Source organism: Chrysemys picta, chromosome 1 (genome assembly GCF_011386835.1).
Source record: "Chrysemys picta bellii isolate R12L10 chromosome 1, ASM1138683v2, whole genome shotgun sequence".
In the NCBI taxonomy this organism is placed as follows: Eukaryota; Metazoa; Chordata; order Testudines; family Emydidae; genus Chrysemys; species Chrysemys picta.
The window spans coordinates 221,261,023-222,414,455 of NC_088791.1; the positions used below are offsets into that span (position 1 = coordinate 221,261,023).

The 1,153,433-nt window shown below is 42.3% G+C and overlaps 10 protein-coding genes, 2 long non-coding RNA genes and 1 other non-coding gene across 37 annotated transcripts in view; 2 read left to right on the forward strand and 11 right to left on the reverse strand.

The window, feature by feature from the left end:
* Nucleotides 1–90,001: 90,001 nt before the first annotated feature.
* LOC101946081 (uncharacterized) lies at nt 90,002–95,422 on the reverse strand. The gene is made up of 3 exons (XR_255307.4): nt 95,300–95,422; nt 94,584–94,744; nt 90,002–92,617 (listed from the first exon to the last, which is right to left on the reverse strand). It is a non-coding gene; the product is annotated as an uncharacterized LOC101946081 (long non-coding RNA).
* Nucleotides 95,423–170,386: 74,964 nt separating this feature from the next.
* TMSB4X (thymosin beta 4 X-linked) lies at nt 170,387–172,632 on the reverse strand. The gene is made up of 3 exons (XM_005287768.5): nt 172,535–172,632; nt 171,146–171,259; nt 170,387–170,845 (listed from the first exon to the last, which is right to left on the reverse strand). The coding sequence occupies exons 2-3, from the start codon at nt 171,243–171,245 to the stop codon at nt 170,811–170,813; spliced, it is 135 nt and encodes a 44-aa protein (XP_005287825.1). The 5' UTR covers nt 171,246–171,259; nt 172,535–172,632; the 3' UTR covers nt 170,387–170,810.
* A 37,089-nt stretch (nt 172,633–209,721) lies between these two features.
* On the reverse strand, nt 209,722–218,512 carry TLR8 (toll like receptor 8). Of its 2 annotated transcripts, XM_065580654.1 has the most exons (3): nt 217,772–218,512; nt 213,553–213,736; nt 209,722–213,237 (listed from the first exon to the last, which is right to left on the reverse strand). In XM_065580654.1, exons 2-3 carry the CDS (start codon nt 213,728–213,730, stop codon nt 210,581–210,583), a joined length of 2,835 nt encoding a protein of 944 aa, XP_065436726.1. In that variant the 5' UTR covers nt 213,731–213,736; nt 217,772–218,512; the 3' UTR covers nt 209,722–210,580. The 2 variants fall into 2 exon arrangements, with proteins under 2 accessions (XP_065436726.1, XP_065436725.1); XM_065580653.1 differs by having other exon boundaries at nt 209,722–213,736.
* Nucleotides 218,513–228,876: 10,364 nt separating this feature from the next.
* On the reverse strand, nt 228,877–239,709 carry LOC135980749 (toll-like receptor 8). The gene is made up of 3 exons (XM_065580655.1): nt 239,326–239,709; nt 232,587–233,706; nt 228,877–231,006 (listed from the first exon to the last, which is right to left on the reverse strand). Exons 2-3 carry the CDS (start codon nt 233,698–233,700, stop codon nt 229,034–229,036), a joined length of 3,087 nt encoding a protein of 1,028 aa, XP_065436727.1. The 5' UTR covers nt 233,701–233,706; nt 239,326–239,709; the 3' UTR covers nt 228,877–229,033.
* A 5,649-nt stretch (nt 239,710–245,358) lies between these two features.
* LOC101942802 (toll-like receptor 8) lies at nt 245,359–265,553 on the reverse strand. The gene is made up of 3 exons (XM_008172075.3): nt 265,404–265,553; nt 252,050–252,242; nt 245,359–249,022 (listed from the first exon to the last, which is right to left on the reverse strand). The coding sequence occupies exon 3, from the start codon at nt 249,014–249,016 to the stop codon at nt 245,894–245,896; it is 3,123 nt and encodes a 1,040-aa protein (XP_008170297.2). The 5' UTR covers nt 249,017–249,022; nt 252,050–252,242; nt 265,404–265,553; the 3' UTR covers nt 245,359–245,893.
* A 2,943-nt stretch (nt 265,554–268,496) lies between these two features.
* LOC101946991 (toll-like receptor 7) lies at nt 268,497–278,124 on the reverse strand. Its single transcript, XM_024108741.3, has 2 exons — nt 277,985–278,124; nt 268,497–272,758 (listed from the first exon to the last, which is right to left on the reverse strand). The coding sequence occupies exons 1-2, from the start codon at nt 277,985–277,987 to the stop codon at nt 269,609–269,611; spliced, it is 3,153 nt and encodes a 1,050-aa protein (XP_023964509.2). The 5' UTR covers nt 277,988–278,124; the 3' UTR covers nt 268,497–269,608.
* Nucleotides 278,125–294,205: 16,081 nt separating this feature from the next.
* On the reverse strand, nt 294,206–335,878 carry PRPS2 (phosphoribosyl pyrophosphate synthetase 2). Of its 2 annotated transcripts, none has more exons than XM_065580658.1 (7): nt 335,636–335,878; nt 316,988–317,166; nt 312,291–312,389; nt 310,072–310,196; nt 304,731–304,904; nt 297,575–297,734; nt 294,206–296,603 (listed from the first exon to the last, which is right to left on the reverse strand). In XM_065580658.1, the coding sequence occupies exons 2-7, from the start codon at nt 317,090–317,092 to the stop codon at nt 296,511–296,513; spliced, it is 756 nt and encodes a 251-aa protein (XP_065436730.1). In that variant the 5' UTR covers nt 317,093–317,166; nt 335,636–335,878; the 3' UTR covers nt 294,206–296,510. The 2 variants fall into 2 exon arrangements, with proteins under 2 accessions (XP_065436730.1, XP_065436729.1); XM_065580657.1 differs by having other exon boundaries at nt 316,988–317,171; nt 335,636–335,877.
* Nucleotides 326,888–327,490, forward strand: LOC135980750 (uncharacterized). Its single transcript, XR_010597642.1, has 2 exons — nt 326,888–327,021; nt 327,369–327,490. It is a non-coding gene; the product is annotated as an uncharacterized LOC135980750 (long non-coding RNA).
* Nucleotides 335,879–386,977: 51,099 nt separating the features above from the next.
* On the reverse strand, nt 386,978–891,091 carry FRMPD4 (FERM and PDZ domain containing 4). 8 transcript variants are annotated; one of them, XM_005309175.5, is made up of 18 exons: nt 832,776–832,950; nt 808,812–808,931; nt 555,891–556,007; nt 486,896–487,056; nt 479,598–479,700; nt 429,064–429,109; nt 412,249–412,353; nt 410,029–410,136; nt 407,028–407,159; nt 404,914–405,033; nt 404,123–404,259; nt 403,034–403,160; nt 398,797–398,886; nt 398,010–398,192; nt 393,206–393,344; nt 391,519–392,580; nt 389,939–391,201; nt 386,978–388,561 (listed from the first exon to the last, which is right to left on the reverse strand). In XM_005309175.5, exons 1-18 carry the CDS (start codon nt 832,814–832,816, stop codon nt 387,225–387,227), a joined length of 5,391 nt encoding a protein of 1,796 aa, XP_005309232.2. In that variant the 5' UTR covers nt 832,817–832,950; the 3' UTR covers nt 386,978–387,224. The 8 variants fall into 8 exon arrangements, with proteins under 8 accessions (XP_005309232.2, XP_005309235.2, XP_065436731.1 ...); XM_005309178.5 differs by having other exon boundaries at nt 386,978–388,566; XM_065580659.1 differs by lacking the exons at nt 808,812–808,931; nt 832,776–832,950 and adding an exon at nt 890,961–891,091.
* On the reverse strand, nt 621,762–621,952 carry LOC112060459 (U2 spliceosomal RNA). Its single transcript, XR_002889760.1, has one exon. It is a non-coding gene; the product is annotated as a U2 spliceosomal RNA (small nuclear RNA).
* A 163,901-nt stretch (nt 891,092–1,054,992) lies between the features above and the next one.
* On the reverse strand, nt 1,054,993–1,093,131 carry MSL3 (MSL complex subunit 3). 12 transcript variants are annotated; one of them, XR_010597643.1, is made up of 15 exons: nt 1,092,644–1,092,804; nt 1,089,517–1,089,599; nt 1,086,815–1,086,910; nt 1,086,262–1,086,362; nt 1,084,687–1,084,775; nt 1,083,679–1,083,801; nt 1,083,058–1,083,218; nt 1,081,789–1,081,926; nt 1,080,154–1,080,312; nt 1,079,358–1,079,620; nt 1,076,047–1,076,156; nt 1,075,183–1,075,282; nt 1,074,485–1,074,569; nt 1,057,680–1,057,999; nt 1,057,071–1,057,522 (listed from the first exon to the last, which is right to left on the reverse strand). XR_010597643.1 is itself a non-coding variant. In XM_024110896.3 (14 exons), exons 1-14 carry the CDS (start codon nt 1,092,740–1,092,742, stop codon nt 1,057,900–1,057,902), a joined length of 1,524 nt encoding a protein of 507 aa, XP_023966664.1. In that variant the 5' UTR covers nt 1,092,743–1,092,804; the 3' UTR covers nt 1,054,993–1,057,899. The 12 variants fall into 12 exon arrangements, 8 of the variants coding, with proteins under 8 accessions (XP_023966664.1, XP_042696099.1, XP_065436737.1 ...); XR_010597645.1 differs by lacking the exon at nt 1,092,644–1,092,804 and adding an exon at nt 1,091,775–1,092,213; XM_024110896.3 differs by having other exon boundaries at nt 1,054,993–1,057,999; nt 1,079,541–1,079,620.
* A 43,425-nt stretch (nt 1,093,132–1,136,556) lies between these two features.
* Nucleotides 1,136,557–1,142,098, reverse strand: LOC101934569 (collagen alpha-1(II) chain-like). Of its 5 annotated transcripts, none has more exons than XR_010597647.1 (5): nt 1,141,958–1,142,098; nt 1,140,625–1,140,995; nt 1,139,100–1,139,156; nt 1,137,674–1,137,709; nt 1,136,557–1,137,597 (listed from the first exon to the last, which is right to left on the reverse strand). XR_010597647.1 is itself a non-coding variant. In XM_024110893.3 (3 exons), the coding sequence occupies exons 1-2, from the start codon at nt 1,141,666–1,141,668 to the stop codon at nt 1,139,142–1,139,144; spliced, it is 1,059 nt and encodes a 352-aa protein (XP_023966661.1). In that variant the 5' UTR covers nt 1,141,669–1,141,805; the 3' UTR covers nt 1,136,557–1,137,597; nt 1,139,100–1,139,141. The 5 variants fall into 5 exon arrangements, 1 of the variants encoding a protein (XP_023966661.1); XR_010597648.1 differs by lacking the exon at nt 1,141,958–1,142,098 and adding an exon at nt 1,141,870–1,141,928; XR_006172184.2 differs by lacking the exon at nt 1,141,958–1,142,098 and having other exon boundaries at nt 1,140,625–1,141,805.
* Nucleotides 1,142,099–1,150,928: 8,830 nt separating this feature from the next.
* The window catches only part of ARHGAP6 (Rho GTPase activating protein 6), a 461,625-nt gene continuing 459,120 nt past the window's right edge, over nt 1,150,929–1,153,433 (forward strand). Inside the window, exon 1 of the mRNA XM_042840151.2 lies at nt 1,150,929–1,153,265. Within this exon, the coding sequence (XP_042696085.1) occupies nt 1,152,741–1,153,265 (525 nt within the window). The 5' untranslated portion in view covers nt 1,150,929–1,152,740. The remainder of the gene's footprint in view (nt 1,153,266–1,153,433) is intronic.

Genomic DNA, 1,153,433 nt, shown 5'->3' on the forward strand with positions numbered 1-1,153,433 from the left:
ATTTCAGCTCATAAAAAAAATATCAATTTAGTTTGACAGGATCTATTTTTCCATAAACGCATATTGATTGGCATTAAATATATTACCGTTTCAATCTTTATTAATCGTCCCATATCAGCCGCTGCATTATCTTCAATTGGGTCAATGTCAGACTGACAGACCTATGATTACCAGGATTATCCTGTTTACTCTTTTCAAATATTGGCACAACATTCGTTTTCTTCTAGACTTTGGAACTTCCCTGGTGTTCCAAGACTTATTGAAAATCAACATTAATGGTCCAGTGTGCTCCTCAGCCAGCTCTTTTAAAACTCTTAGGTGCAACTTATCTGGACTTCCTGATTTAAAAATCTCTAATTTTGGGACATGCTGTTATCATTCTGATATACTAGTGAAATGGAAAGTGTGTTATGATATGACTGCATAATCTGTTTTTTTTTCACAAATGCTGAATAGAAATACTTGTTGAATACTTCTGCCTTTTCTGCATTATTATTGATAATTATAGCATTTCTATCTAGTAATGTACCAATACAATGATTAGGATTCTTTTTGTCCCTAATATATTTTTTAAAAACCTCCTACTTATTGTCTTTAATGCTGCTGGCCATAGATTTCTCCTTGTGTCCCTTTGCTTCCCTTATCAATTTTCTACAATTCCTAGTTTCTGATTATATTAATTACTATCAATTTCCTTTTCTTCCATTTTATATTTCAAAACTCTTCCTGCTCAATAGGCAAAATTGTGACCTGAATTATATACTACCGATACTGTGGATCACAGTGTGAGTGGAGCAGGAGAGCAGTCTCTGTAGGTTACTTCTCCTTTTTCATTAACAAATTGGCAGGAGTGGGTGGAGCCTTAATTCTGCCTCCACAACTTGCTAGCCAGAGCAGTTGAGCTGGTGAGAAGGCGAGTCCTATAGCTGGCTTAGATTACTTCCTCCACATCCGTTACTGTAGTAGCCCAACTACACAGTGCCGCTTACTTGAACTTATTTGGGTAAAATCACAATCTAGACCCAGGTTTAATGGGAGATTCAGAATTGGGATTTGTGATTTGCTCATTATAGAGTTAAGCACCAGGTGCAACATTTGGATACTGACAAGAGTTTCAGTGTTTAATCCAAATAACCTCCAAATTTGGAGGTTGCTCGGATCAGGATTTTGGTTCAGGCCCTCCAGTACAACCTTAGCCCAAAGCAATTTATTTCCCTAAACTGTGAAAAATTGATTTGGACATTTTTCACTTGCAAAACAAAGTTTTAATTGTTTAGAATGTTTTGCATTTGTACAACTGAAAATGGCTTTGTTTTTAAAACTGAAATTCTGTAGACCACAGATCCATAATAGGAATTTATTCCCTTTAGGTATTTGAGGGGAAATCACAATATTGTATTTAGAAATGCAATTTATTGAGTATGTTCCTCATTTTTTCTAAATACAACCTCTTAGATTTTTAGCATGTGCATTTTAGTGTTTGTGGCTGGCAGCTAGATTGACAGCATATCATTATGGAGTATCTGATCAGTAATCCACATGCTAAGAAGGATTTATGTGAGAGACCATAACAGCTTAAGCATCAGTAAACAACACATAACATGGGACATATATAACAGATATTCTCTAAATAATAACATAGTCAAAATATGATAAACCATAACAGTAGCCTTCCATTACAGCACTCTATTGGGAAAAAATTCATGTAATGTCCAAAGCAAAGTACCTATTTAACCAGGTAAATAAAAATCCTTTTAAATGCAGCTAAATACATATTACATTGATCCTAAGTACATATTTGCATGAATTACATTCAGCTGACTGAAATATCAGAACAAAAGGTGCCATTCCAGTCTATGCCTATTTTATCAACTTCCATGATAAAAAGGTTTTCTTTTTCCTCTTCCCTTTTTGAAGTTTAAATCACAAACCCCAGAGGAATTCACAGGGGAAGAAACCCCTCTATATTTAAATATTGCAAAAGCCAAGAAATTCAAAAGGTACATTTAAGCCAATACTCTTTTCTGATTCTTGTCATTATGCCCCTGTCGTGTATCGTTTCTCTGTTTCCGCAGATGTAGCATCAATCTAAGCTTTGAATATCCTGGCTTTCATGGTTTGTATCAAGATGTAAATGTGATCCAAACTCCTTTCTTTACCTCTGAGATGCAGGCACCAGGAGCTTTGATTTCCTTAATTTCATTCATCATTCTGGAAAGGTAATTTTCTGTTCTTGTTGAGTACATTGGGAAAGGTGGACTAGTTCTGAGCTCATCAAATATAATCACAATGCAGTGATGCATGGTTGTGGTTTTGTTGTTGTTGCTGGTAACAGTTCTATTCTCAAGAGCTTTCACCTAGCCAGGTAACAGAACATTATTTACAGTTTGATTTTTAATTACTCGCTACATACTTGGTTCCATTTCTGCATTATGCAGCCAAAGAGCTCAACCCTGAAGTTGCTAAACTCCCTGGCCATCACCCAGCAAAGTATTTAACCATGTGCTTAACACTGAACAGCTGAGTAGTCCTGTGCATGTCAGCGCAAAAGTGTTTTGATGGATCGGAGCCAGAGCGCTCAGCAACTTACAGGATTGAGCCCAAAGTAAGGCTCGGTTAGTTTTACAGGGGAAAATATGGAAGAAGAACATCCTAGTCTGTAAGCACTCAGAAGGCAGGCGCAGCACTTCTGTTAAGTGTTGGCCTGATTCAGGGCCGACTCCAGGCACCAGCCCAGCAAGCAGGTGCTTGGGGCGGCCAAGGGGAAAGGGCGGCACGCTGGGCTCTTTGGCGGCAATTCGGCAGCGGGTCCGTCGGTCCCTCTCGGAGGGAAGGACCTGCCGCCGAATTGCCGCCTAAGAAGAAAGCGGCGCAGTGGAGCTGCCACCAATCGCGATTGCGGCTTCTTTTGTATTTATTTATTTTTTTTCCGCCGCTTGGGGCGGCAAAAATCCTGGAGCCGGCCCTGGCCTGATTCAATGCCCACTGAAGTCAAACTTAGCGGGGTTTGAATCAGGCCCTGTATAATTAACTAGGCAATCCCGTGACTTGTCAGGCTTCTGGAAATAAGTAGGGTGATATCCTCAGCTGATGTAAATCAGTGTCGCTCCATTGACTTTTTTGACTGACCTGTCCCAATTTACACCAGCTGCGGATCTGGCTCCTAGCACACAGTGAATATACCCAGAGGCAGTGTAACAAAGACAGTATCATAGAAACACCCTGATATCTTACATCTCGCATATTAGCATCTTTAATTCCTCAGCCAATACCTCCAGCTTTGAAATAACATTACACTGGGAATACATTTTTAAAAGTTATTCTATTAGTCATCTGTGGTTTATTTCAGCCCTGTGTGTATCTGGCTGCGCCTCTCAGGATATGGCCGCTAATGTGACTCACTCCAAGATGATTATGTTGCGATTTCAACCAGCTCCTACTTGGACTTGGAAGCCTTGGTGAGGCTTGTCTCTGTAATAATTCTGCATTTGGTAACCTTGGTGATGCGAGTATATGCAGTGATTCTTCTGGCATGGATACACATTCTTTTCCCCTTATCTATTCCTTGAGGATTTTAGTTTTCACCTTTTTCTCCTGTACCAGCAGGTGGCCTGTCACATCTCTGATATTTCAAGTAAATCTCGATGATTTCTCCATTTTCCCTAACTGTTCATTTCTATAATATAGGATTGTGGTCCTGCCCTGGAGATAAAATGACATTTACTGGTGTCTAGTTGTTGTTGTCACTTGCCCTATGGACTGCCTGCTGAGCTGTCAGCCTGAACGGTGGTTTTTCGTCTGCTTTCAAAGTAACATTTTTTTTTCCTTTGCCTTTCATAAAGTATTTGTAAGCCTGGTGTTTGTTCAGGTCAAGCAGTTCTTATGGAAAGTAAAGTCTTTGTTTATGTGCCCATTAATAGCCATGCTGGAGAAGATACTTCTACTGGCAATATCTGAAATCCAACAGAACTAGAAATGAATCTTCATCATGATTTTGCCTCCTTTAAGATATTTTTCACTTTCAGCCATCCTGCTCCTCTGGAGATGTTTCAGTGAGGCAGGTTACGCTCAAACTTCCTTCACAAATTCCTAAAATTCTCCACTTGAGAACTGGGGTCTACTGTCAGTAACTGGAACCTCTGATATTCCATTCCTTACTTGTTATAATTCGATAATCACCATTCTACTGCTTAAATATGGTATAGGCTAGGCAGAGTCCCTTCTGCCTTCTCTGTCTCCACCCAGTCCTGCTTACATGTGGTGATGGTCTGCCCCCTGCTCAGAGAAGCACACCTCACCCTTAAATACAATCTCTTTCCTCTTGCCACGTGCCCAGACTGAAAAGATACAGGCATGTTGGCCATGTTGAAGCCCCTGTGTAGAGAAAATGCATTGTTCCATGGGGGTGTCTGTTGAGAGACAATCCAAGTTGATGGCTCCAGATTATTCTGTGGTGGCTTCTCAGTGAAGATCCTCCTTCCACAAAATATCAACAGGAGTACTTGTGGCACCTTAGAGACTAACAAATTTATTTGCGCATAAGCTTTCGTAGGCTACAGCTCACTTCATCGGATGCATAGAATGGAAAATATAGTGAGGAGATATATATACATACAGTGAGGGATACGGGGAGGGATAGCTCACTGGTTTGAGCAGTGGCCTGCTAAACCCAGCATTGTGAGTTCAATCCTTGAGGGGGCTACTTAGGGATCTGGGGCAATACTTGGTCCTGCTAGTGAAGGCAGGGGGCTGGACTCAATGACATTTCAAGGTCCCTTCCAGTTCTAGGAGATAGGATATCTCCATTAATTTAAAAAATATATATTTAACATGAAAAGGTGGGAGTTGCCCAACCAACTCTAAGAGGCTAATTAATTAAGATGAACTGTTGTCAGCAGCAGAAAAAAAACTTTTGTAGTGATAATCAAGGTAGCCCATTTAAGACAGTTTGACAAGAACTTAACATGTGAGGATACTTAACATGGGGGAAATAGATTCAATGTGTGTAATGGCTCAGCCATTCCCGGTCTCTATTTAAGCCTAAATTGATAGTATCTAGTTTTTACTCCTGTTCTTTTTGCGGATACAGACTAACACGGCTGCTACTCTGAAACAAAATATCAAGTCCCTTTCCCAGGCAGGGCACCTGCCTGGAATGCATTACAATATCCTGCCTTGGGGAAAGTTAGGCTTTTTTACATAATACAAAATGGAGTTCATGGAGCAACATGGAGTTCATAATTTGACACAGATCTATCCCACTGGGTCACACAAGGTCACTTGTGGGGTGTTCCATAGCCCTCTGAAGTCAATGGAAAGATTCACATTAATTTCAGTGAGTTTTGGATAGGGTCTTAGAGTCTGAATTTGCATTTTACTAATTTCACTGGGTCTTCAAGGCAGTGTTTACACACTGAATTTTTTTTCATAAAATTTCCCACTCTTGCTATCACAGAGGCAGCTCCAAAGATGATGACAACATTGGGAGTGCTAATGTAGTAAAGTGACCAGCATTTTATCCACCAAAAAGGGGGAAAAAACAACAACCCTCATTCCATTTTCCCAGGAGATTCTGGAAAAAGCGCAGCGCACAGAATTGGCTCATATTATCAAAAAACTGCTCAGTATAGACGCTACAGGGGATTTCTGATGAAATGATTTAACCAGACCAGTTAGGAAGCTTATGTAAAGACAAGTTAACAAGCGTGTGGGTCCAGTTGTCCCAGCCTGATCTATGCTCTGACCTCTGCACATGGACACCCCTCCTGCCCACCCATGGGGGTGACAGTCACTCACTTCCATGGTACCAGCCATAAGAAGGGGGTTCTATGCCAATCTTTGGGGAGGGACAGATCCGACTGTATTTTGTGCATCATCCCCAATCACTGCAGAGAAGAAGATTCTGAAAAGTTAATACAGGCTCCGATAGTGTGGCGAGGAGATGGGGGGGGGCATGGTTTCCCATGGGCAATACAGAAGCACAGGGCTTACCTATGAATTCCCAGGATCAACAGTTTCTGCAGGACAAACCTCCTGTGTCTTCTGCAGGGGAGCTAATCCCTGCTCCTCAGTTGAATGATCTGTGAGAGAAACCTTATGGGGCTATCCTTCCTTGGTCCTCCCACAGGTTTCCTTTAGATAGGGAATCCATGTCTGACTGTAGAGGAAGGATTCAGGTTTCTCAGTGGGAGGGTGTAATGTGGCCCCATGTGCCTCAAAGTTGCAAAGGATTCACCTGTTTGAATGGGATGATATAAGAATGCCTGTGAGTGAGCCGGGAATACTCCCTAGGCATGTTTAATGCCTACTGCAGCGTTCGCTGGGGCCCGCATTTCAGACGGCCCAGGTTGGGGACCATGTACAGTATTAAAAGAAAAGGAAAGAGTCGGATATGTAATTTCAAATAATTTGCCACATGTGAGTGTAGCCAAGCGGAGCTGCTGCTAATAAACATTCTGAGTCTGATTTCAGAGTAGCAGCCATGTTAATCTGTATCCACACAAAGAACAGGAGTACTTGTGGCACCTTAGAGACTAACAAATTTATTTGAGCATAAGCTTTGTTAGTCTCTAAGGTGCCACAAGTACTCCTGTTCATTCTGAGCCTGGTGACCCTGAAAAATGAACAGCACAATTTTATTTATTTGTGCATTCATTCATTCATTTATTTATTTATTTATTCTTTTTGTTTTGAACTTGATGGTAAGAAAAGGACAAGGGGACCCAGGTACCAAGCCTGGACCTGGTGGAAGTTGAGTGAGGGTGAGATCAGGCTTGATTCTCTACTCACCCACACCAGCGCAACTCCACTGACTTTAGTCACATGAAACCTCCGTTACCCTGGCGTAAGGGAAAGGAGAATCAGCCCGTTTGTGTGTAGTGGGGCTGCAGCCAGCTATTGAATGAATCTGAGCATCTGGCCAAAGAACCACACTGACATTTACTACAGCGGAAAAACTGGCTGGCTCACATTCTCCTTCCCTAGCTAAAGGAAAGAGGATGCCTAGGCCGAGAGCTTGTGTGGGGGAGACATTTAAGAGGGGAAACAATCACATTTTTCTCCTTGAGTTTCTATTTTCCTTGTCTGAATAATGATCCTTCAGTATTTCCCCAGAAGGGGTATCACTTTCATAGGGATGTTATTGCCAAATATCTATCTTCAATGTCGAACGCTCCCTGAGCAGAACACATAAACAGAGCGCTGGATATGAAATGGTGCTGATAGCCAGAAGCTGATAATGAAAGTATTCTTTCAGGATCTTATGTAAGCTGTGGTGTTCGGCTGAACCATTTTCCACTGTGATAGTTGAGTGTGCATCATTGTTATGGTCCTAAACAAACCAATAATATTAGCTGATAGAATTAATTCTTATATTTGTATTCTCTGATGTGTGTATTGTTAATCACCTCCACCCAATGAATATTTCAGCTGATTACTGAAATAGAACACTTTTATAATAACTAATCCCCCGCCCTCCCTACTCCTTCTCTGGCCCTTTCACTTGCTTTAGTTAAACACAATGAATTAACCCCTGGCTTACAAGTGACCCTTCCCAAAATACTGCTGAAATCGAATTCATTTTCACCGCTTGATCATCACATGTTATGCTGCATGAAACTGCAATACGCTATGAAGATGCTGGATGGTCCTCCTGTGGACATGCTGCCAGCAGGTTCCACTTTTCTAGATATGTTAATTTCTGCTGCTGCTTCTATAAGAATAATGAATGGTTGTGATCAAAGAACTGAGATCTCATCCCGCTAGGTGCCGTACAAAGAGAAGTAGACACAGGGCCAGAATGTCAAAGGTGTTTAGGCATCTGAAATGGAGACAGGCACTTAAATACCTTTAAAAATCTGGCCCATAGTCCCTCCCCTAAAGAGTTGACAAGCTAAGGGCCCCATTCTGGATTGAGAACCTGCCGACAGCCCACTGACTCCATCTAGGAAATAAGTTTTGCAGATAGAAAACACATTATAGCCAGAAAGCAGAAGTCAGTGGGTTCTGCTGAGGGTGCCAGGTCTGCCTGCACAATGCTCAGTGAAAGTGTGGGGCTAGGCCCTGAGAAGACAAGTAACATACTGATGGGGAGGAAGGGGGAAGGGAAACAAATACATGCAACAAATTTTTATATACATTTGCTAGTAAAAAATTGTTAATGCATAATCACCTTTGCCCAGTTGCCCTTTAGTTGCCTGCTCCAACTGCTTAGCATCTTGACCATTAAACGTTGGCTGACAGAGAGGAAAGATGGAGTTAATTGTCTCCATGTGTCCTGGTAAGAAAAGTGGGATTGTGTTCCATCTGATCACAATAAGCCTGGCTTTTGTGTGTCCAATATTTTAAGTAATTAATACAGCATAAGTTCTTAACAGTCAGAGCAACAAGAGAGGAAAATATCTGGAATCTTTATCATTCCAATGTAAACATTTTTTTCCCAATTTCATTTTTAAGGGGATTCCTAAATAATGTTAGTTTTCAACTTTGGATTATTTCCTGTCAAAACATTCATAAGAGAAACTAAAAATTGGATGGAAACACCGGGTTTTGCAATTTATACTAAAATGTCACTAAAAGAGTTCCAATGCCTAATTTCTCAGCTCTCTTATGTAATTGTAGAAACTGCATTATGTACCACTTAAAGCAAGAAATAAATACAGTCAATGTAAGCCATGGAAATAAAATAGGTAACACTTCTTCAGATAGACATGAATTCTCTCTACTGATATTTTTACTCTAGGTACATTATATCTGCATAGTGGGCTTAGAGCCTGCAAAGCCTCCAATAAATAATAATAATAATGTATTTATTCTTGTGGTAGTGCTTAGAGGCCCCATTCAAGGATCAAGAGCCCCGTTATACTAGACACTGACACAGAAATGAAAAGTGGTCTCTGCCTGTCACAAAACGTTTTGCAGTTTCATTTTTAATTAATCACCACAGAAAGAGAGGCAGGTTTTTCACAGATTTTTGCATCAAAAGTGTCTCTGTTTGTCTTTTCTAATTTTGGTCGCCTCTAGGCAGGACACACAATCCAGCTAGTTTGGTGCTTAGTTTAAGCCTGATTTAAACATGATTGTTATAATACTGCTGAAATCAAATGTATTTACACTACTTGATCACCACATGTTATGCTGAGTGAAACTGCAATACGCTATGAAGATGCTGGATGGTCCTCCTGTGGATGTGCTGCCAGGTTCCACTTTCCTAGATCAGATCCATTCTTCTTTGAGCAGTCACAGTGGTTGATAGGTTAGATTGCAACCTAACTGTGGGTTGGCTGGCCATTGTGCATGAGATCAGACCTCATTACAACCATTCTCTGGACTCTTTCAGGCCAGTTTTGCCACAGCTAAAGCTGACTGAATAAGGAAGAAAAAATCCTTCAAATGTTCGCTTGAATTTTAGATGAATTCACTTCAGTCATGCTCATAAGTTTTATGGCACACAGATGTTCATCGAAAGCAAATTTCAAATTTGCATTCATGAATATTCATGGTTGCTGAACTTTAAATTCACACATGTGACTATTTGCGCCATAAAAGTTTACATTCTCTTCCAATCAGGGGGCAGAAATGATATTATGTGGCTTACATGACCAATCACTGCGAAATAACAGCTTAAATTTCAAATGTACACGGCGAATCTATAGAGTAAAAACATTTAATTGATATTGACTGAATACATTTGAATCTATTTGAGGATACTGCATTCTGCTTGCAGATAGTCTGTGAGCAAAAAAACAAAGCTTATTTGCTGAATAATGTTTTTGTCAACTAATCACGCAACTCCAGCTGCAACAGCATTTAAACAGTCCTTAAAGATAGCTCTTAAACATGCTTACTTATCCTGGGTAGACTTTTTATACCTTTTGAGGCTGAGGTAGATACAAAACTAGAGAGCTCTGTAATCATTTATACCGTTCACCTTTATGCATTTGCAAAACTGTCTATAAATAATTTTCTTATCAACTTCCAGATGTCTTTGCTCTACACCAGCTAGGCCAATTCTACATGATGCAATTAATAAACAGCCCCAAAATTTTCAGTACTTGACATTTCCTTGTTTAAATAATTCAATCTCTAAATATGCTTGAGCAAAGATTAGCAAAATACTATCATCGATATTCAATGCTTATCTGATGCTCAAAACCTTATGAAATTCATTTCTAACAGTAGTGTGAGTGCTTCTCAAATGCTTGTGAAAAGCATTTGTGTGTGTGACATGGGTAATCTTTCATGTCTCTGTGAACTACAGAATTCCCACATAATATCATACTAAAAACATTTGTATCTCAGCACAAAAAGGGCTATGATTCTTTGAGCCTCCAAATCTAGAATGTCTTTCTTTTAAAACATAGATTTAAACTCTTTCATGTTTCCTAAAATAAGAGCTAATATACATTCAGTAAAACTTTTGTTTCCCTGTGCTGTGTTTCTAATCTCAGCCCTGGTCTGTCTATCTCTTTGTATTTGTGTGTGAAAAGAGAGCAAATATGAATCTGAAAAGCTACAAAGGGTCTCAGCTGTTGTGGTTTGTTGGTTTAGATCTCCATTCACTAATGAAAAACATAATCCTCTTCTACATGCCCCACTTTTAAACCATCTTTTATTTACAGGCTTTTAAAGATTTTCATGTTCCTGTTTCTATCAGCTGAAATTCCTTCAGTTGTAAACAGAATTATTTGGTGGAATGAATTTGGTGCAGGGAAAAAAAATCAACTAAGAACCTCTGTCATGATTGTTGTGATGTTAGGAAAAATATCTTCAAGAATAGAAACTATTTTCATTTCCATCAAATCAGATAATGTGTAATAATTCCAGGACAATGAGCCAGACTGAGCTAGTTATTAGTTTTGATTGATTAGTATCCAAACTGACCAACAGCTGGCTCCTACTCTAGCAGAAACAGCCTCTGAGCATTGCAAAAACATTTTAGCTGGAAACCACCCTCTCACTTAATTGAGATGTAGAGTATTCCTTACTAGTTGTTCTAGTCAGCTCTGGCAAGAACCCTAATCTCCGCTACCTCAGGGCATGCAGATGGTACAACACAGAATCTGCATATCTACTAGCACTACAGCCATTAATGCTTTTTACTGAAGTACATGCTGTCTTTGATATCCTTCATCCAGGAACAATATCTCACCCAGTCAATCAGGCTAACCATTTCAAAAATCTTCCTTTGTTTTGGGTGCTTTGATTTATGGGTCATCCAACTTGAGACATATTATATTTGACTCTGGTATTAGGGTTATAGTACAATAAACATTGTACCTCATGTTCACTACCATGTATGGCCTTTTTATTTTGCCATTCAGTTCTCCTCCTGTCATTATTATAAAATCATATCCAGCCAGATCAACCTTGGAAGATCTATGGAGTCAGCACAAAGCTGATTTGTGAGCTCTTTCTGATTGGTTTTGTTAGTCTTGTGGCATGCGTGAATCTTCGCTCCCCGCAGTCTGCATTTTGAGATTGTCTCTGAAGTCTTGGATTATTCTCCCTAATTAGAGAATGAGCAAGCTGTTATGAAAACATTTGTGACAACATGAGCTGTGTGATAAAAGACACGAGGTCTGTCTCCCAAGAACCAGGATATAATGCAATGAAATTTGATGGAGCTGACTGGAGTTCAAGCATAACAAGTTTCTAATATTGGGGTCAGCTGGGATGCATGTCTGTTTTTTGCTGCCAGTGTGTTGTAGGCTTACTTCTCTCCTGGGTTTGGAGTATTGGAAATACCTGCTACTTCAGACTATTCCATCCTTCGTGGGTGGTTCTTCTGCAATTTTCCCAGCCACAGGCTGTGCTGATTTCACAGTCTGCTCTGGAGATGAAGTTTGGGAGTACAGTTTGAAGTACTGTCTATGATGTATCTGCAATATATTGTTTTAGGAGTAACTATCCATTTTTCTTTGCATGGCATGACTATACTGCCATGGATCTGCATTTGGAGCTCCTGGCATGGGAAATAAAAATCTGTGGCAGGATATAACCCGAAAGTGATACTGGAAGGGTATAGGCCAAGGCCCTCAAAGGTATTTAGATTCCTAACTTTCATTGATTTTAGTGGAAGTTAGGAGTCTAAATATCTTTGAGGATCTGGGCTATAGCTGCTACTACATGAGTTCTACTAAAAGTACCTATTAGTGGGTATGTTGGGCCAAATTTTGAAAACAGCTTCCAAAACTCACCTTCAAAATGTGTGAGTGCACCTCTCTGCTGGTGCCAAATAAATGTGTCCACACCTGTTGACAGTGCAGCTTTGGGGAACTGCTTTGAAAATGTAGCCCTTGAAGAGCTTCCAAGTGTTGACCCGGATCTATAATGCCTTATATGGCCGTGGCCCTCATTGTGAGCTAAACCTAAAGGGTACGTCTACACAGCAAGCAGAAACCTGTGGCGGCAAGTCTCAGAACCCTGGTCTGCAGACTCTGGTTCACACAACGGCACTAAAAATAACCGTGTAGCTCCTCCCAGGGCTTCAGAGTCCAAGCTCCTGCCTGAGTCCTATACAGCTACTTTTAGCATCGTAGCATGAGCCCAAGTCTGTAGGCCCAGGCTCTGCAGGCCCAAACTGCCGTGGGTTCCTGCTTACCATGTAGACATATCCTAACTGGCTATGCATGGGAGTAGGAGGGAGTAAGGATCTATCCCTTTGCCTGGGCTGTAAGATCCAGTCACAGGTGCAGCTGCAGAGCTTTCCCTAGGAGAAACTGGGTGCAGACTGAGTGAGGTGGGCAGAGACTAGGCAAATCCAGCAAAGATGGCTGGCTGCATGGGGGATGAGAAGGAGTATCAAATACACCCTGTAAAGGGCTGTAGTCAGTTACTCCCTTCTTTCCCCTCTATCACAGCCAGGGAGACTGGGAGGATGGGTGGTCTCTGAACAATGCCTCCTGGTGCTCCCTCTGAGGTAGTGTGCCTATGCAATATATTCCTGACTATGGACTGCATGCAGATAGCATGACCTACCTTCTTTCTCTCCATGCGGTTGTGGCATTTGAGGTCAGCTAAGGGGCCTGAGCTGACATTCTTATAGTTAAAAACCCAGGGATGGTAGCAGGGTGCTCGGTGGTGCTTCATGAGTCAAACTTCACTTCCTCCACTGGTCTGACAGAGCTGGAGTTTGATGGCCTTTAGGGCACAATGCAGTGCTCACCATTTCTTAGGTATTAAGGGGCTAAATCTGTGCATATGAAGCCATCACTGTGTCCTGAAACAGGTTGTCAGGGTGCATTGTTATAAACCTAAATACAAATAATGACTGGAAACCAAAAAAGAGAAACAGTTTGCTGTTACTTTTTGTATGGTAGAATAACAACAACTTCCAGTGCTGGCATGCCAAATACCACTATTGGCATGGTCAGGGAGAAGCTGCTTTTTGGTTCACCTGCTGCCTGGAGTGGCCCTAGTTGTTTTGCCATCCAGGTAGAAAATATTTTCAGCTCTTTTCCCACAATCCCTTCCTGCTGCAGCAGAGGGGGAAAATGGCCAAATGGCACAGCTGTATGGTGCCCTCTCGGAGTTGGTGCCCAGGGAAACCACCCTGTTTGCTCCTAGAACTAGGACTGCCTGTGGACAAAGATGGGATCCTAGTTCGAGGCTTGGCTGAAGTAATGTGCAGGATGCATGTCAAGTAGGCTAAATTCTGCTCTCAGCCTACACCAGAGCATAATTTGGTCCATCAAGTGTAGATGCCAGATCTGGTGCTCAACTAATTGGTTAATCTAGAACTGGCCATCAGTTGGCAGATGCATAAATAAAGTGAATTCAAAGTTCTAAATAATGTTAAATTCTAAATAACATCCTTGCCATCCTCACCACTTGTGCCAAAAGACCTGGTGGTGAGAGGTTTTCTACAGCTCTTTCTGGAGTTGATCTACAAGAACCAAGACACCCTGGAAACTTTGCTCATTAGCAGACTGATCCAGAGCTTACTAAAATTAGTGGGCAGCTTTTCATTGATTTCAATTACCTTTGAAGGACCAGAGCCTGTCTATGTGAAGAACAAACTATTTTCTAAAGCTTGAGTTAAACAATGAGAACTTAGCTGCCAAAGCAAACTGTGAATGCTTTTCTTTTGTTCACTCCCTTCTCCCACTGCCCTCTCTCTTTTACCTGAAAGTTTGGTGTGGAACTGCAATGGTGTTCCTCACAAACAGATTAAGAAGGGAAGCACCAGGCCTACTGACAGATAGGTCTGTACTTGAGAGTGGCACCATTGCACCTTGTGCTAGTGTGTATAGTGGGTCCACATTACACCTCTTGTTCAAATGCCACACTCCCTGCAAGTGCTGATGGGCCTGTGGAGTGTTATACACACCCCTAGCTCCTCTCCCTTGAGCAGGAACATAGTGTCTATGCTAGGTAGTGTACGTTTGCACTTGTTCACTCTTCTGGTTTCATCTAATGAACCGCATGAAGAGCAAGGTATGCTTTGTGCTCACACTTGCAGAGGCCACACCAGAGAGTCACCAGACTCTCTCCAAACCACGGCTGAGATAACTCAGGGCCCAATTCTGCTCTACCTGCAGTCAGTGACAGCTTTGCATTTGAACTCAATGAGTGCAGGATTAGACTGTCTGTCTCTAGCTGTGTGCGCGCACACGCATACACACACACACACACACACACACACACACACACACACACACATTGCCAGATATTCTGATTTACACTTGGTATGTTTATATGGCCTGAGCCAAAGCTTACTGAAGTCAATGGATCAGGCCCATCTTGAACAGTGAATGTGTCTAAGCGCAATAGTAACACAATGTTGCCCAAACAAGGAAAAATAGTTTAGTAAAATTCCTATGGAATTATGAATTAGCTCAATGTAACTATAAACATGGTTAAACCAAGGATGTAACAGTATGCACTTTAAAGTGAGGATGTTTTTTTCCCAGCATTTATTCGTTTGAATTCCAACAGGAAGGAAATGGTTTTATGGATTTGGATCTGGGCCCAGTCTGCCTTTCCTTAGCCCTCAGCGCTCGGATATGGGAAATAATGTCCGAGGACCATTCCACATGCCTTCTTTCCCTTTTTAATTAATATTTAATCTTAAGCTTCATTGTTTTAAAATGTTGCTATTGCTTCCCCCCATCCCCTCAGAAAATGAAAACAAATGCAACAATTTCTTTAGTCATCATTCATTCTCTTACTGCTCAATTTCCAGATACACATCTATGCTGCTCTTCTCACTAGAAAACACATGCTCATAAACAAAAGCATTTTAACCAGTCTGTGGAGTACACTGAAAACAGCCGCCTCTTAATTCCCAGAGTAACCTTAGACTTTACTACAAGCGCTAACAACATGTTTTCAAACAGATGTTTAAAAAGTTGAACGCTGGACAAGTGCCCTTCCAAGGTCATTTAATGTGCAGCAGAATCGTGGCTGGTTTGTTTTTGAATACCCAGTGCATGAATGGTTATTGTCTCTAGCATTTAGAGTCCTTGAAATAAGACTTAAATAAGGCCCAGTCTTTGTGCTGGTCCTTTGCATAGGGGGAAATTTCAACCACTGCAAATATTTTTAGAGTCTTTTAAAACTCAGTTAGTTTCAAACCATTATGTTCAAGGATTTAGGAACTGTTTTTCAGCTCCCAGGTGGATGTGTGCATATCTGGAGGTACTTGTGCAGTTCCCCTAGGAAGATGCTTTGGGCAAAGGGTTTGGGACATGAACTGAGTGCTAGCTTCCTGTTTGGGACCCACAGATGGGGAGAGGCAGGTGAAAAATCCCCCTTCATTCCCCTCAAACAATGGGGGAGGGAGATTGCCCAGTCCACCCGAGGGAGGGTGAAGAATGGTTTGTTGGAGCTATTGCTTGTTCGGACTTGTGGAGTTTTCCTAATTCCACCAGACAGCTGATTTAAGCTACTTTATCAGACATCAGCCGCATCGCTACAGGACAAGGTAAAAGAGATCCATGACAGGCTCATTGACTCTAAGCTAATGTAACTCACACACTGAGGGGTCAGAAAAGCAATTAACAGGATGAGATGAGAAGGTGTAGGCTATGCCTTATTTTTACATACCCTTTAGTTGATATACCTTCTTTGGGTTCCTCAGATTAGACAACGTTGTGTTAAAAATGCTGGCATATAATCTATTCTAGTACTCCCAGCTTTGCTACCACTCGTGGATCTGCTTCAGTGACAGAAATTGTAGGAAATTCAGGTCCAGAGATGGTTTTAGATCCTGAGCCTCCCCCCCACCCCCACTAAACTCAGGGGAGCGGGGGTGTCTGGATCTCCGGTTTGGATATGGACCCATCTCTACACAAAGGCTCTGGAAAGCAACAGATAGTTTAGTTGTGTACCCAGACCTCTTTGGCCTAGAAGTCAGACTCTCTCTCTTGCTTTCCTCGTATGGCTCAGGCTTGTTAGAGTAATTGAATCCTAAGTTTTAAAAGTTGTAAGGCAGTGATGGGACTAGTCAAAATGTCAGAAACGCTACAAAAACAATATGATTTTATTTACCAAAAATGCTAACAAACTGTGTAAATGTATGTGACCCAAAAGACTCGATGGCTTTTCTTTTAAGAGTGTGCACAAGAGTAGGAGGATACATCCTGGGGATCTTGGCTACATTCCAGTTTCTCCCAACCTTAATTTCCCCGATCGTTTCAATTGGATATTACTGGTGGACACAGGTCAAAAGTTGCTAGTGTCACCCTTGAGATGGCTGTGTAACCCACACACCAAGGGCCGGCTCCAGGCACCAGCTTGCCAAGCAGGTGCTTGGGGCGGCCACTCCAGAGAGGGGCGGCAGGTCCAGCTATTCGGCGACAATTCGGCAGATGGTCCCTCACTCCTGCTCGGATCGAAGGACCTCCCGCCGAATTGCCGCTGCAGATCGCGATCACGGCTTTTTTTTTTTTTTTTTGCGCCGCTTGGGGCAGCAAAAACCCTGGAGCCGGCCCTGCACACACCTCCTGGTTGTGGTGCTCTGTTCCATCTAGTGGCATTGAGACCACTTAGAGAGAGTCAAATGAGTCTGCTCTACAGCCCTAGCTAAGAGCCAGTTGGTGTTTCACTCATGTGGTAGAGGCTCATGCACTAAGCTACAGAGACCCCAGGTTTGATTCCACCTCCTGACAACTGGGGTCTGTCAGCATTACAGCTGCTCAGTGTTTTAGCTCAGAATTTTCTCACAAATCTGCTGGTATTTGGTGTTCTTAAGGCTTCCAGCTTAGGGCTTCTCTACACTTGCAGCAGCACAGCACCACTGCAGTACTGAGTGAAGATTTAACCTAGTGCTGCCTGCACCAGGGGTGAAGTGATTAGATGTCTATGTATCGATCTGTGTTCTCCTTACTTTTTGTTGGTTTTCTGATGCATCTGTCTCCACCAAAGCTAATTTCTGATCACATTTCAACTGTCACCAGAGGAAATTGACAAACTCTCAACTCCCTGAAACTCTGCCACACCCATGCTGTGTCCCTAGGTTAAAAAAAAAAAAACTCTTTATAAGGGCCTCACATAATAGCAGCTCATAGAGTAACTCATGAACTGTTTCAGTTAGCCCTGCTTGAGTTCTTTTCAGCTTAGTCAGTTTGGGAATGAATTATATCTGGTCCTCACCAAAATTATTCTATGTTCATGTTGTTGTAAAACGTCTTTGAAATGGTAACCCTCAATTGGTGTCTCTGCATGGCTTCAAAGGCTTGATTGCCCAAGCTGAATTCCTTTTACAAACTTCATTTGAATAATAAACTAGCAAAGCCCAGCATAGTCAGGTTATCTGTTAGCTCTGACCAGTAGACTCTTTGAAGTGTTAATTGTTTAATTGGTCAAACCTCTCAGACCTTGTAGCTTTTACAGCAGGTAAAAAGCCCTTACCACAGTGTTGCGCAGTCAACATTTTAATAAGGGGCTGCTGAAACACTTTTCTCCCTTAGCTACTGATAAACCCTGTGCCCCAGGGGTGGATGTGCTCACAGAGGAGAGAGGAAAGGAAAGAATGGGGAATCTATCATTTCAATAACAATGCTGTCTCAGGGCTTGTCTACACTGGCAAGTTTCTGTGCAGTAAAGCAGCTTTTTACGCGCAAACTGCAGATGTGTACACACTGCCAAGCCACTTTGTGCACAGAAACTCCTCAGTTGCAGTGTTGCAAAAAAACCACCTCCACAAGAGTCATAAGGCTATTTGCTCAGAGGGTCCAGCGCTCTATTGCCAGTGTGGACACTGGATTGCTGTCTGTGCTGTAATTGGCTTCCAGAGCTGTCCCATAATGCCTCAAGTGACCAACTGGCCACTCTGCTCATTGTTTTGAACTCGGCTGCCCTGGAGACATGCGCCCCTCCCCTTTCAAAGCACCGTTTCTGACAGCTGTTGTGCGCTATGCTTCGGGTGACCAGATGTCCTGATTTTATAGGGACAGTCCTGATATTTGGGGCTTTTTCTTATGTAGAGGCCTATTACCCCCCACCCCCGTCCTGATTTTTCATACTTGCTGTCTGGTCACCCTGATCTGCTCCAGGACACAAAGTAGGGTTACCATACGTCCGGATTTTCCCGGACATGTCCGGCTTTTGGGGGCTCAAATCCCCGTCCAGGGGGAAATCCCCAAAAGCCGGGCATGTCCGGGAAAATCGGCCGGCAGTGCTGGGCGGGCCGGGGGTGGTCGGCCGGGGCCGGCACCCCAGGGCCCGAGCTGACCCAGGCTGGAAATGCCGGGGGGGCCAGCCTGGGCCACGCCTCCTCCCCCCACACACCCCTTACCTACTTCAGGCTTCCCGCGAATCAAATATTCGCGGGAAGCAGGGAAGGGGGCGGAGACTTTGGGGAGGGGGCGGGGTTGGGCGGGGGTGGGCGGGGCTGGGGGCGGGGCCGTGGGCCGTGGAGTGTCCTCCATTTGGAGGCACAAAATATGGTAACCCTAACACAAAGCAAACCATTAATGTGGAATGCTTGTGCTGCTGAACACAGAGGCAGGTGTCTGTGTGCGTGTGTGTGTGTGTGTGAGAGACAGAGAGAGAGAATACTGTGCAGAGAGTCCAGGGAGGGAGGCGGGGGCTGATGTCGGGGTTTCCCCCTCTCCCAGGACTGGTTGCTTCCTGCCGCTGTCTGAATTTACAAGATAGCATGCTGATACACTCTCTGGCCCACAAAACACACTGTCTCTCTCCCCCCCTCCCCCTCTCCCTGTCACACACTCCCTCCTGCCACACACACTTCAGTTAGAAAGCAGCTGGCAATGTAGGAGGATGCCCATGGAACAATGGGATTGGGAAACCTGCATCATGTGACGCTGTGCCTGCCCCATGAGGCATTGCAAACCCTTCCCAAAGCACCCTGCAGCCAGTGCACAGTGGGATAGCTACCCACAATGCACTGCTATCTTTGCCGTAGCAAGAGCTGCTGACATGGATGCGCTCCAGGGTCACAAGGAGCACAGTGTGGACACGCAACAGTGGTTTAATTCCAGCGTTTTAATAAAAGTGTAATTTGTGGCGCAGAAACTTGCCAGTGTAGACATACCCTCAGAATCATAACTAAGATGCAGTCAGTAAATTTATATTTTTACTTTGCTTATTTCGTGAAACATGTACTGAGTGTATTGTTCAACCTGAGTAAATAGAGAGGCAATGTGACCTATTAGATAGAACATTTGACTGGAACATGGGAGACCTCAGTTTTATTCCTGGCTTTGCCACTTGGGTGCCCTTGGGCAAGTGACGTTACCACTCTGTGCCTCGGTTTCCCCAGCTGTAAAATGGAGATAACGATGCTGAGCTCCCTTGTCAAGTGCTTTGAGATCTATGGATGACAAGAGCTATATAAGAGGTAGGTATTATTACTATTACATTGAAGATGGGAGTGTAGTGCCTCTTTTCTTGTTTTTTTTTTAAATACCTGCCATTAGTCCATTCCAACCCCCCTACCCGTGCCCCAAACCATAATGTTACAGAAGTACTTTTATGTAAAGTTGTGTGAATTGTAGATTTTTCTGTTCATTGGCAATTCCAACACTCCCCTCCCCTCCAATCGTGTAGATTTGGAATACTAGTGTACTTTAATTTTTAAAAAAATAAAAAGGACATTTCAAAAATGAAGTTATTTCAAATCAAAATGTCAAAGCAAAATGTTTCCGTTTTCAGATTTTTTTTCACTTTTTTTTTCTTTTTACCAAAACAATTTGGCAAAATAACCACAAATTTGCTAAATACTTTAGGGTCACCCAATCTTCCTTTTTCACTGAAAGGTTTGGGCAAAATTTTTTGCCCAGCTCTAGTTTTACAAGTCGTCAGATAAGTCACCTCAACACAGAGTTGATCAAAGCAACTGGAACTGGGGGAGTATTCAGAGAGAAGATAATTACCTCAGGCAGGGAAACCATTACAACTCCCCTGTTGTCAATTTGGTTGCAGAATTTTAACTAATTCTCCCCTCACCCATTTCCCAGTACCTCATTGTTGTACCCACAATACAACTATATTTAAAATAATGTCTCATGCCTCTATTTTAACATATTGTCTCATATATATATTTCATATATTGGGCCTGATCTGTTTCCCACTGAAGTTATTTATGGGAGTTTTCACATTAAGATAAATGGGAGCAAAACTGGGCTATTACATATGCATGATAGCTTTTATGAAATACAGTAAAAAACTGAATGACACAAAGTTTCAAGCAAGGCCTTTTTATTGGAGTAACTAAAAATATAGTCCAGATCCTCAGTGGATGTAAGGCAGCATAATTACATGTAAGTCGTGCACCACTGAATTGGAGATAGTCTGATTTACACCCGCTAAGCATATGGCCTTTAAGAGCCATTCTATGCATCCGATGAAGTGGGCTGTAGCCCACGAAAGCTTATGCTCAAATAAATTTGTTAGTCTCTAAGGTGCCACAAGTACTCCTGTTCTTCTTTTGGCCTTTAAGAGTATAAAGTGCAGGCTTTAGAGAGTTTGTTTCTTCATCAAGCCACAGGGAAGCAGAACAAAGAGAAAGTAGAAAGTTTTCTGGCATGATGGTGCATCACATTTCATTCAGAGATCAAAGGAGAAACACAGGAGACTAGGAGGTGCAGTTAGGAGTATATCCACTTAATAACACCGTCTGAATTAAATGACATGTGGCTTTATCAATCAGAGTGAAAACTAAAGGAGAGGATAAAATGAAAGGATATAGTAGCAGGAAAATCTCCTGAAGTTAATTGACCCCTTTGGAACTACGATTGACAGACACCTGAAAAGCAGAGTGATGTGTGAATCCGGACAAACTAGTCATAACAAATAATTTATTAGATGAACTTAGCTCTTTTTCTGTCCATGTATTGTTCATGAAGCAGACCTGTGCCGATTTATACTTGCTGAGGATCTCACCCTAAAAGTATAAAAGGAAGGTTTTTGAGATCACTGGCTTGTCTACTCAAGAAAGTTGCACTGGGATAACATAAAGTGTGAATTTAAACCAATATAGTTAAATCAATGCAAAAGGCTGCATGGAAGCTTATTTTGGTAGAAGCATCTTAAGTTAAACGTAAGTAGGTTAGGAACAGCTAAACCAAAATAAGCCACTTCTCTACTGAAATAAATGTCCACACAGCTGTTTGCACTGATTTAACAATATTGGTTTAATATTCAATTCGAATTATACCAATACAACTTTCTCATGTGGACAAGCTCTTAGGCCTCATCTACACATAGGTTTTGTACTAGTATAATTATGTTCTTTAGGGGTGCAATTTATTTTTACCAGTAGAGCTATATATAGGTACAATCCCTAGTGTAGACACAATTATACTGGTTTGAAGGTGCGTTACCAGGAGTTAAACCAAAGTAAGACTTAGGGCATGGCTACACTTGCGAGTTAGAGCGCATTAACTCACGACACGTCCACACTGGCAAGGCACGTAGAGCGCCCGGACTCCACGGCTAGAGCGCTCCTGGTAATCCACCTCGGCGAGTGGAATAACGTTTGATGCGCCCCTGCTGGAGTGCCGAGGTGCCAGTGTGGATGCCCTGGTCTGTTAATGCGCTCTGATCGGCCTCCAGAAGTGTCCCACAATGCCTGTTCTAGCCACTCTGGTCATCACTTTGAACTCTACTGCCCTGCCCTTAGGTGACCAACCATCAGATCCGCCCTTTGAATTTTGAAAATCCCCTTCCTGTTTGCTCAGCCAGGCGTGGAGTGCTCTCAGCAAGTCTTTCCAGGTGACCATGCCTCCACGCGCCAGGCGATCCCCAGTATGGAGCAATGGCGAGGTGCTGGACCTCATCAATGTTTTGGGGGAGGAAGCTTTCCAGTCCCAGCTGCACTCCAGCCGTAGGAATTATGATACCTTCGGGCAGATATCAAGGGACATGATGGAAAGGGGCCATGACGGGGACGCTCTGCATGCCTAGATGCGGAATAGGGCGTTGATGTGCTCTCTCACATCACGGTAATCAGCTTCAGTGATCTCTTCAAAGGTCTCATCCAGGAGTTGGGCAATGCGCTTGTGCAGGTTTCTTGGGAGAGCCACTGTGGTCCTTGTCCCAGTCAAGCTAAAATGTCCACGCCGCTGTGCTGTGAGGGGTGGCGGGACCATTGCTGCACACAGGCAAGCTGCATATGGGCCAGGGTGGAAGCTGCATTGCAGTAGAAGACCCTCCCTTGCTTCCCAGGTCACCCTCAGCAGCGAAATATCTTCCAGGACAAACTCCTATGGAAAATGTGGGGACAGTGTTCAGAATAGGGGCCCCCTGCCGCTGTTGGCTCTCCCCAAGGCACAGAAACCCAGAGGACAGTAGGGCCATGAAACAATCAGTCCCCCTTGACCCTGTGCTTACTCACCATTTTGGGGCTCCCATGGGTTATGTGCGCTCGCTTTGGGATGGGCAAATTATGCTATTGTGTAGAGCAGGGATCTCAAACTCAAATGACCACAAGGGCCACATGAGGACTAGTGCATTGGCCCGACGGCAGCATCACTAACACCCACCCCGTGCTGCCCCCAACCCTGCCCCCGGGGCGTGGGGTGCAGGCTCCGGCCTGGCGCCGCTTACCTAGACCGTCTCCAGGGTGGCAGCGCCGCGCCCCATGGCCAGGGCAGGCTCCCTGCCCTGGCTCCTGGCTCCACTCTGCTCCGCTCCAGGAAGCAGCCAGAGTTGGGGGGTGGGGGGAGAATTGGAATATGCATCCCATCTATCGCCCCTCCGCAGTTAGGGAAACCCATTTGTGCAAAGCCAGCCACAATGTCATGCATGTTACCCAGAGTCACGGTTCTTCTGAGCAGGATGCGATTAATGGCCCTGCAAACTTGCATCAACACAATTCCAACGGTCGACTTTCCCACTCCAAACTGGTTAGTGACCGATCGGTAGCTGTCTGGAGTTGCCAGCTTCCAGATTGCAATAGCCACCTGCTTCTCCACTGGCAGGGCAGCTCTCAATCTCGTGTCCTTGCGCCACAGGGTGGGGGCGAGCTCGGCACACAGTCCCATGAAAGTGTCTTTTCTCATCCGAAAGTTCTGCAGCCACTGCTCGACATCCCAGATTTGCAGGACGATGTGATCCCACCACTCAGTGCTTGTTTCCCGAGCCCAAAAGCGGTGTTCCACTGTGGTGAGCATGTCCATGAATGCCACAAGCAATCTCGTGTCGTATGCGTTACTTGAGTTGATATCATCGTCGGAGTCCTCACTATCACTTTGGATCTTAAGGAGTAATTCGACTGCCAAACGTGACATGCTGGCGAGACTTGTCAGCATAGTCCTCAGCAGTTCGGGCTCCATTCCCGCAGAACGAAAGGGAAGACAGAGCGCGCAGCACAAAAAACGTTGAAAGATGGCGCCAAATGTGGACGGAAGCACAGGAATTGCTGGGATACGAACCGGTACATCACAGGGCGTTGGGACAGGACCCAGAATGCCCCGCAGCCACTGCCCCCTTCAGCCACAGTGCCAGAATGGGAAGAGGTGCTCTGTGGGATGGCTGCCCATAATGCACCTCTCCCAATGCCACTGTCATTGTGAACAGATTGCAGCGCTTTCCCTACTGCGCTCTAGGAAGGCTGGTTTAACTCAAAGCACTCTACATTTGCAAGTGTAGCCATGCCCTTAGTCTACACTACAGAGCTTTGGCAGCATAGCTATGTTGGCTAGCAGTGTGAAGAAAATCACCCCACAGCCAGCACAACTATGCCAGCAGAAGCGCTAGTATAGACACAGTTATACCAGCAAAAGAGTCCAAGCTTTTGAATCCCATGGGGCTTCTCTCTCACCAACAGAAGCTCGTCCAATAAAAGATGTTACCTTCCCCCACCTTGTTTCTCTGATATCCTGGTACTGACCCAGCTGCAACTACACTAGCACTTGCTGTGTGTTGTTCATGCTGTGGGAATGGTAGTCACACAGGGTATCTGACTCTCCATCCATTATATTGTTGTTGTTTTCTTCATCATTGCAACTGTTTAGCAGTTCCACGCTTCATTGTGGAGTGAAAAGCAGTGTGAGAGAGTTAAGAAGTAGACTCAGGATGTGGTTTCTGTTCTCAGACCGCATGATTGAACTTTCATAAATAGGAAGGACTGAACAAGTCATTTCCAGGTTGATCCTTCACAAAGAAATATGTTCACACTAATATTTGTTAGACGGTTTCTTTTTATGAACATGCTTGTGAACAAAATTCCCTTGTATGCATTTCTATAGGAAAACAAAGGAAAAGGGATGTGAAAAGTATCAGAACAACTGTGCCTTTATTTGAGCAAATGTTGATGAATAATTTCTTGCAGTATCTGCCTACCTGAATCTTCTCTGAAGAAGTCTCAGTCTAGGTCCAGACTTCATGGGTTGGGCAAAGCTCACAAATTAAACAACAAAATGCACAACATTAAACAACATTAACATTGTGCATTTGTTTAATGCACAACATTAAACAAAAAATGCACAACTAACTGTAATTGTCCCTCTCAGTGTGAAATGTTTTTACAGAGCTCTGCTTTTCATTTCAGTATTTATTGCAGGCTCATATTCTCAGTTGACTTGCAAGAAGCTTGTTAATTAATAAGCAAGAGAAACTGAATATAACTGGTTGAAAAAAGAGTAGGAAGTGCAAAGATTTTTTGATGACACATATATGGCCCCATTACTGTAGTATCCGAGTACTTCACAATCTTTAATGTATTATCCTCACAACACCACTGTGAGGTAGAGAAGTGCTATTATCTCCATTTTACAAATGGGGAACCGAGGCACAGGGAGGCTGTGGGCCACTTTTGTAAAGGTACTTAGGTGCCCTCTTTTAAAAATTTGGCCCTAGGTGACTTGCTCAAAGTCACATGGGAACTCTGTTGCAAAGCAGGAACTTGATTAGCTTCAAAACTAAGTACCAGTTGCATAGTGGCAATAGAACCATTGCTTGCACAGATTCTCTGTCATGGAATTTGGGACCTGATCCTAAGCTTATTGAAGTAAATGGGAATCCTTTCATTTACTTCTGTGGGTTTAGATTAAGCCCCCAAAAGAGCAGTTTTGCTTATTGCCTTGTCCTGCTTGTGAGTTATACCATGCTTAATATAAAGCTATGCCCATTTTCAAGATGCTCAAACAAAACAGCAGATAATTAGCTGTAAAATGTGAATGTCTTTGAGGTGAATATAACTGGTTTTCTGGTAGTCTGCATTATGTTTATCATTATAGGTAGATCTGTACTTATTAGAGGATGAAATTTGTCTCAAAAGGAACAGACATTCAGGAAACCCCTTTTTATTTTCTCAGTCTAACGTTTGTTTTTATAACAAGGGAATAAAATGAGATTGAGTTTAGAAAACTGAGTACAAACAGATGTTACAATTAGGAGAATTAATTAGTATTTGTCCAGTGGTTTGAACTTGTACATCTCTGAAGTTATTTCTTTTTTTATCTCAACAGAAAATTGCTCCAGCTCCGAACACACACTCTAGTATTTGTCATGATCTTCAGTAGTACTTGCTGATTCTAAGATGTGTAGGGAGCAATGTATGTCTGAGACCAGCTTTGCACAAAGCCTACTAGGGTGCTCAACGAGAAGCTACTTTTCTATTCTATTCTATTCTGGTTCTTATACTTCATCCATAACTGTGAATTCTGGCAGAGTTGTTCCCTTAAGGTACCATGAAGGTTCTCATTTCAAGGGTATGTGAAATGCTATACAGGGCACACAAAAAGTGGATCAAATTCATCTTTGGTGTAACTCCATTGAATTCTCCACCAGATGGGCAATTCTGCTGTAATACTGGCAGATGCAACATCTCTTTCAAAAAGAGGGTTTCTTTTGTTAAAAGAAAGATGTATTTTAGGACATACTGGAATTGGAGAAACAACAAGGAGTCCGGTGGCACCTTAAAGACTAACAGATTTATTTGGGCATAAGCTTTCGTGGGTAACAAACCCCACTGCTTCAGATGCATGGAGTGCTACCCCCTGATACTTGACACCGTGCATGGAATTGGAGAGTTTCTTATTAGGTTTTCCTCATGCCTGCTGTTAAAGTAAAAAACTCTAGAGGTCTATGAACCTTAAGGCTAATGGTCACGAGGTGTTTCAGCATCTGACAAATCCTTTCCATGCTGGTCTTCTTTTAAGCCACCACATTCCATGTGACTCTAGCAAATATTTTTCAGGGTAATGGTCCAAAAATAAATGGGAGCCTAGTTGAGGCTTCAGAAATTTAGACTCTTTTAATGGGGCAGTTCCCCCATTCAGAAGTGAAGCTAATACAGAGCTATTAAAATTAAACTGAAAATATAATCATTACAAATTGTTTAGTGGATATGAAAAACAGTAATTATATATGACTGATTACTCTGGGCCAAAGAGGTACTGAAAACTGGCTATTCCCATTCAAGTCAATGGGAATGGTGGGTGCTCTGATTACTTTTAGAATATTTTTGCATCTTTCAGCACACTAAGCATGTTCAAATTAGGAATTGTGTTGTTACTTATAATTAGGGCTGGTGCTGGTATCCCAGCAGAGAACCTTAGAAATGCCTCCAATCTGGGCCTAAAAGCATAGAATCATAGAATATCAGGGTTGGAAGGGACCTCAGGAGGTCATCTAGTCCAACCCACTGCTCAGAGCAGGACCAACCCCAACTAAATCATCCCAGGCAGGGCTTTGTCAAGCCAGGCCTTAAAAACCTCTAAGGATGGAGATTCCACCACCTCCCCAGGTAACCCATTCCAGTGCTTCACCATCCTCCTAGTGAAATAGTGTTTCCTAATATGCAACCTAGATCTCCCCCACTGCAATTTGAGACCATTGCTCCTTGTTCTGTCATCTGCCACCACTGAGAACAGCCGAGCTACATCCTCTTTGGAACCCCCCTTCAGGTAGTTGAAGGCTGCTATCAAATCCCCCCTCACTCTTCTCTTCTGCAGACTAAATAAGCCCAGTTCCCTCAGCCTCTCCTCATAAGTCTTGTGCCCCAGACCCCAAATCATTTCTGTTGCCCTCTGCTGGACCCTCTCCAATTAGTCCACATCCTTTCTGTAGTGGCGGGGAGGGGGAAACTGGATGCAATACTCCAGATGTGACCTCACCAGTGCCGAATAGAGGGGAATAATCACTTCCCTTGATCTGCTGGCAATGCTCCTACTAATGCAGCCCAATATGCTGTTAGCCTTCTTGGCAACAAGGGCACACTGTTGACTCATATCCAGCTTCTCATCCGCTGTAATCCCCAGGTCCTTTTCTGCAGAACTGTCGCTTAGCCAGCAGCTCAAGCACTCTTCTGTTTGGGGAAAATAGGTAGTCAATTTCCTCATTTAGCATTAGGGCAAAAGAAATACAATACAAAATTAAATTGAATTGTATCTTCAGATTATATCCCCAAGAGCTTTACTGAGTTAAGTACACTTACAGTTAATTAATGCATGATAGGAGAGGGTAGAAAACTTTAAAGGCAACTGTATAGGCATAGAAAAAAAGATGTTTTCAGATCAAATTTGAAAAGAGATTAAGGGCATGTCTACACTGCAATTAGACACCTGCGGCTGACCCATGCCAGCTGCTTTGGGTTTATGGGACTGGGGTTAAGGGGCTGTGTGACGCTCTGTACCTCAGGGGAACATCCTGCACCCCCATGTTCATCTTTATAATATGATTGTGTGGTATCCAGTGCAAAGTTTGTCATGTCGGGTGTCTTCGGATGCACTGAGCATTGTTGTTATAGTAATGTTATAGGCTGTAATTTCAGTGAGGCTGAAAATGTGTCCTCATGGCTTAAAACAAGCCGAGGCAAAAACTCTCCAGGAGCAGAGAGGCAGCTCTCCCCTCATCAGGGCATGTATGGGACAAACCCAGCCCAGCCTCACAGAAACAAAAGACACTGGCCTAGGCAGCAACAAAGGATCTGTTAGACTCTCAAGTGAGTCACCCCACTTCCTTTGGTCAGTTTGGGACTACGATGAGGTAATGCTCACCTGACTCTGAAGGGAGGGGGGGAAAAGCCAAGAGGGAAGAAAGGACATGTTAAAAGGGAGAGACATTTGCCATGCTCTTCCTCTCTCTTCCACCTCCATCCACAGACACCACACCAAGCGACTGAAGCACTGATCAAAGAGGAGAGCCTGGCTGAAGGGCAACCAGCCAGCCTGTGGTGAGAAGCATCTAAGTTTGTAAGGGCACTGAATGTGTTAAGATCAGCTTAGAATGCATTTTGCTTTTATTTCATTTGACCAAATCTGACTTGTGGTTTGACTTATAATCACTTAAAATCTACCTTTATAGCTAATAAATCTGTTTGTTTATTCTACCTGAAGCAGTGCGTTTGATTTGAAGTGTGTCAGAGACTCCCCTTGGGATAATAAGCCTGGTACATATCAATTTCTTTGTTAAATTGACGAACTTATATAAGCTTGCAGCTTCCAGTGGGCATAACTGGACACTGCAAGATGGAGGTTCGTAGGGTTGTGTCTGGGACTGGAGATATTGGCTAGTATAATTCAATTACACAATCCAAGCAGCAGCTGCCCAAAAGTGCTCACTCACGTAGCTGGGAGCAGCTTACATGCTAGAGGCTGTGCGGAAACAACCCGGGAGTGGGAGTTCTCACAGCAGAGCAGGGTAAGGCTGGCTCCCAGAGTTGAGGATTGGAGTGACCTAGCAGATCACCAGTCCAGATAATACCAAAGGGGAACTTCACAGGCTGTTTGCATTGTTTACAATATAGACATTCAGGCTCAGGCTGAAACCCAGGGCTCTTGGACCCTGCAAGGTGGGAGGGTCCCAGAGCGCCAACATCTACACCACAATTAAACAGCCCCTTAACCCAAGCCCCACGAGCCTGAGTCAGCTGGCATAGGTCAGCCGCAGGCATCTATTTGCAGTGTAGACATACCCAGAGAGTCAGTGAGAAGGAGAGATTTAGGAAGGGCTTTGAAGGAGAGAGCTCTTGCACCAATAAGGATGAGACTATATCATAAGAACACTAATTCCCACTGTTCACAGAAATCCATTCTAGAATCCCATTCACTGTTACAGACTAGGGACTGAATGGCTAGGCAGCAGTTCTGCAGAAAAGGACCTAGGGGTTACAGTGGACGAGAAGCTGGATATGAGTCGACAGTGTGCTCTTGTTACCAAGAAGTCTAACGGCATTTTGGGCTGTATATGTAGGGGCATTGCCAGCAGATCGAAGGACGTGATCATTCCCCTCTATTCGACATTGGTGAGGCCTCATCTGGAGTACTGTGTCCAGTTTTGGGCCCCACACTACAAGAAGGATGTGGAAAAATTGGAAAGAGTCCAGCGGAGGGCAACAAAAATGATTAGGGGGCTGGAGCACATGACTTATGAGGAGAGGCTGAGGGAACTGGGATTGTTTAGTCTGCGGAAGAGAAGAATGAGGGGGGATTTGATAGCTGCTTTCAACTACCTGAAAGCAGGTTCCAAAGCGGATGGATCTAGACTGTTCTCAGTGATACCTGATGACAGAACAAGGAGTAATGGTCTCAAGTTGCAGTGGGGGAGGTTTAGGTTGGATATTAGGAAAAACTTTTTCACTAGGAGGGTTGTGAAGCACTGGAATGGGTTACCTAGGGAGGTGGTGGAGTCTCCTTCCTTAGAGGTTTTTAAGGTCAGGCTTGACAAAGCCCTGGCTGGGATGATTTAGTTGGGAATTGGTCCTGCTTTGAGCAGGGGGTTGGACTAGATGACCTCCTGAGGTCCCTTCCAACCCTGATATTCTACGATTCTATGATTCTCTTCCTGTTGCAATCTCATGGGCTTTTGGTACTTGACAGGGGTGACAACCAAATGTTATTTATTTATTAAATAAATTAAAATAATAATCCACACCTTGAACTTCTGAGTAAAGAGATATTCTGAGAGTATGTTAATCAGACATAAAAGAAATCTATATTGAATCTATATAGTTGTCAGTTTATTAAATAATTACTATAGCTATTTACAATTCAATAATAGGAGAACTCAAGGAGAGGAGGAACCTATTCTACAGATGCAATATTTCTTGATTCAGTCACTGAGTGCTGAGTGCTTGTATACTATAAGTGATACTTATACTATACTGAGCACTTATACACTATAGTAATGGGTTTAAACTCAGTTGTAAAGGCAAGGGTAGTGTGGATATTGTCTTTATTGGAACTGACTCTAGTAACTCATTTTTCATGGTGATTCGTTCTGACCCTATTCTCTGGGCTGCCAGGAGTTGTACCTTTAGCAATCGCTCTTCTGCATGGCTTTTACAGTTCCCCTGACCTAGTGAGACTATGATTTCACTTTGGCTTATTGCTCTGCCTTTGGTCAAAGAAAGTTACTGTGACAAATTGTAGTAGGGCATGTTTTTCAAACTGCAGTCCATTATATTAAACATCACTTAGCACATCTAATCTCAGTCTATCTCTCAGGAAGCTACTCTAACCTGAACCATGTCTTCAGATGACCAGCTCACTGATTCTTCCCAGAATGGAACTTGCTGAGATTTTTTGCTGCTGTGCTTTTGTCAAAGCTTTAGCAACAGTTAGGAGGACATTTTCTGCCCCTCAGATACCCATCAAACTTACTGAGAATCTTCAGGGAAGTCCTTGTTCAGCTTTACTTCCGTTCATATGCCTGTTGTGTTATCCCGCATCCTTCCCTCTCAGATGCACCAGAGCAGTAATTTCCTTCTTCCCTTTGGCAGAATTCTCTGGGTACAGTGTGAATAGTAACTAAGGCTCCATCATTACTAAAAATATGATTTTGTAATTGGTTCGTTATAAGATAAGCCGTTTGGTTTGTGTCCACAACACAACAGTTCTGCTCTCACAACTGTGATTTTGGGCCCACACCCAGCGCTCTGCCTAACCATATTGCTATGGATCCATTCTAGAATAATCTAGGCAATTATCGCATAGCGCCTCAGCAGCAGCTACTTGTCCCTGGGCATTTTCTCAGAACCCCCATCCCCTCTCTTCATAGGATTATTGGACTGCTATGCTAGTTGCCAGAGTCCTTGTTTGAGTCCTTCACCGGAGTATATTGCAGCTACACTTCATCTTTCCTGGTGCTATACAGCAGCTTACTGACTCCATTCTGATGCATTTTCTGATTATGTCTTGCTGATTTCAAGTTGGCTTGGATGCTCTTCTCGCTGCAAATAAACGGCAAGAGCTCACAGTAAGTCTTTACTGACTCTTTACTGGATTACTAAACGTGTTGTGTGGACAGGAAACATTGGCCAGATCCACAGCTGGTGTAAATTGGCCTGGCTCCACTGGAGTCACGAGAAGATGGGGACTAAGAGAAAAGTAGGAAGGAGAGAAGGGAGGAGGGAATAGTGACTGAAAGATCTAATTCCACAGGGTCACTTACAAAGCACCTTTTATGCTCATTCGGGCTAGTCATTGAGTAACCACAACACATTGCTTAGTATTTCCAGTAGCTAGATGGTAGCCTTGGGTAGCCCCCAGCCCCTCCCCTTCCACACAAGCTCCCCCCCCCATTGCGGCTGGAACCCCGAGCCCCATGGCCCCCCTCCCGCAGCCGGAGAAGCCCTGGGCTGGCCGGAACCCCGAGTCCCGCCCCCGCACGAGGAGCCCCAGCCGCGCTGGCCAGCCGCCCCAAGCAGCCCCAACTGCCCCAGCCCCGGGCTGGCCCGAGCAGCCCCAGCGGAGAATGAGAAATGCAGTGCACCTCCCCTCCTGAGACGCTGAGCTGCTCAGTGGAAGAATGCTGAGCTTTTTATATGTGCCATGCAGCTTCCTGGGTGGCTGAAGAGGCAGTATCTATTACTCAGCTTCCTGGGTTCATCAGTGATCTCTCTGGAGTCCAGGGAGAATACTGATGAACCCAGGAAGCTGAATAGCAGATACCACCTCCTCAGCTGCTCTGGAACCTGCATAGCGCATAATACTAAGGGCTTGGCTACACTTGCTAGTTATAGAACAATAAAGGAGCCCCGGGTGCACTAGCTCACTACCTGTCCACACTGGCAAGGCACGTGGAGCGCTCTGACTCCACGGCTACAGCGCTGCTGGTACTCCACCTTGGCGAGTGGAATATCGTTTGCTGCGTCCCTGCTGGAGCGCTGCGGTGCCAGTGTGAATGAGGTGTTGCATTACTGCGCTCTGATTCACCTCCGGAAACATCCCATAATCCCCTTAAGTCAAGTGGCCACTCTTGTCATTGTTTGAACTCGCTGTAGGAATCTGGATATGACCTTTCAAAGCTCTGTTTCTGACAGCTGGCTGCTTATCTGCTCTGGGACAAAGGAACCATTACTGAGGAATGCTGCTTGCTTTGAGTGAGTGAGCGAGAGAGAGGCGGGCAGGGGGAGGTCTGCTGCTGTCTGAACTTACAAGACAGCATGCTGACACGCTCTCAGCCCCCCCAAAAACCCACTCTCTCTCCCTCCACATACACACAACACACTCCCTGTCACACTCCACCCCACTCCCGCATTTGAAAAGCACGTTGCAGCCACCTGCATGCTGGGATAGCTACCACAATGCACTGCTCTTTGTGGCATTGCAAGAGCTGCTAATGTGGCCACACCAGTGCACTTCCAGCTGAGAGTGTAAACACTCGGCAGCGTTTTCCCTGCTGTGGTCTCCAAAGGCTGGTTTAACTTCCAGCGCTCTACAACTGCAAGTGTAGCCATGCCCTCAGTAAAAACAATCAACCTGTCATCCCACGGCAGCAGCTGCACTGGGGAAGGCTGAGCCTTCCCTGGCCTATTATACCTGCTGCCTATGATGGTAGCTACTCACTAGAAAGGCTATTAACTGTTAGCAGAGGCATGATGGCATTGCAGCAAAGGATTATGAGTCAACCTGAAAAGTATGGAAAAAACAAAAGCACACCAGGCCTGCTTCAGAAGAGTGGAGAATTTTGATCTGAACTCAGTGTTGCCTCTTGAACTAGGAAGAGGTGATCAGAAGGCAGGTCTGGGAGTTAGGAGATTTGTTCCCAGTTCTGCCATAGACATATTTGGTGACCTCTGGAAAGTCCCTTCACTTTTCTGCTCCTCAGGCTCTCCAACTGTAAAATTGGTATAATAGCGATCTGTCCCACAGGGGCATATTATGAGGCTTAATTCCTTCTTTAGATTCTGGTTAATGACAAATGCACACGTGTGGAAAGGAATATTGACCAAGATTTTGAAGGGTACTTGCTGGGAGTGGAGAGGGTCATGCTATAGTTCAGAAAATCAGGACTGCTGCCCCTGCTTGTGATAAAGAATGTTTTCTGGAAACTAGTCAGACAGCAACTGCCACAGTGGTCATAGCATAAAGTATTATTGTGCCGATGCCACTTCTGGATGTAACTGAGCATATCGCTACAAGGGATTTTTTCTCATCCTTTGAGGAAAGGCGGGGGGCTACTCAGGCAAACTCATTCTGTGAAAGAAACCTGTGATGAAAGGTTGACAGAGGTCAGGGAAGACATTTTAGTGTATTGGGAAATAAGTTGGATGTGGCTAACTCTGGTAAAAATTACATTAAATATTCTGTCTCAGCCCCATCATCTACATATGGGTAAAGAAAGCTGCTTAAGGTAGCTCATGCTAAGTACTTCACTTTAAACAAAAGAGAAAACTTTCTGGAAACATGATTATAAACCTACCTCTTTATTTTGGTCCGAGAGGATAAAGCTGATCAAGGAAATGATGCAAATTTATTTATTTATTTGCAAACATTTATTTCAAGTGGCTGGACTACTCACAGTCTTCTTCTATGAAAATATCCGTGTCTGACTTGTTTGCACATTCAAGTAGAAGCTCAACAAAATCCGAATAATGGGTACTGAAGTCAGAAGAGAGGTCTTCCCAGAAAGATGTGCTTCAAAACTAAAATAAGAGTAAAAATAAAATTTGCTTTTCTGGTGGAAAGGAAACAAATAATCAAAGCCAAAAGTGTAGAGCAGCAGCTCCATATTAGAGGTAGGCTAAACCCATTTTGAGGTAGGGCTGCACATTGTGTTTGGGGCTGGATTCCCTGTGTCCATTGGTCAGCAGTGTCAGCAATTTGTTTCTTGTAAGCAATCACTACAGCTCTGGAAGTTAGGGCCAATGCAATAATGACATTTCACAGTATCGCCACCTCCTGTTGCATCATATGGCTGAAATGTGCTGTGCCAACATTCTACTTATTACATCATTTTAGACCTTGTAGAGTTCTAGAATTCTTTGAAAATGCCTTTTGAAAGTCTATGGTGTCCAAATTGTTGATTGAAGTGAAGGCAACTGTTTCAATGTGTTTCTTGATTCAAAATCTCTTCATGATAAGTGGCTTGGGCTTTGAACTCACTGCCAAAAAAAAAGGAGTGTTTTTAGTGTGGAATAACTAGCCCACATTACCTATCCAGCTGTAAAATCCTAGTGGAGACAAGAGCACTGTAGTTTTACTGTGAGGTAGCTAGGCGAAGTGAACCATGGGAGTAGTGCGTGGAGTGGAGCATTGACCTCACCAAGGGATGTTTACACTGCAATAAAAGACCCATGGCACGGCTGTGGCTGGCCTGGGTGAGCTGACTTGGGTTTGTGGGGCTTGGGCTGCGGGGCTCTAAAATTATAGTGTAGACAAAGCCTCGGGCTGGAGCCCAGGCTCTGAGACCCACCCCCTGCAAAGAGCCACTTAGTTTTACCACAGTAAAACCCCATCTTTTTTAGACATATCCTTGGATTGCATATTGGCCTGTAGTATTGTGATGTTAAAGGATTTAAATGCATTAGGAGTCTTAATTTGAATTCCCTATTCTGTAACACTGTGAGGTGTGTATCCAAAGAAGAGCTGGTGAGGAAATGTTTATTTTTCCACTGGAAAATTTTGATTTGAAATTTTCAGAGAAAATTTTCTCTTTCCATTGCAAAACTGAAAAAGTTTTCCAAACTTTGCCAAAACCCAAAAACTTTCAGCTGAAAATGTTTAGATTCAGTTTGAGGAATGCAGACGTTTTCTGTGGAAGTTTTTATTTAGTTGGAAAACCCAATTTTCAATGCAAAATTTTCAACCAGCCGTAGTTGTCAGGCCTTAGGGCCCTACCAATTTCAAGACTCTATAGCTGGGAATTTCAAAGGCACTTAAGAGAATTAGTATGAATATCTTTGGTAGTTGGATGCCTGATTTCCTTGGGCTCCTTTGAAAACTCAACCTATATCTTTTAAAACCAAGTTTGAGGACAGGTTTATTTTGTACCCTTTCCTAGTCATCTTCTATCTCCACACATCCAATTTCTGAAGCCATGTCTATATGTACAGTGCTGTAGTGGCACAGTTGTACCGGTACAGCCAACCACTGCAGCACGTGTGGTGAACACACTCTAAGCTGATGGGAGAGAGCTCTCCTGTCAGCATAAAAATACACCCCCACGAATGGCAGAAGCTATGTCTGTGGGGGAAGCTCTCCCACCAACATAGCACTCTCCACACAAGCATAATTTATGTCGCTCAGGGGGATGGTTTATTCATGCCGCTGAGCAACATAAATTATGTCGGCATAAACCGTAGTGTAGATATAGCCTGATTGTAAGATATGTTTATTCCCCTAGTTAAAAAATAATTTTAAAATCTGTAATAATTGGATCTTAACAAGCAGATATCTTTATACAGGCAGAATACCCTGGCTGAATATGCTCTTCTTATGAACTTGTTTCTTTTTACTACTATGTTACATTGATTTTTTAAAAAAATAGCTATCAGTGGTCTTGTGGTTATTCTGAAACCAACACACCCTTTAAAGATCAGCGTACTAGATAGTGCTCTTCCTGGAGCACCAGGACATAGCTGGGGGTGCAGCGTGATTTTGTGAAAACTACACTTCAGTTTGCCTCATTCTTCAGCAAATTTCCACGGTAGGCTTCAGACTTATTTTTCAATAAGTGCAGTTTTAGTTAAGAGCCAATCCCATCCACCTCAGATGAGTACATATTGACAGTGGGTGGGGCTTGACACCTGCTATCAGATCACCACTCCTCAATCTGCCAGATAAACAGGATCTCTCTCTATCTTTCTGTACCAAAAACAATAGCAGAGAACATAGCCATGGGACACTGTCAAGCACTCAACTCAGCACCACGAGTAATTTGTATTTGACTTGTAATATATACCCACTCCGCATTTTCTGTTACCTCCCAAAGGGAGTTGAAAGAATAATTTCCAAGCCTGAGAGTGCAAGGAGTGATGCAGTGAATTAGACCACAGTGGCTTGCAACCTTTCCAGACTACTGTACCCCTTTCAGAGGTCTGATTTGTCTTGCATACCCCAAGTTTCAACTCACTTAAAAATTACGTGCTTACAAAATCAGACATAAAAATACAAAAGGATCACAGCACACTGTTACTGAAAAATTGCTTAGTGTCTTATTTTACCATATAATTATAAACCAATTGGAATATAAATATTGTACTTATATTTCAATGTATAATATAGAGAGCAGTATAAACAAGTCGCTGTATGAAATTTTAGTTTGTACTGACTTCACTAGTGCTTTTCAATGTAGCCTGATGTAAAACTAGGCAAATATTTAGAGGAGTTGGTCCCTGAAAGACTTCTGTGTACCCCCAGGGATATGTGTACCGTGGTTGAGAACCACTGTATTAGAAGTGCAGTGTGTATCAGATCCATACAGACCAATATGCAATTTAAGTCAGTCTACCTTGAAAGCTTTGTAAATTGAAACTGGAAGGTGTAGAGAAACCTGACCTCTCAACACTTGTCAGGGCTGTAAGCAGTCACACACCCCTAGTTTCCTTTACCTTTAGATGGGTAGATACGTACATTGTACCCTTATGTTTGTGATTTGGATGAATGGGGAAGGAAGAAAAGTCCATATACGGGCTGACACTGAAGATAACCTGCATGATACTTTGTATCATCTGAAGCTTAGATTTTGAGCGGGAGTTTTTGCATGTAGAGTGCGCTAAGGCAGGGTTAGGGGGTGGTATTTCTGCCAGAAGAGGAGGGTACGGAACAATCTATATATAAAGTAGAAAGTTGTTTCCACAAGAGGCCAATGGAGGTAGACCAGCTTTCACCACATGTGAATTTGTTCGTATGTGTTTGACTAAAGTCTGGGTGGCCAGCTTGTTGCTCCTTTCCAGAAAGAGAAACTCATGCTTCTGAAAGCTGTGCATGCTGCATGGTTTAGTGAGTCCATTGCCAAAATAGCTTTAATCATATAATTTATAAGTTTATAGTGAGGGGGAAAAACAGGTTTGTCAGCACTGGCGCAAATATTGTGCCTATATCATACACACACCGCCTTATCTCTAAGTGAACCTCACCAGTTCTGCCTAGTCCAATGGAAGTGAGGTAATCTGGGGCAAAGTACATGGCTACCGCAGGATGAAGAAATCCTGTTTTCAGTTGAAGCAGGGAAGTGAGTGACTCATGCAGTACAAATAGCAGAGCTGTGGGGGTAGCATTAGCAGACAATTGCTTATAATGACTATAGCATGCAACATAATGAATGAAACACTGAAGAAAATGAGTTCTCAGCAAGACCTTTCTATGTGAATGGCAAGCCTCTGGTTTAAAGCTAAAGCTCAGGATCTCAAACCCTGGGTTTGCCATGTTCATTTTGAAGGTGTTAAAGTACATCCCCTTAGCTGGGGTGAGGAATAAAGCAAGTAGACAGGGTGTCCAATTTACCAGCGGAAGACAGAGATGACCACATTTCTCCTTTACTGGCTTCAAGGGATGTGCAACATGATAAAAGAGAATTAAAATTATAACAGGGTTCAAAAAAGAACTAGATACATTCATGGAGGATAGGTCCATCAATGGCTATTAGCCAGGATGGACAGGGATGGTGTCCCTTGCCTTTGTTTGCCAGAAGCTGGGAATGGACGATAGGGGATGGATCACTTGATGATTACCTGTTCTGTTCATTCCCTCTCGGGCACCTGGCATTGGCCACTGTCAGAAGACAGGATACTGGGCTAGATAGACCTTTGGTCTGATCCAGTATGGCCGCTCTTAAGTTCTTATGTTAAAAGAGAAAATGCACTTTTGAAAGCTGTGTTTTCCTTTGGCTTTTGAGACCTGGCATAGAAAGGATGGGGGTCTGATTATTTTTATTCTAGTTACAGTTAGGTCTGTAGTGACATACCACATCCACTTTACCATCTGCAAATACCTTCCTGCTACTTGACCTGTGGAAGTTGATAATACAAGTTGATTTCTGGCCAAAGAGGGAAGGTTTCTCTGAGACAAGTCAAAGTCTCTTGTGAACCAGCACCATGGGCAGCAGGTATAATAGACCAGGGGAGGCTAAGCCTCTTCTGGTGCAGCTGCCACTGACCCACCACCGGACACCGTGGTGCCCCACCTGTGCTGTGGCTCTTTCCCTCCCTGCTTTGCCCCTTCCCTAAGGCCCCCACTGCTGCCTCTCCTCCAGTCCACACACACCCGGAGATCTGCTCGCCATGACCCTCCTCTCCTCCACCCTTCCCTCCAGAGGTCCCCGCCGCTTGCCACATCCCACTTTTCCTCCAACCCCTTCGTGGAACTCCTCTGCCTGCTGCTCTCCGCATCCCTCCTCACCCCTCATCCCCGCAAGACCCTCCCCCCCGCCCACCATCTCCTTCCTCTCCTCCACACCCCCACCCTCATGAGGCTGCCTGTCACTCAACACGTCCCCCCTCACTCCTCACCCCCACAGGGGAGGGAGGTGGAGGACAGGAGGGAAGTGGTGGGTGGTGAGGGCCTTACGGGGGAGGAGAGGAGGGATGCGGCGAGCAGCAGGGGGGCAGGCAGGGATGGGGCCGAGCAGGGTAGGGGACGGGGGCTGGGGCAGAGCAGGGGTGGAGTGTGGGCGGGGACATGGGCAGAAGAGGAGGGACAGGGAACTAGCCTCCCCCAGGGGTAGCTTCACCCGCTACCCATGACCAGCACTCAGGTCACTTAGAAATCATGTCACTACTGTACCGTCAGGAACATCAAAGGACCCCAGTATGTGACATGTATTAATGTCAGTCCTAGACGCACTGCTACTCAAAGGCTGAACTTTCAACTGTCCCAAGCAATACCAATTTGGGGACATTATATAACTTCTACTAAATTGCCTGATACTCACCATCAGTTTCATTTAATGTAAAGAACCCACCCAAATTGCAAGACTTGTTCACTAGTTTCTAAACGATTTTGGCTCATTTCTAGTTTTAGCTTACTAGTTTGAGTTGTTTCTATTCAAACATCAATATTGTCCACTGACTCTGTCCTGATGTTATCTAACAATGGGATGTGTTAGCTATCTATGTTGTAGGCTACATTTCAGCTACTATAGATAATCGCGTTGTGCTGTGTTTCTTGATCCCAAGAAATCCAGCAACAGTCTTCTAATAAAAACAATGAAGAGTACTTGTGGCACCTTAGAGACTAACAAATTCATTTGGGCATAAGCTTTTGTTAGTCTCTAAGGTACCACAAGTATTCCTTGTTGTTTTTGCTGATACAGACTAACATGGCTACCCCTCTGAAACCAGTCTTCTAATAGTGGCTGCTGTTGCTCTAGCAATATAGTCATAGTGGGGAGAACTTAGGTTTCCTAAGACCCAGTTCTTCTTTTGCCTAGTCTTAATAAAAAGAAAATCTAGGTGTTTGGGTGAAACTTTAATAAAGTCATATGGGCCTTGCAGACATAGAGTGATGCAGTGCCTCCTGCTGTTGCTATGGTTTCTGTGTCTCTGCTGGTGCCCTCTGACCATAAGTCTCTTCCACCTAAGTTGCTTCATGAAGCTCTTTTGACAGAGGAGTTTCAGAGTAGCAGCCGTGTTAGTCTGTATCTGCAAAAAGAAGAACAGGAGTACTTGTGGCACCTTAGAGACTAACAAATTTATTAGAGCATAAGCTTTCGTGGACTACAGCCCACTTCTTCGGATGCATCCGAAGAAGTGGGCTGTAGTCCACGAAAGCTTATGCTCTAATAAATTTGTTAGTCTCTAAGGTGCCACAAGTACTCCTGTTCTTCTTTTGACAGAGGAGAAGGCTGTAACTCATGTGGCTTGCCTGATAGTTGTTTCTTCTTTCAGAGGCACTTTTGACTGGATCTTTAGTAATCCACTGTGGCTCATATCCATTTTTTTGTTGGTTTGGTGAATTCCTCATTAGAAAATATTCATCAAGCAAACAATTAAAATCAGCGTCTTCCCCGGCACAGTTGTCCACAATGAAACAAAACTAGGAGAACTTGAAGAAACCTAGGCAAAATTCTCAGCAGAAAGCTAACGTGGAACAAAAAGTAACCAATGTACATACGCTTCACATTGCTGTTAAAGGGCAAGGAGAAAACAGTCAATGCAACAATTTATCCCATTCATAAAAAGAAAGATGATCCAGTGTATTACAGAAGTGAGGAATGGAAAAAATCTATTTGGTTATTCTTTCTCTCTTCCTCTCAGTGCAGGATTGTTCTCCACCATATATTTTCTAATTCTTTTCCGGTTTTGTTTTAAATATCTCAGTCAGTTTACTTTCTCTCACATTCTTTGTTTAGTCCAGTCTAATAGTTCTCAAATTAAAGAGTTTTAGTTCATGGTGAATATTACATTTCCCTTTTCTGAATTTCAGTCCATTTCTCCTCGTTACACCCATTTGGCCCAACATAACCGGTGTCTCTCCCTACATGGTATTTCTTCTTTTGAATCTTTCTTTCCTCAACTATTAACTTCCATTTGATTATCCTTTTGAAATTGAATAAGGCCTCTGCTTAATTTTTAAATTCTGTAACCTCAAACTGAAAACTTCAAACTTTTCACAAATATTTGGAAAATTGACAAGTGTCCAAATAAGAGCTGCTTGGCTACTAGTACTACTCATATCTGAGGTAGATATCATCTATATTTTAGCTTTGATACCTGTGATAAATGAAGGGGGGAGGGGTAGCTCCCTTTTATGGACACCCAGCCAGCCAGTTGGCTATAAAATTCCTCTTAGTAGCTGTTCTCTACTTGCTTTACCTGTAAAGGATTAAAAAGTCCCCCAGGTTAAAAAAAATAAAAATAAAAAAAGGAGTGGGCACCTGACTAAAGGAGCCAATGGGAAGGCTAGAACTTTTTAAAATTGGAAAAAAGCTTTCCCTTTGTCTCTCTGTTGTTCTCTCTGGGCTGAAGAGACGGGGGACAGCTGAAATGCTGTGTAAAGTTTGGACCAGGTATAAAAATTCATCGTCCACACCTAGAAGGATTCATTGGGACAGGGAATGTTTAGAAAGACGCAATTAGGTTTATTTCTGTTTATTGCTTGGCTTGTGGACTCCTCTGTGCTAACCCCAGATGCTTTTGTTTTGCTTGTAGCCTTTAAGCTGAGCCTCAAGAGAGCTATCTTGATGCTTAATTTTTGTAACTGTTTCTTTAAAGATCTAGCAAAAAGCCTAAGTTTCAAATGTATTTCCTTTCTTTTTGTTTTTAATAAATTTTGCCTTTTTTAAGAATAGGATTGGATTTTTGTGTCTCTAAGAGGTTTGTGCACATGTTGTTTAATTAGCTCGGGGCGACAGCTGATTTCCTTTGTTTTTTTCCTCAGCTCTTCCGCAGAGGGGAGGTGAAAAGGCTTGAGGGTACCCCACAGGAAGGAATTCCCAAGTGTTCCTTCCTGGGTTCTCAAAAGGGGGGAGGGTTGCACTTGGGTGGTGGCAGCATCTACCCATCCAAGGTCAGAAGCTGTGACCTTGGGAGTTTAATACCAGACTGGAGTGGCCAGTATTAATTTTTATAATCCTTGCGTCCCCCCACCTTTTGCACTCCAATTGCAAGAGTGGGGAATCAGCCTTGACAATACCCAATACTGTTGTCACAAAATAGAAATATCTGGGCATAGTGCTGAATTAAAAATCTGGGAGTCAAATTCTGAGTGTTGCAGCCTGTTCGGTTATCAGCCATCTGAAATAGAGAACTCAAAAGTTTAACTAACTGTGCAACACTATGATTTATCACTAACTGTTCTCACATACTGGTTAAATGGAATACCCTTGATGTGCTTGAATGGGGAAAGTCTTTTGTAAAATAGGTGGTAAACTAGGAATTTTAGAAGAGTCTGTTAAAGATTAAGAGTCAAAAGGGGCCATGATCTCATATATTTTGGTGCCAATATGAAACACCTTTAAGGGCTCTGATTTTCAGAGAGTAGATGCTCAACATTCTCTTAAAAGCAGGCCTCTTTAATGTTTCTCAAGTTGGGCATCCAAATACTGAAGCATCCAAACTCACTAGTCGCTTTTGAAAATGTAGGTTTTGTTGCATCCTTATTTTTTCTTTTCCTCTGTTTGTACTTGTGGGGCAATTTTCCGAACATAGCTCTGATCCAACCACATAAAATGGTGATGGGCACAGTAGAAACACATGGATCTCAATATCACTGATGGAAGTAGGGTGACCAGATGTCCCGGTTTTATAGGGACAGTCCTGATTTTTGGGTCTTTTTCTTATATAGGCTCCTATTACCCCACACACACACACACACACACACCCGTCCTGATTTTTCACACTTGCTGTCTGGTCACCCTAGATGGAAGAATAAGATTACTTTTTTGCTGAATTTTTGTGTGTGAAATATTCATCCTTTTTTTTTCCCAACAAAAGTCAAAATTCAGAAAATTTCTAACAGCTCAGGGTCTTAATGGTTCATTCATGACCCCCCACAGATGTTTCCTTCCTCAACTGAGTATATTAGTGCGCTTTTGTAAGTTACACACATCCAACACTGTCATCCCATTACCAACAACTGTGAACCTACAGTATTATTTCCTTGTGGACATTCAGTTTCTTGTAACATACATTGATTTCTGTGATTGTACATACAATAGTAAGGTATGTCTTAAAGTACACAATTATACTGCAGAATGATGCTGTCAGTGATAAATAAATGCTCTGCTTTGACAGATGCAAATATATATTCAGTAAGTACAAGATCATTTCTTGTTTGATTTTTGCTTTAACCCAGTCTATACCTAACACTCAAGACAGTGAGGACAAGTGGGTTGAAGGGAATAAAACAACACTAACATTTAGTCATCATTTTAAATTATTTCATTAATAGTTTATGCAAACATATTTCAGACTCTGAATTGCTTATGCAATATTTGCCACTAGTAACATAACTATTTGTAATTCAGTATTTGAGTAACGTGCTTGATTACATGATCTTTCACTGGCTGACTCCCAAGGCTACAAAAGCTTTCAGGTTGGCCAGGGAAATCCTTCCACTGTGGACATATATATTTCTGATGTGACTATATATTTCCAAGAGTATTCGGGACATTTTTTTTCTTCTCAGGAACATACATCCAAACAAAAATGTGCACCCACAACTGTGCAGTTTTAATTTGAATGTAATTTGCGAATACTTATTTGGAGTTTTGACTCAGACCTAAAAAGCAGGCAAAGATACATTTCCCCCCCAAAAAATTCCTATCTCACTGCTGATTCTAATATCACCTCTTTGAATTAGAAAAACCTATTTCAGGACCTGAAATAGTAGCATCCATCAAAGCCCCTGATGGACATTGGACACACAAAGGATTTTGGGTTCAAACCTGCCACTTCATGTGCCTAAGTACAAAATTTAGATCCTCAAAATCCAGACTCAGCTGCTGCCTCACCCTGTAGGTGCCTAAATTCCCTATGCACCTAAGTTTCTGTGGGCAAAGTGCCATAGGTGCCTAATTTCCTGCCTGTAGGAATGTACAAAGCCATGTAAGTCCTGATGCTGTCTAAGCTTTGGCGTGATCCTTAAACTAGGCATTCTCTGCCTGTGGGGCCCAATCCAGTAGGCATTCTTAGAAGCTGCCTTAGAGCACACATACTGGATCAGGCCCTGCACAACAAAAAGGGTATCAGTCCCTTTCTACCAGATCAATAGCCTAGTGGGGTTAGAGCATTCACCTTGGCTGTGGGAGACCCTGGCTTAACTCCCCCCCTCTGCCTCACTAAGATGAGGGATTTGAACGCAGGTCTTCCCCCTTCTAAAGGAGTGCCCTAACCACTGGGGGGGTGGGTCTCTCTCTTCTTGACTGTTTCACTTTTTAAAAAATACTTAAATATTAATGGGGCCAGAGAGATAGTGAGAATGACTCTAAAGCCCGGTGGCTCATGCATGCACCTGGGAGACCCAGATTCCAGTCTATGCTCCAATGAATAAAGTATTTCAAAGTGGAACAGCTTCTACAGTCAGCTCTTGTGTGAGACATACCCTTTAGTCTAGTAACTGGGGCCATCATCCGGCGGGTGGGAGACACAGATTCCAGTTCCTGCTCTGACTCAGGAAGAGAGGGAGGGGAGGAATTGAATCTGTGTCTCCCACATCTGGGGTGAATGCGCTAACCACTTGGCTACAGGTTATAAAAATGGGTTCGGGGAAGGGGCATCACCACCACCTCTCTCATTTGTTTGTTTACAAGAAAGGGCTGACATGATGTAAGTATCTGAGTTCAGTCGAGGCTTCATGGCTGTGAATCCTGCGTGGAGATAGGCATTTCCGTCTGGTTCAGATTTAGGTGCTTAATGCCCTCTGAAGGGCGGGGCTAAGGCCTCATCCTTCTCAATATTTCCTCTGGGCTAGCTCAGCTTGCTGGCTTCTGTGGATCCCATTCCTAGGTGCCTAAATCTCCCCATGCACTGTACAGGGAGCCTGGGCACTTAACTCATGGCGGAGGATCCACTGGGTGGTAAGGCAGCTAAAGTCAGGCATAGCAACTCTGTGTCTAAGGGCTGCTCTACTCTACAAAGTTAGGTCAGCATACCTACATTGCTCAGGGCTATGAAAAATGTCATGCCTATGAGATGTAATTAAGCCAATCTAAGCCCTGATGTAGACACTGCTAGTCAGAAGAAGTCTCCCATCAACCTAGCTACCACCTCTTGAAGGTGGATGGAAGAATCTCTTCCGTCTCTGTAATAAGTGTCTACATGGCACTGCTACAAGCGCTGTAGCATTTCTAGCGTAGACATGCCCTCAGTCCCCTTTGTGGATCTAGCTCCATGGCTACTCCGCTGCTTTTCGGAAATGCTGGATAACTCCCAGGCTCTTAATCTAAAACCCATTTTTCCAAAATGGATAAAATAAATTAGGTTTAAGAAGCCTCTTTATAAGGCATGAGTGCAATTCCCAAACTTCATAAAGAGTGGTGAAGAGCCTGAGCCCCATGTTCGGGGGTATTTGGATGCAGTTTCCCAAATACTGGGCGGGGGGAGTGGAAGAAGTGGGATCTAGTTTTAATTTGACCCATTATGGAGATAGGGCCTTATCCTGAAGTTTGAATCGGGGCTGGCTGTAGATGTTTTGCCACTCAGGGCAGAAACTGTTGACAGAGCAACCCGCTCCTGAGCAGCTGAGCAAAGAAAGAAGGAAAATAAAAAGAAAAGACAAATTTAAAAAAAACAGCCCAGGGATATGTCCTCTTGGAATATGGTGTTCAGGGCAACTGCTCTTATCACTCACCCCTAAGGCTGGCCCTGATTTGAATCCAAATCCAGACTACCTCAAAACTCTGAGGTGTTTAGATATGAGTCTTTTGGTGCACCCCATTACAACCAGGGGCGGCTCTATGTAATTTGCCACCCCAAGCACGGCAGTCAGGCAGCCTTTGGCGGCATGCTTGCTGGAGGTCCGCTGGTAACGCGGATTCGGCAGCATGCCTGCGGGAGGTCCGCCGGTCCCATGCCTTTGGCGTACCCGCTGCCGAATTGCTGCCGAAACCGTGGGACAGAACCCTTTCACAAAGGCTGCTTGAACACTGAACCATTGGACTGCCTGTATGATCTTGGGAAATCCTTGAGTTCCTCTCAGGCCCCAGTTCCTCATTTGTCAAATGGGATAATACTTTCTCCTTCCTTTGTCTGTCTTATCAGTTTGGACTGTAAACTCTTTGGGGCAGCCTGAGCCTTACTCTGTACATACAACTCAGAGCACAATGATGGTCTGTTCTCTGGTTGGCCTTCTAGTGTTACTGCAATATATATAATAACCATTCTCTTAGTGTATTATGGGACAGATTCTGCCCTCCTTACTAAGGCTTTAGCTACACTAGACAGCTTTTGGCAACATGCTAAAAGTCGGGCAGTGTAGCTGCTGTTTGTCAGCACTTTTGCTGACAAAATACTTTCACCCCTAACGAGCGGCATTCACGTTGTCAACAGGAGAGCGCTCCTGCTGACAACGCACTATTCACACTAATACTTGCTGTGGCAAAACTTTTGTCTTTTGGGGGTGGGGTGGGGGGTTAGCACCTCTGAATGACAAAAGTTTTGTCGCTCAATTACCAGTATAGACATAGCCTAATATTGAGTAGTCCCGTACTCTCTAAGTGGCCCCATTGTAGGCAAGAGGGCAGAATCTAACCATTGATAAGTATCTCAATGTCCCTCTGTTTATATTCCCTATCATACCACGGGCTAGATTCTGACAGTCTCATTCTTGCTGAATAAGATCTTATTCCATTAGTAGCCTCACTGAGTTCGGGGGGACTATTCATAGAGTAAGGCGCTACTCAGTGTGAGAAGGGGATCAGAATGTGGCTCTTTGGTGATCTGTGCCATAACCAACACCGCAGCATTTTCATTGCATGCACTCCTCTCTGCCTCCAGTACATCATGTATTTTATGAACTGCAAAATTCAGCCAAATAGCAAGACAAGTATGCTTGCTCTTCCTCGCTTTCCTCTGCTGTGACACTCTGTGAGTGAAGTCAATCAAACAATGATTTTTCGCCAAAAAAATTATTTTTGCCTGTGTGAAACCACCAAAAGAAGAAGAAATGTACTGGGGTTTGCTTGATGTGCAAAACCATTTTGCACCTCTTTAGTTCTTCCTGTTTTTGTTAGTTTCCCTCCACTGCAGTTATGTTAGCATCTGGCTCTTCTCACAGCCAACAAGGCAGCATTTCAGTAAGAGCTGTCCTGCTGTGCTTAAACGTATTTAAAATGGAAGAAAAATGTAAAAGCTGATGACTAAAGTGACTGTGAGCATTGTCCACTCCAGGCTACCATCGCTCCTGAACTTAGCCTGGGCAGGCGGAGCCACAGGAGAGGAGGCACCAGCTTCTTAGTTTGAATGCAGCAACCCACCCTTTTAATGCTCGAGTGATTCTATGCAGGAGCCTCTGATGTATGCAAGGCTAGTCTCTGGTATCAAGCAAATAGCAGCACAGGAATGCATTACAGATTGGGGGAGGGGAGACAAGAGGAAGTTCATCTGTGGAAAACAGAGGCTTCTTTTTCTGTTTTTACACAGAGTTATTTTAGAGCTCAGGCCAGGCAATTTCATGATTCAGCAGAATCTGTGTTTTCTCTTCAACTACCTGTATCCATGCGACATTATTTGCAGTTACCTCAAGAAACCAGAAGCTTAATGGGAGTGTCCTTTGTGAATCAGTGTTATTTCCATGCAGTGGGTGCTGAAAAGCTATTACAGCTTTGCTATCTCTTGGTGGATGGCTGGGTGCCAGGATGAAGGATTCCTTTATTAACTGTATCCCCCCCCTTCCCTTTTTAGCAGTCTTTCAGAGTGTGGTTTATAATCTAGCATGTAAGTAACTACATGCCATTTTACATGCACCATAAAAGAGCATTGTAAGCAGAAAGGCTATGTGTCTCTTTTCAAGTAGCTGTCAATGTGCGGAAAGGATGAGGGAGAAAATGAGTTCAATGCTTTTAGCCAAATGTTTGCTCCTAGTGCTGCTGAAAGGAGGGCTCCTTTGACAGGAGCATGTTTCTGGTAATGCATAGAAGCTGCTGGCTCTATATTTTTCAGTGCTTTAGTAAGTAAAGGCTCCTGTTGGATAGGAGCATTGCTGAAGAGAACTTTATCCTCTAATGGGTTGGGAACAGCTGATACGGATGGTTGAATAGTTTGAACTGATGACAGAAGCTATAAGGTATTCACCAGGAATTCTTTGAAATACTTCTTGGGTAGTTTATCTCATTTGCACTGATGCTTTGTAAAATGCTCAGTATTTTACTACAAGTCCTGGTTTGTCTTATGACTATATTCAAAAACTGCATACATATTTTCACTGAGGGAAGTAGATAGCTAAGGGGAATGGTAGGACCATGTAGTCCCAAGACTAGCAGTCTGGGGGGTGGAACAGTGTCCTTCGCCCTTCCTCTCCTCCGTTACCCAAAGGGTTGCTTGGCCACAGCTGAGAGGTCTAGTCCCAAGTGTCTAAAGAGCTAAAGGGACTCAGCAATGGAGGCACATAATGGTTGCGGCTACTTCTAAAAATTCAGGCCTTCCCCTATCTGGACCTCAATTTCTCCATCAGTAAGATGTAGATCGGGGTCAGCAACCTTTCAGAGTCTTCATTTATTCACTCTAATTTAAGGTTTTGTGTGCCAGTAATACATGTTAACGTTTTTAGAAGGTCTCTTTCTATAAATCTATAATATATAACTAAACTATTGTTGTATGTAAAGTAAATAAGGTTTTTAAAATGTTTAAGAAGCTTCATTTAAAATTAAATTAAAATGCAGAGCCCCTTCGACTGGTGGCCAGGACCCAGGCAGTGTGAGTGCCACTGAAAATCAGCTCATGTGCCGCCTTTGGCACGCGTGCCATAGTTTGCATACCCCTGATGTAGATAATAAAGCTGCCCATGTCCTTATGTTGTGTCTAGATCTTCAGTGAAAGGCACTACATAACGGCTGGAAAAGTATTACTACTGTTTATTACGGTTATCATATTTAAGGTTTTAAAAAAGAGGACACGCCACGGGGCCCTGCCCCCGCCCCTTTCCCGCCCCAACTCCGCCCCTTCCCCAAAGTCCCCCCCCAACTCCACTCCTTCCCCGCCCCAGCCCCACCCCAACTCCGCCCCCTCCCCTGAGCGCCCCGCATTCCCCCTTCTCCCTCCCAGCCACGCGAAACAGCTGCCCGAGCGCTTCCGGCTTTACGGTTTGCCGGGCAGCCCCCAGACCTTCAGACCCGCTGCGCCCCCAGCTGGGCGCTTCCCCACAGGGGAAGGGTCTGGAGGTCTGGGGGCTGCCCAGCAAACCGTGAAGCCAGTAGCGCTCGGGCAGCTCGGCTCTTCAGCTGCACAGAGCTGAGGTGTCTGGGGGGAGCAGCAGCAGCCGCCGCCGCCGCAGTGGGGAATCCGCCTGCAGCTCACAGCCTGCCAGAGCCGCTCAGGTAAGCAGGGGACTGGGGCAGGGATGACATCATTTTCCCGGACATGTTCGACTTTTTGGCAATTCCCCCAAAACGGGAATTTGAGGACCAAAAAGCTGGAGATGTCCGGGAAAATCCGTACGTATGGTAACCCTATGTTTATTTTATGAACTCTGATGAAGGGTTTCTAAAACACAGAGGAAATGAACTGGTGGGAAAATACAAAAGTTGTGCTGTTGAAGTAATTGAAGGCTGTTCATGGCAAATTTTCAAGTTCCCAGACAACCTGGAAGCCTCTACATGTGATAGACATTTACTCTGCTCATGGCAATTTATTTGCATGGGAACCTTTATCTGTTTTCACTCATTCAGTGCTGTTAGCACCTCTTATCAAATATTAGTGCAACAATTTGGAGAGCTTTTATTTGGTTGTTATTGCTAAGAAAATATTTCTCAGGTATCCACCACATTTGTCTTTCCTTATCTATGTTTTTCAGTCAGCACAATGTCAGGGGTATACCAGAGGGCAATGTTAATGTTCCCAGCATCCAATTAAGCCACTAGTCACATCAGTATGTAAATCTACCAAAACAGCATGACATATTTTATGCTAACCTTAGAAAGAAAGAAACAACCCATCGGTTGAGGAGAAAATGGAGAAACTAGGGGTGAGATTATCACCTCAGCGCTGGCCCCTTTATGCCACATAAAAGGGCCCTAAAAACCTAGTTTTAACTGGGGAAGGGGAAGGACCAGTAGTATAGTTGAGGGTACAGGAAGGTAAATGGAGTTTAACCACTTCTCATTTGGGGAATATAGAGTTTAGTTTAGATTAGTACCCACTTCTTTTTTTACTACTGCCTCACTGGGGAGGACCTAATCCGCACAGGAACTGTATAAGACAGCTGTGAGACTGCCTTCTGAGGACCACCAGGCAAACAGAATAGGATAATGCAAAGGTGACTTAAGCCACCATAGCTCTCACTCCTCCTGGGCTGCAGGTTTGTGCTTGGCTAGCGTTCCTTAGATCTATTATAATATAATATATGGAGATATACCTATCTCATAGAACTGGAAGGGACTGTGAAAGGTCATTGAGTCCAGCCCCCTGCCTTCACTAGCAGGACCAAGTACTGATTTTGCCCCAGATCCCTAAAGTGGCCCCCTCAAAGATTGAACTCATAACCCTAGCTTTAGCAGGGTAATGCTCAAACCACTGAGCTAGCCCTCCCCCCTAATTAGATCCTCTTCCAATATGTAAAGGAGTGTAATGTACATGCCAAGGAGCTGAAGAAACGGTATATGTTAAAGCAGCAGACAGAGGTGATGGGGGGGGGCATGTGGGGTCACGTGCCTCCTAGATTTTCTGCTTGGTTTGTACTGAGCATGCTCACACGGACTGAGCATGTTCAGTAACATTGCTGAAGCTGGCTACCCTCACTCTGACCTCTTCTCTCCCTCCTCCTCCCTGCTCCCCTCCCCCGCAGGTCATCTCTGGCAGAAGGCAATCTATTTTAATTTACAACCGTTCACTTTCCTGTTAGTTGCATTTCTTTCTCTAATTCTGTCTTCCAGCCCCTTAGCATGAGGGTTACCTAGGACTCCATTAGATTTATGACAGTGTAAAAAGAAGGATTGAAGTTTTTATTATGAAAAGAGGGTTACTGTGATGATCGGAAATCTGAGGACAATTGTAAAAATTGATGTGCAGCTTACGTGTGTGTATGAGACTGGATTGTGATCTGAAAGGGAGACTGCAAGTGTTGGCCGGATAAGAAGGTTGTGAAAAGTGATCTCTCTGAATGTGCATGTCTGGACTGAAAGGTAATCTGCAGAAAAAGAGCTCTCTCAATGTGTGTGCCTGTGAGAGCAAGGCTCTGCTGATGCGGTTTGAGAGACACTGGTGTTTAAGAGGATGCATTTGTTCTTGAGTCCAGGTGAGGTAATAGTCTGAAAGGTGCATGGCTTTCAAGATTGGCATTGAGTTTTGGATATGAGATAAGGTTTTTAACCCATTCAGTGATATTTTAGGAGCTTGAACATGACATTTTCAACAACCACCAGAAATCCCCACATATTCTGTCCACGGTGAGCCCTCCCTTCCCTATTAATCTTTTTTTAAATAAGTTTAATATAATAAATAAGATCTGATATTGGATACTTAGAGAAGCTCAAGGATGTGAACTTGCTCTGTGTTTGTACAGTTCCCTAGCACAACGGAGTTTGGGTTCATGACTGGGGCTACTGGGTGCTATGGTAATACAAATAACTAGTAACAACAACTGGGGCTCAGATTGCTACTGAGGTATAGAGGTTTTCCATGAGGAATGGAAAACCTAATAGTAAGCAAATTAGCCCTGAAAAAAAGGTGAATATAAGATGATAAAGTTTTGCTCCCTTAAAAAGTATCTGGTGTCACTTAATCTATCTGTAGAGGAGTTGCCAGCCACACATAGCAAATAATGTAAATACCTAATGTATGCCCCCAAACTCTACAAAAACAATCTGCTGACAGCAGCAGTCTGCATTAGCAAAATGTCACCTGGGTGGATAAAGGATAAAGAGGTCTCTGGAGTTTCACATGTCAGACATAAGGGGGAAAAAACCCTGAATGTACATGAAATTATCATGCGCTGGTGTTTGTTTTCTTTCTTTCTTTCTTTCTTTCTTTCTTTCTTTCTTAAAAAAAAAAACCAACAACCTACAAAGAAGTTGAAAATCAGCATTTTAATGAATTATTTGACACACAAAAGCCTGGATTCTTTATTCATGAAAATATTTTAGATACCCAGGCAAAACAGTCACAAATCATTATTCTCATTGCAATTGTGCTGAAATTTTTTGTCAACATCTTTCATTTTCAATTTGCATCAGTCCAGGGCTTACAGACGTTGCAGTATACATAGTGACATATTGAAAAACCAGGCTGTGCTGAGGCACGGAGGCCCTACTCTCCTTCGGTGGCAAGTACAGTGGGTGCTTCTTTTTGGAGTAGGTATTTTGCAAGTACTCCCATTATTTATTGAACAGAAAGTTCTGTCTCCCATAGATGAAGTTGTGTAAGTGGTGGGGTTAGACACATACAAGAGTCATAAATAATGGAGCTGGAAGACCCTTGTGTGCTGCAGTCTTAAAGCCAGATGATACAGGGTGAGCCGTGGGGAGCAGTTGTATCGTGCAAGTGATTTATTAGTGTCTACTTTTAATTTAAGGAATATTTATTTCTAAAGATGGAGGGGGGGCTTTTAAATAGGAGGCTTTTATCAAGTGGAGGCTACAGGGGCCCTTTAAGAATCTTTGATTTATGAGTAATAAGGAAGCAGGAGGCTTTCCAAAAGCTGTATAAGCTTGAAAAGGCAACTCTTCTGTCTCTCACCCAAGCCTCAGGAACCAGGGTCAGGCTCCACGGGGAAAGAAAAGGAATTTATGTAAATGCATGAACTCTAGCTGGAGGCTTAGCTAACGTATTTTACTCCCCAACTCCTTAAAATCTGAAACAAAATCTTTCTGCAAAGTTGGCTGACCAGGCCTGCTTCTGTTTTTTGGTAAACGGATGAGTTACGTTGTGTTTTTATTCTCATCACCTTAATGGAAACTGACCAGCTTTTGGAAAAACAAAATAGTTTATCAACCTGGTGACAGGCAGTGAAATGAATATGTTACTGTTTACTTGTAGGACATTTTATATTAAATAGAACTCCCTTAATATACTCTAGATAATTTTTACATGAGGAATGGAAAACCTAATAGAAAGCAAATTAGTCCTGAAAAAAAGGTGGATATAAGAAAAACCCCTTTGAACAGCTTACATTTTCTTTCTTACAAATGGAGTGAGAACAAATCTTAAGGTTCAATTATCCTTCTGCAGGGTAGACCATCACTGAAGGGAGAGAGGTCAACCAGCCAAAAGCCAGTGCCTTGAACATTAAACCTATGTACAGCATCATGTCTCCATGGATGGGAGGGAAAGCCACTATACCCAGACATAGTCAGCACTTTTCCTAGTGCGCTCTGGATACGTAGTGGGGCAGGACCATGGACTTGCCTTGCCATGTTCCCTCTGGGGCCACTAGCACTGCAGACAATGCTGGCGGGCCTTCTCCACCTTGCACTTCACCACCTAACTGTTCAAGTGACAGCTTCCTCTTGTATGGACAAAAGGACATCCCTGTACAGTACCTTCTCAACATTATGTGTTTATTTACTTAGTTATTTGTAGTACCATGGTCCCTAGGAACCCTAGTCATGGATCAGGACCCCATTGTGCTAGGCATTACACAAACACGGATCAAATCCCCAGCCTACCCATCATCTCTCATTCACTCTCGAGCTGTCAATGCTGAGCTCTGATTGGCCCATGACATCCACTGCCCACTCGTTAAATTTTCAAATAAGCACTTTTCTCCCATGCTGCCCCAAACACTTAGCTTTGCTTGCAGTAATAAAACTGTAACAGTCCCATAACAGGAGACAATGAACTAATAAACTCAGCCACTGCTGGGTCTGGGGAATAACTGGCAAAATGGTAATAATGCCTCTGTTAGACTGTCAGGTTAGCTTTAGCAGATGGTTTTTCCTTCATCAATAAATTCTGGTACTGATTCAGCTGATCTCAGCAATCATTTCTGCCAGGTACTGTTAAATCACATATAACAAAGCACCATGTGACTAGCAGCTGATGATGACTGACAATATTTGCCTTAGGTACACAGGTAGATTCTACTCCCATGGTTCTGCTAAAGCAACAGGGAACCATGCAGCGTTTAGATAAACAGTATGTTGTCTCTTGTTATTGTTTGTACTGCTTGAGCCAGTCTCACAGTCACTGTGGTATCTCAACAGCATACACAACATCTTATCAAGACAGTCTGACTACAGGAAAAAAAACATTTAGGGCAGACATGTCTCCCTTACACACCACCTCCACAAATCAAATACACAGAGAACTGTCAAGAACAGTATGTCTGTTCAGAGCGCATAGCAGCAGGCAAGGCCAATCTCTCCCTGGAAAAAAGATGTGCTGAATGTATATTTCATGCCTAAACTATTGTAGCTCCCTCTGCTATGGCGTCCCCAACTCCCAGCTCTCCAGACGCAGGCAGGTGCAGCATGCCACTGCCTGTTTTTATCACAAGTGCAAGGAAGCATTAACCATGTCACCCGTGCTATCAGACAACTTCCCTGGCTCCTCATTCTTTCCTGGGTCCCACTCAAAATAGCCTTCTAAACAACAAAATGTAACCTCTCAGAGTGAAATTCCTACCCGCCCTCCCAGTGTTTACAAATGGGTTTTGAGTGGGGGAGGAATATGTGGAGTTATTGGGGAATGAAATCCATCCACCCTTCCCCCTCCCCCCTCCTCTTAGGGCTTGGTTATTTTTCTGCAAAGGCGGAGTCTCACTGAGACAGGAGTGGGGTAAACCACCCAAGGAGTGTGTATGGAAACATAATGCCTGTGTAAGGCTACGTCTACCCTGGCACTTTCATCGCTAAAACTTTTGTCACTCAGGGGTGTGAAAAAACTGCCTCCCGCCCTTCATTGGAGGTGGTTTCATTTTGTCGCCAGGAGAGCTCTCTCCTGGTGATAAAGAGCGGCCACACAGCGCACTTTACAACGGCGTGACTGCAGCCGCACAGCTGCGCCATTGTAAGGTGTGCAGTGTAGACATACACGAAGAGATCAGGGATTCTCAGGCACCGCCATTTGGCTGCCTGGAAGGGTTAAACATGAAAAACATTACTGGGAACCTTTATGGGTAATAGCAGGCCCTCAAGGTATCTGACCAAGGAATAGGTAAGTGCTGTTTATATGTAGCTAGACTTTGTATTAAAAGAGGGATCATTAAATCCAAACAGGCTCTCTTTGCAGTTGAATATGGCTTCCTTTCTGTAGGGCTAAAGAGCACCTAGTTGAGGCTGACCCCTTGCTCGCACTGGACGTTTACCAGGCTCAGTTACAGTCACTGGTGTAACTTTGATGGTGCAAATCTCTACTTTATACAGACAAAGTATTGTAAGCCACCATTTGCACCAATGTGGTGTATGCCAGATTAGAGCAGGGATGAAATGCACTGCCGTGAACTGCAGTTTATAGGAGCTTTGCCTGTCTATACTTGGGGTTTGCCTCATTGCATCTAGAGGAGTGGCTGATGTCCCCAGTGTAGACAAGGCCTGAATGAAGTGATGGCTGAGTGACAAACCAAGGATTGAAGGGCTCAGTGTGGTTGGGGCAGGATTAACACACACACACACACACACACACACCAGAATTTGGGAAAGGGGATGAAATCCTGGTGCCACTGAAGTGGGAGTTTTGTCATGGCCTTCACTGGAGCCAGGATTCCACCCAGAGCCTTCTGAGGCAATTAAAATAACAGTTTTGATGCTTGAGTTTGGTGCTTGTTAGCTGAAGCACCAAGGCAGAGCTGCGCCTGTGAATTATAAATATGGCTCCTGCATTAGCTCACCAAATGCCTTATTCAAGAGTATAAACACACTAGGAAATGTGCTCTTGGATCTTCGTCCACTCACTTCTCTGCCACTGAAAAACTGACTCACTCAACAACTGCAAGCTCTTCTTCAACTCCTCAGCAGCTGGGCTAGTAAATAAACAATGTGGTGGGGCCTACATGACTCTCAGACTCCTATAATTAGTTTGTACCCAGGATTATTATCTAGCAAAAGTAGAATAATGAAAAGGGGAAAAGGGAAGGCCTTAAAATAAAGCCCCAACCCTTCACTGAGCTCCACCCATGCAGACCCCTGTTTAGGGCATGCGTCTGATGAAGTGGGTATTCACCCATGAAAGCTTATGCTCCAATACATCTGTTAGTCTATAAGGTGCCGCGGGACTCTTTGTTGCTTTATACAGATCCAGACTAACATGACTACCCCTCTGATACTTGACTACCTGCCAGATGTAACTTCTCATTGCCAAGGTATATGCAAATCCTAACCTGGTGGTGTCTGGGGCTCCCAAACCCACAAACTCTGAAGCTGCTGCTTCTAGAGAGGAAAGACTTAAACAGTCCTTCCCCTTCCTCTCTTGGCAGAGGAGAGGAATGGGGGGAAGTTCTGAATTATCACTATTGCTGTAGAAAGCTGCAGCTGGAGGAAGCAGGTGCCATGCAGCTCCTTTGAAGCAGCTTATCCATCTGTCTGCAAACCGACTCCTGCCTTCCTCCCCCCTTAATGCCAGTGTTGCTCTTTGGAGCAGTATGTGTAGGAAGGCAGTAAAGTGTGAGTAGTACTCAGTGGCCTCTTGCTGACCACTCTGGGGTGGGTGAGGGTAGTGAGGACCGGTCGGGGGCTAGCCACTATGGATTGAGTGAGGGAGTGAGAAGAGGCTGGTATGGGAAGGGGCACTCCACAAACATGTAGAGAGGTCCCGTGCTTTGGATATGCCTGCCCACCTAGTATCATTGTGCTCTGTGTTTGAGCAGTAACAAACAAGAGCAACGTATCCAATCATATGCTTCACAAAGCAAATAATCACTATTAAGGTTTGACCTATATTCAAGCCATTTGTTAGTTTTCATCTTCTGTCCTTAAATCTGTTTCCATTTCATTCTGTTCAGTGCGTTGCAATACTTAATTCAGGAGCTTATCTGCTTATTCTGCTTCCTAAAGCAATATGGATTTTTGGTGAGACATACTGAAAATTGGTCAGGATACAGCAGATAGATGCTTCACCATCTCTCTGTACACAAAGTGGGAGAAGATTGTTCCTTCATTCCTGGAAGCCAGATTTTACCAACTTTACTTATGTTGTTTTGTATCTTATTCCACAAGAAGGCTCACTTATTACAATGGAACTACTTGTGGACAAAGGTATGACTCAATGGGAATAAGTGAGGCAGAATCTAATCCTTCAGTAGCTAGAGAGATAGAGGAGATGAAAAGAAATTTACGCCTTGATAACAAAGCGAGACAAGGTGGGTGAGGTAATATCTTTGACTGCAGGGGTGCCCAACCGACGGCCCACGGCCTACCAGAGCATTTCATAAGGCCCGCAGCCTGCTTCAACACAATATACTAACGGTCGATTCATTAGCATTTTGTTGTCATGTATATATCATTTTAGTTTACACAAATGCGTAAATAGACAATATTGTCCATAGTAAGAACCTATCTAAATTCATATGAAACAAGCTGAACTTAAAAAAATATAAATCCGTACAGGTGACTTTAAATCTTATCAAAATATGTAGAATCTGTTTGGCCCACACAAGGTTGTGCTTAGGTTTATGTGTCCCTCCTGAGTAATAAGGTTGGGCACCACTGTTTTATTGGACCAACTTCTGTTGGTGTGAGAGACAAGCTTTTGAGCTACACAGAGCTCATCTTCAGATAATTAAGATCAGATTCTTCTCTTGCTGGATTAATTACCATTCCAACCTCACAAGGGTGTCATAAAGCCTAATTAATTAGGGCCAAATTCTGCTGTCAGTTACACCAGTGTAATCTAGGGTAACTCCACTGGATTTACAGTCACAGTCTCCATCTCAAGGAAAATTTAGTGCTTGCCTCTAGTCTTGTGGTAGCCAACTGTCTAGGAATCCGATAGATATCTTTTCCTGCTGCTCCTTCCAGGAATCCAACCAGACTAATATTTAAATAAATAGTGTTTTCCATGCATTCTAGTTTAAATGTGAGTGACTTATTTGCTTTGGTCTTTAGGGCTTTTGCTTTTTTTTAAATCTATATAAGACTAATTTGTAGTATGGTGTCTATTACCATAATTTGTTTTTCCAGCATATCATTTTGTCTGCCAGGCTCATCACTCTGGAGCCCATCTGGTCTCGTTTGTTGTTTAACAAAGCTATCCCAGGCTGTGCAAGGTCCATTTAATTTTCAGATTGCCTCAGAAGAGCCTGTAAAGAACTCCAGAGCCTCTTCTGTGAGGCCTGTGTACAAAATGGTGCAAGCAGGTTATTTCTGCAACACTTTTGCTACATTTTACTGATAAAATATCACACTGTGAAGAAACACCAGCCAGCAGTGATTTGTTTGTTTGTTTTTCTTTTCTTCCAGATTTTTGAAAGGGCAACACTTTCCAAAATCCCTTATCCACTGCTAAATGAAGGGAAAAGAAACTCCTGAGTAGGTAAAATTGAGGTAAACCTACAGTAACCTCACTGAAAACAGTAGCAGCCAGTAGCAAATGAGAATGTTTTCTTCAGTATGAGAGAATAATTTTCATAATTTACGTAGGACTTCAGTTTATGAGAAGTGATTGGCATAGATCAATTCTTATATATATGAGTAAAATATTACAGGCCCTAAGATATAAGCTAAAGATCTTCCAACATTTCCATTACTAAATAATAAGAAGTTGTAGATAATCTTTTATTGGGCTAGTTAAATGATAAAATGTTACAGGAAAGCTTCTAAAAGTCCTTGAAAATTCTTGAAAGCTTGAGTCTTGGAAATCAGTTGAATTGGAACCATCCTTCACAGATAGGTGTCAGCTCTAGCTTTGATTATCTCCAAGTTGAAGGTGATTCCACAACCTCTTACATCCAGACCTAGCAAAGCACTCAGGTACGGGCTTCACTTTGAGCAGTTTTGTTGATTTCTATAGGACTACTCCCATGTTTAATGTTAAGCACACGCTTAAGTGCTTTGCTGGATTGGAGTTTTAGCAAGTTCACTGGAGTAACTCTAAATCAATAGGAAAGAGGGGCATAGATTGTCTTTTTGTTTTGTGTTTGTACAGCACCTAGCACAAAGGTGTTCTGGTCCATGACTAGGGCTCCTGGGCACTATGGTAATACAAATAATTAATAATAACAATGATTATAATACTTACTATGATGTCTTACATTGTATACAGTGCCTTTCATCACAAAAGGTACCCCTATGAGGTAGGTAAGTATTGTCTTCTCCATTTTCCTTGTGCAGACACTGAGGCACAGCAGCCTTCCTTTATCATTGCCCTGTTGTAACTTACACCAGTCCAAAGTGAGTCCAAGGTGAGCGTAAGACACTCCATTTCTGGTCTGGTATGTTACAACTAAAGCGGGTGAAATTCAGGATTTCCTTCCCTTTGATATTTGTTTTCAGCCCTGTGATAGGCTCTCTGGCACCCCTTTGGGGGTATCCCTTTCTTGTCTTGGATGTCATTTTCTGGAAACTGGCATCGCTGTTGTCTGGGTTCCAAGCTTGGGGTACAGCCCTTCAGCTGTACCTCTTAGGCCATCTGCCCTCTTCCAAGGTGTTTCAAGTAATCCAAGAGAAAAAGGCAAAATTCCTCAATAGCTCACAAAAAGGGCCAGTCCTTGGGAGGAAAGTCTGGGCACCTTATCCCTTGTCTAGGAAGGCTGTTCATCCAATCTTGAACCAGACAGTCCTCTTTTGGGGTGGCTTATCCCCCATCTGGTGCTGGGACAAACCAGATGTGATTTTGTCCGGTATCAGACATGGGATTCCATTTTTAAGAGCGCACCACTCCACCCCCTGTGGTTATCCAGTTATGGATGGATCATGCATGCAAGGTCATGCTGGCCAGGTATCATGGCCCCCATCTGGCATGACATCACATGCATCGCTCTTCCAACAAATACCAGAATGTCCAGTATTCCAGAAGCATGTGAGCGGCCTCGCTACCCTTGTGTGTCCACCAAACAAGGCTGTGCCAGGGCTCCAAAAAGAAAAGCTGTGGTCTCTATTTCCTCAGCGGTCTAGGGTTCCTGGTTCTCTCAAGCAGTTTCCCAGTAGACAGCTCCTGGGAGCTCTGGGCCCTAGCTCTCTTTGCTCTTGAATGTCACAGACTGAGCTGGGATTCTCCCTTTGAGGCCTTGCCCTTCTCCACGATTGAAAGACCTCACAGGTGCAGTGAGTTGGGACTGACTGGGCCCAAAGGAGCACTTTAACCCCTTCTTGACTGGTGCCGAAAGTTGCCCCAGCACAAGCCCAGATTGGGACAAAAAAGTTGGAAATACTGCAAAACACTGTGATTTGGAAATGTCAAAATGTTTCTTTTGGGTTTGTTAAAGTGACCTGAAACACTTTGTTTTGAGTCAGTTCAACACTAAACTTCATTTCCCTATTGTGGCACATTGCTTCCTGGGAGTTTAGTTTCAGAGCCTGATGCCCCCATTTTCCCCTATGGGCCAGGCTCCCTGGGTGGACACATCTCCTATGATGAACTGAGAATCATGTGTCTACTATGATGCACCACAGAACTTGGCCAAAGAGGGTCCGCATTGCATTATGGGAGATGTAGTCCTCCAGTGAGTGTAGCCCACTGGAAAGAATGAGAGCCCAAACTGCCACTCCCATGAGGCAATGTGTCATGATAGAGAAGTACAGTTTAGTGTTGAACTGATTCAAAACTAAATATTTCAGTCAATTCAACAAAACAAAATATTTCAATTTGACTCCAACTGACTCGCAATGAAATACTTTGTTTAGATTTTCCCAACAGAAAATCAAATGTTTTATGGCCAGCTCTAGTTACAGCTCCCTCTGTGGCAGTGTAAATGACAAGACAAGGGGCAGCACAACAGTGAGTTCGACTTAGGTGATTTAAGTCACTTTTCCAAGGTCGCACAGGAAGTTTGTGGCAGTACATGCAACAGAAGCTTTATATCCTGATTTCCAGTCTTTTAAATATTGCCTTCAGGTACATTACTGAATAGCTTCAAGTGCCATTTTAATCAAAATATAAAAAATGCGTTTGACATCAGTGTCCAAATATATCTCCTCTGATATTTTCTCAAACAAAAATACTTGTAAATTTTAGGCCAACAGTAAAAAAATTAGTCCGGCAAGTTTGGGATCACTTTTTATCTCATTTTTTTACTTATTTTACTTTGACATTGTTTTTATTGATTGCCTGACCAAGTGAGGCAGTTCAAAAATCTAATATGTCTAAGGCAGCTTAAATTCCAGATAATGCAAACTTTAGACTAGCATATGAGTCCAAGGAAATGTTAAATATCAGGGGGTAGCCATGTTAGTCTGTATCTACAAAAACAAGAAGGAGTCTGGTGGCACCTTAAAGACTAACAGATTTATTTGGGCATAAGCTTTCGTGGGTAAAAACCTCACTTCTTCAGATGCATAGAGTGAAAGTGAGGTTTTTACCCATGAAAGCTTATGCCCAAATAAATCTGTTAGTCTTTAAGGTGCCACCAGACTCCTTCTTGTTTTTCAAGGAAATGTTGTCTATTGCCCAGACTTGGTGAAATCTACCTTGCCTCCACAGTTTGCTTTTTGAGCAACTACCCTCCCCCAATCCTAAGCAGACACATCCCTAGTTATTGTCACGCTCATCTTTACATTGTTGATTGTCAGTCATAGCTATTTCCTAAAAGCATGGCATAATTGGGTAATCATATTGCAGATAATCTTGTTTATTGGATCTCCTCGCCAGAGCAAAGATTTATTAATAGCTCCTCTTGAGGATTTGTCTCCTTGGATACACCTTATACACGAACCCCTGAAACATGTCCCATAAATATCAGAGCTTCTGGTTTTCCAGCTCCAGATATTAATGGGGCTTCTGTTTTCTCCATTGTCTCTCTTGAAGACTGTATTTGGTGGGGAGGATGTTTATGAAGGAAGGCAGGCTTCCTGGAAGACTTTTTGAGCTTAGTTGTTATTTAAAAAAGATCAGCATATAACAAACAATTAGGTATTTTACACTAGATTCAGGCAGTTATAATACACCAAGGAAAACACTGTAAATTACAAATATTAGTTCAAAAATCAATATGGCAACACTGAAGAAGTGAATGAATATAACCAAACATAGTGTTAGGCTTTGTCTTCCCCAGATTGTTCAGCTTTAACTATACCGGTATAGTTACAATGCCCAATGTGGACAGAGTTATACCAGTAAAAAGGTGTTTATATTGGTATAGCTTTTTCACATATGGGAAAGAAAATAAGCTAAACTATTATCAGGTACCTTTATACTATTATAGCTGCATAGATCTTAGGGGGTGTACCGGCATAACTACATCAGAAAAAACCCCACACCACAACTGACACAGTTATAAAAACCACATAGACCAGGCCTTATTAAACACACATTATAAACTCTATAAGACAAGGTAGGTCCTAAATAAACATTAAAACTCCACATTAGAGCACAGCTAAGATGACTCAAGACAGGGCAAACTAGTGCTCATCCATAACTGGATAACAACCACTAACTGTTCTTCCTCAATAGTAGCAAATGAGCCGCTGTTAAGTGAGACTTGTCAAAGGTAATTGATGTAATAACAACTAGGAATCCTTGTGGCACCTTAGAGACTAACAAATGTATTTGGGCATAAGCTTTCGTGGGCTAGAACCCACTTCATCAGATGCATGGAGTGGAAAATACAGGAGCAGGTATAAATACATGAAAGGATGGGAGTTGCCTTCTAGAAGTAGTTTATTTTTAGCATTGGAAACCCTGATTATTCATACAGATGGGTTAAAATTGAGACAAACCCTACAAAATTACAGTATTTAGGAACCATTGTTCCATCCTTTCATACACAAAGAGCGACCAGCTGGATTGACTTTTCTCATTTCTCTGTGACCTAATCCATCATTTGAACACTAGTTTGCCTGCCACCCTATATGTCATCATAATATATTGCCGTCTTCTGATTATATTCATAGCATGATGCTATGCAGTTCTTCTCAATGAGCAAGAGAACTGCATGTGGAAGGAATTCTCCAGGCTCAGATCTGCTCCGCCTCTATGGTGGAAGGCAGAGGTGCGCTTCCATGGCACTGTTTCTCTTTCTCTCCCCAAATGTTACGGAAGGAGCTCCATGGCTCTAGTGTGGTGAACGTGCATCATTTCCTCCCCAGCCCAGCCACCAGCTTCATTGACTTTATAGCCAAACTCCATACTGGTGGCTGTCTCTGGCAACATGGCTCCTATAGAACCATACTGCTAGGAAGACAAAGAGGGGGCAGTGCAGAGGCATAGCGTTTCTGTGCACCTGGCCTTTTGCCTCTGGTAGATCTCCATGGGCCTTGAGGGATTCATTATATTTGGGGCAGAACTCCCCCTTTGTTCCAGAAGGGGCAAACTATTCCCCTTCTAAAGGCATGACGGGGGGAAAACTTCATAAGGAGTACTTCATACACGTTCCTCTTTCCCCAGGTGCTCCACTGAAGTTTTTTAAGCAATAGTAATCCTGTCTGCTCCAATGAATGATAGATATTGGGGGTTCTCTTGTTAAATTATATCTGTTGAATATGAGGTGTTGTCTAACAGGGCATTCTTTGCATCCGGAGGGATTCAGGCTTACCACGAGATGCAGTGAGTTTTGAGGTACCCTATAGCAGCACCGTGTATTATGAAACTACGCAGAAAAACAATACATGGTTTATACAAGTACCAAAACATCCTGCCCTACCAGAACCTGAAAATCCTGCTGAAGATGAACAAATAGTAACTGCAGCTAATGGTAGGCTAGATCATCCCTTTCCACAGAAAAACCATAGCAGGAGGGAAAAGCCACGAGGAGTCCCTGACAGAGTTTTCCCCAAGTAATTTTATTGGATGGGAGAAGTGCACCTCTTCCCTCATAGAGCAGACAGTGGTTATTGTTACAACATGGCCCAGTCCCACATCTGAACAGTCAACAGTCTGGTGCAAGTAGACCTAGCTGCTGGATGCCATGTACTTCTATAACCTAGCTGGGTCTGGGCTGAGTCTAGTCACGCTGGGCCATATCCACAAAGGAACCACATCAGGCAGAGGGGGAAATTGAACTGGGATCTTCCACATTATGGATGAGTGTCCTAACCACTGGGCTGAAGCTTATAAGAGAGGGGGGCATTCTGAGTGGAGTTAGGCATGCTCTGAGCATGGCCACTGGATTGGGCCCCACAAGCGAGGTAGGCTTTGCCACATCTATCTTCACCTGGTTTGAGGTTCATGCTGGGGCTTAGGCAGGAGATAAGTGTCTGGGTGCCTGCCTGAAGGCAGAAGTGTGCATGTTCAGAGATAGAAATGCAAGTGCCTAGGGGACTGTTACAGTGAAAATTTAGGCTCCAATGCATTGAGGCATCTATAGTAGGGTTACCATATTCAAATATTTAAAAAAGAGGACACTTCACGGGGCCCCTTCCCTGCCCCTTCCCCTTCCCCACCCCCATTCCAACCCCTTCCCCAAAGTCCCTGCCCCAACTCTGCCCCCTCCTCTGAGCACCCCGCCCTGCAGCCCCTGCACCCCCCATCCCTGCAGCCTCTGTGCCCTCTGCTCCCCACTCGCCCTGCAGACTCTGCGCCCCCCGCCTGCCCTGCTCCTCCTCGCCCTGCAGCCTCTGCACCCCCCTCCCCACTTGCCCTGCTCCCCCACTCACCCAGCAGAGGGAGAGCTGCAGGCTCCACGTGGACCCAAACACTGTGCCGCGCTGCTCTGTGGGGGAGGGGGAGGGACTCTGGCTACTAGAGGCCCCAGTGGCTGTGAGCAGCTTTCAATCAGGCCCAGCCGTCCAATCAGCCACGCCACACTCTGCATGAGGGGAAGGGGGAAATCCCGGACATTTCTACTTTATTAGAAATCCCCCCTGGACGGCCATTTAAAGGTGAAAAAGCTGGACATGTCCGGGGAAACCCGGACAGATGTTAACCCTAATCTATAGGTTTAGGTGGCAACTGAATGGGGGTTTTGTGAATCGCACTGCCATCTAAACCTGGGCTTTAGGCATCTAACCCCCTTTGTATTCAGTAGGCATAGTATAGTTCACAATTTAGCCCACACATATCCCACCCTGTCACAGTTGTGTCTTCAGCCCCAGCAGATTCCCTGGGATCCACAGATCTAGGGACACCGACAAGAAGACATCTACAACCTCTCTAGGCAATCCCCAGCTCTCTGAGAACACAGCTGCATTGGAATGGTTTTCTATAGCCATGGTTGTCAGGTGCAGGGAGAGGTCCCACAAGTTAATGAAGCCTCAAGGTGAATTAATTTTTTGCTATCTTTTCCATGGCATTTCAGAGGGCTGATACACATCTCCCAGTCTGATCATACATCACTGTAAGTCAATGATTTGGGACAGAGCTGGGGGATGTGTATTAACCCTCCTAAACCTCCTGGAAAAACCAACATGAGCAACAAAACAACACCTTCCTGGTACCTACTAGTCCTCCATAATGGAGGGTTATAAACACTCTGCCGCCCCCCTCCCCCCTTTCTGGGGCTAGCCCTTTAAATTTGGCAGACTCAAACAGCAGCAACCCTAAAGTGGCCATTTTGCAACTGATTGCTTCTGGCTACATCTCTTCAAGTTGCTAAATTCCTCTCCTGTTTTGCCCCATTTTCCCCTTTCTTATTGCTGAGGAGATGGTATGTTCTCCCTAATCCTTTAAATATTAATTCAGTATTGAGTGTATGGCTGCATCTCTAATTTCTCCTTTCTTTTTGACCCTGTAAGAGTAGCATAAAATATATAACAACCAGTGCTTTGCAATCCAGATTTTTAGGGGTTGGAATATATCAAAAATATATGCTCCTAATTATGCCACAAATATTCTCCTTAGTGGGGGGGAGGCATGTTTTTACACCTCTTCTAGAAATACCATTTTTGAAAACCATTCTTTTTTATTCTGCAGTATCTATCACAAAACATTGCCTGCCTCTGTGGTGTCCTTTGAAATACTGATTTTTGGAGAGGAGCAGGGCAATATTTGTGTCCAAGTATCTACTTCTTCATCAGTGATCAGATATAGACTGGCCTCAGGAAAGAATATAGCAAAGCAAATTATGCTTCATAAAATTATAGGTTCATAGATTCCAAAGCCAGAAGGGACCGTTATGATTATCTAGTCCAGTGGTTCCCAAACTTTAACAACCTGTGAACCCCTTTCACTAAAATGTTAAGTCTCACGAACCCCCTCCTAAAAATGAATATATCCAGGGATTTTCTCCTTTACCTGAGTATAAATTATAAAAGTAGTGATCTTGGAAATATAAAATTTGTTGTTATGACATGCTTATTACACACTATTTATTATTAATTATTATTCATCATTACAGTATTTTATTACATTATGAAAACAGCAACACTCTTCCAAGATCTCACTTTCCTTCTGTAGCTTGTATCATTTTGAATAAGCCTGTTATAAGACAAGGCTCCTATGTTTCATCAAGGAGTATCAGATGTGAAACAGCAGGAAGGTATTTAAGAAGACAACTCAAAGAGTTCCTCCTACACAAGCATTCAGGTCTTGAGCAGTCCAGGCAAACAACGCACATTACAACAAAGCTTAAACTTGTTCTTCATAATAATTTTAAAAACAATACTAGCTGCCTATTTAATTTTAAAAACAGCAAAAAAAATCCACTTCCCTTTCCATTTCTTATAAGGAGTCTTGAAGTTTAAATCTCAGTGTGATAGATAGGCTTGCTATGATCTACTTAACTCTTGGAAGTCCAGGGGCTCTGGGCTGCTGGCCCTATGGGGTCCCTATGGACAGCTCTGTCCACCATTAGGGAATATTTTCCCGAGAACCCCCTGTAACATTTCGTGAACCCCCAGGGGTTCACGAACTCCAGTTTGGGAACCACTGATCTAGTCTGACCTCCTGCATAGAAAAGGCCATAGCACTTTCCCAAAATAATTTCTAGAGCATATCTTTTAGAAAAACATCCAATCTTGGTTTAAAAATTGCCAGTGATGGAAAATCCACCGTGACCCTCGGTAAGCTGTTTCAATAGTTAATTACACACTGTTAAAAATTTACACTTTATTTCTAGCCTGAATTTGTTTAACTTCAACTTCCAGCCATTTCACTTTGGCAGAGCAGAAAGCTGTGTCTGAAAATAATTTCCCTGCTCTTAGGTTCTAAAGATCAGGTTTGTCTGCCAGTATGATTAGTTTCCTAGGAATCCTCTATTAGTTTTTCATGAGGAGGGCATTCTTGACATTCCAGTTATTTCACCAGTGGCTTGCTACAGCTTTCTATGGAAGTTACAATGCTTTTTGTTGTTGTTTTAAAGTCTGTGTTTGTGGAAAATTATAGCGGCAGGGCTGCACTGATTTGAGTGTATTTAATATAGGTACCCACGTGTTAACCAAATATTGAAGGCCTTGTTTTACAGCATTAAGGCTTCATCTACACATGGAGCTGGGGGGGGGTGTGATTCCCAGAGCAAGCAGACATACTTGCTAGCAATCTAAAGATAGAAGTGTAGCTGCAGTAGCCCAGGCAGCAGTCAGTGGCAGCACAGGCTAGCCATTCTAAGTACAAAACTGCCCAGCTCCTATGGGTATGTACCACGGCTACACTATGGTTTTCAGAGTGCTAGCTCAATGAAAGCTGGTGTGAGTATGTCTACTCAAGCTGGAAATCATCCCTGCCCCAGTTCCAAGTGTAGGCGTAGCCTCAGGTGCTCTAAAAATAGAATGCAGTGAGAGAGAGAGCTGTGTGTGCTAAAGTGTAGCTGGCTAAGGCTTCCACACTGCAAGCTGCTTAGTGACTTCAGTGGAACTCTGTGGGGCACTGGGCATCCACCTGCATTCAGTAGCTTAAAGGGTCAAGGTCTAACTGACAAAATCTGATCACTACAGTGGCTAAACTGTAAAAGAAACCCCAGATGGGAATGTGTATCGGTTTTCTTTTTTTGGAAGAAGTAGGGCTTTGAGGTGGGGGGGTCATTCTCAGAACTAGTGCCAGTGATGGGACATTTGTGTGACTATCTGCTCTCCTGTGGTGGTAACTGGGTCACTATCCAGTCCTCAGTGAGGTAGAAATGCATTTGAAGCTTCTCATGTTCAACTGAAATTCAAAGAGCTATGGGCAGGTTTCAACAACATTGGTATTTGCTAACTGGGTATTATGAAAAACTTTCTAACTATAAAGGTAGTTAAGCTTGGCTTTGAAGGGAGGCTGTGGAATCCCCATCACTGGAGGTTTTAAAGAACAGGTTGGACAAACACCGGTCAGGGCTAGACTTGATGACTTCTCAAGGGCCCTTCCACTCCTACATTTCCATGAAAGTATATATCTTCCAGAGAGGCATCCAGACTTGAACTGAACACCAGAGATGGAGAGTCCATCACTTCCCTTGGTAGTTTGCTCCAGTGGTTGAACATGCTATAACTGTAGTTCATCCCAGCCCAGTATAATTTTACCTTTTTTTTAAAAAGCAATCTACAACCACTACCTTACGTTTGACCTGAGCTAGATTTAGAAGTAAGTGAACTGTCTCCACACTAATATCATTTTATTGCCTGGGACACATCAAACATTATTGCTACAGACAGTATCTGTGCTTGGAATGAATGGTTCAAAGAACTTCAATTTTAAGAACCATTTATTTGCTCATATAAACAATAATGAGATATTACAACCTGTACAAGAATAGAAAGTTCATGCTGTCCAATAAAAATAAAGTACCGTATATCCACATGTTACTACGTTAGCTCCCAGTTGTGAAAGATGCTGTTCTGCTGAGTAGATTGTCTATCACCTTTCTCTAGCTACAAGGGAGCCAACCAGTTCTGCTGATCTTTTGGCTCTGTCGCAGTGGTTGCTGGATACAATAGGTCGTGATCTAAGTTACAGCTAACAAAACGTATAAAGGACCTGGGAACACTTCACTGCACTATTGACTTCATGGCAGAACACAAAAGATCCATAAGTCAAAATTAATTATATTGTCTTAAAGAGAAGCAGCATGATCTAATGGGTAGGGTGCTAGGCTCTGATTCCAGAGACCTAGATGCTATTCCTGGCTCAACTTGGGACAAGTCACTTTTGCCTGTGCCTCTGTTTCCCTTTCCATCTTTTGTCTCCCTTGCATATTTAGATTGTAAACTCTTTGGGGCAGGGTCTATCTCTTAGAGTGAGCTCCACGCCCCCATTTTGGCTGGGGCCTCTGGGTGCTATTGTAATGCAAATAATTATTCATTGGAGTATACCATCTCCAGATTGTTACAGAATTTCACAGTGAGAAGCAGTGGCTTCTTCTTTCTTTTTTGAAACTGTGATACTAGGAAAAAATGCCATGAAATGGTTAAATTCCTGTAGAATCTGTACTTGCCATTCAAATACTTCCCCTTCCTTTTGTTTTTAACCTTGTTTTCCTGTCATATGCTAATGCTATCCTGTCCCCCACCCCATCCCTTGCTGCCAGCTGCATTTTTATGGGAACACATAGCTCCATAGAGCTAGTGACAATGTGGCTCTGTAAATGGGGCTGGAAGGGGCGCTGGTGCTGGGTAATGCAGCCAGTATTCTCCGGAGCTGCTCATAGGCTCAATATCCCTGGCCTGAAATCTGAAAACATTCACTCCCACCTCCCTGACCTTGATAGCCACTTTCCTGCCTTTGATGGTTACAGGAAGAATCCAACTAAAATCCTACTCTGTACTGCAAGTGTGTGTGTGTTTATTATCCATGTGCCTATCTGTATAAAATGCTGGAAGAAACATCAGGATTATTTTGAGCCATTTGAACACCAATGTTTATTGAACTCTGCTGCCTGCTAGCAAGAGGAAAGGCACATAAATAATAACATGCTGGCTCAGTAACCATGGGTTGTGAAGTAAGAAATAATAATGGGTCTACAAAAGGAAAGTTTAGGGGGGGAAATACCATAAGAAATGTTAGAGGAGGCAGTAATGAAACCAGAGACTGGGTTGGCAGTAAATACCTTTCAGAAGCAAAGAAAGGGAGAAAGAAGTAGTGCAAAATCATTCTAGTGAAAGGAAGCATGAAAGACTTGTAATTACTATTAATATAGCATTGAAAGTGCAGACCTTCTACAGATGCATCCAGGAGGGGAAAAGGAAGTGAAGACAAACCAAAAAAAAAAAAAAAAAGTTTGCTGATAGGGGAAGCTGAGTAATGAATGATTGAGGTGGCTGAAATAATAAATGACTGCTACTGTTTAGCATCCTGCTCCTTACTTTAGTAGCAACCTCCACCCCCCAAAAAATCCCAAATCTAAATTATGGAGAACGGAATGCATACAATTCTCATAAAAGCTCTGTGGATTAAGAGAACATACTGCGAGGGGGGTGGCTCAGGATTTCAGCAGCTCCTCCTTTTAAAACTTGAGAAATTAGTGACCTAACTCTTCACTGAGTTACACCAGTTTTATGCTGGTGTGATGCCATGGCCTTCAGTGAAGTGTTACTGGTATAGTGGAGAATCAGGCCCTACACACTTGGGTGCTTTTCTAGAGCAGAGAGCAGGCATTGGCTGAGGGAACAGCTACTTTATTTCTATAGGTTCCTGTTCAATTTTATTAACTCCTTCTGGAGGGTGGAAGGGGCCAGATGAACGACAACCTAATGCTTTCACAAATAGCTTTTTAAATAAATATTGGCTGGGAGAGTTCAGAGCCATTAGATACCCTAGAGCATGATAATAAGCAGCAATGTATTATGAGCAATACCTGACTCACTGTACTCCTGTGACTAGACCACTGCCACTTGAATTTCAAGATCTCCTTGAAGCACCAAGTATTTGTTTAAAATGCAGCCAATTAAAATGCAGATTTTTTTGCAAGAGTTTCTACCCATATTTGACATCAGAGTTACTTCATTCCGCAAACCTTATCACACACACTGACTAGTTTTGAAACTCTTTATTCAAGAAAGAAACAAACCAAAGAAGGAGGAAATTTACTTTGTTTAATAAGAAATGTAGAAAAACTCACATTTTTCTTTAGGCGGCGCCTTGCTTCCAGATAATTTGCATTAAAATGAAAGGGATCTACATAAATATGCAGAGGTAGCTTGCAAGGGATTGGTTAAATGTGAGATTGCTAAAGGCAGCTGATGCAACTAGGGCAAAGGCCTTGGTCCTGTGACAGTTGTATCCTTTCTCTTTAACAATCTTGCATTTCTTGCAAACTACTTCTGCCTGTCTATGCAGATCCCTCTCATTTTAATGCAAATTAGTTTATTCTAAAGAAAGAAGCAAGATATCATCGAAAAAATGCAATGTTATCCACATTTACATTAAACTTATTGGAGGATGGGGAAAACACAAAGCAAATGAAAAAAGACAAAACTCTTTCCTTGCCTGGCTTTTCTCTTGCTGAACATGAGACTTTAAAAGCATCAGCAAATCTGCAAAGATTATGAAGCTTCCTTACAAAAAAAGGCAAAAAAGAGGTAATATTCAGATCAAAAGTATGCCCTGTGATTAGTCAATATGATATTAGGTTTATGGAATGAAGCAAGTCTGATGCCAAATATGGAAAGGGTTTCTTCCCTAACCTGCATTTTAATTGGCTGGAAGGGTTATATTAAACTAATACTTGGTGCTTTAACGTTTGTTGCAGGAAATGTTGACGTTAGCAAGATTTAGATCCATCGTGTTTGGGCAACGGGGCTGGGTCTCTCTGCTCATCTCTGCTGTAGTCTTGTAGGACAACAAAAAAGACGTGGGACTGTGTATGATTTTAGTGTCTTTCGGACGCAGACGCTCCTGCTGTTTTATGGTATGCCAAGCAGCGTGGGTGACACATGAGACACATGCTCTCACTACTGATGCTTCACCACATCAGAGTTTTCCTTTTTTTTTTTTCACTTTGGATGCTAGCTTCCTGGTAAACTTACAAATGGAAAATATGCCATCTGAGAAAATGAATGCACAAGCTCAGCAATAATAATTAAAAAGAACGACTTCCATTGACTGCAGAGAATGTGGATAGGGCATGAATGTGCTGGCCCAGCATAAATGAATGTGCTAAGACAAAAATGTCAGCTGCTTTCAGGAGCTTGCATACACCTTAACACTTTCTTGTGACATGTTCTCAGATGAGTTTGCTCCTCTGCTTGTGCAATCACTTTTTTGTTATCTGAGATACACTCCATGGGATTAAATCAAAGCCTGTTGCATAACTGGGAAATGAGTTCCAAAGAGAAAGAAGATAATAAATCTAAGCCTTATTTAGTGGAACATGCCAAGACAGACATAACTACCCCTGCACTCAGTTAAATAATAGCAAGTTTTTCCTACCAAACATGGGATTTCTTTAAACCCATTTAAAACTCGCTTTATCTGGGAAGATGAGCTCTGAAATATTTCACAGGGCATGGGAGGAGGGGGGCAGACTGGTGAGAAACTACTCGCACTCTTTTCTTGTCCTTTTGTTCCTCTCTTCCTGTAGTTTTCCTTAGACTCTAGATAACCTTGTGGCACTGGGGTCTTTTTATTAGTTTTATTTCTATAGCATTGTAAGCATACATGGTACTGTGCCAAACAAACAACAGGCCTCTGGTCCTAGAGAGTTTACGGTGTAAAGGCAGGAGCTGGTACAATGTAAGTACAAAGGGGTACTCGGAATTTTCCTTTAAATAGAGAAGCAGTGCCTGGGGTCACTTGGCAATTTTGCAGATCAGCAATTCAAGTTCCATCTGGACCTGATCCTGGAGCCTTTATGCTTGTGTAACTTCCATTGACGTGAATGGGAGTTTTATGGCCATGATTGAAAGCCCACTGAAGTGAGTAGGAATTATTTCAATTGACTTCAATGGGCTTTAAACCAGGCCCTACGGGTATGTCTCTACAGCAGCTGGGAAGTGTGATTCCCAGTGTGGGTAGACTTGTACTAGCTCAGGTTGCCCTTGAGTGCTAAAAAAATTTTTAGCCTAAAAATAGTAGTGTGGACACTGTAGACTAGGTGGTGTTTCATGCTAGCTCAGGCCCAGGGAGTTGGGTGGGCAGGGGCAGCTCCAGGCACCAGCGCAGCAAGCGTGTGCCTGGAGCGGCAAGCCGCGGCGGGCGGCCTGCCGGTCGCCGTGAGGGCGGCAGTCAGGCTGCCTTCAGCAGCATGCCTGCAGGAGGTCTGCCAGTCCCGTGGCTTCGGCAGTAATTCAGCGGCAGGGACTCTGAAGGCGCGGCACTGGTGGACCTCCCGTAGGCCTGCCGCCGAATCTGCGTGACCAGCGGACCTCCCGCAGGCCTGCTGCCCAATCTGCATGACCAACAGACCGCCTGCAGTTGAGCCGCCGAAAGCCGCCTGACTGCCATGCTTGGGGCAGCAAAAACCATAGAGCCGCCCCTGTGGGTGGGCTTGGATTTAGGTGGCTAGCCTGACCCAGTACCAGTGCCGCAACATCCACACTGCTATTTTTGGCATGTTAGCTTGAGCTGAGCTAGTGCAAGTCTGTCTGCCTGTGCTGGGACTCACACTACTCTGCTGCTGTATAGACATACTCTAGACTAGAAGGCCAAGATTTGCAAAAGAGATTAGTGATTTGGGGTTACAATTAAAAAAAGACTTCCAAGTGGTGTTAGAGCTCATTTCAGCCACAGCTGAGTTTAAAATATATATATACCTAAAACCACACATGCACAAAGTACTTCATTAGTATAAAGAAGCCAACTTAAATCCACAAAAGCCAGAAAATTCATCATTAAAGTCATCCTTGACAAGAAAAACTCCAGCATTCTACAGAATGGGTTCTACTCACGATATGGGGAATTTTCAAAAGAACCTAAGTGACTTAGGCACATAAGTCCCCAGGAAGATCAGTAGTTACTTCGGCCTTTTGTTTCACTCTACATCTAGATACAAAGAAGACTCATTTTGTTGTTTATCTGTATTCTAGAATGGCCCAGTCAAGTGAGGGCCCTATTATGCATGATGCATTACAACTGCATAGTCTCTGTCTTAGTCCGTGATAGGCCAAGTTAAAACAGGATGCAAAAAGGTGGGCGTAACAAACTCCAGGGCTGTGAGAGTGAGGGCCAGGGTGATAGGAACATTAGGAACATTGGCTGTGTAGTGACTGCAGAGACTAGCTGTGTACACATTTTACAAAGGATTTTTTGTTTGAGGTGTTTTAAAGGTATGTACAAAGAGGCATTAATCATTAGCCCTTGCTGCCACCTGTTAATGCCAAAGTGCTTAAAGCATCCAGCAGAACTATTCTGGATAGCGAATAGCCTAGGGAAATTTAGGCTGCCTCTGCTTAAGCAGACTTGAACGTTTCTTACAGTGAACTTTACTATTATGGTTTGATTTGACTCAAATTGATTCTTTCATGGTGATAGATCCATGCCCAAATGGGACAAATGTAGCATCTTCTCTCGTTACGTTTCTTGGGCTCTCCCTCAGGGCCAGTAAAATCAAATCAGGAAGTAAGACTCTAATGTTTGAGCTTATTTAATACCTCACTAAGGAAGGGCAAGATCTGGCTTCCCTCAGACAAGCAGTGAAGTTCATGTTCAAGTAGCTCTCTTGAAACTGGTAATTTTGCCAGTCATCATCCTGCCTTCCCTTTGCTTTGGGGGTAAGTTATCGAGAAGGTTGTGATGAGGCAAGTTTGCTGTAAACCAGAGCCCCCTGACTTCCCTGATTCATTTTAGCCTGGGAATAGTATAGAGTATGCAGTAGTCTCACGGAGTGAAGATCATCTTTTAAGGTCATCTGAATAGAATTTCTTCCGGAAGCATCAGCAACCTGACAGCTCCCAGTGGTGGCGCCTGCCTCGTTCACTGAATGGAGATACTGAAATAGCAACCAATATTTCTACAGAAGCTCTCTGTTGCCACATATAGGCTTGGTGTACGCTGCGTGCGAGGGCTATGATTTCCCCTGCCTGTGTAACCATACTCGTGCTAGCTCTCGTACCCACTGGTTTCAGGCAGGTTCGTACGCAGCATGGCTCAGCTGGGCCTCTGCTGCTGCTACCCATCGTACCATGGCTACGCTTCTATTTATACTTGTGCTAGCTCAATGAGAGCCAGCCCAAGTTTGTGTACACAAGCAGGGAAATCACCCCCCCTAGTTTGTAGTGTAGACGTAACCATAGAGGAGTAGTGCTGAATTTGTAATGAAAGAGGTGCCCAGGCTCAAGCGATTTTTTTTTTACTTGCATAACTGACATGCCAAACCCAGAGGTGCTGGGGCTATGAACTGCCAAGCGCTAGAGGTGCCAGGGCTCAGCTGAGCACTGAGTAGTCGCAAGTAGGAGCTGCACACCCATTGTGGTAACACCTCCCCATGGGTAATGTAACTAAGAGGTGCTGAGATTGATGCTTATCTTACGCATTATAATGATGTAACACCACTGACTTTACTGGAGTTATTGCTGATTTACACTAGTGTAAATGAGAATAGAATCAGGCTTATTGTTTCCAGAGGGGAACAATCACCACACACAAAAAGCATCATGCTTTGGCCACATCATACTGGGGGATTTGAAACTGCAAAGTGCTTAGAGACCCCAGTCATAGCTACCTGTAAGTAACAGTGATGACCACACAACAGTAGATAGAATACCAGATCTCAATGTGTTTTCCCCTGACCTGTGTCTGTGGATTTAATTGACATTTTTTTATTTGAACGTAGTTTTATTATGGTTTAATTTGCAGGGGGGAGGGGGAAATTTCACTTTTACTATCTCTGGTAAGGATTATCCATGTTTTGTGCATTTTTCTTAGTGTGCCAAGAGCATGCAATGTACCATATCTTTCTACAAATCTGCGCATTTAATATCATGGTGCTGGGGCCATTTGTGCCAAATGATTTTCTTTATTGAGCCAAGTTATCTTCTCCTTGAAATAGGGGGTTTCTAGTAGAAATACTGATGGATCTTTAACTCTAGCAGTGACAGAAAACAACTGCTACAATGAACTTACTGAATGCATGCTGTGTCGTGTAACCTTTATCTTGAGCCATAAGAAACAGGAAACCTATGTGGGTTTTCTTGCAACGATTTGACATTTATAGTTGCTTTCAGAGCAACAGCTAGTGAGATTATGCAGCAATGAACATATCAGAGGGAGAGAATTTATCAGAGAGGCTCCTGTCTGGCTATGGAATGCAGTAGAAAGAGCGCCACTTGAGCTTTCAAACCTTCCTTTGATTTTCCTCCCACTAGTTTGTCTGTTTTCATCATCCAATGGGGTGCTAAGCAAACTGCTGTAAACTAGGTGATCCTTACATTTGGAGTGGATTTAAGGAAACAGCAGGATAGCTCTTAAGGTGTGCTACAGTCCATGCGGTTCTCTCAGCTGCTCAATAGGACTCACAAGGGAAAAAAACAAAATAGCATTTCTTTCTCCAGTATTATCCAATAGGACCACAAATATTCTTTAACACAAAAAGACAAAATCCATCTTCCATCTTAGTGAATGTCTTCCCCAACAAAGAGCTAAAAAAAGCTGTCTAATACTCCCCTCTTGCTGTCTGCTCTCCTGGCCAACCAATGTTCTGTATCGTCATTGAAGTAATCTCTTTAATATAATAAAACACTGTTGGGTGTGGGTGGGTCAATCCAATGAGAATTGTCTGTGATAGCAGGGTACTGGCCTTGATGACCTATGTTGCAGTGCAGGATTTTTCTTATGTATTCGAGATTTATGTTACTCTTAGGACACATTTTAATAAATATAATCTTGGTCTTGGGGACTGTTCAATGTGCATCAATAACTACAGCTGTAATAAGAGGTAATTCTTTGGGTGTTTAAGGATTTCTTTAGCTGTGGAAAGCATTACTCTTTCCAGAGGGGTGGAGGAAGAAAGAAATGTGGTATGATTTGAAGTAGAATGAGTCAGGAATATGGGTTTTGTTCCCATGAAAAATTTTTGATGGAGATTAAAAACACTTCATTTTTATCTAACTTTTTCTTCAAAAGTTTTTGGGTTTCGGGGGGGGGGAAAAACCAAATTGCTTTGGTGGGGTTTCCACAAGAACCTGATCTGTTTTGTTGAAATCTGATATTTCTCACGGAAATTTCTGTTATGATATAAAACACTTTTTGTTTGTTTGTTTTTGTTGAAGAAAGGTTTAGAATTAAAAATGTTTGCCAGCTCAGATTCAAAGAGTATCTGTATGCTGAGGGCCAGGTTCTCAAAAGTGCTCAGCTCCCACAGCTGGGACTAGATTGCTAGCTGGGTTTAGCTTCCATTTACACACCAAAATAAGCAGCCATATTTTCAGAAGAACACAGCACACTGGACACTGAGCTAAAATCTGGCTGCAGCTATGAGCATTGAGCACTTGAAAAATCTGGCCTTGAGTTCTTTTGAAAATCTGACCCCGCATGTCAAAGGTTCTTTGCATTCAGTAATATTATGGGAGTATATTCCAGCCTCTCTGATTTTCAAAACTATAAAGCTAAGAGCTAAAGTAACCAATAAACTAACTGTGCATAGCCCTCACTGTCTGTCACTTGGATGTGTTTTCCTTGGAATCACCGTCAAATTCTTCCCAGCTAAACTGAGTGACTTGTGGGTTTTAAGTATTACAAAAATATCCTTCCATCCACCATGACAGAGACTGAAACTGAAGTTAAGAAAAGCATCCAAAACAGATGATACCAAGAGAGAAGTTTATTTACTTAATAGTGTTAGAATACAGATATTTAGGCCTGTTTGCAAAGGCCTATACTTTAAGAATTTAGGTGTATTTTTATTACTAAGCTAGTTACAGAGGTATAAAAGAGACAATTAAAATCACTCTCTGTATGTGTAAGGGCCTTTTTTTACTGTGACAGTCTGAGGCCTTGTTTTTAGGCTAAGGCCTTTGGCTAAGTAGCAGAGGCAGCCATAAACTGGGAAGTGTATGGTTACATTTTTACATTCCAAACTAGTACATTAAAATAAGGTACTATTGGGCTGTTAAAAATACAATTATGTTCTGGTATTTTTATCACCTTTAGAGAAAGGGATGAGCCTAGAAGATGTAAAAGAAAACTTAGTTTAATACCATCCTGTCTGGCAAGAACTTACGTATTAATATCTGGAATGTAAAATCCTTATTTTTGTATTGTTTTATTACTGTAGTTTTTACTTTTCTATTGTTTGTTTGTATAATCTGTGTCTGGTTCTGTAATTGTTTTTGTTTGCTGTATAATTCATTTTGTTGGGTGTAAAACAATTAAGGTGATGGGATATAATTGGTTAAATAATTATGTTACAATGTGTTAGGATTGGTTAGTTAAATTTTAGTAAAATAATTGGTTAAGGTATAGCTAAGCAGAATTTTAAGTTTTACTATATAGTTTGCAGTTAATCAGGAAGTAAGGGGGGGAATGGAAACAGGGAATGGGGGTGGGAGAATTGAAATCATGTTTTGCTAAGGGAGGGGGGGATGGGAACAGGGACACAGGCAAGGTAAAGAAATAAGCCCTCTAACAAATACTATTACTTTGTGTTTTGTTCCAGAAGTGCTGAAAACAAGCTTAGTAAAATAAGACCTTAAACTGCATGAACTTAAGCTAACAGCCAACACAATAGGCACAGATTTCAGAAGGGACTGCCTAATAGCGCCTGTATGCCCCAATTTTGCACCTTCGGAGGATGTGGGTGCACAAAATGGTTAATTACGCACTGAAGAGACAGTGTGAGTAAAAGTGGGATTTGTGCCCCTAGAACTCAATGCTGCTAGAGGCAGGATACCTCCAACTAGATGCTGTGTGCCCTACACTCCCCTGAAGTGAAAGAGAATTGAGGGTGTTCAGTGTCTCTCAGGAGGTATTCAGTAAGGTTGCAGGATCAGAATCTAGGCAGGCACTTCTGAAAATTAGGTTCCCTCTCTGATGATGATCCTTATGTCTCTCAGTTACCCTGAAGGGATTATAACAGCTTGCAATATTTGCAGAGAGGAAATGTATATTAGAAACAGTATTGCAGCCTTTGATAACACAGGGACAGCCCTCAGGGACTTTCAGATGGACCTTTAGTATAAGACAATATTCCTTTTTTTTCTAAGGAGCTCTGCAGTGAGGTAAAATGGATGCAGAATTTTGTACTGTTGGGATATTTTTTTATCTCCAATAAGCACCAGATGATAATTTGTAATCACTAAACTACTTATGCAAGCTCTCTTTGCAACATTCTGTGGCATGGCTCCTGAGAGGAACTTCCTGTCCACTTGCAAAGAGGAGTCAGACAGTGAATTTATTCTATGTTCTTGTCTTTTCTTCCCTTGCTTCTCTAGTTTTCGCCCTTGTGAAATAATAAATTCAACTTACAAAGCACTGGAGCACTCCCCAGAGAAGCACTAAGGCTGCTGTTTGTCAATATAAAACCATTTTAAAATGCTTTTAAAAAATTAAAGACTGGCCTCTGAAAGCTTAACAAATGACAGCAGCTGAGGGCAAAATGGACTGAGAAAAGTAGGAAAAAGAGCTGAAAAGGAATAAATATGGGGTTGCCAGAGTGGTCAAACTGCAAAAAAGCTTAGGAAGAAACAGGTTACTTGTACTTTAAAGATGTACTTTGAAGATGTACTTTAAAACTGGGAAGAGGTGGCCATACGAGTACCTCAATTCACTCTGAGCCCCCTCATCTTCCCCCAGTGCTCCTGTCCATCCAGTCCCCAGCAAGCTCCTAACCTGTCACATTTTATGTAAGCAAGACTACAAATCTGGTGGTTGCTTAAAAGTGTTTGCCTGTTTTTGTGTCATATCCAAAATGAGACTTTAAGCACAGTATAAACAACAGGGTTATCAAGTTTTAGGCGTTCTACTGTTAGAGGAAGTTTGCTCCTAATTCAGCTAAGTATGTGCTTAAAGTTGAGCACATGCTTAAGTGCTTTATCTAATGCATAGCAATTTAGTTAAGTACAGAGCCAAATACTTTCAATATTTAAAATTTGCTAATTTTGGGGTGTGTGTGTGTGTGTGTGTGTTCTTCACCCCCTTCCCCCTCAGGAATGATAAAAAGTAGTAAAGGCTTTAGCAACTCTGAAAACAGAAATGAGAACCAGTCTTGTGGTTGATCTCAGTTCCCTGTATGCTTTTGTGCATGTTCTACCAATCTCAAAACAGAACATACAAATGTGGGCTAGACGGGGGGAGGGGGGGAGAGGGGGAATTCTACTGATTACAATAGACGCGTAGGAGTTCAGAGTTCTGGATTCTGTTCCCAGCTCTTCCCCTAAATCATTGTGTGACCTAGGACAAGTCATTTAATCATGCTGTTAAAAGCTTTCAAATGCACCCAAGTGATTTAAGAGTTTAAGATTTTATTTTACGTCATTTAGGCATTATGTCTGTCTTGTTGAAAGTCAATGGACTTGGGCTCCTAAGTGCCCAACTTGCTTTTGAAAACAGGACTTAGGCTCCTAATTCACTTAGGATACTTTTGAAGATTTTTGCTCTTTATGCCTCAATTTTCCCATAGGAACAAGGGGCCGATACTACCTACGTCACAGGAGTTTTATGAGGATTAATTCATTTCTAATGTAAACTTATTTGAGATCATTCTATAAGAAATACAGTGTATCGTACTTTCCATTACACAGTAGGGTATAGACTATAGAATCTGTTATAGACTCTTATTCCAGTTTTCAGGCTGAATAGTAAATAACATGCAACCAGTTTAATAGTAAATAATAAAATGGTCCAATGCTGCTCCCATTAAAGTAGATGGTGGAACTCCAATTGATTTTCAGTGGAAGCAGAATAAGGGTGAGTTCTCTAGTTATCAATGTGAAGCATTAGAACTAACTACTTACATGATCTTATCTGCCTTTTTCAAAAATAAAGCAATTAAATGTAATTGCCATATTAATTACCAAAGTCATAGAAGTAACACAAATACATTTTATTATTGTCTCATCACTATAATAGCTGCATAATTTCTTCCTTCCCATTGTATTTTATATATTTAAATAGAGAGGAAAAATTGCCATGAGAGCTGTTTACTGGGCATTTAGTTAGCCATTCATTCTTCAATAGACTTTTAAGACCACGTTTTAAATACTATATTGTAAAGGTAGCGAGGCTAAACTGAAACTAGCATGAAGAATATTGATGAAATATGCTCAGTTTCAAATGATGGCAATATCTCACTTAACTACAGCTCTTCTGAAGGCTCGGTTTCCCATTGGGATTGAACTGAACCAATCCACTGTGTAGTTTCAGGTTAGTTTTCCTTCTTTCCACATAGGATTATTTACTCCTTCACTGCTCCTGCATGAGCAGAGAGTCACGAGTGTCATTTGGTAGCACTGAAACTGCTTTCTCCAAAAACTAAGATGGGATTCTTGTACGCTTTGTTTCACAGCCTGGTTGGACAAATGGACCAACTTTTGTGGTGTTTCCTTTCTAAGCAAGGAATGCTGTGCTTTTTAGTTTAACATTTTGCTATAGCAGGATAACAGCATCATTCTTTCTTTGAAGCAAAACTCATTCACTCAACCACAAGGGTTGGGAACATAGAAAAAGGGGTTTGTGGCCAAACTTGCATAGGAACTGCCAGACAGGATCAGACCAATTTTTCCATCTAGCCAAGTATCCCTTTTCCTACAGTGGCCAGTACCAGATGCTTCAGAGGAAGGTGTAAAATATTCATAATCTGCAATGTTATGCAGGAATAAACCTGGGGCACATCCTGCCTTTTCTCCCCTCTAGTTTCTCATCATTGTTCCTTTCTTTATCAGGTTCAATTTCCACTGTCAACAAAGCTTCCCTTGCATCTAAATCAGACAGCGGAATAGTAATTTCTAACCAGCTAAATATAGGCAGATATTACAGCAATAAAAAATGAAGGCTGGGTCACACATTTTAGGACCATTGTTGTACACTTCTTTTTTAAAAATGTGGTTTGATTTCTTGACTGAGTCTTTCGTTCCTGGAGGTGGGAGCAAGCAGAAATCAAGAGAGCCCAGGAAATGGCAATTTTCTATAGTTTTACCAGGTAAAACCAGCTATCGTTTACTTGTATTTTTGCAAAGACGCTAACAATTTCCAAGGGAAGGGATATGTACAAGATGGAGAGTAGCCTGTTATGGAAATGTTTACTATGTTACCTGTGCTAAATGTGTTGCTGTGTGTACCCTACGTTGGGGTTTAGAGGCACCCAGAATTCTAGGACGAGATTTTCAAAAGTGTTTGGGTACCTCAGTTTTTATATAACTTGAGAAACCTTACAGGAGCCTGACTTTCACAGCTGCTGAATGCTCACTTTGTGCAAATCAATCCCCTTTATTGCATGTCAAGCTGGCTATCCAAAAATTGATGCACCCCAAGTGATCATTTTATAAAATCTAGGCCTGTCTACATTATTGTGATAACAAGAGAGTTCTCTTGTAGCTAGATACAAAATAGAGCAGGTCAAGATAAAATCATTCCATGGGGGGCAAAAGTGAGACGAGAAATTGATAGATTTATGATTCAAAAAAAGGTTCCATAAAATCAAAAAAGAGGAAAATACAAACATATGGAACATCAACCAAATATAGTACAAGGACATGCAGTGATTATTCAGTGCTGAATGGAAACAATTGTATCACTTGGAAAATTGATGGCTATCCAATTTTGTTTTTCATATAGTCTGATATATTGGGTGTTCAGTGTCTAATGTTAGAGTGTGAAGACTTTTTGTGCACCTCTGCTAGCAGGAAGGGGCTCAAATATCATGCCCCTGATTTGGAGAGGTCAACTATGGCTCATGAGGGAATTCCCTCTGGAGGAGAGCAGACAGCCCTTTCGCTGAAGGACTAAGACAACTCACAGTCCATACCCGATACCTCTAACAAAGACCTCCCAGTTAAACAAGTAAGACAGGAATTAGTGTTCTAAATATTTTGAAGGTGAAACACCAACCAGGGAAATAAAACCAAACATTTTAAAATAAAAATGCTCACACTTCCATACACCATAATGGGGAGTGGAAAGGGTATATACTTAGCTTTTTTTCTTAAAAAAAAAAAAAAATTAATACCACAGGCTAGATCCCATTGAAGTCATGGTAAAATTGCCATGGATATCAATGGGGCAGGATCAGGTGGAACTAACATTACATGACTCATCATTCAGATCACAGTCTGCAAACCTAACTTATCTCAGTCTATTTACACTGTAAGCTCTTCAGAGCAGGGACTATTTCTTATTATATGTTTGTACGGTGCCTAGCGCCTTGGGACCCCAAGGTGCTAGTGGCATACAAATTTGTAGAGCTCTATTAAAGTATTATAAACTGCTTCTCTCCCTGTCGCAGGGAGGGTATGACCTCAAATACACTGTCTTGTTTATAATCACTATTTCTGTTTGCTGTAGTGTGGAAGTCTCTCTGAAGGCAAAGGCACACCATGTAATGTACCAGCCACCTAGAAGCAGGCACCCACCATTCACCATTTTCCATGGCCCTCAAAACTTGGCAAAAGTATTGAAATCCTCTTCCATTTTGAATGGGTGGGCATTTCAAATCCCCCATAGATCAATATGGTGTTTAAAATGGAAAGGAGGAAGGATCCCCACTCAGTCAGATGACTCAATATCATTGCCGCAGTTTTTCTCCAGAAAACATCAGGGCTGTTTGAACACAAACTGCTTTAAAATTACCCACCAATGGCAGGCAGCTGCATCAAAAGATGCGCAATGGATTTGTTACTAAAAGTGCCATAAATCATGTTTTGCTTTGCTTGCTGCTTAGAGGGTAATTAAAAAGCCATTTAAATGGAAAATAAATTATGTGGAAAACAGAAATTGAATTTTCATGCAACAAAACAATTCAGTTTTAACTGCACCTAGGGCCCATAGTGGAAAGTTCCATTTTGTTTCTTTATGGGGCTTCCAGTGTAAAATGCCCCCAAACTCTAGTGAACCGTGTTGTATATGCAGCTTGACCCAAAAAACTTGTCATAGCTCAATCAAACTCTTGTGACTAGATGCTCTATTTATGTGAATACCTTTCTGGAGCTGTTCCTGGCAAATGAGCGCATGGTATGAAGCGGTATAAACTCAAGATGAACGGTGATGGTATTTGAGTAAATCACACCAGAGATTGTGCCCTCCTCTTTGGGTAGGAGGCTTATTTCTCACTGACATTAGTGCTTTATCCAAAAACAATGGTAGTTAGTCACAGCAGGGCCTGCAGGGACCCTTCCATTCGGAACAGTCTGAGGGCATGTCTACAGTACGGGCACTGCAGCACTGAAGCTGTGCCGCCATAGTATAGATGCTGCCTAGATTGGCAGATGGGGGGAGGGGGGGTTTCTGTTGCTGTAGGTAATCCACCTCCCTGAGCAGTAGTAGCTAGGCGGATGGAAGAATTCTTCAGTCAAACTAGCTGTGTCTACACTGGAGGTTACTTTGTTTTAACTATGGGCCTCAAGGGTGTGATTTTTTTTTTTTTTTTGCACCCTTGGGTGACATACTTAGGTCGATCTAAAGTGTAGACCAGATCTGAGGCAGGTAATACTACCTTGTGCAAAAAATGAAGATAGCATTATCACTAATAAGTCTGTTTTTCGGTTAGTCAGACTAAATCAAAAAATAATCTGCTGTGGAACAAGCAAACCAATCTTAAGAGCATAATTTTCTTTCTAGCTTTAGGTTAACCTACAGTCAGGCCGGAAGAAAACCCCAGACCTGAGCAAATCTGACCTCTGGGAAAGTGTGGGCATGAAGCAGATTTTTGTAGCTGAAGCCCATCTATCCTAGAAATGGCTGCAGGCATTTTATAGTGAAAGTCATTTAAATCCCAGAAAGCACATTGCAACTGAGAGTCTCCAGAAAGGCTTTTCTTTGGGGATTGTTTCCATTGCAGGCCATCAATGGTGATTTTAAGCACCATATCAATTAGACCTATTTTGAACGGAATTATATGACAAAAGGAAGCATGGTCCAGTCTTTCTGGACTTCAGTTCCCAATCTGTAAAATAGGGATAATAATGCTGACCTACCTCACATGGGTATTATGAGGGCAAAAATGCATTGAAGGCCATGAGTTCAAGGCCATATAAAGGTATGTCTACATAACTAAGAAAAATCTGCGGCTCACCTGTGCCAGCCAACTCTGGCTCACAGTACTCTGGCTGTGAGGCTGTTTCATTGTTGTGTAGACTTCTAGGCTCGGGCTGGAGTCCGGGCTCTAGGACCCTGTGGGGTGGGAGTGTCCCAGAGCTCAGGTTCCAGCCCTAACCCAGAAGTCTACACAGCAATGAAACAGCCCCCCAGCCCGCTCTCCGTGAGCCCGAGCCAGCTGGCACAGGCCAGCTGCAGGTTTTTGGTTGCTCTGTAGACATACCCAAAGATACTTAAGATAGGTAATGCTTAAAAAGATGATGACAACTAGTGGTCTTCCTTTATGATGTCGCCAACATTGCTAATACCACTGGAGTTAAATCAGTGTTAGCAATAGTGCCCTAGTGTAGACTCCCAGAATTAGAACTCAGCAATCTTTCTGCTGGATAATCCAAATTAGGTTAGATTAGGCCTAGTCCTGCATGGAGCTAAGAGGGACCATCACAAACTCAATCCTTGTATTTCCAGCCTGCAAAGTGCTGTCAGTGGTGCTAGAATCCCTATGGGAAGGTGGGGCCATGGCCTCCTCTTCTCTTCTACTCTGGCTGGCAGACATGAGCCAGTTTTGTGGAAATGCATGCTGAACCCTGTGACAGAATGCTTCTTGGACAAAGAAAGCCACAGTGCAACTTAAGTGTTACTGCTTCCCCAGAGCTTTTGGATGCACTGTGGCTTTCTCAGTCCATAAAATATTATGAGCTAAGTAGTTTAAACACTAGATCGAGCTAGATTGGATCTAGTGGAAGGCTGGATTAGACTCAATATGAACACTTCATAAAGCCTGGATAAGATTCGGGAAAACTGAACTGATCACGGTGGTGGGGTGGGGAATGTAGAAAGCTGCAATGACAGCTTTATCTGACTCTGGCGGTGTCTAGGTGGGGGAGGTGACGCCTGGTACACTCATGGACTGTCATCTGTGGCTGATTCTTGGAATGGCCTCGATAGGTTCTAGAGAGAATTGTGTCCAAGCCTTCCATGGCTATGGGGTGGGAGACATTTACTGCAGTGAGACTCCTTTGAGGACAGAAGGGAAGTAATGGAGGGAGAAACTGTATGTGGGGAGGGTGGTTGAATACCTTGGAAGGCCCCCAAAATAATTTCATTAATAAATGTTATCACATCTACATATTTACCCTTGTTTTGTCTGTGGGCCTCTAGCAATTTTAACCTATGAAGCAATTATTTGTTTCCATCATAGCTGTTATACTTTGGGTTGTTTGATTTAATTTTTCCATGGGGATGAAATCATGTTGCATGCATTTTATTCATGATGGACATGGAGAAGGCAAATAGCCAATGAATAAAAATAGGCTGACTTGCAGAATGTACTTTTTAGGACAGATTGGGCCAGACCAGTCATGTTTATACTACTGGTTATTTTTATCCAATTACCAACAGATGCTTGGTACCAAATGGGGTAGGAAGTATTTCTGAGCATAAGAAACGGCCATCGCAGAACACATGGGAATTTCCAGTGTTCTAGAACTCAGGAACAGGGTAAAGGAGTGGATGAGTTGATGTGGTATAGGTTCTAGATATTGTTTACAGTACTCGCTTGTGCCTATTTTCTACTATATGTCTTCATCAGAGAGATCTGAGTATTTTAGGAAATTTAAACCCACAAAACTGAAAATAGACTTGATTCAAACAACCTAGAAATGTTGTGACCTTTCCAATTGTATCTTACAATAAAAAGACCAAAAATGGGGCTTTCAAATATTAACAGGAGGCTTGCAGCAACCCAGGAATTGGGGAAGGACTGATATATTACTTCACCACTCTTCCACTTTCTTTGATCAGCAGCCAGTTTTCTCTGCATAACAGATACAAGATGAAGAAGGCGGGGGGAGGGGGAAAAGAATAGGCTAAATGCATAGGACAAGCATATTTGAAAAAGATGTACATTCCAATGTTAGGAATACATTTACAATACCTTAAATTCATGTCCATTCTCTAGAGATGTAATGTTTCAGAGTAGCAGCCGTGTTAGTTTGTATCCGCAAAAAGAACAGGAGTACTTGTGGCACCTTAGAGACTAACAAATTTATTAGAGCATAAGCTTTCGTGGACTACAGCCCACTTCTTCGGATGCAAGTGGGCTGTAGTCCACGAAAGCTTATGCTCTAATCAATTTGTTAAGTCTCTAAGGTGCCACAAGTACTCCTGTTCTTTTTTAGAGATGTAATGTCACCCATAGTAAAGTAATACAACATATCCTGATTCTATAAAATATTACTTTAAACATGTGTGATGGAGTGACTACCATAGTCAAAACTAAATGGGGCTACAGTAGAGAATTTCTGGTAAACATTGGCCTGCATCAGAGGTCAGTGTTGAGCCCCTTTTTGTTTGCAGCTGTGGATGGATGTGTGATGAGTGAGACTATACGAAGGGATTTGCCTTGGAAGATGCTGTTTGCAGATGATTTAGAGAGTGTGGAAGATTGTGAGATACAACAAGGCAACTTTGAATAGCGGCAATATAGTTTTGAGCTGGCTAGCCTGACGGTACATGTTAGTAAGACTGAGGTTATGATATCTAAGGGAGGAGCACTCACCATAAAGGATATTACAGGCAGAGAGCTTAGAAGAGTGAAACAACTTAAATACCAAGGATCAATGGCGGCTGATGATGGTGAAGCCCAGCATCGTACTAAAGCTGCATGGTGCAAATGGCGACAGCTGACCCCAGTTCTCTGTAAACAAAAGATGCCAATAAAATTAAAAGGTAGAGTATAAAACTGCAGTTTGACCCATCTTAATGTACGGAACAGAAACTTGGCTTGCCACAAAAAAGGAAATCCGTACGCTCTCCACCATGGAAATGAAGATGTTGAAATGTGCCAAGTATTTGAACTTCATGATAGAAAATGAAACAAGGTTGAAAGGGGATTCATGCAGTTTGCTCCAATTGAAGACAGTTTCAGGGGTGGCAGGTTTGTATAATTTCTAGTGATGCCCAGACGGGTCCAAGTCTTGCCCCTCCCTCCCCCCACACCTGCCTGGGAGGGAGTTTGGGTGTGAGAGGGGGTTTGGGGTGCAGGCTCTGGGAGGAAGTTTGGGTGCAAGAGGGGTGTGGGCTCTGGGACGGAGTTTGGGTGCTGGGTGCAGGCTCTGGGCTGGGGTAGGGGGTTGAGGTGCAGGAGGGGGTGCGGGGCATGGGGCTGGACCAGGGATGAGGCATTTTGGGTGCAGCAGGCAGGCTGCCCCAGGGCAGGGGCCAGAGAGGAGGACTCCCCCCACCCCCCAGCCCTCTCCCTGCCAGCAGCAGTGAGCTCCGGGGGAGCGGGGACCCCCTCCCCGGCACGACACTCACACAAGCCCCCCCAGGTTGCTGTTCAGGAGGTCCCGCCAGGATAAGCTCCCTCCCCCCTGGAGTTGACTCGGAGTCGCCTGCTGGGGAGAGGGGTATGCCATACACCTCCTCCGGCGCAGCAGCAGCCGTCTCAGCCTGCCCCTGGCACCGCTCCCTTGTAGCGGGTGGTGGCAACGGCCGGCGAGGGAGCGCAGCGCGGAGCTGCAGGGGGCAGCTGTCCACTGCCCAGGGCAGGCAGGGGCAGCAGGCAGGGCTGGTGGAGAGACCCGGCCCTGAACAATGGTGGAGCCCGGGCCCCTGGGCCCTGAATTTGCTGGAGCCCGGGCACCACAGGCCCATATAACTCACCGCCCCTGGACAGGTTGAGGGAGGCTAGGCTCCCTCAACCTGGTATGGGCATATCCAGTGGAGACTGGAGAACTGTGTCAGTACAATGACTCTTGCGATGACCATGGATGGAAGATGACCAAAGACTCGGCACGTGGACTGGATACCAGCGGACCTCAGAAAGACCAATCTGCATGACAGCCTGGCGTACGATCATGAGTTTTGGAAGAAGGCTGAATAGGAAAGTTGCAAGAAAGAAAAAGATTAAATACCTTCCTAGTTAAGTAATTAAAAAAAAATAATAATAAAATTCAGTCCTCTGTGTCATTCATTCAGACCCTCCACAACAAAGTAAATCAGAAATCTGTTCTTGGTTTTTTGTACATCTATGATCCAGTCATAGAGGTTTGACTCTGGTACTAGAGGTAAAAGATTGGGCTTGGCTCCTAAATCATTCAGCTTGTGTTTGCTTTTGCCACAGTTGCCCCAGCAAAGCAGAATACTAGGCATATTCTCAGTAAGTGATCTTGCAGACACATACAAAATTGTACTTATTGCTCTTCCTTGCATAAGGGTTGCATTTTAAATGTTCTAACATAATGAGGCTTGTTTTAGTTTAAGGTTGTGAAAGAATTAGGAGTAATTTAAGTGACTGTATTCTATTTTATGTCTCATTATGTAGACTATTTTATCATCTTTCTTAACAGTTAACCCTGTTATCACTTCCTCTTTCGTCTTCCTTCCATGCTTTATGGCACCACAATGCAGTGTTTCATCATAAGTTAGTTAAAGACTTAATATTTTCTTCTATTTTTCCAATTCTTTAACCATCCCCACAAACTAAAGTATTTGGCATATTCAGATCACATCACATTCATGGGAAATATTTTACTGCTAGGTCCCCTGTCAAATAGGCAGTGAGACTGCTGCTTATTACACCACCCACGCACAGTCATGTCACTATTACCTTGTCTTCTCCCATTTGTTTTTCTCCAACTGTTGTCTCATCATAGACTGTAAACTCTTTGTCGCAATGCCTGTCTTTTTTCAAAGTGTGTACAGCCCCTAGTACATGGGGACTTTGAGTAACGTGACCTCAGAGTAAATGTTTTAGATCATTATGCAATAAATTGAGTGTTTAATAGCATGACCTCTTTTAATTACTCTGTCACAATACAAATACTAAATAATTACAATAATAATTTTTGCAACTATTGCATTCAGCTTTGAGCAGGGCCATGCAGAAGTTCTTGGAGGGCCAGGGCAAAGTTTGTCATGACGAAGGGACAGCTGGGCCAAACTTGAGTGACTCTGCAACCCCATGTGCCAGGTTGCAACACCACTCAGTTCAGGAGCCCTCTCAAATGGGGGGCCTGTGGCCTTTTGCCCTCTCTCCCTCCCCCCGCCCCCCCCCCCCCCCCCCCCGCCGCCAGATGGCCCTGGCTTTGAGCATCTCATAATGGAGAGAATTCTGCAAAGAGTAACAAACGGGACTAAGGGACTGGTGTCACTGACATAGGAGGAAAGATTAAAAAGCACAAAATTATGTACAGTTGACTAAACAGTGACTGAGGGGAGCGCTAGTAATTGTCTACAAGTATCTGAAGAGTGTAAACTCAGCGGAGAGAAAGAAACTATTCAGAGTGTCAGTCACTAAGGCAGTGCCACAATACAGGAAAGCTGCCAAAGCTACTGCTCCAGTGGTGTGTACCCACTCAGTCACCCAGAAACCACCTCTCTGGGTCCACTACTCTAAAGTGTGATCTTCTGTTGTGCAGCTAACGCTGCTGTGCCAACACAAGGAGATACGGGATTAATATTTATTTACCTACCTACCACTGCTCGCTTTTCCTCCAATCAAGAGTCTGAAAGTACCATGTATTGTTCTCCTCCTGTCTTTAGCCATTTCCCTACTGTGTCACCTCATTTACATAACATTCTCCTGAGCATCTCAAATTGTTTTGATGAGTGCTTTTCTATTTGGTTTTGGATTCATTATTTCTCCTATTTCCAAACTAGGTAATCTCAGCCCAGGTGCAAAGGCAGCCGACAGCCCTGTTAAATTAAAAGCAATGGGCACAATATAAAAGGAGTTTCTTCCATCTCATCTGTACAAGCCTGAGATTGCTGCCTGGTGCATGGACTATTTCATTTGAAAAAGAACAAGGAAGAAATCATCATGATTTGCAGCTCTGGGATAGGCAATGGGATAACTTACCACTTGGAGGGATCTTCTGTGCCTTTGTAAACTTGGTAATGCCAAAAAACACAACATTTTGAGCACAGGGGCAGAGGGAGGGGACTGGGGGAAATGAGCTCTTTCTGCTAAAACCTACCAATCATGTTGACATTCCTCTGCATTACAATTTCAGCTGAAATGATTGAAGCTGAAAGATTGTTATGCTTTTCTTTGGCAGCTCCTTGGTGCATTTGCTGGGAGGTGACCTAAATGTTTTTCAGAGGTTTAGCTCAGCCTGCACTCCCCATGCTCTTGACAGTCGCGGAAACTGTAAAGAAAAGAGAGGACTCACAAAGGAATTTATGGTCTCTGCTAAGAATCTGTGCATTGCGTTGGAGCTGAGCAACTTGATAGGTCTATCTGGGAGAACCCTGATTCTTAAAATCATAATAATTTGTGTTTGAAAAGACCCATTAGGCAACTGGTGGATTCTCGGTCACTTGAAGTCTTTTAATCAAGATTTGAGGACTTCAGTAACTCAGCCAGAGGTTATGGGGCTATGGCAGGAGTGGATGGGTGACATGCTGTGGCCTGCGATGTGCAGGAGGTCAGACTAGATGATCATAACGGTTCCTTCTGGCCTTATCTAGGAGTATGATCTAGACCCTCTCCCCCAGCACAACAATTCCTTACAATATATTTCCTATTGTTTCTGCCTAGTTTAAATGCTCCAACGATGGGGAGACTTCCACCACAGCTATGGGGAAACTGTTCCCAGTATTATAGAATGCCCTCTTGGGAAGATCTTCTTGATATTAAACCTTAAATTTTCTTTTGTTAATTTTCGTCCCAGTGTCTCCCCTGACTTGTACCACACTAAGTAATTTCTCTTTTAGGGCCAGATGCTGAGCCTTTATTCACACTTAGAATCATCTTACTTCAGGACTAGTCCCATTGGCTTCAAGGGGGCCATTTGTGGAGCAAGACCGTACCCATGTTGAATAATATATCAGAATCTGGCCCTGAATGTTTCCATCCTTCAAATAGTTGCAGATGCCCTTTTTTAGTCATTGCTTAGCCAAGAAGAACCTATTTAGTTTCTCCAATCTCTAATAAGTCACTCCCTCTTGTTCATTAGTCACTGTTAATTACCTTCCTCAATACATGCCGTGAATGCAGCAAAAAAGCATTTTGTGAATATTCCTGTGAATAAAACACACTGATTCACTCCACCAGTATCCTAGACCACCTTCACTTGATTATGTGTTAACAGTTGAGTAAGCAAGGTTTTGTTCACAAGACGGTTCATAGAAAGAAAAATCTTGGTGAATTCTGGTGTACATAAATATCCTTGAGAACAATCACACTGAAAATGCTATAATGGCGATTATGGAAAAGTGGTCTTATTATTTGCACAGTAGATTTGTCCAGCTGATAAGAATATTTGTGGCTAATTAGGTCACCTAATCAGTGAACGGAAATGATGTCATATAATTTAGCTGATCAGTCATGCAGCATGAACAGTGACTATTCGTAGTCCCTGGGTTATCAGAATCAATTTGTTCCGAGATCACCTGCATACAGAAAAAGAATATATCAATCAGATGTTGAATTATCAATTATAATTAAGTCAGATATAGTTTTCAATCCTTTTCTGCAAATCTGTAATCAGTTCTGGGCACCTTAACACTGGGCCGATGTAGAAAAGTCAGAAAAAATTCTGCCACTTCCCGGCTCAATCTTGTGATGCTTCAATAGATGCAACCCAAAACTGCACTATGCTTTTGTTTTCCCCTGCCATTTTGAACAGCAAACTCGTATCCAATTTTCAGGCCACTGACACCCTAGGCCTCTGCATTACTGTTTCCATGGTTTTGTCTTCCTTTATATTACACATACACACACACCAGCCCGGGGATGGGGGAAGAGGTAGAGCAGTGGTAAATGCTACTGTGCGATGCCTGCCTGTAATATTTTCACCATTTTTACTGTTGAAATTGTAGAAACTGACCATGGTACTTAGAATGGTTACTGAGAAGAGAAAAAAGTAATATGACAGAGATATTGCCCTAAACGCTGGTGGTGCGCACATTTCTAGGGTCGCTACAACACTAGAACCTAACGTGGGTGTCTTGGGCCATAAAAGTATGTTGCCTACTGGCATTAAAAGTCGTGGGGTAGAGGGGAATATTCCAAAAGCCGTGCATCCTTTTAGGATACGTCTACACTGCATCTGGGAGAATATTTCCCAGGGCAGGTAGACAGGCACAAGCTAGCTCTGCTTGAGCTAGCACGCTAATAGTAGCAATGTAGCTGGGGCAGCAAGATGGGCAGCAGCTCCGTTTAGCCACCTGTGTACACACCAGGTGTCCCAGTGGGTTTGTACTCAGGCAATTAGTCTGCGCGGCTGCCTGTGCTATCCCTGGCTACGCTGCTCTTTTTAGCATCCTAGTTCAAGCAGGATCCCAGCTACAGTGCAGATGTACCCTTAAAGTGCAGCTAGAAGGTTACATTTCTCCTATCTAAAAAAAAAGAACAGGAGTACTGTACTTGTGGCACCACAGAGACTAACACATTTATTTAAGCATAAGCTTTCGTGGGTTACAACCCACTTCATCAGATGCACAGAGTGGCTGGGAATGGAATGTGAAAATGGGCAGAGGCTAATGATCTATGTAGTTAAGAAAGGGTTTTTCACACACCCACCCAGAGGGAAGCATGGTGGCTCATCCCCTCCTAGTGCCTGCTGGGCCACCTCTCTCCCTCTCGGAGCACTGCAAAAGACAGTCAAGGTGGTGAGGTAATTAAGCTTTTATTGGACCAAACTGGTTCAATAAAAGCTATTACCTCATTCACCATGTCTCCCTAATATCCTGGGACCAACATGGCTACAACTACACTGCAAGAGGCAGCTCCTGGCCAGGCATTTTGCCAGTTAGCTGTGGGGCTGCACTGTGTGACCCTGCCAATGGAGGAAATAAATCCTGGAGGAGTAGCTGATGCTGCTCTGAGCAGCATTAACTAATCCCAGGTTTTTATGTGAGCTTCAATATGCAAAGGAAGGGGAACAGACCATGTAGATTTGCTGTTATCTGGCTCCTTGCCAGCTCCTCCCCTCCTGTGTAGCCTGTCAGCTGCCCAGATATTCTGCAGAGGCAGGGAAATATCTCACGTAATCATCCTTCACTGCCACATGGTCCCTCCATGACATTGTGTGTCCAGTTTAGCTTCCCTCCATATGCTCACGACTGGGCAGCCCAGGAGCCCTTTCAGTAATATTCATATACATTTGGAATCATGGCACTTTCTTTGTTGAAAAAGAACAAAGAACATCTTTCACACAATGGAACAGACATTCCAAGGGACGGAATAGTTTCTGTATTTGTGCAAAACTCCCCCCCCCCCAATATTTATGTTAAAATGTTAATTTAAAAAACACATGCAAAACCTTTCCATTGGCTTCAAAATATCTGCAATTCATTGATATATGCCATAGAAGCTGTTGGAAAGTTTATAAGTGCCATTTGTTATCACAGTTACCTTAGATCTCCCTATGGAAAGTCTTGTTTCAGCCTGCTGTATTAGCAAATGTTGACTGTTCAGCGGCTGTCACTAGGCTCTGCAAATATTCCTCCAGCAAGAGTCTGGATTGGAGACGGTAGATGGTAGAATAGCACTTTTTCATGAGTTCACAAAATAAACTGCAGTAATTAATTTAGAAAGAAAATGAGTCAACACAACAGTGCTGAGAAATATTTTTATGGAATTGTAATCTACTTCACATATGTAGTTGTGTGTGCAATAAAGGTTCTGATTTTTAACAGGTTGCCACTACATATATGTTAACGGAAATAAGATGATAGCAAAAAACAAACGCCCCCCTCCCCCCAAAAAAAACCCCAAAAACAAACAGACAAAGCCTGCATAGCTAATTCTGCTGTTTCCATAGAATTGCAAATGTGACCCATTGAGAGCCATTAGGACTAGCATGTACTACGGAGGGGAGGAGATTAGAATGTTGTCATAAAACTGACAGCTCTTTTTAAAAGGCCATGCCCACATTAACACTTCATGGCTGAAAGGTGGAATTTTTGATGCAACTCAATTCCATTTAACCTTCACAAGCAGCTAAGAAGGAACCCCTGCTCCCTCAGCACCCCCTCTCATGCACACAACTGCTGTAGGAAACAAACCACATTTGTACATACCCAGATTGATATAAATGAGCACACATTTGCTAAGGAAACTTGAGTTACCTCGGTAAGTATGTAGCAATAATCCTCAGACCGAGCTCCCCTCCGCCATCATGCACATTGTTTGAATGCTCAGTTTTGCTCATAAGAGTGCTCTTGGGCAAGAATGTCGATTTACAGCAAACGTATTGCAAATGGAATGGGCTGATTACTTAACTCTGCAGTCCAAATTAAATAAGTGGGTTGCTTTTTTTAGCTACGCAAACTGAGTGCAAGTGTGAGGCCTCTTGGTTTTCTTTTTACTCTCCCCAATTTCTTCTCTAATTCCGGTCTGTTATTGCATCTCCACCAAGCTGGAAATCATTCGTGAAGCTCGTTCACTCCATTCCCTCTTGGGATAACAGCAAGGATCAGACAGAATTGCCTTTTGCTTTATGAAACAGGCACTAGCTCTGCTATGGGACGGCTGGGAAGTGCTTGTCAGGTCCTTTTCATTATCAAATGGCACCCAGCTGGAAGTCTGGAATTCAGAGACGCAGGGGGAGAACCACGTGTGCATGAATTGTTAAAACTGTCTACTTGCTGGGGGGACATTATCCTGCAACAATTGAATAGCTTTGCCTCTCACTGGAAGAAAAGGTAATCCCAACGGTTGCTAAAAGCAGAAGAGAAACCAAACTCCTCCTTGCACTGTCTGTTCAGAATCTGATTGTGGCGGCGGCTGCTGCTGCTGCTGCCTTCTTGAGCTTTTTGCGTTTGCTGCAAAATAATTTGCATGTGCAATATTTAAAAAAAGATAAATATACATAATAAAATGAGAGATGAGCAGAGATCTGAAATTCTCATTTGGCTAGAAACTGACCTTAAATTGCCACTAATTCCTTGTGGAGTAAGTAATCACACAGCTCTAGCAGCCTTGGGATTTAGTTTAAACACACACGGAATGAAAGCATACTGCTGATCAGTTTTAAAGTAACAGTTTTAAATGATGTGCAGCTGGCCACAAGTCAATATTAAATCTAAAATATTGAGTCTGTTAACTCTAAGGCAAAGGCCAATGCATAGGATCTAGGGTAACCAGATAGCAAGTGTAAAAAAATCGTTATGGGGTGGAGGGCAATAGGCGCCTATATAAGAAAATGCCCCCAAAATCAGGACTGTCCCTATAAAATTGGGACATCTGGTCACCCTAGAAGGATCCATTCAGGAAGATTTTCAGAGGGGATGCCTCTTCATGAAAGAATATATCTGTGTTACTGGATTCTGACTGGTGGGGGTTCACAGCCAGAGCCCATGACAACAGTTCAGACTATTACCCTCTCAAATCCAAACTAGTGAATGAATTGGAGGAATCTTCCGCTTACCTGACTCCCAGAAAAACATGCTTAGTTATCCTTGTCATCTGTGACAGCCACAGACAAATCCCATATTGGATATCAGTCTTCCCCTGATATGGAGCCCCAGTGCTCACCTGTCTAGAAACATGTTAATTGCTGTGAAATTGGTCTAGTTCTGTTCCATGGTTCCGTCTTGCAAACAAACAAAGGGCGTGCAGCAACAATAGCTGTGGAGTCCTCCTTTTAGGCCCGGTCTATACTTAACATTCAGATCGACCTAGCTATGTTACTCAGCAGTTTGAAAAGTTCACACTCTGGGGCGCAGTAGTTCAGCCAGCCTAACCCCTGGTGTAGACACGATTACGTCAATGGAAGAATTTTTCCATCAACCCAGGGCTACCACTGCTTCTGGAAGCTGATTACCCACATCAGTGGAAAAACCCCTTCTGTCAAAGTAGGAAACAGCTACAGGATGGCATTACAGCAGCAGAGTTGCAGCACTGCAGCTGTGCCATTGTAGTGCCCGTAGTCTAGACATACCCTTATGCTCTTTCTCTTCCTTTATTTCTCACCCTGACCTATCACAAAAAGCAAGTATTTTTGTTTTGCCTAGATTAACAAAAATAGCTAAGGCTTAGAAGCCTGGTGTTCATTTGACTCCCATTTCTTAGAGGTTTGCACACAATGCACTGTGGTTTGAACTATTGTCCCTGACAGTGTCTAGCTCAAATTACAAGTATTTTAAGAAACAATGCCAGGCTTTGCTTTTTTTTTCATTGTGAGCAATCAGTTTTGTTTTGTTTTCCTGCAAGGAAAACTGGTATGTTAAATAGGGACTATATCTTGTACATAGTACATTGCTTCTAATGGCTGTGCTTCCATCTAAATCGCCTCTACTCCAGCCATAATACATTTCACTGAAGTAACATGCTGGCAATCAGCCAAGATATTAACTGAATTAAGTCAGCCTAAATGGCGAGATTTGATGGCTAAAGTAGTCAAACCAGGTTATTTTATAAAAGATAAATGTTGGGAGGGTTTTACAATTAAGTAAAGCTAAGAAAAAAGTTTCAAAACTTCATACACACACACACACACACATATATACATATGAAGGATTTCATGCTAAAATAGCCAGTAACAGGGCTATATAGCTCAGGCAGTTAGTAATGGGAGTAATTAAGTTTTCTCATACTTCAGACCTTTTTTGCACTGGGATTTTAGCCACCTATGAGCGCAGCCATGCAAACCCCTAGTCCAGAATTGATTTACACCTGTTCAGTTCAATTTGCCTCAGTGCAGCTGCTCTAGGTGGTTAAAATCGCAGTGTAGGCAGGGCCTCAGCCACCGGTTTGTATTCAGCATAGGCCAGTAGTGCCACAGTTATTACCAGTTGGTGGCTGGTTTATAATATGAATGAATTTGATCCAGTCCAGTTTATGGTGAAAAGTGCCATTTTTAAAATAGACACTGAACTGGCATCTTTGTTGGCAGTTTCAGCAGATAAACTGCCTGGAAATGGAACTAACCTCTTTCTTTGTGCTGCAGCACGTCAGGATGGCCCAGAGACGCTTGTACTGCTTTGTGCTGAACCCACATGCTGTGGGCTGACAGAGGACATCAGACTCCAGAGATGTCATCTTTCATGAACCTGTATTCACTTTGAGAAACCAAAAATACTAAATAAGGAACTGCAGTTAATGATGGTATAGCTCCTTGAATTGCTAAATAAGCAATTCCATCAAGTATACTGTGTCATGTATTTACATGGTGTCATTTCTGAAAACACTCTTTAAAAATATAAAATTGATATTGTACAAAATCCTCTGTGTGTGTGTGTGTATATATATATAATATAAATTTTTCTTGCCTTCCAATATCTTCTACAGGTGCATGTCACCTTTCCACATCCATTCCCTGAAGTCATTACCTAAATTAATCCAAAGAGAGAAGCAGTACTAATCTTTCATATTTTATTGCAGGTCATAAACTGAAGACACAATCACACCACCACCCTACCTAGCTAGAGTCTCCAAACCTCCAAGCTCATATGCTTGTCTGCTTCATACATCTTACAAGCTCACAATATTCTTCACATCCTTATATGATCAGGATTTGCAGTTGAATCAATGTAGGGTAGGACAAAATAAAAACCTAGTGTTAAAACAGCACATACAACTCCCAGTCATCCTGACTAACCTAGCATTTGGGTTTGGTTTTTGTGGGATGATTTTTGTTTGGTTGGTTGGTATTTTTTTTAATAAAAAGCCAAAAGCTTCTCCCTAAAGCAGACCGTATTAAAAATGTGATCACAATCCATCTTCCTCCTTACAGCTCCTCCAGGCTTCTTCATGAAAGAAAAATGCTTGGCTCCCCAGCAAAACTCTCAGGCTCCAGGGACATATTCAGAGATGTGATTAGTTTCAAGCAGGATTTTTTTAGTCAGGGTCTCTGTCTATAAAAAGCTCAGACACACTCGTACTTGTGCATTATTAATCGGATCCTCATTGGTGCTGCTTCTGTGTTCCCCATTAAGACTCAACTTCAAGGTCTCTTTACTGACTGCACAGTTTCATGGACATGAATCAGAAGAATTTTTGTCCTAAAATTTTATACACCTCTATTCTGAGGGCATTAGGACCCAGGTGGTGCCTTCCCTCCCAATGTGCCTTGGGGCAAAACTGAAGAGAGACTCCAGCTAGTAGGAACAGAAGCTGCCAAAGCAGGGACTTCTGGACATTCAGGGCATGTCTACATTGCAGCCAGGGGTATAATTTCCAGGACCCACATTAGCTTTGATCAAGCTCGATGCTAAAAGTAGCAATGTAACAGCAGCCGCTTGGACTAACTACCTGTGTATAATCCCACCCGATCCCCTGGGCACATTCAGGCAGCTAACCCAAGCTGCTGCAGCCATACTGCTAGCTTCAGCACACCAGCTCAAGCAGAGCTAGAGTGTGTAAGTCTACCTGCCCTGGGAGTTGCACCTTCCAGCTGCAGTGTAGACATATTCTCAGAGACCTTTCAAGAGTTTTGATTAGACTTTCTCTGTCCTGGACTGATTGGCTGTTTGTGCCAAACCTCCCCCTTGCAGTCTCTTCACCTCAGCGTCACTCCATACCTGCCACCTTTTACCTTCTTCTCCCCTGCCCTGTCCCTCTCATGCTCCTTCCCTTTAATGGCCCTTTGCCCTTTCCTTTTCTTACCATTCGTCTGCCCCCCTTCTAACTAAGGCCATTTGTTCCAAATATTGTCTTGAGACTAATAAAGCAAGAGAATCATATAAGACAGTTTAAACATTCTAGGCTGGATTCTCTGGGCCAGCTGGCCTGGGCGTGGCACAGGAGCAGACAAAGGTAGCTTTATGCTACTTTTATGGTGTCTGTCCTACTCTTCCCCACCACTCCCAATTCTTGGGATGTCTAGTCACAAGTCTGATCCCCAGCATGAAGTTGCCTATGGCCCCAAGGGACTGTTCCAGCAATTGGAGATGACTACGTTTTAGATATGTTCTTGCCACTTCCTCTTTCCCCAAACATGCCCGCAGTGCTAGATGTTGAGGGGGACCTACACAATCAGCATATTCCCCTATTTAGGGGAGATCCTCCACTGGACAGTTCTGCTCCTTTTTATGTGGCACAAATTAGCATTAATAGTCAAGAACTTAAGGCCTGATCCTGATTCATTAATCCAGTTGAGTTACTCCTGATTTATATTAAAGTCAATGGAGTTGCACTGGTATAAAGCCGGCAGACATGAGAACAAAATCAGGTCCTACAACTGGTTTTACAAAATGTTATCACAGTGTTATGCACTTGCCAGACAAAGGTTTTCATTGTATGTGTGTAGCCAAGGTGACCCACACAGATTAGGACTCATTACTTATTACAAATAGGTTATCCAAAATATTTGATAAAAACGATAACACTTTAAGAAGGGCAATTACATGGAAGACCTGAACTAGTCAGGTGGTTGAAGATTCTTGATCTTCAGTCACGTGTCTCATAAAGTAACAGTGGTATGTGGTGTATCTAGTAGCAACAGGCTATCTTCCAAAGCTTCGGAATGGTTAAGCATCTAAAAATCTGGACACTATCAAAAGCTTATCTGAACTGCAGAGGCCTCTGGACCTTTTTTAAACAATCAAACAAATTGGAAGCAAGGTTCTTATTTTAACTAAACTGGCTTGCACATCCCTACTATCTAATGTACTTGCACACCTTGTCATCTGTTGGACCTAAACTGAAACCCTGGACCTGAACCATAACAGTGAGGGGCTTGAAATCAGAACCCGTATCTTGGTCTTAATTTCACAGCTAATCTCTCTCTTTATTATCCAAACACTTCCAAACTTGAGAGGTTTGAAATCTGAATCAGGGTTTGAATTTCATGGCTTAGGCTTATTTCTAGTCATCACTTTCAAATTAGAATCCATATGCCTAGCATTGAAAAATGAAAAATCTACACAAATTAATCCCCTTAAGTTTTAGCATGTATGGCACATACTCTGAAAAATGGCATTCAAGGATTCTATAGATTTAGCCCCCACCCCATAGTGGACAGGCATGGGCAGAGCCCAGTGAAATTGTGTGTACTATATCTCAGCAACTAGAACTGATCAGGAATTTTTCAACAAAACATTTTTCATTAAAAAACATTGATTAATCAAAAATGAAATGGTTCATGGGATAGGGTCAGATTTGACAAATTTCCTGAAAAAAGTTGAAGAAAAAGAGTTTTCTTTCAATATTTTCTAAATTCAAAGTTTTTGTTTTTTTGGTTTGGCTTGAAATGACTTCTTGTTTTGAAATTTAACTTCATTTATACTAACAATCAAAGAATCATGGAATCTTAGGGTACATCTTCACTACCCGCCAGATCGGCGGGTAGCAATCGAGCTATTGGGGATCGATTTATCGTGTCTAGATGAGACGCGATAAATCGATCCCCGAATGCGCTCCCCGTCGACTCCGGAACTCCACCAGGGCGAGAGGCGGAAGCAGAGTCGATGGGGGAGCCGCGGCCATCGATCCCACGCTGTGAGGACGGGAGGTAAGTCGATCTAAGATACGTCGACTTCAGCTAGGCTATTCTTGTAGCTGAAGTTGCGTATCTTAGATTGATTCCCTCCCACCCCCTAGTGAGGACCAGCCCTTAGAAATGTGGGGCTGGAAGAGACGTTCAGAGCTCAAGTCCACCCCCACCCCAGTGCTGAGGCAGGACCAAGTAAAGCTAGACCATCTCTGACAGGTGTTTGTCCAATCTATTCTTAAAAACCTCCAGTGCTGGGGATTCCACAATCTCTTTTGGAAGCCTATTTCAGACCTTAACTAACCTTATAATTGGGAAGTATTCCATAATAACCTAAAACTCCATTGCTGCAGATTAAGCCCATTATTTCTTGTCCTACCTTCAGTGGACACTGAGAACAATTGATCATTGTCCTCTTTATGACAGTCCCTAACATACCTAAAGCCTGTAATCGGGTCCCCCATCAATTTTCTTTTCTCAAGATTAAACATGTCCACTTTTTTCCCCTTTCTTCATACATCAGGTTTTCTGACATCTTTCTTTTGTTGCTCTCTTTTGGACTCCTTTGGCACCCAGAATTGGACATTGCTGAGACATTATCAGTGCCAAGTAGAGCAGAACAATTACATCCCAGCTTTTACGTAGGATGTTCTTGTTAATACACACCCGAATAATATTAGCCTTTTTAGCAACTGCATCATATCGTTGACTCACATTCACTATGTGATCCACTACAACCCCCATATCCTTTTCAGCAGTACAACACCTAGTCATCTCGTCTCCATTTCATAGTTGTGCATTTGATTTTTTCCTTCCTAAGTAAAGTACTTGGCACTTGTCTTTACTGAATTTTCATAATGTTAATTAAAGACCAATTCTCTAATTTGTCAAGGTCACTTTGAGTTCTAAACCTATCTTCCAAAGTGCTTGCAACCCCTCCCAGCTTGGAGTCATCTGCAAATTTTATAACATATTCTCCACTCAATTATCCAAGTCATTATTGAAAATATTGACTAGTACTGACCCCTGTGAAATGCATTAGATGCATCCTCTCAGTTTGACAGTGAACCATTGATAACTACTCTTTGAGTATGGTCTGTCAACAAATTGTGCACCCACCTCATAGTAATTTCATTTAGACCACATTTCCCTAGTTTGCTCTCAAGAATGTCATGTGGGACTGTATGAAAAGCCTTAGAAAAATCAAGATTAAATCATGTCTATTGCTTCTTCCTATCTACTAGGATAGTAGCCCTATCAAAGAAGAAATTAGGTTGGTTTGGCATGATTTGTTCTTGACAAATCCATCCTGGCTATTCCTTATAACTCTATTGTCCTCTATCATGCTTACAAATTGATGATTTAATAACAAAATTATTTAAAATGTTTTTTAAAAAAGGTTAGAAATGAAAACTTCTGATCTGACTTGGAATTTTTTTCATGTCAAAATTTTGTGAACATTTCTGAGATTTTGACTTTTTGTCATGGGAATATTTTTGGAAATCTTTCACCGTCCTTTGAAAGAGGGGTTGGCTACACTTGCAATTGTAGAGCGCTGGGAGTTAAACCAGCCTTCGGAGAACGCAGCAAGGAAAATGCTGCTGACTGTTTACACTCTCAGCTGGAAGTGCACTGGCGTGGCCACATTAGCAGCTCTTGCGATGCCAGAAAGAGCAGTGCATTGTGATAGCTATCCCAGCATGCACGTGACTGCAACATGCTTTTCAAATGCGGGAGTGGGGTGGAGTGTGACAGGGAATGTGTTGTGTATATGTGGAGGGAGAGAGAGTGGGTTTTTGGGAGGCTGAGAGCGTGTCAGCATGCCATCTTGTAAGTTCAGACAGCAGCAGACCTCCCTCCCCCCACCCAGCCCCCCGCCTCTCTCTCACTCACTCAAAGCAAGCAGCATTCCTCAGTAATAGTTCCTTTGTCCTGGAGCAGATAAGCAGCCAGCTGTCAGAAACAGAGCTTTGAAAGGGCATATCCGGATTCCTACAGTGAGTTCAAAACAATGACAAGAGTGGCCACTTGACTTAAGGGGATTATGGGATGTTTCCGGAGGTCAGTCAGAGCGCAGTAATGCAACACCTCATTCACACTGGCACCGCAGCGCTCCAGCAGGGGCGCAGCAAACGTTATTCCACTCGCCGAGGTGGAGGTGACTCCGCTGTAGCTGCGGAGTCAGAGCGCTCTATGTGCCTTGCCAGCGTGGATGGGGAGTGAGCTAGTGCGCCCGAGGCTCCTTTATTGCTCTGTAACTCGCAAGTGTAGCCAAGCCCTCAGATTCTTGTGGGACAGGAAAGCCAGTTGTTGCCTAGCTCTACTCACAACCCTATTGTTGCAATGAAATCCAGGAGGGTCACCCTCAGAGATCATAGCCTTGGACGTACATGGAGACATGAGCATCTGAAACCCTAGCCCTGAATTCAGTGGAAGTTTCAGAATTTCACCCATAGTATAGATAAGCCTGAGAGAGAATTCTACCATGCAGACTGGCAGGATGACTTTCATTTGTGTATTACATCTATGCTAATCCATTCATATCCAAAGCAATGGACGAAAGAGAAAGCAAAGCTAGTATTTATCAGAAATGCATGTCAGGCAGCTGTCCGTTGCCAAAGGAGAACATGCCTAGTTTGCCCACATTGCCAGAAAGGCCTGTCACCTATAAAGGTATGGTATTTGAGCAGATTACAAGAGGTTGTTAGGCATTTCTGTATGCTGTCACAGTAACTTGCATGAACAAGTAAATGCCATATGGTTCAGGATCAGCATATTGTATGCACTATGGATCAGATTCTGCTAGGTGCCAAATGCCTCCTGCAAGCTGCTTAGCCTGCTCCACTTAATGGGAGCTGATGGTGCTCAATGTGTCCTCTGATCAGGCCCTTTGTGATACAGAATGCATACAGGGGCTTGTCTATGTGTGGAAATTAATCAGAAGAGCTATTGCAGAATAAATTATTCCATACTAGCTTTCTGTGTGGCCACTATTACAGAATAAAAGTGATTTGATCCGGGAATAATTACTTCTTATTGGAAGTGAATTAAGCTAAATTGAATTAAGGCCACTTTTGTTCACAATGAGAGTGGTTTTACTAATCCATTATACTTTTGGCTTTCATACCATCCAAAGAATTAGATAAATTCATGGAGGATAGGTCCATCAATGGCTATTAGCCATTCACAACATCCCCTGGCAACAAGTTCCATAGGTTGACTGTGCATTGTGTGAAGAAGTATTTCCTTTGTTTTAAACCTACTGCCTATGAAATTCATCAGGTGGCCCCTGGTTCTTGTGTTATGTAAAGGGCTAAATAACACTTCCTTATTCACTTTTACCACCCCATTCATGATTTTATAGACCCTTAGTCTATCATATTCCCTCTTAGTCTCTTCTCCAAACAGAATAGTCCCAATCTTTTTAATCTCCCCTCATATGGAAGCTGTTCCATACCTTTTATCATTTTTTTTTTGCCCTTCTCTTTTCCTTTTCTAATATATCCATGGGTGATGGATATCATAGGCTGGCGAGGCTGTGCCTCCCCAAACAGACTGGCATGGCCCCGCCCCCAGACCCTTCCTGCAGTTCCCTGTGCTCTGCCCTGGCCCTGGCTGGCTGGGGCTGGGGCTGGCCAGTCTTCCTGCCACGAGGACTCGGGGCAGCTGGCGCTGGGGCCATGCTGCCTGCGGCCACACCACCTGGCCACCCAGCATTCGGGCCGAGGTGGGGGTGCTCTGGGTTCCTGCAGGGGAGAGGGGACCGGAAAGGGAGGGGAAAGGCTGGGGCCTCAGGCACAAGAGGAGGGGCCAGGGGTTAGCCTCCTCCAATGGCTGGGTCACCAGCCGCCCATGAATATATATATTTTTTGAGATGGGGCAACCAGAGCTGCATGCACTATTCAAGGGGTGAACCTACCAAGGATCTAGTAATGGCATTGTGATAGTTACTGTCTTATTGTCTATCCCTTTCCTAATGCTTCCTAATATCCTGTTAGCTTTTTTGACTGCCACTACATGTTAATGAACTATCTGCAATGACTCCAAGATCTCTTCCTTGAGTGGTAACAGCTAATTTAGACCCCATCATTTTGTAGTTTGGTTGGGGTTATTTTTCATTGTGCATTACTTTGTACTTATCCACATTGAAGTTCATCTGCCATTTTGTTGTCCAGTTACCCAGTTTTGTGAGATCCCTTTATAACTCTTTGCAGTTTGCTGTGGACATAACCAGTGATGAGCAGCCAGAATGTTAACAACCGGTTCCCTACCGGGTCTTCGGCGGCACTTCGGTGGCGGGTCCTCACTCGCTCCGGGGTTTCGGTGGAGCTTCGGCGGCGAAGACCCAGAGCGAATGAATGACCCGCCGCTGAAGTGCCGCCGACGACCCGGTAGGGAACCGGTTATTAAGCACCGCCCGGTGAGTACAAGCCTGAGATCCCCCCACCCTAACTGCCCCCCAGGGCCCCACCCCCTACACAACTCGCCCCGTTCCCTGTCCCCTGACTGCCCCGACCCCAGGGGTGAAAGTAGAAATAGGGACTTACCGGTAGGGGGCTGGGTTAGGGCCAGCTCTGGCCCCCGGAAGTGGCAGGGCCTCAGGCGGAAGGAGCGGGGATGAGGGGGATCAGAGCCAGCCCTGGCCCGCCCTGTACTGGTAAGTGACCTTCCCCTCCCCCACCGGGGTAGCAGCGGCAGCTGGGGGCTCCAGCAACAGTTTAATGGGCCCAGGGCTCGGCCGCTGCTACCGCCCTGGGCCCTTTAAACCGCTGCCAGAGCCCCCAGCTGCCGCTGCTACTCCAGGGCTCCGGGGGCTATTTAAAGGGCCCAGGACTCCCCAGCTTCTACCGCCCCAGCCTTTTAAATAGCCCCTGGAGTAGCGGCAGCGGGGCTCCAGCGGCTATTTAAAGGGCTCAGGGCAGTAGAGGCAACGGGAGCCCTGGCCCCTTTAAATAGCCCCCGGAGCCCCACTGCCGCTACCCCTCCCAGCCCCGGCCCGGCCCCCTTACCATGCTTCTCAGGGCAGCGTGTATGGATGCCGCGCGGCCCACTGGAACTCGCAGTCCCACCCTCTTACCATGCCGCTCAAAGCGGCAGGAGCTGCAGAGCTGCCCAGGAGCAGTCCAGAGTGCTGGCGCCAGGCTCTGCGAGAGGGGGGAAGGCAGGGGAGGGGCCAGGGGAGCCTCCCCAGCCGGGAGTTCAGGCGGACCGGACAGGACGGTCCCACGGGCCAGATGTGGCTCACGGCCTGGAGTTTGCCCAGCTCTTTAACAGCCGGTTCTAAACCGGCTTCTAAATTTAACAACCGGTTCGCGTGAACTGGTGTGAACCAGCTCCAGCTCACCACTGGGCATAACTATCTTTAGTAGTTTTGTATCATCTGCAAACTTTGCCACCTCACTGTTTCCCGATCTATGAATGTGTTGAACAGCAGTGGTCCCACTACAGATCCCTGCGAGATACCACTATTTACTACTCTCCATTCTGAAAACTGACCATTTATTCCTACCCTTTGTTTCTGTCTTTTAACCATGTTCTGATCCATGACAGGACCTTCCCTCTTATCCCACAACTGCTTACTTTGCTTAAGCGCTTTCGGTCAGGGACCTTGTCAAAGGCTTTCTGAAAATCCAAGTACTCTATATCCACTGGATCACTCCTGTCCATGTTTGTTGACACCCCTGAAAGAATGCCAGTAGGTTGGTGAGGCATGATTTCCCTTTAAAAAAGCCGTGTGGACTCTTTCCCAACAAATTATGTTCATCTATATATCTGACAATTTGCCTGGTACCGAAGTCAGGCTTACTTGTCTGTAATTGCCAGTATTGCCTCTGGAGCCTTTTTAAAACATTGGTGTCACATTAGCTCTCCTCCAGTCATCTGGTACAGAAGCTGATTTAAATGATAGGTTACATGCCACAGTTAGTAGTTCTGCGATTTCATATTTGAGTTACTTCAGAACTGTTGGGTAAATACCATCTGGTCTTGGTGTTTTCTGATTGTTTTATTTATCAATTTGTTCCCAAACCTCTCTAACTGACACCTCAGTCTGGGACAGTTCTGAAAAGAATGGGAATCTTCCTTACATCCTCTGCAGTCAAGACTGACGCAAAGAATTTATTTCACTTCTCTGCAGTGGCTTTGTCTTCCTTGAGTGCTCCTTTAACACCTCAACCATACAGTGGCTGCACTGATTGTTTGGCAGGCTTGCTGCTTCTGATGTAATTTGAGCCTCTATTATGGTGTTTTTAAAAAGCTTCCATGCAGCATGCAGGTATTTCACTTTTGGGACTGTACCTTTTCGTGTCCATTTAATTGGCTTCCTAATTTTTGTGTAGTTCCTTTTCTGAAGTTAAATGCTTCTTTGGTAGTCCCCCTACAAGGATGTAGCATTTAATTACATTATGGTTGTTATTACTGAGCAGTTCAGCTATATCCACCTCTTGGACCAGATCCTGTGCTCCACTTAGGACTAAATCAAGTATTGCCTCTCCTCTAGTGAGTTCCAGGACTAGCTGCTCCAAGAAGCAGTCATTAATGATGTCTAGAACTTTTATTTCTGCATCCCATCCTGAAGTGACATGTACCCGGTCAATATGGGGATAGTTGAAATTCCCCACTATTATTGAGTTTTTTATTTTTATAGCCTCTCTAATCTCCCTGAGCATTTCACAATCATCGTCACTATCCTGGTCAGGTGGTTGATAGTATATTCCTACTGCCATACTCTTATTATTCAAGCATGGAATTTCTATCCATAGAGATTCTGTGGTACAGTTTGATGCATTTAAGATTTTTGCTATATTTGACTGTATGCTTTCTTTCATATATACTGCCACTCCCCCACCAGCACGACCTACTCAGTCATTTCTATATATTTTGTATCCTGGTATTACCGTGGCCCATTGATTGTCATCATTCCACCAAGTTTCTGTGGTGCCTATTATATCAATAGCCTCGTTTAAATATCAGGCACTCAAGTTCACCCATTTTAGTATTTAGACTTCTAGCATTTGTAAATAAGCACTTATAAAATTTGTCACTTTTTAGTTGTCTGCCTTCATGTGATATAACTGAACAGGACTCTTTTCATTTTACTCTTTCTCTTCAGTTCATATCTGTAATTTATAAACTTCTACCCTCTCCTCTTTACTAGAAGAGAGAGAATCCCCATTAACAGATCCTCCGTGTGGGATGTCTCTGTCTGAACCACATGCTCCTCTGTACCTGTCGGCTTTTCTCCAGCCCTTGGTTTAAAAACTCCTTTACGACCTTTTTAATTTTACGTGCCAGCTATCTGGTTCCATTTTGGTTTAGGTGCAGCTCATCCTTCCCGTATAGGCTCATCCTTTCCCAAAAGGTTCCCCAGTTCCTAATAAAACTAAACTCACCTTCCTACACTATTGTCTCATTCACCATTGAGACCCTGCAGTTCTGCCTATATAATTGGCCCTGTGCATGGAACCGGAAGCATTTCAGATAATGCTACTTTAATCTCTTACCAAGAAGCCTAAATTTGGCCTCCAGGACCTGTCTCCTACCTTTCCCTATGTCACTGGTACCTATGTGTACCATAATCACCTGGTTCTCCCCTGGACTGCACCTTTCTATCGGCAATTTTTGCACCCTGCAGGCAATTCACCATGAGATTCTCCTGGTCATCACAAATCCAGCTATCTATATTTCTAATGATTGAATCTCCCATTACTATTTCATGTCTCTTCCTAATAACTGGGATTGTCTCCCCCAGAGAGGTGTCCTCAGTTTGCAAGGATACCAAGACATCATCTGGAAGGAGGGTCCCAATTATGGGATTGTTTCCATCTGCTCCAGTTTGATGTTCTCCTTCCCCAAGACTTTCATCCTTCTCAACAGCACAGAGGCTGTCAGATGTGGGGGGGAGGGGAGGGGGAAGAGGGCGACCGCTGTACTGTGTCCCAGAAAGACTCATCTATGTACCTCTGTGTCTCCCTTAGCTCCTCCAGTTCAGCCAATCTGGTCTTGCAATCCATATAAATATCCAATCCTTTTTTACTTTGTCTGGATACTACTCAACGTGAATAATATTGAGAAAATCTGTCCCTTAGCTTGCAAGTAAAGCCAAATAAGTGCTATTTTAGGTCTAATCCCCAATGTCTTCTCATTCTCCCATCGCTGCCCCAGGATCACCTCACAAATACTAATAAGAAAATGCTTGAAACAAAGTGATGACACTGTGATCCCATCCCGGACCTTCTCTTGTGTCTCACCCTCTATGGAAAACTCCTCTGTTGGCACTGGAGAGATGTTATCTCTCAATGCAATGACACACTTGGAGAAGGAATGTCTTCACATTTCTGGGTGGGCCTGCCAAACAGCTTTTTCAGGATTCTCCTTGCCCCGCCCCCCCAAATGTCACCCCCACACACACACCCGCTGCCTCCTATCTGCCATGGTTCACATGTGTATAGGGCTGACTTCAGGATTCTGAGGATGGTAGGTGTGATGACTGTGTGGAGCATGCCATTACTTACCTGACTCATATTATAAAAAAGTAGCAGGCAACAACACTGAGCAGTCACAATTTCAGTTCATTTTACTGGTAAGACTTCTTTAGATAAGGGATTAAATGTTTTTTAAAACCAATTATACATCCTGTAACTCCTCCAGCAGCAAGTCTGTTGCATTCTTGTACAGAGAGGCCTTTCTTCTAAGTACTAATGTACTAGGAGTCTACTTATTGCTTACACAGTTACACATGCTGTCTCTGGTGTCATTCCTGTAAATCCATTCTCAGCAGTTTTCTGGTATTTTCAGCTAGGATAATATTTGCATAGTGCAAAAGATCTCCCCTCCCCCTCATAAAAACAAAACACAAACAAACTCAAGTTAGAAATACTGAAGTCTCTCGAGTGTCATATTTCCAAGGCTCTAATATGCTCTGCTCCCGCTCAGGGATGAGTTAATCATTCTGAGAAAAGTTGTTTCTGTATATGTTTGAAGGAAAATAGGAAATACCTGAGTTTGATAACAGTTGGGTTTGAATCAAAGCAAATATCGTGTAGTCAGAGCCTGGTTCACATAAAAGGGCGAGGTTGCTAGAAAATCATAATTATACAGCTTCCTGTTTTTAAAGATGTATTTCAACAAGGATCGCAGCTGCTTCAAAGCAAATAGGTGCCTGCTATCGTTAGGAAAGCACCGAGTGAGCTCGCCCCAGAATATTGCTCAGTGCCAGCAAGTTGCACGGCTCTCTTCTTTCTTAAAAGTGGTTCATGCTGGAAATGAAATTAGGCTTCCTTTTTTGGGTTTCAGCTACAGCGGGGTCAGTAAACGTTTGCAAAGTTGGACTCTCTTTCTGCTTTTGCTGTTGCACAAACTTTAGGCCTTCTCCTTGGCAATGCTGAGTGCGCTCAAAAGTTTAAGGTGCTCAGTGCCCTGCTCGATTTGGCCCTTTATATACAAAATGATTAAAACACAAAGCACACCAGTTATTTTTAGGGAAAAACATCCTGCAACAGATCCATTGCAATCTTTTATATAACACCAAAATACCTCTCCTTTTCCCCCCAACCCCTCCAAAGAGAACAACTTATACTCTAAATTGTCTGTTCTTTGTACTACTTACTCTAAAAATACCATTTTATTTCTGAAATGAGAAAACAGGTTGTATGTTGCAGCTTGGATACTTATATTAAAGGTACAAACTTGCTAATCTTGTACATTTTCTTTTCTTAAAATATACTTTTTAGAGGCAGCAAAATGCTTTCGCTCTTTTACACAGCATATGTTGACCAGTTTAAAACAATGTCATGTTGGGCCTGTGATATAGTTGACTGGTTTCACGTCCACTGGGGTGTGGCATTGAATTGTCTTGAGTTAGTCAGCCACAAGTTTCTTGATCACCTCTTGTTGTTGGCATGGGTCACCTTTTCCAATGCTGGGAAGGGAGAGATGGAGGAGGTGAAACACTGCATGATTTTCTGTTTAATCAGTGTACAAACATTTGTACTTTAATCCAGAACAGTTTTATTAACTTCGATCACAGGGGACTGTAGAGAAGCCTGAAGTTTGTCAACTCCCCGTCCACCTTTGCTGTCAGATGTTACTATGAACCACCTAGATTACCTCAGAATGATACAAATTGGGGAAATAGAACCCTTTTAAAAACAGGATTGGAATATAAACCTGGGGCAAGATGGTCAGGGATGCAACCCCATGCTCTGGGTGTCCCTAAGCCTGTGATGGCCAGATGTTAGGACTGAATGACAGGGAAAGGATCACTTGATAACTGCCCTGATCTGTTCATTCCCTTTGAAGCATCTGGCATTGGCTGCTGTCAGAAGACAGGATGCTGGGATAAATGGGCCAATATGGCAATTCTTACGTTCTTAAGAATATTCAGGCTTTATTGCTAACAACATTTTTGGAAGAGATATTAAACTACACATTTCAGGAGTTAAGCCTATCTTTAACTATTCGAGATCAAGATGAGATAAAATGTGGAGACAGATTACCCCCCATCAACCCCATAGTGTAGATGTGCTGTCCTGGTGTGACTACCCCAGGAAGCTATCAGAGTAAATCACACCAGGGTGAGCCTGATGGGAAGTTACTGCATTGAGTAGTTCGGCTGGTGCATATGTACCCAGTATAAATAATCTCTAAGGTGTTACTCAGACAGAATCTGGCTGTCAAAAGGAAATTTGAAGCCGTCAGCCCCTCTTTCAATTGCTTTGTCTCCTAAGTGTCTGGGAAGCTGTTAGAGGAAGTGAGGAGGCCTGAATATGTAGGGCACATGTGCTGGCTGTGAACTGTGCAGTCAGGAACTGTAAAAGACTTGTGAGCTAAAGCAACATTTTCAGTGCTTTTTACCCTCAGATTTATTTTGCTTTGGATATATCCAAGTCCAGCGATATAGCTGGGAAAACAGAAGAAAGGGAGTTCTGATTTAAAATCTGTTGCAAACACAGCTTTCTGACTTCAGACTGAAGAGTGTTATGTAAACTGTTTAATCAGGAAAACAGAAGCTGGCTATGCCAAATGTGATATGCTTTACTCCCAAAGTCTCTCCAGATTTTACAGTATAAGCCTGAACTGAGTTAGAGGAAAGACCATACTCAGTCAGCTGTATTTCTGCTAGTGTCATTGGTGAAGGGCCTGAGCATGGGAAGTTCTCAGCATCCACGAGTCTCTGAACAGCAGGGAGGGTAGGATTGTGGGGCATGTGGAAGATGGGTGGAGGGATGGGAACCTGAGGGTGTGGGTGAGGACGGAAAGGACCTCTTGGAATGGGAGACCAACTGCAATGGGCAGAACAAGAAAGCAAGCAGCCTCTAAGAACCATAAGAGGAAACTGGGCTGGAGGTGTGACAAGTGGCCTCTGACATTGCACATACACCTTTTGTTCACTACAATACTTTTTCATGATTGAAAACAGTTGTGAAGAATAGAGTTAGAGGTCCCTAGCCTCTGATTGCCAGAAGCTGGGAGTGGACGACAGAGATGAATCACTTGGTGATTCCCTGTTCTGTTCTGAAGCACCTGGCACTAGCCACAGTCAGAAGACAGGCTACTGGACTATATGGCCCATTAGTCTGACCCAGTATGGCCGTTCTTATGTTCTTATTGCTGCAGTTTGTTCTGGGGTATTGGGAATGTAGTAGTACTATTCAAGTCACTGAGCACTGAATTTCCTGTTGTGTAATTCTCAAAACTGCCATAGTCAAAGTTATTTTATCCTTCCAGTCCCCCAAGCCCTGAAGCAAATTAGCTGTAACAGTCAATGATTTATTGTGAAATAACTATTACAGTGATTCCATTTCTATATGGGGCATGAGTCTGACTTTATGGCTAAGGTTTTCAGTGGTTTAGAGATCCTGGCTTTGCACATTGGGTGTTGTGCACATGCAGTTCAGGCACTGCAATACAGGGCTGCCCAGAGGATTCAGGGGACCTGAGGCAAAGCAATTTCAGGGGCCCCTTCCATAAAAAAAAGTTGCAATACTACAGTAACATCTATTTGGAAATGTAAAAAATAACCAGTGAAATACATTCAAAAATTAATTTTTAATAATTTGAAAATACATGAAATGCATTATTTAAAAACATGAAATGCTTTAATGGTAGGTATACATTTGCAATTACATAATGGGCTGTCGCTGGGTGATGGTGATGGTTGGTGTCAATGGGCTGTCGCTGCCTGGGGGTGGCGCTACTGTTGCCCAGGGCTGGGTGGGGAGCTGGGCTCTGGGTTGGGGGGTGCCCAGCTCAAAGGGGCTGGGCTCAGAGCTGGAGGTCAGGACTGTGGGGGGAATGGGGTTGGGGGGTGTTCGGCTCAGAGGGGCTGGGTTCGGGGCTAGGGGTCAGGGCTGTGGGGGAGATGGGATGAGAGGGGTGCTGGGGGTCAGGGCTGCGAGGGCGGATGGGGTCGGGGGTGCCTGGCTTAGAGGGGCTGAGCTCAGAGCTGGGGGTCAGGGCTGTGGGGGGGGATGGGGTCGGGGGGGTGCCCAGCTCAGAGGGGCTGGGCTCGGAGCTGAGGGTCAGGGCTGGGGGGGTGCCCAGCTCAGAGGGGCTTACCATGCTGCCTCCCCCTTCTCCCAGAGCCTCAGCGAACTGCGTCCAGGAGCTCCTGCCGCTCCGCCCACCGGAGCTCGCAGCCCCACCCCCTTAGCACGCGGCTCCGAGCAGGAGGACCTCAGGCTCCGCCTGAGCCACGCCGCTGCAGCGCTGTCCAGGGCCGCTCCTGGACGCGGTGCGCTGAGGCACCGGGGCATGGGCGAGGTGGGGGGGTCTCCGACATTCTCGTGGGGGCCCCTGCGGGGCCTGGGGCAAATTGCCCCACTGCGCCCCGCCCCCCCCCCCCCAGGCAGTCCTGCTGCAATAATGTCTCAAAATCTGGGCCCAACAGTACAGTACTAAAGACATGCATTCCTCTGCTTTCAGAGTAGCAGCCGTGTTAGTCTGTATCCGCAAAAAGAACAGGAGTACTTGTGGCACCTTAGAGACTAACAAATTTATTAGAGCATAAGCTTTCGTGGACTACAGCCCACTTCTTCAGATGCATATAGAGTGAAACATATATTGAGGAGATATATATATACACACATACAGAGAGCATGAACAGGTGGGAGTTGTCTTACCAACTCTGAGAGGCCAATTAAGTAAGAGAAAAAAACTTTTGAAGTGATAATCAAGCTAGCCCAGTATAGACAGTTTGATAAGAAGTGTGAGAATACTTACAAGGGGAGATAGATTCAATGTTTGTAATGGCTCAGCCATTCCCAGTCCTTATTCAATCCTTGAAGCTTGATTATCACTTCAAAAGTTTTTTTCTCTTACTTAATTGGCCTCTCAGAGTTGGTAAGACTACTCCCATCTGTTCATGCTCTCTGTATGTGTGTATATATATCTCCTCAATATATGTTTCACTCTATATGCATCCGAAGAAGTGGGCTGTAGTCCACGAAAGCTTATGCTCTAATAAATTTGTTAGTCTCTAAGGTGCCACAAGTACTCCTATTCCTCTGCTTATGGTTCCTACCCCATCCTTCCTCATACTTACCCTTTGCCTTTGATTCTCGCCTCTTGGAATTATCCTGCTACTCACACATTACATTATTAATGTCTTGAGAATAGTTAGTACTTACATACCACTTTTCATTTTCCCAAGTGCTGGACTAACACTAAGGCCTGGCCTACACACAGATTTTTATACCAGTATAACTATTTCTGTTGCGGGCGGCGGGGGGAGGGGAAGATTTTTTTTTACTAATATATTTATATCAGTACAACCCCTAGTGAGGATGCAGTTATTCCAGTATAAAAGTGTTTTATGGCAGTGTAGCTATTCTCATATGGGAAGGGGAATTATTTATAAAGGGGTTGTAGCACTTTAACTCTACCAATACTTATGTATGTAGACAAGGCCTAAGAGCCAGAGTTTGCCACCCTTATCCACACTGAGTATTTCATGAGTAGTCCTGGAACCAAGATATAGATGGCAAAAACTGGCCCTAAGTAATGAGGCATCACAGCCCCCATGAATACAAGGAGTATTACTATCACCATCATGCAGATGGGAAAACTGAGGTCTTGTCTATGCACTAAATTCAAATGTACAGAGTTGCACCAGTTTTAATTAATCCAGTTTAGTGCAGATTCCTATGTGAACACTTTTATTTGGTCAAGAGGATCTTATTTTGGTTTAGCTCTTAGCTGCTTCTGAGGGCACGTCTTCACTACCCGCCGGATTGGCGGCAATCGATCTATTGGGGATCGACTTATCGCGTCTAGTGAAGATGCGATAAAATCGATCCCTGATCGCTCTGCCGTCGACTCCGGAAATCCACCGCGGCAAGAGGCGGCAGCGGAGTTGACGGCGGCGCGGCAGCGGTCGACTTGCCGCCATCCTCACAGCCAGATAAGTCGACCTAAAATACGCAACTTCAGCCACGCTATTCACGTTGCTGAAGTTGCATATCATAGGTCGACCCCCCGCTGTAGTGTAGACCTAGCCTGATCAACCTAAACTAAACTGAAACAACCTTAGTATAAACTGCCATAGAGTGTCCACACAGCCTTTTGTACTGGTTTAACTAAGTGGGTTTAAAATCCCACCTACAGTTAAACCGGTGCAACTCTGCGTGTAAACAATCTGTGAGACAAAGGATGAGTGGCCTAGCCAAGTCCCTCCAGTGGGTCAATGGCAGAAGCGTGATTAGAATTTCCTTGCTCAGTGCTCAATCCAGTAGACATTGCTTTCTCTCCTCACTTAGCATTCTGATCTGTGGTTCTGAGGGGATGTGATATCCCTTTGGAATAAAGATGATGGTAATAGTAATAGATTTGATGGCTGCTGGATTTTATTTTGGTATCTTGAGTGCAAAATTGTTAGAAGGTACAATTAACATCTGGAATTGCCAGGGAGGCGTTCGGTTTTTAAGATGCACCGTGGGCAATATTATTTTAGGTGTTAGTAATTTTAACAGATTGTCATAATTTTAGTATTTATTTGATTCAACGAACATGAAGAAGGGTTGGTTCCTCAGAACCCTCCCTGTTGGAACCTCCTTCAGCAGCCTGGCTGGCTCACAAGCTCCTTAGAGCATCCCCCTGGGGATTACTGCTGTGTTACACTGGGAAAATATCCTGGTTTCTTAGCAGCTTATCTGATAGAAGAAAAAGAAGGTTAATGCAGCAGTGTCTGTGATGTTTACGCTAACACATGCTCGGTCAGTTTATACAAATAAGTGAGAAATGTACTTCCAGTTCCCTTGCTTCAGAAGATGAGGCATTTCCTGTCTTGAATAATGGTAAAGAACATGTGCAGTCCATTATGCCTTATAGTAACACTCCTCATTCCCACGTTACCAGGAGGAGCAATGGAGCTCAGTGAAATCCATTTAAAATCTAAGAACTTGAGGAAATAGTCAAAGTTTCAGGATATTGGCATTTTATTTTCTCACTAAACATGAACCATTTATTCCCCACTTGCCTTCTCTTATGGTCAACAATTGGTGTAGGTGTTGTTCCAATGCAGTTATGCAGAGAGCAGCTCTGCGCTGTTCATTTGTCTTTATCTCGCTTCAAATTGTGTTTTGTGGCTGAGTGTTGTTCATCAGTTTGGCATTCTTTTCCCCGAAAAAAGAGAGAGCATTGAAGTATTTGCTGGATAATGCATTTCTACATGTGTGTTTGTTTTTACAGATTAAAAATCTGGCTTGGCACAGTATTTGCTATTGAAGTCTTTGCCTGCAGATATCCAGTTTTGACAGGGATGGAAAATCTTGGATGCTTATACTTAAAATGGCCTCTTCTGATAGCATGGTAACCACCAAGTTTATCGGAAAGTAGGGTCAAGGATAGAGGTTACTGTTGTAGCCCAGAAGATGCTCATCCTTCAGGAAAACTGAGACTCCAAAGGTGAAGACAGAAAACACAAGTGTATGTGTAAGGGGAAAAACAACAGGAGGGAGTGGAGAAGGGATGAATTGAACAGAGAGGAAAGGATAGGACCAGGTGATGATGGATCCAGGGTGGGGAAAAGAAAGAGTGGTCCATGGAAGAAAAGAAAGATGGTAAAAATGATGGAGCTGGTGTTTAAGAATGGCACTTAGCAGCCAAGTGGCACTGTGATTAATTCTGTTCTGCCTTTTCCCACGGAGACCCTGGGCTTGCGTTTTAGGTACAGTCTCATACTCCCTGGACATGAAGGAGAGAACACTTCATGCCACTCTGCAGTGACCCCTTTGTGCATTGATGAGCTCCCGAAGCAACTCCGTCCCGTCCTTGTCAGACACACAAAGAAATAGTCATGAATGAGCCTTGCAGGAAAGGAGGCTGGTGTAAAATAAGGTGAGAAATACTCTCTCCCGGGGGTTGGGGGGAGGAAGAAATGACTGGCACAAAAGGCTGTGCAAAATGTTAAGAGCAAACACTTCCCCATCACTGAAATTGCTCAAATAATTCCTTAGCAGTTTTTATGCTGAAATAGTTTCCGATACATCTGCCACAATGGGATGAGGTAAAAAGAAAGCTAACATTGCTCTGCAATCATTAGACTGCAGTAAATTGCTTACCATAGAAGAGGATCATTATAAGGTCATGTTCATTTATTTTTTTGTTCTGTCACTTCAGCAGTTGTAAAACTTTAACTTGCATTAAAGACAAAGTCAGTGGCCTGAAGCAAGCTGTGATTGATCTAAAGACTTATCTAGCCCCACCAAAACCCTAAAGACTAGTTAGTGCAGCCTCCTTACTCATTTACGATTCAGGCAAACCTTTCTTAGGCATGTCTAATTTACAGAATCTTCTTTTTGAACTGTCAGATTTTTTTTTTTTTTTTTTTTTTTTTTTGCTGCTGCTGGTTTGACTCACTGATAAGCAGAAGTGCAGCTTCCTTAGCCTAGGACTTTCCCTTTTGTTTTGTTCCTTTTTTTATCCTCGTTATTTAGGGTGGGTTGGGCAGGGAGTCTTTCCCATGTATCATCCACACTTTGCAATATGCAGGGATAGTTTAATTTAAGCTTTTATTCCACCTTCGAGAGCTTAAACACCATGTTTTGCCCCTATTCCCATTTCTCAAGCACACTACATCCTCATTACTAATGAAATTGGCTCTGCCTCCTTTGAGATATGGGGTCAGATTGTGCTGTCAGCTACACCAGCGTAAATCCAAAGTAATTCAATGGAGTTGAGGTGAGTGAGTTACTCTAGATGCACACAGGGGTAACAGAGAAGAATTTGGCCTGCTGCTTTAACCACTCTGCTTGGACAGCCTTGTTTAACTTCAGAAAGCGTTGATGACTCAGATCAGCTTACCCTAGTTACATGCAGCATTCCAACAGGCTTCTTCTCTTGCAGAAAAATAGTGAACAGAAACAGGAAGTTCACATCAGGGTTGTTAATGCTGGAAAGATCAATTAATCCGGCTCTGCACCCCCATCTTTAGTTGCTTCTGTCTCAGTTTCACAGTAACGGAAAATGGGCCAAACCATCTGATTGGGTCTTTAGAAACTAAATTTTCAAGTCTTTCATACAGTTTCAAGAGTGGGTAATTTGCCCTGATCCACTTTCTACCTTGAGATTAAAGTTGCAATGGCGAACATTAAATTTTGAATAAAATCATTCACATACTGTCAAGAGTTTGCCAGATTCTAAAACAGCTCTGTCATGGCTGAATAATAGTCTGGCTTCTTACAAGCACAGGCTTTTCAATCTCTTTATCACTTTCTTACATATACTGTCATGTTAATTGTGCTATGCATATCAGCAAACTCTGTCAGATCAGTACTTAAATGAACTATAGTAAACAGTTTCCACCCCTTCTTTCTGAAGTGATCTTCCCTTCCAAACTCTCCACATCCAACCTGCTACCCAGTGGGGACAAGCCAGGAAATGAAATTTCTCAGAATCTCAAACTCCGGCTTGGAAGGCAGCCAGGGTGCACTCTAGAGTATGAGCTCTGACAGCGGGCATCAATGCTTCTGCCTTAAATGTAGGTCATCATTCAGTTATGGAAATTCACTGCCTCGAATACTGCATGGGAAATGCCATGAAGCACAGCTTTGGAGAGACAAAGCAAATGTGTAACATGGTCTGTGTCATAACTGCAAATGTGTGAATGGAAATCATTCCGTTTGCTTTAGCTCTATGTATTAAACACTCAGTTTGGGTGGCAAAGCAAATGGCATCGCTAAGCCAGCATATAGATACTTGGGAGCACATATAGGGCTGCTGTTAAAATAGAAAAAACTGTGACATAAATGAGGCATCTGTCCTTTGTATTTCTGAATGGTCTATGCTCAAGAAATAGTTCCATTCCGAGGGCTGGATTCTAGTCTCAGGGAGATGCACTGTCTGTGAGCTAATCTCCTCATTGTCTGCAGATCTCTATCCTCCGATCTGGCCAGCAGCAATTAATGTGAATCTTTCCTTGCCTGTAAGACACACACACACACACACACACACACACACACACACACACACACACACTTGCTGTGTGGATCTGACTGGTGCTAGGTTTTCAGTTCCATATTGTTCAAACATAGCGTGCTTAGTTTTTTAAACTGTTCACGTGAGATTGACTCCTGCCTCTGATTGGCCCATGATGCCAGACTCCATCACCCACTAGTTAAATTTTCAAAAAAAGCACCTTTGTGCTTTCTCACATGCTGCCCCTCATGCTTGGGAGGAGCTTCCTATACACATCATGGTCCTCCTGCAAATCCCTCCTTTGTCATGGTGCCTACAAAAAATTTGGCATTGTTAGACCACAGTCTACCATGCTGACCAATACTGTTGCCTTGCGCTCCTCCATCTGTCTTTCTGTATCCACCTTTTGTCTCTTGTCTTATACTTAGTCTCTACCCCAAAGAGCTTACAATCTATCTTTGTGTTTGAACAGTGCCTAGCACATTGTGACATCTAGCAAAATACAAGTAATAAATAATACAACATAGCAATTATACTATTGCACTTCTGAGAGGTTTTGTGGCCAATGGTTAAAAAGAGGCACAAGGAGTCAGTATTCTTGGTTTCTACATCCAGCTCTGCTCTGACTTGCTATGTGTGACCTTCGATAAGTCACTTAGTCTCTCCGTGCTTCAGTTTGGTGGCCTGTGAAATGGGTATGCTAAGAACTCATGGGATGTTGTGTGACCAGTTAATTGTTTACGTAACGGTTGTCAGCAGGGAATGAATCTGGGACCTTCCACTCCAAAGCATAGACCTCTACTACTTTAACAATAGTTGGTAGCAGTAATAGGTTATTCTACTTTATTTGGATCAGAGAGGCATGATACATTTGGCAAATGTCTTATATTTATAAAATTCTCTAAGATCCCTAGATGGAAAAGGCTGGTACAACTTCAGTACACAGAGTTAATAATTTAAAAAATATATCATAAATACTCTATTATTTTAGTATAAAACTCACATCCTATCACCAGGTCAACATTATTTATACTTTTCCTTCTTTTGCGTGATTTTTATTGGCTTGCATCATGTGATTTGCCTAGTGTTTGCGTTTTCTGAAGTAAAATGGAGAGACAATGGAGCAAATCAAGAATTGTATAATCACCATGTTGTATGAAAAAATAGTATTTGTTAATATATATCTAGCCCACCTTTGGAGCTGGAATCAGTGGAAAGTCCACGTTTCTCGGAACCACAAACATTTGGCCAGGACTGCATAGATGCTGAATGACAGGAGCAGAAAGAGTGGAGAGGTTTCTTCATCCTTTCTTTGAGAAAAGCTGATGGAGAGAGAGGAGGAGGAGAAGAAGAGAAAATGAGAGAAGGGGAAAGCCAGTGTGGGAAGAAGACAGTGATAAAGGAAGAGAGAAAAGTGCAGTGCAGAAAAAAGTCTGCATGTCATTTTCAGACAGCATCCTAGATTGGTGTTTGAGGTTCCAAACAGGAAGATTGATGACTCTGTAAGCAGAGAGTATGAGCCCTCAAAACTGGACAGGTTTTATATTTTCCTTTGCCTAGCTCTGGTAGGCTCTCCAGTCACTCTTCTCTCCTTCTAGACACACACTTAATGAATCACATTGACAGTCAGGCACAGTAAATCACATCCCATCACAGAGCACTCACACTTCCATTCTCATACGTGCTCATTCATTACTATGGCTAGGTATATCACAAATAAGGACAGTGTCTTTCGCTTTTAGCAGCAGTTATTAAGTAACGCTGTCAAAGAAGGAGCGAGGCCCCCCCTTTCCCCAGCAGTCTCCTGTTGAATACTCACTCCTTGCCATTGAGACAACTGTCTGGATAAGGGAACAACTGATGGAAGAGAGGAGGTAGCCAGTACTCAAGTCCACTGGATTTGCATGATTATATGTGGGGACTGATGCATTTTAATTACTTTTAAAGCAAACTCATTCATCAAGGTACTCAAGCATTTGGTTAAGTGAGACATGGGTTACTGGAATCATGATTCCACATTGAAGGTCAGGGTTAGTGCCACAAATACTCCTGTTCTTTTTGCGGATACAGACTAACACGGCTGCTACTCTGAAACAAAGGCATTTGCAGTCTCTTCTTTTGGCATCTACATCCAGTTGTTGTTCTGGTCTCAAAATGACACATCTTCTACTTTCTTCTGTTAACAATAGAAGATAGCTGGGAGGACAGTTTTCTTTGCTTTAAAAGAGGCCTGATCTTTCATACATTTTGGTTTACTTTTAAAAAATATCTAAAGAGATAGTCCCCACATTTTCTAAACATTAAAAACAGTTTACATGCCCCACATACTCATTTTTAGAAATAATCAGGTAATTGGGGGTGGGGGGAGAGGAATGGAAGCTTTTCCAAAGTTCTGATGCCACTTTAAAAATGAGATTTAGGCTGCTAAGTCAGTTAGATGCTTTTGAGGTAAATTTTTTCATATCTCCTACATTTTTTATTAAAGGGGGTAAGCCTGATGAGATGTTGCAGGTATTAAACTTAATCACTTCAAAGAAATCCACCTAAGCTAGCAAAAAATCCAAAGCTACTACCATTAAACATTACAAAACTGTAGAGCCTTGTTCATGTCATCTAGTAACATTATCTTATGTTGTAACATCAAAGTGAGAAAGATATGGAGACAGAGTTCAGAGGTGAATTGTGAGACGATGTAAGTTACGCTCTGGTCTACACTGGGGGGGGGGGATCGATCGATCTAAGGGTACGTCTATACTACCCACCGGATCGGCGGGTAGTATTTGATGTATTGGGGATTGATTTATTGTGTCTCGTCTAGACGCGATAAATCGGTCCCCGAATCGACACCTGTACTCCACCTCGGCAGGAGGAGTAAGCAGAGTCAACGGGGGAGTTGCGGCGGTTGACTCGCCGCCGTGAGGACAGCCAGGTAAGTCGAACTAAGATACTTTGACTTCAGCTACGTGAATAGCGTAGCTGAAGTTGCATATCTTAGTTCGATCCCCCCCACCCCCGCCACAGTGTAGCCCAGGCCTAAGTTACGCAACTTCAGCTACGTGAATAACATAGCTGAAGTCAATGTACTTAGATCAACTTACTGTGGTGTCTTCACCGCAGTGAGTCGACTGCTGTCACTCCCCCGTCGACTCCGCCTGCGCCTCTTGCAGCGGTGGAGTACAGGAGTCAACGGGAGAGTGCTCGGGGATCGATTTATTGCATCTAGACTAGACGCGATAAATTGACCCCCGCTGGATCGATCACTGCCCACCGATCCAGCGGGTAGTGTAGACATATCCTGAGATACACTCAGCCTCCATCAGGACTAATTACACCCACTTTCCAATGTGTGAGTGAATGTAAGGAGATGCTTAAGTGGGTATAATTTACACACTGAGGAAATGTAAGTTAAAGTAAGGGGTGGCTTATTTATACCTTTGAGATACCCTCCTGTTAGCACAATTCTGGCACAATAGCCAAAATTAGTCAGGCCATAGGAATGTCCTGGCCATGCCCCTGGCATGCTTCCTGCTTTGACTGCCTTAGATTTATTTAGACTAGCCACAAAATTTGAGTCATAGAAAAAAACCCAGTTGTCAGACCAGTATCTGTTATGCCATGTCTCTCTCTGTAACAACAAGTGAAAAGGAAATGGATCACAGGAAGTTTTCGGGGGCCAACAGCTCCGGTAGCCCCTTGTTCTCCAAATTTAAATCACAGGGCTGCTTCTTATTCTGCTGTGGATCATCACTTAAAAAAAAAAGGGAACTGGGCAAACTTTTACTTTCTGAAACAATGGCAAGAATATGCTACTCAACACAAAATCATATTGATCTATATCTGACCCATAAAAAGAGAGAGTGAAGCATGGTGCTCGGCTGATTTATATATATATATTCCTTCATAAAACAATAGAACTTAGAGATAGAAAAACACCTCCTAGGCCATCTAGTTCACTTCCCCTGCCTGTGCAGGATTTTTTCTTGTTGCTTTAGTGCTAACATGCACAGTATCCTTTGGTTCTCATTGCATCAACAAATAGTGAGAGTGGATGGTGGGGGGTGGGGTGGGGGGGGGAGGGGTGACTCTTAGAAGACAAGAACAATATATGTGGTGTGCAGAAAAGACGCCAGGCCACACTCACTCCTGCCAGTGATGTGGGAATATAACCCTGCCCATAGCCCCACACCAGCCTGGGAGGTAGCATTCGCTCTGGGGAAAGGCACTGTCTCTCCCGCACCCACACACACCCAGGACTTCATCTGGTAGAGGACAGCTTTAAATTACAGCCAGGGATCCTTCCAGCAGAAACTGCCTAGAGATGTGCTGAATCAGTGCATCACCAAGCAGGCTGGCCACATTCCTTCTGTACAGAGCACCATCCTGTTTTGGGCTTGCACTGACTGACTGTGCCCCCCCACCCATGCAGAGTGAGGTTCAAAGATGCAGCCCCTTCTTGCCAGACTTTCCACTACCGCAAACCCTTCTGCTGATGTAACCAAGAGTTGAAACAAGCCCAGGTGCTGATCCCGTACTGCAGTAGCGGGGGCGGGCTGGGCTGCACCGTTACAGGCACTATCCTTCTAACTAGGCTTTGATGTTAAGTCCCTTCTGCCTGTGTCTGATAGTTGTTCAAGTAGATGTAAAAATATCCCATAGTGAGTTTCAAAAAGAGGTTAAGAAAAACTGGGAGCTCGGCCAATGATTTCCTCCCCCAGTGAAAGAGGTTTTAATATCCAAGGCCAGGCGTGTATGTAGGGATTGGTTTCAGTTTCAGTCGTAACTGCCTTCCCCATATTTCCTTTCTACTTCAACCTCAGTGTTTCTCATCACAAACAGACCCTCCAACAACCTTCTCTCCTCTCTGTACAGCTCCCTACGCCCGATCTCATTTACACGCAGCGCTATTTACACTGCTCTTTGCACATCCAGAGTTGTGAAAAGGGGCCAGCGGGTAAATGAGAATCGGATCTCACTGTCCATTAGGTGTTTGCCCGGCTGGACTCCTTTGGAGTCTTGCACTCTTCTAAGGTTTCATCTTCAGATATACGCTGGATACACTCATTGCCTCCAGAATTTTGTTTGAAAGAACATCTTTCAAGCCACTTCTGTCTTTGTAGGGTAAAAGTCTGCTCTTGAGACATGGATCAAGCCGTGATGTCAATATATATTCTCTTTCAAATCTTTGGCTAAAACAAAGGTCTGAAGACTGAGTTTCAATCTCATTTTCTCATCAGCATTTAAATTGTTTCCTTTAGTTTCTAATTCACATTATATTTTTCCATGGTAGATATGGCTAAAATCAAGTGTACAGCAGTGCCCGTTTAATGTTGATGTGGCCTTTTTCAAGTTATTGTAACCTGCACATGCAGGGCAATGGACTTTATGGGCTAACTGGTCTTCTCCATTTCTAATTAGATAGGATAAGTACTATATGTGACACTCTGTGCCTTGGGGGAACACCCTGCACCCTCATGGTTCATCATTATAATATGATTGTGTGGTATCCAATGCAAAGTTTGTCATGTCGGGTGTCTTCGTGGTGCACTGAGCATTGTTGTTATAGTAAAGTTATAGGTTGTAATTTCATGTATATAGTTATGAGGCTGAAAATGTGTCCTCATGGCTTAAAACAAGCCCAGGCAAAACTCTCCAGGAGCAGAAGGGCAGTTCACACCTCATCAGGGCATGTATGGGACAAACCCAGCCCAGTCTCACAGGAACAAAGGACACTGGCGTAGGTAGCAACAAAGAATCTGTTGGACTCCCGAATGAGTCACCCCCCCCTTCCTTTGGTCAATTTGGGATTAGGATGTGGTAATGTTCACCGGGCCCTGCAGAAGGGTGGGGGCAAAGCCAAGAGGGAAGAAAGAACATGATATAAAGAAGAGATGTTTGCCATGCTCTTCCTTTGTCTTCCACCTCCATCCACAGACACTACACCAAGGGACTGAAGAACTGATCAAAGGGGAGAGCCTGGCTGAAGGGCAACCAGCCAGCCTGTGGTGAGAAGCATCTAAGTTTGTAAGGGCACTGAAAGTGTTAAGATCAGCTTAGAATGCGTTTTGCTTTTATTTCATTTGACCAAATCTGACTTCTTGTACTTTGACTTATAATCACTTAAAATCTATCTTTTGTACTTAATAAATTTGTTTGTTTATTCTACCTGAAGCAGTGCGTTTGGTTTGAAGCGTGTCAGAGACTCCCCTTGGGATAACAAGCCTGGTACATATCAGTTTCTTTGTTAAATTGATAAACTCATATAAGCTTGCAGAGTCCAGCGGGTGTAACTGGACACTGCAAGACAGAGGTTCCTAGGATTGTATCTGGGACCGGAGATATTGGCTAGTATCATTTGGTTGCACAATCCAAGGAGCAGCTTACATGTGGGAACAACCTGGGAGTGGGGGTTCTCACAACAGAGCAGGGTAAGGCTTGCTCCCAGAGTGGAGGATTGAAGTGACCTAGCAGATCACCAGTCCAGATAACACCAGGGGAACATCACAGTGGCGCAGCGAGCAGGGTGTATGTGCGGCTTGTTACTCCAAGTGAAATTCACACTTTAAGCACTGATATTTGTGATTTTTAAGTGAGTCTTAAGTGCAGTGGCTAAGAAAAGTCAAGGATTGGAGTGACCTAGCAGATCACAGGTCCAGGTAAAACCAGAGGAACATCACACTATAAACACCATGTTTATTTATATCTATATTATGACCACTCCCATCCCAGAATAATTAAGGGGACATCCCAGAATGTCTCGGGAACATTAAGCTGGCAATAATTTTTCAGCAGATGAAGTTAAGGGCTCCATCTTCTTTTCTAGTCCTGTGCTTGCCAGTATAGGCATGTATGGCTTTTTGCTGTGTACTGTTACTATGTGCTTCTGAGTAGTTGTGACTCATCCAGAATATGTTCAGAAGAGACAAAATACCAGCTAAGGAAAAGAACTGCAAGAAATGTATTTTCTGCCAAATTCTGTGCTCTCCAATGCACAGAGTTTTGTTTTTCTTCAGGCCTACAAGGCCCATTACGTGGATGATGGTATGATAGAGGTACAAGAGCAGAACGCATAGGCAGGCACAGTGGCATCTTCATACACTAGCACCATTTATTAGGCTTCAGAATTGTGCATTTAAGGTAACTATTAGTCATCATGAACTGCAGAGATCAGGAAGGGAGTTTTCCCACCAACATTACTAATGACTGTATTGTGCCTTAAGATACAGCCCTGAGCACAGAATAGTATATAAGGCACTCAGTGCCAGGAGTAACCCTGAGAGACATTATGCCTCAGAGAGATCTCTCCTATGTACAGCTTCTTCAGAGCTTCTCCTCTTGTGTAGAGAGAGGGGTAATCTGCTACATGTTTTTTACAGGCCACAGCATACTTCCCCACACTTATGTCCAGCCAGATCCACACAGGAGAATGGAGATTGGAGGAGTTCCAGTCTGACTCTAAGTGAAGAAAATAGCATATACTGGGTGCTGGAAGGAACCTGACAGGAATATAATTGCCCTTCCCCTTCTCTACAATATTACCGTCCTATCCAGGGCCGGCTCCAGGCACCAGCTTTCCAAGCAGGTGCTTGGGGTGGCCACTTCGGAGAGGGGCGGCACGTCCAGCTGTTTGGCAGCAATTCAGCGCATGGTCCCTCACTCCTGCTCGGAGCGAAGGACCTCCCGCCAAATTGCTGCCGCAGATCGCAATTGTGATCGCGGCTTTTTTTGTTTTGTTTTTTGTTTTGTTTTTGTTTTTTTGTTTGGCTGCTTGGGGTGGCCAAAACCCTGGAGCCGGCCCTGGTCCTATCTGGATGTAAAACCGAAAATGGTGGTGTATTAAAGTTACATAGGGTTACCATATTTTGTGCCTCCCAAAGGAGGACACTCCACGGGGGCCCGGCCCCGCCCCCAGCCCTGCCCCAACTCCGCCCCCTCCCCAAAGTCTCCGCCCCCTCCCCTGCTTCCCGCGAACATTTGAGTTGCGGGAAGCCTGAAGCAGGTAAGGGGGAGTGTGGGGGGAGGAGGCGCGGTCCAGGCTGTCCCCGGCCCTGGGGTGCCGGCCCCGGCCCACCACCCCCGGCCCGGCCTGGCACCGCTGGCCCGGCCCCCGAGTCCCCGGCCCGGCTGGCGCCCCCGATCCCCCCGCCGGAGCCCCCGGCCCTGCCGACCCGACCCGACCGGACCCGGCCCCGCCGGAGCCCCCGGCCCTGCCGACCCGACCCGACCGGACCCGGCCCCGCCGGAGGCTCCGGCCCGGCCGACCCGACCCGACCAGCCCCGCCGGAGGCCCCGGCCCGGCCGACCCGACCCGACCCAGCCCCGCCGGAGGCCCCGGCCCGGCCAACCCGACCCGACCCGGCCCCGCCGGAGGCTCCGGCCCGGCCGACCCGACCCGACCAGCCCCGCCGGAGGCCCCGGCCCGGCCGACCCGACCCAACCCGACCCGGCCCCGCCGGAGGCCCCGGCCCGGCCAACCCGACCCGACCCGGCCCCGCCGGAGGCCCCGGCCCGGCCGACCCGACCCGACCCGGCCCCGCCGGAGGCCCCGACCCGGCCCCGCCGGAGGCCCCAGCCCGGCCGACCCGACCCAACCCGACCCGGCCCCGCCGGAGGCCCCGGCCCGGCCAACCCGACCCGACCCGGCCCCGCCGGAGGCCCCGGCCCGGCCGACCCGACCCGACCCGGCCCCGCCGGAGGCCCCGACCCGGCCCCGCCGGAGGCCCCAGCCCGGCCGACCCGACCCGACCCGGCCCCGCCGGAGGCCCCGACCCGGCCGACCCGACCCGACCCAGCCCCGCCGGAGGCCCCGGCCCGGCCGACCCGACCCGGCCCCGGCCCGGCCGACCCGACCCGACCCGGCCCCGCCGGAGGCCCCGGCCCGGCCGACCTGACCCGGCCCCGCCGGAGCTCCCGAGCGCCCGGCCCCGGAGCCCCCGGCCAGGCACCGCACCGCGGGCCCGGCCCGAGCCCCCGGCCCGATCCCCGAGCACCCGCACCGCCGGCCGGCATGTCCCGATTTTCCCGGACATGTCCGGCTTTTTGGGCTTTCCCCCCGGACGGGGATTTGGAGCCCAAAAAGCCGGACATGTCCGGGAAAATCCGGACGTATGGTAACCCTAAAGTTACAGAGAGAGCTGCAAACTTCACTCATTATGTTTGTTACCTCAAGACTGCACCTCTATTCAGACTTGTTTTGTACTTTTAATACTCTGTTATACTTAGCTGGAATTTGTACTTTTCAGTGCTGTGTTTTTAATGCTAAGCTGAAATTTGTGTACATTCTGCAGGTGAGAAGTAAGTCCCTGAGCCTATGTATCTAGCATGTGACTGAGACAAGGAGGCAGAGCACAGCTGTTCCACTTCTCCCAAAATGTGTACCACAGAAGCAGTAAAAATAAGAACAAAATGGGTCACATTCTTGTTCTCTTCTGAGTTCCTGCTTTGCTATAGGTCTCACAATGGAAAGCCATCTGATGGGCTGGTCATTGGCCTTTGTGAAATGAATTGGTGGTCTCAATCCAATTCCAACTTCCTGGTAGACTCTGATCCTTCACTGTAGCTGGCATGAATTGGCATATTTGTTAGTAGTGTCAGGAGAGGGAGGAAGTGAGAGATTGTAGAAGTTGTCCCTCTAGGTCGGGTGAGAGGCAAGTTGATGAGACAATATTGGTGAGCCTGTCCTACTGTTGCTCATGATGTTCCCAATAAACAGATGGCTTCCATCTTCAAGGCTGTCAGTCAAGCCACATTCCCAAACATGATAGTCACTATAAACTATTTTACAAACAAAATGAAAAGTAATTGCCCTACTCTTTGTGCTTAAAGGATACAAATGGCACAGCTAAAGTATCCACCAAAGACTATATATAACTCATTCTAAAGAATTAGCGGGACTAGCGGAGTCTCCATTTCCAACTGGTTTGCTCTCTCTACCAGTAGAACATGTGTGATTGGTTTGGTTTGGTTATTGTTCTTGTTCCATTGGGAGAAACAAAATCCCTTTGAAACTTTTAAAGTGACTTTATTTAGACTATCAATGAACTCCCTGAGTTCATGCCATAGGAAAAAAATTTACACATATGGGGCCAGATTCAGCCCAGGGATGCAAGGATGCCATCAGCATGAGTCAGGGCCTTCCCAGGTGTCAGAATGTCTGTTCTGAGTGAAGGTACAATGATTCAAAGCACCCACATCCTATACTCCACGTAGGGGCCAGCTTAGCTCCAAAATTACTCAATGCTAGTCAGGAATGGGGTGATATCATTTTACCCTGAAGAGGTACTATACAAGTTCCCAGGTAACTTCTACCTGCAATTATCTTATCGAGTTTGATCCACAGTTAAAGATGTCCTCCTCTAGTGAAACCTCTTTAGCTGACTTCTCCCAGGACTGAATTTCCCTGGGATGCAGCAGTCTCTCTTGGTACAGGGGTATGGGAGAACAATTTGACCGTCTAATACAAACAGAAAAAAGCCCAGGATATATTCATTCTTCCCCTCCCCAGCTGTAGCCCTTGTTGTGTGATCTTTTGCGGTGGCCTGTCATACTTGACAAATCACGTGTAAATGTCAGAAACAATACACTATTATAAATTACATGATTTTGCTGTGAAAATAGAGCAAATAATTTCTAGAAAATAGAAAATTTGCTGTTCTATTCTGCTTAGGAATTTTGGTTCTTAAGACAAACTTAAATCTTGCTCCTTTCAAACACAACTTTTCCATTGGACTAAGTGTTTTAATAAACATTACAAGCTATGTTTTAATACCTCCAAATCCCCCCCCTTCCCTTGTTCATCTCCAATTATCTCTGTAAAGCGCATTAGCTTACAAATGTGCAATATATGCCTTTTGTACCACATGTATTATAAGATGAACTGCAGCCATCCAGGATTGCTTCCCACCAGTATGGTGATTCAGAATGATTTGTATGACTAATGTGCTGCCTGTCCCTCTCAGGTACTTTATTTCAGCTTCTTGGCTGCATATCCAGACTCCATTTTTATTGCCAGTTATCACAGTATTTGAAGTGTGGGTGTATTTCTAGCAAATAATCCACTTGGATTTACTTAGTAAATACCGTGAGCCATGGTTTCGTGAGCCATGGTTTCAGCTCATCTGCAGTTGTTATTACTTAACAATGTGCAAATATCGTGAAGTGTATTTACTTGTTCTTTCACACCTCTTACTGAGCTGCATGTAGAAAGGTATAGGCCACAATTGTGTTTCATACTGTGGCCCATTTATTCTGCTCTATTAGCACAAAATGTCTATAAACGGAGCTTAAATAGTCCCCGCAGAATAGATCATGGAGGAGGGTTTTCTCTTGATGGCATAGAGCCAATATGCCTTCCACACCAGCACTCTCCTAGCCCCCGCATAGGGGGAATGTAGGGATTGGCAGGCAAATGATGAGGAAGGAGGAGACTGGCATTGTTTTCAGATTGTTTTGTAGCAGGATAATGGCCCCATAAAGAGCTGTTACAGGTTGGTGCAATAGAGTAACCATGACACAGGCACAAAGGTAGCTCCAGGCTACCTTCCCTATGTCACTCCCCTGCCCCTGCTTTCCTGTTCTAAGGATGGACAAAGAGGCATGCAGCACACAGAGCCACTTGGTAAGGCTAATTGTTGATGTGATGGGCTGTTTCATTTTTCAAGTGCTTTATAAACAATATGGCCACTTACACCGTGAGGTAACACACAGTTACCAGGATTTATACCAGGGTAATTGAGCTTAGAGTCTGGCACTTTGAATACTGAGATTATTATTTTCTACACGCTTGTGGGGGGGAAAAAATTGCTTGTTGCTGTCTTTTTCTTTTCTGGACCTGCTGAAGTTTCTAGCAGCACTAGATAAAACAGGCATTAAGTCTTCTAGATACCATGGCGGAACTAAGAATCTTTGTTCCTCATTATTGCACAAAATTTTGCAGTCCCCAAGCTGTTATGAAACATTGTACAGGGGTCACAACAGGAAGTACCATCAACAGTAAGTAAATAAAGCCACCCCTTCCTATTTTACAGATTTCAGAACTTCCTTATCCTCCAGTTCCAAATCCTCTTACAGCTGTTGCTCTCATTTATTTATGGATTTTAGTTTTTTCTGTTTTTTGCATGGGCTGCTTTAATGGGACCACCACCTGCTCCCTCTTACTGGCATTCTCTTTTTGCATGCAGGAAAATAAGTTACAGCTTAATCGGTCTCCAAGGAAGACCGTGAAGCCATTGGTCAAAGATCTGCAGACTGCATCCTGCTGCAGCTCTGCAGGAACTGATGTTGAGTCCTCGTCCCCACTAAATATTAGTGGAATGATTTCTTCTATTAAAATCTTTCACTAGCAAATCAGACCTGATGCTGTGGCTTGTAACAAGCAATAATCCTATAGTCTGTACCTGTTGACTCTAGCATAGCAATTTAATCAGAATTTGATAGGATTTTGAGGCAATCTGTTTGTTTATAAGCAGAACGAATAAATCCTGCTAAAGTATTTTCAAAACTCAGAAGATAGATTACTTGTGCCCATGCCACATCAACAGCAGAAGCCAAGGCAAGAGTCATTATTTACAGATTTACATTATTTGCAGATACTGACTAGCAAAAATTGGGTCAGACCCTGTTCACCTTACTTACATGCATAGTCCCATTAAAATGAATGTGATTACTCATCTGAGTAAGGCAATCAGGGTTTGGCACATTATTTCCAACTCATTTAATATTCCAGCCCCTGATTCAACAAATGTTCTTATGCACCTTTAAGCATGTTTAAACTTAAGCAGCAAATGAAGCATGCTTCAGTGGCACTACTCAGGTGCTTAAAATTAGGCCTGGACTTAAATAATTTACTGAATAGAATTCTGTTAAAGAATTCACATCTTCTGAGGCTTTGTCTTCTCTAGGAAGAAAGGTGTGCTCTTAACATGAGTTGGCTAACATGAGGTAAGATCCTAATGAAGACAAGGCAATTTGTGGTTTTCACAGGCGTTAGCAAGTCAAGATCAGCCCTACGTTTTCCCATAGTCTTTAATTCAACCTCCTAATGCGTGTGAAAACTTCAGACTCTATACAAACACAAAACAAAAAGACTGTCCCTGCTACTTGATTTTTAAAAATTTTAATAGTGGCTGTTTGAAACTCTAGAGATGTGCAGTGTGTTAGCGTTAGTAGGGAGAGAGCAGGTATGGTGGTTAAAGTACCTGATACATTTGTTCATCCTGTGGGATATCTACCTCCATATACATGGTATGTATAATATATACATCCATATCTCTATAGTGTGTGCACAATACATATAACATGTATGTGTATGATTATAAAAAAGAAGAACTATAGCTGAGCAGGCCTGCAGCAAATGCTGTTTTTGTCTTATTCTTTCTTGGAAAGGCTGCTCAGAAGAAATTAATAATTAATCTCACTCCAACAGCTGGTGATTGCAGACTGTCTCCCCATGCACAGTGCTTAGTCTCCCGCTTTTGTTTTAGAATTCTGTAGTCACTTCAGCTGGAGTAGCCCTCAGGCCTTACACTGCAAAGCAACCTCTGTATCTCCTGGATTATCTGCTTGTCACTGCCCAAGGCCCGTTGATTATCACTTCATCAAGCAAAATGAGGTAAGGGGATGGGAGAGGGATATAATGTAAGTGTGCGCCACAATCTTCCAAGGTTACTGAGGGGCTGGTCTAAGGTCTGAGCTGTTGATCTAATGATCATTTCTTTGTTTCTGTTAGATGGGACTGTCAAGGCTGCAGAAAAGCTTCCAGATAAATGACAAAGGAACAACACATACCCCAGCCCCCACCATTCAATCACTTTCCCTAAAGGGACAACTGAAAAATAGGGATGTGTAGCAGTTAGGAAGGATCAACCTTCATCAGATGCTTTATATAAGGGATTGGTGGGAAATAGCCTCAGCCCCCACAAAAGGACCCCGCTAAATGAAGTTAGTGACATTTTTAGATTAAACTCTCTAAACAGAATTACAATAGAGTTATAATAATGTGAGGGGACTGAGGCTTAACCTGGAAAAGACAAAAAAATTCAGAGCATTGTAGACACTCCCTTCTTAATTCATCACACGGCCTCTGAGTAGGCATGTCTTCACTAGCAACGTTAAAGCGCTGCTGCGGCAGCGCTTTAACGTGGCTGTGTAGTCGTGGCACCAGCAGGACCAGAGGATTCAGGGGGCCTGGGGCAAAGCGGGGGAGCAGACATAAAAAAAGGCACCACCCGCGCAGCGCTTGTACTTACCGGGCGGCGCTCCGAGTCTGTGGTGGCGGCGGGTCCTTCACTCACTCCGCGTCTTTGGCAGCACTGAAGGACCCGCCGACGAAGACCCGGAGCAACTGAAGGGCCCGCCGCTGAAGACCCGGACCGCCGCCAGGTGATTAGCCAGGTAAGGGATTCTCGGCCAGGGCTTGCGGGGCCCCTGTGGGGCCCGGGGCCTGGACAAATTGCCTCACTTTCCCCCCCTGCCCCCCCGGGCGGCCCTGCCTCCACGAGGGGTGTAGCTACCAGCACTGGGAGCCATGGCTGGTGCATTGTCTGCACTGCCACTTTACAGCGCTGAAACTTGCTGCACTCATGGAGGTGTTTTTTCACATCCCTAAGCAAGAAAGTTGCAACACTGTAAAGTGGCAGTGTAGACAAGGCCCTGCTTGGCTACATTAATAAGAAAACACTTTAGAAAACTAGATTAGCAGATCCCTTCTATTTTATTTACTGTTTTTAAAGGGTAGACAATGCACGTAAGAGATATCTTACTACAACAGGTCATAAAGTCTAAACTGGGAGGTAAAATGGTGTAGTGGATAGGGCATGGCATTAAAGAGTCCTGGGCTCTATTCCCATCTCTGGCAAACCATATAACATTTTTGTCCCTAGTGTATGTCTGTTCTACAGCTGCTACAGTGGCACACCTACAGCTCTGCATTTGTGCCACTTGTAGCAGTCTTAGTGTAGAAACCTCCTACGTAGACTGAAGGGGTTTTTCGGTCAATGTAGTTAATCCACCGCTCCAAGAGGTGGTAGCTACATTGATGGCAGAATTCTTCCATTGATCTAGCCACGTCTACCTAGGGGGCTAGGTTGACCCAACTATGTTGCACAGGCACAAAACTTTTAATAGCTGTGAGCAACATAGCTAAGTTAATCCAATTTTTAAGTGTAGACCAGGCCTTAGTTTTACCATTGGTAAAATGAGTATAATAATGCTTTCATACCTTGTTAAAGCACTTTGGCTAAGTTTTTTTCAAAAAATGTCTAGTGATTTTAGGGGCCTTGGCTCAACCAGTTTGAGATACCTTATATACATAAAGCAACCATCACTCTGGAAATCAGGCTGCTTTAAGGCATCTCAAGTTAGGCATACAAAATCCCATCACTTTTGAAAACCTTGGCCTTTGGGATGTATGCATGAGAAGTTCTCTAAGTACTAGTATTAAGTAAGAATGTCTTAAAAAATAAAATTCATAAAACAAAAGGCTATGCATGGACAAGTGTGTTTCAAAGGAACCTCAAACTGAATTCCAATCTTTCAGGCAATCTGTATTTGCATGTGCAGACCCGATGACCTGCAGGTATAATATCTGTCTGAACAATAATATCTGAACAATTTTAAAGCCCATAAAAAAATTGGCTCCAAACATTCAAACACTTATTTTTTGTATCATATTGAAAAACATCAATTCAATGAGATGCCCACTTTTTTTTTTTAACATTCAGCCTCTACTTATGCAGCAACATGAAAAAAGAGATAGCAAATCACACACAAAATGGTTGAACTCTATAATGCAATCGTGTTTAAAGAAATAACAGCTCTTTCCCAAGATAAACACTTGCCTGCAAAGTTTCAGCTGAAAAATAATCTCTATGGCTGAGTTAATATTTTTTGAATGGAAAGATGCCTCGAAAGGAAATACCAACAGAACCTTTAGCAATAGCAGCCATGTCGTGTGCACTTCCCTGATGTGTGAACTTATTCGTTGAAATTCAGATACTGCTTTCAACAAATAACTGCAAAATATTCTTTTGTTCCTGGCTATTATTTTTTCCCTCTGCACTGACTAGTATCCCTCAGCAGTTTCAACATTAAGTCTGCTTCTAAGGCTAAACCAAAACCAAAAACATTTAAACTAAATCTACCCAGATAAATCGAATTAGCATGTAAATAATTGGCTCTCAAAGTCAGTGTGTTGCTATTTTAAATACTATATGCAAACTCATGTGATGTTTTGGAGCTTCCGTAAAGACTGAATTTCTGTTGCAAAAATTTCTGTCTCCTTATTCTTTTTACATGGGCATGTACTGTGCAATGCCAAGGGCTTTCACTAATAATATTTATGGTGCAATAAATCTTCTTCCATATCATTTTTGTGGTTGATGTTACCTTTGGTACCTGGACATGTTCCAAAGTAGAATCTACAATTACTCATCCCCAACAATTGGTTTTAATAGGATCATTTGGCTGAATAACTATTTGATTTCCAGACATGTTTAAAGGTAGCACAGGAGGCTGATGCAGTGTTTAAGATCACTTTTCTCCATGGGATCACTATTCTGTCTAACGACATGCTGAACTGATTTTGAACTCTTGCAAGATGGAGAGAGAGAAAAGGGGGTACAGGAGACCAACAGGTCTTTACTACCCACTACCAAATCAGGTGAATGCATTAGTTTACGAAGCAAACAAACAACAACAAAAACAGTCCCCAACAGTGGCTTCATAATCTACACAGGTTCGAAGTTCATATCTATAACTCTTGGAATGCTCAGTCTTTCTATTGTGTTTACTAGGCCTCACCATTCTTACTCTGTCTCCTCAGAAAAATGCCCTTGTTTCCTCTTACACTTTTATGATCTTTTAAATACAGATGCTCACTTGATTAATCATCTACACATCTTCCCATTACTCGCTTTTTGAGTCCAAATGTGGAACTCCCTACCAGGGCAGGAGTGGTAATTTTCTTACTGACATCCCAATAAGTGCTTCATTTTACCATGGGCAATACAACATATGCATCTGCAACTTTCACCTGTGATTTCATCTAACTTCACAAGCTATGCAGGAGTGGGCCAGGTCAGTTCTTGAAGAATGGTATAGCCTTGAGAAAATGCCAGGTGCTGCAAGAAGTACAATTGGCTATTTATTAGGCAATTCCACTGGACCCAGCCTGTTCTTAATTAACCCACCCGGAAGTTAGAGAACACCAAGAAGAAGGAGATGTGCTGACTATTATTGGTCATTATAATTGTATATTATTTTGCAGCAGCCAAGTTTATGCTAGCCAGGAGTTCTCCAAATTCATTGCACCATGACCCCCTTCTGACAACAAAAATTACTACACGACACCGGGAGGGGGGACCGAAGCCTGAGCCCGGTGGCCCAGGGAGAGGGTGGGACAAAGCCAAAACCCAAGTCCCAGCCCCTGGGTGGGTGGGGGCAAAGCTCAAGGGCTTCAGCCCCATGCACAGGGCCTGTAACCTGAGCCCCGCCATCCAGAGCTAAAGCTCTCAGGCTTCAGCTTTGGCTGTAGGTGGCAGGGCTTTGGCCCCAGGCCCCAGCAAGTCTAATGCCAGCCCTGGAGACCCCATTAAAAAGGAGTCACAACCCACTTTGGGGTCCCGACCCACAGTTTGAGAACCACCGTGCTAGGCAATCTATAGCACAGGTAAACTGCGCAAGATCCTTGCCTTGTGGAATAGCTAACGACATGTTCCTGTGTGAATTTTGGCACAGCAGAGGATTTGGCTGTATGCTTTGTTGTGTGTATTTTGGCAAAGCAGAGGGCTTGTGAGCTGCTTGCTCCTAGAGAGTATATAAAATAATAGTATTTAGCAAGGGATTTTGAAAGAGTTTTTTTTACTATCCCATTAGCAGTTCTAAAATTAGGGCAAGAATTATCTGAAGAGGATTATTATTTTAGATGTTTAATGTGAGAAGTGAGAAAAGGCAACATGGAATCTATGGGCTGTAAATGCAAAATAGAGGTGGTTTTTTTTTCTTTTTCCCCCAGTGGAAAATGCAATGATGGAAGCTATGCCAACACTACATTATTAATTACACTAATGAGCAACAATGGGGACGGGAAGGAGAACTAAGCAAACCCAGCTATAAATAATAAAATTCCATGAAAACTCTAGTGTTAAAAGAAATTGTTCTGTAAATGTTTATGCAGTTATGCAAACATTTGGTATATATTGCTGATTGGTAGATATTCTGGATATGACAAGAAAAATGTGAAAAGTCACATTTTTAGTCTGTCTTCTTGCAAAATGTACAGTAAAACATATCTTTAAACTAGTTGCCTTCTCACTCCATTTAGAAGACTTAGTAATACATCAGTATTGTAACTGTTAGGAACTTTTGTGGATCCTGAAATAGCTAATCTTTGCAAGACATTGCAGCTGTAAATTACCTTTTGAAAACTTGGCCAGGAATCCACTAACCAAATGAACAGATTATTCAGTTATGAGGTGCTACCCTGCCCCACCCCCCAGAAGCCGTAATGGGAACAGTTTGGTAGAACATCAGTCAGTTTTTCTAACTGCAATATTTAATACTAGAGCCACCACTTTTCTATTCTGTACCTTCAGAAGAAAAAAAATTCAGTAGTGTAGTAGAATTGTGCTGGCTACTACAGAAAGGAATGTATGTAGCAAGATTGGCATCCTACCTGCCAGTGCAATTCTCAGCACATTCCTTATTAAAATAATACAGAATATTTCATTTTTTGTCTTGGTTAAGGTTTATATTTGTACGTTTAGAACTCTGGTTACATGGGATAAAACATGGACTTCATTTGAGTGGTTTTTCCTTCAGTGTCTTCAAATGGTATCAATACAGGATGGCATATCTTACAGAAACACTGCCTAATGTTCTTTCCTGACATTCAGGAAGGCTCAAAATGGAATCTAGATGAAATAAACTGAATTTTAAGCAGGCTACATCTGTAGTCCTCAGCCTTCCTCTTGTCATCTGCCCATACATTTTTTCTGTCATTCCTTCTCTTACCCTATAAATGGATTATTACTTGTAAATGATAGTAACTCAAGTGGTACTTTGTCAAGTAAAAAAGCTTATTGCCTTTGTGCATTTACTATCCTCTTTTACTGATGTATCCTCTAATATGTAGTAGTATTATTCCTAAAATATTATTCCATCAGTGAGCTAGAGGATTTAAATAAATTCTCTGGTCAATGAGCAATTCCACAGCCAAAGAAATATTATAAACCAGCATTCTAGTGCAGGATTAATGCATTGGCTTTTCACCGGCAGACCAGACTGGCTAACGTCTATTTAGTGGTGTCAACTTAAACAATTACAATGATATTTGTCCACATCTCTCTCTCTCTCTCACTCACACACACACACACACACACACACACACAGCACAGTTGACTGGACCCAGTTCAACATGAGTGTCTCTTCAGGCTCTCCCCAAGGCTGTAAGTCCCTCAGTTAGCACAATGGACATACTATGAGCACAATGCCTGTCTCTCACCAGTATTGTCACACCCCAAAGGGGAATTAACATTCACCAGCTTCAATGGAAAATTGAAAAAATAAAGAAGCAAAGCAATGAAAACTTAAAGCCAGTGCTGTTGGAAGAGCATCGTGACAGTGGATCCTGTGGGCGGGGGTACCCAGGTCCTCAAAGGTATATAGACTCTTAACTTCTATTGTAATCAATGGAAGTTAGGAGCCTAAATACCTTAGAGCAGAGTTCTCAAACTTCATTGCACCGCAACCACCTTCTGAAAACAAAAATTACTACAGGACCCCAGGAGGGGGGACCAAAAGCCTGAGCCCACCCGAGCCCCACCACCCGGGACTCACTTTGGGGTCCCAACTCACATTTTGAGAACCACTGCCTTAGAGGAGCTGGGCTAGAATTGCTTAGTATGGTTTGGTATGGCTGGTGGGCATAGATAGCTAGTGTATATAGTACCAATGATGTAGTGTAACAATGACTGGTATCTGCCTCAGAATGCCTTTACGTACAAAACACTTGCATTGCAGCAACCCTGCTTATCCTTTAATATGTACTGGACAGCTATGTAATTATTAAAATAAGAACAAAAAAAGGCTTTGGCTTTTGCCAGTTCATTAGGACCTTGTTCATTCATGCTCCCTATGACTGGGGGCCCATTGTGAATGACTGAATTCTGTAAATTAGTGAGTAAAGATCTGATCCTGCTCCCAATGCAGTCAGTCAGAATTTTGCCATAGAATTCAATGGAAGCAGGACTGGTCCTGAATGACTTGATCCTGCATCACTGAAGTCATAAGAGGCTTTACCGTTGACTTCTATTGGTGCAATGATCAGGCCCTAAAGCAAGTATGTGAAATAACAAACAAAACAAGGATCCCATGTCACAAAATATATTTTGTTAATTTATTTTGCCAGCGGTCATTTGTGTAATTATTTCTTATATTTCATAATTAAAATTGCCATTAATTATTGTACATATTATTTTACAGCACCCAAATATGTGATGAGCTCATACAGTACAAGTAAGAAGTGATGGGGATAGATGCTCCGTTGGCGTGAAGTGCTGTAGTTCCATTGACTTCAACTGGGGATCTGCCCCATCTTAATCCTGACGGAGGATGCTTTACATTCTAATTTCAGTCATGATGCAACAAAGGGATGGGGTCGGATAAGAAATCAATATGAAGGGGTGCGTTGGGGGCATTGGGAGAGAAAAGCAGCAATACTTAGCCAAGGCTTGTACAGAATATGTGGTGTAGTCAACCCCCACAAACTTTGTATAAATATCTTAGCATCAATATACATAAGTATCTTTGACTCATTTCTTGTGGTAAAGGTCTGGCAGTAGGGTTTGTTAAAATAATGTAGTTTTAATATAATTCCTCACTCCAGCATCTGCTGCTAAGGCTTAGATGAGGCATTGAGAGGGACTGCTATTCTTCTGTGCAAATTATAAGTGCCCTGGTTTTACAGTCCTCTCCTGAGCAAGGACTGTAGGAACAGACTCAAGGAGTGAAGTCCTAGCCCCACTGAGTACGGCTGCAATATTAACCCAGTGTTTGAACTCAGGCTCAAGACTAACCCCTCTTCCATCTACACACAACTATCACTTACCCAGGGCTTGGACCCAGGGTCCCAGGACCCCATGCAGGTGGGGAGTGGTCCAGTCTGAATCAAACCAGGACCTAGACACAGTCCCACTGGACTAGTGCTCTGGGAGTCTGCCAAGAGTATTCCACAATAGCAAAGGGTGACTTTCTTTGTCCTCTGGACAGTCAAGTTTGGTGGACAGTCAAGTTTTCCCACGTTGCACCATGAAGAAATGGCTAGAGCAGCCACATTTTGGGAGGGTGCCAGGAAGTCTGGGATATGGGTGGTTGGATTCGGGCCCAGATAATGCAGTGTAGGTGTTGGAACTCCAGGTTATAATCTGGGGTTACAAATAAGTGTAGACACTTAAGACTAGATTAGCAAACACAGGGTCTGCTAACTCGAGGTCAAATGACCCTCGGCTTACTTTTCACTGTACACATACCCATTGAAGTCAATGGAGCTTTGCTATTGACTTCAGCAAGGTCAGGATTTCACCCAGGTATGCAGGTTAGTGAAGTGTGGATTAGCAAAACTCTGTTCTGTTTAAGGAAATCCAGCGCTCATGTTTCACAGTATTTTATTTACCATGAATGTTTTAGCGATTTGGTGATATATTTTTCACAGACTATTTTTAAGCACTTTCTTTTTTAACCCGTACAAACAATGTGTATCTGCAGCTTTTTGCCCTTGTCTTAAATAAAACTAACAGTAATAAAGAAGAGCTGAGGGTTTTTTGTTTTGTTTTGTTTTGCTTTGCTTCCTTTTTGCCCTTCTTGTTGAAAATTGCTATTTGAAAGTGCAGTCTCTGGGGAACAGAGTCACTTCCTGACCGTATTTGGCAAGAGAAGGAGTCTGTAATGCATGATACTTTTTCATACTGAGGCAGGAAGTTCTGGTCTTTGTGCTCTTCATGAATATATTTTACACATCTTTTTGCTGTTTTCTATCCTAAATGAAGATATATTTTAAATATCACAAAAAAAATTAACTTGTTTCATGGGTAACAACTTTATTTGACAAGTTGAGTTCAAACTGAAACACAGGGGAAGCTTAAAGAAAACTTATTCAGTGAAGACTTACTGTAAAGATGGCTAAGAACCAAAAATGTCTAATGAATATTTGAGTAAGTGAATTTACATTATAGAGCATATAAAAACAATTAGGACCCGCCCCCGCCCTTTCAGACACTAACTAAAGGGTGACTTAAAAAATAAAAGTAGTTTTGCCACCATGTAAATCTCTATACAAATGAATGTGTTACCAAGAACCCAACGCTTTTTGCAAGATAGCCCAGATGGAATCTGACAATTAGCACATTATTAGCTGAGCTTCATTTTTGGAATGCTAGGTACTTTACCTGGTTCTTATAAAATGTCTTTTCTCTTGTTCCTTGAGGAGCATCTGGATGAACTGAAGTTAAAAACAGATCATGGGGCCAGATGACCCACTACCAGGCATCTTGAATAATTATTCATACCTGTGTGAAGTGGGTATGAAACATGAGGGAGCAGATCCTGGCCTGGCACTGGCTACTTTGCACTATGATAGTAGCATGAAGTAGCTGTAAAACTGGTGGATCCTGCCTCTTGAGATTTCTTCTCTATGCCAGGAAATTATCAGGTAGCATACGCCATCCAGCTTCTCAGCCTCTCATGCATAGGATATAACTGAGAGGAAGGGGGTGTAACCAGGGCTTACTTCCTGGTGATCCCAGTGATGTTGGGACCAGAGGTAGGCCTGAGACTCAGTCTCCAGCCAGCCCTAGTATTGTTTGAATGAAAAGGTAACTTAGAGCCATACAGCCTCCTAAACTGTATCAAGTGCAACTTGAATGCAGCTTAGAATCTGGGCCTTGATAATGTTTAAAACTCACTTTGCAGCAGTGTTCATAAGTTTGCAAGGTGCAAGGCAGTGCCTAACGACCTAATGTTGAAAGTGCTAGGGAGGTTTTACACCCTCTCAGTTTTAGATCCTGGGCCCTCCAATGCCCATTGTCCTGCACTTGTTCCCCATGTATTACTGTCTGGCATACTACTACCTGACAAAGCATGGTGCTGGTATTGTTACATTTTGCAGAGGTTCCATTTTGTTCTGAATAAGCCTGGACAGTGCACCTGTTCCCTCTGCTAAAATAATCTGGAGGAAAAAATTAGAATATGCACATGTAGGTAAGTACGTAAACTGCTTTATTGTTTTAGTTTTGCTCTATTGTGTTGGGCCATGAGGTAACTCTGTGCATTCCCTGAGTACTGTATCAGGAAGTCTGCAACAAGAGGAAATTTATCTTTTTCCCAAGGACAATGGAATATGTGTTAGAGTTTGGGGTTTGTTTGTTTCTCATAGGAGAGAGGTTTGTCAGGTTCTCGCTGCTGTATTACTCACTTCTCAGTCCTGAACTAAATAAATCCCATTCTATAGGACAGGGTACATCCTGTCATCTGCCAAAACTGACGTTTGTGTTTTCCCCTGCTGACTTGAAAAGCTGTGCTCTATTGGTGAGAGAATCTCTGAAGCCCAGGATGTCTGGACATTTTTTCCCCCACAGACTGTTGGTCTGGAGTGAGGAGATTCCATATATTTTATTGACATGATGTTCTGCGACACAGGAGATTAAAATCCCCCTCTTCAGAAAAGCTGGTGATCCAACTCCTAATGGGAAATATGTCAATGGTAATTTGATCAAGAGGGGAAAAACTTGTTCCAAGAGAATAAATCATTTAGTTTGAGATTCACTACATTAAAAAAATCTATAGTGATAATTCCCCTCTCATAGTAGTTTGACATCAGTGTATAAGCATTGACTTGCATCTGAAGAAGTGAGGTTCTTACCCACGAAAGCTTATGCTCCCAGTACTTCTGTTAGTCTCAAAGGTGCCACAGGACCCTCTATTGCTTTTTACTTCAGTAGAGTTCATCCTGATTTACACTGGTCCAAGAAAGAGAAGAATCAGGCCCTTTTTGGTACCAGCTGATTGTTAAGGCTAGGTTGTGACTGGCCCTTGGGTGGGTGCTCACAGAAAGGGAGGACACAAGCAACGTCCTCACCATGCACATCATGCACAAGGTCTAGTCTTAGATGCACACTTTGTGCTGGGGAAAATGCAGGAGCACGAGGAATACTCTTTTCATGCCCCCACTGTGGCTGGAGAAGAAGTGGGGCCACAGCCAGACCCCTCTTCCACAGCAGCTCATGACCCTGTGGGGCAGACCCACCATAGGGAAGATGCTGCACAATTCTAAAGGACAGTGCAGCCTGCACACCTGCTGTATGTGCTCCCTGAGTTACCTTGGATGACGTGGCCACAGGCCACAACCAATTCAGACTCTGTACTAACTACACGATTAGGTCCTTTATCACTGATCAAGCAGCTCCTTCCTCTTATGCACAGTCTGAATTTCCCTTCCCTTTTCCTGTTTTTGCATGAGATGTTCCTCCTAGTCTCTTGTGAGACTCCAGTGTGTGTGCTTGTGGCTGATATCTTTATCATTCACTGCTCATTGCTTTAAGGGATATAAAAGACTATTGAGTTTAACGGTCAATCCTTTATACATCCCATAAGCACCGAAAACACATGCAAAATGTTAATGGACAAAACAAAACTTTTCAATGACAAATTTAGCACATTCCATCCTACCTATAGTGCCATAGATTAATAAGCCAGTCTTTAGAGCATCCTACAAAGGTGTTAGCTACAAACCTGATTCTGACCACTACTATCAATGGGAGTTTTCCTGTGGACTTCAATGGGAACAGTATTAGGATCCTAGTGATATTATTACAACTAGGTTTCATTTTTATTAAATTATGTCTTTAGTTTATGATATATAAAATGCATTACCCAATTTATTACATAATGATCCAAAACAGATTTACTTTGAGATATTGGTTATTATTTACTTAAATTATTTCTAGTGTAGTAGAGGCTCCAGTAAGGGATTGTGCTAGAACTTGTACCCAGCAAAAATCTTTACAATCTAAGCATACAGTGAGAGACAACAGGTGGGCAGAACAAATACATGGGGGGAAGGAAGGAGGAAAAAAGTAACTGAGGGACAATGATGTTTGGCATAACAACCAGCAGTCACAGCACACCCCTACACTTGCCATTGTCGAGACCTGGGAATCATTTCAAGAGTGGCCCTAATTGCTTTAGTTTATGTCACTAAATAGTGCCGATAGGGGTTATCATTTACTGTGTATTTGTAGGCTGCCTAGCATAATGGGGCTTTGAACCTAATTGCTAGAAGAGGTTGTTGAATTTAGGAAGTTGTGGAAATACCTTTCCTGGTAGATTTAGAAGGAACAAATACAGCGCTCCTTCAACCATACTGCATTCCTGTTAAACAAGGTAACTTAGGAGCTCATAATTGAGTAACAATCCATGTTTCATTCCATCTATGAAAACACACCCCATTCCATGTTTACCGATTGTTGTAGTGTATTGTTTGTTCATTACTATATCACTTCATGTATTTAGATTGTTTGCCCGCCATGTTAATGGCTTTGTACTTGCTTGGCATTGTCTCCCTACTGCACAATATAAATACATATACCAACTTGATACTACACTAATGAGTGCATAGGAATGAAGACCGTGTTTAACTTTGGTAAATAGGGGCCTGATCCAAAGCCCATTGACGTCAATGGGACTTGAGCTCTAAATGAAGACTTCAACTCATGCTACCTTACAGATGAATCCCAGGGATTTGTATGCATATTCAGACACTACAAGGATAAAAACACTGATTTTCTGTCTTTGTGAGAAGCACATTTTATTATTTTTAATTATTATTCCATGCATAGCTAAAGTTCCCCCTGTGGGTCTCGGGACTGAATAGGCCCACTGTTCCTCCTGCATGTTGTAAGAGGCGACTAAAAGGGGGCTGTCTAGAGAGGGATGGGCTCCACCAGGTTAGAAATTCGCCCAAGACGTACCATATAATGAGCAAGTCAACCCTGTCCATACCAGATTGGTCGCAGCCTGGGTTAATAATGACTGCACCATCCGTCTCCCACCAGGGCGGATGCGACAAGTATACTACTGGTGTAACCTCAACAAAGAGGATCCGTGGAAGAGATAACATCACCATAGCCACATGGAATGTAAGGACATTGAGACAAATAGGGAGGTTGAAAGAACTCACGTACGAAATGGAACAACACCTGGCACCTCCCAGGAATCTCTGAGGTCAGATGGAAGAACTTTGGAGAGGCACTAACAGAAGAAGGCCATGTACTCTATTACAGTGGAGAGGACAAACGTGTCAAAAAGATATCAGGAATTCAGTATTAGGATGCTGCTCAATATCTAGCAGTCTTATTTCCATCCGTCTAAAGGCAGCATCATTTAATATCACAGTGGTACAAATCTATGTGCCCCTACAACAGACTATGACAATGAGCAAATTGAAGATTTTTACAATCAGCTCAATAAGGTACACAAGGAAGATATCCTGATTGTACAGGGAGATTGGAATGCTAATGTGAGTACTGATGCACAGGCAGATTGACGAGATTATTGTGGCCCTTTCTGTAATGCGGTAACCAATGAGAGGATTGAGACTTTTGGAGTTTGCCAGCTATAACAATCTGGTTCTTGCAAACACATTAGGAGCACATAAAGTATCCAGACAATCAACTTGGCATGCACCTGATGGTCTACATCATAGCCAGATTGACTACATCATGGTGCAAAACCGATTCATTCTGGGATTAACAGAGCTAAAACAAGGAGCTTCCCTGGTGCTAATATTGGAAGTGATCACGACCTTGTGATGCTAAACTTTTGGCTGCAGCTAAGGAAAATCTTCATGCCAAAATTCAGCAGAACCAAGTTTGACTTAGAAAGACTCAGAGATCGAAACTTTGGAGAGTCATTCCAAGCAACAACAACAAAAACGGAAAATTTGCCCTGCTGCTTGCTCTAGAGGAAGACATAGAAACCATGATGAACAATTTCAACACTCTAATGAATGAGGCACCAATGGACATCCTTGGGAAATACCATAAGAAGATAAAAACATGGGTCACAAATGCAATACTACAAATGTGTGACATTAGAAGAGAACTTAAGAGAGACAAGAACAGCACCGAGGGAAGCTGATAAATACAAAGCAATTGGCAGAAAGATCAAGAAAGGAATGAAGGTGGCCAAAGAGATATGGATTGAAAAACAGTGCTCTAAAATTGAAGAGTGTATCAATAATAAAAATAGCAAATGAGCCTTCCAGGTTGTAAAAGATATGACGAAGGAAAGATGGATCAAAGCTAATGCAATTCAAGACAAAGAAGGGAACAGTCTTACAGAATAAAGAGACATTATCAATAGGTGGACAAACTACTGCTCTGATCTATACAACCACCAGACGAATGGAGATCCTAGTGTCCTAGACAGCCCAGATTCAACAGAGGAGGACGACTTTCCAATACTGCATGAAGAAGTGGAGACAACTGTGAAATCACTCAAGAATGGAAAGGCTACAGGTATTGACTGATGAAATTCGGAGGAGAAATAGTAATAGCCATACTCACCAAGATCTACAACAAGATCTGGCAGACCAGTGTGTGGCCGTCAACGTGGACACAGTCACTAATCGTCCCTCTGCCAAAGAAAGGCAACCTGCAATTGTGTCAAAATTACCAGACCATAAGCTTAATTAGCTATCCCAGCAAAGTGATATTGAAAGTCATATTGAACAGATTGAAGCCGCAAGTGGAGAATATCATCACTGAAGAACAAGCTGGCTTTCGTGCAGGAAGAAGTACCACAGAACACATTTTCAACCTTCGTGTTCTTTGTGAAAAGGACTTACAACACCAGCAGGACATCTACCAAGTCTTTATTGACTTCAGAGTATGCACGAAGCTCTCTGGACAACCATTAAGAAGTACGATTTTGGTCGTAAGCTTATTCTTACCGTTAAACAACTGTAGGCCAAGGCCAGCAGTGCAGTTCTCATCGGTGACACAATAGGAGAGTGGTTTCACACCACTGCTGGAGTCCGGCAAGGCTGCCTTCTTTCGTCCAAACTGTTCAACATCTACTTGGCGCGCATAATGACTGATGCCCTAGAAGATCACATATGCACAGTCAGCATTGGGGGGCGAACAATCTCAAATCTTCGGTTTGCTGATGACATTGATAACCTGGCAGGCAGCAAAGATGAATTTGCCAATCTTGTGGATGATTGGATGAAACCTCTGCAAAATACGGCATGGAAATCAGTGCAGAGAAAACCAAGCTGATGACAAACAACTGTGACAGGATCAGCTCACATATCACTGTCAGTGGACAAGAGCTGGAGACAGTGAAACAGTTCAAGTATTTGGGGCAATCATCACTGTTGGAGGATCCAAGGCAGAAATTCTGGCAAGAACTGCGCAAACAACCGTAGCAGTTGGCTAAAGCCAATTTGGAGGAATAAAACATCTCCCTGGAATCCAAACTGAAACTGCTGCATACTCCATTTTTCTGTATGCATGCAAGACATGGACCCTTACGGCAGAACTTGAATGGAAAATACAGATAGTAGAGATGAGATACTTCTGTAAAATTCTGGGCATCTCCTACTTCAACCACGTCACTAATGAAGAGGTCCGCAACATTATCACCCAATGCACTGGGTCATATGAAGACCTCCTGATGACCGTGAAGAAGCACAAGTTGAAGTGGTATGGCCATGTAACAAGATCTGGTCTATCCAAGATCATTCTCCAAGGGACAGTACAGGGGAAGAGAAGAAGAGGTAAAGCGAAGAAGAGATGGATTAACAACATAAAAGAGTGGACAGGAATGGACTTCACAGAGACTTAAGCACTGACACACAATCATCAGGGTTGGAGACAATTGGTTGATTGCTCATCAGTGATGGTGCCCCAATGACCAATGCGGTTATGGGAGTGATGATGATGATGATAGCTAAAGTTCCCATCACCATAGTATCTGACTGCTCCGATCATACCACAATACCAATGGATGGTATGGTGATAATGTCCTTTAAGCACCAGTCCTGGTGGGCTTAAGAATTTTGTTGTATGCCAGGATAGCACCCTTGTAACATAATTTTTGTTAATTTAAGAGGTTCTGCACTCTTACAGTATTCTAAGGCAAGTAACCTTTTAGAAGAAATACAATTTGATGACAGTAACCACTAAAGACAAATAAGTTTTCAGTCTTGCAAGCTTCAGGCAGCAGAAGGTACTATTGACTCCAATGGGAGTTCCATGTCTAAGCTCTTTGGGTCAGAGATCATCTTTTTGTTCTGTGGTTGTACAGTGCCTAGCACAATGGGGTCCTGGTCCATGACTGGGGCTTCTAGGTGCTACCACAGTACAAATAATAAATGATGAATGGCGGGCTTTCAGGACCAGGCGGTATGTTTGTACTACTTGAACCATTTACCATGTTCTAAATAGGGAAATGGAAGAACTGTCCCCTTGTCTTTCAGGATGGTTTCCTCCTCCTGAGATTGGAACTGCAGTAGTGGCAGATTGTATGTTGGCTGCAGTGTAAATAATCTGGAAGGGTAACCACATTTCTGTATCAGGGGGTAGCCGTGTTAGTCTGTATCCACAAAAACAACAAGGAGTCCGGTAGCACCTTAAAGACTAACCGATTTATTTGGGCATAAGCTTTTGTGGGTAAAAAACCCACTTCTTCAGATGCACGGAGTGAAAATTACAGATGCAGGCAGTGTTATACTGACACATGAAGAGAAGGGAGTTACCTCACAAGTGGAGAACCAGTGTTGACAAGGCCAATACAATCAGGGTGGATGTAGTTCACTCCCAATAATTGATGAGGAGGTGTCAATTCCAGGAGAGGAAAAGTTGCTTCTGTAATGACCCAATCACTCCCAGTCCCTATTCAAGACCAAATTAATGGTGTTAAATTTGCAAATGAATTTTAGTTCTGCAGTTTCTCTTTGAAATCTGTTTCTGAAGTTTTTTTGTTCAAGTATGACTACTTTAAAATCTATTATAGAATGTCCAGGAAGATTGACGTGTTCTCCTACTGGCTTTTGTATGTTACCATTTCTGATGTCCAATTTGTGTCCATTTATTCTTTTATGTAGGGACTGTCCGTTTTGGCCAATGTACATAGCAGAGGGGCATTGGTGGCACATGATGGCATATATCACATTAGTAGATGTGCAGGTGAATGAGTCCCTGATGGTGTGGCTGATGTGGTTGGGTCCTCTGACGATGTCGCTAGAGTAGATATGGGGACAGAGTAGGCAACGAAGTTTGTTACAGGGTTTGGTTCCTGGGTTAGTGTTTCTGTGGAGTGGTGTGGAGTTGCTGGTGAGTATTTGCTTCAGGTTGGGGGGCTGTCTGGAAGTGAGGACTGGCCTGCCTCCCAAGGTCTGTGAAAGTGAGGGATCGTTTTCCAGGATAGGTTGTAGATCGTTGATGATGTGCTGGAGAGATTTTAGTTGGGGGCTATATGTGATGGCCAGTGGTGTTCTGTTATTTTCCTTGTTGGGCCTGTCCTGTAGTAGGTGACTTCTGGGTACCCATCTCACTCTGTCAATCTGTTTCCTCATTTCCCCAGGTGGGTACTGTAGTTTTAAGAATGCTTTATAAAGATCTTGTAGGTGTTTGTCTCTGTCTGAGGAATTGGAGCAAATTCAGTTGTATCTTAGGGCTTGGCTGTAGATGTGTCCTGGATGGAAGCTGGAGGCATGTAAGTAAGTGGAGAAGTCAGTAGGTTTCCGGTATAGGGTGGTGTTTATGTGACCATCACTTATTTGCACTGTAGTGTCCAGGAAGTGGATCTCTTGTGTGAACTGGTCCAGTCTGAAGTTTATGGTAGGACGGAAACTGTTGAAATCCAGGTGGAATTCTTCAAGGGCCTCCTTCCTGTGGATCCATATGATGAAGATGTCATCTATGTAGCGCAAGAAGAGGAGGGGCGCTAGGGGAAGAGAGCTGAGAAAGCGTTGTTCTAAGTCAGCCATAAAAGTGTCGGCATACCGTGGGGCCATGCGAGTACCCATAGCAGTGCGGCTGACTTGAAGGTATAAGTTGTCCCCAAATCTGAAATGGTTGTGGGTGAGGACAAAGTCACAAAACCCAGCCACCAGGTGTGCTGTGGCCTCATCAGGAATACTATTCTTGACAGCTTGTAGTCCATCCTCATGTGGAATATTGGTGTAAAGAGCTTCTACATCCATGGTGGCCAGGATGGTAGTTTCCTCAGGAAGTCGGTAGTGTCTCGAAGATAGCTAGGAGTTTTGGTAGCCTAGGGTCTGAGGAGAGTCCAAATAGCCAGATAATCCTGCTGTAAGAGTGCCAATGCCTGAGATGATGGGGCGTCCAGGATTTCCAGGTTTATGGATCTTGGGTAGCAGATAGAATACCCCTGGTCGGGGTTCTGGGGGTGTGTCCGAGTAGATTTATGCTATAGCAGGGAGTTTCTTCAGCAGATGGTGTAGTTTCTTTTGGTACTCCTCAGTGGGATTGGAAGATAGTGGCCTGTAGTAAGTGGTGTTGGAGAGTTGCCTGGCAGCCTCCTGTTCATAATCCAACCTGTTCATTATGATTACAGCACCTCCTTTGTCAGCCCCTTTGATTATAATGTCAGAGTTGTTTCTCAGGGTTTATCTGTCTCCTTTTTAAGTATAGGAAAAGTAACATCTACAAATTCTATCAAAGCAATACATTAAAGAATGGTAGCAGCATTATCTCCCTGAATGGTTACTTTCTGTATCTCGGTAATAGGTAGGGGGAGGAGGTGTGTGGGGGGAGGGGTAGTTATACATCATACCATGATGATCCTGTGATAGCTTTATCTGATAATAGCTTCTGCTGTTTGATTTTTATGCTAACATTGATTTCATGAAGCTCCTGATTTCATGCCTTAATTCTAGATGCTAAATTATTAAACAAAGTGAGGTTTTTTTCTTGTTGAATATTTGTCAAAACATTTCTTAGCATGGTCTGCAGACTGCTGTTTCTAGCCTTTGTATTGCTTTCAGTCTTTATAAGAAGGGAGAGACTAATTCAGCTATTAAAAAAGAAAAAGTCACCTACACTCTCTCGGTAGATCTCTGAAGGCACATTTCTAATTGTCCCTTTCTAATATTGCTACTGTAGGTATGTCATAGTCATACTGTTAAACTTTATACTGTTCGACTTTATCTGTGAATGTTGCAATATGTACTATTGAGCAACAATGGGCAGCAATTTACAAGATATGTATCTAGGTAAGTGGACAAATATTAAGTTTTCTGATTTTGGGGTGCCCAGCTTGACATGTTACAGGGGCCTGATTTCCAGAGGGAGGGTGCTTAGCATTTATTAACATTCATGCCCATTTAAGGCATCCTAAGTTGGGCACCCAAAAAATGAGACACTCAAAATCACCAGTTCCTTAAAAAAATTAATCCTTTAGGTTAAACTGTGAAAATATCTAAAACAATAATGATGCTAAATATGCTGTTACATTTTGCAGTTAAGAACAGTTTTCAGTATCAATGCAGGAGTTACATCATAGACTATTTGGTGGTTGTTCAAAAATAATTTTACCACTGATATGACTCAACAGAAAAAATAAATGTATAGATGGAGAGAATCAAATGTGCATCTAGTCCATCTGCTTGCCTTATAGCGGGCGCTGCTTGCTATTTAACAGTCATGACCACTATAGTTTTGAATTCCACCTTCTTTAACTCCTACCTCTTCTTGCCCTTCAGCATGTAAGTTACAACAATTCTGAGGGCTTGTCTAGGGGACACTAAGGAAAATTAAGCCAAATTAACTAAAGGTGTGAAATTGATGTACATACATTAAAGCACTTTTTAGTCCTATGTGGACGCTCTCTTTCAGAAGTGCAGTGCCCTTAGTTCACACTAGTTCAGTGGTTCCCAAACAGGGGGTTCTTGGGAAAAAATTCCCTAATGGTGGACAGAGCTGTCCCTAGGGACCCCGGGCAGGATGGGGCCAGCAGCCCGGAGCCCCTGGACTTCCAAGAGTGAAGCAGATCAAAGCAAACATAGCTATCACACTGAGGAGATTTAAACTTCAAGACTCCTTATAAGAAATGGAAAGGGAGGTGGATATTTTTTGCTGTTTTTAAAATTAAATAGGTAGCTAGTATTGTTTTTTAAATTATTATAAAGAACAAGTTTAAGCTTTGTTGTAATGTGCATTGTTTGCCTGGACTACTCATGACCTGAATGCTTGTGTAAGAGGAACTCTTTGAGTTGGCTTCTTAAATACCTTCATGCTGTTTCACATCTGATACTCCTTGATGAAACATCGGAGCCTTGTCTTATGACAGGCGTATTCAAAGTGATACAAGCTACGGAAGTGAGATCTTGGAAGAGTGTTGCCATTTTCATAATGTAATAAATAAGAATTAATAATAAATAGTGTGTAATAAGCATGTCATGAAAACAAATTTTATATTTCCAAGATCACTGCTTTTATAATTTATACTCAGGTAAAGGAGAAAATCCCTGGAAATATTCATTTTTAGGAGGGGGTTCGCGAGACTTGAGATTTTAGTGAAAGGGGTTCACAGGTTGTTAAAGTTTGGGAACCACTGCACTAGTTTAATTCTCCTCCAAAGAGGAGGGATGTGGGAGATATGAGACATCAGCCATGCACCGTGTCCTTTTAACATAATGTCGGAAAATAAAGACAATGAGTCAGTGACTATAACAACTCTTTGATGTTTGACTCAGTTCACTGGGAATTTGTTTCTCACTCTAGGCAAAATAATTAGGGTAAATACATTATAAAATGGACTAAACTATAATACTCCAGCCCTGTAGACAAAATTAGAATCAACCAAATAAAGTCGACATATTTCAGTTTGCACAGGGGAAGATAGTAGAGATGTTTCCTGTCCCAAATTTTATTTGCCTTGAGGATGGAACCTCTAGCTAATATGATATCCATAGACTACTTACACCAAGATATCCAAGTCATACCACTATAATAAATGGGGAGATCTATTTATTGTCTATTACTGACCCTAATGCTGCTCCCAGATGCTACTGACCATACAGCATTATGGTAAATGATCTAAATTATCTTTTAATATTAATTGATCAACAGCTGGAGTGTTCCCTTTAATACATATGTGCCCTGACAACATATACAACTAACTTGCCATTCATTTGGTGAGCACAGGTGATGAAATGTTTAGGCATTTAAAAACATCATTTAGCACCTACTTTATTCACAGGGAAATATGCTTGCAGGTCTGAAGCAGATTGAGCAGAAAACATGAGGTGGGGTTTAAAAGGCAGGTGCAATTGGAAGCCTTTAAGCTACCACACAAAGAGGAAGAATTAGCAGTTATTTATTTCCAACCCTATTATTCGGGGCACAGAAGCCATTTGTAAGTATGTAGCAAAACGAATGGAAACAACTGAAATAACTGTTGAAACAATGAGAATAACAAAACCATTGGCTATTCTGAGCTTAGTTTACTTCCCATGTATATCAATATAAAAAGTGTTCAGAGGTGGACAAACATTCACTATCTATACATAGCTCCAATGCAGTCGTGTTTTGAAAGTGTTTTGGTTTAAACTGGGAAGCGGGAAGGAGACTTAGCCACCAAGTCCATAGAGAGTGCAACCCTGGCATTTCAGACTGCATAACAGCATCCATGGCCATCACAATCTTCCCCTGGCAGGACTTCTCCTACAACCTACTGCCCATGCAAGTCCCATGTACAGGGGAATAACTCATCACAGAGGGAGTTTTGAACAAATGTTAGTGCAGCCGCAGGCTACACCAATAGTTTGGTGAATTCAGTGCTAGCTGCTGTGGGGTGGGAAAGGTAATAATTCATGTGCACCTTGGACTTGCATCTTCCCGAGGATGTGGTTACTATGAGGCCTGACGATGATGGGATGATTATCACAGAGGTGCTCACCCTCCCCTTTCACTTGTAGAAAGGAGATCCGTGTGTGGATGTGGAGCTGACATGTCATAAGGTTATGAATACTGAGCTCTAACCATTTTGTGAACACTGCATGTGACCTGGTAAGTGAGAGGAAGTTATGGTATATTGTGATTATTGGAATTTCCTGCATGACAATATTGATCTAACTAATAGGGGACTGTGGGAAGAGCGAAAACAGGAAAGTCACAAAATAAATCTAGATAAGGACATCCCAAGACACACTGTGGCAAGCCGTTAGTTTCACTAATCCTGCCTCTGGCCTCTGAGAAGTAGCAAGTCTAATTTTGCCAAAGCTGTGAGGCTAGAGATCAAAAGAACACTGAAGAATTAAAAGCTTTTTGTCAGTGGCAGAAGGGAGTCACTTGTCTAAGGAGACAGGCTGACACTGAAAGAGACTCTGGGGAGTCTAAACAGTAGGGCCTGCCCCTATCCAGAGAAGAGCTAGATATGTGTACAGTCCATTTTATTGTTTTAAAGATGTTTTCTCTTAAATGCTTTTGTTCTAATAAATCATACTTTGCTTCAAGGAGGCTATTTGGTTACTGATTACCACTGCCATTGCCCTGGTGGGAAGAGAACTCCAAGGTCTGAGCCAAAGTCAGACCTTCTGGGGTAATCATGGTTGATACACAGAGGACTGCTACTCAGAGGCCAATGAGTCTGAGTAGGTGAATCACTCCACCCCAAGAGAAAGGTGACAGCTTGAGGCCTGAGACCCAGAAGGGTGTGTGCTCAGAGAGACCAGGAGGAGTTAGAGGGGCAGCTCACCCAGGAACTGTGTCACTGCGTTATTCTTTGGTTATCTCAGGCTAAGCATACTCGCCAGGAAAGATACAAAGGCAGATTCACAGCTGATATAAATTGCCATCGTTCCACTGAGCTCCATCAGTGGTGCTACCCCAGTTCATACTAGCTGAGAATCTGACCCATAATCTCCAAATTACAGATCGTAATGTAGAAAACAGACACTTGCAACCTATTAAGGTAAAACTGGAGCAGGATTTACAACCTAACATTGATTTGTCAGAATGCTCATATACGTGAATTAAAAATATATTGCTGTTAAGTAGATGCAAATTAACACATTACCAGTTTTCACCCTGCATTTATATAACTGTTATAAATCTGTACCATATGTACCCTAATAATTCTAAATACTTTAAAATTACACTGGAGACCATTAGCCATCCATCAACTATTGGAATGTCTGCTTGATCAAAGAGTATTGGGTGTCTGGCCTCGCCATCAGAAATACTGTTTGCATATGTAGAGTGAACTGGGCTTGTGTTATGCCTCTTGTCTATAACTGATTAAATGTGTATTAAGCACCCTAAATTTGTGAAGATGGGCTTGTTACTTGCAAAACAGAAAGAACTGTGTGAAGAGCACATTGTTGACAGTCTATTATTGGATTAAAGATATTATATATTCTGCCTGTGTAAAAGAAACAAGTTATAAGGAATATACTAACATGGAGAAATTTCACAAGTATGGGATAATTTTCTGGACTTTATTAAATTTGATGGAGGAAGTCAATGCTTATAACTGAAATGCTGCAATGGATTATAAATAATTTAGCTTTCTGAAGAATGAAGAATGGGACTTGGTCATGTAATCAAATGATATAGTCACACAAAGAAGAACAGAACCTGCACCTGCAAACATTTATCCATCTAAACAGGTACTCACAGAAGTAGCCCCATTGCCTTCTGCCCCTGAAATTCAGATTGAATATCACCTTTCACACACATAATTCTGATGGGATGGCTCATTTGAATAAGGGTTTACAGACTTGACCATTAGTGACTGACAGATGAGTACTAGTTTATATTAATTTGTTCTTTCTATTGTCTGTTTTCTTTCTTTCCTCTTTTAATGCTGTTTGCTCATGAAACAGCACCGTGGCAGAGGACAGGCGTTGTAAAGACGACACTGCTGAAAACTGTATCACTTCTGTAAGAAAATCAATAAAAATGAATTTTTAAAAAGATGTCAAGTACTGGAGTATTCAGCAAGCCATCGATTTCTTTTTCCACCTGTCCTTCTTTTTAATGTAGATTGTGTCTTAAGGCACGGCCCTGGGGTGATGCATAAAATGCCTCACCACAGGAGGAATGGTGACACAGGCACACCTTACAAGGCACAATTCCCTTCTTGCTTTCCCTACACCAGCAGCAAATTACAACAGCACCCTACCCATCCACCAGCTTGGTTGTAATGGCTGGTGTTTCATTGGGGTCCCATTTATCCCTGCCCACATGCTCTGAGGGGAGGAGGTGAAGGGGGAGAGGGAAGGATAAGCAGCAGGGGAGTAAGTATCTGAACCCAAGGTCCTAACCAGAGCCTACCCTTCCCCTTGTGTATGTAGTCCAAGTCACAACCTAGCCCTTAATCCCTTGGGGCTCAGTTTTTCACCTTCACTGATGTTTGTCTCGCATGAAAAGCTGCACTGAAAATAAAGGGGATACTAGTGTGGGCAAGGCAGTATTCAGGGTGAATAGAATCTGAGCCTGTGATCACACTGGGAAAATTTCAACCTACACTTCATTGGAAATTACAGGGTTTTTTAAAATGGGGTCAAATTCTGCAGTTTTTACTTAGGCCAGTTTTGCACTGACTCATCCTGAAAAGGGCTGAATATCTGCTACTCCCTCTGACTCTAATGAGAATTGCAAGCACCTGGCTTTTCTCTGGATTTGGCCTATTGATTTCAACGTGCATTTGCCTTAGTATACGTACACGTGTGCCATTTCTATTTTGTTAGCTCCTAGCCTATACTTAAGCCAAATATTTTTATTGTCTCCACATATGATCTAGCTGTACTGATAAAAATCTAATTGATTTCTGTGTCAGAACCTGGTCTGCAACTCCAAGGCACAACACTAAAATAATTTACAAGGAATCAATCTTCTATTAGCAAGTAGAGCAATATTACATATCAATAGGTTTTGGGTCTGCAGATCCATAATTTGTAATAAATTCCTTTTTTCCTACGTAACTTTAACCTCCTTATAGATCTACACCTGTATAAGCACCCCTGGGGAATGCAGTGTGAGAAAAGAAGCTACGCAGAGACTCAAATTTACTGATATGTCTAACAGAAAAGGCCTAAAAGTTTCAAATCTCAGTAGATGTGTGGGCAGGATGTTGCCTGCGATTACTGTCTGCATTATTGATCCTCTTCTCACTAGCTAGTTACCACTAGGAATAAGTCAACTCCTTCAAGAAAAAAAAACAAAACAAAACACTGTCCTGAAGCTGAGGTAAACAGTAAACCAAGATTATATGAATATTTAGATTAAATATCCTCTTCTTCCTGATGAACAGTCTATACTGTCCCTAATTCTGCCCCATTTGCTGATATTCCACTGGCCTACTCTGCTGGGTCAGCTTTTGTCTTTCTGTTTTGCTTATCTGAGGAAGAGTGGGAGGGGACGAATGGAGTGTTACACAGGTCTAGCACAGTTCTCGCCACCTGAGGCAGAAGATTTTTGAAAGGAGCCTCCAGTTAAAAGTTTGGCAGGATATCACTGCTGAGTGTGAGGGATTTGGAGACACCAGACAGCCCAGCAGACCTGCTGTGACACGGTATGAGGGATTCAAGATATTACCAAAGGCAGTGAGAGTGCTTGGTGGGAGAGGTGGCACTGTGATATTCCCCAGGGGTACGCAGAGCTGTGAGGTACCTCACCACTACTTGCCCTTAATATGAAGGAGTCTAGTCTGGGTTGTGCCTGCTGTGGACCTGCTACCTGAAACCAATGGCCACTGACAGCATAAGCACCACCTTTCAGGCCTTACCCTTTCTGTACAGGTAGTGACAGCCACACATCAATCCCTAAGTTCTCAGAGCATTCCCTGTAGCATCCTGCCCCTTATCCCTGGGACACTCAGAGACTTACCAAAGGAACAGTACACACCAGCTTTATTTGTGCATACCAGAATCAGGATCTTCCTGTAACACCCTTGGCAGCTGGCATTAAGAGGTTCTTGGGTCACGGGCATACAAAGAGATTTTGGATCAGGGCAGTGTGAGTGCTGAGGAAAAGACAAGGTTCATGGGAATGCAGAACTGGAATTATTGGGGGATCAGCCAAAGATAAAATTGTATTCAAAGAGTGGGGGAATAGGAACAGAGAGGAAAACAAGAAGTTGGGAGGGGAGGGGAAAGGACTAGGTTTGGAAAAAAGGGAGAAAAATGCCAAATAAAGAAGGCAGTGGGAAAGGAAGGAGAAAGAAGAACTTAGAAGATGTAATTAAATTTTACATAAGCATCCAAAGATGGGAGATCTATCCAAACCTCCAGGCCTTCTGATGAGCACTCATCACAGTTGACACCTGCCTGACAGGTACAATAGAAGCTAATTTAGGTTTTGTCTACACTACATAGCTTTTAGCGACACGGCAGTGTTGCTAAAAGTCTGGCAGTGTAAATGCTGTTTATCGGCACTTTTGCCGACAAAATACTTCCACTTGCCGTGGCAAAACTTTTGTCTTTTGTAGTTCAATTGGCAGTGTAGACGAAGCCTTAGAGTCTTGGGCCAAACTTTACAAAAGGGGATGCCTACAGTTAAATTCATATTTAGGCACTTACATAGGAGTGGCCTGATATATCAGATGCACTGAACAGCCACAAATCTCCCCAAGGGGCTAGGGGAAGCTGTGAATGCTCAGCACCTTTGAAAATCAGGGCACTTATTTGGGGCACAGGATTTGCAAAGGGAGAAATGTGAGTTAAGCATCTTTGGGTGCCTCACTGACCTTTGTCTTCCCCTCTTTCTCCCCCACTCATCCTAAATATGGATTTAGGAGCCTAACTTTAGGCACCCAGGTTTTAAAAAGTGAGCTTAAGTTATTCCAAATCTAAATACAGTGTCTGTATTTTCCTATGTTAGATACCACAGGCAAAATATACATTGATATCCACAGAATGCCCTATATTCTGTATTGAAAACAAAGTTGTGTAGGTTTCATTGGCTCACCAAATCCCACCCAAAATATGTGAAGCAACATTTATTAACATTAGGATATTACTGTACGTGTGATTATACAGCTTTCCTCAATGATAAACATGCCATCATTTACAGACCTTTCAGAGAATGCCAGGCAGAAGTTTACTGTTCCTAGCTCTAACCTTTAAAAAGGCAGCAAGGACACTGAGAGCTACACTGACATTTCTCAATGGAACTAACACCTCCCACACGCTGCAGAGATGATTTTTAACAAGCGAAGCACCCGGGAAGCAGCCTGCTGTACATATACATGTTTAGAACTGTGCAACATGCAGCCTTTCCCCTTAAAGGTTTATTCACCTGCAATCTTTTGTGCATTACACTAATACCTCTCAGCGAGAATCCCTGCTACACTCATTTTGCAGTATTCTCCCATTTAATGCTGGCAAGCAAACCGCCATGCCCAAGGCAAGCTGCTGATTTTTGTATATTTCACAGAGTTGTCATTAAAGTTGTTCCAAAAAAAAAAAAGTGAACCTCTTCATGGGAGTTTAATTCTCTGCATGGTCCAAACAAGCATCAGCTGCTTTTACAGTCATGAATTGTGTGGATAAGGCTGTCTAAGATCCACCTTGCTCTCTTTCGTGTGTCAGACCAGAGGGTGAACAATTCAGCCTTCCACATGAGACACTTCTTATCCCTAATGCTGTTGGAATGATAAGGAATGAATAATATCACTGAAGTCTATAACACTCACTCACTTTTTACATTTCCCTAGCTATCTCTGGGAAATGATTGCCCTTATAAAAATCATCACAAATTTGAATTCCTTTTAAAGCAGTGTTTCTCAAACTGGGGTCGCCGCCTGTGTAGGGAAAGTCCCTGGCAGGCTGGGCCGGTTTGTTTACCTGCCCCGTCCGCTCCCATTGGCCTGCAGCCAGTGGGAGCCACGATCGGCCGGACCTGCGGACGGGGCAGGTAAACAAACCGGCCCGGCCCGCCAGGGGCTTTCCCTACATAAGCGGCGACCCCAGTTTGAGAAACACTGTTTTAGAATCATATTAATACCCACCTAGACACATCTTCATGAGAACCTCAGACCTCCTCATGGCTTCAGATGTATTCTTAGTCTGAGATTTGTTGGTAGGCCTGGTTATGCCACTATGAAGCAAAGTCTTTGGCTGAACAGTGATATTTCCCTAAAATAGCAACGTCTCTATAATTACATAAAATGAAGGTTCACCTGCACATTCAGGCTACTTTGCACCACTCCTATGATGGAAAGCAGCAATAAATCCAATTTAAATGGCTGGTTAAACCAGCTTTATGGCTGTTCTCCATTAGTGGAATGGTGCAAAGCAACCAGAATGTATTGGTACGAACCAATCATTTTACAAATGTATCTTAAATTCCCCACCTCAACGATTTGTTACCTAGCATTATCCTTGAAACAGCTGCATTGGCAATGAATGTAACAAAATGTAATGGATAGTTTTCAAGAAAGAGAAAGTGGGTATTTTCCAAGACATTTTCCAAAGTAGTTATAGGAAAAGACTGAAAATGACAAATATAAAAAACAAGGAAAAAGCTATCTTGCTTGCTTCCCTCCCTTTAGCTTCAACTAGTTAGCCCCCTTCCCTCTTGAGTGCTTCCCTCCCTCCCCACAAAAAAGCTTGTTTCCATTATTGTTGTGGTTTTAAAGAAACCATGTAAACAACTTGCCCTCTTAGTCTCTTCTTGCCATCAGGAAGCAAGGAGATACCAATACTATCTGTTGTTCTATAGGCAGATGAGCAAAAGATAAGGATGACTCAAGGTCTAGGCACCCCTGAATGGTCCACAGGCTAGAGTAAAACAAACTGCAGCTTGACAAGCACACAGGAACTTGGCAGCCTGCAACATATACAACATGGAGCAACAAATTGTCTGCACCAGGAGCAATCTGGAAGACAGGCCTAACTTTGTCTATTCTGGAGAGGCAGATTGCAGTGCACCGGGATGAGACATGAAAAAGAAAGCAGAAGAAAAAGGTAAAAGCAGAACAAACATAAGTTGGCATCAGCAATGTTTCAAGCCTTGCTGGTTTCTCCTGTGCCCCTGAACGCAGAGGAGATCAAGGACACTGTGGAGATGATGCCTTTTTCAGGGAACGTATCCCTAAGGTAAGACTTTGCCACATTTCCATTTGGGAAGGGTGCTCTATAGCTGGTTCACTCTTCTTAATCTCTCCCTTGACTGACCATGTTAGGCTTCAGAAAATGGGTCTGATATCATTAGGATACTGGGCCAGATGGACCTGTGGTCTCACTCAGTCTGGCTGTTCTTATGTTTTTAGTTTACCTTTCTGCGTTAATCCTCTCAGTACCTCCACCTGGGACCTTCTCTTTCTCAGTGGCACATTGCTCTGTCCCAACCAGCCATAGAGTTAAATGCTACAATTTTAGTAATAACCTTCTTGGCCACCTGTGGTGCTCAGTCAGTGAAGAGTATAGTGCATGCTTATTCATAACCACATAAGTGGAAATAATCAAGGTGATAATGCATTTACCACTTGTTAATTATATGGTCATCCAAAACTCTTGTCAGAACAATCTTACTATTCTGGGCAATTGATGCAAGTTAGAACAGCCCTCAGCCTCTTCTAATTTATCCCAGGGAATGATCAGGTGTGGACAAGCCCCAGGATTGTGGGGTAGCTTACAATTTAAATTATAAACTTTTAGAGTCAGAGCCCATCTTTTTGCTTTGTGTTTACAGAATGCCTAATACACTGGGATCCTGATTCATGACAGGTGGTACCATAATACAAAACAGTAAGTAACAATAATAAAGCTATGCCAGTTCTCAAGGCACTCAGGGTTGTAAGTCATCTTGTTACCCCCTGCCTCCTGCATGAGGGTGACCTGCTTGTGCTTAACTGGGTGTCAGCTCCCTGACACAATCAGCCTGTTAGTCACCCAAACACTCTTCTCTGGGCTCTGCCAGCCCTTCCTTTGCCATGCAAGTTAAAATAAGTGTACCCAGTTCCCAAAGTGTTCCCATGTAGTGTGCAACCACTTCTTCACTGAGCACTCAGAGAAATAGTAGGTCTGCTCTCCCCAAAGGAATTGTGTACACACTAGCTTGTATGATTCAACTAAGATCAGCTTCTTCTTTAATACCACAGCACTGAGATATAGTTATAGTGAAAACAACAAAAAGTTTGTTATCAGAGATTCAAGAGATCATGAATGAGGATAATGGAAACAAAGGGTTATATATAAAACAAAATCATAACATGCTTTCTAGGGAATAAACTTAACAGGCTAACAGGCTAACTTCCTGTCCAAAACCTTTTTCAGTGCCTTCAACCAAGGCTGGTTGAGATCACATTTTTATGAATGTAAATACACTGTCCACTTACTCCCATGGTGCGGGATAAGGTTTGTCTTTTCTGCCTTCTGCTTATATCCCCAAAATTTATTGTTTGTAATTAGCGACAATATGCCCCCCAGCGGTTTATTTTTCCAGTGTGTTCTTTCCTGTTGACATTCACACCCCTTCAATAATTTCATGTGCAAATAGGAGTCCACTGTGTTAGCTTGCAAAGTTTAATTTATATCCAACAGAGAGGTGGGTGAATAAATATCTCTTGTCTGACAGGAAACCTGTTTCTCCACCTCTGTTGTGATGCAGAATCTAAGAACATATTTTCAGTATACATACATAACTCCGTACATAGTATCTGTATATACACCTCACAGCCATAACAATGACCAGTATATCCCTGGCTTTTATTTATGTCCTCACATGACATTCTTTGGTGAACCAGAATGTACACACCAGAATCAGGATATTTTTGTAACCCCCTTGCCAGTTGGCATTGAGAGATAGATGGATCACAAAAACCACATAAGCATATGCTCCCTGCTAATCTACACAGACCCCAGAAGCTGGCCTAATATTGTGGTGTGGGGTAAAGTTTGTATTGTATGAGTTTAGGAAGGCCACATTACTCTTACATGGTAAAGCCAGAGACTAGCTAATTTAGAAATATTTTAGAGAGTTTTCAAAAAGGTTATTGAGATTGTTTTTTCTATCCCTCCACCTGGCCTACTAATTTAGGTTCCATGTGCTACGTGTATAGGGATCAGAGGGAGCCATATAAACTCTAAAAATGACCTCTCTAGCCATAAATTTAAGGTCCAATATTTGAGTCTGGCCCCTCCAGAGCTAGAAACAAGTTTTGGATGTCTCATTGGAAAAGGGGATGCTTCCCTTTCCATTAGTGCAAGGTTCCCATTTCTATGTCTGCAGGGTCAAGAGCTATCAGACCTTAACCCTGTCATTAATGTAGTGCTGATTGTTTTCCACACTGGGCTTTGAGTGGGTGTAATTTCAAGAGGAAATTCCATATTTGGAGGAAAGGAAGAAAAACATTTCCTTGGGAGATTTTTTTTTGTTTGTTTTTTTGTTTTTGTTGTTTTTCAAATGGCAGCTGCAGGAAGCTGTTCAGAAATTTGGAAAGTAAGAACTATTGCTCCATCAGATGTGTTAGTTGTCCGAGGGCTGGTGAGGGTCCTAGTTGTATGATTAATTAATTTATCACATGACTTCTCATTTGGTTCCACAATTATCACATGATTATTACCTCCAGATATATTTGTACTTAACGAGAGTGACTTGAAAATGAATTCCAGTGCTAATAATTGTGTTTTGCAGCAATATTTCACCATTTCAAAATGTTTTAAAAAGCCGAAACATATGGTAAATAAGCACCAGTATTCAAAATCAAGTGAAAACTAATATAAAGAACATTTGATTTTTAAAGTATTATTTATGTTCTAGGTTCTAGTTATGGACTTTTTCTTAATTTCCCAATTTACGGCCATTTCTACCATCTCCTCTACAATCTCTCACTTTCTGGCTAAGGGGACTTAGAGAAAGACACACATCCATGCACTTCCTACTGGTTGGTGGCCAATAAGTGCACAAACTGCCCTTTGAATCAGATTGTAGAGGGAAGACAACTGTTGAGCTGTCCTAAGTGGAAATGCCACCCACAGCAGTAAGGTGCTGACAGGCAATTACGAGCTGGCAAGATTTACAGCTCTGGCACTCTGCCCTAGCTGCAAAATGTCCAGTAACAGTGTAAGCTCAGTGGGGGTAAAGACATATCCACCATAGAAATTTGTGTTCAGATTTATTAAAAACAGCTTGTAAACTATTATGGGTGAAATCCTGGCCTCATTGAAGGTAATGGGAATGTTGGTATTGATTTCAATTGGGATATCACCCTATAAATCTAGCTATCACATCTACATCTGTCTCATCTTTCTAATTTTGGCACTACTGCAGGTTCAGACCATCGCAGGAAATTTGGGTTGACTGAATTATTTATTGAAAATAATAGTACATGCTAATTTACCACCACCCCATTGTCAAATGCCTCCTAAGCAGATTCTAATTTCTGCAAGGGTATTCAGTATTCACAAGGATTATGCAAAAAAATGTCAAACTATGGGTTGTTCTTGAACTGTTCACGTTAATTATTTGCTATTCATGGTGTGTGATTGGTCAATAAGGTCACATGATACTGTTTCTGCTCCCTGATTTCAGGAATTAAACATTCTGAACAGCAGAATGATGAATAACACACAATTTTTTTGGATGAGCTGTCATGAGTGGGTGACCATCCAGATAATACGATCCCAGATGAATAACAGCAAATACGTTGCAGTACTTGTATTTGCTAATCATTTTTTCATTATTCAACACAAGAAACAGTCTATATTAGGTAAATAAATTAAAAAGCATCAGAAAATAAATCCAAAGGCATCAGAAAACCCAGAACAACAGGTTCCATATATTTTAAGAGATTTTTGCTTATAGCTGATAGCCTCCTTTGATGACTCTTCTCATACTGTGTAGTAAGTAGTGAGTAGTCCTATTGATTTGGGCAATAAAATACTATCTTAATGTGCATAAGGGTGGCAGAACCAATTCAGTGTTGCCAAATCTCACAATTGTATTGTGAGTCTCACACTATATAACATTTTTCTTAAAGCCCCAGCACTGGAGACCAGAGGTTTTGTGAGAATCTCAGGTTTTGCGTTTTCTTTTTTCCCCATTGTTTTAGTCCTTGTGGCTAAGAAGGAAAGCTGGAAAATGTGACCTCAGTGCACAGCAAAACAGAAAGCAAATTAAAAAAAAACCCAAATGTATTATTTCTAAAAAAAAACCCTCATGATTTTTGGGGGTCTGCCTCCGGATTTTTGAAAGCTCAAGGCAGCAGTATTGAAATCAGGCCTTTAATTTGGAAATCCTTCACTCAGAGCAGGAGGGAAAATGGATTCTTCCTTGTCACAAGTTATACAGCTTTAAAATAGGTACATGGTTAACAACAATGCTTTCTAAAAATAATTATATCACAGGGACGGTGGCAAATTAATCTGTCAAACAGTGTACAAATAACACAGAGATGATATATAAAATTGCTTTTATACAAATTAATAAAATAGCCAGTTTTATTTACAATTCCATTTCCCATTCTGTTGCATTGCAAAGTGTATAAAACAAGCACATCAAATGCTGTCAGAGGAAACTGCCTTCCCCAGCCTTCTCTTACAGATTTCTAAGGTTGATTTGCATATTTGTACTAATGTATATGAATAAGTAAACTTCAACTATATTTTTAATTGCATTAAAGAAAATTCTACCATATGTGGAATTAAAATGCCCACTTTCTCTTTCCTATGTTATTTTTTGCATCATCCCCATAGCTTGGCTTATCATTTTCCACAGTCAAACACATGAATTACTTTAATATACCATTTGGACTTGTACTTATTCATTCCTTCTTTTTAAAAATAATTGTCTTCAATGGCTACGTGTGTTAGCCACATATGATTAAACTAAAAGCTAGAAATGTGTCTTCGGTGTTCATTTCTACCCGGTTACTAGGGAAGTAAAGGTTACTAAGGGAAGTGGTGTTTTATCACACATTCAGCATTGCACAAAAATAGCCTAAATGTTTGCATTAAGGAAAGGCTCAACAATTTTTTTCTATAAATTTAGTACCAAAGGAGCTATTTTGGATATTGGGAATGTATGTTTTCTGTTCAATACATATATCTTGCAGCTTGTATGACAGTGAAAAATCTTATTTAAAACCCTAAAATGAACAATTTGCTTCAGAGCTTGAAGGCACAGCTAAACATTTCATAACCTAGGCAGTTCTCTAAAGCTGAGCCGCATTTCTGGTGGGGGTGGGAGAGACAGCACATCAGACATCATAAAGACTTTGTCTCTGAGGGGGCTGGGCTGATGTGGCTGCACAGCATGTGAGATCAAAAACCATATGTGCTGCTCTGTTTCAAATGACCTTTTCTCATAACCAGGTTTCTTGCCTGTAATTTTTGTAGTGAATTTAATACTGGTGAAAGTTGCTAGATTGACAGCGCTACAGCCTAAACCTAAACCCGTCTGTTTATTATCCACAGTATAGCTATAGAAGAGTCAGGAGCATCATAGTAGGTCTGATTCTCCCCTGCCTTGCACCTTATGTGCTCACTTACACTTGTGCTACGTGAAAGTAAGATGCTACCATATTTAGAACTCTCTTTTCACACTGTGGGGAATGTTTTGCAGCCACTGTGCACTCACTTTGCACTGATATAAATGGCTACACATGGTGTAAAGCAATGGAGAATGAGCCCCAGTATTCTTCAAATCTGACCTGGAGGGATCACCATCAAAAACTGGTGACTGTAGGGTGACCAGACAGCAAGTGTGAAAAATCGGGACGGGGGTGGGGGGTAATAGGAGCCTATATAAGAAAAATACCTATAAAATCCGGACATCTGGTCACCCTAGGTGACTGCATATATTCATTCAGTGGTTTGCCTCTCTATTGAGGATCCTGACAATAGGACTAATTCACATCAGTTGTGAAGTAATCACGTCTCTACTGGAAACTGGGCTGGAAACTCATCATATACTAACAGCCGATGAAGTGGGCTGTAGCCCACGAAAGCTTATGCTCAAATAAATTTGTTAGTCTCTAAGGTGCCACAAGTACTCCTGTTCTTTGTGCGGATACAGACTAACACGGCTGCTACTCTGAAACCTGTCATTATGCAAGGCACTGCATTTAGCCGTCTGGAGTGGAAATCCATCATCATATACTATAGGCCACCAAACAGCCAGCAGATGGTAACACTCTTTGGACATTATTGACTTCTGGTGCATTTGGACCAGTGACCTAGAAGGGAAAGGCTCTATATCCAATTACCATTTGCCTGAGCCATCCTATGTTCACTTACACACACACTGCCTGAGCCATCCTATATTCACTTACACACACACATACACATTGAATTATAATTTATCAAAGCTGCAATCAAATAGCTACAGGTCAAGTTCATGAGTCATCAATCTAAATGCATGCCAAAAAAGGTAATGTGAAGCTACTGGCCACAGTACCACAAATACATAATATTGGGCCAGCTCCTCAACTGGTTTAAATCAGCATAGCTCATCGATTTAAATGGAGCTATACCAATTTACACTGAGGAGCTGGTCCTCTGTGTCTAGTGCTCTAATTCTTTTAAAATATATTGCTCCGATATTGCTATGGTTTTCTTTGCAGAGACCCAGTGCAAGCAGATGCTCACCGCCACTCTAATTGACCACGACTCGCATACATACAACGTAGACTGTAACACTCTTGAGTTTAGTCATATGCTACTTCCTGTGCTGGCTGATTAAGATCAGAAGCTAGGATGTGATTGTCTAAACGATTTTTCAGAGACTCAATTAACTGGTTTCCTGTACCTTTTCTACAATGCATGAGGAAGAAAATGAAAGCCTAAAAATCTAACACCACAAGCAAAGATAACATGACTTTATTTTCTAATGGACCACCCTAAACATAATGGAATTATCCTGAAGCATTTTTGCCAACAGATTTTCAATGGATTAAATCAGCATTTCACTGAGTCCCAGTTCTTAGAATATGTAGACTTCCTTATTAAACACTTGATCATATAAGATGCTGAATGCCTTCAATTTTCATTGACTTCAGTGGGAGTTAAGGCCACACAGCATTTTACAAGATTGGGCCTTTATTCTATTCATAAGTATTAAGCTAGAGGAATCAAGTTGTGCACTCATGCTGGTGAGAAGTCAGTCAAGAACAGAATTCATCCTGCGAAGTGGTGAGTGCTCCCAGTACCTTTTGAGTACGGACTAGGTGCACTGAGCATCTTGCAGGATTAGACCCCTGATCTATGTCTTACTCAGGGAAAAGGCTCAATGAAATCAATGGGGTTACCCCCAGGGATGAATTTGTCTCCATTGCAGTTCATTCACATGGCACCCCTGGGTACAGCTGATCCTGCATCAAGAAGAAAGTGCAGGACCAAGTCTTACATACACCGAATAAGCTAAAATATTAGTGATCTTCACAGACCATCCCCACATCCATATGAAAAAAGAGTCATTTCAGGCTGCAATATGCTTAGCCATGAAATCCTGGAGAAAATGGATGAAATCCTGATGCCTATTGCCTTTAAAATGGGTCCAGAATTTCACCCAATGCCATGTGACAGGGAAGGGAGATGAATGTGTACATATGAATTTTGCGAAGCAGGTTATCTGAAATGGCATGCTACTGTCTCCTGGTTTACAAGATTGTTTTATTCCATAATTGATTTTTATTTTTTAAATTAACATGGATTTTATCCCCAAATTATTAATTTAAAATTTTACAAACAAGATTCTAGGTCAGATCATCATACAGTGACTAATAAGACAGACATTACCCAATGGAGTTCTGAACAGATCCAAACAATATTTAATTCTGCTGAATTTCATTTGCACAGAATACCCTTTATTAAACGATCCTTAATAGTTTTACTTTTAGCACAACACAAAGAATGAGTGGTCAACAATAAGCAAAAGAGTCTGGCTACCCTTGTTGCTGTCTTCATGTATTTATTCTAAAAATTTAAGGTTCAGTTTATTATTGTATGGCCTACTAAACTGAATGCAGATTAATTACATATTTGCGGGAAGAAAGTGCAGTTCAAGGGTGAAGATACAGTATGGTTTCTATAAAAGGAAATGTTTTAAAAAAATACAAAAATGCTGATTTATCTCAAGTTTGAAAAATAAATATTAGAACGAAGCATATTTACAGGAAAGCAAACAAAGTTAGCTGTGATGCATATAAATAGGAATGAAAGAAATCTATTTTAAGTGTTGTAGGACTGAAATTGGCAAGAACATATATCAAGAGCCAAAAACATGGTCCTTTTTTTTTTTTTTTTTAAATAATCTCCAAAGGTCTTCTAGCATCCCACACGTTAACACAGGCACTTACGCTTCATCCTGTGATATCACTGTCCAAAAGATAGCACATCAATACCATCCAGGTTTTAAAACATTTTATTTGCATATTAAAAAAATTGTGCATTCCAATAATTAAAATCATTTGAACAAAAAAAAAAAAATGGCACTCGATTAACTGCATTTTACAGCTCGCAGGACCTTGGTACAGCTTTGCATTTATTCGTGTGTTACTAGTTTACTGTAGTCCCACCCAAGTTCTTCTTTCATCAACATGCAAGCTCTTTCATGCCACCAGGACCAAACCCAGACAGGCAGATGGAAAGGCAGCGCGCCTTCATTCAGTGTCAGTAGTTCTCTCTATTTTTTGATGTGAAAGGGGCAGTACAGTCATTTAAACTTTATCCAACCTCTTTGCATCTTACAAAGTTAAACAGCTAAAAGAAGTAAAATAAGAAGGCAATGCTTGTGGAATGTACAGTGCATAATTTGGAAGGGCAGATTTCATTACGATTCACCCGCTTGCTTCTCCTGTTCAATTGCTGGAAGAGAGGAAAAAAAATAAGAATTTTAAAAATAAAGATGAAGTACTTTACTTTTTTTAAATATAAACTTTATATTTTTATGGAATATAGAAATCAATTGTAGATTTATAAAATTGGTAGAAAATTATCTTAATTGCAAAATGTACTACATGTAACTTTACAGTGGTTCAGAAATTTTATATCTATTCAGTAATCATACACATTTCACATAATGTACATGTATAAAAACTGTCTCTCTACCCTGTCTTTATCTTTTCCTTGCCTTTTCCCTCTCCCTGTTAAATTATACATACTTACTTTCTTTTGAAGGCAGTGGATTTTTCTCTTGCGTTTCTGTTTTCTTCAATTTAGTCTTGTCAAATTTCTCAATTTCAGCCATATCTGGTTTGTCGGACATTTTTGCAGATTAATCTGTACGTGGAAAGGAAAGACAGTTAGACTCCTCCACCTTTTATTCAGAAATGCGTTACTCACTCCTTGATCTCCAGCCAGCAACCCCGCCTCCAACTCCCTCTTTAAGAGGTACGTAATAGCCTCTCTCTTTTTTTTTTGGTAATAAGATATATATTCAGCGAAATAAAATTCATCGTGTAACATGTGGGGTGAAATGGTATGTACAAATCTAGCCAAGGCTGATTAAGGAGTTTAAAACAAAATCAATGCAGGAAATATGTTGTTTTATCATCAGATCATTTTTTTAAAAGTGGAAATGTAATCCATTATCAAAACAATTGCCTATTGTTGAGACTGTTTTCTTCTCATTAAAATCTCTTCAATGTTTCCACGTTGTTCTGAAGAGAACAATAGGAGGATAGTGCCTGGAAGAAGCTATTTATCTTCAAAAAAAGATTTAATGCACACACACAAATTTAAAAATGTAAAATAATGCCAATGCCAAGCAAGTGGACTATGCTAATCACATTCTCCACCTTGGGGTCTGTCTGCTCTTTCTTCCCTTAGCACATTTGGATGAAGTCCTGCATTCTTTTCTCCTCACAAAGAACTGCATGCAGCTGCAGTCTGAGGAAGCTCAAACCACCGCCCTTGCTCTGTTTGCTGCCTTTCTCCTTCTCAGCAATGCAGCCACACATTCAACGCTGCCTGGATTTAAACAAAGATTTTCTTGTACAGATGCACACACAAACACTCACCCCCTCTTTCAGCAGCGGAAGGTTTAAACAATACCACCTCCCTTTGCTCCCCTCCCTGTATTAGGAGTTTGAGATTTTAGCACACATCTGCTTGTAGTAAATTCCCTTCTAAATAGCAGGGAAGGAAGAAGTAATGCGTAGATCAACAAAATCTCCTGTTGGTGGGTCACAGATACTAAAATAGTCAATTAGTGTCGACAAAGATGCCAGCCTTTTTTGTCAAGCCAGAACAAAGGAAATCGAGAGGGCTTCCCCCATTCTTTCCTTAGACTCGCATTTAACATTTTCACTCAATCTGTCCAACTTTAACGACGCCACTAGTCTTAAGCACTGGCTTACAATTAACATCTCTTGGGTGCATTTGAAAGCATCAGGAATATTCCATCCTGAAATTTAGTAACAAAGCAAAGGGCGTTGAAGAAGGACTTGGGTTAAAAATCCACACTCCTCAGCACAGACACGGGGAAATGCATGCTAATAAAAGGGGAGAGCGAGGGAAAGAAAACCATAGTTGAAATATAAATTGTAGCCTCACCACTGATGCTCTGCACAGAAGTAACTCAAGTCTTTGCAGCTGCTGCTCTGGACTGTAGTATAAGCGCTGTCTCTGCATGAGCGGTTATATCCTCACTTCTATGCAAATGAGAGTGATGTCATTTTAGTCGGCTTAACCCTTTCTCTACACTCCCACTTCCTGGCTTCCTTTTGTATGTTGTTATTATTAACTATTATTATTTATTACACCGTGCTAAAAAAGCAAAAGCCAGCAACCAGCTCCCCCATGGAAAGCATTCGTTTTGTAGACAGCTGTCCCTGAAAAGAATGTTAGGGAATTTGTGGGTGTGAGATTCGTACTAATGCCAAACTATCACAAGGCAAGGCCTGTTGTAGCAGCTAGGACATGACACGCACCCCCGTACTAGAAAACGGGCATCGTAAATACAACACAGGGGGATGCTATCTCTGTGGTCCTAATGCAATGATGGAAGGCGGGAGGGGGGTGAAATGACAATGTCACTCCATGGTTCCCCTTCATGTCGATGTGAAAGGATTTTCCCCTTATATTTTTGTTGACAGCGATTATTGTCTTCTGGCCCTTGAACACTGTCTGACATCAGGTGGGTTATTGCATTTGGTGCTAAAATCCCAGCTGGGGGGGGGGGGGAGGAATCCCATTTTAAAATCACTCTAGTTAGAACAATACCTTTTTAACAGATGATAACTCTGGGCCATATCATGCCACCCATTATTAAGCAGAAATCTCAGTTGAAATTAATGGGAAGTTTTGCTTAAAAAATCAATGGCAACAATATGCTGGCTCCAGAAAATAGCATAACAAAGTGCTTACTGTTTGTAATTGCTGCTTTTCTTTCTTCATTTTTACTTCCTCTTAGTGTGTCTGAAGGCGGGAGGGTCCAGTGATAGCTGTTTTTTTACATTTTGCAGAGAAACTGCAGCCATGTTGTGACCATATTGTGCTGCATTTCCAAAACCCTGGTATATTTTTGCTCAAACTTTTTGTAGATTTCTTTTTGTTGAGCAATAGTTTCTTACTGCTCATGTTACTCAAATTTCCTCACTTACAAAACCTCATCTCTATCAGATAGCAGACTCCAGGAACTGCCCCCCTGCTGTCCTTGCGATTGTGCTGCGAGTGAAAGAAAGAAATCATATAGGCAGGCTTTCTCCCAGCTTCAGCAGACAATAGCTCTAAGGAGACCCTGACTTGCCCCTCTCCACCCCTAGCTCCATTCACTACAGCTGGGTTATCACAAACCATGCATCTCCTTGTGTGCTTCAAGTTCTGATTCTTTGTGGTTGGAGGGCAGACAGAGGCATGGTATATGGATTTCCACAATACTAGGCCTCAGCTAAGCAAAGCCTGGGACCTCTCCATGCTGTATATTTCAAGCCTCCTTGCACCAAGCATTGCAAACATAAGCAGCACATCTAAAGAAGTAAAATGATCCATTTGTGAGAACACGAGGGTCTAGATGTTTGGGTCATTTTTGGATATGGGGGAGGGGAGGATGGCTGGAATATTGTTTCTGTGTATACAGGATTGGACAGTGCGCCAAACTATCCATGCAAAAATAGACGCGAAAAAGTTAAATCTCTGAATTTTAACTATCCTGATTCATTGTCTCCGGGAGAATGGGGGAAAGGGAGTTTCACAGTTCACACCAAAAGGGCAAGGTTTGTGGGGTCCTGAATTGTGTATGTGGAAATTCATTTAATCTTGGCTGATCCTGGGACATCTATTTGGAGACCCATGCTGCCCGCTGTGTTGCTCCTTGGCCCCACGCCCTGGCAACCTCTGTGTGTGTATGTGTGTTGGCGGGCATTTGAAGCCACAATTCCTAAGCAGCATTAATTTACACTAATTAATTAATTAGCCTCTTAGAGTTGGTTGGGTAACTCCCACCTTTTCATGCTCTCTGTATGTATATATATATCTCCTCACTATATGTTCCATTCTATGCATCTGAAGAAGTGGGCTGTAGCCCATGAAAGCTTATGCTCAAATAAATTAGTCTCTAAGGTGCCACAAGTACTCCTGTTCTTAATTTACACTGGTCATTATGAATAAATCTATGCCAGTTCCTGAGGGGAGCATGCCACACAGAGTGGCTGCTAAATGGCTTTGCCTTCACCTATTACCAGGCAGGCTCCATAAAATCCACAGAGTCTTAATTTCATAGGGAGAAATCCTGGCCCCATTGGAGTCCCCGCAAAAGTCTCGTTGACTTCACTAGGGCCAGGATTTAACATATTGTTCACACAGGAGGCAATCCCATGTATGGGGGCAAAAGGGGTCAAGAAATTGTTTCCATGATCTGGGAAACACACAAGACTGAAGGCCAAAGGAACTGTTTAGAAAAGAAAATGGGAAAGAACATACAGTACTAAAGTCTCTTGAGAAATGGTTGGGACATAGATGTTTATTCTAGATTTTCATAATAAAAGGATCCTGGAATATTTTCTTTATTAAACACAAAGCAACTTTGCTAATATGTGAGCAAGATTTATAGGATAGCATTATGATTATTTCACTACTTGCAAATTTTGTGAATGTTGAATCTTGTAAATCTGAATAGTTAAAATATTCCAATTATTAGCCTTTTTCTACAGGGTATGAAGTCAATTATGGCTCTACAATCTCAGATCTTTGGGCTTTCAAAAGGATCTTTGTAACCACTGAAATGAATGTTGCTAAAGAGTTGAGTGCAAATTTTTCTTGAAAATTCCCTGAGCAGACTGCCTATTTCTTCACTTCTATGGCTCCAGCAAACACTTATGCATGTGCTTATCTGTAAGTATGTGAGTGATCTCATTGTACTCTCATTGACTTCCAAGGGAATACTCATGTGCTTAGAGCTAGGCATGCGTGTGAGCGTTTACAGGATTTGGGCCTGTATTTCTGAAAGCAGTTGGCCCAGTGGCAGGTACCTCATCTTTTGTTTCTTAGTTTGGGACAGATGCCCAGCTGGCATAAATCAGAGGAGCTCCATTGATTTCCGTGGTGATTTATACCCACTGAGTATCTAGCCCAAATTTAGATTCAGTTATGGTTCCGAATGCCAGAGCCGTGCTAGGGCGCTAGTCTTTCAGCTTCAACTTGCCACCCTCCCTAGTCCCGCCTGCTCCCATGCACTCAGGCTGGGATATTTAGCCGAAAGCCTGTTTATTGTAATACACTTATGACCTGATGCTGACATTTTTCTCCCATTGAAATGAATGTGCTTATTGAGTAATGGCAGGAAATAAACTGGAAGTAATTTCTGACTGTAAATGTATCTCTATAGGGCATATTTTATTAGTGATGGGAGTTACAGAATTTGCGTACCTTAGTGCCATACTTTTTAGGTATATTGTGATTGTGAGAAAGGTGCTTGATCATCCAGTACTAATCCATTGCAAAATACTCTAGGGGACAGGAAACTTCAAAGTGCACTTGAAGGTACCAATGCAAAGCTCATAAATAGACCAACCAGGACATAGTCTGTATTGGATAGCTGGCTTAGAAATTCTCATTCTGGATATTGATGATCTGTTAAATTTTTCATTACTTCATTAGGTTTTGTCATCAATTTCGTCTCCTGATTTTAAAAAAAATTTAAATCAATACATCTTCAGTGATGTAATGCCTCAGTGGACATGCATTCTGGTAGCTGTTTGCATGTTAAAGGCATGCACTTTTCTGCATGTTAGACAGGAGTTGGCCTCATGCTAATTTAGTGTGCTGTAACTCAATGAAGGAACAAAAACACAGAGGCTGCAAATCCTGTCTCATGTTTTTGCTAGTTGTAACAGGACAAATAGTGAATGGTGATAATAATTCAAAGCCCTCATGCATCATTTCATATGTCCAAAGCATTGTACAAATATAACATCACCCAAATATTAACACCCTCTTTAAGGTAAATATTGCCCTTATTTTGCAGACTGGGAAGCAAAGATGCTAAATGACTTGCCCAGGGCAAAGCAGCCAGGGCCCAGTCTGAAATCCACTGAAATCAATGAAAGTATCTCCACTTGGGAGTATGTCATTGACTTCAATGGGTGCTGGATCAGGCCCCAGTCAGTGGCAGTCAGAGATGTGATTAAAATTCAAGACTTGCAACCTGGTACTAATTCCTCCAGACTGTGTCTGAGTTAATTAAAACACATATACAGGGAAGTAATTATAGTAAAAATGAGGAACGAGAAATATCTATGTGACACAGTGGCAGAGATTAATTCCCATGTCATTTAGTCCGTGATAATGGAAAGAGTGCTCACTGGCACAATAAATAAATGAATGAATAAAAAAGAAATCTGCATATAAATTTCTCCATCATCTGGCAAGTAAACTTAGAGAAGAGCAACCAAGTGATTGGTTGTCCAGGATTTGAACTTCACATGAGAAATCTTATTCTCAGATGACTTTAATTGTCTGCCAGAACTTGCTTTCTCTGCAGTTTGCAAAAAAGGTTACATAGAACCAGGAGTTGGCAATGAGAATTGAGAATGTAAATAAGAAGGTGCTCACGTGTTGCAATTTTTTAAGTCTCTGCTAGACTAACAATGCTCCTTGTTGTAGGCTATTTGCTGACACCATGATTTTGCTATTATGATATAATTGAATAAAGCACTTAAATACAACACTCAATACATCCCTTTTTATATTCCACTCTACTTGGTACTAATTCCAGCAGGTTATTGAGACACTCAAAACGTGTCCAAATCTTTTTTTTTAGGTAGATATAAAAGTATTCATTTAACAGGCTATTTAAAGGGGCATACTATTTTTTCACAGGTTTAACTCCAAAAGAGCAGTTACAAAATGCCTCCTCCCAGTGCTAATTGGCTTTACAAATAATGTAGTCTCCTTTTTGTTGGGCCAGATAATGGAAAGTTCGCAACAGGCCATGACATTAATAAGGTAAAACTCATGGGGTAGCAACAGAGGGTTTAGGAAACTGAGGTTTATCTCTTGGAGTTCAAGGGCTTCCACAGGCTCTCATGAAGGGAGGAGGCTGCTGAGGCTCCCTTCTGCGTCTGTGTCTGGGTTTGCTTCCTTCCCTTTTGTCTGCATAGGTGAGCCCGTATTTCAATATGCACAAATAACAATACAAAGAAGTTGTTTAGAAAATAAGCCATTGTGACACGCTGATTAGAACGTTCTCCACATACAGTCTAAAACCAAGGGCAGATAGTAAGAAGGCACTGAACTCTAGTTTTCAACTTCTGATGAAAGCAAGTTGTTTTCTTCTCACATTCTTCTGTCTGTTATGTACACAGCAGAGGGAAGGAAAGGTGGGTGCTACATTTCGGTGGGAGTATTTTATTGGCTGAAGTGTTTGTAAATACTATACTGAGTTTAAAATTTATCTAAAAACTGTGTATTTTTGTTATGCAAAGTATCTGAAAGAAAAGTAAACAAAACACTGCCAGGAAATCTCCTGTCAAGTCATTCTTCTCTTTCAATTTATGTGTGTGAATATAATGCTTTTGAAAGCATTGGTATAGTGCATGAAGGGATTGTGCAGACTTTACCATACAGCTCTGCTAATGCACCTCAGTCCTAACTAACAATACCCTTGCGATTCCAGTGCCAGGCCTCTCCTATGTAGTGGCTGCTAATCATATCCTGTGTATGTGTCAACACAGAATACAATTAGAAATCTGAGGCAAATGAAATGTGACTACATAAAACATATAGAGTAAGGGTGGGGAAGAGAGGGAGATTGGACCTTTATGTGACCACTGAATGTGGTTCCCTATCTATGTAAAGATAAAGCTGGCTTTGCCTCCAATATACCACGGCCTCTTTGTTGAACATATAAACAAACCAATATACCTGTATGTAAGTGACAGGAAAAGAATTCTTATTACAACTTCCTTGGAAAGGGGACGGCCAAAATTAACACCAGGGAAGAAACAATAGCCAGTGGCACTAGACAGATTTCATTGGGAGTTAGGTGTCTAAATACCTTTGAGGATATGGGCCTACATACATAAGTGGTCCTAACTAGTACTATGAGAATTTTATGTTTTTAAAGTAGCACCATCTCTTATATTATAGGCACTCCAAGCCTTATACATTTGCTGTCTGGCTTTACTCACCCTGTGGTATAGTCCTGATTCTTCAGCTATTACTAAGATTCTTCCTTTTGTAGCAAGTTGCAAACATCATCATCAATTGTGCAGGGTAAGTTAGAGGGGAAGGTTCTATAGAAAGAGTCCAAGGGACTCTGGGTTTCCTCAGGCAAACACCACAAGCAGCATAGTTTTTTTTTTAAAGGGGATTTCTTGAGGAGAGGTGGAGGCAGGGAGGGGAGTCTGAATGCTTTGTCACTGCAGTCAGGAGTCAGAAAAGTGTATCGCTCAGGATATGATCAGTACAGTTCTTTCTTGGAACTGGCAAGTGTTGGGTCCCCAAGTTTATCTTTCAAGGGAGAGGGCTTTTTCATGATGTTACACAAGAGTGGAGTCATAGATGCCTGCTGGGAAGGGAACTGTTGAGCAAAGTCACGGGGTTTGTTTCTTTGGGGGGGATGGGGATGGAGGGGGGTTGTTTTCTTTGAGATACAAGATTGGCATGTGCCTGGGGCTGGCCCTGAAATTGTACATGTCTTGTGTTTTCAAGCAGGGCTAAAGATTGTTTGTCACTGGGGGGGGGGGGAAGGGGGGAATAACATTGTTCTGCAGAAAGCACTATTTTTTTTTATAGAGCTATCGTTTCAACTTATTCATGCAGCACAATAAGGGCCAATGCCAGAGGTTAGTGATTGTGAATGCTTGTGACTTTTATTTTTAAAACTTCCCGTTTAGAGAAGTAAACCTACACACGAAAATACCAGGAAGGGAACTTGTTGTTCAGGACAAAAAGTTGGTGGGAGCTACGGGGTGGGAAGGAGGGAGAGGGCTTTTGTTTTATTTCTCCCTCAGCACTTTTGTGGGGGCATCCTTCCCTGGGCACATATTCTCAGGATTAAATGCACCGAAGGGAGAATATCTCTGTTTTCAGGCATTAACTCAATCTGGTATGTCTGCTTTTTTGTGGTATCACCTCCTACCTTCTCTGTTATTCATATTGTCAGTAGATACAGATTCATTTATATCTGAATGAAGCAAAAAGAGACATCAGATAGCTCATTTCCTTGTGATTATCTCGTGTCTCTGGTCACCTTGGTGTTCTGAAGCACAGGGTGATGAGGGCTAAAGGCTGAGTGACTTCAAACACCTCAGGAATGCAATAAGCTCTCAGAATGTTTTCTGGGGTATGTTGCAGTTCTCAGGAAATTATCATATACACACTCAAAAAATCATTAACATACAGAGGGCAATTGCCAGCAATGTGTCATCACAGCCAGCCACTTAGAAAGCTCCATTTGTGTTTATGGGTCAAATACCCTTTGTAACTGAACTTACTATAAAACGTAGTAGCAGAGAGAAAAATATGCAGGCTCCAATCTTAAAGTCAAGGGGAATTTTGCTAGTGATATCAATAAGAACAGGGTGGAATCCATACTTTTTATTTAGGTAATGTGCCTTAACATACAGAATTTATGTGAAACACACTTTCTGAATGGAACATTTCTTGACTTGGATTTACACCATCTAAATCTTCGGCTGATTAATCTCACACAATAATTCTGGTAAAATCAGAATTCTGGGTTTAGAAACAGGAATAAAAAGCTAGATTGAATTATAAGTAAAAGTTCAATGTTTCTTTGCCCTTGAATCTGGATACTTAAAGCCCATGCTATTGTCCAAAGTTCTGTACACTAGCAGCGAACTGCTGCCACCAATAGGCTGGGATTTGTATTGGCACAAACGTTAATACTGTTAAAACATCCAAAACATTTGTAATAGTGTTCATAACTTTAAAAATGTGTCTAAAATTAGACACTTCGATCCATATTTAGGCAGCTAAGAAAATCTTATTAAGGTGCCTAAATATGGATCTGGAAAACTAACTTTCGTCATCAATGTTTGAAAATGTTGGCCAGTGATTACTAATTTTAATAGTTATCTGTTGTGATCATGTGATTTACTGACACATACTTCAGTAGTTAAATGGATAGTTTCAACGGGCACCACGAGTCCTTTTGGAGCCGTTCTCTTCTGAGCATAACAGGCTCTATTCACCTCTTGTTTACACTGGTGTTAGTCCACTGGGCTTGATTCTCAATTGTTCTGCCACCTGTAGTTATTTTCACCAGTGCAAAATCAGTATAAAATGTTGCCATCTTGATTTGTTAGTGTATAACACACACTTCACTGTCTCTGTGCACAGTTATTCTTGATTCAAACAGGACTGAGTGAAAGGAGAATTAGCCCTGATGTTTCTGACTAGTGTTGATGAAAACAAATCCATGTGCTTGGCCAGCCTACTACAGTGTTTCACACACTTGGCTAATATTGAATGTTTATTTAAGGGCTACTGTCATCCTACTTTTGTCAATTTCACCAAAATCCAGTCATCAAGATACTTTTGGAAAATAAATCTGCCTTTGAATCTGACCGGCTATCTCTTGCTTTTCAGAATTGTTGGACTAGGGCAGGGTTGGTTTCTCTCATCCTGGAGCTCATTAGTTTTGGACAGCTACTCTAAACGCAATTAATCGCTGTCTGTTTTGTTTAATTTTTATGCAGAAGCTATTAAGTGGTTTATCTCCATAAGGAGAAAAATATTTTTTTGATCAAATGTATGCAGCTTCCTAGTCCTTTTTAAGTATGATAAGATTTATTAGAGCTATTTCTCCTGTCAAAAAAGTACCAGTATGAACGGAGTCATATGCTGCTAAAATGGGCCCAAACATCAATTCAATATTCAAACTGGCTTCACCTATGTAAATATTATTGCTGAAAAGTGGAGAAACCAGGAGCTTGTCTATGTGATGTGGCAATGCACACCAGAGGGGTGTAAACTGTAGAGCACTCTTAATATGCTGCACTGTAACTGCCCTATGTAGATCCTGCTGATGCACTTGACAAGGTACCTAGTGTGCATTGATGTAGTCCCGTTTGAAAGAGTCCTACATTAACACACATCAAGAACCATTTAGAGTGTGTCAGAAGGGTTTGCAAGGGCAGCTAGAGTGCAACACTTCAAAGCGCTCTATAATTTACCCCCCTCTGATAGGTATTGCTGCACTGTGTAAAGAAGCCCTGAATTTTGTCCCAATTTTATCCAGGCTACAAGGGACTAGGACACTGTGGAAGCAGCATGTTCTTCCCCTTGGGGGGGGAAATGCCTCATGCTGCTCTTGACAGCCTCCCTCTGGCTGATGTGTGGTGTAGCGTTAATGAGCATTAATACAGCACTCCTGTGGCAGGAAGATTGCCAACTTTTGGGGACTGTGTAAGCGGTAGAGGTAAATAAGGGAATCTAAAATGCTCTTCCCTTCATTCCCAAAATTGGGACAACTAAAAATATCGTATAGCTCTTTCCAGAATCCAGGTGATCAAGTGAGGTTTTAATCAGTCCAGGAACTTAATTGCATTACCAGCAAGATTAGAATGTTCTGTCCATTTCTATGAATATTAATACTCCCATGGAAAACTGCATATGAGGAAGAAGATTGCCTTAGTGTTCTGATCAAAAGCCTTCCTTCAGTCCACTGAAATTGGCTATCCACATGACTGCTGCCCTTCACTCCAGAGGCACATAATTTTGGTGTGCTGAATGTATATAGTTTGAGAACTTTTGGATACTAGAGATTCTTTGGTCTGTGTATCCAGCCAAGAAGTAGAAAGTAGATCTGAACTCAATACTGCACATGAAAAAGCTCCAACATTACACAGGTTGATACTTTAGAATTTATGCCTTCACTGCTCATGAACTTCATATGAATCATATGGATAAATTATTCTACAACAGCTCTTCTGGAATATCTCCCCATAAAGATACTCTTATTCTGGAATAAAGAGTGACTACTTCTGAGTTATCTTATGAAATGAGCTAAATCAGGGAAAGGCACTCTTATTCCAGAATAAGAACATCCTCCTAGGAAGGTATCTAGATAGTTATTGCAGTATAGTTTATTCCACAATAGTAGTCTGGTCAATTTCTAAGAATAGATAAATTCTTAGCACTTGGGAACAGTTAGGTTGCTGATGTGCTGAGACCACAGCCTATCATGCTGACCAGTAGTGTCTCATTGTTTCCTTGTACTCCCCCATCTGTCCATCTGTGTCCATCTGTCAGAAATTAATTTGTCAAATGAGGAGGCATTGGAACAAACCGATAATTTAAATTACAATAAGTCACTCTGTCTTACTCACTCACAAAAGCTTAGAAGGAGCTGAGCTGCTAACAAAAGCATACAGGCTCCTAGGAAGTCATCCACTATACCAGAGGACTGGAAGGTAAATAGTGTTGCATTTATTTTCAAAATTAAGATTTTGGGGGTAATTCTGAGAACCACAGACCAGTGAGTCTCTTACTTCAAGACCAGATACATTAGTTGAAACAATAATCAAAGATAGTTATAATACCTGTTCATGACGTAGATGATAAACCATCGTAACTTCTTAAAAATAAAATTATGCCTTCCTCCCAACCCATTAGAATGAGAGAGTCAGAGGAATAGAGGGTAAAAGAGAATGGGTAACTACATTTATTTGGATGTTCAAAAATCTATTGGCAAGACTCTATTATGGAAACTAAGCCACAAGATGAGATGAAAGTAGTGTCATGGATTAGAACCTGGTTAAGAAATAGAAATCAGAGTAGAAATAAATGGTCAGCTTTCACCAGGTTAACAGTGAGGGGCCAGAAAGCCCTGTCTCATCACATAAATAATGTATTAATGATTTGGGAGCCCCATCTGTTTGCTGTTGACTTACGGTATGAAGCATGAGACTTTATATTCCTTCAAATAAAAAATTACCCTAATGGTACTGTGCATGGTCTTATTAGTCATATAAATATTTAATCCTTTTGTGAATACTACTAAGCTCTTGATCTCAGCTGTATCTTCTGGCAACGAGCTCCACAATTTAATTATGTGTTTTATAAAAATATATTTTTATCACTTGTAAATTTGTTACCTTTCAATTTCATTGAATGTCCCCTTGTTGTATGATGAGACAGAGTAAATAAAAGTCCCTGATTAGCTTTTCTCTGTCATTCATTGTTTTTGTATAACTCTGTCACATCCCCTTTCACTCACCTTCACTCTAAACTTGTCCCAGTCTTTTCAGGCTCTCTTGACATAAAGATCTTTCCATGAATCTTGGAACCACTTCAATTTCTGATATATTATCTGGTTCCATCTATCTTCATATATATATAAAATAAGATGTGATGACTAGAACGCTCAGTTACACTAGGACTGTCATGACCCACATGTCTCAAACCTGGGTCCACATAGTCCCTGGGGGTCATCACTCACTAACCCTCCACCCTATGGTTTGCTGGCATCAGCTAGAACTGGGACTCCTTGAAGCTCAGCTGAGATGGATGACTGCACCTCTGATGCCCAACCGCTGGAACACTGGAGCTCTTGATTGGCCCACTCCCTCTAGTGAAGCCAGAAAGAGAAACAGGAAGTTGTCTGTACCAGTGGGCTCCACCCTGCTTTGGACTGCTCAGTGGTCACCCAGCACTATGCGCTCCTGTCCTTGATCTTCTGACTCTGCCTGATTCCTGGTCTCTGACTCTTGGTTCCTGAGCTCTGGCTCATCTCGTGACCCTGACCTCATTGTTCCCTGACTTGGCCTGATTCCTGGTATCTGACCTTCAGTTCCTGACTTCAGATCATGACCTCCTGGTTCTGAACCCCAGCTGGTGTGGGGACCTGGCCTCTCACCCTACGATAAGTACATCCTGGGCTTGATAGTATGTATGGACCATGCAGTAATCCTCCAGGGGTGGGTCCTGTGTGAGAAATATGGAACCAGCAGCCCAACCATTACCTCCAGAGACCCCGGGCTTGGATAATAAAGTGCTGCAGGCCCAAGTCATGAAGCTGACCTCAATCAATCAGCTATCGTGGGATCAAGTAAGCCAGCTTTGCTCAGGGAGCACTGCACTTTGGACACAGCCCACAGTGCCCTTTCCTAAACCATTACCAGAACGATTCAAGGGGAGTTGCCAGCACTTCTGGAGCTTTGTGAACCAACGCTGACATCTGTTCCTCTTGTAATCAGCCTGCTGATGGGGGAGACTTTGTATTAGGCCTCCTCCTTGCTGGAGAGTAACAGACCTGTGCTGTCAAACTGAAACGTCTTCCTGGATGACCCACATTGTGCCCGTTGGCCAAGGCTGCTCTAAGGAAAGGTGCTTCCTATGTGGCACTTCCGCCGTCTCTCTGCAGGCATGGAGTAGAGCTAGGCAGCACAGCGGTACCATTTCCAGTGGGGTCTGCAGGAGAAGATCAAAGATGAACTGGCCCACGTCTAGATGCCTTCACTGACCTCTCTATTCCATGTTGTAGATAATCAGTTACAGGAACAGAGGGAGGAAAAGAAAGGCTCCCTACAGCCCCCTGCTGTGGGTTCTGAAAACCCCGGATAACACCTTATCTGTACCGTTACCTCAGCACCTGTTCCACCCACTGAACCAATACAGATGGATCTGGCTTGTCAACAGCTCACCTCTGAAGAAAAGGAACAACACCATCACTACCACATATGTCTCTATTGCAGCAAACCTGGCCACACCATTTCTGCCTTTCTCCTGCAAACCTCCAGGAGACAAATCAGCTCAGGTTACAGGCTTGTCTCCTTACTGGCTTTGTGAGAAAAATATTCCCTGCACTTCAGTCCTGACTGGGACATGCACCAAACTTCACCCGGGGACTTCGCATTTGCAGCTTCCTATCCAGCTGTGTATCCCTGGAGAGCCCCAATGAATTCCCATCCAGTGGGTCCTCATTGATTTGGGGAGCAGCTGACAATTTCATAGATGTAGCAGCACCCTGGGCCCTGCAGATTCCTTTGTGATACAAGGCCACTCCAGTCTAATAGAAACTATTGATGGCTCCCCTCTGTCTTCGAGTCCAGTGATTTCCCTTGGAAACCATTACCCAAGTGCACTAAGAGATATTGTGATTTGGTGGTATAGTTCAATACCTGCACTTCCCTCTTTCTCAGCATCTCCTAGCTGACCCTTCATAATCCTCTCATTCACTGACAAGAACAGGAGGTCAGTTTCCCTTAAGAATTCTGTCAGCAGTATTGTCGGGATCAAACTGATGTTGCTCCAGCACCCAGGCTACAGAGGGCTCATGCAGAGATGATCACCTAGGCAGGGATGCCTGCCGAACATATGCCGGAACGCCCCCTTAAATATCATGATTACACTGACGTGTTTGAAAAGAAGCACACAAAAAACCTCCCTCCTCACAAGGACTATGACTGCCCACAGAATTGCAGCCAGGAGCAAAAAATACCATTTGGATGGATTTACACCATGTCAGGATCCAAGCTGGTTAAGCTACCTGACTACCTTTAGGAGAACCTGGCCTGAGGGTTCATCTGCAAGTCAACCTCGCTGGCGGGTGTGCCAGTCCTCTTTGTCAAGAAAAAAGACAGCAGTCCATGACTCTGTCTCACTACTGAACCTTAAACCAGATGATGATCAGGAACCAGTATCTTCTACCAGTATCTTCTATCACTGATTCCAGAATTATTGGACCATGTAGGGGCCACATGTACATTCAGCAGATTGGACCTCTGAGGAGCCTACAAACTTGTGTACACCAGAGCCAGGGAGTCTGAATCTGCTACGGCTCCTTTGAATAGTTAGTGATGCTATTCAAGTTGACAAGCGCCCTGGCAATCCTCCAACATTTTATTAATTGTGTGTTATGAGATGTATTGGATCAGAACATGGGGGTCTTTCTGGAGGATATATTGGCCCTTTTGGATAACCCTGTACAGCACACCATCCATGACTGAACTGTCTTGGAGACACTATTGCAGCATGGTCTCTATGCCAAGCCTGAGAAGTGAGCATTCGACAAGACCTCCACAAAGTTCTTGAGCTTTAACCTGTCCCCTGAGGGAATCAAGATGGACCGCACAAAGTCCAGGCTGTCTGAGATTGGGCAGCTACCCCCTGTGTATGTGATCTACAGCAGTTTTGGGGTTTTGTAAATTTCTATTGACTTTTCATTCCAAATTTTTCTAAACAAATCACACCCCTTACCGCTCTACTCCAGAAAAACATCCAGTTCCATTAGGCCCAGCATGCATTTGAACAATTCAAGCTTACCTTCACCATCACCACCACCACTTCCATATTGGCTCACCCAGCTGTCATGCAAGCTTGTGTCATGGAAGCCAACATCTCCAGCGTTACAATTGGAGTTGTTTTCTTCTGAAAACACAGGCACAAGCCAGTATTGAACCCATGGACCTATTACGCTGGGACAATGGTTTACAAACTTTTTTTCTGATGACCCAGTTGAAGAAAATTGTTGATGCCCGTGACCCAACAGAGCTGGGAATGATGGGTTTGGGGTGTGGGAGGGGCTCAGGGCTGCTGCCAAGGGTTGGGGTGCGGGGGTGAGGGCTGCAGGGTGGGGTCAGGAATGAGAGGTTCAGGGTGTGAGAAGGGGCTCTGGGTTGGGGCAGGGGGCTGGGATGTGGGAGAGGGACAGGGCTCTGGGCTGGGCGTGCAGGCTCTGGGCTGGGGCCGGGGATGCGGGGCTTGGGGTGCAGGAAGAGGCTCCAGGTTTGGGGGAGCTCAGGGCTGGGACAGGGGATTGGAGCATGGGGTTGAGGCATGGGCTTATCCCAGGCGACTCCCGGTCAGCAGTGCAGTGGGGGTGCTAAGGCAGACTTCCTGCCTGTCCTGCCACCGCGCTGCGCCCCGGAAGCGGCCAGCAGCAGGTCCGGCTCTTAGGCGGAGGTGTGCAAGCGGCCCCGTGTGGCTTTCACCCACAGGCACTGCCACTCCCCCCCCCCCCAGTGCCCATTGGCCGGGAACCAGCCAATAGGCGTGCGGAGCCGGTGCCCGGGGCGGGGACAGCACGTGGAGCCCCATGGCCTGCCCTCCTAGGAGACGGAACTGCTGCTGGCCACTTCCGAGGTGCAGCGCGGTGTCAGAACAGGTAGGGACTAGCCTGCCTTAGCCAGGCAGCACCGCTGATGGGACTTTTAACGACCTGGTCAGCGGTGCTGACCAGAGCCACCATGACCAGTGCCTTTCATTCCGCGACCCAATACTGGGTCGCGACCCGCAGTTTGAAAACCACTGCTCTAGAAAAGTAATACCCATAGAGCAAAACAATGAGATCCTGGATAAAGAACTTCTGGCAATCAAGACTACCTGTTAGGAGTGACAACATTACATAGAAGGGGCTTATCACCCGGTCCAAGTGTTTACTGACCATAAAAACCTGAAGTACTTGTGCAGGGCCAAGACTCTGAGCCAATGGCAGGTCTGGGGGACTTTGTTCTTCTCACAATTCAATTTTACCATTACATACTGCCCTGGGACCAAAAATGGCAATGTCAACACCCTGTCCTGAAAGGGATAATATGGTACTGACCAACGAGGCCTCAGCCAGGAACCAGCCCACATTCTCAAGCTTCAAAACTTCCTTAATGCAACTGTCTACCAGGCTCTATTCATACTGATTCATTCTGCACCTGCTTTGGGGATTCCACCTGCTGAACTGGCCACAGTAAACAAAGAAGCACATGATACCCAGGAGGGAATCACATTCATGAATGAATGTATTTACATTCCCCTGGGTCCTGCAAGTGTGACGGACCTACAGTTATGTCATGACTCTGCTCTGGCAGGACACTTTGGACACTCTAAGACCCAATGGCTAGTGACCCATTTCTTCGGGTGGCTCCAAGTGCGACCCACAGTGCAGGCATCTGTTTCTTCCTGCAGTGTGTGTGCTTGCCTCAAGACACCACTCTACAAACCTTGTGGTCTTCTCCAACTTCTGGAAACCCCATCCGGACCTTGGTCAGCAGTTGCCTTGGATTTGTCATCGAACTACTGGAATCCAACAGATTTATGACAATTTTGACTGTGGTAGACCACTTCACCAAGATGACCCACTTTATTCCCAGCACCAGTCTACCCTCTGCTGAGAAAGTCACCCAGCTATGAATAAACCACATAGACCAACTCAATGGCCACCCAGATCATGTTACCTCTGATAGAGGGCCACAATTCAGTTCCAGGTTCTGGCATGACCACCCAATCTCATCCAAAACTACCCACAACCTCCTGTAACCCAGACTGATACAATGGATCCATCAAATCCAGGAGGAAGTGGGAGAAAAGGAGAAAACAAACTACAAACAATAAGGAGCAGGGCCCCACCTATTCAGTGGGACAAATACATGGCTCTCAACAGAGCACCTTCACGTGGACTCTCATAAACTAGACTACCAATTCTTTAACTCCCATTGAATCTGGCAACAAATTAATCCTGTTACATTTGAGCTCCACCTATCCTATTACCTTCAAATCTACCCAATGTTCCCCGTGTCACTCCTAAAATGATACTCAGAGAACTAATTTTCCCACAGGATACAACCAGCTACCCCACCCCCACCAGTGCACATGCAAGGCCAAAAGGAATATATCATTCACTAAGTCCTAGCCTTCAAACTTAAACAAGAGAGACTCTAGGATCTAATTGACTGGGAGGGCTACAGCCCTGAGGAGCACACCTGGGAGTCAGCATAAAATGTTCATTTCCCTGCCCTCATGCAAGCCTTCCATGAGAGTCATCCTGGACTGATGTCACTCAGAGGGCACCTCTAAGGGACAGGTGGTATCATGTGCCACTGATATAAACCCAAGTCCCTGGAGTCCCTGGGAGTCATCATGCTCCAATCTTCCACCTGATGGCTTTCTAGCATCAGCTTGGATCAGGACTCCTTGAAACCCAACTCAGATAGACAGCTCCACTCCTGAATTCCAATTGCTGGAAAACTGGAGTTCCTGATTGGCCTGCTCCCCCTACTTAAGCCCAAAGGTGGAACAGAAAGTTGTCCATGCAGCTGGGCTCCACCCTGCTTTGGACTGCTCACTCCATGCTACCCATGCCTGATCCTGGTCTCCTTTTTTCTTGACTTAGTCTGATTCCTGGTATTTGATTCATGGTTCCCGATCTCTGGCTTGTCTCCTGATCCTGGTCTCCTGGTTTCCTGACTTGGCCCGATTCCTTGTATTTGACTTGCGGTTAATATCCCTGTTACAAACTAAGAGTCGGTATCCACTAACTCCAGTGGCCATTGGATGCCCAGGTCTTTTTCCTGGGTGGTTACAAGTAATTGAGAACCCAGTAATGTATATGATTAGTTCAAATTATTCCTCCCATCTTGACTTTATCAATACTGAATTTCATCTGCCATAGTGATGCTTTTAACATTAATCACTGGGGTGGGGGGGGAGGGAATAGAGAGGGAAGAAATAACATCATAAAATATATATTGGGCAGGTGGATAGTTGTGGAGTGGAGTGTTTTGTTGAGGTAATGCTATATGTAGCTGTGTATAAACTGTACTAATGAATTATACTGGGCAGATCTCTCATTTTCTGAAGTCGTTAAGACGTCAGTGAAAGCTGACAGGAAAAGTCACTATGCACAGAAAGCCACTTGTGATTATTAATATAATCCAGGTAGTTGTCCTTTAACATATTAATAAAAATGTGTTAGATCTGTGCCTCGCTTCTGTAGTAATTGTCCTTGAATTAAAAAACTTAATAGCATCCATTACTTTTTATGTGGGCAAGCAAAGAGTATGACAATTGATAGTATCTAAAATAGTGTTCCATTAGCCTTAGCCTTTGTCCTGTAGTACTGTGCCAAACTGGGCCTGGGGCACTGACCAACTCACTCCTACCTCATATTAGTCAGCGAGGTGAAGGAGACTGAAATGAGATGGTTATATAGATTGGTGCCTCAAAGATAGCTCTTGGCTCTTGCAGTCAAAATTGTATTTGAGAAAGAAAGATACTGTGTGTTTTCAATTAATGTATAACAGAAAGGAATGAAAGGTGAAGTGGTAATGGAGAAGGAATGAGGTCTCAAGTGAGACTGATCAGCCTGCTCTAGAGAATGGATCACTTCTTTTGGCCAAAGCATTTTTTTGGTGTAGACCCCAGAGGTGCTGTAAAATGACTTTTGTGTAAATGTGAATTTAGGGTAACTTTTCCACAAGCATATTAATGAGTTTAAATAAATCTGTCTCCTGTCACTTGGTACATTGCACCATTGTTGTTTGCAATGGTGTTGTAGTCATGTCGGTTCCAGGCTATGAGAGACAAAGTGGGTGAGGTAACATCTTTGATAACAAGATGGTCCAATAAAAGACACTACCTCACCCACCTTGTCTCTCACATTGCACCACTGTCATTCCTGCCTAATCTCAGCATTCCTGTGAGAGTTTACAAATAAATAAGCAGTCTGACATGCTTAGTCCTCTGTGGCTGGGAATCAGGAGGGACTAGTTTTCTTAGAAATATGAAAGACTCTCCTTTTCTCTCAGGCCCAAGCACTAACACATCAAGCATAAAGCATGATGGAAAACCATACAGTTAGGAAGTTAGAACAAGGCTGTTTTCATCCTGCAACTCGCTGTTTCACCCCCTAAGGGAGAAACAATTTCTGTTTATGTTTTTAAAAACCACTTATCAAGTACTCATATCTTCAGCTAAAGACATGGGATATAATTTTCAAAGGCACATAGGTGATTTGGAGCTGAGTCCCACTTTTAGCATTTAGGAACCAAGTTCCATTGAGTTTCATTGAAACTCCTGATTGCCTAAATCACTTTTGAAATGGCATTTAAGCTGCTAAAGCGCTTAGATGCTTTTGAAAATCTTGCCTGTGATCATTTGTCTGACTGATGAGGATTCCAGTGAGGAACAGGCAATCTTAAGGGCAGTGTCTACTCCTGCATTCTGTATGCAGAGAAAACAACCACTGGATTAACTAGGAGTTCTGTGCAGGAGCAGGCCCTTTAAGCATCAGTGATGATTAGCACAAATATGAAAGCTACAGTGAGAGCCTGTTGTTAAAACCAGTGCAGTTCCACTGGATAAAGTGAAGGCAAGTTTCCATGAGCTTGAGCTGTGTTATGTGAGGGCTTGCTGTGAACTAGGCCTTGATCCAAAATGCATTGAAATCAATAGGAAGACTTCCATCAACTTCAGTGGGCTAGATCAGGACGTATGTGCACAGAGGATGTTCAGGATGGGATGGTGACTACACAGATGCATTGAGTTATTCCCCCACTAGTGGGAGGGAAAGTAGAAGCTGCAGGGAGGTGTGAATTAGCTGATGTGGAAGAGCAATTCTGTTTCTTCATAGACTCATGGGGAGGGTTACCAATGGAGCTCCTCAGTGCACAGCCCGACTATATTTAAAGGTTTTAAAACATTTCTTCAGCATATTATCCAGACTTCCTGGCTAACCCTAAACTCTTTCAACCATAATACATGGGGACATATTTCACATACATTTTCTCAGGCTCTTATCAGTGAGCTACCTTCTTAGTAGTGCTTGGTACAATAGAATTTGGCATATAGGGATAATGAATAAATTTAAAGCATCAAATAAAACTCAACAATGGAGACCAACCCTTCCACCCCAAACAAATCTAAGAAGCTTTCACTTTCATGCACCCTCCTTACTGGAATGGGCAACAACTAAAGGACATGTATTCTTCTGAGACATTACTCCAACTCAGCACAGCACAAACACTACAGAGACAAAGGCAGATTCTTGAGTTTGATGTAACTGGATTGGGGTCTTAGATACAAGCAGCTCTCTGATCAAATCAGGAATTAGGGGATTGACTTTTCCACTGGTGAGTGAGAGCCATTTTGTCTTGTCACCAGGAAGGCCCCCTGGTTTAGATGGGAGGCTTCCCTCTGTTTAAATCCTGAAACAGTTTTTCCAAAGGTGCTTGTATCCACTTCAGACTTCCCTTCCTGCTGAAAGACTCCTGCTTCTATCTATTGCTCTACTCACCTATTCGGGCTAACATAAAGAATGAATGCGAAACAATAAATACACTGCTCCATTTTGAAAGTGTTAAGCCATCTGGTTTTATAGAATAAGAAAGCAAAGGCTTTTGTGTAGATTGTGTATTTGTCAAGCCATCTATAAGCATAAATAAATGCAAAAGAATCAGCACAAACAGAGTCATAGATCCTGACTGTTAGAACTTTAAAAGGATCTAAATTCTAATGGACATTGGTGCCTATTTAAAAGTAAGTACGTCCATGCTGCAGTGCTCTCGAGGAATTTCCTGCTGTAAAAATCCATTTCATTCAGTACCAATGCAATGTATTTCCTATTGGACAAATTGATTTGTTAGAGTAGAAAACAGAGGAGTGCATATTTTTGCCCCCTCCTGTACATGAACACACAATTTTAGTCAAACCATGCTGGACTTATGGAACTTATGCAAAGTTTCAGATGCCTTGTAAAAATGTTGCATCTTTAGACCTTTTAAAAACATATTTTTGTGGGGTTTTAAAATGTACTGTGGAATCTATAGAAAGGTATCTTTTCTGAAATTGGTTACTTTACCTCTTATGGCTCCATGGGGAAAATGAAAGTCCTGAATTTATTTTGAATGTCACGGCATACATCAGATCATTAAGAGACAAAAGTTGCAACATCATGCTGAATCACAGTGCTGGGATGTGATTATTATTAATAATGTTATTTATTGTTTTATTTATGTAGGACAAAAACAAATAGCTGGCAACCTTATATTTTCCTATAGGTACTGCTGCTGGTCCCGTTCCTCTTTCTTCTCCAGGCCTTCTCACACACTTCCATCTGTCCCATTCTCTTTTGATTGCATCGCTTAGCTGCAAGTTTCTTTTTCTGCACTGCCTATGCTTCTGGCATGTCTACTGCTCTGTGTTTGTAATGGGACCCCATTTTCAGTTGGTCCCTAGGCACTGCCATAGTTAACATGATTAACAGTAATACCACACTAGAGTTGATGATACAAAGGTGCTTAAACACCACGTTGAAGCGCACCTTGGAAATATTTTTCTTTGTTCTTGTTTTTTAGTGTGACCTTTGTTCACTTCCCTTGCCTATGCTACCTCTTCATAACACCGTCCCCAAGTTTGACCTGCATTTATCTACCACTTCCATCTGCCCTTCTTATCATAAGACCTAACACCTTTTGTCTTGCTAGGGCTCAACCCTATATCCTGACTGAGGGGTGATTCAGCCAGTTTTGAGAGAGGGAAACCAGCTTCTATGTAGAGCACAGAAAGGTTCCAATCAGAAATGCCAAACCTACTGAGCCAAATCATCCCCGGTCACTTATATCAATGGTGATACACCCGGGATAAATGGAGCCCAAAAGTACATTTTGGTTGGAAGGTTTCCAGAAGTAAAATTGTCCACATTGTGCCTATACAATACAGATCTAGTACAGGCAGGGTTTTTCCCAATTTACATAATGACAAGTTAATTGGACACTGAATTAATGTTATTAATTTATACCATTTGGTGTTTGAACTTACTCACTGAAGTCCATTTTTGTAACGTACAAAAGATATTGGCACAAAAGATATTGGCAATAATTACCTGAAGGGACACTGTAAGGTTAGTAAAGCAAAAATTTGACCTACATTTTTTGTATTTCTCTGTTTGCAAAGTACATACCATTATTTATATGTGACATTTTTCCAAAACAAATGTTTCAATGCTTTTTTCTATTAAAAAAAAATCAATGCTATCAACACAGCACTCGTGAGAAACCCTACAGCCTACAGTGATAAACTACTAGCATTCCAAATACAATAGAGAAAAGAAAATCCTGCCAGGAAACATATTTCTATTTTAAAATTTTAAGGGATTATTAAAAATCTAGAGATTACAAAAAAATGGAATTTAAAAATTAGGAAAATTGTCTTGATAGTATTTGAAACACTAATTCTGGCTATCGTCCAGGAAAGCACGTAAGCACGTGCTCAGTTTTAAGCGTGTGGGTAGTTCTAGCTATGTGTGAGGCAATTTGTGTGATTAAAGTTGAGCATGTGCTTAAAGTATGCTGCTGGATCAGGGCCTAGGATAGACTGCCAGAAAGAATAATGCTACATGCAGATATTGTTAATGCTACATGCATGTGCTTTAGACATGAATTCCACTGATTAGCAAGCACAGTTTAAAGGGCACCAAATTTCAGAGAAATGTAATAGTTTTATAAATGGTATTTTAAATAGTGGAGGGCTATGGAACAGAATGGGCCTATTTACATTACTATTTACATTATTACTGGTGTTCATTTATGTTATTACATTTTAAGGGAAACACTGCACTCTAGAGGCGATCTCTGTTCCCGCACCAGGTAACAGCTTAAAAAAGATCATAGGAATGGAAGGGCAGATTCTCTCCATGTAGAGAAGACTGGTGAGTACTACATAAATAGCGAAGTACACTCCCCAAAGTGCACTTTGCTTTTATAAGCTAGTGTGACTGTTCTTTCCTTCTCCCCTTCCCACCTTGTGCCAAGTATTAAACAGCACTAAAGGAAGTTGATGACTGTTAAGATATAATTGTATATAGCTAACCTGTCTGATCTACTGCAGTAGTACAGTAGTCTTTGTGCATTTGCATAATTTGTGTAATGAAGCAAAAAATTCAGAGAAAAATCTGAATGTGTCCATTAGGATTTTCCAAATGGTGCTCCAATAAAATGAACTTCCAGATTAGGACTGGGAGTATTCAACAAACCTACAGTCTGATCCTGCACCTTTGAATCAGCCCCAACTCTTCTTTTCTGTTCCATCTGTCCTTCTTCCTCCTCCATCACTGTCTCCCAACTCAAAGGACTATCCTACTATCTGCTTGTATCTTCTGGATGAGCCACTAGATGGCCCACTATACCATATTCTTTCACCTGTTCTCAATCCCCCTCCTTATCTCCTTGCCAGCAGATTACAAGCATGTTTTGTATCCACTGTCCTAAGAAAACCTTCCCTCTACCTGCCTTTCCAACTCACTCACAGTCTGGTTTACAGTTAATCTCTAGATCTATTGGTGGACCTCCTCAGAGAAAGATTTTAAAGAAAATATTAGTTTGTACCTAGAAGCTTGAAAAATTCTTGGTACAATTTTGTATTGGTACCCATGTTTTTAACCGCATAGTTACATAAAATTACATGTATTTAATATGTAAGAAATATGTACTTGCATTGTAGGTGGCACATGTAGCAATGCATATAGTTAAGGTTGCCCAACACTTTCCATTATAAGACTTGTTTTCAGCTGCTTATAATTTTGCCAATCTCTAACCACTCGGCCTGAAATTTCCCATGTCAGGTGCCTGCCTCAGGAAGAATTTTTGGTTAAGATTTAGCTAAAACAATTCAGCCATTTCCAAGTGTAAGCAGGGTCTGAATGAGCTTTCCCCTGATATCTAGACATGCCAGGTCGCTTAACTCCTCTCCCCTCCCCTCAGCCAGGGCTGGTGTAACCACTAGGTGAACTAGGCGGCTGCCTAGGGCACCAAGGTTTGGGGGTGTCAAAAAGCGGTGCCCAAAAATTTTTTTTTATACTATTGCTCCCGGCGGGGGGGACGGGCCACTCGCAGCCGCGTTAGCACCTACTTCTGCGGGCGTCCTCTGCAACTGCAGGCCCCGCCACCTCCCTCCGCCGCGCCCCACATCACTGCCCGCCTGCGCCCCCCTTGCCAGCCTGGAGCCACCTCCTCCCCGAGCCTCCGGGCTGCCGCATCGCTCCCTAGACCCTCTCCCTCTGGCTCTGGCAGTCCCGGACCCCCTGCCGTAGCAGTGGCTGCTGCCCAAGGGCTGCCGGCTGCAGATCGGAACGGGTGACATCAGCCCGCCTGCAACTGGCCCTATTGACAGCAATGCAGTGGTCGGGGGGAGGAGGGAAAGGAAGAGGTGAGCGTGGCCACCGGTCCACCTGCGGGGGTGGATCATGGGGAAGACAGGCCTTCAGACACCCCCTATTGCCTGCATTGCACGTTCCAGCCCAGGAGCAAGGAACCATTTCACACCTTAGCGCTGGGGGGAGCTGAAGCCCAGAACAGGGAAGTAACTTGCCTGAAGTCATCCAGTGAGTTGGTGCCAGGGTGGAGAATAGAAGCCAGATCCCAACTCCCAGCTCTGTGCTCTGATCCCCAAAACAGTCCTTTCCAGATCTGGGGTGGAGGGGGACAGGAGGGACTCTAGTCACGTGCAGGAGACCCAAGGCCATTTATTTTCATTAAATATGTAGACTAAATAATGAAATTAATAATTTTTCAAGCTGGATGTGTATTAATTCTAATAAACAATGCCACGTTATGCAGCATTCGTTTTTGAAAGTTTATAATAAGCGATGCTCCGGGGTGGGGGGGTGCAAGGTGGAAGTTTCGCCTAGGGCGCAAAATATCCTTGCACCGGGCTTGCCCTCAGCAGCCAGGAGCAACTGTTGCTTGCTCCTCTCCCCTCTTCCCGCCCCCCCGGCCTATTCTTTGCTCAGCCAATAGGAATGCAGAGGTGTATCTGGCAGAGCCAATAGCAGGGCTGGAAGCTTCTGCAGCACTTTTTAAAAATTCATTCCTGAAACAAATATGCGCAGGGAGTGGTGGGGGGAAGGACGCACTCAAACTCTGTGCTTAGGTCAGAAGATGCTTGCTGCAAATTTCATCATGATCTGCCATTCACCTTCACATGTTGACGTGTTACAAAGGCAGGAGCAAGCCCCCTTGTGACACCAGTAGACACAGGGCTGCTCAAGTGTGTGTGTGTGGGGGGAGGGGAGGCTGCTGCACCAGGCACATTCAGGGGATAATTATTATCCCCACAGACAGCCCAGCTTTGGAAGTTTCAGGCTGCAAGAGCAGCTGAAGAATAGGGTGACCAGACAGCAAGTGTAAAAAATCAGGACAGGTGGTGGGGGGTAATAGGAGCCTATATAAGAAAAAGACCCAAAAATCGGGACTGTCCCTATAAAATCGGGACATCTGGTCACCCTACTGAAGAATGACCACCTGGAATCTTTCCCTGCTGTCAAGAAACAAACATGCTGTCACACCACAAATATTGTTTTAATTATACTTAAAACTTTTCCATTATTTCCAACTCTCTAATGTTTTGGGGAATGGCAGTACCCCAGAGTGGCCATTTATTCTGCCATTTAGTCCCATTTGTCTGTGAGGGTCTTTCCTTTGCCAGCAATGGGCTTTGGGTCAGGTTACTAGGTAAGTTCATAGGCTGTTACACACAAATGCAGATTTCTCTGTGAATGCCCTGATCTTACCAAATCTCCCCAGGGTTCGGCTTTTCTATGACCTTTTTCCCAGAACACCCTTTGAGGAGCTGCTGGTCCTTTATATGTCCAGATATAAGCAACTGCTGCCTTTTCGCAGCCATTTTATAGCTGTGTGTCTGCTGTGCTGTATGTCCTGCTCTTCTAACTGGTAAGAAATCTTAGCTTCTGTTTACTTACTCTTTAATATTTCTCAGGCTAGGTCTACACTGGGGGGGGAGGATCGATTTAAGATACGCAAATTCAGCTACGCGAATAGCGTAGCTGAATTCGACGTATCTGATCTGACTTACTCCGCTGTGAGGACGGCGGCAAATCGACCGCCGCTGCTCCCCCGTCGACGGCGCTTACTCCTACCTGCCCTGGTGGAGTACAAGCATCAATTCGGGGATCGATTGTCGCGTCCCGATGAGACGCGATAATTCGATCCCCGAGAGATCGATTTCTACCCGCCGATCCAGGTGGGTAGTGAAGACAAGCCCTGAGGGTGGCAGAGTCTCACTAACTTGAGTACCATCCGTGAATTTCATTGAAGTGATGTTTACTCTCTCAAATCCTTCCAACTTAATCCTTTGTATTTATCATAACTGTTTGTATAAATCCTTCAGTGCACATAAACCCAAGCCAATCTGAACAACTTGTAAGATTTATCTGCCAAAATTTGTTCATTATAGATCCATGTTGCTAACATCCATCATTTAATTACACTCTAGATAGTGATTTTTAAGAGATTTTTTTTTTAAATCTCTCTTTTAGGTACCTCAGCTACTTTTGAGCAATCATTAATTTCATCCCTCCCTTCATTTGTTAATTAATGCACATACTTTCTCTCTAATACTACTTTCCCCCTTGGCAAACTTTTAAATGTTCATCTTAACCCCTGTAGCTTAGCATCAGCTCATTTATGTTAGTGGTGAAAGATCAAGTTACAACACATAATCTGAAAATTTCTTTCATGATGAATTAAAAAGATCTCCAAAAATATCATGCCTAAGAGTAATTTAGAGATCATTCAGTCACTGTGCTGGCCCTGTATACACCTCTACCCCGACATAACGCTGTCCTCGGGAGCCAAAAAATCTTACCACATTATAGGTGAAACCGCGTTATATCGAACTTGCTTTGATCCGCCGGCGCGCGCAGCCCCGCCCCCCCGGAACACTGCTTTACCGCGTTATATCCAAATTCGTGTTATATCGGGTCGCGTTATATCATGGTAGAGGTTTATTGTTAAGATATAGATATTCAGGCCTGTCTGTAAAGGCCTATACTTTAAAAATTTAGGTATATGTTTATCATTTAGCTAGTTATAGAGGTCTAAAAGAAAGAATCAAAATCATTGTCTGCCTGTGTAAGGGCCTTCTCTCACTGTGACTGTCTGAGGCCCTGTTCTTAAGCTAAGACCTTAGGCTAAGCAGTGGGAGCAGCCATAAACACGTCCTCACACATTTCAAACCAGTCATATTGAAATAAGGCAATCTGGGGCTGTTAGAAAGGTGATCCGTTCTATCACCTCCAGATAAAGGGAAGAGAGCCTAGGAGATGTAAAAGGAAATTTAGTTTGATAGTTTTCTGTTTGGTAAGAACTCACTTATCAATAGACATAGTTGGGAAACCCTTATGTCTTTATGGATGTAGTTGTGAAATCCTCACTTCTGTATTGTTTTGACATTATAGTTCCCACTTTGCTATTGTTTATTTGCATGGTCTCTGTCTGGTTCTGTGATTGTTTCTGTCTGCTGTGTAATTAATTTTTCTGGGTGTAAACTAATTAAGGTGGTGGGATATAATTGGTTAGCTAATGATGTTACAATATGTTAGGATTGGTTAGGTAAATTTCAGTAAAATGATTGGTTAAGGTATAGCCGAGAATATTACTATATAAATTAGGGGCAAACAGGAAGTAAGTTGGGATTCGAAAATAAGGTAAAAGGAACTTGATTTAAGCTTGCTGGAAGTTCACTCCAATAAACATCGACTTGTTTGCACCTTTGGACTTCGGGTATCGTTGCTTTCTGTTCACGTGAGAAGGACCAGGGAAGCGGGAGGGTGAAGGAATAAGCCCCCTAACATATATGATGGTAACCACTTCAAGCCAAGGGGTGCTGCACTCCCAGCAACTCTAGTTCCAACACCTATATCTTTAAAAAACCCACTAAATTACAATACCAATGGTTCTAAAACCAGTTTTAAAAAGCTACCTATCTGACTGAAAATAGTTCATAGAGCAAGATTCCTGTGCAGTGTTTGAAACCCAAACAAGGAGCATGAGGACATTGAAAGGGAAATGAATTAAAAGTAATAGAACTGATTTTTTTCATTGTCTACACTTAGATAAATGCAGAAAGTAAAGCACACAAGTAGCTACCAACTACATTACATTTTTAAAATTCTTTCATTTGTAGTCGCCTAACTCAGTGTTGTCATTATTATCTACCTAGCCAGTTGTGCATTGTAGCAAAGCGGGTGAAGTATGGAAATAAAGAAATAGATTGGGCCAGTTTGGGGCTACTTTTTAAGTGACTTTAAGCTGTCAATGCAGGAGAAACCTAGACAACCTGGAATCTTTCCCTGCTGTGAAGAAACAAGCATGAGCTGCCACCACCACAAATAGTGTTTAAATTACACTTAAAACTTTCCAGTGTTTTCCAATCTCTAATTTTGAAGTGAATGGCAGTACCCCGGTGTGGCCATTCGTTCTGCCATTTAGTCCCACTTGTCTGTGGGAGTCTTTCCTTTGCCAGCAATGGGCTTTGGGTCAGGTCCATAAGCTGTGACACAGAAACGCTGATTCCCCTGTGAATGCCTGGATTTTACCAAATCTCCCCACACTGGGGTTGCACTTTTCTAGGACCTTTTCCCCAGATATCCTTTGAGGAGCTGCTACTCCTCGACTTCTGCCTTCCAGTTCCAGCAGCCATTTTGCAGCTTTCTGCTGTATCTCCTCTTGCAGCTGGTAAATAGTCTTCTCTCCTGTTGTACTTACTGTTTAACATTTCTGAGGGTGGCAGAATCTCACCAGCTTGAGTAGCATATGTGAATTTCACTGAAGTGATGTTTACTCTCACCAGTCCTTACAGCAACACACTAGAAACCTCCTTCCAACTTAATAATTTGCATTTATCATAACTATTTGTATAAACCCTTCAGTGAACATAAACCCAAGCCAATCTGAACAATTTGTAAAATTTGACTGCCAACATTTGTTATAGATCGATGCTGCTAACATCTATCATTTAATTATACTGTAGATAGGGATTCTTTTTAAAGGTATAGACCAATGTGTTAATAAAAAAATTGTTTAAATAAATAGATTGGGCTACTTTTGGACTAGTTTTTAAGTGACTTCGGACTATTGATGCAGTATAAAGTACCCCCCCCCCCCCATCTGAAATGGTGCTCCTGGATGAACTGGGGGAAAAAGATATCAAGAGCAGGCTGTATTTGCATACACACCTACTTTGTCTATGTGATCAGCTGACAGATTTGCTTTGCCTCAGTGATCAATTTTGGTTGTTTTGGGTTAAAATTCATTTGTGAGTGGGGAAGTATTGCTTCTTAGAGGCACCCAGGGGTGGTGTTTAGTGTTCCAATATTTTTGGGTGGGGGCTCGAGCTGGTTCTGTTTTCCAAGGTTAAGAAGATCTCTATGTTATTGAACTTGGTTACCCGGCCCTTGTGGCTGCTGACACCCTCTGGCAGAAGGATCACAGAAGAATGAGTCTAAGGGAAAATACATGTTAAAAAATTTTCCCAGCAGTTTTGATGAAAAGATCTATGCTTCCATGCTTTGTAGCAGGGACTTGAAATTTGCAGGGGAGCCGGGGGAAGGGGTCACCCTTGGTGTCCATTACTACCCCTGTGAAAATCTGGCCAAGTTACCTTTGAAAAATCCCCATGTGCACATGCTCAGAAGAGACTTGTTGAGGGGAAGCTAAATTCTCTGAAGATTTCACCTGCACTGGGCATGCTCCATTCCCTCACCACTCCTATGCCCAGACTGTACATGCATCATCCCTAAGGTTAAGATTTTGTCACAGTTATTTTTAGTAAAAGTCACAGACAGGTCACAGGCTCCCTTGATGTTTTGTTTATTGCCCATGACCTGTCAGTGACTTTTACTAAAAACAACTAGGGAGGAGGACTGAGGGATGTGGAGGAGGAATGACAGCTGGAAATGCCATGCCATGCTGCGGGAGGCAGGGGGACTGACAGCCTGAGCCCCACCATGGGGTGGGGATACAGCCCTCTGGCTGCAGGCTTGTGGAGGGCACAGTCCCGGCCCCGACTGCAAGAGTGGGGGAGTGCGCAGACCCCGCTCCAGCTGCAGCCATGGTGGTCACACAGCCCTGGCTCCGGCCCCGGCCCTGCTGTGGGGCGGGGAGGGGGCAGAAAGAGGCAGGGCATGGGCAGAGCAGGGGCAAGAGGGACCAGAGTGGGGGCAGGAAGAGGCAGGGCAGGGTTGGGGGCTTGGGGAAAGGTGGAGTGGGTCTGGGGGCAGAGCAGGGGCGGGAAGAGGCGGGGCAGGGGTGGGGACTTGGAGGAAGGGGTGGACTGGGGGTGGGTCAAAGGCGGAGGGGGGGGCTCGAGCACCCCCCAGGTAGAGAGGAAGTTGGTGCCTATGCATGGGAAGCACTGCTTGGCTGAGTAGAGAGCCATGAAGGGTACGTACCCACAGGTTTCAGAAGTGTCTTTCCTCACCTAAGCAGTGCCTCACCATCAACAGTACTATTTATACCCATGCTGGGAAATGCGGGGAGAGCTGTGTACGTACCCAGCACCGTAAGGAGTGTGCAGTGTAGATGTACCTTTAAAGTACTGATGAGAAAGTCTTTATGTAACCAAAGCAACACAGGAAACATCAGCTAATTCTGAAGGATTTATTATAGTATACTTCTGTCTTTTGATAGATTTTAATATCATATCTATTTTTCCCTTGAGCTGCCGAGAAACTTACATGAAATTACCAAAGCTAATTATTAATCTTCATTTTCAAACAGAGAAGTTGTGGTTATGCGGCAAATAAAATAAAAGAAAGGAGGATCAGATGGGGCAATACTTCCCTTTTAATTCCTTATTATTTTTTTTCTGTGAGATAGATACTAGTTTTAAAAAATGTCTGGTCTCAGAATCATTTCCTTGGACATTTCACTTTTTTAAATGCATGATGAAGTGTTGGATTCTACACATGGTAGCATGAATATTTGTCTGTGAGCGCACATTGTTGTTTTTTGTACATGAAACCACTTGTCACATGCTAAAAATCTGGAATTTACCCAGGATATTATTTTAAGTAGGGCTGGTTTTTGCTGCTGCTGGAATTTCCATATAAAAGGTATGAGATAGCTCTGTCTCTGTGTATGTAAATAGTAGTTTAGGTGACAGTAGATTGTGCTGAAAAATATGTAGCATAGTTCTTATTTATTTATTTATTTTATGTATTTATTTAGGGATTATTAGGACTAATAAAAATGTGTTGCTGTGCACTGTAAATGGCTTCCTCTGTGCATCTCCTTACATCAGCACTTAACAGTAAGCAGGGCTTTTAAAGATAGGCATCTACTTTTTAAGGTCCCGGTCCAGCAAAGAACAGGGACTGCTCATGTGCTTTACTGGGTTACAGCGGCAATGGGTATAACTAGGAATACTGAGATGAAACTGAGAAAAGCAAATATAGTTTGAATGTCAGGAAGAACTTCCTGCTAATCACAATGTGATAAATGAAAAGGGTCGGGGGTAGCTCCCTTTTATGGACCCAGCCAGCCAGTTAGCTATAAAATCCCTCTTAGTAGCTGTTCTCTACTTGCTTTATCTGTAAAGGATTAAAAGAAGTGAGTGGGCACCTGGCCAGGAGAGCCCATGGGAAGGCTAGAACTTTTTTAAAATTGAAACAAGACTCCCCTTTTGTCTGTCTGTGGTTGTTCTCTCGGAGCAAGGGGACAGGAAGAACTATGCTGTAAGAAGCTTGGGGCCAGGTATGAAAAATCATCAGGATCATACCTAAAAGCTACTCATTTAAAACCCCAGATATGTAAGTAGATCAAGAAATGTCTAGGAAGACGTGATTAGGTTTATCCCTTTTATTTCTTTACGGCTTGTGGACTCCTCTATGCTAACCCCAAATGCTTTTGTCTTGCTTGTAACCTTTAAGCTGGACCTCAAGAAACTATCCTTGATGCTTAATTCTGTAGTTGCTCTTTTTAAATCTAGCAATAGTCTAAGTTCCCAGATATATTTTCTTCCTTTTGTTTTTTAATAAAATTTACCTTTTTTAAGAACAGAATTAAATTTTTATGTCCCTAAAAGGTTTGTGCACATGTTGTTTAATAAGCTGGTGGCAACAGCTGATTTCCTTTGTTTTTCTTTCTCAGCTCTTCCCCGGAGGGGAAGGGGGGTGAAAGGGCTTGAGAGTACCCCACAGGAAGGAATTCCCAAGTGCGCCTTCCTGGGTTCTCAAAGGGGTTTTACACTTGGATCGTGGCAGCCTTTACCCATCCAAGGTCAGAAAAAAGATGTAACCTTGGGAGTTTAATACAAGCAGGGCCGTCCCTAGCTATTCTGGGGCCCTAAGCGGGGGTGGGGGCAGGTCTGGGCTGACTTGGGGGCAGGGGTGACCCACCCCCAGCACTCACCAGCAGCGTGGCTGGGTCTGGGTCGCTGCACTCCCGCCACTGGTGAGTGCAGCCCCGGCCCTGCTGCAGAGCTCAGGGGAGTGGGGGCGGGGCTGGGCAGGGGTGGGAAGAGGCAGGCCTGGTGTGGGGAAGGGGCGGGGCGGAGCAGGGACGGGGGCCCTGGGGAAGAGCTGGAGCAGGGGCTGGAGCAGCACAGAGCTGCGCAGGGCACCAGGAAATTTGGTACCCCCAAATTTCCTGGTGCCCTACACAGCTGCGTACTTTGCATATGGGTAAGGACGGCCCTGAAGACAAGCCTGGAGTGGCCAGTATTAATTTTTAGAGTCCTTGCAGGCCCCCACCTTCTGCACTCGAAGTGCCAGAGTGGGGAAATCAGCCTTGACAACATATAATGGATCCTAGAACAGTGTCCTAAGGAATATAGTGGAAACATCATTGCTTGTGACAGTTAAAAGATTGGCTAAAGCTAGGAAATCTACTGTAGGGAAGCATCCTGTATCGGCAGGGGTATGGATTAAATGATGTAACAAGTCATTTCCGAGCCTAATTTCTAGGATTCTGTGATTAAGGGCTTGTCTACAGGGCAAGTTACTATGTGGCAAGCCACAGTGACATCTCATGTGGGCCCAGCTACAGTGCACTGAAAGTCCCAGAGTGGAGCTTGACATACTAAGCTTTCAAGTCATAGTGTAGCAAGCCACACTCCAGGACTTTCACAGCACTCTAGCGGTGACCACATGGGATGTTACTGCACAGCAAGATGGTGTGTGTAGATTCATACCCTGGCTTGCCACGCAGCAACTTGCCATGTAGAAAAGCCCTGAATGAATATAATTGGACAAATCCTGCTGACTTACAAAAATATACCCACTGAAATCAACTTGTATGAATAAGTAAGCAGGATCTGGTCCAATATCTAGGCTTGCTAAACTCAGCAGATATGTCCTCACATAGGGTTACCATATTTCAATAGTGCAAAAAGAGGACACTCCACGGGACCCCGCCCCTACCCCAACTCCGCCCCGTCCCGCCCCAACTCCGCCCCTTCCCCACCCAACTCCGCCCCCTCCCCTGAGCACCCCACATTCCCCCTCCTCCCTCCCGCCCCCCGCCTGCTGCTGTGCTGGGGAAGTTGCTTCGGCCCCCGCTGCGGTGGAGAGCAGCGGGAGCCGGGAAAGTTGGAGCCCGGGGAGGAGGCGGTCCCCTTACCATGCCTCCCTATTTTCCCAGACATGTTCGGCTTTTTGGAAATTCCTACCGGACGGGGATTTTGAGGACCAAAAAGCCGGACATGTCTGGAAAAATCCGGACGTATGGTAACCCTACCTCTGACACTCACCTCTCCCTCCACTGGAGGGACTCCCTCGTCCATACCTGTCCCGGGGCCTTCCTTTAAAGGGGCATCCCCATATCAGCGTGGTCTATTTGGGAAAGATAATATTTACTCCCTTGTGTGGCTGAGCTGGGCTGTGACAATCCAACCCATCATGAGTACTGTGAGAAATGGGGCACAACACTAACCAAGGCAGTGTCATTTCAGGGACTGTATGGGCCTCAAAGTTCAAACAAACAAGCTATATAAAGTCCTTTTCTTTACTGGGAAGCCAAATGGAAGTTTTTCTAGAAGGGTATTTTTAGAAATCTCAGTATAATGACAAATTTCAAGCTCAGTTAAATAACTTTTTTGTGAAATGATGCAGAGCACAATTAGTACAGAGACATGAATAGTGAGAGATCCAAGCTGGTTTTCCTGATATTGTGTAAAAATGTGTGTAAGTTTGATATAGAAGGCCTTGCCAAACTAATTATCGATGCATATGCAACCATCATCATAGACAGTGACTTGTTTATACTGCTCTATATACTATACCAGTGTTTCTCAATCTGGGAGTTGTGATTTATTTGACAATTTATATGGTAAAAATGAGAAAATAAGCAATTTTTCAGTAACACTGTGCTGTGATACTTGTATTTTTATGTCTGATTTTGTAAGCAAGCGGTTTTTAAGTGAGGGGTACTCAAGACAAATCAGCCTCCTGAAGGAGGTACAGTAGTCTGGAAACATTGAGAATCACTGCTCTAATTGACCTGGATCAAGAATGTCTTTGTTTTACTTTCTATTTCTATAGTAAGGCTATTGGGATATCAGCATTAAAATACAGTCTCAGAAGGATTTTTTGAATCATGTTTTTAAGAAATTTCATAAATGGACCACTGCACTTCCCCCAAATTAATGAGTCTGATGTTTCATTTTTTAAGACCAAAGGTCCCTGCATCTTTCAAGTATTAGAGTGAGTTGTTCTCCAGAAACCCAAAGGTGGAAGTTCATTAGCAATCTATTGTGTGTAATACATTTTATAGTAACAAATAAAAAGGAAGTCACAACTGGTCTAGTCAAATTTGCTTCCTGCCCTCTAGTCAGGGACATATTTCCCTGCTGTCAACAGTTCTCTCCGGAAACAGCAAAAGAAAGATCACAGATCAATCTATGAAACTGAAAAGGGTATTCCCAGAAACACTGAGAAAATGAATGCCAAGGGCTTTTGTTATACTTTACCAGGGAGATCAGGAGTGAATGCACCAAACCGAAAACTCACTGCTGCAGAAATAAACACTCAGGGCTAGACTCTGCTTGGAGACAGCAGAATCTGCTACCATTTGCTGCTCTGAGGTGTACAGTGCCTCACAGAGCTGGGGAAAGGAGGCAAGACCGTGGCTGGCAGTGCAGGAGAGAGTAAGGTGCATCACTGGCCTCCCCTCTGCGCTGCTATGGTGCCGAGCACCCCCCTCGCCGGGCCCCCCAGATGGGGGGTGAGGTGACACCCCCACATGCCCCAGGCCGGGCCAAGCCGCGGTGGGGTCCCTGTCACTTTAAGAGCAGGGCTGGGCTGAGCAGAGCCGGCTGGGGGTTGCTCCGCTCCCGGCTGCAGGCTGATGCCGGAGCCCGGGCTGAGAGCCAGGCTCGTCTCCTGCACCAGCTCCGGGCGAGGCTTTGCTGCAGCTCCCCCAGGCCTCCCGGGCCGGCCGCCGCACAGTAGGGGCGGGTTGCATGAGGCAGAGCAGGACCCGATAGGGCCGAGGGCTGAACAGGCCCGGCAGGGGGCTGCTGGAGGGGGGAAGCTGGGGAAGGGGTGGCACGGCCTCAACCCCCTGGGGCTGCCTGCCCCGCGGAGGAGGCAGAGGGGCGCAAGTCACAGCAGGACCACAGCCCCCCGGGGGAGAGGATCTGGGGCCAGCCCAGGGAGGCAGGAGCAGCCCCGGGGGTGCTGGGCGCGTGCAGGGCAGAGCCCCGGGAGAGCCCCAGCCCCGCGGCGGGCAGTGCTGCAGAGGAGGAGCCTGCGCCCCCCCGGCGGGCGAGGGGAGCCCCAGGCAGGGGGAGCTGGGCCGCCTGCACACACCTCTCGCGGCCACTCCATGCTGCTCCCAGTACCGCTTTCCGCCGGCACGGTTGCCCTGTCAGCCACTTTTGGATCTTTAAATAGCCGTCCAGGGGAAATCCCGGACATTTTAAACTTTTTACAAATTCCCCCCGGACGGCTATTTAAAGACCCAAAAGCCGGACATGTCCGGGGAAACCCGGACGTATGGTAACCCTATCCTTGCAGTAAACTTGTGAATAATAAAGGCCCCAGCCTGCTATTACTGAGGTCAATTGATATTTTGCTATTGATTTCTATAGCAGCAAGGAGAGGTCTTTAACAGTCATTTAAAAAAACTGTTACAGAATATTTTTATGGTAGCTTTTTAACAGATGACCTTAATTTTTTTCAAAGATTTGTTTTGAATTCTAGGAAATAGCTAAACAAATGTAGGGGATAGTGTTCTCTTTTCAGAACCTATTCAGAAGTAGAATTGAGTTCTGAAAGAAAAAATAAGGACTTTGAATCCAATCCCAATACACTATGCAAACACCCACAGAGATAGACTTTACAAAGAGCTCTAGCTCTACTAGTTATTGCTAGCAGCAATTATTAGCAGACTAGGCTTCTGATTTCTCATACTGTCATGAGATTTAATTGAGATAAAAGACAAGGGGCATGACTAGGAAACGAGACTTTGGGTATTTTTTCCAGCTTTGCAATAGCAGAGAAATGAAAGTGAAAATGTGAAACTACCTATAGAAACATTCCGAGCTCAGAACAGTCAGTTCATGTGTTGTTTCAAAGTTGCTTTTTGTTAAACTTAGAAGGATAGTGAAAACTAGACTTCCCATGACCTGGCATCACCTGATGTGACCACAGATATGTGTGCTCCCAGTTTGCATCAGCACAGTATGAACCGAGCAGTGACAAAGTCACTCTGTAAATGTCAAGAGAGAGAAAATTAAAAGTGGAGCTGGTCAGGAATTTTTCAATGAACCATCTTTTCCCCCCAAAATGCTGATTTGTCACAATAAAAACTGCTTGCAAAACAGGGCCAGTTTTGACAAATCTCCTGATTCAGAAAATGACTGGGGACAAATGTTTCAATAGTGTCCCATTTTGACATTTACCAAATGAAAAGTTTTGGGAGTTTAAGTCTCAAAAACTGTTTCAAATTTTTAGTAAATTTAGACCCAAAAAAAAAGGATTTTGAAAAGGTCAGAACTGAAATTAAAGATGATTGAACTGAACCACATTTTTTTCAGATTTTCAGTTTGTGAAAATATTTGAGATTTTGTCTTATTCCAACTCAGGATGGGAAAATGTATTGCTATCTGTAATTTTTGCAGGATGGAAAAATCATTTCCTGCCCAGCTCTAGTTATAAGGAAGAAGATAATAGAAAAGCTCCTATAAGCTTTATTGGGCAATGTATTCATTTCTGTTAAAGGGTCAAAGTACCACATCCAAAATCATTGACGTGAGTGGAGCTGCTCAGGTATAACTGAGAAAAGTATTGCTCCATTGTGTTCTGTTTTACATTCAGTCAGTTGGATTCTCCCATTTAAGTGTTACTAGCTGATGACTTGTACAAACGTTGTTGATTTTGTTGTCATCTAACCTTCATGTCATTGCTCCTGATAAGTGAGTTTGGTTTAGATCTTCAGTGGGGCCTATGGGAGTTAGGCACCCCAGTCTTATTGACTTCTAATGCAGTAGCTCTCAAACTTTTTTACTGGTGACCTCTTTCACATATCAAGCCTCTGAGTGCGACCCCCCCCTTATAAATTAAAAGCACTTTTTAATATATTTAACACCATTATAAATGCTGGAGGCAAAGCAGGGTTTGGAGTGAAGGTTGACAGCTCACGACCTGCCCATGTAATACCCTCACAACACCCTGAGGGGTCCCGACCCCCAGTTTGAGAACCCCTGTTCTAATAGGATTTGGGCACCAAATTCCTTTATGTATACTTGAAACTATCAGCCTTTATTAATAGGTTTATCAGTGAATCAGTTTATTAGGATGATTTCCACTAATAGAGAAGAATTATTTTATTCCCTATGGTAGATAGCCATTTGCACCCATTAAGAGGATGCTGATGTAAGAGAAGACACAATTTTAAGAGTAATAATGCACTCCACGAAGTTACAGAGCCCACCCAATTATATAGTGTAATATAATGCCCCATGCCAGTAGCAAGGGCAGTTACAAGACATCTGACACTGGATCCAAGCATGGGTAATTGATGGCTAACAACCAGAGTCAGGCAGTGAGGTCACAGTGCATACACTTTCCACATGTATAACAGGTATACCAGAAAGCAAAGTCTGATTTTAAAGAAGCAAACATTCTAAATCAACACAAGACTAAAACACACAAAGAAGCACCACTAGCCCACTTGAACGTGTCCCTGCTATTGTTAGTAAGTATCATTGGACTGAAGTATAAAAACTGTTTCATTAAAAGGTAGCTAAAGGTAAGACTGTTCTTAATTCTCATTAGCAAGTTAGACAGTTTTGGAAGTTCCATGATGTTAAAAATACAATTAATAATGGCTAATTACATGTATAATTAGTGGTGATAACTGACAAATATTGAGAAACAGTTTACACAAATCATCAGTACAGCACAGTATGTGTGTATATGATCTTCCACTTGCCTGTAGTATCATAACTGGCAGGAATTCAGGCCAAATGTTTGTTTCCTTCAAACTTCCTCAAACACATTAGTAGAGAATCAACACGTCCAATGATGCTGTTTTAACTAGATTCTAATTAGGTACTCAAAACTGATAATGTCTCAATACAAAGATATCTGCTACAAGAAAGAAAGACATTCTTCTGTCTTTACTGTCATTTAATGGAATCTGTGTACAATGCATTATATCTTTTATAATTTTCTGTTAGCACTACACTTTTTAGTCTTTGCCAGAAAAGGCCTTCAGCGTGTGGATTCTTAGGCCAGTCAAGAACAGAGCTCTTGCAGATCCTCCTTCTCAGCCTCAGGTACTGGGAATGCTGTAGCACCGGCTCCAGTAGAATAAACACAATCACGTCTGTATTCTCATCCATTAGTCTCTGCAGAGCGATATAAAAAGCAGTTTTAAAGTTCCCGTTTTTCACATATCTTTCAGTTAGAACAAATATTGTCTTTCTGCTGTGATGGATGCTCTGTGCAAGGTTGTCAATGACAGCCTTTCCCGGCTCCCAGTCCCTTTCCTCCAAACAAAGCAGAACGTGCTTGTCTTCGTTTTCTTCTAGTCGAAATCGTAGCTCATTTATTACCCAATCAGTTACTGCCATATCCTTAGTATCATAGGCTATGTAAGCATCATAGAGAGCTTTGGTCAGGCCAAGAGATTTATATCCTTTTAGTTTTGCTGTACAAAAATAGTAAATATACCAGGCATCCCAATAAAATAAATGTTTTGTGATAGCTGTCGTCATAATGGTCAAAATAATGAAGAATGATAAACTAAAGCATATTGCTGCAATGTTATCCAAAGTACAGGCATATATGTCTAAACTTATGATGCTCTTCCCTCTTTGGTCTCCAGGTGTTGCACAAATGACATCTGTTGCCAGTCGTGGGATACTAACATTAACATAATGGTTTATCCAGTTTTTGAAATCAACAGTTGCACAGGTGCATTCGAAAGGGTTTCCTTTTAAGTCCAAAAGCTCTAAATAAATGAAGTTATCATACTGACGTATTGACTGGTTTATGGAAGGCAGCTCATTGTAACTTAAATCAAGGTGCAGGAGGCTGCTGGCTTTGTTAAAAAATCCATCAGCAAGCTGAGAAATCTTGTTTTGTCGAAGCACTAGTCTCTGAAGGGAAGCTGTGCAGTTGGCAAGGTTATCGGTTACAAAAGACAGTTCGTTTGAGCTCAGATCCAATAATGTAAGGTTCTGAAATTGTTGCAGGACTGACCAATCAAAGTACTTTAATTCATTGTTGGTTATGTGTAGCTCAATTAGACTTTGTGGCAGGCCACAAAATGCCTTGGTAGGAATTTCATGAAGTCTGTTGTGGGATATGTCGAGATGAGTCAGATTGCAGAGGTTTTTAAAAATATTTATGTATCTATTATCTCCTTTTTTCCATAAAATATCAAGGCGGTTTCCTTTGAACACTAATTCTTTCAGGGAGCTGCTTGTTAGATTAGGCTCTGTGAGTGTAAAAATTGCATTGTAACTTAAATTTAAAACTTTTAGATATGGAAGATTTTCAGTAAATCCCAATCTGTGTGTTATCCCTGACACAATAAAATAGTGTACGTTGTAGCTGAGGTCCAGTACCTCTAGCTTAGGCAGTTCATAAAATGCATAGTGATAAGCCAAATCAAGTTTATTAAAAGACAGATCTAAATATTTGAGATTAGGTAGAAAGATAAATTCAGTGCCATTCAAAGCTTGTCCAATGCCATTTGAAGACAAATTCAAACAGGCTATATCATGGAAACCTTTAAATTGCTCTTGGTCAATGAAGAAAATACTATTTAAGCTTAGATCTAATGATTTACCATACATGCTGCATTGGGGTTTGATTAAAGGAAAAATGGAATTATACACACTGCTACTGGATTTGCCTTCTGCCGGTAGCATACTATTTACTGATGGCTCAAGATCAGTATCTGTTGAACGACTTCGAATTACATGATTTTGGACTGATTCTCCTCTAATAACACTGTTATTGCTGCCCTCTAATATGGGTGATATCCTGTTGTCAGACAAAGAAATTGTAGTCAGATTAGCAAAGAGCTGAAACACACTGAAATCAATTTGCTTGATAAAGTTGACTCCTAAATTGAGGGTGTGTAGTTTAGTAAGATTTATGAGAGGCCGAAGGTGTTTGCTCTTAAGTTCCTTGAACACGTAACCTCTTAAGTGCAGTTGCTGGAGAGAGACCAGGTTGGAGAACTTATCTGAAATATTTATATACCTTGGGTATGATTTCCTTGCATAGTTAAAAGATAAATCAAGCACCTCCAAATAAGGCAGCTGGAGTAAAAACTCTCCAGAGGCTATTTCCTTTATTAAGTAGTTAAATTCAAGATGCAGCACCTTTAACTGAGTTGTGTTATAAAACCAGCTGGCAGGTAAGCGAATGAGAGAGGTGCTGGAGAGGTTTAAATTCTGTAAATTTTTCAGATGCTGGAAAGCAAGAGGATGTATTTGAATGGCGGAGTCCCCACTGCAAGGTTCACATGGGTAGGGGGCATTGTAGCACCTTGGACAGTTTCCACTTAAGTCAAGGACTTCTACATTAGACAGTTCATTAAAATCATCTTGGTTGATGGTTTTGATCTTGTTGCTGTTGAGGTAAAGTTTCCTTAGAGATGAAGGCAGTTTGCTTGGAACTCGGGTCAGGTTGTTGAAGGCGAGTGACAGGACTGTCAAAATCGTGAGGTCTGAGAAAGCCCCATTGTCTGCGAGGAAAGGTTTTTCACAGGGATTCCCATAATAACAATTCCCATCCATATAGAGTTCTTTCAGTTGTGTGAGTTCTGAAAAATGTTGCCGACAGACAGAAAGCATGTTGTTATATCTCAAACTCAGTGAGGTTAAGGACAATGGCATCCCAACTGGTATTTTACATAGGTGATTTTCATCAGCTAGTAGTTCCCTTAGCTTTGTTAAATTAGCAAAAGCTCCATTTTCAATTACCATTCCTTTTTTACACAAATCATGAGCCTCTTCCTCTCCCTTAGAGTAGTGATTCCTGTTTAGATCTATTTTCATAAGATTATTCAGGCCCTGAAAAGATTTTTTAAACACCTCCTTTATAAGGTTGTCTGAGAGCTTTAATTCTGTTACATTACCATGCATTGCAGCAGGCACACTTCTCAGTTGACGGGCACTGCAGTCAAAAATGACGGAGGAGTTATTCACGCTGACATCACATGGCAGGGTTCTAGGATACTTGGTCTCAGCAAGAATTTCTGAAGTACCATAGGCCAGAAGTAGCCGCCATATCAGATTTGGGATTGTGGGATTCATGTTTCCCTTAAAAAAGAGAGTGTGCTTTTAATAATAATAAATAGGTGGCATTGGTATAGCAGTTTTGAAAATAGCATCATCAGTTCATCAATTCATGGGCCAAGATTTGCAAAACTGTATGCCTGAATTTCTGGTGCTTAATGTAAAACAAATTTAAAGGGCCTGATTTTTAGTGGATGGGGCTGAGCAGTTTCTGAAAAGCAGATCTTGTCAAGGGTATCTCAGCTTGAATACCCAAAAATACAGGCACCCAAAATCACTAGTCTTTTTTGTACATTGTAGCTATGGTTTTTAAGACATTTTAGTTTGTCTTCTTTATCCCTCCCATTACAAGTGCAACCAAAAAGTTTAGTTACAAGGTTGATAGGAAATTATATATAGTATAGAAATTAATTATAATGGCATCTTAGTATCATCCAACCTGTGCACAGCATGAGGCAGGTGCCTTGTAGATAAAATAGCATGTGTTCATGTGATTAAAGATTGTATCATAATGCATATGCACAAGGGAACTGAATTAAGGTTGCACAGGCAAACTTAATTCTGGCATTTCCTAATTTTCAGTGATTGCCTTTGGAACCTTCATGTTCTTTTTAATATAAGTTTTTTTCTGTTACTTTCTAAAAAGCAAACTGACCCCCCGCCCAATCTGGCATCTCATAGAATCATATTGACACCCACAATGGTCGTCAGAAGGGTGAGACCTTTAGATCCACCACACAGTCCTCTACTGCTTGAGCTAGTGGAGTAACTAGCAGCGTTAGTCGGCTGTTCTCCTCTATGCTGCACCAACCACTACAGGCAGATGAGACATATTTTGTCAGTGCATTTCTCAGCTATTTGCTAGACAGCAGAAGAATATTGGCATGCAGGAATCTAGACTCCAGTTGCTGGTTCTGGAGGGGAGTATTCTCCATTGGTTACAGACTGTTTTTGCTTCTTTCCCCACCATCATGCCCCCCACACACTTTTGCGTCTGTACTTTAGCATGTATCCCCAGCCTGTCCTCTCCCCTTCTGTCCTATCCAGGTTGCTCCTCTTTCACTCTGTCCCTCTACTCCCCACACAACCTGCTCCTAACTCTGTCCCTCCGACTCTGCTCTCACTCCTCTGCATTCATGTCAGGATGCTTCTCCGTTCTTTTCCATGCTGCCTGGGTATCACGGGGGGTGGGGATGGGGGAGCACTGAGAGCACAGGAGAGGCAATCTCCTGCTCTCATTTCCTGTGCCCGGTACCACAATTACAGGGAAAGCCTTGCTCCAGCCCTGGAGCTGGACCACATTCAGAAATGAACAGCCCCAGTCTTTTCGGTCTCTCCTCAGGTGGAAGTCTTTCCCTGCCATCTGTTTGCCAGCTAGATTTCTTCAGTGATTTTAAAAAAATGGACAGCTAAACATCCTGATGCCGTTTTTAAAAAGCTCTACCTAAAAACTGCATAACAGAATAAATAGGGCACGTAGTTGTCAAAACAAAAGTAATATGGGAGAGGAAGTGGCGGGAAGAGCCTGGGAGGAGTACGAATAGGAAGGCACTGGCAACCAGTTCGAAAATGCTCATCCTGCCTCAGCCAGGCTACCAGTTAGGCATATGGAGCGGATTCAAACCTGTGCTCACAGGCACAGGGTTCCTTATCATTCATTATACCAGTTCCCTTGAACTCTCCAATTCCTTCTCCCATTTTCTAGTTTTAAAATATCATAAAGTATTTGGGGCCACGCTCAGACATGCTGGAGATGAACACAACTTCCTTGATTTCACCAACTTATGCCAAAGCTGCGGTAGACCCCATGAGTGTCCACGTTTTGCCAAGAACCCAGCGTTGATTGGTGCTAATTTCCTGTATAAAAAGCTAGGTGGGAGGCATGTGATTTCTGTACAGCTTTGTGATTCCCCTATGTAACAAGCTAGCTGGCTGAGTTCACATGCAGTTTATGTTAATGGGACCCTGAAATGAAGACAGTAATCCTGCACAATCTACACATCCATGTTTAGAAGCAATAATTCAGTGCCACCTTTCCAACAGCATGTTACATGTATTTATTATTTGTTGCCTGATTCTTTTCTAGGGCTAATTACAGATGCTGAAATAAATGTATTAAAACAATTACTACTATGGCATCATTTGTTAGGAAAAACTTGAGGACACACAAGTCATGCAATTCAGTTTGAATTCAGTGGAGGTTTTGCCTGAGCAATGAGTGCAGGACTTAACGTGGCTTTTACTGCTACTCTACAGAAATCACGTGCTTCCCTGAACATGTACAAACAGCACCAGCAATTCCGGTTGTGAAATAGGAAATATGATTTATTGCTAGCAGAACACAAACAATTTGGAATAGCTTCTTGGACTTAGAAAAGGCTGATTAGAATTGCTTACCAGGCAGCATGTTCCTGGGAATTCACTCTACTACTTTTCCACTGCTTTACTTCCCTTTATTAGGATTATTGGATAAAAATTATTAGGGAATTATCCAAAGCCCATTGAAGTCAATCTAAAGACACCTATTGACTTCACTGGGCTTTGGATCAGGCCATGAAGGTTTTTACGTGACTATTATTGTCACAAAGAGACTCATGCTTTATTTACTCTGCATTAACTGTCCCAATAGCAACGTTGGTTTGAAATCACTCCATGATAGCTGCTTGTGTCATGTTTAGAAATACCTGAAATTCTGAGGATCATTTTGACCCCCTGCTCCCAATGAAGTCAGTGGTAACATTTCTATTGACTGAATTGGAAGCAGGAGCAGGCTCCTTGTCAGCATCTGTGGTTTACAAATGAGATGCCAGCAAAAACCCCAAAAGCCAAAATATTTGAACCCTGTTTTGGAAACAGAGAATTAAACGTTAGGTAACAAGTCAATTTAGCATCTCATTACAATCTTCAGGGAGTGTCTACACTGCAATCTAAGGTGTGATTGCAGCTCGGATAGACAGAGCTGCACTAGTCTGGCTAAAAATAGCAATTTAGATGCAACAGTGTGAGCTGTACACATCTGCCTGGAACCCTGGGTACCAACATGTGTTGCTACAGCCCCCGCATCTACGCTGTTATCTTTAGCCATATTAGCGCAGGCATGTAAAACTGCTGTGCGCACATCAGTTTGAGCCATTTGTAATGTTGTAGCCAGGCTGGTCCCAGGATATTAGAGAGACAAAGTAGGTGAGGTCATATCTTTAACTGGGCCAACTTTTGAAGTCAGACCTCAGATTGGAGTGTACATCTGGTTCTGATCCTGCAAACACATAGGTGAATGAGTAACAGTTGTACACAGGAATAGTCTTATTGAGCTCAGTGGAAATACTCACAACCATGAATCTGTTCACTTGTGTGTCTGTGGGATCAGAGACAGTTTTATCCTTCAGATGTCTTTAATTTTTTAGATTCACGCTAAAGAGAGGAAAATTGATAGGAAGGAAACTCCTAACATGCTGAAGGCAAGATTCATAATGTAACAGACATATAAACAGGAAGAATGAAGGGGTGAAAGAAGTGGAAAGAAGAAAGGCAAAGAAGCCAAGGAGACCATAGTCATACTTTTTTTTATTATTATTTTGTAAAAATTGTGTTCAAGTTATATATCAGATAAAACTAGGTACTGTATGATCAAAACACTTTACATTTTAACAAAATTGCATTTAACTTAGAAAATGATGAATAAAAGCATCCAAGTTTTAGAATGATCTGTAAGAGATGGTAAATCTATACAACTTGATTGGTAAGCCACAGAAAAAGTAAAACAACATTTAAACAAAATATAACATTGTCTAATTAAACATTTTTTTAAAAAGATGGAAATGTTTTTATTCCTTTCGACATGATAGAGTTACCAGTGCCACTTCCCAACATACAGCTGCAGCTTGCACAATACTTAAAAGCACATATTTCTTCCAAACTTCCTACTAGTTAGAGATTTGCTAATTAGATGCTGTGGTGCTGATTCTGATCTCGTTTACTCTGACATAAATCGGGTGGGAAAATCAAAGTTTCTTTAAAAATGGCTGAATGTATGCACTTTTGTAAAATAAAAATACTTACTTAATTTTTCCTCTATAAAAGATGTCAGTCCAGTGAAGAGTTTTTTTAAAAACAGAGCAGAAGGGATAGGCACCAGAAGCTGATCGCACAGATAGTAACTGAAGTACACTGATCAACTTCCCCAAATTGTCACTACAGTGACAACAGAAGCTGGCTTGTGGTTTGCTATAGTCCAAGTGGGAAGAACAGAAGCCACACCTATTTTGATAGTGTAATTTATTGATTCATTTGGCACAAGAATATGCTGATAAACTGAAATGACAAAACATGGCCAATTGAAGCATGGTTGAACAATAACTTTGTAAGCCAGGGAAAGTCCATAACAGAGAACAGAAAGCAGGCAAACTATTCAGAAGATAAAACAAATCAGAGGGGAAAAAAAAATCACAAAAGCTGAGATTTTCTCAGGCAGCATAACATTAGGATTATTCTTTGTTGTGTCTTTTGCCCTTTACACAATGAAAATTGTGGGAAGAAAGAAACCACATGAGCACAGTGGGATCCAGTTTACCATGTTTACTAATGATAAGCAACATGCAAGGCCTAATTAACCTATACAGATTGCTGCTTTGGCTGGTTTGTAAAGTGTAGAATACAGTGAGGCCATTAGATGGCTCCCAAACTGCTTAAAGAAAGGGTGGGCAAACTTTTTGGCCTGAGGGCCACATCGGGGTTGTGCAAGTGTATGGAGGGCAGGATAGGGAAGGCTGTGCCTCCCCAAACAGCCTGGACCCCGCCCCCTCCCACTTCCTGCCCCTTGACTGCCCCCCTCAGAACCTCCGACCCATCCAACCCCCCCTGCTCCTCATCCCCTAACCACCCCCTCCCAGGACCCCCCACCCTTAACTGCCCCCCAGGATCCCACCCCCTTATCCACCACCCCCCTCCCCCACTCCCTGTCCCCTGACTGCCCTCCCGACCCCATCCACATCCCTGCCCCCTGACCAGGGCCGGCTCCAGGCACCAGCATTCCAAGCAGGTGTTTGGGGTGGCAATCTGCAAGGGGCAGTAGTCCGTGTGTTTTTGATGCTCCAAGCAGCGTGCCGAATTGCCGCCGCAGATGGTGGGGGCAGTCCGTGGGCCGTTAGGGTGGCACGCGTGTTTCCGTGGCGGCGGCAATTTGGTGGCAGCTTCTATGTTCAGCTGCCCGCGGCGGCAATTCGGCGGCTTCTGTCTTCTGGCTGAAGACAAAACCTGCTGCCAAATTGCCGCCGCCACGGAAATGCACGTGCTGCCCTAACGGCGCACGGACTGCCCCTGCTGTCCGCGGAGGCAATTCGGCGCGCTGCTTGGAGTGGCAAAAACAGTAGAGACGGCCCTGCCCCTGACAGGCCCCCCAGGATTCCCACTCCCAACCCTCCCTGTTCCCCACCTCCTGACCACCCCTCCCCCCAGAACCTCCACCCCATCCAACCGCTCCCTCCTCCCTGACTGCCCCCCAGGACCCCCTGCTCCCTTACCCAACCCCCCCGCTCCCCGCCCTCTTACCAGCAGCAGGAGCTCACAGCCACAATACCCGGCCAGAGTCAGCTGCGCTCCCCATGCTGCCCAGGAGGAGCAGCGGGCCAGAATGCGGCCCGTGCGGCGGCATGGCTGCGGGAACAGTGGGGGAGGGGCCAGGGACTAGGCTCCCCAGCCAGGAGCTCAGGGGCCAGACAGGACGGTCCTGCAGGCCAGATGTGGCCCGCGGGCCATAGTTTGCCCACATCTGACCTAAAGGGATATTATCCTCTTGCATCTGAAGAAGTGAGGTTCTTACCCACGAAAGCTTATGCTCCCAGTACTTCTGTTAGTCTCAAAGGTGCCACAGGACCCTCTGTTGCTTTTTACAGATTCAGACTAACACGGCTACCCCTCTGATACTATCCTGTTCAGGGGCAGCTTTGAAAATTTTACAGTGAAATACATGCTCAGCTGAAAAGTGTAGCTTTCAAATAGTAAGGTGGCATGTGAGTGCTAAGTAAGATAGTTTTGCAAGGTAGTTGTAACATGCATACAACAATGTCCACATATTCATATGTTACTGTCTTCATGGCTGGAAGAGGTTTGATTTGTGTTCCCACCAACTTCACATGATTGAGGACCCCAGCAGGTCCTTCTCTTCCCTCTCCCTTGCTCCTCGTCCCCTGACCACCCCCTCCTGGGACACCCCCCCCCGCCCCTAACTGCCCCCCAGGATCCCACCCCCTTATCCAACCCTTCCTGCCCCCTCCCCCCGCAATCTATCAAGGGAAGGAAGAGAGCCCAGAGACTTCAAAAAGTGTGTAGGTTTTTTGGCTGAGCACCTGTGAGATCAGGTTCATGCAATAAGCAAGGGACTGCCTGGTTTCAGTCTCAGCTCCTAGTCGGAGGCACATGCTGCATGTTATCTTGAGGGTTGGACTGGATTTTGGAGAGGTGAAGATACGTTTTTCATTATCATGTCATCTCCTTCCCCATGCTGAAGTCAGGACCTATCAAGGTGAAAGACCAGTTTTAATTATTAGTTGGGCTGCCGATTCTGAGACATTATACTGCTCAGATGCACTGTTACAGGCATGGTGGAATTATAAGGCTATTTGCTATAAACAAACATTGACAGACTGACACATGGATCCGCACGCCCTCCTCCCTCTCTGTCACATCATCTTGCTAGGTCTCCAGATGACTTGTCACTTGTGAAGGGTTGTGGAAACAGGCTTGAGACCTAATGCTCCAAACCAGACCAACTGCAGCCCACAGAACTTTAACCATGCTATGATTGTGAAAGAAGCAATACCTCTGTGACGGTACCTCCCATAAGGCTTTATGGGAATATGAGATAACTGGAATATGTTTTGTGCTGCCTGTGCCATGTAACATATCTCCGTAAAGGTTATGGTCTACTATATCTATTCATCCTATTTGTACACGTATATCATTTTGTACTTGAGGTTAAGAATATTGGTTGTATATTTGCTTAATTTCTAAGTAAGCTTTGTGAGGCATTTGGTCAGCTTCTGTAGGAAGGAATTCACAAGGTTAAGTACCCAGTCAGGAAGCACTTGGGGAACAATGCATCTTGGAGAACAATGCATCTTGGAATGCTCCAATCCACATAAGAATTCTTCCTGGAGACATACAAGATACCAGGTGGACAATGGCTTCCACCTGTAAAGACTGAGTCATGCATGGACATGTGACTTGCCCAGGTGACTCCAGAATTCCATCTTGGAGCTGGACTTTGCATAGGAGTGAGGAGGGGGGGTCTCCACCCACAAGAGAAAGTCTATTTAAACCCGTGGGAGACCCCTCCATTTTGTCTTCAGCTGGCTAAGGGGAGACCTTCCCCCCGCCCCCAGGATACTTGGAAGAAACTGGCACAAAGGAGTGTGAGTGTTTGCTGGACCCAGGCTAAAAGGAGATTAGTCTGTAAAAGGGAGCATTCTGGAACTGGTGAAGATCTTATCTGTATTTAGTTTGATTACACATAGATTTGCGCATTTTATTTTATTTTGCTTGGTGACTTACTTTGTTCTGTCTGTTACTACTTGGAACCACTTAAATCCTACTTTCTGTATTTAATAAAATCACTTTTTATGTATTAATTAACTCAGATTATGTATTAATATCTGGGGAGGGTGGCGACAAACAACTGTGCATATCTCTCTATCAGTGTTATAGAGGGCAAACAATTTATGAATTTACCCTGCATAAGCTTTATACAGGGTAAAACGGATTTATTTGGGTTTAGACCCCATGGGGAGTTGGGCATCTGAGTGCTAAAGACAAGCACACTTCTGTGAGCTGTTTTCAGGTAAACCTGCAGCTTTGGGGCAAGTAATTCAGACCCTGGGTCTTTGTTGGAGCAGACGGGAGTATCTGGCTCAGCAAGACAGGGTGCTGGAGTCCTGAGCTGGCAGGGAAAACAGGAGCAGAGGTAGTCTTGGCACATCAGGTGGCAGCTCCCACAGGGTTTCTGTGATCCAACCTATCACAGTGGCGTAGTGGAACAACTGATTTGCTTTGAGTTACTGGCAGTGATTTTAAGTGAGGTTTTAAGTGTGGTGGCTGGAGAACAGACAAAGTGGTTACTGGTTTGTTATTTTCTGTTTGCTTATTTCGGGTAAGGGAAGTAGGGACAGAAAAGGAAGCAAAGTAAGTAAGAAGGAAGATCAGAAGAAGCTAAAACTGCACTGGATGCAAATTTCCCAGAAAGACTGAACACTGTGAAAGTCTTTGTTAACTAAGAATCCCCTGAGCTGAGTGCATCCCAGTTTCAGTGAACTGCAGGGGTGTGTGGCCCAGCAGAAGAAAGCAGGAAAATGACTACCAGTGAAGCAGCTAACAAACTCGAGCTGGCTAGACTGGAAGCAAAAGAGAAAGAAAATGAACATAAAAGACTGATGGAGAGGGAGGAGGCTGCCCAGAAGAGAGCTATGGAGGCAGAGACAGCAAGGGTAGAGGCAGAGGCAACTGCCCACAAGAGCTATGGAGGCAGAGGAAACTGCCCACAAGAGAGCTATGGAGGCCCAGAAACATGAACTGGCTGTTATGGAGTTGAAGAGACAACACCCCCCACCTGCTGGCTCACTTCCCCAAAAATCCACAAATGGGAGCGACTATGTCCACAGTATGACGAGTCCAGCGATATTGCCGAATATTTCATCACCTTTGAGAGACTGTGCACCCTCCATGCCATCCCTGAAGATCAGAAGATGACCACATTGATAGCAAAATTGACGGGCAGAGCTCTGGACATATTTAATAAGATGCCTATTGATGATGCTTCAAACTATGGTAAATTTAAGGAACTGGTTTTGAAACAGTTTCAGGTTACACCTGAAACCTACAGGGTTAAATTCAGGAGTCTTAAGAGGGGATCTGGATTGAGTAATGTGGCTTATGTCAATGAAATGAGAGATTTGGTAAATAAGTGGGTGAGGGGGAAAGACATTGCAAGCTTTGAAGGGATGTGTGATCTGGTTACTCAGGAACACTTCCTGAATATGTGCAGTGATGATGTAAAAAACAGTATTTATGGGACAAAAAGGTAAATGCGGTGGGTGAATTAGCTGGGTATGCAGACTCTTATGAGCAAGCACAAGCTGCAATCAAACATAAACCACTGGCAGAGGGGTATAAGGTTGGGGGGAAAGCAGAATCACCGTTTTATCCCTGGGAAAAAGGAGGCTGGGCGGTCACCTCCCCATTCCCTTGGTACTCGTCCCAAATTTCCTGTGCAAGCCCAAGAGGTGCCATCATTGTAAGTCTACTGAGCACCTGAGGAATAAGTGTCCCTAGCTGAGTGGAAACAGGCAACAAGTAACACATGAAGCTGCGGCTTCTCAGAGCCAGGCTGTGGCCTCTTTTCACACAGGATTTGTAAAGCTTGCTTCCACACAACCAAACAATTAGTATATGCATGCTGTTAAAATTAATGGTAAAGTGCTTCTGGGATTGAGGGACACGGGGTGCTGAGATTTCTGTGGTCAGGAGGGACCTGATCCAGGAGAAGGATTTGTTGCTGGGTAAAATGGCAGAATTAGAGCTGGTAGGGGGTTACAAAGTCCTTGCACCTTTAGCTAAAGTACACCTGCAAACTCAGGATTTGCAGGCTGAACTGACTGTTGCAATGGTGGCACACAATTTTGCACTGTTTCTACTGGGGAATGATTTATTTAGTGTGGCAGAATCTGTCCCAGGGTTAGTTAGCAGTGAAAAGGTATCTTGTGCTAAAAGGAGTGGGGAGGGGTGAAGTCACACGGACTGCTGGGGGAATAGGAGGGTGTCTCTTAGATTCCTTTGCAGCAGTGAAAAAAAATGCAGCTTCGGGGGCAGGGATGGTTGTAGCCAGTTCCTGTAGCCCCGGGGCTCAAGGCAAGTTCCAGAGGGAGAGGCTGGACAAAGCCAGCTCCTGTCCCGTGATCATCTCCCTGGGGGAGGGGAATGTACTACCTTCTAAGAGGGGGGCCACCACAGCTGCTGACTGCCAGGAAGTTGCAGGTTAGCAGGGGGCAGGGCCTGCCCTGGGGTGAACAGAGGAGTGTGTCCCAAAGGTGGAAGTTGGGGTCCTGGTGACCACGGCAGTGGAAACAGACCCCACGATCTCTGTAGCTGAAAGCAAACCCAACCTGACTGAAAAGGGGGGAATTTTGCTGGCCAGTGAAGAGTCTACCATAACTGGTAGCTGTGAGCCCACAGCTGGACCAGGGTCACCTTCCCTTTCGGGGGACACAGGAGTGTCTGACCTGGAGGGGAGCCCACAGAGGGAAGCCCAGATGGAAGGTGAGGGGGGACTAGAGAGTCCGCCCACCTTTTGTAGAAAGGGACTTTCCCAGGAGGAGGGTGAAAAGTCTCCATTTAAAATGCCAGCCCCCTCTCCTGTGGATCAGGTTTTAAGGGAAACCTGGGGGTCAAGTCTTCTGGAGGGGGAGTCCATTCAGCTGAGCTGTTGGGAACAAAGTGGTGTGCCCAAAGGGGTCCAGAGCACCCCACTGAAAGATGTTGTTCTTGCTGCACTTGTAAGAGATAAAACTCTCTCTCCAAGGGGGAGCGGGGGGAGGGAGACTCTGCATGGGTGGAACTTCACAAGGGAAAGGGGTCCAGCCCAGAGAAATTCCAGAGGGCGGGGCAGAGGGCAGGCACGGTTGCAGTACACCCCTTCCTGGCCAAAGACCCAAACACATTCCTGAATTAGAAGCTTTCCCCAAAGAGGCAGGAGAATCTACATCAGAGTGTCTACCAGAGGGCACAGAAAACTGGGAAAATGCAATAGACGCTAAACAAGTCAAATTGAGTGAACGAAGCCTGTCCACCGTAGATTTGCTGTTAACTTTGTGTCTTTTGCTAATTCACCGATGGGATAAAACAAAAGAATTCATACTAGTGGTAAACCCTTTAAAGATGTGGGACATACCTGATTTGTGGAAGAAACTGTTGTACGTGCTAGGGATGGTGACAAGACAGCCCCACAAGCATGTTACTTTTCAGCCTATACCTGTAAACAGACTGGAAGCTTGGCACAGCAGCAAAAGCATAACAAACCCATGCTGCTATGTAGAAGGGGAAACGGAGGCACACCGCCTCATGGCATTGGTGGTTAAATGTCAAGACACCTCCACTTTAACAGATATTGCGGTCTGCATTCTGTTAGCAATACTACACCCCAACCTGTTTTCAGGCATCTGGGGACCAGGAACTCCAAAACTGGCTAGAACCCCTAGGAATGACATCATATGGTTTCAAGGTACTGAAAAGGAGTGTGACCAAAGACAAACAGGAATTTTACAGGTACTGCCTCCGCCATGGACAATGTCCAAGTCTCTGGCAGTAAGGTCAGGGGGAGGGTGGGATGTTACCTCCCATAAGGCTTTATGGGAATCTGACATAACTGGAATATGTTTTGTGCTGCCTGTGCCATGTAACATAACCTTTACAGAGATATGGTCTACTATATCTATTCATCCCATTTGTACACATATATAATTTTGTACTTGAGGTTAAGAATATTGGTTGTATACTTGCTTAATTTCTAAGTAAGCTTTGTGAGGCATTTGGTCAGTTTCTGTAGGAAGGAATTCGCAAGGTTAAGTACGCAGTCACGAAGCACTTGGGGAACAATGCATCTTGGAGAACAATGCATCTTGGAATGCTCCAATCCACATAAGAAGTCTTCCTGGAGACATACAAGATACTAGGTGGACAATGGCTTCTGCCTGTAAAGACTGAGTCATGCATGGACATGTGACTTGCCCAGGTGACTCCAGAACTCCATCTTGGAGCTGGACTTTGCATAGCAGTGAGGAGGGGGGTCTCCACCCACAAGAGAAAGTCTATCTAAACCGTGGGAGACCCCTCCATTTTGTCTTCAGCTGGCTAAGGAGAGCCCCTTCGCCCCCCAGGATACTTGGAAGAAACTGGCACAAAGGAGTGTGAGTGTTTGCTGGACCCAGGCTAAAAGGAGATTAGTCTGTAAAAGGGAGCATTCTGGAACTGGTGAGGATCTTATCTGTATTTAGTTTGATTAGACATAGATTTGCACATTTTATTTTATTTTGCTTGGTGACTTACTTTGTTCTGTCTGTTACTACTTGGAACCACTTAAATCCTACTTTCTGTATTTAATAAAATCACTTTTTACGTATTAATTAACTCAGAGTATTTATTAATATCTGGGGGGGCGCAAACAACTGTGCATATCTCTCTATCAGTGTTATAGAGGGCAAACAATTTATGAATTTACCCTGCATAAGCTTTATACAGGGTAAAACGGATTTATCTGGGTTTAGACCCCATGGGGAGTTGGGCATCTGAGTGCTAAAGACAAGCACACTTCTGTGAGCTGTTTTCAGGTAAACCTGCAGCTTTGGGGCAAATAAAACCCTGGGTCTGTGTTGGAGGAGATGTGAGTGTCTGGCTCAGCAGGACAGGGTGCTGGAGTCCTGAGCTGGCAGGGAAAACAGGAGCAGAGATAGTCTTGGCACATCAGGTGGCAGCTCCCGGGGGTTTCTGTGATCCAACCCGTCACAGCCTCCATTTATGGCCACTGACAGCTTCAGCAAAAGCTTGACCAGATGAGTTCTTCAGAATAGTGAGCAGTTTCTTAAGCTTCCTTCCTGCACCTGTTGAGGCAGCTTAAGCATCTTCTCTGCAGCTCAGTGCTCCAACTTGCCTCCTTAAATACAGCTTCACATTGTGCTGGATCCACTTTATTGTATGAAACATACCACTGAAACTCAATCACACTCTCATTGAACTTAATGGGAGTTTTGCTAGTCAACTGAAGCATGACTGGGACCTGTGTTAACTAGAGAAGGAGATAATATGATAAATATCAAGTAGGGATCAGATCTTTTCCAACATTTTGTGCATTGATACTCATTGCCCTAGCCCTCAGGTGCATCCAAGCTGCACTTTGGGTAGGACCAGAAGGAGTGAGAGAGCAAACGCTCTGGGTGAGAGGACAGAAATGGCTCTTCCAGCACTATGCCACTTGGGGATTCCCATAGGCCAAGGTGGGCCAAATACCCAGCTTTACTGGGGCTGGGGCTTTGGCCCACTGATTAGTATGGGAGTCTCACATGTGGAGTAGCTGCAGGGTAAGGCTAGAGGTGAACTTCAGTAACTAGTTATGAAATGAATACAATATAACGGCCTATCAGAGGAACAAACCTGGTCAAATCCTCACAATAATCACATGCATCCATGTGATGGGATGCGACTCACTATTGTGGCACCTTCTGCTGGCTGTCCTGAGGATTAGCTCTTTTCACCAGTGTGCCTTCTTCTGGTGATGTCTTGCCACCATCACTTCTGCTCCTGGACCCAAGTCACTTCCAGGACCATAGCATCCTTTTCATGACACAGCCCTCTGGCTGTGCAACACTCTGTGCTTCCCCCCCTTCTGGGGGAACAGCAGTCCTCTGTCCAGCCACTTCCTCAGTGGCAAGTGGGGGCAGGGGGTACCCAGGCCTGCCTGCTACTCTGGGTCCCGGCCCAGAGACCCTGTAGAGGGCAGCCACATGCTGCATCCCCTCCAACCTCTCAGTCTATTTCCCTGGGCCACTTCCCCACAGTCCCAGGACCTTCTCCACCCTTGTCTCAGGGCCTCAGCATGCCAGTCTTACCAGTCAGCCAGGAGCTTGCTCTCACTCCCCTGACCAGCACTGCTCTGTCCAAGGTGCTAGTTTTCTTCCTCCTGTAGGGCAGCCAGTCCTCCCTCCTTGAGCTCCACGGAGAACTGAAGCTGCTCTGCTCTGCAGCCCTTCTTATATGGGCAAGCCCAGCCCTGATTGGCTACTCCTTGCAGCCCCTCTCTAATTGACTGTCTCCTGCGCAGCCTCCCTAGGGCTCTATTAACCCCTAATGGGCCAGTGTGGGGCAGACACCCCATCACAATCTAGTACAGAAAGAGAGGAATCATTTGAACAGATTATCAACATTACCTTATTAATAATAGGAATACCATGAATAGACACAGGGCCCAATCTTGAGCCTAATAAAATCTATGGCAAAACTCCGATTAGCAAGATCAGACTTCTAGTGCCTTTGATAAGGGAACCTGTAATGGGGTGACGACTCACTGCTGCGGCGCCTCCTGATGGTCATCCAGGAGGCTCTTTCCACTCAGGAGTGTCTTCTGCAGGCCTGTGTCCCACTTGCCACTGGCCCCAGTGTCCCTCCTGGACCCCGATGCCCCTGCAGCCTCACTGTGTCTCCCCTCCCCAGGGAACCCCCAACTCCCTATCCCCACCTCACCCTTTGACTACTGCCAGTCACCATCTAGCCCCCACTCACTGGGTTGGACTGCAGTATAATTGCCACTCATCATTGGCAAGGAGGGTCTGGACCTGCTGCCTTTGCCTACCCTTGGGCTGCCCTCTGCAACCCCAGTACCTTTCTTGGCCTTTAACAAGGCCTGCAGCCTGGGAGATTTCCAGGCCAGAACTCCCCAGCTCCTCTGGTCTTTCCCCAGCCCTGCTCCACTTTAGGTACCCTGCTCAGCTCCCAGCAGCCAGGCCCATCCCTCTCAGCATGTAGAGAGAGACTCTCTCACCTCCAGCCTAGCAGCCCCTTTATAGGGCCAGCTGTGGCCTGATTGGGGTGCGGCCTAGCTGCGGCTGCTTCCCCAATCAGCCCAAGCTTAGTGGTTCCCCGCCACAGCCCTCTTGCAGGGCTGTTTTAAGCCCTTCAGGGCAGGAGCGGGGTTACTCCCCCACTACAGGACCGCATAGCACTTTACAAACATGAATTTAGAAGTGAGTCTTACAGAAGTGTAAAGGGAGGTATGCAGAGGTAAAGTTAATTGCCCAGGATCACACAGTATTAAAGAATAAACTTCCTATAGATGAACAGTAAATATTATTAAAAGCTGAAAATTCTGTGAGCACTGAGGTTATGCATTTCACAGAATAGTTTCATATTACGCATTTTTAGCTACAGGGCTTTAAATATGCAAGGCAGAATCTTTGGAACATAAAGCTTTGTCACAGTTACATTAGATGAAAGAACAGGAGTACTTGTGGCACCTTAGAGACTAACAAATTTATTAGAGCATAAGCTTTCGTGGACTACAGACCACTTCTTCGGATGCTGTAGTCCACGAAATGATGAGTGGCTGTAGTCCACGAAAGCTTATGCTCTAATAAATTTTTTAGTCTCTAAGGTGCCACAAGTACTCCTGTTCTTTTTGCGGATACAGACTAACATGGCTGCTACTCTGAAACCTGTCATTAGATGAAAGGTACTTTCCATAAAACATCCCCATTCAATCAGCAAGGAAAATGATGGGCTAACCCCTTTCTATATACTGTACACCCCATCATCTCGAATGCTGTTATCAGTTAGCACTGCACTTTTTAGTCTTTGCCAGAAAAGGCCTTCAGCGTGTGGATTCTTAGGCCAGTCAAGAACAGAGCTCTTGCAGATCCTCCTTCTCAGCCTCAGGTACTGGGAATGCTGTAGCACCGGCTCCAGTAGAATAAACACAATCACATCTGTATTCTCATCCATTAGTCTCTGCAGAGCGATATAAAAAGCAATTTTAAAGTTCCCGTTTTTCACATATCTTTCAGTTAGAACAAATATTGTCTTTCTGCTGTGATGGATGCTCTGTGCAAGGTTGTCAATGACAGCCTTTCCCGGCTCCCAGTCCCTTTCCTCCAAACAAAGCAGAACGTGCTTGTCTCCGTTTTCCTCTAGACGAAATCGTAGCTCATTTATTACCCAGTCAGTTACTGTTGCATCCTGAGTATCATAGGCTATGTAAGCATCATAGAGAGCTTTGTCTGTGGCTGTAGATTTGTATCCTTTTAATTTTGCTGCACAAATATAGTAAGTATACCAGACATCCCAGTAAAAAAAATGTTTTGTAACAGCTATCAACATAATGTTAATAACAACAAAGAATGAAACATAAAATAATGTTGCCGCAACTTCCTCCAGAGCACAAGCATGCAGATCAATAGAGACAATGCTCTTTTTTCTGTGCTTATCAGGGATTGCACAGTTGACTTTTGTTGCTAGCTGTGGTATATAAATATTAGTTGTTTGTATCCATTTTATGAAGTCACTATTTTGGCAAGTGCAATCAAAAGGGTTGCCCTTTAACTTTAAATATTTTACACCTTGTATATGAACCAGTGTTGACTGGTTCATATATTTTAGCTTGTTGTTACTCAAATCAAGGAACAGAAGGCTGCCATTTGTATTTGAAAAGTCCAGAGCAATCTCTGAAATCCTGTTACCCCTCAACAGCAGAGACTGCAGGGACTGTTTGAATGAAATATGAACAGTTTTGAAATTATTTTGACTCAGGTCAAGCAGCTTCAAATATTTCAGTCTGGTGAGGTTTGCAAAGATAAACACTTGCAATCTGTTGTTGTTTAGGAATAGCTGTGTTAGGTTTGGTGGCAGGCTCAGGAATGCTCTAGTAGGGATTTTTAAAAGTCTATTGTGGGATATATCAAGGTATGTTAGGCTACCAAGATTCTTAAAAAAATTTATATATCTTTCATGTTTGTCGCCCCATAAAATATCAAGGCAATTTCCTTTAAACACTAATTCTTCAAGGGATTTGCTGCTTAACTGTCTGTCTGTCAGTCTGGAAATAGCATTCCAACTTAAGTTTAAAACCTTTAGCTGAGGAAGCTTTTCAATAAATGTCAGTCTAAGTGTGACTCCTGCCAGGCGAAAATAATGCTTGTTATGGGTCAGGTCTAACACTTCGAGAAGTTTCATTTCATTAAATTCAAAACCATAAGCAAAATCCAATTTATTATTTGATAGATCTAAATATTTGAGTTTGGTTAGGTTGAATTCAGTGCCATTGAAAGCTTGGTTAATACCATTTGAAGACAAATTCAAGCAGGCTATATCCTTAAAACTTTTAAACTGATTTGGGTTAATGAAGATGAGGCTGTTTGAGCTCATATCCAATGCTTTGCCATATGAAGAACACTGGGGTCTAAGAATGTAATACAAGAAACGGTCTATTTTTTTGTACTTTTGCATAACTGAAGGGCTCGGCTGGCCTTCTCGTTCCAGAGTTAGATGGCAATATTTTCGGAATGCCTTTTTTCCAACCTGTTCTAAAAGACAATTATTGTCCCCTACAAAAGGTGATATTCTGTTATCTGTTAAGTAGATTTCTGTCAGGTTACTAAAATTCTGGAATACAGCGAGATCAATTTGTTTAATAAAGTTTATCCCAAGATCAAGGATATTTAGCTTTTTTAGAGCAACTAAAGGTTTTAAGTGCTTTTCACACTCATAGACTCATAGACTCATAGACTTTAAGGTCAGAAGGGACCATTATGATCATCTGGTCTGACCCCCTGCACGCTGCAGGCCATAAAACCATCCCCGCCCCTTCCCTGGACTCTGCTGCTGAAGTCCCCAATCCTGTTATTAGTGACCTCAATCGGCAGAGACCCTCCTGCTAGAGATCCCTGCCCCATGCTGCGGAGGAAGGCGAAAAACCTCCAGAGGCTCAGCCAATCTGCCCTGGAGGAAAATTCCTTCCCGACCCCAAATATGGCGATCAGTAAGACCCCGAGCATATAGGCAAGAGTCTCCATCCTGACCCCTTTTAGCCATTATGCTATTTACCTACCATTGCTTGGTTTTCCTTGACAACTATGTTTTACCATTAGACCATTCCCTCCATAAACTTATCTAACTTAATCTTAAAGCCAGACAAGTCCCTCGCCCCCACCGTTTCCCTCGGAAGGCCGTTCCAATATTTCACCCCTCTAACGGTCAGAAACCTTCGTCTAATTTCAAGCCTAAACTTCCCCACGGCCAGTTTATATCCATTCGTTCTCGTATCCACGTTAGTACTAAGCTGGAATAATTCATCTCCCTCCCTTGTATTAATCCCTCTAATATATTTAAAGATAGCAATCATATCCCCCCTCAGCCTTCGCTTGGTCAGACTAAACAACCCAAGCTCCTCTAGTCTCCTTTCATACGACAGGTTTTCCATTCCTCTGATCATCCTAGTGGCCCTTCTCTGCACCCGTTCCAGTTTGAGTTCATCTTTTTTAAACATGGGAGACCAGAACTGCACACAGTACTCCAAATGAGGTCTCACCAGCGCCTTGTACAACGGAAGCAGGACCTCCTTATCCCTACTAGATATACCTCGCCTAATGCATCCCAAGACAGCATTGGCTTTTTTCACCGCCACGTCACACTGTCGACTCATAGTCATCCTGCGGTCTACAAGGACCCCTAGGTCCTTCTCCTCTTCCGTTACTTCTAACCAATGCGTCCCCATCTTGTAACTAAAATTGTTATTGGTCATCCCCAAATGCATCACCTTACACTTTTCACTATTAAATTTCATCCTATTTCTGACACTCCAATTCACAAGCTCATTCAAGTCTCCCTGCAGGATATCCCTATCCTCTTCCGAATTTACAACGCCTCCCACCTTCGTATCATCCGCAAACTTTACCAGCCTACTCCTGCAATCGGTTCCGAGGTCAGTTATAAATAGATTAAATAAAATGGGTCCCAAAACCGAACCTTGGGGAACTCCACTGGTAACCTCCCTCCAACCCGACAGTTCACCCTTCAATACGACCCGCTGCATTCTCCCCATTAACCAATTCCTTATCCATCTCTGGATTTTCAAATCGATCCCCATGTTTTTCAGTTTAACCAATAATTCCTCATGGGGTACAGTATCAAACGCTTTACTGAAATCCAGGTATATTAGGTCCACCGCATTTCCCTTATCTAATAAATCCGTTACCTTCTCAAAGAAGGAGATCAGATTCGTTTGGCACGATCTGCCCTTCGTAAAACCATGTTGTAAATTATCGCAATTGCCACTACCCTCCAGGTCCACACAGGTCTTGGAAAACATAACCTTTAATATATAATCGTTTTAAAGAGATTAGAGAAGAAAAATGTTGTGAGAGGTTTAGATACGATAAGTATACTTGTTCCTCAAAGTTGAAAGATAAGTCAAGTTCCTGTAAAGAAGTCAACTCCCGTAAGAATTCGCCAGAAGCTATTTCATTTTGTAAATAGTTAAATGCCAGGTGCAGCACCTTTAGCTGTGTCATGTTCTGAAACCAGATGGCTGGTACACTAGTAAGTGAGATGCTGGTGAGAACCAAAGTCTTTAATTTGTTAAGATTTTGGAAAGCAAATTGGTGTATTTGAATGGAAGAGTTTATAGTGCAGGGTTCACATGGAAAAGGGGCATTATAACATCTTGGACAGTTCCTGCTTAGGTCAAGAAGGTGCAAATTAACCAGTTCATTAAAATCACCTTGGCTGATTCTTGTTATCCTATTAAAGCCAAGATAAAGTTCCTTTAGAGATGAAGGCAAATTGAGGGGCACTCGGGTCAGGTTGTTATAGGAAAGTGACAGCACAGTCAAATTGGTGAGGGCCACAAAAGCCTCATCCTCTATTTCAAAAGTTTTTCCACAGGGATTGCTATAGTAACAGTTCCGATCCATGTAGAGTTCCTTCAGATTTTTGAGTTCTGAGAAGGTGTTGTTCTTAATAGAAACTATTTTGTTGGCATTCAGCTCTAATGAGGTTATACTAGGTGAGAGACCTTTGGGTACTTCCTGCAGGTGATTGTGACTGAGAGCTAATTTCTCTAATTTTGTTAAGTTTCTAAACAAGCCAAGAGGCTGTGCCATTGACTGATTTATTGCATTATAGTTAAGGTATAACTGCGTAAGATTTTGGAACTTCTGAAAGATCACATTAGAAACATTTTTAATACGGTTATATGAAAGTATCAAACAGGTAGCATTGTCATTTATTTCCAGTGGCACTGCCTTTAAATGTTGATGCCTGCAGTCAAAGATTATGGAAGAACTACTGTTTTCTACATGCACTTTACAAGGCACTTTCTTAGAAACCCAGGGATAATAGAAGATTCCAGACTCCACATGGCTCATGAAGAGTAAGCAAAGCAGTTTGTATGAGATGGCAGCCATTTTATCCTAAAAAACAAACAAACAAACGAAAAAAAACAGTAAGAGGCAAAAAGGCATCCTTCAAAAAGTGGAAGTTAAATCCTATAGAGGAAAATAGAAAGGAGCATAAACTTTAGTAAATGAAATGTAAAAATATAATTAGGAAGGCCAAAAAGAATTTGAAGAACAGCTAGCCAAAGATTCAAAAAATAATAACAATATTTTTAAGTACATCAGAAGCAGGAAGCCTCCTAAACAAGCAGAGGAGCCACTCTATGATTGAGATGATAAAGGAGTACTCAAGGACAATACGTCCATTTCAGAGAAACTAAATGAATTCTTTCCATCGGTCTTCACATCTGAGGATGTGAGGGAGATTCCCAAACCTGAACCATTCTTTTTAGGTAACAAATCTGAGGAACTGTCCCAGATTGAGGTGTCATTATAGGAGATTTTGGAACAAATTGATAAAGTAAACAATAATAAATCACCAGGACAAGATGGTATTCACCCAAGAGTTCTGAAGGAATTCAAATGTGAAATTGCAGAACTGCTAACTGTGGTATGTAATCTATCATTTAAAGCAGCTTCTGTACTAGATGACTGGAGGATAGCTAATGTGATGCCAATTTTTAAAAAAGGTTCCAGAGGCGATCCCGGCAATTATAGGCCGGTAAGCTTAACTTCAGTACTGGGCAAACTGGTTGAAACTATAGTAAAGAACAAAATTGTCAGACATATAGATGAACATGATTTGTTGTGGAAGAGTCAACATGGTTTTTGTAAAGGGAAATCATGCCTCACCCATCTACTAGAATTCTTTGAGGGGGTCAACAAGCATGTGGACAAGGGGGATCCAGTGGATATAGTGTACCTAGATTTTCAGAAATCCTTTGACAAGGCTCTCTCACCAAAGGCTCTTAATCAAAGTAAGCTGTCATGGGATAAGAGGGAAGGTCCTCTCATGGATCGAAGATAGGAAACAAAGGGTAGAAATAAATGGTCAGTTTTCAGAATGGAGAGAAGTAAAAAGTGGTGTCCCCCAGGCAGGGCCGTTCCTAGACATTGTGGTGCCCTACACAGCCCCACTCTCCACGGGGGGAAGGGGAGGCTGGCCCTAAGCCTCTGTGGGGGGGAGGCAGGAGCAGGCTTGGGGGCCAGGGTGGAAACCGCCCCCCAGCACGAACTGGCAGAGTGGAGCAGGTGGGGGACGGGTTGCTCCACTTCCTGCCACCCGCTGATTGCAGGACAGACCCGCACTCATGGGGCAGCAGGAAGTGGAGTGACCTGGTCCCAGCCCGCTCTGCTCTGCTCCCCTGGCTCCCAGCAGTTCCTTGTGGGGGGGGGAACCGTCCCCCAACAGTCACCGGCGGCGCAGCTAGGATCCGGCGGAGCGGAGCGGGCTGGGGCCAGGTTGCTCCACTTCCCGCCACCCAGTGAGTGCAGTGTGCGCCCAACCCCTGCTGCAGTCCCCCAGGACGTAGCTCAGGAGAAGGAGTGTAGTGGGGGGTGGGGCTGGGTCGGAGCAGGAGTGGGGGCTTTGGGGAAGGGGTGGAGTTATACATATTACAATTACTTGAAATTAAATGACCAAGTCCTCAGCTACACCCAGTATCCTCTGGCTACAGCTGAGGGAGGTGGGTGTATTTGCAGCTCCCCGATCCTGGAAGTGGCTAGGGATCAGTTTGCTTTCAATATAGTTTACAGCAGCCCCGCTCTAAACCAGGGTTTCCCAACCCATGTGTCTCTACCCAACATTGGGACACCAGAATGTGTCAAAGGGTTGTGTGGGAGTCCTGGCGCGGTGTTGAAAGGCAGCTCTTTGTGGCTTTGGTCCTGTGGGGCTGGCTGGGTTCAGCTCCCCACTCCAGCTGGGTTGTGACCTGGTGCTCTGGGCTGCAGTGCTGCTCAGGTTTGACCTGGACACCCTTCCATCATGATCACAGGGGGCCCAAGCCAAACCTGAGCAGCACGGAAACCCTGCAGGTCACAATGCCTAGAGTGGGGAGCTGAACCCAGACAGCCCCACAAGTCTGAAGCCACCACTCTGGTACGTTTGGTGTCTTTATTTAGTACTTGTTACATGGGAGTTCGGGCCTAACTTGGAGGATCTGGGGCCTAGTTATTTCAGTGAACTTAGGGCCTGGTCCAATGAGCATGTGGAGCACATGATCCTGTATATGTACAACTATCTTAGCCTTTGCAAACATTGTCAGTTCTAGCTGGGTATTTATTAAAGTTGTGAGTGAATTTAGGCCCTGGGGATCAATGCATTAATAGCTCTGGCATGGGCCATGTATAGTGCAGATACTGGGGAAATTTCTCCATTCAGCTCAGCCACTGTTCACCAAACTTCTGCTATACTGCCCCTATCTCTCTTGAGCAAAGACTGTTAGTCGTAGCAAGTAGACTGAATTATATGGTGGCTATACCTTGTTCAGAAATAGGAGCTAGATTAAGATCAGTAAACGTAGGGCCTGATCTCACATCCAATAAAGTTAGCCGGGTCTTTCTATTGAATCAATGAGCATGGGATCAGGCTAGGGTTACCATATTTCAACAATCAAAAAAGAGGACGGGAGGAGCCCCGCCCTAGCCCCGCCCCCTTCCTGCCCTAGCCCCGCCCCTGCCCCTTCCACTCCCTCCCACTTCCTGCCCCCTCAGAACCCCCAACCCTCCCCCCCACACCTTGTCCCCTGACTGCCCCCTCCTGGGACCCCTGCCCCTAACTGCCCCCCAGGACTCTACCCCCTACCTAAGCCTCCCTGCTCCTTGTCCCCTGACTGCCCCCTCCTGAGACCTTCCCCACATCCTAACTGGCCCCCTAGGACTCTACCCCCTACCTGTCCCCTGACTGCCCCAACCCTTATCCACACCCCCACCCCCAGACAGACCCCTGGGACTCCCACGCCCCATCCAACCACTCCCCACCCCCTGACAGCCCCCCTCCAAAACTCCCGACCCATCTAAACCCCTCTGCTCCCTGTCCCCTGACTTCTCCGATCCCTCTCCCCACCCCTGCCCCCTGACAGCCCCCCCCAGAACTCCCAACCTCCCCCCTCCCCCCACTCCTTGTCCCCTGACTGCCCCCTCTTGGGACCCCTGCTCTTAACTGTCCTCCAGAACCCCACCCCCTACCTAAGCCTCCCTGTTCCTTGTCCCCTAGCTGCCCCCTCCTGAGACCCCCCCCACCTGTACTCTGACTGCCCAAAACCTTACACCCCCAACCCCCAGACAGCCCCCCCCGAACTCCTGACCCATCCAACCCTCCCCCTGCTCCCTGTCTCTTGACTACCCCCCCCCAGAACATCCCTGCTGCTTCTCTAGCCCCCAGCCCCCTTACTGTGCTGCAGAGCGGCGCGCTCGGCAGCGGGGGAGGGGAGCAGGGTCGGAGCTCCAGACTGCCGGAGGCCCGAGGCGAACGGCCCCAGTGATCTGCGAATACAGGGCCAGCGGGGGGGGGGGGGAGGGAGGGAGGGAGAGGAGGGGAGTGGTGTCAAGTTGCAGGGGAGAGGAGGGGGGAAGTGAAGGAAGGGCTCTGGCTGCCGGAGCCCCGTGCGAGTGTCTCGATCCGGCCGGCTGCCCTGTCAGCGCGCGCTCTGCATGGGGGGGAAGTCCGGACATTGACAAATTCCCCCCGGACGCTATTTTTAACTGAAAAAAGCCGGACATGTCCGGGGGAATCCGGACGAATGGTAACCCTAGATCAGGCCCACAAACTAAAGTTGCTATATTAGCCGACTTTACCATTGAGCTCTTTTATTTGAGTATCGCTGACTAACACTCCCAAATTACACCTTTGGTTTTAAACATTCAAAACCTTCACATTCACCTCCAATAGATACCAAAAAGCAATGCGCAGCGCAACGTCATCAAATTAGCACTCTAGTACAAAGTCTTCATACTGCTTGGGTGCCCCCTGTGTCAACAGATCAACTCATCTCAGTCACACATTCAGAAAATGATTCTGCTTTAACAATACTGAGGTCACTTTTAATGTTTTGAATGTGAGTTTGATAAGTTGGTGTATGCACTGCTTTTCGGTATCTGTCCGCTGGAGGAGGAGATGAAAGCCTTATGGAGAGTGGTAGTGTCTTACCAATAGCGCTTTGGGCAATACAAAAGTGCCCAGGAACGTAGGAGACTTTTCCCCTGGCTTCTTTCCATACTTTTCACATTTTCAGGTGGTTGGGCGTGTCCTGATGCAACTTTAGCTACCATTATGTGACATTTTTGTGTTTTCTTTCCTACCTTTTATATATTTGTAAAATGAGAAGGCAAGTCATATCAGATTGCCTGGTAGCCTTGATGAATAATAAGGCTGGTGAGATGCATGGGAATATAAACTACAGTCAGTAGAGATGAAATTTGAACTCGTCTCTTTCCTAATTCAGGAAGCATTCAACTAGACTACAGGAATATTGGGGGGGAGCAGGCTTGCATATGTACGTGTGTGTCAGTCCCTGGCATCACTGAATTAATCACACAGCAAGCACAGATTAGCACATTTTTTTCAGTTATGTAGGAAATTACAAATCATGACACAGATGAAACTCTCTTATGTATAACTGCTTTTATATTAGTCACTAAATCAGGATCAACAGAAGAATGAAACACAGCTCCCAGAGTGGTTTTTGTTTTCTTTCAAAGAGTATCCAGAAAAAAGATGAAACAATAAGGTGAAAAACTTCAAAAAAGAGGGGTCATTTTGGAGCTCTGATTGTTCTTTCTGTATCAAACCAGTTTCCATCAAATCCCCAGGAAAAATACAAAGAGTTCAGAAAGTTTACTTTCTATGTTTTGTGTGTTGCTATTTTATTGAGAATTTAACCAAATCATTTTAATGCTCCTGTTACACTGAACACTCAATCTTAACTAGGGATTTGCAATCAACAACTCCATCATAAAATGTTTGCCCAGTAACTTTTTCCTAATCTGCCTACAAAAGTTAAAATTTAAACAATGTTGCATCTCTAACTCCATGACCAGGCGATTCACCAATGACCAACTCAGGACTCGGATAAGAAAGAGTGAGGGCCTGATTTTTAAATGTATTTAGGCATCTAAAGATACAGATAGTTGCCTATTGTGATTTTCAAAAGCACCAAGGTGCCTAACTTCCAATTTGGTGCCTGAGTGCTTTTGAAGATCCCATTAGATGTCTATCTACTTTATAAAGCTAGCTCTTAGAGTCTGATTCAAAATCCATTGAAGTCAATGGAGAGGTTCCCACTGACCTCAGTGAGCTTTGGATCAGATCAATATAGCACTGTTCCTTTGCTTTCCTTGTGAGCTCCATTCCTGTAACCTGAAATCAGCAGCGTATCTGCCCTCTCTTTGTGTGGCAGATTAAAGAAAAAAGGATAGAAATTGTAGCAGAATGGAGTAGAAAATCAAATGTTGGAGCTGACAGCCTTGACAATGTCTGTTCATTAAAGAATGAAAGATAAGCAGCAAAAATGATTAGCAGTGATAAAGTTAGAACAAAATGTTAATTTTAATACAATGGATATAGTAGTTTTTTCTAAAATCCCGAAGAATTACTAGATATTAACTAACTTTACAATATATATATGTGAGAAAATGGAAAGTTCTCAACTTATTCAAATAGAAATAGACAGTCTTATAACTGTACCACTTACTTACAGAAATGAAGAATTCTCACTAGTAGGAAGAGATACATCGATAATAATGTGTTCTTGCGGTAAAGAGCGTGTCCATGGAAATCAGTTGCAGAAGCCTGACTTGTACATCATTGGAGAGTAGCATAAAGTCTGCCTTAAAGAAATCCTTTTCTCCAGCATATCAAAAATCACTGCTGGCAAGAAATTAAATGTGAAATCCTCCATCTCCATTTATGTCCGGGTTTGGAAATAAACAGTTAATTTGAGCAGATAGTGCATGCTGCGTTTTTTCTATAAATAACAGGACTGTTTCAGAGTTAATAGAGACATACTTCTTACAAGTTTGCATTAAGAGCAGGAGTAGGAAGCCTTCAGAATTGGGAAGTGAAGAAGAGCTAAAAGGGAAGTCTCATGTTTTTAATGGAATCAAGAACTAAGAAACAGGAACAAGATGTTTTAAAGCAGGGGTCAGCAACCTTTCAGAAGTGGTCTGCCAAGTTAACTGTAATTTAAGGTTTCCATGCCAGTAATACATTTTAACATTTGTAGAAGGTCTCTCTCTATGTCTATATTATATAAATAAACTATTGTTGTATTTAAAGTAAATAAGGTTATTAAAATATTTAAGGAGCTTAATTTAAAATAAAATTAAAATGCAGATCTTATCAATTTAGTGTGATCCTTGCCTGGGATCCTTGTCTGGAGTTCCAGCCACCAGCCCCGCTCAGCCCGCTGCCGGTCTGGGGTTCCATTCACTCAGCCGGCAGCGGGCTGAGCGGGCCAGTGGCGGGCTGAGCAGGGCTGGTGGGGGGCTGAGTGGCTCAGTCCGCTGCCAGTCTGGGGTGCCAGCAGCACTCAGCCTGCTGCTGGTCTGGGGTTCCAGCTGCCGGCCCCTTGCCAGTCGGGGTCCCAGCCACCGGCCCCACTCAGCCTCCTGCTGGCCTGGGTGAGCAGAACCCCAGGCTGGTAGTGGGCTGACGGGGGCTGGCGGCTGGGATCCTGGCTGGCAGGACCTTGCCGGCCAGCCCCTCTCCCCCGACCTCTGGAGGGAGAGGCCAGGACACCACCACCACCGTTGCTACCACCTGTGCGGGGTCCTTCCTGCCCGGCTGCTGGGTGGGGTTGCTGGAGCTGCTGCTGCTGCCGCTGTTGCATTTGTCCTGGGGAGCTGCTGGAGCCTGGAGGAGGAAGAGGACTGCGCGGACCATCGGCTGCTGGGGGAGTGCACAGGACTCTGGAGACCACTGTGGAGGGGTCCATTCAGGACTGAGTAATTTTTGAACTATGCTCTAGTGGTGGGGGTCTAGACTGTGTCTGTGGGGACACAGGGGGTGTGGCGTGGAGCCTGCCCCCTGTCCATCTGTGTCCCCCCCACAAACCCCACCACCACTGTTGCCCCCTCCACCACCCCCACAGGCCATTTACCATCTGCCTCCGCTCCTGCCTCTGGGACTCTGCTGCTCTCCTGGCCTGCCACGCCCTATTGCCATCGTTTGGGCCTGCAGCAGCAGGCAGCTCGCACTTTGCCTTTTGGTGCAAGCGCTCGTGGGCGCACCTACCCCCCACCCTGGACTGACCCCTTCCCCTTTGCACCAGGTCCCCCAGCTTTGCCCCTTGCTGCCTACCCCATTTGCCCCTTGTAGCCTTTTGCCCCTCCCCAGCTTCAGTTTGTTTGTAAAAAAAAAAAAAAGGACCTGGTGGACGGAACCCCAGGCCAGCAGTGGGCTGGGCGGCTCAGCCCGCTGCCTGTCTGGGGTCCCAGCCACCAGCCCTGCTCAGCCTGCCGCTGGCCCCACTCAGCCCGCTCCAAGCTGCGTGAATGGAACCCCAGACCGGCAGCGGACTGAGCGGGGCTGGTGGCTGGAACCCCAGACAAGGATCCCAGGCCCTGCTCAGCCCGCTGCCCGTCTGGGCTGAGCAGGGCCAGTGGCCGGGACCTCAGACTGGCAGCGGGCTGAGCGGCTCAGTCTGCTGCCGGTCTGAGGTCCCAGCCGCCGGCCCCGCTCAGCCTGCTGCCAGCTGAGCGAATGGAACCCCAGACCAGCAGTGGGCTGAGCCACTCAGCCCGTTGCCGGTCTGGGGTTCCATCTGCCAGCTCCTGCCAGCCGGGATCCTGGCCGCCGGCCCCCCTCAGCCCGCTACCAGCCTGGGGTTCTGCTCAACCAGGCCGGCAGGAGGCAGAACGGGGCCAGCGGCTGGGACCCCGACTGGCAAGGGGCTGGCAGCCAGAACCCCAGACCGGCAGCAGGCTGAGTGCTGCCGGCACCCCAGACTGGCAGCGGACTGAGCCAGTCAGCCCCCCGCCGGCCCCGCTCAGCCCGCTGCCGGCTGAGTGAATGGAACCCCAGGCCGCCAGCAGGCTGAGCAGCTCAGCCCACTGCCACTCTGGGGTTCTGGCCGCCGGCTCCTGCTAGCCGGGGGCTCAGCCACCGGCCTGCTCAGCCCGCTGCCAGCCTGGGGTTCCTTGGGGGTCCCCAGGCCAGCAGCGGGTGCTGAGTGGGGCCGGCGGCCGGGACCCTGCCTGGCAACGGGGCAGCAGCCGGAACCCCGGAGCAGCAGTGGGCTGAGCCGCTCAGCCTGCCGCCACGTGCCATCACAAATGGGCTCGCGTACCACCTTTGGCACGCGTGCCGTACGTTGCCAACCCCTGTTTTACAGTTTTATAATAAAGGCGAAGCATAAGTGTAATGGTATTCTGTACATCGAAAGTGTGAATAATGTCACATTAATAAGTCAGCTAATAATTTTATTTAAATAGAAATCAGTGGCAGTATTCATGTGAGGAACTGTGAACCCCTCCCTCACAATGGTGAGCAAAGTGACTTTTAGATATTTCTGTATCTAGGTGGCTCACTTGATCACAATAAACACTCCTACAATGCTGTTCATTCAAGGACCTTTCAGTTATAACACCTCTTAGAGTAACGTTGTATGGGCACTGAAAAAAATCAGCCTATTTTCTATATCAAACATAAATAACACCCCACAAAGCTAGTAGATAGCCTTAATATCTTTGAGAAAAGCCTATTTTGGGCTAAACTAGCCAACTTTTCTTCCTCCTTCTGTAAACAAAAGGAAAAGAACAAAATATAAGTTTCACATTTTGTTTTTCTTGAATGAACTAATTTGTTGGTGGATCTGGAGTTAACCCAGAGTATCCACCAGTAAAAGTTGCTTTGTTTAAATAAAAGCAAGTTTATTTCATTTTATTTTTTCTTTATAAGTTACTGAAAATGTTGAGCCTTATTCTCTTATTTACACCATTTTTACACCATTGTAACACCCTTGTCTTTAGTGGAATGATACCTGCATTATCCCATCCAAATACACGTTAACGATACTAGCTTGGGTGCAACTGCTCAAATTAAGCCCCTTCCTTCCAACCCTGTGTCAGGGCTTTCATTTCAATAAACTCATAGCTTCTGTTATTTACAATTACACTATCATTATCATGGAAACTTGCTAGATCCATGGAATTAATGGCCCCAGGTATCAGTATGTAGCAGGAATGGATTCCAACAGGGGAAAATCCAAGCTATTCCTGAAAACCGATAAGATCTGAAAAGGCAACAAAAAGGCTGAAGGAAATCTAAGTTTAAACCTAAAGCTTAAAAAGACGTATTGTTACTCTCTATGCGGCTCTCAACAGGTAAGTCACAGCATACACAAGTAGCACAGAAATCAGAATTTCAGGATAATGATAAAATGGCAGGTGATCAGACATTTTCAAAATGCCCAAAGCACCACTCTTCTCACCCTCCTGGAGAAAATTGTAATAGCAACTAGTGACAGGCCACTTTTAGCTCCCAGTGTTGACCAGCAAAATGAATTTGAATAGCTCCAACCTCTGCTGGACAGGACAGGGGCAACTCAGTCCCCACACAAATTTCTGGGCCTGGTCACCCATTCACGAACATTTACAGAAAACCTTTGACATAAACCGTGATAAAAACTAGACCTGTTTTTATGTCCTGGTGGGCCTTTTCATGAACTTTCAGAACAGTTCATAACAGACTATACTCGTTCAAAATATTGACAACTACGAGAAAATGCTTAAATGCAAGAAAATATTCTGGCTCATGAAGGAAAGCGCTACAAATGAGATGTGGCTAAGAAACTAAAAGAAATATGAGAGATGGAACAGATCACAGCTGGAATTGGGAGTTGTTTCACTGCTGTGTTAGTCCAAGATATAACTCAAATGTTGCCCCTAACCCAACTCTTGTCCACGCACAAAAGTCTCTAGCTCGAGTTAGGTGGTGCTTCAAACTCAAGCTAGCTGGCCACACGGGGCGTATGGGTTGAAGCCCAAGTGCTGCTGATGCTTGAGGTAGTGATGTAGTAGAAAGTAACTGTGTCACTGATGCTAAATCAATCATTCTGTGTGGCTCGAGCATTGTTTTGTAGTATAGCTGCTTTCACTCAAGCTAGGCTAACTCAAGAGGCGTAACTTAGTGTAAATAACTTGAGCTAAAAGGGTGCAGAACCCTTAGACAGTCCCAAAAGCAGTATATACACCGCTGGGCTTTACCTCACACTCTGTGGAAACCATACATGAAACAAAAAGAAATGATGGCCCCAACTTAAAACCAGCCAATAATATGTCAGCTTATCATCCATATAATGATCCCCAAACTGAACAAACCCAGTTACCCACTGTGACAGACCCAGACCAGTGGGGTACAGGAGTCTGGTAGAGGGCAAATATACTGGTCACTGGATGAGTAGTTTTCTGTTCCCTGAGTGACCAGAGCAGGGGCTGCACTAGAGTAATCAGGAACCTGCTAGAACCAGTTAAGGCAGGCAGGCTAATTAGGACATCTGGAGCCAATTAAGAAGAAGCTGCTAGAAGAATCAATTAAGGCAGGCTAATCAGGGCACCTGGGTTTTAAAGAGGAGCTCACTTCAGTTTGTGGTGGGAGTGTGAGGAGCTGGGAGCAAGAGGCGCAAGGAGCTGAGAGGGAGAGGGAGAGGGTGTGCTGTGCTGCTGGAGGACTGAGGAGCACAAGCGTTATCAGACACCAGGAGGAAGGTCCTGTGGTGAGAATAAGGAAGGTGTTTGGAGGAGGCCATGGGGAAGTAGCCCAGGGAGTTGTAGCTGTCATGCAGCTGTTACAGGAGGCACTATAGACAACTGCAGTCCACAGGGCCCTGGGCTGGAACTTGGAGTAGAGGGTGGGCCCGGGTTCCCCCCAAACCTCCTAATTGACCTGGACTGTGGGCCCTTCCAGAGGGGAAGGTCTCTGGGCTGTTCCCCAACCCACATAGTGAATCTCTAAGGAAAGAAAATCCACCAATAAGCGCAGGACCCACCAAGATAGAGGAGGAACTTCGTCACACCACACATCTTCCTACCACAAGCAATTTGTAAAATAGCCGCTTGCGTATGTCTCCATGTATAACATTGCCACAACAAACACCTGTATAAATCTATGCCTTGTCAAATCCTACTTTCCTCCCTTGGTATAGCAATACTGCACCAGTTGTTTGTGAACCAAATGATAGTTATAACTCTGTATCAATAACATGTGCACATTCCTATTTATACATTTACCTAGATATTTATTCTCACCTCTGTATATGCATATTAACCTTTATGCCCAATTTTGAATTTACTCTTAAAATCACTAGTGAACAGTTTCTAAAGAAAATACAGTTGACAATGTAGAAAAAGGAAGATTGGTTATTAGGAAGCATAGGCCAGTAGCCAGAATCAGTCTATCTGTTCCTTTATATGAGGTGGTGTAACGTATAAAAATTAATACTCATACATATATAAAAAGACATCTTATTAACAGTGTAACAGAAAAAATATGAAGCAATGGCAGATGTCTGAATGACATTATGACACAAAGAAGCCATCAACGCCACAAAAAATTTCTAGTGTCATTATTAATATAGCATCATAAATGTGTATCGTGCTTGACAAAGGATTAAACCTGACATACATGCAGCAGAGCCCGGGCCCCAAGTAGTTGACATTCTGAAGGCAGTTATTATGTAAACATAAATTTTATAATAGAATGTTGTATATAATTATAAATACAAATTTATATATATTTCAAGAAATAAAGTTGTAATAAATACATTGCCTATAAATATAAAGATACAGAAAAAAGTGACTATCTTAGCAAACATTGCCTTGTTAGAGAATACACTTTAGTCTACTACAGAAAAATGTAGCACAGGAACAGAAAGAAAAAAATACTGTTTATATGCAGCAAGTTTGTGTATGTTATTAATTCTGTCTCTATGATTTTATATTAGCTATTTTACTTTAACCTTGTAAAGCAGACTCTCTTCAGTACAATATAGCAGTGTAACAGGTACATTAAACTGTAAGTACTTACCATAGAGTACACCCCATAAAACTTTAAGAAAACCACCCAAAGTTTTCAAAGGTGACCAGTGATGTTGGTTGTCCAGCAAGAGATAACGTAGAGCAGCCTGATTTTCAGAAAGTGCTGAACAACCCTCCTCCCCAAATTAGGACTCTTTTTAATGCATTTAAAATTTGGCACCCAAATACTGAGACACTGAAAATCACAAGTTATTTTTTGAGAATTAAAGCTAGCTGTTGTAATCCCTTCCTATATACTGTACACTCCATCATCTCGAATGCTATTATCAGTTAGCACTGCACTTTTTAGTCTTTGCCAGAAAAGACCTTCAGCATGTGGATTCTTAGGCCAGTCAAGAACAGAGCTCTTGCAGATCCTCCTTCTCAGCCTCAGGTACTGGGAATGCTGTAGCACCGGCTCCAGTAGAATAAACACAATCACGTCTGTATTCTCATCCATTAGTCTCTGCAGAGCGATATAAAAAGCAGTTTTAAAGTTCCCATTTTTCACATATCTTTCAGTTAGAACAAATATTGTCTTTCTGCTGTGATGGATGCTCTGTGCAAGGTTATCTATGACAGCCTTTCCCGGCTCCCAGTCCCTTTCCTCCAAACAAAGCAGAACGTGCTTGTCTTCGTTTTCTTCTAGTCGAAATCGTAGCTCATTTATTACCCAGTCAGTTACTGTCGCATCCTGAGTATCATAGGCTATGTAAGCATCATAGAGAGCTTTGTCTCTGGCTATATTCTTGTATCCTTTTATTTTTGCCATACAAGAACGATAAGTATACCAGACATCCCAGTAAAATAAATGTTTAGTAACTGCTATTATCATAATGCTAATAATAGTGAAGAAAGAAATATAAAATAATATTGCTGCAACAGTATCCAGAATGCAAGCATGCAGGTCAATCAAGAGAATGCTATGCTGTCTTTGGTCCTCAGGGTTCATGCAAATGACGTTTCTTGCTACTTGTGAGATCGGAGTTTTGGTTTTCTGAATCCACCTTATGAAGTTGCTGTTTTTGCAGGTGCAGTCAAACGGGTTCCCTTTTAATTTTAAAATCTTCAAATGTTGTATAAGTCCTGATAAGAAAGTTGACTGATTTAAGACTTGCAGTTGGTTGTAACTCAAATCCAGGTAGAGGAGGCTGCTGACTCTCTCAGGCAACCCAACGACAATCCTGGAAATCTTGTTCTCCCTCAGCAGGAGAGTCTGGAGGGACTGTGTGTAGTTGTACTGGATATCAACGGCCTTCAGTTTGTTCTGACTTAAGTCAAGCAACTCCAGAGATTTAAAATATCTAAGATTTTCCCAGCTGAGGGTATGTAGTTTGTTGTTATTTATATACAATTTAGTTAAGTTCTGAGGCAGATTTTGGAAAGCCTTAGTGGGGATATTTCGAAGTCTGTTGTATGAGATGTCAAGATGTGTCAGCTTTTTTAGATGCTTAAACAATTGTATGTGATTCGTTTCTCCATTTTTCCATAAGATATCAAGATGGTTTCCTTTGAAGTCTAGTTTTTGAAGGGAGTCACTCCTTAGTTCAAATTTTGTTAGTGCAGAAATGTCATTCCAGCTTAAGTTTAAAATTTTTAATTTAGGAAGGTTTTCAGTAAATAGTAGCTGATGTGAAAAACCTGTCACTAGAAAATAGTGCTTGTTATAGCTAAGGTCTAATACCTCTAGGTTAGGTAGTTCTTTAAATGCAGAGTGACTGGTCAAATCCAGTTTATTAAATGAGAGATCTAAATATCTGAGTTTAGGTAAATAGATTAATTCAGTGCCATTGAAAGCCTGGCCAAGAGCATTTGAAGACAAATTCAAACAAGCTATATCCCCCATGCCTTTAAACTGATTTGGGTTAATGAAGAAGATATTGTTTAAACTCAAATCCAAGGCTGTACCATATGAGGTACAAAGCTGTTCAAGGAAGTAATGTGATTGCTTTTTTTTATCAGAATATATGACAGAAGGGTTCAACTTGTGTTTCCACACCAAGGTCCGATGATGATTGATCAAATAGTCCTCTTTGTTAAATGATTTTAAAAAACCACGCTTTTCCGTTGTTTGTGGGAATATTTTATTTTCTTTCAAGTATATTTCTGTGAGGTTCCTAAAAGCCTGGAAGACAGACATATCAACTCTTTTAATAAAATTTATCCCAAGATCAAGGACATTTAGCTTTCTCAGAGCAAACAAAGGTTCCAAGTGCAGTTTATCTAATTCTTTGAAGACATAACCTTTAATATATAATCGTTTTAGAGATACTAGAGAAGAAAAGTATGGTGAGAGGGTTAGATATCGTGAGTATATTTGTTTCTGGTAGTTGAAAGATAGGTCAAGTTCCTCTAAAGAAGATAAATTCTGTAAGAATTCTCCAGTAGCTATTTCGCTCATTAAGAAGTTAGATGCAAGGTGCAGCACCTCTAGCTCTGGCATGTTTTGAAACCAAATAGCGGGTACACTAGTGAGTGATGTGCTGGATAGAACCAAAATCTTTAATTTTTTAAGATTCTGGAATGCCAGAAGATGTATTTGAATGGCAGAGTTTCCAGTGCAGGGTTCACAAGGAAAAGGCGTATTGAAGCATTTTGGACAGTTCCCACTTAAATCAAGAACTTCTAGATGAACTAGTTTCTTAAAATCCTCTTGACTGATGTTCTTTATCTTGTTATGACTCAAATAAAGTTCTTGTAGTGACACTGGCAGTTTGGGTGGCACCCGGGTCAAGTTGTTGTAGGAAAGTGACAGCACAGTCAAACTGGTGAGGACTGAAAAAGCCCCTTCTTCCATGTTGAAAAGTTTTTCACAGGCATTACCATAGTAACAGTTCTGATCCATATAGAGTTCCTTCAATTTTGTGAGTTCTTTGAAGGTGTTCTTGCTAATAGTAATAATCTTATTGGACTTTAGACTTAGTGAAGTAATGCTAGGTGAAATCCCTGCAGGCACTTTGGTTAGCTGATTGCCATTAAGATGTAATTCCTTTAAGTGTCTTAAGTTTGAAAAAGTTGCATCTAGTATTTTTAAAGGCTTTGGAGACAAATCAAAATTAGATTCTTTTGGCTTAACGTGCCAATTCCAGTTTAATTTAAAAAATGTAAGGTCCTTAAAGTTCTGAAAATCCTCTTTAGAAATCTCTTCAATCCAGTTGAAAGACAATATCAAGCCAGTAACATTTGTATATATTTCCTGAGGGACTGATGTCAGCTTTTGTTTACTACAATCAAGGAGAATCGAGGAGCTATTCTGTTTTGCTTTTATTTTACAAGGTAGGTCCTTAGAAACCCATTGATGATGAGTGGAGAGACCAAACTCAGGTTGAATCAAGAGGAGTAGGAAGAGCAGGTTGTGGGGCATGGTAGCCATATTTACCTAATTAAAAAGAAACAGGCAGATTAATGGTTTTGGTATATTGTTGTTGACAAGTGCTGTTCATGCACATATAATATTTCACATTATAATCTTAATAATTTTTAAATGTGTGTCCAAACCACAAAAATACAAACAAAACATACTACTAGCATAGTGTACAGGCAATTTGTGATTGTTATCAAAATTGACCAGCAACATAATTTCAGTTATTTTATTACTGTTGTTACATACACTGTATCCTGTCCAAAATGGAATAAATTAATTTTTAACAGAAAGCACTATTTCTGAGGGAAATTTCTGTTAAGTTCTTTGAGCGAGAAGGACATTGTAAGATTTTGATGAGTTGTACTCATTACCCTGGTTTTGTTTAATCACTACTATATTTTTAGTACTTCAATGAAAAGGGTTAGGGTGTGGAATATTTAACAAATGCTTCCTTTATCCAAAAGGCTAATTAATCATTGTTAAATAGGAGTTTACAAAAACAAACAGAGTTTTAAACAGTCTGACTAAAAATTCCTTCAGCTTTCACTCTCTTGGCTCTTTACACTACTTTTCCTGTCCTCCTAAGACTTGCTTTTGAGGGTCTTAGCTAGCACATATTAGCTAGCATGTGTTAACAGCCTAGTATAGACATGGCAGTGTGCCTTTAACATATGTTAAGTGGTCAAATTAAAGTTAAACTGTACTCTAGAGATCAACTTGTGCAGTGTCTTTGAATTAATTAGGTGAGAAATGCCAAGGTGATCCTGGCAGGCAACCCACACTCCATGCTGCAGAGGAAGGCAAAACAAAAAAACCAAACCCAGGTCCCTGGCAATATGACCTGGTGGGAGATTCCAGATCCCAAATCTGGTGATCAGCTGGACCCTGAGCACATGAGCAAGATACACTAGCCAGGCATCTATGACAGAGGATTCTCTGTACCACTTCAAAGCATCAGTCCACTCCAACCAGTATTCCATCTCTCACCACGGCTAATCTTTAATGCTTCAAAGGAAAGTGATAAATTACAATTATAATTGTGCATCAGGGAAAACAAATTCTTCCTGATCCCTGCAGGCAACCAGCTGAAGCCCTGAAGCATGAGATTTGATTAGACCCATTATCTTAATGCAGAGCTACAAGTGTGATGAGCATATTGAAGGAAATGTAGGCAATCCCAGTCTCCTCAAGGTCCATGAAGGAAGAGATGAACAAGGGGACTCATATTCACAGACTCCAAGGCCAGATGAAACCACCACGACCAACCAGGCTGACCCTCCCCAACTAACCTCAACACACACAGGCTGTAGAATTTCTCCCAGAAGCTAGAGTAAAGCACGTCTTTTAGAAAGATACCTAATAGGTCTTAAAGACTCCAAGTGATGGCTAGTACACCACCTCCCTGGTAAACTCTTCCAGTGTTTAATCACCCTCACAGCTAGGAAATTGCATCTTATTTCAAGGTTGAATTTGTCTAAATTCACCTTCCAGCCATTGGATATAGTCTGCAAGGTTGAAAAGCCGCCCACTATCCGATATCTTTTCCCTGTGTGATGCCTCGATTCAGTGATCAAGCCACCTCTCAACTTTCCCTTCAATAAGCTGAAAGAGTTTCTCTCTTTAAGCCTCACATCATAAGTCTTGTTTTCTAGCCCCTATATCATTTCTGTGGCCTCTATTGAACTCTCTCTAGTGTTTCTTCATCACTCTTGAGGGGCAGACACCATAAGCATACATGTAATCTAGTAGCAATCTTACCAACGCTGCGTACAGAGGCAAGATCACTTCCCTACTTCTACCTGAATTTCCCCTATTTATACATCCCTGGATCACAGTACCCCTTGTTGCCGCAGCATAGTCCTGCGAGCGCCTGTTGAGGCAATTCTCTGTGATGATCCCTGAGTCCTTTCTTAGTAACTACTTTCCTCTGTCTTGGAAATGCTTGGGGGAAAGTAGGTCCATTAATTAATGAGAAGGGGAATAAAATGGTGCCTCAGCAATGGCTGAGGTGCTGAACTTTTTCTTTAACAAGAAAAATATACTAAAAAAATCATATCACACAGTACACTCTCACACACAAATATATTCATACATGAGATTTTAACTAATTTTTTATTGAGTTTTTATTTAGTTCTTAGTAACTCCCATGGGAGCCACACAAACAGAGAGCTGGGACCTGAAGTGAGTGCAGAGGCTCAAGGCAATGCTCTCCAAAATAGGTGCTTAAAGTTAAGCTCCTAAATCCATATTTACACTCATAAAAAAGGGGCTTGATTTTCAAAAGCACTAATCATTTAGCAGCTGCCTTCAATGAGAGGTGCTGGAGGCTCAGCACTTTCGAAAATCAAGCCATTTATTGAGAAGCCTAGCTTTAGGCACACATTACTGAAAACGTTGTCCACATCCTTCAAGTGGATGGTTCAGCATCTCCAGCAGATCCCTTCTGCCAGTCACAGGTCTGGAGGATGAACCACTCTCTATTCTCCAGAATCCAAACTCTGTCACCTTCCTTTGATGGCAGAATTTGGAGGCAATTCCTTGAGCAGAGTCTCACAGAGTTTAATTCCCGTGTGTAGAAGAATCTTGCTTTGTGTAAGGCCTTCAGTACTGTCCCACCTCGTGTGTGTGTGTGTGTGTGTGTGTGTATATACACACACACATACATACAACACTCAATTGATAGTAAAATATCTCCTGATTTCAGGTTCAGTATGGGTGTATGTAAGTGAGTGTACACACACACACACACACACAACAGGAGATTAGGAGATATTTTGAATATCAACTGACTATTGTTAAGATAGGATAGATACTATGCTACAAATCATATGCGTTAAAAATTTAATGAGAGCATATCCTAAGAAATAGCAAGAAGTTTGGCACAATATGTAATACTCCTGTCTAAACATGTCTAGCTATCACTCTGTCACACACACCGCACACTGGCACAAGCTCACAAAGATAGAGAGAGTAATAGTCAAATACATTTATGTTAAAGAATTGTTGACCTGTGAGTTTCAGCAGAGAGATTTAATCACTTACTTGCAGAAATGAAGAATCAACACTAGCAACTACGTAGATGATTCTAGTGTAGTGATGCAGTTAAGAGAATGTGCACTTTCCTAAGTGGTCTTCTACATTGTAGGCTGGCACAAAATCTGCCTTCAGGACATTCTTTTAAGCCATATAGATAAAACTTCTCCTACTGAGTGGTTGGCATGAAATACTTCTCCATCTGAAAGTAAATCCAAAACTAGTATTATGATGATTAGAGAGACTATTCCAATGTTAAGGTTGAGGCATATGATTTTATTTACACAAGCCCCCACAAAACAGGAAGTGAAGGGGAGTAAAGAGGAAGATTAAAAGCAAGTAGAATCAAAAATTAGGAAATATGAACTACATGTCTTCATGATGAGGGGGGGGAAATAAAGGCTCAGACCATTTATGGTCAGTTAAACTTCAGATGGAATTATTCCACAAGACTAGGGGTATGGTCCTGTGGCCTGGCTGAATTCTATTTTTGATAATGACATTCTGCATACATAAATTCCCCCATTTAGTTTTACTAGAAGTTATTCTTCATTCCTCTCCGGTGACACTGTTGTGTAATCTTGCTAAGATAGAATAGCTACCGTACTTGTGAAATTCTTTAAAGCACTTTGGGCTCCTTCAGGGTAGCAGTTAACCATATTTAGAAAATGCTATTTGTTATCAGGAACTTATGAAAGCGAAAGAGTATGACTAAAGAGCAATAGTAGAAAAGTCAAAACAACATTAGACGTAAACATGAGAATAACACATCAAAACTAACAACAAAGGAGAGAGAATGACCTGGAAGTAAAAGAGAGAGGTATTAATTTTAATTATTTAGTAAGGAAATGAAGATTTAAGTGCTTGTTTCATTTGAAGTCAAACCTAAATGTTTGTCATAGTGTGATCCTGTGGGGTTTGTTCTGTTTTTTGCTGGGAGGGATTCTTTGGGGGTGCCAATATTCTATGCATTATTTAATTTGCCTTCTCTACTTATCCATCAGCCTATATGCCCTATATTATGGCAATCCTTCCTCTAGCCAAGGGAGACAGACAAGGCTATGTTCAAGGCCCATCAGCATTATCTGGCCAAGAGTCATTCGACCGTGATGTAATGTATTCCCTTTTAAACAAGAGGCTGCGCACTCTGCCTCCAGAGCAGCTCAATTTCTCCACAGGTGTACAATCTGATTGTAAACTCTGATCACCAGGTGTTTTTGCAAAGCTGCCCATTAGACCAGCTCACAACCTTTGTTATTATTTGTATCACGGTGGTTCCCGAAGGCCCCACTCAGGCTGAGGACCCATTGTGCTAGACACCCTACAGGCAGATCGGAAGACATTCTTAATGGAAATTGTGTACAATGCTGGGCACTGTAATGAAAATTCTACCAGGCCTGTTAACCAAACTTCGGTGCGCTCTTCAGTAGAGCTAGACAACAATTCAGAATAAATAATATAGTTGGCAAATGTAGTTCCCTTTTCCATTGTCTTCTATAAATGTAGACATTATTCATAATTGTTTGCCAAATAGTTTAAGCAAACTGATTTCAACCTATGGATTCTTTATGATTACGATTATTTGGTATTTGAGTTAACTTTACTAGTCTCCTAATATGGCATTGTTTCTATGCCCTTATTGGCAACCAAAGCTTAATAAATAAGAGCAGTGCCTAATTCACATCCCTGAGCAACATAACATACCGATTTAAGCTGTAGTATGGCCATCGCTGAAGTCAGGAGTAGTAAGGACTGTGGAATTTGGCACATAGACTCAGTTGCTGCACTAATGCACTTATTTGAGGTCTGGAAATTCTGCATTATGGTGAGAGAGCCTTACGAAGCTCAAGCTATGTATTTTATTAAAGTGAAGGTTAGGACATTCTCTCTCATGCAAAAGATTTTAAATATTGGAACAACCTACGAAAGGGTGTGGTGAATTCTCCATCACTTGACGTCTTTAAATCGAGTGTGGATGTCTTCCTAAAAGATATACTCTGGCACCAGAAGCTATGGACTTTCTGCAGGAATTACTGGGTGAAATTCAATGGCCTGTGTTATGGAGGAAGTCAGATTAGGTTGGATGATCACACTGATCCCTTCTGGCACTAAAATCTATTAATGGTTTCTGTTGCTCCTCTGCCTGGCTGGTATTGCCCTGATCATAGGGTTTTATGCTAGAGGAGGAAAGTATGAACTGCCAAAAGATTAACAGGCCTAAAACATTGTATATAGGATATTTAAAATCTTTTGCACGAGAGAGAGAGTGTGCTTGGATTGAATCCACAGCTCTTTATATTATGTCACATTAACATGTAGCAACCACACACCCCTTATATACAATATATTCATGTACCTTTGTTAGTCTCAATGTATTAGCTCGCTTTATGGTAGATACCTGGTCTACGAGTGGCAGGAAACACTGCCTAACTGCTTCTGTGAAGTTGCCACCACAAACACAACCCTATTTCAGTCAAGTGTATGAATTAAAATTAACCAGTCTCCATTTTGTGTCATACAATTATTCACTAGTTCTGTTTTCACAGAGTGCATCCACTTATATTCACAGCTCTCATTTGATTGCCAGAGCTCTGGCCAGGTGAGTTTGGAGAACTAGCATGTAATATCAACTGTCAATTGTCCATTCCAGACTAGATTTTATACAACATTATTTCATATATTTGCAAAGTGCACGATACAATTTACTGTGCTCCATTTTTTAGCTGTTCTTTTCACAACAATCACTGTAAATCACAGTAACAATGTAGTACTTGAATGTGTTCCCAGTGTGCATAATTAATGACTGTAGAATGCTGTGACTATGTAAAGTGCCAAATAAATGTTATCATCAGCAAAGGATACAGTCATCAATTTTGTGCATCAAAGATAACAGCCATTTATGTGAAGTTTCACGCATTTGTTTGCGTTTTGCACATATTGCTAATTTTGTAGTCCATATTTTTTCATGGCATTTTCAAATTCAATCAGTACATACTTTAATTATAGATACTTTTGTGTAATGTTTGGTTTTGCTGTCTCTAATCTGGGAAGAGATAAAGCCAATTAATATCCATTTGGATTGTTGAATATCTGTTGATGAGTATTGGGAATACTCTGTTGAATTTTGCAATATTTCTCTTCACATAAAATTCATCATATAATGATAATTTAAACACAGAATCCCAAAATATGTTCAACTATTTAAAATACATGCATATGAAATGTATAACAAAAGCTACAGATTTTATTTTCAATATACATTAATAAAGTTATTCATTTGTCAAACTACTAATATCAGAAATAACTTAGGGAACTTAAAGGAACAAAAACTAGTTTGTGCAACCATTGTAGTTCAAGAAATGACTATATTTCTTCGCGCTCACATTTTTGTTTTGTAATCTTACATTTCTTGTTTCTTTTGAACCATTTAAATACCTTTATTTGTCTTTAAAGGTCTTCTTTTTAAAAAAGATATCTAGCATGTCACTCTTCCTAATATTCTTATTATAAAAATAACATTTATTGGATAGTTCTCTCTCTTCTGTTTTAAAAGTTCTTGTGAGGAGTTCAGGCATCTTGTGTGCAAGAAATAATTATTTTGTTTATTGTATAAGTAGTAAAATATTTGGGGCAACATTGTAAATGTAACACATTCAAAGTGCCTCAGTGACTTAGGTGTCTAAGTCCCATTGACTTTCAATTAGATTTAGTTTCCTAAGTCACTTTTGAAAATAGGACTTTGCTTATTAAGTCCCTTCGGTGCTTTTGAAAATGTTACCCTTGTTGAATCACACTTTTCTTGCAGCTCAGTGTCTGCATTAAGGAATTTGTGTCATTCTAGTAGGATTGTTTACTAAAATCATGAAATTTCCACACAGAAGAAAATGAATATATTTCTTTGTAAAGGTTAAAACAAGAATGGTGGGATATGTATGGGTTATCTGCTGCCATCTGTGATCCCTGCAACACATAAGAAATATTTCCACAGTACCTGGGTTTTGGGGGTACTGAAAGCAACAGCAAAAGTGTCTGTATATGTTGATCTGAAATGAACAACGAGACTGATTGTCCGTCCATATTTCCTATGCGGAGGGTAACCTCTACAGGCAGGGCCGGTTTTAGGAAATGCGGGGCCCAATTCGAACATTTTCAGTGGGGCCCTGGCAGGGATGATTAACAAAAAACAAAAAAGTAAAAAAAAAAGCCTTTCATTTCTTCCATGTATTATTTACTTTCCACAACTATATAAACAATAAAATTATATATTATGTACATTGCATCATATATGCTGTTGATCGGTTATTAATGAGCTCCGTTTCACATGTGTGGGTCCCCGGCACTCCCTGGGGGTGGTGTGTACATGTGCAGGGCTGGCGCAACCCATTAGGCGACCTAGGCAGTCGCCTAGGGTGCTGCGATTTGGGGGGCGGCGACCGCGGCGGTATTTCCGCGGCGGGAACCTTCCATCGCCTCTGGGGGGGGGCAGCATTTCGGGGCGGGACCATCCGCCGCCTAGGGTGGCAGAAAAGCTGGCGGCGCACCTGCACATGTGTGGGTCCCAGCTGCTCCCTGCCCCCCCTCATTGAAGCAGGTGTGCAGGGTTACTGCCCTGGGAACTGCAGGGCACCAGTGGACATGGAGCTGGCTGGAGGCAGGGCAGGGGCTGACTGGAGGTAGGGTCTGGCTGTAGGCAGGGCAAGGGGTGCAGGGCTGGCTGGAGACAGGGGGGTGTGGGGCGGGCTGGCTGGCTGCAGGCAGGGTCGCAGGGGTGTGTGGCAGGGGTTGGCAGGGCTGGAGACAGAGGAGTGCGGGACTGGCTGGCTTCAGGCAGGAGGGTGCGGCAGAGGTTGGCTGGAGACAAGGCAGGAGGTGCGGGGCTGGCTGCAGGCAGGGCGGGGGGACAGGGCGGGGGGTGCAGGACTGGTGCGGGTAGAGGGGTGTGTGGGGCTGGCTGGCTTTGGGCAGGACCGCCGGGGGGTGCGGCAGGGGTTGGCTGGAAACAGGGCAGAGGGTGCAGCAAGGGTTGGCTGTGGGCAGGAGGTGCAGAGCTGGCTGCAGGGCGGGTGGGGCTGGTGCAGGCAGGGGGTGCAGCAGGGGCTGGCTGCAGGCAGAGCAGGGGGTGCAGGCAGGGGGTGCAGCAGAGGCAGCTGGAACCCCAGCCCTTTAAATAGCCCCCGAACCCCCGCTACCCCAGGGCTCTGGGGGCTATTTAAAGGGCCCGGGGCTCCCCTGCTTCTACCGCTCCAGCCCTTTAAATAGCCGAGGGAACCCTGGGGAGGCGGTAGGGCTCCAGCGGCTATTTAAAGGGCCGGGGCAGTAGAGGCAGTGGGAGCCCCGGACTTTTTAAATGGCCCCCAGAGCCCTGCAGCCCTACCCCAGGGCTCCAGCAGTGGGGCTCTGGTGGCAATTTAAAGGGCCTGGGCCTCCAGCCCCTGCTGGGAGCCCCAGGCCCTTTAAATTGCCCCCTGGGGAAGCCAGGCCACGCTGGTACACCATACTGGGGCCTGGGCGCGGGGCCCTCTGAGGCACGGGGCCCGATTCAGGGGAATTGGTTGAATTGGTCTAAAGCTGGCCCTCTCTACAGGGGCGGATGGTCAGCTACTTCTGTGGCCCTGGCCATCCCTGCCCCCATTAGCCTTCTGCAGTGTTCCATGGCTGGAGATGGGACTAGAGCAGGGGTGGGCAAACTTTTTGGCCCGAAGGCCACATCTGAGAATGGAAATTGTAGGGCGGGGCCATAAATGCCATGAAATTGGGGGTTAGGGTGCAGGAGGGGGTGAGGGCTCTGGCTGGGGAGTGGGCTCTGGGGTGGGACCAGAAATGAGGAGTTCAGGGTGCAGGAGGGGGCTCTGGGCTGGGGTTGGGTGTGAGGGGAGAGGGTGAGGGCTCCGGCTGGAGGTGCAGGCTCTGGGGTGGGGCTGGGGATGAGTGGTTGGGGGTGCAGGAGGTTGCTCCGGGCTGGAGGGGTTCAGTGGGCAGAGGGGGATCAGGGCTGGGGTAGGGGGTTGGGGCATGGGAGAGGTTCAGGGGTGCAGGCTCCATGCGGCGCTTACGTCAAGCAGCTCCCAGAAGAAACGGCATGTCCCCACTCCAGCTCCTGTGCGGCGACATGGCCAGGCAGCTCCGTACGCTGCCCCGTCCACAGGCGCTGCCCCTGCAGCTCCCATTGGCCGCATGCAGAGCCCCCAGGCTGCCTCACATATAGAGTCGGTGGGGGGACATGCCGCAGCTTCCAGGAGCCGAGCAGGGCAAGCCCCAGATCCCGCTCCCTGGCGGGAGCTCGAGGGCCGGGTTAAAACATCTGGAGGGCTGGACGAGGCCCCCAGGCCACAGTTTGCCCACCCCTGGACTAGAGAGAAGTGCAGTGTCTTACCACCACCATGACATACCCACCAGTCCCAAGGCAAAGCAATGGAAAAAATTAATTCAGCCCATGTCATTAACTTTTGTGCAGGCGTTCTTCCATGCTCAAACATCTCCTTTAAAGCAGAAGTTGAGGCATTGCCTGTGCCTCTAATGAAGCAGCAGTGTGCAGAAGTCTTTACTCAATGTCTTTCACATATTTATTTATTTATTTATTTGTAGCAACTATAGTGTGCTAGTTGCCTTACAGACCATATAGCCTGACACATTCTCCACCCATCCCTCTCCACTCCACCCCACCCCACCTCACCCCAGGTTCCCCTAAAGAGCATGCAATCTAACAGTAAACATAACCCAGGCCTCTACTCTTACTCCTTTGCATGGATGATATTACCCAACAAGACATTTTACAAGCAACAGCTGGCGAAATAGGGGGATGGGCTGATGAGGATTACAAAAATAAGGTCACAAGGTTACTTACTTGTTTGCACATCTTGTTCCACAATATGTACAAAAATTGAGGGTGTGTGGTCCTAACCCACTAAAATTCCCTTCCAGGGTCCAATGTGCCTTCCTCAGCCACCCTCCTTCTCCCTCCTACCACCTTCTATTCTTACTCCACATGGCAACTGTACACATGCCATTTTGTGAACATTTCTCCTCTCCCACAACCAGAAAGCTGGCACCGTCATTCATTAGAGGCCAGGAGAGGAGCTTTGCCTGTTTCCTTTTCTGTCTGAGGGAGAAGGGCCTCTGTCAAGAGGTTTGCTGCAGGTGTCCAGGGTCAACAGCAGGGTCCAGGATTGTCATGGGCCAGTGACTGACAGGCCCCACACAGATGTCTTGGTTCCTATGGGATAGGGATAGTTTGGGCCAAACTACCTCTGCCTGCTCTTGCAGGAGCTCTAACTGCTGATTCAATACCAAAGATGGTTAGCTCTGCCTCTGGGAGTTCTTCAGTCAGCCCCCATGACTAGCATATGAGACTATTGGAAACCTCATGTCACTGGGTGGGGTGGGGGCTTTCTCCTGCTGGTGTCTGGCTGGAGGGGGCCCCACCTGAGCCACTGTTTTCTCCTCTCCTTCTCCCCACCCTACCTGGAGGAATAGCTTTGGTTGCTGCTGGTATAGTTTCTCACTCCCAGTGGTGGCAGGCCCCAGCCCTGAGAAGCTATTCCTCCCCAGCATATCTGGTTTGAGGAGGTAGGTGTGTGGAATGACTGCACGTAGACTGTTGCCAGCACAAAGCTTAGGAAAGAGCTGTAGAATTTGGCTCATTGTTATATATACAGGCCTTTCTGCCTGGATGGCATTGCCATACTTATGGGTTTCCATGCCAATTACAGGAGGGCATAGAGAACAATCAAAAGCCTACATAACACTGCATATATCACTTCTGCACAGTGCCCCTTGTCCATGTTAGTGCAAATACTGGTGCCATCTACTTCTTTATGCCTGTTCGCATCTCCTGTACATGAATAGAATAACTAATCAGGAAGGTGTGGAGAAAGACATGGGGATTTGGGACATTAGACTTTCTATGGTAGTGGGAGCCTGGAAAAATGTACTAAGACTATATGAGATGAGAGAACATATGACACCTGTATGTGCTGTGTGAGGGATTTTTATTATATGTTGGCCAAAAGGAAAACAGCAACAACAAAACACCAGTTTTGTGGTTGTTGCTGCTTCATCACATCTCTACCTTTACATAGCATGACCTGCTTCTCTAAGGCAGACAAAAGCACAAAAAAAGCAGTCAAAGGTTAGATTTGGTTTGGTGATGCTGCATGACACCTAGAATAATCACTGGGATTCACAAAGCCTGAGTTAGGTGCCTAGGCTCCCTAGACGATGAATGGGGAGAGATTAGGCACCTGAGCATAGGATTGACAAAAGCCAGCAGGCTCGGCAGCTCCGTAGCTAAGCTTGCCAGTGGGAGATGCAAAGGAGATGGGGGTGTCCTAAGCCCTGCCCCTCTCATGGAGATAGGCGCCAGAGTCCAGGCTGAAGGAAGGCACCTAGCCTTGCTTGAGATTCTCAGCTTTGACTCCTCTCTTGACAGTAGGCACCTATACTGTTAGCAAAAAAGGGGGGAGAAGAGGACTGTCCTTGCAACTTTTAGCCCCATGGTTGGAGTACTCACCTGGGATGTAGGAGACTCCCCCCCCCCCCAGTTCAAATACCTCCTGTGCTCAAGGGGAGAAAGGGCTTGAAGAAGGCTCTGCCACATCTCAGGTGAGTGCCCAAACCACTGGGCTATGCCAGTCTCTCCTGCTGAAGATGTTCCGCAGTGGGTGACTAATGAAAGTGCTATCGGAGCAAGGGGACTGAAGCCTGGCTCAATCACCTCCCAGATGAATGCTCTAACCACAGGCTACAGCGTCATTCTCCGACTCATGCTCTCTTTCTTGCTTTCGCCGGCCCAATGACTCTTTCATTATTTCATAGTGGAACAGCTTCAATAGGCAAGAATGAGACTCACTTGCACCAAAATAGTCTGTACCCCAGGGGATAGGGCATGCCCCGAGAGGTAACAGAACTGTGTTTAAATCCCATTTCACCAGAGGCAGCTTTGACGGCAAAAACTTAGATGCCAATTGAGTTTAGGCACCTACAGGATTAGGCAGCAGCAGCAGAGCAGGAGTTTTATGAATCCCATGGGGCCTGATTCTCAGATTTAGGTGCCTAAAGTGACAGGCACCTACTTCCTTCTGTGAAGCTACCCCCAAGCTTCTCTTAGTCAACAATGACAGTATGGGGAGATAATTATAGTCACACATTTTATTGTGAACTTTTGCTTCCTCATATTCAGAGCATTATTGCTAAAGGAATGATGGTCTTTCACATACACATTCAGGCCTGAAACACTGGAGAGGTGTGATTTTGTGGCAGTCTCATGTGACAACCAGAAAACAAAGACTTACAATTCATACACACTCTGCTTCAGGAACTCTTATGTTTAAATAACTGTTTCCATTGAGTCATTTCAATGAAAAAGCAGCTTTTCAATTAGGAAAGCAAAAATGAAAAAGCCTTTTAAGGGGAAAAAGACCTATGCTTGATAGCGTGCTTACAAAAGACAATCACTCTCTTTAAAGTGGAGTACAACATATGTAAGAAAAGAGAAGACCATGGATTATATTTTTGCTATGTAAACAGCAGGTCCTTTCAGATGCATTCTCACCACTGAGCTAGCTCACTGATATAATGCGTCTGGTGTGCAGCTATTACTGAGAATAGAACGGTGGTGATAAAGGGGCTGGAAGAGTCAGGAAAAAAGTGCTTGAGACTGAAGTTCGACCCAGGGTCTTCAGTTTGCAAATTCACAACTTTGCAGTCATTGTATGAATTGGTTGCAATTGTTTTTAAAATGTCCCAGCCATCTGTAATATAGAGATTAAAAAAAACAAAAACAAACCATTTTCTCAATTTTTTCTGAAACTGCACTAGCAAAAACGTATTTTTGTTTGTTTCTGTCATCTCTTCAAAAGGTCAAATCTACCAGGTTTGCTTCCACTGAGAAGTTTTGCTGCCTGCAACATACCTTAGTAAGAGAAAGAAAGAAAAATAACTGGTGGAAAAAGAAAATCACTAATTTAGGGTTAGCCGCTGCTCTGCCACCCCGCCTTCATATCAGAAATTGTTATCTTGTGGGGTTAGGGAAACCCTACATAAAAACAAAAAAAATCATTTTAAATGCCAGGGGTTTTTGTATTGATGAGCCCAGAAAAGAAGTCACAGAGGACTCAGATGTGCCTTCTTTAAGCCTCTCATATGGATTCAATACTGTCCTGTCCCAAATTCAGAACCTTACCCCTCCCCCCCTCCAGCTCCCAAATTTGACACAAAAAAATCAAATAGCTTCATAAATACATAACCATGTTTAGACATTGGTCAGTATGTACTAATGACGTGATAGCACAGGTTAGTGGCTAGGTTACTAGACTAACAACCAGAAGACCTGCCTTCTGCTCTTAGTTTTGCCACTGGTTTGCTGCGTGATCTTGTGGGAATCACTTGATTGAGCTGGGTGTCAATTTCCCCATCTGTAAAAGTGGGGACAGTACAACTAGTAAAAGTGATTTGAGATCCCTGGATGAAAAGTGCTGTATAAGTGCTATTATCATTAATCAGTGGGAAAATTAGACTTGGTTCTCCGGTTTTTCAGATGCGCGCTCTACTACAGCTCTTGTTTTGAGAGGCCTTTGCAAAGCAGGGCTCAGCAAGCATGGAGGCAGGAAACGCAGATGACAAGGCAAGAAGTACATTTTCTATTTTTGGTGTGCAATGTTGCTTAACAGTTGGTTCCACTGGCAGCCCACACACAGCCAGCCTCCCACCCTCCTTTTGGTTTTAGCTCTCAACTACTATTGTGATGGTCCCTCATACAACACCCTGTCTGCAACATAGTATGCCTGCTTTATATTTACAGTGTATCTATCACCAGAGGGATTCCCACATGTTAGTGCTGAAGAACAAAAAGCAACATGATCTGGGGTTTCAAAGCATAGTACCAGCTGCACAACAGGACGTCTTATTTAGTCCACACCTGCCCCTTAGTCCTGCTCATGTTAGCACGGCACCAGCTAAGGAAGGATGGGTCCTGCAATTAATCAGCTGTAACCAAAGATGTATTTACAATCAAGATGATCATAGTATTATGATGGTCACACTATAATTAAGGTATAGAGGGGCACATCCCTACAGCACTTGTGACTGCCAATAAAATATTGCTAATTCTGTCAAAGCCATCCCATTAGATGCTATGATCTTGCCATAGGCTAAGAAGTGTTGAGTGTAGTCAGTAGTTGGTTACGCTATTTCAACAGAAATAACATATTTATGAAACATGTGGGGGCTTTGTTCACCAAAATGTTGCTAACAGGCTTCCAGATTTGCACCATTCTCTATGTGTTAATATAGGACCAAGTTGTCATTCCTCCCACATTGAGGCCCACTGACTTCAAAGGCTTGAAATCTGTACCATAATTAACTATATATAGACAAAGACAAGCTTTGCAGTGTGACCTGAAAGTAAATAAAGTCAGACACTGGGAGCCAGATTCAGAAAGGGTTTGAGGCATTGTGTTGCAACACCTAATTTTTAGGCGCATAGAAAATCACTGGGATCCACAATGCCTGAGTTAGGCCCTATACAATGAACGGGGAGAGATGGATAGCTCAGAGTGGCCTCCACAAAAGTCAGCATGCGAGGCGGCTCCTGGCCTAAACTAGCCAAATGAAGATGTTGACAAGAGAGTGGGTCCTAACTCACACCCTCTCAGGGAATTCAATGCTTCAGCTTACAACCGTGAACCCTCTCCAAGAGACAGGTGCCTAAACTGTTTTGTGCAAGAAATGCCAGAAGAGATGCCTAGTAATTAGAGCACTCATCCACCCTGCAGGAGACTGAGGTTCAATCCCCCTGGCCCCCATGTCTGACAGGGAGAAAGGACTCAGATAGGGTTCACCCACATTCCACAAGTGTGCCCATTCGACTGAGCGCTGGGATAGTTTGGTATGCAGCTCCTTCCAAGCTATTCCAATCGGGCTAAGTACTGGAATAGTAATTGGAGCAGAGACAAAGAAAATGACTCGATCGCTTGGTGATGAAGGTAATGACATGCGGAGGTGGGATACATTGTCCTTGCTCCAGTGAGTTAGTTATCTATAGTGCAACAGCTTCCACACGAGAGACTGAGGGAATCTCAGAATACCCCATAGGTCAGTGGTTAGAGCACTCTCCTGAGATGGGGGAGACCTCTGTTCACCCCCTTGGGCAGAAGGAAGAAGTGAACCTGAGTCTCCTACAGTCTGGTTAAGTGCTCTAACCCTTGGCTGAAAGTTATAAGGTGGGTGTCACAGTTTCAGTGTAACTGCACATGTATTCCCCCTCCACTTAAAGTTTCCTGTTCCCAGCCATTACCACTCTGCTTGGCTTCTACTGAGCATGTTCACACACACTGAGCATGCTCAGGAACACCTGCTGAAGCTGTTGCCCTCATTCTGCCCCCCCCCCCCCCATCGGCAGGTATGGGTCATCGCTGGGTGGAGCCACTTCTCTCTGCCTTCTAACCAGGCATTTTTAAGGCTGCACTGCCCCCTGCCTTAGGGCATGTCTATACTACAGACTTAAGTCGATCTATGTTAGGTGGCTGATGGCTGGATGATGGTCGCTGACAGGACCGCGGTGGGTGACATCCACACTACCCTCCTTCTGTTGGTGGTGGGCGTCCTCACTAGGAGTGCTTCCACCGACTGAAGAGGTGCAGTGTGGGGGACTGAGAGCCAGGGCTCTCACCCCTTACAGCTTCTCACAGGGAGCCCAGCTGCCCCCTGGGCTCTCAGGTCTCACTGCCGGGAGCGGGGGCCAGCCACCTGGGCTTCACACCTCCCTATTCCCTGCTGGGAGTGGGTGTCAGCTGCCCGGGCTTCTTGGTTCACTGAGTGGGGAGCCTCCGGGCAGCAGACTGGCTGGGAGTGGGGGGCCCCCTGGCTCTGGCTGCTCAACTTTCTTGTCAATTTCACGGCTTCAGCATGGAGCTCTGAAGTTGACAAGCCAGCCAACAGCCGATGTAAGTAAGGCAGTGTCTACACAGAGACTGCGTCGCCTGGTCCTAACCACACTGACACAAATGCTACGCCTCTCCTGGAGGTGGAGTTATTATGTCAGTGTAGTAGTGCGCTTACATCAGCGGGAGAAGGCTGTAGTGTACACACTGACATAATTAGGTCAACGTAAGCTGCCTCACATGGACCTAACTGTGTAGTGTAGACCAGGCCTTACACTGTAATATCCCCAGCAAGCAAGTCTGCCTAATGGCCAGCGCCTATGCTTTGCTTTCTTGCCAAGGGCTATGACCAGTGTCTTGCCAGCAGTTACCAGTAACCACACAGCTCTTTCTATGCAAGCACATTTATTCTTATGGTTAACAGTATTGCAAAGAAAACATACATTAAAAACAATAAAAGTTCATGTACACATGCTGAAACTTACCAGTAGTGACCCATCCATCTTATGGAGTCCTAGTAGGCCAACGTCTTTCCAACCCTTCTGCAAGGTTTGCCCCTCACATAGACCCTCCCCCGTCATCCCAACTTGGACAAAAGATCCTGTCCATTTGCTGGGTCACAAAAAAGGCTCCAAATTAATCTAAACCCAGACTGTTTATTCTTTGTCTGTGGGTCTCTGGAAAACCCAGCTTGAACTGGTATAGGCCAACCTCCCCTGGGAGTGGTACCTCTCTGGAAGTGATTCATTTTAATTACCCCACACTGTTTCTAGTTCCTGGTGGAACTGTAGCAACCCTTCCCCTGAAGTGACATAGAATCCCCAGCCCACAGTGTTACGTAAACCATTCATATATTTACCACCAAATGGTTCCCACAGCTATTGCATACAATTGCAATGTGTGTGTCACAGCAGTGGAGGGGGATTGAATCCGGATCTCCCACAGCTTGGGTAAGTTCTCTAGCCACTGGGATAAAAGTTATAAAATGGGCACTTCCTTCTCATAGATTCTGAATGGGCCCCAATCCGGTAGCAATGCCCTGACCACACCTACCAGCTCAGGCGCTGCAGGTGGGGTAGGCGGAGGAATGCCTAGCTTCCCCTGGATTGTTGCACTGCGCCTTTGGCATGTGGACAACCAATGTGAGGCAGCAGTGTGCATGCCCAGAGGCAGACACATAGGTGCCTAAGGAACTTTTACAGTGAAAATTTAGTCATGGAGTTAGTTTACACAAGGTGAGGCAGCAGCCAAGCAGGTGTTCTGTGAATGCCAGTTGCATCTAAATGTTGATTTAGGGGCCTAAAGTGGCAGTTAGGTGCCTAAGTCCATTTGTAAATCTGGCTCTGGTAGACCAACAGGGTAAGCAAGTTCCATTCTGAGACCCTCTCACAATTAAGGCAGAGGGCTCAAGCCCCTCAACTGATCTTCACTGTCATTCTCTTCTCTGAGGTATCCAAGCTCTAAATAATTTAGGGCATTTACTAACAATCTGTTGCATATAATTCTGTTTATTTCCTTTTTTCTTCTTCTTACAAGCAGTGGTTAGATTGGGCTGAGATCCACCAGGACAGTGACCAGAGCCCAGATCCTCAAAGTTACTTAGGTGCTTGACTCCCATTGAAATCAATGGGTGTTTGACTCCTAAATACCTTGGAGGATCTGGGCCCAGGTATTTTTCTGGTAGTTGCTATTTTGTACTTTAACTATACATTTTTTTAAAGTCTTTAGATCGTATGCTTGCAATGATCATCTTCAGAATGTGACCCAAATGTAAACCAAGGCAGAGTCTGTGTTTTAGTCCATGAGCGCTCTGAAGCAATAGTTCGGAGAGAAGCATGAACTGTTGCTTCATCTAAATGGGTTGGTAGCTCATTATGAACTAACTGTAACTTTCCAGCTGAAAGAACGGAAATGGAGAGAAGGAGGATGTGGGTTAGTTTCCTTATTTCCTAAGTTATTCACAGCTGGTGCTGTTCCTAACTCCCTCCCCCCCAGCCCCTCAGGTCAGGTTGGATAGGAGCTATTCCCTTTCCTCACACCCCACTTTAAAAAAAAAAAATCTTCTATGGTGAATGGAAAAATCACAACTTGTAGTAAAATGCTTGTTATCACAAGGGTGAAATGCTGTACTATTGAGAATGCAGAACATTGCACATGTGCAGATTGAAGGGAGGATTGAATAACAGTTGAATACAGTAAATTACACAGGTTCAGTTACATACACAAATATTACAGGGCATCCAATAAGGAGCAGAAAGGGAATGTAAAGGTCTTGGCATTTCAGTCTTCTCAACCCACATGTCTGCGTATTTGGTGTGGGGGACTGAGGGCGAACATGAGAGGATGGTGACATGTGAAGGCTATTTGCTACTCCTGCAATGATTCATGCATAGACAATGAGCACTGGCTCAGTCTGTGGTTAATGTGTTGCCTGGGAGAGGAGCACTGATCACTTTTCAGGGCACACCACGGCAGATCCTGCAATTTTTATAGGCTGTGCATGAGCATCCCCACACCCAGTCACTCCTGAGTTTTGCTTATACCTGCTCATGAGTTGTGTCTAGGAATCATCTACACAATCCGTACCAACATTAATGGAACACCACCCTTCTTTACACTCGACAAATACTCCACACCCTTCATGTGGCCTCCATCTCAATGAAATAGGGGGAGAAGCACAGGGATGTCTTCTCATTCTCTCCATGAGAGACAGGTCTGAAGATAGGGGCCTAGGCGCCACTAGTCCAAAGCAGGTGGAAACAAAGCATTTTCTCTCATCCTCACCATTGGCGAGTGAAAATAGGAGGCAGGAGCAATGAGACTCTTCTGTTCCTGCCCCCTTCCCCTGTGCCCAGCAATAGGAGGCCATTCCACGTATATGGAGATGGTTGCGGGAGAAGCCAGTGAACACAGCTTCCTTTGGCAGAACAACCTCCTGCACTTCATGTTACATATCACACTTCATGTATGCATGTATGCAGTGTTGTAGCCGTGTCGGTCCCAGGATATTAGAGACAAGGTGGGTGAGATAATTATTGTTTATGTGCCCAACTTCTGTTGGCAAGAGAGACAAGCTTGCGGGCATCCACTCAATGTGCAGTGGCAGTCAAAAAAGTGAACAGAATGTTGGGAATCATTAAGAAAGGGATAGATAACAAGACAGAAAAGATCATATTGCCGCTGAGAGCATGAACAAGTGGGAGTTGTCTTACCAACTCATGCTCTCTGTATGTGTGTATATATATCTCCTCAATATATGTTCCATTCTATATGCATCCGAAGAAGTGGGCTGTAGCCCACGAAAGCTTATGCTCTAATAAATTTGTTAGTCTCTAAGGTGCCACAAGTACTCCTGTTCTTTTTGCGGATACAGACTAACACGGCTGCTACTCTGACACTTGATCATTATCTGTTCTGTTCATTCCCTCTGAGGCACCTGGCATTGGCCACTGTCAGAAGACAGGATACTGGGCTAGATGGACCTTTGGTCTGACCCAGTATGGCCGTTTTTATGTTCTTATAAGCTTACACAGCTCTTCTTCAGGTCTGGGAAACATACTCAGTGTCACAGTTAAATACAAGGTGGAACAGGTTGTTTAACATAAGTAGTTAACACATATTTCAAGAGACTATTCAAGGTGAAATGTCCCATTAACACTCCTTCAGTCATTGGGGAGGAGGGAGGTGAGAAGGAAGGGAGGGGGGAAAAAGCATCGGAGGCAAGAGAAGGGGGTTGTTAGTGGCTTTTGGACTGTTGTAATAAGCCATAAATACAGTGTTTTATTCAGTCTATGATTTTTTAGTGTCTAGTGAAGTTATGAATTTAAGCTCCCAGGCTTGTCTTTTGAAGATGTTGGGCAGGTTTTCTTCGAGAACGAGGACCAAGAGGTGAGATGTAGAGTGATTGTTCTGTGAAAAGTGTTCACCCACAGGTGATATGGTGTTTTTGTCATTTTTCGGTGAGAGTTCATCTGAGAGCATAGTGATTGTCTGGTTTCACCCACATAGTTGTTATTGAAGCATCTAGTGCACTGGATGAGGTATACCACATCTTGTGATAGGCATGTGTAGAATTCATGGGCCTTGAAAGGTGTGTTGCGGGGGGTATTGATCATCGTAGCAGTGGAAGTATGTCTAACAGGTTTTGCATCTGTTGTTCTGGCAGCATCTGGTGCTGCTTTGAGTTGGTGACCTACAGTTTTATATGTGAATACTGTTTAATCTAACAATGATCCAAAGAGCAGCAGTTTCAGGCACAGCTAAACTCCTCCTAGTAGTCCATGTAATACAGTAACGCAAGTAAATGGTCTCAAAGATATTTGAGCCAACCTACATGAGATGCTCTTAGCCTCCACTGAACTGAAAACTGGAAGCTATGATTCTGTTCCAAACCTGAGTCTTCCAGCTGGTAGTGCATTTTATCTCTATGTGTAGCACTAAGTGCCAGGTAAGGTGCATGTCATTGAAACAGCCTGGTTGGCAACTGGTGATGGTTAAATGTAAGGCCGTCATGTTGCAGGAAGACAAGTAAAATACTGTCTTTACAATATTAGTTGTCGCATATAACTTTTGATATAATGTCAGGCTTAAGTTATCTCCCATGCTTTGAAACCTTCTTCAAGTAAAATTTGAGTTTCACTGTCACCCAGTCTACTCAGTATCATACTAAGATTTTACAGGCATGGGAGAGCTACACAGTTTCTCGGAACAGTTTGTTGTAGGTCATGTCATTGTTTGTCGCTAATGCATTTTTCAGACACTGCCAGAAATAACACTGGGACCGAGGATTGGTTGGCCACTCTAGGACAGAGCTACTGCACAGCCTCTTCCTCAGCCGGAGGTACTTGGACTTCTTCAGAGCTCTCTCAAGAAATATCAAGATAATCACATCCACTTTTTCATCCATAAGTCTCTGGTGTGCCATGTAAAATGCTGTCTTAAAGTTGCCACTTGTTGTGTACTTGTTAGTCAGCACAAATATGGTTTTTCGGCTCAGTTGTATGCTCTGGGAAAGGTTGTCCAAAACTGGTTGCCCCGGCAGCCAATCTCTTTCTTCCAAACATAAATTGAACTGTTTATCTTTTTGATCTTCCAGGTTTTCAACTAGTTCTTTCAAGATCCATTCAGTTACAGCTGGATCTTCGTTATCGTAGGAAATAAAAGCATCATAGCAAGTTTCTGGTGATTGTAAACGCCGATAGCCCTTTATCTTGGCAGTGCAGAAATGGTAACTATACCACACATCCCAGAAATAGAGGTGACTTGTAACTGTGAACACCATCAGACACAGGATAGCTGACGCTGACACAGAGTACAGGATCACATGAGAGGAGTCCAATTCGCAGGTATACAGATCCAATAAAACCACACTCTTACCTTTATGTGCTCCTGGGCCTGCACAGGTCACATCTGTGGCCAGCAGAGGAATCGTAACCTCAGTCTGGTTGATCCACCAAACAAACCACACAGCATCACAAATGCACTTGAAAGGGTTGCCATGTAAAAGCAACATCTCCAGATTGCTGATAACATTTTCTGGGAAGCTAGATTTCTTAATTATTTGGATTTTGTTTGAGCTGAGGTCCAAGTATTTTAACTGGAAAGCATCTCTGAGAAAGTACTTAGTCAGCCGTCGTATCCTATTGTTCTGTAGTATCAGTTTGTGGAGGGTTGCAGAGCAATTGGACAGCTCCCGGGGGACGGTACTCAACAGATTGTTGCTAAGATCCAAGGCTTCCAGTTTCTCCAAAAAGTGGAGTTTCCCCCAGTTGAAAGACTTCAGCATGTTATTGGTTAAGCTGAGTACCTTGAGCCGTGGAGGCATGCCTTCAAAAACACCAGGAGGCAAAAACCTCAGAGAGTTGTAGGAAATGTCCAGTTGCTCTAGGTTAGTCAGATTCTTGAAAAATGACAAGTATCTAGTATCCCCATCTCTCCATAAAACATCTAAGTGATTTCCTTTGAATTCCAAAGTCTGAAGAGAATGACTTTCCATCCCCATATTAGTAGAAGTGGAAATTTCATTCCCATTCATCATCAGCTTCTTCAGAAAGGTCAAATTCTTTGTAAAATCAAGCTTGTGAGTAATACCTTCTGCCAGAAAATAATGTTTGTTATCGCTCAGGTCTAGAATTTCCAGATCTTTTAGTTCCTGGAAGGCAGCCGAGTACAGCAAATCAATCCGATTGTTAGAAAAATCCAGATATTTCAGTCCAGACAGAGGGTAGAACTCACTTCCATTCAAAGTCTGGCTGATAGCATTACCTGACAAATTGAGGCATTTGAGGAAAGTGAGGTGCTGGAAGTCAGAGGGGTTGATAAAAAATATGTTGTTTCTGCTTAGATCCAGAGTTTCCCCATAACTGAGGCAGTCCTCATTGACGAAAGGTTGGAAGGAAGCAGACTCTTTGTCTTTGGATTTACAACTTCGCCCATACTCATCATACCTGAAATAATGCATTTCCTGCACCATTTGGGTTTTGTATTGATCTACTGAAGCCATGGGGATAGAACAAAAACCATGATTATTAAATTCACCTGAAGAAGGAGATATTTTATTTACTGAGAGGTCTATCATTTTAAGAGATGGGAATTTTTTAAACATACTCAAGTTAGCGAGTTTGATAAAATTAGTTCCCAGGTCCAAGACTGTCAAATTTCTAAGATGAAGCAATGGACGTAGGTTTTCTTGACTCAATTCTCTGAAAACATAACCCTTAACCCTCAAGATTTCCAGGTGTGAGAGGGAGGAAAATGTCTTAGACAGGTTCAAAAATGAAGAATAGACCTGAAGTTCAAAATTAAAGGAGAGATCCAGCTCTACGAGGTTGGGGATAAAGTTCAAAAAACAAGCTTCTCCAATTTCTTTGGCCAGGAAATTTTGGGAAAGGTCAAGCACTTTGAGATTCTTGGTGTTCTTAAACCAGCTACTGGGTACATTGTGAAGGGAGTTACTGTGAAGGCGCAGAATTTTTAATTGTTTTAAGGCATCAAAGGCCTTGTGATGGATCCAAATTGGGGCATTATTAGGGCATGGAGTACATGGAAATGGGGCATTGTAACAGCGAGGGCAGTTGCCACTTAAATCAAGAATTTCCAAATTGTAAAGGTCATTTAAATCATGTTCCTGAACTTTTTGAATCATGTTATTGTAAAGGTACAGTTCCTTTAAAGTGGATGACAAATTGTGTGGAATGTAGGTTAAATTATTGGCTTTCAGGGACAATACTGTTAAATTTCTCAAGTCCTGGAAGGCTTCTTCTTCAATTTCAAATGAAACATTGCATGGATTACGGTAATAGCAGTTCTGTCCCAGGTACAACATTTCTATGTTTCCAAGTTCTGACAAATTCTCTTTTGTAATGGAAAAAATGCTGTTTGCTTCAAGGCTCAGCAGGCGTAAATTAGGAGGAAGACCCCGAGGTATTTCTGATAGCTGATTTCCATCTAAATACAATGACTCTAGCTTTGTGAGAGTGGCAAAGCTGCTGTTCTGGATTTGCAGTCTCCTGGTGCACACATGATCCTTTGGCCCCAGTCGAACAGGCACACAGTTGCACCTGAAATCAATCTCCACAAGATTATCAAGATGGACAAAGGATGTTGGGTAAATGTTTGGAATATGGTTAATGGTGAGAGTCAGGTTGGTGGTGTTACTAGGAATCCCAGGTGGGATTTTGGTCAGGCGACGATCACTACAGTCCACTATCACATTGGCTTTTGAAGCTTCTACCTTCACATCACACGGTAAGCTTTTAGGAAACCATCTGGCTGACAGCAGCTTGGAAAACAGGAAGAGCAAGAGGAAGAGCAATCTGTTTGAGGGCCATGTGTGAAAGGCCTGAAAAGAAGGAAAGAAACGCACATTGATTTAGTACAGCTGCAATATATATCTACAATTATTCTTCCTTTAACCATTAAATATTAGATCCCAAAGTTCTCTATTCAATAAAGCACTAAAGAACATTAAAGAACTTACTCAAAAGTGTTGTGAAAGACAAATTAAATTCATATACCAGGGAATTCTCTTTGGTACTCTCCATTTCCGTGCACAGCTACATTATACTCATGTAGGCCCAGAGAAATCCATCTGAAAACTTGTGTGGAATTAGGTAGCTCAATTTAAAAGGATTAAATAAACCCCACATATAAATCTATCAAAACAGTCCAGCTGCATATGTTAACTCAGCAAGGAGAGATCTGACATTTGTTTCTTTTCACACTCATGATTTTCCCCTATATTGTACTTCTGTATATCCTTTGAGAATGTAGTAATATTATAGTTAAAGGTATAGGAGAAATGTTTCAAAGAGTTCGTTTTAAATACACAATAAGTTGTAGCTGTACAAAAGGAAGCAGTGAAATGACTATTGCACAAATTGCTGTCAAATGCACAAAATAAACAAATGGAAAAAATAGGGTGTTTGTGTTTTTAAGATACTCAGGTTCAGTTTACAATGGCGTAAGGGCTGGTCAATATGGAGACTTAGTATGTGGCAAGTTGGGGTGTACATCTACGGCAGACAAGCCTGCTGTGCACTAACTGGCCAAGCGGACCCCTTGCCACGCACTAGAAGTTCCGTAGAGCACTTCGATCTACTGCTGTGCGCTATAGAACTTTCAGTGTGTGGTAGCGGGTCCACTCAAAAACTTTGTGTGCAGCGGGCTAGGCTAGTGTGCTACACATTCACACCTGGCTTGATCTCCATGTGGCCAAATTGTAAATTTTCAAAAAGTGACTAGTGACTTGGGTGCCCAACTTGAGACACATTAAAGGGGCCTGATTTTCAGCAGGTAGATGCTCAGCACCCTTTAAATCAAAACAAAATATACTATCACTATTTAACAAAATCACTATATACTTTTGAAAATTCAGGCCAGTAAACTAAGGTGTCGATGTAACAATGATAGGTTAAAAGGAATCAAGCAGAGGTGTACTTTTAAATTGGCTGTGTCCCTTTAACAAATAATAATAGCTAAATAAGAGAGCCAAAACCCACAGACTTTTCAGTTCACAGAATCTCCCCAAATGAGCTCTCTTTTCACACCTATCTTTGTGATTTTGGCCACTCTTTTTATTTATATTTGTATTGGTATGGGGGGACAGGAATGGGGAAGTAACCTTTCTTGGTAGTCTAGTGGACATTTCCTTCTTTCATGTGTAGTCACTATTTTTTTGTTCAAGTAATATTATTCACTGAAGTTGTCAATCACCTGAATTTCAATACAACTGTAACTATCCTTATTTACTGTGTTATTTTGGGACTGGCTTTTATCTGGATCTTTTTTTGATTGGTGAATACATTCAATGAAAACTTTAAAAAAATTCAGAATTAAAATTTCTCCCTCAGTAATTGATGTGTAAGGAATGGAGAACAAAACATTACACACAGTGCTTTTTAATGAAACGAGGGAATGTATTGACTAAATGTGGATGTTCAATTAAGCAGCTAATTACATTGAAAATCAGATGCTTAACCAGATGCCACAAGGTATGCCCAAGTGTTTCTTCAGTCCTGTGTGAACATCTTTTTGTTATTACAAGCCACCTGTTAAACTGAAAGTCTGGGAAAGTGCTGTTGAACACTAATTCAGACACACTTGGTAGGTAACATAGGCATTTTTAATATTTAGTTTTTCATGTTATATATGTTCTGCACACTTAAGTTGCTCCCCTGCTGCTCCTCCACCCCAAAATAGCCAGCCCCAGATGTATACAAAGGAGTTAACAAGAACTGAAAGAGACCAACCATGAGAAATAGATGGAAAGGCTTTCATGTGACACTGCATTTCTGTTCTCTAGGGTTAACAGTTGGTTTAAGAACTTCAGGAGATTTATTCTATCAACTTTCCAATATAAAGCTTCAGTACTAAAGTATGGACATAAAAAGTCATTTACCTAGGGTGACCAGATGTCCCGATTGTATATGGACAGTCCCGATATTTGTCTTTTATAGGTGCCTGTTACTTCCTACCCCCGTCCCGATCTTTCACACTTGCTGTCTGTTCACCCTACCTGATCCTCATCCAATTGAAGTCAATGGGAGTTTTGCCATTGACTTCAATGGCAGCTTGATTGTGTCCTAGAAGATGTTTTATGTCAATGAGACAAATTTCATTTATTTTCACATAAGGTTCAGATCAGTTCTCTAAATTCCTGAGGAACTTCAACCTTTCCCATACTGTGACTTCATTTGACAACACCAAAAGGTGCCAGAACCCTCCTACACTTCCATGTAGCCATAGAGTAAGAGAAATTGGTTGCAACCTCCAGGTTGAGAACTCGTGATTTAGGTGAGATCGGTGAATAACGGGATAATAATAGTAGATAAATTAGGTAATATGCAGAGGAGCAATTAAAAAAAAATCCCCTGCGCAACTCAATATTTTTCATTAATAAACAATGGAGGTGGTGAAGGAGGAGGAAAAAAGGGAGATAAAGAGGGGAAATATTAAAAAAAAATTAACTGAAAACCAAATTAACTGGGGGAAAAAACCTGAAAAAATTAACTGAACTTTGAACAAGATGAAAAATTACCCACTGAAATCTTCATTTGGTTGGAAAAGGAATTATTTTTGTTAAAAAAGTTACAAGAGAAAAATTTCAACAATATTATTCATCACTTCATTTTAAGGAGCACATTTAGTAAACTCAGTAACAGCACATACACGATCGGTAACTTTTATAAGGGATAAGTAAATACATAAATGATTATTAGAATAATGAAAATTGCTACCAAAAGGGTGAGCTACAAACAGCTGCTCCTCTACCGACAGCAGGATCTTCTCCAGAACCATGAGCAGGATACTTGAGGCTATACACCAATCATGAGAGCTGGAAGAGATGTCCACAATTTCTAGCACAAGGTTGCTAAGGAAGCCTCAGGCTCCCTAGCTCCTCTCCAGAATTATGGGGTGTGTCTGCCACAGAAGTCAGTGGGAGTTGCTCCACAAGTACTATTATAGGGAAAGACACGTCTAATGACAACCCATTGTGGGTAGCTCAAAGAGCCTGCTGGGAGTGGGAGCAGTGTGTTTCAAGGGGCTTACCTGGCAGAAGACCAGAGAGGCATCATCATGTGTCAGGAGGAAGAGAAGAACAGGACATAAGGATGCCTGTCCTTCTCCCATCCCCCAACAAAGACCAACGTATGTTTGTTGAACTCGAACTTTCAAGTTCAGGTTTGTACAGGTCTTGCTGTAACAGAAATGCTGTTGGATTCTTCACTATGATGGTTCCCTATGGACAATTTAGACATGTTATTGAAACCTGTGCTTTGACACTTTTTAGATACATTCCTTAGAGAAGGATGGTGCTGTGATTAAGGTATTGGACTGTTACTTGGGAAACATGGGCTCAATTCTTAGCTCTGGCACAGGCACTGACTTTTGGTTTTGCTGTGGGTGATTTTGAAGAGGGGTGTGTGTTGGGGAGGGGGGCGCTCTGCCAGCTTGGGGAGGGGGGCTATTTTCAGCATGTTTATACGCTTCTTTTATAGTCTAGTTATTGAATATGTGTCTATCATTGGTATCTTAATAATTTAATGATTATTAAGATAGTAATGAACTACATAATCATATTACGAATTACAGTATATTAAAATCATTGCACTCATCTACAAGCTGTCTTCATTAGTGACCCAGTCTAAAGACATCACATCTCACTGTGTAGCTTTCTGGATGAAACTGTCGGCAACACTGTGGCTCATGAGGGCAGTACTGGGTTTACAATGGCACCAGACGCCGGGCCCACCCGCAGGAGGGGCCCAGTTCCACCTGCATTCTGCCCTGAGGCCCCATCCTCACTCAGCCTCTTCCCCCTGAGGTCCCATCCACCGCTCGCTCCTCTCCACCCCCTCCCCCCTGTGTGAGTGGCGGCAGGAGCCTTGGGGACAAGAGGCCAAGTGGGGGCGGGTTCTCAGAGCAGAGTGTGAGCTGAGCACCCCCCCCTATTTTTTTTCAGTGGGTGCTTGAAGCCTGGTGCACCCATGGAGTCAGCGCCTATGTCACAGGCTTCCTGTGTGATCCTGGGCAAGCTACTTAGGGCCAGATTTCTAAAGATGTTTTAAGTGCTTAAAATGCAGCTCTGTACTTTTGAAAATCTCAGGCAGCTATCTCCTATTGATTTCTGCATCTTTAGGTGCCTAAATACCTTTAAAAATCTGGCCCTTAACGTGTCTGTGCTCAGTTTCCCACCCATGAAATGGGGGAAGCACCACTTCCGTTCTTTCCTCACATTCATCTGTCTTATCTATTATGGTTGTAAGCGCTTTGGTTAAGAAACTGTCTCTCGAATTATTTGTCCACACTGCAGACTACTATAATACAAACAAGAATAGTGACTTTCCAAGTTCTTTGTAGAAAGGAGATGGAATTAGCAATAATAATTTGTGTCAAAGTCTTTGGAGTAAAAGAAATTGAAGTTAAAAAGAATAGCTGCAACCGTTGCAGTTGTTTTCTGCGTAGCCAGTGTGTTGCTATTGTTGGAAGTGCAAAAAGGGACTCTTTCTGCCTGATTAACATTTGATCAAGTGATCTATCCTCTAGGCAAATGCCAGCATGTCATTGTTTCATGTAAATCAACGTATTTTTATAATCTGACCGTGTAGCTGTCCATGACAATGTAAGGACCAATTATGACTTGTATAAACCCTATCGAATCCACATCTGACTTACAGTATTCATCAAATATTCAGAAACAATGCACTGAGAATATTTTCTAAATGGACTTTTATCATCCCTCTTTGTTTCATACAACTTTTAAAGGCAAAATATAATTGGAGCAGAGAGAGAAAATAGCATCCCAAGAGATATGAACATTCTGGAAGATATTATTATTAACCTACTATAATACTAAACTTGCAATAAAATAGTAGGAGCAAATGTTATCTGTCCCCTGATCTGTGTTATTGTATAATGCCAACTATAATCATTACGACAAATTAGGTAATTGGTGTTGGGAAGGAAAGGGAAGAGGATACAGTCTGAAAAATCCCTCTCTCACCCACGTTGCAGTTCCCGTTCCACAGAGCTCTAAGAATATGCTTAAAGTGGAAGCTGAACCTACCATTTTCTGTGTTCTTCCAAGACTTAGAGATGACTTTTCCCCGGTGAAAACTGCAAATCAAAGGGAGACAACAGCTTGAAAGAGGTGCTCACTGCTTCAGCTCAGGTACAGAAGAAAGCACAAAATGGCATAACTCGCTGAGACAACAGAATAATGTTAGGATACTATTGTTTCTTCAGTCAAGATGAAACTTGAGAAATCAATTACATGTTAAACAGCTGCTGCTACTCACTTCCTCAAAGCTATATAGTTAAATTAAGCCTTTGGGACCTCATTTATTCCAGCCCACCCTCTACCCTGATAAGAACAGCTCAGGGTTTTATTTGTACTTATTTTCCCCTTTTCCCAGAGTCCACATTTGCTCATGAAGAAGAGGTGCACTGTCACAGATTCTATATAGCAATTCACTATCAAGTTTGCCATGTTTTTGTATAGCTTCCTTTTCAAATGGCCTGTTTTAGACAAATACAATCTCTCTCTCTCTCATACCTTCAGCGGCCAGATTGGCTATGGTTATTCCTACTCCAAGAATCTCCTGAGAAGCCCAGCTGAGGCGACATGGGTGACCACAGTGGGTGCGCAATGCCAAAATACTTAAGGAGGAGAATTAAAAAAAAAAAATGAACTGGGTAGGGGTAAGAGGGTTGCTAGAAAGGAATAACATCCACTCAGATGACCCCAATTTGCACAAGTTCAACTTCCTCTTTCTAGATGGCAATGTTGTTAGAAGCAGTGTGAATAGAGAGAGGATCCTGACATTAAAATAGTTTAGAACTGGAAATTTAACTATGATTAGTTAGGGTTCAATCCCGCTTGTATCAAAATCAACGATCAGGTCTCTTTTTGAACACCACCAGTATACCTGAAGTTGAATAATAAACAGACATGTTCCCTATTCTAAGAAGCTTACAGTTTAAATAAAAAAGGTAACATGAATCAGATACAAAATATACTAGTTCACAGCTATGGATTACTTTGGATATTTAATATCTTGCCCTGGTGGATTAATGGTGAAAGACTTTGTAGAAACAATGTTTTTTAAGGGTGGGGGCATTGAAGGAAGGTAACTAAGATGTGGGACACTGTAGTAGCTGATGTAGTTATACTGGTGCAAGCACCTAACATAGATCAATCTAGGGTACTAACATGGCTCCCATTACCATAGTATCTGAGTGCTTCACAGTTGTTTAATGCATTTAAACTCAGTTTTACAGATTGAGAACTGAGGCATAGAGAGAATAAGGCCAAGATCATCGAAGGGAGACATCAATAGGAGTTAGGAGCCCAAATACTTTGGAGGATCTGGGCCTAAGTGACTTGCCCATGGTCACACAGGAAGTCTGTGGCAGAGCAGGGAATTAAACCCTGGTCTGCCAAGTCCAAGGCTAGCCCCTAACTACTGGACCATCCTACCTCTGTTGTGCTTTTCCCCCACTCTCAAGACACAAAGAGGCATAATGGTATTTTGTTCTGAGCAGTAAGTGGCCACAATCAGGCCTATAGTTGCCTACATTCTGTACTTAATTCCTAAAGATATGTTATCAATACAATAGCATTTGGTTTTGCTGATAGACCCAGGCAGCTAGACATTTCTTTTCATAGATGGTACATTTAGTCTTTCACTTTCAGGTATTATAAATAATGCATCTGCTTTGCTAAAACTCTGCTTAGTTCTGTGAGACCTGCAGATACATTTTTATAGAAGGAAAAATACTTTATAAGTGGTTCTACTTAATTTATGTAGGCAATCCAGTTAGAATACTTAACAGACCATCCGTCCTGAGGGCCTGCATATGTCTAATTCTTCTCTAAAGCTCATTGCATGCCTTTAGTGCAGGGGTTCTCAAACTGGGGATCAGGACCCCTCAGGGGGTCATGAGTTTATTATATAGGGGGTCGTGAGCTATCAGCCGCCACCCCAAACCCCGCTTTGCGTCCAGTGGTGGTTATAATGGTGTTAAACGCATTTTTATATATTTTTAATTTATAAGGGGGGTCGCACTCAGAGGTTTGCTATGTGAAAGGGGTCACCAGTGCAAAAGTTTGAGAACTACTGCTTTAGTGCTATGGAAATAATCTGTTTGATGCATTCAATATTACAAAATGGATGTTCATTAAGGGACTGGTCCAAAACCAACTGAAGTTTAATGGGAGACTGTCCATTAAACCTGCAAGGTGTGTGTCACGCCGTCTGGAGTGGCTCAACTGTGAGTGCCAACTTCAGGGCAGACTGCCAAGAAGCAGAGCAGAGACCCCCAAACTGGTTGTATGTTCTTGTGACAGAATGCACCCCATAGTCACACCCTACACATGATTGTAATAATCTTTGTACTAAGTAGGCCTTGTGAGGTATCATTTGAAAACTCATAACTTGCTGATCAGTCATATCATGGTAAAGTCCACGTAGCAACATTATGTATAAAATCAATGAACTTATGAACATTATGAACATAAACTGAAAGCATGACCGAACTGTTTCCCAAATAAGTCTGGGGAGTGGCTAAACCAATTTCTCAAAGATAAAGGGACAGCTTATGCCCCAGCCAGGTGTCAACAAAATTGATGGGCCCTCATCTGTCAAGTGGCCATTCTGTGGCAAGAAAAGGGGGCATGGACAAAGACCTGCATTTTAGCAAAGAAACAGCAGGAAACAGTCTCCTTCCTCCACATTCTCAGCTGGAAGTGCTTTTCAAAGAGGGACTGAAACTACACAAAGGAGGGGCAAACACCCCAAGACACCCTTCTCTCTCTCTGGCCCATCTTATTCTCCACATTTGAGAAGACAAAGGAAACAGCCATTGGACTCTGCGGGAGAGGTCCTGACCTGAAGAGTTTGATCAGTAATGCTGTTGGAAGCATACAGTGAGAAACTTTACTTTAAATCAAATATACTTTGTTAAACTGGGCACTAGAAAACATTTTATCTTTATTTGGTAACCATTTCTTACTCTCATGCCTCATCTCACTTAAAATCTCTCTCTTTGTAGTTAATAAACTTGTTTAAATTCAAGTGTCTGAGTAACTCCTTTTAGGGTGGCAAGCTGTGAGTATATTATTCCCTTAAAGGAATAACAGACTTAATATATTTGGACTGTCCAAGAGAGGGCTGGGCAGTATAGGACATACATTTCTGGGGGGAAATCCAAAACAGGGGTTTGTTGGGTCACCCTGCAGTATAATCAAGGCTGGTGAGAGCCAGGGTGTGACTAGCAGGCTGCAGTTAAACACACACATCTGGTGTGTGTTTATGCCTCCAGCTTCCATCCCGGACACACCACACGATCCATCGTCTACAGCCAAGCGCTGAGGTACAACCGCATCTGCTCCAACCCCTCAGACAAAGACCAACACCTACAAGATCTTCACCAAGCATTCTCAAAACTACGATACCCACACAAGGAAATAAAGAAACAAATCAACAGAGCCAGACATGTACCCAGAAGCCTCCTGTTACAAGACAGGCCTAAAAAAGAAACCAACAGAACTCCACTGGCCATCACCTACAGTCCTCAGCTTAAACCTCTCCAACGCATCATCAGTGATCTACAACCCATTCTGGACAATGATCCCTCACTTTCACAGACCTTGGGAGGCAGGCCAGTCCTCGCCCACAGACAACCTGCCAACCTTAAGCATATTCTCACCAGCAACCTCACATCGCACCCTAACAACTCTAACTCAGGAACCAATCCATGCAACAAACCTCGATGCCAACTCTGCCCACATATCTACACCAGCAACACCATCACAGGACCTAACCAGATCAGCTACATCATCACCGGCACATTCACCTGCACGTCCACCAATGTTATATATGCCATCATGTGCCAGCAATGCCCCTCTGCTATGTACATTGGCCAAACTGGACAGTCACTACGCAAGAGGATAAATGGACACAAGTCAGATATCAGGAATGGCAATATACAAAAACCTGCAGGAGAACACTTCAACCTCCCTGGCCACACAACAGCAGATGTCAAGGTAGCCATCTTACAGCAAAAAACTTCAGGACCAGACTCCAAAGAGAAACTGCTAAACTCCAGTTCATTTGCAAATTTGACACCATCAGATCAGGATTAAACAAAAACTGTGAATGGCTATCCAACTACAGAAGCAGTTTCTCCTCCCTTGGTGTTCACACCTCAACTGCTAGCAGAGCACCTCACCCTCCCTGATTGAACTAACCTTGTTATCTCCATACTGATTTATACCTGCCTCTGGAAATTTCCATTACTTGCATCTGATGAAGTGGGCATTCACCCATGAAAGCTTATGCTCCAATACTTCTGTTAGCTTAAAGGTGCCACAGGACCCTCTGTTGCTTTTTACACATCTGGTAGTGACCTGCATGCTGGTAAACCGTTTGTGAGTGGTGCAGGCTTGGAGCTACAACAGTAAGGTGGTGCAAGGCATCCCAAGTTGAGGGTCAAGGGTGACAGACCCCCCATAGGTCTGGATTTCACAGTTCTATAATTAGATTTCCCCAATCCAGTAATAAATGTGAACTCCTAAAGCACTATAACAGCCTTAACATTGAGTCACTTGGGCATTCCACTCTGTCTTGCCACCCAGGCAAGCTGGACTTAGTGATAGATGGTCGCTATATGCCAAAGATCACAAAACATTCAGGTTACTCCCAGTCCCAAAGGACCAGTCATTTACCCTAGGTCAATTTGTACCTTATATCTCACACCAAAGAGAACACTTGTAGTCAATCCTATTGTAAACTATCTAAGGATTTATTAACTAAGGAAAGAAATGAGAGAGTTATTACAAGGCTAAAGCAGGCAAGCCTATAGACACAAATGAGTTACAGTTTATGGTTTCAAAAGGTGACAGTTGTAGTAATCTGTCTGCTCTGAATATCTTTTAAGACTAACCCAGGTTGACCCTGGAGATCTCTGCTTCTGTTTTGTAGCTCTGGTCCTGTGAGAATTCAAACAGCAAAAGAAGTGAACATTTTTCACCAGCTATTTTTAGTTCCTTCTTCCAGAATTCAAGGGATGAGCCCTTTTGCCCATAGCCTCTTCATGGGTGTAAGGGGGCAATTAACAGTCTTTGTGTTGTGATGTCTCACAATGTCCCATTTAGTTTTGACAAGTCTTCTTGGTGGGCAGGAGATAATCCTCCGGACTGGGATCACAGTTTCAGAGCAAACATTTTTAGTTACAAAACAAAACAAAAAAAACGCTTAAAAATTATCTTACAGCATGTGATAAAGATATTATAAGTGAGATTAATGCATGCAGCATCATAAAGTCTAAACACATTATTATAAGTCCAATACCCATTTTAACCATATTATCACACAGGGGAACGAGACTAGTTTCCAGCAATGAATTTGTCAGTGGTCAGCTGAGTCCTAAAGTCCTAAAGCTTTGGCAACAGCTGGCATCTGGTCTGTCAGTGTCACAGTGTTAACCACCTCTGAATTGTTACATGCTTGTTTAAAAAAAGCTTTGTGCCACCTATTGATTTAGGGGAGATTTTCAAAGGCATAAATGTTGGCTAAGCACCCAACGCTCAAAGACTTTCAAAGATGCGCCCTTTGAAAATATCCCCTTTAGTGCATAGCCACCAATGCACTAGTTTTAACTATTGTATAAACAAGTTTCCTTTTGGAAACCATAGTTATGTTGATTTTATTTCTCTATTTTTTTTTTCTAAATTGAATTTGGCAGTTACCCACCATGTAGCATTTAAGTTTCAATTCACTGTAAACTGAAACTGCTTGGTGACTGGAAAGGCACATTAGTGAAACAAAAAGTCCCCCTACCCCGCCGGGTGAGAAATGTTTCAATCATCACACAACATAGAGAATGATATTGCCCTTTAGAAAGAGAGAGAGAGAGAGCATACAAGATAGCTCAGTGGTCTGAAACTTCAGACCTATGGCATGCTTCTCAGAGGCACTGAATCATTATATTCAATGGGAATTGGGAATGCGCAGAACCTCTGAAAATAAGGCTGCTAGCACTTCTAGGAATCACAGTTTCAATCACACAAGAGCAACACAACCTTTCAGCCATCTGAGGTAGACAAATTAAATTCCATGCAATGTGTCATGCGAAGAGAGGAGATAAACCCTAAGGCCCCGACTGTTCTGTGTTGACAAAGAATCCATAGCACTAGTCATAAAAGAAAGCATTTGCTCCTATGTCTGGCCAGTTCTCCCTTCTCTATTGTGAAGGTGAAAGTTGCTCAGTAGAAAAGTACTCCCACTGTACAGTGAGGATATCTTTTCCCTCCATGGAAGTGGCACAACCAAGAAAGGAGTCACAGAAAACATATTTCCACACAGACAAAACAACAAACGACTGCTGACCAATCCACAGGAGGCCTGAGACCTAAATGGTTTATGCAGCATTAACTGCTGTGACACGAGTCACAGAGTAGCTGATGAATACGAGCAACTGGCAGTTGTTTCAGGGGTGCCCATCTACAAAGCCACCTGCATCTGGTGGAGTGGAGACCAGGGGTTTGCCCTCCCCTGGATTTCTGATTTCACCATGCTATTACTTAGCCATTTACTGTAGTAATGTCACATTGGGTACAATCTTCAAGGTATGATACTTACCAGGTGATTTAACAGGTAGTCACCAAATTCTTAGAAAAAAATCTTATTCGTTTTTTGATGAATATACAGTACAATAAAGCTTTACACCAAAATAGACAGATGCACAATGTGGACCCCAAAGAGAAATGGATAGGAAAATGGAGAAAAAACAACAACAAATGGTCACGGCAGATAACTGTGGAACTGTGGGATCCTGACTGATAACAGTTACAGAAATTGTGGTGGTAAGAACTAAAAATACTCAAGACAATACACAAAAGAGGAAACATAGTAGGCCAGATCAGACTACGGAAGCCTCACCTCCAGCTGGGTAGAAACACAAACTGAGCTACATAATTAATTCAGTGCTTGCTTCTGCAAACCAGAATTAAATAATATTGCACTATAAATAAAAAGGATTGATGGTCCAAATTCAGCTGTTTGAGGCCCACGGCAATAAGAACTTAACCCACTTGGTTTTGTGTTGTACAATTGATACCTGTTTCCTAAAACATAAATTTGTCTAAGTACATGCCAAAAAAATCTGTTTGCACTGGAATATGCCAATTAAAAAGTGACCTACCGAATCACTGTTCCACTGTCCCATTAAAATGCAGAGAGGCACTCTCACAATACAGATTTAGACAATGGCAGCTCTTTGTCTATTTACTAGAGCTGGATGATGTGGCTAACTGGTTTTCCTATTGTCTAGACTTGACTGGGGTTTGAATGAGGTCTACTTAAGTGCAACATGGGTAGGAGACAGGTATTACTGGTTGTCTGGAGGGGAAGGAAAGCTGAAGGAATAGCAAAGGAGCATTACTTCCTTGGCTGAAGAGGCATTCCCATCTGCTGTTACTGTAAGGGTATGGCTACACTACGAAATTAGGTCGAATTTATAGAAGTCGATTTTTTAGGAAGCAATTTTATACAGTCGATTGTGTGTGTCTTCACTAAGCGCATTAAGTCGGTGGAGTGCATCCACAGTACGGTGGCTAGTGTTGACTTCCGGAGCGTTGCACTGTGGGTAGCTATCCCACAGTTCCCGCAGTCTCCGGCGCCCATTGGAATTCTGGATTGAGCTCCCACTGCCTGATGGGGCAAAAACATTGTCACAGGTGGCTTTGGGTACATGTCGTCAGTTGCCCCTCCCTCCGTGAAAGCAATGGCAGACAATCGTTTCACGCCTTTTTTCCGTGCGGACGCCATACTGCTTTCAGCAGACTGTGCAGTAGGACTGCTAACCGTCATCATCGAACGACCGCTTCCGCTGCCACTCTGCTCTCCTGGTGCCATGAATCCACCTCGCAGGTCCTCTCGTCATTCTGAATAAATATCTATTCTTGTGGCATCCGCTGCAACTCTGCTCTCCTGCTCTTGTCTCGCCATACCACGGCAAGCGTGCAGCCCGCTCAACTCAGCTAAGGGACACCGCCGCTGTTGTGTCCTGGTACTGCTGGCAGCAGACAGTGCAATAGGTTGGCAAACCTGGCCATCCAACCACCACTTCCACTGCAACTCTGCTCTCCTGCTCTTGTCTCGATAGATAGCGAATTTCTCTATGTTGGCTGTCATGGGCTCCCGCTTCCGCTGCAACTCTGCTTTCCTGCTCTCATGAATCCACCTCGCAGGTCCTGTCATCGTTCTCTATAAATATCTATTCTCGTGGCATCTCTCTATAAATATCTATTCCGTCATCCACCACTTCCGCTGCAACTCTGCTCTCCTGCAGACGCCATACCACAGCAAGCATGGAGCCCGCTCAGATCACCGCGGCAGTTATGAGCATTGTAAACACCTCACGTGTTATCCTGCAGTATGTGCAGAACCAGAACCTGCAAAAGCAGGCGAGGAGGCGACAGCAGCGCGGTGACGAGAGCGATGAGGACATGGACACAGACTTCTCTCAAAGTACAGGCCCCGGCAATTTGGACATCCTGGTGGCAATGGGGCATGCTCATGCCATGGAACGTCGATTCTGGGCCGGGGAAACAAGCACAGACTGGTGGGACCGCATAGTGTTGCAGGTCTGGGATGATTCCCAGTGGCTGCGAAACTTTCGCATGCGTAAGGGCACTTTCATGGAACTTTGTGACTTGCTTTCCCCTGCCCTGAAGTGCAAGAATACCAACATGAGAGCAGCCCTCACAGTTCACAAGCGAGTGGCGATAGGCCCCTGGAAGCTTGCAACACCAGACAGCTACCGGTCAGTAGGGAATCAATTTGGAGGGGGCAAATCTACAGTGGGGGCTGCTATGCTCCAAGTAGCCAACACAATCACTGAGCTGCTGCTATCAAGGGTAGTGACTCTGGGAAATGTACAGGTCATAGTGGATGGCTTTGCTGCAATGGGATTCCCTAAACAGTGGTGCAATAGACGGAATGCATATCCCTATCTTGGGACCGGACCACCTTGGCAGCCAATACATAAACCAAAAGGGGTACTTTTCAATGGTGCTGCAAGCACTGGTGGATCACAAGGGACGTTTCACCATCAATGTGGGATGGCCGGGAAAGGTACATGACGCTCACATCTTCAGGAACTCTGGTCTGTTTGAACAGCTGCAGCAAGGAACTTACTTTCCAGACCAGAAAATAACCGTTGGGGATCTTGAAATGCCTATAGTTATCCTTGGGGACCAGCCTACCCCTTAATGCCATGGCTTATGAAGCCATACACAGGCACCCTGGACAGTAGTCAGGAGCTGTTCAACTATAGGCTGAGCAAGTGCAGAATGGTGGTAGAATGTGCATTTGGATGTTTAAAAGCACGCTGACGCAGTTTACTAACTCGCTTAGACCTCAGCGAAACCAATATTCCCATTGTTATTACTGCTTGCTGTGTGCTCCACAATATCTGTGAGAGTAAGAGGGAGACATTTATGGCGGGGTGGGAGGTTCGGGCAAACTGCCTGGCCGCTGATTACGTGCAGCCAGACACCAGGGCAGTTAGAAGAGCACAGCAGGGCCCGCTGCGCATCAGAGAAGCTTTGAAAACCAGTTTCATGACTGGCCAGGCTACGGTGTGAAAGTTCTGTTTGTTTCTCCTTGATGAAAACCCTCCCCCTTGGTTCATTCTACTTCCCTGTAAGCCAGCTGAGACCTCCCCCCTTCGATCACCGCTTGCAAAGGCAATAAAGTCATTGTTGTTTCCAATTCATGCATTCTTTATTAATTCGTCACACAAATAGGGGAATAACTGCCAAGGTAGCCCGGGACAGGTCGGGGAGGAGGGAAGCACCAGGTGGGGTGGGGGAGGAGGGGAGGAGGGAAGGACAAGGCCACACTGCACTTCAAAACTTATTGAATGCCAACCTTCTGTTGCTTGGGCAGTCTTCTGGGGTGGAGTGGTTGGATGCCTGGAGGCTCCCCCCCTCCCCCGTGTTCTTGGGCATCTGGGTGAGGAGGATATGGAACTTGGGGAGGAGGGCGGTCGGTTACACAGGGGCTGCAGCTGCGGTCTGTGCTGCCTTTCCTGCAGCTCAACCATACGCCGGAGCATATCAGTTTGATCCTCCAGTAGCCTCAGCATTGCATCCTGCCTCCTCTCATCACGCTGCCGCCACCTATCATCTTGCTCCCACCACCTCTCCTCGCGTTCATTTTGTGCTTTCCTGGACTCTGACATTGTCTGCCTCCACGCATTTTGCTGAGCTCTTTCAGTGTGGGAGGACTGCATGAGCTCAGACAACATTTCATCGTGAGTACGTTTTTTTCCACCTTCTTATCTGCGCTAGCCTCTGGGACGGAGATTTTAGGGGGAGCCTTGAAACATTTGCAGCTGCGGGAGGAAAAAAAAGGGAGAGTAGTATTTAAAAAGACATTTTTTAGAGAACAATGGGTAGACTTTTTCCCGGGGAACCAAGCTGTTAACATTATATAGCACATGTGCTTTCGGTACAAGGTCGCATTTTGCCTCCGAATGTCCCCTTAATAAAATTCCCCTATTTCAACCAGGTGACCATGAATGATATCACTCTCCTGAGGATAACACAGAGAGATAAAGAACGGATGTTGCTTGAATGCATTTGAGTAGCTGTAGTCTTCAGGGCAAATTGATCATTAAACAGGCTTGCTTTTAGACCAGGGGTCTCAAACTCAAATGACCACGAGGGCCACATGAGGGTTGGTTCATTGGCCCAAGGACCACATCACTGACACACCCCTCTCGCTGCCCCCGGCCCTGCCCCCACTTCACCCCTTCCATGAGGCCCCGCCTCTTCCCTCCCCTTCCCTGCCCCCATTCAAACCCCTTCCCTGAAGTCCCCACCCCAACTCTGCCCCCTGCCTGCCCCCAGATGGTGCATGAAGGGTGTGGCGGGGGCTCAGGGCAGGGAGTTGAGGTGCAGCAGGGGGTTGTGGTGCAGGCAGGGGGTTCAGGGCATGGGATTGGGGTGTGGGGTGCAGCCGGGGACTCAGGGCAGGGAGTTGGGGGGCAGGGTGCAGGAGGCCTTCAGGCTCCAGGTTAGCAGCAGCACACATTGGGACCAGGGCAGGCTGCCAGCCCCGGCCCAGCTCCGCAAAGTAGCTGGAACCATGTCCCTGCGGCCCCTGGGGGAGGGGGATGCAGGGTTCCGCCCGCTGCTTGCCGCGCCTCCAGGTACCTTCCTCGAAGCTCCCATTGGCCGCGGTGCCCCATTCCCGGCCAATGGGAGCTGCAGGGGGGCGGTGCCTGGAAGCCAGGGCAACACACAGACAGAGCCCTCTGCTTCTCTCCCTCCCCCCCTGCAGCCACAGGGACGTGATGCCAACCGCTTCAGGGAGCGGCATGGGGCTCAAGGGGGGCAATCTTGCTGTAGTTTGCCCACCCCTGGCCTGGAGGTAGGCCAGGGGGATGGGGTGGGCGCGGGCCACCAGAAATTGCCCCGTGGACCGCATGCGGCCCGCAGACCGTGTGTTTGAGACCCCTGTTTTAGACCCTGTATTATTTACAAAAGGTACACTCACCAAATGTGCCTTCTCCGCCTACAAGGTCGGGGAGCCCTCCTTGAGAGGGTTGGGAGGGTATTGTCTCCAGGGTGATAAACAGTTCCTGACTGTCGGGGAGAACGCTTTCTCCACTTGCCTGCTGTGTGCTACCCTCCTCCTCGTCTTCCTCATCCCCCAAATCGTCACCCCTGTTGCGTGAGACTCCCCCCTTCCAGGAATCCATGAACAGGGGTGGGGTAGTGGTGGGAGCACCCCCTAGAATTGCATGAAGCTCATCATAGAAGCCGCATGTCTGGGAGTCTGATCCGGAGTGGACATTTGCCTCTTTGGTAGGCTTGCCTGAGCTCCTTAAGTTTCACGCGGCAATGCTGTGGGGTCCTGTTATAGCCTCTGTCCTTCATGCCCTTGGAGATTTTTTCAAATATTTTGGCATTTCGTCTTTTGGAACGGAGTTCTGATAGCACGGATTTGTCTCCCCATTCAGCAATCAGATCTAGTACCTCCCGTTTGGTCCATGCTGGAGCTCTTTTGCTATTTTGGGACTCCATGGTCACCTCTGCTGATGAGCTCTGCACAGTCACCTGTGCTGATCAGCTTGCCATGCTGGCCAAACAGGAAATGAAATTCAAAAGTTCGTGGGGCTTTTCCTGTCTACCTGGCCAGTGCATCTGAGTTAAGAGTGCTGTCCAGAGCGGTCACAATGGAACACTCTGGGATAGCTCCCAGAGACCAATACCGACGAATTGCATCCACACTACCCCAAATTTGACCCAGCGATGTCGATTTCAGCGCTAATCCCCTCTTTGGGGAGGAGTACAGAAATCGATTTTAAGAGCCCTTTAAGTCGACAAAAATGGCTGTGTCATGTGGACGGGTGCAGGGTTAAATCGATCTAACGCTGCTAAATTCAACCTAAACTCGTAGCGTAGACAAGGGCTCAGTTGATATCTGGGGAGCCTAGGAGAAAAAAATTCCCCTGCACCCTTGTTTCAGATGTGAATCTGACTACATTTTATTTATAGCATCTATCCCAGGTGCTAAGCATATTGCACATATTTTATTGAGATTGTTTTTATACAAGGGTCCTATATCAGGTCCATAAATGAAATAGATGAATCAGAATTTCCTACATCTTTCCAAGGCTGTCTCAGTTATCCTTCTCTCAATCTCCTCAGTCAACCCACATCTCCGCTATAAGGAAAAGCCTGGGGAAATAGGTGGTCCTTGTAACACGTCTAAAAAGATCATCCCATTTGAGCTGTTGAGCCAAGAAAGAACATGAATTGCAGAGGCAAGTCCTTTTCCACCCGTCACCAAGAATGCTCCATCAGCCCCCTCTTATCCATGCTACTGCAAAAATCCAATCTGCAGGAGTGTTTGGCTGTACTTGACCAACACTTGAAGAGGACTCAAACATTAGTAAGTGCATGTTATTTATTTAGTACACCTTAAGGTAACCATTTTATGTATGTTCTTCAACAATGGCACTGGGTTCTAGCCATAATTCAAAACCTGTTGGTTTTGCTCTATAAAGCCTTTTATTATATGAGTGCTGTCTTAAAGATTACTTGTGCATTGCCCAGACAGTTGGGGCACTCAAGCTGGCAGTCACTAGATTAGTCTGTTAGGGGGCAGGGCTTTTTCAGTAAAGGGCCCTTGGTTCTGGAATATGCTTCTGACTTGCTCCAACAGAGCTACAGTTTGTTCATCTTCCCCCCAAACTCTCCCAGGCTTGCTTGTTTACACAACATTTTCCCTGCCCAAGAGATGAGTTGTACAATGTGGGGTGGTAAATCTACCACTGACCATTTTAAAATCAAGATCGGGTTTTTCTAAATGACATGCTCTGGAAATAGTTTGGAGAAGTTCTGTGGTTTGTGTTATACAGAAGGTCAGACAAGATGATCACAATGGCCTTTGAATATACAAATATTATGTTGTTTGTGGTATTGGCTTACATGATTGTTTTTACTGTAAATTCATGTACATATTCAAAGTCTTTACCACAAAAATGCAGACAATTTTTTTCAGGTCTGCAACCTAAGCACTGAAAGGCAGGGGCCCTTGGGGAGGGGGGGGGAGGGGGAAGTAGTACCTGATCATGTAATTGAAGACACTGGCATAAAGCACACACCAAACAACTTAACGTTCCACACAAATCTTAATTTTGGTGTTTTCAAATGTGCGTGCTTGTCTAATTTTTAATAAAATACTATAAAACACAGGATGATTTTGTATAGTAGTTCCTACCAGAGGGTTGTTTGTTTTAAGAAATACAAGTTCTGTCACGTACAACTTTAACACTACACCACATAGGTAGGTTTCAGAGTAGCAGCCGTGTTAGTCTGTATCCGCAAAAAGAACAGGAGTACTTGTGGCACCTTAGAGACTAACAAATTTATTAGAGCATAAGCTTTCGTGGACTACAGCCCACTTCGGGCTGTAGTCCATGAAAGCTTATGCTCTAATAAATTTGTTAGTCTCTAAGGTGCCACAAGTACTCCTGTTCTTTTTGCACATAGGTAGGGTGACTAGACATCCTGTTTTTAATAGGACAGTCAACGTATTTAAGCCCTCTGCCAGGTGCCTGCTTTTTTGCTAAATACAGGCAAATTGTCCCGTATTTTCTGCCTCCCCCTGATTTCAGTACCAACGGGTCCTGCTGCTGTCTGGAATCCTGCTTGCCAGCCGCTCACCCACCAATGGTGAGGGATGGGGGTCGACGATGGGGATGAGTGCACAAGGCTGATGGCAGGAAGATGCAGCATGCGGTGCCAGGGGTCTCCTACTACCGGTCCGTGAGCACAGCCCCTGCTGTGTGCCAGCTGTCAGACAGCAGGGCCCCACTACCCATCCTGTTTCCTGGTGGCTGCGTGATGCGGCAGCTGGTCAGTGGGAGCAGGCGGTGACCTCAGGTTGGGAAGATGCAACACGAGGTAGCGGATGAAGGCCTGTCCCAGGGACCCAGCAGGGTGAAGAGGGCTGAGAGCGCCAGGCAGGGAGGGGACTGACCAACCAAACCCATGTGTGAGAGAGGGGTAGGGGTGGGTGTAGGGTTGCCAGGTGTCCTTTTCGACCAAAAAGTCCAGTCAGAAATGCTGTCCAGACACTCAAAGTCCAGTTGTCACCCATGCCGGAGTCTCCCTTGCCACCTCCTCCAACATCAGCAACATGGGCAGTGGCAACAGCAGCATCAGGGATGGGCAGTGAGAGTACTCCCGCCCCCCCCCCCGACTCCCGCTGCTGCTCCTGCCCTGCTGCACCCCACACCCTCAACCAGTACCCCTACCTTGCACAGGTGAGTAGCTGGAGCACAGCACACTCCCCAGGTGCCACACACCTGCTGCGGCCCCTGCCCAGGGCCTGGGGCAGCCCAGGGGGAAGGGGGTCCCCGCTCAGCCCCTGTGGGAGGATCTCTGTCATGCTGTTTGCCAAAAATCGTGAGAACGGCCTGTATTTGTATGCAGACCTCTTCAAACACTCACCAGCTGGCCTGTCTTCTAGACGCATTTTATGGTAATTTACACCACCACAGGATATGACAGTGGAATCTGCTTGGTGCAAGGAGTGGTCAGTAACGACCGTTCTTAATCACTCTCGTCATTGACCCAACCATCTGTCCACTGGGTTTTGATTTGCCAAGGCACCCGTGGTCATTTCTGAACCAGTTTCAAACAGGATCGGGCAACTGTGCTGCCAATCTCTTTAAATGTGATTTTTCAAATGACCTTCAATGCAGCTGTGATCAACTTCAGACTATGTTGCATATCCTTGATGAGTGCCCACTGACTTATTTCGATGGTAGGCTACTGGCTATCCACCTGATGCCATCAAATGTCTGCGCATGTTGCACACACATTGATTTGGTAGAGTTAGAATTGCTCAATAATAAAGTTGGTGCTATTCATTTCATGTATTTCAATCAGAAGCAGCTAGAACTGAACTCCGGATTTACTAGCTTGCAACCTACTTATTTCTTTCTTTAGGCCAAACAGTATTTTGATGGGAGGAAGGGTTCATTTGGTCTATATGGCTGCCTCAAAATGATAGGACTCTGTCTTGGGGTCAGGAAGAATGCACAATTCACATGAAATGATCAGAAATTCAGGAGCAAGCTTATAACAAAATCTACTGAACACATAATAAAGACACTTCCTGTGGCTTATAACCTCAGCAAGACCAGCTGGATATTCACAGGGTCATCAAAAGGCACTTCACCTCCTCTGACCCTCATGACCATCCTCTTAAATTACTTCAAGTCATTGCTCCAAATCCCCAGGTCACTAAAGCCATTCAAAAGCAGTAAGAAAATGTTAGTTAGTAAAACTATTCTGTCCCATCCCCCCCAAGCTAACCTCAATGTCAGAAACAAGTGAACCATTTTTGCTGAAAAACTTTAAAATGCATAACCTGAGAAGCAAGAACTGCCCCTGTTAATATAGGTTTAATTAGATGCCTAGTAATGATAATTTAAACATTACTGTAACTATTTCAGTGCTTGTCAGAGCATTTGAAGTGGGAGAAGGATGAACTTATTATGAAGATCTGCACAAATGGAGGAGCAGCTTGTTTGGTGTCCAGGATGGCTGGGCACAGTTTGTAAGCAGGGTTTGGAAGAATACCACTGGCTATACTTCCCACCCCGTCTCCATCCCCAACTCAATCCTTGTAATAAGTGGTCTCCATAAACCAATGCAACAAAAGAATAAAAGAAAACAACCACCTATAAACACAAGTAGTTTTAAGATTTATTAAGAATACTTGAGCATAGTAGTGGCAAAACAGTTCAACATTTCATTTGTAACAGAGCCCTGATCTGCAGAGCAAGACAGATATTGTCTATGGTACTGAACATACTAGCAAAAGAACAGGTAAGTCAAAAGAAAGTTTGGTATGATCATGGCTAATCAGCCATAGTTTTGGGGTAGACTTAATTGCAATGTGATAAAGCTAGACATCTCTAAAATTAAGACTACAAAAGGTTAAATAATTCTATATAAAACCTTCTCTGCAGCAGGTAGGCAACAGATTCATTCTGTCACATTACGTTACAAGATTTGAAAATTAAACCAGGGCTAGAAGTTCTCAGTAGAAAGATACCTGAATTGCATTTTCTTTGGATTATTGACATGGATATGCTCACCACCACTATTCCTCTCCTTACTGATAAAAACAGTACAAGTGGATTTTTTTTTAAATCCCTGAAAAGAGCTGGCATACCAAACTAAAGCAGTTTTAGAATCATATTAGGAATAGAACATTAGGCTGCCGAAGATGCCACAGAAAAATAAGCACATTTAAAGTTATACCATACCATAATACAGTAAAATTGGCAGAAATCAGGCTTTTTTGGCGGGATCCCCACAATAAAACAATTTAAAGAGACTAATTTCTAAGATATGGAAAATGAAATTGTAATTAACTACACCAGGTGGAAACCTGGATATCCTCTCATGATCTAGGTGTGTGAATTTTATCTTAGCTCAACTGAAGCCTCAACACCTTTAGTGTGCTGTGTCTGAGTGCTCTCCATGCTTTTAGGTCGTCAAGTCCCTTCAGAACTTGGAATTGTAATCTCCAAGAGTAAGGATTTTGATTTAGACAAACCCTTAAAATTACTAAAGGACTTTACCACCAGTACTTAAGGATAAGAGTCTCAACATTTCAACTGAAAACTTATTTTCACAATGGTTTTTGCTCCTTTGTTACTGAGTACCTGCGACTGTTGAGCAACCAGACCACTCAGCTGGCTGCACAACAATAAAGATCTCACCTAACAGAATGGTCAAGCTCCACTGTCTGTAAGGAGGTCGGAAAGCTTTAAGAAATATTTTACTATACCACTAATACTAGTGACCATTAGAATTTACATGTTAACCGATGTATTAACATTCTTGGTTGACATGTCAAATACTGAACTATGAACAGGAAATCTGAAAACTGCAGCTGAGCAACATAGAGCAGAACAGAATGATATAGTACAATGAACTTTCCAGAGGCGGGGGGGAAAAAAAAAAAAAAAAAAAAAAAGAGAACCCATTTTACACACATACACAATCACTGTTTGAACTTCGGAATTTCATAAGCTCCAAAATGTAGCCCACTGAATACTGTGTCAATAGTTCACTTTAATTTTGTTATGGAAGTCTCAAATTTTGTTTAAAAGACCTACAAAGTGACAGACTCATGGTTAAAACTGAAGATGTAAATAAAGTTCAACAAACTTTAGTAAGTTACTTGAAAGACTAATGTGTAGATACAAGATGCCTATAATTGACACATTTAGTTCTAAATGAAGCATAATCTTCTGAAAGTAGAAATTCTATTAACTACCATATGCAGAGAAGTGGTGGCTGTGGTCCCAGCTTTAGAGATTAGACATTTGAGGCAGTAGTTTACTAGGAAGAGAACACAAGCAACTAATCTCTAATCTACAGTTATGCTGACCCCACAAAAAGTGAATTTGCCCAGCAATTTTTAATCGTGAGGTATATGAAGTAGGTGGGCATCAAGCTTCCACAGAATTTCTGCCAAGTAAAAAAATATTTAACTGTTAAGGGAATACACATTTGATTGCTTATTCCAATGTTTAGTTAACAGCCTAGACAAGGTTCAATATTACACAGCAGGAGAACTACCGCATTGCCCATCCAACTTATTATTAAATATAAACTAAATATGAAATATTTTAAAATTGGGCTACCTTTGGCAGCCCCACAAATATAAAAAGTTTTGAAATGGTATTGACCCTCTCGCTACAGACAAATACAGAATCAAAAAGTTACCTGTAGGAATAGTCACAGGTAAGTATTGAAGCCTCCCCTTCAAAATCTTTAAGTGTATTCATAAGAGATTTTGCAAAATGGAGCTGTATTACCCATTTACAATGAACAAAGATTAATTAGAAAACGAAAACATCTTTAAGTATGCAAGAGCTGAAGCTTTTTACCAAGAGAGTCATCTCATCGTTGAGTCGCATTATTTAAAAAGGTTGACAGTGCTGGTGGACACAACCAACAGGAAAACACTAATCTCTTGCAGTTATAGTGGAACATGGCTGAACAGGTAGGACACAGATTCGCCATTGTGTGTTCTTCGGATTGCCTCAGCCAGAATCATGGAAATGTCAATAACCTAAAGCAATCAAGAAAATACAATTTATTATACCACTAACACTAGTGACTATTAGAATTTACAGCATCTTTCTTCTAAGGAACTCAAAGTGCTTTACAAACATTAACTAGATAAACCTCACCTGTGAGGACTGCTTACTATATCTATTTTAAAAATTGATAAACTGACTACTAAAGAGATTAATCCAAAACTACACAGCAAGGAATACAATCCAAGTTTCCTAACAATTTTATCCACTAGATGGCAATATCTCCTTGAAGTAAGTTTACAGAACTACAGATCTTTACCACAAGTCTTGTTTCTGTTAATACCAAATTGGCTTTAGTTTATTCAATTTGACTACTGTATTATATCAGAACTTAATGTGCCTTTTGGTACTCTCAAACTGAAGTAGCTTTAAACAACCCCCAAAAAACACCACCATCACAAAAAAATGGTTTTCCCCAGAAGGAACTCCCAAGGGAACACTAGGCTTTGTGAGGTTGTCCTGAGATGCATTCAAACTTTGTTGGTTCGATGTAACTTCTGCTGTCTGGTATTTCATAAAAAAGTTATTTTAAAACTATATCCTCAATACAAGGAACAAATCAAAGACTTCAATATAATAATTATATTGATATCTCATATGCAAACATAACATGATGTACATTGTCAGAAGGAAAAAAAGGGGGACTTAGTTTGACACACCAGTTAAATCACCCCCACCCCACTAAATCAACAGTTATTCAGGAGAAGCTGCCGTATATTAAGTCTTTTTAAAACTGACTAGATTTCACAATGGTATTTTAAAGGGACAGTCAAATTCTTCAATGTCATTTAGGAATAAGTTCTACAAACAAGACAACTGTCCAGTGAATTTGTGAACAGTATCTTTTATGTCAGTGGCATGGGATCCTAGCATCAAGAACTGAATTCTAGATTTGCATTTTATCAAGCAGATGAAAAGCTACACCAAACAAACAACACAATACCTGAATCTTGGGACAATTTTTCATTTTCTCATCCTGTGGGATTGTGTTAGTTACTACAACAGCCTCAAATGCAGCATTATTGATTCGAGAAATAGCAGGGCCAGAGAAGATCCCATGAGTCAGAATAGCATAAACTTTAGTGGCTCCAGCAGACACTAACCTAAAAAACATGGGGAAAAACAGAAAAAAGTTTGCAATGTATGTTTGAGCACATAATTCTAGTGTTACTTAGGAAATAGCAAAACCAGATAATCTCTTGGTTTAAGATCTAGTTTACATATTGATTCTTTCAATAGACTACAAAAAAGTAATAACCCCTGTAAAATCATGTAGTACAGTTTTGAGTATCTACTAGCTTGTATGCATGACAAATAACGCAATACCCTCGGATAAACCTTAAGTTTAACACTTTTGACATCCAGTGTATTAAAAATGTAATTTTGTATGTGTTATGAGATTATATGCAACTTCTTTAGGAGGATGGGGAATGCTACTATAATTCCTCCAGTCACCAGCCCTTTGAAGCTTAACCCTGGGGAAGAGATCCATTGTCTGGTTGATTACTCATTCATGGTCTCTTCAATGGTTCAAACTGGATACTGGAGACCAGCAGACAAAAAAAGAACATTGGAATAAATAATCTAGTGGTAAACTGACTCTCAGCTTGGAAATTCCATGGTCAGGAGGGAGGGAGAGACGTGGGTCTCCACCCAAGAGGTGATGGCTGGGAGCCAGAACTCTAGAGTGGGAGCCCTTGCTGGACCACTGAGGGGAAAACACATGTGCAGTTGAACTCAGACAGTATGGATATTAGGAAAGGCTGACCAAAAGTACATCCCAGTGAGCTCCCTACACTACACTTGCTGGTGAATAATTGTGAACTAAGTCAATGGGTGTCAGTAGCTATTGTGATGATCTAAAATAGTTACACTTTAACCAAGGTTAGTCTACAATCTGAATTCCAATACCTTTTTTTTTTTTTAAGTTCAAACCAAGTAGATTGCTGGAGATACAACTTACTTGAACTGCATGTATAAACTATTTAGAAATGGACATTTTCAAACATCTGTGGCAATTACTTGGGATATGGGCTACATCTTTATTGTCCCGCGACTCAATTATGTTTGGAAACAATGAAGAAAGGACAATCCTTTCCAAGTTTCAGATTTGGGGATGGAAAAAAAAAAAGGTCACAGGATAAAAGTATTGCTTTACTGAACTCTTCACTCAGCTAACAGTGCCATCTATTTGTGCAGGTCAGGATCTTCCTCCTGTTAATGCATTACGGTTCTCTTCACTCTATTGAACTTTTGACAATTAGGCCCCATCTCATCTCTCTACAGGAGAGGAAACAGGAAACAAGACATACAACAGTTTTGACCATCCATAAAGGGATAAAGCAGTGTCTCCTGGTTATCTAGATGCAGTTTAGGATGGTAGACAGGCAAGTGAATGGGTAATAGGCCTCCCCCGGGTCCCAATATGGCCAAGGAGGAGGTGCATAAGGCATAGGAGGAGGCATCCAGGGGTGCTCATACCAGCCAGGTATTGGTGGCAATTGTGGGCCACGAGTAGTTGCAGCTTTACCAGAGGCTTCTGGAAAGGGGCCTCTATAGAAGTGAAGAGAGAATCCTGAATTGACACTTTAGACTCCGAGGCAAGGTCTTCAACAGAATCCTCTTCCTCAAGCTCAGTCTGGAATGGTGGAGCATCAGGAGAGATCTGAGGTGAAACCATCAGTACCAAGTGAATTTTAGGTGATCTCCATGTCCCCTGTGTCAACAGCACATTGACACTGAGGAGCAGAGAATCAGACATCTCAGATACAGCCAGGTGCCAGGGAAACCAGAACTCCTGTGGTACCAAGAATGTTATCGGTACAGAGCCTACAGTCTGCACCAAGGTGATCGTGGCCGAGGGCGCTGACAGTACCGTAAGTCTCAGGGTGCTCAGAGGGAAGCAGTCAGAACTCCACCATGCTTCTTCGGCACTGAGAAAGCTCTTCTTGGCACCTCGATCCATTAATGGTACCACTGATCTCTCCAGGACCGAAGCTTTCCCATCTTTCAGTCTAGCCATGCCCTGGGAACCAGTAACCTCACTGGTACATGATTGGAGAGCCAATGGCACCAAAGTAGCTGAAGATACTGATGACCTTGGCTTTTAGAGATTCTCTACCTATTGTGCTAGGGGAACATTCCTTTCACAGGAGTCTTGTCTTCCTCTTGGGAGCCCTGGAGGTTTGGGCCTCATGGAGGCAGCAGACTTGCTCAGAAATGGGAGGTGCCTTGGACTGGGTCAGAAGCCAGGCATAGAGAGCTCTCCATCATGAGGTGATGAAGCCTTCTCTGTTTTTTTCTGGCTCTTGACTTTAGTGCCAGACAAAACTTGCACCTCTGGGCAACATGCGATTCCCCGAGGCAACGATGCAGTGAGAGTGCCTGACACCAACCAGGATCTCCTCCAGGCATGAAAAACATTTGAAGCCAGCCAAACATTTATAAGAAGAAGCTATACTATTACTATTTACTAACTAATGAAACTCAAACTATTAATAAGAATAGAGGCTAAAGTTGAGGAAATCTCAATGGGACAACTGCCAGACCTCTGTCTCAGGCTGGGGCGGTTGAGAAGGAACTGAGGGTGGTTCACCCATGCAATGCTATAACACAACAGCACAGGCCAAACGGACACTGCTAGAAGTTTCTGAACAAAGGCGCAGGGGGCACTAGTGCACCAGAGTGGAACACCCTAGGGATGCTACTCAAAGAAGAACTGGATCAGACAGAACCATTTAACTACCTGATTCAAGTTTTTGGAATTGCAGATGGTATTTCTGTAAGTTTGATGGGTGGGAGATAGTAAGAGGAAAGAGGGGTCTGACTCCTCTACACTGTCAGAGACAAATAACACATCTGAGACTAGTAGCCATAATCTTGCTAAGTGATTCTTGCTTCAGTCAATTAATTAGTAATCATGGGATTGTAAGGGACCTTGAGAGGCCATCTAATCCAGTCCCCTGCACTTATGGCAGGACTAAGTATTACCTGGACCATCTTTGACAGATATTTGTCTAATACATACTGAGGTGCAGTCCACTGGCCTGGCCCCTCCCAATTGCTCCTTATGGAGTTGTGACGTTATTGACATGAACTGTGACCATATAGATCATTGTTGCAACCAAGGTCCTATAGTTGCACCAAATCTTGTACAAAGAGATCGAGTAAGGTGTCTATGAAAAGGTTGTAATTTGCTGGGTATGACTATGCTGTCTGTATGTGTGTATCGTGTGTGTGTATTTGAAGTTATAAATATTGGCTATGTACTTGTATCTCAATGTGTTTGATTCTAAGTAGCATCAGTGAAGCATTTGGTCAGCTTCTTGAGAATTGGCACTTAAGTGTTTCTTGATAGGACTATTCTGAGTAACTGACAATGGACCTTGGGAGACTCCAATCCACATCTGAGGAGCCTTCCTGGGAATGTTCAGGTGAGCAATGGCTGCCACCTGCAAACTGAGTCATGCATGAACATGTGACTTGCCCATGTGACTCCAAACTCCATCTTGCTGCTGTGATTTTCCATAGTAAGAACTAAGGGGTTTCCTTCCACATGGCAGAGGATATAAAAGACTCTGGAAACCCCTCCATTTGGTCTTCATTCCTGTTTCTGACCTCTGGAGGAACTGTGCTTGAAACTGAAGCTCTGAATAAAGGACTGAACTGCGCATCCAAGCTGGGATGTTGGTACTCCAGAGAGTTAACTGGATTAAATCAGCAGTAATCCCATCAAACCTGAAACAACCTGAACTAAGAACCTTGAAATTGTTGTGTGTATTTGATTCCATTTAACCAATTTTAACTCATCTATATTTCTTTCTTTTTATGAATAAACCCTTAGATTTTAGATTCTAAAGCATTGGCAACAGCATGATTTGTGGGTAAGGTCTGACTTCTATAGTGACCTGGGCCTGGGGCTTCGTCCTCTGGGATCAGGAGAACCCTTTTTTCCTCCTGCGGTATTGGTTTTCATAACCATTCATCCCCATAAGGAGTGGTGCTGGTGGTGATACTGGGGAACTGGAGTGTCTGAAGGAATTACTTGTATGACTTCTCGTTAGCCAGTGGGGTAAAACCAAAGTCCCGCTGGTTTGGTGTGCCTTAGTAGTGAAGGACCCCCAGCCTCGGGCTGTGACTGCCCTGCTCTAAGCAATTTGTCCTGAATTGATACTCTCAGAGTCCCGCCAAAGGCTGCTTTGTTACAGGAGTTCAAACTTGATTCATTACACTCTTTCTAGAGAAGGCAAGACAGACAATACAGTTCTATTTAAAAATACTGACAACAGAGTTAAACAAATTAAAAACAAAAAGCTAGCTGAAAACCTGGTTTGGCCACACAAAACCCTTTCCATCTGCTTAGTCAAGATAAGAACCATTTGTTCAGTCAGTACTGGCCCCTTTCATAAGGGGTGGAAATTTAAGTTAATTAGCTTTGTTTTTAGCTGTTTGTATCACCGAGTATCCAAAGTTGGCTAGAAAATGCAGAATAAACCTTTTCATTACATACCATATTGAAAAGAATTATGGTTTGGCACATTAATTCTTCCAAAGTCACAAGATTTTTCTGAAGACCATTATGAATAAAGATCTGTAAACTGTAAAAGCTCCATCTGATTTACTCAGCCTAAAAAAAATGGTGGCTATGTATATAAGGAGAGCACCTCTTTCAGCTGTAACTCTAAACTAGAACAGAGATCTTTTCCCAGAATTGTTGCATTAGATGAAGCAGGATTTCTAACAGTTAAAACAAAGCCAAATTATTTTTCCTATTTTGATTTGAGAATTCTTTTAAGTGTTTTTCACACCACACTATCATTTATTATTTGTATTATAAGAACATAAGAATGGCCATACTGGGTCAGACCAATGGTTCATCTAGTCCAGTAACCTGTCTTCGAGCAGCGGCCAATGCTTCAGAGGGAATGAACAGAACAGGTAATCACCCTGTCGCCCATTCCTAGCATCTGGCAAACAGAGGCTAGGGACACTGCCCATCCTAGCTAACAGCCATTGATAGACCTATCCTCCGTCAACTTAGCTAGTTCTTTTTTGAACCCGGTTATAGTCTTGGCCTTCACAACATCCTCTGGCAAAGAGTTCCACAGGTTGACTGTGCATTGTGTGAAGAAATACTTCCTTGTGTGTGTTTTAAACCTGCTGCCTATTAATTTCATTTGATGACTCCCAATTCTTGTGTTGAGAGGGAGTAAATAAACACTTCCTTATTTACTTTCTCCATACAAGTCATGATTTTATAGACCTCTATCATATCCTCTTTTAGTTGTCTCTTTTCTAAGCTGAAAAGTCCCAGTCTTATTAATCTCTCCTCATACAGAAGCCGTTCCATACCCCTAATCATTTTTCTTGCCCTTTTCCAATTCCAATATATCTTTTTTGAGATGGGGTGACCAGATATGTACACGATATTCAAGATGTGGGTATATCATGGATTTATATCGGGGTTCTCAAACTGGGGGTCGTTACCCCTCAGGAGGTCGTGAGGTTATTACGTGGGAGGTCGCGAGCCATCAGCTTCCACCCTTAAAACTCTGCTTCTCTATAACAGTGTTAAACATAAAAAATTACACCTCTACCCTGATATAACGTGACCTGATATAACATGAATTCGGCTATAACACGGTAAAGCAGCGCTGGGGGGGAAAGGGGAAGGGGCGCGTCTGTGCGCTCCGGTGGATCAAAGCAAGCTCAATACAACACAGTTTCACCTATAACGTGGTAAGATTTTTTGGCTCCCAAGGACAGCATTATACAGGTGTATTTATGGGGGGGGGGCCCACACTCAGAGGTTTACTGTGTGAAAGGGGTCACCAATGCAAAAGTTTGAGAACCACTGATTTATATGGAGGCAATATGATTTTTTTTTGTCTGATTATCTATCCCTTTCTTAAAGATTCCCAACATTCGGATAGCCTTTTTGACTGCTTCTGCACATTGAGTGGATGTTTTCAGAGAGCTATTCACAATGACTCGAAGATCTCTTTCTTGAGTGGTAAGAGCTAATTTAGACCCCATCATTTATATTTATATTTATATATAGTAATAGCAAAGGCCCCCCAAGAGGGGTCTGTCCTGCTAGGTGTACTATAAACACACAGGAAAAAAAAAGCTGCCCTGCTCTGAATTTACAGCCTGAGGTCCCAAGCCTGCAAATGTTTAAGCACGAGTAACTTTATGCATGTGAGCTGACTTACGCTATGCATGGAAGTATTGGGTATTGTGACTGCCCAAGCCTCGACATGCCCAAGAATACACTATTTTACTGCATTCCAGACTGCTGCTCTGCTCAGGGAGAGTGTTTGACACCTCATTGAAGAGCATTAAAAGCCAAGACAAAGCAACCTAGGGCCACTGACTCTCTCCCATGTACTGGCCTACCACCATGGAATAACAGTTTCTCTATACAGGTGCCTACAAGAAGGGGCAAGAACAACTCATGGGGCAGGAGCAGATAGCACCATGAGGCTCTATTTAAGAATAAGGTTGCTGTCGGGGGGGGGGGGGGGGGGGGAGGCGGGGAAAGAGGAGGGGCATGGGAGGTTTGAGCCTCACCAATGTGACTTGCCAGAAGGACTCTGCCCAATCTGAAATGCTGACAGACTTTAGATTCCCGGAAGTGGTCAGATCAGACTAGGGCAGAGTGTATTCCAGAATTTGTATTTTCAAAGTTCTATAATTCTCATGTACTTTAAATGTAAAGTCACTCTGGTTAAGAAATTTCTTTGCTAAGCCTATGTTCCTTGCTTTTCTGCTACGTTGTCCCTGAAGGGGTCAAACTGGAAACTCAAACCACAGCATAGGTGGAGCTCTAAGGGAGCATGTATAAGCAACTAGGGAGCTTGGTAGGTCTCAGACACTGATTTCAAGGGCGATGGCACTCCAGATCCCAAGGAAGAAGTCAGACATGGGGTCTGAGGCTAGGACTGTGCCCTACAGATCTAGGGGGGAAAAAACAACAACTAGACACTAGACCCAGCTGAAATGGAAGCAGCGGGGGGAGGGACCAAGCAATTTGGCCAACTTGCAACAGACTGGTGACTGTACAGTGGGGTACTGGGTCAATTTGGAACAATACTTACTTGTCTGCTGCATGACATACTGTGCCACATGTGTCAGCCATGTCATCGACAAGAATAGCTATCCTATCTTTCACATCACCAACCAAGACCATTCTGTCCACTTCGTTAGCTTTCTTTCTTTCCTTGTGAATCAGAGCAAATTCAACATTCAGTCTATCTGCGATTGAAGTAACCCTAAGTTGTAAGAAAGACACAAACATGTTTTTGAAATACACTTTTCAGAAACAAGAGGAAAAGAAATTGCATGTGCCTGCTGTAGAAATAATTGTCTTTATATTTTAAGAAAAGAGTTACAATACACCAAAACAACATTTTCAAATATCACAAAATATTGATGTGGGTAGTAGCAACAATGCTGCTCTTCTGTTAAGCAATGGGGCGTACAGCCACAGTAGCATATTCATTCTTCAGACGTATGGTTTTTTGTTTTTTTTTACACTAACTTTAGTTTTCAGGCACTGAACTCCTTCCTTACAAAAGGTCACTATTCAAATATATTTAATGAGAACAGGAATGTTTAGCCATATTTGGAGCACATAGCAGAATTAATAATCCACTACTGCTTTTATATGGATGGAGAAGAGTATTCATCATTTCCCCAGTGTAAAGAGTCCATGTCAGAAAACACATTTTGATCTGGAAAAAATACAGATCAGTTATTACTTCTCACTACCCAACCTCCTCCCCACTCAGACACCCCAAACAGAATATAATATAATATTTAATTTAATATAATTCAGTTATAATATATTAAGTTATGATTTAACATGGTCTACTCATATTTGAATTATAAAGATACATGTTTAAGGGTTTACTACAAAGCACTGTAAATCAGAGAACTCTCCTTGAGCACAGCCCAAGCAACTAGCTGTTTAAAGCCTAGTGCTACAAGCAGACTTTGCAATACATCAAGCCCTGATGTCCCCCTAATATGAAGAAAAGATAGGCCTGTTGCCTGATCTCTTTTTCAGCACTACAAGAAAGAACAAAGACATTGTGGGATAGTGAAAACAGCCTTAGATTGCGTTTCCAAAAGAAAGGCTGCTGTCTAGGGGGACATCGGGGTTTGTCATATTGCAAGATGGAGGAAAGAACAGGTTATGTTTTAATTAGGAAGTAAACTAGAAAAGCTACATGTAGTTAAGAAATCCACCTCATTAGCTAAACACCAGCTTAATATTAAATGCTAAAGTTATATAGAATGCTGACTTCAAGAAAAGGAGATTTTAAAAATAACTAAAATATTTAAGTTTGAAACAAATATTGCACATCAGACAAATGCAGGCAAGTCAAAGTTTAGGTGTGTTAGTATCTTGTTGGCAAGTGCTATGCATACACAATACATCCCAACTATTCATAAGCTTCTAGTACAGTAGTTCTCAACCATAGGTCCGGGGCCACCCTGGGGGGTTGTGAGCAGGTTTCAGGGGGTCTGCCAAAATAAACCAGAGAACAGGGCCAGTAGACTTGCTGGGGCCTGGGGCTGAAGCTGAGCAACTTAGCTTCATGTGAGCCCCTGTGGTGTGGTACCCCGGGCAATTGCCCTGCTTGCTATGCCCTAATGCTGGCCCTGGCTTTTAATCTACTGGATATGCAGAAAAACAGTTGTTGTGGCACAGGTGGGCGGTGGAGTTTTTAAGCATGTTAGGGGGGGCCTCAGAAAGAAAAAGGTTGAGAACCCCTGTTCTAATAGATTATTGCAATATTTAAGCACAACTAGATGAGTTAGAAATAAGTAAATTCAGAATTGGGGCTATTTATAAAAAATGGCATTGTACGGATAACATTAGAAAAGCCTTAATATATAAAAGATCTTCACATTTAAAAATCGCATTTCAACTGAAATGGATAGTACCATAGTTGGGTTTTTTAAATTAAAAACCTTATAGCCACTTGTAAACTGGAGTAAATGAGGAGGACTTGACTAATTTCATTCTCCGTGTCTCTTTTCTGATGTTCAGCACTTGGTTAGTAATTCACAACATTCATCTACACGCTACTTTTAATTACTGAAGATTTCATAGGATGCTAAGAGTGACCTCTTGTGGACATACTGATCTCTACTAAAATATTAAATTCTAGCCACTGCATAACAAATTTTTGACAAGATTGTTTTTTAAGAACAGATTCTGATACCTTTTCATATTCAGATTGTAAAAAAAATTAAACTGTATTTTCCTTGAAAGTTACTGTTTCAAGTATTCCCCACACCAATATTCAATTAATCTTTAAAAATAAATAATCACTCTCTCTCTTATGTATTAATAAAGACAGCCAGCATATAGAAGGCAATCTCAATCTTACTGAAATAGGGACTATTCTTATATACCACCCAAAACCACAGCTGAACCAGTATTAGAATTTAGTTTCCAGAGGGTGTCATCTTTTAAATATAATCCCAAAATGACCTCTATTTGACTACAATGGGATAAGTCAAAGTATTTTTACATTTTGGTACACTAGAGCACATATTTTCACAACAGGTCCTGACAATGCAGGAGCACAAATAATCAACAGTAGTTTTATGCCTAACTTCAATCATAAAATACCTTTAATAGGCTGGCTAACAGGACAATGGATAGGGTTGTTAGAGGAAGTGACAGAATCCAGATATTCCAAATCTGTGCAATCATATACATGTAAGCAGTGCTGTAGAAGAGTTGGTCCTTCCCTGGATATTAGAGACCAGCTGGATGAGGTAATATTGAACCAACTTCTGTTGGTGAGAGACTCAAATTTTCAAGCTTACATAGAGCTCTTTTTCAGATCTCACCAACAGAAGTTGGTCCAATAACCGATATTACCTCACCCAGCTTGTCTCTAATATATACAGCAGAACTCCATTTATCCAGACTAACTGGGACTAGGTCCAACTCTGATAATCAGAATTCCGGATAAACCGGAGAAATATGAGACGCTGCAGCATCATCTAGAAGCCACAGTAAGATTACCCAAGTCTGGCCCTGGAGTCCTGGTTGTTCGGTAAATGCAGAGAGCCAGTTAAGGGAGGGTCTGATAAATGGGGTTCTACTGTATGCAAATCCTGCTATCCCATAAATATTTCCAGATCTAGGTCAAGATCATTCATTAAAAAACCTAACATGCTGTTCTTCCAGTAACTTGTGTTACTGCTAATTATTTTTAGAAATCCAGAGTTAATTGTGGAGCTTGTATAGGTAGTCCTCTCTCACAGAATATAGTAATTAGCTGGGTAACATACATAAACGTCTCAGTCTTCTCATGTTAAAGAATATTTTTTCCCACTTCAAGAGGCAGTGTCTGATATCTTCATGTCGTAAAGTAATGCTAAATACAGTCATGTTAAATACAAGCAAATGTTTCTTGTAAAAAAAGCCCTTTAATTTGATAAAACAAAGAAGTTTTCCTGACAGCTTGTCTCTGCCACTTGGTGAATTCTACCACAAGACTGAATTGTTTCAGGCTGGGAAGCGATGGGATGGGGGGGGGGAGAGGGGGAGAGAGAGAGAGAGAGAGAAAGAAGGAATAAATACATCATATTGGACTGAAAAAGGAAGTCGCCTAATTGACTAGATTATCTTTGGAATGCTTTTTACAGTCTCTCTCCGAATCGGTAACTTCATTCTTCAAAATAGATTATGTACATTAAGTAGCCAAGTGATCCCCTTCCCTTCTCTTTTTTGGCTGTTAATCATCTAAACTTGTGACAAACATGAGGCTTTGGTCAAATCCACTTTATGGCAGTCCTTCACTGGCAATGAGAGGGACTAGATCAGACGTGGACAAACTACGGCCCGCGGGCCACATGTGGCCCGCGGGACCTTCCTGCCCAGCCCCTGAGCTCCCGGCCAGGGAGCCTAGTCCCCAGTCCCTCCACCGCTGTCCCCCCTCCTCCCACAGCCACGTCGGCCGCCGCTCCCACTGGGCAGCGTGGGGAGCGCAGCTGGCTCTGGCCGGGTGTCGCAGCTGCGAGTTCCTACTGCTGGTAAGAGGGCAGAGAGCGGGAGGGGGTTGGGTAAGGGAGCAGCAGGTCCTGGGGGGCAGTCAGGGAGGAGGGGACAGTTGGATGGGGTAGAGGTTCTGGGGGGGCAGTCAGGGGATGGAGAACAGGGAGGGTTGGGAGTGAGAGTCCCGGGGGGCCTGTTAGGGGGTGGGGATGTGGATAGGGGTCAGGAGGGCAGTCAGGGGGGTTGGAATCCCGGGGGGCAGTTAGGGGCGGGGGGTCCTGGGAGGAGGTGGTCAGGGGACAAGAAGCAGAGGGCAATTGGATAGGGGGTGAGAGTCCTGGGGGGGGCTGTCAGGGGGTGGGGATGTGGATGGGGTCAGGGAGTTGGATGGGTTAGGGGTTCTGAGAGGGGGAATTAGGAGGTGGGAAGTGGGAGGGGGTGGATAGGGGGCAGGGGCCAGGCTGTTTGGGGAGGCATAGCCTTCCCTACCCAGCCCTCCATACAGTTGCGCAACCCTGATGTGGCCAAAAAGTTTGCCCGCCCCTGGACTAGATGACCTAACTGTTCTCCCCCTCCCTGCCACAATCTCCAAGTTTCCAGCTGATGGGCAGGGATTTCTTATCAGCAGGATGACCAACAATCTCTGCTTGAGAAGTGTTCCATCTATATGGCGTACTTTGTCACTTCACAGATAGCATGATTCAGAATTCTGACATCGATTTGTATTTGACCAGAACCAAACAAAAGATGATCTGCTGAATGAGTAATAATGGATGCCATGATTGAAGTAATATGCCATTAATCTAACACCTCCACATTTCCTCCCTGCTCCCCAAGCTTGTTTAATATTTCCACCAGATTATTTTTGTGATTACACATCACTAAACTTGAGTCAATAGATTGTCAGCCAGGAATGCAACAACTTTTTTTTTTAATTATTATTATTATTATTATTATCATTAAAGAAACATGACTCAAGTACGCTCTTACCTAAACTCCAGCAGGTACAGTGAGAGTAGGCCACATGCTTGAATAGAGAAGGGAAATGTATGTAGCTCCAGAGAGAAGCAGGAAGAGGTGCAGTAACTGTGCTAAAGGAGCATGCAGCAGGAAAAGCCTCTTTCCTCCTGTACAGGGACTCAGCTAATGAGGCCATATTCAGGGAGAGAGAAAATATTTTCTTTAGAATACGGAAAATTCCTACATATAACCAAGAACGAACTACATTGGAAGGACTATTGTTTCATTACAATGGAACTGGAGCCATCAGCATTTACAGCTACTGCCTCATACTATTTTCAGCAATAAAACAAATAAGTCAACCAAGAAGTATGAGCAAACCATTCCTTTCTGTGAAACAAAAGGCTGTGTAGTAATAGTTGAACTCTATGGACAATTTGTAGTTTGCACACTACCTTTTTGCTCCACCTGCATCAGGTGAGACTATGATACAGTTTCTCCATTCCAAAATATTCTCTTTAATCCATTGCAACACTGCAGGTTCTGCATACAAGTTGTCCACTGGAATATCAAAGAAACCCTGAGTACAATCAGAAAAACAGTTCTTAACATACATTAGCTTTCCACTACTCTTTGTTTAGAATAAAATCATTAGAAAAAAAATAAACAATCACTTGGTCAACTTAAACATGTAGGGTAAGCTTTTCAAAACAGGAGTACTTGTGGCACCTTAGAGACTAAAATTTATTTGAGCATAAGCTTTCAGGGGCTACAGCCCACTTCTTCGGACGCATAAAATGGAACATATATTGAGGAGATATATATATACATATACACACACACACACAGAGCATGAAAAGGTGGGAGTTGTCTTACCAACTCTGAGAGGCCAATTACGTAAGAGAAAAAAAACTTTTGAAGTGACAACCAAGCTAGCCCAGTACAGACAGTTTGATAAGAAGTGTGAGAATATTTACAAGGGGAGATAGATTCAATGTTTGTAATGGCTCAGCCACTCCCAGTCTCTATTCAAGCCTAAATTGATTGTATCTAGTTTGCATATCAATTCAATCTCAGCAGTTTCTTGGAGTCTGTTTTTGAAGCTTTTCTGTTGCAAAATTGCCACCCTCAGGTCTGTCATTGAGCGACCAGACAGGTTAAAGTGTTCTCCTACTGGTTTTTGAATGTTATGATTCCTGATGTCAGATTTGTGTCCGTTAATTCTTTTGCGTAGAGACAGTCCGGTTTGACCAATGTACAAGGCAGAGGGGCATTGCTGGCACATGATGGCATCTCTCACATGGTACCATTCCAGTGCCAGCAATGCCCCTCTGCCCTGTACATTGGCCAAACCGGACAGTCCTTCAGCAAAAGAATTAGCGGACACAAATCTGACATCAGGAATCATAACATTCAAAAACCAGTAGGAGAACACCAACAAGTGCCACAAGTACTCCTGTTCTTTTTGCAGATACAGACTAACACAGCTGCTACTCTGAAACTTTTCAAAACAGTGTTCTACACTGGCCTAATTCTGCTCTCACTGAAGTCAATAGTAAAATTCCCACTTACTTCAATGTGCATATAGTTAGGCCAACACAAGCACTTTTAAAATCCCACTCATTAGCAATAAAGGGAAGGGAAAGCATCACTAATGACTTTACACTGTAAAACCAGAGGGTAATTTTTTTGTGAGGGAGAAAGAAGTTATAAGCACATGGCTGAGTAAACTCATTCTCATGAAAAGCTTTATCTAAAAAGGAACTTAAGCTAAAAGTAATATCTATTATAAATTAATTTCTTATTCTTTTAATATTAAAAGAATAACTGCTAGAAATGAACACTGGTATTTCAAGACTGGGAAGTTAGCATCAGCAGAATAATGAACAAGTATTTTTTTTCCTTATAATTCTTGTACAAGATTGCAATGCAATAGTCTCCCACTTCTGAAAAACAGGTTAGATTACAAGTAAAAAGGACTTTGGTCCACATTTTAAAAACTATTGTGATTGGTAGTTCTGGTTAAATAGAACCTCAAGACTGGAAAAAGCAGGTATTTGCTAGTAAGAAATAAGACAGCTTTATAGTGTTGTGTGTAGGGACACTGAACAGTGACTACCCTGCATGTCTGGTTCTACCCTAAAGCTATCAAGCGATCAACTCTTCACTTTCATTAATTGACAAAATAGAAGTGAAGAAAGCTTCATATCTTACTGTTACATTCAATTAACACTCATCAATTAGTATACAAGATTAGAAACCCCCATTATATTAGCAAAATAGTTGTACTAAATACTTATGAAATACTATAAATAGAAGCCTGCCTGTGTACTGTATGTGCTGGGGGGTTCTAGTACACTTTGAAGTTTTACCCAATTCTATCAAACCCCTCAGATTTAGAAATATGAATGATATTAATATTAGCAAGTCAGCTACTTAGGTAAGGCCTGGTCTCTGTCCAGAAGCAAGGTTTGTTTCTCTTAAATTTTGTGTTAAAATTATGTATATTTAAATAATCTTTGGGACAGTTTCCCTTCTCCCTGGAGCATCAGAATAGCCTCTCTCACACAGCTGTGAGAAAAGCAGAAAAAGGAATCCTCTGGCAAGGAGTTAACCTATCACATTAACTCAATAGGGAAACTCCTAGCTGCAGTCAACAAGAGCTTGTAATTACCTGTATCTGAGAAGCATGCAAATCCATGGTGATGATGTGGTCAGCCCCAGCAACTGATAGCATATTGGCAACAAGTTTTGCAGAGATTGGAGCACGACTCTGAGGAACAAGCCATGTTTTACAAAATTGTAAAAAGATATAGTCAAATTAAATTTAAGAGACATATTATTAGATACACATTTAGAGATTTCACTTTACATGTTCTGTAATATCCCAACCTGATATTGTTTCTTAATCTCAGATAGAACAAAACAAAAATATCAACATACTGATGCTATGGAAAGTCAATAAAGTAGATAAATGGAATCAAGAAATGGGACAAACAACAAAATGGGTACAGAAACAATGAAAATGTGGGGTTTTTTTCTATTTGAAGAATTCCTCACATCCAAGAAATGTATCTGAGTTGGCCATGAGACCCAGATAGATGATATTACTTCTGAATGTTGTTTAAATTAGTTTGCTCATTCTACTTATTTCCTGGTAAATCAGGGAAAGGGAAGGGGATGGGGGGAAAAGAACTGTAAATCAGCAAGGAAAGGCAGAGAACACATTCATTGTTTTAACCTGAAGAGAACGATCTACTTCTTGCTCACTGCTTATTTCAAATTTCAATGCCTCTTAAGTCATTGTTGGCTTTTCTTCCAATATTACCACTAGCAATGCTAATTTTATTTTAAGCCGTTGCAATATTTAATACATTTGCCATTACTTAACTTCCTAATTTCTTCCTTACATAATCAAAATATTTCAAATTTTAAAAGTTTTTACATGCATTACTATTGGCAAAATTATTTAGAAACTATTTTTTTTAATGTTAAGCATGGCATTTAATAATTTCTGAAACATTGCACTGGCATTAGGAAGCACTCAAGATGGTACAGTCTTAAATCAAACCTAAATACACTCTTTAGTTACATGATCACAATACTTAACATTTCTTTATTTATTTTACTAATTTAATTTATATAGAAGAATTATATCCTACTTAGGGGTGATATTAAAAAGGGAAAATTCATCTCCCCCCACCCCCCAAAATTTAGCCACAACTTCCCACCCTCTAAACTTTGTCTACCTCGATAGCAAGTAGAGGAAAAGGAGACAAAACGGCAAGTATTCCCAACTGTTTTAATTACAAAGTTGATTAAAATTTCAAAAATTTAACCCAGCTCTGATTATTTTCTCTTTTATATACTAGTACCACTGTCATACAGGTTTTTTTTTTTTTAGTGTCATTGCACTAAATTCTGAGGACTGGTAAACACCTGCAACACCAATACCTTGTGGGATTTGATTCTTAGACTATGTATACAACTTCTCTCCTACGTAAGAAGAGTGTAGGCATCCAGGGGGAGGAAGGGGGGAGAAGAGGTAGTTGCCAGAGGGGAGGTGGAGTGGAAAGGACAGGATGCTATAGAGCAGGCCTGCACAACATGTGGCCCGGGGGCCGCATGCGGCCCGCATGGGCTCACTGTGCGGCCCGCGGAGGTTGAGTAGGTGGACTCACTGTGCGGCCCACGTGGGGGGGGGTGAGTAGGCAAGCGGTGGGTGAGGGAGGGGGGGCTGAATAGGTGAGAGGGTGGGCAGTGGCGGGAAGTGAGTAGGCGAGCCGAGGGAGTGAGGGGCTGAGGAGGCGGGCAGTGGCGGGGGGGGGGGGCAGGTAAGCCAGTGGCAGGGTGGGCTGAGGAGGCGAGTGGGCGGGCAGTGGGTAGGCCAGCTGGGGGAGGGGGACTGAGGAGGCGAGCGGCGAATCGGTGGCTGACCTGTTCTACTGATCTGGTCTGGCTCCCATCCCCTCTCCCAGGGCCGGCTCCAGGCACCAGCAAAACAAGCAGTTTCCTAAACTGGAAGGCCAGACGTGTTTCACAGGAAGGGGTGGAGTTGGGGCGTGGCCGGGGGCCTAGGGGCACGAAAAAAAGGGAGGGGCGGCCAAAACTTTTTTTGCTTGGGGCAGCAAAAATCCTAGAGCCGGCCCTGCCCTCTCCAAGGGTTACAGCTGTCTGGAGGTTCCTGCCTTCCTCATTCACACCTCATTCATTCAACAGGGCAATTGATTACAAAGTGGGGGGAAGATCTTATTCTACTTCTAGCAAAAAGACTTTCTTTTACCTTAATTATACTACCTTAGTTATACTACCCCCCTCCTTTCGGCAGCGCGGGGGAGGTTGTTTCCGTGGGGCGGGTGGTGCTGGGGGGGGGGGTGTTGTGTTTCAGGGGGACTGGGTGGCGCTGGGGGGGCTTGGCGGCGCTCGGGGGGTTTCGGCCCTCAGCTGTTTTCTTTGGAATAATATGGCCCTTGCCGTTTTACAAGTTGTGCAGGCCTGCTATAGAGGTTCCTTCAGGTTCTCAGCACTGGTATCAAACCTACTTCCTGGTGGAAGATGTGCTGTATGTATGACTGACGTTATTGACAATCTGGGACCATATAGAACATGGTTGCAACCAGAGTCCTGTAGTGGCACCAAATCTTGTATAAAGGGGGGTCAAATGATGTGTCTAAGACAAGGTTATGGTTTGCTGGTTATGATTATGCGGTCTATATGTGTGCATCAATTTTGTAGTTGAAGTTATGAACATTGGCTCTACACTGTCAGTATTTCAAACTTATGCTATGCTTCTGGGTGACATCCCAGACAAGTTGGTGTTAGCTCTGCCTAGCCTGCTTGATGGCCCATTAAGGACCATCAGCAATACAATTGACCCATGGAGAGAAGGCAGATACGCCTTGTAACTCAGCAAAGTATGCAGGGACTGCCCCATGTGACTCCAGACTCCATTTTGCTGTAATTTTCCACAGTTAAGGACAAAGAGGTGTTCTTACATCTGGAAAAGACTATAAAAGGCTGATGCCTCATCTCCACCTTGTCTTCAGTCCTGCTTCTTACCTCTGGAGGGACTTTGCTACAAATGGAAGCTCTACACAAAAGACTGAATGACCCATCCCAGCTGTGGATGTACTCCAGAGACTTGATTTGAACCTGCAGTTTATTCTATCACTGCTACAAGCCTGAACCAAGAACTTTGCCATTTCTGTATGTAATTGATTCCATTTAACCAATTCTAACTCATCTATATCTTTTTCCTTTTATGAATAAACCTTTAGATTTTAGATTCTAAAGGATTGGCAACAGCGTGATTTGTGGGCAAGATCTGATTTGTATATTGACCTGGGTCTGGGGCTTGATCCTTTGGGATCAAGAGAACCTTTTTTCTTTTACTGGGGTATTGGTTTTCATAACCATTTGTCCCCATAACGAGTGGCACTGGTGGTGATACTGGGAAACTGGAGTGTCTAAGGGAATTGCTTGTGTGACTTGTGGTTAGCCAGTGGGGTGAGACAATAGTCCTCTTTGTCTGGCTGGTTTGGTTTGCCTTAGAGGTGGAAAAACCCCAGCCTTGGGCTGTAACTGCCCAGTTTTAAGCAATTGGTCCTGAATCAGCACTCTCAGTTGGGTCCTGCCAGAACCAGCATGGTTACAATGACTCAGGAGATAAAACTGTCTTTTTCTATTTGGCATTGGTGAGGTCTCAGCTGGAGTACTGTGCACGGTTCTGGGTGCTGACTTTAGTAAAGATGTGGACAAACTGGAGAGAGAATCCACAGGAGAGCAAAATAACAGATTTAGAAACCTTGACCGATGAGGAAAGGTTAAAAACTGGGCATTTTTAGTCTGGAGAAAAGAAGACTGAGGGGGAACCTGATCACAGTCTTCAAACAAGTGGAGGGCTTTTATACAGAGGTCGGTGATCAATTGTTCGCCATGCCCAGTGAAGATAGGACAAGTAGTAATGAGCTTAATTTGCAACAAGGAAGATTTAAGTTCGATATTAGGGAGCACAGATCCAAAACATCCAAGTACGTGTTTAACTTAAAAATATCAGTTTTCTATTAACAAATTATCTTACAGGATTAATACCATGTCCTACACAAAATAAATAACTAAATATATAGCAGCATGACTGAAGAGTTTCCCAGTCAGTTTCATTAACCTAGCATAACCAATGACTGTTCCTTCCCCTTCAAGGAAATGTTAATGGAATGTTTTACTATTAGATTATACAGAAAAAGGGGTAGCTATCTAACCAAGGCTCCCATTCCCACCTCCACCAGCTGCCTGAAGAATAGTTAGAGCATTTCAGTTTTCCCACTCTAGTGGTTGTTCTTCACTTCTATTAACTTCTTCTCTTTTCCTACATCTCTATCACCTCTATTTCATGTTTAATAAAATATAGCATTTTTAAGTATTTAATATAACAACTGAATTAGTTTAGAAAGGGTGTACCCTTCTCTTTTAATGTACAGAAGTGTTGAATTACAGACAGACACTCTCCAAAACAATATAGCCCTCAAAACTGAAGTTAACTTATTGTAGGAGTTTTTCAAAATAGAAGACTGAAAACACACACAAAACCTGCACTTGTGAATAGAATGCTAGCTGAAATTGTCTATCAAAATATAAATAAGAATAATTGAATGGCTTGTCTTATTCATTTTGGTTACCAACAGTCCTTTAAGGATTATATAATAATTTTTGAGAAAGGCAAATACTGGCAATGTAAACAAGTCTGGTCAGTCTCCTAGAAGCATTTACAAAAGTGTATTGATTATCTTTAAAAATTTTGATCGGGACAAATGGGAAAGAAATTAGAGAGTGTAGTTTCATATTGGCTTTGTAATTCAAACACACCTCACCTACCTTGTCTTTCTTATCTTGCCTGGCATATGGAAAACATGGAATTACTGCAGTCACTCTGGACGATGATGCAATCTTGCAAGCATTGATCATTATTAGAAGTTCCATCAAGTTATCATTGATTTCTCCACAGCCACTCTGGATGATATACACATCTTCCCCTCTCACACTTTCACCAATCTCTACACTGAAAAAGAGTAAGGTTAGGCCAATGGATTATTTAAAGAACTTAAACAGAAGAAATAATTATAGGATCAAACAACAATTCTGAGTTCATGGAACGGATTTTTAAAAAGAAAGATCTACTGAGAGCTATTAGTAGTTAACAGTCCAATATGTGTAGAGTATATGATTGTTCATTTAGCACACACAGTACATTTTACTTTGTATATTGCAAAAAAAATCTAAAAACTTTGCTATTTTACTCTAAATGCACCACTTGAAAGGTTTATACCAAGCTGCATAAAATAATTACTGTTGATAAAGAACAGAAGCCACTCTCATTTAGTCTAACACTGAGGCTATGGCTACACTAGAGAGTTTATAGTGGCATAGCTGCACCAATGCAGCGGCACCACTATAAGCTCTCTAGTGTAGCCGCTCTAAGATAACAGGATAGAGCTCTACCATTGACTTAATTAATTCAACCCCAATGAACAGCAGTAGCTATGCCAGCGGGAGAAATTCTGCATCTGACATAGCACTGTTCACACTGGCACTTAGGGGTATGAATAAGCCAGCTCCCTGAGCGACAGAAGTTACACCAACCTAAGTGACGTAAGTTATGCCGACATAAGTGGTAGTGTAGACATTGAAAAGAAAATCTTAACTTGTTTTACATGGTCTCCTTGCCATCTCCAAAGGAGGCTTGGAGCATTAAAAGATCATGCCCATTAAAACATCTATCAACAAGATAGATTAGCATTATTTCATCACTCCACTCTGTTATTTGTTTCTTTAGCTAGAGAAAATATTTGCCTCTAGGCAGCTTTATAAAAAGAACAATGAATTTTTTCCTCCACACTAAAAAACACTATTCAAATCAAGAAACTAATACTATTCTCAAATGCACGTGAACAGCAGTTTTTACTTCAGCTCATAATTCAAAATGCTTAAAAACAGCCTGCCTTTTTTTTTTTTTTTAAACTGGGTTTGCTTCCTTTGTTTCTCTACACTGGAATGCAAGAGGTTCCCTTTATTTTACTCTCCCTTCTTCCCCAGATTTAAAACGTTCAGTTTTGCCTCAAAATTAATGCCGCATGCTTCCCAAGAAACTGCAGCATGCAATGTACTGACATCCCCTACCACAGAATGTAAAGCTAAAGCTGATTTAAAACGGCAAAGCAAATTTTTAAAAAATGCAATAGGCAGAGCATGGAGTACTACAATACTTTTGCTCCCTACAGGCCTAAAGGGCAAGAAATCAAACTCTTGAACCAATCAGACATTAAACTAACTTAACACAGTGTTAGTGTAGTCATGTCAATCCCAGGATACGAGAGAAAAGGTGGGTAAGGTAATATTTTTTATTGGATCAACTTCTGTTGGTGAGAGACAGAGAAGCTGTAGAGCTTACACAGAGCTCTTCCTCAGTGTCACTCTGAGTAGATTTCCTAAACCTGAAGAGGAGCTCTGTGTAAGCTCGAAAGCTTGTCTCTCTCATTTACAGAAGTTGATCCAATTTAAAAAAAAAAAATATTGCCAACACCTGGTCTCTCTCTCTTCCTTAAGCATACACAACATACTATTCTTGTCTTAGAAAAAGTACTTCCTGCATGATAATACTATCAGCCATTTAAATCCATGTCTAACCCCATGAGCCAGTCAGATTTATAAAGCTTCAAACGTCCTAGCCACATTGCCACAATGCAATCATCAAGAGCTGGAGCCCTGCTCAGAAGAGACTAGAGAGAGCAGGCATGGTTTCATGAGAGCCCCATAGCTTGGGAACTCACCCTAGTCCTAGTTCACCACCGTTCAGGCTGGCCCATTTGTTTTCTGTAGCTGCAAGGAACAAGGGTGACTCTGGTGGGAGACCATAAAAATCATAACTATATTTTCAGATGCATTATAATTATGAGGATTGCCGAAGGTTACGTCTCACTATATCATAATTACAAATCTTAGTCTATAACAAACCTGTACCTGGGTCCCAACTACAGTACACTACTGGATGCTGAACATGCATGCACAACTGGAAAACAACAACTAACTTCTGTTGGATGTCTGGATGCTTTCATTTGCTGGATGGAGTAGAGCAGTGGCCCTCAACCTTTCTAGACTACTGAACCCCTTTCTGGACTGATTTGTCTTGCCTACCCCAAGTTTCCACCTCACTTAAAAACTTCTTGCTTACAAAAATCAGAAATAAAAGTACAAAACTGTCACAGCAAACTACGCCACTACCTCAGAAAGAATGCTGTCCTCGGGAGCCAAAAAATCTTACCGCGTTATAGGTGAAACCGCGTTATATCGAACTTGCTTTGGCCTCGAGCATTTCCGTTATTAATAGTCAGCAAATCATTTGTTAGAACTAACATTGTGTATGCAGTAAATAAATCTGTTCTACAATGGTTAAATTGTATCTCCTTTAATTACAACAATTGTTTTATAGCTTACTTAAAAGATACAGTATATTAACAACACAGGTACTAAACACTGCTAAATGCAACCATGTGGGCTAGGTTTCATCAGACATCAATTGTTTGGTCTGTGTGTAATGCTTAGGAAAATGCAAAATTCACATAAAATATCAGAAAACTCTTTAATTAAACATCCTTACAAACTGTTGTAAAAAAGGATTTTGGTATTTTAGCAAATAGGAGCATGGGCCACTTTGTCACTTAGCCAACTATGTTATACGCAGATTGTTACACAATATGAACTGTTAACTATTAAATACACTAGTCTGAAAGCTTTTTTGGGGGTACAAGATGCTCTTATTCAAGATGCACCCCTTAACATTTTTTTAATTTAAAAAAACCTTGTTATACTTTGTTGCTTCATGCTACTGCAAGCTCTCTTCTTCGCCAGGTCAATTATGGATTTTAACTGCAGTATTTGCAGTCTATCCACATCCTGGCTTTCTAGCCACTTAAGACCAATCTCTAACCCTACAACCGCATCAGCAGCTTTGGGCGATGGCTCCGAGGGTTCTTCATCACTATCCTCAGGGTTAGACACCAGGTGGTTGAGGGGCAACATTATGAATTATATCTACATCTCTAAGTCGTTCATAGGTTGGACACATAGCATCCACCTCCATCCACTCTTGAACATCAGCTATCCCACTTTGAGCCATAAGTTCCCTGTAGACTCGTTCTGACGCCATGGCCTCTTTTTCCATAAAACCTTCAAAGTTGTTCTCATCTTCGTCTTCTTCCTCATCTTGGTTGTCGTCGCTTTCAGTGACAACAGCACTTTTGAGACCACGATTCCAACATTTCTCTATCGTTGATGGAGTGATTCCTAGCCAGGCTGTCTCTCCTAAGTTAAATACATCCAGCAAATTCAATGCCTTGATTACATCCATTATACTACTATTGTCCTCAATTTTCTTTACTAAGGCTTTACGATAGTTCATTTTAAATGTGGCTATAATGCCTTGATCTTGGCTGTATTTTGGACATCGTATTCTTAGGGAGGTAGCTCACCTTTATCTTCCCATCTTTGCTGGTTAAGGTCTCAACTGGGGGGTGGGCGGGACAGTTGTCAAGTAGGAGCAATGTCTTTGGCTCCAGGTTTTGTCTGCATAGGTGGCTCCGGACAGCTGGTACAAAATATTTCTTAAACCATTCCTCGAAAATATCTGATGTCATCCAGGCATTTTTTGAATGGCAATAAATGAATGAAAGCGAATCCATGTTCTTGTGGTGGAAAGCCCTAGGTGACCTGGATTTGCCTATGCACAGAAGTTTAAGTTTACGTGAACCAGTTTTATTCACGCAGAAAAGCATTGTCACTCTCTCTTTTATCACCTTAAAACCTTCGGCCTTTTGTTCTTCGATCCTAGAAGCAAGTGTTCTATCCAGCAGCATACAGTAACATAAGCCAGTTTCATCAGCGTTCTAGATTTGCTCCGGAGCATAGCCACCCTCAATGAGGATCTCTTGTAATTTTAGCGGGTATCTGGCGCAAGCTTTTATATCTGCGGAGCGAGTCTCTCCTGAAATTGTGACTTGCCGAATGCCATGACTTTTTAAAAACTATTAAGCCATCCACTGCTAGCTTTAAATTTGTTACCTTGATGTGCAGAAGCGTCCTTGCCCGAGCGTCTAAAATTGAGATCCTTCTTCAATTTCTCAGTTTGTTTCCTTATAATGTCACCGGAAATTGGCGTGCCTTCGGAGCGTTGTTGGGTAAACCACGTAAATACTGCTCTATCTAGTTGGTTATCCAGGGCAATTCTTAGGCGCTTCCTTTCCAGGCCTTCACTTTCACCCAATTCAACTACCACTGACCGTAATTTTTCCACAGCTTTGATCCACCCTCTTAATGTTGATTCCCCCACTCCTAGTTCTTTTGAGATCTTCGCTTGGCTCATTCCTGATTTCAGTCTGTCCAAAGCTTCCAGTTTTTCTTTGGCTGTCCATGCCTTTCGTTTCCATGGCTGTGAACTGCTTGCCATCACGTCAATGGTATTTTAATACTGTATTAATGCAAACAATTTTTTAAAATTGTTTAGAAAACGTCAGCGCAGAGTTACAATGTTTCCAAAATACAACTAGTGAGACAACTTAAGCTTAGTCTATACTGCACACAATTTAGAAATGAGATTAAAACAGGCGGGATAGATGAGAACACCTAATGCAGGGGTTGGGAAATTTTTTGGCCCGAGAGCCACATCGGGGTTCAAAATTGTATGGAGAGCTAGGTAGGATCCCCAGGATCCATTGACTTTCAAGAAAAAAGATTGAGAAGCAGAGATATGTACAATACTACTTCCTCGGATTTCCATCAAGAGCAACTGAAATGTCTCAGGGGAGCACTGACTGACACGGAAAATAAAACCGATCAGCTTTGTGGGAGAGACTCCTTCTCTCTGCTAAGACTAGCCAGAAATGCTGTCTCCTGGGTCTCATCCTATCAGCTGGGTGGGAACTATTTACTTACATGAAGTGCTTTGACTGCCCAGGGGCTGCTAGCACTGCTGCTGGCTGCAGGGGGGGGGGGGGGGGGGGATTTCTAACTCTCACAGGCTCCCAGCTGCTCAGCCTGAGGGGGCATTTGAGAAACTCATTTAAAGACTCCCTCTGTGTGCGAAGGGGTAGGGCGGACAGAGCAATCCAGACAGCTCTCCCGCTCCAAGCCTCGGAGCAGCAGCAGCCCACACAAAAGGGGAATTTACATTTCCCACTGCCCAGAGCAGAGGGGAAGAGAGGAGCCGCTGATCCGAGAGCTCCTCAGGGACAGCCATATCAACTTCTTGCTCAGGAAGGAGTAAAAGCCTGCTCTGCCCTGGAAACGGACCATTTTTACCTGCTGTGGGAGGCGGCTTAGAAACTGCAGCCACACGCTGCTCATCTGTTTGCTCCATGCCAAAACAGCTGATAGGCGGCTGCACACCACAGTTGATTGCTTAGAAATTATCCCGGTGGGTGCCAGACACGCTGACGCGCTGATCCGCTGGAGCACGCAGCCTCGCTCCCCAGAGCGCTGCTTTACCGCACTCTATGCAAACCCATGTTATATCGGGTCGCTTTATATCAGGGTAGAGGTGTATCACTGAAAAATTGCTTACTTTATCATAAGAAATCAATTGGCATATAAATATTGCACTTGTATTTCAGTGCATAGTATATAGAGCACTATAAACAAGTAACTGTATGAAATTTTAGTTTGTACTGACTTCGCTAGTGCTTTTTATGTAGCCTGTTGTAAAACTAGGCAAATATCCAGATGAATTGAGGTTCCTGTGGAAGACCTGCATACCCCCAGGGGTACGCGTACCCCTGGTTGAGAACCACTGGAGTAGAGGATCCAGAAGCTGTAGTGAATGGCTTCATGTAGATAAGTGTGCAGTGATCACCATGCTGACAGATGAAGACATCATTTGCAAAGTGTTGAGGATGTCAAATGCCCAGGAAAATGAAATTAAGGAGGCAGACGAATCAGCACCCCCTGGCCCATTTGCGTCTGAGGCAGTACAAGGGTTAGAGACTGCTATTGCATGGATGGAAATACAGGATGTTGAGGCAGTAAACATCTTACAACTCTGTCAAATGCGGATGTTGGCTCATGGAGCTTCCATGCAACCAACATGGCAAAGCAAAATTGATGAAATATTATTCTTTTAGAACTGAGACTTAATGTTTAGAATTTTTATTTTTTTAATTGAACCAAAACTGAAAATGTGGTGATGCGCTTTTGAATGTTCCATTTCAATTTGGGATTTGTGGTTTTTTGTATTGTGTTCTTCAATAAACTAACAGTACAGGATGCATGTCACAAGTAGTTATTTTATTAATTAATTTAGCCAACACCTTTATCCAAAGTGATTTCATTAACTTACTCCAGCAGTTTATCGTTCTCATTTTGATTGTCCTTTCACTGTAATGACCCCCTGGCTATAATGGACAAAAGGCTTGACTCTCAACAGGTTTATTATAGTGAGGGTGTACTCAGCAGTGGCTCCAGGCACCAGCGCTCCCAGCGCCTGCCTGGGGCGGCAAGCCGCGGGGGAGGCGCCCTGCCGGTCGCCGTGAGGGCGGCAGTCAGGCTGCCTTCAGTGGTGTGCCTGCGGGAGGTCCGCCGATCCCGCGGTTTCAGCAGCAGGTACGCCGAAGCCGCGGGACCGGCGGACCTCCCGCAGGCGCGCCGCCGAATCCGCAGGAATAGGGACCTCCGTCAGGCAAGCCGCCAAAGGCGACCTGCCTGCAGTGCTTGGGGCGGCAAAAAAGCTAGAGCCACCCCTGGGTGTACTGTAGTTATTTTTTTAAAATGTGTCATGAAGCACCTACAGCAAGGATCGGTACACCTTGTATTGCATGTATTCACATCTGAACAAACATTACAAACAGAATGGAGTGTGCTCACTTAATGAGTACCTATTCAATATTTTGTTTTCTCCTCACTGTTCAGTGTGTAGCCCCATTCTGCACACTAAAAGAAGCAAGGGCTCTGGGGAAAAAATAGCAAGTGATCATGTAATTAAAGATTGAAGCATAATGCATATGCTTTTCAGGTCAGAAATAGGAATGTACAGGGAACCTTAATTCTGGAATTTTCTAACTTGTGTATGCTTGACTCTGCAAACTTAATGTTCTTTTAACATCGCTGTTTGGTGTGCAATTTCCTAAGTTTTTAAAGGAGGCAAAATGGTAAAACGGGAATCCCATCAGGGGGCATCATACTGATGTCCAGATTGGACAGCAGTAGGATTACAACATTCAGATCTACTACAGGTCTCTGTCACTTGAGCTAATAGACTAACTGATAGCAATGGTAGGTTGTCATCGTCTATGCGGACCAGCATTAGAGGCAGATGAGTCAGTGGGTTTCAATGATATTTGGTGACAGCCGAGGAACAGTGTGACTGCAGAATCTTGGGTTCCATTCTAAGCTCTTCGGCCTGTTCTCCCCTGCCCCCCACCCAAGCTTGACTAGTTCCACCCATCCCCTCCATCTGTCCCTGTGTCTTGTCTCTTCTCCTCCACTGGCTCCTCATCCCAGTCCCATTCTCCTTGCCTACCCAATCCCACTCTCCACACCTCAGGTTTCCCAACCCAGTCCCAGACTCCCCCATACCCCAGGATCTTCTCCCCACTCTCCAGTCCCAGTCTCACCAGACTCTTTGTCCTAATCTACTCCTTTCCCTCCCCTCTGGTCCAGCTTTTGTCCCCTTTACATTTGATTGACTGCTTCTTCCTCCATGCTACCTGGGCACCAGCAGGTGGGAGGGGTCATTGACAATACAGGAGACGGACGCTTTCTGCTGCCAATTCCAGTCCCCAGTCCCAACCCAGAGCACCCATTACAGGGAAGGTCTGGCTTCACTCCTGTAGCCCTGAGGAAAAAGGTTCATGCAATTTCACTCTGCAGGCATGGCACATGAACTCTGGTCAACACTAATAGCTATGAGAAGCTTGAGCACACTCTGAGGATGGAATCTCTGGAGATTAGCTGTTAAGCTCCACCAAGTCTCTACTGATCATATGCAAACTGAGAATTTTCAAAGGCCTATAACTCGGCCAAATATTTGGGAGAATTTTCATAGGGATGGGTAAGGCACATCCCTGAGAGAGGCCACCCTTCTGCAAATTTCAAGTCCCTGCTCCAAAGCATGGGGGGCACTAGAACTGTTCAAAGGAAAGGTTGCCAGAATTTTATAATAGACAAAACAATTTTTTCCTAGCCTCATTCTCAAAACCGTTTTGAATGAAATTCCGCCCCCCCCCCACACACACACACAAAAATTCACCCAAAGGCAGACACCCAACATATAAAATTTCAGCCCAAATGGTTGAAGTCTGACAAAGTTATAAGCAACTTAAGACAGCGCCTTATAATGGGAAGTGTCAAGCAACCTTAATGATAGGTGGTGCTACCGGCCCCACCTATAATAAAAATTAATTTCATGTTAGCACATGGGGGCATCAGTTTAGGCAGGGACAACAGTGACACACTTGCATCAAGTATTCGAATATCCAAGCGCAATTAAAATCAAACAAACATTATTTGTGCTGACCCTACTAATCTAGCTCTAAAGTGGACTTCTCTCAATCTCTCAGTAAAATTAAAATAAAATAAAAATGTATGAACAACTTCCAGCCATGGCCACCTAAAGTGAGCTCATAAGTGTTAAATAAGGATATTTCCCCCCAAGAACACAGTAAATGATGAATAAAGAAATCATCACAGCTTTGACTCGGTGCTCTTGTTGAGGTAAACACATGTTGCCCTAGCATGTGAGAACTTTGGGATAGGTCTGAAGGAGATTAGGAAAATGGTTCATAATATCACCATGTGCAAGAGCCCTGTAACGTTTCTTCTGAACAAAATCTTTGAAGTTAAAAACTTATTTTTATGCCCACCAGGAGAACTATTACACAAGGGAAAGAGAAGGAATAAGTGAAATGTAAAAAGGAGATACTGTACTGCCAAAGCTGAGAAATATCCTCAGAATGACAGAGAGATGGTTTAGTGGAAGAAAGAAAAGATTGTAGCACTTACAACAAGTAATCAATAATTTGTAAATAGTTATGTAGTTGGGGAAAGTTTGTTAAATGAAGTGTATTCATTTTTACTACATATAGAAAACAGTTTGTTATAACTTTTTAACTTTCTTTGTAGCCATTACTAAAATACTTCATTAAGATAGAACTCACATGAGACCAATAATGTAGTATATACTTTCTGTATGTATATACCTTTGGGAGAAGTATATTCTAGTCATTAGAGCAGCGGTTCTCAAACTGTGGGTCAGGACCTCAAAGTGAGTCATGACCCTGTTTTAATGGGGTCACCAGGACTGGCTTAGATTTGCTGGGGCCCAGGGCTGAAGCCTGAGCCCCTCAATGCAGGGCCAAAGCCCGAGGGCTTCAGCCCTAGGCAGTGGGACTCAGATTACAGGCCCTCTGCCTGAGGCTGAAGCTCTTGGGCTTTGGCCCAGCATGCCTGGGGCGCGGGCGGGCTCAGGCTTCAGTCCCCCCTGCTGGGGTCACGTAGTAATTTTATTGTCAGAAGGGGGTCATGATGCAATGAAGTTTGAGAACCCCTGGATTAGAGTATAGCACTGGGAGCCACTTTGCCTGCGTTCTCTTTCTCAATATACCAATGACTGTTGCTTACCAATGTACTTGAGCTAGCCACAACCTTTAAGCCTACTGACCCTCTTGGAAAATGAGAGTAATGTTCCCTTCACTCACAGCGTACAGAGGTTTGAGGCCACGTTTTTCACCTCTAATACACAACTATTTTGTAGGCACAAGCGTGAGCTGTTAGGTCATGTGTTTGCAAATCTCTGCAGCAATGTGCACACACAGATTTTAGGCTGAAATTAATGTTTTCATAGCATTTAGTGATCATCTAATTCAGAGGTGGCCAAACTCTGGCTCACGAGCCACATGCGGCTCTTTTACCATTAAAGAGCAGCTCGTGGAGCCCCCCCACTAACCCCCATTCTCCACCTACCAGGCTGGGTGGAAGGGGAGCTCGGGACCTCCGCCTTGCAGCGGAGTGGTGCAAGAGAGGCTTCTGCCCAGTGGGGAGGGAAGGGTCTTGGGGATTCTGCCCTGCAGGGCACACGTGTCAGGGCTCAGGGCTTCAGCAAGAGTGGAGCTCAAGCCACAAACCCTGGCAGGTGTTCCCCAGCTCTCGAACTTCGTAGATTGCCATATGTATCTCGGAGGGCCAGTAAGTTTGGCCACCCCTGCTCTAATTAGAGGTACCACAGAAGTGAAAAAGTATGTTTGCCTACAAGAAGGTTTTCTCACAACTAGCTGAAGATAGTCATGCAACATGTTAGTACCCTCAATGTTTACCTTCTCAAAGTTCAGTATTGAAGAAGTGAGGCAGCAAAAACTAATCAGATTGGATATGCAGCTCATTCCTTAGCCACTATTCAGCAATTTAATAAAGGATAAATTAGTCAGAATTTTCCTTGAGAGACGTATGATCTTCTGTCAGTTGTTTGTCTAATTCTCAGCGTCTTCAGTTTACACCCAAGTGCATACAAAGTTACTAGAAAGATTCAATAAAACCATCTACTGTGAAGACAAATGAGAAGTACAACAGCACAGAAATAGGAGAGCAAGAATGAAATCAGTAGCCACTTTTTTTCTGAAAATACTAAGCTAACAAGTCAGAATTTGTAACGGATATCCTAGATATACTTGGGTTTGAAAGTATTAGATGTTTAGTTGTTAAAACATCAGCAAATGTCTACTTCACTGTACACACACACAAGCCAACAAAAACATATTTCCATCAATCAAAATTTATAGACAAGAAAAGAAAAATACTGCTTGAAAAGCCGAGTTTAGGGATTTCACCTTGTGTATTTTGACATGTGATGCTGACAGTTTGTTTTAACAGTTATAAAGCTTTAACTTTTTGAATCAATGTTTGACATTAAATTGTGTGATCCCCTCCCCATAACGTCCCACAACTGTTAAAGCAAAAAAAAAAATAGAAAAAATTCTTAAAAATAGATATCCAATCAAAATAATAAAAATAATAGTTGAATTCTGAAAAGCCTAGATATATTATTGGAATAAAGTGACTTTAGTAGATGTATCGGGACCTAATTACTAATTAATCCATTTTGGATTGTTTATGTTTACACAATGTAATTTAGTGAGGATATAGAAAAGGGGCAAGATCCATTCCTTTGCACTAACATTACAACTATGTTTTGCATAGTTTAATCAAATTCAACTATTTGGTAACACTCTGTTTACCTCAACTTCTTACATAGAGATTCTGTTGACTCTCACTGAGTAATTTTACCTTAGGGATATCTTTCATGGTAGGTTTTTTTTAACCACACTAACCAGCCAAAGTGCTAGATGCAGCTTTATGCTACACCTATTTGCTTAGAATTTATAGCACTTGTGGCACTTTAGATTATTACTCCTGGTCAAATTCTGCACCAAAAAATTAAAAATTCTGCGTACTTTGTCAAAAGAATGCAATATAATCACACCAGATTCAATTATTTTGGTAATTTATTTAATCTACAATACAGAAAAAAGTCACAGTAACTATTCAGCATTTCCTAAACACATGAAAGTTAAGTTACAAGTACTTGGTAATCAATAGCCTGCATTCCAGTGAAAATCCTGTATTTTCATCTAAATTATAGTACAGAAAACTAAGTTTTCAAGTTTTTCTCACTTAGTAATTTCCTTCTGGCAGAATGAAAAACTTCTCTCTGCATCTGCAAAGTTTGAGACAGCATTTACATAATTCAAGGCCAGTTTGGCAATATTTAGAATTCTCTCTTTCACTGAAAGCCAAAACACTTGGAGGTCTACAAAAATAGGTTGACTTTGAATAGCTTCAGGCACAATCTTTTTTCTGTAGTTTTAGCTCTTATTCAGGTACCTCAGGAAAAAGAAAAGCCAACCAGGTATTGCTTGAAAATACTCAGTGTTCTGGAAGGATAAACATGATGAGGATCAAATAATTTACAAGCCTTCAGAAAATTCAGACCCGGTTGTCCAAATGACAAATATTTCTCAAGCTTTTCAGAAGCTTCATGGAATGCCTCTTTAAAAAGAGATCTAGACAGGCAAGTCTTTCAACAGGAGATAAGTTTTCGGCCTTCCTAAATTTGAAGAACTTGGAGGTGCTTTCTGAAAGAAGCTCTAGATAAGAACTAAAAATATATCTGCAATTCTTCCTGAAGGTCAAATGCTTTAATAGTGCAAGGCTTCCTGCTCTCAAATGCCAGATTCAAGCTGAGAACAACATTGCAGGATGTGCAAAATAATTTGTCCCCATCCGCATGCAGTTTTGTAGGGAATTCTCGAGCACGAGAAGCTAATATAGCCATTTTTGATGCACGACGTGACAGCTGTTCACATTGTGCAAAAGACCAAATATCCCTTTTTGTAACTTCATCCGGACCTGGCTGGCTACTTTGAGAAGTGCTTGGTTCGGTCTGTCCTGACATTTTATTGACTACTTGACAAATATTTTATTTGCCCCGCAAAAGTCTTTTTTTTAAAATGGGTAAGTAAAATAGATCCTGAGCTGTAATCTAACACCATTGTCCCACTGTGGCACAGGACAAAGGTGAGAAAGCAGAGATCTTACTAGCTGAGGACTCCCTTACTATCATTTACAATAAGGCTCCTTTAAAGGACCTTAAAATTTTTACATGTGTTTTATGCTCCTGGAGGAACTGACTAAGAATGGGAACAATTCACTAATAATAGAAACATTAACAACTATGCAGGCAGGCTGCTACATTTTCTGCTATGAGGGGACAAAGCCTGCATCACGCTTACCTCCAAACAACCTGAAGCCCTATTCCTCCACACCCAGCACACCACAAGAGCCAGCAAGAGGGACGTCTGATGTCTCCCCCGCGCTGATTTACATCTCCGCCAGCTGCTCCAAGTGCTTAAATAGATGCACCCGGGCTGCTGGGGAAGGTGTATGTGTGCCCCACAGATTCCTTTGCTTCCCCATTTTTCTGTGGGGAAGCAAAGAAATTGTGGGGGACATGAATTCTGTGTGCATGCGTGGCACAGAATTTCCCTAGGACTAGAGTATGCAGTTTTCTACAACTACTTGTAACAAGTAGGCACAAGAACAAATTTTCAGTGTTGTCCTAGACCACAATACTGCAAAGACTTGTGCCATGTTTAACTTCACTCACAGCAAACTTCACCATAACATCAATGGGACTACAAGTTAAGGCTCGTGGACCATCCTTACACACATCTCTTGTATTAGTTGAAGGGCTCAAGCATGCAATTATTACTCAAGGAAACTCAAAATCAGGGAGATATCTGAAATACTCGGATACATTGTATGTTCCAAGCAGCATTAGCATTGATGAGGAATTTTAATCAAAATGTTAAAATGTAGAAGAAACCTGTGGTGGAACAGGAAAAAAAAGGGAGAGATGCAAATATTTGAAGACAGATTAAAGTACAGGCCTTACAGGTCCAATCATAGGATCCACCTTAAGTTACATAATTAAAAAGGTTTTTAATTAAAAACAAAACTAAGGTAACATTTTCAGAAGTGTTTAGGTTCTATTTCAAGAGTGACTTAGGCAATTTGGAGTCTAAATCCCCAATGAGACTCAGGCGCTTAAGTGCCTAGTTCACTTTTGAAAATAGCACAGAGTCCAAAGTCATTTAAGGCAACTAGGTGCCTTACTCCCATTTAAATTAATGGGAGTTAGACACCTTAGGTGCTTTTGAAAAAAAAATCTCACAAGGCACCTAATACCTTTAAAATCTTGCCTTTTGTACTCTGAGAATCTTATTCATTTTACAAATGATAGTATTTTGATATACCCATGAGAAGCACAATAGATTATTTTAGTTCAAGTTTACAGATGAGTAATTTCAGGCACAAATGTTCAGACATTTGGTGCAGATGCAGAAATAGAACCTTTTGACTTGTGCTCCAATCCAGTGTTTCCCAAAGTATGGGGCATGCCTTCATGGGAAATTAGTTGGCTTGGGGGAGGGGAAAGCAGAGAGCTCTCATCTGTTCTTCACTTTTGTTTTTAAATAAATAAAGTCGCTACCCATTAAGACTGCAAAGAAAGCCGTCAAAAATGGGGTGCTCATATTTCACTACACACTTCTTTTCTATATGCAAGGCTTCTGTTCCATCACCACTCCAAGTATTCTTACTTATTTACAGGCCCAAATTAAGGCAATCCAGGATTTTAGGCACATTTTGACACAGGACCTTCCTGTGGCCTAGCCCCACATTTAGTGGCAGGATTGCCCTCCTTCAGCTTTCATGATTGTACATGGTTCCAAATGAGCTGTGTGGTTGACCAGTCCCTAGTTCGTGGTTCTACTGTACTATAAAGTGGGTGCACAACTGGTTGAAAGACCATACTCTAAGAGTAGTTATCAATGGTCCACTGTCAAACGGGGAGGATGTATCAAGTGGGGTCCCACAGGGGTCAGCCCTGAGTCCAGTACTATTCAATATTTTCATTACTGACTTGGATACTGGAGTGGAGAATATATTTATAAAATCTGTGAATGACACTAAAATAGGTGGGGTTGCAAGCACTTCCAAGGATGGGTTTAGAATTCAAAGTGACCTTCACAAATTGGAGAATTAGTCTGAAATCAACAAAATAAAAAATTCAAAAGAGACAAGTGTCAAGTACTACACTTAAGGAGAAAAAAAAAGCAAATGCACAAATATAAATTGGGGAATAACTGGCTAGGCCAATGATCCCCAAACTTTTTTGTCCACCTCCCTCCCCCTTTCCTGGTCCAGGAGCAAGGGCCACAAAGTGGGAGCGGGGACAGAGCTGGGAGCTGTGGCCAAGAGCAAAGCCACAGCTAGGGTAAGGGCCGGGAGCTGGTGGCTGAGACCGGGGCCAGACCTGGGGCTGGGGCTGGAGAGGAGCTGGGGGCAGAGCAGGTCTCAGTAGCGGTTCCTCCTTGCCCCCCCACGGAGGCTGGTCCAGGCCTCGCCACACCAAACATTCCTCCATGCTCCCCCCAGGACAGCATGCTCCACAGTTTGGGGACCACTGGGCTAGGCAGATGTACTGCTAAAAGGGTCTAGGGGTTATAGTGGATCACAAAGTAAATACAAGTCAACAATGTGATGCAACTGGAGGGAAAAAAAGACAGCTATTCTGGGGTGTATTAACAGAAGTGATCTATGTAACAGGTGAGAGATAACTGTTCCACTCTAGTTGGCACTGGTGAGGCCACAGCTGGAGTACTATGTCCAATTGCAGGCGCCACACTTTAGGAAAGATGTATACAAATTGGAGAGCAACAAGATGTATACAGAAGGAGAGCAACAAAAATGATTAAAGGCTTAGAAAACCCGATCTATGACAAAAGGTTAAAAACCTGGCCATTTTTAGTCTTGAGAAAAGAAGACTGAGGGGGAATCTGATCACAGTCTTCAAATACATTAAGGGCTGTTGTACGAAGGACGCTTATCAATTGTTCTCCATGCCCACTGAAGGTAGGACAAAAAGAAACATGCTTAATCTACCGCAAGGAAGATTTAGGTTAGGTATATAAGGGAAAAAATAAATAAAAATAAACCCACTTAATGATATATGTAGTTAAGCTCTAGAATAGGCTTCCAAGGGAGGTTGTGGAATCCTCATCATTGAAGGTTTTAAGACTCGATTGGACAAGTATCTGTCAGGCATTCTCTAGGTTTACTTGGTCCTGCCTCAGAGAAAGGGGCTGGACTAGATGACCTTTCAAGATCCCTTCAGGCTCTACCTCACAGAATTCTATACTATGCAAACTCATAGCTATTTAGTCAGAAAATCCACTATAACAGATACAATCAATCAATAGGACTTTACAGCGTGAGTCTAAGGGCATGGCTACACTTGCAGATGTAGAGCGCTGGGAGTTAAACCAGCCTTCGGAGAACGCAGCAGGGAAAACGCTGTAAACACGGTCAGCTGCAAATGCACTGGCATGGCCACATGAGCATCTCCTGCAACGCCACAAAGAGCAGTGCATTGTGGTAGCTATCCCAGCGTGCAAGTGGCTGCACCATTCTTTTCAAATGGGGGGGGAGTGGAGGGTGACAGGGAGTGTGTTTTGTGTATGTGGGGGGAGAGAGAGGGTTTTTTTTTTTTTGGAGGAACTGAGCGCGTGTCAGCATGCTATCTTGTAAGTTAAGACGGCAGCAGACCGCCCCCTCTCCCTCCCCTCTCTTACACACACTCACAGCAAGCAACATTCCACACTAATGGGTTGCTTTGTCCCAGGGTAGATAAGCATGCCGACTGTCAAAAACGGAGCTTTGAAAGAGCATATCTGCATTCCTACAGACAATTCCAAAACAATGACAAGAGTGGTCACTTGACTTAAGGGGATTATGGGACGTTTCTGGAGGCCGATCATTGCGCAGTAATACAACACTTTATTCACACTGACACTGGGGTGTTTCAGCCGAGGCGCAGCAAGCATTATGCTTCTTGTGGAGGTGGATTACCAGGAGCACTCCAGCTGCAGAGTCCAGGCGCTCTAAATGCCTTGCCAGTGTGGACGGGTCATGAGTTAGGGCACCTGGGACTGCTTTACTGCGCTCTAACTTTCAAGTGTAGACAAGCCCTTAGCCAAGCCAGCGCTTTAATGTGGCTGTGTAGTTGCAGCACCAGCAAAAAAAGAGGGGAATAACTACCAGCACTAGTGCACTGTCTACACTACCACTTTTCAGCGCTGAAACTTGCAGTGCCCAGGGGGGTGTTTTTTCCAGTGAGAAAGTTGCAGCACTGTAAAGTGGCAGTGTAGACAAGGCCTAAGATGATGTTCTCCCGTGAGGGCATTCTCTGCCACATACTCACAACTGTTAATTTAACAGCTGTAGATAATTTACCTACAAGTTGACAGCAGGATGATTCTTATACCTTCCCTCTAAAAGCGAGGATAGAGAAAGGCCAGCAGCATCCTTCTTGGAGACAAACTTAAGAATGGGGCAAAACAAAACAGCAGCCAATAACGAAAAATACTAGGCTCTTTTTGGGAGGAACAGATGTTCATTTAGGGGACGCCTACATACCACACAGCAATGGGGGGTGGGGTGGGGAGTGTCATCAAAACAGCATCACACACAACTCTTAAATACAATTTCTTCTCCTCCCTGCCTCCCCTCCCCCAAATATCAAGATGCTGTAACAGATCTAAGCAACGGTGTGATTTTAGTCACCTCATCATAGAATATCAGGGTTGGAAGCAGGGCTGGCTTTAGCAAGAGCGGGGCCCCATTCCTGGGGGCGGGGCTTACCGGCAAGCCCCGGCCCCCGGAATCGGGCTGCGCGGAGCTGCTGGGGCCAGTGCGCTCGGCCGGAACCGGGTCCGCCACCTGAGCTGGGTCTGAGCCGTCGGGGGTGCTCAGCCAGCACTGCTCGGCCAGGGCCGGAGCCTGTGCCCCAAGCCGGGCTGGAGCCAGTACACTTGGCCGGTGCCTGATCCGGCACGCTCGGCCAGAACCGGGGCCGGCGCCCTGGGGCCCAAGCCAGGCCGGAGCCGCTGGAGCCGGGTCCGGCGCACTCGGCCGGAACCAGGGCCAGCGCCCCGGGGCCAGAGCCGCTTGGCCGGGCTGGGGCCGGAGGGAGCCGCTCAGCCAGGACCAGCTGGACCGCGCCACGCCTCCCCGGAGCCCTCCTCACGCTCCCCTCCACCCCAGCTTACCTGCTGCTGCCCGCCTGCTCCTGCTTGTTTTCAGACTTCCCGCGAACATCTGATTCACGGGAAGCAGGGGAGGGGGAGGAGCAGGGGAGAAGGGGGAGCATTCAGGGGAGGGGAGAAGGGGGAAGTGAGCTGTGGGAAGGCTGGACAGCTGCAGGGCCCTTTTAGGTGCAGGGCCCGATTCAGCCGAATTAGCTGAATCGGCCTAAAGCTGGCCCTGGTTGGAAGGGGCCTCAGACAGTCATCTAGTCCAACCCCCTGCTCAAAGCAGGACCCATCCCCAGACAGATTTTTACCCCATCCATAAATGGCCCCCTCAAGGATTGAGCTCACAACCCTGGGTTTAGCAGGCCAATGCTCAAACCATCAGTGCCCTTCAAGCTAAAAGGCTTTATTGTTCAGCCTTCTTGGCGATAATTTTTAAGTGCCCCAGCTCAGGGCTGCCGGCTGGATAACGCGGTTCCCACCGCGGAGGGAGCGTGGCGGGTTGGTACATAAACACAAGGCGGCTCAACGCAAGAGATGGTGCCCGCGCTGGGTGGGGGAGGGGCAGCCCGGCAAAGGCTCAGGTGGCGGCGCCGAGGCAGGGGTCAGGCTCAGCGGGGCGGGGGCCGCCCGCACGGGGGAGCGGCCTGACCGGGGCCCCTGTGGCCCCACGCCGGGGTGCGGGGGGGGGTGCGGACAGCGCTCTGGGGAGCTGGCCTGGAACCCGAACGCGGGGGCGGGGCCAGTGACGCAGCGGAGAGCAGGTAACGCGGGCCCTGCCCCCACCCCAAGAGCGGCCCCACTTCATTAACACCCCCCCGATGCCTGCCCGCGTCACCTGGTTTCCTGGTTGCTGAATTTCTTGGTCACCACCTTGCCCAGCTCCAGGCCCAGCCGCTCGGCCACGCGCTGGGACAGGTCCTGGTGCGAGCTGCCGCTGAAGAGCACGATGTTGGGCATGGCCGCGGCGGCGGCAGAGCTCGAGCTGAGGCTCCGCAGCAGAAGCGGAAAGAGAGAGAGCGCGGGCGCGCGCGCGGGCTCCGGGTCAAATAACAGGCGGTCCCGGGCCCGCCCCCTGCCTGCGCGCCGGGAGAAGGAGGGGGCGGGGCGGAGCGGAGCCCGCCCACTTCCCGGTTCACCAATACGGCAGGTGGGGCACGTGACGGGGAGCCTGGGCATGGTGACAGTTGGAATGAGAGAGGCGGTTGGGGGAGGCGGTTGGGGGTGGCCAGGTTGGCTGACAATCAGGGGGGCTTGGGGCCCAGGAGAGCCCCCGGGGGGCAGCAGAGGGGAGCTGGGAGGATGCGAACCCAATAGGGTGACCAGACAGCAAGTGTGAAAAATCAGGACAGGCGGTGGGGGGTAATAGGAGCCTATATAAGAAAAAGACCCAAAAAATCAGGACTGTCCCTATAAAATCAGGACATCTGGTCACCCTAGAACCCAAGATCCCAGCATCAGCCCGGGTCATCTCAGCACATGGCCCAGCCTTTGCCCTGGCACGGAAGTGCACCATTATCCCATGCAAAGGTTGGGCATGAGTTGAGGAGCGCTATGGAACAGCAGCCTAGTGCCAGCAATGTACAGGCCTGGCAGGGGACATTATAATCACTGGGGCCCAACCCTTCCCCTTTCACTGTATTTACACAGACAGTTTGGGGTCCATGGTACAATCGTTCCCCTTCTCGCCATCTCTGAACGTAGGAACTGTTATTTATCTGCATTGGTGACGCAAGGGGACAGGGCCATCATTCCCTCACCCGCATGCATCTCCTTCACGCTCAGATGAGAGGGATCCACTTGTGCGAAGACATCTCCCGCACTTGTAGCTTTGTGTTTTGAGTGATGCCATCAACTCGAATGCTAGTCATTAAAAATAATAAAAGTTTGAAGTAGTCTGAGGTGCTGCACCTGCCCTGCCAGTTTTTCTAGGTTTATAATCAGATTTTCTGTTTTTTAAAAAGTATTTCTCTCTCCCCTTCTGCTGTGTGAAATGGCCACGCTGCCAGAGGGATTATACACACAAAATGCAGAAAGTAAAGAAGAGAAAAAAGTATGTTTGCTTATCTTTCAGTTACAGTATTACTTGTAACAACAATATGTAAAAAAAAATCCAGATATAGTAGTGAAAACATTATCTACTATCTGTTCTTATTAATTTAATCTGGTCGTGTCAGGTTCCTGGGAGTTTGAATGACCTACAATTTTATTTAATTATAAATCTATTTTGGTAGTTTTAAAAACATATTAGTCTTTGTTATCTAATGCATCTTTGCTTCCCTTTCACTCAGCACTGTCCATGATTTCAATGGATAGTAATGTTAAGCTCCTGTAAAAGTGCTTGCAGGAGCAGGATAAACTGTAATATTCCATATTTATGAAGTCTCAATATTAGGGCTGGTCAAAAATTTTCCATCATAATTGTTTCTGAGCAGAAAATTGGATTTTTTGACAGCAGGGCTTATAGCTGTCATCCCCACTCGTCCCCACGCTGACAGCCCAAGGTGTGAGCTGAGTGCTGGGCTAACAGCTCAGGCTGTTAGCACTGGAGCAGATAGAGGGCCAGCTGTGAGCACCAGGGCTGCGGGACTCCAGCTATCAGTACCCCATATGCTCCACTTCAGTCCATGGGAGCACTCCTGGTGAGGACACACACCATCAACAGAAGGAGCGTAGTGTGGATGTGAACCACTGCTTTAATTACTGTGATGGCTTTATGTCAATTTAAGTCAACTTAATTTTGTAGTGTACTGAAGCCCTCAGATGGATATAGGAAAAGAAACCGTCTTTCAATGAAAAAAGTTTTATTTTAGCTAGTTCCTCCTTTCTCCCAACCCCTGAAAGCAGAGAGATTCTTACCTGATGTGGGACATAAGAATTTTTCTCTTTCCTTGATCAAGAGAGATTCCTATTTCCTGATAATTAGCCCAGTAGTAGACCCCAGTCAGTTCAGCTGTGGCTAATTTAAGGAACCACAGTTACAGCAATTACCAACTAGCAGAACTGGGGCAATATAGGTAATTCTGCTGTGGAAAAGTATTGCTGCAGAAACCTGTTGCTATCTTCAAGACAGAGTTCTAGTAATGTAGGGTAGTGAAGATAAGTTTCTCCTAAGAATTCAGGAGCTGAAGTCAGAATCCTGAGGTAATCTGATTTCTAGGAAACTGTAAACTATTTTTGTTTTTCTATTGTTTTTTTCCCCTTTCACCCATTTTACCTTCACTTGCTGTGAACCAACATTTTGCAAATTTTTCCTGGTAAGTCAGCAGTGACATTCCTCTTTCCAATTTCCTCAAAATAAAACTGTTATACTCTGAGAAATGACTTATCTCATAGAACTGGAAGGGACCCCAAAAGGTTATTGAGTCCAGCCCCCTGCCTTCTCTAGCAGGACCAAGTACTGATTTTTGCCCCAGATCCCTAAATGGCCCCCTCAAGGACTGAACTCACAATCCTGGGTTTAGCAGGCCAATGCTCAAACCACAAAATGTCCCTGTGGGTTTCCAGATTTATTGTCTCACAATGAATTCTGGTCAAAATTTGCTCTTATTGTAAATAACAATTTTTATTTTTTTTTAAAGTGTCAGCCTTTTCAGTGAGGCCTGGAAACTAAATGTCAAGTTGGTTCTTTCCTGCCTGTCACAGTTATCTCTTGTAAAAGATTCTGTGGGCCAAATTCTGCCCTCATTTGCAGAACTGCCAACCCCAAATGTTCATGAATCATGCCACAGATAGAGTTATGAAATTGATTTAAAATTTGTGAGATTTAAAATAAAAGATAATTAGGATCCTTTTTATTTGCATTGAGTTACCAGGGTACACTTGGGTCATATTTTCAATCTTTTCTCTCCAACCTTGAAGCTCGAAACTTCTTTTTTTCTTTTTTTTAATGAAAGCAGAGATTTTCACCTAATCACTTTTCTCTTGAAACTGAAGCTTTTAAAGGTAAACATCAAATATTGTGAAATTTGTGGGGAAAAAATAGCAAGAACTGGCAACACCACAATTATATCTGTGTAACCCTACTGTCTTCATATTCTGGCACTGCAATTTCATTGTTTTCAAACGATGATCCAATTCTTCCAGAGCTGTACTGGTTTTTAAGTACAAATTAAAAATAATAAATAATAAAAATAAAATTTTAAAAGGAATAAGAGCTTCAGGGATGTTTCACCAAATTCTCAGTACCTTGTTCTCAATTTCTTGCCTTAACGGCTTAACGATGTTGTCTTGTGAGTTATTTTAGCAATATTTCCAACTGCAAATGTTCAAAAACAAGTCAGTCCCCCCCCCCCCCCCAGGCTCATGACACAAAAATAATACATTTTAGGTTCTTTTTATTTGCCTTCAGCTTTCTGAGCCATTAGGGTACACTCACTTCATGTTTTCAGAACTTTCTCTGTAATTAGGAGGGCGAGAAACATAATTTCTTTTCTTTTTTCATGGAACGTAATATTCTAACGCAATCTCGTGATTCTAGGAGTTGGGCTTTAAGAAATACACCAGTTATCACCAGACTTGCAATAAAATCTCCAGAGCTGGCAACAAGATGACTTTTGAGGATTTTTTATTTTTTTATTTTGTAAACTGCTGCATCCATTTAAAGTGCTTTATAAGTGATTAGTAATTTAAAGGAAAACTGTCAGGTTAAAAGTTATATTTAAAACATTAAAAACACTATTTCTGCAAATATTAAAACTGAAAAAAAAATCTAATTTACTTTTCACCATTTGTGATATTGCTTAGTTCTTTTGGTTTGGAAAATGAAAATAAACTAACCTGTTTCACTTGTTTTTAGAGAGAAAAGGTGGGTGAGGTAATATACAGTATTTTATTGCACCATCTTCTGTTTTTAGTCAGTTTCTAGTCCATTTCAGTTTGCCACATGCTGGCACAATTCTGCATTGTTTGGGTTGCAAATACCAACAGAAGAAAATTGAAAACATTAAAACAAAACCTTCCCTTTTCCATTGGATCAGAGGACAACAAGGCCCAGCAGCACTGCTTCTTCCCCACCACACAGATATATATTAAGGACTGGACTACATTGGGAATTAGCCCCAATTTTGGTCTTTGGTATAGCTGCAGGTTGCAAATCCTTAGTGTAGACAAGGAGAGCAGGGATTTACACAGGTGGAGTTTACCCCTGCTTGAGCTGGATGTAGGGTTCATTGGAACAAAAACATTATGAAAAATTCCATTTCAAGAGAACCAAAATGGAGTTTTTCAGCTTGTTCCCCAAATTCCCATAGAGTCTAACTCCCCAGGCAACCAGCTCTCTGGGCTGCTTGACTACCTGGGGAGTCACAGAACCCAGGAAGGCAGTTGCCTAGGGAGTAAGGAGCCTTGGAAGCCAGGAAGTTGGACTGCTCTGGGAGTCTGGCAAATGGGCAGCTTGGAGAGGCAGCTGCCTGGGGAGTCGGGTAGCCCTGGGAGGCAAATACCTTTGGATTCGGGCAGTCCAGGACCCAGCTGCCCAGAGATCCCAGGCAGGCAGAAAACCAACCTGCCGGGTTTCTGTTGAAATTTTGGCAGAATCGACACATTCCTCAGGATTCTGTCAGATCACCATTTTCCAGTGGAAAACTGTTTCATCAAAAAATTTGTGACCAGCTTTAGGAAAGACACCAAAATGTTAAAATAATCTGAGACTGCACTCACTTTGCTATATCTTCCTTTACATTGTTCAAAAGTCTTTTCAGTGTTGCCAGGAAGCCTGTGCAGAGGCAGAAGGCCACAGAGCTTGTTTGAAGGCATTGAGCCTCGTAGATGGCCCTGCTACCTGTGGATCTCAAGATCTCCGTGTTGGTAGAATACTACCCATTGTGCAGGAGTTGAGGAAGAGAATCTAACTACCCACTGAGTTTTCTTCCTTCCATTAGTCTCTGCAGGCATTTCAGAGTCCAGGCTATAGCCTGAGCCCAAATGTCTACACTGCAATTTTTAGCCCCATGAGCCTGAGTTAGTTGACCTGGGCCAGCCGCAGGTCTTTTATTGAAGTGTAGACATACCCTAAGGGTCTGATTTTTATCCTGGGCAGGAGATGATCAAGCCTTCATTCTCTTATCTGAAGAAGTTTGGTGGGAAAGAGTATTATATGTTTTACAGGTTTTGGCTATTGGTTGGAGATGTTTACTCTGAATTTTGTTTTACTGGAGCAGTTGTAAAACTTGAATGCAAACAGTTGTTAGCAGCTCCGGGGCTGGAGCACCCATGGAAAAAAATAGTGGGTGCTCAGCACCCGCTGGCAGCCCCGCCAATCAGCTACTTTCTCTCTCCCCCCCCCCCCCCCCGTGCCTCCTGCCTCCATGGATCAGCTGTTCAGTGGCATGCAGGAGGCACTGGAGGGGAGGGTGATGAGTTGGAGTGGGATGCTCGGGGAAAGGGGCGGAATGGGATGGGAAGAGATGGGGCAGGAATGGAGCAGAGGTGGGAAGAGATGGGGCGGGGGGTGGGAAGAGGTGGAGCAGTTGTGGGAATTGGGGAAAGGGATGGAGTGAGCAGGGCTGGCTCCAGGCACCAGCCGAGCAAGCTGGTGCTCGGGGTGGCAGATTGAACGAGGCGGCATTCCGCCCAATTCTAGGGCGGCACAGCTGCTTTTTGTTGTTGTTGTTGTTCCGCTCCGGTCGCCCTGCGGAGCCCTCCCGGCAGGCTGAGCGATGTGGCGGGAGGGGCCGCGTGGCAGTGCCCCGCTGTAGGCCTGGCCGCCCCGCTTCTCTCTCTCTCCCCCGCCTGCTCCCTCCCCCTCCCCCTCCGCTATCCGGTCCCCCTGCACCCGCACTCTGGCCGCGCCGCAGGTTTTTGTTTTTGTTTTTTTGCTTTGCCGTTCAGGCCGCCCCATGTTTTTTTTTTTATTATTTTTTTTTATTTTTTTGCTTGGGGCGGCCAAAAAGCCAGAGCCAGCCCTGGGAGTGGGGGATTGAGCACCTCCTGGCAAATCACAAAGTCAGCGCCTCTGGTTAGCAGTATGTTATATTTTTGAAATAATTATTATAAATGTTGGCCAGTGATTTAGGTAATGGGCAAACAATTCTCATATAAGTACAACACTAAACAAAAACATAAAAAATAAATGACTGCAGCATGAGTACAAAACAAGTCCAAGCTTGAAGCAAATGCAGAAATGATACCAGAATTAAATCAGGGGATGTTAATAATTGATATTGCTAAAGGCAAAGTTTCCAAATCAGTTTACATTCTGATACAATTTATTACAACAAGGAATGGAAGAAAAAGCTGGAGGAAGTTAGCCAACTGGAACATTGGTTATACTCATTTTACACTATAAAAGTTTTCTCCATGACCAGAAGGGCAAAAAACTTTTAAATAAATTAAAACAAGCATGGATTGTTGATAGTAAAGTTAATACATTTGTCATAATCAACAAAGAAAAAGTCCTATTTAGCTCAAGTGAGCGGATGAATGGAATTCTGCAAGGCTCTTTTATGCATCTCAGATTACCAAAAAGTGTGCAAAAAGAAGAACAGGAGTACTTGTGGCACCTTAGAGACTAACAAATTTATTAGAGCATAAGCTTTCGTGGACTACAGCCCACTTCTTCGGATGCATAAAAGTGTGGTGATTTTGCTGAATGTTACAGAAATGAATGAAAAAAATTTCCCCTATTTTACATCAGCACGAGCTGAGCAGTTGCCTATAATGTTCACTTTTAGTGTGAGGCTAAGGGAAGAAGCCTTTTAAAAGTTGAATAAGAAAGCATGTACTTCTTTACATAATTATTTAAGAACTTTATAGCATACTCAGTGGTCTTTGTTTTTACTATGAGTTGTCACATTGCAGACCCTTTGAAAAGAACTACCTAAATTTGCTTTCTGGTATTGTAATCTGATCCCAAATTACTCATGAGACACAGTTCTAATACACCTACAGATACTCTGTCAAAAATATCAGTGTATAAAATAGCTTGTAAATAAGACACACAGTAATAAATCAGCTGAGGAGCTTTATTATTTTCATAAAGACTTCAAAACCTTTATATATAAAGTTATTGCCTTGTATTCAAGGTCCCACTTCATAGAAATCTCTAGTCATGTTCTCCAGGATTCATTTATTATTTATACAGAAAAGAGACATTTTTCATCACTCTTTCCTCAAAATTTAGTCTGGTTTGTGATTTATCAGCCTCATTTCTTTTTTCTTCTTCATTCATCCCTATGGAATCATTCCCTAATCATCCACCACTCAGATGTAGAGTACCCAAAGGAAAAGCAATACAAGAAACATTCACTGTGGTGAAAGAAAAGCTCATTTAAAAAAAAATACTCCATACAAAAAGTGACTACATAAGGGGAAATTCTCTGAGCAATTCAAGTAGAGTCTCAGGATCTTCAAATAGGGAAAGAGGGAAAGCTCTTCTGTCTCTACCCTATTCCTGGCATACCTCCAAATCTCCCATGAGTAACTGTGCACGGAATTCCCACTGATCTGGGCTCCACGCCCCTGCCTCTATTTTTGTGAAGGGGAACAACACCTGGTCTGCTGCCAAAGGACCCTTTACACCAGGGGTCAGCAACCTTCAACACGTGGCCCATCAGGGTAATCCGCTGACGGGCCGTGAGACATTTTGTTTACATTGACCGTCCGCAGGCACGGCCACCTGCAGCTCCCAGTGGCCGCGGTTTGACGTTCAAGCTTTCCCCACTTATATATATTCACAATGCAGCTGCAAAGAGCATTCTTTTAGCCTGTGACTGGCCCCTTTGAGAGGGAATAGGGTCCAGTGCACCTATACCTGATTAGCTGCCTCCCAGTTGGGGCTAAAAGAAGTCAGTTGGGCCACATACAGGGAAGACAGGAGAGAGCTGCCTGAAAGCACAGACTGAGAGCAAAGAAAGGGGCAGGAGAGTGCTGCCTGGGAGAAACAGGGAACCTGCAGGGAGATGAAAACTATGCAGTCCCTCTCTGGGAATAGGGAAGAAGGTCTACAAGCCCAGTGGAGGGGCCAGTTTGCTGACCTTCTTGATCTGGAGAGCCAGTGCCAGGAAGCTGAAAAGGGCCAAGTTGATGGACTGTATTTTGGGCCAAAGAGTCATGAGACTTCTGGTCACTCTCAAGATGGATGGCCTGGAGTATGGGGCCCTGGAACAAAGGCAGAAAGGAACTGGGAACTGAGTTCTGGTGGACTTATAGCTGGGTGACCTGGCATTGATGTCCCTGAGGAGGAGAATAGAAAATCGCTGTACCTGTCTATATTTTATTGTGGGAATAGGGAGAATGGTTTTACCATGAGGTTTTTCCAGACTATTGTATGTGTACAACCCCCTCTCTTTGAATCCCTTCACTAGCTCCCCTGTTCTACTGCACCAAACATAAGGTGCTTGGCTTCACTTTCAGGACCCTTTATGGACTATCCATATCCTACCTATCATCTCCCAATTACTGTCAAGATGTTGACTCCAACCTCTGATCAGCCCATGATGCTGGCCTCTATCATCCATGTGTTATATTTGCATACAAGCATCTTGAAAAGGAGAGTTGCAGTTGTTCCCATAATCCACTATTCTGCGCCATCAGTTCCCTCTATAATCTATTTGTAACATCATAATACTATCTAGTCTGGTTAGAATTGCAAAAAGTACATTTGCAGTTTAAGATGCATGACTGTATGAACATTCCCAAAGATGAGCAGCAGCGTGAATGCAACCTTGGAGGGAAAAACTCAAGCTAATTCTCAGAACAAACAGAGAAGTATAACAAAGATATATTTTTATTCCTTCCTCAATTATCATCCTGCCTCTCCTTGTCCCAGTAGATCTGGCTCACAGTTGGTAGCGATAGGAGTTGGACTCAGTTTTCTGTGCTCATGAGTCTAGCCGTCGAATCTCATCCTGGCCTGGCCACTTGTTCTATTCTGCATCAGGGACAGAACTATAGTCACAGCCTAGTCAGGCAGCCTTCAAGAGAGAAGAATCCCTGCTACTGCAGACATGGAGATATCAGCCTCTGGTGACAGTGAGGAGACCACTAAAGGAAGCAGTCAGGATGGAGCTGAGGCTGGTGAGCTGAAAGTTGGGGGAATTTCTTGCTCACTTGCAGATGCTTGTGACTTCTCTGAGTCCAGACTTGCAACTCAATAGACTTTTCAACTCTCCTGTGGATCTACAAAGAAAATCCATAGTCTATAGAGAAATCCCCATCTGATTGGCTGCCTTTCCCTATTAGGGTTGCCAACTTTGGTTGGATGAATTCCTGGAGATTTCCTCACATGCCATAATCTTTAATTAAAGAGTAATCTTTAATTCCTGGCGACTCCAGGAAAATCCTGGAGGGTTGGCAACCCTATTCCCTATCCTCTTACATTCTAGGGCAAAGCAGTCAAACAGAGCTGCTACAGTTGCTGAGGGCAGGACCTGGTTCCCTGGTACATGAAGTAGCCAGTGCTTTTCTCCCCTTGCCCTGCAAACAGTGGAGAACAACAACAGCTTCCTGCTGTTCTGCCAACCACCCTGTGGCGATAGGGAGAGGACAAACCAGAAATTGTGGCAGCTGCTGGGGTCCCAAAAGCCAGAAGGGAGGAGCTGAAGAACCAGGCTGGTAGGCCCTTACTCCTACATCACAGCAGCTGAAGGCATTGCTCTTTTCATAGGACAGGAGGGGGAGCAAAGACCAGATCCCAGTAGGAGAGGCAGAGCTGTGACTGAGCACAGGGCAAAAGCTGCAGTGAGACAATCGACACAAAGGCAGTTGCAGAATTAAATGTGTGTGTATGTCTGGGGTGTTTGTGCATGTTGGGGAGAAGAGGCAAAATGAGATGTGGTGGAGGTAGAGGGGTTTTTTGAAGGGGGAAGAATAAATTGGTGCTGGGGAGACAGAATTATTGTGGAGTTTAGAATTAAATGATCTGCATTTCTAAATTATGCACATTTATGCAAATTAAAATTCGATATGTTTTGGTCTGTCAGTGTTGGCAAGTGTGCCGCCTTGTGACACCACTGCATCTTACAAACAACTAAACAGCAAGCAAGCACATGGCACAGCAGCTCACTACTGAGCATGTGGCAGTGGCTGAAGTAGGAGAGAGAGGGTGTATTGACTAGGGTTACCATATTTCCACAATCAAAAAAGAGGACACTGGGGGGGGGGAGCCCCGTCCCTGCCCTGCCCTGCCCCCAACCACTCCCTCCCACTTCCCACCCCCTGACTGCCCCCCTCAGAACCTCCAACCCCCCCCTGCTTCTTGTCCCCTGGATTCCCCCTCCTGAGAACCCCCCACCCTAACTGCCCCCCTAGGACCCTACCTGTCCCCTGACTGCCCCGACCCTTATCCACTCGCATGGGTGGCAGGTTTGTAGAAATTTTGGTGGTGCCCAGAACCCGCCCCCCCCACACCTGCCTAAGGCTCTGGGAGGGGGGAGGAAGTCTGGGGTACAGGTCCTGGGCTGGGGATAGGGGTGCAGGGTGCAGGCTCTGGGATAGAGATTGGGTGCTGGGTGCAGGCTCTGGGCTGGGGCAGGGGGTGGGTGTGCAGGAGGGTGCAGGCTCTGGGATGGAGGTTGGGGGTGGGAGGTGGTGCAAAGGGAGGGGTGCAGGCTTTGGCAGGGAGTTTGGGGGCAGGAGGGGGTGTGTGGGAAGGGGGAGGGGGTTTGGAAGGAAGTTGGGATAGGAGGGGTGCAGGGGTGAGCAGAGGATTAGGGTGCAGGGGGATGAGGGTTGGGTCTGAGGATGGGTTCATGATGCAGGAGGGGGCTCAGGGCTGGGACAGAGGATTAGGGTGCGGGGGATGAGGGCTGGGGATGAGGGGTTCATGATGCAGGGGGGGGCTCAGGGCTGGGGCAGAGGATTAGGGTGCGGGGGGATGAGAGCTGGGACTGGGGATGAGGGGTTTGGGGCATTGGAGAGGCTCAGGGCTAGGGTGGAAGTGCAGGGTAAGGGCAGCCTGCCTTGCCATTAGTGGATGGGGGGCACTAGGACCCTGGGGCAGCAGACAGCAGTTGCTGCCGGCGTAGGAATGTGCTACTCCGGCAGCACAAGCAGGAACAGGAGAGGCGGGGGCAGGAGGGGGAACCTATGGGGGGGGGTGGGACGCGCGGAGGGGGGGTGGCAGGTGGAGGCCGGGGATCCATCCAACCCTCCCCCTGCTCCCTGACTGCCCCCCGGGACTCCCCTTACCATGCCCATGCCGGTCAGATGCTGGCTCCACGTGTAGGCAAAACACGCTGCTCGTGGGGCTGTTTGTGTGGCTACACTGGGCTGCAGGCAGCAGGGGGGGGGAGCAGGGGAGGGGCTCTGGCTGCTGGAGGCCAATGGGAGCGGCTCAATCAGGCCCAGCCACCCAATCTGCCGCACCGCACTCTGCATGGAAGGGAAGGAGGGAGGGGAGGGGGGAAAATCCCGGACCTTTTAACCTTGTTACCAATTCCTCCTGGACAGTTATTTAAAGATGCAAAAGCCGGACATGTCCGGGGAAATACAGACGGATGGTAACCCTAGTATTGACAGGACACTGCTGGCTCTACATCCCTGCCCTCACCCTCACAAGAGCTCCTAGTGCTGGAGGCATAGCTGAGGTGAGGAATAACTGGTGGGAGGAAGGTGTGCTGGGGCAGGAAGCATCATGACTAGGGCACTTTAATATCTTGGCTATTCCCCACAGAGGGGTCATAGCAGCCAAGGTGCAATTATAGGGCAGCCCTAACCTCCACCTGGGGCCAAACAGACCTCTTCAGTAACTTCAGGATATGGGAGACCCAAGCTGCCTCCCATTGGTCCTTGCATCCTTAGAAGAGGGATGATTCTGGGCCTAAGAATGTCCACTGGAGTTTCTCTGTCACTGTAACTAACTGACAAATGTGTATTATATAAACTACATTTTAGAAAAATGCATAGATGTTTATCTATTCTGTACAAATATTCACAATATACTAAATCAGAAGACTCTCCTCAGACTCTCCAGCAAAACTAATGGTATTAGTGAGGGTACAAAAATCCTGTTGCTGTGTCCAATTTGTTTTCTGCTGATATGAAGCTGTTGAACTTCCCAGTGAGGAAATGTACAGTAAGTCCATAGAGAAAGATATCAAATATTACACCGTCTTATGGTGACCTGGAGCTAGTTCTTGTACTGCAGGACTTTGCTGCTGGCCAACAAGGTGATCTCTTACAGTTTCATTAGATGTAATCGATCCCTGTTTTATTTTCAGCAATTGTGTTTATCTTATGTTGTAGCCATTAAAAACAACTTTAAACGCTTAATTCAAGATAATTTTATACCTTTTTGATTTAATATAATCAATTAGATACTACACAGAGTCCTTTTAGATAACTAGATGTAGGGTGACCATATTGCCCTATGCTGAATATGGGACACCTGGTAAAATTACTCATATTCAAGCAAGTTCAATGGCAATCAATCAGAACTATGCTGTACAAACAGTCAAATTAACATCAAGTTGACTGAGCCCCTGTTAAAAAGAAATACTGCATAGTTGAATTCTTTTTATTTACCTTCTTATCTTTAAGGCTTTAGGGTTCACATGGGGAGGGGTGACACAGACACCCCTATTTCCCCCACACACATACACACACTCATGGGGAGAGGTGACACACACACACTTCCATACACCTCTCTCACATGTGGGGGGTAACCAACCGACCCTCCCCTCCCTGCCCGGTGCTCTCCGCCCTCCATGCCTGGCTGGGCCCCTGGGACAGCCCTGCCTCTCCTGGTACCTGGCACCAGGTCTTCCCGAGGCAACACGTGGGGGCGAGGGCACACAGGGTCACATCCTCCTTCCCCCCCCCCAGATTTCTGCCAGGGTTCACACCAGAATGTGGCCTGCAGCAGCCTTTTGGTAGGGTTACCATATTTAACAAATAAAAAAAGAGGACCCTCCACGGGGCCCTGGCCCCGCCCATTTCCCACACCCAGCCCGACTCCGCCCCTTCCCTGCCCCAACTCCGCCCCCTCCTCCCTCCCACTCCCAGCCATGCGAAAAGGGCTGCCCAAGCGCTACCGGCTTCACGGTTTGCCGGGCAGACCCCAGACCCTGTGCCCCCGCCAGTGCTTCCCCAGCGCAGCTGGAGCCCAGGAGGGGAAGTGCCCAGCCGGGGGCGCAGGGTCTGGAGGCTGCCCGGCAAACCGTGAAGCCGGTAGCGCTTGGGCTTCGGGCAGCCCCTATGCCTCCGGACCCTGCGCCCCCGGCCAGGCACTTCCCCTCCCGGGCTCCGGCGGCGCAGGGTCCGGAGGTATGGGGGCTGCCCAAAGCCCGTAGCGCTCGGCTCTTAAACAGAGCCGAAGACTCAGGGGAGGAGCAGAGCCGCCGCGGCCGGAGGCTCTGCTCCTCCCCTGACTCTTCGGCTCTGTTTAAGAGCCGAGCTGCCCGAGCGCTACCGGCTTCGGGCAGCCCCCATGCCTCCAGACCCTGCGCCGCCGGAGCCCGGGAGGGGAAGTGCCCGGCCGGCGGCTGGGGTCCAGAGGCAAGGGGGCTGCCTGAAGCCCATAGCGCTCGGGCAGCTCGGCTCTTAAACAGAGCCGAAGAGTCAGGGGAGATGCAGAGCAGCCGCGGGAGGGGAAGTGCCTGGTCGGCATTTTCCCGGACATGTTCGGCTTTTTGGCAATTCCCCCCGGACGGGGGTTTGATTGCCGAAAAGCCGGAGATGTCCGGGAAAAACCAGACGTATGGTAACCCTACTTTTGGCACTGTGCGGGAGGGAAGGGATGACCTGGCCCATGTCTTTGCAGAGTTTCTCTCTTTCCCCTCACCACCCCTCCCCCAGTGTGGCTAGAAGCGGCTTGTTCCTTCCTGCCCATGCAGTGGTGAAAGGCTCCAGGCTAACACCTCCAGGCTGCTGCTGGCCATCAACATAAGTCAGCCGCCTCTGGCTACAGCACAGGCAGGAAGGGGTTAAGCCCTAAGGATGCATTGTGCAGGAGCTTCAGGGAACCCTACCAGAGAGGTGACTCAGCAGGGGAGGGTGCCTAGGGGACAGAGCAGACCCGCGCTCCCTGGGGGTAGGACCCAGGGTGGATGGGGGCGCAGAGGTTTGAAGAGGGTTATTAAGCCCCAGGAACTGCTATGAAGCCTGCAGATTCAGGGCAGGAATAGGCTGGAAATCATTCCCCCCACCACCACCACCCCAGAGCTTAGCTGAGGGGTGGAGAGGCTTCCCTGTGCTAGCGCTGTGTGGGGCTTTGGCTCATGCAGGGCTCGGTTCCTACTGGCCAGCACCCCAGGCCAGAGGGTCTTGGGCTTTCCTGGGGTGCTGCCCCAGCCAGAGGCAGTGAGGGAAGGAAGGAGCCTGATGGCTAGGCTGTTGGTGAGCTGAGTGCTCTGACCAGAGGCTGGTTCTCCGCACAGCGCTGGGAGTGGGACGTGCCTTGCCATGGGGGATATGGAGGAGCAGCGGGGCTTGGGAGGGAGAAGGGGCAAAGCAGGGAGAGGACAGCGAGAGGGGGAGCACATAGAGGGCCGCTGGGTGGGCAGCAGAGGCGATATGTAACCGGCGGCTGCCTGGCACCTGCCTGCACTCACCAGCCCACCACAGCTCACAGCGCGCAGCCAGTGCCAGCTGAAAACGGGACGGGGGGGGTGGGGCACTGCTGGCTGAGAGCCAGCATGCATCAGGGGCTGCACTGACAGACCAGCAAGGGGAGCAGCTGGTCCCGTGCGCTGCATCTTCGCCCTGCCACCAGCCTTACACACCCACCCCCATCGTCAGCCACTGGACCCCCACCCCTCACACTCACCGCTGATGGGCGGGCAGCTGGCGAGCAGGGATCCGGCCAGCAGCAGGACCTGCCAGTACTGATGTGGGAGGGAGACAGAAAATATGGGACAATTTGCCCGTTTTTAAGAAAAAGTCAGGACAGCTGCAGGAGGGTTTAACTATGGGACTGTCCCTTTAAAAACGGGACATCTGGTCACCCTAACTAGATGGCAATGTTGCTCAAGAAACAAACACATTTTACCGTCCTATAATATATAATCTCTTCTTATTCATAAAATTGGTTCACAGAAGGGACAGAATGCTGGGCGCACAATGGCATGACCAGGGCAATATATTTTGATCGGTCCACAGCATATTGATGCTTCCTTCCAGTCTGTTGTCCTGACTCTTCATTGTCCCTGAACATAATAATGCACGCCAGACTGTGTTACCTTTCTTGTCCAATCTCCATGGCACTGGAGGGGATGATGTGTCCCTTCCCTTCCCACTTTTCTCCCCATGTTTCTCCAGTAAGCCTGTCTACTTTTTTACCAGTCCACAGACCAGCAGGGAGGCTACTGAGGGTTGCCAGGGAGGTGGGGGATGCTGCTGGGGAGATGGTTGAGCAACCGCTTATATAGATATGGGGAGAGATCCATGCATGGAGGCACATGCATGAACTGGGGATACAATCTCCTCTCCATCTTTATGTAGATAAAGAACCTAGCAGGAAAAGGAGGGGAACCTTTTGTTTCTCTTTTGCCCTTGGCATAAAGGTTTATATGGCCCCCCTGAGAGCCTCTGAAGAAAGGTATTTTATATGTACAAAGTATTAACTGTTGTTATTAGTGTTAGGCAGGCCTCTGGCCTGTGCACAGAACACAGTTTAATTTAAGATGTGCAAAATTTTAATGCAGCATTAAGGTTGGGAGTAACTTAATTTAGTTTGTTGGGAAGCCCAGAGAAGCTTCTTGTCATACTTACTAATGATAGTGTCAGTTACTGTCATAACTATAAAGGGAAGGGTAACAGCCCTCTTGTGTACAATACTATAAAATCCCTCCTGGCCAGAGGCTCCAAAATCCTTTTACCTGTAAAGGGTTAAGAAGCTCAGGTAACCTGGCTGACATCTGACCCAAAGGACCAATAAGGGGACAAGATACTTTCAAATCTTGGTGGGGGGAAGGCTTTTGTTTTGTGCTCTTTGTTTTGGGGGAGTTCGCTCTTGGGACTAAGAGGGACCAGACATCAATCCAGGCTCTCCAAATCTTTCTGAACAAGTCTCTCATATTTCAAACTTGTAAGTAAACAGCCAGGCAAGGCGTGTTAGTTTTATCTTTGTTTTCTCAACTTGTAAATGTACCTTTTTACTAGGGTGTTTACCTCTGTTTGCTGTAACTTTGAACCTAAGGCTAGAGGGAGATTCCTCTGGGCTCTTTAAGTTTGATTACCCTGTAAAGTTATTTTTCATCCTGATTTTACAGAGATGATTTTTACCCTTTTCTTTAATTAAAAGCCTTCTTTTTAAGAACCCGACTGATTTTTCCTTGTTTTAAGATCTGAGGGGTTTGGATCTGTATTCACCAGGGAATTGGTGAAGAGTCTCTCAAGGCTACCCAGAGGGAATTAGCACATTGGGAGTGGTGGCAGCGGACCAGATCTAAGCTGGTAGTTAAGCTTAGAAGTTTTCATGCAGGCCCCCACATCTGTACCCTAAAGTTCAGAGTTGGGAAGGAGCCTTGACAGTTACTATAGTCAGTCTCTAGCTCAACTATTTTTTATTTTATTTTGTGCAAAAATTATATATATAAAATATAGTATTTGTAAAATTCATCTCCAGGCAAGATGAAGTGGTCCAATTATTTTCCTTTGTGTCACACTGTCATATTGGGAGAGATAGCTCAGTGGTTTGAGCATTGGCCTGCTAAACCCAGAGTTGTGAGTTTAATCCTTGAGGGGCAATTTAGGGGTGAAAAAACTGTCAGGGACAGTACTTGGTCCTGCTAGTGAAGACAGGGGACTAGACTCAATGACCTTTCAAGGTCCCTTCCAGCTCTATGAGATAGGTATATCTCCATATATATATATACATATTATGTTCTGGCATGGTAACTCCCTGTAGTCTAAAACAACTGTGGATTTGGGACTCTGGAAGATAAAACCTTGGGCTATCTTTAAGAAAGTGAGAGCCCATTGTGACATTCTATACCTTGGAGGGAGCATGCTGAAACCCACATATTCCTCATTTTCATAGAATCAGGATCTTATGTATAAAGCATGCCTTGTAAGGTATCAGGGGAAAGGTTATGATCTGCTGAAAGTCATTTCTCTATCCATATATGTATATCATTAATGCATACGAAGTTATGAGAATTGTGTATTATGGTTGTCACTAAAACATGCTGTAAATTGGGGGAATCAGCCAGATATTAGCTTCCCAGAGGCAACTAGCAAGGAAAGTAACCAATGCCTGGGCGGGGTGTCAAACAACCCATCAACAGCCATTGTCCAGCAAGGGAGCTACTATGCAATGACTCACCTGTATGAGGCCACACCAGGGGAATTGCTCAGCCTTGCTTGGAGTGACTCAATGTAATGCTCACCTGACTCTGAAGTGGGGGGCAAAGCCAAGTCGGAGAAAAGGACATGATAAAAGGAAGAGACATTTGCCATGCTCTTCCTCTCTCTTCCACCTACATCTACAGTCACCACACCAAGCGACTGAAGCACTAATCAAAGGGGAGAGCCTGGCTGAAGAGCAACCAGCCAGCCTTTGGTGAGAAGCATCTAAGTTTGTAAGGGCACTGAAAGTGTTAAGATCAGCTTAGAATGCGTTTTGCTTTTATTTCATTTGACCAAATCTGACTTGTTATGCTTTGACTTATAATCGCTTAAAATCTCTCTTTATAGTTAATAAGTTTGTTTATTCTATCTGAAGCAGTGAGTTTGGTTTGAAGTGTGTCAAAGACTCTCCTTGGGATAACAAGCCTGATACATATCAATTTCTTTGTTAAATTGACTAACTCATATAAGCTTGCAGCATCCAGCAGGCATAACTGGACACTACAAGATGAAGATTCCTATGGTTGTGTCTGGGACCGGAGGTATTGGCTAGTGTCATTCGATTGCACAATCCAAAGAGCAGCTTACATGCCAGAGGTTGTGCGTGAACAGCCCAGGAGTGGGGGTTCTCGCAGCAGAGCACGGTAAGGCTGGCTCCCAGAGTCAAGGATTGGAGTGACCTAGCAGATCACCAGTCCAGATAACACCACAGGGCAAGGTCACACCCATGTAATCTAAACTTTCTTGAAAATCATGGGTTTCAAAGTTCAGCTCAGACTTAAGCAGTACTAGGGGTTCACATTCTGTTTAGACAAAAGAGACCAAAAAGAAAGAAAAAAATCAATTTAAAACAGTGAAAAATAAAGCAGACAGTGGGAAAGAGTGGAAAACAAATAGAAAGAGATTGTATTAAAGAGAGAGAGAGAGAGTGAAGCAAAGAGGGAAAGAAAAACTCTACCGAAACATTAGCCATACGCTACCCAGCCACCCTCCCACCCTTAGTTTTCAGGGAAAATTTTTATCTCTAATTCACAGCAATGACTTGCAGATCACATACTCAAATTACAATTTCTATCTGCAAGCCCTGAAAACTCAACCCACTGAATGTAGAGGCTTTCTTTCTCACATGCCATCCCCAGTAACAGAGATTTTGCAAGTCAAATTATGCTGCTTTCTATGGGGTTACAGAGCTATCACCGAGGGCAAAATTTTATCCGCAGGCTGATTTATTACTGAGATGAAGCACAAACACAAAAAAACCATTTTGATTTTTACTTCCCATGTTGATTTTGCAGGGCCATCTGTGGAGTGGGGGAGGGGTGAAGAAAAAACAATTTTACTTGAAAATTGTTCCAAGTTGATACAGAACCAATGAGACACAAACATGGACTCCACAATGCTGTTTTTAGAGTCACTATTCAGATATGTATTTCTAAGTAATAAGGGCATTTTGAGGTTCCATATTGATAGCGTCTCACTAATTTCGATATTTTGATTAATTTCTAATTTCTAGTCCAACAAACTCCCCCTGGGCTCTGACAGTCAAGCTGGTTTCTTTCCATCTCTTATAACAACACAGTTTGTGTAGGCCAAATTATACACTCAGATAAGCTGACAACTATACATGTGTATGTCATCAGTGACACCTCTGTGACCTCTCTTAAAGCCAGTGTACAGCTGTCCCAGAGTTTCATTTGTCCTTTAGAACTTTTATTACATGTGCAGATCCAGAAGTCAGAAAGAGGCCAGCATGACTGCCAAATCCCAAGGTGAGTTTGTGGGGGCCATACTTCTGAGGAAAAAATATTTTAACTTGCAAAGTGAGCAAATTGGCCATGGAAATAAATGCCTATAGAACCCTATGTCATTATTCACTTTTTAAGATAGAACTTCATTTAAAGTGAAACTTAATGAGTGCACAAACACACACACAAACCAGAATGACATATTTTTATCTAAACCCTTCTGAACCCAAACTGATAAATTTTTGATAGCATCAATGACAAATATCACCTGACTTTGCACCTTACAGGGTTTTAAAGCCTGTGGCAGCTTTTAAAGTTCTGGCTAGTTTAAATCAAGTTTCACTGATTGATGGCTAAGAACCTGAAATTCATTAAGCTTAAAGATTTACCAGTTCTTCAGCTTTGCCAACTCTCTCAGTGACAGGAAAAACAGTTAGAGGAGAAACACATAAAGAGTTCTACTTCAGTGAGCTTTGAGGGAGTGAGAGGGACTGAGCTATAAGTATGTGTGTGTGTGCTTCAACTTGGAACATACATGTACCAGAGACAGACAGAAAGAGTACACATTTTCCTGAATTATAAAATTAGAAAACAGACCCTCTCTCCCAAAGTCATGGGAATTAAATAAAGCTCATGAGTTTTATACCAGCCTCGTGCTTTTTTAATGTCTGTCTCCTGATTTGCACGTTTTCCTGGTTGGCAGTAACACAGGAAGTCCATACAGGAAAACACCTCATGGGGGGGAGAGGGGGGAGTCATTTCCCAAGCTTAGAATAAAGTGGCTTCCAGAAGATGGTACTTTTGAAAGTGACAGCAGAAAATTAGCTTGCATTAAACAAATATCACGTGCTAGGAAAGAACATAGTACAAGGGACTTAGCAGTGCTTCCTTCTCTGCCACCTCCACCATGATTAGGCAAATTGTGGTGTGAGTACTAAAACTGTTTGCACTCCCTAGGTTCAGTGACACTGTATCTGAGTGAATTCAGAGGACGATGGCTTTACTTCTTAGTCTCCCACACTTGGTCATTGTAATAAATGACCATGGACAGCTTTTACTTCTGTACAGATTTTACAGAAGATTGAAATCTTTAATGAAAAACACATAAATCACAGAAAACAATTTCAATCTAATTTGCCTCCAGGCAATTCAGGCAGTAATTCTTATTGACCTTAAAGATTTTTTTAAAAAAGGTGTTAAGCTAATGGCATTAATAAAGTGTTATCATCATTAATGTTTCCTTGTAATTCTGCAGGGCAAATAGCTAGTAGCTCATTGACATTAAAAGTCTCTGTGATTTGATTCGGTCTCCCAGACTTGAAGGATATGATTAAATTAGTTTCTACAGAATAGATGGCTGCTGTGTTCCTCTGGTTCCTTTCCTCCCCCTGACAACTAGACTCAATGTCAGCATTGAGTCTTATGCATCTCATGTGAACTCCATTGTGCAAAGTTTCAAAAGCCAGTAGTGTCAGAGAGAACCTCATGTGCTTATAAATAAATTCACAGATTAATTTACTATCAGTTTTGAACAATTAGGGTTTCTGAGCTCAGTCATTCTTCTAAAAATATTTATTGAAAAATGAAATCTGACAAGAAGAAAGGGTTAAACATTCTGCAAAATGAATAACCCACAGAAGACATGTGGGGAGATAATGTTTGTGATTCTGTGTATTTACATATGTATAGTAGGGCGGACATGTACTCAACAGTCCCTGTCTATGCTGTATTCTGATAATTCAGAGGTCAAAAGAACATCCTATTATATAAATGAATTGTAAACATGGGATATTTCAGTATTCATCTCTCTTTGAAATGTAATGTGAATGGTGGAGGAACAAGCAAATAGTATTATGTTAATTCGTATAGCTAAGTACCGGTGATGGACCTCCTTCAAAGTCTTCCTAATTACCTTCCCTTCCCTGAAGAATTCCAACTTGACAAAAGACATGAAATTGTATAAAAGATCCTTGGGTCCTGATTCTGTCATCTCAGATCTGCTTAGACTTCATCAGGAGAAGTTTGAGTCACAAGACTGAGGTCCCAGTTATGCTGATTCGCATAACTCCCCTCACCCCCCGCCCCACCTACTCCCCCCCCCGAGCATGCCGCATCCCCACTCCTCCACCTACCTCCCAGCATTTCCATCCGGCCGCTGCCAAACAGCTGTTTGGCGGCATGCTGGGAGGGAGGGAAGAAGCGGAAATGTGGCACGCTCAGGGGAGGAGGTGGAGAAGAGGCGGGGCAGGGACGGGGACTTGGGGAAGGGGGTGGAATGGGGGCAGGGACTTTGGGGAAGGGATGGAATGGGTGCAGGGAGGGTGGTGCAGGGGGGGTAGCGCACCCACTGGGAACAGTGGAAGTCGGCACCTATGCTGGTACACCCTGAATATGAGATTTGGACATTGGACTATGACCTATGGATTGAATTCTAAAGGAACTCTTTTCAACTACGAAGCTCACTATCTCTGATATGAATCTGCACTTCAATGAGTTGAACTCATGTCTGTATGTATATTGATCTTTTTACCATACTCTCTCTCTTTTGTTTTTTAATAAATTTTAGTTTAGTTAATAAGAATTGGCTGTAGCGTATATTTGGGTAAGATTTGAAACATTCATTAACCTGGGAGGTAATGTGTCCAGTCCTTTGGGATTGGTAGAACCTTTTCTTTTATATAATGAAATAAGATTTACAGAAATTTTCATCATATTTGACTTGGGTACCTGGATGGAGGCCTGAGGCTGGATCACTTTAAGGGAACTGTGTTGTTTGGACTTCTGAATAACCAGTAAGGTAATAAAGAAGCTGTTTTATGCTGCCTTGGTGAATCTAAGTATTGGAATATCCACCAGCTTTATGGGGATTGTCTGCCCCCTTCTTTACAATTCACCCTAATTGAGTGACTATAGGTGGCTCTCCACTAGGACCACGGACACAGCAGATATTATTTTCTTTACCTCAGATTTTAAATCACTTTTATAATAAATAAAAATGTTACATTAGCTACAGTACCTTTTGTCATAAAAGATCCCCAAACTCTTTATACATGCTAAATCATGGAGTAATTGAAACCACTAAATATGTTGATGTCACAAAAGTCCTTACCTAGCATTGCTGATGATCTCATATATTTTCAGAAGTCCTTGATTAGACTACTTTCATTTATGTGCCTAAGTATCAGTAGGAGACTAAGGGCTTGTCTACACTGGCAATTTATAGCACTGCAACTTTCTCGCTCGGGGGTGTGAAAAACCAAGTCCATGAGCGCAGCAAGTTTCAGCACTGTAAAGCACCACTGTAGACAGTGCATCAGCGCTGGGAGCCACGCTCCCAGAGCTGGTAGTTACATCCCTCAAGGAGGTGGTTTTTTTTAGAGCGCTGTGGTCACACATAAGCCATGTTAAAGCGCTGCTGCAGGCAAGACTCAGTCTAGAGATAACGCGGTTAGTTCAATCAGGGAGGATGAGGCCCTCTTCTAGCAGTTGAGGTGTGAACACCAAGGGAGGAGAAATTGTTTTTGTAGTTGGCTAGCCATTCACAGTCTTTGTTTAATCCTGAGCTGATGGTGTCAAATTTGCAAATGAACTGAAGCTCAGCAGTTTCTCTTTGAAAAGAGGTTTGAAGTTGAAGCCCCCCACCCCTCATAAAAAAAAGTTTAGGCAAAAGCCCTCCTGACCCTTTTGAGTTAGATAGTGGTGGGAAAAAATGAATTTGTACTATTATCAGATATTGACTTTTTTGGGGTCTGTAGCAAAAACAGCTGTTGTTTGTAAATTGAAATCTTCATAGCAGAACAATGTATTGCAGAATACAGAGTAGCAGCTGTATTAGTCTGTATCCACACAAAGAACAGGAGTACTTGTGGCACCTTAGAGACTAACACATTTATTTGAGCATAAGCTTTCGTGGGCAAGAACCCACTTCCTGGGATCCAATGAAGTGGGCTGTAGCCCACGAAAGCTTATGCTCAAATAAATTTGTTAGTCTCTAAGGTGCCACAAGTACTCCTGTTCTTTTTGCAGAATAGCTGGTCTAGAAAAAAATAATTATTTTAAAAAGTAATGAACACTTGAAAATCATGTACTGAGAATTCATAGCAGCGTTTTGCAGAGATGGAATGGCATAAAGATGGTATTTTCTGTGTTGATGGATGATCTCTTCTTATGTTCAGATAAAGATCCAGGGTGAAATCCTCACACAACTGAAGTCAATGGCAAAGCTCCTATTGACTTCAATGGGGCCAGGATTTCATCTGTTGATATGCTAAGATCCACCATCTGCCTTTGATACCATTGATCATGAGATGTTGCTGACTTGCCTGTGGCCCATAGCGGGCATAGATAGGCTGCACTTTGGATCTCTCCCATTTTTGCTGAGTATTTCTGCTCATTATCCCCAAAGGTGATGCCATAGGTCTATCACATGGGGCCACTGGGAAGTTATTTCTTTAGTTTGTTTCTTAATTTCTCAATTTGTGACCTTAGCTGCTGTGAAATGAGCATTTGAGCTGCAGTGACCAGGACAATTTTCTTTCATGGCCAGGAGGTTGCAACTTTTCTTTTATATGCAACTCTTCTGCCAGGTGGAGTTGGCAGCAACAAAGGTCAGGTTCAATATCTAATTATTTCTTTTCAACAATACAACACAGAACCAGCTTGAGCCTCCACCAATAACGTGGGAAAATTACACACCATCCCTGGCCACGTCTAAGAGGCAATACTTCCCCTCTCACAAGCACAGAGTCTGAGTGTAGAAAAGAAACTTTTAATGGAAGGTGGGAAGTCGCCTGGCGTTAATTAGGGAAAATGCCGCTAGCAGGATTCACTGGCTGCCTATTTGTTTCCAGATGAAATTTAAAATGTTTGTTTTTTGACTTGTGTATCCATTTATAGCTTGGGATGAGTCTACATGAGAGCCACCTCTGTCCTTTTTCCACACAGCCACCTTTGCAATTAGCAGAGGGCTTCAAGCTTTAACTGAGGGGGTTCCCAAGACAGGAGGCCTCTGCTGTAGAATTAATGCCCAACTTTGCTTGTTCCAAAATCTGTCTTTGTTTTTTGGTTCTGTTTTTTTAATGTCATGCTATTTGTAGGTAGGTGGGATACTGTTTGGTCTTCAAATTTATTTTTGGTTGGTTATTTTCTTTCTCCGTAGATGAGAATAAGCTATTGTTTCTATGAGTGTAGAGTATTGGATGAGATGATCGGTCACCCTAAGGAGCTAGATTCTGAAAAGTATTGCAGCCCTTTGATTGGAGGAGCTGAGAGATTTTTCAGTGTTGGATATATATTTCAAAAAGTAAAATATTAGTGTAGAATGAATTCTAAGCCTGCCATCATTGATGAGTATGGCTGCGAGTTTGTCACAGAAGTCATGGATTCTGTGATTTTCCAGGACCTCCGTGACTTCTGCAGTGGCCGGTGCGGCTGGCCCGGGGGCCACCTGAGCAGCTTGGGCAGCCCCTGGGCCAACCACACCAGCCGTTGCTGGGGCAGTCTCGGGCTACTGCTCCCCCAGCAGCAGAAGTTTGGGTGTGTGTGGGAGGGGGCTCAGGGCTGGGGGTTGGGGCACAGGAGGGGGGTGAGGACTCTGGGCAGTGCTTACCTTGAGGGGTGCGTGCCAGCCCTGCCAAATCCCCCCCCAGCACCAGTGGGAGTCCTAGCCCACCCCCCGAGCACCCGCAGTGGCCCCCAGACCACCCCCCTGAGCATCTGTGGTGCTCCCCGGGTGCCACCCCCCCATGAGCACTCCCCACCCAAGATTTAGTCAGGGGTATATAGTACAAGTCATGGACAAGTAACAGGCCGTGAATTTTTGTTTAGTGCCCGTGACCTGTACATGACTTTTACTAAAAATACCTGTGACTAAAATGTAGCCTTATTGATGAGGTATAACACAACTGCTCTTGTTAAACAAAAACAGTTTCTATGTCCATAACCTACCTTATCTTGCCAATGCACTTTTGTTTGTGCATCAGCATCATTGACTGAGGCCAGCACAACTGTTACAGAGCCAGAAGGGGGAGCACAAGTTCAGCACATTGAGCCAAATTCTACCTTCATCTCTCACTGAAGTCAATATAAGTTATATCCCTGTTTCCAAAGCCAGAATTTGCCCCATTTTGTTTATGTGCAGGAAGGTCTGCCAAACTCGTGGCTATACACTTATATTTTAGCATCTCTTTGTCATGAAGTTGTAGATTACAATCAACCTTGAAGATTTTTTCTGATTACATTGTAACAGCTTTAATGTAACGTTTGGACCTAAAATGTTCACATTGTGAAGTCATGTGGTGCTGATTCCGTGGGTGCTCCAGCCCTGGCGCACCCACGGAAAAAAATTAGGGGTGCTTAGCACCCACTGGAAACCAGCTCCCCCCAGAGCCTCCCTCCCGCCACAATCAGCTATTCCGCTGTGTGCAGGAGGTGCTGGTGGGGGGAGAGGGAGGAGCGGGGACAGGGTGTTCTTGGAAGAGGGGGCAGAACTGGGTGGGAAGTGGTGGGGCGGGGGTGGAGTGGGGGTGGGAAATGGTCGGGTGGGGGCTTGGGAGAAGGGGTTGGGTGGGGGCAAGGCCTGGGGCAGAGCAGGGGGTTGAGCACCCCTGTTACTCAGAGGAAGCCGGTGCCTGTGGTAGGCACTACCTTGATACTGTAGTGACTGGTGCTCTATTGGTACTCAAGAGCTGCTGCAGAACCTAAGAGAACCTTAGGGAGTCAGCGACTAAAATTCAAATATATTTTTTTTCTGTGTAACTAAGACTCAGGAGGTCAGTTGAGAGCTCATTGTGGGCACCAAGATGTGCAGTTGCCTTCTGTATTTGGGAGAAGGCATATTCAAACTCTGTACATGGGAGAAGGTTGGTTTATGACAAATAGAGACTATGTAAATATTCTTTGAAAAAAGTTAAGCCTAACTATTGGTTGTGTCTGGTTGTTCCTCGAAGGAGGAAGCAGGGATAAGGACCACCCATCTTACTGAACTCTTGAGCAGCAGCAGATCACAACTTCAGTTCCTGTGTTTGGAAGGGCACAGGGACCATTCCCTCCTTATGATTGGTGGGACACAAGACACTTCCAAAAAGGTAAGACATGGCCCTGTCTCTCTACACAGCACAGCCTTCTGGTGTTGGGAGAGTGCTCCACCGCTCCTGAAGCAATATAGCACAGGGTTCATATCTTATGTGTACCTTGTAGCTCCAAGAAGGCAACTTTCCCCTTTGGAGTTCCTCTTGGGTCAGTGCAGTTGAATGCACTGGTTCAAAGGCTTAGACAGGGACTAGTACTGTAAATGTCACTATAGAGGAATGATTCTGAATGGCTTATCTTATATATAAATAGTAGTTTTCATTCTTTAGACTAGTATTCGTAATAACTCCATGAGTTTCAGAACCCCTGTTCCTGTTCATACTTAGCCCACAATTTTGCAGTCTTTTGCTGTTGTTTAAGTGAGGAAAGAATAAGAATACATTTGTCTCCTAAGCACCCTTTTCTTGTGACTGCTATTTATAGGAAACATTAAATTTTGGAAGGAAGGGGACTAATGTGACAACTCCTGAATAGCATGCCAATGTTATATCTCAGTAGAGGATTTGGGAGGCCACCCAGATAGGTTTGATTACTTTATACAAATGTAACCCCTGTGGCACTTACCTTGGTTCCTGGGTCTCTATGCTAGTAACTCAGGGGGAGGCGCTGTCCCTGGATGGACTCAGGGCAGGCTCAGAGTCTGCTAGGTAACTAAGATGGAGAGAAGAGAGACACTATTTTGAGTGATGGGCCCCTGATGGTTCAGGGGAGTTATAGCCATTGTGCCTGGATGGCCACCAACACACCTGATCAAAGGAGGAGCAGCATTTGAAGGTATCAAGTATCAGAGGGGCCGTGTTAGTCTGTATCCACAAAAACAATGAGGAGTCCGGTGGCACCTTAAAGACTAACAGATTTATTTGGGCTTAAGCTTTCATGGGTAAAAAACCCACTTCTTCAGATGCATTTTTACCCATGAAAGCTTATGCTCTAAAAAAATCTGTTAGTCTTTAAGGTGCCACAGGACTCCTCATTGTTTATTTGAAGTTATGAATAAAAGACTCATGGCACGGCCACAGCTGGCCCAGCTCAGCTGACTCAGGCTCATAGGTCTTGGGCTGTGGGGCTATAAAATTGCCGTGTAGATGTTCTGGCTTGGGCTCGAGCCCAGGGCTCTGAGACCCGGGGGGAGGGGAGGGTCTCAGAGCCCAGGCTCAGGCCAGAGACTGAATGGCTACACAGCAATTTTTAGCCCTCAGCCCTAGTCTGAGTCAGCTGACCTGGGCTCTGAGACTTGGTACCATGGGATTTTTCCTGCAGGCCAGACATACTCTGAGAGAAAGGGACTGGGAGGTTAGAGTTCAAATGATGGACAAGAAAAAAGCCCAGGAAAGTAGAGGTAACCTGACCAATAAAGAAAGTCTTCAGTAAAATGCCATCCTTGGGAATAGTATGAGAGGGGAGAAGCCACTCTGAGAGAGGGTCTGGAGCCAGCCACTGAAAGGGTAGGACTTGCTGTTCGGTGAGCTTGGAAGTCCCAGGCCTGCATGCAGGGCTCCCTGAGAACAGGCCTCTGGGTACCTGGAAGCAATATTTCTAATGCTAAACTGTATTATACAGTTCAGCCATTAGGTGACACTATTTGTAAAATACGTTATTTAAACGAACCTCAGCCACACCTGGCAGAGCATTAAAGGATTTTATGACAAACACATCTTGTGTGTATAAGTAAGCTCTACAGCCAGTCCATATCTGGTACAGGAACATGACATGATGTCAGGAGTAATCTAAGAACAGAAAAAGAAGGAACAAAGCAACAGAGGTTGAAGGATCTTATGGACATCCCACACTTCAGTGCCCCAGAGAATTTCAGCTTTGACAAACCTTCACAGTAGACAGACTGGAAGCAGTATTTTGCAAGACTTTGAATTGCAAACGAACTCCACAAAGAAGCTAATGATATACAGGTATCTTCTTTAATTTATGCTATGGGGAAGCAAGCATAGCATATCTTTAAATTCTTTGAATTTACTGAAGACAGTCACAAAGATGACATATAAGGATTCTGGTTATGTTTGATGCATACTTTATACCTCAGAGAAATGTGGTTTATGAGAGAGCATGTTTTCACCAGAGAATTCAAGAACCAGGGGGAAATGTTGAATGTTTTATAAGAGATTTGCATTCATTGGCTGAAAAATCTGATTTTGGGAATGCAAAAAATGAAAATATCAGATAAAAACCTATCACCATGCCTCAATGGGTCCCAGCTGAGAATGCCAAATTCAGGACAGACTGCTGAGAAATAGAGCAGACTCACCCCAAACTGGTGGTTATTCTATCATTAGATTATACCATGCCAGTAACAAAAGTGAACTTCTGGTTAATAAGAAGTCAAAAATGTAGTCTCCTTAGGCATTCCAGCCCTTGGCTCATCACTCAGACACTGGACTTTATGATGAATAGTCACTGAAAACCAATTTAATCAGATATAGGGTCCTTCTAATCCCCAGGGATCAGCCATTTAGCCAGGTCAATATGTAACTCAAATTTTACCCAATAAAAAGATGCCAATCTTTTAATAATTAAAAATTAAAGGTTTAATAATATAAAAAAGAAGAGAGTTATAAATGTTTAAGATATCATATACATATAAGTGAATGCAAAGTCTTTATATCAGGTTTATAGCAGTGATGGAATAAACTGCTAGCTTGCACAAGTCTCTCTGGAATTACCCAAACAGATTGGGAGTCATCAGTCCTTTTTCAGAGCTTCCTTGATAGAAATCTAGTCCAGAGAAATGAAGCGGGAAATGAAGACAAAATGGAAACATCCCAGGTGCATTTTTTACATCCTCTGCCATCTGCATAGAAATTTAATGTCCCAAACAAAGTCCGCAGCCCCTATTTGTGAAAAGTTACTGGCCCAAGATGGAGTCCAGGGTCACATGAACATATCACATGTCCTTACATAGTTTGCTGAATCACAGGGGGTGGCCATGGGCCCCTCAGAGTTTGAGGCTTCCACAGGAAGACCTACTGTATGGGGTGAGTTTCTTCTATGGCCCATTATTAGAGTGAAGTGTCCTTAATAGGCCATCAATACATAGCTGTCTAGCCTTGCTGTAAATCCTATCTGGTGGTTGTTACTCAGGAATACAACACATGTATAAGATACACATACAAAATCAGTATTCATAACTTTAGATACAAAGATGATACATGGATTTAACCAGAATAATCATATTTGATAGACTGTAATTTTCCCATTGACACCTTACATGACATATTTTACATGAGAGTTGTTACAATTGTATAATTGTAGCAGCAATGATACAAATGGTCATTTTCAATCATAAAGCATCACAACAGCAACTACAACTGAAGAGAGATTTAAGCCTAGCTATACCCATACAGAGAGCAAAGCAGTCAGAATTAGTCAAACAACAGAACAAAAGGCAAGAGCAATTTGAAAAACCTGAAACTAACTTAGAAGCTATAAACAGACACTTGAATGTCAAAAGTCATTATCATAAAACCCCAGAGGCAAGATAACACCCAGGCTAAGAGGGACAAATTCCAGGTTACCTGCACACGGTGTAGAAAAAATCATATCCCAAGATGTGATGCATATCCAGCCAGGGGCACACAGTGTAATAAATGTATGAAGTATGGCATTTTGTAGCTGTTGCCGCACAAAAGCAGTCAAGGAGTTGACTCATATTACAGACAATCAAGAGCCATTGTTTCTGCAATCTATCACTTATGATGACATAGGGCCAGCCTGGAGACTGAAACTGATATTCATGGCAAGCCTATTGACTTTAAAATTTACTCAGGAGCTGATGTCACAGTCATCTCAGAAGGGACTGACAATCACCTTCAGCCCATCTCAGAGCTGAAGTCACCTAACACAGCTCTGAGTAGCCCCGAAGACATTCTGAACTGCATGGGCCAGTTCACTACAGAAACAGCTTACAAAGACAAATAATATACATTCAGATTATATGCGATCAATGGGCCACAGACCAACACCCTTCTCAGCTGCAGCCCATGATGGACCTAGTGAGAAAGGTAGAAGAACTCATGGAATATTTGGTGATATTGGACTTTTGAAAGGAGATCCAGTACAAATGACATTAAGAAACAATGCTGAACCATATAGTGTACATACACCTTGCAGGATTCCTATACCATTACTTCGTAAAGTGGAAACTAAATAAAATAGGATGGAGCACATTGACATAATCGAGAAAATCTCGGACAACAGCATGTTGTGCCCTAAGGGTACCAGTTGTAAAGAAAAATGGAAAAATATTAATCTGTGTGGATCTTCAAAGACTTAATGAAGCAGTTATGGGAGAAAATATATCCTTCCAACACTGGGATGACTTTCTCCCCAAAGTGAAAGGAATTACAGTATTCTGCAAAGTGCTCGAGCAGATTCTGGCAAATTCTTTTAGCCAAAGAAAGTGCTAAACTGACTACATACATCACACACTTCAGGAGATTTTGCTTTCAAAGGTGACCTTTTGAGACTACCAGTGGAATTGAAATTTTCTAAAGAACGATGGCAGAACTGTTAAACACAATGGAGTTATAGTTTTCATGGACGATATTCTGATATATGCATCTTTGATGGAAGGACACAAAAAACCCTCAACGAATTCCTAAGCCTAATCAGTCTGGACCAAAGCTAAACAAGGAAAAATGCATTTTCTGTCTACCCAAAATCAAGTTTTTTGGACAGACAATAAACAAAGATGGAAGCAGTCCTAGCCCCGAGAAAGTAAAAGCAATTTAAGAATTGAATGCATAATTTAATGTACCAGAACTGAGAGGTATACTAGAGATAGTAAATTATTTTGGTTGATACCTACAAGCCCTTTCTACAATGAAAAATACCATTGAATCAATTGTTTATAGTGACGATGCATTTGACTTTGGGGCCAAATCAAGAAACTGCCTTCTAAAATGAAAAAGAAATGAGCTCAATAGCTCCAGTTTTCAAGTACTATGATGTGCACAATCTGACACCACAAGCTACAGCCTATGTGGTATTTTGTTGCATCAATATGGCTCTGAGTGGAAGCCAGTTGCAATTTGTTCTCACACACCTACAGAACCTGAAAAATGATATGCACAAATTGAAAAGGCGTGCCTGGCAAGTGTATGGGCATATGAGAACTTTTATAGATATCTGTGTGGACTGGATTCATTTACACTGATAATGGACCATAAATTGCTTGTAACCCTCATCAACGGAAAAGACCTGGATCAACCACCACTGAGATGCCAACATCTATTGCTAAGGTTAATGTGATTTAACCCAATTGCTAAATATGTTCCTGGGGAAAATCTGGTAGTAGCAGACACTCTGTCAAGAAGCCCTGCATTTGTACTCAACTACCCATGAGCGCAAAGATGATGTAAAGGCAGGGAATCAAACTGAACTCGAACCTGAACCCGAAAAACAGTTCCGATAGGTTTTTGTTTAGTGAACCGGAACTGAAACTGAACTGAAAATTTCTCAGTCACATTGAACCTAAGCTGAAACCAAAACTCCCCCCAAAACACCCCAAAAACCTGGTATCTGGTTCAAAATAACAGGGTTCAATAATCAGGTGCTGAGGAAGGGTCTTTTGGGGGTGGTGAGGAAGGGTCTCTCTCTGCTCCAACCCTAGAGAGAGAGGGGCAGAGACTATACTTCTCAGGATGCTATTGCAGGAGATGAAAAGAGAGGGGTTCTGGGATTGGTAGTTCTTTTGTCTGTTATGTCCAGGTAGCGTTCTGCCCATGGAATGGAATGACAACTCCCAGAACACCTCTCTCCCCTCTCCATCTTCTCCCTCTCCCTACGTCTCTCTGAGTGCTTGTTCCTGCTACGTAAGTCAGTGTATAAAGGGCATTTTCTGTGCTGAAATACTTTTTGTCACCTCAGTGGTCAAATATGACTGACAGAGTTCTGGAAGATATTGTACTAGTATGTGCAAATAACTTGTTTAAAATATATTTTTTCTACAGTGAAAGAAATATTTATCTTTTTTTTTAGTAGGAGTTATAATGCAAGCATAAGAGTGTGTAACATTAGTACTCAGGAAATGTATCTGAACCACTTCAAACAGGTTCAAAGTGATTGAACTGGTTACCAAACCATCATTCTAAGTTAGTGTCTAAATCAGAGAGTTAGGAAATATTGATGAACGCAAATCAGACCCGAACCAAACCTTTTAATGGTTCCACTCCCTGCATGTGTACATGGATGCTGTGGACACATACAGACCTGTGTCAGGAAAGACTACTCCATCTACAAAAAGTAATCTCAACAGACACGTAACTTCAGGAAGTTCTAAGTTAAATTTGGGGTGGCTGGCCCAAGTATCCAAAGGACACTATAGAAGTGACAAGAAACTACTTTGCAGTGGACAATTAAGTGAGTCAAATGGACAATTAACTGAGTCAAATGATGGAATGTTCTTAATGGCATCATAATTGCAAACAAAATGAGAGGAAAAAATCCTAAACCTCATCCATGAAGGTTCAAGAATTAACTAAATGCCATGAATGAGCCAACCAGTCAGTGTGGTGGCCAGGCATCAGCAAGGACATAAAGACCAAAGTATCTGCATGTGAACACTGCAGAACTAATAGACCAACACAACACAAGGAACCTTTACTAACAACACATCTACCAGACAGACCTTGGCAGAGACTAGCTGCAGATTTATGCAAATTCAGAGGACATCATTACCTGATCATCGTGGACTGTTTTTCCAGGAATATCAAAATAATGTTAGTATTATTGAGAAACTGAAGTGCGCTTTTGTTCACTTTGGTATTTCAGAACAACTAGTGACGGACAATGGACTGCAATTCACTGCAGCAGAATTTAAATAATTCCTAATGAAATATGATTTTTGATCATATTACTAGCAGCCCACATTACCCACAAGTGAATGGAGAGGCCGAGAGAGCTGTACAGACAGACAAGAAAATCCTACAGCAGAAAGATCCATTAATTGCTCTTATGTGTTAGAGATCAACACCAATAGCAGCTATTGGATATAGTCCAGCCCAATCCATGATAGAAAGACAACGCGGGACTACTGTTCAACTTTGGAAAATAACCTATTTTCAAAGTGGCCAGACCTGAAGAGAGTAGCCAAATCAGATAAAAAAGGGTTATAAGAGCTTACGAACCCTTTTTCAACAGACATCACAGGGTTAGAGAACTGCCAAGTCTAAAAACTGGTGACCATGTTCATGTTAAATTAGATGGAGAAAAAGGATAGACAACTTCAGCTGTCATGAAGAAAAATAATTCAGCCACCAGGTCATATGTGATCAAGACTGACAGTGAAGAGTTCAACAGAAACTGTCAACATCTACAATTTGTTCCTATGAAAGAACAATCCACAGAACAAACTCTACAGATGGCAGGTGCCGAACAAGAAGAGGACAACTCAGGGATTCCAAACTGGCCTCAGTCAGTTGTTGCAACTAATGGACAGTCAGATGACCAAGTTGTTACACATTCGGGTCATGTAATTAGAAAACCAGTATGATTTAGAGACTTAACAGACTGATACATACTGAACTTCAAAGACAGCATAATATTGTAAATGGTAGGAATGTCGAATTTAAAGGGTGAGATGTAATGGAATGCTAAACTGTATTATACTGTTCAGCTATTAGGTGGCATTGTGTATACAATACCTTATTTAAACGAACCTTAGTCATAGCTGGCAGAACATTAAAGGATCTAATGACGAATACATCTGGTGTATATAAGCAAGCTCTGTAGCCAGTCCATTTCTGATACAGGAACATGATACTTAAGCTTGTGCCTTTCCCTGTTCAAGATAACCCCCTTTTACTTCCTGTTTAATACAGTTACTGTGCTGAATATATTGTGAGTTGGTGCTCCTGTGCGCCGCCTCCACCCACAGGCGCTGCCCCCACAGCTGAGCCTCCACCCCAAGGTGAGCGCTGCCTGGATCCGACACCCCAACCCCCTGCCCTCAGCCCCCTCCTGCACCCAAACTCCCTCCCAGAGCCCACACGCTGCACCCCCCTCCTGCGCCCCAACCTCCAGCCCCACACCTCCTTCTGTACTCCGAACCCCTCGTGGCTGTTCCTCCACCTAGGAGCAGCAGGGACACATCACCACTTGCGGGGAGCCACGCAGACCCAGTAAGGAGCCTGCCAGCCCTGCACCAACCGGAGTATAAACCAGACTTTCTATGAAGATCAGAAATGCCAGTTTATAGAGCTTTCCGGCAGGGCCGGCTCCAGGGTTTTGGCCGCCTCAAGCAGCCAAAAAAAAAAAAAAAGCCGCGATCGCAATCTGTGGCGGCAATTTGGCGGGAACTCCTTCGCTCCAAGGCGGAGTGAGGGACCGTCCGCCGAATTGCTGCCGAATAGCTGGACATGCCGCCCCTCTCCGGAGCGGCCGCCCCAAGCACCTGCTTGAGAAGCTGGTGCCTGGAGCTGGCCCTGTTTCCAGTTGGTAAAGTGCTGGATAACACATCTTTTACTGTAATCTGAAAATGTGAAGTAACACTCACGTTATTGTTAGTAATGGTCCTGGTCTGTAGCAACCTGGAAAATTTTACTCAAGCAACCAGAGTTTGGCACTGGTAATTTCCCCCATTTTAAAATCATTGTCAGCATCAACAATTAGTTACGTCAATCGATTTTAATATACATGGATAAAGTAGAAGGTATTATGTGATAGCTGTTGTATGACTAACATGTATATTATCATACTCAGACTTTGACCCAGAGAAGCATCTTTCTTCAAGTGCATATGATTGACTAGCACTGGAAAATTCAACTCTAATTTCATTTTTTTTCTGTAATCATGGATTTGAACTCTCTCCAAAAATCAGATCACAGAAAATATTTTTAGATAGGCAGACCCAACTATGCCAGCCACTTCTTCCACTGCCACTTCTCAGCGACAGACAAGTAGCAAGCAGTCCCCAGCAGAGGGCCACATGGCAATGCAAAAAATTAACTGAGGCGAATATGCAGCTTGCCTTTGTTTTTTTGTTGTGTGTTTATTTTCACACAATTCCACTGTAATGTTTCCTTTTTTGTGCCAACAGATAATTCTTTAGGTATATATAATGTAAGTTATTTGCCTCAAAAGTATCTTTTTTATTACCAGAAAAAGGTAGAATGGCCTCTGCCTTCATCACCTTTTCAAGGACAAATACGGCAAATCTATATCAAGTTTTTATTCCATTTTGAGATGGCGATATATAGTTGAGATGGTGATTTAATAGTTTGCTTTTTCACACTGATATGCGTCAGAAATAACAAGGTGGAGCTGGACAGTCCTGAAGTTTGAGCAAATTTAGATCCACATCTGAATTTAGTGACTTAGGTCCAATTGATTGCATCTATTTTTTTTCTGTAGAGGCTTTAGTGCTTAGTGCCTTTAGGGTATGTCTATACTTACCTCCGGGTCCGGCGGTAAGCAAACGATCTTCTGGGTTCGATTTATCGCGTCTTGTCTAGATGCGATAAATCGATCCCGAAAGTGCTCGCCATCGACGCCGGTACTCCTGCTCCGTGAGAGGAGTACGTGGAGTCGACGGGGGAGCCTGCCCACCGCGTCTGGACCCGCGGTAAGTTCAAACTAAGGTACTTCGATTTCAGCTACGTTATTCACGTAGCTGAAGTTGCGTATCTCAGTTCGAAGTGGGGGGTTAGTGTGGACCAGGCCTTAGCAATTGGTTTGTTTTTTGTTATTAGGAAGATGGAGAACCCCCACCCGGGCTTTGTTGTTGTTGTTGTTGTTGAACTTAAAATGAGTCTACTAAAGAGTCAGCATTTTCATTTCATGTTTTTAATAAATAGGGCACATTCCCAACTTGGTTTTGGTTAACACCATTAAAAGATGCAGCTTTGAATTCCCATGTAACAGATCTTAATAAATAATGGTGATTCAGTCTTTAATAGTTGGATAGGCAAGAAGTTTGAAGTCTTTTATTCAAGACTGCTTGAGGCTGTGATGATAATGGAAAAGGTAGGGCTGACTGACTGACACAGGGCTATTCTAATTTAAAATACATAACACTGCAAACCATTAAGAAATCCAACTGATGACCTGGAACCAAACACAGATTAAGGAATGTCAGACTGTGAGGTTTTTCCTATAGACACTGACGCTATGTCTACACTACCACTTATGTCAGTATAATTTATGTAGCTCAGGGGTGTGAATAAGCTACCCCCCTGCGTGACATTAGTTACACTGACATAAGCACTGGTGTGAACAGTGCTATGTTGCCGGAAGAACTTCTGCTGCTGACCTAGCTGCTGCCGCTCATTGGGGGTGGATTAATTAAATTGACAGGAGAGATCTCTTCCACTGGTTTAGGGCAGGGATCGACAACCTTTCAGAAGTGATGTGCCGAGTCTGCATTTATTCACTCTAATTTAAGGTTTTGCGTGCCAGTAATACATTTTAAAATTTTTAGAAGGTCTCTTTCTATAAGTCTGTAATATGTAACTAAACTATTGTTGTATGTAAAGTAAATAAGGTTTTAAAAATGTTTAAGAAGCTTCATTTAAAATTAAGAGACTGTCTAGGAAGAAGTATGACAGAAAGGGATCTAGGGGTTATAGTGGACCACAAGCTAAATATGAGTCAACAGTGTGATGCTGTTGCAAAAAAAACAAACATGATTCTGGGATGTATTAACAGGTGTGTTGTGAGCAAGACACGAGAAGTCATTCTTCTGCTCTACTCTGCGCTGGTTAGGCCTCAACTGGAGTATTGTGTCCAGTTCTGGGCACTGCATTTCAAGAAAGATGTGGAGAAATTGGAGAGGGTCCAGAGAAGAGCAACAAGAATGATTAAAGGTCTTGAGAACATGACCCATGAAGGAAGGCTGAAAGAATTGGGTTTGTTTAGTTTGGAAAAGAGAAGACTGAGAGGAGACATGATAGCAGTTTTCAGGTATCTAAAAGGGTGTCATAAGGAGGAGGGAGAAAACTTATTCATCTTAGCCTCTAAGGATAGAACAAGAAACAATGGGCTTAAACTGCAGCAAGGGAGGTTTAGGTTGGACATGGTGCGGTGTGTAGTTACTGGTGAGAATATGCTTCAGGTTGGCGGGTTGTCTGTGGGCAAGGACTGGCCTGCCACCCAAGGCCTGTGAAAGTGAGGGATCGTTGTCCAGGATGGGTGGTAGATCACTGATGATGCGTTGGAGAAGTTTTAGCTGGGGACTGTATGTGATGGCCAGTGGAGTTCTGTTGGTTTCTTTCTTGTGGTTGTCTTGCAGTAGGAGGCTTCTGGGTACATGTCTGGCTCTGTTGATCTGTTTCCTTATTTCCTCGTGCGGGTATCATAGTTTTGAGAACGCTTGGTGAAGATTCTGTAGATATTGGTTTCTGTCTGAGGGGTTGGAGCAGATGTGGTTGTTTAATTGGTTTTTAATTGGTCTTTCTCATGCCGAAATTATACAAGACATCTGATTGGCCTTAGTGACACCCAGGATGGAAGGGGTGTTAATGGGGAGGACACAACATTGATTCTTCTGGAATGTATAACAATTCATTTTTGGAAACAAATCTTAGTTTCTTCTGACTAAGGTTGTGGCTACACTACAGAGCTAACGACAGTGCAGCACCGATGCAGCTATAAGCTCTCTAGTGTAACCGCTCTAAGGGCTAGTCTACAATGTCAACGCTAAAGCGCTAAACCACCTCAACGAGGAGCGTAGCTCCCAGCGCTGGTAGCACAGCTTCCATTGCTGGGGCACTGTTAACACTGGCACTTTACAGCGCTGCAACTTGCTGCGTTCGGGTGTGTTTTTTCATACCCCTGAGCAAGAAAGTTGTAGCGCTGTTAATTGCCAGTGTAGACAAGCCCTAAACCATCAGGAACCAATCCATCCAACAAACCTCAATGCCAATTCTGCCCACATATCTACACCAGTGACACCATCACAGGACCTAACCAGATCAGCCACACCATCACCAGTTCATTCACCTGCACGTCCACCAATGTAATATACGCCATCATATGCCAACAATACCCCTTTGCTATGTACATTGGCCAAACTGGACAGTCCCTATGTAAAAGGATAAATGGACACAAATCAGATATTAGGAATGGCAATATACAAAAACCTGTAGGAGAACACTTCAATCTCCCTGGCCACACAATAGCAGATTTAAAGGTAGCCATCCTGCAGCAAAAAAACTTCAGAACCAGACTTCAAAGAGAAACTGCTGAGCTTCAGTTCATCTGCAAATTTGACACCATCAGCTCAGGATTAAACAAAGACTGTGAATGGCTAGCCAACTACAAAAGCAGTTTCTCTTCTCTTGGTGTTCAAACCTCAACTGCTAGAAGAGGGCCTCATCCCCCCCTGATTGAACTAACCTCATTATCTCTAGCCTGACTCACTCTTGCTTGAATATTTATACCTGCCTCTGGAAATTTCCACTACATGCATCTGACGAAGTGGGTATTCACCCATGAAAGCTCATGCTCCAATACATCTGTTAGTCTATAAGGTGCCACAGGACTCTTTGCTGCAATTAAAAATCGTGCGTCAATTTGATTTTAGTTTTTTGAAGGTTTTTTTTTCAGGAATTGTATTTTATCTTTATTTCAAATACATTCATTGTATAATTTGATAAAGTGAAATAGAAAGATATGGAGTTAGAATTCAGTGTACTATGTCCTGCAGCCAGTATGATGATTAGTGGTGGACTCTGGAGACATAATTCTGTCTCTCACTAATACAAAAGGGCTTCTAGGTTAAGAAGAATGTGGAGTGTATTAAAATAGTAAGAAAAATGGTTTCAGAGAATTGATATATCAAAGGACATTTAAAGGTAAGCTGTCAGAATGTTGAGTAAATCATTAAAAAAAACCTATTCCCTCTGTTACTGTTAACATTTTAGCGTATTAAAAATGATTTTTTTAAATGTTACCTTTTACCACTTATGCATACTTTTGGTTGGAAGAACTGCTTAGTGGCCTAAGCAACAGGACTGAAATACCTAGATATAAAGGGGACACCCACTGGGCTGTATAGACCTTCCTTATATAACAAAATATTCTTAATCACACTAAATTTGTGCATTTTACACCAGTAACTCTATTGTTCCTGTCATCTACAACATAATTAGAAATGCTTCTACCAAGTATCAAATGTATGTAGTTTGGAAGTGCTCTTTCCAGGTCAGCAAACAATGCGGCAGCAGTCTAGCACCGTGAGAGTAAATTTAAGGAAAACAAACAAAACAGAACAAACAAACAAAAACATTGCCTCAGCTGCCTCTCTTACTGTGAAATGGGGAAGTTTATTAACCTAGCAATCTACTCAGCAGAGCTGTTCAGATCAGATTATGTTTGCATTCTGAGAAACAAAAGCTACAGATAAGGAAACTAATTTTCCCTTTGTTACTCATAGCACAAGGTTGGGGTTTATTTTTTTTTCTGTTTGTACTTTTCTTTGGACCTGGGCCTATCAGTCCTACAAGATCTAGCTAGATGGAACATTGTACAGTTTTTGGCAGGAGAGAACAAGGCACGCAGCTGAAATGAAATTATAGCCTGAATTAATTAATTAAATTCTGTTTTATTTGTATTCATATACACATTACAGCCGAAAAAGCAGTGGATGGATTATATCAAAGAAGATTGTAAGAAGGTGGACCTTAATGCTGCCTCAGACAGAAAAAGATGGCAGATACTCGCATGACAGCCTGACCCCATGTGATGGGATTAGGAGAAGACAAAGGAGATATTCATGAAAAAAAAATCTATTCACTTTTCTCTTAAAGTGTACAGAACATTCTAACAGCTGGAACTGAAGGTAATTTAGTTTGTACTTTTTTATTGGTCATTTTATGCTTCATATTAACTTTTACTTCTTTCAGCCATCACTCCTCTCTTCATTTTATGTTTCTCTTGTTCCAAATAGAAGTGTAGAAGAGAGAAAATGCCAGGCTCATACCCTCTGAACTTGAATTCACTTAGAATGCTGATTTAGCCGCTAGAGAACTGGAGGTCATATTAAAAATATTTCCATACAGTTAGTTTAACTAGAAATTACTTTATACATTTTAAGAAGCATTGTTTCTTATTTTCATCAAGTATGGTTTTGCCAGCTGAAAGCCCATGATAGCAGATACACTGCAAGAGGGATCTAGCTATCTTTTACTTTACCAAGCCTGGACACAAATAGGAACTGTGCTCTTGCGTGCTGTATTGCTCTGTGATTTAACTTGCACAAATGTATGGATATAACATAATTGAATGTTCTTTCAGTGGGCTGGTTAACCTTTCCATAGAAAATGACATCTCAATTTGCATTAAAATATGTAATAAGCCCATTACAAGCAATTTAAAATAAGTGTTTCTCTATAAAATGTTTGAGTAGTACGTTAAATGACTTTGGAACACAAATTTGCTCTTCCCATATTTCCTTTCTATTGGTCAGATGTTTATTGTTTAAAGGATCTAAATCACATTATGATATGGTCTTGGAAACAGAATACAAGATTTAATAGGACTATATTGACTATAACAGGGTTCATAAAAGAACTAGATACATTCATGGAGGATAGGTCCATCAATGGCTATTAGCCAGGATGGGCAGGGATGATGCCCCTACCCTCTGTTTACCAGAAGCTGGGAATGGGCTACACTTGATGATTACCTGTTCTGTTCATTTCCTCTGGGGCACCTGGCTTGGCCCCTGTCGGAAGATAGGATACTGGGCTAGATGGACCATGTAAACCTAAGGATGATAAGAGGTCTGATGATAGATTCTTTAATTACATGTTCATATTCTGTTTTTTCCACAGGACCTCTGTCTCATTCTTTCCACAGGCTGGATGTGCTCTGGGGATAGATCAGGATTGTGGAGTGAAAGGAGGCTGTTGTCCATAGAACCCCTGCCTCATTTGTTACACAAGTTGGAAGGTGTGTACCTTTTGTGGTTGCCAGGAAGCAGAGTGCCTAAGGCCTCCCAAAGCTAAAAGCGCTCCCTACGCAACCAAGGGGGAAGGGCCACTGAACCCAGACCACAAGTAAATAATGAGGACAACAAATAAAATAGAGGGACAGGAGTGAATTTTAAAGATTAAAAATCAGGGAATCAGAAGGGGATGCTGAGCAGAGAACTCCCAACTGTGCCCACTGCTCCTTAAAGGCACTGACTAAGGCAGGGGTTGGCAACTTTTCAGAAGTGGTGTGCCGAGTTTTCATTTATTCACTCTAATTTAAGATTTCACGTGCCAGTAATACATTTTAACATGGTTAGGTCTCTTTCTATAAGCCTATAATATATAACTAAACTATTGTTGTATGTAAAGTAAATAAGGTTTTAAAACTCTTTCATTTGCTAAACATCACCAGAAGTCCTAAGTCTTCTTGTTTCACTAATCATTTATAAATTTCAACACACTACATGTACAGTGATGTGCAAACTTTCTGTGGGATTCAGGAACTCTGTATGTAATTTGTTTTCTTCAGATTTGCCTTGTTTTGTAGATTGGCTTGAAACATTTTATTATTAGAAAGTATTCATGTAGCACCCAGATATGCAATTAATAATAATAATCCCTAGTTTTGTCATCTGTAGATCATCTCTAAGCATCATAATCCCCATTTTAACAGATGGGGAAACTGAGGACCAGGGAGTTGAAGAAACTTGCCTGAGGTCAGCCAGCAGCAAGCACAAATAGGGAGGCTGTAAAACAGCGAGAACATTTTAAATGAAAGTCCTCCCCAGAAAATTTTGAAATTTCAAATGCAATTTCATGCATTTTAGAGCAAGAGTGTAGCCCCTCTCCCCACCAAATTCAAACCAAAACAAGAAATACATCCAGGCAAGCAAACAAGCCACCCTAACATTTATTTGGATTTCTAAAATAAGCTGCCAGTGAGGAATTAAGTCCTAATAACAGGACAAACCCTTTTGAAAATCACATTCTTAAATTTTTTTTATTAATTATTGTTACAATTGTTTTTGGACCTGAAAAAAGATTAGAAACATATCTACTTTTGCTGTCTGTTGTGTCCATTGGATAATATATACAGTAAGTTTCCCTTTCTCCCCTGTATGATGTAACATTTATGTCCCCCTGTTGACGGGGTCTTTCATACAAGAACAGAGGGAAAAAAATGTTAAATATTTTTAAACCCCCCCCCCCCATTGGCAGTGAAATAAATCCATACAGAAAAGCTACCTAGATTTCAAAGTGATCACAGCCCTAGATCACTCTTTATCAAGTGCTTGATTTACAGAGACAAGGTGGGTGAGATAATGACCAACTTCTGTTGGGGAGAGAGACAAGCTTTTGAGCTGCACAGAGCTCTTCAAGTCTGCTCTGAAGAGCTCTGTGAAAGCTTGTCTGATTCACCAACAGATGTTGATCCAATAAAAGCTATCACCTCACCTGCCTTGTCTCTCTACTATCCTAGCACTACAACTACATTGCAAACAAGTGCGTGCTTTGTCAGTCTTATCATTGCATTAAGTCATGGAAAGGGGTATATGAGAGGACAGAACAGAGAGCCTCTGCGCAAATGGCTTTGGCCTCCTACAGATCCCAAGGTAATCTACCAGGTTGGGGAATGGGGCCCACTGGATGGGATGATGATCTCCACAAAGGGATCCTCAAGAGTTCCTTCCTTGGGGCTCGTCTGTTGCTCTTTCTCTGTGAGAGGGCTGAGCTGACCATTGTACTTTATAGTCAAAGTACTGTACAAATGAAATAACTACACCCCCCCACACACACACACTTACTTGCTCTTAATATGTACTGTACTAGGCACCTTGAGAAATGTAGTGTTGTTCTGCTCTGATTGTTCTCACAAGCTGTACATTTGAAATAGGTGGGTTTTTTTACAATTATGCTGCGATGAATGATTTAGAAAAAATATTGCAATAAGTACATTTCTTGTAAAAGGATATGAGATATTTTTGAAACTAAAACCCCATGAAACATTCTGGTGGAGAAGTTTTTCTCCATTTTTTAAATTGCCTGATAAAACAAGGTGAAAATAAGCAATAAAAACTGGCAAAAATGTAGAGCAGAACCATGAAAGCCTAACCATAATTATCTTCAATGTATGGAAGAAATTGAAATCAAGGGGTTAAAAACGGCCAGTAAGCCAAAGTAATTTGTGGATAGGGGTCTAAATTAGGGCTGTCAAGCGATAAGAAAAATTAATCCTGATTAATTGCGCTGTTAAACAATAATAGAATACCATTTATTTAAATATTTTTGGATGTTTTCTACATTTTCAAATATATTGATTTCAATTACAACACAGAATACAAAGTGTACAGGACTCACTTTACATTTTTTATTACAAATACATCGCTTTATCATGAAAGTTAAATTTACATTATGTAGAAATATGTAAAAAAAACCCTGCATTCAAAAATAAAACAATGTAAAATTTAGAGCCTACAAGTCCACTCATGGTCGAGTGCTGGAGTTACCTTTGGAAATCTCATATTGGTACCTTCTTTGCGTTTTGTTAAATCTGCAGTGAAAGTGTTTTTAAAAAAAAACAACATGTGCTGGGTCATCATCAGAGACTGCTATAGCATGAAATATATGGCAGAAGGCAGGTAAAACAGAGCAGGAGACACAATTGTCCTGCAAGGAGTTCCATCACCAATTTAATTAACGCATTTTTTTTTAACGAGTCATCAGCATAGAAGCATGTCCTCTGGAATGGTGGCTGAAGCATGACAGGGCATATGAAGGTTTAGCATATCTGGCACGTAAATACCTTGCAATGCCGGCTACAAAAGTGCCATGCATACGCCTGTTCTTACTTTCAGGTGACATTGTAAATAATAAGCAGGCAGTATTATGTCCCGTAAATGTAACAAACTTGTTTGTCTTAGCGGTTGGCTGAACAAGAGGTAGGACTGAGTGGACTTGTAGGCTCTAAAGTTTTACATTGTTTTGTTTTTGAGTGCAGTTAGGTAACCAAAATAAATCTACATTTGTAAGTTGCACTTTCACGAGAAAGCGATTGCACTACAGTACTTGTATGAGGTGAATTGAAAAATACTATTTCTTTTGTTTATTATTTTTAGAGTGCAAATATTTGTAATAAAAATAATATAAAGTGAGCACTGTACACTTTGTATTCTGTGTTGTAATTGAAATCAATATATTTGAAAAGGGAGAAAAACATCCAATATATTATAATAAATTTAACTTGGTATTCTATTGCTTAACATTGCGATTAAAACTACGATTAATTGTGATAAATTTTTTTAATCACAATTAATTTTTTTGAGTTAATCGCATGAGTTTACTGCAATTAATAAGCCAGAAAGCCAGAGTCTAAATAAAATTTAGTCCTATGTGGATAAATGCTTCACAAAAAGTGTTGTTGAGATTGGAATAACTCAGCAGACACAACTGACCATTTCAGACAGTAATGGTTAAGTATTATTTGGGTGAGAGACAGCTGTAGAATTAGGTGTATGACATGTAGCTACAAACCAAAGTTACTGGGTCAGACCAACAGAAGAAACTAAAAATTAAATATTCAGATTCGTTTGGGAAGCTCAGATTATCCATTTAAATTGCATATTGACTTTGATGTAAAACTGGCAGCATACAGGGCATGCAGTCTTCCATTCACACTGCAGAAAGCAGCAGAGGAAAGGAGAGGCAAGAATGGTTTGATGTGATAGAAAAGGTTGAAGGCCTCAGTCCCTTGGGATGGTCCCTGAGAAGTCAGTAAATATTAGAACTTCAGTAGATATGGGGATAGCACTGTTTATTCACAGCACAACCATTTTAAGGGCCAACTGTTGTCCCTGTTGTACAACCCAAGTGGGCAGACTGTTGACTAGAGAATTCTGTAGTTCTCCATGTGACAGAGCAGCAGCAGAATCACTCCATGTCCCCTGCTGGAGCCTCAGGAGTGGATTATCCCTCAGTTGCCATATGCTCACTGAATGGATGACAACGACTAAAGCAGTGGTTCTCAAACTATTGTACTGGTGACCCCCTTTCACATAGCAAGCCTCTGATCGTGACCCCCTTATAAATGAAAAACACTTGTTTTTATATTTAACACCACTATAAATGCTGGAGGCAAACGGGGGTTTGGGGTGGAGGCTGACAGCTCGCGACCTCCCATGTAATAACCTTGCAACCCCCTAGGGGTCCCAACCCCCAGTTTGAGAACCCCTGGACTAAAGGATCCAAACTAAAAATGGATCCTCTGGCTTCCCTTCCAGTCATCCTGCATATTGAGTCACAGGGATTCCCCATGAAGCTCTCTTCAATATCCACCTGTCACGGGCTCTGAAAACCTACCCACTGTGTGGAAGGACCTCATCACATGCACTGAAGTCAAAGCTCTCAGTGCTGGCTGGGAGTATAGGGTTATCAGACTTCACGCCTAACTAATTTAGATGTGAGGTAGAGATGTCAGAGATAGGTCTGAGATCAGACACAAACTTTGTTATACTGGAATTAAGTTGAGAGCACATAACAGTAACTGTAGTATGTCTCTACGCTGTCCATTGCTCTAAAACAGTGATTCTCAAACTTTTTTTTTTCAACAGACTACTTGAAAATTGCAGAGGGTCTCAGCAGACCACTTAATGATCTTTCCAAATGTTGTTTGTACCATTAGCTAACTATTGTAAAGCACTTTGGATAAAAGCACTAGATAAAAACCTTAATAATAATTAAATTTTTTTTGTTCTACAAATAAAAGCACACAACTCATATTTTAATATCAGTGGTCTTACCTTTCTAATGCGATTGATGTACCCTTTGTCCCCCGCTGCGGCAGCCCCCGAGCTGGGGCTGGGAAGGGGGGGGGGTCTGCAGCCCTGGAGCTGGGGAAAGTCGTCTCTTTCTCTGGCCGCCGCAGCCCCGCCATCCCAAATTTCCCCCACCCCCTCTTCTCACCCCACTGCCTCCTCCCACCTACTCCCTATTCCCCCCAAGGCCACCACCTCACCTTACATGTGTATCTTCTCCAGGGTCCAGGCACCTAATTAGTGGAACCAGGCCTGCACGGCTCCACTAATTAGGTGGGTGGCCCTTTGTTCTCTTGTGTGTATCTCCCCAGGCGCGCACCTTAGAGGGAACTATCCGTGGACCACCTGAATGGGGCTTGCGGACCACTGGTGGTCCATGGACCACAGTTTGAGAACCTCTGCTCTAAAATTATCCTGGATCCCTGTCATTTATTCACAATCCTATAGTTTTATTTCCCCGGGATCATTTTGTTGAGGTCTTGATTACTGTCTTCATAGCTTCAATGGTGAATTATCATGCAAAACTGATCTCAGTTCTGAACCCCATATCCCCCCACCCTCCCAAACTCCTAAATGGAATGAAGTAAATCATACAGATGGTGTCTTTTGTCTACATTGTCCTTTGAGTGAAAACTCTTAAAGCATAGAAAACAACGAGGAGCATTGCAGTATATAACCAAAGGAGGACTTAAAATGATTTTTTTCCTCTCTGAAAAGAGAATTTAAAAACAGCATTGTAGGAGTCTAATGTAGGAGCCTCATGTTTAACATTTCTCAATGATCCCTATATCATCATTTAAAAATATGCTTTTTCTAGCTACTGTTATCTGCACATTCAACATTAGAGTCAAACTGCATTCCTCTGGCTCATGTATCATCAGCAATAGTAAATATTTTGGAAGCCCAATACTGCCCTCATCTGTACAAACCCATAGTTTTCCAATTCTGCTGTCCATTACACCACAGGAATCCCATAATCCTGCCGTGGTATTTCACAGGTGTAACTGATGGCAGCTTTTGCCCTTCAGAGATGACTAACAATTTTATTGATGGAGTATGAATAAGGCTACGTTTTAGTCACAAGTATTTTTAGTAAAAGTCATGGACAGGTCACGGGCAGTAAACAAAAATTCACAGCCTGTGACCAGTGTTCCCTCTAATTTTTTATGTCCATGTGCGGAATGAATTTTGTTATGTGCACCAATATGGAGGTGATGTGTGGCATATCACCTTCACATTGGTGCACATAACAAAATTCATGTGGTGGGAGTAGGGCCAAGGGGTTTGGAGTGTGGGAGGGGGCTCAGGGCTGGGGCAGAGGGTTGAGGAGCAGAAGAGGGGGCAGGCTCTGGCTGGGGGTGTGGCCTCTGGGGTGGGGCCGGGATGAGGGGTTCTGGGTTTGGAAGGGGGCTCAGGGTTGGGGTTCGGGGGAATGAGGGCTCTGGGGTGGGTTTGAAGGGTTCAGGGTGCAGGAGGGGGCTCAGAGCTGGGTCAGAGGATTGGGTGCAGGGAGTGAGGACTCCAGCTAGAGGTGAAGGCTCTGGGGTGGGGCCGTGGATGATGGGTTCGGGGAGCGGGAGGGGGCTCAGGGCTGGGGCAGAGGGTTGAGGTGTGGGTTCAGGGATGGGGCCTGGGATGAGGGGCTTGGGCTGAAGGCTGGCAGGGGCTGCGGTGGGGAGAGAGGACTCCCCCCAGCCCTCTCTCACTGCAGCAGCTCGGGGCCGGGGGAGAAGCACCTCTTCCTGGCTGTGGCAGCTCCTGTGGGGCTGGGCTGGGCTGAGGGAGGGGCTCCTCTTCCCCGGCCGCAGCAAGTCCGGGGCAGGTCCATGTTTGGGCTGGCGGGGAGAGGTGTCTCTCCCCGCTGCAGCAGCAGCTCTGTGCTGGGGCGAGGCGTTGGTGGAGGGGCACCTCTCCCTGCCGCAGCCCTGAGCCCCTGTGTGGGGCTTAATAGGCAGCTGCGTAGCCGCACAGCTTAGAGGGAACTTAGCCGGTGACCTGTCCATGACTTGCAGCACTGAGTCCCAAGGTTTAATCAGAGGTATAGTACGTGTGCTTGGGGGGGTGCTGCAGGTGCTTGAGGGGCGCGCGGGTGCCAGGGCCGGCTCTAGGATTTTTGCTGCCCCAAGCAGAAACAATTTTGGCCGCACCCCCCCCCCCCCGTTTTTTTCTCACCCCACCCCCGGCCCCGCCTCAGCTCTGCCCCTTCCCCAAATCCCCAGCCCTGCCTCCTCCCCACAGGCTCTCAAGCCTCAGAGGGAGGGAGGGAGGGAGGGAGAGAAGCGGGGCGCACGCCGCGGCCACTCGGAGTCTCCCCCTCCCTCCCAGGCTCTCAAACCTGGGAGGGAAGGTGAGCAGCGGAGCGCGAATCAGCTGTTTCGCGCGCCGCGGCTGCTCGGGATCTCCCGCTCCCTCCCAGGTTTGAGAGCCTGGGAGGGAGGGGGAGCAGCGGCGTGCGAGCGGCAGCAGCGGAGGTGAGCTAGGGCAGCCGGGGCACATTTTTAGGGGCGACATTCTGGCACCGGCCATGCTGCCCCTAAAAATGTGCTGCCCCAAGCACCAGCTTGTTTTGCTGGTGCCTAGAGCCGGCCCTGGCGGGTGCTCAGGGGAGCCTAGGGGTTGCTGCAGGGGCACAGGTGCTCTGGGAGGGGGTGCGGCCCAGAGGAGTGCCACAAGTGCTCTGGAGGTGTGCGGCCCAGGGACTGCCAGGGGTGCTCTGGGGATGTGTGGCCAGAGGGGGGCCATGGGTGCGTGGGGAGCCCCGCAGGTACTCAGGTGGAGCGGTCCAGGGGGTACTGGGAGTGTTTGGGGGGCAGTCCAGGAGGCACTGCGGGTGCTCGGGTGGGAGCAGCCTGGGACCCCCATTGGTGCTGGGAGGTGAGGTTTGGCAGGGCTGGCAGGCTCCCTACCTGGCTTCTCGGAAGTGGTGACAGGTCCCTCCCTAAGCTCCTAGGGAAGTGCCACCATGTTAATTATTAAAACAGCTCACTCTGATTATTTCAAAGAGAAGAGCTGCTGTCCCATTATTAGTTCCTGTAGACTGCTATTTCCACTGTGTAGAAGTAGCAGATTAAATCAGGAACTATATCATCATCATTAAATGGCTCTGATGGGTTTTTCAATTGCCAAGGGCTTCCAAACCCTATTATCACAGTCAGAGGATCTCAAAGTTTTGTTTAGAGAACACTTGGAGGAAAACAGAATTGTCCATTAAAAAATATGGTAACTGTCTCTTTCCCTGCCTCCATTCAGCCAAGTCAAAGAAGTGCACAAAATATTTTTCAGGGATTTCAAAGCTGTCACAGTGGCTTATTATTTAACTTTCTTTTGTCCAAAAATCAGCACTTGTCACTTGCTGAGCTTCATATGGGAATTTATAAACTACGGATAATATCATTGCTTCATTCTTAGCAGAAAACTCTTTGGGGTAGAGTCCATCATTTTGTTCTGTGTTTGTACCTTGCACAATGGGGATCTGGTTGATGACTGGGGTTACTACCTGCTATGACAGTACAAAGAGTAATAATAATTAATACTATTGGTAATGAAAATTAAACCGGCATGGCCAAATTCATGTTTGGTGTAACTCCATTAACTCGAATAATCTGATTTCAATAGAGCTACAACTGAGATGAATTTAAGACAAAATGTTCAAATGTGCCTAAGTGACTTAGGAACCTAAGTGCCATTTTTTTTCAAAAGTGATGTAGGCACTTAGAAGCGAAAACTGCATTGTAAGTCAATTGGGATTCAGCTCCTAAGCATTTAAGTAGCTTTTGAGAATGGGACATAGGCATATCTGAAAATGTTACCCTTAACTCCAGACTTGATACAGGTGTCTAAGCAGTGGAAGAATGTGTCTCAAGAAAAATAATTCACTTAATCTTTTCAGTGCAATATGCTTAGACATCACTGCCGAGGGAGATGAAGAAGATCTATCTTGACAATTTTACTGCTGCTCACAGTGAAATAGCAGCTGTAAAATTGAATGGCAGCAGTGAAGCTTACCACAGTCTTTTTCATTTCACTTTGTTGCTGTTTGACAAAGCTATAAACTGAAGCAGAGTCTCTGGAGTTGTCTGTGTGCAGACGCACGAAGACAACACTGCTTGCTTGTCTTCACACTCGGTAGGTTATTCATTGCAATCACACTCTTTTTTTTTTTTTTTAGCAAATGGTTCAGTTCTGATGTCTTAGGCCCCCTCACTCAACAAAGAAAGCCTCAACTTTGCTACAGCTGAGTAGGCAAGTGGAGTTTTCAAATCAAGACCTTTATGGTTGTTGTTATTACATCAACCTCTACATGCGAGATTATGAAAAACATGGGCCATAATACCTACACCAGGTACAACCCAGTAAGTTAGGGTGGATATTTTCAAAAGAGCTTAGGGATTTAATGCTTTCACTAGGGCTGGGTTGCCTAAAGCTCATAGGCACTTTAAAAAAATCTCCCCTTTAAAGCCTAAGAGTCGCTGAAACTCTGATTTCTTTTACCTTGCCTGTGTTGCAACTTTAATGCTACTGTATATTTTACAGAAAAGTTCTGACTAGAGAAGCTGTCACAAAATGCCCTTTCTATCACCAGTAAAAGAACCTGGGTTCTTTGCTAAAAATGTTTCAGAGGTTTTTTTTGTTTGTTTTTTGGTATTTTCTTCCAAAAGATTAATTTTATTTTGAAGGTGTTTACATTTAAACACCCAGAATCATCTGATACGAATTGTAAAATACGTTAACAAAATTGACATGATTCATTTATTTATGTTAAAATTGTACAAGAATAGTAACTTCCTAATGGTTTTCCTTTGGTTTCTGTTCACCAATGAAAGGATTTTAGACCTGGCCATTAGGTTCTTCGATCTTCAATGAAACCAATACATTTCTCGCAGTTCTTTCATCATAAAAAAAATAACCCCATTTCACCTTCAATGTCCGCCACCCTTCTTCCCTATCTTCCACACAGTTATCATTTGGTCCCAAAATGCAGCATTCTACCATATATATCAGATACTATCATTTTCTCTATTTGCAATATGGAAACATTTCCTAGAAAAGAAGCATCAGGTAACCAGGCAATATGAACAAAAGAGTTATTTATTATATATATATTCTCTAGTAAGTCATAATAGTCTCTTGGATTTTAAATGTCTTTTTGCTATTTCCAATACTTAAAAATTATAATTTTAAAACATTAAATACTGTGTTATATACATTATGATTCCATTTCTTATTTCTAAATGTGGATGTAATGTTCTCCAAATGGAAATTCGGAGGGAACAGGGAACAATTCCTCTGACATCACAGGCTTTAAAAGCTCACACCATATACCTGTAGATTTGACTATATGAAAAATAGCCAAATGTCAATATGCTCTTGTGGGATTCTTTGATTTTTTTTTGTTTTTGTTTTTTTGTCATTTTATTTAAAATATAAACAGAAGGATAGATCTGGCCAGTACTTTGTCAATGTTCGGTAGCAGAACTGTTTTTTTTTTTATCTCATACTTATTTTTTATAAAATAACAAAATATACAGATAGAGGGAGCTGAGTTTGTTACATTAGTTCATACACATACAGTAAACAAAAGGTTTTATGTATGGCTTCGCAAAGGTAGATTATGAAGTGATGTTTGTATTTTATTTGTTTAAAAGCATTTTAAGAGAACTTGTTAGTGTGCTTACAATAGCGGCCATGGTAGTCGAATGTCGAGCCAAGAGTTTAATGCTAGGATCATCGGAGGTCTTGTCTGACACTGTTTCTGCAGCTTTCAGAAGACAAATGTAGTTTATTACGACCTCATCTATTTTAGCTATAATTTCCTGCTGCTGTGTTTCAGAGTTCATGACTTTCACTAAACGCATGCAGGCTTCTGTTAAGCAACAGAGCACTTGAAAGCTGGAAGTCATAGCTAGAAGCATTTCCTCGGGGCTTTTATCAGCCATGGCCATTTTCCTGCAGGCACTTCCCAACTGTCTCGATTCTATAGATAACAGTTGTTTAAACTGAGAAAGTTTAAGGTCATATGTTCCCGGATGTAAATCTTCCCTCTTCCCCACACTTGCTCGGACCAGAGAGAGCAGCTCATTGGCATCTTTTTGTGCTGCAAGAAATCCATCAGGCATTGCATAAGTTTTCTCTTTCATCACATTTATTCTTGTGATTTGTGCATCAAAGGCCATGTCACTGAGATTCATATCAGTTTGGCCACCTTGGTCTTCAGCATTGCTCTTGTCATGTGTACTATTTAGTATCTGTTTAGGGGACTCAACAACTTTCTTCTCATTTTCAATGGAAAAAGACTGGCTGGCTGGTTCTGGTAACGCACACGGTATCTGTGGTTCATAGAGGCAGGAGACGTGGTTGTTGTCTCCATCATCTTCATCATCCTCATTGTCATTTCCTCTGCTTAGGAAACAATAGCTAAATGGGCCACGGCATCTCCAGTTGCTGGCATCTGACTTTCGTAAGGGCAACATTCTGTACTGTTTGGAGTCCTTCTGCATGGAGCTGGTGACTGAAGACCTTTTATTGTCTTTGACGTCAGTGCTATCATTCATAGAACTTTGAGAATAGCTTTTGGATAACTTTTTGCCCAGAGGGAGTTCCACCCTTTTTTCGGACTTGGAATCATCTCTTGCAGCAATGTCTAGACATTTCAGACTGAGTGCAGCCTTTTTCTTCTCAAGAAGCATCTCAATGCCTGTGGACCCTGCAGTGACGCTGCTGCTGCGTCTCAATACTTTCCTGCTGTGTGGCATTCTGAGGCTTCCTCCCATCATGTCATATGGCCATAAACTAACTGCTGCCCCACATCCCTGTTTTACTTTAGGAATGTCACAAGAGTCTTGATTTTGACTTGGCACCTTTGATTCTGAGTGAATGTTGGATGATAGCATGATGGAGTCAGTTAGAGGCTGTTTAGGAAAAGCTGAAGGCATGCCCCCTCGTCTTCCCTTTCCAGGCTCTGTGAAAGCTACACTAGGGGTAGTAGAAGAACAGAGAGAATAATTAAGCATCACACTGATAATATTCATAGAATGAATTTCTAAGTATCTTTTATGGATTTAAAAAAAAAATGGACCTGTCCTAACAGTATTTTTCCAGGACCCCCGTTTCTGCTAGTACCATGCATGAATAGTAATGTATCTTTCAGCAAATAGTCATATGTCTTTGTGTTTCTCTAAACATGAAATTAAAAAAAATCTATCAACATATTCTCATTTATGAATAACTGACTACTCCCTCTATTACCACACTGTGACTTATAATGTGAGGCAGCAGAAAATTGTTCCATAGAACTTTCATGAACATCGCTCCTCTGCTAACTGGAATGGAAGTTTCCCATTTAGTATTTAAAGGGATATTGACAGGTTAAAAATCCCTTATGTTACTAAAATGGAAAGAATTTTGAAAATTCCATTTATTTTTATTCTGTTTCGCAATACGCTTTTTTAGGCAGTGAAAAGAAACTGTTTCACTTTTGCTTCTCGTCAGTTTCATTTTTTGGTTCTCATAAACTTACACAATGCTGCTGTGTTTCAGTTGCAACCAGTAAAGGGGAAATGTTTAGACCCCAACCAAATATTGTTTTCAATTAAATTAAAAACAAACAACCCCCCCAAACCAAGATTTTATAAAATCTCTTAACATTGGATCTTAAATTATGTGATTAAGATACTGCACCTAAGCTATCCTTACAGGAAACTTATGCAATTGGTTTTTAAATTAAAAAGGATGCATAGTTAATCCCATTTCTTTCTCTTCTTTACAGTTAGTGCTCTAAGCCTTTCCTGGCCTATCAATAACAACACACTTTTCATATTGCTATCTGGAGATTATTCTGTGCAACTATTTTAGCAAAAGTCACTTATTTTAGCTACATAGCAGGCAAATAGTATATAATATATGATAATTAAATCACAGATTCCCCCGCTACCCCAAATTTACATACATTGTTAAAGCTCATATGGCTCAAATATATCTAACTCTACAGAAGTATCCAGAAAAAGAAAGGAAACAAAATTTTAGAAATTCTGATGTAGCATTCAAGCAATGTTCTTTTCAATAGACAGCCTTGTCAGGGAGATTGGGAAACATTTTTAAAAAGCTAATGCTAATAGAAATGTTTTCCTGAGTGTTAACGTTGTAATTGGGGTTATTTTAGCAAAAGCCACACAGCAGAACCAGAAAGCGAGAATGAATAGAAACAGTTTAGACGTAATTTCACTGTCCACTCTAGGTTGACAATATGCATTCAGATAAGAGATGATGTAATCTTCACACTTGGTTTTTACATATACACCCTATTAAATATGTGTCTTTAAAAACACATGCTTTGAAATTGCTGTACCTGTAGTTTCTTTAATCTTGGGGATCCGATGACATCCATCTCTCAAAGTGCCAAACAGTGGTTCAGCATTAACTGCTGAATGAATGGCAGGCATTGTCATTCTATGACACACAGCTTCTGACTGCTGATGTAGTTCCTTGTATGTTGTTCCATGATTTGGAAGAATGGCAACTCTTTCATCTGCTGGAATATAGCCAATGCCCTTCACAGATGAATCCGAGATAATGTGCTTAACATCAGAGGTACAAAGAGGAGATTCGATTGGGGTAGCACATGGGCTACTGCCTGTGCTGCATCCTGCATCCACTGAAGAACACTGGGAGCTTTGCAGAGAAAAATGGCCTTCACTTTGCAACGATGACATGCGCTTGGTCAAGTGATATTCACAAAGTCTACTCACACTCTGCTCAGTTTCCGGTAGCTTTGAGGAATGTTCATCTGCATCTTCTGAGTCATTTAGGTCTTTGGCTGAAGACACATTAGTCATATCAGACAAAAAGTTTTCACCTGGGCCAAGTGCTGAAGTATCACCCTCATTAACTTCAGGATTCACTTCATTCTTAGAGCCAGTATCTGTTTTACCAAGACCAGAAACTCTTGGAAATGTCTTCCCATTCACTGTTTCTGAGCTTGGTTTATCTGCTGCTTCATCATCGGCAGCAGCATACCATCTTTGGCGAAAAGCAGTTCTCTCCACGTTAAAAGTGCTTATGCGTTGACCATCTCTTGAAGAAAGAGTACCACATATAGCATTTAGGTCTTCATCAGTCTCTGCTTTTTTAGTTCCCTGATGCTTTTTCACAGTAGCATTACCATCACAGGCTGCTTTCACTTCACCATCAGTCATCTTATTTTTCCTTTTACTAGTGCAAGAGTATACCAAAGACCCCATGTGCAATTTGCTAAAATAGTCAGTGACCGATTTTGTTTCCATGGTCTCTGGTTCCATTTCCATATTGTCTGAATGAAGAATCTGCTTCGAAGGCACAACTTTTGACTGCAGCTCAGCAGCTTGACGACCAGCTATGGACTGTGAGGATTTTGCAAGTGGTCCTCCAGCCTGATTCTTAGCAATGGGGAACTCTGTTTGCTCTTCCACAAGGGGTTGGTAACCTTCACTAGTGGTCAAAAACATACGTGTGGAATTTTCTGACTGTCTCTGTGCTGCGGTTAGTTCAGAACTTTCAGTCATTTCAGAAGAGTTTGTTTCATTGCCAGAATCTGAAGATGACTCAGGGCTATATGCTCGCAAGATTGCTACACCTGCATGCCACAAAAAATAAGAGCCAATTAATGAAAGCATCTGAGGCACTTGAATAAACGGATAAGAAAATGGGGTGTGTTAAATATAAAAATAAAGGGATTTTTATGGTTTATTTTAAAGCATACTCCAATTTTATTGCATAATCCCCAAGAAAGGTAATTTAGCAACATTATGGTAGTTCCACCACGTGATATGGAATGTGAGGTGTGTACATGATGGTAAAAACATATAGAATGGAATGTTTCCAAGGCTAAATGGCGCAAATGGATGAAGTGGAATGATGTTCAATGAATAAATGTAACTATGGTGAAAGAACCTGAATTGTCATTCGTCTGCTGTTCCTCTGAAGCAGCCAAAGCCTCTAGTGCTTGAAGAGTGGAGACTACAGCATCATCTAGCCCCTTGTCACACTTCCCCTCAGTATTAGTAGGGACAGCATCAATGAGTGATACTGGAATGTCATCATTTCCTAGATTACTAGCTTGCTCCTTGTCTTCTATATACTGTGTTGTTTGGTGCTGAGAGTCTTCCTCGTCTGAACTGTCCCGGAAGCCAGGTGGAGGAGCAGCAATGGCCATGTTTAAAGAATGTAATAAGAAGTCATCTTCATTATCATCACCTTCCGGAGGGGGGAGTGATGTCAAATCAATAATATCATCACTTGAACCAGAAAGACTGAGAATGGTAGGCCTACTGATTTCTCCTACCATAATGTCCTCCTCACAGCTAACTTCATCTTCATCTTCAACATCATCTGTGTTTTCCGCATAACAAATGTCATGCAACAAGGGCTCTTCTATCCCTTCTGCAGCTCCAAATATTTTGCCATCATTTATGCTTGCATAAACAGAATTTGTAGCAAACTGAATGCTTTCAACATCTGGAGACAATTCTAGACCTTTAATATCATTGGTACTACTAATATAAATAGCTCTCTGTTTGTCCAATACTTCTGGACTTTCATCCAGAAGTCTTTCATAGCCAAGGGTTTGGGGACTGATACCATCCAAGCTGTGATCTCCAAATATAAAGGATACTTTTGCTCCCCTTGGAGAGTCCTGCGCTTTCTTGGTAGATTCCAGTCCTGAGAGTGACAGTAATGACTGCTGGTTTAAACTTCTGTTTTCTCCTGCCTCCGTGGAGTCATCTTGTTTGGTCAGCCCCTGATCGAGTCCACCTGAATTATAGGTATTTTCTATGTACAGATGCCTGTGGTCTTTTTGACACATGGGGCTTTCAGAAACTTCTGCAGTCTTCTGTTTTGGGTCTACAAATGTTCTTTGGGCCTCTTGAGCCCCTTCAGCCATGAATGTAGTAGTTTTTGGTACACAGTTCCACTCAGAAGCATGGAGGTTATACTTCCCTCTATTTTCATTTCCTACAGTTTGGCAAAATAAAAGCAACAGTCATTTAACAAATGAACTGTTTCATCAAATTTTATAATATTGACTTGTTAATTCTGAATAAGCAATGTTTTAAATATAGAACAGCTGCATAAACTTGTCCCTTTTACAGTCAAACCATTTTCAAACTCTCCTCTACTTCAAGCCATGGAGCTCTTGGTTTAAGAATTAAGATTAACTGGATGTTTTTATGCTGTGAGGGCAGAGAACTAAACTAAAACTAGATGAAATGATAACCCAGGACTGGTTGATATGATAATCTAAAAAACCCCCAGCACCTCACATCTCTGCATGAAGACTCTGGTTATATAAAATGTTATAACCCTGTATGCAAACAAATGATCATTTATTTGTTTCACTGTGGCACGAGGAGGAATACATTAAACATTTTATGTTACCATTAATACGAACAACGGCTGAACCTTAAAATACTATAAAGCCGAATTTATATATTACAACTCTAGATCTGAATGGGCATACCCCTGTACCTGCACACACTACTACTGATATCAATGGAATTTTGTCCGCGTGGGTCCAATCACAGGATCAAGGCCTTGTTTTGTACATGTGACTTCTGTTAATGCATTATGCAATAAATACCTGTTTCTCGGTTTCCTGCATTTTTCTTGTTGGCCATGTTAAATATTGAGCGCCTTGAATCAACCAGTAGTCTATAGTATCCAGCTGTTAAACAGGCAAGGTTCATTGCATCTGATGATTCCATTAGCAAAGTAATAGGCTATGAAGGAAACAACCAAGTCTTCGTTACGGCTATTCATTCTTAATACATTTACTTGTTGAAACATGGCTTATTAAAATTAGTATATTTATAAAATGTAAATTATAGGAATTATTTCACAAATGCTACATTGGAAAATCAAAAAATAAATTAGTTTTCCTCAGCTCTGAAAGGTCTGATTGAAAACAATATTTAGGGTACAAAATGTTCGGAGAGATGAGAGCTGAAGCAAGGAAAATGTCTAACTGGACATTTTAAATTCACTTGATGCTTAACTAATATTTGTATTGCTGTCTATATAATTATTAATAATAAAAGCTTCAATTCTCAAATGAGTTCTAAGATGCTTAACATCTAGAATTTATTAAAAAGTTAATGTTGTTCATAAAATTTTAGAACTAAATCTTTCACCTTTCTCACTGGTGTACCCTGTGGTTCGTCTACATGGCAAGTAACTGCCTGGCAAGCCAGGGTGTGGATCTACAGCCCAGCGCCTTGCTGCACTGTAATGACCCATGTGATTATTGCTACAGCTCGCTGAAAGTCCTGGAATATCACACTATAGCAGTATCCACATTTATGGGAAGATTTTATTGGACCCTCCTGCAAACTAATAGACAATTGGTCCTGAAGGAGGCTGTGTACTTGCCCTCTTGATCAAAACAAGGTTCTCTGATCATAGCTGTCTAAGACAAAGCACAAAATAGGGTATATGTTGTTTTTTTTTAAATCCATAGCATAGAATCTTAAGCCAATACACATGGTGTTGACATAATTCCATGACATCCTTATTCACATAGTACTTCACATGTGCAGTTTCAGACGTGATGGAAAAATCCAGGCAATTATTATTATGATTATTTATCATTTTGCTTCTGGGCAATTTGAGATTTTGTTCAGAAATACAGGAGCCTTGGTATAAGGACACATGCTTGCCTCAAAGCAGTCAATCTTGGGCATAAAATTAATACAAATTATTACCCAAAGATGAGTGAATCAATTCTTGTTATGTTAGTGTTAAGACGGAGCAGGTGTGCATGTATATAGAGAGGTGTTTGAAATGCTTTCTTGATGCTGAATTTTATGAGATGATCAATAAAAGTAGATGATTTCCAGAGAGATTTTAAATGCCAAGAGTATTACTGTGACCTGCTGTTCACCCTTTTCGTAACCTAGAAGCAACTAAACTTTTATGGATGACTTTTGGGAAATAACATGGTAGAGAGAATACTGAAAAGGAAAATTAATGGTAAAAGAAAGACTCAAGCTGTTTACAGTTTTATAGAACTTTTCAACCAAAGATCTTAAAGTGCTTTACAAGCATTAACTAATTAAGCTTCACAATAACCCTGAGAGATATTATCATTCCCTTTTACTGATTGGGGAATGGACACTTAGGCCACATTCACTAGTGCCGCTACAGGCAGATGTAAATTACCCCTTCCTTACTCAGGTAGGCCCACTCCCTCCTCTTGCATCCCATGGAGGAATTCATCACAAGTGGAAGGCAAATGCTGTTAGTGCTGCCCTCATTCTGGATTTCTGTCAAGGGTTTGAGCAGCTTTATTTTGTACTTAAAGTATTTCCCAGTTGCTATGGTCATGCCTAGTTTCCGGCCAACATCAACCACTTCCTAGGCCTACCCACTGTGGTGAAACTTCTGTTTCACGTTATTTTTCAGATATTGATAATCATATGCAAAATTTCCATATCCTTATTCATGTGCCATCATAACACTACTTTTGGTAGGTTTTTCCTTTTGACAGGAAGCAGAATAGGTATTTTGACCCTTTTGCTAATTAGTCCATATAAATCTTGCGCGACTCATTTTCCTTGTCATTCTTGATACTCACCATTTATATTTCTCTTCCCTCACTGAACTGCCAGGTCACTACAGATTACTTCTCTGCTTTATGGTCTGTGTTGCTTAGCTATTAGCATTAGGGCTATCAAGCGATTAAAAAAAAGTAATCGCGATTAATCGTGCTATTAATTGCACTGTTAATAATAGAATACCATTTATTTAAATATTTTGGATGTTTTCTACATTTTCAAATATATTGATTTCAATTAAAACACAGAATACAAAGTGTAGAATACTCACTTTATATTTATTTTTGATTACAACTATTTGCACTGTAAAAAAACAAAAGAAAATATTTTTCAATTCATCTAATACAAGTACTGCAGTGCAATCTCTTTATCATGGAAATTGAACTTACAAATGTAGGATTATGTACAAAAAACCTGCATTCAAAAATAAAACAATGTAAAATTTTAAAGCCTGCAAATCCACTCAGTCCTACTTCTTGTTCAGCCAATCGCTCAAACAGACAAGTTGTTTACATTTGCAGGAGATAATGCTGCCCGCTTCTTGTTTACAATGTCACCTGAAAGTGAGAACAGGCGTTCGCATGGCACTGTTGTAGCCAGCTAACGATGTGCTAAAGATTCATATGTCCCTTCATGCTTCAGCCACCATTTGAGGGGACATGCATCCATGCTGACGACAGGTTCTGCTCAATAACAAACCAAAGCAGTGAGGACCGACGCATGTTCATTTTCATTATCTGAGTCAGATGCCACCAGCTGAAGGTTGATTTTCTTTTTTGGTGGTTTGGGTTCTGTAGTTTCCACATCAGAGTGTTCCTCTTTTAAGACTTCTCAAGCATGCTCCACACCTCATCCCACTCAGATTTTGGAAGGCACTTCAGATTCTTAAACCTTGGGTTGAATGTTGTAGCTATCTTTAGAAATCTCACATTGGTACCTTCTTTGCGTTTTGTCAACTCTGCAGTGAAAGTGTTCTTAAGATGAACAACATGTGCTGGGTCATCATCCGAGACTGCTATAACATGAAATATATGGCAGAATGTGGGGAAACAGAGCAAGGGACATACAATTTTCCCCCAAGGAGTTCAGTCACAAATTTAATTAACACATTTTTTTTTAACGACCATCATCAGCATAGAAGCATGTCCTCTGGAATAATGGCCAAAGCATGAAGGGGCATACGAATGTTTAGCATATCTGGCACGTAAATACCTTGCAAAGCTAGCTTCAAAAATGCCGTGCAAATGCCAGTTCTCACATTCTGGTGGCATTGTAAATAAGAAGAGGGCAGCATTATCTCCTGTAAATGTAAACAAACTTGTTTGTCTTACCGATTAGCTGAACAAGTAGGAGGACTGAGTGAACTTGTAGGCTCTCAAGTTTTACATTGTTTTGTTTTTGAGTGCAATTATATAACAAAAAAAAAATCTACATTTGTAAGTTATACTTTCACAACAAAAAGATTGCACTACAATACTTGTATGAGGTGAATTGAAAAATACTATTTATTTTGTTTATCATTTTACAGTGCAAATATTTGTAATAAAAATAATATACACTTTGATTTCAATTACAACACAGAATACAATATATATGAAAATGGAGAAAAACATCCAAAATATTGAATAAATTGCAATTGGTATTCTATTGTTTAACAGTGTGATTAAAACTGCGATTAATCATGATTCATTTTTTTAATCGTGATTCATTTTTTTGAGTTACTTGCATGAGTTAACTGTGATTAATCAACAGCCCTAATTAGTATTATAACGTATTTTAGCTTTCTTAGATTCCCATCTCCTGGCTCCTTCAAACTACCTGGTCTTAAACACAGAGGAAGGATGATCTTCTGATTACATCATAGGACTAGGAGATTCCTGGCTTTGCCACAAAACTTCTGTGTGAAAAAAATGAGTCATTTAATCTCTGTCTGAGTTTCCCCATCCACATAATTACCCCTAAGGGGTGCTCTGTGACATTAATAGCTATAAAGCACTCTGGGATCTTCTGATATTGTTATTGTCCAGGGAGCTAAAGAATAGAAGGTGCTCACCAGCCACTAATGTTTTCTGGTGCATCCAGATCAAGTTGCAGCAATATTATCAACTTAAATATATTGAAATAATACTTGTCAATAAAAGTTAAGTGTTTGAAAGAAGAGCTTGGTAAATATTCCACGTGTATTTTTTCCATATACCTTTGTAAGAAAGAGGAAAATTGGTAGCATCCTTAGCTTAAAAGTATTGAACTTTTGCATACTGTGATATTTCCCAATTTAAGCTCTATTTATCCTCTATACAATTCTATAGAAAGCCTATGAAAGCTTCCACTATAAAGCTTCAAGATCCTATAAACTGCACTGAGAGGATGTAATATGCAAAATTCCACTCATTTCCACTGAGGCAAAGAGCTCAGTAAGATTCAAAAGAGGATCAGACATTTATATGAAGAACGAGAGCCCCCACAATTACATTAGATAGAATAAAAAGAATTCAGAAGAGTTACGGGATTGGGAAGAAATTTCCCTTCTAGGCAGGTTGTTCCAGAGCTGTCCACTGTGGGGTTTCTTACCTTCCTCTGAAGCATCTGGAACAGAATACTGGACTAGATAGCTCATTGGTCTGATGTGATAAGGAAATTCCTATGTTCCTAAGTAATCAGCTGTATGCCATTTGGCTAAAACAATTCTACAATACACATTCATAATACTGGTAGCATGAAACATTTATAACAAAATCATGCACAACTTTATCAACTATTCCAATACAGAGGGAAAATGAAAATCGTGCTATTTTAAGATACTAAATTTATACAAATCAACAGTCAACTTACTTTTACATCTAAGACATGGAGCTCAACTCTAACAGTGCTCTCATCTTCTGTAAACATCTCGATCCTGTTAACGTGGCTAAAGTCTGCTAGCAGGGCCACCAAGTTCGTTTTGGTGTTGATCACGTGGCTGATACCATAGCGGGGCCCTACTAACAAAGTCACTTCTGAACGCTTTTCTCCTTGCTGTAACATAAAAAGAAAAAAATAAAAATTAAAAAGAGTAAGAAACCTGACAGGTTTTACATAACAAAAATAAAATAAGATGAAACAAAAACACCACTTCTACCCTGTTTCATTTTTATGAGATTTTCATTTGCACAGTATTTCTTTGCCATGAATTAGTAAGTTCTTTGGTAAGAGGCAAAACCAAACAAAACCAACAACAGGTACATGATTGTACTAGATTTATAGTAAAATGCATAAAATAAAAGTTATCTTGTCACAATTTATTTTTGTTAGAAACTGACTGCATTGTGGTTTTCATGGGTGGATGTAGAGTATATATCTTAAAAGAATAATTTTTTATTCAACAACTTTAGTATTTTATAATTATACCCATGGTATCATCCACCAAATGAATGCTACCTCCAAGCTGCAAATCAGAATACAACGGAAGACATTTTCAAGAAGAATGAAATAAAAGTATTTGTGTGGTTTGATCCAATATAGTGTATATGTTATTTTAGAATGTTTGATTTGGACTTGAACTTCCTTAAAGCAAATGTGTGAATCAGGCAGATACAAATTAATTGGAGAAAATTATCAAGAAAATAAAGGAAAAAGTTACCACTAATGTTGCCTTGAACACACGCCCCCCGTATAATCGCAGATCGCTGAGGAACTTGAGATAATGCACCTTGGCTTGCAGAGCAGACAGCTGAGGAGAAGGAAACTTCTGATGTTATTACAGGAGTAAGATGCAATGGGGGAAATCAACACATATGGAAATGGAAGAATTAAAACATGATTACACAGCCTAAGGAGACTGGACCGTGACAAGAGCTCATCAGACTGACGATAAATCATTACATATTTGACTTCCTGATGAAGGAACAGGATTTCAGATCTTGGAATTAAAATCTTATTTATTTTGATCAGATGTACTCAAGACTCATGCATGGGTTGCATCAGGGCACTGCAAGTACATTGGAACTTTTCCAGTAAAAGGAAAATGTTAGACTACTCAGATTAAACATCTGTTCATTGAGGGATTTCAAGGGTAGACTGGAATTTCTATTCATAATCACCATCAGTAGCAGTTCTTTAAAATTTGGTTTACCAATGTGAATTTAAAAAGAACGTGATGTTTAAAAAATTGTTAAGAACAGCTATACATGGCACATTTTGCTAGATACTTGTGATATATAGGATTTTACTTCTAAATTACTTCTAAGAAGGTTTTTTTAAACAAACAATAATTTAGTCACTTTTCTACTACCCGTAACAGAGGATGAACCTGAAAAATAGAAAGAGACACATACAAACATGCCATAATTTATTTCCATGAAAAATAGGAATAATTTACAAATAGGTTTAAATGAAGGTTTTGGGGGGCAGGAGTGTGGTGTTTGCTTGCTGTTTCATTTTTTGGGGAAAACAAACAATTTAAAAATTAAGAACTAAAGTAAAATTTTTAGACTGAAAAAAAAAAAGCTCTTCAGCTCATACAAATAATGTAGCCCAAAATCTGCAGCCCTTGCTCAGGCAAAAACCTCAAAATCCACAGTTTAAAAAAATATATTTTGCATACAAATCAAGCCCCCCTTAGTTCCAAAAAGTGGGCACATGGACAAATTGCTAAGGAGGAGTACAAAAGAATAGCATAAGCATGTCAGAACAAAATCAGAAAGGCTAAGGCACAAACTATCTAGGAAGAGATCTAAAAGGCCATCAGACAAGATTCTTTAAATTCATTAGGAGCATGAGAAAGATGAAGGAAAGTGTAGGCTCTCTACTTAGTGGGGAAGGAGAGCTAATAACTGATGACATCAAGAAAACTGATGTGTTTAATGCCGATTTTGCTTCAGTCTTCACAAAAGATTAATGGTGACCACACAATATTAACAACAACGAGGAAGGAATGCAAGCCAAAATAGTGAAAGAATAGGTTAAAGAATATTTAGATAAGTTAGATGTATTCAAGACAGCAGGGCCTGATGAAATTCATCCCAGGGTACTTAAGGAACTATGTGAAGCAATCTTGGAACCGTCAGCAAGTATCTTTGAGAACTCCTGGAGGATGGGTGAGGTCCCAGAAGACTGGAGAAGGGCAAACATAGCACCTATCTTTAAAAAGGGGAACAAAGAGGAATAAGGGAATTATAGCCCAGCCAGCCTAACTTCGATACCTGGAAAGGTACTGGAACAAATTGTGGAAGCAGAGATCTCTGTTTCCACAAAATTATTAAACAATCAATTTGCAAGCATCTGGAGGATAATAGGGTTATAAGGAATAGCCAACAGGGATTTGTCAAAACAAACCTAACCAACCTAATTTCCTTCCTTGACAGGGTTATTGGCCTAGTGGATATGAGGAAAGAGTAGTTATGATATATCATGATTTTATAAGGCTTTGACATAGTCCCACATGGTATTTTTATAAGTAACCTAAGGAAGTGTGGGCTACATTAAATTGGTATAAGGTGGACAACTTGTTGAAAGACCATATTCTGCAAGTAATTATCAATGGTTCACTGTCAAACTGGGGGGACATATCTAGTGGGGTCCTGCAGGGGTCAGTCCTGGGTCCAGTACTATTAAATATTTTCATGAATGATTTGGATAATGGATTGGAGAATATGCTTATAAAAACTTATGATAACACCAAGGTAGGAGGGTTGCAAGCACTTTTGAGGGCAGGATTAGAACTCAAAACAACCTTCACAAATTGGAGAATTGGTCTGAATTCAACAATATGAAATTCAGTGAAGGTAAGTGCAAAGTACTTCACTTGGGAAGGAACAATCAAATACACAACTACAAAATGGGAAATAATTGGCTGGACAGTAGTACTGCTGAAAAGGATCTGGGGGTTGTAGTGGATCACAAATGGAATATGAATCAATGTGAGGTAGCTGCGAAAAAGGCTAATACTCCAAGGTGAATTCACAGTAGAGTGGTGTCTAAGACATGGGAGGTAATTGTCCTGCTCTACTCAGTACTAGTGAGGCTTCAGGTGGAGTACTGTGTCCATTTCTGGGTGCCACACTTTAGGAAAGATGTGGACAGATTGCAGCAAACAAAAATGAAAAAAAGGTTTAGAAAATCTGACCATTGGAAATTTTAAAAAACAGGTTGAACAAACATGGCAAGGATGGTGTAGGTTTACAGGGTCCTGCCTCAGCACAGGGGGCTGGACTTGATGACTACTCGAGGTCCCTTCCAGCCCTGCATTTCTATGATTTTACCACTCCACCCTGTCCACTGGTGTAACTCATGCCTATATTAGGAAAATTTGAATAAATACGTTTATCATGCACTGCATCTTAAAAGTCTCCAGATTTAGGCTTTAGTGCTCAGCCTTCTACTGAAAATGTCTTCTCCTATCCCTCACTAGGCATTCAGTGCTGGGGACAGATAGCTAAAGTAGTCAAGTGGAACACAATGACTGTGAAAAGGAGACAAAACCTCAGATAGGAAGGGTCCTAATCATTGAAGGGAACCAAATTTATAGAAGATAACCACTTCCTGGATTTACTCCCAGAGTGGACTGGTAGCCACTACAGACCACCAGGGTTGTTTTCACATTGGCCTGTCCTGCTAAACATGCAGGTAGCTGCACTATGTATTACAAGAGAAGCCCTCAGCAGAGCACATGATAGCAGCCCAACTGAAGGTAATAAAAAGCATAGATAATTTTGTCAAGGTGTGCATCAGGGAGGCAGCATTGTAATCTCTGTCCTAACTGAAGATAGTGTAAACTATTGTGGGCCACTATTGCCAGCTGGGAATCCAGCAGCAGGGATGGATTCAAACATATCTGAACCACTAGGATAAAATATATACAGCTGACACCATTTCAGCTTTTGCTGCAGCTATGTAAAGGGTACACATTGGTTTGTTCAGTTAAAAATTTGGCAATTAGCTTTTAGTTAAACCTCTAACATTTAGCAATACTAAAATAAACACAGATTTATGGTTGTCTCTTGGGTCCTGAGCTGAAGCCCATTGAAGTTAATGGGTGTCTTTCTGTTGAATTCAATAGGTTTTGGATCAAGCCGTTGGTATTCTGCCATTCACAGAGTGTCTCAGTATCTAAAAGCTGCATATACACCTCTACCCCGATGTAACGCGACCCGATATAACACAAATTCGGATACAACGCAGTAATGCAGTGCTCCGGGGGGGTGGGGCTGCATGCTCCGGTGGATCAAAGCAAGTTCGGTTTCACCTATAACGCGGTAAGATTTTTTGGCTCCCGTGGACAGCGTTATATCGAGGTAGAGGTGTATATGGTATAGATGTTTTCCACAGGCAAATGTCCATAGACATTTTCCCTCACAATTTTCCTGGTTGAAGCAAAGGCTTAATACCAAGACTAGGCATATTATAACAACACAGAAGATTCAATTACAATAAGGGAGATAATTTATCAAGTGACATCTTGCCAACTGTGGTCACTTTACCCTGCGGCGCCAGAGCAAATCATCCTGTAGTACCATGAAAATGTCTTATGTCTGTGCCAGGCTCACAGGTTAACATAGCTTAGAGCATTAGAGGCAGAGAGAACATAATTCTCTAACAAGTTTGCCATTAACAGCAGGTGTTAAATGAATTTAAAAAATCCTGGTGGTTAATAATCAATTTTCCACCATTCTCAAAATGAGGAGATGGTTTAGCTGGGGTATAATTAATTATTTTAATTGTTCTTGGAAATGTGGTAATAGGCACTGAAAGTTATACAGTCTAACAATCTTTGAAAATATACTGGCTAGGTATTTCTCCAAAGAACTAATTTTAAACATTTCCCGTGCATGCAGTCCTCTCTGGTCTTTAAAATATATTTTCCATTAAGATGCAAATACCTTTTTACCCGGAGGAACTAGGTTTTGATTTGCTTTGACAAGGTGTGAAAGTGCTTTCTTTATGTTCTTTTCTTTCATGCTTTGCAGCACAGCAGATGGAAGAAAAGTCTCTAATCCCCATTCTTTTCTGCAATAAAAGGCATATCTTTAATTTCACATTCCTGTGTTGATTATTTATCTAAGACTAGATGGTGGCTGTGATGCTGAGTAAATGAATGCCTGAAAGCACAGGGAGAGTTGGTGAAGGCACCAGTTGTGCTATAACAGATTATTTTCTGAACTCAGAGTACATACTGTTTCATAGAAAAATAAGATGCTTTAACATTTGCGGTGTGAGGCTCTCCCTACCCCAGGGATTTTCCAAGCTGTTTTCCTCTCATTTTAATCTTTAGTTCCTCACCTCCAATTTATGAATAGATGCAGTAATATACACATAAACCGTGGTACAATTCTACATTTTCTGTAAGGAACATTTCTTAAGGCACAATGGCAAGGGTTTACTTGCTCTGTTTTATTTGTTCTTTATTAGGGGTTTTTAGACCTATATTTCATATTACACCCCACTATGAGCACATTGGGCCAAAGGTTGCACCAGAGTAACTGAGAAGGCAATTTAGCTCAGCATGTGTTACACAACCTTTGTATTTGGAGACACTGTTGGTATGCAACAGTCAAGGATTAATCAGTTCAAAATTGGCAACTGCACCTCTCCCTCCGGGGCCTTGTGTTGTGCTGACCATCCTTCTGGATGGGGAGAGCTGTAAATGTTTCCCCCTCAAAAGTGAAGCGGAATCACTTCCAAATTAGCCAGAGGGATCACATGAGGCTCTCAGCTCAGTGCTCCGGGGTCTGTGGCAATCTCAGAGGAAGAGAGGTTTAAAGCTGGTGTGTTTCAGGTAGAGGCCATCTTGCTAAACGTGGTTTAGTCAACAGATGGGCAAGTACAATACGAGAATTAAAAGTGCACTGAAAGCACACAAACCTAAAATCAGGATATGCAGACAGACAGACCAATCGACCAACATGCAAAAGACCTACAAACACTCGCTAACCTTTGTTTTTGAGGAATGCTCTATATGCTATACTTACTCAATATATTTGAGGGAGATTTTCTGAGTTTGTCTGGTGGTCACAGTCGCAATATACATTTGTAATGCAGCCAGCCGCAGAGCAATATCATATTTCAGCTCAGGTCCAAACCTCTCCTGAACCACATCATTACAGCTCTGCCAAAGAACCAGGAGAGGGAGCATCAAATTAAAAAAATCTTTGACTTAAAAAGCGAAGCATAAACAAGCTTTTATTGATTGATTTTAAAGATGGCTGCATTATGGATTAACCCCATGCTGAAAGGTGGCATTACACTGACAGTAAGCTATGTCTCTCAGATGTGCTGGGTATTCATGAAGGTCTGGTTGCCTCAGAAGAATCCAGGTAGCTGCCAAAGAGCAAATGGCATGTGGATTTTGAAACAAGCATGTTTTGCGTGCATCCCCGCTGTGTGTGCACCATCTTTCCCATCCTCCAAGAGATTTTCCATGAATGACATTACAGGACAAGAAACGATTGCTGAGAAGTGCTGCCGGCTCACTTCCTTAAGCCTCCTAGAACTGAATACTCTTTGGAAGGATGCCACAGTATTAGCATATAAGAGGTATTTTTGTGAGGGCTTGGAGGGGATAGGGACTTTGCTGGAAAATAAACACCTGCACATCTCTCTGATTGTGGTGGGTTTAGGTAACATAATCAATATGTTTAAAAATCAGGACCCTCCCATTGCCCAATTTTTATCTGTGAAAGCACAAATGAAAAAGTGCTTTCAAAGTTGCTATCTACATGTTTTCTTAGCTTATACTAAGACTGGTTATGTTTTCACTTACCTGTACATATAGATATTCAAAAGCAACCGGATCTCTTCTTAAAAGGTCAATGGGATCCTTTGGGACGAAGCTGATTCTGAACAAACATCTCATCTTATGGGAGCTTGGCCTCTGGGTCACCTAGAAGAGTGCAATCAGCTTATTAGCACTTTGAAACACTGGATTTGGAATGCTGCTCTTCGTTTTAGACACCTTAACCCTGATCCAGAGCCCACCAACATCAATAGAGAGACTTCCATTGTAGCTGGTTTGGCGAAATGAAAATTGAACTTTGTCCATCTTTAACTATGTATGTTTGTGGGACCAGGAGCAGCTGAAGATTTATCAGGACACAAACTGCCCAAACACATCTAAATGCAATGAAAGTACTGGATTCTTCCAGTGCAATGTGTAAACTGAAATGTTGGCTATAGTTACTCTCCACTGACAGTGAAGTTGTTCCATGAAAAAAGTGACTTCACTTTAAGAGACTTTCACGGTATGACTTCCAAGTATGAGATCTTGGCAGCCCTCAAAGTAATAGATTAAATAGGTTTTGTTTGTATGTTTTTTTCTCATTCACAGAACATTTGTTGACAGGGATTTGCAAGAAAATCTTATTGAAAATTACTTTTTGAGAAAATAAAACAATAGGTGGTGGTTCCGGGGAGGAACCTTATTTGTAAAAGGGATTTGATCCAATCACTATTCAGCACTTTTTTAGCTATGTGATTTCTCCAAAGACTCTTGTACTACATGATGACAATAGAGTCATCCACCATTTCAAGATAAACTTCTTTGACTGACAGGCAGCATAAAACGTATGAAAAAAGTAACAGCAGGCTGAGCATATTTACATGGTAGCATAAAGTCGAGCTACCAAGTAAGTTGTGGGACAATCAGATGAAATGGTCATTTCCCACTTCTGCTACAATAAAATATTGTCAGTAGCAAGTGTATGATGGTAAATTGAAGTAGGAACTCCAATGAAGAAAGCCATAGAATAATGCATAATAAATGTAGTCCATTTAATTCTACCAAATCTGGATAGAAAGGTAGCATTTTATATTCTTTATAAATATAACATTTATATTAACAATTTATAATCATATTATTCCATTTATTGATTGACAGAAGCTATGCTTAGCATTAAAATCTTTTAAGGAATAACTGTCTTGCTCTAGCAATCTTTGTAATATATTGTATATATATATATATAATAATATTTAAAAAAAACCTCCAAACCTTTAGATTATCCTGCACTTTCTCTGTATCTCTGTTCCCAAATACCTAGGTATAGCGTGTGTGTACACATAAAAGCTCTGAATGGGATTTTCTTAAGACCTCTGTGTTGGCCTAACTCTGCTCCCATTGATTTCAATGGAAGCTTTACCATTGACTTCAAAGAGGGAGCAAAGTGAGGCCAGCACAGAGTGCTTCTGAAAATCCCACCCTCTTTGTATAAACTACACACAAAAAAATCTGTTCAAAGAATGTTCAGGTTGCATAATCAAGCACTTCAAAGTTAAGAAATACAAGATTTAAGGTTGCACAGGCCTCCTTGTGCATATGCATCGTGATACACTCTTTAACTACATGATCACAGGGCCCTTGAGAGTTGTAATTATTTTTCCTTAGGACCCCTAAGCTTTTTTGGAAAGTTTTGCTAAAATAGGTGGGCAATGACTAGAAGGAAGACAGCTTCAACTTACACAGATATATCTTGGTAACCAGGGAGGATGCAAAAGACTAAATCGTAAGTATTTAAATGAGTTTTGATAAACTGAATAAAGTTCTCTGGCCTGTTGCAATGAAACTTTTTGTCTGTTCAATGATTTTTATGAGTAGTACTATATATGATATGAAAAAGGATATGATACATATTTTCTAGCTATACATATGATCACTTCTGCAGTTTCATATCCCTTTGTAATGGGCTACCAAAGCATCAAAATATGATGTCTAGATAATAGACAAACTGACACTCCGGGAGAGCCATACTATCATAACCAATAATCATGTGTCGATGCTGGTAGTGTTTCATTCAGTGCATCTTAATTAATTCACATAAGTAATTGGAGGAACAGATAATTTACGACGATCTAATATCAACTTGCATGTATTATTACACCAACCTGAGCTAGAGTCTCCTGTTCATGTAGCAAGAGAAGTTTGGTTCCAGCTCCTTCAATCTTCTGCTCCAGCATCAATGAAAAGTGTTCAATACACTTGATGGAAAGCTTTTCTTGGAGTGTTAAGATGACATCCTAATTAAGAGAGGATTTATAAAATGTGATTAAAATCACAAAAGGCTTGAGGCTTGATTTTCCATTGCCTTGCAGATTGTCTAGTCATTTACACAAGTATAAAGTGGAAGTTAAATATTCCAAGTCAGAATGGTTGTGTTTTACTCTCACTTTGCACAGCTGTAAACAATTATACAAGACAGAAACAAGTGCAGAATAAGATCCTTTATGGTTAGGCTTCTCTGAGTTAAACTCCAGACTTTTGGGACCAGATTTTTAGAATTGTGTATGAAAAATGTATGTTGTATATAAAATTACTGTGATGGATGGACTTTTGTGGCAATTGAATGTGTAAATTATGTTCACACAATTCTGAAACTATATGCCTCAGATTCACCCTAAAAATAGGCAATATCTCCCTCCAAAAGAGAGAACATAAACCTCTCCAGCATTTCAAAGTGGGAACCACCAAATCACAGGGTGAGTCTGGACACAATTCAATGAATCTGAATAGATTTGTTCCTACAGTGAAGGTTTTTAAAAAAAATATGCAGTCAAAACTCTTGTTAAGAAACATTAACACCCCTGCATTGTAGAGCCATATTTATATATTTAAAAATGATCAAAATAAAGTCAACAATAATGACATGTCTCCTAGGCAGCACCTCCAAAGTTGGGGTTTTGTTTTCATTATAAAACCGAGGCAGGTGGGGATTATAGCAAAACTCTTTCACAGTGACATAAATCTTAAAATAAGGGTGATCGTTTCAAGTGTAATTGTTTCTAAAATTACAATTAAGTATTAAATTGTCTAAATCCAATCTTTATTTCACCCAAACCTGTTCAACTATCCCTAATTATCACGCATATCTAGATCATTAACATCATTCAGCAATTATTGTTAGTTTGGTAAGTGCAGTGACAGTAGGGAAGACAAAATAAAATCGACATTGAAATGCAGATTTACGATATACTGGTGAAATTATTAAAGCATTTACATCCATCCTAATGATTGTTAGATATATACATTAGGGTCCAGATGGATAGGATTTACTAAAGAGAGCATCTGATGAATAACAATCCAACTACACCTCTACCCCGATATAACGCGACCTGATGTAACACAAATTCAGATATAACGCGGTAAAGCAGTGCTCCGGGGGGGCGAGGCCGCGCACTCTGGCAGATCAAAGCAAGTTCGCTATAATGCAGTTTCACCTATAACGCGGTAAGATTTTTTGGCTCCTGAGGACAGCGTTATATCGGGGTACAGGTGTACTTTAACAGAAATTAGGCCAAAAGTTGATTAGGTAGATTAATAGATCAATTAACCATTTTTCATGGAAGTATAACAAATTGGTGCAAGAGTGGAGTGTGTGTGTGTGGTCGTGATTGGACAGGAGTCTATAAACCTTAAAAAATAAACCATGTCATTAATCAGTTGCAAGCTACCATTTAAATAGTATAAGTTACTATTATTACTGAGTTGACTCAGAGGGAATTTAAAACCTACCCAGTCAATCTACTGTTATTGACACTTCTAATTTGTGCTCAGACACAAACAATATAACAGTAATTTGAAGAAAGATGTTTGCTAAAGAGAAGTAATATGACACTGTGACGTGCTGTTTACTAATTGCTTTTTCTGAATATGCTAATAAGAGGTGCATGCGTCCAATTATTAAAACCAGCCAACACTTTTCTCTTTAATCTGTATAGCACCTGATATTAATTCCTAACCAATCTTCTCTCCCAGTTCCCAGTACCTTATAATCAACTAATCAAAATTTCCCTGCCTTCACTTCAGTAAAAATCTGTCCTTACCACTGCAGCTGAAGAAAACCGAGGTCAAACTGATTGAACATCATGAAATAAACACTATAAGAATCATGTTGATAGAATAAAATGGGAAAATTTTGAATAAACGGTTGTGATAGAAAACATCAGGTGCAGAAGTGGAAAAGAAGAAATCCCTCAAGCCACTCTTTATCTACTTATATGATCCTCATCACCATAGTACCTTGAAAACTCACCTGTGACTTTGAGAGAGAGAAGTCATCCTGACAGAGCTTTCTCGGGCACTGGTCCTAGGCTATGGAAGGAACTCCCACAGGAACTAAGGACCATCACAAACCTCACCCCTTCCACTATAACTGCAAAGTGCATTTCTTTGACTTTGCTTTCTCTAACATAAACACATAGCAATGTGTGTGTGTACGATATCACCAAACAAAACACTCCACTGCACACATGCGGGACCAAACACATGACAGCTGTTAGGTATTGGAAGGTGCTCAAATATTACAGTGATGAGTGAGGTAGAAGATCCTACTTAGAACTGAACAGAACAGGCTCTACGCCCTACTTGCATTAACTGTATGTCACAGCTTCATCTTGTGATTTAGCATCTCTATGAAATATGTTGAAGAAAAGGAGACAATACACTGAACAGTTTATTGTCAGAATAACCCTACATTATCCTGTCCTGATTTCACTAGACTACAGGCTAGATGATATTCAATTAGCAACCAACATCTTTATCTTCTTGCCTTCTGACTTTGCTGACAAATCATGCTGGCATTTGGCAGAATATCAAACCTTAGCAAGGTCCATGCATATAATTAAATTAAGCTGCAGTCACATTAAAATTATCACTCCTATTTTTGCTTCATTGATACATTATGCTTTTATTGGCAGAAAACCATAGCAGAATCTTATTACTTCTTTACTACCACATCTATGAAGCCAGCCATGAACAACACGATGGTCCAGGCTCAGGCTCAAATTCTGAGACTATTGGAGTTTTTGTTTTTCTATTACAAAGGCTTTGCAGAATGCTTTAATAGCATCCTTGGCAGTGTACGTTATGAGGTTTGGTAGATTAGCCTACCTTTATTGAAGTACTGCAGTCAAAACGGAAGGATTTGGTTTGCCCATTTTCAAGATATACCTTCAGTACATTTGGCATGAAGAGAAGTGAATTGTCCTTAACAGTTTCCTGTTAAAACAGTTTAGTGAATTAGATTACACTTTGCATGCAACAAGAAGAACATAAATTTTATTCTATAGGGAAGAACAGCATACAGCAGGGAAGGCTGGTGATGTCTGAAAATGGTATGTTGGATCAAATCCAAAGCAGAATAGCAATGCCTCGCCTCAGGAGACTCCAGTGATATGCAGTATAGCTAGTATAGCTGCATGTGACAGACCAATTGTTAGACTGCATGTCCACAGTGCTGAAACTATGGTGCTAGCATTAGCTTTTCCATCTGTAATTGATAAATCTGATTACAAATAAATGACTACCATAATGAAAGTTCTGTCCTCATTTACAGCAGAAATCTGTATTTTCATGTGGAAATGATTCAGTTGTTTGTTTTTAAGTGATAAGAATGCGGCACAAAATCCCTGCAAATTTATCAATTTGAACTGTCCTTTTGCACCATTGTTTTGTTTTCTACAATAATGTTGTGCAAGAAAGTGTGATTTATGCAGATGCAATGAGAAAATATCTATTTGGGAACTATTTATTACATTACTGTAAACTTACATCGTATAACAGGCTGACCTCTCATGATGTCAAATTAAACTCATATGGTCAAATTTATCCCTGGTGTACCTTCATGGACATCCCTAAAGATGCATCAGGGATAGAACTGGTCAATACTCTTTCCTGCAATGTGTAGCAGTGAGGGCTGGTGCCAAACAGCAGGATATGAATACAGATCTGGATTCTGAACTAGAATTCAGTGAATTAATGATTTTTTGGTTCAGAAAAAAATGGCTAATTTCAAACTGAAACTGAATTGTTTAATTTCTTCCTCACTGAAACGAAAACATTTCATTTGGGTTGATTGAAAAACATTCAAAAATTTTCAAACAATATTTTCGAAATGAAAGTCAAGTCAAGTCAAAACAATATTTAATTTCAAAACATCAATTCAAAATGACATTTTGTTTAGAAAATGTTATTCAAAACAAAATGTCAAAACAGTTAATTTAGAAAATGTGGAAATGAACCGTTTCAACTTCAAAATTTTTCCTCCTCATTATTTATTTGGCTAAAACTATTCATGAACTGGTGAAAATTTTCAGTCGTCCTGAAACTGCATTTTTTGGCAAATTTGCTATTCAACTGAAACATTTTGCCCAGCTCTATTCTGAACACCTATATTTTAGGGCTGTTGGGATGTGGGTTTTTGGCACAGGCTCCTCCGAAGTCATTTTTCACCAGCAAGTGGCACATATTCCTGACACCTGAAGCCAATTCAGAAACCTAAACACCTTGAAGTCATTGTTTAAAATAATATTTCCTCAGATAAGTTAAAGAAAGAATTTTTTAGAAACTAGAAGGTCAGATGCATTAAAAAGAATACAGGTTTTTTTTAAGAATCCGGTCTTGTTTACTTGAACTGTATGAGTAAAAGTTGATGTTACATGTTACTGCTATGACTCTGGGTGAATATATTATTTTCCTGTTTATTGTACACTGTGCAATTTAAATCTTAAAACTGAAACAGATAAAGATTTTAAATTAAAAATGAAAAACAGAAGGCGATTATTGGTTTTTCTAAGTGAAATTGCCGATTAACAAAATGAAAATTACGAGTTTGCTCTATGTATACAAAGATCTCAGAAGAAGACATAAGTGAATCATCATCTTCTGGCAATTTATAAAACAAGCAAGCAAACCAGGAGTTCTTCTTTAAAAAGCTGTGACTTTGGAAGGAGGGATGACATACTACTTCACCGGAGTTTATAGGTTTTCCAGTTACAAAATTTCCTTTAAAACAACAACAAAAAACCCCACAACTCTACAGAAGAAAAACAAATCCTATGCTAAATTAAGATATGAGCCACATGAACTGTAATCCTACTGGAATTTTAAATTTTATATTTACAAAAGTTTGTAGTGCTCTCGGCCTAGTTAATGGGCTTTAATTTATTTAGACATTTTAAAATGTGTCTGTCCAAAACCTCTACTATATTTTCTACAATGGTACCAAAGTTGTGCTTACTGTACATTTTTCTCCCTGTAGAACTTTATAGAGTGCCTTTGACTGAAATGGTCGTGTTCCTTCTTCAAATTAAAATGGCTTGAGGTACTCACTGAAATCTGGCCATTGATAATAACCTCTTCAGAGAAGCGCACTTTGACCGGGTTGGACTTCAATCTTGCCTTTTTTGCAGCACTGATAAATGCTGATTTAGGAGACTGGAAGAAATAAATAAAACGTCATATAATTCTCAAAGCATAACCTATCCTTCTTGCCTCAGTGTCCTATACTCTCCATTTTCTCATATGTCAGGTACTCCAAGTATATGACAATATGCTCTGTGCATTGTTAATCAAATAATTAAAGAAAATCATAGTATTCCTGGAGGTATGGAAAAATTAAGTAGATACAGACACATGCATTGAAAGGTTGCAGCTTATTCAGCGACCAGACCGGAGCAATACAAAGTGCTCACACAGTCACTGGGATCTCCTCATGGGGCTTTTTCATTGATTGCTGTCAACCATGCTTGTTTGCATGAGTGAGCCCTGATCAGTGACCAGTCAGTGACCTTTTATTCAAACACCGAATGGAAAACTTTTGCACTGTTTAATCATAGAATAGAATCATAGAATATCAGGGTTGGAAGAGACCTCAAGAGGTCATCTAGTCCAACCCCCTGCTCAAAGCAGGACCAATCCCCAACTAAATCATCCCAGCCAGGGCTTCGTCAAGTCTGACCTTAAAAAAAAAAACAAGATTCCACCACCTCCCTAGATAACCCATTCCAGGGCTTCACCACCCTCCTAGTGAAAAAGTTTTTCCCTAATATCCAACCTAAACCTTCCCCATTGCAACTTGAGACCAGTACTCCTTGTTTTGTCATCTGGTACCACTGAGAACAGTCTAGAGCCATCCTCTTTGGAACCCCCTTTCAGGTAGTTGAAAGCAGCTATCAAATCTCCCCTCAGTCTTCTCTTCTGCAGACTAAACAATCCCAGTTCCCTCAGCCTCTCCTCAAAAGTCATGTGCTCCAGCCCCCTAATCATTTTTGTTGTCCTCCGCTGGACTCTTTCCAATTTTTCCACATTCTTCTTGTAGTGTGGGGCCCCAAACTGGACACAGAACTCCAGATGAGGCCTCACCAATGCCAAATAGAGGGGAATGATCACGTCCCTCGATCTGCTGGCAATGCCCCTACTTATACAGCCCAAAATGCCATTAGCCTTCTTGGCAACAAGGGCACACTGTTGACTCATATCCAGCTTCTCATCCACTGTAACCTCTAGGTCCTTTTCTGCAGAACTGCTGCCTAATGTTGACACACACACACACACATACTCACACACACAGTCTCTGAAAGTTTTGCAATCCCTGTAGCATCATTAGCGAGGCAAGGGGTATTTCCCAATTAATACCTTCCCCATTGTCCCCCAAGGACCCTTGGCATTCTCTAAAATAGCACCTTACTTTTGCCATTATTTCATTTCTCCATGGTTTCCCCCTTACAGCCTTCTTTGGCAGGATATCACATAGATATACTGAAGTGCACATGATGTTTATAAAAAATAGAGATATTTCCCTCATTCTCCCACTTGTGGAAACTGGTACAAAATTATAGATAATTCACCACTGACCCTAATTTAGGAATCCTCTAGTCTACTTTTGTCCACTGCACTCCACACCAAGTTCACCCAAGGCCAAATGTTCAGTTGTTAATCAAGAAAAATTCTCATTGACTATTGGGAGTTTTGGCTGAGTCATGATTGGATGATTTGGCCTATTTTTAACAACAAATTACTTCTGCTCAAACAAAAAGAAAGTATTTCCGCTTTTAGCAGCAGTAGGAAAGGTGTTAATTTGAGATCAGTAAAATACTTAGGGCTCCTGGGGGAGATTTTCAAAAGCAATCAGCTTTGGTCTGACTCTGCCCTCTTCTCCCTCCCCTCCACCCCGCCCCTCCACCCCCGAGGTCACTGGGTGAAATACTGGCCCTGTTCAAGTCAAAGGGAGTTGTGTCATTAACTTCAATGGGCCTCAGATGTCACCCACTGACTTCAACAGTTGAGGTAGGCCAATGGTGAGTATATTTGAAAATCCCACCCCATGTCATTGAAGAGTTATTTCATTAGCTCTGTAAAATTCCAGTACCCAAAAGGTCGGTTGGTTGGTGTGTGTGTGCGCACATGTGAGAGAGAGAGAGAATTTAGTGCATGGACGGACTGATAGTCCTGGAATTAATTCTCCATTATCCACAAAGCACAGTAATGTATAATTTCAACACTCCCTATAACTATGCTTCGAAACTGGGAGGAATTGCAACTGCTTTGGAGGACAGGGTCATAATTCAAAATGATCTGGACAAATTGGAGAAATGGTCTGAGTTAAACAGGATGAAGTTTAACAAAGACAAATGCAAAGTGCTCCACTTAGGAAGAAAAAATCAATTTCACACATACAGAATAGGAAGAGACTGTCTAGGAAGGAGTATGGCAGAAAGGGATCTAGGGGTTATAGTGGACCACAAGCTAAATATGAGTCAACAGTGTGATGCTGTTGCAAAAAAAGCAAACATGATTCTGGGATGTATTAACAGGTGTGTTGTGAGCAAGACACGAGAAGTCATTCTTCCGCTCTACTCTGCTCTGGTTAGGCCTCAGCTGGAGTATTGTGTCCAGTTCTGGGCACCGCATTTTAAAAAAGATGTGGAGAAATTGGAAAGGGTCCAGAGAAGAGCAACAAGAATGATTAAAGGTCTTGAGAACATGACCTATGAAGGAAGGCTGAAAGAATTGGGTTTGTTTAGTTTGGAAAAGAGAAGACTGAGAGGGGACATGATAGCAGTTTTCAGGTATTTAAAAGGGTGTCATAAGGAGGAGGGAGAAAACTTGTTCACCTTAGCCTCTAAGGATAGAACAAGAAGCAATGGGTTTAAACTGCAGCAAGGGAGGTCTAGGTTGGACATTAGGAAAAAGTTCCTAACTGTCAGGGTGGTTAAACACTGGAATAAATTGCCTAGGGAGGTTGTGGAATCTCTATCTCTGGAGATATTTAAGAGTAGGTTAGATAAATGTCTATCAGGGATGGTCTAGACAGTATTTGGTCCTGCCATGCAGGCAGGGGACTGGACTCGATGACCTCTCGAGGTTCCTTCCAGTCCTAGAATCTATGAATCTATGAATCTATGAACCTTGCCCAGGAATAGTAACCATGGAGTTAGTTCAGCCTCCATGTCCTTCCAGGCCCTGGCCTTTGTTAAGACTGATTAAAAAAATATTTTTTGTGATGTAAACACCTGGCTTCTAGAAACTAGACTGATATCAGAAACTCATTTCACACAGGCTACTGAATAGCCATTAGGTGGCAATAACTGCAGCAACTACAGATATCACCAAACACAAACTGGGTGCACTAGGAGTGAAAGGTTCTGTATTCTATTAGTAAACCCTAGCATCATCCCAGTTCCCTGAATCCAAACTTGAGCCAGGAAACACAAGTGTCTCCCTTCCTCACATTCATGGATCATGCTTATCTGCCCTTTCTCTGACAGCTCTGACTGTAAGCTGCATATTAGAAATGTTATATGACAGGAAATTCCCAGGTAAGACTAATTGGGATGAATTGCAAAAACCAGTTCTGTAAATAATACAGAAAGATCTGAAAAGATTAGAAACAATGACCCAGAAAACAACAAAATGAGAATCAGGTTAGAGAAATGCAAGCTAATTCCTCTGCGGAAAAATAATCCAAGGCGCTCACATTCAGTGAGAGGGGCAAAACATAGAAAGCAGTAATGTAGAGAGAAGTCTGGGTACTGTAAAGTTTGGGGTGGGATGTCAGGGATCCTGAACCAGGCATCTCTTGAGGAAGTAAAGATTCATGCCTGAATACAGGTTTGAGTCAGGAAGAGGACAGTTTGGGAATAGTAGGATGTTATTTTGCTAGGGTTTGTTTGCCTATACCTGCTGTCAAAATCTATTTGGTCACAGCAAGAATTTACGCAAGGGAACAAAAAACCAAAATAAAACACAAAGTAAAATTTCACAGTCCACATAAGTTCCACATAAAATTTCACTGTCCACATCAGTGAATGATGTAGCACAGTAAAATTTCCAGAGCTGTAACCTTCCTCTGATATGCTTTAGGGAAAAGACCACTTGCTCTCTGGTTGTGAACTGATCTGCTAATGGACACACTTCAGGGCTTGGCAAAAGGAACATTGCTGCTGTGTGACACTCTATAGCAATTCAGGTTTGTTGAAATACACTTTTGTCAGAGGGAGAAAGAATGGTGCACTGGTCCCATTTAGTTTTTTTTGATACTCTCAAGAAAGCTTGAGAGGGAACTAGAATGAAGGTCAGGTTTCATATCAGGATCCCCAGATAAGTGAAAATACTGCACAACCCACTATTTAAATTTATTCTGGTCTAATCATCACCACATGCTAGAGAATTCAAGGCAACAAACATGGAGAATGATTCTTTCCCCCCAAAATGTAACTGCGTTAGTCCTTTATCAGTCTCCTGACAATTTTTTGTTAGAGAGACCCAACACAACACGGTCACTAGATATCAGACGCTACATGAATGACCAGAAGGATGTATATGTGTATCTGTTCAGTGTTTTCAGGAGCACTGAACAGAAGATGACTTCATATTCTCAAAGATTTAGGCCCAAATGTTCAAAAGTTGCTTTGGAAATTGTCTGGTCAATTGTAGCGTATGGGTTGAGGCCCCTCTGGCAATGCTCTCCTCACTAGCCAGGGTGTGACTTTAACATATCTGGAGGCAATAGGGACACTCTCCTTCCTCCAGAAGAGGCTGAGGTTTATATTGCCCAGGGGAAGTGGCTGGGGCAGTGCTACACATGCTCCTTCTACTTCCCCTCACCCTCTCGGAATGTGTTTGTGTGTATGGGAGAGAGAAAGGGTGATGTTTCCTTCTCATTCCTTCCCTTCTCCAGTGTGTGCAGGGTGCTATCTCACACAGTATCCAAGGAATGGAGCCTTACCTTTCTACTTCTGGTGCCAGTGGAAAGCAGAGCCATGAGGGGGCTGGCTGATTGGCTCTCACCTGACAAGGCAGGGAATCGTTTCTGCTTGCTCTTAATACTGGTAAATCACCAGTTTGGCTCTGGTCCAGCCCTGCCCTCACCCACCTGTAATGGGCTTCCCATACTGAAAAAGGCAGAAGGGAGGGGAGAGTCTTCCCTGCTTACAGGCAATCAGGCTGACCACACTCCAGCGCAGCTGCCAGAACTGCCAATTGTGGAGGCTCTGACCAATAAAGAAAACAAGCCTAGCTATAAAGGAAGGAGAACAGAGGGAAAGGGAGGCAGAAAGGCCCAAGATCACAAAGGGGCCACAGCACTATGCCAGGCTGCCTCTAAGAAACAAACAAGGAAACAAAAGAAGGCTGCAAGCCCTGAAGTTGAAGGATGGAGAGACTCAATTTGGGTTCAGAGTTTATGGACTGGTCTAATTGTAGGTGAATTGAAGGGGATCAGTTAGGAAAAAGCTGGAACCTCAAGAAAGACTGCACCAAGAGCAGGAGACACGCCATTAGAGCTAGATCTCTTATGATGCCGGGGACTAGGCTGATCGACAAGTTTTGTCTGAAGCCTGGAAGGAATTTTTCCCATATGACAATATTGGCAAAATTGCTGTGTGGGTTTTCTCACCTTCCACTTGGAATCTCAGAAATCTTGGTTGGGGGTTTACATTATATTGTCATAACTTTGCTGGATACCAGAGCTATTTGTGGGTTTAAATGGTTCCAAAATGAAGTCCCTGTAACACAATGGGTTGCTTGGACAGGGACCCTGAGTGTACCACTGCATGATGAGGGGACACGCCTCGATGTCCCACACAGCATGGAGATCCCATTTCTCCTATCTCCTGTGTGGAGGAAGGGAGAGGGCTGGCACTCTGGCTTCCAGCCAGGGACTCTGGACAGGCCTGAGGGTGTAGAGTGGCCTTTGCCCTCAGACCTGCCCTCAGATTTATAGAAGCCAGGGCCATTTGTAACCAGTGAAAATTTGCACTGGAACAGCCCTCCCAAATATTTGGACAGAATTGTCCCAGCTGGTTAAGAATTTTAATAATGGTGTGGCCTCTGCATTTAGGCATACTATGGCATACGTGTCTCATTGTTTTCATGTCCACATCAACCTGGCTCTTGGTATTTTCATTCTAAAAGCTGATGAACTAATTCAGAAAAGAAAAATAGTTTTTATTAACTTTCATAATTCATATGTCTAACAAAAGACCAGTAAGAAAATAGAAGGGATATGCAGTACGTGAGTTCCATCTTAACGTCTTCATATTTGTAGCCTGAGCATACCAGTGATTAATGAATCACAGAGTGGCAGGTTCATTTGTTTCTGATGCACCATCTTTTAGCCAAATGGAAGACATTATTCTCAGTTAATGACCTTAAGCAGGAGGTATTTACACTGATGCAATGTGTCTGTCATTGTGAGATATTTGCACTGTCTGTGATAAAAACATCCTAATTAGAACTATTTTTGCAAATGTGAGGATCCATTTCAATGGAGGAATCAGAATATGTAAATGCAAACTAAATACTAGCACAACCTAAATAATGCCAAGTATCAGAGGTGTAGCCGTGTTAGTCTGGATCTGTAAAAGCAGCAAAGAGTCCTGTGGCACCTTATAGACTAACAGACGTATTGGATGCATCTGACGAAGTGGGTATTCACCCACGAAAGCTCATGCTCCAATACGTCTGTTAGTCTATAAGATGCCACAGGACCCTTTGCTGCTTTTAAATACTGCCAATAACAGTTCTTTCGGTTAAGAGTTCAGATTTAGCTTTGAAGTTGTATCATGTTTACTTGTGTATAGACAATGAAATAAAAATACCTTTCTCCCTATGGTCTAAGGTTTAATTCTCATGGACAACTTCATTAATAGTCCAATCAGCCAGCAGATAGCACACTCAAGACTCTTATATGGTATCTCAGTTAGTTTGGTCTTTGAACAAGATGGAATAATACACCCTTGGAGGTTTGTTTGGAGGGGATATAAGGGTGAAGACTGAATACCACCTTCAAACCCCATGGCTTTGCACCCCATATACTTGACATTACAATCTTACAGCCCTGATCCTGCACAGGGATCCACAATCATAAACCCTTGGTCTCATAAGCCTCAGTGGGGCTCTCTATACACGTGGACCTCTTTGCAGCATCAAGGACTTAGATGTCACTGTTGCAGAGTAAGAACTATTCTCCTGAAGTTTTATTATTCTTGTTTGCAGTGTGATTATAGCATGTTGGTCCCAAAATATTACAGATAAGGTGGGTGAGTGTACCTTTCCTAAACCTGTAGAAGAAATCTGTATAAGCTCCAAAGCTTGTCTCTTTTCCCAGCAGAAGTTGGTCCAATAAAAGATATTCCCTCACTCACCTTGTCTCATTATTCTTCTCATTATGTTAACTTTTCAAAATTGGATCCGATGTTTGTTAACTTATGCTAAAATTAGGTCAACTTTTGTTAGTGGACCCAGTTTTAAGTGAAATAGTTTTCACTGTGAAAATGGAAAATTTCATCATTTAGCACATTTTTTGCAGTCAAATCACAGTTTTTGTGAAATTCTGAGAAGTAAAACTGTTTCTACCATTTTGCACAAGCCCTGCTCAGACTCCTATCAGAAGCAGGACTGATGCCACAATATAGCTTTACTGATGCTCAGGAAAGGGGACATTTAGCAGCTCAGAATAAGGTAGCAGGTAAAAACTCTAAACAAAACACCAGTTTCAGACTAATAGAAAAGGGAAAGAAAGTCACTTTGGCAAAGTGCATGTCAAATCAGAGTCCACATTCATATGCTTGGAAAATAAAGTAGTTTAAAAGACTATACGTATTTGTATACATCCAACCTCAGTTTTAGGTTTGCCAGTGCTTACGGCCTATAATTGATCTGTAGTTTACTATGAAACAAAACATATTCCATGCTGGGCACAAAATAGGGAAAACTGTATTCATACAAGAAGAATGTGTTGATGTTTTAGTCCAATAAAATTAGTTGATGTTTTGGTTTGTCCCTGGTCCCTCAGGTCAGTTCCATGAGACAAAATTTAGCAAGTAAATAAAATACATGAACATATTATGATGAATAGTAAGTAATGTACATAGACAAATTAAATATACCAATACAAAGCCATAAGTGAAGCTGTTCACTCAGACATCTCAACTGGTTTGCAACACCAACAATGCATGTGTAAGTACTGTAATAAAATAATGAAAAAAAACAAAAACTGAAAAATCAGATTTTTACTGTACAATACATAATATTGGAGGGAGGGATAGCTCAGAGGTTTGAGCATTGGCCTGCTTAACCCAGGGTTGTGAGCTCAATCCTTGAGGGGGCCACTTAGGGATCTGGGGCAAAATCAGTACTTGGGTCCTGCTAGTGAAGGCAGGGGGCTGGACTCGACTCAATGACCTTTCAGGGTCCCTTCCAGTTCTATGAGATAGGTATAGCTCCATATATTGTTTTAACCACAGTGCACTGACGGATTATTTTCAATGTACAGTAACTGTTAAATTTTTGACCCAGGAATTTCAATGCTGAAGTAGCTATCCTATTCCTGGCATTTGATAACTGTTTGGGGTTTTTAAAACAATGTTGTGAATCAGAGCCAACCAATTATATTTTGCTATTTTTAGTGCAGTTATTGGCTATGCACATACACAGCACATGCCTCCAAGGTGAAGAATCGCCAATACTTATTTTAATGAAAGCATCATGGAAAAATCAACTGGTTCATTCTATAGTAAACAATGATGAGTCGCTAAATCATCAGACATCCAAGTTTACGGAGATGATCCCAGATGATTCTACTGAAACCAAGGATTTGTTCCAGATTTAGTGGAATGCTAAATAAATAATAAATACAAATAATAAAATAATAAATTAATGGAGATGTCCTGTCTCCTAGAGCTAGAAGGGACCTTGAAAGGTCATCGAGTCCAGCCCCCTGCCTTCCCTAGCAGGACCAAGTACTGATTTTGCCCCAGATCCCTAAGTGGCCCCCTCAAGGATTGAACTCATAACTCTGGGTTTAGCAGGCCAATGCTCAAACCACTGAGTTATCCCTCCCCCCATGCTGGAACATATCACCTGGCCTCCTACCTGGCCTATTTCTCTCCATATCTATACTACTGCTGTGCTGATCTCCTGCACAGTTATACCTCCTTTGATCACTCGGTATCTGCTACTCCCCTTACTCTTGCTGGTTATGTCTCATGTGGAAGTGGCCTCTGTTTCTTATTCAACAGCTGAGAGGCATAAAGGAAAAAGTGTGTGTCTGTGAGGAGTGGTTGGTGCTGCACTACACTCAGCTCTACAGAGCAGCTTTTGCAGGAAGGACAGTAGGTCCTGTGACTGAAAGTATCATCAGCCAATCCAGATCCAGCCACCAGAAGGAAAGAAGAGATTGTGAGGAAGAATAAAGAGAGAACTGGAAGAGGGTAAGTTTGGGAGGGAAAGGAGAACTAGGGGCAGAAGAGGGTGGAAAATGAGAGCTGGAAGGGTAAAAGGTAAGACAAAATGTGTTGGAAAGAGAGGACCAGAGAGAATAAGCTTGAGGCACTCTTCCATTTTTCTGACTGGAGAGAGGTAATTCTTGATTTAGTCCTAAGTGGCGCACAGGATCTGGTGAACATAGCTGAACCACTCCAAAATAGCAACCATAATGTAATTAAATTTAACATCCCTTTAGGGGAAAAATGCCAAAGAAACCTACCACAGTAGCATTTAACTTCAAAAAGAGGAACTATACAAAAATGAGAGAGCTCGTTAAATAGAAATTAAAAGGAACAGTCACAAAGGTGAAATTCCTGCAAATTGCATGGAGACTACTTAAAGACACCATAATAGAGGTTCAAACTAAATGTATACCCCAAATAAATATAGAAATAAAAACAGTAAGAGGACCAAAAGAATGTCACCATGGCTAAACAGCAGAGTAAAAGAGGTGGTTAGAGGCAAAAAGGCATCCTTTAGAAACTGGAAGTCGAATCCTAGTGAGGAAAACAGAAAGGAACATAAATTCTGGCAAGTCAAGTGCACAAATTTAATAAGGCAGGCCAAGGAGTCATTCTGTATAGTTCTCTTAAAACATGTACTCAATGTGCAGTGGTAGTCAAAAAAGCGAACAGAGTGTTGATAGATAACAAAACAAAACATATTGCCAGAATGCCACTATATAAATCCATGGCATGCTCACATCTTGAATACTGTGTGCAGTTCTGGTCACCCCATCTGAGAAAACATATATTATAATTGGAAAAGGTACAGAGAAAGGCAACAAAAGTTATTAGGGGTATGGAACAGCTTCCATATGAGGAGAGATTAAAAGGGCTGAGACTGTTCAGTTTAGAGAAGAGACGACTAAGGGGGATATGATAGAGATCTATAAAATCATGAATGGTCTAGAGAAAGTGAATAGGGCAGTGTTATTTACCCCTTCACATAACATAAGAACTAGGGCACACAATGAAATGAATAGGCAGCAGGTTGAAAACAAATGAAAGGAAGTACTTCTTCACACAAAACAGTCAAATTGTAGAACTCGTTGCCATGGGATGTTCTGAAGGCCAAAAGTATAAATGGGTTCAAAAAAGAATTAGATAAGTTCACTGAGGATAGATTAATCAGTGGCTATTAGCTAAGATGATCAGGGATGCAACCCTTGCTCCGGGTGCCCCTAAACCTCCAACTACCAGAAGCTGGGACTGGACAATAGGATGGATCACTTGATAATTGCCCTGTTCTGTTTATTCCCTCTGAAGCACCTAGCACTGGCCACCATCAGAGACAGAATACTGGGCTAGATGGACCATTGGTCTGACCCAGTATGGCCGTTCTTATTTTCACATATCCGATGCTGCCAAATTGTTTGCACAAGTGCATTCTGGGAAAACCTGGACAGTTATCGCATACTGCCTCAGAATGGGAATTGTGTGCTTGAAAAATACCTTCAAGGAGAAAAGCCATCAACAGGTGGGGCAATGCAAATCAGGGATCTTGTACTGCACATGGAGGTGGGAGGAAGATAGATTGGCTTGGCAGAATTCTTTTTTTTTTTTTAATACTTTCAATGGATAATATACATGTTTATTTTAAGAATTTTTGCTGTTTTTATTTATCTAAATTTTCACACTTCTGGGAAATTATCAGGGAGTGTCAGACAATAGAGGGCTGAGACTGTAATTATGTAATGCCAGTAGCCACGGAGCTTCAAAAAGTTAAAGCTTTATAACTGTTAAAACACAGCTTGTCAACATCACATGTCAAAATATACGAAGTAAATTTCCTTATATCAAAGTCTAGTAAGTTCTCAAGCAGCATTTTTCTTACTTTGCCCATCTGTAAACTTCGATTATCATCAATGGAAATATTTTTTTATCAGTTTGTGTGTGGACGGTAACTAATATTTACCGATAGACAAGCGAACCTGTTATACAAAACACAGTTAGGAGGTCATGCCCAAACAACAAAATAGCTGTTCCTGGAAGACCACAAGGTATGATACAAGACTTCTGTTAGGAGTGCTACACTCAGTGACATTGTTACTAACCAAGGTTTAACCATGTTGTGTGCAGACAGATTTAGAGCCAACTATGCCTCTAACTGATTAAAAACTTGTTTAAAAGTTGTTTGCAGTGTTGCTGTAGCTGACTTGGTCCCAGCATATTAGAAAGACAAGGTTTTGTTTAAAAGTTGTACTTTGGACAAGGTCTAAAGAGTAGGTGTGAAAAAATGGCGAAGTGCCTAGGTTTTTTAAAAAAATGTGGTTTGAGATTGGCCACAAAATCATGAGACTTAAAAAAAAAATACATTCTGGGTTCTTTTTATTTGCCTAATGGTTTCTGAGCCTCACTTCATGTTTTCAAGCTTTTCTCCAGAACTGTGAGGGCTAGAAACTTATTTTTTCTTTTACATGAAACCTCGGACTCTCTCCGAATTATGTGATTCCAGGAACTAGGTTTTCAAGGAAAACTCCAAATATCATGAGACTCACAAGCAAATCACAAGGGTTGGCTACATTGTCTATAATTCACATGCTCACATGAATCTGTGTAATCTACTGAATTTTTTTAATAAATGTTGACTTTGTTTGACATATGGATGTATATGTCCAAAAGCACTTCTTTTAAAAGGCCATAAAAAGGAAACTGGACTTGTTTGTCCTTTTCCATCACACTACCTTACATTCCAGGGTTGAAATCCTGGCCCCACTGAAGTCAGTGGCAAAATTCCTAACGACTTCAGTGGGGTCACGATTTTACCCTAGGAGTTTAAAGGGTTAATGAAGAAAGTAGCATATCAGACTATGAAATGAGTTCCATTCACAAAGTCTGAACACATAACACAATAGGCCAGTTAATTAACTAAACTGAATAAGATACCTTGTGGGATGGTAATCCATTTACAGAATAAAATGGTTTCAAATGATAATCAAATACCAAACTTCCAAAAAAACAAAACTTTAAACTACTTCAAGTGCTTCAGCTGTTCAATCATTTTCTTATCAGCAGAGATGATATTCAAATTAACCTGGGAAAGATTTATTAGATTGACAGGAAGAACAAAAGATCACAGTGTTTTGTTTTGGTTGTAATTAAAATGAATGAGCTTAAACAAAACCTATCTGTAAAGTTTTAAAAAAATACTAAGTGAATTACATTGAGTAGCAGACCAGAGTATTATCAATCTGCATTATTGCTATTTTCACCTACAATTGTAGTGGACAGTTCGTTTTAAGCATGAAAACAATACAAACGCTAAACACAGCAAGTGTAAACTGTTCTCTTAGGAAAAATAATAAAGAAATAATGATAAGCCTGTAATTCCCATTGGTGGGCATTTTTCCTGCAGTAATGGGAACACAAATGTTCCTCAGGAGTAGAGCTGGATGAAATTTTTCTAATAAAATACTTGTCAAAATTGCATTTTTTCAAAACTAAAATTTTTCATTAAAAATGTGATTTTTGATTGTTCCTTTCTTTATCCCCCTTCCCCACTTTCACTGGGAAAATGAAAACAAGTTAAAAAGAGGGGTAACCTGGGCTAAAGAAAATGAAAAAAAGAAAAAGAAAAACATAGAACATTTTAAAACTAAAATCTACAGTAAATAGTTTGTGAAACATTTTTAATAAAACTAAAATCATTCCTTTTTGAAACCAGCAGAATGAAAACTATTTCAAATTTTGTCATGAAAAATCTTGACCATTTTCCAACCAGCCCTACTCAGGAAAAATGGCCTTTACCGCACTAATGCCCGAGGTGCCCCAGCACCTCTATTCAGCAGGTGACTAGTATACCTATCTAGCAACGAAAGAACACTAGGAGACTAACCTGGTTTCTGCACCTGCTAGAGTTCCATAGTCCCAAACAGAGTGCAGGCATTGTCTGCTAGCTATGGGGTATGCTGAGGTCCCTTGCCTTGCAGTGCATAGTCCGTGAGGGGGGAGGGGTAGTATAAACACACACACAAATTAGTTGGATCTGCTATTCTTTTTTGAAGAAAACTATTGTGTGTCCCGCTTCCACGCTATTTCCCTTGGCTCTGGTCACTGTGAGCACCTGCCCTTCTCCTGACCCAAAACATGGCTTCAACAGACATGAGCAAAGTTTAGTTCAGTGGTTCTCAAACTTTTGTACTGGTGACCCCTTTCACATAGCAAGCCTCTGAGTGCGACCCTCCCTTATCAATTAAAAACACTTTTTTATATATTTAACACCATTATAAATGCTGGAGGCAAAGCGGGGCTTAGGGTGGAGGCTGCAGTTCACGACACCCCATGTAATAACCTCACGACCCCCTGAGGGGTCCCAACCTCCAGTTTGAAAACGCCTGGTTTAGTCTAATGGTGGGTGCCTCACAGTTAAGGAGAAGAAACTCTTTATTTTAATAACATTGATGGTTTTACTCCACCTTGAATTATTTTTGCTATTTAATATCTGTGTTATAATGATTGTAGGACCAGGAGGTACCTTGGGACAGGCCTACTGATTTGTGGGGCCCCAAGCAAGAGTAGGGACTCCCGTCTCCTGGAAGCATGATCAGGTCATGAGTTACGTTCCCCTCTGGTCCACCTGCTGGAGGAAGAACTGTGAGTATCCTGAGGTCACATGGGATGAAAGGCCCCAATCAGCTGCTTGGTTTGCTTGTGCTTAAGGTTGACCTTGAGGTAATTCTGTTCTCATTTTAGTCACAGTTCATATAGGATACTACTTCACATCAACGCCAGGTAGCCCAGCAAAGGAGAGAGCCTGATCATCCAATCAAAAGCAAAACAACCTCAGGCCAGAACACTGCACAGATGTACAGTGTTACACTTTACAGTCAGTACTGAATATAACAGCAGCTCACTGAACTACATATAACTGCATTACAGGATATATCCCTTTTTTTCACATGACTTTAAAGCAAACACTCAAATCAGTCAAACGAGGGACTACACTGACTTGTTCAAAAATGTGTGTAAGAGAACTTTTTTTTCATGTTTTATATATATTTATTATAATCAAACAATTAAACATACAGTGATCCTAATTCTGCTCCCAGCTACCTCCGTGAGACTTCTGACTACAATGGGGTGGCATGTGCATGACTGGAGGTAAAGTCTGTATCTCAATATTAGTAAAATGATCTTGGTTAAAAAGAAACAAAAGAATGAAGGTAAATGGTCCTGTGGTGCCTGGCCTGCACATATGTTTAATGGGGCCAATCCCCCTGCTCACTCTGCCTCAAGTATTCTAGTGCAGCAGCCATTGTACAGTCTTGTTGGAGAGTGCATGCACTGTTTCCTGCTATAGCCGCTGGTGGCATTAGCTACCTGGAAGGATACAGGATAAGGGCAGATTAATTAACGCCCCATTCCATAGCTGGGACCTTATAGCTCTGTGTGTGTGTGTGTGTGTGTGTGTGTGTGTGTGTTTGAGAGAGAGAGAGAGAGAGAGATGTGCAGTCCTTTGGGGATCCTGGCCTTTCTTCCCTCCCTCTTTATTGCAGTTAGTGTAGTTTGTAGCTGAGGAGTCGCAGCATATGCCCACCAGGACTGGATTCTCATTTGCTTACCTACACACTAAGATCCAGGATTCACACAGGTTCAGGATTGGTCAGCTCAGCGTAGAACATGGCCGTAAAGCGCTATCATACTGCTCAACTCCACATATTTGAAATAGCACCTTTCAACTAAAGATCTCAAAGTGCATTGTAATCCTGATTTATGCCTCAGAACAGCCATGTGAGGTAGGTAAGTAGCCTCATATAACAGAGCTTGAAACTGAAGCACAGAGAAGTTAAGGGACTTGCCCACAGTCACCCAGCAACCTACTGACCAACATTTTCAAATTAATTTCAGGAAGATTGTGAATGGAAGGCCTAATGGGGGTTGAGTCCCTGCCCTGAGATGGGAGACCCTGTGGTTGGGTCCTACCCCTGCGGGATGTGATATGTTTGGGGGAGGCAGGGGGTTGTGTCCTGCCCTCAGGAACTGGGAGGCCCGGGCGGGGGGGGGTTGGAGAGCAAGCCAACCCGAAGCTCACCCTGGAGAGGTGGCTCTTGTCGCACAGGGCTGGCCCAGCTCCCCATTCCTGTGGGCTGGCTTTCGCTGCAGCATTTACTATTGGAAAACAGGCTGCCATATGACTTTCTACTAAGCATATGCCTCTTTGACAGTAATGTTTCTAATGTATAAAGTGGGACATTTAATCTGACAATGGCTAATATATTTAATCTGTATTCTGTAAAAGCAATTACACCCTGGACGCACTGATTTTTCCACCCACAGAGAGCTAAAGTTTTAGCAAATTAAATCTACATATAAGGTTGCCCATTTCAATATTTTAATCCTTTTAATCCTTTACTATTGGTTTAATTCTCCTTTTACAAACATATAAGCGGGGAGGGGAAGCTGGCTATATTTATCTTTCATCACAAAATGATGTCTCAATGAACTGAGATTCTAGCCCATCAATGGCCCTTCCTGTCCAGCGCAGCCTCCCATCCAAAAGACTCAGCCCCTCCAGATCCTGAGGCAATACGAGTTTTATGCTCCTTTCAGCCTCCTACCCCCTAGACCCAACTGGGGCTCCTTCTCTCTCCCCACCCAGCACTGAGCCCCCCTACAGGGGAAGGTGGCAAGCACCTCTGCTTCCCGCGTTCCCTGCTCTCCCTGGCTGCTTTTCTCTCAGGATCTCCCTGCCTTGCCTGAGTCTCCTTCCTAAACACACACAAGCCATGCCCCTTCACCAAGCCATGCCCATCACTCCCGCCTCAAACAACAGCAAGCCAGCATCATCCCTGTCTCGTAGGGAGTGAGCCAATGGAGCCATTCACTTTTGAGCTCTGGGATTCAAGATGGCAAAGCTCATGACTTCCCATTCCAGCAGCCGCTGAAGCTCTCTCACCACAGCATGCAGATGGGGTTTTCCCCTCCCAACTCCCTGCTCCACCCCGTCCTGGCCCTGCCACTGCCAGATCACCTGTCCTGAGATCCCCCTCCCACACTGCTGGAGATAACATTATTAAATCAGGAGTTGGGAGATTTTGGTTACAAATAGGAGTCTCGCTGACATACTGTGAGAGTTGGTCAGTCTGCCCAGAAAGTCAGTAGGACTGCTGGGAATAGAACTCAGCCTGCTGTTCTAAGCACTAGGTATACTCCTAGTAGTACAAGTCAAAACATACCATTATTATTTAAATCACTGTTAAATTGTTCCACTGATGTACGCAGTGGTATATAGTCTTACATTTTATCTTCAAAGGCACAGCCTTTGTTTCACTTATATTTTTTGTTATGTAGATAAGATAGAGACAGACAGAAAATAGGCAGACAAAAGCATCTATGTTGCTAGGAAACTAATTCAGAAAACAATATAGATACTTACAGGGTAAGGCTGAACAACAGTCAGGAGGATCGATTCTTTGCAGCTTCTGTAAGGGAAAAAAAAACAGAGTGAAGATCCATACTTTCATGTTCTAAAGATAATAAGCTTTTCTTTCTAATGGAGAAAACTGTGATCCTGTGGCCAAGTGTTTATTACAATCACATAGCAGAGCATTAGAGGGATGAATAATATACCAAAGTCACAATGAATATAAAAAATGAAGTGTTTTCCAATGTAACAAACCAACCTGACTTGAACCTTATTATGCAGTTTATACTGGGAGGTATTATTGGCTTCATCAAACAATTGTGCATGGCAATGATAGCTTTCCTTACTGAGCGTGGAATAGATTTGGATTCATCAAATCTGTTTATTATTTGCAAACTACTTATTTCTTTCACTGGCTTAATAAAATGCAGTTGTTTCTCATGCTATCCAGCTCCTGCAGATTTAGAGCCAAATTCAGCTGAAGATACTGGGGAGGGATGGGTAAAAGTGAAGGCAGAATTTGGCCCCGAGAGTCTTCCTGAATTCATCTTTGGGAACTGGGGGAAAGGAAGATTTTCAGAATATCCCATTTACAGTAAAATATTTACAACATTATCAAAGAAAGATCATTCTTTCAAAATCTTATAGCTCTTCTTTGGGAAAAAACCAGTGAATTGAAACCAGGTAAGCAGCACAATTATCTGAGCAGGTGAGTTTACAAGACAACCCTAAATTCCATGTCAATGCTATTAAAACTGGAGAGGAAACCACTAGGAAATTTTGCATGATCAAGTGATTCTGATAACGTAAAGGACAAATAAATGCTTATTTAATTACCAAAAGAGAAAACCCAAGTCAATACTTCATTTATTACATCATTGGATTGCTTGTTTTTTTATTAGCTAAGAAAAGGTCAGTTGCCATTTTGTTGAGATGGAGTTGATTTTCTGTAGGTTTTCCTAATTTCAAATGTAATTAATTGCCTGTTTATGTGATTTATTGCCTGGCCAAGTGAAGTGCAACTAATTTGAATGCCAGAACTGTTCAGTAGAATAAACTAAAATAAATCACAATTGTAGGGTTAAGCACCATGTCACTGGTTCTGTATGCAATCATCCTGTGCTGCCAATTTACTGTATTGAAATACCATTGAAAAAAATCAATGGAACCGTGGGAAAAGGAAATAGAGGAGACACTCAAGGACTGGTAAGAAAATCTCTTTGGAGTGTACCTGGTGAAGTCAGCATTTTCTTGCAGGGTTCCAACACCTGCTAAGAGAATTGGTCAACAGACTAGCCCAACCAGCCTATCAGATTCTACTCCTGTCAGTGGCATTGCACAGGTGCAACAGGGCAAACTTTGACCATATATTCTTGCAAATTTATAGTCGAAATGATAAAACTTCCTCAGTTCTCACATCAACTTCCCATTAATCATGATATCTGCATTATTTCATTAAAATAGTACAGATATCCCCTTGAGCAAGAGGAATTGAAAGCTTTGGTTTTGCCTATTGTATCCTCTATCTCAGGCAGAAGAAGAAGAAAAACAACAACCATCACAACAACACTAACGATAGTGAAGCTTTGGAAGAGCTACATATGGTACATAAATTAAACATCCTTTCATAGAAAAGTCTACAAATCATTTTAGCCTAGTTAAAATAAATAGTCGCTTGGAGGAACATTACATGCATGAATTTTTTATTTTCAGAAATCATATTCTGCATTTAGGGCTAGACTCTATTAGTAAGATTTATTCACTCATGAAACAGTATGTACTCCTTGACTCATAGTGCTGATATTTCTGAGGAAAAATAGCAAATTTTAGGATCATGGAAGTTTATAGAGGGAATTACCTTAAACCTCTATTAAATTAAAGTTCATAGATTTTAAGAAAATCTCAATCCTGTGTTTATAATCAACTAATAAAAATAATAGAACTATATCTGGTTGAGTGAAAAACCTACTACAATTTTGGGCAACCAAAAATATGCAATAAATGCAATTTATCATGTGAAATCTCTTCACTATAGATATGGTGTCTACATATTTATCTATATATCCATCAAGGTAGGTAAGTAGACTGATTTACAGACAAATCTGTAATATATTGAAGAGCCATGAGGCAAATATTTCATGTCCCATTGGCCATCTTCCTTGCCACCACTAATCTCCCCAGGAACTTACTCTAACATTCCAACCACTGGGCATGTGACAGGGTTTTGGGCATAGGGTTGTTGATTCAACCCTCTGCAAGCCAGCTCCCATTTAGGGGAATAAATTAGAGCTGGCTGGAGATAACCTGGCCCTGATTGGGGAAGCAAAGACAGCTGCTGCCTAATTAGTCTGGAGCTGTATAAAAGCCTCAGAGGAAGAATGCCAAAGGGGGAGCAGAAAGAAAAGGAAAAAGGCAGGGAGGTAGCACCTCTCTCTCTTATAGGTGGTGAAGGGACAACCGTACATGGTGAAATGGTGGTGGGAATAAGCCTGTAAATAAACTGCACCTGTGGTTACTAACCCCCAGGGTCTCAGAGTGACTTTGTGGACCTAGCCAAGGCAGGAGCTGAAGGGGCTCTGCTACAGGCAACTTTAAAGTGTTGTCATTTAAAAAACGTAATTTGTCATAGAAAAATGTTTTCCCTCTTTAATTCTCCTTAAATTAAACCTGTCCAAGACCCAGGATAGGCAAGATTCTGACTGAACCAGTATCAGATTTTTTTTTTATAACAAAAAGGTCACTAATTTAAAATTCTATCTTGGGGGCAATTCCCAGCTTCCTAATAGGACCAGCACTTGCACTGGAATGACCTTTGAAATTGGACCATAAATCAGGCATTTTTAGGTATAAGGCAGCATATCTGGTCATTTTTAGATATTTTTAGGGCTCCTTCTGAGCCTTGTACAATTGGACTAGTAATACCGAGGCACCTGGCTTTATGGACAGAGAGGCACACAAAGAAGGCATTAAAGTACAATTTTTAAAGACTCTAAAACATTACTTAAAATAGTTTTCTGTAATACATATGGCTCATGCAAAATACACGATGGTGGCATGTAATGTAAATGTTTTATCACCATCTGTTTGAGATGACCTGGTGCGTACCTGGTGAAGGAATAATAATACCTTGCTCTTACACAGTGCTTTTCATCTTTCAATCTGAAAGCACTTGTATCATTATCCCACTCACTCATGACTTCAAAACTAGCCCAAACTCATGCTGATGAAACCCTTACCATGCACATCACCATATAATTCCTATATAGAGATAATGTGTATATATACACATGTATATTAAAACTATAAAACCTGTAAACTACACTACTCCATCAAGTGTGTGTGTGTGTATATATATATATATATATATATATATATATATATATATATATATATATATATATATATATATATATATGGAGTATATATAAAGTGTACATATATGTACACACACACAACCCACTCACCCCCACCCCTGCCGGATATGTGTGTGCTATTAGATATTTTATTAAATACATACATAAACTGATCACATGACCTAATTTAAATTTGCACCTTTGCTCTCCCCAAAACTCCAGGAAGGCAACAGCACAAGACAAAGACAAAAATCTGTCAAATTTTCCCTTTGCACAAGCCTTCTTTCGTCTTTTATCCACATACCTAAAGTATAGTTTCAGAAGGTATTTATGCATATCAAAATGTGTGTAATTTCCATCAGATTTCCACATTTTTATTCTACTGATCCACCCATCACTTAATGAGTTGAAAAAAGATTGTAATCAAAAGTAGAATTTAGACCATACAGGCTAAAAGACCAAATCTATATTTCATGGCATTGACGAAGCCTCTAGATTTTTAGGATGCTCTATCATCTGCCCAGCCAACAAAGAATTCAAGTACCTATAGCCAAGTTCTCTTCATTTCAGGAAAGGGAATTAACTGAGAAGTACAAATCTACAAAGTTGCAACGAGAATGGGAAATTCAGTGGCTCATCTCTTTGACCTTTGCAAAGCCCTGTATTATGATTATATTTGTCCATTCCACCTACTCCTTGCAGGTACTTCAGCCATAAGAAAAAGAGAATATCAATAGTCTGAGAATCAAATTACAGAACATTTAAAAAGATCGAAGTAGTATTATTGAGTATTATCTCTCTCAGACAACATAAGGCATTAACATTCTGATGCAGTGTTAGCCATTGACTTTGTCTGTGAAATTGCAGGTGGGGAAATATGGTCCCTCTTTTGCCATTTCATGTCCATTTGAATCAGAGACAGTGGCAGAGTGAGTCGGGGCAGTATCACGTGGAGAGATATGGACCAAGGAAGTAGTTGTCTCTGTGCTTCATAATCATAGAAAATACAGTATGTAAGGAAGGAGAGTGAGGGAAGGACACAATCTGTATTCATTCTTAAGAACTGAGAACTAGAACTTATTTGCTATCCATTTTACTGAAAAATATGAACTCTTTCAGCACTCAGATGCATACTAGGTATCTCACTCTGTACAGATAAGGAGGCCAAGTCCCCAGCAAGAGCAGCTAACATTGTATTCAGTACTTAGAAATTGTATTACACGACAGCAGTAGTATTTATATTATGTCAGTCAGGGATGCCCTCCCTTTTAGGCCCAAACTTATCTCTGAGCCATTCAGTGTGAATCATGAGATTCTACAACTATTGTTCGGAAATGCAATGATAACAATGACATCACTAAGATCTTCCTTCTCTGAAATTTCTGTGCTGTGTCTTGCATTTTGGGTCTTTGCCATATGTGACAAAGGTCTGTGTTTCATATTTGAATCTTGTTGGGTTGAGAATTATGACTGTCACCAGAGACTCCATACATAATTACATTTTCTGATTTAAAGAAATGTAGTGTTGTGTTCATCCCCTGAGTTAAAATCTGGGAGCCAAAAGTAATAGGTTGGCAAAAATATCAATCGTATTCAAAGCAAAATGAAGCCATTTTTAACTTCCCAGAACTAGGCTAATAAAAGTTCTGTGATTATGCATTTTAATGCCATTCATTACTGTAGACATTAAGACAGCAAAAGATTTTTCATCTTAAATCTGAGATCAGTCTACTGTAGTCCATTTTATTTGGCTTCATAGGGTTTGCTTTTATTTTAACTGCATATCTCTCTCTGTGTGTGAGGCACACACACACACAATATCCCTGAGTTCTTCTACATGAGTTATCCTTATGTAAGGGGTCCAATCTATTTGGAATTTTAAAGTTTCTGGCTGACTGTTCCCCTGAGAGACAGAGGTTGTCCCCAAGCTCCATGTGAATTTATGGGATCTAGCAGAGGTCAGGGACATTTCTTAAAGAGTCACTGGAGCAGAGGACTGAACCCTGTGTCTCTCACCGCACCAGGCTATAAAGTTATTCTCGCTTGCTCTTTCTCTCTGGACCAATGACTCATTATTTATCCACAGTAGCACAGCTTCAATAAGAGAGAGATCGAGGGAGCCCCACATAAGTCTATTCCATGGTCCAGTGGCAGGACACCCCTCATTAAATCCTTTCTCCTAGTCAGATAGAGGGAAGAATTGAACCTGCATCTCCTACACTTTGGGCCACCACCACGAACGTTAGGCATGTTTGGAGCACATCTACTAGATCAGGCCCCACAGGCAAGTGAAGCACTTTTTCTGCCTGTCTTCCTCTCGTTTGTGGATAGCATTGGGGCTTAGGTGGGAAATAAGCATCCAGACACCTGAAGTGAGGCAGCAGTTTAGATGCCCAAAGGCAGAAACTTAGGCACCTAGGCAACTTTTACCTTGAATATTGAGGTGCTGAATGAATTTAGATGACTACAGGTTAGGGGGCACTCCAGCGGGCATTTTCTGGATTGTAGTGGAGCCTAAACCTGGGATTTAGGCACCTACCTCTGGGGATTTGGTGAGTAAGTTCCCTTGTGGATCTGGGCTTGTGACTCAGCACCCTCCACAACTCAAAGCTACGGCTAAGAGCTCATAATCAGCTCCACGGTGGTACACAGTACCAGGTTAGAATTCTGGGTGACAGCCTCACTCCTGGCCTCTTTGTAAAAGATCTGGACCAGTGTAAAGGGGTCTTAAAGCCCTGGTTCTGGTTGTGGCAGAATTCCTCCAGTACAATCACTGAAAAAGACAGTCAGATGGATGCCTCCCAAAGACCCCTTTGCAAGCGCTGCTATATCAGGGATGAGGCCATAGTACACAGCACTGAGGAAATTCCAGGCAGCCCTGTGGCTATAGGGTAGCCCTGGGGGGCTCCCATAATTGAGACAGGCACCCAGAGCTATGTCTACACTAGCACTTTTGTCGGTATAACTGATGTCGCTCAGGGGTGTGAAAAAACACTCATCTGAGTGACATAAGTTATATTGACAGAAATGCTGATGTGGACAGCGCTACGTCGGCGGGAAAGCGTCCCTTGACATAGCTACTGCCGCTTGTTGGGGGTGGTTTAAGTATGTAGACGTGAGAGCTCTCCCGTCAGCATAGAGCAGCTATATGGGAGACCGTACAGTGGCGCAGCTGCAGAGGTACAGCTGTGCCGCTGTAAGCTCTCGGGTGGGCTGAAGTACAAAAGTGGCTTAAGACTCTTGGAGAACCTCATCCATGGCAACTGGTAGGAAAATACAATGAGCCTTGGGGATGTCCAATGCCAATCGACCAGAATTTCTAAAGGCACTTTGTGGTGTATTTAATTATTCCTAGCAGTATTTTAGTTTGGATCGCTGCACTGATTCAGGAAAAGCATTAAAAAAAAATCTCCTTGAGAGATTTAAGTCTGATATTACAGATGTGAAGATTTCCAGAAGCAGAATTAGTCTGCATGTGAAGCTGGAAGTTTTGCAGGGTTCTTATTCAAACAAATCTGACCCCTCAAATAGTTCAAATAATGGATGCTTAAAATGGCCACTGCCACATAAAAAGACACAAGCATACGATTATTACTGCACTGCAGGATCAAGCAGAAGTAGAAACTAGGCTGAGAGAGAGGAGACACTGATTCTAACATAAATATCTTCAATAATAGCAACAGGAATACAGAAAATTACTGTCAAAGCAAATTGCTTTTTATATAAATGTTCTCTCTTTTAAAGGTTTGGCACAGTGTGAAAGTCGATCTTTAAAACTCTCATAGTCTGCAATTGGCACTAATTGGAACCCTTCTTGGCAGTCTCAGCACGGGGCCAAGGAGTGAGTGTGTGTGGAGATTGAATTATTCTCTTGCTAATAGAAGTGGCCCCATCAGATCAGGATTGAGGCCTTTTGGCTGATAGTGAAAGGAAGCTTGTGTTGCTGCTATAAAGATTTTGGGGAGAAAGAAGCCCTCATTCTCTAGGACTGTCTGTCAGTTTTACGGGAACTGATTTCACTTTAATTTTTCCTTTATTGTCATTATGGTGGGGAAAGTCCTAGGAATTCTACCTATTTAAATTTCACTGTTTTACTATCTAAGAAATTACCACCACCACAAAAAGCAAACCAAAACAAATACACCGCCTAAATTGCCAACTGTTTCTATAGGACCCTCAATATTTTGAGCTCCATTTACAAGAATACAAGTAACATCATAAGCTATTTGGAAGCGCCAACTAGAGCAGATTGTGGCTTAGCAATGTTATTGTCTGGCTATACAGAAAGAAGGATAGGAAACATTTGACATGGGTTTAATTAGGCCGCAATTTTATTATTAGATGTGTCAGACTACCCAGCAGATAAACGTGTACAGTGCAGGTAACCCCATGTTTATTCTGTAATTACCCGGGGGCTTTTACCAGCTCCCCCTCCTTTTCCATCCAGGTCCCTCCAGCAAATCCATTGCTGGCACCTTACCATCCACCTCCCTCGTAGGTGGGTTAAGGTGGGCTATAAGAATGGGGGGTTGGCTCCCTGCCTTATCAGTCATAGGAGTCCCCAACTGCCACCTGTTTGTTCCTTTAATGAACATCTCTTTTTAAATCCTTTTCCAAGCCATTTATTTGGTCACTATACCTTCCCTATGGAATATGTGCACTGACATCCGCCACAAGGAGGTGCCAGTGATTTGCTTGACTGCCTCCCCCGCAAACCCAGTCGGGTTCCCAGACATCTTTTACTGCCCCCCTTTTATATTGGGCATAACAAATGGGTTCCCAGGATTTACAGGGGAAGCCCATACCCCCTGAATAATTTGGTGTCCCAGGATGCCCAAATTGCTGAGCTTTTTATAACCTCAAGGGATTTGGCCACCCCGCTGTCAGAATCTGTTGAGCCTTGTCCACCCGGGTGGCGCTCCACGGTTCCCAGCCAGATCCTGCATTAATGCATGTCTGACAACACGGCTCTGCATTAAGCCCCTTCTTGTTCTGGGCAGTAATTGAACTCCTTTATACATTCCCAACTAGTGTTCTCCACATCATGTCAGTGACTGCTGACGGGCCCATCAGCGCACAGCAGTGGCATGAGCTGGTCCAATAACATGCTTCTCCTTCCATGCCAACGCAGCCTTGCTCCATCACTGGACCCTGGTTGCCAACCCTTAAGGCCACTAGGACATCCGCCTATGTGCATAAGAAAAACAATCCTGTGCCCACAGATCCACACCATCGCCTCCATGGCCGGTTTGCCCTCACCTGGAATGGAATCACAACACATTAATGGCGACTGACCACCCAAGGTTGCACACCATATTGTATGCCTCTGAATGCCAACATCCAATTGTCAGAATTGCCGGTGCCCCTGTACCCCGCTGCACCACTGCTGTTGTGGCCCCTGATTGCGAATGGCTGAGAACCAAATTCCATAAGGCAGAACCAAGCTTCCAGCCTTTCCGGAAGATAGCAAATGGTGCCCAGTCTCCTTGATCACCATCGCAAGTTTAATATCCCTGCTTGCCCCTCCCGGTGTACATCACCCAGTTCCAAGCCCCACCTTGACAGTGCCCCTACATAACCCAGGCATCAGCTCACTGATTCCAAAAGTACCAAAACTGTTTTTAAGAATGCTGCTCTGAGCAAGGCCATTTAGATTCCTGAGGATGTTAACTGTGATGTGCCTGCATGATTGCTGCATGGGGCCATTGGAAAACAACCACCCTGCCAGCAACCTTTGAGTTAAGACTGCTGTGTGGATATGGATAACCATTTAGCCAAATGACAAATGTAACAGCCAAGAGGCGATTCCAAGATTGTTAACATTGCTAATTGATGGGTTGCACATCACCCTGTGTACCGCAGCACCCGCTGCTCTGTAATGGGCCATTGGGTGACCAGCCTTTCTGCTCCTGTAATTGCATGAATTTATTGAGACTTGTCCCACAGCTCTGACATGTGAAAGGAGTCAGTGGATCTCCATGCTACATCGCTAACCATCCTACCCCAGGTTCCACGTAGCTAGCAAAATTCACTCAGGTTCTTGGCTGGCTTCTGGTGCCAGCTTCCAAAACCTGTTTTGTAAAAGTGAGGCAAGGCATCTGCTATGCCAGTATAAACCCAGGAAAGGCAATAAAGTAATGGAGATTATCCTGGAGCCTATTTGAGGACCAAGCCCCAGAAGATAAACCTGCATGTTATGTGCAGGCCATTGTGTGAAAGGCCTTGCTACCCTGCCCTCAATTAATTCCTGTGGAATCCCATGTTTGTTTGTTTGTTTTTGTTTAAACCACATAGCCCAACCACGCCCCTGACTTTTAATATGTTTTGCTTGACAGCACATTATGAGTCATCCACACCCATGACTCGTAGTGGTTTTGTTTGACAGTGTATTATTTATAGTCCCCATCAACAAAATCCTAAACCCACAGAAACGTGCCCCCATCTGCTTTATTAAGGTACTTCCAAATGAGCAACCTTAACATCTCCAGCTGAACTGGAAATGGTACCCATGCCAACCTATGGGTGGCACTTGATTGAACTCCTATGCTGGTTCCCCCAAAACAAATGCACCACCCAAAATGCTAACGGTTTATATAGAACCCACAATATTTTGAGCTCCTCTTGCAACAATACAAGTACTATCCGAAATTCTTTGGAAGCATCAACTAGAGCAGATTGTGGCTACTCAGCTGTTTAGCAATGTTAATTGCATCGAGCGTATTACATCAGTTCTTTGTTTCCGCACTGGCTTCCAGTACAATTTAAAGTTATTTATTAGATCAGCTTTCTCTTCATACAGCTCTGTGATCGTTGTTATCAGTTCAAGTGCTTAGGAAGGCTGATACGCCACCAATTTAATTCTCAAGGGTGCCATGGCCAGTAGCGTTAAGTGGAATGTCTTCAGCCCTAGAGTTCACATGCCCCACTGATCCAACAGAACCAGCATTGCTCATTGTGACCAGTGTGTAAGCACAGGGAGCCTGACTGATGTGCATGTATATTTCAGTAGGAATGAGTCTTTCATCCAGTCATAATTTTCTGGCCACTTTGCACTGATGTAAATGATGACACAAGGTGTAAGGCAGCAGGGAACCAGGCCGCAGCTGTGTACGGTATACTCCCAGTGAGAAAAATTGACCTTTTAAAAATGGAGCTCACTTGTCTAATAATTAATTGTTCAGCTTTCCTCTTCTAATTAGCCTTTCTGCTTGTTTGTTTTACAGGATCAAAAATAGATAAATTGAGACGAACCTTCATCTGGAACTCAGAGATAACTCAGCCAGGCCAAAGTTTTGAATGCTGTGCACTCTCTTTTGTTAATCACCAAAGTTCCAAGAGCTCTGAGGCAGAGTTAACTTTAGATGTATAATCAATAAGGTGCAGTGAAGGCTGGCCCCAACATGGCTATTTATCTCATGTCCCTAAGAAGGGAATTACAGAAGTACTGTAAATTACTTTAAAGCAGTATACAGAGGAGGGAGATCTCACTTAAAAAAAGGCAGCTCCCATTCCCTTGAAAACTAAGACTTATATTCATCAGGCCACACTGTTGCTATTGCAGAATTGTGTGTATTGTCTCTGAGTAAGAGTGTTTCCTACAAAAATGGATGCACAGTTTTGGACAGAGTTTCCAGACAAGACAAGTGCAATTTAGTGCATACTTTCATGTGTGCACATACAATCAGTTATATGCAGGTGACACATTAGCTGCACATTGGCACATATATACATTAGATATACAAAACTCTGACCCTTTGTGTCAACATACTTGTAGAGGACTTACACTGCAAGTGCAAGTGGGGGAGTGCAGAGCAAGCCTTCTCTGGCAGGCATATCAAATATTCTGCTTTCTACAATAAAACCAGAGCATACACTGTCAAGATGAATATTCTCATGTTACAAAAAAAAGGTAGAAATGTTAGAAATTTCTAGTCTTTTAAATATTTTTCTCATGCTCTGAATTCCTTGGGATGTTTCTGATGTTCCTAGTGGGTTCAGAACCAATCTAGTTGGGGCTGGGTGAGGGAAGAGGCACTGGGTGAGTCATGTTTTTGAATGAGTTTCAGGATGTAGAGGCTGTTTTGTGATCAAAATAAGTTTTGGAGACTCCCTCAGATGTCTTGAAATTATCTGGCCATTTGATTTTTACCCCATTGGTGGAAGAAGGCAAAGTATGTTTAGGGAAATATGGGAGTAACTCTCCAAAACTTCAGAGTAGCAGCCATGTTAGTCTGTATCCGCAAAAAGAACAGGAGTACTTGTGGCACCTTAGAGACTGTCTCTAAGGTGCCACAAGTACTCCTGTTAAATTTGCTAGTCTCTAAGGTGCCACAAGTACTCCTGTTCTTTCTCCAAAACTTGTGACTTTTACTAAGTGATTACTTCCCATTATTGTTTGAATATCCTTGGAGACATAAAGAACTGATATTTTTCTTTTCACTGAATTGCAGATCCTGTCAAGAAAGCCCCCTTTCTAAGTAGGCTCTGTGCTGCTCCACTCGTTATAGTAACAAGTGACAGCCCAGTACTGAGGTAATCAAAACTTTCACTTCCTGCAGTGGATGTAGAGATCAGCCACAGATGACACCTTATTGAATACAAGGGATGGACTGGTACTTTCTAACATAGCACTAGTGAAACACAGACAGGATTGCTTTCCTAGCATTAATCCCCTGCGTGGACACTTTCAATCTGAAGTAAAGTGGCCTTATTTCACTGTAGTTTAATCCTCCCTGGAAAGGGAGAGACTTAAAGTAACCTGGCCAGAGGGCTGAGTCATGGGAAGCGTCAGATTACCGCCAGCAGGGGATGCTAGGGAAGGAGAAAAAATGGTTGGTAGCCTTTCTGTTGTTCTTTGAGATGTGTTGCACATGTCCATTCCAATGCAGGTATTTGTGTGCCCCGAATACAGTTGCTGGAAATTTTTCCCATTCTGGTATCCATTGGGTTGGCTCTAGCGCCCTCTGGCATTGCACACTCATGGAGCTGGTATAATGCCCTGCCAACGCTGCCCTCCTTTGGTTTCTTGTTACTGACTATCTCCGAAGAGGGGATGGAGGATGGGTTTTGGGATGGACGTGTGCAACACATCTCGAAGAACAACAGTCAGAGAAAGGTTAGTAACCATTTTTCGGCTTCGAGTGCTTGCACATGTCCATTCCAATGTAGTTAAGTATCAGAGAGGTAGCCATATTAGTCTGGATCTGTAAAAAGCGACAAAGAGTCCTGTGGCACCTTATGGACTAACAGACATTTTGGAGCATAATACTCACTTCGTCAGATGCATGTGAGTCATGCAAAACATCTATTAGTCTATTAGGTGCCACGGGAGACTTTGTCGCTTATTCCAATGTAGGTGACTCACAAGCAGTTGACCTGAAGGTCGGTTCGGAGATCAAGGGCAGGCTGACTGTAACACAGCCTGGCCGAAGCCAGCATTGTCTCTGGCTTGTTGTGTCATGGCATGGTGCATGGTGAACGTATGAACCGACGACCAGGTTGGGACCTGCGCTAAGGAAGTGGCAGAAGAGGCTTGAGACCGTGTCGAGTAAGCTGTCAGGTTAGCTGGGGCAGGCTGCTCGCAAGGGTGTAACATGTCTTGATATATGAAGTGATCCATGATGAAATTCTTTGTGCAGAAATGGGGAGATCTCTCATCCTTTCTGCTATTGCTATGAACAGCTGAGTTGATCTGCAGAATGGTTTGGTCCTTTGTATGTAGAAGGTTCGCATATGCCGTACATCCAATGAGTGGAGTCACTGTTACTCCGTGTTCGCATGTGGATTAGGTTAGAACACCAGCAGAAAAACTGCTTGACTGAAATGGAACTAAGATACAACTTTCAGGAGGAATGATGGGTGCAGTCGCAACTGGACCTTGTTTTTGAAAAAGACCGTATATGGAGGCTCCGAAGTGAGAGCTTGTATCTCTGAAACCCATCTGGCCAAGGTGACGGCCACCAGGGAGACTACTTTCCAAGAGAAGTCTATCAGCGAGCATGTTGCCAATGGTTCAAACGGGGGTTCTGTAAGCTTAGACAGGACCAGGTTTAAATCCCATGGAGGGGTGGGATCCCTAACCTCCAGGTCCTTGAGGAACTTGACTACCATGTCAAGTGAAAAGACAGAATGGTTGTTGATGTTGGGATGGAAGGCCGAGATGGCTGCTAGATGAACCTTAACCGAGGAAAGGGCTAGCCCTTGCTGTCTTAATGAAAGCAGGTAGTCTAGACTGAGCTGCAGAGAAGACTGCAGAGGCAGGACTCGTCGTTGTGAACACAAGATGGAGAACCTCTTTCATTTTGCCAGGTAGGCAACCCTGGTAGATGGCTTTCTACTGCCCATCAGGAATTCTCGGATGTGCTCTGAATAAACCTGGTCTTCTGGACTTAGCTAGGGAGCTTCGAGGCCCGTCAGATGCAGTGACGTGAGATTTGGGTGAAATATTCAATCGTGATCCCTGGATATCAAGTCCACGTGCGACAGGAGCTCTAAGGGCATCTCCACTGACATGGCCACGAGGGAGGAGAACCAATGCTGTCTATGAGGTTGACCTGCACTCCATCCTGCTTGATCTTCATCAGAACCTTGTGGATCAGTGGGGTAGGCAGAAAAGCACAGTACAGGTGCTTTGTCCATGGTAACAGGAACACATCTCCAAGAGACCCCAAGCTGTGGCCCCTGAGGGAGCAGACCTGGTGGCATTTCCTGCTGATTCGGGTGGCAAACAGATCTATAAGGGGAGTCTCCCACTGTTGGAAGATGTCCCTTACAATGTCTGGATAGAGAGACCATGAGAAGAGAAAGACATGCTGAGGTGATCTGCTAGCTGGTTCTGAGCCCTGGTAAGGTAGGAAGCTTCTAGTGCAGGGGTTGGCATCCTGCGGCACGCGAACTGATTTTTAGTGGCACTCTGCTGCCAGCCCAGGTCCTGGCCACTGGCCCCGCTCAGCCCGCTGCTGGCCTGGACCGACGGAACCCTGGGCCGACAGCAGGCTGAGCGGGGCCGGCGGCCAGGACCCCATCTGGCAGGGGCTGGCGGCTGGAACCCCAGACCGGCAGTGGGCTGAGTGGCTCAGTCTGCTGCCGGTCTGGGGTTCCATCCGCCGGCCCCTGCCAGCCGGGATCCCGGTCGCCGGCCCTGCTCAGCCCATTGCCAGTCTGGGGTTCCATCTGCCAGCCCCTGTAAATGTAAAATGTATTACTGGCACATGAAACCTTAAATTACAGTAAATAAACGAAGGGTCGGCACACCACTTCTGAAAGGTTGCTGACTCCTGTTCTAGCATGATGCAACGTAACCAGAGTATGCAGGCAGACTGCTTCCTGACATAGGGGGGAAAAACGTGTACTCCACTGCCTGTTTATGTAGAACAAGACCGTTGCATTGTTGGTAAGGAATGAAATAGATTTGCCTGTGAAGTGGGGTAGAAATGCCTGGCATGCTAGGCGTATTGCCCTGAGTTCTTCTTGGGTCCAGAGGCCTTGTGTTCTGATAGGTCCTAAGTGGGCTCCGCCGCCGAGGGCTGCTCCTGTCCAGCCTCCATTGTAATGAGGTTCAGTGAGCAGGGCCGGCTCCAGCACTTCTGCCGCCCCAAGCAAAAAAAAAAAAAAAAAAGCCGTGATTGCGATCGGCGGTGGCAATTGGAAAAAAAAAAGCCGAGATCAGCGGCAGCAGTTCAGCGGCAGGTCCTTCGCTCCTAGAGGGAGTGAGGGACCTGCCACCTCCGAATAGCCGCAGGTGCCACCCCTCTCCCTTGGCCGCCCCAAGCACCTGCTTGTTAAGCTGGTGCCTGGAGCCAGCCCTGTCAGTAAGAACCAAGTTCAGGGGATGATAAGATGGGGAGTACACTGTGATTAGCCAGGCTTGCAGAGGCCTGAGTCGGAGTCTTGCGTGCTGTACAATGCTCATGGCACAATGCCATGTGGCCCAGGAGGCTCAGGGCTTGTCTACACTAGAGTGTAAGTCAATGTAAGTTACGTCACTCAGGGGTGTGAACCACTCCCCCCGAGTGACGTAACTTACATTGAATTAAAGCAGTGTCAACACTGTGCTATGTTGGCGCTTTTCTGAATTGGGGCCTACAGCAAGTGTTTGTAAGCAGAGGCAGTGGAAGCTTGCTTTGAATGGCGGGGAGGGGCGGAGGTGCACACTGAAATCTAAGCGTACTAAGCACGGGGAAAGTCAGAGGGAACAGGAGGAGGTCTGAGTGGTAGGGTGACCACACAGCAAGTGTGAAAAATCAGGACAGGGGTGTGTGTGTGTGGGGTAATAGGAGCCTATATAAGAAAAAGACCCAAAAATCGGGGACTGTCCCTATAAAATTGGGACATCTGGTCACTCTAGGGTGGGTGCTCTGTGCAGGGAGTGGGGGGGGGGAGTTGGGGCAGTGGGGCAGAGCAGGGAGTTTGAGATAGGAAGGGGAGTCAGGGTGGGTACTCTGCATGGGGCACAAGGGGAGCTATTCAGACTCTGCCTGATCATCCCCGATCCTGCCTGTGTTCCAGCCCAATCCTCGGCACGCAGACATGGAAATGTTTCAGTCACTCTAGGTCCCGCTGTCGCCTCCACCCCCATCAGCTCCGGAGCCCCACCCCTGTCCTGAGTGCACAAAACAACTCGCTTAAGAACTACGCGTAGGGATGAAAACATAGGTCAGTCCTCAAAATATTTTTATTGCGGGGGCACTGCCGCCCGCTGCTCCCTTGTGCCCATGCCCCAGTTCTACCACTCCTGTTTGTAAGCACAGAGTGAGGTTTGTCAGTCTTCCTAAGGCAGCAGTGCCCAGTCTTCGCAACACAGAAAACTGCATTGACACTAACTTGCATCCACCTGTCGACACTTTTTAATTACAAAATATGGTAAATACAAACACTCATATTTGCTCAAACACATCATCCTGGAGAGAGACAGAATAATAGTTTATTTTCTAATTTACCCAGAATTAAAAAAATATCCCAACATAACATCTAGAAGATCAGCTAGCTTTATTCTCATTCTGCAGTTACATTCTGTGGCTTGCATTTTAGGATTTGGCAGGATTCATTTGGCCTATGGGTCACGCTTTGAGCATACCTGCCATCAGGTTTCCTCTCCCCACCCTGCAACTTTTCCAGCAGACAGCTCTGTCATAGGCAGACTTTGTCAAAGATTCATTATGGCCAGTGACACCATTTTTTATGTAACAGCTGGGGCTGGGATGGGGAGGGGGGAATCTCTACACCTCCAGTGACAAGTGGGTATGTATAATGGTGGTTTGTAATTCATCAAATTGTTATATACCGGGGGAAATGAGAATGGTTTATCCTTCCAGTGATACTTGATGTAAGAACACTCAATAAGTACATAATTTATGAATGCTGCAAGAGCAAGGTGAGAATTAAGGTTTCATAAACACCTAAATAAAGCTTGGCTATACTTGCAAGTTAGAGCACATTACAACAGCCCCGGGTGCCCTAACTCATGACCCGTCCACACTGGCAAGGCACTTAGAGCACCTGGACTCTGCAGCTGGAGTGCTCCTGGTAATCCACCTCCATGAGAAGCATAAAGCTTGCTGCGCCTCGGCTGAAACGCCCCAGTGTCAGTGTGAATAAAGTGTTGTATTACTGCGCAATGATCGGCCTCCAGAAACGTCCCATAATCCCCTTAAGTCAAGTGACCACTCTTGTCATTGTTTTGGAATCAGCTGCAGGCATGCAGATATCCCCTTTCAAAGCTCAGTTTCTGACAGCCGGCATGCTTATCTGCTCTGGGACAAAGCAAGCTATTAGTGTGGAATGCTGTTGTTGTGTAGGGTTACCATTCGTCCGGATTCCCCCGGACATGTCCGGCTTTTTTCAGTTAAAAATAGCGTCCGGGGGGAATTTGTCAATGTCCGGACTTCCCCCACCCCCCATCCAGAGCGTGCGGGGCTTACAGGGCAGCCGGCCGGATGGTGCCACTCGCAGGGGCTCCGGCAGCCAAAGCCCCTCCTCCACTTCCCCCCCTCCTCTCCCCTGCAACTTGAGACCACTCCCCTCCTCTCCCTCCCTCCCCCCGCCCTGCATTCACAGATCGCCGGCCGTCGCCTCGGGCCTCCGGCAGTCTGGAGCTCCGACCCTGCTCCCCTCCCCCGCTGTCGAGCGCGCTGCTCTGCAGCACAGTAAGGGGGCCGGGGGTCAGAGAAGCGGCAGGGAGGTTCGGGGGGGGGTAGTCAAGAGACAGGGAGCAGGGGGAGGGTTGGATGGGTCAGGAGTTCAAGGGGGGGCTGTCTGGGGGTTGGGGGTGTAAGGTTTTGGGCAGAGTACAGGTGGGGGGGTCTTAGGAGGGGGCAGTTAGGGGACAAGGAACAGGGAGGCTTAGGTAGGGGGTGGGGTTCTGGAGGGCAGTTAGGAACAGGGGTCCCAGGAGGGGGCAGTCAGGGGACAAGGAGCGAAGGGGTGTTTGGGAGTTCGGGGGGGGGGCTGTCAGGGGGCAGGAGTGGGGAGAGGGATCGGAGCAGTCAGGGGACAGGGAGCAGAGGGGTTTAGATGGGTCGGGAGTTTTGGGGGGGGATTGTCAGGGGTGGGGAGTGGTTGGATGGGGCGTGGGAGTCCCAGGGGTCTGTCTGGGGGTGGGGGTGTAGATAAGGGTTGGGGCAGTCAGGGGACAGGTAGGGGGTAGAGGCCTAGGGGGCCAGTTAGGATGTGGGGAAGGTCTCAGGAGGGGGCAGTCAGGGGACAAGGAGCAGGGAGGCTTAGGTAGGGGGTGGAGTCCTGGGGGGCAGTTAGGGGCAGGGGTCCCAGGAGGGGGCAGTCAGGGGACAAGGAGTGGGGGGGAGGGTTGGGGGTTCTGAGGGGGCAGGAAGTGGGAGGGAGTGGAAGGGGCGGGGCTAGGGCAGGACAGGGGCGGGGCTCCTCCCGTTCTCTTTTTTGATTGTTGAAATATGGTAACCCTATTATTGTGAGTGTGTGCGTGGGGGAGGGGAGAAGAGGAGGGTCTGCTGCTGTCTGAACTTACAAGACAGCATGCTGACACACTCTCAGCCCCCCAAAACACACTGTCTCTCCCCCCACATAACACACTCCCTGTCACACTCCACCCCCTGCCATTGGAAAAGCATGTTGCAGCCACTTGCACGCTGGGCTAGCTATCACAATGCACTGCTCTTTGTGGCGTTGCAAGAGCTGCTAATGTGGCCACGCCAGTGCGCATGCAGCTGAGAGTGTAAACGCAGGGCAGCGCTTTCCCTGCTGCGGTCTCCAAAGGCTGGTTTAACTCCCAGCGCTCTACATCTGCAAGTGTAGCCAAGCCCAAAGCCAGGTTAGGGAGGTGAATTTAATATTTATAATGTAACAAAATGCAACGTTGTACTACTTATACATGCTGTATCCCAAAATACTTTAGAGATAATTAATATTAGTTAAAATAAGCAGTGGTGTAGATATATCATATGATAGCTAGGCAAACAATGTCAGAGAAAGAAGTTCAGATACTGTAAAGGATAAGTTTTAAATTCGAAATGAGACAAAGATTCTTGTTCTTACACAGAAATATAGGACTGTTCCTGATGTCACATGCTGCAGAGAAGACCTCTTACATCATCAGTGGTGAGATTGTGACTGAGATTTTCACACATAATTATATGATTTTTAGATCTTATTTCTAAGAACGGTGCATTAAATATTGCAGAGGAAATGTTCATTTGAAATAAGGTACGTTTTTTAGGATATTTAATTATGCTGCAAAACAACCATAACCTTTTACAATAGTTATTCCAGCTTTCTGACTCTTGCAACGAGACCCAACAGCTATAGCATATGCTTATGAGAGGCTCCAGTTGTCAACATTCATTGATATTTTCCCTATCCTGTTAGACCAGTGCATGGTGTATGTTGCAATACAAGGATAGTGTTCTTCTGACATATGCTTTTCATATGAAGCTTCCAATTGTTTTTTTCCTGAAAATCATTTTGGTAAACTGTTGAAGATTAGAAGACAACCTAAATCTTCTAGATTATCTTCTAGATAATCCATTAAACATCTTGGGAATGTTTTGTTTTATAGACTTAATAATAATACCTAACATTTATGTAGTGATTTTTGTGTCTGAAGCACATTAAAACCATTATCTAAGCTTTTAGTAATAAGCCCAGTAGCAGAAAGAGAGAAAATGAAGAGGGGGAAAGATGCTTTGAAATGAGGTACATTTCTTGATTTCTGAAGCATATTGAATTTTCAAGTGCTATATTACAGAGATTGTGCTCTCTCTCTCCCCGATATTATTAGGTTTATTGCTCTTGGTTAAAAAAGATATTCAGCCAAAGAGTAACCCCTTTTTTTCTTTCAGCTGCTTGAATGCTACTTTAATTCTTATCTACTTTTGAGGACTAGGCTTTTTGACCTAATCTAAGTGTTTCATTCCCTTTCCTATGTGAAGAAGTTTCTACTTGAGTAAGTTTTAAATCATTACACATTGACATAGAGACAATTTAAAGAGCAAATCTTCCAACAGAACATAACTTATTTAGTTCCACATTAAGCAAAATTTAAGTGGTCACTGGCTGACTTTTTCTGTTATATCTCCAAGGTTAGACCATTGGCGGACACTGAACTGCAGAGACTAATTCAGAATGACTTTTGCTTACTGAGAGTGGGATGGAAAATTGGTTGGTTGGTTGCCAAAAACATACATCCATGTGCCACTGGAAGCTGCACAACCCATGGCAAATGAGATTTTATAATGATTTTTGTTAGCGGCTAAACTGGGGACCCGTCTTAAGTTCTCATGCACATGGCACAGTAATTCAGACCAGAATCCTGGCAACCAAACCCCTTCATTTGTGTGTCTGTATATGGAAGTCTTTTCCACATGGAAATGATTGCCATAAATCTCTTCCTCCTAACCCCAAGAAAGATTTGAGAAAATGGGCAGAACCCAAGCAGAAATTCAGATTCAGCAGTGTTGCTGGCCAGTTTAATACATATTCTCATTCATTTATATAATTTACTGTACAGAGCATCTTGGGCATATGTTTTGAATCTGGAGTGTGTAAAGCTCTAAAGCTACATTTTTCTTTTTACTTTAAAAAAATATTTTAAAATCAGTAATAGGGTAAGTTGTTAATCTATTCAATGTAAAACAATGGGTTCCGTTTTTTCTTTTATTAGTTTTCAGAGACTGAAAAGAATGTCTTGGCTAATTAAAATCATTGCATTTAGGCTCAGAGCACTCTGCAGTGGAAAAAAAAATCTTTCCTAACTGGGGTGGTATGCGTTACCAGTAATGTACATAATTTGTTTTACATTATCTTTGACAAAATAAGCTTGCTACTAAAAATATTTTAGGTAAACTAAAAAGCAAATGCATATTTATCAACAATTATTTGCAAATTTCACAACATTCACTCATTCAGAGTGAGCAGGAATCTTTCCTAGGCAAGTGCTATCAACTTCTGCAGAATCTAAGCTTTCCTTAGTAAAGGAGGTTCTATCCCTTACTATTGTGAAGATAAGCTTCCAAGTCTGAACCAAGTGTAAATTGATGCAGGGTTGAGTTCCTAAGCCTACTGCTGCTAAGTGCTGCTGCAGCTCAGAGCTTTGCCAAGCTGGAGCAGAGTAAAAACTAACCCGTTTTGTTAGGGTTCACTGTTGCTATTCAGAATCCAGAGGGAAGCAGTTAACTGACAAGAACCAGGTAAACTCTCAACTGCTGTCTGGGGAAAACTCTGAGCAGTAGCAAACTCTGGAGCTGCTCACTAGCGCTGGATAGGAGAGGGGGTAGAATAGTAGACAACCCACCTTGCAGCAGCTGGGAAGCTGAGGGAGTGAGGGAGGAAAGATTAAAAATACAGTGAAGTCAGGCAGGAAAAGAAAATATAAAAAAAAGCAAAAGAACAAAACTTAGAGAACACATTGGATGAATTTGACAGGTATTTGTTGAATAATTCATTTGACAACCACTTTTTGTAGTATTCGACCAGCTCTTGTAGCTGGTCACGTACTATTTGAGGAACAGATAAATTCACTTAATTACACGTGCAAAGAATATTTATTTTTCTGTTATTCAATCAGCCCTTAAAATATTGAAAGGATTGTTTGCTCCACCGCAGGTGCTGTGTCCCCCTCCGTAACTGGAAAGCACCTGTCGCTAACACACTTTGAACACTAACAGAAGCAACCTTCTAGCTGCTGTGTGCCGCATCTGTGCTACCCTGCTTCCTACTTGATCTCTGCTTTTGGTTCTTCATCACACTGAAGAGCCGCAGCATCTGCCTCTGTTGCTGCTCAGCTTTCCCAAACTGAGTGAAATAGCAGATTTGTACGGTCACAATTCAATCAAGTATACAACACCTGCAAGAGACCAGACCTACATCATTCCTTTAAATTGCAGGGGGCATGGCATCACAGGGCTTTTTCATTCTGGCTAGTAGGCATTAGGTACATTTTTCAAGCCCTCAACCTTTTCTTTTGGATTGAGTTGTTTTGGCTTCCAATGTGAATTATGAGAATTGCTCCCATGTTAATCATATGTAAATCATTATTAATTATTTTTGGAGTGAATATTGATGCTGATGAAGATTAGGGACTGGTATTGCCAACATTTGTTTTTTCATTAGATAGTAGGTATGGCAGTGGCAGAAGAAAGGTTACACTGCCGCTGTCCCTATGGGTATAAAAACCATCTTTTCACAGAGTGACCACTTAATTAGTTTTCCAGGCAGCTAGGTTCACAGCATTGAGATTCTGGGTTCAATTTGTTGAAGGTGATGATGGCAGGGAGAATTATCTTGGATTAATAGACCCAAATCATTGCTTACACGTTATGTCTCATGCAGGCCACCTTACAATTAAAATGCCCAGCACCATGGGCCAAGTACTCCCCTTCACATCCACGAGGGGAAGGGAGCAAAAGGCAGACGATCCAGCCTGCGAATGTGGTTAAGAGAGTTCTAGCTCTGCAGTACATTTTCCAGACAGAGCAATCTGAGAACAACCCAAGTCATGAGTTTTCCCTTTCAACCCCTTCCTTAACTGCATGTAATACAAGAACACTTTCCTTCAGGGAAAAACATTTAACCAGGGAACAGTATTGATTCAGGGAAAAGGTATTTCCATGGCCATATTAATAATTTCCATAATAATGTTTCTGTGAAGTAATCTTGTCACAAACAAAACTCTGCTTTCAGGCTTTACAGTAAACAGGGAAGGGGGCATGGAGGGGATGGAGAGGTTAATAACATACATGCAGAAGATAGAAAATCTGGTTAAATGTAGGTTTTGGTCATGTGAGAGAAAATAGATCTTTTGTATACTCCTGACTCATCTGGTTTTTAAAGCTTTTCACCCCACAGGCAAAACATAACTTTAAGGACAACACACTACTACTGATCTCATTTTATGCTTTTAGACTCCATGTTTCAGGGAAGTGAAATCATAGTCGGATCTAGTCACAAGGCATGCTTTGGTGACTGGATTAGTTCATCATAGTATACTAGCTACTTACACATTTTCAAAGTCTCTGTTTGGCTTTAGAGCTTCCAAAAGTTACTGTAGATCAGTCGTCTCCAACCTTTTTACGCACAAGATCACTTTTTTAATTTAAGTGCAACCCAGGATCTACTCCGACCCTTCCCCGAGGCCCTGCCCCTTCCCCGAAGCCCCGCCCCACTCACTCCATCCCCCCTCCCTCTGTCGCTCACTCTCCCCCACCCTCACTCACTTTCACCAGGCTGGGGAAGGGGTTTGAGAGCAGGTGTGGGCTCTGGCCTGGGGCCGAGGGAAGTGTGGAAAGAGGCTCCGGGCTGAGCCTGCGGCAGGGAGTTGGGGTACAGGAGGGAGTGAGGGGTGCAAGTTCTGGGAGGGAATCTGGGTGAAGGAAGGGGCTCCGGGCTGGGGCAGAGTGTTGGGGTAAAGGAGGGGTGCGTGGGGTGCTGGCTCTGGGAGGGGGCTCAGGGCTGGGGGTTGGGGTGCGGACTCCTGTTGGGCGGCACTTACCGTGGGTGGCTCCCGGTCCGTGGCGCAGCAGGGCTAAGGCAATCTCCCTGCCTGCCCCGGCCCCACGCTGCTCCTGGAAGGGGCCAACCCCCTGCCTGCCCCCGGCACCCCGCTGCTCCTGGAAGGGGCCAACAAGCTCCCTTGGCTGCAGTTCCCTGTTCCCGGCCAATGGGAGCTGTGGGGGCAGTGCTTGCAGGCAGGAGCAGCGCATGGAGACCTCTGCCCCCCAGGCTGCGTGGGCATGTGGGCTGCTTCTGGGAGCGGCGTGGGGCTGGGGCAGGCAGGGAGCAAGCCCTGCTGGACTTTTAGCGGCCGGAGATCGTGATCGACTGGGAGAGTCTCCAGGATCGACCAGTCAATCCTGATTGACCGGTTGTTGACCACTGCTGTAGATGGTGTGCAAGAGGAAAGCCTTGCCTGAAGCTAAAGCAGCATCTTTGGGGAGCATTGCCTGACCCCAATAACCCAATAACTGAAAATGGATATCATTATTTCAATACATATTTAAAATTAAGAAGCCAGTCATGAGAATCTTCCATGTGGAACCGGGAAGGCTCATTGATTTTTGTCTACAGACAATGAAATTAGGGTCCAGAGACAGAGAAATCCTCTCCGTGGTCCTTGCTCTCCTGACTGTCATCTGTATCAGGATGTCTCATCGAAGACTAAGGTTATACATGTGGTTCTTTCTAGAAGTCACATCCCAGTTCTATGCACATTTTACAATTTTAGCAGCAAAAAGCAGTGGTTCTCAACCAGGGATACACATTCCCCTGGGGGGTACACTGAGGTCTTTCAGGGGGTACAGCAAGTCATCTAGATATTTGCCTAGTTTTACAACAGGCTACATAAAAAGCATTGGTGAAGTCAGTACAAACTAAAATTTCATACAGACAATGACCTGCTTATACTGCTCTGTATACTATACACTGAAATGTAAGTACAATATTTATATTCCAATTGATTTATTTTATAATTATATGGTAGAAATGAGAAAGTAAGCTATTTTTCAGTAACAGTGTGCTTTGACACTTTTGTATTTTTATGTCTGATTTTGTAAGCAAGTAGTTTTAAAGTGAGGTGAAACTTGGGGTACAAAAGACAAATCAGATTCCTGAGAGGGGTTCAGTAGTCTGGAAAGGTTGAGAGCCACTAAATTAAAGGGGGGAAAAAACAAACAGAGCTACATATTTGGTGACCTACCTTACAGAAACCAAAGAATCCTGTCACAATTTTATGTCAAGGCAGAGATAATATTCATTGTATTCTTAGTTATATAACATTTCATTATTAAACTCATTTCTGCCTAGCACTCCTCCTGCCTTGATGGCTGAACGCAGACAGAGCAGAATATGTACTGCAAAATATCAAGCCCCTCTTGAAATCAAGGCCATGGTTTCTGAGAATGTAAACTGGAAAAAAAAATCACAGTTTATTATGTAATCCGCATTGCCTAGATATTAAAACAATGTTCGGACAATACAATTAAGAAGATATATTTTGCAATTACATAGGGAAAAAAAAATCTCACTAACATCCTAAGCATGGTAACACGCTTCAGACAATTTGTGGAAAAATGAGGTAGTTAATCTTTTCTGCCATAACAGGACAATGATTTAGAGCGCAGTATTTTGGGGGCTTGCTTTTTTCCCCCTCCAGTGTACATTTCATTCTGTTCTTCAACAGCCTTGTACGTTTAAATCTGTTATTTTTCTGAGAATGTTCACATAATTGACACAGTCATCAGGTTCAATAGCTCCCCCTCACCTTAGTTGTAATTTTGTGATAAGCATGAGGGCTTCCAGAGCCCTAGCAGTTGATTTGGGTGTGCTGACAATGATCTACCTGTGCAAGAACAAATTCTTCACTCCAAGGGCAGGCATTAAAATTCAATACTCAGAGGGAACGCACCAGCAGGTTTAGCATACAAAGGACATAGGCTGAACTCCTGATTTAAAGGGTAAGTGTCAAAACACAGAATTTAAACTACACTTGTCAAAATTTAATCTGATAGAGGTCAATCTGACATCACTAGTGCCCCATGGACATAATAGTCTTCATTGCATGGTCACAGAGTAGCTTTTTTCCCCCTCCTACTGATTGAGAATTTTACTTAACAAAGAAACAAAGACTTTTTAAAAATTAAATTTAGGGCTAGTGAAAGTTGCCAGACTGTCAGTATTGGATATTAAAACTCTCTCCCCATCCTTTGATCAAAGGCCCAGATCCTCAAAGGTATTTATGTGCCTAACTCCCATGGGAACCAATGCCACCTACTGCACAATGGTTGAGGGTTTAATAAAAATATAACAGTAGAAAACAATCCCTGACTGAACATCTTCTTTTATGTAAATCTAATCAAGGCCTTGGGAATTGTTTCTAAAATCTTGTGCACCCAATTATTCTTTTTTTTTTAAAAAGAGAAATATTTATTATATTTCCTGCTTTGCCACTCTAGAAACCTCACCTTCATTTCAATGAAGTTAAAAGGTCTGTCTCAGAGTATGAGTTCCTGTTCTGTACATTATCAACAGTCACATGATTATGTAAAAGCAAGGAGATAGGGGAGGGAGTTTTCCTGGAAGAACTGGACTCAAAGTTAGCAGAGAAGATTCTACATTAAAAAGGAAGGGCAAGGAGTTTTTTTCAGCTGCCAGACTCTTCCCTCCTCCTCTCCTGCCATCTGCCAGGAAATTTTCAAAGCTTGTATCTTCCCTGCAGCTCTTTTGAAGAATGGAGGTCAGGCTCACAGGAGGTAAGGTAAGCTTTCACAATGTCTCAAAGGTCACCAGAAAGGAAAAAACCCAGAAGCTCAGCATTTCAACTAACTACATCGGCACACTGAAAAGCCCATTAAAAACTGAGACTCTTCCTCACCTTATGCTAGGAGACAGAATGACTAACTCTTCTCTAGGCTGTACGGCGCACAACAGTTGTCAATAGCACTTATCTGTTCTGAGAGGTTCTAGTACACTGAATATAGAAAGTTCCCACTGGAAAGTGTCTTCTTGCTTTAATCATCACAGTAGTATTGCTGTCTGGCTATGATTCTCAGAGTTTAATAGTGTTAGTTGAGCTCTGTGCCATTCCACTGCGAAAAGACACCAAGGCCACATGATTTCCTCCCTTTGGAAAAACCATTGTCGGAGCCACTGGTGAGGTAAAACAGAAAAGGTTCTCCATTTCATCCCATTAGGTGGCAGTGTTTGCTCACTCCCTCATCCCCACAAATCTTACAAATCCATGGCACCCACAGGAGGCCAGAGACCTCTGCCATGGCTCTGCTCCCCACTTCTCCTCAATAGTGTCTTGTAGTGTGGTTCAACTGGCTTCAATTGCCCCTGAAGCCCCCACTGGGGAGGGGCAGAAGAGATAATACAAGTATCTTTTCTGGAGATTCTCCATTGGGCTAGAGAGGGAACAGTGTGCACCCCCCTCCCAATCTCCCCAATTCTTCCCTTGGCCCATCCAGTCTCCATCCTCTCCTCCAGAGCAGACTCCAGATTCACACAGTGCTCTCCATGGGATCTAGAAGAGGGGACGGGTGGAGTTGGGGGTGATGATGCTGTGGAGATGGATGACTCATTTACTAGGCAAATGACTCATCCATCTCCACAGCATCATCACCCCCAACTCCAGTCCTCCCTTCTCCATGAGAGTGGGGAGATCTGCATGCAGAGGTGTGTCTCCAAATACAGATCTTGGAGCAGGGGGCAACTATCTTTGCACTAGAAAGATCTCACAAGGCTCCTTAATACAAGGAGACCCTTTACTTTCATATACAGCAAGTGAGAAGGAGATAGTGTAAAAGACTGCAAGGGACTGTGGGAGGGAAGAAAGCAAGGACCTCTAAGGTTCACTGTGGAGATGTCAGGATACAACTCATGTAAAGAGGCCTGAATATTTATTTGGATACCAAGAATATTCAGAGTTGTTTTTTAAATGGTAAGCAAGAGTTTTACAAGGGATATAAACCCTCATGCTTCAGGGTATAAGACAATCTCTAGCTGAAGGGAATTTTAGGAAGATGCCTTCCTTGGGGCAGGTTATTCCATAACTACTGTGGTTTCTTGCACCTTTCTCTGAGGCAGCTGGTTCTGGCCACTGTCAGAAACAGGACACTGGACTAGATGGATGTTGGTTCTGATCCAGTATAGTAAATTCTTACATTCCCTTGCTGGGTAACGAGGACACTATTTATTAATATTTATGATCAAACACACATTCAACAGTTGTGTATGGTACTGTAGGTGCATTGGTTGTCATTTGCCTTTCATCTCAGTTCATTAACTCCATTAGAACTTCAGCAGTTGCAAACAATGCGACAGTGAGCATAACAGAATGTAAAGGTAAACTCTGATGCTAAAAAATGTCTGGTGGGCTTAATGCTTAAGCCAAGATGGATGTCCTATGGAACAAGGCAATCCCATTAAAAGAGCACAATACAATTTATTCCCTTTAAAGGTACAATGTCAATCCCAAAGGTTCTGATAGGATGATTTAATCTACATTGTAACGAATACGAGTTTTAAAGAAGGAAACATTTCCTATGCAGGGTTGAAAACTCAAAACCCAAACAGCATTTTGGAATGGAAAGTGAAACACCACGAAGCTTAAGGAAAGTGAAAAACAAACAGCAAAAGTGGTAAAAAGTGAATTAGAGTTCTAAAACATTTTTGTTGTGATGATCTCTCACCTATAACACATAGGGTGACCAGATGTCCTGATTTTATAGGGACAGTCCCGATATTTGGGCTTTGTCTTATATAGGCGCCTATTACCCCCCACCCCTGTCCCGATATTTCACACTTGCTGTCTGGTCACCCTAATAACACAAGAGGAGAAGGCAGCTGTGATGAGGTAGGAAGACATTCCTTACAACCTAGCTGGCAAAGAGGACTCATGCCTGCTGATGGGAGGGGGTTAGAGTGAAGGCAGCAAGGTTCAGCAGTGTTACTGAGCATGCTCAGTACAAGCCAAGCAGCAAATCGGGGGGGGGGGAGGGTATGTGACCCCACATGCCCCCCCAATGCATCATCTCTGCTAGCTGGTAAACAGTAACTAGAGTCCCAGCCTACTGTGTGGCTGACATTTGTTAGTCTCTAAGGTGCCACAAGTACTCCTCATTCTTTTGAAGTCTGTGTGTATCATGATTAAATATTGTTTTATGATATATGTTGTATTTGTGTAAAAATATTTTATCACAGTTAGCTACATTTCTTAGGTTACAACATAATGGAAAATTAAATTTAATTGAAATTGCAATATTTTACAGGAGAAGATCAATTTCAGTGAAATTTTCCCCTGGGAAAATAGAAACAAAGCATCTCTGGTGCAGCTAAGTCAAAGCGGGAGATCCTGGGTACAATCAGAGATGTACTACAGCTGAGGAGAGGGGCCTATAGGGGAGAATGAAGCATGAGGTAGTAAGGCGGGTGAGGATGCAGATCAATGTAGAACTGATCTGAAACAAAACTGTGTTCTAGGTCAACAAACCAAAATATTTCTATATTTTCAAATTGAATTTTTAAAACTCTTTTCCTTATACAAACAGTTTTAATATTTCAACATTTTTGTCTCCATTTGGAACAAAACAAGTGTTGAAATATCAGAGTTTCCTAGGGGACAGAAATTCCATTTTGCAACTGTTCTAGTCATAATCTGCCTTTATTATATAAAACAGAGAGAGAGATTGACTTTGAAGTATCTATATCTTATGTTTATTTAAAGTCCCTCTGGGAGCTAGGCCTAGTGTTGGGTGCAGACCTAGGAAAGTCCAGTGGTTAAGGTATACGATAGTGGTTAGAGATCAGTTACAGCTCCTCCACAGACTTCTTGTGTGGTCTTGGGCAAGTCACTTAGTTTCTCAGTGCCTCAGGTCGTCGTCATGGTAGATGATAAACTGAACATGAGTTCCCAAACACGATCCATGGATGTTCAAACCAGGGACTATCAAGCAGGAGTAAGGAGTGGTATTACTTCTGTAGATGGCATGAGTGAGACCAATACTAGAATACTGCATCCACACCGAATAAAGGATGTTGACAGTTGGAAAGGGTTCAGAAAAGAGCTACAAGAATGACTCAAGGTCTGGAAAACATGCTTTATATGAGAGATTTAAGAAGCTTAATCTATTTAATTTGTCCAGGAGAAGGTTAAGAGGTGACTTGATCCAGTCTACACGTACCTACATGGGGAAGAGATGTCTGTTTAATCTAATAGAAAAAGCATAATGAGATCCAGTGTTTGGAAGCTGCAACTAGATATTTTCAGACTAGAAATAAAGTGCATTTCTTTTAACAGTGAGTGTAATTAAGCATTGGAACAACTTGTCAAGGGATGTGATAGAATCTCCATCACTTGAAGTCTTTAAATCAAGACTGGATATCTTTCTAAAACAGAGCTATAACTCAAACAGAAGGTATGGGCTTGCTGCAGAGATTACTGGGTGAGTTCTTTACCCTGTGTTATGTAGGAGATCAGACTATATGATCATAATCATAGAAATGTGGGACCTTGATAGGTCATCTAGTCCAGTCCCCTGCACTGAGACTGGACTAATTATTATCTATTCTAGACCATCTCTGAGGAGTGTTCGTCTAGCCCACATGTGTCAAACTCAAGGCCCGCGGGCCACATCCGGCCCGCCATACAATTATATCCGGCCCGCGAAATCGTTTTATATATCTGTTTTTAATGGCCCTGTGATATGACGCCCCAATAACACACACTACAAATCCCATGATGCAGTGCAATTGCCGCCAACGGCAAGCCGCGGTTCAAGTTCGCGGTCTGTTGATGTATACAACGCTAATATCAAATCAAAGCTAGACCCCAACAATGGCCAAGAGAAAAATTGATTCTGAAAACCGAGGCTTTCAAAGCCGGTGGGAGAATGAGTATATGTTTACTGAAATTGCAGGTAAACCAGTGTGTCTCCTTTGCGGGAGTAATATCGCTGTAATGAAGGAGTATAACCTAAGACGGCACTACGAGACGAAACATGAGAACAAATTCAAAAACCTGAGCACAGGACAGAAGCTACAAAAGGTAGAGGAGTTGAAGAAGAATTTGACATCCCAGCAGACGTTTTTCACCAAAGCAAAATCACAAAGTGAAGCTGCTGTGAAAGCAAGTTTCATTGTGGCCGAAGAGATCGCCAAATCAGGACGGCCGTTTACCGAGGGGGAATTCGTAAAGAATTGTATGATGAAAGTGTGCGACGTCCTTTGTCCAGATAAAACGCGAGCGTTTGCAAATGTAAGCCTCAGCAGAAACACTGTTGCTAATCGGGTTTGTGAGATGGCGACTGATTTGAAAACACAGTTGATTGAAAGAGCAAAAGATTTTGTTGCATACTCCCTTGCCGTGGATGAAACTACTGACGCGACTGACACTGCACAGCTGGCGATATTTATCCGTGGTGTGGATTCCAATTTGTGCGTAACAGAGGAAATACTGGACATTAAATCGATGCACGGGACAACGAAAGGAGAAGACATCTTTGGAAATGTATTTCAAAGTGTAACCGACATGAAACTGCCGTGGGAAAAACTCGTTGGACTTACAACAGATGGCGCACCTGCTATGTGTGGTGAAAAAAATGGACTGGTGGGAAGGATGCGCTCAAAGATGCGGGAGGAGAACTGTGCCGGTGAGTTGACAGTGTATCACTGCATCATACACCAGGAATCGCTGAGTGCTAAAGTCCTAAAAATGGATCATGTGATGAACACTGTAACACAAACCGTCAACTTTATCAGAGCCCACGGTTTAAATCACCGCCAATTCCAGTCTTTTCTGCGGGAAATAGATAGCGAGTTTGGCGATATGCCATATCATACGGAGGTCCGGTGGCTAAGTCGGGGAAAAGTTCTCAAAAGACACTTTGAGCTGCGAGAGGAAATCTGCCAGTTCATGGACAGTAAGGGGAAAGACTGCACAGTTCTGCGGGATGAAAAGTGGAAATGTGAGTTGGCGTTCCTGGCTGACATAACGTCGCATCTTAGCGCTTTAAACCTTCAACTCCAGGGACGGGAGCACATAATAACCGATATGCATGATGCAGTGAAGGCATTTCAAGTGAAGCTGCGCTTATGGGAGACACAAATGCACCAATGCAACTTGTCTCACTTTCCCTGTTGCCAAGTAATACGGAACCAAGAAAGTGCCACAGTTTTCCCAAATGCCACCTTTGCTGAAAAACTCAGCGCGCTGCGCACTGAGTTCGCACGGCGCTTCAGTGACTTTGAGGCACAGAAAAGTAACTTCGAGCTGCTTCGCAACCCATTTGCAGTCGATGTGGAAACCACACCTGTAGAAATGCAGATGGAGCTGATAGAACTGCAATGTAACGGGACACTGAAGGCAAAGTACGACACTGCGGGGCCAGCACAGTTCACTCGCTTCATTCCTGAAGCGATGCCGCAGCTCCGCCAACATGCGGCTCGAATCCTGTCCATGTTTGGCAGCACATATCTGTGCGAGCAGCTGTTCTCTGTGATGAAAATTAACAAAACGTCACACAGGAGTCGCCTCACTGATGAACACCTGCAATCGATCCTGAGAATCTTCACAACACAGAACCTAACCCCAAACATAAACGAACTTGTTGCAAAGAAAAGACTCCAAGTATCAGGCTCTGACTAAATAGGACAAGAAAATGGAATGTTATGATTTGTTATGATTATACTTTTGCTTTAAATTCAATTTTTTATTTATATTTTCAGATTTTTTAATATTCCAGCATGTACAGATTTTGAATGTATTGTATTGACAGGATATTTTTTTATGAAGAGCAAAATATTTTAAGTTGAAATGTATTTATTTTGGAATGATATCCTGTATTTTGGTTCATATTAATGGTTAAAAAACATAAATATTTAGTCTGTTAAATAAATGGTTATACTGTTCGGCCCGCGAGTTTTGAGTTTTGGCCCCCTGTGCAATTGAGTTTGACACCCCTGGTCTAGCCTGTTCTTAAAAACCTCCAGTGATGGAGATTACACAGCTTCCCTAGGTAATTTGTTCCAGCGCTTAACTACTCTAAAATCAGGAAGTTTTTCCTAGTGTCTAGCCTAAATCTCCCTTGCTGCAATTTAAGCCCATTACTTCTTGTCCTGTCCTCAGTGGTTAAGGAGAACTGTTTATCACCCTCCTCTTTATAACAACCTTTTACATACTTGAAGACTGGTATCCTGTCCCCCTTCAGTTTTCTCTTCTCCATACTAAACAAACCAATTTTTTCAATCTGCCATAGGTCATGTTTTCTAGACCTTTAATTATTTTTGTTGCTCTCCTCTGGATTTTCTTCAATTTGTCCGCATCTTTCCCAAATTGTGGTGCCCAGAACTGGACACAGAACTCTTGTTGAGATCTTGCCAGTGCTGAGTAGAGTGGAAGAAGTACTTCTCATGCCTTTTTGACAAAACACCTGCTAATACATCACAGAATGATATTTGCTTTTTTTGCAACTGTATTTAATTGTTGATTCATATTTAGTTTGTGATCCACTATAACTCCCAGATCTTTTGCTACAGTACTCCTTCCTAGCCAGTAATTTCCTATTTTTTATTTGTGCAATTCATTATTCCATCCTAAGTATAGTACCGTATTTTCCGGCGTATAAGACGACTGGGCGTATAAGACGACCCCCAACTTTTCCAGTTAAAATATAGAGTTTGGGATATACTCGCCGTATAAGACTACCCCTCTTCCAACGCACACCAAAAAAAATTAAAAAAACATCAGATTTGATTTCAATATGGTAACTTTAATTCAAATGCTTATGACATGCAGGTACTTAGCAGGAAAACTGTCACTTATAAACATAAGGCTGTTTGTCATCAAACATGTAAACATAAAACAGTGCAAGTGGATTAAACTTTTCCTAATTCACTCTAAAGCTGAAAGGAAGGATAAGACAATAAACCCATGGGAGCTGCCATGCTGTTTGTTTTCTAAGCTGTCAACCAAACTGGAACTGATGATGATAGGAGGAAGATAACAAACAAGAGAGAGAGAGCAAGTGCCGGGCAAGTCCCTGGCGAGTTAGCAACGCCCATCATAACTGCAAGCTACGGTATTTTTACAGGTTTTGCTGGCGTGACAGTTTCCCTTTAAAAGCCTTCAAAATCCTCCTGTTCGTCATCTGATATCATAAGTACATCAATGACATCTTGTGATACATTTGTAAGGCAGTCATCGTATGGATCGAATTCCGTATCAGATGGTGTGGTCTCAGCTTCGGCTTCCTCTTCATCTTGCCACAAGTAGTCGTCCTCCATACCATATAATGAATTTGATATGCCACACTTCTTGAAAGACTTGATTACTGTTTCTGCATCAATATCATTCCAGGCTTTTATGACAAACTTGCACAAAACATCCAACTGTGGAGCACGCATGTTTCCTCCTTTTGTGAATGACTTTTTGCCGCTAACCATCCATTCATTCCACTGTTCTTGAATGCGATCTTTAAATGGCTTGTTTAGGCACACATCCAGTGGCTGTACCAACGATGTCAATCCTGCAGGAATAACTGCCGCATCTGTGTTTAGTCTTGCAAGCATTTGCTTGGTGCTGGGAGTTAAATGAGCCCTGAACATATCCCACACCAGTAGACTACATTTTTGAATAAGTCCACCTGGTCGCCTGCTCCATACATTATCAAGCCATAGCTTTACCCCTTCTTCATCCATCCAGCCTTTTTCATTCACATGTACAAAACAACCAACAGGGAACTTGAATTTCGGCATTGTTTTTCTTTTAAAAATAATCATTGGTCTCAGTTTGGCGCCATCAGCTGTGCATCCTAGTACCACTGTAAAACTGGACTTCTCATGTCCTGTTGTTTTAATTAAAATTGTTTTTTCACCTTTTTGATGGACAGTTTTATTTCCAACCATATCAAAATTCATTGGAGTTTCATCCATATTTCCAATACTACTTAACGCATAGCCATGTTTAGTGCGCTGTTGTATTACGTATCGATGGAAACTATTTACTTTGCTATCAAGATCTGCAGGTAATTTTGGGGCAATTTTCATCTTTTGCCTCAGTACCATATTATGCCTTCCCATGAATCTAGTACACCAGGATACAGTGGCCTTAAATCTGTTGCTGTGATCTGGGTTAGATTTGGCCCACTGAAGTGCAAACAAATGTATTTTATTTCGTGTCACTACATAACCGTTTTGGCGATGCTCATTCACCATGTCTGATACATGTTTTTCGAGTTCTGGCCAATGTGGAGTGCCTCTTCTTAATGCACACTTACCCCTTGGCATACTCTTTAATGCTTTTTCATTTGCTTTCCAGTCCCGAACCATCTTTTCTGTTACTCCATATTGTCTTGCAGCAGCGCAGTTATAATGTTCCATGGCAAAGTTTACAACTTTAAGTTTGAAACTGGCTTCATATTTCTTTCTTCTTGCTGGTGGAGCCATGATGGGGTTTTGACTGTTGGACATTTGTATACTGTACAGTATGTACTGGTGCTATACTGTATGAACAGGTACAGATACTGGTGCTGTACTGTATGTGGTACCCAGTATACAACAACCAGCCAATCACGGCAAGCGATGTACCTTACCGGCGATTGGCTGGTTGTTGTATACAAAGCCTGCTTGGATTGGTCAGCTCTCCCTGCCTGCCCAGCCCTCCCTGTCTCCAAGACTATCAGAGCGGTAGCGCAAACACGCCTCTTTCACCCGTCTGGCCCGCCCTTGTATCCTATTACCTCCTTCTCTGCCTCTCAGATCTCGCACATGCGCGCCTGCGCCGCTTCACTGCAGTCCTCAGGAGCGAGATCTGAGAGGCAGAGAAGGAGGTACGGTAATAGGATACAAGGGCGGGCCAGACGGGTGAAAGAGGCGTGTTTTTCTGGGCACAGCGCCGTTCTATCTCTTTTTTCCATACCCCGGGCGTCCCGGACGCCTGCAGCTTGCTCCGCCCTTCACTTACACCTTCCCGGTGAGGCGCCCCCTCACCTCGTCATCGGGTGGGGATGCGGCCGCGGCCGTTTTTGAGCTCCCCCCACCATATGCGGCGACCGCAGATTCTCCAGTCCGGCTCGGAAGTTTCAGCACCCGCCCTATAAGACGACACCCGGCGTATAAGACGACCCCCGACTTTTGAGAAGATTTTCCTGGGTTAAAAAGTAGTCTTATACGCCAGAAAATACAGTACTTTGTATTTGTCCTTATGGTATTTCATTCTATTTATTTCAGACCATTTCTCCAGTTTATCGAGATCATTTTGAATTCTAATCCTATCCTCCAAAGCACTTGCAACCCCTCCCAGCTTGGTATGTTTGCTAATTCACTCAGGAATCAAATAAACAGGACAGGATGACGTGAATTTCTTACATTGCTCACGTTGGAGTGTAATGTAATTCCACCAGCAAAATGCAAAGCCTACCCATTGTCACTTGTACACTAGTTTGTTATATCACACAGAAGTGGCTATGGTCACTATACCCTTTTGTATCTAATTTAATGTAAGGAGACTCAAGAAAATGTCATGGTATTAACAATATGTAGCACATTACAATTATTAAAACATAATTTGCTAGAAGTGACAGTGCTGCCTCCCTGTCTCCCCAGTGCCTAATCTACTAAAACATCTCACTAACAAAACACTCCAGTGAAGAAAACAAAAAATACTAATCTGCAATTGACCATTTTTGTACCTTAAACATCATTTAATCTGCTAACAAAATGGCTCAAGAATTTGTTGGTGACTTGATGCCATCTGCACATCTAAGGACCGATCCTTTAAGGAAAAAAATATATTTTAACATTCTATTTATTGATTTTAAGCGTGTGAACAATAGAACACTCCCAACCATAAAAATACTAAAATACATATTATTTTGTGTGCCATGTTATATACTAAAGCCATGCAATCCTTTGCTATCTAACAATAAATGCTCCCTTCCCCAAGGGATTGTAAAAGGAAATGTTTGACAAACATATTTATAAAGGGACCACAAAAGAGAGCAAAGCCACATGGCTTGTGCACCAGCCCTCAGTTTACTTAGGAAAAGTATAGTATAATAGTTCTCCAGCAAAATGGGCCTAATCCAAAGCCAATTGAAGTGAGTGGAACTCATTTAATTGATTTCAATAGAATTTGGATCAGACCTTATGCAAAATGCCTACAAAATTATTTATAACAGCAGTATATCTATCCTGCTGATTTATAGAACACACAGGGATAAAATAAAAATGTAACATCTTTTAAAGAGATGTTTATTCATATTTATCCTAAGAGATACATAATTTTATGATAAAACATCATCCCAAAGGCCAGCCATTCTGACTATTGCAGTTCCATTTCCCATATACCTAATCCTAGCAGGCAGGTGTGTAATCTCCTCATATGGGTGTCCACTGGGAGTACCATATACAGACAGATGAAAATGGAAGGTATTCCAAGGAAGCTAAACCCATTTTTCCCTGTTATATGTACTATATTGATAGTATAAAATTCAAAACTAAACTATGTTTGCATATTCTGGATGTGATATGTCCTATGAATGTTTATAAATCAAAATAAATAATAATTATAAGTAAACAATTGTAGAAAGGTGACTTTATCTAAATCAGGCCTGCACAACATACGGCCCGCGGGCCACATGCGGGGGGATTCTAAACCCCATGCACACACCTGTCTCGCGTCCCAACCGACATTGGTCGGGACGCCCTTTAACCGCTCGCTCACCATCACCGCCAAAGTCCCGAGGCTGGCGTGGCGGCGCTTCCTGGGGCAGCTCCCGGTGGCGTGCCTGCCCGCCGACAGGAGCCAGCAATGCAGGTGGCTGAGTCCAGCCCAATCAGAGCTGCGGGGGCGGGGCTTTCAGGTGCCCCCCTCCCCGACGCCGGCGCAAGGATATTTTTGTGCCCTCGCGCGCCCCCCCCGCCCCAAGCGGGACACGGGCATGGAGCCAGCGCGTGCTGCCGGCGCACCCCCCTCCCGCCCCAAGCGGGACACAGGCACGGAGCCTTCGCACGCTGCCGGCGCCCCGCTCACCCCTCCCCCCCCCCCGCCCCAAGCGGGACATGGGGATGGAGCCCTCGATGAAGTGGGTTTTAGCCCACGAAAGCTTATACCCAAATATATTTGTTAGTCTCGAAGGTGCCACAAGTACTCCTTGTTTTTTTTGCTGATACAGACTAACAAGGCTACCACTCTGAAACCTGTCAGACTTCAAAAGGTAAATTAATCCCTACATTTATGCATCTATAACATTGCAATATTCTAAACCAAAATTTAAAAATTAGTCACTGAATGATTTTGGGTTTTTAAGAAACCCATTGTGTACATCATTAACACATTGTAATTTGTATTTTTGTTATGATTTGTGTCTATTTGTGCACTTGTCTATTTAACCTAATAAGCAAAAGTTATAACTATAGAATAGAAAGCAATTTGTGAACATAAAGTGCAATCGCACGGGTAGATATATTCTATGGTATCTCATGAGGGTCTAAGTACTTTGAAAATCAGGCTATTTAATATGGATTTAGGAGCCTAATCTAATCTACCTATCTATCTACATGTGGAGGTAATAATCATTTGATAAATCTACAGAGGCATGTGATAAATTTATCGTGCACCTTTGATTTCCTCACCTGCCATCTGCCCATTAATCAGTATGCCCCAGGATTTATTCTAATAGTCACATCCCCTACGCAGTTTCAATCCCATTTTTGAAAAGTAATTTGCCAGAGAAACATTGCTTCCTCCTCGGCTAATATACGGAATTTTTGCCAAAATTATTCCAGCTTAGTGCCTAGGATGGACTAGATTCAGTCCCAGACCAGAGACAGATTTTCCATACATGACTAACTTGGATTTGAAATAAGAGCTTTATCTCATTGGAAAAGGGAAATTCCCATCTTCCCAATGCTTCCAAACATTGGATCTTGTTATGCCCTTTTCTGTTGGATTAAATAACCACATAAATACTTGTAGATTGTGATCAAGTCACCCCTTAACATTCTCTTGGATAAATCAATTAGTTTAAGCTTCTTTGAAGGGGGAATTCCCAGCTTCCCTACGGGACACACACCAAGTGCTGCTACCAGTGGAAGGACTCAAGATGACACATTTCAAAGTTTGTCATTTTTTATGTGTAACAATTTTAGGTCATTCTAACGCTCTCTGAGGTCAATTGGCCTCATGCTAATTAAGGCCATTGACTTTATCAGAAAACGGATACAAAAATAGTTCCAATAAATATTCAAAAGTCTACAAAACAGTTTTTCCTGTAACACATATATGGCATGAACACAATACATGTGATATGAGATGACAAAAAAGGTTTAATTGGTTCTCACTTGGGATAACCTGCATAACCTTGGGGTTTTGCTACTTACGAGCAATGGAAGCATACCAAAGTTATGCTGATAAAACCTTTATATGCCATGTCACACAGTCATGTTCCCATCTCTCTGTATGTATCTTTACATATATATACACACACACAACATATTTATGATACAGTATTTGTTCTATAGAGAAAGGTCTTGAAAATTATATTAGCATACTGTAAACATGCCTAATACATTGAATAGGATTTAGATACTTAAACATGAGAATATGTTGCCTCTTTTTTTCCAGAAAAATAATGCTTAAAAGGAGCTTGCCTATCTTTCTTCCATTTCCTGGTTTCAATATACAGCTTATTTCCTTCTTTGATTCTGTGCCAATTATGTGAATTACTGCTGACCTCAGCAAGTCTGCTGGACAGTCGCTCAAATGAAAATGTCATATGATCATGGTTGCTATGGTACATTCATAAATAGTTTCAATTATCTTATGACTTAATAAAACTACTAATTTATTTGTACCAATATTTAATTCAAAGGCTTTTGATACAAGTGGAAATTTCAGAGAAAGAGCATAAGAGGAATGGGCGGGAAGAGGGAGGGAAACTATTTTTAGTCTAAAAGGCCAACTTTAAAAACACACAACATTGTCAAAAACACAGTGAAAAAAGCAGAAAAGGGCACAGATTTGTTCATAAGCTAAAGAATTCAGGAGTATCTGGAGAGCAAAACAGATTGATCAAGTGGTTTTAATATTTTGAGCTGTCTTCTAAAACTAAGACTTGTTGTTATTCTCTTTAAAGTTTTGGGCAGACAATATTGACAATTTTTTTAAACCGTGAGGTCAGACATATTGTAGTGATGCACAGGAAAAAAAAAACATTGAAGAGAAACAGAATGGATGGAGTGAAAATTTCACTACAGGGATTTAGCCTCATGGCTCCTATTTCTGTAAGTAAAGTATAAAAACACAAGAATGTTCAGCCAATGGTACCATTTCACCCCCCCCCCCCCCGAGAAAAAGTCCTTTTTGTGCACTGAGGTCTGACTAGAAGACCTGCTGAAAAGTTAAAAGAAAAGTTAAAGAAAAGTGGATGTCGTACTGTGGTAACATCTCGCAGTAGGAGGTGACAAGACCTTTGCCTTTCTTGAGTTCTTTATTGTTTGACCTGTAATCAGTACAAACTTGGATTTCACTGAGCCTTCTGGTTTAATTAAACTGAATTACCGGAAATAAGAGTGAAATCAATGGACTAAAATGATTTTTTGTTATAGAGAAGGTAAAATAGTTCAAAGCCTCCAGCCTGTGGAAAGAAGTACAAGAACTAACAAAACAGTTTACATTTCATCACATACTGTTACTAGCGACACACTGTACAGCAAATCTGCCTGTGGGGAGAAGCTGTCAGTTTTTATTGCATTTTGGGTTCCATCTCTGAGGTTTGATTTTTGAAATTCTTATTTTATATAAGGCATAATATGAAGACAAAGTAAGAATACTGAATCCCTGAGGGAGACACTCTGTCTGAAATAAAATCTGACTAAACGTTTCTCTGTTATTGCTGCTGCTGTTTCCTCTAGTCCAGTGGAGGCTGGAACATGTTAGCGCAAGTAGAAAGTCAAATAGCTAAAAAATATCAACTTTGGAAACTGACTAAGAAGAAAAAAACGTGCACAAGCTCAAATTAGGTATCTCTTACCCTTTTTTCCATTACTGAAATGTATTATCAACTGGAGCAAGTCTATCATCACTCCCAATATAAAGACAGGTTTGGGCTGAACGTAGGACTTTCACAGTTGGATTCTGGTCTTCTCTATCTCAAATGTCTGGCAGACTCCATGGTGAGTGCCTTTAGAAGCTTTCAGCAAATCTTTTCTCTTACAAGGAGTCTATCTTTGACCATTTGTATTTGCTACTCCTTTTTCCTTTCTATCATTTGCCTTAACTGGGAATTCATCCTTTTTGGCCACTGAAATTCAATTATGGTCCAAATTTTTAAAAGGTAATTAGGCATCTCACTCTTATTGAAATCAAATACCTAAATACCTTTAAAAATCTGTCTTTATATGCTTATCCCTTTTGGCAGTTCTCTGGGTTCTGTCTGTCTGGTTAATTGGTAGAACTTGTCAGAAAATTTTGGCAAAAAAAATGTCCATTTTGAAAAGAGAATATTTTTACAACAATTTCTGGACCAGCTCTAAGAATTGGCGTCAGAAGTACTTCATTTTGATTGTAAAGCAAAAAATTCATAAGCATGAGCAAAAAGTACTCAGACAATACTTGATGCACATGTGAAAGTTTGGGTTTTACACACAGGCAGGTGAGCAGCAAGTCCTTGACTTGTATGCACACATTATGCATTTGTACAATTAAAATGGGTCTGTGAAAAATATGTGCACTTTTGGAAATGTGGCCCTTAAAGATACACATTGACATGAAAACTAGTTCATTTTTAAAAAGGAAACAAAAATAGTTTCAGAAACTACACTTGCTTAAATCCACCCATGTCTGTCATTCACTTGCCAGTGTATCTTGATCAATAGAGATATCAGACATTCTACCATCTTCTGATGCTTCGTTGTAACCTGCCCTCTTACATGTACATGTTGAGGGATCCCCAAAACCTGATTAACTACCATGTAGATTTTATTATCAAAGCACAACAAGGAGAGAGAAAGACAATAAAAATCACACTTTCAGTTTGTCCCATTGATTCTAAAGCATCTTAATCTTAGTTTTCTGCATTTTATTATTTGTACATATTCCCAGTAAGATTTAATTTTGTCTAAATTTCAGGTAAGTGGTAAGTCAGCTTCCATCAGACCGGAAAGATAAAAGCTATCCTTGTTGGTTCCATCCAAAAAAGTCATTTTGCACAATTTCTTTGCTCTTAGCACAGCCATTTCACATCTCCTTGTCCTAACTATAGTGTTCACTAACCATACAGCAATTTGTTACTGAATAGCTGACATGAAATTTATCAGCGATAATTCTTCTTTCCAAAGAGTAACATGGCATGATGATGTAATCTGAGGCATAATACTTCATTTGGATGACACATCAAACCCAGGAATTTTGAAAAGGTCAGAGTTAGTTACTGACAATTTGCTGGTTTTACAAAATATCCAGCCTGATAAATTTGAAAGAGGACTTATAAAAATAAAGGAATGAAGGGATCACGTTCTGAACATTTTGATTATTGCATTTCACTTTGTTCACTGCTTGTGCCCAAATCTTTATAGAGTAGGTCAGTTTACTGCTCTTTAAAGGTAGGTGTGAATGTGTGTGCATTTCTTTTCAGACATAATTACTTAAAAAAAAAAAAAAGAACTTCTATGGTTGATCTTAGTTTTTAATAATAACAAATAATACTTTAGATGATTTCCCCATCTTTAGCTCTTGAGCTTTAACAAGGTGGGTAACCATTTTTAAACCCATTTTACAGATGACCAACTGAGGCTAACGTGATCAAGCGGCTTATGTGATGTCTCTAATCTCACAGAGCCAGTCAGGAATTGAACCCCAGTGTCCTGACTCCCAGTTCTATTCTCAGTCGACGTGACTCGAGGTGCCCATTATGTAAAAATCTTTGTCCCTTTGAAGTCAAAGGCAAAACACCCACTGACTTCAATGGGTTTCACCCCTTCTATCGGTGAGTTCTCTAACACGTTCAATACTAAATCTCAAAGGCTCAGAACAATGATGGTTTACACCAAACCCTGAAACAAAACATGTAGTACCTGGTGCTATTGGATTTATCCACTTGAGCTGCAAGTACAATACCATCACGCAGACACATATATATAGCACGCTTATACTTACAAATACTAGGCTAGAGTAATAATCCACAAGCACTGGTTTACTGAAATACTGACTTAACATACATGTGATCTACTGGAAAAAGTAGATTTCAAATGTCTTGGTCGATATGTAATATCTTGGAGAAATATATGGTAGTACTTGACTATATTTGATTTTATTTATTTTGCTATGTTGTTGTTGAAGAAAGAATCTCTTTTTACCTGCCACGATAGAGTGACATCCATATCCATCAAGCGAGTACATACAGTCTATCAAGTGAAACTCCATAGCAGTGTGCATGTTCAGCCATGATGGGTAGATGGATAAAGAAGATGCATCCTGTATTTAAATCCCCTGGTAGTGATTAAATGCAATATGCACCTTCTTTAATTGTAAAATTAGAGAGAAAAAGAAATTGTAAAATTACAGGGAAAGAACCTTCCAGATCTTTATGCTGCAGGATATGCTAATTTGCCAAGGCAATGGTTACTTCAGAAGTGGTTTTCAGTCACTTCTCTTAAATATGAAATAGGGCTGACATCACATAATGGATTGAACTATCCTCAGTTGTTCCAATTTGCAATTAGTCTTTTCGTGGAATACTGCAACAACTGAAATACTGTTATTACAGCAGTAAATTAGTCTCAGAGACCCCATCTTTTTTCTAACGTGAAAATAATACGTTTTCCTCTAATAAAACATCCAAATACCAAGAAAAATAACCCCAAGAAAACACTACTGAAACGAGAAACAAACAATGATCTATGAGTGAGTTTTGCAACAGAAAAAAAACAGACTATTTATGGAAAGAACTGGAGGCCTACTTTAATAAAAGGAAAGAATTTTTACATTTACAGTGGTATTAAAGCAAAGAGTGCTGTTATCAAATCCTTTAAAAGCCAAACTTTATTTTTATTCAGCAGAGGTGGAGTTTGTTATATTGGGTGAAAATGTTTGTGTGTCACTGTGACATTTTGGGTTCACCCAGGCCAGTAAGGCATTAAGGTCTGCCTAGTAATTCTGGGTGTCTTGTGGCTGTGTAGCTTTGGTTCAGAGCTCTGGTCCCAACAGCTTCCTAGCAGTTGACAAGACTCACCCTGGCTTTGCACAACCAGGTTACCCAAACGCAGGCTAACCTTAAAACCCTTTCAGCCCTGAATTAGCCCAAAATTGTCCCATTGTAGGGACCAGTCCCTCTCACAAGACCCTCACAGAAAAAGTATTAGGGTCTCTGCCTCTACAACCTGTCAGCTTACGAGAAGCACACACTTTACGGAATTTACCCAACACTGATGATTTATAATGAAAGCAAAATAAGTTTATTAAAGAGCATGGATTAAATGATATCAAATAAAAGAATAAAGGTAGAGACAGCCCTGGACATTCAATAACAGACTTAAAAGTGGCCATTCTTCAACAAAAAAACCCTTCAAAAACAGACTTCAACGTGAAACTGCAGAACTGGAATTAATTTGCAAACTTGACACCATCAAATTAGGCCTAAATAAAGACTGGGAGTGGCTGGGTCACTACAAAAATTAATTTCCCCCCTGATGATACTCACAACTTCTTGTCAACTGTTGGGAATGGGCCACATCCACCCTGATTGAATTGGCCTTGTTAGCACAACAAAAAGTAATTTTCCCTCTGTTGATATTCACCCCTTCTTGTCAACTGTTGGGAATGGGCCAGATCCACCTTGATTGAATTGGCCTCGTTAGCACTGACCCCCCACTTGGTAAGGCAACTCCCATCTTTTCATGTGCTGTATATTTATACCTGCTGTAGTGAGGCGGTGGGATACCCCACAGCCCCACTGAGGGCCGAACCTCCCCTACTACCAACGTGGGTGGAGCCACCGGGTCCGGCGTCCGCCCCTTAGAGGTCACGGCCCCGACCCGGAAGTATAAAAGCCCGCCTGCAGAGCTCAGTGGAGCACATGCCGGCGGAGAGAGCAGACGTCCGTGGCCGAGCTCCCGCTTGGGAGAGAGCCGCAGGCCGCAACCGGCCTGCTGACTTACCAGGCCTGCCAAGTCTACCTCTCGCCAGGTACCCTGAGGAGGACTGGCCAAGCCTGCCCCGCGCCAGCTACCCCGAGGAGGAGCCGAGCCTGCCCCGTGCCAGCTACCCTGAGGAGGACTAGCAAAGCTGCCCCGTTCCTGCTACCCTGAGGAGGAACCGAGCCTACCTTGCGCTACCTACCCAGAAGAGCCAATGCTGGTGGAGAGCACCGACGACACTAGGACGGCCCAGGTACCATATGAGGAGGAGTGTGGAAGTAGCCCGGGGGCAGCCGACCCCAGTCTGGCTGCTGCATTGCCAGAGCCGATGTCAGTGTGTTGCGGCCAGGATCCCCACTGACAGCAGCGAACGTCCGTCACTGCTAGGGCCCCGGGCTGGGACGCAGTGGAGTGGGAGGGCCTGCGTCCCCCCTGCCACCCACTCCTTGGGTGGCAGACTCCCCCCTTTTTCCCTGGCCTAGAGAGGCTGGGACCTGCTACAAACCCTGACCCAGCCCCTGCTTAAGGCCTGGGTTACTGACTAACTATTTGCTTGCTGCCCTGCCCTGACCTAGGGCCTGGGCTGCTACAAACACTGACCCAGCCCCTGCTTAAGGGCCTGGGTGTCTGACTGACTATTTGGTTACTGCCCCGCCCTGACCTAGGGCCTGGGCTGCTATAGACATTGCCTCAGCCCCTGTGTAGCGAGGCGGTGGGATACCCCACAGCCCTGCTGAGGGCTGAACCCCGGCCGAGACTACTACATCTGCCTACTATATTTTTCACTCCATATCTGATGAAGTGGGTTTTAGCCCATGAAAGTTTATGCCCAAATAAATTTGTTAGTCTCTATGGTGCCACAAGGCCTCCTCGTTGTTTAAACAAATAAAAGTGAAAACACACATCTAAAAGTTTAAAACTTCATCTAGCAGGATACCATCTTTTTTCAAGATGTTTTTTCCTCATCCACAGTCTTTTCATCTTTTTACTGGCCAACGTGGCCAGAACCAATCACAGAGAACAAATTGCTTGGTTTCTGTCTCTTTAAGGTGAAGGATCAAGATGGAGTCTCTCTCTGTCCCTTATATTCCCAAAGGAATTGTCTTTGTCTTAAAAGTAAGGAAAGCCTCCTGGTGATTCAGTCTCTTGTGTCTGTCTGGGATGCACGAGACATGTTAATTCTCTGTCTCTGGAGTTCAGTATAAACCCAGCTAGTTTAGCTTGATGGCTTTGTTTACTGCTAATAAGTAATTGAGGTAAAAACTTGTTGCTTTGTCTAGGCAAACCTGTTTATTCCCTTTACCTATGTTAGGCTGTCTGGTCTTAAACATGTCCTAGTAACATTACAGAGAGAGAGTTTATATCTGTACACATAATGTTGTTACATACATTTCACAATGAAATTGTTGTTACATATATTCCACTGTGTTGTTAGTTTTCAAATGATACCTCAGAAGATATATTTTGAACAAATATTATTGCAGGAGTGTGTAGGGTGTGAGTACAGGGGTGCCTTGGGTCACAGACATTGTAAACGTCATTAAAACATATTGCTAAGTAAAAATACTTTAATTTGCCAATCTTAGAATGAGTATATGTGTATATAAAATATATGTACATACATATAAAACACACATACTTCCTAAATATTAACATTTTCAAAATACTTACATTACGTACATACATAATACACACACACACACACCCCTTACATACATATACATTACATTAGGAGACAAATGACTCCTTAAAAAATATTTACCTAACCGTGATAAAACTGAGTTGGCTATATTGACTTGTTTACCTGTGGTGATGCAAGTTTTAAACTAATTAATAAAAATAAGAAATGTTGCTGAGAAATGTAATACTACAGAAGCTCCAAGGACTTCAAGCATTTAGTCAGCAATTAATTTCTATACCATATAACATGTTTAGGTTGACACAGTTCATCTCCTTCAAATACACAAAAATCTGCGTTGACATTAAAGCTATCCCCTAGTATGGGAGATAGCTAATTATTCAGTGATGAATTTAAGAGTCACAGTATTTGTATCAGCTGTATAATAAAAACAAGATCTGCAGCTACTGCTACAATCTTGCACAGTCTGTTCTTTAAATAGATCTTACTCTATTTGGTATTCAGTTTGCCTACTCCTTGCCTAGATATTAGTGATACATTTATAAATGAACTTGTTTTCAAGTCATCTCCTTTTCCCAATTTTCCCTAATTTGCTCCTGAAGAGACCCCTTTTAAAATGCAACCACCAGTTATTCATAAAAATGTGACCTGCCTTTTTTAGGATATATTATAAACATGATTGCTGTATCTCTTCCTTGAAATAGCTCAACTGAATAGAATACAGCCCCAAAGCCATCGAACATTACCAGAGATAATGAGAGCTTACATGTTACAATTGCAAACCATGCACTACCAATATCTCTGCAACTGTGGGTTTCAGTGATGACCTGGACTTTAATTAAATGTTACTAGTAAAGAAGGAATCAAGGAAAATGAGATGGATGAGAATAAACTACAGACACAGTTCATTATTATATAATGTACATCCTTGCTAATCTCTAGACCTCACAGCCTAGCAATAGTATTCCTCAATTTACAGACTACTTAAAAACAGATAAACAAAAAAATCCTTTACTGTGTCTCTGATGAGAAACCTTTTAACTACCCAGATGTTGCTTCAGTGCAGAGTTAGGCAGTTTATGGGAAGGTTAACATCTTTACCAGTTTTAATGTAACCAGTTCTAAAATGCCCTCCAAGTCATGTAATAAAATATTAAGATTTCATGAAGAGATACAGTGATGCAACAGTGCAAACTTTCATACTACTAAGTATATCTCCATCATTTACTAAAGCTGGTGCACTCTATATCACAATAATTTTCTACTCATTTTGTATCACATAGGAAGGAAAAAGTTAATGAGGAGCTTTGGCACTAATAGCACCCACTCCAAAGGAAAGCAAGTGAAGCAAAACGGTAGCCCCTGGCAATTTTGAGGAAACAAATGCCGCAAATGTACTGGTTGGGAAAGTGGTCTTTTCTAATGGCAGAATGGGAAAAGACAGCTATATAATTTCATCACAATTCAGATACCATTTTTTGGTGTGGATTCTGAAGTATAAATCTTTTCTTTCTTTGAATTTAAAGTTACATTTAATCAATATCCCCATTTTGATGTTCTCTTCAATAACAATAGTGTTCTCACAAAGAAATTTCCCCATTACATTTACTTGAATTTGATTAGTATGCAATTAGAAATTAAAAAGAATCTATACTCTGATATAATATTCAAGACTTGGCTCGACAACTCTAATTTTGATATACTTTTGTTTGAAACGTTGAGTCCTGCCCATATTTCAGTTTAAAACATTTTATCGTTGTGTTAAAACACTTTTAAAGCTTTATTCTATATTTGGCACAAGACGGCTATATTTTCAAATGAGACTGATTTTTTTTCTTCCATTCTCTACAACTATAAAAGCAAATCTTTTCTTGGTTTTGCACTAAGCTTCCTGGCAGGGTTGGATAGAAGCAACTTTCACATAGCTAATGCTAAGCAGTTCTTATACCTGATCTGCAGTATACAATGAGGTCATGCATCCTCCCCCCCCCACATTCCCCCACTCCTGCAATATTATGCGGTTATATCTTTTTTATATATATCCTTCTCTGGGAAGACAGCTTACCTGTCACTGACTGCAGACATATGCCTACCAGTCAGAAAGCAAGATTTCAAAATTTCTTCTCTCTGCGCTGCAAACTGAGACAAAGCATCGCTTTCAAAGATATGAATGTGTCCGACCCAAGAATGACCTTGGGTTAGATACGGTATGAAAGCGATGCACTACTGTACTGGCGCAGTGATGTGGTGACTGTATGCCTTGTCTAATCATTCCAGATGTCCACGTTGAAATGATGATAAGCTCTTTATGTGGAATGATGTACATACTGCTAATACAGCCCTTTGTGAAACTCATCAAAGAAAAGGCAACTTCTGACAAAGTCCCAGAGACAGGCACATGTAGAGAGCAGTGATACAATTCAACTACAAGGAAAGCACCATGAAAAGATGGAATTCAACAACACTTAAAAGATTGTTTACAGCAGCATAGTTAAGACACTAAAGAGTCAATATGATCAAAGACTACTACTTTCATATTCAACATGGATCTGCTTCTCAATTCCCCTTCACAGACGGACCTCCCTCATATTTAGACGCAATTTGCCTCAATCCTAATTAGACAGTCTATTTTTCCTATTACTGTAAATTACTGACACCAGGGGAGGGAGATGGGGCTGTATACCACTGTTGATAATGGGACTTACATGTTATACATCCCAAACAATCAGGAAAAGAATATAAACTACAATATGATAGTATTTAACTGGTCATTGAAACTTCTTTGGGATGCCTTTATACTACATAAAACTATCTATCTGTTTCATACTGCCACCCATCACTGTAATATCTGGGTGCTTCCACATAAAATCAATAGCAAAGTTCCTAAGTAGACCCCATAGAGACTTTAACACTTTTTGTGATAGATCTCTGTTTTAGGAATTTTGTTTTTATTTGTTGGTTCAGTTGGTTGTTACAGTTTTTTATTTTCTTTTATTTTTCAGGGATGTCATGTCACTGTTGTGGGTATCTTTCTTGCTATGGTAGAAAATAATTTTTGAAAAGGAAGGTATGCAGCATTTCCTAAAGATGGTAAACTTTTGAGTCACCCAGTCTCCTATAGAAGTTTTATTCCACAGCCAGATCCCCTTGACTGAGAACACTTTGCCCCCAACTCTCATGCGCTTCATCCTATGTATTGTGATCTGCATCATCCCAGAGAATCACAGCTGTTGTGGAAGTTCATACCTTGAAATTCAGAACTGACTCTTTTAGAAAAGCGTCACAGGCAATTTACTTTCAACATTGGTGATTGCCAGATTTGGAGAGAAGGACCCTCCATTTAACCTATCAGCCAAAAAATGTATACAATCAGATCCTGAAATTTCCCCTGACACCTGCTAGCCCAAGGAAAAAGCATACTAGCCCAAGTAAAAAAAAATACATATAACACACTGCCCTCTAAGAGTCATGCCTCTGAAGTTTAAAACAACTGTGTACTATATTTATTGTCAATCAACTTTATATTTAATAAATTTGTTAAAACATACTCTAACTTACCCCAGCTCCTGAGTTTTGTTATGCTTTCTTTTATCTCTATGGTTTCACTCCACTTTTTTCCCACTGCTATACATCATGTTGCATCTTTTCCTTCTCTCTTTCTCAACCCCACAATAAACTTCATCTTTCTTTTCCTACCGTGTCTTCTGTTCTCTATCTTCTTTCTCTCCTTCTCCCTCTGTTTTATACTTTTTATAATTTATCCCCCTCATTCCTCACATTCACCCACCCAACACACAGCTACTCGCACAAACTCACATGCCGTACACTCAAGCACTACCCAAAAGCCCCTCCGCATCCTCCCCACAGACACATATATGCACTTATCCACTCACAGGCTCACCTCTTCCTGCCTTTCCCAACCCTGAAGGTAAGAGAGCCCCATATCCTAGGCTACTCTGTTCCCTCTTTAGTCCCACTCCACTACTGTCCTGAAAAACAGTGTAAAGCAGAAACCACCTGGCCTACTCTGCTCTAAGGATTGTCCCCACAACCCACCCCTCAGGGAAGAAGCCAAAAATGCCAGATTCTCTGTACCCTGTCCCAATCAACTCGCCAACCTGTTCCAACATTTCCCTTACCCAAGCAACCAGAGGAGTGGGTTTTTAGAGCCCTGCATATTATACAACCCTTAATCATCAAGGTAACCTGTCCTTCAAGCACAACTCTTTTGGAGATACTTTAATATATTTTTTCACATTTATTCATACTCCCGCAGTATATATGTAAGGAAATTTCCCGTCAGTAATACGCAATTCCACCAATATTTGTTATAAGCTCAGTAACATTATTTTCCACTTTCTCTGCTCTGAGAAGGCAAGAATGCCACAATATCAAGTGACTGTACTGGCAGTAAGCCACTGGGCTCATGGTTTATTTGGTAGGACGAAGGCATCAACTACCTGACAAGGTCGATGACTCTCTCCCTTGGAGCAGTGCTGACTGGCTCATCATTAATCATTATGATCTGATCTCCTGGTATAAGTTTTCCTTCAGAGGGGCCGCCTGGAGAAAAGTGAGAAATAAGCAGAGGTTAGTAGACCATTATAAACACATGGACAGCCTCCTCTATTGTGCAGGTATTAGATATGGTTTGGCTTGGAGGTCTAAAGCACTTTGCTGATAATACACCCTCACCAGAAAGCTAACAACCTAAATGTACATACCACAGTGCCTGATGTTAGGCTCCTAAAATTATATTTAGGCACTTAAATAACCAAGACCTGATTTCCCCCAACAAGTCAATGGGAGCTTCAGGTGATCAGCACCATTGAAAATCAGGCCACTTTTATTTAGGTGCCGCTATGGAATTACAATAGGACTCTAATGTTAGGCGCTCGGATATGAAAGCTTTGGCCAACAGCTTTGGTTTCCAACTCTACTGAAATGTAAGGTTATGATTTCTTGGTGGTACATCATCCCCTTGTAGAAGGTTGAGATGAGCAAAACTCAAACTTCTGACCACCAGGAAATTCCTTTTTGTTCTCTAATAGTGTTAGATGCAATCCTGTAGGTGAGCATGAATGGGTTATCAAAGGAAGTGAAGAGCCTATACATTTTCAGCAACTGTGGGGTTGGCCGAGCAAAGGTATGTGTGTTACTAGGGCATATTGTGGCAGTGCTGCAAGAGGGTAGGGTTACAGTTGCATGGGCAACCTTAACTGCGCATTTCCTAGTTTTCAGAAGATTGAGTTTTGCTCAACTCAACCTTAACTTTGTATTAACATAATTATTTGCCACTGAATTTCATAGGTTTTTGACCAGGAAAAGAAATGCTCCTGTTAGGAATTAATAGCCTGAAGAAGCAAGGAGGACATCATCATCTGCTATAAATGAATTCGAGTGCTGTGTGTAATACTGGAGCAGTGGTCTAAGGCAGTGGTTCTCAACCTGGGGTGCAAGGCAGAGGTCTTCCAGTGGGTACATCACCTCATCTAGATATTTGCCTAGTTTTACAACAGGCTACTTCAAAAGCACTAGCGAAGTCAGTACAAACTAAAATTTCATACAGACAGCCACTTACTATACACGGAAATGTGAGTACAATATTTATATTCCAATCGATCTATAATTATATGGTAAAAATTAGAAAGTAAGCAATTTTTCAGTAACTGTGTGCAGTGGCACTTTTGTATTTTTATGTCTGATTTTGTAAGCAAGTAGTTTTTAAGTGAGGTGAAACTTTGGGGTACGCAAGACAAATCAGACTCTGAAAGGGGTATAGTAGAATGGAAAGGTTGAGAACCACTGGTCTAAGGTAAAGCTGGTAAACTGGGGTACACTGTTCCTTTGGGAATGGAGGATATGGGATTTCTGTGGGTATCCAGGGACCAGTGGCTGGAAAACACAAGGACACTTTGAAGGGACTTGGAGCCATCTATTGTCAACTTACAGGGCAAAGACAGAGGAGAGTGCTGGAGGCATGTGGCAACAAACTTACAGCCCTGGATGCCCCCAAGATGCATCACACGCAGGTTGGGGTGCACTGTCAGAGCTGTGGCATAGAGCCCTGTGCCCGATTAGTGCAGAGACCTGCAGCAGGACCAGGATCCGGCAGGTCCCACAGGACCTGCTGCCATAATAGTGGGAGCGTGTAGGAGTGGGTATTGCAGGATTAAAAATAGTCCCGTGCAGGGCTCTAATGTGCAGTTTATGGGGGTTCAGGTGCATTGGCAGAGCTGAGGCTGCAGGGTGGTTGCAATGAGGGGATTGAAATGCACAGGCAGAGCTCAGGGTGCAAGGGAGTTAGGGTGCACTGGCAGAGCTGAAAGGGTGCCATGCCTCCCTTGTCTGAGTCCTCAAACTCTCTTGCCTCCCATACCATCCATCTCCATTTCTGCCCCCCATAACATTACTGGTTCCCTAAACTCCTCTCCCCCAGTTCCCACACTCCTCCGTCCCCTGATATACCTCCCCTCCCAGGAAGCATTCACAGGTCTAATTCCTCCCCACCCCCACTAATACTTTGATTACATTGTCCCCAGAAGAAAATTGCTAGCCATGACTCACAAAGGGTAGCAACCCTCCCGGTCCAGAACTTCTTTTGTCTTAGGTGAGGACTTACGATGAAATTATTCGTAGTTATATTAATTGAGGAGTGAGTTCACAGCAATCAAGAGGTCCGTGATTCATCCCTTTGTTAATACTTCTCACTTTAACAGTATAAGGCAGCAGAAGGAGATTCTTTTTTGCGGGGGGTGGGGGGGGGGGGGCGGGGAGGGCTGTACCTCGGGAAACCTTTTGGTCAAATTTGGATTACCAATGCTACTCCACACATCCCCATGAGGCACACCAAATTTCAAAGCATCTGATTAACCATTTGGATTTTAAAGCACTTAAAAGAGTCTAGCTTTAAAGCATATAAAATGTTGGAAGAGACCCTCTAGTCATTCTTCTGTATTGGTGCATGTGCAGTGTAAAAATGTACATTTTCATAAATACTGTTCTCAGTTTGAGTCCTCCAAAGATTTAATGGGTGCCAGGCACTCCCTTGGGCAAAACTTGACAGACTGAGACCATTTTGACCTGCATCAGATCAATACTTTGATCTCTAGTTCTGGGTAAAAACAAACAAACAAAAACCTAGAAACTTAAAAAAAATCTATTTTGGGGAACATCTGTCTCAAATGACTTCAGATTTGGGTCATTAACCCTACCTGGTACTCTCCTAAGGCACAACAGGTTTCAAAAAATCTGACTAAGCATGTTGATTTTAGAGGACTTAGAAAGATCAACTTTTACACAGATGTCATGATGCAACCTTAAGTATAGTGGCACTGCTGCACCACTATAACAACAACTTTACTCTTTGGAAGCACACAAAAAGCTTTTTGCTTCCCATAACAAGCTCACGGAAAAGGAGCACAGTGTCACAGCCTCAAATGAAACATTATACTTGTGCTAATGTCTTGTCTTTAAACTTTGTAACCATGATATAAAACAGAAGATGAAATCTTAAAGAAAAAAATTCTTACTGCCGGACACAATTCATTCAAACAACAAGCTGAAGCTGTGCTTATAGCTGTTTGGTTTGGAGGTTTTATTTTACTTTTGAATCCACTATAAATGGAGTTTCACTATGTACAAATGCACACAGGTTCCACTGTATTTGTCCCCACTCTTACTTTGGTGATTGAATATAAATATGCTTCCCCAACTGGTCTTTAAATATGAGAGTTACACTAAATAAAGCTATTTGGGGGGAAAAGAACTGTCTGAGATTAATCAGGACTTCAGGGGGGGCAGATCCTAACTGCATAATTTGCTTTATTTGCAAGCAGTACAAACACATTTTGCACACACACCTGGGCAAATCACATTTAGATGTTCTACCGGCAGTTTTGCTTGTCTTCTGCTCTCTACACTGGCTTCCAAAAGAATATTGAAAGTTCAAGGTCTTTGTCCTTGTCTGCAAGGCAATCTATGGCCTGGGCACAGCATGTCTGTAAGTTTGCTTAAAGCTTCAGGATGAAGACCATGATCAACAACTCCATTCCTCAGGCACAATGGAACTTTCTATCACAAAGGCAAAATTCCTCTATATAGGAAACAGAGCTTTCTCAGGGGCCAGTCTGAGATTGTGGAATGAACTCACCCAAGAACTAATGGTTGTCACAAACCTCACCACCTTCCCCGACAAGTGCAAGGTGCATTTCTCTCATCTTGCCTTCTCTAATATAAACACAGTGCAGTGTCCATAAAAAAAACAAACAACCAAACCCCAGCAACAACAAAATCCCTACCAAAATAAAACCCTATGCTGAACACTCAGTTCTCACCCTGATGAGTGGATGAGAGAAGAAAGAATCATACATAACATAGTTTAGTCACATAACTGAATGCGCTACTGGAAGAGGTTCACAAACTATGTGAGGAGGGTCGTATAAGAAACTATACAGAATAGAAAAAAAATAGAATAAAATTCTTTCTTTAAATGAAGTTGGTCAACTAGTAAAGTCAAACAATAGTAATGGCTAAAAATAATAACTATGATATTGGCTTTTTGCTGCTAACAAATTTATGGGCTTGGAACGACTGCAGTGAGAAACAATATTCCAAAATACAAGCCCTTACAGAATCATAGAATTGTAGGGTTAGAAGGGACTGCAAGGGTCATCTAACCCCCTGCCAAGATGCAGGATTTGTTGGGTCTAAACCATCCAAGACAGATGGCTGTCCAACCTCCTTTTGAAAACCTCCAGTGAAGGAGCTTCCATTACCTCTCGAGGCAGTCTGTTCCATTGTCCTACTGTTCTTACAGTTAAGTTTTTCCTGAGATTTAATGTAAATCAGCTATGGTGTAGTTTGAACCCATTGCCTCTTGTCCTGCCCTTTGTGGCAAGAGAGAACAACTTTTCTCCATCTTTTTTATGGCAAGCTTTCAAGTATTTGAAGACTGCTATCATATCCCCCCCTTAATCTCTTCTTTTCCAAGCTAAACATACCCAATTCCTTCAGCCTTTGCTCATACAGTTTGTATTCCATCCCTTTGATCATCTTTGTCACTTGCCTCTGGATCCTTTCCAGTTTCTCTACATCAGTGGTTTTCAAACTTTTTTCTGGGAACCCAGTTGAAGAAAATTGTTGATTCCCGTGACCCAGTGGAGCTGGGGATGTGGTAGGGCTCAGGGCTGGGGCAGAGGGTTGGGATGCGGGGGTGAGGGCTGTGGGGTGGGGCTGGGAATGAGGGGTTCAGGGTGGGGCTGGGAATGAGGGGTTCAGGGTGTGGGAGGGGGGGCTCTGGACTGGGGTAGAGGGTTGGGGGGCAGAAGGGGGTCAGGGCTCTGGGTGCAGGCTCTGAGGTGGGGCCAGGGATGAGAGGTTTGGGGTGCAGGAAGGGGTTCCAGGTTTGGGGGAGCTCAGGGCTGGGGCAGGGGATTGGGGAGCTCAGGGCTGGGGCATGGGCTTACCTCCAGTGGCTGCCGGTCAGTGGCACAGCTAGTGTGCAGAGGCAGGCTTCCTGCCTGTCTTGGCACTGCAGACCGCGCTGCGCCCCAGAAGCGGCCAGCAGCAGGTCTGGCTGCTAGGCGGAGGCCCGCAAGTGGCTTCACACGACTCTTGCCCACAGGCATCACCTCCCCCAGTTCCCATTGGCCCATTCCCGGCCAATGGGAGTGCGGAGCTGGTGCTCAGGGTGGAAGCAGCGTGGAGGCCTGTGGCCCCCTGCCTAGAAGCTGGACCCGCTGCTGGCCGCTTCCAGGGCGCAGCGCGGTGTCGAAACAGGTAGGCATTAGCCTGCCTTAGCTGGGCAGCACTGCCGACGGGACTTTAATGTCCCGGTCGACGCTGCTGACCAGAGAGACCCAGTGCCTGACATGCTGGTCGCCAGTACTGGGTCGCAACCCGAAGTCTGAAAAACACTGCTCTCCATCCTTTGGTGATCAAAATGGGACACAGTACTCCAGCTGAGTCCTAACCAGTGCCGAATAGGGCAGTACTATTACCTCCCATGACTTACATGATATACTTCTGTTAATACAAAGTTGCATTTGCTTTTTTTGCAACAGCATCACATTGCTAACTCATGTTGAGGGCATGATCCACCGCAACTCCCAGATCCTTCTCAGCAGTGCTGCTGCCAAGCCAGTTATCCCCCATTCTGTATTTGTGCATTTGGTTTTTCTTCCTTAAGTGTAGGACCTTACGTTTGTCTTTGTTGAATTTCATTTTGTTGTCTATAGCCCAGCCTCCAATTTATCCAGTTCCCTTTGAATTTTAGCTGCATTCTCCAAAGTACTGGCAACTGTCCCCTAGCTTTGTATCATCTGCAAACTTGATCATTATGCTCTCTATATCTATGTAGTGGGGCGGACTGCCTCAATCCCTGAGAATGTAGGTTGCAGCAGGCCAGTAGGCCTGCGCAGACAAACAGCCAATAAGAAAGGGCTTATTGGGAGCCAATCAGGGCCAGGCTCAGCCCTATATAAAGGCTGCCCAGAGCGCAGTGCTGGGCAGGCCTGGGGGAGCAGAAGGAAACTCCAGCCTGGTGTTTGCCACACTGCAGGCCCTGAGGGGAAGGACCTAGCCGGTGCAAGGGGCTGAAGGGGAAGCGGCCAGGGATGTGGACAGACAGAGGGAGAGAAGGAGGGCAGGATGGCTGCCACTAGAGGGTCCCTGGGTTGGGACCCAGAGTAGTGGGCGGGCCTGGGTCCCCCCTTGCCTTACACCTGGCTGATGGGAGTGGCAGTCTTGGGCTGCACCAACCCCCTTCCAAGAGAGGTGTGACTTTGGGTGTGCAGTTGCCCACATTGGCTGGGGTGCAGAGAGACAGCTGATTAATCCCCCCGGAAGGGGGTGAGGAGGGACTAAGGGGCACTGCCAGAGGGCAGTGGCTCGAAAAGGACGCTGCAAGTGGGGAGCAACGCGGGTCCATGTGCCAACTGAGGGTGAGATGATGGATGGGACACCACCAGGAGGGGGTGCTCCACTGGACAGAGCTAATTCCTGGAGTCACCAGCAGGAGGCGCTGTGGTGGTGAGTCCCAACACCGTTACAACCTACATCTAGATAATTAATAAAGGTGTTAAACAACACCAGACCCAGAACAGATCCCTGTGGAACCCCACTTGAGACCTCCGTAGTCCAATCTGACATCATTCCATCATTATAAAGGCATGTCAGCATATCAGAATTTAGGGTAAGGCTACACTGCAGTTAGACACCTGTGGGTGGCCTGTGCCAGCTGACTCAGGCTCGCAGGGCTCGGGCTAATGGAGCTCAGACTAGCAGGGCTGTTTAACTGCGCTGCAGCCTGAGCTCTGGGATATTCCCACCTCATAGGGTCCTAGAGCTCGAGCTCCAGCCTTAGCCCGAATGCCTATACTGCAATTATACAGCCTGAGCCCAGGGCAGCTGGCATGGGCCAGCTGCAGGATTTTAATTGCAGTGTAGACATACCCTCAGAATGCTATCTAGCATTCACGATTCACTTGGTTACTGGAATGCATTAATAGTACTCGCATGTGCCATGGTATTTAGTCCCAATGGGCCTCAGTCAGTGTAAATACGAGTTCAAAATTATTAAATTAAATTCAATTTAAAAAGAAATCAAACCTCTTAGCAGACAACATTAAAAGTCAATGCAGTCATGCTGGAAAGCTGAGCACATCCATCTCACTGCCAGCAATACAGCCAGCACAGAAAGGGAGTTAGTAAGTCTCAAAGCCCTGCTTTTGGGGCCAGGCAAGGGGAAAAATCATACCTGGTGTTACAGAGCGTACAACAACAGGTTTTTCACTGCCAGCCACAAAACCGAATCCCAATACAGGATCCCTCCTCATTTCCACTTTACGAGGGGCTGGAGGGGTGATTTGGCAGCTCTCTATTCGAGGGTCTTCAAATGTGGCCGACTGTGTCATGTGACTGTAGGGAAAAAATAAATGAAAAAAGGAAAGGATCATTAATGTGGTTTTGTGGTACTTACACAAGCCAAGCACCTTGCACTTACAGGATAGGAGGAATATTTGAGACAGTCTCTCTGAAAGAACCAAAGTCTCATCTTATTTAATGTTTTACAATCTTTTGCATTTGTTTTCGTACACAGAGGATGATAATATCTCAGATTAAAGAGCTAACTTGCTAACCAATACTTATACCTGCACACAACTTCCACATCTGACAGTACAAATTTGACCAACTCTAAATATATGAGAAAAATCAAAGTTTCAGCATTTTTATTTTGAATTTTTCATCCTCCATTTGCCGGGGAGAGGAGGAAAATAAAGCAACCTTGTATTTATTTAAAACATTACAATTACATTCCAGAAAATGAAGTGCCCAATTCTCTGCTGTAATATGTGTAAGAGGAGAGGGCATACCCAGTCAACCTGTAGCCTTAAGTATAAAACGTTCAGCACAGTTTGCATATATTTGAGCAGCCTCAAGCACTCTGGAAACAAATGTAACACTCAATTGTATATTTAGAACACTGGATCATTTGTTTTTTGGATCAACAGAGCAAGAAGATTAATACAGAGGAGAAAGAAAAATGAAAGGGAAGAGAAGAAAGGAAAACAATTGGTGATAGCTCAGTCTTATTACAGTACTAGGTAAAATCAACCCTCAAAAAGATAAGTCTTGGTTTATTCTGGGAGAATGTCACACTCAAACTCTGTGCCTAAGAAATGGTTAAAATCAATTAATTTAAGCTATCAAAGTCATATCCCAGAAAACAGAAGTCTTTATCTGGCAGGAGAAGATCGTGCTGTTAAGCACCTTTTTTGAGCAGAAAAGGTTAAGGAACAGGAAAGCCATCCAGTGTGACATACTGTCAGTTTGAAAGTCAGTCTCCTTAGGAATATATGGACTGTAAGAATAGCAGACTCAAACACCACCTCCCTCTATATCATAAAAAACATTAATAACAAATGAGAATTGGGTGGGGTTTCATTCAGGTTCAGAAGTCTACTACATCTTTCTTCTCTTTCTATCTTCAAGAATTAAGGTTTACACATTCCTGCAAGAACACGCCAGGAAATGTATGTGTAATTGTTAATATGTAGAAAAGCTGTGTGCACTAATCATCCTTCCATGTTTAAAGCCTCTTCAAGTTGGTGATTTTCCCTCCCTACACCTAACACACTTATACATTCCCACTGGTACTGGTACAAATGTTCTCTGTTCCCGGAGTTAGCTTTTATTGTTAACTTAAAAAGCACCAACAAAACAAGCGTCCGTATTTTTCCAAAGTTTCTCCCTGCAGGACCTCTCCGTCTATGCTCATGGGTTCCCTTGATCAAGCCCTTTTATAGTCATGGTTGACTAGGGTTACCATATCTAATAAATAAAAAAAGAGGACCCTCCACGGGCCCAGGCCCTGCCCATTTCCGCACCGCCAGCCCCGCCCCAACTCCGCCCCTTCCCCGCCCTAACTCCGCCCCCTCCTCCCTCCCATTCCCAGCCACGCGGAAAGGGCTGCCTGAGCGCTACCGGCTTCACGGTTTGCCGGGCAGCCCCCAGACCCTGCGCCCCCCGGCCGGCGCTTCCCCAGCGCAGCTGCAGCCCGGGAAGGGAAGCGCCCAGCTGGGGGTGCAGGGTCTGGAGGCTGCCCGGCAAACCGTGAAGCCGGTAGCGCTTGGGCTTCGGGCAGCCCCCTTGCCTCCGGACCCTGCGCCCCCAGCCGGGCACTTCCCCTCCCGGGCTCCGGCGGCGCAGGGTCCGGAGGCATGGGGGCTGCCCGAAGCCCAAGCAGCACTGCGGCTGGAGGCTCTGCTCCTCCCCTGACTCTTCGGCTCTGTTTAAGAGCCGGGCTGCCCGAGCGCTACCGGCTTCGGGCAGCCCCCGTGCCTCCGGACCCTGCGCCGCCGGAGCCCGGGAGCGGAAGTGCCCGGCCAGCGGCTGGGGTCCGGAGGCAAGGGGGCTGCCTGAATCCCATAGTGCTCGGGCAGCTCGGCTCTTAAACAGAGCCGAAGAGTCAGGGGAGGAGCAGAGCCGCCATTTTCCCGGACATGTTCGGCTTTTTGGCAATTCCCCCCGGACGGGGGTTTGAGTGCCGAAAAGCCGAACATGTCCGGGAAAAAGAGGACGTATGGTAACCCTATGGTTGACACTAATAGGACTTAGTCTGAGTCAGAGCGAGTCAGCTGAAACAGCTTTGTACCTCTGTGCAGGGTCCTAATATTTGCATTAGGGTGAGTCAGCAAAAAAGAACCTGCTGTCCTGTCCCAGCTTATTCTATTACTACAAATGTATTTTCTCCTAGTTTGTATAGTATGGCTCACATATGACAAAAATGAGTATCTTACACATTTTGAATCTTATCTCTTTATTTCTAAATTGGCCTGTGTTATTTAATATTTTTCAGTGACCTAGATGAAAATATAAAATCATCACTGATAAAGTTGCCAGATGACACAAACTGGGGGAGTGGTAAATAATGAAAAAGACAGGTCACTGATTTAGAGCTACCAGGATCACTTGGTATGCTGGGTGCAAGCAAACAATATGTGTTTTAATATGACTACATCTAGGGACAAAGACTGTACATACTGCATGGGGGACTCTATCCTGGGAAGCAGTGACTCTGAAAAAGCTTTGGGGGTGATGGTTGATAAACAGTTGAACCTGAACTCCTAGTGCAATGCTGCGGCAAAAAAGGGCTAATGCAAATCTTGGATGCATAAACAGAGGAAACTTGAGTAGGAATAGAGTGGTTATTTTACTTCCAAAGTTGATACTAGTACAACCAGTTCTAGAATAATGTGTCCAGTTCTGGTGCCTACTATTCAAGAAGGGTGTTGATAAATTGGAGAGGGTTCGGAGAAGAGCCACGAGAATGATTAAAGGATTAGAAAACATCCCTTATAGTGATAGACTAAAGGAGCTCAATATATTTAGCTTCACAAAGAGAAGGTTAAGGGGTGACTTAATTACAGTCTGTTAGTACAGACATGCTAAGTTCCCTCTAAGCTGCACGGCCACGCAGCTGCCTATTAAGCCCCACACAGGCACTCAGGGCTGCGGCGGGGAGAGATGCCTCTCCCCAAGGCCCGGGCCTGCCACACTGCCCCTCCCCTGGCCCTGATCGAGTCCAGTGCCGAAACTGCTGCGGCCAGGGGACAGGTGCCCCTCCCCTGGCCCTGTCCCAGCCTCAGGGCCGCCCAGAGGATTCAGGGGGCCTGGAGCAAAGCAATTTTGGGGGCCCCTTCCATAAAAAAGAGTTGCAATACTACAGTAACATGTATTTGGAAATTTAAAAAATAACCAGTGAAATACATTCAAAAATTAATTTTTAATTTGAAAATACACAAAATACACTATTTAAAAACATTAAATGCTTTAATGGTAGGTATACATTTGCAATTACATAATGGGCTGTCGCTGGGTGATGGTTGGTGCCAATGGGCTGTCGCTGCCTGGAGGTAGCGCTACTGTTGCCCAGAGCTGGGTGGGGAGCTGGGCTCTGGGTCGGCGGGTGCCCAGCTCAGAGGGGCTGAGCTCGGAGCTGGGGGGTCAGGGCTGTGGGGGGGATGGGGTTGGGGGGGGTGCCCAGTTCAGAGGGGCTTACCATGCTGCTTACTCCCGCCTTCCCCCTCTCCTAGAGCCTCAGCAAACCGCATCCAGGAGCTCCTGCCGCTAGACCTGCCGGAACTCGCAGCCCCGCCCCCTTACCACGCGGCTCTGAGCAGGAGGACCTCAGACCCCGCCCCGCTGCTGCAGCGCTGTCCAGGGCCGCTCCTGGACGCGGCGCACTGAAGCGCCGGGGGATGGGGGAAGGCGGGGGTGGGGGGAGCCTCCAACATTCTTGTTGGGGCCCCTGCGGGACCCAGGGCCTGGGGCTAATTGCCCCACTTGCACCCCTCCCTCTGGGTGGCCCCGCCGAGCCGGGCCTGGACCTGCCACAGTGGGGAGAGGTGCCTCTCTCCCCTCCCAGCCCAGGTGCTGCTGTTGCTGCTGCAGCAGGGAGAGAGAGCTCCTCACCATACCCCCACCAACCCACTGCATCCCCAACCCCACCCTAGAGCCCACACCCCCAGAGCCCTCACGCCCTGCACCCCAACCCTCTGCCCCAGCCCTGAGCCCCTCATCCCCAGCCCCACCCCAGAGCCCACACCCCCAGACAGAGCCCTCACCCCCTTGCACTCCAACCCTCTGCCCCGCCCTGAACCCCCCCACACACACTCCAAACCCCTTGGCCCCACCCCACCACATACATTTTGTTATGTGCACCAATATGGAGGTGATGAGTCACACAATTCATTCTGCACATGGGTGGGGAAAAACTAGAGAGAACACTGCTGACATGAGGAACAAATATTTGATAATGTGTTCTTCAATTAGCAGAAAAAGGTATAATATGATCCAGTGTTTGGAGGCTGAAGCTAGACTAATTCAAACTGGAAATAAGGGATCTATTTTTAACAATGGGGATAATTAACATTAGAAACACTTTACCAAGGGTCATGGTGGATTCTCCATCACTGGCAATTTTAAAATCACAATTAGATGTTTTACTAAAAGATATGTCTAGGAATTATTTTGGAGAAGTTCTATGGCCTGTGTTCTACAGGAAGTCAGACTAGATGATCACAATGGCCCCTTGTGGCCTGGGAACTATGACAATGAATGAATTCAGCCTGTAAATCCCCTCTTTTCCTATACATCAAGTAATGTTAGTAACAACCGGCCCATACCCTGTCTCCTACTTCTGCCCTCAAGAATCTTGTAACATTTTTCTATTAATATTGGGTCAATTTTTATATGACGTTTAGAAAATCTGACCACTATTCTGATTATAGTGGTTGAAATATAGTACTTATGTCAGTATCTTCAGGTCCCCCAGAATCAATTCCAGCTATGGATTTGGGTTTCCAAAGCTCTTGTCTTTAATCAAGACCCTGTTCTAGAGGATACTGACATTTCAGAAACTTGCCTATTTAACATTTTAAACTGCACTTGGGTAGGGATCATGAGGTTTCAAACATTTTCCATTTGTTTTTCTTTATCTCTCAGTTGAAATCCCTACAACATTCTCCTCTAAATTATGTTAAAGTCCTATGTCTAATCATTTTCTCCTGGTGATTGTAGCCTTAATTTCTGTAACAGGTTCTTTGTCATTTGAGGCTGCCATCAAGTGAAGTATTTACAAAATGGTGAATAAGTGAGTGATTTGGAAGCCAGTGCCCGAGTCTTGGAAAAATACTAGCCTTTCAGGATTGCTGTCCTTTTCTGCCTTTGTATATTTAGGTCCCCAGGTACTCTAGCATTTAGTCTGGATTGAATAAGGAGAAAATGGTGTCAACTGTAGCATCCCAGATAACAAATTCCTACAACAGGAACAGGGGCTGTTCAAAGGAGCAGCTGTGCTCTTTGATGCCTGGTTCCATCCTTTGCATCAGCTTATCTTAAGATTCCTCAGTGGCAGCACAGTATCTATTATCCAAAACCTAAAACAGAATATCAGCAGGGAGCAGTCAATCACGATTTTGAGTAGCGTGGCCTGTTTTAGTGGGTTTTTTTTTAAAGGCTATCCACCTACAAGATATCATCTAATAAGTCACCACAATTTACACTTCCACAAATGGCTGTGCAGAACACTCCTGTATATAGGAACCTTATCCAGAAGGATTACAGGTGAACAGCAAGATGAATGTACAGGACTCTGTCACAGGATGGCACTGGCCCTTTAAGGAGGAAGAGATCAGTGCACCTGTGATTCCTCAGCTATTTCCTAACTGGGTTTTAAGAGAGGGCATCTGGAATGCAGAGGGGGGACATCCTTGAAGGAACCCAGGAAAGGGCACTTTAGTGCTGCCAGAGATCAGGAGACTGCGGGAGGTCCCTGTAGAAGGTTCCTGGGAAAGGCTGAAGGCAGGGGAGCAGCAGCGGGGCTTATCCACTGACATCTCCATGCTGTAAAGCTGGAGCTAGAGGAATGGAGAGGGCTGAGGGATGGGGGAGTAAGGAGGCTCCCCTGGTGAGAATGAATTCCCACCAGAGAGGTTGTGGGGATTCCCACTAGGAAGAGTGGATTGCAATGCACAGAGCAGAAAGCCTGGGGTGACTGTCTGGGTAAATGGGTAGAAGAGGACTGAAGAAGAGCCCTGGTGTGGTGGAAGCTGCTGGTTTGAGAGACGTGCTATACTGATGGACTAGAGGATATGGGATTTTAAGAACAACATACACTGCGTTTGAGAAATGGACAATGATTGGGACTTCTATGTTAGGGATGATTTGAACTATGTTTTAGTAATCAACTGGCCCCAAAGCACATATTAGTGAATCAAGAAAGCTTCCAGTGGAGTTACTGGGGACTCTGAAGAAGGGAAACTGAGGCAGGTATGACTGTTGTGCTATGGCCTACTGTGGGAGGGTGCTCCAGGTAGGGTTTCCCTAGGACAGACCCCTATTAGAGATAAGATGACTACTCAAAGCTTTGTGACGGCTGGCAGGTGTTGACACAGATACTTTTCCTCTTCCGATCTGCCCAATATTGAGGTGCCAGTTGTAGCACCATAGTTAGGGCCCTGCCAAATTCACAGCCATGAACATACCTGAATAAAGACAGGGAGTGGTTGGGTCATTACAAAACCTAAACCTAATTTCTGCCATCCTAATTTCCCCCTACTGTTACTTCAAAAGTTATTTTTCCTCCCTTGGTATCCTGCTGTTAATTGAATTGTCTTGTTAGACTGACCTTACACTTGGTAAGGCAACTCCTATCCTTTCATGTATTTATACCTTCTCCTGTATTTTCCACTCCATGCATCTGATGAAGTGGGCTCTAGCCCACAAAAGCTTATGCCCAAAAAAATGTGTTGGTCTCTAAGGTGCCACAAGGACTCCTGGTTGTTTTTGTTGATACAGACTAACATGGCTACCACTCTGATCCCTGAGAGAACGGAGAGTGGGCTGGCAAACCCAAAGAGAGGGGAGCCAAGTATGTAGGAAGAGGCCCAGGGAAACAGCTCCAAGGATAGAACGTGCCTTGGCTACAAGTTATAGGTTCCTTGGGCTGGAACCCGTGTAAAGGGCAGGCTTGGGTACTACTAGCCACTGGGTAGTGGCACCAGGTGTTGACAACATCTGCTGGGCAGCTGGTCCAGAGGGACTGATTTCCCTGGAAGAGGAGAGCCTTAGAGACCTGCTGGAGGGCCAAGCCATGGGCTCTCTGTTCCATGGGCACAAGAGGGCTGCCACTCCAAGAGCATGAGAAGCTATAGACTGAGAAGATGGGTAGAGAGTCTGCTGAGGAGGGTGCAGCATCTGGCAGAGCTAATCCCCAGGATGGGCAGGAGGAGGTGCCATGAATGGTGTGGGAACCTCATCACAGGGAGGGAGTTTGTGTGTGTGTGCACGCATGTGTGCATGCACACAGAAGAATGTGGGGGTTTAAAAGGAAGGTGAAAACTGGTGTGGGTGTGGGTGCATGTGCACAGGGGAATGTAGTGAGGTGTGACAGGAAGGGGGAAATTGGAAGAGGGAGGGGAAACCTGGGGTGGGAGTACTCCAGCACCTTTGCAAAGAAACTGCAAACCTAGTTTAACTGGCCAGTATGCTCTAGTTGGTTTGCACTGCTTCAAAGTGGCATAAAACAGCCAGAGCATACTCGAGTGTCTGGCCATAAGTGTTTACATTTTTAAAAGTGATATCTGCCACTCATTAGACATCTTACATAGGAACATTCTCTTCAAGGTCCATGAGTGAAATTTTTAATTTTAAACCACAAAAATACCCAAAGGAATTCCCAGACAAAAACTAGTTAAAATGGAGTTCAGATTGAGAATGTGTATCTGTAATTTTAGGGTAAAATACATTACAGGGATATTGTAATTATCATGCATGCTATTATGGAAATGCATAGTTAAGACGCCCCAACAACTTTATCTATATCCTGCAATGATACCCAGAGAGAAAACAATTCTAAGGTGTCTTGACAAATTTAATATAATCTGACTACAGTTACTAACATTCAGTAGTCATAATCATATGGTTATTGCATAGTGTCATGGGATGGGGCAGCTGCCCCTCACTGGCAGAAAAGGGGTTAAAAGCAGCCCTAGGGAGTTGCCACTGGGGGAAGTGGCTGGGCAGTGATTGTAGGTCCTCCGGAAGGGGAGAACATGGAGCATGGCACAGCCGAAGGGCAGTGTCGTGAAGAGGATGCCCAGTCATGGGAGTGACATGGGTCCAGGAGCAGAGGTGCTGGTGGGTGAGACACCACCAGAAGAGGGTGCAGAGCTAATTCCCAGTAGGAGGTGCCGCAGTGGTGAGTCGCACCCCATCGCACTACAGCCCAGAGCTAAAGTTGTTTGTATACCTCATTTGTGCCTTTTCATACTTTAGCATGTTTGGAATTCTTTTAAATTTAATCTGAACACTGAATTTCATGGGTTTATAACACTTAGTTTGGGATAATTACAACGTCTCTGTAATGTAAGTTTTGCTAAATTACTGATCTGTACTCTCAATTTCAAACTCCTTATATCGTTTTTTTGCCTTGAAATTTGGCAGATGCAGTCCTTTTCAATAACTGAAAGGAGAGAGAGAGAGAGAGAGACTACAGAAATGTCAGATCTCTTGGATTACTGAGTGACTGGCAATTGGATTGGAATGGAGATAGGATTTTCCAGCAGAAAGACTTCCTGCCCTGGTTTCAACGGTATCCATATTGCTCAACAGTGACTATAGAAACCTCATTTTTATGAATTAAAAGATCAGGGCTGTATATTATTGATTAAGGCTGTAATTGTCTCATTGACATTCAGAAGAAGTTGGTACCTTAAACCCTTTGGAAAATCTTAGCCTGAATGAATAATATCTAAGTCAGAGGTTGAGGCAAAGTCAGTATTTTGTGGGTGTCTGACTAATGTAAAAAAATGGAGCGGTCTGTAAGAAAAAGAGGTGGATTGATCAAACCCTTATATATTTTCAAACAAAATTTAATTTATTGAGGCTCAGCTAAATTATATTTTCTTTTCTTTTAATTTTTTAAAAAACTTTTTGTGAATTTACCACATACAAAAGCTGCAAGATTGACAGCCATAAAGAGCAAAGTTTATTCACAATTCAGAGGTGTGATTGCAGCAGGCGTGGACACAACTGATTTACATAGGTTGCAATCACACCTCCTGATTGCAGTGTAGATATAGTCCTAGATACACTCCACAATGCCCTTGCAATGTACTTCGGTACAGGGCAAAGGACAGAAACAAGACTGCCAACCCCAAACATTCAAAAATGAGTCACGCCTTCCAAAATCCAGAGATTGGCTTAATTCTGAGATTCCCCCCCCCCCCCCCCCAAAAATAATAACTTTAGGGTTTGTTTTATTTTCTTCCTGTATTTTGACCCATGAGGGTGTGCTCAGATCACATTTTTGAGCTTTCCTTTGAGTGCCAGATTTTTTTTTAGATGAAAGCTGTGATTTGTACATAATCCCTCATCTCCAGGAGCTGCGGTGTCAAGTAAAACCTCCAGATACTTGATATCCTGAGACTTGGGATAAAACTGTGAGACATGGCAACACTGCTTGACATTGCCTATATACCCACTCAGTCCTTGGCTTCTCTGCTGAGACTGCCACAGCAATGATGACAATTAAAGCCAATTATGGTGGCTGAGAGCTGGAATAAGACCATCAAACTCATTTCACAAAGACTACCTAAAAAACTAGATGGTAGCAACTTGTGGTCACTATCAACCTGTCTATTTTGAACTAGTAACCTTGAGATGAGACACTCTATATCCCTTTTCCCAGTCCCTTGTACCCTCACATGTGCTTTTTCTCTAAGTTAATTTATACTCTGAGGTTCCATGCACATTGTTTAGAATTAGGGCAGTTAAATCCGCTCAACAAATATGCATCAAGCTTGTTTATTTTTCTCCTGGCAACAGGAACACTGGAAAACATATTAAAATATTTAGATAGGCTGTTAAGTAAAGTGAGCATCCGAAGAAGTGGGCTGTAGCCCACGAAAGCTTATGCTCTAATAAATTTGTTAGTCTCTAAGGTGCCACAAGTACTCCTGTTCTTTTTGCGGATACAGACTAACACGGCTGCTACTCTGAAACCTACTACTGAAATAGAATCTGGTGGCTGCATACACCCTTTACTGTCCAGTAAAGATGAAGGTAATTCACAATTGGAATTGCAGAATTTCTTTTTAGAAACTAATTTATTTTAAACAGTTCATGAAGGAGTTAATGTCTAGACTTTAATAAAACCCCGATCCTGTATTTCCATTGTTGCAATGAATGGTGATGCCTGACAAAAGTTGACTAATTGTGAGAGAGTCTGGGTCAATACCACAGATACAAGAAATAATTGGAAGAATTGTCCTAGAAAGAAAAGAGTCTGATCATTTTTCTGTCAGTGTCAATTCTATTTTTTCATAAGCTTCTTCAGTGGTTAAATTCTCTAAAGCAAGGTCATTTATAACACCCTAGAACATGTCAATATAAGCCATCTGGATGAGCATATGGTGAAAATGTAATTAGAAAGAAAAAAGGTTTTGCTGGTTTCAGAAGTCGTCGGCGGCAGCTTTTTCATGAAATTGGATACAGTGAAATCTGACATGCACAAACATTTTCCAGACTCCTTCTCCTCCTCCACTTCCCATGTGATGTATACCCCAGAGCAAGATAAAGTGAAACAAAATCCTAACAAACAGAACCTGCATGATTATCAATCTGAAAGGGAAAAATGCAGTGTTTTACCCTCATTTTCAAGCAGGTATTGGGAGAGATAATCTGCTACTGCAGATATTTTACAATGACAGTTACCACTCTGATGTTGATGATAGGATATTAAATACATTACAGCTTCCTTCTAAATGCTGCCTTAGGAAGGTAAGCAGTTGTGCAATCTGTTAGACTCAAATCATGAAAGGATTTGGAAATAAGCCCTACTTCAAATTCAAACTACATCTACAAATTAGCAACTGTTGCTTGAATTTTGTTTTGTTGTCTAAGAACTCCAAAGGCCAAGGTGTTTATTTTTTTTTCTCTCAAGATACTCTCAAACATTTTTAGGCCTCTGTGTATTTAAAGTTTGAGCCTAGCTCACTGCCTTAAGACACCTGGGGCACAAGCCACATAATGGAAGTGACATAGTACTTCTCAGTGGCACTGAGGGCTGAAGGAGAAAAGGGACAAACAGGGATGGGTAGGTGGGAAGAGACTCTCCAGGGAGGGAAGGAGCTATGCATAACAGGAGAGGTGGTAACAGAGAATAGGAAGTCACGCTGCCTCAACTTGCTTAAGGGGGGGAAGAACTTATCCCTTTGTGGAAAAATACTATGACATTTTTGAACCATCCCTTTGAATTTCAGAGAGAACCATCTCAATTAGATTGACTTTTCCACAAGGGATGAAAACAAAACATCTAATTTTTCAAAATCTAAAACACTAGTATCAGAAAAATGCTGTTCACTTGCACCCTTGATTCTGCCAGCTCCATGGGATTGCCGCAAAACACGAATCCACTCATCTCTCCTTTAGTAACAGCATTCACCTCTTGATATATATATAGCCAGAATGGAGAGGCCAAGCATGATGTAGTAAACAGTTGGCAATGCTGATTTTCATAGTGACCACTGTATTGGTGTCACTCCTTCTCTGATACATCCAAGGAACTCTGTCCATTGAAGGCTCAAATTGGACCTGGAGGCAAACGGAGTGTAGTGTTGCCCCTTTTTGACCCAAGCAGATATCCAAAATTCAGAGCCCTGGGGATGTTCCAGTTGGAAATAGAAATGGATGGAGTCTGAATCAAAGAAAATACCAATCTTGTTTATTTACAAAGAACGTACAAAAAGTCCTCCTTCTCCAAATGCAGGAGGAAGCAGTTTCTTAGTGTACAGTCCCAACCCTCTTTAGCCAAGAGAGACTCAGAAATGCTCTCTAACTTTTCCCAAGGTCACACTATGCTCACTGGGTACTGCTTGGCTTTCTTGCTTTTTGCTTCTGCTTGGTATAGTCTCAGTTTGTGAATGTTCTCTCACACATACAGCCCCCCCAACACACCTGGTCACAATACCGCCCCCACCACATGGTGCTCATTTCCAGGCAGACTCTAAGGGCAGGTCTACCCTACAGAATTACTTCAGTATAACTATGTCAAAGCTACGTATGGAAAAATCCACACCCCTGAGCAACGCAGCTATACTGACCTAAGTGTTGGTGTAGACAGCGCTATGTTGGTGAGAAGGCTTCTCCCACTGACCTTGATACTGCAAGGTGGATTAACTATGCCAATGAGAGATTCCTGTCCCATCATCTTAGAGCCTCTTCATTAAAGTGTTACAGAGGCACAGCTCCATTGGTGCAGCATTTTAAGTGTAGACCTGCCCTGACAGGCCTTTTCTTAGGTGTGGCCCCTTAACCATTATCTGAAATGAAGGGCACATTCACACAGCAGTTTGAATGAGGTTTTAACTCAACCCATAACAGTAATACATTCTTGGTAGTCCCTCCTGCCCAGGTGTTGGGCTGCTGCATACTGTTTCTTGGCCTGGTTCTCCTCTCACATACATCAGGCTAACTTCACTGACATCAGGAGTTACTCTTCATTTGACATGCTGTAAGTGAGAGAAGAATCCGAGGCTTTCTATGTGGCCTTGACAATTAGTTTTATGGATAGAGAGAGCTGACAAATCATTCTCCTGGTCTAGATAGGCCCACAGAATAACAATTTCATGAAGGCGTGTACAATAGTTTCTGTTTAGAAGCAGAGTTATTACTGGTTCTAAAAATAGGAGGTGTTGACACTTACTAGATTATGATTTAAACTACACTGGAGCTTTTCCATGAAAGGTGTTTGTTGTTTACCTGAGCAAAGCACTTTTGATTAAAAAACTAATTGGAGCGGTTTTAAAAATGAGCTGAAACTTAGTTTCTTGCCACCTTCTTTACATGCATCAGTGAACCCTGTTGCTGAGCCTAGTGGAATACAACTCCTAAAATGAAGGGGAGAAAAAGGCCAGAGGAGTACTGAATTGAAAATATACAGTAAATTAATTGGGGTTGAAAGAGTCCACACCAAAATGGAATGAGCAATTCTTATTTGTCCTGCTTCTTACAGGTTTCATTCTAAGTGGAATGACAGTTATCCATCTGCTTGTGCCTACCTAAGCACCGCATATCAAGCGGAAACAGGCCTTCAATGAAGCCCCTGAGCATTTCTCTCTCAGCAAGAATAAGGAATGGATATGTCCAATCCATCGTGAAGAATTCACTTAACCAGCAGAGCAAGACAAGAAGAGAAAAACCTCAAATAAGGTCCTGGCTTCTGATGTGCTGATTAGAATATGCAAGCGCCTCACTAGAGACTGTTCAGGTGAGATCAAACTTGCTTTTAGAGGCAAGTTGCCATCTCTGTAAACACGGAACGAGGGTGCCCTAACAGCATGGTGAATGGGCCTGTTGCAATAAGAAAATGTGGAGCACACCATATTAGAGAATACCCATCAGACCACGTTGCCACATCTGATATAGCCTAAGCACATGACTGAAATACTGTCTGTTATCAGGTATGTGAGAGACTTATCTATGTAGCTTCTATTACTGTAAATAGGATTTGGAGAGGAAAAATCACCCACAATGAAAGTAGAATGTGAAAAATTAACAATATTACTAATAATTCGGGCTGTCAATTAATTGCAATTAACTCATATGATTAACTCAGAAGAGTAATCGTGATTAAAAAATTAATCACGATTAATCGCCGTTTTAATTGCACTGCTAAACAACAGAATACCAATTGAAATCTATTAAATATTTTTGGATATCTTTCTACATTCTCAAATATATTAATTTCAATTACAACAGAGAATAAAAAGCGTACAGTGCTCACCTTATATTATTTCTGTTTACAAATATTTGCACTGTAAAAATAACAAAAGAAATATTTTTCAATTCATCTCATACAAGTATTGTAGTTCAACTTCTTTATCGTGAAAGTACAAAACAGATTTTTTTTGCTGTTACGTAATTACACTAAAAAACAAAACAATGTAAAACTTTAGCACATACAAGTCCACTCAGTTCTACTTCTTGTTCAGCCAGTCGCTAGGAGAAACAAGTCTGTTTACATTTATGGGAGATAATGCAGCCTGCTTCTTATTTACAATGTCACTTGAAAGTGAGAACAGGCGTATGCATGGCACTTTTGTAAGGTATTTATATGGCAGATATGCTAAATATTTATATGCCCCTTCATGCTTCAGTCACCACTCCAGAGGACATGCTTCCATGCTGATGACGTTTGTTAAAAAAAAATGCATTAATTAAATTTGTGACTGAACTCCTTGGAGGAGAATTGTATGTCTCCTGCTCTGTGTTTTACCCACATTCTGCCATATATTTCATGGAATAGCCATCTCAGATGATGACCCAGCACATGTTGTTCGTTTTAAAAACATTTTCACTGAAGATCTGACAAAACGCGAAGGTACTAATGTGAGATTTCTAAAGATAACACAGCACTTGACCCAAGGTTTAAGAATCTGAAGTGCCTTCCAAAATCTGAGAGGGATGAGGTGTGAAGCATGCTTTCAGGAGTCTTAAAAGAGCAACACTCCAATGCGGAAATTACAGAACCCAAACCACCAAAAAAGAAAATCAACCTTCTGCTGGTGGCATCTGACTCAGATGATGAAAATGAACATGAGCCAGTCTGCACAACTTTGAATAGTTATCGAGCAGAACCCCTGTGATAAATGAAGCAGGTGAGGGGTAAGCTCCCTTTTATGGCCAGCCAGCCAGCCAGTAGCTATAAAATCCCTCCTAGTTACTGTTCTCTACTTGCTCTACCTGTAAAGGGTTAAAAAGTCTCACTGCTATGCATAGGTAAAAGGAAGTGAGTGGGCACCTGGCCAAAAGAGCCAATGGGAAGGCTAGAACTTTTTAAACTTGAAAATAGACTCCCCTTTTGTCTGTCTGTTGATGTTCTCCCGGGGACAGGTGGACAGGGCAGTAGCTATGCTGTAAGAAGCTTGGGCCAGGTAGGAAAAATCATCAGTATCGTACCTAGAAACTACTCATTTAAAACCCCAGATATGTAGGTAGATCAGGAAATGTCTAGGAAGATGCAATTAGGTTTATGCCTTTTATTTCGTTATGGCTTGTGGATTCCTGTGTGCTAACACCAGATACTTTTGTTTTGCTTGCAACCTTTAAACTGGACGTCAAGAAAGCTATTCTTGATGCTTAATCCTTGTAATTGCTCTTTTAAAATCTAGCAATAGCCTGAGTTCCCAGATGTATTTTCTTGTTTTTTATTAATAAAATTTACCTTTTTAAAGAACAGAATGGGATTTTTGTTAAGAGGTTTGTGCACATTTTGTTTAATTAGCTGGTGGCAACAGCTAATTTCCTTATTTTTTTCCCTTTCTCAGCTCTTCCCCGGAATGGGGGTGAAAGGGCTTGAGGGTATCCCAAAGGAAGGAATTCCCAAGTGCGCCATCCTGGGCTCCCAAAGGGGTTCTGCACTTGGGTGGTGGCAGCATCTACCCATCCAAGATCACAGAGAAGCTGTAACATTGGGAGTTTAATACAAGCCTGGAGTGGCCAGTATTCTTTTTTTTAAAAAAGAACAGGAGTACTTGTGGCACCTTAGAGACTAACAAATTTATTAGAGCATAAGCTTTCGTGGGCTACAGCCCACTTCTTCGGATGCATATAGAGTGGAACATATATTCAGGAGATATATATACGCACATACAGAGAGCATGAATAGGTGGGAGTTGTCTTACCAACTCTGAGAGGCCAATTAAGTAAGAGAAAAAAACTTTTGAAGTGATAATCAAGATAGCCCAGTACAGACAGTTTGATAAGAAGTGTGAGAATACTTACAAGGGGAGAGAGATTCAATGTTTGTAATGGCTCAGCCATTCCCAGTCCTTATTCAATCCTGAGCTGATTGTATCTAGTTTGCATATCAATTCCAGCTCAGCAGTCTCTCGTTGGCGTCTGTTTTTGAAGTTTTTCTGTTGTAAGATAGCCAGCCGCAGGTCTGTCATTGAATGGCCAGACAGGTTAAAGTGTTCTCCCACTGGTTTTTGAGTATTATGATTCCTGATGTCAGATTTGTGTCCATTAATTCTTTTGCATAGAGACTGTCCGGTTTGGCCAATGTACATGGCAGAGGGGCATTGCTGGCACATGATGGATATATCACATTGGTAGATGTGCAGGTGAATGTGCCCCTGATGCTATGGCTGATGTGATTAGGTCCTATGATGATGTCACTTGAATAGATGTGGACAGAGTTGGCATCGGGCTTTGTTACAAGGATAGGTTCCTGGGTCAGTGTTTTTGTTCAGTGATGTGTGGTTGCTGGTGAGTATTTGCCTTAGGTTGGGGGGTTGTCTGTAAGCAAGGACAGGTCTGTCTCCCAAGATCTGTGAGAGTAAAGGATCGTCTTTCAGAATAGGTTGTAGATCTCTGATGATGCGCCGGAGAGGTTTTAGTTGGGGGCTGAAGGTGACAGCTACTGGTGTTCTGTTATTTTCTTTGTTGGGCCCGTCTTGTAGGAGGTGACTTCTGGGTACTTGTCTGGCTCTGTCAATCTGTTTTTTCACTTCAGCAGGTGGGTATTGTAGTTTTAAGAATGCTTGATAGAGATCTTGTAGGTGCTTGTCTCTATCTGAGGGATTGGAGCAAATGCGGTTATATCTTAGAGCTTGGCTGTAGATAATGGATCGTGTGGTGTGTCCTGGATGGAAGCTGGAGGCATGTAGCTAAGTGTAGCGGTCAGTAAGTTTCCAGTATAGGGTGGTATTTATGTGACCATCGCTTATTAGCACAGTAGTGTCCAGGAAATGGACCGCTTGTGTGGATTGATCTAGGCTGAGGTTGATGGTGGGATGGAAATTATTGAAATCATGGTGGAATTCCTCAAGGGCTTCTTTTCCATGGGTCCAGATGATGAAGATGTCATCAATGTAGCGCAAGTAGAGTAGGGGTGTTAGAACAACGCTTCCTTAGCTCTCGTCCCCTAGGTCACCATAAAAATGTTGGCATACTGTGGGGCCATGCGGGTACCTATAGCAGTGCCGCTGACTTGAAGGTATCTATTGTCCCCAAATATGAAATAGTTGTGGGTGAGGACAAAGTCACAAAGTTCAGCCACCAGGTTAGCTGTGACATTATCAGGGATACTGTTCCTGATAGCTTGTAGTCCATCTTTGTGTGGAATATTGGTGTAGAGGGCTTCTACGTCCATAGTGGCCAGGACGGTGTTTTCTGGAAGATCACCGATGGATTGTAGTTTCCTCAGGAAGTCAGTGGTGTCTCGAAGATAGCTGGGAGTGCTGGTAGCGTAGGGTCTGAGGAGAGAGTCCACATAACCAGACAAGCCTGATGTTAGGGTGCCAATGCCTGAGATGATGGGGCGTCCACGATTTCCAGGTTTATGGATCTTGGGTAGCAAATAGAAGACCCCTGGTCGGGGTTCTAGGCATGTGTCTGTACAGATTTGTTCCTGTGCTTTGTCAGGGAGTTTTTTTTAGCAGATGGTGTAGTTTCTTTAGGTAATCCTCAGTGGGATCAGAGGATAATGTGATTCCCCCCAGAGTGGGGAATCAGCCTTGACAACCCACCATCAGAATGGACTCCTGTCCTCTGGAATGGTGGCTGAAGCATGAAAGGGGAATACAAATGTTCAGCATATATGGCGCGTAAATATCTTGTGATGCCTGTTACAATAATGCTATGCAAACATCTGTTCTCACTTTCTGGTGACATTGTAAACAAGAAGCGGGCAGCATTATCTGCTACAAATGTAAACAAACTTGTTTGTGCGATAGGCTGAACAAGAAGTAGGACTGGGTGGACTTGTAGGCTCTAAAGTTTTACATTGTTTTATTTTTGAATGCAGTTATTTTTTGTACATAATTCTACATTTGTAAATTCAAATTTCATGATAAGGAGATTGCACTACAGTACTTGTATTAGGTAAATTGAAATATACTATTTCTTTTGTTTTTTTTACAGTGCAAATATTTGTAATCAAAATAAATATGAAGTAAGCATGGTACGCTTTGTATACTGTGTTGTAATTGAAATCAATATATTTGAAAATGTGGAAAACATCCAAAAATATTTAAATAAATGGTATTCTATTATTGTTTAACAGTGTGATTAATCATGATTAATTGTTTTAATCATGCAATTAATTGCACTTAATTTTTTAATTGCTCGACAGCCCTACTAGTTGTACATTCATATTTTTCTTTTGTTTTAAACACAAAAGACAGGCTCCCTAATAATTATTTAAAATGACAATCCACAAAGTAACACCTAGCAAGCACACTACAGAATGCAAATGAATTTTCCAGCTAATAACTTAAGTAAGCAAAAAAGCTACACCTCTCTATTCTAACCCCATTCCGCCCACAGCCCCAGCTGTCTGCCAAAGACTTAGCAAATGGATGGGGTTTGCAGTGTGCCCTAAATATCAACAATTTATTCTATTTCAGACCTCAGTGAAGAGCAAGCTCCAGTGCCAAGAGCCCTCATAGAAAATGCCCCCCTGGCAGCCCCCTCTTTCTTGCATCTCAACTGACTGAAACTGTGTCAGAATCACACGGGGGGGGGTCTCTCAGGTATGTGTAGTAGAGACATTATTAGCTGGTACTTAAAGAAATAAACTCCCTTTGTTTCACACTTTAATAATTAAATGTAGTCTCCTCGTTGAGAAAGGGAACTGATGAGCAGGTATAGAGGTGGGCTATTGAATGACTAAACTGCTTATTTCCATCCTTTTCATAGTTTGTCAGTGGGACATGCAGACTAGAAACCTTGAGTCAAAGGTAGGTGGGGTTTTGGGGGGGGCAGATGGGAGGAATATATATAGAGAGAGACATACTTTTGGGGACAGGGACCATCTTTTTGCTCTGTGTTTGTAGAGAGCCTATCATACTAGGGTCAGGTCCATGACTTGGGCTTCTAGGCACTATGCTGATGGAGATTAATAACGAGGAAAAGACTGATAATTTCATCCACCACTTTCTTACAAGGCCACACTATTTCTCTGCTTAAGTGATGTGTGAGTAGCAACATAAATGTTTATATTTAGTCTCACCGTGTGTTGAGAAGCAGCAGCCTAATATTAGAACTGCTATAATCTATCCATAACTCACGGGTTTTAAAGGTTTAGATATTATGTAGCATAAACCGCTGTATAGTTTTGTTGAATGCAGCTCACTGGACTCAGCCTCTTTATTGCAGCTTTGACTTCGCGCAAGCATAAGAGCAAAACAAACCTGTAAGAAAGCATTCAGTTATGCATATCACTCACACACATATAGGGAAAGAATCTACTTCAGTGCAGTGAGCTGTCTCTTATTCCACAGACACTGCATGTATTCTTCTCTCTGGAGACTCCTGGGCAGAGAAGCTTATGAAGATACAATGCTTTCACAAGGAAGTTCTGTTAATGCAGTGAAATAAAGCAAGTGGGAGAAAGAGCTCTTTATAGTGTGGCCACTTTACAGTAGCTGTTTAACATTAAATAAAAGGGATCTAGAGGCAACAAAACGTGCATGGAATATGTTTACCTGCTACAGAAATTACCGAGATTTTGTAGTAATCCCTAAAATGCAGAGCTGAGAGTCTCAGCATTCTTCTTCTTTTTGTTACTTCCTATTTTGGAAAGGGTGGGAAGGAAAGATGAAGGGAAACCCCCCTTGCTCATTCAAAGTGTACAAATAAGCAGGATGACTGTTACTGACTACTAACCTGCCTCAACTTCTCCCTGACAAATGATCATAGAGAACAAAATTTAAATAACCTGGAATGACATATTGTACAGTAAGGAGGTAAGTTTGTCCAATAGAGCTGTCATGTGAAAATTAAACTTGGGATATAGGGGAAAATGTGTTTGTTAATTAAATTTTCCTGATAGATCATGGTCTGTCCTTTAACACAATGCAGCTAAATGATTTTCTGTGTAAACTTCCTCCATAAAGCGGTTAGCAACTTTCTTTGAAAAGGACATAACTGTCGTTCCCCTCAAGATATTGTACATACATTGAAATTAGGCCTGGGGGGGGGGGGGAGAGATAAGGATCATATTGGGCCAGTGGAGAGTTTTATTTAATCATCTTTATAACAAACACCCTCTACTTCACTGGGAACATTTACAACACGTTACATTTCACAATATGCAAGCATAAAATCATCAAGGTTTTTTAAAATGTGTATTTCAGTAGTGCCCAGCCAGGGATCAGGTCCCCACTGTGATAGCTGCTGCACATAGAAGAAAGAGAGTCCCTGGCCCCAAAGAGTTTACAGTCTACTCAAAAGCCCTCTCACCCAATTGCACATCCCTCCATCTACCTTGTACTCATATGCCCAGAAGAAGGGGGTGGGCTTTTAAGTCCAGTAGGGTAATCTGTTTTGCCTATAGCAACCAAGCTGGGAAACAAACTCCAGATTTGGGGACACTCACAGAACCCACTAAGATGCCACACCAGCAGCCCTTTTCCTTTAACCCCAGCTTGTGTGTATCTGCTGGTCTCAATTCTGGAAAGATAACGTAAGAAAATAAGCAAGCTCTCTGATAACCAGATCCTGAACCATTTAGGGCATTACAGTTTAAAACCAACACTACGAACTTCACTCAGAAACCAACAGCCCTGATTTACAGCAGACGTTGGGCCATTCAGTCCACTACCTCAGCCTGGTCAGAGAAAATGGAGGAGGTATGAAACTGGGTATCATCAGCATCCTGAAGACACTGTAGGTACACATCATTTTATGGAAGGTTCTGTGCAACACTTAGACGCAGGGTTTGAGTGGGGTTTAAATGTTCACATGGCCTTTCTGCAGAACAGGTGCACTGTGATGCATTTTGCCTAGACTGACTGCAAAACATTGTCTAAAAAGTTAATAGCAGGCTAGCAAGAGGATTTCTAAACGAGTTCCTTTACCACTATTGGTCTATGAATATGACCATCCACAAATAATCATTTTATGATCTGGATATGGTAAATGAGCTATAGTTAAGCATGTATAAGTGTTTCCATTATAAACTCCTGTTTTCATGTTGTGGAAGTCCCTTGTAGAAAGATTCCTGTGCATAAAATTTGATATGTCAATACATTGTGTCATGTATTTTTCTCGATTTACCCTCTTTTCTACCATTCATTACATGAAGCTGAGAGGGTTATATGCTGATCTGTCAAAAATAAAATATGTGCTACCTCATTATTTATTTACACTGAACAACCACACTGTCAGTGTAATAACAACCTTTTAGCACTGTCCATAATTTATTTTGCTTTTCAAAGAACCAAAGCTTGGAAATTATAAAAATCCTGGGTGAAATCCTGACCCCAATGAAATCAATGGAAAAACAATCAACTTCAATGAGGTCAGAATTTCATCCTCAAAATTTAGGTAGTGTAAAGAACATTACAAGAACCAACTGTAAAGTTATAAGTTTAAGGTTTTGACTCCTTGTTTGTTGTAGATTTGTATCATATTCTGAACTCTCTTTAAAGGGACAAAGTAAAACTTGAAATCTAGTGAACTGAAAAAAAAAATTACCAGTAGGTTCAGATACTGCACCTAACCCCATCTTGCCAATTTTTGGGGCATGAAATCACATTTCCTATTCTATTCAAAAATATTTTCTCTCCCTTATATTCTGGGAATTAGCTAGAGAAGTAATAGAAAACTACTGATTATAAGAATCTGAAACTGACTACCAGTATACACAAAAGGCTGTCAAATGCACAAAATAAATAAAGTGTGAAAATAAATAATGACTATTTTTCTCCTCTAATCTATCTTGTTCAGTTACAGTAATCTTAGGTTTTAATTATAACAGTAGGTACAATACTTTTAGGTAGAAGTGTTATTTTTATGTTATCAGTGTCCCTTTAAATATCTTTCTGCCAATATATACCTATACCTTTATTAAAGTGGTAGTGAAAACAACGGTGTGAGCGGTAGTGAGTGTTAAGAGGTATGTAGGAATTCAAATAAAAAAAAAGTAGCAATTTAAAAAATAAAAATAAATAAAAGACAAATAGAATATATATTTTCCATACTTACTCAAATGGGTTTGGAAGAAAAAAAGCCTTTGGGGGCAACATTAAAATGTAAAAATAAAAATAAAAATTATGATGCTTCTTCTAGGATAGAGTATGTAGTTGTGTTTTCCTCTTTCTAAATCTGTGACTAACATGCATTTCAGAGACAAAGTGAGTGAGGTAGTATCTTTTATTGGACCAACTTCTATTGGTGAGAGAGACAAGCTTTCAAGCCACTCAATATTTTTCCCAGCCTGAAGAAAAGCTCTAAGAGTGTCACAGCTAAATACAAGATTGATCAGATAGTTTACCATTCAAGATAAAGTGGCCCGTTAACACCCCTGTAGTCATAGGACAAAAAGCGGAGTTAGTGGCTTACAGATTGTTGTAATATGCCATAAATCCAGTATCTTTATTAAGACCATGTATTAATAACATGCATTAGTAATGAAAACTATCACAAAGACTAGCAAAATTTCAGACTTTTCTCGTAAATGATTTTTTCGTTAATTTCTTATGCTTTGATAGGAAAGTGAGAATTCCTAGGAAATTATTCATTCAGAAAGGGGCAGATAGAAAATGAATTTCTCAATTTCCAAGGGAACTAAGATTTAAAGTGTAGAAAAAAATGTTACTACAGGCATTTGAATGATTGAGATCTCTTTAAACTACAGTATAGACCAAAGACATTAGACATGGACCAAAATATTAAGACTTTAAGACTGGAGTAGTAAAACTGTTAGTTATCTAATTGATATCACCAGCTATGCTAATCTATTTCCCTCTGCATTATTTAGCACAAGTAACCACACTGGAGTTAACACAAATAGTAACTTTGCCCCTCCGTCTTCATTGCCAGTATATGATTTGTCATGTCACAGTTTGGATTTTATTATGCTTTGACCATAAAAATAAACATAACAAAAATAGGGCTAGCATTCATTCAAACAATGCCCTAACACAGTTATGTTCACAGTCAAATTGCCTCTGTATTGGAATGCTGATTCTCTCTCTCCATAAGGAAGAGTATAACCTTGTCTTTTTTGAAAAAAGTAAAAAGATAGGAAGGATTGAAGGATTAGACTTTTATCAGTAGATGTCAATAAACATAGATTTCACTGTACACACACAGAAACTGATGCAAATATATTTCCATGTTTGATAATCAAAGTTTACAGAAAAATGCTGCTTGAGAACTTAGAGTTTGATTTAAGGATATTTACTTTGCGTATATTGACATTTGATGTTGACAGTTTGTGTTTTCACAGTTATAAAACTTTCACTTTTTGAATCTCAACATCTATTGTCATTTAATAATTGTCTGACCCCTCTCCCCATAATTTATTCCACAGTGAACATTTAAATTTATAAATAAATATTGACACTATCTGTCAAAATTATATAAAAAAAATCTGCCAAGTTTATAAATATAGGAACAGGCAAACTAAATTAGTGCTGCCTTTAGGTTAAAGGTCTTAGATCAACAAACTAACCACACCAGGTACATGTGTGCAAACCATTTTTGTGTGCATTTTTTGACCTTGTCTTTTCTAACATAATACATAGCAAAAAACAAACAAAAAACCCCCCCTAAAGCCCTATTAAAAGAAGACACTGTTCTACACATGCTTCTCCCCCTAGATGAGAGCGCAAACACCACATGACAGATGTGTAGTCTCATCGCACAGTGCTCAAATACTACAGTGATTAGCATGGTATAAGAATCTTTAGCAAAGAGAAGAGAATGATAATAGAGGAGAGAGTATTTTGAGATATTCAGCCTAAATATTTTCCATTAATACTGCATATTAATCCTCTAATTTTTCAAATACCACAAAATGTTTTATAATATTTTATATTACATTAATGTACCATTATGCAAAACTCTAATAACTGTACAAATGAATTAAGGGGAGCATAATAGTTCCAGTATATCTATCTTATTGTATCAGTTTCTCTTTTCACCATTGCAAATAGCATAAAGTGGAGTTTTACATGGTCTCTAAATAAGCATTTAATTTTGATGAGATAGGCATATGAAGGTTTTAAAAGGGCATTTATAATGTTATGCATTTTTTTTTAAAATAGCAGATTGAAACTCAAATGTAATTAACATAACATTATAATGGGCAGAACAATGTTAATGAAAAATGCAATACTTTTATGTTTAATTAATATTTAACAAAAATGTAAAATAGTTAAGCAACATATGCATGCTTAACGTCAGAACTTTCAGTAATTAAGTTTACGGATATCCAATTAATTTCATGTAGGCTTCCCTGTTAAATCCTAATTGAATTCCTAAAACTACTTACAAACATAATGCATGATATTGAGAAGGGCTGAGCACACACAACTCCTATGGATTTCAATGGCGTTACAAGCAATTAGTCCTTTTCAGTATCAGCATCTTACAGCCTGATTTTCATAAATACTGACACAACTTCAGCTGAAGTCAGTGTTAGCCACAAGTGCTCAGCACATCGGAAATAACAGGCACTCATGTATTAATAAGAACTTATCACATTTACTGCATTTGATTTGAGTTAATTATATGTCTAGAGAAGTTCCCACTTTCCTCATATGAACATTTATACACTTTTTAAAAAAATTCAGCTGATCAATATACCGTTGACTTACTGAACCCAGGGTATGCAAAACTCTGGAATGTCTGTTGAAATGTGTGTGTAAAGCTTTTTTTTCTGGTTTCAATTTACTTGGATTCTACAATGAATAATATGAAACATTTATTTTGTACTGAAAAATAGTACTGTTATATTCCAGGCAAAAATCTCTAACTTTAAAAAAGCAATGCTGAGGTTAAGAATTCGAGCCCTCAGAATTTGGGCGATGCAGTCAAGGTTAAAAGCAAAGCCTCTATAGTATTATTTTTACTTACTATAATAAATAATGAAAACTGGAATTTCTATACAATCTCACACATGTTAATTTACAGTATATGCAGTATTCAGATATGACTTGATTTTTTTTAAGTTTTCAAAAGACCTAGAAACAAGCCAAGTTTGAAGGAAATCAATTGAATAATTTTAAAGGTACAAACATTGACATTTTAAAACATTTTCATTTATTCCTTTTTATCAATTCACGCTTAAGAGTCATGACAATTTAGGGACATTTGTGACACACCAGAATTGGTCTTACCTGTAGATGTCAGATGCCTCAGAGCTCAGGACACCTTGGAGTTGAGCCACACCTGTTTATATTTGAAATGCAACTCCTCGGGGACTGAAGGCTGATTCTCATTTATATTAAGTGTAAATGCAATTTATACCACATCTGTGTGCAGGATGTTAGGGTAAATGAGTCAGGCCCTAAATATTTCAAACCTGCTGTTTAAATCATGCTTCTTCAGAAGAGCCATTTTGTTTTTCAGGTCTGCAGAATCCAATAGAGCTATATTGAGAAATATTGGTGTGATGGATGGTGTCTTGGCTGACACAACATGGACCTTTAGAGCTGAAAGCATGAACTGATCTAAAGAACCTAGACTCTGTAGCTGGAGGCTGTAACAACGGACCGCACCACACCTTAAAGGAGAGGACAGTATCTGGCTTGCCAGGGGAAGGGTTACAGCACTTTAAGGGTGGAGGGTGAGAGAGAGGCACAGACGCTGTTGCAAAAGCAGAGTGGGTCAGCGTCATGATGCTGACTCATCCCCGAGGGACTGGAAGTGCTGGGGGATTGATAAAGGGTAAGCCCAGAGGGAGAAGCCCCTTTTCCCCAGAGCAGGTGGAGCAGCACCCACCCTCTGACCCTCAGGAAGTGGCAAAATGGCCGGGACTCGCTGTGGGCATTGTGCTAGCTGCTTCTTTCTAGGGGGGCTGGGAAGGAATTTTTCCCTCACCACCAGATTGGCCAAGATGGAGCGGAGGGCTTTTCGCCTTCTCCACAGCAGGTTCAGGGAGAGGGAGGATTTGTTACAGTGAGTAGGGAAGGGAGTTGGGCTATGTTGTTACAACTCATGGTGTAAGTTTGGGGCAGGTGTCCAGTGCAGGTACTCCACAGGGAAGGTACAGTGACCAGATAAATGGCTTGGTAAAGGACTTAAAAGAGGTGTTCCTTAAAGGATCAGAATGGAGGGTCAGAGGGAAGGTTTCAGGGCACTTATGACTGGCATGACCGGGAGCCAACCACCCTTCCTTTACAGCCCACCTTAACTCTCATTCGAGGTGGGGGGATGGTAGGGTCCCCGCAATGGGTTGGCTGGGGACCAGGATGGAGAAAAGGGGGCGCTGGCGGAAGTCCCCGGGTAGATATTGAAATGATCATGAGGTTACCTGCTCTGTACACTTTAATTTGCTGGGTAGTCGCAGACATCTAATAATGTTGCAGCTTGATTAAACTATATCCAGTGTCTCCTGTCCTTCTTCCGATATAGCTGGCCGATCATCCTCAGCAGATCAGCACAGAGTGGGACCTGCAACACCCACTCACCATATAGCTCCGCATCAAGGAACCAGTGAACTCTAGACCATAAAGGATGAGCTGCTTCAGCATGAGCTAACCAGCCAGGGCTTTTTAACCGGGGGCTGTAATAGCTCTTATCTTCTGTGGATCAGCACAGAGAGGGACCCGTAACACTCATCCCTGGGTAACACCGGTACAGCCAGCTACTGAGTAAGGGGTAAACCTGACTGCTGCCCAGAATCATGCCCGAAACTGTCAGTTCATTCTCAGACCTCAGAAGGCAATATTACTCTGAAACGTCTGTGCTCTGGAAGTGCATTTTGGGTCTCAGCGTGTAAATAAGCACACCGAAGGTCCCACTTTGCTTTGGAATCCCATCTGCAGTATCCTCTGACACAGGTAGCTTCACCAGTAGGGCTGAGATCATTCAGGTCAAGTATTTCTTGCATTTTTATAGATTCAAATGTATGGTCCCAATCAGACAAAGAGATATTACTGGGTCCAGTGCTTAACACTCTCAGTAGTCCCAGTCATTTCCGTAAGTAGAAAGCACTGGCACTGAGTCGTCCTGTTCACTCACAGTGGCAAGCACTCATGAAAGTAACTGTTTTACAGGATTAGGCCCTATCTTGACAGGAATGGTGTCGGGCAGAAGCTGGGAACGGGTGACGGGATGGATCACTTGATTAAACCATTTTACCTGTTCTGTTCATTCCCTCTGGGGCACCTGGCATCGGCCACTGTCGGAAGACAGGATACTGGGCTGATGGAGTGGTCTGACCCAGTATGGCCGCTCTTATGTTCTATGTTTGTCAGGCACTGAGGAAAGCACTTTGCAAAACTTTTTTAAAGGTAAAAGTAATATTTTTGAGAATTATGTAGTTTTGACTCATGCAATGTCCTACTGCCCTTAAGTAGGATTACATTTTAATGTTTCTACTTAGCTTGTAATTTGTTGTCTTCACTCACAAAATAAAGAGTTCATTCCATAGGAGATGTATACTCTTCAGTAGACAGATTGACTGTTCATGTTTTTACACACATCAGCTCAAAGATGAGGCACAGTTACCCAGACAACAGATCTTTATATGTTTTCAGTTTGCATCAAGTCAAGTCTATAAACAGAGCCAGTCTTCACCATTTAATCATAGATTTTTTTTATTTAATAAAATATGCAAATCAAATTTTCATTATGCCACAAATCAAGAACTCATGATGATTGATTACAGAGGTTTCAGTAACTCAGTTTTGTCAAGGAGCCTAATTTTACAAACCAGATAAATTATATAAAAATGAATAAATAAAAAGGAGAAAAAACAGAACCTACTCCCCCCATCCTGCAAATTCTGTTTTAGAACTCTGTGCACCATTTCACAGAAATCTTAAACTTACACACGCTATTAAAAAAGCGAATGGAACTAAAAACGCCACAACTCCCTTTACTATGTTTTTTAAATGGATTAAACATCTGGCGAGGAAGACTGCCCGCTCCAGTGAGGGATATGTAATCTGCTCATTGTTAGGTCCAAGCCATTTATGAACACCAGCAACTGATGTTGGAAATGGTTAATATTTTAAATCAAATTCATTTTCAAAGGTCCTCTAAGTATCACTTGTTCAGGGATCATTATGTTTGTCCATTTTTGTTTTGCTACTAGGAAAATAAATCATGTGTGGTTTAGAGGAACATTCACGTTTTTAAAAGTTTTCAATCTGAATTCTGTAGAGTAACACAATGGTTCAAAGTAATGATGCCAGTCCTAGGAAAATATTTCTGAATCTTGACTTTTGTTCAGAACCAATTACATGCAACATTAAGGAACCAGAACAGCCTGTAACTGCAGCCAGTTTAGTTTCTCTCCTCCTACCCTCTAGTAGGAACAGATACATAATAGGAGCCACCTCTATAAACAAATGACCTTATATCTGCCACAGCTCTTTAAAATACACAAAGCTGGCTTCCACCAATATGGACCACTCAACAGAAAGAAATACATCCTCCCAGTAAGGAAGGAAACTGGAGTAGCACTGGCAGCAAATGTAATCAGGTACCTCTAAACTCCAAACGACAAATCAGCTAAGACCTCCTGTTGACAAGGATACCTAAGTCACCGTTAAAGAGAGAAGCCCCACAACTTGATCCCAAATGTAGCATATGACCCCCCACCATACCACAGTCACAGACGATCCAGTCTTCTTCCTATATGTCTTTTTTAACATCTAAAAGAGGTTGTTGCAGGAAATCACGAGGCATCAGTGCCCCAAATGCCAGCAGTATGCGGATGATACCCAGCTCTACATTTCATTCACCTCTGATGCTAACAGCAATGTCTCCCAACCCTCTGCCCCCACTACCGCTGCTCCATGCATGGCTGGGTAGCAGCACCTGGATGGAAAGCGGCTGGCTGAAACTGAAATCAGGCAAGACAGACGTGATGCTGGTGAGAAGAGAGAAAAATGTTGAGGTCCTGGCAATCATTATCACCTCACCCTCCATCAAACTGGTCTGCCCTCAGTGTGTCAAATCAGTCTACAATCAAGGAGTGCTTATAGGCTTCTGGCTGCTGCTGAATATTTAGATAGTGACGTGGCAAAGGCTGCTTTTATCCCCACCTACAGTTAGCCATAGATTGCACTACATCTTTTTCAACATGGATGTCACACCTCACCTTGTGTTCCGCCTGCCATGGAAATGATCCAAGATTCTGCAGATATTTCCTCTTCTCACAACAAGAACAGCAATCCCAAAACAAAGGGAAATCAAAGCAAGACACACAGGTGGGTAATATCCATGAACCAGTTAAGTCAGCAACAGTGTGAACAAAACTTCATAACACTCCAAATGGGGGGTATGTAGCAGCAGGTCCTGAGTAACAGGAAACAAACAGGCACAGGAAGCAATAAGCAAGAAGGCAATGCACACCACAGCTACGCTGCACAGGTACGGCCAGACTCAAGGGTAAAGCTCTTGACAGAGGGAAAGGTGACTCGCTCAGCAACAAGACCAAAGCTGTGGTACTCATTGCGGGATGAGAAAAGAATGAACACAACTTTCACAGCCTTCAAAAAGGGAGGAGGAAAAAGATGAAAGCAAGAGGAGGAGAGGAAGATTGAACAGAAGTAATAGTGTATGTGTGTGTGGGTGGGTAGATTAGAAGTGGGGAGAGAGAAGGATTAGAAAAAAAACCTGACCATCTCAAGGAGAAAAAGATATGCACTGTGACTGTGGAGGCATTTTGATATTACGATGGGCGCTATTTAAGAACCTAGACAAAGCTGAATCAAGACTAGCATTTGGCCCTAACAAGGAGGAGAGCCTGCTACGTATATTGACAGCTAATAGAGTCAGCTCAAATACTAGTGACCTATGCTTTTCATACTGGTGACCACGGTACCAGTGTGCAAATGGCCATTATCATCATTCATGCATTTCAGGACATGAAAACACAGCACAAGGCCTTCTCACCAACTCTTTTAATAATGCTACCAATATCTGTCATGAACTTCATAGTCATTCTTCGTCTCTTGGCAAAATTAACCTTACTTGGGATTTACTGGTGATTTATTCTAGGATCTCACTAAAAATTAAAGTTTTGGTATTTTAAAACTTAGTTTCTTTGATCCCTACAATCTCAGAGCTCTCCTGAAAATTGGCCTGTATTCATCTCTCACATTGAACGGCCAGAACTCTGCATTTTGCATTCAGTTACAGCCAGATGAATCCCTTACACTGAAATTGAGTGGCAAGGCCTATCCAGTTAAATATGTGCATGCAGCTCTTTTTGTGGTGCTCACCTTCCTTTGCTTTTCTGTGCACTTTCCTTTCTGCTCCTTCAGGCAAGTCTACAATGCCAGTGTAATCTTCGGGAGACATTAAAGCTGTGCTAGCCATGCTGGAAGTATTTAATTTACTTTCTAAATCATGATGCAAATTCTCTTTTGCTGGAGGTTGGGGAAGGAGAGGGAATGGAGGGGCTGAACAATTAATCCCCCGTGTCAGTGGAAGAGTGCGCTATAACATTTTGATCAAGCTCCAGCAGGTTTCAAAATATGGAATATTTGGGATTCAGAGCAGGCAACTCTCTGCAGCAAAATTAGCTATTCATCTCCATTCTTCTGTATATAAATGAGCAAACAAGTTATAGGCAAAGTGTCTGTCTATATGGTCTGTTTAATAATTCTGAATGCAGGATTCTCCAGAGCACAGACGCCCAGAATTAGTGTTAAATCTATTTCTAGCACTGAGTTCTCACTACTAGTAAATGTTAAACTGGACAACAGAATCTACCATAAAAACTGGGAAGAAAGCAACAAAATGGTTGCCACTTCCATTAAAAGACGAAAATGAAATTCTTCAATAGGGACAAGTATGGCATAAGTGACTCTTTATTGACCAGAAGAAACTACTAAGCAGACAGGGCTGGATTAAACTAGGTGCCTTTATACATACTGGGATCCCTTAATAAAATTATATTCTGGTTCTCGGTTTGTAATCTGCCTAGCACAGTGGGGTGCTGGTCCAAGACTAGTGCTCTGAGGCTCTATGATAATACAAATAATAAGCATGTCATGCCTATCACCTTACTGGTTTAGCGCCTTCCGGAGATGCACCAAACAAATCATCTGGTATCTGTCACATATGGTCACTTTCCCAACTGTTTATTAAGAAGCACTATGTGATTTGCATTTGTGACGATCAGGCTGAAGAAGTGCACCTTGCACTTGGAATAGAAAGTGCTGAGATTTGAGATGGCCCTCAGTATCCACGGGAGTGAGTTCTACCATTTTGCACAGGCCTGTGAGAAAATTCCATCTACTGCACAAACAAGATTTATCCTTGCTGTCGACAGTTTCATCATCAACTGGGGACTTGTTCCCAGAGCACAAAGTGATCATTTAAGTAACCTGAGCCCAGATTCCTTAGGAGTCTTGAAATTAAAGACGGAGATCTTTTATTTGATGTGATATTCTATAGGGAGCATGTATAATAAATTGAGATCACGTCTGATGTTCTCACAGTAACCTATCCTGATGATGTGCTGCAGCCTTCCATATCAGTTGAATTTTCCATATCCAGGTAGATTATGTTGCTGTAGTCTAATTGGGAAGTAACGGAGATGTGTATTTTTGAGGTCAGGCCATCATCCATAGGTTGGGGTCCAGCCTCCTAGCCATCTGGACATGATAGAATGCATTCCTTGTGCATACTGCTATGTGAAAGCTTACTATCCACAAGGAGTTCAGGAGAACTCTACTGCTGTCTATTTTGACTAAATGTAGGTCCGTGTCTTTGACTAGTGGAAACTACACTCTGTCTGCTAACTCCTAGAAAAGTTTTCTTCTGACAATAAGAACCACCTTCTTCATGCTGGATTTTAGTTTCAATCAGCTCCATAATCAAGCCTCAGCTATTTAAGTGTTAATTTCAATAGGACACCCCACTGCAAAAGGTGGGGAGGGGTAGCTCAGTGGTTTGAGCATTGGCCTGCTAAACCCAAGGTTGTAAGTTCAATCCTTGAGGGGGCCACTTAGGCAAAAATCAGTACTTGGTCCTACTAGTGAAGGCAGGGAGCTGGACTCAGTAAACTTTCAGGGTCCCTTCCAGATCTATGAGATAGGTATAATCCCACAAATTTCTTCCTGTCAGTGTATAATTTCGGGGGATGGATAGCTCAGTGGTTTGTGAGTTCAATCCTTGAGGGGGCCATTTAGGGATTTGGGGCAAAAATCTGTCTGGGGATTGGTCCTGCTTTGAGCAGGGGGTTGGACTAGATGACCTCCTGAGATCCCTTCCAACCCTGATATTCTATGATTCTAAAAACTTCTCTCCCTGGGGAGAGGATGAGAGAACAAAAACATGACAGATGTTAGTCATGTTGCTTAAGCATTACTGGAAGTCACTCATATACTATGGGCATGACAGCATTATAAGAACCTGAATAGAATAATTATATTAGCTATAACAAGCATATCACTATAACAAACTGGCAGAAGCAATGGTTTAGTGTGAAGGTCTAGCACACATCTATGGAAATGTTCCTCATAAGCTAAGTAAGCAAGGTGTTACTTTCTGAGATAAATATAAGAAATCCAGATACGCTTCCAGTATCAGTAACGTACTGGTTGGCAGACATGGTATGGTCTTCTAGGTAGGCAGACATGGAAAGCTTATGGGAATTTTAGGGTTTCAAATACCCTTAGCTCCCAACCTCCAAAGCTGCAGTTGGATCATACATACAGACTAGTATACCCTATGCATTATATAAAACAACTATACAAGACAAAAATAGAACCCTCTAAATTTTCACCCGCCTGACAGCAGTCAGTGAATTTATAGGTTCTCTTTAAGGCAGTTAGTAAGGACCTAGAATGCACCTTAGATACATAACAGTTAATGATTGCTGTTTTACTTTACTTCTGTGCAAATGGTCTACTGATTTACTCATGCTTACCAAAGACAGCGACTAATAAAACATTGGAGAGAAAATATAGATCTATATATTGCAATTTGCTTTCGTTCTGGGTACTTTGGAAAAGAACTTTCAAGCCTCCTCTTAAGAAACTCTGAAAGAATAATTCATGCTACCAATAGGTTGCCAATCAAGATACAAAGGCACAGAAATCAAGGTTCAGAATTAGCCCAATTCACTGTCTACCTCTTCAATTCATATAACAAATCTTTCTTAAGTATATGTGTCCCTGTCAGCCCTGTTGCTGGTGCCTGCTGAAAGTTGCCACTGAACAGTCACGGCAGGTGGCTGCAGTAGCTGTGGGCTGCTATGTAGTATGTAACAAATGAATGCAAGAAGCAGGGCTAAACCAGCTGGATGAGAGTGTTGTATAAATATATTTTGTAAGCTTCAGTGACACCATAGGATCTTCTTATTCTAAGTGCATTTAAGTGTTCTTAATCAAGTTCTCCAAGGACTTGTATAAAATGGGATCTTATCGAAGTAGGAACCCCCTACTTTCCCAAGTGGATTAGTAATAAAAGTGAATATTCATATATGGTGGAAAAAATTGGAATTTTATTAAGAGAAAAATACTTTCAATTTATTTTTAATTCACCAGATACTTCTGAAGTTAATTTAGTACCATATGAGATTATAAGCAACCTGGGGCTGGGAATATATAGTATTAGTGCACAGCTCCTAACACAATGGGGATTTGTGAGAGTCCACATTGTAAGATAATAAACAAAGGATGATAATAAAAGACTTAGAAACTTAGGGGGCTTAAATTTATGATGATCTTGCAACTATTCTGCACACAGAACTTTCAGTGAAACCAGTGGGAATGCCACATGCAGAAAGGGCTACAGGACATGACCTTATAACTATATTATATAGGAGTCACTTACCCACTTTCTGGCATTTAATGCAGCAGCAATTGAACTGCAAACATCAACATTACAAAATGACAACACTTTCCTGGGCAAAATCCAAAGTCTATGTTATCAAAATAGCAATATTTCCCATATTGAATTTAGAAATGACTCTGTAATTTATGGGTAACATTAACTATTTTTTTCCAATAGCTTCTAGAAGATGCATGAAATAACACATGAACAAGCAGATAAAACATATTTTGGGAATCGTTCTGTTACATATCTTTTAAAAATACATTAAGAAAACATTAAGATTGCATGCTTAAGTACACAAGAGTTGGGAAATGAAAAAGTTAAGGTTGCACACACAAACATTAACTCTGCCCCTTTTGCATAGAATCTAACTGCATGCTATTTATCAAATATTACAGTATCTCGTTTTTTCCTGTACAACCACATGTATGGCACCGTATAGTATTCCATTACTTTGTGTTTGCCAGATACACAGACCAAGAAAGTTTTTCTATAAAAATACACCGTATCTAGTTCTTACACTTTGTAATATAAATTAAATATAGCAACATAGAGAATTAGTGAAATGTTACTGTTATTTATAGGCCAACTAAGTATGCAGGTAGGTTAGTTTTATAGTCAAATGCCTCAGTTTATGAATTGCTCTTTAGAAAGACTATGCTGTGTGTGTGTGTGTGTGTGTGTGTGTGTGTGTGTGTGTGTGTGTGTGTGTAAATAAATTAATTCCCCAAATAGCACCCTAAGGAAGGTTATATTGCTAGTTAAAAATGAACAGTATTGTATATGTCTAAATAACTAAATTACTAATATATATTTCCCAGAGGAAAAAAATGTATTGCATAAACATTCTAAGTAGGCTTGACCATAGCTCAAGATTTTCCAAAATATCTACTTATTTTGGCGGTCTCCGTTTTTGGATACCTAACTTAAGATGCCTTAAAAGAGCCATTTGCAGAAAGCTCTGAGCCGAAAGCCCTGAGAATTATGCCTCTTTACGGTGTCTCAGGTTGGACACCTAAAATCACTAGTCATTTTTAAAAACCCTGGCCATGTTGAAAACATAAAATGAAGGAAAAAATGACAAGGCATGACACATATACAACATGCAAAATTGCAGAAAAATTATGATATTATATGATACTTGTTTAAAAAATGTGTGATTATGGAATTAAGGACTGTATTGTAATGCATAAGCAGGGCCGGCTCTAGGCACCAGCAAAACAAGCTGGTGCTTGGGGCGGCACATTTTTAGGGGCGGCATGGCCGGTGCCAGAATGCCTCCCCTAAAAATGTGCCCCGGCCGCCCTAGCTCACCTCCGCTGCTGCTGCCACGGCGCGCGAAACAGCTGATTCGCGCACCACTACTCGCCCTCCCTCCCAGGCTCTCAAGGGAGGGGGAGCAGCGGCGCGCGAATCAGCTGTTTCGCGCGCCGCGGCGGCTCGGGGTCTCCCCCTCCCTCCCAGGCTCTCAAACCTGGGAGGGAGGAGGAGATCCCGAGCGGCCGTTTCGCGCGCCGCTGCTCCCCCTCCCTCCCAGACTTGAGAGCCTGGGAGGGAGGGAGAGAAGCGGCGCCCGCGCCGCGGCCAGTCGGAGTCTCCCCCTCCATCCCAGGCTCTCAAACCTGGGAGGGGGGAAGACTCCAAGTGGCTGCAGCGCGGGCGCCACTTCTCCCCCTCCCTCCCTCCTAGGCTTGAAAGCCTGGGGGGAGGAGGCAGGGCTGGGGATTTGAGGAAGGGGTGGAGTTGAGGCGGGGCCAGGGGTGGGGTAATTAAAGAACCGGGGGGGGGGGGGGGGCAAAATTGTTTTTGCTTTGGGCGGCAAAAATCCTAGAGCCGGCCCTGTGCATAAGCACAAATGGGCAGAGTTAAGGATGCATGGGAAACCTCAGTGCTATTATTTCTTGACTTTTGAGTGCTGAACTGTGTAACCTTAATGATTCCAGGGCATCTCAAATGTGTACATTGAGTCTTACAAGATAAGCACCTTCATTCACTGTGCATGTTTCAAGATAAGCCCTACCTCATTCACCAAATAAGTTAGGTACAGATTTGCATGCAGCACTTTACGAGCTTAGTGTTATCTTTGTCAATGTAATTTGTATACTCAGAGAGCAATTTGTGCAAATCCAGAAAGCTATTTTCAAACAAACAGTCACAACGCAGTCAAATGAAAATCAGTTTTCATCAGAACAAAGAAAGACATTTTTCAGTGAAGGATATTTCCCTTCCATATTTCAACTTTCTATCCTCAGCTTTTTCAGCACTAAGTCTGGTTTAAAAAACAGATGCTTTTTAAAAAAAAAACGTTATGGGGAAAATGTATTTGTTTCCACCGTACTCAGTCTCACAAATGGCAAATAGTTGTATCATATTTGCTCAAACATTAAAAAAGAAAATCATGTTTGGAATTTGTCAGAGATGAAGTTCACAGAATTTCAGTCTGAAATTTGAATGTTTTGGAAAGTTCTGAGTAACTGAAACAGGAGTTTAGAATGAAAACAGTCATGCAATATTAAATATAGGGGCCTTTGCCAGTCCCACTATATCCAGAGTGGCAAGCTGATTATAATGGCATCAAATGAATCTGCTTTCAAACACATTAGTTTTTAAACCTGTTTAAAAATGCCTCTCAACTATGGGGTTAAAAATTTATGAAACATTTATTCAGTCAAAACTGCCTTCTTTGTTTATATTTTGAATAATACATACAATTGCAAGCAATTCCACATGGGAAGTCAAAATTTGAAGATCTTTAAATGTAGCTCAGTAGAAGGTTCATTAAAAACACATCATGTTGCTAGGTAATAATCTATTATAATTTTGTTTTGATCATTTCAGATTGCTGTCTTGACTTCATTCTAAAAGAAAATTTTGTTTCATTCTATTGCATGGAAAAATAATTACTCCAACTCCAAAAGATACCTTTTATGAAATGAGCCAAACCATTATTTTTCTTTATCCTTCAAAGAATTAAATATTTATACTCAGGGAAAAGGAGCTTGTATTACAACTCTGAAGATACATTTTAAACTCGGTTTTTTTTGTAATTGTCCTGCCTTATTATATCAAAATATAAGGATGATTTTAATTGCTGGAGGACTTACGCAGAATCAAGTACAACCAAAACTTATCTATTCTTGCAAGAGATTTTCCATATGATCTGTAGCAAATAAGGCGCTGATTTCGCAAACGCTTACACATGCTTCTGTTATAAACTGCATAAAAGAGCCCCATCAAAGTCAGTAGGATTATTTATGTGCTTATAGTTAAGCATGTGCATAAATGTTCGCAACATTGGACTCTAATATGATACTGAAAGGATTTCTGCTTACATTAGCAAACTTCCAACTATAACTGCTTCAATGGAGGAGAGAGAAAAGGAAGGCCATATGCTGCCAACTGAAAACTTCACAAAAACCCCAAACACATTTTGACTATTATTTCCAATTAAAAAGCAAAATTAAAATGTATCATCTATAATTATGCAAGAGACTACAATTCTGAACTGTAAGCTACAATTACTCAGACACAGTTAGTGAGGTTAGTATTGGAAAGCTGAAGTGGTTGGTCAAATGATGGAAGTGCAGAGGGGAAGAAAAGAGAAAAATCAATTGTTAGAGGTCATTAAACAATTGCAATGTTACAGCTCATATGTAAAGCAGTAAAATATCATAACAAAAGCTTTCCTGACAGAACCATCACTGGTATAATTCAGTGTAGCTCCATTGAAGTCAATGAAGCCATGTGGATTTACACCACCAGAAAATCTGCCCCTTAATTTGTTAAGTCAGCGCATGTCAATCATTCTTAATAAAGCTATGTCTGCAATGTGAAATCAAGATAACATGAACGTAGTCCATATAAAAGAGTTAATAAAGATTTCCTTGTATTAATTTTTAGCCTTTATTTACCAACTGCACTGAAATGCATTATTAAACAATGAACAACATCTCTGAGGGAGATGTGCAGTCGCATTAACTTAGTACATAAAAGCCTAGCATGAGGTACATACTTCAAAACCAATAATGTTCATGTTTGGGGACAACGACACTGTATTTTTTTTAAACTCTAGATTCTCTCAGATTACCTGTCTTCACAGCATGCATGTTATCTGAAGCCATTCCTGAGTCCCAACATAATTTATTAATATGGACAATGTATCTGATTATAATATTTGCCTACATGGTTTTTAGGTAATTTGAGTAAGGTAATTTGAATATTATTGTTATTACAGTACTATTAATCTTTCATCTAGCAGCAATAGTGTTTGCTATGCATTTTGCAAACAATAATGAAAACAAAAATTCCCTCTGCCTAAAGAATTTAGCCTCAAAATAAGCAACATACAGATGTTATAGAAGGATGGGCTATAGTGACAACAGAGTGACTGAATGGAAATGCTTAGCTCCATGTCTAGTTGGCAGCCGGTTTCAAGCGGAGTGCCCCAAGGGTCAGTCCTGGGGCCGGTTTTGTTCAATATCTTCATTAATGATCTGGAGGATGGCATGGAGTGCACTCTCAGCAAATTTGCAGAGGACACTAAACTGGGAGGAGTGGTAGAAACGTTGGAGGTTAGAGATAGGATATAGAGGGACCTAGACAAATTAGAGGATTGGGCCAAAAGAAACCTGATGAGGTTCAACAAGGACAAGTGCAGAGTCCTGCACTTACGACGGAAGAATCCCATGCACTGTTACAGACTAGGGACCGAATGGCCAGGAAGCAGTTCTGCAGAAAAGGACCTAGGGTTTACAGTGGACGAGAAGCTGGATGTGAGTCAACAGTGTGCCCTTGTTGCCAAGAAGGCTAACGGTATTTTGGGCTATGTAAGTAGGGGTATTACCAGCAGATCGAGGGACGTGATCATTCCCCTCTCTTCGGCATTGGTGAGGCCTCATCTGGAGTACTGTGTCCAGTTTTGGGCCCCACACTACAAGAAGGATGTGGAAAAATTGGAAAGAGTCCAGCGGAGGGCAACAAAAATCATTACAGGGCTGGAGCACATAACTTATGAGGAGAGGCTGAGGGAACTGGGATTGTTTAGTCTGTAGAAGAGAAGTATGAGGGGGGATTTTATAGCTACTTTCAACTACCTGAAAGGGGGTTCCAAAAAGGATGGATCTAGACTCTTCTCAGTGGTACCAGATGACAGAAAAAGGAGTAATGGTTTCAAGTTGCAGTGTGGGAGGTTTAGGTTGGATATTAGGAAAAACTTTTTCACTAGGAGGGTGGTGAAGCACTGGAATGGGTTATCTAGGGAGGTGGTGGAATCTCCTTCCTTAGAGGTTTTTAACGTCAGGCTTGACAAAGCCCTGGCTGGGATGATTTAGTTGGGAATTGGTCCTGCTTTGAGCAGGGGGTTGGACTAGATGACCTCCTGAGGTCCCTTCCAACCCTGATATTCTATGATTCTACTCATAAGATATAGAACCTTTGCTTTGAAACAATATTTAAAAAACACCCCCCCCGCTGTGTTAAAATAATATTAAGGCCGAAGAGTCAAGCACTCAGGCATTAGTAAATGCCAGAATTAAGGTTGTCTGAGCAAACTGAGCATCCAGAAAATGAGGAACACATTGTAAGTTTGGTGCAAGTGGCTTCCCTAACACTACGGAGCCGTGAGCACGGGCGTGTACTTGGCGCGGTTCACTCCCCTCCTGAACACCTGCCTCTTTGGCAGCGTGAGGGAGACCCTGGCGCACGTGTACCTGGAGTGCACCAGGTTGCAGCCCCTATTCTGGCTCCTCCTAGATATTTTATTACATTTTTGGTTGCACTTTCCCCCTCACCTTCTTATTTACACACTACCTATCGTGGCCCCACAAAGTCGCAGGACCTCCTTGTCAACCACCTCCTAGCCTTGGCCAAAATGACCATCTACAAAACCAGGGAGAGGAGGTTGGCCGACAGGGTTTCCTGCGACTGTGGGGCCTATTTCCGCTCCTCAGTCCACTCACGCATCCGGGCACAGTTCCTCTGAGTGGCGTCCACTGGCTCTGTTGACACCTTTGAGGAGCAGTGGGCGCTGTCCGGGGTTCTCTGCTCGGTGTCCCCATCAGGTTCCCTTCGTTTAGCCCTGTGATCTCACTCCCATTCCTGTTATATCATTAGTTGTCCCAAGCAATTATTTGGAATCCCAAACTGGTGGATCCTCCCCTTAGGCTGGGGGGAGGTCCTTTAGCTTTCGCCCACCGACTTCCTGGATTCCAACAGGACTACAGAGGAAGTCTATGGTAGAGACAAAGAGAGAATCCAGCTCTTCAGGGCAGCATTCAACTGCTTTACTCATGAGTCCATCCTTTCTCTTCCTGCAGTCCCCTGCCTCATTCACCACAGACCTTCCAACTTCTGAAATAAAGGAGGCAGAGGTCCAACAGAAAATAGCCTCTTTTATTACACAACCCTGATTCATCACCAGAGCAAGTTCATGTGCTTAAAGACTGTAGCATAATGTAAATGCACAACAGGGCCTAATTAAGGCTATTTCCTAACTTGTAAGTGCTTGACTTTGCAATCTTAATAATATTCTTTTAATTTAGTTCTTGCTGTGTAATCTCCTAGGTTTTTAAATAAACAAAATTAAAAAAAAAAACAAGTTCCATCATATAGAAACACACTAACATCCACATTACTCATCAGCAGGGTTGAAACCATTAAATCCACCATACAGACCTCTGCCACTTGAGGTAATGATAGCAATAGTAGGTTGTCACTCCTATGTGGATGAGCCCTAGAAGGGAATGAGACACTTTGCTAGTGGGTTTCACAGATACCTGCCAACAACAGAGGAATGGAGAAATTCAGAAATCTTCGGTTCCATTCCAAGCTCTGGAGGCAAGTGTATCTAGCAGTCACAGACTTTTCTGTCTGTCCCCCTTCTGAAGTTTGACCGCTTCTGCTCTGTCTCCTCCAACCTGTCCCTGTCCCAGTGCTGCCTCCTCTTTTCTGGGTTCTTCGTCCCAGTCCCATTCTCCTTGCCCACCCAGTCCAAGTCTCCACCCCTCAGGCTTTTCGCCTCAGTCCATCTCTTCTTTCCAGGGCTGCTCATCCAATTTCAGTGTCCTCCCTAACACACACAGAGTTTCCCTCCCCTTTTCGTCCAGCTTTTGTCTCCTCTACATTCGAGTCAGGTGGCTTCTCCTCCACCCTGCCTGTGTATCACGATCAGTGGAATTGGAGTCAGAGGGCCCATGTTCCTTGGAGGGACTGTTGTTGAAAGAACACCATGGGAATAGAGAACTTGCTCACAACTCAGCCACATGGACAGAGCAGTCCACAGGGTTTAATAAGGTTCCATTTATTCAACTTAACCTGCATTCAGCTTCACTCTTTACAACTGAAACAGCCTGGGTGCCAGCAGGAGGGTTAAGAGTACAGGAGAGATAGACTCCCTGCTCTCGGTTCTTGTGTTCGGCCCTGGCCCAACCCAGAGCAGCCAATACACGGAAATGTCTTTCTGACACTCTGTAACCCTGAGATGGAGCATGCTCAGTGGCTGAGTGTGGGCACAATCCAGTCACATGTAAAAGCTCAAGCATGGGTGAGTTTTTGCTGAAGTCTGAAAAATCTACTGAGCATTTTAAAAGGTTTATAATATGGCCAAATTTTCAAAGGAATGGCCAAAGGCACATCCCAGACATAAAGTCCATTTCTCTGCCAAATTTCAAGTCCCTGCTCTAAACTGTGGGTGCACTAGAGCTTCTCTGATAAAAGGCTTCCAGAATTTTATAACATGGGCAAAACAACACTTTTTTTGCTGGTCTTGGTCTCAGAATCTGCTGAGCCATTTTGACTTAATCAGCCTGAGGCAGGCACCCAGCAAGGAAAATTTCACACCAGATATCTAAAGTTTGGCTAAGTATTAAGCCACTAAAAGCATGGTTTTATAATGACAAGTGTCCAACCATGCTTAATATTAGATCAGGGGCGGGCAAACCTTTTGGCCTGAGGGCCACATCGGGTTTCGTAAATTGTTGAAGGGCCGGTTAGGGGACGGGGTCGTGGGCCGGCCCCCACCTCCTATCTGCCCCCCCCGGGACTCCTGCCCCATCCACACACACACGTTCCCTGTCTCCTGACCGTCCCCAGACTCCTGCAGCCTCATCCAACCCCTCCTCTCATTCCTGACGCCCCCCCGGGACCCCTGCCCCATCCAACCACCCCTTCTCTGTCCCTTGACTGCCCTCAGAACCCCTGCCCCTGACTGTCCCCTGCTGCCCCATCCAACCCCCCCTCCTTCCTGACTGCCCCCCCGGAACCCCTAGCCCCATTCAACCCCGACCACCACCCCAAACTCCCCTGCCCTCTACCCAACCCTCCCCCCCTGCTCCCTGACCTCTTACCGCGCTGCCTGGAGCACCGGTGGCTGGCGGTGCTACAGCCGCAGGCCATGACGATGCCACCACGCAGCACAGAGCACCAGGTCAGGCCGGGATCTGCAGCTGCGCTGCCCCAGGAGCTCACAGCCCCGCCGCCCAGAGCATTGCGCTGGCGGTGGAGCCGAGCGGAGGCTGTGGGGGAGGGGGGACAGCAGGTGAGGGGCTGGGGGTAGCCTCCCGGGCCAGGAGCTCAGGGGCCAGGCAGGACGGTCCTGTGGGCCGGATGTGGCCCGCGGGTCATAGTTTGCCCACCTCGGTATTAGATAGTGCTACCAGTTCCCCCTATAACTGAACTCAAGTTTTGCTGCACAATTTTTGCATTCTCTAATATATAACAGAGAGTACATTAAGAAACACAAAGACAAAACTCTGCCGGAACAAAACAAAACTCTGCACACACAATTCTCCCACTGGGGAAGCGGATGAGAGACTGAACAAATCACTTGTGAAAGATGATAGTCATGTTGCTTAATACACTACTTAAAGGTGCAGATATACTATGATGATGAAGGTGGTATAAGAATAGAACAGCAGTTCATAGCCTGTTTAGTTGTTTCATTTCCTGTGGCCATACTAATAGAGGACATTCTAGTATAGTATGTTTTTTCTTCACTAAATTTTTTTCAAAAGTAGCTGGACTGGTGATCCTGTTAACTGGTAGTTAAGGAATTCTGGATAGTTACTCATATTACGGAGAAATCGACAGAACTGCAAGCAAAGCTGCTGCACGTAGGGGAAGTCTGACACACAATTAGTGGAGTGATTTATGGTAAGAGGATGCCCTGACTATTTGAGAGACAACCACAGAAAACCATGGTAAGACCAGCCCTTCTATACAGATCAGAGACATGGGCGACCAAAGAGAGGCAGTTGAGAAGACACGAAGCCATTGACATGGAATGCTTTAGGGTAGTGAGAGGGATGACATTGCTGGACTGCATGCAGAATGATGTAATCAGAAGTGAGACCAAGGTCTGTGATATCAAAGAGAAGCCACAAGAGAAAAGGCTGAGATGATATGGATATGTATGAAGGATGAATGAAGGAAATTCTGTTAGGGAAGCATTTGCGTCTAGCGTTCACAGAAAAAGAACAAGAAGATGGCCAAGAAAAACAGCAGATAGACTCTGTATGGGAAGAGATATGGAGTGAGCTTTGGTCTGGCAAGCCCAGAAAAGATTAACTGATCCAGCGAAAGTGGAAGAGGAAGTAGCTGTGTAGCAAATGAAATATTAAAGATGCAGTGGCATGGTCCATCTGTGACCTACAAACCAAAATATTGCATCTTCTTGATTTAATTTGTACATCGCCTTAAAATTACTTTAATTGAAACAGTAAACAAAAATAAATAAAACCTTTGTAATATCATTCATAGAAAAGATTGGGATTGTTTCCCTAAGAATAAGGGGATGAATTACAAGGAACATGACAAAATAATGAATGTGTTGAAAATGCAGTGTAGTTGTACCCATATTGGTCCCAGGATATTAGGAAGATAAGGTGGGTGAGGTAATATCTTAAGTTGGTCCAATATTACCTCACCCACCCACCATGTCTCTCTAACGTACTAAAGGATGGATAGGGGCTTTTGTTCTACCTCTCTCATAAGAGAACATTCAATGAAATTGAAAGGCAGCAAATTCAAAACCGATAAAAATTTTTTTCATACAATGTGTAATTAGACTGTGTAATTAGACAATATATTGTTGAGGCCAAGAATTTAGCAAATTTCAAAGAGGGATTGGCTATTTACATGGATATCAAGAATAACTAGAATTATAATAACTAATAATACAACAAAAGTTTGGGAAAGATTAAAAACCTCATGTTTCAAGGCTTAAGCCAATCTTTAACAACATGGGGTTAGAACAAGACTTTCATGGAGGGCACTCTATCCCACATCTGCCTATTATGGGGTTTCTTGCATTTTCCCTCTGAAACATCTAAGCTCTCAGAGTCCAGATGCTAGAATAGATAAACCATGGGTTTGTTCTAGTATGGCAATTCCTACCCTCCTATTTTTGAGCAGCACTGTTGTGCTTGACACTATTTCCTTTGTTGAAACCTACTTGCCCACCAAGGGTAATCTACTATAGTCTGCACATTCTTACAATGTATTTGAAGTCGAGCATCACTTGGGTACTCTGGGGCATAAGCTGCCCCTTCTCTGCAGCTGTTGGTGGATTTGCTCAGAGGAACCATTTACTATAGCTGTCAAGCACTACATCATGTTTATTGAACATTGAGGAAAAATACTGTCTGCAGACTGATGTTTCGAAAAATCAACCTGCAACTTTAGGTTTAAAGAAAGGAGATTATTACATAGGACGCCATAACTGCTAAGGCTTTGGAAGCTCACATCATTTCAATGACAAATGAATTCAAAAGTGTTATTCTGGAGTCTGCAGAATTGTCAGATTTGCACATTTATAAAGCATGAGGCTTTACATTACTGATAGTAGTAGAATTGATTCAGAAATGTTGTTCCAGCTCTCAAGTCACTGAATACATTTACCATAGTACTGTACCAGTGCATATGAGCTACAGAATCCTGCACCTTGCAGTCAAAAGTATATTTCAGATTTCAGCAATTATTTTTTTTTACCTGTGTGGGTAAAAGATGATAGTCTACATATCTTGATGAAATTAATTGATTCATCCCTGCCCTTATCTGGACAATAATATAAAACTCAAAGATGTTAGTAATAAAATATTGCTGATGCACTGAACTTCTTGTCCCCGTATTAGCAGTTCAGTTTAGTGCTTTCACTTTAATAAGATTGTAGATATTACATCTTTTCCTGAAAGACTATTTTTTGCTGTTCCTGCTTATAAATAAACGAGGAAATACATTTCTTCTGCTATCTCCTGATGAAGGCAAAATAGCTTTTTACGGAGTTGTCATCCATCATACTGTGACAGTGTTTAGAAAATAGTGACTACATTGTATCTGAAGCCAGATCAGTTTTTTAGAGTATGCCTTGATTTAAGCAGCATACTGCATAAATTCTCTAAAAACATTGGTCTTTATTCCAATTTTAAACTGGCAGGCTAAATTGCCTTGAGCTGTCTGTAAAACAGAGCTGATTAAGCTGACCTACCTGTTTCATTAGTATTTGTAAAGCCTTCCAAGGTCCTCCAATGGTTGGAAATCCACTGCCCATCTATAACCAGAATGCTTAGCTTCTATGTTGCCAGGGTCTAAAGAAAATTCTAGAATAGGTAGCCAGATAGAGGGTTTATATGAATAAGACGATGCTGATGGCTGGTCTAATGCTTAGGATGTTAGCTTGGGACTAGACACCCCTGTTCAATTCTACAACAGACTTCCTGTGTGACTGTGGGTAAGTCATTTAGTCTCTCTTGGTGCCTCAGTTCCCCATCTGTAAAATGGGGGTAATACCACCTCACGGGGTATTCTGACAATAAATTGATTAATGATTGTGAGATGCTCAGGCATTATTATGATAAATGGGGCCATTTCAAACGGATATTAAAATTGGTCATTTAAAAAGTGTCTTTGTTAGTAACAGTCTAATTTTGCTTTTTAAAGTCTCTTCATAATCTGTTACCACCAAGAAAAAAATGTGGAACAACATGCTAATGTATTTTATATTATACTTTCACACACAACATGATTCTGGCCAATATTTCCAAGCCTGAGCCTGGGATTTTCAAAAGGGGAGTGTGACGGGGTGCCTGCCCTGCACTGGCCCTGAGAGGGTTAAAACCAGCCTAGGGAGGCTGAGCCACAGGCAGCCAAAGGAGTGGGAAACAGCCAATTAGGGCAGCAGCTGCAGAGAATTAGGGCGGTGGCTGGACCAGCCAATCAGGGCCTAACTGGCCCATATAAAAGGAAGCTGCAAAGCAGAGAGAGGGAGTCTGCTGCAGGGAGCCCTAGGGAAAAGACTGGCTTACTAGAGGGCTACAGAGAGACCAGCACCTCGGGAAGGGCAGGTGCTAGCCAGACCCGGGGAGCTAGGGAGCGCTCCTGATGGGCTGCCAGGACTTACAGGCTCGAGGCCCTGGGAAGAGGGCAAAGGAGCTGGAGGCAGGAGCAGAAGGAACTAAGGCTGTGAGGAAGTGGCTCAGGGGATAGAGACAGTGAGCTGGAAGGAAGAGGCAGCAGGAAGCTGCTGTTTGCAGGGTCCCTACATTGGGGCCTGGAGTCGTGGATGGGCCTGGGCACCCCACCACCACTAGCCACTGAAGGAGTGGCCCAGCTATGGACTGCCAAACCGCTGCGAGGAGTGATTGGACTGTTGTTGAAGGAGTCCCCTGAAGGGGGGGAACCAGATGGTGACACGGCCGGAGGACTGTGCCACGAAGCAGACGCTGAGAGAAAGGAGCCGTAACGGGTCTGCAGGTGGAGGCGAGGACGGGAGAACCACCACCACTTGAGGGCGCACCCAGTGGGACAGAGCTAATTCCTGAAACACAGAGCAGGAGGCGCCAATGTGGCGAGTGACCCCATGACAGGGAATCAAGGAGCTAAATACCCATCTCCCACAAACCTTTTCGAAAATCCTAACCTGGGTGGCAAAGTTCATAACATAAATGCACATTCAGGCTCCTAAAATAAAATAAGTGGATTTTCAGAGCTGTTAAGCCAGTGTCTCCTACTGGGGATTGTGGATGTTTTGGCATCTCTGAAAATCAGAAGCCCATATAGGTTTTGAAGTGCCAAACTTTAGGAACCCAAGTTTGAAATTTTGGCACATATATTTCAGTATGAGGTTTGTGGCTGCTAAATGGAAATTGTAATACAAAGATAATCACACAAGCAAATGCTTTATTTAATCTTCTTTTCTAAGGAATGTAAATCAACACTAATGAATTATCTCCACAGTAGAACCATCTGAAATCATGGGAAATCAAAAGATGGCTGGATACATATTTCAAGTAAGTACGTGGTTTTTGTTAGTATTTGTTCATGTGACAAAACAAGTTTTAAAAAACAAAAACGGGAACAAAAGGATCATCTTTCTACCATTAATCTTTGCAACAAACCACTATTACTACTTTTGAACATGTATTTTCCACAATATTTAGCTCATCAATTAGAGGTTTGATTACTTCTTTCACTGTATCCACTAGTTCATTTACAGCCCATACTGCCAAAGGAAAAGTTTTCTTGTAAAAGCACTGGACTAGAATTCAGGAGGCTTGGGTTCAATTCCTGGATCTGCTACAAACTTTGTGTGCCCTTGGACTAGACCTTTAATCTTACTGTACCTCAGTTTTCCATCTGCAAAAGGGGGATATTTCCCTTCTCCCACTCCACATGACTTGTCTATTTAGATTACATGCTTGTGGGGCAGATTTTCTTATTATGATTTCTGCAGTACTGAACACAATGGAGCCCAGTAGACAATGGCTGGTAGACTTTAGGTGTTACTGCAGTACAAGCAATATATTGTCAGTGGCATTTTGTATTGCACAGATGTGCCTGGGAGTTCAAACAGTTAAAGATGTTTACATAAGGCCAAATCCTGAATCCAATGTAAGTGACAGCAGATTAATTGCTATTCAGCTGGTTCTGAGAGACACAAGGTGGGTGAGGTGATATCTTTTATTGGATCAACTTCTGTTGGTGGAAGGTACAAGCTTTTAAGCTACACAGAGCTCTTCCTCAGGCCTGGGGAGGGAAATCAAAGTATCTGAGCTAAATACAGGTTGGGACAGATTGTTAAGCATAAGGGGTAACCCATTGTAGGAAGACACTTGCAATAAAGTGGACAATTGAGGGTTAAACTTATGTATAAGGGATTTGAAGCAATTAACAGTTAGCAGTCTGTGGAGTGTTACAAATTGTAATGAGCCATAAAACCAGTGTCCCTGTTAAGTCCGTGGTTTTCAGTGTCTAGCAGAGTTATGAATTTAAGTTCCCACTATCTCACCTTTTGAAGATATTGTGCAGGTTTCCTTTGAAGACAAGTACTGAAAGATCAGATATGTAATGATCACTTTGTGAAAAGCTCATTGACAGGTGAGATGGTGTTTTTGTCTTAAGTTTTGTGTGAGAGTTCATTCAAGAGCAAAGTGATTGTCTGGTTTCACCCACATGGAGCATGTATAGGATCTCTGGATCTTGAAAGGTGTGTTGATCATTACAGCAGTAGAGATATGTCTGTAGGTTTTGCATCTGTTGTTATGGCAGGGTGTGGTGCCACTTTGAGTTGGTGTCCTGTTTGTGCACTGGGATGACTGATCCTGGGGATGATCAGTCTGATGTGTAAGGAGTAGGTGGATGAAACCTCAATCTACTCTAGTCTCATACAGGATGTGCAGTACTGCTTGTTGCCACGGAGGTGGGAATTTAGGTAAACAAACTTCCTGTTCCAAGCAGCTGTAAGCAAATTCTTATCCTGTCCTAACTAGGCCCTAACATCCTGGCATCATTGCAAAGGGCCCAACTGCTTACACAAAATCACAGACTCCATTTCAAGAGATGGATTAGGCAGCTGTGTAACCATTACACACTATGTTCAAGTGCTACGATTCCCCTTTAGGACATTGTGCCATAGATGCAGCTGATCTCATGATTCAGCCATTAACTTGCTTCTGCTTTAATTAACTGTAGTCTGAAAATGAACAGAGCTGTTTCTAAGCAGAGAGAGAGAGAGAGAGAGAGAACACACTATGGAAGTTGGAACAGAGACTATTGTTTTGATAACTGTGACTGGATTTAATGTCCTAGGGTGCTCCTGGCCAGCTGTGGTAGAGCTGCCCGCGTAAAGCCAGCTGAGCTAAGGGCCTTTGTGAGACCCTAGATGGGTTACGTTCCCCATCGCATCTCTCATTCTTTTGAAGTCTTGTATATTTTAAAAATCGGAGGCGTTGTTGTGGAGGAATCCAAATGGATGCTTTGGGATTCTTCAGCACATAACCGTTATCTTTAACCAATCTAAATAAAAAAAAAACCCAAACACAAAACCTCTTTTCCTAAAGGGTGTTAGGAGACTGGGAGATACATTTTTAGTGTAATGCTGAGAATGGATTCATACAACTAAATCCCTATGTACTATTTGTGTAAGTTGGCACAGCTGGCCCTCACGACAAAACAAAACGTTTTATCAAGATGACTTTTCTCAAAGTCTTTATTGTGCAACTTGAGGCACTAGCTGGATTTTACAGCAAGTTGTTTAAGGAAAAAGTACCTTCTCAGGCTGCAGATAAAACACTGCTCTCTCCATATGGTAAGCACTGACTCCTAAGAAGTTTCCTCCTGGCTGGCTAACGGTGGGTTTTTTGTTTTTTAATGTAGAGCTTCCTTGACCTCCTAATTTTGCCTTAAGCCTCCATCTATGTCTCATTACCTCTCCCTTCTACACCTACAAGAAACCTGAGCAGGGAGTTAAATCTGACTGCTGGTGCTTTGGTATAGCCCCTGCATCTGTCACATGAACTTTAAAACATGCCTCTATGAATCTATGGATATGGGATTTCATTTTTTAAACCCTGGCAGATTTAAGCCCCTACAGAGACAGAACAGTTTCAAGTCAGCACAAACTGTACAAGCCAGTATAAGAAGTATTCAGTATTTATTTGTCCCTTTATAAATGCACTCAATACATCTTTGGGCAGGTATAATACTTAGCATGATTCTTAATAAAAAAAAGTCTTTCATCTAAACAAATACAAAATGAATTAAACCACAAAAAGGTGCAGAAAAGGAAATGATCTGTAACATATGAGACCCAACAAATCTGGACTCTGTCAGACCATAGGGGGAAGCAAATTTCAGAATCAAGGTCCCTCTAGTATGAATACCCCCACATCAGCCAAACATTTACATAGAGGGACTCTTATCCTGAGCAATCCAGCTTGAGATCTCTGCTGCTGTGAATGTACACATGGAGAGAGAGAGAGATTTTCTCAGATATTGATGACCCAAGCCATATATTCAACCAGCAGCTTGAATTGCACCTGAAGTGAATTGGAAACCAATGTAGTTGGTGGGCAGCTGCATTTTGAACCAGCTATAGCCGGAGGATGGTCTTCATGGGTGTCATATACTGTGATAATCTAACCTACAAGTCACAGATGCATGGTTTATTTAGCCAAGTTCTGGATCTAACAAAGGATCGCAAGTATTTTACAAGATAGATGTTAAAAAAAAAGGAGGAGATTTTGGGAACAAGCACCTACATGCATCCAAAAGCATCTTCCGAACTGCAGACCTCTTTGATGGACAATCCACCTCAACGTGAGGGACAGGGTAATCATTACCTGAATATCCTTCATCTTACTATCAACTCCTACTCGCTCTCATCAAAGTCCACATCCTAACCAGATATTGGGAAAGACACCATGCAGCCTGGATTTGCCAAAAACAAGACATACAGCTGCAGATCATTCATATGTTGATAGTATTTTGACCCAAATAGATTTACAACCTGTCTCCAGCAGCCTCAGTCATAAGTTGAATGGGAAGAGTGGCAGAAAAAAAAATCACAATCCTATGTAAAACTGACCTCCAGGCAGATAAACATGACACCAAAATCACCTTCAGGGATCTCTTAGAGAGGAAAGAAGAGAACCAGTCTAGGGTAGCACCCTTTATCCCAGTGAATGAACACTAGAGGACAAACAAAACCTGGTGGTTAATGCTTCAATGAAATAAGAGATTCAGCATGGACACCTCATGTTTATCCATCAAGAGGAGGAGATGCTCCACCAATGTGACTAGTGCAGTTCTATATTGTATTGTGTCAAAGCTGAATTGAAAGGGACCATGAAAAGCTGAGGACTCCAGATAGCACCACATTTGCCTTACTACACCCTCCTCAACAATCTTTCTTTAAATGAAGTTCTGAGGCGGTGGTAAACAAACCAGCATCAAGAAATATACAGTGGAGGGTAACTAGCTGCTTACCATTCCACAAGAAGACAGGAAGATTTCAGATAGCAATTAGTTTCATGGTAAAAGAGGTAGCTCTTAGGGCCTCTGAGCAAACCAGAAAAGACATTACACTTATGCCTTCCAGACACAGATCTGGCACCATGAAAATATCCAATTCATTCTGAATCCAATCAGTACACTCAGTAAAGTAAATGAGAAACTCCTTGCTGGTTCTGTGTATCCCAGCAGAGGAAAATGAGATTAATAAATCTATCCAACAGTAACATCTGTGCCACTGACTGGGATGTAACAGATGCAATGGAGAAAAGTAAAGGTTAACTGTCTCTACTACAGACACACCATAGGGATTTAAAAACTGTTGTAGTCAATCTAACTTGGAGCATGATTTCTGTCATTGACATTCCAACATACACCCTATGCAATTCATTGGTCAAAAGTCATCTGCGTACAAAATTGATTTATGAAGATAATGTGAAGAATGCATTTAGAAGCTACCATATCAATGGTTAAAGACAGATCATTGTATTGTCCTACCATGCCATCAACAGAATGTTATGACAGCAGCCACAGTATTCTTCTAAAGAGAAGTCTAAAATCTGATTGTGTTCATGGGATTCCATGGACAGTTCAATGAACACGTTGCCCTGATCAAAGCATAGGAAAAATACACACATATATAGTCCTTTTGAAGTAACTTTACTAGTGTGTGTTTACAGGAAAGACTCTAGAAAGGAAAATTGCATTTCATAGTGTGGTTGCAGACAACAATTCTCCCCTCCCCACTTAAAATTGTTGAAAGGTCCCTTTTCATTTAAAAATGAAGAAAAAGAAGCTGTCAGTCTGTTGAATTTATTGAATTATGGCAGTCTCCTTTATATTACATTCTATCTGTATTCTAAACAAAATGAATCCCAGGTTTTAATTAGGGAACGCTGATTAAATTCCATGATCCTACACATTTTCATGTCTGTCATGTTCCTATTTGTAATTCTAGCTAATTACTTCCCCTGTCAGGAAAATATTCTCTGATGTCTCAAGATGCATCACAAGCACTTCAATCCCTTTCATTTTACATCTCACAATGTTTGGTGCAGAAAATTTAACTTCAATTGGCTGTCGCTATTAGGGTAAAACTAGAAATATCTCTGCACTGTCAGCAGGTTTTTACTTTGTGTGCCTAATCCTTGTTGCCATGGTAAAATTTAATTGAACAGCTACACAGTTTAATTGGTTTATTTTAAATTGAGGCTTGTTTCATAGAACAGCATAGGATACTAGTGAACATTAGACAGATAAAAGACATTTTAAATGTTCCAATGAGTCACACTGCTGTTAGTGACTAGATTAGCTTGGGTGCAGTTAAGATATTTATTTGCTCATTTTATGCATTCATAACATACACATACAGTGTGTCCGCTTAACACTACAGTTGGGAGCTCAACATTTTGAATGTAATGAAGTAGTATTTTATTGTAGAAAAGGTAATTTAAAATAGGGCCACATATAGATAAGAATTAAAGTTCTGTAGTGTTTCATTAGCATTATAAGTATCCCTTATTAAAACAAAGTACTACACTATTCTACAGTAATGCTCCAAACGATTACATCTTACAATAGGATTGCGTTTTCATAGATCATTATCTGTTTCTTTGTTGGCTCCAATATCAATTTCTGCTTCTAGGAGATTGAGGAGAGCATGATTGCTGACAATCTGTGTGCTCTTAACATTATTTTAAGGGCTGTTGCAAAACCATAAATACCATATTTCCTGTAAGGTGTACAATACAATAGGTAATTGTTTCAGATCCCACACATACATGACATGAAGCTCTGTATGGCTGGACTGTATTCCTTAAAGGCACAACATCAGTAAATTTTGGTAATTTTCATCCCCTCACCCCCTTTCTCCACTGTTCCGCAATTCCTTTGTATTAGGCATAGGCTAATTTTTCTCGTGTGTTTCTGGAGCGCAAATCAATATGGTTCTCTCTCATTTACAGTGTTTCCATGTAATGATCTTGACTAGGATTGTTAATTTGTTAGATTTTTCTACCTCTCTTCTTACTGGCTGGCTCTGCAGAACCTGAACATAGCATTTTGTATTCTAGGTGCTACATAAACAGGAATTTATGCTTTTATTTAATTCCTCTATAAAAAGAATGGTATGAAAAACAGATACTTACAACCTAGGGATAAGATTCTTCACCAAATGAAGTAACTTGCACATCACCCGCTGAAGGGCATGCTGAAATATTGATGTGATGTTTTACTGCACATACTTACTGGTGGTGTGAAGTATAAGTTATTTCATACTATGAGGATTCTACAATGAAAATTAGTTGAGCCCGCTGAATAAACAGGATGTCTTCTGAAGTTGGACACACGAGTTCCGCAGATCCCAACGCCCTCCCCTATTTGCCAGGAAATCTCCATCTTTTATTCCAACTAATTTCCATCACACACCCCAATTCAGGATGCAAGATCTCTCAGACATCCATGGAACACTAAGCTTCGGCTCGCATGGCATATGAATTTGGAAAAGGTGGTGGGGAAAGGTCACAAAATAGATCCTGAATGTTGAGACCAGGACCCTGAAATGAATGGCTTCACTGTGCTATCAAAATAATCCTACCTGCCAGCTTATGCTTTTCTGAAACAACAATTTCTCTTCTGCTGAATACGGTCCATTAATATATAACTTAACCTAAAATGAAGTGTCTTCTTTCTAGACTAGACTAGTTTATTATCCCTCAACTCTTTCTGAAGGTCATCTGTCTTCCCTGGCCTTATTGTTCATTTAGTTAGAATATGGTAATCCCACATGCCAATGTTATATCACTATTTGTTTAAAAAAAGGATTTCTCAGTCAATATTCAGTTCACTACATCTCTTGTATTTTATAAATAACACAACTCTTTCTGAGAGTGAAGGACTAGTGTTAAATTCAGTGTCCCCTCTTGTAAGAAGTTTGAGTAATCTAACAGTCACTTTCCTTTCGAAAAATGTACGAAAGTTGTTTCTAAGCAGACCATTGACACTTAGGTTGCTCTATAATTTTTTTTCTGCTTCCTCCTAATTATTCCGCTATCCGTTAAGCATTAATTTGTGTTTGTGCTTCCCTGTTTTGTCTTTTACTCCAACTCCCCTTCCCACTGGAACAATTCTACCTCTCAAGAAAACATCAGTTGAGGGAGCAGGTGCAAGCCTTATGAAGCAAATTCTCAGGCAGGCTGAGAGAGATACCATACTTTCCCCTTACAGCACAGTATTCATTTTAAATATCAGTGGCAGGAAGAGTAGAAAAATAGGAATTACCATACCAATCAGAAGAGTTGTCCATCTAGTCTATCTTGTCTCTGTGTCCAGTATCAGATACTTCAGAGGAAGGTGCAAGAAACCTCACAATTACAGAATAACCTGCCTGAAACGGATGGATTTATCTGTTCACATTTAAATTACATGTTTGGTTTTTTTTAAAAAAAGGATTCATTAGAGATGTTGCCTTGCATCTGAAGAAGTGAGGTTCTTACCCACGAAAGCTTATGCTCCCAATACTTCTGTTAGTCTCAAAGGTGCCACAGGACCCTCTGTTGCTTTTTACAGATTCAGACTAACACGGCTACCCCTCTGATATTAGAGATGTTTGGAATCCTACTAAGCATTTTGGCCTCTGCTGTATCCTGTGGCAGTGAGTTACACATGTTATTTATATAGGTTATAAAAACAAACTACTACTTTTCCGCACTGTTAAATTTGTTGCCTTTCAGTTTCACTGGATATCTTTGTTCATGTAGAAAAGGTGAGCAGAAACTCTTGATAGACTAACTAATGTTCTTCATTTTGTTTACAGTAGGCCCACTTTCAAATGGTTACATTTATCCCTTCACAAACTAATTCTTACTGAAACTTTTTTTTTTTTACTTTTAAATTATTAGAGAAGAGAATACACCCACAGGCCTTCATAAACTCAACCCTGAGTGGTTTTGCTGTGCCTAAGTGTATGGGGGAAGAAGAAATTTACTGAGTTGGGCCTAAGTGGAGATGCCCAACAAGAGTCTGAAATAATGAATCTGATTCATCCTGCTTGTCAAATAAAAGTGTTATTACTTGCCTCTAAGGACGGACATGATCATTTGAGAGGACGAAATACAAACAGGTCAGCTTAGTCACACCAAAATTACTATTTACAATTTAACAAACTATATCCTAATGTATCATATGCAATCTATATAAAATTAGGTGGAAATTTCCCTACTGTAGTTTTCGGTCTGCACTCTTCTAGAGCATTCCTCCTTCCACTCAACTTGTGGTAACACTGTGAAAATGCTGCTTCCAAAAGCAATGCAAGGCTAACCCATTGCCGCCTCCTCTTCTGCCAGTTTGCAAACTGTTCAAATAAACTGTAGCTGGTTTCTGCACTACCTCAATGTGATTCTTCTCTTGGACAGACAGTTGCAGGATGGCAACGCAATCAGGCAGTGCACAGGATGGCAACATAAAATCACAATTATAGATATACAAGGTAGCTGCTGCCTCAAATTTTCATGGTGACTCTTCTCCGAGACTAAACTGAGAGGTGATTTACACTACAGTAGTTCTTCCAAGAACATGGTGAGGTAACAACCATGAGATCTTCACCATACTCTATCCCTTGAGATATCCTTGAGAACCTTCTGATGGAACAAACTCTAGAGGGATACTACAAAAGAAGATCAGCTGATCTGGAGATATCCTAGAGAACATATTGACAGGCAAACTGATTAGTATGCTGGTGAGCCTCACTTCTACATCAGGTATACATTTTTGGTTCTTAGTAATAAGGGTGTCTGAATGGCTTGCCATTAATAATATTAATGATTGTTTGCTGTCATGACCACACTATCAGAAAGCCAGCTGTACAAACTGTATATGCAAGAAGGGAGGAAAACCCTGTCTGCTAGAAGAGACAACCAAGCTTGCTGTTCTAGAAACTGTCCAAAAGGACAAGCAGCAGCAAAATAGTTAGATGAAGTCCACCAAAGGATGTAAGTTCAGGTAAAACACACAGTATGACTTACAGACTTATCACTTGGCAGCAAAACAGTCCTTCTGGCTATAGATATATTGTGAAAAATTGTGTGCGCTTTGGTGTTTTATGAAGTCATGAATTACATGACACTATTGACAGGATTTTTGTTTACAAGCACAGATGACTTTGGACAACAGCTTAGCCATCCTGCAACTGTGCCATTGTTTAGCTAGGCAATGATGGCGAAGGACAACAATTTCACAAGCCAAAATTCACAAAGCTCATAACATAACATGCCTCAGGAAAGAGAACTGTGATCTTCAGATACAGCTGGCAGAAGTAAAGGAGAATACTATGCTTGAAAATGTCTGAATCACATGTGAAAAACAGCAGTGGGCAGGGATGATAAAATATACTGCAGGACACTTCAACTGATGTAGCCATTGGGGCATACCAATGCAGCAAGACAGAAATTTATCCAGTCTAAATCAATGGGTGGAGTTAGAATGCACTCAAGTCAGCAATCTGAGTATGTCCTTGAGGATACCAGTGAATGAGAACATGATGTAAGTTAAACAAGTTGAGATCATTTTGGGGATTTCATCTGGGAACAACATAAATGATTACATCTTGCTGGAGCTGCTGAGTACAATCCTACACAATCATTGTAATCTTGATTTTTTTATAGTCTTGGGACTTTTTTGAGCAGACTATGAAAGATGTGTCCAACTCAATGTTGGTTTGTTGGTGTGGCCAAATGCTGATTTGAATTAAAATGGAGGCCAAACATTTCCCCTTGTGGTCTACAACAGATTGGCAGGATTCCCCCACTCCCCAAATGCAGGTCACATGGGAACACATGAAACAAACAAAATCAATTGAGCAGTGGAAAATTTGGTGTTTTCTGTTCATAGGTGGGTTATGCAAAACTTTGTTTCAATTCACCTGGGTTCATAGCCTCTGAATTTTTACTTGAATGAACTAAACAACTAAGTGAAACTCAGAATCATCATGTTTTACATGGCTTCCTCCTGAAACCATATGATCACTCCAAGTTCATTCTATATCCATTAATAAACCTGGCCTATATTTCAGGTTAGAATTCAAATCCACATTGTAAAAATTTCAGATTATGGTGTATTATGTATTCTATACAGGTATGGAAGGGTATGCGCTGTTTAGGAACGACCGGAACAAAGGTAAAGGTGGGGGGGTGGCATTGTATGTCAATAATGAGAACCTGTAAAGAAATAATAGTTGACGGAATAGATAAGACGGAGTCCGTCTGGGCAATACTCACACTGGGTAAAAGAACTACTAGAGCCTCTCCGGGGATAGTGCTCGGGGTGTGCTATAGACCGCCGGGATCAACCCAGGATATGGATAAAGAACTATTTAATGTATTTAGGGAAGTAAATACTAATAGGAACTGTGTGATTATGGGGGACTTTAACTTCCCGGAAATAGATTGGGGAACAAATGCTAGTAGCAATAATAGGGCTCAGATGTTCCTAGATGTGCTTGCTGATCAATTCCTCCATCAAGTGGTAGCTGAACCGACGAGGGGGGAGGCCATTTTGGATTTGGTTTTGGTGAGTAGTGAGGACCTCGTTGAGGAAGTGGTTGTAGGGGACAACTTGGGCTCCAGTGATCATGAGCTAATTCGGTTTAAAATAAATGGAAGGAGTAACAGAATTAAATCAAAGACTAGGGTTTATAATTTTTAAAAGGCTAATTTTAACAAATTAAGAGGACTGGTAAGGGAAGTGGATTGGGCAAACGTATTAATGGATCTAAAGGCAGAAGAAGCCTGGGATTATTTTAAGTTAAAGCTGCATGAGCTGTCGGAGGCCTGTATCCCGAAAAAGATAAAAAGGTTAGTGAGCAAGAGATTTAGACCGAGCTGGATGAGCGACCGTCTCAAAGGGGCGAGTAGGAAAAAACAGAAAGCGTACAAAGAGTGGAAGAGGGGAGGGATCAGTAAGGAAACTTACCTTAGTGAGGTCAGAGCATGTAGAGATGGAGTGAGAAAGGCCAAAAGCCGTGTGGAGTTGGACCTTGCGAAGGGAATTAAAAGCAATAGTAAGAGGTTTTACAGCCATATAAATAGGAAGAAAGCAAAGAAAGAAGAAGTGGGACCGCTGAAGACTATAGCTGGAGAGGAGATGAAGGATAATCTAGGCATGGCACAATATCTAAACGAATATTTTGCATCGGTGTTCAATGAGGCCAATGAAGGGATTAGGAATATTGGCAGCGTGACAGAGGGGGATACAGGAGGGGGGATTACCGTATCAGAGGTAGAAACCAAACTTGAACACCTTAATGGGACTAAGTCGGGCGGACCGGATGATCTTCATCTGAGAATATTAAAGGAATTGGCGCGAGAAAGAGCAGGCCCCTTAGCAATAATTTTTAATGAATCTGTAAACTCGGGGGTTGTTCCGTTGGACTGGAGAATAGCTAATGTGGTTCCTATTTTCAAGAAAGGGAAAAAAAGTGACCCGGGTAACTACAGGCCTGTCAGTTTAACATTTATAGTGTGCAAGGTCCTGGAGAAAATTCTGAAGGAGAAAGTAGTTGAGGACCTTGAGGTCAATGGCAATTGCGACAAATTACAACATGGTTTTACCAAAGGCAGATCGTGCCAAACCAATCTGATCTCCTTCTTTGAGAAAGTAACGGACTTATTAGATAAGGGAAATGCGGTGGACCTAATATACCTTGATTTCAGTAAGGCGTTTGATACTGTACCGCACGAGGAATTATTGGTTAAACTGGAAAAGATGGGGATCGATATGAAAATCCAGAGGTGGATAAGGAACTGGTTAATGAGGAGACTGCAGCGGGTCGTATTGAAGGGTGAACTGTCAGGTTAGAGGGAGGTCACCAGTGGAGTCCCTCAAGGTTCGGTTTTGGGACCCATTTTATTTAATCTATTTATTACTGACCTCGGAACCAATTGTAAGAGTGGGCTGATAAAGTTTGCGGATGACACGAAGCTGGGAGGTATTGCCAATTCGGAGGAGGATCGGGATATTCTGCAGGGAGACTTGAATGACCTTGTGAATTGGAGTAAGAGAAATAGGATGAAATTTAATAGTGAAAAGTGTAAGGTGATGCATTTAGGGATGACTAACAAGAATTTTAGTTACAAGCTGGGGACGCATCGGTTGGAAGTAACGGAGGAGAAGAGAGACCTCGGGGTCCTTGTGGACCGCAGGATGACTATGAGTCGGCAATGTGACGTGGCGGTGAAAAAAGCCAATGCGGTCTTGGGATGCATTAGGCGAGGTATATCTAGTAGGGATAAGGAGGTGCTGCTTCCGTTGTACAAGGCGCTGGTGAGACCTCATTTGGAGTACTGTGTGCAGTTCTGGTCTCCCATGTTTAAAAAAGATGAACTCAAACTGGAACGGGTACAGAGAAGGGCCACTAGGATGATCAGAGGAATGGAAAACCTGTCGTATCAAAGGAGACTCGGGGAGCTAGGGTTGTTTAGCCTGACTAAACGAAGGCTGAGGGGGGATATGATTGCTCTCTTTAAATATATCAGAGGGATAAATACCTGGGAGGGAGAAGAATTATTCCAGCTCAGTACTAATGTGGACATGAGAACGAATGGATATAAACTGGCCGTGGGGAAGTTTAGGCTTGAAATTAGACGAAGGTTTCTGACCGTCGGGGGGGTGAAATATTGGAACAGCCTTCCGAGGGAAACGGTGGGGGCGAAGGACCTGTCTGGTTTTAAAATTAAGCTAAATAAGTTTATGGAGGGAATGGTCTAATGGGATAACATGATATTAGTCACAGGAACAGCGTGCCATCGCTGGTAAATAGTATAATGGCTAATAAGGGTAAGGCTGGAGAATCTTGCCTACGTGCTCGGGGTTTTACTGATCGCCATATTTGGGGTCGGGAAGGAATTTTCCTCCAGGGTAGATTGGCAGAGGCCCTGGAGGTTTTTCGCCTTCCTCCGCAGCATGGGGCAGGGATCGCTAGCTGGAGGATTCTCTGCTAATTGAAGTCTCTAAACCACAGGATTTGGGGACTTCAACAGCAGAGTCAGGGTAAGGGTAGGGACGGCTTTGTGGCCTGCATCATGCAGGAGGTCAGACCAGATGATCATAATGGTCCCTTCTGACCTTAAAGTCTATGAGTCTATGTATAGAAAATAGACCAGCAATACATTAAATATGTGCTGTTAGCTATTCTGTACTGAGCATCCTGCATTATATTGTTTGTGTTTTAGGATTAATATGAGGATTAACATGATACAATTGCCATCCCCATGCAACCTTTACTAAAATTAGTTGTTTATCTCATGAGGCTGTTGCAAGTGAGCAAGTTTTTTTTAAAAAGGAGTAAGTGAAGTTCTACCTAATAGAATTTTAGCTAATGGAAAACTTGACCTAATTCAAGACAATGTCTTTTGAAGTTGTACAGGATGGCCATTTTGCATTTTGTAAAAAGGAGGTAGTGAATTGATAGTCACTTAAAGTATTTCAATTAAAGGCTTTTTTATCAATTCTACAAAGTGTTGTCAGGCAGTGGAAGCTACCATTTATTAGCTCAGTGCACAGGTGCAGTCCCATATTTGAAAGAAGGAACCAAATCTGCTTCAGTGAAAAGAATAAACTTGTCTTAGTAGCAGGGGTGTTGAAACAATTTTTATAGTGGGGGTGCGGATGATGGAAACCATGTATTTGGTGGTGTGTTATTACTACTTTAAGCCAGAGAGTGATCTAGTTCCAACACCATTGCTTAGTACTCATGCCAGAAATCCTTTGCATTGACACCACATAAGTACCTTTCATTTCATATAGATGCTATCAGATTTTCTTTCCCCTTAATTTCATAACTACAATATGTTTAAATGTGGCCTACTGTTAAATGGATATATACATATGACACAAAGTAAATAATGCAACTCAAAAGCAATTGATGTTGCATTGAATGAACTATTTCATTTGCTTATGCAGAACCAATCTGCACCTTGTATAGTGATATTACACCTCTACCCCGATATAACGCTGTCCTCAGGAGCCAAAAATCTTACCACGTTATAGGTGAAACCGCATTATATCCAACTTGCTTTGATCCGCTGGAGTGCACAGCATCTTATGTTGACCTAATTATGTCAGTGTGTGCACTACAGCCTTGTCCCACTGTATTGACATAACTCCACCTCCATGAGAGGCGTAGAGCTTATGATGGTGTAGTTATGGCAAAGCAGTGTCTGTGTAGACCCTGCATTACTTACATCGACTGTTGGCTGTCAGAGCTGTGAAATTGACAAGAAAGCCCACTCCCAGTTAGGCTGCTGGCCGGAGGCTCCCCACTTTGGGATCCATGAAGCCTGGGAGGCTGCTCTCCCCCACTCCCAGCCGGGACCAGGCAGCTGGGTTCCTGGCGGGGAGCTGCATGGAGCTGATCCTCACACTGCCCCTGTTCAGTCGGTGCAAGCGCTCCTGTTGAGGATGTGCACTAGCAGAAGGAGAGTAGTGTGGGCATCATCCACTGCAGTAATTACTGTGGTGACTATAAGTCGACCTAACCTAGGTCGACTTAGGGCTGCAGTGCAGATATATCCTGAGGTACCAGCACCACATTTCACACAGGCCACTGGGGCATAGATGGTAAGGACCATCATTCACTAGCAACCGTTGCTAGATTTGAACTGGTGACTCGGTGTAGCAGTAAATCGCTTCAAATCTCAACTAAATTCTTGAGCTATTTGCTCTCTGAAAGTAGCTGTTTCTAATGCACCCAAATGATAGTGATTTAATGTAATATGCATTACTGCTTCAGAGGGATGATGCACGCTGATCAGAGTATGTTTTAAAAGCTAGTGCTATCCTTAGTCATCATTACAAAATGTCTCCTACAGTAACATGTACTGTGATTATTCTCATATAAAGCAGTGGTTGTCAACCAGGGGTACATGTATCCCTGGGGTACAGAGGTCTTTCAGAGGGTACAGCAACTCATCTAGATATTTGCCTAGTTTTACAACAGGCTACATAAAAAGCACTAGCAAAGTCAGTACAAACTAAAATTTCATATAGAAAGTCACTTGTTTATACTGCTCTATATACTATACACTGAAATGTAAGTACCGTATTTATATTCCAATTGGTTTATTATAATTATATGGTAAAAATGAGAAAGTAAGCAATTTCTCAGTAATAGTGTGTTGTGACACTTTTGTATTTTTATGTCCGATTTTGTAAGCAAGTAGTTTTTAAGTGAGGTGAAACTTGGGGATACGCAAGACAAATCAGACTCCTGCAAGGGATACAGTAGTCTGGAAAGGTTGAGAGCCACTAATATAAAGTACACGATAAACAATGCAATATAACATCCAACCAGTGCGGTCCACATACTTTATCAGCAGGCAAGTGAGACAGACATGAAGTACCAAAGGACTACATAATCTTATCCCACCAGAGCATTCATTCTTTCCCTTCCATTAAATCAGTATATTTGTTTTCGTATATAATATGAATTCATCATTGCTTTGATTACTTTCAGCCTTACTGACAAAATGTTAATTACTTTCAACCCACCTCAGTTCAATATATCTGCATGCAATAACTTATGTGAATCTGAAATTCATTAAGACTTAGCCCCTACGAATATGATAGGGGATCCTGCAAGTCTGGTAAACCCATGGCCCTAAGCTGGTTATGTTTGGGACTTCCAGTCACTGCCAAAGGAGAGACTGAGGCTCAGATAGGATGATACACAAAATTCCTGGGCCCATACCAGTATCGTAGTGATCTACGGTCATGCTGCAATGTAAAGGCTCTGATTGCAGGTACCAAGCTCTGTCTTTCGCCATGGACTAGGAGAGCAGCAGAGGCAACACCCTTAGTCCCTAAGGGAAGAATCAGTTCACATCTGTGCTGCCCAAACCCTTCGGCTAATTCAAGGAATGTCACGACAGATTGCCTAGAGAAGCTCCAACTAGCCCTCCTTGCCAAGGGATGGTCACCACAATGAGGAGCACATGGAAGCAAAAGACTGAAAAATAACCTCACTGATTAAATTTAATGAAACTACCTTTGCGATGGCTGCATCTGTTATGAAACTAGGAAAGATGTGAGGCCTCCTTCAGCACTGTGTTGCTCCAGTTTTGTGCTAGTTAACTGCATTGATTTTTAGTGGAGTTATACCAATATATCACTGAAGTAATGCAGTGATGAATCAGGCCCATTAGTTACAGATCACCTTTCATCTGCCTCAAACGGTGGCTAACTACACATAGTGTTAACTGTTTAACCATCATGAAAACACGGCATTTCAGAGATGACATATGCCAGCCATTAAAATGGTGTCAGTAACACAGCAAAACAGTTTAATCATAAGAAATGACGACAAATATTGTATCTGGATATAATGAGAAGGGAATATTAAAGAGATAGAATGTCTTAATTGTCCATATTGGCATCTGTCAAGGACAGGAGCCTTAAACAGTGCCACAGAATTGTTAATAACCAGAAGTTGTCAGGACCTCAATTCCCATTCAAACCTAAGGATGTTCAGCAACAGACTGCCCATCCTCCATGTCCAACACCAGACAGTGCCATTAGTTCAGTCACCTTACTTTTTTTCAAAGAGTCTTCCCATCTTAATTATGACCAAGTCAAACCATGCTTAGCTTTTAGTAAGATGGCTATACTTATCAACCAAGTACTTGGGCATTTTAAACATTAAGAATTTAATCAGGTACCAGCTACAGCCAAGTCAGCTTTTCTTCCATCTGTGGACAGCTAAGAGGTTGCTGCACTTTTCTTTCAGATGTGAATCGTTCCTTTGCTTGGTCTCCATGAGATTAGACGACTACTGACATGAACTTTATGTGGGGCTATATTAAATCTGGTGCAGAATTTGGTGGCAATGAGCATATTAAATCTATGCTCTACATCCTGCACTGGCTGCCTCGTGATTTCCAAATTGATTTTAAGATGTTGGTTTTGACCTGTAAAGCACTAAATGATTTATCTAACACACTGGCTCTCTGTCAGGGAAATACTGTCCCCGAGTGGTCTGGATAAAAGAGAGGGAGTGGCTGGCAGGATGTTCTCGGCTAGGCCCTCCGCCTTTGGAACTAAAGCCTGGTCTACACTAGGGAATTAAGCTGGTATAACTATGGCACTCAGGAGTGTGAAAAACCCACATCCCTGGCTTGGTCTACACTACAGAGTTAGGCTGCCTTACATCAGCCTATACTGATCTAATTACATCAGTGTACACACTACAGACTTCCTCCCGTCGATGTAAGTGCCCTACTTCACCATCCTAATAATGCCACCCGCATGAGAGGCGCAGGGCTTATGTCAATGTAGTTAGGGCGACACAGTGTACCTCTAGACACTGCATTACGTACATCGGCTGTTAGCTGTCATTCTTGTCAATTTCAGGGTTCCAACATGGAGCCCTGAAATTGACAAGAAAGCTGGAGGCTGGGGGGTGGGCTCCAGCTAGAGCCCAACTGCCCCCCCATCCCGGCACCCTGCTCCCACTCGGGGAGGTAAGAAGCCGCTCCTGGTAGGGAGTGGGAAGGCGAGAAGCCTGGGGGGGCAGCTGGGTTCCCGGTGGGGAACTGTGCAGAGCTGAGACCCCTGTCTCTCAGCCCCCACACTGCCCCTCTTCAGTCAGTGGAAGTGCTCCTGATGAGAATGCACACCACCAACAGAAGGAGGGTAGTGTGGACATCAGCCACCGCAGCAATTACTGCGGTGGCTGTAAGTCATCCTAACACAGATTGATTTAAGTTTGTAGCGTAGACATGCCCCCTGAGGGACGCAGATAAACCGACCTAACCCCTGGTGTAGACAGCACTAGGTTGATAGTAGAATTCTCCCATCCACCTAGCTACCACCTCTCAGTGAGATGGAATACCTACTCCCATGGGAGAAACCCTCCCATTGGCATAGGTAGTGTCTCCGCTGAAACGCGACAGTGGCCAACTGCAGTGGTGCCGCTGCACCAATGTAGCATTTTAAGTGCAGACGAGCCCTAACTTCTTTCCCAGTTCTGCCAAAACTTGGTAATGTTCATCTTGTTTCTCTGAGCTACGAGGAAATGGGTGTTGGAAAGGGCTGGGGGTTGCATGCAAACTCAACTAATTTCAGTTGTTGATGTGCGAGAAATTGATGGGCCTGCTTATGTTAGCGTTTTAAAAAAAACTGTCAAGGGCATCCAGAACACCAGTTGGGTGCTCTCCAATTACAGTTTGTATACATCCAAATAAATAAATAAAATAAATACGTAAATAGCCAATTGCAGCTAGAATAATGGCCCCAAAGGGACTAGAGGGCTATCATCTCTAGAATGTTAATTTAGTATCTTTATGAGCACTAAAACACACTAAATATAAAAGCTAAACACTAGAGTCAGTATAATTTGGCATCATAAAAGGCCCTTTTGACTGTTAAGGAATTTTGATCAGAGCATTTCTACAATATTTTGAAAGGCAATAAAACAACATGGGGCCTCGACATATTAAAAGGGAATAAAAAAACAAAAATTGCAGACAGAGGTGATAATTACCAGTCAGATATTAACTTTGAAAATGCTCTATTAATTTTTACAAAATTTATGAGTGCTAATGCATTCAATATAGTAAGGTACAGCTCTGTACTGATCCATGAGAATTAGACCATCATTCTGTGACTATCATCATTCTGGAAGTCAGAGAACGCAGGAATCAAGCTTAATGGTTGTCTTCACTAGCTAGATACTACTGTTAAAGCAAATGACAGCTACAAAGTTCTGGGAAGGTCCTGTCTAAATTCTTTACTAGGCCTTTGTAACAATAGCAAAAATGCACAGTTCTAAAAGATTCTTCCCAAATTATATACCTCACCTAGTGCATGTTGGAAATAGTCTTTGGGATTTTTAGTTACTGCTGGGTAATCAAATTCAGTAAAGCTGATAGTTAAACACTAAATGACTAAAATATTTCAGAAATAATCCTGTAAATGGAAACACCACAGCACCTTGAATTTAGTCTAGCAGAGTGTAAGCATAAGAAATCGAGAGGTAATTATTAAAGGAAACTATTGACTTTTTAAAAGCATCTCTGCTGGCTAGTAGCTGGAGGCACTAAAACACAGTTTACCCAATAAGATACCTGAAGTACAGTAACTCCCCACTTAACGTCCTCTCGCTTAACGTTGTTTCGAGCTTACGTCCCTGCTCAATTACAAAACATGCTCCATTTAAAGTTGTGCAATGCTTTGCTATAATGTCGTTTGGCTGCCTGCTTTGTCCACAGCTGGCAGCCCAACATCAGCTCCCTCACGCCCCCCCGCCCCCCAGCGCCTCACGCCAGCAGACCCTGCAGATCAGCGCCTTTCCCCTACTCCCCCTGCGGCAATCAGCTGGCTTGCGGCATTCAGGAGGAGTGAGGACTTGGCGCGCAGGCTCCCCCTCCTTCCCCTGCCTCCCGAACGCCGCAAACCAGCTGATTGCCATGGCCAGGAGGCGGGGGGGGGGGGGGCGTGGAGCCTGCAGGCTGAGTCCTCGCTCCTCCCTGCTCCCTCCTGACCCCTGAACGTCGCAAGCCAGCTGATTGCCACCGGCAGGAGGGAGGGGGGAGGAGCAAGGACTCGGCGCGCAGGGTCCCCCCTTCCTCCCGCCTGTGGTAATCAGCTGGCTTGCAGCGTTCGGGAGGCAGGGGGAGCCTGCGCGCCATGTCCTCACTCCTCTCCCCTGCCTCCTGAACGCTGCAAGCCAGCTGACTGCTGCAGGCAGGAGGCAGGGGAGGGAGGGGGGAGGATGCCGCATGCGGAGTAAAGGGGGAGGAGGGGTGGGGAGAAGAGGCAGGTTAAGGGTGGGGGTTTGGGGAAGGGGTGGTGTGGGCAGGCCAAGGGTTGAGCCCCCGGTGCTTGCAGAGTAGGTGAAGCTGCTGCTGCTGCGCAATGTGCTTGTCCTAGCCTACAGCACTTTCAGCCTCCTCCTTGCCTGCCTCATTGTCTCCAGTGCCAGTGGGCCGTGCCTGTGTGGGGTAAGGCGGGGGCACCTCCCAACTATAGCACTGTACTTTATGGCAAAACATTTTTCCCTGGAACCTAACCCCCCCCATTTACATTCATTCTTCTGGGGAAATTGGATTCGCTTAATATCGTTTCACTTAAAGTCGCATTTTTCAGGAACATAACTACAGTGTTAAGTGAGGAGTTACTGTACTGACACACACATTCCAGCCTGTAAGGTCATGTGATATATGAGTAAGTTTTGCATTGGGAAAAATGCTCAAGTCCAGGGATGAGAACTAATGGCTGTGGGCGAGGGTGGCTAGGGTAGGCTACACCATCTCAATCCTGGGCTGGTGTAGAGCCCTTGGTATAATTTAAACACTCTGAGGCCTGTTTAAATTTCTGTTCCTGGTTGCTCAGGGCCTACTCAAAATCTACATGCTGTGGTCCTATCCCTAACGCACCCTTCTTGCCTCCATTATGTCTCCTATGCCTATGAGTGAGTTCTGCCTCAGTTTTTGTGCTAGGAGAATTCTCCTTTAACTAGATTCACAGCTTTCAGGGCTCCTTTATAACATTCCAACCCTTTCACCTTGTATAAAGAGTGTGGCGTGGGGATGAGGATCTCACCCCAGATTTTCAAAGGAGCTCGGCACCCAGAGCGCCCATTAAGAACAATTAACAAAGTTAGAACCATGGGAGCTGCTGGGTGCTAGGGCCTTTTGAAATTTTGGACACTTAATTTAGGTGCCTTAACAAGAGCTGAGCTCTTCAGAAATTCTGACCACCAGTTCTAGGTGTTGAGCACTTTTGAAATCCTGCTTCTTAAAAAACACTTAGTCTAATTTACTTCTGCAAAGATCAGGCTAATAGCAACAAATAGAGTAAAACCAAATGATGGTTCTGCTACTTCAGCTCCATTTGTTCTTAGCAAAAAAATGTTCCAAACTACAATCCAAACCAGAGCTCCACTTACTTACATAGGAAAATCTATTTTAATCAGAGGCACATAAAGAGTTCAAAAGAGTAATTATGGAAAGTTTTAAAGGGAAAAAAAGCAAACATAACCTTTGTTTACAATCTAATCATTCCTTTTAATTTCTCTTACAATCCTTTAAACCCAGAGGCAAAGGATCATGGATCTTAGCTGTGCAAGCAAATGGAAATCTAAGAATTAGATTACACACTAGATAGGATCAAATAACTTATTTTCTCTTTGCCAGTATGATGAATGTATTAGGCAAACTAAAAGGAATCACATGTCAGAGATAGAGCAGATTTGTTAGTCCCAGTCAAAACTGATCTTTTGCCTCATTCTTTAAACCTGGGGGGGATGTTTTGTGAATCATATTTACTGTAATTCTTCACTGTAAGGTTCTTTTCTAGGAAACTGTCTTCAGCAGAACATCAAATACCAAGAAAAACAGATCCTTAAGTTATCTGTTTTTCTATCAATATCAGAAGATATCAAGGATATGCAACCATGAAAGAGACAGGATACAATACAAACTGGCCAAGACCATCTCTTTGTGCACAAACCAGAACAGTTGAGCATTAACATGGTAAAGCTGAAGCTGATGTCAACTCAAGGTGCAGAGAGAAAGAGTGCTAAGTACTAGAGTTATAGTACTGAACTGCAGCCTTCATCCATTTGTAGCAAAAGCTCATGCTAAATCTGTTCAACCTACTTGATGAAGTAGTCTCTCCCATCTCTGTTTGTCGTCATCTCCCATCCATAGGGTGGGCCCTGGTTCAAGCTCCAGGTTCCTGAAGGATGTGGCCAACCTGAAGACTTTGTCCTGTGGCTGCAAATTAGCAAAAAACAAACACTTAGAAACAAAGGAAAAAGTCTGATTTTTCTAGTCTATCAATACTTGCATACCACACGCACCATTGTGGCATCGGAGTAGCTTCAGATCTGTGAAATATTCCCTCAGACAATCTCCTGGTTGCAGAAAGGAGGCTTTTCAGTTTTAATTTCAGTCAACTTATTCCTAGTAGTTATGAAGGAATGTGATTTGCAATCATTTATAAGGTCCTGTCTGTGACAGGGACTTGAACCCAGGCCATGGCCACATGTATCTATGCACACATACGATTATTTTTCCTATATATTGCAGCACAATCATGAGAAGAAAAAACAAATAGACAAAAACAGTCCTAGTCTTTGCTAACTACTCTGTTCCAGTATGATAAATTCCCAACACTTACAGTTTAATCACAGAATCCTTGTGGCAAACTATGCACGTTAATGCACTAAATGGCACAAGAGGCTATGTAAATGTTCAAGTCCCATGTGATGCACACTCCTGTTACTATCAACCTATTATTTGCTTCTTATGTGGTAAATAAAGAAAATCCATCACACTTAGGTACTGTATAGGGATGCTGTATCTGTTCTATATGTATTTGTAATTACATCCATTTATTATCCATTATTTCTCCTCCTTCAAATAGCTTCTTGCAATTCACATTTTTTCAGCCAGCATCTTGCTGCTGATCTCCACTTCAGCACTCTCCATTGCTGATCTGGGCCAAACTGTACCACCCCAAGGAAACACCTACAAGAGGGGTACATGGAAGGTTCATCTGTGTTTCCAACTAAGGACCCCATCAGCCTGGATAGGTTTTGGAATGTCCACACATAAACAGGGAGGTCTCAGCCCCATAGAAAGTCAACTTTTATGACCTGGTCCTTTGCCCTCTCCTGCAAGAGACGTCCCAGGTCCTGTGAATAAACGCCACCACTCAGGGAGTTATAGGCACAGAGCCTAAGTCAAGACTTGTAACAGCATGAACTGAAGCACGGATATCTGTGTGGAGTGGGAAGGGATGCAGGGGACACCACGATACATAGACAGAATCCATTCAGAGACCCTCCAGACCCTGAAGGAGAGGGGATGATCTGGTCCCATTTTAGGTTTTTATTTTTATATATATATATATAAAAACCCCACCATGATTACACCATGATAACCCAATTGATTACACCATGTAGTTCATACATGCTCTTCCAAGAGCTTTTCTGCCCCTAATTCTTCAACCATATAATCCATTCCTCTCTCTATCCTGTGCTGGTGATAACTTTTACTCATGGTATTTATATAAGCCACATTGTAAGCAGGAGCCTCATCTCAAATTTACCATAATGACCACCGATGATGCTATTTAAATAATAAATAAGACATATCTATATCCACCTCTCTTAGGTATATCTATTTCCTCTAGAGAAATACAGAGTGAAGTGTAACTTAGCGAGCACTTAAAAAAAAAAAAAAAAAAGAGAGAAATAGCTGTCTATGGGTAACTCAACAATTCATTCCAAACTGCTGAATTCTATAACAATGTACATAGTTTGTCTTTCCCAAAAGAGTAATGAATCATTAAAAAAAAAAAAACTAACCTCTTTTTCATTATTTGAAGGCTTAATCACTATCGAGGAAAGATACAGTGCTTCAAAATATAATTTACATGTAAAATAGAGAATTACAATAGAGTGCTAGAGATTGCCTGAATTTCATTACAAATCACACTAAGTAAGCACTGTATCTTCAAGGAGTAGAAAAAACATTTCAAATAAGCATATCTAAACATAGGCATTTGCAATAAAACAGAGCTTAGTTCTAATATTTGAGTTTGCTGGAAATCTTAATAAAATTAACATTACTCATGTTAAAGAAACAAATAAATGTCAGATTTGCTACATTATCCCAGATAAATGCAACTAAACCATTCCTGATTAAAGTAGTTTAACAAATCAAGTGTTCTTATTAAGAAACAAAGTAATGCTTTTAAAAATGAATCTTCAATAATATTCTGTAGCATGCAGACTCATGTAAAACTGAACTATTGCAGTCTTGTATCCCTCCCAGAGCTTACAGGCGTTTGACAGAGGAAGACAAGAACAGTTGAGGAGCCTATATTGAAAGCAAAAACATCAGAGTGGAAGGTTTTAAAATGAGTAGTAAATTGCCTTCAGAATATACCCCATATAGTTCATAGACTGATGTCTCCAACTTCATGGATCTCAAATTAATACTTAAGAGCTTATCTAACACATTTTAACACTAATTTTCATGGTAGCAATAAAACTACCTAGAAACTGTGTGCGTAGACATGTGCCGTAAGAACCAATTATCCCAGTTTTTTTATAATTTTAATACTTTTCACTTAAAAGGTAGACACTACTGCTCACCTGTTTGTACCTCAGTTTGTCCCTCTGTAAAGTGATACATTATTTAACGTAGTAAAACACTTTGAAATCTACTGTTAAACAGTGCTATGTATGAGCTAAGTATTATTATTATTAATGTTCCCATACTTCCCATGCACCTTTTCACAATTCATGAAGACTTAGATAATCTTCCCCCATCCAAATATAATTTTTAAATTGCTACATTAATGGAGCTCGGGGTCAATTAACATTGATATTTCCCAGCAGTTTGCACAGCATGAAGAATGAAGGAGTATTCTGTATTTTTTTTTATAAATATCATATGCACTTCAGTTTAGCTGCTTGATATTATTCTGCCCAACTGCAAGGAGTTAACTCAAAGTAGGCTGTTGGGAAGAAACAAACAGGAAACAAAACAATGCCAATGAAAAGGTCCTGTCAGAGAGAATATCAAGGGTTCTTATGGATACAACGGGGAAGCTATTAACTTTGGAGCCAGGCAGGTGGATATTCCAGCTAGACTAGCAAGGTTTATTCTTCTCAGGCTGGAACTTGGGATCAAAGAGGATATTAATCCTCTGAAAACTCCAGCCTAGAGATGAAGTGGGATTCAATGGGCAGCAATGGCTGGAGTGGAGTTTCTAACAAGGAGCCTGGAGGATGTTCCATGGGAGATCTATCAACTCACAGCCCAGGAGTTGGAATAGCTAGGCTGAGTGGAACTTACCTAACATGGAAAGGATAAAGTGCAAGGAAAGAATACATTGTAGGTGAGAACCAGGGGGACAGGCCTTGTGTTGTTTTATCCCTTTTACCGCTTACTATGTACCTTTGGGTGAATAAGCAATGTTTGTTCTGATAAAACTGTTGAGTCACTTTAATCAGCCATTCGTCACAGACTCCCTAAGAGAAATTTTCTTGCAGGTGCCTAGTATAGTTGAGTCTAGGGTGACCAGATGAGGGGTGAGGGGGTCGCCGGCGGAGGAAAATAAGAAAAAAAAGGCAGAGTGCCGCGAAATATCAGGACAAATTGCATCCCGACCGAAATATCAGGACAGTTACGATTTTATCGGGATGTCTGGTCACCCTAGTTGAGGCTGTTATGTTTACACAGTCAGAAAACAAGGTGGCTACGGTGGCCCAGTTACCCAGTCTAATAGTGGTTGGACCACAGAGTTCCCCCCTTGAAAGAGGTGCAAGAAGCCAAACCTGTCACCTAAAGGGTGCACCCGAGATGGGACTAAAAGTAGTTTAAAGCACAGCTTGCCCTGTACCTGTGACAAAGTAAACCCAGGTTGGAAAGCCATTTGTTTATAGCTGGGAATCTTGCCTTTTTCCTAGTTATATATAAATGATCTCTTGGCTGCCTGTTCATGTGCCCCCCTCAATAGTTGGTCAGACTCTTCATCTAGTGCAACCATGAGATGGGATGGGCAGTCTGCACGTGGTAAGTGGGAAGGAAGCATGCCCCCAGAGCAAAATGCTAACCCAGGCAATGGGAGACCCGGATTCAATTCTTGCTGGGCCACAGACATCCTGTGGGATCCTCAAAAAGTCCCTTAGTCAGGTATGACTAAATTTCCCCATCTGTAAATTGGGGATGATAGCAATTTCATACCTCACAGGAGTGTCATGAGGCTAAATATGCTAAAGATTGTGCGGAGAGGTAGAGTTACACCCCAGCTTGTTGCACACTAACTCTCTGTTTAGACAAGCCATTCGTTTACATCCTCTGAGTTTCATTTACAGTTTTTGATTCAAATGTATGGAAGCTTGAGTTCAATTTGGTTCAGGCCTATTACAAAATCCATGAAAGTATCTAAGTGCCAGCAACTGAAATTATAGAGAATGGTTGTAATCTCACTTGGAAAACTATATCACAGCTCTATTTCAGTATATATTTATACACACACACACACACACACACACAGATTGCATCTCATAAATGGTCAAGTCAAGCATGTTAGTCTAATTGACTTAATCATTCAATAGGTGATCGAAAGGCATTGTCCAAGTTCATGAGGGAACCAGGCAGCCCTTACTGATAGATGCAGCCTGCAAATATGTGGCCTCAATCTGATCACTCCACCTCTGAAATAATTGAGCTTTACTCAAAGATGGCATAGAAAGTCAAAACTAGGGGGTTGAACTATTGGATTTGTCATAAGATAGGCACTGGCTATGTCTGAGGCTTGTTCTTGCTACCTAGTATGATACACCTCTACCTCGATAGAACGCTGTCTTCGGGAGCCAAAAAAATCTTACTGCGTTATAGGTGAAACCGCGTTATATCGAACTTGCTTTGATCCATCGGAGTGCGCAGCTCCGCCCCCCCGGAGCACTGCTTTACTGCGTTATATCCAAATTCGTGTTATATCGCGCCACATTATATTGAGGTAGCGGTGTACTTGGAAGTGAAATTGAAGTTCTTTAGGGGAATTGTCCAAACACACCTTGAGCTTCAGCTCGGTAGATTAAACACATCTTTAAACGGGTAGATGTGGCATCTTTTATACTTTAAGGAGCAGACTCTACAAGGCAACTTGTTGCTGATGCCAGGAGGGGCAATATAGGACCGGAATGCCAGTCAGGCCAGGCTGCTCATTCTCCTGATACTTGTCATTTTACATATAGTTCCATTGAGCTGAGTGTCTACTAGTCCTGTATGTAAAGAGCTGAGCCACACCAGGAAGCAATACTCTGCTACCGAATATCAGAAGGCAAGTCCAGAATTGTAGCATCTGTAGATTGGTTCCCCACATTAAACCAGCTAGTTTGCTGATCAGATTGTTTCTTGTCTTTACTTTCAATGAGGTCTTGGTAAGGTGTTCCTTGAAAGTCAAAGTATTGTCCAGTGCAACATCAAGATACACAGACTTTGGGTTGTGAACCATCCAGTATCCATTCAGGAACATGCTGAGCTGTTTGTTGGCCTTTGTATGGTATAAATGGAAGCAACTGGAACCTGTCTTTTACAAGGTTTAAGTCTCCATCTTTTGCAGTAGTGGGCCATCTCTTTCATGACAGCATTCAGGACTTCTTCTGGATGATGAAGTGAAAACCTGAGTCTCCTATTATCGGTAGTGTGCATAAAATATATGGCTAGGGTATGTTATGAGTCTCTTTATCACATCTACATGTACTTAGAGAGTCCTTAATCTACAGATCAATGATCCATCTTGTCAATAAACACAGTATTTAGATTGAATAGCATTCAGAATATGAATGATTGAAACCATTACAAAAAGTAGCTAATGAAAAGGCATATTGCTTAGTATCTCCTTTTATACCTTAAAACTGAAGCCACTTAAATTTTTGAAAGCATATTTTTATTATCCTAATATCCAGCTGGTTTTAGGGTTGGTTTGTTTTTCCCCTCAAATCACTCCATTGTTAAATGCTAATAACTTAAAAAAACAAAATGGAAACTGGAAAACTAAACATGTTATTTCTATGACATTTAATCTGCCCCTGCCTCAGGAATAAAAATGCTTAGCCCAGTTCTCCCTCATTCCAGAAGACAAGAGCCTGCACTGAACCACTAGCCCTGTCAATCTTTCTATTTTAATGTGGGGAAAAAAAGAGAGACTGCACCGCTGCACTATCAAGATCAATTGTCATAGCCTCCTATCAAAACCCTACTGCAGAGCAAGACACACCAGCAGGCATACAGTAGATACAGAAATCTTGTTGCATGATCAAGGACAGCTGAAAGGGTTGTTCTCTGCACACACATAAAATGTTGAGGAAATATTTTACAAGGCCTGTTCTGCCCATATCCAGCAGCTATTCGGTGGAGGTGAAAGCTCTCAAAGCACTTGTCTATAGGAGACAGCTCTAGTTTCACATGGAACCATTTCTCACTCAACAAGAAATATTATACGCTGTGAAGGAATCCACCTATGTGCCAGAGCCCCCACTGTTTGGATAAAGTAATGGATAAGGGTCTGGACCTGACACTGCATGAGAGAATGCACAGGAAAATAAATGAGATGTACCTTCTGATAAAAGAATGTGTCAGGCAGAAAGCCAGTCATATTTAATTTTAAGAAAACAACTGGGAAAAATATTTTTAGGTCCATACTTGGCGTTGACTCAGAAAAACCACATGACTCCAACAAGACAAATCTGCTCTTCCCTCCCCCAACCAAAGCTTCCCCGGGTGATGTACTAACTGACTCAACAAATACACCCAGAAGTATACAGCACAAGCACAGCTAGAGAAAATGAAGTGCATGAGTAGGACTCAGACATACATTACAAATGAAAAAGTCACACTAAGACCTCCAACCACCGTAAGCACAGGAGGGGACTCCTACTCACTTCAGACAGAGACCTCAGTGGGGCTACACACAGGCTAAAAGCAACAGAGGGTCCTGTGGCACCTTTAAGACTAACAGAAGTATTGGGAGCATAAGCTTTCGTGGGTAAGAACCTCGCTTCTTCAGATGCAAGAAGATGTCTTGCATCTGAAGAAGTGAGGTTCTTACCCATGAAAGCTTATGCTCCCAATACTTCTGTTAGTCTTAAAAGGTGCCACAGGACCCTCTGTTGCTTTTTACAGATTCAGACTAACACGGCTACCCCTCTGATACTTGACACAGGCTAAAGTTAAGCATGTGTTTTCATGCTTTGATGGATCAGGGTCATAGCGAACAAACAAGAAATTGTTAGTTCTCATACACCACGTATGTATTCTCAGAAGCCCTACTACAAATGAAACAAAGCTTAGGAAAACCATCCCACCCATGTGCTTAGGCTTCTAGAATTGAATTGATGGCAAACTGAGTCGGGGGGGAGGGGAGGGAGATAGAGAGAGAAACTCGATGCTGGGGGAGATGGGAAGAACCACTGCCTGGCCCTAATGTCACATTTCTTTTCATATTTACATAATTTGAATAAGGATACCTTCCTCAGACAAATCCCATGGCCTTTCAACAGGCCCTTGCCCCCATTCAACATACAGCTGTTTCAGACAAATACACAGAAATGTCACAGTGTACCTCATCTTCTAGTATCCAAACCAGTTTTCCTCCTGGGTCTGCTGTAATCACACAATACAACTAGAGTTCCACAAACAAAGTCTACCCCTCCTGGAGTACAGATTAACAACATACAAAATACAATAACTCCTCATTTAAAGTCGTCCCAGTTAACATTGTTTCATTATTAGGTTGCTGATCTATTAGAGAACACACTTGTTTAAAGCCACGCAATGTTCCATTATAAAGTTGTTTGGCTCGCCCCGCTGGGGAGCGGGGTAGGTGCGTGAGGGCTTGCCCCATTCCGCCCACAGAGCACTCCTGCCAGGGAGCAGGGTTGGGGAGCGGGGGCTTGCCCCATTCCACCCACCTGGCGTTCCACCTGGGGAGCAGGGTCGGGGTGTGGGGCATTCCAGCCGGGGAGTGGGCAAGCCCCTGACCCAGCTCCCCGGCAGGAGTGCCGGATGGGCAGAGTGGGGCAAGCTCCTGTGCCCCAACCCCACTATGCCCTGCCTCAACCAAGCTTCACAATCATCATTGGTGAGTACAGTATTAAATAGTTTGTTCACAATTATTTAAAACATATACTGTAAAGGTATATAATGTCTTTTGCCTGGCAAAAATTTTTTTCCCTGGAAGCTAACACCCCCCCACACCCCTATTTACATTAATTCTTATGGGGAAATTGGATTCGCTTAACATCATTTCGCTTAAAATAACATTTTTCAGGAACATAACTACAATGTTAAGCGAGACGTTATTGTATGTCTCAACACTTGTACTGGAAAACCCCAATCATTCACACCGCCTCCTCAGGCTGTCCCATCCCTCTCACTGGGGATACAAAGAGCTCTTCTACCTTTGTGTCATAGGTTCACAAAGTCCTACCCCCTAGTTGCCTGGATTCACCTATTGGCACAGAGGTTCCAGGAAGTAGTCACCCTTCCCTGGAGAAACGGAACAGCTAAACTGTTCCCTTTCAGGTCTCTCAGCACAGACACTCCCAATTATTAATAATAATTACTGAGCTCATAAATCTATGAATTATTCCTTGCTCTCCACAGGTCTCACATGGCAATGCAAAATAGTTTGGTTTTTATTCTCCTTCCTCCCAGCCTACAAGTCTAATGGCACTAGAAATCCCAGAATTCTTATAATATGAGGGCATAAAAATCAGGCACAAACCCGAGCTTAATACTGAACCCCTACAAAAGGGCATAGCTCGCCATGAGACAAGGTTCATCTCCCTCTAATAAGTTCTAGCTCCCAATTCATCCACTGACTGTGTGAGCTTCCAGACTCATCTCAATGGGGTGATCATTAAGATGCCTCTTAGGCAGTCTGCTCTATGTCTAGCCCAGCAGGAACTTCAGTATGTACATTGGGCTGAGCATCCCCAACTATTGCTGCTGCCACTCTCCTCAAAGGGAGGCATCTGCCACTGCCAGGCTGCTGGTAGAAAGAAGGGACAGGGTCCTGCTTGTTGCTGATCTTCTGGTATTCACACAAGAACCCCCTTGGTTCCTGCTCCCTGTGTGAGGGCACTCTAGCTGCTGATGCCTTTTTGGAAGGGAGGGAGGGAGGTTTCTCAGTTGTCAGGGAAGGCTGTTGCCTGAACTACCTGCACCCTCTGGTGTAGGGGTTGACACAACATTCTCTAATAAAGTGGCTGGTGAGAGGTCAGGATCCCATCCCATCCGAAATCAGGAATCATAGAATTGTAGGACTGAAGGGACCTCAAGAGGTCATCTATCCCAGTCCCCTGCACTCATGGGAAGTATTATCTAGACCATCCCTGACAGGTGTTTGTCTAGGAAATGATGCGCTGGTGAAGAGAGAGGCTCTAGCCTTCCCGAAAAGAAGCAGTGGCAGCCCTTGCTTCACCATCCCAGCAGATAGCTTGCATGGGGATCCATGCTAGGGGTGGTGATGGCATTCACAGAGCCAGAGTTTGGGAGTGGGGCCTGGAGACCATGTTTGGAGCCATGCCTAGGACCCAGGATTGCCATAATCCACTCATTGTACCCATGTGTGTCATCACGTGTAACCCAATCTAAGATCTATATGCAGTCCATCCGCAGTGCTGCCACAACTCATCTTCGAGCCCAGAGCTCTGTCCACATCACTTCTTTCACGAGTCTCCTCACTGGCACTGCCTCCCCTTCAGCATCAATTCGAAACTCCTTACGCTCAGTTTAAAGGCTCTGCACCTCTCTGACCGGTCGACATCTCATCATTAGTTGCCTGCTATTTCCCTATTTTGAACCTGCACTCCATCAATTACACCTCCCTCCACATATAATAACCCTTGTATGCAATTCTAATCACATACCATTACTTCCGTGCTAGTTTGGGGATTAAAAACATTCAGGACACACTATAATTAGACTCTTTTCATTGTACTCCTCCCCTAGACTTTTTGTGAGCTCGTTCCTGTTCTTCTATTTTTCTCCTCCTCTGTGTTCCAGTTCATCCCAGTGCGAAGAATAAAGCTACAAGTAATGTGATGAAGTGAATAAGGCACTTTTTGCTTCCAACCAGGCAGACTGCTCTTTGTTATTATTTATACTGTGGTGATGTCCAAACTTAGGTTCAGGGCCTCACTGAGCTGAGGTCCTTACAAACATGTTTGTAGACATGGTCCCTGCGTTGGACACATGATAGCTGGAGCTCGTGATTGTTGCCCAATGATTTAGTGGTTATGGATTATTAATGATTTGATTTTCAATTAATTACACAGTAATGAGCTGGGAGATTGTAGGGTTCTAGTCCCGGAATCAGGCACAACAGAATCAAGATTATCAGGTTTAGTATCTGGCTGGGAACCCCAGTGTGCACAACGAAGACATGCACACTACGGGCAAAGCAAAACTCTAAGCAATTTTATGAGCACAAGACAAATGCTCCCAGCCACATAAAAAGAAAGCAAAAAATACAGAAGTATAGTAGTATTTTTTACCACTCCTCGCATATACTCACACCCTTTCTTGGGAATCTGATGGTAAGAGACAATGGTCCTGCTCTGTCACTGGCATGCCAAACGAGTCTGAGGATCCAGATCTAGATCCAGATTAGATCAGATCCTTCTTACTTAGTGGTCTGGCCTATTAAAGGGCCTAGGGACTGTCGTGAATATTCATATAAATACTCAGCCTCCCTTGTCCATATCTACCTTCTTCACCCTAATTATGTTGTGGTGTCCTTACCCTATAGGTTAGTATATTAATTATTTTAGCTTATTACCATCACCATTATCAATTCGTTCCCAAGGCAAGTTCACAATTAAGCATTTGCCAACATTTTATCCTAAAATATCCTAGCCTAGTCTCAGTTCCTTGTTCCTGTGGTTACCTGGTAGCACTTTATACAGCCTTCTCCCCAGCCCCCCAGCACCCTGTTTCCAATTCCCCCAAACCCAGGGTCACTGACAGGCCACTTATCTCTGCCAGAGTTCATAGCCCTCAAAGTCTTATACTAACTGCTTAAGCTAATGTCTTACAGCAGTAGTTCTCAAACTATTGTGCTGGTGACCCCTTTCACTTAGCAAGCCTCTGAGTGTGACCCCCCTTATAAATTAAAAACACTTTTAAATATATTGAACACCATTATAAATGCTGGCGGCAAAGTGGGGTTGAGGGTGGAGGCTGACAGCTCGCGACCCCCCATGTAATAACCTCGCAACCCCCTGAGGGGTCCCAACCCCCAGTTTGAGAACCCCTGCCATACAGGATACAGGCCTGCAGGTTCCTTGCATTACTGCTAAGTAAAGTAAAACACTAAAACTAGCTCTCTTGGCTACAGGATAAAGCTAGAGCTGGTTGGGGAAATGCCAACAAAACCTCCTCTTGAAGGAAGAATGCCCTGTAGCTCCAGGAGGTCATCTAGTCCAACCCCTTGCTCAAAGCAGGACCAATATCCCCAACTAAATCATCCCAGCCAGGGCTTTGTCAAGCCTGACATTAAAAACCTCTAAGGAAGGAGATTCCACCACCTCCCTAGGTAACCCATTCCAGTGCTTTACCACCCTCCTAGTGAAAAAGTTTTTCCTTATATCCAACCTAAACTCCCCCACTGCAACTTGAGACCATGACTCCTTGTTCTGTCATCTGGTACCACTGAGAACAGTCTAGATCCATTCTCTTTGGAACCCCCTTTCAGGTAGTTGAAAGCAGCTATCAAATCCCCCCTCGTTCTTCATTTCTGCAGACTAAATAATCCCAGTTCCCTCAGCCTCTCCTCATAAGTCATGTGCTCCAGCCCCCTAATCATTTTTGTTGCCCTCCGCTGGACTCTTTCCAATTTTTCCACATACTTCTTGTAGTGTGGGGCCCAAAACTGGACACAGTACTCCAGATGAGGCCTCACCAATGCCGAAGAGAGGGGAATGATCACGTCCCTCGATCTGCTGGCAATACCCCTACTTATACAGCCCAAAATGCCGTTAGCCTTCTTGGCAACAAGGGCACACTGTTGACTCATATCCAGCTTCTTGTCCACTGTAACCCTTAGGTCCTTTTCTGCAGAACTGCTTCCTAGCCACTCGGTCCCTAGTCTATAGCAGTGCGTGGGATTCTTCCGTCCTAAGTGCAGGACTCTGCACTCGTCCTTGTTGAACCTCATCAGATTTCATTTGGCCCAATCCTCTAATTTGTCTAGGTCCCTCTGTATCCTAACCCTACCCTCCAGCGTATCTACCACTCCTCCCAGTTTAGTGTCATCTGCAAACTTGCTGAGGGTGCAATCCACGCCATCCTCCAGATCATTAATGAAGATATTGAACAAAACTGGCCCCAGGACTGACCCTTGGGGCACTCCGCTTGATACCGGCTGCCAACTAGACACGGAGGCATTGATCACTACCCGTTGAGCCCGATGATCTAGCCAGCTTTCTATCCACCTTATAGTCCATTCATCCAGCCCATACTTTAACTTGCCAGCAAGAATACCATGGGAGACCGTATCAAAAGCTTTGCTAAAGTCAAGGAATAACAAGTCCACTGCTTTCCCCTCATTCACAGAGCCAGTTATCTCATCACGGAAGGCAATTAGGTTAGTCAGGCATGACTTGCCCTTGGTGAATCCATGCTGACTGTTCCTGATCACTTTCCTCTTCTCTAAGGGTATGTCTACACTACCCGCCGGATCGATCTATCGGCGATCAATTTATCGCATATCATCTAGACGCAATAAATCAATCCCCGAATGCGCTCCCTGTCAACTCCGGAACTCCACCGCTGCGAGAGCCGGAAGCGGAGTCGACGGGGGAGCAGCGGCCATCGATACAGCTCCGCAAGGACGCGAAGTAAGTCAATGTAAGTCGATCTAAGATCTCATAGCTGAAGTTGTGTATCTTAGATCAGTCCCCCTCCCCCTGTGTAGACCAGGCCTAAGTGCTTCAAAATTGATTCCTTGAGGACCTGCTCCTGTTCTCAGTGGTGGCAGATGACAGAACAAAGAGCAATGGTCTCAAGTTGCAGTGGGGGAGGTTAAGGTTGGATATTTGGAAAAACTATTTCACTAGGAGGGTGGTGAAGCACTGGAATGCGTTACCTAGGGAAGTGGTGGAATCTCCATCCTTAGTGTTTTTTAAGGCCTGGCTTGACAAAGCCCTGGCTGGATGATTTAGTTGAGGTTGGTCCTGCTTTGAGCAGGGGGTTGGACTAGATGACCTCCTGAGGTCTCTTCCAACCCTGATATTCTATGATTCTATGATCAGAATTTGTGCTCCTAACCTTATTTTATTCAGATGGGAGGCATCTGTCGGCTTCCTGTAGAATTTCATTCTGGAACCTGCCTCTAGTTTTCCCTGTAGCAGCAGCAGCACTTTACAGTTTTCAGATCTGAGAATTTTTCCTTTTTCATAAATTGCTCTTGCTCTCCCCTCTCTTTTTCTCTCTCCTCTTATTCCCCACCACCACTGCATTCCACTAGGTTCAGCTGCTTTGGTTGTTCACCTGCTGTTGTCTCATACATGACCCTCATATTATCTTCATTTTCTCACTCCCCCCCCCCACATTGTTATTAACGCTGTGAACTCATTGTATACAGTCACAAGAAAAAACAGTTACTAACCTTTTGTAACTGTTGTTCTTCAAATTACATATGTCCATTCCATGACCTGCCCTCCTATCCCTTTACATCTGAATTTCCAGAAAGAAGGAACCGAGGGGGCGTGGGGATGGCTGGGTTCTTTATACTGGCACTAGCATCCCGCAGCAGCTGAGGGCGCTCAAGTCACCCCAACTGGTACCCTTGAGGGAAAATTTTTGGTGACTGTGCGCAGGGCACGTGCACACATGTGCAATCACTCAAAGAAAAATTCTCTTTTTTGTTGCTGTGGTGGTTTTTTGGTTTGAGGCTCACTGACCCCATTAGAGCTAGTCACAACTTCAGAAGAAATTATTTTCCCTTCAGAGTCTAGTCTTGTGAGTGCCTGAATCTAAATTAACAGGCAAACTATGGTTTGGGCCTGGATTTTTTAAAAAGGCTTGTTTACTTGAGTTTCAGTTGCTTGTCTATAGGATGCTGCAGCTATGTGTAGGGTGACCAGATATTCCGATTTTATAGGGACAATCCTAATATTTGGGGTTTTGTCAAATATAGGTGCCTATTACCTCACATCCTCTGTCCCGATTTTTCATACTTGCCGTCTGGTCAGCCTAGCTATGTGCTATTATACAACATTATTATACAGAAAGAGTAAGAGACTATTTTTAAGAAATGAGGTGTGTGCTGGGTTGCTTTTCTGCTTAAATGGCTTTTTTGACCATAGGCTCAAGTTTATTCAAGGTTTTAGAAAAAAATGGACTGGTCAGTAAAGCATGTTTGATACTTTCTTGCTTAGTAAACAGACAAAACTTGATTTCTGGAGCTAGTCTTTTTAAAATGCCTCATTTCTTAGCAAATTTGTGCACTTGTAAAGTTCTTACGTCATGGCTAACACCTTTGTATGGGTGATAAACAAAATTCATGCTTAGTATCATATAAGCTGCGCTCATACTTTCCATAAAATGAGAAGCATCAACATTTAAATCCTATGCCTGACAGAACAGTAATTGGTATTAGGGAAGACTATTGCATTATACAAAATTAGAAAACGCAAATCTTTTTTGTTGCTCTTATGTTAAAAGGTCTTGTCCCATTCATGCAGCTAAATCGTTTTCTCCCTCCCAATTTTTCCAATGTAAAGCCCAATCATCTACTGAAAAGTCTCATTCACACTTAACTTGTGCTTTGTCAAGATCCAAATGTACAAAAGGAAAGCTATAGCCACTCTTCCCTTAAAAAACAAAGAAAAAACATCTGCAGATGTTGTAGAGTTCATGTACTGCTCCTAATAATCACGGTTTATGGCAGTACAGATTAGATCATTTGGAATTTAACACTGCAAATTTTCATCGTATTTTAAATAAATGATACAATATATTAACTAGTTTGTTACACACTACATATTTTATGTAGCATGAAAACTTGCCATCTGTGTGATTCTAGGTACACTTTACATATTCATTAAAATCTGGATCAGCGCACTCCATTTTGAAAAGTGCACGGGAAATATATTTTTATGTGTAATAAGATTATTATTTATATAGCAGTCAGAGCAAACATTGGAGGTGAGAGCTGAGTACAACACACACCAAGCAGTGTGATGCAGTGTTTGCAGCTGGTATACAGTATGGAGTAAGTGTTTATTTATGAGGGAGAAGCAGGAGGGGCTTGCTGCATATTAACTTGAAGGCTGTTGTGCATGTCCACGACAGAATGAGAGAAGGCTCTAGTCAGGAGTGGGCTAAGCAAATAAACGGAATAGTGTAGACAGAAGCAGAAGAAATCACAGAATCAAGGGGAGAGAAAAGGGGAATAAGGGGAGATGAGGACAGATATGAAAGTTACGGGGAGCAATAAAATAAAAAGAAATATTAAGAAGAGTTTCTCCCAGTTTCCTTTCCTATACCATACATTAAATGAACCAACTCAGAAAATGTTATGAGACATTTTGCTATCTCTTGAGAATCTCTCTACTTTGTCAAATAAACTTTTACTTGCTTTCCCCATAAACATACTTAAGAGCTGTGTGTTAAGTGGAGTGATGATCTGAGGTATAGCCGGTAAGCTGAGGTGTACTGCTTCTTTGGAAGCAGTGAATCTGAATACTGTGACTGTCTCATGCAACAGGAGCTGGACACTCCAGGGATATGCTTGGAGATTGCAGTGTGCTTATCATCACTAACCTGGAGAGAGAGAGAGAGAGAGAGAGAGCGTGTGCGCGCGCGAGCAGGACCAGCATAGTTCTAGAGCAGTGGTCTCCAAACTTTTTTGATCACGCACCCCATCAGTAAAAAAATTTTTAGCATGCACCCCCGGCTCCCAGCCAAACTGTCGAAGCAAAAAAAGAAAAAAGCCACTCAGACTCCCGGCCGAACTGCCGAAGGAAAAAAAAAGCGGCGCTGCTCCGGCGGCGCTCCTCCTGCCACGCACCCCGAAGGATCCTCTTGCGCACCCCCTGGGATGTGTGCACCCCACTTTGGAGACCACTGGTCTAGAGGGGAGTGTTTGTGTTGCCCATGGCAGATGGACTTGGGGAGCTGACCACTGGCAGGCACAGACAAAGCTTCCTCATGCCAAGGGATGTTCCCAGGAAGCGTCACAATAGAAAACTTGTTTTCACATTGAGAACCAGCTGACCTGGTTACCAGAAACTCTTGTTGCTTTGGTGAAAGAGACGCTTCTCTTTACCTGTGGTCTGGTTTACATCATAATAGGGAATGAGAGTTGAATATTGTATTTTAACCTACTGAGCTATTACATGAATGACAATCCCTTTTCATGGAGAATCATACTGTCCTAGAAAGAAGTAGAAAACCTCAAATCTCCATATAGTTTAACCTATTTAAAGCACTCTGGACACAGGCATCCTTAAGAAAACAAACATCAGTTTGAAGAAATTCTGTGTTTCAGAAACCATAAGCACATAGTGCCAGGAAAACAGGCCTGATTCTCTGTTGCCCTAAACCCTGTGTAGTCTACACACCAGTGCAAATTGAGTGTAAACACTACCAAAGCACTAACTTTGCTCAGGTATAAATAACTACACACGGTGCAGGGCAATGAAAATGTTTGTATTTTTAATTTTAAATATGAAATGTTCCTTAATGAACATTTGGTACTTAGATAATCAAAGGTACTGAAAGAATCTAGAGCATATTCAAGGACCTGATGAAATATTTGACTTACGTGTTAAAAAGCTAACATGAAGTGAAAGCCTTTGGAGGATAGCCAACCAAAAAGCATCATAAGAACCCAGGGGTCACGACTCCTAAGGCTTGTTAAATGCTTGATTAGAAGTTATGTAGACATTGTTCAGAATGAAACAGAAGCAATGACAGCATGTAAATCATATATGATTAAGAAAGCACAATAAACAGGTACTGATACAGAGGCTGAAGATTTATATAGCTGTTTTATCCTACTGATGTTGAATCACATTAAGGCTGCTGGAGAAGATGACTTCAGTGATTTATATTACTGTTTTAAATATGTTTATAAAGGCATCAAAGAATGTAGATGGATTGTATAAAACAAGATAAGGACACTTCAAAGTTGGCATTTTTTCAAAGAAACAAAGTGGCTGACACAGGAATTTGAACCTAAGGAGGAAGAGTCATGCAAAGTCAACCAAGATGATGATGTCAGCCAGAAGAAAGGAAGTCTAAAAGAAGGTTTGCAAAAACAGCATAGAGAACAACTTTTTTTAATCAGAAGAATTCATTCAAACAGCAGCTTTGTTTGGTTTTCTTCTTTTAAAAATAAAAATAAATAAATAAAACAGAATGTGCAACTAAAGGCAGAATTCCTAACAGAGCCTAGCTTGGGAACTAATTCAGTGTATCCTAGACCCCAAATACATATAGTAGACAAAAGGTCCATTCATGTTACAGACCTTTCACTCTTCTCTATGCCAATTGACCTAACCACTAGCTCAAGGGTGGTTTTTCAGAAGGAAAATTCTCTCTGTAAGCATGAAACCACTCTGAAATATCAGTGGAATAAATCACCATCGATAGCTGTTCTGGTATTTGGCACTGGAAACCTGAAGCTCCAAAGAAGGTCAGAGTTTTCAAGAAAGATACAAAAGAAGAAAACCTGGGGGGGAGAGGGGAGAGAGAGAGATGGAAATAATTGCCAGCTAAAATATTATCCTGGAAATGAACAAAAATTAAAGTGAGTCAATTAAAAAAAAAGAAAAAAAAGTTAAAAGTAGTTTCAGGAACTATACTTTCAACTGAATTCCCCTCACAATTTTTGTGGTGTTACAATCACATCTTCTGGCTGTTTAAGATGTGTGAGAGACAGACACAAACAAAAGGTGATGGTGATTTACTGCCTATAGAGGGGAAACAGTGAAATTGTTTGCGCATTTACACAAAATGCTATAAAAAACAAATAAGGTAAAGAAACTGAAAAAATAAAGAAACCATTTTTCTCTCTTTCAGTTTTAGTGATCTTAAAATGAATAACACTAATAGGCAAATACTTGCAGATCAAAATGTGATTTTTTTAAAGTTCATAATGTAGCCTGACTGTGCAAAATTAACTCTAAAATAGCACAGTGCTAAGTTATGCCATAACATCACTCACATATTGCATTCAAAAACATACATATAAGATAAACATCTAAAATTAAAGTTATGCCAATGGTGTCTAGGCTTCCTTTGAAAAAATAACTGCGGATATAATGATTGATAAATGGGCAACTTGCTCCATTAAGTCTGAGAGGCGGAGCAATAAAACACTTGAGGTAACACTGGATTATTGTGTGGGTCTACGGTGTAAAATGCTTCATTTCCCATTTTAACCTTACAGTACTCTGTAGTAATGAACAATTATCCATTTTTTTACTTCAAATTATACAGTCTGTAAAAAAATCAGCAGAACACAGAATTAATAGCTTTTTTAAAGCACACACTGGTGCCTTCATTACATGACCTCTCCTTTTCTTGGCAGTCAAAATATATGCTGTCAGATAGGTTCTAATCCTGCTTCCAAAGGATATGATTTGATGATAATGTTATTAAAGGACCAGAACACTAAATTAGCCCACTGTTTCCAAAGATTGTCAACTCAGAATTTAAAAAAAAAGGCCGCTGCAGGCTTTTAGATATTACGTTACAAATCATAATATTTCTCACTTTTTTTTTTTTTTGATTAGCCAGAGTTGGTGTATCTCAGACCTTAAACAGTATCCTGTTTTGGATAATAAATAGAAAAGGCAGCTTTTAAAATTACAGTGTGCCAGGTGTGTGGGGGGTGAGGAGGGAGAGGGAACCAGCAGTAGTATGGAATTATAGGATTTAGAAAAAGATCAAATTCAAATAATATTTTCCCTTTTATATGAAGTTGCTAATATTTACTTAAGTATAGGCTCATATCAGAAAACAAATTGTAACTAGTATCAAAACACTGGAGACAGTGACATATTTTAGTCTATGTCAGATAGATCTGTGATTCATATAATTGTCCCAGCCATGCAGAAAGACTGGATACGATGGATGTGGTTGAATTAGGTTGTAACTTTATTCACTTAATGTACTTGAGAATAGCAGGCAATAAACCATCCCATCCAGGTCAGCATTATTTCTTTCATCATTTACAGTTATTTGGGAGGGCTACCATCAGCCCTCCCGCTTCCCAGTCTGAACCTTTACTGGGACCCTGCCACTCTCCCCTCATATAAGGTTTGGGGATGGAGGTACTGGGGGGAAAGCAGAGTGGTTGTCTCCCCACTGTATCAAACATTAGTCAACCCAACCCCACTGTCCCCAATTTCCTTAGGGGATGCCTCTCCACAAGACCCCTTCCAAATCCTGTTTACCTGCACAGGACACCTGCCAAACCCGTTGTCTGTTAAGTTGCAACATATCTGACCTACCCCTATCCCTGACCAGCTGTGGAGAAGGCAATTCCTCCTGCCTTCCCCCCTCCCCACCTGGCCAGTGCAGCAGAGCAGGAAATATTCCTTCTCAGCCCCAAAGGAACAAGGTGACTAGTGAAAGGCCCACGACTGAACATACAAACCTGGCCTTATACTGATCCCATAGGTCAGAGCTGTTGGCCCAAGACAGAGAGAGTTCTTACCAAGGTGCACGGGTATAAAGACCCAACCTTCTCTCCAGACACATGTTGGGCTACTGTTTCCCCAAATCTGCTCCTGCCATGTCCCTTCCCCCTGGACTCTGTCCAGATGAGTTCCCTTTTCCCCCTCTTCACAATTATTTTGAGTGCTGCTCCCTAAAGAGGCTTCACCTTCTTTCTTTCTGTAGCCAGACAAGGACTCACTGCATCATTTTCAGGTAGGTGTATGGTGATGTACTCACCACCCATAGTGCCCCCTTGTGTCAGGGTGCAATGCTGCAAGAGGACCTTGTCTCTGGTGCTTGCTACTGGCTGTCTGCCTCTCACTGAATCTTCCATGGCTTGGCCCATTTGCCAAGTCACATAAAGTCCAGTCCCCTTCTGGGATAACAAAAGGTCCAACTAGAACTCACAGGTATATGTCCAAATAATAATTCTTCCACGCCTCTTGGGCACCACCCAAGTGTTCTTACTGGCCCTCCCTCAGGTCCTCCCTCCCAGGAGCCTTAATCTGCATATACTATTGCATACCCCATCCTTAGGGACTGGTAAGGGAACCAAGGCCTACCCTCGACTCTGGGATCCAGCCCAGGGATCCTGCATTAAATAGCTTTGTCTGTTCCTTCAGACGTGCTGCTGTGTCCCTGGGCCACTTCCTATCTATAAGTCCCCTTAGCTGCTTCCCTACAGCCTGTGCTTAACACAGCCACCCTTTGGTACTTAGGCCTGGGACTTCTCCCTCCCCAGCTGACCTAATAAGTCTTCCACTTCTTATGGGCTTCAATGAAGTGCTTTTACTGACCTACCTGAGGGCTTCCCCCACAGGAACTCTGCTGGTTCTCCTACCCGCAGAAGAGTTGCTTTCTCCACAGTATCTTTTTATTTCTCCTCCCCCTCCGATCTCTCCACTCTGTATAGTCTTGTCCTCACCCTTTCACAGCTGGAGTCACTAATTAGCCTTAAATTGTCCTATCACTATCAGCTGGAAACTAGCTGCTAGGTCACAGGCAAGGCTGAGCCTTGCTTGCCTTAAAGGGCCAGCCAGCTTGTGGCAATAAACAAATACAAAACCTGTGAGCATTTCCACTTCTAGTCGGTGTATCAATCAGTGCACAATTTAATAAAGAATGTTGATTTGTTCACCATGTTTTCTTTGCTAAACAACCAGTAGAGTTACATTTACCTGGACTGACAGTATTCACAAAATAATATTTCATTACATGCCTTGGAAAATGGGTTACAGTATATATTTGTGCAATAAATGCCAGAGGTTTAGGAAATTTAGGTTTGTGCTTCAGCACTCCCATCAAGTGTAATCAGTAATCTAGCAGTACATTATCTAAGTCCTGATGGTCCAGCATTCAGAGATTAAAGCAATTACAATGCATTAGCAATATGTGCTCTAATTTTAGTTTTCCTCCCGCACCCTGTCAACCCTTGGATACAGAGAGACAAAAGTTAGAGTAACTGTCAAAAATGGAATAAGAAAATGAACAATATGTCATTCTTATTCCATTGGAGAATAAGCAGATTTCATTCCTAATCATTTTCTTCATCCATCATGTCCTTTAATATGCTGCATTATATCACAGCAATCTCCTGGCTCCTATCTACCATTCATATCTACCAATCCCACCACGTTGCTTTGATTTTCAATTGCTCAGTCATTTATGCCAGCAGAGAGGTCAAAATAGTTATGCATGGGACCACAAATAAAAGGCTTTTAAAACTGAAATGAAAGCTATGCTAAGGAGAAATAAAGAGGTGTATTTTTAAATGCATTCACATGATTGCATCATTTTCTTTGATTTTCCTTTAGTGTCAGTATTACAGAGACAGGTGATGATGTAGAATCTTTTATTGGACCAAATTCTGCTGATGAGACAGACAAGCTTTCGAGCTTACACAAAGCTCTTCTTCAGGTCTGGCAACAACACTGCATGAGAGCCAGGTTTGGCATTTAACTGGAATGCCATTTTTAATACCAGTTCTCTCAAATAGATGGGTTTTAACCTGAACACACAGTTTCTTTTATATACATTGAACGGCAAAGACCATGACTAAATTCAAGATGCTCAGCTCAATGTTAAAGACAAACCCAGCCGGTTACAAATGGTGCACTTTTTAATGCCTCATGTTTTAACAGATATTTTCATACTGCACAGATCTTTTTCTGCACTACACTGCGAAACTAAAAAGTTCCTACTGCTACAAAGGTATGTGACACAGCTAGCTTTATTTCACTTGCATACAGTGGAAGACTGTTTGGAAAACAAAGATGCTGCTTAGAATTCTTGCTTTACTGTTTCATGGCCTACACTTTGATCTCACTTGTAGATGCATTTCTTTTCCATTGATTTTAAGATTAAAACTAAACAGAAAATGTGATGTAAAAATGTATCTGTAACTCTCAAAGAAGGAACGGAGGTTACTTACTTGTAAATGGAAGTTCCTCAAGAAGCTTGCTCCCTATCTGTGTTCCACATGTGGGTACATGTCCGTGCCATGTGCCCAAGTCCAGAGATTCTTAACAAGTAGTGTCCAATGGCCCGCAAACGCACCCTCTCCTTATATTCCAGACCAAGAGCATAAGAGGCAGCGTGAGCCAACACCTCTCCAGTTCCTCTTCTTACCGTGACTTCAACAGGATCTAAAGCAGAGCGGTCGATAGTGGAATACAGCTAGGTACCACATATCCAGAAGAATTTCCAGTTACAAGTAAGTAGCCTCCATTTCTTCTTGGAGTGCTGATCTCTCTGTGTATTCCACACATGGGTAACTGATAAGCAGTATTCAGACCAGAGGAGGGTGCAAGGATGTCGGCTTGAAAAACTGCAGTCCCCACAGCTGTATTTGCAGCAAAGGCCTCAACTAGCACATAACGTTTTGTGAACGTATGACAGGAATACCAGGTAGCTGCTCTGTGTATGTCCGGTTTCAGTAGAGATGCTGCCGAAGCAGCTTGCACTCTCTCATGGAGCATGCCCTTACCCCATCTGGGCAAGGGACATGTGCTAATTGGTAGCATGTGATGATGCAACCAGAAATCCATTTAGAGATTGTCTGAGAAAATACTGCTTGTCCTTGTGACCCTTGTTCTATAGCAAGAAATAGAATTGGTGATTTTTTGATTGGTTTGATCCTTTGTAGGTAGAATGCCAGGGCATATCTGGCAGGGGTGAAAATAGAAATAGGGACTTACCAGTATGGGGCTGGGTTGGGGCCGGCTCTGGCCCCTGGAAGGGGCGGGGCCTCGGGCGGAAGGGGAAGGGATGGGGGGGTCAGAGCCAGCCCCAGCTCACCCTGTACCGCTAAGTGCCCTCCCTCCCTCTCCCCCGCTGGGGTAGCAGCAGCAGCTGGGGCTCCGGCGGCTATTTAAAGGGCCCAGGGCTCGGCCCCCGCTACCGCCCCAGGCCCTTTAAACCGCTGCTGGAGCCCCAGCTGCCACTGCTACCCCACAGCTCCAGCAGCAGGGCTCCGGCAGCTATTTAAAGGGCCTCCAGCCACTGCTGGGAGCCCCAGGCCCTTTAAATTGCCACCTGGGGAAGCCGGGCCGCCCCGGTACGGCACACCGGCTCTTGCCGGTATGCCATACCAGGGTGTACCGGCTTACTTTCACCTCTGATGTCTGGCATCCAGGGAATGAAGTCTTTTCTCTTCAATGGAAGCATGAGGTTTCAGGAAGAAAACAGGTAAGTGGATAAGTTGGTTGACATGGATGAAGGTGAAGGGAGACCTTCTCCTTGTGAAAAATACCATATGGTGGATTGACATGAGAGTTGCCATCTTGTTCACTCTTGTGGCCGAATTAATAGCAACTTAAAATACAACCTTCCTGGAAAGGTGGGGCATGTGGCCAAAGGTTCAAATGTTGGTCTGATGAGTACTGACAAAACTGTGGTCCCATTGGGGTGTAGGCTTAAACACTGGCAGAAAGGTCCTGACTAGGCCCTTCAGGAATTTAACTGTTGTTGTGAGAGTAAAAATGGAATGCCCATCTACTGGAGGAAAGAAGGCATTAATCACTGCTTGGTGGACTTGCAATGAGCAAAGGGAAAGACCTGAGTTCTTCAGTGACAGGAGATAACCTAAAATGATTGGAATATCTGCAGAGTCTGAGGAAGACTGATCGTGCTTTGATTAGGTAGAGAAATGTCTCCATTTAGATAGTTAGCAGGTCCTAGTTGAATCTTTCCTACTCTGAGTAAGAATGGCTTGGATGATTTCCGAACGTGAGCATTCTAGATCGAATGCCCATCCAAAATTCAGGCTATGAGGCTAAATGGGTTTGGATTGGGGTGTCTGATTTTGCCATCTTCCTGAGTTTGAAAATCCAGGAAAAGATGTATCCTGAGGAGAGGACAGGCTGACATTCTTAGATGTTCTGGGAACCAAAACTGTCAGTTGGGTGCTATGAGAATGACTCTAGCCCTGTCATAATGGATCTTTCACAAGACCTGTAGAAGCAGGGGGATGGGAGGAAAAGCATATCTGAGTTGGTCTGTCCATGGTAACAAGAAAGCATCTTTGCTTTTGTCGTGACCCACAGTTGCTCTGGAGGTTTCTTATTTGTTCGGGACCTGGAAAGATCCTATTGTGGTGTTCACCATTTAGTGAATACATCACTCAGGACAGAGTTATGTATTTACCACTTGTGATCTGCAGAGAAGTGCCCGCTTAGGCTGTCTGCTACAGAAGTCTGAGCACCTGGTAGGTATGTGGCTTGGACAGAGATGTGGTTTCTGATGTACCAATTCTAAAACCTGACTGCTTTCAGGCAGACGGGGAGAGACCTTGCTCCATCCTGCTTATTTATATAAAAGACCATGGTGGTGATGTCTGACATTATGTGGATAAGGAGTCAATGTATGAGAGGGAGGAAGGCCCTGCAGGTCAGTTGGACTGTTTTCAGTTCCAGGAAGTAGATGTACCATACCACAGGAAGTAGATGTGCAGTCTGGACTCCCTGTAGGGTACGGCTGTTCAGGTGATTACCCCATCCTAGAAGGGATGCATCTGTTACGATGGTGTCACTGGTGGTGGGAGTGTTGAAGGGGACTCCCACTTGCAACTCATTCTGGGTTTGACCATTAGGTAAGAGAGGTGATGACGCTGGTGGGAACAGTCACTCTGGTGTTCATGTGGTCCTTGTCTGGTGAGTAGATGGACCAGAGCGAGGTCTGTTGGCAGTGTAAATGAAGTCTGGCAAATGGTGTCACATAAGTACATGAGGCCATGTGACCTAGTAGAGAAAGGCACACTCTGACGTAGTGTTTGGTTTGCGAATAACGGGATATCAGATTGCTCATTGATTGAAATCCTTCTACTGGGAGGAAAGCTCTTGCTGAAATTGAGTCCAGTGTCACTCTGATAAAGTTTATCATCCTTATGAGAGTCAAAATGGATTTTTCTTTGTTCACGCAGCCAGCAAGTGCTGCTAGAAGATGGAGCAGGAACAAAGTCACCAATCTGACCTCGTGGTTAGAGTGACTTGTCAGGAGCCAGTCATCCAAGTATGAGAAGAGTGGGTAGCTGTGACATCTCATTTGGGTTGCCACCACAGAGAAAACCTTTGTGAAAACCCTGGGTGCTATTGCTAGTCCAAAGAGAAACACACTGAACTCTTAGTGTTTCTGAACTACCAGGAACCAAAGAAACTGTATATCTACATGAAAATAGGCATCCTTCATGTTGAGAGCCACGAACCTCATTCCCTCCTGTAGGTAGGTAGATTATTTATGCTAGTATTACCCTCCTAAATTTTGACTTCTGAATGAAGATGTTCAGTTGTCGAAGGTCCAGAATGGGTATCCGCTCTCTGTCTTTCTTGGGAACGAAGAAGTACGGAGAATAGAACCCCTTCCTTTGCTACTGAGGTGGCTCTCATTCTATTGCCCCTCATTGGAGAAGATAATCTGTCTTTTAGCAAAGAATATGCTCATGAGAGCGGCCCCCAAAGGGAGAGATATTCAACAGAGTAACCATGGTGGATGATTTCTAGAACTCACTTGTCTGCCATGATAGAGTCCCAGTTGTGGGTAACAAAGTGAGAGAGATCTTCCAAAGATTGGAGGGGAAGGGATAGATGTGGCTGGTATCAATAAAGATAGGCAGTTCTCAACTGAGGTGTCGAGAGAAGCCCTTAGAGGGTGGGTGGGAATGGATAGAGGTCAGAGTAGTAGAGAGGGCTGAAAATCAAGGTCTTTGAACTCTCTGTTGCTTGCCCAGAGGCTTGGCTGGACAATGGTGGTAGAACATTTGTGGAGGGGGCAGTCTTGGCCTATATACCTGCCTGTGGTGTTTTTCTCTTTGGGGCCAGGGTTTAAATTCTCAGAGAGCATGGGGTCAATGTAGGAGTGTGGAGACACAGTTTTCTTGCTGAATAAGTCTGACTCGTTAAATGGTAAGTCCTCTATGGCATTCTGCACCTTCCCGGGGAACCTCAGAAAGTGAAGCCAATGCTTCATAACTACACCAGCAGCTAGCCCTCTGCATGCCGTGTCTGCTGCACCCACTGCAGCTTGTAGGGATGTTTTTGCCACTAGTCTGCCTTCCTCAATGAAGGATTGAAATTGGGCTCTGTCCTCAAGGGGAAAATTGTCCTTAAAATCTGCTAGTCTAGAGTAGTTGTTAAAATCGTGTTTTGCCAACAAAGCCTGAGTGTTGGCAATACAGAATTGCAGGCTTGTAGAGGAGAATACCTTTCTTCCCAAAAGGTCCAACCTCTTTGAGTCCTTGTAAAGCTGGGGTGATCTTAGGATGTTGTGATCTTGCTCTTTCCATGGCTGCCTGCACCATCAGCAAATTGGGTGCTGGGTGGGGGAAAAGAAGCTCTGCTCCTTTGGCCTCTCAGCTCTTTAAGGTGTGGGGGTGTAGGAGGCTGGGGTATGCCAGACAACCTCTGACTGGCACCACTCCCAAGATCATGCTTGGAGGCGTGCTGATTGTTGGTTGGGGCCAATGTACAGGGGAGAGTCTCCTTGGCCCGGATCAGTGAGGTCTCATGGACTTCTGCATAAAATGTTTCCTCAGCTGAAGCTCACAAGCTTCATGTGTTTGTAGGGGAAACAAGCAGCAGATGCTGCACTTTGCAGAGATGTGCATCTCACCCAAAGAGTAGAGGCAGCATTGGTGGTCATCTTTCAGAGAAGAAAAGAGGCCAAGAGAAACAGTTCTTGAAATCGGGGACTCTGGGCATAATCTCAGACTGTGGGGATGAAGTGCCCAACAAGGGGGAGAAACAAAGCTATACTAACCATAGCATATAAAACTCAAATCATGCTAATATAAAAACAATTTACAATATCTGTTCACAGGCTATAAGAAGCTGGAGAAATCTGTGGATACAGTGGATTCTGATTCAGGCCATGCAGCGGTAAGAAGGAACTGGAGAGGTGTTGTCCCACACTGTCACGTATGCCCTCAGTCTGGAGCACGCAGAGAGCAACTGTGCATGTGCAAGCCAACAGACATTGCTGGTTAAGAATCTCCAGACTCAGGTGCATGGCGCTCGTGCATACCCACGTGTAGGGTGACCAGATGTCCCGATTTTATAGGGACAGTCCTGGTATTTGGAGCTTTGTCTTATATAGGTGCCAATTACCCCATCACCCCCATCCCGATTTTTCACACTCGCTGTCTGGTCACCCTACCCACGTGTGGAATACACATAGGGACTAGCACTCAAAGAAGTAGTCTAATTTTCCTCTAATTCAATACATTATCAATACAGTGCTCTAAATGTGGCTGGTGCTTTAGCAACTTGTAGAAGAGAAAGTATTGGCAAAATAAACATCTGTTATTACATACATTCAGAGCTCTTAAGGTACAGGATCTATCAAAGGTTAAGTGTCTGGTTGGATGAACTGCCTGTGCCTGTAAGACTGTTTTCAAAAAAAAATCACCCATGATTTATGCTTGTTGTTGCTGAATAAACTAGAGTATAGGACCCCTGGCAATGCAAACCTCCTTTGGAGAGAAGTATGCAAGGCGGCCATTGCAAACTCCTCCACTGTGGTGCCCACAGAAGGATAACAACCCCCCTAAGAGTGGGTTAAGGGTAGCTGGGGAAAGAGATGTGGGCAGAGGTCGCACTGATTCAACACGTTCTCTCTGCAATCACTGCCTATGGGTTTGCAGCAGAAAATGCAAGTGCCCCACACTAATAGAATCAGCAAGGAAGAGCACCAACCGTGGAAACGTGACCTGCCCTCCCCCAGGATGCATATACTCTGCACCAGAATGGGCCACATTGCTGCAGGAAGGCTCACTGTGCCAATAAGGGATGAATGCAGCTCTAGCACAGGGGTCAGCAACGTGTCCGTGGTAAAAATTTGGAGGTCCATGGTAATTCTTCAAAAAATTGAATGACTGAATGACATAACCCACCTCCCTCCCCACCATCACCCATGTCCGTCACTAAGTACGGTAATTTTGTTAAGTGTCCGTCGCGCAACATGGTGGTGCCGACCCCTGCTGTAGCATATCCACCACATGTTACGGCTGGTTAAAAAAAAAGCCAAATTATTCAATTTAAACCATTTTATACACTATACTTCACACTGTTGGTGCTTACTACTAACAGTATTACAGTGAACTGGAATGAGATGGTCCCCAGTTCCAATAGAAGAAATCCAGGGAGAGCAGGATTAATTTCCAAGTGTGATGTTTACTACACTGAAATGTTTCTAATCTTTTCAATCTTCAACTAAGACTTGCTATAGCAAAATTTACCATTATCTACCCAATACAACCCCTCACTCTATTTTCACTTCACTGTTCTTTGCCTCCTTACTTTCTATTCTAGTTTAAGAACTTCTGTACATGAAGTTGTTATAGCCCTTTATAATCTTTAATGTATTTATCTTCATATACACATCTTCCCATGAGGTAGGGAAATATTTTTATTTCCATTTGACTGATGGGGAACTGAGGCACAGAGAGACTTAGGGCTTGTCTACACAGTACTGCAGTGCACTCTAAAGAGGTGTGATTTATAAAGCACTCCTATACGTTGTGCTCTGAGTGCGCTGTGTAGACCATGCTAGTACAAACTAAAATATAATTCATGTTGATACAGTTCTCTTTCAAATGGAGGCTATGCACTAGGTACCTTTTAGTTCATGCCAGCAGTCACTTGGCAGGTGATGGCTGAGAATCTGTAAATTATTGTTCAGACTGTCAATATTTGCAGACAGTCATAAGGCTGTTTGGACCTCATTAGTTCCAGTGCCCGGGTAAACATCTCCAATTCAAGCTCTTGAAACCATTACGTCTATTTACCTTATGAACAAGAATGATTACACTTTAACAACTCATAACTTACTCCCATGATGTGTATTTTCTCTCTCTCTCTCTCTCTCAAAAAATGTTCTCCAGAAAATAAAATCTATTTGTTAAAAATCGCATCAATGCGATATTTCTCATCAACTGGCTGTACCATGGCAGACAGACTTACTGGCATATTAGGCAGTGAAATTTTTTTAAAAATAGGTTCTAATAATCTACGGTGCTATTAATAAGGAATTGAAAAACATGATGTATCCTGAGAATATCACTTTAACTGTACGCTTTTCTAATTATTCTGAACTTCATTTTCATAACTACTCATTAGAAGCCTTGTTAGCCTCTAGCATTTCCCTTTCTTCTCTACTTTTTCTTCTGTAAATCTTCATAGCTCTGATGCAATGTTGTACACAATAATCCAGGTTTGCAGTATCATCATTATCTCACCTAATTTGTGGTCTGTACTACAGCCCAATGTTAAAGTGACCTTATTGTCAAAATAAAAAATAAAAACCTGGGGCACTTTTGTGGTGACATATTTAAGATTATGAAATAGTCAAAAGTTAGAACACCTTTTTTTAAGTGTGCTGGCATCACTGCTGCCAGCTTCTGATTTAACAGTGAAATGTGTGTGTATCTCAGAGTGGAGGATTTTTTCCAGTAACTTAAGTGTTCTGAGTTTGTCATGCCACACTGAAACCTCTAGCACGTGCTCAGAGGGAAAAAAGAGCAGCCTCGATGGTGTCTACACTAGAGCTGGGTGAAAAACAAACAAAATGGTTGCAAAAATATTTTTGGTTTGGAATTTTCAAAAAGAACTGATTTAGAAAATTCTACACCTTTTCTCCTTTTTTTCTCTCCTTTTACCATTTTGGCACTGAATGGTTGGGGGTGGGGGCGTGTAGAGAAGGCTGAGGGGAGAAAGGGAGAGAAAGGTATGAAAAAAGAAAAAAAAACGGAAAAAAAGGAAAATCAGAAATGAAGTTTTCACTTATGAAATAGCAGCTTTTCAAAAGGTCACAGTCTATTTAACTTAATTTTTCAATCCAAATCTTGTTCAGCAGATGAACACTTGTTTCATGTACACGCAAATCAAAAACTACTTGTTATGTCTTAAACTAGGTTTATATTAGGTATTAAAAATGTTTTGATTGATGAAATAACAAACAGGACATTTCAGGTATCCTGAAAAGTTTTTGAGACACCAATACAACAACAGAAAAACTGAATTGTGCTAAAAAACCTCATGACATATGATCGCTTTACCCAATTTTCAGTTAGAGACTGAACTGATTGTTTTATACGTCTAGATAATATCTAATAAAACTCACAGCTCCCTATTCTGATCAATGTGGTGGACCTTATGACTATTTGGGGTGTATATATATATATATATATATATACACACACACACACACATATACTTAGGGAACGTGTCTACACTGCAGTCAGGAGGTGTGACAGAAGAGAGACAAGTTGGGTGAGGTAATATTTTTTATTGGACCAACTTCTGTTGGTGAGAGACACAAATTTTAGAACTACACAGAACTCTTCAAGTTTGTGTCTCAGATCAACAGAAGTTGGTCCAATAACATAGCTCGAGTAACAATGGAAATGAAGCAGCAACAGAATGAGCAGGACCTGGGTAATCACACCTCCCAATTGCACTGTAGACATACACACACACACGCTATATGTAGGAAAAGAAAATGAGGATAGGTTTGAAAAATGACAAAATGGATTATGCCATGAATGGTCACAAGCTCTGAACATTTGCATACCTTACTCTGAATTTTGTTCTCACACAGAATGAACAAGCCTCGCCCTAACTCTCCCCACAATGAAAAAAGATGCTTCTTAAATCTTCTCTCTCATAACGCTTTGCTTTCAGCCTAGTTTCTGTACTCCTGGCCAAAAGCACAACCCCTCCAGAATACCCTAGTCCTGAGCAGAGACAGTAACAGTTATGCCTAGGGTTTCTCTTTGAAGGGCCAGCAAGATCTATTACATTCTCTCAGTCTTCTCTTATTCTGCCCTGGATCAATGACTCCAGAATATTTTCAGGTAGAGCTCAAACTCTCACATCTCTAATTACCTCACCCTTCCTTTGATCTCTTTTAAAAATGGGCATCATGTTAGTTTCTCTTCAACATTGTGCGGTCTCTCTAGTTTCTAGGAAACTGCTGGTTTTGTTGTTGTTGTTATTGTTTTTGTTTAATTATTTATTTTTTATTTGTAATTGCAGGGGTCCTGAAAAAAGGAGTTGTGGGGGGGGGGGTCACAAGATTATTGTGGGGATGGGAGGTTGCGGTACTGCTACCCTTACTTCTGTGCTGCTGCAGGTGGTGGTGGTGCCTTCAGAGCTGGGTAGCTGGAGAGCGGCGGCTGCTGGCCAGGAGCCCAGCTCTAAAGGCAGAGCCACTGCCAGCAGCAGCACAGAAGTAAGGATGACACGGTATGGTACTCTTACTTCTGCGCTGCTGCCTGCAGAGCTGGGTCCTCAGTCAGCAGCTGCCACTCTCCAGCCACCCAGCTCTGAAGGCAGCAGCACAGAAGTAAGGTTGGCATGGTATGGTATTGCCACCCTTACTTCTGTGCTACTGCTGGCAGGGCGCTGCCTTCAGAGCAGAGCAACCACCCGATAGCCGCCGCTCTCTGGCTTCCCAGCTCTGAAGGGTGGAAATACCACAATCCTCCTAAAATAACCTTGTGACACTCCCCCCCTCCCCCCACAACTCCCTTTTGGGTCAGGACGCCCAGTTTGAGAAATGCGGGTCTCCCCTGTGAAATTTGATTGGTATAGGGTAAAAGCACACAAAAGACCAAATTTCACAGGGTAGACCAGATTTCATGGTTCGTGATGCATTTTTCATGGCTGTGAATTTGGTAGGGCCCTATTTATCAGGAATAAGACACTTCCCCCCTTCCAGTCCCCCCATTTCACTTGTTTATTTCTCAGTATTAAATATATTTCAGGCGTTTCCTGAAACTTCCCTTTGAATGCTTCTATTTCCCGTTTGTCTGCGCTTTTATTTTACTTCACTAGTATGCTGCGTGCAACAATACATTCATGTTTAGAATTTTCTTTGTCGATACCTTCAGCATTCTTTACCTGCTCCAGATTGTGGGACTCACTCACCTGTCCTATTTTCAAATCGCCATTAACCAATTCACTGGTGGTTTCTGAAGTACCAGCTTTTTTTTTTTTTAAGAAGTGTCAGCATATAAAACAATTCATTTGGGATATTCAAGGTAATGTTCAATAAATGCATGGTCTTTCCTGCTAGATTCAGAATTAAGATAAGGAAGTTCCCTTCTTAACTCCATCTGTGAAGTTCAAGGGTAGTTCAGGGGTTCTCAACCTTTTTCTTTCTGAGGCCCCCCCCCAACATGTTATAAAAACTCCACAGCCCACCTGTGGCACAACTGGTTTTATGCATATAAAAGCCAGGGCCTGAGTCAGGCGGTACCAAGCAGGGCAACTGCCTGGGGCCCACGCCACAGTGGCCCCCGTTAAGCTAAGCTGCTCAGGCTTTGGCTTCAGCCCCTGGTGGTGGGGCTCAAGGCCTCAGGCTTCAGCCTCATATGGTGGGGCTTCAGCTTTCTGACCTGGGCCCCAGCGAGTCTAATGCTGGCACTGCTTGGCGGACCTCCATGAAATCTGCTCGTGGCCCCTCAGGAGGCCCCAGACTCCTGGTTGAGAACCATTGCTGTAGTTGACCAGTGCTCAAATAGACTTGTACACAGCATATAAAGATAAAAAGTCCTTTATAATCCCAATCAGGCTATTAACGATAAATTGTTTGTGCCATTTGTTCCTTTAATGAATGAATAAACATTGCCTCAAAGTTCACCCCATCCCCCCAAAATACGTGCGCTTGCTTACTGCATTAAAAATATGACCTCCCTGTTTTTTGCTGGAGGACTCATTGGACAACTGTAGAAATAATAAGCATTATACTATCACAGGACTTTCAAACCCAAATGAGCTTGGTGAAGCAAATGACTGGGGAGGGTGAAAGAATTCAGAACTCCTCCCTACAGCCAGTTGAAGGGCCATTGGGAAGCTAGAATGGATTAGCCAGGTCAGCTCTGGAATAGAAAAAGGAGAGAATTTGCTGCCTACCAGCACAGCTGCCGGAGTTGCTCCTTGGTCCCCTGACCAACCAGGTCCTCACCTGCCTCTCCTGAGTAAAGCTCCATGCACCCCCATCGATCCCGTTCTCTTCCCTCTTTGATGACAGCAGCAGCAGCCAGTGTCCATGTTTACAGACAGCTATCATTGGGTAGCTGCTATCCTGATTACAATGATCATGAATTTTCCCTATGAAAGGGTGGGGGGCTTGTGGGGACCCATGCAGAGGGTACCGTCCCTTTCCTTTTTAAATTTCACACAGTTTAAAACTGAACTTCCCCCACCCACCAACACTTTTCTAAAGAGTTTTGGTCAGTCAAAAAAAAAATCGCCTCAGACAAACTAAGGTGGGGGGGGGGAGAAGGTGTTACAAAAATACAAATATTTCCTACAGTTATTTTGTGCACGTGAGTGTGCACGTACAAACAATTAGAAATTTGGAGAGATTGGTTTTAAATTCTGATTAAATTATAGCAAAGACAACGTGAGGCTTGCAGATTATATTTCGTGAAAGGCCTTAGTACAAAGGTGCATGAAGTGCAGAGCCTGTGCTTGTTTGTGCAGGTGTATGTAGAATCTGACAGCTGTTCTTTGAGCAGGATTTTCAATACTACAAAAGGAGGACACAGCTAACTGCTATGGCTGCTAATTTCTCACATTGCAGCATACGGAGCTACATAAATTCCATTAGTCCATCCATGTTAAAATGTCTTCATCCCCAAAATTGCGGGGCAAACATTTAAATCACTCCAGGCTTAAATATATCATGGACTTCAAGAGAGCTCTGTATATCAAGCATTGACAGGACCGAGCCCTTGATAAAGTTCATCCTCAGCTAAACTCTGGCTATGTGGTTAATATAAACTATCCTGTCATTCAATATTCTTATCACAACTCTTTAATCCTTAGCTCTGATTTTAAGAGACTAACTGCTGAAGGCTAATAAACCAGCCAGTGGAAAAAGCATGTTCTCACACTACACATGTTTTCGTTACCGTTTGCTTTTCAATGGACAAGAACACAACTGTAACATAGACATACTAGATGATTACATATGAACAACTGTATTGGAGAAATTTTCTTAAACCGTTTTCCTCCTTAAATCATTCATTCCATTCACCACATAGAATTTGATTTGATAAGCCAATTGAGGGTAAGTATTCTAAAACACTTTCAAAATGCTATTTCCTTTCTCTATGTCCAAGTTTCATTGAAATAGCCCATTTATCTTGACTTTTTGCCTGTTTCAGCTTAGCGAAAGCAATTACTAGTCTACTTTGAAAGATGCATCAGCTTCTGAAACAGAAGAGGGTGACCTTCACGGAAAGTTTCTCTTCATCACTGTACTTTGGGAAGGCAACCTCAACCCAAGGAAAAGGGCCTGTCATTCAACTGACGAAAGAAAGACAGCTCTAGTTTATGGCTTCCCTAACCAAAATGAATTTACTCAACTTTAGAAAAAAAATTCCTCACGTTCTCTGAAATTGTTCAATGTCTCTCCTCATTATATTCATGCAATTAAGGCTGATATGTACTTAATCCTATTACTTATTCTTTTACTTGTAAGGTAAAGAAAATGAAATACTCTTCTATTCTACTGGAAGACAATACCCATTGGTCTAACTAATAAAACAGACACAGTAGAAAGACATTTTTTTGGAAGGAGGCCAGTAAACCAGTCTAGCTTCACACACATCTTTGAGTGAAATATGGCTCAGAGCTTTGCACTGCAACCTTTTAATTTTATGTATGGACGAATGAAACATATAACCCAAGCCAATACTGATTACAATGTCATTTCTATTTAGATATAAATACCTTAAGCACAAAGTTTTCCATCCCTATTAGGGGGCTTACCTTAGTTTTTTAAATCTACATTTTCATCAAACATTTACCATGGCTTGGAGCGCGTTTCTACTTTTGTACCTTTGTTTGTGTGTGGGACTTCCCTTTAAGGCACAAAACACTTGATACTACTTACATCATATCACACATTTACACTTGTAGGTTTGTCTTTTGATGTTAGATTTTTTCTAATCTTGCCAGATCGATATCCAAAGTCCAGTTACAGTGACAACAACTTGTGTCTCACGTAGCCGCATCAGTAGATTATTTTCAAAAAAGCCACACATTTGAAGTCATAAAAAAAGCCTCACATATATGTGTTGTGGCTTGATTGATAAGTACTTTGGAAAGTCTTCATTTCTTGTAAATATATACAAATCCTAAGAGATAAAAAAATCCCTTTTCTTCCTTTTGAAAATCATATTTAAAGTACAACATAAATCAAACTCCACCCCAATGCCAGTCAGTGGCACCATATTTGGCTGCTTTGTTGAATGCCATGCAGTCATGTAGAGAAATTGCACAAGAAAGAAGGACCACAAGTGTGAAACACAAGCAGCATGATTTTTATTTCCCATCTTAAGGGAAGGCTTTGAATGATATACCAGGAGCAATATTAATCTTGGGCATTTTATTCTCTTTTTCTTTCTTGGAGGAATAGTAAAGTGAAGAGACCTTTTTTCTTTGCGCAGGATGACAAACTGAAATATTCCTTCAGGCACTGCACTCTCATTTCACTTTTCCCAGACAGTATGATTTACTGCACGCAGTTGGCGATAAAGTCGTTCTACTGTTGATATTGACATGGAGGGGTTATGGGATTGCTGAAGAAAAACTGGAAAGTCCTTCTGAGTAATAAAATCATTTGATTTATAGCGTCCCCCCCCCCAACTCCTGCTGGAGTACTCAGGGTTGTACAGATAGACACATTAGATAGTCAACACAAATGGAAAAGAAATAAAATTAGGCTTAGTTGTAAATTTGGAAAAGAATTGTGGGAAGGCATGGGGACCTCAGTATTTTGGATCCTATCAGATATTTTCCTGTATCTAAGCTTACAATCAATACAATGTTTTTTATTTTTAAAAATGTACGCAATTGTAGTTATCCAGGAAATAGACATAAGCAATGGCAAAGCAGTGGCAAATGGTGTATCCTTTTTAAAGGTTGGAGGGTCAAATTGTAATGTACCAAACCTAATGGGGGCTTTGACTTCTGGATAAATGTTCAGAAAAGTTAACCACTACATCGAATCTGTCTCCCTCCAGCACTGAGACTCTAGGCAGGCAGACCATATTCTTCATGACAGTGGTGCTGCAGTTACCAAGGCTGACAGTACTTTTGGTTTGGCACTTTGTGGATCTGTTGTACAGAAACCTCTCCCTCATCCCTTTCTTCCCTCATTTCCCCGTTTCTATCTGTCTTCTCCTATTTTACTACTATAATCGCCATCCTAATGTGTTATGTCTACATAGTATGTTTGGTTTTGTACTGTCAGGCTTTGCAGCTTCGATGAGCTGTAAAATTGCACAAGTCTGTCAGCGATCCTGGGATGCACGTATTTGGAAACATACAAAAAGGTATAATTTTTTGCTTGTTTTCTTCATATAAAAGTCAATAAAAATTAATCACAAAAAAAGAGTGGAAGTTGGAAAAGGTATTACTCATCTGCCATGGACTGATCATTGCCTCCTTCAGTTTGAGGTGAGGGAGACCTACTGGATGCCTAGTAGTGGGTTTCCTGCAGCCTTTAGGGACAACTGACCACTGTGAATGGTTTAATAGGATTTTATTGACTAATCTTTTGTCCTGCACTAATGGCCCCTAAGTACCCTAGCTCAATCTATTTAGTTTATCCAAGAGAAGGTTAAGAGGTGACTTGAACATGGCCTACAAGTGCTTTCGTTGGGAAGAGAATTCTGATAGCAGATGGCTCTTTAAACTAGTAGAGAAAAGCATAACAAGTCCTTGTAGTGGGGAGCTGATGCTAAACAAATCCAAACTAATTAACCATTGGAACAAATTACCTAGGGATGTAATGGATTCTTCATCACCTGAGCTCTTTAAATCATGATTGGATCTCTTTCTAAAAGAAATACTGTTACTCAAAGTGAAGTTAGAGGCTTGATGAAGAAATTAACAGGTGAAGTTCAGGAGATCAGACTAGAAAGTCATGATGGTCCCTTCTGGCTTTAAAATCTATGAAAAACCTTTGCCACCAATTTTATCCTTTAAGGTCCCAACGGTTTACAGATGACCCATGACAGATGAATCAAAAAGGGAGACACAGAGCACCTTAGGGGACACCTCATGGGGAACATCAACATTTGTGATTTACAGATGTTATAGGTACCATATCATGGTTGTGAGAAAGGTGATGAAATGTTTTTTTACTCAAGGTTTTATAGTAGCTAAAAGTTTCAATTATCCAAAATCTGATTATAGGACAAGTTTTCTTCCTACGCCTCAGAATTAATAGTATGATCAGAGGGGAAGTGTGAAAGGAAGCACTGAGGAGAAGGGAGAGAAATGTTGTCCCAGAGTTAGAATTTGGATAATTCAAATCAGAGCAGAAAGCAGAGAAATTGATGAAAACAAACTCAAGTTGCTCTATGCTGCTGAAAACAAACAGGAATGAGTAGACTGCAATATACAAGAATAGGGATAGTGAATGAGAGAAGGATCTTCCTCCTTGGACTGTCTACATTCTTCTGTATCAGTGATGGGAATAAACTTCTGATGTGATGAGTGTTTCTACATGAAAAAAGCAACACTATGACCTATTCAATTCTGGGGGTTTTTGTCTCTCTTTTCTTGTATGTAAATAAGCTCGTAGAATGAACAGAAAACCTACTCTGAGATTAGAAATCTTTAACTACTATAAAATCTGGAGCTAGCTACTTAACTGTGGAAGTCTTTTGAAAAGCAGATTGCATGTGCATGCATTTTAATTGTCTAAGACTGCTGGCCTCCAGAATTGTCATATAAAGCTTGCCCAAGAACGAACAAGAGTATCCTGTTGTCTAACTTGCTCAGCTCATGTCCCGTGATGTCATCCCAAGATATAGTCTCAGATCTCAATTGCCAATGTAAGGTCAGTCCTTTCAAATACTTCAAACTCTGCTCTGCAAACCAATCTTCTTCCAATTTACATTAGACCCAGAAACCAGATAAATACATTGGGTCAAATTCTGCTCTAGATCATACCAGCCAAAGTAATTCATTTATCTTCCAGCTGATTTACTCCAGAATTACGACACAACAGAAGTTAGTCATTGTCAAAATGTAAACTCTACATACTGACTACAAAAGCATATGTATTTCTGAATTTAATTCTATTTATTTATTTGTTGGCAACTTTACATTTATCTTGTACAACCTAAGCACCATCAATTTTTCCACTGACGACAACACTGGGGGGAAAATATGCCTATCCTTCAAACAACAGATAAATGAAATAATGCAGTTACTGTGGATATCCTGCAGTGACTACTTGTTATCAATTGGTCCAATAGCTTTGGTTTTGCTTCCATGTCAGCCTTCCCCTCTCTGTGTAAAATTATAATCAAACTCCACACATTGATATAGAAAGGACCTTATGGCTTAAAAGTGTGCAATTTTTTTCTCTGGTTTGGACTCAATTGGAACAGATTAACTTAATGTTGCATGAAAATAAATGAAGTGCCATCTTAATTAAAAGATAGTAGTACCATGTCCTTTGGCTAGGCATCAAGCAGGCAATTTTAAACTTTTTTTTTTATTAAGTAAAAGTCGGTTTATCCTGATATTCTCTAAACTAGCACTTTTATCCTGATTTATTTTAATACACCAGGCTGCATGTCCAAGCACCTGTGCGTTATCTGGCTTTCATATAATACAGCAGAACAGCATCCTCACATTGGGAGTTTCTGTATCATTAAAATTACTCTTCTGAGCTAGACTAAAAGTCTCCTGGGCAAAATACACCATTACTATAGATCAGGTTTAAATATTAAAACTGATTAAAAACCAAAAGCATAGGCAGCCCAGAAATCTAGTGTCAATGCAGCGTGCTGCCCTGCAGGGGAACTGACTCCTAGTGGTTGAGAGTACTGCAGGAGCAGCATCTCCAATCCAGGATGAATGTACTATTGTCACCAGCAAGCACCTCCTGCTGACCAGCAGTAGTGCTGACAAGCCCCAGCACCTCATGGAGGATGTTGCACATTCACCCTTCTGAAGATTAGCCTGATGAAAAGATCAAAGCTACTGTAAATATTTTCAAGACAGATTTCTTCTGATATTCACTATCTTGCTCACAAATTTAGTGATCAGATACCACCAAATCTTCAGCAAAAGCAGTTTTCATCTCAGTTTGAAAATCTGCATATTTAAATTAATACGATTTATGGATATACACAAAATCCTGGCATATTCAGAATGAGAATACACCGCTATGTTTATTGAGAATTGTTTGTTCATCTTGCATCATCACAGAGTGAGCAGTGTGAAATAAAGGACAGCACAGCAATGGAGAGACACATACATCCCTTCTGGCATTACAAGACACACACATACACACACACACACACACACACACACACACACCCCTTCTCATCCAGGATATTGCTAGAACAGGTGGATGGTATTAATAAGGAACCAGTAATTGTGTGACATCCTTCCCTCTCCCCTCACCCCAATTTTGTCATTTACTTGCTTTCATCCTCCTCAGGTTATTTAACTAAACTTTAAAAAATTATAATTCTTAAGGTCTCTGTTATTTACCAGTTAAGTACTGATATCACACACATCAAACGTGACGAAATGTTACCTATATGACAAAATGCAGATCCATGCTATAAACCGCATTTATTATGCATCTGTCACCACCTCACCCTCACTCTGCCCACTAATCCATCTCCATCAGGACTATTTTTAATATTACCAGCCTCTGAGCAGTTCCATACAGCTACCTTTAAAAACAGATGACACAAATGTTTTATTTTACCTCAAATATCGAATGTCCCTCCCCAAAAATCACACATGCCCTGGATGGGCAATATTCAATCATGCACCTGTGAAAGGTTCAGGCCCAACATCTTGCAACCCATCAAAGCTAGAAATGGGAGTTTTACACCAGGTAGTTTTAAACTTGGTCATAGCATACACCACATCTTAACACACGGAGACTGTCTCATGGATGCCACCCCTCCCATTCACCATCATGTGGATCACCTCCCTTCCCATTCACATAACAACCCTGTGACAACTACAATGATTGCTTAGCAACATCAGAGTATTTGCAACTGTTTTTAATGCAATTTAGTAGCTGGAAACAAGAAAGACAGTTAGCATCATGTGACCAGCTAGCTCTCCCAAAATCACCACCTGTTGTTCATAGATCACAGCTTAAGGATCAATGCTTTCAACTGGAGTTCTCAAACCTCATTGCACCATGATCCCCTTCTGACAACAAACATTACCACATGACCCTGGAGGGAGGGGGGGGGGGAATGAGGCCTGAGCCTGCCTGAACCCCACTGTAGTGGGCCTGTAACCAAAGCCTTGCCACCCAGAGCTGAAGCCCTTGGGCTCTGGCTTCAGTCCCAAGCTTCAGCTTTGGCCCCGGACAGTGCGGCTCAGGCTTTGGCTTCAGCCCTGGGCCTCAGCAAGTCTAAGCCAGCCCTGGCAACCTCATTAAAATGGGGTCGCAACCCACTTTGGGGTCCTGACCCACAGCTTGAGAACAGCTGCTTTCAACTGTCAGAGAGGAGAATTTCCCAGTTGTTCAATAGGACAGCACAGCCATGTTAGGTTTCCAAATATTGGACCTTTAAATCAAAATGTTATTATGTATTGAAAAGCTATTTAGGTATTTTTATAATAGTTCCTGTAACATTATTTAAAATTTACTTTTCTCCGAGTCCTATATTGTTGGGCACATGGTTAGAGATCCTGGCCCTACTAAAGTAAATGGGAGTTTTACCACGGACTTCAGTGTTGCCAGGATTTTATCCATGGTATCTAAGGAAGCCTGGCTGCATATGCAGAGAAAGACAAAAAAAATGCCAAGCAAAATTTTAACTCCCTAAAATATGTGCCGTTGTCAATACTTGATGCTGAGTAGTATATACAAAGGTTTATTAGCACATGATTGGAACGCTATCCAATACCCCACTTGTGGCTTCAACTTTGATGAGTATTGCAGCAATACTAAATGCATGCCAATGAAACTATTAAGATATGTCATCATGCAATCTCTATTCATTATTATCATCATGAAAATGGCTCTTTAAACAACTGAAAGTATATAAGCAATTAAGACTGTTTCTTGAAAACCTAATCTGAAATCATACCAAGTATTCCTATTAGGTTCTTTTCTGTATTATAGCAATTACTATAAACCCAGTTGTGTTATAAACCATCTGCACTATAAGAGAAATCAGCAAAAGGTGCACAGTCCTGTAGGGGAAAGAATCTGTTACTCCATTGGCATTTCCACACTCAGCCAGCAATCAGGCAGGTAGGTTAAGTTGGTAGATAACTATATGTCTTTGGGATTTCTATAGCATCCATTACCAAGAGCTGCTGTTATGCAGGTTTTCAATAAAAATTCCTTGAATTGTGACAGCTTAATGATTCTTTTTTGTGGATATGTTATGTTATTGACATACTGTGAAAGCATTAATTCCCTTGCCAGAGCCTCTTCCATCTTCAAAGTGACATGCTGGTCACTGACATTTTTCAACAGATGAGATTTTTAAAAATAAAAATCCTTTCAGATGTATAAGAAGTTGTTCATGTAAAATATTTTTGTACTGTTCATGGTATTACTCCAACTGCTTAATGGATAGTAGAATATTTTCCATAAACTTTCAGGTTAAAACACTAAAATAGTGTTACTTTTGCAGTAAATATATTCTGTATCTACAGTGCAGTCTGCATATAGATTTGGTTTCAGCATAGATTTGGATTTTTGAATTCAAAGCATTTTCTTTTCATCTGCTTTACATTGTTCTCCACATTGTATTAAAAAAAGACCCTTATTTTTAGGCAAAATGCAATGAAGTAACACATTGTTTTATTTTATGTTAGCCTTTCCGAAGCACTTGGCAATTCAATTATGAAAGCTAACACTTACAATTAGACAATGACTGATGCCAAGTTAATCAGCATCTACAGACAGTGCCAAGTGTTAAAGCAATGATATTCTTCAAAGATGCTTAAACTTCCATTAACCTTGTTCTGTCTCACACACAGCAGATACAAAAGGAAGAGAGTTCTTAATTAGTGAGGTGACCATCAATGTTGAGCCACTTGTTCATGGCCAGAAACCAAGGGAAGTAAGAAACAATGTAGTCATAATCTCTTTCAAAAAGATAATCAAGTTCACTTGAAAACACGCTGAATAAAGAAAACAAACCCTAACCAGCAACATTTGGAATAACCATACTTAGCAGCTTAGCAAATGAAGCTCCTTCCTTAGACACAACAGACCTCTTGTGGATGAGTAGTGGGTATGTGAACAAGGCAACAGGGTAAGAGCAGATCTGCAAGCAGCAATCAGTAACCATGTCTGTATTAAATAAAAAGCTGCTATACATTAGCTTCTGTGCAATGACAAATAGGATTACACTGAAAAATACAATAAAGTAAATGAAACTGTGCCCCTCTAGAGAGATTTTTATTGTAATAAAATAATTATGCAGAATCCATGTACTGTCTGAGATCCTTATCTGATTGAGAAAAGAATAAACAAAGCATGCCTTCAGATTCTGGAAGGCATCGGAGGACTCTAAGTACAGAGATTTTAACTAAAAAAATTCTTAATGATTGCGTGTGCACTTTCAAGTGATTATTCCAGAAATGTTGTGAATTGCCTGCCTCTACATCCTTTAAAAACTTAACCAGCGGAGAACGACAAAGCCTCTATTTGGGCTATAGAAAACATATCAAGGCGAGGAAAGAAAGCACTGAACATGGACCCCAAATTATTCTGAACTCATTAGTGCTGGAAGGGAAAACTGAGAGAGGGCATATGAAGGGGAAAGTATTTGCTAACATATTTTCAAAACTGTGTGACATTTCAGTTTTATATGCTGATCCAAACATTAATGTCCTGTCCTCCCCCTCCTTCCCACACCCCAGTATATTGTCTTAGAGTAAAACTAGCTATTAGCCAATTGTAAGCTGTTCTCTTTCATTTTCTTTTCTTTTTAAATTAATGTGGATTTTTGTCCTCAAAGGTAAATGACTCGGAACACTGCCCAAATGCAGGATGATACCTCCTGAAGCACCTGGCATTGGCCACGGTCAGAAGACAGGATATTGGTCTAAGATAGACATTGGTCTATCCCAGTATGGCTGTTATGTTTTTATGTTCTTCAACCACATAGCTCAGTCAATGCAGTTCCATCTTCACCTGCAATACTTCTGCTGATATTAAAAGGAAAATGTGTGTTTCTTAATGTCAATCAGGGGTGAAAGTAGGCCGGTACGGTGTACCATTAAGAAGTGATCGCCGGTACCAGCCAGTACACAGCCGATGTTAAAGTGTTGTCGTGGCAGCATTTTAACATCGTTGCCCCTTTTGCTCCCCGCCCAAGCCACTGACGGGAGGGAGCAACAGGGGCAGCTGCCCCAGGGCTGGTGATTTAAAATGGCCCAGGGTTCCCGGACACTGCTGCTGCTACTGCGGCAGCGGCCGGAGCCCTGTGCCCTTTAAATCAGCACCAGAGCCCCGGGCAGTGCGGGACAGGCAGCACAGATGGGTTGGCTGGGGGGAGGCTGACCCCCAGCCCCACCTAGGGTGACCAGACAGCAAATGTGAACAATCGGGACGGGGGTTGGGGGTAATAGGCACTTATATAAGACAAAGCCCCATAAAATTGGGATATCTGGTCACCCTAGCCCTAGCCCCACCGCTTCCACTTGAGGCCCCACCCCTTCCGGAGCCAGGTCCCCATACAGGTAAGTGCTTAATATTACTTTCATCCCTGTGTTCAGTTAGCATCAGGTATCAGTTCAGACAACAGATATAGGATAATTCCTACAGACCCTGAAAGCAAAACAAACTCTAAATGATTTGTTGTGTTGCGAACCAGGAAAAACAACTTCAGCAAACAATTCGAAAGATTCTACAACTTTCACCTCCTCTTCAGTCTAAGCATTTCTTTTATTTCTAAAAAAGAAAAGGAACTTCTTACATGTATAGAAGCACTCTCAGCACAAAATGAGTAGCAGTGGAGGGTGCTAAACAACCAACGCAAGTATCAATACTGGACTCATCTGTCTGCTCTAGCATTCTGTACTGAGACAGTGTACTCTAGACATAACAATTAATTTTATAGTCATAGGCTATAAAATCTAGACAGTTTTTTGTACATAACCACATAATAATAATGAAGGGTGAAGAAGCAAGTGCATTTGTCCAGTGGCAAGATAGAATGAGCAAACGCTGCATTGGGAGGAGGAAATAAAAAGCTCAGCTCTACAGATCCCAATGTATTTCCTTTTTATATCCTATATCCACCATCTTCATGGTATAGTCTTTTAAAATTTTTTTATAGCATTCTATACCACCTCAACAATGCAAGGTCAATAATACATCATTACCTCCTGATATTTTTATTCCCCTTTGCAGACACAACTGACACTATGAAAAATCCTTTCAACCAGTGCATTCAAATGACATTTGTACTAACACAGCCAAACTGAAATTCTTGATCTAACCAGTTCTGCCCAGTGGCCATCCCTTGCAGGCTTTGCACTCTTTTTCCTGCATATTGAGCCATCACGCTGGCATCAACACCTGGCTTCATAATAATTGTACATATTGCCAAACACGAAAGGCAAGAACACACATGCAATAGCTTCCTTATGAATCCCATCCCTTCTACCACAACTCCTTGTAGTTAATTCTATTAGAACTGAGAATACATCACAATGAAAAATGACATAGCATCAAACATTAATATTTCAAGTACAGAATGTGTCCTCATTATTCCAGGTATAGCTTTGATAATAATAGTTAACATGTAACCATTAACAGATGACTGAAAATGAACATTGGGCATACAATGCAATACAACCTTAGTAACCATGCTGTGTAAATTTTGACTAAATCCATAACCACTTAACGAGCTCGGTGAGTCTTAATATAGCTGCCTTAAACATTATCTGCTGTATTGCAAAGGTAAAATTCCCAGTGAATGTACACCTGAACATTATTTATAAAAGTTTTGTCTTCAGAGACACACTCTTGAGACAGAAGCTGATTAATTAAGCCACTTGGCAAGGTAAAACCAGATTTAACGTTTTCACCAACTTTGGGGGCAAAATTCATATTTGTGACATTTCAAATAGGAGTGGGATAACAACATTATACAAGAACACAGAGTAAGACAGCACTTCTCCATAACTTCATGTTAACTCGGTATTAACCATAACCTGGGTTAACAAACTCCTTAGCTATCAGCCTGTTTTTTTCCAAAGACACCTCAACTTTGAAGTTTACTTATGCTAGGATTATTATTTTGTAAACAACAGACAGCGCTCAAGTTATTACAATAAATTATTTCTTGTACCTTTCCTTTAAGGACTTCAAAGCAGTTTACAAACTTTATTGAATTAAGCTTCACAAAACTCTCATGAAATGTTATCATCCATCCCTGTTTTACAGATCGGAAAATTACAGCGTGGAGAGACTAGGTCACACAGGAAGTCTGTGGGAGACGATTGAAGTAACATCTCCTGACAACTCAGTCCTTTGCTTGAACCCAAAGAACAACTCTATCTCTTCTCTTTTTAAACAGAGAACAAATGGGTTAGCCAAACCAAACTGAAGAAATATGGCACAAGCTATATTTTCTTAGTTGCATGGTTTGCAACAAAACAGCACAACACACAGAAATATTCTCCTCAACTGCCTAAAAACTTTACTGGCCACAGCAGTGAATAGAAGCAGTGGATTTCATGACACTTTCAAACAACTCAGGAATGTTTTGCCAGTATAGTTATACCAGTATTGCGATACCAATGAAACCCTCTATTGCGACTGGTGTTATGTCTGTATAAGAGTGCTTATACTGATGTAGTTTTTGTTCAGTCCTGTATAAACATGTGTATACTAGGCTTTTGCTGGCATAGCTATGCCAATAAATCATAAGTGGAGACCAAGCCTTATACTTTTAGTGTTTTCTCTGCAGAAGTCAAATACCAGATAGTACTGTGATAGATATTAGAATCTCATACATTATCTTTGATGTAACATATTGTATTAAGTTTGTGTGTCACTGTGGGACAGAGATTGTAAGCAACTCCAGTGGGGAGGGTACCACAGCTCATCCAGGAACCAAAAACAGTGTGTGTGTGGGGGGGTCATTAAGGTAAATCACTTAGATTGTAAACTCCCCCACAGAGGTACCAACTCAGGGAGCTTTGCATATACTGGAGCAAACAAGGGTTCCCCAGAGTCCAATGGACAAAAAACACTTCAAGACAGCCGCTTTTCAACAGCAACGCCTCAAAAAATGGCAGAGCCAACCATACAATGGGGATACAAAACACACTGACTAGAGGAATTGCCCACAGTACAGACAATTTCATGACAATAACCTTCCTTTTGTAGCCTATTTGAAAAAAATCTCTGCGGTTAATTTAAGATACCTTAAATATCCTTTATGATATTTAATGCCACTGATATTTATATATCTAGGGATTCCTTGTCAAGTAGATAGCAATATAATGTTCACAGTGAGTTAAATATTTATGTTACATCTTATCAAATTACAACAAGTTAAAGCATTTTCTTCAAATTAACTCTTCATTTTTCACCTGATCCCTCTCTTCAGTCTTCACTGATCCCCTGGGAAATATTTTCACAGTGGAAAGCATGCCGTGTCATCTTTTTATTTCCCAACCTCCTTTTAAACTCTTAGACTGTAGTGCAGTAACCTGCATTAATCATTCATGACTGTATAAATATATGAAAAATTAATAGCCACCTAGAATTCCAGGGTGTCCACTTAATGAGTTGGGACTGTCAGGTAGTAGCATCATGTCCTCAACAATATATATATATATATATATATATATAATAATTTTCAGTAAGGTTAATCAAATAAGATCATCTGCTACAAGACGAGCCTCTAGGAATTATGATTAGGCCATTTAAAAATAAAATTCGGGCATCTTTGTTTCAAACTGATTTTTTTAAATGTACTTCCTGCCATTAAAAACACCCCTAACCCAGGGGTGGCCAACCTGAGCCTGAGAAGGAGCCAGAATTTACCAATGGACATTGACAAAGAGCCACAGTAATACATCAGCAGCCCCCCATCAGCTCTCCCCCCCCCACCGCTGCTCCCACCGCCTCCCACCCCCTGGCAGCCCCGCCAATCAGCGCCTCCCTCTCCCTCCCTGCACCTCCTGATCAGCTGTTTCGTGGAGTGCAGGAGGCTCTGGGGGTGGGGGGAGGAGCGAGGGCATAGCAGGCTCAGGGGAGGGGTCAGGACCTGTGGCAGAGCAAGTGGTTGAGCAGTGAGCACCCCCCGGCACATCGTTAAAGTTGGCACCTGTAGCTCCAGCCCCAGAGTCGGTGCCTACACAAGGAGCCACATATTAACTTCTGAAGAGACGCATGTGGCTCCAGAGCCACAGGTTGGCCACCCCTGCACTAACCTTTCTTCTTGTTTACTACAAAAAATCTTCTCATAACAAGTTCCATCAAAACTATTAAATTCACTACTAAAAGGTTTGCAAATATTATGAAAAACCTGGTCCAAGTTTTGGGTTTGTAGTGAAACTGAAAACCAGGAGTAGTCGGTCTGGTTTTATTTTAAAAGTTTCTTGTTGGATGAGATGCATTTTGGTAATGTCAATAGGAGTGATGTTTTATGCTGCCGTAAGTCAGTTAATGCAACAGTTTCCAATGTTATGCAGCACTGAATAATACAAAAACAAATTAAAAGATGAGATTCAGATTATGTCATGACATTGCTCAAATGCCCTGAATTGTGCTCTGCTTTCCCCTTTCAAAATCAGAAGTACATACAACTGCATTCAAGCTGAATAGGACGGACAGCACTCCTCTGCATATCTCCAGAACAGCTGCTATCAGTGCCTCTATCATGGTTTCACCAGACAGGCTGTGCCAATCTTAACTCTGCTTCAAGGTGGTAATTCACTGAACTACAAGAAGCCCTCATAACAGTTCATTTTTAGAACCACCAATTTTGGCCTCATCAGTAGTAATTTACAAGCTTTTTACTGGTGCTGAATCATACACCTGGTACATTTATAACTAGCCATAAAAAGTTATGACAACTGCACAGCATAATATTAATAATAAAAACTGGCTGCTCTTTTAACTGTTTGTAAAAGGTCACTGACAAGTTGTTAGCCAAATATTGATCGTTATAACATAAATCAGCCCTAAAATTATTTTCCTTTGAGAGAAGACATTAATAAAATGACAAGAAAAATAAAGACCGAGGCAATTCAGATGGAATGAATAAATAACAAACAAAAACAAGGTATTTAAAGTCAACCTCATGACATTTTAAAAATGAATTTCCACACTGGTTCTTCAGAGAGTAAAGCACTATTTGCATCCCCATTGCAATGAACTATTTTATGATCAGGAAAGGGCTCACTACCAAGACTCGTGGTGGATTCTCCATTATGGACCATTTTTCAATCAAGATTGGGATGTTTTTCTAAAGCTGTGCCCTAGGAATTATTTTGGGGAAGTTCTATGGCCTGTATTATACAGGAGGTCAGACTAGATGATCCTTAGAATCTATTGTTCCATGACCTGTAAGGCTGTGTAAGTATATATGTTGTGTTTCTGCATGTCCTTAAATAATAGATAGCCCTAATTTATTCAAAACTACTTTATAGTTACCTCTGAGCAATTCATGTAGTTTTCCAAAAAAATCAACACAATTTTTACAAAATGAAAAACATAGCTCTAGATTTCACATATTTCAGGGGAAATTAGGCAACCTGTAAGCCAAATAAAACTGTATACATTTGTAAGGTAGAAATTGTAGGTTGCAGGGCCCATTCTATCCTGACTTCCGTTTTCCACTGCTTCAAGTTTCCACACACTCACACAAAATTCCTTTGGGCTAAAATTTCTCATGCTTAGTCTCAGCTCAAAGGTGAGTTTATTCTGGGAAGTCTGTATATATTTAATTGTGCATAGTAAGCAGACTGGGCATTCTGCCACTACAGAGGAAGACACAACAACTACTAAATTTTCAATTTAAAGGGGCTGCTCCTGCCATTCTTAATCTGGCAAAACTCTAATTCACCTGGGGTCAAATTCTAACCCCACTGAAATCAATGGTAAAACTCCCTTTGATTAAATGGGGCCAGGATTTCACCCCTAGAGTTTTGCCTGCATGAGAATTACAGCAGATCTTCTCTTGGTCTTTTAGGGTATGTCTCCACTGAAGAGTTCTTCTCGTGTTGCCTCTGACCATTCTCCTAGCCACATTTTGAACCCTCTAACTCAGTGGTTCCCAAACTTGGTTCAGGGCTCATTCAGGGTAAGCCCCTGACAGGCCATGAGATGCCTTGTTTACCTGGAGCGTCTGCAGGGATGGCCGTTGGCAGCTCCCAGTGGCCGCAGTTAGCCGTTCCCGGCTAGACCAAGAGTTTTAGAGCAGACAGACAGTTTTTAAGATTGTTCCCTAAAATCAGACACAAATAACATAGTTCAAATATATTACACAAATGTGGATGATCAAAGCTTTGGGTTATGTCCTATTTTTAAAATGATATGGAATTTTAGAATTCAAAAACCTCGCAGGCACAGAAGAGGAGTGCTTTAGGGATACAAATTGAGAGAGAAGCCATTTGGCCAAATAGGAGCCAGCAAGCATCCTATAGAAAGAGGCATGAACAACAGATAAAGGCAAGAGTTTGAGAAAAATACAGTGTGAGTATATATGTACCCTTTCTTTAAATCCAAAGCAGAAAGTCAGATTTTTTTTCCTTCGGATGGGGGAGGGATATAGGTAAAATTCATGGTAGAAACTCTACAGTGAAAGAGATAAAAGCTTTAGGGATAATACTTTTTTTCTTATTCCAATAAAGTTCCTTGTTCAGTGCAAGAACAAAACAATTCTTTCTGCAATTTTTATCACTGTCACATGACTGGCTGTTAAGGAGGGAAAATTGGAGGAAATTAAAGCAGCGATGTAGGTAGGGTTGGAGTTTATGCTGAGCATTCCTATTCTGAAATCCCTGGAGTTATATCAGTAAGAATTTGGCTCCTTGTTTCCATCATCTTTCATTCCAAAGAATCTGAAGTTAAACTGATATATAAACTACACTTTACTTGCCAGATTATTAAAAATAATAGATCCAGTTCTGGTTACAAAGGGGTAATTCCACTGGCTTTGATGTAGTGACCCCCTTACACTATTGTGAGATCAGAATAAGAATTTGGCTTTAAAGCTTTGAGATTAAAAGGTGTGCACTAATCTAGTATTCCTTCCTCCTCCTTTTCACATTCATAGTAAAAGCTTTCTAATTGTTATATTCATGAAAACTACTTGCAGTAGAGGTAACTGGATCAGAGTGATTTCATTTAGTAATTCTTTCTAACAGAGTGGCCAGAATTTTTACCAATTTGAGTAATCAGCATAAAAAGAGAGGAATGAGATTGTAACTGTCTCTTTTGCATCTTCTTGTAACTATTGTGCCAATAACCTAATTCATGTGTGAAAGCAATGGCCTAGATAGGGTATGTCTTGCTGTGATGGGGTTTTCACCCTACACCAGCTCTGACGGGTTAAGATGGCACAGATAGGGCCAATTAGCCTTATAGGATGCACTTATTGGAGAGTCTGGCTCGATGGAAAATTACAGCCAATAAAGCCCGGCGGGGGGAAAAGCTAGCTAAGGTATAAAGCCAGGAAGTTTGCAGCAGAAGGGAGTTAGAGTTTTGTGAACAAAAAAGAATGTTTGCTGAAGGAAATTGTGAGCTCTTACATGTCTGGGTACAATGTAAAAATGACATAATGAATGGAAATTTCAGCATATAGTAACTCAAAAAATCTAGAGACAAAATTAAAAATACAGGTCCAGGTAAAGACAACACATGTTATTCAATGCTTACCGGAAGAGAATTTAAGAGTTTTATTGAAATTATATGGGGAAAGGATATACTACCATCAGAATGGAAGCAAGCGGTGGTATACCAATAGGAAAACCTGGCAAATTGCACACAGGACCTGATGCTACTCTATTTGTGGACTGCTATGTTATTTGGGCCAATTACAGAAAACTTAAGATAACTGGGAAAGAAACCAGGGGGATTTCAAAATGGGGAGATACTTGGGGATTTAAGTTCTCACTTGCTAAAACAAAGGGAATGATCTTTACAAAAAGAAAGACTAGGAAAGAATGGAACCTATATCTCTATACAGAAATAATAGCGGTAGTTCAAAATTTTACATTCTCAGGAGTTATGTTCCATAGCAAACTTATTTGGAAGAGTCATGTAGATCAGTGGTTCTCAACTAGGGATGTGTGTACCTCTGGAGTACACAGAGGTCTTCCAGGGGGTACATTAACTTATCTAGATATTTGCCTACTTTTACAACAGGCTACATAAAAAGCAGTCACGAAGTCAGTACAAACTAAAATGTCATACAGACAGACAGTGATGTGTTTATACTGCTCTATATATTATCCACTGAAATGTAAGTACAATATTTATATTCCAGTTTATTTATTTTATAATTATATGGTAAAAATGAGGAAGTAAACAATTTTTCAATAACAGTGTGCTTTGACACTTTTGTATTTTTATGTCTGATTTTGTAAGCAAGTCGTTTTTATGTGAGGTGAAACTTGGGAGTACACAAGCCAAATCAGACTTCTGAAAGTCTGGAAAGGTTGAGAGCCACTGACAGAGATAAGATCAAGATTAAATGTTAAAGATGGGCTGAATCTGCTTTAAAGTATTTCTGAGAACAATTGGGGTGTAGACAAGAACACACTGTTGATACTATATAGCGCAGTCATAAGACCAGTTTTAGATAATGGATGTCAAACCTTTAATTCAGCTTCTAAATCAAAACTTAAAATATTAGCGCCAATCCAAGGCCAAGCTCTACCAATTGCAAGTGGTGCAAGCATTACAACTCCGTTGTGTGTGCTGCAGAGGGCAATCACCAAAATGACTATAAATTTAAGGATGAAATAGTTAGATTTAACTTCTTGGGCTAAGGAAACAGTGAAGGTAAGAGTACTAAATGAATATATGAGGATTGTTGGGAATTAATTAGATAAGAGTAACTGGGTGCCACAAACTCCCATATGCTAACATGGTCAAAAGGTGGCTAAAAGAGTCGGGTGAAAAGGAAGGACTGGAAGAAATTAAAATCTTTAGTCATTGGAAATCAGATTATAGCTGGACAGTTATCTCTTCAATTGTGGATTTGGAATTATACAATAAAACAAAGGGAAGAACAGAACTGTCAAATATGACAACTAAGATTTGTGTGTTTATACATGGCATATGAGGTCAGCATTGCCAAATCTATGCTGATGGCTCTAGAGATGACAACACAGGCAGAGTGGGAACTTTTATATCCCTGAATTTGGAATTAAGAGATCTATGACACTATCCAATTTTGTGGCCATTATGATGGACGAATTGATGGGCATAGTGTTGGCTCTGATCTGGATAAGAGATGTACATGCCCAACTATGATTGCTATCCTATCTGACTCTTTATTGGGTATAATGGTGATTAGAAAGGAAACCATGGAAAGCAGGAATGACTTAATCAATGAACTACTGTTCTTAACTACGAAGATAGCACAATTAGGTAATCATATAGTAATAGTCAGGATTCCAGGGCATGTCAGGATACTAGTCAATGAAAAGGCAGATAAAGCAGCAAAAAAAAAAAAAGTACCTTAAAAATGAGGCGGTTGATATAAAGATCCCTCTACGTAAATAGGACTTCAAAAGTTTGGTTAAGAAAGAATTTAAGAAGGAATGACCAGAGCTATGGACCACAGAGGAAAAAAGGGCAAAGGTTCTAATAAATAATAATAATAATAAATTAATGGAGATATCCCATCTCCTAGAACTGGAAGGGACCTTGAAAGGTCATCAAGTCCAGCCCCCTGCCTTCACTAGCAGGACCAAGTACTGATTTTGCCCCAGATCCCTAAGTGGCCCCCTCAAGGACTGAACTCACAACCCTGGGTTTAGCAGGCCAATGCTCAAACCACTGAGCTATCCCTCCCCCCCATATGTCTATGAAATATGTCCTAAGCTTGAGGAGAATAGTATACTTAATAGCAATGATAGCACTCTAGATATCATCAATGCTTCTAACAGGTCACTGTGACCGAATAGTAATTTATATTTCTTAAACCACCACAAAGATAAGTTGTGGGACACATGCAAAATCCAAGAAACAGTTGAGTATCTGCTGTGTCAATGCAGGGACAATAATATAGAAAGAAAGATTCTTTATGGAGAACTGAGACGCCTCAAGGTGAAAGAATATAGTTTGAAAGGATTGGTAAGAGTACCAGGAAAGTGGGGTAGCATTAGAAAAGCACTACTTTGCTTTCTTTAAGGATACAAGACTAGGTGAGAATATAGATTTTTGCTTATTCGAAAACTGCAATAGATGGTGGTCAGAAGCTCACATGCTGAGGCTGACACACCATAAAACAACCAGAAATGAAAAGAAAAACAAAACAAAACAAGAAAGGGGTTCCAGTGTGGAATCCAGCAGTCACTCTCTGGGTTTGGAGAGGGAAAAGGAGGAAACCCAGTAATCCTGGCCCTCAGGAAAGGGTTTACCCAGAGCGGCGAAGAAGAAAGCCTGAGGGGAAAAGAATAGGAAGCAGCCCAAAGAAAAAGCAACAAAATCAGAGACTGTGCAGACCTTGCGGGGTCCCTGGGCTGGGAGCAGGGGGTGGGTCCAGGTTCCTCTACCAGCCACTGGGAAGTGGCACAAGATCATGGGAGATCATTGGACAGTTGGTCCAGAGGGACTTTGGTACCCTGGAAGGGGAGGACTATATCATGACCTGACTGGAGAGAGAGAGAGAGTCAGTGTGAGTAACCAACAGAAGGGGGCGCCAGATCGGGTGGGAGCTGATCCACAGATGTAGCCACAAGGAGGTTCCACCTGCAGTGAGTGTACCCCACTACACTTGTAATAAAATTTTAATTACCACTTACTGTATTGTAACTTGTGCTTCTTGTTTTGTGAAGACCAGACATTTAAAGGCCAGAGCAAGAACAACATGCTTGAGCAAGGCTCTTCATTTGGCAGAGTATAATTCCTTCCCCTTCATTCTCTTTCTCTAGGTTCCTATTCCATGCCTCTCTTCATGATATTAGAGTCCCTCGCCATGGAGAGTAGTGGGATGTTATCTACCTTTTTCTGTTGACTGTGCAAGTTTCCCAAATGACAATAGGAATAGACCAAGAAATATTACTAGTTATACAAAGATCCTCTCTGAGGGAACATTCAATTTGAGACTAGATGTATAAATGAATCATTTTAAACTATAGGAATTCATACACAGAAGTCAGAGAACGGTGACTAGAATTGTGGCAGGATCAGGAAGGCCAATGTATCCATTATAAGCCACAATTTTGAGATTTAATTTGTTAAATATAAATACTAAAGAGTCAGCTAAATGACAGAAGAAAATACAAGTATAAGCATGCCTTTCAAGGCTTCCTGTCCCTTCAATAGAGGTAATTCTTCTAATCATTGTCTTTATACTGCTGAACGGTTAAGAACAGAAGATTTAGAATTAAGTACATTATATGAAGATAGAGAACCGCACTGAAACTTTTACCATGGACTGGTATTTTGCTAAGTGGAAGTGAGGCTGGGGGAGGAGGAGTAAGAATATGAGAGTGCCCACAGTCTGGGATATCATTTGGAGAGTTCACTTTAACATATTTAGCTGCAATGAGCTCCCACTTTCCTGTTGGGTCAGCATAGTGATGATACTTATTAATCCAGCTTGCTACTGTTTGTATAGAGAATAGAACACTTCTCCAGCTCACCTTTTTTAACCTTTGGAACATTGTCAGATGTGTATTTGTAAGTGGGTGGAGGGACAGAACCTATTTCTGGGGCATACATGACAGTGTGGTGAAGTATAAAGGTTTTATCAGCATGAAATTGGAATAGACACTTGATAACACGTGACAAAGTCTTCAGTAAATTGTGTATGTCTTCCCAAGTGAATGCCGACAAAACCTTCAAACCACACCAAAATGTATTTCGTTTACGCCACATACCTTACAAAAAAATTATTTTACGTATGATTTAGAGGTCTAAAGCGTGTGAACAAAATTCAGGGGGAGCCATAAAAACATCTAAAAGAGAACTAAAGTAGGTTTTCTAGACATAAATAAGTCATGATTTGAAGGTCTGATATGGGGTTTTCTTGGCATTTTTACCTGTAGAAGAGCAGTTACTAACACAGAACTGACTCTTGCCTGCCTTGAGCCTCAGGCAAGGTAATTTGGTGGAAGGACCATTTCACTGGCAAGATTTTTAAAAGTCAGCAGCTGTTTGAAGTTGCTACATGTTACAATAAATCCAAATGAGATGAATTAGTGGAAAAAATGACAGATGAGGTTGTCAAAGGTGCATGATGAGTTTGTTTAGTACATGGCTGTGCAATTTATCAGCTGCACATATGTAATTTTATATACGTTATTTTACACACACACCACGCAACAAGTGTTTTTTCCTCCTAAGTATTTGTTTGACTAACATTTGGGAAATGCCATATGTTCTACAGATGAAATGTAACCAAATTGTTGGCATCCAGGTTGGTTTCTTGTAAAGAAGCATTAGCAGCCTAATATTGTTTTAAGCATGAAAAGCCCTATCTTTTCTATTTAATGGAGCAACTTATTTATTTGGTGTGCTATAAGTAAGGCTATGATTTTGTCACAGAGGTCCCGGAAGACATGGAATCCGTGACTTCCTCCGTGATTTCAACCCCGACGGCTGGGAGCTGCAGGGTCCCGCTGCCTCCCACAGCGGCAGGGAGCTGTGAGGCATCCCCACTGCCTGAGGCAGGGGGCCCCCAAGCTTCAAGCTGCCATGGGCAGCGGTGGTACCCTGCAGCTCCCCACCACCACAGTGGGTCAGGGGTATCCCCACAGATACCGGAGGGCAGGGGGATCCCCAACAGCTCCCCGTCACAGTGGCAGCAGGTGGATCCCCAACAGCTCCCAGCCGCCAGGAGGGGGCTGAGGGATCCTGCAGCTCTGAGTCCCCACAGGTGGTGGGGGCCCTGAAGCTCCCAGCCACCCCACAGCTGCCCAGCACCTTCCCATTTTATCATGGATATTTTTAGTAAAAGTCAGGGACAGGTCACAGGCTTCAGTGAATTTTTCATTATTGCCCATGACCTGTCCGTGACTTTAACTAAAAATATCCGTGACAAAATCTTAGCTTTAGCTATGAGACAAATGTCAATATTTTATACAGAGATGGAAACTATTGAAATTAAATCCATAAAGCCCAAAACATACCAAGTAAAGCTGGTTAAATAAAAGGAAAATGATTTTCCCACCAAAAAAAAAAAAAATCTAAGTAGCTCCCATTACAGTTTCATTACAATGTGTCTGAAATGGATACATCATCCGTTCTTCAGAGGTTTAAAAAAAATTACCAAAATTTTTATTGAAATAGTTTTTGAAGTTTTCCATTGACTGAAAATCCAGTTTTCAAATAAACAGAATCTTTCATGATTTAAAAAAGAATTCTGATAAAATATTTCATAGAAAATTGCACAGAATCCAGAATGTTTTTATAGTAAAGACATCTTTTATCAAGTTTTAGATTTGCAAAAAAGCCATTCATCAACTACAAATTTTTTTTTGGAAAAAGTTTCAAATAGCTGTAATGACAAATAATGTAGAAATAGTTCTCTTTATAGTTTATAACCTTTACACTAAGGATATGTTGTAGTCCATCTATTATTACATTCTCAGGTTTGTTAGAAACTTGAGAGACCCATTTTCTGCATACAACAGAAAACTATAAAATAACATAAATGCTACAGTTTCCGAACACAAGACAATGCCTGAATAACACTGAATGCTTATAAAAGAAAGAAAAGCTAAATCTGATAATAAATAACCTTATATTCTGAGTGAACATAAGAATGGCCGTACGGGGTCAGACCAATGGTCCATCTAACCCAGTATCCTCTCTTCTGACAGTGGCTGGTGCCAGATGCTTCAGAGAGAATGAACAGAATAGGGTAATTTTGAGTGATCCATTCCCTGTCATGAAGTCCCAGCTTCTGGCAGTCAGAGGTTTAGGAATACCCAGAGCACAGGGTTGCTTCCCTGAACATCTTGGCTAATAATATTGATGGCGCTGAAAGTCCAAATGCACTATATTGACTGGTATCAGAGGGGTAGCCGTGTTAGTCTGAATCTGTAAAAAGCAACAGAGGGTCCTGTGGCACCTATAAGACTTCCACAGACAACCTGCCAACCTTAAGCATATTCTCACCAGCAACCATGCACCGCACCATAACAACTCTAACTCAGGAACCAACCCATGCAACAAAGCTCGATGCCAACTCTGCCCACATATCTACACCAGCAACACCATCACAGGACCTAACCAGATCAGCTACAACATCTGCACGTCCACCAATGCTATATATGCCAGCAATGCCCCTCTGCTATGTACATTGGCCAAACTGGACAGTCACTACGCAAGAGGATAAATGGACACAAGTCAGATATCAGGAATGGCAATATACAAAAACCTGTAGGAGAACACTTCAACCTCCCTGGCCACACAATAGCAGATGTAAAGGTAGCCATCTTACAGCAACAAAACTTCAGGACCAGACTCCAAAGAGAAACTGCTGAGCTCCAGTTCATTTGCAAATTTGACACCATCAGATCAGGATTAAACAAAGACTATGAATGGCTATCCAACTACAGAAGCAGTTTCTCCTCCCTTGGTGTTCACACCTCAACTGCTAGCAGAGCACCTCACCCTCCCTGATTGAACTAACTCGTTATCTCCATACTGATTTATACCTGCCTCTGGAGATTTCCATTACTTGCATCTGAAGAAGTGAGGTTCTTACCCACGAAAGCTTATGCTCCCAATACTTCTGTTAGTCTTAAGGTGCCACAGGACCCTCTGTTGCTTTATATTGACTGGATCATCCTTGGTCATATGCTCATTGACAGCATTAAAGAATTCTAATAGATTGGTGAGGCATGATTTCCCTTTACAAAAGCTGTGTTGACAACTCTTCCCCAACTTATCATGTTCATTTACATGTCTGATAATTCTTTTCTTTACTATAGTTTCAACCAGTTTTCCCAGTACTAAAGTTAGGTTTGCTGGCCTCTAACTGCTGGAATCACCTCTGGAGCCTTTTAAAAAAAATCAATTTTACATTAGCTATCCTCCAGTCATCTGGCACAAAAACTGATTTAAGCAATAGGTTACATAACCACAGTTACTAGTTCTGCAATTTCATATCTGAGTTCTTGCAGAACTCTTGGGTGAATCCCACGTGGTCCTGGTGACTTATTGTTTAATTTATCAATTTGTTCCAAAACCTCCTCTGACACCTCAATCTGGGACAGTTCCTCAGATTTGTCAACTAAAAAGAATGGCTCAGATGTGAGAATTTCCCTCATATTCTCTGCGGTGAAGACTGATACAATGAATTCATTTAGCTTCTTTGCAACAGCCTTGTCTTCCTTGAGAGCACTACTGGATCGTGTATGCAGTCCACAGATGTGTCGGAAAGCATGGTGCAAGCAGGTGGCCTTTCCCAATCTGCTCTAAAGCAAAGTCCACAAACTATGCTGAGTGAATAGTTCTTCTCCTGCCTGGGGTTTGGCTTTATTAACAAAAAACAAACCAAATTAACTGACATTCAATTCAGGATTCCTATCTCAGCCCACACCTTCCATCTAGACAGCCACTCCTATCTCCCTTATATCTGGCCTGTGTAACAAGTCACCTGTCAATCAGCAGAACCCATTTAATCTTTTTCCGGTACTAAATCGGGGAGGGAGCCTGGCGGGAGGAGGTGGGGTGGCGGCTAGATGCGGGAAGGATTCAGGCAAACAATTCCAAGCCTGTTTCACATGGCAGACCTAATACACAGAACCTTGTTTATCTACCATCGTCAGCTCCCTTTAGCCTTCTGCTAGGCAAATTATTTCTTTCTCCTATACTATTCCTGAACAATAATAATGTAGCTGTGCAAAAAATCAATTTATCCAAAAATGTTTATTTCCTTTGAAGCTGGTGTTCCTTTAATGTTAACTTTTACACAAATAGTTTCCCAGGTAAATCTAAGGGGCAGACACTTTTCCAAAAAAGAGATGGGATATTATCATAATCTATTTTTGTCTTCAGGTGCCCACCGAAATGTAAGACCTTATTCTACCTTCTTCTAATTATAATCTGTATGGCCTCAACCAGATTTTGCCTGACACCAAACTGTACAGAAAAATTGTATTCTGCTGGTATAATGGAAATGAATCAGTGAGGGAGATAATAAGCATTACTAACTTTCAGTGATCCCTGAAAATATATTCCTTAATAACACGTTGTTTATCATTGGGTCAGGAGAGAAAGAAAGTTGAGAGCCATTCTGTAAAGACTTTTAAGCTGTGTTTGGTTGCTTAATGCAGCCTCTAGCTTAGTATAATTGAGCAATCTTATTATTCAAGCAGTGATTTAAGGTTTGGTCTCCTACATAGCAAGAGAGTGCCCGAACTCCTGGGCTACAGGCCAGTCTACAGTAGGTGTTTCTCCGTCTCCTGTTGAAGCTATTCCACTTTGTATCAATAAATAGTCCTTGGGCCAAAGAAAGAGTGAAAATGATTATAGCCTGGTGGCTAGGGCACTCACTTGGGAGATGGGACACCCAAATTCATGTTCCTGCTCCAATGACTATTTAATTATTTATCCACAGTGGAAAAGCTTCAATAGGTGAGAATGAGAGCACCCCATAGCCTGGAGCAAATATCCTCACCCATTCTGTAGGAGACCCAAGTTCAAATCCCTTCTCCCTAGCAAGAGGAAGGGGGAACTGAACAAGTATCTCCCATATCCCAGGTGAGCCTTAACCACAAAGCTAAAATTTATGAGGGAAGCGGCAGCAGCTTCTCCTCCCCCCATTTTGTGAATCTAATCCCTTAAAAGCACCAGCAAAACAAAACATTTTCGGTGGAATTAAACATTTTGTTCCACCCAAAACAAACTTCTTTTGATGATTCACCAAAATTTTTCAGAAATTTTCAAATTCAATTTAAACCCCAACCTTTCCCCCCCCCTCCTTGACTTTTTGGAAAATCAAGTGAACCCAAAAAATCAATTATTCATCCAGCTCTAGTGGCCTGGCTCAGATGTCTCACTTAGCTACTTCCCAATGCCATTTTAGAGACATACAGCAGAAATCATTTTAATTTTACAGCTTTTTAAAGATAGCAAATCAAATGAAACATAATCCCTTGCTGAGTACCATCTATATGTTAATTCAGTTAACTGAACTGATATTGAGGATTATTATATATATATATTTATAAGATATATAGGCACACACATAAAATAATTTGCAATATCAGTTCAGTTAACTGAATTACCCTCACCGAGTTTCTCCAACCCAGGAGCTTCTGTCATTTTGATCCTGGACTGATGTGAATCACTCATTGTTACAATCACCATCACTGAAATCCTGGGCCCATTGAAGTCAATGGCAAATTTTCACATAATAAAAGGTATTTTCTATAAATCTAAACCAATAAATAAATTTCCTCTTTCAAAAAAAGAGCTTCTTACATCTTTTGTCACTATGGAAGCAAACAAAACATGTTCTCACACACATAGGCACACTCCAAATGTCAGGATCAAATTTTTGTCAAATAGGACATCCTTGGTTAAATGAGGCTTATGCCACCTAAATGACCAGTATCTACCTAATAGAGTTTGGTCTATGAATTTGTGTTTGAATGCAGATTCAGAGGAAGGAATATTAATTCTCTAGAACTGCAGTCATAACATTTTGCTGGACATTAATCATTATTCATACTATGGAAGAATGAACATTGCTTTGTAACTACTACAGAGTATCTCCTGAATGTATTCGTTCTCGATGCTATATACTTCTCTCCTCACGATGATGGACAAACAGACAACGCCTTGCTGCATTTACAATGGAAGTTGGGAACAGAATTCAATTTGCAAATACACAAATCAAATACAACTGAAATAATAAGAACACCACACAGGCTATGCATAGGAGCAACAAACCTTTTGATAACTACAACACCCAACAACAACAGAACCAACCAAGCACACTGAAAATTTCTGGTAGTTATATAGTGTTTGCTCACTAGACTGAATACAGCACTTCATCATAATATGATTACACTGGAAGTCTGTGTGTGTTTCTATGTTTTATTAAGCTCCATATTCACTTAAAAAGGACCAGAACAAGGAATTCTATTTTCTACATGAAGGAAAGATATCAGCCTAACAGCTGATGATCACATTTTGATATAAAACATGATATAAAACTTTATGAAACAGTTTTGAAAACACTCATGCAATTTAAGTTATTTTTTCTTCGCTTTCTTAGAATTTGGGGGTTCCCTTGGTTCACTCATAATTAATCAGGTATGTTTAAACATCTTTTTACTATTTCACCCGGCAGTTCTTAAAGGCATGAATGTCACAGCATATATTAAATATGTATAGAGTCAGACATCGCTTTCATGATTAAAGTCCATTCTCGAAAATGACATCAAAAAGCTGTACAGATTATATACGATAGAATCTGCTAGCTGTTGGATAGAATATATCACAATATGTACATATTTGTTAAACGATACCCCAAAAGCAAATAGTGGGCTGTTTCAACCTTTCATTTAAAGCAAAAAACAAAACAAACCTTCATTGCATGTTACCTTGAATGAAGATCATTAATAAGAAATGTAAGATACAGAGAATAAGTGAAATATGGAAAAGATCAAATCAGATCACACCAAGCACAATATGGAGTTCCACTTTGCTTTTTTGCTTTCATTCATATATGCTGCCATTAACCTTAAATTCTTGGATTTTTAATGTATGTATGTGAGCTATGGCCTGCTTATGCAGGAGTATTTCCTGGATACTGAAGACCCACATAGGTGTTTTGTAAAATGCTTCTTGGGCCTGCAGACCAGATACTGCCAAATAGGAGTTAACCTCACTTGTCAATGGGTGACACTTGCTTAATGACAACATTATTGTTGGAGGAGATTGAGGGTGAATGCTGACCATAATCTTACAGTGTGGTATGCTCTGGGTGAAAACCTGACTCCGGTAAACTCTATGGCAGTTTTGCCTTTCCAGGATTTCACCCTATAACTTATTACTGTGTGGATACCCTGGGGTGAAGGATTCATGATTACCTTATTGTTTTCCCCATGACTGTCTGGAATGGAAATGTTTTTTTCTGTTTACTGAAATGGGAGAAATATGGAGCAATTTTCACATATGGCATCCATGGTGAGAGTTTTCTCACATGCAGTAACTGAAATATTTCTGAAGTTTTAAGGGAAGAGGTTAACCTTTTACCACCTTCACAAACATCATGATGCTGTGATGTCCGTGGATTCTTACTGACCAGGCTTTTTTCCCCTGGACTTTCCTACCTTCTTACATAACCGAAGCTTGTTTGCAGTGTTGTAGCTGTGTTGGTCCCAGGAGATTAGAGAAACATGGGTGGTGGTGGTGAGAAAATACCTTTTACTGGACCAACTTCTGTTGGTGAAAGAGACAAACTTTTCCCTAGAGTTATTCTTCAGTACCTGTGTAGCTTGAAAGCTTATCTCCTCCACCAACAGAAGTTGGTCCAATAAAAGATACTACTTCATCTGCCTTGTCTCTCTAAAATGTGAAGTTTGACCATCACAGCAGGATGTTGCATCATGACACAGTAATACAGCAGTCTGAGGATATTTCAGGACTGTTTCAGATCCTGCAAGCCTAAGGATATGGGAACATCCAGCTCAAAATTGGGACAGGGGAAAACATGAACATGCCCATCTGGTAGGGATTGATTGATTTCATCTCCCATTAATTGGCTCCCCTTACCCCCCTCGTAGCACTCATATATTAGCAATTTACAGCCAAACTAGAGAATTCTTCTTCATTTTTTGTACAATTTTTCTTGTTAAGCACTTAAAATGTAATATAAAAGCACTTAGCCACATTTTTATGTACTGTCTCTATTGTTCAAGTATTAGACTTTCCATTGTATTTTACATCAAAGACAAATGTTAAATAGTTGTTCACCCAACCTGAGTTATATAACACACATTTTTCCAAAGAGGAAATTTTTCAAAGATCTCTTTAAGCAGCAGATATTGTTAGATCTTAAAATCCCATTTAAAAAGTAAACTCAGAAAATCAATATTTCCATTTCGAAAGAAACCATAAAAAGAAGAAACTTGGTAGAGTTCGAGATTTTGCAATCCTCTCTAATTAGTTTTATGTACCCAATAATTAGTTTAAGTTTTCAGCCCCTCTTTTTCCCCTTTAAGTTAAATTCTTTTTTATTTTTAAAACTAGTTTGATTCTTTTTCTCTCTCCTTTCTTTGCTCCTTAATGTTGGCTCTTCTGTGTGTTTTCCCCTCCAGCATGCTCTGTTCCTTGTCTCATCCTATATTTTCTCTTGCCCCTTTTTCCTCCAGTTTCTTAAAAGTGACCCCTCAACTTGAATCCTTTTTTAAAAAGTCCAAAGTGGTTATAGAGAGAACATCCACCCAAGACACCTGGCGAATTGTTGTGGTTTTCTTTTCTTTTTAAAAACATTTCTTTCCCCACTTTTGTTGTGAGTGTGGGGAGAGGGGAAGGAGAGAAACCCTACTGAGGCCCTGATCCTACAGGAGGATCCACTACTGGAGGATCCCTGTACCCATGCAGAGAACTATTGATTTAGATAGAACTTTGCACTGGCACAGGTATACACACTAATGAATACATACTATGAAGATCAGGTCACCAGTGAGCTAAGTAACTGACTATTGCAGCAGAAACTGTGAAATTGATCACAGTATATAGAGTTTTCTCTCAAATGCATGAAGTAAAAAAACTGGGGGGAAAACAAAAACATTTTCCCTCTACTATTTCATTTACAGTAATTATAGGTGCAATGTGTAGAAATACACGGTCAACAATTTTCAGAGAGAATATGATTTTTTTTTAAGTTAACGTGTTCCTGTAAGTAGAATACAAACCCTATTTGAGTTCCATTTTTTAAACCCACATTGTTTAAGTGGGAAAAATTAGGCAAAGTGAGTTCATTTCTCCTTAACAAAAAAAGGGGAACAAACTGAAAATATTTTTTCAAGGATATGTAATTCAGACAGAAATATTTTCTCTATATATGATCCTTTGCCAAGAGTTATTTTTTCTGTACAAATGTGAAAATATCAAAATTGTTGACATTAGAAGGATGGCAAAAATAAAATAGTAGATGCCCATCAGTTTTAAAAGCATTTTGATATTCCCACAACTCCAAAATGCCTTTATTTTACACTTAAGTGTTTCAGATTCAAAGTACATAATAAGGAGGTACTAACTTCTGTTAAGATGAATATCAAGAATTATTGATGTGAGGTCATCTGGATTTATTTGAAGGCATAATAAATCTGGATATTCACTGCAATATGATTTAATCATTATAGGCTCTTTTATGTATAGATATAGTTTCCTGCCATTGGTTGTGGTAGAGTATTTTATGCCTTTTGTAAACTACAGTACCCCATCTGGTGCTTTGCAATGGACAGAGCTATACATCAAGCAGCCTCTTTCCAAAGAAAACATTGCTGGATTGTGGGCTGTTTTTCTATCACTACTGATTCAATAACTAGAAAAAGCACCTGATGCAAACATCTGGAAATGGAATGCAAATCTGATGCAGAGATTAGCTAAATCTACATTATATATTTCCATGTTTACTCTTCTTAAGATCCATATGTTAATTTGAAAGCATAAGTAATCATTAAGGTGTATAATTTGGCATATTTTATAAGCATTTTGTGATATCCTCTTTGTTTGGCTTGTAAGGTTATACACACAAATAAATAAGACTTGTTCTATCAGCCCATTTATATTTACCAAAGGGAAACGTAATGGCTTCTTCATTACATTCTCTTATATATATATATATATATACACACACACACACACACACACACACACACACACACACACACATACTCTATAGAACTCAAATAATTGGGAGCAGCATACAAGCATCAAATGGCAGAAATTGGCCTACATTATTTAAATGACTGGGAATTCGTTGAATTTTTAGAAAGTAGATTATAGAAACATTTCTTTTTCAAAATATAAAACAGATATCATTACTATAAATAAGAAGCTCAAAAAGCAATTAGATAAGAGCACAACTTAATATTCAGAACTGGTCAAAAGAGACTATTTGAACTTTTTCCAACAGAAAATGGTCTTTTTAAAAAGCAAAAGCTTTTGCAAAAAGCTTCCAGTTTTTTAAATGTTCCATTTTTTCCACTGAAAATTTTGATATTTATATTTTCAGAATCCCCTCACTTCTTTTTTTTTTTTGTCACTAACTGCAATAGAATAAAGTTCTCCCTACCCAACACACTTTTTCCATTTTTCCTTTGGCCATTTGGTAACTTTTCAATAATTGAAGAACTTTGAAAAGTCAGACAGTGGCCAAAGAAAAAAATGAAAATGCGAAGAAAACCCTAGCATTATTTATTCAATTGCATTCAGTATGGAAGAGAGTTAGGGGAAAAATAAAACACAGAAGTTTCAAAATTCCAATTCCAAATTTTTTTTTTAAAGTTTCAAAAAACAAAAACAAAAAATAATTTTGAAATGAAAATGACTTCAAAATCTGAATTTTTTTGATCAGGTCTATGCTGCTGTACTCTTTTTTTTTTTTTTTTTATTCTCCCCAAGAGGAGATGCACCGTTCCTGGAGACACTGCAATACCGGGTCAATGCATGGGGTGGACAGAGCAAGCTCCTATTCCATCCCCCTGTTCCAAAAATCAATTTAATATACAGTCCTCAAATAAAGGACATATCAGATACTAAACTGATAAGAACAGATACTACACTTGACCAGAGCTCAGAGAGCTCCCAGTTTTCTCTGCCTCTGCTTTTGGTACGCATACCATTCAGAGGCACCATTAGGTTCATTATCACTGCCATCTCTCTACAATACCTGAAGAAGAGCTCTGTATGGCTCGAAAGCTTGTCTCTCTCACCAACAGAAGTTGATCCAATAAAAGATATATCTCACCCACCTTGTCTCTCTATAGCTCTACCATGACAGTTAGCCAGATATATTCCTTAACCTTGCAAGGTAAAGTAGGTTCAACCAGAGCCTACAGACTGTCTCTCTTCTACTGTGCACTCAAAATAAGATGGCTTCTTTCACCAATGTGGTACAGAGAAAACAGTAAAGTTACAGTAAAGAATTGCTTCCCAAAAGGGACTTGTCATCTGCAGCTAATGTAGGTATTTTCATGAAATGAAAAAGAAACAAAATTAAAGCATGATACACCTTTCTATACTCATTCTTTGAAGCATCACTAAATTCAAACAATAGCAATAGACTTAACTCCATAGTAACTAATACCATTAGATGTTCATTTTTTTGCTAGGGATGGAGTTACAACATTTCACATTTCAGGAAATTATTTTTTTATGAAATAATTAAGAGCTCAAATACATTCCAAGCTGTCTCAGGTAAAAGGCTTTTTCCCCCCCATTCTTTGTCTATAGTTAATTTGTCCCCTTTCTATTGTAAATAATGAACAATGTAATGGGCAAAATGCCCTACCAAATAAATCTATCATTTTGCATAGAAAGTGGCTCATGTTTGAATGAGAAAAAAGAAAATGGTATAATTTCATAAGATTCTGTTTTCTTGGAGTTGAATTTAGACTAAGAGGAAAGAGGAACTGAAAAGGTCAGTAAATGTACTTCATTTACTTAGGTTTTTTATTTTAATATTTAAGATCTTTATAATACTGTACATTTATGCAGTTCCCTGATGTTATCATTTGAATTATGCATTTTCTTATGCTGAGATTTGGGGATCAGAATAGAACTGCTCGATTTCATTTTATACTCCTCTATTCTGATCCCTGAAATACTTGTGACACATTCCAGTGATTCCTGTAATGATACCTTTAGAGCATCCCACACATTTATATTAACCTTCAGTTGAGTTCACAAATATGTTCCTGGAAAATCCTGTTGCTCAAAAAATCCTGTGTGTTCATCCAGCAGTGTGAGTAAAAACCAACTTAATTGTCCTTACTTGGATGAGATCATATGGGGGGTACACTACATTCTGTTTGAACTGCCCACATCATTCTTTTTTTTATCTATTCCAAGTAAAGGAAAAGAAGCGAATAAAACCTTGCTGTGGCAACAGTGGGAGAGGCAAAGGATTAGAGCTGTGCTATTTAAAGTAGTAGTAAATGTTTGAGTTCAGTCTTCAACTGACAGTACTGTGAGATATTAAAAAGGTAGGTTGGGGGATCTTTAGCTGTGGTCACTCTGTCACAGCCAAGTCCCACCATGGCATTTCACACCCATAGTGAAAGACAGGGCTGAGGTTTTATTTATTATCACGTCTTCCCACAATAGGAACAGAGGCCCTTGTCAATGCTTAATTTTGTAATTATGGACTGTGTATGATGGCTGGATGGGTGTAGACTGTGAGGGATGTTCTTAAGGGATACTAGATATCCAGCTCCGTGGAAGAGATGCATCCCTGTGTGTTTTACTTTGTTTCCTCTATAGCCTCTGGTTCACTTGACTAACCTCAGTAGCAGAAGGGCTAGATGCCCACAGAATCCATCTACCCCAGACCTCCAAACGCAAGTGTCCTACTCTGGTGAAGGGCAGCAGTTCTGTGGTAGGATGGTGACCATCGATTTGAAAGTTGGAAATTCTGTCTGAGGTTGTTTAAAAGGATTCTTGATTGTATGCTTCCATCTTTGCTCGTAATGCATTGCTTTCTAGAATCTTTTGTCTGTCAGATGGACCTTACTTACTTGGAAGTCCTTACTGGTTAACTCAGTTCTGTCCCTTTAATGGCTACCGCCTGGTGGCTAAGAGGACAACAAGCATTAGAGTAGGAATCTGGAGGAACAGGGGAATAGAGACTGTGTCTGAAGGGGAGAGAGGACTGATTCTCCAAAGTTTGTAGTGGGCATGGTAAGTGAAAGTCAAAAGACTTTTTCCAGATGTAGACCAGCGATCAACATTTATTCTGGTCCTCTCTGGGGTTCCATCTGTGGAACATAGAACACTGGCTGACAGGGACCCGACTGACCCTGTAGAAAAGTTCATGCTGATTAATGCATGTTCTTTGGATAACGAGGTTGTCATAAACCATAATTCAATCATAAGGTCCCTGACTTTGCATGCATTACTGAGATTTGTCTGGATGATTCATCAGAGTTTATTGGCTCATCTTTCATTGGTAATATACTCAGTTTGGAATGAGCACAGAGAAGGCTTGGAAAATAGTGTAGCTGTGCTGATTGCATTTAACCTCATATGAAGGCGGACATTCAGCTCAGAAGCAGGTCTGAACGTGTCCACACAACATGAGAATCCCTAGATAAAATTAAATCTGGGATAGTCCTACTGCACTGCAGATCTCCCCATCTGACAGGAAGAGAGGATTTTGTCCAGTATGGTACCGGAGACAGCAAGTCTTTTGTTCCTTAGTTGCAGATGATTGCTCTGGTGTGTTGACTAGGGGCATGGCTACACTTGCAGATATAGAGCGCCGGCAGTTAAACCAGCCCTTGGAGATCACAGCAGGGAAAGCACTGCCATGTGTTTACACTGACAGCTGCAAGTGCACAGGCGTGGCCACATTAGCAGCTTTTGCAATGCCACAGAGAGCAGTGCATTGTGATAGCTATCCCAGTATGCAAGTGGCTGCAGCATGCTTTTCAAGTGGGGGGGTTGTGTGGAGTGTGACAGGGAGCGTGTTGTGTGTATGTGGGGGGAAAGAACATGTGTTTTGGGGGACAGAATGTGTCAGCATGCTGTCTTGTAAGTTCAGACAGCAGCAGGGGGAAGGGGAAAACCCCAACATCAGTTCCCACTCTCCCACCTCTCTCTCTCTCTCTCACACACACACACACACACACACACTCACACACACCCCTGCCTGTGCAGCAGGAGCATTCCACAGTAATGGGTTGCTTTATCCTGGAGCAGATAAGCATGCCGGCTGTCAGAAACGGAGCTTTGAAGGGGATATCCGCATGCCTGCAGCCGAGTTCAAAACAATGACGAGAGTGACCACTTGACTTCGGGGGATTATGGGATGTTTCCGGAGGCCAGTCACAACCCAGTAATGCAACACGTCATCCACACTGACACCCCAGTGCTCCAGCAGGGGTGCAGCGAGCTCTATGCTTCTTGTGGAGGTGGATTACCAGGAACACTCCGGCTTCAGAGTCCAGACGCTCTAAGTGCCTTGCCAGTGTGGACACCTCAGGAGTTAGGGCACCCGGGGCTGATTTAAGCGCTCTAACTTGCAAGTGTACCCAAGGTCTAAGGTTCTCATGGCCACTATGGAACTATTCCAGGCAGTGGTTGGGTCTATGTGTGTGCACACTTTGGATCTTATTTTTGGACTGGGAGTAAAGACTGAAGTATGAAGACTACAATGCCCCAAGGTCTTCTCCTAGTCAGATCTTTACCTCCTTCACACTGAGGTTAGGGCTCATTTTTGCACCCACCATGGTTGATGCACTGATTGGCCTCCAGAGACTAAAGGATACTAGCTGTGTTACAGTTACATTGGAGATAAAATACCATGCAGCCAGTGGTCTATTCTATAAATGTCCAGGTAAAACACTGTCCTTATCCTTTTGGTTTTATGTTATTTACTTATTTATTGCTTGGTATTTTTTGTCCAATAATTATCTCAAATGATTGTACGTGTGTTCAGAGGCCACAGGAGGAAGAGGGGTATCACACTACACTCCAAAACCCGTTCCCTTTTCCCTAGGGTTACCATATTTTGAGTGTCCAGAAAGAGGACACTCCACGGGCCCCGCCCCAACTCCACCCCTTCCCCAAAGTCCCCGCCCCAACTCCGCCCCCTCCCCTGCTTCCCGCGAACATTTGGTTCGCGGGAAGCCTGAAGCAGGTAAGGGGGGGCAAGTGGGGGGAGGAGGCGCGGCCCAGTCTGGCCCCCCCGGCGTCTCCAGCCTGGGTCGGCTCGGGCCCTGGGGTGCCGGCCCCGGGCCAGCCCCCGGCCGAGCACCGCCGGCCCCCGGCCCAGCACCGCCGGCCCCCGGCCCGGCCCCCGGCCCAGCACCGCCGGTCCCCGGCCCGGCCCCCAGCCGCCGGCCCGGCCCCTGGCCCAGCACCGCCGGCCCGGCCCCGGCCCCCGGCTCAGCACCGCCGGCCCCGCCCCGGCCCCCGGCTCAGCACCGCCGGCCCCGCATGTCCCGATTTTCCCGGACATGTCCGGCTTTTGGGGATTTCCCCCCGGACGGGGATTTGAAGTTCAAAAAGCCGGACATGTCCGGGAAAATCCGGACGTATGGTAACCCTACTTTTCCCTCCTGTTTTTGCAAAACATCTAGTTTCTTGTTGGACTGTTAAAATGTTTGGAATAATAACCCATCTAATGCTATTCTATAGCCTGGTTTACTGATACTTTCAGTTTTTAAGTCATACACATGGCAAGAATCCAAATAGCATTTAATTTTTTATATGGCTGCCAAATCACAATACAATAAGTCACAGACTGCCTGAAGCGGAATATAATCCATGATGTATAGATTTTTCTTCCTTTCTTTTACAGGTTCAGATAATGGATGGGAGATTTCATAAGCTGTTCTGCATCATAGGATTCGGTCAGAACTAACACACTGAAACCATTAACTTTTTCATAGCAAAACTGATCCATTAAGAAAGGACAGGTAGTGTATGTAAGCCAGATGGAACCATAAAAAGACTAGTACCTTGTTGTTTAGCAGAAAACGATCCCATTTTACAATCAGCTGAGTGTTTAAAATATGTTCCTAATGTCCTTACTAGCTTTCTAAGTTTAGGGAAGTGCTACAACATACTAACCAATCCGTTACATAAACCTGAATTTTATGCATAGATGCACTCAGTATTACTCATCTTTAAAAAGTGTTTGAAGTGCTCATAATGGCATTTCTGATACAGTTAGTACTGACATGTATGTTAACAAGGGGAGATGGGAGAGTTGGAATGTATATTGCTAGAATGTCAATTACAGACTTTCATAAAATGCAACATGCTTTCTACGAATTTTAATTTTTAATGGAAATTAAAAAAAAAAAAGTTTTCTATTTTCAGCTCTGATTCTTCCCAGCAGCCCTCTCTGACTTCCACCCTTCAAGACTTTTACTGTTTACTAAGCTCTCTTTGATTAGTAAAACTAAGAAAACAGAACTGCAAATACTTGCCGACTACCACAGCATAGACAGCATCCTCAATCTAGTGATGACAAGTTTTTGAACTGCATGGCTTCAGTTTTGGGAAATAATACATTATGCCACTAATGCCGCTGAGGAGAGCATGAGCTAAATAAAATCTCAGGGATAAATTTATAATAGATTAATCTGATTGTATGCACCATCCATCCTGTTTTACTCCATTCATTGTCTATGATCCTGTTTGCAAGAGTAAGCAGTTGCCAAATTTGAACATGTGATAGGCCACAAGTTACTGCTAACCCACCTATGTAACTTAGCAGGAGTAGATAGCTCAGCAATATAGTGGCTGCAATCATTCTTCTCCAGGAGACCTTGGGGAGTGGTACTGAGTAAACTGCTTCCATTTTCCAAAGACCCACACTTCTGGGGTACCACAGAGACCCTATCCACACTTCTCTTTCAATATCTACATAATACCATTGAGAAAGAGAAAGTAACAGGCCCTGAGCTAACACCATGCCAATGATATATACATACTGACACTCCCCATTCTCAACCAATACAACTACCCTCACTACTATGATGGCAGAATGCCTACAAGAAATCAGTTCTTGGACGAAGAGCAGCTGGCTAAAGCTGAATCCAGGAAAGATTTAAGTGAGACTGGTCAGAAAGGGAAAATGCTTTGAAGAACTAGCTTCCACTGAAGGCATACGACTCCTATTCATCAAAGTGGTGTGAAGCCTCAGAATCCTCTTTGATTTCTCACTAAGCTTGGATAATTTGCTAGTATCAGTATCTAAAAGTGATATCTTTCACTACACCTTGCTACAAAATTTTGTCCTCCTGGGAGGGCCTGGCCACAGTGATCTATGGATTTGTCACCTTCAGGTTGGATTGTTGGAAATGACTCTCAAGCGGAATGTGAAGTTATTTGCACAGGCTCTTGCTGGTCCAGACTGTAGCTGCCCACCTTCTCCATATTCTAGACATCCATAAGCACATCAGATCTGTGCTTATGCACCTTCACTGGCTCCCAGTTAACTTTCAATGCCAGTTTATGGCATCGGTTCTAATTTTCAAAGCAAGCAATGGATCAAGCCCCAGCTACATTAAAGACCCCATTTTGATCAATGAACCACTTGGACAGCTGTATTCCTCTGTGGCAATGCAGATCTCAAGGCCCAGGATGAAGCACATAACATCTGGGGATAAATCATTCTTGGTAGAGGGGATCCAACTAGAGAACAAACTTCCAGAAGAGATCAGGCAAATCCAGAATATGACCATCTCTAGGAAATGCTGTAAACTATCCTCTTTGAAAAAACCTTTCCACAAGAAGCATGACACTTACAATACTGATACTTTCTTCTGTGCAATAAACCCCTCCGAATCAAAACAAACCTGAAAAATGTACATTAATAAAATAGAAAAGATTAAAAAAAAAACGCTGACCCAAAAAGGGAGAAGTTCCATGAACTATACTATTGCTATTGATTTTGATTTTACATGGGAGCTGCTCAGATAGTATGGTGATGGGTGACAGCATACAATGAGAGAGAGAGAGAGAGAGAGATTGGATTCTGTGAATCATTTAACAGCAGTATCTTAAGAGTTTATATTTCAGAATATTAAGCAACGAACACTATATAAGGCTGACTACATGGGTAAAGGTCCGTCCTGCAAAATGAGCATCCAGTTCCTACTGTTACATATTCCTATTTCATATTTATAAAAAGGTGGCAGTTTTCAATTATGACCCAACAAGGGCAGTGCTGAAAGCTGTTTGTGTCACTTTAGTTTTGTAGTTAAGGTGCAAAATGTAATTTTACACATAAAGGTAAAAGGGATTATGTTGTTCCAAATTATTCACCTGAAACCTTAATGCTATGAAACTATTACACTCAAACTAGCATTATCAAATACTTCATAGGATGCTTTGTCTGCAAACACTAACAACGACCAAATATGTCTGAAGCTGAAGCAGTATATTTATTAAATATTTGCATAAAACAAAACCACATGTTGTTTTCTAAAGGAGGACATCATTTTAAAGCTAGACTGCAAACAGTTTGGGACAATTATACATTTTATCTGAAAGTGAATGAGGCTTTGGCTCCACAGTGACTTACACACTTACAAAATTTTACCTTCTCTTTTACCTTTTTTATTTGAGGCGCACTGCATTTATCAGTGGGGTTCACTCATTTTTCCAAAACCTGCATAATTCACTTTTAAAATAACACTGGGATGGCTAAGTTAATTAGGAAAAGCAACTAACTTACAGTACTATGATAGCATTCCTACTTGGAAACCCTTACGTTAAACTCCAAAGCTATCTTTTAACCCCCCAGCCAAACCAACAATTCAAATACATCACTTCCTGTCAATCTGTAATACACTCCATGCATGAACCATTGTGTCTAATACGATACATTATACACCATGTAAAATAGGAGATAACCCCAGTGTTATTTATTGTTAAACTGCAAGTCAGAATGTTGGGGGGCAGGGGTTAAATGTGACATATGAAGGATGAAGAGCTCTGTGAAGCTTGAAAGCTTGTCTCTCTCACCAACAGAAGTTGGTCCAATAAAAGATATTACCTCCCCCACTTTGTCTTTCTAATTTGAAGGATGAGTCAGTTGAGAAAATAAATCCTTGAACTCTAAGACATCCAGCTTTACAGAAGGGAATACTGCCAACCAATGTAGCTGAGATTGCTGATCTAACTTCCAACACACAACAATGTCTTTTAGGATGTTCTATATTTTAAGAAATGCTGTCAAGGTAAGGGACTGGATGTCTCAAGGGACTAGCCATGGATATTGAGACTTTTACAATATCCCTTTGCCTGTGAGTGGAATCCAACCCAGGTTGGTATGATACAAATAGCTGCTATCTAGCAGAGATTCTTTGGCTATGTGAAATGAGTTGATGGTGTCAGCAGAGTTCTCAAATAAATCATGTCCACATTCCGTAAGTCACCACTATGATTGACACTAATTGGCAACGTCAACAGAAACGCCAAGGATTTTGGTGACATGGGGCCTGATCTACTATCTCAGTATTAGTGATGGAACCACTAGACCAGAGTTAGACAAATCTGAAAAGGAAACTTAAAGCATCTTCTACTCAAACTGTTCTGGAAACCAGAGTATTTCAATCCTGAGAGAGACATCAATATTACCCGTACATTTCAATTCTGTATGTATGTTTAAATAAAGGAGTAGTTTCCAATTCTCATACTAGTCTAAGTGAAACATTTAAAATACTCTTCATTCCACAACATTTAGAAAACGGCTTCAGAAAACTATTCAGCAATTTTACTGCCCAAACAAACTGGTTTTATTGCTCAGAGGGAGTAACACGTCTCCCATTAAACACTAACGAGAGCTGCACTGTAAATGCTCCATGCTCAAGATGAGATTAGATGCCAAGAAGTTTGATAACTGATGGAGTGTCTTATTTTCTTCAGTCCTTTGAAGAAAACTGAAAATCTCTTTTTAATGCCTCCATACTGTACTCACATATACATTAATTCATTTTGGGTGCATAAAAATAGCTATTCAGCAAAGATGTAACTCGAAAGAAAAGAGACAAGCAGAAACTATATAACGAGCCTTCAAGAACTCAATTGCATACACCCAGCATGGGTGTAGCATGGACCTGAAATGTGAAAGAAGACAAAGGAAAGGAGATAAATGCACGTTAAGACTATCTCACAGATTCCTCAAAGATAAGAATATATGAAAATGTAACTATTGACTATTACTCAATGGACCAAATTATTACTTTCCCAGCTAGACGCAAGACTGGAAGGTATTACTATGAGAGGCAGCCAAGCTTCGGATTACATGTGTTTTCATCAGTTTCTCAAGGGAGTACTTGTCAACTGGCCTAATCTTTCAGGAAATTAGTCCCTTATCTAATCTGCACTGGAAAAATGGGGCGGGGGGAGAGGTGCAAGGAAATCTAAAAAAAGTAGGTCAATTTGAGATTCAACCTTTGGAACAGCACTTCCTTCTCCTATAAACAAGGAGCAATGGTCTCAAGTTGCGGTGGGGGAGGTCCAGGTTGGATATCAGGAAAAACTATTTCACTAGGAGGGTGGTGAAACACTGGAATGCGTTACCTAGGGAGGTGGTGGAGTCTCCTTCCTTGGAGGTTTTTAAGGCCCGGCTTGACAAAGCCCTGGCTGGGATGATTTAGCTGGGAATTGGTCCTGCTTTGAGCAGGGGGTTGGACTAGATGACCTCTTGAGGTCCCTTCCAACTCTGATATTCTATGATTCTATGATAAAAGCAAAGTGATTACAAATAATCCAAATTATTATTTTTTAAATCTAAAGATATTGAATAATGTTATTCCTATCTTAACAGTTGGCACAGAAAAAAAGAGCTGCTCTACTATGTACTGTGGAGCGTGAACATGCTAAATAATACATTACTGTTGGGGATATTGACAGAGCAACTGTAATTCTGGTTACACTTTAGAATAGTTTTATAAAATCTAGTGTGGAGAAGTTCCGTTTCATGTAAACTGTGAAATTGAGGGCACTGAAATTGTACATGGGTTTTTTTAAAAAGTGGCACACATACAGGAAGAATAGTGGAACTAATATAGGTCTCAGGATGCAGGTGGCTTCATTCTAGGTTAAACCCTTCCATATTAATTCAATTGTTATCTCTAATGTTTCCTAAGGCTCCAGATTGGTGTTAGCATTATTCATATCAGTGAATAAGTTTTGCCCGATTCCAGTTAAAATGTTAGTATGTATATTCCACCAAATATATCAAGTAGAAACAAACATTCTTTTTTCCATCTTGGTAAAGTTCTAGGAAATCCTATTTGTAATTTTAACTTGATGGAGAAAACACACAGTTTGCCCCCTCTATTATACATAAGAAGCTTTCAAAACATTCAGGTTAAAATTGCAATACCATCATAACACAAAGCAGATGCTACAAATCCATAATTCTTGTTGGATAGTTTTATCTATTATTTAGTTCCACTGGGAAATAGTCTAAATGGTCCATGAACATTAATGAGTTATTGCAGGTTTGCGGTCACCCATTAAAGCTGAAAATGTAAATGATACATTTTATTTTGTAGGCTTTTTTGCATGAAATATTAATACAATGTTGTAACATTTGTAACTATCCACTAACAATCCCAAATGATGCAGCAGCCCATAATCTGGGAGCACAACATTTTCTATATCCATCCCCCACAACAGAATTAATCTGCAAAACTACTTGTTCTAAAGTGAACAAAAATTCAAAATAGAAGCTTTCAAGTCAAGTCTATTGATTGGCTTTTTTAGCTGCTTTATAAAAGGAAAGAAACTAATGGAGACATTTGTGAGATTCAGCCCAAATGATGTAATATGGGTAAAACCATGGCATTGATTTTTTTCTCCTTCTGTATGAAAAGACAAACAAAATGTATCACATAACTGGAAGCTTATAAATTCAAATCCAAATGCTCCTTGCAGTCCCTTTTACAAACAGAATTAAAGAAGCATTCCCATTAAAGTTTTCCTTCAGCACTCACTACCTCATATGTCATGCTTTTTAGAGTCCTTACTAACAACCACAGTTGCAGGGTCATAGTTTCTACTGTGTAGCTTATTGCTAACTAGTGACTCAGACCTTATTTTGACAGAATTCATGTAGCACACTAACTTCAGTCAGGCATGGCAGGAGTTATCATAAAAGGTTTTTCACACCACAGAAACCAGAAAATAATCCTAACATATATGGCAAGTGATAGTACAAGGTTATTTAATACAACAGTGCAATTTGGGAAACAAGAGCGCACAAGACCTGCTGTCATCCTGCATGCTGGACATGCAACACCCATCCTTCAATAAAATCCTGCTTTTCCTCACAAGTTTAAATGTTATATTGCAATCACGTCACTGCTCTATTTTGGGGAGGTCATATTGCTTGACCAAAGTAGTAGTACCTAACCAAACCTGAAGGGAAGCCATAAATAAAGTACATGGCCATAAATGAGAATATCAGTTTACCCAAAACAATGTTGACTCTCAGAAATAAGATCAGAAATTTGGCCTCTAGAAAATTCAAAGAATCACAGAAATTAGAGAAGAGAGAGAGCCATTGGAAATCTTCCAGTCTTCTTTCCCTGCCCACAGAGGTAAAAACTCTACTACCTGAAACAGTTTATTACATTGGTTTTTATAGTGGTTTCTATTCACTGTCCGTTTTGAAGTGTGAACATGGCTGCTATGGGTTAATAGGCAGAAAATTACTAAACAACCAGCCTTCATTACCAACCCTTCCCCCACCCTGTAGAGAAGCAAGCCTCCAATTGAAACATTTTTGGCAGGTGAACTAAGGCAAATTATGCCCTGTTCTTTCCCCCTCTGTTCTAATACAGGCTCTTTAATCCAAGACTGAATATTGCAATTATCCCATGTGAAATGCATATTTTTTATGCTGTTTTTGCAGTTCGGGGGTGGGAAAGACACCATTATAACAATTATACAGCCAAATCCCAGGACAATTCTATAAACATTATCCTTTCATTCTGCATGTAAATAATCGTCTACTACAGTCAAGACATCCTTTGCTGATTGGCAAACAAAAAACTATGCAAATCTCTCTCTTCAAAGCACAAAACAAACTAAGGAATATTAAAATGAATAATCAGAAATTCAGTCATCCTTTCCTATCAAGAAGATAGTCTTTGTATTGTCTTTCTGGGGAACTATGTGCAATGGCATAAAATACCAAGAAAAGTACCCAGTAGTATTTGTGACAAATGACAATTTCCTGCATTTTCTTTGGGATGTATCATTGTGGGCCAGGGATTGTATATAATTCCATGGAGAAGGATGACCACAGCCCTCCAGGAACTAAGAACACTGGGGGTGATTAGGCAAATTCACTCAAGTTGTAACACCTTTAGAGAGGTACCACCACTTGGAGAGGCTCACATATACTGGGTCAAATGGAATTTTCCAGAGACCAACAGACCAAACAAAAAAGGACACTGGGATAAACAGCCTGAGTTTAAACTGGCTCAGAACCTTCTTTCTGATCCAGCAAACAGGTAGAATCTTTTGTCCAAGGGACAGAGGGAGAACAAGCTCTAGGGAAGGGTTAAAAGGACTAACATCTGCCAGAGCCTGAGGATGGAATTAGGGTGACTTCTTTTAAGCTTTTTAAGCATGTGTGTAGGTTCTTCTATTGTTTCGAATATGTTTTCTCTTTCACCTTAAGAATAAATGTGCTCGCTCAGAAAGAGCTGTGTGGTAACTCATAATTGCAAGCAATTAACCTCTGGAGAGAAAGCAAAGTGCAGACCTGGCCTTTTAAGTTGTCTGGCTTGCTGGGGATATCACAGTGTAGGCAGCGAACTTGCAGCCTGGGAGAGAGAGAGGGGGGGGTGGGTGGGTCTCTCCCCAAGAGAGGTAATGGCTGGGAGCCAGAAGCCTAAAAGTGGGTGCCCTGGGTGGACCACAGAGGGGAATGAAGGTGCAGTTGCTCTGAGCTGTGACAGTATTATCAATCTCAAGGAATTTTCATTTAGAATGTGAAAGGTGCAATTTATAATTCCAGTCACATCACTGCACATTGGATGAAGAGTGCTATGGATGGGAAAGTACTACGCCTTTCATTAGTTTTGTGAGTGTAAACAGAGTACACATACTGTCCCAGAATGCACTCTGGGTACTTAGGTTGGTAATCCATAAGTAAGATAATACAGTGACAAGACATCGGAACTTCAAATAAATAAGAAATTGTTGACATCTTCTGAATGTTGAGGTTTTGACAGAAAAAAACTCTTAGAAAATGAAAGATTAATCAGTTTATATATACATACAGAACATAGTGCATAGTGCATTACTGTATCTTTTAAAATTAAATAATAAGCTTTTTAATATGAAAGCATATTAAGGTTTCTAGAACTATGGTACATACCTTATATATGTGTTTGAACAGAAAATGAATCTACAGACAATTTTACACAGCCAATCTATAGACAATTTTATATAGCCAAGGGGAAGCCTCTTGTGGCAAAGACTGCAGTAGAGCAATGGACAAGTCGGGAACTAAACTCAAAAGAAACAAAATTAAAGTGTTCTAAGTTAAGGGAAAGTGTGGGAGAGAAGTTTGGGTAAGCAGTACAGGATAAGTATCTGAAAACAGATTTGATATCAGCAGAAGAGGAGTGGAACCAGCTCAAAAGAACATGGATTGCAGCAGCAGAAGAATTTGTGGATGATGCAGATTAGGGATGTAAATCTAGTTTAAAAAGTTAACTGTTTAATCGGTTAATCGTTTAAATGATAGAATTTTATTTGTTTAAAGGGAGTGGGGCTGGGGTTACTCCTGGGGCCAGTCGGCTGGCCCTGGGACTGGGGTCAGCTGGCGCTGCACGGCCGGGGCCCAGCGTGCCAGGTTCCGGCCAGTGCGGCACGGCTGGGGGTTAATGGTTAATGTCGGTTAACTGGTTAGCCTAATGCATTTAACATTTTACATCCCTAATGCAGACGGGGAAATCTAAGGGAAAGAGAGGAATGGTGGTGGACTGATGAACTGCAGTTAGCAATCTGAAACAAGAAAATGGTGCGTAAAGAAAAATAAATGAATTGACTGAGTACAATGAAAGCAAATACAAAGAAGCAAAAAGAGAGCTGTGAAGAAGGCCCAAGAGTGCTCTAAATGACCTTGTAAACCACTTTACACTGAGCTTGCAAACTATCCAAATCTGGCTGGTAAAAAGGTCTATAATTTTGCAAAAACGGGACACAAAGGGAAAGAGGATGGTACTGCAACACCATTTGTAAATAATGACCAGGGGACACTGTTAGAATATAAATATTCAGGCCTGTCTTTCTGCAAAGGCCTATACTTTAAGAATGTAGGTGTATTCTTACCACTTAGCTAGTTATAGAGATGTAAAAGAAAGAATCAAAATCACTGTCTGCCGGTGTAAGGGCCTTCTCTTACTGTGACAGTCTGAGGTCTGGTTCTTAGGCTAAAGCCTTCAGCTAAGCAGCAGAGGCCAACCATAAACTGGGAAGTGTATAGTCACATCCTTACATTCCAAATTAGTCACATTGAAATAAGGTGCTATTGGGCTGTTAGGAATACAATCCTGTCCTGATATTCCTATCATCTCCAGAGAAAGGGAAGAGCCTAGAAGATGTAAAAGGAAACTTAGTTTGATAGCATCCTGTCTGGCAAAAACTCACTTATCAATAGCTGAAATGTGAAATTCTTATTTCTGTATCGTTCTATCACTGTAGTCTCCACTTCCCTATTGTTGTCTGTATAATCTCTGTCTGGTTCTGTGATTGTTTCTGTCTGCTGTATAATTAATTTTGTTGGGTGTAAACCAATTAAGGTGGTGGGATATAATTGGTTAAATAATCGTGTTACAATATGTTAAAATTTGTTACTTAAATTTCAGTAAAATGATTGGTTAAGGTATAGCTAAGCAGAACTCAAGTTTTACTATATACTCTGCAGACAATCAGGAAATAAGGGTGGGAATGGGAACAGGGAATGGGGGTGGGGAAATTGGAATCATGTTTCGCTAAAGGGGGAATCGGAACAGAGACACAGGCAAGGCTCTGTGGTGTCAGAGCTGGGAAGGGGGGACACTGAGGAAGGAAACTGGAATCATGCTTGCTGGAAGTTCACTCCAATAAACATTGAATTGTTTGCGACTTTGGGTATTGTTGCTCTCTGTTCATGCGAGAAGGACCAGGGAAGTGAGAGGGTGAAGAAATAAGCCCCCTAACAGACACTGCTAGTAATACCCAAACAAATGAAGAGACTTGGAAACAATATTTCGAGAATCTCTTAAATGAAGCTAACCCCTTTTGAGTAGAGTTGCAAATGTGTGTTCCTATCACGATGCCTGAGTCTGACATAATTGAGAAAGAGATGAGAAATGCTGTCCAGAAAATGAAGAGCGGTAAGGCAGTGGAACCTGATGAAGACATGTGGACCTGGTGAGAGTCTTGGGCAAGAGAGACATAGGATGGATGAGCAGAGTGGTTAAATCTGCATGGCAAGACAACAGAATTCCCAAAGATTGGTACAGGTCTATCTTGGTCCCAATAAAAAGGAAAGCATTCATGAATGCAGAAACTATTGAGGGATAAAGCTACTGTTTCATGGAATGAAGATACTGAGAACTGAAGATGCATTTAAGATTAGGAGAATGGTGGAACCCCTTCTCAAAACAAGAACACTTCATCTGTAGAAAAGATAAGAAACCACAGATGCAGTTTGTAATTTGGCAAGTGATAGAGGAGCAGTTAGAGTATCAACAAGACAGCTTCTGGACTTTTACAGACTTTGGAAAGGCATACAATAGAGTGGACAGAAGGATGTTTACGCCAATGCTGAGGAAACATGGAATGTCTAAAGATTTAATAGCTATGGTGAACACACTATATAGATCACTTAAAACAGTGGTCTTAGTGTGTTTTAGAATGACAAGTCCCTTTGAAGAGACAAGGTGGGTGAGGTAATACCTTTTAACCCTGGGACCGACACAGCTACAACATTACGTAAGTCCCTTTGAAGTGAAAGTCTGACTCCATTAGGGGTTGGTCCGCAGTCCACTGCTATTTATCATATTGATGGATTATATCAGCAGGAAGATCCCAATGGGAAAAAGTGCGAAGCTGCTATATGCAATAAGGGCACCTTCAAAAGAAGATGTAGGGGAAACTGTAAATTAGCGGCATGACCAGCTAAGCAGACATAGGATGACAATGAACATGACCAAAACTGAAGTTATGTGGATCAGCAGAGGTGCTGGGGGGGAAACTGGATATATGTTTATATTAATGGAGTTCAACTAAACCAGAGTGACCAGTTCAAATACCTTAGCAGCTGGATTACAGAAGACAATGAGCTTGACCATGAGATACAGTACAGACTGGGCAGCACTGGAAGAGTGTGGAATAACATCTCCCTTGTTGCATATAACAAGTGGATGCCCCTGAGATTGAAATACCAACTGTATAGAATCCTGGTGCACCCCATAACGCTGAATGGTGCAGCAGCATAGTGATAAAGAGACAGCAGATTTCAAAATGAAAGCATTAGGATGGACAAATGACCAGGGAGGAGTATAAAAATATTGCTCAGGCATGCAGGAGTGAAATCAGGAAGGCCAAATCACACTTGGAGTTGCAGCTAGCAAGAGATGTTAAGAGAAACAAGAAGGGTTTCTTCAGGTATGTTAGCAACAAGAAGAAAGTCAAGGAAAGTGTGGTCCCCTTACTGAATGAGGGAGGCAACCTAGTGACAGAGGATGTGGAAAAAGCTAATGTACTCAATGCTTTTTTTGCCTCTGTCTTCACGAACAAGGTCAGCTCCCAGACTGCTGCACTGGGCAGCACAGTATGGCGAGGAGGTGACCAGCCCTCTGTGGAGAAAGAAGCGGTTCGGGACTATTTAGAAAAACTGGACGTGCACAAGTCCATGGTGCCGGATGCGCTGCATCCGAGGGTGCTAAAGGAGTTGGCAGATGTGATTGAAGAGCCATTGGCCATTATCTTTGAAAACTCATGGCAATCGGGGGAGGTCCCGGATGACTGGGAAAAGGCTAATGTAGTGCCCATCTTTTAAAAAGGGAAGAAGGAGGATCCAGGGCCAGTCAGCCTCACCTCAGTCCCTGGAAAAATCATGGAGCAGGTCCTCAATGAATCAATTCTGAAGCACTTAGAGGAGAAGAAAGTGATCAGGAACAGTCAGCATGGATTCACAAGTCTGACTAACCTAATTGCCTTCTATGAGGAGATAACTGGGTCTGTGGATGAGGGGAAAGCAGTGGATGTGTTATTCCTTGACTTTAGCAAAGCTTTTGATATGGTCTCCCACAGTATTCTTGCCAGCAAGTTAAAGAAGTATGGGCTGGATGAATGAACTATAAGGTGGATAGAAAGCTGGCTAGATCGTCGGGCTCAACGGGTAGTGATCAATGGCTCCATGTCTAGTTGGCAGCTGGTTTCAAGCGAGTGCCCCAAGGGTCGGTCCTGGGGCCAGTTTTGTTCAATATCTTCATTAATGATCTGGAGGATGGCATGGAGTGCACCCTCAGCAAGTTTGCAGATGACACTAAACTGGGAGGAGTGGTAAATACGCTGGAGGGTAGGGATAGGATACAGAGGGACCTAGACAAATTAGAGGATTGGGCCAAAAGAAATCTGATGAGGTTCAACAAGGACAAGTGCAGAGTCCTGCACTTACGACGGAAGAATCCCATGCACTGTTAGAGACTAGGGACCAAATGGCTAGGAAGCAGTTCTGCAGAAAAGGATCTAAGGGTTACAGTGGATGAGAAGCTGGATATGAGTCAACAGTGTGCCCTAGTTGCCAAGAAGGCTAACAGCATTTTGGGCTATATAAGTAGGGGCATTGCCAGCAGATCGAGGGACGTGATCATTCCCCTCTATTCAACATTGGTGAGGCCTCATCTGGAGTAATGTGTCTAGTTTTGGGCCCTACACTACAAGAAGGATATGGAAAAATTGGAAAGAGTCCAGCGGAGGGCAACAAAAATGATTAGGGGGCCGGAGCACATGACTTATGAGGAGAGGCTGAGGGAACTGGGATTGTTTAGTCTGCAGAAGAGAAGAATGAGGGGGGATTTGATAGCTGCTTTCAACTACCTGAAAGGGGGTTCCAAAGAGGATGGATCTAGACTCTTCTCAGTGGTACCAGATGACAGAACAAGGAGTAATGGTCTCAAGTTGCATTGGGGGAGGTTTAGATTGGATATTAGGAAAAACTTTTTCACTAGGAGGGTGGTGAAGCACTGGAATGGGTTACCTGGGGAGGTGGTGGAATCTCCTTCCTTAGAGGTTTTTAAGGTCAGGCTTGACAAAGTCCTGGCTGGGATGATTTAGTTGGGAATTGGTCCTGCTTTGAGCAGGGGGTTGGACTAGATGACCTCCTGAGGTCCCTTCCAACCCTGATATTCTATGATTCTATGAAATCAAAATCCATGATGTGGCTTACAAAAACCAGGAAGCACAACTTCGCTGCCTCAGACACAGCAGAGGATGAATGAAAAGGCTCCGGTGAAGATAGCATGGCAGGAGAGGGTGGAAGGGAAGACTCTGAGGAAAGCCAAGGAAGAAATTATTTGTGGATCTAAATATTAGGAAGAGATTTTCCATTTACAAAAATAGAAATGATACAAAACAGGTAAACTGCAAGTTGTAGAAAGTTGGAGAGCAAGTTGATCTACAAGCTTATTATGATAAAAATTCCATTTGGTTTTTTGTTTTAATGAGCTATATGGCAAGAGATAAATGACAAACCATGCAGATTATTTCAATCACCTGGTGTGTGGAAACATTTGCTGTAGCGATAAATAAATTAATATAAAGAGCATGTCACTAAGCTATCTGTCAGGAACAACTCAGAAAGATCAACTCTTTTCTCTCCAGCAGAGGTCACATCAGTCAACAGGAATTATTGGCATGATTTTTGGGACAGGAAAATAAGCTGACTAGCCAAAATAATGGGTATTTTGTAATGGAATATTTGCTGCAGTGAAAACACCAAGAGCTATCTTAAACAATGTCAGACTATTTCTATTTTTAAGAAGCACTGATTTCTACAAAGAAAACTATTCAGTTCCATTCTCATTATAATTTTTTCTTTGAATTTGGTACAGCTGTCCCTTCTTTGAAAGATGTATGAAAGTCTTGTAACTTAAAGCACAGGATTTTTTTGTTTGTTTGTTTTACTAAAATGAAAGTCTTGTCTACAGATGGTATCAGAAGTCACCATTTTTAAAAATACCAAGCCTCTAACAATGGCCTTTTGTTCTCTATTCAAATGAGATATAAACCTAAAATTAAAGACTGCTGATACCGCCAAACTTCATAGGGATTATAAGAGTAAAAGATGGAATAGAGAGCTGTGATAAAGAATGAATAACATCCTCTGTGAAAGCTCTCTCTCACTGTGTAGATTGCCTGATCTAATGGCTCTTGAATGGGAGTTAGGACTCCTGGGTTCTATTTCCACCCCACTGCATGAACTCACTGCATGAACATGGGTGAGTTACTTAACTTTTTGTTCCTCAGTTTACCAGTCTGTAAAATAGATTTAATAGGTGACCTATCTTTCTGTTCCAAGACTGATGTAAAAGCACATTGAGATACTTGATGGAAATACTATGCTATATAGATGTGAAGTATTATTGTTCTAATGCAAGTAGGAATCTTCAGGATCTGTCTTTGTAGGCTGTCACCCTTCATGCTAATTAAAGTGTCATTATAATATGGTTTGTAGGCTGCCTGTCCAGAGACATATTTTAATTAACTTGTTGGACTATTTTTGATCAAGATTAAATACTCACAAAACACCACCAAATAACCTGGTTTACATAATAGTTATCTATACTCTCCAGTATAATAAAACCGATTGCAAAATTGATTGCTCCCATCAGAAACTCAAAATCCAGAAAACATTAACTAGCTCTAGTAGACAGCCATTTAAAGACGAGAAACATGACAGGCTACAAACACTAACTAGATGGATGGACAAAATGGTTCCCTGCAACCAAAAATGTTCTGATACCCTGCGGAAATGTCCAATTATACCAATTCATGAAGATTTTAAATTTTCCTCTGCCTCCAAGAACTTCACGGCAGTGTTGTTATTTCAGTGTTATCTTTTCCTCCATTGTAGGGTAGCCAATATCACACCCACACTGCAATACTTTTAATTTGCATCAGAAATCAGATATTGTACTGCTCATCAGCTTCTGAAGCAAATTGTCTCAGCTTTCTTTCTAAGTCTTTGTCACCCACAGAGACTTGAAATGATTTATGTTTCAATTGGTTAGTTTTAAACAGAAGCACCAGAAAGATTCAAAGTGTGTGTGTGAGAGAGAGTGCACACATGCATACCACTGCCATTCTTCCTCTATCTATGCCCTCTGTAGTTTCCTCCATTCTCAGAAATGCACCCTTCTAAGTCAAGCCCTGTATGTTAACCTCACCTCAAAAAGGCCCCTTGTCCAATCATGTCTTAAGCCAACAAACCACCTGAGGTTTATGAGCAGGACAGATATTAGTGGAGGCTGGATTAAGTTTATAGACAGAGGGAACAACATTTGGGAGGGAAGTCAGAGAGGGGACTCAGCTAGCAAACTGTTGAATGTTCATCAGCTAGGTAACTGTGCAGCAGAGCTGGTAGTTTCACTCCTGACACCCTCTACTGGTCAGAGAACTATTTTAAACATTTATGCGGGCAGCTCCATCCACACTAGCATGTCACCAGCCAAGTCTGAAATGGTTCAACCTCAGTCACTCTTTGCTCTGAAAATTCAAGGCCTGTTTGAAATGTTTCTTAGCCACTCTGAAAACCCAGGGAAACATTTTCTTTGTGGATGCAAGGTACATATCAATTGACTAGAAAGGGAACAAACATTGTTGAGAATAGCTCTAAAGGTATTCATGAGATATCTATGGCCAAACAGGTTAAGAGCAATAGAGAGGAATTTTTCCAATACATCAGGAAACAAAAAAGGAATGCTAACACTGGGTCCATTACTAAGGGGAGGTAATGAAATGCTGTATTGAAAGCAGACATGTTCAATAAACAATTCTGTTCTGTATTTGGAACACATCTATCATAGGTATGTCATCCTAGTATCAGAGTGCCTCAATCCTTTAATGTATTTAGCCTTGAAATACCACCATGATGTAGGAAAGTAATATTATCCCATTTTATAAATGGGTATTTGGAACACAGAGAAACTAAGACTTGCACAAGGTCACACAGGAAGTCTGTGGTGGAACAAGGACAAAGTTGGTTGATATAATACACTTCATACAGCGGTGATGAAACCACCTAAGATTCCATTAGGACGTTGTGTGGTTGTAAGTCAAAGAAGCCAAGTTTATTATGTCAGCACTTTTATCAAGCAGACTTTGGTTTTGTCAAAGAATAATCTGAGTTTGTTTATCAGGACCTTGTTCCATGAAACCAGACTGATTTGCATTAATTACACTATTGACCTACAATTTTTATTGATTAATTTCCATATTTTCCATTCCATTATTTTTCAATGTCAGGATAACCAGCCTATAATTATCCAGGTCATCCCATTTATCTTTTGTAAATATTGGCACAGTGCTGGCTTTCTTCCAAGCCTTTGAAATTTTCACATTTCTCTAAAAAATTATTAAAAGCAATATCGACAGTTCAGACAGCTCCTTAGACAAACACTTAAAACGCAGGAGTGTAAGTTACCTAGATCTGTCCATTTTAAAATGTTTAATTCTTGTAGATGCTGTTTAAGGTCCTCTTTAGTTACTTTTGAAACAGAAAGTATGGAGAATGAGATAAGAGAGGAGACTGACAATCTAGAAATACTTAACTTCAGTAGCTGCTGTTTTATATATTTTCTATTTCAGCTTTCTGTTCCATCTTGTATCTGGAGATTACCAACTCCACTGCTGCTTACCCTTCCAGATCCTCAGTCAAACAAGCCCATTCAGAGACAGTGGACTTCTCTAAATCTCCATGTACAAATCCTAAATTCTTCTTATATTCCTCAACTTGCTGCTGCTCCTTGTAGAGAGTTTTAGACTTCTTGATGTGACACCAATCACACTCTGTCTAAAATCTAATATAAGATGATTAATAACAAGAGTTTGCTTTTGCCTCCTGTTCTCTATGTGCAGAGCATGAATAATTGAAAGAAAGCATCTCTAATTTTAATTTATTGTTCCCAAATGGATGGCGTTTCCCCCCACCACCACCCAGAAGATGGGAGAACATCATGTCAAGGAGCTGGCCTTTGAATAACCATAGTGTATACATAAGCTCCTCTGCCTTATTTATTTAGTACAGTACAGAAAAAATCTCTTAACATTTGTCAAATTAAAAACAAGCTCCCCCATTGCAGCAATTGTGACCTCAGCTGAAGTAAGCATAAAAATAGGATATATCATGAGTTTTTGCTTAAAGCCAAAATTATTACTAATGGCCCTTTCCATAGCTGCTGGGTTTTAACTATCAAAAAACAGACCAAAAATGGCAGAAGGCTTGCTACTGCTACAGACATGTTGGATCCCTAGAGACAGATATCCACTGCATTATTAAAATTGCCCTTGAGTATTTTTTTAAATTATAAATGAGGAGGTTTAATTTATAAATTAAATTATGTGAGGACGGTTGTGATGGAGGCTGCTGAGGAGTCTTTCAATGAAGATCGCACTGGAAACTACACAGTGGTAGTGAAGACTCTGGGAGCCTAGTTTTTTCAGTTCTGTTTAAGATGTATTTATTGTATTATGTTAAAGTGTGGATATATTACAATTAAGTAATACACTTACAGCTAGTATAAAAAAAGTGCAATACATTTGCATGTATTATTCAAGTACACTAATATACTCACATAGATTCCAAGGCCAGAAGGAACCACTGTGGTCATCTAGTCTGAACTCCTGATCATCTAATCTGATCTCTATAACACAGGCCCTAAGTAATTCCGAGAGCATATCTTTTAGAAAAACATCCAATCTTCATTTAAAAATCGCCAGTGATGGAGAATCCATTACTACCCTTGGTTAATTGTTCCAATTAAAAATGTATGCTTTATTTGCAGTCTGAATTTGTCTAGCTTCAACTTCCAGCCATTGGATGGTTTATACTTTTCTCTGCTAGATTGAAGAGCCAATTATTAAGTATTTATTCCCATGTAGGTACTTAGATACTGTAATCAAGTCATCCCTTTGTTAAGCTAAATAGACTGAGCTCCTTGTGTCTATCACTGTAAGGCATGTTTTCTAATCCTTTATTCATTCTTGTGGCTCCTCTCTGAACCTTCTCCAATTTATCAACATCTTTCTTGAATTGTGGGCATCAAAACTGGACACTGTATGCATACATCATACACAGTATGGATAAACCACAACCCCCAAATCTTTTTCAGAGTCACTGCTTCCCAGGATAGAGCCCCCCCCCCATCATGTAAGTATGGCCTACAGTCTTTGTTCCTAGATGTATACATTTAGCCATATTAAAACACATTGCTTGCACATTACTCTGTATCTGTGACCTATCCTCTTCATTATTTACCATTGCCTCCATTTTTGCATCATCAGCAAACTGTCTCAGTGATGATTTTACATTTTCTTCCAGGTCATTAATACAAATCTCAAGGGTCAAGAACTGCAAGACACCATTTGAAACACACTCTTTCAGTGATGATTCCCCGTGTACTATTCCATTTTGAGACCTATCAGTTAGCCAGCTTTTAATTCACATCATGTGTGTCATGTTCATTCCTGGTTTCTAATTTATGTTCATTACTTCACCTTTCTTCCATTTGTTATATATTTTCATTATTATTTTATATTATTATTTTCATAGCTGCCTTCACTTCCCCTCCAAACCAGATTTTTTTTTAACTTGTATGACTGATGTTTTGAAAAGGGTGACAGTCCCAACTGTAGAGATACAGACATACATTATTTCAAACAGTGTCAAATGCCTTCTTTGAAAACTATTCTGAGCAAAATTTGTCCCTTGTAAAGAATAGATCTCATTGCTAGACACATAGCCTATACCCTCAAAAATTGCAAAACTCTGTTTCAAAAGATAATAAAAAAGAAAACTATCAGTTTATTTTAATAAATATATTAAGTTTATATAGTTTTGGAGTACCTCTTGTTTTTCTCTTTGTAGTCTTAAGGAAGCAATGAAAACCTGCCCACAAGAATTCTCCTTTAAACCTAAATTAGATTAGTTCCTGCCACTTACGGCAGCAACCTGTGCCAAAATTCTATGCACAGGCTTTTTGTAAGACAGGAAATAATATTCCAAAAACTTTCCTTCGGGAGTTCAGAATGGATTTGAAAGATCCAGACTCTTAGATGTAATGCCAATGTTTAATCCATGCTTCCACCTAACTCCTAGATGGCATTTTTATAACTTTCAATTATACAGTAACAAAAGATACATCTAGTTCCTTTTTCAGGAAGCAAGCCAAGAATCAAGTACAAAAGATTTCTTTAATTCTCCCTACAGAGTGGTATGATTCACAATTTCAAGTACTTTGATAACTAGCTTGGGATGAGAATTAAACAACTTAATGTGGGCCATCAAGATATACTACAAACATCACTGATAAATCTATAATTTAAACTGAGAAGCCATAAAAAGAATTGGCAATACTACAACAGTACCAATTGCATTGACTATGACAGAAAACAGATTTGGGAGCAATCCTAAATTCATACACCATTCCTAAGGCTACCTGAAAAGCAAGACCTAAAGGTCTTTGGGCCAGGGACACCTGTTTGTTCGGTATTTGTACAATGCCTATCACAATGGGATCCATCACTGGGGCTCTTTTGAAGAGAGGACATGTATTTCAACAGAAGAGAGTGTCGAGCACCCTGCCAGCTGATTACTGAAATAACATTTAAACAAGCTTTTTAGGGAAGACAGCACAATAGCTGCTTTCTGTCCAACCAGTTTGTATATCACTACATGTTGTGATTCCATAAGTTCTGACAGGCTAGCTAAACAGTAAACCTTGGTTGTGAAACCTCTATATAGCAACTAGCTGTTGATGAAATGGTACTGATGATTCACAGCAAGTATCACACTTCCCTTGGAGCTGAACCAATGCCCTATAATGGTGTAGGGGACAATTTGCTGCTGGGAATGCTTTTTTACAGGTATTTCATGAAACAGAAATTGTGAACATGGCAGGTGCTGGCCAACCTGTCTAGTCTTTATTGTAGCGGATGTATTTGTTGTTTTACAGGGTTTTTTAAAATGTGTGTCTAATTGTGATTTGGTATGGTCAATGAAGAACTTTCAAACACAGATCACACCTATTTTTATCACACCCATGAGGGGAGACTAGTGAAAAACGGATCCTATTTAACACCCTGTCTTACAAGGGAAAACCAACAAGGAGCCCAGAATGAGAAGCATCTTTTTCATAATTCAATGTCCACATGCAAACAGCAATAGAACAGACTATACATCAAAATAACCAAAAAAGACTAGATGCAGAATAGCTCTTTTGAAAATTGTCTCACTAATCTATTCTTGAAATACCTGTTCGTTTTATGAGCATTTTGTAACTGAATGTCTTAAATCCACAGCCACTATTTTGAATATTCAACTCTAAAGTTATTAGTGGTATTCTTTATTTTCAATATCCTCCTCCTCCACTGCCTCTAACCACTATGATCCTGGCTGATTCTGCTAAATGCAGTTTTCATTTCATGGATGGACTCTTTCAACATGAGAAGACAAATCAAACATGTTTATTAAGAACTCAACTTCCTCTTGATACCATTGCCTGTTAGAATACTATGTTTGTCATCATTTTGTTTCCAGGCTCTGTTAATTAAAACACAAAGAAAAATCAGGTCATATACTTCTTCAAATTTGCTACAAGCAAATTAGGAGCAGACTCCATCCCTAACTCAAAGAAAATCAGAGAACATGTAGATTATTGCTCATCTTGGGCTATACTAACATACCCTCCTTTTAACTTTATTTTATTTCAGTACAAAGGGGTTGCAAGTTACACTGGGCAAAGGTCTGGGGCTTGCTATATTAAGACATGGACCAGTGCCAGATATACAGGAGGTCAGACTATCAGAGGGGTAGCCGTGTTAATCTGAATCTGTAAAAAGCAACAGAGGGTCCTGTGGCACCTTTAAGGCTAACAGAAGTATTGGGAGCATAAGCTTTCGTGGGTAAGAACCTCACTTCTTCAGATGCAAGTTGAGGTTCTTACCCACGAAAGCTTATGCTCCCAATACTTCTGTTAGTCTTAAAGGTGCCACAGGACCCTCTGTTGCTTTTTAGTAGGTCAGACTAGATGATCTAACCTGAAACTCTAAACCATGGGACTAATATCAATTATACAGCCTAGTATTTTAGGACCTGTCAAGGCTAGAAATGAGTACATTGAACAGTACCAGTAGAAACCTGGATTTATCACCTTTCTAATGGTATACAATATATTACAGACCTGGTACATAATTCTGATTACCATCTTGTCTTTTTCCTCTCTCATTTCAGTTATAACACCATTTTTAACCCACAAGACATTGACAGGAATGCTTTCTTACCATTCAAAAGGTGATGTAAATCATTAGTTTCTAGTGAGTCTCTAGACAACAACCTCGAAAACCATAACAGAATTGAAATTGGGGGAAAGTAAAATGGAAAATCAGAAGGATTGTAGGGGAATGGGATTTGTGACTTGAAAGAAGGATTTTTCCTGTGCAGCAGACTTTTATTTGGAGTCTATGACAGATGAGTTCAACATCTAGCAGCTCTGGTACACATGGAAAAATACTCAGTAATTTCAAAACCAGGTGGCCCCTGCAATAAAAGCATGCTCTTTACTTTTCCCATTTCTGCTTAGATGTGACTGAGCATAACAATTACATTCCTCTAAGATTCAGAATCTATGGCAGACAAACCCAGCAAATATTTTTCTAGTGAATTCCAAACTAGTTTTAATTTAGTACACAAAAGTACATACTTTATATAAATATATGGCTTCTATTAAATACTGTGCTAAGAGAGCTGTATTGGCTACTGCCTGCCTGACACAAATAAATACCAGATCTATTATTTCTCTATGAAAACCAGTGTTTAAAGCAGCTAACAAGTATCCCAGGTCATATTTTTCAAGTATATACCAAGAAAGAATAGTAGTTTTTGTGGATATTTTCCCTTATCAAACATTTCTTTAGTATCCTATAACTTTACTTTATAAGCTTCTGATATCAGGAACTTTACAAGTGCAGACCACAGCAATTCACCTATTACATTAAATTTTAGGACCTTCTACTGACCCCAATCTGCACACACAACTCTCCTTGACGCCAACAGTTCTTAAGGTTAGTTAAAAAATATTCTGACTATACTCACTCATATACTAGAGATTAAGGAGCTCTCCTTAAGGGCCTGATTTTGATCTCACATCATTCCAAGCTCCAAGAAATTAGATAAAAGTTTGTGTTTTGGCTCCTAGCTGAATAAATGTTTAACGTGCTATTTTATGGGAAGAGATATTCCTTCCTGACCATGTACTGTAATGGTAGTCTTGGAGCTCTACTCTGGCCGTGGGAGGTGCAGTGCGTGAGAGAGAGATACCAAATGGTCACATTTACTCTCCCCCAAGAGGTCCTCCAGCAAAATTTTTTAAAATACATGATAAAGCAGCACGAACAGAAAAACAACAAAAAAACCCACTGCACATGACAATTGTTTTTAAATTACTTAAATTGCAGGGCAACTTCATGACCAGATTTTCAGAGATGTGAGGCACCTGCAGCTCCTCTCATCAGTGGGATTTCTGGGTGCTCCGTACTTCTGAGAATCAGGACATCAAATGTTTAAAAACTATTTCCAACAGCTTCTAAATTCATTCCATGATATGAGAGGCTTATTTCAACTATCTAGTATAGCTCAGGCCTTTTTTACTTCTAACCTATGATACAGCTGAGGCTCTTTCCTTCTGTTTTCCCATACAGTTTGATAGAACTGGTCCATCTTTTTTCACAGAGAGTTTATAGGCTTCAGAAATCAGTTATGTTAATATTTTATTTTAAATACATGAATAAAGATCATAAAACTGAAAATGAGAAATTAATTGCAATCAAGAAATATACATATAGTAAACAGACTTTCAAAACTTAAAATAATCTTGTAGCAAGTGCCACAACCATAAATATTCTTATACTTTTCACAAAAAATTTTAGAATAAAGGAAAACAAAAGGATATTTTGTCCCCTGATGTTCCAAAATCAATTGGTTTTAAAAAAAACAACCCAGAAAAGCAGGCACTTTCCAGAGTCTTTTAAATGACAATAAACTTTAAAATGCAGTTCCATCCTGAAACTGCAAAATGTGATTGTGGGGTGCCATATTTCTTGCTGTCTCTCAATTATTTCCAGATCAAATGTGCTAAATTACAAATAAAGAGGGGTTTTTCTCACTGCTAGCTCTCTAATCTCAACTGAGAACTCAGAATCAAGCCAAAATCTTGTATTTTCATGCATCACTATGAGTTCTCCCCCCTCCACTCTCCCCCCACAAAAAGTTCTGCAGTCCAGGTTACACCCTCAGTAACTCTAGTATAACTCCAGTCCCATCAGTGGGTTTGCAAAGAACCTTAATAAAGGTGTAGCTGGTAAATATATTAAAACAGTCTACAAAGTAAAATCTGTAAATGATATGCAAGGAAGAGTAGAATTCAGCTCACTCTGTCTTAGCTGAGTTGACTTACAATGGTAACAGGAGAAAAAGTTTACATTTTGTTACTAATGTCTGCTGATCAACTCTGGAAGCAGAGGGAGCAGATAGGTTGGATATGACATGAGTTTGGGCCAGTGTGGTGTTTAGATGCTGCATGTGATTATTAGAACTGGGAGCACTGGCTGTTGGGAGTCTGAAAGGACAGGAAACAGGAAGGAGTGGGGAAGAGTTGAGGAGGCTGGGAGAGTTACAGAGTGTGCAGCTACAGCTTGGAAAAGAGACTTCCACTGTAAATAAAGTTCTGTTGAAGTTGTTAATACTTTGCTTGGTGGATACAACAGCCAGGCAGGGAGGAGTAAAAATATGGTATATTTAAACAGTCACTCGGTAGAGGACATCTGCAGTTAAAAAGAAAATGGTCAACTTAAAAAAAATAAAAATCGCATTCTGTCCATAAATAATTTACCTATTATTGTTCCCTATAGGTAACTGCTAAGATTACTGTAAGCGAAAAATATTAGAGAAAATAATTCTGTGTATCATTTGTTTACTCTGTGCATTTGATAGCACTCTGTATATAGAAAGCATTACTATTTCCTCCCTACTCTGTACAGGGAATCAGTTCCTCCTTCTACATGAGCAAAGCAAGAGGAATGAGTGAAAATAAAATGTCACTTTAAAAACAACAAAAATCAGCACCAGGACTCAAGATCAGGTGTAGAACTTCATGTTATTTTAATTCGTTTTTTAAAATAGACCAGTTTTAAGTTGATAATGTTCCTTTAAGTAATATAAAAGAATTTAAGACACTAGGCAATAATATTAACCCATACTGTCCAGAATAGATGTGTTAAGGTGTAAGGTGAGTCTTAAGCTGCTTCACAGTGTCCTAAGCATTCTGGTAAAACTTTTAAAACTTTCAAAACCTTCTTTGGTCGATCAACAAAAAAAATGCTCTACATTGAAAAACATTTTCAGAATCATACTCCTAGTACCATTTTAGCAAAGCTTTCAAAGTCTGGAAATACTTAATGCTATCTCTGCATTAGCCTGGGATGTCATTATGTTGCTTTTATAGTATCTCTGGAAGTAATCCTGACAACCTGAACTCTTCTGCTGCATCCCATGATTTGATCAGGAAGCATTTTTCAATAGCACAGCACGAGTTTCTTCTCTATATTCTGTGCTTCCCACCTGCACATATTTACTACTTTACTGCTTATACACACACTCAAAAAACAAGCTTCATGACTCTACATGAGCGAAAAGCAGCTGTCCCTGTCAGATATGTAAAATAAAGAAAAACGTCATCCTGCTTGTGATCACTGAACTACACACAGCCCTGTTTTACAAGTGCATACATATCCTCACATAACATCTGGAAAATGTAAAGTAGAAATGGTTCTGAGCTGGAAAGTTTGGTTCAAGATCCAAATTTCCTCAAAATTCAAGGTGTTCACATCCTGAATATTGGTTCAGGATAATTTCTGATGCACAAAATTAAAATATGAATGGACAATAGAATTTTCCTTGTAATTGATGTGGTACTTTTGTTTGTTGAAAAAGTTAGAACAAGATGCCATAAAATAGATTATGTTAAAGAAAAGCTGTTTGTGCCTAACTTATACTGTATTCTTAGGGAGACATGGTTTTAAAAAGTTAATTCTTGTAAAAATACAAAATCTTTAAAACAAGGTTAGAAAGACCAATGGCAACCAGGTCACACAAGTTAGAATGATCTAGAAGCAGCTTTAAATTTGTTTTACACACATTTTTCAGAGCTTCAGAATTGCCTGGTTTAGCCCCATTTTTCTCTTTCCCAGTTTTTTCCTTATCCCCTTACACACATCTAAATATCCACTACCTAAAACCAGAAATAAACAATGTAAACTAGCCCTTGATTGCATACTGCTCCTCTGGAAAGAGATTATAAAAAGAAAAATATATAGTTAGCACAGAGATTGGTGGCTCCTATGCTTATTATAGCAGCACTCAGGAAGAGGAAGTTTTTAAATATCGGTTGTTCATACCAGTTTTACCAGCTCCCAAAACCTAATGAGGCTCTAAAAGAAATAAAATGCTGAAGAGGAACAGTGGTTTGAGCATTGGCCTGCAAAACCCAGGGTTGTGAGTTCAATCCTTGAGGGGCCGATTGGGGAGGGGGGGAACTGTCAGGGACAGTACTTTGGTCCTGCTAGTGAAGGAAGGGGACTGGACTTGATGACCTTTCAAGGTCCCTTCCACTTCTATGAGATAGGTATATCTCCTTATATTATATTAATAGTTATGCTAAATATCTGCTGTGGCTCATGGTGACCATCCATTGCATACTTCAAGGGACATCTCTTATTTTGTGCCTAATGTCCCATGACTCACATCCAGTAAGGAGCTACCTGGAAACATTTGTCTACATAAAAATTATGGCCAAACTTTTCAAACCTGGGGGCTGAAACCTATATTTAGGTTCTTAAATAAAAGCAGCCTGATATTCAGAGGTATTAACCATTTTCAGTCATCTCTGTGGGGGCTCAGCATCTATGATAATCAGGCTATTTTTATTTGGGAGACTAATCACAGATTTAGGAGCTTAGCTTTGGGCTTGACAATATTTGCCTCAGCTTTCAAGCAAGTGTTATGCAAAAGCTAATATCCTGTGATCTAAAGGTATTATTTTATACCATAAACAACATATTGTATGTTGCATCTTAAAATGCGCTGTCCCCACATATCTTTTCAAATAATTGTTCTTTATTCCCTTACAACGTAAGTGGTTGCACTTCCTGTGCTCTGTTATGTAATGAACAACATGTAAAACCAAACCAAACTAAGTACCAATCAGAATTTACATTTATTATCTAAAGAGAAATTCAAAAGGATGGACCAAATACAACCCATAGTTGTTTTTACATATTAAAGGAGAGGTATAAAAACTGGTTACAATATGGGACATAGTGGAGGAACCCTCTTCTTCGTATTTCACTTTACAATCTCCTTTTTCCTAAATTGAAAACGGATCCCTCCTCTCAAAACATCTAATTTGTTTCCTCTCTCTAGAAGCTATTTATTCTGATATATTAGAACCCAGAAAAAAAATTCTCCTCCTCAACAACAACTGAACTACTGCTAATGTTTCAAAATACACCTTAAAATTGCTTAATGAATAGTAGCTGGCAAATAGATGCCTTACAATATCCATGGCAGATTGAGCTACTATAACTAGTGGAAATCCACCCTAACTCATCCTTCAGCAATGCCCCTATTAAATTCTCTTTCTCAGCAGCAAGTAATAAGACTCCAATTAGCCACCAATTTCAGATCTCAGTTTCAGCCCCACATACTGTAAATGCTACAGAAAATGCATGTTGTAACTATACCCTATTGGTGCATTCCCATTTCTTCCCAATTAAATCTCCAGTGTCTAATTTTCTTGACTAGATGCTTGTCACTACAGCTTTGAAAACAGATACATTATGCATCACATTTGCAGATGGAGAACTCCAATTGTTGCTAGTCATTGCCCCACACCTATGACAACAGATGCTTATTCAGCTTAATATGTCAATGCCCAACTCTAATATGCAGTAAATGTCAAGCTTCTGAAGTGGCAAACTGAAATCAAGCTTTGTCTAGCCCTGGAAATAACACCCAGTAGTGGGATGGGGGCTTGGCTAGTGAACTTGATGTTTTTCCGAGCACTTTGTTAAATAAACTCTATTCCAGTTTGCAAAATCACTGTGCTCAATCTTTATAAAGAAACATTCTGCATTGTAGATTTGTCATGGTTCAGCACTTTGGCTCAGAACAGGAATGAAATACGAGCACTGAGATGTAAACAACAACTGCACTTTAGTTCTGCTAGATGGCTGAGAGTTATACCTAATCAATATAATAAACGACTTCGCTCCTCACAAGAGTTTTGTTCACAGTTTAACTATTCAGATATTAGAAAAGCCAAAACTAGATCCCAGTCGTTGTGTCAGAAAGATCATTCCTGATAATTAACACCTTTTTAAAGAAGCTGGTCTTTGTTTCTTAGAATCATCATTTGTAAATGTATAATTTATAAATGGAAGAAACCCAAAATCTTTTGTGATGTGAACATTCCAACAGACAAACTAAATGCATGCAATATATAGATTATAGCTGAGAGAGTCATAAGGGCTTCCACTAGCCAACCTATCAGTCTCTGGAGAGGAGCGTTCCTTCTGATTCATTGCCTTGCTTCCTTGTTTTATATTCGCCCTCTTTGTCATCTCTCAGCTCCAGCATGTCGAGAAGTCCCCCACTCCTTTTACAGAGTTCCATTATTATTATCATCTGCAATTTAACCTGTCACAGAGTCCTTGGGAGTGCAGAACAGAACACAATGATTAACAGTTGTTTTTATAGCATTACCACCATCTCAGCCTCATTCCATCCTTTGGATGAGAAATTAAGACAAGGTCTTGCTCAACCTTGGTGGCTGTTTGGGTAAAAGTTAAGAGATCCAAATGCAATTCTGAAAACAGCTGGGTATCCTAGACTTTGTATGAACTATTGATGGCACCATTTTCATACACAAATAACTACTCTAACCAATTTCTTTATAAAATGCTTTGAGATTTTATAAACTATCCAGGGCAGGACAATTTCACTGGTATATCCAGTAATCCCTATTCTAATCCAAAAATGATTATACTAATCATGAAAAGACAACTATTTCACTATCCCTCAGATTAAGATGCTAGAAAACAGTATGGTGAATACATTAGACTGTAAACTCACTGGGGCATGAACTACTTATATTTGTGTCCTGTACAGTCCCAGTACAATGTCGTTTTAATAATAAATAACCAACAACCACACAGCAAACAAAAACCTTGTTTTCAATCGAAGTAGTACTCAACTTTTTTTTTAAACACATAGCTAGCTCATTACTGGCTTCACAGCCTACAAGATACCTTTCATCTTTCTTTCATCTTGCATCTGTTTGTTTATTCCTTTGTCTCTGCTTAGGGTGAGCGTTTATTAATTTTTCTATAACAATTAATGGATTGCACTGCTTTCTATAGCAATGAACAGATGTTTCTTTTGGGGAAAAACCTCCAACAGCCACACAAAGTGTGGAATGTCCATCTTTGGAAAATGATATCTGGAGACAAAGAATGAAGAAATTCTCAAGAAACTTGGGGATGCCATTTCATTTCTGATAATCTCATGTCACTCTATACAACATGTCTAACCCAAAACATTCCACATAAGGAAGCAGCTAGCAAAAATAAACAAAGATACACCTATCCCACAACATTTAGCAAAGGTATGTTTAGTGCAGGATCTAAGAGGGAATTGGTAAATGTTACTTCACCCCTTCCTTTGCATTCCTTCAATCCTTATGCATTTTAAAGCAGCTTCAATTCTGTTCTAAACTGCATGAAGTTCACATACCCTCAATAAGATGTTCCAGTGCCCAGAGATAGCCGGAATGCAACAGCTTTAACCACATCTCCTAGCTAGGCCGAGGGCTTTCAGGTATGTTGTGTAAGGTTAGCTCACTGGTTCACACCAGACAAATCGTTAGCTGGCCCCCTATGCATAATGGCGAAGCTTTTGTACCCCCCATGCATATGGCCAAAAATGGCTTATGATCTCTTCCCGAAGATACCACGTTAGAAAAAGAAGTTAAAATGCTCAACTGTGAAATCAGTGGGGCTCAACAAGGATCATGGGGATCAGTTTTCAAGACTGGAGCCTTAGTTTAATTTCAACATCCCTCTGACACACAGCTAAATCCCAGGTCTACAAACTGAACCTGCGATTTTAAGTCAGACTTGATCAATTATGGTTTAGCCATCAACATTGGTACAGCAGGGTGTGATTATTGAGGTGTTTCTGGCTAATATTCATTCAAATTTGTTTTCATTCAATAACATGCCTAAACATACGTATATAGAATTATATCGAACAGATACAAAGCCATAAAGTAGAGATAAGTCTGCTATTTATTATGGAAAAAATACTGGTTATTTCTCATTTCCTTGCCCACTGGTCTGAGCACTCTTCCTGATGAGTCTTGCTCCACTGTGATGGGGACTCTGATCGGGTGAAATCACATAGTCCATTGCGGTTCCACTGCATTAACCCAAGCCAACATGGCTTTTTTTAGCCAGCATTAAGAGCAAAGGAGCTCTAATAACTATTTCATGAAGTCTTAATGTCATTAATGCCAAGGATATCTCACTGGGATATTACAGGAACAACACTTTCCAACACGTCCTTTATTGTGTTGCATCATGTCATGCTGAAAAGGTTGTATTACTTTACATGACCATATTACATGAAAATAGGGAGCGTCTTGTAATTCACATTTATTACAAATGCTTCCCTCTTTTTTTTATATTGCTATTTTACATTTTTATAATGTTCAAAGATATATATGCATGCAAAATGTTTCATGGCACCATGGAGAGCAACAAAATTCTGTAAGCAACACTTCTTCTGCAATAGGCATTGCTTACTCTTTGAAGAAACAAGAGCCATACAAATCTTGCTGTAATTTATTCTATTTTCTATCTCCCTATTAAAATCTTACGTCAGGTGGTGACAATCTGCTAGAAGTTTATTTTTAGTTGGCATTGTATATTGTACCTCTAACACAATCCTTTTCTATTTATTAAATATAATATAATATAGTCAGTTCCAGAGACTGTCTCTAGAACTCATTCCTCACATATCTGCCACATAATAGAGAACTACAGAATCCTGTACAGTGTAATCACATGAGCAATTACTAAATATCGGTGCAGGTTTTTCAACACACTTACTGAATTCATCCAGCCATTCTTTGCAAACTGACAACTCCTTCCTTTACAGGTTCATTTTAAACACACACTCACTCTCACTCTAGCTTTGTTTATGGTCTTTCAACTAATAATGTGATTTTCTTCTCCAAGCCCATAGATAAAACTAATTATGGAACTTTGACATTTACATTCTCTGTAATCTTAAACATAGAGGAGAAGAAAGTCTTGAAAACTGAAAAAAAAGTTTTTCAATAAGATATGAGGAAAGATTTTCAAAGGCATAAATAGCAGTGAGACAACCAACTCCTTTTGAAAGTCAGTGGGAGCAGAATACCTAACTGCCCTTTGTGTCTATGAAGTTATCATCCTATGTGTTTTATACACAAAAATGTCTGCAATAAACAAAGAGGACTTTTATTTGATCATAAATTAGGTGTTCTAATCATCTTTCTCCCTGTAGACCATCACAGCACTCCTTCTCACACTATTCACATGCCTTTAAACATTTTCTCCTGGTTGCTAGTCTAACAGTGAGAGTAATTAACCATTAGAACAGAGGTTCCCAAACTTGGTTCACGGCTTGTTCAGTGTAAGCCCCTGGAGGGCCGCAAGATGCTTTGTTTATCTGAGCATCCACAGGCACGGCGGCTCGCGGCTCCCAGCAGCTCCCATTGGCCAGGAACAGCGAACCGCAGCCACTGGGAGCTGTGAGCGGCCATACCTGTGGACGTTCAGGTAAACAAAGTGCCTCGCGGACCGCCAGGGGCTTATCCTGAACAAGCTGCGAACCAAGTTTGGGAATTCCTGCATTAGAAGAACTTACTTAGGGATGTGCTGGATCCTCCATCACTTGAAATCTTCAAATCAAGATTGGATTTTTTGTTTTCAGAAATTGTGCTACAGACCAATTATGCTACAATTGTGGCCCACTACAGAGTAACTGGCACTTTTCTGTTAAGCATCTTAAAAAAATCTGGTACTGGCTAGTGTGAGACAGAAGACAATGGACTAGGTAGACCTTCGTAATCTGATCTGGTATGGCAATTCCTACATAACTAGATTAAAAAGTGTCAATTGAATATCAAAATGTAACTTGCATCAAAAACTGAAGTTAAATTAAATCAGCAGAACTCAAGAGACTCCACAATAACATATTTCTAAATCAGATTTGGCAAAAAATATAAATTCACTTTTCCCAGCCTTCCTTTCTGTGTAGCCTGGACTATATAATTTTAAAATTACAACCTACTAGTTCTGGAACAAGCCACAGCTTTATTACACTAGATCTTGTGATTCATTAAAATCAAGAAAAATGAATGCAGAATCCCACTAGTGTCATCATCACTTGTTTCACTAATTTCATGTCTTAGAAGACAACTTATCTTCCATCTGAAATTTTCCCCCTTTAAACTAAATGGTGACCAAAAAGAGGAATAAATGATGACATACTATAGGTCAGGACTTCTCTATTGTCTTTCTAGGAATTTCTATGGTCCTTCATTGATGGTTTCCAAAAACCTTAGAAAAATGGTTCTGAGTTTAATCTTCAACCCCCCGCTGAAGTAGGGCAGTATTATTATTGAAAACTAAGGCATGGATGGGATGCACATAAGACTGTAGCACAGCCAGAAACTGAATCTAGCTCTCCTGAGTCACAGTCTAGTGATTTAAGCACAAGACCATTCCTCTCAGACCATACTTCCATACTCAATAAGTATGCTTCAAATATTACCACCATCCGAACGCACGTGCGCACACACACATACACACACACACAATCAGGAGTGGCCCTAGCTGTTTGATTTTGCCCGCTAGAAAGCAAAATATTTTTGGTGCCGTTCGCCTGCCCTGGAAACTGAGCAAAGAACCAAGCCAACAGAAACAAACAAGCAAAAAAACCCCAAAGCTAGGCAATCATTGGAGGAGAAATAAAAGGCCCACCAATGACAGCAGAGCAAAAATTGCCAGCAAATCAAAGAGGAGGGGGCAAAAAGGCCAACAGCACAATGCCCCCTGGAAGTTGGTGACCACCCTGCTAGATTGCTTCTAGAACCAGCCCTGCATGTAATTCCTATATTTAGCTTTGCAGTTCCGTGTCTGCACATACACTTAAGGCTAAGTAAGACTAAGTATTTCCACAGAAGAAGAACTTCATGGACAGCAGTGGCAAAGTTTTTTTTTCTTCCCCAAAAACAAGGATGAGTCCCGTCCCCCCAAAAGATCTCAGCTCTGATTTTTACTTGTCTTGAGAAATCAATTTAATTCCTCACTAGCAGGGATCAATAGGCAGATTTTAACAGGTATCTCCATTTCCAAAACCTCCAACACTAGTACATCAGACACCTTCACAGCTTTCTGCATCAGCTATAGAAACTGGGACCACATTAGCTAACACCCAGTTCTGAAAACTATGGACATGATTTCCATTGCTCTCACACTTGATAGTAGAGAAGATGCCCAAAGGGGCCATCTGTTTGTCACTCTGTAGTACATACATTAAAATTTACTGGGAGAGACTGTAGAGGTTGACCAAAAAAATTAAAACCTAACATATAATATTGATTCCAACTTGAGAACTGGCTAAGAGCGGTTATTTAGTAAATCCACAGAAAGGAGAGAAGGTCAAACAAATATGTAAATGTATTGGTTGACTGGTTATTATTGGTTTGTTACTGAATCAGAGGCCTCAGTGCATAAGAGCACTAGGGCTAGATTAGTTCTGATAGTGGGTGGTATTCAGCAAAATGGGTTGACCCCCATCTTAGCAAAGTGAGCAAGAAGACTCTTTCAAGCACTCTCCTGACATGATGAACAATATGCAGCTCTAAAGTGCATAAAACATTAATCTTGAGATTTCAGAAAAGCCAGAAACTAACTTTTATCACATACACTTGTTAAATGTTCACTAACAATATTTTGATTTTACCCTGACTTCTTTCAGATAATCCCAAGAGAAAAATTGAGATGATAGGCGTCTCTGAAAAAGCAATTAAAAACAGACAAATTGGTGAAAATATATTATTTGATAACATCAAAATCTAATTGAATTGTCCATCAGATTTGAAATGGTTGTCCATCCCACACGACGGTTAGTCTCTTATCTCTTATCTTTACCATCTCATTCTGAGAGATGGTAAAATTCAACGGTATGTTATTCCTTTTTCTTGCATTTCCATAGGCACAACGAAGAGTTGTCTGCCAGTCTCTACCACCAAGAAAAAAGAATATTTCACCCCAGAGTGCTGGGCATATGATGAAGGCACTAGGAAAATCCCTTGGACTGTAATTATATTGCCAGACTATTTCTTCCCTTCTCTAACATGGGGCATTTACTGGAATCTGAGAGGGCATCCACCTCCTTCACAATAACCTATAGCACAAGAAACAGTAGACTACACTAACAATTCCACATAGGATTGAATAACAATGATGTGCACATAATACTTTGGTGTAAAAATACATCTAGGAAAATCATCCATTCTGAAAGTCCATTAGACAGACACCCAGGGCACATTATGAGAGCATTTATTTTTATTTGCACAGCATGCTTTATTACACTAGGTCTTGTGATTCATGTCATTCTAGTGTCCGGTACCATTGCTGTAGTTCCAACACTATGCAAACAATCCCCCAACTCCCACACACATATCCACGATTATAAACACAAAATTACCACTCTATATAGAAATGTCAATTGTTATGAATGTTCATTAGTGCGTGGTTTATGATAAGTGATAAAAATGGTATTAGGACCATTTGAAGTATATTGTTCATCTGACAATATTCCAATTCCCCGAGATAGCGTGCATGGAACATGTTATTACCTACAATGCTGTTGTTGTAAAGCTTTTAAATTACAACCAATCAAGAAAGAAATTTACTATGCATGTGAGCTCAGCTTACACCTATGCAGAACTTGGATCCAAAGAGTGTGTAAAGAGACATGTCAAAGCAGCCATGAGATCCTCCTGGTTACACAACTGCTATACACTTATTTTGTCCATGAATACTAACCAAAGTTTTTTGACATGCCAGCTACAAAACAGAATTTGCATTTGCGAAGTAAGTCAGGTTTCTTTAACTCAAGAACTTTTTTTTTAAAATGACATTTTCCCCCACAGAAAGTAATGCAGATTACATTCACCTAGCAAGTGAACACCATTTGCATCACACATAGCCAAATCAAAAGTTTCTTTGGATTTGTATCCCTGCAAAACCTTTCACACCCACCCAGTGTAGTTTGGGGTAGGGGGAGAGCTCCAGTCAGGCAAATAGGGCCGCATGTTCAGGGGCAGTTGAGAGGGCAATGCCTCCCCTGCCCCCAAACTACGCCCATGCCCCCACTGCTGCATCACGAAGAAAAGAAAAAAAAAAAGGATTCTCAGCATTACAGTCCTGTAAAAGAAGCCTTTGATTCTCAGACTTTAATAGCCCTGACAACAGCTGTGTTATATAGTTCCTTAAATATTAAGAAAAAATGTTATTGGGTAGCAATGCGTAACTGATAGCTAGATACAAAGGTAGAGGCACTTTCAAAGGAGAAGAAAGTTCTTTCCTTCAACTTGAAAAATAGACCAGTAATTTACAAGAATATATAAATGTCTTAGCACTCTAACTCTTCTCTTTGGAAAAACTATAAAAAAAACATTGGACAAAATAGAAATAACCTTGTATGCATCTGCAGTCTTACCTTTTCCTTACTGTGATCAGTTAGTGTTCTTCTTAAAATATCCCACAGAGACGCAAGATGATGCCTGTACCTCACCCAAAAGGGGTATCTGACTCCATGTAATCACTCAATGCAGTATGGAGAAAATGTTCAAGTTCAGGTTCAGTGCTCTGTACATTGGTTTTTAAGCTGTTGTAAATACCAAGTGATAGAAACAACCATGTCAGCTGCAGAGCCCTTTTTTTTTTTTAAAAATTGCTTGGTCTAGGAAATGCCACATGCATGGAATTATATATATTTTTTTCAGCTCCAGCTGCAGTGCTGTCACAATTTAGTAAAAAAACAAAAAGAAGGCTGCAAAAACCTGGAAAGGCATCTCTCATCCTTTTTCCCTCCCAGAAAAATGCTATCTATCCAATCTCAGGGATGCAACCACAAGTGAAAAAAATTATGAAGATCTAACTTTATTGTAAAACAGTTTTGGTTTAATTTCATCCAGCCCAGTGCTGTGCAGCAATCCAAAAGCTTGCCAATGATTTTTTGAAGTACACGTTCAGTATACATGGAGGCCAGCGGATAAAATATCCAATAAACAGCAGTATGAGCAGCAGACAGCTTAACCTTTCTTCTGTCTTTAAAAAATGCCAGGCTGTTCTCTGTTTGCTCAAGACTCTTCTTTTACCAACATTCAGTTTGAATGAGCCGGTGCAAATGCACTGCTCAGCCTCTCATAAGAACAGGATGCATTTATGTGAAACATGAGGAGAATGCCTAATGCTGAAACATACTCTCTGAATCCTCAATGAGGTTTTATTACAAGGCTCTCTTACATTTCACTGGCATGTATTATCATGCCTGCAATTATTCCACATTTTACAATTATTCATTATATGTATACTTGTATATATATTCTGTATATACACATATATTAGATATACATTCGGTATAAAAATAGAAATAGAAATTATAATGTGTCCCCCCATGAATTTACAATAAAGTGGACAAATTCTATTATATCTGTATGATAACCCAATAAGGAAGATTTTTGAATAACAATCTAATTTATTTACTGGTACTGTTCACGTGTGACGTGAACATGTGCATTATTGTACGTTCTATTTGTATTTTACACAGATAACTTACTGGACATTAAGACACTTAGAAATATAACAAGATATTATTGTCAATACTGGGCTAAAAATAATTGTGCTTTATCCTCTTTATTAGTAATCCATGTGACACACACATTAATTTCTAAAGCTCCATGATAGTAATTTGCATAATAATTGTAAAAACTAAATATACTGAACTATCCAGATTCTGTAGTCCTTTAAAGACAACTATATTGTAATGTTAAGCGTTTGGACACTGCAGGATGATTTTGCAAATTATTCCTTCTATACTGCTTTTCATATTAGGTCATCCTTCTTGGGTTGGGATAACTAGATTTAACCAGCCATCAAAAAATAACTAACAGGCTTGGCAAACACTGAGTTTTTCTTGCCATCCACATATAATTCTACAGTTCTCAACCATTAAATTATTATTTATATTAAGTAGCACTTCCACACATTTAGGAAATCCCAGTCTCTGCCCAGAGAGCTCACATTCCAAGACAGCAAGCAAGAAATTACGGGGAGGGAGTTTAAACTAGCCATAACAAAAACAGGTAGTCTGTTTTCAAATTACTGGGGGCAAAGGTGCTGGTTTGCTCCCTGCTCAGAACAGTCACCAAACTTTGAAGCATGATTGACAAAGATTCTGTATCCTATCTCACCATCATCTCCTCCACATCTCCTTTTAGTCAAAGAAAAATGAAAAAAGATTACTAACCTTAAATTATGTTGCCTCTTTTTTTTTTTTTTTTGGTTTTTAAATCTATTTTTCTTTATCTCCTTGCTTTCATCAAATCCCCCATTTCATTCCTTTTAACTCTACATTACAATTCTTCAGTCTCCTTATTTATTTGCCTATTATTGAGCTACCTCCTTCTTATAACATCTTTTCTTCATTACCACCTGCACTCTGAGGTTGCACTCTTCATGAATTCTTCACATTTGGCAACAGCTGCATCCTACCACTTGCACTCTGGGACTTGGTACACCAAGAATATTAAATTTGCAGCTAATGCTGGTGACACGCTGTTTCCAGAAAATAGGTATTTCAGACTTGCACTTGCCTCACTTTGCTTGATAGGGAGTTTCAGAAGGGCCATGTGTGTTCTGAGAAATGCTCTGCTCTCACAATAGCTGCAGTGTTGCAGGGCTGCCCAGGAAATTACAGTAAAAGTCATCAGTGCCTTTTATGACCTAGTATGACAAGCTGGTATTATGCCAGTATAACACAATAGTTCAGTTCAAACCTTGTTGGTACTTACCACTTTTCAAGTAAATTCCCTGGTAATTTATAGGGATTAGAAAAGTTGCACAAATGCTTTCAAGTTTCTTCCTTATGTACACACAATTGTTTGTGGAGTGAGGTACCGGTAATATTAATGATGAATAAGGATGGCAGGATTATCTGGCTCTTAGGTATTTAGTTCTCTACCTGCTTTTTTCCTTTTCCTTTCTTTTTCTTTTTTTTTTTTTTTTTTTTTTTTTTGAGGGGGTGGGTAGGTGATGGGGAGGGAGGGCAGAGGGGAAGTGGGGAGAGGATGAAGGAGAAAGGGTAGCTTGCAAAAATGTAGGATAAGATTCCACTGAGTTCCTTTATGAGTTTTGCATCCAATTAGGCATTAAATAGTCAATTGGTGCAGCATATATATATATATATTGGTAGAAAAGGTCAAGTAGTATCATTTCTGTCCTGTCAAGTGTCCATTGGAATGTGACCCTAATTTCTTTCATGGATGAAGGCACAGAAGGAGCAATTGTATTCCTATCAAAGTTATAATGAAAATTTGCGCTCAGAATCGGAGCTCTGCCAAAGTACTGCTGCTGGGAGGATTAAATTAGCTAATGTAGGTAAAGCATTTTCAAGATGAAAATTATAGTAATAATGTATGTATTATTATGGCTTGAATTGGGATTTTTCTTTTGGCTTCATCCAGTATTTTTTATGTGAAAGATTCTGACCCTGTAAAGACTCATGCCATGGATAATTTTATATAAATTTTAGGTTTAGACTATTACTATTGGGGTATCTTTTGCTCTCTGTTTTATTTGTTGCTGTAAGCTTATTAAAATGATGTGTTAAAAGGAGGTTTCTCTGGTGGTACACATAGATGGAGAGGAAATGTTATGATTTTGTATTTGATGTAGTGCACCTTTAAATTGCTTTAAATATAAGGAGTTAACATAACCAGGAAGGTGAGGTTATATCTTTTATTGGACCAATTTTTGTTGGAGGAAGGTACAAGAAGTTAACCTGCCAGTCTGCTGGGGGATCAGAATTGCGAATCAGTTCAAGATGGCTGAAGTATACTCTCTCACGAAAACATATTATTGCTCAGATTTTCAAACTTTTTCTAAATCCGTATTTTGTCACCTGTATAAGTGGCCTGAGTTTCAAAAGCACCGAGCAGAAATTCGTGCTGAAGTCAATGGAGACTGATGGATACTCACTACATTTGAAAGTAGACCGCTTACTTAGTGGCCTACATATGGATTTATAAGCCTAACTTTATGCTCTCATATTTAAAAGCGTTTTTCCCCCCGATTTTTTAAAATCTGAAATCCAGACTGAAAGCACGTTTTCCTCATTATGGATAGAAAACATAATGTTCCCGTGTCAAAACTTCACAGAATCATATTGTGCTGTGAAGTAGGGTGACCAGGTGCCCGGTTTTGGACCAAACACTCGGTCAAAAAGGAATCCTGACAGCTCCGGTCAACACTGCTGACCGGGCCATTGAATGTCCAGTTCGCGGTGCCGCAGCGGGGTTGGCAGGCTCCCTGCTAATGCCACGGCCTGCGCAACTCCCGGGTCCGGAAGCAGCTGACATATCCGGCTCCTAGCCTAAGGGGCTGCCAGAGGAGGTGGGGGGGGAGCGGGGAGGAGTCTGCATGCTGCCCCCTGCCTGCAGGAGCAGCTCCCATTGGCTGGGTCAGGGCAGGGGAGGAACTAGAACCACTTGCGAGCATTCAGCAAGTGGCTGTTGAGGGGTCACGTGGCACATGTGCTTCTCCCGCTGCTGCCTGGCCCTCTTCTTGCGCTCCTCGTGTGGCTGGGCTGGAGCTGTGGTGTGTGCCCTGCTGCAAACTGCGGTCTGTCACCCCATCACCGACACCCAGGAGTTGGAGGTATGTGTATCCCTGTCTCTGAGTGCTGGGAATGGGGCTGCACCCCCATCCCCCTCACTGTAACCCTCCCCGTCCCACCCCCCAACCCCCCATCATTGCATCCCTCCCCTGTCCCATCCCATCCTGCCCCCCACACCTACCCATTTCAGCCCTGTACCCTTTACAGCACTCTCCCACCCATCCTTTCCACCTCCCAGAGCCGCCACCCCCATGTCCCTTACCCCCTACATCCCTGCACCCCATTCACCTCCATACACTGCTGCACTCCCATTATGTCCCTATACACCCCTGTGCCCCCGACATCCTCATGCACTGTAGCCTTCTGCCTCCCCCTGCATCCCCATCCACCCCACATACCCCCCCACTCCCTCCCTCTCTCCTTCCCTGCCCTCTCTCACCCCCACCCTGCTCTCGTCCTTGGCCTCTTTCCCTCCCCATCCTCTCTCCTCCACCCCTCTCCCCCATCTTTTCCCCTCTAGCCCACCCTCCTCCCTTCCCGGCTGGGTGATTCAGGCAGCCACTGGAAAAGTGTATGAAAAAGTGTCTCTGTGTAGGCAAGTATGTGCATGTACGCATTCTATGTGTGTAACAGACTGTGTTTTTTTGTGTAGGAAGGTGCGTGTACTGCCGCATGTGTGTATACCGGTGTGAATAAAATTTGCAGCCTAACTCTTTGACTTTTATTCCTTTTGCTGACTTGCACACAAAAAATTCACGACATAAAATGTGTGTATTCATTTCATAATACGTTTTTAAAATAGACGGGAACTCTAAAAGAAATGTATTATTTCTTAAAAGTGAATGTTGATGACTAGTAATTGCAGAAGAGCCAATGTATCATACATTTCTCCCCACCTTTGTCTAGCTTCATTATTAACTCTTTATTGCAGACTCTCTCTTTTTATGTGTATGTCCAGCACCTACCACCCTGGAGCCCTGAGCTTAGTTGGGGTCTCTAGGCATTTAACAATTGTAATAATAAATAATGTGGAAGTATGTCTGTTAGTGCATGCTTGATGTGTACACATGAATACACATGTGTATCTGCATGAAGGTGTGGGAGTCAGTTTCTTCATATTTATTTTTATACGTATTTGGACAGGTGTGCATCCCAGTGGTTGTGCTCGATGGATTTGTATTTGGGGTTTGGGAGTAAATCATTGCAGCAGTGATTAAGTGTGGCCCTAATTCCACACATAAAATTACAATAACTTTAGTGAACAAAAAACGTGGTGCTGGTTACGAAAAATGGGAAGAAGGGAGGGAAAGAATCATGAAAACTTTTGTGAAATTTCATTTTTTTTTTAAATTACCCCTTTTGACTATTTTGCTGCCAGCTCTAGCATCCTGTAACAAATAAAACCTGAATTTAGCATAATACATCTATCAAAACAATAAATATGCCTGTTTGGGCCCTGCAGGGAAAATGAGCACGTGAGAGAGGGTGGGGGAGAGCAAGCGATGGAGGGAGAGAGGGATGGAGTGAGCAGGGGGTGGGGCCTCAGGCAGAGGCAGGGCCTCGGGGAAGGGGTGGGGCAAGGGTGTTCAGTTTTCTGGAATTAGAAAGCTGGCAACCCTACTGTGAAGCCCACTGAAACCAATGCACTTGATTTAAAACAGCAATGTTCTTTTTGTATATAGTATGTGGGGCTTCTCCCATCCCACAAAGAGCTGACAGACAGAATACCCAAATAAATATTGGGCAGCTTGATATTTGAGTTGTTCATTTTTACTGTGATGTAAAATGTTATCTTCTGCGTGTAATGGCCCTAGCTGAACATAATTCCAAGCACAGAAAATATCTTGTGTAGGGTTTTTTGTTGTTGGTTTTTTCAGAACCAGAAATTTCTTTTTATTTTTATTGGGCAGAACAACTTGACCAGTTACCTACTCTAATATTTTTTTTATTTTAATAGGCAGAAGGGTGCAATAAAAAGGAAATATCCTGATATCAAGCATCAACATAACATTAATATCTGATCTGCATAATGTAACAGTTGAACCAATGTGCCATATTTTGTTTAACTCTATTTATAACTCTGAATAATGAGTTATAAATTTGAAGTTACTTCCCTGCTCTACTGTGGTCACCACTTAACTGTTTCAGAATATTAGATATAACCATGACATATAACTATCGTCCTCTATCTCTGACCTCCTGGACAACTAATGGTTTTAATCAGGAAAGCATATAATCCTATACAACCAACACATAAAGGAATCAGAATATGAAATATTTCTATTCATATAAATATAATGTTAAAGACCATGACCAAATCTAAACATGATATACCATCAACCTTGTCTAGAGAAGTTCAAGAGCAAACACCAGCTACAGTCACCTCTTGGCAAGTATGAAATTAATCCCAGTTTTAGAAGGAAAGCTATGGCAATTCTTAAAAAGGCTTTCATAATAACAAAGGAACTGGAATGGATAAGTGCAGGAAAGAACAGCCAGCCCTCTCACTGTGCAGGCTAACTTGAGGAGTTATGGGCTGTGGGGTATCCCTGTAGTCCCCAGGTGCCAGGAAGTCATGGATTCCATGACATCATAACTTGAGGAAGGGCTACTGGTTCAGGCGCTAGCCTAGGACTTGAAAGACCAAGGTTCAAATTCTCTGATCTATGTGACTTTCGGCAAGTCACTTTGCCTCAGTTACCATCTGTAAAATGGGGATAATAGTTCTTCCCTACCTTGCAGAGGTGTTGGGGGATTAAAAGATTGTGAGGTGCTCAGATACTACAGTGATGGGAGCGTAGAAGTACCTAAAACAGAGAGGACTAACACCACCTGTATACAACAGGGAAGAGACCCTTATTACTTTAGAAGCACTAATGATTTATCAAAAGTAGTTACCTATAGGAACCTGCACAGAAATCAAAATTCTCATCTTGGTGCTTGATATTAGACAATGCTATGAAGAAACTTATCACAAAGGAATGATGCAGAGACTTCTCCAGTATTGCCCCTACCGGCTCCAATACTTGGAAAGCATCTCTGTAAAGGAGAAATACAGAGTATGAACTAAAATAACAGAGAGAGAGGCTTGGTCTACGCTACCCCCCTAATTCGAACTAAGGTACGCAACTTCAGCTACGTGAATAACGTAGCTGAAGTTGAAGTACCTTAGTTCGAACTTACCTTGGTCCACACTCGGCAGGCAGGCTCCCCCGTCGACTCCGCGGTACTCCTCTCGCCGAGCTGGAGTACCGCAGTCGACGGCGAGCACTTCCGGGTTCGACTTATCGCGTCCAGACTAGACGCGATAAGTCGAACCCAGAAGTTCGATTGCCAGCCGCCGAACTAGCGGGTAAGTGTAGCCAAGGCCATAGTCTTATGATCGGCCTATTCTACATAATTATTCTTACACAGCTAGTAGAGGCACTGTATTAACATAGTCACAGCCAACCTGTGGTTATGTTTCATATGGATATTGGGCCAGATGCACCATCAACTGGAGAGTGGGTTGCAGCAGCACAAAACAGCTGTAACTCTACAGTTTAGGGGGACATTTGCAAGGTAGGGCATGTAAGAGGCCTACATTGTCCCAAAAACAGTCAGTGCAGGCCAAAACACAAGATTTGGCCAGCTCATCTAGAAAGCCTGCGGATGCAACAGCTCTCTGAAGAAAATCTGGTGTGTTTTAAAGGGGTCCACCATTGACAGAACCTCTACAACCATATTGTCTGCACAATGGTAATTTCCCATTCTGCTGAGAGTCATTGCTGGTGCAGGAAGTTGGAATTTGCACCTCTGTGGGCCAGCTTTGCTGAATCTAGCCCAATAGGTTGTTTTGAACAAGCCTCATAAATGTTCTGACTGGTATTTCCAAAGACAACTAAGGGAATTAAATGTCTAACTCCTATTGAAATTCAATGGGAGTTGGGCGCCTAACTCCCACAGGATTCTTTGCAACTCCTCACAGACTCTATATTTAAACTACTTAAGGTACTGACTTGCAACAAACAGCATTGGTCGAAATAGAAGCTACACTCCTACCCAAATCAACTGTTTCTGCCATTGGACATAACTCTACTGAGTCATCCCATTTCCCGTCCTTCCTTTTAAGTTAAACATTTTAAAAAAATAAGAGTTTGGTAGAAATCATTAGAAACTAACTTAAAAGCAAAGACATGAGAAACTCAGTGTTTGTGATTTTGGGGCAGATCCTCAGCTCATTAATGGAGCTGTGACAATTTACACAAGTTGAGGCTCCTCCCCTTTACCAGGAGTCTCAATGTTTGGAATTTTTCTTACAATCCAGCTACTGGATCCATGTCATTACTTCATTTTTTTAAAGGTACACTTGTAGTCCTAATTTTTGTGGAGAAAAGCTTGAAAACGTGAATCCTGAGGGCTCAAAAATAACAAAGCAAATAACCCTTGAACCATCCCAAAAATATTTTTTTAAATCTCATTACGTTTTTGGGGTGGGGGTGAACCCATACATTTGAACTGCATTCTTGAGCTTTTTAATAACAAATATACACTGGCCTATGGTGAATTCATTTTGTTATCTCCACTCCTGAAATGCAGTCATCATTCTTAGAATATCTGGCCACCTGCATTACCTTGGTTTCCATTAGGTTACATTCTGTACACATGTACAAGAGAGATCCTCTCATGAACTATCTCCATTACCGCCTTCCCAATCCCAGCATCTCTCATACATCATATCAAAAGACAAATTCCACACAAACGCTGACAGTGTACAGAAATATCCCAGATGATGCAGAGTTCTTATCCCCCTATATGCATATGCCAAATTTTCATTAATATAGGTTCTCTCTCTATGTATGTTAGAAGTGTGTGCTCTTTTGACAGTCCTCTTCAAACACATCTAACAATAAGATATTTATCCTATTATAATTTCACCGCCTTTTGGTTCTCCTTAAATCTTCCTGGGCTATTTTGTATTGCTTCTTGCTTTCATTTTCTTTCTCCCTTTAATATTTTTCTCGGTCTCTTCTACAATTTCTTCCGGTCTCCAACCCGCACTTTCTCCTTATGATGTGCCTGTGTTTCCTCTATTTCTCTTCTACTTTGTTTTTGTTGTATCTGAGCCTGTTTCACAGTCTCCTGCTTCCTCAGGCTTTTGTTTCTCTCTCTCCTATTGTTGTCTGTCTCTTGTTCCTCTCCAATAACTCAGAATTAGCAAACTGGCTCAAAGAGTATAACAGTCTGCTCACGCTGCACTTCATTAGTTTGGTCAGTGTGCAGAGCAAGGAAGTGGAACTTAAAAGATTCTGATCAATTTGCTGCCACTAAGCAACTAAGGTTTAGGAGTCCTAGAACAGAAGCAATTAAATATATGTGTGTGGAATGCTATAGATCCACAGTGACTGTTTTGAAGAATGAGACACGCACAATTGAAACTTTCTAGGATGACAAAATTGCCCTTTGTTTCAGCTTGCAGCCTTCACCATTAAGACAGAAACACAACCGTTCCACTGATCACAAAGTAATGACTACCGCTCTGTGAATAAACTGATTTTTTTGGTTTGTTGACAGTTCTGAAAATATTTTAAAAATCATTTGAGGTCAGACAAAATCTTTAGTTTGACTTGAAACGATTCATTTAAATTTCAATCATTTTTAATGATTTTTTAAAAATAAAATTGATGGAAATTTTCAAACTGTCATTTCAAATAAAAAAATTGAAACATTTGAAAACGTCAAAACGAAACGTTGGCATTTCAGGTGAACTGCACCTATATTCCCCCTTCCATAGTCCCTCCAGGGCACCCACTTAAAAGATTCCAGCTCCAAAATTATCACTTCTCTTGGGCAGAGACTCATGTCTTACTCTTTGCTGACTGGCGGTTTTTAAGACTGCACAGATCCTAGCTATGCATTGTGATATCTCCAGCAAGCCAGCCAGCATGCCTAAAAGACCAGAATCTGTGCTTTGCTTTCTCTCCAGAGGCTGTGACCAGTGTATTGACCACAGTTACAGGTTACCACATAACCCTTTCTCAGTAAGCACATGTATTCTTAAGTTGAAAGTATTATAGAGAAAATGCATTAAAAACAATGAAAGAACCCACATGCATGCTAAAAAGCTTACCAGAGGTCACCTCCAACTCCAGCCTAAGATTCTTAGTAAGTGTCAGTTCTTCAAAACCCGCAACTGGGTTTTCCCCCTGGTTACAAGTTCATAAACATTTCTGATTCAGAACCAGAACCCATGCTAGGCAGTTCAGCCATTTCTTTACACATCTCAGGCTTTGATATCTAGTCTCCAAAAACAAGTAATCAGCAGACAAGCACCTTCCCTTCAAGATGTAGCTTCAAGAGGCTGGGTTTCTTCATAGCCAGAGGGGGGAAATTTGCATTAACCTGTATTGAGATATTCCCCAGGAAATCCATGTAACATTTATAGTTCCAGAAATCCATGCTTTCTTGGTACATTTTCAATATAGTTCTTTGAATTCCCAGGTGTCACATCTCCAACTTTCGAGAGGTTACACACACTCCCAGCCCACGATAATACATAAAATATTAATTTAATACACTGGAACCCCAAAGATACTTAAATTTAATTCAGTAAGGTCTCCCAGAACATTGCCATATCTGTCACACAAAGCATTTTGATTTTTTTTCAGCTATTGTGGGGGCTGGTGGGAAGAAAAGGGCCAAAACAAATCAGTGAAGTTGTCACAAATTTGTGAAATGTTTCCATGGACCCAAATCTACATTTTTCACTAAAAAATGTGTTGGTCAAAAAATTTCTCCCAGCTCCAGTCACAATTGCCAAATTATTATATAAAATATGATGTCACACAATCTGCTGCAGTTGCAGGTCTTCAATTTCTGTTTCTAGAAATTACAGGAGATCATGCCATCCTCAGTACTTCTTCCTGATTACTAATCGAAGAAACCAAACACTGGGGTTTAAAATGAGTTGGTAAGATAGTGAACTGCTCATAGACTTTTAAGGCAGCTTCAAATGCAGTAGATCACAGATTCATTAGAATTCAAACAGAGTTCTAAGGGGCTATTAATAGCTAGTCCATTCCTCTAGATGGAGGACTGATTAAATTATCCCACAAACATAGGTGTCAAATCCAGTTTGGAACATCTCTAGGGCAATGATATCACTAGCTCTCCTAAGAGCATGTTACATTGTTTAGCTATATTCACAGTTCTCTAAGTTTCAGCTTAATTGTGACTTTCTCCCTGCTTAAAGCCCATTACTTCTTTTAATGCTTGTCATGGTTTGCCATCTAAATGTGTTTATTTTTCAGAATCTGTGTAAGTGATGCAACTGATCACACTGAAAATGTTGTGCTGCTTCACAACATTTTTGTTATTTGATATGACAAGTAAGCAGAGAGCAGGCACTTTGACTACTGGCTGTTTCTATTTTTTAAAGAATTTCCATTCTATTTAATATCTCTGGGCTGGCAGCTAAATCAATTCAGGACGGCCAATATATCCATGCACCAAAGCCACACAGCTCCATTTAAGCATAAGCAGTTCAAAGTACATGCAGCTCTGTTGTTTAAAAGACTTTGGTTCTCTGCATTAAGGACCTGGGAGATGGGCCAAACAGGCCGAGAGTTTGAAGAACACATTTACGTTTGCCCAAGACTATTATAAAATAAATGAGTAAATATGAGCGAGAGAGAGAGAGAAAGAGAGAGAGACAGCTGCCTGGACTACATGTACACATGATTGTGTCTTGCCTGGAAAAACATTTATGTTGTAGAGAAAACAACTGTTGTAAATATGCTTTTGCTCACATTTAAGTGTCAAGACCTGTTTCAATTTATTCTCTCTTCTGTGGTTGAAGTGGTGCTAATTTTAGCTAATATTTCTTGCTATATTTTTAAGCTAATAAGAAAATCATTTTAAGTGGAAAAACACCATTTCCAGTAAATTTGCTGTTTTCTGCGACTTGGTTGCCACTAGCCCAGATGATGAGGTTTGCTCCTCCTAGCTGTCAAACAGACCAACCAAAACTGATTACAGAAGAGACGAAAAATATTTACTTTCCTAAGGGAACAGCTGCTCTCTGCCCTCTTGACCATAGCTTAAAAAGAATGTCGTCCACAGCCAATACTATCTAATGAGGGCCCCCTATTTGAGAACATAAGCAAAAGTTGACCTGTCCTCTCTGAAGGAATCTGAAGGGCAATTAGCTTCTATTGTTGCCTCAGGTGGGATTGGCATTGTTACAACTGAATCAGGGAAAATTAATGAGGGACTTGCTTTTTCAGTTTTTGCTGTCCTCTCAATTGAGGGGAAATGGGTTCTTTTCCTATCTAGATGCCTACCAGAACTTTTAGGTGAGTGCTTTGTGGTGATAATGTGAAATTTTTTTCCCTTCCCCAGTTCATTATTAGGGCGAGTTCCCAGAGCATGGTGAGGTTGAGGTTTTTCCCCCAAATTGGTTCCAACACCATATCTGGGATTCCATCCTGGGACAAAAAAATCACTCAACATTACTGCAGCTGTTATCACCACGATTTTGTCTGCTTTCCTGAGCTTGCCCAGGGAATGGACACAAAAATTCTGATGGTCCAATCCACAGCACAGGTAATATGAAGCAATCTCAGGTTAACAAATGCCATAATATCCTCACGTCCTGATGGCTTTTTTGGGGTAGAGTGAAGTTTTCTCCATTTTGAACCTCCAAATTTTCATAAGGCTGTTAATCCATCGGAAGCCTGGGAATTTCCTCCCCTCACAATTACAGTACTTTGGAATAGCAAAGTAGCCCATGGGAAAACCTGGTGCAGAGAAAAGTAGAGTGGAGTGACTATGCAAGTGTCAATGTCATTAAACAGATTTGAGGAGGGGCTCTCTTTCGTTTGTGAGGAGATGCTAGCCTTGGGAAGAGGGTGAGAAGAACACTGAATTCTATAAAAATAACATTTTTCTTTCCCCAGCAGTAAGAGGATCCATTAATCTCAAGAAATATTTGCCAGGGCTCCCTTGAAACAGGCAGTGATGCCAGCAGGGTAGTGAATGCCACCTAACAGAAGGGACAGAACAATCTTTGATGTATACAATGGTGTGCCCAGATCGCAGCAGGGGGACACGCATTATCAGCAATTTATTTATTTATTTTAGTGTGCAAAGTTATAAGCTGAAATAAACAGATATAATAAATCATGCTTTCCCATGCCTGAACACAAACATTCCCATTAGCAAGCAGGGTGAAGAAGAATGAACATGGTAAAGTAGGAATCCTGGTGGAAGAAGGCAAAGCTCCAGATGAATGCTTCAGGAGAACCCATATTAAGATACAAAACTGAAGTATATACAGTTAATAAGAGATTATATTAAATAATACTAAAAATAAGCAGCTACCAAATACTATATGGGAAAACATATGTGACCAAGTCATTCTGTGTCTGACATCTATTTTTTTCATTACTTAGCTAGTAGACCCTTTAAAATCAAACTAAATGAAACAAAACATTGATTGCAGCACACCAGTTTGCCGATGGGTAATCACATATACAACGTCATGGAAAAAGTCAAGGGGAAAAAGGTCTAGCCATCCAATAATTGACTACTGCTTAAAGCATATTTGTTCAGGATATTTTTAATAAACATAACTAGGCCTTGGCTATCTGCAGGGCAGAGACCTGCTATACAGCCTAATGTGCCATAAACATGATCTCACTGATTGGTTTTAAAGTCCAGTTACAAGCCATTAGTAATGACACCTAGGGTGAGCTAAATAATCTCCTTCCAGGGACCAAGCAAATGATATTTACATTTGAAAAAATTTAACACAAGTCCCACTACTGCTCACAGACGTCCAGTGATGAATTAATGATGCCATTTCTCATACGAGTCTGGTGAGGGTTATAAATGAATCCTGCACATGTCACTACGTCTTTTACATTTAAATCACTGATCGATGATAGGCAAAAGTGTCTCTGGAGACCTGCAATGGTAACTTACAAAATTAATTATGGCTAAGAGAGAAAAAAATTATTCTTGTGCAAGAAAGTTTTGGAAGCCTTAGAGAAGAGTGCTAATATGGGAAAGGACAGTACTACCAGGATTGGGGTTAATTAGTGATCCTCAAAGAGGAAGACAAAGGAGGAAACAAGAAAAAAGGAAGAAACAACAAAAAATTAATTCACAGAATAACAAGTGTCCTCCTTCAAACCAAATTGCTAAAGAGCTGCAAAGGAGCCAGCAGAAGCCGCAGCTAAGCTTAAAAGGAATTAGCGGTGCCCTAAGTACAAGTGGAGCAATCACAGTCATGCCCCCAGTATTATCTTCAGGAAATTCTCCTCTAGGAATATGATTGATTGATAACATTTGTAATATAAGCACCATACCATATTGTGGAGGCAAGGAAGGATAGATTCTTACTCTGGGCTCTAAGATCCCAAACTAACTTTCACCACTGTAACCTGTAACAAAACATTTCACATTTAAAAAAATAGTCTAAAAGACCCAACCATGTACAAATATGTGATATGTACTGAAAAGCCTCTACAGAAAATGGTAGCTGCTTCAATGATCAAATTCAATATGAAAATTAGGGCTGTGACTGGGTCAAGTCCTCCCTTCCCAATACACATGGTTTATAAACCATAGGAAGAACCATATTAAATTAAATGTGTCCTTATTAACTCTTAATAGCTAATCTTTTTCTGTGAGATATCGCTTCTTTTTTATTTAAGGCTGAACTTTCACCAGTGAAATGGTTTGAATCAGATTAGAGAAGGGCTAAAAACATATTTATGCAAATGAGCAGGTTTGTATGCATTTTGTGGTCACTTTCTGTTTTACAGCAAAAAGCAAGTGCTAAGCTTCCACAAACATTAAATGTGCTTACCCATAAGCATTTGCACCAGAACCCATATAATAAAAATGGTATTCACCCAATCAGGACAGAGGGAAAAAATAGGTCACATATCTATTTGATCTACAGCCAACAGTTTGAATTTTAAATATCAGGTAAAAGAGCTAAACCAAAAAAATAATCCTTTGAACAATTTTGAACAATGAATAAGTTTGAAAAAAAGGTTAGTATGCCCCTGGTAACTCAGAGAAAGACAAAATTCATTAGATAAAATATTCATTAGAAATTATTCACTCAGCTCTGTATCTGATATTTCTTTTTGGAACAGAAATATTTCTTTTCTTCATAGAAAAGGGCTTAAAATACATCAATCTGTAACTACATTGCTAGAAAACATACTACTACTTATTGATACGTGAATTTACAAGTATTTCATTAGCTACAAAGGGATTCTAATACCGCTTCCAGAATACAATGGAAATGTTCTGAATTTTTCAAAGGAAACAAATTGTACCTACAGGTTACAGATTTCAAAATAAATTTGTGCCTTTCTCCACATCAGAGTCTCCTTGCATGCAAAAAATTAATGAACATTCCCCCCTGGTGTTGTCTGGACCAGTGATCTGCTAGGCCACTCCAGTCCTTGACTCTGGGAGCTGGCCTTACTCTGCTCTGCTGTGAGAACCCTCACTCCTGGGCTATTCACACACAGCCTCTGGCATGTAAGCTGCTCCCAGCTACTTGCATGCGAATGACACTAGCCAATATCTCCGGTCCCAGAAACAACCCTAGGAACCAGTTATGCCCGCTGGACACTGCAAGCTTATATGAGTTCATCAATTTAACAAAGAAATTAATATGTACCGGCTTGTTATCCCAAGGGGAACCTCTGACACACTTCAGACGAAATGCACTGCTTTAGGTAAGAATAAACAAACAAATTTATTAACTATAAAGATAGATTTTAAGTGATTATAAGTCAAAGCATAACAAGTCAGATTTGGTCAAATGAAATAAAAGCAAAACGCATTCTAAGCTGATCTTAACACTTTCAACGCCCTTACAAACTTAAATGTTTCTCACTACAGGCTGGCTGTTTACTTGATCAGTGCTTCAGTCGCTTGCTGGTGGTGGTGTCTGTAGATGTAGGTGGAAAAGAGAGAACCAGCATGGCCAATGTCTCTCCCTTTTATCATGTCCTTTCTTCCCTCTTGGATTTGCCTCCACCGCCTTCAGAGTCAGGTGAGCATTACTGAGTCTCTTCAAGCAAGGTTGAGCAATTCCCCTGGTGTGGCCTCATGCAGGTGAGTCATTGCATTGTAGCTCCCTTGCTGGACAATGGCTGTTAATGGGTTGATTGACACCCCGCCCAGGTGTTGGCTACTTTCCTTGCTGTTGCCTCTGGAGAGCTAATATCTGGCTGATTCCCACAATGCACAGCATGTTTTAGTGACAACCATACTACACAATTCTCATAACTTCATATGTATTAATGATATACATATACTGTATGGAGAGAGAAATGACTTTCAGCAGATCATAACCTTTCCCCTGATACATATTAAGTATGCCTTGTAGGGTAAGATCAGGATTATATGAAAATGAGGAACATGGGGATTACAGTACGCTCCCCCAAGGTATAGAATGTCACAATCTTGATTAGGTTCTCGAGTAAAATAGTAAAAGGAATTATCTGCACATAATGTTATGCTTTCAGGAAACACACGCACAATTAAACTAAGTTTCAATGGTTGGTATTCACATGGGAGAACACAAATTCCCATCACACTTGGTCCTTTTAAGGATGGTAACAGAAGTGCTCCTTTTGCAGCTTGATTTCAATCACTATCAAGACACAAAACTGATGGAGGAGGCAAAACTCTATATCTTTATGAACACAACAGCAGCAGCATAACCTCCTGGTTTTTAACAAGATGTAGTAGCAATGCACTCCTCTGGGGTATCCTAGTGGTGAAGAGAGTCCATCTCCAAAGCTTATTTCAGGCCTGCCTTTGAATATGGAGCTGCGCTCAGCTTCCAACACAGAGAGTCTCCTCCTGAGCCTTTGAAAGCAGAACCGTGCAGAGCCAAAAGAAAAAAAAAATCTCCTTGTCTAAAAGATTTACTACCCCAATTGTGTATAATAGTATACATGTAATTACAGGATCAGGGAGAGAGGCATTTCTTCTAGAAAGTGTGATCTCTGATTTAAAACAATCTTTAGAGATCAAAAGGTTAGCAAACCAAAAGCCAGCTGGTACATATTTAATCATCAGGATCAGGGTTAGTCGGGCATAATTTATTAAGTACAATCTGTTTTTCAAATGAAATGTTCATAAATAGTAATCCCCTCCCCCCTCCCCCGCAAAATTCCATAGCTGTAGTTTGTGTTTGTACCATGAATACCATGCTGTTATTTCTAAAAATCAAATTCTTGCTTGGTAGTTTTGGAATATTGTGAAAATGAGCAAACCTTCAATGTTTTATACACAGCATAGTATATCAGCTGCATTATGGTTCAGGAGATGCTTAGCATTAATTCTTTCCTCGGGGCTTTTCTTCTGAATATGCCAAGCAAGAAAACGTCAACTTGGCAGACAAAATGGCTGCTTAAAAGCAAAACAAGTTCTCACTCCTGAAAAAAAGTGATTCAAAATGTGAGACATGCTGCCAAGGTCTGTTCATCTATCCCAGATCTGTAAATATTCACTGAATAAATCATGAATTAATTAAAATCAAACCACAACCATCACGTGTACATGTCTTGCTGAGTAACTGCAGGATGTTATTCTAACCCTTGTCCTACCTCTTTTTCCCCCTCCTTTATTGTTTATGAATTTTCTAGTTTTGCAGCTCTGCCAACCTCTCTACTTACAAAATCATGACACAGACTAAGAAATGTGTGTATATAGAAATATATACTGCATGATGTTTTGGCTCTACATTCTGATATTTGAACACTTTGAAAAAAAGCCCACTGACCCCCATTTTTGTGTGCATGCCTCAGGATAAAAATTAATTGCACACACTATACTTCTCATGTGTACTGAATTTTGCTGAAAATTCCACATTCAAGTTGAATCAGGCTATCCATTCCACTAAACTGTGCAATGTTCTGCAGACAAGAGAGAGAGATTCCCACCCAAAAACCTTGTAGCCTAGGGTCAGGTGCACTAAGTGGGATCCAGAAATTCTGGTCTCACCTCTGCCATTTATATTTCTGTACACAGCAGATCCTTTTATTACTGACCAAGACCACACAGTGTCCCACAGAAGGCAGTCAAATATTAACCCACCCAATTATTCAAGTAATGGGCTGAGGCAGCACAAGCTCATTCCAGGCAGAACTTGGAATAGGACCCAAGTCTCTAACTTGCCAGACCCAAGTCTTAGACACATTCTCTTTCAAGCTGATTATGTTATATCATTTTTCTTTGGCTGTCCTACCTCTAACTAATCAGACTCTCCCCCCATTCCAAAGCTGGGTATAGAATCCAGAATTTCTTATCTCCACTATCTACTGCTGTCTAGCAAACAATTTCAAGAGAAGGTCTTGAGCAGTGTAAGACGGTGCAAGGTTGGGGGGATTTGCTGGTGTCTCCCCATGCATATTTCATGAGTGGCATTCATGCAACTTAGCTGGATGTGTCCCTGCATGTTGTTGACAAGTGATCACAGCACCTGGAGGGGTTTGCTGTTGCTGGTCACTAGCAAAGCATCCTGAGAGACAGCTCAGGCTGGACAGTTAAGGGGGCACAGTAGTCCCACAGTTTCAGGTTGTACCTCAGATATGTCACACCGTCCCAGCAGGTGCCAGCAGCACACCCAAGAGAAGGGGTTGAAGGGCTAGGAAATGTTCTTTTCTCTACTCTCCCCAATTCCTTGAGCCCTCCCTGCTTTATAATGGAGGTAAAGGCCTTTGCTGTCATCTCCATGGGACTTCAAGTTGCTCTGTCTACCCTTGTAAGGCTCTGGCAGATTTTGTCTAAATTTTAGAGTGCAGAGCAAGGCATGAGAGCAATGACAACAGTGGTCTGCTCTAGTGTGAACAGTAGCCTCCCAGATCACTGCACTTGCAACAATATTTTGCCTTTTAGGCTAGGTCTACACTACCCGCCTGAATCGGCGGGTAGAAATCGACCTCTCGGGGATCGATTTATCGCGTCCTGTCGGGATGCGACAATCGATCCCCTAATCAACGCTCTTACTCCACCAGCGGAGGTGGGAGTAACCGCCGTCGACAGGAAGCCGCGGAGGTCGATTTTGCCGCGGTCCTCACAGCGGGGTAAGTCGGCTGCGATATGTCGAATTCAGCTACGCTATTCACGTAGCTGAATTTGCGTATCTTAAATCGACTCCCCCCTGTAGTGTAGATGTAGCCTTAGTGTCATGTCTGAATTTAGGTTTTAAACCAGTGGTTCCCAAACTTTTCAGAGTCGTGCCCCCCCTTACCAGAGGGGGCTGGCAGCTGGGCCTGTGTCCAGCTCCACTCCCAGCCCTACTCCTAGCCTTGGCCCTGGGCTTGGAATGGAGCCGCGGCCAAGGCTAGGGAGGGGAGCGGGGCCACAGCCAGGCCTTGGTGGGAGCCAGTAGCTGGGCCCATGGCTAGGTGTGGAGCCAAGGCAGGGTCCGGGGCCAGGCACAGGGTTGGGGCTGGGTGATGCTCCCTCCCTGCCTCCTGTGGGGGCTGGCCTGGGCCCCGCTGCACTCCCCATAATGTTCTTCTGTACCCCACAGTTTGGGGACCTCTGTTTTAAGCTCTTCAGGCAAGTGGTCGTCCTTGCACACTTTACGCCCCAAAATAATAGCAAGTAACAACAATAACTAAATGTGATCACATAGCTATTTTCTTTACTATTGTGACTGGTTTACTTTAAAACAATATCTGTATTGAATCCAGGAAACTTGCACCCCAATAAGAACAGGTGCAAATATAAAAATGTTAACAGAAAGCAGGTGATGTGCAGAATAAAACATCATTATTAAACAGAACTGTTACACCAGCTATTCTTGTGTTCTAATCAAAATCCTCTTTCACAATGGTAGAGATAATTTGCTCAGCACCATAATGTCCATGAGGTAAATTTGGCAGTAACACGAAGGCCCAGTGGGGAAAAAAGGAACCTCTATCCTCTCTTCTCTTTCTTAAAGATGTTTTTGTTTTATTTCAGTTGTTTGAAATTACTTATTAGAGCCATTAGAAAAAGCATCTGGTAAATACTGTTAAAGCCTGAGACTCACGATTGCTAAACAAGAATGTTGTTGTTCTGGGTCTTATTTAAGATTCAGAGTGCAACACAAGTAAACTCAAAAAGTGAAAAGGAATTAAATTAAGTCAGTGACATTAATGTGCAACCTGTATGGTGGCAAATCATTTTGATTTTACAAACATGTCTGATCTTGAGATTCATTATGTTTTCACTTGATTCACAACAAGACCGTGGACGTGATTCTGGGACAGATATGCAATGCATTTTAAAAGATAAACTGCTTGAAAAGGTCTTACTTATATTATGGAAGGACACAGGTCTTACCCAACCACATCCAAAGAATATACAGCTAGTATTGCATGTGTTTTTTTCCTTTTTGATATAGCAGAAAGACTATTTCCTTCCCTGCAAACTCCATCTTTCAGGGGAAATTGTACATTGAACTTTTATAGCATAGCATTTCTGACCCTTGAACGCCATGAAAATTAGAACTGGTCAGAAAATAGCATTCTTTTCATGAAGAAATTTGGACAAAACACACATTTTTTTCAAAATTTTATGTGGAAAATTTTGGCAAAATATAAAAACACGAAATATTTCAACTGAAAACTGAAATATTTTTATTTAAAATGACACTATGGTGCCACATAGGAGTTGTAGTCCTGGGGTTTATGCTTGATGGCTCAGCTCCATCTCTCATGATGCATCAGTTTCTCCCTAGTAAGGGAAAAGAATTCATTATACCAGTCTCTGGTTGTGGTGCATAATGGAAGATAGAGTCCAGCCACAGAACTCAGCCTACAGAGGAGAATGGGAGTATAAACAGGATAAGCAACTCCCATGAGGCACTGCAGCACCATTTTGACTCAAAATATTTCATGTTTAGGGCATTTTTTAGACAAAATATTGAAGTTTTCCGCAGAAAGCAGAGTTTGTTGAGAAAAACGTGTTGCACTGAAAACCCAATTTTCCATTAAAAATAGTTTTTGATAGAAAATTTTCAGCCAGCTCTAATGGAAATGTCTCACTATGAAAACCTTTGCAAATCTTGATTTTTCAAATCACAAAATATAAATCTACATGTACCTAAAGCGATGAATGTGAGCAGCTCATTCATTATGTATGTCTATTTACAACAAGCATATAAATCAAAAGTCAAACCAAAGTTTTGATATCTCCCACAAATACAACAATGAAGACCGTATAGACTCTAGAGTGAAATGGAAAAGTTTAACACAGCACTACATACAGCCACTATGTCTGTATTGTGAGAGAAAGGATGTGATGCTAAGCAACCATGGATGATTCAGGAAATCGTAAACTTAATAAATGCAAGATGAGAATGTAAAAATAGGAAAAGTGAAGGAATATTGAAAGTTACACAAACAAATTAAAAAAGCAAGCAGAGGCAAAAGAAAAATGGCTAGAACAAAGATGCGATGAAATCAAAGAATATAAAATCAGACATAACCACAAAGAGGTTCATCACATCGTAAAAAAACAAACATGAAACAAATAAAGAATCAAGAAAAGGAATTAGTGGTATTATAACTAAGAAAGGTAGAATATGCTACAAAACCAATAATATCCCGGAAAGATAGACAGAATATGTTGAAGGAACTTTTTGATGATTCTGAAAAACTGGAAAATGTAGACATCGAAATAAAAGAAGAAAAAGCACTACCTTTTACAATGTGGGAACTTGAAAAAACACTTAAAAAGTATAAAGCAAGGAAAAGCAGCTGGGGTGGATGGTATTGTTGAAATGCTACAATCTCTGAATAAAGATTCAAAAACTTATGAGCTAAAACATTTTAATCAGATATATATGCAAGGAGACCTTCCAGAGGACTTTAAGAGTTCGTCATTCCTCTAGCAAAGGTTAATAATGCCAGAGTACATGAACAACAATGAACTATACGTCTGGTAAGCCACACTCAGAGTTTTGTTAAAAATCGTTGGCACACAGAAACATCAACATCTCAAGACAAGAATTAGCAGAAGTCAGTTTGTTTTCCACCCAGGAGTAGACACGAAGGAGGCAATTTTTGCCCTGTAGCTCTTATGTGAGCATGTGATAGAAGTGCAAAGGGAAATTTGTGTGTGTTTTGTGGATTTTGAGAAGGCATTTGATAAAATCCAACATAACAAGAGGATACATATCTTTGAGGAATGTAGTACTGATTCTAAAATCTACAATTAATGTATTGGAGACAGAAAGCAGCAATCTGAATGAACTATGAAATGTCTGAGTACTGTATTGCAGAATCAAGAACAGTGTATGCCAAAGTTGTATCCTACCTCTGCAACTATTCAACATATACATAGAAAGTATAATGAGTGTAAGTTTAGAAGACACCAACCAGGGCATACATGTCAATGACGTATACCGGGGTAGGCAACCTATGGCACGTGTGCCCAAGGCGGCACGCAAGCTGATTTTCTGTGGCACTCACACTGCCCGGGTCCTGACCACCGGTCCGGGGGCTCTGCATTTTAATTTAATTTTAAATGAAGCTTTTTAAACATTTTTAAAACCTTATTTACTTTATATACAACAATAGTTTAGTAATATATTATCAACTTATAGAAAGAGACCTTCTAAAAAGGTTAAAATGTATTACTGGCACGCGAAACCTTAAATTAGAATGAATAAATGAAGATTCGGCACACCACTTCTGAAAGGTTGCCAACCCCTGGTGTATACATCAACGTAAGATATGACGACAACTTACTTTGTATTGCTTCAACTAGAGAAGAACTTTATAACATGCTTATTGCTGTGAACAATGCCATCAAGAAATATGGAATTACAATCAACATTATGAAGACAAAAGTATGATAATAGGTAAACACAGTAATGCAAAACGTGGGCAACACCTATATCTCAGGTCAAGTGGTAAAACAAGTAAATAGTTTCCCCTATTTGGGGAATCTAATATCGGATGGAATATGCAATGAAGAAATCAAAAGGATTAAGCTTGCAAAAAATATATTCAGAAACAGCCAAAGACTCCTGTGTTGTCGAAAGTTAAAACTATACATCCGGCTCAGACTGCTGAAGTGCTACATATGATCAATCCTCCTGTATGGATGTGAGAGCGGGACACTTAAAGAGGACACAGACAACTCAGGGCATTTACATTTTGGTGTTACAGAGAAAAGTTAAAAATTAGCTGGATAACCAAACCTACAAATGATGAGAAGGATGAATTTTAAAAGTGCACAATTATATGAAAATTTGAATACCCTGACATCTGGGATATCAGCAGTACTGGTGGAAAATAGAACACAGATCTTCTCATACTGGTGGGGTAATTTTTAAAGTGTTTTTGCCACTTTCACAGCATTAAGAGGAGATGCCGGGGAGTGTTATCGCCTGATGGCCTTCTGACTGCCAATTACTGCTGTGCTGTTGGCCAAGCAAATATAACAAGCTCACACTGCACATCTGCCCACCAATTTAGTCCATTACAGAGCTGTCTAGATTTTCAGAGTTGTTGCCTATGCTTCAAAGTTGAACTATTTATATTATTGTCCAGGGTAAGAAACCATGGTCCTATGCTCGTGGATGCTACACAGGATTGTGTACCATATATCTACCCCTTTTATCAGACAAGAAATAGTGTGGCCAATTCTCAAAATATTTGGTGTTTTTCTTAAAACCACAGTTTCTGGAATCAGATTACATATCTAGGGTTGCCAACTTTGTAATATTTAAAAATCAGATATTCCAGCAGGAGTGCCAGAACCTCTCCTGCCCCACCCCTTCTCCCTTAGGACCCTCCGCTGCCCTCCCTTTCCCACAGGCCTCACTCCTGCCCTGCCCCTTCCCACACACCCCATTCGCTCCTCTTTCCCCCTTCCTCCGTCACTCACTGGTCTTCCCCTCTTTCCCCCACCTCTGCCCATGTCAGGAGGGACTCGCCTTCAGAGCAGGGGCTGGGAACTGCAGCCACCCGATGCAGGTAGGTGGTGGTCCTGGCTGAGTAGGGGCTGGTGTGGGTGATGACTCGGTGACTGCCCTGCTCACAGTAACTGGACTTTGGGCATCCGATCAGTAGATCTGAGCAGACACCGTCAGGTCTCCTTTCCGACTGGACTTTCTGGTCGAAAACAGGACACCTGGCCACCCTAACACATATCTCAGCTTTCATGGTTTCAAAAAATAAGCTTCCAGAAATCATCATTGTGGCAAAAAGCATGAAAATTAGAACCCTAAAGACTCAAAGCCAGAATGCAAATCCCCAAACAGATCTGTGTCTATTTATTAATTCCTATTTGTTTTGTGAAATACATATGATTGTAACAATGATTGTGAATTGGATTATCTATTTGCTAGCAGGATCCTGTCACACACTGAATAGAATATGTCTTGAAAAATGTGATCGGGCTATCAAGGAGATATCAGCAGTAACTGGGTTTCTCGTCGGTCTCGAACAATGGAGTTTCTGCCAGCAGGGGCATTTGCCTTTGAATGCACTATCTCTTCACAGAAACATGTTTAGGGGAAATGATGGGTGCTGAAATCCTCCCCAGCCTGAGCACATGAGTGGAAGAGCTGCAGTTTTTCTCCAGCTGACCTCTTCACAAGAGGTTACAGATGGCTTTTAGAAAGAGACAGCCTCTCTAGCAACAGGGGAGGGTATTGCCAGAACCGGAAGACTCAGCAAGGAGGAGAGGGGGAAGAGGGAGCAGGAAAAAATTGGGCTTTCTGAAAGACACTAACCAGAACCGAAAATATTCCCAACAGTGGTGAGGTCACTGAGGGAGGGAATTGTGTTCAAGTGTTTGTTGGTTTCCTACAGATCTGCAAATCTCTTGACTGCTTTCTAGGAGTAAAATTTGTTGTTTAAGAATTTCCTTAGCAAGACCTGTCTATTCCTTCCTATACCTGTCATGTTATCCCCAAAGAGTTAAACTGCAATCTAGAGTGCAGCACCAGGAAGTGAGAGCATTAGGTACTTGTGGTCTTCAGCATTGGTCTCAGGGTTGAGAGCAGTTGGACTGCAGGGCCCCTTTACCCTAGGAAGGGTGCCATATAGGAAATGTGCACCCCAGGAGTATACCAGAAAGGGCAGAGAGAGACACTGCTCAGACCCAGCTGGGTTGGAAGTACATGGGATCCAAAAATTTACCCAATACAGCAGACCAGTGACCCCCCCACAAGGGGGGGGATGGGATGACTCAGCCAGGATTATAACAGTATTATTTTTAAAATTTCACAATCTTTAGGCCAGTCTGATGATTTTTGATGGCCTGAATTATAGTTTTTGAAAGCTTTGCATTAGCAGTACTGGGTCCACAGCCTAGCAATGCAAAAACGTAGCAACTAAATATATCTATTTATTCCATTTATTATTCACCGTACAATTTACTGTTCAGACACCTAACCAGCTAGGTCTAATATCACTTGATGATTCACTCAGTCTCTGCTACTTGCCTTCATATCTGCTCTGTCCTTGTTTGCCTCCCTTTCCACTGTATCAACCCTCATTTTCCACAGCAGATTGAGTGGGAATTATATATCAATTTAGCACCTCAAATTACAATTTACACCTGGCCTCCACGCAGCCAAACTTTCACTCCCAGCACCAATGAAACCCAAGTTACTACAGTCTTTCCCTAGGGAGCAGCTCAGGCATAGTGGTGCATTGTACTTCAGTCACAGTTTAAATGCTGAGATCTGAACATGGCTTGTTGTCTATAAGAAAAAAGGATTTGAAAATACAGACTATAGCAGTTGAGATGTATACTTAACATTCGGCTATGCTGTGCCCAGATAACACTGTATCTGGAAACCTGACATATCTGAAGATTCCACTAACTGAAATAAGGCTAGTTATTATTCCTCCCAAGTACATCTGTTCCTATTATAATCCCTCTGGTTTCAAAAGCATCTCTTTCCATCACCGGACAATGTTTGACTTCATTGGATGAATTGTTACATTGCTAGGAAGGATTCATTTGTAATTGTTAATGTTCACTGATCTGATAGATTTTTATTTCACAATCATCATTTATATTGCTAAGGTGAAAGAAAAACAAAACAGCACAGGCATGTGTGCACATTGGGGGAAATCTAGAAACAAGCTTCCATAAACATCAAGAAAGGGCCAACACAAATTTCCCCATATTATGTCTTACATTGAAAAAAGGCACTTTAAATAAAATATGCAAGGGCAATTCAGCCTTAACCGAAGACTATACAGTCACTGTTAACAACAGTAAATTTGGCACTTAATGTTTATTGGCCATATACTGGCCGCAGTCTATATTCAGAATTTCCATTAACATCAGTAGGATTTCTGCATGAGGACAATATATGGACCCATTTTTCTTGGGTAAATCTCCAGTCTTTGTTTTAGGTAGAGAAGTTCCCATTCTGTGCTCCTTCCCCTTTGGAAAAGTCCATCTCTGGAATGAGAACAGGGAAACAGCCTGGAGTTGGGGTAGCTGGATTCAGTGAGAGACTAATATGAAAAATATTAATGTTATGAAGATTTTTATGTAGAAGTTAACGGTACTCCTGCCCTCAACTCACACTGCATTCAGTACAAAAAAAAGCCACCTATCAGTTCAAAGTAAGCACAGATTACATTAAGCCACAGGTTTTTTAATTTTATTCCTGATTTCGGAGGTTAAAATTGTATACAAGGGGCCTAGTGTTGTGGATAGGTACATTAAAGAAACCAAAATAAGCACACATGAATCTACTGTAATTTACTCAGTATGTTCTATGGTCCCTTTTACACAATGAACACCACAACAAGCCCATTGTGATAAGATTTCTACAGGGTCTATAACTGGTTCCCTAGCTCAGAATAAAGCTTTTAACTAAAGAGCTCCAGTGACCAAAATGTAAATCTTTACATCAGGAAAAACTGCCTAGTTATTGGATTCTAGGAGTTGCCACAATAGAACAGATCAGTGGTTCATCTACTTCTACCATCCTGCATCCAAGAATGCGACTGCAGGATCTGAAAAATAATCTATAAAACCCTCCATAAACGCACTCAAATTAGCAAACATATACAATACCAGGGAGATGGGAAAGAAGGAATTTTCCTCATCATGACCCATCTTGTGATCAGTTCATGTACACTGAAAAGGATGGACGGCCCTCATAATTTTTACCTTCGCTAATGTAACCACAAATACATATAAATGTTAAATCCCTTTTTGGATCTCACTAAGATATTTAACCCAACAACCTCCTGTGTCAATTTAGTTTCAACAGTTAATTATATGTTAAAAATACTTTGTTTTTGGGGGGGTACTTTTGCATCTGCTTAAATCTGATGCCTTTTAATTGAGTACCTTTGTATTCTTGTTTGTTTGGGCTTTTTATATTGCAGTTTTACACCATACATAAGAACATGAAAAATGAATCATTTTAGAAAGTATTACAAATATTAGCCCCAAAGCAGAAGACAAAAGGACTCTATTTTTTTTAAACTGAAAATGAGTCTCTTGGTGCAAGTTCCTTAATGTGTGTGTGGAGGCCTGGAGAAGAGGGGGGAGGCGGGAAATTAAGAAAGAGTGTAAACAAACAAAAGGAGTTACTTAATATCCTAGGAAAAGCCGAGATAGAACAAACACAATTATTACTCATTAACTCACAAGTCATTGCACTCATTATCCACATGGTCACTGTAGCTCTCAAATGATTAATTTAGTCTCACCTAGGCAGATATAGATGATTCCTCTCATTTCATTTGATTATTTTTAAGTCTGATATACATTGCCAATTAAGGAGAATCACGAAACACACACACATTCATTAATATTGTAGCTTATAGTGATTTACAGGAATATTAGAGACAGAATTCTGCACGAAAACCTTTTAAAAAAGAGAAATATCTCCCTGGAAAGGTCCATGAACATAAAAAGCTTTTCAATTTAGTTTCAACTAATGTCAATGGCATATTTGCCTGAGAATAAACTACAGAACTGGGCATTTTTAAAATTATCATCATCATCCTTCTCCTTTCTAAACAAATAGTCTACATCATTTTAATAGAGCTGCATGAAACTCAAAAGGTTCACATAACAGGTATACATGCAAACATTGTTCTCAGTTTCAGGTGCACATTTCCCCTCTTCCTCTAAAGATTAGGGTTTTCATCAAATCCAAAACCATACAATGAAAATTACTTGAAACTGTTTAATTTTATCTTGTTTCACACTGCAACCCTGTAAAATCATGAATTTTATATGGTTCAAATCCGTAAGTCAGACCATGTTCAGTAGAAATGTTTGCAACCCATCATCAAGCTAGGACCAAGTCTCAAGTTTGTAATGAAATCCTAAATCACATGATCTTTGTGTAGTTTTAGATTTCTTTGCAAATCTCACATAAATATTATTAAATAATAATTAAATAATAAAGCTAATATCTCTTACCTCATATTTCGGGTTACTAATAATTTTTGTTGACCATTTTGGAACAATTTCTATTTTTGCTACATCTTTTTTGAGATAACTAAAATACTGTTGTTTTTTGATCAGCTTAAGGACCCACCATTTATTTATATGTGTTATGTTTTGCCTTCTTCTCTATTCCTTTTTTAATACAATCTAAGGCCTTATTCTCTTTTTGACCCTCCACTTAGATCATTTTTCCTGAGTGGTCACAAATAATTCTGAACCTACCAGTGTATCTCTAATCTTCACTAATCAAGAAATCATAGGTCTAAAATATTATATTCTCTTGATCTTTTCTATCAGCTATTTTGTTCAATCTTTAAATGACAAGTTAAGGAGGTGCTATTTACCCTTACAGAAGCCTCGCCCATCTGTCCCCATCATTTTCTAGGCCATCTATAACTATTTCCTGTTATTTTAACAAGTATTTTTCCTGACACTAAAGTAAGGCTTCCTAGTGTCCTGTTCCCTGTAAGACACTCCAGTCCTTGGTATAACTAGTAACTATAATATGTAATTTATCATTAAAAAGTAAGCAGCTCATTTATTTTGGCCTTTAGTTCCTTCAGAACTCTGCAATAAATCACCAGGCCCACATGGTATTTATCCAAATATAATTTCTCTAGTTGTTGCATCTCCTTTTTTCGATACTTCTGTGTGCATGACACCTGTAAAGTGTAGCTCTAGGGTGGATATTTCCCCATCATTCTTTGTGGTGTTTAATGATGCAAGAAATCATTTAGCTTCTCTGCAATTTCCTTCGCATCTTTGGTGACTCTCATTACACCCTTAAGCAGGACTTTAACTTATTTTTGGTTCAAGGAGAAGGAATCTTCCAGCATATTCCTGTGGATGAGAGGGAGGGAGTGTTCAAAAACATGGTTCAAGATAAAGCACTCTCGATTCTGAACACATAACCAGTAAACAGTGATTCTGTCCAGTGTTCCCTGTGTCTATGGTAACCAACAGGGAGACAGAAAGGCAGGGCTTGTCTACTCTAAACGAACACTTAGTTCGTAGAGAGCTGAGATGTACTAGCCTGCCGTGCACTAAGTGTCCATGTGGACCCTGCTGCCGGGCATTAAAAAGCTCCCTGGTGAGCTTTAATCTACTTTCAAAGCAGGGTATCACCTCACCTTGCCATGAACTAAACAGTGGTTTAGAAAAGCCAGTAACTTGTAGCAGCCATCCAGTTGGGAGAACAGAAAGCATTTACAGACCTCACAGGGAGAGTGCTTAATCCCAACAAGACCAATGAGTCAGGAAGAGAGTGGAGGGAACCACTACTAATAGGGGGGAGGTGAGAAAGAAGGTGACATGGGCAGGAGTGGAACAAAAAGCCCCTGGTTTGGCACACTGTGCCACCCTTATTCCAAGTGGAGCCACTGGGCCCCAATATACCATAATTCAGGGGGGAAACGGAAGAAGGCTCTCAACTTAGTCCCCCCTTCATTCCCTCAAACTCAAAACTGAAAAAGGATTGGCTGAGGAACATATGAAATGTCTAATTTTCCTGTTAAGGGATCAATTTGTGTCTGGAAGAACTCCTAAAACTGAGCAACTTCTGCAAATCGGTTAGCTAACTTGCAGGTCCAGATGCAGTCTCTCTTACTGAAACAGACTAACAGGACCAAATCCTACGAACAGGAAACAGGCAGAAAGAGCTGAGTGCAGGGAAGGAGAGAAGCCACCTGGTTGTGGTTACACTAAAGGACTGAATCAACACACTAGAAAATGAATAGGATGCTCGTCAGAAGAAGATCTGTGTTAGCCTCCAGGAAGTCCTGCAGTTAAGAAGGAAGTTCCAGTACCTGCAGGAGTAGATGAAGGCTGAGATGGTCCAAAAGCAAGACACAACAGGATGGTCTGATCGCAGGGATTACCCTTTGCCAGGGTCAAGAAGCATTGTCCCTAAAGAAAAGGACATGCCAGACTCAGCTGGAGAAGGAGCAAAGTAACAAAGAGATGGTGAAAGATGCTCAAGAAAATTAAATCTGAATGTCAGCCAGGTAATATGAACGTGAAGTCCAACTTGTAGGATCTGAAAAGCCCAATGACATCCAAGTACCAGTCTTTCCTCACAACTGTAGAAACAAGGATAGCCCAGCTGGAAAAGCCAAGGGACTCAGAGACCAAGAAATACCTGTCTGCTGGCCACCAGGCAGCTGAAGTGGGAAAGCTGTTACACAAGGGAAAACCACCCAGAAGTTGGAACGGGAAGGGCTCAAACTAGTCCTAGAACTCGAGAAAGAGCAACCCCAGAATGAGCTGCAGGACATGAGAATGGCAGTTAAAAGACTAGAAGAGTGTCTACCAAGACCGTCAAACCTGTATCTCTGGTTAAAAGAAAGTAACTGAGAAGCTTTGAAACTCAGGCAGGAATAGACTCGGTCCTGGAACAAGTTAGGAAGGACTAAAGAGGACAACTCGGGAGAGGACAGCTATATCACAAGAGCACTAGTACATGCGATATGGCGGAAATCATGGCAATAACTTACCAGGAGGTTGGTGTCTATACATGCGAGTGGAGCGAGGACTCCGACGTTCTAGAGGACTATTCAAAGAGAGGAGTGGAACACCCCTCAAAAAACTGGATACTGACATGCATAAATATGGAGATTGTGTCTGCAAATGAAGCTGTGCTAATGGTGATACCCACTACAGCTCCCCAGCAACCCATCCACTAATAAGTTGGAAGGAATTATAAGAGAAGGCTACTGCAGCTGAGAGAATCAGGGTTGAAGTCCTTGCACAGATGAACAGCCTACAGACACACAAAGCAGAGGACTTGCCGGAGCTAGAAAAGATGCACTCCTTTAGCATCCATGTCTTGTCTCAAGTCATAAAACAGGGGCAGAGTTGGCCCACCTGAGAGCACCCTCCGTAGGCTTAAGATCCCGAGCTCCAGCCAGAACTGCAACTTCAAAGTGCTGACAATACATATATTTTTAGAGCACTAGCGAAAGCCCCACTGGCCCAAGTCTGTTGACCCAGGTTGGGAAGGCTTGCTGATGCAGGCTGTTTACATGTACTCTAGAACAGTGGTTTTCAACCTCTTTTCATTTGTGGATCCCTAGAAAAATTTTGAATGGAGGTGCGGACCTCTTTGGAAATCTTAGACATAGTCTGTTGACCTCCAGGGGTCCGCAACCATAGGTTGAAAACCATTGCTCTAGAAGACCAGATTAACTAGAGACTTTGTTAATTTTAAATTTTGGAGCTGAACCAGGACTCTGAGGTGAAGACTTTATGAACCATTTGTTGTACTTGTTCCTGCCCTGAAGACTTATTAAAATGGGGGCATGCTATTTTGCTAATGCGTGTTGGCTTCTCCTTGCCCCAGGCTGTTAAAGCAAACCAACTGCTGCCCAGTCAGGGGAAATTAAGGTTGGGCACACTCACAGCACCACATCGGGCCACACAAGGACTGCCCATAACTTTACACACATCTTCTGCGACTTTAATCAAGTAATTATGCAAGACTTTAATCAAAAGTTCATCCAAATACCAAAACTGCAGAACAATTTTATTTTCTGGATCAGAACACTTTGAAAACCGAAAGTCTTTGTTATGAGGAGTATTGTATTCAGCTCCAATCCATTTAGGATAATGAACCAGATTCACATTAGACAAAATGACAGGGTCAAATCTAGACATATATGAGCTTTAAAATGGTCTAACACCCAGGGTTATATTAAAAAATTCCCAATCAGCTCTACATCTGAATCCCCCCACCCCTCGCCAATCCACTTGTTTAACAAAACTGCTTTTTATTGGAAAACGTCATTTGTCAAAACAAACTTTTCACAGGAAAGGTTTCTCAGAGCCGAGAGTGAGTGAGTGAGTCCCACCCCAGAACAGCCAACAACCCAGGGACTAAAACACTCATCTGGGACACCCAGATTCAGATCCCCTGCTCTGCCCAATTTGCAGGAGGCTCTTGAACCCTCATCACTGCCCTAACCACCACCAGCCTATTTGCTGTTCTGGGGTGGAGCTTTCTCAACCTTTCCTGTTGTAGCTCTTCCAATTGTATAAATAATTACATATTCATTGGCCCAGCAAGAGACTGACTCATGATACAGCCCAGTGGTTAGAGCACTCAGCTAGGATGTGGGAGACCCAGGCTCAAGTCCCTCCTTCAAGTCAGCCAAAGTAGGGTCTTGAACCTGAGTCTCCCACCTTAATGCCCTAACCACTCTATTGGCTATTCTAGGGTGAGTCTCTCGCTCTCACTTTTCACAACATAATTCAAAAAGGTCTCAAGTGTTCTGATGATGAATACAAATTCCTAAAATCTTCACAATTTGCATGGCACAGGAAAACCATTTCCCACTCAGCTCTATCAGATGTACTTAAGTAATACTAGTTAGTAGCTAACTTATCAACTCCTTGAGTATACACTGTAATTATATTAATCATAAGAAGCTCTTCTGATAATCAGAAGTCATACTCTGTGTACCTCCACAGAAATTCCATGGAAATTAATAGCACCTTTATATACTATACATTGTTACTGAGAAAATTAATCTGACAATTATCACAAATCAAATGTTAAACTAAATTAAAAATCAAAATTTAAAATAAATCCCAGCCACTACAGAATGACTTTTAGTGTTTTGAGATGCAAAAAGAAATTATCCAGTGTCTTATAGTGATACATCCAAAAGATAATCTTTTCATCAGGAATTTTAAAGGATTAAAATTACTCTACACTTGTTGTAAACATAATATAACTTCCTTGCAATACCTCAGTTACTTCTTTATATCAACATGCAGATTACTGATTAGTACTGCATCAACATCATGGACAGAACACATATGCTCACTCTGCATTTAGCAAAATCAAACTCTTCGCTTCAGTGAAAACATATTAACTCTGGAACTGGTTATAAATGAATGTAAGGCAGAAGACCTTCAAGCAATGCTTTGGTTTTGTTGTAGCCATAGGAAAGAAATGCATCAGTGCTCATCCCTCACTAACATATGGGTGACCTCAGATACATATTTGACATAAAGCTAGGCAACAGACTTTAAAGAAGAATTTTTAAAGCAATATTTTACTACACTCAAGTTGTGCTTACCATCAGATTACTCCTTCACTGTCAAGGACTATAACACAAGGATTTGTTTTAAAAATTAAGATACGAGATTTCAAATAACATACAAAAATATCTACCTTACAAAATATATTAACATCTAAATCTAATATATTAACATATAACTAGCAATATTTCCAATCAGGAGACTCAGACAACAATCCTATAAAGAATTCAAAATGTTATAATAAAGGAAGTAATGTTTAACAAGGAAATTACATCAAATTCAGGTTTAAATGTCTTTAGTTGACCTCTTAGTCGATAAGTAAAACTTTGGAACAGGATACATGTTTTTGCACCTGTCACATTTTGAGACTGAAGTTAAGAGTTTCATTTGTTCAATATCTCATTAAGCATTTTCTTGCTTTTGATAATACTATTCTTATAAGTCTTCTGGAATGTCTGTTTAAAGTAATTTACATTAAATCATTTAAAATACAAATATGATAAAACACAAAGCATCTAGGTCTAGAATATGTCTTGCATATACACAATAGCTTCTGATCATAACATTTTAACTTTTCTACATTCCAAAATCCTAGAAAAATCTCCAGACACCCCCAATAAAATAAATAAAACCAAATATCAAATGATTGGCAATGTAACTATAAAAAATCTAAGTTCTTTTTCTCATCAGATCTGGTCCCTATATATGTTAAGACGTTGCTACTGTCTTTAGTAACCGAAATAAGATTTTAAGTACTTTTTACTCATGTGAGCATGGCAAACCTAATAGTTATGAAGGATTGAGCTGGGATATTTTCTGACACATGAACCACTAATTATTTTCTGACAACAGAACCACTAATTATTTTCAAAATACAAGGCCAAGTTTCACCCTGAGTTACAATGGGGATGGTCTATTTATTTAGGACCTAATAGAACAACAAAATAGAATACACAGCACAGCCCTCTCTCCACGGGGGCCTAGATTAGTTTCTTCTGTAACTGGCTTTGAGCAACATATTATTTATTTCTTTAGAGAAACACGTCTGCATCATAGAGAAAATCACCCCTTCCAACCTTCTGGGCTACAGACCTGACTGTTGGCTCTAACATCACCTGCCACGAGATTCCACTGCTGTAGTCTGGAGCCCAACAGCTCTGCCTTCCTCTTGGGTAGTTCCAAATCCCTGACAAGGTCATTCAGTTCACCTTATGTTATGAGGTGTGGTTCAGAGGAGGAGGATGGGAGAAAATGTGGGTCCTGTGACTTTGATGGATCAGGACCAGAAGTTTCATCCTCTTCCTCGTCTGACTCAAGTGAGAATGATTCTGGTGCATCAGGAACCAGCAGTCCTTCTCCGTGGGGTACTGGGCGTATAGCTGATGGAATGTTTGGATAATGCACAGTCCACTTTTTCTTCTTTGACACACCTTTCCCAACTGGAGGCACCATGCAGAAGTAACAATTGCTAGTATGACCTGTTGGCTCTCTCCAAATCATTGGCACTGCAAAAGGCATAGATTTCCTTTGCCTGTTCAACCACTGGTGAAGATTTGTTGCACAAGTGTTGCAGCAGATGTGTGGGGCCCACCTCTTGTCCTGATCTCCAATTTTGCAGCCAAAATAAAGGTGATAGGCTTTCTTAACCATAGTGGTTATACTGCGCTTTTGTGATGCAAAAGTCACTTCACCACAAACATAGCAGAAGTTATCTGCACTATTCACACAAGTACGAGGCATCTCTGCTCACTTTGGCTAAACAGAAATGTGTCCCTTTGCAAAAATCAAACACTGACAAATAAGAGAGCACGACACTGTATGATTTCTAGAGCTGATATAGGGCAATTTGTTCAGCAGAGTGATGTAAGCTTCGCTATGATTGCATCATCCATGACTTCTAGGAATAACATGATGCAATTCATATCATGTATGACGCAATACCAGCTTCAGATTGCATCATTCATTGTTCTGCCTAAAAAGCAAGTACTGTCCAAACCCAGTCATAGATTTATTCATAGATCCAGTCAAAGATGTATTTTAGTCATTTCTGGTTTAAATTGAGATCCCTTCCCTTTATAACTCACTTATCCTCCGCCATTCCCAAGTCAAGGGTCGTATATACTGACCCAATAGCATATCTTGAAAACTAGAGCCAATCAACAATTTTAAGCATCATTTTCGTTCTCAGTGACCCAGAATTAGTAAAGTTTGACTACATTTATTTCAGAAGCATTTTGGCTGTAGAGCAGTGTAATATAAATGGAAGTTCATGCATTTGGTTTTTAAATCTGTTTATTGTGACCTGATCATCATTTGAACCCATGAAAAGTTAAACACACATAAGCCATTGTGCCATCTATGTGTTTAATATCTATTTTTCTCTCAAACTTTTAAAGAGGGGTGGACTGACGTTTGGGAGCAAAAAGACGAGCAAGTCTTTTGTAAACTGTGTGTTTTAATTAATGGAATAGGTGACCAGAGCAGATGATGGGGACTTTTAGATTTTTAAAATATAAAATTGTAATGTACGAATACAAGTTTAAAACAATGATTATTATAATTCTCATGATGCAAGTGGAGTTTTTTTTAAAAATATGGCGGCTTCTTTATAATTCCTTCCCCGTCTTCTCCCTAAGAAAGCCAAGACACCCTTTCCTGGAGCTCTCAGATTTCTGTAACTTCAAGGGCATGCATACAAGTGGGTACCAATTTAAAAAACAAGATAAAATAATAATTTAAGAATATTCTAAATGAATGATCAAATATACTTGTGCAATTAAAACAAATTCTATTACATCTGAACGGGGCGGCTCTATGTTTTTTGCCGCCCGAAGCACAGCAGTCAGGCGGCCTTCAGCAGCATGCCTGCGGACGATCCGCCGTCACGCGGCTTCAGCGGCGTTTCTGCGGGTGATCTGCCAGTCCTGTAGCTTTGGCGTACCCACCGCCGAATTGCCACCGAAACCGCAGGACCGGCGGACCTCCTGCAGGCACGCCGCCGAAGGCCGCCTGACTGTTGTTCTCACAGCGGCCGGCAGGCCACCCCAGGCTCGCACTTGGTGCGCTGGTGCCTGGAGCCGCCTCTGCATCTGAAGATTTATCACCTTGAAATGTAACAGCACTTCCAAGTCTCACACATAGTAGGCAAATTCAATCTTAAATATCAATATTAAAAGACAATAGTTATTGTGCTATTTTCCTTATGGAAAGTCTAAATGCATACGCAGATTAAAAGTAACATGGAACTGACAGCACCTTCCTAGAAAACTACAGAGTATGCATGTTGCATTCTATGTATTTTCTAATGCAGCACTACACTTTTTTAAACTAAATTTTATTTTAACTGGGGACTAAAACAGGAAATCAAACCTCTAAAGCGTAAAAAAAGTTGGCTATTGTAGATTCTGTACCTCTATATAGTACCTCCGAGGTCTCATTTATTTGAAAAGTTATATTTTCAGTACAAGAAACTCTTAACTTTTTAGAGTATAGAAAAATGAATAACATTCCTTTTGCCCCTTTTATATAAATAGCTCACTCCTCTGTGTCCTTTAATTGAACAAAGCTGATTACTTCTGTAACTACAATCAGCAATCCTATGAGTCCATATGGAAGCAATAACCCATCATGGTGTTAGGAGACAGTGTACTCCATAAAAGACATAAATCAGAAGTCTGAAGACTTGTGATCATTCAAGAGCCCATTAAATTTTTCCCAGCAGTAGTGGTACAATGGCCATTTCTAATTTGGGCCAGTAATATTCTGACCACTTAAAATTCCCCTTATTGCAGTTGGATTAGCTCTTCAAATCCTTATGATGTGGTGAAATGTTAAAATATGCCATCTTTCACCTCAGAAGAGACTTCATTTTAGTTTTTGATGAGCTTAAAAAACAGTTCTCCGCCTTGATCCCCATTGTGAGATTTGGTTTTAAAAGCCCTCCATGACATAGGTACAGCCTGGGCTCCACACCTTAGTCTGACTCTATACCCACAGAGCACTATTTGAATCTTGAATGGAGAAACCCTCTACAGGGTAGCCATAGAATGACTATATGGTTGCCTAATATCTTCCCCGTGCCCCTCCCGCCATGCCTCTTTAAAAAAAAATTAAAATGAGCCCATTAATTTTTGAAGGGTGTTGGCAAAAATGAAAAGGGAAAGGAATCATCACATTGACCCCTTCTAGAACTCCTAGAGCTGGCTTCACTTTCAACCATACAGTGCCCCTACCATCATTTCACTAGTACAGGAGTTACAATCTCCAACTTGCTAAAATAGAAATGCTGAAACCCTGCAAAGTATAATGCACCACACTAAAGCACAAAACTGCTGATATCCTATTCCATAACTGTATAGTAATTGCACTTATAATTAAATTTCAGTAAGTAACCCCACACTGACTTTTGACCATAAATATGTAGAACACATATTTTAATAGTCCTTGAAGTAAAAAAAAAAAAAAAAAGAACAAAGAAAACAAAGAAGCTTTATACAAAGTCAATAGTATGCTAAAAATTGTTTCCATTTTTAGACATTTTCCTCCAGGGTACTCTATGCATGTGCTATTATTCTCTGAACTAAAAAAAAACAAAAACAAAAGACGAAATATGGGTGCTGGAACATTTTTGTTGTTGTAAAATAGCACTCATTTTGCTCAGCTCAGCAACCCTATATGACAGTCCACAAGATAAGGCATAACTGTCACCAAGAACAAGAGTGAAATCATTTGTGATACTAACACCCTGAGATTATGAGCATACTAATAATGAATAATGATGATAAAATAAAATAATAAAGATGGTAAACTAGTTCTCAAAATGCTCTGTTAGTATTTAATTATTTTAAAAATATTTTTTTCATTTTTAAACATTAAAACAAAAAGTTTTGCTTTCGACTCTTCGAGCAACATTAAAGTACTTTGGAAACTGGTTTCATAGTCTTTTCCATTAGGTTCCCGTATTGTTTCGATCACAAATGACCACTCTTCAGCAATACGGGCTGCATCTAGCTGTAGGCTGAGACATGCTAAAGAACAATGTGTATGAAAAGTATTTGCATACTTGTTTACCCTTCACCGTTTGCAATGAAACACGGAATTGGGCTGGGAAGCTATCAATCTTCTCTTCTAGAGGCTACGCTAGATTATGGATGCATCAACACAGCCACACAGGGACTGAGCCACTTCCACTCCCCACCAACTTTCCCACTAACCCATCCAGCCTACCTTCAATTCAGCTTCATTTAAAAAAAGAATTATACTACCAGGCAGGATAGAAGAAAACAGGCTTTACCACATTACCTCACTGTCTTCTACAAGATTGTGTCTTACTCCTGCTGCTACTGTGTTATTTTTTCCTCAATTTTCTGTGATGGTGATCTTCTCTCTCTCATTTGCTTTTCCTCTTCCGGTTCCCTCTCTTCTAAATCCTTTCGGTCCATGGCTTTGGCCCCAATTTCATCAATCGATGGCCAGCCATCAGTGTAGTTGTTCTGGTGCAAATTCTGATAGCAGCTCAGGAAAGCCGTGATTAGCCCTGGAGAAGTTTATCCAGGTTTCGTGCAGGGGTATGCTCCACAGGTGTAAAACTACAACTTTCCTTGCCTAAGCCTGGGATTTGCAACTACATCTTTTTCCTTCTTTCTCTAGTTCTCAGCCTAACTCTAATGCTCACTCAACCTTCTCCCCATTTTTTCTCCCTATCTACCCATGCAATGTTTTTTCTCCTCTCCATGTTCCCAAATACACATCTATTTCCCTCTCTCCCCAAATGTGATTTATCTTCCTTCCTCCACATCTGCCCTGATGTCTCCTTTCTGGACTCCCCAATCTGCCTGCTCTACCTCCTCCTGAATCTCCCTTCTCCCCCTTCTTTTCTTGGGTCCCCACTATCTCCCTCTACCTTTCCGATATCCCCTTTCTCTCACTGAGTCACCATTCTTTCTACCTTTCCGATATCCCCTTTCTCTCACTGAGTCACCATTCTCTCTTCCTCTTTCCTCGAGGAGGTAGTGACACAAATCGTACTCACAGCACAGGGAAGAAGAGGCACCAATGCAGCATTCACCAGCTACAGCAGCAGACCTTGCTGATGCAAGGCAAGGGAGTCAGCAAATTAGACACGCACGGCTGGCCCATGCCCTCTCGGCTTGGGCTAAGGAGCTGTATAACTGTGGTGTAGATGTTTGGGCTCAGGGTGGAGCCTGGCTGTGGGACCTTCCCCCAGGCAGGGCCCTAGAACCCAGGCCCCAGCCCAACCCCCGACATCTACACCACAATTAAACAGCACCTTACCTAGGGTTGCCAACCCTCACAGTTTCACCAGGAGTCTCCCGGAATTGGGCTCTGTCTCCCGGAGGCTACTGAAGCCAAACTGGGAGATTTTAGGTGCTAAAAGTCCGGCGACACAGTGGGGCTAAGGCAGGCCAGGAACTGCAGCCAATTGGAGCTGCGGGGGGCAGCGCTTGTGGTCACAAGCAATGCATGGAGCCCTCTGTTTCTCCCCCAGGGGCAGCAGGGACATGCGGGCCACTTCCGGGAGTGGTGCAAGGCCAGGGCAGGCAGGGAGCCTGCCTTAGCCCCACTGCGCCACCGACTGGGAGCTGACCGAGGTAAGTGCCTCCCGGCCGGAGCCCACACCCCTCACTCCCACCCCCTACCCCAGCACAGAGGCCCTTCCCACACCCAAACTCCCTTCCAGAGCTGCACCCCACACCCACTCCTGCACCCCAACCCCTTGCATGGTGAAAGTGAGTAAGAGTAGGGGAGAGCGAGCAACCAAGGGAGCGGGGATGGCGTGAGTGGGGCGGGGCCTCAGAGAAGGGGCATGGCAGGGGTGGAGCCTCGGGGAAGGGCCGTGGCGGGGGGGGCGGTAAGGGTGTTTGGGTTTGTGTGATTAGACAGTTGGCAACCCTAGCCTTAGCCCAAGCCCTACGAGCCTGAATCAGCTGCCACAGGCCAGTTGCTGGTTTTAATTGCAGTGCAGATATACTCCAAGAGGTTACAGTAGATAAGAGGCCTCTGTAACCAACATGCCAGTTCGCCACTGCTGACTACTGCGGATGGCGATTGAGTGCCTTTGTAGGCTAGGAAGGATTTACAATTTTGCTTCTAAAATGCTATTGAAAGGATGTACCAAAGTACTGCATCTTTTCTTTAAAATAAATAAATAAATAAATAAAAGTCTTCACTTAATTGAACAGTTGTTATTGACCTTGTAACTTCTGACATGTTGCTTTTTAATATAAATTATATAGTTCATTCTTTTAGCTCAGCACAAATGGCTTTAATTAAAACATAGGTATAAATAAGATTTTAAATAAATGTTACTATTGCGTACTGTATGTCATTAGAGTATAGGGTGACACAGAGAAACAGAAACAAACTAAGCTTTTGATTGGGAAATATTTTATCTATGCAATGGATAGATACGAAGACCCAATGTGAATTACTGAATTTGGCGAATGAGTTATAGAAAGCATAGAAATGTAAAGATTCTAGTCACAAAGTATACTTTGCTCATTTGTGTTGACAGCTGTGATTTAGCTGTAATTATTTACAGTGCTTCATAAGGTAAGTAGTATGTTTTGTAAAAACATAAGACTTCATTGTAGCACCTGCTGTTGCATTTCTGTTGTGAAAGAGAAAGACTACCATTTTTATTTTATTATTCTTAAAAATTCTTAAGTGGGAGAGTTAGTGAAGTGTGGTGACGCTCTGATATATATCATTAGGAATAAAAAACTGAAATGTCTATGATGACATAGTGACAAAAGGAATTATTTGTTGGCTCTATTTTCAGAACAACTCTCAACAATTTTGCTGAGTTAAAATACAAGACTCCTATTAAACTAGAGTTGTTGAATGTTGCACATGGCCATTTTTGCCACATTCTTTAATACCGAGATCTATAGGAACTTTGAGAATATTGACATTAGACTGATGATAAGCACTTACACAGTGCGTACAGACACCCAGTGGTTTTTGCTGGAGCCAGTAAACTCAGACAAAGTAGGAAGCAGCAGACTTGTAATTAGAACTGAACAATATTTCATTGTGATTTCATTATCTTTTGATCAACATTTAATGGTAATACTTCTACAGCTAAGGGGAAATGGCCTGAATTTGTCCCATGCTTCTGACATGACAAATTACATATATAGGAGAATGTCCAGGACATACACCTTAACACACTCAAAATCGCGTTCACCAAACAAGGACACTCCACCAGAGAAGTACATTGCATCACGGAATGGTCCACCCAAATATCCCAAGAGAATCTGCTTCAATCCAGAAATAAAACCCCCTTCAACTGCACACCCCTAGTTGTCGCCTACCACCCCACACTGGAACCCATCCAGGGTATCAAACATCTACAACCCATACGCAATGGTGACCCCATCCTGAAAGAAGTCTTTCCTGAACCCCCTCTTGTAGCCTTCAAACAACCTTCCCCCATCATCTCCCCGCAACCTCTCCAAGCTCCCTGCAGACCAGGACCCACCAACTCAAAGCAGCACCAGACCCTGCCAGAACAACAGATGCAAAACCTATAGACCTAACTCGACTGCTACAATGATCAACACCCCCACAACACACCTTTCCAGATCCAGCGGTCCTACACATGCGTATCACAACATCTAGGGTACCTCATCCAGTGCACTAAATGCCCCGATAACAACCATGTGGGTGAAACCAGACAATCACTATGCTCAAATGAACTCACACAGGAAAATGATCAAAGACAGCCTATGGGTGAACACTTTTCTCAAAGTGATCATTCCATGTCTGACCTATCAGTCCTCATCCTCAAAGAAACCTGCAAAACACCTTCAAAAGATGAGTCTGGGGGCTTAAATTCATCACTGTGCTAAATACTAAAAATCATGGTCTTAATAAAGACACTGGATTTATGGCTTATGACAACTATCTGTAATCCACTAAGCCCCACTTTTTATCCTACAACTACAGGGGTTGTAATTGGCCACTTCACCTTAAATGATACCTTAGAATATGTGCTGACTACTTATGCAAAACTATCAGTTTGACCTTGTATGTAGCTGTCACACTCTGAATACCTTCCCACACCCGAAGAAGAGCTCCATATAGCTCAAAAGCTTGTCTCTCTCACCAACATAAGTTGGTCCAATAAAAGATATTACCTCACCCACCTTGTCTCTCGAATATCCTGGGACTGACATGGCTCCAACAACATTGCAATACACACAAGCCTACTCCTGGCTTGGGCTAGGACTGCCTTACAGTTGAAAGGGGCACAAAAGCCCTGGGAACCAAACCACCCAGTTGACACATTCAGACTTTGAGGCTGTGAGCTGAGTCCCTGCTGGCCAGGTTGATGTAAGGCACCAAAAGTGCTAGTGCAGTATGGTGTGCACCTGAAGGCTAAGTAATAATGGCTGTATGCATGTATGTGGACTGGGGGAAAGTCTGAAAAATGTGGATGGAAAATGGTGGCTCCAGAATGGAAAGGAGACAGAGAGAACGTAGGTGAGTTTTCAGGTCAAGTCAAAGTCTGACATGGCAATTCCCTTTTTTTCATACTTGGGAACTGGGGAATAGAGTTTCAAATGTTAAGAAAATTAAAGCAAACAAACAATTGTATACACAAAACTCTTTAAAACCGATATTTATAATATGTAGTATAAAAGATCCATAGGTACAAAGGGCTACACACTGTGGCCACAAAGGAATTTGTAGTTTTAGCCAGAGAGAAGTCTCATCCTTATACTCCAAAACAAAAATCACTAATATTTGAACTAAAGGAGAGTCTCCATTAGCACCTGTAGCCTTCAGGCTCATGACACACATTTGAGAAGGTCAAAGATCCCATCCAGCAGAAGGCAGAGACCCACACACAACTGCCAGTACATATATTTATTTTGATTTGACATTTAAAAATGCCCACACAAAACTCTGAGTACCCCAGTGATAATTAAGTGTGTAATGAACAGGTTGGATTATGAACAGGAGGCTGCCAGGCAACTCTCCAAGACCACATTCTACAGGCCACTATCCTCTGATCCCACTGAGGAATACCAAAAGAAACTACACCATGGAAAGGAGGCCCTTGAAGAATTCCATCTGGACTTCAACAATTTCCACCCCACCATCAATCTCAGCCTGGACCAGTCTACACAAGCGATCCACTTCCTGGACACTACAGTGCAAATAAGTGATGGTCACATAAACACCACCCTATACCGGAAACCTACTGACCGCTATACGTACCTACATGCCACCAGCTTCCATCCAAGACACATCACACGATCCATTGTCTACAGCCAAGCCCTAAGATACAACCGAATTTGCTCCAACCCCTCAGACAGAGACAAACACCTACAAGATCTTTATCAAGCATTCGTAAAACTACAATACCCACCTAGGGAAGTGAGGAAACAGATTGATAGAGCAAGACGGGTACCCAGAAATCACCTACTACAGGACAGGCCCAACAAGGACAATAACAGAACACCACTGGCCATCACATACAGCCCCCAGCTAAAACCTCTCCAGCGCATTATCCACGATCTACAACCTATCCTGGAAAATGATCCCTCACTCTCACAGACCTTGGGAGGCAGGCTAGTCCTCGCTTACAGACAACCCCCCAACCTGAAGCAAATACTCACCAGCAACTACACACCACACCACAGAAACACCAACCCAGGAACCAATCCCTGTAGCAAACCTCGTTGCCTACTCTGTCCCCATATCTACTCTGGCGACACCATCAGAGGACCCAACCACATCAGCTACACCATCAAGGGCTCATTCACTTGCACATCTACTAATGTTATATATGCCATCATGTGCCAGCAATGCCCCTCTGCCATGCCAAACCGGACAGTCCCTCCGCAAAAGAATAAATGGACACAAATCGGACATCAGGAATGGTAACATACAAAAGCCAGTAAGTGAACACTTCAATCTCCCTGGTCATTCTATTACAGATTTAAAAGTCACTATCATTGAACAAAAAAACTTCAGAAACAGACTTCAAAGAGAAACAGCAGAACTAAAATTCATTTGCAAATTTAACACCATTAATCTGGGCTTGAATAGGGACTGGGAGTGGCTGGCTCATTACAGAAGCAGCTTTTCCTCTCCCGTAATTGACACCTCCTCATCTTGGGAGTGGACTACATCCACCCTGATTGAATTGGCCCTGTCATCACTGGTTCTCCACTTGCGAAGTAACTCCCTGCTCTCCATGTGTCAGTATATAATGCCTACATCTGTAACTTTCACTCTATGCATCTGAAGAAGTGAGGTTTTTACGCACGAAAGCTTATGCCCAAATAAATCTGTTAGTCTTTAAGGTGCCACCAGACTCCTTGTTGTAAGTGTGTAATTATCGTCATCATTATTATTTATATGACAGGAATGCCCAGGAACCCCAGGCATGGAGCCCCATTGTGCTAGGTGCTGTACAAAGAACAAAAATAGAACTGAACAGAAATACAGTGTAATTTTTGTTTTACAGTGAGGATAATAAATCACTGTAAAACGTTACACCTAGGATGTGATGGATTTTCCCTCACTTGGAATCTTTGAATCAAGATAGGAAGTCTTTGTAAAAGGTATGCCCTAGCTCAGACAGAAGTTATGGGCTTGATGCAGGAACCACTTGGTGGAATCCAAGGCCTATATGTTGCAGGTCAGACTAGATTAACATAATGGGAGCTGTTCTCAACTTAAAACTGTTAATCCATGAAAAGACAGCCCCTGACCCAAAGAGCCCCCAGCACCATAAATTATAACTAAACTAATTCCACTCTCCCAAGGTCTTCAGTAATCAAAAAACAGAGATAACAATTTCCCACAGCCAGAAGACAATAAAAATGAAAACTCCATTAAAATTTTTTACTCCCACCAATACCCTCCGCCCTCCACAGAAAACTATCGGACAAATGGCTGGTTTAAACTATGAACGGTATACGTACATTATACAGTTCTGTAGTTCACTATGGTCAAACAGCATTTGAACACATTCTTTACAACTAAAATGCTGTGGTCCAGTACTACCTATAAGGATGCGCATTGCTGAATGTATTAGTATATTTTGGTATCACTTCCTCTACTAAGCCTCTTCACTTCTTTCATATGCTCTACCTGTTGCTCTGTTTTATATCTTCCTTTTGGTTTTCAAGTGCTTGAAGTGCTCTGTAAGAGACTTTACTGTACACAGAGTAGTGTATCTTTGGTCATACACTTTACTCCCCTCTTACTTTGTACACAACTAATGCTTATGCTATTTGTCAAAATGTTTCCGATTCTGTATATTTTAAAGTTACTTAAAAAAAAATCACAAGACTACTGGAAATGACAATTGTTCGTTAGTTCCAGGGAGTTCCATTTCAGGATTTTGGAAGGAAAGGGGCTTAGCATTATTTTTTTAATATAGGAATAATTTGTCATGATGTAGGCTAGTGATTCTTGTTACAGTACTGAAAAAAAGTTAGCGGAGATACTATATAGAAATTAAAAATATATTTTTATATAGCATTTGCTAATAGCCACTGTTATGTCTACTGTTTGCTCTAAGATGAGGTAATGTAACTGACCTTCTTGCCCACTATACCCTTATTTTATATATATATATATATTTTGTGATAGACCCAGATCAGTTGGGAACAGCAGAGTAGCAGAAGGGAGATATACTGGCCACTGGATAAGTAGTTTTCTGTTCCCCAAGTGACCAAGCAGGGGCTGCTCTAGGCTAATAGACCACCTGACTCCAATTAACGTGCTAAGAGTCAGGTGAGGCAGTTAAGCACCTGACTCTAATTAAGGCCCCTCTGATGCTATAAAAGGGGTCACTCCAGTCAAGCTAGGCGAAGCCAGGGGAGAGGAAGTGTGTGCGAGGAACTGGGAGCAAGAGGTGTGCAAGAAGCTGAGAGTGAGTAGGCATACTGCTGGAGAACTGAGAAGTACAAGGTTATCAGACATCAGGAGGAAGGTCCGGTGGTGAGGACAAAGAAGGTGTTGGGGAGGCCATGGGGAAGTAGCCCACGGGAGTTGTAGGTGTCGTGCAACTGTACCAGGAGGCACTCTAAACAGTTGCAGTCCACAGGGCCCTGGGCTGGAACCCGGAGTAGAGGGCAGGCCCGGGTTCCCCCCATACCTCCCAACTCCTGATCAAACACAGGAGGAATTGACCTGGACTATAGCTTCTACCAGAGGGGAAGGTCTCTGGACTGTTTCCTGACCCACAGGGTGAATCTGTGAAGCGAGCAAATCCGCCAATAAGCACAGGACCCACCAAGGTAAAGGAGGAACTTTGTCACAACTGGTGTAAGAAGTGGGATTTGGGGTGCACAGCGCGGTAGAAGGAGGATGATTTTTTAAAAAAAGAGTTTATTTATTTTTTCACCACAATGGATGACGTAGTGCTGGCACTGATACAAGCTACGGCAGCCCAGCAGGAGGCTACCCGTGTCCTGGCAGCCATCCAACAGGAGGCAGTGTGCTGCAGCAAGAGACTAATCGCCTGCTGATGGACCAGGCTGCTCAAGACCGAGCTATGTTGCGAGAACTGGTAAGCCAGGTAAAGACCCTTACAGAGCTGAACCGTGGCCATGATGGGATGCGGCTCATATGGGCCAGCCATTGGCTGCAGAAAATGATGCGGGAGGATGATGTAGAGGCATACCTTCTGGCCTTTGAGAGGACAGCCCTACGGGAGGCCTGGCCTCGAGATCAGTGGTCTGGCATCCTTGCCCCATTCCTGTGTGGGAGGCCCAGAAGGCCTACTATGATCTGCCTGAAGAGGCTGCAGCAGACTACCCCCAGCTGAAAGCAGAGATCCTGGCCAGATCTGGGGTAACGACTGCAGTACGGGTCCAGCGGTATCACGAGTGGAGGTACCAGGAAAACAAAACCTCGTGGTCCCAATTGTATGACCTCATCCATCTCACACGAAAGTGGTTGCGAACTGAGTCCCGGAATCCAGAAGAGATACTAGAGGTTCTGGTCATTGAACAATACATGAGGGGACTACTGCCAGACCTTCGCGCCTGGGTAAGCCAGAACGAACCCTGCACCTACTACGAGGTCGTCGCATTGGTAGAGAGGCGAAGGACGGCGAGGGAGCTGATCCGACCAGTTAAGGAAGAGGCACCCCGGGTTAAATTAGCAGCACCAAGCCCCAAAGCTCGGGTGACTGGGCCAACAAGAGGGCCCAGGTGGAAAAAGAGAGGGGCTGGAGGCCCACTAGAGGCCACAACGAGTCGGAGCACTGAGGGAGAAGAGGATCGGGATGTTAGACTGCCCAAACCAAGAGACCTGGGAATGCCTAGGGCTCCATACAGATGTTATGCCTGCGGGGAGTGGGGACACATAGCTGCACAGTGTCCCAATGCTGAGGAGCCTATGCAGTGTAACTTGGGGAACTGAGCAGACTCATGCTCCCTAATCCACCTTGTGGGGGTCTCACTAACCCCACATATGTATACCAGACCAGTGAAACTAAATGGGGTAGAGACCACAGCACTTGTTGATTCGGGGAGTGCTATCACGCTTGTCTCGGGGAAGCTCATGAAGCATAGTCAGCTGCTGTGGGCTAAGCATACGGGGATAACCAGTGTCCATGGGACAGTTGGTTATTACCCCAACATCCCAGTAAAAATCGAGATACAGGGGAACACTACTGAGGTAGCAGCAGGTGTAGTCCCTAAACTCCCATACCCGGTGCTCATAGGTAGGGACTTCCCAGGGTTTGGAGACTTACTCCCGGTAAGGGGATTGGAGAAAGGGGGAAACCCTGAATTTAGTGAGGCATCCACAGTAGACTGTCAATCCCCAGTCTTCTCTGAAATATCCCCAGATTTGTTCTCCACTCCCAGACAGGGTAGAAATACAGGGAAAGGAGGGCAGCTAAGGCCTTGGGAACCCGAATACTGACCCAAAGCCAGAGGGTCGCTCTCGTAGGTAGGTGGACCCGAGCAGCTGAAAAGGAGGCCACCCAGGAGGGAGAAGCACCCGAGTCTGACCCCCACCCTAACACTTCTGAACCAGTAGAGGCAACAGAGACTGGCCCCCTAGATCTCGGGCAGATTAGCCCCGGGAGAGGAAATTTTGGACGGGACCAGGCAGAAGACCCAAGGTACGACAACATTAGGAAGGAGGTGACTGAAATAGATGGGTCCCCGTGGAAGGGAAAACCCAGGGACCAGGACCCTACTTCATAATGAAGAAGGATCTCTTATACCCGGTTGCACCAGTACAGGGGCAGAAGGTACAGCAGATCCTAGTATCTCAAAAACACCAGAATGCTGTATTCAGTCTTGCCCATAGTCATCTTTTTGGGGGACATTTGGGAGTAGAGAAGACCCTGGCCAGGATCCTACGACGGTTCTTCTAGCCCAGAGTACTTGAAGAAGTGCGGAGGTACTGTGCGTCCTGCCCGGAATGTCAGCTGCACAGTCCCCGTCCCCACTTGAGGGCACCTTTAGTACCCCTTCCCATCATAGAGGTCCCCTTCGAGCAAATAACCATGGACCTAGTGGGACCCCTGGAGAAGACTGCCCGGGGCCACCAATATATACTTGTCATTCTAGATTATGCTACTTGCTACCCAGAAGCCGTCCCCCTGTGAAACACGGCCTCTAAAACGATTGCTAAGGAGTTGGTGGGGATCTTTGCCCGAGTGGGGCTACTAAAGGAGATATTAATAGACCAAGGAACCCCGTTTATGTTGAAGCTAATGAAGGACCTCTGTACGCTGCTCCATATACATACCCTGAGAACTTCAGTCTATCATCCGCAGACTGATGGGTTGGTAGAAAGGTTTAACCGAACCCTCAAGGCTATGATAAGGAAGGTGGTAAGTCGGGATGGGAAGGACTGGGACACCCAGTCCTTATGTTCGCTATCCGGGAGGTACCTCAGGCCTCAACTGGATTCTCCCCCTTTGAGCTGTTATATGGGCGCAGCCCCCGAGGCATCCTGGACATAGCCAAGGAAATTTGGGAGGAGGAACCCAGTGAGGGGAAGAACATAATAAATAAATTAATGGAGATATCCCATCTCCTAGAACTGGAAGGGACCTTGAAAGGTCATAGAGTCCAGCCCCCTGCCTTCACTAGCAGGACCAAGTACTGATTTTGCCCCAGATCCCTAAGTGGCCCCCTCAAGGATTGAACTCACAACCCTGGGTTTAGCAGGCCAATGCTCAAACCACTGAGCTATCCCTCCCCCCTAAAGCTATCCCTCCCCCCTAATAGACATAATAGAGCATGTGCTACAGACGAGGGACCGGATAGCCCGGGTCACTCCCATAGTGAGGGAGCACCTAGAAAAGGCCCAAGAGGCCCAGCAAACCTACTACAATCATCAAGCCAAGGTTTGTCAGTTTCAGCCCGGTGACCGAGTAATGGTACTGGTACCCACGGCTGAAAGTAAGCTGTTGTCCCAGTGGCAAGGGCCCTACGAAATAGTTGAACCCGTAGGGGAAGTAAATTAGAAGGTGCGACAACCGGGACATCAAAAACTAGAACAGATATCATGTCAACCTTCTGAAACCCTGGCATACCCGAGAGGCGTGCACAGTGGTTCGGGAAGACTTACACCCAGGGAACAAAAATCCTGGACAGGTGAGGGTGTCTTCCGATCTAACGACAGCCCAGAAAAAAGAGGTAACTGAGATGATTGCCCAATATCAAGATGTATTCTCAACAAAGCCGGGTCGCACAACTGGGACATATCATCACATTGTGACGAACCCTAGGGCCAGAGTAACAATGAGGCCCTACCGGGTGACAGCAGCCAAAAGGGAGGAAATAAAAGCAGAAGTCAGGAAAATGCTGGAGATGGGGATCATTGAAGAATCTCACAGTCAGTGGTCCAGCCCAATAGTGTTGGTGCCCAAACCTGATGGCACCATGAGGTTCTGCAATGACTTCCGGTGACTAAATGAGATATCCCAGTTTGATGCCTACCCTACACCCCGCATAGACGAATTAGTAGACCGTCTGGGGAATGCCTGGTACTTAACGACCCTAGACTTGACAAAGGGGTACTGGCAGATTCCCCTAACTGAAGATGCAAAGGAGAAGACGGGGTTCTCTACACCAGAGGGTCTTTTCCAGTATACGGTCCTTCCTTTTGGACTACATGGGACCCCAGCTACATTTCAGCGCCTCATGGACAAGTTATTAAGCCCCCATGCCAGCTATGCTGCGGCCTACTTGGATGACATGGTGATTCATACCCCAGACTGGGAAACCCACTTGAAGAAGGTGGGGGCGGTCCTTGATACCTTCAGGGGAGCTGGCTTTACGGCAAACCCTGTTAAGTGTGCTGTGGAGTTCACAGAGGCCAAATATCTTGGCTACATGGTAGGAAAAGGTCTGGTGCAACGTCAACTGAACAAGTTAGAGGCCATCCAAAATTGGCCACGACCAAGTAGTAAGAAGCAGATCCGAGCATTCCTAGGGGCGGTGGGGTATTACCGGCGTTTCATTCCCCATTTTGCCACAAGGGCAAGTCCCCTAACGGACTTAGTGAAGGCCCGTGGTCCGGATCCAGTCAGATGGTCCGACACAGCAGAGAAGGCATTTGCAGACCTACTGACTGCCCTCTGCAGTAACCCTGTATTGATAGCCCCGGATTTCACCAAGGAATTCATCCTTCAGACAAATGCATCCGAGGTGGGGCTAGGGGCTGTCCTGTCGCAGATGGCTGGGGAAGAGGAACACCCAATTCTCTACCTCAGCAGGAAACTCCTTCCGAGGGAACAAAAATACACAGTGGTAGAGAGAGAATGCCCCGCCGTAAAATGGGCCATGGAAACACTGCGTTACTACCTGCTGGGGCGCAGATTTGTCCTCATGACCGACCATGCCCCTCTTCAATGGATGCAACAGAACAAGGAAAAGAACACAAGGGTAACCAGGTGGTTCTTATCCCTCCAACCTTTCCAGTTCCGCATACAGCGCAGAGCAGGGAGTTGCCATGGCAACACCGATGGCTTATCACATGTACACTGTCTGGCATCCCAAGCTGCCCAACCCCTTGGTGTTGAGCAGGGGGGAGGGATATGTGATAGACCCAGACCAGTTGGGAACAGCAGAGTAGCAGAAGGGAGATATACTGACCACTGGATAAGTAGTTTTCTGTTCCTTGAGTGACCAGAGCAGGGGCTGCTCCAGGCTAATAGACCACCTGACTCCAATTAACCTGCTAAGAGTCAGGTGAGGCAGTTAAGCACTTGACTCTAATTAAGGCCCCTCTGATGCTATAAAAGTGCTCACTCCAGTCAAGCCAGGAAGAGCCAGGGAGCCAGAGGAGAGGAAGTGTGTCTGAGGAACTGGGAGCAAGAGGTGTGCAAGAAGCTGAGAGTGAGTAGGCATACTGCTGGAGAACTGAGAAGTACAAACGTTATCAGACATCAGGAGGAAGGTCCGGTGGTGAGGACAAAGAAGGTGTTGGGAGGAGGCCATGGGGAAGTAGCCCAGGGAGTTGTAGGTGTTGTGCAACTGTACCAGGAGGCACTCTAAACAGTTGCAGTCCACAGGGCCCTGGACTGGAACCCGGAGTAGAGGGCAGGCCCGGGTTCTCCCCATACCTCCCAACTCCTGATCAAACACAGGAGGAATTGACCTGGACTGGGGAAGGTCTCTGGACTGTTTCCTGACCCACAGGATGAATCTGTGAAGCGAGCAAATCCGCCAATAAGCGCAGGACCCACCAAGGTAGAGGAGGAACTTTGTCACAACACACACCCCTTTTAGTCCATGCATATAACCACAAGTCATTTTGCTGTATCCTCAACTGAAAGCTTGTACTGTGACCTATTGCTTCCACTGATTATTTTGTTTTGTAAAATGTTAGTGTATACCCTTGAAATGTTTGCAAAATTGGGATTTTAACGTTTCACAGTATGAAAGATCCCCAGCAACTGTATTATCTTTAAATAATTATATCAGCATGCAAATGTAAATCCTAAACTTTAAATTCCTGGAATACTGGGTGTTGGAGTTTTTGTTTTGTTTTTGTAAGGAGGGAGGTGACTAAAAAAAGCACTGAAAGATAGTCATTATGCAAGCCACCAATAATACAGTAAAAGCTGTTTTATCCGGCATGTTGGGGGAATAGTGGGTGCCAGTAGGTGAAAAATGCCGGTTAATTAAGAGGGAGTGAGTTTGGATGCGGGGTGTGGACTTGAGGAGGGAGTTTGGGTTTGGGAGGGGGCTCGGGGCAGAGGGTTGGGGTTTGGGAGGGGTTTCACGGTGCCGGATCCAGGGGCCACTCACCTTGGGCAGCTCCCTGCAAGTGGCGACCTGCCTGGCTGCTCCGAGGGCAGAGGCGCGGCAGGTGTTTCTGTGTGCTGCCTCCACCCGCAGGCTCCACCCCCAGAGCTCCCATTGGCCATGGTTCCCAGCCAATGGGAGCTGTAGAGCCAGTGCTCAAGGCGGGACGGGGCAGCGCGCAGAGCTGCCTGCCGCACCTCCACTTAGGAGCAGCTGGTCAGGTCGCTACTTGTGGGTGGCCCCTGGATTCAGCCCCCACTCCTGCGCCCCAAGCCTCCTCTCGCACCCAAACTCCCTCCCAGAACCCACGCTCCAGACCCCCTCCTACGCCCCAGCCCTGTGCCGACCCCATGCCAACCAGACTATAAACTGGCATTTCGATGAAGATCAGAAATGCTGGTTTATAGAGCTTTCTGGTTGGTGAAGTGCAAGGTAAAACAGCTTTTACTGTACATCTTTTTAATTTTCTGCATTCCCCATACTAGCTTTTTAATGGTTCCACACAGCATTTGGATTAAGGAGCATTTGGAGAAATAAACACTTTCCCCCGTTTTAATTCAAAAACAATTCTCGGCTGCTGAACAAAGGAATGAATACGCAGCAAATGTATCCTAATGAACAATGGCCTGCAAGAAGAAAACCTTAAATTTCCACATGAAACATATGGCAATAAAACAATATAGTGCTTCAATTCTATGGTGAGGGAAGCTATAGAAATAGCTTAGATAGATATACCTAGTCAAAATAAATGGGGGCGTACAATTCCTATCTATTCAGAAAGTACCTACAATAAAGTTAAGCTTTTCAGAATTAACCTGATCTAGTGAAAGCCAAACTGCACTGATAGACATTCCATAAAGCTCTGCAGAAGTCAATGGAGTTTCACAAGATTTATGTCTGCAGTATTTGACCCCCAAGAGACTCAGTTCAGAAAAAGCAACATCCCCAGCTGCTTGTCCCTGGAGACTGCAAAGAGGTCCCTTCAGAGACATAGGGATAGAGAAGATTTGGGGGAAGGAGAGGGAGAGTAATTAAAAATGTTCTATTTGCTCGCGCTCGCTCTCTCTCAACTTTGCCCAACCTAATTACAATTTGTGGCTGTTGGGTTCCTGAGATTCATGTTGGGGAAGACAACTGGTACCATACTCAGAGTACTCCAGGCACCTTAATACAGAGGAAGATTCCTCCCCAATTGCTGTGGAGAATGGACATAATTTAGCCAATATGAGAACAGGAACCCGAAGGAGAACATATTTTCTTAATAGTTGCCAAGTTTTATTCCTAATGACCTGGAAAAATAAGGAAGAAACAAAGTCAGGGCAAATATTATCGAACCTTATTTTGTGTATAGCAGAAAAATAATCAACTATAGATACAGATCAATTTCACAAATACCCTTCATAGTATTACAGAGTTAATCTACTGTAGGAATAGGTCAAAAACAAAGCAAGTTGCCTCCTAGCACAAGCACAATCGTCAGCAGGAGAGCTTCATCTTACCTTCTGAGCACAAAGTATCAACACAGCAGGATTAGCAAGATAAATATTAGTAGTGCTGGCTAAAACTGGGCAACTTTTTTCAATGAAGATTGCATTTTTCAGCAAATTAAAACTATTTGCAGATTTGACATGAATTCACCAAATAGTTATGGCCAAAAAAAATTTTTTTTTCAAGACTGTGGAGCCATTAATGAAACAGCCAGAGGAGATGGTGCCACCACCTCCCTTATAACCTTTAACCCAGTGGTTAGAGCACTCATCTGGGATGTGGGAGAGACTCATTCAATTCTCCCCTCTGTCAGATAAGGAGAGCAGATTTAAAGACGGGCTATGGAATATTATGATACGGGCCTCTCCTGTTTAAGCCGTTCCACTGTGTAAAAATAAATTAATGGTCACGGGAGCAGAGACTTGACATTGGGTATCCCACCTTCCAGATAAACGCCATAACACCAGGCTAGAGAGTCATTTTCATGCCCTCTCTGGCCCAATGACTATTCAAGTATTTTGTACAAAGTGGAACAGCTTCAGCTGGAGAGATGGAGAGAGTCCAATCCCAGAGTACCCTAGAGCTTTGTGGTTAGGGCACTCACTATGTTCAAATCCCTTCTCCACATCAGGCAGATTTAATGGCTTATATGGCAGGCAGTTGTGGCACCATCACCTCCTCCTCAAATCTAGCCCTTTAAAAACTCCCAGAAACAAAACATTTCAGGTGGAACAAAATGTTTTATTTCACCTGAAACTGGATTTCAAATTAGCAGAACTTTCAAAAATGGTTCAACCCAAAGCACTCCCTCCTTCCCCCTGGAACTGCTAGCAAATGGGGGAAAAAATCAACTATTCACCCAGCTCTAGTCCTGGCCATCTCTTTTCACAAGATAAATACAGGATTCCCTAGTGGGAAAAGTGACACAAAAGTGCTATGGTTGAATTTGAACCTGAGGTCTTCTCTGGTGACACATCTGGTCCTAATGTCACCCAGGGAGAGCCATACATGCCAGGCACTTGGCTATTTCTCTTCCACTGCTGACAGCGAAAGAAAAGTAGTAAAGGAACTAGGGAAGAGCTTAAAATATTTAATTGACTGATTAAGTGAGAATATTTCCATGTCCTACTTCCAATAGTCTACTGTTATTTTTATGACGTAGACAATTTTATTCTTTTAATTCCAGATGGAGCATTAGGATTGTCCTCTCTTACTAGTTCTGATACAACACATACTTATTCAATGACGTTTCTGAAGTGTTTTGTTTTAATTTGATTTTCCTTTTTAAAACAAGGAAGACTACAGGCTGAAGATGTAATAAGCCTCCGTGACCCCCTGAAGTGGAGTATCTAAATCTAAGTCCATAAATGGAGCAGGAGGAGATAGATATTTAAAATAAAGACTTCACGGTTTATGAAAGGTGAGCATGTACTCGCTATTTGGGGCTGCAACTTTTAACCTGTGAGGTACTATATTTTGTTTTGTAATGCGCCTCTCAAGCTTTCTGTTGAGCCAGTCAGTCTCCTGCAGAGGAGTCTCAGCAACCTCCCCAGGCCTGCACAGTCATATGTATATCTGAACACAGCCTCCAAGGCCCTGTCCTGAATTTTCAAACATTAAGTGCACATGGTTTCTGTGACAGTCACTTACCCTCATCAAAGGGCAAGATCTTTCTTGGAATGCTGTCATTTGCAATTAACAAGAGCACAGTGATGGAAATCGCCTCAGGGAAACATTTAAATTCCTTTGAATTCTCAGAACGCATCCTGACAGGCCCACAGGGCACACTCTACTTCCTGACCCGCACAATGCCGTGTGGAGTTGAATAGTCGTAAGGGATAGTTCTGTGCAGATGTTGGCTGGTAGTGCAGGCAGTCTGTTCAAAGGAAGTTCTCTGTTCAAAGCTACAGTCTGTACAGATTGTGAGTAAATGATATACTAGGAATACTTGTGTATCTATAGGTCTCAGAGTGGTAGCCGTGTTAGTCTGTATCAGCAAAAACAACGAGGCGTCCTTGTGGCACCTTAGAGACTAACAAATTTATTTGGACATAAGCTTTCGTGGGCTAGAACCCACTTCATCAGATGCATGGAGTGGAAATAAAGATTTAAAGCAGGTATAAATACATGAAAGGATGGGAGTTGCCTTACCAAGTGTAAGGTCAGTCTAACGAGACAATTCTGATGTTTATTGAATTGTCTCGTTAGACCAGTGGTTCCCAAACTGAGGTTTGTGAACCCTTGGGGGTTCATGAAATGTTACAGGGGGTTCTCGGGAAAAAATTTCCTAATGGCGGACAGAGCTGTCCCTAGGGACTCCCGGCAGCACAAGGGCCAGCAGCCCAGAGCCTCTGGACTTCCAAGAGCTAAGCAAATCAAAGCAAACATATCTCACACTGAGGAGATTTAAACTTCAAGACTCCTTATAAGAAATGGAAAGGGAGATGGATATTTTTTGCTGTTTCTAAAATTAAATAGGCAGCTAGTATTGTATTTAAAATGATTACGAAGAACAAGTTTAAGCTTTGTTGTAACGTGCGTTGTTTGCATGGACTGCTCAAGACCTGAATGCTTGTGTAGGAGGAACTCTTTGAGTTAGCTCCTTAAATACTTTCATGCTCTTTTACATCTGATACTCCTTGATGTAACATAGGAGCCTTGTCTTATGACAGGCTTATTCAAAGCGATACAAGCTACGAAAGTGAGATCTTGGAAGAGTGTTGCCGTTTTCATATGTAATAAAAATACTGTAATGATAAATAATAATTAATAATAGTGTGTAATAAGCATGACATAAAAACAAATTTTATATTTCCAAGATCACTGCTTTTATAATTTATACTCAGGTGAAGGAGAAAATTCCTGGAAATATTTATTTTTAGGAGGGGGTTCAGGAGACTTGACATTTTAGTGAAAGGGGTTCACAGGTTGTTAAAGTTTGGGAACCACTGCGTTAGACTGACCTTACACTTGGTAAAGCAACTCCCATCCTTTCATGTATTTATACCTGCTCCTGTATTTTCCACTCAATGCATCTGATGAAGTGGGTTCTAGCCCACAAAAGCTTATGCCCAAATACATTTGTTAGTCTCTAAGGTGCCACAAGGACTCCTGGTTGTTTTTGTGTATCTATAATTATATGAAAATCCTTTCATTTCTCCCTTGCAGGGGAAATAACCAACTGACTTAAGGCCAAAGGTTCCTGACCACTCTGTAGTGCTGATAGTATCCTTGTACACAGGCTTAAAACTCAGGCAAACAATGATGAGAAAAGTGCAAGTCATTAAAAGCATTAATGCTTTTAGCAGGTAAGGGTACTGAATGTCAGGGTTAAACAGAGACCGACACTGATCACTGTAGGAGGACCAGATAGTGTCCAAAACAACAACAGTAAAAAAGGAGATTCTACTCATTATCCAGTTTGTTAAACACAGCTGTTACATGAGGGTTTATATTATAATTGATTTTCTACCAATCAAAACCAATATGTTCTGTTTTCAGGATTGCAGTGAAATTAATATACCAAGAATATCCTATTTTTATTTTACATGTAGAAATAAGCTCACATTCTTGGCATCTTGAATGTTACTACTGCATATGCTAGTGACAAAATTGTTTAGATGCCACACAATTATTTTGGCAAAACTTGTTGTTTATGATTAAAAAAAAAATCACAAATCAAATCTTTTCTGCTCCAGATGGGACAATAGGCTGGAAGCATCCATGCTTGTAAGCCACGACTGGCATAAGAAAACAGATGTTCTCAAAACAAAACATCTTACTGATTACTTAGCCAAGCACTAAGTGTGGCATATTTGATGTGGATGGTAAGCACTGTTTAAATAATAAGTGCTAGAACCATGGTAATTTTGCAGATAACAAATCCATCAGCTACCATACTAGCAATGGTATCACAGCTCAGGCAACACACCCAATACTTTGCCCCCAGGCATGCATGTATCATGTCTGCCATCCACCACGCACTGAAATTTCAGAGTGTTTGGATGTCATGCCCCTACTCCCTACACATTCACACACTGCCTGTATCCATGTCAACTATGACAGTAATGCTTCTACAATGCTCTCCTGCCTCTCCATATTAGCAAATGCCGCTGTAGAACTACAGATCAGTATATCAAGTAGTTTAGATCGGGAAAAGAGGAGGGGTTTTTTTCTTTTCTTTTAAAGTTTGAGTGGTTGTTTTGAGCCAATCATGTCAGACTTGTACACGTGAGCATCTCAGCCCACAGCAGCTTGAAATGTGTGGTCCTGTGAAAGGCAGCCTCTCCAGTCAAGAGCTGGTTCACGTGTGTCGGTTTTAACAAAAAATTGTCAACAGTGAAAGAAAGGTATGTTCAAAGAGGGCCACTATTCATAGAACAATACAAATATCAACTACCTGTGAGATTTCCCCCTCCACCTTATCCCCTTCAAAAAAGGACTGAAAGCCCAAATACCTCTCATCTCAGAGTCAATTTAAAATAAACAAAACTGCTATAGGTAGGGAGCATGAGTATCCTTATCTGAGTGCCACTAGGCATCCAGAAGCTCTTCCCACCTAGATCTTAAGTTCCCAAGTGAAATCCCAGAGGCCCAGCCCCCACCCTATGCTCACGAAATAAAACTTAAATTGAGAGACATGCAGTACCGTATCATCCATCTACCCTGTGATCCCCAAGAGGAAATCAACTACAACATGGAAGTAACTACTGGGGCAGATTTCGTTGTTAATCTGCTATATGTAATTTTTTTAGAAGCTGAGTCTACTAGGCATGAGAGATTCATCAATTCTTCTGGCAGATTAAAACAGGCACTCCACAGTAGATTCATAAAATTAAGAATAATAATTTCTGAAGTGTATTCAGATGTGAACACACAATAGGGTTGCTACCAGCCTCAAATTGTACAAGATTTTTTATTATTAATCCTGAAATAAATTTTAGGGCATGTGACACATCATTGTGTTGTGGTGTTACAGCATGATAGCATATCACGATGAGTTGATTTAATGTTGTAACACTGCAATGGATGTGTAATTAATGTGGCAGAGAAACAGATGAAGAAGGCAACCAAATGGCAACCATCAATTTGGTTCACGGCCAGCTATTCTTCAGTATATTTTACATAATGATAGGTATAGTCACTTACAAAATTGCCAGTGCACCCTTGGGTATCTGTAATTATCTATGAAAATGAGGTAAGACCAAAAATTATTAGATCATTGTACATATTTTCAAGATAACTGACATATTTGGTGCTATTTTATACTACCACACAACCTGGCACCATTCATTTAAGTACCTGAAAGATGCTAATCTAATGGAGTTCAAGAAAAAAGAAAAGAAGTGAAATAATTACAGTAAAAAAACCTAGTAAAGATGAATATGCTAAAACATTCATCCTTGAGGGAAGCAGTAACTTGTCTGCCCACAAGTTCTCATGTAACTTTAAGTATCTAAATTGAGGCTTAATATCAGATCTATACGGCAATCAAACTTTACATATGCTAATTGTGGAAACAGTGCATCTTCCTTCACATGTGAGCTACATACACTTCACAGAGAAAGAGGATATTTTAATTAAAGTTTTCTTCTTGAGCTTTTTTATTTATATGTACTCTTTTGACTTAAAGCATTTTCAAAAGGATGTGATACGCCTGGAAAACATGAAAGTTTGTACTTGTGAGACGAACATTATCAATTGGGACACTTAAAAGTTCAAAACCTATTCTGTACCTAAACAGACAGTTATAATGAGTGGCCTCCACCTAAATATTAGGGTGATGGGCATTATATATAAAACTATCTTGACTAGATGATAGAGCAAGCTAGAAGCCTTTAGCATACTAAGAGGTTTCCAGTTCAAAACCTGAAGGAATAGCTAGCCATCCCAGCTAAAAGATGAGCCAGTTAAGGAAGTAAATTAATTTGCCGGATTTTATATAATTTAGGTAAAACAGGAAGTGCAGATACTGGGCCAGCTTTTTAACTGGTATAGACGGTCATTGCTCCATTTACTTCAACTGAGGTATGATGATTTACACAAATTAAAGATCTGTCCCAATACATTATTTCTATCATATTTTATATCAGACCTCAAGCACAAGAACATTCTGATTGGAACACAGTTCTAAGACAAAAGGACAATTCATGCCTTCTTTTAAGGAACAGAAGCATATAAATCCTGTCCTTTATCCTGCTGTTACAGGAAAGGATGGCAAAGTGTAGCAATTTATTGATTTCTCTAATGCAACGAGATATGGAGAAATGCTTTTCACAGTTTTCTTATACAGCACTCTATAGCTAAGAAATCAGTGGGAGTGTATGCACGCGCGCACACCCACCCACACACACACACACACACCACAGTCAACACATAGTCAACCTTACGCTCCAGTATTGCTAAGAAACAGTAACAGTCTGTGAAAGCATTCTGAATATTGGCATGCATGTGAGCAACCCAGGCAACCCACTCTGCCTCTAAGATTCCCACATCCAATAAAGCCTGAAAAAAATTTTTTTTTAAACTAGACTAGGTTTTTACTCAGCAAGGTTGGCAACAACAGATGTGTACCTTCCCTGTCAGGGCTAATCATCAGTTTTGAACAGAAACACGGTCTAGTAGGTAAAATTGGGTATTCATGAAGCCCACATAGGGAAATGAACTAATTCAAAGTCTTCAAATATGATAAACAAATAGGTCACTTGTACAGTAATCTCTTTACTAGTTCAGTCATTTCTAACTATGCAAATAGATCTGATAACCATTTTGGGGGAGCGGGAAGAGGAGGGGAAATGTTTTTTTTTCTAGACTGCAATCGTTACATTGGAAGGAAAGAATTACCAAATCAGAGGATGAGGAATGCAGTAGATGTCAGATATCTTAATTGTTATATGGAGATGAAAATAATGTGTTTAAGGCAAAAGATTTGGATTGGGGGATTGGATTTGGGTTCTATGCCTTGCTCTGCTAAAAACTGCATGACCTAGACAACTAGCTTAACCTATGTGTGCTTCAGTTTTCCATGTTATAAAATGGGGATAACACCATTTTGTGTTTTGGACACCTCAGTTCCAGAAAATGCAGACAACTTGGAGAGAGTTCAAAGAAGAGTAAGAAAAAATAATAAGAGGTTGAATGGTTTCGACTGTAAGTAAAGACTGAAAGTTGTATAATCAAACAACCAAAACTGAGACGTACCACTTGGAAGCAGTTATATTTAATCCAGTATTTCCTACACTTACAAGCACAAATATTATAAATACTACATTCATTTAAATTGTTAACCAAAGATTAATGGAGTCAGAGGAAGCATGACAACTGTCTACAATTTTTGAATAGTGTAAACACCAAGGATCAAGAGATATTAATTAGGTGTCACCAGCTTATTCAAATCCAATTAAAGTCTTTTTCCTTCCTTCCCAAAGTTCAAGTCTTTAAAGGGAGGCAGCCCCCGCCCCCCCGTGCCCAAATTCCCACTGGTTCAGATCCTTCTTTTCCAAGCGTCTGTCATGTTCTCCAATACTCTGCTTCTGGGCTCTGCCCTAGCCTTCCTGGGTTACTTGTCAATCTCCACATATCCAATTTCTATAGGGTTGCCAATTTTGGTTGGACATATCCTTGGAGGTTTCATCAAATCACAATCTTTAATTAAAGATGAATTTTTAATTCCTGGAGGGTTGGCAACCCTAAATTTTTACCAGCTCCCACTTTCAGCAACAGAATGCCATTCCTGAAGTTGACTCTAGCCCTGCCCCCTCTGGAATGAGCTGGATGAATGAATGATCCCCTTCCACTCTTAGCCGTCAATGGATAGGTCTATACTGAAATTAGACACCCATTGCTGGCCTATGGGTGCTCAGGCTAGAGGGGCTATTTAATTGCAGTGTATACATTCGGGCTGCAGCCCAAGCTCTGGGACCCTACTACCTTGCAGGGTCCTAAAGACTGAGCTCCAGCCCAAGCCCAACATCTACACCACAATTATACAGCCCCTGAGCCCGAGCCTGTCAGCTGGTATGGGCCAGTCACGGCTTTTTAAAATTGCAGTGAAAACATACAATCTGAGAGGGCAGTGGTTGATTTGAGCCTGCCAGATCATCTACAGCTGACTGGGTTTGCTGCTGTTGCTAACCCTCACCTCCTCACTCCCCGGAATGTGACTGTTCACTGTGTCACGTTAAGCTAGTACAAGGGGGTAAGCTTAAAGATACTTCACTCTGAGTATCATGAAAAATTGTGTGACACGTTTATAAGTGGATGAAGCCCCACTGCTTCTGTCATTTAAAAGTAAATTGAAAAAATGAACTAGAAAATATGCTGCACTAGACTAGAAGAAACACTACCCAATGTGTCGACTAGATGACTAGATCTTCCATCTCTAATTTGAAATATTATAGTGTCTATGAAAACTTCCATATTGCAGGCACTGCAAATGCATCACATAGTTATCTCTGATATCACTTACAATCCTAGCAAATGTGCCAAACTCTCCACAAACATCTTTCCAGTCACCTAAAAGAAATGGATCTTTAAATGTTTTGCTCTAACCAAGTGTGCTATCCCACATTTTAAACTATTTTTGCCATCATTTAGTCTTCAGAATTTTAAAACATGCCAAGTAGCACCATTTCTTTCCACTACCTTTCTATCTGTAAAAAAATAGTCAGAATGAGTCACCCTAGAGGTATAAATCACACTTCTTTAATGTTCTTCAATAATTATCTCGTAATTTTAAAAAGGCAAAATACATGTTTATTCCCAAACTCACCCTCAGTTCAAATGACCTTTCAGCTGACACGGTTCCTCCAGATTTTAAGCTTCATAACTCCTCTTTTACATTGTCAATTATGTGTCAGAATTCAAAGCTGTAGACTTCTAAAGAAAGCTGTCCCCTAGGAAGATCACAGGCCAATCCTCTAGCTTTCTGCACAGAGCCTAATTCAGAGCTAAAACCTCAGTTAGGCACTGAAGACATTTTCATTTTGACATGCTTGTTTGCCTTCCAGTTGAGAACCGCAGAAAGAAATTAGGTAGCTTCAGATCATTCGGTGTTTATAGTCATTATTCTAAACTTACTAAAATGGTACTCTGCATCCTTGTGAGCATCATTAATGGCCACTGAGGTGAATTTTATTAATGCCATAACAAAGCTGATGGGATAGCCATCCTGCAAGAATAAAGTCTCACCCTGGCTGCCACTGCCTACCTACTCCTTGCAGGGTGACCTCAACAGCCCTTCCAGTCCCAAGTCTCCCCAAATCCATCTACACTGGGTTCTTAACTACCAGACACATGGACTTTTCCACTCTGGTTCATCACCCCCAAAGGAATGTAACCTGCCCCCAGTTATCAGTTTGCTTCAGTACACACACTCCACACAACAGAGAAGGTGGGTAGGGAAAAGGATGGAAATTAATATTTGCTACTTAGGGTTGGACATAATTACTAAAGAAAAATATCCAAGCTGTAAAAAAGGTGTTAAAAAAATATGTAGTGTATTGTATTTTAAAAAATTAAAAGTTTCATTTTTCAAATACACACACTTGATGCTGCTACTAAGATCCTCTGCTCTCTTTACAGGGAAGTGTACAGGATACGCAATTTTAAGTGTTTCCTATCCATTCATTCTTTTTTACTGACCTGCTTTTGTTATTGTGTTTATTACTTGTATTCTAGTAGACGCTCCAGGACCCAAATTAAATTGTGACACACATGCTGGTGAGAGCTGTATAGACATATATAGTCCCTACTCTGAAGAGCTCACAATCTAAATATACAAGACAAAAGGTAGGAGAAGGAAAACCATTATTATCCTCATTCTACTGCTGAGGAACTGTAGCACAGAGGGGCAAAGTACTTTGCCCAATACCACACAGAAAGTCTGCCGCAGGGCAAAGAACTGAACCAAGATACCTGAAACCTAAGGCAATGCCTTAACTACAAGGCCACTCTTTCTTTCTATGGATGTCTTAAACCTGGCATTTGTTTCCACAAGACAGGTTGTTATACAGGCAATTCAAAATTTGTACCTGTATTTATCTGTTCTGCACATGCAAACAGATGCGCCTGCAAATATTGTAGAACCCAGATTACTTGAACTGCCTCCATTAGTGGAAACAATTCAGTTCAGATATTCAGCAGTTTGTTAGAGTGGGAGTTTTCAGGATTCAATCCTATAGCAATCCTAAATTACAGGAGCTTAGCTGCACACTGTGAAGGAGACTTTAGAATATTCAGTTTTATGGCACTTAAATGCTCAGGAGAACTCAAGACTCCCACTTTCCCACATTCATCTATACTTGCTGGTATTTCAGTTAATAGGCAAATCTTGACTATCTAAATCATCTTAAAATACCATAAATTAAAAAAAAAAAAAAAACAGCCTCAAGATACTAAACATACCCAAGTCCACTCCCTGATTTTTGTGGTTTTACGTTCACATTTTCCTGTTTTCCCCAAACATTTTACTCTCTGATGTTGCCGTATGGAAAAACCCACACAAACAGAGATAACTGGCTGATTGTACAGTGATTATCCACAAAGTGCTGCAAATGAACAAAGTAAACAAATGGAAAATAGAAGTATTTTTTTCTAAATTCTTTCAATTATAGTAATTTTAATGTTACTTTTAACAAGAGCAAGCACAAAATTTGCAGACAGAAGTTTGTTATTTTTCAGTTCACAACATTCCTTTGATTGTTTGTCATTGGTTTTTCTTCTTCGTAAGTGCGGTTGTATTTTTACAATTATGCTTTTTTTTTTTTTTTAGATACATTATTAGGTGCTTTCTTTTAAACTCTACCACTGCTGTACTTATGCTCTGTCCCTGGTCTTTATGGATTACTGTGCATATGTTCAGGTGCAGAGATGCTGAAAAAAATGAGGCACATCAGGGAAAGCTTCTTTTCATTTTTCTTTAGAGTTATATTGCCCCTTTGATGTACATGCACGCAACTCCCCATTATTCAATGAAGTTATGCATTTGCATTAGAAAAAATTCTCCTTCATTTGCAAAGGGCAATAACATACACTGCTTCTGACCGTGAGAAATTCCTGCAGAAGCGTAAAATCAGTACTGATAAAGTTTCCAGATGACACAAAAATTGGCGTACGTTAAATAATGAAGGACAGGTTACTGATACAGAGTAATCAGGATCGGTGGGTAAGCTTGGCACAAGCAAACAATATGTATTTTAATATGGATAAATGGCAATGTATTCATCTAGGAACAAAGAATCTAGACCATACTTACAGGATGGGGGACTCTATCCTGGGAAGCAGTGACTCTGAAAAAGATTTTTGGGTGGTGGGGTGGATAATCAGATGAGCAAGAGCTCCCAGTGTAATGCTGTGGCCAAAAGGGCTAATATTATCATTCATGTATAAACAGGGCAATCTTGAGTGGGAGTAGAGAGGTGTATTTGGCATCGGTTAGATCTCTGCTGGAATACTGTGTGCACTTCTGGTGTCCACAGTTCAAGAGGGTACAACTCGTAATCAATAGAAATGGTTTGATTATTGTCAGGTGGAGAAAAACTTTCAGTCTGCTTTGAATAAGAAACCTGAGGTCTCACAGGTTAATTCATGCCAGCTGAGAAGTCTGTAAGAATAAAAATGGGAAAGACTGAATTTATTTAGAATGGTTCTCTTCTGGCTTATTTTTATTTCTTTTTCATGTGGGTCTCAGAACACTGACCACAGAAGTGAAACAAGAAAACCCAGTGGAAATGGCATATAACCAGTTTACAGCCACAACATTGTTTACTCCTTGGATAGTCTCCTTTTTAACCAATAAATCTCTCTCTCTCTCTCACACACACCCCTTAATCATTAAGACCTGTTTTGTTTCACAATTCACTGACTTCACTAACAAAGGGTATGTCTACACTACCTGCCATATCGGCGGGTAGTGATGGATCTATCGGGGATCGATTTATTTCGCGTCTAGTGTAGACGCAATAAATCGATCCCCAATCACTCTGCCATCGACTCCTATACTCCACTGTGGCGAGAGGCGGAAGCGGAGTCGACAGGAGAGTGGCAGCAGTCGACCACGTGCCATGAGGACGCAAGGTAAGTTGACCTAAGTTACGTCGACTTCAGCTACGCTATTCTCGTAGGTCGATCCCACCCCCCCGCAGTGTAGACCAGGCCAAAGAGTGATAGCTCTTCTCATAGCTAAGGACTGTGAGGACTCCTACAACATCATAAAGTAACTTACGTAGCACACTTACTTAGTTTTATAGTGATACAATTACTAATGTTAGTGCCATCAAGCAGTTTTAGTCATCCCTGGTGACACTAACATACTGGGGTTAATCCCCTTGAGAAAAGAAAATATGGTACTCTGTGGAATACATATACAGTAGTTCAGTACCATAAGACCAGAGCACCTGAAAGCTTTATGTGCTCCCTAGAGGGAGCTGTGTCCTTACCTTGCAATTAATGGAAAACCCAAGCATTGGGACTCCTTCAGGTTTAAAGGATGAGGCACAGAGCACCAAGAAAACGTCTGCTCTCTGTGACACTATCCTCAGAAGATGTGCTAAGTTACCCACAAAAAACTTGTGATCGGATTTAAAACATTTACAATCTGTATTGACCCTCCATAGCTGCTTCTGAGCACCTATAGGAAAACCTAGCTAATGAAAAAATGGATCATACCAGAGGTGCACCAGTGAACTGTCAGAGAGAGGAAGCTATCCACATGGGAGTCTTCTGCTTCCACTGATCTAAATGGTGCCTTTCTCATGGATTACCCCAGGCTCTGTGACACTAAAAAGGCTCACCACCCTCACACTCCACTGCCACCCGCAACCCCTCTCCCTTGAGGAGTGGCTTTGCAGGTGTAGCTCCCATTTGTAGTTTGCCCGCTCCTGGAACTCTGGACTGAGCCTCTAATGGGTTCTACAATTATTGGAATACAATAATGGCTACTAATCTCCCTCCCTGCTTGAAGTCAGTGGTTCAGACAGAATGGAACAGAAACTCATGCTGAGGCCAATATAGAGGCTTCTGTATGAAGTGATCTGGACAAGCAACTTGCTGGCCCAATGATGAGCCACAGCCCGACTCCGAGACCAAGAGACTGGGTTCGGGTTTGAGCTTTTGAGGCTGGGAGCTGAGTGAGAAGCAGAACAGCTCACAGAGTCTCTGATGAATTCCCACTCCCAACAATGCCATACACAGCCTGATGCTGGTAAAAGTTTGCCTACTCTCAGAGTAGCTGATAAAACTGTGTACTATGCCTGTGTTTCTCCAGCACTGAGGGTGCAAGTAAAAGTCAACACCAGTGACAGAAGCTGTCTTTTCTATTTTTGCTATTCTCTTCTCTCATCCTTGTGTGGGTTTGTCTTGTTTTGTCTTCTAGGAAATGGTATCAGACTAACCGCTCCAGCTCATCTTAACTAACTTCTTCTTTCCCCAAAAAGGACACTTATTACCATCTAAAAAAAAATGTCAGACAAGGGTTGTTGTTTTTTCTTCTAAAAATCCTTTCCAGTAAAAGGGAGAGGGAACAAGGGATATTGTTAAAATAAATGCCTTATTTAATACTATACATTTCAAATGTTTCAATTGTTTTTCCTTCTTTTCTGTATCTTTAATAACAGGTTATAAGGATTTTTAATGGTGTGTTTGCCATGGTACTAAAAAGGCTTAAATCTTTGTTACTAAACTCCAAACCTTGTTCCAAATCATTTACTGTTGGAGAGTGACTGGGTTATGTTAACACCTTTGGCCTATATATTCCATCTAAATTAATACTTGGTAGAAACACCAGGCAGCACAAAAAGAAAACCCAACCCATGTGAGGGGAGGAGAGAAACCACTCCAAGTAGCAAATACCAGGGAAGAGGCTTACGCCACAGCTCGAAGGAGGGGCTTCACAAGAAACTCTGCAGAGTCATTCTCAGAATTTTGCTCCTTCTGGCTACATCCTACAGGGCCTTTAATTTTTGAGGCACAAGAAAGGGATGTATGTTCAGTACAGAAAAACTCTTAAGGACATGACTTTGAAGCAAACATCAAAGATAAGTAGCTGCATCTTATCTTAGAACACAGATAAACCAGGAGTGAGGTCTCAGGAGTGCTGAAGATGCTTATCATGCAAGTTGCAATTTAGTGCTCCATTTGGAGCTGCCAGGAAGTTATGGTTCAGAAGCACAAATAGATATCTTCAAATAGGGACAGACTGTTTTATTTCTTAGTGAGTGAAGACATCAATAAACAATGCTACAAGGCTGCAATTTACATTTTGGTTTAAGTAAAAGCAGCTATTTGTTATTTCACTTTTTTTTTTAAACCGGCTATTACCAAGGCTTGAGAATAGCCTGCTTCTCACAGATCAGCTCTACAGACCCATGTGCCACAAATGTTACTTCCCAAACAAAATTCAATGAACCTATTCAAGCACTCCACATGCTCCTTCTGAAATCTAATTCGAGTATTAACTTTCACTTGGCCTGAGGTCTTAAAAAAAATCAAAATATATTTTCTTTTGTGGCTCTTGCTCTCAATGCAGCATTTTCATATGAATTCCTGTTTGGCCTTCTCTCTCAAACCATAACTCCCCCCCACACACACACTCTCACTCTCTCCTGTTAATAAAACAGGCTACTTAGTCTTAAAACCAATTTGTATTTCAGTCAGAGACCTGACAACCTGTCCTGAAAGCAAAGAAATGGGGGAAAGAGTGACTTTGCAATATTTTGTTAATTATGTCTCCTATGTACGATCATTAAAGAGGAACCTGCAGCAGTACATGCACATTGGCTGACTATTATGCTATTCCTTTGGGTAAACAAAATACTAGATTCATTTATGAACAGAGGTTTCTTCAGTAGTTATTACTTATAACTAGGGACTACAACAGACTAATCACTACCACTCTTGTTTCAGAGAAGTGTTCTTTATAGTGTGTTAATCTTTACATTCTTTGGCGTCACTTTTCTCATACATTATATCTGACTGTCACGTATATTTCAGTGCCTCAGATTTTGCTGAATGCTCAGTTCTGGTTTTAAGTACATTCTAATTAGTTGGGCTGAAAATGATGTCAAACAGGGATGTGTGTGCTTATAACTCTTTAATTCCTTCTAAATAAACGTATTTCACTATCATTAGTAACATGGCTTCACAGTAGCCATACTCACTACATGGCTACCAAACTTAGTTTATAGCGATACAATTGCCAGTGTTAGTGTCATCAAGCAGTTTTAGTCATTCCTGGTAGCACTAAATAAAAGAAGCCATAGTTTATGAGCAAAAGCAGACAAGTCCTTTAGAAGGGCTTCCTTTACCACCAAAATGAATTTCAATCAAATGCCCAAAATCTTTAGGTTTCAGAGTGGTAGCCGTGTTAGTCTGTATCAGCAAAAACAACAAGGAGGACTTGTGGCACCTTAGAGACTAACAAATTTATTTGGGCATAGATGGGAGTTGCCTTACCAAGTGTGAGGTCAGTCTACCAGACAATTCAATTAACAGTAGGATACCAAGGGAGGAAAAATAACTTTTATAATGTAATGAGAGTGGCCCATTTCAAACAGTTGACAATAAGTGTGAGTAACTGTAGGGGGAAAGTAGTATGGGGGAAATTAGGTTTAGGTTTTGTAATGACCCAACCACTCCCAGTCTTTATTCAGGCCTAATTTGATGGTGTCCAGTTTGCAAATTAATTCCAGTTCTGCAGTTTCATGTTGGAGTCTGTTTTTGAAGTTTTTTTTATTAAAAATTGCCACTTTTAGGTCTGTTATTGAGTGACCAGGGAGATTGTTATTGAGTGGCCAATCTTTTAAAAACTTAAATTACACACTTAGGAAATACCAGAACTGAAGTTGCCTATGCCACTTTAATTCAGTCCCCTTGTGCATACGTGTTATGATACAAACTTTAATTGCATGATCACATGTTATTTTTTTCCCCCACAGGATCCTGCCTCATTCAGTGCACAGGCTGGAGCTGCTCTGGGGATGAAGCAGGGTGGATAGTGAAGACAACTTGTCACTTCTCTGTAGGACCCCTGCTTCCTGGTGTTCCTCTTACACTCCTTACAACTCCTGGAACAAATGAAGCAGAGGTCGTACGGATAAGTGACAAGTTGTCTTCACTATCTGCCCTGATTCATAGTTAAAACTACATCAATGTTTGCATTATAAACCACTGTTTTTCCACTGTGCTTTAAAAATATGTTTAGCATGCAAAGCTACAGCCTCAGAGTGGGTTGAGTGTACATTAAAATTTACGGGAAAAATCCTCATTGGTTTCAGAATCTTTTTATTTTAGTAGTCTATTAAGAGATCATGAGAATTGGCACCACTGATCTGCATGCAGATGACTGTGTCATTCTTGCACACGCAGAGGCCGACCTGCAAAGCACCCTAAATCTTTTTGCAGATGCCTATCACAGCCTGGGTCTCTCTCTCAACAATCGGGAAAACTAAGGTACTCTACCAGCCCTCACCTGCACAAACTACTCTTCATACTCCACAAATCACCACCAGTGGAGAACCCTTGGAAAATGTGGACCATTTTCCATACCTTGGCAGTCACCTCTCCCAAACAGCCAACATTGACACAGAAAATGAATACAGAATCCACTGTGCCAGCACATCCTTTGGAAGACTAATCAAATGAGTTGTCAATGATAGGGATCTGCAAACAGGCACCAAGATCTTGGTTTACAAGGCAGTTGTCATCCCCACCCTTCTCTATGGGTGTGAGACCTGGGTAACCTACAGATGACATCTCTAGCTGCTTGAGTGGTTCCAGCAGCCCTGCCTCAGGAGGATTCTCAGGATCACCTGGCAAGACCAACAGACTAACATCAGCGTTCTCTCTGCAGCCAACATCAGCAGTATAGAAGCGCAGGTCATGAAACACCAACTCCTCTGGGCTGACCACTGTGTACGTACGCCTGACACGCGCCTCCCGAAGCAAGTACTCTTCTCTCAGTTAAGTCAGGGAAGAAGGGCATGCGGAGAGCAGTGGAAGCATTTCAGAAACATACTAAAAGTACACCTTAAAAAGGGAGGCATCAACCCAACAAACTGGGAGGACTTGGCGCGAATCAGAACAGTGGCACCACACCAAACACCAAGCCACAGCTCACTTTGAGGAGAGCAGATGTGTGCATGAGACCAGAGAAGAGACAAAGGAGGAAATAAAGGGCACAACAGTCCAGCCAACAACTATGTCTACTCCAAAATTACATCTGTCACTTCTGTGGGAAAAATCTGCAGGGCACGAATTGGGCTCCTCAGCCACTTAAAAACCCATCAATGAACCCCCTTGCTCAGACATCATCCTCACATTGAGGGAAGACTGAAGAAGACTTTTTTAATCATATGCATTTCTAACACGCCAATCACTGTAGCATGTAGGCACTGGTACCCAGGTACTTTTGCAAAGATGACCCGAGGAATTGTTTACATTTGATTATATAGATTTGACTTACTCATTTTGAGGAGTCTTCCATTTATTTCATAGGTTAGTTTGCTCAGATTAAAAACTGATTAGCCTCTGTGCTGTCAGATTCTTGACAGTAAGGGACAAATCCAACTTTTCTACCAAGGTTTCAACCAGCTTTGCTCACCAAGGCTCTAGAAGTTGTAGGGGTGGTTAAGTTATATGCAGTGATTTAGATCCATGCCTATCTTGGCTGGTCTAAGCAGTGAGACATTAGGTCTGTGAGTGGTGGAGACTCTCAGTTCCTCCCTTTAGGAGAACAAGATGCCAGCAAGCTAGTGTTTAGGAGGGAATGTTTTTCTATTATGGATCCTCTTAGCAGATCTCTAACACGTGAGCACAAGGGAGAACAAGAGAGAGTTAAGAACAAACTTTTAGCACTCACACTAATTTTCCTGGTCTTTGCAGGTTAAGTGAGAACTCTGTTTATTTTAATTTCATTTTATATAACTAGATAAATGAGTCCCTTGTGGGGCTGCTTTATAGTTTGGGTAAATCAAATGGCAGCCAGAGCACTAAATCAATTTCATTTCTCTTTTATATTTGCTGAGGTTAGGTATATCAGGCACCTAACAATGAATAAGCAGGAGACACAGATAAGCCTTCCTTTGCCATGTACCCATTTTCTAAGCACAAGGAATCAGGTCTCCTTACTTTTCAGAATACAACACCTTCAATTATTTCCATCACAGGTGAATAATCCCATGGCTAGCTAGCCTGTCCACTTCACCCTTCCTCTTAGCCTTTACCTACAACTCCAAAAAAGACAGATCATGGCGAGAATGTCATCCAAAGGCTATATTCATGACTGCAACTTCATAATCATTACATTTGGATTAATGAAGTGTATAACTCCTTTTAAAAGAGCAGAAATTCACTATGCTAATACGGTGAAGTGTATTACAGCTAGTTGAATTACCTATGTTGTCAATCACACCACTAGGCTCTCCAGAACAAGCTTGAAATTAAATTGCAATGTTAAAATAACCACCTGTGTTGTTCTCCCACTCTTACGCTCTCCCTGTGCATAGTAACGGACAGACTCTTGCAAAAAACGAATCAGCAGGAATACATTTTGTACATGGTTTTAATTAAATGTTTTTATTGCTAAGTTTCTGCTTTTGGCTTCAGATATATAAGATACAACACAGGGGGGAAAAAGGGTGAATACCACTAAACACACCTCTTGGATTTGATACTACCATAAGGTGCTCTCAGACCAGAGCAGCGAGCATAAATTAAAACAGACAGACAGACAACCTGTATTTACTTTCTAGGTTATATCATGTCATTCTCAGAAACCCTTGATTGTTTATTAAGGGTTTCATATGAAAGTAGGTATTCCATTCAATACCCTTATAGCTCATAGTTGGATACTACATTGCAAACCTACAAATATTACATCACTTAAATGCACCCCAAAAAAAAAGCAGTATTTGATGGCTTTATCCTCAAAAGCAAGAAAATGAATGAGAACATTAACTCTACCCCTTGTAGTTATGCATACCGAGAGGTAGAGCTGGGTGACATTCTTTGGAAAAATAGATTATTTGCCCAAAAAATTGGGTTAACTGAAACTACTTGTGAATTTTGTGTCAATTTTGGTGAATACGTTCAGTTGAACTGATTTTTTTTTTTTCAAACAAACTCTTTTTACATTTCCAAAATAGTTTGTTCTGATTTTTCAGGCTAGATTTACTAAACACTAGAGGAGGAAGCACAACCCCATTTAAAATTTTTAGCCCAATGGTTGAGGGCACCTCACCTGGGATGCAGGTGATGTGGTTCAATTCCTCTATACTAGGGCAGCCACCTTCTGATCCCCCACCACTGGCCACCAGAGGCTCAAATGTGGGCTGCCTCTGCTTTCCCCCTTAAGACCTCCTCATGGTCTCTCTCATGGTCCTCCTCACTCCCTGAGGTTGGTTAAATAATAGAAACAGTTCAAAACAGTCCTCAAGGTCCTCAAAATAAAGTCCACCACCACCACCCAAAAGTTCATACTCAGCTCCGGCTCTTCGGCCACACACAGAGCTCCTCTTCTATCCCCAGCAAGCCACCATTCCTAGCCCATCTTAGCGGGAGCTCAGCTTTCTGGCTCTGGCTTCCTTCTCTTGTCACCATCTTCCCTGTTCTGTGGAAGAAGGCAGCCCTCCTTCAGAGAGCGCCTCTCAATTAGCTGGGAAAGAGGGTGTGACGTTTCACTCCATATCCTTTATGAAAATATGCTTATGATAGGGATATGACATAACTGAGCTATACTTTATGCAAGATGGCTCATGTGAGATATCATTGGAAAGGTTATGATTTACTGAATGTGATTATCCAATTTGTATGCCTGTATCATTTCTGTACCTGAAGATAGGAATATTAACTATGTATCTGTATTTCAGATGTATTACTTTGGGTGTCAACCCCAACGAGCCCTTCAGGTACAACAATGGAAAAGCCAGACCTGGCTAATGGCCCATTAGCAAAGACAATGGACTGTGAAAGAGCTTAGTTTTCCTGTGGACACTCCAGACAGCCTAGGAGTAATGGCTGCCACAGTCCTGCAGAGACACGGGTCTGAGTCACCTGTTACTGGACCCACCCCTTGGAAGACCAGTGTTCTTCCACTGGGAGACAAAGGGTTCCCGCCATACACAAGAGCTATATAAGGCAGGGGAATGACATCATCAGGGTTCTCTCCTCTGCCTCCCCACCCAAAGAGACACTGAAAGACCTGGAAGCAAGAACTGAACTGGGGGGGAGAAGGACTGAACCCAAGCTGGAAGGGCACCTAACTTATGAGTAATACCTGAGGTCTCAAGAAAGATCAGTGCAGCTGCCTTTCAAGACTTTCTGTAATCTGCCTGCAACAATATCTAGGGTGAGAAATACTATTTGTAACCAATTTCTATAGGGAAACTAGCTTAATTTGTGTGTTTTGTTTTATTTGCTTAGTAATCTGCTTTGTTCTGTTTGCTATCACTTAAAATTCACATTTTGTAGTTAATAAATGTATTTCTTGTTTAAAATATAACCCCGTTTGTGCAATTCATAATGGGGGGGAGAGGTGTAAGAGGCTGTTCATACCTTCCTTCACATTGAGGGAGGGGGCGGATTTAATAATATACTTTAGATCTGCACTCCAAGGGAGGTGGACACCAGAGTGCTGGAGGTAGGGTGACCAGATATCCCGATTTTATAGGAACAGTCACGATTTTTGGTTTTTTTTCTTATATAGGCTCCTATTACTCCCTACCCCCATCCAGATTTTTCACACTTGCTGTCTGGTCACCCTAGTTCAGGGGTCGGCAACCTTTCAGAAGTGGTGTGCTGAGTCTTCATTTATTCACTTTAATTTAAGGTTTCGCGTGCCGGTAATACATTTTAACATTTTTTAGAAGGTCTTTCTCTATAAGTCTATATATAACATAACTAAACTACTGTTGTAGGTAAAGTAAACAAGGTTTTCAAAATGTTTAAGAAGCTTCATTTAAAATTAAATTAAAATGCTGATCTTAAGCCGCCGGCCTGGGGTTCTGTTCACCTAGGCCGGCAGCGGGCTGAGTGGGGCCTGCGGCCAGAACGCCGGCTGGCAAGAGGCCGGCAGCCAGAACTCCAGGTTGGCAGCGGGCTGAGCGGGGCCGGCGGCTGGGACCCCAGCTAGCAAGGGGCCGGCAGCCAGAACCCCGGGCCGGCAGCGGGCTGAGTGGGGCCAGGGGCCAGAGTTCCGTCCGCTGGCTCCTGCCAGCCAGGGTCCCGGCTGCTGGCCCAGGGTTCTGGCTGCCGGCCCTTTGCCCCAGCCGCCGGCCCCTTGCCCCAGCTGCCGGCCCCGCTCAGCCCGCTGTCAACCTAGTGGTCAGGGAGGGGTGTGGGGATGTGGGGGGTGCAAGAGTCAGGGCATGGGGTGTGGGGAGTGCAGGAGTCAGGGCAGGGGGATGTGGGGGCCTGGGTATATGTGGAGGATGCAGGAGTCAGGGCAGAAGGCTGGGGGCATGTGAGGGGGTGCAGGAGTAACGGCATGGGGGGGCTGGGTATGTGTGGAGGGTGCAGGAGTCAGGAATGGGGTTGTGGGGGGGATGCAGGGAGCTGGGGTGCAAGGAGGATGCAGGGGTCAGGGCAGAGGGCTGGGGGCATGTGAGGGGGTGCAGGAGTCAGGGCAGGGTGTGAGGGGGCTGGGTATGTGTGGAGGGTGCAGGAGTCAGGGATAAGGTCGTGGGGGGGATGAAGGGGGCTGGGATGCAAGGGGGGTGCAGGGGTCAGGGCAGAGGGCTGGGGGGGGGGCTGGGATCGGGGGGGTGCTCCCAGCCCCCTGAGCGGCTCAGGGCAGGGGGCTGGAGGGATATGCCCCGCTCCTACCCCCCTTCCCCCTGTCTCTTCTCCGCCTCCTTACTGGTCTGAGCAGCGAGGGCGCTGGGGCTGCTCTTCTCCCATCCCTCGCAAGGGCCATCGGCGGCAGGGAGGGAGAGGAGGCGGGGCTCGACGCAGCACACTGGGGGAAGAGGCAGGGAGAGGGGGAAGCTTGGCTGCCGACGGAGCCTGCCCTACAGCAGCAACCGGCAGGATCAAGCTTGCTTCTGCCCCCTGCCCCCAACAGAGAGAGCGGTAGGCGGGGGTGGAGAAGAGTGGGTTGGGTTGGGCAGGATTTTTAATGGCACACTGCTGCCTGCCAGGGTCTGGCTCAGCCCGCTGCCGGGGTTCTCAATTACTGTGTCATTCTCCAGTTGGGTGTGGTCCTGCCAGTGTGTGTGCTGGAGGAGGCTTAATAGCCTGGCTCAGCAAGACAGGTAAGAAGGGTGCCCAGGCTGGAAGAACAGGTGGGCTCAGTGGTATCTCAGCATATCAGGTGGCATCCCAAAGGGGGCAACCCATCACAGAGGGGAACTCTGCTCTAAGCTGCAGTACGGGGCTACTGGTCCCAGGCCCTTAAGAGGACAGTTGCCTGTGTAACACCGACAGACCCCGGTCGTCGGCGAGCAGGATTGAACCTGGGACCTCTGAAGCGTAGTGGATGAGCTTCTACTGCAGGACCTAGAAGCTATATGGCTGTTAACTAAGGCTGTTGAGCAGACTCATTAAATCTCTCCCTAAGTCAGTGATCACCAACCGGTTAATAGGATCAACCAGTCAATCACGAGAGGATCTCCCAGTCAATCGCAATCTCCAGCTGCACATGCTCCCTGCCTGCCCCGGCCACATGCTGCTCCAAGAAGTGGCCAGCGTGGCCCTGGGGTGGGGTCAGGGGCAGAGGTCTCCCTATTCGCACTGCTCCTGCCTGCAAACACTGCCCCTGCAGCTCCCATTGGTCGGGAATGGGGAGCTGTGGCCAATGGGAGCTGCAGGGGTGGTGCTTGTAGAGAAGGGCAGCGTGCACCTTCCAGGAGCAGCATGGGGCTGGGGCAGGCAGGGAACCTGCCTAAGCCTCGCTGTGCCGCCGACTGAGAGCCACCTGTGGTAATTGCCACCCGGTGGGAGGCCGCACCCCAACCCCCATCCCTGAACCACCTCCCAGAGCCGGCACCCTGTACCCCCTCCTACACCTTGACACTCTGCCCCAGCCTGGAACCCCCTCCTGCACCCAAACTCCATCCCAGAGCTTGCATCCCTCACCCCCTCCTGCATCCCAACCCCCTACCCCAGGCTCAGCCCAGAGCCCCCTCCCACACTGCGAACCCCTCGGCCTCAGCCCAGACCCTGCACCCCCTCCCAAACCTCAACCTCCTACCCCAGCCCAGTGAAAGTGAGTGAGGGTGGGGGACAGTAAGTGACGGAGGGGTGGAGTGAGTGGTGCGGAGCTTTGGGGAAGGGGCGGGGCCTCAGGGAAGGGGCAGGGTAGATCCTGGGTTGCCCTTAAATTCAAAAAGTGATCTTGGATGTAAAAAGGTTGGAGACCACTAATCTAAGCGGTCTCGGTGCCACTAGATGGGACAGAGCACCACACCCAGGAGGTATGTGGGTAACACATGGGTCTCCCCAGTCCAACTACTAATTCCCTGGGGCCACTTCCTCTCTTCCAGCTTTGGCCATTTCCTGAGACTTTGTTTGTTCTAATGCTCCGGGAATGGGGTTTTCTGGCCCCTCTCTAACCTTAACATGTCAGTCTACTTCATTACATTCCCCCATCCCTGATTTGGAGTAGGGATTTAAACCCGGATCTCCCACTTCCTAGGCAAGTGTTCTCACTAAGGGTACGTCTATACTTACCTCCAGGTTCGGCGGTAAGCAATCGATCTTCTGGGATCGAGTTATCGCGTCTTGTCTAGACGCAATAAATCGATCCCGGAAGTGCTCGCCGTCGACACCGGTACTCCTGCTCCGCGAGAGGAGTACGTGTAGTCGACGGGGGAGCCTGGCTGCCACGTGTGGACCCACGGTAAGTACCTTGTAGTTCAAACTAAGATACTTCGACTTCAGCTACGTTATTCATGTACCTAAAGTTGCGTATCTTAGTTCGAACTGGGGGGTTAGTGTGGACCAGCCCTAAGAGACAAAGCTGGTCTCTTTCTCTCTGGCCCAATGACTACTGAAGTATTTTATACAAATTGGAACAGCATCAAGAGAAGAGACAGAGAGCCCTACTCCAGAATACCCTAGCCTGGCGGTTAGGACAGTCACCTAGGAGAGGAAAACCCAAGTTCACCTACTCCTCCTCTTCCCATTTTCTGAATCTACTCCTTCATTTTATTTTTATTTTTATATATTTATTTTTTAAAGAAAAACAAAAGTTTAGAATGCCAGGAAACAAAATGTTTTGTTTGACCTAAAACAATTTACTTTTTTTGATTCATTGAAATTTTTGTTGAATTTACAGTTTCAGCTCAACCCAATTTTTTTTCTCCCCGATTTTCTGGAGCTGCCAGTAAAATGAAAAATCAACTATTCACCCAGCTCTACTGAGAGGGTCTTTCACTTGATCAGGGTAATGTTGTCTAGTGGACAGAGTTCCTTACTGGCACTTGTAGGTATGAAGATGGACAGATGAAGTCTATTCCCAGGTTGGCCACTGGTCTCAGCTTCCCCATCTGTCAAATGAGAATATTGATGCTTTCCTACTTGGTAAAACATTTTGAGATCTATTGATGAAATGCACTATATAAGAATTAGGGATTATTATTATTAGATGATCACATAAACTCTGGTCATCGAGACAAATGGTGAAACACTGGTTCCATTGAAATCAATAGCAAAACTCCCATTGACTTAAATGGGGCAGTATAGATAAAATTGCCAAGAAACAGGTTTTGTATCTATTGATGTAAGTAGTGAAAGAGCATTTAGAGACATTCAAGTGACACAAGAACAGCAACAAAATAAGGTTAACCACCCAATATCTGTAGTGCAATATGTTTTTATATGTTGCCAAAAGGTCAGGATAAAATATTTAAGTGGTCACTGCAAAAACTTTCAATAGACATTTTATGTTTAACTTTGTATCATTACAATCTATTTCCAAGAAAGAAAGCTACATTATAAAATGATCTTATTTGTATGCTCAACATATCAATCTGGATAATGAATTTTTGTATCATTGAACAAGAAATATTTGTTTAAACAAAGCAAACTGACTAACTCCCTAGGTCTACACAGCAAAGAAAAGCCCACAGCTGGCCCATGCTGGCAGACTTGGGCTCACAGGGCTTGGGCTGTGGAACGGTTTCATTGCTCAGTAGACTTCCAGACTCAGTCTGGAGCCTGAGCTCTGGGACTCTCCCACCCTGCAAGGTCCTAGAGCCCAGGCTGCAGCCCAAGCCCAGAAGTCTATATAGGAATGAAACAGTCCCACAGCCCAAGTCAGCTAGCACAGACTAGCTGCAAGTATCTAGTTGCTGTTTAGACATATCCTAAAGACCTATGACAGGCAAGGTTTCAGATTCTCTCAATTTTGTTAAATATATATATATATATATATATATATATATATATATATATATATATATATATATTTAAGAGCAAAAATACAGCAAACATAATTTTTTTCATTTTTAGCATGCTAATAATTTAAAAGTGGCTAAACAAAATATTGCCAAACTTGACAGAAAATAAATTACATCTCACATCAAGACCAAAACATGAGAAATTTCATTTAGAAAGAACCATTTGTACCAGTGTTATGATAATGTGAAAAAATGTTTCTATAAAAAACAACTTTAAATTCTAACTATAGAATTGCTAGTAAGTTGCTCTAATAGGAGGAGGAGAAGGTATGAGTCAGCTAAAGTTATAGCTACTATTAAAAATACACAGCATTTGTATATTGAAAAGAATGAACATCTACTAAACATAATGGACTGGTATTGTCACCACTATCTCAGAATTTCCTGTCTTAACTGCCCTCTTTCACTTTGGGTGATTTCACTGCATCAGCAGCTGCAATCAGCATGATTTAGTATTAACCACAACTTGTTATCTTCAGCAATTCCTTTACACGGTGAACTTGGAAAAGCATCCCTAGTTCATGTAACATTAATGTGAGTACTAATGGCTACAATCAAAAGTGCTATCAAGAATTGAGAGATTTTATACCATCCCATTTCCCCTCCGTACTCTACCCCCAGACACATGGTTAACTTCAAATAGAATCAACCACAAATGCGCAATTTTTTTTTTTACCAAAACTTTTTTCACCAACAAATGCAGATTCAGGTCAACAAGCATTTTATGAATTCATATTGATTTCAGCAAACTATTTAGGTTGAAATGAAAAAAAAATTAGAAACTTCAAATGAAACATTTGGCTTTTTTATGCTAGATGATTCAGGTACCATTCACGAAACAGGACGACGAGGGGAGTGGGGCTATAGTGCCTCTTATACCCAATAGCCCAGTGATTAAGGGCATTCTCCTTTGATATGGGAGACCCAAGTTCAAACGCCCCTCCCTCCTAGGTCCACTAGGCCACAGAGTGGTATTCTCGGTCTCTCTGGCCCAATGACTATTCAAGTATTTTATACAAAGTGGAACAGCTTCAATAGGGAAGACAGAGAGAGACTCACCCTAGAAATAATCTGGAGCCTGATTATTAGGGCACTTACCTGGGGGGAGAAGGGGAAGGCGATCTAGGGTCAAGTCCTTGCTCCAAAGGGGAGATTTGAACCTGAGGCTCACACACTGGGGTCTTTTGTCTATAAAGGGGAGTACCCCTCCCCAGTCTCCATTTTGTGTATTTAATTTCCCTTTTTTTTTTTAAATCAGGCCCAAAATCAAAACAGACATTTTAAGCTGAGTGAAACTTTTTGTTCAAAACAAAATTTTCTCTTTTTCAATTCACCAAAACTTCGGAAAAATTTTGGGTTCAGTTTAGGTCAAACTGATTTTTTTTTCCTCCCCAATTTTTCAGAACTGTCAGTGAACTCAAAAATCAGTTATTTCCCTAGGTCTAATCGTGATGACTCCTGCAGAGTAGAACCAATGGCATCTCAATTTATACTTTTGTAGAAATGTAAAATAAAGCATGTAGTGAGCTGGTGTGGCTCCCCACTGCCCCGGAGGGGGAAGAGCCCATCCGGAGGCCAGCGTGGGCGGAGCTAAGGAGCTCTGAGCCCTCCCCTCAGAGGGTCAGGCGATGACTGGAAGTATAAAAGCTCGCCCTCAGAACTCAGTCAGGCCCCAACCGCTGGGGAGACCAGACGTCTCCAGTCTAGCTAGTGGCTGGGAAGACCTCGCAGCCCAAGGCGACTGCCAGGACTGTCCGGGCCTGCCCTGCGCCCGCTATCCGGAGGAGCTGCCGATCAATCCCTGCCCTGGCGAACCCATGATCCTGGATCCCCCAGAGACCGACACCAGGACCCAGGTAGGCCCCGAGGGAGAGTGTGGAAGTAGCCCGGGGGCAGCCAATCCCAGTCGGGCTGCAGCACTGCCAGAGCCTATGTCAGTGTGTTGCGGCCAGGATCCCCACTGACTACGCAGTGGGCATTCTGCCACTTCTAGGGCCCCGGGCTGGGATGCAGTGGAGTGGGAGGGCCTGCGTCCCCCCTGACACCCAACCCGTGGGTGGCAGTCTCCCCCTCTCCCAGGCCTTTTGAGGCTTGGGCCTACTATTGTTGCCCCGCCCTGACCTAGGCTTAATACTTTGTACTATTGGTGCTTAGCCCTGACTGAGGGCCTGAGCTCCTGACTCAGCGTTTGTGGCCCCGCCCTGACCTAGGGCCTGAGCTAAATACTCCTGCTGGTTGCTCAGCCCTGACCAAGGGCCTGAGCCCCTGACATAGCATTGGTGCCCCGCCCTGAGCCAGGGTCGGGCTTACTGCATCTTCAGGACCGCAAGGGCTGCCGAGGGAGACCCTGCAGCTGGACGAAGTACCCAAGCACCAGTGTGTAGTGAGCTGGTGTGGCTCCCTGCCGCCTCGGAGAGGGTCGAGCCCTGGCAAACCCTTGTACAAAGCACTAAACCCCACTAATTATATGGGCCAATAATGGAGCCATGAAATATTTTGTAAATCATATATACAAATAACTTAAAATTTTCGATTGTTTAGTTAAGAATGAGCTGCCACATTTTTTTTGTTCATACAGAACACTTATTTTCTACTCTTAACTGGGTTAAGTTTATCTATTCTTTCTGCTTCTATGATATCTGTTCCTAGGAGGACTGCTGAAACAAAATATTATCTTCACTGTATCAAACACAGTTTCAGACCAAAGTGACATTACAGCCAAATGTTGCTTGAAGTGACATGAAATCTTCATGACTAATAAATTTGAGGTCTCCGTAATAAACAGAATATCATGAAATGTAATCATTTCAATTCTGTCAGATCTCATCTTGGCTAAATAATAAGAACTTCAGGAATCCTCAAGCACAGGGTTCCCTAATTTTTTGCTGGCACGACCCCATTTTAATGAAGAATTCCAGATAGCATGGAGAGCAAAACGACATCCTCCACACAGCATGGCCTCATGCGAATCATATGTCTGAGGTCAGTGTGTGTGGAGGATGCTATTTTGTAGAGCAAAAGGGATTGGCATCTGCTGATTTGGGGTCATGACCCACAATTTGGGAACCATTGCTTTAACAATTACCTTGTCATAGCAAACAAGATACCAGTCAATCAGGAAGAAGGCTCACAAATGATGAACACAGCAGCCCCAAGACTGATTCAGGTAGTAAAATAGCATTTCCAAAAATAAAAGTCCTATAGGCATGTTTATTGAAACTCAAACTGACAGTTACCCTGGTAAAATGTAGCACATGCCATAAGAACAGCCATTCTGGGTCAGACCGAAGGTCCATCTAGCCCAGTAGCCTGTCTTCCAACAGTGGCCAATATCAGGTGCTTCAGAGGCAATGAACAGAACAGGTAATCATCAAGTGATCCATCCCTTGTCGCCCATTCCCAGCTTCTGGCAAACAGAGGCAAGGGATACCATCCCTGCCCATCCTAGCTAATAGCCATTGATGGACCTATCCTCCATGAACTTATCGAGTTCTTTTTTTTAACCTTGTTATAGTCTTGGCCTTCACAACATCCTCTGGCAAAGAGTTCCACAGGTTGACCGTGCATTGTGTGAAGAAATACTTCCTTTGGTTTGTTTTAAACCTGATGCCTATTATTTTCATTTGGTGACCCTTAGTTCTTGTGTTATGAGAAGGAGTAAAAAGCAGTTTATTTACTTTTTCCACATCAGTCATGATTTTATAGAAGTCTATCACATCCCCCCTTAGTCGTCTCTTTTCCAAGCTGAAGAGTCCCAGTCTTATTAATCCCTTCTCATATGGAAGCTGTTCCATACCCTAATCATTTTTGTTGCCCTTTTCTGAACCTTTTCCAATTCCAATATATCATTTTTGAGATGGGGATACCACATCTGCATGCAGTATTCAAGATATGGGCATACCATGGATTTATATAGAGGCAATATGATCTTTTCTATCTTATTATCTATCCCTTTCTTAATGATTCTCAACATTCAGTTTGCTTTTTTCGACTGCCGCTGCACACTGAGTGGATGTTTTCAGAGAACTATCCACAATGACTGCAAGATTTTCCTTGTGTGGTGACAGCTAATTTAGACCCCGCTGTGGGGGCGGCAGTCAGGGAGCCTTCGGCAGCATGCCTGCGGGAGGTCCGCCGGTCCGCAGCTTTGGCAGCAATTCAGCAGCGGGTACGCCGAAGCCGCAGGACCGGCAGACCTACCACAGGCGTGCCGCCGAATCTGCGTTACCAGCCGGACCTCCCGCAGGTGCGCCACCGAAAGCTGCCTGACTGCCGTGCTTGGGGCGGCAAAATACATAGAGCCGTCCCTGGCTGGGATTATGGTTTTTCAATGTGCATTACTTTGCATTTATCAACATTGAATTTCATCTGCCATTTTGTTTCCCAGACACCCATTGCCGATTGCCTACACTGCCAAATAGCAGCAGGGCTAGCAACAAAAATTCTAAATTTTAAACAAAAAAGGAATTTTCAAAAGTGTGTATGAAAATTTCATTTTGTTGTTGTTTGTCTCAGTCTAAATTTGACATTTTGACAGGAAAGTTAAAATTTCTATTCATTTAATCACCAAAATTTCAAATCCTTGAAGGTTTGACTAAAAAACAAGACACTTTTTGAGAAAGTTTTGATTCTTTTTTCAACCAACTATAATGTCCAGTTTTGGAACCTTGTAATTTTTCTTGTTCTGCAGAAAGTGTGTGGTTATTGTTGAGTTTTTTCGGTCAATTCTATTCAATGGATTTCATACAGTACAGCAGAAAATGTCCTACACAGAGATGGAATTTTAAGTTTCCAGAACGTAGAAATTCTCATGAGCAAGTTATATAATGCCATCATCTAATACTGTTGATAATTGCTATTTCTAATGTTACTAGTTTCAAGGACTTCTATAATTTTATATTTCCCAGGGTTTCATTTTTAATTCGTTCAATGTAGACAAGAACAGCAAATGCCAAAAAATAATAATATACAAACGTGAATATATCAATTTTGGCTCAATGTTTGGCTTGAATTATGTTTGGATGCATTCAGGGGAGCAAATGACTCATCCAATATTTAGCCTGAATGACGAAAAACTCACCATGGTAAAAACAGAGAAAACAGCTTTATCTCAAAGGAGAGGTGTTTAAAAATAAAATGAACAGGAAAACATGTACAAGGAGAAAGAAATAGAAGCTTGTCGTCCCCTCAGCCCTGTCTAGTGACTAACTGAAGGAGTTAAAATGACAGTTTAATCAATCAAGAGAAAAAGAAAAGTGTCTATTAAGCAAGTAAGCCTTAGTTAAAAAGCCGACTGGAGTTATCTAAAGAAACAAGCTGTCAGCAATCACATAGTATAATAAAAATGATATGCAAAAATGTTGATGACAGCAACAGTTGAAACACTATTTACACAAATGGTTGCATATTAAGGCAACTTTTAAAAAGTCAGCTAAAAAATATGCACAGAAACTAATGGCGATACATTTTTGTTCCTGAAGGCATCAGACCAGCTGTGATTCTGTACGCGATCCTTTCAAATTTGTTTAAATGAATATTTATATTTTTTTCTACAGGAATTATATTTAGCAAGAAACAGCAGATGTTGTTGCCTTTACAGATGCAGGTTCTGTTGCAAATTAGAATTCAGCACTAAATATGACCTGCTTCACTCTGCTACTTGTCAGTTACACAGGACAGCCAGAACTTGTGAGAAGAGCTACGTGTTAGCATCTTTTCAGTCTCTACAAATTAAATAGCAGGCCACATTTTCAGAAGTCAGAGGCCCAAGTCTGCACACACAAAGCTGCATGTACCAAAGGGCAAGTGTCTATGCACTTGAAATAACTCAGGCCAAGTCTACACTAGCACTTATGTCCGGAAAACTTCTTTCACACCTCTGAGCGACATAAGTTTTCCTAGCATAAGTGCTCATATGCACAGTGCTATGTCGGTGGGAGACGTTCTCACTATCGCCACTCATTGAGCTGGTTTTATTATGTCAATGGGAGAGCTCTTGCCTGTTGGCATAACATGGCTACACAAGCAATCTTACAGTAGCACAGCTGTATCGGTACAACCTTGCTGCTGTAAACTTGTAAGAGTAGAAATGGTCTGAGTAAATAAATCACTTAAATACACATGAAAAAGACTATTTGTTTGTCTAATGTCTACACTATAGCATAGATCACCCAGGCCTGTGTGTTTTCTACCCAAAACAATACTTAACCCAAAAGCTCCTGGGTGGGTTCACAAACATTTTGTCTTAGGAGAGGCTTATGTTTACAGTTAACTGAAGTGTGAATTCACATCTATCAACCTCAATGGGGTTTTAACCCAACACATAAGATTTCACCCAGCTCCCAACATACATTACTCATTACCATATGTACTACTGTAATGAGTAAGCTCTTTGTAATGTTCCCCTTTTCACTTTAACAGTACCATTTCAAACAGCATGATAATGTTATGTTCACTAGTGTGTGCACACCAGCAGGGTCTTGACAGACCAATTCATGCCCATCACATTAGTGTTCTTTAGAAATCACACCCCATAGTCTGCATTTGCTCCATGTAGACAAGCCCTTAGATACAAGTAACCATTTCTGGTGTTTTCCAGTGTTTATTGGATAAACACTGATCAAATACCCTGATAGAAACAAATTAAATCGGTCCTATCTTCCTCCCCTCCCTCTCCCACCCAGTGATCCCATCCTCATGAGGGATCTGATCCAAAGTCCACTGAAGTCAACAGGTTGTCTATCACAGCCAAGATCAGCAGGGCTCTTGTCCCAATAACTGTCAGTCATTTATGTTTACGCGGTTTGGTTACAAAGGGAGAACGGATGCCTGTCCCTCCCATTCATGATTGAAACAATATAAACAAAATAGATTGCAGTTATTATGGGAAGAGGAACCATGATGACCTGTAGAATGAGACGAGTTGGTATTGGGGTGGGGACGGGGGGGAAGAGAAAAGAGGAAAGGAAGGAGGAAGAGGTGGAATAAGATACATGGGAGAAGACGGAAGAAGGAAACAAATTTTACAAAAGAATTTAATTAAAAAATACCTTTCAGTAGTTGGACAGTCCATTTTTTCTGAAGTTTTTTCTCTTTTCATTTAAAATGTGAATATATACTTAAAGATTCATTGTAAAACAGCGGCCGCTCAGGAGTACTTCCTGTTAACTTAGTAATAACTATAGCCTGGACTAATGAACATCTCTGCCTTCAGCATCAGAGTTTATCTGCTATTCAGGGCAAAGCCTTTAGCCACAGGTCTGTTCTGCACTAGAATGAGTATGTACAGCATATGTCAGCAACAGGTGCAGCTGCATGTGGTTTCAGTGTAAGTGTCATCCAGGACAAAGTTTTTGCACTTTACCTTTTTCAGATAACCATGGTTAAAACTAGAGCTGAAAATGCTGGGTTTCTCCTGTTGCAAACTTAGATTTTTTGGCAAAAATTCAAATACTAAAATTTTTTGGACCAATATGAAAATATTTGTATTTCAAAATGCTGCCGTGATGCTTCATAGGAGTTGTAGTTCAGATGCCTCATGCTTCCATTCTCCTCTAGAGGGCAGTCTCCCTCTCCCACGATGCTCTACAGTTTCTCCTCCTGGAGATAGGAGTCAATATATCTTTGGAGTCCTTGACCATGGAGCATCATCTGAGATGTAGTCCTGCTGGGGAACTCAGCCCATAAAGGGAAATAGGGACCATGAGGCAAGCAAACTATAATTCCCATGAGGCACTACAGCAGCACAGCACATCAAAATATTTCCACCAAGAACAGACATATTTGGTCTTAAAGCATTCTGTTTTTCAATGAAAATTTTCTGAAGAAAAGATGCAGTTTTTTGTACATTTTATTCTGATGAAAACAATTTGACAGAAAATTAGGTTAATTGACCATTTTAGTCCAGCCCTATTTAAAACCAAGAACAAATTTCAGCCTCATTTTTCTGAAACTGCTGAAAGTAGTTTGTCCTGGTCTGTGCTTGCATTTAAATCACGTGCAGCTGAACCCATTCTTAGCAAATGGTAGTTTTTCTAATGTAGACCCTACCTCAGAGTTTATCTAATAACACATTTATTATCTCAAACAGGAAGCACCTTCAAATTATTAATTATTATTATAGAGTGAGTGAAAATTATGAAAGTGAGAGCACTCCACAAATCACAATAGTAATCTTACAGTAAATGAAATGTTAATGAAATGTCCAATATTAATTTAGCAATCTGTCACTTTGGTGTGTGTATGTATTTTTTTATATATATATATATATATATAAAATGCAGTACAGTCAATAGTAATGTATTGTCTTACATGTTTCGTAATGTCCATGGGGAACCTACTACAACAGACACAAGCTAAAAGCTAAAGTTTGGCAATAAAAGAAATTTAAATATTCAAAGTGAATGCAAATCTGCTTTTGATAGTCAAACAGGGCCATCTCCAGCAAATGAAAATCAATAAAAATGACAGGAAGACTGAATTAAGGCATAGCTCCTCATCATTTCAAAGAGCATAAAAATTTACATATTTATTCTCTGCAGTGTCTGACAGGTTTTGGTTTCAAACACTTCACCTTTTTCAGGCAGCAACCCATTTTACCAATAAAAAGCTAAGCACTGCAGAGCTGATTTCTCTTGAAGTAATTACGCTTCTGCTGTGAAGTAAGAGGTTTTTTTAGGGCCAGATTCTGATCTGCAAATCCAGGAAAAAAAACTGACAAGAATCTGATCCTAAGTTTCCCATTGTTTCAGGTTATTTTGGTGCCAAGTTGAAGATAAAGGAGCATTTTTAAACTGATCATAAGGTAGGATCATAACAAATATTGCAATAGTTTGGAATGAGGATATGGGCAAGGTTGACCGGGGGGGGGGGAGGGGGGAAGAGAGAAGCCGGTACAAATTACCGGGGCCCAGTGGTCCGGAAGGGGGCCCAGGGCCTGGCTTCCCCGGCTTTCCCCCCCCTTCTGGTCACCTTACCGGGGTCCCAGCGGTACGGAAGGGGGCCCGGGCCCTGGCTTCCCCCCCTCTCGTCAGCCCTGTTTTGCCGATCCGCCCTTGCTGGGGGGCCCCCAAAAAAATTTTCACCAGGGCCTGAACCCGCTCTCAGCAGCCCTGGATTTGGGCTATATTTCACTCAACATTTCAGACTTCAGCAGACTAATACTCACTTCCAAACAAGCTTGTTCTCCTTGTCTTTTTATTACTACATAAAAGAGTATTGGGAAAGTCAGTTGTGCATGCACTTATTATTGTAACAGAAAAAGAAACAATGTACGTAAAATGAAGTCTTCGGATCCTGTTTTTCCCCTAAAACTATGAACTTAACTACAATTAAAGTTTGAATTTGGATTATGTCCAAAATATTGAATCAAAAGGCACCCATGAATAGCGAAGTATAAATAACACATTGGAGATGAGCTAGAGCCCTGTACAACCACTTTAAAGAGTCACAGTGGAGTCTGCCTAGCTAACACACAAGTTACCCTTTGGAATTTACCCTAATGTCTAAGTCTTACATAGGAGAAAAATTAAAATCTCAATTTATGACTAAACTGATGTGCAGTTTGTTGCAAAGAGTCTTCTGACATATTTAATATTAAATATGTTATTTGATATGTATCCCCTTTCTCCTCTTCCCTCCCTCCAATCTCTCCCAGTTCTCAATTTGCATATTCCCTTATGGTACCTACCTACTCATATCTTGTATCTAAATCTAGTTGATGTCACATATCTTTTGCACTTCTGCATATCCATGTATCAACACTAATTAATCTCATATTATTATCATGGAATGGATTAAGTGTCTATCCTATTCTTCCAACTCTGAAACTTTGAATCTGGACATTTTTTTTCTTTTGTTTGTTCAATTACCATTAGTAGTTCTACTTTCATCCCACCCTTTCCTACCACTGTAGCCATTCAACTGCCAAACCTCACCCTCATTGCCCATTATGCTCCTCACCCACCTTTTCTCTTTCTACAGGATAACTGAATTTGCCAGTATAATCTACACAGGCAGGAGGTAATTGGTGAAGTCATTTTTGACCTGCATACTTGAACTAAAAATTGTTCTATTGCAAAGTTTCCCACGACCATTAGGGTTGCCAACCCTCCAGGATTCTCCTGGAGTCCCCAGGAATTAAAGATTAATCTTTAATTAAGGATTATGTCATGTGATGACTCCAAGAATATGTCCAACCAAAATTGGCAACCCTAACGACCATAAGTATGGGAAAAGGGGTCAAGCAGCTTTATACCTCACTAGAAAGACTGCCCCTCCAACCACACAATGCACATCATGCTGTGGAACTGGTTCAGTGGTAGCTGAGGGAGGTATAATCCACCAGTATCACTTCTTGCACAGCCTTGGGTTTCCCCCAGATGTCTTCCATCCAAACACTGGCCAGGCTCACGCTGCTTAGCTTGCAGGATTTGGCAAGATCAGAGTCTGGGTTCCATTACTGAAAGATTAGGCTATGCCTACACTACAAGCACTACAGTGGCACAGCTGCAGCACTGCAACTATTCTGCTGTAGCATTGTAGTGTAGACACTTCCTACACTGCTGGAAGGGGTTTTTCCACTGCCATAGTAAATCCTCTCTCCAAGAAGCTGTAGGTAGGTTGATGGAAGAATTCTTCAATCAACCTAGCGGTGTCAACATCAGGGCTTAGCTCATCTTAACTATGTCTCTTAGGGTTGTGAATTTTTCATCCCTGAGCGATGTAGCTAGGTTGATCTTTTCGGTGTAGATGAGGCCTTAGTGTTTCCTTTTGGGGGGGGGGGGAAGCTACAAATGAATCAAATAATTGAGAAAAGAATAGTAGTCTTTCAACAGGTAACTTTCTGCACCTTAAAGCTAGGTGCCCTAGCTACTCTAGGGCTAACAATCTGCACCATGAATCCCACGTGTAAAACTAAGAGCTATAAAACCTTGTAAAAGTGACCTAAAAATGACAGTTTTAGTCCTTCATGTTTCAGCCCTGCAGGACTAGAAGCAAACAGTGTGTCTTCCCCCTCCCCCATTCCTATTTTAGAATCATTTTATGTAGTTTTAACTAATGCTATTGGTTTGCATAATCTGTAATCTCCCTGATTATGCAGTCTGCTCATACAGATGGTTAGCAATATAAATCTCTTAATATACTCACTCTATTGCACAGGAATCTTATGGTCAATGAATGTTAAAGAGTCACCTCATGTTCTGATGTATGTTCTAAAACATGGGGAACAAGAAAAAGTAGGATTTGCCTACTTTTAGCCCCTTCTAGTCTAGTAACAAGTCTCTGAAAGTGTTCAGTTCTGGAAACTATACATTTATAATGGACAGCTATGCAATGCCATGCCTATGCAGGACGTTTTTTTTTTTTTTTTTTTAAATCAGTGATTTTTATCTACCCTGAGTATAGTATCTGTGTTCTTCTGCACAATTAATAAGTATTCTTTCTCAGTAACGTTCTCTTTTGCTGGAGACTTGGCTTTCCTTTTTAACCTTTACTGGTCTCATTGAGCAACCATGGCAAATTAATTTTTCTCAGTCACTCTTTAAATACCTCAGTCAATTGCAAAATTCTTTGCAAGATGAGCATTAGTTATGGGTTGATAAATCACTCACTAATTGTCTTAAGTTATTTGCATGTCGGTGGGGAGGGGGGAAATCAATCAAAAGAGCTCTTCTCGATTTGTGGAACATGAAATAAAATACTGGAATGATGAGATACTGGAACTGGAACCTACCCTGGATGAAGGAATTAGGAGAATGGTGGAACCCCTCCTCAAACAAGACTAGTTTGGCATTAAGAAAGAATGAGGTAGCATAGATACCATGTTTGTACTTTGGCAAGGGATAGAGAAGAGGCTAGAACACCAAGAGGATAGCCCTAGACCTAGAAAAGATGTACAAGAAATTGGGCAGAAGGATGCTCACACCACTGTTGAGGAAATAAGTATCTGTGGTGTCTGAGGATTTTATAACTATCGTGAATGCCCTATATAGATCACCTTACAAAGTGATCTCAACATGTTTTGGAATGACAGGTCCCTTTGAAGTGAAAGCATGCGCCAGGCGTTGGCACTCAGTCCAGAGCTATTTATCATATTGATGGACTATATCAGCAGGAAGATTCCAATGGAAAAAATGTGAGAAAGCTGCTATATATTGCTAACATAGCAATAAGGGCATCCTCAAAAGAAGGCTCTAGAGAAAATAGCAAGCCAGTGACATGACCACCTAAGTACGGATGGGATGAAAATGAGCATGGGGGTCAGCAGAGGTGCCACAGGGAAACTGGACATCGAGATTAATGGAGAGAGACTAAACCAGTTTAAATACCTTGACAGCTGGGTCACAGAAGATGGTGAGCTTGAACACAAGACACAGGCCAGACTTGGGAGTGATGGAAGAGTGTGGAATAACATTTCAGGTGTTGTGACAAGTGTATGCCACTGAAAGTAAATGCCCAACTGTATAGAACAATGGTGCGCTCCACAATACTGTGTGGTGTAGACGCACAGGCAATAAAGAGGGCAGCTTCAATGCCGAGAAGTGCTCAAGAGGAGAGGTCTTCGCACCATAAGAGTTACATGGAAAGACAGATTTCAAAATGAAAATATCAGAATGGAAGTCAACGCCTGTGATGTGGTTGACAAAATCCAGAAAGCACAATTCAGTGCTTAATTTGTGCCAGGGCTTGCTACGACTGAGCCCCAGCACCTATGGGCTTCCTGCATCAGGTAGGAATGTAAAAAAAAAAATTGCTTGAGCCCCAGCATCTTTCATTACAAATTAAGCACTGCCACAACTTTACTGGTTCGGACACATGCCGAGGATGAATGAAGGTAATCTGGCGAAGGTAGCATGATAGGAGAGGGTGAAACCGAGCAAAGCCAAGGAAGCAATTGATGGATTGCATCAAAAAGGTAAGTAGGTGGATCTTAGTGCTGCCCTGGGCAGACAAAGATGGTGTATGTTTGCATGACAAGTCAACCCCAGTTGATGGGATAAGGAGAAGAAAAAGATAAGTTGCTGTCTTCAGTTTTACACTGACTTTCTTATGCAGTGTGGATGTCACCACTGTGGTGAATGGAAAAAAAAATATGGGGTTTATGAAATTCAGATTCCTAGCTAAACTATGATTTGGTCTTTAGACATGGACAATCATCTGGCATATTCTTCAACAGCAAATCTGTTTTGGATAGCATTAACATGAACTGACTTTCAAGCAAATGCTATGTCAGACCTTGGACATAAAAAGAACTTATGTCCAATGCCAATCATGTAGGATGTGCCATTAAAAGGCCCATACTCCTCTGAATGAGCCATACTCAACATGACAGCAAAAATATAGCTAACAGCTCACTCAAAAAGATGAAATTAAATGTTAGACATACCTAACAAGTACAAACAGAATGTGGGTAGCAGTGAAGTGTTGCTTAGCAATATGGCACAAGCATGCCACAGAAGGAATATCTATGCCAATGAAGTGAAGAGATGCATCATAACTCTTACCTTATTGTTATTTAAGTGTTATGAAATTATTCCTAGAAGGCTAGGCACATCTACAGACAAAGTAAATATATCATCATCAAGAGGTAAACAGGGGGCCAAAGAGAGCCCTACTTAGGGTACAAAGTGATCTTTCTTATGAGCATTCAAAATAAACAAGCTAGCCTTCCATTCAGTAGGCGGGTGAGAGCGAATGAGAGTGGGAGTGGTCTCCACAACCCAGGGAGCAGCCTGGAGAAGGACCAGAAAGCATTACTATGAGCAATCAACACCTCCACAAAACACACTCACCATGATAAAGGAACGCATTAAGCCTTATGTAGCAATATGCAAACCAAGTGTTCAAAGGAGATAGTTTCATGAAGATTTTGAAATAACTGATATGTGCCTTCATGAGACACTTTTGGCTAAGACTGATCAAACAATAAAGGGTGCCTAAAACCTGAGTCATTTAAAAATATCCCTCTCAAAATACAGCAAGTCAGCGATGTTTAGCTCTTTTACAACAGGGATCATGTAATGCTGACATTACTAGGAAAAGAAGTAGTTATTGTCCATTTGTTTGCTGTTACACTTATGACTTGGAAAGGTAGTTGGCTGCATAACTTACTTTCTCAGTCCCCCTGTGGGGGGAATAGAGTTTGGCCACTGCTACATGGATAAGGAGGAAATCTACCACTTCACAAGACAAACATTCACAGATGGAACACCACTATCAAATGTCCAATATTTTCTAATTGATGAGGGGACTGGATGGCTTAGTAACTTTTGCTACACACACTACCACATGAATGAACATTGCTGACTCATAACAGCTGAATAGAAGAGCTCAGACCAGTATTCAATGGGCAGATATGATCACAAAAACAATCGAGCCAAACATACAACTGGCAACAGAGGGGAAAAAAGGATTAAAGGGACATATGGACCAAACTCTTCTCACTCCTCGAAGCAGCAGGTTTAGATGAGGCACAGACTGATAGGACAATTCTGATGAACTTGTGCACTCCTGCCCTGTTCTGTGAATAAAGTGACCTTGATCTCAGGACTGTTAGTTCAGCTCCCTTATGAAGGATCTCCTTTAAGAGGGGGAAAAAAAGGATTTGACATGGAGCTACACCTTAAGAACTGGAAATTATAGCTAGGACAGGACATGGCAGCCTACCCACTAAGCAGTATTTTCCTCAGGGAACAAGTTGCCCTGATTACCCAAAAATCTGTTCTGGCTTCTGTAGTATCTTGTGGAAGTAAATCCTGGCCCACTCAAAGATATGGAATGAATATTCTTGTATTAGCAGCACTCCAGCCACCTGCTACACATTCAAAGAGCGTGTGCCTTGGACTAAACCCCACGAATGCTGGGATTTTCAAGTTACAAAACAGTGATCTTAGAGGAAAACATCATTACAACATCTACCAATCCCAATTTCTGCAAGTAGCTTAGAGTAGAGGGTTTGATTTGTAAAACCCTCAAGAGTTTGGGCCTTTTCTAACTTAGAGATCACATCTATTTGTGATTCCATGGTAAGTTGCTCAGTCCCCCAAGTCCTCTGATTAAAGGGGAGGGTACTGCTGGCCGGACATCCCTAACAAGAATCAGAGGGGTAGCCGTGTTAGTCTGTATCCACAAAAACAACGAGGCGTCCGGTGGCACCTTAAAGAGTAACTGATTTTTTGGGCATAAGCTTTTGTGGGTAAAAAACCGACTTCTTCAGATGCATGGAGTGAAAATTACAGATGCAGGCATCTGTAATATGCTGACACATGAAGAGAAGGGAGTTACCTTACACGTGGAGAACCTGTGTTGACAGGGCCAATTCAATCAGGGTGGATGTGGTCCACTCCCAATAATTGATGAGGAAGTGTCAATACTAAGAGAGGGGAAATTGCTTTTGTAGTGAGCCAGCCACTCCCAGTCCCTATTCAAGCCCAAATTAATGGTGTTAAATCCCTAGCAAGAGATCCTCAACTTTGGAGTCCATTAGAGTCTTTTACTGTCATTCTGAAGCGTTCTGCTTCGATTACAGCTTCAATGTTCTGTTTATGCACTAAGTGATTCTGGATTATTATAAGTCTAAATAAGTAGTGCTGTTATGTAATACTAAATTGGGATCAGGAAGAGCACCAGGCTAGATGTCTGAGATTGTGACATTTAGCACAATTAGGTAAATGGCAGAGAGTGGGGAGAAGGGAATACAAATACAATGCCAGTGAAGTACCGTCAGTGTTAACCATGGGGCTTATCGCAGTGAAGCTCCCTGATTTCAGAGAATTATAAAAGTAAGGAGAATCTCAGCTCTCACTTTGAAACAAAAATTACAGTAGAACCTCAGAGTTACGAACACCAGAGTTACAAACTGACCGGTCAATCACACACCTCATTTGGAACTGGAAGTACACAGTCAGGCAGCAGCAGAGACAAGAGGAGGAGGAGAAGAAGCAGCAGCAAATATAGTACAGTACTGTGTTAAATGTAAACTACTGAACAAATAAAGGGAAAGCAGCATTTTTTTTTTTGCTATATAGTAAAGTTTCAAAGCTGTATTAAGTCAATGTTCAATTGTAAACTTTTGAAAGAACAGCCATAACATTTGTTCAGAGTTATGAACATTTCAGAGTTATGAACAACCTCCATTCCTGAGGTGGTCATAGCTTTGAGGTTCTACTGTAAGTTTCTTGTGAAGACAGCCATAAAAATCTAAACTGATCTCAGGGTCAACTGATTGCTAAAGCTGAAAGAAACAAGCAGTTGGGCCTCCATTTTTACAGCAGGAGGCTAAGTGGGCCTAAAAAGAACCTCCAAACATATACTTTGTTTACGTAAAATGAGTCTGTCTCCCATAGTTTGAGGATATCTCAAATAATTCTCTCACTAACCCATCCCTAAATCCTTAAACTCCACTATCACAAGTCTGACCTAAGCCCGATCAGCAGTAAATTGAGTTCGGAGAAAACAGATGAACGAACATTTGTTTTAGAAGTCCATCCCAAAGTGAAAAGTCTGGCTTGGTGTATGGCATTAATCTGAAGCAACTTGTCCATATAAATATTTTAAACTAAATCACGAGACTGGGAAACTAGTAGGTGGGTTAAGAGGGAAAGGAACACAGAGAAGTAAACATTTAAAATGAAGTCATAGCCTTCATCATCCACATGTTAAATTTTCATATAAGCACCTTGTGCTTATTCCCATGCTGCCCCTCCTAATTAGGAGAAGCTCCCCATAAACATCTTCCAAACTAACTCAATATCCTCTTTCAAAACCCTCCTTAAAACTCTCCTTTGAGGTGAAGCCTAAAGGAAACGTGACATCAGCGAGATTGCTTATGTGCAGAGACCCCTGCCTACCATGCTGACCAATACTGCCTCATTGTTTCCCTGTATTCCTCTGTCTCTATCTCTCTGCCTTGTTTTATAATTAGAATTGTAAGCTCTTTGGGGCAGGTACCACTTTTTGTGCTGTGGACTAGGATGCCTAGATGCCACAATGATACAAATACAGAAATAAATAACCACCTGCCCAATTAGTGACATTTCCAAATTCAAAAATTTAATTCAAGTATCTCACTAAAAGTGTGGTTCTGCTTCACCATGCATTTTTTTCTCCTTAAGAGAGAGCAGTTATGATGGATCAGGGCTGGTAAATGAGCAGGTTGCCACAACAACTGAACATATTTCCACATTCTTGCACAACCACCATGGAAAGAAGACAAATGATTGATTATGAAGATGTTGGGATATGCCACTCAGTCTCAGCGGTTGGTATGCGTTATTTATCAGAAGTTGCTATCAATAAGGCAGCTTCAGCATGTTTAATTTGAATTTATTGCCACCTATAGCTCTGGACAAAACTAGCAAAAAGCCAGGCACACACACTTTGGAACAATATCCACAATTAAAGCATCTGATCTCACCCTGATGTAAGACAGGAGAACTCCACTGAAATTACACACCAGCGGAAGTGACTTTTGAGTGCTGGACTTTGAAGGTTCTTTAATGTAGTTTTTTGTTGTTGTACTAGTTATAAATATATGCACTTCATAGGCCCAATTCATTACCACTGGTGCAGGGATGTTCCAGAGCTATACCTCCCTGTGCCAGCTTGATTTGCTGTGCTGCAGGTGGTTCACACAAGACAGGGACATACAGTGGATCCCACATCTGATCTCCCTTGAGGTTTCTGGTAGGGAGGGCAGCTTTCTGCTCTGCTGGGCTTTTTGTAGGACACCTGAGGGAATAGACTGCCTTGTGGCTGCAGTACCACTGTACAGGGAGGGATAGCTTGGTGGTTTGAGCATTGGCCTGCTAAACCCAGGGTTGTGAGTTCAATCCTTGAGGGGGGCCACTTAGGGATCTGGGGCAAAATCAGTACTTGGTCCTGCTAGTGAAAACAGGGGGCTGGACTCAATGACCTTTCAGGGTCCCTTCCAGTTCTAGGAGATAGGCTATCTCCATTAATTTTTTTACAGCCTATCCTTGAACTCTATGGACACTGTTGGCTATCTTTTGGGAAGTGTTGGCCAGTCATAGGTCCCCCAGGGAAGGAGAAGTTCCCAGTAATCCAAGCACCAGTTGAACAATTATTAGTTTTGTCAGAACATACTAATAGCTGTACTTTAAGATTTTTCTTTCAAGTATCGCCTCTGTCCAATAAAATGGACTGAGCCACTTGGAACACTGTATTTGGTAAGGAAGGAAATGTGGTGAGGAAAGCTATTGAGTAATTGACAATTCAAATAAAATTTGTCAGTGCTCAAAGTCAAATTAAAAATCAAAACATTTCCGCTACATACCTGTACTATTCTATAACCCCTTTATTTTAAATATATTGTATGAAACAATGAAAACATTCTGCAAAGAAAGGACTCATATCTTGCTGTATTTGCATTCTGTGTAAATCTGAATTTTGCACAGTTCAGTGGCATACAGTTCCCCATTTATAGGGCTCAGCTGCTAGGGTTTAGGATATACCTACAGTAGTACAGCAATACACCTCTGAGAGACACCACGGAGTTGCAAAAAGAGAGAAACGTTCACACCTAAACTGTGCCCATCTTCTCCCCCCCTCCCCCAATGGAAAATCCAAAAGAATATGCCTCACTAATTCGCCAAAGAAAAACTCAGCAAAGCTTCCAAAGGAGTCAACTGACCAGATGAGAGCTGCCCTCAGTCCTTACACAGCAGATGACAGAAGGGCCCTGCAGGCACCAGCTTCAGAATCGTTATGGTGCAATCATTGCACATGGATTGATAACATTCTTGAACAATCTCGCCAATGAATTAGGCACAAACACACACACAATGAGCATTAGACGAGCCAATCTATTTTTTCCATTTCTCAGTTACTTGTACATAAAAACACATTTGTAATAGGCAATGCCAGAGCAGCCTCAATTAATTCTTAAGGCTTATGCCCCTCAAAGAATCCCAGGACAGTGATGTAGTACAGCAAGCTGTTCCAAATACCCACATTTCTTGTTAGAGTTCAGGAGCAACAGGGGCACGAATATCTCCTCTTGCCAAAATACTGCAAGACAACATCTTTGAATTTCAATAAAAGAGCTGCAAGAGTTTTCTTAAGAAAATGATGGCTCACTGGAACAAGAGGTTTCTCGATCTATGGCATTTGGAGGGTGCCTTTTACATAACTCCTGAAAAACAGAGGTCTCATTTGCTTTGTGTGGACCTTACACATCCCATAGCACTTTTTTATATATAAAAAGAGAAATGATCTTCTCTGGAGTCATTGGTCAAAAATTTCCCATTATAAATGTTGTGCAGAGTACTACGCACTGGTAGGCATCCACCCTAGTTTGATTTTTGGATATTCAATTTACGTGACATATTTTGATATTGTTTGTGGTTTATCATATGGAACATAAGGAATTTATGGCTTTTAAAGCATATGAATACATTATTAATACATTGATGTAGGACTGGGGAAGGGGGTTGTTTGTTTTTGCAATTTTCAAAATACTTTTATAATTACAGGCTATACACATATACATAAGTATAACTTGACCTACTCTAATTTGCACACTTTCCTAAACACGTGTATTAAAATGAAGTGGTATTGGGGATTTTTGTTCTGTCTTCCATATAACTCATTACCCTAAATCAGAAGGTATTTGATTATCTCAAGAAAGGTTTTCCAGAATGGCTCTTTTCCTTCATGAGGGTCAGATTTTGCCTCCATCAATTGTCTAGAGCCCTTTAAAGGCAATTGTATCTGGTACTGTATTAAACTTGGATTAATAAACCAAGCATGTTAACAAATCCCTTCCAAGCACTGTATTTGCTAGAGCAGATAACCTGCTTCAAAAACGACCTAGTGAATTGAATGATAAACTTGCAGCACCCATTCATTTTTACTGAAAAAAAAAAAAAAAAGACATCCTTAAAAATATTTCAGGATCAAATATTTCACAATTATTAAAATACAAAACCTGTTACATGGGGGGGGGGAGTAGCATATGGGCAATTCAATTCCCCCAAATGCCAGATGGGCCACATGCTATGCTGCAATATTCACCAGTTTGTATTTACAAATTTACAAACAAATCATCGAGTCTGGAGAGACAAATCCTGACCAAAAAGAGTGAAATAATAATAATCTGAGAGATTCTGAGTTCCTGGGACACCACAGGTACTGAATAATCCTTGATTTAATAAATAGTTTGATATTACTCTTTACTCTTCTCTATATTTATACATCAGTTGATTTAGTACTTCATAAGGAGGCAGCAAAGCTTGCAGTCTTGGCCTTGTTAAATGCACAAGCCTGAAGAGACTTTCAAAGAAAGCTTTCTATTTTGATACAGCCAAAGAAGCCATTGACAGCCAAGATGCACTGTAGGATTTGGAGACTGAGTTCATGGGACAGAGTGAGGATGGAGCACAATGAAGCCAGGATGCCAGTCATACTGGATTTCCAGCAAGTTAGTCTAGTCTTGGGCCTGAAAGCTTGTTACATTTGAGTTCAAGTAGCAGCTGACAGGCTCAATGGGTATAGTCTTGAAAAGCCCGTACTCTAATGCTTCCTAGTTCCTAAAGCCAGTTGATATAAATTGGGACTGGTAGCTAATTCTTTAGTTCCAACACAGGACTTGAACCTGGTACCAAATGTTGTCATGGCTCCTCTCTTAGAGTCCTTGATGGCTTAGGGAACTGACCAGAGAAATTACACTGCAGCAGAAAAGGGAGCATCAGTATCTTTTAACAATCACTTTACCTAGTCAGCAGGCTCTTCCTGGGCAAAAAGAGGAGATGCCTTTTTAATATTGATTTGGAAGAATATCTCCTGGGCTTCAGCCCACATCTTGCTAAAAGTTATGAAATAGATGTGTGGAAGCTTTTACAGAGACTTTTAAGGGTGGTGCAGAGAATAGCTGAATGATAGTCAGATCAGACTGAAATGATTAACTGCTTTGGGAGGTCCCAAGCCTCTTGACTGGTACAGAATATCAGGGAGAGGTGAGGAATTTTTCCTCACCTTTTAATTTTCTTTCTTTGGAGAATTTGTACTGTAGTCCAGATTCCCTTCTTGCAAGATTTGGGTGCGTACATCATTACTGAGAGTTTCAACACAGAATTACCAATATGCTGACATTACTAGTGTTACAGCTACTATCTGGTATCTCTACAGCATCTTATGTGACAGCATCGCAGAGCATTTTACACACATTAATTGAGCCTCACAACCCCAACGCAAGATGAGAAAACATATTTGATCATTTCCCATTGCTCATTAGAGACAGGGAAACTGAAGCAAAAAGGTTGAGTGCCTGGCCCAGGGTCACATGAAATGTGGCAGTGCCAACAACAGAATCCAACTTTCCTGATGCCTAGTCCAGTGCTTTATAAAGAACGTATGAATTCATCCTGCGGAAATCATTGCTGGATTTAAAATATTTTCTCTTATTGGATTTATATCTACCTACTATTAATTCATCAAGTGATCTCTGATTCGGTTACATTGTTAAAGGAGGAATGATCTATTTTTACTATATTCTTAAACACCTCACATAAATCTCCATTATGCTTCTCCTTTCAAGGCTAAATCACCCTAGTTTATACGATTCTCACCTCATATCTAAATTTCTTCTTGTAACTATTGCATTGCCCTTCATGGACCTCTTCAATCTCGGCTATATTTTAAGGGTCACCAAACAAAACAGAAAACAAATGAGAGCACCCCATTTTCACAATGTGTTCTGTACTATCTTCTATTCCTTTATTAGTGTACCCCAACATCTATTTTAATCTTTTAATTGCCACTGCACATCATCAATTGTGCTATCCATGATGTTTCCTAAATCTTTTCCTCAGAGGATCCTGTAAACCAAGAACCCATCAGTGTATAGACAAAATAAAATTATTTTATGGATTAGTTTGTGCCACAAACAGTTTCTCTCAAGTTCCATCTTCAGTGCTTTCAGCCTATTGAGTAGCTGCATAGATTAGGAACGAGATGGCTGCAATTTAGGAAAGTTGCAGAGGGAGCTTCCTAGCTTTTTTAATTTACTTGAGCAACAGGGATCCCTCACCGGGGTGTGCTGTGTCTGGGGCCGATGGATAGAGTTATTTTTCTTACAGGTTATTTGAAAATACTGAGTGATGGTTGTTGCGTCACCGTCTCGTTTTTCTACGCAGCATCTCTGGGGGTTGTGCAACTAAAAACATAGAACATTCAGATTTATTATATGAGGGCACACTGCCCATGGAACAGGGGCACATCCCTTCTCTGTCCACCTAAATCTGCAATATGGAGGACCGGGGGGTGAGCAGGTAGCACAAGTGGGTGCTGCAATCAGCTGGGGTAGAATTGCAAGGCAAGTAGTGTGACAAGAAGGAGAGTGTATGTTTGTGTCTGAGAAATGATACACAGGCTGCCACAAAAACTACAGGGGGTCAGAAGAGAAAATTAAACAGCCATTTGGGAAGCCCTATTTAACTGAATCATTCACAGTTATCAACAGATTGGGTGGTAGAGGAATAGGAGGAGAGGGAGAAAAGAGTAGCTGGGAGGATGAAACTGTGGATTTGGGGGGGGGGGGGGGAACTGTAGATAGAATAATGGGATCTCTGATTATTTTGCTGCATTCCAAAAATATTCCCTGCTCACTCTTTTGTAGCAGTAAGCACCTTTCACCCCCCCCCCCAAACACTTGTGCCTTTCAGCTTCCCTCCACACAACAATCCACTGAATTTAGGGTTTCCCCTTCCAGCAGTTCTGGAATTCCCTTCATCCTCCACTTGCATAGGGAGGGAGAAATGATTCCCATACCCATAAGGCAGAGACTCCGGCAACTACAGCTGAATCCTGGTCCCACTGAAGTCAACGGAAATTTTGCTCTCACCACTATCACGCCATATAATGTAGAATTTAAAAGGGAAAAAAGTGTTCCCTTTGAGAAATATTTTCTTTTTCTGGAACACTGAAACACATCAAAGAAGATTTCTAAAATGTACAAAACCAGGAGATTTTGCAGAATCAGTCTGAAACTTCAGGAACAAGAGATCATAACGTCTTTCTCTTATGTCTCACTACACAGACTCTGTGAAAGTCATATAAAAAAACTTCATATTCCTTTCTACCCAAAGACAAACCTACACAAATAGTCCAGTTATGACTAGCCACAAGTACTGTACCATTCCAAAGAGGATGTGTGTACTGTGAAATAACAAAAGGGAGTAAAATAAGTCATAAAGGGAGTAAAATAGAGAGAGCTGCTGAGGGTATCCTGGCTTTGTCTCATTTGAAACTGGATTATAGGGAACATTCTCACATTAGCGAGGGAAAGGGCTATATGCCTTAACAGAGCTTTTCCACTTCTAAGCTGGTGGGGGGGGGAGGAAGAGACCTAAATGAAGCATCTAAATAGAGAAAGAATCCACATACAACCTAGTCCCTAGGGAAAAACTGAAATGGTAAAGGATATCGGGGGGGGGGGGAGAGAATGTATTTTCCAGCATTTCTGCCTACAGCTTAAAATCCAATCCTGAAAATTGAACTTTACCAGCTAAAGGAGGATGATAAATGTAATTTATACACATTATTTAAGACAGCTCTTTTCAGGCTATACCAGTCACATGACATAATAATTATTTTAAGATACATGTTTGGCATCTCACATGACTGGAAACTCTACAAAGAAAAACCTAAACACTGAAAATACACCCCAAATTTGCCTATTACTATCTGCACTACTAGCCAATGGATTAAAGATAGCAAATCCTCACTCAGGTCTAGAAAAGTCTATGTTAAATACTGCATATGACATTTCACTGAAATCACTGTAAAATTTGTAAAAATGTATAGAATGACTTTGAAGCTGGGTCACTTAGGGTAGCATTTGCTGCTTAGAAGTGATACACTGCAATAGTGACAGAAAGCAAAGGTTGGCATTCCCATTACCATTCCTTTGGGGGGGGGGGGGGAGGAGAGGAGATTTAAATGTCATCCCATTGACTGCTGGAGCCAAGTACTTGATTTTTTCTGCCAAAAAGAGCTTCTCCAGTTGGACAGCTTTCCCAGGGAAAAACTACCTGCTAGTTGTCATCTGCAGCTATGTCTGGATGCAACTGAAATATTGAGATATTACTTGGCAAATTTCAAGGAATAAAAATCAAACAAAAATAAAATATTAATTAAGTAAATCGCCATAAGTAGCATGGAACCATTACTTAGATCCTGGGTATCTATTTTTTTTTTTTTCCTGAGCTCTGCATGGCATCTAGCAAAGTTGCTCTGGAGAACGCCTGGCAAACCCTAGATAAAGGAAGATGTTTAAAATGTGGCATGTTTTGGCTTCTTGGAGGGGCAATATAAGCTGTGCTTTTAAAAGCCTAAATTGAAGATATTTATTTTCTGTGGTTTCTGCAGTTCAGTAGGGTTTTGCTTTGGATGCGGATTTATTTATGAACCAAAAAATGCCTTAAGGATGCACCAGATAAAAGGAGGTAGATAAGAGCAAATTGCATTGTATTCCAAGAATCTCTGTCGATAGAGCAGCAGAAATGAAAATTTAAATTAAATTAATGGAGATATCCCATCTCCTAGAACTGGAAGGGACCTTGAAAGGTCATCGAGTCCAGCCCCCTGCCTTCACTAGCAGGACCAAGTACTGATTTTGCCCCAGATCCTTAAGTGGCCTCCTCAAGGATTGAGCTCACAACCCTGGGTTTAGCAGGCCAATGCTCAAACCACTGAGCTATCCCTCCCCTCCCTTAAAAATCAATTAAGCAGTATTCCAAATTCAAACACAAGGATTTTCATTTTAATTTTTTTTGAGGGGTGGGGAGACTGCTGTGTTGGTTGGTTGTGGGGGTGGGAGGGGTTGAGTGTTGGGTTTTTTTAGTGCGGGTAGGTGCTGGTTTGTTTAATTCTTCAGATTGATTTCAACATTGCCAATCCTCCTGATATTATCACAAGCCTTGCAATATTAGTTGTTCTTCTTTAAGCACCAGCTCCTGGAATCCTGGGAGAATCTTGGAGCGAGTGTTTGGTTTTTTGTTTGTTTGGGGTTTGGTTTGGTTTTGTTAAGGAAGTAAGTTTCTAGATATCATGGCTCTGAAGAAAAGCTTAAAAAAACGTAAATCTTACGAATGTAAAAAAACAGAAGGCAAATAAAAAGAACCCTAACTTTTTGTTTAATCTCATGATATTTAATCAACATATGTTGCTGGGGCTTTTTGGGGGGGGTGGCAGGGGGAGGAACGGAGAAGGGAAGGGACTGCTTCATGTTTTTTTTTTTTTTTTTAATGCTTGGGGTTGGCAGTACTGAGACTTCATACAGTTTATTTCAAGTGTTAGACCAGGGGTGGGCAAACTACGCCCCCTGGGCCACATCCGGCCCGTCAAACCATTTAATCCACCCCTCAGCTCCCGCCTGGGAGCAGGGTCAGAAGTTTGCCCCGCTCCAGCGCTCCAACTGGGGGAGGGAGGGTGTCAGGGGCTTGTCCCGCTCCGCACGGCTCCCAAGAAGCAGCCAGCATGACCCTGCTCCGGCTCCTACGAGGTGGAGGTGTGGCCAGGCTGCCCCGCATGCTGCCCCGTCCACAGGCGCCGCCCCCACAGCTCCCATTGGCTGTGGTTCATGACCAAAAGGAGCTGCAGGGGTGCTGCCTGAGGACGGGGCAGCACACAGAGCCTCCTGGCCGTGCCTTGGAGTCGGAGCGGGGACACGCTTCTGAGAGCTGCTTGTGGTAAGCACCTCCAGGAGCCTGCACCCCTGAGCCCCCCAACCACGGCCCAATCCCCTGCCACAGCCCTGATCCCCCTCCTGTCCTTTGAACCACTCGATCCTAGCCCAGAGCCCTCACTTGTACCCCAAGCCCCTCAACCCCAGCCTCACCCTAGAACCTGCACCCCCAGCCGGACCCTTCATACCCCTCCACCATACCCCAACCCCCTGCCCCAGCCCTGATCCCCCTCCCACCCTCCAAACCCCTCAGTCCCAGCCTGGAGCCCCCTCCTGCACCCCAAACCCCTCATCCCCACCCACAGCCCTCCCCTGCCTCCCAACCTGGAGCCTCCTCCAATATCCTGAACTCTTCATTTCTGGCCCCACCCCAGAGCCCACACCCCCAGCTAGAACCCTCACCCCCTCCGGCACCCCTACCCCCAATTTCATGAGCATTCATGGCCCGCCATACAATTTCCATACCCTGATGTAGCCCTCAGGCTAAAAAGTTTTCCCACACTGTGTTAGACTATATTTGAAATTCAAGCTGTTTTGGTTACGTGTGATTAATCACACAAGTCATGTGGTATTGCTTTTGTTCCCTGATCAGAGAAATGTAATTCTTCTAACAAGAAACCACTGGGTTTTTGAATCTCTCAAGTAGCAGTAGCAGTCAAAAGAGTATTTCCAAAGTTCCCTAATGTTTAAATCTTTTCCTTTTCCACAAAGGCATTGGACAAGACAACATTTCTAAATGAATTTGTCGATTGTACGATTTATTGGTGAGGTGAAAATTAGTTTAATTCTCTCTTGTGAAATCCATACAGACACAGTTGTGAAGGGAGGGCCACATCCTTGTTTGGCTCATTTAACTGCCTCTATGCCAGGGTTTCAGTGAAGGATCTTTGAATCTCTCTCCCTAAGCTGTGTCAAGCAGTGTCCCATCTTCTTGTGCAAATATTTGAGTCATGAGCTTAAAGTTCACTGCCCAATAGCATGTGTGCAAGTAAAACTGAATTGTTTTAATATTCACAGGAAGGCACCACAAAAGGGGTACAAGCAAGCCTGAAGTAACACATGGCTATTTGAGCAAATACGCTCAGGAAACTAAATCATTTGGAAAGCTCTAGCCTCAAACAGTGGGTGGGAAGTCTGACAAATGAAACGTGTCTCTTATGTGGCACAAATCAATAGAACATGCAAAAAGTAATAGGGAAGAGAAAGCAACAATATAATTACATATATTACACATATACACCCACACGTGGGGCAAAGCCTGAGACAGTAAAGCGAAGGCAAAGCTGTGAACAAAACACATGGATTTTTGTGTCTGCATGTTTCTAAATTACTGTCATAACAGCAAGTCCTCAACATTAATGTAACAGTGCAATCGCATGACCAAACTAAGGCAACATAAATATAAATGTAACTCACCTGTTCAGCAAATGAGAAATACTGAGATTGTGCATACAAGACAAGTTAGGGCAACTAGGAGATCAAAAGCTGGCTTTAAAGAGCAAGTTAAGGAATATTTTTGTAAGCCAATGAACAGCCTTTTCCTGCTGCAAAATATTCTAAATAAAATTACTACAACCATCTCTGCATTCATCTATCTAAAATCACTGAGAGATTCTTAAAAGCAATGCACAATGACACAATAGGCATCAGACCAGAGGCTCAAGCTCCAAATATAACTAAAAACAAATCCAAGGTATTGGCCATCAGAACATAAAAAACTTGTACATGCTGTCCAAATTCAGTTTCTTTGGGTAGGTTTTTAAACCGCAAGAGGGAGGCTAAAGTTCATCCAGTATCTTGTTTAACGTGTGTGTGTGGGGGGGGGGGGGGTTGTAATTATACACATGCATCTGCACCATATAAAAAGCAAAAAATCTATGCTAATGCAATGATAAAGCAAGGGATTATTTTACAGGTCCCATGCACTTCAAACTCCCCTATGCTCACCCTGAACAAGCCCTCACTGCACCTGAGAATGGAATCCAAATGGGGTCCCATTTACAGCCAAAGCAATAACTGCACAAGAGATAATCGGCTGGTTTTACCTAGGACTTTATTGCCTTCACTCTGAACTCACCTGTATTCACACTGTTAGTGCCTCGCTTTGCCTTCAATTGCTCATATTGCAGGTGGGTCAGGGAGAGCTTTGTTTGTATGTGCTTGTGATGGGGCGTGACTCACCACTGCAGTGCCTCCTGCTGGCTGTCCAAGGAATTAGCACTGCACCCTCTTCAGTGGTGTCTCACACGCTGTCACCTCTGTTCCTGGACCCATGTCACTCCCAGGACTGCGGCATTCTCTTCAGGGACACTGTCCTCCGGCTGTGCCACACTCCATATTCCCCCCTTCCACAGAGACCTGCAGTCCACTGTCTAGCTTCTTTCAGTGGCTCCAGCACCTCTTTGCACTTGCATCAGGGCCTCAGTCTGCAGATCCCTGCAGCCTGCCAGGAGCTGCCTTTAGCTCTCTGGGTCTCTGCCTGCAGCACTGTTTGGTCCAGGGTGCTTGCTGCCCGCAAGGCAGGCAGGCAGCCAGCCCTCCTCCCGTCTCAAGTTCCAGATAGTGACTGCCCCTGCTGTGTTCTGCAGCCCTTCTTATACAGGCCAGCTCGGCCCTGATTTGCTGCTCCTATAAGGCCTTCTGTGATTAGCTGCCTCCTGCACAGCCTCCATAGGGCTGCTTTTAACCCCTTTTCTGCCAGTGTGGGGCAGATGCCCCATCACAGTGCTTTATTAAAACATTTTGTACATGTGCCCAGAGCTTTAGATGGGCACATTATAAATAAATCAACATAACATACAAATTGAAAACAGCATTTCCATCTTCTTGTTACTGCTATACTGTCCCATTTTAGGTCAGTGCATTTCAGTTCCTTCCCAAGTAATTTATGTCTTTGTGCCAGGAGCCGAATGGATAGAGAGAAAGTTCACAGGAGGCCCAGGTGAAGGACCAAAAAGTCCTCAGCGGCATTTCCTGTTATTTACAGGATTATTGTTCACTCAAAAGAACCCAAACTGGGAAAGCCTCCAATCATATTCCCCCACCATGTGGTTTAAAGGTCATACATATGATCTAACAACATATAAGAAATAGCCAGCTAGTATATCTGCAAAGCTCTCTATCCTGGTTTCTAGTCAGCCATCCCAATCTTTCCCTTTCACAAGAGGAGCCCAGTCACTTTTTAAGCATCTGACCTTAAACTGACCAAGCTACATGAGATTGTTTCAGATCAGGGAGACACTCTGGAAACTTGTGCTAAGATTTAGCCACCCCAAACCACCTGGAAAGAAAAAACAAATCATGCTTTCTAGTCCCTTCAGGACTTACTTTAGGGGCTAGCAAAAACCCATCACAGACTCCTAAAGATTTTTAGATCCATATTAGATTACAAAGCACAATGACTTTGATCACATTAAAAATCCATCCGTTCTTTCATTGACAACACCCCTAACGTATTTAAACCATCACAAAGAGCATGTAACGTATGTCACTTCAGGCACAATATTAATTACCTTTTCAATTTCAGCGTCAAAGCATTTTTTTCCAATCTAAAGGCCTAGCCCTGCTCTAAATCACTAACAAAGAAGCTGGAAAATGGCAGCTTTGTCACCACCTCCATGGAACTCACTGGTGACTATATATATTCTGGATGCAAGTTTCCTTCTCAACTCTTTTCTGTTCTTGGTCACTGTTCTCAAGTGTCTCTATTTGTATATTGGTAGATAGAGTGCACTGGTTTGTACTTCAAAACAACAAACATATTAACAAAATTTGTAGTTTTCTGTTTTCCAAGGTGCTCTCCTAATACTCCATAGCTATACCATTCACTGCTACAACCTAAGAGGTTGCTCGTTATTTCAGCCAGTCATTTAACTGATATTCAGTCCTTCCTGCAGTGGCAAGCATGGCCTGTAATTCACCAAAGTTAATCACATCATTGGCACTGAGGGATGGGTCACATGGATTTTTTGAAAAAGTATCACATGCACTGCAAAAGCTTAGGTCAGTTGTATGGTAAACATATACTTTTTTTTAATCGGTAGGTCTCTTCCTCCTCCTCACTGCTTCTAGGCAGCAACTTCAGCATTAAATACTTCAGTGCAGCAGAAACTAAAAAGGGTATGGAATTAGACCAAGAGGTAGTTGTATTTGTAATGTACTGTACAAACAACATTCGTTCACTTTTACAGAAAAAATAATGAATTATTTCTAGTTCCCCTCAATCTTACCTCAAAGGCTGGGAGTATAAATGAAGTGGGGAGGATAAGACCTCAGGATATAGCCCACCTTTTCAAAACACATACTAGTAAAATCAATATGCAGTGAGAACTCTTATACTTCTCACAAGATTACAAAGGCAAAATAGATTTTTCAGTAAGCAGGTACTGTATGTTTGCTTTTCTTCAGTCTTATGGGTTGTTTATTGTGGTCTTAACTGTGAAAATTACAGGCTGAATTCATGGAAGGAAGGAGGAAAATTACCCCTCCGTGGACATGATACAACAATTCTATATTTCTTAGAAAAGGATCTTGAATTTTTTTGAGTTTCTTTATCACACCCTACTGAAGATGCATGCACTTGCTTCTGGTGGGGCAGGTTTGAGAGTGCAGATTTCCATAAGGGAAAAATCAATAAATTGGTCCTTCTTGTATCTATCCTCTTATCCACTCAGCTCCCTCACTGTCACATTATTCCCAGATAACATGAACACAGAAGGCCATGCTTATGTAACCCTTCTCCCAGGTAGTATCAGCAGCAAGAAGGGCTGGGTTCAATATCTAGGGCAGTGGTTCCCAAACTTGTTCCATCGCTTGTGCAGGGAAAGCCCCTGGCAGGCCGGGCAGGTTTGTTTACCTGCCGCGTCCGCAGGTTCGGCCGATCACGGCTCCCAGTGGCCGTAGTTCGCTGCTCCAGGCAAATGGGAGCTGCTGGAAGTGGCACAGGCCGAGGGACGTGCTGGCTGCCCTTCCTGCAGCCCCCATTGGCCTGGAGGGCAAACCGCAGCCAGCGGGAGCTGCGATCCGCCGAAACTGCGGACGCAGCAGGTAAATAAAACTGCCCGGCCTGCCAGGGGCTTTCCCTGCACAAGCGGCGGAACAAGTTTGGGAACCACTGATCTAGGGAATGTTCTTAAAACAAAACCAGCTCAACCCCCCCACACACACACACACCCAGAAGTCTGGGGAAACTAATGGGCACCTCTAATAGGCAATACATCTTCACTGGCAAGCACAGAGTTTGTTTATGAAACAGAGAAAACATTTTATTAAGGAAGAGTGAACACAGCATTAGCTTGGAAAAAACACAACAACGACTCAAAAGTATGCAAACAATAAATAGACACTGATCCTACTGTATCTTGGACAGCAACCTCAGTTTCCCACCTTGTGGTGTGAAAGTCCAGTGGACAAAGGTCCCTTTAACATTGCACTCACAGTTTGTTGTCTAAGGCCAATGAAGTCCCTGAGGCTTCAGGTGGGTTCACCAGCCCTAGGGGAGGGAGCGGGGTGAATGATGCTTCTGCTGCTGTTCTGCTATGTCCTTTCTCTTGTCCACTCCCACAGCACCACAACCACCTAGCCCATTTCTTAGTTATTTCAGCTCTAACGATTTCACTGAGTAGCGTGCATCCTCACTGCCACTGCTTTTTCCTGTGCTGTCTTACACCAGTACACTTCTCTGTACCATATATAGGGCTCAACCCCTAAACAAGCTTAACAGGGATTTCACCTGTAGTGACCCCTGAGAAGAGAGGACTCTCAATTGAGACTATTAAGGTCTGTCTTTAAACACTAGAAGGGAAGGATTAAATAGTATCTAGAACTCTTAAAGTCCTCACCACCAGCTAGGAACACCTGTCCCTGCCCCCTTGTCTCTTTCGCTTAGATTTCACTCACTACCGCACACTTAGTGACTGAGGTACAGTTATAATGACCTCTCAAACAGGGCATATTAAGTACAGTTCTGTTACCCTTTAAACAGACAGTAAGGGTAACAGCAATTCATTACCCCTTCATTCAAGACTTAAATGAATTTTAACACAATACAGCCAAAGTTGATCACCCTGGGAAAATAGGTGTGTCTATGTCAATACAGTCTGCTTTGAGGTCTTTTCCTTCACTTCATCAATAGATGGACAGGAGAGCTCATTCAGACCACTATCTTACACTTACATAAATGACGATAGACCTAGTGAATCTGATTTGTTGTTGTCATTGAGGTGGTGTGTATATATACACACACACACACACACACACACACACACACACACAGAAGTAATGCCTTCAAGCTAGTCTCCTAGTCAATAGGGCTTAGAACTGCAGCTCTGCGTTGTTATCACAACTCTGCCGCTGACTCGTTCTGTGACTTTGGGCATCTTTACCTTTCTGTGCTTCCATTTCCCCACTCACCCTTGTCTGTCTTGTCTATTTATATTGGATACCCTTTGGGACGGGGACTGTCTTTCGCTACACATTATATTATTTATGACATGTCTGACAGGTAAAAAGGGAACTACTGAATTTTTGGCACTCTTAAATTACATGTTAAAATGCATGTTTCAATAGCTTGTCATGCTACTGTAATTTTCATGGAATTTCTATTTTTGCATATAGTTAATTGAGGAAGGGAAGAATAAGAATTCCATTTATTTCCTTTTCTCATTTTAAACAAAATAATAAGACACTGTCAGGAAGCCACATTCAGGAAAGGAAAATAACTAGGGAGTTTAAAGCCCAACCAAAAACCGTGCATTCAGGGGTTAAAATTTTGCAGTTAACATTTCAATGTTTTATAACATGCAGCAACACAATTATTATCTTTTTACTTAATATAAAAAAGAAATACAAAATTCAAGCACAAAATCTATATGCCAAGATTTGCTCAGAAATGTACTCTGCCCTCTAATCATTTCTTAATGCAGATGAAGTGAAGGTGATTTGGCTTTCCTGGAGGCAGTGCTTCCTCCCAGCAATAAAATGCTGTTACTAGCAAGCCTGACCGGCAGACTGCACAAGGACAGTAGCTATTGGGAGCCCCTAAAGTAGTAACATTCTATTAGAATTCTGTACATCAGCAGTGGCACAGATCCCTTGCCTACCATAAGTTATAATGAATGATTTAATAATGCTACCTATCAGGCACTCTCTATTTCAAAACAGCCTTACTACATTACCACGACTATACAAGGCCTTAAAATTTTCCTTGCTTGAAGTTCAATAGCTGTTCAACATACACATATTGCATTGATGACTTATTGGCTGGAGTTACCCTCTAAGTATATAAACTCTGAAGCACGTCAGTATCATGAATGGCGATTCAGGTGGCTTTGCAGATAAAAAGCATTTGAGTTTTATCTCAGGGACAACTGCACTCTAAACAGATTCCACATCAGATCCTTTTATCATTCTCTACTCAATTCTCAGCATATTTTAATTAATAGTCTTGTTATTAGCAGTCTTTTTTTTTATTAAAGATGAGATAATTGGTTAAAACACAATGAATTGCCAATGGCAGCTAATCTGATTCAATTGTTTTTTTAAATGGCCCCTTCCCTCCATTTTTAATAGGGTAATTTTTTTGTCTTTTTAGAATCTTTCATCTAGTCTCCTGTTGCTGTTGGTTGACAGACTGCCTCTCAAACCACAATAAAACTTCCTATTAAACTATTCCATGGGTGCTGCTTCTACCCAGAGAGACTGAATGTTCATGGTAAACTAGCAACTAGCCAGAACTTTAAGAAATTGCTTACGTGGTTAAAAAAGCTATCAGGGTGGCATCATCTTTCTCCAGCATGGTTAGTTTCAGTATGACAAGGAAATATGTCCATTTAAAGAAATGTCTATAATATGCTCCTTTCAGCAAATATGATGTGACCTTTCTGCGTCATTTACAGTTAATGAAATAATGAGGAGGAACTTGTGCTCAGTCAGTAAACTGTGCACATACTTCTATCAGTTTCTTTGTTTCATAATCGCAGATCCCTCCACCGTCAACCTCCCCCCAGTAACTCTGTGCGACACTGCCTTCTCTAGCTTTATGCACCAGCAGTGAGCATGCCAGTGTAAAGAGACAGAGTTGAACAAAAGCAGGTGTTTTTGTCTCTAGAGAACACTTTTCACATACTGTATTCTGAAGAAGCGTATCTTGAATATGTTCAAGCCATTATTACTATTGCTGTGTTCTCTTAACCAAATCACTACTGTAAGTTACCCTGCTTCCTTGTGTAAACTCTCACTCACTGGAAGTAACTGCATCACCGCAAAGAGTGTTTTATAAATTCAGACAGGTCAGCTCAACAATATTTTGGATGTGTTTTAATTTAAAGGCATAATTATATCAAAAATGTAACAAATTCTGGGGTAGCATCCTGGCAAATAGGATTACAGTAGTCTGAACTGAAAAAATGTGTTAATGGACGATGGCAATACATTGTAATAGGACTATACATTTGCAAATAAAATATGGCATGTTCAATGCAATAAAAATGTGCACTTGACAAATATTCATAAACCAACTTATAAATCATAAACCATGAGCCAGTGTTGCAGTAGTTTTACTGTAGAGTCCTAAGAGGGCCCCCAGTGGTTCTGCAAATCAAGAAATATTTGCACAAACATAAATTCATTGTAAAAAACTTATGGGACATTGGAAAATAAAAAGGTTAGAAGATATTTTTCTTATCAAACACACACTGAATAGATAAATCTGAGCTGAGCACAGATACTGTTGGTGAGTAAATAACGTCTATTAGCTATAGGAGTACATTAGTTGGTTTGGCTCTTAACAGCTTACAAAAGTAGAGATAAAACTGGATTTTTGTCACTAAAGTCAGAAGATCTGACTCTGAACTCACAGAAAGATTTGTGAATAAGAATATGCTTTTTTTTCCTAGTCACATCTGGCCCCATTTCAGAATCAAACTGTACTTTGAGAAACATATATCCTTTTGTCATACAGCTAATGCAGCAAAGAAATACAGAAAATATATGTAGATGGAAAGTTATTTTTTTAAAAGAATGTTTTTCAAAGTCTTGATGAAGAATCACCAGGTCTAAAGTTCCTCCACATATAGTAAAGTTTCAGGCCAAACTTTTATCGCATCTTGGCAGAGAGGTGGCTTTGGTCTTTCTGCACTAGGCACCGTCTAAATGGTTCAAGTGTGAAATAAATGAGAAGATCTCAGAATAATGCATACTCTGACAACAGGTGTTGAGCTGGTTGCCCATTATTATAAGCTTCATTCACTTACAAGCAGAAGTGTTCAAAGCAATGGAGAAATAGGTAATAATATGGTAAATAATTCACACGTTGTTTTTGCAAGATGGACGACTTAAAGATAATGGGGCAGATAAAAGAAAGAATTCCAGTTTGCCAGTTTACATTAGGCTCTTAGTATTATTTTAGCAGAGAGAGTGGTAGAAAATAGCACAAAAATGCTGATTATATTTTTCAGTGATGGAAACATTGTGGTCCCAAAAACCTAATGGACTCAGGACATGCACTTATGAAGCAGCTTTCAGAACTTGTGAGGTTGGACAAATCCTCAGATGCGCTAGTTAACTGAATTATAAAGACAATCTAGCTGAAATAGCATCTGTTTGCCTTCGTCCTGGGAAGAAGACAAGACTGTTTGTGTCATTGGTGTACAACAGAATGAGGTAAGACACAGTCTTACAGTAGATGCCAACTGCCAGTTGGTCTGAGACTCTGGAGACACCCACATATGGTTGTCCTGACTGAGAAATCTTTGGATTTACTAAATGTTCAGCACAAACACCCAAGAAGGGGAGGAACAGGAAATAAAATACACATATAGATTGAATTTCTTTACATCAATATTAGGCAACAAAGGTTGTTTACGTCTTCAACATATTCTATTCTGGCTAATGTACTATAAACAAGTATCAAAGGGGTAGCTGTGTTAGTCTGGATCTGTAAAAAGCAACAAACAGTCCTATGGCCCTTAAAGACTAACAGATGTATTGGAGCATAAGCTTTTGTGGGTGAATACCCACTTCATCATGCGTCTTTGTTAGTCTTTAAGGTGCCACAGGACTCTTTGTTGCTTTGTGCTATAAACAGTTTTCAGTCCACAGTAAAATCTTACCATGCTTCCGCTACATATTCCCAGGCCTAACAATAAGGATAAAAAAAAATCCTTCAAGATCCTAACCCCATTTTTTGTGAAAAAAGGAAATTAAAGAAGGAGAAATATTTGAATAGCCATTGAAAAACCGTTTCCTCACAGATTATTGAAGCAATGGAAACTCCTGGGAAAAAAAAATCAAAAGCTGCAGTTGCTGTTCTGAAATTAAACTTACATTATAGTCGGCTTCTTTCTGCACTGTAACAAAATCCCTGATATCTAAATCTTTGGCTCTAACTCCTTGCCTTGAAAGCTAGATCTGACAGCTCACTGTCTTTGAATTTATAGGTACTTCCCCCTGGTACTTCCTCTGCTACATGCTATGTAATTTATACACATTACTCTTCAGAAAGACGATTATTTGAGACAGCATAAACAACACCACACATGCAAGTCAAACTTAAAGAAAGAGCAGCCAGAGAAGGAGTACAAGTCTGATAAACAAACGGCTTTGCCAGAGTGAACCCAACCACTCTATTGAATAATTCTGCCACATACATATAGTAACTTATATGCACTTTTACTAGTAATCCAGTCAGACTTTCATCCCATGGCTTTACCTGGGGAAGAAAAAGAGCATGTGAAAACACAGACTAAAGACAGCTCATGTAGAATTTAGGAACAGAACAGTACACAAGAACAAGACTATGGTGGCAAACATGACTTGGCATCCAGTGGCAACCCTTCCACTGACACTAGAAATTGACACGCAAGTTGTGAGAACAGCCTCCTTGTTTTTAGGAGATCAGTATGATTTCATTCCTTGGAGATCAATATGAGCCCACAACTTAGGTATGATATGTTCTCATATTTGCCAATTTAAAAAAAAAAAACTTCATGTCTTACAAAGAATAATTTGGAGATAAATTAGACCTGCACTCAGCTGGGCCTGTTTGTTTCACCTGGGCTTTTTAAGAGAGGTAAGAGAGTCAAACAAAACATTTCATTTTGTTTATGTAAGAATCCATGAGACTGAACTCAGCTCTGCACAGCATAGGACAACTGACATTCCCACGTTGCCACTAGGAGGGAATGCAGAGCCAACTCCCAAGAGCACAGTGGAGATTAGGTGCCGCAGGAAGTATTGCCCAAAGGGTCTAGAGCAGCAGTTCTCGCAGGCCTCCCACGGGAGGTGCAGGAATGTGTCAAGGGACACAAGCTGTGTGGGGTTTGGGGTTTTTAAGAGCTCGGCTGTCGGCCCCAGGTGGCTCATGCAGAACGGCCGTGCCCACCCAGGAGGTGGGGATAAAGGAGACAGCTGGATAAAGCAACCCGGGCTTTCCTTTCCCACCCACATTCCCTCACCGGAAGGCATCTTGGGCTCAAGTTCTTCTCCCCTCCCCCAATCCTTCACCTGGAGGCGGCAAGGCTCTGGCTGTCAGCCCCAGGGTGGCAGCAGCAGCACAGAAGTACGGGTGGCAATGGGGCACTAAGTCTACTCTGAAAAGTGATATTGACAAATATCACTGTTCACACTGCCACCCTTACTTCCCTGGTGCTGCTGGCGTGGCGCTGCCTTCAGAGCAGTGTGTCCAGCCTGCAGCCACTGCACTCCACTCTGCCTTCAGAGCTGGGTGGTGATATACGTACTTGTGGGGGCGGGTGTAAATGACTACAGACACAAACAAGGTGGGCCCGATCAAATAAGTTTGAGAACCACCAGTCTAGAGAGACAGCATCCTACGGCCCTCTGATTGGCCCATGCTCACTATTTAACCCTGTGGGGTTGTCCAGGAAGTTGTCTGGGCAACCACCCAGACTTCTCCAAACTACTCCTTGCTTCTGATCTCCAGTCTCTGACCCCAACCTGCCTCTGACCCTGCCTCCTGATTCCAATCTGGTGCTATCTCCGGACTCTGACCCTAGGGTTACTCTGACATGCCATGAGTCCCAGCTCTAGCTATTACTCCGATCCCTGCTCACTGACTGTTGCCTCATGGCTGTCATTGTCTTGATGACACCAGCCCAGACAGCCTATACCCCAGTCCTTTACAGTTTGAGGGGTTTTTATTTTTAAAAAGTAACAAAAATCAAGTAAAATTTGAAACAAAACAGTTCAAAAGATGAAACATTTTGTTTTGAAAATGTTTAAATGAAACATTTAGACTTTCTGGGGATATTTTTTTTCTCTGAGCTGAAACAATCTGGTGAATTTGCCACAAATTCACAAAATATTTCTGTCAACCTGAATCTGCATTTTCTGGCAAAAAAAAAAAAATCAGCCAAAAAATTTCACTTGGCTCTAGTAGGGAAACTGAGGTATAAACCAGTGTATGGGGGTCTTAATCTTATTTGATTAAGAGCTGTTGCATGGCAGAGGGGACGAGCTTACTAAGTTGAGCATTTAGTTTTATAACTTTCAATATTGGAAGGGCACTCAGAGACTTTAGATACCTTTTTTTAAAACAGGAAATGGGGAAAATAGCTCACTCTGAGCTGACAGTGAACATTGACCCCAAATTCAGCAACAGAAATCAGGGTTCTGCCAGCAATTAGAGACCCTCCAAAGAAATATTTTCTTTGCATGGAGTTCTCCCACTCAAAGATTCTCTAGAACCTGTGAAGAGCTGGCTGTGTCAAAATGGACCCATTCTCAGTGGAGCTGACTTTATGGAACCCGACCAAGCTGTAGCTGAGTGGGTAGAGCTGACTTCAGAGAAGTGGACTCGGCAGTAGCAGGCCTGGTAGATCTGAATACCCTGAGCAGGTCCTGGCCACTGTAGATCAGAAAGCATGATGGTGGTGGAGACTTCACAGAATGAGGCTGAGGAAAGCCACTTCCTCAGGCCCACTTGCCCTCCCCTGAGCTTATAGTAGAAAGAGAGAGCCTGAAGCATGGGTCTGGTGCAAGGTCTGAGGCCTGAACCAAAGTCAGCAAAAGTTATGCTATGAGCAACAGTCAGGCCCTGCAAGTCAGTGTCCGGTACATGAACTCGGCACCAGTATTGCTAGAATTGTTAAAACACACTGAATATGTAACCACATTCCAGCAGGCCAGCATAAGAACACCCCAATCTAGCACACGATAAAATGGTTTGACAAAAGTGATGAATAGGAACGTTTTGTCTGAAACATCAGGATGAAAGTACAAGGGGAGGTAATAAACATCATGAAACGCTTAAGGTGATACGCAAGTTGTTTATCCCAGATTGTTTGTCTCAGTCTATAAATGTTGAGATACCTCTCCTTAACCCTTTGTCCAGCCTAGGGGGCAGTGGAAAGTCCCACCACTGACTGAGTTGCTTCCATTGTCACGGGCATACATGTGTTAGTGTACCTTAAGCATTGAGCCAGAGTATGTTAAGGAGGAGTTCATCATCTTTAAATTTGTCATCAGCAAAGGATATCCCAATGGGTTAAGTTCCAAAGAACAGAAACATTCCTGATCACTGATTTCCACACAGCAGGTGCTATGGTACAGAAACAGAAGGAGTCCAAAAGAACAATAGAGCAACTTCATTCTTTGCAGTGCATTTGGTGTGCACAATTGATGGCACTGTCACATGTACAACTCTACTTCACATCTGCACAACAAACAACAAACCAGAGACCATGTAATAGGGAGAGTACTCCTTCCAAATAAAGGAAGGAGTACTCTCCCTATTATTATTGTTCAACTACCTAAAGAAAATGAAAACTCAGTACAGTAATCATAACCTTTCATATTCTACAATTTTGGAGCAGGTGTTACACAGTACAGTAGAACCTCAGAGTTACAAATACCTCACAAATGGAGGTTGTTCATAACTCTGAACAAAACGTTATGATTCTTCTTTCAAAAGTTTACAACTGATCATTGACTTAATAGAGCTTACTACGCAGAAAAAAATGCTACTTTCCTTTTATTTTTAGTAGTTTATGTTTAACATAGTACTATAATGTATTTGCTTTTTCTTTTTTCTTTTCTTTTCTTTTTTTTTTTTTTTTTTTTTTTTTTTGCTCTCTGCTGCTGTCTGATTGCATACTTCCAGTTCCAAATGAGGCATGTGGTTAACTAATCAGTTTGTAACTCTGAGGTTCTACTGTATCTGTTTACTCACTTTAAAGGGATATTAAGGAGCAAAAATCAAAAATGTTTAGGTACAGAAAATGGCATTTCATAACACACTTACAGTTAAGAGACAAGATTTTCAGAATTTGAGTAACCTTAATGGAGCTTGATTTTCTGAAAATGGAATCTATTTAAGGACACTCAAGTTGGGCATCCAAAATTTGAATCATTTAAGCTCACTAATAAATTTTGAACATCTTGGCCTACAAGTAAAAATTGTTTTACTTATGATATAGATTAATAGATAAGGCCAGAAGGAACCATTACATTTATCTAATCTAACATCTTGCATAACATAAAAAGGTAAAAATTTCACTCAGTAATTTCTGCATCAAGCTCAATAATTCAGAACAAGGGAATAATAATACTGTCATCTCAAAAACATTGCAAACTATAAGCTAAATCAGTTTGTTTGCTCAGCAGGTACAGAAAATATCCTTTTTAAAACATTTGCTTTTTAGTTTTTTTGTTTAAGACATACTTTCTGCCAATTGTGCCCTAATCCTCTCTTGACAATTAGCATCCATCAGCCTTGTGGATAGGTTACGTAATTGCATTGATAAGTAGAATCCAAAAGATATTACATAATAATAAGATAATACCTCAGCAACATGTTTGCACTTAGATTTCCATTTTATTCTATAACCTTAAACACAATTGTTCTTTTCTGCTCATTTGTATATATTTAATCTCTTCAAGCAATTAAGGCAGCATCTGTAATATTACCATGAGAGAAACAAGTTCAATAAACTTCTCTCAATGTATTTGCTCTCATTTACAAATAATTCCAAATGTATATGGAAGAAAATATAATCATATTTCATAATGAAACCTAACAATCACTTGTCTTCAGGAAAATGTATGAAATAAACAATATGAAAACCATTATATAAGAACCTAATCCCATACTTCATGAAAGCTTAAACAAATAACCAGCATTTCAGCATCTATCATATTTCACTTCTCATTTTGTATGTAATCATCCTCTTCCCAGAATAGAGGAGATTACCCTCCCCCCCACATTTGTATCCAATGAGGACAAAATACTTACATGAAAAAGTATCCAAAAAAAGGTATCAATTATTCTGATAATTTTCCTCCCTCTTCACAAAAAAAATGGGGGGGTTGTTTCCACTTGCTTCTCTAAAGAACACTTTCCTTTGAAGTTTAGCATAGTATGAACAAAATTTGTATACACTGCACTCTACAGTATCTAACATTCTTCTGTTACTATGGTTATCTGCAAACTCTAGTTTGAGTGTTGACCAAATGTTGGTGATATTCACTGTTACTATTATCACTGATAATTAACTAAAAATGCATCTAACTTTTCATATGCACTGTTGTTGTAGTCATGCACCCAGGGTATTAGAGATGAAGTGAGTGAGGTAATAAATTTTATTGGACCAACTTCTGTTGGTGAAAGAGACACGTTTTTCATCATTTATCCTCCCAGAAACAAGCAAAACTGCAGGATGAAGTGTGAGTGTATCAGTCAAAAGTATAATATAAAGCTTTAAATAACAATCAGGTGCGGGGGTATAATAGGCTCTGTCTCCCCTAACGCTGACGCCAGAGCTGGTTGTGAGTTTGGGTGGGGAAGTTTTTGCTTTATTATGCCCATGCAGGTTCCAGGGCGCCTGAGGAGGCAGTATCTGCTATTCAGCTTCCTGGGTTCATCAGTAATCTCCCTGACTCCAGAGAGATTACTGATGAACCCAGGAAACTGAGTAGCAGATACCGCTGCCTCAGCTGCCCCAGAACCTGCCTGGGGCATATCAAAAGCTCAGATTTGTCTTCCAGAAGAGACTCTGTGGCTTTTCCTGTGTGGCTTGGGGTCTGGGGAGGGGAGATGCAGTGCAGCTGCAGCTGGCCTGGCCTGGGGCTCCTCTGGGCAAGTGAGGGTGGGTCGGAGCTCCTCCGGGCAGGTGTGGGGGGGGCCTCGGGGCTTTGGCCAGCCCAGGGCTCCTCCAACCAGGGGGGAGGGGAAGGGGGCTCATTGCTCCAGCCATGGGGGGGGACAAGGGGTGTTGGGTGTCCAGCCCGAGCAGGGGTGCGGGCAGAAGGGGCGGAGCCGGGGATTATACTCCCTGAAGGGGGACTCCACCCGCCGCCCATGATAACAACCCATTTGTCAAAAACCCAGTAATGACTTGACATATTTTATATCAACACTTCATAAAACAGCATCATGTGAAAGATAACATTCCAGGGCCAAAAAGACAGAAGATGGTCGCCATTTATGGCAGGCACCCTGTTCATAATGTTACAGAATAAATAAGTAAACAAATAAACAAATCTACTCAAAACAAAGGGGTATGTGGCATTCAAATACCATGGCAATAAACATTGTATAAATGCCTAGAAAGATAGATTATACACAATGAGCAATAATTACTTGTGGGGGAATTCTGTGCCAAAAAGTTAAAAATTCTGCACACAATATTTTAAAATAGTGCAAAATTCTGCATATTTTATTTGCCAATATAATCATGCCAATTTAAATTATTTTGGGAATTTATTTCAAAAAGCTGTCAGCAAGTATGTCTGTAACAATACAGATTTTAAAAAAAGATGCCTAATAAGGAATCTATTCCCTGAATATTAATACAGAACTTTGAATAATTAATTTAAACAACAATACAGAAATATATTTCCCGCACCTCTCAGAAGCTGTGAAAAGGTTTGGGGGACTCAGGGGTAATGGAGGAGCTGAGGGAAAGGAAAGCAGCCTGGGAGTGAACCTGGAGTGTTGTTGGATGTTGGTGGGAGAAGTATGGAACAGTTTCTTTGCGGGTGGGGGAGGGACTGTTAGAGAGTTGGGGAGCCTCCCCCATGTAGACCCTGGCTGATGCTGAGCCTCTCCCATTCAATCAGGCACATCTGTCCCGAGCCCCATGTGGCCCTGTAGCCCTCTCCCTCATCTCCATTTGGCCCTGGAGCCTCCCTACCCCCTTGTCCCTATGTGGCCCTGGAACCTTCCTCCCATTCAGCCCCTGGCTCAATGCTGTCACCCCACTAACTCCTGAGCCCACGCCCCAGTCTGTCCCTTCCACTAGCTCTTCTGAACCTCTGTCTGTGACCACCCCCTCCCCACACTGCCTCCTAACCTGATTCCACAGGAAGGCTGCTGTGATGAACACAGCCGACAGCTAGCTGTTATTGCCAGTCAGCTGGCTGTACTGACACCACAGTGGCCTTTGGTGGGCAAAAAGCGGAAATGCAGCACTTCTTGGGCAGAATGCATTTTCTGTGGGGAAAAAAATTCTACACTGGAGATGAATTCTGTGCATGCACAGTGGCACAGAATCCCCAGGAGTAAATAATGAACCAAGCAGCCTTGGCATCACACTACACATAGTCAGGATACAAAAGCCCACTGGAGCTTCCTATACTTTATTGGTGTAAAGGAGAGTGATACAATATATTCAGAGTTATATATCCAAAGCAATGTTAATTTCAATCTGATCTAATGCTGAAACTTCTGGTGTTAATCATAATTTATTCTTTATAGTGGATAGCAAAGAGCCACCACATCTGTCTAGACAAGCAGACCACATTGCATTTGATCATCTAGGGGGGAAAAGTATTGTCATAGCAGGAATATCATTGTCCCAACACTCTGTCAAGGAAATCACGATTTTACATTGGCACTCCCAGTATACATCTAGGGTTTGTCTAAACTAGGATAAAAGATACAGGGAGAGAGGGAGAAGAAAGTTAGAACATGTTAGCTTGCATGTTCTACCTAACATACTGTATGACTCTAGTGTAGACTTGACAAGACTTCACCATAATCAACTACCATGTGCTGAAGTACAACTTGCCAAGTCTACACTACAGTTTTAGAATGTGCTAGCTAACATGTTCTGTGTTTCATCCTAATCTAGGCATACCATTGACACAGATTAACAAAACGACTTGCACCATAACCTAGATTTTTTGGCTTTTTATCAGGTTCCCAAATAAATCATTTCACATGTGTACAATTTTCAAAGTACAAGCAAATAGAAAGATGGCCAATTTTTGAAATTTAATTGACTAACACTTACAAAAATACTGCCAGTTTCCCAAAGTTGTTTGAATGTTTGTACTGAAAACCATATCTGTAAAAGTCACTAACATATTTTACCTTTATACAACTCTTGAGCTAAGAAGAGAAACAAGTAGTTAATCCAAGACTGTTCATTAGTTTAAATGAGCATCTGTGTCATACATCATTTTCCTTTTCAAATATTTGTTTAGCTCCTCTTTTATGTACTTTACACTAGATTTGCCAATAGCTGCCTTCAGAAGTCTATTCCTTGCATTAACTTATCTCATTGTAAAGAGCCTCATCTAAATTCCTTTGGCAGATGACCTTCCCTTATTCTTCATTTGATCCGCTTGTTTCCCAGTATTTGGCACATCTCAAATAGCTCTGTGATAGACATCCTATTTATTTTAAATAGCCCATTCTACCTTACTTTGTCTCGGGTACATTTAGCGCTCTTATGCACATAGCCTTCCTGCACTTAAGCCTTTTTTTATTAACAAGTTGAAGTTTATTCCTTCCATCAAATATTTACATAAGAGGTTCACTGTATAAAGAACTAATATAAACTGCTGCACAAACAATTTCATTCATTTACCTCTCTTTCAACTGCTTGAATATTCATCATATTTCGATCCATATTCATTTGAGATATTCCCTTATCAATTACTAGTTTAATGGGGGTTCTACTATTATTTACCCAGTCATTAATGGTTGGTACTCTCTGAAAGTGTTCTTTTCAATAAATCTGTGTTAAACAAACATTCATTTAAGTCGATTTTGATGCATTTAATATGGAATTAATCCTAATTTTCCTGTTAAAAGAATGAGTTGAATGTCTTTTGGGTTTCCATTCTGATCTCCTTTCTTCTATTCAATACTTCTTTTAAAGAACCCTAAGTTAAAAGAAATATAAGTAGCATCTCTGCCATAACAAAAATCGTGACTGCTGATGGCTAAAACACACATATTTTTGGTCTGTTTTCTGAGCCCTAAGAAATAAAGTAAAAAACTTGAGAGATTCTTTGGTTTTTCCTTGACACTTCATTGTTGCTGAATACATAATTCAGTAAAAGCTAAGGCTGGAGGAGGGAAGGAGGGGCATACCATGGGATTCACTGCATTACACCACATTAAGAAAAAAGTAATCTTAAAATATTTACAAGTGATAATATATGCTGTGTTAAAACTCACTAGATATATTTATGCAAAAATAGTAAATGAAATCTCACATGAATCCTGAGATGAACTATAACTGCAAATTTAAGTTATCAATTAATAGGATCAAGCAGGTCGGTAGAGACAGCTTTTTAAGATGTGTTATTGACCCTTAAATGTTTGTTCCCTCTTGCCTCACTGATAGGGAAACAATTTAATTTTAATGCAGTGCTTTGCAAAAATAGGGTAAGATTTATACCTCAATTAATTTACCTCTTACAATGCTGGTTTTATTTTTAAAAATAGTCTTCTATATACACCTCTACCCCGATATAACGCAGTCCTCGGGAGCCAAAAAATCTTACCGCGTTATAGGTGAAACCGCGTTATATCGAACTTGCTTTGGCCTCGAGCATTTCCATTATTAATAGAAGTACTGGGAGCATAAGCTTGCATCTGAAGAAGTGAGGTTCTTACCCACGAAAGCTTATGCTCCCAGTACTTCTGTTAGTCTCCAAGGTGCCACAGGACCCTCTGTTGCTTTTTACAGATTCAGACTAACACGGCTACACCTCTGATACTCCATTATTAATAGTCAGGAAACATAGCTGGCCCTGCCTCCTATCCGACACCCACCTACTTCCCACCCGCTGACTGACCACTCAGAACCCCCGACCAATCCAACTCCCCGCTCCTTGTCCCCTGACTACTCCCCCCAGAGACCCACGCCCCTAACCACCCCTCCCAAGACCCCACCCCCTATCTAAGTCCCCCAATCCTTGTCCCCTGACCGCCCCCTCCAGAGACACCCCCCCCATCCCTCATCACCCCCAGGACTCCCACGCCCTATTCAATGCCCCCATTCCCCATCCCCTGACCGCCCCACCCCCAAAACCTCAGAACCATTCAATCCCTTATCCAACCCCTCGGCCCCGGCCCGGCCCGGCCCGGCACCCTTAACACACCGCTCAGAGCAACGTGTCGGAGCCAGACACGCTGATCCGCCTTCATGCCCATGTTCCATATCACCACCCTTATTGAAACCAAGTATTCATTAGTTTTTGGGCTATACGCAGATTAACTTTAATCTCCTTCCCATCCACACTCCACAGTGGCCTAATCCTATTCTTCTTTATTCTCTTTTTTTATTATACAGCTAAAAAAGCCTCATTTATTTTAATTTTCTTGACAAGAGCTAATTCAGCTTGATTTTTTTAGCAATTCTCACTTTATTCCTACATTCTCTAACCTTCAAGGTGTCACTTTCTTTGCTGATCAATCCCCCTTTCCATTCCCTCCAGGCTCTTTGCTTACGCCTAATAACCTTTTTGAAGGGTTTCATCCAGTTAGGTGTGAGGCTTTCCCTAGCTTAGGATGCAAATTTCAGACAGTTTTTTGTATAGCTGATTTGAAGATTTTCCAAACTTCCTCCACATTTAAGTCCTTGAGCTTTTCAAACCAGTTGATTTCATTAACTAATTCCCAAAATCTTCCCTTTTGAAATAAAAAGCCATAATTCATTTCCTGGTTTTGAGTATCCTTCCATTTAATTTAAACTGAATCAAGTTTTGATCACTCGATCCAAGGGTATTTCCTATGACCAGCTCTTCTATGACTCCTTACTGCTTACCAGAATCTAGTCTAAACTGCATCACCTCATGCTGGTCCAGTGATGAAAAACACTGTCGTCTCTCGCATCGAGGAGTAACTGGAGCTACCAGTATTAGTAGCATTTATTCTCCAGTCTCTATCCTAATAGAACCTCTTTTACAATCCTTCTGCAGTGACCTTGACCCAAACAGGCTCTTTTGTCCAAATAATCACTTATTTCTTCACAATTCACTGCTCTGTTGATGTACAATGCCACCCCAAATGCTTTACCTTGATTCCTATCTCACCTCAACGGCACATACCCTTCAGTATCTATATTTCAGTCATGAGTGCTATTCCACCATGTTTCTGTAATTCCTATAATATACTGTTTGATCTCCTGCACCAGTAGTTCAGATCCTCTTTTTTTATTTCCCAGACTCCTTGAATTCATGTACAAGAATTTTAGTTGTGTGCCTCAGATCTCACGCAGTTTTCTGTCCAGATTAGGTATAGTCCCTTCACTAACTGTAACACCTACCTACAATTCTAATCAATATTTTTAATTTCTTTCCACTTGCTGAAAATACTCCTACCTTGTGATGTTCCATTATCCCTTACTATGTCTTCATCAAGCTGACTTTCCTCCTCTAGCATCAACACAGTTGTGGAGATAGAGTGAACTGAATTGCGTTCCTGGTCACGTACTATAAACACAATGGTTAAGTTCCAACTGCAATGCTGCCTTTTGCCCTTCCTTATACTCGTGCCACTTCTTTGAAGACGGGGTAGCAAAATATGGCCTTGCAGGATCTTTTTTACAGGGATGATGATGTATAAATCAGCAATAAGTCATTGTGACTTTCAGTTCAATTTGAGTTTGCAAGTAGGGCTGTTAGAAAAACAACATTTTACTTAAATAATTTGTGCAAATTTGTTCTGAAAACCACAGAGACACAACAAACAGGCTCTGATGGTGTCATTTTCAGACATTTTTCAAAGTAGAAGGACACGATAAACAAGCTAATGTTGGGTCATAAGGACTCCATTTTAACCGAGCTGTATTAGATACTGTATTTGCTCCTTGGAAATCTTACTCCCAAAGTTATTCATTTCTATTTTTATGCTGAATGACAAAAATGTTGGGGTAATTCAAAATGATGAGGAAATGTGAAACCAAAACATGTTATTGTATCAAATATTCTCTGCGAGATCTGTTTAGCTCTGTAATCAGTGTCGTTACTCAGTAAGTAGTACTGGGTCAGAATAATAATCACGGAACTTTTCATTTTTAAAGATTTCAAAGTGAAAACTTTTCAAAAAGTGACAATCTATTTGAAAATAAAATATAAAATAGCCTGTACAAAGCTTTTGGGAGCCAAAAAAAAGTGTTACAGTGAGATATGTATTGGTTACAGTAAGATTGTATTGGTCCTGCTTTGAGCAGGGGATTGGACTAGATGACCTCCTGAGGTCTCTTCCAACCCTAATATTCTATGAATAGAGGATATTATATGGACTCCACTGGCTTTAGGTGCTACTCTCCATGAAGCTAACAATATGATGTACATACCCAACTCCTTTTATGGGATCTCTTTACATTTCAAAGTGATACCAATTTATTGCACAGAAACTATATTGTAGATTGTACGCCGGTTTAAAAATCTCCCTACAATTGCACTAGATGTTTAGATGCATTGTTTTGCTAAAATGATAATTTTGTCACCAATGTTTTCTTTGTACAGGGTACGTTGGTAGTTTGCTTCAGCATTACCCCATGTACATTAAGTGTATTTACTTAATAGCCAGATGTGTGATTTAGAGCCTAGACTTCTAAGTCATTTAGGTGCTTTTGAAAATTTTACTTTTTGCCTTTTCATTCAGTTAGCATGTGAAACTTTAAAAGTTAGATCAGACAAAACAATCAAGGTATAATGAAGGGAGCAGAGATGGGCAAACAGATTTTTTTTTTTTTTTTTTGGTTTTCTCCAAAAATTTGGTGAAAAAATTCTATTTGGGTCAAACCAAAATGAAATATTCCAAAAAATTCAGTGAATCAAAAGTAAAAAAAAAAAAAAAAAAAATGGGTTCACTCCAACATTTTGCTTTTGACAGATCAGCATTTTCCAATGGAAAAATATTCCATTGGAAAAATTCCAACCAATAATTAAGGTTGTCAACATGGTTTTACTAAGGGTAGATTTGATTGACAGGCCTGACTTACTTCAAGGAAATTACAAGTTTGGTTGATAAAGGTAATTGCATACATGTAATATATTTAAACTTTTGTAAGACATTTGACTTCGTATCAGAGGACAGTCTGATTAAAACATTAGCGCTAAACAATATCAGTAAAAAACATGTTAAATGGATTAAAACTAGCTGACAGATCTCAAAAAACAATTATCAATGGGAAATCATTGAATAGGGTGCATGTTGCATTCCACAGGGATCAGTTCTAGCCCTGACACTATTCAATATTGCATCGATGATGTAGAAGTAAATATAAAATCACTGCTGATAAAATTTGTGGATGGCACAAAGATTTGCAGAGTGATAAATAATGAGGAGCACAGCGGGGAATAGTGAGTAGGAATAAGGAGGTGAGTTTATCTCAGCATTGGTAAGACTGATACTAGAATATTGTGAACAGTTCTAGAATCCACATTTTTAAAAGGATGTTGAAAAAGTGGAGAAATTGCAGAAAATAGCCACAAAAACATTTTGAGGTCTGCAGAAAATGTCTTATCGTGAGAGACTTAAAAAGCTCAATCTGTGTATCTTATCAAAATGAAGACTGAAAGTGAGTTGATTACAGTGTATAAATACCCTCAACAGGGAGAAAATTCCAGTTACTGAAGGGCTCTTTACTATAGAACCAAGAACCAATGGCTAGAAGTTGAAGCCAGACAAATTAAAATAAATAAGAATTGTGCCTTAATAGTGAAGTTGATTGACCACTGGAACAAACTTCCAAGGAAAATGGTGGATTCTCCATCAGTTTCCCTATCAAGATTGGACTACTTTCTGGAGGATATGCTTTTATTTAAACACAAGCTACTGAGCTCAATGTAGGGGTAACAGAGTGAAATGTAATGACCTGCGATATACTGGAGGTCAGACTAAATCATCTCTTTTGACCTTAAACTCTATGAATCATTTGGTACTGATAAGATAAATAAAGTATTAGTAATAAATTCACACAGGATCAGTGACTGCTCCATTGGACATAAATATCTTGGCTTCTCCACGACACATAATTCCCCTAAGTATTTCAGCCTTTCTATGTAGCAGCAGGAGACCATTATCCTGTGACAACATGCTATTCCACTGATATTATCTCACTTGATTTTATATAATGGGGGATAGGAGTAAAATTATTCCTCAGACGGCTAGCTTTTATTCAGGTTTTAGTTCTCACATGCACATTATAGCAAATCCACATTTTAACTTTTTATTGCTTCAAATATTATAAATTTGAACAAGTGTGGCTTGTATGCAATATGAGCTTTGGTTAATACTAAATGTGGCTAAAATTTAACTTTGCTAATAACTTTCTGTAATATTAGTCTTAATATTGTTTTAATACAGATACACTCAAATTGTCTGATGTCATAATTGCAGAACCTAACACTAACTGACAACATTTATTAATTTCAGAAATAATTATTTTGGGCCAAAGAGAAGGTTCATCTCATAATTTGCCCTCATTCTGGCACTTCAGGCTTTTACCTTATATCCATATCTCCTCTACAGTATAGCTGTTAGCTTGACACTGCTCATCTAGATTACCTATGCTTCCCAACCTGAAATAAAATGTTTTATGTCCCTATGTTGGCACTTCCAGATATTCATTCTTACCACCACCTGTACTATGTGTGTCCATCTGCCAAGAGATTAGACAGAAGAAAACAGAACTGACCTCTGAAGCTAAATTGTTTCCTGATTGCTTTGCAGGAAATTGTTCCATTAGGTGTACAGCAACGCCTCTAGTACGAAGAATGCAGCAACTAGACTAAAATTATTTCATTTTATTTGAAGTATGTAAATACCACAATATGAAGAGAAATGGGAAGACATAAAGGAGGGATAGTGAGATCTATTAGATGGTATAATAGCATCCAAAGGAAAGTGGCTGTAGCGCAAGGGCTTGGGACATTCAAATCAAGAATGGACAGAATACTGGAAAATAAACCATAAGGAAAAGAGATAGGCACAACCTGCAGTTTGGCTGTTAAATTTTTCAAAGTTTGGAGGTAATGCAAATGCAAGGTTTCATTCTGGGCTCACATCTACCATGAAACAAGCCCACTCTGGAATGAGGATACCTTTGTTACCTAAAAGGTTTCTATGGTCATCTCTATGATTGATCTCTCTCAAAATGTGAATAGTTCATTACAAAGTAATTTTCAGCATTCCAGTTTAACTGTGTTCCTCTACCTCACACAGTAACAGAAATAGTGAACTGTTTTTTCTCTTCCTCTCTCACCCTGGTTACACTCTTCAGCCACATTAATCCTGAATTTTACCTAATGCCAAAAATTAAAGCTTAACCTTTTTTCCTGCATAATGCTTTCTCATATATACAGAAAAATATTTAAATATATTTGCTCATTTGAATTGTGCCTGGAAATCCCTTGGAAACATTCTTTTCCATATTGCTAATACTTTGACAGAGACCATTTTTGTCTCAGAGAACAGTCTTGTGTTAAAGTCTCAATTAGCAACCAGATTCCATTGTGAAATACATCAGTATAAATTAATGTCATATTGTGCTAAGCTATGTTTGCCACCTGTTCAGAGCTTGCTATCTCTGGTTCCTAACCTAGACCACTGTGTTTTAGCAGTGCAGGCTTCACAGCTTCCTATGCAAATAGGTTTGTTACAGACACACAGTATAACAATGTCATTTTAAGCTACTGGGAAGAAAAGAAAAATGAGTGAAGCAAAGCAAATGTCAGAGTAACTTGAGGCCAAAAAATGAGCTTTGAAACTGTTATTGAGGTAAATCTGCAAAGAAAAGTCTGTCTCTTTTGAACTCATGTATTCTGATCCTGTCATGTTGCATCAGTACTTGAAATATGAATATGCAATTGAGACACTGTGCCTCATCATTAACAGTCTTGGGCCTGGTCTACACTATGACTTTAATTCGAATTTAGCAGCGTTAAATCGAATTAACCCTTCACCCGTCCACACAACGAAGCCATTTATTTCGAAATAAAGGGCTCCTAAAATCGATTTCTGTACTCCACCCCGACGAGCGGAGTAGCGCCAAAATCGATATTGTCATTTCGAATTAGGGTTAGTGTGGCCGCAATTCGATGGTATTGGCCTCTGGGAGCTATCCCACAGTGCACCATTGTGACCACTCTGGACAGCAATCTGAACTCGGATGCACTGGCCAGGTAGACAGGAAAAGCCCCGCGAACATTTGAATTTTATTTCCTGTTTGCCCAGCGTGGAGAGCACAGGTGACCACAGATAGCTCATCAGCACAGGTAACCATGCAGGCCGATAATCGAAAAAGAGCACCAGCATGGACCGTATGGGAGGTACTGGATCTGATCGCTATATGGGGAGAGGATTCAGTGCTAGCAGAACTTTGTTCAAAAAGACGAAATGCCAAAACTTTTGAAAAAATCTCCAAGGGCATGATGGAGAGAGGTCACAATAGGGACTCAGATCAGTGCCGCGTGAAAGTCAAGAAGCTCAGACAAGCCTATCAAAAAATAAAGGAGGCAAACGGTCGCTCCAGGTCAGAGCCGCGGACGTGCCGCTTCTACGCCGAGCTGCACGCAGTTCTAGGGGGGGCCGCCACCACTACCTCACCTCTGACCGTGGATTCCGAGATGGGGATATTCTCATCAGCTACACCTGAGGATTCTGCGGATGGGGAAGAGGAGGAGGAGGACGAGCTTGCGCAGAGCACCCAGCACTCTGTTCTCCCCAACAGCCAGGATCTTTTTCTCAGCCTGACTGAAGTACCCTCCCAACCCAGTATCCAAGACCATGACCCTATGGAAGGGACCTCAGGTGAGTTTACCTTTTAAAAATATAAAACTTGTTTTAAAAGCAAGCATTTTTTAATGATTACTTTTTGCCCTGAGGACTTAGGATGCATTTGCGGCCAGTACAGCTACTGGAAAAGTCTGTTAACGTATCTGGGGATGGAGCGGAAATCCTCCAGGGACATCTCCATGAAGCTCTCCTGGAGGTACTCCAAAAGCCTTGCCACAAGGTTTCTGGGCAGTGCAGCCTTATTCCGTCCTCCATAGTAGGACACTTGACCACGCCATGCTTGCAGCAAGTAATCTTGTATCATTGCATGACAAAGCCTGGCAGCGTATGGTCCCGGTGTTTGCTGGTATTCAAGCAATATCCGTTCTTTATCTCGCTGTGTAATCCTCAGGAGAGTGATATCGTTCATGGTAACCTGGTTGAAATACGGGAATTTAATTAAGGGGACAGAGGTGGCCGTTCCTACTGGGCTGTTTGCCTGTGGCTGAAAAGAAATCCTTCCTTGCAGTTAGCCAAGCGCGGGGTACGGGGGGAATTGGCCCAGAGCTTTTCGCGTTTGGCTAGCAGGAATCTTCCCTGATACCAGCCACGCGGTGGGGGGAGGGATAAAGCGATCATCCAGAGAATTGGATGGGGGGGTTAGTTTCTTTTCTGCTGCTGAAGGTTAACAGGAAAACCACAGCATTCAACGGGCTTTGCTTGGTATGTGGGAAAGGAGGACGCAGAAGCCGAAAGACAATGGCTTACCATGGCCGAATGTAAGCCGAATTCTGTTGCCTGGACCTGCGTCTGTGATCTCTAGCAGCAAAGCCACAGGCACTCAATATTAAGAGGCAAAATGCAACCTTGCACAGAAATCACATGTGCTATGTAATGTGAATAGTGTTGGTCACCATGAAAGAGTATAAGCATCGTTCTGCAAAATGTATCTTTTTAAAAAATTCTCTCCTTTTTTCCCTCCCTCCAGCAGCTGCAAATTTTTCAAGCCTCCCTCCTCCGTCCCGAAGGCTATCTCAGATAAGGCGTCGGAAAAAGAAGACGCGAGACGAGACGTTTGCAGAAATCATGGAATCCACCCGCAGTGAAAGAGCTCATCTGAATGAGTGGAAGGACATGGTTTCAAAGTATAGGAATGAAGCCAGTGAACGTGAGGACAGGAGGGACCAACGTGAGGACAGGAGGGATGCTCGAGATGAGAGGTGGCGGCAGGAAGATCAGAGGAGGCAGGATGCAACGCTGGGGCTGCTGCGTGACCAAACAGACATGCTCCGGCGTCTGGTGGAGCTTCAGGAACGGCAGCAGGATAACAGAGTGCCGCTACAGCCCCTGTATAACCCCCCTCCCCCTCACCATGTTCCATAGCCTCCTCACCCAGACGTGTAAGAATGCGGGGGGGGAAGGCTCCGTACACCCTCCCATTCCACCCCACTGGACAGCCCAAGCAAAAGGCTGTCATTTTTTTAACCTTTTTTTAGTGGCCTTTTCCTTCCCGCTGATCCTCCTCCCAAACCTCACTCGGGTTCTCTCCCTCTTTTTATAATCAATTAATAAAGAATAAATGATTTTTAAATGATAGTGACTTTATTTCCTTTGAAAGCAAGCTGGGGGAAGGGGGAGGGTGGGTTCCTTACAGAGAATGAGTCAATAAAGCGGGCGGGTTTTCATGAAGGAGAAACAGAAATTTCACACTGTAGCCTGACCAGTCATGAAACTGGTTTTCAAAGCTTCTCTGATGCACAGCGCTTCCTGGTGTGCTCTTCTAATAGCCCTGGTGTCTGGCTGTGCATAATCAGCAGCCAGGAGATTTGCCTCAGCCTCCCATCCCGCCATAAAGGTCTCCCCCTTACTTTCACAGAGATTGTGGAGCACACAGCAAGCAGCAATAACAATGGGGATATTGGTTTGGCTGAGGTCTGAGCGAGTCAGTAACGATCGCCAGCGACCTTTTAAACGGCCAAATGCACATTCTACCACCATTCTGCACTTGCTCCGCCTGTAGTTGAACAGCTCCTGACTACTGTCCAGGCTGCCTGTGTATGGCTTCATGAGCCATGGCATTAAGGGGTAGGCTGGGACCCCAAGAATAACTAATGGCATTTCAACATCCCCAACGGTTATTTTCTGGTCCGAGAAGTAAGTCCCTTGCTGCAGCCATTTAAACAGAGTAGTGTCCCTGAAGACGCGAGCGTCATGAACCCTTCCCGGCCAGCCCTCGTTGATGTTGGTGAAACGTCTCTTGTGATCCACAAGTGCTTGCAGCACCATTGAAAAGTACCCCTTGCGGTTTATGTACTGCGTATCCTGGTGCTCCGATGGGTTCCATCTATCGCCCCACCACAGTTAGGGAATCCCATTGCAGCAAAGCCATCCACTATGACCTGCACATTTCCCAGAGTCACTACATTTCGTAGCAGCACCTCAGTGATTGCTTTGACTACTTGCATCACAGCAGCCCCCACAGTAGATTTGCCCACTCCAAATTGATTCCCCACTGACCGGTAGCTGTCTGATGTTGCAAGCTTCCACAGGGCTATCACCACTCGCTTCTCAACTGTGAGGGCTGCTCTCATCTTGGTATTCTGGCGCTTCAGGGCAAGGGACAGCAAGTCACAAAGTTCCATGAAAGTGCCCTTACGCATGCGAAAGTTTCGCAGCCACTGGGAATCGTCCCACACCTGCAACACTATGCGGTCCCACCAGTCTGTGCTTGTTTCCCGGGCCCAGAATCGGCATTCCACAGATAGAACGTGCCCCATTAACAACATGATCTCCAAAGCACCGGGGCCCGCGGTTTGAGAGAATTCTGTGTCCGTGTCCATGTCCTCATCACGCTTGTCGCTGCGCTGCCATTGCCGCCTCCTCCTCGCCTCGTTTTTCTGGTCCCGGCTCAGCATAAACTGCACGAGAACGCGCGAGGTGTTTACAATGTTCATGACTGCTGTCTTGAGCTGAGCGGGCTCCATGCTTGCCGTGGTATGGAGTCTGCAGTGTTCACCCAGGAAAAAAGGCGCGAAATGGTTGTCTGCCATTGCTTTCATGGAGGGAGGGATGAGGCTGTATCCAGAACCACCTGCGACAATGTTTTTTGCCCCATCAGGCACTGGGATCTCAACCCAGAATTCCAATGGGTGGGGGAGACTGCGGGAACTATGGGATAGCTATGGGATAGCTACCCACAGTGCAACGCTCCGGAAATCAACGCTAGCCCTGGTACATGGTTGCACACCGCCGAATTAATGTGCTTAGTGTGGCCGCATACATTCGACTTTATACAATTGGTTTCCAAAATTCGAATTATATAAATTCAGATTAATCCCGTAGTGTAGACATACCCTTGATGTAGACTTAATTCACCCAAGGCCTAATGCTATTGAAGTCAGTAGAATATTTATTATTCATTTAAAGGCTGAAGAATCAGGTCCCAAACCAGTGACATCTTTAGCTGTTCCACAGAGCATTAAAAAAAAGGCTGTTTAGTCCATACCAGAAGCAGCAACCTCCCTGTTCTCAGTCCCTCAGCCCTGCTTACATGCACAAGAAAATTAAATAAATCAGATTTAGTTAATCTGAATCAATTTGTCAACTCTTTATGTACTCAGATTTGAAAGCTCCGGATTAACATACCAAGGGAACAAATATATCGAAAAAATAGTTACCACATCACTCTTTTCTACACCTACTGACATACATTTCAACGCATATACTCTACTATATAGCAGTTGTATTTATAAAGACTTGCTGTACATGTAATGAACACACTATAGAATCTGATTCATTAACAAACAGATGGTGCACATTTTTTCTAGAGATCTTTAATACATCAGTCAGGATGTGGATTACACACACAAAATATATTGGCACAGAAGAGAAGAGGCAATTTGGCAGGGTCTAAACAAATGCAGATTAAAGTGTGCAAGCTCTACTGCATATGAGAACCAGAATAAATAACTCATTAATGTTCACAGAACAGACCCCAAGAGCTATAACTGAAATGTATGTGGATCCTTACATAATAAATGGTAGCACCCATCTTTTGGTAGAAAACTGATTAGTTATACTCTTCATTTTCAAATAATTATATTGTTTGTGACTAAATACTGGGATAAGGAGAAGAGGAGGAGGAAGTCTTATAGATTTTAAAAGTTGCAACAAAATGTGAAATCTCAGTGCTGTGCAATATCTATTTTCCCTTAAAACACTAGAAAAAGGGGCATGTGTCTCCTTGTCTGTTGGAGGAAATAGAGCAATTGTCATGATTAGTGAGCACATTTATAGACTGGAGTAAAAAGACACAAATAGCCTTAGTAAATTTTTGGCATCTACTTTACAGGCTATAAAAGTCAGACTGTCTCCTGCTTTTGAGTTCCCCTTTCTTGTATTTCAGAGTAGTGCATGATTAAGGTATGTGACTTTACACAGAAAAAGATAAGGAACAATATACCACAACAACAAATCGTTTTAGTAGTAAAAGAATGTGCCTGAGCTCTCAAGGTAAGATTCACAAGAATCCTGCAAAAATTAGAACATTTTAATGATTCACTCCACATACCACATGAAGGCTATAATTAAAAATAAAGTCTTTTCTTAAACCATTTACTCCTCTCAATTAATTCTAGAAGTGTCATTCTGTATGTTCCCCTTCTGCCCAGAAACTAATGCAAACTCGGTAGCTCTGTGACAATTTGCAGAATCTGTCTGTACAACTTATGAATTCTCAGTAACATTGTGAAGTTGCTTTTAGGAAAATTGCTGTATCATGGAATGTCTCTATGTCTATGTGCTTTCACCTTTGCTGACAAGTCTGTAAGCATCTCTCTCCCAGACTAGATACAATTGACAGTAGTTAACCTTAGCAACTACTCTGACCAATTAATTGGTTTACTAAGGAGGCTGGCTGGAGCTGGGAGAAGCCACTTCCTCCAGTTAGTCTGCAGGAGGCTGGGGTCTGGAGAATGGAGAATTACCAGCAACAGGACAAAGGAATCTGGTGTTGGTAGTGGAACAAACTCGGAGCACTCAGAGAGACTCGGGAAGGTTTGGGCAGGAGACAGGGAAAGAAACAGGCATGCTTTTGTAGCAGGGGATGCTCAGGTTAGCTGAAGGAGCAACCATGCTCAAAGCAAGCTGACCTGAAGGAGAGAGAGAAGCTCCATGATTAAGACAAGCTATGTGTTACAGCAGAAGGATGCCCCCAGAAGACTCTGACCCCAGCCCAAAGAAGCCTTAGAGTGGTAAAAATGTGTGTGGGATTTATTAGTTTTGTTTATATCTGTGTATTTCATATGCAGTTAAGAGAAATGGTGTGTTAAAATTCATTCTGTCTGTGTCTTACACCTATCAAGTGCCCTTGAAGAGTTAACCTGTGGACCCAAAACACCCACAGGGCTAGAGTTCTGGGAGAGGGTATATCTAAGCTATGGAGAATCTGGGAGGGTCAGTACTGGTCCCAGGGACTAAGTTCGGGGCAGCTGAGAAATAATGTGACTAGATCTGCTCCTCCATCCCCACCATGCCAATAGGCGCTGTTGATTGTGTGTGAAGGCAGCAAATTTTTCTGTGCAGAGGGGGAGCTCCCTTTCCACAGCCCCACTTCAGATTTCTCTGTACTGCATTGTAGTGCAGGTGCCACTACCTTCAATGTTGGTATTTAATCCTATCTGTGGTAAGTCAATCGCATGATCTGGACTGGATTCATATATGGTACCAGTCCTCTTTGCTTGACAGGTTACTCCAGTAACAACTCTAACCATCTCTTTTATTCATCCAAACTCAGTTTTTCTACAAATTGTCACTTGCACCCAATTGAACCAATGGAATGATAAATAGCTAGGCCCAAAATGCTGGCATGAGATAAACACATAAGGTTCCCATTGCCATTGACTTCACATAACACATACATGCAAGGAGAGAATCTAGCCCCAGCTCAACAATGGATTTATATTTTGTAGAGTTGTAAAAAGGGAAATCCCCTACCTGAAAATTACAAAAAGAAAATTAAATGGGTAACAGAACTCCCTTCCTAGTCCCTCCAGATCTAAACCCATCCGAATCTTCTCTCCATAGCAGCCTGTCCCAACAGATGCATCTTCCAGCATGCCCTAAGGACCAATAAACCAGGGCTATATCAGACCAAGGGGAGAAGTAGAGGAGGGAGCTTGTTGCAGATTTGAGGGCCTACCTATAACAAAACTGTTATACTATCTGTATGACACTATTTATGATGATGATGTTTGACATGCCAACATTATATATCAGAAACACTAAGTCCAAGACATTTGCAACATCACTAGAACCCAATGTTAGTTTACAAGCATCTTTGTTCTACAGGTTGGTTTTATTACTCACATTACTACAAGGAGTTTATAATCTGAATATGAATAGACAGCAACATCTGAGATGTTACAGTAAAGTTCAACATGGATCATATTAGTTCCACTTTATAGAATCTATTAGCCACATTTTATATATTTATTTTTCTCTCTGTGGAAGGATATGGTCACAGTTATTTAAAAAAAAACAAAAAAAAACCACCTCATTATGGATGAAACTGGTACACAGAATATCATCAATTCACATAGGTGGCTCCAGAAGGCACAGCAATGCACTATATAATAATGCATTATCACCTAAGGATGAAATGTCAGAGTTCAAATATTGACATGCAGAGGCTCTCCAGGTACTGAAAGTTGTGTAATGCTATTTTAACATGAAAATCCAAAGGACTGACGTCCAACTAATTTGTTAGATTAATTAAAGGTGAAGTTGGTGGGGCTATTCCGTAATGCTTCCCATTATGAGATTGTTCTCAGCTACTTAAATCTTTGCCAAACTTTTAAGAGTTCGGGCTGAAATTTTCCATGCTATGTGTTTGCCTCTAACTGAATTATTATGGAAAGTGTCAGCTAAAATGTTTCTGGGCCATTTGTGAGAATGAGGAGAGGGAAAATTATGTTGTTTGGAAGAATTTTTTTAGTATGGGTTAATCGTTTCAACTGAGAAGCTTGAGCACTTCCATGCTTCGCAGCAGGGACTTGGAGTTTGACAATGATGCGGACATCCTAGTGTCAGGGATGTGCCTTTTGCCATCTCTATGAAAATCCACCCAGATTTGGTCAAGTCATAAGCCCCTAAAAAAAAAAAAAAAACGCTGTAGCCCATGTTAGGTTTGTTAGAAGCTAGCTAGTAGTATTCTCCAGTGATTCTGTCTGTGCAAAGCATGCTCCATCCGCACATAGCTCCTATATACCAACAAACTAACCATGTGTATCCCTATGGAACAACTGAGCATGTTCCATCCCAAGGTTGCAGGGACTGAGCAGAGAGTTTACTTGCAATTGCCCCTCCTGTCTGCTAAGGGCTGCTGTGGTGCCAAGCAGTGGAATTAAGAGCAGGGATATTGAAAGCATAGGACCGAGAGTGAGGAGAAGAAGGAGGAAGCAGCCTACCTCAAATGCATAGGGGTAGGGAGCAGAATGGAGGAGAATAGTGGAGGAGAGAGGGGATGGATAAGGGCAGAGGATAATGGTGCGTAAGGATCTATTACCACTAGACACTGGAACTGAACCCAACATTCTTCAGCTGTCAGAAAATATCTGTGAAGCACACTGGCAATGTGTCTCACATCCCCCTACAGTAGTTCAACTAGAAGCTAACAACTTGCTACTGCTGTCAGTTACTCCATTAGCTCAAGTGGTAGGGGTCTGTGCAGTAAACCTATTGGTCCCAGTGCTGCTGATGACTAATGTGGGGATCAGAATAGTTCTATGTCAGGGATCGGCAACCTTTGGCACGCGGCTCACCAGGGTAAGCCCCGTGGCGGGCCTGGCTGGTTTATTTATCTGCCGCGTCCGCAGGTTCGGCCGATCGCAGCTCCCACAGGCCGCGGTTCACTGCTCCAGGCCAATGGGAGTGGTGGGAAGTGACAGCCAGCACATCCCTCGGCCCGCGCCGCTTCCCACAGCAGGTAAACAAACCAGCCTGGCCCGCCAGGATGCTTACCCTGGTGGGCCGCATGCCAAAGGTTGCCGATCCCTGTTCTATGTCATGGAATTTGTTCTTTCAGGATTTTGTTTGTTTCTTTTTTAAATATTAGGAAATTACATAAAAAGGCAGAAAATTAAAATCATTCTTTTATGCAAAATCAAGGTTGCAAAAACAAGCACTCAAAAGTTAGAAAAATCCAGCATTAACATTGCCAGTGCAACTTCACCGTGACCCCACTGTGCATATACATTATGATCAGATACTACGTACTCACTATCCTGCTTCATTTAGTGCACAGAATGGATAGTGCTCGGGGAATGAATCAAGTCCTTGTAATAAAGGATGCTGTGGTCTGCAGGACCCCAGCCTCATTTGTTGCAGAAGTTAGGAGGCTTGTAATGAATGAGGCAGGGAACTGCAGGAAGAGAAAGGATGGTTTTGTAGTGTAGGCAGCTGAACGCTGCTCTGCAGAACTGGATTTTATCCCAGCCTCTGCCTCAGAGTTCTTATGTGATTCTGGGCAAGTCACTTAAACCAAAATGTTCACAGGTGGTCACAGGTGGTCACTAATTGTGTGTTCCTCATTTTCTAGGTGCCTGACTTGAAACACCCTGGGGTCAGATTTGCAGAAGTACAAAGTGCTCACAACTGCAAATGAAGGCAATGGGAGATGTACTTTGAACATATAAAATGCTATAAAAAATGCTGAGTACTCTGAAAAAAATCAGACCCTAACTGTTTCAAGTTGGACACCAAAAATTAATGGACTCATTACAATCTTGGCTTTAATTTCTCTCATCTCTCAGTTCCTCATCTGTAAAATATGGATAATAATACCCACACACACACACCCAAGTATCACAGGGGAGTGAAGATAAATTGATAAGTGTTTGTGAAGCACTCAGATAGCATGGTGAGAACACCACAGAAACAGCCATGAAGAAATTAATTATTCTATATTCAGTGCAGGGTTTGGATGGTGCACTGTCAATTGTCCACACACTGAACAATGAGAAGAAAACAAAATATTGAACAGTTGCTCATACAGTGAGCACCATCCATCCTGTGCACTGAGTGAAGTATGGGATCATGTAATTACGGAGTGTATCATAATGTATACACACAAGGAATCTCCCCTGAATTTATTTTAATGAAAAAACTTGAGATAAGATTAATCCTGGTAGTAAACACTCTGATAATTAGTATCTATTTGTAGGACCAGATCCCATGTTTGCAACTTACTTTTTTTCATTAAAATAAATGCAAGACCATTATAAATTACCAATTTCTGATACAAAATTTGAAGCAAAAAGCAATCACAGCTGTAACATAACACTGTTGAAAGGTATGGCTGATTCACTGAACTGATTTCAGATGCAGGCATTTTTAAATTGACAATGGCAACTCAAATTTGGACCAAAAATGTAGCTTTTGTTAAAGCAAGTTTTATCAAAACCTAAATCCAATTACAGATTTAAAACTTTCCAATGGGGAAAAAACATTTTTAAAGAATTAAAAATAAAACTCAACCCAAGTAGTGCAGCATTGTGACAGCAAAAAAAGTCCAAGAGATTAGAAATAAACAAACTACACTTCTACCCTGATAGAACGCTGTCCTCGGGAGCCAAAAATTTTTTACCGCGTTATAGGTGAAACCACCTTATATCAAACTTGCTTTGATCCGCCAGAGTGCGTAGCCTGCCCCCCCCCACTCCCCCCCCCCGGAGCACTGCTTTATATCCTAATTCATGTTATATCGGGTCACGTTATATCGGGTACAGGTGTACCTAGTATGGAGTACCTAGTACCTGGAGGAGACAAAAAAATCCCGCGCACCAAAGGAACTACTTGCAGTATTACATGTTTCCAAGAACCATTTACTTTTTTCATATTTTCAATACTGATGACTACTAAGATGTTTGGGTCTTAATACAGTAAAAGCTTTCCTTTTTAGGCCACAATCCTGCAAACATTTATGTAAGTGCAGCATTCCTTTGAGTTCAGAGCAATTACTCATGTGCATGAAGTTTAGCATAGGTTCAAATCAATGGCAGATAAACAACATGGTTTCCTATTTCCACAGGAGCTTGGCAAGGCTGTATTCTATCACTGTCATTGTTTAACACTGACTTTGATTGGTTGATGGATAAGCTTGAAAAGGCAGCTCTCAGTGGCACTGAGCTGGACAACATTCTGTTTCGAGATCTTGAATATGCCGATGATACTGTGTTGTTGTTGGCTCAGTTTGGTAAATTGCTGCAAATAATGGCCTATCTGGTCAGGCAAGAAGCAGTGCGCATTGGTCTGGTTATTAATCCAGATAAAACTACACCTTTGGTCATTATCATCTAGCAACCTCCAGCTCCAGATTACAATCAGCTCAGTATTAACCTGTCTGGATGGGACATTGAGCACATGACAACTGTCAAATACTTCAGCAGCATCACAGACTTTGTTGGAGGGTGTCTGAAAGATGTGGACGCATATATTAGCAGCTACTACTATGTTTCGGACCGTTCATTGGCCTCTGTGGAGATATTGTGAAACCTGCCACAAAGCTGTGGGTCTACAGAACCATGGTTATGCCAACTCTATTGTACGGAAGTGAAACATGGGCACTGAGGAATGCTGAAGAGCGACAGACTGACACTTTTGATTCTCATCATCTTTGTCATCTGTCCTATATCAAGTCCCAGGACAAGATCAGAAATGAGGATATTCAAAGCTGAACTCAGCAACCGCCTCCATCATGTAGCCTTTAGGGCTCTCCTGCTTGCTTGCATATGTATCTTTTCTTATGAATTTGATCATTCGTTACATTATAGGTTTGTTATTTGTCATTATAATGGGTTTATCAATTTATATGAGAGTATTTTAACTGTAATAAAAGAAGCTACAGGCAACATCCTGTTCGTTAAGCTAAGGCAAGTTAACATATATATTATCAAGAGCTTTACCCTAGATAGGTGGTGATTAGCTAAAGTATACAGTATATATGTGTGTGACCTTTCACATAGGTAAGTGGGCCAGTTAAAGCAAGTTGGTGGTTAAGGCCAACCAAGTTCATGGCTTTTTCAGACTTAACAGGTACACCACAAAGAACATGGAAACAACCAGTTAGAACAGAAATAACAAGTGAGGCTAATAGTCTCTAATAGTTACAAATACGTCATTCATATGAACGAACATGCCAGCCTACAGAGTAAATGTACCCTAACATTTTTATGTGTCAGGAAGTTGTTTGGACATGGAAGGAGGGTACTTAGGGCTCAGACTCTATAATAGGGGCAACCTACCATGTTGGGTAGTTTTAGCTAGTTCATTGTTAGTTTGTCATTGTTAGTTCTTAATTGTTAGTTGTAAGTAAACTCTAAGTTAGCTTCTGTAGTCTTTCTATAGATTTAGCTTTTTCTAAAGTTCTTCACCTCTTACTCAAGACTTGAGGAATCTGGACCATTAAAGTCTCTTGGTAGGCCAGAGGCAAGGCTGGTCCTTTCTCTGATCACCAGGTTATCAAGGAAGGGTGAGAATACATTAATCGAGAAACCTTACAGTATACAATACCACCTATACTGCTAAAACAATATTACTGCTTTTGTAATTGATAATTTGATTGTTATTCCATTTATCTCAATAAAAGGCTTAAAGCTGCCCTTTGTTCTCAGTGTGAGTTTCCTTGTCAGACATCTCAAAGGTCCCTGCAAATTCTATGTACCCTGATTCTGGGACAAGAACCTTATTATCTTCTGATCAGATTAACTGGCAAGCCTATAACTCATTATCTAAACAATATTATTAATCTCCCAAAAAATCAGGCAACAATCAGCATTTATTCAGATTTGCTGGCTTTCTTGGTAGGGATATATTATTAGAATGGAGGACCAACAAATTCCAAAGCTAATGTACCAAGGAATGAAGCTGCACAGCCAGCAATCACAAGGGTGCCAAAAGCTTTGGTAGCATGATAAGATTGCCAGTGATGGACATAAACTGAATATATAGAAACAGACCACCTGAAGGATCTAGCCAAAGGTCGATCCAGGTGGTGCTCAATCTGCAAAGAGACCACATCCCTTTGGGATTTGCCATAATGATGATGATCAAGTTGAGCATCTGTGTGTTTGCAGGATCAGGGCCCTAATCAGCCTATTACTCATCATGCCCCATTCCTACACACACACACACACACACACACACACTATTTTAGCCCCAGTTCAGTGAAGCACTCAAGCACACAACTAAGTATTTTGATGAACGGGGACTTTGATAAGTAAACCAATGCAAGGGGGCGTCACTGAATGAATCAAGAAAAAGGAGAATGATGATAGAACACAACTTTTTAGTTACATGCATGTACCATGGGAATCTAAAATAGTGAGGAAAAAAATACAGTGTGTAACAGTTAAATGGAAGCTAGGTCTTTAAAAAGTGTGCTTAAATGTTCCAATGGCTCTTTGTAGAAGGAAAAATTCTAATCCATACACTATATTCAAATATTAGGTAATAAAGTCTAGCACATAATCAATATGAAACTGCTAAATTGCAAAGCTGTTTGATTCAGAAGATTTATTTGTACAAAATCTTTGCTCCAAAATACTACATTATGTGTGGAAATTGTCCAGTGTCCATTAATCAGAATTCAAGTTTTAATTGAACAGAACTGTGGAATATTGAATGTGTGTTTTTCATGTAATTGGCAATGCTTACAAGAAAATCCATCCCCTACTAACTGTGTTACTGGAGGAAGAGGCATCCATTTTAATTCTGACATCTCTCCCAGCATAATGTACATCTTAAAATCTTGCAGCTAGCATTATTTGATTTCTAGGTTTACCCTCTTTTTTCCAATTTCCCTGGTCAAAGGCCTACTGAGGTCAGTGGATCAGGAACCAAGTGTTCAAAAGTCTCAATTTTAACACAGAATGCAATAGGGAGATGGGAAAAGTTAATTTATGAGAAAAAACACTGGCAATCTTCTAATTTCTCTCTTATTTTCACTTTTTTTTCAAGATCCAGGCCAAACGCACATGGTCTCTGGATGAAATGACAAAAAGAACAAAATTATGTTTCATTGTATTAAATAATACGAGAGCTTCCATTTTATATCCGTACAAATTTTTTAAAATTAGATACAAAGGTTGCTGATGGTATTACACAAATTTTGTTTTGTTAGAAATGATCTGTAATATTACATTAATGCCATAGAACTGTTCATTTCTGCTAAGACCCAGCTAAAATTTTAGTCTGTTAGTAACTTTCAACAAGGCTTTTCGACTTCATATCACTTTAGCATAAATAAATTTTAAAAGAAAATTTGCTAATGTGAGAGGATGTGACATTTGTGTTTTAATTGTAAAACCAAACAATACTTTGACACTAATATGATCTGCTAGAACATAAACAATAGCAAATTTATAGTATTTTATTGATTATTTTAGCTGTATATGAAAAAACAAATCTTACAATTCAGTAAGAAATTAAACATGATAGAAGGTCACTTAAGTAATGTCTGATGGAATTGAAACTACAATAGACTTTCTACAGAAATTCCTTGTTGTTCCTCATTATTTCAACACAGGATTAAAAAAAAAACACAAAGAAAGAGACAGTGGGATAAAAGAAATCTGTCTTCATTTCCCCCCCCCCACACACACACACCAATGTTATAGTTTATTTGCTTAATGTCATGCTATAATAGAGAATATCACAAAAATGTGCTGCTAAGTCATGGTGATGGGAGGAGGGAGGGAAAATGTGCTGGTAAAGAAGGGTGAAAGCACTGAAAAAAGGAGGAACAAGTGCTTGAGAAGCCAATAAGAGCTTGTGTGCCTGAGATTACCAAATATCTCGAGGTAGATAACACCGTTGCAAAGCCTAGAATGAACACTCCCCAAATATTTGTGCCAGAAGACAAACATATATTGTTTCTCCTAGTAAACCACAAACATTTGTATCCTGGAACAAACATTTGGAGAGTGTCCATGCTAGCCTTTACAAACGTGTTAGCTACCTTGAGATAACTGACAATCAGTTAACTCATGGTAAATCTCTAGTGCAGACAGCCTCCCAAGACATTTACACTACATGTCAAAAGTATTCACAAAATACTTCAGTACAGTGGATAAAAATTTTTAGTTCAAAGGAATGATAAAAACATGGCAAAATAATTAAATAAAACTGTTTATCATCCTGTGTATCCACTGCTTATATATCTACATACATACTGTACACAGACACACAGCACTTACATATACATACACATGATTAAAGTAAAATCTCTGACTTACAGCCCCCATGAGCGAACAGATCTACCAGGGTTGAAGCCTTTGCTCATGCTTGTGGACCTTGACCCTCTCTCCTCAGGGTCCCCTTGCTCTCCGTTCAGGTTACTCTTGAGAAGCCCATTCCTGGATTCAAAAGAACAATTTAAGCAGAGCTCAAGGGGCCAACTAGGCCCCATAAACTGAGGGTTGCTTTTATTTTTAAGTGCAAAATGAGTTTCATCTTCCTCATCCACCCCACCTGCTTACACACACACACTTTTCCTCTCAACCCATCTGTTTTATACTGTTTAATCATTTGTATCCATCTTGAATAGCCCTGCACAGCCACCGTATCCACAAAGAAACAGCCAGGAGGTAGTGATACAGAAGACTTAAATCACCACAGCGCAGTCCCCGCTTCCCTGCTTTGCTGTTTCATGCTAATTTCAATTTTTTTCTCCAGAATAAAAAGGTGATGGCACCCAGAATTATAATGACTGGAACTCCACAACAAAGACATAATTACTCTTCCTACCTCAGAGTTGCTAACATCTCATTTTTAAAGTGGCAATAAAATAATTCATATGAACAAGCCACCTCACCCAATTGTTCTTCTGGAGAATACTACTGAGGCAAGATCACCCAGAAAAAGTTTGGAAAAGTTGAAGCAATTTGGTATGTTATGGTGCAATTGATGTGATTTCCAGTAATTAGCTTAAAAGGGCTGCCTGTCTGACTATGAATAAGACAAAAGCAATGCATTCTTCGTAAGGCATAAATTATTTAAATTTTCTCCCCGTGTCATTTTCTTCCATCTCTCATCACTTCCACTCTCTTTGCTGTTTCTTCTCCACCTGTCTTAATCCTTCAGTCCTGACTCCAAGTTTCTACCTTTTCACGTTGTTGGCTGCCGCCATACACTAAATATCAAAGAGATATTGCTACTTGTGCTTTCATCCACATAAACCTGTGAGTTTTCTGCATATATTACAGTGGCCCCCACACATCCTTTCTGGTGCCTTCCTCTGTCCTTGGTGCCCTTTCCCAATTGTTAATGTATCATGATCCCGTGTACAGTAAATTGGGCCTTCTCAGAGCATAAACCTCCTTTTTCAGATATGCCAAATCATTTTTTTTTTATGGTCAAGGATGAGCACTTCAGACTTTTCCAACACTCTTTTCAGTGGCTTCCCACAGAATTTCAAATCAAGTTCAAGGTCTTGGACTTGGCTTCAGCCAAGGATATCTAAAAGATCAACTAAAGCTCCAGGATGAAGACTGTGGTCAACAGTTTTGCTCCTCTGACACAATGGAACTCCCTAAAATAGGGGTAAAACTTCTCTGTACAGAAGACAGCTTTCTCAGGTGCCAGTCTGAGACTCTGAAATGAACTTTCACAGGAACTATGGACCATCACAAAACTCACCATCTTCCCCTCCCATGGCAAGACACATTTATTTGACCTTGCCATCTCTAACATAAACTCATAACAACATGTGCACGCGCGCATGTGTGTGTGTAAAACCCCAAAACACCCCACTGCACTGCACACACTTCTTGCCCTGTGAAAAGGGTGAGAGAACAAACATGTGACAGATGTTAGTCATGTTGCTTAATGCACTACTGGAAGGCACAGAATAAGAATCTATATAGTATAATAAAGATGCAGCAGAGCAAAAATCTCTCGATGCCCTCTTGAAAGAGTGTTCCAAAGGGAATAGGCGCCAAGGCAATGCTTCACCCACCTCATTGCCAGGAACAGAGCCAGATGACCAGGAATGTCCCTGCCAGGGGTGGAACCCTTCTGCCAATTCTCCTGGAGATGACAGCACCTTATCCAACATCTCCTAGCCCTTTGCTGAACATTTCATTTATTTTTCCCTCCTGCTCCTCTGCCAAAACCTCCCTCTTCCCCATTCCAATTTGCAAAGAGTATTCTAAAAGGCGGTGGGTGCATTTCTGATGAGAATGCATATTTATTCATGTTATGCATATGCGAGTACTTGCAATGCTTTTTGCTTTCTGAGAACATTCTGGTGAATACACAGTTCACTCAGGCAAATGTTAGTGGCAAAGTGAATAAAAGGTGCAGATCAGAAGGAAATTTGAGTTTTATTTGCAGAATATATTTGCCCATTTCTACCCCAAACAGCAGAACAGGCAAGTAAAAAATGGCAGTGGCTGAAGAAACCCTGTGAACAGCACTGTGATGAGGTAAGCTTACTCATCTACTGGGGAATGTTTATGTTACAGTCCCATGCAACCCACTTTACAGATTTCACATAAGCAGTATTAAAATCACTTAACCATCTCTTATACGTGAAGTAATGAACAGTAGTAAATATTATCCTCCAGACTGCGGCCATCAGTCATTCTCTCTAATCCAACTGAGCTTGACAGCAATAAATCCTCATAAGACAAAATGTGTTTTATGACTTTAATGCACTCAATTTCAAATTACTTGCACAGAAGTATCATAATTTGGTATAAACTTATAACACTACATTTTATCTATTCTGAGGCGTGCCCATCATCACAATAATATCGCATGCAGGACACACTGCATTTTGCTGCCAAAGGATCTGAACTTAACCGGTGTCACCACCATTTGTCCTCATTAATGCAACGCTGCCATAATACAGGGATGGTCAAACTTTTCTAGACATGTGGACCTGGGTGTGTATAGAATTGAGGCTTTGGGGCACGGGCATTCCGGGAGTGTTGTTCTGTCTCACTGACACATCACACTTCCTCAAGCCACTGAAACTTTGCTTGCCAGCTCATTGCAAGTCTCCCACAGCCAAAGTCTCTTTTACAGGGGGGAAAAAAACGCTGTTATTTCTGATTTGTGCTTTAGCCATCTCCACCTTCAGGCATGGATATGGCAATTATAGAGGACAGCACATGGGAATATTCTATAGTCTTTGAGAATTGCGCTGGACCATATTAGGAGTACTATTGGAAAACATGTGGCTCCCACACCATACCTGAATCACCCTTACTGTAATGCTATCCTTACGTAGCACCTCTCAATGCGATGCCTGCATGATCACAGCTCTAGGGAAACATATCTCCTAGCCCTCAGGAAATTAGTCTGACTCAGAAATGAAAGCACGTCTTTTCCAAATTCAGCATTATAAATTATCCAGGAAATAAAAAGTCTCTGAGAAAGGGAAAGCTATTCATAACCAATGGGTTAAGTCACTTGCCTTTTATCTCTAGGGATGAGGCTTCCGATTGGCACAGTTCCCAAACGAAAAAGATGTCTATCAGGGCTCTGGTGCCTTGGCAGGTACATCCCTGCACCTAAAGTACTGCCAGGCTTGTTGGGGCAATTTTCTTATGGCTTCCCTACCTCTAATAAATAACACCATCAGCGGATCGCGTCAATACATTTCCTTAAAAATTAAAGAGAGCACAAAAATAGTCTCGGAGCCTTCTAAACTGATTTCAAAGAGCCTTCAACTGAGTAACTTCAAAATGACAGTTCTGCTTTAGTCTCCTAGAAAAGCTTGCTAAGCCTATGAGTATAACATCATAACCTGCACATCTAGGGTAAGAAAGCAAATAGTTACCGACATACATTTCTGGATTTCTACCTTGACAAAGAACTGCAAAACAAAACATGCAAATTACTAATAGGATTGTGGGTTTGTTTTTTTGATTAGCCATCCTGTGCAAAATATCATTCTAATATAGTGTACTCCTAGGATAAACTAATGAGGCCAATATTGAAATGCAAGAGACACTGCTAAGGGAAGATTGTACAGCGTTCTTGAAATTCTGGTTAGTTTGGGTAGGAAATGGTTTGCAAATCTGCCAAGAGACCTTTTCTCCCAAAACACAGACCACAGTTGTGAGTGACTGATTTACAAAGTAAGAGATATTAATCACCAATGCCTTTGCTAGAGAATATTTGCCAGCTAAAAATAGGCTGAATTACTGCTTATGGTTCTTAGAAGTAAATGTACTAAGGTAATGTACAGAACTTATGTAAGAATACAAAAAAAATCAAGTGCTCGTTTTACAATAAGCTCTCCACAAAGCCGGTACCTCATCAAAATGGAAGTCTTAGCAAAAATACTACATGGTCTAAAATATAATCTAACTTCTACATTAAATAAATTACAGTAACTCCCCACTTAACATTTTCTCGCTTAACGTTGTTTTGATCTTACGTCCCTGCTCAATTACAGAACATGGTCCATTTAAAGTTGTTTCGCTATAACGTCATTTGGCTGCCTGCTTCGTCCACAGCTGGCAGCCCCACATCAGCTCTTCTACGCCCCCCTCCCTCCCACAGCGCCTCCCATCGACCGGCAGACCCCACGGATCAGCGCCTTTCCCCTACTCCCCCCGCGGCAATCAGCTGGCTTGCGGCATTCAGGAGGGAGGAGGAAGAAAACGAGGACTCAGCGCACAGGCTCCCCTTCCCTCCCCTGCCTCCCGAATGCCACAAACCAGCTGATTGCCGTGGGCAGGGGAGGGAGGGGGGAAGAACAAGGATGCAGCGCACTTACCTTACCTCACTAAGGTAATTCATGCCCAGGAGTACAGTAGCTATGCTGATGTTACTCTTGGGGTAGACACGGCTAGGTTGACAGAAGATTGCTTCCTTCAACCTAGCTACCATTGCTCAGGGAGGTGCAGTTCCTACAGCAACAGAAAACCCTCTTCTGTTACTGCAGGATGTGTTTATACTACGGTGCTACAGCAGAATTGCTGTGGCACCGCAGCTATGATGCTGTAGCCCCAGTAGTGTAGACAAGCCCTAATTGCAGGTAATTTCAAAACTGTTACACAAATACAAAGCCATTGATTAGCACTAACAGGCACAAAGAGGCTAACTGAGAAGTTATTAACATTCGCGGTGTTGTTGTGGCCATGCTGGTCCCAGGATATTGGAGACAAGGTGGGTGAGGTAATACCTTTTATTGGATCACCTTCTGTTGATGAAAGAGACAGATTTTCAAGTTTGTTATTATAATAACTGATACAGCTATTATTATAGTTATTAGCAAGTGATTAACTAACATAGGGCTGCATGGGGGACGTACTGTGGATTCAGATAACGAGGAGTTTCAGATAACAGGAATTCAGAGAACTGGAATTGTACTCTACACTACCTTTTCTAGTTTTGACTGTAATTCCCTCTTACGCTTTACACACCCATGCTTCCAAGAGCCCAAGCCATTCTGACTTCACTCGCCTGACTTCCATGATAGCCTATCAGTCTTACTGATATCATTCTCACACCTTCACCAATAAGGTTTGTTAATTTGTGTTGCCTCCACTGTTTTAGCAAAAACACAGTACGTAACCATCAGGGCCGGCTCCGCCGAAACAACACCCCCTCCCCCGCGCACCGCACCGCCAAAACACCCCCCCCAGCGCCGCACCGCACCGCCAAAACAACCCCCCCCAGCGCCGTGCCGCCGAAACAACCCCCCCAGCACTGCACCGCACTGCCGAAACACCACCACCCAGCACCGCCCTGCCCCACTGAAACAAACAAAAAAAAACCCTCAAGCGCCACCCTGCTGAACCAAAAAACAAACAAACCCCGAGCACCGCTCCACCACCCGAAGATTGGCCGCACCTTACAAGGTGCCGCCCCAAGCACATGCTTGGTCGGCTGGTGCCTGGAGCCGGCCCTGGTAACCGTGCAGAGCCTAGACAGACAGACAGACAGAGAGTGGCTAACAGTTTTTGTTTTAAAACATTCTATGACAAAGTGAAGAAACAGCAGGAAGAATAAATATTTATAACCCACAGAACACTTCTCACGGTGTTTTATGAAGGTAAATTGGTTGCTGGGTTTTAAATAGAGTACTTGACAGATGGGTTTTAAGTGTTTCTCTCCAGCAAAAGAACTTGCAATATGCTTTAATGGAATGGTGAGAGAGCAGAGGGAGTGAGGGAGCTGCCTGCAGGAGACCTGAAGCCTGGAGCAGGCTTGCTAAATGAGCCAGACAGAGACACCTGGCACAGGAAAGGAACCTCCAGCGGCTAGTTCCTTATAAGAAAACTGAAAGCAAAAGCCACAAGGGAGTCAGCTTTGGCAGGGCAGCCACAGGCTGGTAAGAGGTTCTGCGAAGGAAACTTTTCCTGTTCCCCCAGGCTCTGAGGTAGGAGCCATGCCCAAGAGACAGATTTTTGGGGACTCTCAGTGATTGGGGAAATTCCTTTTTCTGTTTGCTTTCTAGAACTTTGTAAATAAAGAAAATCAGACTCAAAGAAGGGCTGTTATTGAAAGAGAAAGACTGTGACGTTTCTTTAAGAAGCCCTGAAGAAGGGGGAAAATATGGATGGGGCACTGCAGAGGCACCCCTGACCACAAGGGAGCACTTGGGTGGTGGCCACCCCATGACAGGGACATTAAGTATTTCATTTCTGAAGTGACTGACATACATGATCACAGCTAAGCAGCCTTGTGAGCCTTTAGCAGTGGCACCAGTGGTCATGCAAGTGACGTTTCTAATCTCACTGCTGTATGAGATAGACTAAATGTCAAATTTCAAAGAACATATGCAAATAACTCCAAGTTCATATTTTACACCTGGCCTAATGCTAATTTTAGTATTGTTCCACCAAGCAGTAAAAATGCTGATGTTACAAGCACGATTACTTCTACAGACGAAAAATGGCAATAAAATCAAAATAATTTTCATATTTGGGTACGTTTGTTTATCAACAAAAAGATCTAATTGTTCATGGTTTATAAAATAATAATCTGTTTTATGGTTGTTTTTTGTAATTAAGAATGTCTTCTAGAGCCATAAGAACCTGGATTATTTATTTGTACTGATTTTAGCATCAAAGAATCAGAGAATCAGGAAAGAAAAACATAACTGTACAGTCGCTTACTTTCCAATTAGAATGTTGTGCTGCACTAGGGATCTATTTTCCCGAAAGCCGGATTTTCAAGCAGCGTAGCCTTTTTAACTCGTTTTGGTAAAAGAAATCAAATATTATGACAGCTATGTTCTTTGGAGCACTGTCAAATTTGGAATTAGAAATATTTTGTCTGGTTTTGTTTTAGGGAAACTGTTAACTGCCCAGTCTATTACAAAACAACTTTGGAGATTCTGGATTACAGTGATGGGCATTTGAAGAAGGTGGGGAAAGGGAGGGGACATAAAAATCTATGGCTTCCTCTAGACAACAGGTAAGAGTTTACAAAGCAAGAATTAAAAAAAAAAAAAATAGTTTCCTTGAATGGACCGAGTGATTTTTAGAATGTCCCCATCTGATATAAAATTTCTTACAGTTCCCAAATTAAAAGCAAGTCTGCATTACAGTAAGAAAAATCCTGCAGATATCTAACCAAAAGGTTTTCTGTTTCTTTGTTTTCAACAATTAGCAGACAAACACCTGTCAACCAACTGAGAGTGCCAGTTTCAGATTCTCAAAATTTTATAGCATTTGTTCACTTAAGAAAGATAATACAAAATCCATAGAGATTTTTTTTAATCTCAATTTAATTTTCAAATTAGTAACCAAAGTTTAGACAGATATATATATATATATATCTCCACACACATTAACAATCAAAGTGCATCAGTCTATAGACTTTTATAAACCTTTGATTACAGTTTATATTTTAAAAAAATAAAATACTGCACCATTCAGCATACAGAAAAATGTAATTAAAAAAGCCTTCCACCTACCTAGATAGATAGCAGTTGTTGGCTTACAAACTCCTTGCATTGATTAATATGATGAACTAATGAATAAAGTAATTAACCAAAAAAATGCAAATGTCTTCAAGAATTTTTATTCCAACCTCTTTGTCTCTCTCTAAAACATACAATATGGCCAATCACAACTAAACCATGATGGATGAAATAATCTTTGCCCAGAGGAAGTTTCTGCCCAACTCTGATCAGTGAGTGACTGACTGGCTTATGCCCTGAAGCATAAGGATTTCTGTATGGATTTATCTCTCTTACACATTTTATCCTATCCAATGTAACTGTGGATATTTCCATTATCAATATAAATATCTATTTCTTTTTTTACTTCTACTTTTTACTCTTATCTTAGTACCTTGTGGCAAAGTGTTCTACAAGTTATATATGTGTTGTGTAAGGCTATTTCCTTCTATCCGTATTAAATATGCTGCCTTTCAATTTCACTGAATGTCCATCATTCTTTATTATTAGAAAGTGTAAATAAAAGAGTTCCCCATTTACCGCGGTTATTCATGTATTATGTCCTCTCTTATTCATCTCCTCTCTAAACTGAACAGTCCTAATCTTTTCAATCCCATATCATATAGAAGTCTTTCCATGCCTCTAATTTTTGGCACTTGTCACCCTTCTATTTCTTCTAAATCTTTTTTGCAATATGGTGACCAGACTGAATACAACATTCCAGGTGAGGGTATAAAAGCAATTTACATAATGGCATTGTAATATTTTCAGGATTACTTTCTATCCCATTCCTAACACATCAGAATATTTTGTTTGCTTTTTTGGTCACCACTCTACATTGACAGGAAGCTTTCATTGAGCTTTCCACAGTGATGTCCAAATGGTTATAGTTAATTTAGAACCTAGCAGTGTGTAGGAGTCCTTCAAATTATTCCTTCCAAATAACTGACAGGGAGACTTCAAAACAAAACACTCCAGACAATGTGATTCTAGAGCTTTGCTGGCATTTTAATCTGGAAAGAAAGAAAGAAAGAAAGAAAGAAAGAAAGAAAGAAAGAAAGAAAGAAAGAAAGAAAGAAAGAAAGAAAGAAAGAAAGAAAGAAAGAAGGGCCACTAAATGTTTATGCGGTTCCCACCCGGTGGAGCAGATTCCTGGATAAATTCAGAAATAAGCTGGGCAAGCTGCAGATGATCAGTTCTTCTGTCACCATCAAGTGTCACTGCAATCAATCAGCATTACTACAGGGACACAAGGGACAGTGAAGTCATCTGTCTAAATACCAGAGGTATAAAGAAAATGGTACATATTTTCAAGATGTTTCAGGGTGTGAATGTTGTCTCTTTGTAAAAAAAAAAAAAAAAAAAAAAAACCTGAAATAAGATCTGATAATTATCTGGAATAACAAATAAGGGCAAACAAGAAATTTATAAATTTAGGGCCAAGATTTCCAAAACTGACTAGGGATTTGGTGGTCAACGTCAGCCACCTTAAAAGCGCCTGATTTTCAGACAACACATGCTCAGCCCTTTCTGAAAAAAAAAATAGAATTAAATAAAAATCCAGCCCCTTTATGATGATGTCTCAAGTGGGGCACCCAAAATTACTCTCTGCTTTTGAAAATCATGTCCTGGGTATTTAGCAGTGAAATTCTTGTCCAGTAAAATTATTAATTGCGAAATCAAATCCACAAACCAAATCAGTTACTGACAGTTACACACGAGTTTTCCATTCAGTTGATCGTTACCATGATCACTGTTTGAACATTTGTGTCATATTTTATAGCATTTGCTACCACACATGAGACATAAGTCACTGCGTACCAAAACATAAGGAATCCCACCATGGAGAGTGATTTATTAGGTTTATTCACATAATGAAAAAGCCTTAACTTTTGACACAGTAGGCATGAGTTATGATGACCTTACCCAAGAGTGAAAGAAACACAATCACCCTTCACAGATGACATATTCCATTTATTCAACAGAGATTAATTTAGGTTTATTTTAAAGGGCTATACATTTTATATACAGCAGAACTTTGTTTACCTGGCCTAATTGGGACCAGGGCCAGCTCAGATAATCAAAACTCTGGATAAACCAGAGAATGGGAAAATGCGATGCTGCAACACCAGCTAGCAGCCACAGGACAGATCACCCGCTTCTGGCCCTGGATTCCTGGTTGTTCGGTAAATGCGGAGAGGCAGTTAAGTGAGGGTCTGATAAATGGGGTTCTATTGTTCATATAGTTTGTCTTTTTTAATGCAGCATATTCGGTAAATGGATCAAATCAACTGTCAAACTAAGCTTGAAAACAGATCATGTTATCTACATATGTAATGCAAATTTTACATTCCCAGGAGAGAAGTCTGAGAGAGAAGACTGGCAACCATGGAGCTGTCGCATCAGAAGCATTCCACCAAAACTTGAAAGCAGATGCAAAATCATGGGGCATGGCTCTTCTGTTGAACAACCCTGAGAGCAGATGTTAGACCCTTGCATAAAATTGCTGACTGCTGTCTACTGAAGATTTGTACCAAATGCATCACATTAAATCCATTCTGGATATGGGGAGGTGGTAGGAGCCCTGTAGGCCAAAGAAGCTACACTTCTACAGGCAGAACCGCAGCAACAGTCAACTTAGGGAGAAAGCTTTGGCTGGGATTTCAGTTACACTATTAAGAACATGAGAACGGCCATACTGGGTCAGACCAAAGGTCCATCCAGCCCAGTAGCCTGTCTTCCGATAGTGGCCAATGCCAGGTAATTCAGAGGTATTATTTACCTTATTAATTAAGAAACCCCAAGAAGGAGGTGATTTTGCCTATATGAAATGTGAGCAAAGTTTGGTTGGAGGAGGGTGAGACCACCACCTGAACTTAAGACCATTTCACACAAATTTTGGCATCTGTTAGTTCACCAAAATAAATTAATAAATGAGAAGATGAGGGGAAGAGTTAGAAATAAATCTGTGCAGACTTTTGGCTCCAGCAGCAGCTACTTTAATTCTATTTGTCATTATGTACCAAACTTTTTCAAAGATCACATGGAAATTCAATAGTGAAGTTACCTTCATTCAAGGATACCAAAGAACTGCGTAAACATTAATTAAACCTTATCACAATCCTGCTACTGAGCAAGCAGTGAATCTGGGCTCTTAGAAAGAAAGTGAGACATGAGACTGACATAAAAACTACTATACATGGAGAAAAGGCCAAAATGTCTCCCTTTCTTCATAAACAGGCAAAACAAAACTAACATTGAGTTATTTGCTGTGATTCCAATTATCTAACAACTTCCATGTGACATGTGTCTTAATGGGGCTTATTTGGTGCTCTAAAGGGGTCACTGTTTTCTAGGATGCAAGGGAAGAGCATTGCCAGTGGATGTGGCTTCGAAGGCTGGATAAACCTGACAAACTTATATCATAGCCAAGATTGCCAAGCAATCTTGACTCACAAGCTGTCCCAATTACGTAACATTATTGAAATGGGGGATTTGACAGAATAAATCTTCCCAAGTGAAAAACAAATGAAGGGCAAATAAAATGGAGCAGAATGGAAGCCACAAAGTGTATTAGAAAATCAGAAGGCAATGAAGAGAAAGAAATAGTGTATATTTGGGGGTGGGTGAGCTTAAATAGCTGAAATAAGAACACTGGGGAGAAGACTGTTCAGTAATAACTAATATCATTTGGTAAACACAAGCTGTTTTTGGTTGATACAATATATATAATAGGATCAACTCCAGAATCAGTAAAGGCAGGTACTGTGTCTTTAATTAGACTGCTAATGGTTATGTCAGTGAATGAGTCATTTTAAAAACTGAATTGACTAACACTGTTTTATTTAGTCTTGTGTAAGAAACATTTCAACACCCCACAAACAGATTAGTTCATTTTCTGGGAACTATAATATAATCTGAAAACAAGAGATCAACTCAATGTCATTAATGCCTGGTGAGTTTAAAACAAATGAAAAAGGAAATATTTCCCACCATGTACACATATGCTATGTAATTCACCAGTACAGGAGGTCATGAGGTGGAGATGAATTGTTAAAAGAGCTGAATAGCTTACCATTAATGACACGTAGCTATTCATGCTAAGTAAGTGTGGTAATGTCCCTTGCTTCAAAGCATAAGCATATAATCTACCAGGGTATGGAAGGAACTTTTTTCTTCTTTCCCTTTTCACATACTAAACTATTAAATCTATGCAGAGGCGGGATAACCAGATTTGATGAATGAGTGAATCGTACACTATGGCAAATCCTGTACTCCTTAGTTAAACATCCGCAACTCTCACTTTATATTGCCATACTTGCCAAATCTCCATACCACCACCTCCACTGCACTGTAGCAAAGCCTTGGTATCAAAATGCTATATATTTATGTCTACAAGAGACCAGAAAGTTACCAAATAGAGATGTGATGTGTTTAATAACCACATGTGATAGTTGGAAATTAATATTCTACTTTCAACAGATACCAAGACTCTGACCTTGTAAATCTTTTTGTATCAAGCTCTTAGCAAGGAGCAAAAAAGGCACTTGTTCCTACTGATTTCTGTTCTATGATTACTGCATACAAACTTGTCTTCTCTATGAAACTTATACTGCAAATTTGACAACTGGATAAGCATCTAGACATTTGGCGTATTTTTCACTACCTTCTTAATCGTATCTCCTGACAAGTCATTCTTCACAAATATTTGTATAGCTAAATGAAAATAAAGCAGAAAGAGAAATTCATTTTACTGAACAATTCAGGGAAGAGCTCTTTTTAAAACCTTTTCCATAGAGCAGTTGTTTGGGATTTTTTTTACAGTATTTATATTTATCAAAACTAGTTGATAAATTTATCAACCTTTTTACTGCCTATCATTTGACACTTTGGAATATTTACCATTTGATATAGGAAACAGGTTAGAATAGAAAAACTGTCTGCCTAAACATTCCTTCGGGTTTACAAAATGTATATGCTTCTTGTTTAAGTGATAAAAAAAACACTGTTAAAAGAAGATTAAAAGTATTTTAAGTTAATTAATGCAGCCACAAAACATCCATTTTCAGCTTGGAAACTGACAACATAAGAAAACAAGCCATTAATAGTCTCTGATTATTCTCTATGTTTTCAGAAACATATAATCATGACACGTATAACTGTAGTAATATCCATAAAATATCCTTTTTCTAGTTCAGACACAATTTTCTCATTAGAACGCCTCCAGAACTTAGAGGACATAACTAAGATAGCCTATATAACCAGAAACTTATTGTTATGAGGGAATGCATGTTCTTTAAGTTAGTTACAGGTCAGAGCATTTGGTTCATATTATAAAGCTGAAAATTATGAGATTTTAAGCTCTGACTTTTTTGCCAATTGGAAACTTCATACTGTACAAGCAATGCAAAATAATCCTTTGAAAGCTCGCTCGCTCTCTCTCTTTCTGTGTGCTTCTAGCCTCAATGAGGTAAAATGCAAAAACAAAGGATCCTTAACAAAACTGTTTATACTAAACAGAAAACTAATTTTCTCAGGAGGACACAGAACAGGAGTCGGGGGATAACATTTGATGCCCCATCATGGGTGAGTTTAGTGAAACAGGTATTTATCACCACAGGATACTGTGAAAAAGGAAAGGATGTAGAGGTGATCTAAAGACAAAGACTTAGAACAAAGAACAAGCTAATCTTTACATAAAGATCGGCTATTCTTGACTGATTGCTTCAAATTCACTCAATGCAAATAAGATTTTGTTAACCAGCACATTCCCTAACTTGCTTTTCCCTACTTCTTTTCCATGGACCCCACAGGGCCAACACACTGAATAGTACAGTACAAGGAAGGGAGAGAATACTTTTTATGATGTAGTCACTCTGTCTCTCTTTAAGGTATGTCTACACAAGGAAGAAGGTGTGTTTTTTTTTTAAACATGACAGATAACATGTGATACCCAACACACTGTAAAAATCACATGTATGCAGCAGAGATGATTGGAAAATTGTATTTTTTCTCCCCAGGGAAAATATGTGATTTTTTTTTTTTATCAAAAAATGAAAACCAAAGATTTTTGAGCCAAAAACACTTTGCTTTTTCCAACCAAAAATGTTGATAATCTTAGGAAAGCAGATACTCCCCATGAAAAATTTTGTTTAAATCAACAACCCAAATTTCTGTTGAAAAATAGTTTTGAGGGAAAATCTTTGACCAGCTCTACTGGAAAAGGTAAGTTACAGTTGTATCTTGATTTAACTGGTTGAGGTGCAACCCAACTAAATCGAGGTAAAGCTACAACTTGTCCTATCTGCATTAGAATTATACAGTTTTATATATCACATTAAAAAAGCACATATTTTCCCTGGCACAGAAAAGGCCTTTTCGGGTCCTAGGTCATTAATAGGATCACAGAGCACGAATATTTAAGCTGAATATGAATATATATTTCACTCAGAATCAGGAAGAACTAGATGATCTAATGACTCTTTTTCCATCTGTAGTTTAGATGATTCTATATTTTAACCTTCCCTCCACCCCCATCTTCATCTATAGAATCTTTCCGCAAGATTCTAATGCCATAGAACAAGAGGTAATATAGGTGTGCAGAGGTCTTCTGAAGATGCATAGCCATTACCTGGCTTGTCAAAAGAGGTTCCTTACTGGGTAAGGAATTAATCTACTCCTAATTCTTGCACATTCATTGAAAGGTCATTTCCTACAATAGATTACTGAAAGCTACATAAAAAGTTTGTAAAACAGCCTTATTCATTTTTTGCATATGGTCAGCAGAACTGTTACACCTATATCCATTCCTAAAATGGATACTCACGTATACAACTAGGAAGTCTCAGTAGGATACAGTAGTGTACATTTTGGAAATTCTTCATGATATGTAATACGCAGTCTGCAATTCCATTGCTGCTCAACACAAATCCATGAGGAAAAGGAAAGCATTGTATGCAAATTAGTTACTATTAGCCCTGAACACTTGAACTATACATAAGTGGCTTATGTTATAGCAGATGATTTGGAGAAAAACAAACTTTAGACGGTTCTACTTTGAGCAAGTTGAAGTCAATTAAGTTACTCAGGAATTGGAGTAAATGAAAGTAGTGTCTCATTTGGTCTGAATTGGGCCCAGTGACTTTATTAGATATGGACCATTTTCAGATATGGAACATACTGTAACAAAAGGAAATAAAGAGATGTAAGATGTATAACGTGCATAATTTGACCTCCACCATTGGGGCAGCTATTAGCAGTTCTGTCAGAGTTTACTGCCATAGAATAATGGGCATTTTGGACTTGGCAATACTGGTCTTTTTAGTAAGCAGATTACTATAAAACACAAATTGAAGATTTAAAAAAAACAAGCAAAAACCAAAGCTAATGAAATCAGGAAATCCATAAGCAAAACATGAAAGGTTTTATAGACCATCTACTTTATCTAGGCTGCATAATACAGAAAATGTTATGTAACCGGTTTCCTCTTATTATATATAAGATTAGCAGATCCTCTGGATAACAAAGACCTGTATCATTCAAAAATTTCAAGAAATATGTATTATAAAGATAAGTGATTAATATGCCTATACTGAACTGGAAGGGAATACACCATTCTCAATATCACTATTCCAATCACGATATGGTCCATTATAAAGGAATATGTGAAAACTGTCATCATATATTCAAAACACTTCCTTGAGACTCATTCATGGAAAGTTTCACAACATTTTATGCAGGACTGTAAAAAGAATAATTTCTTGAAGAGACATAAAAAAATCAAAAAAGGATGGATTCCCCAGCAACACCATGTGATTTTGACATACAATCATACACTCTGTCGTTACTCTCTCACTTTTGCCTTCCTTCTCATTCTATGCAAGTCTCCTCTTGCCTCATTATTCTAATCCAGTGCCTCTTGTTCTTCTAAGACCACTGTGCCTTATATCCCAAAACCCCTTGTAGTTAGTAAAATCTAACACTAACAGTTGTTGAGCCCCTTTAATACCTTTGCTATTAAAATGAAAATTGAATAGCTTGCACTCTGATAATCACTGAAAATATTTTTATGATAAAATAATTCCTTACCTGAAATACTTGCTTCTTTTCCCCAAAACCATTTGTAACTCTGTTGTGGCAACCCCTAAATTGTCCTGTAGCAATTCCCTTTACAGTCAATAGAATGATTATCATCGCCTGCTCTTCTGGAAAGAAGCCTCACAAATCCCTTTGCTTAGCAGGAAAAGCTCCTCCTGTTTTTACTTCATCCCACTCCTCCTTTAAATCATTAGTTAATGAAGAACAATTTCATACAGTCTGGACTCTTATCATGTCTGCCCTACCAAGTTGTGTTATATATGTGTTCATTACATCTCTTTACAATATCTTTATTTTAGCAACTTTTTCCTGCAATACTTCTGATCTAGGTTATTAAGAGCTCCCCAAAGTGGTTTTCTTGCATGTTTCTCAAACTTGGGACGCTGCTTGTGTAGGGAAAGCCCATGGCGGGCCGGACCGTTTTGTTTACCTGCCGCGTCCGCAGGTCCAGCCAATCGTGGCTCCTGCTGGCCGCAGTTTGCCACTCCAGGCCAATGGGGGCTGCAGAAAGCCGCGGCCAGCACATCCCTAGTCCCGCACCACTTCCCGTAGCCCCATTGGCCTGGAGCAGTGAACCGCGGCCAGTGGGAGCCGCGATCGGCCGGACCTGCAGATGAGGTAAACAAACCGGCCCAGCCCGCCATGAGCTTTCCTACACAAGCAGCGTCCCAAGTTTGGGAAACACTGATCTATGTAATAATCAACCTATAAAAAAGAGTTCCATATAGACTTTCCACATAAAGAAAGGGTTTCAGAGACTCCTACTGCAATTATAGGCTCCAATTCAGAAAACCACTTCCATACATGCTTATTCGCATCCCTCTTCAGTAGAGCTTAAGTCCTATTGAAGTCAAGAGGATTTAGGCACATGCTTAAAGTTAAACATGTGCTTAAGTCCGCTTCCTGAAAAAAGGTGCTTTCCTAAATCAGGTTTCCTCAAGAAATGGTGTGTCTGTCCTGTTCTTTGGGGACAAGTGTCTACACCACAAAAGCCATATCACAGTTCATGCCACTGTACATTTAAAAAAAAAAGTAAGAAAGAAAACTGAGGCCAAGGCTTGCATGGGAATGGAAACTGAGCTCTCTTCTCATCCTCCCAGAACAGCACATTAGCCGGATGCCAGATGGAAATTTACTTTGCTCCTGCATACGCTCTACTTAGTCTGAAGACAGAATATTTCAGTTTTCAGGGTAGGGTTGCTACCTGTCTTGCCTTTATTCACTGACCATTCTACAAGTTCATGACAGCCTAGAACAAGGATTCAATAATTACCAGCCTTTGCCAGACCAGAGATTTATTATTACATACAATGGTAATAACAATGTCGTCACTACAGACATATGTCTTTATAATATATGACACGTGATAAAATATAACACCACTATATAGCAAATAATAAAACATAAGGTAAAATGCATTAAGTCAAATCTTTCATTGAACAAAGTGCCACGTCCTCTCAAAGAAGAAAGGAAAGATGAATTAATAGTCTTTGAATTATCATCCAGAGTAATAAAATATTTTCCAGATTTAAATTACCTCCCTTGAGCATAAGGATAATCATATGCTTTATTACTGACACATTTTTCGGTAAACAGTAGAAACAACTCACATGCTATGAGATATAGTCATTGAAAAGAGTACTTACAATAAAAATAGTATGCAGATGCTATAGCCTACATTTTACTGACAGATAAAAATCTTCTTTATCTTTTAATGAAGGTTGCTAGTTAACACTGAAACTGAAAAATAAACATGCTAAGGAAAGTCACAGTTAAAAAAACCTAAACATTTAAATGTACTGAAATGGTTTACAGAGAAGATACATAAATATTCAGATATCTTCACCAACCGCTTAAAGAAATACACACACAATAAAATATCCCACTGCGGATTCCAAGAACAACCTTAACTCTGCCAACTATACACCTGCTCACCCTCAAACTACAGTAACATGGCTTTGGGTCTGAAGGTGTATGCCTGTAGCCCAGTGCACCTGTTATGGCCCTTGGCTCCTTTAAAAGTAGGAGCCATAATTGCAGGTCACATGCTTGCTCATAGGCCCATGTCCTACAAGAAACAGAATACAGGGCTTCCTGCCTCTTAGGCAGGGGAAGGCCATGGGAGGGACTCTCCTCTTCAATCAGGCAGAAAGCCCAAGAAGGACACCTACAGGGAGCAGAAGCCAGCTGTGGAGGGCTGTAAGAACCATGAAGCCCCAGAGACAAGGATTAAGACAAGACAGGGGCAGTGTTTTGGGTTACTTTGTTTTGAATCATTATTAATAAATGAAATCCCTGAAAAGAGAACTGGAGCTGTGCTATTGCTTGGAGTGAAATTTCACCTTCCTCCGCTGTTGGATCAGCCCACCAGGTTCCAAGTCTGAAAACCCTTGCAGAACCTAAATTACATATATGGCTTGGAAAATTAACAAATATCTAACTAGGCAGAGGTATATATGAAAGTCAAGAGATGCTCTACCAGTGATGTCCATGAATCGCAGTAAGAAACGCAGCCCCAGGCACACCACAGCACCTGGGAAGAAAGGCTGAGTGCTGGAGTTTATGCCAGGGTGCCATCCTGCATGCAGCAGGCCTTTATTTTTAAAAATCTGACTCCTGGACGTCCACTTGGGACTTGGCTAGTGTCAGCCAATTTTCCTGGTTTCAGATATTGTAGTGATTGCTGGTAGTATAAAACCTTAAGACAGATATCTCTAAATCTGAAGTTTTCCTTTGTAGCACTAAAGCTGTTGAAAGATCAGAAACTTGGTTTCTTTCTCCCCTATCCAGAACTTTGTGGTTTCTGCCAGCGGTAGGGTCTCTATGAATACATCTACACTGCAATAAAAAGACCACTGTCTTAGAACCTGGGTCAATTGACTCAGACTTGTGGATCTCAGGCTGCAGGGCTAAAAATTGCAGCGTAGACATTCAGGCTCACGCTGGAGCCTAGGCTCTGAGACCCACCCCCATCACGGGGTTTCAGACTTCATGCTCCAGCCTGAGCCCAAACAGCTACACTGACATTCTTAGCCCCACAGCCCAAGTCCCCTGAGCCCAAGTGAGTTGACCTGGGCCAGCCTCAGCCATACCATAACTCTATTATTGCAGTGTAGACGTACCCTATTTCTCTGCTTCTCCCACAACTCCTAGCTGCTGTGAGATGGAATAAGTCTCCACTACCTTACTGTTTTCCTACAACCTCCATTTTGTGGATCTTCCTTCCCTGTGATTAACTCCAAAGCCTGCCATTGCTCAGTTATCCCAACAAGCAACAGCGGCATGAAACTGACTTGACTCTTGTCTCAAACAATCTTGCCCACAGGATAATGAACAGCAACAATGTAAGTGACTGGTCTCTAATTACTTTCATTATGTTGCTGCTTGGCAAAGCTATGAACAGCAGCAGAGGCACTAGAGCTATTTGTCAGCAGATTCTGGAGGACAACACTGCACTGAATCACATTCACACAATATTTGGAAGGGTAGCTTTGCAAATATGAAAGCTCATATTTGTGGGGAATAGGTTAGATCCCCACACTCATCAGTAAAAGCTTCCTATTCATCAGCGAGTAGATTTTCAAATCCTGATAATATAGATCTTGAATGGGAGCTAAACACCCTCCAAACCACCACTTACCACTCTTACAGTTCACTGCCTATTATTATTATTAGAGACACAAATATTTTGCCTCTCACCTTCCATATACAGATCACCACCTTAACCCTCCTCCACCCAAAACTTCCCACTTCACATCATGCTCTCCTTCACTATTACTACTATAAGGCTCAAAACTCTCTACACACCATCCGCCCTCTAAACACATATTGTCAATCTCATTATCTTTCCTTCTTATCCTCCCAGTACAGGCCAAAGATCCTATACTCCAGATGGACAATGTATCCACATTTACCCAGGCCTTTGCACATGCATACAGTGTAGACCACACAATACCCCACCTAGACTAGTCCATTATTTAAGGCTTCTCTATACTTAGAAATAACTCTCTGAGTGGAATAGCTATTTTGGTAAGTTTCCAAGTCTAGTCAAACCCTTATTTACCAAGGAAGAGAGAGAGAAGTCAATATATCTGAAGAATATTATGATTTTCAGTTGAGGTCAATCATTACACATTTTTCAAAATTAACGAACAGAACATTTGTTGTGAAGCATCTAGGGTTGCCCGCTTTCATCCTTCTTCACCAGGTTATTCCACCCACCAACGCTAGTATCTATAGATGTTTGATGTAACAGTTGGTTCTGCTATGAGAGGGTAGTCTTTAAAGGGCTTTATGCAGAAAGGTAATTAAAGGGGATGACACATGGACAGTACCCTGGAAGTAAAAATTACATAGAAAGTTTGAAGGACATGATAACTAATTGTGTGTATAATTTCACATCAACTGGTTGTCTACTTCTACAGAAAAGACAGAGTTTATGTCCCATTTTATGCCTATTGCAACTATGAAGTCCTACCGAGCACCTCCATAATACACAAAAGGGGCCAACACAAACCTTAAATACTCACCTTGACTATTACAATTATAAATTCCAATAGTCAATGGGATTATTCACATGGGTAAAGTTACTTACTTACAAGTAGACAGAGCCTGTGCATTGGTTTTCAAGGAGATTTATCTAGATGGAAAGTTTGAATGAGTGATAACTAAGCTATTTTTTTAACCTACAGGAACTCAAAGAAACATTATGTAATGGCCAAGATCCTGACAACTCTTGTTCCAAGTGAGCTGTCCTGCAGGATTAGACTCTAAATCAAGAACAGTCTGACCCGTTTCTCCTGCCCCCCAGACTTTTCAGAAAAACTCTCCTTTGCCTTTAGGAGAAAACAGGCAGTTTTCAGGTCCAAACAGATACAGAAGGAGCTAAAAATAAGGCTTACAGTGGAAACTGGTTGCTCCATAAGACTCTCTTCTACAAAGAGAAATGGGAAGATATATCTAACAGTTACCAAGGAAACAGCAAAGTTAAGTCCTGTGTACGCTATTAAGTGGTTTAATAACCAGAAAATAAGAGCGAAAAAGTAACTCCACATAAAACTGATTTATTGCAAAGCACAGCATTAACTCAGTCCAATATCTGAACTTCATAGTCCTTATATCAAATGAAGCTGGATTTGAGCTTTGAAACCTGTCATTCAGTTGCAGAAAGAACTTTGGTTTGCCTGAAGAGAAAGCGTAATATGCTGGAGAGCTTTGTCCGGGTAATGGCAATAGGTATGCTGTTAGTCAACTACAGGTCAGAGTTAGGGAAGAAAGAGTTATTTGAAGTTAAACTGACTCTTAAAATGTAGAAGAATCATTCCTAGTTTATTGATTTAATGATACTGTCTTCTGTGCAACATCCTTAACAGAGCCACTCTAGCTAGAGCAGACTAGGCAGTTGCCTAGGGCGGCAGATTTCTGCGAGTGTAAAGTTACCCAGGTTCCCTCCATTGGTGGTGGCAGGAGATGACCTGGGGAGGGGGTGATTACCAGCCAGGGCTCTGAGGAGCACGAAGTGGCCACCAGCCAGGCTGCCAAGGAAGCGCTCCCGCCTCATCCTCAGCTGCTCCCCATCCCCATTGGGGGTAAGAGCTCAGACACAGCTCATGGCTGCTGCTGGCGAATGCTGTCAGGGCATTGGCCACAAGTGCCGCAACCCGCCTGGCTCCATGTCTGCACCCAGCTTGCACCTGCTGCTCCGCGTCTGGTCCCCACAGGCCCTGCTGCCCAGGCAGCCGCTGGCTCCTGCCCCAGTTGGGGCCACTGCTTCACCACCACCAGGTCCAGGCTCTGACGGTGCTGTCATCCCGCAATTTATGAGCCCAACAGTGAGGAGCTCATCTGGAAAGGTGCCGTCAGGGGCAGACTAGGGAGTGTGTGGGTTGCTGGGGACCAGGTGGGCTGGGATGTGGACTGGGATAGGCTGGGGTGTGGGGGGCTGGGCTAGGGACTGGCAGTGCAGGGGCCAACGTGCAGGGCCAGGTTGCAGAGAACCCCACTCCTTCCAGTGGGAAGGAGTCCACTGTGCAAGTGGGATGAGCACCTCCAGCCTGGGTGGCTTCGTTTCGGGGGAGGAAGGGGTTATGCTGTCCCTTAACTAGAGCCTTTTGGGGTGGGAGCTGCCCCCTGCTGGTGCCCAGGTCCCACTGTGGTTGAGCTGAGTGGCTCGCTGTTCAGGGGTGCTAAACTGGGGTTCCCTCCTCTCTTGAGCCTTAGGCAGCTGGTGCCAACCCACTCACGAAGGGCCACTGGGAAGGGCAGCCCCATCTGGGGGTATCACTCTGAAGCCCCAAGCTGGGGTCTGCCCTGTGAGCCTCTGCCCGGAGTTGGGGGTTGCAGCAGCTGGGGAGATGCTGGGGACTCTGCCACAAATTTCTGAGCATGTTGGGGGTGCACACTGAAGTTTTGCCTAGGTTGGCAGATTGTCTTGAGCTACGTCTGATCCTTAACCACTGCCTGCTCTGTCCATTTGATTTGAACTCAAGTGTGACATTTACTGCAAGAAAGGGTTTGTTAACCCCGGATCCTGAACAAAGAAACTAAATAATTAAATATATCTTGAAACAAAAATCAGATGCCATATTACTCCTTAGGATCTTGTCTATACTAAATAAAATTTTCCCTAAAATGTTCCACAATTGTTACCACTGATGCAGTTCCCCCAGTGGTAGTAAGAGTGGGAGTGGTGGTGTAGACCAGGTTCAGGAGACTGTCGGTGTTTTAACCATCATGTCAGGTAAACTTGTTCTGAGCAAAGTTAGACAGCCATGTAGTTTGAATAGTAGCGGTTGTTCTATACTAGCACTCCCTTAAGTAGATTTTTGATCATGGTAGCAACAGTGGTAAATTTTAGGGCAAAAGGCTTGAGTAAACACAGATTATAACATCACACAACTTCAGTCCACCCAGTGCTTGCTATAAAAATCATTTTATAGAGTTTTATAGAACAATCATTTTGACAAGTACTGTACGTGTATGCCACAGAAATAACATATATGCTTCATTTCTACAACAAGCCTCCCCTCCTCCAATGGCATTCCACTTCAGAAATGGCAAAGGCCAGTGCTAACCACTAAACCATGAGAATTCAAAACACTCATAGCTACTCTGATGCAAAGCTAAATCCTTTAGGAAGATTATCTGCACCAAAATCAGGAAAATCCTGCAACTATAGCACTTTTATACTCCATCTTTGAGAAATAATTTGGTTTCTCATAACTCTTTTCTCAGTAATACATTATTTTTAACCATGGGGAAAATGTTTTCAGTGGGGGGGGGGGGCAATTCAAATTGTGCATGTGTCTCTGTAGCCTTGGGCCTAACGACTACCTAGAGACAGTTCCTTCCACACCTAGAGGCCAGCATTCTGTTGACAGTGAGAGAAAAATTCTTTGGAAGGAAAAATATTTAAATCAGACACCAGCTCAACAATGTGTGCACCTGACAAGAAAGGGCTAAAAAAAAGACCACATTCACTTACTCCCTGGGGTTTATGTGTGATGGTACAAGGCAGCAATTCCAATCAGATTATGATTTCACAGCGTCTCTTTAAAAATCACCTCTATTGTGTCTGAGATTTTGTAGAGCATGAAAGTGGTTCGCACTAAGCTGAGCACCATACTTCACAGCACAAAAGTCAATAAGTCTTAAATAGATTGCGTTTGGTTTGGGGAGGTTGTCAATCACGGTGTGTATTTTGAAAATGCTGCTCTGCTATCTGTCCAACCTATCCGAAGTTCCACGTCAACCCCCACAGGGGTAAGTAACTGTTGCCTACAGCTACTTCCCCGGCTAGAGGACCCTCACAGCTGTTTGTAACCTGAAAGGAAACTAAAGGCAGAGCGCCGGCTTCACATTTTCAAACAGTTTGAACCACTGATCGCCCATTAACAACAACCAACAACAATTTTTCATCACAGCCCAAGACTCAGAACCCCACCAGCTTTATCTTCGCAGCAGCCTTGGGACACTTTTTTTTTTTTTTACACGATCCCACAGCAGGTGCCAGGGGGAAAACGCCATAAGCCATCCCCAGCCAAACCCCAGGACCTCAGCCCCAGTGTCAGGTAAGCGGAATGCTGCAGCAGCTCTGGCAGCGGGGTTTGCTAAAGCCCCCTGGCATGGTCTTTCCGCCCCCCCACCCCCCCCGGGGGTCAGCAGCCAGGGGCCGGCACTGCAGCGGGGCGCGCACAAGGGGGGGCTGGCTGCTAATGGAAAGGGAGCAGCAACCTACCCCGAGAGCTTTGCAATCTTCACAAAGCTGAACACATCCATCCATGCAGGCAGCGAGCTGTGCCCTCCGCTTGCTCACTCCAGCGGCAGCAGCCCCATGGTGGGGAGGAGGTGGTGCCTGAGTCTCCAACAGCAGCAGCCCTTGCGGAGGAAGGCGCTGGCGGCAGAAGCTGCTACCCCCCTCCGGCCGGGAGCTGGGCGTGCAGCATCTCGGAGCAGCAGCAGCATTGAACTGCGGGCAGCCCCCGCCCGGGGAAACTCAGAGGCTGAATGGCTGGGGAGGAGACGCTTCAGCTCAGGCCCCCGCCGCTCTGTGCGCCCAAGCGGCGGGAGGCGGCAGCGCTCAGGAGCCCGCTGGTGTTTGCGGTACCCCCCAGAGCAAGGAGCTGGGGGAGGGGGAGCCTCTCTGCCAGTGTCTCCCCCGCCTGGGGGTGGGCGCAGCCGGAGAGGGCGGCAGCAGGAGAAGCAAGCGCCGCACGCTGGTTCCCTCCGCAGCCGGCGGCTGCCTGCTCCCCACCCCACCGCGAGCTGCCTGGAGCTGGCCCGTGCAACAGAGCCTCCCACAACGCAGCCCGGGGGAGACAGCGGGAGCCCGCGTGCGGTGCAGGCACCGGGGAGGGAGGAGAGATGATGGAGAACACACACCCCCAGGCTGGGGAGGGGGAGAGGCGCACTTGTGCTATACACTGTAAGAGAAAGGCCCCCTCTTGAAGGGGCCCATTCCATGAGGTGGGGCAGGAGGAAGAGGAGGAGCCCAGCTCAGAATCCACCTGGCAGGCAGGAGAGACGTGGGGGGGGGGGGGGATCCTAACCCCCTATACAAAACATCTGCCTCCCCAAAGGACTCCTGCTCACCAGTCACCCCTCTCCCACAGTACTGACCTTTCTCCCTTTGTGGTAGGGGAGGGACCTGGTGGCCTTCTTGGCCATCACATGAAGCACTAAGCATAGACCACATGCTGAACTTGGACTGTTGACCCAATCTGGTCTAGGAAATTGTAAGTATGGAGAGAGGTAAATAGTGGTGTTCCCCAGGAGTCTGTACTGGGACCAGTGCTGTTCAACATATTCATAAATGATATGGAAAAAGTGGTAAACAGTGAGGTGGCAAAATTTGCAGATGATACAAAATTACTAAAAGTAGTTAAGTCCCAAGAAGACTGCGAAGAGTTACAAATGGATCTCACAGAACTGGGTGACTGGGCAACAAAATGACAGATGAAATTCAATGTTGATAAATGCAAAGTAATGCACATTGGAAAACATAATCCCAACTATATATATAAAATGAGGAGGTCTAAATTAGCTGTTACCACTCACGAAAGAGATCTTTCAGAGTAGCAGCCGTGTTAGTCTGTATCCGCAAAAAGAAGAACAGGAGGACTTGTGGCACCTTAGAGACTAACAAATTTATTAGAGCATAAGCTTTCGTGGACTACAGCCCACTTCCGAAGAAGTGGCACCTTAGAGACTAACAAATTTATTAGAGCATAAGCTTTCGTGGACTACAGCCCACTTCCGAAGAAGTGGGCTGTAGTCCACGAAAGCTTATGTTCTAATAAATTTGTTAGTCTCTAAGGTGCCACAAGTACTCCTGTTCTTCTTTTTGAAAGAGATCTTGGAGTCATTGTGGATAGTTCTCTGAAAACAACCACTCAATGTTCAGTAGCAGTCAATAATGCTAGCAGAATGTTGGAAATCATTAAGAAAGGGATAGATAATAAGACAAAATATCATATTGCCTCTATATAAAGCCACGGTACGCCCACATCTTGAATACTACATGCAGATGTGGTCACCCCATCTCAAAAAAGATATATTGGAATTGGAAAAGTTACAGAAAAGGGCAAGAAAAATTATTAAGGGTATGTAACAGCTTCCATATGAGCAGAGATTAATAAGATTGGGACTTTGCAGCTTGGAAAAGAGACGACTAAGGAGGGATATGATTGAGGACTATAAAATCATAGAGAAGTGTGGAGAAAGTAAATAAGGAAGTGTTATTTACTTATTTTCATAACACAAAAACTAGAGGTCACCAAATGAAATTAATAGGCAGCAGGTTAAAAACAAATAAAAGGAAGTATTTCTTCACACAACGCACAGTCAACCTATGGAACTCTTTGCCAGAGGATGTTGTGAAGGTCAAGACTATAACAGGGTTAAAAAAAAAGAACTAGATAAATTCATGGAGGATAGATCCATCAATGACTATTAGCCTTTGTTTGCCAGAGACTGGGAGTGGGCAGCAGGGGATGGATAACTTGGTGATTGCCTGTTCTGTTCATTTCCTCTGGGGCACCTGGCATTGGCTGCTGTCAGAAGACAGGATACTGGGCTAGATGGACATTTGGTCTGACCCAGTATGTCCATTCTTATGTTCTTAAGTATGCTCAGGAGCATGGCCCTCCCATTCTCATGCTAGGAGGGAGAGGGAGTGCACATGGGCAGTAATCAGTTGCTCACACTGCTGTGATATGATTTTTGCATCAGACACACAAATGACAGTTTAAGAAAAGAGGTCACACTGGTTAAGATAAAACATTGCAAAGCAGTTTCATGGGGATTTAGTTTAAATTAAGAGCATTCCCTGTTAAAGCATTTGGGAAATGGGACAACTGATTCTTGTGTTATAGCATACCAGAAGCCCACATAGAAGAGACACAGCCTTGATCCCTAGTCCAGCAAGTGGCTTCCAACGAATGTAAGGGTCCAACCTCTCAGAGCCATTTGCAGGATCAAGGCCTTGGCTTCTAGTGAGGGAGCAGAACAGGAAACTGGGAAAATTCACCCACAAATGTACATAAAGGCATGCTTCCTGGAATTTCCCACCATGGGAATGTATTTTCTCCTCCTCTGTATTTTTCTCTGCTTCACAATTTCAATTGCTAAATAAACTGATATGCTCTTTACCCCACAGAGTCCGATTCTTTTTGGGCAGCTTTCCCTCAACCCCCACACTAACCAGGAATTTCACAAGTGACAACAGAGCACAATAGGTAGACTCTAAAAGCCAGAAAAAAAACAAGGCACCATTTTTTATATTAACTTTTACTGGTACTAGTACAAAAAAGAACAGGCAGTGCGAACACTGCGTGACTCAGGTTTCAAACTATTCTTTTAAAACAGAAACAAAGAATGATTGATTGTCTGTTTACATTGTGAGAACACTGAACAACTGGCACAAAATCACTTGCTGATCTACCATACGTGTGCGTGATAGCTGCACATTTTAAAATGTGTAATGAAGTATTTTATGCTAAGCATATCAAAACATTTATTGCTTTCCTACATGCTACTTACATTCATTTAGAATTATACCAAACTTTAAGTAATTGAAGAATCTGTGCCTGCCAGTCACACTACTCTATTGATTGGCAAATGTTACAAAGATAATGCAATTTCAGCTGGTTAGAAACCAGTTTTTAAAGGCATTATTTATATAACCTCAAAGCAGGCTAGGCAAACAGTAAGGAGCAAGGTATTACAAACAAAGGCCCAGATCTTGCAAGGCTTAAGTATGTGCTAAACTTTACACACTATGAGTCCCAAATAGTCCTAATGAAGCTGATGGAACTACTCACAGTATGTAAAGTTAAGCACATGCATACATTTTTTCAGGATCAGAGCCAAATTATCAAATGACTATTTTACAATTTGAAGCCTAACACAAAGGTGGCTTTACAGCATAGTGGTGAGGGCCAAAGAGAACCATGAACCAGGCAGACTCGGGGATGAAGAACCAGACACTGAAATGCCTGGTGTCTCATGATCTGCTTGTGAGGAACCAAGATGTAGATGCTACAGGGGAGATGGCAGATTAACAAGCTGGTCAGGAGGAGGATAATCATCTGATAAGGAGCCATCTACACCAGTTATGCAGCTTCTTATTGTTACAAGTATTGATGGAGACTGATTTTTCAGGCTTATGGCCAGGAAAGCTATTTCAATAGCCCTAATTGATATGCTATATGCTTTTATAGATTCAAAGGAGGGTGAAAGTGTTCACCCTGGCTCCTCCTTTCCCTTTTTTTGCAGCCCAAGTGGCAGCTGTCAAGTCCTTGCCTCACTCACCCCATTTGGTTTCCCCATGTGTCCCCATGGTTGTCTTCCCCAGACCTGCTACACAGACCACTATTATTGGTTAGGATGAAATTCCCAGATCAGCGTGCACTGTGAGTGGCTGAGTCGCACCACATGGCTGGACTAAAATGGCAGATAAGTGCGGGGTGAGAGGAAACGACAATGTAAAAAGTATCAAATTAAAACAATTGTATTGCAAGGAATTTCATATTAGGCACTCTGGCCAAAGAATTTTATTTACTTAACATTTTATCACTGGTCCACGTGCCAGCCACAGGCACCTAAGTAACATGCTGCTCTTGTGTAATTGCAATCACATTTCATTCCAGCTTTTTTTTTTAATTAATGCATGAAAAATAGTCCTAGACAGATTATGCTATAGCAAAGTGACACAAACCATAAGAGTCTGGGGAATAATTACACTACATAGCCTACCTATTGTCAGATACAGATACTCTTTTGAAAATCTCATAGAGATACCAATTAATCCAAAAACCTCTCCAAAAAAAGAATCCATGTCTTCCAATCACACTTTGTGGAAAATGTGTTCTCCCTTTTACTCATGCAGATTTACATGAATAGAAACTGGTACTCTGAAATCATCCATGCAAATAACTAGTGCAAACTTATCAGACTTTCCCCTCTCTTCCTCAAATATTGCCTTTCTCTTGCTGTCTCTGTCTGCAAAGAAATGTTTAAAGCTTGTCTTTGACTGCAATGAATAACATTTGTTAGTCCAGTTACACTAACCACACACAGCTTTCTTTCTCTCCCTCACCATTTCACTAGTGCTATTCTGGCAATAATCTGATCTTTCTACCCAATTGCATTATTGTGGGTGGATCCTAATTAAATATCCTTGCTATCTCTGGTCCAAGGTGAAAGTGCGTTGGAAGAAATTACTGGAATTTGAAAATGAATTCAAAATGTTATCTCATTCCTTAGTATTCTGAATGGATGGATGGGATATTGCTACGGTTATTAACCATCATCTTTTTCTTTTCTAATGTAGTGACCACTGCAGCAGTACAAGTGTCCCAGACCAGGTGGGGAGACAAACGTGGAACAACTGACATAGCTGAGGTCAAGCAAAATCATGGAATCCCTATTCTAGACATACGCAGAGCCATGAACAAGGAATCAGACCATGTGTTCTTGTCTGAAATGCACAAAATGAGGGCCATGTTTTAGCTCTGTGTTACTAGGGAGTGGGTCAAGGGGGTTGAAAAGGAGACTGGGGCTCCAGAGTCAGTGCATAAGTACAAAGCTTCTGCATGTATGGACTTGGCCTCCTGTAATGCCTCTGGAATCTATGAGGATTGAGGGTGAAACTACATCTCAGTCAGAGGGAAGCAGGACAGACTTCACCTACCCAGTGAAACAAGGCAGGAGAAACTTTGAAAGAAAGTGATCCATCATATAGAGAGAGCAAACAATGGCTCAGTATGTGGTGTGACAGTATTTTAACAAGAATTTAACAATTCATACCATGAGAACCCGCTGATGCATGTCACCAGTTCCCTAAATTATAAATTCTTGTGCCAGACAGGATGAATTCATTCCAAATTATGAGTTACAGTACAACAGGCAGGGTTACTTTACTGCAACCCTGAGGAAAGGCTCAGAGCACAGAGTTTCCACAAGTTAAACTTACCAATGCTCTCAGTACTGGCGTTGAACCTTCTCCTTGAGTATCCTGTCCATTGACAGTTATGGAACTTGACTGACTTACACACAAAGGGGAATGTAAAACTCTACCAAAATCACAAAGTGTCATTTTTTGGTAATGGTTTGTAAACTAATTTCATTTTAGAACATTTTGCATTTGCATCTACATCTACAATATAAATCCCAGCAGTCATTTCTCAGAGCTGAATCTGCATATTATTATACATACCAGTTCCAGCCACAGAAGCAGCATGAACGCAGAGAGTACACTACAATAGATGTGGTTTGGGCTGTTTAATAGAAGTCATCCATGTAGCTTATTCATTAATATTAGATGTTCTGCGTATGGTGTTATCATTTACAGGCTGTAGTCACCAAAATATGACAAGATTGAACTCACACATACACACCTGATATTTTAGTCATTTGCGGTAAAGGTTTATGTAAATATTGCATGAGAACCAACAACCAAAAGTAGCATAATATACATAATACTTATGTAACATAAATAATCAGCCAAAGACAAAATTTCTAATTGTTTAGGAAGTCGACATCACTTATTGGCTGCATTTCCCTCTGTATTTTAATTCATATAACAGAATAGCAAATATGGGCCTTTTAAGAATATTTTATTGCCATGTGCTACTTTTTTAAAGACAAGTTGTTTATATAATAATTTTAACCATGACACTGTGTACCAAGGTTTTATATTATTCTACAGTGAAATGTCCTATATCTGGCTTTTAAAAACCCTAATTTCAGAGACTATATCTGTGTCCTTGTGTTAGATGTATTTCTAAAGAGAAGAGACTCAACAGTTCAACCTCCTTATAAAGCATGTTGTTGTAACAGAGACAGCAATTAATAATGCTTCTGCACCCTGACTTAAGAGTAGATTTTCTTTGAATAATACTACCTCTTCATAACATCTACATTGCACTGGTTCCAGGGATGCTGTTGTGAAGGTGCAGTGTAATTATCTTTAGAAATGAGCTTTTTTATTTGTTGCTATCAAAGTACTTTTGCGTGTGTTTTTTCTTTTGAGGCACACTGAGCTTAAATTAGAAACAGAGAGCGGTAGTACTACATGAGTTGGGCTGCGAAGGAGACTAGGTGCAAGTTATATCAGCAAAATGGACCATTATGTTCATTATTCTATCTACATAATGAATACAACTTGGTCCCGGACAATTTATTTTAAGTCAGGAGAATTCCTGCCCCATTGCAAAGATACTATTTGAAACCTCTTGAAGGGGCTGTGATCCAAGCTACCATCAATTTCCATTGTAAGTAACTTTTAAGTGTCACTTCCATATTTTTTCAGCAGATGAGTTGAAAACTATCTTAAAGGTGAACTACACTTTTTTAAGTAAATTGTTTGAAATTCTAAATCATTAAAGGAAAACATGCATAGTCTGTAAAAATTATGAAAAGAGATTTTTAAAATTGAAATGCAGGGGGGGCTTAAAGATTCTGTGCTTCTCCTACAATAGGTGATGATATCACTAATATAAAGGATCGTATGGTGATTGTGTATTTAGATAAGAGAGGTATTAAAACCAATGAACCAATATGATATTGCTGCATGGATGGCAATCTCAAAATGGCAGTGAAGGATACAATTTCATCAGAAGAATCTGGTTCTTACCAAGTTCACAGGCAGTGATGGTTGATCATGATAGTATATGAACTCATCAATAATTATCTAACACTTCTTATATTTCAACCCTTTATATTCATTTTAGTCAGCCTTGAATTTTTAGAGTTGACTGTGCATGTGTTTGAGAATCCATTTGTTTATCCTTCTCAAAATACATATAACTCTCTGAAATGTTATGACAGTTAGAGATTTCCTCCATGTCCATGTATATACAATCGTAGGACTGGAATGAACCTCGAGAAGTCATCTAGCCCAGTCCCCTGCACTCATGGGAGGACTAAGTATTATCTAGACCATTCCTGACATGTATTTGTCTTCTAACCTGCTCTTAAAAATCTCCAATGATGGAGATTCTATAACCTCCCTAGGTCTCCAGTGCTTAGCCACAATGACAGGAAGTTTTTCCTAATGTCCAACCTAACCCTCCCATGCTGCAATTTAAGCCCATTGCTTCTTATCCTATCCTCTGAGGGTAAGAAGAACAATTCTTCTCCCTCCTTCTTGTAACAACCTTTTATGTACTGCTATCATGTCCCCTCTCAGTCTTCTCTTTTCCAGACTAAAGAAACCCATTTTTTTCAATCTTCCCTCATAGGTCATGTTTTCTAGACCTTTAATCATTTTTGTTGCTCTTCTCTGGACTTTCTTCAATTTGTTCACATCTTTCCTGAAATGTGGTGCGCAGAACTGGACACAATACTTCAGTTGAGGCCTAATCAGCCTGGAGTAGAGCGGAAGAATTACTTCTCGTGTCTTGCTTACAACACTCCTGCTAATACATTCTAGAATGATGTTAGCTTTTTTTGTAACACTGTTGACTCATATTTAGTTTATGGTCCCCTATGACTCCCAGACCCCTTTCTGCGGTACTCCTTCCTAGGCAGTCATTTCCCATTTTGTATGTGTGCAACTGATTGTTCCTTCCTAAATGGAGTACTTTACATTTGTTCTTATTGAATTTCATCCGATTTACTTCAGACCATGTCTCCAGTTTATCCAGATCATTCTGAATTTTAATCCTCTCCTCCAAAGCACGTGCAACTCCTCCCAACTTGGTATCATCCACAAACTTTATAAGTGTATTCTCTATGCCGGTGTAGTGTATTAAATTGCTTCCCGTAGGAATGTGCTACTTATGGTGTACTGTTTATGGTTGCCAGTCCTGGTGCTCAGTAAGTAGCACATTCCTACGGGAAGCAATTTAATACACTATACCCGGCGGCTCTTGCAGCTGTACTGCATGGCAGGAGCTTGGAGTCCCACCGCCCAGAGCGCTGGCGGCATGGTGAGCTGGGGCTCGGGGCTAGCCTCCCCGACCAGGAGATCAAGGGCCAGGCAGGATGGTCCCGTGGGCCAGATGTGGCGCACGGGCTGCAGTTTGCCCACCTCTGTTCTAGATGTTTGCAAATTGATTGCTTAATTATTTGCTCCATTATCTTTCCAGGTACAGAAGTTAAGCTGACTGGTCTGTAATTACCTGGGTTGTCCTTATATCCCTTTTTTATAGATTGGCACTATATTTGCCCTTTTCCAGTGTTCTGGAATCTCTCCTGTCTTCCATGACTTTTCAAAGATAATTACTAATGGCTCAGATACCTCCTTAATCAGCTCCTTTAATATTCTAGGATTCATTTCATCAGGCCCTGGTGACTTGAAGACATCGAATTTGCCTAAGTAATTTTTAACTTGTTCTTTTCCTATTTTAGCCTCTGATCCTACCTCATTTTCACTGGCATTCACTATGTTAGACATCCAATCACCACCACCTTCTTGATGAAACAAAGAAGTCATATAAGCACCTGTACCATTTCCACATTGTCTGTTATTATCCCCCGCCCCTCATTAAGTTATGGGCCTACCCTGTCCTTGGAGAAGAAATTGACCAATGTTGTCAAGAAATTCCTTCACCCTCCTTGAAGCTAAACACCAGCTAGTACATATGTCTTTTTAAATACTACATCTTGAACAGAATTTTTAAACAGGCATGAGTTGGTCTTTGGCCCCTGCAAACTCTTAAACACTAACAAGAAATGATGTTTCAGGTCTGCCACATAATCTAAGAGATTTCAAATCGGGTGCAGAATTGAGCAAGCATAGATAACCTAGTATTTTTTTCTTGGTAGTTATGAAACTAGGAAATCCAGAGAGGGATATGTTCATACATTTTAATTTTACTCTGGTTGATGAACAGCCTAAAAACATGCAGTATTATATTGCCCAATGTAAGCAGGCACTCTAATAAGTGCAATAATTTTGCTGAAGCCAGAGTTTCATAATTAGATGCTATACAAGCTGGTTGATTAAAAGAAATGGTGCGCAGAAGATATAGGTTCCTGTTATGAACTGAAAATTCATAAGCTGTATGAGTCTTACATTTAAAAAAAAGGTCACAGGTTGGAGCAGACAGACAGATGAGATGGAGATAATGAGCAGGAACTCAGTCACAAAGTATGATAAAATCTTGCAATAAATAAGGTATTGTGGTGCTAAGCAGTGATGTTTACAAAGAAATGGCAAGGAAGTATAAGAAATCTATGATGCATTTGTTCTTCTTAATATAAGATGATCTTCTACTTAAGGTAGAATTACCTTTTTCTATAGTGGATATGTATGAAATATTAACAGCACACAATAGAGAGAGGTGGAACAAAGAATGATTATTAGAGCCAATAGCTCTCTTAGTGGCAAAGGCCCTGATTCAGGAAAGCAGCTAGCACGTAAACATCTGCAAAGCTACTTCATTATCCACGTTCAAATCCCTCCTGAAAACTCTCCTTTGATGCGATGCCTACAAAAGGCTTGATAAGAGTTAGGCTGCTGTTCAGGAGTGTTGGAACAATTTTTATAGTGGGGGTGCTCAGAGCCATTGAACCAAACTGTAAACCCTGTTTATGATGGAATCCACTTCAAGGCAAAGGGTGCTACAGCGTCCCTAGTTCCAGCACCTATGCTGCTGTTGTGCTGTGACCACTGCCTATCACCAATATCGTCCCCTAGTACTCCCCTGTCTGGACCCAGGTGTTGTCTCTTGTCTTAGTGTAAGTTCCTTGGGGCACGGATAGTCTTTGGTTCTGTGTGCAGTGCCTGGCATAATGTGGTCCTTGTCCATGATTAAGGCTCCTAGGCACTCCAGTAATATAAATAAATAGGGCTGTCAAGCAATTAAAAAAATTAATCGTGATTAATAATGCAGTTAAACAATAATAGAATACCATTTATTTAAATATTTTTGGTTGTTTTCTACATTTTCAAATATACTGATTTCAATTGCAACACAGAATACAAAGTGTACAATATAGTTATTTTTATTACAAATATTTGCACTGTAAAAAACAAAAGAAATAGTATTTCAGTTTACCTAATACAAATACTAGGTATTTGTGCAATCTCTTTATCATGAAAGTTGAACTTACAAATGTAGAATTATGTACAAAAAAATAACTGCACTCAAAAATAAAACAATGTAAAACTTTAGAGCCTAGAAAGTCTATGCAGTCCTACTTTTTGTTCAGTCACTTGCTCAGACAAACAAGTGTGTTTACATTTGTGGGAGATAATGCTACCCGCTTCTTGTTTACAATGTCACCTGAAAGTGAGAACAGGTGTTCACATGGCACTGTTGTAGTCGGCGTAGCAAGATATTTACATGCCAGATGTGGTAAAGATTCATATGTTCCTTCATGCTTCGACCACCATTCTAGAGGACATGTCCATGCTGATGACAGCTTCTGTTTGATAACAATCCAAAGCAGTGCAGACCAATGCATGTTCATTTTCATCATCTGAGTCAGATGCCACCAGCAGAAGGTTGATTTTTATTTTTTATTTTTTTGGTGGTTCGGGTTCTGTAGTTTCCACATCCGAGAGTTGCTCTTTTAAGACATCAGAAAGCATGCTTCACGCCCCTTCCCAATCAGATTTTGGAAGGCACTTCAGATTCTTAAACCTTGGATCAAGTGCTATAGCTATCTTTAGAAATCTCACACTGGTACCTTCTTGCGTTTTTTGTCAAACCTCCAGTGAAAGTGTTCTTAAAAACGAACAACATATGCTGGGTCATCATCTGAGACTGCTATAACACAAAATATATGGCAGAATGCAGGTAAAACACAGAGCAGGAGACATACAATTCTCCCCCAGGAGTTCAGTCACAAATTTAATTAATGCATCAGCATGGAAGTATGTCCTTTGGAATGGTGGCCGAAGCATGAAGGGGTATACGAATGTTTAGCATATCTGGCACGTAAATACCTTGCAATGCTGGCTACACAAGTGCCATGTGAATGCCTGTTCTCACTTTCAGGTGACTTTGTAAATAAATGTAAATAAGAAGTGGGCAGCATTATCTCCCACAAATGTAAATAAACTTGTTTGTCTGAGTAATTGACTGAGCAAGAAGCAGGACTGAGTGAACTTTCTAGGCTCTAAAGTTTTACATTGTTTTATTTTTTAGTCACAATGAAAGAAAAATGGAAGGATGCAATAATAGGCAGGACTCCATATATTCTGCTTGAAAAACGACAGATCATGGAACCTGATCCTATGGTTTCTTCAGCACAATTGTGTGGCAGCCTGGAAGTTCTGTGGCAGCATCACAACTTTTTTTTTTTTTACTAATTAAGTATGAAAAAGAATAATACCATCGGTACATCATTGTCTTCTTTATTTTAGTATTTAATTCCTGTTGTTTTACTATGGCCCTCCATTTTCATTGTGCTTCAGATTCTTGCCTTGCCAATGTCTAACCACACTATAAATGTTGTCCAGTCGGGAAGCTAGACATATTGGCAAATGACTAAAGGTTAGTTGGAGTTTTTGGCCCACAGAAAGGCATGGGAGGGGACTCAGGATTGTGGAACAGGCACAGTGGGTCGATGTTTCTTTTAAAATGGTCAAATCTAAGGAGAGATTTGAAAATGAAAATGAAAATGAAAAGGGATATTCTAATTTGGATGAGGAGACCATTCAAGGGGACAGAAGACAAGGGAGATATACCAGTAACTGGAAAAAGGTGGGTTGTTTATTACTAATTTTAAAAATCTCCAGGAATATTCAGTACTGTTTATTCCCTACCAGCATCATACCACACATTTAGCTGTGGCTTGTAAATTCTTTAACTTGTCAATCTAACAAACACTGTATGTTTTTTCATTTTCACTGTCATAATGGGGCACTACCGTGGTATACAAGAAATGCTGTAAGCTTTTTGCTCTTTGTAAACTTAATAAGGGATATATGTCAGGTCTGAGGCGAGGGAGTAAGGAATGGATAAGGATTTCATGATAAAGAACAAAAATAACTATCAATGACCCAAGGTAAAAAATATGTTCATGCATACACACACACTCTCACACACACAGGTTTTCCAAAATTAATTAAAAATCTCACAGCCATTGTTTTCAAACCTAAGTGCCTAAAGCTAGGCTCCTCAATCCATATTAGGCACTTAAATAGAAGTGACCAGAGTCTCAGAAGTGTTAAGCACCCACAAATTCCACTTGTGTTGAAAGAAACTGCTGGGTGTTCAGCAACTTTTGAAAAAAAGTCAGGCCACTTCTATTAAGATGCCTAAATATGGATTTAAGAGTCTAACTTTAGGAACCTATGTTTGAAAATTTTGGCTCACATCTCTAAGGATAATGCAGGTCATTTTTTTATCCACTAAAAATGCCATTTTTGTTCTCAATAGCCGGATTAATAAATCTCTAAACATGAATTATATATGAGTTCTCACAAAGATTGATAGTTATTTTTAGCTTGGGAAAGTAATATTGTGCTTCAGGTGCTATTCTTGCCCATGTAACAATCAGAAGAGTCAGTTCTGTGAATCAGGGTCCAGTTTTGGCTTGAACAGTGTGTATAAATGGTGTGCATATGCAATGTGTTATAGTGCCTGCATTAAGAATGTTGTTTCTTCCAGGTGTAAGACTGGACTACAAATCTCAATGCGGGAATAAATACAGTAAGGTAGTTACTTGTTCAGCATACTGAGTAATACGATAAGGAGTCTTCAGCGGATTTCAGCTCGAGGCATTTCTGATTATTCAAGTGACCACTGGTAAGATGCACTGGGGATTTTAATTTCAATTGGGATAATGCAATGCTTCTAGAAGAGAAATAAAGCACTATAATGTGGAACAAAAAAGCAGATGGAACATTGCACCCACGGGGTGTATGGAAAGACTGATGGGAGCCTAAAACCACAAATGGAAATCCAGGCGAACACAATCTTCTTGGAAAAAGTATTCACAATTCTAGTGAATCCATTGCAACTGACACTGAAATACTCCAAAACCTGAGTCCAAATCTGAAAATATTTCTTTACCTTATTACACCACTGTAATGGTTTGGGATAGATGGTGTAACATCAACCACTGAGGCCATGAAAAAACAAGCATTCTAGGACCCATCAGCAGATACCTTATAGACAAGGATCCAAAAACCTGCAGATTAAGGCATTGATTATCATATGGCTTTGTTCATTTTTTTTTTTACCAGAATCTGTTTGCCTAGCTCATTAGGCAGACTGACAAGAGTATGTCACATCTGTTTGCCACACTTTGCTTTGGCTGCAAAATCAAATCTGGGTAAAATTCAGGGACCTAAATTGTCCAGATCCCAGTACTCAGAGATGCTTCATTCCCATACCTTTTGCAGTACTCTTGGGTAGCACACATGGGAATCAGCTGTAGGGAGCACTTGGGGGCAGGTCCTTCAATTCTCTCCCACGAGATATCACACTACATGAATTTAGTGTGGCCACTTTAGGCCTGATCCTGCATGATAATCCACACATGTGGACAGTTACACCCATATGGAGGCCTAAATGGAGTCAATGAGGTGCTCCAAAGCATAAGGATCAATCTGTGCTGATCAGTTCACAGGGTTGGCACCTTTCAGAGAACACTGTAAGATCACTCTCTTTAGGCTTTCTACTGAAGACAGGCTTTTAGAAAGCACTGACATTTAGTCATCTGCCAGCTCTCTCTTCTTTTCAGACTAGCAATTTATATGCTATGTGGGGTTGTTGGGGACACTGTTACTTGCTTCTAATCTAAATGTTGTGAAGTGCGCCCAGGTCTTCTATTGATAGGTATCTTATACATTTATGTAAAAATAAAAACAATTAAACAGTGGTTATATTTCTTGAAAGAACAGTAACACTTAATAGGCCTTAAATGGATATCACCCTATCTGCCAGAAGGAAAACCATTTTTGTTTCCAAAACTGGTGGAGAAAGATTCTTACCAATACACACGTGTTTGCTGACTGCACTGTGTCTGGCACATTCCAATGGTTAAAAGAGAGAAGGTTTTCAGTAGGGTCCAAGAGGTCAGTACTTGGCTCTGGCAGTCTGGCCTTGGCTACACTTGCGAGTTACAGTGCTGTAAAACCACCCACAGCGCTATAACTCACTCCCCGTCTACACTGGCAGGGCACTTACAGCGCTGTATCTCCCTGGGTACACCGCTGCAGGTACTCCACCTCCCCGAGAAGCATAAGAGATACAGCGGAGTGGCTACGACTCACAGGTGTGAGTGTAAACACTTGCAGAGCTGTACTAATCACCTTGTCAAGTGGCCAATCCTCTCCGTTGTTGTGACCGGCTGCAGGAATGCGGAAGTGCCGGTTTCAAAGCTCGTACCACAGAGAAAAAGCAAACAGTTTGCTGTTTGCTTTGAGTGAGTGAATGAATGAACAAGGGGCCAGGAGTTCGGAACTTGCAAAATAGAGTGCTGACACGCTCCAAAAAGCACTCTCCCCCCACCACTCCCTGTCACACTCCACCACACCCCACCCCACCCCATTTTGAAAAGCACGTTGCAGCCACAGGAATGCTGGTATAGCTGCCCATAATGCACCCCTCCCAACACATTGCAAATGTTGCAAGTGTGGCCATGCCACTGCGCTGGCAGCTGTCAGTGTGGACAGACTGCAGCACTTTCCCTACTCAGCTGTATGAAGACAGGTTTACCTCACAGCGCTGTACAGCTGCAAGTGTAGCCAAGGCCTGTGAGCATTGGTATTTTCAGTTCACTTCTAGTTTTCAAAAATGACTGAGGTTCAGGGCTCTTTCACGTTTATCAGCCAAAATATATCATTGAAGCTGCCAAGAAGGTCACTGCTACTTGCACTAGAGAATATGGTTCTAAATGAGATTTTTTCTCTTTTCCCGCAGAAGGGCAAAGGGTAAGGGAAAAGGGAGCTATTCTCTTATTTTCCCTTACAGTGAATGGAATACATTACAGAGACTGTGGGTTTGAATCAACCCCAAGAGTACAGTATAGATAGTTATAAGATGGTATAAATGTCTTCTTCACTTTCTGTACAGAGACTAGTACAGTTATCTGTATGTGTACTATACCAGCAATGTGCTGTTATTTTTTTCAGGGTTAGTCTTTCAAAGTTACGTATCTGCATATAGTTGTACTTTCCTAACGTATGTGAGCAGACCCCTAAATTATACACATCCTTTGGGTATTTGTTCATATATTTGTCCATTACCTAATTAAATGGCTAATGAGAAAATCCAAGGTTATACTACAGCATAACCTAGGTGACGAAGCAAAACAAAACAAAGCAATTCATAAAAATGAGCTAGAAAAGGTTGGATCTCAGTGCATTGTGAGTGATACCCTTATGACATGGCCAAGTATTTTACTATCTTCAGATTGCTACTGAATTGCCTACTTTATTTAATGCAAGATACTGGAAATGGAAGTAACATGCTGCTGGGCCAATGGAGTTTTAAAAGAATCCAACCAAAACTCAAAATGGTAAGCCAAATAAGTGGTTATTGTGCTAGTTGATGCTGAGCACTACTGAAAGTCTGACCACTCCACTTAGGTGCCAAACTAATTGACCCAGGAATTAGTAAAGAACCCATCAAATCAAAATAACCCCTAACCATGAGAGTACAAAATGGGGACTTTAACCCAGATTCCAATTGTATAGCTTGGACTCATTTCTGTTCAAGGAAATGTGTTTCTTTAAATGGTGTTAAACATAGTTTCAATTGACTTCAAGCTAAAATTGTTTAAATATTGTTTCAATCCTCGCTAAACAGTCTTTGAAAACAAATATAAATATAAATTTAGCTAATCACCATCTCCACATTATGCATTTATTCTGGTTACTCGTTAGTGGAAATCCATGGATCACGGTCTATTATCCATTCCCTTTCCCCTAAACAAATTATTAAATAGCGAAAAAGCTGTTACAGTGTGAATATGAATTAAAATTTACAGCAGGTGTCATAACTACCACGCCACTTAATTCCTGCCTAAATTATTTGATCCCTAGTTGTTGAGACTGTCATAATGTCACTCAAGTTCAGGTGAAAATAGGAGGAAAGGAGAAAAAGTGGCTTTGATCACCCTGTTGTAAATTGCCTTGAGAAAAGCAAGCATTATATAACCAAACTTTGAACAACTGGCTGCTTTTCTAGTACCCTGAATACTTGAATCCATACCACTGCAGCTGTAACATTCATGTATAATGTTATTCACGTTCTTCAGTACAATTTGATACAAATCTATGTTGCTGAAAAGGAGTTTTAGTCCCCCAGAGTTGCTCAACATTACACTTATATCTAGTTTTCCACTTGGTATAGTGTTTAGTTTAGACTGATCAATTTGGCTGCAATCCTCCATGGATTGATATATTTTTCTTTTCACTTTCATTCTTTCTTATAGCATTTAAATAAGCTCCCTGTTTGCAAAGGAGATAAACTGTACCATAGCACTGAGTCTGCAATCATATGAAGTCGAGGCTTATCTAGGCAAAATGGAATGGAGTGCCACAGAATTTAAAATCAAATCATCTTGTTTTATTATAATGGATGCATAGGTTTAAATAAAAAGCTAAATACAAATTAAAGGCCATAGAGATCCATAACTGCTTCAGCAAGGTTAAGGTTACTATTTTCATTATTACTTATGTAGCAGTAAGTGTACATGGTCCTTTAAGGAACCTGACCCGAAGTATTTACAATCTAGGAGCCAGACCACTGAAATCAACAGGAGTTTTGCATGAATAAAGACTGTAAGGTAAAGCCCAAACTTAGGCAGATAGCATTAGTTCAGATTTTTTTGTGCCAAGACATTGCAGCAAGTATTTGCCAGCCCCAGGATTTGAAAATTGAGAGAGCGACCGCCAAATGCCATGAGATTGGCATAAAATAATGAGATTTTTAAAATGTTCTCACTCTGGGTTTTTTTCTTTGCCTTTTGTTTTTTTGAGCATTTAGAGTGCACTTGGATCATGTTGTCAAGCCTCTCTCTCTGCAACCACAAAGGCTAGAAACTTTGCTTCCATTTAAAGAAAGTGAGATTCTCATGTAAACACATGAATCTACAAGTTGGGGTCTTAAAGAAAAAACACCTAGTATTGCGTGACTCAAAATAAAATCAAAGTCAGAAACCTTCAATATAGCAATATATATGACTTCACATTTGTCAAGCGCTTGACAAATATTAACTAATTAATTTTCACAACACTCTTTTAGGGTTAGGAAGTAAGTATTAACATCATTCCCCTTTTCTAGGGGGAACTGATACAATGGGTTATTTTTTTATTTTATAAAATGCACTTACAATGCATCTTTAAGTGCAAATTTAAAATGGAAGCTACATTAAACAGACCTAATAAATCTCAGTTAAACAGCTCAAACAAATCCAGTTAATGCATTCAATAAAACTTCACACACACACACACATACACACACACACCCTCCACGCTACCTAATTGCACAAAATTTTGCCTGAAGATTAACAAAGTCTGAGCTTCAATCTCAGTCACATTATCTCCCCCGCATATATTTCTGGGGCACTGTAAAGGGGCCTTAAACTGGGTGTAAATGTCACTGTTGGTGTTAGTTATATTTACAGCCACTTTAAGGCCCTTTTATACTTCCAGTGTGGTGCAAAGGGGCCTTAATGTAAATGAGAATCAGACCCTGTGCCAGTGTGAGACCAGTATGGGGAGTGAACTGCATAGTTATTGCCTCTTCACCAAGCCCTTTCATCAACCCCATGATATATAAATCTGGGGGCTTCCAGTTGATGTCTACTGTCAGGACTGACACAAAGGAGAAGAGGTTGTAGAGAATAGGAAGTGGATAATATCCCTTTAAATAGCTTAGGAGCTCTCTAGGGGTCCCACTGTGTTCCATGTTTTAGAAACCAGCCAAAGCAGCAGTCTGTCTATGTGACTAGGCCTTGCTCTGCATATTTAGTAATTATGGTTGTTTGGACCGCACTGTGCTCACGTGGTTTCTTCACATTATTATTATTGTGTAATGGGTAAAAAAAACAAAAAAGAGGTTTTTAAAGCCTGGTCTACACTAGACTTAAACAAAAAATTGTCTATTACTGCAAATGGGACAGCTCCACAAGTGGTAGCAATGTTGGAAACTTTAGCAGAGACCAAAAAGTCAGATAGCTACCAGAATTGTTACCACCATGTTATCTAAATCTGTGCTGAGCAAAATTAGAAAACATGGTGGTAAAAACACTAGTGTCCCATCCATACTAACACTCTCACCATTGCCTACCATTCCTGCTTTAAAAACATTGGAGTAGCCACATAAGATCAGACCCATGGACCATCTAGTCCAGCATTTTGTCTGAGACAGTGGCCAGTCCGAGATGCTTCAGAGGAAGGTGTAAGAACCCCACAGTAGGCAGATAATCTGCTCCCCATATAGGTCATCTTCATCCTGGTCTCTAATAGTTAGAGATTGTCTTAAACCCAGAAGCACAAGCTTTAATATCCCTTCCAACATTTTTATTGTCATCAACTATGATAAATCTGAATGTTCTTGACAGCCAGTCATATAGAATAAAAAGTCTAGTGAATACAAAGCTTAAGGTAGCAGGGCTTTCTAGGCCAAAGCCAACACCTTGAATTTAATCTAGGAATGAACTAGATGCATAGTGCAAAGCTGAGGTGTCCTATGCTCCCTGTCATGCCACTGAAGTAGAGAGGCAGCAATGACAGACCAGAACTTTGCAGTCCCCCATGCAAGAGAATCATTAGGGCAGAAGAACAATTGCCCAATATTGTTCTTCATTTGATCCATTCCCAGAAGGAAATAAGGGATTGCTGCTAATTCCTGATTATTGAAGATATAAGTGAATTATGCAGGTAATGCAAAGAAAGTGTAAATAAGTCCCTTATACCCTTATGCCCTCTAGGGGAGTGTGGACAAACATTTGGGGGGCACGCAGCGGGGCTGGGACCAGCCCCCACAGGGGGCAGGATGGGAGTTCCACACTTCTGCCCTCAGACCAGCTCCACCTCCAACCCCGTTGAGCCCTCAATACAGCTCCACCTCCAGGCCCAGCTCTGCCCTCATGCCCTCTCCACCCCCATATCAGCTCTGACCCCAGTCGCAGCTCCACTCTGCATCCTGCTCCAGCCCCAGTCCAGCTTTGCCCTCATTCACTCTCCGTCCCCAGACCAGCTCAGCCTTTAGCCCCAGCTCCTCCTCCATCCCGTTTCACTCCCAGCTCTGCCTTCAGCCCCAGCTCCGCTGCTGAAGAAGCTTTGGGTGTGAAGTAATGAAGGGGGGGCCCGGAGAGATTCCATTACTGGCGTGACTGGAAATGTTTGAGCACCACTGCTTTACAGATTAATTATTCTAAAACTTTTTTGCAAGAGTTTTAAAGATTTTTACTGGGACTATTTATTTTAAGCCTCTTTCTACAACACTGGTTTCCTTAGTTACCAAGTACAGCCCTTGAAATGACAGAAAAAGTAGTATTTATAAATTTATAAAATTGCTAAAAATATCTACAATAGTTTTTCTATAAATCAGGGTGATTCAGGTTTATAGTCTGATATCTCACGATTTACCAGAGCTAGAAACAAATGTTTTATATTATTCCACACCTCATCTGGAATGTGGCATCTGCTTCTAGCACTAAATGATTCATGTTATATCAGACTTTAAATTTCCACTGGTCATAGTCTGAAATGGATCAATCATGGACTTCACTGTAACCTGAACAGAAATTGAACATTCAAGGAAACTAGTTTTGGGAGATTATTTATTAGTAATTATTATTATTATTTTATTAAATATGGTTGCTGTTAGAAAGCTACTGATAAGTTTGGATTGTAAGGTTGAGTCCCAACTGAGTAGACAGCTTGCAGGTGGGGAGGTAAAAAGTGGGACAAGTTATTTATTTCATGGTTCTGCAGCTCATTTTATGGCTACCAAAATTAAGAAATTTATTCTATGTGAACAATATAAATAAGTAAATACATATATGGCATACATGAGCTCACCATCAGGACCATATGCTGCAATGCAATGTCATAGTCAAATTGGACATCTTTGGCTTTTCCAATTCAGGAAGACGAAAAACCTTTTAACTTTAAAACACTTCTTATGTAGCCGAGACTAAGGCTGGGTCTACACTACTCGCCTGAATCGGCGGGTAGAAATCGACCTCTCAGGGATCGATTTATCGCGTCCCAACGGGACGCGACAATCGATCCCCGAATCGACGCTCTTACTCCACCAGCAGAGGTGGGAGTAAGCGCTGTCGACGGGAAGCCGCTGAGGTCGATTTTGCCGCTGTCCCTACAGCGGGGTAAGTCGGCTGCGATACGTCGAATTCAGCTACGCTATTCGCATAGCTGAATTTGCGTATCTTAAATCGATCCCCCCCTGTAGTGTAGATGTAGCCTAAGAATAGTAGTAGAAATATTTCGGAAAACCAGGATGTCATTTATCTTGATTCCATACCTAGTGAATTGCTCTGCAAGTTGCAAGTGTAAAATGAGGCTTTTTATGTATTTTTTCATATATTCCAAGACTAGATGGGACCATTGTGATCAGCCAATGTGATCTCTTGTATAACACAGGCCATAGAACTTCCCCAAAATATTTTCTAGAGCATATCTTTTCGATAAAACATCCAATCTTTATTTAAAAATTGTCAGTGATGGAGAATCCACCATGACCCTTACTAAGCTGTTCCAATGGTTAATTACCCTCATTGTTAGAAAATGTATGCCTGATTTCCAATCTGAATTTGTCTAGCTTCAACTTCCAGCCACTGGATGGTGTTATACCTTTCTCTGTTAGATGAAAGAGGCCATTATAAAATATTTGTTCCCCATGTCAGTACTTATGGACTAACCAAGTCACCCTTTAACCTTCTCTTTGTTAAGCTAAATAGATTGAGCTCCTTGAGTGTATCACTATAAGCATAGGTGCCAACTCTGTAGGTGCTTTGGGGCTGGAGCACCTACGGGGGAAAAAAATAGTGGGTGCTCAGCACCCACCAGCCACCCGCTGATCACCTGTTCGGTGGGCCCAGCTGATCAGCTGTTTGGCAGTGGGCAGGAGGCACTGGGGGGAGGAAGTGGAGCAAGGGCAGAAAGAGGCTGAGCGAGGGTGAGGTGCACTCGTGGAAGGGGTGGAGTGGGGCAGGAAGAGGTGGAGTGAGGGCGGAGTCTCGGGGGAGGGGGCAGGGCCTCAGGGCTGAGCAAGGGTGGAGCACCCACATGGAAAAACGAAAGTCAGCGCCTGTGATTATAAGGCATATTTTCTAATCTTTTAATCATTCTTGTGGCTCTTCTCTGAACACTCTCCAATTTATCAATATCCTGCTTGAATTGTGGGCACCAGAACTGGATACAGTATTCCAGCACCAGTTGTACCAGTGCCAAATATCATTTCTACTCCTACTTGAGATTCCCCCATTTATTCATCTAAATATCACATAAGTCCTTTTAGCCTCAGCATTGCACTGGGAGCTCATGTTCAGCTTATTATCCACCACAACCCCCAAACCTTTTTCAGAGTCACTGTTCCCAGGATAGAGCCCCCTATTGTGTAAGTATGGCCTACATTCTGTGTTCCTAAACGTATACATTTAGCCATATTAAAATGTGTATTGTTTGCTTGCTCCCAGCTTACCAAGCAATCCCAATTGGTCTGTATCAGTGTCCTGGTCTCTTCGTTATTTTTGGGTCACCTTCCAACTTTATCGGTGATTATTTTACGTTTTCTTCCAGGTCATGAATAGAAATGTTAAAAAGAGTAGGGCCAAGAACTGATCCCTGTGGGACCTCACTGGAAATACACCCATTCAGTGATCATTCCCCATTTACAATTACATTACCAGTTAGCCAGCTTTTAATGCATTTAATGTGCCATGCTAATTTTATATCTTTGCAATTTTTTAATCAAAATGACATGCCGTACCAAGTAAAATGCCTTGTAGAAGTCTAAGTATATTACATTAACACTATTATCTTTATCAACCAAACTTGTAATTTCATCATAAAAAGATAACAAGTTAGACAGGTTCTATTTTCCATACACCCATGTTGATTGACATTAATTATGTTGCCCACTTTTAATTCTTTATTAATCAAGTTCCATATTAGCTATGCCATTATCTTGCCCAGGATTGATGTCATACTGACAGAACTATAATTACCCTGGTCAGCCAGTCTACCCTTTTTAAATATTGACACATTAGATTTCTTCCAGACTTCAAGACTTATTGAATGTCAATATTAATGATCCAGTGTGCCCTCAGCTGTTTTAAAACTCTTGGATACAAGTTATCCAGGCCTGCTGATTTAAAAATGTCTAAATTTAGTAGCTGCTGTTTAATATCCTCCTGAGATATTAGTGCTATATAATATAGCTACATCATCTATATTGTTCCAAATACAGAAAAGAAATGTTTATTGAACACTTCTGCCTTTTTTGCATTATTGATAAGTCTTCCATTTCCATCTAGTAATGGACTAATACCATTGTTAGGATTCTTTTTGTTCCTGCTATATTTAAAAAAACCTCCTCCTTGTTGTCCTTAACTGTGCTGGCCATAGATTACTTCTTGTGTTGCTTTGCTTCCCTTATCAATTTTCTATAATTCCTACCTTCTGATGTATATTCATCATTTATATACTATCAACTTCCTCTTTCTTTCATTTGTTATGCATATAATTTGTATACCTGCCTGCTTCCTCCCTAAATCAGGTTGGGTTTTTTAACCAATATTGCCTTCTTCCTCAACTGTGGGATTGAAGCTTTTGGGGCATCTAGTAAAGTGTTCTTAAATAATTTGATTATTGTTCACATTTTAATGATTAGATACCTTTTCCTAGATGATTTGGCTCATAATTGTTTTCAATTTTGTGAAACTGGCCCTTTTAAAGCACCAGTATGTAGTTCGCTGGTCTGGACTTTATTCTGTTTGCACTTTATAAATGGAATTGTGTCATGATCATTTTAATTTTTAGTTCTGTGATCAGTTCCTCTATATCTGCCAAGATGAGGTCTAATACAGTTTCCCCCATGTTGGAGGCAACATTTTGTGTTAGGAATTTGTCATCTCTAATAAATAGAAATTCAAAGGATGTTTTAGTATTGGCAGCATGTCTCTCAAATTGAAGTCCCCCCATGATCACACAGCTTTTTTCCTAGACATTATAGATAGGTATGTAAGGAGGCGGTCATCCTGTTCTCCAGTGTGATTTGGTGATCTGTAGCAGACATCAGCTAATACCCCATCATGTGCTTTATCTATTAGAAGATTGATCCATAATTTGAAAGAAAGTGATCTTGAATGTTTATCAGAGACTTAGAAACAGGTAATGCCATTTTTGACATTGAATGCCACTCCCCCTCTCCTTTTGCCCACTTGATCCATCCTAAATAGTTTATAAGATTCCTATAATGGGAATCATCCCACCAGATCTCAGTAATACCAAGTAGATCAAATTCATACTCATAAATGAGCAATTCCAATTGCTCCTGGTTGTTACCCAGATTTCTAGCATTGGTGTATAGGCCATAAAAGAATTTCTTCTCTTCATGTTCTTTGATTCCTTGATTAATTTTGTTCTCAAGCTCTCAATTGTATGCTGAATTCTCCTATCATCCCTCTTTTTACCTTCTCCTTTTGTTATTAATTTAAATGTTGTCTTAACTACTTTAGCCAGCCTATCCCCAAGAAGACTGGTCCTCCTTCTACTGAGATGGAGGCAGTACAAGTTATACCTCTCCTGCTCCCTCTATAAAATGGACCAATGTTCCACAAAACCAAAGCTTTCCACCCTACACCACTTACTTAACCAGCAGTTCAATTCCAAAATCTTCTGCCTTCTGTCTTCCTTCATTTGTGGGACTGGAAGGATCTCAGGAGATCACTTGTACATCCGTCTTCTTCAGCATGCTTCTAAGTTTGCTGAAGTCATCTATTATCTGTGATATATTCTGTGACACAGTGTCATTAGTGCCAATATGAACCATCACCAACGGATCCTTTCCCATTTATTCCAAAAGCCTACCCAATCTGAGAGTGATGTCTCATGTCTTGGCTCTGGCAAGGCGGCACAATGTCCTTGTAGAATGTTCTTTCAATTCTTCTGAGTATTAACTCCCCAACAAAGGATTGTCTGTCTTCCCTGGATGGTTGGAGAACTCTTTGTGGGCAAGCTTGATTTTCCTAAAGTTTGGCCAATCTGCCATCCACAGGTGTGTCCCATACATCTCTCTGTTCCCTTGGATCAGCTGGATCTGAAGAGATATCTTCACAGTTTCCATGTTGAGGATCTGGTCTTGACTGGAAACGTCTAGCTGTGAGGAATCCCTCCAGGTCCTCTTCCTTCTAGTGGCTAACGCCTACCCATCCTCATCTATCTCCAGACATGTAGAATGCTGCCATGACCTATTGTCTCTAGTGGTTACAAACTGCCATACCTACTCTCTGTCTCTCTGTCTCCTTAGTGTCCAGCTTCTTTCTTCCTTGAACCTTTTGTACCTTATCGTCCAATCCAACTTGCCTCCTAAATAGATCTGCCTAGACTGCAAGTATCACAGGTGACTTTGGTGGGTAACTTGTAATTGCATAGGGCTCTATTTGGTGGGTAACTTGTAATTGCATGCTGATCAAAGGGATGACATAGCTGTTGCTGAGATCATGAAATGTTACAACAGAAGCAGAGAACCCTGGACTCTGGTCTACACTGGTAGAATTTCAGTTCACTTTTTATTCATAATCATTATTTTCATGGCAGCATAACTTGCAGGGAAGATATTTTGTTTTGACATTGTAATAGCATCCCCATAGACTTGCACTGAAATAATTTTTCCATAGTTGATGTTTGTCCATATCTCTTCAATGAGAAGATGTAAATGAAAAATAAACTTTCTGACCAGTAACTAGTGCACATGTTCAGCAGCTGCCTTTGAAAGTCAAGTGTTTTAACCAGTAATGAAAACAAAATATAAAAAGTGAGTAGTTCCCATTAAAGACTGCCTTTAAAGTTTAATTATTTTAAATTTTAATTTGTGACATCTTGTTAGAAAAGCAATTGAAACCATGGGGATTGTTTTTATTTTTCCTCTCTAACAACAAGAAAATGACTAGACAGATGTTTCATTGCAGATTTGTTTCAGACTAACGTAATTTAAAAATATCCAAAATATAATCCCTGCAGAACATAGCTGTTCAGAATTACAATACTGAGAGAATTTTAACTAAATGATAACAAGGCAAAGAGTGTCCCTTTAATACAATTACAATAATATTAACAAGAAATGTGAAATGCATGAAATGATGACAGACATCGAAAGATGGTTGTATTATAAGATAATATATATTGTGGATGTCTTGAATAAGTTATTTCCCTCTATATTGATTATTCAACTCCTTAAATAAATATGTTTTCCAGGAATATAATGCACTGGTTAAAAGAACAGAAAAATACTTGTTTAAGATTTATTTTGTACTATAAGGTTGTGTGTTTCAAATCTAGGTAAACTGTACTAGTACAAATCACAATGTACCAGTGCTAGCCTGGCTTTGCTCTAGTGTAGGTGTATCAGTGCAGCCACTCCAGTGTTTCAAACCCAATACAGACAAGCCCTTAGTTCATTCTTTGGCAAATTATGGCATCAACTTTTGAAAGGTCTTAATATTTTAGTTTTCATAGTCTAATGCAGAGGTGGCCAACCTGAGCCTGAGAAGGAGCCAGCATTTACCAATGTACATTGCCAAAGAGCCACAGTAATACGTCAGCAGCCCTCCCCCCCCCCCCCCCGCCATCAGTTCCACACACACCCCTCCCAGGACCTTCCGATCAGTTGTTTCGTGGCATGCAGGAGGCTCTGGGGGGGAAAGGGGAAGGAGTGAGGGCATGGCAGACTCAGGGAAGGGGGTGGGAAGGGATGGAGTGGGGGCAGGGCCTGTGGCAGAGCCACAGGTTGAGCAGTGAGCACCCCCCCGGCACATTGGAAAGTTGGCACCTGTAGCTCCAGCCCCGGAGTCGGTGCCTATACAAGGAGCCGCATATTAACTTCTGAAGAGCCGCATGTGGCTCCGGAGCCACAGGTTGGCCACCCCTGGTCTAATGGAACAAGCAGTGACAGATATGGTGTGTGATATGCTTCTTTACCTGAATTTGCCATTGGAAAATCTGAGTGAATAAACCTACAACAGATTCAGCAATTTATCAGACAAGAACACAGTCTATTAGTTTCAGGAAGCAAGAGTGCCACTTGTAGTATTTGCCCCACTGTTTAAAGCTGTAGGAACCTTGTAGCTCAAGATGCAATGGAAGCTTCACTTGTAAGCCATGTTGCTGCTGAATGGTGAATGTTGTGGACACTAGTGCTGGTTAGAAATTTCCAAAACATTGAGGGGAAAAAAAGAGCGAGAAATCCCATTTTTGACCAGCTTTAGTAGACACGTTTTGTGGTCAGCTAAAGCTATTCATTTCACGTTTATATGGATTAAAAAACACACCTTTGTAGGGCTGTGCAATAAGATTGCCCGATTCATCTGCCTGTTCTAAATGTTTTAAAGATTGGACATTACTGATAATCTTTCAATAGCAAATGACTGCGTCCAAAGTGTCCATGAGTCACTGTGGAGATGTCCAGCTAGAAGTTTGGAGTGTTGATGTAATTCTGCATTATTATTTTCACTACGGTGGACTGAGGTACCCCAGTCATGGACATGGCCTGTGCGAGGTGCTGTACAATTAGAATAAATAGATGATCCCAGATCCAAGAAGCTGTACACTCTAAGTACCATTTACTAAACTTTTTGCATAGTTTTTGCCTTGCATTAGTACTGTATTAATATAACAAATTGAAATACCAGCCTGACTGACTAGCTATATTGAATTTGATACTGAAATTTGTATTTTTTTAACAAGAAATCAACTTACAATAAAGTACCCTTGTAGCCCCTTATGGTGCAAAGTTGGTCACTGCTCCTCACAACTGTCTCACCTTCAGAAAGTCTCTTTGTGGACCCATATGCATCAGGAAGGATTATCATTACAGCAAATAATCAAACATATATACACCCTCTTTGTAGGTCTATATGAATCAAAATAGGTCTCAGTCACCCTTCATATGCACAACTGCCCAAATCCTTGTGGGGCCAGTATGACGCTACTGCATTTATTTGGGATTAGATATTTGTTATTTACTACTGTGTCTATTTGGAAATTTGTGAACCCAAGCTGTATATCTTTCTTAAATCTCAGGAACCAGATCCTCAGCTGGTGTAAGTCAGTTAGTTCCATTAACTGGCTCCAAGAATGGACCATTTGCTATACTGTGAAGCGTATTAAAGGAACTGGACAATTTGGGGATGTAGAACTGTTTTACTTTTCTTTATCTGAGATTTTAAATGTGATCTAGAAAATTCCCATTTCCTCAACTTTTGATTTGTGGCTTTGTCTATGCACTTATTCAGTACAAAAATCATGGACCCTTCCCATTCAAATTTCAGTCCAGGCAGGGCCGGCTCTGGCTTTTTGGCCACCCCAAGCAAAAACAAAAAACAAAAAACCTGCAGCGCGGCCGGAGTGCGGGTGCAGGGGGACCGGCTGCGGGGGGGGGGGGGAGGGGAGCGGGCGGGAGAGAGAGAGAGAAGAGGGCGGCCAGGGCTACAGCAGGGGCGCTGCCACGCGGCCCCTCCCGCTGCGCCGCCTCTTGCCGCCTGCCGCGAGGGCTCTGCTCCGGTCGGCAGGGAGGGAAGGAAGAGGACTGCTCTGCAGGGCGCTCTGGTTCTCCTACAGGGCGGCCAGAGCGGAACAACAACAACCAAAAAAAGCAGCCGTGCCACCCTAGGATTGGGCAGAATGCCGCCTCGAACAATCTGCCGCCCCAAGCACCAGCTTACTCAGCTGGTACCTGGAGCCGGCCCTGTGGCCAGGACACAAGGACATTAGACTTGCCATACTGAGTCAGACCAGTGGCTAGTGCCAGATGCTTCAGAGGGAATAAACAGAAAAGGGTATCCCTGGCTTCCAGTTCTAGCTTCTGGAAGTTGGAGGTTTAGGGACACCTGGAGCAAAGGTAGCATTCCTGACCAACTTAGCTAATAGCCATTGACAAACATATCCTCCATGAACTTTTCTAATCCTTTTTTGAACTCAGTTACACTTTTGGCCTTCACAACATCCCATGGCAATGAGTTCCACAAATTGGCTGTGCATTGTGTGAAGGAGAACTTCCCTATATTTGTTTTATACCTGCTGCCTATTAATTTCATTGGTGACCCCTGGTTCTTTGTGCTATATGAAGGGATAAATAACAATTCCCTATTTACTTTCTTCACACCATTCATGATTTTATAGACCTCTGTATATACCCCTTTAGTCATCTTTTATAAACTGAACAGTCCAGTCTTTTTAATCTCTCCGGATATGGAAGTTCTTCCATATCCTTAATCATTTTTGTTGCCCTTCTTTGTACTTTTTCCAATTCTAATATATTTTTTAAAATGGGGTGACCAGAATTGCATGGAGTATTCAAGGTACGGGTGTACCATAGATTTATATAGTGGCATTGTGATATTTTCTGTCTTATTATCCATCACTTTCTTAATGGTTCCTAACATTCTGCTAGCTCAGGGGTCGGCAACCTACGGCACGCGTGCCAAACACGGCACGCGAGCCGATTCTGAATGGCACGCTGCCTGCCGGTGAGAAGAGGAGGGGCGGAGGGGCCGGAAAGTGCCACACTGGGGGAAGAAGCGGGGGAGGAGGGAAGCTTGGCTGCGGCAGGACCAAGCTTCTGCCTCCTGTCCCGGCAGGGGAGAGCGGTGGGGGGGGTCCCGGCCCCCTGGCCCCCCGGCCCCCCGCCCCACTCAGCCCCCCCGCCCACCGCTCTCCCCTGTGGGGGCAGGAAGCAGAAGCTTGGTCCTGCGGCAGCCAAGTTTCCCTCCTCCCCTGCTTTTTCCCCACAGCTTGGTGCATTCCGGCCCCTCCTCCTCCTCCTCCTCCCTCTCCCTGCCCGGATGGCCCTTGCGAGGGGGAGGGGAAAGAGCGGCAGCATGCACACAGCTCCGTAGAGGAGGCAGAGAGAGGTAGGGACGGGCCTCGGGGAAGGGGGTGGAACAACACCCCCACAAGCCGAGCACCCCAGCCTTCTGCCCTGACCTCCCCCCAACACCCACCCAGCCTTCTGCCCTGCACCCCCATACCCCCAGCCTTCTGCCCTGCACCCCCACACATCCAGCCTTCTGCCCTGCACCCCCATACCCCCAGCCTTCTGCCCTGCACCCCCACACATCCAGCCTTCTGCCCTGCACCTCCATACCCCCAGCCTTCTACCCTGCACCCCCCACACCCCCAGCCCTCTCCCCTGACCTCGAGTCCCCCCAACACCCAGCCTTCTGCCCAGCACCCCCACACCCTCGGCATGTGAAACCTTCAATTAAAGAGAATAAATGAAGACTCGGCACACCGCTTCTGAAAGGTTGCCTATCCCTGTGCTAGCTTAATTTGACTGCCATTGCACACTGAGCATATTTTTTCAGAGAACTATCCACAATGACTCCAATAATTCTTTCTTGAGTAGTAACAGCTAATTAAGACCCCATCATTTTGTATGTATAATTGAGACTATATTTTCCACTGTGCATTACTTTGCATTTATCAACATTAAATTTCATCTGCCATTTTGTCACTCAGTTTAGTGATATCCCTTTGTAACTCTTTGCAGTCAGCTGTGGACTTAATTATCTTGAGTAATTTTGTATTGTCTCCAAATTTAGCCTCCTCACTGTTCATTCCATTTTTCCAGATCATTTATGAATATGCTGTACAGCACAGACCCCAGTACAGATTCTTGGGAGACCCCACTATTTTCCTCTCTCTATTGTGAAAACGGACCATTTATTCTTACCTTTTGTTTCCTATCTCTTAACCAGTTTTCACCAATCCATGACAGCACATTCCCTCTTATCCTGTGACTGCTTAGTTTGTTTAGGAGTCCTTGGTGAGAGACCTCATCAAAGGTTTTCTGAAAGTCCAAGTACACTATATCCAGTAGATTGTCTTTCTCCATATGTTTGTTGACTCCCTGAAGCAATTCTAACAAATAGGTGAGGCGTGATTTCCTTTTCCAAGAGCTATGTTGACTCTTCCCCAACATAGCATATTCATCTATATGTCTGATAATTCTGTTCTTTAGTATAGTTTCAAAGAATTTGCCTGGTACTAAAGTTAGATTTACCTGTAATTGCCAGGATCGCCTCTGGAGCCTTTTTTTAAAAATCGGTTTTACATTAGATTTCTTCTAGTCATCTGATACAGCGACTGATTTAAGCTATTAATTAAATTCCACAGTTATTAGTTCTGCAATTTCATATGTGAGTTCCCTTGGAACTCTTGGGTGAATACCATCTGGTCCTAGTGACTTATTACTGTTTAATTCATCAATTTGTTCCAAAATCTTCTCTACAGACATCTCAATCTGGGACAGTTCCTGAGATGTGTTACATTAAAATCTCTTAAGTGTGGGGATCTCTCTCACATCCTCTGCAGTGAAGACTGATAAAAAGATTTCATTTAGCTTCTCTGCAACAGCCCTGTCTTCCTTGAGTGTTCCTTTAGCACATGGATCGTTTACTGGCCATTGACTGTTTGGCAGGCTTCCTGCTTCTGATGTACTTAAAAAAATGTTGCTGTTAGTTTTTGTGTCTTTAGGTAGTTGCTCTTGAAATTCTTTCTTGGCCTGCCGTATTATACTTGTACTCTTGACTTGCCAGAGTTTATGCTCCTTTCTATTTGCCTCACTAGGATTTGACTTACAATTTCTAAAGGATGCCTTTTTGCCTCTAACCACCTCTTTTACTCTGCTGGTTAGCCATTGTGGCATTTTTTGTTCTCTTTTTTTTTTTAAATTATTTCGGGGTATACATTTAGTCTCAGCCTTTATTATGGTGTCTTTAAGTAGTCACCATGCAGTTTTCAGGCATTTCACCCTTCTGACTGTTTCTTTTAATTTCTGTTTATCTAACTTCCTCATTTTTATTTAGTTCCCCTTTCAAAATGCTACCATAGTAGGGGGGTTTCGGCATTCCGCACCCCTACAAGGATGTTACATTTAATTATATTATGGTCACTGAGTGGTTCAGGAATATTCACCTCTCGAACCAGATCCTGTGCCCCACTTAAGACTAAATCTAGAATTCCCTCTTTCCTTATGGGTTCCAAACAGGGCTGGCTCCAGGCACCAGCCCTCCAAGCATGTGCTTGGGGCAGCACCTGGAGGGGGGCGGTGCTCACCCGGGGAGAGCGGGGCCGCGGCCGGGCTCTCCGCCCTCCTCCCGGTGCTCTGGCCGGTCAGGGAGAGCAGGGTCCCGGCCAGGCTCTCCACCCTCCCCCCGGTGCTCTGGCCGGCCAGGGAGAGCGGGGCCGCGGCTGGGCTCGGTGCCCTCCCCTGCCGCGTTCCCCGCCGGGGGGCGGCGGGAGGCTTTTTTGCCTGGGGCGGCAAAAAAGCCAGAGCCAGCCCTGGTTCCAAATAAGCTGCTCCCAGCTGTAGTCATTCATGGTGTCTAGAAATTTTATTTCTACATTCCTTCCTGAGGTGACATATACCCAGTAAATATGAGGATAGTTGAAATCTTCCAATATTATTGGATTTTCTGCCTTTGTAGTCACTCTAATCTCTCTGAGCATTTCATAATCACAATCACCATCCTGGTCAGGTGGTTGGTAGTATATTCCTGTTGCTATACTCTTATTATTCAAGCATGAAATTTCTATCCATACAGATTGGTACAGTTTGATTCATTTAGGATTTTTACTTTGACCCTATGCTCATAGTTCCACTCCCACACCAGCGTAAACCTACTCTGTCATTCCTATATTTTTGTACCCTGATATTACTGTATACCGTTGATTATCCTCATTCACCAAGTTTCCATGATGCCTATTATATCAATATCCTCATTTAATTCCAGGCACTCTAGTTCACCTATTTTAGGATTTATACTTTTAGCATTTGCATATAAGCCCATGTACATTTTGTCAATATTCAGTTGCTTGCCTTCATGTGTTATATTTAAATGGCACTCTTGTCCATGACTGTTCCTCACTAGCTCCTGCCTGTACTTTACCAACTTCTTTCCTATCCTTTTTACTAGGATATTGAGTTCCCCTTTTAATAAACTCATCCCCAAGGAATTTCTCTACCCAAACCACCTGCTCCTCTGCACCTGTAGGCTTTTCCCCAGCATACTGTTTGTATTAGACCATGATGTCCCACAATTTCCCCCAGTGTCTTTAAATGGATGTCAAACAAGATGAGTGATTGTGTAGAGCCTTGAGGGTATAGAACATGGAATAGAAACAACATTGGTTGCACTGATGGATGACCTCCTCTTGTGCACTGACAGATTATTAGACTTTTCTGAAGCATTCAGTACTAATCAATACAGTATACTATTATCTTGCCTTGAAAGAGCAGCAGAAGTTAATGGTTAAGCACTGAGCTGGAAGAGATCCTCCCCTGTGGCTTGCAATCACAGAGTGGTGGTGGTCAGCTTCTCCTTTGCTACCAGGCCTGTGAGGATCATCAAGGCTCTATACCATCACTCATCCTGCTCGACATCCATTTAAAGACATTAGAAGAAATCACGAGACATCATGCTCTCAAATACCAACAGTAGGTGTTCTTGCTCACTCACTTACAGGGCTAGTAGCATTGTTATCCAACAATCTCTGTTTCTGACCAAGGTCAGAACATGGGTGAAAGGCAATTGACTGCAACCAAGCCCAACCAAGACAGAAGCAATGCTAATGGGAACACAAAACATCCAAAAGAGTAGCTGCCACCGCCATAGCATCTACCGTTATTAAGGGAGTCTGTTTTCAACATAAGCAAGTCAATCTGTGTTCTTATTCCTCATGGTTTCTGGTCACGCACACAGAAACAGATGCCCTCATCCATGACTGGCAGAAAGTCTGAGCTCTGTACTCTTGGATAATGACCTGGGCACAGTGATCTATGCCTTTATGACTTTCAAGCTGAGTTACTGCTATTCATTGTACCTGGGAATGAGTGTGCTGACCTTAAAAAGACAACCACTTGTCCAAAATGGAGAAGCTGTTTCTTGAGAAACACTAGGTGCACATCACCCTTGGGCTTCTACATTGGCTCCCCATAGAACACCAGGTTAATTTCAAGATAGATTGCCTCATCTTTAAGACCATCCATGCATGTTATTGGGCAAGTTACCTAAAACAGCACCTCACACTAGAGAAGCAAAAGCTTCCTCAGCAGTTATATACCACAGGAACAATGAGACTGTCAGACTCAAGGATCAAACCCATGCAAATGGGGGAAAGGGCTTTTTCTGCAACTGGCCTAAGAAGATGGGACTCCCTTCCAAAGGCAGGTAAGAACACACACAGATCTCACTGCCTTCAGAACTAAATGCAAGATGTCCCAAAAAGCAGCAACAGCAGCTGCTACTACTACTACGGAAAAGAAGAAAGAAGGGAGAAGAGGAGAACCCTTTCTCACACATATATTAAGAAAAAAAAAGGTGGGGGGAGTGTTCCAACCACCGTCTAAGGAGGAGGGGGAAATATAGTGCATGTGTTGGACCTGAGTGCACTATAGTACATTAGTTCTGTCTGTGGGAGGCACTCAGATACTGTGGTGAAAAACACCTGATAAGAACCAAGATGGATAGATCAGTACTTAGTTTGCTTTAGATAAGGGGACTAAGTGCAACAAAGTTATAGAGCACTGATTTCCCATGTTTCTTTTAAGAACATATTGTCTTTTATAACAGTATTGGAGTATAGTCTTATGGCTAGAACTAGAGATGGGAGTCATTCTTGGGTTTTATTCCAGGCTCAGTCATTAATTAGATGTTGCAAATGAAGGCAAGTCACTTATCTTCCCTGTCTTTAGTTCTTTCATCTATAACAGACATATTAATCCTTCAGAGAGTGTTATGAGATTAATTAATACTAGTCAAGCATTTTGAGATTTCTAGATATATCAGGTGATACATTATTATCAAATGCTGATGGTTACTGTCTTTCAGAAAAGTATTTTTTAAATGTGAATTCTGGAAAAATGAAAATGTATATAGAAAGGTGGATTTTTATCAAAACAGCGATCCATGATTTTATTCACACTGGTTCCTGGGCATGAGAGCTGCACCAGAATCCTCTGATGGTCAAGAGAGTCTATGATGCGGAAACTTGTGCCACCTAGTGCCACTGCTTCACCACCATAAATCATTTATTGTTGTTGGATGAATTCTGTCTGTGTCACAAGATCAAAGCCACTGCTAACAACAAGCCTTCCAGGATTTGACCAGATGCCTTGCCAAGAGGAAATAGAAAATGCCAACAGAATTTTGTAAGTATTGGGATCTTATTATTTGATTACCTTTATATGTATTAATAATAAAATCACCATTTAAAAATATGAACATCCCCATTGACACTCCTCATTACATTTAAAAATTATTGGAAGTAACCACACCGGGGTAGTAGTTTTTAGACTGCAAGATCTTAATATTTAGTCATTGTGACAGGGTTCACTCATCACAGGTGGTGCCTCCTCCTGATTGTTCTGGGGATTAGCTCTGCCAGTTGCACCCTCCTCTGGCAGTGTCCCTCCCGTGGTCCTCTTGCTCTGCAGACCCCTTTCACTCCAGGAACCACAGCCTCCTCTTCGTGACTCAGCCCTCCGGCCAGGTCACTACGTGGTTTCCCCTTCCAGGAGTTACCTAAAGTCCTTCCACATAAACAGTCTCAGGCAGTCTTATCCAGCACTGTCCCGATGCTGCCACTACCCCGGTGGCCAGAACCTGGGCCCACCCCTACGCCGGGTTCCGGTCTAGGGATCCTGTACCTGGCAATTATGGTTGCTTTCCCTCAACCCTTGTTGCTCCTTCCCTGGACTCCTTCCTATAGCTTCTGGTTCCCCCCCCGCCCACCTCCCCTTCCCTGGGTGTACCAGCTCAAACTCTCTCCTCGCAAGAAGTAACTGTAAGCTGCCCTCTATAGTCCAACACACCTCTCTTCTTCCAGGGAGTGACTGCAGACTACTTCCCTGCAGCCCCTTTCTGTTGCTAGTTTCCTGGATTTATAAACCTGGCTCAGATCCTCTCCCTCCTGGACTTCATCAACAAATTAGGCCTTAGCACTCCCTGGCTTTCCTACAGGTGCAGCCGATAGTTCAATTGGCCTAATTTACCCCTTCAGGCCTTGTGTGGGGTGGACAGCATGTAAATAGCAACTGTGATTGAATCTTATTTTATTTTAATGAAGTGATGCTCTAGAGTTGTAGTACAGTGTAGCTCAAAGAAAGAAATCTGAGATGTGACTGAGACACTGTACTAAGCAGAGAATAAAAATTAAATATATACATAATGGAAAAAAACATTTTCCTTTAGCAGATGACACTTAATTAGCCTGATATTGAGAAGGGGAAAAAGAGGAAGAAAATACAGATCTTCCTGGAAAAGTGCAATAATCATAAATTTGTGCAAGAAGGAAGACTTACCTTGCAGTAAAGCTGTCTAGATTAGTTACATATAGACAAGACTTAGCTATAAGACAAAACGTTTTAATATGAATAGTAAGTAGTTGCAGGAGGTCTCATGCTGTATCTGAACGTATGAGTTTAATATAGAAAATGGGCAGGGCGTGGGAGAAACAAACAGACACAATGGAGGATTGTTTCCTAAGGTTAAACCAGTAATTGTATTTAAACAAATGACTGGCTGTTTTAGTTTCCCTTCAGCAATGGTTAAACATATAATAATAAAAAAGAATTATGATTGACATTGCAGTGGGGCTGGGATTAAAGTAATCTGTTTTATTTCTGGAAACAATGTTTCCCCTCTTCTTATTACTTTGCGTCAGAATTGGGAGAAGTGAACTCTTACATAACCAGGTCACAGTGAGCATATGCCATCCACCACAGAGGGTTGGAGAGTTCTGGTGTTGAGCTTGGCTGTATGTATATAAAGAGAAGGCAAGCATGAAAGGGGAGTATTATGTGGTTAATCCCGTGCTAGCTATAAAGCCAACATCTGACAGAAAGGGTCACAATAAAAGAGTGAGAGAGAGAAAGGGGTAAGAAACATGAAATGAGGTATTGCTGTTCTACAAATAATTTGAACTGACACACATTTGTTTGGGGGTGAACAGTATCTGCCTTTCTTTCTGCATACAGTACAAAAGGGGTATATTTTCAGCAAGAAGCATAGAAGAATAATGGGAAAGGTACTCTACATTCTTTGTTCACTTCTCTGCTAGCTCACATCTTGGTCTTCAGTAAATTCTGCTAACACATTTCCCCTCAACATTCATCTGTAGCAGAATACTTAGGCATTTTTCTTTTGAACTGTGATTCATAGTGTTATCATCAGTGACAGATGAATCTCACAAAGCTCAAATTTGGATTCAGTTTGGATAAGCATAGAAAAATTCAGATGATTCTCAGAAATGTCTGTGGACTATCCAGCACTTTTGAGTTTCTCAAACAGAGCTGAAAACTTGACAAGTGCAGTGTTTTTCATGATTTCAGATATTTTTGTTTTCAATCAGGGTTGTAAATATAGTCAGAATAGCTCTTCTTATAGTACTTCAGCATTTCTAGTATACTGAAAGCAGAAAAAAATATTTCTTCTTCAAACTTAATTTGTTTTGTAGATCATACTATGACTTAAGCCATGTCCGATTAATACTTTCATTATACCGTATTGCATTCAATGCTATGAAATTACAATATGTATGTAATATATTTTATTAGCTGATAAATAATTTGTTATAAAGAGAGACTATTTTAAACCACAAAGCAAATGGGGAAAGGATAAATGTTGAGCTTTTAGCCTTCACTGTACATTTCCTGACTCTCTATATTGCAAAAATGTTGGTAATGCATCATTAAATTTGTGAAGCAGAGCGCACACAGAATGAGGATATGTAAGAGAAGTGGGTTGACTCCTAGAGTATAGAGAAATCAAACTTGTAATCACCAGGGTCCAAGGCAGTAAGCTCTGGTAACAAAGGCTCTATGCTACTTAATTTGGATTTTGTTTTTATATTTTTTGAGTTCATTGCTTGTAAGACTGCATGGAAAGAAATGTGTCTGGGGATTTTTGCCAAGTTAACCTCTGCAATAAAACTTTAGTTACAGAAGGTTATTTGTGTTCAAACCCAAGCCTTCACTGAACTTTTTCATTCAGCGTTTCACTACTGGAGCTGCTACACACCACACATATGGTGGTATCTATTTGATAAATTGCATAGCCAGGTGATAAAGTGAATTTTTTTCTGCACCTTTGACCGTTTCAGCTGCACTCTCCCCCTGCTCCATCTCCATCATAATTTATTGTAACATTCCAGACACTTGTGCGATTGGAAGTGCTTCTATTTTAAAGATTTTTTTTTCAAGTACAAACCTGTCCAAAATATTTTACTTTGTTCTCCCTGAAGTACACTGACCTCAGACTTGGAATGGGCAATATATATATGCCTGGATTAGTGACAGGTTGATTGTCTTATCTCACAACCCATTGGGGCCAGAAATAAGGATTTTATTGCATTGAAAATGGGTGAGTCACAGTTTTCCAATGGGATACATAGTGCTTTTTTTGGTGTGTCTGTAGGTTCCATGATATCAGATCGCATAATTATGACATTATAACATACAGAAGGGCTATTTTAGGAAATTTTTAGAGGTTTCAAACATTTATCAGTTATAATGTTTCCCCCTATTCAAGACCTATACATTTGGGCTTATATGATTACAGCACCTAGCTTTAGAACTGGTTGGAAACTTTCCAGTAAAACAGAGTTTCGCTGGCAAATGCCAGGTGCATTGGACCTAAATTGTCTTGTGAAAGCAAGCAAGGTTTGAGACCAAATCCTGCCTACCAGGATTCCAGTGGAACTTATCTGCCAGGCTGGTGGGCTGCTGGTAAGCCCAGATTTCCAAAACCCACTGCTCTGGGGCAGCCCTGCTATATGGACTGCCTGAGGGCCAGGCAACCCAGTGTCTGTGGCTCTGATTCAATCCTGCCCTGCCAGGGCTTCCAGGCTCCTTGCCATGGAGCTGGGATGTCCTGGGGTGGGTTTCCAGGGTCTCGCTTCCAGACTCTCGGGCCAGCTGGCTCACCATGCTGCTGATTCCTGAACTGACCTGGGGGTCCTCAGCCCAGAGACAGTCCACATGGCAGGTCAGCCTCAGAGCCAAAACCCTGGGAGTCCCAGCAGCTGTTGATTGAAATTGACAGTAGCAGTGGTGAAACTGACAAGACTGTCAATTTCTGTTAGCAGCTGCATGTCCTGGGGAGCATATTTTGTTTTGGAAACACCATGTATTGATGGTTCCCATTTTTTTTTCAGGCTTTCCAATTCACAAGAAATTTAGGAAAAATATGGTTTGTCTGAGTTGTAATGAAACCAATTTTAAAATATCAAAATCTCTCATTAATCAGAAAACCTAAGTTTTGGCCAGCTCTACCTAGCTTTGCAGACAAAGGAGTACAAAAGATTTGATTCTCTATTATTCTGCACCCTGTGTAGTTATTTGCACCAGAAAAACCAAGTGTATAGCATTATCATTCTGATTTGTAGCATTTTATGCCCATTTTGCACTGATGTAAATAACTACACGAGGGGAGAATTAGCTTCAAAAGTTTTAATAAATTCTCTGAAACATTACTAAAATAATTATTCTGGGAAGTGTAGCAAATGGTGAACACGATATGGGGTGGAGTGGCATGAAATTTTTATGGGCATAAGTTTGGGGTGGCCACTCAAGTAATGAGGCTAATCCGTATTCACACTGTTAAAGTCTGTAAGCCATGCTACATCATTATGCATCCTTTCTGTACTTACATGCGCGCGCACACACACACTGCTATGATAATATATGGATACACAACTTGACCTAGCACTGAAACACAGTTATATATGAGATGGAACATGTTTGCTGTTCAGCACTGCACAACAGCTGTGGACATGCAGTCCACAGTGAGCAGTAATACCAGATTCAGTTGAAACTACAAAGAGAATATAGGGAGGCACAATGTAATGATCCAAACTAGAATTTCTCTAGGACAATGGGGTTATAGAACTCTACTTTCTCCAAGATTTTCAAGGGCTCTTTAACAACCACATGTGGACAGGACATCCATTGTGACCATAAACTGACACCTCCATTAGCACAGCATAATGCGGGGGGATTACATATTAGCATGGTACTGACTCACAGGCAAGAGGGGCACCTCTAATCATCACTACTACTTACAGCACCTAGGTGTTCCTTGGAGGATTGCCATCCAAGTACCAATGAGGCCCAGCTTAGCTTATTTTATGAGATCAGATAAGATTACAACCAATGTGGTAGTATTGTAAATGTAGGTTATATAACACCTGCATCCACTGGGGTCACTTGCTCTGTAAAAATGTTTTCATGTTCTCACTTGGCTTTTCTTAAGAAAGCTGCGGATGTAATGGCACTAGAAAGATGCCATCAAACCATACAAACTGTATTTTGAAGAGCACTGAGAATGCTTTGATGAATGATACTAGCTTATTGTTTTAAGCATCCTGCTATGTGAAGGTTTCCCTATGCCAAACTCCTCGTTTTTTGTCTGGTTTTTTTTTTTTTTTTTTAAGGTCTGTCAATCTTCATTTACAGTACTTGTCCATGTGAGAACATGGTCTTGGTTCTGATAAAGGAGTATTTTAGGTGTATATTCACAAGCAAGAAATTAACATTTCCAATACCTTAATCTGTCTAGTACTATGATACAGTTCGACCATTTAAAAAACGACTCTTCAAAAATAACTAAATATAGACAGGAGCTTTCCCAGGGCACCCCATTCACAGCCTGGGGTAGCCTTGCAAGCACCCTACCTCAATTTAATTCTGAGACCTCCCAGAATAATTCAGTCACAGCCCTGGTCTTTAAAAACAATCCTTCTCTTGGTGTCTAATTTATTCAATATCATTTTCCCAGCCTCCCTGGCCCGTAGCTCGCCTTTCAAGCCTAGGGTTTCACAGTCCTCCTTCCTGTGACTGGTATCCTTCTTTTCCCCAGAAACTCCTCCAGCAGCTAGTTTCAGCAGCTCTTTAGTTGCCCTCAGGCCTCTTCCTTTTAGCCCTCAGATTGGCCTGTTTTTTCACATGACAGGAAGGTCATGTGACTAATCATTTTCCCGCCTAATGAGGCAAGTTAAGCTTGTCACAGGTGGACTGGAGAGCCACCAGGTTGCCAGAATAAGGGGGGCCAATCTCCCCCACTTTGAAAAGTGGAGTGATGGGTGGGGTCTTGAGAGGCGGTACAGGAGCGGCGCCTTGGTGGGAAGGGGTGGTGCGAGGGTGGGGCTATGGTTCAGGCGCCTGGCTCCCCCTCACACACACACTTTTAGGGCACTTCTGCCACTCCTGACAGCCACCCTCTGATACTAAAATAAACAATAAAAAAAGAGAAGACATGACTAATCTAAAATCCTTCTGTTTCTAAATAATTGATCATAATTCTGCATCTGGCCTTCTGCCAAAATGCTACCTTTTTTTTTTCTTATTTAAATTCTTATATTGCACTATAATGTCTGAATGCCAAAAGCAGTGTTCTAAATCCCTGGAGAGAAATTTGGTTTGTTTCTAACTGGGGAAAGATGGGAAGGACAAGATAAATTCCCAGTCTTATGCAGTCCCCTATGGAAAGTGTCAATGCAATATAAAGACACTTAAGCTTTTGATGTCTCTGCAAAAAAATCAGCAAGACCTGAAGAGCTCTATGTAGCTCAAAAGCTTGTCTCTTTCACCAACAGAAGTTGGTGAAATAAAAGATATTACTTCACCTACCTTATCTCTAAGAAAATCAAGGAATTCAGAGGGATGTGAAAATAGGTTATGGGTCTTTTCTGGTTGCACAATTAGTCAAAATAAAGACTTGAAACATGATATTCAGAGCACCCCTTCCCTACAGAGATGAGTAAAATGGTATGTCTAAGTGAGTAAAATGTAACAGTGGCACAGAAAGCCACTAACTGTTACAATGCTGGCCAACATTTCATAGTCATGAGCTGTGTTGGTGCATTTGGCTAGAACACAAGGCTGTGAATCATGCAGCCAGAAGGCCACACAGAAGCCAGTTTGTATGGTGTGTATAAGAGGCATTCAAGGAGTATAAATCAGAATGAAAAAGGAAATCAAAGAAGTTAGCTCTTCTGCCACAGAGCTATAAATCACAACACCCACATACATAATTTTTTAACACCTCCTCCCCCAAAAAACTTTCCCCAAGCAGTTAAAGATATTATAGGTCTCCTATAAAAGACAAGGTGCTGCAACTATACAGTTGTCCTCCTACATTCACCATCTAGAACAAATGAGATGAACATCTCTCACCATTAGCCTAATGGTGAGAATGTAGCTGAGTTAAGTGTTCTCACTATTAACCTCAACCACACTATTCCATAAGGAGATTAAGTATAAGAGAGAATGTGTCCTAATGAGCAACAATACCCGCAATCAAAGATCTCCTTTGGCTAATTTTCTTGCAAGCAGCCATTAAGAATATTCTTACCAGAAGGAGTAGAAAGAAAGGTTTAAAAAAACAAAACAAAACAAAACAAAAAAACACTGGCCAAGACTTTCAAAAGTGACTTGTAGTTTGTGGGCTTGTGCTAAGCACCCATCTTCTGAGAGTCAGGCCCCTTCTAAATGTCTCAAATTGGACACCCAAAAACTGGGACAATTAATATAACTTTTATTAGTTGTGGGCCAGAAGAGAGAGATTAACTGTACTTGAGGAAGATGCACAGAAGCAATAGCTTCCACAAAAAATATTAGTTAAACTAACTAACTAAATAATGCTACAAAGAACTTTGTACATTTAATATTGCTGAAGTTGGTGTGCTCTATGGTATTGTGGTACAATAACAGCTCCATAGATAAGGTTGTGTTACAGAGTTCTGTTTTAACAGAAGCCTTAAACCTTTACTTTGTAAAAATCTCATTGAAGTGGCAAAACACAGAACTAAATTTTGGGTTGTATTTGAATTTTTCATGAGATTTGATTTAAAAAAAATTGATACAGAGAGAATAATAAGAATCTAAAAATCACTACTTTAGGAAATTTTTCACTGGGTTGTCTTACTTTTCTTTGTGCCCCTTTTGCAAGAAATCTAAAACACTCTGGGCCCTCTCCTTTGGCCACAGTCACTCCTCCTGTGTTGAATCCTGAAATATCAGTCATATATAGGGAGTGTTCATCTATAAAGCATTGTGTAACTCTTATTCTGTACCCGTTCACTCTCACATATTGGAGAATGTGCGCACCGAGGTGAGCCCAGTGAATTGTAATCTGAAAACAAATTTGCCAAATCAGAATGAACATGATTACTCACTTTGGGAGAGAGACTATCTTCTTAAATACCCATACTGCCTAGGGGAAAGCAGAGTTGAGTAGTTCAAATCTCATCTGTAACTGCTATTTAAATGTCCATGCAATTCACTGCCTGTGTTGATTAAATTCATGAAGCCCTCCCTAGAAGACAGGGAAGAGCTGCTGAGCAATCCCACCACCCATTTTGAAAAGAAGTTAGTAGAGAGCCTCAAGGAATTAAAACTCCTGATGGCAGTCTACTGGTCTGGTGCTTTATTTACTTACTTTTCTAAATAACTGTTTTAATTCAGTTGTATCAGTAATTATGCAAATATCAGTCAAACCTTTTAAAAAGGTTTGTGGTCCAGGACACCCAAAATAGATTAAAAGAAACCAAAATAGACAATACACAGCAAGAAAAAAAAACAGTTTAGCTTTCTCAGCTGCATTCTGTGGTGCATCTTTTGGGGAGAATGCTCAGTCTTGTGCTTAAATATGGGAATGGGAGCCAGGAATTCTGGGTTCTAATTCAGCTCTGCCACAGACTTTGAGAGAATTTATGTCAATAACTTAATGTATAGATTTTGTGGCTCTGTACAGTCACAAAGTTCTTATTAAAACATTAGTTTGTCTTCACAACATCCCATGCAGTAAGTAATTGAAAGTATTATTACCTACACTCCGTGCTTCCATTTTCCACCAGTAAAATGGAAACAATAATTCTCACCTCCCTCACCCAGATATGTACAAAAGACTTTGAGATCCTTGGATGGAAGATAATATAGACATACAATTTATATTACTCAGCCATGTTCAGCCTATTCAGCAAGCATCTTCATGGCCTGTAGTTGAGCTCCTACTTGTTCTCTCTCTCTCCCCCAACCCTCATGGAGCCCAGAATTAGTCTTTGCAGCTTTCAAGGCTCTCAGTGAAGTCTGTTCAACCATCCACACTCATGTTCACTCATAAGCAACATAATCAAATGACAGAAATGTAAGGATTTTTAAAAAATCATGAAACTCAGAATCTTTTAACTCCCATGAAAGCAGTAATTTAAAAAACCCTACTTTAGCACCCTGCACAATACATGTCATCTGCTCTTACAGATGGGAAACTTACCTGAGGGCTTGTCTACATCGTGCATTCGTCTGCACTAGAGGGGTGTAATTTCTAGTGCACACTAGAATGTCATGCACTATCTGGCCCATATGGACCCTGCTGGGATGCACTAGGAGTTCCCTAGAGTGCACATAAATGTAATCCCATTTCAAACAGTAGTACATTAAAACATGCTAAGGAATTTTAATGAGCACCAGCAGGGTCCCCACAAATTAGTTAGCGTGCAACACCCTAGTGTGCACTAGAATTCACACCCCTGGAGGGGACTAATGCAGACAAAACCTGTTTTGAACTGCGAGACCATATCTCTTGAATTCCATCCCTGTCTCAAATCACAAGACCATCCAGCCACCACTACCTAATCATCGTGCTAACAGAGCTATATTTTTAACAAATGGCTAAAATCATAAAACAGCAGTGAATTAAGTTGAATAAAGATAACCCATTTTAATTCCAAGAGGTCCAAATAGCATGTATAAAGTGAATGGATTACTTTTATATCCAGAGGGTTTCTTCCCACCATTAAATTCTTGGTATGAATTAGGTTTATGTGCAAAACCATCTTACGTGGTAGAAATACATTCATACATCTTTCCTCTATTATAACACTTATGTAGAAAAATAAATTCCAGTTAATGTTTCCAACAATGGAATAAAATAAAGTGTGTGTGATGGTGTGGGGGGGAGTTATCCAAGAATAAAGGTGTAAAACCTAGGAGATGCTCAGCATCTGAGACCACTCTGGACGTCAATGGGAATCTAAGATGCTGAGTACCTCTTAGGATTTGACCCTAGAAATGTATATAGCAAATGATTTAATCATCTATTGAATTTTAGAACCATCACAAGTTAACACTATTGTTGCCTTCACCACAAGATATTATACAACAAAACAAAATAAATGGAAATAATCTTTCGCAAGTGCCAATAATTTAGATTTACGGGGTAATATATACATATTGCAGCTCCTAACAGATTGCCAAAATACTATTCAGCGACTTTCATTTTTAACCCTTTACATTTTATCATCACTTATATTATCAAGGCTAGAAAAGTGAATAATTACATTAAAGAGCTAAAATGGGGAATATAAACATTTACCAAATGGATCATCCCCTACAAAGTGTGAAGCAAGCTCTCTTTCTGAAAGAATTTTGGTATTAATGTTTAATTAGATGATTTTTCAAATCCTGTTTGCTCTCTACAATCACATTATTCCCTCTCCCTGGAGATATCCTGCCCACTTGCAGTAGTGTAAATGGAATTATGAATAATAATAGTAATAATATCTTGTATAGAGCTTTTCATCCATACATCTCAAAAAGTTTTACAAAGGAGGTCAGTATCATTATCCCCATTTTACAGACGGAGAAATGGAGGCACAGAAAAGGAAATTCACGTACCCAAGGTCATCAGCTGAGTCAGGAACAGAACCCAGTTCCTCTGACTCCCAGTCCAGTGCAGCATCCGCTAGGCAATACTGCCTAAATAATAGAAATTAAGAGAACCCAAGCACATTTCTGTATAATGTATATCACTTTTTTGATTACTAGTTTCTCTTGTTTTCACTGCTGAAACTCCCTTAGTGTTTTCTAGTCCACTAGCTAAACATTCTTCAGGATGAATTTAAAAAAAAAAAGTTCTGCCATTACATCAGAGGGGAAAAAACTTGGACTAAGCTTCCCATTGAGTCCAATCAGAAGTTTTACATGAATAAGGACTGCTGGTTGGAAGGTAATAGGAGTATTTTCAAGAGAGCCTAAGTGACTTAGGAGCACAAAATCCACTGACTTTCAATGGGACTTAAGCCCATTTTTAAAACTACACTCTAAGGCTCAAATCCAGTAAAACACTTATGCAGGCAAGTGTTTTGCTGGGTTGTTGGGAAACAGACTGCTCACTAGCTTAAATTTAAACAGATGCCTAATTGCTTTGCTGGATCTGGGCCTATTTTACAGTTCATTTGATCCTCTTTACTCCTTACTTTTACTAACATCTTCAAACTTGTCTGCCTGAAGTTAGGCACCTCCAGAAGTGGCTCAATGTTCCAAGGTCTTGCTCAGCCACAAGTTCCATCAACTTCAGCCCACCAGTAATGGGATCTGCAAGCTCCCAGATTTTCTGAACACTGAGCTGCTTTAATGTGTATTTAATGCCTAAATACACATCCAGATACCTAACTTTAAGCACCCAGATTTGAAAATGTTTATTTATAATTGGATGACACTGGATAAGCAATGTTAACTGTTTGTTTGACTTTTCAAAGCCTGGCCATATTTGGTTTAATTATAATGTAGATCCAGGGGTTCACTTTTTCTTTATTTAGGAAGAGATTGGCCAATGACTCGTATATGGCCATTATCAGCCACCTGGTCCTCTCTCCTCTTTCTTCCACGGAGACCAGTTGCAGGGCTAGTCTCAGTACCCATGTGCATTCTCTCCCAGGCCTCCCGAGACTGCTAACAGGGTGACTAACGAATGCCAGATGTAGTAGTGGGTTTTACAATGTAAATATCCATACACTGAGTGAAGACTGAAGTGACCAATTCATTTCTCATAAACCCCACTGTGAAGGGGGCCACTTGCTGCAGGTGGGAATTAGCTCTCACCCACTTGACACTCTCCTCCAGTAGTTGCTCACAGCATGGCCCCTCTCTCTGTGACTTGGGATGCTCCCTCTTTGTGACTCAGCTCTCCAGCCAGGTCACTATATATAGTCCCCCCCTCACCCACTTCCAGGGTCACAAAGTCCCAGTGGACAAGCTATCCAGACATTGTCTCAAACAGTCTCCATTTCAAGTCTTCAGGTCCTGTGCCACTTTTCCAGTGGCTGGTAGGGGAACCCAGGCCTACCCACTACTCCAGGTTCCAGCCTATAGACTCTATGGCTAGCAATCTAAGTCTGCTCAGTTTCAGCTCGTGTTGCTGTTTCCCTGTCTCCTTTCTACCCCACCGCTATTTCCTGGCCTATCTGTGGGTTTGCCACCAGAGATTCCTCTGCTCCCCGTAGCTACTGCATCCTTCTTGGCCTCTTACTAAACTCCCCAGTCTGCGACAGGACCCCAGGGCTTACTTCCCCCTCTGGATCGCCTCGCACCCCCACTAAGGAATGAGTGCTTGCCTCCTCCTTGTAGCCCCTTCCTTCTCTCACTTCCTGATTTATAATCCTATTCCATCTGGGATTCATCTGCTTTATCAAGCTCTGGTTCCCCTCCAGGTGCAGCATATAAGGTTAATTGGCCCCCCTCTGGCACACATTAACCCACTCAGGGCTTGTGAGGGTGGATACCCCATAACACCCCACTCAAAAGCCAGCAGATGGTAACAGCTTTTGTCAGTGCTAATTTGAGTTGAATTCAAAAGGTGACCTTGAGGTGAGATGCTCTTTATCCCATTACCAATTCCCCATCCATCTAATCCCTCTTGAACACTACCCTTATTTCCAGCAAATTGTAATGTGCTTTGTCCTATGCCATAGTTCTTTAGTTACTGTATCACAGCCATAATCCTCCCTCCACGACCTTTTTGTTCATGGCGATCCATCTTCTTCCACTCCACAAATGCCGTACTCCTCCTCAGTCTTATTTTTAAAATAGCCTGGGTAAAGCACACTAATGTTCAGGAAGTACATGTGATTTAAATATTTTGATAAAACTATCAACAACCTTATTACAACATACATTGCCTTATATATTTAACTTTTTTATTCTAAACACACTTAGGTACAATCTGCAGTACAGATTTTGTGAAAAACACTGCTATTAGTCACATAAGAATATTTGTGCATATATTACGTACCATACTAAAAATATATCCATATAAGCTTTTCTACACATTAGCATTGTCTTTGCAGTGCCACAAGGGCATCACCAGTCCACTATATGGAACATACAGCAGCAGGGATTATGGTTCAGAAGGATCCAAGACTGATGGGCAAGTCAGAGGTCAGCTGAAGGGCTAGTCAATTTTAAAAACTGATTCCCAATATTAAAAGAAAAAAAATTATGAGTGTTACAAAAAGAGTCATAAAATGCAGTAGTCAGCATTGCAATAAACACTACTTTCATATGTCTAGAGACAGGTACACTTCTGTCTGTTTTGTTCAGTCTCTCCCTCTGCCCCCAATAGCAGAAGGAGAGATATTTAAATATACAGTAAAATGTGTAAAAATCCTGACATGATGCTCATAAAAGACTAAACTGTCTTTGACCATTTAGCGGGAAGATGGTATAATATATTAGCAAAGAAGCAATAATAGCAATTCTGAGCCATATAATCAGAAAAGGTCACTTTAAAAGTGTGAATAAATATTAATAAACTCAAACCACCCACCCATGTTGATACAGCCTCTGTTAGTAAAAGAGCAAGCTAGCAGGTTGCTTACAGATGGTATTAGCAGCCTAATGTAAGTTTATGTTTATACTTTCTTCACAATTAGTGCATTACAATATTCAAATTAATTCACTATCTCTTTAAGAGGGCACCATAAGACTGAATTTACCATTCTTTTTGTAATCCTCATGGCCAAATTGGGTGCTATTATGAAGAAAGCCTTATTTATAGCTACCTGTTTATTAGCAGTTATTGAATGGTGCTGAGAGACAGCAATATTGTCCTAGTCTAAATATGGAAAAATATTGTGTACCTCAGATACCTTGGATTGTCAATGATAATAAGCACTAATGTAATGAAGCACTGAAGTGTGGCAATGATGAAATACCAGCTATCTATAACTCTTTCTGAAGTGTCATACATGAGCAGAATACATAGATTCAATACCCAATGGGAATGAAAAGCTATGTTTCATTTAGAGAAGATTAGTACATATGAAAAAATTAACTTTCCCAAGTTTTCTTTTCAGCTAGGATTTGGCTCAATACATTTGGGTTATCTGAGAATGTGGTACTAAAGGGTTAACTGGAAAAATTAAAACCTACCTGTGGAAGTGTTTTCAGTTATCAGTTAGTTTATTTGATGTCTCTTGTTTGTCTAAGTTTACATTCTATGGAACAAATTCTGCCCATTCTAACACCTCCAGTGCAAGTAAACAAGGACAAAAGCAACCATTAAGATATTATAAATGTAATAATTCTGCTTTCCCATTGGTTTCAATACCAGCCAGGTACTATCTAGCAAAAGGTCCAATATAATATAGTAAAATAAATTGCAATAAATTGAGATGCAACACAGAGTAAATAAAAATGATAATTAATTAAACAGAAGTTTGTATAAGAAGAAATGAGTTTCGGGTCAGATATTTCTAGTTACTGACTGGCCAGCTGGGTAAGTGACCAGCTGGTTATTAACTGCTAAGATATGCCTTCCCTATCAGCCATTGTTGCAAAAGAAGTAATGTTCTGGGAACTTAGCTCATGAGAAGTCCAGCTAGGAAAGCTTCCTGATTCAGAACATGCAAGTAATCCTGTCTCTAAAATGCTATGCATTTACCACACTAAAATTGGTATTCATGTTGCCCACTCTGCCCCATCTCCCACTGCCATCAGATACATTTATCTAGGCCCAGAAGATACATAAAGAATATGACACCTTATGGCAAAATCCGTGGCTGCCATTGCTGGGGATGAGGAAAAAATCTCAGAGATTAATCAAGTGAACTTTACAGTTAATAGATACCTGAGAGAACGGAGCATTTTAAAAGTAAGGAAAAATACAAAGTTTAAATAAGATGCAGTGTCTTCAGTACAAAAGAGGAGGGCCCCTGGCAAACAGGTACTTATAAAAACAATAAAGGATTAAGGAGATTTTTTTCCTGCTGGGTACTGGCATTTGGATGGCACAGAGCCTAGAATTGGATTACCTTTGAATTTTCTAAATTGTTTTCATGAGAGGAACCTTTTTTGACCCTTATGAATCAGAAAGAAAGCTTCTCAGAGACAAGGGAAATTAATTTATATGAAACCTTCACTTCTATATGGATGTCCAGGGATACACCTACTGAAGAATTTTTTAAAAAAGACTTGCACTGATTAGGTCAACTGGGTGCAGAGTCAAAATGCATGACCTTCAGCAATGAGAACCATTGATCTTTTTGAATCAATTGATTCCTTAATTATTATGGTTAAAATAAACAAATAAAATAAAACAAACAAACAAAAAAGACAGGCCTGTTCAGAATTTAGGCATTTGGATTAGTGTAAGTGAGGTAGCAACTAATACAAAATACATATGATATTCCTCTTCCTGGTGGCAGATTGCATAACATTTCTCTTATACAGAATAAGGTTACCAAATTCCTCATAGCATCCAATTTATCCACTTCAGCAAATTATATGTATCTATTCAAATTAATGATTTGTTTGTAAAAGGCACTTAGATACTAGTTAAACTAATAATGTGTCATCATTATGACAATACACTGTAGCAATTTTTTCTGGTGCTTAAGGTTTGAAACATTGGCCTTTGAGGGAATTTTTTTCTTTCTCAGATAAGCAGGGTTCTTAGCAGGGTAATCAGTGTGTTTTCTTGCTCTAGATTATTGGGCGGGGATCATCTATTAGCATCTGGTAGATGTATCCCACTTCTTTGTGCAACAGCAGGAGGAAGTGGGTAGGTGGAACAGACCTCAGTTGTTCCTGTCCTTTTTCTCCATAGGTCGTCAGCATCTATTAAGCTGTGATGCTCTAGATTCAGCATGTGTGTTAAGAAAAAATAATACAGGGTTTTTCACTAAGACCAAAAATGCCATTTGGGGGACAAAAATATTTGTTAATAATAAAAAATAATAATATATGGATATATACCTATCTCATAGAACTGGAAGGGACCCCCAAAGGTCATTAAGTCCAGCCCCCTGCCTTCACTAGCAGGACCAAGTACTGATTTTGCCCCAGATCTCTAAGTGGCTCCCTCAAGGATTGAACTCACAATCCTGGGTTTAGCAGCCAATGCTCAAACCACTGAGTTATCCCTCCCCCAAAGTTTAAAATATACTAAAATACATTTTCCTCATCTTTCCAAGTGCAAATACAAGCCAAACAAATCTCTCCAGGCTAGTTTTATATTTCTTCCTTTTAAATAACTGTTTCTATCAAACACAACATATTTAAGTTTATCTTTCTCCCTATGCTTGGAGCTATCTCTCAGTTCAAGCCACCACTGGCCAGATCCTCAGCAGGTGTAAATAAGTATAGCTCCATTTGGCCCTATGTGTCTTCTGAGCTACGCACTTACAACATTAAGAGAAACTTCACTCCCAGTCTCACTAAGGCCTTGTCTACGTTGGCATTTAAAAAAAAAATCTCTCCCTGCTGCACAAGCACGAGTGCATATCTGACTGGTGATAACAGGAGGAGTAGGACCAACCCCTGATGTTTTTAAGTCCCTGTCATCTAGACCTACTAGGTAAATGCTTGTGTAGTCTCTACTAGCACTTTGACTGAAGCTACCACAGATGGAGTTGCACTGGTAATAGTGTAGGATTGGGCACATCAGGCCCCAGAATGAAGTAAACTGGCAGTATAGCAGCAGCTGGACCAAGCGGAAACTTCTGTGTCCAGTTACTGCAGAACTGAGGCAGGCAGGCTGCCTGCCTCTGTGATGTTCCACTGAAGATTATACAAGAGGAGCTGGTAACATAGCCTCCTCCTTAAGAGCCAAGAAAGAGAGCTAGCCAGCTGTCACCAAAAGTATGCTAAGTGAGGAATGGGATAAACCCCACTAAGTTTTGCTAGCTGACCTATGTGGGTGGGGGTAAGAAGGGCCCTTAAGACTGCAGGGAGAACTGAGGGATCCTTTGGAAGGAAGGGGGTATCCCAAGACAGAGCAGCGTTTTATTTTAAACTCTGCCTGTGTTTGTCCAAATGCAGCTACAGTTGCTGAAGAGCACCTGCAAACCTGTCCAAATCCATAATAAAAGCCCAAATCAAGCAATGCATTTGGACCATACTACGCACATTTCTCACAGCTGTAACCCAAAGCCTTTGGATAAATAGGTTCATTTAAATGGAGGAGCAATATATAATATGCATCAATCAATGTAAGTTATCAGCATGTCAGTGAACTAGGTGTTTTGCTTAAACAGAGGTCAATTTAAATGGGGGAAGTGTTGTATTGTGTCTCTAAACTGCTACCAAGGCTTTAACCTGAAGTTCAGTTGAAGGATAATTAGCCTCTGTTTCTGTCCATCTGGGAAGCTAGGTGGGCCTCAAGGTCACTACAGCTGCAGAGGCTAACAGCTATCTTAGAGAAAACCATAAGCAGACTGTGATAACCATTAGCATATATGCAAATAAATGCCAGATTTCTTTTAATCATTACAGCTGGGCAAATACTGAAAAGCATTTTCCAGAAGTGAGTGCATTTTTAAATGAATTTGTTCCAGAGTGCTTGCTTTTTACGAATATTCTAGCATTTGAATTTATTGGCAGGGAAGTCCATGCAACAGTAAATCTGAATTGAATATTGCGCAGTATTTATGGAGAAATAATTTTAAATTTGTGTTCATACCAGAAGCCTCCACTCAGCAAACAGAAATAATACCATGTGACCTGTGTCTCCAAACAAAGCTTGAATTTCAATTATCAAACGCTTGCAATGAATAGCTTGCATATGAGCTGCAAATCAAGAATTATTGACAGAATTCAAATAATGGATACATTTAATGTTATAGTCTTCATAAACAGAAGAAAAGGTACAAGTCATAAAAAACCTCATGATTTTTTTGTACACTCCTCTTTATAATATTGCTTAAGTGTTACCTGAGAAGCAAAGACCTCTGGTACTGTGTATTTATGTGAATATTTCATTATACAGTGGTTCACTTTACAACACGTCCAGTGTATGGTACACTATATCTTATGCAGTCTGAGTGTCTTTCACTGCAAGAAACTGACAACTGCAACATGAAATTTATTGAAATACTTGAGATTCAAGACACTGGTAGCAAAAATAACAGAAAATGTACTGTGAGCAAAAAAATAAAAAAATAAAGGACTGTAACACAAGGCAGTAATTTCTTCACTTAATCTTGTCAGTAAAATCAGAGGGAGAGAAACCACAGTTAAATATCTTTTCCCCTGTATCTGAGTAAAGAAAGTGTTGAACACAGAGTAGACTAGGCAGTAACATTAGTTCCTTTCAGAAGGAGGCTTAGCTTACAGAGATCAGATACTGTAACAGCATAGAGCTGGCTCCTTGTCTCTGCCAGTGCAGCAGACCATAAGAATGCTTTCCCTCCTAGCCACTGAAAACATTCACAAAGTCAGAGAAACATAGGCCGACATTTTCAAAAATGATTTCAGGTGCCTAAAGATGCAGATAAGCACCTTGTGGGATTTTCAAAAGCACCTAAAAAGGTTAGATGTGAGTTAGGCACCTAACCTGCATAGAGAATCTTGAAAATCTTACTAGGTGCCTACCTGCTTCTTTAGGTATCTAAATACCATTGAAAATCTGGTCCAAAGTGTCTGAATCTGGGCACCTAATTTGAGACACCCCAAATCAGTGGCCCTTTTGGAAAAAAATACATCTTGGGGTTTTTATGCCCCTGTTAGTACTGAGTTCAAATAGTTTCAAGACTGATTTTGCCAATTAGATTCTCTATACTTTGTTTTATGGCCAGTGCTGAGGGTTGGGGAAAGAGAGGGGAGGAAGACCCTCTAGATGGAAAGAGTGTGCTAGAAAGTGTTTGCCAATCTAACAAGGGCCCTGATTCACTATTGTAATATTGCACTTTTTCTCTGGTGTAATTCAGCTTATTTCAATGGATTGGTGAATCAGTCTAATATTTAGTCAACTTTATCTTTGCATTTTAGAAATATATTCAAATTAACTTAATGCTTCTGAAAGTTCCTAGATTTGACAGGTAAGGATACTACAAATCTTTTTGTCCAGAGGAGATGTATAGAATACTTACCCTGCATTACCCTGCCAGTAATTCTCAGCCAAGACACCTGGAGGAACTACCTCTAATGATGGAAGGGCTTCACCTAGGCTATTCACTCCCTGGCCTCTGAGATTAGTAACAACTGTAATAGTATTTTTGTGTCCACTTTGAGACTTTCACGTCCAGGTCACCACTTCAAAGGTCACCATGATGTTACCATCTAACTGGATTATGGTGGCCTATGTTTGAGATCACCAATTCATTTTACATAGGTCACCAAACTATAGCCAGATGGTAACCACACTCTTTTATGACAGCCTTGGCTATATTTGAACTGCTTTTTAATATTTGCCTAATGCTTGCAGCAAATTCAATCCGAATCTCAAATTCTCACCTGCTGTTGTCTTACCCACCTTTTTCCCTTGTGGAACAATTTGCTAGAGTTGTTCACACCTAACTTGCCTGCCTGTTTTCCAAGTTTCCTTTTGACAATTTGTGTAGATTTTAGAAAAATAATAATTTAAAATGTTTAGTTAACATAGACATACAAGAGATGGGAAAACAGCAGAGATCAAAGCTTAAGAGCAGCCACCATACATTGAATTAAAGATCTGAGAAGATTTTCAATACTGGTGGCCTGTGGCCACATTCAATGAAAGTACAGTGACAGAACCAATTAGTCAGAATTTTTCCCTCCCAATAAACATGACAAAATTACTTACAAGTGGCTTATTTAACTCTAGACAGATGTCAGCTATTTAAGGTGCCTATTGAACAGACAAGATTCACAAGTTTGAGAAGGTCACAGATCCAACTACATCACCTAAATGAGCTCTCCAGCAGAGCACTTTTAGTACTCGTGCAAGCTGTGCAACCACGTCTATGTGTATGGCCTGTGATGGAGAGCTTAACTGTGCCTATTAGAGCCAATGTCATTCCACCCTCTGCACAGCCTTCCATAGAATGGTGAAAAGCACAATATAAAAACCTAAATAGGTGAGATATTAACTAGCAGCAAAAATAGGCTCTATGACCAGCAGGGCAAATTTTTGGAAACCTAGTATTAAACTGGGCAAAAACTGCATTAAATGTGTTACTGTGTTGCCATCACAGCTTGCCAGGTAGGCACCTGATCATAGTAAACACAATGCAAGTTAAACAAAGACTGGCAAGTCAATTGCTGACCTGGCTCAAAGCCAGCCTAGCTTTGACTCCCCTTTTGTAAGTTTGGAGTGCCTTTCACTGTTTCAGGGTTGGCCTAGGCCCTAGCAAGTCATTTGAGCTTTGCTGGGAACAAGTTTTTGATTGTGGAATTAACCAGCACATCATTAACTCTTTACCACTGTACTCCTACCTAGAGAGTTTAATTACAGCATGTCAAACTGAGGACGGAGCCCCTCACCAGTTGAATCATAGTGATAAGGTCTTTTGTATGTTTGTTTCCCACTTGCGTTGTGAACTATAAGAATAATACACCCCCTTTTTTGCTACAATGCCAGGCCTGTCAGATGGGTCTTTCTTAGTTTAATTTGGGCAACATGTTTCTTTGAATTTTTCAAAAGTTAAAAAATTAGCAGAACCAATAGTTGATTTTTAACTCCCTTCGAAACTGGCTTGTCTCTGAGAGCCTTTCTTGCCACAAAGAGATACTAACTGGCTCCCAAAGCACATTCAGTGCTGTCCATCATTGTTGAAGTTTGTCATCTTCCTTGCATGACTGTTGAGGGAATGGTGCTTTTATGGTGCTCAATGAGTTAGGAGTGGAACACTTGAGACATCACTCTGTGACTGGGCAGGGGAGATGGTAGTGGCTGCCCAGGCACAGAAGCCACAAGTGTTATTTTCTAGTGAAACAGACTTCAATCTCCCCTGTAAGCTCACTTCACAGCCAGCCTGTTGAGCACGCAGTGAAGAGTGTGCCAAAATGAAACCTGAACAACATGCTGATGCAGAGTTGGATGCTAATATTGACACCGGCTTCAGTGGGAACAGAGTTAGGCCAGTGCTGAGAGCTTTTGAAAATCTCACCCTATATCTCTAATGACTCAGTTCTGTACAGTAAGTGGCACAAGGACATCCTGTCCTCTCAAGAGGCCTCATTTCCCTACCCATTCGCTATCCTTGGCATGCCCCATTTCTTGACCACTGATCACAAGTGTCATGTCCCTCCAGCAACTTATAGGGCTTCAACATATTATTTCTGAATAATGTATTCCTTTCCAGTTTCATGTGCTGTGTTTCTCCTAAATTCCTTGTTGGCTTTAATTAAGCTTGTGCAAGGTTTGCAAGGTTATTTAGTGTCTGGAGAAGAACTTGCTTGGTAAGCATGCTTTCCAGCACAGATCCAGCTGCACGGCAGAGCCCGTATAACCAATGCTTAGGGAGTTTGTGCATCTTTTGTTCTGAAAGATGCATTAAAGGAATGACACCTAAAAAGACATTTAACAAACATTTCTCATCCTGTTATACCTACACCGTAGGACAAAGAGTGAAATAATAACCTACCTTTATTGTATATAGTGCTTATCATCTGGGGGGAGGGATGTCACAAAACATTTTACAAACTAGTCATTAAAAAAGACTTACACTTAATATCACTATGATGTGTAAATGTGTACGACTCAGATCATCCCCTCCCACAATACATTTCTGCAGGGATCTCCTTATAGAGTTTCCTTCACATTGTTCCCTCACAGGGCTAGGGTTTGCCTTGCTTTGCGTAACAGACCACGGGGTCCCCAAACCTAAGAGATCCCTAGTGATCTATGGGAGGCCATGGCCATTGTCACCTCAACAGGCTGCCATCCCTCACCAGAGACACATTATCAATTACTCCCTTTGCCTGCAGCAGTCCCTCCCTCCCGCCACCCCGGGAGAATGGGAGAGCCACCAGCTCTGTAATTTATTTCAGGATTTTTCTGTGGGGCTAGGGGCAGATATGACTATGAATGGTTCCCCTTCCTATCCCTGACCTGCCACTCCTCCTCCTAGCCCTGGATTGTCCTCTGAAGGATCCAAAAGAAGAGAGATGATGAAATAGGAGAGGGGGACTGGCGACTTCTATTAGTCAAGATGGTCAGGGATTCAACCCTGTGCTCTAGGTGTCCCTAAGCCTTTGACTGCCAGAAGCTGGGACTGAATGACAGGGGATGGACCACTCAATAACTGACCTGTTCATTCTCTCTAAAGCATCTGGCATTGGCCATGTTGAAAAACAGGATACTGGGGTATATGGGGCATTGGTCTGACTCAGCATAGCCATTCTTATGTTCTGATGGTCTTAATTAAAGCCCTGTTTAGTAGGTTAGTGTTTTACACCCATTTTAGAGATGGGAAAATACAGGCTCAAAAAGGATACATGATTTGTCCAAGCTACACAGTGAGTCAATGGCAAAGTTGGAAATAGAACCTAGGATTCCTAACTTAGTCCCATAGAATCCTGACTCCCAGTCCCGTACTCTAAGTTCTAGAAAATGGTGTCAACAACATTTGAATGCAATATACTTAAACATCTTTTGAAAATCAATTTCCCATGCAACAAACCCAAATGTGTATAGAATACAATGACATCTTTTCAATGGGTAATCGATATGTGAAATAATCTTGGTTTTTAAACATAAACAAAACTCCTAGTGCATAGGAAATAACTTTTTAAACACAAACAAAACTAGTGCATAGGAAATCAGTTTTTAAAGGAACATTTTTTTCAAATGAATTTTCCAGGTGCAAAATTGAAATATATTGATACAATAGCTAAATGAATACTTAAATGAATACTTCTTTTTGGGTCAGATTTATTAAAAAAGACAAACATAGTTCACACCAAAACTAACATTATAACAAACTTCTAATATATGCACAGTGAAAAAAGAAACTCAGAAGTTTTCTGCAGTGCTACAACATTTTTAGCAAGTTAGCCAGTCTGTCCATACTACAATTTTGGTGAAGCTCTGCTTAGATTAGCTCAATTCAAAGGTCAAACCTTTCTCAATGTTTAACTAACTCATTTCAAAACATGTTTTATCATTAAGTGCACAGGAGTGTGGATATTTTAAAACATATTGCCCTTGCAAAGTATGCATATATTTAAATATTTATGTTCTCATTAACTTAAAATATGAAGTACAAATATATTAGATTACTCACTGAATCACAGTAAAGATTCCCAATGGATTATCGTAAACGTCCATTGTATTTAAAGTAGATTGAAGCTGTCGGCAATGAGAACTGCTCCCGGAACTCAGCAGTCCTGGGCTGGAAATCTTTGCCTTGTGTCTCTCTCTGTCTCACAGAATCCTGTTGAGTATCTCTTGCTCAGGATTTACCCTGTTCAGTGCGCCAAACCACATTAGCAAATAAACTGTTAATGTTGCATTTGTTACTTAAGAGTCAACTACTGCCTTTTCTACTGTGGTGACACACATACATTACATACCATGTCGATAAAACAGACATAGGGGGATCAATGTGAAAACCGCTGTCCCATGCCATAATGATTTAGTGACAATTTAAAAACTATTTTGGAGCTTAACCTTGAAACATGTCCTGAGATTAACCTGAATAAACATAGTTATAATGTGCTTTACTATGAGCACAGTATATAAGGCAACACTTTATGATAAAACAGCAATAGTCATTTTCATTGTGCTTTTAGACTAATATTAAGGATGCACTAGTGGTGTCTGGTGGTCGTAATAATGGAACTATGTAATTTTTTTGGATTTTCCCTCCTTCTGATTGGATTAATGGTTACATATAAGAAAACGTTACCCTCTGTATTCATCAAAGAAAAGTGTTTTCAGTGACTGTACAAAACAGGCTGCACTGTAAGGCATGGAATCTTTGTCAAATGAATATCACAGTATGAACCAGTGCGCAGGAATTAGCAAGATTTTCAGAAGTTATTAGTGATTTGGGGTGCCTCAGTTCTTAAAGAGGCTTGATTTTCAGAGGGTGGGTGCTGACCCAAAATCACTAGTCAGTTTTTAAAATCTTGGCCTACATAGTGAATAACATTTACAATTACTTAGGATAAATAGATCAAATTTAAAACTTGCAGCTATTTCCTACCTGATTGAATTGATACAGCGATATTCACTTTAAACCATACTGCAATAAGAGTAATACTGCTGAAAGAATAGCTAGTCATTCCCTGGTGATGCCATATGAAAAGTGAACTCCAATGAAACAACTCCGATAACAGACTATATCAGGGAATCAAATGCTCCTGAAAAGAAATACCACCATGCTGTTTTACGAGGAAGTATAATCATGAACTTGATGGCTAAACTACAAGTCTGAGTCGTTTATCCCAATAATGGAACCAGATTGCTGCAAACAGCTGTAGTGTAATTACTGTTGTGCTGCAAATGTTGAAAATAAGCTTTAGTAAAGCTTAATTCAACAAAAGAATTGTGGACCAGGCCAAAGAAACTTTATTGACACAGACCCCCAGTGGGAGCAGCACAATGGAAGAAGGAGTATGTGCCTGGAAAGGTGAGGGAAAGTTCATGGAAAAATCTGTGCAATCACTATGAGGAAGGCTCATTAAAAATGCAATGTTGACATCCTGCTGGATTGTTATTATATTAAGAATCTCATAAATTCCCTAAATGGAGAAAGTAAAGATCCAGAATGGTCTGGATTCTTTAAAAATGTAAATCTAATGCCAGACTAAGAGCGCTAGAGACTTAATTTATAGGACATGTGTTCAAGCTTCAGCAGTGAAAACTTCCTCAAAATGCCATGGCCTGAAGGAACCATCATGGCATGAGAAGGTAGTTTGGTCTCTGTACCAATTTAGCTCTTTGCCTCTCTGCTGAGACTGCCACAAAGGTGTTGATGCAAATATGGGTGGTATTTTTTTCATAGAGGCAACTATGAACAATTCATCGCATGTAGGCTAAACATCATGTCACCATTTCAGTGCTATCCACCTGAGTTTGGTTTGAACCAGTGATGTAAGAGTGAAAGATTCCACATCAGAGAGGCAGTATGGTCTAAATATGAGACTGGACGACAGCAATACCTATTCTAAACCTAGCTCTTATACCGACTTGATGTGTGACCTTGGGCAAATCATGAACAGAAAGTTATTCAAGAGTGGCAACTGATTTTTGAAGCTCAACTTGAGAAACGTTGGGCTGGATTTTCAAAAGGGCAGAACACTGAAGATAAGGGGAGATGTGGATGCTCAGAACCTTTAAAAATCAGACACAATATATCTCAAGTTAGACACCTGAAATCAGTGACCACTTCTGAAAATGTAGGGTTTTATTTAAAGACCATTGAAAGCAAACAGTATCTTTCCACTGACTTCAGTGGACATTGGCTCCGTCTTTTAGGCTTTAACCTTTCTCTGTTTCAGTTTCCCCATCTGCAAAATAGGGATAACACTTGCCTACCTCAAGGATTAATTAGGTAACCTTTATACAATGATTTGAAAGATGCTGAATGTTATTATCCCATACAGTCTCCTGATCCACTCAAAGCCCCCTTCAATTAAGCCCTGAATATTCTGATTATCTAAACTTTCAGGTCTTCTCCCCATCATATTTCTCAAGCTGGACCCTTTCCTTCTCCTGACTTCAGGTTTTCTCAGTGCCACACAACAGGCTTATACTAGGCTCTCTCACTTATACTGGAATACATTGCAATTAACTCTACTGGACCCAATGCAGTTACAGTGGTGTAAAACCAGTGTCAATGAGAGGAAAACCAGGTCCTTTAGCTTTTTATGTACCTGATTTTTAGATGCATTCCATATGCTAAATCCTCACATCTGCTCACTCAATGATTGGCATACCTGCGATAGGGTGACCAGACATCCCAATTTTATCAGGACTGTCCCAGTATTAGGGGCTATTCACCCCCCCCTCCACCCACCCGCCTCCCTCCTGATTTCTCACCCTTGCTATCTGGTCACCCTAACCTGGGGAGAGAGAGGAAATAAGTGGTTTTCTGCCACTTTATCCTTCTACTGATCCTGGGTGCAGTTAGAGGCTGGCTCATCCCTAGTTCAATTAGAATAGTGGCAGGGCTACTCTAAATTGTACTGGCTTGTCATGACCCTCTAGGTTATTTTACGCTGGCAGGAATCACCAGAGCACGGCACACACTGGCCATGCTCTCTTCTGTACCTGACATGGCCTCTCCCAATCCCTATCCTGGGAAAGCAGGCAAGGGTTGGTGCAGGCCCATCTATACTAGCCCTACACCAGCCTAGGGGCTTCCTCAGATGCTCTTTTAGGGCAGCTTTAAGTCCCCTTTGCTCAGGCCGAGTGGTGTTTAATTCCCATAAACTATGGGCTTGATCCTCTTTTTACTTGCACAAGTTTTACGCCAGTTTGATTCCACTGGCTTCAATAAAGCTTCTAAGGAGAAGGATTCCCTATAATTTTGTAAAACAATGTGTACACTTATAGAACTCTGTATGAATAAAAGTAAATAAAATAGTAGCAGAAGTGAGCTCTGATTAAAGTTGTATGTAAATTAGTTGTATCCCTCTCGCTGCTGGTAAGTTGCCAGTGTGGCCTTTGGAACTGTAAAGCATGCACACCACTGCTTTATAGAAAATAACAAGGGAACAAAGCTTTACCTTACCGTGTTGATGACACAGGCTATGTAGCATTTCCATAGACAGTCGTTTCCTTTCAGAAACAGTTTGATCATGTAGGGTAGCTAGGGCAATTATTAAGTCATTTGTTGGGAAAACACTTTAGAAAAATAACATCATACTGCTATAGTCAAAGCTAGTTAGGAGAACAGTGGATGGCTGCATGTTGCTGTACAGCAGTTTATCTAAACAGAGTCACAATTTACTAACTGTATTTGATCTCCGCATTTCTTAGGGATGTACTGCAGTTCAGAGAGTTAGTGTGTTTATCATTTGTGTTGTATGGATTACAGGGTATCCAGTGTATGCTACAATACATGGATATAGTTTATAAATAATGCCTCCAGACAATGTCCACTCTGTCTAGAGTTTTATATTGAACTTTACACCCTCAAATTGTAGCTGTACCTCTGGGATCCTTCACTGTGCTATTATGTTAAACTACCATTAAAGCAAGATGGATATTGGTTTGCAGTCTTATACTGGGCATCCATGCTGTCAGTGCTACAATTTATGGAAACACTACTGAAAGTAATGCTTACTGTTGTGAGTAGTCCTATTAACAAAATGGTGACCTTCAGAAATGCCAATGTCTATTACAAACATTTAAAATATTAGAGTTTATATTCTTAGCAGCAGTTATGTCAAAAAAGATGCATTGACAATCAATGGATCTGAGCAAAACAAATAAACAACCAACGCCCAAAAGACCCTCACATACAGACACCCTAAATGTTAAATCATGGATCTATGGCTTGATGCAAAGAATGCTACAATACATGGAGTTATATTAGAAAATTTGATTGCATCTGAACCAATTCTACAATACAGGCACTTTGTACTGGCTATCCACACATCTCAAAGTGATCTGTAAAGATGGATAAGCAGTACTATTCCCATTTTAACAATAGAGAAAAACTGACACACAGCAAGTGATTTGCCTAAGATAATATCACATACTGAGTCACATACTGCCCTCTCGATCTATCTCAACAGGTCTTCTTAATACTTAATACTGAAATACTTAGGGCCAGATCCTCAGCTGGTGATTTCAACTAGATTCCATTCATTTACAACAGCTGAGGATCTAGCCCTAAATATTGGAGTTAGATGATGATTGTTTCTGAAGTATTAGATTCATAGACATTAGGGCCAGCAGGGACCATCGTGATCATCTAGTCTGACTTCTAGAACCTCATCCACCCACTCACTCCTATAATAGTAACTCTGGCTGAGTTACTGAATTCCACAAATCATGATTTAAAGGCTTAAAGTTACAGAGAATCCACCATTTATTCTAGTTCAACCCAGCAAGTGACCCGAGCCCCATGCTTCAGAGGAAGAAGAAAACTCCCCAGGGTCTCTGGCAATCTAACTTGGGGGAGAATTCCTTCCTACTCCCAAATAGGGCAGTCAGTCAGACCCTGAGGGTGTCAGTGGAACTCACCAGCCAGATACCTGAGAAAGAATTATTTGTAGTAACTCAGAGCCCTCCCCATCTAGTGCACCATCTCCAGCCATTGGAGATATTTGCTACTAGCAGTCACAGATCGGCCACATGCCACTGTAGGCAATCTTATCACACCATCCCCTCCACAAGTTTATTAAGCTCAGTCTTGAAGCCAGTTAGGTTTTTTGCCCCCACTGCTCTCCTTGGGAGGTTGTTCCAGAACTTCACTCCTCTGAGGATTAGAAACCGTCATCTAATTTCAAGCCTAAACTTGTTGGCGGCCAGTTTATATCCATTTGTTCTTGTCTTCACATTGGCACTTAACTTAAATAACTCCTCACCTTCCCTGGTATTTATCCCTCTGATGTATTTAAAGAGAGCAATCATATCTCCCCTCAGCCTTCTTTTGGTTAGGCTAAACAACCCACACTCTTCGAGTCTCCTCTCATAAGGTAAGTTTTCCATTCCTTGGATCATCCTAGTAATCCTTCTCTGCACCTGTTCCAGTTTGAATTCATCTTCCTTAAGCATGGGAGACCAGAATTGCACACAGTATTCCAGAGGAGATCTCACCAGTATAATGGTACTAACACTTTCATCTCTCTACTGGAAATATCTCACCTGATGAATTTTAGGGTTGCACTACCTTTTTCACTGTTGCATCACATTGGTGGGTCATAGTCACCCTGTGATCAACCAATACACCCAGGTCTTTCTCCTCCTCTTTTGCTTCCAACTGATAAATCCCAAGCTTATAGCAAAAATTCTTGTCATTAGTCCCTAAATGCATGACCTTTCACTTTGCACTATTAAATTTCAGCCTATTATTCTAGTTTTCAAGTTCATCCAACTCTTCTGGTATGAGGTTCCAGTCTGCCTCCGTATTGGCAATACCTCCCAACTTTGTGTCATCCATACATTTTATTAGCACTCTTTCACTTTTTGTATCAAGATCATTAATGGAAATGTTAAATAAGTTTGGTCCCAAGACTGAGCCCTGAGGAACTCCACTAGTAACCTCCCTCCTGACAGTTCACCTTTCAGTATGACCCATTGTAATGTCCTTTTTAACTAGTTCCTTACCCACCATTCAATTCTTGTATGAATCCCAACCCTCTCCAATTTAGCTAATAATTCCCCCTGTGGGACTGTATCAAATGCCTTTCTGAAATCCAGGTAGATTAGATCTACTGCATTTCCTTTGTCTAAAAATTCAGTTATTTTCTCAAAGAAAGAACTCAGGTTGGTCTGGCACAATCTACCTTTTGTAAAACCTTCTTGTATTTTATCCCAATTACCATTTACATCTATGTCCTTAACTACTTTCTCTTTCAAAATTTGTTCCAAGACCTTGCATTCAATTGAGGTCAAACTAACAGGCCTGTAGTTTCTCAGATTACATTTCCCCCCCCCCTTTCTTAGAAAGAGGTACTATATTAGCCATTCTTCAGTCACAGGGTATGATCCCCAAGTTAATGGATTCATTAAAAATCCTTGCAAGTGGGCTTGCAATTTCATGTGCCAGTTCCTTTATTATTCTTGGGTGGAGAATATCTAGGCCCCATGATTTGGTCCCATTAAACTGTTTGAGTTTGACTTCCACATTATATGTGGTAATTTTTACTTCCAGACCCTTGTTTCCATTACTCACCTTGCCACTACCCCTAAGCTCCTCACTCCCCTTAGTAAAAACTGAGGTAAAGTATATTTGTTTATGTGCTGGGTCCTGCCTAGATTATCTTTGATCTCCACACCAATCTGAGTGTTTAGTAGTCCCACTTCTTCTTTCCTTATTTTCTTTTTATTTATATGGCTAAAGAACCTTTTACTATTGCTTTTAATTTCCTTTGCAGGTCCAGCTCTGGTTAGCAGTTCTCACTTCTTCCCTATCCTTTTTTACCTTTTCTTGCTGATACATCGCATCTTCCATTCTTTGTAGACTTTCTGCTTTGTCTTAATCACCTCTTTGAGATGCTTTTTCATCCAGTTTGGTTTGCGACCCTTCCCTATGAATTTTTCCCCCATGCTTGGGATGCAAGCTTCAGATAGTTTCTGCAACTTTGACTTAAAGTAATTCCAAACCTCCTCCACATTCAGATCCTTGACTTCTTCAGTCCAGTCCACTTCCCTAACTAATTCCCTTCATTTTTTTTAAGGTTTTCCTTTTTGAAATAAAGGACCCTAGTCTATCCCTCCATTTAGTTTAAACTGAATTAGCTCATGATTGCTCGACCCAAGATTGTCCTCTACAACCAGTTCTTCTATGAGGTTCTCACTACCTACCAATACTAAGTGTAAAATTACTTGGATGGCAAGAGAGAGATCACTTGATCATTGCCTGTTAGGTTCACTCCCTCTGGGGCACCTGGCATTGGCCACTGTCGGTAGACAGGATACTGGGCTAGATGGACCGTTGGTCTGACCCGGTACAGCCTTTCTTATGTTCTTATGTTAAAATGGCATCACTTCTTGTTGGTTCAGTGATCATTTGATGAAGATATCTATCAGCTATCATATCCAGAAATATCTAGGTTCTATCATTATTGGTAGCACCTGTCTTCCAATCTATTGCAGGGAAATTAAAATATCCCATAATCACACAATTCCCAGTAGTATTTATTTCATTAAAAATATAAAAGTGGTCTCTAACCATATCCAGATTGTATGGTGGGGTCTGTAGCATAGTCCAAGCTCTATCCCAGTGGAGCCTCTGTTAGCTTTGATTAGTATTAGTTGTATTTATTTAGAATTAAGCTTATGTTTAACTTCCTGTTTATTGAAGTTTATGGTTATATATATATCCACTGATTTTAACACTGCAAAGTTATGTAAAGCATTTGACATGCTTAGAAATATGCATATGTTACCATCTGTTATCATAAAACCAATACATAGAATATTTTAAAAAATGAACCTGATTTTCAGATATATTGCACATTTGTAATAGGTGTTATTACCACATGCCTTTTTAGATTAGTGGGCAATGGAAAATAAGTATATTTTCCTTCAAACATTAAGAATCATATTCTTCTACCCTTCCTCATGCTAAATACTACCATTCTGGGACTACTCCCAGAGGAAGGTACTACTCACAGTGAGTAAAGGTGGCAGAATCTGCTCCTTAATTAGTGGAATGAATAATAGACAGAACGGTATGGCTACACAGCAGCTGGGAGGTGTAATTTGCAGTTTGGGTAGATATACACTTGGTAGCTTTGATCAAGCTAGCAGGCAAAAAATAGCAGTGTGACCAATGTGGCTTGAGCTGAGTATGTACCTCGGATCTCAGATGGGACTGTACTTAGGAAGCAAACCCAAACCGCCACCCATGCCACTGCGACAAAACTGCTATTTTTAGAGTACTAGCTCGATCAAAGCTAGCATGTGTATGTCTACATAAACAGTTCCCAGCTGCAGTGCCGATGTACCCAGAGAGAAAAATCTTAGCACGGGTAAACCTTGCTTTTCTCTCTTATAAAATAAGATGTATGCAAATACTAAGGCACAGTTAGTGGGATCGTAGTCCTTACTTCATCTACCAAATAGAAAGTGACACTTATTGTAGGTGAACGCTATGGGGGTCATAGAATTGTGACACAGGAAGACTTGTGCCAATTGCAGGTCGATATCAGTTCTAACTTGTCACTGACACAGAGATGCCCTGGCAACCAAGAGAAACAAATTATGGTCAAGGTTAAACTGCTCACACGTGGTTTCCTAGTGAGTGGCAAGCCAAATTCTTTCAGAATAATGAGTGGGTGGCAATCGTTCACTCAATCTGTCATTTTCAGTGGACACTGATTTCTTTTGAGGATTGAGCTGCAGAGGCATCTACAATGCGATATAAAGAGTCACTGCATTGTGGAGGTGAAAGGCTGATGTGACACAGCAGCATCACACAGGAAGAGGATGCACCTTGTTAAATGTTGCTTGTGGTGCTTGAATGCAGAGGTGCTACATCAGCAGTGACAAGCATCACACCCCCAGTGCAAACAGTGGAAAAACAAGTAACAATTTCAAGCAGCATACACACTTCCCGAAGGCAAGTCTCCCTGGGTGCGAACTGCTGAATACGCTTCGTTTTTATTTCGTTATTTTCCTGTGGGCTGGGAGTGGGTGAGCACATCTGATAAAAACTGAAACTTGTTTAAAATTGGGCCCTGGGTCAGAAGTATATGTGCAGAGCTGGACACTGACACCTGAATGACAATGACTGAAAGATGTAGGGAAAGCCTAAGGTGAGTCCAGTCGAGCTCCCTTTTCAACCACTCATCTCTGTGTGTAGCTCAATGGCCCCTCCAGCTGCCACAGCTCCACCCCCATGCCTTCAGCTGAGTGGTCCCTCTGCCACAGGCCCCTCCAGCTGCCCTCTGCCCTCTTCCCCCCACCCTCCACTGAGTGGCCAGCTCAGGAGGGTCCCTGCCCTCAGGGACAGCCTGTCTGCCCTGGGAATGAGGGAAGCAGGTGGAGGCCAGGGTGGAGGCTGCGTGAGGAGAGGCTGCTAGGAACCGGTTGGCAAGGTGGCAGCCGAAGTGCAAGGGGGTGCTGGGGTGACAGCAGTGGGGTGAGTCTCCTGCTCGCCCAGAGGGGCTACACGCGCTGGCCTAGGGAAAGATGGGTTCCACTCCCCAAGCAGTCAGGGAGGGCATCAAGTGCTGGCCCCAGAGGTGGACATGGCCTGACAGGAGGCCAGAACTGCAGGTGGAGAAGGGGTCCCGTCGCACAGAGCCGAACGCCCCCTGAGGGAGAGCCCCCCGCAGCATCAAATCCAGGCCTGACATCAACCTTGTCAATTTGTGGTTACTGGAGAGTTTATTGGGATTTAGAGATGGCTGCATTGACCCTCCCAGAGCCTGTTTCTCCTCGGGCCATGCTGTGCTCCTCAGTACCCAAGGAAACAGTTTTGAATGTAAACAAATCGTATAAGTCGGAGTGAACGGCAGTGATCACAGGTTAAAATGGTAAAAAGGGCATTAGGAGTATCCTGGGGCTTGCCCAGAGTTGCCCATGGAGAGACTGATGTAAGCACCCAGGAACCCCTGGGCTCAGTCCTCCCTGTGTGGTGCATGTCCTGTTTCCACGGGCCCGGGAAGGAAAGTCAAAGCAGACTGGTACTGGGGGGAAGTGAATTGGAGCAGGGACTGTGATCCTTTCATCACTCAGGTCAGTTGGGGTATTGTGTACCTAGAGAAATTCCCCTACTATTGTGGGGAAAATCCTTCACTTACACTTAGGGATAACTTACTTGCCAGAACCAGTCTGTATTCATTTTGCTGTCTTCCTCTAACAGTGTTATGGTAAAAAAAAAAAGAAATAGTGCAATGACTCTTGGGTAAAAAAAAAAGGGTAAAAATACTGGCCACAGGAATTCTTACTTTGCTTCCCTGCCTGTTACTGAGGTAGACCCAAAACCTTACAGTGTCTCCATTGCATGCTTATCATTACAGGAATTTTTCTAGGTAAATTTGCAGAAGTGACCAGTACTTTGGGGAACTTCAATTTTGGGGTCTGACTTTGAAAAAAAAACATAGCGGCTACTTTCTGAAAAATCAAGCACCTCAGCATGGCTTAAAATCACTACTAGTCTCTCTTGAAAATTTAAGCCTTTAACCTTTTCCCCGAGTGATTGTATGAGAGCACCACTCCTAGGTTATGGGTCTCCAAAGAGACATGTAAGTATACTTAATCTCAACATCTTCCTTATTCCTAGTTTATGTGTAACCTAGTTTTCTCTGCTGAAGGTTGTGAATAACAGATGTCACATCATTGTCCTTACTGTCTTAGCTAAGCTATAATTGAACATAGCTTTTGGTATGCTCTCAGCATTGTTTGTATATTGCAAGTCATCCAAGTACTAATATTGAATTTCTTCCACCGAAAAGTAGCCCCTAGGGCAAAAAACAAACCAGAAATAATTAAATTCATCTAGTGAACCACGGACCTCATTTGAATATCATTGCCTCATCTCACTGTGTTGTGCACATAAGCTAAGAATAGATTATTTCCGTCTGACATTAGATTGTTGGTTTGCATTCCAGTGAATCCAAGATGCTCTACTTTGAGCTCAGGAAAAGCTAATGCTTTAGGTGGGAGGGAGAAGGCATAGGACTTTTTTTTTTTTAAGACCTATTATGTGTTCTATTGCAAGGTCTGTCGCAAAACCTTCCAGTTTTTATTTGAACCCATTTTATACAGCACTTGCCATTTTCTACGGACCAATATTTTTATCGCTTCCAATCTGTAAGTGTTAAATGACAGGGGATATATGTCAGCCTGGTTATATGTCTGCTTTAAATCTCTTTGCATTCTACCTGAAGCTCATTAGTCCTCTTGTTTCTGTGCTGTCAGCAAGTTGAACCAGTTCGCAGTTAGTGCTTTCCTTGGAGTCATTCATATAAATTAGGAACATCACAGATTCAAGTGCTGACCAACAGCACATGGGATTTCACTTAATATTTCTACTAAGTGTGACAAAGCTCTCTTGCAGGTGCATCACGTTTGTTAAGTTATTTATCATCTTTTTAATTTGTTGCACTGCATTTCTCCTAGCACACACTGTAATGTGGGCAAAAACCTTCAGTCAAGTGGCATTTATCATGGATCATTTCAAAATTTAGGTTTGTATATACAATACAATGTTGCATGTTTCCTCTTCTACATATGTCTCAGCACCTGATGACTAACATTTTAAATTAAAATATCAATATACCTGAATACTGTATTTTTTTACCATTTTTTAAAACTAATCTTTTCAGACTTCTCCTTATATTTATATTTTTCAAACATAAAAACATGAATTATATATATATTTTAAAAATTACAGATAATTATCAAATAATCTACATAGAAAACCTTCTATGTAGGTTCCTCAAATAACTCAGCACCAGAATTATATAACACTGTCAAGAAGATGTTGTTGTCTAGTGAATTAGACCAGATGGACTGCTGGTTTCTAGTCTCGGCTCTCCCAGTGATGCTCTGGGTGAATTTGGGACTCCTCAGACTCTCTCTGAGCATTAACTTACTTATCTGTAAAATGGAAATAATATTCACCTACTGTATAGCACAAAGGTATTTTATAGTTTAGTAAATTATTTGTAAAGCTCTTTGAAGACTTTTGTTAAACGATGCATGTAAGTGAAAAGTATTTTGTCACCTCTTCAAAATTCTCCATATCAATGCAGATAAATGCAAATATTGCAACTATTTTTCAAATTGCAGGTGTGTTATTGTAATTGCCTGATCCAAAAACCATTTAAGTTAATGGAAAAGTTTCAAATGACTTAAATGGGCTTTGAAAAAGGCCCTAAATGCTTTGCAATCTATAAAGGTTCAATGATAAACTAGGTTTTATCAAATGTTTGTTAAGAGTGCTGCACATTATTAACTTTTCTTTTAGCAAGGACATTGCCAAAATTATGGGAACAAGAAGCACAGTTGTCACCACTGAGGTCCTCAATATAATTTAGATAACATCAATAGTGTCACACAAAAGAGCAGTTAAAGTATATCACCTACAGCATTATAGAGTGAATGACAAAACCACTTTCAAAAGATTCACAGCCATGATTTTAATAAAAACAAAGAGGAACAATCATGAAAGCAGAAGTACACGTTCATATACATAACAATAGCCTTCCTTTCTGGTACATCATTTGTGAAGTGATTTACTTTTTAACAGCTGGTGAATAAGTGATGCAAATGTAATGTTCTGTTTTTTCACTCACAGAATGCATTTTTTCTGCAAGGTCGGTTTGATCCAAAGTCCATTGAAAGTCAATGGCTGTCTTTCTATTGATTTCTACCATCTTTGGATCAGGACCAGAGTGATTCATAATGAATTACTGTGTTATGCATTAATCATGGATCTGAACTTGTTCCTATTGTAGTGAACAGCAAAGTAGTGGCCTCAAGAGTCTTTATATTTAGTTATAAACTAAGTCATCTTTGCAATTCTTTCTGTGCTTGATGGCCAGAAATTTGGCAGAAACTTGAACTCATGCATTCAGGACAGATTAGTGCTTAGATCTTTGCTCATATTTTTTTTAGGAGAGTGTCTATATGCAATGTGATATGGCAAGTATGCAGATGATAACACAAGAGCATAAAGAAATTACTTCCAGGGTGTAAAATAGATTAATTTTGTTGGATCAGAGAGTAAATGATTTCTCGCCGTTTATTCTTCTGGCTTCTCTTTTTAGTCTTGTTTTAATTGTGCTTTAACAAACCCCATAAATTGCTAGTGCAAAACGAACTAATTACATGGAATACAAAGAAATCAGAGTTAATTTAAAAAACAAACAAAGTAACTGTTCTATGGCTATTATATGACCTATCTTTAAGTTTAGAGCTGTTAGAGTTCAACAGGAACACTTCTCCAGATGTTATCATCTACCTTTCTGTAGCCAATAAATTAAAAAAGGGAATGTACCAAGATCCTAGGGTTACAGCCCCTTTGGGATACAATGGGCCAGATTCATCCAGGAGGTAACTCCACTGACTCTTCAATAAACACTAAACACTAACGACACTGGGCACATGGGCATGGCCAGCATCGAACAAGTGCGTGCCTCAGTTTCCTTTCTCTTGGGATAATGAGCCACTGCACACATTGGGGTAGGAATTAAGAGAGGACCACAAGGGTGGATCCATGGCACAGACCATACAAGAAGATTGCACAGTATGACTGGGATTCCTATCCCTTCCCCTCTCTGTAGGGCCAGGGAAGGTGGTGTCAGTGACCAGGATGTAGGCGGTTGTGCCTCGTGGTTAAATCGGAGTCAGGCCTCATTTGTCAGGCAGAAGTAGAAAGCCAGGGATTGAAGCCTGCGGTCATGGGCCAGATGCCAGAGCTAAGGATCAGAGCCAAAGCCTGAAGTCTGAAATCTGAGCTGAGATTCAGGACTGGGTTACCTGGAGCGAGAGAAGGCTGGGGCCAAGGCAGGAGCAGGGCTGGGAACAAGCATACATGGAAGCTATCACAGCTATGGGCAAATACTTTGAGCAGCCACCAAACTACTGCTGATGGTGGGCCTAACAGCTGTTTACTGACTCTTCCAGGCAATCAGGCAGTGCAGCCAATCAGGCTGCCTACAACAGACCAGCTGTGCTCATTAGGTTGTTTGGAGACTGACTTTGCTGCAGGGCCTGATTCCTGACATGTGGGCAGTGTTGAAGCCTCCTTAAGTGGAATGGTTATTCACACATATGAATGATAGTAAGTAGTAATTTACTGACATGAGCAGTCCCACTGGAGGGCATTGGCCTACTCAATATGAGTAAGTGTGGCAGAAACACAGTGAGAATAAGTAAATGACTCAAAGGGAAAGTTTGTGGAATAAAATTCACATCTCATAGTCCCAGTCCAGTGACTTAATCACATGACCGTCCTCCCTCTCTTCAATAGGTTTGCACAGCTGACTGGAAGTTAGTTGGGCTGGTCAAATTTTCAGTTAAAACTGTTTTTCAACAAAAAAATGGGTTTTTGACTAAACAATTCATTTTTTAAAAAGTTGGCTTTCTGCAGAAAATTTCCATTTTCATCAAAAAACTGAACACTAAAATGCTGAAATGGAATGCTGAAAACCAAACCATTTTGATTCTGAAATGCCAGATTCCCCAATAAGATTTAATCTTCACAGGACTGCCTCCCATCACCTATAGTACATCATGAAAAATGTAGCATGATCAGGGAACCTGCTCTACAAAGGAGAATTGAAGTAAGAGACACGCTAACTAAAACACCCAGAAGGCACTGCAGCAGCATTTCAGAATCAATGTATTTTGATTTTGGAATATTTTGGGGTTTGATTTTTTACCAAAAGCTCAACATTTTTTTCAGAATAAAAAAAAATCCATTTTTGACCAGCTCTAGAACTTAGTAAACAGTTCTACTGATGATACCCAAAAAAGGAATAGAACCCTGCTCACTCTCAGCTTTGTTTATTCTGCAGGACTAGGAGTTAAAAATTGACAAACTTTTTTCCATTGAAAAATACTATTTTATCAAAATCTAAATATGTTTCCATGACAATTTGGTTGGGAAAGTTTCTTAGATCCAGGATTGAATGTCTGGTCAAAACAAGAGAGAATCAGGGACTGCAGGGACTTGAGCTTTGGCCTCACATCCCAAGTGAGTGCTCTAACTACTGGGCTAATGACTATTATGGGGTAGGAATTTCTCTCTTGCTCTCTCAAAGTTTCATTTTCTGTTGGATGCAGAATGAAAACAAAATTTCTAAACTGATTTTTTTCATTAAATGGAAGTGTTGTTTTCTGGCCAGTGTACACATGCATGCATTCTTTCTCTCACTATATTAAAACTTCTGCTTGTCACGAAAAGGAGCAGGACTGAATACACATAGGGAGTGGATTCGTTTAGAAAGAGGGTACATTTTTATATATTCACTTTTCAAGTAGAAACACTCTGCAAATGTAGCCACTTACACATCAAGTATAAATCCACTTCCCACTGTTTGCAGAGGAGACATATACACATGTACATATACTGAAATTGAAAATAAGGACTCCTGTGCACCTTTCCCACTCCATGTGCTCCCTGCCATATGCAAACTGTCAGTCACACTGCAGGATACAGCAGTCAGAACTGCTGGATAACAGGCCTGCAAAAAACTGTCTTTTCAAATCTTCCCCAAAAGTATCTCAGCTTTTACACACTGAATTCCCATCTGATAGTAGCACGTGTTTGGGAAAGGCCCAAACCTCTGTAAAAAATGAGATGATTTTGTATGCCTGAAAACTGTAGGTGGCACAGTTATTTATAGCTGTACTGTATGTGGCAAACTATAAGGAGCTGAAAATAACCCGCCCAAGATATCCTTTGACAATGTGCACCTAAGGCAGTGGCTCTCAACCTTTCCAGGCTACTGTACCCCTTTCCGGAGTCTGATTTGTCTTGAGTACCCCCAAGTTTCACCTCACTTAAAAACTGCTTGCTTACAAAATCAGACATAAAAATACAAACGTGTCACAGGACACTATTACTGAAAACTGCTTACTTTCTCATTTTTACCATATAATTATAAAAGAAATCCATTGGAATATAAATATTGTACTTACATTTCAGTGTAGAGTATAAAGAGCAATATAAGCAAGTCATTGTCTTTATGAAATTTTAATTTCTACTGACTTCGCTAGTGCTTTTTATGTAGTCTGTTTTAAAAATAGGCAAATATCTAGATGAGCTGATGTACCCCTGGAAGACCTCTACATACCCCTGTGGTACGCATACCCTTGGTTGAGAACCACTGACCTAAGGCATTTTGAAAAGGTTCAGGAGGCATTTTTTAAAAATATTCTTTTCATATTTGTATTCCCTATCTGTATTGAAGTTGAGGTTAGCATGTGTGCTGTTACTGTGAAAAAGGACACAAATATGGACATTCACTCATAATTCTTTGGGATTTACATTCTGCCATTCCGAATAACTGTACTCTAGAAGATGCATTCTCCGGGTCTTTCAGTTTAGTTTACTTAGAAAAGGGCAACCTTTTCTCTTCTCTCTGCATGTTTATCTCTTCCAGGTGGCAAAGGGTTATGTTTTGCAACTGTAATGAACATGTGTTACTCTTCTATTATTTTTTTTTAGGCAATATAATGAGATGAGGGCTAAATAAGAATGAGCTCTGAAGCTGTGTGTTTACAAAGGACATGGACAGGGCTGGCATACTGACTTGCCCTCTGGGAAATAAAAGTTGCTGCCCTATGTGGGATGCTAACAAAGGAATTAATACTATTCCTTTAATGGGATGCACTTTGGAATCGCATCGTAGTACCAAAAATACAGAGGGGTGAGACTCTGGGCTCATTTCTGCATACGTCACTAATCAGAGACTGAGATCGTTGCATGCTCTGGGACATTGAAGTAGTGCCATAACTAACTGTTGCAAGTGCTGAAATTTAAATATGTATTTATCCAGTGTCGATGGATACCAACTAATAACAGGCTTCCTAATCTAACCCATCTCTGCATTAAGCGGAGGAAAAAACATCCTGTGGCTCTGGTGGTGCAAAGACAGAATTCCCTCCTCATCTCCTGAGAAAATGATTTATCCTAATGTGGGGGAGCTCCCAATGGGCAGAGTCGTCATGCTCAGCTCCTACACCACTCTCCCACTGCAGCTCCAGCATAGGGGGCATTGGAGCACATCACTCCCCAGATTTCTCCAAATGGTAGATGGTTCCTTGGTGACCATTGCCAGCTGCTGTGGCTTAGTACTGCCTAAGACCACTGAATGGATCTCCGCCTGAACTGACAATTTGTCCCCTGATGTTTATTTTTGGCCCATCATATTATTCCCACTTCCAAACTTGTACATTAGCTTCCTGTAAAATTCTTATGGATTTAGACATTATTTTATTAACCTACAAGACACTTAGGGGTAAATCCCATGGATCTCTCAACCACCGAAGGCCTTGAATGCAGTAACCTGGTGCTGCTGTTTCACTGTATGGTGTGTGTTGGAGGAAGGCAAACTGTGGGAGGCAGGTCCACAACCACCGTGTGCAAGAGTTGTGTTCTGCAGGAGGCTTTTTGAGATCAGGACAGGGGAAGTTGCACGGGTAGCCACAATGCAGCTCCATTACTGCTTCTCTGCCTGAGAGAGAGGACTTCTTCATTTCTATCTGCAGACAAGCTGTTTTACTCAGGCTGTGCATTGAGATGAGGATTTGACCTTTAATTGCTATAGACCAGTTTACCTGACCAACTGCTTACTACCATATGTTTTGCAGCTGCTTACTAAGGTCAGAATCAGATGGCTACTTAGTTTGTCCTACTTATAACCTTGTAATATTGAGAGCCAGAGCTTTTTCTAATTATGCTGGTCAATTGTTAAACTTACTTTCTATCTCTACTTTAAAACTGCCCAGTCTGTTTCACCATTTAGAACTACATTAAAGAAATACATTTGTGACTGCTTTTAACAGTTCTTAAATATTGATCATTTTTAATGAGTTTTATTGTAAAACACCCTTGTGGATCTGGTCAAGGACACAGTATAAATGCATTGTGGTGGTGATGTTGACCCAGCACAAATGTCTTCAGTTCTTTTATATATATATATATATCCTGCACACTCTAGGAAAGACAGACAGGGTTTTATTATAAAATATGTCTCCCATGTATACTGAACGTGGCAGTCATTATGTTTTGTTTTTTAATTAAAGTCACACAAACTGGAATGGGAAAAAAAAGTTTCTGCTTTTAATAAAAAAGTGCTACAGTTTCCTCAGGAATGGACCCAAATAGTACAATGTACAATTATGATACTGCAGTGTTTGTGGGGGAGGTGTCATTGTACGATTTTTGTGACCTTCTTCACATAAGGCAGAATATGATAGTGAGTAAGAAACGTTAATTATTTTAGACTTGATTCAGTTTAAAAAATAACGAGTTTCTGTGTTGCAGTAGCCCACACAAAGCCATAGAAGCCAGATGTCTTTTTCCCTCCTCAAATTCAAATAAATCCTTTATAAATTAGTGTGGAGAAACAATAGAAATCCAGTTTTAATTATATGCTACAATCAAGAGGGCATTGTATACCCGAATTGGCAAAGCCTGTTGCTGTGTATTTTAAGCAAGATGAAAGTGACAGAAGAAACGAGAGAAGGAAAAAAACCCACAGCATCTGTACTATAGGATGTTGTAGGGAACCGCTTGATATTTATTGTATTTCTTTTCAAGATTTTATATCTAGTACCCTTCTTTTAACATGCAAGAAAAAGCATTAAGGAGTCTCAAACATATTAAAATGAGTTATAAATTAATTTCTTGGAGTCAAAGCCACAGATCCCAAAGGGATGTTAACATATATGTCATTCCTTTTGGCACTTAATGAGGCTCTGTTAAATCCTTCATCATTAATCTTTACAGAAATGAATGAGGACAAGAGGGGAAAATATCCCTCCACATTCTGCTATTTATAACTTCATGCAACTTGCCAGAAGTAAGCAAAATTATTATAAATTTGCTTTCTTCATTAACTTGCTGTGTCAACTGCCAGATTTATACAACTGCCTTTGTAATATATCAAAACTGCAGTGTGGCAGATTCCAGAATTAATGCCCACACTGTCATAAATATTGAATTTTCTAAATTCACCATCTGATTCCCCCCCCCACTCCAAACAGAACAGATCAAAATAATCAGCTGTTTACGCTTCAGGATACTTACTGTGTAAATTTAATGTTCTGTTCTTGATTAGGAAATAAGATTCAGTAAGTTTTTTAAATGTGGCTGCCAATAGCTTTTGGCCAATAGGTCTCCCAGTACTCACTCTCTTCTTTTCTCCAAATTTTGCTAAGCACAGATTGAAAGATAAACATTATCATCAATATTAGTTTTATGTATAAAGATTTTGCCGTATCATATTAAAAACATAATTTGGAATCACTTGGCACTTCTTATAGTTAGTCTATAACTGCAAAACAGTAAATCTGAAGTTTTTTGGCTCTAAAGGTACTATTGGTAAAAAAATCAGTGTAAAATAGATGGTAGGGCTAATGATATTTAGCAAAGAATAGAGCAGAAAAGTTTTTCACCGCAAATAATATATGCTGACCACCAGCAATATTATTGTCAGCTATTAGCAGTACAGCATTACTTGGGCTGAATAACAAAAGAGTGTTAATGATTGAATAAGCTTATTCTGAAATAATATATATATAAATTATAGTTAACTATATTAAAGTGATATAGAATATCTGCCAATCAAGGGATTGTTAACTGGCTGTTTCATTTCTTATCTGCATTTGAAACTATTTGCCTTATCTCACCCTGTGACTCAAAAGGATCAAATTGAATTCAGGTCTCAAAGATTTATTTAATATCCCTAACCCAAATATAACATTTCACTACCATAAGCCTCATTCAGATAAATGGAAGTTTAAAATATATTTTTTTTAAATATAAATTGTTTCAGCACTGGCTCAGCTCCCCCTTGTGGTCAGACAACAGGCCGCTGTATTGGACCCAACCCTTGGATCCCACGTGCCTTTAAACATGCAATAGCAGTCTTAGCCCAGAATTTTCTCTCTTCTGAAGATTGTATCTGTTCCTGTCTGGATACTAGCATACATTTTTAGAGTGCATAATTCAAAATAAATAGGATTTGCAACCCCTTTGAAGATAACTATAACATCTAAGTTTCAAAGGTCGGCTACATGTTTAGTCATATGTCACAACCCATCTGTTGATCACAGGCCACATGGAACCACAAGTCAAAGGGCCAAACTCTAACTGTCTAGATGCAGCAAGTTGCTTGAAAACATTACTATTGAAATAACTAGTAAAGTTGACTACAGGAAAACTGAACATAAACAAAAAAATCAGTTGCATCAATGGACAAAACTGAAGTGGGACAAGCTCAGTAAATTCACATAGGATAATGGAGATAAAAGTGAAGGAAAAAGGGGTTGAGAACAGTCAATAGCTGGAACAGAAGATTAGGCATAGAGCCATTCTGGGGGATTTGGGCCAGATATAGCCTGAGGCTGTACTTAAGCCACTCTGGGCTTGGGATGTTTAGATGTTAGTTTGAATGGCTATAAAAGTTTAATTAATGTCTGAGTGGGAGTACAGAGTAAGATGAATGCAGAATTACAATGCAAAAACTGCTTTCCCACAAAGGATTTGTCTATTAGTTTTGTATAAATTTTAAAAACCTGTTAAAATATGTATGTTAGGGTTTTTTCCTTGTAAAAAGCCTTTAAAGAAACTTGTCAGAAGGTTTAGATTTTGTATCATAGTCTTGATAATTATTTCATAGCTGTATCCATTTCCTTCCATTAACTCAGAGGTTTCTTTATATTTTGCAAAAAGCAAACCAAAAGCCTTTTCATTTGCATTTTTGTTACACAGACAACTGAGAACAATGTATTTGTTTAACATTATGTAAGTGGCTGTGCGGAACCAAATGGCAAAACAACTGAAAAATTGAATGTTTTGTCCAGTAATAGTAAACTACATGAGTCCGTGTTTATTGACATACATCAATCACCAACTGTGGTCAGGTAGAAGTTTTCCCCATGGTAAAGCACTGCACAGCTAATTGTGTATGGAGTTGATATCTTCCTTCTGAAGTATTCAGCACTAGCTCACTCAGCCTACAGGATTCTGTACCAGATGAACCATTAATATGTTAAATATTTTATTTATATTATATATATTACATTACATGTACATCTGGAACAGTAGTCTGTGTCTAACTCCATATATATTTACACACATGAAAAAAGTATATAATAAATGCAAGTCATCATATGAATGTAACATCCATATACATTGACAATGGCATTTACTACGTCTCTTTGAAAGCATCTGCCCACTGGTTCATCTCCATCGGGCCTTACTCTAGCATTCCATAAACTCTGCTCCACAAACCCTTTTCCTTCAATCACACAGTTTATAAAAAAAATTCAACCTGCCTGAGAATGCTTCCTTTTTCCTACCCAAATGCAGAATTCTCCACTCTTTGTCATCCAAAGTAACACTGGTCTATGGATTGGGCCAGGCAACGTTCAATCTTGCAGCAGTAACAGATTTATATAGCTGGTACAGTATCTTGCTATCCATGAGGACTAGAAATGGGAGCCTTATACCATTTGAAAGCGGATTTTACAGGTCTTTAGAGGATGAACAATATATCTTATTTTACATCTTCATATATCCTTCAGGAGCATCTATATGTGGCTGGCTGACTGAGTTCCTGTTGAAGTGATTACTTTAATACTTCTGGGTTTTTATTTATTGCATTAAGGATAAAAGGGGTAAACAAGGGTGATGTCATGGTAGGAATCTACTACAGACCACCTAATCAGAAAGAAGAGGGGGATGAGGTTTTTTTTAAACAACTAACAAAATCATCCAACGCACGGACATGGTGATGATGGAGGACATCAACTACCCAGATATCTGTTGGGAAAATATCACAGATTATCCAACAAGTTCTTGGAATGTATTTATTTCAGACGGTGGAGAAAGCTACTAAGGGTGAGGCTGTTCTAGATTTGATTTTGACAAATAGGGAGGAAGTGGTTGAAAAAAGTGGACGGCAGCTTGGGTGAAAGTGATCATGAAACCATAGAGTTCATGATTCTAAGGAATGGTAGGTAGGAAAACAGCACAATAAAGATAGTGAATTTCAAGAAGGCAGACTGTAGCAAACTCAGGGAGTTGGTAGGTAAGATCCCGTGGGAAGCAAGTCTAAGGGGAAAAGCAGTTCAAGAGAGTTGGCAGTTTTTCAAGGAGACATTATTAAGGGCATAAGAGCAAACAATCCCACTGCACAGGAAAGATAGGAAGTATGGCAAGAGACCACCCTGGCTTAACCAGGAGATCTTCAATGATCTGAAACTCAGAAAAAGAGTACTACAAAAAGTGGAAACTAGGTCAAATTACAAAGGATAAATATAAACAAACATCTAGAGATAAAATTAGAAAGGCCAAGGCGCCAAAGAAGATTAAACTAGCTAGAGACATAGGAGTAATAAGAAAACATTCTACATATATATATTAGAAGCAAAAGGAAGACCAAGGACATGGTAGGCCTATTTTTCAATGAGGAGGGAAAAACAATAACAGAAAATGTGGAAATGGCAGAAGTGTTAAATGACTTTTTGGTTTCAGTTTTCACCAAAAAGTTTAGTAGTGATTGGACATATAACATAGTGAACTCTAGTGAAAATGAAGTAGGAACTGAGGCTAAAATAGGGAAAGAACAAGTTAAAAATTACTTAGGGCTTGTCTTAACTTACTGGAGGATTGATGAGCGGCGATCGACGCATCAGCGGTTGATTTAGTGGGTCTAGTGAAGACCTGCTAAATCGATTGCAGATCGTTCTCTTGTCAACTCCTGTACTCCACTGGATCGAGAAGAGTAGGGGAAGTTGATGGGAGATGCTCTTCCATCAACATGGTGTAGTGTGGACCCCGCGGTAAGTAGCTCTAAGATACGTCGATTTGAGTTACACTATTAACGTAACTCAAATTGTGTAGCTTAGATTGAATTTCCCCTGTAGTATAGACAAGGCCTTAGACAAGTTAGAAGTCTTAAAGTCATCAGGGCCTGATGAAATACATCCTAGAATTCTCAAGAAGTTGACTGAGGAGGTATCTGAGCCATTAGTGATTATCTTCAAAAAATCATGGGAGACAGGAGAGATTCCAAAGGACTGGAAAAGGCAAATATAGTGCCAATCTAGAAAAAGGGGAATAAGGACAACCCAGGGAATTATGGACCAGTCAGCTTAACTTCAGTACCCGGAAAGATAATGGAGCAAATAATGATGCAATCAATTTGCAAACACCTAGAAGATAATAAGGTGATAAGTAACAATCAGCATGGATTTTTAAGAACAAATAATGTCAAACCAACCTAATAGTTTTCTTTGAAAGGGTAACAAGATATGTGAATGGGGGGAAGTGATAGATTTGGTATATCTTGACTTTAGTGAGGCTTTTGATACAATCTCACATTATCTTCTCATAAACAAACTAGGGAAATACAATTTAGATGGAGCTACTATAAGGTGAGTGCATACCTGGTTGGAAAACCATTCCCAGAGAGTAGTTATCAATGGTTAACAGTCATGCTGGAAAGGGATATCAAGGGGGGTCCCAGAGGGATCTGTTCTGGGTCTGGTTCTGTTCAACATCTTCATCAATGATTTAGATAATGGCATAGAGAATACACTTATAAAGTTTTCTGGGAGGGGTTGCAAGTGCTTTAGAGGATAGGATTAAAATTTAAAATGATCTGGACAAACTGGAAAAATGGTCTGAAGTAAATAGGATGAAATTCAATAAGGACAAATGCAAAGTACTCCACTTAGGAAAGAACAATCAATTGCACACATACTAAATGGGAAATAACTGCCTGAGAAGAAGTACTGCAGAAAAGGATCTGGGAGGTCATAGTGGATCAAAAGCTAAATATGAGTCAACATTGTAACACTGTTGCAAAACAAAGAGTAATCATTCTGGGATGTTTTAGGGGGAGTGTTGTAAGCAAGACACAATAAATAATTCTTCCCCTCTACTCTGCCCTGATAAGGCCTCAACTGAAGTATTGTGTCTGGTTCTGGGCACATTTCAGGAAAGATGTGGACAAATTGGAGAAAGTCCTGAGGCGAGCAACAAAAATGACTAAAGGTCTAGAAAACGTGACCTATGAAGAAAGACTGAAAAATTGGGTTTGTTTAGTATGGAGAAAAGAATAGAAGATTGAAGGGGGATATGATAACAGTTTTCAAGTACATAAAAGGTTGTTACAAGGAGGGTGAAAAATTGTTCTCGTTAACCTTTGAGGCTAGAACAAGAAGCAATGGGCTTAAATTGCAGGAAGGTCGGTTTAAGTTGGACATTAGGAAAATCTTCCTAACTGTCAGGGTGGTTAAGCACTGGAATAAATTGCCTAGGGAGGTTGTGGAATCTCCATCACTGGAGATTTTTAAGAGCAGGATAGACAAACACCTGTCAGGGATGGTCTAGATAATACTTAGTCCTGCCTTGAATGCAGGGGATTGGACTAGAAGAACTCTTGAGGTCCAACCAGCCCTATGATTCTATGATTATTAATTATAGTTGGTCACCTAAAGCTTTGGATAGGTGTCTTTATTTTTAAAATCTTAAAATCTAAAAATAGATAAATCTGCCTCGCCCCTAACTAGATTACTCTTCCCAATAGCTCTAATTATTGGAATTCAAGAACCAATATTCAGACTGATACTCCATTTTTGTAGGTTCAATTTTGTAAAAGCAACTCAGTCATGGTTTTTCCTGACAATTCACAGCAGATGCAAACTTGTGAGAACAGTTTATTGGGTTCTTGCAAATGGAGGCCATGTTTGAATTAAACCCTCACCTTTTCTCTGAAACCTACTATTATCCTGTGAAGAGATGTGTTCTTTATGGCCAAAATGTTTGAACAAGGGTGACAAGAGTTAAACTCTTAAATTCATTTTAGATGCCTAATAAATGGGACCCTAACTTTAGGCACTCAGGTTTGAAAACTTTGGTCTATCTCTTTAGGTTAGTATGGCAAGTATGGGTACATTTGTTTTGAGACTCATAATGAAGGAACAAAATCAGAGGAGTGTTACCAGAGTAAGGACTACAGTATCAATGAGTATATAAGGCTAGAATGTTCTTGTTGATAACAATATGGACTTCTGCATGGTGATCCCTGTTTGGTAACTGCCTAGAAGCCAGATTCTGCAAACACATATGCACCAAGCTCTCTTGAACTACTCACATAAGTAAAGTTACTTGGGTGCATAACTAACCCAACAGACAGAGAGTTTAGAAAAATAATGTGGTTATTTGTGAGTATCCCTCAGTAGTTATTGGAGGGGCACTTACTTCTCTGACTGTATAAAAGTGAAACAAAAGTGCTGTGATTTTATCTGCTTCAATCCTTCTGGTTCTCTGAGCTTTTAAGTAGTTTCTGACATGATTCTTTTGGAAAAGAGCACAAAATTGATAAAATTTCACTGTTGCTCAGACAATATTTATGAGAATCAAAATGGTATTTTTGATGATTCCCAGTTTATTTTAAAAAGGGAGTTTTTTTTCTTAATTAGGAATCTTGATGTAAGCTATGAAGTCTCATACAGACTTTCCAATATCATCAGAAAAACCCTGCTCTATAAACTAAGAGTAGAAGGAATCTTAAGTTACAATCGGTATTGAATTTGAATATAAAATATATGGCACTGTATTAACCTCGTCTGGGTAATCTCCATTAACAAGTTCTACCCAATGACAGTGCAGTTTCTGCAAAAGCCATGCTGCTAACATAGGATCAGGGATGCATGGTGCACCGGGAATGCTGAGGCTATCCATCTGGGGACAACTCCTTTTCTGTCAGATCTGTTGGAGGAAGGGAAGGGGAATCCTCCTGTGGGCCTCTAGGCTCTGTGGTGTTGGGGGATATCGGCCTTGCCTCCAATACCATAGCTTGCCTACCCCCTTATCCATGAAGGGACAATTTACAGAAAAGTCCACAAGGGGAACCTCCCAGCATTGTCTTGCCTCTCTAGATCCCTCCCACCCTGTGGAAGGGCTGATCGAATCCTCTGTTTGCAGAACCTTTGATTTAACTAGACCTGTGTGCGTGCTGACTATTGAACCACTCACTACGTAATCTGTCCAAAGCAGAGCTACAAGGGGCACTGTAATTTCTAACAACAGCACTAAATAAGTGAGTTTAGGAAAAAGTATACCACATTTTCCGGTAGGCAGGAAAGATTCAAGTTTTCTTATTGCCAATGCCTGCCTATCTCCCCAGAGTGAGCCAATGCTTTATAAGCAATATTATATTTACAGTGACCTCAGTGGAAGTCACTTCTTTAGCCAAAGAGGGTTTTGCTACTTGACAGTCACTAAGGCTTGATCCTACTTCCATTAATTAAAGTCAAGTTTTGTCATTGAGATCATTGGGACTAGGATCAGGCCTTAAAGAGGTTTGTATAAGTCTAATCCACTATAGCACTGCTACGTTCAAACAAGATAAAATTGTCAATGAAAAGTGTCTAGATCAAAGTCCTAGTTCAACCTCAATTTTATCTGCAGCATTTTATGTCCATTTCCTTTATAACCATGTCTGCAATAATAATAATAACTCCTTTCATTCTGAAAGAGCCCCAAGTGCTTTACAATCAGGAATCACTTCACTCAGTCCCAAAGAGCAGCCCCCTTTGGAGAGCGACAGCAGCTAACAACACACAACAGTTTCAGAGTGAATAATATCACATCTGATTGAAAGTGCAGGGAGACCTTAAGGCCGCAGAATGCAGTTACCCAAATAGTAATGTGTCCAGAATGCCACCCTTAAGTCTTGCAAAAAAAACTGCCACTGGACAAGTGCTCAGCATCTTGATTTTTAAATTTCTCATCCAAAAAGAGGCTGCGATGTGCCCCAACACCATACTTGGACATTGGAGCAACCCTCATTCAGAAGAATGCAGCCTACCAAAGCCTCGGTTCAGAAAGGATTCCTGTTCAGAAAATCACTTAAGCATGTGCTTAAACTTAAGCCTAAAAAGTGGGCAGTCACATGCTATACCAGATGAAACTTCTGAATGGCTCTCAAGGTTAGCCTCAGATACTGTACAATGGAATAATCCAGTCTTGAGGTAACAGAGCTGTGGATTTTCACATCAGGACTCTACATCTAAAAGGAATTTCCCCAACCTTCTGGCAAATGAGTGATGAAAGAAGGCATTGCTATCCACTACTGTAGTCTTGGTGACCCAGGAGCAGTGGGTAGTCCAATAAACTTCAATGTTGCAAACTACTTTGATGATAGAAGGGTAGACACCTTCAACTGATGGAGCAGACTTTGCTTTGACAGTCTTCACTCTGCTTTCCTCTTCCAAGCAGAATCATTTCTGTTTTCCTGGACTAAGCCAGCTGGCTTTCATCCAGATCCCTACTACTGCCAGGCACTGAGAAACAGCTCTGTCTGGGTTTGTTAAAAATGAGATGTACAGCATATTGCTGACTGCAGCCTGTACCCTGTTTCTGTTTAAAAATTTTGTGGTTCCCCCAATGAAAAAACAATCAAATGTTCAATGAAACCAGTTCTACTGCAGACAGATCCAGTAATATCAGCATGGATATTAATATCAGGTTGGCCTCTATTCGTTGTCCTGGGGAGATTGTAGAGCACCATGATTAATGTTGTTTCCATGTGGCATATCTCAATCTGAACCATTATTATAAGGATCCTTAAAAACTGGGTGCTGGCTGGAAAGGTCATTATTGTTTACAGCTGAGGATACCTTTATAATTAAAAGCAAAATCACGCATGTTAAAAGGAGGTATACATCTGAAGTTATTTCATGCAGCGTGTACACTACCAAACATTCATTATTCATTTAAACTAAAGTATTTGCTAAGCTTCCAATATCAAGGAAAGGTTCCATCCTGTTATGTTTGGAAGAATAAATCCCCTTAAATATGTACAACCCAAGGATGAAATGTAGTGAGTGATCAATACGTAGCTGACAAAGACTTTTCCAGTTTTGTAAAAATAGCTTTCTGTTATGAAGGCATCTATACATTTCCTAGCATTCCTACTAGTTACATTACAATAAGAACAATGAATCATTATTTTGTTACTTAATAATTGCATATTAAATCATATAATTGTCATAAGTTTGGGGGTTGATAATTTCCCTACAAGAGGCCATTATGCAGTCAAAGATCAGAGGCCAAAATGCTCTGACTACCTCTTTGGCCCATAATATGCCCTGATACATCCTCTATTTGGCACAAAGAGGCCATATCAGATCTAACCCTTGGTCTCCAAGCTGCACCTCTCACCAAAATAAGGTCAAGGTCACACCCCCTCTTTTTTTTATTTGTTACTCTTGAAGAATTAGTTTGAGTTTCTAGTGACAATTTAGGTGAACCTTTGTTTTGTTTAAATCTGTGAGGCAAACCCACAGCCAAACCAGGGCTGCTTGCTCACCTGCCCTTCCAATGGCATCCTGAGGGAGGGTGCTCCCAGCCCACCCATCACCCCTGGCCTTCTGAACCTTGCCATTGGGCCCCTGCCCGCGAGCCTCCCTGGCCATTCCTGACACGTAACTGAGCTGGCTGCATGACATCTCCAAACTGTGCCCAGGAAACATCTGTATGTGGCTTGTGCTCCACATCGTTCATTTCCATGCCCTTGTGTCATGCCCTGACTCCAAGTGGCGGGACAAATTGTAGTGCCCCAGGTGACCGCCTAGGTCGCCTAATGGGTTGCGCCGGCCCTGACTGTATGTAAACATTCTACTGATGCTTATACATGATGGGTGTCAAAAGATGTCCTTAAGGTCTAAAAGGACACCTGTGTTCCATTTTCTTTAGCTCCAACAATGTTCTCTGGGTGAATATTATTATACCTCCCTCTACTTACAGATGTCGACAGCCTCCACCCTTCAAATCACTTCCTAGTGCACAGAGTGAAAAATAAGTCTTCAGCAGTTTCTGCTGTTTGCACTGATTTGCAACCTGTGTGAAAACTCTTGCCTAGGAGGGCAAAGAACCACAGTGGGCAAGTCCATATTCCACTCTGGTCCCACGGCCCACTGGGGATATTAGTTAGAGGCTCCTTCATGGAGCCGTGAGTGTGGGTGTGTACCTGGCATAGTTCACCATCTTCCCCAACACCTACCCCTTTTATCAGGAGGACTAGAAGGCTTATGTGGGTGAAGCATGACTGTTGTCCCAGCCATTACCCTATATCTCTTTTCAGCACTGTATCTAGTCTGAAATGAAAAGCCTTTTACTCGTATTGGTATTTTAACAGAAGTCTCAAAAATGCAGTGCTGTGTGTTACAAGAAAAGAAAAGCACACGGGAGATCAGATACTTAAAAACTTCTCTCATTTACAGTCAGCACTCTTCAAACAACCCTGTATTCTATGTGCTCACTAAATGCCACCGAAGTGCAGAAAATAACCTTTGTCAACTTTAGTTCCTTTTAAGCGAGACAAAAGGCACCATGTTATATTTACCCCCAAAATGAAATAGCAGCCATTTTGTTAGGTCTGTTTAAATTACACTGCAGCAGGTTTTAATGAGAGTAATAGTATTGCTCATTACATTAATTGCTAACTTTGCTTTCTTTTCTTATCATAAGAAATGAGTAGGGATTTGCTAAGTGGTCACCTTTGCTCACAAAGACACATACTAATAGGGCTGTTTTTAGTTGTTGTATTTTTAAGTAAAGCCATACTGCACTGAATAAAGACAACCCTCACTAATATGTGTAAGGAAGATCATTTAACCATATGAAGCTCACCACAGAAATGACTGCATTGGATGTGGGTGAATCACTAAGAACAAACCATTGCTACTGATGGCAATCAGACCCAACCATTTTTAGGCTCCATTACACAGGGTTAACATTTTAATTAAGTGGACAGTTATTAGTGATTGTTTAATGAGGAAGATATGAATGTACTAGATATTAACTGGGATGTGTTATTTAAACATTTTCATTGTACTTTATAATATACTAAATCTACCATTATTTTAAAGCTTTTTTTTTTCAAATTAGGTAGCTAATAAAGTCTCTAATCCTGCCATTTATACGGAGTGCACAGGTGGACTGCTGCAGGCATGATAACTTCTAGGCTTGGGGCCTAAGCAACCACATACGAAAATACTTTTCAGGCTGTATGGATCCAATCTCCATAAGCTGGCCAGCAAACAGGCAACCTTCTTTCCTTGAGTTCATCTCATACACACCTAAAGAAGTATTGGACACTAAAGGACAGTCCACCAAAGATTTGTGAATAGAGGTGAGCAAAACTTTGCAGGTAGTTTATCTGCTGAATACACAGTTTCAATTGACTAGAAACTATTCACTAACTTGACCTTCCACATCCTAGATGAGGGCTCTAACCACCAGCTTATAGAGTCATTCTCACATTCTTTTCCTGTCCCAGTGACTATTCATTGCCATTCATTGTGGCAACTCATAGTTATTCACATTGTACAACAATACCCCTATCACTAATCTGCCATAGAGTATGTCAGCACTAGAGTTGGAAGGTATATATCCTAGGCAGCTAGCCTCTTTCACTGGTCTTGCTACCACAGCTACACTTCTATTTTTAGTGCGCTAGTTTGATCAGCGTTAGTATGACTATGTCTTGTTGAGCCAGAATTCACACCTTCCAGCTCCATTGTAGACATACCCTTAGTGGTTGGACTAGTTCAGCTCATAGATGAAGAACAGCTGATTTAATCAGAACCTGAGTGAAATACAGATTATGCTGGTTGGCAAAGGAAAACACTTTGAGGAGCTTGCAGACAGATGCAACCTTGTTTGGCTGAAGATGCCTGCAGGTAACAACTGGACATGTCAATCCACAGTCTCTGAATAACCCTCCCCTCCTTGGTGCTGCTAAGAAGTCACATAACACATATTACTTTTAGGCACCACTATCATCTATAGCTGAAAAAGAAATGCACTCCCATCCTGGTGGATGATGACCTGGCTTCACTAATACATACCTTCGTCACCTCTTGGCCATACAACAACAATACTATCTACTGGGCATGAAGCCATCAACCCTAAGCAAACACCAACTAGTACTGAATGCTGCAGCATGTCTCCTCAGGAACAAGGGCTACAGCAAGCACATCATACCAGTCCTCTGCTCGTTATATTGGCTTCCCATAGAATAGTAACTCAAGTTCAAGGTCTTAATCCTTAACTTCAAGATCCTCAATGGACCCAGGGCACCTAAATTCACCTAAAGCTCCAGCATGAAAACAGTCCTCAGGCACAATGGAACAGTCCACTATAAGGGTACTGTTCATTGGTGCAAGAAACTGAATTTTCTTGAGACCCAGTTCTAGACTGCAGAATGAATGAAAAACCACAATCCTCACTACCTTTAATTCCATTAAAAGGCTCACTTGTTTGACCTTGCCTTCCCTAATATAAACACATGGCACAGTGACCATATATATATATATTTTTAAATCCTACAAAATTTCCAGCTGTGAGAGTGGGGGAGGGGGGAAAAAGAACCACATGTAACAGATTATAGTCGTGTTGCTTTATGTACTTATGGACAGTGTTTAGATACTATGGTGATAAGGATGGTATAAAAACCTCAGTGGAATTCAGTCTGCTAGTGGCTATTCTACCGGTTACTGGAAAGGAAAGTAGGATTGTTAGGAGGAATTACTTAGTAACTTTACCTGTTTAAAAAATGTAATTAAAATTCTGGGTGCACCAAAGCTGACCAATATCTATCACAGCTTTGAAAACAAAGAGTTACAGTAACATTTAAATTGGTTATCAGCTTCTGTAGGATTCGTTTAAAGTCAGTTAGCTCACAACACCTCCTTTCTGCTTTCTCCATGTTACACTAAAAATCTCTTTCTCTAAAAAAGTTAGATACCATTGATTAGTCTAATTCCTGATGTTACTTAACGATTCAAAATCACACTGTAAATCGAGTTCTTCTTGAGTGTCTTTTTGATGTCTGGTTAAGTTCCTTATCTTAATGTATTTTCATTCAGTAACTTGGGTTTGAGAGATATGGAGATAGAGATATACTTTGTTCGTGCTGCTATTGCTGCTAGTGCTGCTGGTTTCAGGAGCTCCTACTTACTTGCCCAGCAGAGAGTGCAGCTTGCTGATTTAGCAGACCTCTATGTTATTCGTAAAGGAAGATTACAGGCTCGGTTTGGTAAAGAATGCACTTGGCCTGATGCATTGTTGACAAAGCATGTACTAGTGCCCCATAGGAGCTACAGGTACACTAACACATATATGCCTGCTACAAGATACCTGCTCAATCAACATAACATGATGCTGTCCCTTAGACCAGTACAAAGATGCCCCCCTTTCCACTCTCCTTGTATACATTGATACAACTAAATTATGTATTACATTCTGTATGCTTTTGGTTATTTTGTACCTGCTAGTTAACACAAAACCTCCTTATCCATTACACTGTCATCCCCCCTTATCTTTACAAGGGGTTGGTGTGCGCTCAGGTACCACCTAAGCAGTTCAGCCAAGGCCTATTCTGCTTCATACTCTTAGTTACAGTTAGGGCTCCACCAAGGCCTACAGCTGGTACTTCATAAAATAATGGTATCTGAACTATGGCAGTATAATCCCTTTGATGGGCTCTGGTGATCTAATAAAGCATCAGAACAAACCTAGGTTTGCTTACATGAGCACCAAAATTCTGAGAAGGAATTATAAGCCTGATTTCAAAATAGGAACAGAAGAATGTACAGTATGTACTGTTACACTGGATCAGACTAATGATCGGGGGTGGGATAGCTCAGTGGTTTGAGCATTGGCCTGCTAAACCCACGGCTGTGAGTTCAGTCCTTGAGGGGGCCAATTTGGGATCTGGGGCAAAATCAGTACTTGGTTCTGCTAGTGAAGGCAGGGGGCTGGACTCGATGACCTTTCAAGGACCCTTCCAGTTCTACGAGATAGGATAGGATAAGATCAATCTAGTCCAGTGTCCTGTCTCTGATGGTGACTAGGAAGACGTAAAATCCCCAGAGTGGACAATTATGTCTTTTTTATAATAATGGATCAGACTCCCTCAATCCACTCCCTTCAATGCCATGTTTCCTCTAGACAGAATCTTCTGGATGGCTTCTGCTCCCTGTGCTGCCTTCACTTCCATACCCAAAATACCCTCTCTTTCCTCTGTCTCACTCCCCTCCAAGGTCCCAAATGGCTTGCATTTCCTCTGGTCCTTTATACTTTGTACTACCAGCTTAAAAACTCTGCCGGTTTTCACCTCTGCTTCATGGAGTTGAATCTACAATCCTCAACAGTAGGATGTTAGTTTGAGGCTCTAAAAAAATACCCAAGAGTTTTCACACAGGTTGCAAATCAGTGCAAACAGCAGAAACTGCTGAAGACTTATTTTTCACTCTGTGCACTAGGAAGTGATTTGAAGGGTGGAGGCTGTCGACATCTGTAAGTAGAGGGAGGTATAATAATATTCACCCAGAGAACATTGTTGGAGCCAAAGAAAATGGAACACAGGTGTCCTTTTAGACCTTAAGGACATCTTTTGACACCCATCATGTATAAGCATCAGTAGAATGTTTACATACAGTCAGGGCCGGCGCAACCCATTAGGCGACCTAGGCGGTCACCTGGGGCACTACAATTTGGGGGGCAGCGACCACGGCGGTATTTCGGCGGCGGGACCTTCCGCCGCCTAGGGCGGCAGAAAAGCTGGTGGCACTCCTGCATACAGTGAATACATAGTACATACCATGAACACATTTTCATTAAAAATCACAAACATTTCCTGAGGGGAGCATTTCCCCAATTCCCCCATGGTCTGAAAAGATATGTGCGCATGGTTTGAGGCTGTTCACACTGCAGAACATAACAATGTTTCTACCTTAAACAGTCTAACAATAACTCCAAATCTCAAGCGGACTACCTGTACATTAAAGACACACAACACCTCTATGAGGTTAGGATTGTCAGACTCATTTTATAGATGGGTAAAGGTGGTACAGAAAGGTTTAAGTAACATTTTTCTAAAATTTGGGTGACCATATGTTCAGTTTTGGCCAGGACAGTCCCTTTTTTAGGTCCTGTCCCAGACATCCCAACCTTTTTGACAAAACTGGGCATTTGTCCCGTTTGCTCTTGCCAACTGATGGAGGAGGAACATGCACTGGGGGTAGGGGGAGAGGCAACGCCAGCTCTGCACTGGGGGGAGGGCTAGGGAGAGTGGCTCGGGCCCACCAGTCCACCCTGCATGCATGGAGGAAGACGGGGGCCTCAGGTGGCACTGCACAAGGAGGTTAGAGGGGGGGCTCAGCCAGTCCCACGTTCGGGCTTGCAGTGGGGGGGCTCGGAGGACCAGCCCCGCACAAGGGAGGAAGGGGACTGTGGGAGGGGGAGATGTGGGTGTGGGGCTCAGAGGACCAGCCCTGTGCATGGGAAGGCAGTGGGGGGAACTTGGAGGACCAGCTCCCCCACATGGGGCGAAGAGGGGTTGTGGGCAGGGGGCGGAGGGACTCAGGCTGGCCCTGGGTGCTAGTGGGGAGAGGGACCTCAGGCTGGCCCTGCACAGGTGGGATGAAGGGTGGACTTGGGAGGCCCTGTGCACAGGGGGCAGGGGCTTGGGCTGGCCCCAGGTGCGGGGGGAGGGGGCTTTCGGCTGGCCCCAGGTGCGGGGGGAGGGGGACCTCAGCCCAGCCCTGCACCAGTGAAAGGCAGGGAGTGCTTGGGCCAGCTCCACATAGGGGGAGGGTGGGATCGGGCTCAGGCCAGCCTGGGACTGTCCCATTTTCCCTTTGCGAAAATATGGTCATCCTATCTAAACTAATCTCTGATTTTGGATGGCTATCTTGAGGCAAGTAGAGCCTAGTGTTAAGAGGCCAACCACAAAATCCATATCAATGGGACATGCAGGTGCTCAGCACCTCTGAAAAATCAGGCTCAAGGTGTCTCAAAATGAGGCACCCAAAGTCATAGACCACGTCTGAAAATCCTGGCATAACAGACTTACTAAGAGTCATGCAGCAAACCAGTGCCAAAGCCTGGATTAGAACCCTAACCCCTTTTTCTTGGTGTAACCCCACCAGTCCTTGTCAGTCATAAGGACATAATTTTTTTTCATTGGATGGAGTTTCTAAAGTCCATGCAAGTGGCTTTGATGAACTATCCACTGTTTAAAATAATATTTTTATATATCCAGGGAATTACATCTAAGCCAATTGCATTGATTTTAGAAACTCCGTCCAAAGAAAAAAATGTATGTCCTTATGATTAACAAGAGAACACCAGCAGACTGGTCTCTCTTGCTGTTTTCTGTTCTGGGCCTCTTTCTGATTAATCATGGAAGTTATGGTTCAAAATAGATAAGATGTGTGAGAGAGATGACACATCTGCCAGGCATTTCACATCAATTGTGTTTTACAGGAGGAGGAAGAGAACTTATACAGAGTTACAGTAATAACCTTTCCATGGATACTGAAACGTTTCATATACTTCAAATCAAGAGTGGGAGGAAACTGTACTTAAATGACTACTGCAAAATGACAGGGTGGAGGGAAATCTCTAAAGATCCCAGATGCAGAGATGGAAAAGCTACTGATCAGATTCTTGGAGGGTAGGAAAAATGGGACATGTTAACATTTCCAGCTTATCTAAGAGGAATAAAGGGTCTTGCTATACAAAAAAAAAAAAAAAATCAATTAATTTTCAAATTTAAAATTACTAAAATGGAAATAACTTAGCATTTTCAGATTCTTTTTAATTTGTCACTAGTCTCAAACTTAAGATGGAAAAAACAGAAGCTGGCTAAGAGGTCAAACAATGAGTGGGGAGAGAAAAAAGCTAAAGCGCTAACTGCTAAATAAGATGCATATCTAGCAGATTACACAGTAAAATTATTTTGTGATGTTGTCCATTTTCTCCCTATAACTCAAGAGAATCCCGGCAGCATAAACTAATGTTTTTTAAACTGTAAACCATTAGATGTACTGTAACTAAGGAAACTATAGTGATTTGTTTTACAGAAGATGAATCTTCTTTTATAATAGAATAGGAATAATTAATTTTGAAAGGGTCTAATTAGGGGAGATATTGTCCAATCATCTAAAATTCAGCTACACTAAGTAAATGTACCAGATTTGTATACGGAAATAAATGGAACGGAAGTACTCAAAAGGGTGCGCTAGCCGGAGCAACTGACTTTAAAGTGAATTACGTTCAGCAATAGTTGTTGGGGTTTTTTTAGTTTGTATCCAGAAAATGACTGAAGCTCCAGAAGAACGTTTGCAGCATTCATTTGCTCATGTTTGTTGTTTTTCCAAAATAACAGCTTCTCTTTCTCTACTGCAATGAAAGTGCAGATTCACTGGTTGAAAACTATACTGAAACAAATCCTACCCTACATATCTTGTTAGACTGCAATCCCTTTGGGTTTACAGAGCATTAACTTATTTGTGCTCAGAAAGGATTTTATATATATATATATTAAAATCTTTGATATTCTCAGAATTAGAAGTTACACAAAGTTCTAGTAATATATGGAAGAGCCACAAAAAAAAAATCATGGATGTGGAGATGCCTTGGTAATTAGAACTGCAAATGAATAATAATGTTAACAATCATTATGTGCTGAATTTTAATTAAAAAGATAACTCCTTGCTCTAGCTCACTGCACCATAATATTAGAGTGCCACTTCTATTCTCTTCACAGCAGTGAGTCAGAGCCTGTTCAGTGACAGCACATACACAATGACACACATTAGTGAAGGAGGCAGTACATCCCTGCAACAAAGCTAGAGGCAGCACAGCAGCTTTCAAGCATTAACATGTGAATAGGCACAAGCAAGGTCAGTTGGAGAAGAGAGCTATCGAGAGTGGTTGTGAGGGAAGTGGAGGGAGGTAGGGCACTATCCAAAGAGCTTCATGGGCGGTATCTCGGTGTCAGCCTTTTAAAGCTTGCTTTCCTGTTACATTATGGAGGCAATACCTCTGAGGCCTAGAACACAAATGCCAGCAACACTATGCAAACAAGAAAAAATCATCCATCTAAATATCTTGAGCTGTTCTTTTCATCACAATGAGCGAGGTGCTCTGTATTCTTCTAATGAAGCCTATTATTTCTGTTCCTTGCACTTTCTACAGCACAGTATTCAATGCCATATTACTGAAAGTTTCCCAGGATGAGTCTTTCCTGGAGTGCACAGTGTGTGTCAATCAGGTGCTTTTCTATGTCTGTGAAATAGCTTATTTGGTTAACAAGTGCTTGTGGAAAGTACATTTTATGGGCAAAATCTCTCATATTAAATGGCTAACTTGTACCATTTAGGCTAAGTACAGTTAAGATTGCATATCAGGAAATGGAAACTGTATTGCACAAACGTCTCTTTAATTAATCTTCAGTTAGTGGCTGAAAAAAAATGTTAAAAGAAGCCTCAGTCTGAAACCACTGAAGATTATCTACAGCTTCTTCATAAACTGGATCTTCAGTGTGGTTGACCCCTTTGCCTACCTCAATTGCACTATTCATAGTTGTGACATTCCCCTCTGGTGTTATCTGGACCGGTGATCTGCTAGGTCACTCCAATCCTTGACTCTGGGAGCCAGCTTTACCCTGCTCTGCTGTGAGAATCCCCACTCCTGGGCTGTTCACGCACAACCTCTGGCATGTAAGCTGCTCCTTGGATTGTGCAACTGAATGACACTAGCCAATATCTCCGGTCCCAGACACAACCCTGGGAACCTCCATCTTGCAATGTCCAGTTATGCCCACTGGACGCTGCAAGCTTATATGAGTTCAGCAATTTAACAAAGAAATTGATATGTACCAGGCTTGTTATCCCAAGGGGAGTCTCTGACACGCTTCAAACCAAACGTTCTGCTTCTGGTAGAATAAACAAACAGATTTATTAGCTATAAAGATAGATTTTAAGTGATTATAAGTCAAAACATAAGTCAGATTTGGTCAAATTAAATTAAAGCAAAACTCATTCTAAGCTGCTCTTAACACTTGCAGTGCCCTTACAAACTTAGATGCTTCTCACCACAGGCTGGCTGGTTGCCCTTCAGTCAGGCTCTCCCCTTTGATCAGTGCTTCAGTTGCTTGGTGTGGTGTCTGTAGATGTAAGAGAGAGGAAGAGCATGGCAAATGTCTCTCCCTTTTATCATGTCTTTTCTTCCCTCTTGGCTTTGCCCCCCATTCGGAGTCAGGTGAGCATTACCTCATCACAGTGCCAAACTGACCAAAGGAAGGGGGGTGACTCCCTCAAGAGTCCAATAGATTCTTTTGTTGCTGCCTAAGCCAGTGTCCTTTGTTCCTGTGAGGCTTGTCCCATACCTGCCCAAATGTGGTGTGAACTGCCTCTCTGCTCTTGGAGAGTTTTTGACAGGGCTTATTTTAAGCCATGAGGATACATTTTCAGCCTCATAGCTATATACATGAAATTATAACCTATAACCTTACTATAACATTACTGTAACAATTATTATAACATCACTATAACAACTTTGCTCAGTGCATCAAGAGCCTTCCCAAGACACCCAACATGACAAACTTTGCACTGGATACCACACAATCGTTTTATAAAGATGAACATGGGGGTGTAGGGTGGTCCCCTGAGGTACAGAGAGTCACAATAGTGTCAGTTCATCAGCCGCCAAAGGCAATATCTGTGTTCTTTGCAACTGAAACTGGCGGGCTGAGCAGCAAGATCCAACCATCTATCGTGTCTTACTGGTCACCATCTCACTGGTTACATTTCAGCTCTTACTTCATGTTAACAAGTCACCTCAAAAGAGAGTTGCACAATTACTCTTTCCAAAATGAAGATTCTTCTATTTTTTCATTAAGAAACCCACTAAAAGGGTCCCTTTCAGTTCAGTTCCTGCCAAAATATTAGAGACTAGCAGTGCAGTGCTAACCCACTGGGGGCCCAAAGCAGGAATATTTCCCCCCCCCCACTAATAATTCATGGGGGGGGGGGCCTGGAGCTGCATGGGGCCTTCAGTATTTGCTTAGGCTGCTTATGCCTAGTGCTGGCTCTGGGAACTAGATTGTAAGACTCTTTACTCAGACTGACAGTGAGCCGTCTTATTGACTTCAGTGAGAGTAGTTTAGGAGTAAGGTACTGTTCTGTATGAGTAAGTGTATCAGTATGGCCCTAAGATATTCACACCAGCCTTATCCTAGCAGCCTACAATTTTATACAATAGTAATGATTTGTTCCCTTTCAGTATTAAGTAGGGTGCAACTGAGAGCAATTACTGTATGAAAATCTCTCTGCTAGTGGCATGAATAAGTACAGTTATAGCATTCTTTCAATCCTCATAATCTATCATTGATCACATCTCCCAGCAAACTAATCTACACTGCCAGGACTCAGTCCTGCACCCTTTTCTCAGGCAAGTTGTCCCTCCTCATTTAACAAGTCCCATTGAAACCATTGGAACTACTCACATAAATAAAGAAGGACTGCTTGTAGGAGTAAGGATTGCAGAATCTGGCACCTCTTTCCTAATTAAAGCTACAGTGGGTGTTTCCAAAGCTTTGGCCATTACTGCACAAGATGCTAGTTCCAAGCTCATTTTGTTTATTTTATTTTCCTGTCTGATTTAAAAGCTGGGTTTCGGAATCTGACCAGATGGTATGGAGGACAGAATGGCTAGGAGATTGGGGCTGATATGCCAGACTTGCACTTGTCTCAGTCAGGAACAGATAGGGTTACCATACGTCTGGATTTTCCCGGACATGTCCGGCTTTTGGGGGCTCAAATCCCCGTCCGGGGGGAAATCCCCAAAAGCCGGGCATGTCCGGAAAATCGGGAGGTCAGCCGGCCGGCGGGGAGCCGGGCCAGCCGGGCCCGCGGGGAGCCGGGCCGGCGGGGAGCCGGGTCAGGCGGGCCCGCGGGGACCCCGGCCGGCGGGGAGCCGGGTCAGGCGGGCCCGCGGGGACCCCGGCCGGCGGGGAGCCGGGTCGGCCGGGCCGGCGGGGACCCCGGCCGGCGGGGAGCCGGGTCGGCCGGGCCGGCGGGGACCCCGGCCGGCGGGGAGCCGGGTCGGCCGGGCCGGCGGGGACCCCGGCCGGCGGGGAGCCGGGTCGGCCGGGCCCGCAGGGACCCCGGCCGGCGGGGAGCCGGGTCGGCCGGGCCCGCGGGGAGCCGGGTCAGCCGGGCCGGCGGGGAGCTGGGGCCGGGAGCCGGGGGGTGCGCCGGCCGCCGGGGGCTGGCAGTGCTGGGTGGGCCGGGGGTGGTCGGCCGGGGCCGGCACCCCAGGGCCCGAGCTGACCCAGGCTGGAAACGCCGGGGGGCCAGCCTGGGCCGCGCCTCCTCCCCCCACACCCCCCTTACCTGCTTCAGGCTTCCCGCGAATCAAATATTCGCGGGAAGCAGGGGAGGGGGCGGAGACTTTGGGGAGGGGGCGGGGTTGGGCAGGGGTGTGGGCGGGGCTGGGGGCGGGGCCGTGGGCCGTGGAGTGTCCTCCATTTGGAGGCACAAAATATGGTAACCCTAGGAACAGACCTATGTCAGCACACTTCCTTAATGATTCCTGCTCTGGCAAAGATGAAGAAGAGGGAAATGCAGGCAGTGTTGTCAGTGTCTGACCCATTCCTAAATTGCAACCAGGTGACAAAGGACAACATGTGCGCGCGCGCACACACACACACACAGTGCCAGAGCCTGAAAACACTGAAGTAACTAGCCCAAAACTGTCACTGATATCAATAAGAGCAGGATTGGGCCCCAGCCTATCCAGAGCAACAATACAAGATTAATTTTGAAACCTGCTTTCACAGCTATCGCTCGTACCTACGTTTTCAAGGAGATTTCACTATTTGAAAAGTTTGCAGGGACAGTAAGTAGCAGTTTGTATGTTTGAGAGACAGAAAAATTACACACAAATGAAAAATTCAAATCAGGGTAAATTTTTGATAACCTGCAATTCAAAACCAATTTGACAAATTCTCCTCAAGCTTTCTACAAACTAATAGAATGACTTTCTGGCCAAATCGATTTTCCAAGCCAAAGTGATAGTGGGACTAATATAGGACTATATTATGGAAGTTGGCTTCAACCTGAATTATGGAGTGGATCTTTCCTCTCCTAATATTATCAGTAATAAGAAATGCACAAAGAACCAGGTTGTAGCATGATCTGCCATCCACTGATGTTACTGGGACTCTTTACATTGGACTTTAGTTGTCTTTGCACCAGGCCTTTGCTGAGCTAACCAGATTGTTTAGTCTGTGCAGTAGCATCTGTTTTGTATTTCAGCTTCTGTGGCAAACCAATCATTCTCTGTCAAGTTTACTATATACTTCAGAGAAAACGAATATTTGCCTTTCAGTTACAGAGATGTCATTTCAGTGGGTTTTCCTTCCCAGTCACTGGATTTTATATTTAAAGATTTCAAAAGTACAATTGCTCTTAGGCACTTGTGATCTCACCATCATCCTTTGCTTTTCCCTAATTAAGTGGAAGCTCACGGGAAAAGTTCCAGCTGTAATTAATTCTTCTCCTTTATAGGAAGTGCAAATAGGACAACCTGTGAACTAACTCTCAGCTGTGATTTTCTCACTTTATTGAATTATTCATGATTTTCATCTGTTTCGGTATTCGTTGCTGTCAGTTACTGCACATGCTTTTTTAGATTATGCTGTATATCTGCATGAATTGACAGGCAGAAGTTTTTAGCATCTCTTCCTACAATGAGTAACAATTCATGCAACCAGTTAACTTGATCAAACCTTCAGGGAAAAAGCATATTGGATCAAAAGATATTCTTTGAAATGACTTCTTTTGACTTACTTTACATACTATGAGTGGAAATCTTTTAGATGCTGAATTCTCCTTGAAAACTATATCTTTGCCTGGAAAAGAGTATATTCCAGCTTCCGGCATCTATTAATATTACAGTAATGAAACCTTACTTATAGCCAACAATAATATGTTTGATTTGGACACAGATTTGTTTTCTATAGCTTGTATGTGGGGAAATGCACACAAGTGCTAGTTCCAGGGCATAAGTGAGATTTGAGTGAGGGGTGCATGAAATTTTCAAATGAGTTGGGCTGGATGAGTGCAGAGAGTGTAAGTACTAAAGGAAGGGAGCACACAGAAAAGGATGGGCATGGGAGTGGCATGAAGGATCAGCATCCACAGCCTATTTTCATATTGGGTGAGGGCAATTCAAGATTGTGGTCCCCAAAATCAGCCTATCAAGGATTTGGCAGGTGCAAGCCAAGAGGTACTAATACTGGTGGACTCCCTAGAGATCAGAAAATAAGAGAGAGCAGCTGAGGCACGTTGGCACACAAGAGTGCCAGTGGCAGCTCATCAATATGGTGTCCAAATTGCCATTCCTATTTCAAACAAGAGGTCTACATCTCTCTCCAATAGCAGGGTTTACATCTCTCCAATAGCACACTCCTAGGAAACCATGACATGCCATCTACTGTAACCCCAGACAATTGGATGGCCACTACCTGACCATTCAGTCCTACAACTCTATCCAACTCACTATGAACTACAGCTGCGAGAGAGGGAAGAGTAGGCAACATAGTGGGATAGCCCACATTTTCAAAATCCCACTGCTGTAACATACATAAATGTTATACATAGACAGAAATATGGGGAAATGGAAACAAAGAGGAAATTACTTGCCCAGGATCACTCAATGACTCAGTAGAACCAAAACCAGAATGTGTCCTATCTTTCGGTCCCCTGCACTAGATTATGTTGCCTATCGGTGTATCATATGGTTGCCTCTTCTTCTGACAGTAATGGCTCAGGCTGAAGCCAGCATTACCCTTCTGCTGAATGGTAGCACATTTAAGGCCTTGCAGGTCAGCTTCCCAGTGGAGGAGAAATCTGTGACATGGAGTCTGGGTATATTCTAAGTGTAACTTATTTTGGTAAAATGTAAAATACAGTCCTGGGACTGAGAAGCTGAAACAATATGCAGGCAATCCCTTCTTTCAGACATTTCAACTCACCCAGTGCATGGTTCCCAGAGAGCAACGCTGCCTCAAAAACTCACTCCAGTCAGAGACCAAGGCAGAGAACAAGCTCGTCTGCTGCTCACACAGCCTCCTCAACCCACAATCTGCTTCTACCAGAACCTTGCATAAGCAAAAACTAACACTACAGCACGTCTTCCTAAGATTGACCATTTACTTGCAAACTGAGAAAAAGAATCTGGTCACCTGGTGACACCTTCTGTAGCAATATTTTACATGATTTTCTGCCACTGAATGACCACCAACCGTGAAAGTCATGTGTTATTCTTACTGTTAACAATAAAGGTCATTTTGGGAAGGTTACTGCTGCTAGGGGAAAGAAAATAGAAAAATAAATTTTACTATGAAAAAATCAAAGAGAATTAAAAGCTTCTTTCTGTTTGCAAATATACACATCTATAGCACTTTTCTGATGAAAATGCTCACCAAAAAGGCAAGTGATACATATTTAAAATAAATTCTGCATTCAGAGCAAGAAACCATAATGCAACATTAATACTGAGATTTTAACTGCACAAAAGTAATGTAATTCAAAGTTATGGTTCCCATAGCAACTGTAACTTGGCCCCCTTGCACATCTCTAGTAGTCTGTATTAATATGGTATTCCTTTTCATGCCCTAAATTGTATGTGCAATGCGGCCATTGATTTAATTGTTTGAAAATCTCAAAGTGCTTTGTAATGAAAATTAAAGATAAATTGTAACATTCTGCTATGGGTCTTTGTTGTAATTTAAAAGCTCTGATTTCTTCCCTGGTACAACTGCACTGACTACAAAGAAGCTGCACCAGGGAGGAATTTGTCCCAGGATTTGGAAAAAGCAATTATTCAGGAAATAGAGTTCTACAAACCTTTTGCATTGAAGCCCCCAAATAGGCAAAGCTCTCCTAGTTTGGGGTTCAAACATGGAAATGAAACCAGCAAATCTTTGTGAAAAACGTATGAGCTGCATGACCGTTAATAGGACCGGGGTGGGCAATCTACGGCCCATGGGCCAGATCCGGCCGTTTTAAGCCGGCCCTTGAGCCACACTAAGCGGCTCGTCCCCACTCTGGCCAGGGTGCTGGGTTGGGGGCCACACCACACGGCTTGGTCCCACTCCAGCCGGGGCGCTGGGTCAGGGGCTGAGCCGCGTGGTGCGGTCCCGCTCCAGCCAGGCCACTGGGTCCGGGGTTGCACCACGCGTCTCAGCCTCACTCTGGGGGGGCGCTGGGTTGGGGGTCACACCCTGAGCCTCTCCCCATGTCCCAACCCCCTGCCCCAGCCCTGATCCCCCTCCTGCCCTCCAAACTCATCCGTCACAGCCCGGAGCACCCTCCTACACCCAAACTCCTCATCCCCAGCCCAGAGCCCACACCCCCTCCCGCACCCCAACCCCAATTTTGTGAGCATTCATGGCCCTCCATACAATTTCTATTCCCCGATGTGGCCCTCGGGCCAAAAAGTTTGCCCACCCCTGTAATAGGATCTGGGCTACTCTCCAAAGCCTGGAGACCCATTTTAAGGATTAAATAGATATTTACTGGGGGAGCTCTGCCTCTTCTTCCAGAAAGGCACTACTGGTACACTGAAATTCTCACTCTATGTATTCAACTCCTGGGCATAAGTTTCTGACCTAGAGTTGCAATGTCTCTAGACCAGAGTTCTCAGGCCTGCACTCTCTTGCTTGTACAAAACTCCAGTCCCTGATATAGGGAAGGTAAATCAGTCTGAGCTCCCCTTTCTTAGAGGGGCAAACAAGCAAGCTAAAATGCTTGGAGGAGCAATCAAATGGCTCAATTCTGGGTCTCCTGTACTCAACGGGCAGATTGGGAGGGGTAAATTGGTGGTGCTTAGCGCCGCCCACTCATGACAACAAAATGAGATGGCAATTGTGGGCTCGTCTCCACTAGGGATTTTTATCATGACCAAATAGGATTGATGAGAATCAAGTTAGCTGATGGGAGCCTGTCAATACTTTGCCCTGTTCTACATGCTGCCAGCTGTTGTGGCCACTATCATGTCAGCTAACTCAGCTCTTCATGATTGTGCTTGAACATGAGGACATTTAGTAACATAGACCAGCCCACGGTAGAGTGTGTAGCACAGCAAATGATCGTCCTTCTACTTCCTTGTATGTTTTGTTCAGTAGTGAAATAGTTAAATTGACCTTATACTCTTCTAAAAACTAAGTCCCATGTGCATCTAACTCAGCTTTGCTGAATACCAACACTATCATCTTCACTTGGTAAAACTTCAAATACAGTTGCATCGTTCAAAAACAAACCGATACAAAAGCAGAGTTCTTACTTTACTAAGCTCTGTGTGGGGTTTTTTTTGCAGGATTTGGTTACAGCAGTGCCAGTAGGTGGTCTAACTTCTCATATTATCATCTGAAATAGCAATTTCACACACTGGTTGTTTCATCATGGCCTTTAGAGGTTTTTTAATCTATCTGGACCCAGCGCTCCGTAATTCCTTAACCTGGCCCCAAAATATTTTGTGTAAAATATTTTTTAAAAGCTGAAATATATTAAAATTAGCTCTCCCACTCCTCATTAAAATATGCTGATAATTCTTGCCTCCACTGTGATTTGTATTCCTAAAAAACATATCCCACACTAACACTTCCACAATCGCTACAGTAGGTAGAGCTGAGCCAGTGGTGGCGAGAGTGGGAAATCATAATGTAGGCACAGTTATAGGTTTCAGCAGAAAAAGGCCTCAGGAACCCCACAGCTCCCTTTGTATCACTTTACGGAAGTATTCAAGACTAGTGTTCTTTGCTCACCCAGTTAGAGAGGAGAATAGCTTTATATCTCCCTCACTAATGGTCTGGGAGAGGTTGGTAAATTCAAATCACTGACTTTTCCTCCTTGGCACCATTATCAGAGCCTACCCAGAGTTTACAAAGTAAAAGCCATTTGGTGGACTCAACTCATATTCTAGTAGGCAGCAGGCAAAGCAGCCAACTCTTATAACATGCACTGTGATGTATGACTTCTTTTGTCTATCACAGTTCAAGGCATCTGCACCTGTATTTCCCCTCAGTGGGCCAGCCAGGGCACCCATCCTCAGGCTTCCAGCTTCCCCAGCCGTCACCTCTCTGGAGATGAGACCCCCCAGCCAGAAGGGAGAGAGACACCTACCTCCAGGCTGAACAGTTTTCTGCCTTCGCTATGTTATTTCCAGCAGAGACAGGCTGCCCAAGCAGGCCTGCTTACTTTCTCTTCAGAGATGGTTAACACTAACAGTGTGACTGCCCTCAGGTTTTCTCTGTAGTGCTCTTGCCTTAAGAATAAAATAGGCTTGCAAAAAAAGAGCTAGTTACCACACAGAGAAAACATATTCAAAACAATAAAAGGATATACACGCTTGCTAATAAGCAAACCAGAGTTCACCTCAACCCTAACATGGGCTCTGGCAGGAGCAGTCCATCAACACCACTCCCCAGGAGTTTCCTTGTGGTGTCAAGTTCATCACAGCTTCACCTCAGAACAAGCACCTAGTCTTATGGGGCTTCAATAGGCCCAACCGTTCCCTAAGGATTGGGCCCTCCATGAATCAGGGGTCCTGTCTGTTTGCTGAATCAGAAGAAGGCCCTGAGCCAGTTTTAAACCAGGCTGTTTATTCAAAATTCTTTTTTTAGCTGTTGGTCCCTGGAGAATCCAGTTTGCACTAGTATATGTAGACCCCACCAGGGGATGACTTCAAAGGGCTGATAACCAAACAAATTACATTAGCACCCACTTCCTCCGAGAGAAGTAACATGAAATTCCACAAGAACATACATGCAACTGCATTTTTAACACTGTGGATCCCAAAGGTATCAACCTGATTCGATGAGGTTTAACTTAATTCAGTATAATTTATCTTAATTCCATAAGGATTGTCCATGATATTGTCAGTCTGTCACTCTGGTTTTTGGTGTTAATAGCACTGATTTTGGGCTTGCTCCTAGATTTTGCTCTATGTTGGCTGCTCTTGGCTGTAATCTTCACTTCGTTAATAATCAAAAAGTGGTCAGTTTCACAATCAGCACTGTGAAACGTGCAAGTGTTCTGCACTAAGGGTAGGTCTTTCCTCTTGATGACAACAATGTCTAATTGGTGTCAGTGGCCCGATTGTGGATGTCTCCATGACACTTTGTGGCGATCTTTTCCTGTAAAATATGAATTGGTGATGCACATTTGATTTTGGGTGCAGAATTCAAGAAGTCCTTGGCCATTCTCATTCATCTTGCCAATGCCAAAATGTCCTAGGCAATCTGACCATGAGTTGTTGTCTGCGCCAACTCTTGCATTGAAGTCACCGAGGAGGAAAAGTTGCTCAGTTGGACGACTTGATGCAAAGAGCATCCTTCTCCTCGGGGCTAGATTGAGTGTTGGTGCATAAGCACTAATGATGTTCACAGAGCCAATGGTTATCTGAAGTTTAAGTGAGATGATACTCTCTGACTTCCCAATGGGTGTTTCTAGGAGCTTTATCCACTTGTTTCTCACAGCAAAACCGATACCGTGGAGATGATTTTCTTCATTGCTTTTACCTTGCCAAAAGAAGGTGTAATTGGCCTCTTGGACAGAACCAGCATCTGCAAGTCTTGTTTCCTGTAGTGCTGCAATGTCAACACTGAGTTTGTAGAGCTCATAATCTATCAAATCTGACTTCCGTATGCTGTTTGTGTATTGTAGGTCATCATCGTTTATCAATCCTGGACACATGGTCCTGACAATCTATCTTCCAAGCCAGAAAGTTCTTGGTTTCTTATTTTTGCCAGGTGCAAGGTTTCCATCTGCCTTTCAACTTTTGGTCTAGCTCCATGCACCCCATTATCAGACAGCTGTGGCGGGTCAGCACCTAACTGTCTGGGAGCTGCCCAGCTTTCTGGCGGGTATGGCTGACCAATGGAATGCAGTGATTCTTCCCACCATTGAAGATGACCCATGGTACCCTCCTCTATGCCAATCAAGTGAGAGCTTATAACCTATAACTGCTACCTTCTGTGTTGAATCCATGTTACCAGCAAGGATGGAGTGCGCTCTCCATGTGATGTGGCTTCAATAGCCTGGGTGGTTGATATGGAGGCACTGCTTTGCCCATGAGTCAGCGTCTCCCTCTCGACTTCACTGGTTTGGACCAAAGGAAGGACGGGCATTGATACATTTGGAACCAGATCCTCTGCAGGAGTTGCCAGTGCAGAGATCTTCCATCTGCCTGCCGTTGGGGGCTCCAGTCCTACATTGGTCATCAGCCACAGCTGAAGGGACCAATCTGTTCTGTGTGGATGTCATTGGCAAAAACACTGAGTGAATTTGATGGCATTTCCTCCATCAAGGGTTCTACTGCCCTCTCAGTCACTCATCCGCCTGAAGCCATTGGCACTTCCTGAGGTTTCTGGGTTAATTAACCGCCGCCCAGCAATTGGCATTGACCAATACAGATTGTACTGCTTATGGTCATAATAGTAGCAAGTTTTCAGTTCTGAGCTGACACAAAGGGACTTAGGTGCTTAAATATCAGACTTAGGCAGCCCAGTTTTAGGTACCACTGTGAGCCACAAAACCCTCAGTCAGCTGCAATCTAGCAATGTATGTGCCTAAAGTCACTCATTTTTGCTGTACAAGCTCCCTAGGCACCTACGTTTCTATCTCTGGGCATGTGCACTGCTGCTTCACTCTAGGCATCCAGATGCCTATCTCCCAAAGCAATCTATGAACTGGGGGAGAGAGGCAGCAGAAGAGTGCCTGTCTCATCTATTGCACCCAATCCGGTAGGTGTATCCAGAGGCCACCTGCTGGACAACTTCCTATTCAAAATCTGGCCAGCGGTCATTCCACTGCCCACCTTAAACTTCTAGCCCATGGTTAGAGCTCTCATCCCGCTCAAGAGCATACTCAAATCAATGAGATATGGGATATTCTGATGTGGGGGCTCCCCCAGTCTCTCCTGTTGAAGCCCTTCCATTGTGTCTAAATAATTAAAGAGTCATTAGAGAAGGCATTGCTTAATTTGTGCCAGGGCTTTCCAGGGCTGAGCACTGGCACCTGACAGTTCACAGCCCCAGCACCTCTGGGCTTGCTGAATCAGATGTGCATGTAAAATATTGCTTGAGCCCCAACACCTCTTTCATTGCAAATTAAGCACTGGAGTAGGGAGACTAGAACCTGACTCTCCCACCTCCTAAATAGGTGCCCAAACTACCAGGCTACAGATCAGCCTCACTCTGTTTCTCTCTGGCCTAATCATGCTTTATTTAATTCAAAGTGGAACAGCTTCAATAGGAAAAATTAAGGGACTCCCTATGTCAGACTATCCCATAGCTATCCCATTGATTTCAATGTAAGTGAGAAGCCTAAATACCTTTGTGGATCTGGGTCGCTGTGCTTCAGTTTCCCATATGTAAAATAGCACTTCCAGAGGCAGATTAAGATTTATTGCAGCCCTGGACACAAAGAACATTTGGGCCCCCTACTTTTTAACAGGGGCAAAGTAGCCTTGGGCATGTGTGGAGCAGTAGCAGCGGGGGCTGCACTTCGCAGTGGGGAGCTGATAAGGTGATCAGCTCTCCCGTCGCAAAGCACGGACCCTGCTAGTGGTGCCAGCCTCTTTCTGGTGGGGGGCTGAGGTGAGCCTTAACCGCCCTTGCCATGGGGCCCCACCCCCTACTCCGCCTCTTCCCCCCATGGCCCTGCCCTCTGGCCAGGCCGGAAGCTGGAGCCATAGTAAGAGCCACCCAGGGAGCCCCGGCTGCTGTGGGGAGCCCCGGACCTTCCACCTGCCCTGGATAGCGTGCCCCCAGGGGCAGGGACAGAGGCTAGGGGCTGTTCTTGGGCTTCCCAGCCCCCTGCCCAGGGCAGCAAGGAGAAAAGGCTTCTTCTAGGTGGCAGGCTGTTCTCTTCCCTATAGAAGAAACATTGAGTTTTCTTCTGTTTGGGGAAGTGCTGGTAACTGGAAGCCAACATAATAAGTCAGTGCTCCAGTGTGGGCAAGGAGATGTACTTCCTTGGGGGTGGGGGGAGTTGTTTTTTGGGGGGGGGGGTTAGAGAACTACTTGAGCCTACCTTGAGGTCCACCTTGTAAATCAGACTGATTTACTCCAGCACCTTTCTCCCACCCCCACCCCCGAGGGAGAAATGCTGAGGCAACAAAAGAGATCCCTTGCTGCCACTGCCACCACACACCCACCCACAAAATTTGGACACAATGTTCAAGGTGAAGGCATACCATTCATTGATAATATTCCAATTTGGACTAATTTAAGTAATTTTCTGTCATCTGCAAATTTTGCCAGCCATAATAAATGTATGAAACACCATTCTTCCTATGGATCCTTGAATCATCCCACCTTTTGCCATGATGAAAACTGAGCATTTATTTCTACTCCTTGTTTTCTAACCCTTGGCTAGTTTCCAATCCTTTACAGTGATTTTAATTGTCACCCTGTGACTACTTAATTTCCTTAATAGCCTCATGTGCAGGACTTTGTCAAAGGTGTTTTTAAAAGTCCAAATAAATTATGTCAGCCAATTCTTTGTCTGCTACTTTGTTGATACGTTCAAAAAATATTAGTAGATTGGGGGCATGATTTTCCTTTACAGAGGCCGTGCTGATTTGTGCCTGTCATGTCTTCATCTTCTTGTAGATGTTTTATAATGCCCTTTAATTATCATTTCAACCTATTTACCTGGTATTGAAGTAAGACTTGCTAGTCTATAATTTCCACAATCATGCCCCAGCACTTCTCTTACAGATATCCTATATTTGCTACTGTACTGTCAACTGATTTAATAATTTGTATGTTTTTGTTAGTAACTCATCGACTTCATGCCAAAGTTCCTACAAAACCCTGATGTAGAGGTTAGAGCCAGATCAGGGATGGATGTGTTCTAGTACTGGGATGGAAGAAGTAAGGATTTATAACACTCTTGAGTGAATACTGTCCAATCCTCTTTTTAAATTTATTATTGCTTAATATAGCAATTGGTTCCAGCATGTCTTCTTTGGACACTTCAGTCTCACAGTGATTCATCTTTATTAGCAGGAAAAATGAGCCATCTCCCAACATCGTCTCTGGTGAAAATTAATGCAAAGAAATAATTTAGCTTCTCTGCAATGTCTTTAGCTTCCCTTTTTGTTTTCTTGACTCTCTAAGAGTTCAACAACCCCACTGATTCTGTCACGGGTACCACTTCTGATACACTTAGAGAGTTTTTTATTATATGCTTTTCTATTTTAGGCTATCTGCTCTTCAAATTATTTTTCAGCCCTCCAGCTTCCATTTTACTTGATATAGTTTATGTTCATTGCTATTGGTTTCATTTAGGCTAGAGTCCAATTAATTGTTGGGAAATGGCTCATTAGGTAAAAGTTTGCTTGAAAAATAGAATAGTTCAGTGGTTGGTATTTGAGCCTAGGATATGGGAAATCTGTGTTCATTTCCTTTCTCTCCCACAGACTTCCTGTGTGACCTTGGGCAAGTCCCTTAGGACATAATTTTCAGAAGTGGCTAGTGATTTTGGGTGCCTGCCTAACACCTTAAAGCAGCCTGATTTTCAGAGGGAGAGTGCTCAGCACCATCTGAAAATCAGGCTTTTTTTAGTTGCCTCGAGTCAAGGACTTGAAAAATTGAGCCATCTTAAATCACTTGTCACTGTTGACCTTGGGCAAGTCACTCAGTCTCTCTGTTCCTCAAGTGTAAAATGGGATAGTAGCACTTCCCTTCCATAAAGGGCTGCTTTGTGGACAAATACATTAAAGAATGGAGGTGTTCAGATCCTATGGTAATGGGGCAAGGTAAGTACCTTAGATAGATAAACTTGGATACTTCCAGCATTGCCAGGCATCAAAATGAACCTAATTACATGCCTTTCGAATATTAGCTTTTTAAAATTTTCCCCCCTGTAGTTCAGGTGATGAGGAACGTAAAGTATCTTAAGACGCAGCAGAGCACATGGTGCAGACAAAAAAACAAGCTAAGGGATAACATGAGCATTCCTTTAAAAGATGCCAGTTGATCCAAACATCAAGGATGAAATTCTGGCCCTATTAAAGTCAATGGGAAATTTTTCACTGACTTCAGTAAAGCTGGGATTTCAAGGTTTTCAGGACTGTGGAGTACCTGTAGTAAGCAGCAATATAAATAAGTGTCTGAAATCCTGGCCTCATGGCAAAACTCCAAGAGAGTTCAGTAGCGCTAGGATTTCACCCCAAGTTTATTTCTTGGGCTGGATTTCTGCCAGTCTTACTCGTGTTGAGCAGTAACCTACTCCATGACTTGCCCTATTGAAAATTAATGGAATTACTTGTGGAGTAAGGGTAGCAGAATCTGACTCTTAGTCTTCTTTAAGGGTGTATGCTTGATGCACTTCAGTTTCTATTACTGGAAATGTTAACTTACAACTGCCTAGGAATGTGCACAGTGCTACTGTAACTACTTAAAAGCACAATGCTGAATTTGTTCCTTCTACAGCACATTTTTCTGTGAGAGGGAGCAATATTGAAATTACTCCAGGGATTTCCAGACACTGTATAAATGCAGACAGCACCATTTAATATTATGTAGACTTTTGGACTTCATCCAGCGGTACCTCTTTAGCTACCTCCTTCCCTCCCCCCACCCCAGACACACACAATCCCAGGAAGACTATAAATCAAGATGGATTTTTTTCTTTCACATCTATGATGCACATTTTTCCTTTTCAGTCTTTTTTGTTGGGCATAATATATTTTGACTTTGTTGAAAGTGGTCTATGCTGAGTTGGAAGTGTGCATGTCTAAGTGTGACCCTAAGAACTCCTCAATGCCAACTGGCAAAGCGTTCACTGTCATGTAACAGCAACTCCTATCAGGCCTGACAAACTCACTACACATAACACATTGATGTCATGGTATTTATCTATGAAGAATGTCATTTAAGGTATCAAACGAAAACTTATATCATACAGGTCATCATAATCATTGTGTGATATACGTACAGGTAACAATTAAGAAGATGTATGTTTATACTGAAAATATATGTAAACCAAGCAAACCAGGCAGAATTGAGAAACAAGGTTTTCCTTGACAAAGAAATGTTGATTTACCTGTCTGCCCTGGTCTCCGATACAAATAGAGCATGGGAAAAGCCAACACAAAGCAAGCTTTATTTGCATATTGTCAACAGGAAAAGCAAATTAACAGAAGGGTGAGAAAAACAGCATGGACACTCTGGCATCTGCAATCAGCAGGGGAAAACTTTGTCTGGGGGTATGCTTCTAAAGAATCCATTTCAAAGGTTTTCTGGACTATAACAAGGAGGTAAGAGAACCCTTTTGGGGGCCTTCGCTGAGAGAGCAAAGGGGAATGCTTTTTGTGTCCATGAAAGCTGGATCCTGGTTCAGAGGGTTGGTGATGCGGAGAGGTTACTGTAGGTGAGATACTTATCTGAGACAAAGATTTTAGCCTGTTAAGGTTATGTTTAGTGTCTTAGCAGTGTGTTACACTTTTGTTTCATTTGTAACCATATCTGTTTCTACTACCCTTATTCAGTATCACTTGAATCTCTATCTTTGTTAATAAACATCTCTTTGTTTTATCATAACTGTGAATTCTTAGTTGAATCAAGTAAGCTGGTGATACTACCTCTTTGGAGGCAGCAGACTTGGCAATTAGAACATAAGACTGGTCATATCTGATCAAACCAATGGTCTTTCTAACCCAGTATCCTCTCTTCCGACAGTGGGTGGTGCCAGATGCTTCAGAGGGAATGACCAGAACAGGGCAATTGTTGAGTGATTCATCCCCTGTCATCCATTCCCAGCTTCCATCAGTCAGAGGTTTAAGGACATGCAGAGCAGACAACCCTGAGAGTCTCCAACAAATGCTCGATGTCACCAGCCAGGCTGTCAACTGGATGGGACTCCGCTTCTGTCATAACTATAAAGGGAAGGGTAACAGCTGTCCTGTGTACAGTACTATAAAATCCCTCCTGGCCAGAGACTCCAAAATCCTTTTCCCTGTAAAGGGTTAAGAAGCTCAGGTAACCTGGCTGGCATCTGACCTAAAGGACCAATAAGGGGACAAGATACTTTCAAATCTTGGGGGGGGAAGGCTTTTGTTTGTGTTCTTTGTTGGGGAGGGTGTTCGTTCTCGGGACTGAGAGGGACCAGACATCAATCCAGGTTCTCCACATCTTTCTAAACAAGTCTCTCCTATTTCAAACTTGTAAGTAAATAGCCAGGCAAGGCGTGTTAGTTTTCCTTTGTTTTCTCAACTTGTAAATGTACCTTTTACTAGAGTGTTTATCTTTGTTTGCTGTACTTTGAACCTAAGACTAGAGGGGAGTCCTCTGAGCTCTTTAAGTTTGATTACCCTGTAAGGTTAATTTCCATACTGATTTTACAGAGATAATTTTTACTTTTTTTCTTTAATTAAAAACCTTCTTTTTAAGAACCTGATTGATTTTTCCTTGTTTAAGATCCAAGGGGTTTGGATCTTGATTCACCAGGAGTTGGTGGGAGGAAGGAGGGGGGATGGTTAATTTCTCCCTGTTGTAGATCCAAGGGGTTTGGATCTGTATTCACCAGGGAATTGGTGAAGGTTTTTCAAGGCTTCCCAGGAAGGGAATTCATTGGGAAATAGTGGCAGCGGAACCAAAGCTAAGCTGGTAGTTAAGCTTAGAAGTTTTCATGCAGGCCCCCTACATTTGTACCCTAAAGTTCAAAGTGGGGATCTAGCCTTGACAGCTTCAATGCTAGGAAATGTGCATCCCTGCATACTGATGGCAGTAGAAGGGACTCGGTCCAGGTGATGCTGTTTCAGATCCAGGGTGAATCCATGATCTTACTTGAGGATGGGCAAGACTACCAACATCTCAGCATGCCCACAGTTTTTCGTGTCCAGCAGACACCTGAGGATACCACTGCGGCGATCCTACGGGATGTGGCCAAGATTGACTCCTCCCTACTGGTACCATGGCAGATCAACACCTTGAACAACTTCCTGATCCCCTGTATTTCATTTGCCTGAGGGGATCTGCCGTGTCGAAGGTACCCCTCAACACGGTGGACAACATTATAAGGCAGCTAGTGAAGAAGTGGATGTTTCTTCCCCAGAGGGCCAATAATGGGCTGGTGTACATCTCACACAAGCAAGGCAGTGCCAACGTCCCTTGAATGCGTGATCTGTGTGACGCTGCGGTGATCACTCACGCTTTCCGCCTTCTGACGTGCCCGGATGCCATAGCAAGGAACATCGCAGTGAGTGCTATGCATGATGTCATCAGGAAGCGAATTGCAAGGATCCCCTCCAACCAAGATGTCACCACCTACTTCAGCGGCTCCTTGGAAGGCAAATTTGGAGGAGATGGGGGAGACTTTGCTTCACTTTAGACTCATGCCTGCAATGCTATACGACGCCTGGAGAAGCGTATCACCTGCCACTGGACATGGTGCAAGGAACATCAGGAACTAGGAGTCTTGCCACAGGCCAAGAATACAGAGCATACAGTCATCACTCTAAGAGGTAGAACTATGCTGGAGAGGACCCTGATGGATGCCATCTATTGGCAGTACATGGAAAACTTGAGACAGAAGCCCAACCAGGGCAAGATCTTCAAGGTGATGTGTAAATGAGACATCATCAACCATTTTCTCCCCGGGGCAGTTTCACCTGATTTGCCGACTGGAGGTTCATCCAGATATCCCGGCTCAATTGCGTCCCACTGAACGGGGAGCCGTCTGCCATGGGAATTGGGACAAGCAATGCAGAAAGTGTGGCTATGCCAATGAGACGCTACCCCATGTCTTGCGCAGCTGCAAGCCCCACTCCAGAACCCAGCAGCTGTGCCACAATGCCATCCAATATCACCTAGTCAAAGCCGTCCCACTACCCATGGGGAAGCTTGCCTTGAACTCTGGAATGGAAAGCTAACTGTGACCAGACATCATCATCATTAAAGAGGAATGGAAGAAGATCATCATGGTGGACATCACAGTCCCCTCTGAGAACAGGACCCCGGCCTTCTGCAATACCCAAGCTCAAAAGGTGGACAAATATGCCCCTTTGGCTGATGCCTTGAGAGCTAGGGGTTATGAGGTTCAAACACACATGCTGATTGTCAGAGTCCTGGGCGCATGGGACCCCAGTAATAAGCGAGTGTTGCAGGAATGCAGAATCAGTCAGCGCTGCACTCAGCTGATGAGCCAACTCATGGTGTCGGACACCATCAGATGGTCAAGGGACATCTATTTAGAACATATCACCAGACATCGACAATACCAGGAGTTATGAGCTGGAGTGCCATTGAGAAGCAAAGTCAGGAAAGTAACTGAAATACTTCTCTGATGGATTGTATTTACTGAGGGACAACCTATCCTAAATTCTCAATTACTGAGGGACAATCTACAATCATTACTATGTTTGCTTTCCACAAGCTACTAAAACTTTTATGAGTGATGCTATGTGGATATTTGGATGCTAATATTTTTACTGTATTGTTAAATTTATTAACCTTAATTTGGACTATTGCTGTTTATGTACTATATGAATATTATGACTTTTAAACCAAACTTTATACTTTTGGATAATTTATGCATTATACCCAGATGGATAGGCACTCTTTCCTTAATCTGTGTATTAGATAATTTTAACATTAGCTTTAATCAAAATTTTAAAATATGTTCTGCAATTACTGTGAGTGTCCAATGACAGGGACTGGATACCACAAGGGAACACTCTTCAAGGGGGCTTGGGGACTGGGGTGCACCAAATGTTACCTGCAAGGCAAAGTAAAGGCTGGCAGAGTCCTAGGGTAGCTATCAGACTGGGGTAACTGGGAGCTGTCACCTACTTAACCTTGGAAAGACTCTCCTTTGCTAAGCCATAAAAGTAACAAGGTCATCCTTGGTTCTGGGCACCCCAAGAAAACGTCATGCTAATATAATAATTCTAGAGCCAGCTGTTAACTAGCAAGCCATTCTTCCAGGTGTCTGTAAGTGAGCACATCTTAGGATGCTGTAGCTGCTAAAGGATGGAGATACAGGAGGGAAAATTGAGTCAGCAGCAGTGGAGAAAGATAAGACAAGGGAACTAAAGCCCTCCATGGCAGCACAAGGACCAGACCATAATCCTGACTACAGACACTAGGGCAAGTGAAAGGCCCATTTGGCATATGACTAAACGTATAATTCAGTGATCAAAAAGAAAGCTCAGACTTTGTTTGTGTAGAGCCACGGGCCACACAATCTATTAAAAAATTGAAGGTGGGAAGGAGCTATAAGACTTCCTCCAAATCTTCAGTAAAGGTACCCTTCTGCAATTCAATGTACTTAGTAACGTGAGCCATGAAATACTCATCAGCTCTTTCTGGATGGCATCTTCCCCGAGAAGATCAGGACTCTATAGATTGTACTGTCAGAATGAGGAAGAGCAAGTGTAAGGCCCAATTCTGTTGCATGCTAAACTCCTATTGGAATCAACTATGGTGTGTGGGCAATAGGGTCCATAGCTATCATATAATGTGCACTATAGTATTCAGATATCAGAAACACAGAAGACAACGAATAAATATCATTAACAAATGAGGACATAAAAACAGTCAAACCCAATAAGCCCAAGGGGGGAAAAAAGGATGAGCATCTAAAAACTGAAAATTTAGAACAGTACACTTGCATGAATGTCCATAGCAAACTTTCTATCATCCCAGACTCAAAATACAATTCATGCACAACATGTGTACATTACAGACCAACGGATGAACAAATCAAGCAACATCCTCTATGGCATTGCTATACATTTCTCATGATGTTGGACTTGTGGTCCATTCCAGTGATCCATTTCATACTGAAATGAAAATCTTGCCTAGTGGCGCACTAGCCTCATAAGCACTATAGACTGAAATGAATGAATAATGACAGAGAGGTACTGAATTTTTAGCAGGCAATTTTCTGTCAATAACTCCTCACTTAAAGTGGTCCTGGTTAACGTTGTTTCGTTGTTACGTTGCTGATCAATTAGGGAACGTGCTTGTTTAAAGTTGTGCAATGCTGCCTTCTAACGTTGTTTGGTAGCCGCCTGCTTTGTCCACTGCTTGCAGGAAGAGCAGCCCAGGGTGGACCGGTAGCCCCCCATCAGCTCCCCTAAGTTCGCTGTGCGGCAGCCGCCCAGCAGGCTATCAGTTGCCGGCAGTTCAGCTGTCCCTCCCCCCACTGCCATGTGCTGCTCCTGCCCTCTGCCTTGGAGCTGCTCCTGGGAGCCTCCTGCTTGCTGTGCAGGGGAGGGGGGAAGAGGAGAACTAATGTCAGGGTGTCCCCCTCCCCCTGCTCCTGCACCCCGCTTACTCCATCTCCATATAGAGTGGGGGCAGGAACAGGACAAGGCTCAGGATGGAGAGAGCTGGCCGCAGCTGCTGTCTCAAGTTCCTGATCTTTTTAAAGGCAATGTACTTAGAATGTGGTGTCTGTGTTCAGAGTGACAGCCGTGTTAGTCTGTATCAGGAAAAACAACGAGGAATCCTTGTGGCACCTTAGAGACTAACAAATGTATTTGGGCATAAGCTTTCATGGGCTAGAGCCCACTTCATCAGATGCATGAAGTGAAAAATACAGGAGCAGGTATAAATACATGAAAGGATGGGGGTTGCTTTACCAAGTGTGACATCAATCTAATGAGATAAATCAATTAACAGCAGGATACGAAGGGAAGAAAAATAACTTTTGAAGTGGTAAGAGAGTGGCCCATTACAAATAGTTGACAAGAAGGTATGAGTAACAATAGGGAGAAATTAGTATTGGGGAAATTAAGTTTAGGTTTTGTAATGACCCAACCACTCCCAGTCTTTATTCAGGCCTAATCTGATGGTGTCCGGTTTGCAAATTAATTCCAGTTCTGCAGTTTCATGTTGGAGTCTGTTTTTGAAGTTTTTTTGTTGAAGAATTGCCACTTTTAGGTCTGTTAGTGAGTGACCAGAGAGATTGAAATGTTCTCCTATTGGTTTTGAATGTTATGATTCCTGATGTCAGATTTGTGTCCATTTATTCTTTTGCGTACAGACTGTCCAGTTTGGCCAATGTACATGGCAGAGGGGCATTGCTGGCATATATCACATTGGTAGATGTGCAGGTGAATAAGCTCCTGATGGTGTGGCTGATGTGGTTAGGTCCTATGATGGTGTCCCTTGAGTAGATTTAGACAGAGTTGGCACTGGGGTTTGTAGCAGGGTTTGGTTCTTGAGTTGGTTTTTTGTTGTATGGTGTGTAGTTGCTGGTGAGTATTTGTTTCAGGTTGGAAGGGCTGTCTGTAGGCAAGGACTGGCCTGACTCCCAAAGTCTGTGAGAGTGAGGGATCATTCTTCAGGATAGGTTGTAGATCCTTGATGATGCACTGGAAAGTTTTATTTGTGGGCTGTAGGTGATGGCTAGTGGCGTTCTGTTACTTTCTTTGTTGGGCCTGTCTTGTAGTAGGTGAGTTCTCAGTACCCTTCTGGCTCTGTCAATCTGTTTCTTCACTTCACCAGGTGGGTATTGCAGTTTTAAGAATGCTTGATATTCTGTAGGTGTTTGTCTCTGTCTGAGGGATTGGAGCAAACGCGGTTGTATCTTAAAGCTTGGCTGTAAACAATGGATCGTGTGATGTGGCCTGGATGAAAGCTGGAGGCATGTAGGTAAGTATAGCGGTCAGTAGGTTTCCGGTACAGGGTGGTGGTTATGTGACCATCACTTATTTGCACTGTAGTGTCTAGGAAGTGGACCTCTTGTGTGGACTGGTCCAGGCTGAGGTTGATGGTAGCATGGAAATCGTTGAAATATTGGTGGAATTCCTCAAGGGCCTCCATCCCATGGGTCCAGATGATGAAGATGTCATCAATGCAGTGCAAGTAGAGTAGGGGCGTAAGGGGACGAGAGCTGAAAAAGCGTTGTTCTAAGTCAGCCATAAAAATTTTGGTATACTGAGGGGCCATGCAGGTACCCATAGCAGCCCCGCTGACTTGAAGGTATAAATTGTCCCCAAATCTGAAATAGTTGTGGGTGAGAACAAAGTCCAGCCACCAGGTTTGCTGTGATGGTATCGGGGATGCTATTCCTGATGGCTTCTAGTCCATCTTTGTGTGGAATGTTGGAGTAGAGGACTTCTACATCCATAGTGACTAGATGGTGTTTTCTGGAAGATCACCAAAGGATTGTAGTTTCCTCAGGAAGTCAGTGGTGTCTTGAAGATAGCTTGGAGTACCTAAAGGGACAATGCACATCTCTCTCTCTCTCTCCCACACACACAGAGTGTGTGTCTCTGTCTGCCACGCTGTCTCCCCTCCATCCATTCATGCTGCCTTGTAGAGTGTGAGGCTACATTAACAACATGTTAACCCTGGAGGGCTCAGCCGAATGCTAGTTTGTCACTTAGCAGTAAGGCATTCCCTGGGAAATATCCGACCCTCTTCCACCCTCTAACTTCACCACCTCAATCAAGCTTCACAATCATCATTGCTGTGTACAGTATTAAATTGTTTGTTTAAAAGTTATACTGTTTGTTTAAAATTTATACTGTAAAATATAGTTTTTTGTCTAGTGAAAAAAATTTCCCTGAAACCTAACCCCCACACCCATTTACATTAATTCTTATGGGGAAATTGGATTTGCTTAACATCATTTTGCTTAAAGTAGCATTTTTCAGGAACATAACTACAATGTTAAGCGAGGAGTTACTGTATTAGCTATTTGTCATTTCTTTAAACAATGCAAATATTCCTCATGTTTTGCTATTTTGAACAACATAAGGTAGCCCATTGTACGGAGAAAGTGGCATAGCATATCTACATTTCACAGCATAACTACAGCATCAGGAAATGCAGTTACCAGCAAATAATGCAGTGGCCTGAAGGTGAACATATGGTATTTGTCATAATACTCAGCTGTGAAGCCTGTCTGTATGACTGAAGGAAAAAACCCAAAGGAAACAATTTACTTTCTATGGAGTATATTACTAGACTGATGCAGTAAGTAACCTCTGTTTTCAAAGGTTGGATGTTAATTTCAAAAACAACTGTTGAAATTGTTCAGGGTTTTTAACAACAAAACACAACCCACAGAAGTCTGAGTGATCTTGTGACTCTCCTTGTAGCCTACGAGCTGAAATTCAGTGGGCTTAATTAAACCCCAAATTCAGAAAACAATGCGCTTTACCTCATTGTACACATATGAAATATGGCATAGGTGTGCAAATAGGCCTTAAAGATGAATAAATTAGTCACCATTTCATTGCAAAGAGAGAAAGAAATGGGCATATTTTTTCCTTGTGTTCCACAGCCAAATGGGTTATGGGAGAAAAAATGCAAGGATTGGGTCTTTTAAAAAATAGCATACAAATAAAGCAGAAATTAGGTGTTTACATAATTAAATGTGATAGGTAAACACTATAAACCTCATTTTTTCAATGGAATATTCATCTGCTCATTCTAACGATAGTACAACTGATACCTGATTAAATAAGTTGGTGCAGTGGATCCAGTGGATCATCTGCCATTGGGGCACAAGGGAAACTGACTGGTGGCTGTGCTTCGAGAGAACTGTTTCCATTTATTATAAGTAGGGTCCGACCAAATTCACAGTCCATTTTGGTCAATTTCACAGTCATAGGATTTCAAAAATAGTAAATTTCATGATTTCAGCTATTTAAATCTGAAATTTTACACTGTTGTAATTGTAGGGGTCCTGACCCAAAAAGGAGTTGTGGCGTGGGGGGCACAGAATTATTGTAGGGGGGTTGCAGTACTATTACCCTTACTTCTGTGCTGCAGGTGGTGGCGCTGCCTTCAGAACAGGATGGCCAGAGAGCAGCGGCTGCTAGCTGAGAGCCCAGCTCTGAAGGCAGAGCCACCGCCAGCAGCAGCACAGAAGTAAGGTTGGCATGGTATGGTATTGCCACCCTTACTTCTGCGCTGCTGCTGGGGGGTGCTGCCTTCAGGGCTGGGCGCCTGGCCAACAGCCACTGCTCTCCAGCCACCCAGCTCTGAAGGCAGTGCAGAAGTAAGGGTGGCAATACTGTGACCCCCCATCCCTAAAATCACCTTGTGACCCTCCCTGCAACTCCCTTTTGGGTCAGGACCCCCAGTTTGAGAAATGCTGGTCTCCCCCATGAAATCTGAATAGTATAGGGTAAAAGCACACAAAAGACCAGATTTCAGGGGTGGAGACTACATTTCACGGTCCATGATGCATTTTTCATGGCCGTGAATTTGGTAGGGCTCTAATTATAAAGGTTAGACTGTGATTTCAGTTTTGTTGATCATTTTCTTAGACATTGGAAGGCAGTAATTTAGAGGTAATAATTAGGGCTGTCAAGTGCTTAAAAAATTAATCGTGATTAATCGCGTGATTAATCACCCTGTTAAACAGTAATAGAATACTATTTATTTAAATATTTTGGGATGTTTTCTACATTTTCAAGTATATTGATTTCAATTACAACACAGAACACAAAGTGTGCAGTGCTTACTTTATATTTATTTTTGATTACGAATATTTATGCTATAAAAACACAAAAGAAATAGTATTTTTCAATTCATCTCATACAAGTACTGTAGTGCAATCTCTTTATCATGAAAGTTGAACTTACAAATGTAGAATTATGTAAAAAAAAAAAAACCAACTGCATTCAAAAATAAAACAATGTAAAACTTTAGAGCCTACAAGTCCACTCAGTCTTACTTCTTGTTCAGTCAGTCACTCAGACAAACAAGTTTGTTTACATTTGCGGGAGATAATGCTGCCCATTTCTTGTTTACAATGTCACCTGAAAGTGAGAACAAGTGTTCACATGGCACTGTTGTAGCTGGCGTTGCAAGATATTTATGTGCCAGACACATTAAAGATTCCTATGTCCCTTCATGCTTCAACCACCATTCCAGAGGACATGTATCCATGCTAAAAAGGGGTTCTGCCCAATAACGATCCAAAGCAGAGGAGACCGACGCATGTTCATTTTCATCATCTGAGTCAGATGCCACCAGCAGAAGGTTGGTTTTCCTTTTTGGTGGTTTGGGTTCTGTAGTTTCCACATTGGAGTGTTGCTCTTTTAAGACTTCTGAAAGCATGCTCCACACTTCGTCCCTTTCAGATCCTTAAACCTTGGGTCGAGTGCTGAGCTATCTCACATTGGTACCTTCTTTGCGTTTTGTCAAATCTTCAGTGAAAGTGTTCTTAAAACGAACATGTGCTGGTAGGGTGACCAGAGGGCAAGTGTGAAAAATTGGACGGGGGTGGGGGGTAATAGGTGCCTATATAAGAAAAATCTCCCAAAATCGGGACTGTCCCTATAAAATCGGGACATCTGGTCACCCTATGTGCTGGGTCATCATCTGGCTTCAGGAAATACACTATGAGAACCTAGTATTCACCCACAAAAGCTTATGCTCCAATACTTCTGCTAGTCTATAAGGTGCCATAGGACTCTGTCACTTTTTATGAGAATCTAGTTCAGCCATTATGTTGCTGGCTTGCTTCCTTCTCTCCCAGTAGCCAGGAGAAGGGGAGCTTTCTCTTCTCCTTCAAAGAGGTCTCAAGAGAGACCTCTTCTCTCAGCTACCTATATAGGGAAGAAAAATAACAGCAGTGCATGATGTTGCCTCAAGAAGGGATGACAATGCCACATCACATAATGAAGCAATGTCACAATTCAAGCATTGTCATGACATTTCAATATGATTCTTAACGAGATTGTTTTGTGACTCTCTCAGGAGACAGAGGCTTTGTGTGTGCTGAAAACCGAGTGCTGCTATTTTAACATGCAAATCAGAGAGACAGATGTCAAATTTGAGAATATTGCCAGCTTTATATAAAAAAACTCTGCAAACACTGCCTGGATTAGGTGGAGAACTTTGGCTTTTCCCCATGCTACCATCAGCATGTTTAATACATCTGGCTATCTTAAGGTTTTATACTAGCACCCATCACCATAGTATCTGAACGCATTCTATATAAAAATCAAAAGTAATAGCAAAGTCCCTAGTGAAGTTCATGGAGTTTCTGGCACTTTTCCCTTTTCAGGGTGAAAATTCTGCTTTGGGTAAGTTCTCTTTCTTGTTTGGGAGGGTAGAGGGGAGCTGTAAGGAGTGTGGGAATAAAAGGGTGTTTGAGTTATGACGGTCACCTATGATGGGAAGGCTTTCCCAAAAAGGAAGGCTTTGCAACATCTCCTAAAGATGGTCAGACTCTGGATTTGCTTGATCTTGTCTGGGAGATTGTGCCATAGCTGGATCCTCTTGACAGAGAATGCTTTGTCCCCAGCGCTCACATGCTTCAGCTTGGGCTTTGTGATCTGCATCATCCCAGAGGCTCGCAGGGGTTGTGTGGTTCATAGATTGAAACGTAGTCTTTGATGTAGCTGGGCTTGATTCATTAGTAATACACACTAGAGGATAGGTAAGTTGGATAAAAAACAGAAATATTTGCCAAATTGAGTTTCTTAATCTTAGAATAAATCAAAGGGTCTTTGGGGACAGGGCTGGCTCCAGCTTTTTTGCCACCCCAAGCGGCGAAGAAAAAAAAAAAAAACCATTGAGCTGCTGCTGAAGTGCCGCCGAAGGGGACAGTGAAGGACCCGCCGCCGAATTGCCGCCGAAGACCCAGACGTGCCGCCCCAACAAGGGACGGAGTGCCACCCCTTTCTATTGGCCGCCCCAGGCAACCTGCTTCCTTCGTTGGTGCCTGGAGCCGGCCCTGTTTGAGGATACTTATAGACTTTAAGCATGGATATAGCCTTCCACTGAAATAAACATAGATCAGTTCACTGTTTTCCTTGCTTTAAAATTCATTCTTTGTATGCAGTATTTAAACAAGACACGTATTTAGTGTCAGCATCCCAAACTTTTAATAGCACATTAACCTTCAAAAATATTTAATTCAAGGGGACAAGAGATACTAACCAAATTAGTAATAAGTTTCCAGTGAAGACTTTTTCTATTCCATCTTATATTAGCCAACATCCTCATGGCTAACGTATTCATGTCCAGCATGCATTATTGTTTCCAGACGGCTTTCATTCATGTAACATATAGACTTTTAGTTTAGAGAAGCTTTTTCTCCAGGTAGGTCAGAATTTTTCAGACTTTGTCAGAATTGCTTAGCCATAGGTTTAAGACACTTTCATACTTATTGGCAGCATTATATTTGAATTATTTATCTGAAGTGTTGTCTAAATCCCTCTGGCTGACCTTATTTTCCCCTCTTTTGTTTAATTTGGCTATTTGTTTTGTATTCCAGCAACCTTCCATATTATTAAATTGTTCAGTCTGTAATGTGTGGCAGTGATCTGTTCAGCACCAGTCCTTTCCTCTTGAATTTGGATTAGTAGTAAGTTGCATATATTGGGCCTGAATCTCCATTGCCCTGGACCTTGTGCAATCAATTACACCAGGACAAAGACAGAATGACAGTGGTTCCTACCCACAATGCACTGGAATAAATGACTACATATGGTGCAGGGCAAGAGAGAAGAATAAGGTCCATTATCTTTAGCTGTATGAACTAAGAACCAGATCTTCAAGGGTAGTTAGGCTTCTGAGGATCTGGCCCCAGTTCCTTGCTGTATCCTCCATTTGAGTTTGGGCTAGGGTGACCAGATAGAGATTTTGACAAATCAGGATGGGGATGGGGGGATTGGGGGAAATATATAAAACAAAACCCCAAATATCGGGATTGTCCCTATACAATTGGGACATCTGGTCACCCTAGTTTGAGCAACTCCATCCGTCTTTTTTTTTTAAGCTATTGAGATGTCACTTTTTACTTACTCCGAAAGTCTTGAATAATTTAGTTGCCTCTTCTGCCCCTTTTGACAGTCATTCTTGAACACAGCAGTCTAAATGACTGCCTTATTTTGTACCAGAATAACTCAGTCCAGTTTATGGTCTATGCCTCTTTCCAAAATTTGGTTTGATTATACTCCTATCATCATGGCTGGCTCCAGGCACCAGCTTACCAAGCAGGTGCTTGGGGCGGCCACTTCGGAGAGGGGCGGCACGTCCAGCTGTTCAGAGGCAATTCAGTGGACGATCCCTCACTCCTGCTCGAAGCGAAGGACCTCCCGCCGAATTGCCGCCGCAGATCGCGATCGCGGCTTTTTGTTTTGTTTTGTTTTATTTGGCTGCTTGGGGTGGCCAAAACCCTGGAGCTGGCCCTGCCTATCATGAAGGAAATTACTGATGATACAACTGTTTAACCCATAGTATTTGTGTGCAACCAGCAATCCTGAACTATGCTATCACCATTGATAAAATTAATCTAAACCTTAAGTAGTCTTCAGAAAGACACTCTCCAAATGGTATCGCAATTCCAGTAATAAAATGGCCTTAGTGTGTTTTACTTTAAAGTTTATTAGGCTCCATGTTATATATTTTCTAATGGTACTTATTGTGGTTTAACGAAGAGACAGCTGACTTCAGATACTTCTAGAATGTAATAATCAATCAATAATTCAAACCAGTTTCTAATTTTTCCTGAGTGCCCATTTGACTCTACAAAACCCCAAAGCTGAAAACATAGCTTGGGTATTTGCGCACTCATCTACCTAATTTTCAATTGCAAATACCTGCTTATGGAAATACAGACACACAGTGACGGCAAAATATGAGATCATAGAAGAAAAACATTGGCTCCAACTATAGAAAGCTGGAAAATGCCATTTCTTGGATCACAAATACTAAAACATAGTGTCAGTGAGAACAGCTTGTATAACCCGCTGTGTCCTTATGCTTCATATGGTCACTCTCACACTGCATTTTTTTCAAAAGCAGAGTAAATAGTTCTACCCTCAGTTCTACCTCCAGCCCCAGTATAAACAGACATGGCATCTTGTTTCACATGGGGTCAAATAACTTACAACTCGGCCCTGATAATGTGGTCTCTTCTCAAGCTTTTTTTTTGGGCATGGAAGATAATAAAATCTCTCATACAGTAGTTATAAACACAGATGATGATTATGTGTAAATATTTTTCCTCAAGATTGCAAATACAAAATATACTTTTGGTTACCAGTCTTTTATTGTTACCTCAGTAAGCATCTCACTAGCACTGTATGAATTTGGAATATGAATATATCATTTTAAAAGCTGTATGTTCAAAAACGGCTACTACTTCAAACAATTCTGAATCATTATTCTTAATTCATATTGCAGTATTGTGTAGAGGTTTCAAACAAATTCGGGGGCTCATTGTGATTTTGAAGGTACCTGGAAAGAAAACACTCCCTGCCACAAAGTGCTTACAATGTAAGTGGACAAGACAAAATCATGATCCCCATTTTACAGATTGGGAATGGGGGTGGAGGTAAAAGAGAGAGAGAGAGAGATTAAGTAACTTGCCCACGGTCATGCAGGAGCTCTGTGGCAGAGCCAAGAATAGAAGCCAGTCCTCCTGCATCTCAAGCTAGTGCCTTTACCACAAAATCATGTAGCCTCCAGGTAGTTTAGCCTTTATACTGAACTTGCAAAATGTTTAGATTGTGGCTAAAGCACTTTGATATTAAACCCATCTCTGCTTAAAACTTTTTCTTAAAAAAAAGTAAATGTGAGGTAAGGAGTTGAATCAAGAAACACATACATCAGTTTTTCTTCCTTTGTTGTTTACCCTTTTAAAAAATAATCATTAGTTTGTGTTCCAAACAGCAAGTATAGGTTATTTACAAGCAAGTGCTGCACAGGTTCTCTTTGTTGTGGTACATCAATTGGAAGTTTACTGCCTTCACATGGCATCCCCTGCAAGCAGCGAAAAGCAAAGCTAAAGTCAACTCAATGCAAAATGACAGGTTTCAGAGTGGTAGCCGTGTTAGTCTGTATCAGCAAAAACAACGGGGAGTCCTTGTGGCACCTTCTTAGAGACTAGCACATTTATTTGGGCATAAGCTTTCATGGGCTAAAGCCCACTTCATCAGGTCCATGAAAGCTTATGCCCAAATAAATGTGTTAGTCTCTAAGGTGCCACAAGTACTCCTCATTGTAAATGCAAAATGTAAACTCAAGTTCTCATTGTAAAAAGTGAAAGACAAATACAGCCTGACGGAATGATCATCCAATTGGTCACCATTAGCATTACAAACCTTATCACTGAGGTCTGCTCTCAAGGTGTTGCATCTCAATATTGAGGGAATCTCAGGGCAGGTCTACACTACCACTTAAGTTGATCTAACTTACATCTCTCAAGGGGGTGAAAAAGAGACCCCCCCCCCCCCCGCAGAGCGACACAAGTTACAGCGATCTAAGCACTGTCCACACCAGCACTATGTTGGCAGAAGACACTCTCCCACCGACAGAGCTTCCACCTCTTGCAGAGGTGGAGAAATTATGCTGACGGGAGAGCACTGTCCCATCGGCATACAGCGTCTTCACCAGATGCAGCTGTGCCGATGCAGCACTTCTAGTGTAGACCTGCCCTAAGTGGCCAAGAGGGCCACTTCCTCCATATCTTCCTCCAGTTGGCCACAGACCATGAAGCACACATCACCCTGCTTCAGGAAACACATTCTACTACTGACACTCAACTACCAATTCCTGGCTTTGCTCTGTGCCTCATTTCCATCACAGGCAATATGGGATGGCATCCTATGTTAGGGAAAGCATTCCAGAAACTTCAGCAGCAGGATCAGATCCACATGATTATTGACTGGTAGGCTGTAAAAGTGAAGGACCTGATTCTTATCAATGTCTACAAACCTCCATCTTCCAACTGTCTGACTCCTTTCTTACCATCTTCTCAGAACCCTTAGTCTTCAATTTTAATTCACACCATTCCCCCTGGGGATGATGATGTGGATGGAATAAGGCTAGAGGAGTGGGCATTGACAGTCAACTTGCACCGTCTATATGATCCTAAGCAGCCAACCCCTTCCTATGGCAAAAGGCAGACCTCAGTTTCTTCTCCTGACTTCACCTTTTCTATAACTGGGAAACCCCCTTTCAGTGGCCATAAAGCATGAAGTGCTTGATTTGTTTCCTAGATCCCAGCATCAGGTATGCCTGATCACAATGGGCATCCAAATTCCAACTACATGTGGCCTCCAGAAAACTCTGCAGAATGGAGGCATCTGTTCCAATTCGAGGTGGAGTCTCTTGTGGGTAAAGGCCTGGAATCAAATATTTGGAACAGTTCCATCTACTAAGTTTTCTGTGATAAAGTTCTGGTTGCTGCAAAGAAAATGGTACCCTGGGTATTTCATCAACAACTAATTTCTGGATGATCATCCGGTACAACTAGACTATCATCATCACTCCCATAACCGCATTGGTCATTGGGGCACCATCACTGATGAGCAATCAACCAATTGTCTCCACTCCGACGATTGTGTGTCTGTGTTTGAGTCTCCGCGAAGTCCATTCCTGTCCACTCTTTTATGTTGTAATCCATCTCTTCTTCTGTCTACCTCTTCGTCTCTTGCCCTGCACTGTCCCTTGGAGGATGATCTTTGATAGGCCAGATGATCTTGTTACATGGCCATACCACTTCAGCTTGTGCTTCTTCACAGTCGTCAGGAGGTCTTCATATCCACCAAAAACAAAGAGGAGGTTTTTGTCAGCAGTAGAGGCCTTTTCCACCTTCTACATCAAACCAGGCAAGAGCAACTGAAAGAATCTGTTTCCAAATTGAACTTCACACAATCCAGCCACAATGCCTGGCAAGATATTAATAGACAGAGGAGATTCTAGTCTGAGCAAGAGGGCATACCCAGTCACAGCAAACTCCACTGCATCCCTGCTGGTGGCCAATGGCAGGGCTCCTAATGCAGGTAAAGTTTTCAGTCATGTAGTTAAAATGATGGCTTCTGAGAGATGGCAGGCTCCAAGTGGGGACACGAACCTGGTGGCTCCTTTACTGATCAGGAGCTCAACCTCATTATATGTCAATTACAGCATAACAAGGCTCCAGGTCTAGATAACATCCACAACCAGTTTCTCTCTCACTTTGGGCCAGTCACCAAAAGCTGGCTGCTTTGATTTCTGAATCGTACCCAGGATTGTAGCATCTCAAAAGCCTGGCACAGAGCAAGCGTAGCTGTTCCCAAGCCAGGGAAACTGTTGAGAGACCAAATTGCTACCCAAGGATCTCTCTGCCGAGTGTTACCTACAAGCTGATGAAGAGACGAATCCTGATGTGGATTAATGAGGCAGTTGTTCCCCAGCTACCTTGTGTTTAGGCTGGATTCAGGAGGGGATGATGCACCCAAGATCAGATACTTTGTCTGACTCAAAATATAAAAAACACAAGAATCGGGAAAGAAAGTTGGTGCTGTCCTTATTGATCTGACAGCAGCCTTGGACACTGTCTGGCATCTCCAGCTTATGGCAGTTATCCCTCGTAGACTGATGGTGCAGTTCATCCAAGGAATGATTAGCAACCAAAGCCTCATCCTGCAGGTCCTGGAGAAAATTTAGTTGCCTGAAACATCTCCTCAATGGCCTTTCACTAGGGTCAGTTTTAGCTCCCCTTTTGTTCAATATACACACATACGACCTTCTTGAAACAGGCTGAGAAGTATGTGTATGCTGATGACATCTGTACTGCTGACGTTGGAAACGATATCGGTAGGCTTGAAGGGAATCTCAGCCAAGCTGTGGACATTTTCACCACTTACTTACCACAATGGAGACTAATTCTTAATGAAATCAAGACAGTGGCAACTACTTTCCATCTAAACAACTTGCTAAATCGACTCATCTCGATCTGTGTACAAGGACCATTACTGCTATTTCAACCAGTTGGCACATATTTGAGAGTAAAACTCCACCAGGGCCTGGCATATTGACCTCAGAACACCTAGAATACCTGAAAATAAAGATCTCTTCCCGTATTGCCTTGATATGAAAACTATTGGGAGCCTTCTGGGAGCAGATCCTTAAGTCCTTTATATATCTGTATTTGTCCTGGTATGGGGGGGTGCAGTATGGGGGGGGGCGCAGCTGCCACACTTAGCTTATTTAATTCAGCTACTTGTATTATTAGTTGCTGCTTGAATTAGATACCAACCTCCAGTTTGTATGTGCCAAAGCTTTGACAAGATGCCAGTACTATTACAGCTGCAAGCTATTACATCTCTGGCTGACCGATGCCCCATTTTCAGACAGGAAACAATACTCAGCACCAGTTTGAAGGTCTGCTTGTATTCAGGAGAAGGATTCCACCTCTGCAGACAGGGGTGTGACACCATGGCTGAGCTCTCAACACTCCTTTGCTATGGGAGCTCATGCTCTCCTGGACAAGAATGCTACTGGCCTTTGCATTCCACAGATGATCAGCACCACCAGGGAGCTGAAAACTGTATTCTTATTCTAGAAGCATTTGTAGGAAAGAAAATCTCACAAACTAACTACATTCAGGAGTCCATTGCTGCACCTGCTCCCTGTCCACTTGATCACAGATCCTGGACCTGACTCATCAGGTGACTCTCTGGCTTGTCCAGAGTTACTGCAACTATGCATCAGCTTGGCCTGGTTTCTTCTCCACACTGTGACTGTGGGGCAGTGTTGCAGACAATAACTCGTGGTGGAGGAGTGCCTAATTAGACATCTGGAAGGCAGTTTGCAATGCCTAGTCTCCCTTGACGCAGAGGTGATCCTCTGGTTACGAAACCTGGATATTGAGCTTTTGCCCCCGTGCTCAGGGTGTAGCTGATTGCTATATGTGGGGACAGGAAGGAATTTTCCCCTGGGTCAAATTGGCAAAGACCCTGGGAGGTTTTCATCTTCCTTTACCACATGGGTCACTTGGAGGTTTAAATTAATATAAATGGTGAATTCTCTGTAACTTTAAGTCTTTAAATTATGATTTGAGGACTTCAGAAACTCAGCCAGAGATTAGGGGTCTAGTACAGGCGTGGGTGGCTGAGGTTCTGTGGTCTGCAATGTGCAGGAGGTCAGACAAGATGATCATGATGGTCGCTTTTGACTTTAAAGTCTATGAGTCTAAGAAAAGGAATTGTTACCCAATAGTAGGTAACATCAGTGTTTCTGGTGTAGTAATGTTGTGCCAATAAATACACAGAAATTGGCTTAGCACTGTTATATACGTACATGTACAGAAGTAATTGGTTTAACATTTATGGGTGTTTGCTATACCAGTATCTACTCTAACAGAAATTTTTTTTGGAGCAGTATTGTTATGTACAAGGCTATATATGTCAGGGTCTTCTTTTTCTAACAAATTGGATGTTTCCTTTTCTAGTAACAGTTTTGGAGGAATGGCTCTCCCATGGCTGCTGTTGGTATGGAAGACTATTCACTGCCCTCCAGTGGGATTTTATATTTACCCCAAAGTAAGAAGATCAGAAAACACATATGCGCCATCAGCATGAATACATTTTACAGTTCCTCCATCGGAACATGATAATATCCCAAAGGAAGTCATTAGGCATTTTTTTTCTCCACATTAAATGAAGAAGCAATATGACTCATTCCTAAACTGTAAATGAATTTTAAAAGCCTTTCAGAGCCCCAATCAGTGGTGTTATATAAACCGGCAATTCAGAAGATCATCCTGACCTGGGAGTCCTTAGCAAGTAGATTATGCAGGTCAGCTGCAGTACACACTCTCTCTGTATATTAATTGTGCATCAGGTCAAGCATATGACTATGAAATAGATCTCTGGGGCCAGGTGGAACCATGTGTACTGATAAGGAAAAGCAAACTATAAAGCAATGAATTGCTGTTCTGTTTGAATTAATGCAGCTTTATGGAACTTGAGCGTGTCCATTTTAGTTTTAAAATATTGCTAAAGATCAATGAATGAATAGCTTACGTTTCCTAGCCATTTTCACACTTTTTTCCCTGCAGCACCCTCCTCTCTCATTCTCTCTGAAGTCTCTGCTATGGAAAGTGACACCAATGCAGCCTTTCCAATATAATTACGTTATTGTGTTAACTCTTTTCTTGTGACAGGAGCTTTTGCTTAAACACTGTTCTCAAATATCATCCCTTCCAGCCTATCCTCCATCTGCCAAAGTAGCATTGCTTCAGGCCTATTTTTGTCCTTTCCCTACTGCCTTGCCCAACAGTGGTTTGTTAACCTGGGGGCAGACCCTCAGCTGGTTCATGGAGCTATGGCTATTTACACCAGCTGAGGATCTGCCCCCTGCTGTTGAACCTTCTTGTTGTGAACAGGTGATACAGCAAAGATTAGGGAAAGCAGACAGGCTTCTCTAAAGAACAGGGGACTGTGTGACTGGGGAGTTCTATACTGTGGTGAGCCAGTAACCGAATCCTGCCATTGTGAGACAATTTACAGCAGTGGAGCATTCCTTTATTATTATTTTATTCGTTATTTATATTGTGGTAGCAAGGTGTCATGGGCTGCTCTAGGGATTAGCTCCACCCAAGCTGAATCCCCTTCCTGACTCTCGTTCACACATCCCATATCCTCTCTCTCTGTGACTCAGGGTGCACTCTCTCTCTCCGTGACTCAGTTGCTCCATCTTCATGGCTTGGCCCTCCAACCAGGCCACTATAGCTTTTTCCCCCTTCTGGGGTTCAAAGTCCCACTGGATCAACTGTTCTCATCTATGCCAGACTGTCTTCCAAGCCAAGGCCAGGTCCTTGCTGCTTTTCCCACAGCTGGTAGGGGAACCCAGGCCTCCCGACTACTCTGAGTTCCAATCCAGGGACTCTGTCTAACAACTCCAGTCTACTTGCTCCCTACTTGCTACCCTATTGCTATTTCCCTGGACTCTTTCCTGCTTCTCTGCACAATCTTCTGCCCCCCCGAGTTTACCAGCTCCAACTCCCTCCTCACAGGAAGTGAATGCAGACTACTGCCCCTGCTGCCCCCTTCTGGTCTCAGCTTGCTGGCTTTAGACAAGCTGTGACCAGGGTCCCAGTGGGGGCCAGCTGAGGTCACTCAATTAGGGTGAACTGCAAAGAAGGGGGCAGACAATCCCCCAAAATGGTGGATATTTCAATACTTAGATTTACCAAACCAGCACAAAACAACTTCTTAATTACCTCACTGGTTATTCAGGACTCAGTAACATGGTTCCCTTAAAGTACCCATCCTCAGGCCTCCATCCAGGTACCCAAGTCAAATATGATGAAGATTTCTGAAAATCTTATTTCATCATATAAAAGAAAAGGTTCTACCAATCCTAAAGGATTGGACACATTACCTCCCAGGTTAATAAATATTCCAGGTCTTACCCAAATACACGCATATAGCCAATTCTTATTAACTAAACTAAACTTTATTAACAAACAAAAGAGAGAGTATTGTTAAAAGATCAGTATACATACAGACATGAGTTCAATTCTTAAGGTTCAGATTCATAGCAGAGATGGTGAGCTTTGTAGTTGCAAAGAGTTCTTTCACAAATAGTTCATAGGTTATAGTCCAATGTCCAATACCATTTCAGGGTGTTCCAGCTTAGGACTGGGATCTCAGTCCTTATGGCTTAAACTTCGCCTGTATGAAGCCTCAAGCAGATCTGAGATGGCAGAATGAGGACCCAGGGGTCTTTTTATACAGTGTTCTAGCATCCACTTGACCATGCAGTCCTGGGTAAACAATAGGCTTTTGCTTTCTAAATACTACCAGTAATTAGTTACACAAATTAACATAAGGCAATTTATCCATTAGGCAATCTATCACAAACTTCAAAGAGACATATAGAAAATGACATTACTTCACCCAAGATTCATCTAAATGTTAATATTCCCTTTTGATCTTTGGATTACTAGCTATAGTGACAGACAGGTAGCATCTAAGATACACACAATTAATATTACCTCTAACTTTTAACAACACAGGTTTGCATTTCAAAGTTCTAGCCTATTTAGCATGAATGCCCTAATTCCCATTTGCATACCTTTTCAACATGACTTTAAAGGTTGGCTTTGGGTCATCCAGCCTGCAAGCTGTTTAACCCTTTCTGGCCTTGAGTTATATTTTGTATAATATTTGTTGCAATTCTATAACAGTGGTAGCAATAATGATTTGCATGGTTATATTTTAATCAGACAATGTCACACAAGCTCAGTCTGCCTTTGCCCAGATGGGCTTGATCATAAATTAGCCTTTCAATCCCTCGCACTCCCCCAGGTGCAGACTATCAGGTTAATTGACCTAATTTAACCTCCTCTGCCTCGTGTGGGGTGGTTACACCATCATGAGCCCAATGACTTTAGTTAGACTAAAACTTTTCAGTTTTAGAAGTGCAAAAATCCACTGCAGAATAGGCCCAAACTACAGTGTTAAGAGGTTAGAGATTGTAAGGGTGCAGAGGGTTGATCATGTTCATTTAGTCTGACTTCCTGCATAAAAAAGGCCATAAAACTTCACTTAGTAGTTTCTGCATAGGATCCAATAACTGGTGGATGAACTAGAGCATCTCTTTCAGAAAACAGCCAGGGTGAACTCCTAATCTAACTAAAGTCAGTGGCAAAACTGCCAATTCTGATATAAAGATTCCAAGTGATGAAGAATCTACCACATCTACTGGTAGTGTATTCCATTGGTTAATTACCCTCATAATGTGCATTCAGGAGCTGGACTTTCTCAAAGGAGTGCTCTCATCTTGAGCTTTTCATAGATTTCATAGAGTTTAAGGCCAGAAGGGACCATTAGATCATGTAGTCTGACCTCCTGTATATCACAGGCCATTACATTTCACCCATGCACCATGATACTGAGCCCAATGACTTTCGTTAAACTAAAGCTTTTCAGTCCTCAGGAGACTAAACTGTTAGTCTCTCCTGTTCTCTGCCTGTGGTATACCTAAGGATTCACCAATGCCTGGGGCCACTGCAATGGCAGGGAATTAACTAGGTGAGACATGCCCAGATGATCCCAACAAGTGATCCATGCCCCATGATCCATGCTTCAGAAGAAGGCAAAACACTCCGTGTCCCTGTCAATCTGACCTGGGGAAAAATTCCTTCCTAACACCAAATCTGGTGATTGGTTTGATTCTGAGCATGTGAGGAAGACACACCAGCCAGGCATCTAAAAGAGAGGATTACCTATACTATCTAAGAGTGCTGGTCTTCTCCCTCTGGTGTCCCATCTCCAGCTATGGCCAAATCTCTGTTGCTCCAGAGGAAGGCAAAAAAACAAACAATCCCCTCCCACAACCCCAGAATACATCTGGGCAATTGTGCATTGGGGGGCGGGGGATCCTTGCTGCTCCCTGCAGGCAACCAGTTAAAGCCCTGAAGCATGGGATATGATTTTAGTCATTGTCTTAATGCAGCACTGCATGTGTTTGGAGAATATTGAGGGCAAAGCAGGCAATCCTGTTCTCCCCAAGGCCCAAGAAGGAAGGGAATGAACAGGGCGACTCATAGATTCACAGATTATAAGACCAAAAGGGACCACCACGACCATCCAGCCTAACACCTGCTGCTTCCACCCTCCCCCGCACACAGAAACCACAGAATTTCTCCCAGAAACTAGATTAAAGCATGTCTTCTAGACAAACATCTAATCTTATTTTAAAGGCTTCAAGTGATTGTGAGCCCAGTGCCTCTGCTGCTAAACTGTTCCAATTACTCTCACAGCTAGGAAATTGCATCTTATTCCAAGGTTGAACTTATCTAGCTTCAACTTCCAGACACTGGATCTTGTTCTGCCTGTGTCAGCAAGGCTGAAAATCGCCCCCACTATCAGCTATCTTTTCCACATGTAAGCACCTAGACACAGCAATCGAGTCACCTCTCCACGTTATCTTACACCTCACATCATAAGCCTCATTTTCCAGCCCCTGGGTCAGTTCTGTGGCCTCCTTTGAACTCTCTCCAGTACTTCCACTTCCTTTCTTGAAGTGCAGACACCAGAACTAGACATGATATTCTAGTAGCAATCTTACCAATGCTGCATACAAAGGCAAGATCACTGACAGTCCCCTATTTATACATCCCTGGATCACATTAGCCCTTTATGCTGCTGCATTGCATTGAGAGCTTCTGTTGAGATGCTTATCTACGATGCCCTCTAAGTCCTTCTCTGAGACACTGATTTCCAAGGCAGAATCTCCCAACATGTAGGTATAATCTGCAGTCTTTGTTTCCAGATGTACTACTTTTCATGTGGCTATATTAAAATGCACTGTACTGGATTGTGACCATTTAACCAGGTGATTCAGATCACTCTGGAACGGTAACCTGCCCTGACCATTATTTACTATACCACCAATCTTTGTGTCACCTGTAAACTTTACCAGTAAAGACTTTATATCATCATTTAGATCATTGATAAAAATATTAACTAGCATTGGACCAAGAACCAATCCCTGCACTATCTGGCTAGAAATGGCCCCACTCAGTGATATCTCCTCATTAGTAGCTACATTTGGAGAGCTGCCAGTGAGCTAGAGTGCCCTGTTAATTCCATATAAAGCAAGTTTTTTAATCAAAGTGTCATGTGGTACAAAGGCAAAAGCCTTGGAGAAATCCAAGTACACTATATCAACACACTTGCCTTTTGCAACCAGACCTGTAATCTTGTCAAAAAAAAAAAAAAAAAAAAGAGAGAGAGAGAGAACAGGTTTGTTTGACAAGAACTACCTTCTGCGAAACCATGCTGACTGACTAAGTATATTTTTGTTGACAGCGTCCTGAACTAACTATTCCATTATTTTACCTGGGCTCAGCTTCAGGCTAATCTGTCTATAGTTCCCTGAGTGATCTCACCTTTACCCTTTTAAATGTAGGAACTACACCGGCGGTCCTCCAATCTTTTGGAATTTCCCAGATTTGTTAAAAATTCACATCAGTGTCTCAGAAAGCTCCTCATCTTGTTTCTGGACTGGTTTTGTTTTGGAATGATCTCTAGTGTCCTACAATCAGCCATTAAATATATTCAGATATACATCTATCTTAACAGTGTGGTCTCTTGGTTACTGCAATAACAAAACCATTTTTAATGATCTGAAAGCATATTTCCCTTTCCAAAGATTTCAGTTTATACACAGCAAATGGCTTGGGAAAAAACATTCTCATTTGGGGAACTATTAAGCAATTTTTCGTCTACTAGTACTGAGAAAAGTAAGGAAATGAGAAATAAAGAAATGAGAAGTTTATTAGGGGATATATATTCCTTCTGTGTAATATAATGCTTGAATAAAAGAAATGTTTCTTTCTCAATATGATTAAAACAAGTCTGAATGCACCCGTTTAGTTTCTAATAAAATAACACTGGCCCTTGATTCGCAAGCACTACTGGAATATAGACTTACTTTATACAGGTGGAGGTAATTCAACCAATACAAAAAAAACCTAGACACTAACATTTTTATATAGTGTAATGAGTCTGGCAACTGATGATTAATGTTAACATTTTTTCCTTAAATGTCTGGGATATTATGACAAGTAAAGTCCAATCAGCTGTTACTGCATTGCAGAGCTCCAATGAATCACTTTCCCTATTGGCAAGAAGAACTAAATTGGCCCTGCAAAGCTTGTGAGCTTTAGTACATAGGGGTTAGGTTGTTTTGCTCAGATTTTGGGGTGAGGAATGCTTCTGGCTAAAATGATAAAATATGTGAGAAATAGAGGAAGAAACCAGAGGAGAGTTGTGGGACTGATGCTATAATGCCAAATAATTATTTTCCCCTGAGGTGTATCTGGTTAGCAAAAGGGAGGTCAAAACAATAATCTGTTAGTAAAATTTGCTTTTAATCTTAGAGATTACATACTTTAAACACAAACTAGTTTGGGGGACTAGAACTGGCTTCTAAGAAGCTTTTGGTGAGGAAGAGGGAGTGAGGGTATGGAGGAAGGGCTGTTAGGATTTATAATCTGACCCCACCCCTCACTAACTGCATGTCTGTTGTGATCCAACCCTTCCCATAAATCAAGTAGAGGAAATGGCACACAACAGTTGCTGAGTGGAAGAGGAACTAACACTAGTAATATTCACTTAATTTGATGTAGAGATGTTTGTCCTTCCTACTTGCTAGTAATGCATTTTAGGGTATGTCTACACTGCAATCCGAGGTGCGACTGTGGCATGTGGTGATGTACCTGAGCTAGTTTTGATCTAGCTAGCTGAAATAATGATAGCATTAAAGCTACAGTACCATGGACAGCAGCACAGGCTAGCCACTCAAGTACACACCCAGGGTCATGGGCTGGTGCAGCCCGGGTTGCTGTAGCTTCACTGATATTGTTGTTTGAGCTAGCTAGTTCAAAGCTAGCTTGCATATATGGACACATGCTTCAGTCACACCTCTGACTGCATTGTAAACATTAATGCATTGCTAGCAAGTAACGTGCAAGCATCTCATGCCCCTGATGGGGTGAGCAACAGAGTAGTAGCCTGCAGTTCATTCAAGGTGGGAGGGGAGCATAAGGCCTCTTGCCTGCTCAGAAGAGCCAGGAAGAGTTAAGGTGGGGTAGGGGCCTTGCTGGGGCATGGGAAACAGGCAGCAGTGCAGTGAAGGTTAGCTCATATTGTCAAAGGATCATTCAGTGCAACCAAAATAACACTGTACCCACAGGATTACAAACTGCACATTCTTGCTTTATTTAACAGCCTCATGGACAACTGGGGGAGGGTGGTGGGAGAGAGAACACCCACTGACAAACCAAAAGAAGGGAGGAGTGGAAGGAAGACGTCTCCATTCCTAATACTCTGGTTAATCCAGTTAACCCCATCATGACCACTTTACTACAGCACATGATGTGGAGAAGCAAGAAGCATTCATAACAGAACTTGGATCCCATTTCTCAGTTGGGTGCCTCAGGGGTTCTCAGGACTAATTCATTAAGCCACGTTTTATAATTCAGCACTAAAATTCAGAATTAATGCAGCTTTATGGATGAGACTTTAAATACGTAGCAATCAGGAAATTCAAAATCTCTGGTTCCATCCATGAATTTGCTACTCACAAACAAAGAACAAGTCTACATTACCACACTACATTGGCGCAGTTGCACTGGTGTAGCTGCGCTGCTGTAGCACATCGGGTCATGTTCAGCTTTGGAATCTTAACATCAGGAAAACATCCTGGTGAGCTGTTACTGAATTCTTACTGCCCCATATACTTTTTAGGGTTTATTGAATTAAACTGCCTATATTACTTTCTTCGGGCTGGTCTACACTACCACTTAAGTCAATGTAATTTATGTCGCTCAGGGTGTGAAAAAGATACCCCCTTTGAGCCACTTAAGTTACATTGACCCAAATGCTGTCCACACCACTGACATAGCTTCCACCTTTGGCCATGGTGGAATAATTATGCCAATGGGAGAGCGCTCTCCCCAAGAATTCAGTAACAGCTCACAAGGACGTTTTCCTGATGTTAAGATTCCAAAGCTGAACATGACCCGATCTCCTGCTCAGATAGATTTAGATTCAGAAATCCTTGCTAAAATTCTGACTTTTGGGATTAAAAACGATCTTTTATATAAATCAGATTGATTAAATCAAGATTTGGCACATAAGAGACTTCTGTAATACTATTCATTTGGCTAACAAACCTAACTCTACTGGTGACCCCCCATTCCATTAATGACAAGCAAAGAATCTGGTCAAGTAGAATGGGATTACTTGTTCTCCTCTTTCCATTAGTTTTGTTTTGGTCCCAGTATCATGATAATGTTGTTATGTTTTACATAAAACCATAATTGTCATATTGAAAGAGACCAACGATCCATTTAGTTCGGTAGCCTCTCTTTGGCATTTGGTGATACAGGCTATTTCAGAAGGCATTAAACACCTATAATAGACCTAAATGTGGAAAGAATACTTCCTTACAATAGTAGGTGGTTAGTTTATACTCTACAGCATGACGGATTGATAGCCTTTACGTTAGCTAAAATAATTTAAAACTACGTGTGCTATTCTTGTTCATATTTATATGCTTTTTTGAAACAGAGGCCATGTCTACACATACAAGTTGCACTGATTTATCTTGAATCAAATTGAAAACTGATTTAGTTAAATTGGTACTACTTTGGGTGTTGATATATAGGTTTTATATTTATGACTTTATCTTGCACTTATAAATGTGCAGGTGCTAGTCAAACCAGTACAGGTCAAGTTTAAATCGGTGTAAGGGTGTTCACACAGAGAGTTGCTTTGCTTTATTTAAATTAGTTTAAAATCACACCTGTGATGGGGTGTACAAACCCCACACAGGGCTGGAAGGGGTTAAAGGACAGTACTGGGCCCAGGTAGCCCAACCCCTACAGAGCATGCTCCAACTGGAGAAGGGGTTGTAAAGGGAGCAGCCTAGCTCAGAAAGGAGAGGATGGGAAGGAGGACAGCCTTACCCTGAAGGGGCCTGACAAGAGTGCTGGAGAAGCCTCTAAAAGAAGAACAGGAGTACTTGTGGCACCTTAGAGACTAACAAATTTATTAGAGCATAAGCTTTCGTGGACTACAGCCCACTTCTTCGGATGCATAAGAAGCCTCTGTGAGGAATAAGACTGTTTGATGAGCCTGGCAGGGGCTGATGGTTTGTTTACCTTTTCTTTTCACCATAGCTGGGACTGAAAGCTGGAAGAGGAATGCAGTGGTAGGAAGTGACTTAGGAAGGGTAACTCTAGGGTTACCATATTTGAACTTTCAAAAAAGAGGACACTCCATGGGAGGGAGGGGGTAGCCCTGCCCCCTATCCACTCCCTCCCACTTCCTGCCCCCTTACTGCCCCCCACAGAACCTCCAACCCTTCCAACCCCCCTGTTCCTTGTCCCCTGATCGCCCCCTCTGGGACCCCTGCCCCTAACTGCCTCCCTGGAACCCCACCCCCTATCTAAGCCTCCCTTCTCCTTGTCCCTGACTGCCCCCTCCTGAGACCCTCCCGCACCCTAACTGCCCCCTAGGACCTCACCCCCTACCTATCCCCTGACTGTGCCGACTCCTATCCACACCCCCACCCCCTGACAGCCCCCCCCGGCATCTTTGGGGGTCAGACACTGTTGACCCTTCTAGGGCCCTGGGTTGGAGCTTAGTGGGCCCACACTCCCCTACCTCTGCCCCCCACTACAGGAGAGACTTGAACCACCTGTACTCCTCACTGTACCTCTGAGTAGAGGAGGATCATGACTGTAAGCCTGGCCAACCATGAGGGAGCGCTAGGTGTGCTAAACACTGGGCTATCTAACCCACAAAGGACTCTATTACAACACCTACAGTGAAACCATGGCAACTGTGTGTGTAGCACACGCCTTCCTAAGCTGTTTGCCTCTATAAATCCTGTGGCAGTGAGTCTTCTAGATAAATCAGGTAACAGCCTCTCACTTAACTCTGTTCTCAGCCCTCCATTGGTATAACAAAACCATAGTTGTGTGCTACTGTCCTGAATATCAAAGTCAAGATTTTCACAGTGGCCTGATTTTCAGAACTGCTGAGCTCTCACTTCAGTGGGAGTTACTGGCTGCTCAGCCCTTTTGAAAACTAGGCCACTTATTTACCCACATAAGTAAGGATTTTGGACCCTAACTTTTGGCACCTATTCTTGAAAATGGCCACAAGTTCTTATAAACTTTGGAAAAACTAAATTGTTTCCTTATAGGAAATATCTATTATTACTAGGGCTGTCCAGTTAACTCACACAATTAACTTAAAAAAATTAATTGTGATTAAAAAAATTAATTGCGATTAATCACAATTTTAATTGCACTGTTAAACCATAGAATACCAATTGAAATTTATTAAATAGTTTTGATGTTTTTCTACATTTTCAAATATATTGATTTCAATTACAACGCAAAGTACAAAGTGTACAGTGCTCACTTTATATTATTTTTATTACAAATATTTGCACTGTAAAAATGAAACAGTATTTTTCAATTCACCTCATACAATACAGTAATGCAATCTCTCTATCATGAAAGTGAAACTCACAAATGTAGATTGTTTTTTGTTACATAACTGCACTCAAAAACAAAACAATGCAAAACTTTAGAGCCTCCAAGTCCACTCAGTCCTACTTGTTCAGTCAGTCACTCAGACAAACAAGTTTGTTCACATTTACGGAAGATCATGCTGCCAGGCTTCTTATTTACAATGTCACCTGAAAGTGAGAACAGGCATTTGCATGGCACTTTTGTAGCCAGCATTACAAGGTATTTACGTGCCAGACATGCTAACCATTCGTATGCCCCTTCATGCTTTGGCTGCCATTCCAGAGGACATGCTTCCATGCTGATGATGCTCGTAAAAAAAATAATGCGTTAATTAAATTTGTGACTGGACTCCTTGGGGGAAAATTGTATGTCTCCGGCTCTCTTTTACTTGCATTCTGTTATAGCCATCTCAGATGATGAGAGAAGGAAGCAAGCCAGCAACATAGTGGCTGAACTAGACTCTCATAGTGTATTTCCTGAAGCTCACCCATAGCCTCCCCCCATTCAGGGCTCCGGGCTTCAGGTGTGAGGTGGGACTCTCGGGGAGGGTCACCTGGGCTCAGGGCTTGAGCCCTGCAGGAGCCTGCGGGGTGTGCCGGGGCTGGGGGCTGCGGAATTCAGCTGCAGACCCCCTGAAACCAGTTTGCTGACCCAAGGCACAGGTGCTGGAACTAGTTCTTATTTCTTCCCCAGTTATGGCCTAAGGCAACAGTCAAAATGTGTGGCAAGCAGTACACAATGGCCATTTCTTACACGTATCCTACTCCATAAAAGGCTTCAGTATGGAGGTGAATACAGATCTCTACATTTTCAAAAGCTTACGTGAGATTTCAGTCCCATTAACGTTAATGGGGAGTCACACTACTAAATCCTCAGGCAGAGTTTGAAATTATACATTAGGGTTTCTACCAACAGACTTATCTGCCTCTCCATATGATACAACACTGGGAGGATGCTTTTAATTTAAATACATGAACTCCTCCTTGATTACCAAATGCCAGAACACATGGCTAGTAATGGTGGGATACAGAGCTGGAGGAGGAGCATAATATGGATGAATTGTTTGAGAACTAATACGTTTCTTCTCCATAACATGATCATCGGTCACTGACTTATTTCCAGAAAGGACATATCCTTTTCCAAAAAACATTTGATTTCAATTAGTTATGTGTGTCTGTATGTATGCTCACACACAGATCCACCAGTCTAGTCTCAGCACTCAGGAGCTGACACTTGGAATAGACAGTATCCAAAGCAAATCTAATATTTTCTGGTCAGCTATGCACCCTAAATTCATTTTCCAGAAACATTCATACAAACAAAGCTGTACTATATAAAAGCTTGTGAGAACATAAATAAAAAGGAATTTTATATAAAACATGGTCACATCAAATGGCACATTAGAATTCATGAAGTATTTGTGACATTTTCTCAGCTTCTCTCTCCCCCCAGTATTCATGCAGCCCTAATGAGTCAGGCAATGTTTGGGGACTGCCTATCAGAGCAGATAACAAAGGGTACATAAAGATAATTGGTTGACTGTCTCAGTGACAGAGAACAAGGCTTAGCAGGGAGGAAGTGAGGAAAATTATTAAACTATTTTCTCTCCCTCTCTCTGCATAACAACAGTTGGAGATTCCCCAAAGATGTCTAGCAAGCTGGCAAAACAGTACCTCGAACAGCTGTCCATCCTTTACAATGTGTACAGCTGTACGAATGCCACTGCAGTGTAGCCATCTGCAGAGCACCACATGCCAGTAGCTCCGCTTCTGGTAAGTTGAGAGGAGGATTATTAGCTAAAAAGTCTATACTAATGGCAATATTAAGAAACTTTCCTGCCTCTCTGCTCTACTTTAATTGCCACTTTCTCAGATTTTTTTTTATAGATTTTCTGCCCCGGTATACTACTGCTTTGTGCATGTTCCCACATCAGCCAGCTAATTTTTTATGTTGCTAGAGAAAGGCCCAAGCGTGAAGTTTGGCTCTGGTTCTAAGTGGAAATTTCCTCACATTCATGAGGTGGGGGAGTTCAGATCCAAAATTCCAGTTCAGACCAACCTCTAATTTTTTATGTATCTTTAAACAACCTTCCCCCCCCCAAATTATGTAAGCATGTCTGTGTCGTTTGGTATGGTCTAGTCATCAGAGTAAGAAACTTGGAGTCAGGACTCCTTACATCTATTCCTTGCTCTGTCACTAGTTTGCTGTCAGTGTTCTCAGAGGCCAACAGCTTCAGTGTTGAGGTGATTATCCTGCACCAGTGGAGCGGGTACTGTGTGCGCATGCCTGATGTACACTTGCCAAACCAACTGCTGTATGCCCAACTCACCAAAGGAGAAAGGAAACGGGGAGGCCAAAATAAACACTTTAAAGACACCTGCAAGATAAACATCAAGAGATGTGGCATCGACACCACACACTGGGAGACAGCAGCCCAGGATAGGGATAACTGGTGAAGACTTGTCAGAGAGGGAACATCTACTTTTGAGGGAAATCGCTTTGCCCTGGTCGCAGAAAAACACCAGAAAAGAAAGGAAAGACAACTGTCATGCAGCAATCGTGGCCCAGTCGTGTTTTCCAACACCACCTGCAATGTCTACCAACGAGCCTGTGGCTCTAGGATTGGACTCCTCAGTCACCAAAGGACCCATGAAAAATAAAACATCTGAAAGAGATCATCCTTGACCTCAAGGGATCGCCAATGATGATGGTTAATTTGCTGTATGACCTTTATTATTATAGGCACAGTTGGTAGCAGTTCATTCATCTGAAGTGAGGTTTTTTACCCACGAAAGCTTATGCCTAAATAAATCTGTTAGTCTTTAAGGTGCCACCGGACTCCTTGTTGTTTTTGTGGATACAGACTAACATGACTACCCCCTGATAGTTGGTAACTAAGATGCCAAACAGTTGCCGTTATAAGACTCCTTTCAGTTGTTTATAACTTTGCCAAACTTTAACTCAGATGAAATTTTCCATACTGGGTATCTTCCTTCAGAATTTTGCTTGAAAGTTTCAGCTAAAACCATTCAGCTATTTCTGAGAATGAGATTAGGGAAAAAATGTTATTGTGTCCATGCTGGAAAAAGTTTTGAAAACCATTTCACTGAGACGCTCTAGTGCCTTTACAGCAAGGGCTTGAAATTTGGTAGAGGGTTTGCCATGATGTCAGATGTGCCCTTTGCTGTTCCATGAAAAAAGCATCAAAATGCGGCCAAGTTCCTAGACATGTAGAATCTCCGTTTGGACATGATCAGTATAGATTTGTTAGAATTTGGCGCCTGAGTTCTCCAAAGAGTCTATCTGTACTGAGCATGCTCCAGCACAGGGATTCAGGGACCTGAGCAGGATTTTCCCTGCAACTGCTCCAGTTGGCCAGTGCAGGGCGCTGTGGCACCAAGCACCGTAAGTGAGAGCAGGGATCCTGTCTCTCCTGTACTCTCAGGGCTTCCCTGCTGGTGCCTAGCCCAGGCAGTGTGGAGGAGGAGGCCTGGCCACCTGACTTGAAAGCAGAGGAGACAAGAGCTAGACTGGAGGAAGGAGTGGGTTGTGAAGGGAGTATATTGGGATAAGACATTTGAGGGGGGAGACTGGTAGAAATGTGGCACCATTGCAGGGCAGGGGGCAAGACTGATATTAAATGAGAAGCCAGGATGGCAGGGAAAGACTGGAACTGGCTGGGCAAGGAGACTGGAACAAGGAGCCTAGTGCAGAAACTGGGATGAGGAGCTGGGGAGGGCAGGGCTCACTGGGCTGAGGCAGTGATGGAATGGGGAAGAGACAGGACTGGGACATGGACCAGAGGCAGTATTTGTCCTGTGGGCCCCCCCTGCAAAGTTCAGTTCTGGGGCCCCTGCCAGTGTTCTTCCTGAGAGAGAGTAGCTGGTAGTGGGAGGAAGATGGGGGAAATGGGGGAGCTGGGAGAGGCCCAGGGAAGCAGGGGATGACTCCCCCTAGAGCTCATCCCATTCCTACCTCCCCATGCCTGTGCCCAGCTCTTGCTCCCAGACGGGGGCTCTGCTGTCTGGGCGGCTGTGCTACTCCAGCTCTGGCTCCATCACTGGATACACCCTGGTCCGGGCTTCCCGTAGCTCCAGCGCTTGCACTCCCCTGCCCAGTTCCAGTGTGCAGCAGCTTGTGGAGACCCACCTCTGAGCAGCCCCCTCCCAGGCCTGGCACTAGCACCTGCTGGCTTGGACGATGGCCTACAGGGGCGGAGGCTTGGGGGCTGCTGCCTAGGGCCTTCTGCTTGGCCTGCTGGATGCCAGCTGTTCATTCCTGCTCCCCACTGTGGGCTTCTGCTACCTGGCTCCAGCTGGCCCTAAGCTCCCGGCAGCTCTGGTCCTTGTGCTCCCGGGCTGCCAGGTGGCCCCTTTTCCTCGCAGCTGCACAGCGTCTCTCAAATTGGCGGGGGGGGAGGGGGGGGGGGGGGAGGTGCTCAGAGGCAGGTCAGCATGGGACCACTGCAGCCAGGACCAGGCAGGGGAGCACAAGTGCCAGAACCACTAGGAGGCTGGGGTGGAGCAGGAGCCAGGTAATGGGGCCATCCATATAGCAGAGCCCCCAGTGGCGAGGCAAGGAGCAGGATGGAGCAACTGATGCCTGGTGGGCCAAAAGGAAGGCCTTTGTGGGGCAGATCTGGCTCTCATGGGGCCCCCTATGCTTGCAGGGGTTGCAGGTGCTGAATGCCACATACAGGCCAAGGGCCTGTGACCACTGAAGTGGCAGTATTTCCTCACTGAAATATTTGTTTTCAGACAAAATATTTCATTTTTTGAATTTCTGCCAAAAATTGAAGTTTTCCACAAGGAAAAAACAAACCATTTTTTTATCAGCTCTACTCATCCTTTGACTCAGAGCTGGGGTCCTAGGCATGGGCCTATGGTACCTATGCCTAATCCATCCTTGTCTGCTGCTGTCTTTCTCCCTTCCCCTCCCTGGCAATGAAGGGAGCTCCTTTCGAGTCCTAGGGGTGGGGCAGAGACCCACAAAACTTCATCTGTACATGCCTTCTCTTGACTCTCTGCCACTTCATCAGGTAGGAGGTCTCCTTCCCTTTCCTTAGACACATCCCTCTGTTTCTGTCACCCCACGGGTACAATGACTATTGTCATATTGGCTGCTGCAGAGTGGAGGGGCTTTGGTATCTGATGGTTACACAGCTACTTGAGACCCACTGATAAAATGTGTTTGAGCTTCAAAGTATTATTATTCTATCTTCAAGTGCAAACAGGTGTGTGAATTATACAACCCAATAGGAAAAGCTTCTGAATACATGATAAATAAGTGTGGGTGGGTGGAAGGGAACAAATACCATATATAAGAGAGGATTATAAAAGATAGGGGAAAATATAAAAGGGTACGGTGATTGTTTCTGAACTATGTATTCTTATTTATGGCGAGCCAGGCTGGAATCACTCTTTGATGCTGACTACATCCCTTGAAGTGCCCAAAAGACAGACCTAATCAGAGCAGGAAAAGACAGTTTTTAAAACATATTTATAGAGTAGATTATAGAGATTGCATATGGCATTTATGTGTCTCAACAATTTTGCTAAATAGACCATGCATTTTGACAAGCCTGTGGCTGTACATTTGCCATGGAAATAGGGGTTGTATAACATCACAGATGAAACAAAAGTTCAGCCTTTGAAAACTGTGGGGGTGTGCCACTAAAATGTTTGCTTTTAACATTCAGCCAGCTAGTGTTCTTTTAGAGAATACATGGGAAGGAGGGATGCCAGGAGCAAACTGTAAATTAAAGACAGAAAATTATTAAAACAAATACCGAGGGTCTGACTTAAGCTATCCAGTGAAAAAATAAAGATTGCCTGGAAATGGGTGATCAGGGGACTGGTGAGGCACAGGATACATGGCTTTTCAACTCTAGGTTGTTAGTACAAATCCAGCCCAGGCTGGTAGTGAATAAGGGTTATCATGTGATGGCAAATTGGTGATCCTATGAAATCAGCTGTCTGCCTAGTCACAGGTCCACATTTCAAAATCATGCCTCGTAGTAATCTCAGCAAAGAGTGGGCAAGAAATGAGTGGGCAAAGAAACCAAACTACCACCTGGTTCCTTGAGGTGGGTTCTTGGACACAGGACAGGTATGTCGATGGGTTGGTGCAGGGACACTTATTCTGTGGCCAGGGCCGCAGAGAGCAGGTTCGGACCCCGGTGAAAAAAATTTTTCGGGCCCCCCAGCAAGGGCGGACCAGCTAAATAGGGCCGACGAGGGGGGGGAAGCCATGCCCCCTTCCAGACCGCTGGGCCCCAGTAAGGCAACGAGATGGGGGGGAAACCAGGCCCCGGGCCACCTTCCAGACCGCCGGGCCCCAGTAATTTGTACCGGCTTCCCCCTTCTCTCGTCGGCCCTGTCTGTGGCTGTTGCTGTTCAGTGGATTAACAGAGGGCTTCCCTCTCACGGGCTTTCAATACAGCACCTTCCCTGCCTCTTCACTCTCACCCCATTTTGCTCTCCCCTTGCTCAAGAAATGCAAAAATTAAAGGAACATAAAAAAAAATCAAACTCTTTGAATTTCAAAAATCAGTTTGTCTTGGCTGAAGGTTTGTGTTTTATAATTCATCTGATCTGGCTCAGCCTAGCAACACTAGCATGACATCATGATTTTTTAAAAATTCATCTACTTATTCCTCATGTGATGTCACAGGGATAAATCCTTTTTTTCTAGGGGCACTACAAAGGGAGAGAAGCTATAGAAGCCATTTTCCCTGTGCATAAGCACCATGAAAGGATCACTACATAGTGCTTAAGATCCACATGTCAAATGGAGCCTGGACTGTGGTTTTGTGTGTGGGCATGTGGGGAGAAAGGAGCTTTCTTGACCCCCAGCCAACCAATAAGTATATTCCTGTCAACAGCCAAGGTGCACATTCTTCCTGTTCAGAGTAGCAGCAAGGTGTGCTCCAGAATATGCCTCCCTTATCAGCCCCTCTGAGAAATACCGGCAGGATTTCTGTAGAGAGAATAAATCAGTTAACATCTCTGTTCCCCTTCCTTGGCTGGCAGCCCAAGCAGATGATCTATCAAGAATATTTTTATGCAGAAGTCCTTTGTAATAAAGTGGGAAGGAACTAAACAAGACAGGATCTAAAAATCTATGTTTCACAACCTTGCTCTCTCAGATTTCAACTCTGGGTTTGCTGGCTTTTGTTGGTTTACACTAAATCACATGCTTTTTAACCCCATTCATTTTGTATCAGGTTTTCAAAAGTAGCCTCTACAATGGTGTTTACAAGGTCTGGGTGTGCAAAGCCTGTGTTACCATACTCCACCTGGTATTTAGGAATACAGTTTGAGAAGTTAGGCTTGTAAATACTCAGTTGGCCTCTAGTGTGGATTTTGCTCATAATAAAAGAATAACACTAACATTTTGGCTGCTACATGTGTTATATCCTTTGAATTTATGTAGTCGGTGACCAGATGACCCGATTTTATAGGGACAGTCCCAATTTTGGGGTCTTTTTCTTATGTAGGCTCCTATTACCCCCCACCCCCTTCCCGATTTTTCACATTTACTGTCTGGTCACCCTATCTGTCGGTAAAAGTGAGCGGGCTCTCTGTATGTGCTGTATCATTAGCATTTAAATATTAAACTAAGAGAAGAAGGTTAGTCTCATGGGGACGGCCCTGGATTGGGAATTGGGAGATCTGCATTCAGTTCCAGCCTCAGCCATTGACTTCCTGTGTGACCTTGGAAGGGTTACTTAATTTCTCTGTGCTCCCCATCTGAAAATAGAGATGGCAATACTACTTCCTCTCTCTGCCTCTTCTGTTTAGAATGCTAGGTCTTTGCAACCAGAACTGCCTCTTACTATAAGTTTATGCAGCTCATAGCACACTCGGGCTGCGATCATAGTTGCAACCTTTAGGCCCTACAGGAATAAAAACAAATACTAAAAATGCAAGTGTTTTGAGTTAACCTTTTGAGCCAATGAGCTAATGAAATGTAATAGGTTAAGAGGAAATGGTGGCAAAAGATGCAGAACACTGTTGTTTAGGCCCCAGATGCTCTAATTTTGACTCTGGAATAGTATTAAAATGTCACTTGTCCCTTATCATTGTCCATCCCACTGACCCTGTACTCAATGATCATTGGATGGTAGTATCCTTCAGCGCTGCCCAGCATAACTAGTACATACAGGATATATGCTTGTCATGGGGCCAGTGCCCCTTCAGGAAGGATGAGAGTCTAACTGTCCCCTGTGCGTAATATCTGGGAGCAGTCAGATGCTCAAGGTGGTGCCCCTTTAGCTAATTAGAAATGGAGAAGCTGAGTTAGGAGACTGCTAGGACAGTATAAAGAGGAAGTTGCCCAGTGGAGGGGAGAAGCACTCTCTAGAGAAGCCCTGTGGCTGTTGCTGGCTGGAGGAACCCACAGGAGGAGGAGGAGCAGGCCTCTGTGGGAACAGTGACCGGCCCAAGAGAATGGTTGGTGTCCCTGAGGAAGGGAGACAGTGGGGAGCTCTGGTCAGTAAGCTCCAGGAAGAGAACTGGTATCTGTCTCAAGACCAGAGAGTCTACAGTTTGATCCTGACTCTTGTAAAGGGAGTAGGAAGATGAAGCGTGTTGACAAAGAGAGAGACGCCCTAAAGAGGGAGCAATTAACTAAGAGGCAAGCTCTCCAGTGAGGAATAGCAAACAAGAGACTAAACCCCAGTGTGGATGGAGGCAGAGCAGCTATGGCAGTTAAGTGGGGGCTGCTGGCAATTTACCTATGAGAGAAGACAACAATTAGATGATGACTCCTGTGAAGAGGAAACTGATGCCTGGGACTATTTCTTTTGCAAGTTTATTGGTTATTAATGAATAAACTCCTCCCAAACAAGGGTTTTTGAAGGTAAAGTCTGAATCAAGACTGATTTATATAGCCAAAAGGGTAACTGAGGCATGTGACAAACTGGTACCAGAAGTGGGATCTGGGTCCCTGCCCAACAATGAAGGAGGACTGAGGACAGGGTTTCCCATCATGAATAGATTAAGAGAAATCCACAAGAGACAGGATCGCCCTCTGGGAGTTGGAATGGAGGAGCAATTTGGACATGGAGGAAGTCATGCGGATCCTGCAACAACAGCAGTGACATTAGAGCAGCAGAAGGCGATAACCATGAGGGAGGTGGATTCCATGGCTGACCTGCTGTTGGTGACTGAGATGATAAAGTGAGTTTAGCAAGAGCTCCAGAACATGCAGATATGGTCTCCCCATCAGGATTTCTCTGGACAGTGTAAGGAGACATGGGGCTACAATGACTATGCAAGCTGGATGAGAGAGGAAACCCAGGAGGGAGTACCCCCATGTACAATCTGGTTAAGGAATAGGAGGGTTCAAGAGGGGTCTTGAAAGAAAAACCCCTATAAAAAAGAGGACTCCCCTCACAACTGGGGGGGCACTTCTTTCATGATGAAACAGTGGGTGACATAAGGTCTAGGAGACCGTAGGCAGTGCTGTAATAAGGGAGACAGGTTCCTGAATGGAGACCCCAACAGAGGGTGGCTATGGAGGGAGATGGCCTCTGGGTTCAAGTCATAACCACTCAGGTAGATTGGGGAATGTTAGAGGATACCAGGCAGGGGAACAAGGAGACCCTAAGCTTATAGTTGGTGGGCGTGGCAGTGGAAAAGCTGTTTGAGCTGAGAGTGTAGAAGAAAAAGGAAGTTTCAAGAAGGGGGCACTGCGAGTGGTGAGTACACTACCTTACACTGCACCAATAGACTTGCAGCAGACAGATCAATGTGCCATGGTTTCTATCAAATTTATTTTCCATTTGAAACACCTGCTAGCCATATACATGGTATGGCTACTGGAAAAAGGGTTATTACATGGAGGTTGGTGCATGGGGTTAATGCACCTTCTATTCCTTCTCTAACCTCATTGATTGAGAAGCTTAGTAGCAGACAGCCTTTTTGCCCCTAAAATCCTAAATCTGCCCTTGAATTTTGGTGTTTTAGCATACATCACAGACAGCTACAATCCAAAGCAGTCCATCAAGGCTTGTGAGCAGAGACTACAAACTGCACCTAGGTAGGAAACCTAAAATACACCAAATAGCAAAGATCCAGTTACCGTAGCCTCCCCTACCCCCTTTTACCAGTCAAATTACTCGATCTATTAAAATCACAGAAATCACAGACCCTTCCATTTCAGTGCACTGGGAGGACTGTATTAAGCTCAGTCAGCAATTATCTGTAATACAGGATAAAAATCTTTACTCTGAAAGTAAGCTTTAAAAGGTCAGAATATAATCACTGTAGCTGAAGGGTCTTTTTAATGTATGTTAGGCAGCTGGGGCAAAGTAATATAACTGAAAGGCAGTCATAGAAGTTGAGTGTAAACCATAAAACCATATTGTTATATCAATCTTTCTGGCAGAGTTATGGATAGAGCAGTAACTAAGACCCTCAACATTTGTTTTAGTATGAGTTTACCATTCTTTATCACCTGGTAAATTCCATTTTTATCGTGGCCTTGTATGATCAAGCACGAGAGTGCAAAACAAAACAGGGAGAAATGGGAAATCATACCAGCAAGTCAGTGGGCAATTCAAACTGCATGCAAGAGTCAAGAACGCTCTAAATTTAAAATATATTCAGATTGTAGTTGCTGTGCCATGATTAGGGCTGGGCCCAGGAACATTGGCATTTTATACTGTGATGGAATTTCATGCCCGTTTGCAGAATTGTCCTCTTCTGCTTTAAGCCAACTGATCCACAGAACTCAACATCCAACTCAGTCCTATGTGCCAATTCTTCTTCTAAAGGGTGCCCCCATTTTAACTCAGTTGCATTTGGCTTTCACTCCCAAATATATCCTAGAATCCATGTCCTGGAGCAATTCTCCAAGGTAGCAGACACAAAAGATTCCAGCTCTCACATGACTACTCCCAGAAGCTCACATGATTCTGGTGAGACAAGAGTTAGCTTTTCAGAAGAGGAAGCAGATAAGCAGAAAATCCACAGTCAGAATAGAACAGTTTGGGGTGTTGGCAGCTTCATCATACTTTGATTGTTTTTGCTAGGTCTGGATCAGACCAGGCCAAAAAGTACAAACTCTTGTTCTATTCGTATCATGAAATGCCTTTTCCAAAGTTAGATCATTCAAAAAGTCACTTTTTTTAAAGGCCATTGGATTTACAAACATCTCATTTGCTGCTTGAACTTTGGAAATGAAATGGATCTAATTGCATTAATAGGATTGAATTTATTTTTGGTTAATCAAAATCTTCTCACTGGATTTTGAAGTAAGAGTTGGCAGATTGAGAGGTAAAATTCATTAGCAGAACTTTATTCTCATACCAAAAGAATAAGTTAATCTCTTGATGAAACACATTCCTGATGGATGTACTAGTGGGCATCTCAGCAGTTTATTTATTGCAAATAGTAAGCTCTGTTAAATTCAACAGAAAAAAAAGTTGTTTAAGAGAATTAGACATAGATAGATAGATAGATAGATATTTGTGTAGGAACGGTCAACTCCCATCAGGCACAAATAGTGAATTGGAAAGTAATACCTATAAGTGCATTGTGAGCTAGCACAGACTTCTTATGGACTTCAGAATGCAGACTGCCAAAGCATTTGAATCCCTAGACACTGGAAAAGCCTAAGTGGTGGAAACTTAAAGCTGGGAATGAAAAAACTGTCAAACCAGGAATAATATGTAGACAGGGATGTGTGGAGGACTACTGGTTCAAACTAAAGTTAACTTTGCTGGAAACGGCACATGAAGTCCTAGGAATGATGAAACCACTGCCAAAAAGAGTAAGAACATAAGAATGTCCCTACTGGTTCTGACCAAAGGTCCATCTAGCCCAGTATTCTGTCTTCCAACAGTGGCCAATGCCAGGTGCCCCAGAGGGAATGAACAGAACAGGTAATCATCAAGTGATCCATCCCATCACTCATTCCCAGCTGCTGGCAAACAGAGGCTAGGGACACCATTCCTGCCCATCCTGGCTAATAGCCATTGATGGACCTATCCTCCATGAATTTATCTAGTTCTTTTTGGACCCTGTATTGGTCTTGGCAAGGAGTTCCACAGGTTGACTGTGCGTTGTGTGAAGAAATACTTCCCTTTGTTGATTTTAAACCTGCTGCCTATTAATTTCATTTGGTGACCCCTAGTTCTTGTGTTATGAGAAGCAGTAAACAACACTTCCTTATCTACTTTCTCTAAATCAGACATGATTTTATAGACCTCAATCATATCTCCCCTTAGCCATCTCTTCTCCAAGCTGTAATGTCCCAGTCTCTCCTCATACGGAAGCCGTTCCATACCCCTAATCATTTTTGTTGCCCTTTTCTGAACCTTTTCCAATTCTAATATATCTTTTTTGAGATGGGGCAACCACATCTGCACACAGTATTCAAGATGTGAGCATACCCTGGATTTCTATAGAAGCAACATGATATTTTCTGTCCTATTATCTATTCCTTTCTTAATTATTCCCAGCATTCTGTTCACTTTTTTGGTTGCCACTGCACATTGAGTCGATGTTTTCAGAGAACTATCCAAAATGACTCCAAGATCTCTTTCTTGAGTGATAACAGCTCATTTAGATCCCATCATTTTATATGTATAGTTGGGATTATGCTTTCCAATGTGCATTACTTTGCATTTATCAACATTAAATTTCATCTGCCATTTTTGTTGCCCAGTCACCCAGTTTTGAGAGACCCTTTTGTAGCTCTTTGCAGTTATCTTTCGTTATTTTGTATCATCTGCAAATTTTGCCACCTCACTGTTTACCCCTTTTTCCAGATCATTTATGAATATGTTGAATAGGACTGGTCCCAGAACATACCACTGAGGAACACCACTATTTACCTCTCTCCATTCTGAAAACTGACAAGAAAGGAGACTTGATGCTGAAATCCTCAAGTTAAAGAATCTGCTGAGGGAAAAAAAGGTAGCCTTCAAAAATTAGCAGGCCAGTGGCTTGAGCAGTGATAGATGGCGTATACAGAGGCCAAAAAAGGAGGACAAAAGAAGTGTTGCAACAGCTAAAAGTATGGCTTATGATGAGTTATGTAACTGATTACAAAGGCATGAAGAAAAGACTAGCTATAGACTCACCAAGGAAAGAGAGAAAATGGCAAAAGATATGAATGAGTTTGTTTATATTAGAAATGAATATAATATTCTGCAAACAAATGGTGAATGAACCAACATTGTTTAGAGTGATTATTTTGAAAGGCTAATGAATGAGAAGATCCCAAGGGAGGAACTAACAATATGTAAACCTATCTGGGACGGAATAGATTCCATACATGAGGAAGAGGTTGCAGAGGAACTAAGGAAAAGGGAAAAAAGAAGTATCAGTTGGTGGGGTGAAGTCATTGGAAAGTGAAGGCATCAAGTATCTGACAAGTTTGTTCAACGATATTCTTAAGCAAGAGAAAATGCCAGATGAATGGCATAGAAGTTTGATTGCCTATTTTTAAACAAAGCAGATGTTACAATGTGTGCTAATTTTTGCTCAAATAAGCTGGTGTCACAGGCTATGAAAGTATGGGGGAAGATTATTGAAAAGCATCTACTTGGAATGGTTGAAGTTTGGAATGGTCAGCCAGGGAGGAGCATAGTTGATGCCATATTTGCGCTATGGATCCTCAAGAAGTTCAGAGAAAGATATGTATATATTTAATTATTTTTATTGTTAAACAGAGTCTCACTGTGGAAGATGGGTCCAAAATTTCAATCATGATGGGTTCTTCAGTTCCCCCATACTATAGGAGGCACAGTCAGATGCTTTTGATTGGCTAGGTGGACTTGCCAGATACCTCCTACAGCTGAAGAGCCTCTCCAGAATTTTCTCTGCCGCCAAAGGTGAAGCAGGCTAAGAATCTGTTCTACTGTATGCTGTCCAATTACTTTTTTCTTCTTTTTCCAGGTCCTATTTTCCTCTGCTTTCCATTTATTTCTTTTTTTAGGTTGGGGTTATTGGCCATTTCAATGTACCCTATAGAATTGTAGGCAATTGTGAGGCCTTTTACCATGCTCTCCCCACAAACTAGTCCCTGGTAATGGCTGAAAAAGAAGAGAAAGGGCAGGGTCTGTACCCTGTGCTCAGCACCCTTCGCAAAAGTGTATTGAAGTGGAAAAGTGTTCCTTCTGCTTCTCCAGTCTTGCTACCATACCAGGCTGCCAGCCTTTCCCCAACAGGACAGCACAGCAGCAGTTATGGACAAAGGAAGAGTCCCAGAAAGGCAAGGTGCTGAAGAAAGGGCCTGGAGGGCTCAATCTCTGGCCACTGACATGGACCAGACCCCATCACTGGGTGTTTCACCCCCGGAGGGTGTAATGTGGAGGCCCCCAGTAGCTCCAGTCAGTAGATCCAGTGCAGGGTAAATCCCCAGGGGCCCTGGTTACCTTCCCTCCTCCCCTCTACCAGCCAAAGTACTGATGGAAAAGGCCTAGAGATCTAAATAAAATTAAGGACGTGTATCTAACCATGCATTTAACCATGTCAGCTATTTGCTAATTGGCTCATTTGGCTCACAAGTATATGCAGCTGCTTCTCCATATCTCCCCAAGGTATTTAGTGCAAAGGGTCAAGGGATGTACCTTGTTCTCCCTTCAATATGATAAATGTATCCGCAACAGATGTTTCTTGTATCCCCTTCCCCAAAATAATATATGTATTCTGTGTAACCTATTATCTATAGGTCAGTGTAATGACGTAAAAGAATCAAGGCTAAGTTGTTTGTTACTGGTTATAAAAAAGGGCCTGCTTGGCCCTGTAAGGTGTGTCTCTCCTCTGGCATGAGCCGATGGGAGCACCCTCTCAGCTGACTGACAAATAAAGGACCTGGTACCCGTCTTCTTGTCTCTCCGTGCCTCCTTGGTGTAATTAGGTAAGCTCGGGGGGGAAACGGGCCCTATTTGGCCAACAGTACCATGACAGGGGTCGACATGTGTTGCCAGGGGACACACCCACCCTGGGTGTGCTGCAGTCAGATCACCCTCTCCGTTCTTCAGTTTCCCCGTCAGTGCTCTCTCTTCCCTTTGCAGCAGGGTTACAGAAGCCATTTTAGCACAAGGAGCTCACATTCCACAGGCAACCATTTTACAACAGGCTCCTGGCACTGCCTCCTCAGTGGCCATATTAGAGTCATCCCAGCCCAGCAGCATCCAATGGAAAAAATGGGGTATAGGAAGCCATTCCTCATCCACTTCCCCCTTCTCCCTGGAGCTCACGTGGGAGAAAAAAAGGATCCGAAAAGTACAGGAACAGATCCCTAAGGGGTCATAACTCATAGGAGAGACAGCTTATCCAAGGAGCTGTCTCTTCCTCCTTCACCCAACCCTATGAGGTAATCATATGCACCAGAAGACATAAGTGTATAAAGTACAGTCATAGGTATTCTTCCTTGGACTCTTATGACTACAAATCCTCAGCCCTCTCTCCTGGTAGTCCTCCCTCTAAGCAGAGTAAAGCTCACAAACACAGACATAAAGTAACAAAATCCTTTAAGTCTAGTCACTCCTCCTCAGAAGAAGATAAACTTTCAGAATCCAAGGCAGAGGAAACCCAAGAAGATCCCTGGAACTCTTGTTCCCTGCTCATTATTTGAATCTATTCTGAGAGAGGCAGTTGTTTTTCTTGGTATCTTCCCTGAGCATTTGGACGGAAAGGACAAGTATGAGAAGGAGGTCAAAGACACAGAAAATACTTGAAAATATTTTCAAACAGACTGTAAAACTGGCCCATACATTTCCATCTCAGCCACCCTGCTTAAGGTTGCAAAGGTGGAATGGGAAAACCCAGTGAAGGCAAAGCATCTGAGCAAAAATTCTACAATGTCCACCAGTCGAAAGTGTTCTTGATAGCGCTACCTAAAATGGATGCAGTCTTGTCAATCCCCATTGAGGACACAGTCATCGAAGGGGACTTCCTACCCAAAGATATCAATGATGAAAAGGTGGAGTCAGCCCTCCAAAGAGGCTATGAAGTGGCCACAGCAGCCCTCAGAACTTCAGCAGTGGCCACTTTTTTCACAAGAGCAGTATTTGCTGATGCAAAGCCCCTGCTCTCTGACATCCCCACAAAGGTGAAAAGAGCCGAGGGGTTGGGGTCCTCCTTAAAGAAAATTTCCCAAATATCTGCTCTAGTTTCAGACGCCTGCCTTGATGCTTTCAGGTCAGATAGTGTCCAGTGCTGAAACAAGTAGATATTATGGCTATGGGGATGAAAGGGAGATATTTCTGCCAAACAGATTTTGGTAGCAACCCATATTTGGGAAAGAAACTTTTTGGGGACTAAGAGAAGAAGCCACTTCTGAAGCACCAGACAAAAAACAAAAAATCTCTCTCCTCTGTTAATAACAAAACTCTGAAGAGAGTTTTGAAGCTGTCTTTCTGCCCTAGGCGCCCTTTCGGGGATATGGAGCTTCATACAGATATGGTAAGAGAGGTGACAGATTCTCCAAGAATACATGAGGTAAAGCCAGGTACAATAAATCCGGAGGTGACTCCTTGTCCAGGATCACCCTTAAAAGCAACCTCTGCCACCTCCCCTTCCACATTCCCTGAGGGAGCACGTCTCATTCATTCACACCTGCTTTACCACCACTATGAACAAATGGGTGAGACATCATTTGCTAGGGCTATGCCCTAGAATTCAAAAGGATTGCGTGCCCCAGATGTCTCCCATCTCCCTCAACCCATCCAAGAGGAAGGCTATGTTCAGACAAATTGATCACTTCCTCCAAACTGCCTGTCCCAGACCAGGATAGCTATCAGGGCTGATACTCTATACTCCAAAGAAATCAGGAGGAGGACAGGGTGGTCCTGGGTTTAAAGACACTCAACAAGTCGATTCACTCCCCCAAGTTCAAAACAGAAACCACTCAGTCCACCATGGCGGCTATCACCCAGGAAGATTTCCTAACTTCGCTGGACCTAAAGGAGGCATGTTTCTACATCCTTATCCTTCCAGACCATAGATAGTACCTGAAGTCTGCATACAGCACTCATCTTTTGGCATTGCCACTTCCTGCAGTTGTATTCACAAAAGTCTTGGTGGCAAGAGTGACATTCCTATGTTAGAAACAGGGACATCTGTACCCTTTTCTTCACGAAATTCTGACAAACAGCTCCTTCAGTCAAGGACACACAACTGACAGTACACACCCTTCAGTAACATGGGTATATTAATCAATCTCAAGAAAAGCCAGCTAGTCTGTACCCAGGCAATAGAACATGTGGGGGGTTAGCTGGACACCACACTCCACAGAGCCTCGCTCTCCAGAGACTGGCAGGCATGGATTTTGGAGCAAATATACAAGATCCTTCACCGTCCACACTCTTGCATGAAGGACTTACTGTGTCTTCTAGGCATGTTCGTTTCATGCATATAGACTCATAGACTTTAAGGTCAGAAGGGACCATTATGATCGTCTAGTCTGACCTCCTGCACAATGCAGGCCACAGAAATCACCCACCCACTCCTATAGCAAACCCCTAACCTATGTCTGAGTTATTGAAGTCCTCAAATCGTGGTTTAAATACCTCAAGCTGCAGAGAATCCTCCAGTAAGTGACCCGTGCCCCACGCTGCAGAAGAAGGCGAAAAACCTCCAGGGCCTCTGCCAATCTGCCCTGGAGGAAAATTCCTTCCCGACCCCCAAATATGGCGATCAACTAAACCCTGAGCATGTGGGCAAGACTCACCAGCCAGCACCCAGGAAAGAATTCTCTGCAGTAACTCAGATCCCACCCCATCTAACATCCCATCTCAGGCTATTGGGCATATTTACCTGCTAATAACACTGGTCTACAATTTTTGAGAAGTCGTCTGCTTCAGAGATAAAATGTGCTATTTATTATGTATTTTGATGTGCTGAATTCAAATATGACAATTAAAACAACTGATTGGCTACTGTTTCTAAGATATTTAAGATTTTACATTTTATGTCTATGTATATTGTGTAGATAGAGTTTTAATCATAAATTGTAAACCTAGGTCTTTTCATGTGTTTATGGTTGCTTTACATGATAATATTTCACCTGTCCTGTTTATGTAACACTTTAAAAATCAGCAAAAGGGTTATATAAATAACATTTATTATGAAACAAAAGGCAAAAAACTATTATGTACATAGTTTAGTCCTATTCAGTGTCTACTCGGCGCTTCTTGGCTTGTCTCTTGTATTCATTAAATGGAGCATCTCTTGTCACTGTCCAGCAATAGTCTGCAAGCATTGATGGGCTCCATTTGCCCTGATAGCGTTTCTCCATTGTTGCAATGTCCTGGTGAGATCGCTCGCCATGCTCGTCGCTCACTGCTCCACAGTTCGGTGGAAAAAAATCTAGATGAGAGTGCAAAAAATGTATCTTTAGTGACATGTTGCAACCAAGGTTTTTGTATGCCTTGAGGAGGTTTTCCACCAACAACCTGTAGTTGTCTGCCTTGTTGTTTCCGAGAAAATTTATTGCCACTAACTGTGGCCAATCTTTCTTGATGTAGTGGAAATCTCTTGCACGACTATCCCATTCACAGATGATGTTGGTCATAGTTTATGCACCTCAAAAGTTGTTTCATGTTGTCATAGGTTTCCTTCATATGGACTGCATGACTAACTGGAATTGATGGCAAAACATTGCCATTATGCAGTAAAACAGCTTTAAGACTCGTCTTCGATGAATCAATGAACAGTCTCCACTCATCTAGATCGTGAACGATGTTGAGGGCTGCCATCACACCATGGATGTTGTTGCAAGCTACAAGATCACCTTCCATGAAGAAGAATGGGACAAGATCCTTTTGACTGTCACAGAACATGGAAACCCTAACATCACCTGGCAGGAGATTCCACTGCTGTAGTCTGGAGCCCAACAGCTCTGCCTTACTCTTGGGGAGTTCCAAATCCCTGACAAGGTCATTCAGTTCACCTTGTGTTATGAGGTGTGGTTCAGAGGAGGAGGATGGGAGAAAATGTGGGTCCTGTGACATTGATGGTTCAGGACCAGAAGTTTCATCCTCTTCCTCTTCCTCGTCTGACTCAAGTGAGAATGATTCTGGTGCATCAGGAACCGGCAGTCCTTCTCCGTGGGGTACTGGGCGTATAGCTGATGGAATGTTTGGATAATGCACAGTCCACTTTTTCTTCTTTGACACACCTTTCCCAACTGGAGGCACCATGCAGAAGTAACAATTGCTGGTATGATCTGTTGGTTCTCTCCAAATCATTGCCACTGCAAAAGGCATAGATTTCCTTTGCCTGTTCAACCACTGGCGAAGATTTGTTGCACAAGTGTTGCAGCATATGTGTGGGGCCCACCTCTTGTCCTGATCTCCAATTTTGCAGCCAAAATAAAGGTGATAGGCTTTCTTAACCATAGTGGTTATACTGCGCTTTTGTGATGCAAAAGTCACTTCACCACAAACATAGCGGAAGTTATCTGCACTGTTCACACAAGTACAAGGCATCTCTGCTCACTTTGGCTAAACAGAAATGTGTCCCTATGCAAAATCAAACACTGACAAATAAGAGAGCACGACACTGTATGATTTCTAGAGCGGATATAGGGCAATTTGTTCAGCAGAGTGATGTAAGCTTTGTTATGATTGCATCATCCATGACTTCTAGGAATAACATGATGCAATTCATATCATGTATGTCATAATACCAGCTTCAGATTGCATCATTCATTGTTTTGCCTAAAAAGCAAGTACTGTTCAAACCCAGTCATAGATTTATTCATAGATCCAGTCAAAGATGTATTTTAGTCATTTCTGGTTTAAATTGAGATCCCTTCCCTTTATAACTCACTTATCCTCCGCCATTCCCAAGTCAAGGGTCGTATATATTGACCCAATAGCATATCTTGAAAACTAGAGCCAATCAACAATTTTAAGCATCATTTTCGTTCTCAGTGACCCAGAATTGGTAACATTTGACTACATTTATTTCAGAAGCATTTTGGCTGTAGAGCAGTGTAATCAAAGATCAATTAATTGCCAAAATTAGGCTATCCCATCATACCATCCCCTCCATAAACTTATTAAGCTTAGCCTTGAAGCCAGATATGTCTTTTGCCCCCACTACTCCCCTTGGAAGGCTGTTCCAGTACTTAACTCCTCTAATGGTTAGAAACCTTCGTCTAATTTCAAGACTAAATTTCCTAATGTCCAGTTATATCCATTTGTTCTTGTGTCCACATTGGTACTGAGCTTAAATAATTCCTCTTCCTCCCTGATATATTTATAAAGAGCATATCTCCCCTCAGCCTTCTTTTGGTTAGGCTAAACAAGCCAAGCACTTTGAGTCTGTTTTCATAAGACAGGTTTTCCATTCCTCGGATCATCCTAGTAGCCCTTCTCTGTACCTGTTCCAGTTTGAATTCATCCTTCTTAAACCATGGGAGACCAGAACTACACACAATATTCCAGATGAGGTCTCACCAGTGCTTTGTATAACAGTACTAACACCTCCTTATCTGGAAATACCTAGCCTGATGCATCCCAAGACCTCATTAGCTTTTTTAACGGCCATATCACATTGGCGGCTCATAGTCATCCTGTGATCAACCAATACTCCGAGGTCCTTCTCCTCCTCTGTTACTTCCAACTGATGCATCCCCAATTTATAACAATTGGCACAGTCACAGAGAGACACCATAATGACAGATTCCGATTTGGAGGGATGGGGAGCTCACACTTGGATACATGATACAAAGTCAGTGATGGAATCTCACTACACTATAAATCATTCTGAACCTGAGAGCAATTCGCCTAGCCCTTCAGGCACTCCTCCTTACCTTAAATGCCAGACTTTGTGTTCACAGACAACACTACTGCCATGAAATACACAACCAGACAAGGGGGCCCACAGTTGAACTCATAACAAGTGGAAGTCACAACCTTCTTCAGAGAAGGCCAAGGTAAACATTATGTCAGTTCAATCCTTGCATATCAAAGGGGAAATGAATACCACACAGTTTAGCTTAGCCACAAAAGTATGGATCAGGAGGAGATGTGTCTCCACCAGAGGGTGTTTGACAGCATAGTCAGGACTTTTGGGAAACCAATATGGGATCTCTTTGCATCTGGCTCTAATGCCAAGACAAACAACTTCTATGCTACTGAATTTATGGACCCATCTCCCTAACAGAATGAACATTTCTTGGTGACTTAGACAAATTTTCTCATTCTTAAACAGTAACAAATTTATTATCTGAACGCTGCTCCTAGTGAACAAATGACCACATCACAAGTTCCCTAAACCACCTTGACCCCAATCACAAATGGCAGTCTCATTACAGAGACCAAGTGCTGAATTAAATTAATTTTTATAAGCATACTCTTCCCTCCTAAAGATGATCTCCTCTCCACTGTATGTGTTCTGTTGATCTATAAAGGACTTCACTCTTACAGTTGTTAAGCATGATGGTTCAGAAGCATGCTACCTAGTTTAAACAAAAATTAAGTAGCAATCACTTTTTTGGATAAACAAAAGCAGACAAAGGCTATATTTTGAGGCTGAACTAGTCTTCAGAACAAATTTTGACCAGAACCCCAATCCTGAAAGTTTCTGAGAGCCCTTTACTCCCACTGATTTCACAGTGTGCACAATACCTCACAGGATCAAGCACAGACTTGTAGCAAAATTCAACTTGTCAGACAAAACCAGTGTGGTGAATAAGGTAACCAACCACATTTTAAGGAAAGAAAAGACAGCCCTATGACAAATAGTGATCAAAACTTATTTTTAAGGGGACAGCAGGCTTAAAAATCATAGAATCACAGAAAGGGTTGGAAGGGACCTCAAGAGGTCATAAAGTTGAGCCCCCTGCGCTGAGACAGGAGCAAGTAAACAGATCATCCCTAACAGGTGTTTGTCCAACCTGTTCTTAAAAACATCCAGTGATGGGGATTCCACAACGTCCTTTGGAAGCCTATTCCAGAGCTTAGCTACACTTATAATTAGAAAGTTTTCCCTAATACCTAACCTAAATCTCCCTTGCTGTAGATTAAGCCCATTACTTCATGCCCTATCTTCAGTGGACGTGGAGAACAATTGATCACCAGCCTCTCTATAACAACACTTAACATATTTTAAGACTATTATCAGGTCCCCCTGAGTCTTCTTTTCAAGACTAAACATGCCAGGTTTTTTTAACCTTTCCTCATTGGTGAGGTTTTCTTTTCCTCTCTGGATTCTCTCCAAATTTGTCCACAACTTTCCTAAAGTGTAACACCCAGAATTGGACCCAGTATGCCAGATGACACCTTACCAGTGCTAAGCAGGGAGGGACAGTTATCTCCTGTGTCTTACATATAACACTTATATTAATACACCCCAGAATGATATTAGCCTATTTTTACAACCGCATCCCACTGTTGACTCATATTCAATTTGTGATCCACTGTCACCCCCAGATCCTTTTCAGCAGTACTACCACCGAGTCAGTTATTCCCTATTTTGTAACTGCATTTTATTTTTTCCTTCCTAAGTGAAGTACTTTGCACTTTCTTTATTAAGTTTCATCTTGTTGATGTTAGACCAATTCTCCTATTTTTCAAGGTTGTTTGGAATTCTAGTCTTATCCTCCAAAGTGTATGCAACCCCTCCCAGCTTAGTGTCATCCACAAATTTTATAAGCATACTCTCTGCTCCATTATTCAAGTCATTAATGAAAATATTGAATACTACAGGACCCAGGACTGACCCCTGCAAGACTCCACTAAATATACCCTCCCAGTGATTTCACAGTGAACCAACGATAACTACTCTCTGACATAGGCATGCGCATGGGGTGTGCCCAGGCACACCCCAATGCCCGTGGGCCGGATCCGGCCCCTCAGGGCTTTGGATCCGGCCCGTGGGATTTGCCCCCTGTGGTGCCGCAGGCCCCACGCCGCTCTCAGAAGGAACCAGCATGGCACCATGTCCCTGGGGCCCCGGGAGAGGGGCAGAGGGCTCCATGTGTTGCTCCAGGCACTGCCCCCCACAGCTCCCATTGGCCGGGAACGGGGAACTGCGGCCCATGGGAGCTTCGGGGGAGGTAGTGTGCGGAACCCTGTGGCCCTCTCCAGGGGCCAGGGCAGGCAGGCAGGGAGCGTGCCGCTGCAGGTAAGCAGCACCGGGCCAGAGCCCGAACCCCTCCTGCACTCTCCACCCCAACCCCCTGCCCTGAGCCCCCTGCCTGCATCCCTCCTGCACCCCAACTCCATCCTGAGCCCCCGCCGCACCCTCCTGCACCCCAACTCCCTGTCCTGATCCCCCTGCCTGCACCCCGCACCCCTCCTGCACCCCAACTCCCTGCCCTAAGCCCCCTGCCTACACCTCGCACCCAACCCCCTGCCCTGAGCCCCCTCCTGCACCCTGCCCCCCAACTCCCTGCCCTGAGCCCCCTGCTGCACCCCGCACCCTTCCTGCACCCCAACCCCATGCCCTGAGCCCCCTGCCTGCACCCCGCACCCCTTCCACACCCCAACCCCCTGCCCTAAGCCCCCTGCCTGCACCTCACACCCCAACCCCCTACCCTGAGCCCCCACTGCACCCTTCATCCCCATGCACCCCAACTCCCTGCCCTAAGCCCCCTGCCTGCACCTCACACCCCTCCTGCACCCCAACCTCCTGCCCTGAGCCACCTGCTGCACCCTGCACCGCCATGCACTCCAACTCCCTGCCCTGAGCCCCCTGCCTGCACCTCTCCTGTACCCCAACCCCCTGGCCTAAGCTCCCTGCCTGCACCTCGCACCCCAAACCCCTTCCCTGAGCCCCCTCATACATCCCGCACCTCTCCTTTGCCCCAATCCCTTGCCCTGAGCCCCTTCATGCACACTGCACTCCCTCCTGCACCCCAACCTTTATGATGTTCACCTTTAAAAAAATAAATTTCCCTGGGTGCACACCCTAATGAAATGTGTTGCGCATGCCTATGCTCTCCGAGTATGGTCTTTCAACCAGTTGCTCATCTACATTATAGGAATTCCATCTAGAGTATCAGGGCGTAGCTGTGTTAGTCTGTATCCACAAAAACAACAGGGAGACCAGTGGCACCTTAAAAACTAACAGATTTATTTGGGCATAAGCTTTCATGGGTAAAAAACCTCACTTCTTCAGATGAATATGAACCCCCGCTTTTTACCCACGAAAGCTTATGCCCTAATAAATCATCTAGACTATGTTTCCCTAGTTTTCTTATGAGAATGTCATGTGGGACTATCAGGTCAAAATCTTGACTGAAATCAAGATATGTCATGTATACTGCTTCCCCCCATCCACTAGGCCAGTGACCCTGTCAAAGAAGGAATTTAGTTTAGTTTGGCATGATTTTTTTTTTAAAAACAAATCAATGCTGGCTGTTGCTTATAACCCTATTATTCTCTAGGTGCTTGCAAACTGATTGTTTAATAATTTGTTCCAGTATCTTTCCAGGTATCAAAGTTAGATTGCTAGTTTATAATTCCCTGGGTCCTCTTTGTTTCCCCCTTTAAAGACAGGTACTATGCTTGCCCTCACCCTCCTCCATGAGTTCTCAAAGATAATTGATAACGGTTCTGGGATTGCTTCAGCTACTTCCTTAAGTACCTTCTCCAGGTCCTGCCATCTTGAATATATCTGACTTATCTAAATATTCTTTAACCTGTTCTTTCCATCTTTTGGCTTGCATTCCGTCCCCCTTGTTCCAGTATCTTTCCAGGTATCAAAGTTAGATTGCTAGTTTATAATTCCCTGGGTCCTCTTTGTTTCCCCCTTTAAAGACAGGTACTATGCTTGCCCTCACCCTCCTCCATGAGTTCTCAAAGATAATTGATAACGGTTCTGGGATTGCTTCAGCTACTTCCTTAAGTACCTTCTCCAGGTCCTGCCATCTTGAATATATCTGACTTATCTAAATATTCTTTAACCTGTTCTTTCCATCTTTTGGCTTGCATTCCGTCCCCCTTGTTGTTGATATTACTTGGGCTGGGTATCTGGTCACCATTAACTTTTTTAGTGACAACTGGAGCACAATAGGTGTTAAACACCAACATATTGCTGCTATTAGTTATCACCTCTCTTTCCTTGCTAAGTAGAAGACCTACACTTTCCTTCATCTTTCTCTTGCTCCCAATGTATTAAAAAAACCCTTTCTTATTGCTTTTTATGTCTCTTGCTATGTGTAACTCGTTTTGCGCTTAGCCTTTCTGCTTCCATCCCTCCATTCTGGGTGTCTGGGTGCTGGAGATAGGTGACTTGCTGAGCAGTTTTTGGTTAAAGTCTGCAGCTTTGGGACCTGGGTCTGTGTTGCAGAAGACTAGCATGTCTGGCTCAACAAGGCAGGGTTCTGGAGTCCCAAGCTAGCAGTGGAAAATGGGCTCAGAGATAGTTTCAGCACATTGGGTGACAGTCCCAAGGGGGTCTCTGTGACCAAACCCATCACAACCCCTATCATGAGGTCATCCCTATTATCTTTAAACAGGACTTTCAACTGGTCTGCATCTCACCTCCTTGTGGACCTCATAATAAATGCATTTATCCTTGATGTATAATGCAACACCTGAACAATGTTCTCTTTTGTACAATCTTGTCTTCGCTGTACAAAAGCATCTTTGGAATTATTATTGCCTGAAAACATACTTTTAATCTATTATTATTTTTTGCTTCACACATGCTAATCTATTGTTATTAACTATAATAATAATAGAGGACTCCATCAAGTCGGGGCCCCATTTTTCTTGATCATAGTACAAACATGTAGTAAAATGACAGTCCTTGCCCCTAAAGAGAGGTAAAATCTTTTAAAATGCTTCTTAGTAATTCCATATTGCATACATGACTATATAGGAGAGGTGATCACATTTTGAAGACATTCAGTAGGATACTTTTATATTGAAATTACTCTATAATAGAAAGTGGCCCAAATGCGAACATATGGAATAAACACCTTCATGAACTCTGGGAGAGGTCAGATCCAGATTCAAACTACAGGCCAGACAGTGAAATGTGCTGGGTACCTTCAATTCCCATTCATTTCAGTGGAAGTTGAAGGTGCTTTGCACTTCTTCGGATTTGGTCCAATGCATCTCAGGCCCTTCCCTTCAATAAAGGAGATACCTACATCAAAAATGAGATTAAAGCAACCTACAATTTTTCTAAATAGAGTATATTTATTGGAAACTATAAACCTGTGTGAAGCAAAAATTACATCTTTACCATGTACACAAATCACTTATAATCAGTCTGAGTAGTTAACAAATTGTGTATAAATAATCATGGGAAGGTCAGGCAGCTACTGAATTTCCATCCATGTACAAAGTGAATAAAATCAACATTAATTGGAAAAAATTAGGAGCAGCAGGGACAGGTTGCCACCGCTTGCAGGGAGCCACCTGAGGTGAGTGCTGCCCGGATCCAGCACCCTGCACCCCCATTTACGCCCCAGCCCCATGCCCCCTCACGAACCCAAAATCCCTCCCTCTTAGTTAACTGGAATGTTTCACTTTCCGGCACCTCCCATTCCCCCAATATGCCGGATAAAAAAGGTTTTACTGTATTATGATTGTTTGACTTTGAAATTTTGTTCCTGTGTCTGTTATTACTTCCCCTTCTCTTTCTTCTAAAGAGAATGACTAAACAATATGCATAACAGTATGAGAGACCTGAGTGAATAATTTGCACAAATTTGAGTTCAGCTTCTTTTTCTGCTGGTATAATGTCCACAGCAAAGAGGGATATTCTCATATTATATTTTTAAGCACACGATACGGGTTCATGCCTGGTTTTCTGTGAGCTTTCAGTACTCAGTATTCTTAATGCAAAGGGCCAGAGACTTGGCCCTGTTGAACAATGAAAAGCTGCCTTAGAGCTGTCTTATCCAGCCAGTTGAGAATTCCTCCTGCGGGGTGCGGAGGAGGGAGAGGGGGACAGACGGAAATCTGGCAGGTCCATACCACCCTCTCTCACCCTGCACAGAGGGCGTGGTGGGGGAAAGAGGCGCATCTGAAGAACTCAAGCTCTGGTGATCCATTACTGGAAAGATTCCTTGCAGTTGGTGCGGCTTAGAACTCTGCAGCTGCCCTAAGAGCAAATTGGGACCAAATCAGTGCCAAGGATGAGTGACCCTCTACAGTCATAATGCAGAAGGGTACATTCTAGTTCTAATGTCCAGCTTGCATACACAATCTTGTCACAAGGGACGGCAGTGAATAACAGGAGAAGAAAAATGTCTCCTCCACAAAGATGGTTGAATCATCGCAGTGCTGCTTTGCAGTGAATACTGAAGCCTCGGGGCTGCAGTATCCCTCTCCTCTGAAAGGGTGAGGGCATTGGCTGCTGGATATGCATAACAGCAGATCAACCAGCCCTATCATTCCCTCTAAGTCACAGGGAGACCCTACTGAGCTCTGTCCCAGACCCTATAGATGGAGCAGATCCCTTGCTCTCCAAACCTCATTACTCTAAGTGAAGCTGCAGTAGTTCTGCTTTGTTCCAGGCCTCCAGTGCCCATCAGGGGTAAGGGAGGGCTGGACATACCTGTAGAAAATAGACGGCACCATTAGCAGAGCTGCGAAATATCCACTTTAATGGGACAACTTCTATATCTGAAAGATGTCCACTTTATTTAAAAATTGCTTCCATTAATATACATATTGATTTTAAAGAGCATTTGAATATGATTGAGTATTGTCAAACAGCTTTAGAAGAGTTTGCTAGAGTCCAATATTTGTATACTGATCAAAAGAGACATCACCAATTACTACTGAAATTCTGCTAAGATTGCTCTTTTTATCAAGATTAAAACATGAGAAAAACTTGACTTTGCCATTGCATCAGGCTAAAATATCATACCGTCAACATCCTCTCTCTCCCTCTCTCACACACACACAAATAAATTCATATTCTGGGCTTTAATACTGAAAGATACAATATTTAGGTAACAATCGTTATTCTCAACTAGCCTGTATTGCAGGGGTGTGTGGATCTTTTGAAAATATAGACTTTCATCCAATCCTTTAAAAAAAAAAAAATCAGTATTCAGACAATAACATAGCCTGTAGCGACTATCTGCTATTTCAATAGCTGTAGTATCTAGCTTTATCATCTTTCATTCTAAATTACTTTTAAACATTTAGTATTTCTTTGGAAAGTCTGCATGTGTACAAATGAAGGAACCATCAGAGATATACATGGTCCATTGTTCTCCTCTGCCTAGATCATCCTCTAACTGTGCTCTTGACCATTTAATACACTTACATATATGAATGCGAAGTGTCAAATGTGCTTTGTTGTTCCCTTATGTAACTCAGGAATGGTTCTCAGATCTGCTAACATGTCTTCAGTATGTTGTGAATCCTGTGAAAATCATAAAAAGGAAGCTACAGAATTCATTGTTATTACTCACGGGCAAAACTGCTCCTCCTCTTCTTCATATGTGACCTTGCTGATGTCCCAGGAAATGCAGAGGGTCTGCTGATTTCTCTCTTCACCAAAGTCCCTCTCCATGATAAAAAACAGGAATAAACTTGATCTTTCCAAGGGTAGAACTATTCTTGCTCTTCCCAAGAACGCAGTCCTGTTTTTGGTTCTTTTCAGAAGGAGAATGATGGTGCAAGCTAGAGTTACTTTGTCAGTGCACCAGCAGGAGAGGGGGGAAAAAAGCTAGAAAAGGGATTGTGTGTTTGTGTAAGAGACTGGGAGGAGTGTGGCAGTAAGTGCTTGGAGGCCAATCAAATTTCATCTTTCTGCTAGTTAGAAACAAGATATGCTTAAGAGGTCATGTGCCCTGAGTGATTTACAGAGGCAATGACTATCAGAGAAGCCGTTGAGGTTTTCTCTTTAACAGAAGCAGGATCTGTATTGATATTCAGCCTGACATTCAGGCTTATAGACTTCCCATCAAATATCCAGGACAGTGTCAAAAATGTCAAGCCACAAAAACATATTTTTAAAAGCCACAAGAGGTTACTTTTTTCCAATCTGTTAGCAAAGCTTGGAAGCTTAAATTCCTAACTTTGCTAGACATTAAAAATCGTGGTCTTAATAAAGACACTGGATTGATGATGGCTTATTACAACAATCTGTAAACCATTAACCCCCTTTTTTTGTCCTGTGACTGCAGAGGTGTTAACGGGCCACTTCACCTCGAATGGTCCCTTAGAATATGTGATAATTAGTTATGCTAAATAAACTGACACACCTTGTATTTAGCCAGGACATTCCAAGTACCTTTCTCAGACCTGAAAGCTTGTCTCTTTCACCAACAGAAGTTGGTCCAATAAAAGATATTACTACACCCGCCTTATCTCTCTAATAGCCTGGGACTAACACAAATACAACACAGCAAACATATATTTCTTTATGTAATTCAGCAGTGGAAGAAGCTAATAGTATGTATGTATGCATGAAATATGTAGAGGATTCTCTGTTTACAGAAGTCAGGGTATACGTAACCTCATACTTCGAGTGTCTATAGGCATATATAAATGGGATTCTTTCAAGGAGGATGTTAAAGTAGTTCAGGTATTTACAATATCACAAACCAAAAAACAGAGGCATGTATACAAGAACAGGCCAAAAGCCCAACTAGTCTGGGATTCTGTGATTATGGACTACATTGAATGATTTAAAGGGATACTGTAAATTCAGATGAGCTATTTTAAATAATGTGTGATTAGAATCTGTCCCTTGAGCAGTCTGTCGATATATTGGTCTGGATTCTCTAGTCTGCCTAATTCATTTTGCACCACTCATCTGGCACAAAGTCAACTTAAAGAGGCTGGAGGTTACCCCTGGAAAATTCAAACTGCGTAGGTGGAATCTTTACTGGCATAAAGCTGGCAGAGGCAGTTCCATCACTTCCTACAACAGAACCCCATTTCCTGGCATAAGGGGAAGCAGGGGACATGCCGGGGAAGGGAGGGAGCATGCCAGAACAAGACTCCACTACACCCAATTCTGCAATGGGGTTAGGACTTGGAGAGACCTGACAGAAGCATCAGTATAAATTAAGAGGCCCTACTGCAGTTTAAATTTATGCTGAGGCTGGACAGCTGAGAATTAGGGAGCAGTGACATGCTCTGTGACATCATCTCTGCTCAGACACAGTGGATCATCAAGCCCACTATTTGAATTTTGCTTTTATATATCAAAATTAAAAAAAAAAAAAAAAAAGAGCGAGCGAGCGCGCGTGCTCTCCAGGCCTGGGCTGCTGTCACACTCAGGGATTTCCTCAGTACAACAAGAGTAAATGCTTATGGTGGGAAAAGAAGACCTCCTACCTTCAAGCAACCTACCCCCTTGCATGGTATGTTCTCAGCATAGCTCAGTCATGCTTCTACTCTGCTATTTATACTCATGATTAGGGCTCCATGTCTGTCATGGAAGTCACGGATTTGGTGACCGCCATGACTTGTGGCTGACCCCAGGACCGCCCAAGCAGCTGATTCCGGGGCCAGCTGCTCAAGTGGCCCTGGGGACAGCCACAATGGCTGCTGCTGAAGTGGCTCTGCAGCCAGCCGCACCAACGACTGCTGGAGTGGCAATGGGGCCAGCCGCACTGGCCGCTGCTTGGGAGGTGCGGTTGGCCCCAGGGACTGCCCAAGCAGCAGTCCCTGGGGCAGCCGGAGCCCTAATCATGAGTATAAATAGCCGAGTAGAGGCATGATTGAGCTGTGCTGAGAACATACCATCGGTTTCAGGCAGGTTTGTACTCAGCACAATTCGGCCGTGCCTCCACTGCCACTACCCACGCTATTACAGCTATACTGCTATTTATACTCATGCTACCATCTGTATACAAACAGGGGAATCACAGCCCCAGCTCACAGTGTGGACATAGCCTAAGTGACTTGCCCAAGGTCATGCATAAAGTCTGGTGTAGAACAGATAATTGAACCCAGATGTCTGTAGTCCCAAACTAATGCCCTAACCACTGGGCTATCCTTTCTATCAATTGTTTTTTGCACAGTCTTTGTCTTTAGGCTTTGCTTATGCTAGAAAGATGCCATACACATGTAACAGAATTACTGTACTGGTGGAATGAGTGGGTGTTTCTTGGCGCGCACACACAGACAGCCCCTAAAGGGTATGGTTACTCCAATGTCTCAGGAAGTAACTCCCATGTTTCAGAGGGGTCTATTCATCCTACCTGTAGTAGGAAGGGAAAAGTTTTGATAACAGCAGGAGGGGACCTGCCTCTGTGTCCTTTTCCAGTAATAAAAAGAAATGTTCATTTGATTTACTCATCTTGTACTAGTGTCATTATTCCAGGGCTTACACACGCAAGGTCACTTAACACCATTGCAGAACACGTGCCTTGTTTTTTTAACTGAAACTAGTGAAATTAATTTGATGGCTTCGGCCAAGCACCTGCTGGGTTTATCACATCACAGGACTACTGAACAGTTTGCCAAAGATTGCCGGCCTCTGTTCAGAAAATCCAAGATTAGAACAGCAGGGTAGAAATGAGATTGTTGGAGATCCAATGGGAAAGTATTGCGCAATGTTAGACCACACAATACTTACACTTAGCTACTGCTACCAGTCTTTCATTGTCATGAGCATTAAGATTCAAACACTTACAATACATGTATGGCATACCACCTACAAGAAAACACAAAGAAGTGCACCTTCAAACAGTTCTGACTTAGCACTGTGGAGAACAGGAGGAGATTTTTAAAACAGGTCAGAGATATGCATGCTTTTTTAAAAAAAAAAATCCAAAATTATGTCAGTCACAAAACATTCATTTTACCTTCTTTCAAAGAAGATGAAATATTTTTCTGGGAAGGCTTCTGGAGGTAAAAAACAGTCTCTCTCACCTCTCCCATGCAAAACAATGGCAAGGGGCAGATGTTACGCAAATTGTGTGTGTTATGCATACTCTGTTGTCTAGATAGGTCCTAGCAGATGAACCAGTGGACACTGGGTATAGTAAAACTTTGCTCAGGTTTCTTTGCATTACAGAGCAGTTGTTCAAAAGAAGGGTTAGTACCAGGCCCACCAACACTAGTCCATGTGATCTATGGCTAGTGACTTGGAGCTAAGTGTCATAGAGACACAGAACATAAAGCATAAGGAACCACCAGATCATCTAAATGGTTTCTCAGGAAAGGAGGGCATAGGCAGGAGAAAGGAATAGAGTGTGCAAAAAGAAAGGAGGCAGAGATCTGCTTTTTGGCCAACAGGGCATGACTCAGTGGTGCTTCAGCTGGGGTTTCTGCAAATGAAAGGGTAACCTGCTCTCCAAGGTAAACAGGCCTTGGGTATATTTTGTAAATAAATTACATTGGAACTTATCCTAGGTCCGACTCATCAATATTTCTTTCCCAGATGGAAAATGACCCGCTGCAAAGCCTTTTCTTTTGTAATCTGACTATCCAGGAGTGAGGGGCTACGTACTTTATTCAAAGTAGTGCAAAGCCTATCATGCTGACTGATGGCTCGTTGTTTCCTTGTACTCCCTATCAGCCTGTTTATATCCAGCTGTTGTTTTTAGTCTTAAACTCAGACTGTAAACTCCTTGGGGTAGCTACTGCCTTTTTGTGGGGTCTCAATCCATGACTTGGGTACCATAGCATCCGAAGAAGTGGGATGTAGCCCACGAAAGCTTATGCTCAAATAAATTTGTTAGTGTCTAAGGAGCCACAAGTACTCCTGTTCTTTTTACCATGGGAAACACACCTAATAAGGGAGTGATCAGTGACCACTGTGCTCCAGCTATTCTACACTGACAGAGAACTCTTGCAGCAAAGTGTAAATTACAGAAGCCCCAGGGCCTACTATAAATTACACTGGAGGCTGTTTTCATCCCCAGAATACGGAGATATAAAAATGATGTAAAGTCTCTTTATCTTTCCTATTCCCCCATTCTTGATCGAAGGTCCTGTCCTTCACCACTTTAGCCTAAAATGAAAGTGTCCCAGATTCTCTGCTGTCTGAAGAAATTCCTCTCTCTCTCTCTAGTGGGACTGCACTTGGTGTTCTCTCTTCAGACCACTTCTAAAATAAGCACATTGCATCAATTTTGACATTTTTTATATTGAAAGTCAAAATAAATATGAGTGCATTTCAGAAAACACTTTAAGGAACTATGGCTCTTCTATTATTTATGAAAATATTATACATCCAGATTTGCTTTAATATAAATAGTATCAAGCAGGAACAGATGAGAATAAAATATTCAGACTTACTTTTACTAATCCTACCCCTCCCCAAACTCCACATCTCGTGTGGCAAATTGCCGGCACTATTATGAGGGGTCCCGCGCTCTCTCTTCTTGTGGGGGTTCAGGGTGCCGTTTCTCACTCCTGAACTGGGGTATCAACTGTCCCACTATTGTCCTAGAAAAGTGGAGTGGAGAGGGAGGGACCCGGGCCCGCCCTCTACTCTGGGTCCCAGCCCTGGGGCCCTAAGGATAGCAGCGAACCACTTGAACTAGTGATTCCTTCCCCTGGGCTACTTCCCTCTCCAGCCCTTCAGCTTGTGGGGCTTCCTGCCCTCTCTCCGCTTGGGCCAAGTTTCTCCCAACCCCTTGTGCCTGTAGAGTCCCTCTGCTCTGCACAAGCCGGGTTTCCCTTTATCTAGGGTCTTGGTCTTCTGGCCCACCACAGCACTTCTCCAAACTGCTCTCCACTCCTACACCAAACCACTCTGCTTCAACTCCTCCAACTGTCTGATTGACGCAGGGGGGGTTTATCAGGTGACTGGCTTCAGGTGCTCTAATTGGCTTAATTGGTTTCAGGTGCTCTAATTAATCTGTAGCAGCCTCTCTTCCCTCTACAGGGAATAAGGCTCTCCTCATCCTGGGGCTTACATATCTCCCATCTATCACTCTCCTGCTCTCTGTGTCCCCGTATGGTTAGCTTCGTTTGACCCTTTGACCTCACTCCTGTCCCTGTTCTTCTATTAGTTGTCCCCCGTAATTTTTTGGTCTCCAGGTCCTGTGGACCCCCCTGCCTTAGGCTAGGGGGGATCCTTTAGCAGTGGGCGGGCTTTGCCCGCCCACTTCCTGGATCCCAATAGGATCACTCTCCTGCTGCCCTCTGGCCATGCTATAATCACACTCCCCCTTAAAGATGTATTCATTCCATTTGTGGAATACTTCAATCTACAGTGATAGATCCTAGAGAAAACCCTACCTTGGATAGATTCAAGTTGGCAAAGCCAATTTAGAAAAATTATCTGGAGTAAAACATCCACTAGTTGTCTCATTTAATTGAACCTCTTATCCAGAACCTTTTCTTATATTATCTGTTTAATTTAGCTAGGAACAAGGAGCTCTGTCACAGGGTGGCACTGGGCCTTTAAGAGACAGTAGGGCCAGTATATCTGTGTCTGGTCACAACCAATTGGCCGTAAGAAAAGGACCCCTGGGCTCTAGAGGGGAGAAGCCTGGGTGAACCACATCTGAGAGTTAGTTGGGAAAGAGGCAGAGAAAGCAGACTTGGGGTTCTCAGTGTTGGCTTCCTGGGAATAGGGAAACAGGCCAAAAGCAGGAAATTCCCTCAGAGTGACTGCCAGAGTCCTCTGGGAGGGGAGACAGTGGGATCCAGCTGGAGGAAAAAAGGACCCCTAGGGAGAAAAGCCCTGTTGGCAGTGCTCAGTGAACAGAGCATGGAAGGACTGAAAGATAAAGATGAGAAAACCCTGGAAGCTGTAGCCCAGGATGGGCAGAAAAACTGTTTTGTTGTGTATGCCTATGTTTGGAGAAATAAAACTGCCTGGAAAGAGATTCTGGGTGTGGCAGTGAGTCCTCTGTGAGCTGGGGAGAAGGCCAGCTTGTTACAGGCTCCACACATTATTCAAATGATCAATTATCCCACTGAGAACTGGAGTTAATTGCAGCAGGTCACTGATGGGATCTTAGGGCACCAAGAGTGCAACCAAGTTACTCTTTCAGTTTCACCTATGGTGATAATGATGCACTTCCACGGTACCCAAAACTCCCATTGAATTGGGAATAATTCAGGATGCATGGTATTGTATGGTCAGATATTTAAGTGACTGGTGGTTTTGGTCTTTAATAGGTGACTGGTGAACACCAGAGTCTGATTAACATATGAAAAGCTGTACCTGCCTGTCTGTATTACAAACAGAAGAAGTCGAAGGAAAAACAAAAACTTCATTCCATTTTCAATGCACTTAAACCTCCCTCCCACTTAGGGTATTATGTATTTGGATAAATGATATAAAATAAGACCATACAATTTTGGAAAGAACTTACTGAGATGTCTGTTTATTTTTAAATGAGGTCTGGTGACACACATATGTAAGAGTCTCTAGATCAGGGGTCTCAAACTCAAATGACCATGAGGGCCACATGAGAACTAGTACATTGGCCAAGGGCTGCATTACTGACACCTACCCCAGCCACCCTTGGCCCCGCCCCCACTCCACCCCTTCCATGAGGCCCTGCCCCCATTCCAACCCCTTCCCTGAAATCCCCACCCCAACTCTGCCCCCTTCCTACCCCCAGGGAGGGCAGGAGGGGTGTGGGCTCAGGGCAGGGAGTTGGGGTGTGGGGTGCAGGAGGGGTGTGGGGTACAGCAGGGGGTTGGGCTGCAGGAGGGGCTAGGGGGGGCGGGCTCCGGCCCGACACGCACCGGGGGCAGGGCAGGCTGCCTGTCTGCCTGTCCCTGCACCGGTCCGGGAAGTGGACGGAACCTGGGAGAGGAGGGGCACAGGGGTCTGTGTGTTGCTGTTGCTTCGTGCACCACCATTCTCACACTTCTTATCAAACTGTCTGTACTGGGCTATCTTGATTATCACTTCAAAAGTTTTTTTTCTCTTACTTAATTGGCCTCTGAGTTGGTAAGACAACTCCCACCTGTTTATGCTCTCTGTATGTGTGTATATATATCTCCTCAATATTTATTCCACTCTATATGCATCCGAAGAAGTGGGCTGTAGTCCACGAAAGCTTATGCTCTAATAAATTTCTTAGTCTCTAAGTACTCTTGTTCTTTTTACAAACACCAAGGTAATGAAACCCACAGAAATGTCAATTAACTCGGACAGCTATGTAGTGTCGAGATTTTTTTTTTATTTTAAGAAAATTAAAGTTGGTGGCAGTGGATACAGTCTTTAAAAGAATAAATTTGAAGTTACTTCTGGTACAATTTCTTTTATCTCCGCTCTTATCTATATTTCTATTATCTCTTGTGAAGAAAAGAAGAGTACACTTTGTGAATGAAAGGGGGAAACAAAAGGTATCATATACCGGACATCAGAATAACCTCGTAGCTTTCATATTATGCAACAACATGGAACAAAATACAGAAAGAACCCTTATCTTTTCCTCACAGATAAAGAAAAGAAAATACCTTTTTAATTAGTCAAATTGGTTTTACAATTTTCTTTTAAAAATATAAAATCAAATGGGAAATGTTTTTCAAAGACGTTATTTTATGCATCGAAATGCTTTCCTGATGATAGGTTTACAAGGTCTCCACTAAATTAAAAAAGTGGAAAATAAAGCTCTTCTCTTTCTAAATTAAGAGAAATCAGGAAAGCATTTTCCAGAAAGCACATTCTTGTGCCCAGGGTCCTCTCTGCTTACATTTCAGCCTGTGATGTTTTTGTTCCCTGTGGTTTCTTTCCTGGGGTTCTGGATCCAAGATGTCTCCCATACTCCTCTGTTTCACATCCCCCCAACTATCTGTTTTTTCTGTTGACTTTCACATGTAAATGGGGTTCTCTTTGGGCTAGCTTTATAATGCTTAGTTTACACGTGAACCAAGGCAGGTGATCCCACATCCCTTCGTTTGGCAAAACCAGTTTGCCAAACCTGCCTGGGACACAGTTCCTCAACACATTTCCAGAACAAACACACAACTTCTTAAATATCACCTGTACATCTATCATGCAATAGTTAGGAGGACTGGTATGACTTAAGCTTTCTCACACGACCCTTTAGGGTAAATATTATGAAAGCAGTGTGTTTGTGCAATTGTGACTTTGTCGGGCCTGATAGGAGTTGCTGTTGCAGAACAGTGACCTTTTGCCAATTGGCATTTAGTGGTTCTTAGGGTCACAGCCACCCATCCTGTTCATCATATGCATGGGCTCTTAGGGGAGTTACTGACAAGGTGCACGTCAGAGCATCTTCATTATGCTAGTGATCTAAAACTTCATATTTCCATCTTTTTAACTCTGCTAGTCTGGTGAAAAAAAAGTTGTCCAATGCCTTTTGAGTTCTCTCTTATTGTTTAGTATTTGAATTACAGTACTGCTATTGGGGCCCTATTGGGGGAGACACTGTACAAACATTAAGAGACAGTCTATGCCCCAAAGAGACTGCTATCTAAATGAACCACACAGAAAGGGGTGGGAAGAGAAATGAGACAGAGCAGAGCAATATTTGCCCAAAGTCATAAAGCAAGGCCCAGAATAGAACCCAGATTGCTCTTATCTCATCAGTAAAAAAAAACCCATCAATCACTTACAGTTTACATGAGTTCAGTTGCAAACCTCATAGGACATCTCCAAGGAACTAAAGTCTTCCTCCAGATTGAACTACTGCCTGAGTTTCTCAATAGCGTTGTTGACAGAAGACACTAATTTTCCTGATCTAGGAGAGGCTAGAGAGTACACAATGTTGAGGTAAATCAATGAAGCACCTAAGGAATACATGATTCCATTGGCTCTGCACACAAATTTTACATATAACTGCACTGGAATTGAGATTAAATTTCTCTTATTGAATTACATGGTCAAATTACATCAATGAGAGTATGGTGGTTTTAGTCCAGGGGTAGGTAACCTATGGCATGTGTGCCGAAGGCGGCACGCAAGCTGATTTTCAGTGGCACTCACACTGCCCGGGTTCTGGCCACTGGCCGGGGGCGGGCTCTGCATTTTAATTTAATTTTAAATGAAGCTTCTTAAACATTTTAAAAACTTTATTTACTTTACATACAACAATAGTTTAGTTATATATTATAGACATATAGAAAGAGACCTTCTAAAAAGGTTAAAATGTATTACTGGCATGCAAAACCTTAAATTAGAGTGATTAAATGAAGACTTGGCACACCACTTCTGAAAGGTTGCTGACCCCTGTTTTAGTCCTTCCCTTACTTTGAATTTTTTTTTGGGGGGGGAGGGGAAAATCAGCACTTATATTTGACAATTTTATAATTTTAAATGAAAGTTCCCACATCTAGCATTAAAAAACCTGCATGACAGATTAAGACTTTGCATGCCAAGTCTGTGCCCAGAACAGTGTGAGAGAGCCAAGCCTGAACATGCATAAACCAGAGTCGATCATGGAAATATTAGCACAGCTTTAGCTATAGCACCATGGACAGCACACTGTGATATTTAAAATGTGGACGTTCACAAGTGTTACCTTTTATTCCTCTTCATGAGCTATCCATATCATGGATCACAATGCTGTAGAAAAAGCAGCATCGTGTGCGGTCTACTCCTGGTCTCCCAAGCAGTTGAGCAAGAAGTGGATAAAGCCTTGACTGCACTGCATATGAAGGTGAGCGGGTTGGAGGAGGAAATCTGTGACAGATGCGGTTTATTCTAGCCCTTGCCTCAACCCCTTCCTAATCCCAGAACAAATGGGGGAGCAGAGACCATATTGTTGTCTGAGTCATGGTCTAGTTCCTAACCTGTTCATGGGATAGCACAGCAGCATGCTGCCCCCACTCAGGGCTTGTGACAAAGTCACAACCTAGCCCTAAATTAGCATCTTTGGGTCAATAAAGCAGAAGAGTACTTTTTCATAACGATTCACTAACACACAGTTGAAAACCTAGACTGTTTTATTTTTAGAAATACTAAAGCACCTGGCCAATTTGCAGTAATCACAGACTGGCAGACCCATTGCCAAGTACTGAATTTGTGACTCAGTGCCTAGCTCTGTCATCCTCACTCAGGTTGATTACTCTGAAAGGAATGCACCACACTTCATATAATGGGGGCAGAACTGCGCCCCTCAGTGGCTAAGCAGGATACATCATAAGTGTACTTTGCTCAACTTAGTTTAGTTTGAATAATAGTTTACCAGTAAATGTAATGTAGTATATTTTCTAACAATAATGGGATTTTAGTAACACAGGACCTCATTAGAGCATGTTCTATTAAATCTTTGAGAAGTGGGGATAGGCCACTAGCCCTTCTGTGCATGCTATGAAGTGTTCAGATGTAGCAAAGTGGAAATTAGTGAGATTATACTGTAATTCCTGTTAATACATTGTATTTTCTGTATCTCTTCACCCAATTTTGTATGAATATGGACACTCGTGAAACTAAATCTTAGTTTCAGAAGAGTTAATTTGACTGACACTCAGCTGAAGTCATTATCCTCTGCTTATAACTACACTGTTAATTGTTGTTATTATGAGGTAATTATTAGGTTGCATACAGATGAAGAGTATGACTTCAGGTGAGGAGTGAAAAGATGGATTCCTAAACAAAGATAGTTTGTATAAAAGTATCCCTACGAAGGACAGATTGAACTCCCCCCACTCATGTTGAGTAATAATTTACTCCATATGTAGCCCTATTGAAAAAATATGACTATTCGATCAGTGTATTACTCAAAATAAATAAGGCATTCAGAATTTGACCCTTAATCAGCAGCAATGCCCCTTCTCTTCACCACAAGAAAATATATGGAAAGAGGGTCCTAAATAAAGTGTTTTACAAAGTTATTTCAACTGGCATAGTACATTTTTTTCAAGCATTTCATCTGTTCATGAAGAAATTGATCTAAAAGAGGAGATAAGCAGATCAAGGTAGTCTGATCAAGCAAAAAGGAGGCAATAAACACATTTCAACTTCTAATTAATCTATCAAAGCACCATATGCCTTTTGAGATAAAAGAAAAAATGGAGGTTTTTTTCAAATGAAAGTTAGATGACTGTTGTCCTTTTCCCTCTAACATTGATTTTTCACCTTTTCTTAAGATATAGATTTTGTTTAACCTTTATCTAAGGAACATTTATTAAACTCCTTTTTCTCAGTGTAAGGTTAGCACATGTAAACGGGTAATTCACAGACTATTCAAGCCACACTGAAAAATGATAGAAAATGGTATTGAAGCACAGAACAAATGAACAGATCTGAAAACATATTGCATTTGACAACCACAAGAATTGATGGATAGGGGATAAACTGCTTAGCCAATAACTTTCCTTTCAGTTTCTTTCATACTGTAAGTGCCCTTTTTTCCTTCTAATGCAATAGAACATACACTGCAGTACATTTCCCTTTGGAGAAATTATACAAGGTATGAATTTTAAAAAATTAAACCAAAGACATTGTAGTTCTGATGTTGGCTTCCTTAGAAGGATAAAAGTATTTCCATTCAAAGCAAAATATGTTTCTCCCACAAACTGTGCATCAGAAGCCCAGGTTGTCACTTTCATAGTTTGTACAATACCTGCATTGCATAGCCTTCCAATTGTGAAAGTTTTTAAAGGCCAATTGAAAAGTCTGCTAATCGCCTCACAGGAATTGACAAGCATTTTAAAATATAATTTGTGGAATTGATTGGTCCCTGAGGAAAGAATAGAACATTTTTTATTGTCAACAACCACCACCCTTAAAAAAAAAAAAGATATGAATGACATTTTTAACAAGACAATTCTTTCTATATATTTAAATCAATCCCTGCATACTCAATATCTCAAAGAAGATAGATTCCATCCACAAAAACTAGCATGAACATACCTTTGAGTGTGCATGTGTGGACACACCTACACAAGTGGCCACACTGACTTCTTCTACTCCTGCTTTACGTCATGATTCAGCAAGGTATTGGCCCAATTTTAGTCATATGATTAGTCCCACTGATGTCAGTCGGAGTTACAAACTTAAAAATGTGCACTGAAGTACTTTGCTGCATAAGAACCTGAATGAGATAGATGATCTAGGTGCTCCAGCATTAAGGATTCAGACTACACGGCCACTCTCCTTCTGGTTCTGTTGCCTGAATATGGTTGTGGTGAAAACATGTTCAGTACAAAGGAATATTATCACTATTATTACCATAAGTTGAATACTTCTAGATTCTCTCAAATACAGACTGCTGAACAAAAGAAAAGGGTGGGGTGAGTGTTGATACTGGGTTCCCCAACATTTTTTCCACTGAAAATGCTTAAATTATCAAGGCTGGGAAGGAAAGGGAACAAATATGAGAAAAAGAATCATCTTGTGGCTAAAGCACTGCATTAGGACTCAGGAGATCTAGATTCAATCATCAGCTCTGCTGCAGAACTCCTATGCGACATTGGGCAAGTTACTTAGGGCTTGTGTACACTGCCCCACAGGTCAGACTACAGGGGTGTGAATAGCAGTGCACCCTAAAGTGTTGTGCTGTAACTTCCCTCTGCAGGCATGAACTAAAAGGTTCCTACTGTGCATTCATGTAATCCCCTTCAAATAGGACCATGTTAATGTGAACTAGTCTAAGACCCTTTTAGTTCACATCTGTAGTGTCCTCATGGGGGTTACAGTGCAGCCCTTTGGTGCACACTATTTGCACACCTATAGTGCGAACAGTGGGGCAGGATAGACATAGCCTAAGTCTCTGTGTCTCAGTTCCTCAAATATAAAAATAGAGAGATACTTCCTTTGTCTGTCTTGTCTATTTGTAAAAGAACAAGAACTGTCTGTTACTGTGCATATGCATGGCACCTATCACTGTTGCCTTAGAACTACTGCAGTACAATTACATAACACTGAGACATTGGGAGTATGTTGCTCTATCTGTAGCAGCCAGTCAGCTGTATCAAGTGCTGTTCACAAATGAGAAGGAAGGAGCTTCCAAAGCAGTGCCTCAGTGTCCTGAAGTCACAATGCTGGGGTATGTGACCCAGGCAGTATCAGGATGCCAGCTGAACTACCTCTATTTTCAGAAATTAGGAACAACAAAAATGATCATAAAATTGCTTAAATGGAACAAACTTGAAACCTGTTCCCAACTCAAATTTAACTCTTAACAGGCAAGCCAAGATTTTTTTTTAAAAGGTAAGTAATTATTTAGAGCTTAATCCTGCAACTCCCAAAATTCTCAGCCTCTCATAGAACATGGCCTGTTTTTAAATCAGGATTGGATGTTTTCCTGAAAGCTGTGCTCTAGAAATTATTTTGGGCAAGTTCTATGGCCTTTGTTATATGGGAAGTCAAACTAGATGATCACAGTGGTCCCTTCTGGCCTTGGGATTTATGAAAATGATCTTTGTTGCAGCACGTTGAATGGATATAAATAGTATAAAAATGAACTATTTGCCAAGATCAAAGAGGAGGAGGTTGCTGTAATTGAGATACAAGATGAGTAGACCTGGACAAAAGATTTAGCTGTGTAGATGGGGAAGAAAGGCCAGTCTTAGAAATGTTACACAGAAAATAGCAGCAAGATATAGACATAGCCTGGATGTGAGAATCTAGAGAGAAAACTGAGTCAAGAGAGATATCCAGGTTGTGAGCCTACTGAAAGCGAGGATGGTGGTGTTGTCAACAGTGACTGACAAAGTAGGGAGCGTGGAAATATTAAGATTCTGTTCTGGCCATGTCTAGCTTATCTGATGGCTGGACATCCATGAGGAGATGTTGAGAAGGCAAACTGATATTTTAGTTTGAGCAGAAGGAGACATGTCCAGAGGTAAATCTCAAGGGAGATAAATCTGCAAGTCATTAGCATGAAGATGATAGTTCAAGTTCTATTTATGAATGAGGTCTCCCAGAGACAGGGCGTAGAGGCAGAAGGGAGGAGGGTGTTGAAGATGCAGTTCTTTAGATGCTTTCCTGAATTGGGATCTCAATCTACTAGACATTTCTAAAACACTCATTGACATGTTATGGAGTGTGAATTCTACTTTAACAAAATTATGTAACACCATTAAAAAAAAGAAATTACCACACTCTCTGTGTAAGCCCTTGAGCAGATTACTAAAGAACCCATTTCCAAAGACTATGAACAACTGATAAAGAATTTTTACAAATTGCAAACTACATCTGTGCTAACGAAATGCTGGTATAAACAGCTTTGTCCCATTGTTCTCTAAATGTATTCACTATTTTTGATAATCTTCCACATTTTGTGGCAAAGGGAATTTCACATTCATTAGCAAGCTCTCACAATGTAGAAAGGCATGTGATGATTTAGTTAATATCTTGCTTATTAATGTGGAAGCACAGAACAGAAGGCAGCACTTCATGATTGCATTTTAATAAACAACTATGAATAGTTTATTTTTAGTAAGTAGCTGGCAAGAACGAAGAGACCAATTTTTCTTTGTGGAATGATTCATTTGATGGATTCCACAACTTCCTTTGTTATTGCAGAAAGAAGGAATTGATAAAGGCCTTTTTTGTCCTCTTCCTGGCAAGGTAAATCTGCCAGCTTTGTCAGTACAAGAATCTTGCATAGAAGAGGCAGTGTGGCTCTGGTAGACTGGACACAAAGACTGAGATCCAAGCTGTCATGAATATAGGGGGAAGGGTAGCAACTTTTATGTATGCTTTGCAGCTGTACTGGATTGCCGTACCTATAAAGGGTTAAGCAGTTCAAATAACCCAGTTGGCACCTGCCCAGAAGGACCAATGAGAAAAGAAGATACTTTTCAAATCTGTGAGGGGAGGATTTGTTTGGTTGTTCTGTAGGTTGTTCCCTCTCTGGACGGAGGGAGAAGCCAAGCAGATACAATATTTCCTGTAACATATACACCATCTAAAACCACAGAAACTGTGAGTAGGGCAAGGAAATGCATTAGGTTATCTTATGTTTTGGCTGTGAATTTTCCCTATGCTACAGAGGTAGTTTCATTCCTGTTTTGTAATTGGAAAGCTGAGCCCAGAGGGGAATCCTCTGTGTTTTAAATCTTTTTATTACCCTGTAAAAGTTACCTTCCATCCTGATTTTGCAGGTGTGATTCTTTTAATTTTTTCTTTATAAATAAAGTTCTTCTTTTAAGAACCTGATTGATTTCAGTGTCCTGAAGACAAAGGGTCTGGTCTGTGCTTACATTGCTAAGGCAACTGGTTGGTATATCATTCTCAATCCTCCCAAGGAAAGGGGGTGAAGGGGCTTAGGATAATATTGGGGGGGGGGGGTAGGGATTCCAAGTGACCCTTCCCTGAATTTTTGTGTAAATCACTTGGTGGTGGCAGCAATATATCGTCCAAGGACAAGGAAAAGAATTTGTGCCTTGGAGAAGTTTTAACCTAAATTGGTAGAATATAAGCTTAGGGCGTCTTTCATGAGGGTCCCCACATCTGTACCCCAGAGTTCAGAGTGGGGGAGGGAACCCTGACACAAGCACTCCCAAAAAATAACCCCTGCCTCTGCTACTGGCTCATTCTCTACCTTGGACAAAACATCTAGTCCTCACAACATCCCTCTACAGGTGCGGAAAGTTAGATTCATTCATATTTGTATGGCATTTTGAAGATGTAATACCTGACATAAGTGTAATCCTTCTGCAAGGGGATGCTGGCAACAACAGGAGCCACGTCTTGCTTTAAAATTAAAACAAATGGTTTAAGCCCCACCCAGAGCCTCTGAGATGGCCAAATATTTTCCTTAAATTTGACATACCGTGGTACAATCCAGACTAGTGGGGGGGCTGTGTCATCCCTGCCCTGCAACCTTGGATGCCTTACGAAGTAGTTCCCACCTGGGCCACTCACAAACAGACTTCCAGCATGCAAGCCGCACTCTGAGTGTCTGTGTATAACTGCAGTCTGCCAGTCACCTCCTAGCTCTCACCAGCGTTGATTATACTGCAGGAAGACCCCCAACACAACTCCAGTCCCAGATTTTCCTCCAAAAAGATATGTCCTGTACTGATGAGCCCTCTCCAGGACAGTGCAAATATATTAAGTCCATTATTTCTTTAAGGGAATAATATGCCAGATTATTTTAAATGGAGTTACCTAGACAGTTCAACTTGAACACACTGGATTAGATAAAACAATAAAACAAGTTTATTAACTACAAAGAGATAGATGTTAATTGAGTATAAGTAATGAGACACAAAAGTTAGAAATGGTTACAACAAAAATAAAGGTGAAATACTTACTAGTACCTAACAAACTGTATCAGAGTCAAGCAAAATTTCTCATCACATTTTTCCAGTAAGGCTACTGACCAAACATCTTCAGGTCAGAACCTTTCCACAAAAAATGGTTGTTTTCCTTTGTCTTTCTTAGGTGCAAAGCCAGAGACAGACTGGGGGGCAGAGGGTTTCCTGGGATGTTTCCCTTTCTTTTCATCGTTTCAGCCCCTCTCTTTAAAAAAACATTTCCAGCTGGGAACTAGGAGACAAAGAGTCTATGTGGAAGGATATTCCCTTCCAACCTGTTTGAGATTCCATTGTTTTCCTTTCCTGCTTGATGACTCTTAAATGCAAATTAAGGCAAACATACACTCCTTTGTTCAAGACAAGCCTGTTTGATCAGTTTGATGCTACGCGAGTTTTGAACATGCAATCAACATCATACAACATTTTATAACTTGATTTACAGTGGTACCACACATTTTATCAGGACAATACTGACTAGCAAATTATGAGTTTTCAAAGGATACCTTACAAGGCATATCTTGTACAAAGATTATTACAATAGTGTGTAGGGTGTGAATACAGGAGTATATTCCATCACACTCTGAAATAATGCTTGCAAGTGGTGAAATATTGTCTGTGTATGAATTTTTAAGTAAGTGCTTATATACAAATGTAAGAAGTCTAAATAATAAGATAGGTGAACTTGAGTGCCTTATAATAAATAAGGATATTGATATAATAGGCATCACAGAAACTTGGTGGAATGAGGATAATAAAATGGGTCACAGTAATACCAGGGTACAAATATATCAGAAGGACAGAACAGGTCGTGTTGGTGGGGGACTGGTACTATATGTGAAAAAAAGCATAGAGAGAAATGAAGTAAAAAATCTTAAATGAACCAAACTGTACCATGGTTAGAAATTCCATGCTTGAATAATAAGTATATAGCAGTAGGGATATACTACCGACCACCTGACCAGGATCGTGATAGTGACTGTGAAATGCTTAGGGAGATTAAAGAGGCTATACAAATAAAAAACTCAATAACAATGAGGGATTTCAACTATCCCTATATTAATTGGGTACATGTCACCTCAGGACAGGATACAGAGAAAGTTTCTTGACACCTTAAATGACTGCTTCTTGCAGCAGCTAGTCCTGGAACCCACAAGAGGAGACGCAATTCTTGATTTAGTCCTAAATGGAGCACAGGAACACTTGGTAATGGTGACCATAACATAATAAAATATAGTATCCTGTTGGGACAGGGGGACACCACAGCAGCCCACAGTAGCATTTAATTTCAGGAAGGGGACCCTACACAAAAACAGAAATTAAAAGGTACAGTGCCAAAAGTGAAATTCCTGCAAACTGCATGGAAACTTTTTAAAGACACCATAATAGAGGCTCAACTTAAATGTATACTCCAAATTTAAAAAAAATAGTAAGAGAACCAAAAATGTGTCATTGTGACTAAACAACAGAGTAAAAGAAGCAGTGAGGCAAAAAGGCATCCTTTAAAAAGTGGAAGTTAAATCCTATTGAGGAAAATAGAAGGGAGCATAAACTCTGGCAGGTGGTGCCACACACCCAAACTGAGTTACCTGAGTGCTACCTAAGCCACTCAAAGACAGCCAGCCAATTTCCCAGTTCCTGAGGCTCGCATCCCCCACTGGAGTATAAACCCAAAATTATACCATCTTACAATGCACAGGATCTGACAAGGTAAGCTCATTAATAAAGTTCACGTTCCCCTCGATGTGGGAAGTTTATGCAGCAAGCCTGTGTTAACCAAGCTGAGATTTTCCCCCACACACTTCATTCAAAGGCAAAGTGGTTTAGATAAAGCAAAACAAGTTTATTAACTCTAGAAAGATAGATTTTAAGTGATTATAAGTGATAGCAAACAAATCAGAGCAGATTGCCTAGTAAACAAAAACGTAATCTAAGCCTAACATATTAGATAGATTGGATATGAATTAGCAATTTCTCACCCTGGCTGGTGAACTGCTTCCCCAGTTCAGTCTTTGTTCCTCAGGTGTTTCAAGGAATGTCCTTGTGTGGGGAGTGAGGCCACTAGATGATGTCACACCCCATCTTCTATAGCTTTACCATATGGCGGGAACCCTTTGTTCCAAACTCAGTTCCCAGACTAGTTTGTGGAAAAATACAGGTACCCAAAATGGAGATCGGTGTCATGTGGTCTGGTCACATGCCCTGCTGAGTCATAGCAGCCATTACTTACAGGCTGGCTGGAGCGTTCTCAGGAAGGCTAAACTCTTCCATGGTCCATTGTCTTTGCTGATGGGCCATCAGCAGTGTCTAGCTTCTTCGTTGTTGTACCTGAAAGACTAGCTGAGAGTTTTCCAGAGTAAGCACATTTGAAATACAGATACATAGTCAATATTCATACCTTCAGATACAAAAATGATACATGCATACAAATAGGATAAACATATTCTGGTAAAGTTATTATTTGCTATGACACCTTACATCACCCATTTTGTACAAAATGCATCATAATTATGCCATAATCATATCATAATAATATCATTATGACAAATATGGGGTGTAGTGTCACAAGTACATCAGAAGCAGAAAACCTGCTAAACAACCAGCAGCTAAAGGAGCACTCAAGGAGAATAAGGCCATTGCAGAGAAACTAAATGAATTCTTTGCATCAGTCTTCACAACTGAAGATAAAGGAGATTCCCAAACCTGAGCCATTAGGTGACAAATCTGAGGAACTGTCCCAGATTAAGTTGTCATTAGAGGAGGTTTTGGAACAAATTGATAAACTAAACAGTAATAAGTCATTCACCCAAGAGTTCTGAAGGAACTCAAATGTGAAATTGTGGAACTACTAACTACTAAATCAGCTTCCGTACCAGATGACTGGAGAATAGCTAATGTGACCCCAACTTTTTTAAAAGGCTCCAGAGGCAATCCCAGCAATTACAGGCCTAACTTCAATACCAGAAAAATTGGTTGAAACTATAGTAAAGACCAGAATTATCAAACACATAGATGAAAACGATTTGTTGGGGGAAGAGTCAGCATGGTTTTTGTAAAAGGAAATCATGCCTCACCAAACTACTAGATTTCTCTGAAAGGGTCAACAAGCATGTGGACACGGGTGATCCAGTGAATACAGCGTACTTAGATTTTCAGGAAGCCTTTGACAAGGTCCCTCAGCAAAGGCTCTTAAGCAAAGTGAGCTGTTTTGGGATAAGAGGGAAGGTGCTCTCATGGATCAGTAACTAATTAAAAGACAGGAAACAAAGGGTAGGAATAAATGGTCAGTTCTCAGAATGGAGAGCAGTAAACAGTGGTGTCACCCATGGATCTGTAATGGGACCAGTACTGTTCAACATATTCATAAATTATCCGGAAAAGGGGGTAACAGTGAGGTGGCAAAATTTGCAGATAATACTAAACTACTCAAGATAGTTACGTCCAAAGCAGACTGAGAGGCGTTACAAAGAGATCTCACAAAACTGGGTGACAAAATGGCAGATGAAATTCAATGTTGATAACTACAAAATAATGCACATTAGAAAACAATCCCAACTATACATATAAAATGATGGGGTCTAAATTAGGTGTTACCACTGAAGAAAGATCTTGGAGTCACGGATAGTTGTGCAGCAGCAGTCAAAAAAGGAATCATTAGGAAAGGGATAGATAATACAATAGAGAATATCATCTTGCCTCTCTATACATCCCTGATACACCCACATCTTGAATACTGTGTGTAGATGTGGTTGCCCCATCTCAAAAAAAGATGTATTGGAATTGGAAAAGGTACTGAAAAGGGCAACAAAAATGATTAGAGGTATGGAACAGCTTCTTTATGAGGAGAGATTAATAAAATTGAGACTTCTCAGCTTGGAAAAGAGACGTCTAAGGGGGGGATATGATAGAGGTCTATAAAATCATGACTGGTGTGGAGAAAGTAAATAAGGACATGTTATTTACTCCTTCCCATCACATAAGAACTGGAGATCACCAAACAAAATTAATATGCAGCAGGTTTAAAACAAACAAAAGGAAGTATTTCTTCACACAACACAGCCAACCTGTGGAACTCTTTGCCAGAGGATATTGTGAAGGCCAAGACTATAACAGGGTTAAAAAAAGAACTAGATAAATTCATGGAGGATCGGTCCATCAATGGCTATTAGCCAGGATGGTGTCCCTAGATTCTGTTTGCCAGAAGCTGGGAATGGGCGACAGGGGATGGATCATTTGATAATTACTCATTCCATTCATTCCCTCTGGGAGTACCTGGCATTGGCTGCTGTCAGAAGACAGAATACGGGGCTAGATGGACCTTTGGTCTGACCCAGTATGGCTGTTCTTATGAACATTTTATTACAGGGAAATTGAACACAGCAACAATATATGTATTTAAACGACAAATAAATCATTTCCCACAGTGACTTTGGCAATAGTCCATTAACTCTGTTTCCAATGTCCAATACACAACTGTCCCTTTCCTACTTCTCTTCTCCCTTTGCCATGCACTAAACCCAACTCATGTCAGTTAGTAGTGTATTCCTAGAGTCCTGAGGTGCACTTGGGGAGGTCTGGTTCCAGTCCTTTGGGGAGTGCTGCCTGGTCCTGTCCTCAATCTGCACCACCTAGGCCAGCCATGCTGATTTCAGCTTTATTTAGCAGCTGGATAGAAGGAGCCTCACCAGAGAGTTTGCTCAGCTCTGCTGCTGTCCTCTATGGCTTCAGCAAAAAGCCCTGCCAGTGGTGCAGGTTCTTCAGTGGAGGGGAACTAATAGCCTATAGGACGCTGAACAGAGTCCTTGCCACTGGGGATGCACTCTTTGCTACCAGATGGGAGCCCTTTTTCCTTCTTTCAGTTCAGGTTCCACTACCCAACCAATTCTGAGATTGTCTCCCAAAGTGTCACTGGAGGAATTCGAGAAGAAAGCTTACACAAATGAAGCTCTCTTTGTAGGCGTAGTTCCCCTTGCAGAGCATAGTGATTGTCTAGTTTCGTCCACATCATTGTTATTGGGGCATCTGATGCAATGGATGAGTTACATCACATGTTGCGACAGACGTGTAAGATCCTTGGAAAGGTGTGTTGGATGGGATATTGATCATTGTAGCAGTGGAAATATGTCTACAGGTTTGGCATCTGTTTTTTGGCAGGATCTAGTGCCACTTTGAGTTCGTGTGTCCTGGTCTGTGGGGACCTTGCTTCTGAGGATGAGCTTGGTGAGACTGGGAGGAGAGGGGGCTGTCTGAAGGCCAGAAGAGCAAACACTCTTGAATGAACTCACACAGAACAGTGATATTAAAAAAACTACAACCTATTACCTGTGGGTGAATACTTTTCATGGGATGATCACTCTATATCTGACCTATCAGTCCTTGTTCTCAAAGAAAACCTGCACAACACCTTCAAAAGACAAGGCTGGGAGCTTACATTCATAACTCTGCTGGACAGTAACAACTATGAACTTAACAGAGACGCTGGTTTTATGGCCAATTCCAACAACCTGTAACACACCCTGCTGCCTACTAATCCTCCATTGTCCCACCACTGTAGGGTTGTTTATTGCCTACTTCAACATGTGTGAACCCCTTCTGCTTAACAATCTGTCCCACCCTGTATTTAGCTTTCCGGTTTCCTTCTCCAGACCTATAGTGCTTCAGTGTACACACTTACTCCAGCAACAAGAAGGGCTTTCCTGTCACTGTAGGTATCCACCTCCCTGAGAGACAGTAGCTAGAAGAATTCTTCTATCAACTTAGTGCTAGCTACACCTGGGGTTAGGTCAGCTTAATTACATCACTCATGGATGTGGATTTTTCACGCTCCTGAAAAATATAGCTATGCCAGGCTAACTTTTCAGTGCAGACCAGCCCTTAAGCTTTCACCATTAGATTTTAGAATTCTGTCTCTTTTCCTTGCATCTCAACAGGATAATAGCTACAATTGCTCACTTTTCGTTCTTCCCTTCTCCAAGAGGGAAAAGCTTCTTAGATAGCTAAAGGTGTTTAGAAAGGAATTGAAGAGAGGCACCAGACAGACCAGGACAGAAAACTGGATGTAGGGAGATTATGTTTTCTACGCTCAACCAAATAAAAATAACCAAAATCTCCATGAAATGCCTTATTCAAAACCCATTGAAGTCAAGGGAAAGACTATTGACTATTGATTTTTAACTTTGGATAAGGGCCTAAAAATTCAGAGTAAATCCAAATGTCTTCTGAAATCTGAAACCCCACATTAATTTAGACCCACGTTTAAATTTCGTTTTAAAATATTTATAAAGTTTATCAAGAGATGTTTTTATTGCATTCCTTAATTTTATTTTCAAGATGCCAGTAACGTTAAGATTTAATTATTCCCTCCACAGCATGTGCTGCCCAAACATTGCAGGACTGTGCTAATGCTTGAGAACCAGAAAGTAAAAGCAATTGAGCAGTTTTCATTGTCCAAACTAAGCAAAATGGTAAACAAACAGTATATGTAAATGATAAAATATGAAATAACTTTTAGTATCATATTGACTGTTTTTACAACATCATTGGGAAAGAAACAGGTATGTCTTTAAATATGATTCAACCTCAGAGAGAATTCAACATGGCCTACTTGCAGTCAGGAATGAAAGCAGAGTACAAAAAACCCCATAAGAAATCTAATCACAGTAATCTAAACACATGTAACACCAAGAGATAGATGGACCAAAGAGATGCAGATAAGCCTGACAAGCCTTTAGAGAACCAGCTGACAAAATTTCAACTGGGCCAAGAAAGTTCCTTGGCAGTACTAGCCCTGTCTACAGATAAAAATCAATTGTTAGGATAGTTGTAGCAGTCAGAAGGTACTCTATTCATAATATCATAATGCATGTAAGGGACCTTTAGCCAATTAGATTACATCCAAAAATGTGCTCGCTCTCTCTCTCTCACCCACCCATATACAGACAGAATTGTGTGCCAAGGACCTTTCCAAAGAATGGACTACAATATCAAAATTAGTCCTGGGGGGTTCACCTACTACTTCTTCCTGGGCCATCAGTTTCCCCAAACAAAACACCTTGCCATATCTACTTTGGCAGGGCCAGTCTAGTCACCACATGGCTGACAGTTATGCTATTCCCAGATCAACTACAGCGGGTGCTTGCAGTGAGAACAGTCTGTTCTCCCCTCCATAATTTTGGTTGCTCTCGGCCTGTGTGGCAGTTTGAAACACTGACATTGCCTTCTCAAGGTTGTGATTATTAAGCCCTCTCTCCAGAGGATGGGTCAGAAATTAAATCAGTATATTATAGGAGAATCAGCAGAAGGAAGCTACAAGCTAGCTCCCCAAAAGACCGATGATTCATACACTTCATAACACTGTATCTTTCCCTAAGTGTTTTCTATCATTTTCAAATAGCATTATTGTTGTAAGCATTGTTGTGTGTAAGTGCAGTATTTATCTAAACTGAGGCTTTTACATTTCTGAACATCCCCAGGTCTAACCTCTGTCATGATGGAGTTACAGTAGCAATGCATTTTACAGCCAATGCAACTTTTTTTTTTTTTAATCTTAAGGAGGCCAAAGAAAGGAACGCATTTAAAGAAGGAATTTTCATTGTTTTTTTTTTTTTTTTGAAGCTATACCTGTGTAGCAGATGGCTTAATTCTTCCACTCCTTGACTCTGGTTGCAATAGTCCTACAGAAATCCAGAAGTACGTACCAAGATTTTCAAAAAGCAACAGTGATTTTGAGTGCCTCCATTTTTGGTTGCCCAAACTGAGACACTACCCAGTTTGATTTTCAGGTGCCCAGCTTTTCTTTCTCTCTTTCCTAACAGCTCCCTTTAGGGTTTTTGATTTCGGCACTGCAAAAAATGGGGGCACCCAAAATCTTTGTTTTTGTCTTTGTTTTGTCTCAGTCACTTTTGAAAATATTGGTCTTAGTAAACTAATTAGAAGGGGGGGAATCATTTTCATTAACTAAAAGATTATATTTGACTTAGATCATGGGAAGTACCGGGTTTCAAAGGAAAAATCCTGTGCCATCCCAGCTGAAGGTAAAGAGGATACACTTCTTAGCTGTTCCACACATGGAGAATGGACTATAAAGAATCAAGAAACAATACTGGTAACCCCAAAAGCTAAAGCTAAAGCACTGACCGTTTTTTGTATATGGCAAAGCCTGGGAAATCTCTTTTCTAAGCTACTTGTTCCATGGCACTAAATCTTCAATAGCTTCCCAGCCATAGAATGTACTTTCCCTTGCTCTGTATGTTTTTCTGTGGTTTTCATTATCCATTCATTAATGTGACAAGCCATTTGTCTTGGTTGATGTCTTCATGATGTGTATAGCTCTCCTCTTGACCCATTGGGAATTTCACAGATAAATCACTGACTACATTAGAAATATAGCAGGAGGCTAAATAAAATGGAATACATCTTCATGGCTTCTCTAAAATTCAACTTCCCAATACTTTTTTCCATTTGTTCACAAAAGCTTTGGGACGAATTATTAGCCTGTCAGGTCAGTACACATGCAAAAGGGGCATTGTTAGCCTGTTTAGGCCTTAAGGTTTACTTCGCCGCACTCGGGGGCTTAAAATGGAATAAATTGACATTATATTCAAATTCTCAAATATCATGTGTTTGATCCAAACAGGAAGTCTGTTAGGACCAGGACAATTAATATCGAAGAAAAACCATGTCATTATTAACCAGCACTATGCCATGTGTGCCAGCTGCCCCCAAAACCTATATAAAATTACACAAAATTAATAAAACAGATCTCTGTACTGAAGATGGTATAAAAGGGTAAAAATAGGCACAACCCATTTTCATTTTCTACGTCCCTGTTTTTCTAAAACCGTTATTTTACAGTCACTTTCAAACTCTGCTGACCTGAACTTTCTAAAAAAGTTCTACAGAAGCATAGGAATTACCAGTCAATCAGACCCGTAGCCCATTATCTTTCAGAGTCAGGTCCCTGCCTTCCTATGTCTTTGTGTAGCACAATGGGATCCTAAACCTAACAGGAATCTACCAGGCGCTATCATAAAACTCAAGTCATAATAGTAATTGTCACAAACCTACCTTTTATTTTTAATGTCTCTAGTTGTAATTTACATGAGCCATGTTCCATCATTCTAGATAGGAGAAGCTATTGATGTAATTTGCTATCCACACTGCTTGGCCTTCCAGAAACAATTCAAATTTGCTATTTGTTCCCATCAAACAAACAAAGACAATGATTCTCCTCCTGCCCTTTAAATCTGGATAGCTTGTGATTGAAATTCCTGAACACCTCTCAAGGTGAGAGAAAATGATAGGTTGTGACATAAAAGTTCCTTAGCAAAGGATCTGCTGTTCTTTGCAAACAACTCTTATCTCAGACCTGACAAACTCACTACACCAAACTCATCTTAGAGGATATTTATCCATAAAGAGTAACATGTAAGTGTAACCCTTCTGCCAGGTGGAGCCAGCAGCAACAAGGGCTGGGTTCAGTATCTAGGACTTCCTTTTCAACAAAACACAAAACCAGTTTGAGCTCCCACCCAGTGACCTGGGACAATTACACACCACCCCCTGGGCACCTCTGAGAGGCAATACTTCCCCTCTCACAAGCACAGAGTCTGAGTGTAGCAAAAACTTTTAATAAAAGGAGGGAAGTAACTCAGCATTAATTTGGGAAAACACCACAGTTAGGGTTCATAAACACAAAAATGAGCAAAAGACCCACACCCAAGTAAGGTGGGCAGTGTCCTTTTCCCCTCAGGGTCTTAAGTCCAGCAACCCAAAAGTCCCTCTAATGTGCCCATCCCTTGTCTGTACCCCACTCACAGTTGCTGTCCTTGGCCAGTGCAGCCCCAGAGTTCAGAGGTTCATCCGCAGAATTCACCTTCTAACATGTGTGGAAGGTGGGGAGGGTAAGGAGGCACCTTACACACTGCACTGCTCAGGCACTCAATCATTGCCCCAACAGCCAATTGCCACACCTCTGCAGGGCTCTGCTCTGGCCCCTTCCATCAGCTTCTCTGCTAGCGGCTTGCTGCACCTCTCCACCAGCTGTCTACTCGCCAAGATGTCTTCAGGGCCCCCCACACACACTTAACACAGCTCTCAGTGATTTCAGCTGTTAGTGGGAGAGCCTTACTGCTAGTGCACATTCTCTTGCAGTAGAGACACTATCCCAAAGTAGGTCTAATACTTAGACCGAAGTATCAGTGATTGCAGCTCCACAGCATGTAACAAGACTCTTAACTGAATCTAAATTAACTCTTTTATTAGACCATGAAGATGAGACAAGTCAAATGGTGTCTAACACAAATACCTGTCCCCACCCTCTCTCCACTCATTGTGAGTTGGAACCCATGTCCCCTGCCTAGTGAGTGCCGTTCAGTTGAGGGCGAATACCTCTATTGGGGTATGACAGGTACAGTTCTGCTGGCCTCGGTTAACACAACAAAGATAACAATCCTTTATTACTCCTGCCCCAATAACAAGGAGACTGGGGATCCAACACCAGCCACAAGTGATCATTTGGGCAAGCAATCCCATCATGCTGAGCACTTAGGCAGGGTGGGTGTGTCCATGCAAACAAGATCAGCCTCTAAAGTCTTTTTCCACAGCTCACCATTAGATGTCAGGGGAGAACTGATTCAGACTCTGCTTACATCAGGTATCTACGGGAAGCTCACAACTTGTCAAGATGCATAATCATTGTAAGATGCATGTATGGGTAGCATTTAAGGAAAAATGTGTTTATATTGAAAGTATGTTTTATGGACGTGGAGTAAAGATTAGTCACCAGGGGATAACGTGTCTCGGTAATAGCTCTTGAGGCAGGAGCAAGTTGTCATCTCACCCTGTTTAGCAAGTGATACAATGCAGGGCTCAATTGTTTAGCCTTGCAAAATACTAAGATTTCCAATGGAAAACCATCAGAGGCAACTGCAAACAAATGAAACCACTTCAAGGGAAGAAAGGAACATAGACAGGTTTCTCCTCTATATAAATAGGCACAAAAGACTCTTTCAGTATAACACAGAGAAGAGGTCCTCTGAATCCATTCACTGAGGAATCCCTTGTGGAGCAGAGATCTTTTCATAAAGATTTGGATCCTGTTTTTTGTGAAACCAGCCAACCTTGTAACAGACTGAACTTGGGGGGGGGGAGGACACCTACTTTATTAGCTAGGAAAGGCAATTATTCATAAGCGGAGACCCAGGTTTGTGTTTTGTAATTTTGGTTTGTATTGTAACTCTTTATTTCCACCAGTTTCTCTCATTTCTAGTTATACCTTTAACTTTTCTTAAATGAATCTATTTTTGTTTTATTATAAGTGCTCGCAGGTGCTGTGCGATTTACAGGTTTGGTGATTTAACGTAAAACTGTTAAACTGGGTCACACTGCTTCTTTGGGCGCAGAGGATATGGGATTTCTGAGAAGCCAGTGTCAGGGGCTGGGCTGGGATAGCCCAGAGGAGACTACTTGAGTGGCTGAAAGGCTGGTGGTATTAGGGAGCTGACACCCTCCAAGCACAGGCAAGACTCCCTCATATTGGAGGCAGGTGGTAACAAGGTGTCTCACGATTCTGGGAACCCTGAGAGCCATCACCTAGGCCTGTGAGGCTGCCACTACACTGACATACTCTGGGAAATCTCCCACCATTGCATTACCACTTATACAGCTCCACTAGCAGCAGCAAGAGCAGGCGCATTAGTGTGGACAGGAGTCAGATGTTATTACTGTATTGTCTGACCCTAATCAAAGCCAGACTCATAGATCCAGTGGCAAGAATGCCCAAACCCTATCTACACTAGTGTTCCCAACATTCTAATCACCAGGGTAGCTGCACTGATATAGGGCAACAATGGGAGATTTCACCAACATGGTCAATGTATACACAGCCCAAGACTTGGAGTCAGATCACAAAGGAAATAAAAATGTGGTGATAAAGCTTGTTCGTGGTTGTTGTTTTTTTAATAAAGGCAGGCAAGAGAGCTTCAAACCACTTTGTAGGTCACACACACAAATACAACAGGATGAAACAAAACACAACATTTAAAACTAAAATCTGAAGCACTCAACTTGTCATGAATTTAATTGCAAAACACAGGCCTTGGAAATGTATGACCAAGCAAAGGAAACAGGCAGAAGGATCAGAGAAGGATCTTGCTGTGATGCTGAGATCATTTCTTTCTAGCTTATCTTTCGTGATGTGGCATTTTCTGAGGTGCAAATATTACATAAATAAAAATGGAATGACAACAGGATGCAACAATACATAGAATATTATTGTGATGGTTCACTCCATATGCTTTATGAAAATATGCTTATGAATGTGAATATGATGTAACTGGAATATGCTTTATGCAAAAGGTCTCTTGTCAGGTATCATTACAAAGTTTATAATCTACTGAGTGTGTTCATCCTATTGGTTTGCATGTATTATTTCTATGTCTGGAGTTAGGAGAATAAGATATAAACTTGTATCTCTGATGTAAACATATTAAGTGGAGGCTATTAAGGGTGCTCCAGAAACAATCAGTTGTAAATGGCCTTAGTTACTTGAAAGCTTTCCTGTGTACATGTGGGCCAGTCCATGGGGAATAGAGACTGGGGGGGGTCTTACAGTGACATGTGACCATGCCACCTGATAATGAAATCCATCTTAAATCTGGTACTTTTCCATTTAGAAGGAGGGGTGGAGACCCAGAGAGACAAAAGATTCTCGCCTTATGCCAAAGCTAGAAAAGGGGGGGGAGGGAGCACGACAAAAGGGGCTGCCAGTCATGAGAAAACCCCTGCTTACCAGCTGAGATGTCTGCTGAGACTAACAAGGACTGTACCAGGAGAAAGGATTGGACCCAAACTAGGAAGGAGTTTAGTCTGTGAAAGAAGCTTATTGGAACATCTCTGAGGGTGAGACATTACGTCTAATCAGTTTCTTAATGTATTAGGCTTATTTGTATTGCATGTTTTGTTTTATTTTGCTTTGTGACTTACTTTGTTCTGTCTGTTATTACTTGAAACCACTTAAATCCTACTTTTTATACTTAATAAAATCATTTGTTTATTAATAAACCCAGAGTAAGTGATTAATATCTGGGGAAGCAAACAACTGTGCATATCTCTCTATCAGTGTTATAGAGGGCAGACAATTTCTGAATTTACCCTATATAAGTTTTATACAGAGTAAAACAAATTTAGTAGGGGTTCTGGCTTCCAGAAAGGCTGAACACTGGGCGCTGGGAAAGTCCCTGTTAACTGAGAAGCCCCTGGGCTGAGTGAATTTCAGTTTCAGTGAACTGCAGACAGGTGTGGCCCAACCTCTGGGTCTATGCTGGAGCTGACTGGAGTGTCTAACTCAGCAAGACAGGAGTGGAGGGACACCTGTTCTGGCAGGAGGGGTGTTCTCAGTGGTATCCCAGCTCACTGAGTGACAGATTTGAGGGGACTCTCTGTGACCAAACCCATCACAATTATATTATGCAAATGTGGGTCTAAAATAAAAGCTTTTTCTTGCAGTAAAGATGTCTGAGAGAACGTAGATAAACTCTCACAAATACAACTCCCCTTTCTTGTACCTAAACTAAACTCTGACCCTGCATAACTTCCTTTTGCAAAACCATGTATGTACAAAATGATTTCCCAGGAACGCAAGTGTGTAAGCCAAGTTCTGCAAACAAGACAAATTCTTTTCACTTCTTAGGAGTCACCATAGCATCTGGGGAAAGCACTTAACATGTGGTATTAAACACTTTAAAATTATGGGGAAGTGAAAAGCAAAGCTACTGCCCACAGGACTTAAAAAAACAGAGGTAAAGTGGGCATTAAATATCTGGTTGCTCACTCTCTGTTTTGAGTGGCAGTTCTTATTCATTATGGCACTTTACAGAACAGTTCTGCCAATTCCCATCTTTCAAATCAATTTCTTCCTGTCTTATGTATCTTGTTCTTATAAATGAGTATTTATGGATTTAAATTTAGCAGCACATCTTTGCGTATGACTGCATTGTTTGGGATTATTTTTTTGTTCAGCGTTTGCAGTTACTGGAAGCTGGAAATCTGTGCCTACAGTTCCATCAAAAGAGAAAATGTTTACTGTGCCTCCATGGTATGGAAGTTTGTTAAAAACTTGTTGGTTTTGTGCCAAAGATACCACTTTCCCACACATTTTAATGGCAAACCATTCTACTACAAGAAAGAGACAATGTCAACCCACTGTGTTCTTCTGGCCAACCTTTTATATCTCTCTGTAATAGATCATCTCGCAGTCTCAGATGAGCTGGTGGCATCTACAGATCATTAGGCTGTTCATCTTTAAATATAATAAGTCATAGAACTAAAATTCCCAGTTAAACACGTACAGGATCAAAAAGGGGCATGTGTTTAGATTAAAAGTGAGGTACCCAATAAGGCTATTTTCCCTACATGAGTCTAATGGTTATGATCTTAATGTGCAACTATATTCAGCACAATTGCAGTAGCATTAAAGGAGACACTAATGCCTTAGGAGCTGAGACCTCGCTCATGAAAATGTACATAGAGGCTGGATCTTTAATCGCTCTCTGACCTTATGACAAAACACATTGTACAAGATTAGTTTATGCAGCAATACAATTGTATTTACATTTGTTTTAGTCACCTCTATAGTGCCCTCAATATAGTATCCAAGTGAAGTTTATTGTTTGAATTGTTACTGTGCTATTACCATCCAGTCAAATCTTGACACATGCAATACCATCCGAACATCAAAACTCCCAAACATACTAACACACTTTACAGCTCCGAAACAAACACACTGTCACTTCTGAAGTAGAACTGTTTCCAAACATGTGCATTTCTTTTTTATCACACTAAGACACATTTCCTTATGGCTGAGAACCTGAAGTACCAAAATATTGGACACCACCCTCGTATACATATTTTCAGCCCAACTAAAACAAGGAAGTATTTGAAAGAAACCTGATCATGTGAGATTTCCAGACCAAAGAGATATATACATTTGGATAAGTAGCCAAATCTTTGGATGCTGAACCTCCAAGCCTTCTGAGGTTCGCCCCTCACTCCCAAAAGCCAGCAAGAATGCGACATAGGAAGGTATAAAACTGGTCTTCACTGCAAAGTTAACAAGTTATAATTCAAGTGTTGCCACTAAGTCAACTCCCATCCACACACAAAATCCCTTAACTCAAGTGCACTAGTGCTTTTAGCTAAAGTTGACTAGCCCGTCAGGGGGCATAGGCTAAAACTTTAATGAGCACAACTTGTTGCTCGTTAGCTGCTAAACTAGCTGCTAACACGACCATTCTGTAGTATGGATGCAGGCTAGCACCATTAAAGTGCTGGTAGTACTTTCATCCCTTCCCACAACTTCCTCCACCCCTGCCCAATAGAAGTTCTTCCACAATACACAGCAAGAGAATTCGTAGAGTAGCTCAGTTTCTGCAGAATATGCCTCCAGAAGCCTTAGCAATGCACAAACGACTGAAAATAGAGCCAGAGTGGACACACCAACAAGTGTTGTTTCACAGTGTGGCTGTGGCTGCTCTGTGCTCTCACTCATGCTAGGCTAATTCAAGAAGAGTAACCTGAGTGTAGATAACTAGAGTTAAGTCTACAGTAAAGACATATCCATATACTCGATCTTTCAAGGAGAGAGAAAAACAAATATATGGCATCTTGATGACTTTAAGGAAGATGAAGAGTCAATGTGCTATCAGTATAGCAAAAGAAGAAGAAAGGCCAATAACCACCATAGAATAGAAAATAATGGTGATTAACAAATCTTATTGTGTTTGTTACTAAAGCAAAGAGACGAAGCTGGGTGTCTTGACAGGACATCTGTGACAGGAGGCAGATTGCATGTGTCATCAATCAGAAGGGGCACAAAAGAGATACACAGCAGTGCTGTGCTATGCTAAGATCAAGGAGCCGAGGCAGGCAGCCATACCAGAAGGCAAGGGAGGCCAACTGTCACTCTGGTGCAGTGCTGAAAACATGCTGCTTCCACAAGGAGCTGCATGCCATCCTTGGTGGCGACTCCACCTCCACCGTCAAGAGCCCCATGAGTCAACCCAGAGGATGAAATAGTGGACACAGAGGTAGAGTTGGAGGAGGATATGGGACAGGCGAGAGGCTCGTCCAGTGGCACGGTGAGCCAGGGCCTCTTTTGGACCCCAGAGTGGTTTAGCAAGTCCCAGCATTATGGCTATAGTGTGCCTAAAGCAGAAGCAGGGGGCTCTGATAAGTACTTATTTTGCTTTGATACTGAACTGCTATGTGAGGTAGAGGTGTCCTTTATTTGGTTACATGGTGCACATGGGAAAAGGGACTGAAACATTAGGTAATGTTTGCATCGGTTTCTCATTCCCCTGTGCAGCTATGCAGTGAAGGCCTAGGAAACTTTCCTGGAGATACTCAGCAATTCTTTGCTGAAGGTTCCCTGGCAAAGCTACTTTGTTTCTTCCCCCAATGTAGGAAACTTTGCTGCGTCAATTGGCAATTACTTCTGCATGTCTCAAACAAGCACACAGGCCAGCAACATATGGACCCAGTCTGAAGCCGCACACATGCAGGAGATGCACCCTTGCATCCTCGGTTACCCTCAGTAGTGAGATATCAGCTTAGATCAACCCCTCCTGTGGAAAACCATGCCAGGATTCAGAATAGTGCCCCTAAACGCTTGTACTGATGCTCTTCTGAAACCACCCAGACCCTTTGTCCCATCTTGCACCTCTCTCCCACAACCCTCGGGCCAAACTCACCATGTTTAGTGCTCCAGATGTGCTCCATGCTTGCCAAGGGAAAGTGAGAAAGAGGTGTATGTAACTTATGATTCAAGACTGTGAATGCACACACAATACTGACTCTATCTATTATTTCTTTTGCCTCTCTAGATGAGCCCTTGAGGACCAGCCCCTACACACCAGCAGAGCACCTCTGGCAGAGAAGGAGGCGAATGAGGAGGAGCAAGAAGGACATGTTTTGAGAAGTGCAGCAATCGTCTAATCATCACTTCAGCATGGAGAGAGACAATAAATGAAAAACTAGAAATGGATAGCCAGGGGAGGAGACAGGGGCAGGAGTGAATAATAGAGGGTCAGAAGTGGAAATAAAGCTCATGGAGGACCAATCAGAGATGCTCAGGTCGGAACACAACCGTGCTCAACTCGTCCTGCATTCCATGCCCTCGCCAAACTCCCCACAGACATTCCCCAAATGTTCCCAGCCCATCACAGTACCCCAGAGACATTTTCCATAACGACAGTTGGATTTACACACAGCTGTGAGATCCTCATTTCAGAGAGTGCTGCTCAAAGTCATAGCCCTTGTAAGAAATGTTAGTCTGTGTATTGCTGTTTAATAAAAATGTAGTCTTACAAAGGTAATGATTCTTTATTTGTGACCTATATACAGTGGTTGCAGCAGAAATTCACACACAATGGCAATCAGCACATTTGCATACTACAATTAACATTCAGGCAGGAATCATTACAAGTGTCATTCAAAGTGGCAACATACTTGCCTGAATGCATTACAGAAGGACATTACAGTGGCTCATTGTCAACATGCTGTTTCAAAGCCTCCCTGATTCAAATAGCCCCCTAATAGCCCTGGTATCTGCCTGCTCAAAATCAGCTGCCAGGTGAGCCACCTCAATGCTCCACCCCTGGGGAAACTTTTCCTGCTTAGCTTCACAAATGTTATGCAGAGCACAGCAGGCTGCTACAACCATGGGAATCTTTTCCTCATTGAGGTCTAACCTGTCAAAAAGGCAGCACCACCAATCCTTTAATCTGTCAAATGCATATTCTATGGTCATTCTGCACCTGCTGAGCCTGTGGTTGAAGTGCTCCTTGCTGCTGTCAAGGTTTCTGGTACAAGGCTTCATGAGCCATGGGAGTAAGCGGTAGGCTGGGTCTCCCAGGATCACTACAGACATTTACACATCCCCTATTGGAATTTTCTGGTCTGGAAAGAAAGTCCCTGCAGGCTGCTTTCTATACAGGCCAGTGTTCCTAAAGACATGTGCCTCATGCACCTTCCCTGACACCCCGCATTGATGTCAGTGAAATGATCCCAGTGATCCACCAGCTCCTGCAATACCACAGAGAAATAGTTAGGGAATCCCATTGCCGCAAAGCCATCCACTATTTCCTGCACTTTGCCCAGAGTCACAGTCCTTCATAGCAGGAAGCGATTAATGGCCCTGCACACTTGCATCACTGCAACCCCCACAATGGACTTCCCAACTCCAAACTGATTCGCAATTGACCGGTAGCAGTCTGGAGTTGCCAGCATTCACACGGCGATGACCACTTGCATTTCCACTGTGAGGGTAGCTCTCATGTTGGTGTCCTTGCACCGCAGGACAGGGGTGAGTTCCACACACAGTTCAAGGAAGGTGGCTTTGTGCATACGAAAGTTCTGTAGCTATTGCTCATCATCCCATACCTGCATCACAATCCAGTCCCATCACTCAGTGCTTGTTTTCTGAGCCCAATAGCAACGGTTCACCATGTGCAGCTGCTCTGTGAATGCCAACATCAATCTTGAATTGTTTCTTTCCATGGTGCACAGCAGGGCAGGCATCATGGATTCCTGTTCAGATTCCCAGCTCATGAAATACTGCAGGATCATCCACGTTGTGTTCATAACGCTTATCACAAGGCTGGTGAGCAGTGCAGGATCCATGCTTTCAGACAGAGATGGCGTGCACAAAGTTTACAGGAGCAGTTGAAAAATGACATTAAATGTAGTTGGAAGCCGTTGGAATTATAGGATGGAGAAAACTGCATCCTGGGGTTGTGATCCCACCCCCATGATACACTGCAATCCATTCCCAGAACTCCTAGCAGGAGAAGGTGGCAATTTGCACAGTGGGATAGCTACCCACAGTGCACTGGTCTCTCTGTCAGTGCTAGAGCACCAACTGTGGATGCGCTCTGTGACACAAGAAGCAGGAGCAGCGCCAGGGTTTTTGGCACCCTAGGCGGGGGTCCTTCCGCGCTCCCGGTCGTCAGCGGCAATTCTGCGGCAGCAGGTGGGGGGTCCTTCCGCGCTCCCGGTCTTCAGGGCACTTCGGCGGCGGGTCCCGGAGCGAGTGAAGGACCCGCCGCAGAATTGCCGCTGAAGACCCGGAGTGCGGAAGGACCCCCCGCCGCCGAATTGCCGCCCCCCCCAAATCCTGGCACCCTAGGCGACCGCCTAGATCGCCTAAATGGAAGCACCAGCCCTGACAAGGCATGCATAAGCAATGTAATTACAGCAGTTTATGATCGTCAACATAACTTACATCAATTTAACTCTGTAGTGTAGACATGGCTTATGTCTAAATTATACATAGTTTTTGGTTACAAGTGGTTTAATGCAGCAATGTAATTAGAAACTAAAACACCAATGCAGTCTATGTGAAAAATCGAAGGCCCACTTTCACAATCTGGATCAAGAGTTATGGCAAGATGGGAGGGCTTGGAATGGAAGGATGTGGTTGTCTGAAGATTAAGCCACAATTTATAATTTAAAAAAATGTAACACTGTAGTTCTTTTGAAGAATACAGATCATATTAACTAAAATATATTAAGCATTCATCTGGTCATCATCCCATTTTAACTGCTATTTTAGATGAAAATCCAATAAGTTAGCAAAATGATTTACAAAATGTGAAGTACATTTCACAGTGCTGATAAAGTAATTGGACACTTATAGTTTCCTTATTCACACAATACAGTTAAACTTTTAAGTCAGCCATTTAAAACGTGTCTTAAATGTGAAAAGCCTGTCATTTCAGCTTAAAGAAATCTGATTTTTCACAGCAAGTATATGAATTAAGCTTCTTTGTTGTATTGTAAGACTCCTATAGGTTAGGAAACCATGTTGCCCTGCCAAACCCAGACACTTAATTAAATTTAAAGCAGACTTAGATTTGATACGATCAGTACAGAGAAGCGAAATATGAAAAATGAAACTGCAATAAAAATGGCTCAAGGCTGAATTATTTATCAAACTGGTGATCTTGAAGTCCATTAACAGCTGCAGGCCTTAAAAGCACGTGAAATTACTCAAACTGACAGTCCCAGCAGCAATCTTTTATAACTAGAGATGAAACTGCAATTCAAGCAAGAAACCAGAAGTTGCGTTAAAAGACCCTTATTGACTGCAGTTAGTCAGCATCAAAGCTTTTCTATAACATTAACAAGCTATCTTAAACATAGTTCACTCAACCCTAAATATTAAAAAACAAAACAAACAAACAAAAAACCCACCACCAAACAAACCAGCTTTGTTCTGAGAGGTTTGTGAAAACAATATACATGGTCCTGTTACACATACTTTTAAGAAATATATAGACGGGGTGCAAACTGTTAATATATTTTGTGGCAGGTGAAAAATACAGTGATTAAAAAAGGAATCCAAAGTAAACAGGCTGTAAAACAATACACACCACATAGAACCAGTGGTGTAGCGAGGAATGGAAACTTGGGTGGGCCCTAACATATGGTGGATGGTAAATGACAGACTCGCACTAACCCTGCTCAAACTAGCACACTAAAAATAGTGGTGTGGATGCGGTGGCACAGACTAGCCACCTGATCCAAGCCCACCCAACTCCCTGGGTCTAAGGTAGGGAAGAAGCAAGAGAAACTTATCTGACTGGAGGAGATACCTGCCCCTGGTGCATACGGCTATGGCCTTTGGGAGTGCAAAATAAGGCGTGGGCCCCATGAGGCGGAGGAGCTGCCCCAACACCCGCACAGGGAGGAGGGGGGTCTGTGTTGGCTCTCTAGCTGGGTGGGGGGAGTGACCGGGATTCCAGCTCTGTGGGGAAGGGCTCTCTGGGTGCACAGGGTGGATAGGCACCTCCCCCCTCCCCTGTGTGCATGAGGACAAGCCCACTCTCTGAGGGGGAGATGTGAGGCCATTGTGGAAGGAAGGTCCTGGGGGGAGGGGAACTGGACAGCAAGCCCCAGGCATTCACCCCATAGCAGTACTCCTGTCCCTGGGGGCTGGGCCTAGCTCCCTGCTCCAGCCCATTGGCTCTCACCACTCACCAAGCTGGAGGAGCCCACCACAGCAGCAGGTGACTTGTGTGTCTGCACAGAGGTAGGGCCCCACCCATGACACCACACCCTGCCCTCTCTCTGGCTCTGGTGTGCTGGATGTGGGGCTTCACTTGCCAAACGAGGCACATGCACAGGGTGGCTCAGAATGACACGGCAGAGCTGCTGAAGCATAGCTTTCTGATGTGCCAAAGTGTCAATGCATCCTGGATTTCAGGTGCCTGAGTAATGCTCAGGAGTACCTGGCAGTACTACAGCAGCAGCATATTCACGTGGCTACAACGTAGCCGGGGTGGCATGTAGAATTGACTATCAGTTTGAACGATCCCTTGAAAGTTTTCTTCCTTCAGCAAGAGTCAGTATGGGAGGATTTAGGCTTCTTAAATCCCTCAAAATTGCATCTTCCAACCTCATTTGAGGTTGGCTCGTACTCTACTTCCGTTAATTTCAGCTCTATAAGCCTTCTGTCAAAGCGTACCTTCTTCTGCACATTGGACATGACCCCATCCTCGCAGTCATCTTATTCTCAGCTGATGCAAGACTGCAACTTGCTGGAAGTGTCTAAGAAGCTCTTCATTTGTGAGGAAATCAAACCAATGGATGTTAAAAAATACACCATAACTTTGGACAGTGAAAACTGTTTAGTTCTTTCTCCTCAGCTATTTTTAACAGCTACGTTTCTGCTCCATGTAACAGAGCTGTCATTACTACCATGTTGAATACTTATATCTTAGTTGTCATACAGATATCCCACCATCTAAACAGAGGCCTTTGAAGATGCTGAAATGCCACTGATGCAAGACCAATCTGACATGATTACTTCCGTTGCAGAACCTCCTGCTGTCAACTGACTACCCAGATAGATACACCTATTCACCCATTCAATGTCATTACCATCCATATGCAGTGCTGGCAGGTCATTGATTTCTGTTTTATGGAAGACGGGTTTTATCACCACTGATTTTAAGACCCATAGATTCTGCAATTTTTCACTGCTCTTTCAGCATTAGCTGTAGTTGGTCAGTAGCCTCTCAGAATCGGGTAATATCATCCACATACTTGAGATCCTCTATGACAAATCTCAACATTTCATACCTCCTACTTTGGCCTCAATCAGCCTTGTCATCAGATAGTCTATTAGAATATTAAATAAGGTAGGTGAGAGAAACATCCCTGGCACACTCCTGCTTATACTGAAAACCAGCCTAATTCATCCATTGGCCTGCCTACAGCTAAATGCACTGTGGTACCTTTCCTGCACTAGGCACACTAAGTGCTCAGACACCCCATACTGGTGTAGAAGTATCCATGGTACTGTTTGACGCACTGAGTCAAAAGTAGCTGCAAAGTCTATAAACAAAGTCTATTAACTCCCTTTTGTTACTATACTTGTGTTTCAGTAATATTCCACACAGCATAAGATCAACTTGTGCAGAAACCACACTGGTTGTCTCTAATTTTTGGATTGAGACAATATTTCAGTTGGCTCAATGGTATGATCATAAACACCTTCCCTGGGATTGTCATCAAAAAAGGGAAGACGCAGCCCCCCCCTTTCCCAATCTTCTAAAATGTGACCAGTTTCTCAAACTTTTAAGACAACTCTATGAAGCCATTGAACTAAGTCCAGATCTACACTCTTAAGCAGTTCAGATGAAATATTGGCAAGACCGGGTGGGTTATCATTTCAGAAAATGTTTTAGAGGAAGTGATGCTGTGGACAGTGACACTAAACGGCTTTCTGCAGAGTTCATTTTGGATGAAGTTGTAGTTTACATTCTGGTGGGTATCCATTCATTACTTTACAAAAATGCTCACACCAATGCCTAAGTTGTGCATCAATATTCTGGCAGTGTTCTCCATTTTTGTCCTTAACTGGCAGAAGCCATGAGAACGGATGTCCAATTAAGGCCTTCAAAGTCTCATTTCTGGTCATGTCTTTCAGAGGTTTCCTCAATGCACTGTGCCATATTATTTCACCATTGATTATGATCATTTTAACAAGCCTTCTTGACTCTTTTTCAAGAAGCTTCTTTTCCTTTACTACCCATTTCCTCCTCCCCTCACTGACTTGCCTCTGACCTTCCCATCAGCACTGCACCTTTTTTTTCTCCCCCATAATTTGAAGTTATCATCTGTAATCCAGCATTGTTTTTTTATTCTCTTTAGTCCCAGTTGTTCTCCAGGAATCTCTGTGATAGAATCCCAAAATAAAGTCCATTCTTTCTCTATGGTAGCCAGCTGGCCATCCACTTTGTTGAAAATCACTCCTGCTTAACTATTAGCAGTAGCTTCAGGACTACACCTAGCAGTACTACACCCTGCTCAGATTTAGGTAGTAGTGAGTGCTCACAGCCAACCCAGGCCCACCCATGGCTGTGCTCCTGCATAGAACAAAGAGAACAATTACAACTGTACATGCCAATGTAACATTTTCCATCTAACATTTTTCTTTAATTTTTACAGGCTATTGATTAAAGAGTATTCTACCATTATATTGTGGGTTGTGCATTCAATCATAAACAAAACTACATATAAGTTTATTGGCAGACATTTTCAAAAATGGGAAAGGGAGCTAACTAAATTTGGCATCTAACTCTGCATTTAGAAACCTTAAATAAAGAGCCTGATTTTCAGAAGTTTTGCGTACCCAGCAAACTGCTCCTTCCCCAGGGATCCTGACTGTACAAGTCACTTCCCCACCCCAGGTGCAGCATGGCTCATTTGCACCAAGAGATGTGAAACAAGCCAATAGTCTTAAACAGAAAACAGCTCAATCGTTTTGAAAACTTACAGGGACTTCTAAAGTGATGTAGCTTTCTTCTAATCCTAATGATTTGAAAGCCATGGGGAAAACATGTAAAAAATGGCCATAACATACAAACAGGAAGTGGAAAAGAAAATATTGTGCTAATGAGAGACAGACTAAAATCTCCCCAAAACAGTGCTTTGCATAAAAATAAAGAGAGATCATGTTTTAATAGTTTGGGTTGAAGGTGTTTAAGGAGAACCTTTTGAATGTGTGTCCATGCCATATTATGTAAAAGCACCCAACCCACATAATGCAACTGCCTCCAAAAACAGAAGTGTGTGTTGAAGGAACAATTTTTATTTCGTATTATTACACCTTCTATTTCTTTAAAGAAAGATACTGCAAGCTCCCTGGTCTCATCCATCCATATGCTCCCACCCCTGCACTGAAAGGGATCGCTTTTAGGGAGTAACTCATTCTGTGCCAATTCAGTTCTTGGCCTCCATGCTTGGACTGTCAAGTAGGGTTGGGGGGTGTTTTTTCTTTTCTTTTTTGTCTTAATGCCTTGCCACACTTTTGTACATGCACTTCAGTTCTTTCACTGCTTGCCTCCCATTTCATTTGGAAAAGTATCTAAATATCTATTGTACCCATGTCTCCCAACACACACCCACATCATAGTGACCAAGCACTTCAAAATCTTTAGAAATACCCCTGTGAGGTAGGGAAGTGTAGTTATCTGCATTTTACAGATGGACTGAGGCACAGAAAGATTAAGTGACTTGCCCAAGGTCACAAATAATGGTCAGTGGTTTCCCCGTCAGCTGGTTTCTTGTAAAGTAATATTTCATGGATCACAATAATCTCAAAAGCTTTGGATGGCTTTGTTTAGCAGCTTGGTCTACTCTTTGTGCACAATCTATTGTACATTCCTAAGCCCCTAACATCTGCCACATACCTCAATGTGGAGGATTTCTTCTTCTCATATTTATCTGCAATATCACTTGTTTTCAGAAAATTTGGAAGCACAGCAATCTTCTCCTCCGGTTTTGTGCAAGGTCCTTTTCCACAATGAGGGATTCAGGTTGTTCCATTTTTTTGCCGGACTTGCATAAAGTTGGATGAAGTTTTCAATGGGAAGGTTTGAGGTACAGGGTGGACTCCTTGGTCACTTCCAGGGAGAGACAGAGGAACGCCAAGACACAAATTGAAAACCTGACCTGACCATATGAAAATGGACATTTCAACACAATTCTGTTTTGTGAAAATATTGAAAAGATTTGTCTTTTACTCCAGTGTAGCATGGAAACAAATTACAAAAGTTGTTGCTTACTTTAATTGTTGTCCTCCAGCAAGCTCTATTTCTGAGCAAAAGAGCGTGACACACAAGATTGCTGTTAAAGCCTGAGCTGAATTGCCTGGCCTATTACATGACATGAGGCAGAGTTATAGAAAATTTATTCTTGTCAGCTGGCAAAAGCAGTAATCTATTGACTCCAGTGGCTACTAACATTAGTGTTACCTTAGCTTACAAAATTGCCTTGCGTTTCTCAAAAATCTCCGTGTTTCTCATTTCTCTAAATTGGATTAACACATTCCGCAGTTTGTCTCTAACAAGCACTTTCTTTGAAAGCACTTGTTATATGGTAGCATCTGTGAATCTGATTTTTACTTCTGTTATTATTCCAGATCACTTAAGAAATGTAACAATACTAGTTCCAATCTGCTGCTCCTGCTGAGCCCCACTTTACTATTTTACCATTTATAATTGTTCTCTATTTATTGTTGTTCAGCCAATTTTGTATTAACACCAAAATTATTATGTTTATTCAAACAATATCATTTCAACTTAATTAGACTCCCATGTGGTAACCCATTGAACCTTTACAGAAATCTAGCTAGGTTATATCCTTTATCTATTGAAATTATAATTGAATCAAAGAAAGCAATTAAGTTTGGCACATACTGTTTATGAACTCATGTTGCCTACAACTCATCAACTTACGTGCCTCCAAGTACCTATACCATGACTACCTTACTACTTATTTAAGCATTTTACATCGTAATGAGAGTCTCATTGGTTGGAAATATTTTTGAGCTCCTAAATTAGTCTTCTAAATAAATGTTTTAATTAAAAACAATGACACAGAACTCAGGTACAGCATGACAACATGTGTTAATTATTGAGTCACTATAATGACAACTGCATGCTTTTACATATTTAAACAGATATGCACACAGATCAATTTTACTAACAGGAGAAATCTTGTACTTCATTTCTCATCTTATCTGTTTCCAAATTAGGAAGGAGAGAGAAATGTCAACACCTGCGTGTTCATGTTATATTATAAAAGCTTGAAACAGAAGTAGTAACTTATCAACAGCTCTTAAGAGTAAGTAATAAAAAATAAATTCACTTCACCTCAAAGCTTCTGGCCACACATCCGCCCTCAGTTATTCTAAACATAAAAAGTATTCCTATCATAGCATTGAAAGACATCAAGATATCAACATTAAGCTATACACCATAGGTTGACCAGATATATCTTTTTTCCATTTGAATATTATTATACCAATATAGAACTTTGGTCTCTGTCGAGGTGCAGGGATGCTGTATAATTATTAATGCATGACTGCACAAATCAATTAGACAATATCTTACAATACAACTAGTCGATTGGTGTCTCGTTTGCATCACCATTATGCTGTTATTTCTTAGTAACCACACAGTATGTCAAGTGTCAGGGGGGTAGCCGTGTTAGTCTGGATCTGTAAAAGCAGCAAAGAGTCCTGTGGCACCTTATAGACTAACAGACGTATTGGAGCATGAGCTTTCGTGGGTGAATGCCCACTTCTTCGGTATTCACAAAAGCTCATGCTCCAATATGTCTGTTAGGCCTGGTCTACACTATGACTTTAATTCGGATTTATCAGCTTTAATTCGAATTAACCCTGCAACCGTCCACACAACGACGCTATTTATTTCGATGTAAAGGGCCCTTTAAATCGATTTCTGTACTCCACCCCGACGAGCGGAGTAGCGCCAAAATCGATTTTAACATTTCGAATTAGGGATAGTGTGGCCGCAATTCGATGGTATTGGCCTCCGGGAGCTATCCCACAGTGCATCATTGTGACCGCTCTGGACAGCAATCTAAACTCGGATGCACTGGCCAGGTAGACAGGAAAAGCCCCGCGAACATTTGAATTTCATTTCCTGTTTGCCCAGCATGGAGAGCACAGGTGACCACAGATAGCTCATCAGCACAGGTAACCATGCAGGCTGATAATTGAAAAAGAGCACCAGCATGGACCGTGAGGGAGGTACTGGATCTGATCGCTGTATGGGGAGAGGATTCAGTGCTTGCAGAACTTCGTTCTAAAAGACGAAATGCAAAAACTTTTGAAAAAATCTCCAAGGGCATGATGGAGAGAGGCCACAATAGGGACTCTGAGCAGTGCCGCGTGAAAGTCAAGGAGCTCAGACAATCCTATCAAAAAACAAAGGAGGCAAACGGTCGCTCCGGGTCAGAGCCGCGGACATGCCGCTTCTACGCCGAGCTGCATGCAATTCTAGGGGGGGCTGCCACCACTACCCCACCTGTGATCATGGATTCTGGGTCGGGGATAGTCTCATCAGCGACGCCTGAGGATTCTGCCGATGGGGGAGAGGAGGAGGAGGAGGATGAGGATGAGCTTGCAGATAGCACACAGCAGTCCGTTCTCCCCAACAGCCAGGATCTTTTTCTCACCCTGACTGAAGTACCCTCCCAAGCCAGTACCCAAGACTCTGACCCCATGGAAGGGACCTCAGGTGAGTTTACCTTTTAAAATATAAAACTTGTTTTAAAAGCAAACGGTTTTTAATAATTACTTTGCCTGACTTTGCATTCGCGGTCAGTTCAGCTACTGGAAAAGTCTGTTAACGTGTCTGGGGATGGAGCGGAAATCCTCCAGGGACATCTCCATGAAGCTCTCCTGGAGGTACTCCGAAAGCCTTGCCAGAAGGTTTCTTGGCAGTGCATCCTTATTCCCTCCTCCATGGTAGGACACTTGTCCACGCCATGCTTGCAGCAAGTAATCTGGTATCATTGCCTGACAAAGCCTGGCAGCGTATGGTCCCGGTGTTTGCTGGCATTCAAGCAACATCCGTTCTTTATCTTGTTGTGTAATCCTCAGGAGAGTGATATCACTCCTGGTAACCTGGTTGAAATACGGGAACTTAATTAAGGGGACAGAGGTGGCCGTTCCTACTGGGCTGTTTGCCTGTGGCGGAAAATAAATCCTTCCCTGCAGTTAGCCAAGCGCAGATGGGAAATTGGGCCTGAGTTTTTCGCGTTTGGCTAGCAGGGATCTTCCCTGTTACCAGCCACGCGGTGGGGGGAGGGGTACCGTGATCATCCCAGAGAATTCATGGCGGGAGGGGGGCGGCGGCGGGGGGGGGTGGTTAGTTTGGTGCCTGCAAGGATCTTCCCTGATACCAGCCACGCGGTGGGGGGGAGGGGTACAGCGATCATCCCAGAGAATTCATGGCGAGGGGGGGGGGTTAGTTTGTTTTCTGGTGCTGCTGAATGTTAACAGAAAAACCGCAGCACTCTACAGGCTATGCTTGGTATGTGGGAAAGGAGGGCGCAGAAGCTGTAAGACAATGGCTTACCATGGCCGCATGCAAGCCGAATTCTGTTGCCCAGACCTGTGATCTCTAGCAGCAAAGCCACAGGCACTCAGCATTAAGAGGCAAAATGCGACCTTGCACAGAAATCACATGTGCTATGTAATGTGAATAGTGTTGGTCACCGTGAAAGAGTATAAGCATTGTTCTGCAAAATGTAGCTTTTTAAACAATTCTCTCTTTTTTCCCCTCCCTACAGCAGCTGCAAATTCCTCAAGCCTCCCTCCTCCATCCCGAAGGTTATCACAGATAAGGCGTCGTAAGAAGAGAACGCGAGACGAGATGTTTTCTGAAATTATTGAATCCAGCCGCAGTGACAGAGCTCATCTGAATGAGTGGAAGGAAACAGTTTCAAAGTATAGGAAAGAAGCCAGTGAACGTGAGGACAGGAGGGACCAACGTGAGGACAGGAGGGACCAACGTGAGGACAGGAGAGACACTCGAGATGAGAGGTGGTGGCAGGAAGACCAGAGGAGGCAGGATGCAACGCTGGGGCTGCTGCGTGAGCAAACAGACATGCTCCGGCATCTGGTGGAGCTTCAGGAACGGCTGCTGGAAAACAGACTGCCGCTTCAGCCCCTGTTCCACCCTCCCCCCTCCCCATGTTCCGTATCCTCCTCACCCAGACGTGTAAGAACGCGGGGGGGGAGGCTCCGTACACCTTCCCATTCCACCCCAGTAGACAGCCCAAGCAAAAGGCTGTCATTTTTTTAACCTTTTCTTTGTGGCTTTTTCCTTCCCAGCAATCCTCCTTCCAAATACCACCCGGGTTCCCTCCCTCTTTTTCTAATCTATTAATAAAGAATAAATGATTTTTAAATGATAGTGACTTTATTTGGTTTGAAAGAAAGCTGGGGGAAGGGGGAGGGTGGGTTCCTTACAGAAAATCAGTCAATAAAGGGGGCGGGTTTTCATGAAGGAGAAACAAACAGATATTTCACACTGTAGCCTGGCCAGTCATGAAACTGGTTTTTAAAGCTTCTCTGATGCACAGCGCTTCCTGGTGTGCTCTTCTAATCGCCCTGGTGTCTGGCTGCGCGTAATCAGCAGCCAGGCGATTTGCCTCAGCCTCCCACCCCGCCATAAAGGTCTCCCCCTTACTTTCACAGAGATTGTGGAGCACACAGCAAGCAGAAATAACAATGGGGAGATTTCTTTGGCTGAGGTCAGAGCGAGTCAATAATGATCGCCAGCGACCTTTTAAACGGCCAAATGCACATTCTACCACCATTCTGCACTTGCTCAGCCTGTAGTTAAACAGCTCCTGACTCCTGTCCAGGCTGCCTGTGTACGGCTTCATAAGCCATGGCATTAAGGGGTAGGCTGGGTCCCCAAGAATAACTATTGGCATTTCAACATCCCCAACGGTTATTTTCTGGTCCGGAAAGTAAGTCCCTTGCTGCAGCCCTTTAAACAGAGTAGTGTTCCTGAAGACGCGAGCGTCATGAACCCTTCTCGCCCAGCCCGCATTGATGTTGGTGAAACGTCCCTTGTGATCCACAAGTGCTTGCAGCACCATTGAAAAGTACCCCTTGCGGTTTATGTACTCGGTGGCTTGGTGCTCCGGTGCCAAGATAGGGATATGGGTTCCGTCTATCGCCCCACCACAGTTAGGGAATCCCATTGCAGCAAAACCATCCACTATAGCCTGCACATTTCCCAGAGTCACTAACTTTCGTAGCAGCACCTGAGTGATTGCTTTGGCTACTTGCATCACAGCAGCCCCCACAGTAGATTTGCCCACTCCAAATTGATTCCCGACTGACCGGTAGCTGTCTGGCGTTGCAAGCTTCCACAGGGCTATCGCCACGCGCTTCTCAACTGTGAGGGCTGCTCTCATCTTGGTATTCTGGCGTTTCAGGGCAGGGGACAGCAAGTCACAAAGTTCCATGAAAGTGCCCTTACGCATGCGAAAGTTCCGCAGCCACTGGGAATCATCCCAGACCTGCAACACTATGCGGTCCCACCAGTCTGTGCTTGTTTCCCTTGCCCAGAATCGGCGTTCCATGGATAGAATCTGCCCCATTAACAACATGATCTCCAAAGCACCGGGGCCCGTGGTTTCACAGAATTCTGTATCCGTGTCCGTGTCCATGTCCATGTCAATGTCCTCATCATGCTTGTCGCTGCGCTGCCGCCGCCGCTGCCTCCTCGCCTCGTTTTTCTGGTCCTGGCTGAGCATAAACTCCACGAGAACGCGCAAGGTGTTTACAATATTCATGACTGCTGTCTTGAGCTCAGCGGGCTCCATGCTTGCCGTGGTATGGAGTCTGCAGTGTGTTCACCCACCCAGGAAAAAAGGCGCGAAAATGGTTGTCTGCCGTCCGTTGCTTTCATGCAGGGAGGGAGGGAGGGAGGAGGTGAGGCTGTACCCAGAACCACCTGCGACGATGTTTTTTGTCCCATCAGGCACTGGGATCTTAACCCACAATCCCAATGGGCGCGGGAGACTGCGGGAACTATGGGATAGCTATGGGATAGCTACCCACAGTGCAACGGTGTAGAAATCGACGCTAGCCCCGGTACTTGGACGCACACCACCGAATTAATGTGCTTAGTGTGGCCGCATTCATTTCGACTTTATACAACCTGTTTTTCAAATCCGAATTATATAAATTCCGATTAATCCCGTAGTGTAGACATACCCTTAGTCTATAAGGTGCCACAGGACTCTTTGCTGCTCACACAGTATGTAAATCTCTGTACTGTAACTGGATAACCATAACAGCCAGAATACTTGGATTTGCACATTTTGCAAGTCTTTCTATTCTGATTGGCTACTGCATTTTCTCTTGTCCAAATTACTCCTGTACTCATAACTGTCAAGCTACTTGCCAGCAACAAAAACACTGCCAGTTGTAGTGCTTCAGTACACTCTCCCTACAGCGCAGGGAGAGGTTCTCCCATCACTGTCATTAAAATACTTCCCTAGCAGGTGGTAGCTAGGCTGACAGAATTCTTCTGTCGACGTACACCAGGGGTTAGATCAGCTTAACTATGTCAGTCAGCGGTGTGGATATAGCACAGCCCTCAGCAACACAGCTAAGCCAACCTATGTTTTTAATGTGGGCTTGGCCTAATCAACTTCATATTATCATAGAAGATCAGGGTTGGAAGAGACCTCAGGAGGTCATCTAGTCCAATCCCCTGCTCAAAGCAGGACCAATACCAACTAAATCAGCCCAGCCAGGGCTTTGTCAAACCGGGCCTTAAAAATCTCTAAGGGTGGAGATTCCACCACCTCCCTAGGTAACCCATTCCAGTGCTTCACCACCCTCCTAGTGAAATAGTGTTTCCTAATATCCAACCTAGACCTCCCCCACTGCAACTTGAGACCATTGCTTCTTGTTCTGTCATCTGCCACCACTGAGAACAGCCTAGATCCATCTTCTTTGGAACCCCCTTCAGGTAGTTGAAGGCTGCTATAAAAAAACCCTCACTCTTCTCTTCTGCAGACTAAATAACCCCAGTTCCCTCAGCCTCTTCTCGTAAGTCAGGTGCCCCAGCCCCCTGATCATTTTTGTTGCCCTCTGCTGGACTCTCTCCAATTTGTCCACATCCTTTCTGTAGTGGGTGGCCCAAAACTGGATGCAATACTCCAGATGTGGCCTCACCAGGGTCGAATAGAGGGGAATAATCACTTCCCTTGATCTGCAGGCAAGGCTCCTACTAATGCAGCCCAATATGCCATTAGTCTTCTTGTCAACAAGGGCACACTTTTGATTCATATCCAGCTTCTTGTCCACTGTAATCCCCAGGTCCTTTTCTACAGAACTGCTGCTTAGGCAGACGGTCCCCAACCTGTAGTGATGCATGAGATTCTTCCGTCCTAAATGCAGGATTCTGCACTTATCCTTGTTGAACCTCATCAGATTTCTTTTGGCTCAATCCTCCAATTTGTCTAAGTCACTCTGGACCCTATCCCTACCATCCAGCGTATCTACCTCTCCCCCCAGCTTAGAGTCATCTGCAAATTTGCTGAGGATGCAATCCATCCCAACATCCAGATCATTAATAAAGATGTTGACCAAAACCGGCCCCAGGACCGACCCTTGGGGTACTCCACTTGATACCGGCTGCCAACTAGACATCGAGCAGTTGATCACTACACTCTTACATTCTTCAACTAAAGCAGAAAAAAAACACTCCCTGCTATGTGACTTGAAAAAAAACCCTATCCTAAAATTCATGAAAATGGGGTTCTCACACTGATGAGAGGGAAATTATTTTATAACCTTGACCAGATTTCCAGCCTCTCTCTCATGCTTTCCACTCTAGAAATTATCAAGGCTTGTGGCGTTGCAATACATATGGAGAATCTGAGCTGCCTCCCACTTCTGCCATAAAACAAGGACAAGGAAATAAGAGAGGTCCAAAAGTGGTTTTGGTTTTCAGATCTTTTTACGAAGTGGTTCTCAAACAGTGGGTTGGGACCACAAAGTGGGTCGCAACCTCATTTTAATGGGGTCGCCAGGGCCAGCATTAGACTTGCTAGGACCTGGAGCTGAAGCTGAAGCCTGAGCTCCACCCCCACCTGGGGCTCGGGCTCCAGCCCCCTTTCCCCCAACCCGGGCTCATGTGGTAATTTTGTCACAAGGGGGTTGCGATGCCAGGAAGTTTGAGAATCCCGATGTTAAACTATTATTGTTTAAAAAACTAGGTTAAACCATTTCTTTTTCAACACTTGAACAGCCCCTTTGGAAACAAGCTTCCTCCATTTACAGTTTGAATCCTTCATCTCCATTTTCACAGTAATAAAAACATCCATCAGTTTGAGGGGACTTGGAATTCACTTTCCTTTACTGAACCTCAAACTGATTATTACCTATGAAAGAGGAAGCACTCTTTAATTATTGACACAAGCACACATTGCACACAGATCGCACACTATTTGGTGTTCAATTTAATCCTCTACTGAGGAGCCCAAATCTCAGGTGGAAACTTTAATCTCCCTTTGCACTTTGGTTAGAATAACAGCAGTTTTCCCATCCCAGAAAAATATCTTGTTCTAATGGGTGATTCTTACATTTTGTCAGAAGCAGCAGGGATGCCTCCAGCATCTCCACATGGAAATCATCTTTTACGTGTGGGGTTTGCAGATGCGGTCACTGCATTTCTGAATAGTGAAGGGCCCCTTCCCCAGCATTTTCACAGGCATAGTTAGTGAAGTCTTCATCAATCTTTCTTCCCCCTCACATGTAGATATAATTTACACTTCCTTTTGACTCACTTGTTCAGTTTCCTCATCTTGGCTGCCATCATTTCCTCATCTTCTCCAGCTGACACACAAGCCCTGAATGAAACTGGCCTCTAAGGGCATGTCTATACTGCATCCAGAAGGAAGCCCCCCCCCAGCCCAGATTTGTGCTAGCACTCTAAAAATAGCTGTGTAAATGGTGCTTCAATGTTGCAGCTCGAGCCAGAGTTTGGGCTCCCAAGCCCACCTCTTCCACAGGCTTCAGAGCCCAAGCCATAATGTCCACATTGCTATTTTTAAGCATGCCAGCTTGAACCCTGCTCGCGCAAGTCAACCTCCTTGGGCTGGGAGGCTTCTCCCAGTTGCAGTGTAGACATACCCTGAGAAAGCTGTACTGGAGTTTTGACATTTGCTCGCACTGACTACTTCTTACTGTTACTTGTAACAGTTTCAAACCCAATTTAAAAACAGCTTTAAACAGTTGGAAAGCATTATTTAGCCAGCAACCAGGGACCATCTTAAAAAAGGGCGGAGTCAAGATCTTTGGTACAAGTGTGAATTTCAGCACAATATGTATGTGGTGATGAGTCCCTTTTCACCTTCATAAAGACTGGAACTACATTTGCCCTTCCCCAAATCACTGCTGTTATTATAGTTAATAATAAAAATGCCCCATTAGTTGTACAGCAGTCTTCAATAGTTTTTGAATCATACGAACCCTTGGCTTTATCTTCTATCCCAGATGATAATAGTAGTCTTGGTATTTTTCTTTCACTAGCATCTTAACCCTTTCCACTACACACTGATTAGCATTTAATACATTATTTGTTTGAAGTTGGGTGCTGTTGGCCATATGGGGTCCAAGAGTTGGCTTTCATCCCTTTTGTGCTAAAATTAGGGCCACTCTATTATTGATGCATAGGGGCATGTAAGTAAAAAGAGACAGCAGAGTAGCCCCTTTCCCATCCTCCAATGTTTTTGTGTAGAAGGCAATGTGGCTGTGTGAGCTCCCTAAGCACAAGGGGATACCACTGCCACTGTTTAGCAGTGCCACCGAAAGTGGATCTTGATAGGCTGGAGATATAGAATCTCCCGCATTGGCAAGAACAATGAAACTGGTTCTGGGGACAGAACCACCATCTACATCTTTCCTAATGGTTTGGAAGGAGCTGCCATACAGCATGCTCCTCAACCCAGCATCTCTGAAGACATTTATACTCCAGTCACCATCATCTGCATCTTACACCTCATTGTCAGGAATTGCAGTTGAATCTGTAGGACTGTTCTTATTCCCCCCCTCCCCCACCGTAGCCCCAAGTTTTCCTTTACAGTCCTTCTAAATATTTATGTACATTTACAATAAATTACCTAGAGACAAGGTGGACAAGGTAATCTTTAATTGGACCAACTTCTGTTGGTGAAAGAGACAAGCTTTCAAGCCACACAGAGCTGCTTCTTCCTGCGAACAATAAACTACCCAGTTATTTGCATAGACAAAATTGGCAAATAATATGCTTCTTCCATCTTCTGGGCATTTTTTTTTTTTTTTGTTTTAGCCTTTGTTCTCTATTTAGAGACACAGTCTTTTTAGTTCTTGTTTAATAATATGGTGATGCAAATGGACATCTGTAATAACAAGTTTGGTGCAAGGCCAGAGGAGGGATTTATGAGTAATGGGGCTCTGTAACTAACAGGATCCAAATACCATTAGCCACAAGCAACTACAGGGCCTCAAGTCAGCCTGAACTGTTGATATACATAGTGTGTGCTTGGTCAGTGATAGAAAGAACAAGTTTGTTCCTGTCTCTTCGGGGTTCAGTAATAAGAGGATTAAGATAATACCACTAGGTAACTTATTTCCCCCTTACTCTTATGATAAGCAAAAGAAATTGAAATATTCAGGAGGGGGTCAGGAGCAATATGAACAACAATATCACCACTATATCAGTGATTCAAGAGTGTCACGTCATCTTGTTTCCTTCTTTCTAAAGAAGTGTAATTTTGTGCTGATACAGTATTTACCTATACATTTTCCTCTAGATATTAATATTCACTGCAAGCAACTTTAAATCATAAAAATGTATTATTTGCTCCATAAACTATAGCTATATCCTTTTGGCATAGGTAGACCAGTTTATACAGTACAATTTTGTTTAAGCAACTACTTCTTACCTGAAAAACACTCCTATTGAAAGCTGAGTTATGTCTCACATCTGTTTGCATCAGAAAAACTGCGAAGTGTGTGTGTTGAATTTAATGGCATCCTGCAACAATGCAGTGTTGACAACTCACAATTTTATTGCCAATCTTGTGATACTTTCCTAAAGTCCCAGCTCTTGGAGGCCTGTGATTAGCTGAAAATCTCAGCTATTTAAAAAACAAAAAAAGGTTCTAACACTCATAGTTACAGAGAAAAGCATGAAAACTTGACCCATGTATGCCTCAGAGACTCCCAAAACCAGAAGATAAACATCATGATTTGTAAGCCAATTTCACGCCTTTTGGGGGAATAACTCATGATTTCAGAATGATTGGGGTTGGCAATACTGCATATATATTGTGTGTGTCATATCATCCATCTGTCACTGAGTAAAATCCTTATGAAATATCCAATTAGTTGCTGTTTATATCAATTGTACATTTCAAAAGTTATTTTTATTAAAAACAGCAGATATCTAATTACTCTGGCATTAAATAACTGTGCACTAGTCACTTACCCACAGTAAAAAGTATAAAATCCATATTAAACTTTGATTAAAAAACAAACAATTAGTAAAACTACCTCCTACTCAGCCACACATGTGAGATCTAAAAACATAACCAAAGTGTTTCTGTTGGGAGGATTTTCTTTTTAAAAACAAGCAGCCTACAAAACATATCATAAGTAACCAAAATGCTCACTAACCTTCACCTATAGCAGCTTCTTCAGTACCACTATAATTAAACCATAGGTATAAAAAGATAGCCTGCAAGTCTCTCTGCTCCATTTGAGGAATCTGGTAATGTGGCAAATAGTCCTCATAAATGGACAAGTCATATATTGCTCCAGAAGAAGAAATTTTGTAGGAAGATTTGCAGGTTGCCTTTAGTGTTATACTCAACACAAATCAATGAATACTTCGACCAGGCTCACACATGTTGCAGCAGATTTATAGGATGCAAGAGTCTATTTTTATACCTAATGGTGTAGAGGTAGAAAGACGGGGGGAAATTGGTTACTCATGAAAATGAGTTCATACAACTGGTTTGAACCAGGCACAATGCAAGCAGGTATTACCTAAACTGCTTCTCAAATCACTGAGCAAACTGAATACAGACATTAATAAATAATTATGGCATGCACAAAATGTCACTGTTACAGTTAAAACATAACCATGCAATAAGGTTTAAATTCTACTCTCAACCTGCCCTCTTAGGCATTGATAGGGGGAAAAGATTTGACCTATCATATGCACTGCAACACTCTGCCACAATGGAGAGGATTAAGGATGGAGTTTCAGCTATATTCTAAGCTTAATATCTTGTTAGACATTCATTAATATTTGAATGGTTTTTTTTACCTGCTGTATCAAGTTTATGTCAGGAGTGTCCCATATTAAAGAGGATTGTGAACTACTCAGCTCGTACTGTAGATTCAGAAGCTCTACAGTTTTGGAATGGAGACTATAGCCTCGGAAACTTGGTACTACAGGAATACAATTTAAAAAATAGCACCACTAAATGAATCTTTAGAAATAAGGGTCTCCAAACCTCATTTTGGTATGGATCCAAAATTAGTGTAGCTACCCTGACGTTAAGACTCTGTAGCTTTTCCTTTTGCAGAGTCTCATTCACTAAAACCAAGGTCATCTCTACCTTTTCAGTTCAAGGCTCGAACATGCCATTCCACTCTTAACAAGTGACATTAACTGGTAATGCAGTGCTGTTGTAGCTGTGTTCGTCCGAGGCTATTAGAGACACGAGGTGGGGGAAGTAATATCTTTCTCACCCAAACAGAAGTTGGGCCAATTAAAGACGTTTTCAAGCTTACACCGAGCTCTTTCTTCAGATCTGAGTTACTTCTTACAGAATATATTTGTGATTTACATAGAAAGAGATGGTTTTACTAACTCCAAGACCTGCAAGCTCAAGTGGGTTCTTTTTGGCTCCAGAATTACAGGCAATCATTCTATAATTGGAGTGCTTCAAGGGAATAAGGACTGACCAGTGATTGGGGCACTAGCCCAGCACTTGGGAGACCTAGGTTCAATTTTCTGCTCAGGTTTCTTGTGTTTTTGGGCAAGTCACTTTCCTCTCTGTGCTTCAGATTCCCATCTGCAAAATGGGGATAACAGCACTTCTCTACCTCACAGGAGTGTTGTAAGGATAAATAAATTAATGATTGCGAGGCACTCACAGTAATGGAAGTACCCAAGATAAACAGTTAATTCTGCCAAGTAGGTATTGTCAGAGGGATGAGGGATAACAGAATCCAGCTCATTCTCACACAGCTGCATGAGTTTTGCAGTGCTAAAGAGAGTAAAATTTGCCAGTGTAAATCTAAGAGATGTGCCTCTGCTTTCGGACAGAAATTGTACAATAAAAAGGTGCCATTTTTACAGTCACTACTCCCACCCCCCATTCTCTACATACGGTAGTATTATTTAGTGAAAATATACAATGAAAGTCCAAACAACCCCATTTTTGAGATCATCCACCCAAATATCACACCTTCAATTACCAACCAGTTTCTTTATTAAGAAAAAAGTTTGCCAAAGTAAATGCTGTCACTTTATTCACTCTATGCTTACTCTGTGAGAACCTGTTAGAACATCCTGTTCTTTAATGCCTTTAGGAATCATTCACAGACATGGATAAGATGAATCACTGGTGAGGTCTGCACTTGTAACTGTGGCAACCTACTATGGGAAAGACAGATGCCTTTTAAAAAGAAAAAGCAAGCAACATTTTTCATTTAAGCCACAGAAAACTACTTCCTTGAGTCAGAGACCATGACAATAAAATTGCTATGCAATTCTTCCTCTACATGCAGCACTCTTTCCTGCCATGACCGTTTCACAAAATGAAGTGTGCGTTCTGTGTGTGAAACGAAATCCACAGGATGCCAGTTATGCATTCTCCTTACACGAGAGTGAAGCCAGTTTAACTTTTCATGCTGAAAACAGTTCCTGTTAAAATGAAAGACAGCATGAGGTATTTGTTTTCATGAAAGCGTCCCACTGCTAATGCACCTGCTTCCCCCCCCCACACACTTCTTAATAAGAACTATATGCAGTCCTATGCATTAGAAGTCAGTGCAGGGCTTCTTCTAGAAGTGCAGCTTACATGCAACACTTGGAGAAAATTCAGAATGCAATCTTTGCATGGCTCTAAAACAAGAAGTGGTCCATCTCTGCTAACGAATCCAGTAGTCATAGAAGCGACTCCCTTTTTCCTATCTGAAAAAGGCCACACAAATTCCATTTCATCTTCATCTCGTAGCTATGTGGCAAAGCAGCAACAACCATGGGCTACGTACAGCAAGATTTATTGTTCACTAAAAGCTTCAGTAGATTGCCCGAGGATTCTTGGTGCTATAGTAAGCCTCACATGCAGCTACATAAGCAGACTCTGGGAAGAAGTCATCATGGTATTCTGCTAGAAACCTGAGAAGAAAGCACACGATAGATTAAAATCGGACAAAGAACAAACAGACTGAGGTTTAAAGATGCAGTAAAATAGGCTGTGCAATTCTCAAAGCGTTTAAGATTAGCAAAGCATATGCTGATGTACATAGTCCTTCATGCACAACTTTCAGAGTTTAAAAGGTGCTAAAGTCTTACACACACAGTGAAGAACATAGCCTTTCCTTTCAAATCTAAAGGAGATGGAAGGAGTTTGCTCAAGCATCACCAGAAAAAAAGCTGGGATAGAGACTATGTATGGAAAATTTCAGTGCAAAACAAAAGTTTCAGGAAATAAGCATATGAAAACAAGGGGATACTGTAGAAATGTTTTCGCAACTTTACCTGTAGCAGACACCACCTGTGCCAACTATGTACTTTCACCCATATTTATTTTAAATGGAATCTGTAGCTCTACACAGATAGCTTGTATTGGATATCCAATAAAAGCTGTCAGTTTATACCCTTGAAAGTAAGCATAATCCCATTTTCTGTCATACTGCGAGCATTCAGTGCCCTCCTGCGAGCATTCAGTGCCCTCCTTCTTTCATGGATTCTTAATTCACACACACACTGCCTCACCACTCCCACACAGGAATGGATTTAGGGCCAGGAAAGCCAGGCAATCGCCTGGGGTGCTGGGCTCAGGGTGCTCTTTTTGCTGTTAGCGACAAAAGGGAAAAGAGAATGTTTGAAGTAAAATGTTTCAGGTATTCCATATGTGGATTCATTTTTCACTAATCTTCTACAATGTTCTGGACCTTTGTAGAATCTCATGGAACCTTCCAGACATTCTGAGAACTACATTTTCCTTAAACCTCCTACAGTCATCAGCCATCCCCTTGTGAGTATATAAGGGTTGGGGATTCGCCAGTCAGTCAGCGAGATATAAAGAATGAACTGAAGTGAAGTGAGAGCCCAACTGCAATATTGTGAACCTTATTTTGTTGTGTAATTGTGAAAGTATACTTGTGTTTTAAGATTGTAAAGAGTGTAAGTAGCGATTAATAAAGAACATATTTAATGAGATGACAGATATCTAGCAAACCCCTATCTATGCAACAATAACACAGAAATACTGTTACTTCTTTTGCCATGCTTAACACAATGTTTGATGACTTTCTAAGACTGAGGAACATAGACTTTTGCTCACCCTAACATTGTCTCTTTTCCCTTGTAAGAAATAAAAGATGCCTCCCGACGAAGCCTTGAGGAGCTCAGTATAGGAAATGAAAAGCTCAACTGCAATCCAGTTTGCAGCAAGGGGCAAATTTGATGGGAAAACATCTGAAGTAGAACATAGACCAGGCTTTAGGCAATACCAATTGTCCCAGTGCAGAAGAAATTAAGGAGCAAAGTGTGGAAGTCCTATTACTAAGGAATTAACAGATTTACCTGAAGATAAGTAATGAAATGTGAGGAAAGTGATGGAGAATCATCCAGTTTTCCTAGCATTGTAAAGGAGAGTGATGACAAAGAAGAATCTGGTTTACATGAAAAGGAGAGAAGCAATAAAGAATTAGCCCCATATGATGACAAACAGCAGTGAGAAAAACCTGCACACCACAAATCAATATATTAGATTCTGCTTTATGGCCAGTGATCCTAAACTCTGCTGATAATCGAGAATATAACATTTCCAGCAAATGAGTAGAAGCGACACTTCTCTAAGTCGCACTGCAAAAGAGTGCTTGAGAATGGTGAGAAACTGAATTGGTGTTAGCTACTCAATATCAATGGACAAAACGTTCAGGTTTTGTTATAAAATAATTGACAAGAATGCCAAGTCACTGCTTGCACTTTCCAGTTACAATCACTGGCATAATTTAGCGGATTCTCTGAAGCAACATGAAAAGTCACCCGACCATTTTACAGCTTACTCCAAATGGATGTTGGTCGAGTCCAGACTCAAGCTGAATAAATGCACAGATGCAGAAAAACAGCGCAACATTAATGCAGAAACCCAGCATTGGAGGAATGTGCCCGAGCGTCTGATCTCGATTATCCTTTTCCTGGCAAAGAATAATTTGGCTTTCCAGGGCTCGCCAGATAAAGTTGTTCACGGAGTATAATGGTAATTTCCTCAGTTTGGTAGAGCTCCTGGGGAAATACGATGATGTCATGCGTGAGCACCTACGTAGAGTAGTTTGTAAAGAAGCTATGGACCATTACTGCAGCAAAATTATTCAAAACAAATTGATTGACCTTATGGCAAGGAAGATGTTTGATAACCTATTGATGCAGCTCAGCAAAATGAAGTACTACGCCGAAATAATGGACTGCATTCCTGATATTAGACACAGTGAAAAGATGTTTACAGTAACATTTGTTGATGATGAGGAAGGCTGTAGCCAAGTAAACGAATGCTTTATCAGTTTCCGGTCTGTGGATGACTACTGGAAAAGACCTAGCAGAACTGTTTATGAATGTTTTGAATGAGAATAAAATAAAGCTTCAGGACTGCTGTGGCCAAGGCTACAACAATGGCATGAACATGAAGGGAAGAAACAGTGGTGTCCAGGCAAAGGTCCTTGTGCTGAATCCAAGAGCTTTCGTGCCTTGTTGCTGCCATTCTCTCAACCTGGTTGTGTCAGATGCAGTGTTGTCATCTTTAGATTCAGTATCTCTCTTCAGAGTACTGCAAAGGATAAACATCCTGTTTTCAGCATCAACTATCAGGTGGAAGATCCTCACAGACAATGTTACAAATCTGACCATGAAGCTGATAAGTGGCTGTTGCTGGGAAAGACACATTGACAGCGTAAGACCAATGAGGTACCAAGTGACTGAGGTTTACAATGCCTGGATGGAACTGGTGCAGTCGAGTAAAGCAGAGGCCAGAATTCAACAAGGCACAAAGCTAGCCAAACCAGATCACTGACTTCAAATTTCTGGTCTCAATTGTGGTTTGGATGATATCCTGTTCCAAGTAAACGTTCTAAGCAAGGCATTACAAACTCAGTCAATGGACATGACAACCGCTACTATTTTGGTGAGAAGTTGCCTTGATTTTGTTGTGGCCTACAGAGACAATGGATTTGAAGATGCCATCACTGCTGCCAAAGAAATGGTGGAAAAAACTTAGAGGAGTTCAGCCGGTCTTCAAGAAAACTCATATTCATTGAAAGAAGAGACTGTTTGGTTATGAGGGAAAAGATGAGGTAATGGGAAACTCAGAAGAAAAATTCAAGAGGGAGTTTTTTTGCTTGCTCATTGACACTGCTCAAGTGTCCACTGAAGAAAGGTTCAGATAAATGAAGCACCACAAAAAGACCTGGGAGGTTTTGTATGACCTTAGTAAGCTCCAGTAGACTGTAAAACACTCTTGAACAATTGTATGGACCTTCACCAGACGCTGACACATGGGGAATATTCGGATGTCAATGATAAAGACCTCTATGTCGAACTGGACAACATCTGTCACATTTTGCCACACAGGAAGCACTCTCCACTCCAAGTTCTCCAATTCATTCAAGACGCAGAGCTGAAGAAAACTATTCCTAATGTGTGAATAGCTTTGAGGATTCTGCTCATGCTGCCAGTCAGAGTCGCAAGTGGTGAGCGCAGCTTTTCAAAACTCATGCTCATTAAAACATATCTTTGATTGACGATTGCCGACGAGAGACTGACATCGCTTGCTATTTTACCGCTTGAAAATGCCACTGGCAAATCTTTGGATCTCTCTGATGCTGTGATTCAGTTTGCGAGGGCATAGGCGAGAAAACGACCTTCTGAACTAAAGGACTAGGGTTAACATTCTAAGGCCCACTGTAACATTATTTAATATTGGGGTCCACCCAAAGTTGGTGCACTGTTCAATTTCTTGATGTTAGTACATTTCAGTTATTCTTAAAATTAAAAAGTTTCTATAAGCTTAGAGGAAATTAATTTTTTTTATTTGCTTGTACATTGCATGATAAATACAGATTTACAGATACTAGCGTGCAAATTTATCATCTTATATGATAGGGATAAATCATGCATGCAAATAGTGCATCAAAGTCATGAAATGGACAACAACTGCAACAACAAATAAGATACTCAAAAGTTTAACGGGGGGAAAGGGGGCACCGAAGACGTTCCTTGCCTGGGGTGCCATTTGGTCTAGGGCTGGCCCTGATTCCACACACACTTGAACTGCAGTGTCTACAAAGGAACCACAGCCACATAATTTGGCATTTTTCCAAGATGCCACAAAATGCATCATTTTGTTGCAGCAGGGTGATATTTTGTTGTCTCCTTGTTCTGCTGCGACCTGCCTCTTGTTCTCCAGCTTTCCCCATAAGGGGACGTTAACTGGCTTAACAGTGCACATTCCCTTCACTCTTCCATGAAGCCATGCAAAAAAGGGGGTTGGAAGCCACATCTAGACCCCAGCTTTGATACAGAAACATGAGGGAAGCCCAAGCAGTGTAGCCTGAAGAGCTGAGCCCAAGAAGCAATGGTGCAGCCACCAATGCTTGGGAAGAGGCCTACTAAAACTGACAAGCTCTCCCTTCTCTGGGACACATGCACATGAAACCAGGGTTTCGGAATGGAGAAGTTTAGTAAAAAAAACAAAACAAAAACCCTCCTCAAAAATAATCCCTGTAGAAAATAAACAAGTTTTATATCACTTAGTATTTCCAACTATTAGCCATACTTTGCACATTTGTACATGAGTAGGGAAGCAATGGAAATCTGGTCCCATTGTGCTTGGCTGTTGGACAGGAGTTATCGGTTAGAAGCCAGAACTCCAGTCAGTAAATTTAGTATAATAAATATTTGGGTATACACGATCTAAAGATGCAAGTGGTACCAATGATGTTCAGCGTATAATGTATAAAAAAACCCTGTACATTTCTCCAACCTTATTCCTCACTAAGCTCCCCTTAAATAAGTAATTTATTTTGATTTTGTATATTAAGAAAACTGAAGCAGCAAAGAATACCGAAAAAGAAGATTCTTCACATAAGGCAATCAAAATTTAAACAGAAATACATGAATCACTAAAAGCTCAGAAGCGTATCTTTCATTTTAAATAGAAACAGACTACAGCAACCATGGAAAGGTGTTCTCTACAACACTTGCCTTTACTTAAAACTTTATTCAGAACAGGGTATCAAACATGTTATTTCTCTGGTTTTGCTTAAGAAAGACCACTACTTCAATATTTATACAAAATAAATAAGATAACATAATGTAAGCAATAAAAGACAGACATTTTATCTAGTGAACATCTCTTTGATTCATCATAATTGTTGAATTTCATCTCTGCCATCCTATGAAATTTCATTCATTCTCACGGGTGTTAATTACAGAAAGTCAACGGTGTAAGCTAGCAGAGCTGTATACTGGGCATAAAAGGTCCCAATTTTAAATCTTGTTGATGGGCCAAGACAGGGGGCAGGGGGAGACCATATGTTTCCATGTGATAGAATTGCGCCTTTTGGGCAGATAGAGGGGAGAATGAGTTGCTTAGGAAGCTACATACAGAAAACTACATTAGAAGAACTCTAAAACTACCAAGTTACATAATGCCAGAATTAAGGTATTTGAGCAAGAGGGTTGCAGGGGGTGGAGGGAGGATGTTCCTTTGTGTTTAAACCAAGGATTCCAGAGGCTCTGTTACAGATTGATGCTGGGCAAAACTATCATAATGCATGTGTATAAGGGCCAAATTGAAGGGCAATCTTCATTCTGGCATTTCCTAACTTATGAATACTTTACTGTGCAAGCTATGTTCTTAACTTAGTTTTCTATATGCAATATAATATGCACAGTCTACTGGTTTCACACTGGTTCCTCCAAAAGCTATCAGGAGTTTTCGCTCAGTACTTAACAGGCTAGCACGAAGTTCTCAAACTGGGGGTTGGGACCCCTCAGGGGGTCACGAGGTTATTACATGGGCAGTCGTGAGCTGTCTGCCTCCACCCCAAATCCCGCTTTGCCTCCAGCATTTATAATGGTGTTAAATATATAAAGAAGTGTTTATAGTTTATAAGGGAGGGTCTCACTCAGAGGATTGCTATGTGAAAGGGGTCACCAGTACAAAAGTTTAAGAACCACTGGGCTAGCACAAAGCAGGAAGGGGGAGGGGTAGTTCAGTGGTATGAGCATTGACCTGCTAAACTCAGGGTTGTGAGTTCAATCCTTGAAGGTGCCACTTAGGGATCTGGGGCAAAAATCAGTACTTGGTCCTGCTAGTGAAGGCAGGGGGCTGGACTCTATGACCTTTCAGGGTCCCTTCCAGTTCTATGAGATAGGTATATCTCCATATATTATGATTAGGGCGCAGATAGACAGAATTAAAGACTTCTATGAAAATTACCCTCAACTGAAGTTAAGAAATTATATCAAGTGGTTCAGCAGAGTTACAGATGTATTATTACAGCTTTCTGTTCACAGAAATGATGACGGTTCCTTATGTATCTGGTCCTTAAACAATAAAAGGCTGCTCTTCACAATCAAAGAAACTGAAGATACTTTATAGTGAATATAAATGGGTTTTATAGGACAGTATTTTGGCAGTTGCCAAGATGAATAAAAAGAGTGGGAACACTTTTATTGCTGAATAAAAACTAATATAGAACCAGAACTCAAAGCAGTAATCAAGATTTGAGTAATCTATGTCTCCACCACACCACCTTAGTTGATCACTAGACAATTAGGTGCCACTCTGCTAAGTTTACCAGGCTGCACAACCAGTCAAAGACTTTATGCAACGCTTAACACAGGACATATGATGGCAACCCTAAAAATAAATAAATAAATAAATCTATTTGAAGAGTCAATGAAAAACTCTCCCTGCTCCCACAGAAATGGTTTGTCAGATGTACTATGCACCTGTTTTACAGTAGGAAAACACTACAAAAAGCCTACCATAAATATAGTAGTTTTCTTAAAACAAGGGATGCTGAATGATAAAATACTACTGGACTTGACTAAGCTTTGTCTCTGTCCCTGGGATAGGTGGGTTGAATAAAGAGTTGGAATGAAGCACTTAAGCAGAACTGAGTTATTGAAGAGTCCCTCATTAACTCTAATTCTAAATTTATGAAAGAGCAATTAAGTTTGCAGTCCACAAACAAAACAGGTGAACAAATTTCTAATGTAAGTGACATTCTCTTTGATCCCAGCACCAACAGGTGGATCCTAGGGTGAAGTAATTTTAAATTACATTAATAAAATGGGAGCATCTGTGAGGGGTATCAGCTTGGTTGAAATATTCCAGAGGGTAAACTTAGGCTATGTCTACACTACCGCGGTAAGTCGACCTACGCTACGCAACTCCAGCTATGTGTTGAAGTTGGAGTCGACATACCTTAGGTCAAGTTACCATGGGGGATCGACGGTAGAAATTCTCCCGTCGACTTATCAGGGGTAGAGTACAGGGGTCGATTGGAAAAATGATCGGCTGTCGATTTGGTGGGTCTTCACTAGACATGCTAAATCAACCTCCGGTGGATCGATCTCAGAGTGTCGATCCCAGCTGTAGTGTAGACTTGCCCTTAGAGATTTTACTACATGGTCTATCCCCTCCTACCAATACCGTGACTTCTGCTTAATTAGAATTCTAATCTTCATTTAAATTCTGATTCTGCCACATTTAGGCCCTGATTTAGGAAAGCTCTTAAGCAGGTGATTAATTACTGTCCTAAATAGGTATACTTTCCTGAATCAGAGTTTTTACACTGAAATTAGAAAGATTATTCACGAGAATAAAGCACTACTCAACATGAGAAACAGCAACAGAACCAGGCTCCTGACAGAGTTCACTTTTGTTAGATAACCACTTTTAACCAGCTCTTATCTCAGAATATTTCAATGCACCTTGTCTTCCCAGCTCAGTAGCAAACATCTTTTCTTAAAATATATAAAATATTCCATTAAACATTTATCAAATGAATATCTGAAATCTGTAATCTTATCACACTCGCATGAAGCTTCTAGTAGCATAACTGCTTAACATTAATTGCACATTAGCACAGACTAGTGGACATAACTGACTACTACAATGAGTAACAAAATTACTTATTACTCCCAGAAATAGCATGGCTGCAGAATCCAGTGGACATTTTTTCGTAAAGTCACATCTTCTGCAACAACTTTGATTTTCAACAGAAAATAATCACACACAAGACTTCTCTCATTGGTCTCATAAGATTAAACTCCTGTATACTTTTGTCAAATATTGATCTGACTCCCTACTTGGAAAATATTCAAAGTATGAAAAGAAATAAAATTCTTTACAGACATAATGCAAAAGGTTTGAGACCGGCAGTACAGGAGGTAAGCTGCTTTAAAATATTTTTAAAAGAAAGCTTTAAGGGATGCAATGAAATAGCCGCCTACAGGATTTACTAAGTTTTAATAAGATTATTAGCTTCTAACAGAAAAAGCTATTGACTACTAGGAAAGCACTTTCCTATAATCTGAAAAGCCACATGTTGGACTTGCAAAGATAAATTTATTGGAACTTTTTAGAAGTGTCATTTTAGGAACTAACATACTTTTCTCTAAATCCTAATGAATAAATAGACGAAAAGTAGTGAATAAGAGAAATGGTGAATAGCTGTAGTCTTCTGAAAGCTGTTCAAGGACCTACATGAAACAAATAGATTTGACTGAAAGACCATTTCCAGTAGAGACGGGTCCACAACACGGAAGACTAATTACAACTGGTACCCTTGGCTGACAGATACCAAGGATATAGGAGGAAAGAATGTGAACTTAACCTTTTCGAGAGGTGGCTGCTCTAGATCAGAATTATGGCAAATGGGTGCGGCAGCTCACACTAATACTATCTTTTAGTATTTAAACAGCATATCAAGGTATGCTAGGTGCCTCACATGACAGACAGAAATCTGCGACATCTACTCCAAATAGTTTACAGCCCAATAGCACATTTTATTAAAAATAGACTGAAATTACATAGTTGGGGGAAAACAAATTCTTACACTATACCCATGGTATCTGGCAGGAAGGTTTGAGGTAGCTGTCATAGGTGGTGCGTGCTACTGTACATTGTGAGTAAAAGGAGTTCTTGCACCAGCATCCACTATCTTAAATTCACTAGGTCAGAAAAGCTTTGAGCTAGGGGGGTTACACCCAGTGCCATTCCAGAACTACGAAGTCCCAAGGTTGAGAATTCCTGGACACATGGATCTACTAGAGAAATTAAAATTTCCCCTCATGAATTGTGTTTATGTGGCAACAGCTTCCATATGTCAGAACAATGTTAAGTAAAATAATCCCAGAATATCTGCCTTTCATAGGTTATACTATTCATCAGATGGTTATGGAAAAATAAAGTCTTATATTAAATCTCATCTCTCTCAAGTCACCTCTTCTCCTGGTTCTGTGTAGGACATGACCAATCTTACATACCTAATTTCAGTGTCACCAAATATGCACATACCTCTATGAACCTAGTGATAAAATCATACAAGTATAGGACTCAATGGGACCTCAACAGGTCATCTAGTCCAGTCCTCTGCACTTAAGGCAGAACTAAGTAATAACTAGACCATTCCTTACAGGTGTTTGTCTAACCTGTTCTTAAAAACCTCCAATGATGGAAATTCCACAGCCTCCCTAGACAATTTGTTCCAATGCTTAACTACCCTGACAGTTAGAAAGTTTTTCCTAATATACAATCTCAGCCTCAACTGCTGCAATTTAAGCCCATTGTTTCTTGTCCTATCCCTAGAGGTTAACGAGATCAATTTTTCACCCTCCTCCTTGTAACAACCTTTAATGTACTTGAAAACTTGTCCCTCCCCCTCAGTCTTCTCTTCTCAAGACTAAACAAACCCATCTTTTTCAGTCTTTCCTCACAGGTCATGTTTTCTAGACCTTTAATCATTTTTGTTGTTCTCTGGATTTTCACCAATTTGTCTACATTTTTCCTGAAATGTGGTGCCGAGACCTGGACATGATACTCCAACTGAGGCCTTATCAGCACAGAGTACAGTGGAAGAATTATTTCTTGCGTCTTGCTTACAATACTCCTGCAGATACATCCCAGACTGATATTTGCCTTTTTTTTTTTTTTGCACAACAGTGTTACAATGTTGACTCATATTTAGTTTGTGATCCACTATGACCTCCAGATACCTTTCTGCAGTACTCCATCCCAGGCAGTCATTTCCCATTTTGTGTGTGTACAACTGACTGCTCCTAAGTGGAATACTTTGTATTTGTCCTTATTGAATTTCATCCTATTTACTCCAGACCATTTCTCCAGTTTGTCCAGATCATTCTGAATTACAATCCTATCCTTCACAGCACTTGCAACCCCTCCTAGCTTGGTATCGTTCTCAAACTTTATAACGGTACTCTCTATGCTATTATCTAAATCATTTATGAAAATATTGAACAGAACCGGACCTAGGACAGATCTCTGCAGGACCCCACTCTATACGCCCTTCTACCTTAACTGATAACCACTGAGGATTACTCTCTGGGAATGATTTTCCAACCAGTCATGCATCCACCTTATAGTAGCTGTAGCTAAGCTACATTTCCCTAGTTTGTTCGTGAGGTCATGTGAGACAGTATCAAAAAACTTAGTAAAGTCAAAATATAGCACATCTACCACTTCCCCCCATCCACAAGGCTTCTTACCCTGTCAAAGAAAGCTATTAGGCTGGTCTGACACAGTTTGTTCTTGACAAATCCAGACTTACTTCTCTTATCTTCTAGGTGTCTGGAAACTGATTGCTTAATTATTTGCTCCATTATCTTTCCAGGTACAGAAGTTAAGCTGACTGATCTGTAATTCCCTGGGTTTTCCTTATTCCCCTTTGTATAGCTTGGCACTTTATTTGCCCTCTTCCAATCCTCTGGAATCTCCCCCATCCACCATGATTTTTCTAAGATAACCATTAATGGGTCAGATATCTCCTCAATGAGCTCCTTGAGTATTCTAGGATGTAATTCATCAGGCCCGGGTGACTTCAAAACATCTAACTTGTCTAAGTAATTTTTAACTTGTTTTTGCCTATTTTAACCTCAGATCCTACTTAATTTTCACTGGCATTCACTGTTAGATATCCAATTGCTAATAACAACAAAAAGGTACTTAGCACTTCCACCATTTCCAAATTTTCTGTTATTGTCTTTCCCCCCTCATTGAGTAATGGGCCTACCCTGCCTTTGGTCTTCCTCTTGCTTCTAATGTATATGTAAAATGTTTTCTTGTTAGCCTTTATGTCTCTAGCTAGTATAATCTCATTTTTGGCCTAATTTTGTCCCGACATGCTTGCGTTGTTTTTTTCCATATTCATTCTTCATAATTTGACCTAGTTTACACTTTTTGAAGGGCTCGTTTTTGAGTTTCAGATGATTGAAAAATCTCTTTGTTAAGCCAGGAGGGTCTCTAACCATACTTCCTATCTTTCCTATGCAGTGGGATAGTTTGCTCGTCTCTTTGAAAAACTGCCAACTCTCTCAAACTGTTTTTCCCCTTAGACTTGCTTCCCATGGGATCTGACCTACCAAATCCCTGAGTTTGCTGAAGTCTGCCTTCTTGAAATCTATTATCTTTGTTGTGCTCTATCATTTCATGATCACTTTAACCCAAGCTGCCTAGAATCACCAAAGTGTAGCACTGGAAGGGATTACTGATACATTACTCTATTATTACAACCAAGAAATAGCAAGTTAGGCACTAGCCTCAATTGCAACCCAGTTTTACCTTCTTAAAGCAAGTGTTTTGAACTGTTTAGGACTCAGGGTCAGTGTTCTCTCAAGTGCCAGTTTTAATTTGAACATTTTCAAAAAAAGTACTGTACTTAAAACTCATTTTTCAACAGTACATGAAGAAATGCTCACTACAGTCTGTAAGACTGCTCTACTGAGCAGAATGGGTACACTGATCATTTAATGAAAAAACAGTGTATGTTTTCTATATTTCTTATTTCTTACTACAATATATTTATTATGGAAAACTGAAATCAATCACGCCCAGAAGCAATCTGACGTTTGACTGAGAAGTATTACAGAGCAGTATCTCATTTATAACATCCACCAGGCTGTGAGTAAATGTAGTGTAAAATAAGCTTCCAGACAAAAGTGGTATATCAAAGAAAGTTTCTCAATTCAGGATAGACTGCAATAGCCCAAAGACTTAAGTGAAACTATAAATTTAAACACTAAACTCATCTCTCTAAAATTCAGAGATTAAATCCCTGTCTACACTAGAGATCAAAATGTTTAACTGATTTTTTTCTTAAATAAAATTTAAACATGGTTCATGCCAACAGTACAATAGTAAACTACTTATGCCTGATCTACACTGGTTAGTTATACTATATAGACAGCGTAGATCTCCTCCCTTCAATCAGCCACAATTTAAAGAAAAAAGGAGAGAACTTCAGCCTGCCATTCTGAACTGTGCAACTTCTCACCAAGATGTTCACTGAACTGTCCTCAGATGAGTAGGCTACTTGTCTCTAACAAACTCAGCTCCTATTTATTAAAGGGGAAATAAATCTCACTCAAAGTGCAGGGGAGAGGGAAAAGAAACTCCTTACTGTACAGTCACAAGTCATTTAGAGGACTGCGGAGAAAGCCAACCTAAAGAGTTAAGTTCTCTTCACTCAATTTCTCCTTTGTTAAGGACTAATTTGACAATTTTAAAAATAGTTATTTTTACTTTTTAAAATTAAGGTTCTGAAGTTCTGAGTTTTTGCAAATTATATTCTCTAGGGCAGCGGTCTCCAGCCTTTTTACACCCAAGATCACTTTTTGACTTTAAAAGCAATTCAGGATCTACCCCACCCCTTCCCCGAGGCCCTGCCCCTTCCCCAAAGCCCCACCCCGCTTACTCCATCCCCCCCTCTGCTGCTCACTCTCTCCCACCCTCGCTCACTTTCACCGGGCTGGAGTAAGGGGTTGGGGTTTGGGAGGGGGTGCTGGGGCTGAGGGGTTCGCAGTGTGGGAAGGAGTTCTGGGGTGAGCCTGGGGCAGAGGGCTGGGGTGCAGGAGAGGGTGAAGGGTGCAAGCTCTGGGAGAGAGCTTGGGTGCAGGAGGGGGTTCCTGGCTGGAGCAGAGTGTTGGGGTGCAGGAGGGGGTACAGGGTGCTGGCTCTGTGAGGGGAGTCAGGGCTGAGGCTTAGAGAGCAGGAGGGGATATGGGATAATGGCTCTGGGAGGCGGATGAGGGCTGGGGTGCAGCCTCCCACCGGACTGCACTTACTTCCGATGGCTCCTGATCGGCAGCGCAGCGTGGCTGCTGCTAAAGCAAGCTCTCTGCCTACCCTGGCCCCACGCCACTCCCGGAAGGGGCCAACATGCCCCGGGACCCCTGGGGGAGGGGGCATGTGGCTCCGCACGCTTCTCCTCTCTGCAAGCACTGCCCCCACAGCTCCCATTGGCCACAGTTCCCGGTACCTGGCCAATGGAAGCTGCAGGCAGCAGCCCCACTGCACCACCAGAGATTGCAATCGACTAGGAGATCCTCTAGGATCGACTGATCGATCATAATCGACTGGTTGGTGACCACTGCTCTAGGGAGAAAAATCCATTGAATTACTTTGGAGTATAAATATCCTTGCTGAATAGATGCTAGCATACATGCTAAGAAAAGCAGTTTAGTGTCTAGCTAATAAAGATAACGGTCCTTCCTGCTGGGACAATTACAGCACAAATTCAGAATCTATTTTACAGAAATTCACATAAAATAGGAGTAAGACCTTCCTATAGCAAGAGCTACATTTAAGAAACTCTCCTTTAGAGGGGCGCACAAATTAAAAACCAATACTTCCAAGAGTCTACAGCGGGGGGGGGCCAAACTTTTTGGGCCGAGGGCCACATCTGGGTGGGAAAATGGTATGCAGGGCCGGGGGCTGGAGTGCGTGAGGGGATGCGGTGTGCAGGAAGGGGCTCAGGGCAGGGGGGCAGGAGGGGTTCGGGCTCCGGGGTGGGAGCGGCGCGCACTGGGGCCAGGGCAGGGTCCCTGCATGCCTGCCCTGTCCCCGGCCCTGTGCCGCTCCAAGAAGTACTGGATCCGTAGTTTGCCCACCCCTGGTCTACAGATTATAAAAATAGTAATTCAGTATAAGAGAGAGATAGAATTAAAAAAGCATCAGTCTCCTTGGTTTGGAAAGCACGTCACAAAAATTATTTAGGAAGCACCATGCAACAATTAGGTTTCTTTAAAAACTTGTAACACAGTGTACTGACTATAGTAATAAAAGTTTCATAATCAAGAAAGATAGTTGGAGGCCTTTTTCTAAGATTTTGAGTTACAATTTGAATGTGCCAGCAGCTTGCTGATTCTAACCTCAACAGATAGGCTAAGATACATTGTGATAAAAGCTCCATCACATATGAAGGCCATAATCATTTAATGCCTTAAAATGTAATAAAACAAGTTAAAATGGATTGAAAACCAAATGAAAGGATTTTCAGGAGCAATGTATTTAGTCAATTGAATAGCTTTAAAAATATAGGCTACTGCACTCTCAATATAAAATTGGGAGTGTCTTTAAAAGCAGAAAGAACAGGAGTACTTGTGGCACCTTAGAGACAAACAATTCAGAGTAGCAGCCGTGTTAGTCTGTAGCCGCAAGGACTCCTGTTCTTTTTGCGGATACAGACTAACACGGCTGCTACTTTAAAAGCAGAATGACAGTATATAAGCCTTGAAAAATGAAAGCACTTTTCAGCGATGCCACGTTTGTTAAGCAAAGGTTTCAGACTACCAGTAGTCTAGGGATGGCAGAAAGAAGCTCTCACTACAAGACACAAATACACGCTTGATATCAATATAGTACCCAAACTTTTCAAATAAGGGTATAGGGTCAAGGACATTAATTTTATCTTTAAAAACAGTCAGGAAGTGCTTAGACACTTCGATGACTGAGCCCATATACGGAAGACTGAACGGGACAGAGCAACAGAAACTATGAAATTATATATATGAGTGAGAGATCAAAGAAACACTAAGCAAGAAGTTCTGCTCAACCATCACTACGCACCAACAAGAAGAGTTTATTTTTATAAGTTAAAACTTGAAATAATTCAGCAACATCTATAATTAGGTATCACGTAAGTGATTAAGAGTAGAAATTTCAGCATGATAATTTGATGGAAGTCTAAGAGAGATATGGACTAAAGGATTCTGGCAAAAATTCTAGTTAGCCACTTGTGAAAAGCAATTTTTTCCCCTCTCCATAACTTGTGTGTAAAATACCTTTAAATTTTTTGCCCAGTGGCAAGGATATGCAAAGAGATATTGTGCCTTGCCTGATAAGTGTATGTGATAATCTTTCAAGGCTACTATCTAACAAAATGCAGATATGTACATACTATGGAAATGAGGAGTTGTCATCCAGACATGGGTCGCTGAGGTACAGCAAGGCGATAAACTAACAAACTAACACCTTGTGTCTGTTAAGCATCAAATAATATTCAACCCAAACAAAAACAATATCCAGCTGCTGAATAATGGTGATCCTGTTACAAGCATATTATGGTAAGTAAATGTTGATTACTGTTGGAAGGTCTTATCAAATAAAAATAAGTGGTCAAAAACCTGACTTGCCAGAACTGTAGTTATACGCTTTAAAGTTATACTGTGGTAAACTGTAACAATTAGGATTTGTTTTATTTTCAATAAACAATCAACACAGCAAAAGTAATTTCATATGTTCATAAACTATATAGACATGATAATCTTACACACCTTCTGATACATTAGTTCCATATAACCACTTTTCAACGTGTGACTACTTTGAAGACACACACAATGTGACATTAAAAGAGGTTTATTCATGTTCTTTCAATGCCTTCCTGACCAAGTACATTCAGTTTACAAGATTTTTATAGCTTCAACCTTGGCAAACTTGTGTTGGGACCTAAAATACAAGTTGGTTCTTTCCTTTTAATAAGTTAACATCTTTAACAAAGGTTCTGGGGACCAAATTTCTTCCCTCAGCTGTATCTGTGTAACTTCACTATCTTCAGGTTATGACCTCAGTGCAAGCTGTGCAGATGTAAGTTAATGTTCATTTATAAAATTTATTTCCAGGCCAAGACAGATGCGATATTATATGTCTGGTGGTCAACAATAAAAGTTTTATGTGCTATAATTCTGAACCACTGTATGCCCATCACAGACTACAGATGAAAGTTCTGCTTCCCCCTCGAGTCTATCAATTACAGAAACACCTTAACAAAAGTTATGACAAAGTTTAAGGACGATAATTTGCTCTGGCAGTTGCACCAGATGGAGTCAATGACCTAAATTGTCAAGAATGACTAGTGATTTTTGCATTCCCAATCGCACGTCTGAAAGGAGTCTGATTTTCAATGGCACTCAGAGCTTCTTGGAAGAAAGAAAGAAAAAAAAAAATCAGGCCTTTTAGGATATTGCATCAGGCACCCAAAAATCAAGGCATCCAAAATCACTAGTTACCCTTGAAAGCTTAGGCCAATATTACCTCATCATTTTTGCATGTAATATAGGATGTCAAATTACCTCAAGAACAGTTCAAAATGCTTTACCAAAGCTTTTAGATTTTTGTCAGGAAAGCACATCTTCCCCAGTATCTCTGGAAGTTTAACTGTAAATAAACAGAGAAATAAACAGTTTAACTGTTTTTACCCAATATTTGACTTAATACTCATAGAAGAGGAATATAAAAATCTCTCCCCTGGCAGCTTCTCTTCTCTTTCAAAAGTATTTATAATCACCATCACAAAACACTTACTGTACATTAGAAATATCATGAGGAAGTTAATACTATTACTTCTGTTTCTTGACATACACTGGAGATTATATATCTTCAGTGTAACTGCTACAGAGCCAGCAAAGTCAGCTCAGAACTCTGTGGCTTCAGCACCCAACAGGCAGATTTTAAATGCTCATATAAAGAACAATTTTTTTTTAAATGTATTTAAATTCTAATGCACATTTTCCAAAATATTTTACTGCAACTAGACAACTGCATTAAACATAAAATTTTCCATTTTGCAATGCTGTGATACCAGTGTGAGATATACCAAGTTTTTTTAAATGGCTGTTCTGTAAGTGCACATGGGACCTAATAGTTTTAAATTATGAGCCAAATTTACCTGAGGCCACTATTGGAAAAAAATTAAAACAGGAATGTAAAACCATCAATTTAGATGTACAGCATACAGATTGTGTTTCATAAAACAAGGGTTATGTTTTACCAAACATCCGTAGCAAATGCTGAGATCCATAGATGTAAGAGGGAGGAGGTGGCTGATCGCTTTGGGGATAGTTCTCTGGCATCAGTTTCCAAGACAACACCTAAATAAAACATTCTGGTTAGAAAAATATATCAAGGTGTGATCACGAATAGTATAGCCTATAGCCTGACTTAATTCACACAGAAAATTGGATTAGAGGACAATCAGATTTTTTAAAATATTTTCTTACATTCCTCCTTTTATTTAACTTTCTTGTTTGATGTTAAAAAGGCTGTTTAACACCATTCGAAGCTTTGCTGTACACACTACAATACTGTAGAGTCCAGGCCTCCTAAACACAAATGCACTCCTGACTGTCTTGTAAATTAGCTTATCCAACCAATGCCAGCACAGTTCTAGGAATAAGCATTTTCTTATGTAACTAGTGCTACAGAATTAACAGCGGAAACGCAGAATGCTGTTTTTTCATCAGCACCTAGGGGAAAAAAGTACAGTAGCTCCATTTTTCCCAGTCACACTAATTTCTCAGAGTAGTAATTTTAAACGAAGTATTTTGCTTAAAGGTTTTATTGTGTTTATACACACACATTTCAAAGTGACTTCATTTTTAAAGTAAATGTTGGACAGACAAAAAGCCAACTTGGCCACAGAATTGAAAAGAAGTTTTCAGGGTGATGGGTGGACTGGAAACTAAGCATATAAACCAATAAGTAATGAAACTACTATTTTACTCTGAACTATAGAGATGCTACTGCCCTGCTAAAAAAAAATGTTGCATTTTACAGGGTCCTAAGTTTTTTCACATAAATCTAACATCAGTTTGGGGCACCAATTGTGGAGATGATTCTTCAGCATAGCTATTACCTCATTGAATTCATTATTTCTTCTACCTTCAAAGCCAGCAAATACTGCACTCCCTTCTTTGCTAGGAGTCAGAGTGATAGGTGATGACGACCCACTATGGACGGGCGTTTCTTCAAAAAGTAAACAGAAATATACTTTACACAAAGATCCATTAAATATGGCGTTTATTTCATTCAGCTAGAAAGGTCAGTTTCTTATGCAGCTATTAAACAGAGTCAAAGCCTGCTGCTAAAACCTTTAAAATTTGAAACATAGGAACAAACTGAATATCCAAAGCACCTGTCACGAGTTTATCAAGTCTGCCCACAAAAAAACAAAAACAAAACACCATTGCCCCTTCAGTTCTGACCTGCACCAATCAGTAAAGTCGGCAGCTTTTGTGTAAAGGTATCAAGGGGGAGGGCAAGTGGGGCAGATGGGTTTAAGTGACAAGAGTTCCAGGGCTTGGTCCAATCCCCCAGCCCACCCATTGGCTTTTCAGCCTTCAGCCCTGAAACACTCTTGCAATACTTTAGAAGAGGGTCAATGCTAGAAAAACAAATTACTTCGTAAAACTGATATTGTAGTTGTGAAAGCGTTGTGTCCAAATAAATTTCCAGATCAAATTTGTTCAGGTTTACAAATGTTTTCTAACAGACAGCACTGCAAACTCAATCGAGATGTTAAAGTCCAGCTGTTTTCTTTCTGGTTCACACATTATCACTGCTAAAAGACTAAAAAGCTCTCTTCAGTTGCCTTTACTGGAGAGGCAGTGGTCTAACAGGAGAAATAATTAGAAGACAACGAGTTTTGCACAGATCATCCTACCACTGGAACTATTAATAATTCTGGTTATTTAACAACCAGAAAACTATCCATTTCACTCCCGCAGCTGTGTTGATTCAACAGTGATAAAAATAAAGTATGCCTATATGTAGGGCCCTACCAAATTCAGGGTCCATTTTGGTCAATTTCACAGTCATAGAATTTTTAAAAATAGTAAATTTCATGATTTCACCTATATAAATCTGAAATTTTACAGTGTGATCGTAGGGGTTCTGACCCAAAAAGAAGTTGGGGGGGGCGTCGTAAGGTCATTGTGTGTGGTGAGGGTTTGCGGTGCTGCTACCCTTACTTCTGCACTGCTACAGGTGGCAGCGCTGCCTTCAGAGCTGGGTGGCCAGAGAGCAGTAACTGCCGGACAGGAGCCCTGCTCTGAAGGCAGTCTGCTGCCAGCAGCAGCACAGAAGTAAGGATGGCATGGTATGGTATCGCCATCCTTACTTCTGCGCTGCTGCCTGCAGAGCCGGGCCCTCAGTCAGCCGCCACTCTCTGAAGACAGCTGTGCAGCAGTAAGGAGGCATGGTATGGCTTTGCCACTCTTACTTCTGCGCAGCTGCTGGCAGGGCGCTGCCCTCAGAGCAGAGTGCCCAGCCGATAGCTGCAGCTTTCCAGCCACCCAGCTCTGAAGGCAGTGCAGAAATAAGGATGGCAATACCATGATCCCCCACTAAAATAACCTTGTGACCCCCCTGCAACTCCCTTTTGGGTCAGGACGCCCAATTTAAGAAACTGTGGTCTCCCCCATGAAATTGGTATAATATAGGGTAAAAGAACACAAAAGACCAGATTTCATTGGGGGGGGGGGGGTGGAGAGAGACACCACCAGATTTCATGGTCTGTAACGTGTTTTTCATGGCTGTGAATATGGTAGGGCCCTACCTATATGACTGAATAGATATAAGAACTCTGCAGATCTGCTCCTTTTATTTTTTTTAAAAATGACATTATTTTTATTCTGAAAAACTATGACTTTATGACCCTGTTCCCTGATTTTGCTTTGGGACAGACAACAACATGGAATCCATTTTTAGAGTAATTTTTCCAGATGATCAAATCTCACTTAAATGTCTGAATTAAATGAATTACAAGGTCAGAAAAGTCACACATGCTTGTGGACAATGTGATGAGACAATTTGTGCAGACTTGAACTAAAAAGAGCTGTTCCTGTGAATGCCACTCAACCATCAGAAAGCTCAATTGAAAACCTTTGGCCTGATTTTCAAAGCTGCTGAACATCATGTGAAAGCCAGGCAACCAGTTTTTAATCCAACCACTTCAGACAAATCCTTGTAAACCTATTCATCCAGAGTGTCTTATAGAACAATCCTAGTGGCCTCCCATCTGGTGGGCACAGAGCCATTTGTGGCTGCCTATTACAGACCCTCAGAGCACCTCACCCTACAGCCAGCCAGCAGAAACCCCAGAACACTGGGAAAGCATTGGTCTGCAACTCCCCCCACAAGTCCCCAGACTAGTCAAAATCTGCCAAGAATACTGAGTCCCAGTGGACACTGCCCTCCCCACCCCCGGCCCACATCAGTGGGATGAGCAATCACCTGGGACAGCCTACAAGAACAGTAATACATCTGTCAAGTGTAATGAGCTATGAGATGCCCTCTACTAGTGCAAGTGTGAATAAGTAAAAAGTTTCATTTGTTGTCCACAAAGTGGCATAAAATGAAGTGTACCTACTATTAGTTTAGAAGCCATATAGAAGGTTTTCACTAATTACTTTGGTCCTTTTTAGCTAACAGGACAGAGAAAGGGGAATAAAAAGTTTTTCTTCCAACTCAATTTACAGTTCCTATTTCTGACACCAAAGCATCATGGATATTATTTTTTTATTTTTAAAGGGGAGGCTGGGAGGGACAAGAGTAAGGTAGGATCCTTCATACTGGGCAATGGATTCTTTATAGTGTGTTGGAAATGTAAGAAGTTTCAGAACAGAAACTATTCTGTGCATAAAACAGTTATACTGGAAAGAGTATGTATAATTCAGCACACTGGAAACAGCTGGCGAACAAAAACATTCCAGTACTTCAGAAGTGCTTTGCCCCTTAACAAATGGAACATCCTGACCAGCTCTTCTCAACTCCCTAAAAAGTTACCTCTTCACAACCCCAGCATGCAGCTCCATCTCCTCTTCTCTGCCACATGTCACAGCTGCAGCTTCTGTGTGACAGTAGGCCAGTCACCACTCAGGGTCCTCTCACTTAGCTGGCTCTCCCTTTACTACAATCTCACCTCTCCGCTACCGGTCCTACCTACTTCCAAGTCTTTACCATGATTCTTACAGAAGCCATCCTCTGCCCACTTTCCATTACTTGCTTAAAACTCCCCCACAGTCGCTACAGATTTCCCATTTGTACATAAAAAATTAGAGGCAAAAGGTTAATATGACAATAAGGAACTACTCAAGACAAACATATTTGTTCTGCAGCCCACAAAGGTGTTGTGATCTACAGTAATATCATAAAACTGCAACCTACTCTTTTCCAGATGCAAAAACAGTTTTGGCATTGAAGCAGGCGTATCGAGATGCCGTCGTTTAGGTTGTGGAGATGCACTACTTTCTGACAACCTGTCACAGTTCGATGTATGACGTGTAGAACGCCTCAGAGACTGTAGTATTTCAGGCTCAGCTTTTCGCCTCTTGGGTGTTGCTGGCTCACCTGTTGTAGGCTGACTGTCTGTGGATTGAGGAGTTGGTGGATTCAGCAGAGGTGGACTCGGGGATAGCTCCTCCTGATTTCTAGGAAATGAGGAGAAAGCTGTTCTCTTTTATAATTATATGAGAGGCTTTCCAGATTTAAAAATAAAAAATCCCGTCTTCTCGGATCTAGCTAAACAATGGTCCAAATTAGGGTTAAAGTCTCCTTTCTAAAATTGGGGAACAATGTGGCTTATTATTTAAAAAATTGCATTCCCCAAATATAAGTATTTATTTTTCAAATGCTGAAGCCCTTTACACCAATTAAACAGAAATGTAAACCTTAATCTAGTCCCAAAATTTCAGTTTCCTTCTATACCACTTAGTTCTACCTTAATTTCTTTCCAAGATTAAGTTAATCTTCTGGTTGCAAGAAAAATTCCAAACCAGGACAAAAAAACCCCACAAAAACAATTGTTGGAAGAAAAGAGTTCAAGATTTTATAAAAGCAATTCTGAAATACAAAAGCAACATGTTATGATTAATCACCCTATCTATTTCAAAATGTATTTCAGTGCTCAACAAAATAATGCGTTTGCTGCCTCATGACACAATTCAGAGTCTATCCAACTTACCTGTTAGTGTTTGCTGCATTTTCTTTGATTGGAAGAAAGAATTTGGATGAAGTCACCTTCTTAAACTGTGCTTGCTCATAGGGATAGAGCAAGATCAATGGAAGAATGAAGTCAAAGGTTATCCTCAGTCCATCCACCATTTCTTTACATAACTCAACACTAGAGAATAGGTTGAAAAGGAGGAAGAGGAGAATTCAGTTCTAGATTAGGGAACCGCGGCCAATGGGAGCTTCGGGGGAGGTACCCGCAGGCGAGGACAGCGCGTGGAGCCCTCTGACCCCCTCTCCCAAGGGCCACAGGGACATGGTGCTGGCCGCTTCCGGTAGTGGCGCGGCACGGGGCCAGGGCAGGCAGGGAGCCTGTCTTAGCCCTGCTGCGGGCTGCCGCCACCCTGGAGCCGCTCCAGGTAAGGGGCGCTGGGCCAGAGCCCGCACCCCGAACCCCTCTTGCACCCTGCACCTCAACTCCCTGCCACACCCCTCCTGCACCCCTGCCCTGAGCCCCCTGCCACACCCCTCCTGCCCCTCAGCCCCCTGCCACACCCCGCACCTCCTCCTGCACCCCAACCCCCTGCCCTGAGCCCCTTCTTGCACACCACATCCCCTCCCACACCCTGCACTCCCTTCCGCACCCCAACCCCCTGCCCCAGCCCTACATTCATGTCCCTGCATGCAATTTCCCCATCCAGATGTGGCCCTCAGGCCAAAAAGTTTGCTCATCCTGGATCTACAAAATAGGGCAACTCTTATCTCACATGGGTGTTGTTAATATGGGTGAAAAACTGGGACACTCCCACTAATAAAGACACCAAAGGAAATACCTGTAAGTTCACATAAACAGACCACAGAATGGTGTGCAAAAGTATGGGAGAGAAAGGACAAAGGACTACAGCTTTGGGGAAAGCATTGTTTTTCAAAGAGTGGATACCATTTCATTATTTAGTTGACTCTTTGTGAACAGTAAGGAGGACGAAGTTTCTCTAATTTAGGTGGCAGATAATCCCTTGACCTTAATTTGCTTGTAAGTGACAAAGAGTCCTGGAATTGTTACTACTTACAGCAGTGGCGGGCAACCAGCGGGCCACGGGCCACATGCGGCCCATCAGGATAATCTGATTGCGAGCTGAGACACATTTTGTTGACATTGACCGTCAGCAGGCACGGCCCCCCGCAGCTCCCAGTGGTTTAAATTAACACAAAATTACATTTAGTTCTCTATTCCTATTTCTGATGTCTCATGATAAGCACTGGTTTGGGATATTGTACTGCAAAAATAACTTAAGTATCATTATCCTATCAAAACAGTGAATGATACATGATAGTACAAACTGAAGCACTGCAAGGAATAAGCAATTCTGAATTGCTAAAACAGAATGTGACCAAAAAAAATTAAAGTTTTTTTTTTTTTTTTAAGGATTAAAGACTACACCCCAACGTTAACCTGAAATAGCCCATCCATTCGGACTGTTACTTTAAGAGGAGTTAACCTTTGAGGAGGAGGGATCATATGCTTCAAAAAAATCACAAACATGCCACGTATGGATGGTTTTATCTCTACACACATTTATCTTCACTGCATAGTGATGCTTGAGGTCAAGAGCATTCGGCAGCCTAATCACACAAGAAAGTGACTTGCCTGTAACTGGTGTCCTCTGAAGGCATTTTGTGATACACCTGCACTTTTGGAGTTTGTGCTTCTATAACTTGACCAGGTGTCAACTCATAAAGCTCAAAGTTTAACTTTGCTTCAGCAGGGGGTGTCTCACACCAGCCCCTGCAGTGGAAGATAGGTACCTCTTAGTGCTCAAAATTAAATTCCTGTCATGCAGAGGTGAAAATGCCCCATATATACAGAAATTCTTAACAAAATGGCTAAAATAGAAGCCTCAACTTATGTGACAGAAGGGGAGAGTGATGCTTTATTGTAATGTAAGTGTAGAATAAATACACTTAAAGAATTAGTTAGCTTAAATTCAGTTAAGGAAATGTATGTGCTATAATGAAAGGCCCTAACTAGCAAGTAGAAAGGAGGTCTTGAAAGTAATAATCTAAGGCCAGAAGAAATTAACTAGGGAGGATGTTGGTTCAAAGAATAACTAATAAGGTAAGGTGAAGTCTCTAAAAAGAGGGCCTCTGACCAAAAGGGGTGACTGCAGATGGTTTTAAATAAGAGAGAATCTGTCTAAGAAGGAGCCAGGATGGAGCATCCCATCCCACAGACCAGTATTATTTTAAAAAGTAAAGCCCCATGTGAACCAGGTGCAACAAAAAAAGCTATTGGTCAGCAAGAAGGAGGAGAGGCCTTGGGGAGAAAGGAGGCTGTACATCTTGTCTGGATTAAGACTGGAAATAAGGGTGAACTGTCTCAAATTGTTTGGTAGCTAAAGTAGTAATAGCTATGACATTATTTGTTTATTGAAGGGTATAAAAAGTTATGAATTTGAGGGTTCTTTGCCAGACCCTACCTGATCATGCTGAAGAATGCCAGGATGAGAATGCCAAATGTAGGGGAAACTATTTGTAAGTATACTGATCACATGCTTATGAATGCTTTGTTGCTGTATTGGGTGTAGAGACTGCTCATCCTTTGGGCTATCAGGCATGTTTAGAGCAATTGTATAAAATACCATTTGGCCTTTGGACTTAATAAAGGAATTTATGGTTAAATTAGTATTGTGGTAATATCCCTGTATTATTATTAGCAATTCCAACATCAACTCTTTGGATAATAGTAATTTTCTCATCTCTAAACAAAGTTTTCCTGATATTGTTGTGCTGTCTTACACACTGGGGTATGAGTCCACTGTATATGGATGGGCACAAAAGCACACATTGTCTAAAACCTGGGCTTGAAATTCAAATCCACTCTTCCTCTACACCCAAACAAATGGTAGACATTACTTACTTCTTTTCTGGTGGGATATAATGAAGGTTCATGTTGACATGTGAAGTCATTTGATGGTGCCGAGATCTTTCATTAGCTGAAAACGCTGCATTAATGGCAAAATTCTTCACATACGACTCCAAGATAGTTATTATATTTCTCTGACAAGGCAGTTTCACTAGCTGAAGAGACAATTTGATGACTGTCAAATAATACAATTATGGATTTAAGAAATGAGCCACAACATTAACTTGTGACCCACTGCCTAGCCTAATTAACTAGCCTATTCAACAAAACTTTATACATATATTTCAAATTTGCTCCTTAAATTATACTTTTGCTCAATCCCTTGTGTGTCCAGTTTTGGGGAACATATAAATATAATAGCAGAACGGGATTAGCTCAATGTTCTATTCCAAATTTCCTAAAACAAAACCAAATAAAGATGTGAACCCCAATTTTACAAATTAATATATTGGTAATTCAATACTCTAGTCATTTAGAAGCATTATCCCCTGAAATCTTAGAAGTTTGGTGTAAAAGCAAGTTAGCTAAAATAATGGAAATCACTACATGCAAGTGCATCTTTTGACTGCCTTCAGGTATTTTTTCATATACTCTCCCTCATTTAACCAATCATACCCGTTTTCTCCTGTTAATATAATAACAGTCTTCTTCAAGCTTTTTTTTCAAAACTTCAGGAATTTCTATGCTTATTGCTCTTTCTTCCATATCCCTTTTAGTGTGAATCTCTTGTTCTTCTTTCTGCAATAGCACAAATCAGTGTAAGAAAAAATGATTAGTGTTACTAGTTAATTACTATAGTATTTTAGGCAAAACTAGATCAAATATTAAAATTTCTGCAAAATAGAAACTGAATCTAATTACCTGTATGGTAAAATACATGTAAGAGTACAAAATGTAGTTTCTTACAGTAACACCTTCAATTTATTTGAAAGTCCTGTTTTAAAAATTCTATTCATTTTTTCAATGTTTTCCTGTTTGCTTTTTGCTCTTTCACGTTAATTAAATTATTATTAAATTAAATGTATCAATTGGGTCACTTTCTATTTGTTTATAACCAATTTCACCTTCAAATGATCTCTCCTGCCGTGTTTAGATTACAAACAGCTTTTGCACACCTGTTTCCACTGACATTTTTGTATAGTGGAAATATTTCTACTGGTCTTAGATTCTTACAAATAGGTCTAAATTTTAGCCTAATTTGAGTTGGCAGACCCTCTTTAAAGAAACCGTGTACATCAGCCATTAAAATCCTGATGGCATTAGAATCTGCTTCACCTGAAGAGACTAGTAACATTTTACACTAACTATAAATCCGGGTAGCGCTGTTTGCTGGCAGACCTTACGAGTGGAAATAGAATGAGAGGAACAAGTCTAAGTTAATACATTTTGTATTGAGCTCAATGCCATCTAAGGGAGTAAAATGTCATCTATGAGTTTGAATAGCTCTACTACAATAAGACCTCTATTAAGAGTCAATAATCATGAGTTCTAGTCCTGGCCCTATGACTACATGCTGCATGGCCTTGAGCAATTAATTCACTTAACCTGTCTCAATTTTCCCAGTTTTCAATCATGTAAAGTACTAAGTATTATTAAAATTAAAGGGAGCTCATAGGAATATACCATGTCTGTCCTCTCTTCAATGTCACTTTCTTCACTTTTTATTTCTTCATCAGTTCCTTCATCACTGTCATCAGAAGAACTACTTATAGCTGTTTAAGAGAGAAATGAGTTATCTTTCATATTTAGCAAATTTATTCTGCATATTACATTGGACATAGATTCATACCCAACAATTTTTCACTTTGTAACGTTTAATTCAAGGCTGTTTGGTTTGGTTTTTGTAATGAGGTATAAACTAGAAATGCTGAAGGAATATTTTAAGTATTTTAGCATGCAATAGTTAGGAAGCTCAAACAAACAGAATGTTCATATGTCAACTTTAAATGATGAACATTCCCCAATATATGCAAATTCACAAAATTTTTCAACAACCAGTAGCTCTTTTTAATTTTCACTGGACTCTAGTTGTAAGCAAAATGTTTTAAATAAATATCACTTCATATGCCCAAATGCAAGTTGTGAGCAAGTTATAACAAATGTTGAAATGAAAAAGTTGTAAATAATAATGGTGTAAAGATGTCTGAATCAGAGGAATGACAATGGCCAGCATACTAATGAAGTGTTCACACTGCAAAACAATACAAACAAACCTTAAAGTTACTAGAAAAATGCCCTGGGCTAGATGGCTGATAGAAGAAAGAGGCCAGGAACAACCACCAGCATGCTGGGGGCAAGAAACACACCTCTTTATCATGCAGGTAGGGGAAAATCCTGTTGCCCAGAAGATCAGGACAAGCCAAAATGGTAACTGCACAAGCATCAGAGTCCTTGCACACCAGGCCAGGCCAACAGGACAGGCTGGGGCCAGACAGAGCAACACTACTCTCAGATCAAAGGTAGAGGCCAGATTTTTAAAGCTATTTAGGTGTTGCTGTTCTCAGCATCGCAACAACTACATGCCTAAATCCCTTTCTGAATATGAGATTTAAGCTCCTAAATCAGTTAGGTGTTGACATGCTGAGAGCAACAACACATAAATAGCTTTAAAAATCTGGGCCAGAGTGCCCAGAAGAGCTGAATGAGGGTGAAGCAAAGAGTACTGTCTGCCTCAAGGGTAGGGAGAGGAGAAGGATATCTTGGTGTAACAGCTGCTCATTTTTATACAAAACATATTCATATATTTCATATGGTTATATTAACATTCTAGCTAGTGCTATTACATGCCTATAATACCAAACCCAGTAGCAAATCAGACTGTTCAATTTGCACAATTACTGTAAAACTTGTTTTATGAATGAATTGAGGATCGAGTTCATAAAACTGAATATCTCAATTTACAGTAGATATAGGATATATTGCAGTATGGTGCCCTGCATTGTTTTCTTGTCCTTCAAATTACTGCAAAGTGATTACCAACACAATGAAGGCACCAGAATATGAAGGGATGTCAACTTTTTCGTCATCAACATCGCTTTCGTTATGTGTCCCCCCCCCATTTACTCAGGAAAAATTGTTTATATAACTGGTTGTTCAGAAATTTGTAAAATTGAGATGCTACAGTAGTTTAATAAGTTAACAATTTTGTAAATAGCATTATGCAAGTGTAGTCATCAAAACAAAGAGAAGACAACTCACAATTTTCACTGCTCTCATCGTTTTCCTCAGCAGGAAGGCTTTTTAACACAGAGTCAACACCAGGCAGCCGACAACGTCTCTTCTTCCTTCCCTTTCTTCTCCTAAAGAAGAATTTGAGTGAATTGTTCAATCTGTCATTACTTCACTTGTTTACTACTGCTGCCAAAGCATAAGAAGCAATGCTATATGCAAAAGCAAGAATAAACTATGCACAGGCAATAAGTGTTTGTGATTGTATTTATTATTTCAAAAATAATTTACTTGAGGGACAATATTCGGTGGTGGACACATCAATGTTTTACATTTTACTATACTCCTGCCACCCTGTTCTTCTCTGCGGCCATAAAAGGCTAGCAAGTATTACAGACAGATATTTGTTTTTGGGGAAAAAGCCCTGCTTCAAGTCTCCCCAAGGTACTTGTCAGTGATGTTTCTTCCGAATGATGTGGATCCAGTACAAAGGAATTTTAGATCAAGTCTCCTCTTTAAGAATTGGTATACAGTTATTTTGAATGAAAGCCATTTGAAGTCAAGAGATAAACATATTCCTTACATGCGAGCTACAGCTTTTCTTGCCAATTTACGTTGTAATCTGCGGTTTTCGTCTGTATCACGAAGAACATGATCTTCAGCTGCCCATCTATCCCAGCTAAATATGGGGCAAAAGAAAAAATGTTAATAAATAGAAACTGACTTTACGAATAAATACTGAATGACAAATGTACATTTACAGTCATCTACAAAGTAATATTTTAGTGCTCTTTAGAAGCAAAATCTGGAATTAAGGGGTACTATGATGTAGACTTGCATCTTTTTGCACCATCCTTTGGCTTTATTTTTCCAGAGACAGACAGAAAGATACTTTCTCCTTAACTTTACAAGTTGAAGTACTTGAAGCAACAAGATAACGTTAAGGAATATTCTGTCAACATCAGAATGTTTCCAGACTTCACCATCAAGCAACTCAGATTATGACAGAGACAGAGTTTGAGTTTCCAACCACACAGGGGCCACAAACCAACATGTCAACATAAATCAATTAGTCCCATAGAAAGCATTTATTAAAGGCATTCACAAAATAAAGATTACTGAAGTCCTCCTTTTTCATTATAGTATTATTTCTTCCTACGAAGGTATAGTAATCTTTATATTGAAATGTTCCCAATTAATATAAATACTACAATTATAATTACACTCAAATTATCAATGGGTAATCAGTGCAACAACAGAGAGATATACAACTTTATAATCCGCAAAAAGAAGGACAGGAGTACTTGTGGCACCTTAGAGACTAACAAATTTATTGTTCTGCTCTAATAAATTTGTTAGTCTCTAAGGTGCCACAAGTACTCCTGTCCTTCTTTTTGCAGATACAGACTAACACGGCTGCTACTCTGAAACTTTATAATCCTGGAACCTAACAGTACCCTTTTTATGTTAATTGGAGATCTCCTGAAATTTAGCAAGGCTACTCCTTTTATACTCAATTATAATACTAAGTAACTTTAAACTGCCCTTTTCCATAATTATATTCCCACCACCTTCTTACTGGCTCTTTATATTACACATCATTTAAATTAACATCTGTGTCAACGTCTTTCCCATACTATCAATATAGATAGCATTTTAATAAAACATTCACAACTTTTAAAAGTACTCATTAAAAACCTTGCTCAAACCAGTTATAACTAAAACATAATGGTATTAGAACCCTGAGCCATATCCTTCCTAACTCTTACTTTCCGATAACTAGGGTCTGATAACTTTCACGCCCGCAGGGTCTTAAAATTGGTCAAATTCACAATTTCAGATGTTTGCATCTGAAATTTCACTGTGTTGTAACTGTGGGGGTCCTGATCCAAAAGGGGATCATGAGGAGGCCCAAAGCTGTTGTAGGGGGGTTGCAGGATTGCCAGACTCACTTCTGTGTTGCCTTCAGAGACCATCTTTGAAGGCAGCAGCTGCGGAGTTTCCCGCAGCTGGAGGAGGTTCCTGGAGGTGGAAGTAGGTGCGATCTCCCCAGTGCTGCTGGGAGTGCTCCAAGCAGGGGCTCCTAGCTACTATCAGGGCCAGTGGTGGATTAAGGCATAGGCTCATGGGGCCCATGCCTAGATGCCCCAGACAATTTCAAAAATGGGTGCCCTGGCCGAAGCCACGGGGTAGAAGCCCCGAGCCCCAGCAAGCGCTGTGGGGGCTGAAGCCCCGAACTTGGGTGCCCTGAGCCCCGCAGAAGCCGAAGGGGCTGAAGCCCCAAGCCCGGGCAGGAGCCAGGAAGGGAGGGGCAGAGTCCCTGAGCCTGGGTGGCCAGAAGCCCACGAAGGAGCCTTGGGGGGCAGCAGCTCTGAGCCTGGGCAGGAGCCGGGGAGGGAAGGGGGGGATGGAAGCCAGGAGCTGTGGGGGGTGAAAGCCCTGAGTCCGGACTGGAGCTGCAGGGGGAGCAGCCCCCGACCTAGGTCCCTGAGCCTGGGCAGGAGCCACGGCAGGGGGGCAGCCCTGAGTCTGGCAGGAGCTGCGAGGGATGGAGCTGTGGGCTCCCAGGCCAGGAACTACTAGGAGTGAAAGCCACAAGGCCCGGCTGGAGCCGTGGAGGGGGGTGGGTGGGATGAGGAGGTAGGGCAAGCTGGGCAGGAGCTGGAGCTGCAGGGTGTGGCAGCCCCCAGCCTAGGTCTCTGAGCTCCGGATGAAGCCTGGGCAGCCCCCAGCCCCAGCAGGAGCTGCCGGGGGGGGAGGAGGGAAGAGGCCCAGAGCCATGGCAGGAGTTGCGGGCAGCGATAGCAGTCCTCAGCCCAGGTGCCCCGAGCACTGGCAAGAGCCGCGGGAGGCAGACACCTAGAGCCCAGCACTGGGGCTGCTGCAGCGCAGAAGTGAGGGTGGTACACCACACTTTTGCGCTGCCTGTGGAGGTGGGTCTGATCTCCCTCCGATAACAGCTGTGCAGGGGAAAGACATGTCCTGTCCCTCCCCAGCCCAGCTGATTTTGGGGAGATTTCACAGGGAAGGGCTTATTTCTCTGTCTGTGATGTGTTTTTCACAGCCGTGAAACTGGTAGGGCCCTGCCCATAACACTATTTCCAACTTTCTTACACTAGCAACTTCCATTTCCCATACTCCTCTACCCTTACGCTAATTTAGGCCCAAAGCCTAACTTCTACTTATTTCTTACCCTACACCATCCTGTAGGCTATGGCATGCCACTGAAAAGATTTTGTAAACACAAAAGCTTTTTAAATAAAATGGTGCTCTGTATATTCTCACCTTCTGTTCCAACCATTAAAATGGATCAGATATTCTGGAATCTTTCTGCCCTTCTCATCTTTTCCAACAACAATATCAACAATCTGAAAAAGAAAACAAAGAATGTGGCATAATACAAAGATTACAATGCACTTTCTATAGAAATGAGTGTTTAGGGAATGAGTTTGTGGGCGCAAGAAAGGAATGGATACTTATGAGTAAATGGAAACCTAATAAATTGTCTTTAAACATCCATACTGCAGGAAATCATGCACCTTCTCCTGAGCCCATGGAACTACTAAGAGCAGCAAAGATGATAGACAATGTTTGTGTACTGACTTGAGATCTAAACATTGAAGAGACTACCAATAGGCCCTGCCTTGTCCTCATTTCCTATCCATCTCAAAGCATCCCAAAAAGTGCTCCGAAGAAGAGGGATGGAACAGTGTGGATTCGCACATTTGGACAAGTAGCTTTCTTATCTCCTTCATGAGTTGCTTCTGCAGACCCTTAATACAGGAGACTAACCAGTAACATCATGGTACAGAAGGAAAATCAAATGCTTAGTTAAAACTATTGAACGCTCTTCTCGTGAACAGCATGTAGGGCCAAACTGCAGAATTAAGAGAACAATGCTTTGCGAATTTCTGAACTGAACTCCAAGTGAAATAATACGATAGATTTTGAGAATGGAGATATTCTTGATACTAAAAGCTAATACAGCCATAGCCCCTCACAGCGTGCGCTTTTATTTCATCTAGTACCGCAATTCTACCTACTCATATAAACAGACTTGAATTCAAAGTACTTTCACTTTGATATCTCCCAAAAAACTAAACAATCTAGAAGATTGAAGGACTGCCTTAAATCTTGCCAAATAACTTAAAATCTAATCTGGACAATTGTGCCTAACGTAAGAATTAAATACACACTCAACATACACACCACACATATCAGGAGTGTTATATAGTGCTTCTTAGGAAAATCCCTTTAGAAACCTCATCTCTTCCACAATGTTCACATTAATCAAGTCAATCATATTAACTAGAGATGGCCTGGAATTTTCTGTTTGGGTTTTTTTGGGCACAAAATGCAGCTTCCACAATTTCAGTGTTGCTGAATTTTTTCTATTTTCCACTGGAAAATCAAAACTAAATATTCAGTTTAATTGAAAATTTTTTGTTTCAGGTCAACATTAATTTGTATCCACCTGTGCTGTCGCAGTGCCTCGTGTAGTTCAGGTGCTTCATGCCCGCATTCTCGTCTATGAGCCTGGCTCCCTCACTAGACCTGTAACACATCTCCTATGATGCACTGCAGTCTTCTCACCAGTTGAATCAACGCAGTCCATCATAGGAGTTGTAATCCAGCTAAGGAGCCAGGGTCACAGAAGAGAATTGGTCTTTTTGCTTTTCTATATCTTTTGCAAATACATTTGGGAGCATTAACAAAATAATACACAACTCCGCCTCACCCACTGTAAGGAGCTCCTACACGCAACTATCCCAATGGAACTCTAAAGGGAGCAGGTCAGACATACAAGCCTGGATGTTCTTATAGCAACTAAAAGGGCAGTCTTCAAAGAGAGAAGCTGATAAGTCCTCTATCACAGAAACTAAAACTGGACTTAAAGGTTTCAGACTATCCTTTGGGTGTGATGGGGGAAAAAAAAATCAAAGTTGCTGAAGTCCCTGAAACTGGAAAGACAACAATCTGCACCATTACACAGCCTAAGTTAGTTGTTAATTTAAAGGGTGTTTCAATGTTATTTAGTTAACACCCCAAACCAATATTACATTTCTTTTTTACACCTTTTCTTTTACGTCAGAATGCCTAGAAATCAACCACTTAGCCAACACTATGGGCTGGTCTACACTGGAGGGGGGGAATCGATCTAAGATACGCAACTTCAGCTACGCAAATAGCGTAGCTGAAGTTGAAGTATCTAAGATCGAATTACCTGGAGTCCACACGGCTCGGGATTGACGGCCGTGGCTCCCCCATCAACTGCACTACCGCCGCTCGCTCTGGTGGAGTTCCGGAGTCGACGGTGAGCGCGTTCGGGGATTGATATATTGCATCTTAATGAGATGCGATATATCGATCCCGGATAAATCGATTGCTACCCGCCGATACGGTGGGTGGTGAAGACATACCCTATGTAATACATCACACTGCCACTTTACCCACTCTGCTTCTGCTTAATTCAACAGTAGCTTTGACCTGAAGTCCCAACTTAAGATGCTTTTACCAAGGAGGGCTCCCTAACACTACTGTACCTATTAAAGGCTCATAGGAGTGAACTCTAGCGTGGAGACTACGTTGCAGGTGCACAAGGAATTGAGGGGTGGGCAGGTGTCTGGCCCAGGCCCGTTCACACCGCTCCTGTGTCTAGGATATGAAGAGTCCTGTTCTGATGGGCGGTCTCCTCGCTCACAGCTTTTATTACCACGAGCGAGCCTGTGACTGGCAGCCCCAGCACAGCTGCCACCGTCTCCCACGCCGAGCACATCCACCAGGGAAAGGACGTTAACCAAGCCAGGGACGCAGCTCGGAGCGGACGAAGCGCTTCGCTGGCGGCCTCAGGGCCGGATGCTCCAAGGTACCGAAGTGCCTGAGCCCGACTGATGCCCGGGAACTGGGCGCCCGGACCGGGGCCGCTGACTCCCGCGCGGGTCCCAGGCGCTAAGCGCGGCGGGGAAAGGGGCCCAGCAGGACGCGGGGCTCAGCGCGGCGGCGGCCGGAAGGCAGCGGGCGCTGCTGCCCCCTGGCGGGGTCGGGCAGCGGCAGCAGCCAGGCCCCGGTGTGACGCTGCACCGCGCCGGGGGCGGGCGGGGCAGCGCTGGGGGCGGGGTGCAGGCGGCGGACTTGAAAGCGGAGCCTGCCCGGCGCGAGGCTCCGGCGGGAGAGACCGGGGCACCCGGCTGGAGACAGCGGGCAATGGGGGGGAGGGACCAGGAGCCCCTTGGGTCAGACCCCAGCGGGCGGGGCGGGGCGGGGCCTGTCTCGTTGTGTCTCACACACACACCCCGCGGCCGGGCGGAGCAACCGCTTCCGCCGACTGCGGGCCCGGCGCGAAGGGGGGGGGCGGGCGCGAGCGCGAGGAGGGCGGGGCGGGGGAGCGGCGCGCGCGCGGCCGGTGGGTCACCTTGGCATCATAGAGCACTTGGGCCTTGGTGGGGTCGGGCTCGAAGCAGAGAACGCGCTCGCCTCGCTGGAACTTCAATCTCATTCCCCGCGCGGTCATTTGTTCGTCATGGCGAAGCGTGGAGAAGCCCCGCCCCCTCCGGGGATGGGGCCTGAGCTAGCCCCGCCCCCCGGCCGGGGACCCTGATGCGGGGCGGGGAGCCGAGCCGCGGAGACGCCCCGGAGGAGGGGCCCCGCCGTGGGCACAGAGACGGGGCGGGGGGCGAGGAAAGGCTGTAGCTCCCCTGGGCTGCGGGATCGACGTGTGGTGCCAAGTGCGCGTTTCTGCATATGATGAGCCAGTCACCATCCCTTGGAGGTTATGGCCCAGTTGCGCTCCTCTTCCCGCTTCGGTCCCAGTCCCTCCTGGGCTGCCTTTCAGGTCCTGGCTCCTTCCCTGAGTCCCCTCATAGTCTCCAGCAGACCCACCAGCTAACTCACTCTGCCTTTAGAGTGGTAGCCGGGTTAGTCTGTGTCAGCAAAAACAACGAGGAGTCCTTGTGGCATCTTAGAGACTAACAAATTTATTTGGGCATAAGCTTTCGTCGGCTAAAACCCACTTCATCAGATGCTAGGGTTACCATACGTCCGGATTTCCCCGGACATGTCCGGCTTTTTGGTACTCAAATCCCCGTCTGGGGGGAATTGCCAAAAAGCCGGACATGACCGGGGAAATAGGGAGGCAGCATAAGCCAAGGTCCGCCTGGCCCCAGCACGACCCGCCAGGTCCCCAGCGCAGCCCAGCCGCCCGGCTACATTGTAGCGAGCTCGGGCAGGGGAAGGGGGGGGCGCAGCCGCAGAAGGCGGCGAAGGGGCTGCTGCTGTCCCCGGAGGCTGGGTGGACCGCGCACCCCAGCCGAGCCCGCAGGACCATGGGGAGGCCGGGCCCAGCCAGCAGCTCCGGCTTCCCTCGCAGGCAGGGACTCCCCGGCCACTGGGGGACCCTTCCTGCGGCCCCGTCACCCCGCGCGGCAGGAAGGAGGCTGCGGGGCAGGGAGTGCGGCATGTGCAGGGACCCGCGCTGCCCCGGTCGCCGCTGAGTATCCGAAGCCCCCGCCAGGCAGAGGCTGCCGGGGGAGTGGGGGAGCAGGGCAGGCGGGGGGGGGGTGCAGAGGCTGCAGGGGCGTGCAGAGGCTGCAGGGCGAGGAGGAGCAGGGCAGGCAGGCAGGGGCATAGAGGCTGCAGGGGCGGGGGGGTGCAGGGGCTGCAGGGCGAGGAGGAGCAGGGGGGGCAGGGCAGGCGGTGGGGTGCAGAGGCTGCTGGGTGAGTGGGGAGCAGGGAAGCACTTAGCAACCCCCAACTAAGATCAGAGCGGGAGGGAGGAGGGGGAATGCGGGGTGCTCAGATGAGGGGGCAGAGTTGGGGCAGGGACTTTGGGGAAGGGATTGGAATGGGGGCGGGGGAGGGATGGGATTGGGGCGGGGAAGGGGCGGAGTTGGGGTCGGGGGTGGGACTGAGACCCCATGGAATGTCCTCTTTTTTAAATGTTTGAATATGGTAACCCTATCAGATGCATGGACTGGAAAATACAGGAGCAGGTATTTCATGTATTGAAGTGGGTTCTAGGCCATGAAAGCTTATGCCCAAATAAATTTGTTAGCCTCTAAGGTGCCACAAGGACTGCTCATTGTTTTCACTCTGCCTTTGTGGGTCTTCCCTCAAACAGTATTCTCAGCCCTTTGTACAGAAATCACCCAGTTGATCAGGAGATGGGGAAAGGGGCCCCTAATCCCACAGGGTTGTGGCTGAACCTACCTACCCTTAAAAGGCTCGCCAACATGTAACACTAGTACTAACTTCACTATTGTATCTGCAGTTCTTAGGCAATTTAGTTATTTTCATCTGTAGTGTCAAAAATTAAAAGAAAATCAGCATCTGTTCTTGAGGACAATCTAATTATCCAGATTACACCAGATTTTCCAGATTTTCACATTATAATGTGAAGATAATCATAGAGGAATCCACAACACTAAACAAAAATTAAATCAATTATTTTAAAATTATAAATTAAAATAAATTTTAATGAAATATATAATAATGGTATATATGACCAAAGACAATAGTCTTACAAATAACTCTATAAAGAAAACCTGAACAAAATACTATATAAACACAAACATCCAAAACCACAAAATTAAATTTCCAGAATTTAACGTCCATTAAGTAGAGAGACAGTGCATATAGTTACATTAAATTATACATTTAACACTAACCAACAATTGAAAATTCTACTCATGTGAAACGACTCTGAAACCAAATTAATGTTATTGAAATCTTCACATTAGCATTTTATTACATGTATGTGTTCCAGTTTGCAATTTTGGAGCTTCTGCAGCACAATCTCTCCATAACTTGCACAGTTGCACATCATATTTTTTTACCTCAATTGATCTGATAGTAACACATTGTGCTGTAAGTAGTAAGCACTTCATAAAAACCTCAATCATACATTTGCTCATTCCTCACGATGAAGCACTGTTCCCCTGTAGCATACATTTGGTTGTTAACCTCATTCTGAAAATGGCTATTTTCCTGAACTAGGAAAGTGCTCATATTGTAGTCAGTGATTCGTGATCTGTGTCTCAATCATTTGGAAAAATGTTTCCCCCTGCTGAGATCTCCATGGTTAGAAAGGTCAAAATCATTTGAGATACATGAAAACAAAGGTATATGTTTGTGTGTGCACAGTGTGGATTGCTGAGTGTATCAGTATATAATCCCTTCATGAACCTAACAAGAAACATGGATGACAATCCTGGCAAACCTTCCCTCTCACTATGCGGCTAGTTTCACTCTGCACAACATAAGCCTGAGATGGATGTTTGTCCCTCTAGATATTGCACTAAAATACCCCACAAAGAGAAAACAAATGTGTGAGGCAGTGACTTAAAGAACATATTTATAAATGAACTAGGGCTGTCGATTAATCGCAGTTAACTCACGTGATTAACTCAAAAAAATAATCGCGATTAAAAAAATTAATTAAAACAATAGAATGCCAACTGAAATTTATTAAATATTTTGGATGTTTTTCTACATTTTCAAATATATTGTAGTCTGTGTTGTAATTGAAATCAAAGTGTATATTATTTTTATTATAAATATTTGCACTGTAAAAATGATTTAAAAATAGTATTTTTCAATTGACCTCATACAAGTACTGTAGTGCAATCTCTGTCGTGAAAGTGCAATTTACAAATGTAGATTTTTTTGTTACGTAACTGCACTCAAAAACAAAACAATTTAAAACTTTAGAGCTTACAAGTCCATTCAGTCCTACTTCTTGTTCAATCAGTCACTCAGACAAACAAGTTTGTTTACATTTACAGAAGATAATGCTGCCCACTTCTTATTTACACCAGAAAGTGAGAACAGGCATTTGCATGACCCTTTTGTAGCTGGCATTGCAAGGTATTTACGTGCCAGATATGCTAAACATTCGTATGCCCTGTCATGCTTCAGCCACCATTCCAGAGGACACGCTTCCATGCTGATGATGCTCATTAAAAAAATAATGTGTTAATTAAATTTGTGACTGAACTCCTTTGGGGAGAATTGTATGTCCCCTGCTCTGTTTTACCCGCATTCTGCCATATATTTCATGTTATAGCAGTCTTGGATGATGACCCAGCACGTTGTTCATTTTAAGAACACTTTCACTGCAGATTTGACAAAATGCAAAGAGGGTACCAGTGTGAGATTTCTAAAGATAGCTACAGCACTAGACCCTAAGTTTAAGAATCTGAAGTGCCTTCCAAAATCTGAGAGGGACATGGTGTGGAGCAAGTTTTCAGAAGTCTTAAAAGGGCAACACTCTGATGCGGAAACTACAGAACCCGAACCACCAAAAAAGAAAATTAACCTTCTACTGGTGGCATCTGACTCAGATAATGAAAATGAACATGCATCGGTTCTCATTGCTTTGGATTGTTATCGAGCAGAACTCGTCATCAGCATGGACACATGTCCCCTAGAATGGTGGTTGAAGCAAGAAGGGACATATGAATCTTTAGCACATCTGGCACGTAAATGTCCTGCGACGCCGGCTACAACAGTGCCATGAGAACACCTGTTCTGACTTTCAGGTGACATTGTAAACAAGAAGCGGGCAGCATTACGTCCTGCAAATACAAACAAGTTTGTTTACCTGAGCGATTGACTGAACAAGAAGTAGGACTGGGTGGACTTGCAGGCTCTAAAGTTTTCCATTGTTTTATTTTTGAATGCAGTTTTTTGTACATAATTCTACATTTGTAAGTTCAACTTCCATGATAAAGAGATTGCACTACAGTACTTGTATTAGGTGAACTGAATAATACTATTTCTTTTGTTTTTTACAGTGCAAATACTTGTCATCAAAAATAAATATAATGTGAACATTGTACACTTTGTATTCTCTGTTGCAATTGAAATCAATATATTTGAAAATGTAGAAAACATCCACAAATATTTAAATAAATGGTATTCTATTATTAATAGCGCAATTAATCCTGATTAATGTTTTTAATAACGTGATTAATCAAGATTAATTTTTTTAATCGCTTGACAGCCCTAAAATGAATTTAAGCTTTAGAAACATAGTGCAATATCCTGGCCCCACTTACCTCAATAGGGTCAGAATTTCACCCAGGATGCCTAAGTTACTTGTAAATCTTGTTTATTTTTCATTTACAACTGTTCTAAACAGATGATTTGAAGCCACTTTTGAAAATAATCTTCATCTCTCCTTCCATAGTTTGTTCTTCAATTTTTCTCCTGGGTTTTTCAAATGCAACTTTAATTATCCTTACCCCAATCGTTTGAAGCTCCCTCTTATCTGAAACAGTGTCTTGTCCCATGTCTTCTATGAGTTCAATTCCCTAATTTATCTGAAACCTAGGTTATCAAATGATATTTAAATAGCTGAGGTTGTTCTTTGGGCTTCTGCTGATGAGATTATTTACTTTTATTTTACTTTACTTAGTATTTAACAAACATGGATTTGGAAGATTCCCAGCTGAAGGGATTTCACAAATAAAATAGGACTACAAATGGAGGATTATTGAAGATGTGAGGGAGAAGGAATTGTTCAGAGAACAGGGTTTTAAAGAGGAATTTAACAGAGGAAAGGGAGGCTGCTCAATGAGACCAGCGACACTATTTCAGGCACAGGGTCACAGTACTAGGTGTGATAGTAACAATAGAATTAATAAAGCCAATAATGGGGAAAGGTAAGCTTTTGAGCCACAGTGAGCTCTTCTTCAGGCCAGGGAAAGGAAAAAGAAAAGCTCCGTGTGACTCAAAAGCTTGTCTCTCTCCCCAATAGAAGCTGGGTCAATAAAATATATTACCTCGCCCTCTCTAATATCCTGGGACCAACATGGCTACATCAACACTGCACACACAATGGGAAGAGACAGAGAGTAAAAGGTTTGGGAAGAATGTAAGTGGGGAAAACCATGCTGCCATTGATGGGATTCTGGGAGAAACATGGAGAGAGAGGCCCAATTGTGACGGGTTCATCCCTGGGTGCCGTCTGGAACTGGGTTACCTCTGAGCCCTCTGACTCACAAGCCTGGACTTCCTCTCAGCACTGTGCTGCTGTGACAGGCTATAGACCACTCCCACCAGCATTCACACAGGCAGGGACACACCCAGCTACAGTTGCATGCAGGCTTTGGCCAGCCACTGCATGAACCAACTATAGAGAGACTGAAGCCAAAATAACCCCCAGTCCCGCAGCCTAGGACCCCAGAGCTGTACCATCCTGGCCTGATTAAAACCCTGATCAGTATTAATTTATTACCCAGTTCACCTCTCCCTCAATGTGGAGAGGAATATGCACAATACGCTTGTTTTAAACCAAGCTGAGATTTTCCCCAGACACTTCCATCAAAGGCACTCGGGTTTAGATTAAAACATAAAACAAGTTAATTAACTACAAAAAGATAGATTTTAAGTGATTATAAGTGATAGCAAACAGATCAAAGCAGATTACCTAGCAAATAAACAAAACCACAAACCAAACCTAAAATACTAGATAGATTGGATATGAATTAGCAATTTTTCACCCTGGCTGATGGTACAAGCAGTTCACCAGGTTTCCATACACAGGTTAGAAATCCTTTTAGCCTGGGACCAGCACTTCCCCCAGTCCTCCAATCTTTGTTCCTCAGGTGTTTTCAGGAGTTCTCTTGTGTGGGGAGTGAGGCCCCTGATGATGTCACACCCCACCTTGTATAGCTTTAACATATGGTGGGAATTCTTTGTTCCAAAAACAGTTCCCTGCCCAGTTTGTGGAAAAGTACAGGTACCCAAAATGGAGATCGGTGTCATGTGGTCTGGTCACTGCCCTGCTGAGTAATAGCAGCCATTACTTACAGGCTGTCTGGAGCGTTCTCAGGAAGGCTCACCAGGTGTGGGATAAGCTTTTTTTTTTTTTTTTTTTTTTTTAATAGAGTCATAGACTTTAAGATCAGAAGGGACCATTATGATCATCTAGTCTGACCTTCTGCACAAAGCAGGCCACAGAATCTCACCCACCCACTCCTGTAATAAACCCCTAACCTATGTCTGAGCTATTGAAGTCCTCAAATCATGGGTTGAGCATTGGTCTGCTAAACCCAGGATTGTGAGCTCAATCCTTGGGGGGGCCATTTAGGGATTTGGGGATTTAGTTGGGGCTTGGTCCTGCTTTGAGCAGGGGATTGGACTAGATGACCTCCTGAGGTCCCTTCCAACCCTGATATTCTATGCTTTAAAGACTTCAAGGTGCAGAGAATCCTCCAGCAAGTGACCCATGCCCCATGCTGCAGAGGAAGGCAAAAAAAAAAAAAAAAAACCCAGGGCATCTGCCAATCTGCCCTCGAGGAAAATTCCTTCCCAACCCCTAATATGGCAATCAGCTAAACCCTGAGCATGTGGGCAAGACTCACCAGCCAGACATCCAGGAAAGAATTCTCTGTAGTAACTCAGATCCTATCCCTTCACAGGCCATCTCCTAAAGCCTATTGTTTTTCCTAATGGCCCATTACCCTGAATAGGCCCTTCACAAGCAGCTGTCTAGGCTGGATTGCATCTTGCTTACAGATGATGTCATTCAGGGGTAACTACATTTGAAATACAGATACATAGTCAATGTTCATAACTTTAGATCCAAAATTATACATGCACACAAATAAGATAATCATATTCAACAAATTATAACTTTTCCAATGACACCTTGCATCTTGTACAAATTGCATCGGAATTATGTCATAATCATATCATTATCTACAACCATGAAAAATATGGGGTGAAGTGTCACACCCACATCTAGCCAGAAATCAGTGGGGTTTGGGTCAGGTTTTCCTGTAGATACCAGGTTGTGTGGCCAGGCTCATCCCTTGGCCTTTCTGCATCTTCACTGGCCCCACATAGAAAAGACAGAATGTGATGAAGAAACAGCTCTCCAAAACCTGTGGAACTTTGGATAAATATTCTGAATGCTTTTATTTCAGAGCCTGTACTACTACCTGTAAATCATATTTTGTAACTTTCATAGATTTTAAGGCTAGAGGGAACCATTGTAATCATTTAGTCTGACCTCCTGTATAAGATAAGCCAAACGACTTTCCTGAATTAACTTCTGTTTGAACTAGATCAGTGGTTTTCAACCCATGGGCCGCGGACCCTGGACCCCTGGGAGTCTACAGACTATGTCTAAGATTTCCAAAGAGGTCCATACCACCATTCAAAATTTTTTAGGGGTCCACAAAGGAAAAAATGTTGAAAACCACTGAACTAGATCATATCTTTTAGAAAAACCTCCAATCTTGATTTTAAAGTTTCCTGTAATGAAGAATCCATGATCCACCAAAAACTTTAGTAAGTTGTTCCAAAGATTAATTATACTCACTGTTAAAAATGTGCACCTTATTTCTAGACTGAATTTGTCTAGCTTCAACTTTCAACCACTGAATCTTGTTATACCTTTGTCTGCTAGATTGAAGAGCCCTGTATTACAAAATTTCTGTGGCCGTGTAGACTGTGATCAAATCGCCCTTTACCTGCTCTTTGATAAGCTAAATAAGCAAAATATTCTGAGCTCCTTGAATCTCTCATAGCAGATGTGTTTCCCAATCCATCTCGTGTCTCTTCTCTGAATCCTGGCCAATTTTTCATCTCTTTCTTGAATTGTACACATGAGTACTGCACAGTAACAAACACACCAGTACCAAATAACAGAGGTAATATAAACACAGTCAACCTGTGGAACTCGTTGCCAGGGAATGTTGTGAGGGCTAAAACTATAACAGGGTTCAAAAAAGAACTAGATAAGTTCATAGAGGTAAGCTCCATCAATGGCTACTAGCCAAGATGGTCAGGGATACAACCCAGTACTCTGGCTGTCCCTAGCCTCTGATTGCCAGAAGCTGGGAGTGGATGACAGGGGATGGATCACTTGATTATTGCCTGTTCTGTTCATTTTCTCTGAAGCATTGGCATTGGCTACTGTCGGAGGATAAGATACTGGGCTACATGGACCATTGATTTGACCCAGTATGGACGTTCTTATGCTCTTATGCTTTCTCTTCTCCTATTCAATATTCCCTGTTTATGCATCCAAAAATCACCTTAGCCCTTTTAGCCACAGCATTGCACTGAGAGCTCAGGTTATCCACATGATAGCCAAGTCTTTTTTAGTCACTGTTTCCTAGGATAGCGTCTCCCATCATATAAGTATGGCCTACTTTCTTTGTTCCTAGATACATACATTTGCATTTATCCTTATTGAAACACATATTGTTTGCTTATACCCAGCTTACAAAGCGATCCCGAGCACGCTGTATTAGTGACCTGTCCTCTTCTTTATTTATCACTCCCCAAATCTAGGTTTCATCTATATTTATCAGCATGATTTTATGTTTTTGTGCAGGTCATTGCTAAAAATATTAAATGGTTCATATAGGGCCATGAACTAATCCCTGGAGTACCCCACTAGAAACACACCCACTTAATGATTCCCCATTTACAATTACATTTTGACATCTATCAGTAAGCCAGTTTTTAACCGATTTAACGTAGGTTGTAATAGGTTGGGTTTACCACCATAATGCCCCCTTCTGTCAGTGCATGAGGTTGCCATTATCCTCGGCTCCCGTGCCTATTGCAAGCCGACTGCCTCTCACTGTGTCTTTTGTGGCTCAGCCCTCCAGCCAAGTCACATAAAATCCATGCCCCTTTCAGGGCAACAAATGAAAGGTCCAAATGAAAGTTCAATAAATAAATTTCCAAACTAATAACTTCTTATGCTTTGCCTCTTGTCATCTGCTTCTGGGCTTCTTTTCCTGGCCCCTGCAAAGCTTCTCTTACATCTGCTTCTTCCCCAGCAGGATTCCTCCACTGCCTCCTTTTGCTGGAGACAGATCAAGAAAAATTGATCACAGAACTAAAATTAGTGGTTGCTTGGGGGAAAATGACCATTGCATGATTATATCTGTTATGTGCAAACGTAATAAAGTGCCAACCAGTAATATAATAATAATTTAAAGGGGCCAATTCACAAAGCTGAAACAATTATGAGCCAAATCCACTGAGAAATAGAATTTAAAAGGAAAAAAGTGAGGATAATTGGAAATGGTTTAAGAACAATTTACTAGATGCCCAAAAAGCCGCAATCCTATAATCAAGAAAGAAGACTACAATGGTTAAAAAAACTAAACCCAAACCAACAAAAACAGTCTGGCTTAGTAGGGAAGTGAAAGCAGCTGTAAAAAATAAATGCAATGTATAACAGATGGGAAAAAAGTGGGAGGTTGATAGCAATGAATATAAATTAGAAGCTAGGAATTGTAGAAAATTGATAAGGGAAGTCAAAGTAGAAAAGGAGACCTCCATGCCCCGCCGAATTAAAGACAATAAAGAGTTCTTTAAGTATATCAGGAGCAAAAGGAACTCTAATAACGTTGTTGATCCACTATAGATGGGAATGGCAGACTTGTCCATGATAATTCTAGGGACAGTGTAGTACTGGAAGACCTCTGGCATATTACTCAGATTGAAGTCCCCCAATATTACAGAGTTTTTTTCCTAGCCCTTAATGATAAGTGCTTACGGATCTGCTCATCCTGTTCTCTGGTGTGATTTAATGGTTTGTAGCAGACATCAACTACTACCTCATCTTGTGCTTTACCTGTTAGAGATTTGATCCATAAGAAATCAAGATCATTTGCTTCCATCGGTGACTCAGAAACAGGTATACCATTTTTGACGGAGTCCCATTCCCCCTCTCCTTTCGCCCCCTTAATCCTTCATAAATAGGTTATAACTAGTGATTTTAACATTCCATCATGCAAATCTTCCCACCAATATAATAGCCCATGCTTTCAATACTTATGTCCCCTCTCAGTTAAGTCACTGGAAGGAACTGGACAGAGGCATCAGGCTGTCAGAGCAGCAGACTCCATAGTGAGAATCAAAGCACAACTCATAAAAAACTTCCCTTCGACAATAATCCATTGTACAGCTTTTCAGAAATATTACATGACTGGTACTATTTAATATTGTGCTGATTTGCAATATCATATATGATGAAAATTATATCCCTATGTATAAGCAAGTAAAGGGCTAATCTTGCTCCCACTGAAGCCAATAAGAATTTTGCCATTGACTTGAATGGGAGGAGAGAATCAACTTCTAAATTCTTTGAGACAATCATTAGCAAGGCTCAGACAGTAAACATTTAATAGGGGAAACTCTTTTTTGCTTCTGCAATCTCCCTTGACTACATAAAAACCAATTCATTTTATTAAGGGGAAATTTGCTCCTTTCAAATCTCCTTCAGGTTCAGCCCTGGTAATTACACTAATTTCAGCTGTTTACAATGGCTCCATAAACCTTTACCCGGGAAGGTGAGGCAGTTATTCTTTTCAGGCTACAGCTCTACAGAGAGATCCTGACATTACTTATACAAAGGGTACTTCTTGCTTTTCCGTAATTTAATTAAGAGATATGAAAAGGGCAATCACTATTCTACCATACATAAAGTCATGGGAAACTCTGGAAGTAAGGGCTTTATTTCCATTTATTATAGTGGGGTGGGGTAACAGGAGTGTATGTAGTATCTCTGCCTGTTATTAAGTTTCCTGACATTTCCCATTTTAGTTACATATAATTTTGCCAAACTTGAATAGTTTGGTCTGAAATTTTACTTGCTGGGTGTCTGCCTCAGGCTGAATTGTTTTGGAAAATTTCAGACAAAATGGTTCAGCTGCTTCTGAGAACAAGGCTAGGACTAGGGTGACATTTTCTTTGAACAGCTGCTCTAGTGCACCCATGCTTTAGAGCAGGGACTTGAAATTTGGCAGCAAGGGCGTGACTGTTGTGTCGGGGATGTGCCTTTTGCCATCCCTGTGAAAACATCTGCCCACATTTTGCCAAGTTATAAGCATTTTAAAAATTGTAGTGTGCACATATTCAGAAAAGACGTCTTCATTTTAGCAGCTAAAATGTCTGAAGATTCCATCTTCAGTGTGCATGGTCGAGCTCTTACAGCTCCTGGTGCTGACTGGAATACTCATGCACAATCCACACTGAGTGACTGAGCATGCGCCAGCCCAGGGCTAATAGGACTTTCCCTGTAATTGCTGTTTCCCAGGGTGAGGCAGGACACTGAAACTAAGAACGAGGACCCTGTGTCTCCTCTGTTCTCAATAACCCCCCTGCTGGGATCCAGGCTGCATGGAGGAGGAAGCTGCCTGACTTGAATGCAGAAGAGACAAAACCAAGACCAGAGGGAGATGGAAAGGAGTAGGTTGGGACAAGCAGTCTGGTAGACTGGGACACTGGGGAAGACAAACTGTGACTTGGAATTGGGGGAAGTCTGGGACTGGGTGGACAAGGAGACTGAGACCCAGAGGAGATTGGAAGCTAGTGAGCAAAGTGGGGTCTGAGGAAAGACTGGTAGCCAATTGACTGGGGGTGAGGACAGGACAATGAGATTGGATGGATGGAAATTGGTACAGGCTGGACAAGACTGCGACTGGGAAGAAGGAGGGTGGGGAGGGAGATGTATCTGACAAGGGGCTGAGGTGCAGAGAAAGAACTGGGACTGGTTGGGAAAAGAAACTGGGACAAAGGTCCAGGGTTGGGGTATAGGGGGAGGATGAGATTGGATGAGGAGCCTGGGATGGAGACTGGGACTAGGAGCCAGTGGGGGGAGACACCGGTCATATGAGGAGTCAGGAGGGGAGAACTAGAACTAGCTGGGCAAAAAGAGTGAGACTGGGAAGAGTGAGGAGAGGGGGAAACTGGGAATGGGGAGGGAGGAAGATTGGAACTCAGACAGAAAAACCTGAAGAGGGAGAGTAGGATTGGTCTGGGCAAGGAGACTGGGCCTAGGATGAAAAGCCTGAGGAGTGGAGACTGGGACTGGATAGGCAAGGAAAAAGGGACTGGAACAAGGAGAAGAGACAGGACTGGGACAGGTTGGAAGGGTCCGGCTGAAGGGGTGAAGCCTGAGTGGAAAGGGCAGAAGAGTCTGTACCCAGTAGAGCACACCAGAGCCAATAGAATCCAAGATTCCTGAGTCTCACCATTCCTCCGTTGTCAGCAAATATCTGTGAAACCCATGGCAAAATGTCCTTTCCCCTTCTCGTGCTACTCCACAAAGAGAAGCTAACTGATAAGCAGTAATAAGTTGTTATCAAGTGGAAGAGGTCTTTGTGGTGGATCTGAAGGTTCTAACCTTGCTAATGACCCATGTGATGCCCCATGATGGAATTTCTGTTTTTTCATTTTGCTTTTCTAAAAACCTTGGAAATTGAACACAAAAACCCTAAACAGGGCCGGCTCCAGCATTTCTGCCGCCCCAAGCAAAAAAAAAAAAAAAGCCGCGATCGCGATCGGCGGCGGCAATTGGAAAAAAAAAAATAAGCCGTGATCGGCGGCGGCAGTTCAGCGGCAGGTCCTTCGCTCCTAGAGGGAGTGAGGGACCTGCCGCCCCCGAATTGCCGCAGGTGCCGCCCCTCTCCCTTGGCCGCCCCAAGCACCTGCTTGTTAAGCTGGTGCCTGGAGCCGGCCCTGACCCTAAAAGAACTTTTTTAAGGTTGCAAAGTCAAGCACTCAAAAGTTAGGAAATGCCAGAATTAAGGTTGCCTGTGCAATCTTAATTTAACCCCCATATATATATATGTATGATGCTGCAGTCTGTAACTACAAACTATTTTTTCCCCACCGGATCTTTGCTTCACTCAGTGCACAAGATGGATGGTGCTGCATTACTGAGCAATTATTCAATATTTTGTTTTCTCCTCATGGTTGAACGTATGGCCCAAGGCCTTATTTACTGCACATTATTCAAACCCTGCTCTGAAGACAGAATTATTAAGGCTTTTCTATGGCACTCATCACTGAGGGAGGTAGTGTGGCTAAAAGAACTAAGCACTAGATTGGGATTTAGGAGGCCTGTGTGACCCTAAGAAGCCCTCAGTACTAACTGAGGCCGCTGTTGGGTGAGCTTGTGTGACTCTAAGAAGCCCTCAGTGCTAACTGTCAAGGGGCTACAAGAATATCATGGTTGTGGTTTGCCAAAGAAAATCATGTGAGGTCCTAAATGAAAGCCGGGGTCACGCTGGTTATTGATATAATTGTGAAATGTATATACTGATACTATGTAAGGAGTTATGTATGTATACTGAAAATATGTTCTTAGATTTTGTATCACAATTGAGGTGGAGAAACAGGTTTCTTGTCAGACAAGGGATGTTTATTAATCCATCTCTTTGCTGGATGTGTTATACCAATAGAATAAAAACCAGCAGGATTTTATTAAGAGGGATAAGGCAAAGATGCCACATTTATTGTAAATATACCGATAAAGCAAAAGATAAAAGTAAACAACATTGTTTGACTACTTATTTCTTATACACACACACACACATATATATATATATAGAGAGAGAGAGAGAGAGGTTTATTTACACAATCATTTATTCAAGTTCTGTATAGGTGTTATAGTTACCAGTCTAGAAGTTGCTCATGCCAAGTTACTGGCCAGGTATCTTGGTCATGAGGATGGAGCCGAGTCTGTGTTAGGTGCACCTGATGCTCCTGGAGGTTGGCAGCAGAACCAGAGACTCAAAGTCATTAGTCTTTAGAGTCCATTCTTATAGGAATTAATTCCTATTTTAGTCTATGGGAACTGTTTCATTCTGCTGTTGCTGACTCAATCAGCAGATGGCACATTCCTGTCCAAAGTGGCACATTCCTGGTGGCTCCACACTGTCCAAAGTTTGTGTTTCTCATCCTTCCAGGTGATGGGGTGGATTCCAGTTTACCCTCAGGGGGTTGTCTGGTGGTCCTACTTGACACATTTTTCGGCCGATGGATACTCCCTTTCTAGGCTGGCACCTCCCTAACCATTTATGTACATCAAGCATTCATTAACATACATTCCATATCTTAACCATATTTTAATTTACTGTCTCCACCACTTTTGGGATGTGTGCTAATTCATTTGAGACTCCCGGCCCTTTAATCACAGAGCGTGGGGGTCTGTCCTAGGAGCCGTTGAATGAAGTGAAAGTCATTTAACGGCCTATAGTGTTTGTTTACATTGTATCAATTACTTCAAGAACAAAGTCAATTAACTTGTTTGTAAGTTTTACATGGTAATAAAGTATCTTTCACAGGATAGATATAATCAATGGTTTCTACAGACAGTAGCTTACAAGTTTTAACAGAAGACCCAAGAGATTTTTGTACCTGGTGAAACTGTTGGATTTTAAAGTGTGGGGGACAAATTATGAGGGGGTCACTGTCACTTGGGGGAATCACTGTTAGTACCTTCTTTTATATCCCTACAGATGTAAATTAAGAACTATAAGCTAACACAATGGTTGCACATTTACATACTAAATTATCAAAGAAATGTGACGTCAATGGGGCAGCACATAGGAAAGCAAGCCACGGGGATTCTACTGTCTTTGAGTACAGACAATGAATTTGGGGGATTATAAGTAGAAGGCAAGGAAGATACCCCCTCATCCTGGGCCTAAGAAGTAAATAAGCAGTACATTTACATTCATGAAAATGGGATCCCAACTAGGCTTGATTGAAAATGCAGCAGAAGACATCTGGGGTGAGATAAGCTGCTAACAGGAGGTTAGTTTGTTCAGTTAAATTTAATCTCTAGAAGGCATGTTATGATTTTGTTTTATATGTAACCCCTTGTTTTCATTATCCTTACTCACTATCTCTTGAATCTTTGATAATAAACTTATTCTTGTTTTCACTGTAATTATATCTTAGTGTTGCAGTATTAAACAAAGTGCTGATCTTGAGTCTGACTCATACTGGTGGCAGGGGAGCTAACAAGATGACTTACAATCCTGGGCACCCTCAGAACTTCAAAAAGGCACTTCACCTTTTTGTGTGACGGGTTCGGTCACAGAGACCCCCTTGGGGCTGTCACCTGATATGCTGAAACTACCTCTCAGCCCATTTTCTTTGATAGCTTGGGACTCAAGAACCCTGTCTTGTTGAGCCAGACACGTTAGCCTGCTGCAACACAGACCCAGGGTCTGAACCACGCCCCCAAAGCTGCAAACTTAACTGAAAAGAGTTCAGCAAGTACTCCTGTCTCCAGCATCCAGACACCCAGCTCCCAATGGGATCCAAACCCCAAATAAATCCGTTTTACTGTGTATAAAGCTTATAGAGGGTAAACTCATAAATTGTCCACACTCTATACCACTGATAGAGAGATATGCACAGCTGTTTGCTCCTGCACGTATTAAGCACTTACTCTGAGTTAATTAGTAAACAAAAGTGATTTTATTAAGTATAAAAAATAGGATTTAAGTGATTTCAAGTAATAACAGATAGAACAAAGTAAGTTACCAAGCAAAATAAAACAAAACACGCATGTCTAAGCCTAATACATTTAAGTAACTGAATACAGGTAAATCTCACCCTCAGAAATGTTCCAATAAGCTTCTTTCACAGACTAGACTCCTTCTTAGTCTGGGACCAATCCTTTCCCTTGGTACAATCCTTGTTAGTTGCAACTCAGGTGGTAAGCAGGGGTTTTCTCATGACTGCAGCCCCCTTTGTTCTGTTTCACCCCCTTTTATAGCTTTGGCACAAGGCGGGAATCTTTTGTCTCCCTGGTTCCCCACCCCTCCTTCTAAATGGCTGTATTTTAAAGAATCCTTATTGAGGTTGCAGGAACAAACCATCCCGATGTGTAGAAAGAATAGTAAATATGGCAGGCGACCAGCTTGGCTAAACAGTGAAATCCTTGCTGATCTTAAACGCAAAAAAGAGGCTTATAAGAAGTGGAAGATTGGACAAATGACCAGGGAGGAGTATAAAAGTATTGCTCAGGCGTGCAGGAGTGAAATCAGGAAGGCCAAATCACACTTGGAGTTGCAGTTAGCAAGAGATGTTAAGAGTAACAAGAAGGGTTTCTTCAGGTATGTTAGCAACAAGAAGAAAATCAAGGAAAGTGTGGGCCCCTTACTGAATGAGGGAGGCAACCTAGTGACCGAGGATGTGGAAAAAGCTAATGTACTCAATGATTTTTTTGCCTCTGTCTTCACGAACAAGGTCAGCTCCCAGATTGCTGCACTGGGCAGTACAGCATGGGGAGAAGGTGACCAACCCTCTGTGGAGAAAGAAGTGGTTCGGGACTATTTAGAAAAACTGGACGTGCACAAGTCCATGGGGCCGGATGCGCTGCATCCGAGGGTGCTAAAGGAGTTGGCGGGTGAGATTGCAGAGCCATTAGCCATTATTTTTGAAAACTCATGGCGATCGGGGGAGGTCCCAGATGATTGGAAAAAGGCTAATGTAGTGCCCATCTTTAAAAAAGGGAAGAAGGAGGATCCGGGGAACTACAGGCCAGTCAGCCTGACCTCAGTCCCTGGAAAAATCATGGAGCAGGTCCTCAAGGAATCAATTATGAAACGTTTAGAGGAGAGGAAAGTGATCAGGAACAGTCAGCATGGATTCACGAAGGGGAAGTCATGCCTGACTAACCTAATTGCCTTCTATGATGAGATAACTGGCTCTGTGGATGAGGGGAAAGCAGTGGATGTGTTATTTCTTGACTTTAGCAAAGCTTTTGATACTGTCTCCCACAGTATTCTTGCCACCAAGTTAAAGAAGTATGGGCTGGATGAATGGACTGTAAGGTGGATAGAAAGCTGGCTAGATCATCGGGCTCAACGGGTAGTGATCAATGGCTCCATGTCTAGTTGGCAGCCGGTTTCAAGTGGAGTGCCCCAAGGGTCGGTCCTGGGGCCGGTTTTGTTTAATATCTTTATTAATGATCTGGAGGATGGTGTGGACTGCACTCTCAGCAAGTTTGCAGATGACACTAAACTAGGAGGCGTGGTAGATACACTAGAGGGTAGGGATCGGATACAGAGGAACCTAGACAAATTAGAGGATTGGGCAGAAAAAAACCTGATGAGGTTCAACAAGAACAAGTGCAGAGTCCTGCACTTAGGATGGAAGAATCCCATGCACTGCTACAGACTAGGGACCGAATGGCTAGGTAGCAGTTCTGCTGAAAAGGACCTAGGGGTCACAGTGGACGAGAAGCTGGATATGAGTCAACAGTGTGCTCTTGTTGCCAAGAAGGCTAACGGCATTTTGGGCTGTATAAGTAGGGGCATTGCCAGCAGATCGAGGAACGTGATCGTTCCCCTTTATTCGACATTGGTGAGGCCTCATCTGGAATACTGTGTCCAGTTTTGGGCCCCACACTACAAGAAGGATGTGGAAAAATTGGAAAGAGTCCAGCGGAGGGCAACAAAAATGATTAGGGGTCTGGAGCACATGACTTATGAGGAGAGGCTGAGAGAACTGGGATTGTTTAGTCTCCAGAAGAGAAGAATGAGGGGGGATTTGATAGCACCTTCAACTACCTGAAGGGGTCTTCCAAAGAGGATGGAGCTCGGCTGTTCTCAGTGGTGGCAGATGACAGAACAAGGAGCAATGGTCTCAAGTTGCAGTGGGGGAGGTCCAGGTTGGATATCAGGAAAAACTATTTCACTAGGAGGGTGGTGAAACACTGGAATGCGTTACCTAGGGAGGTGGTGGAGTCTCCTTCCTTGGAGGTTTTTAAGGCCCGGCTTGACAAAGCCCTGGCTGGGATGATTTAGCTGGGAATTGGTCCTGCTTTGAGCAGGGGGTTGGACTAGATGACCTCTTGAGGTCCCTTCCAACTCTGATATTCTATGATTCTATGATTCTATGAAATGGAAAAGGACCAGGTTTAAGATGGATTCCAGTTCAGGTGACATGATCACATGTCACTGTAAGACCACCTTCTTCATTATCTAGTAGCTGGAAGATGCGTAGATAGGTAGAAAGGCTTCCAGTTAAACAAACCCATTCACAGTTCATTGATTCTGAAGCACCCTTAATGGCTTCCACTTAACATGTTTACATCAGTAACACAAGTTTATATCTTTTTCTCCTAACTCCAGACATAGAAATAATACATGCAAACAAATAGGATGAACACACTCAGTAGATTATAAGCTTTGTAATGATACTTGACAAGAGACCTTTTGCATAAAGCATATTCCAGTTACATTATATTCACTCATTAGCATATTTCCATAAAACGTATGTAGTGCAATGTCACACCTTGTGTCTCAGTTCTCTGTAAAATGGGGCAATACTTAACTCCCTTTGTAAAGAGCTTTGAGATCTACCTATGAAACGTGCTATATAAGAGCTAGGTACTATTATTATTATTATAGTGTCTGAGAGCTGGATTCACAACGGAGACATAGGCATCTAACTGCCCCTTTAGGCATTCAAGTTCCACATACTGGTGCCACTGATATTCACAAAACCCCTGCTCAGCTGCTGCCTAACTCTGTAGGTACCTGAAGTCCCTAGGCACCCAAGTGTCCACTGGTAAAGTCGCCTACATTTCTGCTGGGAGGCATGTGATCAAATAATCACTGGGCAGTTTTAACTTAGACATTGAGCCTGGGACTTCCTTGTTGTCTTATTCCTACTGAGACCGTGGGCTGCATACCACATAGCCAACTGCTTAATCCAGAGTATAAAAGACCATCCAAAGATCATTTTAAAATAACAATATATTGTATATTTACTTTTACGCTGTGGGGTCACCCAATCAGTGCATTCCATTCTTCTTTTGGCTTCAATACATGTAGACTGAACAAATCAGACAAAATGAGGCTCCAAAAAAATCATGATATACAGTACCACTGAAATATGTTTTAGAATTTTAAAAAGAAAGTTTGGATGTCTCCAATACAGGTGGTCCTTGACTTGTGCAATTTCTGGGAAGACTATGTGAGAGGGCTCTCAAAGCAACCCTTCGCGAAAAATCCCTTACAATGCCAGTTGTAATGAAGAGATCTTTTCAAGCAGTACTCTTGACAATCTTTCTCTCACATGACGTGAGTAACTCTGAATCACTTCTACACAAATTGAATAGGCAAAAGCTCACACTGAGGAGACTGTTCTTTAACTTCATCTATTTTTATTACAGTTTTGGAGAAGCAATGTTATAGTTAAGGTTGAGATGGCACTCGCATTCTAAATCCCCATTTTCAGTGGCTTATAATTTTCTCTTAAAGGGTTTGACATTTTGCATGCATGATTTAGCTCAGGGGTCGGCAACGTTTGGCACACAGCTTGCCAGGGTAAGCACTAGCAGGCCGGGTCAGTTTATTTACCTGCTGACGCGGCAGGTTCGGCCGATCGTGGCCCGCACTGGCTGCGGTTCGCCGTCCCGGGCCAATGGGGGCGGTGGGAAGCCGCGGCCAGCACATCCCTCGGCCCGCGCCGCTTCCCACCGCCCCCATTGGCCCGGGACGGCGAACCCCGGCGAGTGCTTACCCTGGCGAGCTGCGTGCCAAACGTTGCCGACCCCTGATTTAGCTCATACATGATTAAGTGCATTTGTTTTTTCCTTTTGGAAAGTTTCACAAATGCCTGTTAGGCCTCTTCTGAGTTATCTAAACATTAAAAAAACTCGTTTGTTTGTTTGTTTTCAGATTTACTTCCCCCCCCCCCCCCCCGCCCTTTCTGTCTTGGCTAGCCCCAAACTATTTTTGGTTTTAAACACTGAAACTTGGCATGTACTTAGTTGTGAATGGGAAAATGTTCCTTTAATTGGTCAATAAAAAATTGGTTTTGATATAACAAAGGCCATCGTCCTGTGGTCCCCATCAAATAAGTGCAGAAGGGATCCTGTGTCCATGGATCCAAGCTTGAAATGGAAGTGCCACCCACTAGTACAGAGTATTAAGTGAATGATTCTACTGTTATATGCCATAGAGTTAATTGAAATTGTTATTGTAGTGTTGCGTTTTTATTTGCTTCGCCGCTTCATTCCCTTTTTAACCAGTTTAACTGTAACCTTATTATATCTCTACTCTTTCACTGTAACCACTCACTTTTAAATAAATATTACTTTTGTTTTCGAAGATTTACTGCTTGACTGTCTATTCTTGATCGGCGGCTGTCTCCGTATCCTTTCAAGGGAAAGTTAGCTAGCCACGGCTTCCCCTGGAACCTCCTTTAGGGCAGACCACAACCTTAATTACCGGAATAGATAAATTAAAAATAAAGGTCTTAAATTAAGAGCAGCATTTGTAGGCAACATCATAGGCTTAATACAATTGGTTTCAAATCTTCCGATAACACCACTTTCTCTTCAACCCCATCCAAATCTGTGGGAGAAGTTGGGACAAGTTACTGCAGACAAAGAGTCATTAATATCTTAAGACTTACTTCATCCTCCTAGACCATATAACCCCACAATGTGAAGGTGATTCTGAGGCAAACATGAGTCAGGGCCCTGGCACTTTGGTTCCTGCAGGGGCCATGCAATCCAAGGGAGGCAAGGAGCTGATGTGGTGAATAGCAGACCTCCATGCGGAAGAAACTCTATGTTCACAGAGAGCAAGTAGCTACAAGTTTGCAGAGTGGAGCCCCACCTTCTTTGTCCTTCTGACAGAGAATTAGAAGGGGACTGGAAAGACCAATTTGTGGCTCCACCATTCACTTTCAACTCAATTGCTATTGCAGAAAAAATGCCAAAAATATTGCAGTTTCCAGCATTGCTTATACCATAAAAAGTGGGTAAAATAAATGTTTCAGGTCCTCACTTTTTGTGCCTGAAAGGGGAGCTTGGCACTTGGCGGGGAAGGGAAAGTTTCAAAATGTGAAATTTTCTCCTCAAGCTGCTCCTTTTTTTCTCCCAGCTGCCTTTCTTCATTCTCCCATACAACCCCTCGCAACCCCTATTAACAAAAGGGAAAGAAACAAGAGGCAGAAGCAGCAGTGACCTAAAAGTGAGATTTTTTTTAAATTTTATTTTAGAGAGTGATACTGAATGAAATGTTGTTGGGGAAAAAAAGTTTTGTTACTGCATAAAGACTATATTGTCCCCTTAATCTCAGAGCAAATGTATTGATATGAGTGGGAGATTTACTCTGGAGTGAGGGAACTATGAAGTCCAGAAATTACATCTCACTCCCTGGATCACATTTAAATATGGACTCTCGGCCTCTCCTCCAATGAGTTTGACATCCCTGCTCTAAAGTCTTGTATACACTCAATTTGTGTACCAATTTAACTAAACAGGTGTAGAAACAGATTTAGTTAAATCTCTGCATCCCGTCTAGTGTAGGGTCTTAATCCTATAGTAAGAGTACTACTGTTACTCCTTAGCCTAAGAAAAGAAAACACCATGCAAAGCATTTGTTTTACCATTTGCAACTACAAATAAGAAGGATAATGTACCCTGTAAATAGAAAGTGATAAGACTTCTTTTAAAGACAGAGTGTAGCGGGGTGGTCACCCGCTCCTGCCCTGAAGGGCTTGAAATCAGCCCTTAGAGAGGGCTGCAGCTCTGAATGCTGGGCTGATTGGGGAAGCAGCTGCAGCTGGGCCACGCCCCAATCAGGGCCCAGCTGGCCCTATAAAGGCTGGGAGCCAGGGAGCTAGAGACAGAGTACCTGAGTGGAGCAGGGCTGGGGAAAGGCAGTGGAGCTAGGGAAGCTCCAGCCTGGAAAGCCCCAAGCTGTGGCCTAGCAGAAGGCCAAGGGGTACTGGGAGTTGCAGAGGGCAGCCCAGGGGTAGGCCAAGGCAGCAGGTCCCAACCCAACCTTGCCAGTGATGAGTAGGCTGATACTGCAATCTGCCCCAGGGTGTGGGGCTAGATGATGACGGGCAGTAGCCTTATACTGAGGCAAGGTGGGGGTTCCCTGAGGAGGGGAGACCCTAACGCCTGGTCCCCACTAAGCCCCCACTTCGGACTAAGGTACGCAAATTCAGCTATGTTAATAACGTAGCTGAATTCGAAGTACCTTAGTCCGAACTTACCGCGGGTCCAGACGCGGCAGGAAGGCTCCCCCGTCGATGCCGCGTACTCCTCTCGGCGAGCTGGAGTACCGGTGTCGACGGCGAGCACTTCCGGGATCGATCCCAGAACATCGATTGCCTGCCGCCGGACCCTCCGGTAAGTGAAGACGTACCCTAAGACTGAAGAGTTACTGCTGGGGGGCAGCACCCCAGGTATAAGGGCACTGGGGTCCAGGGAGGAACATGGGGGCCAGAGGACAGGCGGATTACCGGCCTGGAGAGGGCACTCTGGAGCTGGAATGAACTAATTCCTGGAAGTCACCAGCAGGAGGCGCCGCAGGGGTGAGTCTGCTCCTCTACACAGAGTCATAGACTTCCGACAGTTGCTTTGCTGGAAGACAATAAGGCCTCAAGAATTCAGCAAAGTACATAATTTAAACCATGCTTAACTTTTTTTTAAAGTTAAACGTGCTTAACTCCATCCCTATTCAGCAAAGTACTTAAGCACATCCTGAAAGTTTAGCATCTGCTTAAGTGCTTTGCTTAATTAGGGCCTAAAGCCTTAAGATTAGTTAGATTGGCTCTTTCTATTTAATTTGCATATTTTCCCTAATCTCGTTGGCTTTAAATGCATATGTATATTTTGGAGGAATTTACAGATGAATTGGGTAGCGGGAAATGCATACAACATGACTGATCTAGATTTTCAGGAAGGCTTTGATATGGTTCCATTTAATGGACCAGTTAAACTAAAGGCAGCAGGGATCCTGCTTGGAGCATGGGAAAGAATAAAAAATTGGCAACAGAACAAAACCGAGAAAATGGAGTTTTGCCAACATAGTGGAGAGAGAAGCACTGAATAGTGTCCCTGTAGAGCTCAGTCCTTTTACCTGTGCTTTAATTTTGCTTATATTAATGGCTATGAACTAGAAAGAGAAAGTTGAACTATAACCATTAAACTTGCACTGATTTACAAGCCCTGCAATCCCATTCAAATCAGTGGGTTAGCATAAATCAGCATAAAATCTGGCCAGGAGGTTTAAAGGGATCACTTCTACTTTAAATCATATTTCTATCTGTAAATATTTTATCTGTGCAGACCTCTAAAAATGTGCAAGAATTTAAATACCTGATCCATCAAAATACTCCAAAGTAATCAACCTTTAAAACATAAGTATGAGGTGACTGGTGAAACTAAAAACAAGAAAAATTGCTTGAAAAATGACTGTCTGGGATTGCAACCAAGTGTTCTCATTACCATTTGGCACAACTTTTATGTTACATCTGGGGAAAAAACAAAGAAACTTGAGAAGGAGGGAGATAAGAGCAATGAAAAGAATTTTCACTCAAAGGTTTCTTAACTAAGCTGTGAACTTTCTTTCCCCCCATTCCTCCCACTCCCTCTCAGTAACCTCTTCTCCTAATTCACCCCAAATCAAACTAGCTTGTGGTGTGTTCTGCAGATGGTTTACCAGCAACTCAAACTCATCTCTGTATATCTGGCATACAGATGCTTGATTCAGAATATGCCAGACGGGGGGGGGGGGGGGGGGGGGGGGGGGGGGGGGGGGGGGGCGAGGAGCATGTGCGTACACGTATGAGCAGGAGAAAGTTATTCTACAGAAATAAAATAGTCCAGCACTGTTTATTGTCCTGAGTGCCTCCCTGTTCATTCTCATCATCTGAGGTGTATTAGAAAGGCAAATGCATACCCTGGGAAATTTTCCAGATTCATTTTCAAACAGTTAAGCACTGTGCACTGGCTACACTATAGGGACTCCTGTAACTATGCAACCAGCTGCACTGAAGATATACTCCAAATACACAATAATGGTTGATAATAGAACAGACTGAATACTGCAAATATAGTGTTTTATTCACTAGTTACAAACATTCATGCAAGTATGATTTTTTTCATAATATTTGGGCTCTGCAGCCCTATACTGGTGCCCTACAGACTAGTAACTAGGTAAGATAGCCAGTTCTAAGGGCAACTGTCAATGTCTCCTTCCTCAGTCAATTCTTATGCAGATACTAATGTTCATCCTGGGTCTCAAAACATTTGGTCTAGCAGTTTCTGGTTGTGACCCTGACCCAAAAGCAGCACTCCACCTAGTGAACATCATTTAAAAATGCCCATATGCAGTTATGCCCGAGATTGAGGTTGGCATGATTGTTGCAGCAATAATTCTGTGCTGGTCTTGGTCTCTGCTCTTTGCAGGTACCAGTGGAGTAAACCCCACTACCTCACTGGAGCCACAAAGATACCTTGTGACTACCATTCAAAAGCTACAGCCTTTCTTGCTGAACAAAGAAGGCTGAGGCATTCATCCTAGCTTCCATGTTGAGAAAAAGATTTGGAAAAGGTGCTGGTTTCTGGGGAATTATGGGAGTTTACCAGACAATTATGGGAACTAGACTTCTTCTTCCACATTGCATTTCGGTTCCCAGGCCTTCTGAAATCTCCCACAAGAAATATGTGTTGGGAACCATAGGATAAGCGCACAAAGAGCAGTGCAACTGCAGTGATGTAGTACATGATGTGGACATGGGAGAAAACTGCATCTGAAACCTTATCTCTAGTGTGGGACAGACTTTCTCTGGTTCTCTCTCAAATGCTGTTCAAACTGGTCTCTGTTTGAAAGACAGCCTTCTTCCATCAGATTGCCATGGCTGCTTACCAATAAAATATGAAGCCCTCCCTGGTAGTCCACAGACAGAAATAGCTTGAAAACCAAGCAGTGAGGGATTGGAGGTTGGAGGGAAGGTGGGCCTGAGAGAGGTTCTTTCTCTTTTAAAGTTGTCAAATAAATGAAGTTAGAGAATTACTAGTTGTTAAAGCACAGTGTGACACTCTGAACCCCAAAGCAACACCCTGGCACCCCCATATTCACCACTGTCATATAATTGTGATATGTATTGTACAAAGTATGCCTTGTGTGGTATTATTTTTGCTCTGTTAAACATTAATATCCTGTTGAATTGTATGTGCTATCCTTGTATGTGGAATTCTGAAGTTTTGTTGTGTGTATGTTACTGAAATATGTTGTGAAGCTGAAAACACCCACAACCGGCCTTTCAGGTCCAACAATGGGGCAACCAGACACTGATGATGGCCCATTAAGGGGAATACACACTCACGAGGATTACCCCAAGAACTGTATACAATGGAGACCTCTCAGAGAGAGCATGTAGACCATGGAGACTGCTTGTCTCGCGTCATCATAAATGATCTTCCCAGCAAGCAAAGGAACCTATAAAGGAGGGGAAGTGACATTTGGCCTCACTCCCCCCACAACTCAACACCTGGAAACAAATTTGAAGGACAAAGTCTTTGAACAGGGAGGTGGTCCCAGGATGGAAAGGAGAATCCCAGCCTATGTGTTAAGGAACAATACCATCAGGGTGAGACACTGCTTGATTCAAACACTGTTTGTTTAGTTTATAAAACTAAGACTGTGAATTTGTTTTATTTCTTATGTAACCAACTTTGATCTGTACACTTCTTACTTATAATCACTTAAAATCTATCTTTCTCTAGATAATAAATCTGTTTTCTATTTTACCTCAAACAGTGTGTTTTGCTTGAAGTGATTGGTGAGTCTGCTCAGTGTAGAAAAGCTGGTGCACATCCACTTTCCTTTGTAGAAGTGGTGGACTGGGTAATAAATGTACACTGGTCAGGCTTCTGGCCAGGGCAAGACAGTACAGCTCTGTGGATCCTAGGCTGGGAGCTGGGGTAATTGGCTGGAGCCTCTCTATTGTTCGTTCATGAGTGGCTAGGAGAAGCATTCATGTAACTCAGCTGGGTGTGTCCCTGTCTGTGGATTGTTCTGTAAATGCAGGACCTAGAGAGGTTTGCAGCTTATCACTGTGTGAGAGGAAGCGCAAGTTGGTAAGACAGAGGGCTCAATGGTACCCCAGTTCCAGGTTGCACCCCCGGGAACCCATCAGGCACAGAACTTAGCATCAAGAAATATGGGGTGAAATCCCAATGCCAATGAAGAGCAAAACTTCTGTTAATATCAGTAAGATCAGGATTTCACTTCTATTTACTAGTCTGGTTTCTGCATCAAACTTGAGCAAACCAACCTACATTTCCGTCTCCATTTCCCCATCTGTAAAATATTGATAATACCTAAATACCTCTCTCAGCTATTCTGAGATTTAATTGCTTAATGTCTGTAAAGCACATTGAAATCCATAATTAGCAGTTGCTAGAAAAGTGCATATTCCTTGTTTAATATTATGCTTTCACTAGGAAAAGTTGTCTTTCTGTTATATGGGATCAGATCTGAAAAATCAACAAGGATTTTCTAGAAAAAAATGTAGATCATTTTCTACACTCCCAGAAAATATTTTGCTAACCTATATACTGGGAAGGTGTGCAAGTGTTCCTCATGCCATATTAAAACTATGGCTGGTATCCAAATGATGGCCTTCGCATTTACATTTTACTAATTTTTATGTTCAAAAAAACATTTAACCATAACTTTTTTTATATATTGTCAGTTTTATTTATTGAAGTCAGTTGTTAATGTCAGACAAATAGCCTAAAGGTTTGTCTGGATCATATAGGCCATGCTGTTCTTCAATAGACTAGTCTTGGCTATTGAGTACAAGGACTGGATTTATCTATTGTGCATATCCAGAAATAACAATGAATATAAACAAGGGGTCTGAAGAAGAGATTAAAATACTCATTGTGACAAGGCATCTCTTTGGCCTTGTCACTCTCGGAGTGTGAGACTGGCAGTGGGGGGCTGGAGTAAATCAATTCTTCACTTTGTTTTTGTTTTGTTTTTTCCCCCCAAGTATTTACAAGGCAGGCCTCCGGGTAGGCCCAAGTAGTTCTCTTAAGCAAAAAAGCCAAACTCACAACACATAAGAAATACATTTTCTTGCTCTCTCCCTGGGGCCTTGACTTATTATGCTGACTTCTGACTGACTGCCAGCTCTTCCCCAAACAGAAGTAAAGTTGGTTGTTTCCTTATAGGGAGAAGAACAGCTCTCCACCTAAGAGGACCCTCTTCTTACTGCATGTTTCTTATCCCCTCTTCCTCTCAGGAGAAGGGGGGTGGGGGGTTAAAGGTCATTGGCAGCCCTTAATTAGACTCAGGTCTCTCCAATTAACCTGAAGTAACCTCTTTTCAGTTCATAGGGGGAAAGGACTTTCTAGGACTGATATATCTGGCTTCCATCACTCTCTTATAGCTGTCAGATCTGACTTCGTCACACTTTTGAGAAGGATATTTACAAAACCTGGCACTGTTTCACTCACATTAGCAAGGCAGGAACATGCTTGAAAAGAAGACTGAAGTTTGCCAGTAGCTAGAGTCTAGGAAAACCAAATGAGAGGCAAATATATGATTTTTGTGATGATTTAAAAGTTGGAAACTGAACAGAAATACCACCAGTCTCTGAACACTTACCAATGAATTACCAAAGCCAATCAACACCTCACAACCACATAATTTAATGTGTGATTTCAAACACTGAGAATGGCCTGAAGCCGGACAACCACTTTGATCATTTCATACCCTCCTCTCTAACATGTTTATTGATAAATTTGCTTAGTGTGTTTTAAAAAAAAACTTTAAACTTTGTTTTTAACATAGGAAATAATGGGCTATTTTGATTTATTAGGGTTTCTTTTATTAACTGCTTTGTGGATTTGAAGGTTTGGTCTTTAGACATTGAAGCCTGCTCATCTATAAATGGGTAAAGTGAGGGGAGCTTCCTTCTACTGCCCTCTGTTACCATAGCTACAACCAAACCATTGTTAGGTCATGCTGTAATTTCCTCCTCAATATGGTCTTATTCCTTACTTCTTCACAAAGAAGGCTGCCAACTAGCCTGAATTATAACAGGATGCAGAATGTGGATTTTGTCTGAAAGTGTTCTCCAAGATGGCACTAACCTGAAGTAGAGAAAGTAACAGTTGATTAGGCTACAGTGCGCTAACATTCTCTGCTGATAAAAAAAATAAAACTCATGGTAAATTAACCTGAATTTTGGTAGAACAAAGGAACAGTAACACACAGCTAAATGATTTTAAAAAAATTATATAATATATAGGTTGGGAAAAGACTGTCTGTCTGTACATCTGGGTATAGTGCTTAGATTATCCACAAATATAAAGTTAGTTTTTAAAAGTCATATAATAGAGTACATAATCAGCAATAACCCAAATTTAGGTGAATAGATTTAACAATACAGTTTAGAATCCGACTACTCAGGTACATACTACATTCAATCTCCCCTTCACAAAGTACAGTCATTAAAAGCTGTTATTGCCTTCATTTTCCTCAAGGTGGCCTGGCTACTTAATCCATTCAGCAGTAACACAACACTGTCCTCAATTATTTACTTCATACACTGCAGGTTAGGCATACTACACAGACAACTTGGGAAATAAAATTTATGAGGTCTTTAAACCACGATTTGAGGACTTCAATAACTCAGGCATAGGTTAGGGGTTTGTTACAGGAGTGGGTGGGTGAGATTCTGTGGCCTGCATTGTGCAGGTCAGACTAGATGATCATAATGGTCCCTTCTGACCTTAAAGTCTATGAGTCTATGAGAATTAACTACTTTTTCCTCTTTTTAAAGTCTCTTCTCTGCAGCTATGTTTTGTTGTCCTGAGAATATTCTTTTGCTCACATAAAAGCTCCCCCCCCCCCCAACAGTTACCTCAACCGCAGCTAACACATGTGAAAACTATAAACTGCCTTGTCTTCACTAGGATTTTACCTCATGTTAACTACCACGTGTGTTAGCTAATATGAGGTAAGAACATACCTTTTTTTCCCTCTAATATAGATGCACCCAAAGAGTGAAGTTAGAAACACAGCACTGACCTCACAACCCAGGGATGAGGGACAAAACTACAACAGCATTAAGCCAGCTTTGCACACTCCCAATTCTGGGCTGCTCTGCGGCACTCAGCATACCATGGACAACCCTATGGGCCTATTGAAGTCACAGAAACCTGTACCTGGCTGACTATGGGCAGTAGGACTGCCAAGAATCTACACAGCATTACATGATGTGGCCTTACACCTGACATACACCATCTACCACCAGCCCTGCCCCTATTCCAAGGCTTGAAAGGGGATTCTCAGAAGGCAGCCTTATGTGTCTTGCTTAGTTTCTGTGCCAGGGGAATCCTCTCCTGGCCAGATCCAAGGCTTTAAGAGCCCCTTTTCACTGCTCTGGCATTTCTACCTGGCGCAGAGGGGCCAGGGCAGTGGTGAGGTTCTCACCAAGAATTATTACATGAGAGGTAGCTTCTCCAAGATCAGGAAAGAAGGCTGTGGCAGAAACAAGCACTGGACCCAGATTGCCTGACTACCAGTGGATACTTTCCTCTCCTGCTTCAATGTGAGTATAAACTGATGGCAGAACATTTGTTCTAAAGCCTTTCCAGGGTCTGACAGTCAAATATTCTACCCCTGTTATGAAAATGAGTCTCTCCTCTCATCTTAAGGATTCCTTGATTTTTTTCAGAGTTTAAATATCTGATTTACAGCATGAGTTGTTGTGGCTGAATCATTGCCCTGTGTTTCCTTTGAAGCTGTTTCAAATGAATGAAGAAGGATAATCAAACTACCTATAAGACACCAATTAGCCCACTTACTTAGCAGGGGTGAGCACAACATCTGCCACCATTATCATTTGCCAATATATATATTCACCCTCATACAATGCACTGGGTTGCTTTCAGGGTCCCATGTAAACATGCAATAAGGTTCCCAGAAACTGAGTCTGTCTCTGTATAACTGATGTTACTGTAACTAAGATAGCATTTGTTTTGCCAGTATTTGATTTCTTGTGTAAATAATTTGCAAGGAGATCTTTATTTTGTAGAGGCATATGCCAACCAACATTATTCCTTCTTACATTAAAAGACCTGCTAGTAGACAAATTGACGGTGGCTCTTTTTTTCACAACAAAGAATGTTCTTCTATATGGTGGCCTCTGTATATTTCCAAGTATGCATCTGATGCTACTGAGTTGCAGGAACCTTTTTGGAAGTGGTGCCCATTGGAGCTGTACAAGTATGACCCCATGACACAGAGGCCTGGTCTACACTACAAAGTTAGTCTGATGTAAGTTGCATTGCATCAACCTATTTGTGCACCTGTCTACACTCAGATTTGTCTCCCACTGATGTAAGTGACTATTTATGGCAGTGCAGTAACACCACTTCTCCAAATGGTGTTAAGCCATGGTTGATATACTGTTGATGCAGTGCAGGGGGCGGGGGAGGTCTAGCTATGCTGTGAGCCAGGATCTTTTCTAGACTTCACTGCAGTCTAGCCAGTCCCACTAGCTGAGTATGGATGAGCCTGATGCAGGGGAAGGAACTTCAAGTAAGTGTGTGCATGCATTCTCCCTTACAGTGTTTAAATGTGAAGATGGCTCCTGGCTCAACCCCAGGTTAGCAGTACACAGGTATCAACTGTTTATTGTTTTACTAGTATGAGAAGAGGCAACGGTACAACAAACAGAAGTAGAGTTGATATCTGCTTTTCATACCCCTGTAGGGTTAGGCACAGGGAGTCATGTAGAGCAGTTTGTATAAGTACATGGGGTGTCCCTTGTGTCCTCCTGAGAGATCCTTTGAAATCCTCTCCCTAAGATTTCTAGCTGTCTTATTTCTTCTGACCCTTTCCCACGCCACTCTGCAATGACTTCAGTAGGCACCATTGCCTTGAACAGCTTTCTGAACAGTCCTGTGTTCTTAAAGATGTGAGTATCATGCATGCATGGATGGCAGTATGGGATGGAGATCTTGACCTCTTGCTCCCTGCCCCATCTGCTGGACTTGTGTGTGCCCTGCAACACATTGCAAAAATTCCCAACAAGGCATTGAGCTGAAGGGTGGCATGTGACACACTGGGATACCTACTCATGGTGCACTGCACTTTGCATCAACACAAGCACTCCTAGTGAGTAGGCGAAGCACATGCAAGCAGTCAAGCATGCTTGCACACAAGCAACACACTAACTGTGACAGCTTTACGCTGACATAACTTGTGTGGACCAAAGTTTGTAGTGTAGACATGCCTGAATATTTGGAGTCCTGGTTATAAAAGGGACTTGTGGCCTCATCCATGTCAGCTGTTTCCATAGCTAGTTAAAGGTGTAAGGACCTTCTTTCCATGCCTCGGGTGATTTCAGAGATTATATGTAACTGCCCATCACCCTAGTTTTTATAGTTAGACTGTATTATATTCATAGGCGACAACTCCGATGGGTGGTCTGGGATGGAGCACTCACAGGGAAAAATTAGTGGGTGCTCTGCACCCACCGGTAGCTAAGTTCCCCTCACCCTCCACCCCACCTCTTCCTCCTCCCCTGAGCACGCTGCACACCCGCTCCTCCCCCTACCTCCCAGTGCTTCCCGCCTGGCTGCTGCCAAACAGCTGTTGCAGTGTTAGCATGCTCCGGGAGGGAAGGGGAGGAGCGGGAATGTGGCGCGCTCAGGGGAGGAGGCTGGGAAGAGGCAGGGCCGGGGCGGAGATTTGGGGAAGGAGTTGGAATAGGGGCAGGGAGGGGGTGGAGTTGGGATGGGGACTTTGGGGAAGGGGTTGGAATGGGGGCAGGGCCGGGGGCAGAGGGGGGGATTGAGCACCCAGGGAAAAGAGGGGAAGTCAGTACCTATGATTATATTGGTAATTAATTACACACCTCTTCTGCAAACACTTAAGTAACTTCTTAACCTTAAGCACACAAGTAGTTCCTATGACTTCAAGTAGACTACTCACATGTTTAAGGATAAGCATTTATCTAAGTGTTTGCAGGAGCAACAATGCCTTAGTTAGTAAGTTTTGGGTAGTTTGAGCCATTCGACACTTAATTTTTATCTGGACCAAGTTCTCTAACCTTTTTGGTCAGGGCCAATCAAGCTACCAAAGATAAGATAAGAAGGACACACTTAAGTAGTGTGAACCATGCCCATTCATGTTAGTGAAGATTGACATGCTTCCCATTTATGTGACAGTAACTACTTCTGACATTCAAGCGCTGCAGAAGTACAGAAGTTTATACTGCAGTATAGAAAGCCATCTATGCTGCAATGTTACTGTCACAGGGTGACTGGCCCTTTAAAATAGTTGGGTCTAACCTGGCATTACCACACACCATCAGCCTTCCATCTGATACTGTAAGGCAAGGGATCAGGTGATAGCTTGCATATCATCTGGTCCTCATAAAAGCCAGCAAGTAGCTCATTTGAACTGGAGGGAGTAGGAAGGTTTTTACTGGAGTCCATGGATCAGAAGAAAGAATTCAGTTCATATGCACCTCCCAGGTGGATAGCCTGATGGGCGTAATCCTGCAAGGACCATGCTAGAAAGAAGAAGAGAGACGAGAGGCTTACCTTAGCTCCTAGCTTAAATCTAGATGGCTTTGGAGCAGCTTAGGAAGGAGTGCAAGAGCTGCAGGGAGTAAATAAGCTCCGGTAGAAGACCCTGGGTCAGGGGGGAAAGGACATGACTGAGATTTTGAATTTGTGCTAAATACTTTTACGTTGAAGAACTAAAACTGAAGCCCTGAAAACAAAGGAGACTGACATTATGATTCTATTGCTGGAGCATGTTCTTTGGCGGATGGGCTGATATGCTAGCTCATTGGCTTCTGGTTACCTTCAGAAATAGTTATCTGCTGACCATACATTTTCTATCTGTCTCCAGTCTTGTTCCCTTATCATCTGTTTTGGACTAATTATTTGGACTCATTATTATTATATCTCAGTCTGTCCTCTTATTCTTTCAAGGTGCATCTGGCTGCCATTTCAGTGTTTGCTAGTGGATAGTTTTATTATTTTCAGTTATCCTACCAACAAAAGGTTCCTGAAAGGTCTGGTTAACATCTTCCCAAGGATCAAATAACCCTTTTAATCATGTGATCTTAACCTGGTACTGACAAGGTTGATGAACTCACTCTTTGGGCCCTTGGAAAAGTGCTGTTTATTGCATTAGTTACTAAAGACAACAGGCCAGATACTCAGGCAATGGAGCTATGCCAGTTTATACCAAGGACCTGATCCAATGCACACTGAAGTCAATGGAAAAACTCCCATTAACTTCACTGGGCTTTGAATCATACTTCAGCTGAGGAGCTGCCCATTTTATTTTAAAAACAGTTGTAGTTTAAAACTATTCCACAATAGATTTGGTCATTTAAGTAGCTTTTAAAGTACAAATAATAAGGTGCTTCAGCATTTATTAAGAGAACTATATTAATTTTATTTTCACAAGTAAAATGTTGTACAACTAACTGATCCTGCAGTGGAACATCATAAATCAGACAGTAGGACTGGGATTTTAAAAGTCAGATTTTAAATGAACCTTAAAATGAGATTTCTTTAATAATGCTTTCTTTATAAAGAGCAATTCAACAGGAATATGTTTGTATTCCTGTATTAGTTCTTGAAAGAATACAGAAGGAAGATGTGATGTGATACCTTTAATCGGACCAACACCTAGCCCCTAAGGAGAGCCCGGTGTAAAGCAAATGTCTAATACACTATTAGTAGAGATGATTCCTAGATTATGGATATCAAATCCCTCAAAATACAGGGGGTGTTTGGAGCTGGGTTTTGGTTTGTCTCCCATCTCATTACTGTGACATGTTGGACCCACCATCATAGACCTTTTTTGTCTAGTTTCAGATCTGAATATTGTCTTAGTTTGCATCTCAATGATGTACTTAGATGTACTCTGATGACATTCATTTAAAAAAAAACTCTTCACAAAGTTGCTGTATGCTTCTTTTGTTCTTCTTGTTGTTCTTGGTGTGAGTTTCTCTAGACTGCCTTCCGAAATGTCAGAGCTTGCCAGACCAAGTGGGGCCCTGCTTATCAAGGTGTTCCATATGAGAGAGTTCAGATGAGATTGCATTACCTCATCATTCCTCATAGTCACCAGTGCCCACACACATGCTCCTGGCAATAAACTCATAGGAAGTATTCCTCTGAGACATGGTTAAGTTACTACAAATTTATTAGAAATTTATTGTGGAAGAAACTGATGTTGATAAAATATCAGGCAAATGTTTGCAAGGGCTATTTGTACAAGTAAGTGGGTTCCAGGAAGTGTTGGCCCTCTGTGGTAAAATGCAGACACAAGATCCCATAGGCTGTCTAAGATTAGATTGTAAACTCTTTGAGGCAGGGGCTGACTTTTTGTTCTATATTTGTACAGTGCCTAGCACTGTGGGGTCCTGGGCCATGTCTGAAGCTCTTTGGCAGTAGTAGCTAAGCAGTGACCAATGCACTATGGATCGGTAATGGGAGGACTATTTGTGCAAGTGGGATTATTGTGACAATAATTCATTCCCCCGTACGCAGCCACTACACTGGCAGAGATTAGCCTGGTGAAGGACCACATGGGGGCTAGCTTTGCTCAAAGCAAATTGAATCCAAAGAGGTGTGATCCTGACACTGTGCACCACTGAAAGCACTTTTGCATGTGGCTCTGTGGTATTACAAGCAGGCTAAGGAACCAAACAGCAATATTACATGCCAAATTTGTTTAGGATAGACAAGACCATTGTGTCAACCTTCAGCACTGTAGAAGAAAGAGCCCTGCTGTTGAAAGAAGACGTGCCTCATATTACTCAACAGCAGCCATAGTAATGGAGCACAATTGGTTTGCTCAAAAAGGGAATCCTGTCTAGGGCCTAGGTAGCCTTCAAGCCAAGGTCGGTAAAGCATAAGAGTGTGTGTAGGTTGGCAAAATTGGGATGGTTCTCAGCAATTGTAGCGTGCAGTCAGAGCTTGGCAAGGAGCTTATTTAATGATTTGTTAGTCCTGGCTGAGGAAACAAAGACTGGCTACAATATTAAATACCCTTAGTGTCACCTGATCATCTTCACTCCTGTTATTCACCTTACCTTTGAGGTTTCTGTGAAGCCTATGTCCAAGAGCTAAATTATGGCTGCCCCTCTTGTGCAGGGAGCAGCTACAATATGTTGGACTGGTTGAAAATGTCCAAAATCTGGAATTTTGACCAAAAAAGGTCAATTTTTTTGCTAAAATGTTGTCCAGTTTTTCATCGAGCTCTACTACGTGGCTGAGTGAAGTGAGGTCCTACAGTCAACTCTCAGGTCCGCATTGCTCTCTTTGGTCTATCTGTTCGTAATATGATTACTTTTGAATGCCCCATTTGATCAATTCCAAAATTTCAGGGAATGTTCGAGTTATCAGTAGGCAGAACCCTATTGATTTTGGTGAAAAGGGGGAGAAGGGGGGTACTAAGAGCCCTTGGCATGAAGGAGGAAGTTGGTGGGATTGCACTGAGTCCCTGAAATAGAGGGGGACATGAGGTGCAACAATGGGAGCTAGTGAGGTGGAATGGAGGGATGGAAGGAGCCCCTGGTATGTGGAATAAGCTTCACCTACAGAAGTAAAAAAGTGTGTTGCCCTGTGCTCTATAATACCTGCACTCTCTGGGTGTGGAGTGGGGGTGAGGGAGTTCCAGTGACAGCAGTGCTATCCCAGAAAGGGCTTGCTTTGATAGTGTAGGTATGTGGCAATGTCTCCACCCACCTCATGTGGCATTTTGCAGCTAGAGGGCTGTGCTTGGGAAATGCATGCCATGCTTTTTCCAAAGGTGTACAAGGGCTGCTGCTGAGTATGTCAGGAGTAGTCACTGCACCTCCTTTTGGCCACCAAAAGTGTAAGGTCTCCAGGCACCACCATTGTAGCATATCTTCCCTCCTCCTCCACTGTGTGGCTCTAAGAGGCAAAAGTCTACAGAAAGCTACAGGTGTACTTTAGCTGAGCTCAGCACACCTGGGAAAGAGTGACATGCCAAATTTCTGCCCCAACCCTGATCCTCAGGGCTGTTCTAAATTGTGCTTGCTTGAAACTGGGCCTTTATGCCAAAAGTGATCATTAGATTATGCTCTAGCCATGTTATCTTCACTCTAGTAAATAGCTCATGCTGGAGAGGAACCATGAGAGCTGTGTAGAACCAGCTGCAATTACTCACACCAACCAAGATGTCTCCTACACTAAGCTCTGGTCTACACTACAGACTTATGTTGGTATACCTATGCTGCTCAGGGGAGTGGAAAATCCACCCCCGAGCGATGCAGTTATACCAACCTAACCCCCAGTGTAAACCGCGCTGTGTCAACAGGAGGGCTGCTCTCCTCAACGTAGCTACCACCTCTCAGGGAGGTGGAGTATCTACGTCGATGGCAGAAGCTCTCCCATTGGTGTAGGCAGTGTCTTCACTAAGCGCTACAGTGGCGCAGCTGCACCAGTGCAGTGCTGTAAGTATAGACAAGCCCTAAATTAAGCCTCATCCAACCTCTGAACAGCACAAAGGAGACTTTTCATGGACCAAGATCTGGTCCTAAATATCTAACTCTTCTTCGCTTACACTCAGAATCTCTTACGCTTTTTTTTCACAAATATCAGAAACTGTCCATGTATTGATTAACTATAACACTGAGTGTATTAAATTAGAGAATAAATCAAATAGCAAAATTACCAAGTTCGTATATTTTCTACTAGACAACAAAATAACCAGCATACAAGGTGTCATTTAAGGCGGGGTGTGGAAAGGATCAAAATTAGCATTCCATCAAATTTAACCTCCTAAATATATCACTACAGTTTATCTCCCATTAGTTATACAGTACAAAATATATAATCTAATTAAAGTATTTGTGCTATCTGAAAATACAAATGTTAATTGTTGTAGTTAGATAATGGCATAAAGGTAGTTGATGGAAAGAATGGACAGATTGTGTGTATGCGCTCTCTAGATTTGAAATGTATGTCTACTACATGCATGTATTCTAAGATAAACAGTTGCATTCCACTTTCCATTTTGGGTTGCTGATAACTCATTATTTCCATTCCAATTCTCTTATTTATTTCATTTATCCTTTCCTGTCTTTTTCCGAGGGGAGATGGCTATTCTCAGATAGAATTCTCACAATTCAAAACTGCAGCAAGTTCCAACTAATTTTTTTGCCTAGAACTACAATCTATTTAACATGCTGATATGTTTTCCTAACACAAAAATTATCTATTAAAATTCTGCACAATAAAAGCACTCGATATTTATTTTTAGCTACAGTGTATTATGAGATCTAACAGTGGCAAAGAGAAGTTACATTATTGTCTCAGCAGGATATGATGACTTTTGCTACCCGGGTAAGAAAGGTTTATATTTAGTATGTAGAAAACTAATTGATACCAATGTGAACACATACAGTTAGAAAGATGTATCCAAATGTAATAAACATTTTTCTGGCAGTGGAAAGTCTTTCTGGGATATTAGGATGATGTGCAGCAAGAGGGTATTCAAACGATTCCCGCTCTTAGAAACTGTCTATCATCTATTTTGTCATCCACTTTCAAATTATCTAGTTTAGCATGATAACAAATCCCGGAAGTTTAATCAATTTACGGCACACGTATCTACAATAATGATGGCAAATCTATGACACACAATGCAATTCAGTTGGCGCTTGCCCAAAATGTAATTTAAGACTGTGAAGACCTGTCACTAGTGAAGCAACCAGTACACGCAACATCCTGGTCCACTAAGAGTCTGATATCAAGGGAGGCTGCCTTTTGGATAGAACTTCTAAATGGCATTTAGCTCTGATATTAGGGTGGAAATAAAGTAAGAGGAAGCATGAGGAAACGCCACTGGGACATTTCTGAATTACATACACAGGAAAAACAGTTGTTTGGATATTAAGAAAACTATACGGACCTTTTTTTTGCTCAGATAATTAAAAAAAAGTTTAATAAATAAACTTAATGTATAGTTCTATATATTTGTGAGAAGGAAAGGAACATACCAAAGTGGGATGTTCTCAACTCCTCACAACTACAGAAGTAGTTTGTGTGATCGTTCTCATAGCCACCAGTGATTTTAGTCATCATCACAGTTAGGGGAAGGGTGAATTAAACCCACTGATCTTTCATACCAAGACAGCTTCCTGGATATCAGACAATAAGATCATACTCCTGCAATTTACAATGCATGGGTGGACTCCTGTGCTGATGGAAATCCCCAATAGGGATGTGCATGGGTACAGTAGTATGCCTGCATGTTGTAAAATGCAAGACTCGGGTCTAAAATGCAACATTGTCTTATTCAGAATGAGCCACACCCTTTTCCTGCAACAAAAATTCTCCTTAACTTTTCAGTCTGTTTGGTTACCGTAGTGCCTAGGAGCCCAAGTCTGGACCAGGACTCCACTGTGCTAAGTGCTGTAAAAACATTACACAAAAAGCCTGTTCCTACCCCAAAGAGCTTACCCTGTAAGTAATTTACAACCACACCCCCTCACCCTGGGAGGGAACGGGAGGAATTGTGACTCAGAACCGTGTCTCTCTGAGGCTATGTCTACACTGGCAATTGAACGACAAAACTTTTGTCTTTCAGGGATGTTAACACTCACCCCCGCCTCCCTAAAGACAAAAGTTTTGCTGCAACAGGTGCCAGAAGACAGGATACTGGGCTATATGGACCATTGGTTTGACCCAATATGGCCATTCTTACATTCTTATGTTTCTGCTCTTACAAGTAGGCTTGCACTGTATTATCCATTCCATGAAGGCCTCTCCTCCCCAAGGGTAACTATAGGCAAGAGATAGTGCAGTCCAATGTAGCCATACTGCCATAGAGCTAGAGAGGGTAGTACCATGGCCTAGGCCCAGTGCAAAGACAGTAGGCCTCCACACAGATCCATGGAGCCCTCCACATTTGGGGCAGGTCCTATGGCCTTTTCCACAGAGAGCTCCCTAAGGGATGAATTCCCCAAGCAGGTCCTTGGAAGTTAACCCCCAAAATTTCACCACTAGCTGAACTTTTGATTAAAATACAAAATTAGCCATGTTTTGTTCATGAGCAGCTGGGTGCATCTCACAGCATGAAATAGCTGATGGTTAGAAATTATAATATTGTCTTAGGGTGACCAGTCCCTTTAAGGAGAGAAGGGACTAGGGATGCCTGTCCTATAATTAATTAGCTACTACTTCCCAGCCTGAGAGGTAGGGCTAAGGGGGTCAGGTGATAGTTTAATGGAGACCTAGGCCTTAAAAAAGGAGAGAGCGCTCAGTCAGGGGTTAGAAGCAGAGGCAATGGGTAGGCTCTTGTGGGAGATACTGAGCTATGGTCTGCAGGAAGGTACTCCAGGGAATCAGCTTGGGGCCCGGTGCCCTTTACTAGAGCAAGGAAGGTGACAAGGAACAGAGTGCACTAGGGAAACCAGCCTGGGGGCTGAATTCTCTAGCCCAGAGTCTGAGACACTCTTGGGGTGCCTCACAATACTTTGCTGCTGTAGATTCCACCTGGCTTCCTCACAAACAGCATGCAGGTCTTAATGGTAGCCTAGAAAGGGGATAAGAACTGGGCCCAGAGGGCGGGCTGAAGAGATGCCCCAAAGGTCAGAAGAATCTTTTGCTTGTTTGGATTTTTGCTACTGTAGAAGGAGTTAAGTTTTGTTTGTGACTTGGCCCTAGGGCTCAGGTACATCTCCAACACACAGGTGGGTGGAGAGCAGAGGAAACCTACTTTGGGGAAGGAAACTGAAGCAGGGAATGCCTGCAGTACCACACTCAGGCAGCAGAGGTTGATATGGGGGCAAGTATGCCCTACAACAAACATCAGTACCACAACTTTTAGTTGTATTTATTCCACACAGGTCATTCTTGCATGTTGAATCTCTAGAATTTTGGTACCTCTTTTGTTAAATGGCAAAGGACATTTTCTACATCCTGAATGAATTATCCACCACTACTAGTTTAAAGTAATTCATCTAAACAAGGTAGAAGTCTTATTTTTAAATACACGATTTCATTCCAGAGCCTTTAAATGGAATTAAAATTGAGAATCAAATTAAACAGTGGAGTGGAAGGCATTCTACGGCTACAACTGTTTGCAATTGGAAAAAAGAAAAGAAAACATTCTGTTTGGATGTAAACATTCCCCTGCTATGCTAGAAACCCTAACACAGCAATATTGTGCTGGGGCATGAGACAAGGAAAGTATTCATTAAACAAAGATCAAATATAGAAAACAGCCCAATTTAAAAAATATTCAGTTTTAATTATTAAAGAAGTCCCATTTTTAAAAATCTCACCTGTCCCTTTGTGAAATGCCCACTAACGTGCAGGACAGCGATGCTATTAGTTCTGTGATCAACAGTATTTTCCAGGAAGAAAAAAAATGAAAACCAAATGGAAATGTGTTATGCCCCAAAAGGAGATTAGGCTGATGCCACTGCATACACGAAAGATGGATGTTTTATCTGGCTTGACTAATGCTTTGTGATGCTTTGCTTTACTAAGGTCCAAACCTATAAACACTTACTCATGCGAGGAGGAATAGAATCTAGCCCTATACATACTTTTCTACCCTGACTGGCAAATCATATAATGCAAGGTCTAGATCCCTTACAGGAAAGAAGAGCACCATAAACATCACTCACAGTTGAGCTATCTCAAAGTACTACTTGCGCAAAAGCAGGGATAGCGAAGCTTAGACTTGGCACCTTTTCGGCTGACACCTGACCTGCTGGCCCAGACACAAAACAAGCCAAGTGCTCCAGTGTGAAAGAAAAAAAGAGCACTTTAGAATAGCAGTTGAAGCCACATCTAAATCATATATGGTCCTCCCCCCACCCCCCGCCCCGCAAATTAGAGCTCAAAGGTTATCACTTTGCTAGAGTCAAGTGTTTGGTGAGCAAAGGTTTCTCCAGATACAGCTCATTCAGCTAAAGAGAGGATGATAAGACAGTCACCTTATCAGTCAGGTCAGGATAATGTCAATATTATTTCATTTTTCAAATGCTCAAAATTAATTTCAAATACTTTGGGTAGAAGTTACTAGAGGTGTTTTTACAGTGAAGAAATTCCATTAAATTGATGCTGCCTTTACTGTAACCTCACTTTTAGCCACTTGACACTATCAGCTAGCTCAAAGAAAAATCCCTTTGGCTATCTTAATTCTCCTCTGTTGTATGCTGCAGAAGAGACACAAGAGGCTTGGTGTTGTCAGAGTCATGTTGCATCTGCCACTTTTTCTATTTTCAGTGTTTTTAATTTGCCCTTTGCAACAACAATCAATGTCAAACCAGAACACTGAAAAGCACACCTGTGAAAACACGTTCTCTATCGTGCTAGAAATCAGAAAAAACATTTGAAGTTATCTCAAGCAGTACATACACTTGGGCCTGCTCGACTACTTCAGAATCCCACAACGCTGTAATGGTGCCTACTCTCCCAAGCAAGTCAGTTAATGCAAACTCAGGTCCCGAGCATTTTAGAGTATTTCCAACTAGAGATTCCATTATATTTGGTGAAACTTGGCAAAGAAAAAAATGCTGTGCACACAACTGGGATGATTACTAACCAAAGGCATGGCAACTTCAGTGTTCATAAGGGAAAAGGCCAGTCATTCCCATGGACAGAATGGGAGTTACTAGAAGTGCCTCTCATTACCTGCCTGTCCACCAGAGAATAGCTCATCAAGGTGAACAATATAAGTAACTAACTGTTGAGGACAGTAGGAGGCTGTAAGGGCTGAGTTATGCAAGTTCAAGGGAAAACAAATACTGGAGACAGTTAAGTTCAGAGGCAGTAGTAAGGCTATGTGTTTTCCATAACCCCTGGAGGAACACCTGTGCGGCTCTTACACAGTGCTTCTCCAGCAGAAGAAAAGTGTCATTGATGATAGCTGTGACATTCTGTATCTTGGGGGAGCACCCTGTAGTCCCCATATGCCTCATTTATATATGATTGTGATCTTACATATAAAGCATGCCTTGTAAGGTATCAGGGGAAAGGTTATGATCTGCTGAAAATCATTTGTCTATCCATATCATTAACATATGAAATTATGAGAATTATGTTGTATGGTTGTCACTAAAACATGCTGTAAATTGGGGGAATCCGCCAGATATTAGCTCCCCAGAGGCAACAGCAAGGAAAGTAACCAATGCCCAGGCGGGGTGTGAAACAACCCATCAACAGCCATTGTCCAGCAAGGGACCTACAATTCAATGACTCACCCACATGAAGCCACACTAGGGGAATTGCTCAACTTTGCCTGGAGACTCAGCAATACCCACCCAGACATGCCTGGACTTGTGTTTTCCAAGCACATGGACTGAGAGTATAAACCAGACACAGTGGCCACATGCTTGGCTTCTTCTCCTGCCCCCACCCATGACGCAAGCAACAAGGACACTGAGAAGACTGAAGACTCCAACAGAGGAGACTGGCCCAGCTTTAAGGGACAAATCTGTATATTAAGGACTGCACTATCCAGTGGGGTGAGAAAAACTGCTTAATCTAATTGCTGCCCAGTCTAACAGGGTTGAGAGTTTAGACTGCATGCTTATATTTTATTTCTTTTGGTAACTAACTCTGACTTTTTGCCTATCACTTAAAATCTATCTTTTATAGTCAATAAAGCTGTTTAACTGTTTATCTCTACCAGTTAGTTTGTACGAAGTCCATGGCAAATCTGCTCAGATTTTGCAAAGGCTGGTGTCTATCCACTTTCCATTGATAAAGTGGAGAGCTAATTAATAAATTTACCCTACTCATCTTGAGCAGTGCAAGACAGTATATTCCTGGGGTACAGTGCTGGGAGGGGGTGATTTGGCTCTGATGCCTGTGTGTGTGAGATTCATGAGCGGCTCTGGGAGCATCCATGCAATATAGCTGGCTGTGGGGCTCCACATGCTGTTGTGCTGAGCAATCACAGCGCCTGGAGGGGTTTGCTGTTGGTCACTACCAAGGCATGGTGAGAGGCAGCCCACGTGGGAGAGTTAAGGGGACACAGTCCCACAATCCCAGGCTGTAGCCCAGGGATCCTGTCACAATAGCATCAATGTTAACAACCATTTCCCCAGTCAGCACCTGCAGCAGTAGCAATGGGTGGGAGACAACATGATTGCTGAGTAGAGGAATTTTACAACAAGTAGTAAGAAAAGGAGAGTAAAGAACAGGAAAATATGGAATTCAAATGTGGCAATCCTGAGCACCTGGACAATGCATTTAATTAAAACAAGCCTTTTCAGTCTCAGAGCTATAAAATTAACAATTGCATTTTACAATACTTGGTGGTCCACTGACTACTGGAATACTCATGGAGGCCCTGTTTTGGGACTTTCAAAGTGTTACTGTCTCAAGTACAGCATGAATTATCCAAGCACAACTATAAGCCATACCAACTTCTGGATAACAGGAGGGTAGATATAAACAGCTCCGCTAAAGTCATTGGAATGAGGTGTATTTACAGCAGCTGAGAATCTGTCCCCAGAACGGTTACTGCGCTCAGGAAACCCTTGTAAAACACACAGCCAAGTTCCAAGGAAACAAATAGTTCCATGTCCAAAGTATTTTATGTAGATGATCCTAGTAAAATTTCCTTCCATGCACAAAAACGTTCTGGTGCACCATCACAATGAAAAACCAAAAACACAAAGGTTCAGAAGGCAATTAAAGGGAACATGGCAGCACAAAGAAGAACAAAAAAATGAGTCTAAGGCTAAAAGTTAAGCACGACATTTTTATAAAAAAAATTTATTTAGATGAGGTCTCAAACATTTTTAATATGAATTTACAAACATTTCAAGTTAGTGCATAATATTGTGACAACCAAGAATGGGAAAAACAGAACAGATAATGGTTGATTTTCTGATACCTAATTATCATCTTGATCATATGCCCTAGTATGTGAGGTGAGGGGGAGAGAAAAAACAGAACACTGGGAAAAAAACCCAAATAATTAAGCCATGATCCCTCTAATCTAACTTTCATTGGCACCAGATAATAACCATTCATAACTTAATATTTACAATGCTAGATATACTATTGGGATGCATGGAAGAATAATTTGTCATCTCTATGTGTGGTGAAGAAGCAAGGTATGTATGACTGCCCTATGGCTTTTTTGAATGTGCCAATGGAAGTCAATGCTTCTTTTCCCCCAGAGGAAAAAGAGAGGAAATGTTGAGTGAATCTTATAAAACAACTGTCAACAGCTGCTGATCTATTGAATGTAGGGTATTATTTCAACTCAGTACATGTTGTTGCAGATATTCTTCATGAAATGGCAAAGTTAATAAAGACAAATATTTGAATTTTTTTTTTAAATAAGTGTAATACATAGATTTTGAAATATTCAAGTGTGTTCTTTTAAGGACCCAGAACAGCACAAAATAGTTTGCTTGTATGAGAAGGGACAATCTGGCAATTACAATATTCACTTTGACTTATACTTTCTATGTAGTATTTTAGAGTAGGATTCCCCTTCTTGAAGTTGTTTCAGACTTCATTCAAAGGCGGTTCAACTCATTCACCCTCCTGAATCTTTGCCCTCTTTAGATAGTCTGTGTCAAATGCTGCACTGCAAGTATTCCTACTGTCCAACAAACTGGCTTGATTGTAGTCCATTGCTACAACTGCTGGTTGGGTAAAATGAATCTCCTAGGTCTTCTTTAGCAGAGCATGCAATGCAGCAAAAGCAGAGGTAAATGGGTGCAATAGAATACCTGAGCTCCACTTAGACAACAATGGAGTCAGGCTGTTGGTACCTATAAAAAATTCTGTATTTAACAAATGCACACACATTTACATTTTAGAGTTAGTCAGTTATAGTATGTAACTCACCAATTTAGTTGGACTGCCCTTCCAACTAGCTTTCTCCTTGAATGTGGTATAAAAAAATTGAGAATTACCTAAAATTAATCTAGACATAAAAGTTTCAAGAAGTTGTCTCAGATGATGCACTGATGCCAACTATCAAGTCCAAAACAAAAACATCGTTTCTCACCCCAGCCCTTAAAAATTGTTTCTTGATTGCTTCCTTATGAAGTAAAGAGTGCCTCAAGTGTTTTTTGATTTTTTTAAAGTTCTTCTAATTTTTACATTAGAAATATCAAGTCTTGATTTTGTTCTAGCCATGATCAACCTTCTGTAGAACAGGAGAACTGGGGCGGGGGGTGGGGGGATGGGACATTACAAGAGACTGAAATCTAAGATGTAGTTTTCACAGCCTTTAATTGTAAAAGGAAAGAATGTTTAGTCACACTGCTTCAAACTGAATTTTTTTATTGTTTTGTTTTATGAAACAAAAAAAAAATGAAAAGAAATATTCAAACAAACAGCTGGGAGAAAAGCTCCCTGTGTGAAGACAGCATCCCTTTCTCTCATTCAAGAAATGAAAAAGATTTAAGTTTAATGTGATGTTACTATTCCATTTAGTTCTATAGTCTTCCAGCACAGACAACACAACTTTTATTTCTTGGAGACCATCTTTATACATCATAAAGGAGCAATAAATAGCTCAGGAAAAGAAATGTTTTCCTTTGCAGGTCACCCATAAGGAAAGCAACTCCACCACACTTTTGTGCCTCCATCAGTGCCCTGCCATGGAAGCCTCACACTTTAACTTCGGTCTGGTCTATAACAGATATCCTGGCATAGCTATTTCAGTTAGGAATGCTATTATTTTTTTTTTTTTAAACTGAAACAGTTATACCTGTATGTGCTCCAGTGTGGATGCAGTTATAGAGGTATGAGAGATTATTTCCTTATGGGAAGCTACACTGATATAAGCTCTTTTATACCAATACAACAGCATTCATGCTAGGGGCAGCTATACTGCTTTAACTACACTGATAGAGTTAACTACCATTATAGTTAAGGTGGATACAATTTTTCATTTTAGACAAGCCCTTACTGTAAAATACAAACATAAACTGTTTATCTGAACCCATTTAAAAGAACCCTCCCACACACATTTAACACTTTTGTATATGCTAGTAAGTTCTGACAGCTTCCTCAAATTCTTAGGAAAACACTGCAAATTTGAGCCCAATCCTATTCCTGGTGAAATCAGAGGGAGTTTTGCCACTGACTTCAATAGGAAGAGGATCAAGCCCTCTGGTGCTTAATACAACAGCTGTTCCATACCCAGTACTAATAATTAGAATAACCTTTAACAGAATTAAGAGTCTGATTAAGATTACAAACTGCAAATCCAATCTCTAACAGGATGAAAAAATATGTCTAACATGGTATTTAGAGTACTCACATGGTAAGATCTGCAGTGAAGTAAAAACTGATCTGCTACATTTCAGAAATGAGAAGTCTAAAGAGAGATGTCAGAACAAATTGCATAAGCATAGAGTATTATCATTACAAAAAATGTACTAATGCCACAATAGCTGCACTGGGAGCTATTATAGTACTTGTGATTTGGTACACATTCTATGGTACCCATTTCCACTGTTTTTGCAGTTGGCTCAGACAAACCAGTTTTGATATGGTACAAAACACAGGACTTAGTGACTGATTAAATACTTGCAATTCTAGAAAAGTTATCTATCTCCAGATCACGCTACTACAGTCCCACCCTTTAACAGCTCTGTGTCAGTCACTATAAAATATAATATAGAATAGCAAGAATCCAAAAGGATGCATCAAAAATTCATTTGCCTCCTAGGGTCCTCAAAACAATTAAAAAAAGAATAGTGAATGCATTAACAAAGCCTTTCAACTAGCATACATTTGACCCGAGACTCAATATTCAGTCTTTGACCTTGTATATACTGGGGATTTGCTTTCATTTCAGTCATTATTATAACTGGACAGATGCAACCCCTCATGTACACAGAGCTGCTATATGTACTGGTGGAAGAGCTCCTCCCTGCTTCAAATGGAATAAGCTACACCAGGTGTACCTTAAGGGTTGCACCAGTCCAGTTACACCGATGACTGTAATAATGGCAAATCCTCAATGTAGACAAGGCCTTCTTCTTGTGCTTTTGCACAAGGTAGGCTAAAATTCTTGTGGGTTTAATCTGTTGAATCCTGAGTTTGACTTGAATCCTCTATTCGTTAGAAGTGGTGCAAACTGTGCCCACCAAAACTCTGGTTTATCTCACTTGCATTGACGTGCATCCTTGACCAGCTTTTATCTTTCACCCCACCTGCAGATGCCAAAACCCTCACAAATGACAACAGCAAAATCTCATGCACATTCTGTTTTGTATATGAATAACTCTATCATTAGGAACATATTTAAAACAATCATAGGTCAATTCTCCTGGTTTTCTTTCCCGCCCACCCACGATTTCTTGGGAAGCAACATATTCTTTACAAAGAGGAAAAACAGATCGTTGGGGAGCCTTAACATTACAACAGTATCAATAACTAATTTCTCTTGCGTAGTAGCACGTCCAAAAAATTAATACAAGTAGGGAACACATTTTGTAATAAGTGTCCTGTTCTAACTTGCTGGAGCTTTGTTTACACCCTAAACCATGCTGCATTAGTCAACTAAGAATCCATAGTTGACTTTTTTAGCCAAATAATCTGTATCTGTTTGAAAAAAATCTCTAGACTATTAGCAGTGAGGCCCTGTCTCAACTCGAGTGACATTCTGAGCATTGCTGCTCTTCTGCTTTCCGTGGTCTTTCAATGTGCCCTCCTTCCTCTTCCCCTTTGGATGCACAGCATGCATGGGCAGCACCCTGATGCCCCTGGCACCTTGTACATTTCTGCTTTAATGCACAGACAGCGTGGGAGCACGTGCCACTGTTGCAAGCCCGGCACACCTGACTTTTATCATCCGTCCTGGAATTTTGAGGCCGCAGTGGAGCCTGCTGGTCACCCGCAGCCTGCGGCTGCCTGGTTGTCGATGGCTTTAACGGGGCCATCCACTTCATCCAGAGATTCAAGTCAACATCCCCCCAGGCCATGGTGGGGTCCTTGGCCGCCAGCCGCCTGAAGTCCTCGTCATAGTGCAGCCAGGAAGTGCCGCCGTAGGTGGCGTGGAATTTGCGGATGACATCCAGGTATTTGAACATGGCCCCACACCTGTTGGGGTGCTTCTCGCACAGCACACTGGCGTACACCAGGAAGGCGGAGACCCACTGGTCCAGCGTGTCCCCCAGCCCCTGGCCAGGCTCGTGCTCCGGGGCCAGCTCTGTGTGGAGCAAGGAGAACAGGTCAATGAACTCCCCCCTCCAGATCCGCTCCTTGGTGGCCTTCGCCAGCTGGTAGCCCAGGGGTCTCCGCAGCCCCACGTAGGGACTCGCTGCCTCCGGGCAGGGCTCCCCCTGGGTGGCGGGCGGAGGCCCCGGCGAGCTGCTCGCAGCCTCCGGGCCCTGCGGCCCGACCGGGCCTTGCGGGGCCGCCGCCAAGGCCGCCTGCCGCTCCAGCCACCTGGGGTTCACGTACACGGTCCTCAGCCGCGGCGCCGCCCCCGCCCTGCTGCCCCCGGGCCCCGGCTCCCGCGCCAGCCCGGCCAGCTCCCGGAAGATGCCCAGCGCGGCGGGCAGGCCGCTGCCCTGCGCTCGTGGGGCCGGCGGGGCCAGGAGCGGGGCGAGAAGCGGGACGGGGGCGGCCCACGGGTGGGAGAGCCCGGCAGGCCCCGCCGCGCTACCGGGCGGGGCCGGGACCAGCCCCGCTAGGCCCAGCTCTCCCTGGGCGCCGCCGAGCACCTCCTCCCGCGGGGCCCAGCGGGGCAGGCCGAGCCCCGCCCGCTCCCGGGAGCCTCCCGCCTCTCGGCGCCCCGCCAGCGGCGCCCCCTGCGCCTGGGGGGGCCCCGGGGCTCCAGGCCGGCGCCGGCGGCGGCTCCTCCGCCTCCCACGTGGCATCGGCGCGGCTGGGGCTGACGCGCCGCGGGAGGCGGCGGCTCCAGCCCCAGTGGTGGGGCGCGGCGGCAGGAGCCAGCCCGCAGGGGTGGGGCGGATCGGTGCTTCCAGGGCCCTACAGCCGCCCAGGCCAGCGAGTCCCGTCTCTGCTCCCCGGAACTAGGGACCCGCAGGGCCGGCCCCGCCCCCGTGACAGGGACTCACCGCCGCCCTCCGGCCCGAGCTGCTCCTCCCTCCCCAGTTTTACACCCCCTCCTCCCTCGGGCAGGGAGTGCCACACCGTGGGACTCACATCTGTGTTCCGGGGTCCAATCGCAATGCAGTTGCCCTGTGTGCGGTCCCCCGCTTCATGCCCACAGCTTTCTTTGTAACCCACAACAGAGAGAGCTGCGGCGCTGCACTGGTTGTACGCGGGTCCCCAAGGCTGTTGTTGCAATCAGGGACTGTTTCTAAGACCCCACTTAGGGAAGCACGTGCTAGCTGAACTCAGTTTCAACACAATATAGCTATGGGCAGACTGTCCAACTCAAATCGTGTTACAAGCTAAGGTCCCAGCAGGTACACAAAGCAGCTGGGTGGTAACATGGTTTATGATTGTGGCTAATCTGGGCAAAAGCATGGTTTGGTTAGTCAGGATGAAAAGAACAGGAGTACTTGTGGCACCTTAGAGACTAACACATTTATTAGAGCATAAGCTTTCGTGGACTACAGCCCACAGGATGGACATGGCCAGTGTGAGCTACGTCTGTACCTGGGCTAATACATCTTTTTAAAACCTGGCTATAACATAGTTTGGCTCCTCCTGCCACACTATCCAGCAAATTCTGTTTTAACTAAATACAGTTGTTAAACGTGGTTGCTTGCTCTGTATAGGTGAGGGTCTAATTTATCTAAAAACTAGGACCAGGTTTAGATGGGGCCTTAGTGCAGGCAGCTCCGTTCTACTGAGACAATGTTATCAGTTTAAGGGGAGGGACTGTGGAAATAGATCCTGAGAGGGGACCATTCACCCCATGACATGGTGGCTTATAGCCAAACAGTTTCATTTGTGTGATAAACAAGTGTGTGTGCCACTGTTGCCAACTTTCACGCGGTAAATAAGCACCCCGACTTTCACAATAAACCAAAAATCAAGCTAATCCCATTTCAAAATAAGGCCAAAACAAGCGAATCCCTAAGAACCCCAACACTCTATTGACTGGTTTCAGAGTAGCAGCCGTGTTAGTCTGTATCCGCAAAAAGAACAGGAGTACTTGTCAAGTATCAGAGGGGTAGCCGTGTTAGTCTGAATCTGTAAAAAGCAACAGCGGGTCCTGTGGCACCTTTGAGACTAACAGAAGTATAGGGAGCATAACTTTTCGTGGGTAAGAACCTCACTTCTTCAGATGCATCCGAAGAAGTGGGCTGTAGTCCACGAAAGCTTATGCTCTAATAAATTTGTTAGTCTCTAAGGTGCCACAAGTACTCCTGTTCTTTTTACTCTATTGACTAGATCCCCCGGCGTGCAGTGTGCAGGGCCCGCTGTGCACCCCTGACTCTCTACCCCACTTGCCCCTGCTTGCCGGGAGCCAATCAAAAAAAAGAAGCAACAAGCTACAAGCCAAACAAGCAACAAACTACAAACAAAAAACTAGCCAACAAGCAGCTCACAAGCCAATTAAGCCAAAAACAAGCCCAATTTCTGTTTTTTCCCCCACGGGTTTGGCATGTGCTGCCGGTGATTCAGGGAACACAACACAGTAAATGGCATTTGAGAGAAACATTGTTATGAGTTTGTATTTGCAGATTCATTTAGCTCTTTTCTTTGGTTAGTAAGACTTAATTTCCTGTTGGAGTTATATGTTCATCTGAACCTCTTGGCTGAATAATGTAATATGTTGGGAGTGTTTGATTTGGAGTGTAAAGCTGATTACTGAAAGGCTCTATCTAATCTATAATAAAAAATATTATGTGGGGGCCCAGCATCATTCCAGCTCCTTATTTATCTCATTTAAATATTAATTTGTATCTCTATTTATAAATAATTTATGTTTTTAAATATAATGTCCTTATGAATCAGGCTCTAGCAGATAAAGAGCTGCTGGTCTGAGTGAAGTCTGCTGACATTAGGAGGTGCCATAGCTACTTACCTGTGGAGTTCTGAGCCAGGTCAGGAGTGAGTAAATGCAAGGACTATGGAGGGAGCCAGGGTTCAGCTTCAGATCCAGTCACGTCTAAACCTTTTAGTATTAGGATGGTCCAGTCCTGTTCCCATTGAAGTCATTAACAAAACTGAAAGGTATTTGAGCCTAGATGCTCAAAGGCATTTAGACATATAACTCCCATTGATTTCAATGGGAGTGAGGAGCCTAAACACCTTTGAGGATCTGGGACATGGTTACTATCCTTCATGGACATTATGTTCACCCACTTGCCAACGGAAACAGAATTCTGAAGTCTTGCTTTCAGAGCACACCCCGTCGAGTGGCAACTCTGAACAGGGTTAGACAATATGGTGGTAAAAACACCTCTATGCTGGTGGTGTATGCTACCACTTACACCGTGATGGAGATAAGGCCTCTGTTACAGACTTACCAACCCTTCCTTCTTCATCTGAGGACTAGTAAAGCTATATCTTAGGTATCAGCCTATTGTGACATCACTGTTTTATTTAAAATCTCCAGTCCTCCAATTGGTCCTCTGACAAAACACATTAATTCAAGACTTGGAGTTTATAATGTAAGAAAGAAGCAGGAAAAAATAAGATAACTACATATTTTTAATTATACTTGAGCCCATTTTGATACATTGTACAGCAGTAATGAAAGGATGCAAACCCTTTTTCTTTTTCTTTCCAATTCACTTTTAACTTAAGTTTAACAAGGTTTTAGTCACAGTAGCTGGAGGATCTGTGTTCAATTTGTGAAATGAAGAAGTTCATATTTTGTAGCAACTTTTCATTCATTTTCTGTAGTGACTATGAGCAAAAATTACTGCTGGCATAAGTAGGTGCATGTCTAGTGATGAGTTTTTAAACATTTTGTTTTTAAATTCCTCTCAAGTAACTTAAAAAAAAACAACCCCCAAAACTCAACCTCTTACTAACTCTGAATTCATCAAACTGGGGCATTAGTCTTATCAGAATTCGTTGAAAGTTTTGTACAGCACAATAATTCCTCTAAAACTTGCCTGAGCAGCCTGCTAGCACAATAGTGAGTGTTGTAGGATCTATACAGTATTTATACTGACTCTTTAAAGGTTTCTGGAGATTGAGGTTTTCTTAGCTTTAGTCTAGATTTTTTCTCATTCATATTTTGTTAACTCCTTTTGAAAATGTCATTCATGTGCCAATACACAGTAAAGATTTTTCAGTTCTGACAGCTTTAAGTAATACATTTTTAAAGTAATACATTATGTTAGGTTTGGCTGGCTCTGGGTTATATGAGTTTAAAAAAATAGTAATTAACTGGTTTAAGATATCATTTTGTGTTGATAGAACTCAAATATGGCTTTGACTTAAAACAATAACAATTGACAAATTCTGGGATCCAGTGGCACATGCAGGCTGGAATTATGGTAGCCAAAGGGCCTTGAGAAAATATATCTTTAGTTAAGCAGGAGGACAGTGGTTTCTTAGGTCTGTCTGCAGCATGGCTCAGGGCAAAACTCAATTTGTGGGGACTGAAGCTGATTCAGAATGAAACTGATGAGTGGAAAGGAAGAAGTCATAACAATTAACTTAATTCATTCCTCAGAATTTCTCTCTCCGCAATCCCATTGCTTTAGTAATCCATATTAATTCTACTACTATTTTTTTAATATACTTTTTAAAACTTGAAGGAAGTATCCTCAAACTCAGAGTGGCTGGTCAATTATTGAACAAGATAGCAACAGGATGAGTTCAGACATTAAGATTAAGATAGGGCAAATAGTAAACATTCCTTCTGGAGCAGGGGACCCAAGTAATAATTCTTGCAGAATTTAAGCTTTCATTTTACAAATGTTAAGATAACCTTCCAAATGTGAATTGGAGCTCCATTACCTGTGCTGCTGTTAATAATTTACTAAAGATTCTAGACTAGGCCTACTCTACATTTATAGTGACATAGCTATGTTGGTCAGAGGTTGAAAAACCACACCCCCTAGCATCATAGTTATGCCAACAAAACCCCCAGTGTAGACACACAAGAGATCTTCTGCTGGCATAGCTAATGTTGCTCAGGGAGTTGGTGTTCCTACACCAGCAGAACTCCTCCCGCTGTTGGCATATGTTGCATCTACAATAGGGACTATGCACTCAGAGACTTTGTAGTGTAGACATAGTCCTAGGCGGCCACTGAAAACCCTGTGGGCAGCAACATAATGAGCAATCGTGCCATATTATCAGCATAACCGGCAATCAGTGTCATATTACTGTTTCTTGAGAAAGCTATAAGCAGCAGCAAAGACAGACATTAAAAGTGTTCGCTTTGGTCTTTTATTGTGTTGCCTCCAGACCCTCTGTTCTGACAGTACCAGCCTTATCTGCTTGTTTATCAGCTTCTCACACAAACCTCCACACATCTTTTTACACGCTGCCCTTTATGCACGGAACTCCTTTTCTAAAGTAATCCGTAAATCCCTACTGTCTCCTCCTTCAAATCCCTCCTCAAAATCCACATCTGTCATGAAACCTATCAGACATCAGATACCTAACAATGGTTAGGTTGAGGGAGGAGGGGAGGGAATGCGGAGTGACATCATGTATAGCATCCCCCTTGGCTGGTAATAGCCGGAAAGCCACCATCTTTTGTTTACAGTTCCGCACGCTCAGTCGTATAGTGCCTTTGCTACTGGTTTTCTTAAGTGTTAGTGCAGGTGTAGGCAACCTATGGCATGGGTGCCAAAGGTGGCACGCGCGGTGATTTTCAGTGGCACTCACACTGTCCAGGTCCTGGCCACCAGTCTGGGGGGCTCTGCATTTTAATTTAATTTTAAATGAAGCTTCTTAAACATTTTAAAATCCTTATTTACTTTACATACAACAATAGTTTAGTTATATATTATAGACTTATAGAAAGAGACCTTCTAAAAACGTTAAAATGGCACGCGAAACCTTAAATTAGAGTGAATAAATGAAGACTTGGCACACCACTTCTGAAAGATTGTCGACCCCTGTGTTAGTGTGTTCTTTTGATCTGTACATATGTTCAATTGTGTATTTTAGTGTGCACGCCACTTTCTGCTTCATGTGCTATCCATGCTTCACATGATTGAGTTTGCAGGTGAACACACACAAGCGATTTAATAACTGGGGTGACAGTATGCCAACGTAAGTTAAGTCAACATAATTTTGTAGAGTAGACGTGGCCTATGATTCTGATGATCCATCTCTATGTTGCTAAACTGGCACTTGTGACTGGCGATTCAGAGTTGGATCACTCGCTGGAGATAGGCAGATAGTATACAGGACAGCCTTGAATAGGGGAAGTGGAACCATAGGATCCCTTCCCCACTTTGTGGACAAGTGCAAAGGGAAACAACTTGTGCCTCCCCCCCGAAACAGTAACTTAGGCAGCCCTTCCCCAGTGATGGAGCATTGGGGAAGGTATGAGAGGGGATTCAGGCTGCATTTTACAGCTGGATTCTCTGGCTGATGATGTCCAGGTGCATTTCCCACAGGATAACTGGGGAGAGCATGACACAGCTTCAACTCCCAGCATCTCTACTCCTCACTCTTTTCTTATCCCCATAATGTTCCTTGATAAGTCTGGAGGAGGGGGAGAGGAAGAGAGCTGATAGCTGCAGCTCTATCAGTCATGCAGCTTACAGCTCTGCAAAGAAGTTTGCACAGCGCATATGGGTTCCAATATTGCTAACACTCTATCATGCAGCTCCAAAACCAAGGTCAAATAACTATTCATATTTTACATTTTAGGCCTTCTTCTTGGTACCACATGTAACCCTTCAGCCAGGTGTCGCTGACAGCAACAAGGGCTGGGTTAAATATCTAAGGGTTCCTCTTAACATTACAAAACCTAACCAGCGCCACCCCTCACCCAGATATCTGGGTAAACTAAATACTACCCCATGCTGCCTCTAAGAGGCAATACTTCCCCAATCACAAGCACTGAGTCTGTGTATAACAAAAGAAAACTTTTATTAACAGCAGAAGGAATTCAGCATTAATTTGGGAAAACACTGCACCAGTGATACAAAAGTATGCAAACCATAACTAAACACCAACCCAGCAGAATCTTGGGCAGTGTCCTTTGCTTTAGTTTCTCACATAATGATGTGAAAGTCTGATGGAGGAATGTCCTTTTAATACACCACTCCCTTTCGTGCCATAGCGTAGCTAGTCAGCAAAGTCAGACAATTCAAGGGTACATTTGCATGGGTTCACATCCCACTCATGAAGGGGAGGTTGACTAACACGTTTGCTGCTGCTCACCACTGTCACCATTGTCTTTGTCACTGCTTGTTGCAACAAACTTTGCTGTTTCTCATTGCTGTCTCTGCTGCCACTCGTTGCTGCATTTGCCACTGCTCACTGCTGTCTCTGCTGCCTTTGCCTCTAGCTGCAGTATCACATTCTGAAGTTCCTTCACTTAGCCCAGTTCTTAGTGATTTCAGCAGGTAGTGAGGAAACTCACTACTACATCCTCCACGTTGTCTTTCATCACAAAACTATCCCCACAGCTCATCAGTGATTTCAGCTCTAATAACCATTGAGCAGATACATTGAATTGAATCTGAATTAAATACTCTAAATTGAATCTTACCATCTGTCTTTAAATATAGGAAGGGAAAAAAATCAAATCTTTGTAACTGGGGTTCTTTAAACAAAGACTTTAACACCAGATATTCACCCCTTTTGACTTTCACTTGAATTTTTCATCACTACCCCCTGCTTAGTGAGTGAGGTTAGAGTTAGGGAGACTCTCCTCCCCAAACTAGGGCATATTAAGTACAGTTCTTCTATCCTTTACTTATTAAATGAGGATAACAACATTTAATTAACCATGCATTCAAGACCAAAGTGAATTTTAACCCAAAACAGCCAAAATTGATCACTTTGACAAAGCGGGTCTGCCTGATGATCACCTAGGCAAAATAGGTGTGTCTATGCAAATAAGGTATGCTCTTGAGGTCTTTTCCCCCATGTCACGGTGCAAGGCAACTGCATCTGTATTTCCAATGCTTAATTTGTGCCAGGGCTTGCCAAGACTGAGCTCCGGAAGCTCTAGGCTTGGCAGTTCATAGCCCCGGCACCTCTGGGCTTGCCGCATGAATTATGAAAGTAAAACAATTGCTTGAGCCCTGGCACTCTTTCATTACAAATTAAGCACTGTGTATTTTCCCTCCATGATCCAGCAAGGGCACCCATTCTCAGGCTTCCCGCTCCCCTGGCTATCACCTCTCTTGGGTGGAGAGACCCACACCTCTCTCCCTTTTGACCAGAGTATTTCCAGGCTGCGTAGTTCCTGCCTTCACTGTGTATTTCCCAGCACAGACATGTTGCCTAAGAATGCTTGGTTGTTTTCTCCTCAGAGATGGTTAACAGGGAGAATTGCTACAGTTATAAGTTACAACACAGCTTTTTCTATGCAAGTCTAATTTTTTATTAAGGTAAAAAGCATTACACAGAAAACATATGAAAAACAATAAAATAACTTACCCCCATGCCAATAAGCTTACCAGAATTAACCCCAACCCTAATAGGGATTCTGGCAGGCCCAGTCCTTCCAACCCCCTACCTTAAGGATTGAGGGTCTGTCTGCTTGCTGCATCAGGAAGAAGGCTAAGAGCCAGTTTAAAACTAAGATATTTATCCAAAAAGTCTTTCCTTTGTTGGTCCCTGGAGAAACTAGTTTGAACAAGTACATGTATACATTTCCATGGGGGTGGTTTCTCTGGAAAGGTTACAACCTGAGTGGATTTGCCTAATCACCCCTTGCTGTTCTCCTATTTACCCTTCCCATGAAAATATATACAATAACACATACACAGTTGCATTTTAATACAATGGACTCCAAATCTATTAACAGAATTCAATCAAGTGTAATTCAGTAAACTTCATTTAGTAGTATATTGCAGGAAATTGTCAGTCTGCCACACCCCAGTTCATCACTAGGTGGCAAGGGAGAGCTCCTTCAGATGTTGGCTTGTACCTGCATGAGACCTCACTGAAAGCATTAATTAGGATGCAAAATTTAGCTTTAAATAGAACCTTAACTGCAACGTTAAGTAGGGGGTAACTAGCATAGTCCAATAATTAATCAGTGGAACAGTCTCTCATGAGAAGTGGGAGAAGTTACATCTTACGATTTAAAAAAAAAATGAACAAAGCACTTGAAAAACATAGTGTAGAGAGAATCCTTAATTTGAAGGTGGATGGCTGAATATGCCTCTTCTCTCTGTAAGTCTAATGGCCAAAAGCTTCAGAGGGGAAAGGGCTCTCTACTCCCTCTACTGCTGAAAAGGAAAACATTCCTCTAGTCACCATAATTATACAACATAATTATACATGAACTTAGATTTCATAGGATGTGGGCTCCCAGAGAAGCTTGAGAGGGCAAAGAGCTAATTTTCAAGCAGTCGAGATTCTACGCTGAGGTCCTAAGTGCTCTTGGCTCCCCGCTTTTGGGGGCTTGCTGAAAGAGGCAATGCAGGCTGATTACAATGTTGAGAGAAGATGTAGAGAACAGAAGAAGAACTGAGTACACTACCATGATGTCCTGCTTTTCCAGCACTTTAATAAAGTTGAATCACTATGCTGGGGTAGGCAGTTGTGGTTCCAGACAATCATCTTTCTTAGGACTAGAGATAAATATTCAGACACTCTACTACTAATCCCTGATCCCAGCTATGAGTGGGGTTTGGTGGATGAGTGAGGTCGGTGGTATGGTCCAGCCACTTTTAATACCTGTGAAACATTCTCACTGGTGGGTGGGATGGGCGTTAGATGGATTGCTGGAATGGGAAGTGTATTTTACTCTTTATTTGCATACATATGTGTGTATGTGTGTCTATCTATTTATGTTATGTTGCTGTGTTTTTCCAAGCATATGACTGTGTTCTCTTTCCCTTAATAAAGATGTCCTTGTTTGTACACAATCTGGGAGTGTGTTTGGGAGTGGGGAAGTCCTGCCTGTGAAGGGAGTGTTTGGTTTTCCTAGGGTTTTGGGTGGGGTTAGTTATTTGTTTGGATTAGTTATTTGTCAAGAGTGACCCTAGATATATTGAACCCGGCCTTTTTTGCTGCTATTAACCACGTGGAAAAACACATATATGTCTTTATTTTTGATTACTATAATAATGCTTGCTGTTACCCCATGCCATCCACATGGATTCTTGTCAGATGCCTCTTCTAAGTGCTGTTATTCTGCTGGACGTTGTCAGAGAGGAAGCAGAGTCTGAACTCAATATAGTAGTTTTCTTATTCGTTAAACAAAATAGAAGAATCTTTTCAGTTGGTACAGGATGGGAAAAAACTCAAAAAGCAGAGGATTTACATTAATTTACACCAGTTGAGGATATGACCCATATAAATAGAAGCCACTTTGCCTAGTACTTTAGCCATTCCCTGAGTCTTTCTCTGAAAACGTCAGGCTGAAGGAACAGCACTATAATGGAAATGTATAGTTATATAAGCATTCTGCAAAATTATGCTCTATAGTAGTATTTATGACAGATTATAATCAGATGGGAATGCGCCAAGTGATTTGATATGGATGATTTACTGGGCTTTAGCCAACCAGGCATTGGAGACAATAAGGTTGAAAAAAAAAGTTTTTGAGCATTCACCAAAACCTTTTTGAAGCAAATGCACTTTCCACTATAACAAAATTGTAGCAAAATACCGGGAAATAAGTTTACATCGAATGCTCTTTATTGATACTTCATTTTACTCCCCCTAGGTAGAAACAGGTTCAGCGGAAGATAAATGACAAATCCAATACCACAAACGTCAGTCTGCGCAAAGCTCCGGTCAGTGCGTTTGTCAGTCGGAGTATAAACCAGCAAGAAAGCCAGCCCGCGGGCAGCCCACACACGAGATCCACCCGGTAGTCCGGGGCTCTGGGCAGGCCCCGGCAGGAACAGCTGTGGGGCGAGCGGCAGGACGGCGTGCAAATTTGCAGAGCACCTGCTGCTGCTCTATCAGACCTGGCCCCGCCACTGAGTTAGTCCCCGACTCCCAGGAGCAATAACCATCATTCATACACCTGCATAACAATCGAAGGTGTAACGCAAGCTGTGCTTATCCCGAAGAGGGAAAACACGTAACACGTGTAATGAAATCCTGGGTCGGCTCAAGCCCTGATTCAATATGCGTAAACATCCTGCCATGAAACCCAATAGCTGTGGGATAGCTGACAAGGGACTACAACCAGCGAAACAACCCGGGAGGAGCACTTGCCCGCTGGGCGAGGGTGGCCCATTATTAACACCTCCTTCCCCTACTCCGACAGGCAGCGATTGGGGGAGGGGTCCTCTTCCTGTGGCCATGTACTTCCCTGATGGTCACATGCCTGGGGAAGTTTCAGCCGCCTTTGGATATCTCCCACCCCCGTTTCGTTCCCCAGTAGTTCACCCGGCTGCGCTCGGAGCGGCGCTTGGGGATGCGGGGAGCGCCCGGCCGGGGAGGCAGCCCCAGGACACCCGGCTGCCCTCCCCTCCCGCCGCGTACAGAGGGGACTGGGCAGATCCCGTGCGCATCGCTGCCGCGGGGGGAGTGACTCTGGCAGGCTCCAGAGCGCTGCGATAAAAGCTCCCGCGGCTGCTGCCTCCTTCCCTCCCCTTTTCTTGGCTAACCCTAGCCCTGCTCCCCCCACCCCCAGGCGCAGTGACCGCGGCGGCTGCAAAGCCCCAGCGCACACAGGGCGCCCTGCGGCCAGCATGAGCCTCCCGCTGCCCGCGCCGGGACCGGCCCCTGCGGGCTCCACATCTGCAGCAGCAGCCCCGCGCGGCGCGGGTACCCGCTGACCGCCCAGCTCCGGGACCCGGAGTCGTCGCTCGCTCCGCGGGGCGGCTGAGAGGGGGGGACACCCAGCCTCCTGCCCCCGGCCCGGACACACAGACATTCCCTGCAGCGCTCCGGGGCGGCCGACACCATGTCCGCCCAGAGCCTGCTGAACAGCGTCTTCTCCTGCTCCTCCCCGGCCGCCGCCTCCTCCAAGAGCCTCTCCAAGCGGAGGCTCCGCCAGACCCGCAGCCTGGACCCAGCCATCATCGGCAGCTACAGCCGGGAGGAGGGGGACGCCCCGGCCAGGACGCCCCGAGCCCGGGCGGCTGGCGGCCCCTCGGCGGAGTGCCTAGCCGCCTTCTCCTCCCGCGCCCTGCTGCGCCCGGGGGGCGGCCCGCTCTGCGGCTCGCTCTCCACTCCCAGCACCCCGCTGGAGAAGTCCCCCTCGGGCAGCTTCCACTTCGAGTACGAGTCTAGCCCCCGGGGCAAGAGGAACACGGCCTGGGAGCTGCCTTTCCTGGCGCGCACCCCCTCCGCCTCCGCCCTCAGCGCCCCTGGCGGCGGCGCCGGCACCAACAGCATCTTCTCCTCCCCGAGGAAGTGGCTCCAGCAGAGGAAGGGGCAGCAGGCGCCCAGCAGCCACCCCTCCTCTTACATCGTGTGGAAATCCGAGGTAGGACTCCCCTTCAGCGCGAAAGTCGCCCCCCCACCCCCGCCAGCTGGGCCGAGAGAGGGGGCAGGATGGACCCTCCCCTTGGGATAGGGCTCCCGGGAATCCCCAACTTCCTCAGGTCCCTTCTGCCCTGAGGACAGGCTCCCTTGATCCTACCGGGGTGGGTCT

What these genes read in the sequence shown, in the direction of transcription:
- TMSB4X (XM_005287768.5), bottom strand. Translation starts at nt 171,245, where the DNA reads ATGTCCGACAAACCAGATATGGCTGAAATTGAGAAATTTGACAAGACT. An exon ending in TCCACTGCCTTCAAAAGAAA is followed by an intron (nt 170,846 to 171,145) that starts GTAAGTATGTAT and finishes CCTCTCTTCCAG; the next exon opens with CAATTGAACAGGAGAAGCAA.
- PRPS2 (XM_065580657.1), bottom strand. Translation starts at nt 335,757, where the DNA reads ATGCCCAACATCGTGCTCTTCAGCGGCAGCTCGCACCAGGACCTGTCC. An exon ending in TTCAGCAACCAGGAAACCAG is followed by an intron (nt 317,172 to 335,635) that starts GTGACGCGGGCA and finishes ACTCTTTTTCAG; the next exon opens with TGTAGAGATTGGTGAAAGTG. An exon ending in GTATGTCATGCAGCAGACAA is followed by an intron (nt 297,735 to 304,730) that starts GTAAGTATTGTT and finishes CATGTTTTTTAG; the next exon opens with GTTAGTGTCTGCTGGAGCCA.
- MSL3 (XM_024110895.3), bottom strand. Translation starts at nt 1,092,742, where the DNA reads ATGACCGCGCGGGGAATGAGATTGAAGTTCCAGCGAGGCGAGCGCGTT. An exon ending in CGATGAGAGCAGTGAAAATT is followed by an intron (nt 1,084,776 to 1,086,261) that starts GTGAGTTGTCTT and finishes TCTCTTAAACAG; the next exon opens with CTATAAGTAGTTCTTCTGAT. An exon ending in CATTTTGAACTGTTCTTGAG is followed by an intron (nt 1,058,000 to 1,074,484) that starts GTAATTTGACAT and finishes CTTTCTTCTCAG; the next exon opens with GTTTCTAGCAGAATACCATG.
- FRMPD4 (XM_005309175.5), bottom strand. Translation starts at nt 832,816, where the DNA reads ATGGATGTGTTCAGCTTTGTGAAGATTGCAAAGCTCTCGGG. An exon ending in TCTGTTCGCTCATGGGGGCT is followed by an intron (nt 556,008 to 808,811) that starts GTAAGTCAGAGA and finishes GCTAATTTGCAG; the next exon opens with CCACAGGACAAAGTCTTCAG. An exon ending in GGGAGAGACTACTTCATCAA is followed by an intron (nt 487,057 to 555,890) that starts GTAGGTTGAACA and finishes TTTTCCCTACAG; the next exon opens with TCACATGACACAGTCGGCCA.
- LOC135980749 (XM_065580655.1), bottom strand. Translation starts at nt 233,700, where the DNA reads ATGGCTGCCATCTCATACAAACTGCTTTGCTTACTCTTCATGAGCCAT. An exon ending in TTATGTTTTCCAAGACCTGT is followed by an intron (nt 231,007 to 232,586) that starts GTGGACCTGGAG and finishes TGAGTCTATGAG; the next exon opens with TCTATGAGTGTGAAAAGCAC.
- LOC101934569 (XM_024110893.3), bottom strand. Translation starts at nt 1,141,668, where the DNA reads ATGCCACGTGGGAGGCGGAGGAGCCGCCGCCGGCGCCGGCCTGGAGCC.
- TLR8 (XM_065580653.1), bottom strand. Translation starts at nt 213,730, where the DNA reads ATGAATCCCACAATCCCAAATCTGATATGGCGGCTACTTCTGGCCTAT.
- LOC101942802 (XM_008172075.3), bottom strand. Translation starts at nt 249,016, where the DNA reads ATGGCTACCATGCCCCACAACCTGCTCTTCCTACTCCTCTTGATTCAA.